Source organism: Carcharhinus amblyrhynchos, chromosome 4 (genome assembly GCF_965287045.1).
Source record: "Carcharhinus amblyrhynchos chromosome 4, sCarAmb.v2.hapA, whole genome shotgun sequence".
Classification (NCBI taxonomy): Eukaryota; Metazoa; Chordata; class Chondrichthyes; order Carcharhiniformes; family Carcharhinidae; genus Carcharhinus; species Carcharhinus amblyrhynchos.
Genome location: NC_137327.1, coordinates 47,286,866 through 48,278,331, shown reverse-complemented (window position 1 = coordinate 48,278,331; position 991,466 = coordinate 47,286,866). Strand labels below are relative to the sequence as shown.

The 991,466-nt window shown below is 42.1% G+C and overlaps 8 protein-coding genes and 2 non-coding genes across 14 annotated transcripts; 7 read left to right on the top strand and 3 right to left on the bottom strand.

Annotated features, from left to right (window-relative positions):
• Positions 1 to 49,989: 49,989 nt before the first annotated feature.
• Positions 49,990 to 132,348, top strand: rspry1 (ring finger and SPRY domain containing 1). The gene is made up of 14 exons (XM_080187112.1): positions 49,990 to 50,879; positions 70,665 to 70,717; positions 85,103 to 85,215; positions 90,107 to 90,233; positions 92,160 to 92,218; positions 100,305 to 100,371; positions 105,850 to 105,981; positions 110,990 to 111,105; positions 112,552 to 112,695; positions 113,366 to 113,477; positions 123,034 to 123,136; positions 127,461 to 127,613; positions 127,814 to 127,918; positions 130,677 to 132,348. Exons 1-14 carry the CDS (start codon positions 50,449 to 50,451, stop codon positions 130,771 to 130,773), a joined length of 1,812 nt encoding a protein of 603 aa, XP_080043238.1. The 5' UTR covers positions 49,990 to 50,448; the 3' UTR covers positions 130,774 to 132,348.
• A 2,205-nt stretch (positions 132,349 to 134,553) lies between these two features.
• On the top strand, positions 134,554 to 174,008 carry arl2bp (ADP-ribosylation factor-like 2 binding protein). The gene is made up of 7 exons (XM_080187111.1): positions 134,554 to 134,822; positions 144,241 to 144,310; positions 151,683 to 151,744; positions 155,816 to 155,922; positions 156,940 to 157,025; positions 168,968 to 169,064; positions 172,555 to 174,008. The coding sequence occupies exons 1-7, from the start codon at positions 134,804 to 134,806 to the stop codon at positions 172,660 to 172,662; spliced, it is 549 nt and encodes a 182-aa protein (XP_080043237.1). The 5' UTR covers positions 134,554 to 134,803; the 3' UTR covers positions 172,663 to 174,008.
• Positions 174,009 to 176,725: 2,717 nt separating this feature from the next.
• On the bottom strand, positions 176,726 to 200,460 carry LOC145341986 (plasmolipin-like). The gene is made up of 4 exons (XM_080187110.1): positions 200,157 to 200,460; positions 182,954 to 183,130; positions 181,371 to 181,493; positions 176,726 to 179,249 (listed from the first exon to the last, which is right to left on the bottom strand). The coding sequence occupies exons 1-4, from the start codon at positions 200,301 to 200,303 to the stop codon at positions 179,130 to 179,132; spliced, it is 567 nt and encodes a 188-aa protein (XP_080043236.1). The 5' UTR covers positions 200,304 to 200,460; the 3' UTR covers positions 176,726 to 179,129.
• A 9,879-nt stretch (positions 200,461 to 210,339) lies between these two features.
• LOC145341985 (bifunctional arginine demethylase and lysyl-hydroxylase JMJD6-like) lies at positions 210,340 to 243,103 on the bottom strand. Its single transcript, XM_080187108.1, has 4 exons — positions 242,230 to 243,103; positions 235,549 to 235,684; positions 225,558 to 225,687; positions 210,340 to 214,116 (listed from the first exon to the last, which is right to left on the bottom strand). Exons 1-4 carry the CDS (start codon positions 242,877 to 242,879, stop codon positions 214,031 to 214,033), a joined length of 1,002 nt encoding a protein of 333 aa, XP_080043234.1. The 5' UTR covers positions 242,880 to 243,103; the 3' UTR covers positions 210,340 to 214,030.
• Positions 243,104 to 243,121: 18 nt separating this feature from the next.
• On the top strand, positions 243,122 to 243,204 carry trnal-cag (transfer RNA leucine (anticodon CAG)). The gene has a single exon. It is a non-coding gene; the product is annotated as a tRNA-Leu (tRNA).
• Positions 243,205 to 251,547: 8,343 nt separating this feature from the next.
• On the bottom strand, positions 251,548 to 251,630 carry trnal-cag (transfer RNA leucine (anticodon CAG)). The gene has a single exon. It is a non-coding gene; the product is annotated as a tRNA-Leu (tRNA).
• A 489-nt stretch (positions 251,631 to 252,119) lies between these two features.
• On the top strand, positions 252,120 to 285,796 carry tmppe (transmembrane protein with metallophosphoesterase domain). The gene is made up of 5 exons (XM_080187107.1): positions 252,120 to 252,850; positions 267,006 to 267,116; positions 269,415 to 269,580; positions 271,066 to 271,205; positions 282,471 to 285,796. Exons 1-5 carry the CDS (start codon positions 252,145 to 252,147, stop codon positions 282,659 to 282,661), a joined length of 1,314 nt encoding a protein of 437 aa, XP_080043233.1. The 5' UTR covers positions 252,120 to 252,144; the 3' UTR covers positions 282,662 to 285,796.
• Positions 285,797 to 286,676: 880 nt separating this feature from the next.
• LOC145342422 (protein-glutamine gamma-glutamyltransferase 2-like) lies at positions 286,677 to 311,166 on the top strand. The gene is made up of 13 exons (XM_080187986.1): positions 286,677 to 286,740; positions 287,271 to 287,450; positions 287,901 to 288,143; positions 294,136 to 294,254; positions 294,359 to 294,487; positions 296,241 to 296,418; positions 298,300 to 298,441; positions 300,283 to 300,386; positions 302,749 to 302,991; positions 304,362 to 304,628; positions 305,879 to 306,039; positions 307,951 to 308,087; positions 310,737 to 311,166. Exons 1-13 carry the CDS (start codon positions 286,677 to 286,679, stop codon positions 310,885 to 310,887), a joined length of 2,118 nt encoding a protein of 705 aa, XP_080044112.1. The 3' UTR covers positions 310,888 to 311,166.
• Positions 311,167 to 327,917: 16,751 nt separating this feature from the next.
• On the top strand, positions 327,918 to 657,787 carry fhod1 (formin homology 2 domain containing 1). 5 transcript variants are annotated; one of them, XM_080187103.1, is made up of 25 exons: positions 327,918 to 328,336; positions 359,101 to 359,207; positions 385,704 to 385,768; positions 476,594 to 476,661; positions 496,961 to 497,066; positions 503,432 to 503,526; positions 509,852 to 509,963; positions 518,334 to 518,428; positions 533,461 to 533,604; positions 564,401 to 564,759; positions 595,116 to 595,220; positions 596,563 to 596,670; positions 601,769 to 601,816; positions 602,752 to 602,858; positions 622,783 to 622,923; positions 623,705 to 624,609; positions 633,198 to 633,353; positions 635,912 to 636,094; positions 636,786 to 636,905; positions 637,007 to 637,168; positions 638,539 to 638,729; positions 641,249 to 641,441; positions 649,200 to 649,353; positions 651,049 to 651,225; positions 656,251 to 657,787. In XM_080187103.1, exons 1-25 carry the CDS (start codon positions 328,172 to 328,174, stop codon positions 656,331 to 656,333), a joined length of 4,149 nt encoding a protein of 1,382 aa, XP_080043229.1. In that variant the 5' UTR covers positions 327,918 to 328,171; the 3' UTR covers positions 656,334 to 657,787. The 5 variants fall into 5 exon arrangements, with proteins under 5 accessions (XP_080043229.1, XP_080043228.1, XP_080043232.1 ...); XM_080187102.1 differs by having other exon boundaries at positions 623,702 to 624,609; XM_080187106.1 differs by lacking the exon at positions 595,116 to 595,220.
• An 18,630-nt stretch (positions 657,788 to 676,417) lies between these two features.
• On the top strand, positions 676,418 to 906,599 carry LOC145341982 (sodium/hydrogen exchanger 5-like). The gene is made up of 16 exons (XM_080187101.1): positions 676,418 to 676,811; positions 769,442 to 769,744; positions 775,618 to 775,781; positions 803,090 to 803,168; positions 804,030 to 804,207; positions 808,011 to 808,231; positions 811,703 to 811,905; positions 819,440 to 819,529; positions 821,155 to 821,225; positions 836,379 to 836,508; positions 868,335 to 868,420; positions 876,422 to 876,548; positions 878,095 to 878,271; positions 880,296 to 880,368; positions 887,897 to 888,034; positions 900,744 to 906,599. The coding sequence occupies exons 1-16, from the start codon at positions 676,481 to 676,483 to the stop codon at positions 901,292 to 901,294; spliced, it is 2,922 nt and encodes a 973-aa protein (XP_080043227.1). The 5' UTR covers positions 676,418 to 676,480; the 3' UTR covers positions 901,295 to 906,599.
• The last annotated feature ends 84,867 nt before the right edge of the window (positions 906,600 to 991,466 follow it).

Below are 991,466 nucleotides of genomic sequence, written 5' to 3'. Positions count from 1 at the left end.
CTATGCCTAGATCAAGATTTTTAATATACAATGAATAATAAATTAAGTATGACTTAAAATGGGGAATGAGTTATATTTGTGCTTATGCTGAAGAATTTTCATATTCATTCACGGTTGATGAGTGTCATTACTAATTGCTCTCGAGAAGGTGATGAGCTATTTTCTTGAACTACTGCAATCCTTGTGGTGATAGAAGGAAATTTCAGGATTCTGACCCAGTCACAGCGAAGGAGTGTTGATGCTCCTTCCAAATCAGAATGGTTTGTGGCTTGGAGGGGAATTTGCAGATGATTGTTCTCTTACTCTTCCAGGTAATAGAGGTCACGGCTTTAGAAGACACTGCTGAATGAGCTATGTTGAATCCTGCTTCAGGCACTATGAAGTCTTTATTAACAATTCCAAACTAAATACACATATATATAGTAGAGGACAGTAAGAAGTCTCACAACACCTGGTTAAAGTCCAACAGGTTTATCTGGCAGCACAAGCTTTCTGAGTCTCGCTCCTTCTTCAGGTGACTGAGGAGTTGTGTTCACAAAAAGGGCACATATAAACGCAAATTCAATTTACAAAATAATGGTTGGATAATGGTGAGACTTTACAGGTAATCAAGTCTTAAAGGTACAGACAATGTTGTAGCGTGACATGCATCCTATCTAAGACTGGGCGGAGAAGTGGCAGATGGACTTCAACGCGGATAAATGTGCAGTGGTCCATTTTGGCAGGACCAATGGGTTGAAGGAGTACAATATCAAGGGTAGGAGTCTTAGCAGTGTTGAGGAGCAGAAGGATCTTGGGGTCCGGGTCCATAGGACTCTTAAATCAACCTCACAGGTAGAGGATGTGGTAAAGAAGGTGTATGGTGTACTGGCCTTCATTAATCGAAGGATTGAGTTTAGGAGTCGGGAGGTAATGCTGCAACTTTATGAGACCCTTGTCAGACCCCACTTGGAGTACTGTGTGCAGTTCTGGTCGCCTCACTACAGGAAGGATGTGGAAACTATTGAGAGGGTGCAGAGAAGATTTACAAGGATGTTGCCTGGATTGGGAGGCATGCCTTATGAAGATAGGTTGAGGCAGCTAGGTCTCTTCTCCCTGGAGAGATGAAGGTTGAAAGGCGACCTGATAGAGGTTTATAAAATGTTGAGAGGAATAGATAGGGTGGATTCTCAGAGGCTATTTCCCAGGGCTGAAATGGTCACTATGAGAGGACACAAGGTTAAGGTGCTGGGAAGCAAGTACAGAGGAAATGTTAGGGATAAGTTTTTCACTCAGAGGATGGTGGGTGAATGGAATCGGCTGCTATTGGTGATGGTAGAGGCGAAGTCGCTGGGGTCTTTTAAAAGACTTCTGGATGAGTACATGGGATTTAATGGGATTGGGAGTTACAGATAGTTCTATGGCCTGGTAGGTATGGATATGATCAGCGCAACTTGTGGGCCAAAGGGCCTGTTTGTGCTGTAGTGTTCTATGTTCTATGTGAGTGGAGAAAGGGCCAAGCACAGATTAAAGAGATGTGCATTGTCTCCAGCCAGGGCAGTTAATGAGATTTTGCAAGCCCAGGCAAGTCATGGGGGTTACAGATAGCGTGACATGAACCCAAGATCCTGGTTGAGGCCATCCTCATGTGTGCGGAGCTTGGCTATCAGTTTCTGCTCATCAATTCTGTGTTGTCTTGTGTCCTGAAGGCCACCATGGAAAAGTGAATAGTTGAGGATACAGGTATGGAGCTACTCCATCCTCGTTTTCACTCATCTTTCCTCTGACTCTGGGTCACATGCCTTCTTAATCACTGTTTGGGCAGTACTATGTTCAATCCTACATTAACTCCAGTACTATGTACCAGGCCATACTACTACAAGTTGCTATAGTGCATGTTTTATATATATGATACACCATGAAGCCAATTTGCACCATTGGTGGAGGGCATGGATGTTCAAGGAGGTGGATGGGGTGCCGATCAAACCAGCTGCTTTGTCTTGGATGTGTCAAGCTTCTTGAGTGTTGTTAGAGATATACTTATTCATGCAAGTGAAAAGTATTACAACACACTCTTGACTTGTGCCTTGTAGGTAATGGAAGAAAGGTTGATGATGATGGTGTCTGGTCAGGGGAGGCTGGCAATCAAGAGGGCTGGGAGAGGCTGGAGATTGAGCTGGAAGATAGAGAAGGCTGACAATGGGCAGGGGATGGAGGATGCAGTGGGGAAAGGCCTACGATACAGACTGGGGGAGGCTGAGCTTTCTTGAGGAGCCTGTGGTAAGCACCACTGCTCCTCCTGGCCCACATGGAGTGTTGAACTGCTACTGGGAAGCCAGTTGCTCCCCCCACCCAAAAAAAAGGAAGACCTGTGCAATAGCAGTTAACTTCAAATCAGGTTCTGAGTTTCACAGTGGGAGACTGGATGTTAATGAGGCACCTGCCACCCCATTACAACACTCTTGATATTCACAATTGTAAAAAGACTGAGGGAATAATTGTACTGGGTTTATTTAGATCACATATTTTACTACTTAACCCATCCATCCCACCAATCATGTCAGCTTGGTGGGGTTATTATTGAGGCCTATGGATTTGAATGTACAATAAACTTGTCAAAATCATGACAAAAGTTATGATTAGTTGGCAATATTTGGTCAGAGATGGGTTTAAACTTTGCATTATTCAATTCTAAATGAAGGAATTTGGCACTAAATATGATTCTATCCAAATCTGTCAGTGTTGTAGAGTAATCTAGTCAACAAGCAACTCTTTTCACCCCCCACACATATTGCACTTGACAAAGTCCGCATTGTCTTTATAAAATACATTGATTAATGCATTTCTCCTTCTAAATGAGAAACCAAGATTGTAATTCTATTGTCCAACCACCCTGTGGCATGATGGAGCATAAATGCAGCTATCAGAGATGTTGAACTCAATGATAATGCTGTACAAAAGCAAACTACTGCACATAGAATCATAGAATCCCTACGGTTCAGAAAGAGGCCATTTGGCCCATTAAATCTGCACCAACAACAATCCCAGGCCCCATCCCCATAATCTTATGTATTTACCATATAAATCTCCCTGACACTCAGGGGCAATTTAGCATGGCCAATCCACCTAACCCACACATCTTTGGACTGTGGGAGGAAACCAGAACACCCAGAGGAAACCCATGCAGAATGGGGAGAATGTGAAAACTCCACACACACACACACACAGTCATCCTAGGCCGGAATTGAACCTGGGTCCCTGGAGCTGTGAGGCAGCAGTGCTAAGCACTATGCTGCCATGAAGGTCATGGCCTGAAATGATGGCCCAAACCTTCTGAAGACAGGATGTATGATGAAAAATATACATCAGGACCCTGTGGAAGTCCTGATGCACAAACCTATGTGGGAACTGCCTGTGTAATTTAAACTTCTGATGGACAATTCCCCTGTTCCACATGACTTTCTGTAAAAGTTTCTGATCCTGAGTTACAGTCAAAAATTTGGGTTAGATATACCGGACTAAACTTGATAGTCACCCAGGAAACATGAGACAGTTTAAAACCAGTTCTAACATCTGGGTAACTCAACAACCAATTTGCACTTCCTCTATACCCACTTCTCCCTACCAACCCAACTACCCTCCCAAACCCCCAATTACTACCCGTCTAGCTTCCAACTATCCTAATACCACCCCCCCATCAACTTCCCCTCAACCATTCCCCAACTTGATCCTACTACTCCCCTGACCACACACTACACACACTACACACACACACACACACAGGAGCTAAGCATTGGTTCATCTATAAGTGAACAAAGTTTAATTGGTTGTCTGTTTTGTTCAAAAGAGAATAAATGGACACAGCTGGGACAATGGTTTGTGAAAGAAACTGTCAGAAGAATAAACCTGCCTAAGGTAAAACTTGAGCTTTCGACCCATTATTTCACCATATACAATTATTGGAATTAACAAACCCACAACCCATCCTGAATACCTCCCAACATACTAGTGTATGCTCATCTGAGTTAGGAGCAGACCTCTGTATGACACCCCCACTCCCCCAACTACACTCCTGGCCTGACACAACTATCCACCAAAGTGATCTGACCAGTCCTGATCAGTCCTCTGACTCATTTACCCCTCGACCACCCAACAATCCCCTGACAACTATTTGGCTTGTTTTCTCTTGAATGTTGAAGGCAGAGGGGCAACCTAGGATCATAGAGTCCCTACAGTGCAAAAGAAGGCCAATCAGCCCATCAAGCCTGCACCACCAACAATCCCAGGCTCTATCCGCATTACACCACATATTTACCCGACTAATGCCCCTGACACTAAGGGTCAAATTAGAATGGCCAATCAACCTTGGACTGTGGGCGGAAACCAGAGCACCCGGAAGAAACCCATGCATACACAAGGAGAACACGTAAACTCCACACAACAGTCACTCGAGGCCAGAATTGAACCTGGGTCCCTGGTGCTGTGAGGCAGCAGTGCTAACCATTGATAGAAGGTTACAAAATTATGAGAGGCATGGATAGAATGGATAGTTGAAGTCTTTTTCCAAGGGCAGAAATGTCAATTACTAGGGGACATGGGTATAAGGTAAAAGGGGGAAAGTTTAAAGGAAATGTAAGAGACAAGTCTTTTTCACAGATTGTGGTAAGTGCCTGGAATGCACTGCCAAAGGGTGTAGCAGCAGATACAATGGCATTTAAGAGGCATCTTGACAGATACATGAATTGGCAAGGAAGAAAGTGATATGGACCATATAGAGGCAAAAGATCTTTAGTTTAGAAAGGCATCGTGTGATGGCACAGGGTTGGTGAGGCGAAGAGCCAGTTCTTATGCTGTACTGTTTCCTGATGAGTCCACCAACCTGACCTGATGACCTCCTGACCACACTACTCATTTACCCCTCCCTCATCATTCATGAATTCACTAACATTTATTACAAGACTGGACCTTTCAATGCTCATTTAAATGCAGCAACTAATATCAGGTGAGAAGATGTCCTTTAGTTCCTGAACTCTACTCCACTCCATTGGACTTCTACTACATTACATGTTTCTTTGACATCTAGGATTAGAAAATCTGGAGAAAAATGCACCATAGCATTGAGACAAGAAAATATTTGCATGAAGCAACATTGCTACTATTGGGAGATTCAGGCCATTAACTGTGTTCCTCTCCAAAGGTGCTGATTGAATTGCTGGGTATTTTCCTTTTACTTATGAATGAAATGGTGCTGTATTCTTCAATAAACTGTTTAGTTTTATTCAGAGCAGATGAGTACTTGATCACTGTCATATGCTCTTCCGGCACAACCAACTTGGTCAATTCCATGATGAACTTTTTGTATCTCTCGAGAGCTGACGGTCAAGTGCTTGCTGCAATGGGCCGGGTGGATAGCCTCATCCACAATGCACCCTCAAATATCCTTTACAAAAAGGGTTCAAGGGCTCATGGTATCATTGCTGATGCCAGTGTCAGGGTGAGCCTTCTCCATGATCTCTGTAAATGTAAATTATGTTGACCTGCCATGTTTCTGACCACCTTTTGCACTATTTGGAATTTTGATACAAATGGAGATAAGAGTGGCCGGGCCAACAAACCTGTTCTAAACCTTCACGACACTATAAAGCAATTTTGCAGTAACTCCACTGGTAGTCACCTAATCTGCTGCGAGGGAAACAAAAACAGATTTATAAAAACCCTAGGTGAATTCAGTGCATAATAATCTGGGAAAACCCCCTCCAAATAATTCAGACAACCAGAACAAGTTTCAGAACATCACAATGACTATGAGATAGGAGCCCAATGCACCGAACCATCATGTGTCCTTTCTAACTGCAACGTTTTGCAAGACAGGCCACAGTTTCCAAGATAACAAATCACCATGGAAACAGCTCTTGAAACAAATGACCATCAAATAAATCTCAGTCCTGGACAAGAAAATAACATCTGCATTGTCATCCTAGTGTAGTGCTAAGGAAATGAGTCAAATCACTTGAGGCCCAGAAGGAGGCCATTTAGCCCACCAAGTCCATGCCAGCCCTCTGTCAAGCAATCCAGTCAGTCCCATTCCTCTATTTAATCGCAATTGCCCCGTAACTTATTTCCTTCAACAGGACGCGCAATTTTCTTTTGACATCATTGATCAGTACAACTTCCTCCACCCTTGTGGGCAGTGATTTCCAGGTTGGTTGCATTCACTGCACTTCCTCACAGCCCCTCATCCCCAGCCCCACCCTCAAACCCTTGCACTTCTTGCCCAAAATCTTAAATCTGTGATCTCCTGATACTTGTACCAGCAGCTGACTCAAACAGGTTTTCCTTGTCTACCTTATCTAAGCCTCATCATCTTGTACATCTCAATGAAGTCTCGCCTCAAACTCCTTTACTCCAAGGAGAACAACTCCAGCCTTTCCAACCTCATTTTCTAATTCAAATCCCCCATCTCTGGAACCATTCTGGTAAATCTTTTCTCAAGGAACTTTGCATATTTCCTAATGTGCGTTGGCCAGAATTGGCTGTCATAATTTAGTTGGGGCCTAAACAGCATTTTGAAAAGGTTCAGCATAACCTCCCTGCATGTATATACATTTGTGAAGCCTCTCATGCCAAATGCTTTGCCAACCACTCACTTCCTATGTCCTATCACCTTCAAAATCCCTAGGTCACTCTTTCGATCTGTGCCATTAAGTCTATATAACCTCTCCCCATTCCTTCTGCCAAAATTCACTACTTCACACTTCTCTGTATTAAATTCCATTCCGTTAGCCTACCTTTGACCTGTTGCAGGCGATTCATATCATCCTCACTGTTTGCCATGCCTTCAAGTTTGCTACTATCAGCGAATTTTGAAATTTTACTCTACATTCCCAGATCCAAGACTTTTGTGTCTAGCAAAGAAAGCAGAGGAGCACTGGCCCTTGAGAAACACCACTATCTTCCACCTTCCAATCTGAAAAAGAACATTTATCATGACTTTCTGTCTTGTGTCCTTGAGTTAATTTTTCATCCAATTGGACACTGTCCCTCCTATTCACTATGCCTCAATTTTTGTTAACCAGGCTTTTGTATGCTTGTCAACACCTTTGCTATATGCTATATGCCACCCTTGTGAAAGACTCCTGAATTGGCAGTGGCTCCAGTACAATTGTAAGGAATAATGCAGTAAATCCAGTACGATGGCTGGAATGCTCTGGTCTCTTTCACCCTGTGACTGCTGCCAACGAGAATGGAGAATTTGGCACTCAGCCAAATCTCTATTCACTGCAGCAGGACCGGAGGATCCCAGCCATGGGTGAGGTCAGAGAATTCCGTCTGATACCACCATTCTCACCCCAGAATGGAGAAGTAATAAGACCACAGGACTATAAGGCAAAGGAGTAGAATTAGACCACTTGGCCCATTAAATCTGCTTCACCATTCAATTATGGCTTTTTTTTGTCATCCCCATTCTCCTGCCTTTTCCTCGTAACCCCTGATCTCTTTATTAATCAAGAAACTATCTATCTCTGTCTTAAAGACACTCAATGACCTGGCCTCCACAGCCTTCTGTAGCAAAGAGTTCCATATATTTACCACTCTCTGGCTGAAGAAATTTTTCCTCATTTCTGTTTCAAAGGATCATCCCCTTAGCCTGAAGTTGTGCCCTCTGGTTCTAGATTTTCCTACTAGTAGAAACATCATCGCCACATCCACTCTATCCAGGCCTTACAGCATCCTATAAGCTTCAATAAGATCCCCCCTCATCCTTCCAAACTCCAGCAACTACAGACCCAGAGTCCTCAACCGTTCTTCATATGACAAGCTCTTCACTACAGGGAATATTCTTGTAAACGTACTCTGGACCCTTTCCAAGGCCAGCACATCCTTCCTTAGATATGGGGCCCAAAACTGCTCACAATACTCTAAACAGGGTCTGACCAGAGCCATACGCAGCCTCAGAAGTACATCCCTGCTCTTGTGTTCTAGCACTCTCGACGTGAATGCCAACATTGCATTTGCCTTCCTGACTGCTGACTGAACCTGCATGTTAACCTGAAGAGAATCTTGAGCATTGACTCCCAAGTCCCTTTGTGTTTCTGATTTCCTAAGCATTTTCCCATTTAGAAAATAGTCTGTGTCTCCATTCCTCCTTCCAAAATGCATAACCTGACACTTTTCCACATTGTATTCCACCTGCCACTTCTTTGCCCACTATCCTAGCCTGTCCAAGTCCTTCTGCAGCCCCCTTGTTTACTCAATAATACCTGTCCCTCTATACATCTTTGTATCATCTGCAAACTTAGCAACAGTGCCTTCAGTTCCTTCCTCCAAATCGTTACTGTGAAAAGTTGTAGTCCCAACACTGACCCCTGAGGCACACCATCACTGTCTGCCATCCTAACAAAGGCCCCTTTATCCCCATTCTCTGCCTTCTCCTAGTCAGCCAATCCCTATACATGCCAGGGTCTTACCCTTAACACCATGGGCTCTAAACTTATTTAACAGTCTCCTATGTGGTACCGTGTCAAAGGCCTACTAGAAATCTAAATAGATCACGTCCACTGCTTCTCCTTTATCTAACTTTCTTGTAATCTCCTCAAAGAACTCTAACAGATTTGTCAGACATGATCTTTCCTTGACAAAGCCATGCTGACTCAATCCTGCTTTTTCATGCACTTCCAAGTACTCTGTGATCTCATCTTTAGTAATGGACTCTAAAATCTTACCAACAACTGAAGCCAGGCTACCCCGTCTATAATTTCCTGTCTGCTGCTTCCCTCCCTTCTTAAACAGTGGTGTTACATTCACTACTTTCGAGTCCTCTGGTATCCTCCCTGCCTCCAGTGATTCCTGAAAGACCATCACCAATGCCTCCACAATTTCCTCAGCTATCTCTTTTTGAACCCTGGGGTGTAGTCCATCCGGTCCAGGTGATTTATCCACCTTCAGACCTTTCAATTTCCTCAGAACCTTCTCCTTACTGATGGCCGCCACACTCACCTGTGTCCCCTGACTCTCCTGGAGCTCTGGCATCCCACTGGTGTCTTCCGCTGTGAAGACTGATGCAAACTAACTATTTGGTTCCTCTGCCATTGCTTTGTTTCCTATTATTACTTCTCCAACCTCATTTTCCAGTGGTCCAATGGATATTTTTGCCTTTCTCTTACCTTTTCATATATTGAAAAAAACTCTTCCTATTTGTATCAGCCACATGGTGCCACTAAAGAGGTGCAATAGGGAAAAGGTGCTGTCTTAGGCGTTTCAGCCACAGTACATTGAGGGGCTGAGAATTTTGTAGGACCCCTTGGGCTGTATACCTAACATTCAGTATACAAGGGTATTGGTGTTTTACTGAGGCAGCTCACAGAGGAACGTGCTCTGTGGAAACAAAGTTGAATTCTGTCACACTTTCTACATTTTTTCATTTGTAACAGTTTGACCCCCAGGCTGTGTGCCTGACATGAAACATATATTGCAAACATGAAAAGAATTACAATTGTATCATGGCACCTAGAAATGGAACACACTGTATAGTGATAAAGTTAAATTTTATGACATTTTCTATAATTGTCAAGTAGAAATGTGTTGTCATATTGTTTTGTAAATTTATGAATAAATCATAGTTTTGAGAAAACAAATGGAAGCACCTGCACAACAACAAATCCCAGAAGGATGGAGGATTTAGCATTTTCACTATGTACTGAAAAAGTGAAACAGAGAGAGTGGTAGGAATCTTGGACATTGAGTATGTTTTAGATTGAAAAATGACAGTATGAATAAAATTGACAAGTGGTGTATACTATATGTACAAATATAATTTAGGTTCAGGCCTACTGAATTGAACATGACTACAGATGCATCTAAAACTAAATGAATGTAATGTTCAGTTCTAATGGATTCAGGTACCAGCAAAGCAGCCATGTGACGAAAGTGGTAAGAGGACTAAACATTGTTGCAATGTGTTCTGAGATGTCCCATGAGCATGAAAATCACCATATAAATGCAAACTGCAAGTTGGTTAGCTCAGTTAGTAATGGTTAGCTGGTTAGTAATGTAGAGCAATGCTAACAGCACAGATTCAATGCCCATACCAGCCGCAGTTCTCATGAAGGCTCTGCCTTCTCAATGTTGCCTTTCACCTGAGGTGTGCTAAAAATCCTTATGTTAAATCACCACCGATCTCCCCTTAGAGGGGGAGAGCAGCCAATGGTCCTCAGGGATTATGGCGACTTTACCCTTATCTATAAGGGCAAATTCTTTTCAACCTTACTAACTGGGCATAGCAATTAAATGTTAAAGCAATGTTCACCTACCTGTTCCAATGGTTTTTGTAGACATACACAGAACATTAGACAGTTCTTCTTTACTGACACCAACAGAAGTCGCTTAATCCAACAGCCCTATGTAAGACCTTGCTGTGTGCTGATCCATTTCCACAATTACCCACAATGACAACCACTGGACTTCAAAGTCATTTATTCTAACATCATGCACTTTGAGAACTTTCTGAGATGCAATACAACACAATAAGGAGGGTTATAAAGCTTTAATTTAAACACCTTCCAAGCATTTGAGTTTAATGAGACAAACAAGGATAGTAATTTAATTATTTCTTTATTTAATACTTATAGTACCAACTCAAACGTAAACAGATGTAACTCACTGGGATTGGGCTTAGACCAAAAAAATCAAGTGCCTAATCTCTCAATATATTACTCAACTTTAACTCTAATTGAGCATCAACTTTCAACTGAACTTTAACTCTTAAACTGTATATTAATTTCAACTGAACATCAACATTAACTAAACATCAACTTTAACTATTTACCTGAAAATAGATACTACTGAGATTCGGAAAACCTCGCCTAAGAAATATCTCAATATAGAATCTATCATTTTTTTCTCTGAAGCATCCTTCAGGGTACACTTCTTCGTGCAATGGTTGGTCTCTTTGAGTAATCACTGGCAAACAAAGGCTCATGTGTCTTTTTATCCACAAATCTCTACTTGTTTCCAGAAGATTCTCTGTCATCCAGACAACTATGTAACCAGAAACCATCACATGGCTCGAACCACCAATGAAATTACTTTTGAACAATGCCATTACACTTAATTCATTTAACATATCCCAACCATAGCAGCCATATAAATCAGAGGTGCAATGCCTGGGTTAATGTAAACAATTTTCTTTATCTGGTCAACACAGGAAGCTTCAGATCAGAAACTCTTTACGACCTGCGTTTGCTTTTAATCTACAAATTGACCAAAAATCCCAGAATGCCTAGCTTTCAGCCAGAATAGCCATTTTAAAGTCTCTATTTGCCATTATTGTTAAATTATTGTTGTCGCCATTCTTTCTCCGTCCACAGGAGCAATTCTTAAGCCTTTCAGGAATAAAAGATTGGAATGGTTAATATGGATTGAGCATGTCCATTTCCACTGCATTCCCCAACAAGCTGCAATTTTAACAAAGCTGGGTTTTCACAGCTCAGTGGGAGCTTCATTAATAAGTGTAAATCAAGGCCTCAGCATGTACAGGTGAATCTGTGAGGACAGCCAGCCATATGTACTTGGGTAAATTAAACAAATTATCCACTGTGGATAGTGTAAGCATTGGAGTTCAGAAGAATGAAACTTAAAATTCTAAGGGAGCTTGACAGAGTGGATTTTTTTTTACTTCATTTGTGGGACTAGGCTGTTGCTGGCCGCCCAACATTTAGTGCCCACCCCTAGTTGCCCTAGGGCAAATGAGAGCCAATCACATTTCTGTGGCTCTGGAACCACATGTAGGCTAGATCAAGTAAGGACAGCAGATTTCCTTCCTTCTCTGTCTTATACCCATAACCTCACACATTTATCCCCTTAATCCCCGTAATCTATACATCTTTGGACACTAAGGGGCAATTTAGTGAACAAGATAGGTTTTTCCGACAATTGACAATGGTTTCATGGTCATCAGTAGATTCTTAATTCCAAATATTTTTATTGAATTCAAGTTCCACTATCTGCCATGGCGGGATTCGAATGTGGGTTCCCAGAACATTAGCTGAGTTTCTGGATTAATAGTCTAGTGATAATACTACTAGGCCATTGCCTCCTCATACTTGAAGGGACGTTTCCCCCACGGGGGAATCTAGAAGTACGGGGCAAAGCTTCAAAATAAGCGGTCTCCATTTAGGTGGAGATGAAAAGGGTTTTCTTCTCTCAAAGTTTTGGAATTCTCTACCTCACAAAGCAGTGAAGGATATGAATTGTTGAATCCGTTCAAGGCTGAGTTAAGCTGAGTTTTGATCCACAAAGGAGTCAAGGTTTATGGAGAGCAGGCAGGAAAGAGGATTTAAGGCTAAAATTGGATGAGCCATGGCCTTATTGAATGGCAGAGCAGATTTGAGGGAAGAATGGCCTATTGCTAAGTTTTGTACTGGAGTGTTAGCCTAAGTTTCTTGGACTCACTGCCTTCCGACTCAGAATTAAGTGGGCCAGAGAGATTCTATCAATGTGTCTGTTGGACTAAACCCAGCAAAACAAATACATAATATTTGATTGCAGCATGGGCTAATGTTTGTTCCTCCTTCCTTGAACATCCTTGACACAATATTCTGGTGCCGTCATTTTGGAGTAACAAAATTGCAATGTCTTGTTTTCTGTTCACTTCATAGCAAGTTGCAAATAACCCTTTATACTTTAAACCACAGAGGCTAGAGTGCATATCGCAGATACATGAAATATCAAAAAACACATGTAAATACAATTCAAGGAGCCTCCTTTACATTGAAGAGAATGAAAAGCTTAGTCTTTAAGTGGTGGTAAATTTAAGAATTACCGTATTCATGTATTTTCAAAGAAACGTGACCTAATTTTCTGAAGCCTGGCTGATGATATTCAATGGGAATGGGCTTAGACCAAAAAAAATCAGGTGCCTCATCTCTCAAAAACATTGTGTGCCTGATTTTCTGATTGGCAAGATGGGCACTATAGTCTCCAATGAAACCCCATGCACAACATTGAATCTGAGCACTTAATAAGTACCAGGATCTTGCCTTTGTGGGATGGTTGCTTGAATGGAGGCTGTACTTTGCGTTGCATAATTTTTTTTCAAATATATTTTCAATTGCCACTTGAGTTTTGCTTCATTCGTGAGTTGAATTGGAATCTCTAGCTAAATGTATGTTTCCGCTTTCCATTTTTATCTCCAAAGTACTACATACTTAAGTTATTTTCTCCTGATATTCCTTAATTGTTGTGGGTTGCTGGCATTGAGGTGTGTGTGTGTATGTTGCTTCAAGGGTTTCAAATGTGCTGCAGCATTCCAGTGAGTTAATGCAAAGAAGTAATCTTGCCATTGGTGCTGAAGTAAAGATACTTTGTAAGATGTTAACTGCTACTAGTTGCTGGAACAATTTATGCCGCCTTGCTATGAGCCTCTCGAAAATGGCAGCTCACCCTCAACCTCCCCGTGAGTTTTGAAAAGTTGCTGCATTTTAACATATGAAATTAATTAAACTCATGCAGGAAGTTAGACTTAATTATGCAAATACCCTCCTGCTGCAGATGTGTGAGCAGACTCCAGTAACTCATAGATGATCATAGAATCCCGACAATGCAGAAGGAGGCCATTCAGCCCATCAAGTCTGCATCAACTCTCTGACAGAGCATCTTACCCAGGCCCACTCTCTGTCTTATACCCATAACCTCACACATTTATCCCGTTAATCCCCGTAATCTATATATCTTTGGACACTAAGGGGCAATTTAGCTTGGTCAATCCACCTAACCTGCACATCTTTGGACTGTGAGAGAAAACCAGAGCACTAGGTTATTAATCCACGGATTTTTATCTAACTGCTTTTTGATGTTTCTATAATGTTGTGAGAAAGCACCATTTTTCAGCAATAACTGGACCATTCAACTTTATATATTCCAAACATTGACTTGAACACAGGCCCATTTTTAACTCTGTGCAAGTAGATGGTTTTGAGTGAGTTTACATCTTGTCCCATGGTATTTTTCACCTTTTTAATTGCTTGGTAGCAACTTCATGACATTGTTGTATTAGACTTATGACTAATAAAGGTGACCCATGTGGCTTTTCGATAGAGAAGGACCGTATTAATTTCTTGTCTTCGCAAGAAAGCGTAGGAAAAGTGAGCCTAAAAGAGTTTGAAAACCATGCTACACTCAAGGAGAACAGAAAGAGTAAATGCTAAGCATGTCAAGGCTTTGGAAAGGGTACAGAGGCAATCTACTGAAATGGAACCAGGGATGACCAACTTCAGTTATGTGGACAAACAAGATTGTCCCCCTTGGAGCAGAGAGAGTTAAGAGGAGATTTAAAGGAAGGTCAAAATTATGAAAAATTTTGATCAGGTAGGTGTGATAAATGGTTGCCGCTGGCAGCAGGATTGGTAACTTGTGAGCACAATTAAGACAATTAACAAAATAACCAATGGGTTGATGAGGAGAATATTTCCTTCCAAAACTGAGATGGTATGATTTGGAATGTGCTGCCTGAAAGGCAGTTATTTTATCTTTTACAGCCATTACGTAAAGGAAAGGAGAGTGAAAGGCATCACCACCTGGTAAACATTTCTTGTTCTATAGTTAATGGTCATGTATTATAGGTCCTTGACATTTCAGTGTGAGTTGGTTATCTAAAAGGTGAATTCTGGCAATAAAATGGAATAGTTTAATCAGTCAGGCGTCAAAGTAGCTGAGCGAAGGAGTCTGGCGTTATGAAGCTCATTGTATGAGAGATTAAAGGATGGGTTTCCCTCTGTGATCCCTATCTGCCTGACAGACCAGAAGTACGCTGGAACTGTCAGAGGGTGTCTGCACCCAATTTTTCTATCCCATTTTGTTTCTTTCATCCGAGTGCAATCCTGACACTGTGGCAGCTCCTGGCTGGGCCTCATACTGGAAGAGGGACACTGAACAGCCAGCCAATAAGGGAAGTAAAGTAGGAAGTTGGAAACATCCCTTCACACCTTATTACCATACCAACATGTGGCTGGATCTCCAGCCCCCTGAAGGGACTGGGGTCAGAGGCAGGAGGGAGATAAAAATAGCCCAGCCAGATGGCAAGCCAGTTCCCCACTTTATCCTGCCTCCAGGTTATTTTTGCAGAGGCATGATTGGGATTCTGAAGACCAGCTAGAAAATTTCAGACAGCGTTCTTTAATTGGTCTCAATTAAGCTTTTAATGATTCTTTCTGCTACCTGTCACGTATGGACCATTCAACTTTATATATTCCAAACACTGACTTGAACACAGGCCCATATTTAACTCCTGTGGCCTAGTGGTATGGTCAGTAAACTGGTAATCCGCCAACCCGGGGCAATGTTCAAGAGTCCTGGGCTCGAATTTCATCATGGTAAGTGTCAAATTTGAATTCAGTGCATGGATATGCTACTATTCTCTACCTGTCACATGTGAGTGGGTAGCCCTGCCAGCCCTCAGTTCCGGTGCCAGAAACAAGAACCCACAAGGAACCAACCCTGCCAGCCTGGGTTCAATAGCAGCCTCATGTTGCCATGTAAAGGGCTTACACATTCACCTCCCCTGACCTGCTCCCTATCCTCACCAGTGGTGATCTGAGTTGAATTTTTTAAATAAAGATTTGAAATAGTTAAAAAGAGAATGCCTCCAGGTTGATGCAGCCTCCCGCTTAATTAACATCCATTATAGCTGGCCTTCAAAGCTGGAAGGTGCCCAACTGGTCCTGCAGCTTTGAGAGCCTGCCCAATATCCTTAATGGACAAATTAGGCAGCAGATCTGCCGTCTGGGACTGGTTATTAATTGGGCAGTCCAGGGAAAATCACAGGTGAGGGACTGTTTCTCTTTCCTCTTCAACAGAAGACTCATATTGGACCTGAGACCTTAACTGTACTTCTCTTTCCACAGATGTTGCCAGGCCTGCTGAGTTTTTCCAGCATTTTCTGTTTTTATTTCAGATTTCCAGTATCCACAGTATTTTGCTTTTAATGTGAGTTCATCGCCTGGATGCAACAGTTTAAGGGAGTTAAGTTGGAACGGCCCTGAAAGTGGCAATACACGGTCCGTTTTACATGAGAACTGCTTCAGCCAACATTCGCTGCACTGTTCATTTGCTGCACAATTCAGCAGGGGTATCCAACATCCTAAGTAGCTGTCAGGTAGCTTCTTAAAGAGGAGATGTATTGTGTCTGTAAGAAATGGTGGGAGTTCTTTCTGATTGAATCTGCTGTAATACTTCGAAGAATGGTTGAGCATGTAAATTTTTTTTCTGATGGTGCACTGAAGGCCTTACGACATGAGCTACCGAGGAGGAGGGAAGGGATGCAGGAGGTCCTTGGAAAAGGAGGTAGTGAGTGAAATAGTGGAGGAGATCAATGCCCAATAGTATAGTTCCAACTCCTCGAAAACAATGGATGCAGTTCAGGAAGAAGTTAAACGATCTCATCTGAGTTGTCAAGATAGGTCAGCTCAATTTTCAAATAGAATGTCCTACCACTAGACTGTTGAACTGCTAATTCACTACCCTTCCACTATCCAGCTACCAACAATCTCTATTAATCAACTTCTAAATTATATGCTTTACCTCATGCAATAAGGGGGAGGAAAAGGTCTCGGGATATTATCACTGCACTATTAATCCAGAAACTCAGCTAATGTTCTCGGGACCTGGGTTCGAATGCCACCACGGCAGATGGTAGAATTTGAATTCAGTAATAAATGTCTGGAATTGAGAATCTGATGGCCATTGTCCAGTGTATGATCTGGCCTACATGTGACTCCAGAGCCACAGCGACATGGTTGACTCTCAACTGCCTTCAGGCAACTAGGGATGGGTAATAAATGCTGGACAGCCAGCAACACCCATGTCCCATGAATAAATTTAAAAATTAGCACAGTTGTATTCATTACATCCATAATTCATAGCTCTAACATCAAGTCAACCATGGCAACCACATCATTCAAACATAACTTGAGAAACTCACTGGATATAAATTACCTTTTTTCTTGCAGAAGAAGGTGGTGTGTAACAAGGGGCACAAGAAAACAACTGGAAGATGACAAGCATGCCCGCATGCTTTAGCCCCATGGTCATTGTTTAAAAATAAGGAACCACCCAATTAAAATGGAGATGAGACAAGATTTTTTTCACTCCAAAGGTCATTAGGCTTTGGAACTCACTTCCTGAAAAGGTGGTGGAAACAGAGTTTAAATATTTTTAAGGCAAAGATGGATAGATTCTTGGTAAGCAAGGTGGTGATAGGTCATCAGGAGCAGACGGAATGCAGAATTGAGGTTACTATCAGATCAGTCATGATCTTATTAAATGGTGGAGCTGGCTCAAGAGGCTGAATGGCCTACTCCTTGTTCGTATGGGGAAGACAGTGCTAGCCCTCGTGAGAATAGGTATCACTGAGGTACGAGGGTCAACAATGAGAGTCTATGCGGTCCTATTTCACTACTCCCTATTCCCTCTCTTCTAACTCTCAAGTTGTACTTGTTATTTTCTCTGCCCCTGTTACCTCATCCCAACTCTTTTCCCTTTGTTATTTCAGATATCCAAAAACTAGAACCTTCCCACCCAGAGGATGAAAAGGAAGGAGACAGGAATGATAAAAAGACACAATCACGCAGTCGTGTACCAGCTAAGAGACTAACATTATACATTATTCAAAGGTTAAGATGGAGGTATCTGCACATGGTGAGATACTGAGAACAGGCACCCAGGAGCCAAGGCTGAGGGAAAGGATGTCACAGATGGCTGCTCACTGGAAGGATGGATTGCACATTAGTTCTAATGAGTCTCAGTCAGATAAAGAATTCCACAGCCTAAGCTAGAGAAATATGGGGTGTTGGTTGTGCAATTTAAAATGTCTAGTACACTGGAAAGTCAGCCAGAAAGTTAAGGAGCATGGAGGAATCTGCTTCCAACTTGAAAGAGGGTTTTCACAGAACCTTTCCAATATAAAACAGATGGCATCACCATCAACACACCCACAGAACCCAAAGAGGCTTTTAATTTTTTAAAAGAAAAATTTGTGATTAGTTGATAGCTAAAAGTATGACATAGCAAGATTTCATGTTTTAAGACTTTGGCTGTAATAAACAGACCAGTAGTACAATTGACTAAATAATATTATTATAGGCAATTAACAAAGAACTTTCTCCTTTTACTTTTAACACAACCAAATAAACTGTTACGCAGGTATATCTTACACTGTTCCTTAGTCGTCATTTGCATTTCCCCTGGGCACAGTCCACAGTGATTCTCAGCTCCCAAGGATTTACTTCTGTTTTTTCCCTTTTCCAGCCTGTTAACTTTTAACCCCAGAACTGCATTTCACGGTGAGAGTCTTTCCTGGTGATTCTCCCCCCAACCACAAGCTCATTAATCTTCCAGCCTTGTTTCAAATCCTCACGAATCTGATCTTTTCAAAATGAGAACAAGTTCCCCCCTGCATTTCTGCATAGTAAACTGTAGAGACTTTTGGTCTCTTACTAGTCTTTCTGTCCTGGATCTTGGAAGATTGCCTATGTCTGTGAGTCTCGGGGATATCTTAGAAACCCTTCCTCTCTCAAAAGCCATCTCTGTGGCAATGTAGATCATTTGGGTCTTGTACCCAGCTAGAAATGCTGGTTAACTACCTTTGAGACTCCAACTTTCTTTTATCACGCTGGTGTCTGCTGAATTTGTGGTGAGGGGGAAAGTTCCGGAGAGAATGCTTGCTCATAACACATTAATGTATTAAAGTGAGCTTTCTGTAGTCTTTGCAGTGTGTTTCACACCACTTTACAGCAAGAGACTGGTAAGATCACAGCTTGGAAACTTGCCAGTGTGAATCGCGCTCTCCGGATGTTGAGCACATGCTGCCATTCCCACAGATGGAGAGTGCAGGCTCAGAATCACCCCCTCAGCTGAGGAATCCAGGTTATATCTGGTTCCTCATAATACATTATTGCCTCAGTTCCTGTTTTATTACAGGTGCTATGTGCTTGGATGTACAGACTTGTTTAATTCATTTTCATTGTCAGTTCGTTTTCATTTTCTTAACTATGTTTTTATACATAGATGGCCAATGAATTCTGTAAATTCATTGGCCATCTATGCGCTCCTTAGTTTATCCCATGCTTTCCTTTGCTGTTGCAGTAATATTTCGGCTTATTTCACTTTTTAAGTATCCCTTGCCCGCCCTCCTCATCTTAACCTCTAAAACCTCTGCCAACTCCCTATTTTCCATTTTTGCTCGGACCTTAGTCCTACTCTGAGACAGCATGTGCCCATCCATCCTGTCTCAACACTGGTGCCAGTGCTCCATGAAATTAATGCTTTTTAATCCACACTAGCCCTTTCCATACTCCTCTGTAGCCACCCTGAAATGTCCCTTACCCTGGGAATGGATAAGGGAAATGCAGTCTTAGAGATTCTCATTCACTGCTGTAAAGGCAACTATCTATCCTCCTAATTGTAGAATCCACCATTACTACTGCATTTCCATTTTGCTCTCCCAGCCGCTTTGCACAGTCTTCTGATGCATTGTGCCTTTGTTTGCATTGTGGCTTTCCCCCAAAGTGTTTCTCCTTGTCGTCAAAGTCAGCAAGTACCCTGTACTTACGGAATAAGAACAGAGTCTGCAGGATCTCCTTTTCAATCTCTCCCTATCAGTTACACCCTCCCTTTCCTAAACCTATGCTTTCCTCTGGAGGTCTGACATTGTTCTGGATAAATGTCTTCCTTTCCTTTCTGTGTTGGAATGTCTCTAATTTATACTACAACTGAATGACTGTGAGTCAGAGGAACTGAAGGCAGAGATACTTCCTGCAGATGAGGGAATCCAGCAAATGTTTATTGTCTACAAACTCTCACGATCACAGCCCTGGCACATGGTGTGATTTTCTATTGTTAATCTTTTTATTTTCTTGTTTAAAAATAGACTGATTTAAAATTAGGTGGACTGTTTATATTAAAAAAACAAATTACGTGAAGTTGATTCACCTGATTTACTCAGTGCTCCTCCTCCAGGCTCACCATCATCTCACTGTTAACTCATTTTGCACAAACTCTAAAAATTCCAAGAATCCTCGGGTGTTTGGATAAATTGTCCCCTCCCTCTGTTCTCCACTCTCCCTCCCTCCCCCTGTCCTCCACACTCCCTCCCTCAATAATCCCCACTATCTCCCTTGGTTGTCCACACTGTTTCCTTCAGTTCACTCTCTCTCTCTCAATTCTCCACACTACTTCCATCTTCTCCACACTATCTCCCTCAATTTTCCACACTACCTCTCTCAATTCTCCATACTCCCTCTCTCAATTCTCCACACAAATTCCCTGTTCACCTCACTATTTTCCTCAGTTCTCCACACTTACTCCCTCTCTCAATTCTCCACACTACTTCTCTTTTCTCCACACTATTTCCCTCAGTCCTCCATACTACTGCCCTCAATTTTCCACACTCCATCCCTCAATTCTCCACACTACCTCCCTCAGTCTTCCACACTAGAATATGGAATCCCTGTAGTGCAAAAGGAAGCAATACAGCCCATCAAGCTTACAGCAACAACAATCCCACCCAGGCCCTATCCCCGTAACCCAATGTATTTACCCTGCTAATCCCCCTGACACTAAGGTTCGGTTTAGCATGACCAGTGAATCTAACCCTCACATCTTTGGAGTATGGGAGGAAACCAGAGCACCCGGAGAAAAGCCACAGACATGGGGAGAATGTACAAACTCCACACAGACAGTCACCCAAGGCCAGAATCGAATTTGGGTCCTAGGCACTGTGAGGCAGAAGGGGAGGCAATGACCTTGTAGTATTATCACTAGACTCTTAATCCAGAAACTTAGCTAATATTCTAGGGATCTGGGTTCAAATCCCGCCACTGCAGATGATGGAATTTGAATTCAATTTAAAATTAAATCTTAAGATGACCATGAAACCATTGTCGATTGTCAGAAAAACCCATCTGGCTCACTAATGTTCTTTAGGGAAGGAAATCTGCCGTCCTTACCTGGTCTGGCCTACATGTGACTCCAGAGCCACAGTAATGTAATTGACTCTCAACTGTCCCCCAAGGGCAACTAGGGATGGGCAATAAATGCTGGCCAGCCAGCAAAACCCATGTCCCACAAATGAATTTTAAAAAGTGCCACCCTGTTGCCCCTACATCCCTCAATTCTCCATACCACTTCCCTCAATTCCCCAGCTCTCTCAATCCTCCACACTTCCTCCCTCATATTATTCCCTTCAGGCTCATGCTCTCCACTCTCATTGGGTTGCTGTCACCATTTTACTTGCCTTTTTTCTGTCAGTCACTCTCTTGACATTAGATAAGAGCGTGCAACAGCCAATGTAAACAATGCAATGCAGCCAAGAGATGGCCAGTTTCTCTGTTTCAGTGATGCAAGTTGAGAAATGTGTGGGGAAAGAATACAGAGAATATTTAACCAAAAGAGAAAATGTGGGAAAATCTCAGCAGGTCTGGCAGCATCTGTAGGGAGAATAAAGAGCTGACGTTTCGAATCCAGATGACCCTTTGTCAAAGCTAAAAGGCATAGAAAGTGGGAGATATTTACACTGCAGGATGAGGGAATGAAAGCTGAGGTCATAGCCACAGAAACCATGGGAATAGACTGCTAATAGCTTTCCACCGAGAGGATAAAGTGTGTGAATGGCCAAATGGCAGAGAAGCTGAAATGAAGATGTTGGGAGGCGGGGGTGGAAATGGATGGGACAGAGGTCAAATTTAGAAAAGGGAAAGGAAATGGGGAGAAAAGATAAGGGAAAGGGGATAAAGTAGGGGGAAAGGGGGGAGAAAAATTAACAAAGACAATAAAGAAATAGAAGATAGAGAACAGTAAAAAATTAAATAAAACAAAATGAAAACAAAGGGGGCCGGGGTGCGGTGGAGCAAATCATCTGAAGTTGTTGAATTCAATGTTGAAACCAGAAGGCTGTACAGTGCCTAGTTGAAAAATGAGATACTGTTCGTCCAGTTTGCCTTGAGCTTCACTGGAACATCGCAGCAAGCCAAGGACAGACATGTGGGCGTGGGAGCAGGATGGTGTGTTAAAGTGGCAAGCAACAGGGCCCTGATTGCGCACAGACCAAAGGTGCTCAGCAAAGCAATCATCCAATCTACGCTTGGTGTCTCCAATAAAGAGGAGATGACATTGGGAGCAGCGAATGCAATACGCCAAATTGGAAGAGGTGCAAGTAAAATGCTGCTTAACCTGGAATGAATGTTTTGGACCCTGAATGGTAAGCATGGAAGAGGTAAGAGGACAGATGTTGTACCTTCTGTGTTTGCATGGGAATGTGCCATGAGTGACAGGAGAGGTGTTGGGTATAGTAGAGGAGTGGACTAGGTCATCCCAGAGGGAACAGTCTCTGTGGAATGCTGCTAGAGGGAGTGAAGGGAAGATGTGTTTGGTGGTGGCATCACACTGGAGAAAAATGGCAGAGATTGTGCTTTGAATGCAGAGGCTGGTGGGCTGAAATGTGAGAACAAGAGGGACTCTATCCTTGTCCTGGGAGGGAGGGGAGGGGGTGAGTGTCGTGGTGCAGGAGATGGATTGTATGCTGTTGAGGGTCCTGTCAATAACTGTAGAAGGGAATCCACGGTTGAGGAAAAGGAGCAAATATTAGAAGCAACACTGAGGAAAGTGGTGTCATCAGAACAAATGCGACGGAGGTGAAGGAGCTGAGAGAAAGGGGTGGAGTCCTTACAGAATGTGGGTGTGAAGAGCTGTAGTCCAGATGGCTGTGGGATTCAGTGGGCTTATAATGGATATTGGGAGATAGTCTATTGCTGGAAATGGAGACAGAAAGGTCAAGGAAGGGAAGGGAAGTGTCTGGGATGAACCAAATGAAGGCGATGGAGGGGTGGAAACTGGAAGTGAGGTTGATTGATTTTTTGAGGTCTGGACAAGAGCATGAAGCAGCACCAATATAATCATTGATGTACCGGTAAAGGAGTAGTGGGAGAGAGCCTGGGTAGGCCTGGAACAAGGAATGTTCCACACACCCCATAAAAAGACAAGCATGGCTAGGACCCATGTGGGTACCCATTGCTACTCTTTTGATTTGGAGAAAGTGGGATGAGTTAAAGGAGAAGTTGTTGAGAGAGAACGAGTTCAGTCAGGCGGAGGAGAGTGGTGGTGGATGGGAATTGTTCAAGCCTCTTCTCAAGAAAGAAGCAAAGAGCTCTCAGGCCATCCTGGTGTGGGAAGGAGGTGTAGAGAGATTGCATATTCATGATGAATAGGAGATGGTTAGGGCCTGCGAACAAGAATCTGTCAATATGAGGCAGGGCATCAGAGGATTTAGGTGGGGAGGGAATGGACCAGGGGAGTGAGGGTGGAGCCAAGGTAAGAGGAAATAAGTTCAGTGGGGCAGGAGCATGGTGAGAATATTTAATCTTCCATGTAGCACCATAACATTTTTAATGCCCATCTGAACAGAAGAGACTTCATCCAAAAAAACAGCACCCCTGACCTGCAGCATTCCTTCCATGCTGCACTGAAACTTTGGCTGACATTAGCCACTCAAGTCTCCAGGGTGAGCCTTGAACTCATAATCGTGTAATTCAGAGGTGGGTACATTACCACTGAGCTACATTGACAGCTCAGTCTCCACTCCTGTCATTATCGAATACCCTGATGACACTCACCATTAGAACTGATTCATGTGGATGTTATTTTGGGGAGCTCCTGACATTTCTAGAACGATCCCTCAGCATATAGGGAAAAAAAGGAAACTGGAGTATGAGTTGAAAAATAAAGCACCATTAACTTTCCAGTGAATGATAACCCTTGGCTATTGTCAAACTAATTGATGTTGTAATCCAGTTGAAAAAGGGAAAAGGAAAAGCTATTGATTAGTCAAATTAACTTATGTTTCTTTTTAAGGAAAGGAACATGATAAAGAACTGTTGGGAGCATGAGATGCTTAATGTTGTTGTGTCAGTTGTTGCTAAGCACGGGACCATTATGGAGCCAAACATTTGTGCTCTTCATGTTGCAGCTGGCACCAAGTCAGCTCCGAAAATATATCTGAATCAGCTTTACCAACCACTCTGAAACATCAATACGAACTATATAAATCACAACAGTGGCTGGTCTATTCCCTCCTGTAGTTAGAATCAGAAATCAATATCCCATGATATAATATGCTATTCTATTATCCATTAAACATTTCACAGAACTCCTAAGGAGAAAAGTTTGTGAGAATTTGCTACAGGGAATTAATTTCCTGTGCATGGAAACATAGCAAGTCAGACATTTCTCCATTTCTCTAAATACTCTGTTAACAACAGCTGCCGGTCTGTGCTGAGTTAGCTGATCTCAGCTAGGTACCAGTTAGGAAATTACAACCAGCCCCAGAAACCCTGAACTGGAGAGGGAAAATCTAGGACCACTGGAAGTATATACCCAGATGAATTTTACCCATCTTTTCTCCCCACTGCCTCAGAAGTTGTTTGTTGTCAGTCCATAACCTCACCTGCCCTGCCTTAGTGATGTCTCCCTCTCTGCCTCACATCCCTGTGCATATCCTGCATTTCTGAAGACTGCATTCCTCCTCAACGTTTGCTCCCCTGGTCCACTGTTGGTTACTGTTCATGCAGCGGCTACACACCAAACCCCTGGCATTCTGTACCTGATTCTCATGTCTTGCTATCTACCTTCCTGCATCCAAAAATATTGGGAAAGATCTTCTAGCTGTTCACTTCAGCAGGATCTTGCAGTCCCATTGACAGCGCACCCCCACAGTGGGTTTCTCGGTGGTGTGGGGTGGACTCAATGAGAAATGCCATTGACAGCAGCAGGACTAGCAGATCCCAATGCCAGCCAACATGGGCCGCCCCCATCCCGTCACTTACCTTTGACCATTCCCTTTGTTTTGTCTTTATTCTCTCATGGAACGTGAGCATCACTGGCAAGGCCACCAGCTGTTACCCATTCTTACCTGCTCTCAAGAAGGCTATGGTGAGCCTCCTGACCTCTCTATCTCTCTTTCTCCTTTCAGTACATTTGGTTTTTCTTTCCTCATGAATGTACAATCTCCTGAGATATCTTCCAACAACAGGTATGCAATTTTACAGTGATGCCAATAGTATTGGTGCTAAGAAGACCAAATTAAAAGACATTTGATTAAGATGCCCACTGTAGCCCAATAAGTGGCACTCCTGTTTCTGAGTCTGAGCATTGTGAGGTCACGTCTTGAGCACAAAATCTAGACGGATGCTCCAGTGCAGAGCTGACGGAGTGCTGCACTGCCAAGGGTACTGTCTTTCAGATTAAACTGTAAAGATGAACTTTTACAGACTTCATTCATGAACACAAAATATATTTAAGCAGCTGCATGGCTGTATCTAGCCTCCAAATGGGGGTGATTCCAGACTCTGAGTCATGATTGGTCATCCAAACCAGGTGACCCTTACTCTGCTGTGTTGCCCTTAAAGGGACGATCACCACAGAAACCTTAGATTTATGCCTCTCTCAGGTGAATATGAAAGATCCCATGCCACTACTTCAAAGAAGGACAAGCAAGTTATCCACAGAATTCTAGCAACTATTTATCTCTACATCATAAAAACCAAATATTTGGTCATTTCTCTCACTGCTTTTGGGACCAAGCAGTGAGATATGGACACCACTGGAAAAAACAGCATTTATTGTGATCTTAGATTGTCTAAGAGATAGTGATGGAGAACCATATTTCTGAACTGCTGTAATCTGTATGGTGGAGATACACCCAAAGTGCTGTTAGGAGGGTGATCTGGGATTTTGACTCAATGTCAATGAAGGGACAGTCATATATTTCCAAGTCAGGGTGGTGTATGGCTTGGAGAAGGTGGAGTTCCTATGAATCTGTTGTCTTGGTTGGGCCAAGAAGAAGAATAATAATTTATACTTTTATAGCTTTTTAACTTAACTCCAATGGTGCTTCATGGGAGTGACATAAAATGAAATCTGACACTAAGCCACATAAGGCAAAAGGCTAAAAGCTTGGTCAAAGATGCAGGTTTTGAGGAATAAAATGAGGAATAAAAGGAGGAATAAGAGACAGCAAGGTAGGGGGAACATTCATGAGTTTGGAGTGTGGAAGGATCCCTGGCAGGTTGCTGTGATACATCTTATATATGGTACATACTGCTGCCACAATGTGTCCATGGAAAAGGGAGTGAATGTTTAAGGTGGTAGCTGGAGTGCTGATCAAGCAGGCTGTTTTTATTGGATGGTGTTGAACTTCTTGATTGTTTTTGGATTGGCTGTCATTCCAGCAAGTGGAAAATATTCCATCACACTCCTAGCTTCTTGGGGTAGGAATTTTTATTGTATCAATTAAACTTAAGTGCATGCAGATGGAGGACATTAGATGGTTACTTGAGCACATATGAAGTGACACTGATACAAAAGTAAGTGGTGTCTGAAATTAAATCCAATAGAATAAATCTATTCCAATTAAAGGCTGGCTCTGCTTTTTTTCCTCATCCCCAAAAAGATTGGTTTCTTTCCTCATTGGTTATCAGCAATTGCACATAACTGATCTTCTCTTATAGCTACAGAATCTATGTTAATATTTGACTATAACTCTTTCTTCCTGCCCTACAGGTTGTTGATGATGGGGGATTTGGTGATATTATGTGAGGTCTTGCTGCAGGCAAGGGCGGACTGCTTCATTACATGAGGAGATGTGACTGAATTTATCCCGGACCATCCCCAGAGATGGAGGAAAGGCTATTGCTGAATGTGGGACATTGTTAGAAGTGCTAAATCCAATGCAAGTCTTTATTTCTTTGTATTAACCTGGCCAGTCAAGGATTAGTAAAATTTGCCCCTGAGCTTGCTCCCAATTTTTACTTCCAAGAAAAAGAGGAAAATTGAATAACAAAGCATTGTTTTTTTTTCCCTAGCCCTGGATTAATGGTAGTATTTCTGCTTGTTCTAGTGGGTAACAATTGATTCTATTTACACTACCTTTATTTTACAGTCAGTGACTCCTGTAATCAACCAGGAATTTGCACACAGCACATGGCAATGCCAGGACATTAACATGATATTCCCTATACTGTAGTTTTATGGTGCCTAATCATGAATACAGGAATAGTAATCAATTCTTTTTAAGCTCTCAGTGGAGTAACCACTCCAATAACAGCTATGTAAGGAGTAAAATATTTGTAAATTGCGCCAGTGGTTAACTATGTTTTTTGGATTAGTTTTCTACAAGAAGTAATATTGAAGTAAACATCTTAGATCTCAGAATAATCCCTTATCGTTGTTATCTGATATGTTGGTGCTGAGTACGTAATACCAAAATGTCAAGGCCTTGATGACTTTGATTGTTTCTAACAGTTGTTTCAGAAGCTCCATCTCTGAGCAATACCAGAGCACCCTGCTGTGTCCTTGCTGATACTTTATTTCCATTTTATCGGTGTAAGTATTGTTTTTAAAACTCTTCTTCCACTTAATATCAATACAAATAATTTAATGTGGTGTTCTGATGACGAATGAAATGGTTGGGTTAAAAACGTGTATGCACCATTGTGCAAAGCTATTTAAAACAAGGGACTTATGTACTGTTGGGGGTGGATGTGGCAGTGGGGACAGACCCTTCGATGGGGAGTTTTCAGGCAGGCACACACTCTGTCTCAGTCAGAGCTAAAAGTTCTCTTGCTACACAGCCAGGTTGACCGCTGAATTAGGGTTGTTACAGCATTACTACATTTCCTGCAGAAACGCAGTTTGCACGTTCTAATCTCCGATTTGATTAAAACGGAGGTGATCTGATGTCGTCACCCCATCCTTATCTCTGTGTTAATGCTCTTTTCATAACTCCGCACTCTCTTCCCTCAGAGAATAGTGTGAAGCAGTGAATGGATTTGCAGGCTGATCAACAGTTTTACCGGTTGCAATGTGAACTCTTCAGCTGACTGACTCACTGATCGGACTGGTTAGACCTATCTGATAAGGGAGTTTTATAAATTCACGCAGTCTGTATGGCAAGCCACGGTGGGGCACACCTTGTTTACCTGGCACAATAGTCCCACTCCAAGTTAAGCCAAATCTCTGTTCTCCACAGCCAAGAATGTTTGGAGTGGGGGAGCAACAACAACTTATCGTTCCTTTAATGTGATAAACCTTCCAAGGTGCTTCACAGGAACGTTATCAAATAAAGCATGACACTGAACTCCATTAAGGAGATATTAGGTCAGATGATTAAAAGCTTAGTCAAAAAGGGAGTTTTAAGGAGTGTCTAAAGGAAGAAAATACTGATGAAGTTCAAACATTTCTAGTTGAACTATGTGACGCCTTTTTTTTCATTAAGTATTTTCTAGCTTAAAGTCTGTGTAGATTTCCTTTTCGTCTGCGATGAAAATAATTGAAACACCAGTTTGCTGTTAAGAATGTAGAGTAAGTACACTAGTTCTATACACTCTGTTCAATAGAGAATACAAAGTATGTTTTTCACTTCAAAATATTGTTTGCATATACATTATGGGCAAAGTTTACACTTCTCATGAAGGAATGAATATATTTGAGGAATTTTGATCACCAAACAAACAACGAAAGTAGAATTTAATTTTTTTGTTGCATGTATTAGGATACAGTGAGAAGTATTGTTTCTTGCGCACTATACAGACAAAACATGCTGTGCGTAGGGGAGAAGGAAAGGAGAGGGTACAGAATACACTGTTACAGTCACAGGGTGTAGAGGAAGATTCACTTAATACATGGTAGATCCATTCAAAAGCCTGATGGCAGCAGTGAAGAAGCAGTTCCTGAGTTGGTTGGTACATGATCTCAGAATTTCATCTCATTTTCCCAACGGCAGAGTGTGTTTGGGGTCCTTGATTATGCCGCTGTGTTTCCAAGGTAGCAGGAAGTGTAGACTAAGTCAATGGCTAGGAGGCTTGTTTGTGTGATGGACTGAGCTTCGTTCACAACCCTATAACTTATTCAGTCACTGAAAACCTATAATTTTAACTGATCAGAAATTGAGAATTTCAGTAGCCCTAGACATTTTGTAGTTGAAGGTGTGATTTGGTTCATTGTCTTTTCACTTCTGGATTTTTAATTCAGCTCATTGCCTATGAGATCTAAATCTCTTGTTTTACAGCTTCAGAGGCTAAATACAGTTAGGCAATCTCAATCCACTTCCTACAGGCAAAACAGCACATCATTTAATAAGTGAACAGAAAATTAGCATCCTCTCATAGGTGGTGGGAGGGTTGCTAATGTAAGGAATGGAAATGTAACACGTGTTATGAGTTACACTCCAGACATTGGGGTACAAGTGAATTATTGCAATCATTCAGGTAAGCACTTCCTAATCTGAGTTTCAATTGATGCCAATTCAAACTGTCCATCAGATCAGTCCAGTTAAATGTTTCCTCACGCTAACACAAATTTTCAGGTGGATTTTTCAAGGATTTTGTTCTGACAATTTGTTTGAAAATGCCAAGGCTGTCATCATGTAATTCTGAATATCAATTATCAAAAGCTAACTTTTCTACTTGAATGTGAGCAGATGAAATGTAAAATAATGACTGTTGACTATTTCTACTGTTTCTTTGAACCTTACATCCTCACTCAACATGTTTTGTATATATTATTGAGGTATGAAGACCGTTTTTAAAAAAAGTTGAGAAACGAATGTGGTTGTGTGGCTTTGGAGTAAAGCTCAGACCTACAGAGTAAGTTCCCATTAATGGCAGGATGTGAAGAGCTGAGTGGAATGACAACATTTTTGGAGGGAGAGTCAGAGTAGTTGGCTTGAATTATTGAACACAGCTACTAGTGGATGACTGAGGACTAACAGTGCAAGAGCCCTACATAAAGATCGTCTGTCCTGTAAGATTGATGCCTGGCTGACTTTCATATGGCCAGGACCTTTAAAAAAAACTTGACTTACAAAAGTTTATGCCAATATTTATCTTTGTCAAGTTTCTGTTAATCTTTTCTCATTTAAATCTATCGTTGTAATCTTGCCCTCCCTCATATACTTGCCTTGATTGCCCTAAAATGCATCCACACTATTCAGTTCAACCACTCACTGTGGCAGTGATTTCCACATCCTTAAAACCCTTGAGGAGCAGAAGTTTCTTTTGAACTCTGAATTGAACTTATGGGTGGGATCTTATGGCCTCACTGATCCCGAAACAATAAAATCCTGCCCGAAATCAACAGACCATTCCATGCTCCACCCCTTGCCCACTCCGATTCCCATGGCGGGTGGGCTGGTAAAATTCCGGCCAAAAAAAAGTATGTTTTTTAAAAAAAAATCTATGGAATTGGTTTCAGAGCTACAGCAGTTGTTCAGTGATAATTTCTGAATTACCCATCATTCAGCAAGATGTGACATTTCTGAGGGTTTTACAGTTGAATAATATTGTGAAGGGTAGAATTTCACGTCAGTTCTACAGTTTCTAACTGCTTTCCATCTGCAAGTTCTTCACCAGTGCAACTTTAAGATTTCTTATTTAACTGCACATATCTGGCCACTAGAGGTTGCTGTCAGTTTCACTATGCAATCAGAGTTTTACTTTACAACCACAAAATCCAGGTCAATATTTGACCAAACTGCTTTTTCAGATACTAATCCATTATTTTCCCAAAATAATTATCTAAATGTAATTGTTTGTTCTCATATTTCATTGAAAGCAGACAAAGCAGAAACCACAGAGAGATCAGCTGGAATTCTCCCCCCAAAAATTCTAAGTAGAATTTGCCTGAAAACTGGAGTAATTCATGCTTGTTTTTCAATTCAGAGAAGAATTCGCACACTCTGTGCACTGCAGAGATCACTAGCATGTACATCATTAAACATCAGTGGGTGAAGCCTATTCCCACTGGAGAGGCCGGCAGCACAACGCTGAGCAGGCCACTATGCAAGCGTTGATCTGTCAGCGCCAAAATCGGTACTTGTGCAATAGCTCCGCATTGCCAGCCTTCTGACTGCTGGCCTCCTGTCTGCAGAGTGGCAGCGGGACCCCCACCCTTCCCCCAAAAGCCTGCCCCCTGCCTGATGAGCTGAGCCAAGGTACCCCCTGGGCATTGGCACTTTGCCCTTGGCTATGCCAGGGGCCCAGGCTGGCACTGCCAAGGTGCCAATGCCATCCGACCCTCTGGGGGTCCTGACTGCTTCCTCCCACCCCTGCTTTACTAGTGGGGTCGTGCCGCTAGTTCCCTGTTAATGGGGAGTCACTGTAATTCCTCCTGTAGTGAACTACTCTGACACAGAAAGAAATGCTAGCAGGCCTGGAAACTTAAGTCCCGGCCTGCTAATTTTATTTAAATTGTATTGAAATAACCATTTAAATGGTCTTTGTGCCTCCCCACCGATTTCTGGCATGGAGTGGACGCCACTGGAAATCCAGCGCTGGGAGATACTATTGGGGCAGAAAGTCATGTGCAAACCCTGTTGAATTGGCCGACGTGAGATTCTCCCGGCCCACTGCGCTAAACAATTAGTGCAGCGGGGTGGGAGAATCGCCCCATTTCGTGCCCTTGGCTATCAATAAATTAGAAATGTTTGTTCTTCAAGAGGTAAAAAACATGAGAAACTGCAATATAAATTAGGCAAATAGTTTTGTGGGATAACAGCACTGCCCAGTATGGTATTGAGTCATTTTGATTGGAAGGTTTCAGCTTTGATTCTTGGTTTCTGCTGAGCTAGTTCATTTCAGCTGGGCAAACGGTCCAATTATCCATGGGCATCGGTGATGGGGTTGGTTTAACCTGGGTTCCTGCTGCATGTTTCAGTTCAGTAACTCTTAGTGCACATATTTAGGCACTGGATGAGAACAAACTTAGTTATATCCAGAGTAACACAATGAGGAATAGACTCTTGCATAAACGACCAGCCTATGGTAGATATCAGTGGAATATGTACCAAACACGGTGAAGCCTTCCATTGTTTGCTGGAGCAGAGAGAGAGCTAAGATTTTACCTGTTAAAAACCTGTTTAAAATAAGTTTAAAGCACTTTACTCTTTGTAGAACTGTTTAAAGCATTTATTTATTGTATTTACTGCTTTAAGAATTCTGAGGCTGTGGTGAAAAGGCAGTTGTGGACCAGCCTGCTTTAAAATCAGCGCCAGGTTTAAAAGGAGGCCTGGTGTAGACAGCGGGCAGCGTCTGAGCGGGCAGCGGAGTGAGTGGGAAGCAGAGTGAGTTAATAGGGCTTAATATCAAAAAGGGCTGGAGGGAAAAAGGCCAGGTGAGTTTGTTTGAAAAAAAACAAGGACAAAAAATTTTTTCAAAACTACTACAGCAAGAAACAAGGAAAAAAATTTTTTCCCCATAAAAAATTACAGTGAATAATGGAGGGGCATGTGATGTGTGGTTTCTGTATGATGTGGGAACTGGCGGACCCCAGGGTCCTTCCCAGTGACCATGTCTGCAGTAAGTGCAGGTTGCTGGAGGAGCTCCAGCTCAAGGTGGATGAGCTGGCCTCTGAGCTACAGACACTGAGGCTCATCAGGGGGAGAGAGGGTGCCCCTAGACTGGCTAAATCTAAGGGTCAGGGACAAAAGGGGGCTGCTGGGAGGAGGAAGGGGGGTGAGGAGCGGAGGCCTCAGCCTCTTAATCTGCATAACAGGTTTGAGGTTCTTGCTTCCAGTCTGGAAGAGGACAAGGCAGGTGAGGATGGTGAGCAAACTGCACACGGTACAGTGATGCAGCAGGACATAGGCAAAGAGAGGGGGAAAAGGAACGTAGTAGTGATTGGAGATAGTGGGGTGAAGAGTATTGACACTGTCCTTTGTCACAATGACAAAGTGCACAGAAGGGTGTGTTGTCTGCCTGGTGCTCGGGTACAGGATGTCACAGCTGGGCTGCAGAGGAACCTGGAGTGGGAGGGTGAGAACCCGGTTGTTGTAGTACATGTGGGTGCCGGCGACGTAGGCAAAGTGCGGACTGAGGATCTGGGGAGGGAGTATGAGAAGCTGGGAATGGAATTAAAAAGTAGAACCGACAAGGTGGTCATCTCTGGGCTACTGCCTGAACCGTGTGCAGACGGGCGTAGGGTTGACAGGATAAAGGAAGTGAATGGGTGGCTCAGGGATTGGTGTGGGAGGAATGGGTTCGAATTTATGGGGCATTGGCACCAGTATTGGGGTAGGTGGGACTTGTTCGGGCGGGATGGGGTTGGTCTGAATCGTGCTGGGACCAGAGTGTTGGCGAATCGAGTAAAGAGGACTGTAGACAGGGCTTTAAACTAATTAGGGGGGGGGGAGGGTGCGAGGGTAGGTGACGCTACGAGGTCTAAAGTTAAGGATAGGGTACAGGTAAGGGAAGAGGCCAAGGATGTCCCAATTGGTGGCGTTGCGGCAAATAGGGTCCAGGTGAAGGCTGGGATGAAAGCGCTTTATCTGAATGCACGAAGCATTCAGAATAAAGTGGATGAGCTGGTGGCACAGATCGACACAAATGGATACGATCTGGTGGCCATTACAGAGACGTGGCTGCAAGGTGACAGGGACTGGGAGATGAATGTACAGGGCTATCAAGTGTTTAGGAAGGATAGGCAGGAGGAAAGAGGGGGTGGCGTAGCTCTGCTGATTAAGGATAGTATCAAGGTGGTAGCAAGGGATGATATCGGAGCCAAAGAGCAGAACGTGGAATCGTTGTGGGTGGAGATTAGGAACAGCAAAGGGAGGAAGACGCTGGTGGGTGTCGTCTATAGGCCCCCGAATAATGATCTGGAGGTGGGGCGGGCTGTTAACACGCAAATAAGTGCGGCGTGCAGGAATGGGACGGCAGTAGTTATGGGAGATTTCAATCTGCATATTGATTGGTCGACCCATGTTGGACGAGGTGGGCTCGAGGAGGAGTTCTTGGAATGCTGCCAGGATAATTTCCTTGAACAGTGTGTGTTGGAGCCGACGAGGGAGCGAGCTATCTTGGATCTGGTGCTATGTAATGAGGCGGGTAGAATTAGGGACCTTGCGGTGAAGGATCCTCTTGGAGAGAGTGATCATTGTATGGTGGAGTTTCTGGTGCAGATGGAGGAGGAGAAAGTGGGTTCCCGGACACGCGTCCTTTGTTTGAATAGAGGAGAGTATGGTAGGATGAGAGAAGAATTGGCGAATGTGGACTGGGGGAGTGCGTTGGAAGGTAGGTCTGCTGAGGAGCAGTGGAGGATCTTTAAGGAGATCTTTCTTGGTGCTCAGCAGAAATTTATTCCGATGGTTAAAAAGGACAGTAGGAAGAGAGGTAATAAGCCGTGGATAATGAAGGAGGTGAAGGAAAGTGTTAAATTAAAAGCGGAGGAATTTAGAGTAGCTAAGAGCAGTGGGCGAGAAGAGGATTGGGAAAGGTTTAAATGTCAACAAAGATTGACAAAGAAGTTGATAAAGGAGGGTAGGAGAAGCTATGAGGCTGGGCTAGCACTTAATATAAAAAAGGATAGCAAGAGTTTTTATAAATATATAAAAAGGAAGAGGCTGGCTAGGGTGAACGTTGGTCCTTTAGAGAATGAGAAAGGGGACCTAGTGGTAGGGGATGGGGATATGGCTAAGGTCTTGAATAACTTTTTTGTTTCTGTCTTCACGGAAGAGGACGTGAATAATTTGCCGGGTGTTAGCGATGGAAAGGTGGTAGGAATGGAGGGTCTTAATGACATTACTGTTACTAGAGAGGTGGTGCTCGACAGACTGGAGGGGCTGATTGTGGACAAGTCCCCAGGACCGGATGGAATGCATCCGAGGGTTCTGAAAGAAATGGCGGAGGTTATAGTGGATGCCTTGGTGGTTATTTTCCAGACGTCGCTGGATTCCGGGGAAGTGCCGGAAGATTGGAAAACGGCTAATGTTACGCCGTTGTTTAAGAAGGGTGCCAGGCAAAAGGCGGGGAATTATAGGCCGGTTAGTTTAACGTCTGTGGTAGGTAAAATGTTAGAATCCGTCATTAAGCAGGAAATTGCGAGGCATCTTGAAGGGAATTGCTTGATAGGGCGGACGCAACACGGTTTCATTAAAGGGAAGTCGTGTCTGACAAATTTACTGGAGTTCTATGAGGATGTGTCTAGGGCAGTGGATAGAGGAGAGCCGGTGGATGTGGTCTTTCTGGATTTTCAGAAGGCGTTTGACAAGGTACCTCACAAGAGGTTATTGCAGAAGGTCAGGGGACATGGAGTTGGGGGTAGGGTGTTAGCGTGGATAGAGGATTGGTTGTCAAATAGGAGGCAGAGAGTGGGGGTCAATGGGTGCTATTCGGATTGGCGGTTGGTGACTAGTGGGGTGCCCCAGGGGTCGGTGCTGGGGCCTCAGCTATTTACCATTTATATAGATGATCTGGAGGAGGGAACCGAGTGCAGGGTGTCGAAATTTGCTGATGACACCAAGATTGGGGGAAAGGCAAATTGTGCGGAGGGTGTGGAGAGTCTGCAGAAGGATCTAGATAGGCTGGGCGAATGGGCCAGGAAATGGCAAATGGAATTTAATGTTGGCAAGTGTGAGGTGGTCCACTTTGGTAGGAAGAATGGTAGGAAGGACTATTACTTACGTGGCGAAAAACTGCAGCAGGCGACGGTGCAGAGGGACCTCGGGGTCCTTGTGCATGAGTCGCAAAAACCCAGCTTGCAGGTGCAGCAGGTGGTCAGGAAGGCGAATGGGATGCTGGCCTTCATAGCGAGGGGGATTGAATATAAAAGTAGGGAGGTCTTGCTGCAGCTGTATAGGGCATTGGTGAGGCCGCAGCTGGAGTACTGTGTGCAGTTTTGGGCGCCGCACCTGTGCAAGGATATTTTGGCCCTGGAGGGAGTGCAGAGGAGGTTTACTAGGCTGATACCGGAGTTGAGGGGGTTGAGCTATGAGGAGAGGCTGAATAAACTAGGCTTGTACTCGCTAGAGTTTAGAAGAATGAGGGGAGATCTCATTGAGACGTATAAGATGATGAATGGGATGGATAGGATAGAGGTGGGGAGACTCTTCCCGCTCAAAAAAGACAGTAGGACTAGGGGGCACAGCCTCAAGATAAAGGGGAGGCGGTTTAGAACGGAGTTGAGGAGGAACTTCTTCACTCAAAGGGTGGTGAATCTCTGGAATTCTCTGCCCGTTGAAGTGGTGGAGGCTGCCTCGCTAAATATTTTTAAGAAGTGGGTTGATGGGTTTTTGATAAGAGAGGGGATTAAGGGTTATGGGGAGAGGGCAGGAAAGTGGAACTGAGCCACAACAGATCAGCCATGATCTTATTGAATGGCGGGGCAGGCTCGAAGGGCTAGATGGCCTACTCCTGCTCCTATTTCTTATGTTCTTATGTTCTTAAAGCAACGAGAGAGAGAGTGGAAAAAATAAGCAAATACAGACTTCTCGTATGTATATAAAATGTTTACAATCAGATCTAAATTAGCCATAGTGTAGATCTATGCTTCAATTTTACTTTGGAATTAATAGTTCATAAATAAATTTCATACCATCACAATAATGCACAGTGCCTCAGTTGGGTCTGTCATTTTTTTGTGTACTCTTGGTGATTTATCTTACAATATTTGCAGAAGCATTGCTATTTTAAGTTCCAGTCCTTGGGATGCCATATGGTGCTTGCATTAGTCACGGCCAAAGAAATGACCCACCCCATAAGCTCAAGGTTATGTCTGTTTCTGCAAGATAGTTTTTTTTACTTGTAAACAGTTTTGGGGGGTGGGTTGCAAAGAGGGGGGAAGCTTGAAGTATATGCTCAAGTTTCCAGCGATCCAATGACCTGACATGGGTCTTTTTTTTAATGTCATTCTTTTCCATGGCTAGAATTTAAAGATATTTTGTTCTGTAAATTTGTCAAAAGCAAGACAAAGCAGTCACAGAAATTCTGGAGATCTTGTAACTCAGTAGGTGGCACACCTGCCTGTGAATCAAACACCAGGTTCGATTCCCTTTGAGGTTTGTTCATCATGGAAGGGGTATCCATGATGTGATTGACAGTCAGCCTGCAAATTCTTCCAGCACTTCCTCAATTCTTAGGAACATAGGAATTAGGAGCAGAAGTAGGCACTCTGCCATTCAATCAGATCATGGCTGATCTCTTCCTGATCTCAAATTGACTCCTCACCTGTTCCCCATAACCCTCTTTCTCTTTGATTAAAAACATGTTTATTTCCCTCTTGAAACCATTCAGACTCCACGCTATGGGGCAGGGAGTTTTGCAAATTCACCACCTTCTGCGAGAAGTAGTTCCTTTTCATCTCAGTTTTAAATCTACATCCTCTCAACCTGTACCTGTGACCTCTTGCTCTGGGTGCCCCATAAGAGGAAACATTTGGTCTACGTTTACTTTATCAGTCCCTTTAAAAATTTTATATACCTTGATGAAATCTCCTCTGATCCTTCTAACCTCCAGTGAGTATAAGCCCAAACTATTTAGTCACTCCTTCTATGTCAACCCCTTCATTCCTGGAATCAATGACTCACCCCATAAGCTCAAGGTTGTCTGTTTCTGCAAAAAGATAGAGAATTTTTTTAAACTTGTAAATAGTTTTGGGGGGTGGGTTACAAAGAGGGGGGAAGCTTGAAGTATATGCTCAAGTTTCCAGTGATCCAGTGGCCTGACATGTTTTTTTTTGTATCATTCTTTTCCATGGCTAGAATTTGAAGATATTTTATGCTGTAAATTTGTCGAAAGCAAAAACCTCCTCTGAATTGGCTCCAATGCCACCACATCGTTCCTCAAATAAGGAGACAAAAATGGACACAATACTCCAGATATGGTGTCTCCAACACTCTATACAATTACAACAACACTTCTCTACTTTTATATTCCAGTCCTTTTGCAATAAATGCCAATATCCCATTTGCCTTTTTTATTATGTGCTGCACCTGTGTACTGACTTTCTGTAAATCATGAACATAGACACCCAGATTACTCTGCCCAGATGCATTTTGAATCTGCTTTCCATTGTGTTCCTGCCAAAATGGGTAACCTCACGCTTATCCACTCTAAACTCCATCTGCCAAATTTTGGCTCATTCTCCTAGCCTATCTATATCCACCTGTAGAATCTTTGTATCCTCTTCGCTGCCTGCTTTCCCACTTATTTTGGTATCATCTGCAAATTTTGCTGTGTTACACTCTGCCCCTGTTTGCAGATCATTTATATAGATTGTAAATAGCTGATTTCCGAGAACTGATCCCTGCGCACTCTGCTAGTTACATATCACCAGCCAGAGAAGGATTTCTTCATCCAAGGAAAATAAGCAAGCAAAGGAAAATTACACTTGCCTAATGTGGGAACTGATGTCTAATTTCTGTGTTGTACTTCTGAAGACTCATGAAATGAATTGTTACATGGCGTCTACACTTCAGAGCCAGGCATTTCAGCCCACCTGATCTGTGGCAGCTATTTGAGCTACCCCCATTCCTCCTCACTAAGTCTCCCTGCGAACTCTTCTGTTCCTTTCTCCCTGGTTGGCTTATCCTGGTTTCCCCTTAAATGCATCTACACTGGTTGCCTCAACTGTTTCTTGAGGTAGCCAATTCCACATTTTTACCACTCTAGTTATTCATGGTAATCGTTGAATATCTGTATGTAAGTCTCTTTGGTAAACATTTTATAATATCCCTTGGTTTGCATCTATCTCAATCAGCATTTAAGGGTATCAAACACTGTTTCTGCTAATGTGTTGATGTAGCCTTTTTGCATTTCTTGCTTTCTTAAATATTTTCCACAAATATCCTTGCACCCTATGTTATTTTGATTGTCTATTGGTATGGTATGGGTTTTGTATGTGATGTGGGAAGTGGTGGACCCTAGGGTTCATCCCAGTGACCATGTCTGCAGTAAGTGCAGGTTGCTGGAGGAGCTCCAGCTCAGGGTAAATGAGCTGGCCTCTGAGCTACAGACACTGAGGCTCATCAAGGGGAGAGAGGGTGCCATTGTCAATGGGGTGCAAGTGACATCCACCCCCCCTAGACTGGCTAACTCTAAGGGTCAGGGACAAGAGGGGGCTACTGGGAAGAGGAAGGGGGGTGAGGAGTGGAGGCCTCAGCTTCTTAATCTGCATAACAGGTTTGAGGTTCTTGCTTCCAAGTTGGACGAGAACGAGGCAGGTGAGGATGGTGAGCAAGCTGCACACGGTACAGTGATGCAGCAGGACATAGGCAAAGAGAAAAGGAAACGGAACGTAGTAGTTATTGGGGATAGTGGGGTGAAGGGTATTGACACTGTCCTTTGTCACAATGACAAAGTGCACAGAAGGGTGTGTTGTCTGCCTGGTGCTCGGGTACGGGATGTCGCAGCTGGGCTGCAGAGGAACCTGGAGTGGGAGGGTGAGAATCCGGTCGTTGTGGTACATGTGGGTGCTGGCGACGTAAGCAAAATGCGGACTGAGGATCTGGGGAGGGAGTATGAAAAGCTGGGAATGGAATTAAAAAGTAGAACTGACAAGGTGGTTATCTCTGGGCTACTGCCTGAACCGTGTGCAGATGGGCGTAGGGTTGACAGGATTAAGGAAGTGAATGGGTGGCTCAGGGATTGGTGTGGGAGGAATGGGTTTGAATTTATGGGGCATTGGCACCAGTATTGGGGTAAGTGGGACCTGTTCGGGAGGGATGGGGTTGGTCTGAACCGTGCTGGGACCAGAGTGCTGGCGAATCGAGTAAAGAGGACTGTAGACAGGACTTTAAACTAATTATGGGGGGGGAGGGTGTGAGGGTAGGTGACCTTACGAGGTCTAAAGTTAAGGAGAGTGTACATGTAAGGGAAGAGGCCGAGGATGTCCCAATAATAGAGGGAGTAGGGGGCGTGAGTATAGTTGGTGGCGTTGCAGCAAATAGGGTCCAGGTGAAGGCTGGGATGAAAACACTTTATCTGAATGCACGAAGCATTCGGAATAAAGTGGATGAGCTGGTGGCGCAGATCGACACAAATGGATACGATCTGGTGGCCATTACAGAGACGTGGCTGCAGGGTGACAGGGACTGGGAGCTGAATGTACAGGGCTATCAAGTGTTTAGGAAGGATAGGCAGGAGGGAAAAGGGGGGGGGCGTAGCTCTGCTGATTAAGGATAGCATCACGGTGGTAGCAAGGGATGATATTGGAGCCAAGGAACAGAGGGTGGAATCGTTGTGGGTGGAGATTAGGAACAGCAAAGGGAGGAAGACGCTGGTGGGTGTCGTCTATAGGCCCCCGAATAATGATCTGGAGATGGGGCGGGCTGTTAACGCGCAAATAAGTGCGGCGTGCAGGAATGGGACGGCCGTAGTTATAGGGGATTTCAATCTGCATATTGATTGGTCGACCCATGTTGGACGTGGGGGGCTCGAGGAAGAGTTCTTGGAATGCTACCGGGATAGTTTCCTCGAACAGTGTGTGTTGGAGCCGACGAGGGAGCGAGCTATCTTGGATCTGGTGCTATGTAATGAAGCGGGTAGAATTAGGGACCTTGTGGTGAAGGATCCTCTTGGGGAGAGTGATCATTGTATGATGGAGTTTCTGGTGCAGATGGAGGAGGAGAAAGTGGGTTCCCGGACACGCGTCCTTTGTTTGAATAGAGGGAAATACGGTAGGATGAGAGAAGAATTGGCGAATATGGACTGGGAGAGCGCGTTGGAGGGAGGATCTGTTAAGGAGCAGTGGAGGATCTTTAAGGAGATCTTTCTTGGTGCTCAACGGAAATTTATTCCGATGGTCAAAAAGGATAGTAGGAGGAGAGGTAATAAGCCGTGGATAATAAAGGAGGTGAAGGAAAGTGTTAAACTAAAAGCGGAGGCGTTTAGAGTAGCTAAGAGTAGTGGGCGAGAAGAGGATTGGGAGAGGTTTAAATGTCAACAAAGATTGACAAAGAAGTTGATAAGGAAGGGTAGGAGAAACTATGAAGCTGGGCTAGCGCTTAATATAAAAAAGGATAGCAAGAGTTTTTATAAATACATAAAAAGGAAGAGGCTGGCTAGGGTGAATGTTGGTCCTTTAGAGGATGAGAAAGGGGACCTAGTGGTAGGGGATGGGGATATGGCTAAGGTATTGAATAACTTTTTTGTTTCTGTCTTCACGGAGGAGGACGTGAATAATTTGCCGGGTGTTAGCGATAGAAAGGTGGTAGGACTGGAGGGTCTTAATGACATTACTGTTACTAGAAAGGCGGTGCTCGACAGACTGGAGGGGCTGATTGTGGACAAGTCCCCAGGACCGGATGGAATGCATCCGAGGGTTCTGAAAGAAATGGCGGAGGTGATAGTGGATGCCTTGGTGGTTATTTTCCAAACGTCGCTGGATTCCGGGGAAGTGCCGGATGATTGGAAAACGGCTAATGTTACGCCGTTGTTTAAGAAGGGTGCCAGGCAAAAGGCGGGGAATTATAGGCCGGTTAGTTTAACGTCTGTGGTAGGTAAAATGTTAGAATCTGTCATTAAGGAGGAAATTGCGAGGCATCTTGAAGGGAATTGCTTGATAGAGCAGACGCAGCACGGTTTCATTAAAGGGAAGTCGTGTCTGACAAATTTACTGGAGTTCTATGAGGATGTGTCTAGGGCGGTGGATAGAGGAGAGCCGGTGGATGTGGTCTTTCTAGATTTTCAGAAAGCGTTTGACAAAGTGCCTCACAAGAGGTTATTGCAGAAGGTCGAGGGACATGGAGTTGGGGGTAGGGTGTTAGCGTGGATAGAGGATTGGTTGTCAAATAGGAGACAGAGAGTGGGGGTCAACGGGTGCTATTCGGATTGGCGGACGGTGACTAGTGGAGTGCCCCAGGGGTCGGTGCTGGGGCCTCAGCTTTTTACCATTTATATAGATGATCTGGAGGAGGGAACCGAGTGTAGAGTGTCGAAATTTGCTGATGACACCAAGATTGGGGGAACGGCAAATTGTGCGGAGGGTGTGGAGAGTCTGCAGAAGGATCTAGATAGGCTGGGCGAATGGACCAGGAAATGGCAAATGGAATTTAATGTTGGCAAGTGTGAGGTGGTCCACTTTGGTAGGAAGAATGGTAGGAAGGACTATTACTTACGAGGCGAAAAACTGCAGCAGGCGACGGTGCAGAGGGACCTCGGGGTCCTTGTGCATGAGTCGCAAAAACCCAGCTTGCAGGTGCAGCAGGTGGTCAGGAAGGCGAATGGGATGCTGGCCTTCATAGCGAAGGGGATTGAATATAAAAGTAGGGAGGTCTTGCTGCAGCTGTATAGGGCATTGGTGAGGCCGCAACTGGAGTACTGTGTGCATTTCTGGGCGCCGCACCTGCGCAAAGATATTTTGGCCTTGGAGGGAGTGCAGAGGAGGTTTACTAGGCTGATACCGGAGTTGAGGGGGTTGAGCTATGAGGAGAGGCTGAATAAACTAGGCTTGTACTCGTTAGAGTTTAGAAGAATGAGAGGAGATCTCATTGAGACGTATAAGATGATGAATGGGATAGATAGGATAGAGGTGGAAAGACTCTTCCCGCTCAAAAAAGACAATAGGACTAGGGGGCACAGCCTCAAGATAAAAGGGGGGCGGTTTAGAACGGAGTTGAGGAGGAACTTCTTCACTCAAAGGGTGGTGAATCTCTGGAATTCTCTGCCCGTTGAAGTGGTGGAGGCTGCCTCGCTAAATATTTTTAAGACGCGGGTTGATGGGTATTTGATAGGAGAGGGGATTAAGGGTTATGGGGAGAGGGCGGGAAAGTGGAACTGAGCAGCGACAGATCAGCCATGATCTTATTGAATGGCGGGGCAGGCTCGAAGGGCTGGATGGCCTACTCCTGCTCCTATGTTCTTATGTTCTTATGTTCTTATGTTCTTATGTTCTTATGTTCTTATGTATGGTAACAGTCCCATGAAAGAACTAAAGGGTGAATTCACCAATCTGGGAAAGGAGGTAGTTTCATAACCTCCTTGGCCTTGCCACTATCTGCAAGTTTAATTATAATTAGTGGAAAATAAACTTTTAAGAAGTGTCACCCTCCATGCAACCCAAATTTCAGCAGGAGTCCAGGAATAATAACTCTGAATAGAAATCATGATTGACTCTTTTCCTTAGTAGCCAAGTGACACGATTTGTTGTGCTCGCATCATGATTTAACTGAGATCAGGAAACCCTTCAATACACTGCCAAATGTTTAACCATCAGCCCTTTGAAATTTATAACATCCTCCAGTTTCACCATTTTCCTTGGTAGGCTATGCTTCACATTCAATGCCCATTGAGTGAAGAAGTGACCTTAACTCTGTATTTATTGTTTAAAGACAAATCAGCTTCAAATAGAGCTCTGGTAGATGTTGAAGATCAGTCTAGAATCTGATTTATCTATTCTTGGAAATATTCTGGTAAGGTTACCTCCAAACTGCCCTTTCCCCCTCTACTCCCTCCAAGACTGGAACACATGAGAGGTACAGTGGCTGGCACTGCTGCGTCACAGTGCCAAGGATCCAGGTTCAATTCCTGACTTGGGTCACAGACTGCACAGAGTCTGCACAATCTCCCTGTATCTGCTTGAATTTCCTCCCACAGTCCAAAAGATGTGCTGATTAGGTGCATTGGTCATGCTAAATTCTCCCTGGCGTCAGAGAGTGGCAAGTAGGGGATTTTCACGTGTAACTTCATTGCAGTGTTAATGTAAGCCTACTTGTGAAACTAATAAATAAACTTAAAATGTATCCCTCATGGAGCAATCCCCAGGATTTGCATACAAAAATTAAGATAAGGATTGACCAATTTGGTCAATGACAAGCCAATTAATATAAATCGTGCTATTAAGATCCAATAGCTCTTTGTGCATGTGAGTTCTGAAGCTCTCATTTGGCATTAAGCATTTTCCTTTACCACAAGCATGTTGTAAAATGTGAAAATTAAAGGAAAGTTTAATCATTTACTTTTTTTTCAATAGTTCCTCTTCCCTGGAAAACTTTGAAATATAGTTCTTCAATTGCTGATAACTTTACCTCACTTTGGTTTTTTTCATATGTAAGACTGAATAATGACAATTCACAGACTGTTCAACTGTGTATGTGTGTGTGTGTGTGTGTGTGTGTGCGCTAACCTCATCACAGATTCATTTCATCTCAACCAGATCATTGATAACAGGAAGTGGTTATGATGAGGGAAGTGCATGCCAGATGCAAAACTTTTAGACACGTACCTCTTTATAAATAATCATTGTGGTAAAGATAAACATTGTGCTGACTCTGATTTCTTTGCTGACAGGTGTTGAGGAATTAATTTCCAATCTTTGAGTAGGGTATATTACAGTACAATCATTGCAAATAATCAGCATTTCTGTGCTGAAATCCTATTGATTTTAGCAACAGTAAGACTTCAGGAAGAATTTTTAATTGTTGTTGCTGTTACATAAGAGTTGAATTCAATCACTGTTTCTTTAAGGCTGTATTGTTCAAGATGTGAACTGAAAATCACCAAAGAATCATAGACTGCACCCCCCCCACCCCACCCCCCTTTCCAAAAGAGATAGCTAACTAGTCGTTGCTTAACATGAGGGTCATTACACGTCCAGGCAAGGTTGAGAAGGTGGGGCCTTCATGAATAACCTCAGCAGATATGGGAGTTGATTTCATGTTGTTGGCATCACTCCGCATCATGAACCAGCCATCCAACTGAGCTAAATCTCAAAGTCTAGTCTGATCTGTCCGCTTTCTTTCATGATGTGGAGATGCTAGCACTGGAATGGGATAAACACAGTCAGAAGTCTCACAACACGAGGTTAAAGTCCAACAGATTTATTTGTAGTGGCGTTTACTAACAAATAAACCTGTTGGACTTTAATTTGGTGCTGTGAGACTTCTTACTGCCCTTTCTTTCACACAGAAAACCAACAAGCATCCTGCTTGTTTGTTAACACAACAGTCCTTGTGTGTTCTGTACAGCAGCAGCTGCTTTGTTCCTCTGCACAACAGTATCTGTATTCGCTGTTTTTTTTTGCAAAAAGCAGCTGTCTCGGGTGTTAAAACGGTGATTTGATATTTAAATAGGTTTCTGTTTGAGTTTATTTTCCAATAAAAACCAGATTACAAGAGCCTGCCTCCAAGTGGAGGTGTTTCAAATGACCTCATCATCTCCCTTTGCAGAATGTTTGTTTGGTTTCAACTCGGGTCAGTAGAAATTTCAAAACAACCATTTTGTAAAGTCCAGCATTTATAACAAGATTCAATAATAACTGTCAAATAGTTGAATAAGAAAGATTTGTAGAGTTGTGGGGAGTGAGCAGGGTTGTGGATGTAATTGGATTGCTCTTTCAGAAAAGCGGTTCAGGCACAATGAGCTGAAAGGCCTCCGATGTTGTATCATTGTATAATTTTATTGTGCAAATATTTAAGATGTTTAAAGCCATGCAATCAATTGAAAAAAGTGTTGCATGAAATTCATTTGGGTGTTACTAGAAATAATGTGTTACCATTATTTAGACTTGAGAAATTGGGACTTGTTAATCATTTTCTCTCTAGTTTAAAAAGGGCACAACTTTTAAATAACGGCAAGTGAAGTCAGGGACAAATTATTTCACACAAAGGGTGTTTAGACTATGGTGGTCTTTATCTTTTTTATTCATTCGTGGGACATGGGTGTCACTGGCTGGCCGGCACTTGTTACCTTTGGAAGGGAGTTGAGAGTCAACCATATTGCTGTAGGTCTGGAGTTGCATGTAGGCCAGACCAGGTAAGGATGGCCGATTTCCTTCCCTAAAAGGACATTCAACAATGGTTTCATGGTCAAAAGTAGATTCTTAATTCCATATTTTGTTCATTGAATTCAAATTCCACCATCTGCCCTGGTGGGATTCAAACCTGACTCCCCAGAACATTAGCTTAATTTCTGGATTAATAGTCCCCATCTCAAACTGTTCTTGAATTAGATAAAGTCCATTACTTTTTTTTTTAAAGGAAATTAGATGGCTGCTGCTTGAACAGTAATATTAAAAGGTGTGTGAAGTGAGGATTCAACTTGCTGATTCATATGGAGGAAAACACTAGTGCACTTTTAGTGGAGTGAACTTGTGTCTAATGTTGTATTGATTTGCAAAACATACACAAAGAAGCAAATATATAAAATGCAGAAGTATTTTTCCACAGATCACATTTTGCTTTCTTGCACAATGATTGTTCCTTTTCGAAATAATTCAGCATGTTACTGATGCCAACATCACAGCATTGTATTGCCTTCCTACAGATATATTGAACTATCAAGGATCAAGCAATGGAAAAATATAATTAGCTCGTTGGAACTGCATCATGTCAACCCCATGTTTCAGCTCACACTGGTTTGTTTTTGAACTAGTCAACTGTGATCCCACACTCAATCCCTCCCTCCACTCCTCCATTAATGTCAGAACCATCTGTCACAATCCTGTAATCCACAACTGTCTGACAAAATGCCTCTACCTCCTACCTTGGTACATTTTCCCAATTTCAAAAGCCTCCTCGCAAACTTTGACCTCACCTCCAATCACATGCACTGAGCTATTCCTCACGTCAACTCTGTTTCTGATCCACTCCCTGAAGCATGGATGTCATTGTTGAGTAGCATATTACTCAAGTCCAACATCAAAATGCAGAAGCCTCCACTGTGTTCCATTGAAAGGTTATAGACATGAAATGTTAATTCTTAAGTTTTTGGGTAACATCTACAGAGTAAAACAATCTGCTGCGTATTTCCAGAATTTTTTTTTAATAATGGAAGGGAAATGTTTAGCAAAGCTCTGAGGGTGTAACCAGCAGGGTAGATAAGGAGGAAATCAGTGGATGCAATATGTTTGACAATTCAGGAGGCATTCATTATAGTACCATTATAAAAGGTTGTTATGTAAAATGAGAGCTCGTAGTATTAGGAGTAACATATTGACATAGATGAGTTAACAGCAGGAACAAAGAGTAAGAATAAATTAGTCATAGGGATATAGATCACTTAAGTGATTGGGCAAGAAGATGACAGATGAAATAATTGCCAAGAAAGGGCTAATTTATCCACTTTAGTAACTACAGAAGAAGCTTTCCACTGCTAGCCACAGGGAAAGTCACTGCAAGCGTCTTCCTTAATTACCACCACCTCCCTGCAGCTGAAGAGCTGCTCCCAGAGTCCCAGCATGGATTCTGTCCAATAAGGGGTACAACAGACATGATCTTCTTTGTGTGACAACTACAAGAAAAATGTAGGGAACAGCATTGACCTTTGTAGATGGCTTTCTTTAACCTCTCAAAGGCCTTCGCCATTGTCAACCATGGGGGATCATAGAGTGTCATCCTCCTTCTTTGGCTGCCCCCAAAAGTTTGTCACCATCCTCTACCTGCTCCATAATGACTTGCAAGCTATGATCCTGTCCGACGGATCCAAGTAAGGCTGTGTGACCGCACCAACACTCATCTCGATCTTCCTAGCTGCAATGCTCCATCTCACCCTCTGCAGCCTGCAGGCCAGATACAAGGTCCTTGATTAACCTGGCCACCCCCACAAAGTACTGCCCCTTGGTTATCAAAAACCACAATGACGACAATGTGGACCACTTTCCATGCCTTGGAGGGGGTCTATTGTCAACAGGACAGACATCGATGATGAGGTTCAACACTGTCTTTGGTTGCTTGAACAAGTGTTTGAAGACCAAGACCTCAGACCCGCATCAAGCTCATGGTCGACAGAGCAATAGTGAGACCTGCCCTCCTATATGGCTCAGAAACATGGACGATGTAAAGCAGGCGCTTCAAAACCCTGAAATATTACCTCTGCTGCTTTTGAATATCCTGCAAATCCACTAGCAGCAGACATGCCAACGTCAATGTTCTCGCTCATGTCAACATCCCCAGCATCAAAGCATTAACCACACTCAGTTAGCTTCACTGGCTGGGCCACATCATTGACATGCCTGACATAAGACTCCTGAAACAAGTGCTCTAATAAGTTCATCAACATAGCAAGCGAGCCCCAGGAGGGCAGAGGAAATGTTTGAGGACAACCTCAAACTGCAACATCCCCACCTACACTTAGGTATTCCTGGCCCAGGATTGGAAAGAGCTGGTCACCTTGAGTTTCATTGCTGAGAGCAAGCTGAAGCCCAGCATCAACAGCAAAAGGAGTGTGTGGCAACATGGGCACCCCACCAGCTAGCTTCTCTAACCACTGTCTGCCCAACATATGAGACTGTAGGTCTCACATTGAATGCTCACTCACCTGAGAACTCCTTTTTTAACGTGGAAGCAAGTCACCCTTGAACCCGATGGACTGTCTAAGAGGAGGAAACTGAGAAGAATGGAAAAGTTGAATGTTTTTAAAAAGGAATGAGGCTACTAAATGTTGGTATTCAAAAGGATTTGTGTCCTTGTACACAAAACGCACAACACATGTACAACAAGCAATTAGGAAGATGGACACCGTCTTGATCTTTGTTGCAGGGGGTTCACGTATAACAGCAAGGAAGTCTTGCTCCAATCATACATGTACAGCTTTGGACTCCGATTTAAAGAAGGATACATTTCCTTTAAAGTGATGCAATGGGAGTTTGTTAGATTGTTTCCTGGGCTGAGGGTTGTCCTATGCAAAAAATTTTAATAGATTGAACCTATACTCTCTGGAATGATGATCTCCATCTACAGCCTTGGGTTCAAAAGAGATAGCTAGCTGCAAAGATGCTGGATGCACTGGCCACGATTTTTCAAAAATTCCCATATTCCAGAATGATCCCAGTGAATTGAAAGTTAGCAAATGTAACACAGTGCTATTCAAGAGAAGAGGAAGAGAGAAAGTGGGGAACTACAGTCCAGATGGAGTGGTATCAGTCATCAGGAAAGTACTGGAATCTATCAATAAAGAAGCCTTTACAATGCACTTTCTATGATTATGGTTCTACGAAAGGGAAATGCTGTTCTGAGAGTGTAATTAGTGGAGTAAGTAAAGGGGAACAATAGATGTAGTATATTTAGGTTTTCAAAAAACATTCTTAAGGTACCACACAAGATGAGGTAAAGGCTTATGGAGTTAGGTGTAATAACATGGATGGAAGATTGATTAACAGATGGGTATAAATTGAATGTTTTAATTTGACAAGCTGTAATGAGTGGAGTGCTGTAATGATCAACACTGGGGACCCAGCTATTTAAAATCCATATTAACTTGGGCAAAGAAACCAAGAGTAATGCATTCAGATTTGGTGATGAGACAAAACTAGCTGTGTGAAAGATGCAAAGTTTGGGCAGTTTAAGTGAATGGGCAACAAGGCGGTAGATGGAGTATATTGATGGGTCATGAGGTAGAAAGAATAAAAGCAATTTTTTAAATGGTGTGAAACTTTCAAATGTTGATGTTCAGAGACAGTTAACATGAAGATACAGCAAGCAAGTCACAGGTTAAGTGACATGGTGGATAGCACTGCTGCCTCAAAACGCCAGGGACCTGTGTTCGATTCCTGACTTGGGTCACTGTGCGGAGTCTGCGTGTTATCTCCGTCTGTGTGGGTTTCCTCCAAGTGCTCCAGTTTCCTCCCACAGTGTGAAAGATGTGCCAGTTAGGTGCATTGGCCATGCCAAATTCCCCCTCAGTGTACCCAGCACATCCTTCAAACTGTGGGAGGCACCCAGAAGAAACCCAAACAGACATGGGAAGAACATGCAGACTCCTCATAGACAATGACCCAAGGTGCGAATTGAACGTCAGTTCCTACCACTGTCAGGCAGCAGTACTAACCACCGTGCTGCCCCCAGCTCTGTTCTCTCCATAGCTGCTGAGATCTTCCATTATTTTCTGTTTTTGTCACAAAATTAATTCATAATATTACTCCCAGTGTGGACTACACATTGGACATCGGTAGGTGTGATAAGCTTTTGGTAGGTGTGATAAGAATAAACACTTGGAACAAAACTTTCCTCAATCTTCTGTGACAGCCAAGGCACTCATGAGCACATACAGAGTGTCACATCCTAGAGGGACCATGATATCAAATTGCAACGCTCGGGCGGCTACCCAAACCCAACTAATAAATATGCGACCGCCTTCCCTTTTTATTTATTTGTCTCCCCCACCCACCCCCGCAAAAAAAATAATTTATGGTATTGAAATAAAACCAAGAGATCGAACTGATGCAAACAGATTTTGAGGGTCTGCGCAGGCGCAGAAGCTTACTCTGCGCAGCCGGGCGAGCGCGAGCCGGAGCCCGCTGCCAATCAGATTGGCCGGAGGCTCGGGGAACGGCGCGGGCCATTTGCAAATAAACCGTCAGCAGCAGCGGCGGGGGGGGTGTCGAGGCGAGTAGTGCCGGGTTCGGTTCCCGGGCTCGCCGGAGGGATAAACATCGACGTGGCGGTGGTCGGCTGAAAGGAAGAGAGTTGGAGTTATTGTTGTTCTCCCCTGTGATTGACAAATTTATCGTTTTGTGCGGGGCACGGCTGCTGTTGTTAAAAAAAATGTCGGCAGCTGCCTTCCGTCCGTCGGTTGGGGTGGCGGAGTTAAGATGGCGGGCAGCCTGGTGCACTGCCTCTGGTGTGCGCGGTTAGCACGGGAGTGAAAGGCGGCTCTTTCCCCCCACCCACCCCCGGGGTGGGGAGACAGGATGGTAACCTTATCGTGGCGGCGGCCTTCCTAGATGATCGTAGCGGCCTGGACCGTCTTCCACGCTACTCGAAGCCTCGTGCGAGGGTTACTGCTTTCCCCGGAGCCATCCGGTGCCGCCGCGGCCTTCCCCGTCGAGTCCGGCGCCACCGGCCGGATGGGTAATAGCTGCGTGTGCCGGGACGGCAGCGACGCCGAGGAGAACCCGGGCCCCCGGGGAGAGTTTGGGGCGGCCGAGCGTCGGCACCCGCCTCCTCTTTCGTCGTCGTCGTCTTCGCATCACCACCACCACCCTCACCACCACCACCACAGCAACAACGCCGAGGGCGAGCCCAGGAGCCGCTCCCGGGACCCGGTCAGGCCCCCCAGGAGGGGAAGGGGCCCCCACGAACCGCGCAGGAAGAAGCAGAATGTGGACGGCCTGGTGTTGGATACGCTGGCCGTTATTCGGACACTGGTGGACAAGTAAGTGGTGGAGTTTAGCCATCCCGCCCCCCACCTTGCCGGGCTGGGATCTTAGACCCAGATATTAATCGGTGAAGGGTGATTCAGACTCGAAACGTTTGCTCTATTCTCTCCACAGATACTGTTAGACCTGTTGAGATTTTTCAGCGTTTTCTGTTTTTCTTGCTACAAACTAACCTCTTCCTCCACCACCTATATCCGTGGGAAAAATCTGGAGCTCCTTCAACTTGCGCCTTTATTCGGCTAGAACGCATAATTGGGAAAGGTCTGACTGAGTAGAAGTTGCTCACGTTCTTTTTGAAGTGTTCTTGGAAATCCTTCAAATGTCAAAAATTGTTTGCATTTATATTTGGGGTCAAGCTGGCCTTGGGTTAACAGAGATCCCCTAGTCAGTCTGATTTTGCTGTTTATCTTCATTATTGGACATTTAAAACTAGTGTTGTGGTTTGTCGACTGCAATACAATGTAGAGTGTTTACCTGGGGTACCACGGCAGTTTTGAAATCCTTAGTGTTGAGGAAATTAAGGCAATTAGTATGATCTAAGAAAAGATGGTGGCACTGCCAAGCCAATCTGGCCTTGGGCAACTGGGTTTCCTTCCAAAGTCCAAAGATGTGCAGGTTAGGTTATTTGACCATGCTAAATTGCCCCTTAGTGTGCCAAGATATGTGGGTTGGGGGGGTGGCGGGTGGGTTAGTAGGATAGGAAAGGCCGTGGGTCGGATCCCCGGTTGGATTGTTGATGCAGACTCACTGAGCTGAATGGCCTCCTTCTGCACTGTAAGGATTCTATGATTAAGAGCTGGAGAAACTTAAGGGACTAAAATTGGACATCCCCAGGACTTAACCCTGCATCCCATCATAAGATGGTACTAGTTATGATTTTCCAAAAATTCCCAGCATTTGGAAACGAACCCAGCAGATTGGATGTTAGCAAATGTAACACAGCTATTCAAGAAAGGAGGGAGGGGGAAAAAAGTGCAACTACAAGTCAATTAATCTGAAATCATTGGAAAGTGCTAGATTCTGAATCTGCACTTAATGATTATATGATCAGACAAAATCAACACTGTTTTACAAAAGATAAACCGTGTTTGACAAACTTATTTGGGTTTTTTAGGTTGCAAATAAAGGGTGGCCTGTAGATTTGGTATGCCTGGATTTTCAAAAGGTTTTCGATGAAGTATCTCAAGATTAATATGCAAGAAAAGGGATGGTAGAATAAAAACAGAAAATGCTGGACAAACTCATCAGATCTTGCAGTATCTGTGGAGAGAGAAACAGTTAACATAGAGTCCATTTGACTCGTACAAAACTGATTACATTGGTAATATATACTAGTGTGGATAAAGGATTGATTAACTGGCAGGAAGCATAGCTGTATAGGGCATTGGTGAGGCCGCAGCTGGAGTACTGTGTGCAGTTTTGGGCGCCGTACTTACGCAAGGATATTTTGGCCTTGGAGGGAGTGCAGAGGAGGTTTACTAGGCTGATGCCGAAGTTGAGGGGGTTGAGCTATGAGGAGAGGCTGAATAAATTAGGCTTGTACTCGTTAGAGTTTAGAAGAATGAGGGGAGATCTCATTGAGACGTATAAGATGATGAATGGGATGGATAGGATAGAGGTGGAGAGACTCTTCCCGCTCAGAAAGGATAGTAGGACTAGGGGGCACAGCCTCAAGATAAAGGGGGTGTGGTTTAGAATGGAGTTGAGGAGGAACTTCTTCACTCAAAGGGTGGTGAATCTCTGGAATTCTCTGCCCGTTGAAGTGGTGGAGGCTACCTCGCTAAATATTTTTAAGATGCGGGTTGATGGGTTTTTGATAAGAGAGGGGATTAAGGGTTATGGGGAGAGGGCGGGAATGTGGAACTGAGCCACAACAGATCAGCCATAATCTTATTGAATGGCGGGGCAGGCTCGAAGGGCTAGTTGGCCTACTCCGGCTCCTATTTCTTATGTTCTTATGTAAAAGAATATACATTGAGCATTTTCAAGTAGTTGGCAGGTATGACGAGTGTTGTAAGGTTCAGTGCTGGCCATGGCTATTTGCAATCTACACTCATGGCTTGGATGAAGAGACTGTAATCTATCCAAGTTTGCTGATGATGCATAGCTAGGTGGAAATGTGAGCTGTGAGGAGGGCACATGGGCTGTAAAGAGATATATTCAGGTTAAGATAATAGGCAACATGGTGACAGATTGAGCATAATGTGGGCAAGTGTGAAGTTATTTATCTCTGAATAGAAAAGCGGAATATCTTTTAAAAGCTGTGAATGTGTGGGTTAGGTTAATTGGCCACTAAATTGACCCTGTTGTCAGGGCATTTGCATGGCAATTGTATGGAGTTATGGGAATAGGGCTTGGTCAGATTTTGGTTACTGCAGGTTCAATGGGCCAAATTACCACTTTCTGCACTGTAGGGATTCTATGATTCTGACTTGTAAGTGTTGATCTTAAGTGTTGAGACTTGGGTGTACTTGTATAGGGCAAAATGTTAGCATGCATGTAAAAGCAATTATGAAGGCAAAAGGCATCCTTGTCTTTATAGCAGAGGAGTTGGACTATAATGAAGTCTTAGCTTAACTGCACGTCTTTGGTGAGACCACACCTGGAGCAATGTGCCGTTTTGGTCTATATATTTAAGAAGAATATACTTGTCTTGGGGGCAACATAAGTTGCACTTGGTTCCTGGGATGAGAGGGCTGTCCTGTGATGAGAGACTAAGTAAATTGGACTTCAATTCTCTGGCATTTAGAAGAAGGAGAAATATACAATGTTCTGAAGGGATTTGGCAGGCTAGAGAATGAAAAGTTGTTTTCCTTGACTGGGCATTCAAAGACAAGTTTGCCCAGTCTCAGGATAAGGGACTGATTATTTAGGATGGAGATGAGAAATTTCTTCTGTGAAAGGGTTGTGAATCTTGGAATTCTCTGTCCAAAGGGTTTTGGACGTTGTTGTTGAATAGGTAAATGGCACAATGGTTGGTACTGCAGTCTCACAGAGCCAAGGACCTGAGTTTGATTCCTGGCTTGGGTCACTGCCTGTGTGGAGTTTGCATGTTCTCCTCATGTCTGCGTGGGTTTCCTCTAGGTGCTCTAGTTTCCTCCCACAGTCTCAAAGACGTGCTGGTTAGGTGCACTGGCCATACTAAATTCTCCCTTGGTGTACCTGAACAGGTGTCAGAGTGTGGCGCCTAGGGGATTTTCACAGTAACTTCATTGTACTGTTAATGTAAGCTTACTTGTGGCTGGATAATGTCAGAAATTTCAGACAAAAGACTCCGGAAGCCAGTATCCCAATTTAAAGACGTAAGCTTTACTTTGACCAGCGCCTGCTAGGAGAAGTCATCAAAGGTGCAGGGCAGCTCCCAAGATAGAGCAGCTAGACCTCTCCAAAAATTCTAACGTATACAATTCAAAACAGATCAATTGTATATTTTCTTATCAATTACTCTTGCCTTTCATTAGTTTTAAGTCAATCATCTTCAGTATACATAAATCAACAGTAATGTCTGTTATATACTTTTGCCAATCATATTTTGCCCTGTGGCATTTCATTAGTCCTTAGAATCTGGATGCTTCCTCCCCTTTTGGCTAACTGAGCTCTTATTCTGTTACGAAGATGCCCAGACAATTCCCTATGATGGAGAGAGGCAAAGTTTCAGTTTCCTTGAAAACGCCAATATGAAGTTGTAATGATTATCATTTGTAAACATTGAGTTCAGTTAGTGGCCCCACCCAACAGGTGATCATAAATTCTGTGGCTAGCATCTGACGAGTCAAAGTGAACATTCCCATAAGTTACCCTACAGGCTGTTGCCAAACCAAATTAACATATGATTCCATGTCTAGACATGCATCTATCTTGTCTGGACAGTGAATAAATAGTATTCATGAATTTTGATTGTGTTCTGAATGTTCTTGCCATTAAAAATCTGCTGATAATAGTTGCATATTTTCATGGTTTCCATATTCCCTTAAAGTGGTTTTGTCCTAATGCCCTTTATCATATGCTCTGCAGCAATCTGCCTTTGGCTGAAGTGAACAATGATTTTTAAAAATACATTAATACGTTCAAAATATCAGCATGTTAAATCATAATCACTTAAATCACTGACTGCATTTCATATGCAGTCAGCGATTTAAACTACTTTGAGCTTAAATCTGTTTTAAAGTCATTTAACTCTGGTTTCTGTCAATATTTTAATGTCTAATGGTTTAAAAATGTTTTGTAACCTATTAGGATTTCTTCCTCTTACATATCAACTTTAAAAAGATAATTTTGAACTCTGGGAATCAAGGTATTTGGGGAGTGGGCAGGAAAGTGTAATTGAAATTTAAGATCAGCTGTTGAAGCAGGTTTGAAGGGCCACGTGATTTGACTCCTCATATCCCTTTTATTCTGTTATGTTGAAGATGCCCAGACAATTCCCTGTGATGTAGAGAGGGAAAGTTTCAGTTTCCTTGAAAACACCAATATAAAGTTGTAATGGTTATGACTCATAAACATTGAGTTCAGTTAGTGGCCCCACCCAACAAGTGATCATAAATTCACAAGCTTCAAGTTTACCCAGGATCACATTCCAGTCTGATCAGATCTCTGTTCTGGCACTAAATTTGTCACTTTGCAGTAGGTCAATTAATTTTAAATGGTACCTTTACTGAATCTTCAGTCACTAATTATTGAATGAATAAAATACAAGTTATTTCTAGTTGTCTTGTGCTGTCAAAATTGGACATGATAAAGACTTTAGGAGGTTTTTTTTTTCTACACTGTGATGTGGGGTTGTTTGCTGACTGGCAAAGGTGCAGTGTAGATTAATGCCAGCCAGCATGGGTTTCAATCCCAGTGCTGGCTAGAATCGTTCATGGAGGCCTGCTTGCTTGACTTGCCCCACGCTTGATGGGAAGTGATGACCCTCAAGCCATAAACCAATTCTTTCTCTGTAATAGAGAGAGATGCCAATGGTCTTTCATGCACTATGTCTAATGACCTTTGCTTGATGCATGGCAGTGAATATATAGAATTTGTTGCATGTTAGGTTTGAAGCAGTTTGTATTGGCACAGTTGAAAGATTTGACTCAATTTGTGGGTGGCATTGTGGCACAGTGGTTAGCACTGTTGCCTCACAGCACCAGGGATGCAGGTTTGATTCCCAGCTTGGGTAACTGTGGAGTTTGCACGTTCTCCCTGTGTCTGTGTGGGTTTCCTCTGGGTGCTCCAGTTTCCACCCCTCAGTCAAAAGATGTGCTGGTTAGGTGCATTGGCTGTGCTAAATTCTCTCTTAGTATAGTTGAACAGATACTGGAGTGTGTTGACTAGGGGATTTTTACGGTACCTTCATTGCAGTGTTGATGTAGGCCCACTTGTGTCACTCATAAATAAATAAACTTGAGTAAGACTGAGGTAGAAGAATATGAGAGCAAGGTGGAAAGAAATAATTTAAAGTGAAAGGCTCCTCTGCTGTATAAGCAGAGACATTGACAAATTGGGCTGTATGGCCTATTCCTGTTTAGGTTCATGTAATAACTTTGACCCATATGATTATCTTTGAGCGCAGCAATCTGTGAAGGCACATCCACAAAGTGAGGTGCACATGAAGGGTTAATGAGATCTTGATACGAAAGTTCTGTGGAGCCAAGAGACCATGGCATGTTGTCCATGTGTCCCTGAAATGGGGCATGTCAATAGGATGGTGAAAAAGGCATATGGGACACTTACCTTTATCAATTGAGGCATTGATTACAAAAACCAGGAAGTCACGTTGGAAGTATATAGACCTTTGAGGCCACAGGTGGAGTACTGTGTGCAAATCTGGTTGCCACATTATAGGAAGGATGTGATCGCATTAGAGCGGATGCAGAGGAGGTTCACAAGGTTTCTGTCTGAGCTGGAACATTAAAGTTATGAAGACTTTAGATAGACTTGTTGTTTTCGTTGGAGCAGAGAAGATGGGTAAATTTAGAATGGATAGGGAGCAGCTTTTAGTGATGGTCTGGAACATACTTCCTGGGAGGGTGGTAGAGGCACGTTGCCTCGTATCCTTTAAAAAGTACCTTGATGAGCATTTGGCGCGTCATAACATTCAAGACTACGTGCCAAATGCTGGTAAATGGGATTAGGTGGGAGTTCAGGTGTTTTTCGCATGGCACTGCAGACTTGATGGGCTGTAGGGCCTCTTCTGCACTGTATGATTCTATGATACTTGCAGATATTATTAAAATATGTTTATAATGTGGTGCAATTTTGGAGATGTGCTGACTCCTTGGTATAGGTTGTAAACGTAATTTGAGTGGTGATCATTTCATAGAATCGAAGAATCCCTATGGTGCAGAAGGAGGCCATTCAGCCCATTGAGTCTGCACTGACAAAAGTCCAACCCAGGCCCTATCCCCACATATTTACCCCACTAATTCCGTTAACCTGTGCATCCCAGGACACTCAGGAGCAGCTTTGCGTGGCCAATCAACCCACACATCTTTGGACTGTGGGAAGAAACCGGAGCACCCAGAGGAAACCCACGTAGACACGTGGGTTTTACCTCTGTTATCTATATGCTTTCCAAACAATGAGTTGGTTTGAAGTAGAATATGTTGCATGGTATTCACAATACTGAAACAAGTTGTTTGGCCCAACAGATCCTTATGCTCCAGACAAACCAATTCCCATTCTATTTCATCTAACCCCGTCAATGTATCTTTCTATTCTATTCTCCCTCTGATTTATCCAGCTTCCCTTAAATGCACTATGGTAGTCAGTTCCACTGCTTGTAATGTTCTACATTCTAACCACACACTGAATTTAAAAAAAATTCTTGAGTTTCCAATTGGATTTTTGAATAACTATTTTGTATTTGTGGTTTGTAGTTCTGGTTTCACCGATTAAATTGAAATATCTTCTTGACACCTATTCTCTCAAGCTCTGTCATTATTAGGTGATCCCTCGGTCATTAAAGTATGAGCTCACCAAGTTTAACATAGTTTATTTTTCAATTCTTTCCATCTAGAAATGAACCCTAGGGGTTTATTTGATTTTCTTTTTTAAAAAAAAAGCCTTGCTAATATAGTCATAGAGGTTTACAGCATGGGTACAGGCCCTTTGGCTCAGCTTGTTCACACCACCCAGTTTTTATCACTAAGCTAGTCCCAATTGCCTGCCTTTGGCTCATATCTCTCTGTACCCATCTTACCCATGTAATTATCGAAATGCTCTTTCAAAGACAAAATTGTACGTGCTACTACTACAGCCTCTAGCAGCTTGTTCCAGACAAACTCTATCATCTGTGTGTGTGTGTTGGGGAGGGTGGAGAGAAATGCCCCTCAGTACTCTTTTGTATCTCTCCCCTCTCCCCTTAAACCTATGCCATCTAGTTTTAGACTCCCCTACCTTTGTGAAAAGATGTTGACTATCTATCTTATTTATGCCCGTCATTATTTTAAAAACCTCTAAGATAACCCTAAGCCTCGTATGCTCTGGAGATGGGGGAAGAGTCCCAATTTACCCAGCCTCTTCTGGTAGCATCCTAGTAAATCTTTTCTACACTCTTTCTAGTTTAATATCCTTTCTAAAGTAGGGTGACCAGAACTGTACATAGTATTCCAGGTGTGGCCATAACAATATCTTGTACAGCTTCGTGCTGAATGCCGCCTTCGCCACTCTGTCCACCTATGACTCCATTTTCAAGGAACTACGAACCTGTACTCCTCAGTCTCTTTTGTTCTATAACTCTCCTGATGCCTTGCCATTAACTAAGTAGGTCCCGCCCTGATGCTTTCTAAATTAAGTTCCATCTGCCATTTGTTGGCCCACTGGCCCAATTGATCAAGATCCTGTCACAATCCTGGATAACCTTCACTGTCCATTATGCCACCAATCTTGGTGTAATCTACAATCTTGCTAACCATACCTCCTAAATTCTCATCCAGATCATTAATATAAATAACAACGGACCCAGCACTGATCCCTGAGGCACAGCGCTGTTCACAGGCCTCCAGTTTGAAAAACAACTCTCTGCAATCACCCTCTGCTTCTGTCATCAAGCCAATTTTGTATCCAATTGATTACCTCACCCTGGATCCTGTGAGATTTAACCTTGTGCAACAGCCTACCGTGTGGTATCTTGTCAACGACCTTGCTTAAGTCCATGTAGACATCATCAACTGCACTGCCCTCGCCTACCTTGATTACCCCTTCAGAAAACTCAATCGAATTCGTGAGACATGATTTTCCACTCACAAAGCCATGCTGACTGTCCCTAATCAGTCCTTACTTCTCTCAAAATACCTTCGAACAACTTCCCCACTACAGACATTCGGCTCACTGGTCTGTAGTTCCCAGGCTTTTCCCCATAGTCCTTAAACGAAGGCAGAACATTTGCTACCCTGCAATCTTCAGGCATCTAGAATATCTCTGCTAGGGCACCCACAATTTCCTCCCTAGCCTCCTGCAACGTCCTAGGATACACTTCACCAGGTCCTGGGGATTTATCAACCTTGATGCGCTTTGACTTCCAGCACCACCACCTCTGTAATATGCACACTCTTCAAGACATCACTATTTATTTCCCCAAGTTCCCTAATATTCACACCTTTCTCAAAGGTAAATACCAGTGAGAAATGTTCATTTAGGATCTCAACCATCTCTTGTACATCTGCACGTAGATGTCCTGTTTGATCCTTAAGAGGCCCTACTCTCTCCTTTGTTACTCTTTGACCCTTTATGTAGTTGTAGAAGCTCTTTGGATTCTCCTTTGCCTTATCTACCAAAGCAATCTTGTTTCCCCTTTTTGCTCTCCTGATTTCTCTCAACTGTACTCCGCCAACCTCGATACTCTTCAAGGAATCCACTTGACCCCAGCTGAGAATGCACACCATATGTCTCCTCTTTTTCTTTTGACAAGGGTCTCAATTTCCCAAGTCATCCAGGGATCCCTACTTGTACCAGCCTTGCCCGTCATGGTAAAACAAATATGCTTGCCCTGAATCCTGGATGTTGTTGTACGTCCATCCTCATCAATGAGGACCTCGACACCATTAGTCATTTTGAGGCTGATTGCGGTGTGTCCAAAGATGGCTGATCAAGCCAATTCAGGCACGGAATGTCCTGGCACGTATTGGATAGACTTGTGTAGACACTGTGGTTGTTGCGCTGGTGGCTGTGGACTTGCACAGCTCGCACTTAAGTTGTGCCTCAGCAATACACCTTGCTTCATGAGCTTGACTGCCTTTGTGCATGAGGCAGCACCAGGTAGGGCAGTTCTGTGCCAGCGTTTCCCAGGTGGTCGTGTCAATGTCAGGCGACTTTAGGGAGGCTTTGAGTTTGTCTTTGAAACGTTTCTTCTGCCCTCCATGTGAGCGTTTTCCAGCAGAGTGTTCCCCAAAAAGGAGCTGCTTGGATATGCGCTCGTCTGTCATACAGATGACATGACCTGCCCACCGGGTCTGCGCGCTCATCATGGACTGATGGTAGACTTGCTCTAGAGAGATCTTAGTGTCTGGTACTTTGTCTTGCCATTGGATGTGTAATATTCTGCAAAGACAAGCCATGTGGAAATGATTGAGCTGTCTTGCATGCCTTCGATACACAGTCCACGTTTCACAGGCATACAGGAGGGTAGTGAGTACCATGGCGCTATAGACCTTCAGTTTTGTTGCTGGACTGATTCCTCGACGTTTCCATACAGTGGAGCGCAGTCTACCGAAAGCAGAACTTGCCTTTGCTATTTTGCAGTTAACTTCTGCATCAGTAGTCACTGCTTGGGAGAGGGTGCTGCCAAGATGAGTGAACTGGTCCACTGCCTGTAGTTTCTGCCCTTTTGATTGTGATTGTGAGTTCTGTGTGTGGTGCACGAGGAGTAGGCTGGTGCATGCCTTTGGTCTTTTTAATGTTGATGGTGAGTCCAAAGTTGTCACAAGCCATGGAAAATTTGTCCATACTGACTTGCATCTCTGGCTCTGAGCCAGCATACAGGGCACAGTCATCGGCAAAATGGAAGTCTCTCAGAACAGTCTCTTTCACTTTGGTAATAGCTTGAAGTCTCCTCAGGTTGAAGAGGTTCCCATGCTCTCTGTACTTGAGGCTGATTCCAGCAACACTGTCCTGGAAGGCATCATGGCAGTAAACATCATGCTGAACAGTGCAAGTGCAAGCACTCAGCCCTGTTGGATGCCTTTGGTGACTGGCAATGCCTCAGGATTCTCTGCCATCCAGTACTCTGGCCATCATGGAACTGGTGCACCATCTGATTGAATTTGGGTGGGGGGAGGGGCAGGCACAGCTGAACTTTGACATGATCCTCCAGAGGCCTTGTTGGCTTACAGTATTGAAGGCTTTCGCGAGGTCAGCAAAGGTTGTGTAAAGCTTGTGATTCTGCTCCTGACATTTCTCCTGAAGTTGGCGCGTGGCAAAAATCATGTCAGTAGTCCCACGACCTTTGCGGAGCCCCACCTGTGACTCTGGAAGCAGGCCCAGCTCCAGATGAGTGACCAGACAATTTAGCAGGTCTCTTGCGCGGGTTTTTCCTGTGATGGAGAGCAGCGAGATTCTTTCGTGGTTGTTGCATACTTGCCGATTGCCCTTCCTGTTGTAGAGGTGTACAATGGAAGCTTTTTGTTAGTTCTTGAGGAATGGATCCTTGCTTCCAAAAGGACTGGAACAACTCGGTGAGCTTCTCTAAGTGCAAGACCAGCAACTTTATAGATCTCTGCGGGTATGGCATCTGCCCCTGGGGCTTTGCCATTGGATAGCTGGCTGACAGCTTTCGTGACTTCGGCTACGACCGGTGGGTCACCCATGGCACTGTTGATATCAACCTGGGGAATCCTGTCTATTGCTTCATCGTTAATAGATGACGGTCAGTTGAGGACGGCTTCAAAATGTTCAGCCCATCTCTGCGGGATCTGAGCCTTCTCTGTAATGAGAGTTATACCATCTGTACTCAGGAGGGGGGAACTCCCAAGAGATTGAGGTCCATAGAGAGTGTTGAGGGCTTCATAGAACCGTTTCAAGTCATTTCTGTCAGCATATCCCTGTATTTCGTCTGCCTTGGCGCTCAGCCAGGCATCCTGCATTTTACGCAATTTATTCTGGACTGTCCTGCGAGCACTAGTAAAAGCATTCTTCTTGGCAGCTGAAGATGGGTCGTTCTGACAGGCCCGCTGAAGATGGTGCTTTACAACAAGTAGAGCCTGTATCTCCTCATCATTCTCATCGAACCAATCATGCTGCTTGTGGGTGGAGGGCTCGAGCATCTTCAGTGCAGATGTATGGATAGCGTCCCTGAAGCGTTCCCAGTCGTCGTCAGCGCTACCTGCGAGGTGTCGGTCAGCAAGCTTGATTCCTAAGCCTTCAGCCAGTGCTGAAGCTATGCTGGGGTTCTTTAGCTTGGCCGCATTGATTCTTTTCATAACGTTGCTTCCTTGTGGTCGTCTCTTGGGTCTGATGCGGAGCCTCATTTTGGAGACGATGAGTCTGCGATCTGTCCAGCAGTCAGCACCACACATGGCCTTGGTTACTCTGACCATCCTGCCCATCTTTTTTCCTGACAACAACATAATCGATAAAATGCCAATGCTTAGAGCAGGGGTGCATCCAGGAGGTCGTCTTACAGGTCGGCAGACGGAAGGTTGTGTTGGTGATGAGGTCGTGTGCTACACAGGTCTTCAGTAAGAGAAGGCCATTACTGTTACACTTGCCCACTTCATGCCTCCCAATGACTCCCTGCCAGATTGTAGAGGCACACCCCGCTCTTGCATTGAAATTGCCAAGCAAGATCAGCTTGTTGGTACTGCTCACTGCTGATAGGGAGCCCAATTCTTCGTAGAATTTGTCTTTCATCTCATCCGTATCGTTCATTGTGGGGGCATAGGCGCTGATCAGGGTGGCTTGACCTCTGTTCTGTAGCGGAAGCTGTAATGCCATAAGCCGGTCGTTCACACCCGTGGGTAGACTATCAAGTTTCCGAACGCAGTGACTCCTGTTGCCGAATCCAACTCCAGCATCACAACGCTCATCGCTACCGCGACCGCGCCAGAAAAAAGTGTATCCACCTCCAGTTTCAGTCAACTGATCTACGTTAGCAAGCTGGGTTTCACTTAGGGCTGCAATGTCAATGTTGTATCTTGCAAGGTCTCTGGCAACTAAGGCTGTTCTTCTCTCTGGTCTGTCTGCTGTAGGGTTGTCCAAAATCGAGCGCACGTTCCAAGTGCCAATGGTGAGCAGTGTCACCTTGTGTTTTATTTTGTGTCGACCGCAGGATGGGATCCCCGCCAGCCGCGGTAAACTGGCAGACAATGTTTAGGGCACCTTTTCTCGCCCCTTCCTCCATTCTACAGAGGTGAGCAGTGCGTTCCTGAAGAGGACTGCTCAGCCGCCCAGGTAGACGCCAAGTTCCACTGTTACTTAAGTCAGCGGAAAATGGCCATTAGACCTGAGCTGCCTGCGTGCACGTCCGTGACTACAGTTCCCGGTGTATCCACACCTGCTGTTTCGTCGCTCGCCATCGCCACAGGACTTCAAGGGTTAAACAGGACACTGATGGTGTTGAAACTAGCATTTGATTTGGATTGAAGTGAGGGAGAGTTACGCAGCGTCAGCCCCTCTCTCTCATTTTTTTCTCTCCTTTTTTCTTTTTCTCTTTTTTCTATCTCTCTCACTCCCCTTTTTTTCTCTCTCTCTCCTTTTCTCTCTCTCTCTCTCCTTTTCTCTCTCTCTCTCTCCTTTTCTCTCTCTCTCTCTCTCCTTTTCTCTCTCTCTCTCACTCCTTTTCTCTCTCTCTCTCTCCTTTTTTTTCTCTCCTTTTTTTTCTCTCTCTCCTTTTTTCTCTCTCTCTCTCTCCTTTTTTTCTCTCTCTCTCCTTTTTTCTCTCTCTCTCTCTCTCCTTTTTTCTCTCTCTCTCTCTCCTTTTCTTTCTCTCTCTCTCTCTCTCTCTCTCTCTCTCTCTCTCTCTCTCTCTCTCTCCTTTTCTCTCTCTCTCCTTTTTTCTCTCTCCAATTCCCGTCTAGATCCAGTGGCATGACAAGAGTCAAGATGGCTGGAGGTGAGACCAGGCACAGTGGATGACCAGGACGTCTTCTGTGTTTTGTCCTGCTCTTCGTGTTCCACGAGGCTTGCAGAGACCACCTCCTTGACCGTTGGACCTTCCACTGGTCTCTTCCGCTCAATCTGCCGGACTCTGTCTTGACATGCTGAGATAGACATCTCCCTCACCTGGTTTAGCCGGCTTGTCAAGGCTGTTGCCCGAGGACTGGCCGCTGTCACATGCTAACAGCTATGGGGAGCCACAGGTGAGAGCTGAGTGCCAGATGGGGACAAAGGATGGACAAACTGCCCTGAAGGGACGCGACATGTTCCCCCACCAAAGGTATTACTCCTCCCTGACACCCCATACATGCCAATCCTGGTTAACATACTTTTGAAAGCTTCTTGTTTACCAGTCTTCCCTCTTCCTACACACACACACACACACACACACACACACACACACACACACACACACACACAATTGAAAGTTCCTGTCTAATACTATCAAAATTGCCCTTGCCCCAATTTAAAATTTCAATTTTTGGGCTAGACCTGTGATTCTCCATAGGTATCTTAAAATTTATGAAATTGTGATTATTGGTCCCAAAGTGATCCCTCACTGGCACTTCTGTCAACTGCCCACCCTCATTTCCCATGAGGAGGTAAAGTTTTGCCCCCTGTCTAATCGGGCCATCCACACATTGAATGAGAAATTCCTTCTGAATGTACTCATCAAATTTCTCTCCATCCAAGCCCCTAATGCCATGGCTGTCCTAGTCAGTGTTGGGAAAGTTGAAGTCCGCTAGTATTATCACCCTATTTTTCTTAGAGCTATCTGTAATCTCCTTACATATTTGGTTCTCAATTTCCCGCTGACTATTTGGTGGCCTTTTTTAACTTTGTTGATTTCTGTATCTTTAACCCTACCTGCACTCTTCTTCCTCCTTCGTCCTCCATCCCACTTTTAGATATTTTATTTTCCAAGGAATAGGTGATGTCCTCCATTCTTAGGAAAATGTGCTACCTTACACTTTGGCAAACAAACTTAATTTTAGCTGTCATGGAACCATTCAACAACGTTATTAATGTCTTGTTTTTTTTTGTCACTAACATCCTGTATTAACTGTAATCTTGCAGTTTTTCAAATAATATGGCATCTTTATTCACTTGAAACATAGAAGCCAGTGGATGATGGTTTGTGGGGGGAGGGGTGGGGTCTTTCAGCTGAAAAGATGAACCCTAGTATGCAATACTAGTTTACTAATCTGCGTCTCGGTATGTACACAAGTCTTGTAGGGTTTGAATTCATTATACCTGACTTAAGTGAAATTGCCAACTGAGTTAAACTGACATGACTCATAAGTGACATAAACAATATTGGTCCCTGTCTAGCTACAAAAGTTGTTAACTACTGTTTGAATACTTAAATCAGTTGTGAAAACAAAAGCAAAATGCTGGAAATATTCAGCAAGTCAGGCAGTGTCTGTGGAAAGAAGCAAAAGTTAGTGCTTCAGGTTGGAGATGACTTTTCAACAGTTCTGATGGAAGGTCTTCACAACCTGAAATGTTAACTCTAAAGTAAATGGGGATTAAGAAACAAAATTGTATATGTTCTTTATCATCAAAGAGATGTGGTGTTTCTCTGGAGCTACTTTGGAATCTCTTTTCCTTATAGAAGTTTGTGACTGTTCAACCATTATTGAGTTCTAGCCTAAGTAGGCATCCATGCACTCTTCTAACAGGGTGATTTGAACTGTGATAGGAAATGGAAACCTTTGCTGATGTTTCTGCCTTGAGAACGACCTGTAGCTTTATTTTCAACATCTCTTTGGTTGACAGGGATATGATTGCCTCTTGCACTTGATTATCAAATATTTTGGTCAAAGCATTAAAATCCCATGACCTGACAATTTAATTTGTGAGATGCTGTTTAATCTTACAAATGAACTGTAGATTCTTGAAAAGATAATTCAAAAATAAATGTTAATTTATAAATGAGTTCTGAGAATTTAACTGTAGTTTTACCCAATTAGGAGTTTGAAAAATTGCCACTGGTTTTAATGCAGCATTTCTTGCAGATTAAGCATTGTATCCGTTCTTTGGAAACTTGTCACAAATGATAATCCTGTTAGAATGAAGTGTCAGTGATGTGGAAGAGAATTTTAAACTGGAAAAAGGAAGGTTGGAGGCAGTTCAGAAGAGGTTCACCAGATTGATTCTGGAGACAGAGGGTTGACATATAAGGAGAGATTAAACAGTTTGGCTATTACTTGCTGGCCTTAGAAGGATGAGAGGGGATCTGATTGAGATATATAAAAAAAAACTATAAAAGGGATTGAAGTAAACTTTGCCCCACAAAGGGAAACATTTGGTCTATGTAGAACAAGAGGTCACAGGTGTAGATTGAGAGAAAGTAGACTTGAATTAAGATGAGAAGGAATTACTTGCGGAGGTTGGAGTTGAGATGAGCATTTTTCTGATTTTAAAAAAAAAACTGGGAAAAGGGATATGGAAAACAGATAGGGAGGTGGATTTGAAACCAGGAAGAGATCAGTTATGATCTGATTGAATGGCAGAGCTGGCTTAGGGCTGAATTGTCTCCTGCTCCTAATTCCAATGTTCCCATGTAAATCCTGTTGATGGAATATAATTTACCAGTTCCACCTATTTGGCATGGCTTTGTTTTTATTGTAACATTAATGCAGGTAGAGATCTATTCACAGTATTTAAGTGATCTCCAAATTAGAACTGTGCAGAAAATTTTAGCATGCTTGATGTATTTTGCACCTTATTAATATTTGGGGGCTTGTACCAAAATTGGGAGAACTGTTCCACAAGCTTGACAAGTAACAGCCTGACAGTCATGCTCACGACATCATACCTTACAAATGATATTCCAGGCACCAACATCACCTGTCCCACTGACAGAACAGACCCAGTAGAGGTGTCAGCATAGTGGAGGGAGTTGCCCAGGGAATTCTCAACATTGAGCCTCAATCTCAAGCTCTTATGGTATCTGGTCAAACAGGCAAACTGCCAGTTCTGCTCCCACCCTCAGCTAATGCTTCCATACTGCTTGGAAGAAGCACTGTGTGGGAAGGGCACAGAATGTATGTACTATTGTATGGGAAACTTCAGTTTCCATTACTTTCTATCCTTGCCTTAAAAACATTGAAAGAGATAGCCTCAACTGCTTCACTGGGCAGGGAATTCCACAGATTCACAACCCTTTGTGTGAAGAAGTTCCTCCTCAACTCAGTCGTAAAACTGCTCCCCCTCATTTTGAGGCCATGTGCCCTAGTTCTAGTTTCACCTGCCAGTGGAAACAACTTCCTTGCTTGTATCTTATCTATTCCCTTTATAATAGTATATGTTTCTATAAGATCTCCCTTCATTCTTCTGAATTCCAATGAATATAGCACCAGGCTACTCTGTCTCACCCATTCAGCTAACCCTCTCAACTCCGGAATCAACCTAGTGAATCTGCTCTGCACCCTCTCCAGTGCCCGATATATCCTTTCTCAAGTAAGAGACCAAAACTGTACACAGTACTCAAGGTGTGGCCTCACCAGCACCTTATACAGCTGCAACATAACCTCGCTGTTTTTAAACTTCTATCCCTCTAGCAATGAAGGACAAAATTCCATTTGCCTTCTTAATTAACTTCTGCACCTGCAAACCAACTCCTTGTGAGTCTTGCACAAGGACACCCAGGTCCTTCTACTCAAATAGCATGCTGTAATTTTTTACTATTTAAATAAAAGTCCATTTTGCTGCTGTTCTACCAAAATGGATGACTTCACATTAACTAACATTGTACTGCATCTGCTAGATGCTTGTCCACTCACTTAGACTATCTATATCCCTTTTCAGACTTTCAGCATCCTCTGCACACTTTGCTCTGCCACTCATCTTAGTGTCATGTGCGAATTTTGTCGTCTTGTTTCAAGCTTGAACACACCATCTAAGCTTATATATGAAGATAACTTCTGATGGAGAGTAAAGTGTCAAGGGGTTCGGGAGAGGCAGTGCAATGCAACTTCTAACGCTGTCCTTCAGTGAATTTATTGTTTTTTCACAGATTATGTTTGAAAGTGTGAAGAAAATTCTTTATTGAAAATGTTATATAACAATGTGTGTCTTGTATACGCATTCAGAATTGAGAAGTAAGGGTGTCAGCTTCTCCAGCTGATGCTATAACAGTAAGTCAGTGGATAATGCTTGCCACTATTCAAAACCGGGAGCTTGGGTAGCAAAATTTGAAAACTCCAAGATAATCCACTCATTTCCTTTGGTAAGTGAACAGAACCACAGTAGCTGCACAATTTGCAATTGCATTGGATGACTATTTCTTTTTAGACCACAGAGGATGCAGTCTATTTTAAGATGTGTTGCAGCTAATGAATAAAACAGCAGCAGGAGCCTATCATAGTACATTTTCGGAAGAATAATTTGAGAAGAAATTTACTCACGTGGACAAATGCAGATTAATTCAGGAAAGTCAGCGTGGATTTCTAAATGGGAAATCCTGTTTAACTTGCTAAGAGTCTTTTTGTTTTGTGACGAGGTAATGGAGAAGGTTTGAGAGCAATGTTATTGATGTGGTGTATGTGGAATTCCAAAAGACAATTAATACAGTGCCACACAACAGACTTGTAAGCAATGTTAAAGCTAATGATTAAAGTAGTAACATGGATACAGGAAATGGAGAGGAATGATTTATGGACATTTTTTTCTGCTGAAAGAAGGTTTGTAGTGGGGTTTCCCAGAAGTCCATGTTGGGACCTTAGCTTTTCCTTGTAAAATTTACCTCAAACTTGGTGCCCAGGACAAAATTTCAAAGTTTGCCAATGATACTGCAACTTGGAAGCATTGTGAATGGTGAAGAGGATAGTGATAGTATTAAACTTCAAAGGGGCATGGACAGGTTGCTGGAATGGGCAGGTGGGTGACAGATGTTCAAGGCTATGAAGTGACTTTGGAAGGAAGAACATGGAGAGACAATATTAAATATACAACTCTAAATTGAGTTTGGATGCAGAGGGATCTGGATGTATATTTGCATAAATCATTTGAAGGTGGTATGTCATGTCAAGAGCATCCAGAAGCTGGGGGCTTTCTTGATAGGGACATTGAGCAAGGAGGTTATGCTGAATTTAAATAAGTTACAAGTTTGATCTCAGTGTTGCATCCATTGCTGAGTGCTGCTATTCAGGAAGGGTGAAGGCATTAAACGGTGTAATAAAGGCTCATGACAGTAGTTCCAGGGAGGATACATTCGAGAATTTAGAACTCTGTTCTTGGAGGAAACAAGACTCGGAGGAGATTTGATGGAAGTATTCAGAATCATAGTATGGGCAGAGTTGATGGAGGTAAACTGTTCCCACCTGGACAGAAGACAGAGTCAGGATAAATGGTTTTTGTCTTCTGGATGGCACAAAGTAACTGGTGGGGTGCCGCAGGATTTGGTCCTTGGGGCTCCAGCTACTTACAATCTATATTATCGACTTGGACACGGTAGAAAGCTCTATAGCCAAATTTCCAGACAACGCAAAAATAGGTGGGGCCGTAAGTTGCAATGAGGAAATAAGAACTCTGCCAATGGATATAGGTGGGTTAGGCGAGTGGGTCTAAAACAGAGTTGAGGAGAAATGACTTCGCACAAAGTAATGTGAATCTGTGGAATTCACTACCCAAATTGTGGTGGATGATGGGACAGTGATGAAATTTAAGTTAGATTTTTAATTGGTAGTGGGTTAAAGGGTGATGGGCAAAATGGGGATGAGGAACGTATCAGCCATAATTAAATGGCGGAGCAGACCCAATGGGCCGAATGACCTAATTCTGCTCTTGTATCTTATTAAGTTGTCAAAGGATTGAGAGCAAGAAGGCACAGATTTAACGTGATTAGTTAAAGAAAGGTAAGTGTTAGAGGCAGGTAGTTAGGGTTTGGAATGCACTGTTTGAGAGCATGGTGGGGGCCAGATCAATTAAAACATTCAAAGAGAATTAGACTGTCACATTAGAAAAAATGTGCAGGGTTACAAGGAGGGGGGAAGCTGGGAATGGTGCTAGGTGAGTTGCTTATTTCATAGAATCATAGAACCCTACAGTGCAGAAAGAGGCCCTTCGGCCCATTGAGTCTGCACTGAAGACAATCCCACCCCAAGCCCTACCCCCATATCCCTACATATTATACCCACTAATCCCTCTAACCTACCCATCCCTGGAAGCTAAGGGGCAATTTCTTAGCATGGCCAATCAACCTAACTCGCACATCTTTTGAACTGTGGGAGGAAACACACACACACACACAAGGAGAATGTGCAAACTCCACACAGACAGTGACCTGAGCCAGGAATTGAACCCAGGACTCTGGAGCTGTGAAGCAGCAGTGCTAACCACTGTGCTACCATGCCGCTCAGCATGTTTTGCTGCTCGAGACAAAGCCAAGCCTTGTTATGGATACCTGCTGTCATCCAGCATTCTACCAATCGTTCCTATTGCATATTCTTGAAATGTCACAGAAAGTGATCTGAGGTCAGAATTGAACCTGGGTCCCTGGCACTGTGAGGCAGCAGTACTAACCTCTGTGCCACCATGTGCTGCCCAGATTTGGAGATCCATTGCAGTCACAACAGGCCAAATAGCCGCCACCTGCACAGTTCTGTGGTTCTATGATAATAGCTGCAAGTTGTCTTCAATCTCCTAAGCAAAAAAATGTACCTGAACAATATGCTGAAAAACAATTTCTTTGTTTCTTTCAGTGACCAAGAGCCTCCGTATTCAATGATCACCTTGCACGAAATGGCTGAAACAGGTAACTAAAAGACTGAACAAAAAAAATGCAAAGCCCCTTTTAAGCTGAGATGAAATAACATTCACTAATTTTATTGATGATTTCAGTGTTTCTTTTAAATTAGGAAATCAGGGTCTAATTTAAGCTCAGCCCTTTTTTTGGTAAAGCTACATCCTTTTAAGGCTCACTTGGCTAAATGGGCAGCCTGCTGATACTACTCTGAATCTTATTAAATAAACAAGCAACTGTTGATGATTTTCTATTTGTCCTTTTTTTTGTCTTCACCTCCATGTGATGCATTACCTGAAACAAAACACTGGAACTGGATTTCCTTAATCCTTTTCTCTTTCTAAGAACATCACCATCTCTCGATTACACTACTCACCTCTAACCGTTCTCGTGGTGTTCATGCTAATTGTAGCTCTACTCCTGTGGTTAAGAGCAGCTGTCATAATATTTAGATGGGATTGGTGCCGGAATCTCTCTCTGGTTTGTGCTATGCAGTTTTGCATCAGATAAACTTGATACACGATTTATTAGCATTGGAGTGAATGGGGGGGGGAAAGAGGTGTATGGTGCGGGGAGGGAAAACTTGATAAACCTAAATGTATGAAATAATTGCAAATTAAATATACTTGCAGTTGTATGCGCATTACCAAAAGTTAGAAAAACGTAGCTCCAAAAATGAGTATGGAAAGGCGGATTTTTGTTTTACCTCTGCTTACCAATCGGTATACTTAGGTTTTTTAAACATAGTGAAGTTGTTTGTTTGGGAGAATTAAGAAAATCTATTATTTATGGCCAGGCATTTTTCTGATGAACTCATTAAAGTTTTGGACAATGCTATGTAAACGGAGAATATGAACTTTTGAAGGGGAAATGCGTGATGTTAATTTACTTGGAACTTCACAATGCAGGTGTATGCCATTTGACTCAACAGTTTGATGTTTTCCATCTCTCCCTATCAACATATTCTATTTCTTTCTCACTCATGTAATTACCTTGCCCTTAAATGTATCTGTGCTTTTGTTTTAACAACTTTGTGATAGAATGAAGACCATGATGGTATGAAATTTAACCCAATTTAAATGTTTGTCAAAATGATTTAACCATGAAACATTGTGTTTTATTCAACCGTGATGTGGGGCATTCAGGTGCCAAAATGGTATTGCCAACTTGCATGCTAGATTATAACAAAAAAATGGTTGCTATGGTGTGATCTTAGAAAAGGCAAATTTATTCAGTCATCTAAATGATGCCTAGGATATTCTCAATAGCAGTGGAAGACTTACTCAATGTGACATGAATATTTGACTGCAAAATAATTACATGTTTCAAAATGGTAATTCTTTCTACCTTTCAAACATAATATACAAATTTCAATTTGATGACACTGAAACAAAATATAGATGTTGCCCTTCGTCCTTATTCTAACCCTTAACAGCTATGTCTTGGGAACACTGCAATACTTTCTATTGCCTCTGAAGAAGGCAATAGAATAAAAGAAGCTCTGTAAATCTTAAATGGGAAATCTGATCTGCTTTGAAACCGTGTTCCAGAATGATCTTTTTATGAAGGAGCAAATACATAATGTTGTAGCAACAGTAACCGTGGCTTCCTTTGTTAAATATAGGTCAGTGCTGGAAATGAAAATGCTATCAATCTCCACCAGGAATTGCAGTGGCTGAACCTAATCTTCAAGTACGCATTTGTGCTTCAGTCTGGAAAATTAAGTGTTTTTTCGTTAAACAAAATCACTTAGGGGTGAATGGTCTCCCATTGAAGCAAGTTCCTTTTCAATCAGTGATTGACATGGTCAGTGTGGAAGCAATACAAATTAGAAGATTCTTGGGATTGATGCCTTTTCATTATTGAAGTTGATCTTTGGCAGAGAATCAACGAGGGTGCTATGGTTACAAGATGTTGCATTAAGGAGTTGGGAAAATTCACTAAAACTCCCGATAGCTTTCTGTTGCTGAGAACGTTGGTGGTAACAGCATCAAACTTGCGTGTGCATCCTATTACCAACTAGCTTGTCCACACTCCTCCTCTTTAACCCATAAAGAATATGAATATGTCATGTGCAGAAGAAGCACTTCTTTACCTTGCGATGAAGAGAAGTTGATGAATGAAGCAGCTTGAGATGCTTCAGCAAGGACACTACCCCACAATAATGTCCTGGAACTGAGATGATTAATCTCTGACATACATCTTCCTTTGTGCTAGGTATGACTCCAACCAGTCAAGAGTCTCATGACTCCAGTTTTTCCAAGGCTCCTTGTTGCCTTGCTTAGTCAGCTGCTGTCTTGAAATTGAAGGCTGTCACTTTGTTTGGACCAAGGCTGTAATGAGGTCAGAAGCTGAGTGAACCTGATGGAATCCAAACTGAGTCATCAGTGAACAGGTTACTGCGAAGTACCACCTGATAAGACTGTTATTGATACCTTTCATCACTTTGAGACTAGGCTGATGGGGCAATAATTGCAAGGGCTGCATTTGTTCTTTTTTTTGTGGACAGGACTGATTTGGACTATTTTCTAGTGCTCTTGCTATACTGTGACAACTTGGCTCAGGGCACAAATAGTTCTGGAGCACAAGTTTTGAGTGCTATTGCTAAATGTTGGGGCCCACGGCCTTTGTGGCAGTATCTCAGAATGGTCTTTTGTGTACGAGGGATAGTCAATATCTTTTAAAAAAAAACACTATTTGTCAACAAATGACGTGTTGAAAAGTAATATGGTAATTTTTTTCCTGTGGTATTATATGTATTTGTATCCAAAATATTTACAACATAGAAGATCATTCAATTTTTTGCCTCTACGCCAGATCTCTGCAAGACCAGTTCAGCTCGTCACACCACCCTGTCCATTCCCCTGCAAACCTTTTATCCTTGAGTGTTTATCAAATTCTCTTGGAAGGCCGTGATTGAATCTGTCTCCTCCACCCCCAGTGCAGTATATTTATGAATCTAATCATTGGCTGCTTTTTGAAAGGTTTTTCGTGCCCCCTTGAGGTTTTCTTTTTGCTTATCACCGTAAATCTGTCTCTTCCAGTTTTTGTCCCTCTACCAAAAGGAGTAGTTTCTCCCATTTGATTTTATTTCTAGAGCACTCATGATTTTGAATTCTATCAAATTGCTTCCAAAGCTTTTCGAAGAATCATCATCTCGCCTTCTCCAGTCTAGCCCCAGAACTGAAGTCCTTCATTTTGGAACCATTTGCTAATCTTTCTTCCGTCCTCTCTGAAGGTTTCATATTTTTCCTAAGTATGGTGCCAAGAATTGGAAACAACTGCAGTTGAGGCCATATCAGCCTTACAAAAGTTTGCATTTTTGTTTTGCTTTTGTATTGTCTATATTTTTTGGTGCCAATACAAATGTGATAGTACAAGTTGAGAAATTTTGAGCTTCAATTAATCTGCAAATAGACCCCAAGGCCTCTTTTTTTGCATATTTTAAAATTAGGCATGTTAGTTTTCATTGCCTCTTCTCGTTCTTCCGACCAAAATGTATGACTTCACGCTTCTCTGCATCAAATTTAATCTGCCACAATCATATCAGCATGTCTATATTTGCTGGAAGTCCATTGCTATCTTCTTCAGAGTGCTTGTGTGTCCTGCAACTTCTGAAATTGTGCTGAGACACCCAAGTCTAGGCCACGAATGTCCATTGGCAAGACCAGTGGCCTTAGTACTGACTGTTTAACTTAGCATTTTATTTGAACCAGTCTGGGTGAGGATGTGTCCTTGAACTAAATTTAAGATAGATAACAGTCTTGCCAAAATTGTAATGGCACGTTGGGTCATTGACAGAATGTTGCCTTGACATGGCAGCTGATAGTACTGAAAAAATCTTAAATGATAGACAAGTTTTAAAAAAAAAATTCCTGGATGACTGCTTTATAACAAGACGATTTATTGCCCGAAGGTCGCTCGTAATCACTAAAAGCAGCTTGATAGGCTGCTTCAGAGGCCAGTAACAGTCAACATTGATGTGGGACTGGTGTCTTTGAGACAGTGGAGTAAGAATGAAAGGTTTCCTTCCCTAAAGAAGCATCTGGATTTTAAGATGATCTTACAGCTTTGAATCCAATTGATATCGGTTTTGCCATGATGCAATTTGACCTCCTCTTCTAGTCACTACATTAATGAATTAGTAAGCTGTCATACGAGGTAGTTTTGTGTGTGGGGTAGGAAATTTACATAACGTTTGACCATAAACTTTGAACAATCTTTTTGGCTGGTCCCAATCGAATTTTCTCTCCAATAGGGTCTGCAACTAAGAAAAATATGACTTTTAACACCATTTTGTTCTGATTTTTAAAAAAAATCTCTACATGCTTGGATTAGTTTTCTTTTAAACTTGCCATTTCTATCTAGCTATCATTTCACTAACCAGTCAAAGGTCCACAGTTCCTAGTACCAGCCTTTCTGAACTAGGGTCCAGTGCATGATTTGTAAAAAAAAAGTAATTGCCATACCTGCATATTAATTAGAAAAGCAATTAGAATATTATTGTTTCTTGCGAGGGGACTTGAATACAAAAGTATGGTGGTTATATTTCAAGTTATACAGGGCATTGGCGAGGCCACATCTGGAGTAGTCTCATTTTAAGGAAGGATGTAAAGGCATTGGAAGTAGTTCAGAGAAGGTTTGCTCGACTAATACCAGAATGGTATTGTTATGAAGAAAAGTTGAACACTAGGCTTGCAGCCACTGGATTTCAGAAGAGTACGAGGCGACTTGATTGAAACAGATCATAGGTTTTACAAGGTGGATATGGAGAGGACGTTTCCACTTGTGGGAGAATCTCAAACTAAGGGTCACTTTAATAATGAGTTGTCATTTAAAACAGAAGAGAAATTTTTTTCAGTCTTAAGTCCTGGGAGTGCTTTTCTGCAAGGCAAATAGCTTGAATATTGTTAAAACAGCAGTAGATTGCTGATTAGGGAATGAAAAGTTATCAGCGGTCGGTGGGAATGTGGAATTGAGATGATGGTCAAATCAGTCATGATCTTGAAGATGGCAAACAGGTTTTGGGGAGCCATGAGACTAAATAGACTGGGTCTGTACTCGTTGGAGATTAGGAGGATGAGGGGGGATCTTAGAGACGTATAAGATAATGAAAGGGATGGATAGGGTAGAGGTAGAGAGATTCTTCCCACTTAGAAAGGATAGCAGGACTAGAGGGCACAGCCTCAAGATAAGGCGGGGGGGGGTGCAGTTTAGATCAGAGTTGAGGAGGAACTTCTTCACTCAAAGGGTGGTGAATTTCTGGAACTCTCTGCCCGTTGAAGCGGTGGAGGCTACCTCGCTAAATATATTAAAGTCACCTGTAGATAGGTTTTTAGTAGGTAAGGGAATTAAGGGTTATGGGGAGAGAGCGGCAAAGTGGAACTGATCCACTTCAGATCAGCCATGATCTTATTGAATGGCGGGGCAGGATCGAAGGGCTAGATGGCCTGCTCCTGCTCCTGCTCGTATTTCTTAACTTCTTATGTTCTTATTGAATGGCAAGGCAGGATTGAATGGCCTATTCCTCTTGATTTGTATGTTTGTTTAAGGTCTCAAGTGGGACTAATTCAAGTGTTCTGTACCATTCACGACACCTTGCACTGAGGCAAGCCATGTCCTTATGCAGTAAGTCTAAGGCAACATTCAGGCTTGGGCTTATTTGTGGAATGTAACATTCATGCCATGCAAGTGGCAGCCAATTAGCATCATCCAAAAAGATAGAATCTACCCATTAACACCCAGAGTGAACTTTTTTTTTGTTCATCCCCTTCATAAGAGATGTGTCGCTGGCAAGCCCATCCTTAATTGCCTTTGAACTGAATGGCTTGCTACGCCACTTCAGTGGTCAGTTGAGAGTAAACCACGTTGTGGGCCTGGAGTCGCATATAGCTAGATTGGGTAATGGTGACAGATTTGCTTCCCTAAAGGACATTTGTGAACCAGATAGGTCTTTACAACAATCACTGACGTTTTCATGGTCACCAGCTTTATATTCCAGATGTATTAATTGAATTCAAACTCATCCAGCTGCCATGTACCTAGAACATTATGCTGGCTTCTGGATTACTAATCCAGCAATATTCCCACTATACCATGGTCTCTCCAATTACTTAACTGAACCAGCCATAGAAATATCGACAAGAACAGGTCAGAGGCTGGGACTCATGCGACGAGTGAAGTGCTCCTTGGCTCCTTGACTCCCCAAAACCTGTTTGCCATCTTCAAGGCTCAAGTCAGCTGTTTGCTGGAATACTCTCTCATTGCCTGAATGAATGCAGCTCCAACAACACTTGAGGCTTCACATTATTTGAGACACATCAGCCTGCTTGATGGGCAGCCCATCCACCACATTTAAACATTGACTCCCTCCCATTGATGCACAGTTGCAACAATATATATCAAATACAAGATATGCTGCAGCAACCTGCCAAGTCCCCTTTGATAGCACCTTCTCAACTTAGAACCTCTGTCTCATAGAAGGAAAAGGGTGGTAGATGCCTGGAGCATCGCCTGAAAATTCCTTTCCCAGCCACACACTATCCTTACTTGAAATTATAATGCTCTTCCTTTATTGTCACAGGGTCAAAACCCTGGTTCTCCCTTCCTAACAGCACCCTGGACTGACTGACATTTGGACTGCACCACCAGCTTGTTGAGGGCAATTGGACATGAACAGCAAATGCACACGTCCCATGAAAAAAATTTGGAAAAAAAGTGTTCATTGTTATAGAGCTGACTTTTGAAAAATAACAATTGAGGCTTTTTGTTTTTACTGAGGTGGATATTCAGGACCAGACAGAAAAAGTTTAAATGTTTTGATTTTTCAACTTGACAGTCAAGTCTCTAAAGCATATTGTCCCTCTTTGCCATTTGAGCTACAATGATAGCAACTAGTTCGTGCTTAAATGAATATTTACCATTACGATTGCCATTATTTGCTAGAAATAGGAAAAGTATAAGATGGCTTAGCAGTACCTGAAACTTAAAATCTCTAAGAAGGCGTGTGTAAATTTATTCCAGGTTGGGGATGTAGAACACTGATTCCAACTCCAGTGAATTCTCCATCTCCTGATTTAATAATGCATTGTACTTTAAATCTGAAACTAATGACTTGGGAGAGGATCATAAATTTTTGCCTTGCTTTCCCCCCAAAACTTCTGAAACATTTTCTCCATGCCTTTATTATCTTGACAATTGAGCTTGTCATTTTGCTGATTTGCTTTACTGCTTCTAGTTTTTCTGAGACCTGTCCTGCACATCCACTCCTCCTGCTCATTTTGAACTCTTTGAAGTGTCTTTGAGGAGTAGCTTTTAAAATGTGAACACCTTAGTACATGCCTGCTGTAGGTTTGCCCAATGAAGTAACGGGCATGCTTATAGGCCTTAATCAGTGTGATTTGTATCTTGCGTTTGGAGAACTGAGTAATCTTGTAATTTTAGGTTCTATTCTCTCATTCCAGGCTTTGTCTGATAGCATCACTAAAATGGGAAATTTACTGTATTACACTGGGTGGCTGGCATTGCAATAATTAATTTGTGACACAGCCCTCTGAAACATCAGTGTACTTTGAGTTTTAAAGTTGTAGCTAAACAAGTCTTTAGCTTAAATGTAGTAAGTGTCACAAGTGTTTGCTTGATCTTTTGTTCTGGGCTAAATCCAATGCAACTCTGCCCTGCTTATGATTTAGGAGGAAAAATATCTTACTTACCTTGCCCTGCCCATGATCTAGTTCCTGGTCAAATAAGAACATAAGAACATAAGAAATAGGAGCAGGAGTAGGCCATCTGGCCCTTCGAGCCTGCCCCGCCATTCAATAAGATCATGGCTGATCTGTCGTGGCTCAGTTCCACTTTCCCGCCCTCTCCCCATAACCCTTAATCCCCTCTCTTATCAAAAACCCATCAACCCGCTTCTTAAAAATATTTAGCGAGGCAGCCTCCACCACTTCAACGGGCAGAGAATTCCAGAGATTCACCACCCTTTGAGTGAAGAAGTTCCTCCTCAACTCCGTTCTGAACCGCCCCCCCTTTATCTTGAGGCTGTGCCCCCTAGTCCTACTGTCTTTTTTGAGCGGGAAGAGTCTTTCCACCTCTATCCTATCCATCCCATTCATCATCTTATACGTCTCAATGAGATCTCCCCTCATTCTTCTAAACTCTAACGAGTACAAGCCTAGTTTATTCAGCCTCTCCTCATAGCTCAACCCCCTCAACTCCGGTATCAGCCTAGTAAACCTCCTCTGCACTCCCTCCAAGGCCAAAATATCCTTGCGCAGGTGCGGCGCCCAAAACTGCACACAGTACTCCAGCTGCGGCCTCACCAATGCCCTATACAGCTGCAGCAAGACCTCCCTACTTTTATATTCAATCCCTCAGCAGTCTGTAACACAGTTCACATTTGAAGATGCTGTGCTTAATTACTGAGTTTCACAGTTCATTTTCTGCACCTTTTTCAAGTGGTTTATCAACAGAATGGAATATAAATAATAGCTTGAATTTTACCAGTTCACAAAGGAGGCTCACCACCACCTTCTCGAGAGCAATGAGGGATGAACAACAGTTGCTAATCTTGCCACCAGTACTCTCCTGCCAAGCATAAATAGAAAAATTAGTTTTAGGGTTGGAGAGATTGAAAAATAATTAGGACCTAGTACATAGTTTTAAAAACCCCAGCTACATTTCATGAAAAAAGTTGTACCTTAATGAAGATATTTATCATGACAGTAGTGTAAAAAGTACAAATGTGTCAAAACGTTAACTTGCACCTTTTGAGGACTTCAGGGCACATATGCAGTTACTAGAAATTGCTGTCAATTTCACAGACTGCTGACCATTTCACTGTCATGTGAACTACAAAATCCAAGCTGGCGTGTTAGAGAGTATATACATATCTGTATTCCAGACTGCTAGTATCCACTGCTGCAAGTAGCAAAGTGTTTCACATCTTCCGTTAACTGGACACTATATATTGTGATATCAGTGTGCCGAATGGTCTCTTCTGTGCACTAGGGATTCTATGATCTTGAAGAAATTTTAACTATTGTGATCACCAGTCCTGTGTGAGGGGGAAAAAAAGCACAACACTGTTCATAGTACCAACTTCATCCCAATTTAGGAATTAGGTTGTATTAGTTTGAATGCAAATTAAGCTGTTACATAGAAATGAAATCCCTGGTATGTTTACAATGCATGGTTCATGACTTTTTATACTCTTTTTAGTGTTTCTCAAATACTAGAATTTTGAAATGTCCCTTTATTCATCAGTGTTTCTTTTGTATTGGGTTTTTTGGTTAAACAAATTTCATTCCTGAATTTAAGAATCAGATATATTGAAGTTGACTCTTCGGCATACCAATCCGCTCAACTATCAATGTATCTTTAATGTAAGGCCTGCTTTCATTTAGTTGGAGATGGAGTGATTAAGTCAGTAGCAAAATATGGTTGTGCTTTCTTTGTTTCAATTCCAGTTTTTCATAATTTGTGGTTCTTTAGCTTGAAGTCTTAGCCCTAAATTTGAAATTCATGTCATGGAATCAAAGTTACAACAGGAGTTTTTTGACTCATTAATACTGCACTAACTCAAAGGCAAGTATCTGCTCTCAACCTTTCTGTACGCAAATACTCAAGTTTCCTTATTAAATTTTGTTGTGTACTTGGAGTTAATACCACATGTGCGCACACAAAATTTACAACCTGGCCTTCCCATTTGTTTTATTAATCTGGAGTTCATATTAATAATTTGCCAACTAGTGGGACGTAGAAAAAGGTTCTGAGAATGTATCAAAGATTATTAAAAAAAAATTTTGAGCATTTTCCCTATGACTTACTTGATTCTGGGGCTAAAGTGTCTAATTGAGTAAACAGCTCACTTAATTATTACATTGCAGTGCCAATGCAATTGCATTATTTGTCTTCAATTTGGTGTTGGTTCAAGCCTTTTGTTTCCAAATTATTCAGAATAGAAAACTCCCAGTGTTTAATTTCCCACCTCTACGGAGTTAACTGATTTAAGTTGCAGTGTAGTTCTTGCTCCTGATCAGTTTCCTGCTTGGCCTGCAAATATGTACCAGTTAGCTGACCTTGCTGTGGAGCTTGCCTTGCCTTCCATTATTGAATTACTTCATGGTAATGTTGAGGGTGACCAAGGAGTTGCATCATTTAAACGATGTAAATAATGACCACTGCTCTCATGGAGCGCTCGCATACCTCACTTTGTGGGGAAGAAATCAAAATTAATTAATATTTTGTTTTAGAGTGGTTATTTATGTTAACCTGTTCTTATTTTGAATAAAGAATGGCATAACTTGAACAACTTGCATAGAGGAGCAGCTGAACTATGATGTGATACTGCTGAATCAGTGGCATTAGTTGAATTTAAACATTTTGCTTTATATTTTCAACATGTATGTACAAGGCTTTATAATGTCTTTAAAGCCACAGTCAGCCCACGATGTTGCGAATGGAGTATGTACAGTTTAATTTTGTGTAAAATGTTATTGATGTTTTTCGAATTCCACATTTACAAACCATGTTTTCTTTTACTGCAGTCTCCTTATGATAAATAGAGTTTTGCAAGCTATAAAGGCTGTTTATTTAAGTCATTCATGCCACATTTGTGTATATGGGGATGAGGTGGTCATGCAAGTGAGATCTATGCCTCTTGGGTGAAATATTATTCACACGTGTGCGCGCGCACACACACACACACACATGCATATATAGGTGCATAAATATATATTTATATATGATCTTTCTGTACCATATACCTGATTTCTGAGTATGATAGAGGTGCAGCATCAGTTTATACCTCAGACGGGAAGTGATTTTGAAAAAGGATCCAGTGGCAGCATAGTGTTGCTGCTAAGTGTTTTGATAAATCTTCTCTTCCCAGTAATCTAAATTGAGAAGCAGCCATGCGAAACAATTGCTTACAGGGATTATTGATCCGTAGGATTGTCAACAAAGATAAAAATTAAGTTTATTGAAAGAATAATTGAGACGGCAAGGGCTTTTCCGAAGCCACACGTCTACAATTTGTCTCGTACCTCACCTCATTAAGATTGAAAAGATTGCAGCATGCACTAAAACTAAATCATCTGTTAGAACATAATTGACTGTGCGGCAAATTAAATTGATTCTGTGGCATAGCTCCATTTGAATGTCGTGAGGTAATATCCATTTAAAGTGGGATTTTTTTATTTGTGCATCTAACGCACAAAATACTTGCGGCACAAACTGAATTTGGAGAGTTCAGTTGTCCACATGCTTTTCCTGATCCTTTTGCATCTGCATTTTGGGGCTTCAACGTCAGTTGCCAGCTTGAACAGTGAATGCAAACATTGCAAAAGAGAACCAGATGAGTACCTGCAGGAATTGTGAGGTTTTGAACAAATTGATATTGGGAAAGAAAAGGTATTGGATTTTAACAGTGGACAAGTCTCCAGGTTTGAATGAACTGTGTCCCAAGCTACTGAGGGAGGCAAGGGAGAAGATTGCAGGGACTCTGAGCTAATTTTTAATGCCTCTCCAGCCACAGGGGAAGTGCGAGAGGACTGGAGAACAGCTGATGATGATCTGTTTAAAAAGGGTGATAAAAATAAGAGAGGGTACCATAGACCAGTGTGTCTCATGTCAGTGGTAGGGAAATGAATTGAGAAAATTCTGAGGGAGAGCATCTGGAGACGACACTGATCAGCGGTGGTCAGCATCACTTTGTCAGAGGAAGTTCATGCCTAACACATTTGATTGAGGGGCTGACAAGTTGTGTAAGTGTGGATGATGCAGTTAATGTAATTTAAATGGATTTCAGTAAAGCCTTTAAGGTGACTTATAAAGAAGGCAAATGCACGTGGAATCCAAGGTAATTTTAAAGCGGATTCAAAATTGGCTCAGTGGTAGGAGACAGAAGGTGATGACAAAAGGCTGCTTTAATGACTGGGAGCCAGTGGCGTACCACAGGTATCTGTGCTGCATCCCCGTTGGTCATCCTTTACATAAAGACATGGATGACTGTGGGGGTTAGGATTAGCAAGTTTGCAGATAACAGGCTGTTTGGTTAACAGTGAGGTTGAGTGGCTTGGGCTATAAGAAGATGCAGACAGGATGATTAAATGGGTAGATAAGTAGCCGATGAAATTGAACCCTGAAAAGTGTGAGCTGATACACTTTGGAAGGAGTAATTTGACAAGGAGGTATTCAATCAGCAGCATGCACTAAGTTCTGTGGAATAAAGAGTCTTTGGTGTGTTTGTCCATGGATCCCTGAATGCAGAAAGGTATGCTAGTAGGATGATGAAAACGGTATATGGGATACTTGCCGTTATCAATTTGAGGCATTGATTACAAAATCAGGGAAGTCATGTTGGAGTTGTTTTCAACTTTGAGGCTACAGCTGAATTCCTGTGTGCAGTTCTGTTTGCCACATTATAGGAAGAATGTGATTGTATTAGAGGGGGTGCAGAGCAAATTTATTAGCATGCTGCCTGGGATGGAACATTTAAGTTATGAAGAGGGGTTGGAAAGGCTTGGTTGTTTTTGTTGGTCGTGATGTGAAGATGCCGGTGTTGGACTGGGGTAAGCGCAAGTCTCTCAACACCAGGTTAAAGTCCAACAGGTTTATTTGGTAGCAAAAGCCACCAGCTTTTGGAGTGCTGCTCCTTTGTCAGGTGAGTGAAGGAGCAGCGCTCCGAAAACTGGTGGCTTTTCCTACCAAATAAACCTGTTGGACTTTAACCTGGGGTTGTAAGACTTCTTGCTGTGTTTTTGTTGGAGCAGAGAAGACTGAGGGGCGACCTGATCGAGATGTATAACATTGAGAGACACGGACATGGTGGATAAGGAACAGCTATTCTGCTCAGTTGACGTGTCAGTCATGAGGAGATATAGATTTCAGGGTCAGGGGCTGGAGTTTTCGTGGGTGTGAGAAATAATTTTTTTTTGTCTGGAATGTGCTACCTGGCAGTGTAGTAGAGATAAGTTAGATCACATCTTTTTAAAAGTACCTCTGAACATGTGGCACATCATAACATTCAAGGCTATGGATGAAGTGCTGGTAAATGGAATTAAATGGGAGTTCAGGTGTTTCTTGTGTGCTGATGCAAACTTGATGAGCAGAAGGGCCTCTTCTGCGCTGTATGATTCCGAGTGTGAGACGTTGTCAGTTCTTGGGTGATATAGTACCTGGTCGTCATCTCCTCGACCTGCCTTTTTGGATTTGCCTTGGTCAGACAATGTCCAAGATTTGTCCCCCCCCCCCCCCAACCAGAATCTATGTATTTGTTTCCCTCAGGACATTACATGTTGCTGGTGGGTGGGGTGAGGAATATTGATGATATGTTGACTATTTGGAAGTACTACATCAGTGGACCTTAAGGACCAGATAGCCTTTTCTGGTATCTTGCTGTGTATGAAGCACTCAGATGTACCTTTATACTAATGACAATTCAGTGGCTTCAGACCTGCTTTTTATTTTTCTGGTTTGTTGGCTTTTGCAAATGGTTAAAATTGATTTGGAGACCTAACCACATTACTTATGGTGGTATAAAGAAATCTTTAGCAGCGAATTCAACCAGTCTATCCACACAACTACTACTGGGTTTTTTTTAAATGTATGCGGGACTGTCTGTCGGGATGCAATTGAAATGTGCGAGGCCGTTTACATTGTTAATTCCTATAACAGCTTGGATGGAGCCAGTGAACCAACATTGAAACAAATGCCTTTATTTGTGTCAAATACTTGGTATGCTTTCTTTTTATCGTAAGCAAAATTTAGTTGCTTTTGCAGGAATCTTCACACATTGCAAAGCCAGACTAAATTTGGCATCAGATTTGGCATGGGAAGAACAGATTAATAATTTAGGCAGGTCTTTGTTGCTTTTGCATTACTATGGATCTGAAACTTTTTTCTTCAGAAAGGAAGAGTGAAATTTATTTTCTGCAAACTGGGTCACTCACTGAGAAGCAGTGGAGTACATGTTTCCTCAATATTTTTTGTACATTTGAGGATTTGTTTTCACAGAATGAGTGGTATTTTTCACAGCGGAGACTGAGTTTTAATATTGAAGTATTAAAATATCCCTGTTTTTAAAAGGAGGTGTTCACTTGAATAGTAAAAACCATGTATGTCTCGGCAGTTTTAGGTTGTAATTTATTTTGACTAGTCGTCGTTTTAAAAGCCAACACATGGTATTTGATTCAATGTATTGTTCACTTGTGTATTTTTGAAAATCCTTTCTAAAAGTGAGATTTTGAAGTTATTGTGTTACTTGAAGATGCACCTTTTTTTGGATATTTCACTTTGGTCTAGAATGAGAACGTTTTAAGATTTGCATGTATGTTCTAAAACTTCACTGAATTTTTGACTGGATCTAATGTATGTTTTCTTCCTTGGTGATAGATGAAGGTTGGCTGGAAGTAGTACAGTCCCTGATCAGAGTTATTCCTCTGGAAGATCCTTTAGGGCCAGCTGTCATTACTTTACTGCTTGATGAGTGTCCGCTGCCAACCAAAGTAAGTGGTGCATTGTTTTTCTCTCCAGTGCTATTGTTTATCGTCTTTTTAAATAAATGACTCATTCTAATATTGTATACAACATTCCATTTAAAAACATTTTATAATTATTTAATTAGTCATTATGCTCTGCATTAAACCGTTGGAATTATCAGAAATGTTTCAGCACTAAGATTATCAAGCAGCGGTATGAAATTCCTTGGGCTGTTTGATACGATCTTGGCTGACCATCTACGTCCACCATTTTCTATAAATCCCTTAACTTCCTGACAGATAAATTTTTGGTGTATCTCAGCATTGAATATGTTCAATGGTTATAGTATCCACAACTTTCTGGTAATTATAAACATTGGCAGCCCTCGCAGTGAAGAAAATTCTCCTCATCATCTTAAATTACTTGACCCTACCTTCCCAGCACACTTTACCTCACCAGAGGCCCTGCCTCTGTGTTCTAGATTACCCAGTTGGGAGAGCCCAATACCTACCCTTTCAAGCCCTTTCTGAATGTTGGATGTTCAAATGAAATGGCCTCTTCTTTCAAGCTCTGGAGAGTATAAAGGCCTGATTTATTCAAACTGTTAGCATAAGACAGCCCTCTTATCTGCAAGGTTTGATTCTGGACCCTTGCTATTTGCATGTATGTTAATGATTTGGTAGGTTGATAATTAGTATGGAGGACAGGCGTAGACTGCAAAAGGATACAAGTGGACTGGATAGTTAGAGCAGTGAAATGGAATTCAACCTGGAAGTTTGAGATAATGGACTTGGGGAGGGTTAACAAGGCAAAGGATTATATGATGAATGATAGGACCCTGGAAAGTACTAAAGATTAGAGGGAGTTTGAAGTGCATATCCACAAATACCCTAGTGTGGCACAGAAAATTGAAAGGGTGATTAAGAAGGCATATGGTTAGGACCAGAGTACAAGAATAGGGAGGTCATGCAGGAACTGGACAAAACGCTGGTTAGGCCACAACAGGAATAATACATGCAATCCTGGGCACCACTTTATAGGAAGGAAATCAGTGGACTGGTATCAGCAAAGATCGGATAAGCTGGGGTTGGTTTTCTTGGAGCAGCAATAGTTGAGAGGGGACTTGATAGGGATATGCAAGATTTATGAGGGGCATAGCATAGGTGGGTGCTGTTTCCGTTAGCTGATGAGTCAATAAACAGGGAGCATAGATTTAAGGTGAGAGGGAAAAGGCAAAAAAAAAGAGTTGAGGAGAAACTTTTCACCCAGAGGGCACTGGGAGTCTGGAATTCACTGTTAGAAAGGGTTCTTGAGTCAGAAAATCTCATAACATTTGGTAAGTATTTAGATATTCACTTTTGTTGCAATAGCCTCCAAGACTATGGACCAAGTGCTGGAAAATGGGATTAGTGCAGACAGATATTTGACCAGCATGGATGCAGTGGGCCAGATGGCCTTCTGTGCAGTAAACAGCTACGAATCCCAGAGGGTCAATCTTGTGAACCTTTTACTATACCATCTCCAAGCTAGTTATGTCATCCTTTTTTAAATATGGAGACCAAAACTATGCATTGTGCTCCACATGGTCTCACCAAAGCCCTCAATGTTTTGAATTTTCTAAACTAATAATTTAAATCAACATTGAATCCTGTAATAAATATCCAGTTCTTTTTCGTGTTAATGTTTTATAATGTTTAGTTGTGGAGTAATTAACATTTAACATCAGAGAATTGGGTAATTGTGACTAAAGCAAACTTGAGTCAATTACACTTAAAATTTGGGGCCATGTTGCTTTAGAGGTAAAGAGCTAGAAATGCAAATCCAGAAAACAGCAGGTAGACTTACTTTGTGGGTGAAATAAGAAATGTATGTATACTGCTTGCAAGGAAATGCAGTCTAGAGAGATGGTTACTCTAGGAATTAAAGGCTCTTTAGTTTTGAAATTAATATTTTATTAGTGTCACGAGTAGGCTCACATTAACACTGCAATGATGTTGCTGAGAAATTCCTCTAGCCTCGATACTCTGGCACCAGTTGACTAAGGGAGAATTTAGCATGACCAATGTACCTAACCAGGATATCTTTCAGATTGTGGGAGCAAAATGGAGCACTTGGAGGGAACCAGCACAGGAGTGACCCAAGCTGGGAATTTAATCTGGATCCCTGGCACTGAGGCAGTAGTGTTAATCATTGTGCTGCCCATATGCTAAATTAGTTTAAAAGCATTCAGGAACACTGAAAGACTGCATCTTTAAGAAAATGTGTGGAATATATGAAAACCAAATAATATATTTGCCGGGCAATTGAGTGTTCTGCAGTGAGGAGAGAGGATGCTGAAGGGGTGCCTTTGTTGGCAGGATCCAGGCTATGTGGCTCCCAAGGTTTCTTCTGAGTCCGTTCAGTGGTAGCTGACATTGCAATTTTGACTTCACATTCTCAGTTCACAGAGAAACTCTGGGCTGTTGGGCTCATGAAGGTCCTAGGGAGGTCAAAAGGCCATTGATTCTGTTCCAAGCAGTTAGATCCCAAAACCCTGGGACCCATTTAGTGCTCTCTGCAGCTGGGAGACTGGAGAAATCCTGGGTAGTGTCAGGTTAGTCAAGTTTGCAGTCTGCGAAAAAGGTTGGAAGTGTGCTGGTAATGAGAGGTATGATTGCAGCTTTGGATTTTGTGGAATGTAGGAGGGAGAGATGGAACCGTTGGGAGGTGAACAGTTGTTCTGGCAGTCTGAGTAAGAGTGGATGAGGGAATTCAGTGGCTTGATCTTCAAAATTGAAATCCTCTGAGGGTAAGTTTTATTGAAAGACTCATTGGTAACTAATATTTTGGTGTGGTTGCTGAGAGTTCCATGGCATCTGTTTTGTTTGTATTTGCTGTTTTAATGTGCAGTATGGTGTGTTTGATTTCGGTGTGCCTATTAATTCATATTTACCTTGTGTTATTTCTGAATGTTAGAGTATAATTGTAGATAGTTTTACTTGCTGACCTTGTATAGTAAAGTTTATTTCGTTTGTTTCAAACTGGAATCTTGTGGCTTTGTTCTCTTAAGTACCTGAGATTTCAAACTTTCTGCTTTAAATGAAAAGCTACTGATCCCTAACCGGATCAAAACAATCCAAATGTTTTCAAACTATTACAAGTGGTAAAACTAAATGGGAAGCTTCTAAAATGTGTTAAAACAAATTTGTGAATTTTCAAAAACCATCCCATCTAATACAATAGGTGAAAAACGTAAATAGATTGCTCACTTAATGCATCCAACATTTAGCGTGACCACTGGGGGAGCTCAAGAATACCCAATGTCTTGACACTTTTTTTAAAAAGAATGGTGGAAATGGACTGATTATGTGATCAATGCAAGCCCATGTAATTCAAAATTTAAAAAAATTAGATCAGCTAAATTTAGCAAGATTGCTGGTTGGGGTAAAGATCGGTTGGTGAGTATTTTGGTCTTGTATTTTTGCGTTTCGTTTTGTGGACGGGGGTCGGGTGTGGGCAATGCTCAAACAGGCTGTATACCTTTAGGGGGTAAAACATCTGGTACCATTTTATTCAAAATATTATTTCTTTTATGCAAATGTTACACACCTGAAATGAGAGGTTTTGTTAGTACGGTCATACTTTCTAAATATTTCATTACTTCCCATCAGCTATTTGAGTGCTTCAATGCAATCGAGTTCATTACCTGTAAAATCAAAAGTTGGGTCAAGACGATTGGGAACTTCCAGGAAAGGATGAGCACAGAAACTTGCTGGTTCTTCACTGCAGCAAGGTGGTCTATGTGAGCCATAGAATTCGATTCTGGGAAGCCACCATTTGTATTTTATGACCCAAAATAAAAATATAAGACATAAAGGTGTCGAATCTCATTTGAGACAGATCAGCCGAAAACAGTTCAAATTGTCGTCCTATTCATGTCCAGCGACTTTTGGGATGAGCTAACTTGTGCTTTCGGTGAGCTGACATGGATTTGACAGGCTAGGTGGCCATCGTCTCCTGTGCTGTAACCATTCTAGATCTTAATTGGCCCAGGCACCCTGTAAATGGATATTAACTCATGTACATGGCATATGATGGTCCAGTAGCCTGAAGTGTATTATGCAAGTTATATCTGCCTTTTAAGTTAGTGGAAGAATGTATATAAATTGGCTGACCCTAATTACAATGAACTTAATCTGGTTAAATAGTCATGAAAGATTTTGTGTACTCTGGTTAGTAAATTGATTTTCCATGGTTTGAATGGAACATCTGCCTGTATGGTTGGATTTATTTTCCCATCGTGTACCATACTAATGTTGATTTTTTTAAAAAAAAGTGATATTAAATAACACAAGTTGTTATTGATCCTTTCATTTACTGTATGCTCTGTAGTTATGAGGAAGTGGGTGTTATGGCGAGGATTGTTATCAATGTGATCCCTGCCTTGTGTTCAAGGTTAAATCTGCTTCCATGAGCAGAGAATCTTGTAGGAACAATAGTCTATTTTACACTCAGGTTAGTTAGCTCTGAATTTCAGCTTATTACTTAAACCTGCTTTGGGATAACCCACCTTGCTTTTATCTTAATGAGTATAAAAATGCTACAGGTAGACTACTACCTACAGATGTTAAATATACCTTTTGCCAAATTAAAACTATGTGAGCAAAAAAATGTGGACACCAGTCATCAAATTATATATCACCTGGTCTGATTTATAGAATGGCAGCTATAACCCTTGCAATTTAAAAGTTTGTATTTTGCGAAGGACTAGCCCTGTTTTGAATCTGATTTGCACTAGAGGGAATTGACTTAACTAGTGATAAAACCAAGGATAAAGTTGCCATTGCTGTGTTTTGATGCAGTGAATCAATTTTGATATTCATGTGAATGAATAATAAATGTGAAACCACACTAACTGTTTTGTATTTTTGTTTTAAGGATGCATTACAGAAATTGTCAGAAATGTTGAATTTAAGTGCATCTCTAGCAAAGCAAGATGCTTGCAATCCAGCTAAGCACCGCAATACTACTGCAGTACTGGGATGCCTGGCTGAAAAGCTAGCAGGTATGGCAATCAGTTTTTTAGCCCCAGATTTCTTGGGTTTTCTTGACTAAGCACAATAATCTCATATTTGAATTGATCTTTGTTTAAGCACAAACTTAGTTACTACATAACTAATATAAGAATTGGTGGTATATCAGACTGAACAGGTTCTATTGTAGCACAGTGGATACTGAAGTTGTTTAGTATTTCATCCTAATGCAGTGATCAACTGCTTTTGCCACTGCTTCACGTAATTTCAAGTCTTAAAATCATATGTAAAACAGTGTATAGATACACTTGTACACAGTATATGTGCCAGTGCAGGCTGCATCAATTATGGTAGCATTGCTTCATCACTGTTTTAGAAGCAGTAGTAGCTGGGTGATAACACACTAGCAAGAAGATTGGAAACTTCTGTGGGTGTGGAGATGTTTACTGCTTTGCACTGTATATCTTAATAAATTGTCAAACTGTAGCTCTTAGCTTGCACCTGTTCAATCATAGGAGCTATTTTGAGTGATATGTTAGCATCCTTAGTTCTTAGGGGCAAGAAGAAAAATGGACTTTTGAGCATCTTAATTGTTTTTCGCAAGCAGCAGACTTGCTATCATTCGTTCCCATTATTACAAAATGCAGATGGTGGAGGATAGTTTTTTTTTTAGTGCCCATCCATACTAGCTTATCACTTATTATCATATTGTGCAAATCTTCAGTGTTATTTTTGTGAAAACTGTCAAACTGTTACTGGTGGCCTAATGAACAAAAAGTGGCTTTTGTATCTCATAGAATCCTTACAGTGCAGAAGGAGGCAGTTCAGCCCATCAAGTCTGCACTGATTCTCCTACAGAGCGTCTTGCCCAAGCCCTATCCCTGCAACCTGACATATATTTACCCACCAATTCCCCTAAGTTACACACCTTGGTACGCTAAATGGCAATTTAGCATAGCCAATCCATCTACCCTGCACATCTTCAGACTGAGAGGAAACCAGCACACCCGATGTCCCTGGCGCTGTGAGGCAGCAGTGCTTATCACTGTGCCAATTGGACCAAAAGATGCCAAACTCAATTATTGCAGAATTTATCTCACCATTGAATTCTGGAAATTTAACATTGAACTTCATCTAAGAAGAGGAAAAATGATCCAAGGATCCTGTTCATGATTCTACATGAGTCTGGCTTTAAAATGCACGTTGCTTATTTTCCTCAGTAGATGACAATCTTGGACATATCTCTCTGAAATAGCTTAGCAGGCCCCTCATAACCATACAAAGAATAACAAGAAAGCACTGTTGGATGCACCTTCACACATTAAAATTAAGTAAAGTTTGCCACCAAATCACAAGGAAAATCAAGTGAGTAATAAATGATCGTTTCCAGTGGTTCCCTCATCCAGTGAATGAAAGTATTGGTGCTTCAGAAGCGTGGTAGAAAGGGAAAATACATCTTCCAAAGAATGATCAAATCCATTGCTGAAAATTAGTTTTATGCTCATGAAGGCTGTTCTCGCTGTGAAGAACAGATCAAAGTAGTTGCTTGTCTTGCAAATGTAAATCCTACATATGCAATTTTAAGTGTGCTTTTGCTGCTGTAAACGGAAAAAAAGCACTTCTGCACCGTTTGGTGTTTTGCATTGGGTATTGTCAAACCTTTAAGTTCCTGCAATGCAGGTATAGTGTTGACTTAAGACAGATTGTTTGCCTCCTTAATTAGATGTGTGCCTTTGAACGTTCTGACACAACGCAGCTTTGAATTGAACTAAATTTTCATCCAGTAAATTAACTTCATTGGCAAATCTTGAAACAACAGAAAATAGTAACTTTTGAAATGAAAAAAGTATAAGTTTCTTCAAAAACTGTGGAGTTCCAAATAATACTGTTTATTTTCAATGATAACACATTCTCATAGAGAGGTGCAAATTCTCTGATAAAACTTCTAATGTTTACAGGTCCTGCCAGCATAGGTCTTCTCAGTCCAGGGACTTTGGAATATTTACTGGAAAGTTTGGTGAGTACTGGCAATTAGAGTGAAATTACTGGACCATGTCAACCTCATTAAATGGGTAAATGAAAGTATTCCTACATTAAAATCAGTTAACACCAAATGCTGGAAAATCTCAGCAGGTCTGACAGCATCTGTGGCAAGAGAACAGAGCTAATCTTGAGTCTTGACATTGGCTCTACTCTCTCTCCACAGATGCTGTCACATCAGCTGAGATTTTCCAGCATTTTCCGTTTTTGTATCTGATTCCAACATCTGCAGTATTGTGCTTTTATCGTAAAAAATCAAATAATGCTTTTTTTTTTGACACTTGGTGTTTTTGGATCATGTCTGTACTTTACACATCATAAACGTACGATCAGTTTTGAATAATCTAGACTGAACTTCGATCAAATTGTGTGATTAAATGATTAATGAAGCAGGTAGGTTTTAAAAGATGCGTTTAAACAAAGGGGTGGAGAGGTTTTGGGAAGGAATTCCAGAGCTTGGCCTAGATTGCTTGAAGGCACAAGTGCAATGATTGAAGGATGCACATGAAACCAGAGTCTGAGGGACAGAGAGCACTTGGAGTGCAGACATGATCTAAATGCTGCAGGGAAGAGTGCAATAATTATTACTTGTCTGAATGGCTGCCCTAAGTTACAGCTGTCCTTTTGATCATGCTGCTTTCACACGTTGTCGAGTATGAATTCCAGTGGCATTTCCATGATACTAGTCCTGTTGTCCTTCTTGCTGATGGAGTTTGCAGATGAAGGGATTTGCTGTTGAGGAAATTTTTTTTTAAAACTTTATTCCAATCCAATCAAGTCAACTTAAAACCAATTCAGAGTCCCAACAAGTTGGGACATTCCCAATTCAAGCTGACAAGACAGGGCTCTCACCTCCTGTCTTGGGCTTGACCTACATGATCCAAGCTGTTTGGATTAGGTGTGGCTCCACCTCCAAGGCTTGATCTAATTTGCATCTTAGCCCAAAGGCCCAGATGCTGCTTTAAAAAATTGCTTCGAATGAAGCTGAAATGTAACTTAATGACTTCAACCAAGTGCAGCATGTCGATACTTCACTTGATCTTAGCCAAGACGTCGAGGAAATTATTATTCCTGCGCGATGGTGTGGTGCATCCTGTGGATTATGCAGTTGGAATGTGTTGGCAATGGGGGTTAATAGAGGTAATACTATTTTCTGGTAGGGATTGCACTTCATGGAAATTTATGTAAAGTATAATCTTCAAAAAACCAACTTTTGCAATTGGTTATGGACATCAATCTTGAATGTCAACCCACGAAAGCAACTGACCTGGATGGGGGTACCCAGACGAGCGCTCAGTCCTGCACGGACCAGCTGGTGGGAGTATTCAGATATCTTCCAACCTCTCCTTACATCATCTGAGGTCCCTACCTGCTTCAAGAAGACGACCATCATCCTGGTACCAAAGAAAAGCCAGGCAGGATCACTTAATGACAATCGTATGGTGGCTCTGACACTCATCATTACGAAGTGCTTTGAAAGGTTAATCATGGCACAAATCAATTCCTGTCTCCCAGACTGCCTGGATCCACTACAGTTTGCCTGTCGCCGCAACAGGCCCATAGCAGATGCCATCTCCTTGGCCCTGCACTCAGCCCTGGAACACTTATGTCAGACTCCTGTTTATTGATTTACAGCTCAGCTTTCAACACCATTTCTACGAAACTCATCTCCAAACTCTGTGCCCTGGGGCTCAGCTCCTCCCTCTGTGACTGGATCATGAACTTCCTAACCCACAGACCACAATCAGTAAGGATAGGCAACAACACCACCTTCACAATCATCCTCAACACCAGTGCCCCACAGGCTGTGTTCTTAGCCCCTACTACACTTCTTATACACTTATGACTGAGAGGCCAATTTCCCCTCCAACTCGATTTTCAACTTTGCTCATGACACCATGATAGTGGGGTGGATCTCAGGCTTTGACGAGACGGAGTACAGAAAAGAATAGAGAATCTGGTGCCTAAAGATTGGACGGTGGTGAATGTTGTGCCTTTGTTTAAAAAGCGTTGTAGAGAAAAGCTTGAACTACAGGTCGGTGAGCCTCACATCTGTGTTGGTAAGTTGTTGGAAGGTATTTTGAGAGACAGGACCTACAGGCATTTAAAGAAACGAGGACTGACGAGGTTTTGAGTGGAAAATCGTGTGTCTCAAATTTAGTTTTTGTTTGAAGGGCTGACCAAGAAAGTAGATGAGGGCAGTGCAATTGATGTTGTCAACCTGGACTTTAGCAAGGCCTTTGACAAGGTACAGCATGGTTGGTTGTTGCATAAGGTTAAATCTTACAGGATCCAGGTGAGGTAGCCAAATGGATACAAAATTGGCTTGATGACAGGAGACAGATGGTTGTTTTCAAACTGGCGGCCTGTGACCAGCAGTGTGACTCAGGGATTGGTGCTGGGTCCACTGTTATTTATCACTTATATTAGTGATTTGGATGAGAATATAGGAGGCATGGTTAGTAAGTTTGCTGATGACACCAAGATTGGTGGTGTCGTATACAGTGAAGAAGGTAGATTGAACCAGGGCAGGACTTAATCAGTTAATGGTAGGGCATTAGGGAGAGTTCCAGAACAAAGAGATCTTGGGGCATGGGTTCATGGCTCCTTTAAAAGTACAGTCACAGGTGGACAGTGGTGAAGAAGGCATTAGCATGCTTGGTTTCATTGGTTAGACCATTGAATACAGGAGTTATATAAGACATTGGTAAGGCCACTGTTGGAATGCTGTGTACAGTTTTGGTCACCCTATTATAACAAAGATATTATAGAAGTAGAGTGCAGAAGAGATTTACTTGGATGCAACTGGGACTTGATGGCTTGAGTTATAAAGAGAGGCTGGATAGACAAGGACATTTTTCTCTGGAGCGTAGGAGGCTGAGGGCAGTCTTAGAGAGGTCGATTTAAAATAATGAAGGGCATGGATCAGCTAGATGGTCAACATCTTTTCCTGAAGGCAGGGGAGTCTAAAACTAGAGGGCATAGATTTAAGGTGAGAAGGGAGAGATACAAAAGTGTCCAGAGGGGCAGCTTTTTCAGAGGCTGGTGAACCTCTGGAACAAGCTGCCAGAGGTAGTAGCAGGGCCAGATACAGTTTTTTCTTTTAAAAAGCAATTAGACAGTTGTATGGTTAAGATGGGTACAGAGAGAGATGGGCCAAATGAGGGCAATTGGGACAAGCTTAATAGTTTTTAGAAGAAACAGGTGGCATGAACAAATTGGGCCAAAGGACCTGTTTCCATGCTGTAACCCTCTATGACTCTTATGACTTTAACTGGTGTGACAGCAATAATCTCTCTCTCAATATCAACAAAACAGAGATAGTCATCGACATCAGGAAACGTAGTGGAGGGCATGTCCCTGTCTACATCAATGGGGACACAGTGGAAATGGTCAAGTGCTTCAGGTTTTTAGGTCTCCAGATTATTAACAACTGGTCCCTCTATGCTGATGCTATGGTTAAGAAAGTCTACTAGCACCTCTGCTTTCTCAGAAGACTGAGGAAATTTGGTACAACTCTCACCAATGTTTACAGAAATACCATAGAAAGTATTCTTTCTGATTGTATCACAATTTGGTATGGCTCCTACTCTGTCCGAATCCGCAAGAAGCAATCCATCACTCAAACCACCCATTGAAACTGCCTACACTTGCTGCTGCCTTGGTAAAGCAACCAGCATAATTTGGGACTCCACACACCTCGGACATGCTCTCTTCCACTGGAAAGCAGATAGAAAATATGATGACATGTCACAACCAACAAGAATAATTTCTTTCCTGCTGCCATCAAACTTTTGAATGGACCTATCTCACATTAAGCTGATCTTTCTATACCTTAGCTATGACTAACACTACGTTCTGCACACTCTCCTTTTCTTACATGTATGATATGCTTTGTCTGTATAGCCCACAAGAAACAATACTTTATTTGCTAATACATACGATCAGCATTTTTACTGGCTGATTATCAATTTAATTTTGGAAGCAGTTCTTTTGAAATTTTAATAAAGCTTGTGAACAAACTGCCTTGTAAGTAGGTTCATGTACAACCCATACATGTATGGACTTAGGCAATTGGACCCATGGTAGTCAAAAATTGAACAGAAAATCTTAGCTACCCCTATATGGTTACAAGTCCATAATCTCATAGAATGGTTTAGATGATTTCAAACCATCAGAGTAAACCTTTTGGCAGCTTATAATCATCTTCTTAGCTTTCTAATCACCTCAAGTGTTATGCTAAACCAATAGAGTTCTATGCTGTGTTCTGGTCTCCAGAAGCATTGGCCACAGTAAATTGCCCTTAGTTTGTCTGTGTTTGCCGTGTAATGGACTGGCGTCCTGTCCTGGGTGTATCCTTCATCATGCCAAATATTTGTCCAGATAGGCTCTGATTCCTTGCAGCCCTGAATTGGAGTAAGCGATTAAGTGAAGATATAGAAAAATAAATTTATAACTATTATTAGAAGTAAGAAGTTATGACTGTGGTTTATTTCTTTAAGAAAGAAGTCTAAGAGGTGACCTGACGGATCTTTTAAATCATGAAGGGCTTCAGTAGAATGCATGTAGAGAAAGTATGGGAATCCAGACTATAAATATGTTAGTTTAATAGAAATAAGGATTTACTCAGTGGAAAACTGTAGAATTTACTGTCACATGCAATAATTAAGGCAAATAACATAAATACATTTGAGAGGAATCAAGATGAGTACATGAGCTCAGATGGAATAGAAGGATGTGTTAATGAGATGAAGAAAGGTAGAAAGGGATTTGTGTGGAATATAAACATCAGCATCGACCTGTTAGGCCTGTCTAAGTATTAAAAGTGCAGCATGTTTACTTAATAAATACACATTGTGACTTCAAATATGGCTATCCTTTGGCAACCAAATAATTGTGCATTACGCGGAGAATACTTCTCTCATTGTAAAACAGTATCATCCAACATGCTGTGAATAGTGTTATTATGTACCTTTTCACTATAGTCCAAGCTACTTTGCATCTTTCACTGGAAAATTGATTATAAAATTTGGTTGAGGATTGAATCATCATTTTGCAAAAAATTCTATGCACTTGGCACAAAAATGCAGCAAATACTCAATCTCAAATTATTGCTGTATTGTAGACAATTGAGTTTTTTTTTTGCATAGGTAGCCATTGCTATCATGAAAATTTATGAAATTTGGAGGATATTAAATAGTTTTCTTTTGGACAAGTTTAGAATAATGGAAAACTGTGCTGAATACAGACAAAACACAAAATATTAACATGGCAAAACTACAAACCATTTGGTCCAACAGCTATATGCTGATGTTCACACAGCCCATGAAACTCCTTCCATCTTGCGTCAGCATATTCTGCTCCTCCTATTCCACATGTCCATGGCTAATGTTCCCTTAAATGCATCTGTTACTTGTCTTAATTACTGCATGAAAAAGCAAGTTCTACATTCTAGCTGCTTAGTTATGAAATTACCCCAAAACCATATTTATGACCCACAGTTTCAGACTCCCACACAACTGAAAACAAATAGTCGCTTGGTGGTACAGAAATTGAGTACCACTAAAAAAAAGACATACATACTGTGCTAGCTTTTTATCTTGTACTGATCAGGACTTTCAAATGAATATCAAATCTCAAAAGCAAAAGGAATTCATTCTGCATGTCAGAGTGTTGATTGATTTAACAGGTGGACTCCAGTCTTGTGAATCTGAGTGAGATGAAAAGTTTTAACAGCACACTTTTTTTTTTACAGCAATACAACTGAAAACATTTTACAAACATCTTATTGTACTTCCAAATTTTTAAAGATCCCTGTCAGGCCAACCAGCTAGAAAAAAGCATGTTCGTCGTTTCCCGTGAGCTATGAATTCTCAGTTCTGAAATCATTATCACAAATTTGTATTTCAGGGTCTCTGGTACCACCATATTATTTCTCTAATGTGGAGACCAGATCACAGCGCAGTAATAATGAAGTAAAGCATCAAAAATTGAGTTTCTTCAGTAGACTGCTAATGCCTTTTTATCTGATGTTTAGCACTCCAGGCTTTTTTTATTATTGAAGCAAATTGTGATGTAGTGTTACTCAGCTTTCCTTTTCAGGGATATTTCAGATGCAAGGTATTGTCAACAATTTACTGCACTGCGTTCAGGCACTCTGCTTTGCTTTGATGTTACCACCATGCTGACTGTGTTGCAATCGCAGCTTTTGTCCAACAATGCTTGGATTTTTCTCAACTGCTGGTTTGCTTGGATTCTCTGTGCAATTTTGTGATGCTTTTTAAAATTACTCTCCTAACTTTTAGTAACCAATTCATTGCACTTTTATGTGATCTTTAATTGGATTGATAATGCTTTGTGTCTCAGGGCTGTATTTAATAGCTCGAAAGCACCTAGCCAATAGCTCTTTAGCAGGAAAATTTGAATTTGCATCTGTGCTAATAATGAACATTGATAAATAAGTTAGTACAGCCAAACGGGAATAACAAAGATACAAATTAACTCTGTAATCTCTTAATGAATGAACATTCATTGAAGCTCCTTTTTCTCAATTCTTGGGCATGCAGGACCTTTTGTATTCTGATGTGGTTAGACCACAACTAGAGGGCAGTAGCAGTTCTGGGTACTTCACTTTGGGAAAGCTATATTGAAGGGAGTGCAGGATAGATTTTACTAGATTCCAGATTAAACTGTGAGGCACAGATGGATATAGTGTTTTCTGGAATATTTTGGAATTAGAGAGAACTTGATTGAAGCTTACAATGTTAAGGGAAATGCAGAGGTTAGACGGAGAACCTGTTACCACTGAAGAGTTTGGATCTGGATATGTAGTCTAAAAGTTACAGCCTTCAGGTGCCTCAATCTCCCAATGTACTGGGAAATCACCTCCCTTGGACATCTACCCCCTCCCATAGCACCACGAACATCGGTCCTTGCCCCCTTTGCAGAATTCCCTTCTGTCCTGATTTGCAGAATCCCTGATTGACACCTCTGCAGAGGCCCCCTGCCCTCTAACTGTGGTGATCCCCCTGCCATCTCATACCCTGCCACTTCAGGTCCTACCCCTTGGCACTGTCCCTGACAATGCCAGAATGCCTAGCTCTGTCCCTAACCAGCTGCGGGCTGGAATGGCCTCCTGTCCCACTGCTGAGGCCATTGTGCCTGGCCTCTGCCGATGAAGACCAGTTGTGATTCATGCTAGTGAGGACCTCGACTGGCAAGCAGGTATGTGCAAGTGAGCCCAGAGTCTTTAATAAGATTTAAAAGATGCCATTAATATCAAAATCAGCTTCAGCAAAACAGTGCAGGTACAATCAGGAGAAGCGAGAAACTGGGTGTATTTTTCACTGCTGGTAAGTCTCACCCTTAGTGCATGTGAATATTTTTTGTATCAGTGATTATTGTAAGCTGTACAGTAAAAATACATCTATCATGTACTGTTTCCTGTTATTTTTAACTTGAATGTTATTCCTGTTGACATGATGACCAATGTTGTTAGGCCATCTATAGCCTGACTGAATGATGGTTTTAAGTTGACTTGAGTAATTTTTTTATTACTTGAAACTGAGATGTAGTTATTTATGTATTTGCTATATGTGAGCTAGAATTTGTTGCAAGATGATGGATAAGCCATTTCTTAAACCTTGGTGTTTTCAAATAGAATATTTCAAATACAACATGTACTTGAGTACAAACCAGTGGAATTTAAGTCATGATTATTTGGATGCAATTGAGTTATTTATCATGGCTCTGTTTTTAGTACAAGTGTGCTAAAGAATTTTCATTTATCACACTATCTGGACACCCCAAGATATTTCCCAACCAATGAATTACTTTCGAAATGTAGTGACTATTTTCAAACCAACTTATTTTTATGCTTCATTTTTAGCAGAAGCCATAAAAATATATTTTCTCCTTGCATATCCTTTGTAAAGATAAGTGTGCTTCACAATCCACAAAGTCCAAATTGTTTGTCTTGTATTTTAAAATCACACATTGAAATTATTTGTGGTATCTCATATACATTTTATATTTGGTCTTTAACTCTTTTTTTAATATTACAGAGTGGACAGTCTCACCCTACAGTCATGCTTTTCTCCCTTATTGCCCTGGAAAAGTTTGCACAAACAAGTAAGTTTTTGCTTATATGGAAATAAGTCCTGTTATAAGTCTAGTGACAGGATTTTTTTTAAACAAAGTAAACCTGTCATTAAATTGATTGCCATGCTGTGTTGTATTAACTCCTCTTCATGTTCCATTTCGTTTAAAAATGAGATGGTTCACAGCAGGCTTTAAAAGTAATTGAACTTGATAAGGCTTTCAGTCCTGTATAAATCAGCAAGAGTTGAAGGTTCTCTTCCTAAGAATTGCTAATAGTAACATAAAGTCAATACTTTGAGATCATGCTTATAATGTATATCTACTTGTATCTTTCTCTTCCTGCAATTCTTGGGGCTGGCTTGGCAATTATGCTTATCAGCATCTGAGGATCCAATCTAGCTGTTTCAGCCACCCCCTGCTTGTAGAGTGCCCTTGAATTCGATTATAGCCTATGATTGTGTACTACTTGCAAAGTTATGGCATGTAACAAGACAGCCAATTGTGTTCTGTTTGTACAAAAGTTGAGTAGGTTTATCAGCTAAAGGCATAATTGGTTCATTTGATCCTTTCCATGCGATAAATATTAATTTCCGTGCGATTAATGAATTTCAACAACTATATGCTTATCATAAATAACTGTGGGTGTGTGACATTTATGCATGAGTTAAGCCTAAACCTAATCCGTTGGAAAGGAATCGATTTTGCTGTAAATATTTTGATCCACCTTTTCTTTGAAACAGTACAAACTGCACTGAGATTTGCCATTGCCTAACCATAAATATTTGCTTGGATGAAGATGAAGATGGAACAGGATGACTCATGACATTTCCACTGAGCAGCCATCACTGTTCAATAACACAGCTGATATTTGAGAAACCTTGTGTTACAAAGAACAGTACAACATAGGAAACAGGCCCTTCGGCCCTCCAAGCCTGCTCCACTCGTGTCCAACTAGACCATTCATTTGTATCCCTCCATTCCCAGTCTGTTCATGTGGCTGTCCAGATAAGTCTTAAACGATCCCAGTGTGTCTGCTTCTACCACCTTGCATGGCAGTGCATTCCAGGCCCCCACCATCCTCCTGTGTAAAATACGTCCCTCTGACATCTGTTAAACTTTGCCCCCCTCACCTTGAACCTGTGATCCCTTGTGTTCGTCACCTCTGACCTGGGAAAAAGTTTCCCACTGTTCACCCTATCTTTGCCCTTCATAATTTTGTACACCTCTATTAGGTTGTCCCTCATCCTCCGTCTTTCCAGAGAGAACAAGCCCAGTTTACCCAATCTCTCCTCCATAGCTAAGACCCTCCATACCAGGCAACATCCTGGTAAACCTTCTCTGCACTCTCTCCAAAGCCTCCACATCCCTCTAGTAGTGTGGCGACCAGAACTGGATGCAGTATTCCAAATGTGGCCGAACCAATGTTCTATATAGCTGCAACATCTTACACCAACTTTTATACTCTGTGCCCTGTCCTATAAAGGCAAGCATGCCATATGCTGCCTTCACCACCTTCTCCATCTGTGCTGCCACTTTTGAGGATCTGTGGACCTGCACACCCAGGTCCCTCTGTGTGTCCATACTCTTGATGGTTCTGCCATATGTTGTACAGCTCCCCTCTACATTAGTTCTACCAAAATGCATCACCTCGCATTTATCCGGATTAAATTCCATCTGCCATTTCTCCGCCCAATTTTCCAGCCTATTTATATCCTGCTGTATTCTCTGACAATGCTCATTGCTATCCGCAAGTCCAACCATCTTTGTATCGTCCGCAAACTTACTGATCACACCAATTATACCTTCTTCCAAATCATGTGTATATCACAAACAGCAAAGGTCCCAGTACAGAGCCCTGCAGAACAGCACTAGTCACAGACCTCCAGCTGAAAAAGACCCTTCCATAGCTACCCTCTGTCTTCTATGGACAAGCCAGTTCTCCACCCATCTAGCTAGCTCTGCTTTTATCCCGTGAGATTTAACCTTTTGCACCAAGCTGCCCTAAGGGACTTTGTCAAACGCTTTACTAAAGTCCATATAGATGACATCAACGGCCCTTCCCTCGTCAACAGTTTTTGTAACCTCCTCAAAAAACTCAACCAAATTCGTGAGGCATGACCTCCCTCTTACAAAACCATGCTGTCTATTGCTAATGAGATTATTCTGTTCTAAGTGTGCATACATCCTATCTCTAAGAATTCTCTCCAACAATTTCCCTACCATGGACGTCAAGCTCACCGGCCTATAATTACCTGGGTTATCCTTGCTACCCTTAAATAACGGGATCACCTTTGCTATCCTCCAATCCTCTGGGACCCCATCTGTGTCCAGTGAAGAGACAATGATTTCTGTTAGAGGCCCAGCAATTTCATCTCGTCTCCCTGAGCAGTCTAGGATAGATGCCATCAGGCCCTGGGGATTTGTGTTCCCTAAAAAAAACCTAACAAAAAAACCTAACACTTCCTCCGTTGTAATTGAGATTTTCTCGAATGGGTCAACACATCCCTCTGAGACACTCCCAGTCAACATGTCCCTCTCCTTTGTGAATACTGATACAAAGTATTCATTTAGGATCTCACCTACTTCCTTGAGCTGCAAGCATAATTCCCCTCCTTTGTCCCTGAGAGGTCCAATTTTTTTTTTACCCTGACAACTCTCTTGTTCCTAATGTATGAATAAAATGCCTTAGGATTCTCTTTAATCCTGTCTGCCAAGGACATTTCATGACCCCTTTTTGCCCTTCTAACTCCTCGTTTGAGTTCTTTTCTACTTTCTCTGTATTTGTCCAGTGCTCCATCTGTTTTTAGCTACCTGGACCTGACATATGCCTCTCTTTTTTCTTTCTGATCAAACCTTCACTTTCTCTGGTTACCCACAGCTCTCTAATCCTACCTTTCCTATCCTTTTTACAGGCACATGCCTGTCCTGCAGTCCTATCAACTGCTCCTTAAAAGATTCCCACATGTCAGATGTGGATTTACCCTCAAACAGCCTCTCCCAATCAACAGACACCAATTCCTACCTAATCCAGCTATAGTTAGCCTTTCCCCAATTCAGCACCTTACCCGTAGGACAACACATCTTTTTCCATTACTATCCTAAAGTTTACAGAATTGTGGTCACTATTTGCCACATGTTCCCCTAATGAAACTTTGACCTGACCAGACTCATTTCCCCAGTTCTAGGTCCAGTTTGGCTCCCCCTCTAGATGGACTATCTAACATGTAAAACATATTGTTCTAAAGAACCTTCCTGTACGCATTTGATAAATTCCTCCCTGTCCATACCCCCAGCCCTAAGCACTTTCTGGTCTATACAAGGGAAATTAAAGCCTCCCACCACAACAATCCTATTTTTTCTGTACTTACCCAGAATCTCCTTACGTATCTGTTCCTCCACTTTTTGTGGGCTGTTGGGAGGCCTGTAGTATACCCCCAGCATAGTGACTGCGCCCTTCCTGTTTCTGAGCTCCACCCACAGTGACTCGTTACATGACCCCCTAAATTGTCCACCCTCTGCACTGCTGTAATATGCTCCCTAATCAGTATTGCTACCCTTCTAGCCCCTTCTCTGTCCTGCCTAAAACACTTATACCCCAGAATATTCAGCTGCCAGTCCTGTCCTTTGAACCAAGTCTCCGTCACTGCACCCACATCCAAATTCCACGTAAGCATTAAGGCCCTAAGTTTGTCTGTCTGGCCTGTTATGCTCCTTGCATTGAAGCAGATATTGGGAGACTTAGTCCCACTATTATGTGATGGAGCAACTTTGGGCACCCGTATTCATGTCTTTCTGCTCATTTCCCTCATTCCTGATTTCTTTTCTCTCCCAGTTTTTTTTCTCCCAAGAAAAACACACTGGTGTTCCAATATGATTCCAAATCATTGTTTAAATTGTGAACCTATTTCATTGGAATTCTTGTAGTGTAGGTTAATTATCTTGCCTTACCTTTGGAATGATAGCGTACTGAGATATTCAGCTCAGCTAAATGCAGTAGCATTTGTAAACATTAGTTAAATGCTCTGTGATTTAATGCTGAGACCAAATCTTCAGGAATATGCCAACCAGAGTTGACCAGCTCTTCAGTTACAAGCATTTGGTAAGAAGAAAAAACAACAAATCCCACAAAGGAGGTAAAAACCAATGCACTGAACAGATAGCAGTTAGTGAGTGACCAACATGGATTTGTTTTCAGTTCTGACCCTTTAGGACTATTTTAATGTATGTCTACTTGTGTTCACCAAAAACTTTGTTCGTATATATTCTTAAAGCCAAATCTTTTTTTTTTCCTTTCTGTAATCTTGTGTTTATAATGGTTGCTTTTACAAGACAGCCCTGCACTTATTCCATCAATACTTGTCCTTCAGTGTAAACAATCTGATCCAACAATTTGCTTATGATATTGGACTTGAGTATCATGGAATCTTAATCCATAAAATTGATTATTAGATGGCTGTTAAACATCTCATTCAAAAGATGGATTTTCACCAGTATAACTATGAACATTGCAAGTGTGAGTGAGATTTATCTGTCAATTTACAGCACGAAAGCAGGCCACTCAGTCTAACGGATCTATCTGGTGCTCATGTTTTGCAAAAACCTCCTGTCTTTACTTAATCCACGTACCGTACCACTTAGTCTTCTATTCCTGTCTCCGTAATTTGCTTACCTAGCTTCCAGTAATGTCTCTGCTCTGTTAGCCTTAGTCACTTCAACTGGCAGCAAGCTCCATACTCTCATTATTGAGGAAAGTTTCATTTGAATTCCTTCTTGGATTTATTAATGAGAATGTGCATATTTAGAACATAGAACATTACAGCGCAGAACAGGCCTTCGGCCCACGATGTTGCACCGACCAGTTAAAAAACAATGACCCTCTAACCTAAACCAAACCCTTACCATCCATAAACCTATCCACGGATCTCTTAAACGCCCCCAAACTAGGCGCGTTTACAACTGCAGCAGGCAGGGCATTCCAATATTTATTGCCCCTCATCTTGGATTTCCCACAAGTGGAAGTCTACCCTCTTTAAACCTCTTTGTGTATTTTTAAAGACTGCTTTAAATGTTTCACTTTTCAATCTCACCCTGTTCAACCTTTTTGACAATGCTCCTCTCCATTTTGATATCATTTTTGGCGTTTTCCTAGTGCTTCTACATCCTTTTTTACAATACTTCTGGTCTCGAAGTGTGAACTAAACACCATTTATGTAAGTTTAAGGCTCAGATTGTTAAACATTGGTAACACCAAATGTAAAGAATGCTTCTACAAATCCTTATTCAGTTGTATATTGACACCTTGTACACAAATTTAAATATTTATGCTTTTCATTTTTTAAAGTTACAAAACTGTTTCCTTAGCATTTGTGTAATTCATAGCTGACTTGTGTAATTACAAACATTATCAAATGAAAGTGCTCATGTGAGTAAAACATGAAGCATTTTTATTTAAATTTAATTAGCAGCAGCAGCAGGTACATGTTAAAACAGTGCAATTTTTAATTGCAGGTGAAAATAAATTAACAGTTTCTGAATCGTGTATTAGTGATCAACTACTTATGCTGGAGTCTTGGGTAAATCATAAGGATTTCCTGAAACGGCAGGTTGGCTTCTGTGCACAGTGGAGCCTGGATAATTTGTGTAAGTTTGAGTTTTTTGCTTGCTTATCACAAACTGAAACATTTGTCAAGTTTCAGATGGAAACTTATAATTTTATTGACATAACAGCTTTTGAAAATGATTTATATACTCACAACTTTAGTAAGTAAAACAGTGAGGTGCAATATTATCAATCTCTACTTCTGGGGATAACTGAGTTTAAAGGCTTTGCCCACCAACCTCCTTGCATTTAAGACAATGCACTCTTCAATAATGCCTCATTTCCACATTCCTACTTCAACTTTTTTCAGTTAAAAAAAATTCTCACTGTTTATGAACTGAATTCTAATAACATCGTAGATGAAAACTTGGTGGCAATCAAACTTGAGAGTATTTAATGAGAAATTTGAAACCTTTTGCATCCTGCTTACTCAAGATAGGTGATGCCTTGTACAGTAAGTTGGTATGTACTGTCCAATTCACAACCATGTGATCTCTCTGGAGAGGCAAAAAGCCCATGTTGATTAGGGAGGTGACATTTGGATAATTATTCAGCCCCTGCCCAACCAGTTCAGGTGATCAAAGCTAATCCAGGAAACGACTTGATTCTGCCTGGGATGATCACCATCCCAGCTCTTGCTTGAAGTTCAGCAATCGACATTCCCGAGTCCACTAATTTCTGGAAAAAAAAAAGCCATTTCTTAGCTGCTTTGCAATCTTTTTGCATCCCAATGTTTTTGTCAAGCTCTGGGTCATTCACTTTAAAACATGATTTATGACACATGTCTTGTATGATATCTTGTGCAAAGATAGCTGGAAGTTCAGAAGATCGCACAAATAAAAGTAACAGCAAAGGAAGACCAAAGATTAATGAGGGAAAAACTACAAGAGAAAGATGGCCAGAAATATTCTAACAGTAAATGTTATACAAATATTTTAAAAAGAAACAAATTAACATTGAGCTTTGGTCCTATACAATGTGAGTCTGGAGGATTGATGATGGAAAAAGGGGAAATGGTGGATGAATTGAACAGGTATTTTCCATCAGTTCTAATTGATGGAGGATACCAGTAACATCCCAGAAGCAGCTACGAATTAGGAAGTAAGAGTGGGGTAGAAACTCAAGATGATTTCAGTCTTGAAATAGCACTAAGTAAACAGTTGGAGCTGCAGGCTGACAAGTGCTAGGCCTTGATGCACTTCGCCCTAGGGTCTTGAAAGAAATGGCTGGGGGTGAGGTGGTTGATGCATTGGTTTTAATTTTCCAGAACTCCCAAGATTCAACCAACATCCCATTCGATCGGAAGATAGCAAGTGTTACTGAAAAAGGGAGGGAGACAAAGTCGGAAGCTAGAGGCCAGTTAGCGTAACATCTATCATAGTGAAATATTAGAGACTGTTATTAATAATAGGGCAATCACATGTAATATGTGGTGTGTGACAAGGTTCAGTACTGGGACCTGTATCGTTTACAATTTGTATATTTGAGTGAAGGGCCTAGTGGATGGTTGCCAAATTTACTGATGACACAAAGGTAGGAAAATAATTTGTGAAGATGACAGAGGCTGCAAAAATAAATTGACTCCAGAGATGAGGGGTTTGTCACATGAGAGATTAAACAGTTTGGGCTTATATGCTCTGGAATTTAGAGGAATGAGGTGTGATCAAATTGAGGTATACAAAATGATAAAAAGATAGGGATAAAGTAGACATGAAGTGGATGGTTTTCTCTTGCGGGGCATTCTAGGATGAGAGGTCATAATCTTAGGAAAAGGGGTAGCAAATTTAAAACAGAGTTGAGGAGAAGCTGCTTCTCCCAAAGGGTTGTGATTCTACAGAGTGTGGTGGATGGATAGTGAGTAAATTTAAGGAGGAGTTAAACAGATTTTTAATTGGTAATAGGTTGAAGGATCATGGGAAAAGGCAGGAAAGTGGAGATGAGCATATAAGCCATGATTGAGTGGCAGAGCAGACTCAATGGACTGAATAGCCTAATTCTGCTCCTTTTATCTTATGAACATAGCTTAAGTGAGTGGACAATAGTCTGCCAAATGGAGTAATGTGGGAAAACGTGAAATTGTCCATTTTGGCAGGAGGAATAAAAAATAACCTATTATCTCGATGGTGAGAAATTACAAAGCTCTGAGATGCAGAGGGATTTGTGTCCAAGTGAATCACAAAAGACGACTAATATGAAGGTACAGTAAGTTATTAGGAAAGCAAATAATTTCATTTATTGTGAGAGAATTTGAATACTGAAGTGGGGGGATGGTTATGTCCCACTTATTTTGCGGCACTAGTGAGAGCACATCTGGAGTACTATGCACAATATTGGTCACCTTATTTCAGGTAGGATGTTAATAAATTTGAAGCAGTTCAGAGAAAGTTTATCAGACCAGTAACTAGAATGGATGGGGTTATGTTATGAGGAGAGGTTGGACAGGCTAGGCTTCGGTCTGCTGGAGTTGAGAAGGGTAAGATATGACTTGATTGAAATAAGATCCTGACAGGGCGAATGTGGAGAGGTTGTTTCCTCTTGTGGGAGAATTTAGACCTAGGGGTTATTGTTTTAAAAATAAAGGGTCACCCATTTAAAACAGATGAGACAACATTTTTTTTCTCCAAAGGTCCTGAGTCTTTACAGCTTTCTGAAAAGAGCAGTTGACCGCACTCGCCTCCTGTTCTCTTGGTGACTGCCCATTCCCCATGTCTCAAAGCGATTTTAAAAGTTTTGGGATTCTTTGACTTTTGATTGAAAGCTACAACCAGTTACTGTTTTTTTTCTTCAGTTAATGAATGATTTCTACCTCTATAATTTAAAACCTCAAGACCAAAATGTGTATTTCTTCCAAAGTAATGACACAGATGCAAAAAAATCATAACCACAACTATTCATATTCTTTAAACCCATGCTTAGGAGTTGTGGATGTTGCTAGTCAGACCAGCATTTACTGCCCATTCCAGTTGTCCCTCAAAAGGTGGTGGTGAGCTGCCTCCTTGAACCACTGCAGTCTTGAAGATGCAGGTACACCAACAGTGCTGTTAGGGTGGGAGTTCTAGGATTTTGACCCAGTGAGTGAAGGAATGACAATATATTTCCTAATCAGGATGGTAAATGACACGGAAGGGAACTTCTAGGGTGTTCCCAAGCATCTGCTGCATTTGCCCTTCTAGATGACAATAGTTGTGGGTTTAGAAGGTGTTGCCAATTTCTGCAGTACATCTTGTAGATGGTGTATACGGCTGCCACTGGATGTTGGTGGTGGAGGGATTGAATGTTTGTGAAAGGGGTAGCAATCAAGGGGGTTGCTTTTCCCTGGGTGGTGTGAAGCTTTGAAGGAGTTGTTGGAGCTGCACTCATCCAGGTAATTTGAGAATATGACATCTCACACCTGACTTGTGCCTTGTAGATGGTGGACAGGCTTTTGGGGTGGTGGTGAGATACTCACCGCAGAATTCGTAGTCTTTGCCTAGCTTTTGACATGCTCTTGTAGCCACAGTATTAGTATGGCTAGTTCAGTTTCTGGTCAATGGTAAACCCCAAGATGTTGATAATGGTGGGATTCAATGATGGTAATGCCACTGAATGTCAAAGTGTGATGGTTAGATCCTGTCTTACTGGTGATGGTCATCGCCTGGCACTTGTATGCCATGAATGTTATTTGCCACTTGTCAGCCCAAACCTGGATATTTTCCAGGTCTTGCCGCATTTGGGCATGGACTGTTTCAATATTTAAGGAGTCACGAATGATACTGAATATTGTGCAGTAATTAGTGAATCTCCCCACTTCTGAGCTTGTGGGGGAAGGAAGGTCATTGATGAAACACCTGAAGATGATTGGGCCTCAGCCATTCCCCTGGGGAACTCCTCCAGTGATCGTTTGGAACTGAGATGATTGACTTCAACCACATCATCCTTTGTGCCAGGTATGACTCCAATCAGCGGAAGGTTTTCCCCTGATTGCCGTTAACTCCAGTTTGGCTAGGGCTCCTTGATACCATACTCAAATACTGCCTTGATGTCAAGAATGATCACTCACTTCTGATGTTCAACTCTTCTGTCCATGTTTGAACTAAGGCTGGAATGAGGTTAGGAACTGAGTGACCCAGGCAGAGCCTAAACTGTGCATCTGTGAGCTGTAAGCCTATCACACAGCAGCAGATGGATTTTTAAAACATCCACAGTAACAACACTGTGACAATTGTAAGTCATTCTGAACAATGAAAACCAATAAAATTGGAGGCAACTTCAGAAATGATGCTTATCTTGTCCTGCTGAGCTGATAGACTCGCCATCCCACCATCTTTAGAATTTTAAAATTTAGGACTTGAAGCCACTGTGTGTAACCATTTCGTATCTGGTAGTTAAATTTGTTGTTTGAGAACGTGAAACTCCAGCTCTGAGCTGTGATCCTAGTTTGAATCTAAATTATACCCATATTTGGACCATGTTTTGTAAAGCGACAGTTACTTAGTCTCAACAATCATTCATCAAAGCTCATTTACTTTGTTGGCATTATTAATATTATGAAGATCAGCACTCGGGTGTCTATTTCAACCCTCTTGCCAATAGCATTGGAGAGTTCGGTGGTTAAGGATGCAAGTACTTTGAGTGATCCACTATTCAGTGTGATTGGGATTCAATATCTGTGCAGGATGAGTCCTACGGTAGTCAAAAAATTTTAAAAAATATTTCATTAAAGTCCTCTGCTTTTGGTTTATTTCGCAAGCAACTGCAGATTTGTCATCCTGTTAAGAAGCGAAGCGCAGAAAACATTATGTATTTCAAATTCCATTGTTTTAATTTATTCATGTTTTTGCAGTTGTTCTTGAAACTGGAACTATCTTGAAGTAATATGATTAAGAAAATCTAAAAGCAGCTGCTTGTTTAGAGGATGTAACATATACAGCGCAGTTGACTTTGCATAATGCACAGCCTAACTAGTTTAGAATTGACTCTGTCTTCACGTCCTTGCTGAAGAATCCAATATTTCTGGATGTTGTTTCCTTTAATGCAACCTGTTGTGTCCATTTTTTTTATATAATGCAGTTTTGAAACCGAAAAGGCAGTTCACATACGAGAAGGTAAATCTCAGCCACGTTAACGCCATGTTGAACAGCAATGACGTTAGTGAATACCTCAAAATTTCACCAGATGGACTCGAGGTAAGTGTTTTTTTGCTTATATGTAACACTAAAATTAATTTTATTTCTGTGGTATTTTTGAGGATATCTGAGAGCACAAATGCAATATCAGTTAGCAAAGTCAAAAATATAAAATTGAGACAAAAAATTATTCCACTTTGTATGTAGATATTATATACAAATTTGAGTAATGCACCTCATTTTACAACGTTTTACAAATTACACAGACTGGCACACTCCTCATTATGGTAGCAACTACCTTGCTGTCAATACGTCAAAATTATTTATCAATCCTGCACAAGTAATCACAGACAAAAGAATGCAAGAGGTACAGTACAAAAGCTCATGAATGGACTGGATTTTGTATTTGTGTTAAACAGACTGATAATCTGCAGTACTTTGACACACTAGGAAACCTCACTTTTTACTTGCACTTTGCAATTTATAAAATAGACATTAATGTAGCGCATCAATTTTATGACAATTAGATTTTCAAATGTGAAGTTTAGAAGACTTTTGCAATTTGTTTCAAGTATAAAATAGTTACAAAGAATCGTATGTAATCAAAAAGGCTGTAGGCAATCTAAGAATAATTAATTGAGGAAGAGCTAACATCAATGAGGCAAGAATGGAGCTGGGTTGGATAAACTGGAACAGAAGGTTGGCAGGAATAAACTAGCTGAACAATAGACTACCTGCAAAAAAAAAAAATTGGTTAGAGTGCAGTCAAGGTTTATTCCCTTAAAGGAAAAGCAGAGCAATCTAATCCAGAGCTTCCCGGATGAAAAAGATAAAAATTAGGATGAGGAAGAAGAAGTGTGCTGACGATGGTTGTCAGCACAAAAGTACAACTGAGAACCAAGAGGAATGCAGATGGTTCAGCGAGGAAGTGAAAAAAGCACATTAGAGAAGTGAAGAAGGATTGAGAAAAGACTGATAGCCAACACCAGGGAGAATCCCAAATTTGTCTCGGCATATGAATAGTAAAAGGAGAAGCAGGACAGATCAGGGACCAAAAAGGGAATATACACATGCAGGCAGATACATGACTGAGGCATCAAATGAATACTTTGCATCTGCTTTTACCAAGGAGAAAACAACATTTGGAAGTCCCAGATATCTCCTCCTCCAGTGCGTGAATACCTACTTCCTGATGCCTCTCATTCTATGATTATTCCCCATTGATTGGATTATCTCACCAGAGGAAATAACTTACCTGAATTGCCCTCTTTCTAGATCACCCTCAGCTTGCTAGACCTGTTCTCACAATTTAACCCTTTGGGTCCAGTATATTTTAGTAAATCTGCATCGCATCGCATCGCATCCCTTCCAGGGTCAATGTAATTTTTTTCTGAAGTGTCCAGAACTGACATCTGAAGCATCACATCCACACTAATTTTAGTTTTGCTAGCGTTAATGCATAAAATCTTAACTTCAAGTTGAATTTCAATGTATTTTGTCTTGCAGGCGCGATGTGATGCATCCTCTTTTGAGAGCGTCCGATGTACATTCTGTGTAGATTCTGGAGTATGGTACTATGAAGTCACTGTAATTACTTCTGGTGTAATGCAGATTGGTTGGGCGACCAAGGATAGTAAATTTCTTAATCATGTAAGTCATCAAAATACTCAAGTGAACCAAAAACTCTTATTTTCACATTTCTTAAGTTCTAAGTTTTGATGAAATTCATGTAAATGGTACCACTGCATTTCTGCAGATGAAATGTTGTGAATCGGTTCATTAAAATGTGGACAGCAGAGGTGCTTTCATTTGTGTTGATGATTTGAAATGGTAAATCGGCAGATATTCTGTTGCAGCAGGGAAGAACAGTTCACATCTGAACCCAACCCAGTCTAAATCTGTCCAATCGTCTGTTAGCTTGAAGTAATGAGCCTTATCAATCTTTTGTCCTTTCTAATTTGAGAGTATTTAATACCCTTGCACAATCCCAAATGAAATTGGAAAATTCCATATGTATGAACCTAACCTGAAGCTTTCCTGTTTTGGATAAACTCACTGGAAGCATTGGAGCCCTAGTTATTTGTCAACAAATGCTGTCAAAATGCCAATCTGTCATTTACATTCAGTAAGCACTATTCAGCTTGGTAAAATTTATCCAGTTGAAATTTCTGCTAGATTTCCTAGCATTCAATATTAAATATAAGAAATGTTAGATAGAGTAAACATATCTATAATTATTGATCACAATATTCTCAAACTACTTCCTGGCTAACTTGTTAGAATAGTTAATGTAGTTCACTTTTTATGTGTCCTTTTAAAGGAGGGTTATGGGATTGGAGATGATGAATACTCATGTGCATATGATGGCTGCCGGCAGCTGATTTGGTACAATGCCAGAAGTGAACCACACATCCACCCTTGCTGGAAAGAAGGTAGTGTTAAATGTTGCTTAATCCAGCATACAGAATTTTGTAGCTTTCAATTTCTGATGACTAAAAGCTGGGATTTGTTGTATCTCATTTGCTAACTTAAAATTTGAATATATTGAACATTTGTCCATGCACACAAATTTTTGAAGGCGCTAAATAGTTGAACTATGCAGATCAAAGGGCCCTGGTGCTTGCTTTGAGTTGTACTTATCAGTATTCTGTCTGTAGACTTGGAAACGTATAGTCAGCCAGGTTTCTGCTGTTGACTTGCTTTCTATGGCATCACTGGGGTGCTTGCTGGCCTATATCAGCTCTTAATCTCATCTCAGATTTTTGAATTTCTAGTTTTTGTTTCAAATCCCTCTGTGGCCTTTCCTTCCCTAAGTATGTGATCTGCTCCAAATTCTGCCACATTCTTCCAATTATGCCCTCTTGTGTATATCCTTGATAATTGCTCTGTCATTAGTGACTATACTGCAGATTCTTTGGCCCTAAGGTCTTGGATTCCCTCTATAAAACTCTCTGGCTCTCTACTTTTTTGATCCACTTCTCTTTGAAATGGTGGAATTTGAGGTATCAAATTTGTGAATGTCAAAATTGGGAGGTAATTAAACACTTCTCCATGCCCTTCTTAAAAGCTTAGTTATTAGCTTATCTGTGCAGACCACAACTGATTAGTTAATGTCCTTCAGGGAAAGAAATTTGCCATTCTCACCCAGGCTGGTCTCAATGTGATTCCAGACCCGTAACAATGTAGTTGACTCTTAAGAGCCTCTGAATTAACATCTGGGGACTTGTGCTAAAATGGAAGTTTTGTCCCTCAAATTAGAAGAGCACCATTATAACAGCTATATTCACAAAACCATACTCCTCAACCAACATCCCAGACTCTCCATTAGCATCTCTTGGTATGTCCTGACCCACTGATAAGCAGATCACCAAAGTGGATAGCAGTAAAAATGAAGCGGTGATGGGCATGGGCATCCTCAATTTGATTCTGGACTCCATGAAATCTTATAGCATCTCATGGAAATCACCTAGTTACCTAAAAGAGGTCAACTGTTGCCCTGTTGCAGCTGATTAATTGGTGGTACTCCATGTTGGTGACATCACTTTGGATAACAAGGGTATAAATGTATTCTAGATGGGAGACTTCAATGTCCATCACTAAAGGGAGACTTTGTCACACCATTACTGAGCTGACTCAGTTCTGAAAAACACAGCTACCTGCTGTGTGACAAGGAAACCAACCTGAGGAGAAAAGCCTATTTGATCTTGTCCCCACTGATGGAGCTGTCCAAGACTATGTTTAAGTGGCCTCCTTGTGGAGATGGTCCTGTCATCTTACTGAGAATGTCCTCCATTGTATTGTATGGCATCAAATTGTACTAATGCAGAGAGATTCAAAATAGATCTAGCAACTCCAAACTAGGTCTCTTGGGGGTGCTCTGGGCCATCAGCAATAGAATTGTATTTGATACAATTTGTAACCGTAACCTCGACCTCATATTTCCCTAATTCTACCATTACTGACAAGCCAGGAGACCAACTCTAGTTCAGTGAAGAGTATAGAAGAGCATACCATAAGCAGTGCCAGGCATAATTTAAAAATGAGGTGCCATGTGGTGAAGCTATAACATGGGGGTACATGCATGCATAACAGTGGAAGGAACGTGGCATAGACACAACTAAGTAATCCCACACCCAAAAGATCAGATCAAATCTGCAGCACTGTCCTAGCCAGTTGTGAATGGCAATAGACAATTTAAATCACTAACGAGAAGATGAGGTGCTCCATGAATATCCTGTCATGATGGCAGAACCCAGCACATTAATACAGCAGTCAAGACTGAACCATTTGCAACTACTTTCCACCATAAGTGCCGACCAGTTGATCTACCTGTGCCCCCTAAGGTCCATGTCATTACATGCCAATCTTCAACCGCTGACTTCAGTCAGTGAAATTAACAAAATAGTTAAATTCACTGGATGTAGCATGCTGTAGCTAGAACAAAATTCTGGCTATCATGTTGAGTATTCATGCTCCAGAGGTAGTTGCATCTCTGGTCAAGCTCTCCCAGTACAGCTGCAATGCTGGCATCTATGCAACAAAATGGAAAAGTTACCCAGGAATGCTCTGACCACACAAAAAGGACAAATCCAACCTGGCTAATAATGGACTTTTAGTTTATTCTTCATAATTGTCAAAGTCATGAAAGGGATAGTGTTTCCTAGTAACTTAGTAATGCTCAGTTTGGGTTCTGCTGAGACTACTAATCTCTGGACCTCAGTTATGGCATGAAGAATAAATGGAAGTAGCAATGGTTGCTCAGCAATTGAGGCCTTTTTAAGGCATGAGGGCTTTTTGTTAATGTAGCTGAAATTATTTGCAGTTGGAATTAGGATACCAGAGAGTGAATATCTCAACTCTGCTAGCAGAAAGACTGGACAGGACAATGAAGGTGCAAAGAGGCAGGCTTTCCAAAGACCCCAGATAACTAAGGAATGTGGTCAGAGAGAATGTCTTAAGACTGAAGTTTGTGATCAGAGACCAATGAATTCAAAGGGAGAAGCAGACAAAGCGTTAAGTGACAGAGACAGCTATAGTAACCAGAGCTAAAGCGGGAAAGCAGACTTCAGAGGTAAATCAAACACTGGATGCAATTTAATAGAGTCTGGGAATCAAGAGTTAAAGCAATGGTGAAAAGTTTTTACAACAGTAAAGACAAAGATCTGGAGATGGAGGAATAAATCCTGGATGTTGGAATAATTGTTAAAAGTGGAGTGGAAGTTTTAGTTTGACAGTAATTTGGAAAGCCTGGGCTGAATTTTGGAAAGCAAACAGCTGATAAAAGCAGGCTTCTGAAAGCAGATTTTAATGTGTGTTTTCTGGGAGTTAAATTTGGAAGTTCTCATGTGACAATCATTTGGGGGGATTTTGAGAAGGAATCCATAGACGCTAACTTGGGTTCAGAGTGGAGTGTGTGTTTTGACACAGCCAACCTGTGTGTTTAAAGGGACTTTGTGTTACTGAGACCATTGTAGCTCAAGATATATTTTGTAATCTGTATTCGCCTTAACATCGAAGTAGAGAAAAACAGTATTATATCAAAATCCAATTTTTCACATTTAAATATTTTTGCTTGTTAATATTAATTAGCATGTTCCTCCCATTTTCTTTATATTTAAAAAAATAGGAAAAATTGTGGTCTTTTGAACCAGGGTTCCATTCTGGAAACTAATCCAGTTATAACATCAACTGGGATTGTAACACATCAAGGTGACATTTGATCTAGTAAGGCCTTTGGAAAATTGAGGCTTCTGCTGGCTGAACAAAGAAGGATGTTTGAGATTGTTGGAGATCAAACCTCAACCTCAGGAGATCCTCAACTGTCTTAGCCCCAGCCTCCTTCAGCTGCTTCATCAATGACATTTCCTCCATCACAAGATCAGAAATAAGAATGTTCAGTGTTTACTTTCATTTGCAACACTTTAGATAAGGAAGCAGGCTATCTATATGCTGCAGGACCTAGTTGGCTATTTGTCCATCGTCATCAATGAGGACCTCGACACCATTAGTCATTTTGAGGCTGGTTGCAGTGCGTCCGAAGATGACTGATCAGGCCAGTTCGGGCACGGAATGTCCTGGCACATATTGGACAGACTTGTGTAGACACTGTGGTTGTTGTGCTGGTCGCTGTGGAGTTGCGCAGCTCGTGCTTAAGTTGTGCCTCAGCAATATACCTTGCTTTGTGAGCTTGACTGCCTTTGTGCATGAGGCAGCACCAGGTAGGGCAGTTTTGTGCCAGCGTTTCCCAGGTGGTCGTGTCAATGTCAGGCGACTTTAGGGAGGCTTTGAGTGTGTCTTTGAAACGTTTCTTTTGCCCTCCACGCGAGCATTTTCCAGCAGAGAGTTCCCCAAAAAGGAGCTGCTTGGGTATGCGCTCGTCTGACATACGGATGACGTGACCTGCCCACCAGGTCTGCGCTCTCATCAGTAGTGTGTGGACTGATGGTAGACTTGCTCTAGAGAGAACTTCAGTGTCTGGTACTTTGTCTTGCCATTGGATGTGTAATAGTCTGCAAAGACAAGCCATGTGGAAATGATTGAGCTGTCTTGCTTGCCTTCGATACACAGTCCACGTTTCACAGCCATACAGGAGGGTAGTGAGTACCACGGCACGGTAGACCTTCAGTTTTGCTGCTGGGCTGATTCCTTGATGTTTCCATACAGTGGAGCGCAGTCTACCGAAAGCAGAACTTGCCTTTGCTATTCTGCAGTTAACTTCTGCATCAATAGTCACTGCTTGGGAGAGGGTGCTGCCAAGATAAGTGAACTGGTCCACTGCCTGTAGTTTCTGCCCTTTTGATTGTGATTATGGGTTCTGTGTACAGTGCACGAGAAGTAGGCTGGTGCATGACTTTGGTCTTTTTAATGTTGATGGTGAGTCCAAAGTTGTCACAAGCCATGGAAAATTTGTCCATACTGACTTGCATCTCTGGCTCTGAGCCAGCATACAGGGTGAAGTCATCGACAAAGAGGAAATCTCCCAGAACAGTCTCCTTCACTTTGGTAATAGCTTGAAGTCTCCTCAGGTTGAAAAGCTTCCCATGCGCTCTGTACTTGAGGCTGATTCCAGCAACAATGTTCTGGAAGGCATCACTCAGCATGGCAGTAAACATCATGCTGAACAGTGTGGGTGCAAGCACACAGCCCTGTTTAACACCATTGGTGACTGGGAATGCCTCAGAGGATTCTCTGCCATCCAGTACTCTGGCCATCATGGAACTGGTGTACCATCTGAATGAATTTGGGCGGGGGGGGGGTGCAGGCACAACTGAACTTTGACATGATCCTCCAGAGGCCTTGTTAGCTTACAGTATCAAAGGCTTTCGCAAGGTCAACAAAGGTTGTGTAGAGTTCGCAATTCTGCTCCTGACATTTCTCCTGAAGTTGGCGCGCAGCAAAAATCATGTCAGTGGTCCCATGACCTTTGCGGAAGCCCCACCTGTGACTCTGGAAGCAGGCCCAGCTCCAGATGAGTGACCAAATGATTTAGCAGGACTCCTGCGCGGATTTTTCCTGTGAAGGAGAGCAGTGAGATTCCTCGGTGGTTGTCGCATACTTGCCGATTGCCCTTTTCTCTTGTAGAGGTGTACGATGGAAGCATCTTTAAGTTCTTGAGGAATGGATCCTTGCTTCCAAAAGGACTGGAACAACTCGGTGAGCTTCTCTAAGTGCAGGACCAGCAGCTTTATAGATCTCTGTGGGTATGGCATCTTCCCCTGGGGCTTTGCCATTGGATAGCTGGCTGACAGCTTTTGTGACTTCAGCTATGACCGGTGGGTCATCCGTGGCGCTGTTGATATCAATCTGGGGAATCCTGTCTATTGCCTCATCATTAATCGATGATGGTTGGTTGAGGACGGCTTCAAAGTGTTCAGCCCATCTCTGCAGGATCTGAGCTTCTCTATAATGAGTTGTTACCATCTGTACTCAGGAGGGGGGAGCTCCCAAGAAATTGAGGTCCATAGAGTGTGTTGAGGGCTTCATAGAACTGTTTCAAGTCGTTTCTGTCAGCATATGTCAGTGCAAATATATGGATAGCATCCCTGAAGCATTCCCAGTTGTTCTCAGCGCTGCCTGCGAGATGTAGGTCAGCTAGCTTGATTTCTAAGTCTTCAGCCAGTGCTGAAGCTATGCTGTGGTTCTTTAGCTTGGCTGCATTGAATCTTGTCGTAACGTTGCTTCCTTGTGGTCGCTTCTTGGGTTTGATGCAGAGCCTCATTTTGGAGACAATGAGCCTGTGATCTGTCCAGCAGTCAGCACCACACATGGCCTTGGTCACTCTGACATCCTGCCTGTCTTTTCTCCTGACAACGACATAGTCGATAAGATGCCAATGCTTAGAGCGGGGGTGCATCCAGGAGGTCTTGTTACGGGTTGGCAGACGGAAGGTTGTGTTGGTGATGAGGAGGTCGTGTGCTGCACAGGTCTTGAGTAAGAGAAGGCCGTTACTGTTACACTTGCCCACTCCATGACTCCCTGCCAGATTGTAGAGTCACATCCCGCTCTTGCATTGAAATCACCAAGCAAGATCAGCTTGTCGGTACTGCTCACTGCTGATAGTAGGGCGTCTAGTTCTTCGTAGAATTTGTCTTCTCGTCTGTGTTGCTCATTGTGGGGGGATAGGCGCTGATCAGGGTGGCTTGACCTCTGTTCTGTAGCGGAAGCTGTAATGCCATAAGCCGGTCGTTCACACCCATGGGTAGACTATCAAGTTTCCGAACAAGGTGATTCCTGACGGCGAATCCGACTCCAGCATCATGACGCTCATTGCTGCCGCGACCGCTCCAGAAAAAAGTGCATCCACTTCCAGTTTGAGTCAACTGACCTACGTTAGCAAGCTGAGTTTCACTTGGGGCTGCAATGTCAATGTTGTATCTTGCAAGATCTCTGGCAACTAAGGCTGTTCTTCTCTCTGGTCTGTCTGCTGTAGGGTTGTCCAAAATCGTGCGTACGTTCCAAGTGCCAATGGTGAGTGGTGTCACCTTGTGTTTCATTTTGTGTTCGACCGCAGGATGGGATCCCCGCTAGCCGCGGTAAACTGGTCAGGGTGTAGCAAAGCAGGCAATGTTTAGGGCACCTTTTCTCTCCCTTCGTCATTCTATGGAGGTGAGCAGCGTGTTCCTGAAGAGGACTGCTCAGTGGCCCAGGTAGACGCCGAGTTCCACTGCTGCTTCGGTCAGTGGAAAACGACGATCAGACCTGAGCCGCCTGCGTGCAGGTCCGTGACTGCAGTTCCCAGTGTATCCACACCTGCTGCTTCGTCGCTCGCCCATCACCACAGGGCTTCAAGGGTTAAACAGGACACATGATGATGATGGTGTTGAAACTAGCACTTGATTTGGATTAAAGTGAGGGAGAGTTGTGCAGTGTCAGCCTCACTCTCTTCCCAATTCCCACCTATATCCAGTGACAAGTCAAGATTGCTGGAGGTGGGAGTAGGCACAGTGGATGACCAGGATGTCTTCTGTGTCTTGTCCTGCTCTTCGCATTCCACGATGCTTGCAGAGACCGCCTTCTTGACCGTCGGACCTTCCATTGGTCTCTTCCGCTCAATTCACCGGACTCTGTCTTGACATGCTGAGGTAGACATCTCCCTATCTCACCCAGGGTTGAGACCTGTCGGCTACCCTCACCTGGTTTAGCCGGGTTGTCGAGGCTGTTGCCCGGGGTGTGGCCACTGTCGCATGCAAACAGCTATGGGGAGCCACAGTTGAGTGCTGAGTGCCAGATGGGGACAAAGGATGGACAAACCGCCCTGAAAGGACACGACATGTTTCCCCACCAAAGGTATTACCCCTCTGACATCCCATACATGCAGCAGAACCCTTTGGGCTTGGTCTCCTTAGTGGCAAATGATATTCTTCTGTTACAAAGGCCAGATAATGACAGTTTCCACCTTAACTTAGTGATACTACCATCATGAACCAGATGCTGAGTGTTGTGTGGTATGTGACCAGCAAGGCCTGAATCATGGTCTTAAAGGAATTAACCCAATTAAAAGCTGATCCACCTTGACAAAACACCACAACCATGTCTCATTTATGCCAATAAGTAATATAATCAAATATTTTGTATTGCAAATAAAATACATTTCATGTCTGTGGACTCCAGTTTACTGAAAAATAAGTCCTATGATCTAGAGTGGTATAATACCTCATAGAATCATAGAAACCCTACAGTGGTGAAGGAGGCCATTTGGCCCATCAGGTTAGCACTGACCACAATCCCACCCAGCCCCTATTTTTGCAACCCCACACACTTAGCCTGCTGATCCCGGCCCCCCACCACCACCACCACGGTCATTTCAGCATGGCCAATCAACTTAACCCACACATCTTTGGGCTGTGGGAGGAAACCGGAGCACCCAGAGGAAACCCACGCAGACATGGGGAGAATGTGCGAACTTCACACAGACAGTGATCTAAGGTTGGAATTGAACCCCTGTCTCTGCTTTGAGCAGCGGTGCCAACCACTGCCACCCAAATTTATTTGGAAAGTGCATACTCGGAGCCCAGCAATAGCCTTGTCAGTGGCTAATTGGAGTTTTTTAAGCCCACCTTCATGTTTAGTCAGTGGATGCTCCTTGACAATGTGAATCATTATCTGGACTGCACCACAGCTGCAAACTGCAACTCCACTGATGTTGCATGGCTACCCAGAGGTCTTGGCCAGTCTGGAAATGATTTAAAATGACCCACTGTCACTATGGGAGATCAAAGCCAGGTGGATGAGCAGTGGAATCTACTATGATGGAGTGGTTTCTTGTAGAGCAGATGCTTTTTCCTGCTGAGATGTTCAGCTGTTACTCCTCTATGGTAGGTTTAAACCGTATTGGTTGATGTGAGGGTAGCTGCGCTGCAGGTGGGTTAAGGGGTCCCTGAATAAGAGCAGGCTTGGATTGGAATTGACCTTCACCAGTAATTTTCCTGTTGCAATTACTGTCCTGATGTTTGGGGATGGCTGCAGTGTTACATAAGAACATAAGAAATAGGAGCAGGAGTAGGCCATCTAGCCCTTCGAGCCTGCCCCACCATTCAGTAAGATCATGGCTGATCTGTCGTGGCTCAGTTCCACATTCCCGCCCTCTCCCCATAACCCTTAATCCCCTCTCTTATCAAAAACCCATCAACCCGTGTCTTAAAAATATTTAGCGAGGTAGCCTCCACCACTTCAATGGGCAGAGAATTCCAGAGATTCACCACCCTTTGAGTGAAGAAGTTCTTCCTCAACTCCGTTCTGAACTGCCCCCCCTTATCTTGAGGCTGTGCCCCCTAGTCCTACTGTCCTTTCTGAGCGGGAAGAGTCTCTCCACCTCTATCCTATCCATCCCATTCATCATCATATATGTCTCAATGAGATCTCCCCTCATTCTTCTAAACTCCAATGAGTACAAGCCCAGTTTATTCAGCCTCTCCTCATAGCTCAACCCCCTCAACTCCGGCATCAGCCTAGTAAACCTCCTCTGCACTCCCTCCAAGGCCAAAATATCCTTGTGTAAGTACGGCGCCCAAAACTGCACACAGTACTCCAGCTGCGGCCTCACCAATGCCCTATACAGCCGCAGCAAGACGTCCCTACTTTTATATTCAATCCCCCTTGCTATGAAGGTTGCTCAGGACTTAAGAGCCAGGGATCGTGAGTTGGTCAATGATTATTTTGTGATGTGGGTTGAGTTTCACATCAATAAATTTGGTGTGGACAGATTAGTACCATAATGTTGTGCAACATCCTGATGTCTTTTATATGATGACGAGAGCTGAGACCCTTAGGGCCTTTAGTGCTAAATAAATAAATTAAGTGATACCTATCTTTTTGCTCCTGTTGTGAGAAAGCTGCATAGAATACAAAAATACATCCATCTGATTATGCTTCTCATGAATTGTTGTGGACTTCATTCAAGAAATGTTGTCCATCAAATTGAATTTGAAAAAAAAAATATGCTTTGTGTAGATTTTTTTCTGGTAACATTCCTTGTTTTTTTCCATGCAGGGGACACAATAGGATTTCTTTTAGACTTGAATAAGAAAGCAATGATTTTCTATCTTAATGGAAACCAGCTACCCCCAGAAAAGCAAGTCTTTTCGTCAGCCATGTAAGTAAATTTGAACTTAAATGCAGCAAATGATTAGGATCTGGAAAGCACTGCCTGAGAATGTAGTTGAAGCAAATTCAGTAAAGGCTTTCAAAGGGGAATTGAATAGTTATTTGAAAAGAAATACTGGACAATGGAGAAAGGGAGGGGAGTTAAACCTGCAGAGAATTTGCAAGGACACAGTGGGCCGATTGGCTTCTCTCTTTAGTGACTGGAACTCGTGGATCAGTGGTACAATCAAGAAGGTGTCTTTAACATTGACTGCGAGATTGCAATGAGTCTCGAACCATTAGATCAACAACAGGCAAAAAAAACCTCCTATTTACCACTACTGCTCTTGCCCTGCTGATGAATCAAACACCTTCATTTTGAGTACCAATTGTCAGAGGTACTTGAGGGTAGTAAGCCCACAGAATTTATTCTGGGTGTCTCCCCCACTCTCAACATCCTGGGGTTACCATTGACCAGAAACTTAATTGAACCAGCCATTCAAGTACAGAGCTACAAGAACTGGTCAAAGACTGGGAATTTTTTGAGTGGTTCATCCTGATTTCCCCAAAGCTTGTCCATTAGGGATTGGTGGGAGGGAGGCAAAGTAGCTGAAGTGGGAAAAATAAAACCTGGTATTAAGGAAGGGATGGTGGTGGGAGTGAAGAATGCAAGTGATAGAGGGAGAGAAACAAAGAACGTACAGAAACACTGTGTAGTTTTGGTCACCACACTTGCAGAAGGATATATTGGCCTTGGAGGGAGTGCAGAGAAGGTTCACTAGGCTGATACTGGCCATGAGGGGGTTAGCCTATGAAGAGAGACTAAATAGATTGTGTCTGTACTCGTTGGAGTTTAGAAGGCTGAGGGGAGATCTTATAGAGACATATAAGATGATGAAGGGGATGGATGGGGTAGATGTAGAGAGATTCTTCCTGCTTAGAAAGGATAGCAGGACTAGAGCACAGCCTCAAAATAAGGGGCAGGCAGTTTAGATTGGAGTTGAGGAGGAACTTCTTCACTCAAAGGGTGGTGAATCTCTGGAATTCTCTGCCCGTTGAAGTAGTGGAGGCTACCTCGCTGAATATATTTAAGTCACAGGTAGATAGGTTTCTGATAGACAAGGGAATTAAGGGTCATGGGGAGAAAGTGGGAAAGTGGAACTGATCCACTTCAGATCAGCCATGATCTTATTGAATGGCGGGGCAGGCTCGAGGGGCTAGATGGCCTACTCCTGCTCCTATTTCTTATGTTCTTATTTAACAGGAGTCATCCACTCAGCCCTGCTCTGTCATTCAATAAGCTCATGGTTGACCTGATTGTAATCTCCATTTAACATTCCCATCTAATCCCCGATAACCTTCTACCACTTCGCTTATCAAGAATCTATCTGCTGTAAAAATATTCAAAGATCCTACTTCTGCTGCCTTTTCGTAGAAGAGAGTTCCGAAGACTTGTGATCCTCAAAACGTTTCTCCTTACGGCTGTCTTAAATGGATGACGCTTTCCTTTTTAAACAGTGACCTCTAGTCCTAGATTTTCCCACAAGATGAAACATCCTTTCCATAGCCACCCAGTTAAGATTTTTCAGGAACTTGCATGTATCAATCAAGTTGCCTCTTTCTTTTCTAAACTCCAGTGGATACAAGCCTGGCCTGTCCAACCATTCCTCCGTGAGACAACACTCTCACTCTACATACTAGCCTATTAAGCTTTCTCTGAACTGTTTCTAATACATCCTTCCTTAAATGCACAGACCAATACGTCATGCAGTATTCCAGGATGCAAAGCATAACCTCACTACTTCTTGATTTAATTTTTCTTGCAATAAACTATAAGATTCTACTAGCTTTCCTAATTATTTGCTATACCAAATACTAAACTTTTAGCTATTCATACACTAGGATGCTCAGATCCCTCTGCATCACTTCTGCAATACTTCACCCTGTGGACAATTTCATGCTTTGTCATTGTATTCCATTTGCCAAGTCTTTGTCCATTCAACCTATCTATATCCCTTTGTAGCCTCCTTCTGTCCAGTTCACAACAACTTCCCTGCCTATCTTTGTCATCAGCATGTCTTCACTTCCTTTATTCAAATAATTTATATAGCAGAGTTGGAACCCCAGCATTGATCCTTGTGGCACATCACTTGTTACATCTTACCAACCAGAATACGACACATTGGTACCTACCATTTCCTGTTAGCTAGTCCAACTTCTATCCATACCAATATGTTACCCCCTACATCATGAGCTTTTATTTTCCACAATGACATTTTGCGACATCTTATCTTATCAAATGCATTCTAGAAATCTAGGTGCACTACTTCCACAAGTTCCCCTTTATCTGCAACACGTCTTACTTCTTCAAAGAGCTTCAATAAATTGGCTAATTATGATTTCCCCCTTTCAAAACCATGTTGACTCTGTTTGATTACCTTGAATTTGTCTAAGTGCCTTGCTATAATATCTTTAATAGCTTCAAACTTTTTTAATGACAAACTAACTGATCTGTAGTTTCCTGCTTTGTTCCCTACCCATTCCAAATAAAGGAGTTACATTTGCCGGAGTCTCTGTACTAATGACCATGAAGCGGTTATTGTGCTTCTAGAGCCATAGCCAAAATGCCTGCACCATTAAACAAAGGAATTCAGGTTACGCAGATATGACACAGATTATTAGACATATGGTTTCATAAACCAAGGACAGTGAAGAGACAACATATTAGATATATTTGAAATCCTATGGTGAGATGCCTATTTCACTACTAGGTGCGGAATCCACTGTTTTTCTACTGGAACAGTCAATGTTTATAGGCTGTCCTATTGTCTCAACTTGGATTCCACCACTGCCCCCCCGCTGTCAAAGTCAGGCTATTGGATCTGAAATTCCAATAACCTGCCTTTGAGTAAAAATGTCAGCATGCGCTCTCCATAATAAGCCACTAACCTGTCAGCATCAAATGCAAATATCGCCATTGAACAGCACTGCTTTTTTAGATATACTATGCATTCTTATATTTTAGTATCTTATTAGCAAAATTGTTTCTTATTAGCAAAATTTCTATGAGGATGTGACTAGTGCGGAAGACAGAGGGGAACCGGTGGATGTGGTGTTTTAGATTTCCAAAAGGCGTTTGATAAGGTGCCTCATAAAAGGTTGCTACAGAAGGTTAGGATGCACGGAGTTGGGGGTAAGCTGTTAGCGTGGATAGAGGATTGGCTGCCTAATAGGAAGCAGAGAGTTGGTATCAATGGATGCTATTCTGATTGGCGATTGGTGACTAGTGGAGTGCCGTAGGGATCGGTGCTGGGGCCTCAGCTATTTACCATTTATATCGATGATCTGGAGGAGGGGGCTGAGTGTAGGGTGACAAAATTTGCTGATGACACGAAGATGAGTGGAAAAGCAAATTGCGTGGAGGGTGTGGCAAGTCTGCAGAGGGATCTGGATAGGCTGAGTGAGTGGGCGAGGACCTGGCAGATGGAGTATAATGTTAGCAAGTGTGAGGTTTGCCACTTTGGCAGAAATAATAGTAGGGATTATTATTTAAAAGGCGAAAAGCTGCAGCATGCTACAGTGCAGAGGGACCTGGGGGTCCTTGTGCACAAGTCGCAAAAACCCAGTCTGCAGTTGCAGCTGGTGATCAAGAAGGCGAATGGAATGTTGGCCTTTATAGCGAGGGGGTTAGAATATAAAAGTAGGGAGGTCTTGCTGCAACTGTACAGGGTACTGGTGTGCAATTTTGGTCGCCGCACTTGCGGAAGGACATAGTGGCCTTGGAGGTTCACTAGGCTTATACCGGAGATGAGGGGGTTGGACTATTAAGAGAGACTAAATAGACTGGGTCTGTACTCGTTGGAGTTTCGAAGGATGAGGGGGAATCTTACAGAGACGTAAAAGATAATGAAGGGGATGGATAGGGTAGAGGTAGAGAAATTCTTCCTGCTTAGAAAGGATAGCAGGACTAGAGGACACAGCCTCCAGATAAAGTTGGGAGGAGGTGCGGTTTAGATCCAAGTTGAGAAGGAACTTCTTCACTCGAAGGGTGGTGAATCTCTGGAATTCTCTGTCCGTTGAAGTGGTGGAGGCCACTTGGCTAAATATATTTAAGTTGTGGGTAGATAGGTTTTTGATAGACAAGAGAATTAAGGGTTATGGGGAGAGAGCGGAAAAGTGGAACAGATCCACTTCAGATCAGCCATGATCTTATTGAATGGCGGGGCAGGCTCGAAGGGCTAGATGGCCTATTCCTGCTCCTATTTCTTATGTTATGTTCCTAATGCTGTGTGGTATTGTATTTAATATTTTATTTAAATTATATTCAATTACAGATCTGGCTTCTTTGCTGCTGCCAGTTTCATGTCTTATCAACAGTGTGAGTTTAATTTTGGAGCAAAACCATTTAAGTATCCACCAACAGTGAAATTCAGCACATTTAATGAATATGCTTCCCTCTCGCCAGAAGAAAAAATCATTCTTCCAAGGTGAGTACTGTCAGTATCAAATGAAAAAAAATTCATAACAATATATTTAAGGTATAATGAACTTAATAGGTGTTTTTCTTTTGGGTCCTCACAAGGTACCTGTAGTACTGTCTTAAGATATGCAGCAGTTCTAATGATTAGAAAGTGAATGTAATCAGAGTATAATGGTTTATAAAACTGTCAACTGTGTTGTGTTTAAGGCACAGACGTCTAGCTTTATTGAAACAAGTGAGCATACGGGAAAACTGCTGTACACTTTGTTGTGATGAGATGGCTGATACAGAACTCAAACCATGTGGACACAGGTATGTGAGCTCTTGTCTTCATTAAAGCATCTCTGTTTATAATGGTTGTCCGAGGTCACATTTTCTTGTTTTCAAGTTGGATACTACGATATCCAGTCTAATTTTTTCTTAATATTTGAAACAAGCTACTGCTCATAAGATTTTTCGTAACTTCCCATTATTCTGAGTACTGGTCTCATGATAGTTCTTTGCATTGTCCCAAGAATTGGCTTCAGTTGCCCCTTCCCTATCTTTCCCAAAAGAGCAGGGCACCTATCAAAGAATGTTTGATCTGCACTATATATTTGTTGCTTCAGTACGAGAATGACCCTTATAAACACCATCCCTGCTCTAAGTGGCATTCCTGAACGTGCTTGTATGATTTCTGGCAGCAGAAAATTGATCCTAATTCATGTGCATTGTATCTTATAAAAGACCAAGGTCCTTTAAGGAGAAGAGGTTTGGATCATGTCCATACGTTTTAGGAGAAACGTTGGATTTCTAAAAATTTTCAATGTTTCTGCTTCCTGAGTCTTTGCCAACATAGACGACGTAGAAGGAGGCCACATGGCCTGTCGTGTCCACGTTAGTTGAAATTGTTATCAGTCTAATCCCAACTCCAGTTTCTGATTCCTAGCCTGGTATGTTATATCATCTCCAGTGCATATTTTAAGTGATAAATATTTGTCTGTACTGTCAAATTCAGTTAGCAAGTTCAAGACCCTTAGCCCCTTTGGGTGAAAATATTTCTCAATACCTCTCAAATCTTCCTAATTACTTAAAATCTATGTTCCTGGTTACTGATTTTCAGCTAAAGCAAATAGGCTTTTCTTTCTTAACATTATCTAGGCCCTTTAATTTTAAACATGTTGTAATATTTCCCATTGGCCTCCTCCCAAACAAGCCCAACCTGTCCAATTTCCTCAAATTCCTCCGTTTGTTTCCTCAGTCCTGCCAAGGTCCTTTCTATCCATTCTGGTAGAATCATATCCTTCCTGCAATGCAGTGACTAGAATTACAAATAGTGCTCGAGATGTGGTCTAACTAGTGTTTTATATAATTTGAGTATAACACCTCATTTTTGTGTGCTATACCATGTCCAGTATCACAGTCATTTTTTTAATATCTGGACACTTAATTATGCCCTCTACATTGACTTAAAAATCACTGATGTCCACTTTAAATAGTAAGGGAACCTGTTGCTGGGGTTTATGACTGGAAACAGCCTTCCAGTCACAAAAACACCCATTGACCATAACTTTGTTTCCTGCCACTGAATCAATTTCCCTTGGTTCCCATGAGCTTTTACTTTTATGTCTGCAATCTTGTTTCTTGCCAAAATAGCAACATTTGAGTTTTACAGCACAGAAGGAGATTCTTTGGTCCTTGTCTGCACCAGCCATCAAGCACCTATCCATCTAATCCCATTTTCCAGCACTTGGTCTGTAGCTTTGTCTGCTATGGCACTTCAAGTGCTCATCCAAATGCTTCCTAAGTGTTGCAAGGATTCCCACATCTATACCTTTTCAGGCAGTGAGTTCCAGATACCCACCACCTTCTGGGTGAAGAAACATTTCCTCAGGTCCCCTCTAAATCTCCTGCCCATTATCTTTAAATCTATGCCCCCATGATTAAAAAAAGCTAACTTCCTTGCCCTACCCAGAGAATAAAAGTCTTTTGATGGCTTGCTATCAACTTCTCTGCAATGTACTTTGAGAATCAGTTTCATATTTACATAATGCATGTAAATAATATTTCTTGTTTATAAGCATGATTTGTTGCAGTTTTTCTTGTTGGTATTAATATGAATGCAGTTGCCTAAATTTCCTTGAAACCAATTACGGACATTGTTTGACTATCATCGAACCAGTCAATTAACACACACGTAACATTATAAAAGGGGAGGTTATGTGGGGTTTGATCCTGAAGAATAAGTGTTGATGATTTTATAAGGTGCTGAGAAAGTCATCAAATGAAGGAAGGTGACCAGTTGTATAGTATCTCTCTTCTGTAAAGGCTGATTTCCTTCGATTACAAACTGCAACTTGGCCCAGTAATTGCTCCTGATCTAGTGATGGCTGGAGTATTTGGATTCATTTTTTTATGAAGCCTTTATTTTGTTGATTGTCAATCTTGTATGTAACTATGGAATATTGAATAGACACGAAAGCAAAAATCATTGGTTTTCCAAGGTCCGGTCCACAGTCCTGCAGATCAGTAGACAGAATAAAGATGGTACATTTTAGACCAATGGATCATTGAATAGACTAGCTTGTAGTTCTTTCTGAGCTAATGGTGTGTGACTGGAACAGCCCCACAAGATTTCTTAACAATTGTGTTATAATTCTAATCCCAGGAACATGAGCAACAAGACCAAATAGATTGCTAGCATATAACTTTGTAAAGTGATCAATTTCCCTATTGGCTAAACAAATCATTGTTGAGCTACAGGAAGCCTCTGACTTACCCATTGATGTCCTCTAGGTATATCTGCAAAGAAAATTTCCAGAGTTATCCATGGAAAGTATAGTAGAGAAAGTAGTCTAGTTGATTCCCCAAACTTGCACTACTCTTCTTTGTGCTACACTGGGATAAAGTGACATAAAACATTGGGACAGTGTCTGTGATCAAATACTACAGCTTATTCATATATTTTTAACTTGCTATTTTACAGCTTTAATTGGGGATAATATAGTTGTCCAGTGAGCATGTGGCCCTTCAATGGTCAACCAGATATTTTGTAAAGCTTATCTTAACATTTGATCTTTCTGTTTAACAGTGATCTATGCATGGAATGTGCCTTGCAGCTGGACACCTGTCCCTTATGTCGTCAAGAAATAAAGACCCGGGTCAGGCTGATTTCACATGTTTCCTGAACTCTTGCTTCTAAGACCTGTTCCAGTCAACATAAAGTACCAAGTGCTAACAAATGAAACTCTAGCAGGGACATGTACTGTCCAAAAAGTGCAATGCCTCCAGATGCTAGTATCAGTCCATTAGCCAAAAAAGGCTAACTTGGCAAAGGTTCCAATGGAATAAGTTTGCGCAGTTTCAACAAAGTTCTGAGTGTGCATGAACTCGCACATACCTGGCTGCATTTTAGCACTAAATTAGTTATCTCACTGATGCCATGCATTGGCTATTGTGGGAATCGATAAAATGTCATATTGTTGCAGTAGAGTGCTCTGAGGATGGATTGAGGTTCAGTGGTGGGGGGGACAAATTATAGGGCAATGTCGAGAAACTTTACACAGCAGCTAACAAAACATCTGACCTGAGAGTGCTTCACATGGATATTGAGTCTCTGAAATGGGAAATGTTCTATTCCTCAGCACTTACTGTCTCTCACCTCAAAGAGCACAAAACATCCGAAGTTTTTAGAAGATGCAAATTCCAGCTTGTTTCAAGAGTAAAGAGATCTATTTGTTTGTTTTTGCCCTCTGACTGAAAGAAGGTGCTGCTCATCATACTGTACTTTTATTTGGCATCAGTCTGGCACTTGTCCAATCTGTCAAAAGCTCTAAGGTTCAAGAAGGTTCCAAGGATATATGCAATGGCAGCAAATCAAGAAGAAACATATTCATGAATGATGAGATTTGCTTTCCATTATTACCTATATGCACAACTGTTTACTTTCGTAGGTGTTTCACAAGGTACAAGTGTGTGTCAAGAGTAGCAGTATCAACTTTTGCTGAAAGAAATGACATGGAAGATGAACTATTCAAAAACTGCAAGATTTGCCAAATTACTTAGAATTTGAGATCTGATTAATCCAAAGAACATTGAACTTTTTTTAAATGCAGGACATCTCTGGTAATCAACATACTTTTCAAGTTTTGTTTTGCTGATCACAAAAATATTTGTAATCTGTCTACACAACCAAGCCTTGTGGATAGCAAAATTATAAATTATTTATTTAATGAAAGTGCGTGTTTTACTGATGCAAGAAGATTTTTTTCATTCATCTTTAACATTAATGATTGCATTTGCCAAGATTTGTAATGCAACAGATTTGTGCTTTCTCACCTCCCCTGCCCCTCCCTGATTTCTTTCAGACCAGAAATGCACTTGCTAGAGCAATGAATTATGAAACAGTCTGTTTCAAAAACACCTCTCAAATCTGGGTCAAGAAAGGGACAGCAGCATTTGCTAAAGAAAATTTATGAAGCAGTTTTAGGAACAATAGTTGAATAATTAGGCTTGGAAATGGAGTATAGTGCCATCTTTGGATGAGTTTGATATGTCATGTTAAGTTTTATTGGTGGACAATTCAAACTTAACTCGTTGCTCTGGATCATTATTGTACTGCACCAAAAGTACTTTACAAGATTTTACTACATTCCTATTTACCACTGTACAAAAATAAGATGATATTCTTGTCCAATGTCAAACATGAAAACAACCAGTGTTTTCAGAAATTTGAATACAGAAATAAATTTGCATACAGAAAATGTTTGAAGACTTGAGAAGCATTTATTAGGACAAAACAAAATTAGTAACATTTTCACCTTTTTTGTATGCCATTGGTGTTTAGAACAAATTACCTTTTGAGCTTCCCATTGCGCATATTTGACTAAATATATGTACAGCATTCAGGTTTACTTCCACTGTTTATAACAATGAATATTTTGTACATGTCATTAGAAATTAATCTTCTGTTGGGTAGTTACAATTGCTTTCCCTGGTGCTGAAGTCCCTTATCACTGTCAAATATTTCAAAATGTATTGATTTCTGTTATTTTTACAAAACTGGTTTGTGAGACAGCTTATGACGTTCAAATCCCTTTTCAGCTGGCTTGGAAATTGTGCCTTTATCTTTGGGAGAGGATTAGTCACTGTGTGTTCAGGAGAATGTTCAACTGGAGACTGAAAGTATGATCAACAACTTTAACAACCTTGGCTGTTGATATTTGCCTGCCTGCTTCTACTTCAGATTGAATATTTACCACCTTGTCATGACCTCATGGTTTTGAGTGAATGGTTCTTTGTTCTCAACCATGTTTTCTTGGAACTGTTATCATCGAAAATAGGTTATACAGCCCACCACCAACAACAATTTTATCTTGGGTAATTCCTTGCCAAATTGCAGTTTAGTAACCACTAGTTTTCCCTTCATGCACAGAATAGTAAGCATTAAGATGAAGAATGTGTTAGCTGGAACTGACAGAATAATTGTAGTATCCCTATGCTCTTTGGTTCAGTTTAACTTGTTTGGTATCCTGAAGTATTTTCGGTCATCTGTCTCAAGTATAGCTGTTAGCTGGGAGTATGAAGGAATAAGTTAATGGCGTCAGATGAAAAGGGATAAAAGGAGGCTGGTGTTGAGCATTATACTGCTGTTGATTTGATTGGGCTGTAGCTGCTATCTTCAGTACAGTATGTTATACTCTAATCAAAAAGTTGTACACTAAATTCAGGAGTAGTCTGAACATAATTGTGTTGACATATAGCAATGATCTTCTGAAGGCTGCCAGTTATCTTATTAGCAAAGTGTACCATTCTCATTTTGAATGAGAAAAATATTGCTGGCTTATAATTCCCATGCGTTTATCAGCATCAATCCATGGACGTGTGCTTCAGAAGGCAGCTTAAATTGGTCAGTAAATGTTGCCATAGCAGGAGCAGTCCCAAAATAATAACATATACACATTTCTGGACACTTTTAAGGGGATTTGGTGAAGATATTTTTTCATATATGAATTATGATTTGCTACTTTAGGCACTAGGAATCAAAAACAAACAAAAAGCTATGTGCTCCTTGGCAGAGTGGAGTGCACCAGCCTGATTGTCTCTTTGGCGGAGTGGAGTATGCACACTAATAAGTCTCTCAACCCCAGGTTAAAGTCCTGGCAGCACAAGCTTTTGGAGCGCTACTCCTTCATCAGATCTGTTCACAAACAGGGCATGTACAGACACAAAACTCAAGACTTAGAAGTACAGATGTGAGTGGATTAGTATAAGATAAAGAGATGTGAATTGTCTCCAGCCAGGACTTAACTTTCAGTCTCTGTTCAGCGATTCAGCGCTGTCATGTGTCACGAAGGCCACCTCGGAGAACCATACGCCAGCCTGACTGTCCCCCTGGCGGAGCGGAGTGCGCCAGCCTGACTGTCCCCCTGGCGGAGCGGAGTGCGCCAACCTGACTGTCCCCCTGGCGGAGCGGAGTGCGCCAGCCTGACTGTCCCCCTGGCGGAGCGGAGTGCGCCAGCCTGACTGTCCCCCTGGCGGAGCGGAGTGCGCCAGCCTGACTGTCCCCCTGGCGGAGCGGAGTGCGCCAGCCTGACTGTCCCCCTGGCGGAGCGGAGTGCGCCAGCCTGACTGTCCCCCTGGCGGAGCGGAGTGCGCCAGCCTGACTGTCCCCCTGGCGGAGCGGAGTGCGCCAGCCTGACTGTCCCCCTGGCGGAGCGGAGTGCGCCAGCCTGACTGTCCCCCTGGCGGAGCGGAGTGCGCCAGCCTGACTGTCCCCCTGGCGGAGCGGAGTGCGCCAGCCTGACTGTCCCCCTGGCGGAGCGGAGTGCGCCAGCCTGACTGTCCCCCTGGCGGAGCGGAGTGCGCCAGCCTGACTGTCCCCCTGGCGGAGCGGAGTGCGCCAGCCTGATTGTCCCCCTGGCGGAGCGGAGCCGGATTCGCGGCTAGCGGCTGCCGGTTGCAGAGCTCGCGGACCGGAAATTGGGGCTGGGAGTACATTTCTCCCAAAGAGCGCGATGGCTTAATGGGGAGATTAGAGAGAGGCAGCTGAATGTTGCTGATCTGAGCCCCAACTGAGTTCGAGTTCGGCTCCATCTCTTGCTTTCTATTTCGCCGCACTCAATCCTAGGAACCTGTGGTGTCGCCGCTATTTGTCGTGGGGACGCTTCTGTGGTGGGGCCGGTTACTTCCGTTGCTGTGGAGAGGAGGCTTTCAACAATGGCCTGGAGATTACCAGGTGAGAGACTGGGAATGGGGATTACTAAGTGAAATTGATTCCCATTTGGAATATTGTGAGCAGTTTGGGGCTCAATTTCTAAGGAAGGATGTACTGGCCTTGGAGGGGGCCCAGAGGAGGTTCGTAAAATGATCCCAGGAATGAAGATTTTGTCATATGAGGAGCAGTTGAAGAGTTTGGGTTTACACTGGATGGTGTTTAGAAGGATGAGGGGAGATTTAATTGAAATTTACAGAATACTGAGAGGCCTAGATAGAGGGACATGGGGAAGATGTATCTAGTAGTGGGGGAGACTAGAACTGGAAGGCATATTCTCAGATTGAAGGGATGCTTCTTTAAAACTGAGATGATGTGGAATTTCTTCAGCCAGAGGGTGATGAATCTGTGGAACTCATTGCCACAGAGGGCTGTGGAGGCCAGATCATTGAATGTCTTTAAGATAGAGATATTAATAAGGGAATTCAGGGTTATGGAGAGAAGGCAAGAAAATGGGGATGAGAATCGTATCAGCCATGATTGAATGGCTAAGCAGACCCGATGGGCTGAATGGCCTCTGCATCTATATTTAATGATCTTAAAAGACTGAGACTGTAGGTTACCAGGTAAGGGAATATGGAATTGTAAATTGCCAAGTAAGAGACTGGAGCTGGGAAACTGGAGATTACTAGGTAAAAGAATGGGATTGGAGGTCACCAGGCGAGGGGCTGGGGAATTGGGAATTGCCAGGCGAGGGGCTGGGGAATTGGGAATTGCCAGGCGAGGGGCTGGGGAGTTGGGAATTGCCAGGCGAGGGGCTGGGGAGTTGGGAATTGCCAGGCGAGGGGCTGGGGAGTTGGGAATTGCCAGGCGAGGGGCTGGGGAGTTGGGAATTGCCAGGCGGGGGGCTGGGGAGTTGGGAATTGCCAGGCGAGGGGCTGGGGAGTTGGGAATTGCCAGGCGAGGGGCTGGTGTTGGAAGTGGCCAAGTGACGGACTGGGGGCATGAGCACAATAGCTAAAGGTTTAGGTTAGCTACGAAAAGTATAATGAGCAACCCAATGTAAAATTAATTGATTGTGAGAGGGCCAATTTCAGTGGGGTGAGAATGGATCTGATCCATGTAAATTGGAATCAAAGATTTGCAAGCATAGCAATCATGAAATTTTAAAGAAATGGTGGGGGTACATTGGAGGTACATTTTCACAAAGGGGAAAATGTAAGGTAAACAAAGCCAGGACACACTCGATAATCAAAGCGATAGAGAGTAAGAGAAAGCAGAAGAAAGGATGCATGCTATAGATGTCAGTTGACAATACAAGTGAGAGTTTGAATGCAGTAAATTCACAGTGGAAATAGAAAAAAGACTATGAATACTGAAGAGAGAGTGCAAAAAGAAACTGGCAGCTAACATGAAATGGAATCCAAAAGCCCTCTTTAGACATTTAAATAGTAGAGGGGGGTGGTGGAATAAGGACTTGAGCCACTTGTGGATCAAAAATGTAACTATTGCATGGAGACAGAGTGCATTGCAAAGCCACTATTTAATATTTCAGCACTTTCACTAAGGAAGAAGAGGTTATTGAGACATTGCCTGGATTAAAAATTGATTAAAAGGACGTATAAGGAAGACTGCCTATAAAAGTTGTTAAGTCTTCTGGATCTGATTCAATGACATTGGAAATTGAAGAAATATTTGCTATACTCACTTCATCTTCCTTCAGTGTCAGGAATGGTGCCAGAGGTTTTGATTTGATTTATATTGTCACATGTATTAGTATACAGTGAAAAGTATTTTTTCTTACACGTTATACAGACAAAGCATACTGTTCATAGAGAAGGAAACGAAAGAATGCAGAATGTAGTGTTACAATCATAGCTAGGATGTACAGAAAGATCAGCTTAACACAAGATAGGTCCGTTCAGAAGTCTGACGGCAGCAGGGAAGAAGCTGTTCTTGAGTTGGTTGGTACGTGACCTCAAACTTCTTCCCCGATGGAAGAAGAGGACCAAAGAATTGTAAATATTACACTCCTGTTCAAAAAAGGCCAGTAAGTAAAGTTTATTTATCAGTCACAGTTAAGGCTTATATTAACATTGCAATGAAGTTACTGTGAAATTCCCTTAGTCGTCATAGTCCACCATCTGTTTGGGTCAATGCACCTAGACAGACAATTTAGCTTAACCTTGGTGATGGGACATTTTCATAACAATTCAGGAAAAAAATTAGCAATCCTTTTGCCTAATGTAGATTTAATTAAGGAAAGCCAATATAGATTTGTTCAGGGCAAATCATGTTTGACTAATTTGATTGCATTTCTCATTGAAGTAACAGAGGGTAGATGAGAGTAATATGGTTGATGTGGTATAAATGGACTTCTAAAGACTTCAAGTACCACCTGATAAATTTGTCAGCAAAGGTGAAGACCATCGTATAAAAATGACAGCGGCAGCATGATACGAGGTTGACTGTGTGATTAGAAACAGTGAATTGTGCTGAAGAGTTGTTTTTCAGGCTGGAGGAAGTTGGATAATGGGGTCATACAAGGATCCAGATTAAGACCACTGCTTTTTAAAAAATCTATATTGATAATCTAGATTTGGATGTGCAGGGCACAACTTCAAGATTTGCAGATCGCACAATTATGAATTGAGGATAGTGATAGACTTCAAAAGAACATTGGCTGAAGGATTGGATAGACATGTGGTAAATGAAAGTGATTACAGGAAAGTGTAATGTGATCAATTATGGTAACAAGAATGAGAAAAGCATACAATTCTACAGGGCATTCAAAAGCAGAGGGTCCTGGGAGACCCAGGGGTCGGTGCTGGGGCCTCAGCTTTTTACCATTTATATAGATGATCTGGAGGAGGGAACCGAGTGTGGAGTGTCGAAATTTGCTGATGACACCAAGATTGGGGGAACGGCAAATTGTGCGGAGGGTGTGGAGAGTCTGCAGAAGGATCTAGATAGGCTGGGCGAATGGGCCAAGAAATGGCAAATGGAATTTAATGTTGGCAAGTGTGAGGTGGTCCACTTTGGTAGGAAGAATGGTAGGAAGGACTATTACTTACGGGGCGAAAAACTGCAGCAGGCAACGGTGCAGAGGGACCTCGGGGTCCTTGTGCATGAGTCGCAAAAACCCAGCTTGCAGGTGCAGCAGGTGGTCAGGAAGGCGAATGGGATGCTGGCCTTCATAGCGAAGGGGATTGAATATAAAAGTAGGGAGGTCTTGCTGCAGCTGTATAGGGCATTGGTGAGGCCGCAACTGGAGTACTGTGTGCATTTTTGGGCGCCGCACCTGCGCAAAGATATTTTGGCCTTGGAGGGAGTGCAGAGGAGGTTTACTAGGCTGATACCGGAGTTGAGGGGGTTGAGCTATGAGGAGAGGCTGAATAAACTGGGCTTGTACTCGTTAGAGTTTAGAAGAATGAGAGGAGATCTCATTGAGACGTATAAGATGATGAATGGGATGGATAGGATAGAGGTGGAAAGACTCTTCCCGCTCAAAAAAGACAATAGGACTAGGGGGCACAGCCTCAAGATAAAAGGGGGGCGGTTTAGAACGGAGTTGAGGAGGAACTTCTTCACTCAAAGGGTGGTGAATCTCTGGAATTCTCTGCCCGTTGAAGTGGTGGATGCTGCCTCGCTAAATATTTTTAAGACGCGGGTTGATGGGTTTTTGATAGGAGAGGGGATTAAGGGTTATGGGGAGAGGGCGGGAAAGTGGAACTGAGCAGCGACAGATCAGCCATGATCTTATTGAATGGCGGGGCAGGCTCGAAGGGCTGGATGGCCTACTCCTGCTCCTATTTCTTATGTTCTTATGTTCTTATTAAATCCTTGAATGCGGCAGGACAGATTAAGAAATTGATTAAGGGGCTTCTTTATAAAACATTAGGGCAATCTGAATCAGTATAAAATCCAGCATGCTGGCATAGTGTTGTGATGGATTACTTGGGGAATTTGATAATTGACTGCTAAAATCCACTGTTTGCTTCCAGTTTGGTAAATACAGGACACTTTAGGCTAGTTTGGCAAGTCTGTCATCCACTGAGGCCATTGGATAGATCTCACATTTCGCTGATCTGTTTCACTGAGTTAAATCTGTGTATTGACCATTGGCTCTGTCTATGCTTCCCGCTGCCTCAGAAAAGCAGCCAGCATAATCAAGAACCCCACACATCCCAGAAATATTCTCTTTCACCTTCTTCCATTGGGAAAAAGTCTGAGATCACCTTTTTTTTGATTTGATTTATTATTGTCATGTATTAGAATGTAGTGAAAAGTATTGTTTGTTGCACATTATTCAGACAAAGCATACTGTACATAGAGAAGGAAAGAAGAGAGTGCAAAATGTAGTGTCATAGGTACGGTGTAGAGAAAGATAAGCTTATTGCAAGGTAGGTCCATTCAAAAGTCTGATGGCAGCAAGGAAGAAGCTGTCTTTTGAGTCTGTTGGTACGTGATCTCAGATTTTTGTATCTTTTTCCTGACGGGAGAAAGTAGAAAAATGTATGTCCAGAGTGCGCGGCGTTCTTGATTATGCTGGCTGTTTTTCCGTGACAGGAAATGTGGATAGTGTCAATGGATAGGAGGCTGGTTTGAGTGATGGACTGGGCTTCGTTCACGACCCTTTGTACTTCCTTGTGGTCTTGGACAGCGCAGGAACCATACCAAACTGTGATACAACCAGAAAGAATGCTTTCTATGGTGCATCTGTAAAAGTTGGTGAGTGTTGTAGCTGACATGCCAAATTTCCTTAGTCTCCAGAGAAAATGGAGGACTTGGTGGGCTTTCTCAACTATAGCGTCAGCATGGAGGAACCAGGACAGGTTGTTGGTAAGCTGGACACCTAAAAACTTGAAACTCTCGACCATTTTGTCCCCATTGGTATAGACAGGGACATGTCCTCCCTTTACGCTTTCTGAAGTCAATGACTACCTCCTTCGTTTTGTTGACATTGAGGGAAAGATTATTGTCGTCGCACCAGTTCACCAGATTCTCCATCTCTTTCCTGTACTGTGTCATGTCATTGTTTGAGTTCCAACCCACAATGCTGGTGTCGTCAGTCAACTTGAAAATCGAGTTGGAGAGGAATTTGGCCACATAGTCATAGGTGTATAAGGAGTATAGTAAGGGGCTGAGGACACAATCTTGCGGAGCATCAGTATTGAGGATGATCGTGGAGAAGGTGTTGTTGTCTATCCTTACTGACTGCATTCTGTGGTTGGGAAGTCTAGGATCCAGTTGCAGAGGGAGGAGCCAAGCCCCAGGCCGCGGAGTTTGGAGATGAGTCTGCAATAGCGGTGTTAAAGGCTGAGGTGTAGTCTTTGAATAGGTGTCTGTGTTATCTAAGTGTTCCAGGGTTGAATGTAAGGCCAGGGAGATGGCGTTGGCTGTGGACCTGTTGTAGCAATAAGCAAACTGTGGTGGATCCAGGCAGTCTAGTAGGGAGGGATTGATTTGTTTCATGACTAACTTTTCGAACCATTTCACTGGACGATAGTCATTAAGGCGTGCTGCTGGCTTTTCTTTGGTACTGGGATGATGGTTGTCTTCTTGAGTGTAGGGATCTCATGTTGGTGTAAAGAGAGGTTGAAGATATCTGCAATTATCCAGCTGGTCGCGCAGACTCTGAGTGCTTGTCTGTGTACCCCATCTGGGCTAGTTGCATTCCAGGGGTTGACTTTTGAGAAGGCTGCTCTGACATTGGCAGTGGTGACCTCAGATACAGGTTTATTCGAGGCTTCCAGGATGGAGGGGGTGCTCTTGCTAACCTCTTGCTGAAAACTAGCATAGAACGCTTTGAGCTTATTGGGGAAGGGTGCATTGGAGTTGCGATTTTACCTGCCTTCATCTTGTTGCAGACCTTGCCATGGTCAGCAGGAGGTCATGTGGCTAGCCTGGGATTCTAGCCTGGTTGGGTACTGTCTTTTGGCATCTATGATGAATCTCTGTGGATCATATCTGGCATTCTTGTACAGGTTAGGATCGCCTGACTTGAACTCCTCAGATCTTGAACTTCAGCAGGCAGTGGCTATCCCTGTTCATCCATGGTTTCCAGTTGGGAAGCACACAATCTTCTACACACTTTAGTGAAGTCTGTAATGTCATGCTCGTTCAGGGTGGTTGCAGAGTTTTTAAATACTGACCAGTCTACTGACTCTAAGCAGTCCCATAGGAAATCATCCAATTCCTCAAGCCAACATTGCACAACTTTCTTTGACGGACGGCTAATGTTACGCCGTTGTTTAAGAAGGGTGCCAGGCAAAAGGCGGGGAATTACAGGCCGGTTAGTTTAACGTCTGTGGTAGGTAAAATGTTAGAATCCGTCATTAAGGAGGAAATTGCGAGGCATCTTGAAGGGAATTGCTTGATAGGGCAGACGCAACACGGTTTCATTAAAGGGAAGTCGTGTCTGACAAATTTACTGGAGTTCTATGAGGATGTGTCTAGGGCGGTGGATAGAGGAGAGCCGGTGGATGTGGTCTTTCTGGATTTTCAGAAGGCGTTTGATAAGGTACCTCACAAGAGGTTACTGCAGAAGGTCAGAGGACATGGAGTTGGGGGTAGGGTGTTAGCGTGGATAGAGGATTGGTTGTCAAATAGGAGGCAGAGAGTGGGGGTCAATGGGTGCTATTCGGATTGGCGGTTGGTGACTAGTGGGGTGCCCCAGGGGTCGGTGCTGGGGCCTCAGCTATTTACCATTTATATAGATGATCTGGAGGAGGGAACCGAGTGTAGGGTGTCGAAATTTGCTGATGACACCAAGATTGGGGGAAAGGCAAATTGTGCGGAGGGTGTGGAGAGTCTGCAGAAGGATCTAGATAGGCTGGGCGAATGGGCCAGGAAATGGCAAATGGAATTTAATGTTGGCAAGTGTGAGGTGGTCCACTTTGGTAGGAAGAATGGTAGGAAGGACTATTACTTACGTGGCGAAAAACTGCAGCAGGCGACGGTGCAGAGGGACCTCGGGGTCCTTGTGCATGAGTCGCAAAAACCCAGCCTGCAGGTGCAGCAGGTGGTCAGGAAGGCGAATGGGATGCTGGCCTTCATAGCGAGGGGGATTGAATATAAAAGTAGGGAGGTCTTGCTGCAGCTGTATAGGGCATTGGTGAGGCCGCAGCTGGAGTACTGTGTGCAGTTTTGGGCGCCGCACCTGCGCAAGGATATTTTGGCCTTGGAGGGAGTGCAGAGGAGGTTTACTAGGCTGATACCGGAGTTGAGGGGGTTGAGCTATGAGGAGAGGCTGAATAAACTAGGCTTGTACTCGTTAGAGTTTAGAAGAATGAGGGGAGATCTCATTGAGACGTATAAGATGATGAATGGGATGGATAGGATAGAGGTGGAAAGACTCTTCCCGCTCAAAAAAGACAGTAGGACTAGGGGGCACAGCCTCAAGATAAAGGGGGGGCGGTTCAGAACGGAGTTGAGGAGGAACTTCTTCACTCAAAGGGTGGTGAATCTCTGGAATTCTCTGCCCGTTGAAGTGGTGGAGGCTGCCTCGCTAAATATTTTTAAGAAGCGGGTTGATGGGTTTTTGATAAGAGAGGGGATTAAGGGTTATGGGGAGAGGGCGGGAAGGTGGAACTGAGCCACGACAGATCAGCCATGATCTTATTGAATGGCGGGGCAGGCTCGAAGGGCCAGATGGCCTACTTCTGCTCCTATTTCTTATGTTCTTATGTTCTTATTCTCCTCTTTCAATTTTTGCTTGTCGGGAGCAGGAGCACAGCCTTGTGGCCTGATTTACCAAAGTGTGGGCAGGCGTCGGAGCGGTAAACGTTTTTGATATTTGTTTGGCAGTAGACTAGCATGTTTGGGTCTCTGGTGGAACAAGAGATATATTGGTGATATCTTGGTGAAACACCTTAAGCTTGGCCTGATTAAGTCCCGGGCACAATGAGCAAGGCCTTGGGATGTTTTGTCTCAAGGCTATTTGTGATGGTTGCATAGTCCGTCCAGCCTGGTCTTCAAGTCTGTGTGGGGTGGAATGTAAACTCCGTCAGGATAACCGAGATGAACTCCCACGGAAGGAAGTAGGGGCAACGTTTTAGTGTCAGGTATTCTAGATCTGGGGAACAGAAATTCACCAGTATAACTATGTCTAGGCACCATGAGGTGTTGATTAGAAGGCAGACCCCACGCACCAACCGACTGAAGAACAGCTTCTTCCCTGCTGCTATCAGACTTTTGAATGGGCTTACCTTATGCTAAGTTGATCTTTCACTGCATCCTAGCTATGACTGTAACGTTGCATTTTGCTCTGTCTCGTTTCCTTTGCTATGAACGATATACCTTGTTTGTATAGTGTGCAAGAAACAATACTTTACGCTGCATACTAATACATATGACAATAAAACAAATCAAAAAAGTAAATTTTTATTAAGCCATTGGCTTTAGGACCATAACCATTCCTGAACACCATTTTGTTGGCCTGGTGAAAAGTGAGAGAACCCCTTGCTTATTGCATCTTCTCAATTTCATCTTCAACTTTGTCCAGGAGTGTGGACGGACTTTTTTGGGGCAAACTGGTTTAGCATCAGCTTGTCGGGTGATATGATATTCTGTCTTGAACCTCCTAAGGCCTGCAAACAATTTTGGAAATTCATTTTGAAATACAATAATCTTATTATTGGCTTTAACAATTAATTCAGCCAGCAGTGCTTTTCATCATTACTGTGTCAACTCACTTCATCCCAAAATGTGAGCTTATCCGTTATCAACATGTATGCATTTTTTGGCTATTGCCCTTCCTCTTCACGCTTTTCATTGGAACATAAGAACATAAGAAATAGGAGCAGGAGTAGGCCTTCGAGCCTGCCCCGCCATTCAATAAGATCATGGCTGATCTGTCGTGGCTCAGTTCCACATTCCTGCCCTCTCCCCATAACCCTTAATCCCCTTGCCTATCAAAAACCTATCAACCCGCCTCTTAAAAATATTGAGCTGAGCACAGAGTTGAGACTGAACCTTCCTGACCTGTATGATACCATTCCACATTGAGCAGTGGGTTGCATAACATTCTGCTAAGGAATCAGGGTGATGTTGTCAAGTATCAGCAATTACATTGTTAAACCAATTGCATTACTAAAGAAAATCAAATAGTGGATAAGCATTGGCTCGCCTATATGTGAACATAGCTGTAACAGTGAGATGTGGAGGGAACTGAGAGAGTGTTACTCTGCTCAACAGTTTTAAGAGTAAGCCTTTTTGAGGTAAAACAGTAGTTTTAGATTCATTCTTTCACCATATACAGTTATCAGAATTATCAGAGCTTCACAACTTTTGATCCTTATCTGATCTGAGGTAACTTGCTATCTGTATGGTTTGTATAGCACTGTACTTCAGCCTCTAACTTTATACATTTACTGATAAATAATTTAATGATATTTCGAAAATGAACCTACTTCTATAACTTTTTTTTTGTTCCGGATAGTTCTGTTTGGTAATGGAGATCGAGTGGTAGAAATGGAGGATACAGAAGATGACAATTTTGCCACAGCTATGTAAGTAAGCTTTTGTCATTGAGTTATTGTGCTAAGATTTGGAATACCAAAATGTGAGCCTTGGATTCAGTATTTCAGAAATTCAGAGCTTTTATTTCTTTAATGGTCTTAATAACACAAAACAGCAAAAAGAAGATGTTTTTCCAATGGAATGTTTACAAACACTGCATTGTAACTCACCCTGGATGATGTAACATTCGTCACATGATGTCCTCCAGTGATCCTATAAGCCTACAAATAATTAATTTTTCCACAAGTCTCTTAAGCTCATAGAATGTCCCGTGGAACCTCAGCAGAAATTGTATCATCTAACTATCCTTCACGTAAACTTATTCATATTAAATATATGTTTAAGTAAGGATACTGAGGCATGTGTTACTGCAGTGCTAGAAACATTAAATATCTATCCATTTTGTAGTCATTAGTTAGAAATCATTATGCTTACCCTTTCGGACAGCTTTCTTTTATCTCAGATTTTGTAAAGATCTTTAAGAGATCTCCAAATTCAACTGATGTTTTGAGCATTTTTATGATGAATCTTAAATGTACATGACATTCAGGGTTTTATACAACAAAACATGAACTAAACTTTAATCATATCTCATTGTAAACATCTGAATGGATATGCTATCAAAAAGATGACCAGATACTACAAAAGGAAAAATATCCAAGGAACACCCAGGAATTCATTTTTACTTCTAACCAATCTGATGATAGTTGTTACACAGGAGACACCAGTCGTAATCACCAGAATTGTTGGTGTTGAAGGAGGCCATATGGGCATAGTGTCTTGCAGTGGCTTGCCAAGTGAGCAATAACCCAGTACCATTCCCCTTTGTCCCCATAACCCAACATGTTATTTTTCCTTTTCAGATAAGTCTAATTCCCTTTTCAAATGCTTGATTGAACCTGCCTCTAATAGACTCTCAGGCACTGCATTCCAGACCTTAACCACTTGCTGTGTGGAAAAGATTATTTGTGTCTTTTTTCTTGCATCTTCTGCTAGTTGTATTAAACCTATATCCTCTTGTTCTTAATCTTCTCATGAGTGGGAACAGTTTTTCCCTATCTAGCTTTATGGTTTTGAATATCACTCTATCTAATCTTCTCTCAGACTCATCGCCTCCAAGGAAAACATCCATCAATTTGACTCGAGTACGCTGCCTAGCCCTTTGAACCAGCTCTGCCATTCAATGTGATCACAGTTGATCTGACTGTAAGCTCAAACTTCACATTCCTGCATACTTCCAACCATTTTTCACCACCTTCCTTACCAAGAATCTATCTACTTCTGCCTTTAAAATAGATACAACTTCACTGCCTTTTGAGGAAGAGAGTTCCAAAGACACGCAGCTCATAGAGGGAAGAAAATCTCCTAATATCTGCTCTCAATGGCGACACCTTTTTTTAAACAATGGCCCTAGTTCTCGATACTCATGCAAAAGAAGGCATCCTGTCCACATCCACCCTGTCAAGATCTTGTATGTTTCAGTCAAGTCAGCTCTTACTCTTCTAAATTCTAATTACAAGGGTACAAGTCTAGCCTGTCCAACCTTTCCTCAGAAGATAATCCACGAATCCAGGTTTTAGTACAGTAAACCTCTGCTTCAGGTCTCACCAATACCCTGTATAGGTGAAGCAGAACATCCCCACTTTTGTATTCAATTCCCCTCGCGATAAACAATGATATTCTACTGAACCTGCATATTATCTTTTTATAATTCGTGCACTAGGACCCCATGGCCCCTTGCAAATAGAGCTCTGATATCCCTCACAATTTAGAATAAAAGATAAGCATATTATCTTTATCCCCAAATTGACAATTTCATACTTTCCCACATTATACTCCATTTACCAAAACTTCACCCACTCACTTAACCTATCTATATTCCTTTGTAGCCTCCTTGTGTCCTCCTCACATCTTCCTGTCCTACCTATCTTTATGTCATCAGCAAATTTAGCATTCCTATCTTTGGTCCCTTCATTCAAGTAATTTATACATGTTGTAAAACGTTGAGGCCCCAGCACTGATCCCTGTGGCACATCACTTGTTACATCCTGCCAAGCCAAAAAGACCCATTTATGCCTACGCTCTGGCTAACTAACAGCAAACAATCTGCTATCCATTGCCAATGTCCCCAGTATTTGCAGTAACCTTTGATGTGGCATCTTATTAAATTCCTTCTGGAAATCTAAATATAGTGTATCTACTAGTTCTCCTTTATCCACAGCATATGTTGCTACTTCTAAGACCTCCATCCAATTGGTTAAACGTGATTTCCGTTTCACAAAATCATGTTAACTCTGCCTAAGTGCCTCTAATAATAGTCTCTAAAATCCCAACTTTTCCAGTCTACCTACATAACTGAAGTTCCTCATACCTGGAACCATGCTTGTGAATCTTTTCTACCCATTCTCCAATGTCTTCACATCTTTCCTATCACATCTTTTCTGGTGCCCAGAATTGGATGCAATACTCCAGCTGAGGCTGAATTAGTATTCTATGCAAGTTCAATGTAACCATTTTGGTTTTGTACTTTGTGCTATTATTAATATTAGGATACTATGTGCATTATTGATTGCTCTTTCAACCTGTCTGGCCATCTTTGACTTGTGCACATATAAACTCAAGTCCCTCTGCTCCTGTATCCCCTTTAAAATGGCACTTTTTATTTTATATTATCTCTTTTATATTCTTCCAGCCAAAATGCTTGTTTGTTTCAATTGCCTTCCAATTAATTATCTTAATTGCATTAAAATTAATTGGTAAATGTTGCATACCTTCTATTGAAAACTGGAGTGTAATTGAATCATCACAAAGAGAATATGGCTTCAATGTGCACAGTGTTATCTCAGTTATATCCATCATATATATTTTATGAAATGATAAAAAAACTAATGTCCTTTTTTCATATTGGGTCATTTTAAACATAAATACTAAAATCTCTCCAGCATTGAAGAAGTTATTTATCAGAATGATTGATTATACCAAATCATTTTAAAGAGGGTGCAGGAACAGAGCAACGTGGGGTGTACAAAGAAAGAATGTTGAAGGTGGCAGAACAGGTTGAGAAGGCGTTAAAATGGCCTACGGAATCTCCTTCATAAATCAGTAGGAGAGTTATATCTTTGGTTATATCTTTGCTGGAATATTGTTTCTAATTCTTGGCATCACACTTTAGGAAATATGTCAAGGCCTAAGAGATGGTGCAGAGATTTATTGGAGTGTATCAGGGTTGAAAGACTTTGATTATATCAAGAGAATAGTGGAATGAGGTTGTTCTCCTTAAAGCAAAGAAAGTTAAAGGAAAACTTGATAGAGGTATTTAAAATCATAGACGGTTTTGATGGAGGAAATAAGGAGAAACTATTTCCTTTGGCAGGTGGGTTGGTAACCAGATACAGACTTGTGGTAATGGACAAAAGAACTAGATAATTTAGCGACAGTGAAGTCAGTGAGAGAGAGATGAGGGAAGAAAAATGAAATCTGAAATGCACTGCCTGAAACAGTGCTGGAAACAGATTCAATCATAACTTTCAAACTGGAATTACAGAGCCCTGATGAAAGAGGAGGGACTTGGGACTATTTGGATAACTCTTTCAACCAGCCATCGCAGGAATTGTGGGCCAAATGGCTCACCTCAACGCTGGGCCATTCTATGATTCATAAGTACTGAATGCCATTTTGTTATGCCCCACTATTGCAGTGTTAGTGATAAATTCAGGACCAAATTTCTACATTCATGACTAGATTGGATAATTATGTGTATAATTTCCCTGCCTCAAACGTATCTTCAGTTTCTTTTGATGGGACAAGGTCACCAATTCAGGTGGACCTTGGATCTTGCAAATTCTGTCAGCATACACTTATTATGGAGCCAGCAAAATCTACAATGGCTTAGCCTTGTCATCGGATGTATACCCAAAAACTTTCTATATGGTGAACTGGCTACTAGGTCACCACCTTGTTCGCAACAAGACTCCTGCAAGTTGGGGATGAAGATGGCATTCATCAACACAGCCACAGAAAACTAGAAGATGGCCATTGATGGTTGGGACCTCTGAAGGGGCATTGGAAAAAGCGAGGAGATATGAAAAGTTCAGCTGGCTGAGAAGAGGCCCTGAGAAATCAGGCCAGTGAATTATGTACCACCTCAGCTCATTGTGGCTCAGTGGCACTGTTGCCTCTCAGTGCTAAGTGCCCAGGTTCGATTCCGGCCCTGGGTGACTGTGCAGAGTTTGTATGTTCTCCCCATGTCTGCATAAGTTTCCTCTGGGTGCTCCAGTTTCTTTCCACAGTCCAAAGATGTGCAGGTTAGGTTGACTGGCCATACCTTGCCCCTTAGTGTCCAAAGATATGTAGGTTCGGTCAGTTCGCCATGGTGGGGGGAGGGTGGGCCTGAGTAAAATGTTCTCTTGGAGAGTCCATGCAAACTGAATGGGCCAAATGGCCACCTTCTGCACTGTAGGGATTCTATGGTTCTATGCAGCAGCGACTGCATTCCTAAGTGGAGCTCTTGAACCACTCCAGGAAATGTTTAACATCGAGTTGACCACCATGTGCAAACCATTGTCTCACAAAACAAAAGGCTGCCAGCTAGAAAGATTGTTATGCATAAACTGCAAATCCTTGATTTCTACTTATCCTTAAGGCTCATTTATCTCTCATTACAATTTTTAAAATTCAGAATACATAGCAAGGTGATAGGCAAGTTGCACTCAATTTAGTTGTAGGCACAACAATAATTTGAATTTATATAGCACCTCTAAGATAATACAATATCACAGGACCGTTATAGGCGGGGAATTATAGACCGGTTAGTTTAACGTCTGTGGTAGGTAAAATGTTAGAATCTGTCATTAAGGAGGAAATTGCGAGGCATCTTGAAGGGAATTGCTTGATAGAGCAGACGCAGCACGGTTTCATTAAAGGGAAGTCGTGTCTGACAAATTTACTGGAGTTCTATGAGGATGTGTCTAGGGCGGTGGATAGAGGAGAGCCGGTGGATGTGGTCTTTCTAGATTTTCAGAAGGCGTTTGACAAAGTACCTCACAAGAGGTTATTGCAGAAGGTCGAGGGACATGGAGTTGGGGGTAGGGTGTTAGCGTGGATAGAGGATTGGTTGTCAAATAGGAGGCAGAGAGTGGGGGTCAACAGGTGCTATTCGGATTGGCGGATGGTGACTCGTGGAGTGCCCCAGGGGTCGGTGCTGGGGCCTCAGCTATTTACCATTTATATAGATGATCTGGAGGAGGAAACCGAGTGTAGGGTGTCGAAATTTGCTGATGACACCAAGATTGGGGGAACAGCAAATTGTGCAGAGGGTGTGCAGAGTCTGCAGAAGGATCTAGATAGGCTGGGCGAATGGGCCAGGAAATGGCAAATGGAATTTAATGTTGGCAAGTGTGAGGTGGTCCACTTTGGTAGGAAGAATGGTAGGAAGGACTATTACTTACGGGGCGAAAAACTGCAGCAGGCGACGGTGCAGAGGGACCTCGGGGTCCTTGTGCATGAGTCGCAAAAACCCAGCTTGCAGGTGCAGCAGGTGGTCAGGAAGGCGAATGGGATGCTGGCCTTCATAGCGAGGGGGATTGAATATAAAAGTAGGGAGGTCTTGCTGCGGCTGTATAGGGCATTGGTGAGGCCACAGCTGGAGTACTGTGTGCAGTTTTGGGCGCCGCACCTGCGCAAAGATATTTTGGCCTTGGAGGGAGTGCAGAGGAGGTTTACTAGGCTGATACCGGAGTTGAGGGGGTTGAGCTATGAGGAGAGGCTGAATAAACTGGGCTTGTACTCGTTAGAGTTTAGAAGAATGAGGGGAGATCTCATTGAGACGTATAAGATGATGAATGGGATGGACAGGATAGAGGTGGAGAGACTCTTCCTGCTCAAAAAAGACAGTAGGACTAGGGGGCACAGCCTCAAGATAAAAGGGGGGCAGTTTAGAACGGAGTTGAGGAGGAATTTCTTCACTCAAAGGGTGGTGAATCTCTGGAATTCTCTGCCCGTTGAAGTGGTGGAGGCTGCCTCGCTAAATATTTTTAAGACGCGAGTTGATGGGTTTTTGATAAGAGAGGGGATTAAGGGTTATGGAGAGAAAGCGGGAAAGTGGAACTGAGCAGCGACAGATCAGCCATGATCTTATTGAATGGCGGGGCAGGCTAGATGGCCTACTCCTGCTCCTATTTTTTATGTTCTTATAGAGCAAAGTTTGACACTAAGCCAAAGGAGATGAGATATTTGGAAAGGTGGATTTTGGTCATTGAGATGGATTTTAAGCAGCAGCTAAAAGGAGGGGGACAATTTGAGAGAATTCACAAGTTTGTGGCCTAAGAAATTGAAGACATGGCCAACAATGGTGGAGTAATTAAAATCAAGGCCTTCCCTCCCCTCCCCAGGAAAACTGAGGGTGATGGTTGAGGGTAGAAGGCCCCGACATCAAGATGACCACAGATATCCCTGAGAGTTGAGGCTGGAGGAGATTACAGAGTGAGGGAGGAACAAGGTCATGGAGAGATTTGAAAATCAGGAAAAGAATTTTAAAATGGAAGTGTTGCTGGACCAGTAATCATTACAGGTTAGTGAGAAGACAGATAAATAGGACTTGGTGTAAGTGAGGACATGGGCAGCAGATCTTTGGATGATCTCTGGTTTAGGAGAGTAGCATATGGAAGGTCAGGCCAGAAGTGTGTTAGAAGTAACAAAGACTTGGGTGGGGGTTTCAGCAACAGATGAGCTGAGACAGGTGATCAAAGTCAAGTGATGTTACGAGGTGGAAATAGGCAGTGTTGTTGATTGCTTTTTTGTGTGGTCAGTAGATCATTTTGTGGTCTCATGTTACCAAGGTTGTAAACAGTCTGGTTCACCGCACATTGTTGCCAGGGAGAAGGATTAAGTTAGTAGCTAGTCAGTGGAGTTTGTTGCAGGGACTGAAGATAATGGCTTCAATCTTCCTAATGTTTGGTTGTTGGAAATAACTTCTCATCAAATTCTTATTTTGGATAAACCCATTGATAATTTGGCCACAGTAAATTCATCCAGAGAGTTGAGGTAGAGCTGGTATCGTAAGTGTCCAGGTGAAAGCTAGCACTTGTTTTCAGATGATTTTGCCAATGGGCAACTTGTGGATAAGAAATGGAAGGGGAGCTTCAAACATATAATAGTTTGAAGGGGCTCACCTTGTATACAACCAATAGGAAATGTCACAAAAATGTATTTCATATTAACGGGTGTAGCTTTGCAAAGTCTAAGAAGGTGTAATGCCCATTTCTGGAAATTGGATGTACATTATGTGTAATATTAATATGGTACAATTATGCATGAATTACATTTTTAAAAAAAGTTAATATCCTATTTCCATTTCTTATCCAGTTCATCTGATGTTGATGCTGAATTTGATACAGTCATTGGGCACATAGAAGATATTATAATGGGTAGGTGAAAACAATGCTGAAGAAACTAATTTAAAGTTCAATATTTTTACTTCATTTTCACACTTTGCAGATATCCTGATGACATTGGTACCATTCATTTTTAATTCTTAGATTTGGCTTGTTATTTTAATTGTTATGTCATTGCTGTACTATATGAAACCTAATTTGAGAAAAGAATTGGGAATTGCATCAACTGTTGAACATAGAACATAGAACACTACAGCACAAACAGGCCCTTCGGCCCACAAGTTGCGCCGATCACATCACCTACCAACTTACAGACCTATCTATAACCCTCAATCTCATTAAACCCCATATACTCATCCAGAAGTCTTTTAAAAGACCCCAGCGAGCTCGCCTCCACCACCACTGACGGCAGCTGATTCCATTCACTCACCACCCTCTGAGTGAAAAACTTACCCCTAACATCACTTCTGAACCTCCCTCCCCGCACCTTAAATCTGTGTCCTCTCGTAGCGACCATTTCAACCCGGGGAAATAGCCTCTGAGAGTCCACCCTATCTATTCCTCTCAACATTTTGTAAACTTCTATAAGGTCGCCTCTCAACCTTCGTCTCTCCAGGGAAAAGAGTCCCAGCTCCCTCAACCTAACTTCATAAGGCATGCCTCCCAGTCCAGGCAACATCCTTGTAAATCTCCTCTGCACCCTTTCAATAGCTTCTACATCTTTCCGATAGTGAGGCGACCAGAACTGCGCACAATACTCCAAATGAGGCCTGACAAGGGTCTTATAAAGTTCCAGCATTACCTCCCGACTCCTAAACTCAATCCCTCGATTAATGAAGGCCAGTACACCATACGCCTTCTTGACCACCTCCTCCACCTGCGAGGCCGATTTAAGAGTCCTGTGGACCCGGACCCCAAGATCCTTCTGCTCCTCAACACTACTCAGACTTCTGCCCTTGATAGTGTACTCGTTCATCCCGTTGGTTCTGCCAAAATGGACGACTACACATTTATCCGCGTTGAAGTCCATCTGCCACTTCTCCGCCCAGTCCTGCATCCTATCTATGTCCTGCTGCAACTTTTGCCATCCTTCCAGATCATCCACAACACCACCGACCTTTGTGTCATCAGCGAACTTACTTACCCATCCTTCCACTTCCTCATCCAGGTCATTTATGAAAATGACAAACAACAAGGGTCCCAGAACAGATCCTTGAGGCACTCCGCTGGTGACTGACCTCCATTCAGAAAAAGCCCCATCCACAACCACTCTCTGCCTTCTGCAGGCAAGCCAGTTCTGGATCCACAAGGCCAAAGGCCCTTGGATCCCATGCCCTCTCACCTTCTCAAGAAGTCTTGCATGGGGGACCTTATCAAACGCCTTGCTGAAGTCCATGTACACTACGTCCACGGCACTTCCTTCGTCAATGTGTTCAGTCACATTATCGAAGAACTCAACTAGGCTTGTAAGGCACGACCTGCCCTTGACAAATCCATGCTGACTATTCCTGATCATGTCAAACCTCTCCAAATGTTCGTAAATCTTGTCCCTCAGAAGCCTCTCCATCAGCTTACCAACCACTGAGGTCAGACTCACCGGTCGGTAATTTCCCGGGCTATCTCTGTTCCCTTTCTTAAAAATAGGAACTACATCCGCAATCCTCCAATCCTCTGGAACCTCTCCCGTCTCCATTGACGACGCAAAGATCATCGCCAGGGGCTCTGCAATCTCTTCCCTCGCCTCCCACAGTATCCTGGGGTACATCCCATCTGGTCCCGGCGACTTATCTACCTTGATAGAATTCAAAAGTTCCAACACATCCTCCTCCTTAATATTCACGTACTCAATCCTTTCCATCTGCTGCAAATCCATAACAAAATCTCCCAGATCGGCTTCCACCGTGAATACTGAGGCGAAGTACTCGTTAAGCACCTCCGCCATTTCTTCTGGTTCCACACAAACCTTTCCCCCCTCACCTTTTATAGGTCCTATCCCTTCTCTTCTTATCCTTTTACCTTTCACATATTTATAGAAGGCCTTGGGATTCTCCTTAATCTTACCCGCCAAGGTCTTCTCATGACCCCTTCTGGCTCTCCTAATTTCCCTTTTAAGTTTGTTGAAGTTTTTTTATCCGTAGTTTATGGTCTTATTCTCAGGTTATGATTCTAGCAGATCTTTTGTGTCATTGTTTATAGTAATCCAGCAGGTGCAAGGTTTCCCAGCAGCAGGAGTTACACCATCTAACACACTGTTACTTTATATTAATAAGAGAAGTGATTGCATTTTGATATCTTAATATGTGTAACTTGCCAGGCTAAAAGGAAAATAGCTGCTGCTGGCTTCACCTCTCCCATTTATGCTTGTGCTGTATTTAGGCTGTATTGTCTCTTTTAAACCACAAAACAATTCTTGACCCTCTAAAGAGGCACATTCTGAGATTAATTAGAATTTATTAGCCCTTCAGAAAAATCCATGCCTCCAAATTAGCAGTTGCTTGTAAATTGCTAGGATTTCTGAGGTCAGTTTGATTTCAGAACCAAAGTATAATCTATGCAATCACATCAATAACCTTAATTCATCATTCATTAAAAAAGTGACAGTTCACGTATTCCAGTTCCTACTTGTCAATTAAGACAGGAAGAATGTAGATTGATTTTTTTTTCAGGGAGAAGTTAACAGTCAAAGAAGAGAAATAAACAATGCATGTGGAAAAATGATGCAGCAGGAATGAATACAGAATGAACATTGAATAAGTAAATGAATGTCGGGGCCTTCTACCCTCAACCATCACCCTCAGTTTTCCTGGGGAGGGGAGGGAACGCCTGATCCTTGCCAATTGGGCTCTTGTGAGTGCAGACTCAGTGCGATCCCCTGAATCAAGGCTGAGGTCAGGGGCTGCAGGGAAGTTACAGAACTATTGATGATATTGGGGAACTTCAATTACCTAAATATCATTTGGGCTGGAGTTAGAGTGAAGGGCATGGAGAACTTCCTTGAATTGTATATTCTCTTGGTTCAATGAGAACAGAGGCAGTGCTGGAAAAAAAGGTGGGCCAAGTGGACTGAGTGGTGGGAGAACACTTGGGTATAAGTGATTATAATCACACCATAAGGTCAGTCCAGGAATGCAGAAGAGCAAGTGACATCTTAAAGTAGAACTAACTTGGAGTTTGAAGACGGATAAGTTCAATGGGATGAGAAGGGATTTAGGGTAAAATGAAACAGAACAATGGCTGGTCTTTAAGGAGATGATGTTTTAGGGGCTACGTGCATTCCAACAAAGGCAAGGGGGATAAAACCAAAGCTACGGCTCATTCAGTGTAAGGGTGATAGAAAATATGATGTATGCCATTAAATTCTTAAAGAAGAACCTGATCAAATATAATATATTGAGTGGTGATTCGAAAAGGAAAATCTGACTAGCAATCAGCATAAAAGGGAATCCAAAAGTTTTCTACCGGCATATAAACAGTAAACAACTAGCAAGAGGTGGAGTGGGTCTTACTGGGTTAAAGAGGATAATATATGCTTACAGGCACAGGGCAATGGCTAAAAAACTTAACTAATGCTTAGTATTGGTATTTACCTCAGGAAGAGGAAACTGATGAACTAGTGATAGAAGCGGATGTGGTAGAGGTATTGGATGCAGTTAAAAATTCAGAGGCAGGAGGCTGGTAATGCTTAGGGTAGATAAATCACCTGCTATGGCGGCTGGCATTCCAGGTTGCAAAAGGAAGCAGGATGGAGATAACAAAGAGTTTGCCGTTATGTTATAATCTTTCCTAGATACAGAGGAGGTGCCAGAGAATTGGAGAGTAGCAATTGAAATACCTTGATTCAAGAAAAGATGTAAGGACAGTCCTAGCCATTATAGGTCAGTTAGTTTAAGTCTGTTATTAAGTCTGCAGAAAACTAGCATGAACATGATGGGCCTACTGGCCTCCTCTTGTAAATGACTGTATGACCCTGACTGTAAAATCCAGCTGGTTAAATCAGCACTTTCTATATCTATTTAATGACACTGCAATGTATATAAATACGGTTGCTGGTCAAAACTTGCACTTAATGCTGCAAAATGTGATCTTTTAATCCCTTTCTTTCAGATGAAGAATTTCAACAGTTACAGAGAAATTTTATGGAGAAATACTATTTAGAATTTGAGAATACTGAAGAAAACAAGCTTATTTACACTTCAATTTTTCAAGAATATGTGAGTATCTGCCTTTAATGACTTCTTGGCATCTCTCTGACAATTTTAAGATGTCCTAAAATACATAACTGACATAGATTATATCTATAATTTCCTGAAACGTACAAATAAACATTTAGTATTCTGTATCAGTGGCAGTATAATTTTATATGAAAGCCATAGTAAAGATGGGTGTAAAAGGAACTGGAAAATTGGAATGGATTTTTACATTCCAAACAAGAAGGAATTCAAGTATCAATAGGTATCTGTAATGGTACTTAAGTAAGAATACCTTTCTCCAGGACCAAGTAGCCATTTGTTTTCTATATTTTTATGTCATGTATTGCCTTGTTGATGAGGGCTGTTCAGTGGGTTTGATTATCAAAAGATATAAAGTTTCACATGATTATTTTAAAGAAATGAAATGGTCTTTAATTATTAGATGGGAGTATGTGATAGAGCTACAATGAGAGCATATTTTGCATTACAGGCAAGCCTTGGACTTTTGGCACAATTGGCTGCTGAAAACTGCATCTCAAGTTCACATGTAGTAAATCGAAACTGATTTGTCTATGAGAACAATGTAATAAATCAGGGATTGAGTCCTGAACAAAGCCTGGTGCCTTATTTTCACCAAAATAAATGGTTTGGCTACACAGACTCATCAAGGAAAAATGCATTGGAACAGCTACTATCTTCAGCCAGGGTGTTGGGCCAAAGAGAATGTTGATGTGCACTTAGTTTGAGTTTACAATGCTGTACCAGTGAATATGCTCAAACATTCATAAGTCAAAACAGGGTGTCGATTTATAAACATCATAAGTGTTGTCAGTAATAACTTGAATGTTGTAACGTTGAGGACTGCCTGTACTGAGGTTTTTTTCCTTTTGGTGAGGAGCAGGCTCACCATGCTGGGCCACCTGTTTATTTTTTCTTAAATGTTTATGAGAGTTGTCAGTATCCCATAAAATCAATCATTTTTCATATTTTTTTTCCCTCCTGGTTAGCAGTAAATAACAGTGCCTTTTCTGTTCCCAGATTGATTTGTTAGAGAAGTACATTGAACAGCAGTTGATAGAGAGGAGACCAGCCTTCAATATGACTACATTCATTACATCACTACAGTAAGTTAAGCAACTTGGCAAATAGTTAATTGGGACAGGTTGGTTCTTGTGAACTGTGGATCATTTTCCAATTTTGTTAATTTCATGTACTCAAAAATCAACACTGGCCTACTGTGATCACTTAACTTCATTGAGTGGAGCAATGCACACTAGGATCTTTAGAGTGTGCTGGGTTAATTGATTTCAGCATGGCTGGTGGGTGCCACACTACAATTGGCGTAAGTGCTGCTGGATTACAGAAGTAAAAATCTATCAGTTCTTCCACTCTATCGTTATCCAGTGTGCTCTGGTGGAAATAATTGGACACCAGGCGAAAATAGGCTGTTGCTTTGCAGACACACACATGAAAGATGGATCATGCAGATGAGGGAGTAAATGCCGACCTGATCCCTTAAAATCATACAGTAGCCATGAGTCTACTTCAAGAATTTTAGAGGACCATGGTGGTGTTAGCAACAGAAAAGACAATAACTTTGAGCAAGTGATTACCATTAATACTGCTGTCAACTGAGAGCTCCTTCTGACATTGAAGCATGTAGCTAAACATGGAAATCCAGAAGTTTTTGTCAATGACTCGGTGCTTCTCAAGAGTATGCTGTTGAGGTCTCCCTAGACTGAAATCAGTTGAAAACCACTGACCTGGAAAGAACCTGCACGCTCAGTCTTGCTATGATAATCCTTGAAAAAAATACACTTTGTTGAATGCAGTGTGACTAGCTTTTAGCCATGTAATAGGTTCATAATCTCTGTCAAACAGCCTCACTGGCCCTGAATTTTAATATTATTGAATGTCAAATTCCTCTATTATAAGCAATTCCATCTTTTTAAAAATACTCTTTCTTAAGTTTGATATTTTAAGACTTTCTGTCTTAATCCCTAGTGTTATGAGCTTGGTAAAGACAGTAACATTTTTTGGAAGTCTAAAGCCGAGGTACAAACCACAAGGTTCATTGTTAAACACAAAACAATCTTGCTAAACAAAAATTTGAAGCATCTTAAGTAGTCAATTACATTAAAAATTCAAAAGTATAATCAATGCAGTTACTGATGCTGTAAACCAAACTTCTTAAATCAAAATCAAATTTCTTTCTTTCATTTGACTTGCATCCCCAAAAAAAACTTAGAAACTTATGAGAGATTGGAAGGTTTACGGTTTGGTCTGAATATTGTTTGAAAGATTTACATAAGGGTTAACATTCCTTGTGCCTTCTGCTTATTTCTAGCAAGGTTGTTCCTTCAAATCTCCTCCAACTGTCCCATAATTGTAGGTTCCCAGTGCAATGCAGACGTCACTGGCATCTTAAGCATAGCTACCTCAGAGGAGAAATCGCCTTGTTCTGATCTTTAATTCTAGAATTTTGCATCTAGGATCTCTCTCTCCCATTTTGTTCTCAGTTTAGCAATCCCAGAGGTCCAACTCCCTATTAGTATGTCCTTCAATTATTAAGGATATTAAACTCTTTTATCCAGCACAGAGTTTTAACTGAATTCTGCATGGAAGAGATGTTCCATGCAGCCAGGGAATTAAACTGCCTGAAAAACAGAACCATGCACAAAAATTTATTCCCTGCTGTAATTATTTCTTGTTTACCTCTGCTTCACTATTGTCTCTTATGCAGCTTGGTCACATGATTAGTTCCAGAAGCACGCTGGAAAATGATTCCTAGAAAAAAAAGAGAAACCTAGTTCTTAAAGGGATCATCACCCTTACATAAAATATAGGCTTTCCCCAAAAAGCACATGGGCCATCACAAAAGTGTATCACCAAACATTTATTTCAGTCTTATTTTTAAAAAAATTTTAAGTGTTTTCACATTCTAGTTTGCTATCTGAGAATATTTCAGTACGCTTGCTTATACACCACTGCTGTTGATGCCTGGATTTCCTCCTGCCAGTGCCAGATTTAAACTAAAGTGGGGCAAGTAGCATATACAAGCCACAGGAATCACGGGAATGCTTTGTGATCATCTTCTTTCAACACTCGGCATAACTTCGTTGTTTGACCACAAAATCCACCTCAAACGTTTTCAACCCAATACCTATGCTATTAATAGAAAAGTTCAGATTGAGAATATAGTGCCTCATATTGTGGTGTGTCCAAGCTTTTGGCAAAGCTGCATTTTCCCAGTGCTCTTGGTGTGTCAAGCGAGGGTGCCAGCTGAGGGAGCCAATGTAAGTTTCATTGACCCTGAGTTGCTTTCACACACCCAACAAATGTTTGTGGAATTGTATTGGCAGAATTCCACTGAAGGGTGTGTGTATGAGAGGCAATGATGTCAGGAGAAACAACTAGCAGCTGAAGAGTTGAAGGCAAGCAATCCAGGAAATTATTTCTTACAAGAAAATGCAGTTTTTAATACCTTTTTATGAAACTGGATTTTAGAAAGCTATTGCACACACAGAGCAGGCTAAACATAAAACTGCAAGACTATTTAGCACAATATTCACAGAATACTACAGTGCACAAAAGGCCATTCAACCCATCAAGCCTGCACCCCTAACTTGTGTCCCCTCATAACTCACCCTTCAACTAAGAGTACAGCTACTTCCTATCCACCCAGTCCATGCCCCTCATAATCTTGAACACCTCAATCAGGTCATCCTTCAGTCTTCTCTGCTCCAACAAAAACAACCCAAGCCTGTTCAACTTCTCTTCATAACTTAGTTATTCCATCCCAGGCAACATCCTGGTGAATCTCCTCTGTACCCCTCCAGTGCATTCACATCCTTCTTATAATATGACCAGAATTGCACGCGGTACTCCAGCTGTGGCCTCACCAAAGTTCTATACAACTCCATTGTGACCTCTCTGTCTTTGTAATCTATACCCCTTTTGATAAAGGCGAGTGTGCCATTTGCCTTTTTCACCACCCTATTAACCTGCCTTTCCGCCTTCAGAGATCTATGAACAAACGCACCAAGGTTATAGGCCTGTTAGTTTAACGTCTGTGGTAGGTAAAATGTTAGAATCTGTCATTAAGGAGGAAATTGCAAGGCATCTTGAAGGGAATTGCTTGATAGAGCAAACGCAGCACGGTTTCATTAAAGGGAAGTCGTGTCTGACAAATTTACTGGAGTTCTATGAGGATGTGTCTAGGGCGGTGGATAGAGGAGAGCCGGTGGATGTGGTCTTTCTAGATTTTCAGAAGGTGTTTGACAAAGTGCCTCACAAGAGGTTATTGCAGAAGGTCGAGGGACATGGAGTCGGGGGTAGGGCGTTAGCGTGGATAGAGGATTGGTTGTCAAATAGGAGGCAGAGAGTGGGGGTCAACGGGTGCTATTCGGATTGCCCCGCCATTCAATAAGATCATCGCTTTCTCCCCATAACCCTTAATCCCCTTGCCTACCAAAAACCTATCTACCCGCGTCTTAAATATATTTAGCGAGGTAGCCTCCACCACTTCAACTGGCAGAGAATTCCAGAGATTCACCACCCTTTGAGTGAAGAAGTTCCTCTTCAAGTCTGTTCTAAACTGCCCCCCCCCCCCCCCCCCCCTTATCTTGAGGCTGTGCCCTCTAGTCCTACTGTCCTTTCTGAGCGGGAAGAACCTCTCAACCTCTACCCTATCCATCCCCCTCATCATCTTATACATCTCAGTAAGATCACCCCTCATCCTTCTAAACTCCAACGAGTACAAGCCCAGTCTATTCAGCCTTTCTTCATAGTTCAACCCCCTCAACCTCGGTATCAGCCTAGTGAACCTCCTCTGCACTCTCTCCAAGGCCAAAATATCCTTGCGCAAGTGCAGCGACCAAAACTGCACACAGTACTCCAGCTGCGGCCTCACCAGTGCCCTGTACAGTTGCAGCAAGACCTCCCTACTTTTATACTCAATCCCCCTCGCTATGAAGGCCAGCATCCCATTTGCCTTCCTGATCACCTGCTGCACCTGTAGGCTGGGTTTTTGTGACTCATGCACAAGGACCCCCAGGTCCCTCTGCACCGTAGCATGCTGCAGCTTTTTGCCCTTTAAATTGTAGTCCCTCCTACTATTATTCCTGCCAAAGTGGATAACCTCACACTTCCAACATTGTATTTCATCTGCCAGGTCCTCGCCCACTCACTTAGCCTATCTAGATCCCTCTGCAGACTTTCTACACCCTTCGCACAATCTGCTTTTCCACTTATCTTTGTGTCATCACCTCTGTCTCTGACCACTAAGCTAATTATGAATTCACCTTGTCAGATCGCCTATGCCCGTGTCCATTCGCCTTCTTAATAAGTCTTCCATGTGAGACTTTGTCAAAACTACATGAACCAAACTGCTGTCATGCACACACTTGGTTACATGCTTAAAAAATTCAATCAAATTTATTAGGCATGACTTCCCTTTGACAAAACCGTGCTCACTGTCCCTGATCAAACCTTGCCTTTCCAAATGGAGATAGATTCTCTCCTTTGAATCTTTTCCAGTAGTTTCCTAACCACAGACGTGAGACTCACTGGTCTGTAGTTCCCTGGCTTGTCCCTACAACCTTTCTTAAATAGTGGGACTACATGAGCTGTTTTTTCAGTCCTCTGGCACCTCCCTGGTCATGATGTGGAGATGCCGGCGTTGGACTGGGGTAATCCTCAGTAAGAAGTCTCACAACACCAGGTTAAAGTCCAACAGGTTTATTTGGTAGCAAATGCTACTAGTTTTCGGAGCACTGCTCTTTTGTCAGGTAATGGGAGTTCTGTTCACAAACAGGGCATATAAAGACACAAACTCAGTTTACAAAATAATGGTTGGAATGCGAGTCTTTACAGGTAATCAAGTCTTAAAGGTACAAACAATGTGAGTAGAGAGAACGTTAAGCACAGGTTAAAGAGATGTGTATTGTCTCCAGACAGGACAGTTGCTGAGATTTGGTAAGTCGTGGGGGTTACAGATAATGTGACATGAAACCAAGATCCCGGTTGAGCCCGTACTCATGTGTGGAACTTGACTATCAGTCTCTGCTCAGTGACTCTGCACTGTCGTGTGTCGTGAAGGCCACCTTGGAAAACGCTTACCTGAAGATCAGAGGCTGAATGCCTGTGACTGCTGAAGTGTTCCCCAACAGGAAGAGAACAGTCTTGCCTGGTGATTGTTGAGCAGTGTTCATTCATCTGTTGTCGTAACATCTGCATGGTCTCCCCAATGTACCTGCCTCAGGACATCCTTTCCTGCAGCGTATCAGGTGAACAACGTTGCCCGAGTTGGAAGAGTATGTACCGTGTACCTGGTGGATGGTGTTCTCACCTGAGATGATGGAATCCGTGTGAATGATCCGGCACATCTTGCAGAGGTTGCTGTGACATGGTTGTGTGGTGTCACGTCACTGTTGTCCTGAAGGCTGGGTAGTTTGCTTCGGACAGTGGTCTGTTTGAGGTTGTGCGGTTGTCTGAAGTCAGGAAGTGGGTGTGTGGGGATGGCCTTGGCGAGATGCTCATCTTCGGCAATGACATGTTGAAGGCTCCAGAGAAGATGCTGTAGCTTCTCCGCTCCGGGGAAGTACTGGACGATGAAGGGTACACTGTCTGCCGTGTCCTGTATTTATCTTCTGAGGAGTTTGGTGCGGTTATCGTCCAGTACTTCCCCGGAGCGGAGAAGCTACAGCATCTTCTCTGGAGCCTTCAACATGTCATTGCCGAAGATGAGCATCTCGCCAAGGCCATCCCCACACACCCACTTCCTGACTTCAGACAACCGCACAACCTCAAACAGACCACTGTCCGAAGCAAACTACCCAGCCTTCAGGACAACAGTGACGTGACACCACACAACCATGTCACAGCAACCTCTGCAAGATGTGCCGGATCATTCACACGGATTCCATCATCTCAGGTGAGAACACCATCCACCAGGTACACGGTACATACTCTTCCAACTCGGGCAACGTTGTTCACCTGATACGCTGCAGGAAAGGATGTCCTGAGGCAGGTACATTGGGGAGACCATGCAGATGTTACGACAACAGATGAATGAACACTGCTCAACAATCACCAGGCAAGACTGTTCTCTTCCTGTTGGGGAACACTTCAGCAGTCACAGGCATTCAGCCTCTGATCTTCAGGTAAGCGTTTTCCAAGGTGGCCTTCACGACACACGACAGTGCAGAGTCACTGAGCAGAGACTGATAGTCAAGTTCCACGCACATGAGGACAGTCTCAACAGGGATCTTGGATTCATGTCACACAATGACCCCCACGACTTGCCTGGGCTTGCAAAATCTCATTAACTGTCCTATCTGGAGACAATACACATCTCTTTTAACCTGTGCTTAACGTTCTCTCTACTCACATTGTCTGTACCTTTTAAGACTTGATTCCCTGTAAAGACTCACATTCCAACCATCATTTTGTAAATTGAGTTTGTGCCTTTATGCCCTGTTTGGGAGCAGAACTCCCGCTCACCTGACGAAAGAGCAGTGCTCTGAAAGCTAGTGGCATTTGCTACCAAATAAACCTATTGGACTTTAACGTGGTGTTGTGAGACTTCTTACTGTGACCTCTCCAGTGACCGGGGTGGAAATAAAAATTTGGGTCAGAGTGCCTGCAATTTCTTCCCTTGCCCCCCACAACAACCTAGGAATTCATCTGGACCTGGAGATTTCTTCACTTTTAAGTTCGCCAGTACCTTCATACAATAATTTTCTCTGGCGCCTCATTGTCTCTCTCCTCGAATTCCATAACTACCTCCTCATTCTCATGGGTGAAGACAGATGTGAAATATTCATTTAACACCTGACCAATGTCCTCTGCCTCCACTCACAGATTTCCCCTTTGGTCCCTAATGGGCCCTACTCTTTCCTGTATTGAATAAATAATTGCAATTTAAGATGCTTTATCTTATTAAAATACTTTTCTTTTGGAATGTAGTGAATTCTGTAAATAGGTGTATATGATTGATAAATTTAGTAAAAGCTCTGGCAAATGTTCTGAATCAAGCTGTTGTGAAAATGAATGTGACATTTGAAAAGTCATCACTTGGGGGTGCTATAAACAGCTTTGGGGAAATGATGAAAATTTAATTAATGTTTTGTTGAAGGCATGAATCTCTCTGACTGCAATTTATGGGATCAACCTGGGGAAAACTCGAGCTGAGCTGCTAAATGCTACTTTCTCTATTATTTTCAGTGATGTTATGCAGGTCTTTGAAAATCTTGGGCCGATGTTGTAGAAAATTGCCAACCATGATTCAGCACTATAATGGGGTAGTATCGCCTGATGAATCACCATAATCTTAAATGTTGATTAAAGAAGGGAGTAATTATCATGCTTTACAACCTGCAGTGAGCAATATCCTGGAAGTAAAATCTCCAGGTGGAATTCTTTTTCTCCTCCCAGTATAATGGATGACGATGTAACATTCTAAAGCGCACTTACCATTGATATAAGCACTGCTTCAGGAACACAGTGTCACATTAGAGAAGGAAAGGATTTCTGCAGAAAATGGCTGTTTACAAGAAACTGGTTTAAAACATGATATGAACCATCATTGCATAACATTCCAAAATGTACCACCGCTTCAAGAGGTGCCCGCTATAGGTTGTCTCTGAAACATATTGGAATGAAGGGATCTCTGCTGCCCAGTAAATCATGACTTTTAGTTTTGGGTTTGGGAATCTGGTTCTCATGTACTCTTCTTCAGTTGGCTGAAGGCTCAGATTCCAATGCACATTGGAAACGCTGATGAATTTTGTCATTAATGTCTGTCTTAGTGAGAGAAGGCTCCCTAGAACATAAGACATAAGAACATAAGAAATAGGAGCAGGAGTAGGCCAACTAGCCCTTCGAGCCTGTCCCGCCATTCAATAAGATCATGGCTGATCTGTTGTGGCTCAGTTCCACATTCCCGCCCTCTCCCCATAACCCTTAATCCCCTCTCTTATCAAAAACCCATCAACTCGCGTCTTAAAAACATTTAGCGAGGTAGCCTCCACCACTTCAACGGGCAGAGAATTCCAGAGATTCACCACCCTTTGAGTGAAGAAGTTCCTCCTCAACTCCGTCCTAAACCGCCCCCCACTTTATCTTGAGACTGTGCCCCCTAGTCCTACTATCCTTTCTGAGCGGGAAGAGTCTCTCCACCTCTATCCTATCCATCCCATTCATCATCTTATACGTCTCAATGAGATCTCCCCTCATTCTTCTAAACTCTAACGAGTACAAGCCTAATTTATTCAGCCTCTCCTCATAGCTCAACCCCCTCAACTTCAGCATCAGCCTAGTAAACCTCCTCTGCACTCCCTCCAAGGCCAAAATATCCTTGCGTAAGTATGGCGCCCAAAACTGCACACAGTACTCCAGCTGCGGCCTCACCAATGCCCTATACAGCCGCAGCAAGACCTCCCTACTTTTATATTCAATCCCCCTCGCGATGAAGGCCAGCATCCCATTCGCCTTCCTGACCACCTGCTGCACCTGCAAGCTGGGTTTTTGCGACTCATGCACAAGGACCCCGAGGTCCCTCTGCACCGTCGCCTGCTGCAGTTTTTCTCCACGTAAGTAATAATCCTTCCTACCATTCTTCCTACCAAAGTGGACCACCTCGCACTTGCCAACATTAAATTCCATTTGCCATTTCCTGGCCCATTTGCCCAGCCTATCTAGATCCTTCTGTAGACTCTCCCCACCCTCCGCACAATTTGCCTTTCCACCAATTTTGGTGTCATCAGCAAATTTCGACACCCTACACTCGGTTCCCTCCTCCAGATCATCTATATAAATGGTAAATAGCTGAGGTCCCAGCACCGACCCCTGGGGCACTCCACTAGTCACCATCCGCCAATCCGAATAGCACCCATTGACCCCCACTCTCTGCCTCCTATTTGACAACCAGTCCTCTATCCACGCTAACACCCTACCCCCAACTCCATGCCCCCTGACCTTCTGCAATAACCTCTTGTGAGGTACCTTGTCAAACGCCTTCTGAAAATCAAGAAAGACCACATCCACTGGCTCTCCTCTATCCACCGCCCTAGACACATCCTCATAGAACTCCAGTAAATTTGTCAGACACGACTTCCCTTTAACGAAACCGTGCTGTGTCTGCTCTATCAAGCAGTTCCCCTCAAGATGCCTCGCTATTTCCTCCTTGATGACGGATTCTAACATTTTACCTACAACAGACGTTAAACTAACAGGCCTATAATTCCCCGCCTTTTGCCTGGCACCCTTCTTAAACAACGGCGTAACATTAGCCGTTTTCCAATCTTCCGGCACTTCCCCGGAATCCAGCGACGTCTGGAAAATAACCACCAAGGCATCCACTATCACCTCTTCCATTTCTTTCAGGACCCTCGGATGCATTCCATCCAGTCCTGGGGACTTGTCCACAATCAGCCCCTCTAGTCTGTCGAGCACCACCTCTCTAGTAACAGTAATGTCATCGAGACCCTCCAGTCCTACCACCTTTCCATCTCTAACATCCGGCAAATTATTCACGTCCTCCTCCGTGAAGACCGAAACAAAAAAGTTATTCAAGACCTCAGCCATTTCCCCATCCCCTACCACTAAGTCCCCCTTCTCATCCTCTAAGGGACCAACGTTCACCCTAGCCAGCCTCTTCCTTTTTATATATTTATAAAAACTCTTGCTATCCTTTTTTATATTAAGCGCTAGCCCAGCTTCATAGTTTCTCCTACCCTTCTTTATCAACTTCTTTGTCAATCTTTGTTGACATTTAAACCTCTCCCAATCCTCTTCTCGCCCACTACTCTTAGCTACTCTAAATGCCTCCGCTTTTAATTTAACACTTTCCTTCACCTCCTTTGTTATCCACGGCTTATTACCTCTCCTCCTGCTGTCTTTTTTGACCATCGGAATAAATTTCTGCTGAGCACCAAGAAAGATCTCCTTAAAGATCCTCCACTGCTCCTCAGCAGACCTACCTTCCAACGTGCTCCCCCAGTCCACATTCACCAATTCTTCTTTCATCCTACCGTACTCCCCTCTGTTCAAACAAAGGACGCGCGTCCGGGAACCCACTTTCTCCTCCTCCATCTGCACCAGAAACTCCACCATACAATGATCACTCTCCCCAAGAGGATCCTTCACCACAAGTTCCCTAATTCTACCCACCTCATTACATAGCACCAGATCCAAGATAGCTCGCTCCCTCGTCGGCTCCAACACACACTGTTCCAGGAAACTATCCCGGCAGCATTCCAAGAACTCCTCCTCGAGCCCACCGCGTCCAACATGGGTCGACCAATCAATATGCAGATTGAAATCCCCCATAATTACGGCCGTTCCATTCCTGCACGCCACACTTATTTGCGCATTAACAGCCCGCCCCACCTGTTTGATCATTCACATCCTTTATTCTGTCTATGACTGCCATTAGCAGCCTTTTCCCTTGTTTTTTTTGGCTATGACTCATCTTTCATTCTCTTACCCTGCAGTATAAATATCTCCCCTTTCTATGCCTTTTAGCTTTGACAGAGTCATCTGGACTCAACGTCAGCTCTTTTCTCTCCTTGCAGATGCTGCCAGACCTGCTGAGATTTTCCAGCATTTTCTCTTTTGGTTTCAGTTTCCAAAATCCAGAGTAATTTCCTTTTATCCATCAGAATCTTATATATTTCAATAAGGTCACCTTTCATTCTTCTAAACTTCAATGAGTAAAGACCCAGCCTGCTGAACCTTTCCACATAAGGCATTCTCTTCATCCCAGGAATCACCCCAGTGAATTTTGTCAGAACTACCTCAAAATGCAAGTATGTCCCTCCTTAGCAAAGGTGGTCGAAACAGTGCACACTATTCTAGATGTGATCTCACCATTGTCCTGTAGTGTTGTAATAAGATTCCTGTACTTGTATATTGCCATCTCCCTTGCAATTGGTGCTAATAATTTAAAATCAGCTCCACTGAGTGGGACATGTTGTCCATATGTCTACACCACGCTCCCAAAGCAACTGTTTTACCTGGTCACTATAGGAGGACAGCAAAAATATTTTAGGGATGTCCTCCAAGCATTCATAGAGTGATCAAGTATCATCCTGACACGTGGATGTCCGTGGCTTCTGACTGAATAAAATGCAGAAGGTTTACTCAAGAAGGCACAAAAGACGTGGAAACATTTCATGAGGAGCACACAGAGTTGAAGGCACTTGGTGAAAGTGCACAAACTTCTGAACACTTCATTTGCCCAACCTTCCAGGCATCATCTGCCCACATGTGACAGTGCCTGCAGGTCATGCATTAGACTTTCAGCCATTTCAGAAACAATCAAACTGGAAGTCATCCTTGATCCAGAACAGCCTAAGAAGCCCTTCAAGAATAATTATGAAGTTAACGGCGTTTTGTGCTGCTGTGTTGAGAGTGAGATTGTTACTTAGCACTTAGATTATTTTGTTTGTTTTAAATATTTGAGAAATAGGGAAGATGAAATAATACCCAGATGTTTAAAGATCTGGGAGGCATCCATAATTTCTGTGGAGATTATTTGGTAAAAATTAAACAAAGTGGTACACATAGCAACTGGATGCATCCTTTTCAAAGCGGTTAAATGAGTACCAGCAGAGGATATCTAATCAGTGTTTACTAAAGAGAATGCAAGAGGCTTCTGAGAAAATAGAGGGGGTTTTTTTTCTTAATATTTTTATAGAAAGGAGGATCATTCATAATCCTACCAGTAGGATTTGTGCAGAAGCTGATCAATTTCGCTGCTACAGAAAACTGGCAAGCTGCAGCATTGTGCTTGTAACAAGCTTGCTGATTAACATTTTGAGACCCAACCTGAAAATTGTTCTGACCTTCTGACTGTCCTCACCCAATTGCATGGCCACCTACAATTTGGGGTAGTCTCAAATATCTTCTCCTTTTCATGAGTTTGCTGTAAGTTTTGGTAATTATGAAACTTTCAGAAAATGGCGTTGTATCTAAAATTGAAGTATTATGTTCCAAAGGTATGTAATCTTTGTATGAAGAGAATATAATGAATAGTAACAATAGCGCTATTATTTTGTTACAGACAACATAAAGATGAGATTTCTGGAGATATATTTGACATGTTACTGACTTTCACAGATTTCCTGGCTTTCAAAGAAATGTTTCTTGACTACAGAATGGTATGTACAATATACTTGATCTTGTCATTTGACATGTTACTGACTTTCACAGATTTCCTGGCTTTCAAAGAAATGTTTCTTGACTACAGAATGGTATGTACAATATACTTGATCTTCTCATATTGGCAATCAGTTTACTGGAAAATATAAGGTTGTCTGTTTTTCCTGGCCTGTAATGAGTTGAATGTGACCCTGGAAATCCCAGGCTTGAGAAGAGATGGGTGACCTCAGAGAGAAAGTCAAGATTCAGCACAATCCTTTGGATGCTAAAGGAGTTCTTGCATCAGTAGAATAAAATCTGTTTGCAAGAATGGCCAACTCCTTGTGTATAAATATACTGGACAATCATGTTTATATGGGTGTTGGCAAAGTGGATAGGTGAATCCACGTTTGTCCTTTTGGAGGTATGAAATTTAGAAAGATTCAAGATCACGCTGTACTACACTACACTGTGTACTAGACTAATGTAGCTGGCATCCACTTGATATTGGGAAGTAGCCTATATGCTTCCAGTAAACATTTTTCTTTGCATTTTTTGAACAAGAAGACTTGATTGTTGAGGTTTTTGTTATGAGATGGCTGTGTCCTCTTGAACATCCAGAGAGACTACTTTTCTTACTCCTTGGGAATTATCCTTATCATGTTTGTATTGTATTTAAGACTTTGTGTTTTGCAGCATCAACTTGGAGGTGATACCTTTTATATGGTGGGATATTGGGAAGCCACCTATATACCACTATTGTTAAACTATATGTGCTAAATTCTCAGTATGTCGGAAAGGTATCCATTCAAAAAAATGAGGGTGGCCCTTGGGTATCAGCAATGGCTTAGTTGATAGCACTATTGTCTCTTGAGTCAAAGGTTGTGGGTTCAATTCCCACTTCAAAGACACAAGCACAAAAGTCTAGACTGACTAGTGCAGTACTGCAGGTTTGCTGCTATATTGGAGGTGTCATCTTTTTGATAAGATGTGAAACTGAGGTCCCATCACTTCTAAAATAGGCACAGAAGATTACACAACATGCCGATGAACAGGGTAGTTATCCCTGGTTCCTTTGCCAGTATTTATCCGCCAAGCAACGCCACAAAAAAGTCATCATTATCACTTTGCTGTTTGTGGGAGGTTGCTGTGTGCTAATTGGCTGCTTCATTCCTTAGATTATAACAGTAACTGCACTTCAAAAATACTTCGCTGGTTGCAAAGTGCTTTGGAAGCAAATGAGGTGAAAGGGGCAGTATAAATGCAAGTTTTTCTTTGCCATAATGGTATGGAAGTGTCCATAATTTGTAGCTGGCATCTACTGGCTATATGCTTCATGCCTATAATCATCCATATGTTTTCATTAAACATTTTTCCTTTGAAAATGTGAATAAGGTAAAACAGCTTTCAGTATCAACTTTCCTTGTAAATTAGATGATTTGTTTGTCATGTTGGTTAAAGGATACATTTTGGCTAGGACACTGGGAAAAGACCCTTGCTCTTATTCTTATTATGCCATGAAATCTTGTATCCTGCCTGCGGGGGCAGGTGAGGCCTCAGTTTGGTGTCTAATCTGAAAGATGGCATGTTTGACAGCACACCAAAATGTTAGCTTCAATAATATGCTCAAATCTCTGAAATAGGATTTGAACCCATGACCTTCTGACCTGTGATGAGGCAAGGCTGACATACGTGAGATTTGACTTCTCTTAACACCCTCCTGTGTAGCCATCCTGCTTCATATGCCACAGATCTGCCTCCTCACACTGTCACCTTTTGTTCTCTTCTGGTTGTGCTAGTATCCTGTGCCCCAGTGACTTGAGTTTAATGTTAGCATATCCTCCAGTTTTCTAACAATGGTGTTTACTCTATCCTTTCTTCAACATTTGATATTCTATGACTGTGCTTGTGTCCTCTAGTATTCTGTACCCAAATTCCTTTGTCTTGCAGCTGTTTCCCAAAAGCATCTGCTGAATCGTGCTGTCGAACCAACCTTTGCTCTTCCACTCCAAATGTCTCCATTTTACACACTATCCACCTGCTCAGCATTCACTTTTCAGTCCACAATATAAAACATTTGAGAAATGTTTTTCTGAATCTAAAGAACAATCTAACAATATAGAAATGCAAGTTGAAGTTGAATGGTTTTAATTTTGGCCATATATATAGTGAAGTTAGTCTTGTGTAGACAGATTCAGGTTACGCTCTTGTTGAACTTCGTTCTGTTCTCAATCTACATAGATGGAAGAAAGAGAGACTTGCATTTATAAATCATAGATTCATAGAATCCGTACGGTGCTGAAGGAGGCCATTTGGCCCAACGAGTCCGCATCAATTCTCCCTCAGAGCATCTCAGGCCCTCCCCCTAACCGCCACATCTTTAGACTGTGGGAGGAAACTGGAGCACCTGGAGGAAACCCATGTAGACACAAGGAGAACATGCAAACTCCACACAGTCGGTCATCCAATTGAAGCTGAATTGAACCTAAGTCCTGGTGCTGTGAGACAGCAGTGTTAACAACTGTGTCACCCTTGGCACTTTTTATGTCGTAAACACAGTGAGAAGTCTCACAACACCAGACTAAAATCCAACAGGTTTATTTGGTAGCAAAAGCCACTAGCTTTTGGAGCCTCTGAAATCTTCACAATCTTCATGGAGACTCAAAAGCTAGTGGCTTTTGCTACCAAATAAACCTGTTGGACTTTAACCTGATGTTGTGAGACTTCTTGCTGTGTTTACCCCAGTCCAACGCCAGCATCTCCACATCACTTTTTATGTCTTCAGGCTGTCCTAAATAATTTTACAGCCATGAAGTACTTCTGAAGTGTAGTCACTGTTACAGGAAACAAGCCAGCCAATTGTAGCAAAGCAAATTCCCACACGCAACTTGATGTGAGCAAATAATTTGTTTTAGTGGTGTTGATTGAGGGATAAAAAATGGCCAGACACTATTTGAAAAAGCACATGGAATCTTTTATGTTTATCCAAGTGAGTAGGTGGTTTAACGCCTCAACTGAAAGACACTTGTGGATATTGTAGATCTTAATGTAGTAAGAAGGATATTAGCTGTCTTTCTGGTGTTGAAAAACAGCAACTAAAAAGATGAAAACAGAACTTCGAAATTCAGGATCGATTTAATGTAAAGTGCTTCTCTGCAATGTAGTTACAGAAAAGATAACAGACAATTTGTTGTACTTATTGGGAAAACTTTCTTTGCTTGACACCTGAAGGTTTGTTCTGTTAGCTAAGAAAGGGAAAAAGAGACAGGCTTTTATTTTCAGGTTGGGGAGTGAGTCTAATTAACTTATTTTGTTGGACTTTGGCCCAGTTGGGATTATTACATTGTTCGAATTCAAGACCAGTCAAATGTAAAGCTGATATTTAAATTTACTTCCATAGTCATCTGTTCAAAATTTGTATGAACCCAGTGACATTATGTTTGACTGGTGACTTAAATGGTTTATTATTAATATTAAATGTAACTAATATTAAATGTATTTCCTTTTCAGGAAAAGGAAGGGCGTGGCCTTGACTTTAGTGGAGACCTAGTGGTGACATCGTTATCAAAGTCATCTTCTTTTCCTCAATCTTCACACAACCTGCAACCTTTCCAATAGTTTTACTGTATCCCTTTGGAGTTCTCCATTTATTCCTGTACACTTACACATTCCAAGCACAATTGGTACAGACATTTTTACATGTTTCAGTATTCTCCAAGAAGGTTTGTACAGGTACACCATAAAGCTACAGGCTTCAGTTCTAATTTTTTAATTTTTTCAGATCCTACTTACAAGAATTCAAAGCAAGAATCATACCTTCAACATATAGGATGAAGGCCTCCTAAGCCTTTTTGCAAGTCTGCGTGTTATGACGAGCAGTCATCTTACAAAGATTCTAGTGGCAGTATCTTGAAGATAAGGCTATATAACCACCACTATGTGCTCTTGCATCCCATCTGAGACATGTGTTTAGCAGAACTCTAATTACAATGTTAATATTACTTAGAGGCAGAGGTTGCTGTCTCACATTAACTGTACAGTCCATGTGTCATTTTTGGCCTATTGGTTTGGGGTACGTAGCTTCCTGAATTAGAAACGCTAATGGCCTTTTTGCTTTTGGCTCCTGTTGGTACAGTTCAGACCCCTTCATCTTGCAAAGTAATTCTTGAAATGGGATCTTCATTCAGAACTGATTTTATTTAGAATACTGAGCCTATATCCATGACTTCCCATTGCATTCAGTACATTGGTAATTTTAATACTTTAACACTTCAACCATTAAAACAAGTGTTCCTGAGGTCAGATGTTCCCACATGCTGGTAATTAGGTCAGTGTTGCTACTTCGACCTGTGTCTGGGAACCTGTAAATATAGGTGCAATTGAATCAGGATTTTGTATCTCCTCTGTTTGAGATTTCAAATTGTGTTTTGGTTTGTTGCTGTTGTCATAGTGCTATAGCATTTCCTGAACAAAAGCTGAGAATTCCACAAGATAATACATAGGTTGTATTACAGTTAAGTAAAGCCTATGATAACATTGTTCATATCACGTACATACTCCCAAAGCAGTTCATGTTTTGCATTATCTTAACTAGAGGACCCTGTAACTTATTTGACCTGCTTATAAGACATACTTTTGTGCGATATCAGTTAGGAACTTTTGTTTTTTTTTCACCCACTGCTTCAATACTGTTCATTCTGAGGTTAATTGACCAGAACTGTAGACTTTGACTTTTTAATCAAGTTTATGGTTGTGAATTCAAAGTCTACAGCACTGTTACATCAGCAGTTCAAGATGTAAGAACAAGGATCTTGTTGAGACTATATAGATATTATGGCTTTTTTAATGTGTTCAAAGTGAATTTGCTGATTTAGTTCTTGTTTCACTGAGTTACAAATTCATGCTTACTTTATTTTTCATATTTGTACATATATTTTTATTCCTGTGTATTTTAAATAAAAGATTGCTGGAAAGCACTTTAAGATAAGTTGTGGGAGTATTTTTTTTAAAAATGCTGTCTGTATACTTGGCCCTATTTACTCACAAGACAAATTCCACAGTGCTAGAAACAACATGATCACACCACATGTGTCCTGTTGTCCTTAATTCTCAGCTTATTATTTTGTCTTCTAGCTGTTCGCATTCTTCCCCCAGTCTGAGGGGAAAATGAAATCATGGAATTCACATACTGCTGGAAACCTGCAAGGAATGCCAGAAATACTCTGGGTGCAACAGGGACACAGGGAAGGTCTTTGATAGGGTGGATGGCAGGAGTGGTTGAATGTCAGAAGAGTTAGTCTTATAGGCTCAAAGAAAATGATAGAAAGTAAACAGAAGATGGAGCAGGTGTGCTAGCTGCTGTCTGAACGTGAAAGAAAGCAGAAAATAGAATGGGACAAAATTCACTGTTTGAAATTGCTGAATAAATTTGGAAGGTTGTAAAGTGCCTAAGTGAAAGATGAGCTGCTATCCTTCAAGCTTAACATGCTGCACTAGAAGAGCACAGCGTCAGTGTGGGAGCAAGGTGATGAATGAAAATGATAGAACAACAGACATTCAGGGTCATGCTTGTTGACTAGATATGGTCTGCAAAGCAGCCACTCAATCTGCTTCTGGTCTCCCCAGTGTAGAGGAGACAACATTTGAATATACAGTATGTGCTGATCAAAAGTGTAAGTAAATTGCTGCTCTGTTTGCAGCCTTGGAGGGTGAGGAGAAAGGAGGTAAAATGGACCGGTATTAAAAATGCAATGTCACTCAGTCACTAAATTTGTCAGTGATTAAAAAAAATGCTAGATTGTTCTTCAATGCCAGCCTTTTATATATGAAGGTCAGCCATCCTTTAGATAGCCATTAGATTCATACAGTAGTCAGTCAAGATGCCAATGTTGGTCATAGTGTAAATTAAGTGGGGCCTAAGAAAGCCAACCAGTATCCACAATGGAATATCCATAATCAAAGGACAATAAAATGTGTGCATTTATAAGCATTTTCCTCCTTTATTCTCTTACCAGTTTCCTATTATGTTTCTAGTTGACAATGGGGCAGTAGAAGCTATGGCTGTTTCAATGGTTACTGTCCTTTATAAGCAACCAGTCCAATTGACCAGAGGCTGGTGCTCAGTACTCCTATACTGTTGAAAGTATTTTGTTGCTGCATAGTACTCCAAACACTTAGCTGAGATGTAATGATCTTTGCCAGATATGGGAAAGTAGGTTTCAGTATTGATTACCCCACAGAAGTCAATGCTCTGTCCTGATTTATTTTTCCAGTGGCCAACTGTGGAAGATCCAAGTTGGAGGAATGATTTACATTAAAAAAATCTAAACTAGAATTTGTGATCTTAAAACAAAAGATAAAGCTTTAGTTTTAAATGTTACTGTGGTTTTTGCACATCTTAGCCCCAGCTCATCAGTGCAAGAGTTCCCTTGTAGTATTGTAGACCCAATCATCTACAGCTGCTTTATCAATGACCATTATAAAAGGTAGGGATATTCACTTGATTTGCAGGCAGTAAGACATGGACAACATGCTACTCTGGCAAATAACATAACATTTGTGCCACAAAAATGCTAGATGATGACCATCTCTAATAACATTCAGTGGTCTCATTATTGAATTGCCTAGAAGCCAAAGTGATCCCGTTATATAAATACTATGGCTATAAAGAACAGGTCAGAGATCGTGCAGTCTGTGGCCAGTAACTTACCATTCAACTCCCCAATGCCTTTCAACCATCTACAAGGCATAAGTCAGTAATGAAATAAAATTCCCCAAATACAGCTCCAACATCCAAGAAGCTCAACCCTAAAACAAAACAACCTGCTTGATTAGCATCCACCACCTTAAACATTCATTTCCTAATTGGAGTGTGTACAGTCTAAAAACCACAGTAATTCCCTAAGACTCCTTGAACATTACCTCCCAAACCAATCCTACTACCACAAAGGATAAGGGCAGCAGATGCATGGGAATGGCACCAGCTCAAAGTTCCCCACCACATCACATAGCCTCAAAAATTTACTGTGTCTGTTCAAATGCCTGAAAATCTTATTGACAATGGACGTACCTACACTACAGAGCTCACAGCAGCCATTCACTAACTTCTCAAGAGCAGTTAAACATGGGAATAAATGCTGGCCTTATCTGCAATACTGTATCATCCACGTCAAGTATGGAAAAGTTCAAAAACAAAAGTAATGCAATGTTCTGTGATCCAACACATTGTTTGCAGGTCTGTGGAAGAGCCATGTGTTGAAATTGTAGTGGCATCACTTTTTTTGTTCCCAGATAAATCTTGGTGTTCACGTTAAATGCCTTGTGTGGTGCAGATATCTACAAACCAAAGACGATCCCATGTTGCACCTTGGATTGTGCTGAGTGCACCATTCTCTGGACAAGATAGCAGCTCAGGGTATTGCAATCCACACAGCCCCTTTGAGTGGGGATGCAAGGTTTCCATTTCTGATCCAAATGATCTCTACTCAAAACTGTGCCTAACTGTAGTTAAATTCTGGGCTCAATATGTAAGTAAGGACTACCCATGGCACATCAGTCCCCATTGTCATACACCACAATAAGTTCAACTGCAGGAAAACAAGGGTAGAAAACCTGGCAAAAAGTCAACTATACTTTAGAATTGATCAACGTGGACAACAGACAACCAAAAGTTGGTGACTAATTCCTTTTATTAGAATGTAACACATTGAAAAATGATCAATTATGTGCAAACAGATGAGTGATTTGATACAAATATAATGTTTTAAGAATTAAAGAAATGTCAGTTTACATTGATTATGTAATTTTTTTTAATTGTTACAATTAGAATCAATATCCTCACTGGAACCAGATTCATTTTGTTTTAGATTTTGCAATTGTAACAAATGAGATACACAATAGTAACAGTAATAAATATATTTGAGCAGGTAAAGTGGAAGGTGTATTTTATAAAGATGCTGGGAGGTCTTAAACAAAAATACAACTGATCTCTGCAAATTTGAACTGTTTTGAAATAGCACTCATCTCCTACATTGACTGCAGCTTTATATTTTGAAGGTTATTCCTGCTATGATCACATAGGTTTGCATTTGACACTAAAATTTTATTAAAAATCTGTTTTGAAAGATTTTATTTCCTTGCACTTAATTTTCCTTCCTCCTCACCCAGTACTATATAAATATATGTACTGCATCAATTTAAAAAAGTTTATTTAATTCTAGCCATACAATTTAACAACTAAAGAAAACAAACATTCTTCACCTCTGATCTGTACCCCAAGCAATGTCCAGCCTGAAAAATTGCTGAAGAGAAACATGTTGCCACTTAATCAGGACAAATGCAAGAAAGCCAAATTTCAAACAATTGCAACAATTTACCCTGTGGGAGAAAGGGGTACTAGTTGGTTGAAAAACTGACCTTGGCCGGAATCAAACTTGCCAACACATCAGTACCCTTTTCTCTTGTAGCTTAACGAGTTGCTCCCCTTGAAATTTGGAACTCTGGCATCTGTTCAGCGTGTCTCTTTTCTCAGCAATACTACACTCATTAGTAGAGTTAGACAATCTCTAACTTCCTTCAGCCCACCAACACTTTTGACTCTGGCCCCTTGCACATGCCCTTACCCTTCAATCCAACATTGTCAGATGTGGATTCCACCCCTCTTCATTTCTTTTTAACCACCCATTTTAATCTTTTCATCATCCCTTCCTAATATTTTGTATGCTTGAGGTGTCCATTTTTGGTTTCCGATTATAGCTTGGTTTAGTTCCTTGAATTGTGCCTCTTGATATTTTCTTTAAAAAGACACAAAATATCTCTTTTATTCAACTTCAATATGACTGAAGTTTCCTGGATGCACTCTCTGCAAGTTGAATGCTCAGTTTCTCCTCCAGCTTCTCCATACCAACACAGATGAGATTGGTACACCAGCAATACTCAGGACTACTGAGTACCTCATCCTCTCTTCTTCCTCAACACCCCTATCCTGCTGCCCTAGATTAACAATCCTAGTTTTATACATTGGAGTTCTAACATGTCTACTCTGGCACTGCTGTTGGCACCAACAGTAAAACGATGTTGCAAACCTTTGTACTGTGTTCACACACTAGTTCTCACTCCTTTAAATGTACTTTTCTAGAGTGACTGGAGCCATTTTGCTGAGTTCATTGGATTCCAGAGCAATTGATTGGCATTACTGGCAGGATGCAAGATTAAATAGGTACAGCAGCATGTTTAGTTATAGTGAATGATCCTGTTGGGTTGGAAGCATATGCATACTTTATGGATTTCAAGGACTCGAAGACTTAAATTCCCAACCTCCAACGTACTGCATTATATGATTAAGTGCATGCTTTTATAACAAAAGATTGCAACCATTTGCTATGGAAAGCACAGTTGGATTTTCATTGTTCTTCATTCCATGCTGAAAGTATTGGCATTGAGATAACAGTTCTACTTGTGAAATTAATACTGACAGGCTCATCGACCAAGAGAAGAATCACAGCTGAGCCTCACTTAGCATCCAGTCAGAAACAAATAATAGCATGTGCCACTGGATAGTGATCAGGACCAGGTAATCAACTCATCCTCCTCCACCACACAGGACCCTGCTTAAGCTAACAAGCCCAAGGCCTTCTGCTCTGCCAAGTGCTGCACCACCTTCACTCAATCCAGCAGAGGAAGCAAAGGGATAATTTAAGATATTTTAACAACATTCAGGATTGTTGTACAGGTAGGTATTTTTAAGGTGCTTCTAATGTAGTTCACTTCCATGTGGTTGGAATACAGCTGTAATTCCTCAGGCAAGGATAAAAAAATGATGAGAATATGGTAAACTCTGTTACAGAGAGGATACCATAGAGGGTCAAACTTACAAGAAAAGTTGCAATATTGTCAAGACAGAGGAGTCAGAAAAAGTCTAATAAATTAAAATTCAATGAATTATTCTGATCCTTGGTAACTGCAGTGTAAGTGGGGGGAGCTGGAATGGAGTGTGCTTTTTGAGGCAGCTGAGACAACCCAATCTGTTCATCATTTCAGATATGTATAACAGATTAACATTGTGACCTTCACCTTGGTGAAAAAGTCTATGCTGAATTTCTTCCAGTGGCCTGACTTGTTGCTGCGTTGCTACTATGCCCTCGCAATGACAGGAAGCAGAGGAAGGTGCTTACTCCATATGATATCATCACCACACCTGCGAAGAACTGTGGGAAAAGCACATCATGTCATCAGACATGTCCAGTCTTAAACTTTAGACAGATTGCTCTTCCTCCCCCTCCCACCCAGCCCCACCTCTCCTGAAGCTGCTGACTTGTGCTTGGAGATTAATGAAGCAAGTAGGGGATTTGGAAAAGATCAATAAGCGTTCCTGCTGGAAAGTAAATGACGGTGGGGGTGGCGGGCGGGGCTGCTATCATATTGTTTGCTGATGTTCATTCACCATCTGGGCTCACAAACACACATGGCAATTTGGATGAGGTACCAGAGAGTTTCAGGTTCCCCTAAAATTAAACTCAAGTCTGCGCGTCAGTGTTTAAAGGAAGGGTGAGGGATACAAACTAAAAAAAAAGTAGATCTACCAGTAAAACAATTTTTTCCAGAAATATTCTGTCAGAAATCATTTCATAATAATATTACCTCATTACACTGTTTAACTTGGTTTTTAATCTCCTTTTGAAGGTTAATTGAGATGCATAAAACGACAGATATTCAATAAGATCGACCAGGACCAGTGTGTTTGTGTTAAGCCAAAAGAACCCTATCAAAAATATTGGCTAAAACAATAAGTATTAGGAGCCGCAAGATGAAAATTGTCAATCACAAATTGCTAAGTGCCTTTGGTAGAAGCATACTTTGCTTAAAGTACGTATTAAATTTATATAAATCAATAGAATTAAAACAGTCCCAACTCTGAATTAATCGCATTGACATTTTTCATGATATATTTCATTAGTTATCATCTTTAAAACAAACTTTAACATAAGATCATTTATTCAACTATTAGTTTAGTAATTAAAACTAGTTTTGAATAGGGCATTTAGAATCATTTATAGTTTCAACTATATTAAAAAACAATAATGATCACAAGTATAAAACCTCTTATTTGAGCCAAAGGTATTATCCCAATAAACCATTATTCAAACAGATTTATTTAGAACACATTAAAATTAAATTGGAAACCTAGAATTCTCTCTCCTAGAAGGCTGTCACTGTTCAATAAAAGGGCAATCAAAAGGCATGCTGGCACAGCGGTTAGCACTGCCACCTCACAGCATCAGGGACGTGGGTTCCATTCCCATCACAGATCACTGTCCATGTGGCGTTTGTATGAGTTCTCTGGTTTTCTCCCACAGTCCAAAGAAATGCAGGTTAGGTTGACTGGCTGTGCTAAATTGACGCTAGTGTCAGGGGATTAGCAGGGTAATTGTGTGGGGTTATGGGAATAGCTCCTGGATGGGATTGTGGTCAGTGCAGAGTCGATGGGCCGAATGGCCTCCTTCTGTACTGTCAGAATATAATATGGATCAAATGTTAGGTAAACACAATCATGGTACAAATTAGAGAGTGCAGCAGTCTCTGAGCTGAATGGCCTATACTCCCATATTCCTCTGATTCATATATTTCTTAAAATTAGGATTATTATTGCTTTTGGTTTATGTGCTGGACTGAACCTTCCTAAGATTTTCAGGTCAAAATTACATGTTAAAGGATAATTATCCCATCGAGTTTGGGTTATGTTTTGGCAACAGCCAAACAAACAATGATAAAAGAATCCTGGACTCAGAACTTAATTCGATATGCAAATTTAAATAATCTAATGAAGGAAGAATTACCCTGTGCTACATGTAACAAAGATCCATTAGTTTATTTTGAAACTAGATTAGTGACTTTGTTCTATAAAGCACACTTTCTGACGAGGTGATCCAGTTTCTGCAGGCTGTACTGCTTCATCTGGCCAATCCTGGAGACATTCGTTCAATTTGAATTCTGCAGCAAGAGGGAATACAGCCAATTCCATTCAAATCTCATGTGTGGCTGGTCCTGCTGACTCGATACAAACTGAAAAACACCCAGTTATTTCCTGTTCACTTTAGCAGCTTTACAAAATAGCTACATCAGAAGTAATGAGAGAGTTTTCAGCCGGTTCAAATGCTGACCATTCAGCTGGATAGTGCATGAACGAGAAATGAACAAGCATGTGCATTCAGTTCAAAAGATTAACAGTAACGGAATGAGTATTTTATACATAATCATTTCAAATGTATGATTTTTAAAATACCATTTAAAAATGCAACAGTAAATTTAAAATACATATAAAGACTCACCGCAGCAGCTGCTCGGTTGTTGTATTTGTAAGTGCCTTTAATAGATGTTGGGTCAACGGATGATGCATTGGTAATGAAGGCAGTTAAGTACAGAACTGTAGCACCCAAGTTAAAATACAGACTCTACGGAGAGTGAAGAGCACATGTAAGTTGTCTCAAGCTGCAATAAATACATTTTACAAATTTCTTTCTCATTCTAAGAATCTCTATCACAAATTGAAGTACAGTTAAGGAAATCAGAGATTTGGAAGTCCTGATGTGGGTGTCATTGGTTGGGCCAACATTTATTTCCCCATTCCCAATTGAGTGGCTCTCTAGGCCGTTTAAGAGTCAACTTTGGATCTGGAGTCACATATGGGCCAGACCAGGACGTTAAAAACCCATCTGGTTTGCTAATGACAATTTCACAGTCATCATTCTACTAATTCCAAAACTTATATTGAATTCAAATTTCCCCATCTGCCATGGTGGAATTTGAACCTGAACATTCCCCTGGGTCTCTGGATTACCAGTTCAGTGACAATATCACTGCCTTCCTATTTAATAAACCACTGGAACAAAACAATTCCTTCCCAGTCAGTCACTCTGTATACAAAAGTAACATACCATTTAAAATCATAACCAAGAACAATTGCTATGACAACATGAACTTGTGGTACAATTCTCTAGCCACTCCCACAGCCCGTGTTGAGACTGACTTGCATCTTGAAAAAGAACAAGTTGCCAAGGAATGTCGAAATGAAAAGTCTGGGGCTCAAATTGTGCTTTATTTACAAAAGGTAAAAAATCCCAAAGAGTATAAACTCCACAATATAATAACAAAAATTAACATGGCCTTTGTATGATAAACCCAAGTACAGAAAAGAAAATCACTGGGAATTGTAGAAACCTAAAACGGTGAAGGTGGCCATTGGCCCATAGTGCTGGCTGATTGAAAGAGCTATCCAGTTAATCCCACAGCTCTTTCCCCATAGCCCTGTAATTTTGGCCATGTCCAATTCCCTATTGAATCTGCTTCCATCACAATTTCAGGTACATCATTGTTGTGCAACAAAAACTTCTGCTCATATTGCCTCCTGGCTCTTTACCAATTACCTTTCAAAAAAAATAGCAACAAGGAGAAACCAATGGAAGGAACTGATTAACTGAAACAAACTGATCCCACTCCTGACATTGAGGGGTGGCACAGTTGTTAGCACTGCTGCCTCACAGCACCAGGGACACAGGTTTGAGTCCCAGCTTGGGTTGTGGTTTGTGTGGAGTTTGCACATTCTCCTTGTGTCTGCATGGGTTTCCTCTGGGTGTTCCTGTTTCCTCCCACAGTCCAAAGATCTGTGGGTTAAGTGCATTGGCCATGCTAAAATTGTTCATTAGTGTTAGGATTAAACATATGGGTTGAGAGGATAGGGTGTGGGTGGGATCATTGTTGATGCAGACTCGATAGGCTGAATGGCCTCCTCTGGCATTTTAGGGATTCTATGATGTAAATTAGGAAGCCTGTTCACTGCAGTCATGGATCCCACTTGTTTCTGGAGTGTCATTTACAATAATTTGCTGCTTTTAAAGAAATAAATGGAACTTACCAGATGCAGCCAAGGCACCATTGGCAGTTTAGGTGTGAGATTCAACAGGTAGAAGAGAAAAAGAACAATGGTAAGTATCCACATCAAGACGGCCACGAAGATCACCCATCCAAAGGCACCATCACCAGATGAGATTACTGAGCCAGCAATCAACGCCCATACCAACAATCCAAAAACCTGCACAGAATAAAATAAAACTTCAGGAAACAAAACACTGACGTTAATATAACATCTTTCACTCATTGACTGTGAAGCAATGAAGTATTTTTTGAAGTGTAGTCACTCTTATAGGAAATGAAGCCAATTTCCACACAGCAAACCCCTGTAAAACTGCATTGAGCTAATGTCTAGATAATTTGTTTTAGGAAAGTTGGTAGTGGCATCAATATTGACCAGAACACTGAATTTCCCCTGCTTTCCTTCAAAACAGCACAACAAGATCTTTTACATCCACTTGGGATTAATGATTTGTCTGAAGAACGCCACCACGAACAGTGCAGTATGGATTGTGCACTCAAGTCTTGAGTGGGATTGAACCCACAGCCTTTTACTACTGAGCCATGGCTGATACTTAGCATAAAGCTGAGAATGGCAAAGGCTCTATTTTTTGTTGGTAGCATAGAGCTTGAGTTTTGCATAGAGCGGAGGGACTGGGGGAGCTCCTGAATGAATACTTTGCGTCGGTATTCACGAAGGAGAGGGGTTCGGAATCGTGCGGTCTGTTAGAGGGAGCTGAGGATCAGTTGCAGGAAATATCTATTACGAGGGAGGAAGTGCTAGGGCTTTTAGGTAGTGTAAGGACGGATAAAGCTCCGGGGCCTGATGGTATTTATCCCAGGCTGCTTAGGGAGGTGAAAGATGAAATTGCTGGGCCTCTGGCGCAAATCTTTGTCTCTTCTTTGGACACAGGTGAGGTCCCAGAAGACTGGAGGGTGGCAAATGTGGTACCGCTGTTCAAAAAAGGTAGTAGGGATAACCCTGGAAATTATAGACCGGTGAGTTTGACATCGGTGGTAGGGAAATTAATGGAAAAAGTACTTAGGGGTAGGATGTATGAGCATTTGGAGCGTTGCGGTCTGATTGGGGATACGCGACATGGCTTTGTTAGAGGGAGGTCTTGCCTTACGAATCTGGTGGAATTCTTTGAGGAGGTGACAAAAACGGTTGACGATGGGAGAGCCGTTGATGTCATCTATATGGATTTCAGTAAGGTGTTTGACAAAGTCCCTCATGGTAGGCTGGTAGAAAAGGTTAAGGCGCATGGGATACGAGGTCAGGTAGCTAGGTGGATTGAGAACTGGCTGGGTAATAGGAGACAGAGGGTAGTTGTGGAGGGGACTTTGTCCGGCTGGAGGCCAGTGACCAGTGGTGTGCCGCAGGGCTCAGTACTGGGACCTCTCCTCTTTGTAGTCTACATAAATGACTTGGAAGAGAGCATAGGTGGTGTGATCAGCAAGTTTGCTGATGACACCAAGATGGCAGGGTTGGCGGGTACCGAAGTGGATTGTCAGGTGATACAACAGGATATAGATAGGTTGGTGCATTGGGCAGATAGGTGGCAGATGGAATTTAATCCTGACAAATGCGAGGTGATGCATTTTGGAAGGAATAATGTAGAGAGGAGCTATCTGATTAAAGGTAGATAAATTAGGAGTATAGAAACACAGAGGGACCTGGGAGTGCAGGTTCACAAATCCATGAAGGTTGCAACACAAGTGAAGAATGTTATCAGGAAGGTTTATGGGATGTTAGCCTTTATAGGAAGGGGGATAGAGTTTAAAAGCTGCCATCTAATGCTTCAGTTGTATAGAACGTTGGTTAGACCGCATTTGGAGTACTGCGTCCAGTTCTGGTCACCTTACTACCGGAAGGACGTGGAGGCTCTGGAAAGGGTGCAGAGGAGGTTTACCAGGATGTTGCCTGGCATGGAGGGACTGGGGTACGAGGAAAGGTTGAAGAAACTGGGACTGTTCTCCTTGGAAAGACGGAGATTGAGGGGGGACATGATAGAGGTATATAAGATACTGAAGGGAATAGACAGAGTCAATAGTGAGAGACTGCTCCCTAGATTGGTAACAAATACAAGAGGACATGATTTAAGGGTGAGGGGGGAGAGATATAATTTGGATATGAGAGGAAGGTTCTTTACGCAGAGAGTTGTGGGGGTATGGAACGCGCTACCGAGTGGGGTGGAGGAGGCGGGAACATTGGACTCGTTTAAGGTTCAGTTAGATAGGCACATGAGTGAAACGAGGATGGAGGGTTATGGTAGGGGTATTAAATAAGGGTTAGAACCTCGGGAGAGACCGGAAAGGCAGGCTTGTGATTAACGTTTTTGTCTTTTTATTCCGCGGGTGGAGGTCCACCTTGTTGTCAAACGAGGGGCATGCACACAGTGGGTCGTGCGTGGGCTACTCTTGGAGGTTCCAGGAGTGGCCTAGTACTTCGTGTCGGTGTGTGTGCTCGATCCTGGACCGGTAGACGGGCGCCGCAACAGCTCAGTGACTAGCACTGCTAGCTGTGCAGATACATGGATTTGGGCCTGTGTCTGTGGGAGTTTGCGCATTCTCCCTGTGGTTGCGTGGGTTTCCTCCGGGCGCTCCGGTTTCCTCCCACACCCCAAAGATGTGCTCTTAGGCTGATTGGTTTTACCAAATTGTCACTATTCTCCCCTGAATCTGGCTAAGTCAGGGGTTCTATTCGTAGACACGCAGGGTAGAATAGGTGTAGGATGATGCGGCGGCGCGGGCTTGTTGGGCCGAAGGGCCTGTTTCCTGTGCCCTGTGCTGGGTTGTTCTTCGTTCTTTGTTTTGCTAAAAATAGAGACTTGCTGTCAAAACATTTTAGGGAACAACAATTTATACTATTTGAGAAGGTGCTGATTGGTTGGCAAGTGGATTAAATGGCACAAGTATTGCCATTAACTATGCACCAGGGAACAGTTAACTGCCAAGCTTTTTGTTTAAAATGCAAAACAGGTTGACAACACCCTGTATTATGGAAATGACGCTTGACAAAAACCATAGCATCTCCCTCTAGGCCTTCAATGCAAAAATCACATCCCATAAAGAGACGGGCATCAGGCTCTTCCTCACCGCAGCCACCTCCAAGTGCAATGTATGGAAGAAGCAAAATTCCAGATATATGGGAAGGCTCAGGTGGGAAATGGCCTTTCCCACCACCAGTCAGGCTGTGTCTTGGTGTTTGTTTGAAAGATCTGGTGATGAGGCATTCTGCCAAATGACTTTGAAAATCTACTCTGGGAACCATCTAACACACCCTTTCCTCGCAGAGCCTCTTTGTGCAGACCAATAATTATGGCCATAGGTGTTTCTCTACATAATTTTTTCTAGCTGGCACGACAGTCCAACTGCTTGGAATGTTTCACAGTAACATTGGCCAAACCATCTTTCATAAAGCCAACGCTCAACACTTGGGTGTTTGCACAGCATGATAGCCATCTGGATAAGAGTCTTGTTGACCTTTTCCTCCTTTAACTAAAGGTGTGTACATTTTGTTCTTTGTGCAACCACACTTCACTTTCAGCTCCCAGCTAAAAAGATGATGGTTGCGTGATTGCCCAAGCACAGGAGTGAAGAATGGGCCAGACCAGTGGCACATACAGCAACAACACCTAATGACCAGGTTCTTATGTGCAATGGAAATGGAACATTGCTCCCACATTCCTGGTTGTGCAACGTGCTTCTTCCAGTTCTTAACTGCACACCGTAGTCCCTCTGAACCCTACTGCCAGCACCTTCGTGTAATTTGACTTGATGAAGAGGACAAAGGATCAATTGGCCCCATTCCCAAAATGAACGTAGTCTCACTCTTGCCTCAGATTGCCACGATGCAAAGCCAGCTCAAACTGATTACATAATAAAAGCAAAATATTGCAGATGCTGAAGGTCTGAAATAGAAACAGAACATGCCAAACCTGCTAAGTTTTTCCTCCATTTGCTGTTTTTATTTCAAACTGGTTGCAGTTGCTTATCTAATAAATCAATGCTAGATCGAAGCAGAAGGCAGCAAGGTGACATTGTTCACGTATAGACAGACTTTGACCAGAGTACCTCTGCTACCCAGCATTTTTAGCCCCCTTGTATCCACATGTTTCCTGATGGACTTGGCACATATTAAAAGAAGAAGAGAGAGAGAGAGAGAGAGAGAGAGACCTTGCTAGGCTCTCAATTTGATAGGCAATCTTTCCAATTCTCGTTCTGATTCAGTCCGAGCTACTGATGTTTGTGTAGAGCAGTTGGATTCACCTGCAGGCTCCCAACCCAAGCTGCACAACAGAGTGTATATTTATCATGAGAGTATGATATTCTGTCACAGGCCACCTCCTGGTGCAGGCTGATGAGTCAGCGTCCACCCGCTTGTCCCACACATTGCCTTCGGCTACTTGGGGGGTTTCATTGCCCAGAGATCTTCTTTCCAGGTACCATGCAGGTCTGATCAGGGTGGATCACCAACTCCAGAGTAGATCTGACCCAACTGGCAGTGTCACTGGACAGAGTTTTGTGGAGTCCACATTCAGCAGTGAAATGTATGTGCTAATATCCTCTCCTTCCTTTTAAAAGCAGCATCTCGGCCTTTTGGCCAAGATGCAAATGAGATCAAGCCTTGGAGGAGGAGCTATGCCTAATCCAATCAGCTTGGGTCATGTAGATCAAGCCAAGACAGGAGGCCCTGTCTTGTCAGCTTGGATTGGAAATGTCTCAATTTGTCAAGACTCTGAATTGGACTTGATTTGATTCAATTGGAATAAAAACAAAACCAAAAAAGGTCAATGATACCTTATCTCATGGATTCCAAATTAGCACAAAATGTTATCATGGAAATGCTTTCTGATGTAGTTTGTATTTGCATCTCATTAAAGTTAAACAAATCTTGCATTTTAAAAGATGAGCAGTTCATACAAAATTCAAAGCATTTATTAGTATATGTTCTCTTAATGAAGTCACATTACATCTATGCTCAAATACAAGTACTGTCAGGTATCTTTGACTGTTCTTTTAACAGTTATTTAATTGATGGCATGCTCGAAAATTTCTCTACCATTAGGATTAGTTACAGTTCTAAATAGTTCCTCTGGTGGTTCTGTTTCAGCGGAACAATAAATGACTGGAATTGGTATTCGGATGTGTAGGCCGAGGTCCCTAGTTTGTGGGTTTCAGCCAAGGGAAGCACGAGCAGAATTAAAATTGGCCTTAATCTTCCTAGGCTAGCAAGGGAGGAACAGTGATGTGAGGTAAGAGGAGGATCTTGCTTTCTTGTAATATGTCCCCCCACCTCTTTTGTTAAATAGCCTATCATTGCTTGTGTGTGTTTGCCAGCATCTACAACATACAGGAAGCAACACTTTAAAATTGCCCAAAATGAAGCGTTTGATTGTTTACAAATCCTCCATCAGAAAGAACGGTTTGATTCTTGTGCCTTGTTGTTTTAAGGACTGGTCCTTTCTCCTCCACTCTTGCATTTCTATTGTCAAGCCACTGCAGTGAAAACAATGGCTTCAGTGTTAGGCTTGTAATGTGTTGTCATAGTGCATGGCATGCTTCAATAAGCTTCCCTTATCAGTACAAAACCTCTCTCGAAACGTAATCCTATGTCATTGAGGTATTGTTGTTGTTCCTTGGACTGCAACAGCATCGACTGGCAAAGTGTGGAACTGAGCACAGTCTGTTATCTCAGCCAGGATAGCAGTATGGGGCATTGTAATTAGTTGTGGCATTAACTGACTAATAAGGCAAAAATCAAATCTTAAACCCATTCTCTGCTGGAAAGTGCTTGCATGTGGATGGCGAGGTGACCAGAATGTGATGACTCTTTGGATCAAGTCATTTGATCAGCACTTGAATGAAGGTACCAGACAGCACTGTACCGTCCTTTCAGCAAGCTACATATGTTCATTCTGCCCCTTTCACAATCTCAGCCTGCTGCATGCGTCAAAAAAATCACCATTACTGAATTAGAAACTAAGGATCAGTATACTACAAAGAGGGGAATTGCTTGCTTTTTAAAAACTAAGCTTAATTCTAAATGTTTTACTTTGAAATATACCAAAATACTAGTATAAAGACTCATCATTAGATTTTGAGAGACTTCTCCAAATTGTATTTAAATTTAGTTAACAGGACATTGAATTTTTTTTGGGAGAATCCCAGCCAAAGTCCCCAATTTGCAGGAAAAAGGGAGTAAATACCAGAAGAGAAAATACTGGAAAATCTCAGCAGGTCTGGCAGCATCTGCAAGGAGAGAAAACAGCTGACGTTGAGTCCAGACAACCCTTTGTTAAAGAGTAAATTCCACTGTTTTTTTTCCAGCACAATTTCCAGAATGAATCTCTAACACACTGCATCACAGAGTGCCTCAGTGGGATTCTGTGGGCAGGATCTAATTCCCATCCGAGGCCAGCAGCATAGTGTTGAGTGGGCCACTGCGCATGCGTCAATCTGTCAGCACCGAGATTGGTGCATGCGCAGTAGCCCCACACTGCTGGCCTCCTGACCCACCCACCACCTGATCACTGGCCTCCTAGAACTCCCTGGGCAAGCTTCTGCCCCCTAGTGATAATCCCAACAGCCCCATCCGGCAGCCTCGACACCCTACCCCACCCACATGGCCAGCCCTGATCACCCCTTCCCTGTGTGCAATCCCAATGCAGAGTGGCAGCAGGATCCCACCCCCTCCCCCACTGCCTGGGGCAGTGCCAAAGAGCAAGTCCAGAGAATCAAGTCCCAGCCTGCTAACGAAATGGAAAAGATGTCCATGTGCTAACAGCGTGGAGCTGATTATGTTAACTCTGGCTGAGAGATATGCAGAGGCCGAGACACCCAGTGGGAAGCCCATGAAACAGCCTCCGCTGCACTTGGAGAATCACCCCATTGTCCAACAGGTGTTCCTGGCCTCTCAGATCACAAACATGAGCCTGTTTTTGTGGATGCAAATAACATCCTTCATCACTTTTCATTGTTCATTAAAACTGGCAATAAGAGCATGTGCTCTGGAGCTCCAAGTAACATTGGCATACAAACATTTCAAATGTTACTTTTGTGGGTTCAAAAAGTATTATGAAGACCAATCACGATATGCAGATAATGTGTAATACAAAAAGTCCTCAACCAATAAATCAGATGTAAAAAAAAATACCCTCATTAGGAAGTTGGTGGATTTGGTGGTTTTACACCCCCGAGTGCTATAGCTCCAGTGTTGGAGAGCTATTTTCCTTATGTTAATGTGCTACATGTTGCTATCTCCTATACATTATTGCATACCCAAATGGGTCAATGGCAAAGCTGCAAAACACGTGCAGCACCTATTCTCAAGCTCCCTCTGTAAAACTTGGGATTTTGCACCGAGTGCGTAACTCACACTTTGTAGATGAATTAGTGGATCAAATACAACAAATAGACTTGCAAAGCAGATGGGCCTACGTAGTGGCACGCACTGAACATCAGTGGTTATTGTGTCCACTGTTTCAAGAGTTTACAGATGTTGACTGAATAATTGCGAGTTCAGGCATGACTGGAAGCACTAAGCTCCATTACGAAGACAACAGGCACAGGACATTGGAGTTGAAGTACTTGTTCAGCTGCTACTTGAAATAAAACTCATTGTGTTGGATACATTGATGCCATGTCACTTGAGCCCTCCCATTTAATGCCAAAGAACCATTGTTCCATTGCACAGCTCACTGGAGGCTGTAGTCTCTCCCAACAGGTTGCAAATATCTTTTTAAAATTTTAATCATCCATCAGGAGGGATCCATTTTCATTTAAAAAAAAAACCGGCACACTAAGCAATCTAATGGAAGCTTGCTGGGAAATGAGGACAAGCAGAAAAATTGCAGCCAGCTTAGTTAAATAAGCATGAGGCATCAGCTAAAAGCTAATAAGGAAAATAAATCATAAGGGCGGCTAATGCGATTCCTATTTCAATGGCTCACTGGACTTATTCTAATTAACAAAGTCACTGATAATAAAATTAATGGAATCCTTCAAAAGGTGTAATAGAGAAACATCTCTTCCTGTTTCAGGAACCATACCTTAAGAGGATGTTAGCCACCCTGGACTTCCATTGGATTGGCCCATTGCTATGCTTGGCAAAGTACTGTGGTGGTTTGTTGTCATCTTCCATAGAAAGGCTGACTATAAAACTCTCCGGCTCTTACTGCCTACTAGCACCTGTATTAAAAGGGCTTTACAGGCTAACAGTTAATCCACTCGACTGTGTTATGAATGTGCCATCCCATTTTGCACTCATTGAATCCAGAGCTTCTGGCTCAGAGGCAGGGGTGCCACCCACTGCACCACATGATCAGAGAAACATACAACATGGATTTGAAAAAGTTCATAAATGATCAGCTTTATTGAATGCTTTGAATATTTGAATTCCAGGAAGTGTTCACTCAAAATACCACATAATAAAATCATTACAAAAGGTCAGAAATTATGGAGTCAGGGGACAAGTAATAGAATTAACAACAAGTTGGTTATAAAACAGATTGTTGGGGGTTTAAAGATAATTACTTGGATTGGGAAGTGACAGGAAGTGAAGGACTGGTAGTGGGACCATTGTTGTTCACCATTTGAACTCCAGAATTGCAAGTACAACTTCAAAATTTGTGACTGACAGCAGGGCATGGTTAATACTGAGAGCAGCTCCAAAAGAAAAATACAGGAAGACATTACTAAATTTACAGAATGATCGTGAATGAACCTCAATACTGGTAAAAAAAAATAAGGAAATACATTTTGGGAGGAAGCAGGCCATATATACTGTGGGGAGAAGTAGTGTCTAAATGGTACAGAGGAAAATGCGGATTGTGAAGTAGTAATTGGTAAAACAGCATCACAGGTTATTGATGCCATAAATACAAATAATCCATGATAGATCATTTCTAGATGACAAACAAGGAAATCATGTTAAATTTGAATGGAGCCTTGGTTGAACCATTCCTGAGAATACTTTGAATAGTTCAGGTCTCTATACCTATAACGATGCAGAGGCAGTAAAGAAGGCAAAAAACTAATTTCCTAAAGTGATGCCAGAACACAGTGATATCAGGAAAGATTAAACAGCTGAACCCCTTTCTTTAAAAAAAGAGAAGGCCAAATGATTGAGGCCTTCAAAATGATGAGAGGGTTTGATGGGGTGAACACACGTTTCCACTTCAGAATGAAGAGATATAAATATAAGATAGTCATTAATAAATCTAGTAGGAAGTACCTTCTTTACCCAGACATGGGTTAGAATATGGAACACACTACCACAGCAAACAGTGAAGATAAGTGGCACAGATACATTTAAAGGGGAAGTTGGATGAGCACAGAGGGAAGTAAAGAAGGGCGTTTATGTTAAGGAGTTAGGAGGAAGCTCATGTGGAGCATAAACTCTATCCATAAAACTCTACAGTGCAGAGGGGCCCCTTGGCCCATTAAGTCTGCACTGACCACAATCCCAACCCCACATATTTTACCCACTAATCCCTCTAACCAATGCATCCCAGGACACTAAGGGGCAATTTTATCATGGCAAATCAACCTAACCCGCACATCTTTGGACTGTGGGGGGAAGTTGAGCACTCGGACGAAACCCACGCAGACACGAGGAGAATGTGCAAACTCCACACAGACAGTGACCCGAGCCAGGAATCAAACCCAGGTCCCTGGAGCTGTGAAGCAGCAGTGCTAGCCACTGTACTACCGTGCTGCCCAACTCTGGCATTCACCTGTCAGTTCAAATGACCTGCATGCTGGAAACTAATATTTCGTAACTTCAAATCATTACTCCCTTCTCCCAACAGGCTGTTAACAAGGATGGTACATTCCAAAGTATGGAGTCACATTCTTGTGGGGAGGGGAAGGTCAGCAAATAAGGTCATAAATTGATGCTTGTTTGAAGGAAGTAAAATAATTACACTCTGTGCAAAGAAAACAATTGCCTTGTACACACAAAGCTACTTACCAGACGGTTGAGTCAGCCTTGCACAGTGACTGCATTGCAAATAAAAAAGTTTAATGCTCGCCAAGACAGATCAGTGAAATGCAACAAGGTTTCAAAGTCCACACGACAAAGCAATGTGGAATGGGAGAATGTTTAACACACACTTGTTAACTGATAACTGGCATGGACAATCCTCCTCTTATTCTTTGGTAACTCTGACATTTTGAAATTTCATTTCTCATTCAGGCAGAATTGTAAGCACTATTGAACTCAGACTCTCCCACAAAGTGAAACAACCACCCAACATTTACCCTGTCAAGCCACACACCCACCGCCCCCACCCCGAGAATCCTGTATGTCTTGCATTTTTCTAACTGGAGTACTGGCCAACCTACTTAACTTTTAGATAAGAAAATCCCTCCATACCTTGGATCAACTCAGTGAACCCTCTCTGGTTACTCTGCTGGATACAGTTTGCCCTTACTTACTCATCGAAACCCATGATTATTTTCAACATCATAAACCTTCACTTAATCTCTTCTGTACTGAGGAGAACAACGTAAGAAGTCTGACAACACCAGGTTTAAGTCCAACCAACTTATTTGATAGTAAACTCACAAGCTTTCGAGGTTCCCCTCTTCGTCAGGTGAAGCCAAAGTTATTGATCCTTGACTGGATCTTCCCAAAAAAACTGGGAGCCTCTGGACTAGGATCATAACAGTATCCTTATCAATGTTTCCAGCATTTTCTAATTGTGTGTCATATGTTAACATTCAAATGATGCCATTTACTCAATTCCAGGTGATAAATATTTATCAAAAAGACTCCTGGGAAACATTTCTCTCCCCAGCTGAAAAAAAACATTCATCACTACTCTCTGCTGTTTTATTTGTCCATTAACCAATTCCATATTCACTACCAGTGCCCATTATCAATTTTATTAGCAAATCTATTATCTGGCACCTTATCAATGCCTTGCGGAAGATGCATACTACTCTTATCAACCCTCTTTGCTACTTCAACAAACTCAATCCAGTCAGTCAAATACAATTTATCTTTAGCAAATACAATCTGATTTTCATTTATTAACACATTTTCCCCCCCCCCAAATACTCATAAATCCTTATTTACATTCAGCTTGATTCTCTACTTTGTAGTGAACCCTGAATTGTAATATTCCTCCCCCTCTGTCTTCCACAGTTACCATCCCAATCTGTGATAGAAGAATTGAAATTTTCCTCATTAGCACCACTTTGTAGTTGCTGAAAAAGACAAAGTTTTTCATCTTTTACTCATGAAGACCAATATAAAAAGAGGGGAACATTGTATTGTACGAGAGGAAGGTGCTGATTGGTAACACTCTTCTCATATAGAATAAATTGTTTTCTCTTAAATCAGGATATTTCCTGAATATCAGTGCGAGTACAAGATGAAAAGCTTCGACATCTCTTTTTTCAATCAATACTCAAGTTCTGCACTGCCAAGCAATTGTTTATAGTTCTTGCATCTTTCCACAAGTTGCTCCTTATTGCATCCCCAATATTTAGTGGCCTATAGCAAGTATCTGTTAGCGTAATAGCTCGTCTATTAGCGTCACTGTGATACACAGCATAGGAGGCCATTCAGCCTGCCAGGGTTATGCAAGCTCCCTGTGGAACAATTCAGTCAGTGCCATTGTTTCTCAATTCTAACCAAAGCTGCTCTCTTTGGCTCCCTGTCAAAGACATTGAAACATAGGAGGAAGCTATTCAGCTGCTCAAGCCTGCTCCACCACCCAAACATACTATGGTTGATCATCTACTCTCACTATTCCTATACCCCTAGTGTCATTAGTATCCCAAAATCTATTGATTTCTGTCTTGAACACACTCAGTGACTGACTTTCCAGAGTCTTCTGGGACACAGAATCCTAAAAATTCACCACCTCCAAGTGAAGAGATTCCTCCTCATCTCAGGCTTCAATGGCCTGATGCTTGTTCTGAGACTGTGTGCACTTGTTCTAAGTTCACCAACCAGAGGGAAACATCCCATCCACATCTACCCTGTAATGTTCTATTAGACTATTGTTTAGTTCAATGAGTTTCACTCACATTCTTCAAAACTCTTAGAGAATACTGGCCTATGCAGTTTTCTCAAAAAAATCCCAGCAGTTAGCTTAGTGAACCTGTTGAATTCCGTCTAAGATAAATACATCCTTAAATGTCATAGTAGCTTCTTTAACCAATATTACTACACTCTTTCCCTGTCCTTCCTGAATTCTCACCCAATCCTCATCCTTTTGAACTAGGTCTCTGATACTGCCACTTGGTTTTTAAATAGGCCCACATGGTAACCTGTGATTGCAGCTCACCAGCCTTATTAACCAAGACCCATGTATGTACATACATGCACTCCAAATCTCTTAAGACATTCCATTACCTTTTCATACCTGCCACTAACAATTATTTGCATACTTCACCACCCAAACATTTGCTCCTCTAGTTACTAAGTTCTCATCATTTAGAAAATACTCCAGTCTTATTGAACTCCATTTTCCATAGCTTTTCCTATTCACTTAAATCCATCTCTATCTCCATTTGCGCCATTTATTTTTCCTCCTAAACTGCCATCTATGAACTTGAAGTTATAACTCTATGTGGCTTCACCTAGTCAGTGAAAGATATGGTGAGAGGATAAGGCCCCAGAGTAGATCTCTAGGAAACACCATGCCAGAATATATGCTCCTCGTTTCCACTCTGACCTCCAGACAAATTTCTTCGTCACATCAAAAAAGCTATGTCCAAATCTAAACAGTTTCACTTTGTTAATTTTATCTGGAACCTTACTGAATACTTTCTGGCAATCCATATAGATAGTGTCCATGGACAGAATTTCTTAACCATCTTATTAGTGGCCTCCTCAAAAATCTAACAAGACGTGACAAGCTCTTAAATAAAGCATACTGGCTGGGCCTTTCATATTTGTTCATGTGTTCAGTCACTAGATCCCTACAAGGCAATTTCTAGTAGCTTCCCCACAACTGAAATTAAACTGACAAGTCTGCATTTTACCTGGTTTCTCTCACCCATTAAGCTTTTTAAAATAATGGAGAAAGATCATTTTTCAATTGAAGGGAAAAATTCCAAAATGGAGAATTTTGGAAGATCACAACTAAAGCATCTGCAATTACTTTACTTCTTTTAAACATTCTGGGATGAAAAATGTCATCTAAGTTCCTTTCCTTTCCACATTGCCTTAAAGAAAAATCAAATCCAAAAATACTTTTTCCTCTCCTGGAATTCTTTTATTTTAAAAAAAAACACAAGCTGGGCTCCCTGTTCTACTTCTGGGGAAATAAAGGAATTAAAAAGTTAAAAATATGAAGAAGTGTTTAATAAGATAATGAGTTGAAATATTCACCGTACAGCCATATCGACTGAATGAGATTGAAGTGTTGAAAATCAGTTTCGAGAAACGTTTCTATGAAGGAATTTATATGAAGCAATTCCTAATATGCCACAGATTCATTCAACATTTCACTTAATTAGCTTCTTTCACATTTATTTTAATCAATCATTTTAATCCCACAAAATTCTCTCACAAAAATATATTTATTTTCATAATGAATTTACTTGGCTTGATTCTAGTATAATTAGATTTACAATTTTGCCAATCATTCTCTACACCCTCGGCATTACACAAAATCTTCAGGATCAAAACATACATCTACACCCATTTCCTCATTATTAGTATCAAAGATGGCATTTGTACATCATTTTTTACATTTGTGTTTTTTGAAACATTAAATATTTCATGATAGATCATGTTAGAAGTTCTCCCTTTTAGAGCAAAATGAGATTTCTTGGTGATCCTACTCAACCGTATATTACCATTTTGTTTGAGGAATATTTTGATTTTGTTGTTGTTTCACAAGAACATTCAATGGTCAGGTGGCTCACTTAAGGATGGCAATTGTACTTTACCATTTGCATAACACATGCACCACTTTATTCACATACCTATAATATCAATCTCCAAATCTGACTCATCAATATTGGTCAGTCATAATATACTGATGAGTATCATATAGAAAAGCTACCTTCGAGAGTCCTGGTCTCTTAGTTGCAGCACTGGTTCTCCCCACAGTCTACTGCGCTCCCTCAGCTTCTTGCTTGGCCTCATCATCTTCCCTTTCTTTAATTGCCGAGTGCTCTTGTCTTAATCTTTCCTGGGGTCACTTTCTCTTATCAAGTAATAATGTATAGTGTTAAGAACTTACCATACATAAAATAAAATGAAACATGAAAGAAAGTTGGGATTTACGACGTCCTTGGAATGTATGGTTAAAGCACATCTGAGTTATGGTGTCAGCAGATACACAGACTTGGCAGGGTCATGGAATCCCTGATAGCAGGCCAAAGCCCCCTCACCCCTCATGGGGTGTGGCAGTTAGATATCAACTCCCCTATGACAAGTCGCTTGGACCAAGGTATCATGTCACTAAGTTTGGGCCAAAAACTTTCCTCTCATGGAAATAAAGTACTCAATAAATCTCCCATTATTTTGTCAGCTGCATCTGTCTTTAATGGACTCAGATTCCTTTTACCCACTGCTAAACTATTTGTTACTCATGCTTCTGGAGTCACACATAGGCCAGACCAGGTAAGGACAGCCGGTTTCTTTCCCTGAAGGACATTAATGAATCAGATGGGTCTTTCCGACAATCAATGGTTTCACGGTCATCAGTAGTTGCTTAATTCCAGCTACATGTCATTGAATTCAAATTCCACCATCTGCCTCAGCAGGATTGAAACCCGGGACCCCAGAACATCAGCTGAGTTTCTGGATCAATAGTCTAGTGATAACACCACTGGGTATTTGCCTCTTAAGACTTGAGCACAACATCCAAGTACACTTCACCAGTGAAATGCTGAGGAATGTTGAAAATGTTGCCTGTTGGATAAAGGTTAAAAACTTGAGGCTCTTGTTGAAGGAGTTCTTCTTGTCCCCAACATTTGTCCCTTAAACAAATCACCTCCTTCTGTGAAGGAACCATTCAGCCAGTCAAGCCTCTGCTGGTTGTCCACAAGGACAATTTGGCAAATCCCACTCCCTTACCTTTTCCCTGTAGGCCAGCAAATCTTAACCACGCTGCTGTGCAAAATGACTCCAGTGCTTGTTAGCAAAAGATAATGTATTTACACCTCAAAAATTAATTGAATGAGAGGCAGTTTGATATACCATGAGGCCATGAAAGATGTAGGTGCACAGGTTTGTGGTGTACCATGTGCATCAGAAAACCGTATCAAGGTACACCGGGACATGGGCTTCCTGGAAATATGGGCGTAATACAATGCTTCCTATCTAGTTTCTACTTGTGCTCTTTAACTATTAAGAAATAATTTACATCCAAGCAGAAGAAAGCAGGGACATTGAGGCTTCACCCCATTTTAAGGCAGCACAGAGGTTAGCACTACTGCCTCAGTGCCAGAGACCTAGGTTCAATTCCATTCCTGAGTAACCATCTGTGTGGAGTTTGCACGTTCTCTCAGTATCTGCCTGGGTGTTCTTTGGGTGCTCCGGTTTCTCCCACAGTCCAAAAGGTGTGCAGGCTAGATTGATTGGCCATGCTAAACTGCCCCTTAGTGTCAGGGGATTAGTAGGCTAAACACGTGGGATTATTGTCACTGCAGGCTCAAGGGGCCGAATAGCCTTCTGCACTGCATGATTCCATGATCTTAGCCATATACTCCAGTCAATAGAGCATGGCATGTATCATCTGCTTCCCTGATAGCAGCTTGTTGCTTTCTCCTGCACTTGTCACTGATATAAAGGCGAAAAATAAATCTCCAGTACACCTTTGCTCTTTGGAACTCCCTCACCGGATACTGCTAGTTTTGTTTAGGTCTTCAAAACTCATGACCAGCAAGTCTGGAATTGCTACCACAACCTGACAAGGAAAGCACACAGGACCTGCCTATAAGAAGGTCCTCCTGTAAATCTTCAGTTCCCCAACTCCACTGCTCTGGATGTGCAGAATCTTCCTCCCCATGTTTTTGCTGAAGCAGAGTTAGGAAGACTTGTTTACGTTGCTTATGAGGCAGCACAGTGGTTAGCACTGTTGACTCTCAGTGCCAGGGACCAAGTTCAATTCCAGCCTTGGGTGACTGTGTGGAGTTTGCACATTCTCCCCATGTCTACAGGTGTTTCCTCCGAGTGCTCTGGTGTTGTCCCAAAGAAGTGCGGGTTACATGGATTGGCCAAGCTAAATTATCCCTTAGTGTCCAAAAATGTGCAGGTTGGGGAATGGCAGGATAAAATTTGAGGGGTTACGGGATAAGAACAAAAGAACTTGGAGGAGTAGGCTATCTGGCCCCTCAAGCCTGCTCTGCCATTCAATAAGATCGTGGCTGATCTTTTTGTGGACTCAACTCCATTTACCCACTCATTCACCATAACCCTTAATTCTTTTACTGTTCAAAAATTTATCTATCCTTACCTTAAAAACATTCAATGAGGTAACCTCAACTACTTCACTGGGCAGACACAACCCGGTGTGTGAAGAAGTTCCTCCTCAACTCAGTCCTAAATTTGCTCGTCCTTATTTTGAGACCATGCCCCCTAGTTCTAGTTTCACCCGCTAATGGAAACAACTTCCCTGCTTCTACCTATTTCCTTCATAATACATTTCTATAAGATATCCCTCATTCTTGTAAGCCTGGGTATGAGTCAGTGATGCCTCAATGGACTGAGTGGCTTTTTTCTGCACTGTATGATTCCATGTTCAGAGCTGTTGGAGGATGGCCAAGTTTCAAAGAGTGGAGTGTTCATTGGAGGGAAGCACAAAAACAGTGATGTACTTTATGCTTGCTTACATGTCAAATTGCCCATTACAACTGTTTATACACACTAGCAGAAAATAGCCTTTAACAGCTAAATGATGATTTGGAACCCTCTCCTTCAACCCTTTAGTTTAGTTACAATACGTTTATGTCCTAATTGTTAATTAACAATGTGAAATATATCCAAAATAGGTAAAAGAAACACTTTTAAAAGATGCAATGTTAGATGCTCTATGGCGGGCCATCTGCACTCTGTTGTTTAACATTGAAGTCAGTGCGATAGCGAACTCACTGATGCATTTCAATATGCAAATTATCCAGCAAAAGGAACAAAAATACAAAAAGTCTGGCTATCAACAGTCAAGCAAGCATTTCCAACGAGTCACGTATATAATTGCGGGAAAAGCAAGATTTGAATTGAGCAGACTTACTAATTCCACTACCATCAATATTCCGATGGAGGATTTGAGGAAATTGATATCCACTCCGATTGGGGAGAACCTGGGACTGGTGCTGCTGCTGCTGCTGTGAGTCCTCGTACTGGTCTGAGTGTTCACTTTGTCTGGAAAGTCTGCCATGGTGAAATTTGGCTGTAAGCTCCCGAGAGTAAATGTGGTGGTTGTTTCAAAGAAAGGTCAGTACAGGTGTACTAAACTTCATCCTCTGCCACTACTCCAGACAGGGTAACAGGCTGAATGTGTCGACCAGGAACCTGCCTGATGATTACTCACTGGCTGAGGGCGTTAACCAGAGTTAAACATTGACACACATCTGACACCGCTTGGCTGCCGAACAAAATACATCCAACCCCTTAACAATTATTTCCTGTTCTCTACCATCCAATCATTGCTTTCTAGAAACGTTCTCTATAAATAACCCGGGTGTTTGTTAGATCTGATTTTATGCCTTATTGAATCAATGCCTACTTAGGTTTGCGATATGTGCATTGTATAACTTGTTGGGTGGAATTCCCGGTATCTACGTTTCATACAGCGTCCCAATTTCCCTCCTTTATATTTTGTCCATCCGTCTGAGGTCAGCTCGAGGATATTGCAAACCAATGTTACTCAGACCTTGCCCCAATACAGTGTTGTCTCTGTTACACTTCTGGTGAATTAAACGTGATATGAGATTGGAAAAAAGACGCAAGCATATAATAGGTCATTGACACCTGTTCAAAATATTTAAAGGGAAAGATTTATTAAAAACTGGAGTGATCCATATTCACAGGAATTAGTCTGAATTAGGCCTTGTCACCATGTTGGTGCCTTTGCAGTTAGGATTGGAGTTTATGTCCCATTGAGATTATAACATTTAATAAAAAGATGTTAACACAACTTTTCTCACACCTCAGACATGGGCCCTTATATTGTGCTTCTCTAATTAAAGGACACAACTATGCTCGAGACTCTGTCCAACACTGCTGCTTATTTGTGAAGGAGTTGGGTGGATGAAAGAGGAGGAATGACTTTGTCACAAATGGATTTTATGCTGCTTAAGGCCAAATAATTCCTTTATTTCTCTCATTTGCCATCCACCATTACTGGTGCGGTTAATTCAAGTCACTGGCTTTCACCACTGTGTTGGGATAGGGCATCAAAACAAGATGGAATCCCTGCTTTCAAAATGGAGGCCGTGGAGCTGGAATTGAACTTCAGTCAGACCAAGTTATGCATACAAAATGAGCAAGTTATGAGCTCTCCACTTGCTGCACCTGGTTCTTTTCCAGTTAAGCAAATGTTGATGGGGTGGTGAAGCCCTCAAGCTGAAAATGGGAGCTAATGCAAATTTAGGACTTTGTAAATTCTTCTTCATGAAGTTTAACTATTTCAGCAGAACCAAGATAATTTACACTAAGAATGAGAAAGATAATTGCAAAACACACATAATAACTACCAGGCATGACCATCACCTTCAAAACAACAAAACCCACAGAGAAATGGTAACTGATCTTCCTTCATCAGGTTTAACCATAAGAATATTGAAGCGGACATATGTGAGTAAAAGACATAAACTCACCCTGCAGAAGTAGGGAAATATGAAAGTAGCTTCTTGAATTTTGGTTTTATTTACATTAGGAAGCAGACATACCACAACCACAGCGTGTAATTTGTACTCAAGGACTGTCCAAGGCATCTTTCAAACCCTCCAAATTACAGAGGCATTTAATTACCAAGTATGAGATACATAAAGACAAGCCACTTTTGTTTTTAACGGTAAGGAATTTGTCAGTGGTGAAATCCAAAACTACCTCTGACAAAAAGTTTGTAATCTCATTCTTAGTGATGAGAAAAACTGCCAAAGCAAAAAAAAAATTCATTGCTGAGTAGATGAGCCATTGAAATTGCATGGGTAATATTTGGAGAGCAGAGGCCGAGGAACTGAAAAAGTAAGCAACATCAAATGACACTCAAATGATAGATTGATTTACTGTCATAGAAGATAGTTTTGCAGTGGTTGGTTGTCTTTGCAATACAACTTGAGAAATCCACTGGTATTTCTATAATATCCCATTTCCTGTGTGTGGAATAATGAAATAAAATAAAACATTTGTCTTGTAAACACTCAGGACAATCACACTCTTTTTAAATTGTTGGATGATCTTATAACTCCAGATGGATAAATTGCACTGGGTTCTGTGCCATTGGGAATAACTGGGAAAATTTCAGGTATTGTGTCCAGAAAGCTTCAGAACCATTTGTTGTGCGTACTGTACAGTCTATTTTAATCCTTAAACGATGGACAAAGAATTGCAAGTAGACTTCTTGTTAGTTCAACCAATATTTATTTAAATCACACAATCAATAATCACCCACACAACCAACAATAAGTTATCTTACAGAAAATACTAAAGTTAAAGTCCAATACTGGATCTTGACTTAACTTTGCGTGACTGGCAAGTACCCAAGCAGATATTGGCCTTTATCTGTGCGTTGGTCTCTGTAGTCCTCTGCGTAGTCTGGCTTGACACTCTGGCTCTGGTCTTTCTTCCTTCTTGGGGGTGGTGACTCTCCTCATGCTGGTTGTTGCTGGTGACAGTCGCTATTGTTGTAGCTCGTTCGTGGAGTCAGAGAGAGAGAGAGAGAGATTCTTGGTTATGCAGCACCCTTTATACCCCATTGAGTTTCACACCCCTTTTTGGCCATTGCCAATCAATCAGAACTTGATCACCCTGATCGATAAAATCCAATCGGGTGTTGCCACACCAATCTCTGGGTGTGTCTCCAATGGCCATGTAGGATGTACACCTCCCTCCCAAATAAAGGGTTACAACACCCCTATGTCTGGTAAATAACCCAGTTTGACCAGTAAGTCCCTTTTGTCCTGGAGATTAGTTCTGTGTATTCAGTTGTCTGAGTTGCAGCCTGTTTATCTCTATTAGGCCAGAGCCTGCTATTTTAGTTCTTGCCCAATTGTCCCAGAGTGCTTTACAAATTGCCATTTTAGGTGGCCCATTTGGCCACACATTAAAGCAATCAAAGCAGGTAAGTGACTCAATTTTGGCTCAGTGGAGCTCTCTTACCTCTGAGTCAGAAGGTTTCACTCAACAACTTGAGCACAAAATCTAGGATGACACTTCATGGCAATGCAGAGGGAGAACAGCACTGTTGGATGTGTGGTCTTTTGGATGAGATAGTAAACTGAGGACCCATGTTTCCTCCCGTTTGAAGAACAGCAGGGAAATCCTCCAAGCCAATATTTATTCTTCAATCAAAATCTAAATGATTGCAGGGCTTCACTAGGTTTCATAGGTGCCTACAATTTTTCAATACTTAATCAATTGTAAATTGGATTGGTACATTCTGATGTCACAAGGTTCTGGATTCAAGGCTCACTTCAGCACCTCCCCAGTACAAAAATTAATGCTGACGTTCTAGTGCAGTACCCAAGGACACTGCCCATGTTTCACTTCAGACATTAAACCCAAACTCAGTTTGCTTGCTTGAGTGGGTGTAGAAGATCCCAAAGTTTTCAGGTGTCCTGGTCAATATTTATCCTATCACTGGAGTAGTAACCCAGAGACCCAGGGTAATGCTCTGGGGACCCGAGTTCAAATTCCACCACAGCAGGTGGTGAAATTTAAATTCATATATAAACAAAAATTGGAATTAAAAAGTTTGGTGATGACTATGAAACCATTTTCAATTTTTGGAAAAAACCCATCCGTCTTTTAGGGAAGGAAATCTGCCATCCTTACCTGGTCTGGCCTATACATAACTCCAAATCCACAGTAATGGTTGACTCAAACACCCTCTGGAATGGAGGGCAGTTAGGGACAGCAATAAATGCTGGCCCAGCCAGCAACTCCCAATTCCCATAAAATGAATAAATAAAAATCAATATCACAGAAGCAGATTATCTGGCCCTTAACATATTGCTATTTGTGGGAGTTTTGTGTGTGCAAATCAGCTACTACACTTCCTACATTACCACAGTGACTACATTTCAAAATTATTTAACTGGCAGCAAAGCACTTTGAGACATTCAGTGACCGTGAAAAACACCACACAAAAGCAAGCTTGTCTCTCATGGTAGGTGCTGCACAAATACATGCGCTTTCCTCATATTGGAAACAGCCATCTCATTTATTGGTGCAATCCCATTAGTGTGCTGATTGCATCTTATTTATTACCTGTTTATCCAAACCTCTACATGCTCATTACTGAAGTGTTGGGCTTTTCAATAGTGTGATGTGTTCGTTTGTGTGGTTCACCATTCAACTTGCGTATTGGAGAAAACCATTGCAAAATAAGTTAACAAAAAAAGCTATGTTTCACACTGCAGCAGCCTACTAAAATGGCAACATTTCACAGAAAATATACTTTCAACAAATTAGAGGTTTGGTTGCCTAATCCTTTTTGATCATTTATCAAATGAATATTGTAATAAATGTGAGGCAGTCTCCAACCTCAAGAACTGAAAGTTTGATCATTAATAATGAAACAATGATTCTTTAAATCAGATAACACCGCGATAAAGAAAAGCAAAGACAAAGACAGTCACTTTCTGATGATTGTGGGATTAAAAGTGGGGCAGGGAGCTTTCTGGAATTTCCTATTCATGGTTGTGATTACTTTTGAAAAACAGATGAATGAACACCGCTCGACAATCACCCGGCAAGACTGTTCTCTTCCTGTTGGGGAACACTTCAGCAGTCATAGGCATTCGGCCTCTGATCTTCGGGCAAGCGTTCTCCAAGGCGGCCTTCATGACACACAACAGTGTAGAGTCGCTGACAAGAGACTGATAGCCAAGTTCTGCACGCATGAGGACAGCCTCATCTGGGATCTTGGGCTCATGTCACACTATCTGTAACTCCACCACTTGCCTGGACTTGCAACATCTCTCTAACTGTCCTATCTGGAGACAATACACATCTCTTTAACCTGTGCTTAACACTCTCTCCACTAACACTGATTAGCTGTAAATACTCACATTCTAATTATTATTATGTAAATTGAGTTTGTGTCTTTATATGCCCTGTTTGTGAACAGAACTCTCACTCACCTGACGAAGGAGCAGCACTCCAAAAGCTAGTGGTGTTTGCTACCAAATAAACCTGTTGTGAGATTTCTTACTGTGTTTACCCCAGTCCAATGCCAGCATCTCCACTTCATTACTGCTAAGCACCAGAGCAATCATATAACAATGGTCCTTTAGAACATAGAACAAAGAACAATACAGGGCCTTCAGCCCTTGACATTGTACCGAGCTATGTCCAAATCCAAGATCAAGCTATCCCACTCCCTATCATTCTGGTGTGCTCCAAGTGCCTATCCAATAACTGCTTGAAAGTTCCTAAAGTGTCTGACTCCACTATCACAGCAGACAGTGCATTCCACACCCCAACCACTCTCTGAGTAAAGAATCTACCTCAGACATTCCTCCTATATCTCCCACCATGAACCTACATCCACCCGAGGAAATAGTTTCTGCACATCCACTCTATCTATCCCTCTCATCATCTTATAAACCTCTAATAAGTCCCCTCTCATCCTCCTTCGCTCTAAAAAGCCCCAGCTCCCTCAACTTTTCCTCATAAGACCTACCCGCCAAACCAGGCAGCATCCTGGTAAATCTCCTCTGCACTGTCTCCAATGCTTCCACATCCTTCTTATAGTGACTTGACCAGAACTGCACACAATATTCCAAATGTGGTCTCACCAAGGTCTGGTACAGTTGCAGCATAACCCCATGGCTCTTAAACTCAAACCCCCTGTTAGTAAACACTAACACACAATAAGCCTTCTTCATGGCTCTATCCACTTGAGTGGCAACCTTCAGAGATCTGTGGATATGAACCCCAAGATCTCTCTGTTCCTCCACATTCCTCAGAACCCTGCCTTGACCCTGTAATCCGCATTCAAATTTGTCCTACCAAATGAATCATCTCACACTTACCAGGGTTAAACTCCTCCTGCCACTTTTCTGCCCAGCTCTGCATCCTATCAATGTCTCTTTGCAGCCTACAAGAGCCCTCTACCTCATCCACTACTCCACCAATCTTGGTGTCATCAGCAAATTTACTAACTGACCCTTCAGCCCCCTCTTCCGAGTCATTGATAAAAATCACAAATAGCACAGGACCCAGCACTGATCCTTGTGGTACACCGCTGGTAACTGGCCTCCAGTCTGAAAATTTCCCTCCACCACAATCCTCTGTCTTCTATGAGACAACCAGTTACTTAACCAATCAGCCAAATTTACTTCTATCCCACACCTCTTCATGAACCTACCGTTGGGAACCTTACCAAACTCCTTACTAAAATCCATGCATATCAACTGCTCTACCTTCGTCTACACACTTAGTTACCTCCTCAAAGAATTCAATCAAATTTTTGAGGCAGGACTTACCCCTCACGAAACCATGCTGACTATCCCGGATGAAACTGCATCTTTCCAAATGGTCATAAATCTTATCTCTCAGGACCCTTTCCATTAACTTACCGACCACCGAAGTACCTACCACCACTTTCATGGATAGTAGCTGATTCCTATTAGTAACCAAAGCTAACGACCCTAGGGTGAATGGTAAGTTCCACTGTCTGATAAAAAAAACCCTTGCATTGTTTTGTTTTCATGATTTAACACCATAAAAATAATAGGAGTTAGCAAATAACAAACAAGCATGACTTCAATCAAATAACTAAAATGTCATCGCTGTACTTTCCCAGTACATGTTTAAGTGATTGAGGAAAAAAATGAAGGTGGATCGGTCATCTCAAAAGATAAAATTAAATGTGCTTTTGACACTTAAATCAGATGAATTTTAACAGGAATTCTGAGCAGGCCTGAATGAAGTTGGAAATGGTTCAGGGATTAAAGGAAATAGCAGTTTATGAAGCAGGACTAGTAGCAGGCAGATCAGATATAAGCAAGACAGAGAGCAAGGGAAGTCCAGATTAAATTGCATTTATTTCAATGCAAGAAGCCTGATGGGCAAGGCAGATGAACTCAGGGCATTGATGGTTACATGTGATTGGGATATTATAGCAACTACTGAAACATGACTAAGGGAGGGACAGGACTGGTAGCTTAATGTTCCAGGGTATAGATGCTATAGGGAAGATAGAACAGGAAGTAAGAGAGGAGGGGGAGTTGGACTTTTGATTAGAAAAAGCTTCACAGCCGTACTGAGAGGGCATATATCCAAGGGTTCAGCCTGAGTCTATATGGGTAGAACTGAGAATAAGAAAGGGCAAATCACTTTCATAGGGTTGTACTATAAGCCCCCAAATAGTCAGCGGGAAATTGAGGAGCAAATATGTAAGGAGATTAAAGATAGCTCCAAGAAAAATAGGGTGGTAATAGTTAGAGATTTTAATTTTCCCAACATTGACTGGGACAGCCATAGTATTAGAAGGTGTTGTTGAGTGTATTCAGGAGGAATTTCTCATTCAGTATGTGGATAGCCCAACTAGAGGGGGCAAAACTTGACCTCCTCTTGGGAAATAAGGAAGGGCAGGTGATAGAAGTGTTAGTGAGGGATCACTTTGGGACCAGTGACCATAATTCCATTAGTTTTAAGATAGCTATTGAGAATGATAGGTCAGTCCCAAAAGTTAATATTCTAAATTGGAGTAAGGCCAATTTTGATGGTATCTGGCAGGAACTTTCAAAACTTAATTGGGGCAGTCTGTGGAAAGGAAAAGGGACATCTGGTAAGTGGTATGCTTTCAAAAGTGTGTTAAGTGTGTTCAGGGTAAATACATTCCTGTTAGAGCAAGGCAGGCAGAAGTTGGGAACTGTGGATGACTCAGGATATTGAGGCCCTCATCAAGAAGAAAGAGGCACATGACATGCATAGGCAACTGGGATCAAGTGAATCTCTTGAAGAGTATGGGGGGGTGTAGGAGTAGAGTTAAGAGAGAAATCAGGAGGACAAAAAGGGGACACGAAATTGTTTTGGCAGATAAGGCAAAGAAGAATCCGAAGAGCTTCTACAAATACATAAAGGGCAAAAGAATAACAAGGGAGAGAATCAGGCCTCTTAAGGATCAACAAGGTAGTCTATGTGCGAATCCACAAGAGACGGGTGAGATCCTAAATGAATATTTCTCATCAGTATTTACTGTTGAGAAAAGCATGGCTGTTAGGGAACTTGGAGAATTAAATATTGATGTCTTGAGGAGTGTAGATATTACAGAAGAGGTGATGCTGGAGGTCTTAAAAGTGCATCAAGGTAGATAAATCTGCGGGACCTGATGAGATATATCCCAGGACTTAGTGGGAGGCGAGGGAGGAAATTGCGGGTCCCCTAGCTGAGGTATTTGAATCATCAATAGTCACGGGTGAGGTGCCTGAAGATTGGAGAGTGGCAAATGTTGTGCTTCTGTTTAAAAAGGACTGCAGGGAAAAGCTTGGGAACTACAGGCCAGTTAGCCTCACACCTGTGGTGGGGAAATTATTGGGAGGTGTTTTGTGAGATAGGATCTACAGGCATTTAGAGTTGCAAGCACCGATTAGTACAGTCACCATGGCTTTGTGAGCAGAAAGTCATGCTTCACAAATTTGAAGAGTTTTTTGAAGGGGTAACTAAGAAAATAGATGAGGGCAGTGCAGTTGATGTTGTCTACATAGACTTTAGCAAGGCCTTTGACAAGGTACCGCATGGTAGGTTGTTGCATAAAGTTAAATCTCACGGGATCCAGGATGAGATATCTAAATAGATACAAAATTGGCTTCTTGACAGAGGGTGGTTGAAGAGAGATATTTTTCAAACTGGAGGCCTGTGACCAGCGGTGTGCCTCAGGGATCAGTGCTGGGTCCACTGTTATTTTTCATTTATATTAATGATTTGTATGAGAATATAGGGGATGTGGTTAGTAAGTTTGCAGATGACACCAAGATTGGTGGCCTGATGGTCAGTGAGAAAGATTATCTCCAATTGCAGCAGGATCTTGATCAATTGGGCCAATGAGCTGACGAATGGCAGATGGAGTTTAATTTAGACAAATGCGAGGTAAGGCATTTTGGTAGATTGAACCAGGACAGGATGGTCAGATAGTTAATGATAGGGCATTGGGGAGAGTTACAGAACAAAGAGATCTAGGGGCACATGTTCATAGCTCCTTGAAAGTGGAGTCACAGGTGGACAGAGTGGTGAACAAGACATTTGGCATGCTTGGTTTCATCGGTCAGAACATTGAATACCGGAGATAGGACGTCTTGTTGAAGTTATACAAGACATTGATATGGTCAGACTTGGAATACTGTGCGCAATTCTGGTCACTCTATTATAGAAAGGATATTATTAAACTAGAAAGAGTGCAGAAAAGATTTACTACGATACTACCGGGACTTGGATTGAATTATTAGGAGAGGCTGAATAGACTGGGACTTTTTGCTCAGGAGCATAGGAGGCTGGGGGGTGACCCTATATAGGTCTATAAAATAATGAGGGGCATAGACAAGGTAGATAGTCAATATCTTTTCCCAAAGCTAGGGAGTCTGAAATTAGAGGGCATAGGTTTAAGTGAAAGGGGAGAGATACAGAACTGTCCAGAGGGGCAATTTTTTCGCACAGAGTGTGGTGAGTTTCTGATACAAGCTACCAGAGGTAATAGTAGAGGCAGGTACAATCTTATCTTTTAAAAAGTATTTAGACACTTACATGGATACGATGGGTATAGAGGGATAAGGGCCAAATGCAGGCCATTAGGATTAGTTTAGGGTTTTAAAAAAAAAGGGCAGCATGGGCAAGTTGGGTCAAAGGGCCTGTTTCCATGCTGTAAACTCTATGACCTCTAAGCTGATGAATTCATTTTCTCAGGGTGGCAATCCTGTTCAGGAAAGGGTGGTGAGTTTGGGTGCTTGTCTTGGAGGTTCCATATTGGAACACTACTGGAAGAGAGGTCTGCCCCTTTGGGATCCAACTGATTTCTTCTCTCCTCATTCTGTTCCAGCCATTTTAAGCTATGTGAAGTGTCTTGGGGCAAATTGCTGGATTGAAGGTGATTTACAAGTGTAAGTTGATGAAATGGCACAGTAAATTTCTGTTCGGAGTTTTAACTTTGTCAAAAGTAGTCCCTGGAAGCAGAATAACACTGCACAATCTGACAGCTTTAAACATAATTACAAGCAGAATTAGTAAAGAAAAAATATAATAATCCATTACCACATAAATGCTTTATTTCCATATATACACTACACAGATGGGTTACATCAAGTAACTTGAGAAGTTTTAACAAGAGATGTCCACAGGACTCTAAATAATACAAGGCCCAGGTAACCACACACCTTTTGAACAGGAACTGAAGATCTTAAAACTACACATTAAGCAAGTACATATTGCAAACGCTTCAGTTACAGAAGTGCCCTCACTATAAACAAGTGAAGCCAAGGAATTTGAAGACAAATGTGTAACTGAGGTTATAAGATGCTACATGTAACACACCCAACTTTGCACTTCAAAAGGATATAGCATTCACTGCTTAGAAAGGGACAGCTTAAACAAAACAGCTGATAAAAGCTCAGCCTTTTTAGAGTGAACTATGGAATAACTGATAGGAATGGAAATTAGGAGCTCAAATACAAGAGTTCAGATAAATAGTCGCTTGGAGTACAGAACTCAAGCATTGCAAAAAACACATTTTGTCAAAACTTTTCATCTTACACTAGACAATCACCAAGGATGCCAATGCCAGGAGGCACAACTGTTTGGGCAAAGCCTTGACCACAGTCAACCTACCTGGTTTAAATTTCAGACAACATAGTTAACTGTCAGTCACAATCAACTGCTGCATTCTTCATGGTAATGCCTCTACCAATCAGCACCCTCTTCTCATACAGTATAAAATTGTGTTTCCCTTGACATTGGCGTCCTTGCAATTGTCTTGACGAGTGCAAGACAAAAAGCTTTGATAAAATGTTTTTTATTTTAGCACTACTCAAGTTCAGATAAGATCAGACAAAAACAAACTACAGATGATAACCTATTCACACATATTTGTGATATACATCCAAACATCACTGATACGGAGTATTAACATTTTCTTACAATCTAAGCTGGGAGTGCCAAGTTTAGCTGTGAGGTATTTGCTGGATGGGAAAATTCAACCAGAGTTGATTTATAGGTTAACATTCATGTGTGCAAACGGTTTTGGAATATGTCTAATCTAAAGCAGTGCTGTAAGGATTTTTTGCTAACTCACCAATTGTGCTTTCCTCCATTGTAATGGTGCCATTAAATTCCCTTAGGTAATTTATTCTCTACCCCACCCATCCGCCACCATCTTTAGACAAGTTAAAACATTAGATATAAAATAGATTCTTCATTGGAGGATAAACTTGAAAATAATAGAGTTGGGATAGAAAGCGAGAAATTGAACAACCAACAGGCAAAATTAAAATTACAAGAATAACTCATTACCACATAAATGCTTATTTTCATATATACATCACACTGATGGGTTACATCAAATGACTTGAGAAGTTCTGACAAGAGTTGTTCACAGGACACAAGAACACAAGACGCAAAGGGGATTAGACAAATGAACCACATGACAATCCCAAAGTGAACAGAAATTGGACAGTTCTGGACACTTCGGCTTGAATTCAGGTACCGTTCAGGGCTCTTATCGATAGTAAGCAATATGGAAATGGCTCTAACGTGACCTCCTGCTAACTGCAACACTTAAAGAAGCATGGTGACAAAGAGGTAAAAGGAGAGACTGCAGGAAATCAATATGTAATGGTTTCCTGGGCTGTAACAGCAACTGGATGTGATGATGGGATGGCTGTGGGGGAAGATGAACCAGGTCTGGATGGTGTGCACCCATGCAAACTCAAGAAAACTAGGGAGGAGATAGCAGAAGCATGAGATACAAATATTCATAGCTCCATCGGAAAGTACTGGTGGACAGCTAATCATAGGATCCCAACAGTACGGGAGGAGGCCTATCGAGCTTGCCTCAACAACAATCCAACCCAGGCCCTATCCCCGTAACCCCATATATTTACCCCTACTAACCCCCCCAATACTATGGGGCAATTTAGCATGGCCAATCAACCTAAGCCACACATCTTTGGAGTATGGGAGGAAACTGCAGCACCCCAGAGGAAATCCATGCAGTCATGGGTAAAATGTGTATGGACAGTCACCCGACGCGGGAATTGAGCCCGCTGCTCACAAGGAATGGGGTGGCTTTCAAAGTTCACGTCTTCCACCTCAACCAGTAAGCCAAAGGTTCACTCCAGAAGAGCAGGGATCACTGGGTAGCAATCAGGAGCAGGACCCAACTTTTTCATTTCCTCCCCACAAACACCACCCATCTCTCCCAAAACCTGGACATATACCAGTCATTCTCATGACCTATCAACTCAATGTAGACCATTGCTCAAACCTAGGCCCTTTCTAGTCTGAATAGCTCTGTGCCAAAGTGTACAGCTGATCCATCATGTCATGGTGGAGAGTGCCTTAGCTTTTATCTGTGCAAATTGGATAGTTGGTGTACGTTATTAAGCTTTTTAGTTTTTATATTTCAATTACATTTAACAGTGAAAACCTTCCTGCTACTACTTTTTCTTTTACACTATAAATATTTCTAACATCAAGCTAGAAGTGTCTGGAAAAATTAATGCTGGCTGCAAAAGATATTGATGAAAATAGCCATGTTAATCACAGCTACCACTCATCATGAAAGATGCAACAGTGTAAACTGAATCAAAAGCTGAATTTATTCAGAGCTGTCATTTTGAAAAAAGTTTTCAAGAATTGGAACAAAAAGCTAGTAGCTGCAAAATCATCTCACTGGAAGCCTATAATATTGTGGAATATTTAACAAGTACTTTGCTTAAACTAAAGTGACAACATCAGTTAGTAGCTGGGCCATGGGAATAGTGCAGGCAATGAGTAGTGGGTCTGCTATTCATGTGGAAGATTATCATCAATACAACCAGGGCAAAGGCGCTGGCTCCATGTTGCAATTTCCAGGTAATTTAATACACTATCTGAAAGTTCGGTTCACCTTCTAAGTGTGATTCCCTCTTTAAGACTTATGGTCCTTCATAATCAGCAAGTGAGCAGGACAGATAGGTGAAGTGCTGCACGTCCTCCAAGTCACAAGTGATGGGATGACAGAGGTCTATATACTTTAAAAAAAAGACCCAATGGTCAACCAATGAATAAAGAAAATACAAACCCGCTGAACAGAAACCAATGCGAATGGAAGTACCTAGCAGGAAAACCGGAGAGATAGCTCCAGCCTGAACTTTGTTCCAGTGTTCAGGCCTGAGATTTAAAAATATTGGCAGGGGCAGAAATAAAACATGATTTTTGAAACTGGGTTGAATTTGGTTTTCAGCATTTTATGATTGTAATCTTCAATTGTGTGTACGGAGGACTCAATGAAAATATTAACAGATGCCTGGGGAACCCCCATATACGCTGCCTTCACCACTCAGTCTTATTTTCTAAAAGCCAATTATCCAAAGGAAAAATGCCTTAGATCTGCTGAAAATGTCTTTTTTTAAAAAACAAATAGTGACAGAGATAAGGTATTAATGAGCCCCATTTACCCTCGACAGGTCTATTTCAATGTTCAAAAATACCAAACAATTAACATTCTTCAATGAAGCTTTAAAAGACTGCCAGTTAAGAGAGACATACTATGATAACAGTCCCTTCTGTTGACCATCATTTGAGGTTGTGTACAATTGTCTCTCATGCACACAGCTGGGGCTACACCCAAACCTGAATGAATGGAGTCAGTAACCAATCTTTGCATCCTTTCTCCATTCTTCCTCTGATGCCATAACAATATGGCATTAAACATTGTTTCCTGAGGTGAAGACCTGTCAGAATTCAGTCATATTCTGAGCCAATAGTAATACTGAGCTCTTCTCCCAAAATGTGTGTTTCATGAAACCATTTATTTGTGTCCAGCACAACTGAAAGGAAGAGGAAAGCAAAATTACAGCAGCAATGACCAAACTATTTCAACCTGTACCACTCGTTTACTTATTTAACAGGGTCTAAGGGTTAGAGCAACATCACAGTAAATTGGTTAAGGATGTTGTACAGCATGCAAGGTCTGCAGACTATTATATGTCTATACATGTACACAGGAGCTGTACTTTAAATAGCAACTTATCACCTACAACACAGATAAATACTTGACACTCTGAAAAAAGATCAATAGAGTGCAATGTACAGTCTTTCTGCCTGATCCTCCCAACATTAAATATAAGCTGCAATATGTAAACACCTGCACTCATTTGGATAATATCTTGATTCTTGTGCAAAAAGTTCCTTTTTAAGGACCTAACCAAGTAACTCACCTGCTGACTCCTCAAAACTGGTCGCTTACGTACAAAGTGCAAGTCAGGAATATGATGGAGAGCTCTTCACTTGAAACCCATCCACCAAATTAAACATTCACTCCTTCCACAATGGCAATGATATGTACCATCTACAAGATGCACTTGAGCAACTCACCGATGCTCCTTCGATAGCACCTTCCAAACCCGTGACCTCTACTACCTAGCAAGGGCAGTAGATGTATAGGATCACCACCACCTGCAAACCACACACCATCCACACTTGGGACTATATCACCATTCCTTCAATGTCGCTGGTCAACATCCAGGAACTCTTGAACAGGTGTGGTTGTACCTACACCATGTGGACTGTAGCGATTCAAGAAGGCCACTCATCATCTTCTCAAGGACAATGAGGGACGGGCAATAAATGCTGGCCTAGCCAGCAATGCACACATCCTGTGAAGGAATAAATTAAACAAAAAACATAATTGAAGATTAATTTATTTTAATGCTTTGTTCTAAACACTTTCAAGTTAAAGATTGAGAACGGAAACTAACAGCTCTATGCCTGGTCCTCTGTTCCCCTGTTTTATCCTTTATTCTGTCACAACACATTAGTAAAAGGACATCAGTGGATACCTAATATTTACATGATAAAAAAACCCCTATTTCAAATCAAGTGCTCCCTCCAACTATCGTATATTCGCTTGAGTTAACAGGAATCAAAAGCTCAAATAGTTAGTAACATTACACCCACATATTTTACATATTTTTAGCCAAGTGATTTTGAGGTGGATGTACTGAATAACTTCAACCACTTCACTGATGCTAACTTCAACAAGTTGGAGAAATGAACTGTTGCACAAATTCAATTTACTGCAATAGCCACAGTTCAGTGTTTCAGTCTTAACATGGGACTTCAGAAGTCCATTAATGAGAATAACACGAACACTGTGCAGCCACTGAGCCCCTAATTAGTGATTTTCCTAATGGCAAATCCTATAAATTACATCATGGTGTGAACCTAACAGCACGTACAGGGAATGAGAGAGAGAGTCCTTTAGATGCAACCGCTACTGGGAACAACTGTAGTGAACAGAGGCATCATTAAATAAGCGAGAAGTCACAGCTTTCGTTGGGTTTTTCTTTTTGATATGTGGTCACCATAAACAGGAATTCACTGTGAAGTAGCCTTACACCCATAATGGAGTAACATCAAATATTTGTTCAGTAGAGATTTCTAGCTGAGACCCAGTTGTATTATCTGCTCTTTGTGACTTTTCTTCATGCCTTTTTGAGTCAAAAATTCTTCAAATCTGTATTTCTCAGTTATAAGGGTGGCACAGTGGTTAGTACTGTTGCATCACAGTGCCAGGGACCCAGCTTCAATTCTGGCCTTGGGTGCCTGTCTGTGTGGAGTTTGCACATTCTTTCCATGTCTGTGTGGGTTTTGTCTGAGTGTTGCAGTTTTCTCCCACGGTCCAAAGATGTGTGGGTTAGGTTGTTTGGGCATGTTGAATTGCCCTTAGTGTTAAGGGGGATTAGCAGGGTAAATATGTGGAGTTATGGGGATACAGCCTGAGTGGGATTGTTGTTGGTATAGGCTCAATGGGGTGAATGGCCTTCTTCTGCAGTACACAATTCTGTGATTCTAATGCAAATCATTCTCAGAAAAGGAAGTTGGCATTTCTGGTGCACAAGCAGTTTGATAAATGTGCTGTTTGGTACAAGCTTCCCAGCAGTAGCAAGTTGTTATATTAAGAAGTTGTTATATTAAGTTTCAGTTGACTAAGAGAACTTGTCATATAATGTTGAGTAAACATCTGAGTATACACAGGATTTAAAAAGAAAGATTATTAATAAAACTCATCATTACTAACTTCCTGTATGTGAGAGAAAAAAAAGAAATTGCAGTTACACGAGATTTCAACAACTTTAGGATATGGGACGAGCTATACAGCCAATGAGGTACCTTTGAAGTGTATCCATTGTTGTAGTGTAGGAAATGTAGCATTATGAATTTACTGGTTTAGGGCTAACTATTAGTCTGGGCACATGAAAACTCTTCTGCTCTTTGAATATTGTCATGGGATCTTTTCAGTCAACTTGTGCGGGCAGATGACGTCTCAGTTTAATGTCTCATCATGAAGGACAGCACCTCTAATAATCAAAATGTGCATTTTATTGCGCCTTTAACATAGTAATGTGTCCACAGATCCTTCACAGTAGTGTTACTAGACAAGATTTATTACTGAGATGCGTAGAGAATTTAGGGCAGGTGGCTAGCAGTTTGGTCAGAGTGAGGATTTTTAAGGAGATCTTTTTCCGTACTCAGCAGAAATATATTCTGATGGTAAAGAAGGACTGTAAGAAAAGGGATAACCAGCCATGGTTATCGAAGGAAATAAAGGAGGGTATTAAAAGCCAATGCGTTCAGAGCGGCTAAAAATAGTGGGGAATTAGAAGATTGGGAAACATTTAAAAAACAACAAAGAATGACTAAGAAAGTGATAAAGAAAGGAAAGATAGAGTATGAAGCTAAACTAGCTCCAAATGTGAAAAATGATAGTAAAAGTTTTTACAAATATATAAAGAGGAGGAGACTGGCTAGAGTGAATGTTGGACCCTTGGAGGACGAGTGGTGGGATTTAGCGGTGGGTAACAAGGAAATGGCTGAGACTTTAAATAAGTTTTTTGTGTCAGTCTTCACGGAGGAGGACACAAATAGCTTACCGAATATTAAAGATAGAAGGATGGTAGGAGATGAGGTCCTTAATACAATTACTGTCACTAGAGAGATAGTGCTTGATAGACTAATGGGACTGAAAGTAGACAAGTCCCTGGGACCGGATGGAATGCATCCCAGGGTTCTGAAAGAAATGGCAGAAGTAATAGCGAATGCCTTAGTAATTATTTACCAAAATTCGCTGGACTCTGGGGAACTGCTGGAGGATTGGAAAACAACTAATGTTACACTGCTGTTTAAAAAAGGTAGCAGACAAAAGGCAGGGAATTATAGGCCGGTTAGCTTAACGTCCGTAGTTGGAAAAATGCTAGAATCCATCATCAAAGAAGAAATAGCAAGACACCTAGAAAAGAACGGTTTGATCAAGCAGACGCAGCATGGCTTCATGAAGGGGAAGTCGTGTTCAACAAATTTATTGGATTTCTATGAAGATGTGACTAGTGCAGTAGACTGAGGGGAACTGGTGGATGTGGTGTTTTTAGATTTCCAGAAGGCGTTCAATAAGGTGCCTCACAAAAGCTTACTGCAGAAGGTCAGGGTGCACGGAGTTGGGGGTAAAGTGTTAGCATGGATTGAGGATTGGTTATCTAACAGGAAACAGAGTTGGAATCAATGGGAGCTTTTCTGGTTGGCAATTGGTGACTAGTAGAGTGCCACAGCGATTGGCGCTGGGGCCTCAACTGTTTACCATTTACACAGATGATCTGGAGGAGGGGACTGAGTGTAGGGTAACAAAATTTGCTAATGACACAAAGATGAGTGGAAAAGCAAATTGCGTGGAGGGCGCGGAAAGTCTGCAGAGAGATCTGGATAGACTGAGTGAGTGGGCGAGGACCTGGCAGATGGAGTATAACGTTAGCAAATATGAGGTTATCCACTTTGGTAGAAATAACTGTAGGAGGGATTATTATTTAAAGGGTGAAAAGCTGCAGCATGCTATGGTGCAGAGGGACCTGAGGGTCCTTGTGCACGAATCGCAAAAACTCAGTCTGCAGGTGATCAAGAAGGCAAATGGAATGTTGGCCTTTATAGCGAGGGGGACAGAATATAAAAGCAGGGAGGTCTTGCTGCAACTGTACAGGGTACTGGTGAGGCCGCAACTGGAGTACTGTGTGCAGTTTTGGTCCCCTTATTTGCGAAAGGATATATTGGCCTTGGAGGGAGTACAGAGAAGGTTCACCAGGCTGATACCAGAGATGAGGGGGTTAGCTTATGAAGAGAGATTGAATAGACTGGGTCTGTACTCATTGGAGTTTGGAAGGCTGAGGGGAGGGGATCTTATAGAGACTTACAAGATAATTAAGGGGCTAGATAAGGTAGAGGTAGAGAGATTCTTCCCGCTTAGAAAGGAAAGCAGAACTTGACGGCACAGCCTCAAAATAAGGGGGGGGTGCAGTTTGGAACGGAATTGAGGAGGAACTTCTTCACTCAAAGGGTGGTGAATCTCTGGAATTCTGTGCCCATTGAAGTGATGGAGGCTACCTTGTTGAATATATTTAAGTCACGGGTAGATAGATTTCTGATAGACAAGGGAATTAGGGTTATGGGGAGAAAGCAAGAAAGCGGAACTGATCCACTTCAGATCAGCCATGATCTTATTGAATAGCGGGGCTGGCTTGAAGGGCTAGATGGCCTACTCCTGCTCTTATTTCTTCTGTTCTTATGTAGAATTTGTAAAGAGCAACTTAAAGACAGGGGAGGTAGAGGGGCTTAGGGAGGTAATTCCAGAGTTTAGGGCAGAGGTAATTGAAGGCATGGCTGCCAACTGTGGAGTAATGAAAATTGAGGACGTGGAAAAGAATTGGAAGAGTGCAGAGATCTTGAAGAGTTGCAGGAGATGGAAGGGGACAAAGCCATGGAAGGATATTAACACGATAAGAATTTTAAAATCAATTCATATGCAAATTGGAACTAACGGAGATCAAGCAAACATGGGTGAGAATGAATGAAGCTTGATGCAAATTAGAATATAGGCACAAACAAAATGCTGCTGCCTAAGTGTATGAATGGTGGAAAGCAGGAAGCTGGCTAGCAGAGCATTGGAATAGTTGAGCCCAGAGGAAACAAAGTCATGGTTGAGAGTTTCAATATCAGATGTGCTGAGGCACAGATGGAAACTGGCAATATCAAAGGTGGTAGTGGCAGTCTTGGGAATTAACAGGACACTGGATTAGAAGTTCAGCTCAGTATCAAACAGATTGCCAAGGCTGCAAATCCTTTAGCTCAGCCTTGGACAGTGGTTAGGAAGGGAGGCCGAAATGGTGATCAGGATATGGAATTTGTGGCCATGATTGAGGACAATGATTTGTCTTTCAAATATTCAATTAATGTAAGTTTCTGCTCATGCAAAGCTAGATGTGAGAGAAGCAGTGTGACAAATCAGAGATAGAGAGGTTGAGGGTGGTGATGAGGCAGAGCAAGGTCAGCATACATGTGAAATTTCACCATGTTTTTGGATAATATCGCATTATGTTTTTTTGGCTGGATTTTTTCTGAGTATTCTGCCTGATTTCATGTTGGAGACATGAAGTTTTATTTAGTTTAATTTGGGTCATATTTTGTTTAGTATTATTTATGTAGAATTTGACTGTTTCCAGTCAACCAAGCAAGTTTACTTTATTCTTTATCTCTTAGGGTAAACAAAAGACAGCAGATTTACTAAATGTCAATAATTCTCTCCAGAGCAAATCAAGAAGGGTATTCCATTTAAGATGACATTCTTCTTTTCCCCTGCAAACTTCCCCAAGGGGCTGGCCAAATTAAATTGAGGCTGGAGTCAACCAAGTACCAATATTGTCTCAATAAATGCAACAACCATGTCACATTTTTGTCTCACTCCTAATTGAAACAAACTCTTGCATGTATAATTCTCATCACAAAGTTTAATATATGAGGAAGGATAGAAACACTGGTTCTGACAGAACCTACTGGTTGCAGAAGGTAACTGAAGAGCACAAGGCATTAGTAAAGCCAGAACAATTGGAGAGAGGAGAGATTGGAGATATGACTCCTTGAACTTCTTTTCCTGCCCCAGTGGCATCGCATGTGGATCAATAAACTTGCAACCTGCACATCTGCAATGATACAGTGCAAGGAATAACACAAAACCATATCTCTTTAGTTTGGTTGCTCAGGAAGCTCTCTGAAAGTTAGGCAGCTAATTGAGAATTAAGAAATGAGTGTATGTTTTTAACATGCAAGTCTTCAATTTTTTATTCATGTACAATAATTTGAAATTGGAAGTGATATAGCAAAAACTAAAAGCTTTCAAAAAAAGACACATTAATGATCTGGATAAAGGCATCAGAGAACAGTCTTCAGGTTTGTGGATTACACCAGGATGTGTGAGAATTGGGATCCTGTCTGCCAGCAATATCTACACACAATTGGGGAATTGAAATTGTGTGTGCCTGGCAATGTCTTTCAATATGAACAGTAAGGCATTTGGGCAGGAGCAATGCCAGGCAGGCATAACAATACAGGGTTATATACTCAAGGCTGCTGAGTGGAGGAAGGAGTTGTAGTTCATGAATTGTTGCAGGTTCATGACCATTATCAGGAGACTGTTAGAAGGAGAAATTAAATATAAAAGTAGTAGAATCCCTCACTTTGTATATGGCCTTGGTTCAGCCTCCTCAAAGACGGTGTCCCGTTTGTTTCCTGCAATGGTGCAGAGATATCAAGGCTCTAAAACGGATTCAGAGGTTAGCTACTTGATTGATTTTGATTTAAAGAAACTTAGTTAACAGGACAGGCTTAGCTCACTGGTGTTTTGTTAAAAAGAAAATTGTAGACTTTGAGGAAATATGATTGAAGTTCTATAAACAATGAGAATTAGATTTGTCCAAATAGCTAAATTCTTGAAGCTAGAAAGACAGAGGAGGATTGGATACATCAGACATTGGACTGACTGGCATAGACCAGCAAGTCTAACATCAGTGGTGGTGAAAGTACCACACAGCACAGTCAAGGACAAAATTAATTCTCACATGAAGCAGCATTCACTAATAAAGGGACAGCTAGTGTAGATTTATTCAAGGCAAATAATTTCTGACCAACCTAAATGAGTTCTTTGATGAAATAACAGACAGCTGTTGAAGATGGTGTTGCATGAAGATATCTTATATATGGATGTTCAAAAGACGTTTGATGGGATTACCACAGAATAGACATTTTCAAAAAAAAAATCATCCCTTTAGCCCTACCCATTTTCATGGTAACTTTGTTTTTATTCATACATGGGATCTGTAATTGCCCTCGAGGTGGTAGTGATGAGCAGCCTTCTTGGGTACATAATTAGCTGAGGAAAAGAGGCAGAGACAGTAGTGAACAGATGTTTTTTGACAGCAGAGTATTCATTGGGGTTCCCTAGTGGTCACTATTAGGATCACTGCTGTCCTATTAAATAAACTGGATTTAGGCAAAGAGTGCACAATTTTGAAGTTTGTGGATGATATATATTTTTACAAAAACTGACAACATAGTAAATAGTGAGGATCGTAGCAGACTTCAGGAGGATATAGGACATGTGAAACCGGCAGATGTAATTTAATGTGTTGTGTTTAAAATAATGTATTTTGGGAAGGAAAAGCATGGATAGACACTACAATCTAAATGATGCTATTTTGAGGGAAGTGTAAAAACGAGGGACCTGGGGGTGCATATTCATAAATCTTTATAAGTGATAGGGCATGTTAATAAGGCAGTTAAGAAAGCATAGAGTATTTTTTGTAATGAATACAAAAAGAGGAAGTCTTATCTTTAAAAGTAACTGGTTAGTCTCAGCTGTAGTATTATATACAATTGTGGATTCTTCAGGAAGGATGTCAGGCCTTGTGGAGGGCACTGAGGAAACTGACCAGGAGGACACTAGAGACATGGGGTTTCAATTATATGGAGATACTGGAGAAACTGGGATTATTCTCCTGACAGCAGGGGTAGTGATAAGGGGAAGTTGATAGAGGTGCTCAAAATTATGAAAGGTCTTGATCGACTAAATAAGAAACTTCTTCCAGTGGCAGGAAGGTCAGGAACCAAATAACATAGATTTATGATAATTGTAAAAGAAGCAGAGGCAAGGATATTTTGTTTATTTTTATCCATCGAGATCTGGAATCCATTGACAGAAAGGGCAACGAGAACAGATTTCAGTAGAGTTTTTGAGTTTTAGTCCACCACTCCACCACCCCCACTCTACCACCTCCGCCCAATCCCTGTAACCCTGCACATTTACCTGGTTAATCCTCCTAACCTACACATCAATGGACAGCTTTTTCAAGAAGAGTCAATACAGGTATGAGATGCTGAATAGCCACCTTCTGTGCTGTAGAGTTAATTTCAGTATAAATTAGGGGAACTTAAAATTAGACCAAGTGCCAGGAAGTAATACCACCCAGTGAACAACTGACTTTTTGAATTGGCTGCCTACACATGAGTGTGGACTCACTGTAAGCCATTAAAAAGATTTAAACAAGATAGTGGAAAGTATCAGTCATCAGTGTCTTCGGGAGCTTACTTGATTGCATTTTTAATTGGAGAGGAATTTCTCAGTAATTGTTCTCCCCAATATTGGCACAAAGCTTTCAACTGGCTTTTTCTCTATCCTAGGAGATTGTGCGTCTCCAAGGGTGGGTTAATTTTCCGTAGATTGAATCATATTGGATGGACCTGGTATATGGGTTAGCTGGTTTCTTTTGGCCTTTTTTTCTAGGTCCCTAAATAAAAAGATTAAATACACAATAGTGCAGTAAAAGAGGAAGAATACTGCACTCCAGGTTGCTGAAATAATTCTCTTGCAGGAAAATACAGTATCACTCACAGACTCTAAAAAATTTACAAATACTAATTGCTGCAATGATTTCTCTTTTTTGAGTAGCATAATTTATAAACAATTTACTTGAGATTCAATGCAGTTCTTGACATTTTTCTGTTGGATTATTTTATAAACAATTCATATTGTTCAGCCTCATTGGAATGAGTACACAAGACAAGTTCTTGAATAAATGCAATTCTTTTTCTAATGAGTCTCTGTTTATAGCAGCAGTGCATCACTGTTTATTTTGTAAATGGTATGAAAGTTCCATGATTTGTGTGCCAGGGTGTGGCTGTATGTGTGATATTATAAATAAAGAAACAGTTAAGCTTCAGTTTAAACTGTGTTGCATTTTTCACATGTCTTCTATAAATAATAGTGGCGTCCTGGGACTGAGTGCTTTCAGCCATCTGTCATGCGACTGATGCATTTGCTTTGCATGATACACATGGAAGGACATGGGTGAGTGGCTGGTTAGTAATGTGGTATTCTGTAACAGTACAGCATGTCACAGGTGCCTGTGGCTTTTAAAACTGCATGATCTTTAACAAGCCGAGAAACAGCTATTTAATTAAAAAAAAAACCATTCCTACAAGTCAAGCATTAACAAACTCTTAGTTGATGCTCCACTGCAATCAACAATCCCTCAACTCGCATCTAAAAGCAAATTACTGCAGGTGTTGAAATCTGAAAAAGCAGAGAATGCTGGTAAATTTCAGCACCTGTAAAGAGAGAACTGAGCCAACATTGAGATTGGCTGGCCCTTTGTGACCCAGCTCAGACGAAGGATCATCCACACTCGAAATGTTAGCTTTGCTCCCTATGTACAGATGTTGTCAGGCCAGCTGAGGTTTTCTAGTATTTTCTGTTTTCCCTCAACTCTCATTCTTTGTTAGGCTCTCAGCTTGTGCTGATGAGGTTCGTTCTTCAGTTAACCATTTAAAGAACCATAAAATCTCTACAGTGCAGATGGAGGCCATTTGATCCATTGAGTCTGCAATGACTCTCCAAAAGAGCACTTTACCCACATCCAGCCCGTTGCCCTTTCCTTGTAACCCTGCGCATTTATCATGGTTAATCCATCTAACCTGTATATATTTTGACACAAAGGGGCAATTTTTTAGCATGGCCAATCACCACAATCTGCACATCTTTGGGCTGTGGATGGAAACCAGAGCACTCAGGGGGAATCCATATGGACACGGGGGGTCACCCGAGGCCAGAATTGATCCTTGATCCCTGGTGCTGTGAGGCAGCAGTGCTAACACTGTGCCACCATGCCACCCACAAAAGGGTCCAACAAGGTAGCTATAAATTATTTAAATATAATTCTTACCAGTTTCTTAATTTTACCCCTTCCTCTACTAAAGGAGCATCTTACAATTTTTTTTTGCAAGTGTCCACACTCCTTCAACAACTGCAAATGGGGTGCGACTAGACATTTAGAGGAAAAGGCTAATTTACCGCATAGAGCATCACAGCAGAAAACTTTCCTATTTGTCTGCTGTTCATATGTATTTTTTTTTAAGCGAAGGCATTTCCAACTATTTCCTTGTCTTCCTTGCTACTCACAATCCCTACCTCCTTCTAAATACACATTCTGGGGAAAAGCTCTCCCCAGGTTATCTATACTTTCAAACTCCAAGCATCTAAACCATCATTCACTATGGGATCACTACAATGGGAATCACGGCACCATTTATTTCTGCTCTCCTTTGTGTCCATTCACAGGATTGAGATCAGTTAATTTAGCAAAGAATCTAACTTGGGTGGTGCAATTACCGGAGCTCTTCTGATTTGATTTAACATGGCATTTGTACATCCTACAACACTTTAAATAAACAAAATCTATAATGAAATTTGTTTTGGTTGTAAGGTCAGGCAATACTTCACTTCCTCTTTCCACAATCATTCTGTACAAGGTTTAGCTGGGAAGTCATCTGTAAAATTTAGTTCAAAATACCATACTTTTTCAGAAGACAATGTATAAAAGGCTTTAACGCTTAGAAACTATTTGGAACAATTCTGTGCATACACAATCAGACCACAGTCTGTTGTGGTCATTTGATCTCCAAACCAACAATAAATGTGCAATTCAGATATAATGCTGCATTCAGGGACCAGCTAACACCCACTGACAGACTGCACAAATTGAATTATCTAGTATTGCAATTCAATAGCTCAACCACTGTCAAAATGAGGTTTAGGACATAACCAATCGAAAAGTCAGCCTGCAAATTAATCCCTGACTGCAACTGATTGCATAATAATAAATTGTAGTGTTCAGTTTCCAGGCAGCACAGGGTGTTTGGTGATAAGCCTGAACTGTTCAATGCAATCAGATACAAGTACAGGCCTGTGGGAACTCTGGACTCCATGTATAATTTTGGTTCCAATGAATAAGACTCCAAATTTTAGTTGTAAATGTGAAGTTCAGGAGCCATCACTTCTTTCTAATGTTATAAATATTTGGGAGAGTTGCGAAAGTGTGTATAATGCCATAGTACTTACTGATCTGCCCAGGGTACACGACGGCTTCCAGAGAAGAACATTCATAATAGCATTCTGCTGGAGGTTCCAGCTTCCAGTGTTTGATGCCACGGATTTGAGCCTGCCATGAGGGATTATCTACATCATCAATCTAAAGGGGAAAAAGATAAGTTACTAAACCATTTTAACATCAAAAGTAAGGACTGCACAGGTTTAAAGCATAAAGGCCGTGATCTGTACATAGTAACAGATCAGATAGGTCAAGATCTTAGGCTTGGGGCTAAACCTACATCAGTAATATTAGGCACGCAAAGGAAAATAAACGCGTGTGATGCATTTGTAATCCACATGTTTGCAATTATTGAAATCTAAAACAGTTTCAGAAAGTTGTAGTGCAAGTTGAGTGTGAAGATCAAAACTGACTCAAATACAGCTTTGACTCCCTTTATCTTTCTCTACTTAACCTTGCTGGAGGCCAAAACTTTTATCCTGGAATAATGACAGTTTTAAATCTCAAACCAGCAATATAAGTAATCAGGCTTCATAAAACTATTAGTATGTTTTGAAATGATTTTAAAATATCAATCCCAGCATTCTTTTTTGTTTTAGTGATCGAGCAAAAGAAATAGGAAAATCTGAATCTTGCCTCTACATACAACACATAGCCTGGAAATGCAAGAGCAGCAAATTAAAACATCCACATCTTGCGAACACAATAAACATTTGGCCTAAGCACTTAACTGTATTATAAACAAAGTGTGTAAAGGATTAGAAGCCAGGTAAACACGCAAGACTTCAGCTAAATATGTAACTCATGTATTTGTAATGAAAGGATTAATAATACCAGTTTAAAAATCACATAAGCTGCTAGCCACTAAGCTCAGACACACAGACTCTCAGAAACCATAGGCCTTGATTCTAAGCAGACCCAGTCAAGCAGTATAAAACTCCCAGGCAAGGGAAATCTCAGTCACACAACATACACACATGGCCTCCATTGAATTATGTGCAGCTGCACTTGTCAGTATCTATTAAAACAAGGACAATGAACATGGGAGGTAGATACATCAATGGTTAGACCTAAAGCTATCATACTTGTGTCTGGAAGATGGTACATAAACAACGAAAAACACTTGCTTGATGATATTATAATTAGGTAGACATGCACAAGTGCATTGTATCTTATATCATCCTAACGATGAGTTGTGAATGAATTTAGACCATTTCTGAGCAATTTTGATCAGTATACACGAATTACTTGCAACCGAATTTAAAGTATAACTGTGTAATGTTTGATTCTGGGCTCTCTGGTGCGCCACCTGCTGGTGTACCAGATCCCTTGCTATCGTATGGAAATAAAGGCTGTTATTGAAACTCTGGTCACTCAAAGAAGACAGAATCCGAAAGCAACTGGACAGCTAATTTTATCCGACAACAGTACCTACACATTATGTAAGCATATGCCCAGATCATATATATTTTTTAGTGCGCACAGTAATCACCAATCTGGGCAATAGCTTTCACAGTGGCTAAATGCAGCTCTGAGATCTTTGGTGAATTTTGTCAGGGGGCAGTCTTCAATGATAAGTCACTGAATGCAACACCGCTGCAGCCTGAGTTCCCTGCAAGTCCCCACTTGTGTTAATTTGCTGCACGAAAGCTGTCATTGTGGAAACAGTTGAGGTGAGCCCAATGTTGTCCTGGCTGGTTGAAGGTGGGTGGGTTGGGGGATCTGTGATGAGGGAGTACTTTTTAATGGGAGATGTGTTGGTCCATTCCTACTGCCACTGGACCTCTGCTGTTGTTCCTGGCCACGGCAGTCAAACCATACAGGTTGGCGCAATGGGAAACAAGCAGCAGGTGGATTGTTAAGGCTCTTGTGGAGCGGCAGGCTTGGGTTGATGAAACCAGACTGTACAATAGTACAGGAATAAAACCCATTTTCCCTTAAAAGCAAAGTATGCTCGAGGTCCAGGGCCAAGCTGTAGCAGAGGGTCTTGGAAGGCAAGGACAGGTTGCTCCAGGACTTGTGTTGTTCTCTTCGATTGGAGCATGCTCTTGAGATAGTTAGACTCTGGGAACCAAGTTGTATTATTTGCACAACCAAATTAATCAGCTAATGAAGTTTATTATTATTAAAAACCATACACATAAATGGAATTACTGTCACCAAATTAACAACCCTTTATTGCAATGGTAACCAATGTTGTAAATCGACACCAAATATAAAAATAGCGAAGTGATGCTGAATTTGTGTAAGATATTGGTTAGGACATAGAACAAAGTATTGTGCGGAGGACACGTCAACCGTACACACTAGTTCTAAATTCTCCCATGAGAGGAAAAAGCCTCTCAGAGTATACCTTGTCAAGCTGCCTCAGAGTCTTACATGGTACAGTAAGGTCATCTCTCATCTGTATCTCCAATGATTACAGGCTCGACATTTCCTCAAAACAAACCCCTCCTTAAGATGGCCAACACAGTACTCTAGATGCAGCATCATCAATTCCCTGTACAGTTGGAGCAAGGCTTTCCTACTTTTATACTCCAGCCCCCTGCAATAAAAGCCAATATTTCACTTGCCTTGCTAGTTACTTTCTGTACCTGCATGCTTTCCTTTTCTGATTCAACACAAGGAAACCCAGGATCCTCTGGATTACAGCATTCTGCAGTCTCATCATTTAAATAATATTTGCTCTTCTAATCTTCCTGCTAAAATGGACAACACAATCCCACATTATACTTCATGTGCCAATTTTTTGCCCACTTACTTCATCTTTTGCAGACTCGGATCAAGCTTTGGTACATAGAACATAGAAATACAGAACAGTACAGCACAGTACAGGCCCTTCGGCCCTTGATGTTGTGCAGAACTATGTCCGAATCCAAGATCAAGCCATCCCACTCCCTATCATTCTAGTAATAGGGTATGCAAACCGATTAAGAGCCAAGTGGGCTTGAAATGCCAACTCTGCCCTCTACAGAAGCTGCTGCACCTGCTGAGGGTTTTTCCAGCATTCTCTGTTCTTATTTCAGATATTAACATCCACAGTACTTTTCTTATTTTATGTGTTCATTAAGCTTCTGCTAATTGCCATCTATGACTTTCCCCTCAGCTGATAGATCAATACTATTCACATTCAGCACCACTCCGAAGAAGCATTGAGGGTACTAAAAACACAGCAGGCACTCTGGAAAGGACAGCTTCACGTCCATTACAACAGCGGCTAGGTAGCATCACTCCTATTTGAGATGGCCAAGTACTGAGGACATACTTGCCAGGGCAAGTGGGGATGTTCACTGATGATTGCACAATGTTTAGCATTATTCATAGCTTCTCAGATACTGAAGCAGTCCGTGTTCAAATGCAACAAGATCTATACAATATCCAGGATTGGAATATCCAGATTTGGGCTGACAAGTGGCAAGTAACATTCACGCCACACAAATGCCAGGCAATGACCATCACCAATAAGAGACACTAACCACTGCCCCTGAAAATTCAATGGTGTTTACCTTCACCGAATCCTCCACTGTCAAGATCCTTGGGGTTACCATTGAGCAGAAACTCAACTAAACTCACCACATAAATACACTGGCTAAAAGAATAGGTCAGAAGCTAGGAATACTGCGGTGAGTAACTCACCTCCTGACTTCCAAAGCCTGTCCACCATCTACAAGGCACAAGTCAGGAGTGTGATGGAATACACCCATTTGCCTGAATGGGTGCAGCTCCAACAACACTCAAGAAGCTTGACACCATCCAGGACAAAGCAACCCACTTGAGTGGCACCACATCGACAAACATCCACTCCCTCCACCACCAACACTCATTAACTGTGTGTACTATCTACAAGATACTTTGGGAGGCAAGGGATGAGGTTGCAGAGCCTTTAGCTTTGATCTTTGGGTCCTCAGTGTCCACAGGGATTGTGCTAGGGTGGTGAATGTCGTTCCTCTGTTCAAGAAAGGAAATAGGAATGACCCTGGTAATTATAGGCCAGTTAGTCTTACTTCGGTGGTTGATAAGTTAATGGAAAGTGTCCTGAGAGATAGGATTTATGACCATTTTGGAATGATGCAGTTTGATCAGGGATAGTCAGCATGGTTTTGTAAGGGGTAAGTCCTGCCTCACAAATTTGATTGAATTCTTTGAGGAGGTAACTAAGTGTGTAGCCAAAGGTAGAGCAGTTGATGTCGTATATAGTAAGGTGTTTGATAAGGTTCCCCATGGTAGGGTCATGATGAAAGTAAGGTGGGGGATAGAAGGAAACTTGGCCGATTGGATAAGTAACTGGCTGTCTCATGGAAGACTGAGGGTGGTAGTGGAGGAAAATTTTCAGACAGGAGACCAGTTATCAGCAGTGTACCACAGGAATCAGTGCTAGGTCCTCTGCTATTTGTGATTTTTATCAATGACTTGGAAGAGGGGGCTGAGGGGTGGGTTAGTAAATTTGCTGATGACACCAAGAGTGGTGGAGTAGTGGATGAAATGGAGGGCTCTTGTAGGCTGCAAAGAGACACTGATAGGATGCAGAGCTGGGCAGAAAAGTAGCAGTTGGAGTTTAACTCTGATAAGTGCGAGGTAATTCATTTTGGTAGAACAAACTTGAATGCGGATTACAGGGTCAATGGCAGGGTTCTGAGGAACGTGGAGGAACAAAGAGATCTTGGGATTCATATCCACAGATCTCTGAAGGTTGCCCTCCAACGGACAGAGCTGTGAAGAAGGCTTATAGTGTATTAGCGTTTATTAATGAGGGTTTAAGAGCCGTGGGGTTACGCTGCAACAATACAGGACCTTGGTGAGACCACATTTGGAATACTGTGTTCAGTTCTGGTCATCTCACTAAAAGAAGGATGTGGAGGCATTGGAGAGAGTGCAGAGGAGATTTACCAGGATGCTGCCTGGTTTGGAGGGTAGGTCTTATGAGGAAAGGTTGAGGGAGTTGGGGCTTTTCTCTTCAGAGCAGAGGAGGATGAGACGCGACTTAATAGAGGTTTATAAGATGATGAGTGGAATAGTTAGAGTGGACATGCAGAGACTATTTCCTCGGGTGGATGTAGCTGTTACTAGGGGGCATAACTTTAAGGTTCATGGTCGGAGATATACGAGGGATGTTCGAGGTAGATTCTTTACTCAGAGAGTGGTTGGGGTGTGGAATGCACTACCTGCTGCGATAGTGGAGTCGGACACTTGAGGAACTGTTAAGCGGTTATTGGATAGGCACTTGGAGCACACCAGAATGATAGGGAGTGGGATAGCTTGATCTTGGGTTTGGATATTGCTCAGCACAACATCGAGGGCTGAAGGGCCTGTATTGTGCTGTACTGTTCTATGTTCTATGTATGTTCGAAGATGCACTGCAGAAATTCACCAAAGATCCTTAGACAACACCTTGAACACCCACAACCATTTTCATCTAGAAGGACAAGACAGCAGGTACTTAGGAACACCACCCATCTGCAAGCTCCCCTCCAAGCCAGTCACCATCCTGATCTGGAAATATGTCACAGTTCCTTCACAGTCGCTAAGTCAATATCCTGGGATTCCCTTTCTAATGACATTGTGGGTTAACTCAAAGCACATGGACCGCAGTATTTCAAGGTGGCAGTTCACCACCACCTTTTCAAAGATAACTAGGGATGGGCAACAGGTCCTGGTCAGCCAGTGACATCCATGTCCAATGAATGAATTTAAAAAAAAAAGCAGGACCTGTGTATGAGAGTGATGAGAGGGGAAAAGGTTCCTCCACCAATCTACTTGCTGCAACTGCATCTGTCCATGATACCAAAGTCCTTATTGGACACAAAGTTCCATTTTCACATTGAAAACAAATCTGCTTTTGGTCCCATTGTCCTTACAAACTCCTGCTCAGTCTTCCTACATAGCTTTCCTTTACTATATTCTTGAGTGTTATCACCTCCCGAGTCTGTGCCTATCTTTTCTGCAACTCCTTATTTTTATCCAATCAGGTTTCCATCTGATAGAAAATGGACCCATTCAAAAGTTACAGATAACATCCTGTGGCTGTGGTATGTTACCTCGAGTCTTCCCACCCCCCTCTAAAGACACTGGCCCTTTTCTCCAAAACTTCTCCTCCACTGCCCAAGTCAATGCATCTGCCTTTATTTTGCTCAACTCTTGCCTCCTAGAGTTATGGGATGAAGTCCTGGAGTGGATTTAACAGGAGAGCTAATAAGTCAGCCAAGCACGTGTGCATTTGAGACAGTACTGACCTTTCCACATGTCAACCCTCACACTGTGCTAGTAATAACAGCAGACAACTGCTATATAATCCATTAGATTCCTATCCTGCAGGCGTGCAATACACACGGCAAAGAAAAATGCTTGTGAAAATGGCATTCAAATTGGAACAAGTTTGTGAAGAGAAACAAGATGCTTTCCTTCTACGTTATTCATGGACATATCCTGCAGCATTTTACCAGAATTCTTGAATTATAAAATTATAAAATGTCAGGTACTTTAGTTCATCATCAACAATAAATTACTGAGAAGTACAGTACATTTTGGCATGAGGACAGATTCCGAATTTTCAGGCTGGATTGGTGTACAACAAGATGCGTTAGAATGGGTTTACTTGCCATATGACTGGGGAATGGTGGCCCAGTGCAAACAGTCCCTATTCAGGTTTCACAACAAAAATGTTCCTAAACTTGCTCTAATCATCACCACCTCCAGGCCAATCATTCTGGGTGGGGATTTTAACTGCATTATAGACACAGCCGATGATCCAGCATGGCTGAAAACAAACTGGACACTACATCCAGAGCCCTGCTGGAAACAGTCAAAGATACCAAGCTGCATGACATCTTCAGCAAACCAGCAGACGGAGCGCAGAGTAGATACACATGGGTATGGCCAGATGGGTCTGTCTGCTCCAGGATCGACTTCATGTTTGTATCCCGCACGCTCATGGTCAGGTCTGCCAATGTCAAGCCGGTGTTCTTTTCTGACCACTGCCTCCTGCTGGCTGACTGTCAGCTAGAGGAAAACCAGAAAGTGGGCAGGGGGTCCTGGAAGCTACATGTAGAACTGTTGACCCCAGAGGACCTTGAGGAACTCAAAAGGGTTTGCCACAGTTGGAGAATCATGAAACCCTTCTTCGAGTTTCCATCGCTCTGGTGGGAAACCGTCAAGGATAACATCAAGAGGTTCTTCATCCACAAAGGAATTCAGAAGGCCAGGGAGAGATGGGGAAAAATGCCCCGACTTCAGAAAAGCATGCAGAATCTACTTCAACTGCAGTCCATGGGGGTTGATGTCAAGGAGGATCTCCGGGAGGTGAAGAGCCAGCAAGCCTCGCTCTTTGCTTCTGAGGCCTCCAAGGTCATCTTCTGATCCAGGGTCTGCTCTGTGGAGCGGGATGAAACGTGCTTGCGTTTCTTCTTTCGAGTGCACCTCTGATCAGCAGCCTGAAGGAAGAAGATGGCTCTGTAAGGTCATTGCAGTCTGACATTCTGAGGATCCGCACATCCTTCTATGCTGGACTGTATGACCTGAAGCCAACAGCCAGCATAGCCTCCCAGTCTTTCCTGTCGTCTATCACGACAGCAAGCGGGAGAGCCTAGACAGAACATATTTCTGAACAAGCTGACAAAGACCATCAAGTCCTTTCAAAAGGGTAAAACTCCCGGAAGCGACGGCTTACCAGCTGAGTTTTACTCAACGTTGTGGGACTTCACAGGCGCGGACTTCCGCATGTATACGAGAGTATGCTTCTGGAAGGCAGCATGTCAGAATCCATGAGGAAAGGCATCATTACCCTCATCTACAAGCAGAAGGGGGAAAGGGAAGAAATTAGAAATTGGCAATCCATTTCACTATTGAACATGGACTATAAAATTCTAGCCAAGGTCATCGCCAACCAGGTCAAGTCTGCTCTGGGGTCAGTGATCCATCCTGATCAAACCTGTGCTGTACTCGGCAGGAAGATCTGTTAGCCTCGCGCTACTCAGGGATACGATCAGCTACGTGCAGGACAGGCGGGTGGATACCTGCCTCATCAGCCTAGACCAGGAAAAGGCATTAGACAGAATATCGCACAGCTACATAATGGATGTGCTCTCCAAAGTGGCCTTTGGGGAGGGAATCCACAATCGGATCCAACTGCACTACACAGACATCAGTAGTGCAGCTTCAATCAATGGGTGGGAATCAGAGAGGTTTCAGATCAGGTCTGGAGTCAGGCAGGGTTGCCCTCTCTCCCCTGTCCTTTTTGTGTGTTGCATTGAACCCTTTGCCAAGGCCCTCAGAAGGGACCCAGGCATCAAAGGGGTTACAATCCCAAGCAGGGGAGGTCAAAGCCTCCCTGTACATGGATGATGTGGATGTCTTCAGCTTGGACCTGTCGTCTCTTCGAGTCTTCCAAGTCTGTGAGCAGTTCGAGCGGGCCTCAGGAGCCAAAGTCAACCGCGGCAAGGCCACATTCTTTGGGAACTGGGTTGACAGATCTTTTGTCCCCTTCATCAACAGGGCAGACTACCTTAAGGTGCTGGGAACATGGATTGGAGCAGCAGGGGGCATGTGCCAAAAACTGGGAAGAGTGCATCGCAAAAGTGAGGCAAAAACTGGACTTGTGGGAGCAATGCTCCCTCTCTATCACCGGAAAGAACCTGGTTATCCAGTATGAGGAACTGTCCGTGTTGTTGTATGTGGTGCAGGTCTGGCCTATCCCCAAATCCTGCGCAGCAACAGTGACCCAGGCCATCTTCAAATTTATATGGAGATCAAAGATGGATTGTGTCTGGAGGAGATGCGAAAAAGGAGGAAAAACGTTTCCAACGCCGCCCTCATCCTGATGGCCACCTTTGTGTGCGGCTGCATCAAGCTGTGTGTAGATTCTTGGTGCGCTAACAGCAAGTGCCACTACTTTTTGATGTTCTACGTGTCCATTGTATTGTGGAGGATGGGTCAGGCCGTGCTGCAGTGGAACGCTCCAAGCAGTTGGACTGGACCGCAGCACCTGTCCTTCATGGAGAAATTTTTCCAGAAACACACCTTTGATCACATGGCGATCAAGCAGTGGTCAGGACATAATGACCTTGAGGCCCTGAGAGAAAAGGAGTTGGTGGATCCTGTCGGATGGTTCCCTGAATGGACAGTTAGTGCCATCTGGCAGAATGCCTCATCACCAGAACTCACAAACAAGCACAAGATCTGGCTTGGCTGCTGGTGAGAAGGGCACTTCCCGTCAGATCCATTATGCACGCTCGATGTCTCAACATCACCTCACACTGCCTTTGAAGTGGCTGTGGGGGTGATGAGTTGGTCACACACCTCCTTGTGGAATATGCCTTTGCAAAGAAGGTCTGGAGTGAGATGCAGTGGTATTGGTCAAGGTTCACTCCGAGCAGCTCGGTGACGCAGGACTCTGTGCTCTACAGGCTGTTTCCAAGACAAATATCAACTGCTGCTGGAGGATCATCAACTCGGCAAAGGACGCACTTTGGTCCGGTCGAAACTTGCTGATTTTCCAGTTGAAAATATGTCCTCAGAGTGTTGCAGACTGGCACATTCCAAGGTCCAGGACTATGTGCTGAGGAATGCAGTCAAGCTTGGGCAGCCACTGCAAAGGCACAACGGGGAAAGGCCACCGTGTAAAGCCTTTCAACCGAGGCAGACCAAGGGCCCAGTAACTGTATAACACCCTTAGTCCGCATAACTGTGTGCTAATCTGAAAAACAACAGCACACAGTGAAATCCAATGAATGTATGTTGTTTCAAGTACTGAAAAGTAATGAATGTAATGTCTTGTAACAAAAATAACTTTTTTTGCACTGTTCGTAAATATCGGATATGTCATTTTGCAATGGCTTATTTGAGAGTTTTTTTATGAATAAAGTATATTTTTGAAATAAAAAAATCTTTCTTTGATCTGCAGTTCTAAAGCACAAGATACAGCAACAAAGGGAGATGCCCGATTCATGCAGACATTTTGCATTGTAGCATATGAGATTATGCAGCAATTTGACAGTTTCTCACTCTTACATGCATGTGGGCTCCGTGCCCTGGTACTCCCATGAATATCCAATCCATTTTACTAGATTCAGAAATGGCTGGGATAAAATACGGTCGCTTGTAGTGTTGTCTCAGGATACTTGCTGCACTGGAATCACAGTTACTCCTGTGAAATGAAGGCAGAGCTAAAAATTATCAAATGAAATTGGTTCCCTCCTTCCCACTGTCACCCCACCACTGCAACACCCCCTGCCCACCTCACCCACCCTCGTACAGGCCACTTAAACATGGTAACATCCACCTATACCCAAGACAGCAAGAAAGCCTAGCCAGCAAATTTCTCCACATTTGTCACCAAAAGCTCACTCACAATGGGCCATTTAATTCTAATAGAGTCAGTAGCAGTTTGCAGTATCAAAACAGTGCTTTATGTTAAATTATAGGTATATGTTCCGATTTCCTCTTCTGTCAGTAATTTGGAGGATACACACTTCTACCTGTGTCCAAAAAATGATTAACAACCACATTTAGTACAAGATTGTTATATAAAGTATTCCCCAGTAACTCACCTTCTAGAATATGAGTTCACAATACCAAACCAAGGTTTGCCATCAAATCAAAACCAATGTCATTCATGCAATATAAAAATTCTTGAATGGTTGGCAGATTACAGGTTGTGACCCTCCTACCTAGTTGCTAAATAATTTATTTCAAGTACTAGCTGTTATCTTCCCGCCCTGCAATCACTGCTCCTTAGATCATTTCTAAAGCTGTCCCTTGTAGCTTCTGTGCATCTTCCTTTCATCTCACTTCAGTTTTGATTGCTCAAGTTCCATTCCCTTTATGGTGGCAGTGTTTTAGATCAATTTCCCCTCAAACTCTAATCTCAACAATCTGATAAAGAAGCTGAATTGTTGGTTCTGTTCCTCCATTGTGACTAATATCAGCAGACGACTGACTCCACTACGTTATGGACCACAATCAGAATGATGCTTTTATAGTAATCATCCATTATCCTTCACACTTATCATTTTCTAATGTTCTCACTCTGGGTTCACCTTTCTTTTGAAATTTAAATGTGCTTGCACTCATCTGATTCTCAAGATAATCTCCAACTTTCTTCTATTGTCCCTACATTTCAACTTTTTGAAAGCTATGGAAGCAGTTTCTAATTTTCAAACCATTCATCACCTTGAAAGTTCCAATTAATCTACTGTCATCCATATGGCTAATGGGAAATTCATATTTTGATGAATATGCTTGGCCTTCTTGGTTTCAGAACAAGTTGTTATCATATGGCCTCTAACTAAAACTATTGTAAAATGTTGGCCAAAGTTTCCTCCACATGGGAGTAAAATATGGGATAATGTGAAATCATCTATTTTGACAGTAAGAATAAAAAAAAGCATATTATCTAAATGTTGAACAATTGCAGAACTCTGAGGTGCAGATGGATCTGGATGACCTCGTGCATGAACCACAAAAAGTTGAAATGTAGATACAGCAAGTAACCAGGAATGTAATAATTTATTGCAAGGGAAATTGAATACAAAAGTAGCAAGGTTATGCTTCAGTTGAGTACTAGTCAGACCACATCTGGAGCGTTGTACTAGTCATCTTATTTGAGGAACGATGTCAATGTATTTCAAACAGTTTAGAAAAGGTTTACCAGACTAAACTGGAATGAGTGGGTTGTCTTATGTGGAAAGGTTAGGCAGGCTAGGCTTGTATCCAATGGAGTTTAGAAGACTAAGAGGCAGCTTGATTGAAACATAAGAACATAACATAAGAACATAAGAAATAGGAGCAGGAGTAGGCCATCTAGCCCTTCGAGACTTCCCCGCCATTCAATAAGATCATGGCTGATCTGTCGTGGCTCAGTTCCACTTTCCCGCCCTCTCCCCATAACCCTTAATCCCCTCGCTTATCAAAAACCCATCAACCCGCGTCTTAAAAATATTTAGCGAGGCAGCCTCCACCACCTCAACGGGCAGAGAATTCCAGAGATTCACCACCCTTTGAGTGAAGAAGTTCCTCCTCAACTCCGTTCTAAACCGCCCCCCCTTTATCTTGAGGCTGTGCCCCCTAGTCCTACTGTCCTTTGAGCGGGAAGAGTCTCTCCACCTCTATCCTATCCATCCCATTCATCATCTTATACGTCTCAACGAGCTCTCCCCTCATTCTTCTAAACTCTAACGACCTCACCAGTGCCCTATACAGCTGCAGCAAGACCTCCCTACTTTTATATTCAATCCCCCTCGCTATGAAGGCCAGCATCCCATTAGCCTTCCTGACCACCTGCTGCACCTACAGGCTGGGTTTTTGCGACTCATGCACAAGGACCCCGAGGTCCCTCTGCACTGTCGCCTGCTGCAGTTTTTCGCCACGTAAGTAATAGTCCTTCCTACCATTATTCCTACCAAAGCGGACCACCTCGCACTTGCCAACATTAAACTCCATTTGCCAGTTCCTGGCCCATTCACCCAGCCTATCTAGATCCTTCTGCAGACTCTCCACACCCTCCATGCAATTTGCTGTTCCACCAATCTTGGTGTCATCAGCAAATTTCAACACCATGCACTCGGTTCCCTCCTCCAGATCATCTATATAAATGGTAAATAGCTGAGGCCCCAGCACCGACCCCTGGGGCACTCCACTAGTCACCAACCGCCAATCCGAATAGCACCCATTGACCCCCACTCTCTGCCTCCTATTTGACAGCCAATCCTCTATCCACGTTAACACCCTACCCCCAACTCCATGCCCTCTTACCTTCTGCAATAACCTCTTGAGGTACCTTGTCAAACGCCTTCTGAAAATCAAGAAAGACCACATCCACCGGCTCTCCTCTATCCACCGCCCTAGACACATCCTCATAGAACTCCAATAAATTTGTCAGACACGACTTCCCCTTAACGAAACCGTGCTGCATCTGCTCTATCAAGCAATTCCCCTCAAGATGCCTTGCTATTTCCTCCTTGATGACGGATTCTAACATTTTACCTACAACAGACGTTAAACTAACCGGCCTATAATTCCCTGCCTTTTGCCTGCCACCCTTCTTAAACAACGGTGTAACATTAGCCGTTTTCCAATCTTCCAGCACTTCCCTGGAATCCAGCGACGTTTGGAAAATAACCACCAAGGCATCCACTATCACCTCCGCCATTTCTTTCAGAACCCTTGGATGCATTCCATCCGGTCCTGGGGACTTGTCCACAATCAGTCCCTCCAGTCTGTCGAGCACCGCCTCTCTAGTAACAATAATGTCATTGAGACCCTCCTGTCCTACCAACTTTCCATCATTAACACCCAGCAAATTATTCACGTCCTCCTCCGTGAAGACCAAAACAAAAAAGTTATTCAGGGCCTCAGCCATTTCCCCATCCCCTACCACTAAGTCCCCCCTCTCATCCTCTAAGGGTCCAACGTTCACCCTAGCCAGCCTCTTCCTTTTTATATATTTATAAAAACTCTTGCTATCCTTTTTTATATTAAGTGCTAGCCCAGCTTCATAGTTTATCCTACCCTTCTTTATCAACTTTTGTCAATCTTTGTTGACTTTTAAACCTCTCCCAATCCTCTTCTCGCCCACTACTCTTAGCTACTCTAAACACCTCCGCTTTTAATTTAACACTTTCCTTCACCTCCTTCGTTATCCACGGCTTATTACCTCTCCTCCTACGGTCCTTTTTAACCATCGGAATAAATTTCTGCTGAGCACCAAGAAAGATCTCCTTAAAGATCCTCCACTGCTCCTCAGCAGACCTACCTTCCAACGCGCTCCCCCAGTCAACATTTGCCAATTCTTCTCTCATCCTTCCGTACTCCCCTCTGTTCAAACAAAGGACACGTGTCCGGGAACCCACTTTCTCCTCCTCCACCTGCACCAGAAACTCCACCATACAATGATCACTCTCCCCAAGAGGATCCTTCACCACAAGGTCCCTAATTCTACCCGCTTTGTTACATAACACCAGATCCAAGACAGCTTGCTCCCTCGTCGGCTCCAACACACACTGTTCAAGGAAACTATCCCGGCAGCATTCCAAGAACTCCTCCACGAGCCCACCGCGTCCAACATGGGTCGACCAATCTATATGTAGATTGAAATCCCCCATAATTATCGCTGTCCCATTCCTGCATGCCGCACTTATTTGCACATTAACAGCCTGCCCCACCTCCAGATTATTATTCAGGGGCCTATAGACGACACCCACCAGCGTCTTCCTCCCTTTGCTGTTCCTAATCTCCACCCACGATTCCACATTCTGCTCTTTGGTTCCTATATCATCCCTTGCTACCACCCTGATGCTATCTTTAATCAGCAGAGCTACGCCCCCCCTTTTTCCTCCCGCCTATCCTTCCTAAACACTTGATACCCCTGGACATTCAGCTCCCAGTCCCTGTCACCTTGCAGCCACGTCTCTGTAATGGCCACCAGATCATATCCATTTGTGTTGATCTGCGCCACCAGCTCATCCACTTTATTCCGAATGCTTCGTGCGTTTAGATAAAGTGCCTTCATCCCAGCCTTCACCTGGACCCTATCTGCCAGAATGCCACCAACCATACTCACGCCCCCTACTCCCTTTATTATTGGGACATCCTCAGCCTCTTCCCTTACTTGTACCCTCTCCTTAACTTTAGACCCCGTAATGTCACCTACCCTCACACCCTCACCCCCCCTCCCCCCAATTAGTTTAAAGCCCTGTCTACAGTCCTATTTACACGATTCACCAGGACTCTGGTCCCAGCACGGTTCAGACCAACCCCATCCCACCCAAACAGGTCCCACCTACCCCAATACTGATGCCAATGCCCCATAAATTCAAACCCATTCCTCCCACACCAATCCCTGAGCCACCCATTCACTTCCTCAATCTTATCAACCTTACGCCCGTCTGCACTCAGTTCAGGCAGTAGTCCAGAGATAACCACCTTGTCGGTTCTACTTTTTAATTCCATTCCCAGCTTTTCATACTCCCTCCCCAGATCCTCAGTTTGCATTTTGCCTACGTCGTTGGCACCCACATGTACTACAACAACCGGATTCTCACCCTCCCACTCCAGGTTCCTCTGCAGCCCAGATGTGACATCCTGGACCCGAGCACCAGGCAGACAACACACCCTTCTGTGCACTTTGTCATTGTGACAAAGGACAGTGTCAATACCCTTAACCCCACTGTCCCCAATTACGACTACGTTCCTTATCACCTTCTCTTTGCCTATATCCTGCATCTGCATCACTGTGCTGTGTGCAGTTTGCTCACCAACCTCACCTCCCTCGCTCTCGTCCACACTGGAAGCAAGAACCTCAAACCTGTTATGCAGATTGAGAGGCTGAGGCATCCAGTCCCCACCCTCCTTCCTCCGGTCCCCACCCTCCTTCCTCCTCTCAGCAGCCCCCTCTTGTTCCTGACCCTTAGAGTTAGCCAGTCTAGGGTGGATGTCTCTTGCACCCCATTGACAATGGCACCCTCTCTCCCCCCGATGAGCCTCAGTGTCTGAAGCTCAGAGGCCAGCTCATCTACCTTGAGCTGGAGCTCCTCCAGCAACCTGCACTTACTGCAGACATGGTCACTGGGAAGGACCCTGGGGTCCACCAGCTCCCACATCATACAGAAATAGCATATCACATGCCCCTCCATTATTCACTGTAGTAGTATTGAAAATTTCTACACGAACTTACCTGGCCCTTTTTCTTCCCAGCCCTTTGATCCTAAGCCCTAATAACTCACTCTGCTTCCCTCTCACTCCGACGCTGCCCGCTGTCTACACCAGGCCTCCTTTTAAACCTGGCGCTGTTTTAAAGCCTGCTCACCCACAAATCCCTGCTATCCACTCCCTTAGAATTCTTAAAGCAGTAAATACAAAAAGCCCGCAAAAATGCTTTTAAATGATTTAAACAGTTCTACAAGGTAAGTTCTTACTACGAAAGTGCTTTAAACTTATTTAAACAGGTTTTTAACAGGTAATTTCTTATCTGACTCTCTGCTCCCTCACTCGTCTGCTCCAGCAAACAGTGGAAGGCTTCACCGTGTGACATGCAAGATCCTGAGGGATCTTGACAGGGTGTATGTGCAAAGGATGTTTCCTCTTCTGGCAGAATCTAGAACTAAGAGTCACTGTTTAAAAATAAGGGGTTGACCATTTAAAACAGAGATTAGGCATTTTTTCTCAAAGCGTCATGAGTCTTTGGAAATCTTCTCCTGAAAAGGTTGTGGAAACAGAATCTTTGAATATTTTTAAGGCAGAGGTAGATAGATTCTAGGTGACCAAGAAGGTGTGAGGTTATCAGGAGTAAATGGAGTACAGATTTGAGGTTACCATCAGATCAGCCATGATCTTATCAAATGGTGAAGCAGGCTTGAACGGCTGAATATCCTACTCCTTGTCCAATTTATTCCAATCAACACTGTAGTTGACGATTTAAACCTGCCCCTTTTTCTGTTAAATGGAGGGCTTTCCAAGGTCCTGTTCATTTACTTCTCTCTACAATCTCCAGCCTCTAAAGTTTGTATACGTTAAACCCAACAAATCATGGCTTCTCTCCCATACCCCTTCCCAGCTTATCGCGGCCCTTGGGCACTTCTTCTTTTCCGGAAGAAGAAAAGGTTTGAATTATTGACTTGCAATCCACTACCCTCCTGCTTGTAATCCTCCCTAAACCATGCAAGGAAATTGAAATTGCTGAATTGTCTCACACACCATCCAATGTACCAAGGTTTGGCATTGCTGTGCATGCCAACACGGCCAGCCTCCATGCTGAAAACATCCCCCAAGTTCAGAAACTCAGTGTCGTAGGGGAAGAACTGACACTCGCTGCCGCTATTGTCCAGGGCCCGACTGTCGTTATCATAAATCTGTGTGAAGAACTCGAAGCTGAAGACGTCCCTGGCCGACCAGTTCCTCTGACCGTCCTCCACCACCACCGGCTGCATGGAGTAGGCGTAAGCCCGCAGGAACTCCTCATGACTCAGGTTGCTCCTCCTGTCCACGCCGGTGATGTTGTGGCAGACCCGGCAGTCCAGCGGCCGGCGGAAGGGGTTGTGCAGGTCGGCGAGGCCGAGGACGCACATCTGCCTGTGGGCCGGGACGCCGCGGAGCCAGAACCAGAGGCGGAGGGCGGGCAGGGGGAGCGGGCCGCAGAGCAGCAGCAGCAGCAGGAGGAGGAGGAGGAGGAGAAGAAGAAGCAAGAAGAGGGCGGCGGGGCCTCGCCGCCGGGGGGAGCGGCAGGGGCCCAGCAGCTTCTGCACCGACGCCAGCCCCGCGATGTCCCGCTCGCTGAGTCCGGAGCGCAGGGCCAGGGCCACCAGCTCGGCCACCTCATCCCGACTCAGCTTCCGAGCGGCCGCCATGTCAGTGACCCTCCCCCCGCTGAACAACACAAAATAGTTCAATGGCCGCCGGGGATGCGACCGGGAAACACACAGCGGGAGCACAGGGCTCCAGCCCGCCCTTATATCCAACCCTCCATCGCCTGTTCACAGCCCGCACATTATAATGAGAGCCGCTGTGACACCCATCCCACTGTCAGTGTAATTCAGGCACTGAGCCACTGTCCTGATCAAAAGCTGCTTCGCCCTCTAACAATTCCAGCGTCAGGATGGCCGAGCGGTCTAAGGCGCTGCGTTCAGGTCGCAGTCTCCTCTGGAGGCGTGGGTTCGAATCCCACTCCTGACAAGTTGTTTTTCTTCCCTTACTATGAATGTAGTTCATAGTTATACTCATAGCTCTAAAATATAGCCAATAATATTTATCTACTTATAAATATTTCTCAATTTATGGCAAACATCACATTTTTATTATGTATGTACCCATAAAGCACACAAAGGAGGCAATTCATATCTGTGCTACTTCTTCGAAAGAGATATCCAATTACTTCCACTCCCTGACCTTTCTCTATGTCCCTTCAATACATTCCTCAAATTAATTTTTTCCTTCCAATATAACTAAACTAATAAAATCAGAATATATAAACTCACAATTGTCAAGTCTTGTGTCTTGAAAAATTAAAGTGACTCTTCCGCAATGTTGCATAAATATTCGAGTTTCTCATTATAGTGTAATTACCAACAAATCATGCTCATTAGCAGAGGTGGGAATTAAAATTTCCTACATTTTACTTTAAAAATCTTTCCATTTGTTAAACACCTGTACAGACTCAGGTCGATGCAAAACAAACCTATAATTTTCAACTGTTAGTTACAGCAAGAAAAGGACCAAAAAAGCTGGCTCTTAAAAAAATGACAAAACACTACCAACAGGTGGCAGTCCAAAGAGATCTGGCTGTCCATCTACGCATATCAATAACATTGATTCATAAAAGGAAGAGAACATTCGGCCCCTCTTGTCTCTGCAGGCTCTCTGCAAGTGCAACTGGCCAATTACAGTTCCCCAGCATTACAAGGGCAGCAATACAGGTAACCAGATTGTGACAGGATGTGACAGAGCATACAAACTTAAAAGTACACCAGCAAATATAGTCAGTTTATGGAAAAATGACTTTAAACTAACAGAGTCAGAAGAGAGTTCAGATAGAGGGAGATATAAAATTCCTCTAACACCATACCTGCATAATTGTGTGTGATGTGGAGATGCCGGCGTTGGACTGGGGTAAACACAGTAAGAAGTCTGACAACACCAGGTTAAAGTCCAACAGGTTTATTTGGTAGCACAAGTCACTAGCTTTTGGAGCACTGCCCCTTCATCAGGTGAGTGGGAGTTCTGTTCACAAACAGCGTATATAAAGACACAAATTCAATTTACAAAATAATGGTTGGAATGCAAGTGTTTACAGGTAATCAAGTCTTGTAAAGGTACAGAAAATGTGAAAGGAGAGAGGGTTAAGCACAGGTTAAAATCTCACTAACTGTCCAGCCAGGACAGTTAGTGAGATTTTGCAAGCCCAGGCAAGTCAAGGGGGTTACAGATAATGTGACATGAACCCACAATCCCGGTTGAGGCCGTCCTCATGTGTGTGGAACTTGGCTGTCAATCTCTGCTCAGCGACTCTGCGTTGTTGTGTGTCATGAAGGACACCTTGGAGAAGGCTTACCCGAAGATCAAAGGTCGAAAGTCCATGACCACTGAAGTGTTCCCCAACAGGAAGAGAACACTCTTGCCTGGCGATTGTCGAGTGGTGTTCATTTATCCGTTGTTGTAGCGTCCGCATTGTTTCCCCAATATACTATGCCTCAGGACACCCTTTCCTGTAGTGTATCAGGTAGACAACATTGGCTGAGTTGCAAACTATGTACCATTATCTAGTGGATGGTGTTCTCACATGAGACGATGGCATCCGTGTCAATGATCCTGCACGTCTTGCAGAGGTTCCTGTGGCAAGGTTGTGTGGTGTTGTGGTCACTGTTTTCCTGAAGACTGGATAGTTTACAGCAGACAATGGTCTGTTTGAAGTTGTGTGGTTGTTTGAAGGCAAGAAGTGGGACTGTGGGGATGGCCTTGGTGAGATTCGGCATGCTTTGTTTCATTGGTCAGAACATTGAATGCAGAAGTTGGGCGAGTGAAGCGAAAATGTAACCTAATGACTTCAACCAAGTACAGCATGTTGATACTACACTTGACCTTAGCCAAAAGTCAGAGCCTTCATTTATTGAGTTTCCTCTTGCCTCATTTCTCATGCCCAAATGTATTCCCTCATACTTTTCTGGAATGAATTCCAAATGCCATTTTTAAGTCTACATAACCAGTCCATTGATTTCTCATCGGCATCCTTCTTCCCCATTATCAACCACAGAGCAAATTTTCATATCATCTGCAAGTTTAATCCTGTCCCCTACATTTTAGCCTAAATCATTGATGTATATTACAAATAACAAGGCCAATACTGAGGCTTGTGAAGTCCTACCGAAAATAACCCACCAGTCGCAAAAATACTCATTGACATTCTGCTTCTTACCACTGAAACATGTTTGGACCCTTCTTTCCACTTTCTCTTGGATCCCATGGGCTTTTACTTTTGGCTGCATTTGTTACCAATGTCAAGCATGCTCTGTTTGATTGTTTTGCTCTGTTATGTCATATGAGTGACAGAGTGAGCAGTGGCCAGGACCAAAGGTGGTGCTGTTCATATCTTCATTTCTATATTTTTGGCCACGTCCTTTAATTCCTAACTGAGGCAGATTGGCTGGGACACCTGTCACAAACGGAGAGGGAGTCAGTTTTTCTGACCAGTCTGCCATGTTGGGCTTTATGAAAAGCCTTGCCATTTAGATTACACCAAACAAGCTATCTGCATTCACGCTCCTTATTACTTCTTCAAAAGATGTAATCAAATTAATTAAATATGACCTTCCCTTGACAAATGCATGCTAACTGTCCTTGCTTAGTCACTGCCTTTCTAAATAATGATTCGTATCAGTGGTGGGCAACCTGCGGCCAGTGGGCCACATGTGGCCTAAAATGGTTTCTGAGTGTAGCCCACGAGACATCTTGTTGACGCAGGGCTGCCATGTACCATCTACATCCCATCTACATAGTTTTTTCCTATCATATGGCTATAGTGACACACATGTAAAGAAAGGGCAAGTGAAGCGAGGTGCATGCTGATTGCACACAAAATTGATTGCGAGAACCATGCACTCCCTCTGCATCTAATAAAGTGTAAATACTTAATTTGTTTTTACCCTTTGAGTTTGATAGTTCTATTAATATATGAATGATTAAGCATTTTCTATAACCCATGAAATATTTGGTGAGCTTTCAGTGTATTCAATTTTATTCATAAGGTCATGGTTAGTGAACAAACTTAATTTGAATCTTACGGCCCATTGAGGTGAAGGTGGGCCACTCGTACGGTCCACTCACTGGCTTAGGTTATCTATCACTGATATATACCGTCTCAATTTTTTTCCAAACTAATTATCCATTACTAAGGTTGGGATGAGTGGCCTGTAATTACTTGGGCTATTTCTCCCTTTCTTTTTAATCTCTAGTACAACTTTAGTACTCCTCCAGTCCTCTGGCACTATGCCTATGTAAGATATCTCACAACACCAGGTCAAAGTCCAACAGGTTTATTTGGTAGCAAACACCACTAGCTACCAAATAAACCTGTTGGACTTTAACCTGGTGTTGTGAGACTTCTTACTGTGTTTACCCCAGTCTAACGCTGGCATCTCCACATCATGACTATGCCTATGGTCAGAGAGAATTGGAAAATGGCGGTCAGAGCCTCTGCTAATGCTTTGCTTGTTTCCCTTAGCTGGCTAGAATATATTTCATCTGGATGTTATAATCTATCCACTTTCAAGGATAATAAGAACATAAGAAATAGGAGCAGGAGTAGGCCATCTAGCCCTTCGAGCCTGCCCCGCCATTCAATAAGATCATGGCTGATCTGTCGTGGCTCAGTTCCACATTCCCGCCCTCTCCCCATAACCCTTAATCCCCTCGCTTATCAAAAACCCATCAACCCGCGTCTTAATAATATTTAGCAAGGCAGCCTCCACCACCTCAACGGGCAGAGAATTCCAGAGATTCACCACCCTTTGAGTGAAGAAGTTCCTCCTCAACTACGTTCTAAACCGCCCCCCCTTTATCTTGAGGCTGTGCCCCCTAGTCCTACTGTCCTTTCTGAGCGGGAAGAGTCTCTCCACCTCTATCCTATCCATCCCATTCATCATCTTATACGTCTCAATGAGATCTCCCTCATTCTTCTAAACTCTAACGAGTACAAGCCTAGTTTATTCAGCCTCTCCTCATAGCTCAAACCCCTCAACTCCGGTATCAGCCTAGTAAACCTTCTCTGCACTTCCTCCAAGGCCAAAATATCCTTGCGTATGTATGGCGACCAAAACTGCACACAGTACTCCAGCTGCGGCCTCACCAATGCCCTATACAGCCGCAGCAAGACCTCCCTACTTTTATATTCAATCCCCCTCGCTATGAAGGCCAGCATCCCATTTGCCTTCCTGACCACCTGCTGCACCTACAGGCTGGGTTTTTGCGACTCATGCACAAGGACCCCGAGGTCCCTCTGCACCGTCGCCTGCTGCAGTTTTTCGCCACGTAAGTAATAATCCTTCCTACCATTATTCCTACCAAAGTGGACCACCTCGCACTTGCCAACATTAAATTCCATTTGCCAGTTCCTGGCCCATTCGCCCAGCCTATCTAGATCCTTCTGCAGACTCTCCACACCCTCCGCGCAATTTGCCGTTCCACCAATCTTGGTGTCATCAGCAAATTTCGACACCATACACTCGGTTCCCTCCTCCAGATCATCTATATAAATGGTAAATAGCTGAGGCCCCAGCACCGACCCCGGGGCACTCCACTAGTCACCAACCGCCAATCCAAATAGCACCCGTTGACCCCCACTCTCTGCCTCCTATTTGACAACCAATCCTCTATCCACGCTAACACCCTACCCCCAACTCCATGCCTCCTGACCTTCTGCAATAACCTCTTGTGAGGTACCTTGTCAAACGCCTTCTGAAAATCAAGAAAGACCACATCCACCGGCTCTCCTCTATCCACCACCCTAGACACATCCTCATAGAACTCCAATAAATTTGTCAGACACAACTTCCCCTTAACGAAACTGTGCTGCGTCTGCTCTATCAAGCAATTCCCCTCAAGATGCCTTGCTATTTCCTCCTTGATGACGGATTCTAACATTTTACCTACAACAGACGTTAAACTAACCGGCCTATAATTCCCTGCCTTTTGCCTGCCACCCTTCTTAAACAACAGCGTAACATCCAATCTTCCGGCACTTCCCCGGAATCCAGCGACGTTTGGAAAATAACCACCAAGGCATCCACTATCACCTCTGCCATTTCTTTCAGAATCCTCGGATGCATTCCATCTGGTCCTGGGGACTTGTCCACAATCAGTCCCTCCAGTCTGTCGAGCACCGCCTCTCGAGTAACAATAATGTCATTGAGACCCTTCAGTCCTACCACCTTTCCATCACTAACACCTGGCAAATTATTCACGTCTTCCTCCGTGAAGACCAAAACAAAAAAGTTATTCAAGACCTCAGCCATATCCCCATCCCCTACCACTAAGTTCCCCCTCTCATCCTCTAAGGGTCCAACGTTGACCCTAGCCAGCCTCTTCCTTTTTATATATTTATAAAAACTCTTGCTATTCTTTTTTATATTAAGCGCTAGCCCAGCTTCATAGTTTATCCTACCCTTCTTTATCAACTTCTTTGTCAATCTTTGTTGACATTTAAACCTCTCCCAATCCTCTTCTCGCCCACTACTCTTAGCTACTCTAAACACCTCCGCTTTTAATTTAACACTTTCCTTCACCTCCTTCGTTATCCACGGCTTATTACCTCTCCTCCTACGGTCCTTTTTAACCATCGGAATAAATTTCTGCTGAGCACCAAGAAAGATCTCCTTAAAGATCCTCCACTGCTCCTCAGCAGACCTACCTTCCAACGCGCTCCCCCAGTCAACATTCGCCAATTCTTCTCTCATCCTACCATACTCCCCTCTGTTCAAACAAAGGACGCGTGTCCGGGAATCCACTTTCTCCTCCTCCATCTGCACCAGAAACTCCACCATACAATGATCACTCTCCCCAAGAGGATCCTTCACCGCAAGGTCCCTAATTCTACCCGCCTCATTACATAACACCAGATCCAAGACAGCTCGCTCCCTCGTCGGCTCCAACACACACTGTTCAAGGAAACTATCCCGACAGCATTCCAAGAACTCCTCCTCGAGCCCACCGCGTCCAACATGGGTCGACCAATCAATATGTAGATTGAAATCCCCCATAATTATGGCCGTCCCATTCCTGCACGCCGCACTTATTTGCTCATTAACAGCCCGCCCCACCTCCAGATCATTATTCGGGGGCCTATAGATGACACCCACCAGCGTCTTCCTCCCTTTGCTGTTCCTAATCTCCACCCACAACAATTCCACTTTCTGCTCTTTGGTTCCTATATCATCCCTTGCTACCACCCTGATGCTATCCTTAATCAGCAGAGCTACGCCCCCCCCCCTTTTTCCTCCCACCTATCCTTCCTAAACACTTGATACCCCTAGACATTCAGCTCCCAGTCCCTGTCACCTTGCAGCCACGTCTCTGTAATGGCCACCAGATCATATCCATTTGTGCTGATCTGCGCCACCAGCTCATCCACTTTATTCCGAATGCTTTGTGCTTTCAGATAAAATGCCTTCATACAAGGATACTTAAAGCTTAATATTTTCTCCTTCATTATGCTTACCCATCCAATATTTCAGTTCCGTTTCTTTAACTATGTCCCCCTCTTTTGTAAAACCAAATGCAAAATATTTATTAAGACCCATGCCCATGTTTTCTGCATGAGTTATCTTTTTGTTCCTTAGTTTACTTCTTGCTCTTTGTGTATTTATAAAATATCTTTGGGTTTCCCTTGATTTTACTTCTCAATAATTTTTCATGCCCTCTCTTTGCTTTAATAATTTCCTTTTTAATGTCATCCTTGCACTTTATATTCCTCTGGCCTTTCTGCAGTATTGAGTTTTTGAAATCACGCATAAACTTTCTTGCCTTAACCTACTTTTGATTGTTGTTTGGCCTCTGAGGTGATGGAGAGGGGGGTATTCTAGATTTGGGAGCCCTACCCTTTCTCTTTTGTGAACATATTTGTTCTGAAACCTATCTTTATCCCTGAATACCTCCAACTGTTCTGACACTGATTTACATTTAAGTAGCTGTTTCCAGTCCACTTTTGCCAAATCACATTTTAGTTTAATAAAATTGGCCTTTCCACAATTAAAATTTGATCTATCTTTTCTATCTTTATCCTTTTCCATACATAGTCCAAATCTAACCAAATTATGATCACTACCATTGAAGTGTTCTCCCATTGGTACCTGGTCAACTTGCCCAGATTTATTCCCTAAATCTAAGTATTAACTGTCCCTCTGTTTCCATAAGACCATAAGATATAGAATCAGAATTAGGCCATTCTGCCCATCGAGTCTGTTCTGCCATTCAATCATGGCTGATATGATTCTCATCCCAATTCTCCTTCCTTCTCCCTGTATCCCTTGACCCCCCTTATTGATCAAGAATGTATTCATCTCTATCTTAAAGACACTCAATGGTCTGGCCTCCACAGACCTCTGTGACAACGAGTTCCACAGATTCACCATACTCTGGCTGAAGAAATTCCTCCTCCACTCAGTTTTAAATGAGTGTATCTTCCCTCTGAGGTTGTGCCCTCAAGTTCCAGTCTCTTCCACTAATGGAAGCATCCTCTTCATGTCCATTTTATCTAGGCGTCTCAGTATTCTGTAAGTTTCAATTAGATCCCCCCCCATCCTTCTAAACTTCACCAAGCATCGACCCAGACTCCTCAACCGTTCCCATATGACAAACCCCTCATTTCTTATAAAGTTGATTTACTATTGTCACAAGTAAGGCTTACATTAACACTGCAATGAAGTTACTGCGAAAATCCCCTAGTTGCCACACTTCGGCGCCTGTTCGGGTACACTGAGGGAGAACTTAGCATAGCCAGTGCACCTAACCTGTATGCCTTTCAGACTGTGGGAGGAAACAGGAGCATCCAGAGGAAACCTGCATAGAAACAGGGAGAACATGCACACAGAACTCCACACAGACAGTGACTCAAGCCCGAAATCGAACCAGGGTCCCTGGCGCTGTGAGGCAACAGTGCTAACCACTGTGCTGCAATATATTCTTAGAGCTGGATGTTGAGCTTGTTGGGATTGCTAAAACATTTCTCCTGAATGAAGAGTGAAGGAAATAAGTTCCATCATAACTCTCAGAACAGAATTGGAAATATACTTAAACAGGGAAATATCAAAGGGACATAAAGATCAGGGCGTGGAACTGAGAAATGTTATAGCTATGGTCTGAATGGCCTTCTTTGTGTATTTAATGGGTATGGATAAATATGGGTAAAAATGTGATTGATTGTGATGTTTGTCATAAATTATAAATTTGTAAGTAGATAAATAACACTGGCTATACTTTAAAGAGATGTGCATAATTATAAACTGCATTTATGTTTTAAAAAAAATTGACTGTCAGGAGTGGGATTCGAACCCACGCCTCCAGAGGAGACTGCGACCTGAACGCAGCGCCTTAGACCGCTCGGCCATCCTGACTAGCTGCGTAAATAGGGTTTGGAGTGGAATCCATTGACGAAAATCAAACAAGACCCACTGTATAAATGAGATAATTTTTCTCTGCTACGTGCGTGTTTATTTATGAAGAACAGCCCAGGAACAGGCCCTTCAGCCCACGAAGCCTGTGCCGGTACGCAGTTTCTATCTCGCTGTTCGCCTCCCCATTGTATGTTGTAGTAGTCATTTATCATTCTGACTGTGCAATGAGTTGCAGCGGCTTTGGCTCGCGGGATCGGAGTTGAGTTGGGCTCGGGGGTGGCTTTGGGAATTGGGCGCGCGATCTTTCAGAACGTGGAATCCCCGGGCCCGCGTTCCAATGGAACGTTCCCTGGGGGCTGTCACTCGGTGGCGGGCGGCGCGTGCCGCTGCCCCATTGGCTGCAAGGGGCGTGCTGGGGCGCTGTGTAGCTCGAGCGGGACGGAGCTGGGGCGGCTGCGCTACTTCTAATCCCCTCCCCCTCCAGGAAGAGCGGCTGCACGGTGGCCGTCGGAAGATGTTGTCTCTGGGCAGGCTGTCGTGGGAGGTCCGCGTCTCGCTGGCAGCCGCTGCCGTGCTGGGCTCCATGGCCATCTCCAGGAGCCTGCGGGACTACTTCGATCAGCCGACCCTGGTGAAGTTGTTCCGTGTGCAGTTCCTGCTCTTTGTCAACTGTCTACTGTCAATCGGCTCCAGATACATCTGGAAGAGGACCGTGTCCAGCCTGCAGACCTCCTGCCCACTCCACTGCAATGGTTCCCGCTGTTTGGCCGCCTGGAAGATCACCGTATCGCTTTTTCTCTTCCTGGCTCATTGCAGCTTCTTCACCTTGCTGACTCTGGTGTCAGAAGAGCCTTACGTCTTTTCCCTTGTCTCCTACACCTGCCTGGGGGTGTACATTTTCCTCATTTTCAGCTTCCTTGTTCTAGGGCTCCTGGAACAGGCTCAGAGGCTGGTGCCTTTCGGCCGGGCTCCCCCCAGCCACAGTTGCAATGTGGTCAAGTTGTTCCTGGCGCTTCTCTTCACCATTACCTGCACTGTTATGGGGCTTCACAATGCACGCCAGCCTCCTCTGGTCAAACAGGTGGAAATACCTGTCCACAAGCTACCTCAGTCATTCCATAACTTGAGAATGGTGTTATTGGCTGACATTCACTTAGGGCCTACAGTAGGAAGGACCAAACTTGAAATGGTTGTGAAGATGGTTAATGAACTAAATCCAGGTATGCTACATAAAAGTGAATGGGACTTTAAATTCCAATAAAGAATGGAGATTTAGAGGCAAAGCTTCACTTGAGAGTTAGCAGACCCTTTCCATCTGTTAGTGCGAGTGGGCGAAACGACCACTACGGACCCAGGGTGTAGTTCAATAACGGCACAGCTTTATTTTCTTTTACGTCGACGGAGGTGCAGTCAGGACGTACAATTGAACTGTCCCGAAAGCACTCTAAAGACCCGCTGCAACGGGCTACAGTTATACCTGAACTTGATACATTGTACAATTCAAATGCTAATGTTTTGTTTACAGTATTCGATCTGACCGTCCTGTTTCGATGTCTTTGAGCATTGCAACGATGTGTTTAAGTGTGTGTTAATCGTTTCTGTCTGATGGGTTTATTAATGGCCTGGAATCTCTGGGGTTTGAACAATGGGTGTTTGGCTAGTTTGTGGGGCCAGGGATGCTTCCTTAGTTCTGCTAATCTTTAGGTGTCTCCATACAGGGTTGCTTGATTAGATCAGAGGTGCTGATTTGGTGTACTTTTTAATTTAGTTCCTGTAGGTGCCATCCTGTCCAGTTCCCTTTTGTGTGCTAGCCCTCATTTGCATTCTAAAAGCATGTCCTTGCCTGCTAATCTGTCTGTTCTCTTGTGACCTTTAGTGGGAAGGCTCTGAGTGCAACTTTAGTTTGCTTCCACATTGTGTACCCAATTTCATAAAATTTGTTGTCCGATAACAGTTCCCCCCCTGTTGGTCAGGAATGGACTTGTTCCGCCTCCCTCAGACCGATTTCTTTAACAAATTTTGTGTCCGGTGCTCCCTGCATTTGCACGCTGCAGTCGTACAGTTTAGGGGAGCCCCGGGTTTTGTCAAATTAGGTGTATGCAGAAGTCTTCCCGATTTGTTAATTGTCCCATGTTGCCAATCATTCTGATTAGTTCCCTCCTAGTTTTAGTTTTCTTGCGCTGGCGGTATGTATAGCACGTTATTACTCCTCAAGATATTGCGAGCATGAGTTGGATGGCAACCAGTATGTGTGAGATTATCCGGATCCAGGGGTGAATGTCTGCATTTAGGCCCCAGTCCCATACCCTCCGTATGCATGTCTGGCTCTGTAAGGCTGACTCTGTGTCATGCTCTAGGGTTTTGATGTGTGATTGTAACTGGTGGTATAAGCAGATAGAGTGTCCCACTTTGAGACGGAGCTCTCTCAGAACTTCTGCTAGGTGTGGGACAGGAGCCTGTTCTGGCTCTCGGTAATATTTAAGGTAATCTCTCAGTGGGTCAGTGGCATTAAGCGTCAGGGTCTGCCTACTGCGGATGTTGGTGATGTGGACCAGTCGCAATAGTGACTGGTCTGCGAGGGGTGAAGCAAACGATTGGGCTGGGGATTGGACATGTCAGCCCGTTGTATACGAAGGATGTTTTTGTCGTGGCTACACAATACCTGCCTCATCTTCCATATCCTGCCTGGGCAAAGTGTGGATTTGTGGGTGTGATTTCTAGGGTACAGCCCTGTGTTTGATTAAACCCACATTCGGCTGCCTCTCCTTGTCTCAGTGGGTGAGGGCAAGTGGTTATCTCTCCCCTTTGTTTGCATCCCGAGAGGGAAGTACTGAACATCACGCCATGCCTTGAGATGGCAGTGACTTCAGTTAGGTGGTAGCAGAGAGAGGTATTGCGTCTAACAACACCGATGTTCTCAATCTGGAAGACAGGGAATGGTCCCGAGTCTGGAGTAACTATCGGAATCAATAGGACCATCCCTACTCCCGTACCCTCGCTAACCTCGCAGTCGGGGATCACTGGATACACCCGTGTCATTCCTTTCAAGGTCCGGTTATCCAGCACCCTCTTCTGATCTGTGAGTTGTGCTAGCTGGCTGCTGTCAATCCAATCGGGCACCTCCCCCCTGTGTACCTGGTCCAAATTATGTCGCAATTGGCCTATCATCCACTGACCGTACACATGGCACAGCTGTCCCTGTTGTACCCGGGCAATGTTTTGTCTCTCTCTCTATCTATGAGGCAGTTAATGGTACGGGCATGTGTTTCTAATATTGTGATTCCATCTAATTGGATATGTGCGCCTGTCTCTCATAGAAGAGCCTGCTCAGCTTGTTGGGCTAGTGACCGTTGCAGGATGTCTTGCATTACCCACTTTAACTGTTCTATCTTATTATTGAGGCCCTGGATATCAATTGAGTTAACCATGGTGGATCCAGTGTTTATTCCTGTGAGGATGTCATTGACTATATCTCTGTGTGTGTGTGTGTGTGTGTGTGTGTGTGTGTGTGTGTGTGTGTGTGTGTGTGTGTGTGTGTGTGTGTTGCTTCTATAGTGTGTTGCTCCCATCGCATTTATAGCCCGCTTTATGATTTCCCTGCCCAGCATTTGATACATACTTCGCGTCTGTTCTGAACAGTATCCCGGCACCTGAATCCCTGAGATATCGATCAGAACAGGCACGATCTCGTGTTTTATATTGTCATATATAACTTCTCCCTCGTTCCACAGCACCAGTCCTCCCTCCGGCCACCTGCTCAGCGTGGGGCAGGGTAAGATTTCGGGTGTCGTGGTCGTGGGGGCCCGTGCTGTAGGAAGTGCAAAACATTAGTGAGACTACTGGAGCCTCAACTAGTCCATAATATCCGCAAATATCATTGTCCGATTTGAGAATGTCCCTTTGCAGTGGGGTCTGCGGATTTTCAGGGAGGGCACGGATGGTCCCAAAAGTGCAGCCGGAGTTGCTCAGTGAGTCTGGCCGTTGGATGCATGTTCGGAGCATATCCAGTGTGCAAGTGAAGTAGATCACGTTGATACCCGGGTGGACTTGTTGCCATGCATTGGAATACATTCTATTGTTCTCGGGTATGGTGCAGCCAGCATGCACAACGCCTCGGACGTATTGAATGTTATTCAGTGGGATCGTTGATAGGTGGTGATTCCCTAGAAGGTGACACTCGACAAGAAGATCATAGGGCCATCCTCCAAGTGGTTGACATTGTCCTGGAGAATGGGTAGGAAGGGTACACAAAGCCTGGTGGCCGCTAGATAATTAGATTCTTAGTGTTAACTAATTTTTATTAACTAACTTACTTAAGTATGTACCTACACCTCTGTACATATATACATATATCAGAGCCATGGCTGACGTGTGGCTCTCCGTTCTAGAAATGAAGGTTGTTAATTCGATCTCTGCTGTGTGGGTAAAGGTGGTTAGTTAGGGGTTGATACATGGCCTGTTTATGTTGACGGACTATCCTCATCCCTACAGTTGGTCTGTAGCCCCCCACCCCCAGGTGGTATGCCTTTAACTGCAACCAGTGTTTCCAGCGGCCTTTCCCTATGATATCGACACATATGTCGCTGATGAGGATAATCTCATGGGGTCCTATCCATTTTGGTGACAACCCTGTTTGGTCGGGGGCAACTCGGATTAAAACTTTGTCCCCTACTCAAGGAAGTGTGGTGGTGTGACAGATATCATGCTTCTTAATCTGGTCTCTTATAGCCTGTTGGTCTCTGGCTGTGTGGTGCAGCTCCCTGAGTTGGTGGTCTAGCTGTTGTACATATCTTTTCATTTTATCCCAAAGGGATGCCATCTCTTCTTCTCCTACCGCTATGTTTTCTGGGAGTCTCATTGCCCTCCCCATCATTAATTCAAATGGTGTAAGTCCTATGGTGCGACCTGGGGTGGCTTGTAGGTGCATTAAGATGCAGGGAAGGACATCTACCCACCCCTGACCTGTCTCGGTGATTGACTTTGCAATCGCATTTTTAAGTATGCGGTTCATTCGCTCAACCATCCCAGAGCTCTGAGGGTGGCACAGGATATGGAATTGTTGTCGGATTCCCAGGGTTTTGCAAGCGTGTTTTGTTATTTTGCCCGTAAAGTGTGTCCCCTGGTCGGAGTCCAGTTGTAGTGGGACTCCTCACCTCGGGGTGATCTCGTATGCTAAGATGCGGGCTACAGTGGCGGCTTCGCAATCCCGAGTTGGGAATGCTTCTACCCAGTGGGTGAATTGATCGATTTAAGACTAAGCAATATTTCTTCCCTTGGCTAGTGGGTAGAGGGTCTATGAAGTCGACCTGGAGGTTTTCCCAGGGTCCCTTTGGTCGGGGTTGGTGGGCCAGTTTAACACTCAGGGGTCGCCCAGGGTTGTGTGGGCGCATGTGATACAGCGCTGGCAGTGTTTGGCTACATCCCTGGCCACCACCAATCGGCTGACAGTCGGGCCAGGGTCCCATCCCAGCCACAGTGGTCCGGCTCGTGGTGGAGTCGGAGTAGTTTGGTGTGTATAAGTGAGGGGGCATCTACTTGGTGTCCTCTGTGCCACACTCCATCTTTGTCCCTGGATGCCCCTGCCAGTTCCCACTGTGCCACCTCATCTGGGCTTGTATTACCCTGCAGCTTACAAATATTCACCTCTTCCAGGGTGCTGTTGTGGTAGCGGCTATGTGCAGGAGGGCTTCCCCAGCTGCAGCCTTGGCAGCAGCATCTGCTAATTGATTCCCCTTCTGTTCTGCAGTACTTACCCTCTGGTGGGCTTTTATCTTAATTACGGCTGCTTCTGAGGGCAGCCTGGCTGCAGCTACCAGGTCTCGGATTATATTCTCATGCTTTATGGCCCTGCCCTGCCCTGCCCCGCCCCACCCCGTGGTGATAAACCTGCGCCTTTTCCAGACCATCATGTAGTCGTGGGTCACCTCTTTGAAGTTAAATCAAAGTGTAAAGCATCGGGCACTCAAAAACAAACAGACCTTTAACAACTCTGCTCTTACCTCAATGCAACAACAATCACCTACATTCGACAAGCAGCCAGGCCACACGAATATACTGAAATACAAAAACTATCCAAATTATCAGCTCAACCTTAGATTTTCTCTAATCAATCTTCCATCTTGCCAATTAATTTGCAATATTTTCCTAATATGTTGAGAGACTGGTCTCTTTGTCTCAAAATTCTGTAACATACCCTGCAAACTTCCTCCTTTTAAAAAACAAAGGATCACTTGGGTGTGATTATATGCAGTGCTAAGGTTCTTTAAAACATTCATTCCCTCCCAATCAACAACATCTGGTAATTCCATGCCTTCCTTGCAACTAATAGTCACAGAGTTCGTCAAACCAGGGGCAAATTCTAAACTTACTGTGGGATCAGGTGCCTCCGGAAAATGAAGTGGGGGGTCCCCAGTCAATGCCACAACCCAATCCATAAACACTATCTCCCTCAGACTCAACTGTCCCAAACACAGACAACATCCCTATCTGCATTGATAACTGAGATTTTAATTGATTACTCCAAGTTCCAGCAGGAGATTAATCAGAACTTGGATTCTTTTCACTAACTTGTTATACTTTAAACTGACTCATAGACAATATATTTACCTCATTGTTTTGTTCCTGCTTATCTACTTTCCCACAAAATTACTTATTTTCTTCTCTTAACTTCTCAACTAACTCTTTTCATAATTTCTCTTTAACTTCATTTTCCCTGACTTCTCACTCTGTAACTCTTCTAAACTAATAATCACAATAACTTTACTCAGTTTCAACAAACATTTTCTTTATCTCTGTTTCTCTCCTTGAAACATCTCTTACTCACGGACCCCAGATCTAAAAACTCACTATAGTATTCTACCCATTTCTCAAGGCATAGTCCCAGGAGAACAAGAAGTGACTAAAGGGTGCAGCGCCTGCTAATTTACCGATCAGTCCCTCTAAGTCAGCTGGTATCAAGGGTATGATGAACACCCCTCTGTACTCCAGATTTAGGTTTGAGCCTTGCCTCATGGTCGACAATAGAGTTCACTCTTCCCCTTGACTAGCCTTCCTTCAAAATCTGCCCTTGGGATCCCAGTCCCATCTCAGTATTAGCACAAGATTCTGCCCATAGGGGCCACTCTTTCTTCGTAATATATTCTGATTCTTTTTTATATGGGATATTTCTCTGTCTGTACCTTTCCTGCTTGGTGTAATACTTTTACTGCAGCCTGCAGGTCACTGCATTTACGTTTAAATTCCTCTACCTGTTGCAGCGCAGCCTCTCTCTCACTGACAGCACGCTGTGCCTTTTGGTAAGCTTTATCACATTGAGCCTGGAACTGGCTCATGCGTATCGTATTGATTTGGTTCCTTTCCTCTTGTGTGTTTACCTCCACTTCTAATTGTTGAATGCGTGTGGTAGCACTCATTTAAGTCCTGTTTTAGTTGGGTTACCTGGGCCTCTCTGTCCTGTTTAACCCAGATAATCTCTGCTTCTCTACCAAGGAGCTGTTCCAGACAACTGGCAATTGCAATCACTTTCCTAAGCTTGTGAACCCTTTTACCCACTTCCTTTTGGGCACGAATCCAACAATTCTCTCCCTCGGATCCCAGGTCCGGTTTTGGGGCATCACCCTACTGTACCCATTTGGGCCACTTATGGTTCAAATATAAATGGAGAACTTCCTCCCATTCAGCATGACTGGCCATAATTATTTCCCTTTAGGATTTGTCATTTAAGAATACGTAAGGGATTAGAGTAAGGGTCTGGTTTTCACTAAATTCCCTCCCACAGATTTTACCTCAAATTTCCTAGACTGTTCTAGTTCTAACTACAAGTTTGTCCACCTTGTGTTACAGACACAGGGTTTATGGCCCAATTTACCTGTCAAATCTGTATTAGTCCTGGGCGACCAAAGCCTGAACAAATTCCTCAGTGGCTTGTAGTGCCTCGCGCTTTATGGGGTATTGTTTGAGAGGAGTGTGGATCGGCCCGTGTATGTGTAGGGGAGGGATTCTTACGAGGCCACAGTCTTGTTTTTCCTTGGGGACTCGGTATCCCTGAATCCCACATATATGTATATTATTTAAATTCTACACCTTTTAAGCACAATCATGGCCATTGATTATACTCAAAAGGCTAAGAAATTCCAAGAATCTATTTCAATTCAATCCAATCCAATTTCCAAACTTCATTTAAACTTTGTGTCAAGCCCCACTGTTGTAAAATCACAATTAGGGGAAGAACATTAAAACATTAATAAAACAACAAAACAAAAACATCAATACAACCACTTTACCAGACACACACACACCTGAAAGCTTTCAGCATGCATTCCACATTACCTTCATCAGGTTTTTAATTAGATTCTTGTTTTTATTCGCTAAATAGTGGGTGAGGGACCCTTTTGGCCCCCATTCAAAGGTGGTACTGTTGCTGTCCATGTTAGTTTCCTTTACTAGGGTCAGTAGTGTACTAACCCTGGCTCTAATGCTTTCACAGATACTTGTGTGTGTATCTCTGATTGGGTTACAGTCTTGTGTTCCCACTGTTAGTACGTTTGTACCTTCAGTGGTAACCCGCAGAGCCCGGCCTGCGTGTAGCGGGGAGCTTACCGCTCTCAGAGGTAGGTGAGCTCTGTACAGCCTCTCCGCAGGGGCCGCAGCATACAGAGAGACTACCGAATACAGTGACCGGGGCCACTTGCTCCTACCCAAACTCCTATCGCTAAATCGACTCTGAGGGCAGCCATTTCCCTATCTCCTTGGGAGTCACCCGTACCTGGGTGCAGACTGGCGTGTAGTCGACCGCGGGTCGGAGTCTCCCGATGTGTAGTCGTTTTTTTCACGCTACCAGAGGTCTCCTGCTTGTAGTGGTCGAGGCACTCAGAGGCTCCAGACTTAGTAACACCCGGACATGTAGCAAACTCCTCGCGGATTTTGCCCCCAGTGGCCCGATCTTTTGCGCCTGCAGAGGTCCTTCCCGACTTGCAGCGCCCAGACTTGTGCCGAGCTCCGAGAGTCCGATCTCAGTGGCCCAAAACCTTGGACGTCCTCCTTAACCTTAATTTTTAGGGTGCTGTCCCTGCTCTTTACCTGTTAACACCTGTTCTGTTGGGTCCCCTAGTGGGCAGTCAATCTGTGGTCGGGCTTGTCGGGTGACAGCAGAATGTAAAAGTAACATAATGAATCACAGTTCATGATCCCAGTTGCCCGCCCAAAAAGAAACTTAAACCCACGTTACCGCTGTACAGCCATTGAATGGACCCTGTTCACAAGTTCAGATTGCGGCAGCCGTGAAACACCACTCTGACACTGGGACACTAGTATTCTGCGGATTTGATGAAATGAGTAAAGATACCCAGTGCCAGGAGATGGTGTTCCAGCGACGGTCGTGATCCCGGACGAGCCCCCAATTGTTAGTGCGAGTGGGCGAAATGACCATTACGGACCCAGGGTGTAGTTCAATAACGGCACAGCTTTATTTTCTTTTACGTCAGCGGAGGTGCAGTCAGGACGTACAATTGAACTGTCCCGAAAGCGCTCTAAAGACCCGCCGCAACGGGCTACATTTATACCTGAACTTGATACATTGTACAATTCAAATGCTAATGTTTTGTTTACAGTATTCGATCTGACTGTCCTGTTTCGATGTCTTTGAGCGTTGTAATAATGTTTTTAAGTGTGTGTTAATCGTTTCTGTCTGATGGGTTTATTGATGGTCTGGAATCTCCGGGGTTTGAACAATGGGTGTTTGACTGGTTTGTGGGGCCAGGGATGCTTCCTTAGTTCTGCTAATCTTTAGGTGTCTCCATACAGGGTTGCTTGATTAGATCAGAGGTGCTGATTTGGTGTACTTTTTAATTTAGTTCCTGTAGGTGCCATCCTGTCCAGTTCCCTTTGTGTGCTAGCCCTCATTTGCATTCTAAAAGCATGTCCTCGCCTGCGAGTCTGTGTCTCTTCCCTTGTGACCTTTAGTGGGAAGGCTCTGAGTGCAACTTTAGTTTGCTTCCATATTGTGTACCCAATTTCATAACATTTGTTGTTTGATAACACATCTATCCTGTTATAGTTAGTATGACTTGTTCAAATTCTGAGAGAGTTTGAGGAGTTGGGGCCCAAAATATAATGCAGAACCTCAAAAGTGATAAACTCTGGATCATTATCTGAGTCACGTTGGCATTGGGTCAAGTAGATTAAAGAATTAAACATGCAGCTCTCAGAGTAGTGATGTGGAAAGAAGAAACTTGATTTTTGGGGTACTTGCTCCAGTATTGGGGCGGGGGGGACCAATTCCATGGGATGGGGCAAATTGTGTGACTAATTGTGGGCTTCGAAGTAAAAGGCTGGAGAGTTATAATGTGAAGGGAGATTTAGAAATCAAAAGTGAAGACAATAGAGCAGTGTTGATAAAGACAAGAAAAGTTGGGCAGAGAAGGACAGAGCGTTTAACAGTCATAGTCCAACAGCGAATAAGGCCTGTGAAAAAATAAAATTTCATTCAAGGCTCCTTTTTCTGAATGTGCAAGGCATGTTGAAGATAAGTGAACTAACAGCACAAATGGAGATAAATGTTTTTGATGTAATCACCACTACAGTGAACATAAGAACATAAGAAATAGGAGCAGGAGTAGGCCAACTAGCCCTTCGAGCCTGCCCCGCCATTCAATAAGATCATGGCTGATCTGTCTTGGCTCAGTTCCACATTCCCGCCACAGTGACACAGTTACAAAATGACCAAGGTTGAGAAATAAATACTGCAGGGTATTTCAAACACTTTTGAAAAGGCAGGCTCAATGCAAAATGAGGAGTAGCCACCCTATCAAAAAATGATGATACAAGGAGAGTAGTAAGGAAAGATCTTGCCTCAGAAGATCAGGAAAACGAATCAGTATGGATGGAAATTCTGAACAAAAAGATCAGAAAACACAGTTAGGCACAGCTTATAGTAATTATGCAGTTGGACAGTGCACAAGAAAGAAATTATTAGAGTATGTGTCGTAGGCAATAATTGTGGCGTTTTTAACTTTCATAAAGATTGGATAAATCAAATCTGGAGTGTGAGTTTGCAGGATGCTTTCATGACGATTTCCTGGAACAATAAATACACTGGCTTATTTGTGCCTTTATTTTTTATGTTCCTGTGGAACCAACTGAGGATAAAACTAGTATTGTACCATGAGACAGATTTAATTAGTAATATCACAGGAAAAGGTGCTGGGGAGGAAGTAGTCACAATACAATTTAGTTCCATATTAAATTTGACAGCAACATTCTCCAGCCTCAAAGAATATTCTTAAAGCAAACAAATAGCATGGGTGAGGGAAAAACTGGCTGCTTGGCAAACAGACTGAAAGGTATGGTCAAATAAATAGGAAACATTTAAAGAAACAATTCAAAATGTTCAAGATAAATATTTTACATTGAAAAACAAACTCCAGCGAGAAAACCAGATATTGATCTTACTTGGGGAAGTTAAGGATAGTATTGGATTAAAAGAAAAGGTTTCTAATGTTGAGCAAATGGTGTTATGATTGAGGATTGGGAGAATTTTAGGAACTAGCAAAAGGTGGCAAAAAGTTGATTAAAGGGGAAATAAAAATGGAATGAGGAAAAAATGCCAGGGATATTAAAATGAATTGCAAGAACTTTTACAAGTATGTAAGAAAGAAAATAACTAAAGTAAACGTTGGTCCCTTAGAGTAGTGGTTCCCAATCTTTTATATGTCACGGCACATCTCGATACTATAAAAACATTTTGAGGCACACCACCTATTTTCTTTGTCTTCTTCCCTTACTGGGAATTTCATTTTTAACTTCTTGTGCTCACACCTGTTGTTTAAACCTCACCTTTGTCTGTCTTGCTTCTCACTTCTTGCACTCTTTCTGAGTTTTCGATTTTTGTGCAGATGCATCTTTGTTCCAACTCCATGTCTTCTTGGTCATGTGCATGGCCCTGACCTGCATAAAAAATATAATAAAAAGTCTGACAACACCAGGTTTTAGTCCAACCTATTTATTTGATAATATTCTCACTAGCTTTCGAAGGGACAGCCTCTTCGTCAGGTGAATGGAGAGTTCTGGCCAGAACTCTCCATTCACCTGACGAAGAGGCTGTCCCCTCGAAAGCTAGTGAGAATATTATCAAATAAATAGGTTGGACTAAAACCTGGTGTTGTCAGACTTTTTACTGTGTTTACGCCAGTCCAACGCCGGCATACCCACATCATAAAAAATATAAACCATGCATGTACAGCTGTTTCCCAGCCAGTGCATGTGCCGGAGGCCCAAGATTTGTCAGGCCTTGGAGATGCCAACCATTGAGTTGAAGACAAAAGTTAGTTTTAGTTTAATTACGTGAATTTTGAATCCTTTTTTGTGGTATACTTGGGGAGATCTTCACGGCACACTGAGAAGCACTGCCCTAGAGTCAGTAACAGAAGTACTTAAGGGAAATGAGGAAATGGTAGAGACATTGAACTAATATTTAAGTCTCTCTTCTCAGAAAGAAGTCTCACAACACCAGGTTAAAGTCCAACATCAACTAATGAAGGAGTGGCGCTCCAAAAGCTTGTGATTCCAAATAAACCTGTTGGATTTTAACCTGGTGTTGTGAGATTTCTTACTGTGCCCACCCCAGTCCAATGCTGGCATCTCCACATCTTTTCTAAGCAGAAGAAACAAATTACATACCAGGGTAACCAAGGGGCTAATGAGAGTGAGGAACTAAAGGTAATTAATAGCAACCAAGGGAAAGATTTCAGAGCAACTTCAGGGTCAAAACCAACTGATCCCTCATACCTGATGGCTTAAATCCAGGGGTTTTGAAAAAGACATTGGAAGCACTCGCTATGAGTTTCCAAAATTTCCTAGATTCTGAAAAAGTCCCAGCAGATTGGAAGTTAACAAATGCTACACTACTATTCAAGAAAGGAGAAAACTGGGGACTACAGACCAGATAGCCCAACATCAATCATTGGGAAAATGCTGGAATTTATTACTAAGTAGATCTTAACAAAGCACTTACAAAATCAAGGCACAATCAAACAAAATTAGCATGGCTTTATGAAAAGAAAATCAGATAAATTTATCAGAATTTTTTGTAGGTAATGGGGAACCAGCAGATGTAGTTAGTGTATTTGGTTTTCCAAAAGGCACATGATAAGGTGCCACATGAAAAGTTAAAAGATAAGGGTTCAAGGAGTTGGGGGTCAAGTATTAGTACGGGTAGAGAATTGGTTAACGGTCAGAAAGCAGAGTAGGGATAATTGGAGCATTTTAAAATTGGCAGGCCGTAACTAGTGGAATACAGCAGGGATCAGTGCTGGGTCCTCTGCTGTTTATAATCAATATTAATTGGTTTGTTGACTGTACAAGCTGTGGGGAATGTAAGCCGAGAGGAGGACACAATGTGATATGGAAGGGTTACGTGAAGGTGACAAATGGAGTATAATGTGTGAAAATGTGAGATTATTCATTTTGGTTGAAAAATAGAGAAGAATAATCATGTTAAAAGGTGAAAAGTTTATGAAAATATTAATATTCAGCGAGACTTGAATGTACTTGTCCAAACAATGCAAAAAATTAGCATGCAGGTACAGTGAGCAGTTAGGAAGATAAATGGTATATTGGCCTTTGTCTCAAGGGAATGGGAGTAAAGAATAAGGAAATCTTGCTACAATTGCACAGGGCTTTGATGAAACCATACATGGAGTGTTGTGTGCAGTTTTGGTATTCACACTTAAGATGGGATGTACTAATATCAGATGCTGCACAACAAACGTTCTTGAGATTGCTGCTGGAGATGAGAGGATTCTCTTATGATGAGAGACTGAGTAAATTTGGTCTGTGTTTTCCAGTCCAGAGTTTAGAAGTATGAGAGGTGAAACATATAAGATTCTGAAGAGGTTTGACAGGGTAGATAGACACTGAGAGGCTACTTTCTCCGCCTGGGGAATCTAGAACACAGGCACAATCTTACATTATTGGGGGCGGGGGTCAATCGTTTAGGATTGAGATGAGGAGAAATTTCTTCAGCAGAAATTAGTGAAACTTTGGAATTTTACCCAAGATGCCTGTGGATGCTTCATCTTAAGGCTTGGACAGAAATTTGGTCTCCGTAAATCAAGGCATATCGAGAACAGGAAAGTAGAGTTGAGGTAGTAGATCAGCAGTGCACATATTGAATGGTGGAGTAGCTTGTGGGGCCTAATTGTCTGCACCTGCTCCTAATTTCTATGTTCCTGTGATAATAGAACATGGGGTGCTATATGTCCTCTTTAATGGCCACTGGTTGTTTACTCTTGAAGCACTTACAATCTACCTGGCTGAGAGATACCAGTTCAGTTGCAGTTTAGGGTTGTATCCTCTTCATAAGTAACCGAAGTTGGGGAGTAGGCCAATTTCAGGGTTTTGTTTTGGGGAGACAGGAGGGGGTGGGTGGTTGTGGAGGGGGTGGCATGTATTGTGTGTGGGGATATCAGAAATCAAATTAATCCTGTCCTCACCTGTCATCTTTGTGCATATCCTGATTTTTTTTTGCCTTCCTCTGTTGTTGTCAATTGTCCATTTCCTGCTCTGACCCTAGCTGAGATTATTATTACTGGGAAGGCACTTGGCAACACGGTAGCACGGTGGTTAGCACTGCTGCCTCACAGTTCCTGGCTTGGGTCACTGTGTGAAGTTTGCACAGTCTCCCCATGTCTGTGTGGGTTTTCTCTGGATGCTGTGGTTTTTACCCATTGTCTGAAAGATGTGCTGGTTAGGTGCATTAGCCATGCTAAATTCTCCCTCGGTGTACCCAAATAGGCGCTGGAGCTTGGTGACTCAGGGATTTTCACAGTAACTTCATTGCACTGTTAAGGTACTGGTAACTAATGAGTAAACTTTAACTTTAAAGTAAAGCAATAATAATGAAATTGTTGTCCAGCTTTCTGATGTATCTTTTTGTAATTGTAACTTAGCATGACATTACCCTGATTTGTATGGCACAGAATTCCTCCCTAATTTAGAACAAATTTCTTCCCAAAGAGTTGTGAGGATGTGAAATTCACTCCTGGGGTGTGGGGGCGGGGGCAGGGGCAGGTGTTTAGTAGCTGCAGCAAAAACCGTCAGCATTGAGCATTAGATTAGGTCGGTGAGTGGAAGGATATGGGACAAAGTGAGTAACTGTGATTAGTGCTCATTCCTCAAGGTGTGTAGATAGATGCTGTCATGGCTGGGTGACTGGTGTGTTTCATTGTTGCAATTATTCAAAGTAAAGCAAATCTAATGAAAGTGTTGGCCAGTTCTCTGATGTATCTTTTTGTCATTAACTATTATTTAGATTGAGCCATGATTTATTTTATGTTTGTGATAAAACAAACATAATCTAATTAACTGCATGATTTTCAGATATCATTGTGATTGTTGGTGACCTCACAGATTCTCAGGTAGTCAACCTCCGAAAAGCCACAGAGCCACTACGACAGCTGATGCCAAAATTAGGAACATACTTTGTTACAGGTAAAAGTTCCCCTTGTTTAACAAGTGACGGACATTGTAACCGTATATTTGTAAATTTGATTTTAAAAAAATTGGGAATTGTAGGAATTAAGCATGTGGATTATCATTTTCAATGTCACACCATACAAGATGGAAAACTTACAAATCTAGTTAGTCCAGGAAGGCAGAACTTTCCCTGAACCTGCGAGTGGTCTAAGGATGAAACAAACTTCTTTAATTAGAAAAATTACTGTTCACCAAATGCTGAGTAATTTGTAAAGCATTTTCTTCAAACAGGTGTGTTGTAGATATATTAAAACACGATGTGCATGGTAAATATGGATATAAACAAAATACCAAACCCGGCTACAGAAAAGCTGAAAAAAATATATAATTGACTGACTACCCAGCACTTGACTTAGGCACCGAAAGCTACAAAAGGTACACCCTATCCAGTTGATACTGCAGTGGACTCTGCACAAACATCTGGGGACGTGTATCAAATTTAGGAGAGTTGCTCCACAAACTAGTCAAGCAATAGCCTGCCTAGCCATACTCATCAACTCATACCTTAAGTCCAATGTCTCAGACCTCTCAATCACCATATCTCTGTATAGTCTATCCCACCTATGAGATTTACATGTCAAATAATTCCTCTTCTGACCCAGACCCAACAGAGGTGACAATGAAGTGGTATGTTGTTGGAAAGGAGTGACCCTTGGAGTCTTCAACAAGTCTCATGGTCAAACAAGAACAATAAAACTCTTGCTGATTGATTGCCACCTAATGTCCTCCCTCAGCTGATGAATCATTACTCCTCCATCTTGAACACAATGACTATCTCCAACAAGAGGGAATCTAACTATCTGGTCTTGACATTTAATGACATTACCATCTCTGAATCTCCCATCATCAGCATCTTGGAGGTTACCATTGATCAGAGACTGGACTGGACCAGCCGTATATATATACTATGGATGCAAGCCGGTCAAAGGTTGAGAATTCTATGTCAAATGAATTCACCTCCTAACTCCCCAAAGTTTGTCCACCATCTACAAGGCTTCAGTCAGGAGTGTGATGGAATACTGTCTTCTTGCCTGGATGAATTAGAGCTCTACAACACTTAAGAAACTCAACAACATCCAAGATAGAGGAGCCCACTTGATCATCACCCCATCCACAACCTTAAACATTCACTCTCTCCACAGTGGCAACTGTGTTACTACCTTTATGTTGCACTGCAGCAAGGGTCCTTCGACAACACTTCCAAACGTTCCAAACATGGGGTGCAGTTTTCCCAAAATTGCGGAGTGTTGTATGAGGTGAGAAGGTTGTGTGAAACTCACTGGCTTCACAAATGCCCTTTGCTCACCTGATTTAACAGCACTGTGAGCAATTTCAAAGTGCTGACAGCTGGCTGGAAGGACAGGGCCTAAGCACACTGGCAACACAGGCACTGCCCTCCCCAAATAACACAGGGCCTGCTCTTGGCATTGCCAGGACACGGCCCAGCCATATCCTGCACCGCATGCAGGCTATACCTCAATATTTTCGAAAACTAGTAGTGATTTGCAGTGGTGTGATATCACACTGGGTGGATGGGAACATACAGTGAGGGTAGAAGTGGTGGCATTAAGCCTGCTAATAGTTAAATTCGGTATAATCTACACTAATCAGGTTAGTGCTCTTCATGGGTTTGCACCAGATCATGATGTTGATGCGGGGTGGGTGGGGTTGCGGGTAGGGAAGATTGTGCTTGAGATTCTCAGTGGCACAAATCCCATTTTTGGTAGTGTGCTGATGCTAAATTGCAGCCATGACCTCTACCACTTGGAAGGACAGGGCATCACGACCTGCAAGTTTCTCCATCATATAACATCCTGGCTTAGAAATGCATCACTTTACTGTCAAAAACTGGAACTTCCTTTTGAACAGCACTGTCAGTATACCTGCACCCAGATAAACAGCAGTGGGTCAAGAAAGCAATTGAAGATGAGCAACAAATGCTGGCCTAGTCTGTGTTGTTCTCATCCCATAAACAAATGAGGAAAATTCCTACCTTTAATATACACCCAATCCCTCAAGGATCTTCAAGTTTAGATTATGCTAATTTTACTGGGATGTCTGTGTTTAGTTTGCACCACTTGCTTAGGGATTTCAAGCTTTTATTGTTGTTAGATTTTGTAATATTGGCAAGCACTATGTTCTTATGTTCTTTTACTTTCTGGCATTCTGACCTCATTAGTTTGAGGCAATTGTTGGAAGTGTGGCTGAATAAGCAATAGTAATGTGCAAGTCATCTTTCTGAATGACTCCCAGGTAACCACGACTATTACAGTGTTGACATCACTAACTGGTTTAAACATCTGCAAACATTAAGAATCCGGCCACTCCACAATGAACACGTCAAGATTTACAGCCCCAGTGAGAACAAGGACTGGTTCTGTCTGGCTGGAGTTGATGACATCGAAGCAGAGATGTTACGGTAAGTTCTTCATTTTCCATCTTGGCACTGTGTACTTAACCTTTGTGGAATGTCTTCCAAAGGCTTAAAATGCAACAGCTTTTCTTGAAAGTCAAATATCTGGCATATCCCAGCTAGTGTCCCACCCTACACAACCACACACACACACACACACACAATCACCCTCTCCCACCGCCCCCCCATCAAAAAGACCTTACAAAAAGCAAAAAGGAGTTTTTTAAATCAGTTTCCCTTTTAACAAAAGTCAGCGATTTGTTCCCTGAATCTTAATGCAGGATTGTGTAAGGGTAATCACAACAGATTTTATAAAAATTGAACTTTGTGAACTTTCTTTTCCTGATCATTAAGCTTCAAGCCACCCATTCTATGTGATTCAGACCTCTACTTTTAAACAAAAATAAACATTACAAAAATAGTACACAACTTTGGGAGTTCTGCTTTTAGCATCTTTCTGAGAGGTTGGTTAAAAGGACAGACAAAGTGCAATTAACTTCCAGGTTGGAGTGGAAATAGTGAAACTGAAAACCAGGGGTAACAAACTCTTGTCAAGTAGTGGGGAGGCTTTGGGTTTTTCTGTCCTTCCCCTTAGTTGTTAGAATCCTGACGCAAGCATTTAAATCAAGTGATACGTTGCGTAGATTTCTGGTGATACTGACTACTTTGTGTTTTATTTTATTTTGAGGACATACAGGGTGATGTAGTGGCACTGTGGTTAGCACTGCTGTCTCACAGCACCAGGGACCCAAGTTCAGTTCCTGCCTGGGTCACTGTCTGTGCCATGTCTGCGTAGGTTTCCCCCCACAGTCCAAAGATATATGGGTTAGGTGGATTGGCCAAGCTAAATTGCCCCATTGTGCTGTGGACTAGCTAGGGTAAGTGCATGGAGTTTTGGGGATAGGGCTTGGGTAGGATCATGGTCGGTGCAGACTCGCTGGGCTGAATAGCCACCTGTAGGATTCTATGACCTTCCTTCACCACAGTGACTTCAACAAAGGATAGTAAACAAAGCCTGGAATTCGGCTTTGTTTACTGAACTGCTAATATCATTGCCATTATGGGTTGAAAGGGATGCCATTGAGAGTCTGATGTTTAGGAAGCATTGTCTCAGAAAGCCCATTGATTCCATTAACAAGGTTGGCATATGAATGCAAGTGGCATTCCTGTACGTCTGTTTGCAATTGGTCTGTACCAGATGCTCTATTGGAAGCTCCTTGGGCAGAATAAGGTGTGAGATTATATACAAATATACATAGGTTGGGTTTTTGTTCCATGTTGGAGGAACCCACAGTTAGTAACTCAGAAAAACTGGTAAGTGAAGAGCATGAAATTGGCTCTGAACAAGCTTAGAGCCAATGAACAAATCCTATCCCTCTTTATATCCTACAGAAATGGGGACAGTAAGGGAACAGGCTAGATCATTCCAACTGTGTAATATTAACAACTTACTTATAATCTCATAGTCTGATTGATGTGTTTTCTGTATAGGTATCCTGGACATGGTATGGACTTAGAGAAAGCGTTGGATGGTTGCAGTACCAAAGATGCTGTAGTGTTGCTGGCGCACCAACCTAAAGCTGCTGAACGTGCCCTACAAAGCAGGCCAGACATCAGCCTGATTCTCTCAGGTATGGACACCCTCCATTATTGCCTGTTTAATTTCATCTTTTAATGAAAGAATAGCTGATGTAACAATGTGAAATTATTAGAGCAACAACCTAAAATAATGTTCATTTGAGTTAGAGGTTCCCATCTGCTCCCTGTAACATTACTGTAAAGTTAAAAGCCAACATCTGAATGATCTCTTATCATGCTGCAATTCTCCATAAAAAGCATCAAAGCTGTTATAAATATTTTGACAATCAAAATTACTTCTGGCCTTTAAAATTGTTAATGCTTTGCTCTGACTAAAATAGTATGTCCCTTGCTTGCACAAACACTCTGCCTTTTAGATCTGCACTTGACTTAGTTACTGAAGTCCTGCTATAGGATTTATCGAGTCTACCTCTGTATTTTCCAAGCTGTCTGCTTGTGAGACTTATTAGAAATGAAATGTTGTTTGCATTCAGAAAAGCTATGGTCCAGATTTACTAGAAAGAACAATATTGAGGCTTTCTGCACTCCACTCTTCTAAATTAAATTAGAGAATGACTCCGAGTTCACACATGTGCAGTTAAACACAGAAATCAAGGAGTTGCTGTCTGCTTTGCCCTGCTGTGCTACAAGCCGTGCTCCAGCAGTACCTTGCAAATAGATTCTGGATTGAAATCTGTGCAAAGGTGGGAAGTTTCAGAACCTGTCTATAGTTATCCACTAAACATGCTAGCAAAAGTTAGGACTGATTACATTTGGGCATAAGTGAATTTTGATGGTGTGGTAAGATTTAATTACTGCTAAACATCCTCTCTGGCACTGAAATTTTTCTTTTACAGTATGAAGTCCCTTTTCAGAATTTAATCATTGTTGTACATTTCAAAAATTAAAATAAACCTTTACTTTCTCTTTCCAACTACTGCTTGTATTTTCAGCACTTAATAAAACATCACGGCACTTCTTAAGAAGAACTTTTTTCCCTCCCTTTATTTCACTTTTTGTACATAGCTTTTATTATAAATTAGTATTCTATTTCTGGTTTAGAAAAGAATGTGACTCAGTGAAGATTTTTCATCTAATTGGTTAAAGAATCACAATGTTGCTTGCCTGCTGATGCTGGTGCCTTATAGAGAACACTACACCGAACTGAAAATGCTACACCGAGGAATCAGAAATCACCACAGGAATCAGTGTTGAGGCCACTATTATTTACAATATATGCAAATGACTTGGACAAGGGAAGTGAATGAAATATTGCCAAAAATAGGTGGGAAGGCAAATGTTGAAGATGATGCACAGAATCTACAGAGGGATATAGACAGGCTAAGTAAATAGGCAAAACCCTGTCAGATCAAATATAAAGTAAGAAAATGTGAAGATATGCACTTGGGTAGGAAGAAGAAAAGCTGAATATTACTTAAATGGAGAAAGAGGGATTTGGGAGTCTTTATGCATAAATCACTAATGCTACTATGGAAGTTCAGTAGATAATAGGGGAGGCAAATGGAATGCTGGCCTTTATTTCAAAGGGAATGGAGTGTAAAAACAGGAAAGCCTTGCTAAAACTATACAAGGCCCTAGCTGGACCACATCTGGAATACTTAGAACCGTTTTGGTTCCCTTATCTATGGAAAGATATACTGACATTTGAGACAGTCCAGGGAAGGTTCACTAGGTTGGTCCCTGGTATGGAAGGATTTTCTTATGAGGAGGGGCTGATAGGTTGGGCCTGTACACGTTGGAGTTTAAAAGAATTAGAGGTGACCTTATTGAAGCAAATGGCCTCCTTTTTCTGTTCCTGTGGCTTTATAACTCAATGGAATCTTATATGACATTGCTTTTTATATTACAAGTGCCATCCCATCTGGAACAAGTGGGCATTTTGATCACTGTTTTCAGGATCCCATCCAAGATGGTGACGGCCAGAGCACCAGCATAAATGAAATGTTTCTTAAATGGTGATCCTGGCACCGTTTTCAGGTCACTACCTGAGGCCCTGTCTAATCGTCATAGACAATTATTGTGTGAAGTTATGCTTTATCCTGACAATTGTGGCTGTCCAATAGCTCCGATGTTCCTGGTATTTGCAGAACCATCTGATTTTAAATGCTAGCAAACTCTTTTTGAACTGCCCCAAGCCATATCTGTTTGTTTAGTGTTGCCCCAAGCCATATCTGTTTAGTGTTGCCCCAAGCCATATCTATTTAGTGTTGGAAGGAATGGAGTAATGGACCTCAGTGAATTCGTACTTCTACACCTCAGCATTAAACAGAGTTTAGAAAGAAACCGATGGATTTAGGCTGAAAGCTGTCAAGCAGGACTAGTGTCCTAAGAACAGATGTAAGCTGTGCAGAACATTGAATATCTACAGTGGCAATTGCATCTATTCTGCCTTGCTAACTCCAGCTTTCTTACCTATATGTAACTTAATCTGATTACCAAGTCAAGAGTTTTGGCACCTGTGACTGAAGAGTTTGTAAACCACAGGACACACAATATTGCAGTCACTTTTTCTTAACTGACTTTTTACTGGTGAAGATAACTTGACACAGAGTGATCAAGTGGGATTTTAAGATACATGACACAGTAGTTGGAAGCTAGAGAAAGTAAATATTGTAGAATGAAAGGCTGCCTTTGGTGGCATCCGCTATTGCAGTGGCAGTCATTGATCAGTTTGTGTTTCTCAGATATCCATAAAAGCTGGTGAAATACTAACAGCTTGGAAGAACAATGATACATCCAGAGTGCTCACAGATCCTTAAGATAATGGCAAGTCTGTTATGGTACTTTAGCTTTAATATGTGCTTCCTGGAACCACACTGTAATGAATGCTGAGGTGGCTGGTCAGAGATGGTATAATGAGCAGTCTTAAGGGTGTGGCCTTTCAAAATAAAATGCCATAAGTGTTTTCTACTATTGTGGTAAATCCTCTAGAGAGGGAGGGTTAGTTCTTTTATTTGACATCTGTAGCTTTGAGTCATTACTTGAATTTAGAAACATTAACATTGTGACAGTTTAGAAACAATGGGGAGGGGAGAGAAAGGCTCTAAACAGCTTTATGGAATTTTAAAATTAGGTATTACTCATGTTAGTGAGGCAAGGAAATTTTTTAAAAAAAACCTAAGTTAAGCTGCAAGGCCCATGGTGCAGTACACCAAGGTTAAAAAGAGTAGGTGAGAAAAAAAAATTTGTTAGCATTGATTGAACATTGCTAAGTTTGGCTTTTTAGAAGTAGAATTTGAGGTAAAGGAAAGATTGAAGGAAACAAAGACTTCCACATTTCAAACATCTGGTAAAGAATGAATTATGGTTGGACTCAATGCAATTAATTCTGATTTCAACAGAGTGGGGAGAGTTTCTAGAATATGGTATTTGAAGTTTGAGAGGAACATCTGTTCATAATGACCTGTGAGTTTATGTAAACAGTATTTGATTTGATTTTGATTTGATTTATTGTCACATGTGTTAACATACAGTGAAAAGTATTGTTTCTTGTGCGCTATACAGACAAAGCATTCTGTTCATGGAGAAAGAAATGAGAGAGTGCAGAATGTAGTGTTACAGTTATAGCTAGGGTGTAAAGAAAGGTCAACTTAATGCAAGGTAGGTCCATTCAAAAGTCTGATGGCAGCAGGGAAGAAGCTGTTTTTGAGTCGGTTAGTACATGACCTCAGACTTTTGTATCTTTTTCCGACAGAAGGTGGAAGAGAGAATTTCCAGGATGCATGGGGTCCTTAACTATGCTGGCCGCTTTGCCGAGGCAATGGGAAGTGTAGACAGAGTCAATGGATGGGAGGCTGGTTTGCATGATGGTTTGGGCTCTATTCATGACCTTGGTAGTTTCTTGTGGTCTTGGGCAGAACAGGAGCCATACCAAGCTGTGATACAACTAGAAAGCATGTTTTCTATGGTGAGAGTCGTAGCTGACATGCCAAATTTCCTTCCTCTTAGAATATAGAGGCATTGCTGGGCTTTCTTAACTATAGTGTTGGCATGGGGGGACCAGGACATATTGTTGGTGATCTGGACACCTAAAAACTTGAAGCTCTCGACCCTTTCTACTTTGTCCCTGTTTATGTAGACAGGGGCATGTTCTCCTCTACGCTTCCTAAAGTTGATGACAATCTCCTTCATTTTGTTGACATTGAGGGAGAGATTATTGTTGCTGCACCAGTTCACCAGATTCTCTATCACATTCCTGAATTCCGTCTCATCATTGTTTGATATCCGACCCTCTATGACAGTGTCGTTTGAAGGCCCATTGCCCTCTTACACTGGAATTAGGTTGGTAGGTAAATACATTAATTTTAAACAAAGACTTGTTCAATAACCACCAAAAGTTCAAGGGGCAACTTGAAATGGGTTTGGATGCTACTGTTTGTGACGAGACCCTTATTCCGTACTTAGAATTGGGGCCCTACGCAACTTTTGTGGACCAATCAGCAGGCATGCCACTTGTCCTTGACGTGGGGGAGAATAATTAGCAATCCAGAGAATTGCAGTCTGCTCAACAAATAGGCCAAATTATTTACAATTACTCCCTTTATCTCCCCAAAATTACCTGCTGCCTTCCAGTGGAAATGTTGATGCCAGCTTCTAGATTGCCAGGAGTAGCTGCCTTGATGCAGGGTGTTGCTGTACTGTCTGACAGCCTGACTGCTGGTGGTCTCATGTTTAAAAATAGAATCTGATAACATTAGAATATTTCTCTGCACTGAAATGTGACAGAAACCATGGTAGATGCTATACTGCTGGGTATGTGGCATTTGCTTAAGGATCCATTCCTTGCACTGATTTCAGACATACTGACATAATGACTTCACTCAATTGTCAACAGTCAGACACTAGCATCACCATTGCGCAAAAAATGTATTAAAGAATCTTGTCCACCCATCAGCCTATATTAAAGATTATAGTTATGTTTCCACTCTTGCTAAATAATCCGTACAATAAAAGATCTGTTACTTAATTAACTCCTACCCCCCACCCCCCATTTAAAGGTTGTCAGATGGAATCAGGATTATGTTGTTCCATTGTGCAGTTAGCGCGGGAAATATAATGCTTCTGACTTACAGGCAGCTTGTTGGCTACTGCCAATTTGTCAAGGACAGGTAGGACACAGGTTTGCAACCCTCTTTTCTCAGTAATTTTCAAATTTAGATTGCTAATGTATAAAGTGACTGCTTGCAAGAAAGGAGTTGATATTGGAGGAGTGTCAGCCTTGCATGCTTCCTATTTGCAGAAAAGCAACAATGAAGGCCTGAGGGCAGAACTCATGGCTTGTCTTCATGGACAGGAGAAGATGTAAAACATAGAACCACTGGAAGGGAAATAATGAAGATGGATAAACTGAAATAATCTGATGCACTGATGTATTGCTGAATTGCGTAGGCCTGAGGATCTCAGTCTTGAATGCTGGACTATGCTGATCTTAGCTAGGACAGTGGTGGAAATGCTGATCATTCCAAGATGAACTAATGGTGAGGTGGGGTGCAGAAGTAAGCCAACGATCCATGTGTTGTGCATGTTTGAGTATCAAGTCAGGGCAGGTACAGGCTCCACTGCAATGCCCTCTCACCCTTGTGTTCCACGTGTGATTAAGGTGTTGGAAACAACTGGTACTGTGGGTTCTTGATGAGTTATTGCCTTCAAAAGAGAATATGAGCAAAATTTTGAAGCGGAAAACAAAGTTGGATTATAACCTTGCTAACTGACCTTTATAAAGATCCCAGGAAAGCCTTTAAGTGGTTCCTTTAGTTCCAGAGGGTTTATTCTGAGGGAGTGGTTAGCAGGCAGTTGTGGGCCATCAGATTTAAATCAGCGCCAGGTTTAAAAGGAGGCCTGGTGTAGACAGTGGGCAGCGGAGTGAGAGGGAAGCAGAGTGAGCTACTAGGGCTTAATATCAAAAAGGGCTTGAAAGAAAGGCCAGGTGAGTTCGTTCGAAAAACAAAAAAAAAAAAATTTTTTCAAAACTACTACAGTGAATAATGGAGGGGCATGTGATGTGTGGTTTCTGTATGATGTGGGAACTGGTGGACCCTAGGGTTCATCCCAGTGACCATGTCTGCAGTAAGTGCAGGTTGCTGGAGGAGCTCCAGCTCAGGGTAAATGAGCTGGCCTCTGAGCTACAGACACTGAGGCTCATCAAGGGGAGAGAGGGTGCCATTGTCAATGGGGTGCAAGTGACATCCATCCCCCCTAGACTGGCTAACTCTAAGGGTCAGGGACAAGAGGGGGCTACTGGGAGGAGGAAGGGGGGTGAGGAGCGGAGGCCTCAGCCTCTTAATCTGCATAACAGGTTTGAGGTTCTTGCTTCCAGGCTGGACGAGAACGAGGCAGGTGAGGTTGGTGAGCAAGCTGCACACGGTACAGTGCTGCAGCAGGACATAGGCAAAGAGAAAGGGAAAAGGAACGTAGTAGTTATTGGGGATAGTGGGGTGAAGGGTATTGACACTGTCCTTTGTCACAATGACAAAGTGCACAGAAGGGTGTGTTGTCTGCCTGGTGCTCGGGTACGGGATGTCGCAGCTGGGCTGCAGAGGAACCTGGAGTGGGAGGATGAGAATCCGGTCGTTGTGGTTCATGTGGGTGCCGGCGACGTAAGCAAAATGCGGACTGAGGATCTGGGGAGGGAGTATGAAAAGCTGGGAATGGAATTAAAAAGTAGAACCGACAAGGTGGTTATCTCTGGGCTACTGCCTGAACCGTGTGCAGATGGGCGTAAGGTTGACAGGATTAAGGAAGTGAATGGGTGGCTCAGGGATTGGTGTGGGAGGAATGGGTTTGAATTTATGGGGCATTGGCACCAGTATTGGGGTAGGTGGGACCTGTTCGGGCGGGATGGGGTTGGTCTGAACCGTGCTGGGACCAGAGTGCTGGCGAATCGAGTAAAGAGGACTGTAGACAGGGCTTTAAACTAATTAGGGGGGGGGAGGGTGCGAGGGTAGGTGACCTTAGGAGGTCTAAAGTTAAGGAGAGTGTACATGTAAGGGAAGAGGCCGAGGATGTCCCAATAATAGAGGGAGTAGGGGGCGTGAGTATAGTTGGTGGCGTTGCGGCAAATAGGGTCCAGGTGAAGGCTGGGATGAAAGCACTTTATCTGAATGCATGAAGCATTCGGAATAAAGTGGATGAGCTGATGGCGCAGATCGACACAAATGGATACGATCTGGTGGCCATTACAGAGACGTGGCTGCAGGGTGACAGGGACTGGGAGCTGAATGTACAGGGCTATCAAGTGTTTAGGAAGGATAGACAGGAGGGAAAAGGGGGGGGCGTAGCTCTGCTGATTAAGGATAGCATCACGGTGGTAGCAAGGGATGATATTGGAGCCAAGGAGCAGAGGGTGGAATCGTTGTGGGTGGAGATTAGGAACAGCAAAGGGAGGAAGACGCTGGTGGGTGTCGTCTATAGGCCCCCGAATAATAATCTGGAGATGGGGCGGGCTGTTAACGCGCAAATAAGTGCGGCGTGCGGGAATGGGACGGCCGTAGTTATGGGGGATTTCAATCTGCATATTGATTGGTCGACCCATGTTGGACGTGGGGGGCTCGAGGAAGCGTTCTTGGAATGCTGCCGGGATAGTTTCCTCGAACAGTGTGTGTTGGAGCCGACGAGGGAGCGAGCTATCTTGGATCTGGTGCTATGTAATGAAGCGGGTAGAATTAGGGACCTTGCGGTGAAGGATCCTCTTGGGGAGAGTGATCATTGTATGGTGGAGTTTCTGGTGCAGATGGAGGAGGAGAAAGTGGGTTCCCGGACACGTGTCCTTTGTTTGAATAGAGGGGAGTACGGTAGGATGAAAGAAGAATTGGCGAATGTGGACTGGGAGAGCGCGTTGGAGGGAGGGTCTGTTGAGGAGCGGTGGAGGATCTTTAAGGAGATCTTTCTTGGTGCTCAACAGAAATTTATTCCGATGGTCAAAAAGGATAGTAGGAGGAGAGGTAATAAGCCGTGGATAACGAAGGAGGTGAAGGAAAGTGTTAAACTAAAAGCGGAGGAATTTAGAGTAGCTAAGAGTAGTGGGCGAGAAGAGGATTGGTAGAGGTTTAAATGTCAACAAAGATTGACAAAGAAGTTGATAAGGAAGGGTAGGAGAAACTATGAAGCTGGGCTAGCGCTTAATATAAAAAAGGATAGCAAGAGTTTTTATAAATATATAAAAAGGAAGAGGCTGGCTAGGGTGAATGTTGGTCCTTTTGAGGATGAGAAAGGGGACCTAGTGGTAGGGAATGAGGATATGGCTAAGGTATTGAATAACTTTTTTGTTTCTGTCTTCACGGAGGAGGACGTGAATAATTTGCCGGGTGTTAGCGATGGAAAGGTGGTAGGACTGGAGGGTCTTAATGACATTACTGTTACTAGAAAGGCGGTGCTCGACAGACTGGAGGGGCTGATTGTGGACAAGTCCCCAGGACCGGATGGAATGCATCCGAGGGTTCTGAAAGAAATGGCGGAGGTGATAGTGGATGCCTTGGTGGTTATTTTCCAAACATCGCTGGATTCCGGGGAAGTGCCGGATGATTGGAAAACGGCTAATGTGACGCCGTTGTTTAAGAAGGGTGCCAGGCAAAAGGCGGGGAATTATAGGCCGGTTAGTTTAACGTCTGTGATAGGTAAAATGTTAGAATCTGTCATTAAGGAGGAAATTGCAAGGCATCTTGAAGGGAATTGCTTGATAGAGCAGACGCAACACGGTTTCGTTAAAGGGAAGTCGTGTCTGACAAATTTACTGGAGTTCTATGAGGATGTGTCTAGGGTGGTGGATAGAGGAGAGCTGGTGGATGTGGTCTTTCTAGATTTTCAGAAGGCGTTTGACAAAGTACCTCACAAGAGGTTATTGCAGAAGGTCGAGGGACATGGAGTTGGGGGTAGGGTGTTAGCGTGGATAGAGGATTGGTTGTCAAATAGGAGGCAGAGAGTGGGGGTCAACGGGTGCTATTCGGATTGGTGGATGGTGACTAGTGGAGTGCCCCAGGGGTCGGTGCTGGGGCCTCAGCTTTTTACCATTTATATAGATGATCTGGAGGAGGGAACCGAGTGTAGAGTGTCGAAATTTGCTGATGACACCAAGATTGGGGGAACGGCAAATTGTGCGGAGGGTGTGGAGAGTCTGCAGAAGGATCTAGATAGGCTGGGCGAATGGGCCAGGAAATGGCAAATGGAATTTAATGTTGGCAAGTGTGAGGTGGTCCACTTTGGTAGGAAGAATGGTAGGAAGGACTATTACTTACGGGGCGAAAAACTGCAGCAGGCGACGGTGCAGAGGGACCTCGGGGTCCTTGTGCATGAGTCGCAAAAACCCAGCTTGCAGGTGCAGCAGGTGGTCAGGAAGGCGAATGGGATGCTGGCCTTCATAGCGAGGGGGATTGAATATAAAAGTAGGGAGGTCTTGCTGCAGCTGTATAGGGCATTGGTGAGGCCGCAACTGGAGTACTGTGTGCATTTTTGGGCGCCGCACCTGCGCAAAGATATTTTGGCCTTGGAGGGAGTGCAGAGGAGGTTTACTAGGCTGATACCGGGGTTGAGCTATGAGGAGAGGCTGAATAAACTGGGCTTGTACTCGTTAGAGTTTAGAAGAATGAGAGGAGATCTCATTGAGACGTATAAGATGATGAATGGGATGGATAGGATAGAGGTGGAAAGACTCTTCCCGCTCAAAAAAGACAATAGGACTAGGGGGCACAGCCTCAAGATAAAAGGGGGGCGGTTTAGAACGGAGTTGAGGAGGAACTTCTTCACTCAAAGGGTGGTGAATCTCTGGAATTCTCTGCCCGTTGAAGTGGTGGAGGCTGCCTCACTAAATATTTTTAAGACGCGGGTTGATGGGTTTTTGATAAGAGAGGGGATTAAGGGTTATGGGGAGAGGGCGGGAAAGTGGAACTGAGCAGTGACAGATCAGCCATGATCTTATTGAATGGCGGGGCAGGCTCGAAGGGCTGGATGGCCTACTCCTGCTCCTATTTCTTATGTTCTTATGTTCTTATCAGGCAAAATTAATGAATTGGCTTTATTTTGGTGATTAAAAGGTTCATGGAAGTTTGTTTGCCAGGTAAGACATTCACAGACATCATCAGGTGCTCTTTTATTTTAGTACTCAATGTAATTGATGTTGTATAGGAGCACACAATCACTTGGCAAAAAAAAAATCCTGGGTGGGATTTTCCAGTTGCATCTGCTGTGTGACCAGAAATGCCCGATCTTTAAAACTTTCTGCAGGAATTGCCACAAGCAGACTGAAAAATTCCCCTCCACCCCAACCCATGTCAATTCCATTCACAAATTATTTGATGCTGTACTTACAGCAGGGAATTATGTTCAAAGGCATTGTGAATAGGAATAAACTACATAAAGCAATAGAATGCAGCCTTGTTGATGCCACAATTATTCCTGCTAATTCTTCAGTCATGTGCAAATAGGATTCCCTGCAAGTAAAGAAATATTGGATTCTCAATCAGGAGAACTGTTCTTTACTACTTTTATGCTCCCTGAGTCTCATTAGCTTAAATGTTGCATTTATATGAAAGAAAGGACTTGCATTTAGTGCCTTTCACAACACTAAGCCATCTCATGTGCTTTAAAGATAATGAATATTTTGAAATGTAGAAAATATTTCTTACTCTTCTATTTGTATGATATGTGTGAGAGTGTTCTCTGCGTCTCGTCTCTTATAGTTAAAAATCATAGAATATCTACAGTGCAGATGGAGGCCATTTGGCCTATTGCACCTTCACCAATAACAATCCCACCCAGGCCCTATCCCCGTAACCAACATATCTGCCCTACTAATCTCCCAGATACTAATGGGCAATTTAGCATGGCCAGTCAAACTAAATTGCACATCTTTGGGCTGTGGGAAGAAACTGGAGCACCTGGAGGAAACCCACGCAGACACAAGGAGAATGTGCAAACTCTGCACAGACAATCACCCAATGCTGGAATTGAACCCAGGTCTTTGGCGCTGTGAGGAAGCAGTGCTAACCACTGTGCCACCATGCTTCCCAGCCTTTTCAACTTATTCATGAGATGGCGAAGTGATTGCATGATATACAGGTGTATATTAGTACACTGAACATAGACATAATTGGGTACAACTGTATCTTTTACAAGGGAATAAACTGAAAGATATTGAGTCCAAAAGACTGATTATGTACTCTATCTGTGAAAGACCTGGGCGTCATAGTTGTAGTGAACATGTGTTTCACCACTTTGATTGCGTTATTTTAATTCACTAAATCCTCCTGTTTAGAATTATTAGTACAAATGTAACATCTAATTTGTTTTATTCTTCCTTTCAACAGGTCATACCCATGCTGGGCAGATTTTTCCTCTGGCAATTGCTGCTTATTTTTTGAATCCATACTTTGAAGGTCTTTACAAAGTTGGTGAGAACAGTTTGGTGTACGTAACCCCTGGGACAATTTACTACGGGATTCCAATGAGACTTGGAAGCAGAGCGGAAATAACAGAAATTATCTTTAAGACTGGATGAACTGGTTATCATGCTGCAGGTCCTCCTTCTAAGAATCATGAATATTGCACATTGATGTATTTTGGCAGTGAGTTTGAAGAATGAGTAGGCAATTAGCATATATGATTCATAAATAACCTGAGTACATTGTTTTTGAATAGATCAATGCTCAGATTGCCAATGACTGTACTATTGTCACTAAGATTGATCCCTTACAACAAAGCAGTTATGATGGGAGGGTGAGGGTACAAAGCTTGTCATATTTATTTTTGCATCCTTTATGAGGACTCCAGGTTAAAGAGTGTGACTCCTGGCCTCCTGTACTGAATACTTGAGGATTGATTGAGCAGGGCCTGTGAATGACTGTCCAGTCTCCATCCACACTGTGCCTACTTACAGCAGCATGCTGAGTCCGGCAACTCAATGTGTGGCAGATGCTGGATCCAGTTCAAAAATAAATGGACAGTTTTCAGTGCCTATTGAAAAACTGCCTATGTGCTTTTCTTCTTTTCTTCTCACTTAGCTGATTTCCATTAGAATCCAAACTAAATTGAAAGCACTTTGTCCCCTAGTTTAGTATGTCCATTTTTCATACAAATTTACTATTTGTTGAAATTACCACAATTGTTATTATAGTTTATTAATGTCCTAAATTATTGGTAGTCTTTTGAATTCCTCAATATGTGGTGATGTTAATTACTGCATTGTTTGACATTAGGTATGTAAATATTAGACAGACTGTTCTTGATGTAATTTTAAGTCATTTGTCTTGACTTTATATTGCATTGTATTTTGGACTCTGAGATATGCCTTGCAATTTATTCAAATTTGTGATACTTCTCACGCTTCCTGAAAGTTAAAAATGGTTAACACTGAATTATTATCGCAGATTTTTTAGGAGAATTTTGTAATACCACTCTTTTTTTGATAGGCTATGTGCTGAAAGTATTTTCCACTTTAGATAAATTTATGTATGACAAACTAATGACAAACCAAATATTTGCTTCTTTTTTGATGTCTGATGGATTTTGCAATTGCCTACCCCCTGCAAAATTCCACAGCAAGCCTGTGGAAATCTGAGTAGGATTACCTGACCAGATGTTTTAAATCCAACGAGAAGCTCTCTGCAACCAGATCAAGTCATAGAAAACAACATTTAAAGAAATCTAATTCCTGGTCCCTTTAAGTTTTGATTACAAAGTGCTTAAAAGTTGAATTGTCCAATAATTTGAAATATGCATAATGAAATAAGAAATTATTGCAAAAAAAGTGAATTATCAATTAATTTCAAGGATTGTGTTTTGAATTGACTAGATTTAAACTTGTGTTAATTTTCAACAGTTTAGTTAATTGAAAGAAGGGTGGGGAGGATAAGCTTAATTAAAAAAAGAAACAGGAAATACGTATATCTGAACTAAAATAAAATAGTCAAAACCTCAGCTAGTGGAAATAGAAAAACTGGGCCAAATGTTTTTGATATTGCACCTTTTACCAGAAACTAATTATTACTTTTCGGAAGAGACACTTTGTTTTTAAATCAACCTTGTTCTTTTTGATAGTATTGCTTGAGTATTTGCTTAAAAAGATGCCAAAGCTTTTTCCTTGCCCTCATCAAGATAAATACAAGAGTGCCAAATTCCAGAGGGAGCAGAAACTTGTTCCACGTGAGAAAAGGGTGCAAGTTAGTTGGCAAGGGGACTCTAGTTGAGGTGTTAACATGGAGAATGTACCAGGGAACTATTTTCCTCTGTGCTTTTATTTAATTCAAAAAGACGAAAAGCCTGGACATGTTCCTTTTGCCTATAGAGTGTAATTCCCTGCATGTAGATCCTAGCAAGTTTAAATAAGCCACATTGTGTTCCAACTTATTAAATTAGTTGCTTTTGTAATTCTTATCATACTCAAGGTTGTTCAGCAGGTGTTGCCCAATTGTGGAATCACATCTAACAATAGACGTTATGTTCCAAGTTTTGCAAGCACGGGATGGTTGAGTATGGTTAATACTCTTATTGTGAACAGCTAAAGTGACATGCCATTTGATATGATCTGCCAGCTGTTGGGTTGTGCAACCCCCATTTCTGGTAATGAATCGGTATTGAGATTCAGGTACCACGTTACTTATTAGTGCAAGAGGCAGAATATCTTTTTGGCTTTACAGCAGCATCCCATTCTTGGAAAATATCAATTGTGTTGCTACTGTATAGTAGCAGTGTAAAACAGCTAGATTCACCTATTGATCAATTTGTTGAGATGATCACACAGTTGCTATTTTCCAGTAGTAGAATGCTGTCAAGTCAAAAAGTCATTCTGCCAACCACACAAGTTAGTAACATGATATGTGAATTTCAGTGCCTGTGAAATGCCAGGTATGTTGACCGTACATCCCAATGACTGGCATATCATATCAGACAGCACATCCCTTGAGCTGTTCACTATAGGGTAGAGTACTGGCTATCCAAAACTATTCTGTGCTTGCAAAACTCAGAACGTAATGTCTGCTATTTGATGTGATTCATGATTAGCCAGCACTTGTTGAATAATCCTGAGTATGCTAACAATTACATGAATGACCAGTTTAAAATTATCAGTTGGGCTCATGATGTGGCTCATTTATATTTACTAGAAGCTACATATATTCCTATGCAGGGCCCTGTCTTCCAGAGCAAAAGGAATATGTCCAGGTATTGCACAAGTGCAAAAAAAATGCACTAAATCCTCCAAGGAACATCTTGACCATTCGGAGTCCATTTACCAACCAAAAAGCACTCTTTTCTCATGCAGGATCATTTGTTGCTCCTGTTGAAATTTGGCATTCTTGTATCTGTCCTGATAAGCACAAGATGAAAAGTTTCAACAGCATGCCTCTTTTTCAGGAATACTTGTTATTTTTGTTGCTTTCAGCTCCAATTAGTACGGAATACTTTTGTACACAGGTAGAAGAAAAGTAGAAGAAGCAAATCTAATCTAACATTTAGGCATAACAAAAATCTAGCACTGCAGTAGACAACAATGTTGGATTGGTTACATGTAAAGGCTGGTCCTGAAATGCTGTAAAGCTTAGTGGCGAACTAAATATGTTTACCAGAACTTTTGGACTTTGTGGTAATTTTATCCTGTGGAATCTTGCCTTTTCCTGTTTGAAAATTAATAAATTTTATTCTAACAAAACAGAAGTGTTTTCCATTTCCAAAATGGGATTTATCACCCATTTAATCATTTGGAAAGTTGAATTGAAGGATATGGATTAGAGTTAATAAAGTGACGAGGGAAGGTTGAGGGTGTTTTAACAGCCACTATTTTTACAAAAGTGAAGGATATTTTAAGCGAACAGTGACAGTTAAGGTGGAATTATTGGCTGGCTGAGGGATTTTCAATCCTGCCGTTTCCAAGGGTAATTTACCAGAATTAAAGACTGAAAACAAAACATTTGAGACGCCAAAATCCCATTTGTTTTGTAAAAATATATACTTTATTTGTAAAATATTTGAAAGAACATTACAAACATTTCAAAATGACCATCACAGTCACTGCAATAATATTCGGTTTTCTACATAGGTCATGTTGCCCTTTGAGATACTTCAATACAGTCAGAGAAACGTTAGACATTGCACCATTTGTAACGACCATTTTGAAATAGTATTTAAGCTACAGCGGGGTAACAATTCCAGATCTATCGCTACTCATTCTTTCCCGTGCTCTCACTCATATTTCTCAGACTGCCTATAGCAACGATGCTCACATATATGTGAGCTTCAGCCTTACAGTGAAGCAGTTTCAATGTAAATAGTCATGTGGTCGACCTATTCTCCCCTTGCCCTGAAAACTTTAAAAGGTGAAAAACTGTCTTTTTCATTCCCCTTCCCATTTGGGAGATTTAAATCCAAACTGTAGATGTGTTTGTTGACCACAATGTAAACGTGTTTTCCATTGCCCAGAGTGGACCTGAGGTTTATTTACCCTCAGTTCACTGCGAGTGTTACTTGATTCATTGGGTGCTCTGTCAGAGCGATTGGTTCATCTTTCTCCATCTGACAACATGTCCTTCCAGACGGAAGTGAGTGTTGCTATTAGTGTGCAGGAATTACTCAGTAAGCCTCACGGTAGGAGACTTGTTTTTGTGCAGGACGGGCTGTTTTTCTTTCTCGGTGCTGTGCTGTTCCACCCTTCTTGGCTCCCAATGTTGATTTTGAATGGAGTCCAGAAGGAGCAGGAGCTGGCTACCCTCCCCGACCCCAGGGGGGCATTCCTATGTTAGCCAATGAGTTGATGATCTCAATAGGCCCTTTTGTGTGGAAAGGCCGGGCATATATTTCGATGATGTTGTCACTGGAGGTCCTGTATTAATAGATGACTGGACATGGATCAGCAGTCTCTCCGTGTGAAGGGTGAAGAGCAGCAAGTTATCTTGGAGTGGAGATCTATTTAAATATGACAACAAACGGTAAGACTTAAAATACGACTCAGTGGAATGCAAAACAATAATTTTGCTTAATATATTATTTGTAAGAGGAAAACATTTGCGAATAACTCAACTTGTTAAAGGTTGGCAATAATTCGTTGTGCAGGAGACCCTTTAATGGTGTTTGGGCGGAAGTGTTGAATCTAAATATCGAATGCTTTCGGGTTGCAGATTTGTACTTGGGGGCGGTGGACTTGCAGTGTAAGGCCAACAACACTGAGCACCATACCATCGAAATTGACCAGAACAGGCTCCTGGTGCGGAGAGGACAAGAGTTCTATTTGCATGTGGAATTTAAACACCGAGCATTCGTGGAAGGCGAAGACCAGCTCGCAGTCCTCCTGGACACAGGTTGGTGATGAGATTGCACCTTGTGCTGACTGTTTCAGGTTTTTTGCGCTGTTTGAAACTCTCTGCCAACAGTATGCATTTCCTAGCTTGTCAGAGTTTATAGTTCTGGGCGTGAGGTTAGGAAAACCTTACTGTTGGTTCAATATGTGGCTGCTCGTGTTTAGAAACCATCCTGCACTCACTTGGATCAAAGACAGACTTACCATTCTGATAAACAGTGAAAACTGGAGGCTGGGTATATTTAACATCTGGAAAATGAAATTATTACAGCATGAAAAAAACATGTATAAGGTATACAAATCGAATCATTGAATCCAATTTAATTTCGAATCTCAATTTTGATCGAACTTAGTAAATATCGATATGACTAATTTTCAGTGTAATATTTTAATTGCCGAGTAAGGCAATTAATTGCAAGTTTACTCGGGTTATGTGTGACCATCTGTACAGGTCCCGCACCATCAGAAGCCGACGGGACTCGAATTAAAGTGCTGAACTCTCGGAGGAAATGGGATCAATGGACATTCCGTCTACAGTCCACTCCGGGATATATTCACCTGACCGTGCATAGTCCACCCAATGCCTGCACCGGCCACTATCAAATCTATCTGACTCTCTACCCGAGCGGAGGTGAATCTATCCAACAGATCACTGCAGGAGATTTTCGCCTTCTCTTCAATCCCTGGTGTCCAGGTAAACTGCCCGCCTCGACTTCTTTTAAGCTGTATGCGTGCACATCTTTTAAATCGGTACTTTTGAAAAACAAGTGATACTGATCTCCAAGGTATACTGCTGTGTTGTATGTATAAACGTACTTTTCCTTTTTTGTGTGTGGGGGCAGCCCAAAAAATATTTCTGGGGGAAACTACCTTCTGGTATTAACACATTCCGAGGGACCCCTCCACACAGCCACCCACTCCCAAAAAAATGACTTAATTTAGGGTATTAACTATCCAAAGGAAAGCAGTAGTACAGAATTTGCCAAATATTGTGCTTACACGTAGACCTTAGAGTATTGTTTTTACCAGATGAACAGAAATCAGATAATCTCAGATATTCTGCAGCTCAAAAATTCTTTGAAAACCTCTGGCTTGAAATTTGTTCTAATTTAGTCTAGTAGCTTGTTAGTGTCTAGTCAGGGTAATTATCAAAATGTAAATGTTACTTTTATTTACTTAAGGCTTGCATTAATTAATATTAATAGTTGTATGGCAAGGTTCACTGTTCTATTAGTTGATAATAAGCAAATATGCATAACTATCTAATTCATGTATCTTAAAGTTCCAGTGAGTAGTGTGTGACCAAAATGTCCAGTGCATTTATATTAAGCTGTGCAAAATAGGACTTCCATATTTTTTGACTGAGATTCTCTTCAAATGAGCAAAGATTTAATGGCAAAGCTTTAGAAGCAAAAGAAAAACTGGCTGGTGGAAATGATTTGAAAATATTGGGGCAATTTGAAATGGGAGGAGTCCATAGTGAAATTCCTGTGAAGCATATGGCATGCTGTAAATGTAGCCCTTGGGAGATATGAATCCAGCAAAAACAGAATATAACTGAATAACACCTTTTTCCTATAAAGAAGGTAAAATGTACAAAACAGATTCTTATTGCATTTTTCACATTCTTGTTGGTCCAAAGCATTTCACCGCCAGTCGTATTTCTAAGTAGAGTCACTGTTTTATAAGTTATCATGGAAGCAAATTTGTCCACAAGGATCAATGAGCATTTAGTCCATTTGATGTTGATTGTTGCCAGTGCCTTTGAAAGACTGCACCTCCGACAATGAACTGTTAGTGTAGATTATGTACTTAAGTCCTAACTAGGATATTAACCAAAAAATGTGACTCAGAGGAGGTGTAATTGCTGCTACCCACTGACACATACTGATGTGCCATGTAGCTGAGGTTTAGTGCCACAATCAAGGAAATTTTTAGGAGCGCACATGACAAAAACCTCACAGCAGCAATAAAGCATGCAGATTCCAAATGAGAGAAAAAAATAAAGTATCTATATAATTAAAAGCCTTTGTCTAACTTGTGTTCATGGAGTGACACTTACATAGCTGTACAGCAAAATGGTGAATGACTTGAAGAACCACTTAACTGCCATATTATCAATTACCCATGAGTGACTAAATCAAATCAAAATAGTACAAAGTCCTAATGTGGAATGAGTTACCAGAAAATCAAGCAATTAGATCCTTGATCAATTTTCAAACATACTATTCATTAACCAGCAAGTGCTTTGCAAGTGTCCGATCAAATCATTCCAAATGACTTTTTTCCAAAATTCTTTTGACTATATTGTTTCTTGATCATGCAAACACAGAAACCTGAAAAATACAATTCAATATAAGATAAGGAAAATATAAAACTGGAAATAATTTGTAGAAAAAGTGATATCACTGTACCTGTGTCCTATTAGAAATCTATCCAAAACATTTTTTGCTGTAGGGTCTGTCCCTTGGGGTTTCGGTTCTGATATTTATGATGTTGCCTCAGCTTTTAAACTTTGCTTCATCTGAATATTAAATTCCCTGGACTGTACTCTCAATGCCTCTTTGGATCTTATGCACAATCATGCCTCAAATTTGACTCCTGTTTCCTCTTCATCTGCAATGCCAGGAGAGATTGTAATATGTTTTATTATTTATAAAGATCTTATATCTGTGTAAACATTCTGTCAACTTCATCCAAAATTAAGTCATACTTCCACTTTTATAATGGGAACTATGATATCCCATCACAGAGTAATTACAGTCTTTAGTACCCTACCTTTGTAAGTGTACTCTGGCCATTGATGGGAGATTGTACTTATAACACCAATTCACATGGGTGGTTTCCATTATAAATGTGGGCATGGGGATTTATAAGAAAATATAATAAGGACAATTGGAACTTGAAAATGGGTGCTGGCTGTCTGCTAATCCTGCTGCAATTATCACCAGCCTCTAACCCCAATTCTCTTGAGGTTACATTTGGTGTGACAAGCCATGAATACTAGAGATTGACTAGTAAGGATTAAATAAGACTGAAACTGTCTGAAGGCGTAACACATACTCGACATTTAGAATATGTTCTTATTGTGCAACCAGCATTCTCCTTCTCCCAAAAAGCACAAAACTCAGTTGTGGTCTACTGATTCCCTTAATAAACACATAAGATACACGAATATAGGAATAATCATGGACAGTAAAAGACCTTTTAGTCCTTCCGCCTGGTCTGCAGGTCTCTGTGAAAAGAACCACATCTTCTAACTTAGTTCTGGCTGTGCATAACTTAAGATTGGTCCTTCCTAATCTATTTACAGTAGGAAGTCTCACAACACTAGGTTAAAGTCCAACAAGTTAATTTGGTATCACGAGCTGTCAGAGCACTGCTCCTTCATCAGATGAATCCTACTGGTAAGTGATCAACATTCCACAAGCACATGATACCAGGCACAATGGTTAGCACTGCTGCCTCACAGCACTAGGGACCTGGGTTCAGTTCCCAGTTTGGGTCACTCTGTATGTGGAATGTTTGCACATTCTCTTCATGTCTGTATGGGTTTCCTCTGGGTGCTCCAGTTTCCTCCCACAGTCCAAAGATGTGCAGGTTAGATCAATTGGCCATGCCAAATTCTCCCTCAATGTACCTGAACATTAGAGTGTCGCGACTAGGGGATTTTCACAGTAATTTCATTGCAGTATTAATGTAAGACTACTTGCGATTAATAAATAAACTTTACAAATAAAAACTTATTGGACTTGTGAGACTTTTTAGTGTCCCTACCTCAGTAGGCAACATCTTCACATCATGGCTAATCTATTTAGTTTAAAAAATCTACACAAACATATCTTATTTTCCTATATCTATGCTTCTTTAAAGTGCTGAGTTCCAACTCTTTGAGTCCTTCCTGATGAATAAGATCTTGAAAATAGAGAAAAATGTAGGAAGCTTGTTACTTATCTAATGGGAGTGACCACTGTGTAATTTTCACTGGTCCATTTAGCTTCATGAGAACTGCATAAGATTATTGGAGTTTATTTACTTCATTGATGAAATTACTGAGAAAAGAGTTATGCAATTCAGTTATTTGCTATCTATGTGCATATCTTCAGAAAATGAAAGCATAGTCTTTACCGTGTGCTTTTAAGTGACCCTAGAAATTACATCTAGGTTATTAAACAGAGCATAACTGTCTACAGAAATGTACTAGACTCTAAAAGTACCCACAATCAAATCTGCACAGCAAACTCTTTCATATAATGCAGTTCTCCATGAAAATGAATTGTTCCAAACATTTCATTTCATATATGAAAAAATAACTTAATTTTCAGTTTGCTATTTGTATATGAAGGATATACCCAACAAGAAACAGGGGAATGCTCAAGGATTTGTGCACGACAAATGTCTTGCAGTCCTCCTGTGACTTGAGGAGCTTAATTTCCAACTATTGGAATTTGTATTCTCATTGTAGTGCCAGACTGGCAATGAATCTTGGCATCAAGTTGCTGTTGGTTTAATGGCATTAATGCCACGTTGCATTTCCTGATCATGTGTTTAACTCGGTGGTAAATCGTTATCATTATTGGAGTAAATAGCAAATCATTCAGGCATTCAGATCCAGTTAATTTGAGCAACTCTGCGATTTGGAACATAGCAAAGCCTTAACATCATCAGTGCTATAAATGAGTGCATTTTTGCTGAATTGGGAAAAGAATTTGATGATTGTTTCATGTTTAACAAATGTGTTGATTGTAAATATACAAATACTGAGTACAGTGATACACTAGGCTGAGGAGAGTTTGTTTATTTCAAAACATCTGCATTTCTTGAGCTTAAAAATGGGGAAAGCTAGCATATTCTATGGGACTGTGACAACACAGCATGTTACATTTGTACATCTCTAATGTAATAAAATGCTCCAAGATAATAGACAAAGAAGAAGATGAGCCTGAGCTGGGGTATAAGAATAATTAGCGGAAGTGGTTAAAAGCATGACAGAAGAGGCGTGCTTTCAGGGGGTTTTTGCATGTGGAGAGATCTCTAGCCAACCTGGGCAGGAGTTTTAGGAAGGAAATTTGAGTGTGTGAAGTGAGATGCCTGAAGTCTTTGTCACCAGTGTTTTCTTTAAGTTTATTAGTTTCATAAGTAGGCTTACATTAATACTGCAATGGATTTACTGTGAAAATTCCCTAGTCGGCACCCTCCAGCGCGTATGGCTGGAGAATTTCGGGAGAATTTAGCATGGCCAGTGCACCTAACCAGCAAGTCTTTTGGACTCTCGGAGGAAATCGGAGCACCTGGAGGAAACGCACACAGATACAGGAAGGAGGGAGGAAATGTGAAGCGCATTAGGTTTATAAAGCCACAACTGGAGTTGTGAATGTTGGGAAGGGTTTGTAGAAGCAGGGTAAAGTAAGAGAAAGGAGACATTTCAAAACATCAAGTGGAGCTTGAAATATTGGGTCATAGATTTGTAAATGATTGCAGCACAGAAAAAGGCCATTCAGCCTATCATGTCCACACTGATGACACTAATCCCATTTTCCAGCCCTTGGCCTATAGCCTTGGAGTTTACGATAGTGCAAATGTATATCTAAATACTTCTTTAAATGTTATTGTGATTCTGAGGGTTTCTGACTTGAGCATCTTTCAGGCAGTGAGATCCAGGCTCTCACCACTCTGAGTGAAAAGGTTTCTCCCCATCACCTCTCTTAGCCTTCAACCGCTTACCTTAAATCTATGTCCCAGTTATTGACACCCGCCCCCCCACCCCCCGACTAATGGAAAAGTGTCTTCCTATTCACCCTATCTATGCCCCTCATAATTGTACACTTATATCACGTCCCCTCTCAACCTTCACTGCTTCAAGGAACACAGCCCCAGCGTATCCAATCTTTCTTCGCAGCTCAGGCCCTCTAGCCTGGGCAGCATTCTGGTAAGTCTCCTCTGCATCCTCTCCAGTGCAATCACAGCCTTCCTATAATCTGGTGACCAGAATGCACACAGTACTCCAGTTGTGGCTTAATCAGTATTTTATACAGCTCCAGCATGACCTTCTTGATCTTGTATTGTATGCCTTGCTTAATAAAGGCATGTATTCCATATCTACTGGTCCTGCCACCTTCGGAAGTCTATTGATATGTGCTCTAAGGTCCTTCTGATTTTTGAACGCTTTTCAGGATCTTGCCATTCATAGTGTAATGCTTTGCCTTGTTAGCCTTTCACAAGTGTATCACCTCACACTTCCATATTGAATTCCATTTGCTGACAAGCACACATTTCAGTTAAAGCCACTGGGTAATAATAGGAAGAGGAACCCAGCTGATTATAAAAGCTACAAATTCTGGAAATCTATAATAAAAACAGAAAATATTGTAAATACTTAGCATGTTTGACAGCATATGTAGAGTGAGGAAAAAGTTAATATTTTGGGTCAGTGACCTTTCTTCATCACACCCACCTTACCATGTTTCCTTCTTCCATCCCAGAAATGCTTTATTCAATTATAGCACTGCGTATGGTAACCAGGAGATGAGATTAAATCTGGTTGAATACTGGATGGTGTACTAACCCAGTGAGCCACTGGCGAGCTGGGTTCTGAGCATACTTTTAACATTTGTTTGTGCACAATGATGTGAAGTTACAAGAAGGAATCAAGCATTGTTTGGAATTTAAGTTGTCTATCCCCTTAGAGGATGCTGTGTACCTGCCTGATGAGGACCTGCTGCAGGAGTACATCCTGAATGAGAACGGACTGCTCTACCATGGCTCGTATACTAACATCTACACGTTACCATGGAATTTTGGACAAGTAATATATCCTTTAAGTTTTCACAATCTACCCATCATTGTTTTTCCAATTTTAGTAAGTAGTTCCAAGACTTTGTGCTGTTTTTGTGAATTTTTTTTTTACAGCTTGAAAAAGATGTCATCGATATTTGCTTTCAAATTTTGGACAACAGCCTTTCTGCTCTTAAAAATCCATTGGCTGATGCTCCAAAAAGAAGTGATCCTGTATATATCAGCAGAACAGTGACTGCTATGGTGAGTTCAGAAATATCTGAGGTTCTTCCTGTAAATGTGCATTTTGCCTAAATGGGACATTATTACCCAGTGAAAGCAAAATGCTGCGGAGGCTGGAAATCTGAAATAAAAGCAGAAAATGTTGGGTAAACTCAGAAAATTTGGCAGCATCGAAACAGATATAACGTTTCAAGTCCGTAAGACTTGGCACGCCATAACATTCAAGGCTATGGACCAAGTGCTGACGTGGGATTAGATGGGCAGATCAAAGCATTTCATGTGTCAGTGCAGACTTGATGGGCCGAAGGGCCTCTTCTGCACTGTAGTATTCTGTGATTCTGTGACTCTGAAGAGTCATATGGACTCAAAACGTTCACTCTATCTCCCTCGCCACGGATGCTGAAAGAGCTGCTGAGATTATCCAGCATTTTCTTTTTTTATTATCAAGTTACTTACTTGCAAATCTATCTAGATGAAGTCTGTTGTTTTGGCCTCTGTTTACAATGCAACCTTACTTCAATCTATTTCAAGTATAGTCTTGATTTTAAGCTGACTGCAAAAACAATTGTATCTGATATCCCCTTCCCCTTTACCCGCACCCTCACTTTTTTGTGTTTTCTTTTCCTTGATCAAGCCCCAGGCCACAGTGATACACATCATTTCCAGCAGCTGACTTGATCAAAAAAGCCTTTGCCAATACCAAACTGCAATGATCTGCACATGGTGACCAGTTGTCAAATCTGTCTGGTTTTCCTCTTATCGTAAAAAGTCTGACAACACCAGGTTTTAGTCCAACCGATTTATTTGATAATAGACTCACAAGCTTTCGGGGTTAGCCCCTTCGTCGGGTGAATGGAGAGTTCTGGCCTCAGACAGAGCATATAAAGCGCAGACAGTTTAGAGATTACTGATTAGAAAGCTTGTGAGTCTATTATCAAATAAATCGGTTGGACTAAAACCTGGTGTTGTCAGACTTTTTACTGTGTTTACGCCAGTCCAACGCCAGCATACCCACATCATTTCCTCTTATCCCCATTGTGAAGTGCCTTTTCACCACTTCCCAATGACACAGCTAAGAGACGAAGCTCTGTATTGGAGAATTACCACTCAATAATACAGGACCATGTTAAACAAGTGATTCTTGTTCATGAAACTGATGAAAGCACAGTGTTTACTGCATTCTTATGACCGTTATCCATGATGGTTTTCCTCTGAGCATTTGCTTTACCCTTGATTATAAGATTAAAACTATAACATACAGAGGAAACAATTCATTGCAAATAACACACAGAGAAAAATTTGTCCCTTGTTTCAATCATGAGCCTGGCATCCATTCAACTATGTGCGAGATCAATTATAAATAAGGTAAGGGTTCTTTGAATCAATGCTACAATGTATACCCTGTTCCCAAATATTAACCATCATGTAAATTTGTCCAAAAGTGAGAAGCCAAGCCTTTAAGCATAGAGAGTCCTTTTTGAAGTTTGGCATGTATTGCACTCTGTACACAGTCTGAGGCTGATTGAAGCCAAGAGAAACTGACCTTAAATACTACCCAACACTGGCACAGTGTACAATAAGCCAGGCAAGTTCACCTTTCCTTGCACAATACCTGTTCGTCAAAATTATTTGTATATTAAATTTGCTTAAGTAAAGCTCTGCCTTCATCAAGAGATTTTTTCTTTGACAGAAAATGTGTATAACTTGTAACTACTTATTCATTTATTATTGAAGAGAAGACTAGAGGTTTTATTTTCCCTACTCCTCTTCAAAGGTGAATTCAAATGATGACAAAGGTGTGCTTTTGGGAAGGTGGGATGGTAATTACACCGATGGGATCGCCCCCACCAGATGGACCGGGAGTCTCCCAATTTTACGCCTGTGGAGCAGTTCTGGGGCTAAGAAAGTACGGTACGGGCAGTGCTGGGTCTTTGCTGCTGTAGCATGCACAGGTAAGGTCCTACTAGGTCCTTCACACTTCTGTGAAGCATCCTTGGATATTGTTCTAAGTTAAAGATGTTTTATAATTGCAAGCTTTTTTTTGCTGTTGGGGGTGTTTGTTCACTTCAAAGAACCAGAGAATATTTTAATTACTTCTCTTCCTCCTCAAGGAACTTCACAAGTAAGAACTAATACGGTCTCTGGAATGTATTACATAGACAGAATCTGAATAGCTGTGCGCCAAGGTTTTTCTGTCCTTCCCATTAGTTGCTAATATCCTGACACGAGCATTTAAATCGAATGACGCATTGCATAGATTTGTGGTGATACTGACTATTTTGTGGTTTATTTTATTCTCAGGACATGCGGGGTGGCATGGTGGCACAGTGGTTAGCATGGCAGCTCACAGTGCCAGGACCCAGGTTCAATTCCCTGGGTCACTGTCTGTGTGGAGTCTGCACGTTCTCCCCAGGTCTGCGTGAGTTTCTTCTGGGTGCTCTGATTTTCTCCCACTGTCCCCAGTGGTGGTTAGGAGAATTGGCCCTGCTAAATTCTCCTTCAGTGTACCCAAACAGGTACACTGAGGGAGAGTATGGTGACTCAAGGGTTTTTATTGTAACTTCATTGCAATGAAAATTACTTGTGACACTAACAAATATACTTAAACTTAAACCAGCATTTATTTCTACCCTTAATTACCCAGCTGGATAGCTTTCTCAGCCCTTTCAGTAGGCAATTAGGAATCTATCACATTTCATTGTGTCTGGAATTAGATAGGAATTATATATAGGCCAAAAAGAATAGGAATGTTAGAATTCCTTCCATAAAGGACGTTAGTGAACCAGTTGGCTTTTACAATGATATGTCGTTTCATGCCGATTTGTTGAATTAACTGAATGTAAAATTTTCCACTTGTCGTTATAGGATTTGAATCGTGATTTCATATTATTAGATTGACCTCCTGGATTACTGGTCCAGTAACATAACCACTATACATAACCGAGAAAACAGGCCAGTCAATCACACATTTCAGTCCACTGACTTCTGCAAATAAAGCAGCAAAGACGGCCATGCCATAGTGTGGTCTCAGACCACACCAAGTGATGTTTAATATAGAATTGACCACAATGGCCCCAAACCATCATCTTACCAGATAAAAGGCTGCCCCATTACTATATTACGCTATCATAGTTGGTATTGTTCACCTCATTAATGCACACCATGGAGTAGAAATCCATCTTGGGTGATAGTGTAAAGCAGGCACAATAGCATTGGCCACATGGAATCTGCCTGGTGTGATATTCCATTCTGTCAGAAACAACAAAACTGTATATTGTACAGGGTGTATAACAGACAGTCCATGGAATACCAGCTGCCCCAAGGCAAATTTCTACACCAGCAAGTGTGGCAAGTGACAAGCAATTGTTTGGATCTGCTCAGACATGAAAATGTTCCACCTAGTCTAGGATTTTTTTGCGTAAAATTTACTGTCCTCTGATTACACTGGTTTTTATTATTATTGCTATCAATATAACAAGGTCAAGGTAAAGAGTTAATCCATTCCCACATAGTAGCCACATATAGATCATCTCCTGAGGGAATTCAAAGGATAGTGATCAGGAGTGGGAACCCTGGTTTATCTTTCTCTTTTCCTTATCACAAGGTTCTTTAGACCAATGTGTATCATCCCCAGCTGAGATCATCAATCAATGCTCAGTCCAGAAAATAAACATTGGGCCTCCCTGGACTTTTTGGCTGAGTTGCTCATTGGCAATGGCTTTACTGAATGAGTAATAGGGGAAGACTGATAGGCATTCACAAGCTTGGCAGCGCCTTGAATTGCTAATTTGAAATGGATTCATTCATCACTGTACTTGCACTTTCTTTTCCAGTTCTGAGGTGCTTGGGGATCCCAACTCGTTGTGTTACAAACTATGCCTCTGCTCATGACACAGATGGTAATCTCAAAGTGGATCAGTATTATAGTAGTGAAGATTACTCCCGCTTGCCTTCAAAGAAGAAGGATATGGTGTGGTAGGTGCTAGGAATTGTTCCCTTCCAGTATTTGTTCATGGACACTACATATACTCACGAATGTGTGACAGTTCTGAAAGAACATCAATTTAGTGCAAATGTCTATAATATTACATGGTGTGGGATTTTTGCTTCAGAAAAATATTGACTTTATCCCAATCCCGCTTTTCCTATTCTTTCCCTTGTTCAATCACTATTTCTAGTCTGTGGTCTCCTCCATGTTCTTAAAAGAGTAGTTGATGACATCTCAGTAGACAAGGCTTAACTGACTTAGCCCCAGATGAAAATAATGACTGAAGCACTCTCTAGCTTTGGAAACAGATAGAGAGAGAGAGACACTTTTTGATTTCAGCATTTGAGAAACTATCCTCAACACTACCACCATTAGCCACCCATGTCTCTGTCTTCATATTGGAGTGGCTCCCTCTGGCCTTGGCAAAAGAGTGACTCCTGTCTCTCCTACCTTGTTTGACAGACTCCCACCCCACCATCAGCTTGGCATAGGGGAAATTCACCACCATCACCTTCACATTGGTGAGACATTTAATCTTCATCATGGAGACTTCTCGGCTTTGATGTTGGAGATTTAATGTCTCTGTTGGAATAATACATGGTTGCACCTGCCTTTAAAACAAACATACTTTAGATCTAATTAAGGTATATTGATCCAAATCAAATCTGCAATACCATAAGATCATAAAACATAGGAGCAGAATTAGGCCACTTGGCCCATCGCATCTGCTCTGCCATTCAATCATGGCTGATATTTTTCTCCTGCTTTTCCCTATAACCCCAATCTCCTTATTAATCAAGAAACTACCTATCTCTGTTTTAAAGACACTCAATGACCTGGCCTCCACAGCCTTCTGCGGCAAAAAGTCCCACAGATTCACCACTTTCTGGCTGAGGAAATTTCTCCTCATCTCTGTTTTAAAGATTTGTCCTTTTAACCTGAGGTTGTGTCTTGTGGTTCTACTTTTTCCGACTGTTGGAAACATCTTCTCCATGCCCACTCTATCCAGGCCACACAGTATCCTGTAAGTTTCAACAAAATTCCCCTTCATCCTTCTAAACTCCAACGAGTACAGACCCAGAGTCCTCAACCATTCCTCATACAACAAGCTCTTCATTCCAGGGATCATTCTTGTGAACGTACTCTGGACCCTTTCCAAGGCCAGCACATCCTCCCTTGGGTATGGGAACCAAAACTGCTCACAATACTCCAAATGAGGTCTGACCAGAGCCTTATACAGCCTCAGAAGTACATCCCTGTTCTTGTATTCTAGCCCTCTCGACATGAATGCTAACATTGTATTTTTCTTCTTAACTGCTGACTGAGCCTGCACGTTAACCTTAAGAGAATCTTGAACAATGACTCCCAAGTCCCTTTGTGTTTCTGATTTCCTAAGCATTTTCCCATTTAGAAAATAGCCTATGCCTCCATTCTTCCTTTCAAAGTGCATAACATCACACTTCTCCACATTGTATTCCATCTGCCACTTGGTTGCCCACTCTCCTAACCTGTTCAAGTCCTTCTGCAGCCCTCCTACTTCGTCAGTACTATCTGTCCCTTCACATATCTTTGTATGATCTGCAAGCTTAGCAACAGTGCCTTCAGTTCCCGCCTCCAAATCCTTAATGTATGTTGTGAAAAGTTGTGAAAAATTGTGAAAACACAGAAACCTAAATCAACATAACTTATTGTTTGATGTCTGGTCATGTGTTGATATTTTGACAGCTCATGATTGTCAGGACTTCTCCATATTCATTGCTGTGTGTCTGATGAACCAGATTGAGGACTTTCATTCTAACTATTTATATTACTACATTGTTGCACACAGGAACTACCACAGCTGGCTGGAAGCATGGATGACCCGTCCTGACCTTCCTCCTGGTTATGATGGATGGCAAGTTTTAGATCCCACTCCACAAGAGCGGAGTGATGGTAATACTAGAATTAAATTGGCCTTTTCATATATTCGGTTTAATTAATATATATAGGTGTCCAGATTGACCCCACACCAATTAATACCTGGCTGTGAGAAGGATCAGAAAAAGATGATGCTTCACCAGGGTAGACTGAGAGCCCTGATATTTGCTTTGGCCCTGACCGTGAGATTCAAATAAAATCACTTTGATTCTTAGTGGGGGAGATGGTGTTGTTGTGATAATGTCACTGGACCTAGGCGAATGCTCTAGGCAAATAGGTTAATAAAATTAATGCAATTAATAAAGAAAATCTGGAATTGAAACCTAATCTCAGTGATGATGACCAGGAAACTGTCATCAACTGTGAACAAAACCATCTGGTTCACTAATTCTGCCAGCCTTATCTAGTCTGGTCCACATGTGACTCCAGACTCACAGCAATATGGTTGTCTCTCAACTGCCCTCTGAAATGGCCTAGCACATCACTCAGTTTAACAATTGCTGGCCTTGCCAGCAACAGCCACATCCCATGAAAGAATTAATTTTAAAAAAAAGGGTTCATTCTGCATCGTCAGCCTAACCCTCAAGAATTTTAATTAGAAACAGGAACAGGTCATTCAGTCTCTTGAGATGTTCCATCATTCTGTCAGATCATGGATGGCCATATTTTAAGTTCATTGCTCTGCCACCTTAGTTCCATAACCCTTAATGTTATTTCCAACAACGATATAGCAATCCCAATTTTTAAATTTTCAATTGACTCTTAGCCTCAACAGTTTTTTTTGGGGCAGAGTTCCAGATTTCCACTAATTGTAGTATGAACAAGTGTTTCTTGACATCAGTTATTTATGGCCTAGCTCTAATTGTAAAGTTATGACTCCTTGGTTCTGGACTTCCCCACCTGACGAAATACATTTTCTCTATCTACCTTTTCAAATCTTGTAATCATCTTGAGCTCTTCAACAAAATCACTCCTTAATATTTTGTACTCAAAGGGACACATGGCTCGCCTATACTACCTGTCCTCATAGAATCCATAGGAACCCCACAGTGCAGAAGGAGTCTAGTTCACCCTCTGAGTTTGCACCTGGTGCTATGAGGCAGCAGTGCTTGCCACGTGCCTTTTAATCTTTTTAACTTGGGTATCAATCTGGTGAATCTGTGCCACACTCTATATTGCAGTTTGATGAGTTTTAAAAGTTTATGCACATTTCCAGTTTTCTGCACCCCTTATTTGTCCTCGGGAAGGTGATGATGAACTGCTGCAGTCCAGGTGGCATTAGGGAGGGAGTTCCAGGATTTTGACTCACCAACAGCGTAGGAACAATGATGTTTCCAAGTCAGGGTGGTGTATGACTCTGAGGAGAGCTTACAGGAGTGGTGGTGTTGCAATGGGCCTGCTGTTCTTGTTCCAGATGGAGAGATCACAATTTGGATTGCAGAATCATAGAAATTCTGGCAGAGAAGCTATCAGTTGGGTCATTAGCCCTGTGTTAATGCTAGCTGTACATCAAAGTTAACTGCTCTTTTTCTGTAATTTAAAGTATTTTTTTATAGCTACAGCTGTGATTCAACTACTTAAAATCATATGGAATGTTTTAGATTTAAAGTATTAATGTTCATAGTTTAGAATTTTTATGTCTGTTTTCTCCATCCTTCTCCTGTAGATATGTACTGGGTTCAGGTCCATAAACATCAGCAGCACTCCAGTATCTTCCCAATTGGTCTTTCTTTACGTGTGAACTGGTCTCTATTCATGTTGCAGCTGCGTTCCCATATAGATTCCAAACTGCAGGATGAGGAGGAAGTCAGCATGAATTCCTTTCCTCATCTCTATAGCAACCCAGAAGTTTTTTCCCAGGGTGGAAGAATCAATTACTAGGGGGCATAGGTTTCAGGTGCTAGGGACAAGGTTTAAGGGAGATGTATGAGGCAAGCTTTTTACACACAGGATGGTGAGTGCCTGGAACCTGCTGCTGGGGGAGGTAGTGGAAGCAGATATGATAGTGACTTTTACATACATGAATAGGATGGGAATAGAGGGATATGGTCCCCAGAAAGGTAGGGGATTTTAGTTCAGATGGGCACCATGTCAGTGCAGGCTTGGAGGGCCAAAGGGCCTGTTCCTGTGCTGTAATTTTCTTTGTTCTAGCCCCTGCTTGAAAACACTCGTGTGGAATTTGTATGTGGATCTTTTTGGGCTTATTTCAAACTCATAGTCTAGGCCCTGCTGTGCTGAATGACCACTTGAGGGAGGCCGTGAAAAACAAACTGCATCACCAGTTATTGTCTTCAGGGCGAGGAAGAGGAAGAATGCTATAATATTGCCCAAGAAGAGATTCCTCCAGTATCTTACAGTAGTGTCCTTGTCCCAACAGGCATATACTGCTGTGGCCCTTGCCCTGTCAAAGCAATAAAGGAAGGTCATGTGGACGTGAAATATGACGCTGTGTTCATCTTTGCTGAAGTCAATGCGGATGTGGTTTACTGGCTGGTAAATAAAGATGGATCAAAAGAAGAGCTAGGAGTCAAACAGCACAAAGTTGGAAAACAGATCATTACAAAAAGTGCTTACACAGATGAGTGGGAGGATTTAACACATGATTATAAATACCCAGAGGGTAGGTTTTTCTTACTGTTTGCAATAATCAAATGGAAGTTGCATAAGTTAATATTTAATTAAGTTTGCCATCCTTTTGTCCCTCATCTCTGCCACCACTGTCACATATGTTAGCCAACAGGTTTCCAGAGATTTGGTAATGTTATTCCAAACCTTGATACGAGGAGATAGCAAAATAGGCTTCTGCAATGACTTTATCTCTGGATTGATTTTTCTTTCCCCAGTAAGAAACTGGCTTCTTTTTCGGGTGGTGGAGGTTCCACTCTGAACTATTGTTCAAGTGGGACAATATATGTGAGACATTTGGAACTAATTTGAAGCTAACTTGCTGAGATGGAAGCTTGTGGGATTAGAGGGATGCTGATTTTACATCCTTCCCAATATTAAACTTCACTGAAAATGATGAGAAATAAAATCGGACAGGATTGAAAACCGGAATTACACCCAATCCCATCAGTTTTCCAACAGGTGAGTTCATTGCTACAGTATGAAGCCCCAACAAACGTACACAGCTCATAAGCTGTGCTTTTTAATCTTTTCTCAGTGAAAAGGTTGCCAATTTCCTTGCCAATTTTCAACCTAAGGCCCAACATTATAATGGGCAAGGGACCAAAGCTCACACAATCCTCCTTGGAGATATTTACTTTGCTGGCTCGGTGTAAAAGTATTTTTATTGATACTCTTATTAAGCAACTTGGGTACTTCACTATATTAATTGTGCTATATAAATGTAAACTGTTGTTGCAACAAATAAGATGATTATTTAAATGGGTGCCAATGCCCATTATAATAAGTGTTTGTGCAACACCTTCATTTTGATGGAAACTGAGGAGAGAGTGCTCTAGTCAAAATGTTTGGCTGAACTTGACTGATTTAATATCTCTCTTGGATTTTATAAATCCTTTCTAAATCCTAGATTTTGTGACTGTTAATCATCTGGGGTCTGTAACCACTGAATCATTGGCTGACTTGTACAAACCTAAAAAGTAGTGAACAAGCAAAATGACAGAAGCAGAATAATATGGAAATTATTGTAGTATCCGATCACATGAATTCTCAAGTTGATGAGGATAAGGTGACTTGAAGACTAGGCTTAACAAGTTGAAGAAACAGCTGGAGCTGCATATTTCATTATGATTACAAACTAATAATTATGCATGGTATTGTTTCTGAATAGACTACAAAATTACTAACAAGTACACATTTTAGGATTACAGGGTTAATGTACCATTGTTTGCTGAACAATGTTGAGAACGCACTTTATTTAAATTATGTAGGGATTGTTTCCATTATAGAACTCTTTATCTTGTCCCTCTACCAGATTCTATTTCCCAATACCCAATAGAATGAATAGCATCCTCCTTTTCACAGGTTCTACAAAGGAACGGGAAGTCTACAACAAAGCAGGAATGAAAATCAAATCTGCCAACAAACAACAGAAAGATTTAAAGATTAGCATTAAGTATGCTCAGCCAATCCTTGGAAGTGATTTTGATGTCAATTTCAGCATTGTTAACCATGGTTATATGGACAAAGATATCCATTTAACACTATCTGCAATGACTGTAACATATAATGGGTTCATTTTAATGGAATTCAGCAAGAGATCGACTACATTTGTGTTAAAACCTGCCGCAGGTAATTGCAGTTTTCTACAAAATGTTGGTTCGTTGTTGCTAAATGTGTGCATCACTTTGGTGGTGCTATGGTTTAGAACATCAGCCTGAGGCCCTGTAAGGTTGGAAGATGTGATGAGTTTCTTAATTCGGTGCAGAGATGTAATGAGTAGTGACTGATGCACCCCCTCAGAGAGAAAGGGAGGATTTTCAGGGATAAGCTATAATAGCCATTATCTTCATTCTAGAGGGCAGTTCTGCAGTTAGTCCTGGCTGAGAATCAAGGCTTTAAGTGCTATTACTAGCCTGAGATGAACTGTACCATTCTGTGACATAATTGCTGAGTAGAATACTTTTCATTGCTCTATCATGATGCTCACTTATCACATTTGTCAATTAACCGAAAAGTGTTGCATGGCTGAATACTGAACATACTGTCTAACCTTACACCCAAAAAATGCAACTTGGGGACACCACAATCCCTGACCCAGCATGAGAAACTTTCTTCAGGAGAGAATAGCTAATAGGGAGAAATTGGAGAAGGACTTTAAAGAAAAACAAAAGTCTTGACATCCTTTTCAGGTGGTCTTACAACAAACTGTGAACTTTATTTAACCTAGCACCCACCTGGATTCAGTATTGAATCTGAACATGCATATAGTTCTGAACCAGATCACACAACCATATAGTACTTTAAGCAAATCTTGGTTTACTATTTTCTGTTGGGTTAAAACAAGCTTCAGAATTGAGAGTACCTTGAGGAAGCTACTAGTGACTGCATTTTGAGTACAGTCAGATTAGATTTTCTTTTAAATAATGCAGCAAAAACAAATCTTTTACTAAAAGCATACTTCATTCTCTAAGCTGCAATTAAGATCTGGAATAGATGGCTTTCTTTCTGTGCTCCAACTCGCCTAAGTTGCTCAGTAAAGTGACAGATATGATCATTATGCATTATCATTGGCTCTTGATAAACCAGCAGGTGGAAAGAAGTCTAATTCTGCCAGTATCACAATAAATTGTGTCATAGAATAGTAGGATGCAAGTGCGAACACTTGTATCACATGATAACGGTTCTATGAGTGCTACTGCGAGGAAGCCAGACAGTTCTTTACATTGGAGAAGAAAGCGGTAGCTGTATCTAGCCTGTTTTGGTGCACTCTATCACCTAGTTTCAAAGCTGCCTCAATTCTGGACCATCTGTCTCAGCCCTGAGAGCTCATAACATGATGTGCCATCAAAACTGTGGATATTTGTTTTTGCTTTTATTAGTTCAGAAAGAAGTCATGAGACTGAAGTACAAAGACTACGGTGAACATCTTTCCGAGCATAATTTAATTCGACTGACGGCCACGCTTAGATCTAAAGGCACATCTGAAATGAGTCTTAAGGAACGTGACATTGCTCTGAGCGTGCCTCAGCTCACTGTGAAGGTAAACACGAGACCCCTCAGTGTTAATAGGAAAAGCAGATTTATATTGTCATGGGAGGAATTGAGAGGTGAACTTTGATTAATGATGTTTAAATGAGCAGAGGACACATTTTCCCCCTTGACTCATTGACAGCATTCTCCTCTTACCACCTTTTGCGTACAGAATCAAGGCTTTGTTTTGACTAGTGGATTATTCTTCCACCTACAGTAGCAGCTTCACAGAATCTGATCAGAGTAGTGCCAATGCTTTGAGTACCTGACTCCAGTGCACTTTCTTTCCACTTACATTTTCCCTTTGCACAAATAGAATGGTTCAGATGGAAAATAAGAATGGTAAGAAAATGGTTCCACAGACATATTTGAAATTATTAAGCTGTTGTAAATTTAAGTTACTTTAACCAGGACTAAAGAGCCCAAATCTAAAGAAAAATACACAAGAGATGATGCATTTAATATGAAGAAGCATAAGGATCCATTTCCCCCATGAGCTTGAATTAGTAAAGTAATAAGTTGCAGAAGACTTCCAACTGTGGCAAAGTGTTGCTAGGTCATGATAGTAGCAGATTAGGTATCAGGAATATTAATTACAAAAGAGAAACAAGTACTAGTGATGTCCATACAGGAAACACATATGCACCCTCCCCCCTTCTGGCTAAATTAGTATCTTGTGAATTTTGTTGAATCATTTGTCATAAATATTTCCCAATACATGATAGGGTTAACAAATTCTGGGAGATTTATTAATAATAGACAAGTGGTCATAAACTGCTTGGGATGTGGTAAGATGATGATTCTTGTAATTCCATTATAAGCTGTTTTCTTGTAATACTGAAGAAATAATATTCTTAGGAATTGCAGGTTTCAAAATTGCTTGATCATGCAATTTTGTTCCCGGTTTATTCCTTTAACATTTAAAAAGTTGAAAATTCAGGGGAAAAATTTGTAGAAAAATCATCATTATTTGGAGAGTTTAGAGCTCAGCTACACCTCAAGAAAATAAAGTTTTAAAGCTTATTTATTAGTGTCACATATAGGCTTACATTATCACTGCAATGAAGTTACTGTGAAAGTCCCCTGGTTGCCACACTCCAGCACCTATTTGGGCACACTAAGGGAAAATTTAGCATGGCCAATCCATCTAACCAGCACGTCTTTCGGATTGTGGGAGGAAACCGGAGTATCTGGAGGAAACCCATGCAGACACGTGGAGAACATGCAGATTCAACATAGACAGTGAACCAAGGTGGGAATCGAACCTAAGTCCCTGGCACTGTGAGGCTAACCACTGTGCCACTGTGCCCCAAGGTGCAGTAAGCTAAATGTTAGGCAGATTTATTTTCACAGTTCAGTTGCAGTACAAATATGGATCTTCAGGGCAGTTGCATGATCATTAAAATATTTCAGCAGGAAAATTAATTTATAATATTTGGGAATGAGCTGTGTACTGCTATCTCTGTGTTTAAATTGCACATCACCAATGCAGTATGAGCAAGCATAAGTATCTTTAATGTTGATTGAAATGTGAAATAATTAACGCTAAGATGTATTTTTTCAGTATATACTCAGCTAGAATATTGTGATCATTGTATGCTGTGTTTAGCAACAACACAGCTGCTATCACTATCAAAGATTTTTAATATATGTCCTGACTTTATGGATGAGATACGTGTATAATGGGAACCTACTTTCTGATCAGGGAAACAATATCAATCCTATGTTTTATTTTCAATTTTGCGAAGAACTCTGATCTAACCTATTCATCAAAGTAAAAAAAAATCCAGGAATTTACTATTTGATTTTTGAAGTTCCTTAACTTTGTGGTAAAAATTAGATATTGATAACAAAAAGTAATATTCAAGTACAATGCATTAGTTGTGCCTGAGTGTGTTACCTATATGATGTTTCATTCTAGGTGATTGGTGAACCAATCCTGTATAGAGAACTAACTGTCCGAATAAAGTTCTCAAATCCTCTTCCCATCACCTTAACTGGAGGCATCTTCAGCGTGGAAGGCACTGGACTTACAGATCTACAGCAAATTAAATCTCCGTGAGTAACATACTTGAACATTTCAGTAAAGAGATGTTATAGAATATGACTACTGGATATTGTGCGATGCCATTCATTGTCAGATACATGCAACTTGTTACTAATACTGCTTACGTTTAATGATGGAAAAGAATATTTTTAATGGCCATTCTTTTTCATATCAGTCAAACAATTCAAATCATCTGATGTTACATATTAACACTCCCCCTGCATCTCTGGGATGTTACAGATTAACACTCCCCCTGCATCTCTGGGATGTTACAGATTAAAGAGTTCCTGTGTGTCACTGGACTGTTGGTGTTCGTGAGTTTGTGTACATTTTGGAGATAGTGCAAGTTAACAGTGCCATCTGTAGGTCAACGCTTTAGAAACTGAAAGTTCAAAGAAATTTGATTGGTGAAAAGACACATGGTAGTCAGTGAGGGTTAATTTATCATTTTGTCAATTGTTCAGTGAGATTTCCTGCTGTAAGTGATGTGATGGCACTGTAGAAATGGTTTTGAAAATACCAATTTCAAGGGAAATGTATGTGCTGGTAAATAATCAGTAATTTCAGTCTGTTTGGAAACAAGAGATACAGAGTAATGTGAACAGACATGTTCACCTGTCTTCTGTTTAAACATTATTAACAAGAAATTTGAATATTGCTGAATAAAGTGACAAGTTGTCAAAGTTTTGTCAAATCAACGAGTTTATATTTTAAAAATGACTCCTTGGTGCAGTGTTTTGAACACTGCCCTTTCATTTGTGAAATCCAGGTGAGGCAGTTGTGAGTTATGTTTTTTTCGCTCTCCTCCTATCTCAGTACTATGTATCTTTAAACTCATCTCCCTTAAATAGGTTATTTATCCCTTGCTGCTATCAGCGACGTTTTATAGTGGCCCTATTTTACCATTTTAATTCTAAGTGCTGGGCGGATTTGAAACTGAGTGTTTCAGATCTGACTTTTCGACCCATACACACTCCGCCTGAAAAAATATCAGCAATTCCAAATCTCACTGCAGAAGCCTGTGGGCAGGTCTTAACTCGCCTGAAGTTCTGCAGCTCCGATCGGCGCCTCCAAATGCGCAGTGCAGAAAAAAATGATAGAATGCAACTCCCTGCCACATCGCTCCTGGGCCAGATAATGCCTCCCCCTGGCTCCCACAGACATTGCCCCGCCCCCACAACATTACTGACCCACTTATCCCACTACCCCCTCAGCCACTCAGACCGATCACTGTGAAAATCCCCTAGTTATCACACTCCGGCAGCGATTTGGGCACACTAATCAGACTCGGCAGACTGCCCCCTGCGGCCCTTCAGCAAGAGAACACTAGCTGCACTAAAAATGAGATTGAAAGGCCAAAGCATCCTTGGATACTGTTTATTTACTCATCACCTTTATTTCTGATTCAACTGTTGTGCCTCTTTCGATCCAATTGCTCCCTGGACCACTCTCCTCACATCTTGTCTTTGAAGGCAGTCAGACTAAAGGCAACGTTCACTGCTGTATTGGTGGCTTCAGTACTTCTAATTGGGCTGTGATAGATCTGAAATAATGCATGATTTTAGGTGTTTAAAGATTAGCCAATTCTTGTCAATGTGAAAAGCCAATTTAAATCAGTATGCGTCTAATGCTGAAACAATTTCACTCAAGGTTGTTTACTTCCATTAGCCACGCTAACAAATTTTCAAAAGGAATTCTGAGAGAAGCTTTTAGTGGGACTTTAAACTTAAAATATTTACATTCCTTGTGAATTTTTGTTCCCACTATTTCCCACTATATATTTTGGATGAAAACTGCATGAGGTGGATTTTACGGCCACAAATGGGGCTGGCCACTGTTCCCACGGAAATGATGTAAACTGTGGCATGATGACAACGAGTCGGCAATCAGCATCATCTCGCCAGTCACTGATATACAGAAGACGAGTAGGCAGTGATATCGGAAACCTGTCTACCATCTTGAAAAAAGCATTGGCAAGCTTCTGAACTTGTCAAAGACCCAATTCACTGCAATTCTTTGTTGCCCACTTCATTTCTCAGTAGTCACATGGGAAAAAGTTGGGAATAATTTATGCCATATTAGAGGAGGTGGTATATGGGTAGATGAAAAGGTCTGAAAACAGGACACTGGCTGCACATCTAACAGAGAAGTCTATTGCTGCAGGTAACAGCATTTGGATGTTAGTAGACTCTATTTATTCACTGTTTTTAGACTGACAGAATGTGAGAGGGCACCTTAGAATGGTGATGGTGATCGACTTCTGGTTCGTGGCCTAACCCCTCTCTTTGCCTGATGTCCCATGCTAGATATCTGATTAGGTGTGGAGTCCCCTTCCCAATGTTAATTGGCTGGCTAACACTTAATTTATGGTTGTAAGATGGCAGCAGCAGTAGCAAGTGAACCATGCACTTTGGTTCTCCCTCCCCCACTGGAAACTGTTTAATCCAGTCTCATGTTTTGATCTATTGTTAATCAGATAACTGTAGGTAGTCTTGCACAGGGTTGCGTGAGTACCTGCACTCACATATATATAAGTTTCTGCAGATCAAATGTGGTCCATTTGGTCATTTTACATGATTTTAATTCCAGTAGAACCTCACATTAGAAGAAATCCCTTTTACATTTCTCTTGTTTCTGTTTATTTCTTTTAATAAATAAAGTATTGCAGCAATTCATCCTGGACAAGAGATTGTGGTGAACGTGTCTTTCAAACCAAGCAAGAGTGGCTTACGAAAACTGATGGTGGATTTCGACAGCAACAGACTCCGTGATGTTAAAGGTTCCACCAACATTATTGTCAGACGAGCTTAGCAAACGATCACCAGCATTTTATTCAGTATTTTAATCCACAGAGGGATCTGCAGGAGGCCATTGGACTTGTCAAGTCCATGCCAGCTCTGCAAAAGCAATTTAGCTAGCCCCCATCCTTTTCCTATAATCCAGCAAATACTTCCCTTTGTATCTTATATTATTAATGTTGCTTCAGAATAGAAATAGAATAGAAAGGAAATGCAAGCACGAATCAAATTTTCTTGCAATGTTTTGATATCAAGCTAACTATGTCAATAAAAGTGACCAATACAAATGCTAAATGTTAAAGTCTTATCAATGTCCCTATTAAACAGAATTTCAACATGCTATACTGTTGTAATGTGCTGTTTATGTGGTTCAACACTTATGTTTAACAGGTAGCGTCTCTTGTGAATAATGCATAATGTGATAAAGCCAGTAAGTAATTTAAAAGTCTTAAGACATTTGTCTAGCTAGTTGCTGAGGGAATAAAAAGGACTGGAGAGAAATCCTTTCTTCAGCACACAATTCACTTTATATTTGAATTCTACCTACAAAGGACAAAGCAAAGCAGCCCAGCCACAATCAGCCCATCGCTGTGGCAAACACTGGGCCCTGATCATCTCTGACAACACAAGATAGTGAGAATTCAGGATCATGAGAATTTTAATACATGTTCAAGTCCTACCTATCAGTAGCATTATCAGTAACACCTTCCACCAATAACAAAGCAAACATGGAGGAATGCTGGAAGGAGATGTTTTCATAAAAATTCACCAGCACCTTCACAGTCAATGTCAATGCTGTCCTCGCTCTGCTATGAGGCTGCAGTGAGGGGCAAATTTTGATGAGGACAGTCTTAGCGAAGACATCTGACACAGAGCTGGATTTAGTGGTGCCTGTTAGAGTGGGTGGGCTTGCAGAATTGCATGGGAGGCCATGTGCCTGACTGCCAGTGGTGGGAAGCTATCCTGCATTAAGTGAGTGGTGGGAAGGGTACAATGCATGAAACTTTCCTGGTAAGGCAATTAAACTCATTATTTAGCCACCTAAAACAATTTGCACCTGCTGGGGACTTAGTCCAACTGAAAGCCCAACATTCTCCAGTTGGTGTCTGATTACCTCGTCATTGAGTTAGATCATATGGAGGAAGGTGATGCAAATTCTTATCAAGGGTGCCCTCCATTGCCAATAATAAAATAGGCACATTCTTCATGAGGTTCAGGTTGAAGAGTTGCTCCCTGAACATCCTTTGCAGATATGGGGTCCTATTTTACCATTTTGATTCTTAAGTGCTGGGCAGACTGGAAACTGGAAGTTTTTCAGATCCGACTTTTAGGCCTGTTCTTAGGTGCCCCCATATGCGCTCTTCCTGAAAAAATATCAGCAATTCTGAATTGCACTGTCAAAGCCTGTGGCCATGGCTTAATACGCCCAAAATCCTGCAAGCTTTGATTGGTGCCTCCAACTGTGCATGCACACAAAAAAAAAATAGAATGTGGCTCCCCTGCTTCTGGGCCAGATAATGCCTCCCCCTGGCCCCCACAGACATCACCCCACCCCCACCCACTCTGCCACCCAGACCAATTGTGGACCCCTCCCCCCACTTCCCCCTCACTGATCACAGGCAGAGTGGCAGTGGACCCTTCACACCCCCACACTGATTTCAAGCAGAGAGCCATCGGACCACCCACCCCACCAATATCAAGAAGAAAGCCATTGGACACTCGGCACTTACCTCCTCACTAACTGGAGTGCCTGAATCGGACTTCTGTGGATGATGTCTGTTTCACGCCGATTCTACATGGCCGAACCTGGTGGTAAAGGGGGAATTGCCAGTAAGGTTGGGTGTGCAGCCCATTAACTTAATTTAAATGCATGCTAATGCACTTAAATGGCCATCATGCCATTTCGGGCACGGTCCCAAACGCTGCCATTTTCAGGCCTTGGTAAAGGGAGAACTAGCGTGGAGGTGGGCATGGATCGTGCCACCCGGGGCACACCAGACTTTACCAAGTTTTTGCACCTGAAAACGGTTGCACCTTGGTGGTAAAATCAGGCCCATGGTCTCCTATGGAAAGGTATTCTCCTGCCAATCTCTCTCCCCTTCCCCATGCCCTCCACTTTCCTTCTCTCTCTCCCAGAGGTTGTCCTTTTCTGTGTTGCCTATTTTACTTCCTGTCATGTTGTAGTCTGGGGGGATGCTAACAAGTGCACTACGGAAACAAGTGACTTGTGCAGAATACTGAAAGTCAAGACCATGTCCTTCAACACATACCACACCACTCCATGTAGATTTTGGCAACTTTAAACAACTCAGAAGTCACAAAAACTTCTACAATTTCAGCAACAGCCAGTAGGGTGCCCTCATGCTATAGACTCTATTTTGGAGACAAAATATCACTTGTAACACCAACAAAGGAAACTAAGGAACTGAGTTTTATAACCCTTGTATTTAAGCAATGCTATGCTCAGACATTATTAACTTTCACAGAGATCTGCTGGATCACTTGTTACCAGTGGCCTCTGGCCTGAAACACCAATAGCCTTAAATATGCTCAGCCTCATAGTTCTTAAATTTAAATTTAAAAAATTGATTAATTGCCACTTCGTAATTGTCATGCTTATACTCTTTTTTTCTGTGAGGTCTTCAAATGTGCAAAAGAAGACTGTGTAAACCATTTAGAATCAAGTAGTGTTGTGGTTATGTTACTGAAGTAATACTTTGATTATTACTTTGAGAGAAGGAATTAAGATCCCTGGTTGAGAATTTGAATGCAGCCTGTCAGGAAATGGTGGTAGTTTAAAATATATATATTTGTATTTTGTGAGCATTCAAAATAAGGCATAGATATCACTAAGTTTCATTTTGCGTTTATGTATTTGAAAAGTTTAATGACTTCAGGTTGGTTTGGATGGCTGCATGGTCGTGAGGGTTTACAACGTGAAAGCAAATAGGATTGAAAGAAAAACTAGGTGGTTGTTTAGCAACTGGGGCTATGCTGAGACAGAAAAAACTTTTGAGTTAATTGTAGCTAGAATGAAGAGAAGCTGGACAGGATGAGAACAAAAGAACAAAAATGGGACAAAAGAATGTCTCAGGAACACAGTTAAGTTAAAGGAACAAAGAACAGGAAGCTGAACAAGGTGCTGCTGAGTGAAGTTAAAGGAAAAAGCTAAGAAGGGGCTCTGAGTTATAGAAACAGATTTGAAGTCTACTAGATGAGAAGCCAGGTATCTGAGGTAAATCAAAAGTTTGCAGACACCTTAATGCACCCTATGAAGCAATGGTGTTTGTTGCTGTGGCTGGGTGCCTGAGAAGTTACGCGGAAGCTTGAATGCATGTGGCAATCCAGGGCAGAGGAGTATCAGAAAGAGACATTGAAGTTCTGGAGGTGGATTCTGACTGAAGACATCAAGAGAAAGTGTTGTTTTGGAGAAGATTCCAAGGTATGTTCTTTGAGAGTGGAGTTTGGAAACACTCGTGTGGATGTCAGAGTTCCAGTGAGACCATTTGACTCGTGCAGCATGACAAGCATCTGGGGGGTGGGGGTGTGTTTTAATGAGAAATCCACAAAAGTTGTCTTCAGTGACCTCTGTCACTTGGTTTCAGTGCAGAGAAGAGAAGAAACGTAAGATTGGTGCCTAGTATCAGAATCCTGAGTTATATCGAAAGATTGGAGAAACCTGGGATTTTTCAGCCTTCAGCACATCCCAGAAGTTATTGTATAGAAGCATAAAAGATAGTTCTTAGTATGGAAAAAACTAATCCAGAAAATTGGAATAAATTGTTTGAGTAAGATAAGAGGACACAAGATACAAATTGAGGATGATAACAATGAAGCTCTTCCTCACATAGAGTGACCAGAATGCATTTCCCTGATAGCCATTGTTACCAACCATCTACTCTTTGTGCAGAGATCAGCATTACTTCCCTGCATTCACACTGGTGTGTAAAAGCACCCAAATCTGAATCATTTTAGCATGAGTACACGTATAATATCTGAGGACAATTCATGATTCATTGTGTCTGACCACATTTCACCTATTGCTCCACATGGGCTGTGCACTTACTGAGAACATTAGAGTATAAGATAGATTTTGAAACTTGTGATATCTTTACAAATCTGTATATATCTCTAAAGGTATAGCTGAGATGAAGGAATGTATTATTGTTAAACTTCTCTTTAATAAATGTTTTATTCTTGTATTAGAAGTTCAGTGGCAGTCCTATTATTCTGTTCATCTTCATTTCTAAGCAAAAACAAAGTTAGGATCTATCAAGCTAGGTGCTATCCCAGGGTCTGACTTGTCCAGTAGTAACATAAGCTGGGATCGTAACATGTTAAAAGAAATATTTGGAAATAAACAACTTATATCAGTAAAATATAATCATCGATCTAATGGATTGTCGTAAAAATTCACTACTGTGTTTTAGAGGCACTACCAAGTTGTGCTTCTATGTAACACAAGGCACACGTTAATGTTGTGCCTCTGAAATGGCCTGGCAGGTCATTCAATTCTATCAAATCCAATGTAACTAGAAATGGGCAATCAATGACAGCCTTGCCAGGGTTACCCATATCATGAGAATCAATAGTAATAAAAATAATTCAAAAAACTCAGTGCAGATTCTAAAGATCCCAGTTTCGAATTTAATCCGGAGAAACTTTTCCAGAAGTATGCACACACACTGTTTTCCTTTCCAAAGGTGGCATGATGATTCCATTCATTGCAATCAGTTGGTAAAAAGCTTCAACAAATCTCTCATCCAAGGGAAAGTAATTGCAGAATAATCCAAACACAACCTAAAACTCAATACACCTTTCCCTTCAGATGAAATATCTTTTGGCAACAGTTTATAAGTTTCATAGTTTGCATAATAGTTTATTGCAATGTTCTACTACATTGTAAATCCATTTAGCATTTCAGATTAATCATCGCTTTTGACAGAAAATTGACATTTAATGGATTACTAACATTGGAGTTTCTGGTAACATTTACCAGCTCTTTTCCAGGTTCTTCTCAGTTGAGTCCTCTCTTTGAGATATCGAAACCACCCAAAAAACAGAGCTTATGAACTGCCCCAAGTACAAAATCATTTTTATAATTAAAGTATGATAAAGTACTGACATTTCTGTGCATTCATCCATTGTGCTACTTTGCAATTTAGCTGTCAAAGCTAGATTGAAAATGAGCCTTCTAATTCTTTTCGCATATAAAGTTACCTCCCAATTATCCAAAACCTGAGTTATTTTGTAAATGAGTATTAGACTGACAACTCTCAGCATTTCAAAATGTGAGTAATTCAATATATACAATGAAGCAGTGTTGAGATACTTGTGTGTAAATGAAATGTATCTGACTCACTTTCCTTTTCACAAAAATCTGGCTACGTTGCCGAGTAAACAGCTGATCCTTGGGCAGCTAAGGTTGCCAAGTAATGGATCATAAATCATCCTCAGTGATTATATGTGTGTGCTCATGTTAAGCTGATTCAGAGTCGGGTGCTTTTAGGTTCCAAGTCATGCAAATCGGGGCAAGAAATGCTAATCTTTGCACAGAACGGATGGTTGGTAACAATGGTAACCAAGGAAATGCATTCTGCCTACTCTTTGTTCGGAAAAGGAATTCCCTGTAATTATTTCAATTTTCCTTTTATGAATCTATACCTGTGTCCCCTTATCTTATACAATTTATTCCAAAAGTAACTTTTTGGATTCGTATTTCTTTCCATACTAAGAACCATCTTGTATGCTTCTATACAATCACTTCTGGGATGTGCTAAAGGCTGAAGATCCCAGGTTTCTCCAATCTTTCCATATAACTCAGGGTTCAGATACTAGGGACCAATCTTGTGTTTCTTCTGTACACTCTCTGTAATTCTTTAACGCCTCCCTTTGTTTTGGCATCCAGAGCTGGACACAGAAGTAAGGTCTAGTTTGAACATCACTTTCCCTGACTTGTATGATTTTGCTATCTCAATTGCAGGTTGGCATTGGCTGGACATGTTGAGGCTATTGAGGCTTCTTAGTGTTTCCTAATGCCATCCTTGGGCATTTCAGCAACATTCTTGGAATGTGGCTCCTGATCTTCCCTTCTACATGTAACACTTTGTAATGGATGCATTAAATGTCATCTGCAATTTTTCTGTCCGTTTATTCTGAACTGCCAACTTTGATTATCTTATTTCCCAAATCTGATGTCCTTCTCAAATGCAGTCAGTTGACATTGAATCAGCTATATAGGGAGTCCAGCACTGTTCCTGAGCGTAGACTGTTTAGTCTTATCCTCAAAGTGCTAGTTATTCTCTACCTCCAATCAATTTCCTATCCATTTCCAAGATTTACCCTGTCTTCCTGCAAATTTCAAACTTAACTAATTGCCTTTCATATGAAATTTTATCAGACGCTTTTTTGAAGTTCTTGTGCAAAATGTTCTAGATTTTATTACAGTCCTCCTTTCTCTACTCGGGTTGCCAACTGTATTCCTGGAGGTTTTGTCACATGGCTTGTTCTCGTGCTCCAGCCTTTGGTCGCCCAACATGTCCATCCTTGTGACGAACTGCCTTCCTATGCTAATCAGAAAACAAAAAGACTTATTAACCAATTGGATGATGCTCAACTGTCAACCAGCAGCCATCCTGTTTCCCCACCTCCCCCCCCCCATTTTTAATATTTTTATATCTGATAAAGAAAATGTTCAAAAAAAAATCTTTTTTTATATCCCTATGATTTTTCTCCAGGGTTTCACACAGCAGTGTCTTGGAGATTGATCTTCAATTCCTGGAGACTCCAGGCCAATCCTGGAGGGTTGGCAACCCTATCCACAATTGTATAAGACATTCAGGGTTATTATGAGGATTTGTCACTTTCAAGTTCAGTTGCATTTACAACCATTTTAATAAATGGTTCAGTTGGAGACAACCTGCAAGGTCCCTGTTCTGAGGAAAGTTTCAATGCTTTTAGTGCTGAGGCACTTATGTGAATCATTTGTGTCTGGGTAGTAAGAATTTAATCACTTCACTGGACTGAATGGCTCAAGTTTCAATGTCTGGATTAGCAGTGGTCGAAGCAGTAAATATGTCTGACTACAATCCTTTATGCTGCTGTTAACAACTGTCAGGCCCATAAGCCAGCTCTACCTCTTTTGATGATACGTCACCTCTAGCAGCAGAAGTGCTGCCTTGTTTACTTTGCTCGAATGTCAGTGTTGAAACAACATTGGGAATCATCCATTTTGTTATGGGTGAGGGAGATGAAGGCCATAATTTTAATCATTAGGAAATGAGTGACATATTAATCATGTCTCGTGAGAGTGTGTGGTTTTGTTCAATCATGAAGCATTCAACAAGAACTTGGGAGAGGCTCACCACAGAGCAGTTCCTCTCAACAACCTCTGGAGAAGTGTAACTTAAACAGCTAGAGGCTTACTGTTTGACACAACAGGCCCGCAAATAACTCAAACCTCCTTATTACCCTGAGACCCAAAATGTTTAGGCAGTTATTTATACATAACAAAGAATAGCTTCAGGTCACCCCAAGTTCACTGCGCCATCCAATGACTAACCAGAAATGATGGCTTGCCTCAGGGTAATTGGTTATTCAAGCTATCAAAGATTTTGTTGGCAAATTTAATCTAAGGCTTCTTTATGCACCAGGTGGGCCGAATGTCTCAGATGGCCTAGACAGTTGACATGTGATTCAGAATAACACTGACAGTGTGGAATTGATTCTTGTTCTGAGGGAGACTTGGGGCCTGATTCTTTGCCTGACTCATAGTTACAAAATAACAATACTCAGCTGTGGTTCAGTGACTCAAATAATTCAGAATGCTACCTAGAGAAGACAAAGTGAGGCATCTAGGTGGGTCATACACTGTTCTGCAACTTATGCACCCTCAAATTTGGACTGTTACTTGATGTAGTAGTATAACTTTTATAAAGGAGAGTATTTTTGTCTTGAAAAAAACCCAACCTGTGGTCTGACTGTGGATCTAAGCAGAAGCCAACAATGTCAGCCATCTACAAGGAGATTTCAAATCTTGCCACATTGTGGTACAGAGTATCAACACACTACCCCCTCCTGCTTTACATTTTTCATTCAACAGGTGGCAGTAAAACTTTGATCAGAATTCTGCAGATTTCATAAAATACAAACATTCAAAATCTTTAAGTGAAACCTTGGATAAAGATTCACTGCAATTTATTATGATTTGAATTATTTACTTGAAATAAATGCTTGTTAGACAGTGATTTGCCTCAGACAGAAGATCCTGGGTACACATCTCATCCCAGAGACTTGACGGTGTAATCCAAGTTGACATTTCAGTGCATTACTGGCAGACCCCAGAACTGTTGGAGATGCCAACAGTTGCACTACTCTCAATGTAGAGAAATTCCTCATGCAATCTTTATTCGACCTGTTTGCATTCTTTATTTGATCTGTTTTAAGACTTATCTAGATAGCCACATGAACAGACTGGGAATAGAGAGATACAAACAGATGGTCTAGTTAGGAACACATGATCAGTGCAGGCTTGGAGGGCCAAAGGGCCTGTTCCTGTGCTGTATCTTTTTTCATTCTTTGTTAGTAGCTATCTTGTATTTAGTGTTGATCTGGCCTCACCCACAAGTTAAGAAAGTTTCTCCACATCCAGTCTGTAGAACCCCCTGTCAATTTTCATTTTAAAATAATTTTTGGCCTCCTTCTTTGTTTTCTTATTCAGGGCTGGGAGCCCCAGCCTGTAGAATCTTTCCAGATAGTTGTGGTTCTTCAGTGGTAGTCATTTTTTGGGCAACTCTAATGGCTTTTTGGTATCAAACCATTGCATGTCAGCTTAGTGTCAATATCTTTGTTTTACCTTTAAGACACAGGTTCAATCCACACTGCAGGACTTCAGCTTATAATCTAGGCTGGGAGTGCTGCGTTGTTATAGGTGCAATTTTACGGATAAGCTGAAGCTCCATCCGTCTGTTCAGAGAGCTGTAAAGAGCCCTTAGTATGATGCTTAAAAGGAATAGAGGAGTTCTCCCAGTCATCTGGTCAACATTCATCCCTCAAACACCACTAGCAAAGCAAATCAACCAATAATACATGTCATTAATGTTATAAGAGTCGGTAACCCTCATTGTCTGCATTGAAAAAAATGATTATATTTCTAAAGTAACTAGCTGTGAGGTACTGAGGACCATCCTGAGAATATAAAAGATACCAGAATTCTGAGTGCATTTCCGAGTTGAGCTGTTTTTCTTTATTGACTGGAATGGGGTTTTCAAGTCTACTGTTATACTTAGGAAAGCTCTTTGAAAGTCTTCGAACCCTATGGTTGGTGACTGGCCAATTCCTCTCAAAAATTAGATGGCAAAATAAACATCACAACAATCCTGATGCTGCATTGCTTATAGATGGCCAGACCTGTGTATTGTTAGTCTGCATTCTTTAAAACTGTCACTTCACATTAAATATCCCTAGAGTGTTTTCCTTCATAGCTCAGTTTGTGATTCAGTAAACATTGTGCAACATAGAAGCTTTGGATCTGCTCCACCATTCATAATGATCATTGTTGATTGTCAAAATTCAATACCCTGATCCTCTTTCCCCATATGCCTTGATCCCTTTATCCCCAAGAGCTATAGAATCATAGAATTCCTACAGTGCAGAAGGAAGCCATTCAGCCCATTGAGCCTGTACTGACAACAATGCCACCCAGGCCCTATCCCTGTAACCTCACCTATTTACTGTGCTAATCCCCTCGACACTGAGGGGCAATTTAGCATGACCAATCAACCTAATGTGCACATCTTTGGACTGTAGGAAGGGACCAGAGTACCTGGAGGAAACCCATGCAGACACAGGGAGAATGTGCAAACTCCTCACAGACAGTCACCTGAGGCTATAATTGAACCCTGATCCCTGGAGCTGTGAAGCAGCAGTGCTAATCACCGTGTTAGTGTGCTGCCCCTATATGTAATTTCTTCTTGAAATCATGCAACGTTTTGGCCTCAACTGCTTTCTGTTGTAGTGAATTCCACACATTCACCACTCACTGGCTGAAGAAATTGCTCTTCAGTTCTAAAAGGTTTATCCCCTTATACTCAAACAATGACCCCTAGTTCTGGACTCCCACACCATCAGGAACTTCTTTCTGAATCTAACCTGTCTAACCATTCCGCTATTCCAATCAGGGAGGTCACAGGCTTGATTTCTTGTCGGTAGATATTTATCCATTCCTTGCGTAGTTTTCAGTTTTAGCGGGTGCAGCACTGATGTAAACCCCTGTAGTTCGACAACAAATGAACATTTGCTGCACTGAAAGCTATCAAATATTAGTCAGCACAATGAACCCTGCTCCAAAATAAATAAAAGTCTTAAGGGGAGGTAAAGAAGCAACAGATTTTTAAAAAACATTTCAAAGTAAGTTTGAAGTGGATTTGGGCACATCCAGGACATGGGTTTATACAGTTGCAAATGTCAAAAGGATTTCCCAGGATAAAGAACAATAGCAGGATCCTGAAAACAACATTGAGGGTTAGGCAACAATATTTGAAAGCACAGAAAAACAATTTCATAAATAAAACCTGCTCCTCAATGAGATGTTGAATTTCTTTGCAGTTGCCAGACAGAACGTCCATTCAGATGGCACAAGAGATATTTTACTCCATGGATTATCTTGTTAAACGGTATGTTTTTGCTACGATCAGAACTTTATTAATAATATTGCCACTGTTCTTTGATTATGTTGAGTTGACATAACTTAGATATATAATACACTACATGTTACAGTTAATTTTGTTGAATGACTGAGATTATGGATAGCCCCGATCGTGGGTGAAATTGACTGTAATATTGCACCACCAACTATGGGAGTAGTTAGTGGGTTTAAACTGTGCCACCAGAATTGTTATGCTGCTTTTGTAGGGTGGACCATGACTGATCCAAGTGCTTGCCATGTAATCAAAGCAGAGGCTGATGCTCATGTGCCAACCAGCTAGTTGGGAAAAAAAATGGGGCCAGTTTGAAGAATTGGTCCTGATTTTACACCTTTTTTCCAAAAGTCAAATCTCTTCTTATCAAGGGCTATGGGACAAATGATGTGACCTTTCTTTACATTAATAATGTTTGGTGTCTCAAACCCTTCCCAATAAGCGCACATTCCAAACTTCTCCAGTTACTGCACATTCTATTCTTCTAATTCTCATCACTGCTGTTAACTGCATGCTCCAGCTCCAGAGCTAAGGGGCTTGGTTTAAAATTAGGGCTCACTCTGAGTGGACAAGAGATAAGGAGATGTTTTTTCTCTTTCAGAGCATTGTGAAACTTTGAAACTCTCTGCATCTGAAGGCAATGGAAGTGGTATCACAGAATATTTTTAACGCCAAGGTATTTGGCAATGAATCAAAGGTTATCAGGTGTAAATAGGACTATGGTAATCAAAACACAAACAGATCAGTCATGATCTTGCTGAACAGTGGTGCAGGTTCAAAGGACCACATGCTCTTATTTCATATGTCATACCTCCAACCTTTTCCAGTATTGCACAAATGACGGTAACTTGTTAATTGGTTGGATTAATAGCCTAGTTTACAGAACTGCAAAGTAATAAAACAGATTTGTCAATCCTGACTGGTGTTTGAAGGAAGGATAGGGGTGAAGATGAGGCTGTAGGATTAATGCTATCACTGTGACCCTTTTGAATGTGGCTTGCAGATGTTGTGTCAATTCACTGAGCTCTCTATTTTGAGATTAAGATCAGTAAATTTCCTTTTTTTTACCATTTCCTGTCTGATATTTTAAACTACATATTTTGTTATGGTTCTCTTTTTTCCTGTCAGTGCTGATTCATACTGCAATGTGCTGGAAATCCAGTGATATCCCATCCAAGTGGACATCCTGTGTGTACTCAGGCAGTTAATGTTGGTCATTTATTCTATAAAGAGCTTTACAGTTGGATCAGATATCATTCTCACCAGGGAGCAAAGTCTGGCTGACTATTCACTGGCTTAGCCTAAAGAAAGAAATGAAGGTCTTGTCTTCATATAACATCTTTCACAAACTCATGACGTCCCAAAGTGTGTGACAAGTAATGCAGTATAACTGGAGCACAGTCACTGTCTCAGTGTAAGAAACACCTATTCCTACACACCAAGCTTCCACCAACAGCAATGTGATAATGAGCAAATAATCGATTTTGCTGATATTATTTGAGGGATGAAAATTGGCCAGGACACTGGGGAGAACATCTCAGCTCTTTAATTAGTGCCATTGTACCTTTTACGCCAACTTGAGAGGACAGACAGGGGTTTGGCTTAACATCCTGGTTTAACAGGTGATAGCACCTCTGATAGTGCAGCACCTTGTCAGGACTGCACTGAGGGGGTTAGCCCACATTCTGTGCTCAAGCCTCTGGAGTCAGACTTGAACCTGCACCGTTTTACTCAGGGGCACAAGTGCTACCACTTAGCCACAGCTAAAACTGTCTGCGGTGTGCCCTGCAGCTGGCTTTTGGTGATCAGTTTATACTATGGATTAAGACTGAAACTTTATTGTATGTGGCTCATAATCACAGCAAGCACTGTACTTAACTCCCTAATCATCTGAGGTGCTCTAATTTGGGGAAGCGGTGACATTGTGGTCCTGTCACCTGTAATCCAGCATAATGCTCTGGGGAGCTGGGTTTGAATCCTGCCACAGCAGATGGTAAAATTTAAATTCAATAAGAATCAGGAATTAGAAGTCAAATGTTGACCAGAATATTATTGTTGATTGTTGTAAAATCCTATCTGGTTCACTAATGTCCTTTAGGGGAGAAAATCTGCTGTCCTTACCTGGTCTGGCCTTTATGTGACCCCAGGCCCACAGCAATATGGTTGACTGTTCTGAAACCAAGTAGGTCACTCAGACCAGGGGCAATTAGGAATGGGTAATAAATGCTGGCCCAGCAGCGATGCCCACATCCCATGTAAGAATTTTTACAAAGTATTGTTGAGAACCTGCTTTAATGTTTTTTTGTTGTCACTTCCCTCCCTTCTCTTTCTCTTTGCCTTAATACAATAGGAAGTTTATAAAGTTGTAATGTCTTTGATTGTGTCTTTAAATTAGGGTAGAAATAAGGGGTCATATGGCCAGTTATGAAGTCTGCTTGACAACAGACCTGAGTGACAGGGATCTTAAAGATTAAATGGAGGCCCAAAGGTGTAAGATGTTCACACTTGGAGACAATGACAGAAGCATCTGTGTTGGTCATAAGCAGTTAAGTCTCCAAAGTCCCAGGAAGATGTTGAGCATGTTGTAAATGCTTTAACTGTACATTTGCTGCTAATATAAAAGGGAGTTGGATTCTCAAGAATAGCTAATCAGCATTTCTAACTGTACAAGGCCCAAGTACAATTGCCATGCAGAAGAGAGATGAGAGAGGAAGAGTTCTTAAAATATCCCTGAAGCAGAAAGAGATGTTAGTCTGTCAGGATCCAGGAAAGAGAGAGAGCAGCTAGGGGTCAAAAGTCTCTATGGTTCACTGCACGAGTGAATGGCCACTCACCTGATGAAGAGGGGAACCTCGAAAGCTTGTGAATTTACTATCAAATAAATCGGTTGGACTTAAACCTGGTGTTGTCAGACTTTTTACTGTGTTTACCCCAGTCCAATGCCAGCATCTCCACATCATTAGTTGTACAAGCCATTTATATACATCTTTAGTTTCTAATTGACTGCAGTTTGCCTGCTAATTAATTGTTTACCTTGTATTAATTATGGACGTTTGAGTGGTGGTGGGGGGGGGGGGGGGGGGGGCAGTGGCGAAATCCAAGATAGTATTTTGTGTTTGCTTTGTTCAACTCCTGTATGGTAATTTTTTTTCTTTCAAATAGTAGATCCTTGTGGCTTCATTGTTTTAATAAATAACTGGGATTTTATTTTGTTTTACAATATGTTACTGTTCGCCGAGATTGTGACAAGTTAGAAAGCATAACGAAAAATAAAGATAAAATCACTGATCCAATGTTCACAAAAGGCTTCAGATGACCACAATGTCAGAAGATTATGGATTTTAGTCCTACTCCAGCCATTTGAGCATAAACTAGGCTGACACATCAGTGAAGTATATCTGTTTTCTCAAATGGATGCAAAGATCACACAGGACTATTTAAAGTAGGATGAGACGTTTGGGCTGAAACTTCACCGCCCTGCCCACCATGGGAATTGGAGTTGGTGAAGGGCAGAAATTGGAAAGGTCTGTTGACCTCAGCCAGGATTTTACGGTTTCAGGACGAGCAAGGCGATAAAATCCCGCCCTTGGTATCTAAGATAGCATTATATCCCTCAAACAACACTACAAAAAGATGTTACCTGCTTATTTATTTTGTTTCTATTTGTGGAACCTTGTTCCATGAAATTAGCCTGTTTTTGCCTTCTTTATTACCAGTAAATTTATTACACTTCAAAAAGTAATTCATTCGGTTGGAGTATCCTAATGTCATGAAAGGTGCTATGCAAAGACAAGTTACTTTGTTATAATTGCTTGTGCATCAGCCATCCTCTGGTCCATTGTGTAAGGGAGTATTATTTAGATTTTTTCCTAGTGAGTTTTCACTGCCTATTTGAGCAGAAGGGGCATTTACAAATTTAAAACCTCCCAGCAGGGGTCACTAGATACAAGAGAAACTCCAGCCAACTCAGCCCAGCCCAACCAGAGGTTGTGGTCAGCACAGACCAGAATCACCAACCTTCCTGGTTTCCAATTCACTGGATCAACTCAAAGTCATTATGAAATCTCTGAAGCAAGTCAACTTATAATCAAGTTTCTGTGGGAGGTGTTTAACCAATATTTTTACAGCAAAATAAAAGCAAAATGTTGCTTTTGTTGGAAATCGGGAGCAGAAAATGCTGGAAAAACTCAGCAGGTCTGCCAGCATCTGTAGAGAGAGAAACAGGAATTAATGTTTCGAATCTGATATGACTTCTCTTTGGAACTGGGAGAAGAGTCATATAGGACTCAAACAAAAGCTGTTCTCAAGAATGTGGGTGACCCAAGTAATGCTCCATTTATTAACCACCACCCAATCTTTACAAGGCGGCAATGGGCCTTTTTACATAATGATTGATTTTATAACTGTTGTTTAGCTTCCTAAACCACTTAATGGAACATTACATGTCCACCACACAGGGTAAACTCGAGTCATACGTAAATCAGACTGGTTAGGAGCAATTGGTGCCTTTCTCAGAAGGACATTGGTATGAGTAGGTTTCTATTTTGAATATCCTTGCAGTCCTGTAATTATGAAACTTTTCCAGTAACAGCTTACATTCAGTAGGACAAGCAAGGCTGTCATGTGTGTCACCAACAGGATATTTCCAAACTCATCACGATTACCTTATCAAAATTTAAAAGTCACAGTTCAAAGTTTAAATTAATTTTGTAACAATCAGTGTTAAATATGCTTCACTGTTAAATTCACTTTTGGTAAGAAGTCTCACGACACGAGGTTAAAGTCCAACAGGTTTATTTGGAATCACGAGTTTTTGAAGCACTGCTCCTTCACCAGGTGAGCCATTCACCTGATAAAAGGAGCAGTGCTCGGAAGTTCATGATTCCAAATAAACCTGCTGGACTTTAACCTGGTATTGAGAGACTTCTTACTGTGCCCACCCCAGTCCAATGCCAGCATCGCCACATCAAATTCATTTTCATTATGGACTTGACAGGATGATGACCAGTTACTTCTGGAGAGATGTTGTGAGTCAGGGTAACTGAGATAAACATTCAAAACACTGGCATGCTCAGAATAATCTTTATGTTGTGATATTTTTAAAAATATTTTAAAAAAATAACGCTAACTTAAAAATGGACTGGTCTGATAAATCCACGACTTGCGGGGGGGATCACTAATTCACCTCCCAGTAGGACTCATTGGATACAAACTCCTTGAGGAATGATAATTAACCAACCAAGTGGAGCTCCTTTACCGAGCCCTGTATAAAGCGGATAGTGACCATGGAAGTCGAATCTGTTAAGGAGTGTGTAACAACTCATCTGCCGAATCAATGAGCCCTGAAAATGGCTGGCACTGGAGCGTCAGGCCCATACCCAGCTGTCACCAGCAATTAAGAGCCCGAGAGCGCTACGCCGTGACAAGTAGGAGGGCCGCTGTGGTGAGCACGGAAACCCAGGGCATGGGCCTAGGTGGAACCACCACAGGTGCAGATCTTGGTGGTATAGCAAATATTCAAACAAGAACTCTGGGGGCCAAAGTGGAAAAGGGTCTCGCGCGAACAGCAGTTGAACAGCAAGTCCTAAGAGACAGGCGAATGCCGTTCTGAAGGGACGGGATGGCCTCTGTTGCCCTCAGCTGATCGAAAGGGAATCAGTTTCAGATCCCTGAATCCGGAGTGGTGGAGATGGATGCCTCATGATGTGCAATGCAAAAACCAAAAAGATTAGCCCTGTTTAAAGCAGGACCCTGAGTGTGTCCATTATCATTTAGTCCAGGTTAGAACCTGTTGTGTTCACCACAGGCTTGCAGTTATTGCTTATTTTGTGTAATAAAGACACTGTTCCCTGGCAGCCCACTCCTGGAGTTATTATAATTGAAAAGAGTTGCATTTCTTGCAATTATCATACAAAAATATTGTTAAATGCAGTTATGCAGGGGGAATATTGCGTGCACAATGAGATCCCACAAAGATTGAGTAAGTGAATGATCAGTGAGCCTGTTTTTGGCGGTATTTGTTTAGGGGTATGTTGGTCGGGAGACACATCTCCTCCTACTATCACCCTCACTCTCTCAGGAAGCCTCACTTGGAGGCAGGACCACAGTTGCTGGGCTCGCTCAACACGAAGTGAGCTTGCAGCCGCTCATACATAAACCTTCCGGCGGAGTTGGTTCTTTAACATCTCTACATCCCTGTTCTCGTCCTACATGACTCATTATTTACGGCAGGGCTAGGCGCACAACAGGTCTGTCCGACTCGGCGCCCTGTTTATTTTCGGACTGCCGGTCATAATAGCAACCAGCTAAATTTAACAAAAACAACAAGATCCCGCCAGCTGCCTGAGAGGTAGCGGTGAACGCACACAGTGACACACATGTACTGTTAAAGCCGTCCCTCCTCTTCTACGCGGCTGACTCACTCTACTTCCTGGTTGCGTCGAGCTTTTGAGTCGCCAATGTAATATCTAATGCCAGGAGACTTGTGTGGAATCACGGCAACTTTTACTTCACCTCACTGCTGACAGTCGCCAAAGTGTGCGGCACTTTCACACCTCCTTGAGTTTACTGTGAGGAGGGGGAGGCTCTGAATTCGGGACCATGGCGACTATAACGTGCAGAGTGCAGTATCTGGATGACATAGACCCGTTCATCTGCACCAACTTCCCCGAGCCCAGGAGACCGCCGACTTACAATTTCTACGAGAATATCCCTTTAATAGCCCAAGTGGCGGGAGTTCACAAGCTGCTAGACTCCCCGCTGAAGGTGAGTCTCTCCAAACTTACTGCACTGTGAAGCGGAACTCTGCCTCGGGGTTGACTTGTCCGCTTTTTAGACAAACGTCATTAAACACTTTTTTTTTAGGGGAAAAAACTGTACCCTCTCCCTTTCTCTATTTCCTTACAGGTGTGTTTATGGGGGAGGGGGCTCGAGCTTTCGAACTGAGCTTCTTTCATTGATAATCCGAGAACACGAGTCTCACATCCTCAAATCATGTGTTTTAAAAAAAGCTCCATCCGATTTACACTTTTTTAAAAAAAATTCTCTTCTCATTAGACAATTGGGTTCCTTTTTTGGTGGCGTCAATGTCCATAAACACTTGACATTAAAGGGGCCTTACCCCTTTCTCAGCTATCTACAATCGTTTGGACATTCAGGAATGTGCAATTAGCATTTCAAAGGCGCCAGCAGACAGCATCTTTCAAACCCTTTAAAGGAGTATTATTCAGCCTAATGTGGTTTCCAATTCTATTCCTTCATTCTAGTTCATTCTTTCCCATGTTGGAATGCTTTGTTGAGTTCTTGGTGGATCTTCTCCAAGATAATTGGGGACCTCTTTAAAAGTTATTAACGTTGGTACATTGAGGACTGCTAGCTGGAATCAAATGCCTTGTTCCTGTAAGTGTTAGTTGGAATTGTCTCTTTATGATGTCAGCACCAATTTGCAAATGTCACTTGAACCTTCTGGTATTAATTAGTATTTAACATCCTGCACGTGTGCTGCTGCGACTATGGATTAAGATACTGAATAGGATGGTACAATATTGGGTTACGCTTAAGGCACGAAATATGAATTAAAATCCCACTTTGACAGTTCGAGAATTTTTAATCACTTTGATTTTTATTTCACAGAACGTGGGCATTACTGGCTGGGCCAGTATTTTACTGCCCATTTCTAATGGCCCTTGAGGGACATTGTAAGTGGTTGTTCTCGAGTCACATGTAGGCCATACCAGGTATATATGGCAAATTTCCTTCCCTAAAGGACATTAGTGAACCAGTATTGATATGTGATATTAGTAATGGTTTCCATGAAGTTTGGAGAATTGTAAATTTTCATTGTTTCAGTAATGTCGATTTAGAATTGAAGCCTGCCATCCTCACCTGGTCTGGTTTATATGTGACTCCAGTCCCACACCAGTGATTTTTTTGAAAGTTTTGAGGGCAGGGCTAGATTGTCACCTCCTAGCTCAATGCTGATATGAAAAGAATTGTTATAATAATCATATGGTGACCATATGGACAGCTTGGCACATATTGTAATCTACTGTAAACACAGCATCCTACAGGCATTGTTGACAAATTAATGACATTGATGGGAAAACCATTGTTTTCCTGTGCTCCCTATGGGTGGCATGGTGGTACAGTGGTTAGCACTGCTGCCTCAACGCCAGGGACCCGCATTCAATTCCAGCCTTGGTCCATGTGGAGTTTGTACATCCTCCCTATGTCTGCGTGGGTTTCCCCCGGGTGCTCTGGTTTGCTCCCACAGTCCAAAGATGTGTAGGTTAGGTAGATTGGTAATGTCAAATTGATCTAGTGTCAGGGGATTGATAGATTAAGTGTTGTGAGAATAGGGCTGGGTGGGACTGTGATCCGTGCAGACTTGATGGGCTGAAAGACCTCCTTCTGTACTTATGGGTTCTATGGTTCTCCCGGACACTTTATAAACTCTTGCTCAAAAGCATTATCCCTGATTTTAAAATGTTTTGTTAGGTATTGTTGTGCATTGAGAGCACTCTTGTCTTGATGTTGTGAATTCAAATCCCACTCTGGAAGCTTGAATAGGACTAGCAGTTTAGTGCAGCAATGAGGAAGTGCTACACTACCAGAGGTATTGTTTGGTTGAGCTATGAAACTGATGGTTTGTTTATCCTCTCAGAATGTCGTAAAAGATCTTGTCATGAGTTGGTCACAGGGCGTGCAAATCATTATCATGCAGCCAATGACAGGTATCCATTCATTGTTATTATAGGGACTTTCCCCAAGTGTAAACTGACTGCTGCATTTCCTCCAATATAGTAGTGACTATGCTTATAAAGTAGCTAATTAGCAGTAAAATGCATTGTGACGTCCTGTCATGAAAGGTGCTATATAAATGCAAGCGTTTTTCTTTGTTTTGCTCTCTATAACTCATTCTTTCCTCCAACATAGAGGAGAGAATGTAACCTGCTTCTGGGTTTTTTGACAGTTTTGTTCACAAACCTGGTGGTGTTTGTAAATAATCAAGGTGGCTCTCTTCACCCCCTCCCCCAAGAATGCAGCTCTTTCCCATGGCACTTTCCTATGATAAAATGGTTGAGTGGGTAACTTGCTGTAAAATGTGATTTGGTGTACCCCCTCTTTGAGGCAGTTCTTTGTACTTTGACATAATACTTTAGCCACCTTAATAACCTCTCCCTATTTGCGCAACAATGACTTTTTGTCATTAGTTCCTGTCTATAATTAGCTACTGTGTAACATCAATACATTTGTGGACCCATAAACACTGTGTTCTTAAGACTAGTTTATAACCTCCAGACAGTTTACATCTAGCTGCAAAGTGGTTTTGGTATTGCATGGATGTAAGATGGTCAATATAACTGGAATCAGAGTGAGATTATTGAAAATCAACCCAGAAAAGAGAGTCTCAACTTTGGTATCATCGTGACCACTGCAAAACAAATGAACTGCTTTTAACTTTCTCATGTGAGAAGAGAGCTGACTATTCTGCTATAGGTAATTTGTTGGGGACAAGAAGCAAGTGTATAAAAATGTATGCAAACTTCTGTGCCTCATTACCAGAGAAGGGTACAGAGTTAATAAATGTGCTGTCTTTAAGAAACAGAAGAACAACAATATTTACAGCATCAAAGGAGGCCATTTGGTCCATTGTGTCTGTGCTGGCTGCAAAAGAGCTATCTGTCCTCATTCGGTTTTCTGGATTTTAGTCCATAACCATGTAGGTTACAATTCTATCGTTCTTTGTTTTATAATAACTTCAATGAAGAACTTTGGGGCATATTATTACATTAAAGGTATTTTTATAAATATAGGCAATGAATTTCCAAGCCCTAATGACTTCCTGGGTGAAAAAACTCCAACTTTACTGTAATTTTTCTACTGAATATTTTAGGATCTGCACATTTATTGACCCTTCTGCTAAGGGAGTGGAAACTCAGTTTAAAATAAAAATAATTCTTGGGGTTTGGATGTTGCTGACTGGGGCAGCATTTGTTGCCCATCCCTAACTGCCCTTGAGAAGTTGATGGTGAACTGTCTTCTAGAACTACTGCAGTTGATAAGCTGTGGGCACACTTGCAATGCTGTTTCAGAGGGAGTTCCAGGATTTTGACTCGATGATAGTGAAGGAATGGTGATATTGTTCCAAGTCAGGGTGGTGAATGACTTGGAAGGGGACTTGCACATGGTAGTGTTAGAATCCATAGAATCTCTACAGTGCACAAGAAGGCCATTCAGCTCATCAAGTCTGCACTGATCCTTTGAACAGCACTATACGTAGGCCCACTTTCCTGCCCCATCGCCATAATCCTGTGCACTGATTACACCCATTTTTGGACACCAATGGGCAATTTAGCGTGCACATAACCTGCACATCCTTCGATTATGGGAGGAAATCAGAGCACCTGGAGGAAACTCATGGAGACACTGGGAGAATGTGCATCTCCATGTCATCACCCAAGGTGAGATTTCAACCTGGATCCCTGGTGTTATAGGCAGCAGTGCTACCCACTGTGCCACCATGTCGCCATGTTCCCATGTGTCTACTAAACTTGCCATCCTAGGTGGTAGAGGTCACGGGCTTGGAAGACACTATTGAAGGACCCTTGTGAGTTGCTGCAGTGAATCTTTTTGACAGTACACACTGCTGCCACTGTGCATTGGTGATCAAGGGAGTGAAAGTTTATGGTGGTGAATGGAGTGCCAATCATATGGGTTGCTTTATCCTAGATGATGTCAAATTTTTTGACTTCTTCCAGGCAAGTGGAGAATATTCCATAACACTCCTGACTTGTGCTTTGTAGATTTGACAGGCTTTGGGGAATCAGTGCTGAGTTACTCACCAGAGAATTTCTAGCCTCTGGCCTGCCACCGTTTTTATATGGCTGGCCCAATTAAGTTTCGGGTCAAAAGCTAACCCCTAGGTTGTTGGTAATGGGAGATTCAGAATAGGTAACACCGTTGAATATTAAAAGGAAATGGTTAGATTTCCCCTTTGTTGGAGATGGTTATTGTTCAGCACTTATGTTGCATGAATGTTAATTGCAACTTAACCACCCAAGCCTGAATGTTGCAAATTGGTATCTGAAATGAAGGGGCTCAACCATGCTTTCCTGGAAGTTATCTACAAATCTACACACAAGTTGATTCCCTCACTAAATTAATAATATCTTGTGATATTTTTGCTAAATTTGTCTTCCCACCACCTCATGTCTCTTAATATGTACGCTCAGTTAGTGATATTTAATCAGTTATTTGAAGTGCTTTGCAGTACTCTGTCATGTATGATATTGAATTATCCAGGACATAAAGTTCTCAACTTCAATCTCTGTCATGACCTGTACCAAGTTGGTCAGTGAGAGTTGTACAATTAGTCTGCGCCCTCCTGAATTTAGGAGGAGAAAGCATCATAAGCTGTCTTCCTGGCCATAGTCGTTATGCGGTGAATAATGATATGGCGTGCAATAAAATCCCTTCACTTGAAGAATTGAGTGTTACTTAGTTGGAGCTACCATTTGTGGAGAGATGTCAGAAATGGTGGAAGTGGTTGCTATTGACATTAAAGATGAAATCAGATGTGATGGCACAGATCTAAACTCAGTCTCTTAAAATATGCACTCTACAAAGTCAATTTGTTTACAAGTTGTATAAGAGCTTGGAGTTAAATTGTGAAGTTTACTTCAAATGTAATTAATAAATATTCACCTGAGTTAGGCATTGTGTCTCTTGTTTATGGCACCTTTTCAAATAACTGAATATTTTTCCAATACTAAACACGAAGTATACGTTTTAACTTCGATACAATGCACTTTGTAATATTATCATTGATACTAATTTGCTATGTGAGCTAGAGATGATCAACATCTAGAATATTTCACAAGTGAATATGTTCAATAATTGCAACAATATCTGGGAAAACAATATTCTGGGAAAACGCTTTTCCAATTCCCTCAAGCAATCTATACTAGTCCAAGAGATCAGATGAATCAAATGTTCATTATAAAGACATTGACTTTTGTAATTAAGAATGCTTTTTCCAAATGCTTCTATAATTGAACAGCTAAGCATTTTTCAGGTAAATGGATATGGTGTAAACAATTTGTATGTCTGTTGTTATACTTGTAGATATAATAGTGACTTCACTGATTTTAATTGACCATATTGGATTGAGAGGAGAGTGTCCACTGCTTGTAGTGATGGCCCATTCCTCTTTTGTGCCTTGCCTATTGGCCAAGGTTTGACACTGTTGGCCTCTGAGAACTGAGCTGCTCTGTCCAACTCTTGCAACTGAATTGGGTAGTATAGGTGATAGGCTTTGACAGGAACAGAAGAAAAGCAAAGGCGTGTTAAGACATGCCACTGTCTTAAAATAACTCGTGAAACAATCCAAGAAAGTATCAAAGGTTCTCACCGAGCATATTTTACAGCCTTTGTCTTATAAGTATTTTTTCTCCCGTTTCTAAATGTGGTCAGTTTAAAAAAAAGGAAAAGAAAGACAAAGTGCAGCTGTGGTGGGGAGCAGTTCTAATATTGTTTTAAAAGTGCATTCCTGCCTAACCTCTCTTTAAAACAAAATGCTGCCATAATGATTGGATTACTAACATACTGTGGTACGATATGACAGAATCATATTGGGAGACTGTCATTTTGTCTTTTTTCATGAGGAATTATATTTGGTGAAGTTTTAAAGTTAGTACAATGGATGTGCCCATGTTTCAGAACATGAGAAACATCTTCTTTCAATGACTGAAATATAAAAGTTTCTCACTTTCTACCTGGTAGATCAAAGATGGTAGGGTAGGTGTTACCATTCACCCTCAGTTGGAAAGAAACCTTTCAAATAAGACTTTAACCTAATTCACCAGTATGGCAGGAGGCATTTGTTCAAATTAGGTGTCAACATGGCTAAGTGGAAAATACCCTTGTCTCTGAGTCAGAACATTGTAGGTTCTAGTTTCCATTCAGACATTGGGCCAGGATTCTCTGGTTTCATCTCAAGTCAATGGACTTTTTGTTGATCTGCCAAATATTCTGTCCTGCCTGTGATGGACCCCACTGTAGACAGGACTGAAAAATCTCAGCCTTGAACACAAAATATGGATTGTTGGAATGTTGTGCTGTTGGAGGTGCAATCTTTCAGATTAGGCATTAGATCCAAGGCACCGTCAGCCCCTTTGGGGGGGACATAAAAGATCCCATGGCATTATATGAAGAAGAGAAGGTGAGTTCTCCCTGGTGACCTAGTTATTTATCCCTTATCCAGCATCACAAAAACGGATTATCTGGGCATTATCCTACTGCTATTTGCTGTGTGCAAATTGGCTGCTACATTTCTTATGTTCCAAAAATGGCTACAAGGCAAGAAAGTGGGCAGAAAAGCACTTTAGGATGTCCTGAGGTTGTGAAAGGTGTGATATTAATATAAGTCCTTCTTTTCCTTAATGTACCAGCACACACTGGCTCCATTCCAATTGCCAGAATGATACAAAAATAGGAGGAAAGGCTGATTTTTAGGAAACAGCTTGGGAAGTCCAAATAAAAAGCTGGCCAAAATATCTATGTGAGCGGAAGTATGACAGATGCAATTTAATACAGGCTAGCGTAAAGTACTGCAGATAAGGAAAAAATATGAACAATACACTTATTCCCTAAACGTTCAAAGTGGGTGAATAGGTTTGACCGTCAACATGTTCAAATACTGGCATAACAATTAATGAAGCAAATAGAAAGCTTTGTTGGGTGAGGCCAGAATGAGAGGGTGACTACTAAAAGATTAAGTAGGCATTTAAGGCCAATTCCTTTACTTAGAGAATAGTAAATATATGGAACTCTGACATATACGTGGTTGAAGCAGCGCACATTGATCATTTAAGCAATGTTTGATGGAGACATGATGGAATAGAGCAAAATGGAAGCAGAGTAGAAGAAGCAAAGTAATTGGAGAAGAGGGAGACTTGTGTGGCATATAAATGTCAACATACACCTGTTGGGCTGATGGCCTATTGCGGTGTTTCTACACTGAACTAGAGTTATGACACTATAATACAAAAAAGAGGCACTGTGAAACTGTACAGCATTTTGGTCAAATAAGTTCTATTTCTGGCCTCCAAGATGTAGGGGAGACGTTGAATTATTGGAGGCAGTGCCGAGAGGGTTCATCCTGAGTGCCAGAGGTCTAAAGTATGAGGGGGGAGATAGAGAAACCTAAGCTTTTATTCCAGTCTTGAGGTGAAAGGTGAGATAGAAGACAAACCAATGAAGGGTTATGGAGAACGGGCAGGAAAGTGAAGTTGCGGCTGAGACAAGATCAGACGTGATCATATTGAATGGCGGAGCAGTTGAGAGGCTGAATTGCCTACTCCTGCTCTTAGTTCTTATGTTCTTATGACAGGGTTGATGTTGAAAAGATGTTTCCCTTTGTGGGAAAGACTAGAAATAGAGATTACAGTTTAAAAATAAAAGGTCTCCTATTTAAGATGGAAATCATTACTTTTTTCTCAAGAGGTTTGTGAATCTTTGAACTCTCTTCATCAGGGTGTAGTGGAAGCAGGGTCATTGGATATTTTTAAGGCAGAGGTAAATGGATTCTTGACTAACAAGGGAGTTAGAGGTTATTGGGGGTAGGCAGGAATGTAAACTGAGACCACAATCAGATCTGCCATGATCTTATTGAATGACAGAGCAGGCTCGAGGGGCTGAATGGCCTATCCCACTCCTAACTCATATGTTTGTATAAACAATGGTGGGAGAAACAAAATCTCCCAGAGTAGCTTCATTCTGAGTTGGCAATCCTAAGAATAGATGATAAGATAAAGAAAATAGTTAAAGGAATGATAAAAGAAAATCTTTTAAAATATTTTAAACCACATTGCAAACTTGGATCAAGGCAACATAGGCTTGAACTAGTAAAAGATGAATTCAGGATCAGGTTAGGAAGGCCACAAGCCTGTGATCTCTGGAATGCAAGTGAGAAACCTGAACAATTGGATGAATAACAATTAGATTCTCCAGAAACTCAAGTGCCATTCTGGGCAGATAAGATATGATGAATAAAATGGCTTTCTTCACGTGTGATTATTTTACAATCACAGGATTATCTCCCGTTATTCTGTAGCAGTAGTCCAGTAACTGGAGGTGCAATTGGCAAGGCAGTGAGATTAGGAGGGATGAACAAGGAAAATTACTGACTGACAGGTCTGCGAAGAATACAATGCAGAGTCAGGAAAAGAAGAGTGGTGGTGGTTATTAACCAAAATTTTGAGATAACACATACATGCCAAAAAGGAAAGAGAAATGTAAATGTAGATTGTGAAATGGTGGATGGATTACATCACCAACAGATGAGAAAACAGAGACAAGCTGACGTAAAAAGCCAAAGATTGTGGATCCCTTTGCAGTCCAATAGTGGATGAAATTCTTGACTCCCTTGGGCAGATGCTGAGAAATTAAACAATTTGAAATACAAGGCACAGTCTCAGGATTAGGGGCCTATCATTTTCGTATAGAGTTGGGAAGATCTTACTTCACTCAAAATGTCGTAAATCTTTGGAATTCTGTGCCCTGGTGGGTTATGGAGATCCATCAATGAATGCATTTATGCTGGGATAAACAGATTTTTAGTCTCCCGGAATTAAGGTGAGCAAATTAGAAAATGGAACTAAAGTCAAAGATCGACCATGATTGTATTGAATGACAGAGCAGGCTCGATGGGCTATACGGCCTACTCCTGTTCCTATTTCTTGTGCTCTTGATGTGCAGTGTGTTCTACAGACAGGGAGATGCCAGGTTTGTGCTGAGTTAATTTGTCTCTGTCAGATGTTGAAACATATGCTTTCATACCTTGGGTTAGGAAAGGGAAAGTTCTGACTCACTTCCAGTGGGAAAATATACATTTGTGACTGTTGGAGGGGGACAGGATACCAAAGATTGGCTACTTGGGTTTCATTACTAGATAGAAGCCAACACCTGTGAAACTGCACTCTAGAAAAAAAAGGAAGAAATGTGAAGAAATCAACTTTATAGTCTTGAATTAATCCTGATAGTGGTTGCACAGTGTCGGGTATAGTGGTTAGCTGCAGGGCTGATGCAAGATCTGGGGAAAATTGTGACATTTCCACTGAGCACCTGTCTTAAGCTGCATTGGGCCAGTCACATACTTTCTCTAATGATGTTGGAAGCTTTATCTATTGTCTGTTTCTTTAAAAAAATGAATCCTACTTTGAATGAATGATATATTGTCAACCACCATAATTCAAAACAACCTGCTGTACCACATTTTCACAGAACACAATAGCAATAAGCATAAAGTGCACGAAACAACTCACTATCTTAAACCATCTTGGTTACGGAAATGTTTACAGTAGATCTGTGAGATTGCTGTCAGACATGGTTGTGTGGTGTGGTTGGAAGTATATATAATTTGGTAAATCTTTAGTCTTTTTAAGTGTTAAAGATGCGGTGATCCACAAAGAACTGGACTGTGCAGGTTTTTCACACTTTGTCATTGTTGCTTTATTTTGATTCAGAAAGGATTTTGAAATGTTGACCTGTATTGCAGTATTGTTTGGTAATAATTGAGTCAATTATATATCTCTTGTGTATGAGGACTGTATCCATAAAACTTTACAGTTGAAAGAGAAATGTTCAGTTTATTTTGTGCCGATACTAGCAAGTGCCAGGAAGCAAACAGTTAAAAGCCGTGCCTGATTTCCACCTTCAGTCACAGAAGTCGCCGTTTCTTTTGTGTGGGCTTCTTAAAATTTGTTTCCAGCAGCAAACCAGAGCCGGGTGATATGTTACTGGATATGTGATTTGCCAGAGTAGGTGCAACATCACATCCAGGATTGCACCCATTCAGCTACTGCCTTTCTAGGGAAAGCTTGCTCTATCGGGGGATACTCAAGACTGAGAAAGGGGAGCAATCAGGACAGTGAGGCTCTTTCTTTTAACTTGGACACAGCAATGTAAATGACATGACACATACAACATGAAACTTGGAAGTTTCTTCAAAAAGTGTTATCAGATCATTCAAATCAAGAGTCAAGAAGTACTAGATAGCTTAGGCCTTTTAAAGGAATCATATGCATCAAATCTGGCAACAATTGCTCTGTGTACTTTTTCCCATCCTGAAGGTTTTAAACACATGGTCGCAGCATTTGATTCAGTGCTGTCTCTCCCTCTCCAGAGACTATCAATCGTGGGAATCTAATCCTTTCAATAAATATTAGTTCCTGACTCAATCAGCTATTTTCTCCAAGTTTGTTGGGACTTAATCAAAATATTTAAATGTTTGAAAGTGGTTTCAAGGCCTCAGTGCAGTTGTTGAATTTGTGGATGTATGCTTCCAAGTGTTAGTACCAAATGGCTATTGATTGAGGCTTTCTCTGGTAAGGTTCAGTAACATCCATGTGACAATGGGCTTTGTGCTGGAGTATGTATCCCTTGAGAATCCCCTTTTAATTTCGTTGTGCCTTGCATTCCTGCTTTAATTGATTTGCGTCATGAAGATTGTTCGGTGAAGCAACTTCATCTCGTTGTTAAACTCCCTTTGTAAAATGTTCGTGTAAATGTAACATCTGTTGTGTGAACATTCCCTGGGTTCTTATACACCAGTCAATGTTTTCAGGACAGTTTTCCTGGAAATGAGTTTACATTAAACTTCCCCTTTCTCTGAGGAACCAATCCTCAGCGAACATATCAGAGCAGAAGTTTTGGAAGATTATGTGACTATTGGCCCATTTAAATCTGTTCCACTGATGGGTCAGATATATTTGGGTCCAATTCGCTCCACTTTTTTGTGTGTTTGTGTGTAAAATAGATTTTAAAACAGTAATAAAACATCACGTTAAGGAAAATCATGCAATTATATGGACTAGTGGACAACAGAATTAGACCATAATTTTCAGAGTATTAAGTGCTGTGTAGTTGTGTGTCTGTTTGTTCTCCGGAGCATTGAACCTGGTGGCTGTGGCTGTGGTGAGTGACTGATTTATAGTAAAAAACCGCTTTTTTTCTGTACTTCCGGTTCTCGGGGCTTGTTAGAGTGTAGTTTACTTCCGTACCGGAAGTTAGGCCAGGGGATTGTCGTTAAGGGGCAGCGGGGGGGTATAAAAAAGGGGTAGCAGCATAGAGCGGGCAGCGGAGTGAGTGGGAACTGAGTGAGAAGGGCTTTGGCTCGCTGGGCTTAGGCGAGAGTAGGCTTAGAGAAGGTGAGTGACAGATTTCTACCTTTGGGCACTTACAGGAGGTTGGGACATGGTAGGTGACTAGCACTGCTGGCTGTGCAGATACATGGATTTGGGCCTGTGTCTGTGGGAGTTTGTGCATTCTCCCTGTGGATGTGTGGGTTTTCTCCGGGCGCTCCGCTTTCCTCCCACACCCCAAAGATGTGCTCTTAGGCTGATTGGTTTTACCAAATTGACACTATTCTCCCCTGAATCTGGCTAAGTCAGGGGTTCTATTCGTAGACACACAGGGTAGAATAGGTGTAGGGTGATGCGGCGGCATGGGCTTGTTGGGCCGAAGGGCCTGTTTCCCGTGCTGGGTTGTTCTTTCTTCTTGTTCTTTGTTCTTTTGTTAAAATATGCTATTCAAACAGAAGCAGATCTACTGGAGAGCTGCCAAGAAAAGGGATGGAGTCGGTGACAAGGGAATGGTGTTTGTGGTTGAAGACAATGGTTTTGATCAAGGCACTATTTAGTTGGGAGGCAATTTCTGCTTTATGCAGGACTGGATATCAGACAAGCAGTGTACAAATCTAAGAATGCTGTGGCTCTAAGAGGTGGTGAGGAGTTAAAGCCAGGTGTCGGCATTCACATGGAATCCGGCATTGTGTTTTGGACTGTTGTTGTGAGGGGCAGCATGAGAAATAGCAATGGGACCAAGATTCATGCAGAACACCAGAGTTAATGGTGTGGGTGCAGATAGTTTTCTGGCTGTGACCTGATGAATGCAAATGAGTGCAGTACCATCCATTTGATTGGAAAGGAAAGTAATCGGAGTTAAGAAGCTCAAAGTCCTAATTGGGGCTTTGGGTGTCACACCTTTGTAAAGCTGTACACGATCATCCAAAGTACATTCCCTCTGGGGCAGGACACAGAAGTCAGGACTCTTTTGGTGCTTGCAAATGTGCCACTCAGGATGAAACAGTTACTCACTGAGATTTTCATGCAACTGCTATGCATTGGCATAAAGAAGCGTGCCTAAAACATCCCCCACCAGTCCAGCAAACTGGAGCCCGACTGAAAACTCTTTTTTTATCAGCGTTAACAAAGCCCTTTATGAGCCTAATTGGCTACCTTCTGTGTGACAGCAGGCAGCCCTGCGGGTTCTGAACCTGTCTCAGCAAAAATGGCCAGTGCTGGAACAGGGTCAGGAAACCGGTATGTCAGCTCACAATTTTGCATTCTTATCCATGCCCATTCTCGCCCTTAGGGCAGGGCTTTCGGGCCCAGCTACGTGGGGGAGAAGCAGAATGATGCTTTTGTCATAGTTTTGCATTATAAAGATTCCTTTGCGCCAAAGATCCTTTTCCAATCTGTAACCTTTGGCCATTTTGTTTAGAAATACAAATCCAAACCCAAACCAATTGACCAAACCGAGAACATGCATTATACTTGGACTGCAGTGGAGAAGCTTCAATTCAGATTACAAAATTGTAAAATTTATAGAGTTTTATCACTCGCACAGGATGCAACGATATTCAACAAGTTCACTTATGAAATGCAGTCATTGTTGTTATGTGGTCAAGCTCATCCATTTAATTTACGGCTAGCTAATTCTCTGAAGCAACATCTGAGATAAAGACATTTTGCTTTTGAAGTATTCATTGGAGGAAAGGTACGTTAATCAGTACAAAGGCAAGCTTCTACACTGTTTGAAAATCCAAGAGACATTTGGTGTCCAATTGAACAGGAGGATTGGCCCTCTATTAAATATCTCATCTGAAAGACTTCTAACAATGATAGACTGAAGTGCCAACCTGATTTCTGGGACTTGAAGTTAGAAACATTAGACTCAGAATTGTGAAGACTGTCAGTTGAAATAAGTAAGAAGAATGCAGGCTGCTGTGCATTCTCCTCTGGAAGGCAGTGGTGGCATGTAATTGTAGTGTGCCTTTCCACAGTGTTTTTAGTCAAACACCTGAGGTTCACAATACTAAGATACTGGTACTTTGAAGGACAGTGGTCGTGATGGAGCTAAACGCAGCATAGATATCAGCGCAAGGAGCAAACAACTTATCTGTGTGGCATTGGCTATTTTATAAAGTAGTACGAGGGGAGGAACCTGAAGATTCTAGCCTGTTTTTCCCAGTGGCATTAATGATAGGTGAGGATTGGCTTGACAAATGTAGAAACATTTTTCTTCAGGGCCTTGCTCAGGTGGTCACTCGACACTGACGCAAAGGGCAAGATTTTAAAGCCTCATTCATCCTGAAACCATAAAATCCCACCCAAGGTCAACGGACCTTCCCATTGTCTGCATCTTGCCTGCTTTGATTTCCGTGGCGGGCGGGGTGGTAAAATTCTGGCCAGAGTCTCTGAGCTATTTATCTGGTGAGGGATTGGAGCTGAGGTAATTATAGTCAGTCTCAATCTCTCCTCCTGTGACTTGATACTTTAATAGTTAAAATCTCAAATAGTTAAAATCTGTTACTAGAGAGGTGGTGCTCGACAGACTGGAGGGGCTGATTGTGGACAAGTCCCCAGGACCGGATGGAATGCATCCGAGGATCCTGAAAGAAATGGCGGAGGTGATAGTGGATGCCTTGGTGGTTATTTTCCAGACGTCGCTGGATTCCGGGGAAGTGCCGGAAGATTGGAAAACGGCTAATGTTACGCCGTTGTTTAAGAAGGGTGCCAGGCAAAAGGCGGGGAATTATAGGCCTGTTAGTTTAACGTCTGTTGTAGGTAAAATGTTGGAATCCGTCATCAAGGAGGAAATAGCGAGGCATCTTGAGGGGAACTGCTTGATAGAGCAGACGCAGCACGGTTTCGTTAAAGGGAAGTCGTGTCTGACAAATTTACTGGAGTTCTATGAGGATGTGTCTAGGGCGGTGGATAGAGGAGAGCCGGTGGATGTGGTCTTTCTTGATTTTCAGAAGGCGTTTGACAAGGTACCTCACAAGAGGTTATTGCAGAAGGTCAGGGGGCACGGAGTTGGGGGTAGGGTGTTAGCGTGGATAGAGGACTGGTTGTCAAATAGGAGGCAGAGAGTGGGGGTCAATGGGTGCTATTCGGATTGGCGGATGGTGACTAGGGGTCGGTGCTGGGGCCTCAGCTATTTACCATTTATATAGATGATCTGGAGGAGGGAACCGAGTGTAGGGTGTCGAAATTTGCTGATGACACTAAAATTGGTGGAAAGGCAAATTGTGCAGAGGGTGGGGAGAGTCTACAGAAGGATCTAGAAAGGCTGGGCGAATGGGCCAGGAACTGGCAAATGGAATTTAATGTTGGCAAGTGTGAGGTGGTCCACTTTGGTAGGAATAATGGTAGGAAGGATTATTACTTACGTGGAGAAAAACTGCAGCAGGCGACGGTGCAGAGGGACCTCGGGGTCCTTGTGCATGAGTCGCAAAAACCCAGCTTGCAGGTGCAGCAGGTGGTCAGGAAGGCGAATGGGATGCTGGCCTTCATAGCGAGGGGGATTGAATATAAAAGTAGGGAGGTCTTGCTGCGGCTGTTTAGGGCATTGGTGAGGCCGCAGCTGGAGTACTGTGTGCAGTTTTGGGCGCCGTACTTACGCAAGGATATTTTGGCCTTGGAGGGAGTGCAGAGGAGGTTTACTAGGCTGATGCCGGAGTTGAGGGGGTTGAGCTATGAGGAGAGGCTGAATAAACTAGGCTTGTACTCGTTAGAGTTTAGAAGAATGAGGGGAGATCTCATTGAGACGTATAAGATGATGAATGGGATGGATAGGATAGAGGTGGAGAGACTCTTCCCGCTCAGAAAGGATAGTAGGACTAGGGGGCACAGCCTCAAGATAAAGGGGGGGCGGTTTAGAACAGAGTTGAGGAGGAACTTCTTCACTCAAAGGGTGGTGAATCTCTGGAATTCTCTGCCCGTTGAAGTGGTGGAGGCTACCTCGCTAAATATTTTTAAGACGCGGGTTGATGGGTTTTTGATAAGAGAGGGGATTAAGGGTTATGGGGAGAGGGCGGGAATGTGGAACTGAGCCACGACAGATCAGCCATGATCTTATTGAATGGCGGGGCAGGCTCGAAGGGCTAGTTGGCCTACTCCTGCTCCTATTTCTTATGTTCTTATGTTAAATAGTAATCAAGAAAGAAAAGGTTTAAAAAATAGAATTGCTATGAATGATTTGAAGAAAGCTGATAATCAAGTTGGTTATTTTTAAAATCTTGGCTAAGTTCCTCATCTGAGGAATTATGTGAATAAACTCTTGGCTTCTACTTCTCCTGTACCGTAAAACATCATTGTTTTCACTGGCATGATTTTGAAAGGAATTCTTTCTTTCCTGCAACATATTAGTTAGGCTGGAGGTGAGGAGAGGCCATTTGACTTGTTAACACAGTTAACCTGTACCCCACAATCAATGAATCATTCTTTCCTTCCATGGTAGTAAGAAGTGAACCATTGCTTGCATCTCTGCAACTGCTCTACTTTGAACTCAGTCACAGTAGGAGATTTCAATGGGACAGCAGCAACACTTTTGAGATGCCCACAAAGCATTCCTGAAGAGGTCAAACATCCTCATTAGCTCATGGGAGTTCCTGGCTTGTTTTTTAAAATTTGTTCATGAGATATAGGCACCTCTGGCTAGACCAGTATTTGTCACCCATTCCTAATTGCCCTTGAGAAAATGGTGGTGAGTTGTCTTCTTGGAGCACTCCAATCAGGTGCAGAGACACCCGCAGAGCTGTTTGGGGGGAGGGGGGGTGGGGGTGGTGGGGAGTGGGTCCAGGATTTCAATCTAACAACAACAGAAAAGACAAGCCAGAGACTCCTATGAGTCAGTGAGGATGTTTCGCCTTCTTGTGACTGACTAAAATGGAACAAGTTCATTCAGGAAGGCAGGAGGTACATCGAGAAGTTTCACCAGGAAAACGCACAGGTGAAGCTGAGGCATTGAAGAGGGTATGCACCCCTCCAAACACGTTATCTACTTAATCCTTGAAGCACTACTTGCTCCATTTGTGGTAGAATTTAGGGCGGCACAGTGGTTAGCACCGCTGTCTCACAGCGCCAGAGGCCCGGGTTCAATTCCGGCCTCGAGTCACTGTCTGTGTGGAGTTTACGTATTCTCCCTGTGTCTGCAACGGTTTCCTCCGGGTGCTCTGGTTTCCTCCCACAGTCCAATGATGTGCAGGTTACGTTCATTGACCATGCTTAATTGATCCTAGTGTAAGAGGGATTAGGAGGGTAAATATGTGGGGGTTATGGGAATAGGGCCTGAGTGGGATTGTGGTTGGTGCAGACTCGATGGGCTGAATGGCCTCCTTCTGCACTGTAGGGATTCTATGATCATGCATTGGCTCCGAAATGGCTGATAGGTCCAATGGAACTGGAGTGGAAGCATGTCATCCTTGGTCCTGAGGGACTGCTTAAGAAGATAAGGGAGCATCTCTATACAGCTGTGAAAACCTTTCCTTAGCTACTTTCAGCAACTAATATTAAAGGAGTACTCTGTTTCTGTCAAATATTTATTCCATAAAGATTTACTGGATAGCTATCTGGGATACTTTGCTGACCTACCTCTCCTCCTTTTCATCTCCTTGATGCAATCTGTGGTGACCATGCTGATATCGACTACTGTGACAATCTGGGTATTGAATTAATAACCTGTCTGCACTACCAATCCTTCTGGTTTATGCTGTAGGAGCTGTGTTTCCAATATACAAACGCAGAAAATAGGAGCAGCAACACGGTCCTTTGAGCCTGCTCCGCCATCACGTATAATTATGGCTGATAACATCATGACAGTGACTATATTTCAGAAACACTTCATTGGCTGTAAAACACATTGGAATGTCAGGGGGCTTAGAAGGATGCTATACAAATGCAAATCTATTTTAATGTGTGTAGTATCTTGCAAAAACGGACAACCAGAAGTAGATAATGAATGAAAAGTTTATAAAGGCTAGTAACTATATACAGAGGGTCATATAAAGGCGATTGTACTCCTTGGCTCCAAACTCCTAACTGGAGCGGAAATAGCCGTGCTCAGCTCCAGAATTCGCACGCTCAAGCCTGATTAACTGAAGGGTCATGTGACTGCTCTTTTAGATTCTGCTATCTCAAAACTCCCTTTCAAGCCCGATGTTTGGCAACAAAATTACACGAGTAATTGTTCTAAAAAGCAAATTTATCAACTTTGCTGCATGTGTTCCTACCATTTGTTTTTGAAATGCTTGAAAATTACAAGCTTACTGAACACTAACTATGTAAGCATGTTTTGTTTGTGTTGGTTCTTTTGGTGAAACCGAGCAGCAGCATAGTATTATACATCTGCATCCTGTACCACCAGGTGAATGATGAGATAGCCTTGTGTTCATTTTAAAACTGTGGAGGAAGTGAAAGTTTAGACATGAAAATTGCACAAGAATACTCTCAAAATCTGGATTCTTATTCAATGCAGCAAATAATGCAGATTTGCTTATTGAAGTTGCAGGTTTTGTTGGTAATATTGAGCAGCATTCTCTGATCTCGCCTGCAGCTGGGATTTTCCAGTCTCCGTGCAGTGAACGGAGATTTGCTGAGCGCCAGACTCTCCATTCTCACTGGCAGCAGTGGCGGAATGTGGGAGACCAGAGAATTCCAGCCACTACTTCACTATAATTTGGGATTTTAGACCCCATGTTGATCATTTCTTCTTCAATGTGTGTGCCAGCTTAATTGCTCTTCTAATTTCCATTACTTCTGCTATTTACTGAAATCCCAGACTCACTTAGCCAATCTTTCTGTCTCTCTCATAACCTTTGAACTTTACGGAATGTTTTTGCAAAATTAACTCATTAAATATTTTCTTTAGCAGTGAAATACCTTAATTTCAGGACATAACTTCAGTAATGCAGCACTTGCCTACAGAATAATTATTTTTTATTATTAATTATTTAAGTGTTGTGGGGATGTGGATTGGTTAATAAAGACTTATTTTGCCACTGCCACAGTCTCCCTTCACAAGGGGTCTCACTTCATTCAGTGATGATAGCTCTGCATTAGTTATGGTTAGTCAATGTTGTGTTTGATGTTGACCTGAAGTGTATTGGTTTCACAGAACTTTTAAGAGACGTAACTTTAACAAATTCATGTGTGTTTACCAGGCAGCTGCACAAAACCCAAGTGTTTTATGATTGCAGAATAAGGAGTACCATGGCATAACAGCGGCTTAACTATGCCATTATAAAAGTACAATACTGTGGACACTGTAAATCTGAAATAAAAACAAAATGTTGGGAATATTCACCAGGCCAGGACTGGGCCCATTAGAAATGAATCAACCCTGTTTCTCTCTCCCACAGATACTTCCTGACTTGCTGAATATTTCCAGCATTTTCTGTTTTTATTACCTATGCCATTAGTTGTAGGGTGACCAGATTTTCAAAAGTCAAAAAACCGACACACTTGATAAGTTTGGGCTCTGTGATAATTGACACATTGGGTGACCAACGACAGGAGTCTGGGGAAAGAGCTGTTGAAGGCAGAAGGTTGTGCCAACGTCTCCTGGAATATGTCCAGCTAGAGCTGACCACGTTAGTAGGACCCCCAATGATTGAAGACAGCTGTTATGAGCCACAGATTTCTGGTTCAATTACATTTTTGCCTAATTAGAGTCATAGAGTCATAGAAGTTTACAGCATGGAACTTGTTCATGGCCTAACTTGTTCATGCCACTCTTTTTTTTTTGAAACCCTAACAGGGTATTCCCATGGACCTCGTGGGAGGCTAGTGTTGAACTTGCAGGGGCCCTGGATGACATATTTCAAATGTCAGTATTCACGGGGGAGGTGCCAGATGATTGGAGGGTGGCTCATGTTGTTCCGTTGCTTAAAAAAGGTTCCAAAAGAAATCTGGGAAATTATAGGCCAGTAAGTTTGACGTCAGTGGTGGGAAAGTTATTGGAAGGTGTGATAAGGGATAGGATCTACAAATATTTGGATAGACAGGGACTTATTAGGAAGAGTCAACATGGCTTTCGAGGGGGTTACCAGGAAAGTGGATGAAGGGAAGGCGGTGTATGTTGTCTACCTGGATTTCAGCAAGGCCTTTGACAAGGCCCCTCATGGGAGGTTAGTTAGGAAGGTTCAGTCTCTAGCTATACATGGGGAGGTAGTAAATTGGCTCAATGGAAGAAGCCAGAGAGTGGTTGTGGAGGATTGCTTCTCTGAGTGGAGGCCTGTGACTAGTGTGCCGCAGGGATTGGTGTTGGGTCCATTGTTGTTTGTCATCTATATCAATGATAATGTGGTAAATTGGCTCAGCAAATTTGCTGATGGTACAAAGATTGGAGGTGTAGTAGACAGTGAGGAAGGTTTTCAAAGCTTGCAGAGGGATTTGGATCAACTAGAAAAATGGGCTGAAAAATGGCAAATGGAATTTAACACAAACAAGTGTGAGGTATTGCACTTTGGAAGGACAAACCAAAGTGGAACGTACAGGGTAAATGGTGGGACTCTGAAGAGTGCAGTTGAACAGAGGAATCTGGGAATACAGGTACAGAATTCCCTAAAAGTGACCTCACAGGTGGATAGGTCATAAAGAGTGCATTTGGTACATTGGCCTTTATAAATTGGAGTATCGAGTGTAAGAATTGGAGTGTTATGGCAAGGTTGTATAAGGCATTGGTGAGGCCAAATTTAGAGTATTGTGTACAGTTTTGGTCACCTAGTTACAGGAAGGATGTAAATAAGGTTGAAAGAGTGCAGAGAATGTTCACAGGATGTTGCCGGGACTTGAGAAGCTGAGTTACAGAGAGAGATTGAATAGGTTAGGGCTTTATTCCCTGGAGCGTAGAAGAATGGGGGGAGATTTGATAAAAATGTATAAGGTATAGACAGAGTGAATGCAAGTGGGCTTTTTCCACTGAGGCTAGGGGAGAAAAAAACCAGAGGGCATGGGTTAAGGGTGAAAGGAGTAAAGTTTAAAAGGAATTTTAGGAGGGGCTTCTTCACGCAGAGAGTGGTGGGAGTGTGGAATGAGCTGCTGGCTAAAGTGGTAAATGCGGGGTCACTTTTAACATTTAAGAAAAACTTGGACAGGTACATGGATGAGAGGGGTGTGGAGGGATATGGTCCAAGTGCAGGTCAGTGGGACTAGGCAAAAAATGGTTCGGCACAGACAAGAAGGGCCAAAAGGCCTGTTTCTGAGCTGTAATTTTCTATAGTTTCTATAATCCCAATTGCCTGCAGTTGGCTCATATCCCTCTATACTCATCTTAGCCATGTAACTGTCTAAATACTTTTAAAAAGATAAAATTGTACCTGCCTCTACTACTACCTCTGGCAGCTTGTTCCAAACAGTCACCACCCTCTGTGTGAAAAAATTGCCCCCTTGACCCTTTCGTATCTCTCCCTTCTCACCTTAAACCTATGCCCTCTAGTTTTTGACTCCCCTATCTTTGGGAAAAGATATTGACTATCTAGCTGATCTGTGTCCCTCATTATTTTATAGACCTCTATAAGATCACCCCTTAGCCTCCTATGCTCCAGAGAAAAAAAATCCCAGTCTATCCAGCCTCTCCTTATAAGTCAAACCATTAAGTCCTAGTAGCGCCCTAGTAAATCTTTTCTGCACTCTTTCTAGTTCAATAGTATAATAATTTTCTTAAAGAAAAACTGAACAAAGGCTTTATTTTTTACTCACCTCCTGCGTGAAATTCCTGATTGGCCATTCCATCAGATCATTCCAACTGGCTAATCAAGGCTCTTTTAAAGTTGAATCAACCCAGGGCAACAAAAGGTCATCCTGTTCAGAACCAGTCCATTTTGCGGGTAGAGGAGAAAATTACTCCCAGCGAGAAGGATGCAGAAGCTTCCTGGACCAGCTTATGGTCGGCAAGTGGCGAAATTCAAATTCTTGGTGCAACCGGGAGGATTTTTGTTTGCTTTCTAAATGGAGCATAAGTTTAGATGGAGGAGGGAGAAAGTGAAAACAGATGCTGGTGCTGCACAAAAAAGGCGACTTGTTGGTGGAACTCCCGAACTTGGTTCATGTGAAGAGGGAAAATCCGCAAACAGGGACATTTGAGTTAGTTTGAGCAAATAGTCAGGGAGCCAGATGTTTAATGAAAATCTGGGACTGTCCTAGCAGAACCAGGACCTCTGGCCACCTTAATTGTTTGTCATTAAACTATAAAAGTTTAATGGTGTAAACAGTTACAGTATGAATGAACAATATAAAAAAAGCAGTTATAAACTCACTGTATTCTGTGAGCTATTCCATTTAACTGTTTATTGGGCCAATAAAAAGCTTTAACTATAACATGGTGAACTCTATCTGGTAGAACATTTACTATGGTGACACAGTGATTAGCGCTGATACCTCACAGCTCTAGGGACCCAGGTTCAATTCCAGTCTTAGGTGATTGTTCTTCCCATGTCCACATAGGTTTCCTCCCGGTCCAAAGATGTGCAAGCTATGTGGATTGGCCGTGATAAATTGTCCCTTAGTGTCCAAAGGTATGTAGGTTAGGTGAATTGGCCATGGGAAATGTGTGGGTTTACAGGGATAGAGTGGGTAAGAGCGTGTAGGCATGATGCTCTGTCAGAGAAAAGGTGTCGACTTGATGGGCCAAATGGCCTCTTCTGAATTGTAGAGATTCTATGATTTATGGTGCACATTAGTCTGGTTACTAATGGTAATACTTAAACTCGATTAAATCGTTATCATAGGTTATAGCCGAAAGTTGAAATCATGACAGCTTGCAACATAATGTCATAAATGCGAATTATTCTGGATACAAATTGCAGCTATTTCCCATACAAAATCCAATGCAAATTCATCTTTATCAAGCGTAACCTGTGTGTCTTTATCGTGTGTGACATGGGATCGGTTCACTTTTGTATTGGTTCATTTGACTTTGGCAGTGTGAAATAAAATTTCAAGTTGGAATTTGTAAACATTACATATACAGAATGTTGGATTTAATATCTGTTCAATTCAGATGCTGACAGCATAACAGAAGCACAAGCAGGTAATTACATGATATTCTAAAGTGTCATGTGCCTAGAGGGAAAGTTGAGCTGATTTCATGTTTCACATCTCCTGCAGGAGTGTACAAGTCACATCCTGCCATTCTGTTTTATTTTTTGAGTGTTTTTTTTTTCCACTCGCCCTTCGTCCATCTGAGGCTGTGAATCTCCTGTTGCTCATGTTTTTCATGTGTGAGCTTCAACTGATTGTTGTTGGCCTTTTTAATAGCAGTGTGGCGGTGACGTTGTGGTAATGTCACTGGACCAGTAATCCAGAGGAGCAGACAAGTATCATGGGTAGCTGGTTCAGATCCCACGACAACAGGAATCAAAAGCTAATCTAATGTCCTTTGTGGAAGGAAATCTGTTGTCCAGGTCTGGTCTGGCCTACATGTGATTCCAGACCCTCAACAAAGTGTCTAACCACTAGACTACGATGGTGAAGTCAAAAAAGAATTATACTGGACAGCCTCCTGGCATTGACTTGAGCACCAGTAATAACTGGTACGCCAGCTTTGTCACTGTGGGTGCAATAGCAACAGATGGACTGCAATAGTTTAAAAAGGCAACTCACCACAACCTTTCCAAGGCCAACAAATTTCAGCCTTGCCAACCCTTGCATGTAGTTCTGAAGTCAACTTTCAGCTTTAACCTATGGTGACAACTTGATTGAGTTTAATAATTAAATATTACCACTTGTAACTAGAATAATGTGTGCTTGATAAATGTTCTGCTAGATAAAGTTCACTGCGCCGTAGTTAAAGCTTTTTGCTGGCCGAAAAAACAGTTAAATGGGACAACTCACAGGTACAGTGAATATATAACTGCTAACGTTTTATTGTTCATTCAGGCTTTGGTGTTTTTACCACTAAACTTTTACAGTTTAATGACAAATAATCCAATGAAAAGAATAGATTACACAAAGGGTGCAACTGGAGCAGACTAATAAATTGACATCAATTTTATCACTTTAATTGCTACCCAAATTTTATATAAAATCAATAATTTTTTTTTACACTTGTACTTCCATTTTCTTACACTTGAAGTGGGAATGATACTGCTTTTATTACCCAGATGTAATTGTTCCATATTAGTGGTTTTGGCAATATCAGTAGCTGACTTAATGCAATGTTTACAGCACAGATTGTTAAATCATCCCTATTATAGTTGTATTTGTATGTGTATATATTTATATATGTTATGGCATATTTATCAATGGATGAAACTTAATATCATTGCAAAGAGAAACAAAGGTGGGCTTCTGATATAAAATTTGATTTCACTTTGCATCCTGTTGATACATCCTGAATACTTTAAGCAAAAGCATCTGGTGAAATTGCTTGGTTTGCAGAATGTAGTTTTTAATTTCCTTGTGAAATTAAAGATCTTATTACTATGCAGCATTCTCCTTTTGACGAGAAGGTTGCAGAGGCATCCGTTCTGAGCCTTTCCCATGAAATTCGAAGGGGCGAGTAAGAACATAAGAAATAGGAGCAGGAGTAGGCCATCTAGCCCTTCAAGCCTGCCTCGCCATTCAATAAGATCATGGCTGATCTGTCGTGGCTCAGTTCCACATTCCCGCCCTCTCCCCATAACTCTTAATCCCCTCGCTTATCAAAAACCCATCAACCTGCGTCTTAAAAATATTTAGCGAGGCAGCCTCCACCACTTCAACGGGCAGAGAATTCCAGAGATTCACCACCCTTTGAGTGAAGAAGTTCCTCCTCAACTCCGTTCTAAACCGCCCCCTCTTTATCTTGAGGCTGTGCCCCCTAGTCCTACTGTCCTGTCTGAGCGGGAAGAGTCTCTCCACCTCTATCCTATCCATCCCATTCATCATCTTATATGTCTCAATGAGATCTCCCCTCATTCTTCTAAACTCTAACGAGTACAAGCCTAGTTTATTCAGCCTCTCCTCATAGCTCAACCCCCTCAACTCCGGTATCAGCCTAGTAAACCTCCTCTGCATTCCCTCCAAGGCCAAAGTATCCTTGCGTAAGTGCGGCGACCAAAACTGCACACAGTACTCCAGCTGCAGCCTCACTAATGCCCTATACAGCCGCAGCAAGACCTCCCTACTTTTATATTCAATCCCCCTCGCTATGAAGGCCAGCATCCCATTAGCCTTCCTGACCACCTGCTGCACCTGCAGGCTGGGTTTTTGCAAGTCATGCACAAGGACCCCGAGGTCCCTCTGCACCGTCGCCTGCTGCAGTTTTTCGCCATGTAAGTAATAGTCCTTCCTACCATTATTCCTACCAAAGTGGACCACCTCGCACTTGCCAACATTAAATTCCATTTGCCAGTTCCTGGCCCATTCGCCCAGCCTATCTAGATCCTAAGGAGAGGTGAGACTCGCTCGTAGAGTTGAACTTTATATTGTCTTGGTGGGGGCAAGAGGGTGGGCTGGTATTGCAATCCCATTAAACGGAGGGCGGACAGATGTCAAAATCAGCAGCCCCCTCATTATATTAGAATGGTTACTTAAGGTTTGATTAGGTTTGTTATCAAGCATATTGACTTGAATAATATGTCGCCCATGCCATAATGTTTGCAGCATCAAGCTTGCCATAAAGAGATCCAGGCAGCGGGTGATCGAGTGGGTCGTCCGACCTGACTCTCTGTCCCTCTGCTGCAGTTATATTCATGGCCAGGTGTCTCTGGAGAAGGAGTATGCAGTGTCCCTGAGTACCATTGAGGTCTTCTGTGCACATTGGGCCCCACAGGGACTGGGATATGTTATTGACACTTTTAATCACATTTTGGTTTGATGTTTTAAGTTTCCTTTACACTTTGTATTTGTTTCAGGAGGTTCCCCCCTTTAAGGGACTGCCCCTTTTACTTTGTCCCTCGATTTATTTGATTTAGTTTATTTGGTTTGCTAAAATGATTGACAGCAGAGTGGGAGTGGAAGACCCGAGTTTTAACCTCAAATGATTAGAGGACAGGAAGGGAGGCAGGGTGGGGGCTTGCTCTTTGTAGGCTGCTCTCTGCCAATTATGTGGCAGCCCTCCTTAAACTGAATACCCCATTTCCTTCCTATCTTTTCTCTTAAACCATCTCCCTCACCCCAATCGCCTCTGACCTTAACAAGCCCAAATCCTCAGACTTGCTTGCCCTGGGATCCTAGACCTTGGGCATCTCTTTTCAGCTACAATCCTGGCAGCTGCCCTAGATGCCCTCCCAGGCTACTTGTCAATCCAGCAGAATTGGTCAATGTGCCTGCAGTGCTGTACTGCTGCCCAGTTAATGGTTGAGAGTCAGGACTGAGCTGCAGTGCTAGAATTGCCTGAACAACAAATAGATTAGGAAGCAAATAATAGGTCAGAGTCTGTGCACATGTGTGAAATTTGATAAACCTTTGCTGAAGATGCACAAATGTAGGCATTGGGTGATCACACTGCAGGCTTGTCAGTGTGTCATGGCTTGTTGGTTGGTCACTTAACCAATTACAGGAGGAATAGTCTCATTAATGATTATATTGCCATGAGTAGAAGACTCATCAACTGCGCATTGAGACCACCACTTCGAATTTGAAGGTTCTGCCCATCCAAATGAGGGAGATTGAGAAAGTATTGCTGATGGACTACATCTCAAACAAACAAGTAGAAGTGAAAGGAGGATTGAGGATTATTTAGAACATGAAATTAAAGATACATCAATTACGGGCTTATTAGTAATACAAAGTGTGATGACAACTCTCAGCATGGCGCAATAGGAAGAATCTGAATCAGGTAAAAGAAAGGGCTCCAAAGTCACCAAGAGAGGAAAGAAGAAATCTTGATTAAAGTATATCATTCCCAGTGATTAGACACACTGGGAGTGATCTTAGCATTTCGCCCCGCTGGCCAATGGGAGGGACGAGTTGGTAAGATCGTGAGAGAGCCAAGAAACCAGGTTCACACCCGATTTCTCACCTCACAACCTTACTGGCACTGAATATCCAGCATGATCAGCCTCGTGCCCAAAAATAGCATTTAAATTTTAAAAGTGAGCCTGGGATAGAATCATCCTGACTCACTTTCCTCTATGGCTTTGCCAGTGATGGTTCTCACTGGCAAGGATCATGTATAGTCCCCATCAAAGGGGATCAGATGTGACAGTCTTGGTGGTAGAATTGGAGGACATTGAGGATCCCACTTCCCCAGGAGGTGGGTGCCCCTTGGACAGTCCCATCATGGCATCCTAGCAGTGCCATCATGGCACTGCAAGTGGCACTGCCACCCTGGCACTCTTGCAGTGCCAAGGGATGGGGCTGAAGGGGAGGTAGGAGCAGACCATTCAGGAGGGCACCGCTGTGCCATCTGCAACAGTGATTGGTGGGGGGGAATCCGGTTGCCGTGCTGTAATAATGATTGATGGGAGTGGGGGGAACCACTGCTGCTTTATGACGGTGATTGGTGGTGGGATTGGGGTGTTGGTGGGGGGGGTGGTTTGTGTTAGCTGCAATCAATTTGGGTGGAGTGTGGTGATTGGTCTGGGGGTTAATGAAGCCCTACTGTGTGTGTGTGTGTGTGTGTGTGTGTGTGTGTGTGTGTGTGTGTGTGTGTGTGTGTGTGTGTGTTGGGGGGGGGGGGGGGGGGGGGCGCGGGGTGGGTGGCAGGGTCAGCCAGAAAATTCGGCACAAGCCTGGCAATGGCCAGTTTCTACAAAGATGCAAGAAAGCAGACTGGTGTTGTGAGACTTCTTACTGTGTTTACCCCACACCAACGCTGGCATCTCCACATCATGGCCAGTGTGCCCAGAGGGATTGGAGAGCGTGGAGATCTGACCATCTTAACATCAGGGGCCTATTTAAATGAAAGTACTCTGAGTCCTACCTGACACCCAGCCACATTCACTACCTGGCCAATGGGCAGGAATGCAAATTTGACTGCAGCCTGTGAGAGCCTTTTGCCATAGAAAGGAAGAGAGTTGTTCATCCAAGTTTGCAAATCACACACAGTTAGAAGGGATGGTAAGTTGCGTAGATGGGAGGAGGAAGAAGTGGACACACTACTAACTATCAGTATAGTAGGCATGCAGTTTTCTCTGGCTGCTACTTTTTCTTTTCGTCTCCATTTTATTTTGACTATTGCGGGTGTTTTTTTTAAGAAACACTGTTTGCTTGTTTTGCTCATTGTATGATTGCACCCGCTCCACTGCCCCCCCCGCCGGCAGTTACTGTAACTAAAATCTGTAACTCATCCCACCGTTTCCCACTCAATGTCCCAGGGCCTCTTTCAGCTTTGTCTTCCTCCTTTCATTTGCAAATTTTTAAAACTCTAGCTGTGGTCTTACCTAATTGCTACTCCCTGCAGCGACAGGGAGAGGCTTAGGTAAGTTTCCATTCCTAATTGGATAACTACCTCTTTGTAACTGCTGACTCATGGTTCACACTCAGACATTACCTTCTCACAGATGTGTAGGGTTGCCCTGTGCAATATTTGCATTTCTTCTCATGATCATGTGGAGAATAGTTTCTTTGGATGGGATCAAGTAAAGCTCCAGAGCCAGGCCAAGGATCATCATCCTGTTATCGGGATCAGCAAACTAGTGGCAAAATCCAGCCCTATTTGTTGTCTCCTGTGTAACACGTTAAAATTGCTGCTTTTACAGTAGAAATGCTTGTAATATTTAGCCATAATGCTATATGTATAGCATTGAAGAGCTGCTCACTGATGAGTAACTTTGAATTAAGTCTTCTGATGGACTTGATCCCATGTTAAAAGAACATGACCTTGTTCTATTTATGGCACAGTTGTAAATCCACACACTTGTAAAACTCTATGGGATTGTTTCATGTCAGTGTGTCAATGTGTCAAATTGTGCTCTGTTACCAATGTAACGGTAAATTGAGGAAATTATTCTCAACTTCTTGTTATTCTGATAATCTGGGACAGCATGTCTAGAAAAATATTCAATTCAGAACTGTGTGTAATGAAGGTCCAGGCCACCAAACACCACAGGCAATCATGGCCCAGTGCTCTGCATTGGAGAAATTCTGACTTCTCAATTCCCCTTTATAACTAATAGCCTGTTTGTCACCAAATCAAACTTCATTGTAGTTCACAAAAGTTTCCTCAATCAGCCTTGGTTCAATTGGCAGCACTCTCATCGGTGAGCCAGGCTGTAAGTTTAGCTCCCACTACAGGACCTGAGCACATAAGCTCATGATGTGGGTATGCCGGCGTTGGACTGGCGTAAACACAGTAAAAAGTCTGACAACACCAGGTTTTAGTCCAACCTATTTATTTGATAATATTCTCACTAGCTTTCGAGGGGACAGCCTCTTCGTCAGGTGAATGGAGAGTTCTGGCCTCAGACAGAGCATATAAAGCACAGACAGTTTAGAGATTACTGATTAAAATGCGAATCCTTACACCTAACCTGCTGTTCAAGACCTGAAGTGGCTGATAATGTGAGTGGAAGGAGCACTGATCACAGTTTAAAGAGATGTGTATTGTCTGATGTCCCGAAGCATGGTACATTGGGGAGACCATGCAGACGCTACGACAACGGATGAATGAACATCGCTCGACAGTCACCAGGCAAGACTGTTCCCTTCCTGTTGGCGAACACTTCAGTGGTCACGGGCATTCAGCCTCTGACCTTCGGGTAAGCATTCTCCAAGGCGGCCTTCACGACACACGACAGCGCAGAGTCGCTGAGCAGAGACTGATAGCCAAGTTCCGCACACGTGAGGACGGTCTCAACAGGGATCTTGGGTTCATGTCGCACTATCTGTAACCCCCGTGACTTGCCTGGGTTTGCAAAACCTCACTTACTGTACTGTCTGGAGACAATACACATCTCTTTAAACTGTGATCAGTGCTCCTACCACTCACATTATCAGCCACTTCAGGTCTTGAACAGCAGGTTAGGTGTAAGGATTCGCATTTTAATCAGTAATCTCTAAACTGTCTGTGCTTTATATGCTCTGTCTGAGGCCAGAACTCTCCATTCACCTGACGAAGAGGCTGTCCCCTCGAAAGCTAGTGAGAATATTATCAAATAAATAGGTTGGACTAAAACCTGGTGTTGTCAGACTTTTTACTGCACATAAGCTCAGCCAGTGATGGGCAATCGAGGCTAGTGAGTGGACAGCGTGAGCGGCCCTCTTTCACCTCAGTGGGCAGCAAGATTGAAATCGGGGCTTGTTCATTAATCATGACCCCCATGAACAAGATTAAAACATTTAATACCGCAAAACTTGAAATATGTGTTATAGAAAATGCTTAATTATTCACACATTAAATAGACCTGTCATCAACTTCAAATGGCAAAAGCAAAATAATTTGCACTTTGGGTGCAGAGGGAGCTCACGGCCCTCACAGTCAATGTTTTGCAATCAGCAAGCACCTTGCCCTTGTTTTGTGTGTGTATTGTTTTATCTGTGCTGGTCGGGGAAAAAAAATGATGTGGATGAAAACCAGCGGAATCTGGCATCCCTGCATGTGGTCGACATTCAACAAAATGCCTTGCGGGCTGTCCTCAGTACCCTGATGGGCCACGTGTGGCCCCTGAGCTGCACAACACACACCACTGAGTGAGGCTGACATCCCAGTGCAGAACTGGAGAAATACTGTCATTACATTCAGTAATTAATCCAATACCCAAGGGACCATGGGGGTGATTCTCTCAAAAATGCTGAATTGGCAGGAAAACTGTTCTAGATCACGACTATTTTGTCAGTTCAACTTCTCACTCAAATCTCCCCACTCTGTGCCCGACCCCTTCATTCTGATGGGGTCTCCTGCTAGTTCCCTGAATGTGGGGAGCTAGTCTAAACCCCGCCGGAATGAAGTACTCCTGACGGGGTGGGAGATTCAATCGGGACCGGTAAGTTCCCGATAATTACTTATAAAATACATTTAAAACACATTAAAAAAAATTCAAATAACTTACCTGTCTTCCCGCCGATTTCCAAAGTGGCCTGGTCTCCGACTGTTCTTTGGAGCTGGAAGATGCGCATGCGCAAATCCTGGAACAAGTCTGACAATGTGCATCTCCTGTCCTGACCCGCCAGAAAAGTTGCTGGTCAGGAGAATCGCCCCCCAAACTGAGGCACTGTCCACCTTCCTGAGTTTGGATAATAGATCCCACAACATAACTTGAATAAGTGACGGTTGTTCTTCCTTTAGTGTCCTGGCCAGAATTTATCCCTCAACCTGCATGATTAAAACAGTTAATCTAGCCATTATCACATTGCTGATTTGGGACCTCAATTGGCTGCCATTATTTCCTACATTACGTCATATTACTCTGTTGGCTGTTAAGAACTTTAAGACGTTATGAAAAAGTGCTAAATAAATGCACGTCTTTATTTTTCCTTTAATATTGGCTTTTTTGGCCATAAGTATAAAATATTTTAATTTTCTTTCTCATTTCTGTCAAGTTGGAGGACTGTGCACTACAGATAGCTCCAAATGGGAATTATTTGGATCTGGAATTATCACTGGATGAACAGAGGGATGACCTAGAAGGATTCTTTGAAGAAGTTGGGTAAGGAAATCATTTAAGTATTACACTTGAAAATAAACAACCAGATTAATAATAGGCAGAATTCTCCGATGTTTTTGCTTTTTCTGCTGGCCAGAATGATGGATCCTGCACCAGATTCTGCACTTATAACCTCATTAATTATGCACAAGTGAACTCCCCTCCAAATCTCCTGGTGTGTTGGCAGCTGATTTGTGTACAATGCTGACAGCCGATGGGTTCAAAGGTCCCTGCGCCATACATAAACACCAGTCCAGCACATTCTCCCCCTCCCCCTCTCCCCCTCTTCCTCCCCCTGTCCGTCTCTCTCTCTCTCTCTCTCTCTCTCTCTCCCTCTCTCTCCCTCTTCCCCCCCCCCCCCCCTCCTCTCTTTCTCTCTCTGTCTCTGTTTATCAGACTATGTAGAGTGTCTGCTACTCACGGTGAACTCTACAATTCAACCACTGCTGCCCCCCCCCCCACCCCCCAGTCCATCACCCATAATGCACCCATGTTCACTTGGACCTCTATCTATTGCCTCGTTCATCCCCTTCCAGTAAACGATGTGATATCTCTTTGATCCTCTTGTCATGAGCATTTCATGCAGCCCTGTCCTGGTCCAGCTTTCCTCCCCTTGGTCTTCCCTCTGTCTTCCATGGATAGCCATCCTCATCCAAATTCTTGCACTTCTGTCCGCCATTGCCCATCACCGCACGTCCAGTGGTCCCAATCTGTCAATGTCCCTGTTTGCTGGCCAGCTCAATCGCTGGCCAGCCTGGGACCCCAGCAGTGCTGCCTCTCCAGCTCCCCCTCCCCCACCCCAGAGCACCCCAATCTCCATCCCACCACCCCCAGCAGTGGTGATTTTCTCCCCAACCCGATCACTGTCCTCCCTCTATCCCAGATGATTGCCATGCAGAGTGGCAGGGAGCGCGCCCCCCCCACCCCCCACCATCCCTAGATGAACCCAAAGGCCCTGCCCCCTTGGCACTGCAAGTGGGCAACAAGGTACCCCTGGGGCATGGGCACATTATACAGCTGTTCTTCCACATTGCTTCCTCTCTCTTTGTTAGCCTCTCCTCAGCCTCATGTTGTTGTAATTTACATCTCACAAACACTCAATGAACCAGCTGTTCGCCAGAATCTCATCTGGCCTTCCAATCTTGCACCATACCAGCAGGAAATTACGATGGTTTAAAATCCAGATTGCTAATGAGTGGTGAGAACAAGCTGGCCATCAGTTCAACAAAGCCTTTCTACCATTGTGCTGCACTCTCCCTGATGCTCTCCCACCAGGGCAGATTGGTTGGTGCCCTCCATCTCCATGTTGAATTGGTCTTCATGGATAGTACCATTCCACTGGTCTCATGGGCCCTCCTGTGTCACTGAATCAGATCTATATAGCAGTGGCTGCATGAGACCCACAACACAGCACTGTCCAGATACTCATTGGTGTATGGAACAAGGGGGAAGGAAACCCTTGTATTCCGCAAACCCAGGTGCTATGTAGATCTGATTCGGTGACACAGGAGGGCCCATGAGTCCAGTGGAATGGTACTATCCATGAAGACCAATTTGACATGGAGATGGAGGGCACCAACCAATCTGCCCTGGCAGGAAAGGATCAGGAACAGTGCAGCACAATGGCAGAAAGGCTTTGTTGAACTGAGGGCCACCTTGTGCACACCACTCATTTGCAATATAGTTTTAAACTAATGTAATTTCTTGCTGGTATGTCGCAAGATTGGAAGGCTAGATGGGATTCTGGTGAGTTTATTGAGCATTTGTAAGATGTAAATTGCATTCATGCCGCTAGCCAGCAGGAAGATCAACTTGCCATTGGGAGAATTGCAATGTGATTTTACGATGGCAGTTTTCTTAAGTTTCTTTGCCCCCAGCAGATTCTCTGCCCTTGCCCACCATCAAACCCCCTGCCAATAGGATGAGAGTTCCTCCCAATGTCCAGTATTTACTAATGAGTACTCTGCATCACACGGGGAAAATCCAATATCAAATGAGAATTTGACATCTTTCTGTTCTGCTTCTACTGCAAGACTACTTGTTTAACAATTTAAATATTCAAGAAGTTGATTATTATTGCTGGAAAATTTGTTAATACTTTCATTTCAAAGTGCTATGATTAACTGGTGGCAAATTGTACTGCAATTAATAGTAAGTTCAATCTAGTTTAAAAGAAGTCCCCGAGAATAACTATTTCCTGGTGTAATTCTGCATTAATGACACTCTTTCCTCATTGAAATATCTCAACTTGGTACATTGACGTCTTGCAGTAGCAAAGAGGTGATAAAGTTCTCATTTTTGACTGCAAAAAGTAAGTTGTATCTTGTTTAAAATAAGATATATTATTGGTTGTGTAACAACCACAGTACTTTACTGCTGGCATGGACTCGATGGTGTGGAGATGCCAGTGTTGGACTTGGGTAAGCACAGTAAGAAGTCTCTCAACACCAGGTTAAAGTCCAACCAGTTTATTTGATAGTAAACCCACAAGCTTTTGGAAACGCTGTTCCTTCGTCAGGTGTGTGGAAAGTTCTGATCGGAAAAGAGCATATAAAGGCACACGCGGTTACAGAATACTGATTAGACTGCGAGTCTTTACAGCTAACCTGCTATTCAAGTCTTAAAGATGCAAACAGTGTGAGTGGAGATAGCATTAGGCATAGGTTAAAGAGATACGTATTGTCTCCAGACAGGACAGTAAGTGAGACGTTGCAAGTTCAGGCAAGGCATGGGGGTTACAGATAGTGAGACATTAACCCAAGATCTCAGTTGAGACTGTCCTTATGTGTGCGGAACTTGGCTATCAGTCTCTGCTCAGCGACTCGCGCTGTCATGTGTCATGAAGGCAGCCTTGGAGAACGTTTACCCGAAGATCAGAGGCCGAATGCCTGTGACCGTTGAAGTGTTTGCCAACAGGAAGAGAACAGTCTTGCCTGGTGATTCATCCGTTGTTGTAGCATTTGCCTGGTCTCCCCAATGTACCATGATTCGGGACATCCTTCCTTGCAGCGTATTAGGTAGACAACGTTGGCTGAGTTGCAAGAGTATGTGCCATGTACCTGGTGGATGGTGTTCTCACGTGAGATGATGTCATCCATGTTGATGATCCGGCATGTCTTGCAGAGGTTGCCGTAGCAGGGTTGTGTGGTGTTGTGGTCGCTGTTCTCCTGAAGGCTAGGTAGTTTGCTGCGAACAGTGGTTTGTTTGAGGTTGTGCGGTTGTTTGAAGGGGTGTGGGGATGGCCTTGGCAAGATGTTTGTCTTCATGCTGAAGACTCCGGAGAAGATGTTGTAGCTTCTCCGCTCTGGGGAAGTACTGGACGATGAAGGGTACTCTGTCCACCATGTTCGTGCTTGTCTTCTGAGGAGGTCGGTGCGGTTTTTCACTGTGGCACTTTGGAACTGTCGATTGATGAGTTGAGCGCCATATCTTGTTCTTATGAGGGCATCTTTCAGTATCTGGAGGTGTCTGTTGTGATCCTCCTTATCTGAGCAGATCCTGTGTATACGGAGGTCTTATCTGTCGGGGATGGCTTCTTTTAACGTGTTTAGGGTGGAAGCTGGAGAAGTGGAGCATCATGAGGTTATCTGTGGGCTTGCGGTACAGTTAGGCGCTGAGGTGACCGTCCTTGATCTCCATCCCCACACCCCCACTTCTTGCCTTCAAACAACCACGCAACCTCAAACAGACCATTGTTTGCAACAAACTACCCAGCCTTCAGGAGAACAGTGACCACAACACCACACAATGCTGCCACAGAAACCTCTGCAAGACATGCCGGGCCATCGACATGGGTGACATCATCTCACGTGAGAACACCATCCACCGGGTACACGGCACATACCCTTGCAACTCAGCCAACGTTGTCTACCTAATACGCTGCAGGAAAGGATGTCCCAAAGCAAGGTACATTGGAGAGACCACGCAGACGCTACGACAATGGATAAATGAACACTGCTCGACAATCACCAGGCAAGACTGTTCTAGAATCATAGAATCCTATAGTGCAGAAAGAGGCTCTTCGGCCCATCGAGTCTGCACCGAATACTATCCCACCCAGGCCCTACCCCCATATCCCTGCATATTATATCCACTAATCCCTTTAACCTACACATCCCTGGACACTAGGGGGCAATTTCTTAGCATGGCCAATCAACCTAACCCCGCACATCTTTAGACTGTGGGAGGAAACCCACACAGACACGAGGAGAACGTGCAAACTCTGCATAGACAGTGACCAGAGCCAGGAATCGAACACAGGACCCTGGAACTATGAAGCAGCAGTGCTAACCACTGTGCTACCGTTCTCTTCCTGTCGGCAAACACTTCAGTGGTCACGGGCATTCGGCCTCTGATGTTTGGATAAATGTTCTCCAAGGCGGCCTTCATGACACACGACAGCACAGAGTTGCTGAGCAGAGACTGATAGCCAAGTTCCGCACACGTGAGGACGGCCTCAAGCGGGATCTTGGGTTCATGTCGCACTATCTGTAACCTCCATGACTTGTCTGACTTGCAACATCTCACTTGCTATCCTGTCTGGAGACAATGCACGTCTCTTTAACCTATGCTTAATACTATCTCCACTCACATTGTTTGCACCTTTAAGACTTGAATAGCAGGTTAGCTGTAAAGACTCACATTCTAATCAGTAAACTGTGTGTGCCTTTATATGCCCTTCTCTGATCAGAACTTTCCACACATGTGACCAAGGAACAGTGTTTCTGAAAGCTTCTGGGTTTACCATCAAATAAATTGGTTGGATTTTAACCTGGTGTTGTGAGATTTCTTACATGGACTCAATGGACCAGATGACCACCTTCTGTACTGTTATTACTCTGCGACCCACCAAACTCAACCATTTTGCTGTGTTTTTTTTTACAGTGTTAGAGCTATTTGTAGTTTATATATTGTCAAACCTGAGGTATGTGTTAGTTTGACTTACACACAAATAGCCAAGTTTCTTCATACCCCATAGTGGAAGTACACTACACAGGAAGACTGCCTGTGATCAGTTTGTCTCAGTTATGGAGTTGGAACTGGACACTAGAAAACCATGGACGTCAGCTGTGTTTAATTTATTTATTGGCTGTTGGGATGAGGGCAGTGTTGGTAAGGAGGGATTTAATGCTCATCCCTGTATTTCTTCTGCTTTAACTGCTGAATTCCTTTAACTAATGATGCTTCCAAAATGATGATTGATAAGCAGTGCAGGGAATGTGGGGAGATTGTAGCACAGTGGTAATGTCACTAGACGAATATCTTGAAGCCCAAGCGCAGGCTTTGGAGACGTGGCAGCTGGTGGAATTTAAATTCAATTAGTAAAAAATTTGGAATTGAAAACTAATTTCTATAATGGTGACCATAAAACTTTCATTGATTGTCATAAAGAGTCATCTGGTTCACGCATGTCTTTTATGGCCAGAAATCTACCATGTTTACCTGGCTTGGCCTTTATGTGACTCCAAACCTGCAGCAATGACTCTTAACTGCCCTCTGAAATGGCCCAGCAAGCCACTCAGTTCAACGGCATTTACGGATGGGCAACAAATGCTGGCCTTGCCAGCAGTGCCCACATCCCATGAAAGAGTACATTTCCTTGAACCTAGCAACAAAAAGGGGACAGTAAAATAATCTCAATGATGAATTCCACTGTCCAATATAAAAGTTAATAAAGTGAAGCTAATTGAACTGTGGTCCAGTCAGAATTGCTGACATTATCGAAAGCGCAAGTGAAGCAAAACATGAAGGGTTGGTAGGCTATCAACTGAGTTCAAGAATGCACCCTCTCTGCATTGGTCTCTGGTTTCTGCTTTTCATTCAAATGGAATTGTGTTTTTAAATTGCATTGGGTTATTATATGTTGCAGTTGCTGCAGTAACAAAATATTCCAACATATGGGAATGGCTTGAATGTGGCTTTCCTCAAGCAGTCCACTGATGAACCTTAAATGTAGGAATAATATCAGATCTACTTGCTGGGCAGGATGGTATTAATGATGTAAGCAAATCCCAGTGCAGCATAATGGTTAGAAGGTTTCCCCTTTCGGATGAGTGACGTTATGACGAACCTGTTGTACGCAAGACAGACTACATGCAGCTTTTCACTCAATCTTCATCTAATGCCAGTAACAGGGATTCATTTACAGTGTTTATTTTTTAACTTGCATTTTCAATTCTCGCTCTCTTCTAACGTAAGGTTTGGTCAGATTTTTGAGTCAGTTTATCGTTACTTTATTTTACCTTTCCTGATTTCCTTGCCAGCCTCTTCACAGCACAAGCCTGCCCTGACTAAGAGGAATCCAGAGATCCATCAGTCGCACGTGTAGCCAGCTGCTGGAGGTTGTGGCAAAGCAGCTTAAAGAGATTAACCTTTTGATTGTATTTCAGTTTTCCCCACCCTTGCCCCCTTTCCAAAGCAGTTCCCTCACCTTCCCAACAATAGTGACACATCTGGGATATGGAAGTGACTACATGGTTGGAAACATGTTTGCTAATCAGTGAAGTAGCACATTGCAGATCTGAAACACATTGTTTTCAAGCACTCATTAATTACTCAATAATTGTAACATACTAAAATTAATATGTTACAATTCCATTATATCTACTTTCAGGGCAAGGTATTGTTGCCCCTTCGATCTACTCTGGTGTAACTATTTTCATTTACCTGGACACAATCCCAACAACAACTTCTAGTAAAAGTCATCCTCTGACATGCAATAAGTTTTAGCATGTTATGCTTTGGTGGATCACTTGCCCTTTCCATTATACAGCTGAAGGCTAGTGAGCTGCAAGAAACAGTGGGGTATCTGTACAAGCTCTGCATGACTACTGTTTCTATCGATACAAGGTTAGGAATGCAAAGTAAAAATCCTTGCCCTTCATTTTAAATAGCTGTGTTTATGTGCCTTATGCAGTGATTTCTATTTGGACGTGGATTAAGTTGCACAATAAACAATAAAATATGTGAATCCTACTTTGTAAAGAATATTTATTGTCAGGTTAGGTATCCCAGTAACTGGTAAACTATGACATTGAAAAGAAAACAGATTAAGGACTTTGTTTGTATTGCAAATTTTCTTTCAAAGGCAGTGAAGTTGTTTTAAATATCAAGAACTATAGCTTCAAGCGCCAAAAATTATATAACTGATTTGAAAGTAATTAAACTGTGGGTATTTTAGAAATCAGCGGTGGGCACTTTAGAACTACTTCCAGCCACATACCGAATCCTCACCACAACTGGACCAGATAAAAAGACTTTAGGGCTGGTTGTACTTAAATGGCGGTTGCTAAGTTGCATAAAATGTGGGCTTATTTAAACCTGATGCAGTTTTGCATATCAGCATTTATTTTCAGCTAGTAGTTGTTTCTTGCCTTCTTCCTTCATGTTTTCCCCTTCCCCAAATTAAACACTAAGGACACTCCTAAACCATCTGTTCTTCTGTCTCTATTTATAAGCAGTGAAAGAAGTTGCAGATTGGTGGAATTTACAAAATAATTAATTGTGCGGCTTGAATTCATTCCACCACTCAGTGCCCTCAGTTGGTTTTCCCAGCCTATTTTCTTCCCTCCTCTTATCATTCCAAAGGGGATTATGAACTTCCATTGAAATCAATTGAAAGGAAATTTAAACACTTTATTCTCAAGTGGCAAGTTGACAATCTAGCTGACTGCCTCAGCAACAACTTGTACTTACTTAGCACTTTTAACAGAGTAAAATATCTTGTCATGCTTCGCACGGTTTTATAGAATGAAATAGTTTTATATAACAAAAACAAAAATGAACCACATCAAATGATATTAGGAAGATGACCAAAAGCTTGGTGAAAAGAGAGAGGTTTTATGATGTGTCCTAAAGTGGGTAGAGAAACAGGAGAGGTGTAGGGAGGAAATTCAAGAGCTTAGGAACTAGGTAGCAGGAGGTTCAGCCACCAGCATTGCAGCAATTTAAAACAAGGGACGCTGAAGTGGCCAGAATTAGAGGAAAATAAGTATCTTGAATGGTTGTGAGACTGGTGAAGGTTACAGAGATAGGGAGGGATTTAAGAACAAGGAGGAGAATTTTAAAATCAAGGCACTGCTTAATCAACAGCTAATGCAGGTTGGTGAGCACAAGATGATGGGTGAAGGGGACTCCACGCAAGTTAGGATAGCAATGTTTTGGGTGATCTCAAGTTTATGAAAGTTAGAATATGGAAAACCAGCCATGTCTATGTGTTGGAATAGTGAAGTCTAGAAGTAACAAAAACCATGGAAGAGGGCTTTGGCATCCGATGAGCTGAAACTGTGGTTGGTGGTGGGGTGGGGGAGGATGGGCCATATTTCAGAATTGGAAATGGATGATGTTAGTGACAGTGGTGATATGTGGGCTGATGGGCCAATTGGTTTTCTTCTGCACTGTAGGAAGTCTATCTAATTGACAACCCTTTTTGGTTTTGTGCATACTCGTTCAGCCTCAGACAGTCGTCAGGAAGAGTAAAGTAGTGGGCAGCCAGGGAGAAGAATTTGTGACAGGGATCAAAAATGGCTCAATCTTCTCAATATTTAATTGGAGAAATCTCACAAGAGGATGAGATTTTCCATGCAACCTGCCATGTGTTTTGTGGCAGCTCAGGTGGCCCACCTTGGTTGGCAGTGGGATCTTCTGGTCTCAGCATTGTCAGTAAGGTTTCCTGTTGAATGCACCCCTCACCACTGGGAAATCTGCAGTGGACGGACACACCATTGGTAGGATTGGAAGATCCTGCTGGCATGAATGGCCTGGAAAATTTCAGCCACAGTCTGACAGGGTCAAGAGTGTGGCAGGGTTGAGAGAAGTGGTGATGAGGTAGTGCTGAGTGCTAGTAGTGTGCTTATGGAAACTCATGATGTATTTTTGGATGATGTCACAAAGAGAGTATCATGTTGATGAGAAATGGGAAGAATCAAGTACAGATTCTTGAGAACACGCAAGGTAACAGTGTGGGAGCAGGAAGAGAAGTCATTACAAGTGATACTCTGGCCACAAATAGATAGATAAGGATGGAACCAAGCGAGTGCAATCTCACCCAGCTGGATGACAATGGAGAGAGGTGTTACAGGAGGTTGTGGTCAATTGTGTTAAAATGTTGCAGACAGGTTGAGATGGATGAGGAGAGAAAGACCAGAATTTCATGCCAGTGGGATCTTCTGCTTCCACCAACTGCTCACCCCATGTTTCCTTGTGGTGTGGGGTGTAATCATTGGGAAATCCCATTGGTCCTGTTGCTGTCAGAACATCATGTTGCTGCTGAATGGTGTGCTCCTCCTGCTGTGAGAAACATGCTGTGAGGAGGCCAGAAAATCCACCCCCAAAAAATATCATTGTCACATAGGATGTCAGTTGTGACTGATAAGAACTGTTTTATACGTTGACAGGGTGGTGACCTGATTGAAAGGTTCTGGGAAAGATGAGCATGCATTTGGGAGGCCACAATACGTTCAAGGACTCACAAAGAGAGAAAAGGAGAGTTTGGAGATGAAATCACATTGCAGCCTGCTCCCAAGGAGATGGCTTGGCATCTGCTCCCTCAACCCAGTGGCTTCTCCACATCTGTGAATGTTTGGAATGGGAATGTTTGGAAACTGTCTGGCAAAGGAAAGCGTGACATCCAGTCTCCATGTCTGTGGACTTTTTTATTTGGATGGCAATGGGAACTGGCAATGTTTTGACAGCTTTTCACCTTTCTCCCTAGCCTCCCTCCTACCTCACTGTTTGAGATCAGCTCAGGCTGGAATCTTAGACCTGTTGATCCACAATGCTCAGGAGAACACCAGGTCCTGTATTTACCACCTGAGCTATGGTGGAATAGTGGGAAGTAAGCATCACTGTAACTTTCAGTGCAAGAACTGTATTTTCCTGCAGCTTTTCTGACTTTCAAAGTGAAGATATGATCTGTGTGTCTGCAAGAGTTCCAAAGATCACATCACGTGTGTTTTTTAACTTATTTAGTTTAATAAGTTTACAGTATTCTAACAAAAAAGATCCTGTGGAACCAGGAAGAGCGGAGTGTTTTGCCAGCTTCATAGCTCTCCTGGTGGCCTTAAATTATTTTCCCAGGTTGGCAGTGAAGGTGTGACAGCCTGGCAGCTTATCCTAATAACTTACATGAGTCTTAAGGCTCAACTTTGGACTGATTTTGGGCCCCTTGGTTTTAGTCCAATTTGTGGGAATGGCACAGTGCACCAATCCAATGCAACCTCTGCTTATTGGAAAGGATGGTGTTGGGAATCTGCTGGTCCATCTTATGTATTTGTGAACAATTGAACTATTATCAGGAGGAGATGAAGCTTTACATGTATTCAGTACTAATTAATGAAAGTAGAGGTTTGATTTGGTGTTAGATGAGTCATAAAGGTTTACGTCATGGAAACAGGCCCTTCAGCCCAACTGGTCCATGCTACCCTTTCTTTTTAAACCCCTAAGCTAGTCCCAATTGCCTGCCTTTGGCCCATATCCCTCTATACCCATCTTAACCATATAACTGTCTAAATGCTTTTTAAAAGACAAAATTGTGCCTGCCTCTACTATTACCTCTGGCTGCTTGTTCCAGACACTCATCTCCTTCTGTGTGAAAAAAATTGCCCTTCTGGACCCTTTTGTATCTCTCCCCTCTCACCTTAAACCCATACCCTCTAGTTTTAGAGTCCCCTATCTTTGGGAAAAGATATTGACTATCTAGCAGACCTATGCCCCTCATTACTTTATAGACCTCTATAAGATCACCCCTCAGCCTTCTACGCTCCAGAGAAGAAGGTCCCAGTCTATCCAGCCTCTCCTCAACTCAAACCATTAAATCCCGGTAGCATCCTAGTAAACCTCTTCTGCACTCTTTCTATAGTACGGTGACCAGAATTGTACACAGTATTCCAAATGTGGCCTGACCAATGTCTTGTATAACTTCAACAAGACGTCCCAACTCCTGTATTCAATGTCCTGACCAATTAAACAAAGCATACTGAATGCCTTCTTCAACACTCTGTCCACCTATGACTTCACTTTCAGGGAGCTATGAACTTGCACCCCGAGGTCTCTTTGTTCTGTAACTCTCCCCAGCACTCTACCATTAACTGAGTAAGTCCTGCCCTGGTTCAGATTTCCAGAATGCATCACTTCGCATTTATCTAAATTAAACTCAATCTGCCATTCGTCAGCACACTGGCCCAATTGATCAAGATCCCATTGCAATCTGAGATAACCTTCTTCACCATGCCACTAATCTTGGTATCATCGAGAAACTCACCAACCATGTCTCCTCTGTGAGGTAAACATCTAGATCTCACGTTCATTTTAATGACGGGGAGTATAAAAGATTAATTTTTTTTTTGGACTCCTCCTGATTTTCTACTGACTTCGAATGGAAATTTAAAACCTATCCTTCCAAGGGAAGAAAATGAGTAGGAAAACAAATTGAGGATATTAAGTGATGATATTCCATAGAATCCTTGCCATGCAGAAAGAGGCCATCTGGCCCATCAAGTCTGCAGTGTCCCTCTGGAAGAGCATCCATTCCAGGACCTTACCTATGCCCTATCCCCGTAACCCAGTACATTTACCATGACTAATCCCCCTAACCTGCATATCTTTGGACTGTGAAGGAAAGCTAGAGCGCTCAGAGGAAACCCATGCAGACACTGGGGGAACATGCAAAGTCCAGACTGTCATCTAAGGCAGAAATCGAACCCAAATCCCAGAGATTGGAGGCAGCAGTGCTAACCACTGTGCCCTGCTATCCATGCTATGTAGTTAATTATTTTCCACATCCCACCAGTCTGCACCCTCTATTACTTTCATAGAAACAAAAGAGCAAACAGTGTCCATAGTGTTTAATTTGGGGATGGGGAAAACATGAAGGAAGAAAAAAAGAAACAATTATAGCTGAAAATAAATGCTGAAGTGCAGAACTGCATCAGGTTTAAATAAACTGACATTTTATGTAACTTAGCAACCACCATTTAAATACAGCCAGCTCTAAAGTTTTTTTTTTATCTGGCCCAGTTGTGGTCAGGGTTTCAATATGTGGCTGGAAGTAGTCCTAACATGCCTGCCGCTAATGTATAAAGTCGCGCGATCCAAATGAACAGCCAAACCTTTCTAATCGTGCACTTCTGTCTGTTTCTGATGGATCATTTGCTTGCAAATAGTAAATTTATCTGCAAACTTCTTTCATTTAACACTTGCCAGCTATCACTTTCCTTCCCTCTGGGAGTCTGCAAGTATCATATTCATTGTTCTTCAAAGGTCTTTTTTATTACCACCTAAAATCAAACTTTTGCATCTTGGCTTATCTACAACTTGAAGAAACTGCCTGTGTCTGGCAGATTCCTGGGTTCTGATCTTTTTTTGCGGTTTAGAAAGGAAGAACTGCTTTCACCAGCTTTAATGATTTTATTCTCCATTGAATCCACCATTGGGATGATGGTGCAAGGCTAAAGAGGAGGTAATTGGATAAGTAAATAGTTACAATCATTACCGATAGCTGGTATTGCCAAACTCGAAGAATAGGACCTCTTTTTTGGATAGTCTGCTGGACTTGAGATTGAGAGCAAGAATTTTTCATTTCTTACAAAGAACAAAGAACAACCCAGCACGGGAAACAGGCCCTTCGGCCCAACGAGCCCGCGCCGCTGCATCACCCTACACCTATTCTACCCTGCGTGTCTACGAATGGAACCCCTGACTTAGCCAGATTCAGGGGAGAATAGTGTCAATTTGGTAAAACCAGTCAGCCTAAGACCACATCTTTGGGGTGTGGGAGGAAACCGGAGCGCCCGGAGGAAACCCACGCAACCACAGGGAGAATGCACAAACTCCCACAGACACTGGCCCAAATCCATGTATCTGCACAGCTAGCAGTGCTAGTCACCGAGCTGTTGCGGCGCCCGTCTACCGGTCCAGGATCAAGCACACACACCGACACGAAGTACTAGGCCACTCCCGGAACCTCCAAGAGCAGCCCGTGCACGACCCACCGTATGCATGCCCCTCGTTTGACAACGAGGTGGACCTCCACCTGCGGAATAAAAAGACAAAAACGTTAACTTACAAGTCTGCATTTCTGGTGTCTCCTGAGGTTCTGACCTTATTTAATAGCCCCTACCATAACCCTCCATCCTCGTTTCACTCATGTGTCTATCTAACTGAACCTTAAACGAGTCCAACGTTCCTGCCTCCACCACCCTACTCGGTAGCGCGTTCCATACCCCCACAACTCTCTGCGTAAAGAACCTTCCTCTCTCATCCAAATTATACCTCTCCCCCCTCACCCTTAAATCATGACCTCTTGTATTTGTACCCAGTCTAGGGAGCAGTCTCACTATTGACTCTATCTATTCCCTTCAGTATCTTATATACCTCTATCATGTCCCTCCTCAATCTCCGTCTTTCCAAGGAGAAAAGTCCCAGTTTCTCCAACCTTTCCTCGTAACCCAGCCCCTCCATGCCAGCCAACATCCTGGTAAACCACCTCTGCACCCTTTCCAGAGACTCCACGTCCTTCCTGTAGTAAGGTGACCAGAACTGGACGCAGTACTCCAAATGCGGTCTAACCAACGTTCTATACAACTGAAGCATTAGACGGCAGCTTTTATACTCTATACCCCTTCCTATAAAGGCTAGCATTCCATAAGCCTTCCTAACAACCTTCTCCACTTGTGTCGCAACCTTCATGGATTTGTGAACCTGCACTCCCAGGTCCCTCTGTATTTCTATACTCCTAATCTGTCTACCTTTTATCACATAGCTCCTCTCTGCATTATTCCTTCCTAAATGCACCACCTCGCATTTGTCAGGATTAAATTCCATCTGCCACCTATCTGCCCAATGCACCAACTATCTATATCCTGTTGTATCACCTGACATTCCACTTCAGTACCCGCCAACCCTGCCATCTTGGTGTCATCCGCAAACTTGCTGATCTCACCACCTACGCTCTCTTCCAAGTCATTTATGTATACTACAAAGAGGAGAGGTCCCAGTACTGAGCCCTGCGGCACACCACTGGTCACTGGCCTCCAGCCCGAAAAGGTCCCCTCCACAACTACCCTCTGTCTCCTATTGCCCAGCCAGTTCTCAATCCACCTAGCTACCTGACCTTGTATCCCATGCGCCTTAACCTTTTCTACCAGCCTACCATGAGGGACTTTGTCAAACGCCTTACTGAAATCCATATAGATGACATCAACGGCTCTCCCATCGTCAACCGTTTTTGTCACCTCCTCAAAGAATTCCACAAGATTCGTAAGGCAAGACCTCCCTCTAACAAAGCCATGTTGTGTAGCCCTAATCAGATCGCAACGCTCCAAATGCTCATACATCCTACCCCTAAGTATTTTTTCCATTAATTTCCCTACCACCAATGTCAAACTCACCAGTCTATAATTTCCAGGGTTATCCCTACTACCTTTTTTGAACAACGGGACCACATTTGCCACCCTCCAGTCTTCTGGGACCTCACCTGTGTCCAAAGAAGAGACAAAGATTTGTGCCAGAGGCCCAGCAATTTCATCTTTCACCTCCCTAAGCAGCCTGGGATAAATACCATCAGGCCCCGGAGCTTTATCTGTCCTTACGCTACCTGAAAGCCCTAGCACTTCCTCCCTCGTAATAGATATTTCCTGCAACTGATCCTCCGCTCCCTCCAAGAGACCGCATGATTCCGAACCCCTCTCCTTCGTGAATACCGACGCAAAGTATTCATTCAGGAGCTCCCCCATTCCCTCCAACTCAATACATGACTCCCCACTTTTGTTCCTAAGAGGACCAATTTTCCCTCTAACCACTCTCTTGCTCCTAATATAGGAATAAAATGCCTTTGGATTTTCCTTAATCCTACCAGCCAAAGCCATTCTGTCCCATTTGGGGCAGCACGGTAGCACAGTGGTTAGCACTGCTGCTTCACAGCTCCAGGGACCTGGGATCGATTCCCGGCTTAGGTCTCTATCTGCGTGGAGCTTGCACATTCTCCTCGTGACTGCGTGGGTTTCCTCCGGGTGCTCCAGTTTCCTCCCACAGTCCAAACGTGTGGGTTAGATTGATTGGCCATGCTAAAAATTGCCCTTAATGTCCTGAGATGCGTAGATTGGAGGGGTTAGTGGGTAAATATATAGGGATATGGGTGGGCTTGTGGTCGGTGCAGACTCAATGGGCCAAATGGCCTCTTTCTGTACTGCAGGGATTCTATGATTCTATCTTTTTTTTTCACTTGTCCCAATTCCATCCCGTTTCTGCTAGCAGAATAATGGTAGGAAGGACTATTACTTACATGGCGAAAAACTGCAGCATGCAACGGTGCAGAGGGACCGAGGGGTCCTTGTGCATGAGTCGCAAAAACCCAGCCTGCAGGTGCAGCAGGCGGTCAGGAAGGCAAATGGGATGCTGGCCTTCATAGCGAGGGGGATTGAATATAAAAGTAGGGAGGTCTTGCTGCAACTGTACAGGGCACTGGTGAGGCCGCAGCTGGAGTACTGTGTGCAGTTTTGGTCGCCGAACTTACGCAAGGATATTTTGGCCTTGGAGCGAGTGCAGAGGAGGTTTACTAGGCTGATACCGGAGTTGAGGGGGTTGAGCTATGAGGAGAGGCTGAATAAACTAGGCTTGTACTCGTTAGAGTTTAGAAGAATGAGGGGAGATCTCATTGAGACATATAAGATGATGAATGGGATGGATAGGATAGAGGTGGAGAGGCTCTTCCTGCTCAGAAAGGACAGTAGGACTAGAGGGCACAGCCTCAAGATAAAGGGGGGGAGGTTTAGAACGGAGTTGAGGAGGAACTTCTTCACTCAAAGGGTGGTGAATCTCTGGAATTCTCTGCCCGTTGAAGTGGTGGAGGCTGCCTCGCTAAATATTTTTAAGACGTGGGTTGATGGGTTTTTGATAAGCGAGGGGATTAAGGGTTATGGGGAGAGGGTGGGAATGTGGAACTGAGCCACGACAGATCAGCCATGATCTTATTGAATGGCGGGGCAGGCTCGAAAGGCTAGATGGCCTACTCCTGCTCCTATTTCTTATGTTCTTAAGCATCACCATCCTCCTTTGTCATTTAGCATATGGTTGCTCCTACCCTCCCACTCTATTGCCGATCTATCCTCTCTTTCATCAACTCCTTTTCTTTCCTGGTTCTGTGTTTGTTTAAAAGCTATTGAATTCTGACTTCTCCAGTTCTGTACTGGAAACTGCCAGGAGAACTCCTGATTTGGAAGTGACATCCCTTGTGGGGGCTGCCTTATTTTATTACATAGTGCATAGTGGACGGTATTTCTACTGTACAAGAGAGTGTGTCTTTGTGGGCATCTTCTGAGCTTCTTGACAGCTCTTTTGTGGTTGGCTTCAAATCCATAAAATGGAATAAATATTTGTTCGGAACTGGGGAAGGAACAGGCATAAAGCCTGCAGTCCAAGCCCGGTGACTGTCAATTCCCCTGGTGTTCCAACATTCCAGCTGACTGCTGGGCATGAAACAAATCGAAATAGGCTGCACTGAGGAGCCGTAGAAATGATATCAGAAGAACTCTGCCAATGTCATAAGAGTCATTGGCTTCTTACTGTTAATCTCCAGCAATATAACTTGTCTGCTGTGTACATTCAATACTTGGAATTATCCTATTGCTAGATGGTTGAATCATTGTTTGCTGATAGTTGTTGATATACATGGAGGCATAGAAAAGAATTAGAACACAGTAGGAGGCCATTTGGCCCATTGTGTCTGTGTCAGCTGAAAAAGAGCTATCCAGCCTAACCCCACCTTCCAGCTCTTGGTTAGTTGTCCTGCAGATTACAGAGTATCCAAATATTTTTTAAATGCCATGAGGGTTTCTGCATCTACCACCCTTTCAGGCAGTGAGTTCCAGACCTTCACCATCCTCTGGGTGGAATAAAGTATTCTTCAGCTTCCTTCAATCCTTCCCCTGATCACTTTAAAACCTTTGCCTCTGGTTATTCACCTCCTTTCTATCCATTTTATCTAGGCTGCTCATATTTTCATACACCTCTATTAAATCTTCTCTGCATTCCTCTGTTCCAAAGAAAACAATCTCAGTCTATCCAAACTTTCCTCATTCCAAAACTTCTCCACTTCTGGGAACATCCTTGTAAATCTCCTCATATCTCTCTGGTGTGATCACATCTTTCCTATTATAGAGTAAGTAGAATTTTAAGCTGCGCTGCAGCTGCAGTTTAACTAGTGTTTTGCACAGTTCCAGCTCTCCCACTCCCCCACAGGCAATTTTCTCCTCTGCATTATTGGATGTCATAGCATGCGAGAACTCCTTGAAGTGTTTGCTTTTTCACCACTACCCGTTCACGCCACAATTGGCGTGAGGTGAATTACAAACAGGTGGAATATCTAGAACAGCTAAATTTCATTTTTGGATCTTTAATGTTGATAAAGGACCAACCTTCCCATTGCCTGCTCAGTAACACTGAACAAAGTTACTTACCACTTGTGTGGTAGTGAGTTGGGCTTTCCCTTAATGACTGAGCTGTGCTGAACTGGCAGTATAGCTCAGATCCGCTGGCTTTATGTGACTATGGGATAGGGATTACTGAAGTTCCTGCAGTAGTGAAACATTGGAATTATCTACATATGCCAAATGCAAAATTGGCAATGCACACAAAATGGTGCCATGATTACATTAGTGTTGTTTTTGTCTATTTTCCCGTGTAATTAAAGTTGGATATTCAGTGACTCCCCAGTGCATTTGCTAATTAGAATGAATGATTGTGGAAACAACATGTATTGAAAAGGCCTCTCTGTACAGGTGCATGGGGTTCAAAAGTGCAGAATGGTTTGTGATAACATTAGGTTACACCCTAATTTTCACTATTAATTTGAACTGATCAAATTTACTTTCTTTGAAATGCTACATGCAAGGCAGTGTGAAAAAATCAAATAAATGATTCACAAGCTGAATCTGCAATGATGTTTATTAAAGTTTGTTTGCAGATTTGGAACAAGGCAGCAAAATGTTTTTAAACTGGAACAGTTTGGTTATGTGTGTTGTTATAATTATAAAAAGGTCGATAATGACTGGGTTGGGTAATGGTACGAAATGCTACCACAAAGACGAGACTGGAGACTAAAATACCATGGGTTGCCAAAAGTGATGCTGAACAAGCACATTTTTCAGGGTTTGACAAGGAAGTCTGAAAACTGTGGCTTGCTTAAAGTTACATCAACCAAGTCATATGGGGGATTATTCATTTCAGCATGTGATCTGTCATACAGTATTACTAAATAAATCCAGCTTTGATTATAATTCTGAATTATCCAGCAGTACTCCAGAACAAGGTCTAGCCCTGATGTTTAAGAGGTTTCTTGGGGTTTGTGCCATTTTACAAAGCAATTATCTTGATTTTTTTCCCTACTCTGCTGCTGAGTTGTGTTGGCTCGTGTTTCTGTGGGTTTTAGCCTTTCCAGTACTGTGTCCAACTGGCCGCTCTTTACATCTGCAAACCTTAGCTGGTGAATGCTAACTGTGGTCCTGTGCATTCTCCAAAATCTTTGAGTTCAGTCTTCCCCTGGTTTCAAAGTCCTCAGGTGATATTGCTGTTGGTTGGTGATTGGGAACAAGGTTTGGAGTGCTGAGGGAGGAGGAAAAACTCAATGAAATTAAAACCTCACTTATAATGTCATGTAAGGGACATTTGTAAAACTGATTGTGAAGCAAGCCATCAGACTTGGAGTTTGACCCCTACTTTAATAATCTGGGAAAACTTCAGTGGGCACCTGAATTGGGATGAACAGACCCTTAGTACCACTACATGGTCATGGGGAAAAGAAATGGAACTAATTGCATCGTTCCTTCAAAGAGTCAACGCTGGTCAGGCAGACATATAATTATACCAACTCATTCTGTGCTACAGAATTTTATGACTATTGAGCATTGGATCTCCCTTCATTTCACACCCATATCCTCCATTCCCACCAAAACACACCAGTAGCAGAATCTAATGGTAAAATGTTAAAGAAACATTGCAGTTCCATTTTGGAATTTCTTCTCTCTGAGTGTGGAATTAGTTACACAGAAGGCTGTAGGGCTGTGTTGTTCAGGATTTTCAAGGCTGAAATAGACAGGTTTTTAATCAGTAAGGGAATCAAGGGTTATAGGGATAAGGTGGGAAAGTGGAGTTAAGGATTACTGTATCAGATCAGTCATGACTTCATTGAATGGCAGAGCAGACTTGATGGGCCAAATGGCCCAATTCTGCTCCTATGCCTTGTAATCTTACACAGAACATCTGAGATTAAAAACCTGCAGGCAAGCAATAACTTTTTTTTATACTGGGTGTGCTGTGTCCTTTACAACATCATTGAAGCCTGCATGATTTTTAGAGCTGACCTGTCTTTTTCCAGTCAGCCTCCATTAAGAATATAAGAACATAAGAACATAAGAAATAGGAGCAGGAGTAGGCCATCTAGCCCTTCGAGCCTGCCCCACCATTCAATAAGATCATGGCTGATCTGTCGTGGCTCAGTTCCACATTCCCGCCCTCTCCCCATAACCCTTAATCCCTTTGCCTATCAAAAACCTATCAACCCGCGTCTTAAATATATTTAGCGAGGCAGCCTCCACCACTTCAATGGGCAGAGAATTCCAGAGATTCACCACCCATTGAGTGAAGAAGTTCCTCCTCAACTCTGTTCTAAACTGCCCCCCCTTTATCCTGAGGCTGTGCCCTCTAGTCCTACTGTCCTTTCTGAGCGGGAAGAGCCTCTCCACCTCTATCCTATCCATCCCATTCATCATCTTATACGTCTCAATGAGATCTCCCCTCATTCTTCTAAACTCTAACGAGTACAAGCCTAGTTTATTCAGCCTCTCCTCATAGCTCAATCCCCTCAACTCCGGTATCAGCCTAGTAAACCTCCTCTGCACTCCCTCCAAGGCCAAAATATCCTTGCATAAGTTCAGCGACCAAAACTGCACACAGTACTCCAGCTGTGGCCTCACCAGTGCCCTAAACAGCTGCAGCAAGACCTCCCTACTTTTATATTCAATCCCCCTCGCTATGAAGGCCAGCATCCCATTTGCCTTCCTGACCACCTGCTGCACCTGCAGGCTGGGTTTTTGCGACTCATGCACAAGGACCCCTAGGTCCCTCTGCACCGTTGCATGCTGCAGTTTTTCGCCACGTAAGTAATAGTCCTTCCTACCAAAGTGGACAACCTCACATTTGCCAACATTAAATTCCATTTGCCAGTTCCTGGCCCATTCGCCCAGCCTATCTAGATCCTTCTGCAGACTCTCCACACCCTCCGCACAATTTGCCGTTCCCCCAATCTTGGTGTCATCAGCAAATTTCGACACCATGCATTCGGTTCCCTCCTCCAGATCATCTATATAAATGGTGAATAGCTGAGGCCCCAGCACCGACCCCTGGGGCACACCACTAGTCACCAACCGCCAATCCAAATAGCACCCATTGACCCCCACTCTCTGCCTCCTATTTGACAGCCAATCCTCTATCCACGCTAACACCCTACCCCCAACTCCATGCCCCCTGACCTTCTGCAATAACCTCTTGTGAGGCACCTTGTCAAACGCCTTCTGAAAATCAAGAAAGACCACATCCACCGGCTCTCCTCTATCCACCGCCCTAGACACATTCTCATAGAACTCCAATAAGTTTGTCAGACACGACTTCCCCTTAACGAAACCGTGCTGCGTCTGCTCTACCAAACAATTCTCCTCAAGATGCCTCACTATTTTCTCCTTGATCACGGATTCTAACATTTTTCCTACAACAGACGTTAAACTAACCGGCCTATAATTCCCTGCCTTTTGCCTGCCACCCTTCTTAAACAACAGCGTAACATTAGCCGTTTTCCAATCTTCCGGCACTTCCCCGGAATCCAGCAACGTTTGGAAAATAATCACCAAGGCATCCACTATCACCTCCGCCATTTCCTTCAGAACCCTTGGATGCATTCCATCCGGTCCTGGGGACTTGTCCACAATCAGTCCCTCCAGTCTTTCGAGCACTGCCTCTCTAGTAACAATAATGTCATTCAGGCCCTCCACTCCTACCATCTTTCCATTGCTAACACCCGGCAAATTACTCACGTCCTCCTCCGTGAAGACCGAAACAAAAAACTTATTCAGGGCCTCAGCCATTTCCCCATCCCCTACCACTAAGTCCCCCCTCTCATCCTCTAAGGGTCCAACGTTCACCCCAGCCAGCCTCTTCCTTTTTATGTATTTATAAAAACTCTTGCTATCCTTTTTTATATTAAGCGCTAGCCCAGCTTCATAGTTTATCCTACACTTCTTTATCAATTTCTTTGTCAATCTTTGTTGACATTTAAACCTCTCCCAATCCTCTTCTCGCCCACTACTCTTAGCTACTCTAAACGCTTCCGCTTTTAATTTAACACTTTCCTTCACCTCCTTCGTTATCCACGGCTGATTACCTCTCCTCCTCCGATCCTTTTTAACCATCGGAATAAATTTCTGCTGAGCACCAAGAAAGATCTCCTTAAAGATCTCCACTGTTCCTCAGCAGACCTACCTTCCAACGCACTCCCCCAATCAACATTCGCCAATTCCTCTCTCATCCTACCATACTCCCCTCTGTTCAAACAAAGGACACATGTCCAGGAGCCCACTTTCTCCTCCTCCATCTGCATCAGAAACTCTACCATACAATGATCACTCTTCCCAAGAGGATCCTTCACCACAAGGTCCCTAATTCTACCCGCCTCATTACATAACACCAGATCCAAGATAGCTCGCTCCCTCGTCGGCTCCAACACATACTGTTCGAGGAAACTATCCCGGCAGCATTCCAAGAACTCCTCCTCGAGCCCACCGCGTCCAACATGGGTCGACCAATCAACATGTAGATTGAAATCCCCCATAATTATCGCCGTTCCATTCCTGCACGCCGCATTTATTTGCGCGTTAACAGCCCGCCCCACCTCCAGATCATTATTCGGGGGCCTATAGACGACACCCACCAGCGTCTTCCTCCCTTTGCTGTTCCTAATCTCCACCCACAACAATTCCACGTTCTGCTCTTTGGTTCCTATATCATCCCTTACTACCACCCTGATGTTATCCTTAATCAGCAGAGCTATGCCCCCCCCTTTTTCCTCCTGCCTATCCTTCCTAAACACTTGATACCCCTGGACATTCAGCTCCCAGTCCCTGTCACCTTGCAGCCATGTCTCTGTAATGGCCACCAGATCATATCCATTTGTGCTGATCTGTGCCACCAGCTCATCCACTTTATTCCGAATGCTTCATGCATTCAGATAAAGTGCCTTCGTCCCAGCCTTCGCCTGTACCCTATTTGCCAGAACGCCACCAACCATACTCACGCCCCCTACTCCTTGTATTATTGGGACATGCTTGGCCTCCCCCCCTTACCTGCACCCTCTCCTTTACTTTAGACCCCGTAATGTCACATACCCTCGCACCCTCCCCCCCACTAATTAGTTTAAAGCCCTACCTACAGTCCTATTTACACGATTCGCCAGGACTCTGGTCCCAGCACGGTTCAGACCAACCCCATCCCACCCAAACAGGTCCCACCTACCCCAATACTGATGCCAATGCCCCATAAATTCAAACCCATTCCTCCCACACCAATCCCTGAGCCACCCATTCACTCCCTTAATCTTATCAACCCTACGCCCGTCTGCACTCGGTTCAGGCAGTAGTCCGGAGATAACCACCTTGTCGGTTCTACTTTTTAATTCCATTCCCAGCTTTTCATACTCCCTCCCCAGATCTTCAGTTTGCATTTTGCCTACATCGTTGGCACCCACATGTACCACAACGACCGGGTTCTCACCCTCCCACTCCAGGTTCCTCTGCAGCCCAGACGCGACATCCTGGACCCGAGCACCAGGCAGACAACACACCCTTCTGTGCACTTTGTCATTGTGACAAAGGACAGTGTCAATACCCTTAACCCCACTGTCCCCAATTACGACTACGTTCCTTTTCACCTTCTCTTTGCCTATGACCTGTGTCTGCATCACTGTACCGTGTGCAGTTTGCTCACCAAGCTCACCTCCCTCGTTCTCGTCCAGACTGGAAGCAAGAACCTCAAACCTGTTATGCAGATTGAGAGGCTGAGGCATCCGGTCCCCACCCTCCTTCCTCTCCGCAGCCCCCTCCTGTTCCTGACCCTTAGAGTTAGCCAGTCTAGGAGGGGTGCACCCCATTGTCAGTGGCACCCTCCCTCCCCCTGATGAGCCTCAGTGTCTGTAGCTCAGAGGCCAGTTCATCTACTTTGAGCTGGAGCTCCTCCAGCAACCTGCACTTACTGCAGACATGGTCACATGGAAGGACCCTGGGGTCCACCAGCTCCCACATCATACAGAAACAGCACATCACATGCCCCTCCATTATTCCCTGTAGTAATATCGAACGAATGTAACACGAACTTACCTGGCTCTTTTTCTCCCCAGCCCTTTGAACCTAAGCCCTAGCAGCTCACTCTGCTTCCCTCTCACTACGCTGCCTGCTGTCTACACCAGGCCTCCTTTTAAACCTGGCGCTGTTTAAAAGCCTGCTTTCCCACAAATCCCTGCTCTCCACTCCCTTTGAATTCTTAAAGCGGTAAATACAAAAGGCCCGCGAAAATGCTTTTAAATAATTTAAACAGTTCTACAAGGTAAGTTCTAACTACACACTAAAAAGCCCACGAAAATGCTTTAAACTTATTTAAACAGGTTTTAAACAGGTAATTTCTTACCTGACTCTCTGCTCCTTCACTTGCCTGCTCCAGCAAACAAATTAGTACTTTCACATGTTAATTTAAGAACAAAATCCCAGGCAGGCTTTATGGAACCCAATAATTTGGGAGAAATTTACATCAGTTTTCCATTTTTTAAAAGAAGTGTACCAATTGGAAATTTTGTGCTGCATTACAATATCATTCGGTGAAGAGCTTATCACTCAATATTAAGCAAATCATTGAACGGTGTCAACAACAGCAGGAACATCGGGTCGTTCCAATAGCATATTTCCTCTATGCTGAACTGCTGATTTCCAAATAAATGAAGCCCAACGAGAAGTGTATTTGGGACTAAATTTTTGTCCTCAGGGAATCATGCAGTAGGAGCTCATTATAGAAAAATTGAGCGCTGTCATCTGCGATTTCCCTGGCTGTTTGCACCTGAAGCTTTCACTCGTGCGTGCCTATTTTTCTTCAGTGTAATTGGCAAAGGATCAGGAAATTTTAAGAACCAATAACATTCAGTGCAACTCTCTGATCTTTTGTGCGGATTTAAAACACATTGTTGACGAAGCACTCCCCAAATACACAACTGGACACATCCTCATATTAAACTAATCACAAGGGTGAGTCTTCACTAATTGTATCTATTTCCAGGCCTTGGAGGGATGGTCCACAATTGAATTGGTTCTTCTTTAAGCAAAAGATTTTGAGTATAACTTTAATTTACTAATACTGACTACCATACAACTGCACTGTAGCCACATGGGATTTTTATATCTACAAATTTGAATTGAATTGTGTTGAATACAACCAGCATGTATTCCTGAATATTTTTCAAAGGTCATTTTTGATTATTTAATATCAGGTTGCTCAAAGGTGATGAATTGAGAACAATTGTAATGTTTATGTTTTATTAAACCCATTCCAGCCATGATAATCAAACCACTCTTCAAATTTAAGGATTAAAAAAACATTATATTTAAAGAGATAAATATGTTCTAAAATGCTTCTTCATGGCAGATTTTGCATTTAGCTACTTCATAATGAACCCTGAGAGAAAATATCAGTTGTAAAGGCTCACACAACTCTGGGTGCAATCTGCCTATTGTGTACAAACCAGAAAGTTGACTCTGCTATCTGCAGGCTGGATCTGCTGCAGCTTCAGACTTCCTTCTCTCACAATTAGATGGAATTTGTCTATGTCAATGTGGGACTGAGGAGTCACGAGAAATAAAATGAAGCTGATTCTTCATTTTCCTTCTCCAGCTCTATTTAATGAAGATTTTCTGGCACTGATTTTTAAAGATAAGATGGTGGCAGAGTGATTCTTGTTAGGGAAGGGAATCGGAGGTTATCCATTGTAGATGGGAATGCAGAACTTGAAACACAGGCCATATTGAATGGTGGAGCAGGCTCAAGGGATCAGATGGCTTACTTCTCCTATTTTGTATCATTGTATATAACACCAGTGCTCAGATCCAAGAGGATTGCATTTAAGAAACAGCCTGCTGATTTATAGGTTAGTGCAACTGATTATTCTAAGCACGATCTTTATGAATACTGGGACAAGTTTAGTGTATTTGTTTAGATACTCCAGGTATTCATGATTCCTGTAAGTAATCTGAGAATTTTGAATTTGAGGGTAGCTGTTCTGCCCGATATCCAACAATATGATCATGAGTGGAGGGTATAACCATGGTATCCCCACCCCTATCCTACTTGTGATTCAAACCAGATAGTCGTGTTTTGCATGTGGTTCTGTCTGCATCTCCAAACACTTTGAAAATGGACAAAGAAAACAATTGATAAAATGAGGCCAGATGCAAATTATTAAGCTATTTACAATCAAAGCAAAAACATAACAAGCAACAGTTACAATCAGACTCCACTCAACTCAATCAGCATGATTTGTCTTCCTATGATAATCTAAAATAAGGAATATGTTTTAGTTCTCCGCATTAGTGGGTATTCTTGCTTCACTTTCATAATAACTCTTAAACACTAACCTGCTATGTACTCCTGAATCAGGTTGGAGCTTGCCTTTTAAAGCTTTTTATGAAACCATGACTAGTTTCCCAACTTTTACTGGTGCAGCGGTCAATATTTGGGACTTTTGTGTCCTGTTCTAGTGGAAGTTGTGGATTGCTCAGGAGAGCTGCTAATCCAAAGATTTGTAGAGGAGGTGGATTGGCCAGGTTAAGATGATAAGATGCTCTTTTGGATAGTCGGTGCAGATATGATGGGCTGAATGGCCTCATTCTGCACAGTGAGGATTCTATTCATTCTATTCAAGACTGTTGCTGTGCCCTCCCCCCAATCAAAATTAAATGCAAATTTTGATGGGAAGAGACGTTGCAAGGCATGAGTTGAGTATGTTGAGAGAATGCTGAGATGAGGCAGAACTTGGTTTCCTTCCTGATCTTCATCTCTAAACCCCTACAGTCCATGTTCATTTCAAGGTTGTTCATTTCAAGGTTGTGCATTTCCAATGTTTTAAACTGCAACATATAAACAGCTTAATTCCAAAATGCTTTATGAAGAAAACATGGTAAGAAAAGTTTGCAACATGACATGCTGTGGCTTTTCTTCGCTGAAATAACTTTGGCAGGAACTGGAGCCTGGATGCTTTACTGATGAGAGGAACTGTTATTTTCCAGTCATATTAACATGCATTTGCAGGTAAACTACTGCATAACTCACTGCAGAGGTGTTTGTGCTAGTATTGTACACCAAATAGGTGGCAGAAAGCATTGAGGTTCTAGTTGACTAATGAAGCATTTCTTTCTCACTCAGCAAAGGGAGACGACCTACCATAATCCTTCGGACCCAGCTGTCTGTAAGAGTTCATGCCATTATAGGTGAGTGGAATATTCCATTTCTGCAGGTGCTGAATCTTATGAAAGAAACATGATCCATCTGTGTCAAACCCTTTAGTGATGTCATTCTTATTGTACAAATTAAGTTACAAGAAAAGTCAGAATAATTTGAATTAGGTTCCCACTGCTCCAAGTTTATTTGAAACTGTTGGATGGGATGTACGTGTAAGAGCATTTTTGATTGTGACCCTGTATGAATATAATGTATCTTAATTGAGTAACTACTCAAATGAGTTATTTTCGTACTTATGACTTATTCAACAGCTGGTTGTAATACAGCTATATTTTATGATGACTGGCATCATTATGCTTCAGAGATTTTGTTGCAATGCCAATGGCAGGGACAGTGTTGCTTTTGAGGGCTGAGTTCATGCATTACTATATTAACTTGGCATGTAAGATATTGCTGTTTATATAGAGTGGTTGAGTTTTTCCATTTGCCCAGATGGACTTTATGTCCTAGTTGCTTCTGCTGTCTGTATCTAGAAAACTCAGCTGGGGTCATGCTTACTGGTCTCATTTATTGGTTGCCATGGATGAAACTCATTCCCTTGAGTGTATGTCAACTTGCTGTGTCAAGAGAATGCATTTTAATTTGTATATTTCCAATTTTCTCCACTCCAGTTCTAAAGACACTGGCAGTTATTGGCACATAATTCAATGGAAACTTGGTGATACAACTGCGGGACGTCTCAAAGTGATTCATGGTCAATGAAGCACTTTTCAGCTGCAGTCGTAGAAGATCATAGAATCTCTACATTGCAGAAAGAGGCCTTTCAGCCCATCATGCCTGCACCTATAACAATCCTATCCAGGCCCTATTCATGTAACCCCATGTATTTACCCTGCTAATCTCCCTGATACAAAAGGGCAATTTACCATGGCCAATCCACCTAACCCGCACATCTTTGGAGTGTGGGAGGAAACTGCAGCCCCTGGAGTAAACCCACGTAGGCATGGAGAGAATGTGCAAGCTCTACACAGACAGTCAACAGAGGCTGGAATTGAACCCGAATCCCTGGTGCTGTGAGACAGCAATGCTAACCACTGTTAGAATACAAGAAATGTGGCAGCCGATATACAGACAGCAAGATCTCTCAAACAGCAATGAGATAAAGGACAGTTAATCTGTTATAGCAATGTTGATAGAGGAATAAATATTGGCCAGTGCACTGGGAAAAATTCTTTGCTCTTCTTCAATAGTGCTGGGGATATTTCATGTCCACCTGAAAGGTAAGTCAGGGTTTTGGCTTAACGCATCATCCAAAAGTTTGTACACATCCAATAATGTAGGACTTGTGCTCAACCTCCTCGGGAATGAGGCTTGAACCCACAGCCTTCTGATTTTGAGGCAAGAGTGTTATCCACTTCCATCAGTGGCAGCCTCCGATCTCAAGAAATGATAGGTTTATCCCACTGTGGAGTTTGTCTCTGGTAAGCATTGCCTGGTGTGGTTCAGAAGTCCCACTTGAGCATGGCAGTCTCGACCACAGAGGAAGACAGTGCACGACTTGCAAGCTTGTTTTCTCTGAAGCTTTTTCTTGACTAACTGAGCTCTGTTTCTCCAAGCCACTTTCAATGTCTTTCCAAACAGTTAGCCTCCAGAGGTCACAGCTGTCATCTCTCTCCCTGTTGTCAGTGTCAATGCCCGCCACCTTCATATCTTGTTTGCAGATATTCTTATCGCAGAGATATGGGCGCTCAGGAGGTCATTACTCAGTGGCCCGTTCATCATATGAAAGGTCTATGGGTTTATAATCATCATTCATTCAGATGAACATGGCCAAACTAGCGCAGACCTCGTTGGTTTAGCAATGTGTGTATGCTGACAGAATTAGCACAATCTAGGACCATGGAGTTTTTTGACCTTATCTTGCCAAGAGAGGCCAAAGATTCGACTGAGATAAAGGCAGGAACTCTTTAGCCATTTCACCTGCCTAGCATATATTGCCCTTGTCTCACTGCTGTAGAGGACTGTGCTGAGGACACAGGTTTGATAAACTCAGAGTTTGGTGTGTTCAGTCGAGTTGCTGTTATTCCACACTCTGCTTGGTCACAACCGCGACCTTTCGCGTCGTTTCTCAGGCATGAGCTCAAACTCTGTGTTATGATATGATTTATCCATGAATAGTATTGGGGCCAGGTTTGAACACGTTGTCATCACGCCACACGTGCTTCTCACCAATGTCATTCCATGGCAAATGGGGTTGGAGATCCCAACTGATTTTCTTTTTCCCTTCTGCCCCAGATTGGGAATATTGAGGCTGAATATTGAGTTCATACTGTTGCCAAGCCAACAGTTAGTTTAGTAAATTTCTAAGAATTACCTATTGGTTTCATGACATAAAAATAACTATGTAAAAAGATCAGCAACAGTTCTGTGTTTAGGCATGTTCTTCAACCCAGAAGTAGTACAGCAAGGAAATTTTATGATTTCTTTGAATTGTCTGTGGAATCTGTAATAGTTTTTAAGAATATTGGAAAATTATTTTTAAAAGCCTGTACCAAATGTAAAGGATTGTTGTACCTTTCTTGAATAATAAAAACTGGCCCATGTGACCTTGTAATCCTTGGCTCAGAAACAGTACCAACAGGAAGGAAGTCAAGACACAGACACTAAGTGGCCAGAAACAAAGTTGGTTTGTAGACAGAAAAGGAGAGCTACAAGTTGAGGAGCTGCCTTGGAGGGAGTGCAGAGGAGGTTTACTAGGCTGATGCCGGAGTTGAGGGGGTTGAGCAATGAGGAGAGGCTGAATAAACTAGGCTTGTACTCGTTAGAGTTTAGAAGACTGAGGGGAGATCTCATTGAGACATATAAGATGATGAATGGGATGGATAGGATAGAGGTGGAGAGACTCTTCCCACTCAGAAAGGACAGTAGGACTAGGGGGCACAGCCTCAAGATAAAGGGGGGACGGTTTAGAACAGAGTTGAGGAGGAACTTCTTCACTCAAAGGGTGGTGAATCTCTGGAATTCTCTGCCTGTTGAAGTGGTGGAGGCTGCCTCGCTAAATATTTTTAAGACGCGGGTTGATGAGTTTTTGATAAGCGAGGGGATTAAGGGTTATGGGGAGAGGGCGGGAATGTGGAACTGAGCCACGACAGATCAGCCATGATCTTATTGAATGGCGGGGCATGCTCGAAGGCCTAGATGGCCTACTCCTGCTCCTATTTCTTATTTTCTTATGACACAAAAGGAAAAAGTGGAAAGAGGAGCACACTGAATATTTATATTTGGGAATAGATTAGATTTTATGTTTGGCAGAAAAGGAGACAGGAGTAAGCTAGCTAAAAAATGTAAAACCTGGAAAGCTGTGTGAATAGCTTGGAGTTCCTAAAGTGTTTTCTCAGAAGTAGCCAAACCAAGAACACCGGTTGATCAGTTGAAAAGGAGCTCTGGAAAGCTACACCATCGAGGTTGTTGTGACCTGAGAGAGAGTGTTTATAGAAGTGTGCCTTGCTGATGATCGAACCCGTAAATCTCAAAGGTGATAGCTTCGCTGGACGGAGCTCCTGACCCACCCTATGCAAATAAAGAACAGCACATTTTGAAACTGTGTAGTTACATGGTGCAACATTTTTGCAGGAAATGATAGTCATAGGGGTTTACAGCATGGAAACAGGTCCTTCAACCCAACTTGTCCATGCTGCCCTTTTTTTAAAAACCCCTAAGCTAATCCCAATTGCCTGCATTTGGCTCATATCGCTCTATACCCATTGTACCCATGTAACTATTTAAATGCTTTTTAAAAGACAAAATTGTATCCGCTTCTACTACTACCTCTGGCAGCTTGTTCCAGACACTCATCACTTTCTGTTGAAAAAATTGCCCCTCAAGACCCTTTCGTATCTCTCCCCTCTCACCTAAAACCCATACCCTCTAGTTTTAGACTCCCCTACCTTTTGGGAAACAATATTGACTATCTAGCGGATCTGTGCCCCTCCTTATGAGGGGCACAGCCTCCTATGCTCCAGAGAAAAAAAGTCCCAGTCTATCTAGCCTCTCCTTATAACTGAATCCATCAAATCCCGGTAGCACCCTAGTAAATCTTTTCTGCACTCTTTCTAGTTTGATAATATCCTTTCCATAATAGGGCGACCAGAATTGCACACAGTGTTCCAAGTGTGACCTTACCAATGTCTTGTATAACTTCAACAAGACATTCCAATTTCTGTATTCAATGAAGGGGTGCTTAAGATGCAAGTTTGTGGTGTCAATTATTTTGAAGTGAAATTTACCTTTTTTATTTGAAGAATAATTTGCTTGTTAATTTGTGTTTAATTTGCGTGATTCTGATTCACGTTAAAAGTAAAAGGTATGAAAAGTACAATCTTATTGGTTGTTTCTTCATTTGGAACAAGTTTGATTATGTTGGGTTATGGTTCTTCGCAGGGATTGTATCACATTCAATTTGTTTGTATTTAGTAAAGCAAAATAATTGGAAAACTGTCTTCTCTGGTCGCTTTGTTCCATCCTATAAATTATTTGAAGAAATGTCTGGAGCAAGTTGTTGAAATGTAAAAGCACATACTGATTTATATTTCAGTTTAAGATTAAGAGTCAAATACATGTGAAAATCTGTAAATTGTGGTAATTTGTTTAAAGATGTGGTTTTATTTTCATAGGGGAAACATTGAGCTAACTCCACCATTGTTAACATTAAATCGAAGATGTAGATGCAAGTAAGAACAATGTAGGTGGGGGAAAAAGGTAGATTTCTGTAGTGTGCTTTCTTTATCAGTATATCAGTTGCACAAAGAAAGGTTCAGTGCTGGATATCTGATGAGCAGTTGGTGTGGTGTCAACGGGAGAATTTGCAGTGAGTCACCTGGTTGACCCCCAAATGGGAGAGAAGGGAAAACAGAAGATTACTGATGAGGGTCATATATACAGATGAACTATTATGTTATTTTGGCTTTGTGGGGGTGGTGCTGTTACTGGGTTTAATTTAGGTTCATCCCATTATAAGAAACAATAAATAATTTGCTAATGAAACTCATCTTGAGGTTTCTTTTCACAAATTATTTGACAGTCTAGTATTATTCTTCAATGTAACAGTGAACTCTTCATGCTTATGGCCAGAGTGAAAGTATTTTTCCAGAGCAAAATTAAATAACATAATTCTGTGTCCTTTATGGGGATGAAGGTAATTTATCCAAAGGTGTTGGGTTTCTTGTCTATTTATGAAATTGGCACATGCTCTGGACATTTATAGCATGAAACCTACCTCTCGTGCATTCGGTGCCAAAATTGGGGCATAAATGACTGCTCGAGTCAGACCCACACTAGGTTATGGAGTGGACTTGGCAACATGATCAGAATGGCTGAAGTGTTGTCAGGCCTGATTTAATGTGAATTGTTTACAGCTCCATTGTTGACTGAGAAAACAAACAGCACTTTGACCTGCTTTTCTGTGTAGACCTGCATTATAGAACGGGGCTGAGACCTTGGCATTACTTATGATGGGTAAATTGACTACCCTTGATTGACGTTGTCTCCTAACTGTTAGGAAACCTGATTTACCTGATTCCTGAGCAGGGAGTGGTTGCGACAAGTACTGCCATGCCCTGGGCATTTCTGCAATAAAAAGTCTGACAACACCAGGTTTTAGTCCAACCTATTTATTTGATAATATTCTCACTAGCTTTCGAGGGGACAGCCTCTTCGTCAGGTGAATGGAGAGTTCTGGCCTCAGACAGAGCATATAAAGCACAGACAGTTTAGAGATTACTGATTAAAATGCGAATCCTTACACCTAACCTGCTGTTCAAAACAGCAGGTTAGGTGTAAGGATTCGCATTTTAATCAGTAATCTCTAAACTGTCTGTGCTTTATATGCTCTGTCTGAGGCCAGAACTCTCCATTCACCTGACGAAGAGGCTGTCCCCTCGAAAGCTAGTGAGAATATTATCAAATAAATAGGTTGGACTAAAACCTGGTGTTGTCAGACTTTTTACTGTGTTTACGCCAGTCCAACGCCGGCATACCCACATCATTTCTGCAAATGCATGGATTGGAAGCAGACACTGCATGCACAGCCCAGCAAAGGAGAAGTGCCCAGGCCACTTTCACAGGGGAAAATCCATTCATGGGACTGAAAAGTGGAGTGATACTGAGTCTCAGGAGTGAGGGCAAGAGAGATGGGGAAAGTTAAAGTTTATTTATTAGTCACTAATAGGCTTACATCCATACTGCAATGAACTTGCCGTGAAAATCCCCTAGTCGCCACATTCCACCGCCTGTTCAGGCACACTGAAGGAGAATTTAGCATGGCCAATGCAACTAACCAACACGTCTTTCGGACTGTGGGAGGAAACTCACGTAGACAGTGATCCAAGGTGGGAATTGAACCTGGGTCCCTGATGCTGTGAGGCAGCAGTGCTAACCACTGTGCCACAGTGCTGCCCCATGGGACCACTGATAGGAGCCACCAGGGAGAGGAACAAAGAAAGAAGCTCCAAGGAATTAAAGTGCTGCATTCAACAGGCCCAACGTAGTGAGGGTTCAGGAGAAGCCTGGAGTGTTGCAAAAATAGTGGAAAGTTGTTGAATCCATGTTCTCAGACAATGAGGCAATGGTAATCATTCTGCTCAGCCAGGCTGAAGATCCAGTTCCACCTGTGAGTTAGTGCTGGAGTGCAGACTTGGGTATCAAGAGGAATGAAGTCTTGCAAGATGAGAATGAAACTCTGTGAGATGAGTAGTCATTGAGGAAGATAAGTTAGAGTGAATTTTGGAGGAAAGTTTGAGTAGATCTTTGGGAAAAAAAGCATTAAAATTTGCAATCCCTCATAAAAGAGACAGTGGCCGCGATTGTCCTAAAAGTGCTACATTGGTGGGAGAACTGTTCTAAATCCCGACTGTTTTGTCAGCTCAGTTTCTCATCTCTGCACTGCAGAGGTCCCAGTCATGAATATCATTAAAAACCCAGTGGGGTGGGGCCTATTTGCACTGGAGGTTGACAGTTCTGGAACTCTGCGCATGCACAGTGGTCCCAATCTGTCAGACTCCCCATTTGCTGGCCAATTCCATCGCTGACCAGCCCGGGATCCCCGCAGTGCTGCCGCTACCCCCCCCCCCCCCCCCCGGCCCCCCCCCGACCCTGGAGTGCCTCGATATCCAGCTCCCCCACACCCAGCAATGGCGATCAGACCACACCCATGCCAATCGCTGTCCTCCGTCCATCCCAGACCAATCCTGTCTGCAGAATGACAGCGGGACCCCCCCACCCCCTCCAATTGCTTCTAGGCCATGCCCACAGTAGGCCCTGCCCCCTTGGCACTGCCTGATGCCCAGTGGGCTGTGCCAGAGAGCCCATGCTCAGGGGCACCCCTCCACTGCCCAACCCCTGGGGGGACCCCAGTTGCCCCCCTTTCATTCCAGCTGGATCTCCCGCTAGTTCCTGGAACATGGGGGGCTAGTCTGAACCCCGCCTGAATGAAGTACTCCTGGCAGGGTGGGCGATTCGATCAGGACCTGAAAGTTTCTGATAATGACTTGCTAAACATATTTTAAAAAGATTCAAATTACTTACCTGTCTTCCCGCCTTTTTCCAGTGCAGTCTGACCGGCGACTGTTTGCTGGCTCTTGGAGATGCACATGCGCAAATTCCAGTGCAAGGCCAACAATGTGCATCTCCCACCTCAACCCGCCAGAACAGTTGCAGGTCATGACGGGAGAATCGCGGCCAGTGTTTCCACGAGATTGGTTGACTTGATGGGTTGCTGAGGAATCCACAGGACCTGAATTGGTTGCATCTGTCAATTGTTGTGCAGTACAGTGTAGTGTGTTTGACTGCAGTTTGCCTGATAATTCCCATTTACCTCACATTGATCCTTGTATAGTAAAGTTTAGCCGGTTTGTTCAAAAACTGTGGAATCTTGTGGCTTTATTCTCTTAATGGGATTTCAAACGTTTTCCACTCTAAACAAAAAGTTACTCATCTCTGACCCAATCATATCAAAACCTTCAGGGTCTGGTCCAGGATCATAACATTGTATATTGCAGATAATATTAAAGTAGGAGGTTTAAATCTTTATGTAGAAGCATAGTGAAGACCCCGGTGAAGGTCCCAACATTTAAATGTTGCAGATGTGGATAAACAAAAACAGTGAAATACAGAAACACTCAAAAGCTGCCAAACAGCATCTGTGGAGAGAGGAACAGATGAGATCCATCCTACATGTTCAACGTAAACTCACATCATGTTGCTAGACCACATACAAAAAAACTCCTTCTAAAAGTAAAACCAAAAGCTTGTTGCAAAGGTCGAGTTGACACAGCAGCCTAGGGATGCACAGGATTATGTGAAGTCAGAATTTATTTTCCTTCTTTTGCATTCAGCAGATGCTCTGCACTCTCCCAAAGAGAGAATTAAATGGGTGACATTTCTTTGTTGTTGGTGTTTCTACTATTTTGCCAAAACATAATAAATTATTGTTCTGAGTGGTATGTTTCTCAAAAGATCATTCCTTCATAATTGCAAAGGTAGGGATGCATTGTCCAACACTTACATAATTGGAACATATTATTGTGCTTTGCAACTCCTCAGTTTGAATTAATAGTGCTTGCTTGGAGACTGCATGCAAAATTGCCAACTTCCCTTCAGAATTCTGTAGCCTCTTACCAAAATGCAATTTTTGGATATTAAATAAAACTTCTTTGGACAGTTCAGTAAAATCAGCTCAGTGTTGTTTTTTTAAGTAAATGAATTCTGAAATAAAATGCTGACAATCCACAGTGAGTTAGTCAGTGGAGAGAGAAAGACATCAGGGAGGTTTAATATGTCAAGTGTGGTGCTCCATCAGTTTCAATCAGGTGGAGAAGTTTTTTTCTGCAGTTTGCTGGCTTTGTTGGTTTGCAAAGTTACTCAACTTTTATAAGAAGGCTCAGCTTCAGGAAGAGGCCATTTGATCCTTTGAGCCAATTCCACCATTCATTAGGGTCTGCTTGTGGTGATTTGATTGTGGTCTGAACTCAACCTTTCAGTTGGCATTGCAGCAGCCCCCCCGCCAACCCTTGTCTAATTCAGCCTTGAATAAATTCAATGACTCAGCCCCATTATTTTCTGGGGAAGAGAATTCCCTCAGAGAGAGAAAATATCTCCTCCTCTTCATCTGAAAGGGAGATCTTATCTGGTAATTCTTTTTTTTTAGCATTACATTCACATTTCACTGCATCATTTATGTTGCTTATTTTAGATGATTGATTCATTCATTTTTTTAAATTGAAAATACTTGGGATTATTTGCTGATTCTAGTTGTGGAGGTGTAAAGGAAAGGACACAAGTCAGTAATAAGTACAAAATGTCATTTGGTTTGATGAATGATTGAAAATCGCCAGTAAGAGCAGCATCTCTGGAGTTGGCGCCAAATCAGTAAGAACATGACAGACCTTTCTCCCATCAGCACCACTGATCTGGCGCTCTTACGTTTAGTCAATATTTCCTGTTTGCTTCATGTTGTATGTTTCTTTTGAAGTGCTTTTTTTTCCTCTGTGGCTTTGAGACTATTTCTGATACATAATGAGGCACTTGTAGTTTACAATGGAAGTAAACTTTTGACTTGGAGACTGCATGTAAAATTGCCAACTTCCCTTCCTATTGATGCTTCCAATTTTAAAAAAATGCTCAGTCTTTAGATGTCATGTAAAATTAATAAAGATAGCATTTTTGATCATTGTCTCTCTTTCCAACTTGAATCCCAAATCATGATGCATGAAAAAACAGTCAGCATGTCAGGTGTCAGCCACTTTGATATACGTACTGTGCATTATACCAGTGTCTCCATTGCAATGCTTCTCATTTTCCAGTGCATAAAGGGTTTTGTAGTGAAATGCCAACTCTGGCTTTGAGTGGCTACTGCACAACTGAATCCATTGGGAGGCTGATCAAAACATGAGCTGCTTCACTTTGGGGATACCTTTCTAATGCTTCTGTATTTAAAATTTCTGATACATCTATTTGATAAGATTTTGTTGCTTCCAAATTGTAAACTTTATTTGAATGGGTAGCTGTGGTTTTTTGATGCCACTGCTGGAACAAGAGACACAAACTAAAACTTAGCTCCTGCTTATGATTGACATTCTTTAGAATCTCTCTGTTGGCTTGGAAAGACGAGGAAGGATAGTTTAGTCTGCTAATTTTTTTTAAGGACCATTCAATGCACTGTGAAATGGAATCAATATCATAAATTTCATAGTGGAATATTGTGTTTCTATCGCATACTTCGATGTATCATATGTAATATAAAATTAATGTTAATGAATGGATTGAGAAGAGAGAATGAGTGCTCTCACTAAATGTATACATAAATTAGGAATTGTTATAGGAAAACTAATATTACAAGAACGAGTGACACATTGTACACTCTTTGTTTTCTATATGTGATGCATCACTATTAGTTTTTAATTTTTTGTCCAAGACAGTTATTCTTAATGCTTAATGACGTACAGATGCTGATGCACATTATAAGCCCCTGTGTTGAGCAATAATCTTTCTACATTGAAGCTAAAGAAGCAACAAATGGACAGAGAAACATTTAACAGCACCTTAAACACCACATTTTGAATGAAGTCCCTGACTGTTATCAACCAATCCTGATTTTGTTATTCCACTTCTTGACTACCATTATCTTGAGCTCTTTTTCTCCACTCTTTTTGTTCCTTGCTATTGCTGACTCCTGTTGAAGTACAGTGTTGACAGGCCACCACAACTTGCCAATGAATGTGGGCTGATTATTTGACTGAAGCAACCTTGCAACACTGAACTCAAGAAGTGAAGTGAGAATGCCTGCCCTTGACATCAAGGCAGCATTGGACCAAGTGTGACATCAAGGAGCCCTTTCAAAACTGGAATCAATGGAATTTGGTGGGGATGGGGGGAGGGGAATCTCTCCACTGGTTAGAGTTATACCTGGCACATAGGAAGATGGTTATGGTTGTTGGAAGTCAATAATCTCAGTTCTAGGACATTACTGCTGGAGTTCCTCAGGGCAGTGTCCTAGGCTGAACCTTCTTCAGCTGCTTCATCAATGACCTTCCACCCCATCATAAGGGGTGAGGATGTTTAGTGATGAACCTTCAATGGCATCCACAGCTCCTCAGATACTGAAGCAGTCCATGTTTAAATGCAGCAAGACGTGGACAGTATCCAGGCCTGGGCCGATAACTGGCAAGGAACATACGCACAAGAGCAAGGCAACGACCATGCCAACATTAGAGAATCCAACCGCTTCCTCCTTGACATTCAATGGCATTACCATTTCTGAATCCCCACTATCAAAAGCAGTGTGTACTATCTACAACATGCACTGCAGCAAGACGACTTCAATATCACCATCCAACCCCACAACCACCGAGAGAGATAAGGATAACAGATGTTTGGCAATGCTGTCACCTACAAGTTCCCTTCCAAGTCACTCATCACCCTGACTTGGAACTACATCACCATTCCTTCACTATCGCTGTGTCAAAATCCTGGAACTTCCTCCCCAACAGCACTATGGGTGTACTTAATACTACAGGGACTACTGGATATTAATAGGGAATAGGAACACTGATTGGTTTGCCTTTATTGTTTTTGAAACCATTCCTGGATCAAGAGAACAAATTCTGATTGTTCCTTCCATACTGTTACTGTAACTGCGATAAGATGACTCAGCAGTGACCAGGAATCAAAGCTGGAGTCTGTCCAGCTCTGAATGCCTGAGTACCGCACCTAAACTAGGCAATAGGGATGCTGACCTGAGCATTGCCAAGTAGCTGTCGGAGTATTAATGTCAAAAGCTGATTTGCTGGAGATTGTAAATAAGCCCACAGCAAACATTCCAACGTTTCTACAAATAGTTTTAAAAAATGCTGCTCAATTTTCTCAAAGCCACAGAGCAATCCCCTGGAGTATTTCATTTAGTGCATTGTGTTCAGCAAAACATCTGGGAACAAAACACTGTGACTCATGCCGCAGAGTGACAACAGCTTTCTTACTTACAATTCTCCAGTCCTCTCTGGGTACAATCATGGTGCCAGAGGACTGCTAATGTTGCATTGTTGTTTAAAATGGAAGGAAGGGATAGCCTGAATAATTACACACAAGTGAACCAAACCTCGATGGTGGGCAAATTATTAGAAAAGTATTAATTGTGCTTTGATTGATTAAGGACACATCTGTCAAGAGAGGATCACATCTGACTAACTTGGTTGTATTTTCAAGCGTGTAACAAAGAGGGTTAATAATGGTAATGTGCTAGATATAGTCTACATAGATTTTAGCAAGGTCTTTACAAGGCTCCATATTGGCAAACTGGTCAGGAAGTTAAAAGCATGTTTGAGTCCAAAGGAAAATGGCAAGTTGGATCAAAAATTGGCTCAGTGGCAAGAATTAAAGTGTTATGGTCAATGGATGCTTTAATGACTGGGTCTCAAAGGGCTCAGTCATAGTTCTCTTGCTTTTTGTGGTATACATCTATGATGCACCCTTAAATGTAGGGGTCATCATTAAGCAGATTACAGATTCTTGATTTAGTGTGGTAATAAGATTTCTGATGCTGCTGAAATTGGTTGTGTGGTTGATAGTGAGGAAGACAGTGTCAATTGTTGGAAGATGACAATGAATTGGTCGTGTGGGCAAGAAAACGGCAAATGGAATTCAGTTGAGAGAAGTGAAAAGTATGCATTTGGGTAGGGAAACAAAGCAAGGGGATACACAAATGGTGCGATATTGAGAAGAGGATCCGTGAAGTGCATGTCCGTAGATCTCTTAAGGCAGCATCACAGTGACACAGTGGTTAGCACTGCTGCCCCACTGTGCCAAGGACTGTCTGTGTGGAGTTTGCATTTTCTCCCTGTGTCTGTCTGGGTTTTCTCCAGGTGCTGCAGTTTCCTCCCATACTCCAAAGATGTGCGGGTTAAGTTGATTGGCCATGCTAAATTGCGCCTTAGTGTCAGGGGATTGGTTGGGTAAATACTTGGGATTATGGGGATACTGTCTGGGTGAGGTTGTTGTCAGTGTAGGCTTCATGGGCCAACTGGCCTCCTTCTGCACTGTAAGGATGCTATCACAAAGTTGACAAGGTAGCTAAGAAATATTTTCCCTTAGCCAAGGTATAAAGTACAAAAAGTTGAAGGTGATGCCAGGATTGTTTAAAATAATAGTTAAGGCCACAACTTGAGCAATGTGTACAGTTTGGTCCCCATGTTAAAGGAAGGATATGATTTTATGAGAGAGGGTATTGAGGAGGTTTGTGAGGATGTTGCCAGGAATGAGAAATTTTTGTTATGAGGAAATATTGGAAAGAATAGGATTGTTTTATTTGGAACAGAGGAGAGTGAGGAGATGTATAAAATTATGATGGCCCTAGATAGAGTGGATAGGGAAACCTGTTTACTTTACAGAGACTAATTATCCAAGGACACCAATTTAAAGTAGTGCTGGGAGGATTAGACGAGAGTTAAGAATATTTTTCTGCACAGAGCGTGATGGATGTCTGGGACTCGCTACCAGATAGAAGTAGAATCTCTCACTATGTATAAAAGCTGTTTGTTATACACTAGGTGTGCCATAATTAAGGATTCTACACACCCAGGACATTCTCTCTTCTACCTTTTTCCTTCAGCAAAAAGGTACAAAAGTCTGAGGTCACATACCAACCAACTTGAGAACAGCTTCTTTCCTGCTGCTGTCAGATTTTTGAATGGACCTATCTCACATTAAGTTGATCTTTCGCTACACCCTAGTTATGACTGTAACACTACATTCTGCAGTCTCTCATTTCCTTCTCTATGAACAGTATACTTTGTTTATATAGCCCTCTCTCATTTCCTTCTCTATGAACAGTATACTTTGTTTATATAGTGCGCAAGAAACAATACTTTTCACTGTGTCCCAATATATGTGACAATAATAAATCAAATCAAATCCTGCAAGACAATGGAACCGAGAGCTGAAAAGTGGGATTTATAGACTGGACAGTACCTTTTCAGCTGGCCTAGACACAGTGGACCAAATGGCCTCCTCCATTGCTATAAATCTCTGATTTCCCTGATTGGAAGAGGAGGTGGGTCACTCTGTGGTTCTTTATTTACATTCCCTGATGACATGGTAATTATAGAAAACGTGTAAATCTTATTGCAGACACTAAATGAGATAAAAGAGGAAAGGGACGGAACTACCACCACCACCTTTTGTTTTACTGTGCTAGTATAATTAAAGAGTGCTGAAAGTTTGATAGTTACATTGTCATATTACTGATTTATTTTTAAGTAATGTGAATAGAACAGGACATTGTTCTACTGGTTGTTGAGTATCTCTTTGTTTTCATTTCCCCACTGCAACTGTAGCATGCCCCTGTACTGAAGGATAAAAACTAATTCAATTGGTTTAGATAATCTCATCCTGTCATTCTCCAGGGTAAACTGTTTGCTTGACCTATTGATTTAAAAATTGCCAAAGTTAATCATTTTGTGCAAAACAGATTTATGATAGAGATCAAATCAAATAGATAATTTCCTGTGATGCTACTAAATTGCTTAGCTACGTGTATCTGCGAACGTGCATTCAGTTTAGTTTATTAACTGAGTGGTTTGTATACAGGAACAAAACTTGATGGTAATCAAATCACAGTCACATCATAGATGGATAATTCACCCTCGATCCAACATTTCAGGCTATTCAAAGTAAATGTTCTAAAGTTTACTTCATGTAATGTCAATAGATGATGGAGACATGTTCGGGACCTTGACACTGCACTTTCTCCTCATAAATGTCCACTGCCATTCCCTTGTGCTGACTTCTCGAAAATAAGTTGGGGACATTGAAAAGCAATGGATTTTGTATTTGAAAAGGAAACTTGATGGACCTCTTTCAGTTTTTTATTGGTATTTATACAAAGAGCAGTACAGTACAGGAACAGGTCCTTCTGCCCTCCAAGCCTGCACCAATCATGATACAACACAGGCACCTAGTTGAACGTAGTTTTGCAGAATCTCCAGGATTGCTGTGTGTAAATGAAGAAGCTTGTATTTTGTAAAGATGATTTTGTTTGAATTTTAGTATTTTAGCTTTATAAATGTGTGATGTTATTGGCAATACACCCATCTTGATGGGAATTTTTGTACAGGGTAGGAATAGGAACACCTGTATTCGTGGGTATTTCAATCATGATGAACAGTTCAGAATATCGTGTGTTTAGGATTGTTTTTATATTTTTTCTTGGAATGCTGGCAAAGCCACCTTTATTACTTATTTGCACTGTGATGGCGGTGATTATTTGCCTTCAAGGACTATTGCAAGCCTGGAGTTGATGATGTTGGGTAAGAAATTCCAGATGGAATAATGCTGAAGAAATGGGAAATATCCTAATCAGAACATTGTGTGACTTGGGCAAGAAATTAGTGATCATGTTCCTGTCACTTGCTGCTTCTGTCCTTTGTGCTGTATGCCACTGGGTGGGCAATTCTGTAAAGAAAGCTTGATAGATTGCTGCAGTACCTATCCATCACCAGTGCACTCTACTTGCATGAATTAAGTATTGAGTCCAGTGGCAGGTATGCTCATCAAAGAGTAGATAGTATTGAATTTCTTGAGTGCATTCATGCAAATCAGTGACCACTTTTCTGATTCCAATTTTGTAGTTGGTGGAGAGACATTGAGGTGAGAGAAGATAAGCCATTCATTGCAGATTATACAGTCTCTGCAAATAGTGCTGATTTGATCAATTTCAAATACCCTGCAGATCAAGAGAAGATAAATTTCCTAACTTGCTGGAAAGTTCATTTTTGATAAAGATCCTCACTCTAGTGGATTTGATTTTTTTGGTATCACTTGTCGCATGATGCATTTGTCATGTCACTACGCTTTGAGCTGTTATCTAAGAATTAATAGTATTGTCGAGCACAAGAATAGCAACATGCTATATTCAGTTATCATAGTAGAATGTCTGAAGGCATTTCACCGGACTGAATCAGACATAATTTGATACTGAGTCACATAAGGAAATATTACCCAGAGCTTGTGACCCTGGCAGCTGGAAGTCTGCAGGGAACAATTAAAATTCAGGACACTCAAAGTCAGAACTGGAGGAGCACAGATATCTCAGAGCCACTGTAGGCCAGCAAACACAGGGGTGATGGGTGAATGGGAACTTAGTATGAGTTAGGAAACAGATAGCAACAGTTTGGATGTTTACAGATGGCAGAATGTGTGGGGAGAGCCAAGAATAGTCAAGTCTAGAAGTAACTAAAGTATGGATGTGGTTTTCAGTGCTAGGTGAACTGAGGTAAAGCAGAGCCAGACAATACTACCAAATTGGAAGAGGATTCTTAATATGGTTGGAAGCTCACTTCAGCATCAGATACAACTTTGAGGTTGCAAACAGTCTGGTTCAACCTCAAACAAATGCCAGAGAGCGCAACGGAGTCAGTGGCTTGGGAGTTTGTCATGGGAACTGAATACAATAACTTCAGTCTTTCCAGTCAGAGGAAATTTCTGCTCATCTAGGACTGGATATCAGAATGAGGCAAAGCTTAATGCAGAAGTCAGTGAAATAGTGTTATAATTTGGGGATTTATTGGCCACTTGTTCATGATAAAAGCTGGGACATGCGCTAAGTTTGAGATTTGGTTTTCAGCAGGCGTTTGTCTAAAAGGATTTAACAGCCTAAGAAGGCCGCCTGCTGAGTTGTGGTTTGGTGGCAGATGAATAATAAGTACAATGTTAGGTGATGAATGAGATCCCAGCAACAATCAGAACACTGGTACCAGAAGCTGCAAAAATAATGAGCCACTGTCGGAGAGGTTTGGGCAGGGTGTAGAACGATTGTGCTTTTAAGTTGAATTAGATGGGTGACTGAAGCAGGTTAGTCAAAAATTTCCATAAGCAGTCCACTATGAACAGAAACTTGAGTTTTTAGTCTCCACTGTATTGTGTTGCCATGACAACAACAAATTGCTTACTGTGAATTATAGGGTGCCTATTAAATTTCTTGCCAATTCAGGCATTGGAAAATACCACACCACTAAATCACTTTGTATGCTCTAAACTATGGATCAGTTTCATTGACATTTAAATTGATTCAGAAAAGCAAATGCATAAAAAAGTTACGAATGGCATAAAAATCAATTTGCACATGTTAGTACAGTTGCTGATAAATTAGTATTAAATGTAACATCATCTTGGGGGAGATAATGATGCAGTGGTAATATCAGTGGATTAATAATGCAGAGACCCAGGCTAATGATCTAGAGACACGGGTTCCAATCCCACCTTGGCAGCTGGTGGAGTTTAAACTCTACTGAAAAAAATCTGGAATAAAAGCTTGCCTCAGTAACGGTGAGCATGAAATAATCGATTGTTGTAAAATCCCATCTGATTCACTAATGTCCTTTTAGGGAAGGAAATCTGCCATCCTTACCTGCTCTGACCTACTTGCAACTCCAGACCCACAGCAATGTTGTTGCCTTTTAATTGCTGTCTGAAATGGCCCAGTGAGCCATTGAGTTCAATGGACATTTAGGGACAGTCACCAAACTGGCAGTAACACCCAGATCCCATCAAAGAATTAAAAAAAGAGGCAGATCTGTCTTTTCAACGAGTTCTATAGATGAACTGATGGAACGTCTTTTGCTATTCCTGGAGTCTCCTTATACATGCTTTATCTCTTCAATGGAAAATCAACATGTCACATCTAAATTTGGTGTTGAACAATTTTTCCTAATTAGAGTTGGGCTTGCCATGTTCTGTTTACATTGCATTGTTGCACTCTTTTGAAGTTCTCTTTCCTGTTTTCCTATCATATCGAGCTTTAATCGGGCTCTGTCAATTCTGTCAGCCAGCAGGGTGAATTTTATTACTTCCTAAATCCTTGAAATACTGCTCTTTTGTTTTAAATGCAGAAATTGCAGTGCTGCAAAACTCATCTGAGGGACATGATGCCAAAAATTCCCTGCATTACCTCAAATAATCCAAACTCACCTGGAATCTGGAGCAGAAGATATAATCGTGTAATCATCCATTTCCTTGTGTTGGAATGATGTATTTTTTGTGTTTATATTTGGTTTCCAATCCAGCACAGAACTCAACCAACTCAGTTTGGCCATATTCTTGGAGGGAGTTTTTACCACATGACCTTTGAATCTCAATTGCCACACCCTCATGTCCCCTGATTTATCCTCGCAGCACCTTCCAAAGCCACTTCATGATCTACCGAAATAAAAATAGAAAGTGCTGGAAAAAACCATCTGCCGGATCTGTGGAGAGGGAAACGGGAGTTAATGTTTCATATTCCAATATGACTCTTTTGGAATTCATAATCACCTGTTTAGCTACTGCTTAACTGTTGGTCAAGCGATCTTTGCATCTGTCTCTAATATTTTTCAAATAAATAAGTATTCAAAGAAATAAAAACAAAAACTGCCCCAATGGTAACTCCTCTTAAGTAGCTTTACATTGACACTTCAATGAAGTTACTGTGAAAATCCTCTAGTCACCATACTCCAGCGCCTGTTCGGGTACACTGAGGGTGAATTTAGCATGGCTAAAACACCTAACCAGCAGTTCTTTCAGACAATGGGAGGAAACTGGAGCATTTGGAGGAAACCCACACAGATACAGGGAGAACGTTCAGACTCCACACAGAGTGATCCAAGCCAGGAATCGAACCCAAGTCCCTGGCGCTATGCGGCACCAATGCTAGCCATCATGCTGCCTTCTGGTTTCACCGGTATTTAGTCTTAAATTCCTGGAGACTGTTGGACCACCCTGAATCCTGGAGGATTGGCAACCTCAGTTCAAAATGTAGGTGGTTACCCTACACACCCCAAAGATGTGCTCTTAGGCTAATCAGTTTTTACCAAATTGACACTATTTCTTCCCTGAATCTGACTGAGTAGGGTCCCATTCGTAGACATGCAGGGTAGAATAGGTGTAGGGTGATGCGGCGGCGCGGGCTCGTTGGGCCGAAGGGCCTGTTTCCCGTGCTGGGTTGTTCTTTGTTCTTTGGTTGGTGCTTTTGGTAGCTGGAGCTTAAATTTCCTACCCCACATCATCATTTCATTCTTCATTATTTGTTTGGAGTGTGTTGGGTGGTGTGGAGTGGAGGGAGGGGCTGGGGGATGTGACCTACAGTTTAGAAAGCTAATGTGGTATCTATCCAGGAAAGACATGTCTTGTAATTCAACTTGTATGTTAACTGGCATTGTGAATCAGGAGATTGATGCTTTTTGAAAGTTGCATGACAGATTGAGATCAAGTTTTTGATCTGAGTAATTTCAGCTATGAATTTTCAGCTAAATGAACCATTTGGGATGCTCCCTCATACCTGCAATGCCTTGTACTTGGGGTAAAGCTGAATGTGCTGTTTGAGACTCAGTTTACCTCCACAATCTCCCTGGCTACAGAATGATTTGCATCCACCTGTGACCTCGACCATGGAGCCTTGCCTGAGATGATGACTCCCTTTTGCTTCAGAAGCTCTTTACTGGTTGGTGCCCTGATTGTCCTTCTGTCTGCCTGTCGGTCAAAACTCTGTTTTACAAGGTTGATGCAGTACAAATTTCCTTAGATGTTGTTGCACTTGATAGGCTACAACCTTTAATCAATTGAATTAACTTGTGTCAGGGCATATTCCAAAAATGCACTCTGAGCTCTTTTGTTGCATAGGAAGCTTCGACGACTGTGGATTTGTGTCATTCAGTCAAAGAAAAGGAGATAGAAGTGGGTACTGGACAGGGTGGGGCAGGCAGAGCACCAGATGAAAAGGCTGTAGGAGTTAGGTATAGTGCCAAGAGTTAGATGTGGGAGGCTAGCAGGTCATGGAGAACTGAGACAGAGACCTGCAAATCGACTATCGTCCAATCCATCACCCAGGAATGTGCACATAGTGGGAGGCCTTCCCAAAATTCCAAGAATGCCCCTGTGGGATGTAACTTTGCTGTTTCATTTGTAATTTGATGGAAAGAATCAGTTGAAGTTTTAACAGCCCATCAACCTTAATGATTCCCTTTATAACGTATATGGTTAGTTAGTGGAAACAGATTTGCTGACTATGAGTAATTCCAAGACATTGTTCTTGGAAAAAAGACCAGTGCATATTGTGTAAAGAGACCTTTTGCTAAAGTCTGTTTGTAATTAAGAACAGCAACATAAAAGCATTTGCTGTAAACTCATCGTGTGCTAAGGAATTTAGAACTATTAAACTGAATCTTGAGCTGTGGATTATTAGAAATGGCTCTTCATTTATCTGTGCTTGTGGATTTGAAGCCTGGTATTCACCATGTGGGCCTATCAAATATCCCAGCCCATTACGATGCTGTGGGATAATGCAATACCAGCTCCATCCATTTAATAGTGGAAACTGTGTTTGGGCTGTACTTTCTGGGCACCTGATATTCCACAGACTGGGCATTGACAGGAAATATGTAGACTGTTGGAATTAACTATACTCCAAATCCACATGTAGCAAATGGGAAAATCCCTGTTCCCTCCTCCATACCTCAATCCTCATTGGCTATCCACTGTTCGCTGAAACACGTTCAATGGATATTAGTGGTTGTTGACTGTTTCATCAGAGCTGCTGTGAAGAGAGGTAACCAGTCCTGAAACCTTGGGTGAAAATTAGAGGAGGGAGGGATAGCCTATCACCTGCTCCTAGATGTGGTTCCTCCCCTTCCACCAACCTGATCCTCTGAAGCCCAGATTGAATTAAGTGGGAATCCTGCCATCAGGGTTTCTGGCTCTCCTGGGCTATAACTGCTGTAATTCTGTGTCTGTGATGGGAAGCAGGGAAGCGACTTGGGACGTCTTTAAGAATTGCTGTTTTAGACACATTGCAGACCACGTTTCCTAAGCTGCCAATGGCTGCGGGGTTTAGGGCTGACTAAGGCCTGAACTTTCGCACACAAGAGTTGGCAAAATGAGAAGGATTTTCTGTGGCTTTGTCACAAGTTGTAAAAATAAACTAAAAGACAGCCCTGCAGCCTTCAACCTTCACAGACCCTCATCTCCACCACACACACATTGGGCCCGATTTTACCACTTTGATTCTAAGTGCTGGGCGGACTTGAAGCTGGGAGTATTTCAGATCCGACTTTTCAACCCATTTTCAGGCACGGTGTGTCCCCATACACACTGTGCCTGAAAAAATATCAGTAATTCTGAATCGTGCTGCAGAAGCTTGTGGGCAGGGCTTAATGTGAAATCCAAAATTCTGCAGCTCCGATTGGTGTCCCCAACTGCACATGTGTAGAAAAAAATGATGGAATGCAGCTCCCCTGCCACATTGCTCCTGGGTCAGCTAATGCTTCCCCTGGCCCCCATAGATGTTGCCCCACCCACACAACATTACTGACCTCCTTAACAAACCACCCCCCCCCCAACCCCAATCCCAATCCCTCTACCACCCAGACTGATCACAGGCTCTTCTCACCTTCTCCCTGCTGATCTCAAGCAGAGCAGCAGTGGACCCCCCCCTTCCCCCCTCACTGATCACAGACGGAGTGGCAGGGAACCCCCCCCTCCCTTTCCGCCTCACTAATCTCAAGCCGAGAGCCATCAGACCCACCCAACGCCCCCAACCTCGCCCGTTTCGGGTACGGTCCCAATCACAGCCCAGAAAGGTAAAAGGGAAACTGGCCCAAAGCCTGGTGCAGATTGCGCTACTTGCCTCACGCCCGAATTTAACAAGTTTTCACACCAAAAAACGAGTGGAACTTGATGGTAAAATTGGGCCCTGTGAAATTGGAGGAAAAAATCACCTACAAGCCTCACCACTGCCAACAGTGCAAAAAAGCGTGCTGCGTTGTGTGCCACTCATGGTGCTGCAACACAAATCTTATCATTTCTGATTCTTCTGTGGATTATGTAATTTTGGCACATGTGCTTTTTAAGGAAGAACGGTTAATTTCCATTTAATCCAAATTTATGGATTTTGTCAAGTTGCTATGGCTGTGGTAAGCCCAAGTCCAACACACTGATCTGCTTCAACAACTCTCAACTACAATGGAGAGTGTGGATTCTATGTTACTTATATTGAAGAAAGACTTAAAACTAAGTTAGAAGACCACTAATCAATTTGTCACGGTGACATCTTCGATATTACTTCTTCACGTAGAATGTCAATATTTTTTGCTTCTTTTCACTAAAGTCGATGAAGATTAGAACTTCTATCTTCTAAATTTTCCAGGATTCGGTGTTAACAAGATCACAAAAACTTGAAAGAAATTCTAAACCTTTTAAACCACAGAAATGAAGACAAGTTTTACTAGATGGCTTTTTCATTTTATCTGTTGCACCAAAATAATTTGTAAAATCAGCCAGCTCTAATTGAACTAAATTGCACTTTGGCACATGCAAAATCATGTCTCAATTAGGAATATTAACAGGGAGGTGTATGTTTTTATCTAAATTACTTTAAAAAGCTTTAGTTTAATTCTCTCCAATTATCATTTGTTGTTGGGTATGAACCTTGTGGAAGATAATGTGATCATAATCAACATGTTATATTAAAATCATCCCACCTACTTCAGAGATTGTGAGTTTTCTTTATGGGGAACCATGGTGTTTGTCCCAAACCCTTTCATTTGATGTTGGGCAATTTGGAGCTTCATTGTAAATAGATGCCAATGTTTGAAGCACAAATGCATTGAATTGCCAACGGTTTATTTTTACGACAATGTAATTGTTTTCTGCATATTATCAAGAGGATAATCTTTGCCCAAAGCAAACTCGGACTGCTGGATGTAATTAATGACTGGCCACCAAATAAAAAATGCACCTTGAGAGGTGATGTCACTCTGCAGTTTTAGTAACACAACTGTTTGCTTCATATTAACCTGACCCCATGACCTGTACTGTGCAGTAAGTTTCCAAACATTAGATGAGCCCCTGTTATGCGATGTTGAAACAATTATCACCAAGACTGTAGCTGGACTGAGGTTATTGTAGTATTGTGATCTGATGTGTAACGGAAGCCTGTGGTATGCATTGCAGGAAGCTTATAACAAAAAGGCAAAAAAGATTACCCGTCCCACTTGCTTGTATTCTTGAGAGGAAGGAAGTATACGATGATAGAAATAGCACATTTGCCCCTGTGAATTTAGGAGGCAGATGTTTTTTCAGGGCCTAACTGCAGGGCTGAATTAGCTAATTAGGGAGAATGCCCTCCCAAAATAAACAGCCACCTATTGCCAACGTTTCTGGCATCATCTTCAGTTGCAAACTGGCTTCAAGTGAAGATACGCATGAAGATCTTGAAGAGTCCTTTTTTTACATTCCTTCAGCATGGATTGGTATTATGTTGCAGGCATGCTAAAGCAAAGCAATTAAAAGGTGTTTAATCTATAGTTACGTGACTGGCAACCAGCCTAGACTGCCCACAATGATTGCTGCAACTTTTATATTTAATAACAAAGATGCAATGTTAACTCCATATTTTCTGACTGAAATATAAACAATTACAGTCAGAAATTCTATGTTTCTGTCATGTTTTAATATCAAAGCGAATACTTGCCTGTTCGCTGGCACATTTAGGAGAACATGCTTTGCAAAAAAGGAAAATGCTCTTAAAAATGCACTTTATGTACAGAAGTTACAAAGATGTATGGGAATGATGGCAAAAACTGAAGATGCCAGCCAGCAATCTACAAGAAAAGGGGGTGAAACATCTTGGACATTAGCATTGATGTCATGTATCAAATACCAAGTATTTCCAACAATTTCTGTTCCTGAAATGTTTCTATCATCGTATACTTCCTTACTCTCAAGAATACAAGCAAGTGGATAATCTTCATTGTCTTTTAGTTATAAGCTTGAAAAAATACACATATTATCAAAGTTTTTCATCTTGCACTCATCAGGACAATTCATGAGAATACCAATATAAAGGGAGCAACATATAATGCATGAGAAGAGAGTGCTGATTGATTGGTAAAGGTATTGCCATGAAGAGGGAATTTCTGTCTTAGGACTAGCAAGACCCCATCACCTTGATTTAAATTCTGCAATAATGCTAATGGTATCAATAAGTGGATGCTAATTTGGTTTGAACAGTAAATGGCAATGCAAGAAACAACTAAAAATGTGGTTGACCAGCTTTACTAATTATCCTGTTAGTGAAAGAATGAACTTGCATTTATATAGTGCCTTTCATGACCATAGCTTATGTCACAGGTGATAAAATACTTTTTGAGGTGGAGAGTTCCCCCCCCCAAAATATGCTTCATTCATAAAATTTCTAGAAATATTTTACATGACCTTTCAACATTGACATTGCATTAAGTGCAAAACAACTTGGTTATTCCAGTAGTGATGTTACTTACTACATTTAAGATTACAGTCTTCCTTTGTAATATTCATTACATGTCAAACTTATAGCTTGGGGTTTGAGCTATAAACTCTGGTAAAAATGGTCTATTCTTGGTAACTGATTATAGATAGTCTTGGTAGTTTTGTAATTGGTGTGCAGCCAATTGTACAAATCGTCCCAGTGTTGCAGGCACAGGCCAGTTGCAGCATGAAAGCACCAAAAGACAGTCCTTTGTGTTTGTTGCTCAACACAAACTCAAAACACCTCATGTTTTTACTAAGCATTTCACCCTTTATCTCTAAGACAAAAAGTCCTGCTCTGAGAAAAATGAGTGTAACAGATACAGGAGGAATGGGGATCTGCTCTTGGTTAATGGTTGGGTTTGAGGTTCTACCTGCCTTTTCCTTCCACCAGTTGTCCAGCTTCCAGCTTGGCCTTTCCTGTTCCATGCTTCCCTCCTCCTTCTGTTGGTCAGCTTTAATCAGTCACATTCTCTGGGTCTCAAACATATCTTCTTTCTCTGCTTCCTGATATTGTGCTTCCATTTGACTATTTACTATTATTTTGTCTGTTTTGTAACCATCCTCCTTTCTCCACCTGTTTACTTTATAGATCATTCTTTTGCTTTTCTTGTGTAGCCAGTTGCCAGTTATCTTCCCCTCTTTTGTCCTCCCTCCAACCCCCACTACCCTGGTGAATTGCCATATCAGAAATATTGCCTCCTCACCGTGTGTTTCCTGGAAACAGGAGAGAACGTGCCATTTGCTGCTTGTGGGATTCTCCAGCCCCGCTGCTGTCAATGGGATTTCCCATTGAAGCCACCTCACGCTACTGGGAACCTGTGGACAGGGATGCACGGCTGGCGAATCTTGTCCATTGTTTACCAGAGATCAGTGGGCCTATAGAAAGGCAAGTAATTTGAGAGATATTGACTGCTGACCCACAGAATGGAATATCAAACAGACTGAACAGACCTAGTTAACTTTCATTAGGGAAGGAGGCTAGATTTCATTCAACAGTAAAAGAGGCCAATTCCATCTCTGATCAGAGCTGCTATTCCATCTACTATTTAGAGCCATGCAAATTGTGGATATTCTCCTCTAAAAGATACATTTTTGTGCCTTCACTGAACCATGCAAACAAAGATTCCAATTTTTCAACTTTTATCCCCATTCCGATTGTTCTGGAATTCCTTATTTGGAAACAGTCCAAATTGAGTCATCTTGTGTCATTCGATCTCTGTAACTAGAGCCATACAGACTAAAGACAAATGACGGTCTTTTATCCTCTGGACCTCCAGAGTTAATATTTAATTGTTAATAAATAACACATTTTCTTTAGATACAGAAGTTACAAATAATGTCACCCAAGTCCCATGAACCAAAGTCCTTAAGAACAAATGTTAATAACACTTCTCCTATAAAATCAAAACAAAGAGAAGTTTCCCTCTAATAAGAGTGTTGTGCCTAACAAATATATTTAATCAATTAAACAAACTCATGGGTTTTGCTTAACAATAAGGGATGAAATTCTTTGGCTCTCTCTGTGTTTTTCTCAGCGACTCCCCATTTCTGGACCTGTCACTGTCAATGGAAGTTTTCACTGAAGCTACCCCACAACACTAGGAAAGCTGTGGCAAGGAATGTGCTGCCAGCGGGACAAGAGAATCCCACCGGTGTGATTGGCCAGAGAATTCTGGCTAATGTGTTATGTTAAGTTCAAACTACTTTTAACCATTCCTTCAAAACTGGTGGAACGCTTAACTGTAACATATAAGTAGTAAATCCAGACTCTCAGGGAACAACTGGTTGTAAAACCATTCAGTGTAGTTTCTCACAAACAACAACTGCCATCTGTAAATTATTCTCATTGTCTTGACTGCCTGTTGTCTCACTGACAGAAATTCAAATAAAACTGTTTAAAAACAAAATCCACAGATATTAGAAACAAACAACAAACTCTTTTAAAAAAAAACTAGGAGTCTTATCAAAATCTTAGACTTGGTCCCAGTTGAGACACTCCACCAGCATTTATATGGCTGTTCTAGATCAGTTTCTGGTCAATGGTTACCACCAGAATGTTGTCAGGGGATTTGGCAGTATTGCCACTGAATGCCAATATGGTGATTCTCTCTTGTTTGAGATGGTCATTGTCTAGCACTTATGTGGCGTGAATGTAACTTGTCACTTGTCACCCAAGCCTTAAAGTTGTCTAGGTCTTGCTGTATGCAGACATTGACTACTTCAGTATAGGAGAAGTTGCAAATGCTGGAGGGAAGGTTATTGATGAAGCAGCTCAATATGGTTGGGCCTAGAATGTTACCTGATGAACTCCTGCAGCAATGCCGTTTCTTGATACCACATGGAGTAAATTGAATTGACTGAAAACTGGTATCTTTGGGGACCTCAAGAAGAGGCTAAGATGGGTCATCCACTCTGCACTTCTGGCTGAAGATGGTTGCAACAGTTTCAGTCTTGCCTTTTTCACTGACATGCTGTATCTTCCCCATCACTGACGATGTGGGTGTTTGTGGAACCTCCTTCTCCCATTAATTGTTTAATTGTCCATAATCATTCATGTGGTAGGACTGCAGAACTTTGATTTAATCCATCGGTTGTGAGATCACTTAGCTCTACCTCTAACATACTGCTTCCATTGTGCAGCATACACATTGTCCTGTGCTGTAGTTTCATTGGGTTGGTACTTTCAGTTATGCCTGGCAGTGGCTTCTGACATGCCCTCCTACTTGTCTCATTGAACCAGAGTTGGTTTCCAGGAAATAGTAGCATGGGGTTACAGTGGTTGAATGCAGTTCTGCTGTCACAGATGTACCTTAGCTGACAAAATGTAATGACTGTAAATAATGTTGAGGTTTTACGATGATTTATTAACAAGAATTACAGTCATATTCCATGGACATGTGTTTGTGCTAGTTTTATTTACATGTGTGTTTCCAGCTTTAAAATGTTTTAGTAGTTCAGACTGTGTTCCAGTGTGCAACATCTAATTTACAGATTAAAATTACATTGAAGTATTTATACACAAACAAATTGTTTCTGGTAGAAACTCCATGCAGATGTACATATAAAGACTCAAGTTTTCCAGCACTATGTACTGACTGTTGTCTGTGAAATTCAGCTTGGCTTAGCTAAATTTGTTCGGGAGTTGATAACCTCGCTTAAGAAATTCCAAGTGATGAGGTTAAAGAATACAATTAAAAAGAACAGACTGGTATTATTGCATTAATTCTAATTTGTGCAACTTCTGTTTGCCATTATTTGTGTTCAGTTTTGACCTTGCCATAATATTAACCCCAAAATGGCAAATGAATGAATAACGACAAGTCTGTTTACACAAACAAATTAATTTTGTGAAACCCTGCCATGTGTAATAACATTGGCTGTCTTTGTGTTGCATATTTGCCACATTGCCTAATTTCCATCTTAGCTCATCTGTCATTTGAGTACAATTCAGTTTTCAGGTTTCACTACGTGCAATTAATTGTCTGTCCTTCCTCCCTTCCTATTATGGGGAATATTGATAAAATAATATGGCAGTTGGTCTGTTAGAGAGATATTTAGCTTCCTTCATCCAGCAGAGACTGAATGGGGCATTAGTTTGATGCTTATTGTTAATTGAAGACCGGGCGGTTGATGTGTTCCTCTGACTCAGGCACCTGCTTCATTACCATAATGGCCATCATTTGTTCAGCTGGGACCCTGAGGCAATTTAACCTGCCTGCAGACAAAGTGCCTGTGATGGACATTCTGACTGATAAAACCTGCTGGCGCAGAAGTGGAATCTCCCAAAATATTAAGAAGGAAAGAAAATGTGAGAAAGCTTCCCTACAGAGAAAATTTGGACTGACTCTGCCATCAACTTCCTCCCTCAGATGTGCTAGGGTAGCCAATCTTTGTGACCTGGTAGCCAGCCAGCTAGCTGCCCACTGACAAAATGTTAGAGTAGAGTTTAAGAACAGGAATTGAGCCTGCTCTGCCATCCGTTATGTTCATGGCTGATCTTTGGTTTCATTTGCATTTTTCCGCCTGTTCCCCTAATCTCGATTTCTTTAAGAGACCAAAAATGCAAGTTTTATGAGGAAGCACCCACCACTCTGTTGGATAGAGAATTTCAAAGATTCGCAACTGTTGAGTGAAGACATATCTGCTCCCCTCAGTCCAAAATGAAATGTCATTAACCCCCCCCGCCCCCCCATGTTCTACGTTCCCAGCCAGGGGAAATAAGCTGCTTTAGAATCTCTTATGTTTCAATGCGATCACCTCTCATTCTTCTTAGCTCCAGAGAGCATGCACACACTTTATTTTGCCTCTCGTTATTAGGCAATCCTTTTGTTGCAGGCACCAATCTAATAATGTCATCCCACCATTAAAATTGAGCAGAACTACCTTAGCCCTTCTCCCCTGCTTTCTGCCCAGGATATTAAATACCCACTATAGTGTTCATGCCCAATCTTTGCCAGAGCAATTCAGGAGTAATCCTCTTGCTCTCCTCTCTGACCATACCCAGGTATCATTCTCTGCTTCAGTTTATTCATTCTTGAAACACCTGAAACTCTCTATATGAATGCATTTTCCCAAGCCTCTGTCCTCACTCTCTCAGTGACTATTTAAGTTGATTGCCTCTTGTTATTTGCTCCCCAACCGGGGAAATGGTCTCTTCCATCATGCAGTCAAACTTCTAGGCTTTCTCTGCTGCAGTGGGAATTGTCCCAGTATGTCCTACCTCAATCCTATGACTGCTGAATCCATGTACTTTCTGAGGACGTTTAAGACAGTAGATGGGGTGCTGATCAAGTGGGCTGCTATATGCACAGTTGTACATATGTACACAGGCATTTTTGATTTTATACTATGCTTCAAGACAGACTGATTTTTATTAGGTAAGGGTATTGAGTAATATGGATTGAATGTGGGTAGATAAAGTAGAGATACAGATCAACCATGATCCAACTGATGGCTGATCCAATGGCTCAGGATTCTGAATAACCAAATTTCATTGCAATGTTACCCCAATTTGTAAAATTCTGGGGTATTGGTCTTTTGATAGCTTTACAGATTCATAAGGTCTGAATCCTGTGATCAGTGTTTTCCCAGATCTTTTTGTCCCTTTTTGTTGAGTTTGTACTCGCTTAAATGGTTTTCTTCCCAAACTACATGTACTACCTGTCTGCCCAGTCCATTTACCTATCTACAGCCCCCTGGATTTTTTGACAAACCCCTACTTTTTGTATTATCAGCAAGTTGTGATATTTACAAGTCCAATGTAATATGTGCGTACAAGTTTCACACATATCAAAGTGCAGGGACACCTAAATGAACCACTTTGATTTTTTTTTGCCGCAGAGGAAAATAAGCCCTGAATGAGCAAAAAATAAAATCTGAAGTGCAATTCTTTGATTGTCTTAGTCCAGGATTTCCTGCTCCCATTTTAGTTGAGTGGGTTTGGCGATGAGAGCCGAAAGTATTGCAAGAAGGCCAAAGCAAGAATCAATTGTTCTCTGCCTCTGTCAATGGCAGGCTGCATTTCCTGCCATTCAATGGGGGGATCCTCACTGTAATAAATTTTTCCACGCTGAAATCATACCATCACGTCAAATAATGTGTCAGTGGCAGCAGTGATGTCAGAGCAAGGTGAAACATACCTGATCTCAGTAGGCCCGCACCTGGTGAACAGTACTTCCAGGGGAGCTCAGCAGTGACTGCTCTGGAGAGAGGGTCATGATATGATACTAGGCTGGTGCCGGGGTACTCCTGGGTGAAGATTGTTTTCTAGTTTGCTGTGTGTGTGCTGGGGTGGCCTTTAAAAATGATGTCTGGATTGTCGAGTGGCTGAGTTGGTGGGTCAGGCGAATCAGTGGCTGCCCACCAGCAGTACAACATTGGACCTCTTTTTCTTCAAAGCCCAGCACTGTATGACGGAAAAAGCTGCCATTGCTGTTGGTGGCCTTAATGGCCTTTTCTGATATCGGAGAAAATCTTGCCCCTATTCTTTAATCTAATTTCTTTGTAAATGTGTTGTTTTTCAGAGAAAGCTCTCTGATTTTTATCACTTACTGGAACCCATTTGATTGACTTATTACTGCTTTTAAAAAGCAGATGAAATGACCAATAAGAGTAGAAGAAAGAGCAGATAAATTACCTGGAAATGAGCTTTGCAACGTTTGACTGAATCTCTGCTTTTGTGAGAAATGAAATCTGACATGGGACCTTAAACAGCATTTTGAATATTAAGATATTTTATCAACTGCTGAATCAGTATTCAACTTCCTTTGATGGTCTACTCATCCTTACTTGAAATCTGTTATGTTATAGAGTCATGGAATAGTGGCAACACACAGAGGAGCTGCCTGGCTAGTCCCCCTCTATAACCTTTTTCCTGTGGCCAAAGATTTTTCTGCTCAGGATCTTATCCAATTCCCTTTCAACAGCCACCGTTGTATCTGTTCCCATGGTGATCTCAAGTGGTGCATTACACTCACTGTGTTTTAAAAAAAATACTTTTCTCGTATCATTTTGGTTCTTTTGCCAATTACCTTAAGTTGGTGTTTAATCATGGATTAAGGAAGATCACTTATTAGCCAAAATTCCTTGAAGGTGGGCACAGAAACTAGAGGAACACATGTTCAAATCTCAGGTAAACCACATCACTCCTCTAATTCCATTGAATAATATTTGCCACATCCTCCTGGATCGGACATCGTACACCGCAATTCCCCACTTGGGAAGAAATTCCTGCAGGAAACTCACTATTAATAAGTGAAGATGTTTTCAATTTGTAGATTTTAGGGAAAGAGATCCCTCAAATCAGATTTTGGTAAAATGATATCTGCATGAGTATTCCTGCTATTATAGCACTTCAAATCTGCACTTTAGTGTTTTCGTTTCCACATATCTTGCATTAATGTTTAATCTTAGAAATATGCTGCATGTTGCAAGGCCTTTTTCAGGCTGGCATTCACACTGCTAAGGAAGATGATTAATCTGTTTAGACATCTAGGAATCTTAACACTAATCTCTCCAGGCCATTTGGAGAGAGATCAGTCACTAAGCTACCCTTTGCTTTGGATTTTATCCTCCATTGATTATTACAAAATCTGACTTTGCTTATAGGGTTGCAACCTTATCTTTGTGATGGAGAATTCACTAGTTAGGAAGATAAATGACTGCAATATCTCAGCCAATTGCTCTTTGCATTCATGTATATTTCAGGGAGGATAAAGCATCCTTGAGGTACTGTTGTTGCCATGTGAAAGACTGGATCAGAATGTACTTTCTAAAATTACTTTGACAGTTCCTGCCCATGTGATGGCTTTAGCGGGTTCACCAATAGTTTTATTTTATATATAAACAAAACAGCTGATCACTTCATAGATTCTAGAAAATCAGTCTTCGTGATGTTTCAGTTTCTGATGTTTTAATTTAACTCGCTCTCAAATAAGTATCTACTGTAAATTGTGGTGTATAAGTTGATCCTGTGTATAAGATGACTCAATTTTTCCAGCCATAAAAATTGTGTCTTTGTAAATACTCGACATAGCAGTAAACCCCTCTTTCAGCCAGTAAGTGCTATACTCGAATTAGTCTCAATTTTTCATGTCACACATGAATGTTTTACTTACCAATATCTTATAACTGGGCATAAGGGCTTAAGTAGGTGGTAAGGCTGTATTGTAAAGATATGAGAGTTTAAGGCACATGCCAGATGCCAATGACATTCCAAAATGGTGCCCAACCTCACCAATAAGGTGTATATACTTGGCATATAGGTTGACCCCTGTTTTTGGAGGGATTTTCTGAGACTTCAATGGTTGGCCTATAAGCCAACAGCAACGGACAGCTATGTTATTTGTTAGTGTGCCAGCAATCCACAGGAGATAATGACTTGTATAGGAAGAAACGACAATCTGTCTATGTCTTGGACTAGAAATCTTCCACTGTGTACTATTTTATTCAAATACAGTACTGAATTTTTGCTGTCTTGAATTTGTTGTTGATCTGTCAATAGCACAGATATCGCAATGAAGGTGGGATTCCCAGTTTTCATAGGAGGCAGCCTATTGTGCAAGTAGCCTAAAGCGGGTCGCAATGCTGTTGTACAGCTCATTTCCTAGTATGGCATTTTCACCGTTTGCATCTTGGCTGTAATTGAAAAAAATATTCTGAATGAGAGTGTTACCCATGTTGTTATTATTATGACTCAATTCTTACACGCTTTGTAATTGCAGCACTGTGCTGCCATGGGGATCGTGAGTTTGAGACTGGCATGGAAAGGTGATAATAAAATCCCAATAGATATTTATCATCACATACATATGTTTCACTTTTCATCACTGAAGCATTTTCACAATGTGTGCTATCCTCAGCCCAAACTCTAGCTGGCACATAGCAGCAATCCATGCAGAGTTCTCTAATTTATCTGGCTACTATTAATATCACGTTCATTCTCAATTCACCTTCTAAAATATATTTTAAAATGCCAATTGAGCTTTAAAGGCATACCTTATAGAAATATAGAATTGAAGTAGGAGGAGGCCATTCACCTTTTTGAGTCTGCTCTGCCATTCAGTATAATCATGGTTGATCATCCAACTCCTGATTTCCACACCTGCTGCCACCCCCCCTCCACACACACACCACACACACAATCCTTTGATCCATTTTGCCCTAAATGTTATAGAAGCATAGAACATAGGCATAGGAAAATAGGTTATAAGAAGCCTGTTCCATTTGTTCGGTACCCTTTTGAGTGGTGGGGAAACTAACATTCCTTAAGGCTTATATATATCTAGAACTTTGATTATTTATTGAAATACTCTGGACATTACTCTGTTTGAATCTGTAATCCTTTGACCTGGTGTTTCTATCTTATCATTTTGAGACCAGTTTGTTTGCATGTTGTGCAACTATATTGAATGGAGTACAACCCCATTTGAAATCCTGCTGGTTTTTGTGAGAACACTTTGTCAGGAAGGTACAATGGAAGTGGTCATGGTTATCTCACAGGCAGTGATTGTTGAATCAGTAAGAATCTCTTTTTTAAAAGAACACATGGAAAACTACAATAATTCTATTTGGTCAAGTTGGCAAGATCTCATTTTATGGGCTGAGCTTTGCAGCAAGTGTAAATCACAAGGTGGATGCACCACATATGATTAGTTATCTATTGGAATCAGTGCTATAAGCCAGGCCTTCTGCTCTCCCCACAACCATGTGGACATACATTTTTATCGCATGATTTGACTCTTCTTTAAAAATCATTTAAATATTTATTCCTTTTCTCTTTCTAAACCCAATATTTGTCTCTTCTGCGCTGTCAGCAATAATCTTGAGTCAATAAAACTCTAGATGCCTGGCTTGCAAGTGAATTTGAAAAACAGCCAGGCAGAATCTCTCAGAATACCACAGTTGACATTTTCTTTCAGCCACGTATCTGGATCTCTCAGTAATTCCATTGGTGTGGAATGCTGGCTGGAACTGAACTATACTTTTCTAAGATATTTGAGATTATAGGTCTTTGCTGGTGGTGAAGTGTTTTAATTGCTGGACACATTGGGCCAAGCTCTTTTTCCAACTTGTGTCAGCTGTTTTTCTTTTTGTTGTATAAACAAGATAGCATCTGTTCTTGCAAGTGACGTGAGGGTTTTCAGAGGAAGCTCGCTGCACAGACAATGATGGATGAGAGTATGTCTGCAGCCTGTTAGTTGTTTTCAGGAATTGCTGTGGATACAACACAGCTTATGTTGAATATCGCGGACATAATATGCCAAGAATTAATGCATATTACAACCTGCTATTGATGATATGTTGCAGAATAATATCCATTCTATACAAATTGTTGTGAATGTGACTGTTGAACAATTGCTCAGAATACGGCTTACTTTTCTCTATAAGTGATGTTGCCATTCAGTAGGCATTGATTGTGCCATACCTAAATTATATGTTGAAATGAAAATTTGGTGTCCTAGACAATATTTACCCTCAATCAATCTCAAGAAAACAATGATCTGTCATTATCACATTGCAGTTTGTGACAGATAGTTGTGCACAGTCAGACTGATGTATTATAATACTGACTACACAGAGTGCTCTGGGACATCCTGAGCTCATGAAAGCTACCAGCTAAGTGTTAGTTTTTAAAATATTTTGGAACCTGTTATAATTTAAACATTCAAATGTTTATTGGTAGCTCAGTGCTGTGGTTCATATGTAATTATGTGTTGAGTCATGTTTAACACCCACTATTTCCTCCAGACTAGTTCCCGTCAGGGTAGCTCCTTATCCGATTTATTGAGCCGACTGTTGTGTAAGTGCGTTTAAACAGATGAGCATTAAAATGGACATCACATTTTTTCCTTACATATTAGTAATTAGGTGATCATTGTATTCAAAGGCAATACATCCAGTATCAACCTTGGGCAGACCTCGGGAGCCATGTGGAGATGAAAATAAGTAAGCTTCTCACAATCTCAAACAGCTGTCACTCGTAAACTTGATAGTGAAAATCTGATATTCATAAAAGCCATTCAAAACTTAACTACAAGTGATTTCTCTCATTAAAAATAACTAACCCTTTAATAGCCTCTTTGAACAGATGTCAACTGTTAAGTTTGAACCTGCTGCTGAGATATTTGATGCATTTGAAACTCAACCAAACATTCATAATGACATAATAATAGCCCTTTGGAAAATGTCAAAAAAGAACTCAATAGAACTACAAGAACAGATTCCATTGATTTTTTTCTAACCTTCACAATGTGCCCTGTCAATCAGAGCAATCCAGCACGGGTATTTTAACTCCCACTGACAGGTACAGCTTGTTTTCTTTTTTAAGAGCAGATATTTTAAAAACTTCAGATCATGACAGTTTTGCAGACTTAATTAGTGCTTTAGGAGCATGAGCTGCACATCTACAGGAAAAGATGACATTGAGTCTTTATTGATTCTTCACACAACGATATGTATGCATGTGGGGAAATTAACTGTTGTTGGTAATACTAATTGGATAGTTTTGTAGAAATTGATTTTAAGATGGGAAAAGCCTCATTGTCAAGGATAAGGTCAGGATTAATCGGAAAGGGGTGTTGCAAGCCTTGAAGATTGCTTCTGTGTAATCTTACCAAACGCTTCTATGACTCCACTCAAGTTTTCATCAAGTGAGTTTACTTTTGTGAAGATATACGTTCCAAATATAGAATATTGTAGAAAGAATTGAACATTAAAATACTTGGATCAAAGGTGATACTTGTATAGGACAAAAGGTTGCACGAGACATGACTTTGTTGAGAGAGGTCATTTTTGCTATGTGCAAGAAAGCAAATCAGTTTGTGCCAGTGCTCTGCATCTCTTTGTGGTTAATTGCCAATGTACCCAATTGGTCATGTGTGTGGCATGAGAAGAATCTAAAAACTGGGAGTAGAATTTCACACCATTGCTATTAGTTAGACTGTTCTAGAATATACTGTTACATACTGCGCTAAATAATTCTCAAGAGGGAGCGCGTGATCTTTAAGTTGAAAATATTCTTTCTGTTAATTTATTTCAAATGTGCACATGCTATTAAAATGGATAAAACAAACCTGTATCAAATATGTTATAGATTGTGTTTTGAATACCAGCCAGAAGAGGCAGATTTTAAAAAATGCTGGACATTTACCAATGTTTGACTTGGCGTAGCCAGTCTTCTCTCTGAAAATCTATTTTTGTAATAATGGAAGGTGATTGGTGATCCTTTGGTAATCATTCACTTTGATATTAGTCGAACAATATTGGAGACAGTTGGATTTTTGCAGAGTTGGAAAGACTCTGCAGAATGATGGCTTGGAGCCAGATGTAGAGGTCCTACTCCATTTTTTGACCAATGAGTTTTTTATTGGTAGAGGTGATTTATGCAGGAGGGAAACTTGAACTCATTAGGGCCAGTTGAATTTTGTGCTGAGTTCAAACATACCCCTTCTGGCTCTTGCCAGGGTCTTAACCCGGAGTATGGGAATCACAAATTGATGGACCAGACTAGACGTAAACACTCTTGAAGGGCAGAAAAGGTCCATAGAACTTATGATGCGAAGTTTTAAAAATGCCCCAAAATTCATGTATATAATTATATGTATATGCAATTGTCAGTATGAGTTTTTAAAAAAAAACCTTCTGCTGGACTACTTTGATAGGTCAATTGGCACAGTAGAAAAGATCAAAAGCATGTGTTCATAAACTTTCACTTGAATTCTTCATTGCTATTTTCCAAAGGGTCATTATTATATAAGTATGAATGTTCACCTGAGTTTCAAATGCTGTGCTTGGCGGAGGGAGGGGGGGGTTAGATTCACAGTTGTAATAAATTTAAAAAGGCTGAGCTGTCTTTGACATGAAATCTGAATAAAAGGTGATTTATTTTGAGAACAATCACTTGAGATTTCACAGTTGTGAATAGATTTTGTGAATGGAGTTTTTTCACTATAGAACCATAGATTACCTTACAATATAGAAGGAAGCCATTAGGCCCATTGAGTATGCACTGATTCTCCAAAAGAGCATGTTACCCAGACCTAATCCCCTTCCCTATTCTCATAACCCCGTGCATTTACCATAGTTAATGCGCCTAACCTACACATCTTTGGCCATTAACGGTCAATTTAGCATGGTCAATCCACTGGACTTGCGCATCTTTGGTCTGTGGGAGGAAACCAGAGTACCAGGAGGAAACCCACGCAGACAAGGAAAGAATGTACAAACTCCACGCAGACAGTTACCCAAAGCTGGAATTGAACTATGAAACAGTAGTGTTAACCACTATCACTGCACCCACACTATCAAGTGTGTATGAGTGAGAGCTGTTTTAGATTGTTCAAAGTTTATTTATTTTAATCTCCACATGGCTCCTGAGGCTTGCCCATAATAGATAATAGATGAACTACTATGGCAATGGCATGGAAAATATTGTGGTGGGGGGGGGGATGTGGATGGTGAGCTTGAGTTGGCATAGAAGGTATGAGAGAGATGGGTGAGGTGGTGAGAAGGGTGAGGGCTAGAGGGCCTAACAGCATCTGAAAAACCAGGACAAGTTCTCTCCAACCAAAGTAGGCCTTCTAACCAATCTGTCTTGGCATTCACCCTCTCTCTGCGGCTACCTACACTTTTTGCTTCTGGGATGAGTGGCCCTGATTCCACCCCATCCCCCCGAGTGAAAATTGAGCGCATTGGGTACTACTTATTGAGGTAGGTCCGGCAAGTAGGAAAACTTCCTGATTTGAGCTACCTGCCTTGGTAGCCACAATCCAGCCATAATCTAATGATAGAGATAATGATAAAAGCACAATTCTGCAGTCACTGGAAATCTGAAATAAAAGCAAAGTGCTCAGCAAGTCTAGCAGCATCTGTGGAAAGAGAAATAGAATTAACTTTTTGAGTCAAATATGATACTACTTTAGGACTAAAGTTCTTCTCTCTACAGATGTTGCCAAACCTGTGGACTCTTTCCTGTGCTTTCTTTTTTTACTGCAGGTAAAGATATCAGGAATTAGCTAATGCAATCACTCTTGTGTTGCTGCTATGCATTCTACTACATAAACCGAGAACATTGAATCAAAGCTGCAAGGCAATCTGTGTGATGCATTTTTGTCTTAATCGTGTTGGTAGGTTTGCAGCTGGTCTTCAGGAGGGCTTGCTTACCAAGGGGCAAAGGAATGGATTGCAAATAATGGCAGTGGAGCAAAGAAATTAAAAGCTGGTGCTTTGCAGCACAGAGGGAATGAGATTCTAAGCATTAATGTGAGGGAGAAGAGGGTGGAAGGGAGAACAGAGCAGAATTGAATTTGGGGTTGCGGTGCACCATCTGTGGATTGAGACTGGGCATAGGTCAAACATCAGCTGAAATTATAAATAAGTAGAATCTAAAAGAGTGTGAGCCTGTGAAAGACTGACGGTTGGGATAGTATGTGAGAATATGAGGTCTGTTTGGTTTGTTGAAGATCTAAATGCCATTTTGTGTTTCCATTTTAAGTTTAAAACTGCCTTTTATGAAGGGTAAAATGCTTAAATTTAATCAGAATCTACAATTTTAATGGTAAAAATTCAAAATTTTCTACATTCTCCCAGGACTGCTGCCTACTTCTTCATTAAAACCCCCCTGACATGTTTTGTTTCAGTTGGGTTTCCCCCTGTCTGTCCAACCCCACCACCATGACGTAATTGAAAGAATGTTGTGGTTGTCTACAGCTTCAATTCTAAAGCCTATAGAATTACTTGTTTCTGTGTGCCTCTACTTAAGGCTGTTTTTGAATTGCTAACCTCTCAAGGGATCATGTCAATTTGTTGCGTGTTCTACTCAATCAGGACCATGTGCTGGTCAGAGTGCAATGACTACCCTATCACACACAGGGACCTTTCCCCCGTCAATTTCAGAACCCATCAAAATTGTATGGAAGCACATCATCCTCAATCCTGAGGGACTGCCTATGATGATGGAGCGTCTGTGTGTTTCTACTATTATGGTTGTTAATCTGCCACTGGGGCCACACCATAGGCGAAACTTACATCCAGGGAGGTTTATGGGTTCGGAGTCGTGTGTGCTGACAAATTTATGCTATCAGTCAGTGTGCCAGATTGCTGGCACATTTGTGCTGAGTTTCATTGAGACAGCTCCCATGGGAATGGGAGAGTGGAGATGATAGCTACCTGCCTACCAGAGGCAAATAGTTTAATTACACACTAAATGGCTAACTATTGTGGGCACTCCTCGGAGGCCTTTTGGGATATGGGCCCCTGCATCGAGGCCAAAGCCTGGTAGATGGATGAAGGTGGCCTCCTCCCTAGCAGCTACGAAAGCTAGAGAGCGCAGGCTATGCTATGAAAGAGTTCCGACAATGCTGGGCTGGCAGCTTTCACCATGCTTTACTTAAAGTAGTCCTACAATCTTCAAAAGGGCTTCTACCTTGAGGGAACCACCTTCCACTTCTCCAGCATTTTGTGTAACCCTGGCTTGACAAGAATACCTGCTGGATTGCAAAGGGTAGTCATTGAGCCAATGGCTGTGTCTGTCTTTTGTGACCCAGACTTAACCTCCTTGTGCTTGTTTATGCACACAGTGGACCAAAGTTTGTTAGCCTGCATTGAGATCTGTGGCAACAAAAAAGCCAGATCACTTTCAGACTGACACCCAGCTTGTATGAGAACTGAAGACGATATCTTGTGCTGCAAATGTGAAGAAATTTTAACTGACTTTTCAATTATTTGAGGCAATTTTTCATTCTCACACCTACTTCAGCAACTCCTTCCTCTCCTGGTGGGCCTGCTGACCACCCAAACCCTTGGGTGGCCCAACTGATCCTCTGGATATTGAGCCTGTCCGACATCCTTCATTGGATAGGACCTACTCTTAATTGGCTCCCTTCTTGAAAATCTCAATCAGCATTCCTTGGGTTCCTGTCCTCCATTTCATCCCAAAACACGCATTCAAGACAAAAACCCAGCCTTTGGTGATCGCTTCAGAGAAATATGTGAATGCAAAGGCCTGAGAACAGATCGCTTGTTTGTGCACAGGATTGAAGGAGAGAATAAAGACAGTTATAACAGAGTGAGAGCTTAATACTGTACTAACAGAATTCCAACTTAATTAATGGGAGACACTGACGGTGCAACCAGCAGTCTGATTTGTCTTATCTGGAAATGGGATCTCATCAAAACAGTAAGTTTAGTTCTAATATATGTTGGGAGATTTTGAATTCCTTTGGAGACAGTTACATAGAATGAGCACAGAAACAGGCTATTCAGCCCAAACATTTTGTGTTTATGCTCCACTTGAGCCTCCTCCCCATCCTTCCATATCTCAAACATCAGTATAACCCATTCTTCTTGGCCCCCATACTTTATCCAGCTTCCCCTTCATATTGCATTGTCTAGACATTTTGCCAGAAATTATATTACCTGAAGTACTGTGTAAACATGTGCACTTGCAATTTTCTCACATCAAGAATCATGGAATCCCTACAGAGCGAGATGAGGCCATTTGGCCTATCAAATCTGGCCTGGTGGCTCAAATGATACAACACCTGACTGTAAATCAACCTGAACAGTTCACAAATTTTCAAATTGGGCTGTTTGCCATCACTCACCTAACCCATCTTAGAATTCAAAGGCTGGAAGGTCCATTCACAAAATGGAATATCCATCTCTTGGGATTAAGAGTCAGTCTATCTTCTAACTATGCTGCAGCATTGACCACAGCTGTGAAACCCACAGGGCAGAGAGGAATATACATGATGAAGTAAACTTCTTAGCACTCAGGTTTTAAAAACATATTTGTCTAATTCTGCAATAACATATTTCTAAATTTAAGTTCTTGCATAAAGAACTTGCATAATGCATTGTGTTTGCATTTTAAAAGTTCAAAGTGTGGTATAAATTTTTCTGTGAGCATCAAATACCTCATCTTACATATACTTTGCATCATAAAAGGATTGACTACAAAGTAACGCCCGAAGTGATTATTAATATATTTATAATTGTGCAATTATTTACACATGTTGTGTCCCACAAGAAATATCAGAAGCTAAACATAGTCATCTGTGTGGTTTGCAATGAGCCTGGTTTCTGTTATTATGAGTGCATGAATCAAGGAATAGCAATTTGTTAAGTGTAAACAATATCTTTTGCTCCAGCTCAGGTGCGTTCTGATCTTGGAGGTCCTTAGCTTTTGGAAGATCTTTGTTGGTCAGCCCTACCTTTTTTCAATCTGGTGGCGTCCACTCTAGCAGAGCCTCCTGCCAACATCAGTTGTGTCCCTGCCATGATGTGCCACAGATGCCGCTGATCAGTTCTCTGTAATACTTCCATGATGATGGTGATGGTGATGCCCAGGATGTTGTATAGGCAACACTGGTGAAAGATATCCAACTTGCAAGATACTGTTGCTGATCTCTTCCATATCTTGCTGGCAAAGATTGCAGTTGGTACTATTATGGGCATGTATAGTCACAGGTTCATGGGCATGTTGGTGTTGGACGCCCAGACCACATGGAGTTGCTGGAAGACCAGTACAGCTTTACCCATTCTTGTGTGGACATCAATCTCTACATCACCCTTCCTGGAGTTGTATCTAAAATAGAAGAAATGGCCCACATCCTCAGTGTTCTATTGCACAATAGTAATGGAAAGGCATTGATGCTGTCCAATGTAATTGACTCAACCTGATTGCCCCTGATGCTTAGACTAACCATGGCTGTCTTGGAGCATGCACAGCTCTTCAGCCAGTCCAGATATCAGACATATAGATTACAAATTTGGCAGAAGGAATAGGGTGCAATTGAATTTTTTTTTCACAGAGTGGTGAGATCCTGGGACTCATTAGTTGAAAAGTTGACTAAGGCAGAAACTCTCAATGCATTTAAAAATCATTTGAATGCATAGTAAGTACTGGAACTTTCAGAGGATCAGGATGGATATTCTGTGCCATTAGTTTTCTATTTTCCATGAGATGCTATAATGTAAAAATACAAGTGGTTTCCTAACAAGAAAAGGAATTGTACAGCCAGATGCTACAAAGAATACACTTAACTCTAGCTTTGTCCAATGTGCTGTAGACAGATTTTTGTATCCATTGTACTTTTGCAACACTTTTAAGAAGTTCCCGTTTACAACTATTCAGTGGTTTTGAAATGCAAACTTAAATGAGATGAAGCCAAAAAGATTTAAGTTTACCAAGGACTTGAAACATAATGTGTTTGATTATCCATATGATTTGAAGTTTAAAATTTTTAGAACAATTATGCATCAGTCTCTCTTGTGTATTTGGAAACTGGAGTTGTTTGAGGGAAGTGTGCAGAACTCTTAAGATAAATTATATAGTTACCCTGTACCATTTGTTCCTGGTTTCTTGAATTCAGTCCTGGCTGTCCAAGCCTGTGTGTGTCCGATAGTCCTCAGGATGTAAACATTCACTTTAAGTTCAGTTGTAGTACAATATGAATAGCTTTGATCTTGTGTAGTATAAATCCTGAGAGAGTTTGTCCCCAAAGGAAAAAGCAAATGTGACACACAAAGTAGAATATTGTGATAACTGGTTGGTTGTGAAAGTAACTTTTACATAAACTACATCTGTTGCGATCTCAATGATCTGAAATCACATTAAACATGTTCCCTAATATCTGCCAGAATGTTGGTGGAATTTGGGGCTTAATTTTACATGGATGAGGTGGAATGCAACTGAGAGTTCTACAGATCCTAATCCAGCAAGTTGAACTATACGTAGAGCTCTTTGAATTACCTACAGATCAGCAGACCAATGGATGTTGAGGACATGGAGTCAATAGAACAGGAAGGCGGCGTGCCAACATTAGTTTAAAAATATCTTTCTTTTAAGATGGAGAATCTGGGTCTTATCTGCACATGTTGAAACTTGATTATGTAATCTAAATAGAATGATCAAAGCAAAAACACAATGCCAGACAAAATATGGGAGAATGAATGGATAATGAATGAATAACACAGAATGCACTATAAATAAATTAATTATGAGTTTCACAATTAAACCATGTCTATGGTTAAAAGACACACATGCTTTGCTAACCACGTAGAGTTTTTCAAAACCTGTTTGAGTAGCAGCTAAGATTAGATGTCAGTGAATGCTGAACATTATCAGACTTGTGGGAACATCTTTCTGTATAGTTAGCAAAATAAATTATGCTAATCTAAAGAATGTATATCCTGCCTTTGAGCAATCAAAGATTCTATGGCTGTGTGTTCTTAATTTAGTATTATAGTGTTGAAGGAGGAGATTCTTAACAAATACTTGTATTTATATGTCACATTTAATACTGGAAAGCATTCCAAGTTACTTCACATGAGTGTAATTCAACAAAATTTGACACCGGCCACATAAAATTATAGGGCAGTCGATCTGAAGCTTGGTCAAAGAGGTAGGTTTTAAAGAGTATCGTAAACATGGACAGCGAGGCGGAGAGACAAAAGATTCAGGGAGGGCATTCCAAAGTTTAGGCATTTTGGGGAAACAACGGCCTAGTGGTATTATTGCTAGTCTATTAATCCAGAAACTCAGCTAATGTTCTGGGGACCTGGGTTGAATCCCACAATGGCAGATGGTGGAATTTGAATTCAATAAAAAAAATCTGGAATTAAGAATCTACTGATGACCGTGAAACCATTGTTGATTGTCGGAAAAATCCATCTGGTTCACCAATGTCCTTTAGGGAAGGAAATCTGTTGTCTGTACCTGATCTGGCCTACATGTGACTCCAGAGCCACAGCAATGTGGTTGACTCTCAACTAGCCTCCAAGAACAACTACAGATGGGCAATAAATGCTGGCCAGCCAGTGACGCCCATGTCCCACAAATGAATAAATAGAACCACCAACTGTAGTGAGATCAAAATCGGTAATGCACAAGAGGCAAAAATAAGATGAGCACGTATATTTTTGGGAGGGGTTATCTCTAGGTCTAGGATTATAAGACCGGGAGGGCCAATTTGAGGCTGAAGTTGGCCTCACTTCCCCTTACTTGGTGAGAAGAAAACTGGGACAGAATTCCCTCTCCTCATCATCATCTATCAAACCCCCAGAAAGCTGCCTGTATGGACAGTGACAAGGACACAATCAAACTGTGAAGTTGGGGTTTGAAGATCCTGCTAATTCTCATTGTTGAAGCTCCGATGTTTCTCTTTGGGGGTATCAGAGGGAAAGTTGGTGCCTTGTACCCCTTGAGGAGTCAGTGCTTTCTGACCATCAGCACAGAGGATTAACAACGTAGTGATTTTAACAAATGTAAATATTACAGTTGGATGGTGGGCACTAACACATGGGTGTTCTGAACAGGAAAGCAAGGATTCTATTATTGTTGGAGGTTGGATCCCTATTTAAAAAAGAAAGGAACTGCTTCCCATATGCTTCATTAGTAGAGAGTGACATAATTGGTACATTGACATGTCAAGTACGAGTGCAGTGTTGGCATTGGGCCAAAGATTGTGAATGACTTTGCACCACCCTGAATATTTTGTGACTATATCATGAACTTTGTTCCCAGATTTTCAGGACGTCTGGTCTTTAACTTTTCTGGCAAGTAAACTATCTTTGAGTTTGTTAAAGGAATCTTGGTATTGGTGAACTAAATATTTTTTTTTGGCACCTGATGTCAGCATTTATCACCTTTCTGGTCAGGCACAGCATGGTTTCATGTTGAGCATATTACCCTCCATCCTGCTTGAGCAGAGTCCTGCTGGTCCTCACTTCAGAAGCTCATGGTTTTCTATATGAAGGTGACACTTCTATTTTCTGCAAGTTAGTCCCTTAGTTCTTCTTGCTGACCAAAATGTGACAGGATATTTGTGTTCGTGGAACGTGTTATGTCCCCAGGACCGGATGGAATGCATCCGAGGGTTCTGAAAGAAATGGCGGAGGTGATAGTGGATGCCTTGGTGGTTATTTTCCAGACGTCGCTGGATTCCGGGGAAGTGCCGGAGGATTGGAAAACGGCTAATGTTACGCCGTTGTTTAAGAAGGGTGCCAGGCAAAAGGCGGGGAATTACAGGCCGGTTAGTTTAACGTCTGTGGTAGGTAAAATGTTAGAATCCGTCATTAAGGAGGAAATTGCGAGGCATCTTGAAGGGAATTGCTTGATAGGGCAGACGCAACACGGTTTCATTAAAGGGAAGTCGTGTCTGACAAATTTACTGGAGTTCTATGAGGATGTGTCTAGGGCGGTGGATAGAGGAGAGCCGGTGGATGTGGTCTTTCTGGATTTTCAGAAGGCGTTTGATAAGGTACCTCACAAGAGGTTACTGCAGAAGGTCAGAGGACATGGAGTTGGGGGTAGGGTGTTAGCGTGGATAGAGGATTGGTTGTCAAATAGGAGGCAGAGAGTGGGGGTCAATGGGTGCTATTCGGATTGGCGGTTGGTGACTAGTGGGGTGCCCCAGGGGTCGGTGCTGGGGCCTCAGCTATTTACCATTTATATAGATGATCTGGAGGAGGGAACCGAGTGTAGGGTGTCGAAATTTGCTGATGACACCAAGATTGGGGGAAAGGCAAATTGTGCGGAGGGTGTGGAGAGTCTGCAGAAGGATCTAGATAGGCTGGGTGAATGGGCCAGGAAATGGCAAATGGAATTTAATGTTGGCAAGTGTGAGGTTGTCCACTTTGGTAGGAAGAATGGTAGGAAGGACTATTACTTACGTGGCGAAAAACTGCAGCAGGCGACGGTGCAGAGGGACCTCGGGGTCCTTGTGCATGAGTCGCAAAAACCCAGCCTGCAGGTGCAGCAGGTGGTCAGGTAGGCGAATGGGATGCTGGCCTTCATAGCGAGGGGGATTGAATATAAAAGTAGGGAGGTCTTGCTGCAGCTGTATAGGGCATTGGTGAGGCCGCAGCTGGAGTACTGTGTGCAGTTTTGGGCGCCGCACCTGCGCAAGGATATTTTGGCCTTGGAGGGAGTGCAGAGGAGGTTTACTAGGCTGATACCGGAGTTGAGGGGGTTGAGCTATGAGGAGAGGCTGAATAAACTAGGCTTGTACTCGTTAGAGTTTAGAAGAATGAGGGGAGATCTCATTGAGACGTATAAGATGATGAATGGGATGGATAGGATAGAGGTGGAAAGACTCTTCCCGCTCAAAAAAGACAGTAGGACTAGGGGGCACAGCCTCAAGATAAAGGGGGGGCAGTTCAGAACGGAGTTGAGGAGGAACTTCTTCACTCAAAGGGTGGTGAATCTCTGGAATTCTCTGCCCGTTGAAGTGGTGGAGGCTGCCTCGCTAAATATTTTTAAGAAGCGGGTTGATGGGTTTTTGATAAGAGAGGGGATTAAGGGTTAAGGGGAGAGGGCAGGAAAGTGGAACTGAGCCACGACAGATCAGCCATGATCTTATTGAATGGCGGGGCAGGCTCGAAGGGCCAGATGGCCTACTCCTGCTCCTATTTCTTATGTTCTTATGTTCTTATGTTATGTTGGCCATTGGGAACTGGATGAGGTTAAATTACATTTTGGTGCTTTTCAGAGGCTGGAAACTTTTCAATCCATCAATCTCCCCTGGTTTTGAAGCCAAATTATGGGGGTGAAAGCAGAATATTTCAGTGTAATGAATCTTTCAGTTTCTCTCCTGATGTCTTCTTTCCCACTCCTCCTTTCACCCTAACCTCTTTTTGAAGCCACATTTCCCACATGGGATGACTGTCAATGTTTGCTATTAAAAAGGCAGCAAAATGCTGCAGGGAAGGCCACTGAACCCACAATTTTTCTCCCCTGTTTAATGGCACTATTCAACTTGAGGAAATCAAATCAGTTCTAAGTTGTTTCCTTACAACATTTTGCCAAGGCTTAGTTGAGATCAAAGTTTTTTCTTGTATGTCTGGTATCACTCATAATTTTAGAGATAAACACTGGCAGGTCTGCTAAGTTGGAGTTATTTGAAGAATTTGAACTATGTATCCGCCCTGCTTATCTTGTCATGTTGGGTGAATATTACAGGCACAGAACGTCTAGTGACAGTAATTACCATGCATTGTAAAATGGCACTGTATATACTACGAAATATAAACCAATTTTCCTTTTGTAACTTTAAATGTGTGCATCCATGACCAATAATGGAAATGTATCCTGGCATATTTTAGAATCCTTTTTTAAATTAATTCCTGGACTCCGGATTTTGCTTGTTAGGCCAGCATTTATTATTCAACCCTCACTGGCCTGGAGAAGGGGGTGGTGAGTTGCATTCTGAAACCGCTGCAGTCCTTCTGCTGTAGGCCCATGCACGGTGCTATTAGGGAGGGAGTTCCAGGATTTTGGCCCAGTGATTATGAATGAAAAATGAGGTGATTCCTGGTCAGGATGAAGTGTGACTTGGAAGTGATGGTGTTCCTGTGCACCTGATGCTCTTGCTGTTCCAAGTGATAGGGGCCTCTGGTTTGAAAGGTACTGTCACAGAGACCTTGATGAGTTGCTGGAGTGCACCTCGTAAGTGGTACGCACAGCAGCCACTGTGCTCCAATGGTGAAGAGGGTGGATGGGGATGTCAGTTGACCACTGGTGTTCATCTTTAGATGTTGCATTCACCCAGGCAAGTAAAGATTCTTCCTTGTGCTTCTCAAGTAATAGAGAGATCTTGGGGATTCAAGAGGTGAGGCACTCACTGTGGAATGTAACCAAAGTTAAAATAGCTCTTGCCTTCTTTCCATAAACAATCCAGCATTTGTTAACTTGCTCCAGTCATTGTGGGAGGGCTGGATAATCTCTGATTGCAAGATCTTTCATGCCAGCATAACATTTGTCCCAAACAGTTGAACTGATAATGGTGTGCAAGTATTTTTCTTAGGTATCAGATCTCATTGAGACGGGAATCATTAAAATGTCTAAGCAAGTGCTTGTATTTTAATTCAGCAGCAATTCAGGAGTGCACAAGCCACTCTGTTTATTGTGAAATCTTCAGTTTTCCCACCCAAAGGAAAACAAAAGCCAACAATCTTCCTTGGGCCAATGCTATTTATCAGTGCCTGCCTTGGAAGGGACTGCCACTCAAGAATTGGTCTTTACAGCCACAGTAGACGGTGGTCAGAGCAGAAATGAAGCGCATCTGGATGCAGTCCATTGTCTCCTGAGATGGACAGGTACCATCACCATCCCACTGAAGGACTTGTGACTAAATTTCATGGCCCAAAGTAAAACTCCATTTTGACAAATAAGTTAGAATGTGTGCGTGTGTACCCCAATGTGATTCAGGAGGATAGGTTTCTTAGTTTGTAAATGAGCTCTCTGTGTGTTTTTCATGTCACTTTGGCATGCAGAACTTTTCTATGCTCATTCCTTTCTCCACATGGCAGCAGTAGATCTATAAAGTGGAACACTTAACTGTAATTTTACTAGGCTATTGGATCCTCAATCAGTGAAAACTGCTGTACTTTGGTTTGCTCTGAAACCACTTCCAATGCAGTGAATCTCGCTGCATTTGGTGAAGAAATCATAATGGAAACCTGCGCTCTGGTTTTCCTGTTATGAAATTTTCTTGATTTTAAACTTCTTGCAATATTAAAGCCAGCTAATGATCAGGTGACTCTGTAACTGGAGGCTTCTTTAAAAATACTAGGCACATGGTAAAGTTTCCAGGGATGGTGATGTCACTCTGCTGTCCAATGACAGAAACCCATGGATTATTAATCCATTGCAGAATGGAATGCTCCCCAGAGACTGGCTTTGTTTTGAGATTGAACAATATCTGCTTCTCAAACTGAACTGCTACCTGTGTGAGTGGTTTTATAGCAAGAATTAAATAGTTTGTGTGAAAGTAGTGTGACTAGTAATTAATGAGAAAGAAGACTGTCAGAGCTCTTAGCTAAGATAAATGACATGGGCCTCAGTGAAGAAGGTTTTAACTGGAGGGCAACTGTTTGACAAGAATCCTTCCCCGTGTAAAGAGATTCTGCCTGTCACTGTTGTAAGGTGTTGGGTATAGTTCGGTAGGTCATATTAGGGTATTCATTGTCTGATGTAGTTTGACAGTGAGAATATATTAACAAATAGAAGCTTTATATTTCGGTAAAGTAAAGCTCCATGCTCAGAGCTCTCACTGTGCTTGCTTCTGTGTCCAATGCTACATTGACCTCTGACCTCTAGGTGTGGATCATTTGTTCTGTTACACCATTTTGTGACAGTCTCATGTTAACCCTTTATATATCAGACCCTTGTACTATATTTTCTTCAAAGTCTTTATCCAACATGCTTACAAGTTACTCTAGTTTATCGCATGTATTTACATCATCGAATGTCACTGAGTCCCTACAGTGCAGAAACAGGCCATTCAGCATTGAGTCTGCACTGACTGCCCAAAAGAGGATCTTACCCAGATCCTATCTCCATAATGCCATGCATCTACCCCGATAATTCCGCTAACTCTCACACTTTAGGACATGAAGGGCTAATTTTACATGGCCAATCAACCTAACCTGCGCATCTTTGGATTGTGGGAGGAACAGGAGCACTCGGAGGAAACGCTTGTAGACACGGGGAGAATCACACAGACAGTCACCCAAGGCCAGAATTGAACCTGGGTCCCTGATGCTGTGAGGCAGCAGTGCTAACCATTGGGCCAACATGCGGTCCACTCACTAATAAGTATCTCGTTCTCCCACTCTTGAGTCTGAGTTCATAGATTCATGTAGTCTGGAAGCTTTGTGGCTCTTCCGTATCTCATTTTCAAATTGTCAAAAGAGTGGTAGGCTCTGTTATTGCAAGTAAACTTTGTTAAATCAGAGGTTATTATGGAATCTGTGTCTCCCGTCCTCTGTCCTTTAATCTAGACCTGAAGCAATTGTATATCTAAGGAATTTCTTTCTCCAATCAGTGAGTGAAGCCATGGTTGAAAAAATTTAAATGCTAAGATAACGAACGCCATTACTATGGGTGCCCTCAAAACCAGCACACCTGAGGAAACTCCTTTGTGAAGAAGTCTACAGGGCAACATTTTGGATTTTGGAAAACCTCTTGAAGCTGAACCCACAATTTAAAAAACTTAACCATGGATCAGAAATCCATTCACCCAGATCAGCTTGGACTTATCCAAGAGCCAGATCAATCACAATTTATTTTTGATGCCAGATTGGGATGAAACATAACGTAAAATGATGCTGCCCAACATTAATTGGTGCTTTAGTTGCATCATCTCGGTTCCCATTCCCTGTTCATTTAACTGAGCTAAATTAAGATTTGGACTCTTGACAGGCAGAAAATTTATTTGAATAACATTGTAGATCCAGGATATATTATAAAGAATCTGAAGTATAACCTGGTAACCCCTTTGAATGCTAAATATCCTATTTACAAACAATGCTTCAGACAGCAGATTTTTACTGAGTTTATCTTGCTAGAAGTTGAGGAATTGCCAGGGGCAGGAACAAAGTTTATCGACTCCAGTTGGCAAGACAGATATAAACTACAGCGGTTACTAACTCGATGGCTGAACTTTTAAAATTTATTCATGGGCTACAAGCATCATTGGGAGGACCAGCATACATATTGCTCATTCTTAGCTAGCTTAATAGCAACACTGTAACAGAACAACATATCTTTACAAATTCACATTTACTATTTGCTCTGATTTCAACGCTTTGCTTATAGATTAAAATGTGTACATTTTTCAGATAATCATGTTGTAAAGTATAGTTTCTTACTGCAGTCAGGATAAAACATGTAAGTAAGTAATGGACAGTGATGGTTTGAATTAGTGGTATTAAACAGTTTATTTATTGAAGAGAAAACAAGCAAACTTGGATTTATGTGTTACATTTTATGATCTTGAGACATTCCGAAGTGCCTTTTAGTGAATGAAGTACTTTTGAAGAATGGATACTGCTCGGAGGTGTGGTAGCTAGTTTGTGCATAGCAAAGTCCCACAAATGACACTGAGACATGTGAAAAAAAAAGTTGTTCTGTTTTTGATGCTGGTGGCCAAAAATCAAGGAAAACTCCCTTTTCTTCAAATTGGGAGGGCACAAGTATTCCAACCTATTGCCTTAGCAATAGATACATCAATAGATGTATCAAATTTAGCTCCAAAGGAATGGCAATCCATGTAACTTACTGAACCTTGCAGGAAATGCTGTCCATTATCTTCAGGAGACAAGAGGTATACATCAGATCCCAGTAGAATGTTTCGTTATGGATTTTCTTTTGGTCCTTCTCCAGCCTTGTTCACCGAATCATTCATCTTCCTATGGACGAACTAGTGAGGCATCCAGAGAAACTGGTGTTTATTCAATTCTCTGCAGTAATCTTACCATTGTTTCCCTTGTGGCAGTTTTCTTATGTTCAAGATGTTTGGGATAGATAAAATATTGGACAGAAGATGGACTAAATTCTTAGAATTTTCCAATGAGGTTTCTTGCTTGTGACACTAATAAATAAACTTTAAACAGATGGGACCAGTTGTACTTAGAACTGTTGCAATAATTTCAGACACTATTTAAAACAATCAAAATACTTATTCTCTGGTTTTTAAAAAAATTTTAAAGTAGAAAAAAACTGAAGATCTACTGATTAGCTGACAATTCTATGCAAGCCTTCATCTAAAGCTGAGTCATTACACTGGTATATGCCTTAAGTAATAGTCACACTGAATATCTTTCAGTAGTATTCGAGGACGAATAAAAACATTTAAAAAATCCAATTGTTGACATAAAACTGATGTATTCTTGGGGAGATTTGGGACATGCATTCCTGGAAAAAATGTTAATGTTTTACATAAAAATGATGCTTTCTGATTTACTTTAAGCACATCTGTGATTCAAAATTAATAGGGTTAGAATCTTAAAAGGAAAAGCTAAGTGCCATGTGGATTTTACAATCCCATTACAAACCTGCATACAATCCCATTACAATCCATTCAGAAGGGAACTTCCCATTTCCACCCCCTAACCACAATCTACACATCAGGACTGAATTCAGACACTACAACATGTCCAGCTCCTTATCTTATCCAACAACTTTCTTTTTTCCAACACTTCTAGATCAGCTAGGTACACTTCCCAATCTGGTGTAACATTTTCTATTCCCTCACATTCCACCCCATCTTGCCATTAATTTCCCATTTTCTCTGCTTCTTTCTCTCACTTGCTGAGAGAATACTTCTACATAGTGTTGGGAGTTAATTAGGCCTAATTAAGATGGGTTTTTTTTGTAGGTTAGGAAGCAAATTATTGGTGAATGTGCACATGTGTAAACATTGAATAAGGATTGAAATGGGCCGAGCTGTGATGGCAGAATCCCCTGTTCACTTTGCACGTTCAGCATATTTTATTGGTGCTCAATTTGAATCCCTTTCCTCTAGGCAAAGCAGTCAAGTGATCCAAACTTATTTTTAAATGTTGGTTTGATGCTGCTTTTAATCTACACAGCAGCTGTTTTTAATCTGCATAGATAGAATCATACAGCGCAGAAGAGGCCTTTCGGCCCATCGAGTCCTTTCTGACACATTAGAAGCACCTGAACTCTCACCTAATCCCATCTGCCAGCAGTTGACCCATAGCCCTGAATGTTATGATGTGCCTAAATGTTAATCCAGATACTTTTTAAAAAGTGTGAGGCAATCCATCTCTACCACCCTCCCAGACAGTGCATTCCAGACTGTCACCACCCTCTGGGTAAAAAAAAGTTTTTCCTCACATCCCCCCTAAACCTCCTGCCCCTTATCTTGAACCCATATCCCCTTGTGACTGACCCTTCAACCATTTTTCTCATAATCTCATAATGGTGGCACGGTAGCACAGTGGTTAGCACTCCTGCTTCACAGCTCCAGGGACCTGGGTTAGATTCCTGGCTTGGGTCACTGTCTGTTTGGAATTTGCACATTCTCCTCGTGTCTGTGTGTGTTTCCTCTGGGTGCTCCGGGTTCCTCCCACAGTCCAAAAATGTGTGGGTTAGATTGATTGGCCATGCTAAATTGACCATTGATTCATAGGTTAGAGGATTAGAGGGTAAAATATGTAGGGATGTGGGGGTAGGGCCTAGGTGGGATTGTGGTCGGTGCAGACTGGATGGGCCAAATGGCCTCTTTCAGTACTGTAGGGTTTCTATGATTTCTATGTATCTTGTATATCTCAATCAGGTTGCCCCTCGGTCATCTTTGCTCCAACGAAAACAACCCAAACATCCAACCTCTCTTCATAACTTAAATGTTCCATCCCAGGCAGCATCCTGGTGAATCTCCTCTGCACCCTCTCCAGTGCAATCACATCCTTCCGATAATGTGGCGACCAGAACTGCACATTGTACTCTAGCTGTGGCCTCACCAAAGATCTATATGTTGTTTACCTCTAGTCTTAATCCCCCATAACCAGTTGGCTAACGTGTCATTTTGTTTTTATCCCCCACTATCGTCCCTGGATCTCCTCTTTGCCTAGATTCTGGAAACAACAAAAACTAATTTCCAAAGTTTCCTGCAAGTTTAAACTTGAAGTGATGCCCCTCCTTGATGACAGTAGCCTTCAGCAGTGAAGGACTAGCTTTTGCTCTTCATTATCCTTAAAACTCCCCACAGACACTTATTTCATGGGCCTTTGAGTAGCAGCTTGCCATCATTGGGTGTCTTATCTAGCCCAGTGCCCTCTAGAGGAAAACTGTAATGTGTGAGCAGAGCAAACAACAACGAGGCCCTTTCATCAAGAATCCTCACTAACACACGCAGGCCCAGATTTTAAGTTGCTTAAAGCTCGTTTATTTATGCAAAATGAATAGCAGGCCCAGAGAATCGAATCAGGAAGTATAAATTAAGATATGTAATTTATTGTAAAATCATGTGCAGGCAGGAGAAGGAAAGAAGGTTGCGACTGAGAGACTCAGAAGAGACAAAAAGAAAGTTTAAAAAACATCAATTTTTAAAATAAATCTCCTAACAGTCACCTGGATTAGAACAAGAATGAGGCTATCATTATTCATTGTTACTACAGAGCAATTCAAACAGCAATTTCTGGAATAACGTATGCATGGTTGTGCACAGGATTCTAAATGTTGTTCGATTCCTATGCTTCTCTACAAGCTTTGCTACATGAGTACCTTGCCAATTGATCCGCTAATTGAAAGACCTGAAGTGCATCAACTTGTTTCGCCTAGCCACTGATACACCAGAAAACGTGAAGGTTGGAGCTTTCAGGTGACAGTGAATTTTTAATGCCGTGATATGTTTTACTTACTCTTAAGCAATCAATTTGGCCATAAAAATCCATTTTTATGGATTTGGACTCCTATTCCTTCAGACTTTGAAGATTGTTGGAAATTTAAAATTTTTTTGATTTACCTCCTTTATCCTTTTTAATTCCATGTTTTTTTTTTAAATAGTTATTTCCTGGGGTATGAATGTCACAGGCAAGCCCCACATTTATTGCCCATCTGCCAGGCCATTTGACAGAGCAGTTGAGTCACCCATTTTACTGTGAATTTGGAATTATACCTCGGCTGGACTGGGTAAGAGTAGCAGATTTTCATCTATGAAGCAGATTAGTGAACCTGTTTGATTTTTATGACAATCAGGTTGATTCATAATCACTATTATTGACATTAGCTTTTTAATTCCAGATCTTATTCAGTTAAATTCTTTTAGTGCCCTCCTTCCAGTGTTTCTGAAGTTTTGGCACGAACCTGGCAGGCCCTGCTTTGAACCTTTTTTTTAAGCATTTTTCCATTTTATTGACTTCTCTCAGTGATCTCTGTGGCTTTCTTTTTCACTGTCTATTTGGAGAGTCTGTCCGTCTCTTCCTTTGATGGGCTGGGGTTTTTTTCAACTTCATTGCAAGATCCAGCACACTCAAGGTCCAAGGGACCGTTTACAAAACTTTTCAATTCAACTTCTAAACAGATTGAGGACTTCTGTCTAAAACTTCAGAACTTGCTGTCTGCAGTCTTTCATGATGTGGAGATGCTGGTGTTGGACTGGGGTAAACACACAGTAAGAAGCCTCACAACTCCAGGTTAAAGTCCAACAGGTTTATTTGGTAGCAAAAGCCACTAGCTTTCGGAGCGCTGCTCCTTCATCAGGTAAGTGGGAATTCTGTTCACAAACAGAGCATGTATCAGAGTTTGTGTCTTTGTATGCCCTGTTTGTGAACAGAACTCCCACTTATCTGACGAAGGAGCAGCGCTCCGAAAGCTAGTAGCTTGTGCTACCAAATAAACCTGTTGGACTTTAACCTGGTGTTGTGAGACTTCTTACTGCAGTCTCTCAGTGCAGGGACTGCTAACCGGAGCTCTGGTGTATTGGGAGCCTGGCAATCCCAACCTCTTCCTTTCCCGTGCTCTGGAGACTAAGCTACAACTCATTGGGGCGTTCTCTTTCTCTCAAAACACTGCTCTGTTCTCTTCTTTAAAATTTTGCAGCATCTTGTTGTTCTTGTTTAAACTTAAGTTCTACTTTTCCTTGAATTCAAAATCACAGCTCTTGCTTATGAGGGTTATTTTCTCTTCATTTCTTTTTCTAAATATTTCTAAACTTCTGATTGTACTGGCCAGTTCACATTTGTTCTGAGTCTGTCCTTCAGGGTCTGGCAATATCTCAACATCTCACTACTCACACATCTCCACCTACAGGTAGTGCTCTCATCACCAATATAATGAATGTTCATTCCAGATTTTATCAGGAATACGAAGGGATTTATTAACAAGGAAAAATTGTTACTGAGGCCAGCAGCCTGCTGGTTTGCCCCAGTTCCTACATGTCTACTACACGCCTTCTAGATGGCTTCCACTAAGGTAAGACTCCAAATCCAGGGGTAATTACTCACTCTGTGTTCCCATAGGTCCCCCTAAGCTAGGTGATGCTCTTCTGCTGTGTTGTCCTTAAAGGGACAAACACCATTGCTTTGGTGTTTAAACTTTGTGCAGCACCCTGAATAAAATCAGCTGGCTTCCTAGCTTCTAATCAATAACCGTACAATAATAGTGTGTGTAGAACGACTGAATGTGGATGTTGTCAGGTTAATCTAGCTGATGGTCTCCATGGTAAATAACTCACTGATATTCATTATCCATGGTCACAAATGAAGAATGATTATTTGGGTGAAGTGCCAATGTAGGAGCCAGACCACAGCACAGAATAAGTGGAAATAAACCAATGGAAATATTAAAACTTGGGCATTGAGTAGCTCAGTGTTCCTTCCAAGAAAATGAGGTTTGGACTGAATCTGTATTCTGGGTTCAGGACCCCAATGTTTATATAGTTCCTGGCTCCAAAACCCACATGGCCTGGGCATGAAACGCATACCAGTTTTGGATTAAGAGGTCAGTATTGGCCAGAGGTCACACTCACCATCTAGTTAAGGATGGCGAGGATGTTCCAGAAGCTGGAGGGCCAATAGGAAGCCCCATCATCACTGAAAGTGCTGCTGGTGTGGGAGAGAGAGGGAACCACAAGCTGAGTTGCCAGAGCATTCTTGTATAATTCCGTCACAGGGTGGCTGACAGCCATTTGTGAGTTGACTGTGAGAGAAGGTCTGCTCAAATAGTGAAACAGAGCGCAGGGCCCCAGGTTTATTGGTGGGAGGCCGTCTCCTTCCCCAACCATGTTTCGGCCAAAGTAGAGGAAAATTCCAGTTGTCGTGGGCAAAACCCCTCAGTTAGCTCAAGTTGCTACCCACACTTACAACCTGACCCAGCCTTCTGGTAAATGATTAAAGAGGCAGGTCCGTTTTGACAATCTGGCACACTGGTCAATGGTGGAAAATTCTGGGCTTGAAAATACTTTTCTACACATATTACATTTATTCTTATCTTAAAACTAATGTTGCTCAATAGAAACTTTTCTACCACATGTGCTGATCGATGGCCTTGTGCCTATAAAATCCTGGTTATGATAGCTGATGTTGGCACTTGTCAATTTCAACATATGATGAGAAATCAAGACCATTTTTTCTAGTTGAAATATTGAGCTGCTATCCACAGACCTGATGCTTCTGCAGAAACCCTGAGCATATTCAATGCTCTTTTATGCATGATGATATTGATTTTAAACACTATCCTATCACTAGACAAAACCGCTACTGTCGCGGTTAAGTACAAACATGTGCTTACCTCTTGTGCTTACCTCTTCTACTTCCTCATCCTGTATGTAAATTATTCTATTAAAATTAGGTGTAATGTGCATAAAACTCTGGAAGAAAAATTAAAGTGTGGACGTTAAATGACAACTTTTTGACCTGAAAATGGTGAGTGCAACCGAGACTTTGGCCTTTGATGTTTTGCACTTCTGATCAGGTACATTGTCTAAACCTCTTTCCAGTATTGGCCAACAAATTGGGAAAGATTAGAATTGCAATCGCTTGTGGAAGGCTCAAGAAATGCAAATTGGATATTTGTCTTAAAAATGCTGTGGTTTCTCTATTCTATAATGAATTTGTAATATCTGGTTAAAATTGTTTGTGATATTTCTAACTACATTGGAAAGATTAGAGAATAGGGTGTAAAATCAGATGATGTTTTGTGCTGTTTCATTATTGTAGAATCATTTATTGCAATTATCCTGGCATACATCCAGTTACTGCTTTATCTGTCACATTTCCAGTGCATAATTCTTGGTTTGTGCTGTGGAATATAACCACAGAAATTGGTGCCTAGGCCTGACCTGGCATATTTTGCACGATTTTTAATTGAATAGCTACCAGGTGTCTCAGAGAGCTGCAGAAAGAGCTGTGCATCTTTTCTTAGTGGAAAATACCAGAACCTGTGTGAAGCAGTATCCACCCAATGCATGCTGGTTAATAAGTTTGACGAACAGCACATGCAGGGAGTTGAATTTTCCTATTCTTAATCATAAACAGAATATCTCAATCTGCCTGCTTTATAATTTGTAAAAAAAAATTAAATGGTCCTGCAATTAAACGGATCTTCGATGCAAAATGTACATGATGTGTGAAATTACAGCACTAACACCTGTTTTGTTTGCTTCATATTCAATGTGTGTGCATGTGTATAAGATTATGTAACAACTCCTCATGAAAAGTAATTCCACATTTTGTGATAGCGAACGATTCTGTGGGAGTTTGCGCATTCTCCCTGTGGTTGCGTGGGTTTCCTCCGGGCGCTCCGGTTTCCTCCCACACCCCAAAGATGTGCTGTTAGGCTGATTGGTTTTACCAAATTGACACTATTCTCCCCTGAATCTGGCTAAGTTAGGGGTTCCATTCGTAGACACGCAGGGTAGAATAGGTGTAGGGTGATGCGGCGGCGCGGGCTCGTTGGGCCGAAGGGCCTGTTTCCCGTGCTGGGTTGTTCTTTGTTCTTTGATTCCAATAACTCCATTCCTACTAAAATGCTGTCATCATTGATATAATAAATTCTTGGTTTTACGTGCGCCAAGCTTTGTGTTGCATTAATCATACTTGGATGTCCCTAGTCTGTGTCTTAAGTTTAAATTAGTAGACATAAGACACAGCATATATTATTAGAAGGTTCTACCAACAATGTATTATAACAAAAAAGAGCTCTTTTATGTTAGTAGCAGTGCTGCAAAGTGAAATAATTTCCAGAACACACTCCAGATTCAGGCTGCAATTACACTGTAACTATATCATTAACATAAAAGTGCTTGATAACTCTGCTGCTTACATTGAGTACATCAACTTTATTGTTACACTATGTAAAATTTGCCCTGAAAAGAACAGTTGTTACTTTAAAAGAGTTCCTTAGAAAAACGAGTAAGTCTTGATATGCCAGGGAGCATATTCTGCCCATCATCTGGAAAAATAACTGGGACAGTTGAAAAAAATAGTTATATATCATGGAGGATAGAATCATAGAATCCGTACAGGACAGAAGGAGGCCATTCAGCCCATTGAGTCTGTACCAACTACAATCCCACCCAGGCCTTATTCCCGTAACCCCACAAATTTACCATGGTAATTCCCCTGATGTTAGGGTCAATTTATCATGGTCAATCCACTGAACCCGCACATCTCTGGAGTGTGGGAGGAAACCCATGCAGGCAGGAGGAGAATGTGCAAACTCCACACAGACAGTGATCTGAGGCCGGAATTGAACCTGAGTCCCTGGCGCTGTGAGGCCACAGTGCTAGCCACTGTAGCATTCTATATAAGGATGGAAAATGTGGGTGTGATCTTACTGCTGATTGGTCAGGCTGTTGTGTTTGTAATAAGTTGTGTACATGTGAACATTCTTGCTGCTATTTGGTCGTTTGTGCAGAAAGGATGGTAATGTGCTTTTTAAGTAAAGGATAGCCGACGGCCCAAGTCCAGACTTATCTATTATGCACAGGCCACAATGTACAGTAGGCCATGAAGATCTACCTATGTTATACTGCTCCTCATGATTTCTTTTCAGTGACATTTGGCTACACTTTCACCTGTCCCAGTCACTCCTCCAGATAGTAGGGTTCTAAAACATTGAGGCCTGTAAGTTTTTCTAAGAAGCACCTTTTAACATAACAGCTCTTCTCAGAGCCCATTTTACATTTTATAGGCATAAAATTGTCTTAACAGTACTGCTGACACCAAGAAAACCTTTTAAGCAACCTTTAAGCGACAGTTGGCATGTAAATGTAACTTAGATCACGAAGGTCAGGTTACCAGTGAAATTTTCAATGGTTGAAAAGGCCTACAGTGGAACCCAGAGCCTTCTACTACTACAAAGTTAACAAGAGTACTGCAGAATATTGGGGGCACATTAAGGTTTCATTTAAAAGGTTAGTAGCTGCAGTTACGCCATGCCATATGCGACACAAGTGCTGCAAGCTCCTCTTTTCTGCATTGAGCTGCTTCTGAAGTATCACCAATGTCACTTTGCACATTGGCGTCAATTCAACTGTAAATGATCGTGATATGCATGGTAAAACTAGGACTTTAGTAACTTCTTAAATTCTGCCTAATGTGCAAACTCAGCACATAACACCTGATGGATGCACTAATGGAGCTGCACAGTAGTGTGGGGGAATGTGATGTGGGATGGACAAAGGAAGCAATAGATTAGACTGCACCTGGGCTCAGATTGAAATATAACAGAATGTTACTTTTTTTTAGACAATTGAATCTATTTATTTGAAAGTGTTTTACTCTACATTAAATCAGAGTATTATTATTAGTGTATAGTCCCAATTCAGGAGGATGTGTGACTTGGAGGGGAACATTTCAGGTGGTGGTGTTTCCTGGTATCTTCTGCCCTTGCCCTTCTAGTTGGTAAAGGTCAGGCATTTGGAAGCCTGAACTTGGATGTTGTGTGGGGCCAACTGTGTATGGATGGGCTGTTTCATTATTGGAAGAGTTCTGAACAAAGTGGAAACAACAAACAGCCCAATCCTGATCTGATGCTGGAGGGAAAAAATCATTGAAGTTTCCTGTACATGATTTTTTTTGAGGAACGCTGCAGCCATATGCTGGGACTCATCATTTGTTTTTAAGCTATGACCATATTCGCTTCTGCTAGTGTGGTTCCAGTCAGTGGAGGAGTTCCTATTGGTTTCACTTTTGTGAGGGCTGCTTGGTGTCAAATTCTGTTAGTGCTGTAGTATTTGCAAGTTAGCTTTCACCTCTTATCTGACATTCTGCTCTTAAGTCCAAGTCTGGGGCTGCCACAGCTCTGTACAAGAGCTGACCTGGAGCAGAACCAAAGCTGAGCATTAGATTTGTCTTGCTTTCTGCGGGTATGACTTATCTGGACAATTATGTCCACGTGATTGGGTAGGTCAGGCAAGTGGCTAAGCAGCACTGGAGTAGATTGGCTACCATCAGCAATACATCCAAGATGTTGTCAGGAATTAATATCATTGAAACAATTTGCATTTGTATAGCACATTTCATTTTCTCCTTTCAGACATTAAATTGCATTTGGAGTATGGTTCCCGAGCACAGAATCATTGCACTTCCAAGGCTGATGATGGGCAAAATTAATCGGCTAATGCATCCACTGATAAAAGACTAGTTGGTGTATGCCAAGTTGAAGACTAATTGATGCATGTGCAGACATTGACTAGAGAAGGCAGACCAATTCTAGCCGAATTGCGGACGGGTTCTGGAAAATTCGGGATGATTGGCCTCCTGGTATTCGGCACTGGAACGAAGTGTCAGCCTGGATCATGTCCTCAAATCTCTGGAGTGGGAACCTTCTGAGACTAAGCCACCAGAGACACAAACTGAATTAAGCCATTAATCTAGAAATCAGTGACAATTGCAGCACGCTTTAATGGTCTAGTTTAATAATTCCTCAAGATAATTAATCTGCTGTCATGTTTTCTTCCTTTTGTTTTGAAAAAATACTAATGTAATTAATTTTCTTTGTTCTTGTTACTTGACTAGTAATGCTGGAATTATAATGCTTAAATAATAGTGATAATTAATGATCTCCTTGAGTTCAGTGTCTCCATATAGACAGCTAAATGCCTAGTTTTCGAAACCTCAGCTCCAAACAAAGGCTCGTTCTGGATGTTGATGACAGTTAACTCGTGTAACTAAGTTAATTGACCCTTTCACTTGTGCTTTAACATTTGCTTAGTTTTAGCCAAAGTTAAGTGTTGTGTCAAATTATTATTTAAACAATTCTGTATAGCCATCAGTGTCAGTGTTACTTTGGGGTTTAGCTGCAGGTTTAATGTGTTTTGTTTGATCAGTATCTAGTTAATGGAAGTCAGTGAGTGATGTTCATCCAGCCAAATCTTTGAGTTCTCAGACACAAATGATGTTGAGGTCCAAGTTCATGATTTGTACAGTCCCTTGGACATATAATTGATTCTTGCTTTGTCTTGACAATTTTGCACATCATTCTAAGATATCTATAAATAAACTTGGCTTTCCAGTGAGTTAACTAGAATCATGGAATCATAGAATCGTTACAGTGTAGAAAGAGGCCATTCAGCTCATCGAACTTGCACTGACCACAATCCCACCCAGGCCCTAGCCGCATAACCAAAGCTGAGCATTAGATTTGTCCTGCTTTTTGTGGGTAGGATCTATCTGGATAATTATGTGCACATGGTCAGGTAGATCAGGCAAGTGGGTAAGCAGCACTGGAGTAGGTTGGCTGCCGTCAGCAATACATCCAAGATGTTGCCCTAGCTGGTCTCTCTGACACTAAGGTGCAACTTAGCATAGCCAATCAACCTAACCCACACGTAAGAACATAAGAAATAGGAGCAGGAGTAGGCCATCTAGCCCTTCGAGTCTGCCCCGCCATTCAATAAGATCATGGCTGATCTGAAGTGACTCAGTTCCACTTTCCCGCTTTCTCCCCATAACCCTTAATTCCCTTGCCTACCAAAAACCTATTTACCCGTGTCTTAAATATATTTAGCAAGGTAGCCTCCACCAACGGGCAGAGAATTCCAGAGATTCACCACCCTTTGAGTGAAGAAGTTCCTCCTCAACTCTGTTCTAAACTGCAACCCCCCCCTTATCTTGAGGCTGTGCCCTCTAGTCCTGCTGTCCTTTCTGAGCAGGAAGAACCCCTCCACCTCTACCCTATCCATCCCTTTCATCATCTTAAACGTCTCAATGAGATCCCCCCCCTCATCCTTCTAAACTCTAACGAGTACAAGCCCAGTCTATTCAGCCTCTCCTCATAGCTCAACCCCCCCAACTCCGGTATCAGCCTAGTGAACCACCTCTGCACTCCCTCCAAGGCCAAAATATCCTTGTGCAAGTGCGGCGACCAAAACTGCACACAGTACTCCAGCTGCGGCCTCACCAGTGCCCTGTACAGTTGCAGCAAGACCTTCCTACTTTTATATTCAGTCCCCCTCGCTATGAAGGCCAGCATCCCATTTGCCTTCCTGACCACCTGCTGCACCTGTAGGCTGGGTTTTTGCGACTCATGCACAAGGACCCCCAGGTCCCTCTGCACCGTAGCATGCTGCAGCTTTTCGCCCTGTAAGTAGTAGTCCTTCCTACTATTATTCCTACCAAAGTGGATAACCTCACACTTGCCAACATTGTATTCCATCTGCCAGGTCCTCGCCCACTCGCTCAGCCTATCTAGATCCCTCTGCAGACTTTCCACACCCTCCGCACAATTTGCTGTTCCACTTATCTTTGTGTCATCGGCAAATTTCGACACCTTACACTCGGCTCCCTCCTCCAGATCATCTATATAAATGGCAAATAGCTGAGGCCCCAGCACCAATCCCTGGGGCACTCCACTAGTCACCAACCGCCAATCCAAATAGCACCCATTGACACCCACTCTCTGCCTCCTATTTGACAGCCAATCCCCTATCCACGCTAACACCTTACCCCCAACTCCATGCCCCCTAACCTTCCGTAACAACCTTTTGTGCGGCACCTTATCAAACGCCTTCTGAAAATCGAGAAACACCACATCCACCGGTTCCCCTCTATCCACCGCACTAGACACATCCTCATAGAATTCCAATAAATTCGTCAGACACGATTTCCCCTTAACGAATCCGTGCTGTGTCTGCTCTATCAAACAATTCTTCTCAAGATGCCTCGCTATTTTCTCTTTGATGACGGATTCAAGCATTTTTCCTACAACAGACGTTAAACTAACGGTCTATAATTCCCTGCCTTTTGCCTGCTGCCCTTTTTAAACAGCGGCATAACATTAGCCGTTTTCCAATCTTCCGGCATTTCCCTGGAATCCAGCGAGGTTTGGAAAATAATCACCAAGGCATCCACTGTCACCTCTGCCATTTCCTTCAGAACCCTTGGATGCATTCCATCCGGTCCTGGGGACTTGTCCACCATCAGTCCCTCTAGTCTGTCGAGCACTGCCTCTCTAGTAACAATAATCTCATTCAGGCCCTCCACTCCTACCATCTTTCCATCATTAACACCCGGCAAACTATTCGCGTCCTCCTCCGTGAAGACCGAAGCAAAAAAGTTATTCAGGGCCTCAGCCATTTCCTCTAGTCCTGCTACCCTTTCGAAGCAGGAAGAATCTCTTCACCTCTACCCTATCTAGCCCCTTCATTATCTTATATGTCTCTATAAGATCCCCCCTCAGCCTTCTAAACTCCAACGAGTACAGACCCAGCCTATTTAGTCTCTCTTCATAGTCCAACCCCCTCATCTCCGGTATCAGCCTGGTGAACCTTCACTGCACTCCCTCCAAGGCCAATATATCCTTCCGCAAGTGTGGCGACCAAAACTGCACACAGTATTCCAGCTGCGGCCTCACCAGTACCCTGTACGGTGGCAGCAAGACCTCCCTACTTTTATATTCTATCCCCCTCGCTATAAAGGCCAACGCCTTCTTGATCACCTGCTGCACCTGCAGACTAGGTTTTTGTGACTCGTGCACAAGGACCCCCAGGTCCCTCTGCACCGTAGCATGCTGCAGCTTTTCGCCTTTTAAATAATAATCCCTCCTACCATTATTTCTGCCAAAGTGGATAACCTCACACTTGCTAACATTATACTCCATCTGCCAGGTCCTCGCCCACTTGCTCAGCCTATCCAGATCCCTCTACAGACTTTCCACACCCTCTACGCAATTTGCTTTTCCACTCATCTTCGTGTCATCAGCAAATTTCGTCAACCTACACTCAGCCCCCTCCTCCAGATCATCTATATAAATGTAAACAGTTGAGGCCCCAGCACTGATCCCTGCAGCACTCCACTAGTCACCAACTGCCAACCAGAATAGCACCCATTGATACCATATTTGGACTGTGGGAGGAAACCGGAGCACCCTGAGGAAACCCACGCAGACACTGGGAGAATGTGCAAACACCACACAGACAGTCACCCAAGCCGGGAATCAAATCTGGATCCCTGCAGCTGTGAGACAGCAGTGCTAGCCACTGTGCCACCTTGTTGTTTAATCTGGAGTAATCTTGAAGTGTTCAATTCACGATCACCTCGAGATCCGGTGCTTCTAAGAAACACAGGGATTCACGCTTTGAGTAATAGGGAGAATAGAGCATAGCTCAGAGAAGCAGTCATAAAGTTCATTCCTCATCAAAAGTCACACTATTAAGATGTACTACACAGGAAACTTCCAGATCCTCTATGGCTTGCAGCACTGAGTTTAAATTTTTTTGACAGTTAATGTTGTTCAGCATTGGAGCACAGATCATTGCATCGATGGTGCTCAGAAAATCCACGTTTTGTCCCAGAAGCTCGGACTATAAAATAGAATAACCTCAATTACTGCATGAATTTTCTCACCAATGCTCTAAAGATTAAAATTTGATTTCCATAGACCTGAAAAAGAGTTTTAAAAAATAATTCTCAGATGGCAACATTTATTGACGATCCATCAGAAAGCAGGTAAAGTTCAACCACACTGGTGTGGGACAAATGTCAGACAGATTAAATTTACAGGCTTTCTTCTAAAAGGACATTAGTAACCCAGCATGACTTCTATGAGAATCTGACAGTTCGATCATCTGTTTTACTGATAATGATAATTATGGTAATGTTAATTTCCAGACTTTGAATTCTCCAAGCAGGCATAGTTGGATTTGAACTTGCATTCTCTGGATTTATTAGTCCAAGACTCTGGATTGTTAGTACAGTGTAAAACTATTGTACTGCAGTACCCTGTTGGCTAGTTAATTCATTTTACTTGTGTCCATATTTCACAAAATTAGGAGTATGTTTGCATTGTATAGTATATAACAAAGATACACAGATGTGTTTTTATGATATGCTTTCCCGAGTGTTGTAAATTGATTAATGAATTAATTAATTGTCCCTTTTCTTCTTGCTTTACCATACATCATGTTCTGGCAACAATGTCCTCAGAGTTAAGGGACTACTGTTCTCAATGCCAGCCTCCCTAAATATGTTCCAAATGTTTATATTTATTTGTGCCTTCGATGAGAAGCTGTATTTTCCTTGATGAGGCTTTCATTCCTGCACTGTACTGATTCCAAATGTTATCCAACTGGGAATAGCCATGCGCTACATGTTTTAATTTCATATCTGGAATGATGATGTGCTGCCAGATATTTTTATTTTGGGCTCCAAAATAACTGGGCATTGAATTTCAGTGAGTCAATTTTGCAGCTAATTCCAGTAAATCATTCTGAGTGGAAGCAGTCCTCTGCTTAAGGGTGACTTAGTTTATAAACAGGATATTTTCATTAAGTTGATGTTCAGCGATGCACTTTAAATAATGATGGCTGTGAAATCAATGTTAGGAGATAGGATGTTAAATACTGAATTGTCAGTTGCTGTTGTTGTGACATTAGGGTTTGTATTTGTTGCTAGCGATAGATTTTTTATTTACTGGTATCATAAGTAGGCTTACGTTAATACTGCAATGAAGTTACTGTGATAAGAGACAGAAGAAAGCATGCATTGAGAAAAGTTCATTTGGCCAATTAAGCCCATTAATTGAATGTTAGTTTTTCTTGACCTATCTGGTTGAATGGCACATCACAATGTCTACTTAGCTGCAGAGTCAAATCAATTTAATATTAACATTCACCTCATTGTTTACTTTTTTTGTATAACATGTTTACTTTCTTTGTACATTTCAGTATCAGGATTGCCCAATTCAATAACTCAGGTGGCCTTTGCTATCTTAAAAAAGAATAGACCATACTTGCGGGACTTTTGATTTGATTTACTATTGTCATATGTATTAGCATATAGTAAAAAGTATTGTTTCTTGCATGCTGTACAGACAAAGCATACTGTTCATAGAAAAAAAAATGAGTGCAGAATGTAGTGTTACAGTTGTAGCTAGGGTGTAGAGAAAGTTCAACTTAATGCAAGGTAAGTCCATTCAAAAGTCTGACGGCAGCAGGGAAGAAGCTGTCCTTGAGTTGGTAGTACATGAGCTCAGACTTTTGTATCCTTTTTCCCAATGGAAGAAGGTGGAAGAAAATATGCCCAGGGTGCACGGGGACCTTAATTATGTTGGCTGTTTTGTTGAGGCAGCAGGAAGTGTAGACAGAGCCAATGGATGGGACATGTTAATAGGTGACTATGTGTTCAATCATTCCTTGATAAGTCAACTCAATTATTGTCCCTATTGTTAGGTGATTTTGTGACCTTTCATCTGAGAAGGATCAGTTATCGTCAATATTTTAAAAATTAGCTACGTAAAATTATAGTCAGATTTTGGCATGTGATTCGAAAATAGTCTTTGGGAAGAACTACCAGACATCCGCAGATATTTTTGGCCCATTGAAAGATTAAAACAAAAAGTAACCATAAACCAGTTGTAGAAGGGCTGTCTATTTGGAATTTCCAGGACCTTCGACCTCTATTCATGTGAAGATTGTGCATGAAAAGTTGATTTGATTTGGCCAGGCATGGGGTGGAATAGATGGAGTAAGACAAGACTGTAGTGTAAGAGTCTGACATAGAAAGGGTTAACATAGTAAGAATCTCACAACACCAGGTTAAAGTCCAACAGGTTTATCTGGTTGCAAAAGCTACTAGCTTTCAGAGCACTGCCCCTTCATCAGGTGAGTGGGAGTTTTGTTCACGAACAGGGCATACAAAGACACAAACTCAATTTACAAAATAATGGTTGGAATGTGAGTCTTTACGGTAATCAAGTCTTAAAGGTATAGTCAATCTGAGTGTAAAGAGGGTTAAGTACAGGTTTAAAAGATGTGTATTGTCTCTAGCCAGGACAGTTAGTGAGATTCTGCAAGACCAGGCAAGTCATGGGATTTACAGATAGTGTGACATAAACCCAAGATCCCGGTTGAGGCTGCCCTCATGTGTGTGGAACTTGGCTATCAGTCTCTGCTCTGCGACTCTGCGTTATGTGTCGTGAAGGCCGCCTTGCAGAACGCTTACCCAAAGATCACAGGCTGAATGCCCGTGACCGCTTAAGTGCCCCCCAAAAGGAAGGGAACAGTCTTGCTTGGTGATTGTCAAGCGAAGTTCGTTTATCCGTTGTCGTAGCGTCTGCATGGTCTCCCCAGTGTACCACACCTCAGGACATCCTTTCCTGTTGTCACGTAGACAACATTGGCCGAGTTGCAACAGTATGTACCATGTACCTGGTGGATGGTGTTCTCACGTGAGATGATGGCATCTGTGTCGATGATCCGGCATGTCTTGCAGAAGTTGCTGTGGCAGGGTTGTGTGGTGTCATCGTCACTGTTTTCCTGAAGGCTGGGTAGTTTGCTGTGAAAAGTCTGACAACACTAGGTTTAAGTCCAACTGATTTATTTGATAGTAAACTCACAAGCTTTCGAGGTTTCCCTCTTCGTCAGGTGAATGGAGAGTACTGGCTTCAGACAGAGCATATAAAGCACAGACAGTTTATAGATTACTGATTAGAATGCGAATCTTTACACCTAACCTGCTATTCAAGTCTTAAAGTGGCCAACAATGTGAGTGGAAGGAGCACTGAGCACAGGTTAAAGAGATGTGTATTGTCTCCAGACAGTACAGTAAGTGAGGTTTTGCAAACCCAGGCAAGTCATGGGGGTTACAAATAGTGCGACATGAACCCAAGATCCCTGTTGAGACCATCCTCGTGTACGGAACTTGGCTATCAGTTTGCTGTGGACAGTGGTCTGTTTGAGGTTGTGCGGTTGTTTGAAGGCAAAAAGTGGGGGTGTGGGGATGGCCTTGGCAAGATGTTCGTCTTCATCAATGACATGTTGAAGGCTCCAGAGAAGATGTCGTAGCTTTTCCACTCCGGGAAGTACTGGACGACGAAGGGTACTCTGTCTGCCATGTCCCGTAGAAAGGGACTAGGCACATTACTGCCTACAGTGTGATGTAAAAGAGCATATGATCCTAGTCTAGAGGGCAGTCTTATACTGGAGACATATTTGGAGGCAAACATGGAGACAGCCTCTAACTTAGACCTTGTTTACTTGTAGTTACCCAGTGTTTATTAACTGACTGTTAAACAATATATGACACTCAACCTTTTCGTGAGACCTACCAAATGACACACATCTTACAACAAGGAATACTTTTTTTTGGAGTGGTATAGAATGCCAGATTGTGGGTTAATATTTTCTAAGCACAAAAAAACAGAATAAATATATTGGAAAGCTGTTTTAATTGGCTCAGTTCTGATGTCTGAAGGTATGGCACTGTGTGGAAAGTGCTGTATATATGCCAAGGTCATGACTTTTCCTGTGGGAGACTTTTGCGAAAGACAATTTATAACTTTTAGAGGACTGAACTTCATTGTAACTTGCATTTCACAAACCGGATCCTTCCCTCTGATAACTCTTTCCCATCTGAAAATAATTCAGAAAGTAATTTTTTGATGTTTTCACTTGGAATTATTGGGTTTAGGGAGAAAAACTAAAAATTGGTTGCTGAATTATTGCTAATTTGTGTGTGTTTTGGGGCAGGGGATACATTGTGCGAGTATTGTATAAATGATGACTGTGATAAGTGGTCAAGGTTTAATGTGTACAGATCAGTCTATCCTGTACACACAAAGGACTTTATTTTATTAAGGCAGAACTTGGACAAGACACAACAGAAAAGTACAATATTAATAAGTATGCCCAGCACTTCCAACCATCTGTGGCAACACTCTGACTGAGATAACTGTAAGCCCAGCCTAGGAATTGAACTTGAAATCTTCTGTCTGTACAGTCTGATTACACGCTGTTTCACAAGTCAATCCAGATGGTTCGGGTCAGGTAATTATTTCCAACTATTTAAGGAACAAATTGCTTTGTGCTCAAATGCACATTTGTTTACACTCTGCCTTTCAAAAGAACTAATTCATAAACATGGATCAGAAAAGTCTGCTCTTGTTCATCTTTGAAGGAACTTCATCACTTAAGCTACTATTTATAAAGTCAACCCTTGTTCCTCTTATTAAAAAAAGAGGAAATAATTAACCCAATTAATTTCATCAAAACATTCAAATTCAACTACAAATGTAGTTGATGCAAACGCAAAGTAACTGAAGGTATGGAATTTACTTTTTTGTGTTTTGAAGGCATTTCACATTTTGCCCCGAGAAAGTGTTGATTTGATACCCTTTGTTTAGTCTCCCAACATTCGCTTGAAAACATTTTAAAAAATAGTTCTATTCAGAGGACAGGTACGATATAAATGTCTTTTTAGTATGTATTTGGCTTTGTATTTTCACAGAGCAGGAATAATTAGAAAAGTGACTGTTTCTACAAGCTGCTTTGTAAGGCTGGGTTAGTAAAAGGAAGCAGACATCAGTGAAGACTTGTTCCTGCAATTGCCATTAGCTACTAAAGGGGTCACAAGGTCAAGCCTCTTCTCTTCAGAAACTGAACATTGTCACATGATCATTTTAAAATAGTCCCGTGTGATATTGCAAGTTGCAAAATGTTTTGCAGTACGATTATAAATGGTGTTTTAATTTATGTTTTTGATACACTGGATCTCTAATATGTTGCATGGTATCATTAGTGTATTTGTCATTTGCTGTGTTTTTTGTTGGGAGACAGCTCAAGAACCGTTCTGGTGAACTGTTGGCAGAGGAGCTCCATGCCCCTGCCTCAAATTTTCCACTAAGCTGACCCCACCCTCCCTCACTGCTGAATCCTTATTCAAATAACCCTCCAGAAAACTTGCCTTGACCTTAAATATCTTGGTTTAAAAAAAACTCAGTCTTATTTTCAAATCTCTCCATGGTCTTGCCCATCTTTAAGTCTGTAATTTCATTGAGCTCCACAATCCTCTGGGGATATCTGCACTCCTCCGGTTCTGGCCTTTTCAGCATCCTCAATTTTAGTTATTCCGCTATTGATGACCATCCTTTTGGCTTCCGATGCCTTAAGTTCTGGAATTCACTCAAACTTCTTTGCCTCGCTCTGCATATAAGACACTCTGTTAAATCAACCTTGACGACTAAGCTTTTGATCATCTGTGCTACTATCTCTTTATGAGACACAATATGAAGTTTTGTGAAATTCTGATACCACTCCTGTAAAACACCTCAAGGGATGTTTTTAGTAGAGAAAAGGTGGTGGTGTTGATGTGTGCAAGTTGAAACTTAGACATGTATGGAGCAGCAGGTTTGCTGAAGTGCAGTTGGACCATAACTCCCTCACCACCAGCCACCCCTGCCAGGGCTCCGCAACAGTCCATACCTTCAAGGTTGAGTGGGTAAACCAAATGATTTATATAGTTACCATGGAGAGGAAATTAAATGGGGATGTCTCCACTTTAATGATGTGGAGATGCCAGCGTTGGACTGGGGTAAGCACAGTAAGAAGTCTTACGACACCGGGTTAAAGTCCAGCAGGTGGTATTTGCTACCAAATAAACCTGTTGGACTTTAACCTGGTGTTGTAAGACTTCTTTCTATGTCCATTTTAATTACACAGCCATGCTACAATAAAATATCAGTTTGTACTAACTGGGCACTGTGGCATTATAATCAATGAACTGTTTATACTGTAAGTTATCCAGATGGCAAGATTATGCCTGGCAGAATGTGTAGGAATGTGTTGTTTGCTTTTTTTGAAATGCAATCCACGCTAATGTTGCAATGATCTAGTTTAGTGAATTTGCCTTATTAGGACTTGCACAACTCTATATCTAGCACTGGCATGAAAAGTTCTCAATTTGTTGCAGCAACTGACTCACCTCTGGGGTCAGTGGTGTCAGATGACCTGTGACCTTGAGCACAGCCAAAATGCTGCTGTTTCCATACCTCATAACTTGAGGATTTCTCCTCCCCTCCCCCAATACAACCTGTGTCAAAAGTAAATGTAATGTGGACTGACTGTCTTGCTTAGTATTAGGCCTCTGAAAATTATTGTGTAATAAACCTACCGTGATTGTGTCAAAATCATAAATGCCTCATTAGAGACATCATCACATATTAATGGCACACCATCTGACTACTGATCATTGCAATCTGCTAAAAGTTCCCAGAGTGGTTATAAGGCTCAGTGTGAATTCACAGCTCAGCTGGTGGTAACAAATGACCCTTAGCCTTTGCTTCTGCTGTTTCAGAGGGTTGGTCAGTTTTCTAATTGGATTGGAGGCTCCTCAGCTTTCAGGTTAATTTACCCTTGACAGAGATAGTAATTGTAATTTTTTAGAAGTACCATAATGTGTACTTCTTTGTTATTTTCACTAATTGTCACTAATTGTAAGTTATTTTCACAAATTGTCAGTGCAGTGTGTGGGGAAGCTGCTGTGTGAATCTGCTGCTAGTTTTCCTATGGTATGTTTAATATTGTACACTTGAGGATGAACAGCTGTGATGAGGTGTGATGTTGTGGACCTGCCTCACTTTTAATTAGCCATGAGGAATCAGGATATGCACTCAGAATTATATTGAACCCTTTGCCAGCACGTGATGAATTATTGGGGCAATGAATTAAAGGGAAATGTATATTGATCATCTCTATCTTTCTCTTTCTTCCCTTTCCTCCCACAACACTGTCTTCCTGATTCCAGCAATCACCTTGACTTTATCACAATGCAGGTAGCCTTTAATTTTGGGAATTTGGACTTTTGTTACTTTGTGAACTCCTGGTCTTGTTTTCAGTTACTATTTCTATAACTGAAAACCAATAAGGTGACAGTGGTACTTTAACATGAAATAAAAGAAATCGCTGTCGCATTCAGGGTGTTGATGGCAAAAGTAAATAATTCCAATATTTCCCTTTGTTTTGTCTACAGCAAAATCATATCTCATTTGTATTCTGTGGCTGTCACTGTGGAGATACTGCAGTTTGAAAAAATAATGATATTGACTGATATGTCATCAGTTTTGACTGTATTACTGTCATGGCAGTGTTATAAGACTCTGAAATGTTAATGCATCTCTTGTTTTGGTTAACTGTGTACTTGACTAAGTACTGCTGTGTACTGGCCTGATGTCTGTGTCGTCAGGCATACAGTTGTTCAGTACTGCTGGTATTACATTGCGACTGAAATCTTAAATTGCTGTTTGTCCCTCTGGATTGGAACTGAGAAAATTACTGGCTGGTGCTTCATCATTGAAGGCACTGTGGGCTGACACGCTGCTGGCTTAAGCAGCTCTCGTTCAGCCTTCAGGGCTGACTTGCCAAATCTCCTAACATGATTATGGGGTGAAATCAAAGCCTCCTCCTTTAAAAAGTTCAGAAGGCAGTCACAAAAGATCTCTTGAGTGATTTATGCAAAATGTTGTTCCCCTTCCCTTTGCAGTGATATTAAGAGGCTGGATGACTCCTTCAGTTAGATTTTCAGCTTCAGATCAGCCTGAGAAATTGAAACAATATAAGCTTACAAAACTCTTTATTATGATGGGCTCAAACTGTTTCCTATTATTGGTGTTTTCACTCACCAGCTGAGTATTAATTTTCACTTAAAAATCTGCGGTAGAATTTAGTCTTAAAACCAGAGCTGTGGAGCATCACAGTGTTTAGCCATTACTATTAAGCACAGTGGCACAGTGGTTAGCACAGCTGTCTCACAGCACCAGGAACCCAGTTCAGTTCCCTGCTTGGGTCACTGTCTGTGTGGAGTCTGCATGTTCTCCCCATGAGTGCATGGATTTCCTCTGGGTGCTCCAGTTTCCTCCCACAGTCTGAAAGATGTGCTGGTTAGGTGCATTGGCCATGCTAAACTCTCCCTAGTGTACCCAAATAGGCACCGGAGTATGACAGCTAGGTGATTGTCACAGTAACTTCATTGCAGCATTAATGTAAGCCTACTTGTGACGCTAATAAATAAAGTTTAAAAAAAGGCTTTTTTAAAAAAAAGCTATCAATTGATAACGTAGAAATGCTCTCCATACAGCTTGTATACAGAATCAACTGCAGCTGTATGCCATGAAACTTTATGTGGAGTTCAATTGAGTATTATGCGCCACTAGTATAATTAAATGTTCCTTCAGAAAACAATCAAGTCGTCATCAACAAAAGGATAGTTTTGTAAAAAGCAGCTGAACTTGAAATCAATTTGTTTCTTGGAAATTGCGCCCTCCTTTCACCTACTTAGATTATTTATTCTGGATTGGAGGAAGGTTTATAGTGGATTTCCACAGATGTCTATGTTGGGCCATTCATGGGTAATATGATAATTGGAAGCATTGTGAACTGTGGGGAGGATGGTGTAGAACTTCAAAAGGACACAGACAAGTTGGTGGAATGGGCAGACAAGTGACAGATGAAATTTGCTGTAGAAAAGTATGAATGATTCATTTTGACAGGAAGAACATAGACAACGTAAAACTAAAGGTTACAATTCTTCAGCGGGTGCAAGAGCAGACAGACCGTAGTGTACCTCTGTATAAATCAGTGAAGGTGTCAGGACTGTTTGAGAGAACAGTTAATAAAATATACAATATCCTGGGCTTTACTAATAGAGGAAGAGAATACAAAAGCAAGAAAACTCTGTTAAATTTGTATACAACATTGATTTGGCCTGAACTGAACATTGTGTCCTGTTCTGGGTGCCAAGCTTTATGAAAGCTATGAAGGCATTAGCGAGAGTGCGGGAACAGTTCAGGGATGAGGTCTTTCAGTTATGTCAGTTGGAGACACTGAGGCTGTTTTTCTTGGAAAAGAGAAAGCCAAGAGGAAACTTTCAGTAAAATGTTCAAAATCATGTGGAATCTGGACAGAGTAGATCAGGAGAAACTGTTCCCATTGGTGGAAGGTTTGGGAACAAGAAGGCATGACTTAAGATAATTGTTGAAAGAAGCAATGGCCACATGAATTTCTTTATGCGCGAGTGGTTAGGATCTGAAATGGACTGTCCAAGACTGTCGTGGAAGCAGGTTCAATCGAGGTAATTGGATCCGTGGACTACAGGGAGAAGGCAAAGTAGTGTCCCTAGGTAAATTGCTCCTAGAAAAACCAGTGAAGGCTAACTATTCTCCTCCTGTACTGATCTGTTTCCCGTGTTTTGTAAAGATGTGTTAACACCTTTGTTACCCCCTATTTCCTGTTTGCTCCCTAATGGCTCTATATTACTTGGAACTAAATAACAAGGTTACCTTAGGTTAGGTTACCAAGGTTATCTTGTCTGCTCCCTCCACTACAAGCACAATCGTTCTTGATGAACTGGGTAAAGGTATTTGTAGGAAAATGGCCTAGTCTGAACTTGCTATCTCCCCTGCTTTCAACCTTGGCAGTTCCTGTGACTAATAGGCTTCAACAGTGTGAACAATGTGCACCATTACATTTTGTCATGATCAAATATTGTATGCTGATTTTGTATAACATTTTTTAATGTAGAAGAAAACATCCCAAGGTGCTTCTCAGAAGTGTACTCAGACAAAAAAAAAATACCCAGCCAAAGGAGGAGATATTTGGAAAGATGATCACAAGCCTGGTCAAAGATGTAGTTTTTTTAAGCAACATCTTGAATGCTGAGAGGGACACAGTGAGATTTAGGAAGTGAATTCTGGAGCCTGAGGTTTAGTCTGCTCTAGGCATGATTTGCAACACCAGATTAAAGTCCACCAGGTTTATTTGGTAGCATAAGCCACAAGCTTTAGGATTGCTGCCCCTTCATCAGGTGAGTGGGAGTTCTGTTCACAAACAGGGCATATAAAGACACAAACTCAATTTACAAAATAATGGTTGGAATGCAAGTCTTTACAGGTAATCAAGTCTTAAAGGTACAGACAGTGTGAGTGGAGAGAGGGTTAAGCACAGGTTGAAGAGATGTGTATTGTCTCCAGCCAGGACAGTTAGTCAGATTTTGCAAGCCCAGGCAAATCGTGGGGGTTGCAGATAATGTGACATGAACCCAAGATAAGGTTGAGGCTGTCCTCGTGTGCGGAACTTGGCTATCAGTCTCCACTCAGCAACACTGTGTTGTCCAACCATTATTTTGTAAATTGAGTTTGTGTCTTTATATGCCCACTTTTTGAACAGAACTCCCACTCACCTGATGAAGGGGGGCAGTGCTCCGAAAACTTGTGGCTTGTGCTACCAAATAAACCTGTTGGACTTTAACCTGGTGTTGTGAGACTTCTTATTGTGCTTACCCCAGTCCAACATCAGCATCTCCACATCTCGGCATGGTTCCCAATGGTGAGATGATAGTGCTGGGAGAGCTATTAAGGTTGCCAGGCCACATTGTACAATCAAAATTTACTACAGTTGCGTTGCACCAATTTGGGTAATTAGCTGTGGTAGAGGGCAAGACTATATGGCAGTGTTATTCAGCCTGCCTCACATGTAAACCTGTTCCTTTAATTGTTATCAGATGTGAATCAGTTTTGTTGTGATTCTGTCTGTCCTAATGTTTGCTTGATGGGATTAGTTCATTTGATATTTCCTTCCTTTTCAGTCCACTTAGTGTCTCCCAATTTGATTTGCCCCTCAACATTTTTGTATCCCCAAGGCTGAACTGATTGATGTTCCTATTCAATCATTTATGGTCAAGACTTATTGTGGCCATGTTTATCACACCAACCTTCTCAGGATTCTTGGCGCAGAAGCTAGGCTACGGGAAGGTACAAGCTTATCATTTGGTTCCCCAGTACAATTTCGATAAGACTTTCTGTGCCCTCGTCAGTCACCCTCTGTGACAACTGCAGAGTTTACAGATTGCACCCTAACATGTGTCATAAAACACTGTTACAATCCCCATGAGGATGCACTAACCAAAAGAACCAAATTTAACAAATGCCCTCAAATGAAGAAATTACCAAATAAGATTTCACTTTTTTTTTTACAACTTTATTTTCACATGGGCCAGAATTATCTGGCCATGTGCGTCCCACCGCTGCTGGCAGCAAGAACGGGAGAATTTGACACTCAGCCAAATCTCCATTCACTGCAGAGGGACCAGAGAATCCGATCCATGATCTTCAGAAACAAGAAAAATTAACATAAATTAATAGGCAGATCACAATTGTTGTGAACTACAAGTTGCACGTAGAATAGAAAATGCAACAAAGATAAATCTCATTTTTCCAGGCAACTCACTCCACCTTTATGGCACCAAATCAACCACAAAGTTCTTCCAAGCTCAATCTTCAGCGAGCAGAATTTCAGTCCCTTTTCTTCAAATACTTAGCCTATGCTCCACATGCAGCAACTTTCACATAAACAAGGTTCCATTCATACAGTCTTCTACACTTCTTTTTGGAATCTCCTCAGTACTCAGCTCCCATCAGGAGTTGTTGCATGGATCTACCAGAACTGCCTTCACTGTTGCTTGGTATGGCCATTTCAGGGCATTCAATTACTTGGAAGTGAACAGTGGCAACAGCCCAAACCATGATTCTCAACTGCTCAGGAATCCAGCTCTCTCTTCTCTTTCCATCTGCCTTCATTCTTAACTTCCTTCCTGTTGATCCTGGCCAAGGGTCTCCTGGTTATCTAAAAATTGTAATTGATCCCTTTAGAATTGATGCAAACTTTCAAACATTTTTAAAAACAAGTACGGATTCCCCAAATATTTTAATGTAACTACAAATTTTCCTTGCTGTAACTGCTGCTGGATCAAAGGCAGTCACAACACAAGGGCCAGTGCTAATAATATGAATAACAAATAAAGGGCTCATGTAAAATATCAACTGAAATCAACTGTGAGACCCATTTAACGTTATAATGTTAAAACATTTTTAGAAGTTCAACACTCTCAGGTCAAGGGAGGAGATGGCCTACCAAGCTCGCTCTGTCCGGAGTCCACCTTGTGAAGTTGTTCTTCCTACCTTCGCTGAAAAAAAATCAAATAATACTACTCTATTCATCAATACCAACCCAACCTATCTCCACACATGGATTTAGCACCTCCTATAAGATTTTAACTGATGAGGAATTATGTCCTTTTGCCCTGAGTCTGTTCCACATCCTCACTGTCTAAGATGACGGCAATGGAAATTGTTGGGGGATACCAACCATCTTCCTATTGAGGTAGTATGGGCTGAGATTAGAAACAGGAAAGGAGAGGTCACCCTGCTGGGAGTTATTTATAGGCCTCCAAAAAGTTCCAGGGATGTAGAGGAAAGGATTGCACAGATGATCCTGGATAGGTGCGAAAGTAACAGGGTAGTTGTTATGGGGGACTTTAACTTTACAAATATTGATTGGAAAAGCTATAGTTCAAGCACGTTAGAGGGGTCAGTTTTTGTCCAATGTGTGCAGGAAGGTTTCATGATACAGTATGTAGATAGGCCAACAAGAGGTGAGGCTACATTGGATTTGGTACTGGGTAATGAACCAGACCAGGTGTTAGACTTGAAGGTAGGTGAGCACTTTGGTGATAGTGACCACAATTCGGTTATGTTTACCTTAGTGATGGAAAGGGATAGGTATATACCAAAGGGCAGAAGTTATAGCTGGGGGAAAGAAAATTATGAGGCGATTTAGGTGAGATTTAGGATACATAGGTTGGAGTAGGAAACTGCAGGAGCTGGGAACAACTGAAATGTGGAGCTTGTTCAAGGAGCAGCTACTGCGAGTCCTTGATAAATATGTACCTGTCAGGCAGAGAGGAAGTGGTCGAATGAGGGAACCGTGGTGTACTAAGGAAGTTGAATCTCTGGTGAAGAGGAAGAAGGAGGCTTATGTAAAGATGAGACATGAAGGCTCAGGGCACTGGGGAGTTACAAATTAGCCAGGAAGGAACTGAAGAGAGAGTTTAGAAGAGGACATGAGAAGACTTTGGCAGGTAGGATCAAGGAAAACCCTAAGGCTTTCTATAGGTGTGTCAGGAATAAAAGATTGATCAGGGACAGTAGTGGGAAGTTGTGCATGGAGCCTGAAGAGATAGAAGAGGCACTAAATTAATATTTTTTGTCAGTATTCACGCAGGAAAAGGTTGATGTAGTAGAGGAGAATACTGAGATACAGGCTTTTAGACTAGATGGGATTGAGGTACACAAGGAGGAGCTGTTAGCAATTCTTGGAAGTATGAAAATGGATAAATCCCCTGGGATTTATCCTAGGATTCTAGGATAAATCCCAGGCTAGGGAGGAGATTGCAGAGCCTTTGGCTTTGATCTTTATGTCGTCATTGGCTACTGGTGTAGTGCCGAAAGACTGGAAGATAGCAAATGTTGTCCCCTTGTTCAAGAAGGGGAGTAGAGACCATCTTGGGAATTATAGACCAGTGAGCCTTACTTCTGTTGTGGGCAAAGTTTTGGAAAGAATTATAAGAGATAGGATTTATAATCATCTGGAGAGAAATAATTTGATTAGGGATAGTCAACGTGGTTTTGTGAAGGGTAGGTCGAGCCTCACAAACCATATCAAGTTCTTTGAGAAGGTGACCAAAGAGGTGGATAAGAGTAAAGCAGTTGACGTGGTGTATATGGATTTCAGCAAAGCGTTTGATAAGGTTCCCCATGGTAGGCTACTGCAGAAAATGCAGATGCATGGGATTGAGGGTGATTTAGCAGTTTGGATCAGGAACTGGCTAGCTGATAGAAGACAGAGGGTGATGGTTGATGGGAAATATTCAACCTGGAGTTCAGTTACTAATGGTGTACCTCAAGGATCTGTTTTGGGGCCACTGCTGTTTGTCATTTTTATAAATGACCTAGATGAGGGTGTAGAAGGATGGGTTAGTAAATTTGCGGACGACACTGAAGTCGGAGGAGTTGTAGACAGTGAGGATGGATGTTACAGTTTGCAGCGGGACGTAGATAAGCTGCAGAGCTGGGCGGAGAGGTGGCAAATGAAGTTTAATGCGGAAAAGTGTGAGGTGATTCACTTCGGAAAGAGTAACAGGATTACGGGACATAGGGCTAATGGAAGGACTCTTGGTAGTGTCGATGAGCAGAGAGATCTCAGTATACATGTGCATAGATCCCTGAAAGTTGGCACTCAGGTTGATAAGGTTGTTAAAAAGGTTAATGGCGTCTTAGCTTTTATTGGTAGAGGGATTGAATTTTGGAGCCGTGAGATCATGTTGCAGCTGCACAAAACTCTGGTGCGGCCGCACTTGAAGTATTGCGTATAGTTCTGGTCGCCGCATTATAAGAAAGATGTGGAAGCATTGGAAAGGGTGCAGAGGAGATTTACCAGGATGTTACCTGGTATGGTGGGAAGGTCTTATGAGGAAAGGCTGAGGGACTTGAGGTTGTTTTCGTTAGAGAGAAGAAGGTTAAGAGGCGACCTAATTGAGGCATACAAGATGATCAAAGGATTAGATAGGGTGGACAGTGAGAGCCTTTTTTCTCGGATGGTGATGGCTAACACGAGGAGACATAGCTTTAAATTGAGGGGTGATAATTATAGGACGGATGTGCAGATCGACACAAATGGATATGATCTGGTGGCCATTACAGAGACGTGGCTGCAGGGTGACAGGGACTGGGAGCTGAATGTACAGGGCTATCAAGTGTTTAGGAAGGATAGGCAGGAGGGAAAAGGGGGGGGCATAGCTCTTCTTATTAAGGATAGCATCACGGTGGTAGCAAGGGATGATATTGGAGCCAAGGAGCAGAACGTGGAATCGTTGTGGGTAGAGATTAGGAACAGCAAAGGGAGGAAGACGCTGGTGGGTGTCGTCTATAGGCCTCCGAATAGTGATCTGGAGGTGGGGCGGGCTGTTAACACGCAAGTAAGTGCGGCGTGCAGGAATGGGACAGCCGTAGTTATGGGGGATTTCAATCTGCATATTGATTGGTCGACCCATGTTGGACGCGGTGGGCTCGAGGAGGAGTTCTTGGAATGCTGCCGGGATAGTTTCCTGGAACAGTGTGTGTTGGAGCCGACGAGGGAGCGAGCTATCTTGGATCTGGTGTTATGTAATGAGGTGGGTAGAATTAGGGACCTTGCGGTGAAGGATCCTCTTGGGGAGAGTGATCATGGTATGGTGGAGTTTCTGGTGCAGATGGAGGAGGAGAAAGTGGGTTCCCGGACACGCGTACTTTGTTTGAATAGAGGGGAGTACGGTAGGATGAGAGAAGAATTGGCGAATGTGGACTGGGGGAAGCGCGTTGGAGGGAGGGCCTGCTGAGGAGCAGTGGAGGATCTTTAAGGAGATCTTTCTTGGTGCTCAGCGGAAATTTATTCCGATGGTCAAAAAGGACTGTAGGAGGAGAGGTATTAAGCCGTGGATAACGAAGGAGGTGAAGGAAAGTGTTAAATTAAAAGCGGAGGAATTTAGACTAGCTAAGAGTAGTGGGCGAGAAGAGGATTGGGAGAGGTTTAAATGTCAACAAAGAAGTTGATAAAGAAGGGTAGGAGAAACTATGAAGCTGGGCTAGCGCTTAATATAAAAAAGGATAGCAAGAGTTTTTATAAATATATAAAAAGGAAGAGGCTGGCTAGGGTGAACGTTGGTCCTTTAGAGGATGAGGAAGGGGACCTAGTGGTAGGGGATGGGGATATGGCTCAGGTATTGAATAACTTTTTTGTTTCTGTCTTCACGGAGGAGGACGTGAATAATTTGCCGGGTGTTAGCGATGGAAAGGTGGTAGGACTGGAGGGTCTTAATGACATTACTGTTACTAGAGAGGCGATGCTCGACAGACTGGAGGGGCTGATTGTGAACAAGTCCCCAGGACCGGATGGAATGCATCCGAGGGTTCTGAAAGAAATGGCGGAGGTGATAGTGGATGCCTTGGTGGTTATTTTCCAGACGTCGCTGGATTCCGGGGAAGTGCCGGAGGATTGGAAAACGGCTAATGTTACGCCGTTGTTTAAGAAGGGTGCCAGGCAAAAGGTGGGGAATTATAGGCCGGTTAGTTTAATGTCTGTGGTAGGTAAAATGTTAGAATCTGTCATTAAGGAGGAAATTGCGAGGCATCTTGAAGGGAATTGCTTGATAGAGCAGACGCAGCACGGTTTCATTAAAGGGAAGTTGTGTCTGACAAATTTACTGGAGTTCTATGAGGGTGTGTCTAGGGCAGTGGATAGAGGAGAGCCGGTGGATGTGGTCTTTCTAGATTTTCAGAAGGCGTTTGACAAGGTACCTCACAAGAGGTTATTGCAGAAGGTCGAGGGACATGGAGTTTGGGGGTAGGGTGTTAGCGTGGATAGAGGATTGGTTGTCAAATAGGAGGCAGAGAGTGGGGGTCAATGGGTGCTATTCGGATTGGCGGATGGTGACTAGTGGAGTGCCCCAGGGGTCGGTGCTGGGGCCTCAGCTTTTTACCATTTATATAGATGATCTGGAGGAGGGAACCGAGTGTAGGGTGTCGAAATTTGCTGATGACACCAAGATTGGGGGAACGGCAAATTGTGCAGAGGGTGTGGAGAGTCTGCAGAAGGATCTAGATAGGCTGGGCGAATGGGCCAGGAACTGGCAAATGGAATTTAATGTTGGCAAGTGTGAGGTGGTCCACTTTGGTAGGAATAGTGGGAGGAAGGATTATTACTTACGTGGCGAAAAACTGCAGCAGGCGACGGTGCAGAGGGACCTCGGGGTCCTTGTGCATGAGTCGCAAAAACCCAGCTTGCAGGTGCAGCAGGTGGTCAGGAAGGCGAATGGGATGCTGGCCTTCATAGCGAGGGGGATTGAATATAAAAGTAGGGAGGTCTTGCTGCGGCTGTATAGGGCATTGGTGAGGCCGCAGCTGGAGTACTGTGTGCATTTTTGGGCGCCGCACCTGCGCAAAGATATTTTGGCCTTGGAGGGAGTGCAGAGGAGGTTTCCTAGGCTGATACCGGAGTTGAGGGGGTTGAGCTATGAGGAGAGGCTGAATAAACTAGGCTTGTACTCGTTGGAGTTTAGAAGAATGAGGGGAGATCTCATTGAGACGTATAAGATGATGAATGGGATGGATAGGATAGAGGTGGAGAGACTCTTCCCGCTCAGAAAGGACAGTAGGACTAGGGGGCACAGCCTCAAGATAAAGGGGGGGTGGTTTAGAACGGAGTTGAGGAGGAACTTCTTCACTCAAAGGGTGGTGAATCTCTGGAATTCTCTGCCCGTTGAAGTGGTGGAGGATGCCTCGCTAAATATTTTTAAGACGCGGGTTGATGGGTTTTTGATAAGAGAGGGGATTAAGGGTTATGGGGAGAAAGCGGGAAAGTGGAACTGAGCCATGACAGATCAGCCATGATCTTATTGAATGGCGGGGCAGGCTCGAAGGGCTAGATAAGAACATAAGAACATAAGAAATAGGAGCAGGAGTAGGCCATCTGGCCCTTCGAGCCTGCCCCGCCATTCAATAAGATCATGGCTGATCTGTCGTGGCTCAGTTCCACTTTCCCGCCCTCTCCCCATAACCCTTAATCCCCTCTCTTATCAAAAACCCATCAACCCGCTTCTTAAAAATATTTAGCGAGGCAGCCTCCACCACTTCAACGGGCAGAGAATTCCAGAGATTCACCACCCTTTGAGTGAAGAAGTTCCTCCTCAACTCCGTTCTGAACCGCCCCCCCTTTATCTTGAGGCTGTGCCCCCTAGTCCTACTGTCTTTTTTGAGCGGGAAGAGTCTTTCCACCTCTATCCTATCCATCCCATTCATCATCTTATACGTCTCAATGAGATCTCCCCTCATTCTTCTAAACTCTAACGAGTACAAGCCTAGTTTATTCAGCCTCTCCTCATAGCTCAACCCCCTCAACTCCGGTATCAGCCTAGTAAACCTCCTCTGCACTCCCTCCAAGGCCAAAATATCCTTGCGCAGGTGCGGCGCCCAAAACTGCACACAGTACTCCAGCTGCGGCCTCACCAATGCCCTATACAGCTGCAGCAAGACCTCCCTACTTTTATATTCAATCCCCCTCGCTATGAAGGCCAGCATCCCATTCGCCTTCCTGACCACCTGCTGCACCTGCAGGCTGGGTTTTTGCGACTCATGCACAAGGACCCCGAGGTCCCTCTGCACCGTCGCCTGCTGCAGTTTTTCGCCACGTAAGTAATAGTCCTTCCTACCATTCTTCCTACCAAAGTGGACCACCTCACACTTGCCAACATTAAATTCCATTTGCCATTTCCTGGCCCATTCGCCCAGCCTATCTAGATCCTTCTGCAGACTCTCCACACCCTCCGCACAATTTGCCTTTCCCCCAATCTTGGTGTCATCAGCAAATTTCGACACCCTACACTCGGTTCCCTCCTCCAGATCATCTATATAAATGGTAAATAGCTGAGGCCCCAGCACCGACCCCTGGGGCACCCCACTAGTCACCATCCGCCAATCCGAATAGCACCCATTGACCCCCACTCTCTGCCTCCTATTTGACAACCAATCCTCTATCCACGCTAACACCCTACCCCCAACTCCATGTCCTCTGACCTTCTGCAGTAACCTCTTGTGAGGTACCTTATCAAACGCCTTCTGAAAATCCAGAAAGACCACATCCACCGGCTCTCCTCTATCCACCGCCCTAGACACATCCTCATAGAACTCCAGTAAATTTGTCAGACACGACTTCCCTTTAATGAAACCGTGTTGCGTCTGCCCTATCAAGCAATTCCCTTCAAGATGCCTCGCAATTTCCTCCTTAATGACGGATTCTAACATTTTACCTACCACAGACGTTAAACTAACCGGCCTGTAATTCCCCGCCTTTTGCCTGGCACCCTTCTTAAACAACGGCGTAACATTAGCCGTTTTCCAATCCTCCGGCACTTCCCCGGAATCCAGCGACGTCTGGAAAATAACCACCAAGGCATCCACTATCACCTCCGCCATTTCTTTCAGAACCCTCGGATGCATTCCATCCGGTCCTGGGGACTTGTCCACAATCAGCCCCTCCAGTCTGTCGCGCACCACCTCTCTAGTAACAGTAATGTCATTAAGACCCTCCAGTCCTACCACCTTTCCATCGCTAACACCCGGCAAATTATTCACGTCCTCCTCCGTGAAGACAGAAACAAAAAAGTTATTCAAGACCTTAGCCATATCCCCATCCCCTACCACTAGGTCCCCTTTCTCATCCGCTAAGGGACCAACGTTCACCCTAGCCAGCCTCTTCCTTTTTATATATTTATAAAAACTCTTGCTATCCTTTTTTATATTAAGCGCTAGCCCAGCTTCATAGCTTCTTCTACCCTCCTTTATCAACTTTTTTGTCAATCTTTGTTGACATTTAAACCTTTCCCAATCCTCTTCTCGCCCACTGCTCTTAGCTACTCTAAATTCCTCCGCTTTTAATTTAACACTTTCCTTCACCTCCTTCGTTATCCACGGCTTATTACCTCTCTTCCTACTGTCCTTTTTAACCATCGGAATAAATTTCTGCTGAGCACCAAGAAAGATCTCCTTAAAGATCCTCCACTGCTCCTCAGCAGACCTACCTTCCAACGCGCTCCCCCAGTCCACATTCGCCAATTCTTCTCTCATCCTACCATACTCCCCTCTATTCAAACAAAGGACACGTGTCCGGGAACCCACTTTCTCCTCCTCCATCTGCAACAGAAACTCCACCATACAATGATCACTCTCTCCAAGAGGATCCTTCACCTCAAGGTCCCTAATTCTACCCGCCTCATTACATAGCACCAGATCCAAGATAGCTCGCTCCCTCGTCGGCTCCAACACACACTGTTCCAGGAAACTATCCCGGCAGCATTCCAAGAACTCCTCCTCGAGCCCACCTCGTCCAACATGGGTCGACCAATCAATATGCAGATTGAAATCCCCCATAACTACTGCCGTCCCATTCCTGCACGCCGCACTTATTTGCGTGTTAACAGCCCGCCCCACCTCCAGATCATTATTCGGGGGCCTATAGACGACACCCACCAGCGTCTTCCTCCCTTTGCTGTTCCTAATCTCCACCCACAACGATTCCACTTTCTGCTCTTTGGCTCCGATATCATCCCTTGCTACCACCTTGATGCTGTCCTTAATCAGCAGAGCTACGCCACCCCCTCTTTCCTCCTGCCTATCCTTCCTAAACACTTGATAGCCCTGTACATTCATCTCCCAGTCCCTGTCACCTTGCAGCCACGTCTCTGTAATGGCCACCAGATCGTATCCATTTGTGTCGATCTGCGCCACCAGCTCATCCACTTTATTCCGAATGCTTCGTGCATTCAGATAAAGCGCTTTCATCCCAGCCTTCTTCTGGACCCTATTTGCCGTAATGCCACCACTTGGGACATCCTCAGCCTCTTCCCTTACCTGTACCCTATCCTTAACTGTAGACCTCCTAACATCACCTACCCTCGCACCCTCCCCCCCCCTAATTAGTTTAAAGCCCTGTCTACAGTCCTCTTTACTCGATTCGCCAGCACTCTGGTCCCAGCACGATTCAGACCAACCCCATCCCGCCCGAACAAGTCCCACCTACCCCAATACTGGTGCCAATGCCCCATAAATTCGATCCCATTCCTCCCACACCAATCTCTGAGCCACCCATTCACTTCCTTTATCCTGTCAACCCTGCGCCCGTCTGCACTCGGTTCAGGCAGTAGCCCAGAGAAGACCACCTTGTCGGTTCTACTTTTTAATTCCATTCCCAGCTTCTCATACTCCCTCCCCAGATCCTCAGTCCGCACTTTGCCTACGTCGCTGGCACCCACATGTACCACCACAACTGGGTTCTCACCCTCCCACTCCAGATTCCTCTGCAGCCCAGCTGCGACATCCTGTACCCGAGCACCAGGCAGACAACACACCCTTCTGTGCACTTTGTCATTGTGACAAAGGACAGTGTCAATACCCTTCACCCCACTATCTCCAATCACTACTACGTTCCTTTTCCCCTTCTCTTTGCCTATGTCCTGCTGCATCACTGTACCGTGTGCAGTTTGCTCACCAACCTCACCTGCCTCGTCCTCTTCCAGACTGGAAGCAAGAACCTCAAACCTGTTATGCAGATTAAGAGGCTGAGGACCCCGCTCCTCACCCCCCTTCCTCCTCCCAGCAGCCCCCTTTTGTTCCTGACCCTTAGATTTAGACAGTCTAGGGGGGGTGGATGTCACTTGCACCCCATTGACAATGACACCCTCTCTCCCCCTGATGAGCCTCAGTGTCTGTAGCTCAGAGGCCAGCTCATCCACCTTGAGCTGGAGCTCCTCCAGCAACCTGCACTTACTGCAGACATGGTCTCTGGGAAGGACCCTGGGGTCCACCAGTTCCCACATCATACAGGAACCGCACATCACATGCCCCTCCATTATTCAATATAATTTGTTGTGGGAAAAAATGTTTTCCTTGTTTTTTGCTGTAGTAGTTTTGAAAAAAAAATTTATTTTTTTTTCCTTGTTCTTTCCACCTGGCCTTTTTACCTTCCAGCCCTTTTTGATATTAAGCCCTAATAGCTCACTCTGCTTCCCTCTCACTCCGCTGCCCGCTCCGACGCTGCCCGCTATCTACACCAGGCCTCCTTTTAAACTTGGCGCTGATTTAAAGCTGATGGGCCACAACTGCCTGATAATCACTCCCTCACAATTCTTAAAGCAGTAAATACAATAAGTAAATGCTTTAAACAGTTCTACAAAGAACAAAGTGCTTTAAACTTATTTTAAACAGGTTTTTAACAGGTAAAGTCTTAGCTTTCTCTCTGATGCTCCTTCCTCGTCTGCTCCAGCAAACAATGTAAGGCTTCACCGTGTGGACACTTGATAATTAAAGCTGATGGGCCACAACTGCCTGATAATCACTCCCTCACAATTCTTAAAGCAGTAAATACAATAAGTAAATGCTTTAAACAGTTCTACAAAGAACAAAGTGCTTTAAACTTATTTTAAACAGGTTTTTAACAGGTAAAGTCTTAGCTTTCTCTCTACTCCTGCTCCTATTTCTTATGTTCTTATGTAGGTTCTTTACTCAAAGGGTAGTAAGGGCGTGGAATGCCCTGCCTGTAGCAGTTGTGGACTGGCCAACTTTAAGGGCATTCAAATGGTCATTGGATAGGCATATGGATAACATTGGAATAGTTTAGGTTAGAGGGTCATTGGATTGGTTCCACTGGTCGGCGCAACATCGAGGGCAGAAGGGCCTGTACTGCACTGTAATGTTTGATGTTCCTGAGCTCTAACCTTATTTTTGGACGGCATTGAGAAAGACTAGGGCCTCTGATCTTTCTCTACACCCTAGCTGTGACTGTAATACTACATTCTGCACTCTCTCGTTTCCTGCTCTATGAATGGTATGTCTTGTGCACTATATAGACAAGAAACAATACTTTTCACTGTATGTTAATACATGTGACAATAATAAATCAAATCAAATCAAAGTCTGATTTGTGTGTCGTTGGGTTATCAGTTTAAGGTAGTCACTATGAATGAGGACGTAGGCTAGGAAAAATGTCTTTGTTCAGAGTTGTTGGGGCATGGAATGCATTGTCACAGGGGGTGGGTGAAGCATCTTTTAAAGAGGAAAAAGAATAGTTATTTCAGACAGGTCTTTAGACAGAGAGTAGGGAAGTGGATTGCTCTAGAAATTAGCTTGCATAAACAAAATTGGCTGAAAACTTTTGCTGTAAGCTTCTATTGTCCCATATTAGTACATACTGAACCCATACTTGTATTCCCCTATGTGCATTTTATTTGTTGGTAGAATGTGGCATCTGTATCCAAACCAGCAGGTACTGAGCGAGAAAATACTGACCACCTCAGTTCGAGCTATTATAGACTTTGATGTTAGAACCTATCATTGATTCATAGAATCCCTACAGTGCAGAAGGAGGCCATTTGGCCCATTGAGTCTGCATAACAAAAATCCGACCCAGGCCCTATCCCTGTAATCCCACATATTAACCCCTTTAACTAACACATTCCGGGACACTAAAAGAGCAATTTAGCATGGCCAATGTGCCTAACCTGCACATCTTTGGACTGTGGGAGGAAACCCAAGCACCCAGAGGAAATCCATGCAGACAGAATGTACAAACTCCACACAGACAGTCATCTAAGCCAGGAATCGAACTCAGGTCCCTGGAGCTGTGAGGCAGCAGTGCTAATCACTGTACCGGCCCAAACAAAAATGGAATTATCGTAGCCTCTTGACTCCCACTACTTATGGCTCTATGAGATGGCACATCTGTTGTTCTTTAATTGGAATCTGTGACATTGGAATAAATAGCTGAAAACTTGGGGAGGTTTTGGGGAATCTTCAATTTACAAGCTTATCATTGTTACAAGCTCTATTTTAGTTTATCATTCACCAGTGCAAAAGTTTAGAGTCAGTTCCTGTTGTTCTATTGTAGACTGTAGAAGGAAGCTTCAATTTCAAACCAAGTCCATGGAGGACCATTGTTGCTTCAGGATTGACTTTTACTTAATTTATTGTTGTTCCCTCTGCCACTTGCCATTTTTAATCCAGAAACCTTCCATAATGCGGAATGATGGAGTTTGTGCTTCACTTGGACCTTTGAAAGTAATTGAGATAACTGCATTGTTTTTGAATATATTGCTGTTTCCAGTGACCTTCCAGCAGGTCACCTGTGGCAGCTTTGCTGTAATTGAATCTTTCTAAAGCTGCTCTTGATTTATAGCACACAAAGGTCCAGGCATGTCCGTTACAGAACTTGCAGACAATATATCCTGAACTGTGTGTGTTCAGACACACCTGCACATATTATACTTCATGTTGAGCCATGTGAATGCTTTCGCTCCCAGTATTTTTCTAAATGAACCAATTTGTCTTGAAATTTTGATTGGAATATATAGTAGGTAAGATGGCTTATGGACAGCAAACATAAGAGGAACCAAGAGAAAAGGAACATTTTTGGGGGTGAATTGATTTATAGAAACTTCCAAAGATGCATGGCCAGGGAGGAAGTAAAGACAGGTATTTTGGGAAATAATCCCAGAGAAAGGAATCAGCAATGGCAGTGACCAGAGGTAATCTGCTATTGGAGTTATGGAAATGTAATGGTTAGGAAAGATGATTTGTCTGATGAAGAGAGAGACTTTGGAGGCATTTGATGCTTAGAATTGGGTATAGGCAGCCAGTAGTGCATAAAGTTCTTAGAGTTGGGAGTTCAACTGGAGGTCGATGCGTGTGTTGGAGAAATCAATTCTTGACGTGATGACATTATTGGTTATGATTTCAACAGCATTGAATGAAGGATGAGATCATATTTCGGGAGCGGACTAGAAAACATTCTTGGCAAAGGCCTGGAAATGGTACGTGATCTGGGCTCAAGGTCGAAGAGGCTGCCACTGTTGTTTAGTCCAAACATTGAATATGCTAGATCAAGGGGAAAGAGCATGAGCATCAGATTAAGTAGCTCCATTATGAAACAATGATGGACCCATGATTGACTTTTGTGGTGATGTTTCTTGTGATCCACAGCAATTTCTTGTAACTTATTGGCCTGAAATGGACTGCCTTTTTTTTCCCCCCTTGTAGATTGTGTAAGCTTTGCAGTTTTGTATTTGCGTCTGTGCAAAACATAGAGCTTTGTGAGTGGCGTAGAAAGTTTAATTCCAGGTTCCTATTAGGTGCATTTATTCTCCGCTGTTAAATTAGGATTTTTCCAATACTGAGATGAACCCTTTTCAGATAGTCTGCAACAGCTCCATGAAATTTAACACTGCACTCAAACAGCATCTCCAGAGATAAATCGGGTTTAACATTTCAGGTCAGTCATCTTCCATCAGTCATAAAATGGAAACTGAACTAAGCTGTACAGGTCATGTTGCTGTGGTTTACTTGAATTGCAAAGTCACAAGACTACAGTTCAGACACCTCTACTTTAAACTATTCTTTTTGAAGAAACCACTTGTGTAATGCAGCACATTTAAACCAATGTTATTCAAACACTTTGGACGTGAAAGGAATCTTAGTTTGTAATTACTGTGACCCAAATTGTTACATTGGAGTCATTTTCTTTTAAAAAAGTCATTTTAGAGTATATGGAATTGTATGTTCCTGTTGGCCTTCACTGTGTATTGAGGGGTGTGTACATAAAAATAAACAGATAACTGAACTGCATCCAACAAAAAATAATTGCACAGAGACTTTTGACAGTAGCAATTCAAACAACCTCTTATTCTGGAATTGTTAATCCATTTTGTACAAGCCTTCATAATAATGTTTGATTCCTACCCACCTGCAGCATGGAGCAGAGTTCACTGCCCCAGAGATAGGAGTGACAATGAGGACCATTTGGGGAACAATGCAGGATGATCCTCATTGGTGATTTTTCATGGGTTTGTTAATTAAAACATGCTACGATCTACCACTAACTCAACACATAGGTTTTGATATAGGCTTATACCCAGTTCAGCAGTTGGATGAACGCTATGAGGGCTGGAGGGGTTATTTTTTTCTTAAAGCTGTAACATCTTTTTGTTTATATGATTTGATTGTTCAGAATTATAGAACTAATTGCTACTATAACTTTTATTAATTTTTTTTACAGAAAAGTTGTACAACTCAACAGGCCCTGATTTAAGAAGATCGCTTTTCTCTTTGAAGCAGCTGTTCCAGGTACTGGAATAGTCCAATATTTGAAAGAAATCTATTTGTTAGTATTTTCATAGAAATTGGTAGCCTTTTACATTTAATTTCAATTGGGTTCAGCCAGTCCATGTGAGCAAACAATTCTATTTACCCAAGCTATTTCCCAATCTCTTTATACCCACTTCCCATTTTCATATTCATTCATAGGTTGTGGGGGTTGCTAGCGAGACCAGCAATTGTTTTTGCCCAACCCTAATTGCCCTCAGAAGGTTTTGGTGAGCCATTGCATTTCACATGGTGTAAGTGCTCCAACAATGCTGATGGGGAAGGAGTTCCCAATGAGGGGGAACAGCGATTTATTTCCAAGTCAGGATGGTATGCTACTTGCAAGTGGTGATGTTTCATGTGTCTTCTGCTCTTGGCTTTCTGGGTGGTAGATATCACAAGTTTGAGGAGGCGCTGTTGAAGAAGCCTTTGTGTATTTCTAGATGATATATACTGCAGATGTAGTGTGCCAGTGATGAAGGGAGTGAATGTTTAAGTTGGGGAATGGGATGCCAATCAAACGGCCTGTTTGTCTTCTATATTGTTAAGCATATCAAGTGCAGCTGTAGCTGCATTCATTCAGCTAGTGGAGCGTATTCCCTTGTAGGTAGTGGAAAGGGTTTGGGGAGTGAGGTGAGCTACTTGCCACAGAACCTCTGAGCTGCTGTTATAGCCACAGTATTTATGTGGCTTTAGCCCAGTTAAGTTTCTGGCAATGGTTACACTCTGTTGATGGACGGTCTGGTGATAATGATACTACTGAATGTCAAGAGGAGATGAGTAGATTCTCTTTTAGTGGAGATGGTTAAGGCTTGACAATTGTTTATGGTACAAATTTCACTTGCCAGTTATTAGCCCAAACATGAATGTTGTCCAGGACTTGCTGCATGTGGGTGCAGACTGTTCAGATTGAATTTGATGCAGTTTCTTCCTTAATCCCTGACTTTGGACTGAGTTGAAGAACCTCACAATTTGTTGTGTAAAGAGGTTTCTCCTGCTTTGTGTTCTTTCTTGCAATTAATCTGGTATCTATGGCTTCCAATTCTAAATTCTTCAATCTACTTCTTGCATCCTCTCATGATGCTAAATATTTCTTATCGTATGGCTCCATAATCTGTGTCATTCTTATGAATTACGCTCTAATTGTTTGTATCTTTTACCTTTGTATTTACACATAGTAGGTGAGTTCAAGTGATTCCTATGTTTCACATTCCCTTAAGTTTCAATATGCTTCCTATAGTATTCTAATGAGATCTTATCAAGGCTTTTCGATAGGCTCATCATTACCTCTTGGCTTTTATATTCTAATCTTATTAAAAAAACTGAGATCTGCATAGCTATTAGCTATTTTTAATAACCATATCAACCTTTAGCCTGGCTTTAAATTTCTACAAGCCTATACTTCTGTAAGACTTTGTTCTTTTGTAGCATTGAGTATGTTAGATGTCTTGTGGGAGCTCGCATCACATTTTATTTATCTTCACATAACGGATCTGTCACAGTTTTCTGATTTGCTTAAATTTCCCAGGATACAATTAAGCCTCACTGTCCACTTAATTCAGCGTGTCTAATCATATTCTCACAAACTTCCCCCATGTTCCACTTGCTATGAGGAGCACTGCAGGAGTCCTTCTCGTTTTTATGAAGTCAAGCCAAGATGAGAAGTTTCACTCACACGTGCAAGTGCTTTTGATCGTTGCTGTGGCAGTGATGGAAGCAGAGAGCTCAGCTGTTGCCATAGAACATAAAAGAGATTCATTAGCTGGGAACTTGAATCAATCAAAGGTCTTGAATTGCACTAAATTAAAATGAGAGAATTTAACATGGACTAGTAGACCCAACACATCCAAATAATAGTTTATCAGAGAGGTGTAGGCTGGGCAGGGAGTGAAAAGGAGACTTGTACATCTCAAACTACCTCTCCGTTTTATTACTTGTTACGTCTCCACTCTATTACTCAGCTGCACTATTTCTTTCCTCAGGAAGAATGCAGAGCAAATCTGATGTTGGGGAAGCAAATCTTTATTGGGAGATTATTTTGCACTTTTACTTATAATAGAGAAGAATTCCCCTGTGAGCCTTTGTGCAGTTTTGGCCTGCACTAAATGAAAAGAAGGATGAATTATCAGTGACATCACCTCTCCTCTCTTCTGCTTAGCTGGCTGCTACAGCTCAGCAGCATAGAAAACATATCTTTAACAGCTCAGTGTAAGCAAAGATCCATCCCTTTTGGCAGTGTATGGTGCACAAATTAAAACTAATTATCTAACTCACTGTTACACAGCTCCCTGAATGGAACATAATGTTCCCTTCTTGGCATAATCAAATCAAATTCAGTGAACTACCTGGTGAGGCTCCCTGTGTTCTCTCCCATATATGGATATACGTTCTGTGGCTTTCTCCATTACTATAGGTGACAGAAGGACTGTTGCCCTGACCCAGTCTGAATAGGTGGAATGAATTTGGGATTTGACTTCAAAATAGTGTATTCACTAAAACTGAGCCCAAAACCACTTCCTAAAGTTGTACTCCCAGCAAATCCTGGAACAGGTGACAGAGTAACCACTGCTATCACCTGTTACATAGAGAAATAGAAGGATCCATGTCAAACAGTTTACATTAAGAAACCCAGAGGTGTGCAATGAGACCAAAACAACATTCAGCCAATAAGGCGGAGGTGAAACAACCAGATAGAGTTGTCACTAGCGAGAGCAAGTTATTAGAAATCATTCTTAAAGTACTCTTAATTGTCCAGTGGATGGATACCATGCAAGATCTACACTGCCCGCTGTGAATGTAGCATTTAATATTAGCTAGAGCACAATTACAGTAAGAAAGGAAATAAACATTGCATCTTAATATCGGCATAAAGCTCAATGTCTAAGATAGAACTTTAATTGTAAATGATAGGCCCAAGGGCAGGGAGGGGCTAAGGGGTTGTGGAGTCAGGTACAAGGGTGAGATGGGTGGATGCAAAATGACAATCAGTTGATCACTTCCCTCACATTACGTTATTTTCTCCATTGTTAACGAATGTTTAACTCGCACTTAAACTGTTGTAGATGAAGTGCAAGTGAAGCTCACTTGTCCCAGTGAATTACATGTCTGTAACTCTCTGGTGTGCTCATGTATTGTACCCAGAACTCTCGGGCTCTTCCAAAGACAGTCACCATTGATTGCTAAAACATTTTGGTTCGTAATCGCTGAAGCCACCAATAGATTTTTTTCTCCCCCATATTTGCTAGTTTGAGCAAATCTATTCCTGTCCTTTGTTTCACTGCTCTGACAGGTTTTGTGTTAATTTGCATGTCTTGAAGTCCTGGCCCTCATAGAAAATATAAGGCTGTTAAAACGCTTGCTAATGCACAGTATATAGAGAGCATTGTGTACTACAATTATTCAGAAAATGTGCTGCAACAGGCTGGCTGGTGGTTGGATTGAAGGCAAGTACACTGCACGTTGATTATTCTCTACAGTGGACAATGAAATGGCATGGAAAGGAAACTTCTGTTTAAGCAAGGAATCAACAAAGGTAAACTAAAGAGACTTTTGTATCAGTACTTAAGGAAATAGTTACAAAATGAACAAAAGCCTGATCAATGGCAGTGCCTGGGATTTTCTTTGACATCAGCAAGGGCTAATGTTGGGTGGGGACAGTAGCGTTGAAGTCATCAACAGCAGTGACAGTTTTCTCTGCTATATGGTGCAGCACTTTCAAAAAAGATTCAAGTTATGGCTACCACAGCCTTTCGCTGGCAAGGCAGCCTGAAATTCACCTGGCCTGCCATCAACGCAGACATCGATGATCCGGGTGCCATTTTTTATAGGCTGCTCCAGTGCAGTTACCAAACCAGTTCACCCTATTGCACCCCCTGGTGCTACCCAGACATGACCCTCACTATCCTGAGCTTCCCTGGGAGATCTGCTTGTCAGGAGCGTGTCTTCATAGACCAGTTGTGCTTCATACCATTCCAGCATCACGCCCCATGAATGGATTTTTTTGATATGGGGGGATGATTCTGGCCAATTGACCTGACAATTACATCTTAATTTATTATCATGAGATTCCTGACATTGAACATCTGGAAATGCAGTCCACCACTGACGGGGCGGCGGGGGGGTGGGGTGAGGGAACAATCGCGTCATGTTTACATATCGACTTTAGATTTCTCACCTTTCCACTCCCATCACTGAACCAGCCTGACCTGAATGGGAGCGTAAAATCCTGGCCAGTGACATTTAGGAAAATTCAATTCTATTGTATTGAGATTGAACTACACATTGGGAAATAATAAGAACATAAAGGCGTAGCATTTGCTGCAATGGTGCTTCTCACAGTTTGAATTGTTAGTTAGATTTTTTTCTCGTGCCCTTCAGGTCTATAATCCCACAGATTTACTGGAAGTGAAAGCTGACAATGGCACAGCAACAGGGACTTTCCAAATCAAGGGGCTGTACAATCAAAGAGATTGAAGCATTAGTAAGCAAATAGAGGAAGGATTGAGAAAGAGGGCATTTTAACATGGGTGAATTGGATGTTTAATCAGGTATAGAGAGAAAAATATAGAGAGGAAAAGAAAGATTAGATTAAAAGAGACAGAAAGGAAAAGTCCTTTTTTTACTTCACATTTTTAAAAATCTCCAACAACATTTCACTACCTGAAGAATGAGAAGTCACACTGTTAATTGAACCATACCTGGGCCAGAGAGACTCATTGATAGTTACTAACAATGACTGCATCTTTAAAAGAGTGGAATCCAATTGTTTGTAACTATCAATGCATCTCTTTGGTCCAGAAACTGAACAATTATAAGTGTGGCATTTGGTGCAAAACTTGTGAATATGGATGGGAAAAGACAGGACAAAAGGAGAAAAAAGGTAGAGTTGAGATGGGGTGAAATCTGTTCACTGGGGTAAGAACAGACCGAAATGATGGGTCTGCTACCTGTTTGTGGATCTTGGGAATAGATGAGACCTGTTGTGTTTGGGGTTTGAAGTCTGAGACTGGAGGCCATGGAGGGAAGCTGTCCAGAGGAGATCAGATTAATTATAAAAGCAATAACTTGGTGTTCAGCGGTGGCATCATGGTTCCTGTGGAGGTAGGAGGAGATATCAGAAAGTTGGTGCTCAGCCTCCACTAGGTAGAGTGGGTTTGACTAGGTTACCCTTGTTAGCAGGTTTAATGACAGTGGTGGTGTTGGAGCTGATCAAACATTTCTGCAAGTTGAAGGACAGATTAAAATGAGAGAAGGGAGCAGGGAAATTGAGATGATCATTATCACACCAACAGTTCTCAATAAAAAGATAAAAAGAGGGCAAGAGGCCAGAGGGAGGTGTTGTGTTGGAACAAGGATTTTGAAGACCAGGGAGAGAGTGTGCTGTGCAAGGTGAAGACTCTTGACCAAAATGTGAGCGCAGTGGCAAAAGTGACAGAAGAGCTCATATTCATGGGAGGAATGCTGTCACATAATGGTAATGTTACTGGATTAGTAATCCAGAGGTCCAGGTTAATGCTGATAAGAATCACAACAACTAGGAGCAGGAGTAGGCAGTTTGGCCCCCTCAAGCTTGCTCCGCCATTTAATATGATAGTAGCTGATCTGATCTCTGCCTCAACTCCACTTTCCTGTCCTTTAATCACAGCTCCTTAAACCCTTTTTCTAATTAAAAATCTGTCCGCCCCTTCCTTAAATTTACTCAAAATCCTGGCATCTGCCATGTTCCAAGTAATGAATTCCACAAGTTTGTGATCCTTTTAAGAGAAGTAATTTCTCCTCATCTTTGTTTTAAATCTGCCCATCCTTATCCTAAAGCTATGACTTCTTGCTTTAGATTGCCCTACAAAGAGAAAAAATTCTCTCCATGTCTACTCTGTCAATCTACCTTTTCATCTCGTACACCAAAATTAGATTGCCCCTCACTCCTGTAAACTCCAGAGAGTCTAGGCCTAAACAGTCCAATCTCTCTTCATAAGACAAACCCCTCATCTCTGGAATCAACCTAGTGAAGCTCCTCTGAACCACTTCTGGGGGCAAGGGTTCAAATTGCACTACAGCAACTGGGGAATTTCAAATCAATTAATAAATCTGGAATTGAAAGCGAGTTTCAGTAGTACTGACCATGAAACTAAGGAAATCTATCTTCCTTACTGGCTGACATGTGATTCCAGACCCACAACAATGTGATTGACCCTTAGCTCCCCTCTGAAATGACCTGGTAAGCCACTCAGTTCAAGGGCAATTAGGGATGGGCAACAAATGCTGGCCATCAGAAAAATACCAAGCTTGAAATTTATTGGGTAGCTGGGGGCAATGGGTGGCAAAGGGGTTGATGCCAAGACCTTTTTCTGAGGATTTTTAGTTATTGCATTTATGCAAACTGTCAAGTGAATCGCAAATGTTCCAAGAAACCAGTCACTGTAGTTGTTAACCAGATTTTGGAGTAGAATATTTAAATTTTCAGACTTAATTCTTCAGTTGTACTTTTAGAGAAGGACCGGTGAGCCAACCTGATTGACTGTCTCCAACTGAGACAAATTGCCAATTTTTGACCATGTTTGTTTTTTTTGCTATGAATCGGTTCCTCTGGCTTATGGCTAGTAACTGAAAATCTCCCACTTGACATTTGCTGTTTACTTTCTCTCCTACTTCCACGTGATCTTAACCTACACACAATGGGCTACAGTATCACAGATGCTGGCTGCCTTATGCTCCCTCACACAAATAACAATTGTGTGTGTGTGAGCCTAGTCAGAGAATGTTATTTCTGCAATGAGGGCATCAGCATAATGAGTGAATTTGATCTTTGCCCACACAGGTGCTACTTCTTGTCAGGGCACTGGTTATTGATCATGATTGAGAATTGTAGCTGATTGTCCACTTCTGCAACCATCTTTGCTGAATTTAGTCAACCTATGGGTGACACGTGGCACAGTGATTAGCACTGCTTCCTCAAAATGCCAGGGACCCGGGTTTGATTCCCAGCTTGAGTCACTGTCTGTTTGGAGTTTGCACATTCTTTGCTTGTCTGCATGCGTTTCCTCCAGGTGCTCAGATTTCCTCCCAAAGTCCAAAAGCCATGCTGGTTAGGTGCTTTGGGCATGTTAAATTCTCCCTCAGGGTACCTGAACAGGCGTGGAGCATTCCAACTTCATTGCAGTGTTAATGTAAGCTTACTTGTGACAAAAATAAATAAATCAACTTTAAATAAATAAACCAGCGCACTGGGAATTGAACTTTGGACTCCCTGTAAACCAGCCAATTTACCATTTCTCCCTTCTGTTTCATATCGTGTGTTAATCATTTTATTTCCCCTGCATCTAATTTCTACTTTTAAATGCTTTTTTAAAAAAAGGGACATTGCAGTGAGATAGTACAATATCTTTGGTTTGTGGAACTGATTCAATTTAAGAATAAAAAGATTTCACAAGGTATTTTTTCGCTATGCTGCTTCAGCATTGAAGCCAGGCGTCCTGAGGCAGCCAGCTGTGTCTAATTACTTTTCATGTGTGCAGCTGGGTCATACAAACTTTCTCTGACCACTGAAGAACCTGGATAGAAATTGACTGCAAAGCTGCAGTTTAGAACACAGAAAAGCTAGCCCTAATTCCCCATCCCTTTTCCAGGATTTAACATGTATACGTGCATAATAATGGTCAATTTATAGAATTGTCTTTGAAATTTGTATGTAGTTTAATTGGACAAAATTATTATATTGTATTGTCTGCAGTGTGCAGGATGCACGTGACTAACAAGCTGTTCCCAAAGTCCAGCAACGCTCACATGCCTATTACTTTCCCCAAATATTTCCCATGTTAAATATTATCCAATTTACTCCTTGCCACGCTTGTTAGAATCATTTATCTCTTTCCTTTGGGCAAGTGCCAACCTAACAAGTGTCAGTACTTTGTGAAGTTGTGCGATGATAAGGCTCTCCACAAGTACAAATCTTATTAAGTGTTATGATGTTGCCCAGAGTGGTACATTTACTTGACATCAGGCACTCTATTTCGGACCTCTTCCCAACTATTGCCTGAAACCTGTCAAAGTTAAAGAAGGTTATGTGAAAACAAAATCATAATATTGTCAATCAATGTTGAGATGATTGCTAAATGGTAGTAGCTCAAAATGAAACTTCAACACCCTGATCACTGGACTGAGAAAGGTTTATAAAGTGCAGAATGGATAAGGAATAAAATAAATGAGTTGTTTGAGCATTGCATTCAACATCTTTAAGAGATTATCCTCTGCAAAGCTATAGGGTTCTTTGATTTGGACCATTGCTCATGTTGATTTGAATTTTTTTAGCAACAATTTTCGAAGTAAGTGTGCAGTAAATTGTGCGTACATTAGTTTATTGTCTCCCTACATTTCTTGACACCGTATTTATGAAAAAGCTTCGATATGTGAAGTGCTGTGCATGGAAGGACAGGCCTATTTCTTTCCTTGGAGAAAATGGGACCATTGCCTACAGAACCTGCTGGGAATTCTCAGTTGGAATAAGCTGCAGACTGACGATAAGTGTCGCTAACATCACTCAGAGAGCAGGTGACTGCAAAGGCAGCTGCTGAACTTGGAATAAAGAAAACTAAAATATCAAAGAGAATTATTCCAGAATTTATTTTCACCATGATGCACTCTCTGCGTTCTCTGTACCTCTACCTCCCAGCCCTGATGCTGATGGCCGACTCAGACTGGGGTATAATTAAACTTGGATGCCTTATTAGAATGTCATTATTTTGTACTTGTGTTTTGTTCACAGTGATCGTACACACGGCATTTACTCGATAGGCATCCAATCCGTGTCATCATGTCACAATCCCTGCCCCTGCCTGGGGTTGTCGAAACCATTGGCAGTATCCTAACTGTCTCATCCACCCTGCCCCAATCCAGCACTGATTTTTGTTTGAATCTTTATCTTCAGTTTCAGAAAGCAGTACGCTGGTTGAGTGAGCCCTAAGAAGAAGAAAGGTTTCCCATTCCCCCTTTTCTAAAGAAATTACAACCAAATTCTTTCTTCCTTAGTTCATGGCTGGGATTTTCTGGTGCTGCTGAAAGTGAATGGAGTTTTGGTCGGAATGCCAAATTTACCATTCCCGGAACAGGTCCTGCCACGAATGAGACTTAGAGAATTCCATCCACCGTTTCTTTGGTTTTGCCTGCTACAGCACTTCTCTTTCCCACCTTGAGTTCTCTCCTTTCTTTTTGCCCTTTCCTGTCAGTCAGCCTCTTGTCTTCTGTTTCCCCACGATCTGAGGCAGACATTCATTTGCGTAGCACCGAGGGCTATTGCCTGTGCAGCCCATGCAGAATTGTCCAATGATAACAGTGTGGAGTGGATCACTGCAAGCTTGAAGTGGAAAAAGTGAATGAATGTTTCCCCCTTTGTGTGTGCTTGTCTTCCTCCTCAGCTTCTCCATTTTATGCCTTGCTCTCATTCTTCCTGTCACTCTTCCACAGCCTTTTCCCTATAGCTTGTCCCAGCTCCTGTATATTCAAGGTCCTGATTCCCCAGTCAGTAGCTCAACTTACTGCCCTACTTAGAAAACAAAACAGAAGAAAGGAATGGGTGCCTCCTGCTTAGGACACCTCATATGGCTGTAAACACCGAATGACGTTCCTGTTTACTCTGTGTACATGAAACAATTCTATCACTGTTTTGGTACAGTGCAGCATTCAGTGTGCCAATTTGAATTTGTTCCAAATTGATCAGACAAATGTTGTGGCCCCACTTCTATTTTGATTTGACCGTGATCAATTTGACACAATGTGGGTGTGGGGATTTTCACCAACATGAATAGGAATGATGTAATGTATAGTTAGCTCCATAGGGAGATGATGCTTAATGTAATTTTGAGACCTTTTACCTTCTCAACCAGTTTGACAACTAAAAAAGCTAAGTGTGTAATAAGTCAGCACAGGAAGGAACTGAGACAGTCTCAGAAAAATAGAGTCTTTTGTCCCAACATATTCCCAATGTTATGAATTCCTTTTCTAATCATTACCTTTGCTCAACATGCACTGAATAGGAATGTAAGGTGAGCTGCATGTTTTAAGTTGGCTGTACAGTTGGTACAACTTCATTCAGATAGGAAGCTAACCATTTTCACCCCTTCAGGACCGCAAGTTTTCATGTGACATTTTAAGGAAAAGTAGGGAGATTCTCCCATTCACTACGTATTCTCAATCCAAATAAAAATGATTAGATTATTTATCATATTGTTGATTGTGCAAATTGGCATTAATATTACAACAGTGACTATTCTTCAGAAGCACCTCAATGACTGTGATGTGATTTGGGATATACTGGGGTTGAGAAAAATCCTATAGTAGTGAAAGTCCTTTATTAAACAGAATACCGAGGATACAAGCGTGACTCCGATCTTCTGTTGGTCTGTCATTTTCATTCTTTTTCTTGCTCTCAGTCTGACATATCTGTCCTTGGTCTACTGTACTCTTTCAATAAAGCATAACACAAACTTGAGATACAGCGCCTCATCCTTCAGTAACAGCCTTCTGGGTTCAACATTGAATGAAATCATTTCAGGTCATAAACCATTTTCCCCTAATTTGTTATTTCCTTTGCATATTTCTGTTTTTCTCTAACGCTTGTTTTCAGACAGCAGTACCACCTGTTCCAGCACTGCTTTTCGTTTCCTTTTTCCTTGCCCCTTCCCCTCACTATTTTCTTTGGCCCGATAGCAATGATAGGCAATATTGGCCAGTGAGTGGGTTACATGAGTGACTGTACTTCATACAAGTGGGCTGCGTGATTGAAATCGGGCTTCTCCACTCAGCATGACCCCATGGATAAAATTAAATACATTCAATGCACACCAAATATTTAAAAATGAATTATAGAAAATGCTTAATTATTCATGTATTAGTAGAACTATCAACATCAAATGGTATAAACAAAAGAAATATTTGTGCTTTGATTAGACGCAGAGGGAGTGCACGGCTCTCGCAGTCAATGTTGCGAGCAATCAGCATGCACCTCACTTCACTTGTCCTTGATTTATATGTGTTTCTTTAGTTGCACAGTAGGAAAAAGAACAATGTGGGTCAAAACCATTGGAATCTGGCAACCCTGCATGTGGGCAACGGTTAACAAAATGTCTCGTGGGCTGCATGCAGCCCAGAGCTTGCCCATCACTCCCCGATAGGATTAATTTTCCTGTCATTCAATTTCTCCTATCTTTTACCCTATCACACATCTCATTTTATCCATATCTCAGCCACTTCTTGTACAAAACCTGTTTCATCTCCAACTTCTCCCAGTTCTGATGGAAGCTGACACAGCTGAAAGGCTATCCCTAGTCTTCTCTACACAAATGCTGCCTGATCCGCTGAGTAGTTTCAGCATTTTCTGCTTATTTAGAGGATTGGTCGTCTAGGATAGAGGATTGGTTGTCTAATAGGAGGCAGAGAGTTGGTATCACTGGGTGCTATTCTGATTGGCGGTTGGTGACGAGTGAAGTGCCGCAGGGATCGGTGCTGGGGCCTCAGCTACTTACCATTTATATAGATGATCTGGAGGAGGGGCCTGAGTGTAGGGTAACAAAATTTGCTGATGACACAAAGATGAGTGGAAAAGCAAATTGTGCAGAGGGTGTGGAAAGTCTGCAGAGGGATCTGGATAGGCTGAGCAAGTGGGCGAGGACCTGGCAGATGGAGTACAATGTTAGCAAGTGTGAGGTTATCCACTTTGGCAGAAATAATAGTAGGAGGGATTCCTATTTAAAGGGTGAAAAGCTGCAACATGCTACGGTGCAGAGGGACCTGGGGGTCCTTGTGCATGAGTCACAAAAACCCAGTCTGCAGGTGCAGCAGGTGATCAAGAAGGCGAATGGGATGCTGGCCTTCATAGCGAGGGGGATAGAATATAAAAGCAGGGAGGTCTTGCTGCAACTGTACAGGGCACTGGTGAGGCCGCAGCTGGAGTACTGTGTGCAGTTTTGGTCGCCGCACTTGCGCAAGGATATTTTGGCCTTGGAGGGAGTGCAGAGGAGGTTCACTAGGCTGATACCAGAGATGAGGGGGTTAGACTATGAAGAGAGACTGAATAGACTGGGTCTGTACTTGTTGGAGTTTAGAAGGATGAAGGGGGATCTTATAGAGACGTATAAGATAATGAAAGGGATGGATAGGGTAGAGGTAGAGAGATTCTTCCCGCTTAGAAAGGACAGCAGGACTAGAGGGCACAGTCTCAAGAGAAGTGGGGGGCAGTTTAGTTCAGAGTTGAGGAGGAACTTCTTCACTCAAAGGGTGATGAAACTCTGGAATTCTCTGCCCGTTGAAATGGTGGAGGCTACCTCGCTAAATATATTTAAGACACGGGTAGATAGGTTTTTGACAGACAAGGGAATTAAGGGTTATGGGGAGAAAGCGGGAAAGTGGAACTGATCCACCTCAGATCAGCCATGATCTTATTGAATGGCGGGGCAGGCTCGAAGGGCTAGATGGCCTACTCCTGTTCCTATTTCTTATGTTCTTATTATTAATTTTCTTGCGTAATCACAAATATCTGCATACAAGCAGCGGGTTCAACATCTGGTATTCATTTGGGCCTTTTGCCACCTCTTCCTGTTTGTTGAATTTTAAGGAAGGTGGAATAACATGATTAGAAAGTGTTCTGATCCAGTATTTTGCAAGTGCTGGCTGGGACATGTGGAACTCATTAATTTGTTCATGTAAAAGCTTGTTATTTACCGTAAATGGAGGACATTACATCTTCTTGTCCTGTCTTTCATTTCATTCCTCCATCATTTTATGTTCTTCTCTTCCTTTAGCAGCACCATGAGCACTGTAATCCATTCTGGTTATTTAACCAAAAGGAGATGCAGGCCTCGAGTTGCCAGCTTTTACAAGGAGATGCAGAGCTAAGACTGATGTAATTACAATTGACCTGCTGTGTATCTGCGGCGTTTTCTATCAACATCTAGAAACCAATAAGTTAAGGTTTGAAGTTCAGTCCCTTCACCAGAACTGCTTTTCAACTTGGCTCAAGTTTGCCTGCTGTCTCTCAAGGAATGGATCTCAGCCCCACTCAATATCACTCCCAAATGTCTTGGCTGTTAGTGAGAGGCATATATTGGTATTTCATAGCAGAAAGCTTGGCTTCTCCTGTCATGCATGAATGTGTTAGTGCACCACTGAACACCTTGCAGTATATCACACTATGCACCACCAATTTATCCTAATATAATGGGCTAGACATTGGTCTTATATAGCAGTAAAAACTGGGAAGAATCCTAAGCAGAATCTAGTAACTTAGCTCCATTATAGTTAGTGGAATTGAGTAAACAATATAACATTTTGGAATAGAACATAGAAAAACTACAGCACAAACAGGCCCTTCAGCCCTCAAGTTGCGCTGATCATATCCCTACCTACTAGACCTACATATAACCCTCAATCCTATTAAATCCCATGTGCTCATCCAGAAGTCTCTTAAAACACCCTAACGAATTCGCCTCCGCCACCACCAACGGCAGCCAATTCCACTCACCCACCACCCTCCAAGTGGAAAAACTTACCCCTGACATCTCCTCTGTACCTACTCCCGAGCACCTTAAACCTGTGTCCTCGCGTAGCGACCATTTCAGCCGTGGGAAATAGCTTCTGAGAATCCACCTGATCTATACCTCTCAACATCTTATAAACCTCTATCAGGTCACCTCTCATCCTTTGTCTCTCCAGGGAGAAGAGACCGAGTTCCCTTAACCTAGCCTCATAAGGCATGCCACCCAATCCAGGCAACATCCTTGTAAATCTTCTCTGCACCCTTTCAAAAGCTTCCACATCTTTTTTGTAATGAAGAGACCAGAACTGCGCACAGTACTCCAAGTGGGGTCTGACTAGGGTCTTATAAAGCTGCAGCATTATCTCCCGACTCCTAAACTCAATCCCTTGATTGATGAAGGCCAGTACACCATACGCCTTCTTGACCACATCCTCTACCTGCGAGGCCGATTTAAGAGTCCTATGGACCCGGACCCCAAGGTCCTTCTGATCCTCTACATTGCTAAGAGTCTTACCTTTGATATTGTATTCTTTCATCTCATTTGATCTGCGGAAATGGACCACTACACATTTATCCATGTTGAAGTCCATCTGCCACTTCTCCGCCCAGTCTTGCATCCTATCTATGTCACTCTGCAACTTCTGACATCCCTCCAGACTATCCGCAACCCACCAACCTTCGTGCCGTCGGCAAATTTACCAACCCATCCCTCCACTTCCTCATCCAGGTCATTTATGAAAATTATAAACAGCAAGGGTCCCAGAACAGATCTCTGGGGCACTTTTTTAAGTGTAAGTAAAAATTAACCTTTTTTTACTCCAGTAAATACAAAAGAATAGCATCCCCACTGGACATGAAGCAGCGGTTGCCAGTAGTATAATAAAAGGCAGATGAATATATTTTAATTCTATTTCTATGTTTGTTCAATTAAAGTTCCAAATTAATTTAATTACTCTCTGAATTAATTAATATCTTTGAGAAATCAATTTTGAAATCTATTCATAAGATATATATATATGCACACACACTCTCACACTCACACACTCTCCGTCTACATTTGTGTGCATATGAATATATAAACATAGAAACATGGAAATTAGAAGCAGAAGGAGGCCATTTGGTCCTTTGAGTCTGCTCTGCCATTCATTATGATCTGATCATCCAACTCAATAGCCTGATTTCCTCTCCCAACTCCCCCACCCAACCCATATCCTTTGATCCCCTTCTCTCACTTCTCCTCAAGTCCTATACCTTGTTTTTTGGCTGGAGCCAGGTTATTTCTTTTAAAGCTGACCTCCACTGTGGTGTCCAACTCTTTGATGGACTAAATGATTGGTAGAGATCGTATTATGAATAAATGGAAACCTGACCCAGGATATTTCGCACATGCAAACTAAAAACAAATTTGAAAATGGGGAACATTACCTACTTTTCAAACATTACTTTTGACAAGTCGCAAGTTTCTGAACCTTAAGGCTCAGAATGACTTTGTGCGTCTTTGTGAATTTAAGTGGAGGTGGGAAACGAATGATTCTTTCATGTGGTGTTTGGTATTAACCACCTTGTTTTTGCAGTTTATTGGAAGTTATTTTTGATTTGCTGTGCTCCCTTTTTGTCCTTTATCAGTTGTACATTATTTCTTAAGCTAGAAAGTGGAATGCAACCTGTTCTTTTCCCTGACTTTTAGAAAAGCAACACTTCAGCAGGTTATTGTGAGCCATGACTAATTCAATGATTCTGTTCCTCCTTTGCTTTAGGGAAACAAAATACAGTCAATTCTTCCCCAGTGTTGCAATGGAGAATAGAAACTCGAACCTCTGTGGTCAGACTACCTGCTAAATTGTGGTTCAACTTAGATTTTCTAAAACATACTGTAACTTTTGTTCTCCTGTGTGAAGAAATTTCACGTAACAGTTTGGGATTATTAATAAACAAATCATAAATCCTGTGTAAATAATAATTCTAAAATATTCTTTTATATGAGATCCAAATGTCAGCTCGCCCCATGTCCTGATGTGTGCAGGGAAAAGTCTAGTTAATTGTATGCAGGTGAGATGTCCAACTTTAACAATGTCCAGCCCAGTAAACTGTTTGAAATATCTGTATTCAGTGGGAGCCAGATCCCAGCTGACCTGACGGAGGCAATAAGCACAAGATTAGGCCCAAACATTGTCCTGGGTATATGATGCAAGTCACGGTTTTGATTAAATTATCAAAAGCCAGAAGCTAGTGGTTCATTTGATCAGTTTGCATTCAGCAAAAGTAGCATCACTCCAGTAATTATAAAAACTTTAAGATTGGAGCTGCACTTCTGTTGAAGAAACAAACCATGATTGAATAAATAAAAGTGCATGTAGTTTTGCAGAAAGGAGCCTCCTCAAAGGCTCAATTTTAAACTTGTGGGCTTTTTAAAAGGGCAGTAATTATTGCATTTCCAGTTGGATCCCATGTGTAAACATGTTTCGAATGAATCACTTTAATGTGTCGTGAAAGATGAATTTGGAGTGCCACCTAGTGAAAACATTAAGTTAGCACAATATTGCAAACCTGAATAGATGCATGTTTCAAATATATTGTTATCACTTTGCATAAGGTTCCTTTGCTGATATTTGGTGCAAATGTGCAGTAAATTTAAATGCATGGATCTAGTAAAAATTAATTACTAATTCAAGTTTCTTGACTTGCAACAATTTTTGAACCCTTTAAAATATTAATCTCGTGTGATAATAATGTTCTTTAAGGATGTGTCATAAATTGATGTTCATGAAGTGTATATCAGAAATTTTGCTAAGAATCCTTTAGCAGACCTCTGAAGCCTGTAACCTCTACCATCTAGGAGAACAAGGGCGGCAAATGTATAGAACCACCACCAGCATATTCCCCTCCACTCACTCACCATCTTGACTTGGAAGTATATCACCGTTCCTTTGCTGTCGCTGGGTCAAAATCTTGAAAATCCCTCCCTTCCAACACTGCGGGTGTACCTACACCAGGCAGACTGCAGTGGTTTGGGAAGGCAGCTCACCAACTTTCGGAGGAAATTAGGGATGTGCAATAAATGCTGGCCCTGCCAATGACATCCACATCTTATGAACAAATGAAAAAAAGCAAAGTAATGTTCAGGGTTTAAGTACATTTTCTAGGTTTGCCACCTGACATGGCACCAAGTGGACGCTGTACCAACTGAAGTGCTGTGCTGTACAGTTGCGATGTTAAACGCCTGCCAATCTGCATGTGAGGGCTTAAATATTCTGACGCTGTTCGAAGAGCAAGAAGTTCTATCATTCTTCTGACCGTTATCCTCCCCTCTACCAATGTCACCAAAGGTTGATTACCTGGCCATTTCTCTTTGATATTGGGATATGCAAATAGCTTTTGCATTTACCAGGGCCTGAATTATTACAATTCAAAGTAATTCATTATGTGAAATGGTTTTGAGTCATTTCCAAGAAATGAGACAAAATGCCATATAAATGAAGATTGCTTTTTTTTTAAGTTTATACATTTTCATTCCTCCCCCTTAAGTAAGTGAGGGAGGTCTTTTACCGCAGTGGGTAGCATCCCTGCCTCTGAACCAGAAACTCCGGGTTCAAGCCCCAACCCAGGGCTCGGTGGCTAAGGGAGGTATATTCGTAACGAAGCCAGTCAGATTGAGTATCCACCTGCAAGTCCTTCCAAAACAGGCAAATGGCAGGTGGTACGAGCGGGAGAAATTCCTGGTCAGCCATGTGATGGAAAGAAAACTCCAGCCCCTACCATCAGTATCCATAGCTCCAGATTACAAAATGCAAGTAGAAAGAGCACACTTCCACAGCAATTCAGACTCTGAATAAACTGTCACACACCAAGTGAGATGTGCATAATTTCACAAATCGAGTATTTTATTGCATGGTTGTGCAAATGCAAAAGATCATTGATGTAAATTATAGCTTTACTTGTAAACTCTGCTTCTCTTTCTGTCCCCTGAGTTCTACTGTTGTCCAGTTCCAATGACTTTGATCTTTTTTAAAACCAGGATGTCAGCCCACACACTCCGGAGTTCCTATTTCCCACGGCAAGAAGCCTTGATATGGAGCTCTGTTCAGTCGCTTCAAATAGACTGTTGGCTGCTAGTACAGAACACGTTATTTGGTTCCCTCTTTCCCTACTTCTCTAAAATACTTTAATCAGCAAGGATGAGACCAGAAATTCATGGGGATACAATTCAGGAAAAAATTGACTGGCTAGGTTTTCTTCTCTCTTGACAACGGCTGAAGGGTGACCCAATTGATTTTTTAACATCATTAAGGGTTTTGTTAGAGTGGATACAGAAAGAGTGTTTCCTCTTGAGAGGCAGAGCTTAACTGGAGGCCTTCAAGTTACTAAGAAATCGAATTGAGAATTCAGAAGAAGCTTCTTTATCCAAGAGTGGAGAGGATGTGAAACTCGCTCCCACAGAAAGTGGTTGAAGTGAATCATATAGATACATTGAAGAGGGAGCTAGACAGCAAATGAAGGGAAAGGGAATAGATGGTAGATTAAGATGGCAATTTCAGTGAATGTTGGAGTTGGACATAAATGCCAGCATGAGCAGATTGGGCCAAGTGGTCTGTTTCTGTGCCAGTATCGTGTTTCCTCCAGGTGCTCTGGTTTCCTTCCACAGTCCAAAGATGGACAGGTTAAGTAAACTGACCATGGTAAATTGTCTCTAAGTGTCCCAAAATGTGTAAGTTTAGGGGGATTTAGCCATGGAGATGGGGAGGGGGGAGGGATGGGGGGGGAGGGGGAGGCGGAGAGACAGTGGAAGGGCCATGTAAGGTATTCCATCTGAGTGAGTTGGTGCAGACTCGATGGGCTAAATGACCTCCTTCTGGATTGTAGTGAGTTTTGACAGCTTACAGGTTTTGCACTCTGTCACTGCTGGATTGGATCCTGTCATTTTTTGGATGACTTCCAACATCTACACTATCTGAAAGGAGATATTCAAAGCACCTGCATTTAATTCTTTATCTGTGAAAACTTCCTTAGACTTGCTTTAATATGGGCAACTGTGTCTCAAGTAATCTTGAAGCTAATTTAATTTTGCAGCTGTCTTATTTTGAAATTCATTTTACATCGTGTGGGTGTCTCTGGTTTGGCCCTTGAGATTTTGGGCCAGATTTTACCAATCGGAGACTAAGTGCAGGATCCAGACGTAAAATGGATCCGAGCGTGGAATCCTTGTTCCAGCAGCGCCCATATGCTTTTTGCCAGTTGGACTTTAACCTGGTATTGTGAGACTTCTTACTGCACTCATTGGACAGCCTGCAGCCCTTCCTGGCCTTCCGCTGGCATCTGTGGGGGCAGGCTTAGATGGATCTCTGGTGGGGGGGTGGGAATGGACTTGGGAGAATCTCCACCACCCCCCAAGCAGAGATCCATCTGAGCGCCCCACCCTCCCCCACCTGCAGAAGGCCAGGAAGGTGCTGCAGGCTGTCCAACGAGTGCAGATCAGAAGTCTCACAACCACCAGGTTAAAGTCCAACAGGACTTCAACCTTGTGTTGTGAGACTTCTCACTGTGTTGACCACGGTCCAACGCCGGTGTCGCCACATCAACGAGTGCAGGTCAGAAGGATGATGGAGGGACAGCAGCAATCCAGGTAAGTTGGGGGTGTGTGCTCTGCCGAGGGGGGGCCTGCCTCTTGGGGGGGAGGGGGCCTGATCACAGGGGACACTGCCTCCGTGGGGGGTTTGACAGTGGTGGGGGCAGCTGCCTCGGTAGGGGGGTGTGCTCTGCCGAGGGGGGCCTGCCTCCCAAGAGGTTCAGATCACTGGGGGCGGGTCTGCCGGGGTGGTTAGCAGGGGGGTCTGCGAAGGGTGTTCGAGGATGAGCTTCGAAGGTTCCCCTGCAGAAGAGGAATCCGCTTTGGATTTTTATTCTGCAGGTGGATAGCGCGGATCTGAAACGGAGCCAAAGACGGTAAAGTGGGATATGGCGGTAGAGTTGGGCACGTGGTTCATTAAGTCGATTTAAATGCATGGTTTTAGTAAAGGTGCAATCTACTCGGTTTCGGGTCCAGATCGTGTTATAGGCCCGATGTCCGAATTTACTGCGATTTTGCGCCCAAAAACAGGCACGAAGTTTTGATAAAATCGGGCCCTTTGTCATTGTTCACTTCAGCTTGCTTTAATTCTGATAGATCTCACCAAAGCACAGTTGAGCCACCTTGTCTTTTACTTCATTTATTTATTTCGCTCTGATCTCCTCAAAATTGTTCCCCTCCAATTGATAACCCTGAACCCAGGCTTCCCCCAGGACAGCTGCATGGTCAGCCCACCTGTATTAACTACTACTGTGATTCGTATCATGAATTTATCTTCTCACACTTATTTCGAACAACAGTGACTGCACCGCAAAGATCTTTCATTTTACAGTGAAGTGACTTGGGATGATGTGAAATGTGTTATATAAATACAACTTCTTCCCAGACCATCATTTGCCTTTCCTTTCCCCCCACATCCGCTGGGAAGATGAGCAAAGCACAGACAAGCCCCACTATGTGTTCAATTAGAGTGATGAATCACTTTATGAACACTTATGCTGTAACAGTTGTTTTGCGTTGTGCTGCCTTATATTCATCATATGTCAGTTTTTGTTTTCTGATTGTGGTGGGAGTTTGTGTATAATTTCTGTAAGCAGATCCTAAAAACCATTGTCTCATCAATGCCAGACTAATTGTGACAGCCACAATTTCATTGCTAGTTGCTCCTTGCTAATATATACCATCTTTCGTAGGATGACAAAGATCTGGTGCCTGAGTTTGTAAATGCCGAAGGATTGACATGTCTAATCAAAGTTGGAGCAGAAGCTGATCAAAACTACCAGAACTACATCCTGAGAGGTTAGTAAATATTCTGCCTTTATCTCTATGCAGCTAAAAGGGCTGCCTCTACCTCTACAGCTAAGAGGGGTGCTCCGTTACATATTGTTCCAGAATCATTTTGGTTCTATGATCATTTTTTAAGAAAAAGGGATTTGTTAAACATAAATTAGAATTCCGATTAAGTTTTGGTACTCTGTGTTAGCAGCACAATCATTTAACCTGTATTATAAAGGCAATTGTAACCCCAACAGTCTGTGATAAAAACAGAAAATGCTGGAAGATCTCTGGAGAGAGAACAGAGCTAACGTTTCAAGTCTGGATGACCCTTTGCCATTCTGTGATTCCTGTTTAATATCTCTAAATGTGATTGCTTTGACCATGACGGTGGTCATTAAATAGCTTCTTGTCCCATTTCTTCTGGTTACAATGGTAGTTGAAGACTGAAATTTCGGGACAATGTATATTCATGATTCAGCTCCAGAGCAGCTGCTCTAAATATCTCAAAAATAAATTCAAAAACGCCCATCAAATTAAATCCAACAGAGAATAGTCTCCTAATTTAAGCTCAGATATAAAGCTTAGCAAGTAGGTCTGAGCATTTGGAGGCCATTTGTTGGTTGTAACTGCCTTCTGGGGGCAGGTTGTGTAACTTATAAAAATTGCATTAAAAATGCTCTTTTGGCAGCCTACCTCTGCTGCATAACCACGCAGTGCTCCTAATTCAGTCTTTACAACAGTTCCTATCTTTACACAATCTATTTTTTCAGATGTGCTCAAAATGAGGAATGATGACCGGCATGAGCAGATTTTAAAAAGAAAATCCCTGGCTTGTCCTTCCAATTTAAATCTAGGCAGAGCAGAAGGTTTCTTTAAGGACCAACAGTTGAGAACCACATCACAATAGGTGGATACAGCTATTATCCATAGGATTTTATATTTGACAATTATGCTCTTGGGAGTTTTGTGCTGGATCCAAAGAGACAAGTTCATTCTGTAGCTTTATAGTTTACAAGGAGGAGCTAAATTATTTATTTGCTTTTTCTTCCTTGGTTTTGCAATTTTACTGCCCTCATGATGGTCAAGATTTAGTATTTTTCCCCTCAGAATGAATGTGGAGAGCAGGTGGCAGAATTATTGATAGAAACTTGCTTGAATATATGTCTCCAACATTTGTTACTCACAACCTGGTATCATGGGACTATGGAACTCTGGTGTACTTGCTTCCAGCAACATTTATAGCCAAGGTTAGATCGATCTGAATTTTATGTGTAGTTGTGTTTTCTAGAGATATGATAACAAAGTTTCAAATCCGAACAGGCCTGTCAGATGTGAATTTTTTCATTAATTATCCTTGTTTCCAGATTATTATTCTCCGGAAGTGATTCTTGTTCTCATTTACAGTGTTTGTTACAATGTTGATTGGCTGCCCATCAGCAAATGGTGTTGTCAGCTGGACTTCATCCATTGCATTAATCTGCTTTTTTTATTTTTCAGAACATTTTGACCATTGTGTTTTGCCAACATTTTTTTGTTTTGATTTTAGACGTGCATTTGCACATGTATTTTTTTATTTGCCCATTTGCTTGCTTGCTTGCTTCTTTGAGTGGGCTATTTGCACGTTCTTTTTTTAAAATGTCTTCCCATTGATTGGCTGGGGTGATCTTTTATATCATAGTTTTTCTTTTAATTAGTTTACAGGTCATTTAATCCTTGAACTCCATTCCTGCACTTAGAGTTCCCCTTTCCTTTCCCTTCCAACTGAATATTTGTTACTAAATCAATATCCCAACTGTCATTCCTTAGGTTTGAAGAAGGTTCTGTTCAGAGATTAATTGACTTGCTCTATATTTTTTATATTTCAGTTTTTGTAATTCCCTGCTCCTTTTTGAAAAAGTTTGTCATAGTCTCTTGGCTCAATTTTCTTTTCTACATAATTTTGATGTTTCCTCTTGAGTTATTCCCTATACCCCATGATCTTCTTATGTGAATCATGGGCTCCAGTGCTTAGGTTTCAGTACTTCTTGCAGCAGTTTATCTTTGAATAATTTTATGTAACAGTTCTGCAGCTCCCTCTAATGTTTTACCATTTCATTACATTTGTAGTTATTTAGAACCTGCCATTCCCTCAGCCTCTGCTACATGCTCACAATGACCTTCCCCACATACTAATGTGCCAATATGAAGTCTTTATGCTACTCTTTGTGTTACTTCCTGTGCTAAGCTTCTATCATACTTTTTTCATGTTCCCTCTTTTATAGTTTTGCTACAGGCATTTTTCCTGACTTAGGGGCTCAGTAAATGTTTTTTATAGTTTTGAGTTTGATCTAATCTCCTTGTTCATCCACGAAGCTCCAGCCTTTTCTACCTACCTTTTCCCTTGTCTGCTGTCTGGCATATTTTCAGCTCCAGGTTTAGTGCTTCCTATTGCTAATCTACAATTTTGTTTGCTAGCTTTTCATTGTGATTATTTGTTTCTTCTGATTCACATATTCATGTCTTCCATTTTTATTTTCCCACAGTGAGTTTACTGAATCAATGATCCCTGTTTCCCGAACCATATCTTTGGCACTTCACCTCATTACCCAGAACAAGGGTTATTTTGCAGTTTTCTCTCTGAGAGGGCCAGAAGTCTGTGGAATGCTCTTCCCCAGGAAATATTGGGAACTGGATCATAGAATATATTCAAGGCAATGTTAAACAGATTTTTGACAGACAAGGGAGGCGAGAGTTATGTGTGTGGGGGGGTGGGACGGGAGGAAGAGAGACAGGAAGGTGGAGTCCACATCACAACCAGATCAATTATGATCCAATTGATTATGATTGGAGCAGGCTTGAAGGGCCGAATGGCCTACTCCTGTTCCTAAGTCCTATGATATAGAGTGATGAGCCAATCTTACTGAACATACTGGAAATGAAGAAAAAAATATTTTCGTCACAAACATTTTCCAGTTCAAGTCTATTTTTGTATAATTAAAATCCTCTATGGATATTACGTTTGTTAATATCTCACTAATATAGCTGCAAACTTTGACAACTATTTCCTTTCTGCTGTTGAACTGTTGTTAACTATCTCACATAAAGTTATAGTACTATCATTCCTGTGTAAGAGGTGACTGTGTTCTCCATTTGCAGTTTGGTTTAACATTGCTGCTTTCTGTCTGCAATCTTGTAATTTCCTCAAGTAGGTGTCCAGTGCTCTTCAAAATTATTTATTGGACAGGATTTTGCCACAATGCCCCTGATGCTCAGGTTAAATGATTGCCACAAGACTCACTGTGCGGAAAACGATACCTGGCCAAATAGCGGCCAGGTGACAGATGGAGAATTGGTGGGCTCTCAAAGCTGGAAGGCCAATAGGAGATCCTCCAGCTCAGGAGAGAGAGAGAGACATCTCATGTTCTGATGTGCTCTCTTTCCAACTTCTTAAAGTTTTAAATCTAAAAATGGATTGAGCAGCAGTGCCATTACTGTCAAAGTAATGGAGTCATCAGACCATAACAAGTAGGAGTCGGATGTTTGGCCCTCAAGCCTGCTTCGCCATTGAATGGAATCATGGCTGATGCAACATTCCTCACCTACACTTTCCTAACCTTTCCCCATAACCCTTGATTCCCTTCCTGATCAAAAATCTATCTATTTTAGCCTTAAATATATACAAGGACTCTGCCCCATGTACTCCCTCCAATAATGTGGATTCCAGAACTGCACCCAATACTCTAGCTGTGCCTTAACCAACATTTTATATAGTTCCAGCATAACCTCCCTGCTCTTAAGCGCTATGCTTCAGCTAATAAAGGCAAGTGTACCATATGCCTTCCTAACTGTACACCTTTGATCCTCGGTGTTTCCCAGGATCCTGCCATACATCATGTAATTCCTTGTCTTGTTTGTCCTGCCTAAATGCAGCACATTAAGCTTAATATTGAATTTCGTTTGAAACCGATCAGCCCATCTGACCAGCTCATCTATATCCTCACTATTTACCACCCTACCACATTTTGTATCATCCACAAACTTGGTGACCAGTTTTCCTACATTTAAATCTAAATCATTTATATAAACACAAACAGATGGACACTCTTCTGGTCTGAAAAAAACCCCGCAGCCATCGCCCTCTGTTTCCTGACACTCAGCCACTTTTGGATCCAATTTACCAAATTTCCTTGAATCTCATAGGCTCTTAGCAAAGCTATCAGCCTCCCATGTGCAACCTTGTCAGAAAGCTTGCTGAAGCCCAAGTCCCCCCTCCCCCAGAACCAGTCACAGTGCCTCAGAAATCTGATGCCCTCCTTCTTACATTCTCTGGCCATGCATTCTAGTGATAATACCACTACTAGGCCATTATCGCTAAATTATTAATTCAGCTAATGTTCTGGGGACCCAGATTTGAATTCTGCCATGGCAGATGGTGGAATTTGAATTTAAAAAAAAAATGGAATTAAGAATACTGATGACCATTGAACCATTGTGGATTATTGCAAAAACCCGTCTGGTTCACTAATGTCCGTTAGGGAAGGAAATCTGCCGTCCTTACCTGGTCTGGTCTACATGTGACTCCAATATGGTTGACACTCAACATTGAAATACTTCAGTGCGTGGCAATGATCATCCTTGAAATGCAGCACCAATATTTCACTTCCTGCATTGAAGTGCTGTACTGTCAATGCGCCAAGCTATCCCTATGGCGACAGTTACAAAAAGTGAGTTCATAGGTTTTTATTTAATTTTATGTTTTAACAAACAACTAGGGATGGGCAATAAATGCTGGCCAACCAGCGATGCCTATGCCCCACGAATGAATAAAAATTCAATCACTCAATCCTTCTAGCATGTGGCACCGAGACTAATCAGGGCCACACTCCTCTTCTTAACTATTTTATTGGTACTACTACAAACTATGACCTTTGGCCGTTCACCCTTTCACTAAAGAATGTCCTGCAGCTGTTCGGTGACATCCTTAACTCTGGCATCAAGGAGACAACATACCATCCTGAAGTCACGTCTATGGGCGCAGAAATTACAAACCACCTCCCAGTCTGAAAAACATGCATCCACCTGTCACTGAAACAATTTCTTATTCATACTGCCATTTTCACCAGAAACCCGTGAGCTTCCATCTTCTTAAAAGACCCCAAGTGTGGCACGTTGTCAAATGCATTCTGGAAGTCAATAAATAAAACATCAGTGACGCTACTTTGATCGATTTTTCTATTAACCCATCAAATTCAATCAAGTTGGTCAGATGTGAATTGTCTTTAACAAATCCACACTGACTTTCCTTGATTTAATCCATGTCTGTTAATAATTTCACCACCATTGATGCTAAACTGATCAGCTTGTAGTTTCTTAATTATCCCAATCCCCTTTCTTGAGTAGTAGAATAACATGAATAACCCTCTAATCATAGAATCATAGAAACCCTACAGTGCAGAAAGAAGCCACTTGGCCCATTGAGTCTGTACCAATCACAATCCCACCCAGGCTCTACCCCCCTATTCACCCACTAATCGCTCTAACCTGCGCACCTCAGGACACTAAGGGGCAATTTTAGCACAGCCAATCAATCTAACCCACACATCTTTGGACTGTGGGAGGAAACCCACACAGACACGAGGAGAATGTGCAAACTCCACACAGACAGTGACCTGAGCCAGGAATTGAAAACAGGTCCCTGGAGCTGTGAAGCAGTGCTAACTATTGTGTTACCTGCTGCCCTAATCCTCGGGTACTACTGCTGTAGCCAATGTGGATTGTGAGATTGGAACCAATGCCTCTGTCATTTCTGTCTTTGCTTCTTTCAGTAACTGAGGATGCATTCTATATGGGTTGGGTGATTTACCAGTTTTCAGTAATGCTAATCTTTCTAGTACATTTTCTTTATTTCTGCCTTGTCCATAAATTTCCTCTCCTCATTTAGTATAACCTTCACATCATCCCCTCCTTTTGTGAAGACAAATGCAAAATGCTCATTTCATACATGTCATCTGCCTCTATGTAAATATGGTTATTTCTCCTTGGGTCGTCAACAAGGTCCAGCCTTTCCCCTTGTTAACCAACATGATCTGCTTTAGTTGTTGACCGGGAATCGCCAGCTGTAATGGATGGCTCACACTCAAAACATGAGCTTTTCTGTTCCCTCATAGATGGTGCCTGAATTGTTCAGTAAATCTAACGCTTCTTCTGTTCATGTATCAAATTTAAAATTACATAAGTATCATCTGGTCATTTTGATTTTTATTGTCAACCTCAAACTTGAGTGAGGTTATTAAAAACACCATATCAACAGTTGTAAATGAATCACGATTGCAGTGTAGAATGGTGCCTTTTCTGTACTTTTTTTAATAAAAGGACACATTTTACAGTTGTTTTCATTGCATTTACAGCTCTGAGCCAGATCATGCTGTTTGTGGATGGAATGAATGGCGTCATTGGTCATAATGAGAGTGTTCGGTGGCTGTATACTCTGACTGGCAGCATGGTGAGTTTGGTTTCCTGTAGATTAATTTAGTGAAAATGTTTATGTTTGTATGAATTTCAGTAGAGGATTCTGAGCTGTGTTACTGTCTCAGGTTGCCGTTGAACATTATCTACTAGAAACATATTACAGTCTTCGTAAAGGATGTGACAACTGGCTGCTTAGAAAGTCATCCTAAAATTGGACAGAGTCAACATGGATTTATGAAAGGGAAGTCATGTTTGACAAACCTGTTGGAATTTTTGGAGTACGTTACTTGTAGCAGAATAGATGTGGTATATTTGGATTTACAGAAGGTTTCTGATTAGGTCCCACACAAGAAGTAAGGAAGCAAAATTAGTGCACATGGGATTGGGGGTGTTATACTACTATGGATTGGGAATTGGTTAACAGACAGACAACAGGATTAATTGTGTCATTATCAGGCTGGCAATCTAATGGGGCACAAGGATCATTGTTGGAGTCACAGCTGTTTGCAATCTGTATAAATTACATGGATGTGGAGACCAATTGAAATGTTTCCAAATTTGCTGCTGACACAAAACTAGGTGGGAATGTAAGTTATGAGGAGGATGCAAAGAGGCTTCAAGCTGATTTGGACAGGGTAATTGAATGGGCAGGAATGTGACAGATAGAATATAGTATGAATGAGTGTGAGGTTATCCACTTTGGTAGAAAAACAGAAAGATAAAATATCTCTTAAATGATGAGAGGTTGGCAAGTGTTCATGTCCAAAGGACCTGGGTATCTTTGTTCATGAGTGACTAAAAGCTAGTTGCAGCATAAAGTTAGGAAGACAAATAGTATGTTGGCCTCCACCACAAGGGGATTTAAGTACAAGAGTTAATATCTTTCTGCAATAGTATAGGTCCTCGGTAACACCACATCTACGATATTATGGTACCCTAATGAGGAAAAGTTGAGGAAATTGGGCCTGTGTTCTTTAGAATTTCAAAAAATGAGAGGTAATCTTATTGAACTATACAAAATTCTTGTCGAGTATGGCAGGGTAGGTGTAGAGTTGGTGAATCAAGAAGCAAGGGACGTTTAAGACTGAGAAGGGGAAGAACTTCTTCACTCGGAGGATGATGAAGTTTTGGAACTCTGTACCCCAGAGGGCTGTGGAAGCTCAGTCATTGAGCGGGAAAGTTTCATTGAAGTAGGTGATCAGCCATGATCTAATTGAATGGTGGAGCAGACTTGATGGGCCAAATAGCTTACTCCTGTTCTTATGTTCCATCTTTTGTAATTGGACTTGGTTTTTAAGGCTACAGAAGGGAAAAAAAAAGTCCAGGTTCCCAATACCAATTCCAAGGTACCTGGCTGGAAAGTGCATGTGCTTAGGAGCCATGTGAGTGTAGGATTGGAAGGTGATACACACCATGGTCGAATTGCCTGCTGACACTCCATGCTCATGTGTGCTGTGGTCTCTTGAGAGCAGTTGTTATTGCTGTAGGCACTATTGCTTGGAATTGCTCATAAATACTGATATGTAACTTCAAATTCTTCTTGTCCCTACATTCAGGATTGGGTAGATTGGGGTTTTCCTCCCTCCCCCTGATGTCAGTGGTCTAGGATTTGGAGGTTGTTGTGTGAATGAAGGCCTTCAGTATATTCAAGTTACAGGTCCTTGCTATGACCTTTAACCTTCAACCACTGAGTGCATCAGAAAGTATGATTGAGATCCAAAGATCTCAGTAAAGATCTCAGATCTTTAGTATCAGTAAAACTCGGGTAAATTACTTTTTTCACCTCTGTTCATGTTACTTCATGTCAAGTTTAAAATTAAAGGAACATTTGAGGATTTCTAAAGTGAACCTTAAAAAGAACAATGCAATATGGATTGGCCGTGGTAAATTGCCCCTTCCAAAGATGTGTAAATTAGGTGGATTAAGGATGGGGCAGAGGAGAGAGCCTGGGTGGGATGTTCTTTCGGAGAGTTGGTGCAGACTTGATGAGCTGAATGGCCTCTTTCTGCACTGCAGGAATTGTCTGGAAAGAATAGTGGCAAGGCAAATGCAGTGACAGAACCCAAGGACAATGTGCTTACACAAGTATTTAGGGGTGAATGTATTTTATTGCAAATCACTCACAAATATTCACTGACTTGCAATAAAAATCATCATGGGTAATCATGTAATTGCATCAAAGTGGTAAGAATATGGATAATATTAAATGACGTTGGAGGAAACTGAGCAGGAAAATGACCTGGGAGGTTTGATGCTATGGTTGTCCAAAAAGCTCAATGGTGAATAAAATTTAACACAACTGTTAAAGGTATAAGTCAACAGAGGCAATTTTAAATAAAAGCAAATGCCGCAGATGCTGGAGATCGGAAATAAAAACAGAAAGGGCTGGAAAAAGACAGCATCTACAGAAAGAGCAGAGTTAATGCTCAGGCCCAATATGACAGGGGCAGCACGGTGGCACAGTGGTTAGCATTGCTGCCTCTCAGCGCAAGGACTTGGGTTCAATTCCTGGCTTGGGTGACTATTTGTGGGAGTTTGCAGATTCTCCCTGTGTTTGCGTGGGTTTCCTCTGGGTGCTCTGGTTTCCTCCCACAGTGCAGAGATGTGCTGGTTAGGTGGATTGATCATGCTAAATTGCCCCTTAGTGTCAGGGGGACTTGTTAGGGTAAATGCATGGGGTTATGGATATAGGGACTGGGTGGGATTGTGATTGATGCAGACTTGATGGGCTGAATGGCCACCTTCTGCACTGTATGATTCTATGACTCTTGTTCAGAACTCATTTCCCTGTGATTTTAATGTTATATCTAGCTGTGGCAAGGCTGCTCCGAGAGTAAAACATACTACAGGAAAGATGTAGAATTCCTGGAGGGAGTCTGATAGCCTTGTCATTATAATCCTGCCATCATAGAGGAACATATTCACTGACTTACCATGAGCAATTCCTTCACGAACCGACAATTCATTCTAATTCTTGAAATGATGGCCTGATTTATGCTCGTCACAACTTGTAGCCTGATTAGCTTCAACTTTGTGAAACAAAATTACTTGTGATGTACCTTTTTCCCAGTGTCATCAAGGTAAGATGTAAGTAATGAGAACAATGTTACAGGAAACTAGAACCCATTGTAGCCTTCATTTCCCCAGGCGACATGTAACATGTTGTATTGGTTAAACCGCAAGTGGAAAGAATCAAAAGACAGCTGCTTTCACTTTCGCAGAACCCCAACAATCCGTTGAATCACACTAATATTTCAAGCTGCATTGAACTAACAGATTTTTTTAATGTCCTGTAGCTGCATGTAGCTTCACAGGAAGCAGCCGTTTCATCTTAATGTGAACGTGTGTTGTCTTTTTATAGAGATGTTTACAAGGTACTAACCTTTAAGCACCTGCTTTCAACTTAATAGAAGTGTGATATGACGAAGGAGCCACAAATAATTATTGTGCATTTATTTTTTGTTTGCCAGTAATGGCAAGCTTTTGGCATTAATGGGAAACAATCTGTTAAGTGATGGGAAAATATATATGAATGAAATACACTGAACATCAGACTGGCCAATCTGTTTTTGTTGTCACAGAAATTAAATTTGCCAAATGATTTTTAAAAACATAGATAGAAACATAGAAAAACTACAGCACAAATCGGCCTACAAGTTGCGCCGAACATGTCCCTACCTACTAGGCTTACCTATAACCCTCTATCTTACTAAGTTCCATGTACTTATCCAAAAGTCTCTTAAAAGACTCTATCGAATCCGCCTCCACCACCACTGCCGGCAGCCGATTCCACGCACCCACCGCCTTCTGAGTGAAAAACTTAACCCCTGACATCTCCTCTGTACCTACTCCCCAGCACCCTAAACCCGTGTCCTCTTATGGCAACCATTTCAGCCCTGGGAAAAAGCCTCTGAGAATCCACTCGATCAATACCTCTCATCGCCTTATACGCCTCTATCAGGTCACCCTTCATCCTTTGTCTCTCCAAGGAGAAAAAACCGAGCTCTCTCAACTTATCCTCATAAGGCATGCCACCCATTCCAGGCAAAATCCTTGTAAGTCTCCTCTGCACCCTTTCTATGGCTTCCACATCCTTCCTGTAATGAGGCAATCAGAACTGAGCACAGTACTCCAAGTGGGGTCTGACCAGGGTCTTATACAGCTGCAGCATTATCTCCTGACTCCTAAACTCAATTCCTTGGTTGATGAATGCTAAGGAAACAAACAAGAGGCTCGTCCGGGTTTTGAGACCAACCGTTCCATTTACAAAAACAGATCTCACCAGATTGCTGATTTATAAATCTCTTCCAGCAGTTATCAACCAAGAACCCTATATTTAATGATGTGTCAATGTGGTTATTTGTCTTTAGGGCAACAAACATGACAATTAGAAAAATGCAGTCCGTTCAGTTTGCCAGCAGGGGTCCTTAGAGTATGATGTGGAGATACCGGCATTGGACTGGGGCAAACACGATAAGAAGTCTGGTTTAAGTCCAACCGATTTATTTGATAGTAAACTCACAAGCTTTACTATCAAATCGGTTGGACTTAAATCTGGTGTTGCCAGACTTCTTACTATCCTTAGAGTATATCAGAGCAGGACTGGAAACAGGAAAAATTTCTATCTTCTAAAAGTAAAGTTTATTTATTAGTCACAATTAAGGCTTACATTAACACTGCGTTGAAGTTGCTGTGAAATTCCCCCATGTCAGACTTGGAGAAATCTCAACAATTTTGATGGGTTAATTCAAGTTTCTTCCTTTGGTTTATTGTTTAATTGGATATATTTTAAAAGAATTAGATTTTCTTTTTAAAATATACTCTAGTGCATTTAAAAAAAAGTAAAAATAATTTAGTTATCATTGAATCCCTATTTTGCAGAAGGAGGTCATTTATCCCATCGGGTCTGCATCAACTCTCCAACAAAGCCTCTTACTCAGACCCTATCCGTGTAATCCCACATATTTACCCTGCCATTCCCCCTCACCTATACGCCTTCGGACACTATGGGGCAATTTATTATGGCCAATCAACCTAATATGCACATTTTTGGAATGTGGGAAGAAACTGGAGCACTGGAGGAAAATCCATGGAGACACAGGGAGAACATGCAAACTCTATATAGTCACCCAAAGCCGGAATCAATTCCAGGTCTCCTGGTGTTGTGAGGCAGCAGTACGAACCGCTGTGTTGCCCCTAACAATGCAATCCAGTTTTCTAATTTGCTTTTAATCAACAAGTTTGTTTCACCAACAAAACTCCGATGTGTTCTGTGACTTGATGGCATTTCCAAGGAACGGGGTGGCACTGGGATGGGCCAGCAGTTGCTGAGAGTTGGACAGTTTCAGACAGTTCATTCAGTCTAGGCTCTTGGTGTGCAGTTAGATGGAGGCAGGGGAAATGGAGGGGCTTCCCTGCTTCAATCTTGTTTTTTGGGGTTTTGGCTCTTGCCTGTTGTAGATGATCAGATGTTACTGACTTATTTCCTCCTCTTGGTGCTGAGAAGTGGGAGGGAGGAAGGCCAGAGTTATGGAGCATAAATCTACATAAAAAGAACTTAGATGACCTGGCAACATCCCAAACCCTCGAAGGAGAAAGTGCTGACCATTTGATGTATTTAACCTGGAACCACACCTTCATGTGGGAATTGTCCTGTTGCTAATCTTTGAAAATAGATGAATTTCTCTTAATTTGTAAAGCACAAAAGTGTCTGTTTATACAAGATCACAAGTCAATAAACATAAATCCTTTTCTGAAAATCTGCATTATACTTAAACTACCATCTGTATGAAGCTGCACATAATTGTAAGGTTTATATCACTTGTTAGAATGAAAGTTGGGGTGGCACAGTGGTTAACAGTGCTACCTCAAGGTGCCAAGGACCTGGGTTCAGTTCCGGCCTCGGGTCACTGTGTGGAGTTTGCACGTTCTCCCCTGTCTGTGAGGGTTTCCTCCGAGTGCTCCGGTTTCCTCCCACGGTCCAAAGATACATGGGTTAGGTTGATTGGCTATGCTAAGTTGACCTTAATGTCAAGGGGATTAGCAGGGTAAATGAGGGTTACGGGAATGCCGCCTAGGTGGGATTGCAGTCTGTACAGACTCGATAAGTCAAATGGGCTCCTTTTGTACTGTAGGGATTTTATGAAGTGTATTTTAAAATAAGAAAAGACAGTGTCCATAAATAATGAATATATTAATTGAAGGCAAATAAGCAATGACTTCATTCAAACTTCTCACTGCTCTACAGTGACGCCCTCTGGTAAGATGAAAACGTTCAGCCTGAAATACTTTCTCCGTCTCTGGTTAGCTGGCAAACCTGACATTTACTCACAGCCTGCTCTTCTGTTCCTCAATCCCAGTACCGTTTGGTGGTGAAGACTGCACTCAAACTCCTGATAGTGTTTGTGGAGTACACCGAAAGCAACGCAGCTCTTCTGATCCAGTCTGTCAACATTGTGGATGAGAAAAGAAGTAAGTACTATTTAATGGGGTCAGGGAGAGTTACAAGCAGTGTAAGTGTTCAAGGCACAACATCAAAGGTATGTGTACTAGACTGAATCAAAACTAATGGTGCCTGGTAGGCAAATATGCTACCGAAAGTGCAAATGTACTTCAATATGACAGTTGCTGTGGCTTTTTTTTGCTGTTAACTATGATTTTTTAAATAATTTCAACTTGAGGCTTTTGAGTCAATTTACTGTAGTTTCATTCAGAGTTAACGTTGAAGTGTGTGGTTTATTTATGATGCTAATCTGTTCTTCAGTATTGACCCTGGGGTTTCGTGACTGATGAGGTATAGAGATGAACATTCCCTTGTTCTGAGACCTCACTGGGAGCAAAGAAAAACAAATTGAATTTTTTGCCTTTGGGTTAAACAAGTTTTAAAACTGACATTGAAAGTGCAAAATGCAAAAGGTGAAAACAAGCCAGGCCATTGATTTACTGCACATATATGAGACCGAATTGAACCAGTCTAAGTCCATCTAATCACAGAATGGTAAGAAGCTTGAACTTGGGACTATGAACGAGGAAGGTGAAGAGAAATGGCAACAAAGGGGCCATGTCTGTTAAAGCAAACTTTACATGGTTGTCGTAATGATGGCACAGTGGTTAGCACTGCTGCATCACAGCGCCAGGAACCTGGGTTTGATTCCCAGATAGGGTTACTGTCTGTGTGGAGTTTGTATGTTTTCTCGGTGTTTGCATGGGTTTCCTCCTGGTGCTCCTGTTTTCTCCCACTGTCTGAAAGACAGCTGGTTAGCTGCATTGACCCGAACAGGCGTCGGACAGTGGCGACTGGGGGATTTTCATAGTAACTTCATTGCAGTGTTAATGTAAGCCTTACTTGTGACTAATAAATAAACTAACTAAATATTCATCATTTTTGGAGAAGGGTCATTATAACAGCTATGAGAGGATAGTGATTGGGAAAAGTAACACTAACAGCTGTGCAAGTGTAACATCAAATTGGCGGCAAGGATTAGAATGCTGAATTGTTCTGCATGGCCTTTGAATAACTAGGTATGTGATAACTGGATTTTATTGCTGCAATAACCAGGAGATCACAAGTGTCTGAATTCCACTAGTTGGACAAGAAGGGCAACTAACGAGAGAGAGAGACACTTGAGAGAAGAAACGATGTGGCAGGTTATGATGAGGAAAATGACACAGCGGAGAGTAGTCATGGATTCCTTTATCTTAAATCTACAGTTATTGCTGCTATGAAAATTCATCTGTGGGACATGGGTGTCGGCTGGTTAGCATTTATTGCCCATCCCTAGTCTATGAGGAGAATAAGGTGTAGTGGGATGTTCTGACTTTATTTTTTTTTAGGGCCTAAATGTTCCCACTGTTTAAACTCCCTCAGAAGTGGTATTTTGAACATTGTGCAGTAGGGCTGACCTCTCCCCTCAGTACATGACTCCGTCTCAATGATTTAATAGGCTTCCCCTTGAACTCAATATACTGCGGTATCACTCATGCCATTCCCACGATTAGTCAGAAATATTGTACTCCCTATACAGGTCTGAAAACTTTGTTCGTGTCCCCCTGTCCTCCCCAAACTAATACTTGGAACCTGAACTAAATGTAGGAGTTGAGTTAATAACCTAATTCCAATTGCTGGAGTTTACAGACATGTTGTCAGTTTTTAAAAAATGGTTATGGTTAATTAAACCACATAGACCTCAACAATCTGCGACGAATCAACCATGTTGAACTTGTGCAGCCAGTTTGGATGAAAGTTAACAAATTGAAAGAACCAGCCACAACTGCAGATGTTAATTCTACACGTTCTTCAGATCTCTGTCTCTGATTCGCTTTAATCAATGTTGACTATCCCATTTGTTTATCTGTCCAGCTGTTAAAACGCTCTGAGCCCAGATGTAATCTGTGCAGGCAAGCAATGGAAATCGTATACTTTCTTACCATGTTAGAATGCAAGCCACAGATGGGCCTCTAGTACTGACTTACATCAGGATTGGGGAGGGGGGTGGGGGGATGTGTTGGGGGAGAACAATGGTGGAAAACTGGAATACCATGTGGGTTAATTTACATGGATGCTCAGAGCACTACTGACTGGTGTACAAATACAATGTAAAAATTTATTGGTAAAATTTTTGTCGGGCAAGAGTATGAGGGAATATGCAACAAAGGTGATTGAATAAAATTAAAGTTTATTTCTTAGTCACAAGTAAGACTTACATTAACATTGCAATGAAGTTACCTTGAAATTCCCCTAGTCTGCACCTGATGGGGTCAATGCACCTAACCAGCATGTCTTTCAGAATGTGGGAGGAAACCGGAGCACCCGGAGGAAATCCATGCAAACACGGGGAGAAAGTGCAAACTCCACACAGACAGTGACCCAAGCTGGGAATGGAACTCGGGTCCCTGGCGCTGTAAAGCAGCAGTGCTAACCATCATGCTACTGTTCTGCCTTCAAGATACAAATCAGTCATGGTCTAATTGAACAGGTTTAAAGAGTTGATTTACTTTTATAAGATATGAGAATGACAGGCAGGAAGAGAGCAGCTGGTTCATCAGGCCTTCCCCACATTCATGGTGCCTGGAGTGGCCTGACCAGGCACATCAGCCACGTAATTTTTAAAAGTTCTTTCATTGGATGTGCCCATTTTGAGGGCAGTGGAGATGGAGAGACTCTATGCATGCAGGAAGGGCCTGGAGGAGAGGGCCTTTCTCATCACCAGCCTAACTACATCTTGATGCTTGTTTGAAAGCTCTCATTATGGTTCTTAGCAATGTAGCAAAACGACACTGTTTATAATGCTGCTAGTTCATATCTTTGCCACCACCATCCTATGTGTTTTCATGCTCTACACTACATATTATACTCTAGCAGTGATCACCATTTTACTGGTTCATTCCTCAAGGCAATGCCTTGACCAATCAGAGTAAAGCTGCCTGGTTTAAATTTTCAATCAATACTTGGCAGTTAACTGTCTCTCACCATTAACTGGTGCATTTTCCATGACAATACCTTTACCAATGAGAGTCCACTTGCAAACCAGTCAGCACTCTCTTCGCATATAGTATAAATTTGTTGTTTCCCCTGACATTATATTCTGGTGATTGTCCTGATGAGTGCAAGATTAAAAACTTTGACAAAATGTCCTTTTCTGCAATACTTCCAAAGTTCTATTTATTGCTGTCAATAATATTTAAACAGAAAATCCAAAAGAAGTAAAGTATTAACAATGAAATTACTGTTTTGTTTTCAAAGCATTAATTTCTGTATCCATCAACTTGAACACCTAAGTTGTCTGGCGTTATTTTGTCATTCAGTCTGTTTATCCTGTTACATACATGAATATCAAAGATCAAAGAACAAAGAACAACCCAGCACGGGAAACAGGCCCTTCGGCCCAACGAGCCCGCGCTGCTGCATCACCCTACACCTGTTCAACCCTGCGTGTCTACGAATGGAACCCCTAACTTAGCCAGATTCAGGGGAGAATAGTGTCAATTTCGTAAAACCAATCCGCCTAAGAGCACACCTTTGAGGTGTGGGAGGAAACCGGAGCGCCCGGAGGAAACCCACGCAACCACAGGGAGAATGCACAAACTCCCACAGACACAGGCCCAAATCCATGTATCTGCACAGCTAGCAGTGCTAGTCACCGAGCTGTTGCGGCGCCCGTCTACCGGTCCAGGATCAAGCACACACTGACACGAAGTACTAGGCCACTCCCAGAACCTCCAAGAGCAGCCCACGCACGACCCACCGTGTGCATGCCCCTCGTTTGACAACGAGGTGGACCTCCACCTGCGGAATAAAAAGACAAAAACGTTAATTTACAAATCTGCATTTCCGGTGTCTCCCGAGGTTCTGACCTTATTTAATAGCCCCTACTATAACCCTCCATCCTCGTTTCACTCATGTGTCTGTCTAACTGAACCTTAAACGAGTCCAACGTTCCTGCCTCCACCACCCTACTCGGTAGCACGTTCCATACCCCCACAACTCTCTGCGTAAAGAACCTTCCTCTCACGTCCAAATTATACCTCTCCCCCCTCACCCTTAAATCATGACCTCTCGTATTTGTACCCAGTCTAGTGAGCAGTCTCTCACTTTTGACTCTATCTATTCCCTTCAGTATCTCATATACCTCTATCATGTCTCCCCTCAATCTCCGTCTTTCCAAGGAGAAAAGTCCCAGTTTCTCCAACCTTTCCTCGTAACCCAGCCCCTCCATGCCAGGCAACATCCTGGTGAACCTCCTCTGCACCCTTTCCAGAGACTCCACGTCCTTCCGGTAGTAAGGTGACCAGAACTGGACGCAGTACTCCAAATGCGGTCTAACCAACGTTCTATACAACAGAAGCATTAGACAGCAGCTTTTATACTCTATACCCCTTCCTATAAAGGCTAGCATTCCATTAGCCTTCCTGACCACCTTCTCCACTTGTGTCGCAACCTTCATGGATTTGTGAACCTGCACTCCCAGGTCCCTCTGTATTTCTATACTCCTAATCTGTCTACCTTTTGTTATCCTTGCATTCTGCAAAAGGTCAATACAGGAATCTCATTGTTTTTTCAACTCTGCAAATGAACAAGTGTCTAGTGAACCTGCATGCTCAAGAAAATGAAGTTTTATTGAATTTTCCATTTTGCCTTGTTTCCTTTTTGAGATCTTCTTGATTTTTCTCCCAAGATAGGTTCAGGATGGGGTCAGTGACGAGTTTGTTGTCCAGCTAATGTGACTGCAGTTTGCTGCCGGAGTGCCTCGTGTTCTTGAACCCGTTATTTTGTGTGTAAGTTCTGGGCTGAAATCCCCCAATCTCGCACACCCCGCTAATGCTGCCAGCAAGAACAGAGAATTTGGTGCTCAGCTAAATCTCTGTTCCCTGCAACGGGACCAGAAAATCCCAGCTGCAGGGGAGGTCGGAGAATTCTGGCCCTGAGCAACAACCCATTTACCCCCAACCCCCATGTGTGATAGTACAACCAAGGATAATGGTCGCGATTGTCCCAAAAGTGCTGAATTGGTGGGAGAACTATTTTAAATCCCGACTGTTCTTTCAGCTCAGCTTCTCACCTGAATCTCCACACTCTGTGCATTGAAGAGGTTCCAACTGGGAATCTCATTAAAAACCCGGAGGAGGTGGCCTATTCATGCTGGAGTTTGACAGTTTGAGAGCTCTGTGCGTGTGCAGTGGCCCCAAACTGTCAACCTCCTGTTCGCTGGCCAGCTGGGACCCCTGCAGTGCTGCCCTTCCAGTCCCTGATCGCGGCCCCCACAGCAATTCCCTGGCTAACCCTGACCGCCCCCTGTCCCAGAGCACCCCAATGTTCAGGCTCCATCCCTCAGCAGAGGCAATCCCCCCCATCCCAGTCAGAGCCCCCTGGCAGATTGCCCCAGCCCATTCCAATCACTGCCCTCCCTCCATCCCAGACCAGTCCCCATGCAGAGTAGCAGTGGGACCCCCTACCCCCACTGATCGCCCCTAGGTCCCACACATTGGTGCCCCCTGGGCATGGGCATTTTGCTCCTTGGGCAGTGCCGGGAACACAAGCTAGCACTTGCCAGAGTGCCCCATGCCCAGGGGGCACCGCCCCCACTTCATGACCCCCTGGGAGCGGGGGGCTGCACTTGTTCCCTCCCTTTCATTCTGGCGGGGTCTTCAGCTAGTTCCTTGAATGTGGAGAGTAGTCTGAACCCCATTGGAATGAAGGGTGGGACACTCGACCGAAGGGTGGGACATTCAGTCGGGACCTGAAACGTCCCAATAATTAACTAATAAACATATTTAAAATAAATGCAGAAAAGATTTAAATTACTTACCTGCTTTCTCGCCAGTTTCCCGCATGGTTTAGCGGACGACTGTTCTCCGGCTATGGGAAATGTGCATGCATTCCCCGGTGCGTGTGCAAATCCCTGTCCAAGGCCGGAGACGTGCGTCTCCCATCACAACCTGACAGAGATGTTGTGGTTCGCAATGGGAGAATCGCGGCCAACATTGCTGGCTGTGAAATTGTGTTTTGACTTTTATCCTGACAGTTTTTACCCCCTAAAATATATTTCATAAAATTTATAGAAAACATTATGTAATATCAAATTTAAATTATGTAGGCCAGTATTTTCTAGCCCTTCACGCTGGCAGGATTTTCCAGTCCTGTTGATGCGAATGGCGATTTCAGTGGCTCGATGGCCCCGCCGTTAGGAGAGGCCTGGAAAATTCCGGTCCTAAAGTACAAAAGCAGATTTCTCTAATTACAGTACATGGCATTCTGAAGTGCTTCACTACTCTCCCAATTACAGGTTATATTTACAATATTCAAATCACATTAATCAAATAGCTCAAGGAGTTTTGCATAGTTTTTTTTCACTTCAGGGTACTATACCACGAGACCTTAGATTGAGGCAGGAGGGAAGGGCCATAATCTAAGATCCTTGTGGCCTTTCACCATTTCCCCAATCTTTAGTGCGTTCCTCAACATGTAGACATGGACTTTGGAATGTGCTGGCCCGCAGTTCCCGGTCATCGACAGCTCTTCGTATTTCATTGAGCTGCTAGTTCTCCAGGAGCTTATTTCAGAGTGTGTCCTTGGCAACAGCCTATAGAGCACACTACAGAACTGCTAGGGCTGTACCTCAACAAAAAAAACCTAATCTCTTTCCATATCTTCTTTGCAAAGGCATGTCCCAGGAGAAGATGGTTGGAAGTTTCTTCCCCACCACACCCCTCTCATAGAATCATAGAATTATAGAATCCCTGCAGTACAGAAGGAGGCCATTCAGCTTGTTGAACCTGCACTGACAACAACCCAGCCAAGCCCTATCCCCATAACCCCATGTATTTACCCTGCTACTCCCCTTGACACCAAGGGACAATTTTAGCATGGTCAATCCACCTACCTGCATATCTCGAGGGAAGTGTGCTGAGGTGGTGAGACTTTAAGCATACAGGAAGGGCCTGATGGGGAGGGAATTTCTCATCACCAGTCAGGGTATTTTTGGTGCTTATTTGAACATTCCGGCTCTGGCACTTAGCAATGTAGCAAAAGTGCACTGTTTCATATTGTTGCCTGTTCAGATCTCTGCTGCCCTCACCCCACGTGCACCCACCCAAATGTGTTTCAATGCCCTGAACCACACATCATTCTCTAGCAGTGATAGGCATGCAGAGTGTCTAGTATGCTTTCTAATTATTTCCCCTCACCCTCATGACAAAGATTGAGCTCCCTCTTGGCTCTTAGGGGATCATTGGTGCTTAGCTGTGACTGACCATTCCATCACTCATGGCTATTGAAATGGCCATGTGCTGGATTACTGCATCACCTGATTCTTTGCATCATGTTTAGCATTCAAGTTTTTTCTGAAATAGAAAATATACAATCTCAGTATGTCTGTGCCTTGTATAAATTAAGAACTGTGGAAATGTTGCTAGAATTATAAAATGCATCCCCTGTAAGGTGACGATGGCTAGCCTGTTCAGACCCTGTCACTTCTCCCTGACAGTAATTGACTTGTGTACTTGGATTCTTGCTGCTATTAAGTTAATTAGGGTACTTTAGAAGATGTTCTACATCACATGTGTGCCAAATGTTAGAATAATTCAAGTGATCAAATGCTGCCTAACATCTGACTCCGCGATGGACCCTCTGACTCTTAGGGTAAATAGTACATTTAGTCTATATTAGTGTGGTAAGCAGTGTTTGTGTACCCTTGATTCATGTTAATGTGGTAAATTGTGCCTGTGTACTGATGCCAAGAAAATGAGGGCAGATGAGGATTTTGTTTTAAATTGGTGAGCTGTTATATTCTGGAATTGACTGCCTCAAATGGAAGCAGATTCAGAATTTCAAAAGCGATAAAATATCATGAACGTTCAGGATAATAGAGAAGGTGGCCAGCTTCCATACTGAATATGCTATTAATGTATGAATGAATTTATAGTTTGAATACTGAATGGGTAATGCTGCCTTCCTCTGTCGTTGTAATTTATGCTGATTTTTTTAAAAAATGTGTAGGTTGAGCATTTATTGCCCATCATTTGCTAGGCCGTTTCAGAGGGTAGTCAAGAGTCAACCACATTGCTGTGGTTCTTTTAGACCAGACCAGATAAGGATGGCAGATTTTCTTCCCTCCAGGACATAAGTGAACCAGGTGGTTTTCACAACAATTGCCTCATGGTCATCATTAGACTTTTTAATTCCAGGTTTTGGAGGGATTTGAATCTGTGTCCTCAGAGCATTACTCTGTCTCTCTGGATTTCTAGTCCAGTGACAATACCGTGAAACAACCGACTCCCCGTGAACAATTTAAAAAGCTACTGTATTTCGCTTCAAACTTTTAAATCTGGCATCTATTTCTGCAGACACAAAGACATGGACGAATTTAGTTGAAATTCTGGAGGAGAAGAATGGAGCTGATTCTGAGCTGCTTGTCTTTACTATGACGCTTATTAACAAGGTAAAATTTGTTTGTGATTCTTTTGCAATTTTTTTAATCCTGTGAGATCCTGTTGCACAAATCAACCTCCATCGACAAAGTCTGGGAGTTGTATTTCACTGTACTAACATGGGTCACATCAGCCTCCTCGGTTTTTAAGTGTAAGCCTACAAGTCAAGTTCTCTTGAGATCTAATTTTTCTTCTGCAGTCTTCGTTTGTATCCTTTCACATAGAAATCATACTGCAACACATTCAGTCTTCAAACAATAATTTTACAGGTAGGTTTACTGTGGAAATTTGATATTTAAAGAAAAAAAACTTGAATTTATATGCCTTTCTTGCTGCAGTTTTCCAAAGTGCTTTGCAATCTTTGAGGTGCATTTTGAAGTCATCCTCCCTCTCTGTGTATACAGCAGTGAATGAAAGTAGGGTGTGGAGAGTTTGATAGATATAATCATTTATAATTTCTTTTCCCAATTTTATTCCTTATCCTGAAGGAATGAACTTCTTGCTGGGGTACATTTGATCTGATGCCAGTGAACGCCCCGAATGTATGCGACAAATATCATTCATGTGGAAGACTTCACTGAGTGTTGGGAAGTTAGTCGACGACCAGGAACATAACAGTCAAATATGATTCTGGTCTTGTTCCATTAATATAAGCCCTTTCAGCAATACAAGTTGAATTTATTTCCTACTCTCTAACTCAGTGAACCCTGAGACCAGTTGCAGCATTGCTAAATTGGCAAAGGCAAGGATTGAACATTTGGCCTTTCTACTATTCGTGGCGCTCATACCCACTGGAGAAACTTCATGTTCATTGGCAAAACAAATTACTTTGTAAGCAAAATAATGATCATTTGTCACAAAGCGGGTAAGTTTCCCCCACCACTGGGAAATGTCAGTCTTGAGTTGGAAGTCCTGTCGCAAGGAGCATTTCAAGAAAATTACTTAGATTGTCCCTTGGCTCATGAGTAATGTTGTCAGAAATGATTAATAATAAATTTACAAAGACTCCGAGAATCTAATTACAGAAGTGATATTTTGGATTGTGATATCTTAAAGCAGTTTCCAGAAATTACGGTATTGACCAGAGCCAGGCAAAGATGTTTATGTCAGCAATGTGATTCATATTGGCTGCTGTGCAAATCTGACCATTCCTAGCATTTATAGTAATTTATGCTTTGTTTTCACTACAAGCAGAATAATGTTTAAAAACCCAAATATTATATAATTGAACAGACTTTGGGTACTATTTTTTGAACAGAATAAATGATTATCTTGAAGAAAATGGTCAAACTTTGCAGTAGTGGAGCAGGTAGATTGGGCTGTGACTAATCCAATGCATACCAAATACGAAATTCAAGACTTCATGCAGATTCTTGTATTCATTAGAATTAACCTCTTCATACCAGTTTGAGAATTGGACAGCGCAGATTCATTGTTACTTATTCCTCAAATTTCTGTTTATGTTTGTCTCAAAATGAGCCACCCAGTCTAATCCCAGTCCCCAGCTCGATCCCCTCATTCTTTAATATTTCTTAATATCAAGCAGCTACCGTAATGACCTTTTAAGAACGTATCATGGACTCTGCTTAACCATTGGCTTATGGCACAGAAGTCTACATTCTAATAAGTTCTGCGAGATTAGTTTTTTTTTCAAACCTCTAATTCATTTTGTGCTCATCTTAAATTCATACCTTTGTTTTTGGCATGTTACTGACTAGTAAAAACAATCTATAACAACTTCTCTGACCACAATCTTCCTTCATTTTGAAAACATTTATTGAATCAATCTATACTTCTATTGAAGAAAGTGCCACCTTCTTAAGTCACTTTGTTAAGGTTCTCTGCACCTTATCCATTGCTTCATACATTTCCTTTAAGAATTGTCTAATGTTGCAAACATTCCTCCGTGGGCAATCTAACTAAGATCTCTCTAAGGTCATTATCTCCCTGCTTTTGTGTTCTGTGGCTGAAGTTATAAAACCACTGGCAGTGCTACCTTTAATGACTGGGCAATCTGGCACACCAAGTCCTTTCCACGCCATTTAAAACACTGCCATTGAAGATGTGGCTATTTACATGATTTTATTTCTAAAATGTATTATTCCATATTTTTCTGTAGTACACTGCATCCCCAAACTACCTGCCTTTTATTTTATCCTTTCACAGGAAATGAACATCACTTGCAAGGCCAGCATTTGTTGCCCATCCCTAATTATTTGACTTGCCCTGATGTCTCATCTGTGTCCTCTTGCAGCCTTTCGTGATTCTTGTTATAATTTGCCAACACTCCCAATTTGGTGCAATAAGTAACTTTTAATGCTATTCACCCAAGTTCTAAATGCAAGTCATTAATATACATGGTAAATGAGAATGGCCTCAACACAGACACCTTGGAATGTTCATATGGACACGTGTTTGCCAACTCTTGACTTGCACGCACTAACATAGTTTGAAAAATTTGCTAAGGTTCTGGTTATTTATCCCTTTGAAGACAGCACAAGCTGTTTTGCTTATTTTTCCTCTGAGCAATGCTGACAATATCATGGTCATATCGTAGAATCCTTATTTGTTCTGCAAAAGCTATCTCTGTAACGCTCAATACATCCAAGTGCGCAACAGAAAGCCTGAAACATAATACTTGTAGACTGTTGCTAGTTATACAACTTTTATGGCCAAGATTGTATCTAAATTTTACTGTACTGCTGGTTTCAATCAACTGTCTGTCACAGTTCAATATTGTTTTCGGGTTACACATGATAAATAATAGACTCAGAAGTTTATGGGCTTCCTTAGCCTGTCCTTCTAGAAAAACTGAGACACCATTCAATTGTTTATTGTGTCTCCAAACTTTTTTTGCTCCTGAAAGGTCATTCTAAGTGTTTAATGACTCGTTGGGTCATTACAAATCGCTCAACATCAATCCTAAATTCCCCAGGGTTTGAATTTCTGACCTTTTTGGCCTCCGTTAATAACATATCTTGAATTAGTACTCATGGTTTATATTTTTCATATCCTTTATTGCCTTGGACACTTTCATAAAGTTCCCCTTTGGTCACCTTTCAAAGCTTTACCAGCCTTGTTCTTGATTCAATTCTGATAAACTAGCAATCAGCCTTGTGGTCTTTCTCTATGTTGCTTTTGGGTTTTAAGTGGTTTCGTTGTGTTTCTGAAGCAAATCCTGCATCTAACAGGTAGTTTTGAGTAGAGCAGTGTCAGACTCTATGATAAATTCTCCAGTGAAACTCTGCAGACTTAACAATATGACCCTCTTTGCTTTGCTGCTTTCTGCTCCAAGATGACCAGAAATGTTCAATGCTGAGCCTTATTATTCCCTTAAATCTGTTTCAACTTCACTCTTGCTGGTTTTATACCATTCACAAGGGTATGTGTGCTGTCTGGTTTCCTTCCTGTGCATCATCCCATTGACTGAAGTTTATCTGCCACTATCCAGCTCCTCTTGTGTATCCTCAGATGTCTCTTCAAACTTCACTGTTTCCTCTTCTTCATTCCTCTTCCCTGTCAGGCTTAGGATTGTCTGCATATTTGACTAATTTGTACAGGATAGCCAAATTCAGAGGCAGATCATTCTGTGTAGGATTCTGATCCACAACATCAGGCTCAATGTTGTGGTTAAGAACCCGCTCTGTATGAAACAATCACTCAGTGTGATTTTCCACGGAATGCCAATTACTGCCCAGGGGGTAGACTTGTCATCCAATTAAAGAAGAATGTGTAGAAAGATATGGAATAATATATTTTGGAAATAAAATCATGAAAGGCGCCACATTTTCAATGGCAGGATTTTAAATAGCGTAAAATGGACATGATGTGCCAGAATTGCCAGGTCATTAAAGGTAGTAGTGCCAGTGGTTTTATAAATTCAGCCACAGAATACAAAAGTAGGGAGATAATGACTATAAACAGATCTTTGTTAGGTTGCACATGAAATAATGTGTGCAATGTTAGACAATTCTTATAGGAAAGATATAAAGCAGTGGATAAGACGCAGTGAACCTTCAAAAAAATGACTTAAGAAGTTGGTACTTTCACCAATAGAATTATAGGTTGACTCAATAAATGTTTTCAAAATGATGACAAATTGTGATTAGAGAAGTTGTTATAGTCAGTAATGTGCCAAAATGAGGACACAAATTAGGCAGGCACTTGAAGCTGGAGGGCCAATCAGAGACCTTTCGAAATGAAAGCAAAAGCAGTCTGCAATGCAAAGTAATTGAAGGACAGGCAGGTGTGACCTCTCAGTCTTCGAAGAGTACTGGTCCCTTGGACCACTGTCAGGAGGCTGCCTCCAGGCAGCTACATTGATGTCAGCCGCTTGCAACAGTTTGAAGGTTGACTGGAAAATTCCACTCTGTCTCCTCTAATTGGCCTCAAGTGGCCATTGAGAAGCCAGATCGCCTACCTGCTGCATGTGGGTGGGTAGCCCTGCTAATTCCCACATCCTGCCTCAGTGAGAATGGCCCATGTGTGGGATGGAACCAGGGAACCTCTAAGCCAGCACGTGGTGCTGTTTTTAGTGCCTGCCCGCCTCCAATCATGGGGCTAAAAATCAAACCCGAGTGACTGATTTAATCTAGAAACGGGGCAATCCTAACAGTCCATCTTGGAGTCTCTCTCCACTTCCCTTAAAATTCCTACTCTCGAATCTGTTCCTACTTCCTATAATCCAGTCAGCTTCAGATCTCAAAATCTTGTTACTTGATCATTTCCAGTATATCATCAGAATGTAAGCCATTGTAAATCACATCTTTCATCTTAGTTCCCAAAGCGCATTTTATTCTGTAATGTTGCCTGCTTTATAGCATTGGCTGTCCCTTGCAGAACAGCTCAGAAATAATTGATTCCAGTTTCAGTTCATTGATTTTCTTTTAGATGAAAAAATGGTGCATTTTTGTGTCAGTTCTGCTAGAGTCTCCTTAGAATTCTTTCCTGACCTTTTTACTGTCAAATAAGGCAGGGAGCAGAAAGTGGTCTTGCAGTAAAATAAATAGTTAAGAACCTGTCACTACATTTTCTTAGTGAACTATTATATTTCAGTGATTTTCTTCATTGGTCCTTCTTATGTACATGAATTCCCTTCCCTTAGTGAGGATTAACCATTAGAAACTTTATTAATTGCACAGAAGTCAGGAATAGATTGATTAGAAAGCCATTTAGTGCAAATTAATACTGTAAAAATGCATTTTTTAAAAATCTTAGTTTGAAACGGTAAGTAAGAATGTCGAAACATGACTATTACAATAAGATTCAACACTAGGAGTAAGCTTGTACTGGCCAGCTTCTGTCAGGAATTCCTCTAGTTCATTATGGTCTTCTGACAGTGTGATTTGTGTGGCAAAACATAAACTCAAGAAATCCTGGTATGAAGCTGCCAACCTGAAATTCCAAATTCTGGATTTTCCTGAGTCTGAAATTTAATTGACATATTGCTTGGTTCAGTTTGAATCAGCACAGCACACAAGAACTTGATCGGTATACACGTGAACGTATGATAACAGGGGAATTTGAATGTCTGCTAAAATTGTTTAGAGGTTTGAGGGTCTGAGTACATCTGGCAAGGGAAAATATGCGTCTGTCTTTTCAGAGGGTGATCACCACACCTGACTACTTTCTCATGCAAGCACAGGTAGATTGTTAGAAGCAACTGGTGTTTGCCCATCCATTGAGACGCTGAGAGGAGATTTGATGATGATCTTCAAAATCATGAGGGGTCTAGACAAAATAGATGGAGAGAGAAACGTTTCCATTGGTGCAAGGGTGGAGAACCAGAGAGCTTCAAGGTGAATGGCAAAAGAGCTGATGACAACGTGAAAAATAATTTCTTTTACACACTGAGTGGGTAAAGTCTGTGGTGGAGGCAGAGCCGATGAAGCCTTTTAAAAGGGAATCGGATAAGCACTTGATGGGAAACGTTTGCACGGCTTTGGGGAAAGGGAATGGGACTAATCAAGTTACTGTTGTGTGGACACAACAGCCTGGACAGAATTGTTCCATTCTGTGATCAATCTATATTTCTGTATTCACTTACTGAGCATTCCACCTAACTCTAAGCACCACTCATCCATCCATTCATTCGTATTCAAGAACAATTCAACTGTTTTTAAATAGATTTTCAGCTTGCTGCAGCTTGAATAGCTCCAATGACATCATGATTGTAATATGACTTTGCCTAGGGTAGCCTTGCCCAGGAAGATGAAGTATCATGGCTTTTATTAACTGAGTTAACAAGAACAGCACTTTTAAAACATCAGCAAAGCAAGATATTCAAAGACAAATGAAAAACCATTTTTTAGAACAGTGCATCATTCAGAGGGCAAGTGCCAAACGCTTGATCCATGTGAATATCCAAGTGTGTCAAGAGGATTTTTTTGGAATACTTTTCCTTTATTGACCCTGTTGTTTTTCTACCTCTTCCAGGGGAAATGGGGCTGTTGGATAGAGTTTAAATGTCTAATTAAGATGCTGCAACAATACAAGTGTGGGGCAGACTCAATGGCCCTATTGCTTTTTTTTTCCACTCATCAACTTTGTGGGCATGATAATCCTCTATCAGCACACCTTCAAGAGCTGACTTGGTTTCCTGTCTGTGGGAACAAGGCAAACTGCGTTAAACTCACTAGAATGTTCTAACAAGTGCGTGACTTGCCTAATCTGCCTCCAGCTGATCTATCATAGAATCACAGAATCCTAATGCAGAAAGAGGCCATTCAGCCCATCGAGTCTGCACCAGCCACAATTCCACCCGGGCCCTGTCCCCATATCTCTACATATTTACCCACTAATCCCTCTAGCCTATGCATCCCAGGACATTAAGGGGCAATTTAGAATGGCCAGTCAACCTAGCCCGCACATCTTTGGACTGTGAGACGAAACCAGAGCACACAGAGGAAACCCAGGCAGACACAAGGAGAATGTGCAAACTCCACACAGACAGTGACCCAAGCTGGGATTTGAACCCAGGTCCCTGGAGTTGTGAAGCAGCAGTCTAACCTCTATGCTACCGTGCCACTGAATCTGCCCATAAAAACCCTAAGGATGGACAGACAAGCAGGCAGTACAGGAAGACATAGCCTTCAGGAAGACTGATGCTGATCTGGCTAGGGCGGTGGAGGCAAGGCGGGACACCCTCTTTCTCCTCAGCAGGACACAGTCCCAGTCCCAAGCGAAGGGATGGAAAGGCAGCCTGGGAGGCGGCGGTAGCATGTGTCAGTGCCAGGGAACTGGCCAGGAGAACCAGGAAGGAATGCCTCAAAAAACTGAATGACCTAATCTGGGCAGCAAGGGTGAGTGTTTAATCTTATCTATCCAAGCCTTCTAGAGGACGATTACCAAGGGCAACACAGGCCACGGGGCGCAGGAGGTAGCTGGCCACCTCCGCCTTCAATGTACATCCTGGGGAGATACTAAGATGTAGTGGTAGGCCATGTAAAGTTATGCACCAATCCATTTTTGAACGAGTGGCAATGTGGCCTCATCATATCAGCCTCCGCACAGACATCATCAGCTGAGGTGGGTACCCCATGATCCTACGAGCCAATCCTGCACCCTGGTCTCCTCCTCAAAGTACTTTGGGACATTGGAGCTCCTCAACATAAAGCTGTCGTGCCCACTGCCAGGGTGTCTGGCGCAGATATGAATAATGTTCCGCTGATGGTCCCACACCAACTGCATATTTATTGAATGGAAGCCCCTTCTGTTCGTGAATCTTCCTGGATTCTTCACCGGGGTCTTGACGCGGCTGCAGTCTATAACCCCCTGCACATTTAGCATCCCTGTGATGGCTACGAATCCTGCAGCCCGGGCTTTCCGTTGGGCCTGGCCCAGGTCAAATTTGCCAGCCCAGGCATGAAGGGCATCCATAACGATCTTGACACACTTGTGAACGGATGATTGGAAAATGCTACAAAGGTCTCCACTGGCGCTCTATAAGGATGTTGTGGGTATGCCGGCGTTGGACTGGCGTAAACACAGTAAAAAGTCTGACAACACCAGGTTTTAGTCCAACCTATTTATTTGATAATATACTCACAAGCTTTCGGGGTTAGCCCCTTCGTCAGGTGAATGGAGAGTTCTGGCCTCAGACAGAGCATATAAAGCACAGACAGTTTAGAGATTACTGATTAGAATGCGAATCCTTACACCTAACCTGCTGTTCAAGACCTGAAGTGGCTGATAATGTGAGTGGAAGGAGCACTGATCACAGTTTAAAGAGATGTGTATTGTCTCCAGACAGTACAGTAAGTGAGGTTTTGCAAACCCAGGCAAGTCACGGGGGTTACAGATAGTGCGACATGAACCCAAGATCCCTGTTGAGACCGTCCTCATGAGGACGGTCTCAACAGGGATCTTGGGTTCATGTCGCACTATCTGTAACCCCCGTGACTTGCCTGGGTTTGCAAAACCTCACTTACTGTACTGTCTGGAGACAATACACATCTCTTTAAACTGTGATCAGTGCTCCTTCCACTCACATTATCAGCCACTTCAGGCCTTGAACAGCAGGTTAGGTGTAAGGATTCGCATTCTAATCAGTAATCTCTAAACTGTCTGTGCTTTATATGCTCTGTCTGAGGCCAGAACTCTCCATTCACCTGACGAAGGGGCTAACCCCGAAAGCTTGTGAGTATATTATCAAATAAATAGGTTGGACTAAAACCGGGTGTTGTCAGACTTTTTACTTGCTCTATAAGGACCCAGTGGGTTAAAAGTTTAAGGTGGCTGTCACTTTCACAGCCATCGGGAGTGGGTTCCCCTGCCCCCCCCCCCATGTGAGGTCCTGCAGCAAATGGCACAGGTGTCACACTGCTCCTTTGGCGGCACACAATGTCTGACAGTTGTGCAAAGCATACTCTCATGTGAACTGCCAGGGGTCTCCGCTCCCTCCTTCTCCTGCTCCTCGGGGCAAATGGTGGCTGTATCCTACCTCCGGTGGCCGTCTCCATCCACTCCTGTGATTGGTAAGGCCTGGGCCTCCTCTGCCAACAATTTATCCTCCTGCTCCTCCTCTTTAACTCCAGCAGTGACAAAATCAATTGCAAATGTCATCTCGTCAATCTAAAGGGGTTGGGAGGAATGTGGGGAAGGGGAGAGACAGATGGAGAGAAGTTAAAGAACTCTGTTCACCCCTAGCTCAGCAACATACACACACACCATACCCTTTCCCGACAGTCCCCCAGCAACATACACTCCCCATAGTGCCCCCAACAGACCCCAACAACACACACTCCCCATACACCTCCCGACAATTCCCAGAATGGCAACACAGCACCACCACCACCACTCACAAACACATGCAATAGTGGCCACAGACCCTGCTGCTTGTCAAGTCCTGAGGTTGCAGCGCTGCCGCTTCAGAGAGTTTCCTGCCCATCCCCCACCAGCAACAGTGCATGCTGCTGCCTGCACTAGGACCCAGAATCAGCACTAAAATCTAAGGTCAGCGCACTGACCTGGGTCTGTCCTGAGAGACCAACATTGGACCCTGTGAACAATAGCATTCCCCACCATCCCCTCCACACATTCACAGGACCCACCTCCGACCTGAAATGCAACATAACCGCTACAAAATACAACAACCCTCCCTGAGGGTTGCAGAAAGCAATTTGAAAGCAGAGACTTACCCTCCTCACTCACCCTTTTCAAGTGCCTGAATGCAACTTTTAGTCTTGAGGTCCTGACTGATTCGGCTGCAGCGAGCAAGGTTGTTAAAGGCAAGTGTGTTGGGACAATTGGGAGTGAAGCTCGCTAATTATATTGTGATGAATGCAAAAAAATGCAAATTGACATTTTGCTCATTTTGGGCAGAGTTCTGATTGCTGATTTCTTTTTTCTCCTTGGTAAAATGGGAATGGGCGCCATAATAGGCACCATCCCCGCTCGTCTCATCACACCCGATTTTACAACTTTTCCCATCGCAAAACGATCACAATGAGGTCATAGAATTCTGTCCTGTATGTTTGCCTCAAAGTTATTTTCTTGGAAAATTTAGCAAAGTAAAGTTTATCTGTTGAAAAGTATTTCTTTAGGTTTTTGTTCCTTATATTCTTGATTTGAGTAATGAAGTCGATGTCCATGAAGTGAGGAATTGAAACATGCCATGCAATTTTACAGAAAATGAATCCCAAAGTGTTACTTAATGAAATCATTATGTTTTATTGTTGAGGAACATGTAACATCTTTTATGCATCCAATTAATTTCGTGAGTTGGTTATCAGCCATCATAATTTAGTCAAACAAAACTGCTGCTGGAGATGATGAATATGCTCAAAGTGGATGGGTGGCCTGGCTTTTGAGCCCACCAGAAGAGGCTGAGCTGACACTTTGTTGAAGTGTTCCAACCTCCTTCAGTTTTTCTGCATTTATTCCATGTTTTGAGGTCTGTGTAGTGTCTATGTTCACATTCAAACACGGCTAATTGAGCTGTTGAGTCAGATTGTTCAGTGAAACTACAAAATCATTGCACGCTCTTGATGACTGATTTATTTTTGTTTAGCTATATGATATTTCGTACGATGTTTTCTATTTTTAATTCAGTGTTCTTTAGTGAAGTAATGATTGTGGTTTGTAATTTTTCCACTGAAGTACAAACATTTTATTAAAGATCCCAAACGGGTTAGTTTAATTTTCCAAGACATTGCTGATGATTTATAAGGGCAATATCTTAAGTAGCTTTCATTATTACCTGAGCTTGTGCACCTGCAGTCTGCTTTTAAGATCTTTAATGTTTGTAAGCAGTTAGTTTTGATTTATTAGTAATGTTTACTTCAGTTGCTTAGTGGTGCTGGCAGTTGTTTTTGGTCATGTTCTTTATCCCGTGAGGACTAAATCTGCAAATGATCCAGGTGATAGAGCACTACAGATTGGAGTGATGTAGATCTAAAGGTATGCAATGTTGCATGACTGGTCTGTACTAAAACCAGGGTACTTTTATGTTCATTGAAATACAGAACGACTGGACAATATAATTTAGTAAAAGATAGGCCTGTTAAACTTGAGATTATTTTTAAACAATGTGTAACTCCAGCTATTCTGTAAATATTTAAGCTTGGCTACAGTAAGAGACTTTCAGCAGTCTGCTGGCAAATGTAACTTAAACACTGCTTGACTTCTGGTGTAAATCCTGTTGGCCCCTCAATTGGAGACTAAACCGTTGAATCTTTGGAGAATGAACGAGGGGGGTATCCTGTATTCAGTCTGACATGTAACAAAATGCAGGCAACAGAGTGCAAAACGAGAAGTAAAAAATTAAAATATAATTGTTTTGCATTATTACTAATGTCTCATTTACAGTTATATTCTTATGACATTTTGTACACTCCCTTTATAAATGTTCAACCTTTTGCAATGTTACATTAAAGAATTATAACTGCCTTTCATGTTTCATTTTTACTTAAGTTGTTGTTGAATGAATTTTAGCCACGGTATCAGCTTGGTGCTGTTTTATCACCCCTTGTTAGTCAAAATCAGCTGGGTGGAGCAGGTGATTGGAAGTGCATTTTACGTAATGTGCGTTTCCTTAACGAAAAGCTGGTAAGTGTATAAAGACTAGACTTCAGTGTTCGCCCTTCGCCACACAACCCTGGGTTGTAACACCCGAGTTCAAGACCTAGCATGCACCCCTATACTAACTGATATTGTAAATGACTCCCACTCCTCAGGTCTTGCTCATTTTTAAAATCACCATCATCATCTCCTCCTCATATTAAACTTGTAGCATTGCAATATAACAGGTAGCTTAGGGTTGTAGTGCGCCAATACCATATCTACCAATTTGTCAAACGATTTTGAATCTGGGGCTACCGGCTAGGTTAAACTTTTTATGATGCTTAAAGTCTGGGCGCCACAAGCTGTCAGAAGGATGACTTTTTGTTGGTTGTCCCCTTCTTGCCCCTTCACCCGGAAGAAATACCTCATTTTTTTCAGTGCATTGGGACCAATCCTCCATACCCGCATCGTAAATTTCCAGTTTTCCAAATAGCAGCATTTTCAAAGTCTCCCTGTCACTTTATCCAGGTTCGTTGAAAGGCAAAGCTGTCTGAAACATTTCTTGTTCTTTGTCACCAAGGAGCCCGACTGGAAAGGAACATAGTTCATTACAGAATGCAAAGTAAAGCCACAACCATGGTGTACACACACTAGTCCCTATCTGGGACTACAGTTCAGCAGGCCTAGTCCTGGGCCTGACTTATAAAAGGCTAAGGCAATGAGTTCCAGCTGTTACTGGAGGAACTCTTATCCAAAGAGTCCCAGAGGGAGATCAATCAGTGATTCCCCATGGATCTCATGGGAGTTATCACAAAAGGCGAAAAATCCCATCTTGACGGGAAGCAGTGGTGTAGTGGTAATGTCACTGGATTAGTAATCTAGAGACTCAAGGTAATGCATTGACGACCTGGGTTAGCACTCACTGCGTATAAAAGTTCTTTCTTACATCTCCCCTGCACTTCTTACCTGAAACTTGATGGTGAAATTTGAATTCAACAAAAATCTGGAATTGAAAGTCTGATGATGACCATAGAACCATTGTCAGTTGTTGTAAAAACCCGTTTTCCCTTTAGGGAAGAAAATCTGTCATTCTTACCTGGTCTGACCTACAAGTGACTTCAGACCCACAGCAATGTGGTTGATTCTTAATTGCCCTCAGGATGGGCAACAAATGCTAGCCCAGCCAGCAACACCCATATCCCACAAACAAATTTTAAAAAATTCTCTCCAACTACTTTCTCAAAATTGTGACATTAGTGTATATTTGAGATTTTTTTTGAAATCATGACCTCTGCAGCTCTCTCAGTCAGTATTTCTCGGCTCACAGCCTTAGCTGATGTCATTATATTGCCGGGCTGATTATGGTGAGTCCTTTTATTGCTACTTAAGTTGTTTAAATAGGATTGTTTGTGTTTACTCTGGATTAGTTTTATGATCCTGCGTTGTTAGGGGGAAGGTCATGTGTTTTTGTTCAGGCTTTTTTTCCCACTGCATTTAAGACTTCATTTTCAGTTGGGAGAGGTTGGGTTTTAACAGGGATGGCAAGCTGAACAGAAGTTTCTGTCCCTGTTTTATTTCAAAATTCTGCTGGTGATCTTGAAGCAAGGTTTTGCTTTCCTGGAGGAAAAAATCTGCTGTTAGTAGTTTGCCTAGAGCCCCTGATGTTCTGGGAAGCTCATCTGAATCCAACCTGTTCTGAGTGAATCAAGACTGAGAGTTTTCAATTCACCAACTAAAGGATTCAATTTCCAGTAGCACATGAGCATTAGTCTGTGCTGTGTTAAACCTGTGAACATGATCTTTTGTCTATGGGATTGGTTTGATTGGAATATTGTAGATATCTTTAAGGATTATACTTTATCATTGTTTGTTTCTTGTTTGTAATTGATAAAAGTTCTTGCTAATTTCTTACTATACATGTTAACTATATTCTTAAATAAACTTTGATTGATAAAAATTCTCTAGTGGGTCACTTCAATCATACCTGAAGTGAAACATCTCATGCTTATCCTTGCCAAATTCAAGAGTCTAAACTTATGATCCAGGTGGGCTTCATAGAACACATTGGAATTTCTTGACCTGAACCATACCAACATATTCTGCCATCTTCACAGATTTGTGCACATGGACTCCAACGTTACTTCTTCTCTGCGTACTGTTTGGAACTTTGCTATTGATTCTGTACTGCATTTTCCACTTCATTGAATTCTATCTCCCACTTATCTGGACATTCTGCTGGCAATTAATTTGTATTATCCTCACTGAGTTCAAATTTATGAAGGTTGGAAAGTGGGAAGCCAGCCAGGAGGGCATTGGAAAGGCCTAATCTGAATGTAACAAAAGCATGGTTTAAACTTTCAGAGGTGGAGTTGCTGGCTTTGGACTGGGGTGGGCACAGGAAGAAATCTCACAACATCAGGTTAAAGTCCAACAGGTTTATTTGGAATCATGAGCTTTCGGGGTGTGCTGCTTCAACAGATGAGTGGAGGTTAGTTCACAAACACAGCATATATATTCAAAGACACAATTGCAAGATTATTCCAGATTGGAATGTGAAGAATGGTTGGAATACAAGTCTTTACAAGTAATCAAGTCTTTACAGGTACAAACAGTGTGCGTGGAGAGGGACAATCACAGGTTTTGATTTTTGATTTGACTTATTATTGTCACATGTCTTAGTAACAGTGAAAAATATTGTTTCTTACATGCTACACAGACAAAACATACAATTCATAGAGAAGGAAAGGAGGGGGTGCAAAATGTAGTGTTACAGTCGTAGCTAGTGTGTAGAGAAAGATCAATTTAAATCAAAATAGTTCCATTCAAAAGTCTGATAGCAGTAGGGAAGAAGCTGTTGTTGAGTCAGTGGGTACGTGGCCTCAGACTTTTATATCTTTTTCCGGATGGAGGAAGGTGGAAGAGAGTATGTCCTGGGTATATGGGTCCTTAATTATGCTGGCTGCTTTTCAAAGGCAACAGGAAGTAAACTCAGAGCCAATAGATGGGAAGCTGGTTTGCGGGATGGACTGTGCTACACTCACGACTTTTTCTGACCATTATTTCTGAAACATTTTTCTTGGGGTAGATAGGGCCAGTGGAGAGGGTGCAGAATGTCTGGTAGGGAAATCTGTTGGCCATCATACTAAAATTACCATGTTTTGGGAGGGGTAGAATGGTGAAAAAGGTTGAATATCAGAAAAGAATAGACAAGATCAACTTCTACAATCTAGAAAGAAGGAGATTAAGAAAGGAACTTCATACTAATAAACAAGTAATAAGGGATGTTGATGTAATAAATATTAATACTTCAAAATAATAGTGGGACCAAAGGACATAAATTTGAACTAGTGAGAAGTAAATTTATATTCCGTATCATAACATTTACAATAATACTTGGAATAAGGTACCAGACACAATAGGAGGGACAGAATCATTAGAAATTGTCAAACAGATATCAAAACTGAAGATTGAGGTTTGCTGAGTTGAGTGTTTTTTCTTAGAAGTTCAAAGTTGATTTGAAAGGCTTTTCTTTTTTTGACAGACCTTAGGGGCTCTTCCAGACCAGGATTCTTTCTATGATGTTACAGACTGTCTTGAGCAACTGGGGATGGAAAAAATCATCCAACGGCACATGAGTAATAAAGGAACTGACCCAGACTTAAAGCAGCAGTTTACCATTTATGAGGTAAAATCGCTCTTTTGTTAAAATATGAATGAAACAAGATAAATGACATTTTGTGGATAAATGTCAGCAATTATTAGTGTTATTACAAGTTTTTAAAAGAAAAGTTGATAAATTCCTGAGATTTTGTATCAAATCTTAATTTTAACTGTCAAGCAATCTGATTTTGCCCTTCAAAGCTTTGGTTGTCTAGACAGAGCATTTTGAGCTCACTCATACCACGGTGAAGTATTAATGTAAACAAAAACAAAAAATTTGGAAAATCTCAGCAGGTCTGACAGCATCTGTGGAGAAAGAGTAAAGAGAATGAAGAGAATAGAGACAGATTCTTCATTCTCTTTACTCTCTTTGCACGGATGCTGTCAGACCTGCTGAGATTTTCCAAATTTTTTGTTTTTGCTTCAGATTCCAGCATTGTGGTATTTTGCCTTTATGAAGCATTGATGGCTCTCCATTGTCCTTAACATTGTGCTAATGCCATTGAACCAGAATATTGAAGTATTATCTTGCATTTGATTTTTTTCACTAAAAAGCATATTAATATCCCATGGCATTATAAACCCTGAGATTGCAATCAACGAGTGGTAAGTCAGAACGAAAAATGTAAGTTGAAGTTCTTGCCAGGGTCAGTTAGACCAATGGGAGAGAAGCATTTTTGAGACTGGATTACAGGAAGTTTAAGTATAGTTGTTGTCTTTGGTTGTTTGAGACCCCCCCCCCCCCCCCCCCCCTCCACTCCCCAGGTGCATTTTTGATTCTCTCCCTACCCAAAATAAGTAGCTATGGCATCATCTATAGATAACACAATTGAAAAGAAGAGGATCAGGAGCAGTGCCTGTAGGAGAGGATGGAAGAAAGGAGAATGATGCCATTTTTAGGGAGCTTGCATCCTGCCATCTATTATTACTCATCCCCCAAGAAATGTACAGGTAACTTGGGTTTAGTGCAGAAGTTGATGTGTATTTGAAAAATGTGTTTCCACAACCTCACACACCAGCCCACATTGCTCTGTCAGTGGTTCTGAAGTGACTATTGTGTTTAATGGCACTGAGAATCGTTTCAGAAAGCAGGAAGGATCTCTGAAACATCACCAAAAGTGTGCCAAGACGATGTAGCCATCAAGTGACTAAGGTCTCCAGACAAGACAGTTTTGGCAGTTAAATATTGCAGGTTATAATGTATTTGGAAACAATGACAAAGGAAGAAGTAGAAGGGCTTAGCTATGTTAATTAGATATAGCATAATGACAGGAGTGAGAAAGGTCATAACCAACAAGATAGAAATGGAACCCACATGGGCTGGGATGAAGGACAAAAAGGTCTCAGTCACATAATCAGGGATAACTACAGATTGTCAGATAGTGGAAAAGATGTAGATGTAGAAATCAATGAAGGAAAATCTATAAGCTGACTACATAAGTCAAGAATAATAATCATGGGGTTTCAAATATACCAGTGGAGACAGTGGAAGGGGAGAAGGAGATAGGGTTTCTACAATGTGCACAAGACTTCTTGCTGATCCAAGGCATGGGGGATTATCTGGGAATAGTGATCACAATATAATTAGGTTCAGAATAACAATTGAAAACGAAAGTTCAAAGACCAAACTGACAGATTGTTGATTAAAAAAGACTATAGGAAAAAGATGGAGCTATGGAAGGAAAAATAGTCAGCTAGAAAAAATATTGACTGAAATGTAGATCAACAGTATCCAGTATTTAAAAAGTAGTTAGAAAAAAAATGTCCCATCAGATGATAACAGACTGGCCAAGTATGAAATGCCATGGTTCAAATCTGAAGGAAAAGGCATACGCAAAGCACATAAATGATAAAGGAGGATGAACATTAAATAGGATGAGTTTAGGAAGGAGAGTAAATGAATTAGGAAAACAGAGGAGATCTGAAATTTAGATATCATAGAACCATAGAAACCCTACAGTGCAGAAGGAAGCTATTCAGCCAATCAAATCTGCACCAACAGCAATCCCACCCAGGTCCTATCCATGTCACCCAACATATTTACCCTGGTAATCCCACTAACCTACGCATCCTGGGACACTAAAGGGTAATTTAGCATGGTAAATCAACTTAACCCGCACATATTTGTATTGTGGGAGGAAGCCAGAGCACCCAGAGGAAACCTATGCAGAGACATGGAGAACATGCAAACTTCACACAGACAGTGACCCAAGCCAGGAATCAAATCCAAGTCCCTGAAGCTGTGAGGCAGCAATGCTAACCACTATGCCACCGTGCCGCCCCAATATCAAGGAATATAGAGATAAATATCAACTATTCTAAGGTAATTAAGTATTAAAGGAAAATTTAAAAAGGAATAGGGCCCAGACGAGGCAAGTAAGATAAACTCACTGGCAATTTTGCTGAAGTGGCAGGGATACTGAGTAAATATTTTGCCTCACTTCACACTGAAGATGTTAACAAAAAGGAAGTAACTACAAAAGAAGTCGAAAGAGGTAATGTAACAATGAAGAAAGGAGACATTACACAAACTAGATTTTGAAGATTTAACCCTGAATCCAATGGCTTGTGCTCAGAGATATGGAATTTCAGAAAGCCTTTGACAAGATGCATCTAAGACAATGGCCAGGGTTTTGGCAGTCAGCAACTGAATGAACTAAAGGAGGCTCTAAAACTAAAAACACAGGGCAATTAAAGGAAGTCTTTCAGACTGGCTGAAAGTGGGAAGTGGTGTTCCACAGGAATCCGTGTGGGGACCACTGTTGTTAACCATATGCATAAATGAATTTGACTCAGAAATCGCAGGTATCGTGTAAATTTTGTTTTGGCATTCTCTGCCCATGTGTGGCCTTTTAACCCTCAAGTAGTGAGATTAGACAAATCATTTGTCTTGTTTGCTAGCTATAAATTTGCAATGAGTGGCATCTGTACAATACATGAAGCCAACTAGTGGGTTCTCTGCAGGTTTTGTTTCAAGATGTTGAAAGGAGCACCGATATCCAGGCCACTCTCATGGTCACATTATAAGATATTGGAATGCTCAGAGTCCAAGGCCTCAGAAGTACCCCACAGTTCATTTTTTGAAGTAATATGATTTCATGCCTTCTCATCTTCCACAAGGAAGAAGTACATTTTGCCTCACATGATGCAACCATAAACCTGCTCTTTATTACTGTTTATTTTAAGCCAGATCAAATGGATAATGGAATTAATCAAGTAGAAGCTTCAACGTTTTGGTCTATGGTCTGGCAGAGTGTCTGTAATATAGCGTGGCTCTGATGAGTAACACATGGCGAAAACATCAGAGAACTAGGAACAATCAGAGAATAATCAGTGATGTGGTTCACCCTCCTTCCCTTTCAAATAGTTTGCATTTCCAGTCAGGCAATTTACTAATTTGTTTTCCTTTCTCTTTTTTGCCCTGATTCCTGTAAATTAGGTATATAATCTTTTATGTGCATTAAATTACATTAATTTGAAAAGTCTTTTTCTTTCAACTTGAGCTATAATATTGAAAGTTTTTTTTAAAATGAGGTTTTGAATCTCATTCTTTATTTCCACAATAACCATGCTCATCACCAGGCAACACGCAGGAGGATAGTTGACCTTTTTTAAAAACTAGGAACACAGGACAGTGTGAGACGCCAAATAGGTTTAAAATAGCACAGCGAAAGGAGAAGTAGTGATGGTGAGGATGCCACTGTTGTCCAAATGCTGATTTGTAACGTCCCCTCAAGTTGCATGAAATGCCTGTACCCTGAAGCACATCCAACCCTTGATGTAGATAGCAGAAGAAGGCTGAGAGAAGTGAGAAAAGTCCTGGATAATAATGCGCTGGAGCAGAACATGATGTATCAACATGGTGTGTAGGGTATTGTACTTTGAGCTGAGAAGGAATGGGAAAGTACAGGGAAACAATGACTACAGTGCTATAAATTTATTCATTCAGGATGTGGATATTGTTGGCAAGACTAGCATTTATTGCCCATTCCTGATGGACCTTTAATTGAGTGGCTTGCTAGGCCATTTTAGAGGACAGAGAAGATGGGTAAAGTTGAGGCAGATAGCAGATGGTTTGGGACATAGATCAGAGTCTGTCAGAGAGATGGATTTTGTTGATCAGATTACATGTTATCTTGCATCTGGCCCAGGAATGAATGGAAAACTTCTACCTATAGTGGTGTACTCAACTGTTTCCTATCCTGTTCGCTATCATAGTAAACAAAATCGTTGTATATTTGTCCCTTGCTGCTATGTACTATATCTTTGTGCTGCAATAAATGCAATGACAATTGGGTTATAGAGCATAAAAAGACCATTGCATCTCTAACAGTAGAAAATGTCTCTTGTTATTCAATCAATGCTCTTCATAACTTTGAACACCTCTATTAAATCTGGACAAGGTGAGAGTTAACTGAAAAATGCAGATGAATCATGGCTCATTGTTCCTGGATTTTCCTGCTTTTAGTGCTTAATGCAATTATAACTATTGATAACTTGCCTGGCGATGGGCATTCTAAATAAAAAAGTACTGTCGCAAGTGACTTAATATGAATGCATGGCATGAGGTGCAGTGTGTAAGGTCTTGCTGCTGATTGTTTTTATTATTTCCATTATGAGGCTAAAATGGGCACTTTCCAAGGGTCTATTCACCTCCTAGCTTTTTTTCTGCTTTGTTAACTTGCTGGAGATTTACAGTGATGCCCTAAGCATTGCCTTAGTATCACCAATACTTATGATTCTCAAAGGGAATGCAAGTGTGGGATCTAAATAGGAGAATTAAAGTAGCACTGAAATTGAGCTGCAGGAATTATTACTGACCCCTCCAGGTTCACTATATTGCGAATTAGTTTGAGAAATGAATTCTTGATATTTTAACTGACTTGGCCTCTGATTGAATTTGGTGAAATGCCGAGTGCAAACTCACTCCCTTGCCTTTACAATCCAGCAAAGCCAGCCTCTTCTCATGCCAGGTAACAAAAGTACAAACTTGCTTTTACTGATCATGGTGGTTTATCATGGTATCATTTACCATGATGTCATGGTTTATCATGCCTCTGGTTCCCCGATTTTACGAGCCATTTTGGAGAAATAGATTTTTTTAAATTTTGTTTTGAATTGATGCTGTTCTTTGAATATTAAAAGCATTTTAAATAAGCTTTGCACATATTTTCATCTTATCAAATTAATTTTGCATCTGGCAATATGCTTGGCTGAAAGATGCATTGGTGTATTCTGCAACGATATTTCAGTCTTTACTCATTGCTCTTATGAAGACCACACCTAAATCCCCATTTTCCTCTCCTGTATAACTGTGTAATAGGTTGACAGGGCAATTACTTGACCAAAGATTGCGTACAAAGTGTTATGAATCTGAGAAAATAAAAAGGATCTGAGCAACAAAATGTCAGACTGTGAAGGAGCAACTAGCCCCTCAAGCCTCCCTGCCACTCTCACTACCCTGGAGCTGCCTGACAAGACAGTTTCTCCCCTATCTAATTATCTCAAACACTGCAGCCACATAAACTTCTGGGAAAAGCCAAGTGACATATAAAAGTGACAAGGGTAAAAAAGGAAAAAAGAATCTGGAAAATTCCTTACCACCCCCTTGGGGTTCAAAACCAATCCAGGTGAACACATTGACTCTACATGCGCTAACCGTTAATGCATTCACCTTTCAATATGATCTCCACCCCATCTATGAACCAGTCCGACTCTGTGTTAATGGTGCAGCAAGTCAAAACATGTCATATAAAAATGTATTCCAGAGGGTCACTACGTTCTAGGAAGTGAAGGATAAGCTAACATTCAGCTTAGTGCTTCTCAAATCGTTTTCCAATGCATCACCATTTTTACACTTAAAACTGAATTCGGTCTCACACGACAACAAAAACAACACAGCAATAAAGCAAGCAGCACTGTAAAATTCAATGTATGTTTATAATCAACATGCAATATGCCACATAAATATGGAAATCTCGAACCTTTGGCAACTGAGCTGCCACCAGTCGCTAAATCCTCATCTGTCTCTACTGCCATTGCTCCAGAAAACCTCTGATATGTTTATGTAGACCCAGAGTTATGTCACAACAGGTCTTGTCAGAATCATTGTGGCCAAATTATCCAATGTTAGCAGTTTATCTTTTGATTGGTTACTTTCCACTGCTGGGGCAGCGTAAGGTGACCGGAGATTAATATGATTTTATTTCTCGCTGTTTGCTATGTTTGTGGACCTCACCATTCGCCCACTGGGGCTGCTGCATTTCCCTATTCGACTGCTGCACAGTTTAAGTGCATGATCTCTGGTTCTCCCCCATCTATCAAACTGAAATAATCCATCAAGAGCCACGCAATCCAGCCCTTCTATCTCTCGGGTTGCCTGCAGGTTCATGTTGCTCTAACATAAACAGACCAGTTCTTTAAGCCTATCCAAGTAATTAAAGTGCCTTAAGCTGGAGATCACTCTTGTGACTTTCCTGTGAACCCTTTTCAAGGCCACTCTTTCACCCATCATGAGAGTACAGAACAGTGAAATATGGAGAATTGAATATGAATTGTGTCAAATTGCCAACAGGAATTTTAATAGTACAGTAACTGTATTGTCTAAATTTTCTGCAGTTGTGGTCTTGGCTGGGAATCTCTAAATGTTGTGCTTTTGTTTGATTTGGCTATTTTTGAATTGTTTTACTGCCAGCATTTTTCAATCCAGCTATCTTTTCATGCTGCCTTGCTAATGCCTGGCTTTTTTCATGCTGTGCCAATCATGGCTTAATGCTATAGTAATCTTGTATCCCAAAGAGCTTCAATTAATCATTGGGTATGGTTTTAGAAGAAAAAATAGATTTAGCATTCTGTAAACAGTGCTGATTTGTACTGTCTGCAAAATCCTGTGTCCCCCTTCAATTAATGGTTTCTCCAAGAATTGTCCACAATTTACCTAACCTAACTATCACTCAAAGTTTTAATTTACTGTGTTTTGCTGAAACCAATTTGCCTGATGTATTTAATAACCAGATCCTATTTATTGCACGATCTCTCTGGGGGAATCTTTAATTAGCTTTTCCTATTGTCGTTTCTCTTTTCACGAAATTGTTATAGTGCAGAGGCGGCCATTTGGCCCATTTTGGCTGCATTGACTCTCCAAATGATCATTATGACTTAGTGCAATTCTTCTTTTCCCTGTACCTCTGCACATTGTTTCCATTCAAGTAATCATCAGATGTCCTTTTGAATGCCTCAGTGGAACCTGCCTCCACCACACCTCCAGGCAATGCATTCCAGACCTAAACCACTCGCTGTGCGATAAAGTTTTTTCTCACATTCCATACTTCTTTTGCAAATTACTTTAAATCTGTGCCCTCTCATTCTTAATCCTTTTACGAGTGAGAACAGTTTCTACTCTATCCAGCACGCTCATGATTTTTAACAATTCTATCAAATCTCCTCTTAACCTTCTCTCCAAGGAAAATAATCCCAACCTTTCCAACCTATCCTCATAACTGAAGATTCTCATCCCTGGAATCATTCTTGTAGGTCTCTTTTGTGGATTCTCCAATGTATTCACATCCTTCTTAAATTTTGACACCCAGAACTGTACCCAGTTTTCCATATGAGGTCTAGCCAGAGTCCTATACAGGTTCAGCATAACCTCAATGCCCCTATTAATAAAGCCCAGAATAATATATGCTTTATTAACTGGGATTCTGAGTGACAGGATCTACATGCATTTGGAAAGGCAAAGACTGATTAGGAATAGTCACAACAGCTTTGTGCATGGGAAATTGTGTCTTACAAATTTGATAAATTTTTTTGAAGGGGTGATCAAGGAAATAGATGAGGGCAGTGCGGTAGATATTGTCGACATGGACTTTAGCAATGCTTCAACAAGATACTTCATGGTAGACTGATCAGTGAGGTTAAATCACTTGGAACCCAGGGAGAACCAACCAATTGGATACAAAATTGGCTTGTCGGTAGGAGACAAGGTGATGGTAGAGGGTTGTTTTTCAGACTGGAGGCCTGTGAGCAGTGGTGCACCACAGGGATCGGTGCTGTGTTCACTGTTGTTTTATCATTTATATAAATACTTAGATCAGAATATAGGAGGCATGGCCGGTAAGTTTGCGGATGACAGCAAAACTGGTGGTGTAGTAGATGGTGAAGAAGATTATCTAAGCTTTCAATGGGACCTTGTTCAACTGGGCTGAGGTAAGGCAGATGGGATTTAATTCACATAAATGCGAGGTGCATTTGGTAAGACAAACCGAGGCAAGACTTACACAGCTAATGGTAGGGCCCTGGGGAGTGTTGTTGAGCAAAGAGACCTAGGGGTGCAGGGACATAATCGCTTGAAATTGGCATCACAGGTAGACAGGGTGGTGAAGAAGGCATTTGGCACGCTGGCCTTCATTAGTCAAAGTATTGAGTACAGGACTTGGGGATGTTACAACTGTACAAGACATTGGTATGGCACATTTGGTATACTGCGTGCAATTCTGGTCACCCTGCTATAGGAAGGATGTTATTAAACTGGAAAGGATGCAAAAAAGACTTAAAAGGATGTTACCGGGTCTGGAAGTATGAATTATAAGGAGAGGCTGGGACTTCTTTCCCTGGAGTGCAGGAGGATGAGGTTATCAGCCTGCCTTATGGAGGTTTATAGAAAATCATGAGGGGCGTAGATTAGTTGAATAGCTAATGTCTTTTCTCCAGGGTAAGGGGCCCAAAACTAAAGGGCATAGGTTTAAGAGAGAGGGGACAGATTTAAAAGAAACCTGAGGGGCAACTTTTTCACACAGCAGGTGGTGCATATATGGAATGATCTGCCAGAGGAGATGATAGTGTGAGTACAATTACAACATTTAAAATACATTTGGACAGGTACATGGATAGGAAAGTTTTAGAGGATTATAGGCCAAATGCAGGCAGACAGTACTAGTTCGGTTTAGGAAACCTGGTCGGCATGGATGAGTTGAACCGAAGGGCCTGTTTCCGTGATGAATATTTCTATGATGCTAAGGGCCCGATTTTTTCCAGCAATCTTTACCGTTTTTGGGCGCGAAATTGTGGTAAATTTGGGTGTCGGGCCTTTAATGCGATCTTAACCCGAATCTGAGCAAATCATGACTTTACCGACACCTGATTTGGGTGGCCCAATTCTATCACCAAATCCCACTTTACCTTCTTCTGGTCCATTCCGGATCCATGCTGTAAGTGACCTGCAAAATAAAAATCCGAAGCAGATTTCTATTCTGTAGGGGAACCCCCGAAGCTCTCTCTCTGCCCTTGTGAAGTCAGTCTGTGGCCACCATCCTTCTCAGAGCACCCCGATAACCAGCCCATGCCCACCAGCAATGGCAATTCCCCACCCCCCGCTAACCACAGCAGACCAACCACCCTCCCCTGGAGGCAAATCCCCCTGACAGGAGGCAGGCCCCCCTCGGCAGACCACACCCCCAACCTGCCTCGATTGCTGGTCTCCCTCCACCATCCTCCTCAGCCATCTTAGTCCTTCGAGAAGCTGCAGCACCTTCCTGCCTACAGACTTGGAGCCATGGCTAAATTGACCATGCTTCACACTGTTCCGCTGGCGTCTGGCGGAGGAGGGGCTCAGGCTCAGATGGATCTCTGGTTGGGGGGGTGGGAAAGGTGGGGACAGGATGGATCTTGGACTGGGGGGCGGAGGACGTAAACCATTCCAAGCACATAAATCATTCATTATTTTTTACTGTTAAAGGACAGGAATTTTAATTCCTATTCTTTAACAGTAAAAAGCATCTCTTTTCAAAATATTGTTACACTTCAGAAAGCGAATAAACTAATTTTCCTGCGTAAACTACCATTACATTCATTTGATCTAAAATATTAAACTTCTGACACTAGATGTTCCTCGGACTAGAAGTTTCTTTTAAAGACCTGTTGCTTCAGGATATATGCTACAAGTACTGGGTTTGTTATATATTTATTTTACAATATAAGAACATAAGAAATAGGAGCAGGAGTAGGCCAACTAGCCCTTCAAGCCTGCCCCGCCATTCAATAAGATCATGGCTGATCTGTCTTGGCTCAGTTCCACATTCCTGCCCTCTCCCCATAACCCTTAATCCCCTCTCTTATCAAAAACCCATCAACCCGCGTCTTAAAAATATTTAGCGAGGTAGCCTCCACCACTTCAACGGGCAGAGAATTCCAGAGATTCACCACCCTTTGAGTGAAGAAGTTCCTCCTCAACTCCGTTCTAAACCGCCCCCCCTTTATCTTGAGGCTGTGCCCCCTAGTCCTACTATCCTTTCTGAGCGGGAAGAGTCTCTCCACCTCTATCCTATCCATCCCATTCATCATCTTATACGTCTCAATGAGATCCCCCCTCATTCTTCTAAACTCTAACAAGTACAAGCCTAATTTATTCAGCCTCTCCTCATAGCTCAACCCCCTCAACTCCGGCATCAGCCTAGTAAACCTCCTCTGCACTCCCTCCAAGGCCAAAATATCCTTGCGTGAGTACGGCGCCCAAAACTGCACACAGTACTTCAGCTGCAGTCTCACCAATGCCCTATGCAGCTGCAGCAAGACCTCCCTACTTTTATATTCAATCCCCCTCGCTATGAAGGCTAGCATCCCATTCGCCTTCCTGACCACCTGCTGCACCTGCAAGCTGGGTTTTTGCGACTCATGCACAAGGACCCCGAGGTCCCTCTGCACTGTCGCCTGCTGCAGTTTTTCTCCACGTAAGTAATAATCCTTCCTACCATTATTCCTACCAAAGTGGACCACCTCGCACTTGCCAACATTAAATTCCATTTGCCAGTTCCTGGCCCATTCGCCCAGCCTATCTAGATCCTTCTGTAGACTCTCCCCACCCTCCGCACAATTTGCCTTTCCACCAATTTTAGTGTCATCAGCAAATTTCGACACCATACACTCGGTTCCCTCCTCCAGATCATCTATATAAATGGTAAATAGCTGAGGCCCCAGCACCGACCCCTGGGGCACTCCACTAGTCACCATCCGCCAATCCGAATAGCACCCATTGACCCCCACTCTCTGCCTCCTATTTGACAACCAGTCCTCTATCCACGCTAACACCCTACCCCCAACTCCATGCCCCCTTACCTTCTGCAATAACCTCTTGTGAGGTACCTTGTCAAACGCCTTCTGAAAATCAAGAAAGACCACATCCACCGGCTCTCCTCTATCCACCGTCCTAGACACATCCTCATAGAACTCCAGTAAATTTGTCAGACACGACTTCCCTTTAACGAAACTGTGCTGCGTCTGCTCTATCAAGCAGTTCCCCTCAAGATGCCTCGCTATTTCCTCCTTGATGATGAATATGTTGATGGGGAGATGTTTCTGAGACAACAGGAATGAACAGACACTCAAAGTGATGTGGATGTACTTAGTTCTCCGTGGTCGAAAATTCTCAGAAATGCAAATTTTATTTTTCACTTGAGCCCTGCAATAAACACAATCAGCCCAAAATAATCCAAGCAGCTCACATTCATTACTGAGACAAAAGTGGACAGTTGAAATAGATGCAAGTGTAATCTTTCAACAAAAGTTTTGAGTTTAATAGCTTTGTCAGATTGTTAGAACAATATTTTCTGTAACAAGAGCAGGTATAATTATTGCCAACACTTCCATGTATCAGAGAGCCGCTTTCTCCGATTTGTTTTCTTTCCCACCCGGGCGCGCTGCTTCAGACTTTTTTCGAACTGCGCATGCGCAGTTCAGAGCTCCGATCGTTCCGACAGTGCTAAGCCATGCCCACAGTGCGGATTGGATTGGAGCCGCAAAAAACGTATGGGCGCGCTGCAAAAAGGATTCCGGGCTTGGATCTGTATCACTCCTGGGTCCGGCACATAGACTCAAATGGTAAAATCGGGCCCTAACTGCTCTCTCTGCTTGCCTGCCACCTTTAATGACATATGTACATATACACCCAGGACCCTCTGCTCCTGTCCACCCTTTAGAATTGTACTTTTTATTTATATTGTCACTTCTATATTAGGACCCTTAGGAGAGCACTGCAGCAAGTTAGCAGCATCTGGTTGGTTGTTGGTTCAGCTCAGATTAAATCAGAATCACCTTGCCATCAGTTGGCTGGATGAACGACTCTTGATTTCTTGATTTTTTTTTTCGTCGTTAGCTTAATCTGCTTCTATTTTGGGAAAACGGCAATGACCATTTATCATTACTCAATAACTTTATTACAGTGTTAATGTAAGCTTACTTGTGGCACTAATAAATAAACTTAACATTACCATAAGAGTCAGTTAGAAATGTGCAACATATTGGGTCAAAATAATGATAAGGCTGACGATCTTTGCCGTTATTTGTATGCAACTTTATGCGAAAGGCAAATGTAATGTTAAATACAGATATCCAAAAGGTTGATGCCCCAGTTGTGTTGCTTTGCCGTTAACTTTATGGAAATGACATCTAGCTGGCTTATCATGAATGTACAATATATAGTGTGAAGCTGCTGCAATTACATAGCAGATATGAAATGAATACACCAGAGAGTTAAGTCTCTTGTTCATTTCATTTTAATGATCTGTAAATATTAATTACTGTGAATCAACTTCTGGCACTGAAAGTGAATGATTCCAAGTTTGAAATCTCATTCCTTTAGGCTTTAATTATTGGAAACTTTTTAAATATTTGCTTACTTTTCCAATCAGTCTCATTTTTCCCCTTTCTTTTTGACATTGAATTCACCCACTCTAATTTATACTTCCTCCTCAGTTCTTCTGCTGTTAATTTCACAATCTTTCAATCTGATAAGTGCTTGCCATGTTCACTCAGGCCCCAGGTGCCCCCTTTTCCCTTGCTGTGACATTATTACCTCGCATTTTCAACAAGTTTTTATGGAGAAACATAAACTGAAATATCCAAGGGGAAAGGATGGCATTGCAGCACAGTGGGTCTGGGTTCGATTCCCACTTGGTCATTATCTGTGTGGAGTTTGCACATTCTCCTCTTGTCTGCACGGGTTTCCTCCAGGAGCTCCAGATCCTTTCACAATTCGAAAGATATGCTGGTTAGATGCATTGGCCAAGCTAAATTCTCCCTTCATGTACCCGAACAGGTGCCAGAGTATGGCGACTAGGGGATTTTTACAGTAACTTCATTGCAGTGTTAATATATACCTACTTGTGACACTAATAAATAAACTTTAATGGAAGATGCCACTAAAAATCCTGCTTCAGCAAGTTACAGCTCATTAAGCACACCGACTGTCTTGAGCAGTTCAGTAAGCACTTACCAGTTTAAAAGACTCTGCTGATTTGAGGCAATGTCAGCTCTTAATGCTGTTCCAATCAGTTGTTCGCACCTCATTAAATGTACCATTACCTCAGTGTTGAAATTCTGCTAACAATTAAGAGACGCAATTGGTAAGTAAGATTTCCTGCTCTTCTTTAAAAAAAAAAGTGCTGGTCACATATTTTTGGTTTACTGCTGACCATGTATAGCAGAAAGTCACAGTAATAATCAGTGCATCTGCTACAAGTGGTGAGAAGTATATTGCCACAGGTGAAATTGTCTCTTAATGTTGCTAATTTTATATACTGTATACATCTTGCAACAATATGGGATGGTTTCAGATTTGTACTCATGCATACCTAGCAGCGTGACTCAATTATGAAATCATCTAAATTTACTTCAGGCAATTATAGCCTCACGTTGTTTTAGATTCACACTGGCTACATTTACAATGATTCATTTCCCTCTTCAGAGAGTGACAGATTGAGTAGTAGAAACTGATAGCTGCAGTGTAAAGCTGATCCCAGGCAGCTGCATTGTCAACATCCGTCATGTTTTATCTTCCTGATTAAACACAGTGGAGATTGGTTGCCTGGAACGTCACCAAAGCAATTATTGGACCTGTGCCCACAAGAAGCCAATTGTTTTCACAATGAAGTTTACAAATACAGTTTACAAGAGGAGTTTGAAATACACTGAAGATAAATTTTTACATCACTTAATATCACTTATTGCGTTGCATGGAAGTAGTATCACAAGTGAGAGCAGACATTACTGTGAGGGGGAGAGTCTTTTACTGATATTATTGCAACATGTGATGCGTTTGCCGCATAGGGTGGCACGGTGACCCAGTGGTTGGCACTGCTGCCTCACAGCACCAGGGACCTGGCTTTGGCGACTGTGTGGAGTTTCCACATTCTCCCATGTCTGCTCGGGTTTCCTCCCACAGTTCAAAGCTACACTGGTTAGGTTGATTGACCATGGTAAATTGCCCTTAGTGTTAGGGGGACTAGCTAGAATAAATGCATGTGGTTATGGGAAAAGGGCCTGGATGGGATTGTGGCCTTCCTCTGCATTGTAGGACTCTATGTCTGCTATCTGTTGTTGAATGGATCCGAGTGCAACATGGCGAAGTACGAAACAAAACACAATTCTTTGATAGAAAGTTTATCCACAGGATCCAGCCACGAAGGTCTCTGCCTTCTAACTAATATCCCAGTGTTTCAGTTGACACCACCATTGATATGTGATCCCAGTCCTTTGTCAAACAATTTCTAACACCTATGTATCTTTAACCACATAATCAACCTATCATTAACATCTGCACATAAATTTTTAATTTTCACTCAAAGTAAATATTTTTAACAATGTAGATAATGAGTAATGTAGATAATAAACATATACTTGTCAGGTTTCTATCCTATAGCACTTCCCTATATGTGGTGTTGACCATAACACACAAATAGATTACCCAATAAATTGATTAAGCCACTTATTCTCGTCATTCACGTGATATTTGTATTCCTGTCATTATTGAATTGTTTTATCAGATTATATGGTAGCAATAATCAAAATCCCTGTCAGGCATCAGAACCCAAACCAAAACCCTACCAGGCGCTGAAAACTAAACCAAAATTTGTCAGGCAGTAGAAACCAAACAGAATTCATGGCCCCACTCCCCTGGCTTCAGCCTGAATCATTTCAGATACCTGAAGTGCCATGTGGATAAGAACTTGTGTGAGAGCCTAAAATTTAGGACAATCAAAGGACTGATAAAGAGCAGACACTGTTACTCAATCTCATACCTGCACCCACCAGCTCAGAGACTGACACTGCATGTACCTTAGAGAAAGATATTGAGGCAGGGTTTGTACATGGTGGAAAGGATAGCAGAATGCTTGTTCGGCAAAGAACGCGGATGAGGGCACTGGACAGTGTATAGAAAAAGACTGACAGGCATGAACATTGAAATACTTGGTGCCTTGGGAACCTGCCAAAAAATCTTATGTCAGTGTCAAGGATGCTGATGGAATCCAGCTCAAACCTGGCACTAGGCTTTGCAAAGCAAATGTGTTAGTGGTGATCAACCACATGAAAACATAGACAGGAGCAGGAGGCGGCCATTTGGTCCTTCAAGCCTGCTCCGCCATTCATCACAATCATACCTGATCGTCCAACTCTATAGCCTAATCCTGCTTTCTCCCCATAACCTTTGATCCTGTTTGCCCCAAGTGCTATATCTAGCCACCTCTAGAATACTTTCAATATTTTGGCATCAACTATTTCCTATGGTAATGAATTCCATGGACTCACCACTTTTTGAGTGAAGAAATGTCTCCTCGTCTCCGTTCTAAAAGGTCTACCCCTGATTGTGGACAAACCCATGATTGGGAACATACCCTGTCTAGTCCTCTAAGAATTTGATAAGTCTCTATAAGATTCCCCCTCATTTGTCTGAACTCCAATGAAAACAATCCTAATCTAATCAGTGTCTCCTCATACATTGGTTAGACCGCATTTGGAGTACTGCGTCCAGTTCTGGTCACCTTACTACCAGAAGGACGTGGAGACTCTGGAGAGGGTGCAGAGGAGGTATACCAGGATGTTGCCTGGCATGGAAGGACTGAGTTATGAGGAAAGGTTGGAGAAACTGGGACTTTTCTCCTTGGAAAGACGGAGATTGAGGGGAGACATGATAGAGGTATATAAAATACTGAAGGGAATAGATAGAGTCAATATTGAGAGGCTGCTCCCTAGACTGGGTACAATTACGAGAGGTCATGATCTAAGGGTGAGGGGGGAGAAGTATAATTTGGATGTGAGAGGAAGGTTCTTTACGCAGAGGGTCGTGGGGGTATGGAACGCGCTACCGAGTAGGGTGGTGGAGGCAGGAACGTTGGACTTGTTTAAGGTTTACTTAGATAGACACGTGAGCGAAACAAGGATGGAGGGTTATAGTAGGGGGTATTAAATAGGGTCAGAGCCTCGGGAGACACCGGAAATGCAGACTTATATGTTAACGTTTTTGTCTTTTTATTCCGCAGGTGGAGGTCCACCTTGTTGTCAAACGAGGGGCATGCACACGGTGGGTCGTGCGTGGGCTGCTCTTGGAGGTTCCGGGAGTGGCCTAGTACTTCATGTCGGTGTGTGTGCTTGATCCTGGACCGGTAGACGGGCGCCGCAATAGCTCAGTGACTAGCACTGCTAGCTGTGCAGATACATGGATTTGGGCCAGTGTCTGTGGGAGTTTGCGCATTCTCCCTGTGGTTGCGTGGGTTTCCTCCGGGCGCTCCGGTTTCCTCCCGCACCCCAAAGATGTGCTCTTAGGCTGATTGGTTTACCAAATTGACACTATTCTCCCCTGAATCTGGCTAAGTTAGGGGTTCCACTCGCAGACACGCAGGGCAGGGTAGGTGGAGGAGGATGTGGCGGCGCGGGCTCATTGGGCTGAAGGGCCTGTTTCCCGTGCTGGGTTGTTCTTTGTTCTTTGTACATCAGTCCCGCCATTCCCAGAATCACCCTGGTAAACCTTTGCTGCACTCCCTGGAGAGCGAGAACATCCTTCCTCAGAAAAGGAGACCAAAACTGCACATTAAATTCTAGGTGTGGCCTCACCGAGGCTCTGTATAATTGTAACAACACATCCCTGCTCCTGTACTCAAGACGTCTCACAATGAAGGCCAACATACCATTTGCCTTCTTTACTGCCTGCTGCACCTGCATGCTTACCTTCAGTGACTAGTGCACAAGGACACCCAAGTCCTGCTGCACACTCCTCTCCCCCAATTTACAGCCATTCAGATAGTAATCTGCCTCCTTGTTTTCACTTCCAAAGTTTTTGATTCCACCCCATATTTATCCAAATGATACTGTATCTGCCATTGATTTGCCACTCACCCAACCTGTCCAAGTCATGCTCCCACCTAACTTGGTAACATCTGCAAACTTTGAGATATTACGCTTTGTTCCCTCATCCAAATCATTAATATATATTGTGAATAGCTGGAGTCCCAGCACCGATCCCTGTGGCACCCCACTGCCTGCCAATTTGAAAAGGGCCCATTAATTCCTGCTGTTTGTTTCCTCTCTGTCAACCAGTTTTCTATCCATCTCAATACATTTTCCCCAATCCCATGTGCTTTAATCTTGCATGATAATCTCTTACACAAGACTTGTCAAACATTTGCTGAAAGTCCAAATATACCACATCGACTGGCTCTCTTTTGTCAACCCTGCTAGTTACATCTTCAAAAAACTTCAACAGATTTGTCAAGCATAAATTCCCCTTCATAAATCCATGCTGACCCTGTCTATTCCTGTTGCTGCTTTCTAAATGCTCCATTGTAAAGTCCTTGATAATGGATTTGAGAATTTTCCCCACTACCAATGTTAAGCTTACAGGTCTATAATTCCCTGTTTTCTCTTACCTGTTTTTGAATATTGGAGTAAATTAGCTAGCCTCAATCTGCAGGGACTGCTCCAGAGTCTATAAAATCCTGGAAGATTACAACCAACGCATCCACTATTTCTAGAGCCACTTCCTTAAGTACTCTGGCATGTAGATTATTGAAACTTGCGGATTTATCCACCTTCAATCCCATCAATTTTCCCAGCACATTTCTCTACTAATGTTGATCTCCCTCAGTTCCTCCCTCTCACTAAATCTTGCGTTCTTCAACATTTCTGGTGTCCTCTTTTGTGAAGACAGAACCAAAGTTTGTATTCAGTTGCTCAGCCATTTCTTTGCCTCTATTATACATTCCCCCATTTCTGTCTGTAGGGGATCTATATTTGTCTTCACCAACCTTTTTCTCTCCACGTATCTATAGAAATTTTTAGTGTCAGTCTTTATGTTCCCTGCAAGCTTACTTTTGTACTGTATTTTCCTCTTCGTAATCAATCCCTTGGTCCTTCTTTGCTGAATTCTAAACTGTTCCCAGTCTGTATGCTTTTTCCTTGGATCAGATAATATCTTTAATTTCCTTTGTAAGCTCTGGATTGGCCCTCTTACCCATTTTGTTTTTGTGCCAGACAGGAATAAACAATTGCTGCAATTTCTCCATGCGTTTCTTGAATATTTGCCATTACCTATCCATTGTCATTCCTTTAAGTAACTTTCCCCAATCTATCAACTCCAACTCACACCTTGTATCTTCATAGTTTCCTTTATTAAGATTCAGCACCCTAGTCTCTGAATCAACTACTTCACTCTCCATCTTGATAAAAACTTCAATCGTGCTATGGTTGCTCATCCCCAAGGGGTCTCATACAGCAAGATTGGCAATGATTCCCTTCTCATTACACAGTACCCAGTCTAAGATGGTCTGCTCTCTAGTTGGTTCCTCCACATATTGGTTAAGGGAACCATCTCTTATACACTCCAGGAATTCCTCCTCTATGGAATTGTGGCTAATTTGATTTGCCCAATCTATGTGCAGATTAAAATCACCCTTAATCACCGATATTCCCTTACCACATGCATCTCTAATTTTGTGTTTAATGCCATCCCCAGCATCGTCAGGGCAGATTGCACCCACTTACGTTTTTTGCCCCTTTGTATTTCTCGACTCTACCTATCCAAACTCCACATTGTCACAGCCAATATCCTTTCTCACTGTTGTATTAATTTCATCTTTAGCCAGCAATGCAAATCCACCAACTTTTCCTTTAATTCTTTTCCTTAATTCTTCCTTTATGGAAGGCAGTCTGTTGTCCGTACCAGGTCTGGTCTATATGTGACTTCAGATCCACAGCAATGGAGTTGACTCTTAATTGCGCTTGAGCAATAAATGCTGGCCCAGCCAGCGACACTGACATCTCATGAACAAATAAAAAAGTGACTATAGCATGCATGACTGCAGGCTGATTCTTGCAGTCACAGTCTCGGCCCTCTGGAAGTGCAAACGCCACCCCTGTTGATATCACCAACTACAACCGAAATTTTACAGAGCCAGAAATTAATCAGCAATTATTCTCAAGTTATTGATGATCCTTTAAATAGCACAAGTGTGGGGATGGGGGAGGGAATTCTTTCTGCTTGAATATTTAACAGAAGGCATTAACTCCAGCAATCTGGTTCAAAATGGTGGTCCTGTCATCAAAGCACAGTCTGCCTATTCTGCATACTTCCAATGCATGCCGGTAATGCCAGTGCCACTGCCATCACCAGAGTGGAGTTCAGCACAGTGGAAGTGTGCACAGTCTTATCATACAACCTGTTAGTACAAAAGAGCATGTATAGATGAAGCCACAAGCACTAAGGAGCTCAATTTTGCAGCCACAGGTTTCAAGGAGCGTCATAAAGGAGGAGAGAGAAGTGGAAAATTTCGGGAGGGCATTTCAGAGCTTGGGTTCTGAGCAGGTAAAGGAATGGCCACCACTGTGGGGCAAAAGGAATTGGAGTTGCAAAGGAAGTCAGAATCCAAGGAGCACAGGTATAGAATCATACAATCTTAGAATAGTTAAGGCACAAAAGTAGATCATTCGGCCTATATGCTAGGGTCAGCTCCCTGCAAAAGCAACTCTTGTTAGTCCCTCTCCCCAGCCTTTGCCCCCTTAGCCCTGCAAACGTTTCTCTTGTTCAATTTCCTTTTGAAAACCACAATTAAATCTGTCTCCACCACATTCTCAGGGTTCTTTTGCCCCTATTCATCTTTGTTTTCTGCTTCTCGACCTTCTGCTAATGGAAACTGTTTTCTACACTTGTCCAGACACGCTTGATTTTCAATGCCTCTATCAAATCTTCCTTCAACTGTCTCATCTCTAAGAAGAGCAAAACCAGCTTAGAATCCATAGAATTCCACCCCAGCCTATTCCCGTAACCCCACACATTTTTACCATGGCCAATCCGCCTAATCTGCATACCTTTGGACTGTGGAAGGAAACCGGAGCACCCAGAGGAAATCCACACAGATATGTGGAGAACATGCAAACTCCACACATACAGACACCTGGGGCTGGAATCAAACCTGGATCCCTGATGCTGAGACACAACTGTGCTAGCCATTGTGCAGCCCCTCTATACAACAGCATAAAACACAGTACATTTCTCACTCTCTTCAATTCTGAAGTTGTAATACAGACTGAAAACATTAACTCTGTCCCTCTTTGGGCAGATGTTGCCAGGCCTGAGTTTTTCCAACATTCCCTTTCTGATTTCCTGCACCCACTGTATTTTTCTTTTACTAAAAGTATTGTATTCTGTTAGACGAGGGACCAGCAAGAATTGCCTTTCTTTGAGTGCAGGTGGCTGATTTAAGTCTGGTCACTGCATGGTAGGTACTTGTGGCAGCATGATTTTGATAAAACATCATCAATTCTAGATTGATGTCATGTGCATGGTACTTTGTGCACTGTAGGGATTCTATAACACCTGTTGGTGTGCTGATTGAATGTTCATGTACGGTGGTTGATTTATAATGGCTGCTCCTCGCATACCAGGGAGTGAAGTGTAAATCAGCAAGTCAAGCAATAAAGCTCTGGAGGGGCTGTTTTCCATGTGGTAGAAAGGGGCCTGCAGTTTCACTAATAACATTGTCCTTCCTCACGCAGTGAAGTCAATTATTCCAGAGTAGAGATCACATCGGTGAACAAAAGGCACTGACCCACGGTTGCCAGGAACAAAATATGTCAAAGCATGACTTACACACCCGCTCCACAGATGTTTTACAGCTGTAACAAAGTATTAGTGCATTTTAAGACCACTTACTTCCTAAACCTCCTCAGGAAGGTATGGAATATAAACAGAATCACACACTAGGTGCTGATGTGCTGTGATTGTACTTTCACCCTTCGAAAATAATTGCAAAATTGGTTACAGCTACACTCCCTCTAAATTATTTGGAGCCCCTAACACACTTGAAAGAATAGTGCATGTAATCATCAGTATTTATGTTTCAGTGGTACAATTTCCTTATTAGAATCATCGAGCCCCTATAGTGCATAAAAAGGCCATTTGGCCTATCGAGTCATCTTGCCCAGGCACGGCAGCACAGTGGTTCGCACTGCTGCTTCACAGCTCCAGGGACTTGGGTTCAATTCCTGGCTTGGGTCACACTGTGTGGAGTTTGCACATTCTCCTCGTGTCTGCGTGGGTGTCCTCCAGGTGCTCCGGTTTCCTCCCACAATCCAAAGATGTGCAGGTTAGGTTGATTGGCCTTGCTAAATTGACCATAGATACGTAGGTTAGTGGGTAAAATATGTACGGATATAGGGTAGGGGCTGGGTGGGATTGTGGTCGGTGCAGACTTGATGGGCCGTATAGCCTCTTTCTGGATTGTTGTATTTCTATGATTTCTATGATTCCTGCAACCCCTGTATTTATCCCACTAACACCCCTAATCTACACTTGGGATACAAAGGGGCAAGACAAATCCATCTAACCCGCACATTTTTGGAGTGTGGGAGGAAACCTGAAGGAGAACCTGAAGGAAACCCACACTGAAAGGAGAACGTGCAAACTCCACACACAGTCACCAGAGCCAGGAATCAAACCTGGGTTCCTGGTGCTGTGAAACAGCAGTGCTAACCACTGTGCCACTGTACCGCCCCATATTAAAGAGATTCTAATCATCAACATCAGCTTTGAAAAAAGTTGAGATTAACTTTAACCTGCTTTCGATATATAGGAAAATCTAAGATTAAGAGGAAAAAAAATGCAAGAAAAATGAAGAGGTCCTGGGTGTCACTTCTCATTGCTGATGGCACTGTTACCTGAAACAGTAACTTCTCATTTTTATTCAGGAGCTGGTTTGTTGTGCATCTATTTTTTTTTAAAAGAGAGTGGATCAAGTAAAACTGGTAATTTTATTGGAGGAACTTTGTTTGAGAGAGAGAATTCTGTAGACAGTGCATTCATTTGTACAAATTTTCAGGAGATATCATGTGGTGTAAATGGTTAACAAAATGGATCTACTAATGTATGGGCCACAAGATGATGTGGCATGGATAACAGGCAGACGAATGCAAGGTCAAACCAAATCAAATCATGATACTGTATGAAACAGACATGTAGCCCCAAGGGGAGATGCATCTTCCTGATAACACACTATGTACAAACTGTCAATAGTGTAAATTGTTTTTAAGCAAATACCCTGATACGCTTGCAGCTCTTCCTTGTTAGAGCCATGATCTAGCACCTTCTACAATGCTTAACTGTGTGCCAATTCAGCTTCTTCATACATCGAAGCTCAAGGGACCTCCTGAGTGTTGTCATGCTTAGAGAACAGAACAAGTTGTCAAGCCGTGAAAATTAGGTGCATGGTTTGGTCCGAAGCCACACTGGCTTTCTGGAAGGATTACTTCAGAGACTGGGAGAAGGCGGCTAGCGAGAGTTCAGGTGATAAACTTCCTGGTGATGGAGAGTAGGGAGATTCTGTAGTAGTTCCCCAAGTCCACTTCGTCTCCTTTCCCAAAGGTGATGGAGATAATGAATCCCTGAGGTTGGCAGGGAATTCTTCTTTATCCCACATATTCAGGAATAGCTGATGGAGATGACAGGTGATCTCTTCTCCTCCAAGTTTGAAAATCTCTGTTGGAATCCCACCCACTCCTGCAGCTTTTCCCTTCTTAATGTGTTTAATGGTGGCTTTGACTTCATCCATGCTTGGTGGGACTCTAGGATGACGTTTGATGGGGAGTTAGAGGATTTCCTCAATCACCTTGATGACTGGGGATCTCCCCATTGCTACAGCCTTCATCTGTCATCCTTTCATCACAGGCATTGGTATCACACAAGTATCTCCTGCCTGATTTGCCATTGAGGACTTAAAGTCATAGATAGAGTCATAGAGGTTTTCAGCATGGAAACAGGCCCTTCGGCCCAACTAGTATATGCCGTGCTTATTTTTTTTTTAAAAATGCCCCTAAGGTAATCCCTATTGCCCGCATTTGGCCCATATCCCCCTATATTCATTGTACCCATGTAACTATCTAAATGCTCTTTAAAAACTACTTCTGGCAGCTTGTTCCAGACACTCACCACCCTCTGTGTGAAAAAATTGCCCCTCTGGATATTTTTGTATCTCTCCCTTCTCACCTTAAACCTATGCCCTCTAGTTTTAGACTTCCCTATCTTTGGGAAAAGATATTGACTATCTACCTTGTCTATGTCCCTCATTATTTTATAGACCTCTATAAGGTCACCCCTCAGCCTCCTATGTTCTAGAGAGAAAAGTCCCAGTCTATTCAACCTCTCCTTTATAACTCAATCCATCAAGTCCCAGTAGCATCCTAGTAAATCTTTTCTGTACTGTTGCTAGTTTAATAATATCCTTTTGAGAATAGGATGACCAGAATTGCATACAGTATTCCAAGTGTGGCCTTACAAATGCCTTGTACATGTTCAACAAGACATCCCAAGTCCTGTATTCAGTGTTCTGACCAATGAAACCAATTGTGCTGAATGCCTTCTTCACCACTCTGTCCACAGTGACTCCACTTTCAAGGAACTATGAACATGTACCCCTAGATCTCTTTGTTCTATAACTCTATCTGTTAACTGAGTAAGTCCTGCCCTGGTTTATTCTACCAAAATGCATTACCTCGCATTTGTCTAAATTAAACTCCACCTGGAAATGACCTGGAAAATAGCTCAATTTATTACTAGGATCACTCACTGAAATTGTGGCACTTTGGGTAGAGGAGGGTGAGTTTTTATTACATCCTGTGTAGGAGTTTGATGTTCTTTTCCTACTGATCTCTGTTTCTGAAATACTTGGCACTTGTGCTCTCTATTGGTTCCTGTTCCATCTCATAACGTTATTCACCATTTTTTCATCTTCCGTATGGTTCATTTTCCAAACCAAAACGTATTAGTATATTTGGAGAATTTGCGATTTGGAGTTGAATTCTGGTCTCTTGACCAAACGAAATGACAGCTGCTGGGAAGCAAAACTTTGGCTGTGCAAAGCAAGAGGTTAACAGCTGGATATCTGAACAGTCCTCCTTTCTTTTGGAAGAGTTTTAAAAAAGCACTGTCAAAAAAACACTGTCATGGACTCCTCATATCAGCAACCAGAGTCAATCCATCATTTATAGATAAATGTGTGAAGCTTGCTGTTGATGACCCAATAACAATTAGTTCAATGTATTGCAGCGATAACTCCAAAATCTGCCGTCTTTGCCAATAGCCTCACTCCTTATATGGCAGAAATACTTGCTCCTTGGTTTTTCACTTTGAGGGAGGTAAAACAAAAATGCTGTTAATGCCAGCACTGAATAAAACTGGTTTGAACTTCAGTTGTGACTGGAATTTTGCAGGAGCTACATGCAGCCAGTTGGCTGGGCAGAGTTTTCCCAGTCCCCTGGAGGAAATGCAGGCAGTGTAGGGTGTGGGGGGGTGTTGGATTTGGGAAATAGCAGGGAATTGCATCAGGATGGCTCCCCTATGTTATCCCGCCACTGGAGAAGATTCCCAGGAATAGCTGGTCAAATGGATTAAATGTTCATGGAAAAAAAAACAAGAATAGGCCATTGGGCCTTTTTGGTCTGCTCCACCATCCAGTAAGATCATGACTGATCTACTTCCCCCATGATTCTCAACTCCCTTAAGGGTCAAAAATCCATCTAACTTTTTTTTAATTCTTCACGAGATTCCTAGTTTCCCTTAAAGTGATGGCCTGCAAGCTCACTTTTCATTGCATTTGTATTTGTGTCCTATACAATGACGACGTTGAATTGAATTAAATTGGTGAACTGCCTTCTTGAATTGCTGCAGTTCATGTGGCATAGACACACCCACAGTGCTGTTAGGCAGGGTGTTCCAGGATTTTGACCCAGTGGCAGTGAAAGAATGCAATATATTTCCAAATCAGCATAGTGAGTGACTTAGAGATCTTACAGGTGGTGCTGTTCCCATGCATCTGCTGCCTTTGTCCTTCTAGTTGATTATAGGTCATGGGTTTATAAGGTGCTATTAAAGGAGCCTTGATGAGTTCCTGCAGTGCATCTTGTTGGTGGATATCCACGGCTGCCACTGTGTGTCAGTATGGGAGGGAGTGAATATTTAAGGTGATAGGGTGCCTATCAGTGTTTGATCAAATGTTGTCTTGATGTCAAGGGCAGTCACTCTCACCTCACCTCTGGAATCCAGCTCTTTTGTCCATATTTGGACCAGGTCAGGAGCTGTGTCCCTGGCAGAACCCAAACTGAGTGTCAGTGAGCAGGTTATTGCTCAGTTGGTTTAGCCCAGTTGGCTGATTTGTAATGCAGAGTGATGCCAACAGCACAGGTTCAATTCCTGTACCAGCTGAGGTTATTCATGAAGGCCTGCATTCTCAACTTTGCCCCTTGTCTGAAGTGTGGTAACCCTCAGCAATAAGGCGAAATCACCACCAGCCAATTGCTTTGTCCTGGATAATATTGAGCTTCTTAAGTGTTGCAGGAATAGCACTCATCCAGGCAAGTGGAGGGTATTTGATCATACTCCCTTCTTATGCCTTGCAGATGGACAAGCTTTGCGGGATCGGGAGGTAAGTTCCTCGCTACAGAATTCCCAGCCTTTAACCTGGCCTTGTAGCCACAGTACTTAATTGGCTGATCCAGTTCAGTTTCTGGTCAATGATAACTCCTAGGATGTTAATGGTTGGGGATTCAGTGATGGTAATGCCATTGAATGAGAAGGGAAGCGGTTGTATTTGCCATTATTGGAGATGGTCATTGCCTAGCACGTGGTTGGCACAAACGTTACATGCCATTTAACAGTCCAAACCTGAATGCTGTCCAATCTTGCTGCCTGTGGGCAGGAACAGCCTCAGTACCTGAGGAGTCCGGAATGGTGCTGAACATAGTGCAATCGTCAGCAAACATCTCCAGTTCTGACCTTATGACGGAGGGTAGTTCATTGATGAAGTAGCTGAAGATGGCTATGATTAGAAAACTATCCTGAGGAACTCCGGCAGTGATGTCTTGGGATTTAGATGATTGACCTCCAATCACCGCGACCATCTTCCAGTTTGCTAGGTTTGACTCCAACCAGTAGGGAGTTTTTCTCCCATGATACCAGTTTTGTTCAAGCTCTTTGATGCCACATTTGATGAAATGTTGCCTTGATGTCAAGGGCAGTCACTCTTGCCTCACCTCTGGAATCCAGCTCTTTTGTTCATATTTGGACCAGGTCAGGAGCTGTGTCCCTGGCAGAATACAAACTGAGTGTCGGCGAGCAGGTTATTGCTCAGTTGGTTTAGCTCAGTTGGTTGGACAACTGATTTGTGATTCAGAGCGATGCCAACAGCACAGGTTCAATTCCTGTTCTGGCTGAGGTTATTCATGAAGGCCTGCATTCTAAACTTCGCACCTCGCCTGAGATGTGGTGACCCTCAGCAGTAAAGTTAAATCACCACCAGTCAGCTATGCCCCTCAAAAGGGAGAGCAGCCCATGGTCATCTGGGACTATGGAAACTTTATCTTTTGCCTAATTGCTGAATAAATACCTCACCATAGCACTGTTGACGACGACCTCCATCACTTTGCTGATGATTGAGAGTAGACTGATGGGGCGTTAATTGACTGGGTTGAATTTGTCCTGACAGGACATACCTGGGCAATTTTCCTCATTGCTGGGTAAATGTTGTAGCTGTACCGGAACAGCTTGGCTAGGGGTGTGGCACATTCTGGAGCACAAACCTTCAGTACTATTGCCAAAGTGTTGGCAGAGCCCTAGTCTTTGTGGTATCCAATACCTTCAGCCATTTTTTGATATCATGTGGCGTGAATCAGATTAGCTGAAGACTGGCATTTGTGATACTTCCCCCTTCTATTTTGCACAGATGTTCTGGGCTTCCCGTTCATTGATATTTGTGGAGCATTCTCCTCAGGTTAGTTGTTTAATTTTCCACCACCAGAGTGACTGGATGTGAAAGGACTATAGAGCTTAGATCCAATCTTAGTTGTGGTATCACTTTATTCTGTCTTTTGCACGCTGCTTTCACTGTTTGGCATGCAAGTAGTCCTGAGTTGAAGCTTTCCTAAGTTGACATCTCATTTTTAGATATGCCTGGTGCTGCTCCTAGCATGCCCCCCTGAACTCTTCATTCAACCAGAGATGACTTCTCCTCACCTCCACCTCCACCACCACCACCACCACCACCACCACCACCTCTCTCAGTTTGAAACCTGTCCCATTTAGCACAGTTTTTGTGTCACACACAACACAATGGAGGGTACCCTTAATGTGGAGACGGGAGTCCATCTTCACAAGGATTGTGCGAGGTCACCCCATGCTGTCAGGACAAATGTATCTGTTTGCCCCCTAATTGGTTCCATGCCATGCGTGCGTGTGTTGAAATGTTGTCTTTTCCGGTGCCTAGGGTGCTGCCAGGTAGTCATCTGCTTGCATTCCCTTTACGCTTCATACTGCCTTCATAAAACTGGACAGCTTATTAGGCCAATTAAGAGTCAACCAAATTGCTGTGGATTTGGAGTCACATGTAGGCCAGACCTGGAAAGGATCGTAGGTTTCCTTCCCTAGACAACATCAGTGAAACAGCCAATGATGTCATTAAGGCCTCAATTAGGAGTGATATTACCAGCTCACTGGCATTTAGCTGACAATGGAGCAACTACCAGGATACTGCCAGCTTAATGGAAGCATTCTCCCTGTGGTAGATCAGGAGACCATTGGAGTCAGAAACTCCATCTTCCAAAAAGGGCTCACAGACACAGAAGAGAACCCCTGCAGCCCCAACAAACCATTGGGAGGGCTTATCCTCCAACTCAAGGATCCTGCCTGCCGGAACCCTCTGATTTTAATTTTCTCCCTCCGAGGGCACCTCCATTTTGAGTGTTCCTCAAGGTCTCTTACCTGCTTCAGCATCCCCTGCTGGAGCTGCCGAGGATCTAGTGCTGCCAGCTCTCTGAGACGGCAATGCCTACATCCTGTACTTGGAGGTGGCCAGTTAGGCCTGCTTCAGGGATAGCACTGAGTTGGTGTTGTAGCTGGCAAGTGGAGGCCTGGGATCCCCATTTGAGGTCTTGGTCCCGAAGCCCAAAGTAAAATTCAGCCCAATGAGCTTGGCTGTTGTGAATAGAAACTCAATTTGCAAATGCGTGCGCACGTTTGTTTTAGCAAAGAACAAATGATTTCATGCAGGCTTTAATTGGAATTGATGGCATCTGAAAGGATGAAGCAGTTTGCCATTATTAGCTGTAGATGGCTGTTCATTTACTTTGAAATCTGTACACCAAATTTCATTCCTTTCATATTTTCTTGTTGATTTGCCTCTATGTAGAGTTTGATAAACGTATAATTAGCTGAATGCCAAACACTCCTCAGATTTTCCGTATTCCTCTTTTGCTCCACTAAGTATGTGTTAAAATACTGTACTTTTTATGCTTCCATTGCTCACTGTCACATGAAACTTGGGTGTAAAAACCCACAGATAAGTCAGATAGGACAGATAAAAATCAGATGGCGCTCGCAAATTAGGAAACCTGTCTGTTTGTGTAACGCAATAATGCTTTTGAAGTTTTGGCTGCGCACAGATTAACTGTGTAGCAATGCTCGGATCTCTGATTCCTTATAAGGCATAACTGAGCTATTTTTAGAGTTCTTCAAAATGATCTCAGGTTTTTTTTTCTTAAAAGTCCATTTGGAAAGTATTGGATAGTGCTGAGTTCATCCATAATCATCCAGCTTTGTCATTATTCCAGATCATGATCAGGGTTTTGGTATAAATGTCCATTTGTTTTGAAGTAGATTTTTTCCTCCTTCATATTTATACAAACACAGTTACAAAAAATAAATATTATAATTTGTTGAGCTTTTCTGGGCTGTATAGAAATGGATAATCAACATGAAAGTGCTGGGAAAATGTTTAGTTTACAGTAAATTGTATATAGAATATTCACATTTATTGCTTTGCTCTTCATCTGTTTCTTGCTGGTGTTTGTGCCTTGTTGTCCAAACCCTTCAGCCAGAACTCTCTATTTTTCCCCCTTTTTCCCCATTCCTTTATTGTCTTTCTATTAAGGCCTTTAAGAGCTGACTTACTAGAATGTTCTTGCCCACAGCTGTACGTAGACAGAAGACACGTGAGGGGAACAACAACCTCCTGTAGAGGAAATCTGGCAAAATGTCCAGTTAAAAAGAGTGCTTCTGGTTTATTTTGAAAATATTTCTGATTTCAGTAACACAAAAATGCATTGTAAAAATTGACTCGTTAGCTTCATTGGCAGAGCTCAAGTCTGCACAGACCCCCTTCACTTCCATTCAAAGTGCAACCATTATAAAGGCTGTAGACATTTATTGATCTCACTAGACTGTTGCTGCTCCATTTTTCTTTACTCTACCTCAAATCTAACAACAATTTCCATTTATGCAGCATCTTTAATAGGGCAAACTATCATTGTCAAAACAAATTGGACACCAACTCACAAAAGACAATTGTGTGTTGGGGGGGGCGGATTTTCTGGCCTCCTCATGGCATATTTCTCACATGCCATTTACTGGCAGTGGAATCTTCTGGTCATACTGCTGTTAATGGGATTTCCCATTGGCTCCATCCCAAAAATGCTGGGAAACATGCAAAAGGGATGTGCCGTCAGCAGGACCAGAAGATCCCGCCAGCATGAACCACCAGAGAATTCAGGCTAATATTAGCACAAGTGACCAAAAGTTTGGTAGGGTTTAAGGAGTGCCTTAAAGCAGGACTGAGACATTTCAGGAGGGAATTCCAGAGAACATAAGAACATAAGAAATAGGAGCAGGAGTAGGCCATCCAGCCCTTTGAGCCTACCCCGTCATTCAATAAGAGCGTGGCTGATCTGAAGTGAATCAGTTCCACTTTCCCGCTCTCTCCCCATAACCCATAATTCCCTTGTCTGTCAAAAACCTATCTACCCATGACTTAAATATATTTAGCGAGGTAGCCTCCACCACTTCAATGGGCAGAGAATTCCAGAGATTCACCACCCTTTGAGTGAAGAAGTTCCTCCTCAACTCTGTCCTAAACTGCCACCCCCCCCCCCCCCCCCCCCATTTTGAGGCTGTGCCCTCTAGTTCTGCTATCCTTTCTAAGCGGGAAGAATCTCTCTACCTCTACCCTATCTACCCCATTCATTATCTTGTAAGTCTCTATAAGATCCCCGAGATCTATAAGAGCTTGGGGCCAAAGCCATTAAGGCACTGCCACCAGTGGTGGAGTGATGAAAAGCAGGTGTGAGTAAGATTACATCCATTAGTTAATCCCAGACAAATGTAGACTGTTAAAAGCTTGTACCTTGGTGTATTACTGAGAACTACCAAGACCCTGGACTGCTTTAAAATGTGATTTGTTCTTCATTTCAAAGTGATAATACTCAGTGCGGACTGTGAAATTATTGAATTGTTTTCACTCAGGACTTGATGGTAGAAATGCCACTCCATGGTTTGCAATTCCTTAAGCAGAAAGGTTTGTGTTACCAGTACCAGCTCATCCCGAAACTGTAAAATCCCGCCCGAGGTCAACGGACCTTTCCACAATCCGCCCCTCACCCACTCCAATTCCCATGGCGGGTGGGACAGTAAAATTCGGCCAATAGATGTATTCCAGATTTCACTGTGACTTTCCTGTCCTCAGAACGCACTGAAGCATGAAGACGGTGAAGATGATGGACAGATGTCAAATGCACGTAGAGACCGGAGGAAGCTGACCCCAAACGGGGATGAAGGACGGAAAAACAGGCGCTCTTCAGGACAGAACATGGCTGACGTATCAACAGCGATTAGACCAACCAGTCCAGCACCAGCAAGACCGCATAGCCCAACCCCTGAAAGACTGAGCCCTAGCAGTCCTTCTGGGTTTGATGTAAAGAATTCAAAGGTGCTTTCCATTCACCCAGCACAGCCTGACTCCCAAAGCCATTCTGCAAAAGTTACGTCCACATCTGCAAGTGACTTAAACTCACCATCTGTAGACCAAATGAAATCTTCAACAGAGTAAGTTATGTTGAATTTCATCTGTATAATATGAATGAATTGTTTTATATTGGACACCAGAAGATAAGGGGCATGCTGATGTTTTTCTGTACAGTTATGAATGTTATTTTTCACTTTGAAGATAATGATGAGACCCAACAATAGCAAATATGTGGACAGACCTATTTTTGCTGAGATGATGAATCGAGAGAGCTGAAGTGAAGAATTTTCAGCGTACCAAGTACTGCATTTTTTTAAAAGGAAGTGCTTTATTGGCTATTAAACATCCTGTTGGACATCTTGAGGTCATGAAAGACTCCACATAAGCAAGTTATTTCTTCCTTTCAGTATCCAGACTGCTGCTATCCTTCCCAATGTAGCCATTAATTTTTAAATTTGTGCTAATCATTATTCATAAATATTCAATTCCATTTTAAAGAAGCGTCTTTTGATTGTCATTTTTATTACCACCTAAGGAGAGTTCAATATGTCTTTAATTCATGGAATGATGCATGACACTGCCTGGCTTATGTTTCAAGTTGTGTTTTATGTCGTGCATCAGAGATGTAACCTGAGATCTTAACACAGTACAAACATGTTTTTATCCGAGTTAGTCTCTCCAAAATGATTGTGCTGATATTAGAATATTTGGCCTCTTGTCTTTTAACTGTAGGTTGCTATTTGTTCTGCAGTATACAACAGCAAATGGTACTTTAGGTTCTGGCCTGACAGGCCACATTATTCTGCTAAAAGTGAAGGAATTGGGTACTCTGTCTTGCCAAGATACATTAGAGTTGACTTGGTATTTTAGAACTGCATATACTGACTTCGTACTCTGTTACCCAGTGTCAAATCCAACCCAGAATCAAAACAGACATGTGCGTGCATGCGTATATGACAATGTAAATTTACCTCCATATGGTATGTCATGCAGAAACATTCACACTGCTCAGCTCCATGTAGTAGCATTGTCTCAGCGAGAAAGCCTGCTCAATGTTCCTGGTTTAAAGAGGATGATGAGGAATTAGCTCATGGGGAGCCACAATTATCTGAACTTTATTAGGGTGGTCATATTTTACCATGTTAGTGCATAGATTGCAGAAATAATGAAAATCAGTTTTATAAATTGTGCATCTGTAAAGCAGATGCAGTAACTGTCCAAACTTATTAAGGAAACAAAGTACAGTACATTGAAACAAGCACTAAAAAAATGGCAGGCCTATAAATCGCTTAATAATGTTCTAGGATTCCTAACTCTCCCAGTGGTCCAGCCAGTTTATCCAACTGAGCCATATTGACCAGGAAGGTACCAAATTCAACTGCTGATCTGTTACGGGTAAATGAATGATGACACACAGGTAAAGACCCTTTGGCCAGCTTAGCCCATACAATTTGATGCTTTGAAACCATGTAATCTCTTTATTATTATTTAACAAATGCAAATGTTGGAAGCCAAGTGGCAGCCTCTTCATTTGCTGAGTTTAAGGTAATTAGTCCACCACTTAATCTGGAACAAAGACACTCATCAGAAATGTGCAGCATTGTTTGTGTCTCTCTACAAGTGCATAAGGGATTTGTATTGAGGCCCAAGTGGTGGAGGTTGGCTACCCAGAATTTCCAGATATGATGTGCATTGCTGTATTCAATTGAATGTCCACAAGAGGTAGGGGTGTGTGTGTGCATGCATGCTTGCGTGTATGCGTGATGTCCTTTGTTGGACAGGTATGCAGTATGCTGCTACGTGGTATGGTCAGGCAAGTGATGAGGTCCAGTGTATGGGAGTAGCACCACATGTAGATCCCGCAAGTTTGGTTGGTAGATTGCTTCAGGTTTTGACCTTTGCTGCTGTTTTCATTAGATCATAGAATCCTTACAGTGCAGAAGGTGGCCATTCAGCCCATTGAGTCTACACCGACCACAATTCCTTCCAGGCCCTATTCCTGTAACCCCCACGTGTTTACTTGACACTAAGGTGCAATTTAGCATGGCCAGTCAACCTAACCTGCACATCTTTGGACTGTGGGAGGAAAGCGGAGTACCTGGAGGAAATCCACGCAGACACAGGCAGAATGTGCACACTCCCCACAGACAGTCACCTGAGGTCAGAATTGAACCTAGGATCCTGGCACTGTGAGGCAATAGCACTAACCACTGTGCCAACGTGCCACCCTAATGTGCTATCTAGAGTGTCTCCTAGGTTTGTTGGGTTAGGATAGTGCTTTAGTCTCCACAGAGGTTTGCAATTCCTTTTTAAGACATGGTAAGAGGTGGAATACACTGGGCATGGCTTTGGAGGGATAGGACATCAGATGCCATGTGCTGGAGTAGCCCATCAAATTTGTAACTTAAGGGTCTGGTCCAGAGTGTAGAAGAAGTAAGTCTGAAAGAGTCCTCTTGTAGCATCCCAGTCCATCACAAACCAGCCATCTCAATGCTGAGCAACCCTCTGGCTTTATGGCAATGGAGGGCATGCTCTCCGAATCTTTATGTTAAGAGCTTGTTGCTAAAGCGCTTTGTGATCTCATGAGAAAGGCAGCAAGCCAAACCAAAGCCCAGCCAAATAGATGATGAGAAATTTCTCATCCATCCATCTAAGCAATCTGAAGTAGTCCAGATCTCTGACCACAAATTCCCTGAAGAAGTTGTAAGATGTGATCCTCACTGAACCTGAAACATGTTCAACTCTCATTGAAAGAATCCTGCAAATCGGCATTCATCACATGATACAACTGCCTGCCTGCTTAAGAGGCACACCATCCCTTCTCAGGTAAATGAACCATCTCACGATATGCAACATTGATAAAAAGAGAGATTTACATTTTCACAACAATTGCATGTTGCAGAACACTTTCCAGCCAACAAAGAATTTTTTGAAGTGTAATGACTATTGTAACACAGGAAATACAGCAGATAATTTATGCACAGCAAGCTACGACAAACAGCAACATGATGACTATATAAACCATTCAAGTGATGTTGATTAAGGAAAGCATAGTGGTTAGGACACCGCTTCTTTGAAATGGTGCTATGGAATGTCCTCTTGAGAGAGCAGACAACGTCTTATCCAAAATACAGCATCTCAAATGGTGCAGCACTCCCTCAGTAGAGTGTCAGTCTGTGTGGCACTTGAACCCACAGACTTCTGTCTCAAGACAAGTGCACTACCAACTAAGCCAATGCTGACAGAGTTGATCTGGCTTTGCATAACTTAAAATTGTGATCACATAATTGTTGTGGCATAGCAGGAGACTATTTGATCCATTGTACCTGCATCATTTCTCCCAATGAGCATCATGGCTCAGTGCCATTCTTCTGCTTTTTATAAAATCATAGAATTGTGATCTCTGAATCTATTTAATTGGTACAAACAATCAATTGGAACACAATCTTTCCTCTTTATCATAAACTTCACTCAGATCACACCTAAGTCACTCTTCTCTAAAATGTAGTGTCCCAACACTTGAGGCCTATTTTGAAAACTAAGATATTTTATACTGGAACTTATTCTTGTGGTTGTCCTTTTCCAAATCTTCACAATGTGAGCAAATCCAAAGTTGGGCATCATATTCTAAATGCAGCCTGATCAAAGTGTTGTACAAGACAAAATAATAAGCATTTTTATCTGTTCTTGACAAAGTAGACATCATTTGCCAATTAGAAGCTGAATCCCTTAACAAGTTAATATCCACCTGAAGCAGTCGAGTATTTTTTACAGTCCTATCACTCGCACAGATTTTTTAGTCGTATGCAGATTTTCAGATTGTTCTCCCAACATTTACATCTAGACGATGAGTAAAAATAGCAAAAATGCAATACCATTCATTGTGGGTCATCACAGGTAAGTAGTCTCCAAACAGATCTGAATCCATGTATAAATTCTAATTGCCACATCCCGTCTACTGGTTTTCAATTTAACTCGATATATTACCACTGGTAATAAAGATGTTTATCAATAATTGCAGTCTCTGATGTGTCACCAAAAGTTTTTTGGAAGTCTAATTAGACGATGTCTACTGTGCTTTCCTATTCCCCACACTTCGTAACTTCAAAATTTACGATTAGATTTTTAAGGCATGAAGCCATGTTGAACATCCTTAATGTTTGGCACAGTCTGCGAGTCATCGAGGCTTGCAACATGGAAAAAAGCCCTTCAACCCCATTGAGTCTGCGCCAGTCAAAGACAAATCACTCAGCTATTTTAATCCCATTTTCCAGCACTTAGTCCATATCCTTGTCTGCCTTGGCATCACAACTGCACATCTAAATACTTCTTTCTTATTATGAGGGTCCCTGCCTTCAATACCCTTTCAGGCAATAGAACCCCATTCCATCAAAGTAAACATTGCATCCCTTATGAGTCCCTTTGGGAATAAATTTGTTTTCCACAACATTTTTTTAATCCCATTCTTAAAAAAATCCATTTGTATTCTGCATTGTCCTCACCACCACCCAGTATGTGTGGCCTGAATGAACCACAGTGGAAACAGTCTCTGGCTGACGCCAGCAGTTAGCTCACTGCACTTGCGTCATGTTCAAGATATGGTAGATTGTATAATATTCCAAAGCATTGGTCTTCTATGGACTTTGACCACTGGCAGAAAAAGGTTGAATATTAGACCATGGCAAAGATTACAATTATAATTATTTAGCAGTTATATTTATTCTTATACTGTTAAAAATAAGTTTTCTGTTTTCTCTTTGATGAAATCCGTATGATATCAAGTCAGAAGATTACATACACTTGTTATGAACTGGAATGCAGTGCCTGAAGAGTTGGTAGAAATAGATTTAACAGTAGCTAGCCAAAAGGAATTGTGCATATACTTAAAAAGGAAACTTTTGCAGGGTTGTGGGGATGGACAAGGGAAATTGAACTAACTGGATAGTTTTTACAGTAAATCACGATGGGCTGATTGACCTCTTTGTGTTGTGTGATTCTGTGACCGTACTGAGATAGATCTTTTGTTCCATAGTTCATATTAATCTGTACATGCAGGGTTGGTTGATACTAGAGGTGTTTTAAATGACTAGTGTTTCATTAATGAACTGTTGTGCACTGAATTGTGGCAGATGTTTTGCCTTAGAACAGAACTCATAAAGCATTTACTGCCATCTTATCATAGTTTTATCTGTATGAACCATTCATTACCACATGTTGGGAAGTCGATCCATTAAGAACAAGGACGTTAGCTTATAAATTGTGGTCTGAAATTTCATTATTTCGTGCAGATTAATTGAAAATGAGTCACCACTTATTGTAAATAATAATACAAATTTACGGGAAATAAGTTGTCAAGAAAAGGCATTTTTGCTTCTAACTGTAATTAGGCATTAACTATATATAAATCTAATTATCCATGTAAACTTTAGCCTTCAACCAACTTTAGAACACATTCCTCTACTATCTACTGCTCAATCCCACATTAATTACTTCACCTACACAGTAAAATCCTACTTTGTGTGGGATATTTTTGACTGAGGTTTTTATATCAGCAGATGATAATGTTACATTACTTAATCTTGGCCAAAATGCCTATTGAAGTTGGTGCTGTGTATGTTGAATCGGTGTTTAGAGGAAATTGCACAAATTAAAAAAAAGAGAAGTATGGGAAGAGGTCCAAACAGGTTAAAAAAAAAGGTCTAGGAAATGCAATAGAAAATCACTGGCTTAAATATCTGTAAGGCAATTGTCTGACAAAACGATTTCAAAGTCAGGACCAAGAGCTTTCCTTGCACTATCTGGTTAACACCAAACTACAAAATATTCCATCTTCTACTGCTTTGAAGAAATAAATCACTTCTCGACCTGTTATTTTTCAGAAGACGTCATTGATCATGTTGTTTAAACACTTTCTAATTGGGAGTCAATAGTTTGCACCTCTGTTCTGCCCATACCCTGCTGAACTTGTACTTTCAGCACTGAGAACTTTCTTCCAGTCATTCAGCCCTCCAGTTAAAATGGCAGACCATATGTCACCAGTGCTCGATCTACATATTTAAAGAGGATGTGCCCCGATTCCCATTCTGCTTGTGGGCATGTGTCACTCCTGTCTGCAGTTTAATATTGCAAACAACCAAATCAGGGTAAGAAAGAAGTGGTTAAGCACCCCAATTTAGCTGGCCTCACAACCAAGTCTTGTTTCTCCCAGACACATATGTGTTAAGAACTGTGTCTTTGGTTTTGTAATTTATCCCTTAGTTATAAACCTGGGCATCACATCTACCTTTTAACAGCTTTACAAGCTTGTCCTCACATTTTTAAACAGTTATTCCCAGAATCCAAAATTAGTTCCATAGATACAATGGTGGCTTTCATCCAAGAAGATGGGTTGATGCTCCTGAGACATGACAATTCTGGTTTTGGAGTTTGAAAGAGACTCGGCCAGAGGGAGCCAAAGTTAAGATTTTTGTGAATACTTGTCTGATTCCAATTCAAAGCGATGGTGACATTCTCCCTTATGGGTATGATGGTTGATGTTCATTGTGATCTGGTGCCCACTGAATTTTTTGGCACCTTGCTCGTTGAGTGACTGGATGGGAATGGTGCATTCTCCTGGCTGTAAGCATAGCAAGTGACTTAGCATAATGGAGGAATTGTAAGGACAGAGGTAACTGAATCATTGCCCTTAGACCTGAGCTATATCTGACATGACATTCTAAATATATGTTGTACATTTAGTCAATTACAATTTAACTGCAGTGTTAATAATGTTTCATGTAAAAGTTGTCAGTGGTTTATGCCATGGAAACATTTAACTCGTCATTCATTTTCTCAACACATTTTAATCCAGCTGTGTAGTTTTTCCGATCAGCACAAGGCTTCCAGAATTATAAAATGACATACTGTGTGTTGATAGAAAGCAGTGAAATGTGATTCCAATTATGTTGGGCACGTTGCATCCTCAAAGTTGACGAGTTGACATGTTAGCTCTGTGGCCTCAGCTGGGGCTAAACCGGATATCTGGTACCTTTTAAAATGCACTTGATGTGATTACCAAATATTTGTCAGGATCTGTCAGTCTGTAGCTTGCCTTAATTTTCTTTCACTGCACACTGAAGTTTGCAATAAAAACAAAGTTCTGGGAATGGGCAGTATCCAGAAGAGAAGGAAAGATTAGTGGATCAAAGGGATCGGCCTGGTGAGAAAAAAAGATGCTGCTTTCATGTAACTGATTAAAACCAAGAGGGGGGAAGCAGGTAGAGGTCAGGTGGTAAAATTTGCAAACTATTTTTACAAACAAACACAATGTAGTGCTGGCCTGTCCTGTAAGTTATCAGAACATTTAATTCTCAAGTGTGCCCATTATCTGTTCAAACCATAACATAACCTGAGGCTGTAGCAATAGAGACCCTTTGTGATCCATACACAGCGTAGTTTGCACATGCTGTGAAATGTGCTGTCCGATCTTTCTGAAGAGATGCTGAAACACTTAATATGCAGAATTATGTACAATTATGCAGCACACAAGGAACAACAAGGGGAGGAAGACGCTGGTGGGTGTGGTCTATAGGCCCCCAAATAATAACTTAGAGGTGGGGCAGGCTATAAACAAGCAAATAAATGATGCGTGCAGAAATGGAACGGCGATAATTATGGGGGATTTTAATCTGCATATTGATTGGTTGACCCAAGTCGGACACGGTGGGCTTGAGGAAGAGTTCTTGGAATGCTGTCGGGATAGTTTCCTTGAACAGTGTATGACGGAACCTACGAGAGAGCAAGCTATCTTAGATCTGGTGTTGTGTAACGAGGCAGGTAGAATTAGGGATCTTAATGTGAGAGATCCTTTTGGGACGAGCGATCATAGTATGGTTGAGTTTTTGATGCAGATGGAGGATGAGAAAGTAGGGTCCCGAACCTGTGCCCTCTGTTTGAACAGAGGGGAGTACGGTAGGATGAGAGAGGAATTGGCAAATGTAGATTGGGGGCGCAGATTGTTTGGTAGGACAGCTGAGGAACAGTGGAGGATCTTTAAGGAGATTTTTTTGGTGCTCAGCAGAAATATATTCCAATGGTAAAGAAGGAATGTAGGAGAAGGGATAATCAGCCGTGGTTATCGAAGGAAATAAAGGAAAGTATTAAATTAAAAGCTGATACTTTTAGAGTGGCTAAAAGTAGTGGGCGATTAGAAGATTGGGAAAGGTTTAAAAATCAACAATGAATGACTAAGAAATTGATAAAGAAAGGGAGGATAGACTATGAAGCTAAACCACACGAAATATAAAGAAGGAGAATAAGAGTTTTTACAAATATATGAAGAAGAGGAGGCTGGCTAGAGTGAATGTTGGACCCTTAGAGGATGAGAGGGGGGATTTAGTGGTGGGAGATGAGGAAATGGCTGAGGCCTTAAATAAGTTTTTTGCCTCGGTCTTCATGGAGGAGGGCGTGAATAGTTTGCCAGATATTAAAGATAGAAGGATGGTAGGAGTTGAGGGCCTGAATGCGATTATTGTCACTAGAGAGGTAGTGCTTGATAGACTAGCGGGACTGATGGTGGACAAGTCTCCAGGACCGGATGGAATGCATCCCAGGGTTCTGAAGGAAATGGCAGAGGTGATCGTGGATGCCTTAGTGATTATTTACCAAAATTCACTGGATTCCGGGGAAGTGCCGGAAGATTGGAAAACGGCTAATGTTACGCCGCTGTTTAAAAAAGGTAGCAGACAAAAGGCAGGGAAAAAAAAAGGCTGGTTAGTTTAACGCCTGTAGTTGGAAAAATGCTTGCATCCGTCATCAAAGAAGAAATAGCGAGGCACCTAGAAAGGAATGGTTTGATAGAGCAGACGCAGCACGGATTCGTGTTTAACGAATTTATTAGACTTCTGAGGATGTGACTAGTGTGGTAGGCAGAGGGGAACTGGTGGATGTGGTGTTTCTAGATTTTCAAAAGGCGTTTGATAAGGTGCCTCACAAAAGGTTGCTTCAGAAGGTTAGGGTGCAAGGAGTTGGGGTAAGGTGTTAGCGTGGATCGAGGATTGGTTGTCTAATAGGAGGCAGAGAGTTGGTATCAATGGGTGCTATTCTGATTGGCAGTTGGTGACTGGTGGAGTGCTGCAGGGATCGGTGCTGGGGCCTCAGCTATTTACCATTTATATAGATGATCTGGAGGAAGGGGCTGAGTGTAGGGTGATGAAATTTGCTGATGACACGAAGGTGAGTGGAAAAGCAAATTGCGCAGAGGGTGTGGAAAGTCTGCAGAGGGATCTGGATAGGCTGAGCAAGTAGGCGAGGACTTGGCAGATGGAGTGTAATGTTAGCAAGTGTGAGGTTATCCACTTTGGCAGAAATAATAGTAGGAGGGATTACTATTTAAAGAGTGAAAAGCTGCAGCGTGTTATGGTGCAGAGGGACCTGGGGGTCCTTGTTCATGAGTTGCAAAAACCCAGTCTGCACATGTAGCAGGTGATCAAGAAGGCGAATGGTATGCTGGCCTTTATAGCGAGGGGGATAGAATATAAAAGCAGGGAGGTCTTGCTGCAACTGTACAGGGCACTGGTGAGGCCGCAGCTGGAGTACTGTGTGCAATTTTGGTTGCCGCACTTGCGCAAGGATATTTTGGCCTTGGAGGGAGTGCAGAGGAGGTTCACTAGGCTGATACCGGAGATAAGCTTCATAAGCTTCATAAGAAATAGGAGCAGGAGTAGGCCATCTAGCCCTTCGAGCCTGCCCCGCCATTCAATAAGATCATGGCTGATCTGTCGTGGCTCAGTTCCACATTCCCGCCCTCTCCCCATAACCCTTAATCCCCTCGCTTATCAAAAACCCATCAACCCACGTCTTAAAAATATTTAGCGAGGCAGCCTCCACCACTTCAACGGGCAGAGAATTCCAGAGATTCACCATCCTTTGAGTGAAGAAGTTCCTCCTCAACTCCGTTCTAAACCGCCCCCCCTTTATCTTGAGGCTGTGCCCCCTAGTCCTACTATCCTTTCTGAGCGGGAAGAATCTCTCCACCTCTATCCTATCCATCCCATTCATCATCTTATACGTCTCAATGAGATCTCCCCTCATTCTTCTAAACTCTAACGAGTACAAGCCTAATTTATTCAGCCTCTCCTCATAGCTCAACCCCCTCAACTCTGGCATCAGCCTAGTAAACCTCCTCTGCACTCCCTCCAAGGCCAAAATATCCTTGCGTGAGTACGGCGCCCAAAACTGCGCACAGTACTCCAGCTGCGGTCTCACCAATGCCCTATACAGCCGCAGCAAGACCTCCCTACTTTTATATTCAATCCCCCTCGCTATGAAGGCTAGCATCCCATTCGCCTTCCTGACCACCTGTTGCACCTGCAAGCTGGGTTTTTGCGACTCATGCACAAGGACCCCGAGGTCCCTCTGCACCGTCGCCTGCTGCAGTTTTTCTTCACGTAAGTAATAATCCTTCCTACCATTATTCCTACCAAAGTGGACCACCTCGCACTTGCCAACATTAAACTCCATTTGCCTGTTCCTGGCCCATTCGCCCAGCCTATCTAGATCCTTCTGCAGACTCTCCACACCCTCTGCGCAATTTGCCGTTCCACCAATCTTGGTGTCATCAGCAAATTTCGACACCATACACTCAGTTCCCTCCTCCAGATCATCTATATAAATGGTAAATAGCTGAGGCCCCAGCACCGACCCCTGGGGCACTCCACTAGTCACCAACCGCCAATCCGAATAGCACCCATTGACCCCCACTCTCTGCATCCTATTTGACAACCAATCATCTATCCACGCTAACACCCTACCCCCAACTCCATGTCCCCTGACCTTCTGCAATAACCTCTTGTGAGGTACCTTGTCAAACGCCTTCTGAAAATCAAGAAAGACCACATCCACCGGCTCTCCTCTATCCACCGCCCTAGACACATCCTCATAGAACTCCAGTAAATTTGTCAGACATGACTTCCCTTTAACGAAACCGTGCTGCGCCTGCTCTATCAAGCAATTCCCCTCAAGGTGCCTCGCTATTTCCTCCTTGATGACGGATTCTAACATTATACCCACAACAGACGTTAAACTAACCGGCCTATAATTCCCTGCCTTTTGCCTGGCACCCTTCTTAAACAATGGCGTAACATTAGCCGTTTTCCAATCTTCCGGCACTTCCCCGGAATCCAGCGATGTTTGGTAAATAACCACCAAGGCATCCACTATCACCTCTGCCATTTCTTTCAGAACCCTCGGGTGCATTCCATCCGGTCCTGGGGACTTGTCCACAATCAGCCCCTCCAGTCTGTCGAGCACCGCCTCTCTAGTAACTGAGGGGGTTGAACTATGAAGAGAGACTGTATAGACTGGGTCTGTACTCATTGGAGTTTAGAAGGATGAGGGGGGATCTTGTAGAGACGTATAAGATAATGAAAGGGATGGATAGGGTAGAGGTAGAGAGATTCTTCCCGCTTAGAAAAGATAGCAGGACCAGAGGGCACAGCCTCAAGATAAGGGGGGGGGGGGGCAGTTTAGATCGGAGTTGAGGAGGAACTTCTTCACTCAAAGGGTGGTGAATCTCTGGAATTCTCTGCCCATTGAAGTGGTGGAGGCTACCTCGCTAAATATATTTAAGTCATGGGTAGATAGGTTTTTGACAGACAAGGGAATTATGGGTTATGGGGAGAGAGCGGGAAAGTGGAACTGATCCACTTCAGATCAGCCATGATCTTATTGAATGGCGGGGCAGGCTCGAAGGGCTAGATGGCCTACTCCTGCTCCTATTTCTTATGTTCTAATGTTAAGCCATTCAACCCCTCACGTGCCTGTGCTATCTCTTTAAATGAGCTATCCAATTACTTCCATTCTCTGCCTCTCTCCCAGTGGTCCTGCAAAGTTTTCACGTTCAAGAATTTATCTAACGCCATTTTGTAAGTTATTATTGAATCCATTTGCAATCTTTCAGGCAGGGCATTCCCGATCCCCATAACGTACTGTGTGAAAAATAATTCTACATTATTTCTCCCCTCAATTCAAATGATTGAGTGAAAAAAATAATAAACCACAGCCTCTGTTCGTTTTGGAGCTTAGTATGTTTTCGACCTTCAATGCACTACGCTAATAGTCACATTTCTTCCATAAACCTTTACACCTCAAGAGGTTCCTTTAAAATGGGTCGCTTTGACCAAGCACCTGTCCTAATATCTTTCCTGGCTTATGGTCAGTTTATAGCTGATAATGCTATCAAAGCAGTTTGGTTATGTTAAAGGCTATATAAATACAAGATGTTGTTACTTTGTGTTGTTGCCTGGATAATTTTGCTCTTGATGACAAACTTTAAAATTTTATTGCCAGTTCTGTGCTTTTAGATTTAAGTAACTAATTACAGATGCCAATGTCAGCTCATTGAGTGGTAGCTCACTTGTAGTTGAACCAGCACAGCCAAAACAAAACCTTGCCACTCTGTTTTGGACTACATGCATAAAGTGGCTATTCACTCACAGCTGACTGCACTTCAAAACAATTCATAGTATGTGAAATGTTTTTCATTTGTTCCGAGAAATGGGTTGAGTAACTTCATCATACAAGTCCTTCTCCTCTTTTCCCAGTCTGGTTGAACCATATTTTCATTCTGTGTGCGGTTATGTTTAATTCCTAATTTATTAGTGTGTAATATGGAATATCTAAGGCCTATTTCCAAAATTAAGGCTCTTTAACACTTGGTATTTTAAAAGTGTTTGGCGATGTGAAATGAGCTAAAAGGTGGTTTGCGATGCATTCAGGAGGAACAATTCTATATTTATAAAGATCACAACAATAAAAGTTCATTCTTTGTTACTGCAGGGAAGACCAGTTGTAACAAGTTGGTAGATTTCTTCATTTATAAGCTTCAATAGGCAGTACTATGTGCAAATATCTAATCAAGATCTTATTTATTTGAAAGTGTTTCACGCAGCACCCTTATAAGGACAACTTTGTTCAAGGGAGCTCTGATCATAGGTGAACTTGACTTCTTCTAGCAGATTAGGGCCTTTGCCCATTTACCCCTCTTTTCAAATTCTACATCCTTGCTGGGTTAGCCACTGGATCTTTCCCCAAGTGCCCATTATCTATGATAGAGCTTTGACTGTGTGTACTGGTGGGTCATTCACTCATTGTTGCAGCATCTGATCTTTGCATGTGCAAATGTGAATGAGAACCGTGGCCAGTTTCCCCATCCCTAAAGTGGACACCAAACTCAATTCTGGAATGTACAACAGTGGCTGAGATCAAAACTGGACCACCACGGTAGGTTAGGAGGGGGAAGGTGGCATGTTGGGACGTAATCTACCAGTGACAGGGAAGGCACCCACCTTTAGGCCATTTGAGGCTCTTAAGCAGCTAATTAATGGCCACCTTAGGACCTCCATCCAGGGAGTGTCCACACTATTTGGCAACGCCACCAAGGTTAACTTGATATGGGCTTAGGAAAGTGATCCTATTGTCCAGATGCCCTGTGCCCATTGGAGGGCCCCTTCGCACTATTCCTTGTCTCCCCCCTGCCGTCCCCCCAAAAAAAATCTCGTTCTTCTGGTTACAACTCCTATGTCTTTGTCAGGGCTGATGGACTGTCCCCAGTGAAAATCTTTGGAAGTTCAACTCCTGCGATGCTCTTGTTGGAGATCAGCTGTAGTCAGCAGAGGCCACTGCTCCCAGTACTGCTGTTGGGACCAGAGAAGTTCAGGTCCCATTTGATTGATCGATAGCTCTCAAAGATAGGACTTCCTCCCAAATGAGACCACGGTTCTAACCCTGAGCCAATTAACAGCCCAACACGGGCAGGGCCGTTGCCTCCACTTGGAATTCTGCTACAAGTAACTCATCAGAAAGACCAAATTAAACAAGAGATTCTTCTAGTGTGCACAGAGTCAATGTTGAGAGTTTGATTTTTGCTTTTAAATATATTTCTAGAGGGTTGTGCAGCAACTTTCATGAACAGAAGTCCATAAGATGTAAGTATAATTACAGTGCTATTAGGGTGGTAGTTCTAGGAATTTGATGCAGCAGCAGTGAAGGAATAATACATTTCCAAGGCACATTGATGTGATCACCAATCCTATAAACATGTGTGATGGCCTGATATAATAGCTTTTGACATGGTGTGACTTGGAGGGGAAATTTGGGTTTGGAAGGTGCTATCCCAGAATACCTGGTGAGTTACTGGAGTGCATCTTGTGGAGGTTGCAGCCAGGGTGCACCAGCAAACTGTCAGTCTGCCTCCCATGTCATCCTCCTCCTCTCCTATTTCATTACCTACTGTCATTAATACCACACTGTGATAAATCAAGTCAATACAGAGAGCACAGATCATGTTGGATCTTCTCACTCTTCATAGAACTGCAACCGGGTGCAAAAGCTGCTTCTTGAAACTAATTGACCATTGTGATGGAAGGAGTTAGGTTACTTCTCCTTCCTACAAAACATTTGCTTCAAGTATTCATGGACCACTGTTTCTTTTTTCTCTCTTTCCTCCACCCCACACCACTCCTTTGAAAATTAATGCAGCATGCATGTTTGATAGTGATGAGAATTAAGTGAAACTGAACTTCTTTTAAAAATGTACATTTGTAAGGAGGCAGCAACTGTTTTAAGAAATTCCTGTTTTTCTCGACATGTTGGTTAGTAATTTTTCTGCTGCTGCTGGAGAAGGACAAATGTTCCCGAGACTTGTCTTGAGTTAAGCGTATGTGAGGTTGTGAATAATGATTCAACACCAAGAATAAATAAACACCAGGAGACAGCAATGGTGCCAAATTAGGCTGGAACCATGGTGAATGTCAAAAGCTATTATGTTTGGCCATCACACAAGTTTATAGGATTGGTAGTTGGAACATGATGACTATACCCAATGGAGCAAAACATTAACCCATTTGGTACAGATTCCCCTTCATAAGTTTTCACAAAATGCACCATCATAGTGCTGTAATATTCTATCATCAGCAACTTCCTCATGTCATTAATGTTTTCCCATAGTTAACAAAGAAAGGAAAGACTTGCATTTAAACATGATCTGAGAACATTCCGAAGTGCATTACACCCTATCAAGCAATTTGAAGTTAGTCACTGATGTGGGAAACACAGCGGACAATTTGCACATAACAAGGATACAGCAATGAAATAGAGGACCAAGTCACACTTTTCTGGTATTGGTTGAGGCATAAATGTTGGCCAGGTCACCTGGAGAACTCATTAAAATTGTTCTTCATTCGGATAATCCCATGAGATCTTGTATGTCTGCCAGAGAGGGCAGGCAACACCTTGGTTTAGCAACATATCCGATAAACAGTGCTTCCGAATGTGCAGAACCGAGGAGAGTGTTGCGCTAATGTGTCAGCTTTGGTTATGTGCTCTAGTCTCTTAAGTGAGAGTGGAACCCATAACTTCTTGACTCAGGTGAGTGTGCTACCAGCTGAGCCAGGTATAACATCATGCTGTCATGAATAACAGTGGAGGGAATGGTTTCTTGTCTTTCTAGTAAAACTTTGATGCAAGTAGCATATCCATTTGTCCGCATTCTCATTCTTAATGCTCTTCTGTCACATCAGAATGGTGATTTCAGCTGTATACTGTTGGTAACACATAGCGGTAATAATAACAAAAGGTAAACACGGAGCAGCTTCAGACAGATCTACACTCCAGACAAGTGGAGAATAAATTTCTCTGCAGTTTGACACAAATGTCAAGTTGGATTATGCTGTTAATTGGATGGGGAAAATAATGGTGTTGTTCCCTTGGGCAGAAATTCTGTACTCTCCTCATTCCAACCACTATGGCTAGTCAGACCATGGAACCATCAATTTGACAACCTCAGTTTAGTTTTTTAAAGGTCTCTTAAAATGATTAACCCTGAAGAAAATTAAGAAAATGAAGGGATTATTTTCATATGTCAAGGGACTGTAATTCATAATGTTTGTGCTACTGCTGGTTTGTTCCATTTGCATTTACTATCTGGTAGCCTGGTAGAATATTTTTGGTAGATTTAGACTAATGCTTGGGTGAACCCTCTGCTTATTGTTGCTGCTCAACTCTCACATCAAAATTAATATTTTGGATGTGAATTGGGGAAAAGTAAAGGAATATTCCAGATTTGTTCCTGCGACTGTAGAGGTGTACTTAATGTGTTGCTACATTTTTTTTCACATTTTCTTTTCCTGCTCCAGCACTATTGAAGTCATTGGTAATTTGTGACAGTGATCCTAAAATATAACGTGTTTGCTTTATAAGCATTGGATAGTTAAGATGCCTGGGCATTTTGTTTCAATTCATCCTCACAGGTCTACCTTTTAGAAGATATACTCATAATCAGATTTGGAACACTTAAAGAGAAGCTAAAACACCTTTATAGTGTTAAATCTAGTTGGAAATAGCAGTGTTATTTGTAGTTTCACAGTTCCAAATTAGAGACAGTTGTGTTGTGGATTTGTGATTTTCCCTCAACGCTGATTTGGAATTTGGAGCTTTGCTCCACTTTAATCTCCAGTGCAATTCATTCCATCAGAAGCAGTGTAAATACCATTTTGGGAGAGACCCTCTCAGTATTTTATTTTTGTATAGACTTGCTCTTCACTCTAACTCAATCTTAAGAAAACTTCTTCAACTTTAAAACAAATGTTGAAAATTCCCCATGCAGCTCAACTCAATTTTTTAATGTTATTAAGAAACTGACGGGACAGTTAGCTCCTTACCAACTTGAAACCCTTAATCTGAATATTAATCTGTCTGTATATTTGACAGAATATCTTTTTGGGCATGATGTGGAGATGACAGTACAACTTAATGCTGCTGATTCATCTTGCTCTCCAGCAAAGACCAGTTTCAAATGGGCACTTTCAAAATAAAGAGCGTTGTAATAATTGCTAGTTATAATGTGACAAGTTCATTGAACTTTTCTTATTCTCCCAAAAACTATCTGCCCATCTAGATTTGTTCTACATTTGGCTCCAATTTGTTTACATTATCTGAAAAATCTAATTGAGGCAGCTTTTACAAAAGTACATTGCACACAGAGGATAGCAACTTTTGGCTATGGGCCCATTGGTTAAAATTCAAACTGCTTTGAGAATCGTGAATCCGTTTATTTTATCAGTTGTAATAAACATGAACAATCTCAGTGACTTGTTGGGATAAACCACGACCTATCATCGACACTGACTCTGACCCTTCGTGTGAGCTAAGATTTTTTTTCTCTTTACACTAACCAGTATCTTGCCAAACCACAGCTCAATAATAGTCCCAAGGGGGCTAATGTAGCAGCTTACAGAAAGGTGAAAGTTAACTTAATGGTGATTAGGAGGACAGAACAAACCTGAAAACACAAAAGTAATGTAGCACCATTTCTTTTGTATCTGGAAATCTTAAATTGGGTTTTATGTCTTTCCAAGCCTTGCCGTTCTCAGATAACAGTGAAATGAAAGTTATTGTTTTATGGTAATTTGAGGAAGGTCCACATAAGCATCCTTTTGTCCTTCATGTAAATCATGTGTTCTCAAACCTTTTTGGTTGAAGGTTCCATTTTCAAATGGATTATTAATCACAGAGTGCTGTAATTAAAATTGAAATACTACATCATGCAGATCATACAGAAATGCTGCATGTCTTTTTTTTTATTTCTTTCATAGGGTGTGAGTGTCACTGGCAAGGCCAGCATCAGTTGTCCATTTTTGAGAAGGTGATGATGATCCATTTTCTTGAACTGCTGCAGCTCCTATGGTGTAGATACAATCAGCTGTTAGGAAGGGAGTTCCAGGATTTTGACCCAGCAACAGTGCAGGAACAATGATATAGTTTCAAGTTAGGTTGGTGAGTAGTTTAGAGGAGAAAGTGCTGTCCTTATTCTTCTGGGTGGTAGAGGTCACAGGTTTGGAAGGGCTGTCGAAGAAACCTTGGTAAGTTCCTGCAAAACATCTTGTACATGGCACACACACTGCTGCCACTGTGAATTGGTGATGAAGGGAGTGAAAGGTAAAAGGTGGTGGATGGGATGCCAGTAAAGTAGGTGTCTTTGTCGTCTTAAGTAATATTGGAATTGCATTGAACCAGGAAAGTGGGGAATATTCCTCTTTTGACTTGTGCCTTATAAATGGTAGATAGTTTTGGGGAGTCAGGAGATTGCAAATCATTGCAAATTTCCTGGCCTCTGACCTGTTCTTGTCATTACAGGACTTATATGGCTGGCTCAGTTCAGTTTCTGGTCAATGGAAATCCCCAGGATAGTGGGAGTAATGCTGCTGTATGTCATAGAGAGATGATTAGATTCTCTATTATTGAAGATGGCTATTGCCTGGAACATGAGTGGCATGGATGTTACTGGCAACTTACTAGCTTAATACTGAATGTTGTTCAGGCTTTTTGGCCTGTGGACACAGACTGCTTCAGTATCTAAGGAGTTGTGAACATTGAACAATAATCAAGTTGAGGACTCCCAAGAAAACTCCCTTCCAATGTTTTACCACTGTGCCACCACTTCTGGTGGGACTGTCCTGCTGGTGGAATAGGACATACTCAGACATGGGGATAATGGTGTCTGGGACATATGCATACTCTTTCCCATTTAACAAAGTGGTAGTGCCACACATTTCAAGCATCCTCAATGCGAAGACAGCACTTTTCCTCCACAAGGAATGTATGATAGTCACTCCTACCAATACACTCACAACAAGTAGATTGGTGGCTTAGAATGTTTTATTATGTTAAAGGTGTTCTATAAATACAAGTAATTGTACATCAGCCTAGAATTTCCTGAGAATTATGGGGTGTGAACAATGAACACCATTATTAATGTGTAATTCAACTTGCCACTTTTAATGAGGGACTGATACCGCATGAATTGTGAATCACCAAATTTGCTGAATAATCTGAGCAACTCTGCTGCATTTTAATTTATTAAATTATTTTTGGATGTGAGCATCACTGTTAAGGCCAGCATTTGTTAACCATCCCAATTTGCCCTGAGAAGGTGCTGGCCTTAACAGTGATGCTCATATCCAAAAATAATTTAATAAATTAAAATAATTTAATAAATTGAAAAGCAGCAGAGAGCGACCTTCACCACTGCAATCCATGTAATGTAAATAAATCTACAGTGCAGTAAGAAGACACTATCACACGGTTAACCACCCTGTGATTGTCATGATATTGTATTTGCACATTAAACTCAATAGAGAATGACACGTCTCTAATTGATAGTGTAAGTACCCTTTTGTAGCATTGTGATAGTTGTTGATAATTGGCAATTAACCTCTGGCTGAGAAAGTGAACAAGTTAAATAGTGGCGTCTCATTCCTTCAGGTAGTGAACTGACTGGAGATTTTAAAACAGTCAGCTTTTTTAAAAAAATCCTGCTTTTCCTTCCTGTCCCTTGTGTTTCTCCATTAGTGCAATATTTCTTTTCCTTTCTAACTTTTTCTTTCTGTATCTGATTTGGCCATTTCTGTTCAGTCTCTTCTCTGTTTATTTATCAATGCTTTGATCTCATTGGTTAAAGAGATACACTGTTTGGCCCCTAGTTCACCAAGGTCCCAGATGTTCTGCTGCCGTTAGTGCATTATTATCAGCTCGCACTTCCTGCAACTCTCATGGGCGGAAATATCTTTAGCAGAAGAGCGTAGGAGCAAGTCTAACTACCAGGATACACTGTTAGATTCCCCCCTTTAAGCAAATTCTGGGCCAATGTCATTCTCATTATGCCTCATTAGTACTTTAATCTCCAAATAGCAGGGCTTATCTTTCTGAATTTAATCCAAACACTGGCGTTAGTCAGACTTTTGACCATTTTGTTAACTCTATTTTCTGAAGCACCAAGGAAAGTCTCTTTAATTTAACTTAATTGATTTCTTACTAAACAGGAGCTGCTTTTTCTGCCAGTTCAGTGGTACTGTGAAGTTTACTTAGTTTCCCTTAAACTCCCACCATCAGCTGGTTCCTTTACAGCGCATTCTCTGAATGTTTAATGTACTGTTTGCTGTGCATTTCTATTTAAGGATAGCAAGTTTTTTTTTAGCTGCCTTGTATTTTCTTGGGAAAAAGTGGAGTGATGGGACTATGTTCCTAAACTAAATCTTTCCTTGAATACTTATTGAGCAATTTAGCTTGTGCCCTGAAGCAGTAAACAGACAGTAAAATTAGGGACTCGATTACTTTTCATGCAATTATATGTATAAAATCTTGCATTGATTTTTTTTAAAGAATACTGCATTTAAAGGTAAAATAAATACTGAGGTTTACATGACAGTGACAATGTGATATCATCATGTCCCCAGATACACTTTACTCTTAGTGCAGCAAAGGTTATCTTCTGGATGTTGGACAACATATTGGCATTGATCTGAGTGCAATGTGTGAAAGTATCTGACAAACCATTTTTCTTTTAGTTGTGTGAAACATTGTGAAATCACATCTGCAAATCTAATATGATTGGAAAAGGCATTTAAGTTGAAAATCACATTGGCTATTCGGTACTCAGTACTTTGAACTCCTTGCACAAGGGCTGGAATTTCTGTGTTCCTCCTGGTTCGTGAACCATATCATTCTCTGTTTTCATCCCAGGTAGAATTTGCTACTGGCTGTTCCATTGCAATGTTCATTGAGTCTGTGAATAACTGTTCAGAAAGAGAAATTCTCTCCTTCCACCTCATGTTTTCATTCCCTGGAGGTAATCCTGACTTTGTGAGATTTGTAAAATTGGTGGCAGCAGATTGGCTGCCCATTTCACATCTCACCAAACTTTATTTCTGTTGCTATCAATTGAAATAATATGAGAGAAGTAAAAAACAAGTAGATGCTATTACCTGTTTCACACTATCACATAAAGTTGAGGTCTACCTGACTAATGGAAGATGTTACACCACGTCACTGGTAACTGGGTTACCTCAAAGCATTGTATCATGCAACAGAATTTATCCTAATCCTAAATTGGATGTGAATAGGAAACTAGGCTTCTTGTGAATTAGACAAAAGTCACCATAGTCCCAGATGACCATAGGCTGACTGTTGGTGATTAACCTGAGGGCCACCACACCTCAAGTGAGGGTCAAGGTTGAGAAGGTGGAGCCTTCATAAATAACCTCAGTTGCTATGGGAATTGAACCTGTTGGCATCACTCTGCGTCACTAACCGACCATCCAGCCAATTGAGTTAATTAACCTGGCAGCAAAGAAAATAAGCATCTGGAGAGTTAGAAATCAATGAAAGCAAACTAAAGAATTCAAACTTCAAAATGTAGAGTTACACAGGTGGACAGAAATCTGATAAATGTATGTTTAAAAAGCGAACAATGCCATAATAGGTGTGAAACATGTCTTTTACTGATGAGCGATATTCTTAATCAGTCATTTATCCCTATTGCTTTTTCAGCTCCAACACAACAACAATTTGCATTTCCATTATATCTTCAACATGAGCAAATCATAAATCAAAACAAGCTCCCACAACTAAATCATCTGTTTTGCATATTGGCTGAGGGATGAATGTTGGGCAGGGCACCAGGAAGAATCCCTTGCTTTAAATGGTGCAGTGTGATTTTTTTTTTTAAATTCCACCTGCAAGGGCTGAAGGGACCTTGTTCCAACGTCTCATCCATAAGACATGCAGCACTCTCGGAACCGCACTGAAATGTTGACCAATTAAGTACTTGCTACACTCTGCAGCCAGTCAGGATCAGTCTTTCATCCAGCATCCTCCAGCTTCCTGGAAGGTCCTCAGTCCTATTTTCTCCAGACATTACCAGTGCCTGTTCATTGTCAGTGAGAGAAAAAAAATCACTCTGGTTTCCATCAAAATCTGCAGTAAATTAAGGATCTTGTAATTTTAACTTATAACTGTAGGCGGCTTGTAAATTTATTAATTTGACAGCTAGACAGATCACCATAGGAAATAATTAACTTGTTTTGATACTAGAAATGTTATACATTAATTAAATTGTGATCATTGTTGTTCATGAAGGGAGATTAGAAATTGAAGGCACAAAGGGTTACTTCAAACAAAATAATTCTAAACCTTCTGAAAGCTGATTAAATAGATAAGCTTGAGCCAGAATTGGCACTAATAAATTGTCTTCATAAATTGACAACAGGCCTGAACTCTCTGAGGTTAATCTATTGGTTATTTATATTCAATATAAAACCAGGCATTTTAAGGCCTAGTAAATAGAGTTTCATTGTCTAATGTGCCTAAGTCAGTTTTTAAATTGTTTTTCTACACAATGATCGTATATTCCTCTTATCAAAAACGTTCCAACAGTAACAATAAACTGAAAGAATGTTATGGAAGTGAAAACAGGGTGAACCATGTTCCCGTGACCTTATATCTCACCCGGGACAGGGAGAACATGAGGAGAAAACTATGTTCCATCCTTTTGAAATGACTTACATGGTGTACTCAGAGGCAGTCTAGAACTGATGAGCTATCAAAGGCAAACATTGGAAAGAAATGGCCTGTTGTGGAGAGCAGCAGCAATCCCCGTAATGTGATTCTCCCACTTAAACTTACCTGTTTGGCTGGCATGTTACAAACTGGTTTCAGGGGCCAGAGAGAGGGACTTTGAGAGTCACATTTGGCCTTTGGCTGCACATTGGATAAGCCTGGCCTATAACATCGATCAGCTTGTGCTGTAGGGCAAATTATGAGTATTCTGGGTACCCATTGTTTGCTGGCAGCTATTAGTTTTGTCATTGATGTTGATTAATGTATTCTATCAGAAAATAAGCATTTTTCCCAAGATGGCACAGTGGTCCACCCATTGAAGAAAATGCTGCGAGCTTTGTTGAAGCAAATTAAAGATTTACATTTCTATAAACTCAGCTCCTTCCAAATTACAGCCAATTAAGCACTTTTGAAATGTAGCTGATGATGTGATGTATGCTAATGAAACTAGTTCATGGATAGTAAAGCCCCACAAACAACTCTGACTTTTTGGTGATGTTACTTGGTGGATAAATATTGGTCAGGGCACCAAAGCAAAACTCCATGGTCTTTTTCACAATGGTGTCAAACAAAAAATTGTACAGAACAGGAAGAAGCCCTTCAGCCCACCAAGCCAGTGGAGACACGTGACACCTTTCTAAACTAAAGACCTTTTGGTCTGTATTGCTCTATTCCCTACCTATTCATGTAACTGTCAAGATGCCTCTTAAACATTGCTATTGTATCTGTTTCTACCACTTCCTCTAGCAGTGCATTCCAGGCAATTAACAACCTTCTGTGTAAAAAAACTTAACTCTCATATCTCCTTTAAACTTTCCCCTTTTATCTTAAACCTATGTCCCCATGTAATTGACATTTCTGCTCTGAGAAAAAGACTCTATCCATTCTATCCACGCCTTTCATAATTTTGTAAACTTCTATCCTCCCTGAGCCTTCAGTATTCAAGTGAAAACAAACCAAGTTTGTCCAATCTCTCCTCGTTGCTAATACCCTCCAAACCAGGCAACATCCTGGTAAACCCTTTCTGTACCTTCTCCAAAGTCTTCACATCCTTCTGGTAGTGTGGCGACTAGAACTGTACACAATATTCCTAATATGGTCTAACTAAAGTTCTATGCAGTCTCAACATAACTTGCCAGTTTTTATGTTCTGTGCCCCAACTGATGAAAGTAAGCATGCCAGATGTCGTCTTAACCATCTTATCCATTTGCATTGCCACTTTCAGGGAACCATGGACCTTTATGTCTAGACCCCTCTGTATGCTAATGTTTCTAAGGGTTCTGCCATTTACTGTATACTTCTCTTCTTTATTAGACCTTCCAAAATGCATCACTTTGTATTTGTCTGGATTAAATCTGTCATTTCTCTGTGCAAGTCTCCAGCCTGTCTAAAGCGTGCTGTATCCTTTGGCAATCCTGCTCTCCATCCACAGCTCCCCCAATCTTTGTGTTGTTCACAAACTTACTAATCAGGCCATCTACATTCTCCTCCAAATAACAGGGGTTCCAGCACTGATCCTTGCGGAACAACGCTTGTCACAGATCTCCAGTCAGAAAAACATCCTTCCATTGCTACTCTGTCTCCTATGACCAAGTTCTGTATCCATTTTATCAGCTCACTGTGTGTCCTTGTGACTTCATCCTCTGTATCAGTCTACCATGAGGGATTTTGTCAAAGGCTTTGCGAAAGTCCATGTAGACAACATCCACCACCCTGCCCCTATCAATAATCTTTGTCACTCTCGCAAAAAAAATGCATTCAAGTTTGTGAGACGTGCCCTCCCCGGCACAAAGCCATACTGTCTATTGCTAATAAATCCATATTTTTACGAATATGAGTAAATCCTGTCCCTAGGAATTGTCTCCAATAATTTCTCTACCACTGTTGTAAACTCACCGACGTGTAATTTCTCAGATTATCCCTGTTGTCTTTCTTAACAAAGGAACAACATTGTCCAATCTCCAGTCCTCTGGGTCTTTGCCTATGACTAAATAGGATACAAAGATTTTGTACAAGGCCCCAGCAATTTTCTCCTTCACCTCCCTCAGTATTCTGGGGTCGATCCCATCAGATCATAGGGACTTGTTTACCTTAATACTTTTCAAAACACCCAACACCACCTTTTTTATATCGACATGCCCTAGAATGTCAATATACCCCCCGTCTACACTCACCATCCACCATGTCATTCTCCTTTGTAAACACTGATGCAAAGTACTCGATAAGGACCTCACTCTTTCTCCTGCTCCATGCATTAATTCCCTCCATTGTTTTTGAGTGAACCTACTTTTTCCTAATTACCCTCTTGCTCCTGATGCACATATAAAATGCATTGAGATTTTCCTTAATATTGTTTTCCAAGGACATCTCATGACCTTTTATAGCCCTCCTAACTGCTTGTTTAACTTATCTTCTGCTTTCTTTATGTTCTTCGAGGGCTCCATCTGTCTTCAGTGTCCTAAACCTTATGTATTATTCCTTTTTCTTTTTGACTGAGCTTACAATTTCTCTTGTAATCCAAGGTTCTCAAATCTTGCCATCGTTATCCTTCATTTTCACAGGAATATGTTGGTCCTGAACTCTAGTCAACTTGCCTTTAAAAGATACCTACATGACAGATGTGGGCATTTCCCTAAAACAACCAGCCCCAAAAGATATTCTCCCATTCCTACCTAATATTAGCATAGTTAGCCTTCCCCCAGTTTAGTGCTTTCACCCCAGGATAATCTTATCCTTATCAATAAGTAATTTAAAACTTGTTAAATTATGTCAGTGTTTCCAAAATGCTCCACCGCTGAAACTTCAAACACCTGGCTGATATTGTCCTTTCCCTAGTTGGACTATTTACATTTTGTTTCAAGAAATCCTCCCAAACACATCTAACAAATCACCCCCTCTTCCCCCCTCCCCCATCCAAGCCCCTGGCACTAAGGGATTCTCAGCAAATATAGGGGAAGTTAAAATCACCCACCACAATAATGTTGTTTTTACATTTTTCCACTAATCTGCCACATACCTGTTCCTCTATCTCCTGCTGGCTGTTGGGAAGCCTGTAGAACAACTCCATCAAAGTGAGTGCACCCTTCCTATCCTGAGCTCCACCCTAAGCCCTGGGTGGATGAGCCCTCCAAGGTGTTCCCCCTCAGTACAGCTGTAATATTCTCCCTAATCAGTAAAGCAACTTCCCAACTTTATTTGCATCTCTCTCTATCATGCCTGAAACATCTAAATCCCAGAATGTTAAGCTGCCAGTCTTGTCCCTCTCTCAACCAAGTTTTTGTAATAGCTACAACATCATAGTTATATATACCAATCCAAGCTCTAAGTTCATCTCCCTTACCCATCATATTCCTTGCATTGAAACAAATACACTCCAGACCGCTAGTCCAGCCATATTCAGTAACTTGCCGCTGACTGTTCTTCCTCTCAGCCTTACTGGCCTTAGTCTCTAATTCCTCCTCGGTCATTTCACTTGATGACCTAATGCTTTGGTTCCCACCTGCCACACTTCTTTAAACCCTCTCGAGTGACACTAGCAAACCTCCCTGCCAAGATCTTGTTGCCCCTATCGTTTAGGTGCAACCCGTTGTTGTATAAGTCCCACCTGCCCTAGAAGACGTCCCAATGATCCCCATATCCGGAGCCCTCCCTCCAACACCTGCTGTTTAGCCACATATTTTACTGTACTATCTTCCTATTCGTTAGCCTCACTGGCACAAGGCACAGGGAGTAATCCTGAAATTATAACCCTTTATAGGTCCTGCTTTTCAACCTACCATCTAGCTCCCAGAACTCCCTTTGCAGCGATATTGTAATGGGATATTTCACATTCATCCAAGAGGGCAAAAAAATCATATAGTTTATTTTTAAGACTTTTTTAAAATTGGCAAACTTTAATTTTTTAATTGAATTGGCTTTTGTGAGATAGAAATATTCAATTAATTTTAAGAAGGTCAGAATCAGTGATCTATGGTGAAGTATTGGTATGTGTTTACATTGAGTCCCCTCATAAATTAGGTACAGTGTGTAGTTTCATGCTGATATGTGGGTAGCTGTATTTCCCATCTTTATCATGCATGATAATTTACACATGAAAGCATTAAGTATTAGTTTTTTGGTCTGCAGTCACGATGTTATTCATTTCCTATAGTCCAGGATTATAGGAAGCAGACGAGCAGTCATCAAGTTTATGGAGGCAGATCAAATCCTCCCCTACAGCAAGTAGATACCTCTGTGGGAAAAATGTCGATGATTGGCTAACATTTCCACGTAGTCATCACAGAAACTGAAGGTGGAAAGATTTTCTTTCCTTCAACTCGAGTAAAAAAAAATAGGCCTGTATTTAGATGTTTGCTTAATTCAGCAGCAAATGCTTTTTACTACAAGCCGCTATTTCTCTGTTAACTCTACCCAGGATAGGTGTGCAGTGTTTTACAATTTCACAGTATAAGAAAGAAAGACTTGCATTCAAATAATACTTTTCACCTCAGAACAACCCAAAGTGCTTTAAAGTACAATCACACTGGCCAATTTGTACAAGGCAAGGTGCAAGCAATGTGACAAGGCCGATGTTGACTGAAATATAAATACTGACCAAAACACAAGATAGAACACCGCAGCTCTTCAAAGGGCAGATGGAATCTTGAATTAATGACATCAGAAGTACAGAACTTCTGGCATTATTGATGACTTAATGGTCGAGATTGTATTGATCCTCGTAAAGCAATAAGACAACCAATATGTTTTCTTTTCAAAAGCAGCTGTAAATTCAATTTATAGCACAAATCTATCAGTACAAGTTTTTGAAAAGCTGACATTTAATTGACATTGTATGATGTACTGAAGGTTTCAATCAAAATTTTGTGAGTATGTCATACACTCTGCTATCGCTTAACTGACGCCTCTGAAGACTTGTGTAGTAAGCATTCAGCTTGATTTTGTAATCATTACAAAAATTTGGTGGACAGTCTTTTTTTCTCCATATACTATATCAGATTTTGCAGCCTCATTTGAGCGAGACTGGACATTCCTGCCCGAGATCAACGAATATTTCTGTTGTCCGCCCCTCACCCGTTCCGATTCCATGGCTGGCAAGGCGGTAGAATTCCAACGTATCAGTCTCTGTTTTTTCAGAGCATCTCCTGCTTCCCCTGCTGAGGATTGAAAATCATGCCTGATGCCCTCTGTGGCTTTGTATCCCACCAGGTAGTGTCTTTATTCACCACACTGCCGCAGGAGTTCTGGCAGCTGTTTCTATCCCTAGATTGGAATTTACTAAATGTATTGACCATTGAAATTATTCTTTTGTTAGTTTATTTTGTACTCCTGCTTCCACACAGGAATGTAATCTCGCTCAGTGTCAGCCAGCATATGTGTAGTTTCTCCATTGGTGAGGCTTCTGCTCGCCATCTGCTTGCTGCCTCTCAAACCCACATTGCCTCTGGCTCAGCACTCACTCCTGAGCTTTGGCTGCTCCACTCATCACCCAGCTTCTCAGTCCCTCACTACCCTTCTCTCCCAGCCCCTTGCTGCAGTCCATCCAGCCCCCCTGCTGCCCATTCCTAGCCCCTCTCCTAACCCCTTGTCTCCGCCTGGCCTGCTGAGGGAAAGGAGAAGGGCTGTAAGGGGTTGACAGTGCAGTAGCAAGCATGGCAAACGTGGGGTGAGGAAAGAGGTGAGTAGCAGAGAGGTTCATGAGGGAGGGGACTCAAGTCAAGAGAGGCAGCGAGAGGACGGCGAGGGATCAGAAAGGACATAGTGGTGAAATGGTGAGGGGTGGGAGGGGACAACAGACACAGAATGATGATGTCAGCAGTGGGGAAACCTTGCATGTATTAGTGGAAGATGTGGATACCGAGTGGAGTGGCACATCTGTTCCCAATGCAACAGCAGCAAGCAAAGCAATTTTGCAAAGAGATAAATGAGGGTGCACTCTCATGTACATTGTACCATAAATTGGGTCTTTGTTGTTGGAATGTCTGCATGATTTTCTGCCAACACTCTTAACTGTTGATCATCAGAGAAAACTTGGTAGCTAGTGTACACATTTGGTAGCTAGTGTACACATACATACAGCATAAAACATTACATTGGTATACACACTTGTATAGGAGATATGTATGCTTTTCATGGCTGCTGCATCAATCTTAGCTTTTGGATAGATTACCAGCTCTTCTTTCCCCAAGATCACTTCTAGTCTCAAAGCGCAGATTTCCCATTCCTGTGTTATTGTGTAATGGACTGGCTGTTACATTGTGGCAAACTGTAGTATGCATTACCCAGCATCCTACATATATATTCTCCGTATATAATTGTGATATACAAATATACACCTTGAAATTAATTTGACAAATATTGCTAGCAATGTGAAATGAATCTGGTGACTAGAGATGCAGGCAGATTGTTAATGAAATTACGTGATTGAGGTACACCAGCTAATATTGCAGCAAGCCTTTGGCTTAGTAGTAGTATTCTGGCCTCTGGGTCTGAAGGTGCAGCGTTTGAACCACTTTACACCAGTCTTCGTGAGTGAAGACAAGTACTCCACACTGAATTTTAGGCTGACAACAAGCTGGGAATGTGCCTATATGCTCAATGTGCATGGCCCCTCATCTTCAATGGTGACAGCACCAAAGTCTCTCCCGCTGTGCAAGACTAACCACCCCAGTAACTATATTGATGACGGTAATGGCTGTGGAAAGGTAATCACTTTATGGCCTGTCTGCCTGTTAATCACTCCACCACTTCACACAAAGGGAATAGTTGGAAATATGGAAGTAGCCACCAGCTAAATTGGGTTTGAAATTCAGAATATTGCAGACCCTCTCTTTTCATAGTAATTCTTGTTGGATGGTAATGTGAGTCAGGCAGGTAATCAGGATCATTGTAGAGGTTCAGCCACGAGCCATTATGAGTGGCATATGAAGTGTATCAGTACAGAAAGTAAGTATGCAACAAACGGATTTACAACCGAGTGTCAGGAAACAAAGACATTCCCCATTCCATTGAATGGGCCTTCTTGGCTGGTTTTGCTCCACATCTGCTTTCAAAAATTCTTAACCATGCCCAAAGAAGAATGTCCATGGAAAAGGTTTGATTTTAAAAAAAAATCTATCCAATGCCATAGAGAACAACTGAGTTAAGTAATGACTGACTGTAATGAAGAAAGCTCTCGCCCATTTAATTGGGTGATCTCCATGGACTAAACCAGTCTTTTATGAGTTCAGCATATCATTTGTATAAATGAGAAGATGAGCAAGATCTCCAGTGACTCTCTGCTGGTTCCTCATAGTCAGACCTTTGACAAAATCAAAATTGAAATGCTCTTTAAAATGATCTCTGCTGGTCAAAAGGTTAAAATTTGTTAAGACAGTACTTGGGACAGTATTTTCAGCATTGAGGGAATGGCAGCTTTTATCTTTTGAGATTGGTCAGATTTATTCAACAGTAAGGTGCACATGCTGCTTACAGAGAACATTGGTTTGGAAATTGTGGGAGTTTGTGTCCATTACGTGAAGCAGACAGAAAATCAGGCATCTCTGAATTGCGATTTTCTGATGAGGCATTTCTGTAAATGTCGATTTGTGCTGGGAACGCCCAACCACAAAACCCACCCATGTATCTCATCGATCCTTTGAAGACTAGATCTTGAATTCTTTAAACTACCTTCACACAAATGGATCATACAACAATTTCTTCTCTTGTGCCTTAAAACTGATTTTACTATCGCTAATGTATAAGAGCAAAATATTCTCCTCTGTAACTTCTGAACTATCTTTTGAAAGATGAATTACCTGCATTAAGCAGTGCATTTAAAGCCTTCATTCAGTCTGTATGAAATGCAGATTATTTGCATCATTGAAACATATCAGTTACTCACGCTTCTGATTGAAATATTTAACAAATTTAATGGCTTGTTTAGCATGCAGTCTATACTAATATTGCACAGCTTGTTTCTTCAGCTCTTTGCCTACATCTTTATCTTACATCTCTGGTCCTTTACCAGGGCTCCTTCATACACCAGTTATTATGCAGCAACTTCTTTCACCTTTCCATCAAGGACTGGGCTTGCTAATCAAGCATCAGATGAGCGCTCCCTAAACCCCACCAGGTTCGTGTTATTTTTGTATTGTGAGTTTGAATGTTCCCAGTGTCTCATTTTCTACCAAAGATGATGAGTTCAGGGAGTTCTGTTAACTCCAGAAATTGGTTTTATATTCCAAACACCATAAGTGCCAGTAATAGACCCAAAAAAGCTGATCTGTTATTTACTGCTGATTAACATTCCTCATGTAGTTGGGTAGAGCCACTCTTCAAAAGAGGAGAGACCTGAAGTTTGTGTAGGGTAAACCAGTGGATAATGACCTGAATTTAGATTTAATTTGGTCAAATGCCTTGGAGTTGTTCTGTTACTTTAGTGTTCTTTAATGAGTTTGGTCTTAAAAACAAGTTGTTTAACAGTTTCTTATTTCCTATGGTTTTCCAGGAGCACAGAATTTGATTCTCTCTCTCCAGGTGGTTTCAAACTATAAGCTCTTTCTTCCTATTGCTCCATTTGGCCCATCTATGTTCAATATGGTGGCCTGCTGAGGCAATAGCAATACAACTCAAATAAAAGTAAACTAATCAAATTACAAACATCGTTAATCTTCTGACAATGTCAATGAAGAAATAAAATTCCTCCTGTCAACAATCATAGCAAAAAAAATACTCACTGAATGCAAAAGTGGTTTTCGTTGCCTATTTTTCTTTCAGTAAAATTGTTGAGTTCAACCCTATACATCCTTATGATTCAATTTACATATGTCTATAATTTTTGTGGCCTGTATATCATTTTAGACATTGATTTTCTAAGTGCTGGTTCATAATATTCATCCTGAAAAATGTACCCCTGTCCAGGTAAATGCTTTTTTTTCCACTTTGGTGTTTGTCATATTAGTCAAGTCATATGTGATGCATAAATTCAATATATATTGAACTACTAGATTTTAATGCTGTTATTTAACAGTTATGGTACATCCCTAAGTTTTTTCTCCTTAACATATTAAAATAAAATTTTACCAGAGGTAGGCTTTCTAAAGTCTGTGTCAACGTGCATTGGCAGAAATAGGGCTGGGGAACCCACCATGGGGGAGTGGTCTTTACCAAAACTGGAAAATGCCACATATAGAAATTGCTTTCCTGCTTCAGAGAAAAGTAACTCTTAACTCCTGCACCATTGCAGTGACTCAGAGGGTATCAGCCTGCTACTGATGTATAGAAACTGACAGGAAGTTGTTTAGTCTGCAGACACTGTCGACATTGGCTTAATTTTTGAATTTGGCAGCATTGGAAAGATCAGTGCAGGGCTTCTCTGTGACAACATCAGGACATCTTAATACGTTTTGTTTTAAATGAACCCTTGATATGGTGTGCCTGAATTTTTAAAAAGTTGACCTTTATTCTGCCCACAGTCTTGCTCCTAGAAAATTAAGTTCATCGTTCGGTAAGCCGGATGTGCTAAAGTCACCTTCAGAGGAGAAAACAATGAAACCAGGTCCTGGAGAAAGAAGTATTTTCAAGTAAGTCAGAGCTGTGTCAAGACTTGATTGTTAAATTTGGATGTCGATGTTTAGTATATAAAAATTCATTTTGACAAAAGTGGAATAAATGAAATAATGGTGGAATTTTAAATATTCACAATTTTATCATCAGTCATATGGACTCCCTGGCATAATTTTCACTGGACGATACCTTGTTTACGATATTATCTCATTGCTAAACTTCTTCCATGGGATGTGGGCATAATGTTTATTGCCCAAAATGTTTATTGCCCAAATCTAATTGCCCTTGAAAAGGTGGTGGTAAGTTGCTGCCTTGTCCCTCTGCGGTCCGTGTGGTGTAAGTGCAGCCACAGTAAATGCTGTTAAGGAGGGAGTTCCAAGATTTTCATCCAATGACAGTGAAGGTCATGATGAGTAGCCCTAGCAAACTCAGCTTCAGTGAGCATGTTATAGCTGAGTAAATGCGGCTCAATAGCACTGCTGCAACTCCTTCCATCACTTTGCTGAAGATTGAGAGTAGACTGATTGGCTGGGTTGGATTTGTCCTGATTTTTGTAGGGAGGACGTACTTGGGGAATTTTCCACATTGCCAGATAGTATTGTAGCTGTACTGGAACAGTCTGACCAGGGGTGAGAGAAGTGCTGGAACACAAGTTTCAAAGTAATATTGCCTAATGTTGTCAGGGCCAATAGATTTTGCAGTATCCAATGCCTTCAGTCATTTCTTGATATCATGTGAAGAAGACTGGCATCTGTGATCAGTCTTCTCTTTTGCACAGATCTCCCAGCTTGATGGTAGGTGTACAGTGGGGGGCTATTATACAATTCTGCTGCTGATGATGGCTCACAGCACCTTATGGATGCCTACTTTTGAGTTGCTAGATCTGTTCAAAGTCCATCCCACTTATTATGGTGGTAGTCCACAATATGATAGAGAGTATCCTGAATATGAAGCTGGGATTTTGTCTCCACAAGGACTATGCATTGATCACTCCTGCTGATACTGTCATGGACGTATGCATCTTGACAGGTAGCCTGTTAAGGATGAGGTCAAGTAGGTTTTTCCCTCTTGTTGGTTCCTTCACCACCTGCCGCAGTCTAACAGCTATCTCCCCTTAGGGCTTGGTCTGAGATGGTACTACTGAGTCATGCTTGGTGATGGATATTGAAGTCCCCCACCCAGAGTAAATTCTGCACCTTTGCCACCCTCAGTGATTCCTCCAAGTGATGCTCAACATGGAGCAGAACTGATTCATCAGCTGAAGTGAACAGTACGTGGTAATAAGCAGGATGTTTTCTTTCTGATGTTTGAGGCTTTGTGGGATGCATAGTCGATGTTGTGGATTCCCAGGTCAACTCCCTCTAGACTGTATATCACTGCTCCCACCTCTGCTGGGTCTGTCCTGTTGGTAGCACGGGATGTACCTCGGGATGGTGATGCTGATATCTAGGATGTTGAAAGGTATGATTCCACAAGTATGATTGTATCAGGCTGTTGTTTGACTAGTCTGTGGGATAGCTCTCTTGATTTTGGCACAAGCCTCCAGATGTTAGTAACTTCCTGGGGGGTTAGCATTGACCAGAAACTTAACTGGGCTGGCCATATAAATACCGTGGCTACAAGAGCAGATCAGAGGCCAGGAATCCTGCACTGAGTAACTCACCTCCTGATTACCCAAAGCCTGTCAACCATCTACAAGGTGGAAGTCAGGAGTATGATGGAATATTCTCCACTTGCCTGGATGAGTGCAGCTCCAATAACACTCAAGAAGCTCAACACCATCCAAAACAAAACAGCCCATTTGATTGGTACCCCTGCCACAAACATGAAATCCCTCAGCACTGATGAACTGTGACAGCCGTGTGTATCATCTACGAGATGCACTGCAGGAACTCGCCAAGGCTCCTTAGGCAGCACTTTCCAAACTCATGAGGACAAGAGCAGCAGGTACCAGGGAACACAACACCTGAAAGTTTTCTTTCAAGTCACTCAACATCCTCATTTGGAAATATATTGCCGATCCTTCAACATGGCTGGGTCAAAATCCTGGAACTCTCTCCCTAACAGCATTGTGGGTGTATCTACTCCTCAGGACCTGCAGTGGTTCCAGAAGATGGCTCACCATCTTCTCAAGGGCATCTAGGGATGGGCAATAAGTGCTGGCCTAACCAGCAATGGCTACACCTATAAATGGGAAAAAAGGAACTTTGTAGGGTCAACGGGCAAGGTTTGCCATTATTGTTTCCAGTGCCTAGGTCAATCCCAGTGAACTGTTTGATTTCATTCCCTTTTGTAGACTTTGTAATGGTTTGATACAACTGAGTAACTTGCTAGGAAGCAAGCACATTGCACTGGGCCTGGAGTCAGATGTAGGTCGGATCAGTTAAGGACAGCAGGTTTCTTTCCGTCAAGGACATTAGTGAACCAGATACGTTTTTAAGGCAATTGACAGTGGTTTCTTGGTCACTGTTAACTTTTAATTCCAGAGTTATTAATTGAATTTAAATTCCCCAGCTGCCATGGTAGGGTTCAAACCCTTGTCTATAGAGCATTAGTCTGAGCCTCTGGATTCCTAGCTCAGCAACATTACCACTACCCCACCGCCTCCCCGATAGTCTTTGTTTCCCTTGCTAACTAAAACTGTAGTAACCTTTCTTTTGGTATTTGTATTGTATGGGTTTTTATTCCAATAATAAATTGTTATACCATGTGCTTAGGGGCCAAAATTTAAAGCTTATCAATTATACAGCAAAATTCCATGAATCATCGGAGGGAATGGTTCTAGTTAGCAGAGATCATTAAGGCTGCACATAACATCTGCTCTGCATGTTGGTAACTTTGTTTGCCAACACTCCTGTAATGCCTTGGTGCCTTTTACTATGTAAAAGGTGCTGTCTAAAAGAAGTTGTTCTTGTGATTTCACACAACCTATTTTATATTCTAATTTACTGTTTAATCTACCACTCTCAGTACTGTACATTCTTATGATTTTTTTCTCCACTTGAATATAGTTCACACTTTAGTGTAGCTTTAAATGTCATCATTACTATGTTAGTATTTTTAAAAGTGGATTCAGTTCTCGAAGAATCCTAAAACTAATCTGACAGTTGACTGATTTCTCTGTCCTTTTACCTTCGACGTATTGTATTTCATGCTACCCTTTCATTGCTATGTATCCACGATACTGACCAACAATCATTTTCATTTTTTTCTTACATTCAATTGTTGATATCACGCAGCATTATACAGATTCTTGACGGCCCCCATGTTGGGCAGTAAAATAAACCGAACAATTTATTTTGAAACAATTATTTTCCTCTGAAATGGAAAGTACTTTGAACAAAAAGTACCTAATTTCCCGTTGAAGTTTTCCTTCCCCTTACTGTATTATGCAGTCAAAAAGTCTGGTAATTTCACATGTATCTCAGTACATAAACTTACAGGAGTTGAAAAATAAATGTCGAGCTCTATGTTGTGCAGTAACTAACAGCATATTTGTCTTCTTTCATAGTCTGGTTGATCAGTGTGAGAGGGATTTTAAGATTGAAGTAATTGGGTGATTGAAGCCTGTCTCAGCAATAGTAAATCTGAGGGAGAGGGCCAGAGGGGACACTGGGGTGAGTCCGAGGATGATCAGTGAGCAGACCAAAGAACAAGATAGGATTAAGGAAGCAGAGTTCTGGAAGAGCTGGAGGTTGCACAGGGTGGAGCTCAAGGAACCAGTATTGGTGAAATCAAGCCTGGAGTGAAAATGATGCAAGTGGAATTACTGATGGTGGTTGGGTGAGATGGGGTTGGAAACATAGAATCATAGAAACCCTGCAGTGCAAAAGGAGGCCATTTGGCCTTTTGAGTCTGCATTGAAAACAATGCCATCCAGGCCCTATGCCCATAACCACATATTTACCCTGCTAATACCTCTAACCTATGCATCCCAGGACACTAAGGGACAATTTAGCATGGCCAATCAACCTAACCCGCACATCTTTGGAAGGAGGCATTGTGGAAATTGGTGACCTTGGTGAAAGGCCAAACTCAGAGCAATGAACTCAGTTCAAGGTTGAATTGAACACTTAGTTTGTGCATTGCCTTCAGCTTGAACAGATAGTCAGGCAGAGGGATTGAATTCAGGATCAAGATGCAGCTTCTAGAGAGATACACACAATGTCTTTGATTTTTCAACATTAAGGGATATAGACTTTTTTCATTCATGAGTTCATGTCAAACAGTGAGATTAATCCAACCCCATCTAGTTGAGAGCAATACCAAGGAAGTAAAATAGATGTTGACAAGTTTTTTGAGCTGATCCTGCACATGCAAATAATATATTGTACATAATGAGGATAAGTGGATTGGGGAGGAAAACAGACAACTGTCACGTTTCCTGTTATGGCAAGGATGAAGATTGAAGTCTTTCCACATAAAACAAAGGTTATTTTGCACTTTGCCAATGAATAGTTGTACAGCTTGTTAAACAAGTAGTGTACAATTGCCACAACAGTAATTGTGACACATATTTCTGGAGTCACATCAGAGCTTTTGTTTAATGTTATAATGGTTAATTCGTTAACTATTTAAAACAAAAATTAAAAAATCTATTGCTTTCCTAGCACCTCCAGTGACTTGTTATTCATGGAAATTGAAGACTTTATGCCTGTATATCCGTCACCATTGTCCTCAATGATATACACTGGCTTCTGGTTAAAGAGCATCTCAATTTTAAAATTCTGATCCTTCTTTTCAAACTCCCCCATATACATATCTCATCCGCTGCTCCTCTGTCATCTCCTCCAGGTCTGCAACCTTCCAAGATCTCTGCACTTCTTTAATTTAGGCCTTTTGAGCATTCCCAATTTTAATTGTACCATGGACAGCCACGTTGGGCCCTAAGCTCTGGAGTTCCCTCCCTAAACTTTCTGCTTCGCTCCATTGCGCTCCTCAAAAGCTTTCTGTTTAATCAAACCTTTAGTCATCTGCTCAATTATCTCTGAATGTGGTTTGGTGTCAAATTTAGTTTGTGAATGCTCATGTGAAGCGCCTTGGAGCATTCTTCAGTGATAAGGGCACAGTATAAACACAGATTGTTGTTGTACTGAAATTGATCCTTTTTCTCAGGGCTGAAGGAATTTCTATTGGCGATAAGCCAGTTCTGAGAAAGTATGCGTAAGTATTGGGTTTGGATTGAAAATTTTAACTGAATGATCTGGACTGGGATTTCTTTGTGATATTTCCTTTCTGCTACAGGTCTGAAGTTCAGAATCAAATTTTATTATAGGCCTGTACAAGCTGTGTGGATGTTGGGGCATTTGAACTGATCCTACTCCATTAGTGTAACTGACTCTCTTAATTGATAGCTGGTCATCTCTTCTTCACAGCTAGAGTTTGTTGGTGCTTCATATCTGATGGATCCAGTGATGATCTCTATGTTGTGTAAGATAAATGACCAGTATTGGGCTTTTGCTTAAAAAAAAAGTTTTGTTGTAATTTAACCATGTTCCAATTCACATTTCAAATTTGGTTGTCAATTGCCCACCTTGAATGAAATGTTGTCAGACTGAATTTCAGTTCCTGTTTTAGCATTTTCTTTAAGAAACTGGAGGTATTTCAGAGATCAGATTGCTGCCCCAATGCATAAGTGTGTTATTTTAAAAATCACAGGCCTATAATAAGTGAAGTATCTTCATCTGGAATGATGCAATGGTGGTTGGGCCATGGTGCTGGGCAGGGGGCGAGTGTTGCTGGTTGTCACCTTACTTTGGAAACTGGAAGATGTTTTCCTTCCATGAGATGAATTTTGAACCACAGTTTGATCCACATTGATTTTGGCTTTTTGGGGCCGTTGGCATCAGAAGTAATAAAGTGGGGACAATGCTTATTTTTTAAAAAATGAAGTATTGATGCAAAGTGCTTTGAATTTTAACGTCCATAAAGATTATGCTATGCTCTGGGAACTGATTGGTTTGCTTAATTGCATGTTTGGTTTGGTGTGCTGTGCTGTGGAATGCCAATTTGCTAAAACTTCAGTTGAGTCCAAACTTGTGGAATGGTTTTGGGAATGCTCAATGTGTGATGCTGAGTTTCCTCTGTAACTCTTTCAGAAATCGCTTTTTAGAAAATCTCGTTGCAACGCAAAGAGACAGGGATTTAAGCAAGTCAAGTTTTCCCAGAGATATTGCCTCCATACCCACAGACCGACCCCCTGATGGTAAGTTATTCTTTTCTGCTCATTTGTATGATGGTAGGAATGAGAGAGGCCATCTTGATATGTCCATCCAGAAGAACCTGCACTCTTCCATGAGTGCGTCAATTTATTACTTATGTGATCCCAGGGTTTATATCTCCATCTTCCAAGCATTGATCAGGCTCTTTTTCCTAGTTTGAGGTTAATCAGAGAGTTAGTTCAGAATCGATGAGTGACTAATGTCACTCAGTTGTCTCTTTTTCACGGTGAAAAGCCAAAGTTTCTCCAGTCTTTCCTCATAACTCAGACAATTGGTGCCAGGACTAGCCTTTGGTCATTTAATGCCTCCTTCATATCTCAGTGACCAGAACTGGCATTGTAGTCAAGATGCAGTCTGAACATCGCACTGCTTAGTTTTATCATAACTTCAATGACTTGAGTTTGACGATTCAGTTCAGTGTACAGTTGACTTTGTTCTTTGGTACTCTGACTTAGTTGTACAAAGAACAAAGAACAACCCAGCATGGGAAACAGGCCCTTCGGCCCAACAAGCCCGCGCTGCCGCATCTTCCTACACCTACCCTGCCCTGTGTGTATGTGAGTGGAACCCCTAATGTAGCCAGATTCAGGGGAAAATAGTGTCAATTTGGTACACCAATCAGCCTAAGAGCACATCTTTGGGGTGTGGGAGGAAACCGGAGCGCCCGGAGGAAACCCTCGCAACCACAGGGAGAATGCGCAAACTCCCACAGACACAGGCCCAAATCCATGTATCTGCACAGATAGTCACTGAGCTGTTGTGGCGCCCGTCTGCTGGTCCAGGATTAAGCACACACAATGACACGAAGTACTAGGCCACTCCCGGAACCTCCAAGAGCAGCCCACGCACGACCCACCATGTGCGTGCCCCTCGTTTGACAACAAGGTGGACCGACACCTGTGGAATAAAAAGACACAACATTGACATGTAATACTACATTTCCAGAGTCGTCCCGAGGCTCTGACCCTATTTAATACCCTCTACTATAACCTTCCATCCTTGTTTCGCTCATGTGTCTATCTAAGTAAACCTTAAACAAGTCCAACATGCCTGCCTCCACCACCCTACTCGGTTGCGCGTTCCATACCCCCACGACCCTCTGCGTGAAAAACCTTCCTCTCGTATCCAAATTATACTTCTCCCCCCTCACCCTTAGATCGTGACCTCTCGTAATAGTTGTCCCCAATCTAGGGAAAAGCCTACCACTGTTGACTCTATCTATTCCCTTCAGTATTTTATACACCTCTATCATATCCCCCCTTAATCTTCGTCTTTCTAAGGAGAAGAGCCCCAGTTTCTCCAACCTTTCCTCGTAACTCAGTCCTTCCATGCCAGGCAGCATCCTGGTAAACCTCCTCTGCACCCTCTCCAGGGTCTCCACGTCCTTCCGGTAGTAAGGTGACCAGAACTGGACGCAGTACTCCAGTTGCGGTCTAACCAACGTTCTGTACAACTGAAGCATTAGACGCCAGCTGTTATACTCTATACTCCTTCCTATAAAGGCTAGCATTCCGTAAGCTTTCTTTACAATCTTCTCTACTTGTGTTGACACCTTCAGAGACTTGTGCACCTGCACTCCCAGGTCCCTCTGTATTTCTATACTCTTAATCGGTCTACCTTTTATCACGGAACTCCTCCCTGCATTATTCCTTCCAAAATGCATCACCTTGCATTTGTCAGGATTAAATTCTATCTGCCATCTATCTGCCCAATATACCAACCTATCTATATCCTGCTGTGTCACCTGACAGTCCTCCTCGGTATCTGCCAATCCTGCCATCTTGGTTGTACACCTCTAGATCTCTATCAAGTTTATACTTAACAATTTCAGTGCCATTCTTATCATCATAGAGTCCCTACAGTGCAGAAGGAGGCCATTCAGACCGTCAAGTCTGTACTGACTCTCCAACAGAGCTATCCACCCAGGCTTTTTCCCTGTAGCCCCACATATTTACCATGGTAATCCCCCTTACCTACACATCTTGAGACACTAAGGGACAATTTAACATAGCCAATCCACCTAACCTGCACATCATTGGACTGTGGGTGAGAACCAGAGCACCCAGAGAAAATCCACACGGACACTGGGAGAATGTGCAAACTCCATACAGTCACCCAAGGCCGGAATTGAACCCGAATCTCTGGAGCTATGAGGCAGCAATGCTAATTACTGTGCCGTTGTACACAAATTTCCTTTTTGTATACAACGTTTTATATATGTATGTATTAAATTCTAACTGCTACTCTCTTGCATCTAACACAAATTTATCACATTATGTAGCTCCTTCTATTCCATTACCTGCCCAGGTTTAGTATCATCTGTACATCAGTTCAGTTGCATTGAGTTTCAGTATCCAGGTCACTGATGTAAATTAGCAATTGTAGTGGCCCCAACACTGAACTCAATAATTCCCTTCACGCTACCTGATATTACCCATTTAACTAGTACCAGTTTATTGATATCTTTCTGCCAGTTTCTTGCCCATATAGAAGCTTTGCTCAGATTTGAGGTTAATTAGCATTTTTTTAACGTGGTACTTTATTAAATGTGTTTTGGAAGTACTTGGTATCACATAGCTTACCAAAGTCAATTTGAGTTGAGGAGACTGATCAGGTAGGTTCTTCCCCATTTGAAGCCATATCAACTGCTGTTTACTAACTGACTGATGTACAGGCAGTCCCTGACTTTACAACATTCAAGCTACAATGAATGACACTTAAAATGTTTAGAAACTAACAATCTGTTTCGACTTTACAACACTGCTTTCATCTTTATGATACCACGCCAGTGAACAGTTGGTTTTTAATCAACTGCTATGTTCCGTTACGTTTCACCTTCCACAATTGCAGGAAGGGCAAATTGCTTCTCAGATACAGTATAGAAGTATCTTTGAAAGTGTAGGCACTATTAGATCATAGGAAATACACTACTGTAAAGCAATTATATTGATGTAAGATCTCACAAACGTTTCACTATTCAGTGTAAAAAGGGTATCGAGCCTTATTTCAGGAATCAATCTCCCATTCATAGCATTGTTCCGATGGAAAAAACTAGTTCCGACGTACAATATTTCGACTTGTGTTGTCACATCCGAGGACTGCCTGTACAGGTAACCCTCAGGTACGCTCCAGATGATTGAAGTAAGATCAGTGGGTCTGTCATGCATTTTCAACACATGGATCATGTTAGTCTCTTTCTGGTTTATTAGTATCCATTCTCCTTTGACTTGTAATGATCATTGGTGCCTTGCTAATCTCCAGGTAAGTCTTTTACAACACCCTGGAATAAATATTATTTAACTTCAGCAATTTATCTGTTTTAAGTCCTTTCATTTTACCTAAGAACTCAGTCATATTTATAGCATATTGATGGCTTACTGTTGCAGTAACAGGCACAAGGCTGCAGGTTTTAGTCCGACCAGTCATGGATTTTTTTTTTTCTCTCTGTTGTGAATAACTGACTGAAATTTTGAAAAAAAAATCCAATAATGAGTGACCTGTACCATCACAAGAGCTTTGAATGTGACTGTGGTTAATTGGACTTACACCCAGGCCTATTCCAATACAGTATGTACAAAGAACAAAGAACAATCCAGCACGGGAAACAGGCCCTTCGACCCAACAAGCCCGCGCCGCCGCATCACCCTACACCTATTCTACCCTGCGTATCTACAATTAGAACCCCTGACTTAGCCAGATTCAGGGGAGAATAGTGTCAATTTGGTAAAACCGATCAGCCTAAGAGCACATCTTTGGGGTGTGGGAGGAAACCGGAGCGCCCGGAGGAAACCCACGCAACCACAGGGAGAATGCACAAACTCCCACAGACACAGGCCCAAATCCATGTATCTGCACAGCTAGCAGTGCTAGTCACCGAGCTGTTGCGGCGCCCGTCTACCGGTCCAGGATCAAGCACACACACCGACATGAAGTACTAGGCCACTCCCGGAACCTCCAGGAGCAGCCCACGCAAGACCCACCGTGTGCATGCCCCTCGTTTGACAATGAGGTGGACCTTCACCTGCGGAGCAAAAAGACAAAAACGTTAATCTTACAAGCCTGCCTTTCCGGTGTCTCCCGAGGTTCTAAACCTTATTCAATAACCCCTACCATAACCCTCCATCCTCGTTTCACTCATGTGCCTATCTAACTGAACCTTAAACGAGTCCAATGTTCCCGCCTCCTCCACCCTACTCGGTAGCGCGTTCCATACCCCCACAACTCTCTGCGTAAAGAACCTTCCTCTCATATCCAAATTGTACCTCTCCCCCCTCACCCTTAAATCATGTCCTCTTGTATTCGTAACCAATCTAGGGAGCAGTCTCTCACTATTGACCCTGTCTATTCCCTTCAGTATCTTATATACCTCTATCATGTCCCCCCTCAATCTCCGTCTTTCCAAAGAGAACAGTCCCAGTTTCTCCAACCTTTCCTCGTAACCCAATCCCTCCATGCCAGGCAACATCCTGGTAAACCTCCTCTGCACCCTTTCCAGAGCCTCCACGTCCCTCCGGTAGTAAGGTGACCAGAACTGGACTCAGTACTCCAAATGCGGTCTAACCAACGTTCTATACAACTGAAGCATTAGACGGCAGCTTTTAAACTCTATACCTCTTCCTATAAAGGCTAGCATTCCATAAGCCTTCCTGACAACATTCTCCACTTGTGTCACAACCTTCATGGATTTGTGAACCTGCACTCCCAGGTCCCTCTGTGTTTCTATACTCCTAATTTGCCTACCTTTAATCACATAGCTCCTCTCTACATTATTCCTTCCAAAATGCATCACCTCGCATTTGTCAGGATTAAATTCCATCTGCCACCTATCTGCCCAATGCACCAACCTATCTATATCCTGTTGTATCACCTGACAATCCACTTCAGTACCCGCCAACCCTGCCATCTTGGTGTCATCAGCAAACTTGCTGATCACACCACCTACGCTCTCTTCCAAGTCATTTATGTAGACTACAAAGAGGAGAGGTCCCAGTACTGAGCCCTGCGGCACACCACTGGTCACTGGCCTCCAGCTGGACAAAGTCCCCTCCACAACTACCCTCTGTCTCCTATTGCCCAGCCAGTTCTCAATCCACCTAGCTACCTGACCCCGTATCCCATGCGCCTTAACCTTTTCTACCAGCCTACCATGAGGGACTTTGTCAAACGCCTTACTGAAATCCATATAGATGACATCAACGGCTTGCCCATTGTCAACCGTTTTTGTCACCTCCTCAAAGAATTCCACCAGATTCGTAAGGCAAGACCTCCCTCTAACAAAGCCATGTTGTGTATCCCCAATCAGACCGCAACGCTCCAAATGCTCATACATCCTACCCCTAAGTACTTTTTCCATTAATTTCCCTACCACCGATGTCAAACTCACCGGCCTATAATTCCCAGGGTTATCCCTACTACCTTTTTTGAACAGCGGTACCACATTTGCCACCCTCCAGTCTTCTGGGACCTCACCTGTGTCCAAAGAAGAGACAAAGATTTGTGCCAGAGGCCCAGCAATTTCATCTTTCACCTCCCTAAGCAGCCTGGGATAAATACCATCAGGCCCCGGAGGGAAGTCGTGTCTGACAAATTTACTGGAGTTCTATGAGGATGTGTCTAGGGCGGTGGATAGAGGAGAGCCGGTGGATGTGGTCTTTCTGGATTTTCAGAAGGCGTTTGATAAGGTACCTCACAAGAGGTTACTGCAGAAGGTCAGAGGACATGGAGTTGGGGGTAGGGTGTTAGCGTGGATAGAGGATTGGTTGTCAAATAGGAGGCAGAGAGTGGGGGTCAATGGGTGCTATTCGGATTGGCGGATGGTGACTAGTGGGGTGCCCCAGGGGTCGGTGCTGGGGCCTCAGCTATTTACCATTTATATAGATGATCTGGAGGAGGGAACCGAGTGTAGGGTGTCGAAATTTGCTGATGACACCAAGATTGGGGGAAAGGCAAATTGTGCGGAGGGTGTGGAGAGTCTGCAGAAGGATCTAGATAGGCTGGGCGAATGGGCCAGGAAATGGCAAATGGAATTTAATGTTGGCAAGTGTGAGGTGGTCCACTTTGGTAGGAAGAATGGTAGGAAGGACTATTACTTACGTGGCGAAAAACTGCAGCAGGCGACGGTGCAGAGGGACCTCGGGGTCCTTGTGCATGAGTCGCAAAAACCCAGCCTGCAGGTGCAGCAGGTGGTCAGGAAGGCGAAGGGGATGCTGGCCTTCATAGCGAGGGGGATTGAATATAAAAGTAGGGAGGTCTTGCTGCAGCTGTATAGGGCATTGGTGAGGCCGCAGCTGGAGTACTGTGTGCAGTTTTGGGCGCCGCACCTGCGCAAGGATATTTTGGCCTTGGAGGGAGTGCAGAGGAGGTTTACTAGGCTGATACCGGAGTTGAGGGGGTTGAGCTATGAGGAGAGGCTGAATAAACTAGGCTTGTACTCGTTAGAGTTTAGAAGAATGAGGGGAGATCTCATTGAGACGTATAAGATGATGAATGGGATGGATAGGATAGAGGTGGAAAGACTCTTCCCGCTCAAAAAAGACAGTAGGACTAGGGGGCACAGCCTCAAGATAAAGGGGGGGCGGTTCAGAACGGAGTTGAGGAGGAACTTCTTCACTCAAAGGGTGGTGAATCTCTGGAATTCTCTGCCCGTTGAAGTGGTGGAGGCTGCCTCGCTAAATATTTTTAAGAAGCGGGTTGATGGGTTTTTGATAAGAGAGGGGATTAAGGGTTATGGGGAGAGGGCGGGAAAGTGGAACTGAGCCACGACAGATCAGCCATGATCTTATTGAATGGCGGGGCAGGCTCGAAGGGCCAGATGGCCTACTCCTGCTCCTATTTCTTATGTTCTTATGTTCTTATGTTTATCCGTCCTTACGCTACCTAAAAGCCCTAGCACTTCCTCCCTCGTAATAGATATTTCCTGCAGCTGATCCTCAGCTCCCTCTAACAGACCGCACGATTCCGAACCCCTCTCCTTCGTGAATACCGACGCAAAGTATTCATTCAGGAGCTCCCCCATTCCCTCCGACTCAATACATAACTCCCCGCTTTTGTCCCTAAGAGGACCAATTTTCCCTCTAACTACTCTCTTGCTCCTAATATAGGAATAAAATGCCTTTGGATTCTCCTTAATCCTACCAGCCAAAGCCATTTCATGCCCTCTCTTCTCCCTTCTAATTCCCCTTTTTAGCTCCCTCCTACTCTCTCTATATTCCTCCAGCGCACTCTCCGTACCCAGTCGTTTCGACCTAACATACGCCTCCCTCTTCTTCCTGACCAAGTCTTCGATACCCCCTGTAATCCACGGCTCTCTAATCCTACCTTTCCCATCCTTCCTCTTAACCGGAACATACCTCCCCTGCAACCATTTCATTTTGCCTTTAAAAGCCTCCCACTTGCCAACCGTGGACTTGCCAGCTAACAGTCCTTCCCAATCAGTGTCCTGCAGCTCCCTCCTAATCCTGCTATAGCTCGCCTTTCCCCAGTTCAGCACACTCCCGTTCGGCTGGCACTCGTCCCTTTCCATTTTTATCCTAAAGTAGACGGACTTGTGTGAGGCACTGCACCATCCAATGTCCTAAATCAAAGAAAAACTTTGGGATTGGGTGTTGATTGAGCATGTGACATTCTGAACATTTAGGTGCGTACGTTTTATAAGTTTCTTTGAAATTCCATAGGAGAAAGTGATACAGTTTGTGACAGTTTGCACTATGCTCATCCACTAGAGCCTGGGTGGGCTTGTGGTTGGTATGGATTTGAAAGCAAATGGCCTCATAGAGTCATATAGGTTTACAGCGTGGAAACAGGCCCTTCGTTCCAACTTGTCCATGCCGCCCTTTTTTTTTAAAAACCCTTAAGCTAATCCCAATTGCCCCATGGGTATATCCCTCTATACCCATCGTACCCATGTAATTATCTAAATGCTTTTTAAAAGACAAAATTGTACCCGCCTCGAATACTACCTCTGGCAACTTGTCCCAGACACTCACCACTCTCTGCAAAAAAATTGCCCCTCTGGACACTTTTGTATCTCTCCCCTCTCACCTTAAACCCATGCCTCTAGTTTTCGACTCCCCTACCTCTGTACTGTAGGGATTCTATGATTATAATGTGGTAGAAATTCAGCTGGCAAAAAAGACTTGTATTTATAAAATGCTTTTCATGATCGCCAGATGTCTCAAAGTGCTTTCCAGCCAATTAAATACTTTTTGAAGTGTAGTCATTTTAGTAATTTAGGAAATGCAAAAGCCAATATGTGCATCACAAAATCTCCAAAAAATAGCAAATAATAATGATCAGATAGCCTGTTTTTTTGTGATGTTGATGAGCAGATAAATATTAATCGTGGCACCTGGGATAAACCGCCTGCCCCTCTTTGAAATAATGCCACAAGACATTTACATCTACTCAAGCAAGCAGCTGGGACTTCTGTTTAACATCTGTGAGTGCAGCACTCCCTCAGTACTGAACTGAAGTGTCAGCTTTAATTTCAGTACTCACGCCCGAGAGTTGGATTTGAACAAGGAGCCTTGTATCTCAGGCGAGAGTTGCTACCAACTGAGCTCCAGCTGACACTTTAACTGGGTGTTTGTGGCAAGGCCAGTTTCAGATTTCACTTGTACGATTAGGGGAGGTGGCAGAGGAAGATTAAGTGATTTCCTACACCATGATGCTGAAAAAAACCCATTGGCCATCCTGCCTTCTATGACCAACAGCCTGTTATTGCCTACCAATTAGGTTCCCCCGATAAGGCACTGAAGGGAGAATCAATACCCATGGAAACCCGTGTACAAAGTTGATGATGGGTAGCTGCCTATTTTCTCTTATCCTGTCTGTTCTGTAGAATCCTCTTTAACCTACTAGGGCTAAAACTTCACAGTTGATGAGCACAAAATTCCCAGCAAGATAAAAATATTAAAGAAAAAGTCAAAAACCATTGATAATTTCATTAGCATAAAATAATTGAATGTTTTCTGCAGGAACTAATCGCCACAAGAACAGGTTGAGGCAAATTGGGTAGACGCATTTAAGAGATTCTGGATAAACATATGAGGCAGAGAGGAATACAAGGAGATGTGAATAGGATAAGATGAAGGATATTGGGAATAGACTTATGAAGAACATATAAACACCAGCATCAACCCTACAGGCCAACGGTGCTATAAAATACTATAACACAATTATTAATAATGTCACTAACAGTCAAGAGCAGGTTTCATCCTATACTGCATTAATTCTTCTCTATTCTCTCCATCATGTATATAATTTTAGCTTATTTAAACATTCGATTTTAATTTTGACTCACTCTAACTTTTTGAAGCTTTGCTTTGTTTGCTCCATCGCCGTCATTCAGACCAAACTGGGGCATGCATATATAGGATTGCTGAAAGAAAACGTCTGTTCAGAGGCACAGTTGTTTTCCTAAGCTATCAGAAGACTTTTTATCATGGCTGGCCAACTGGTGAGCTCTTTAGGCCATTAATTGGGATCCTTAAATCCTTGCACTGCCCAACAGCAGCAGTGTAAGAATGTGAGAATTACGACATTGAGATTTTATCAGCAGCAATTTAAAGGTTTAAAAACAGTTCATCAATCTTAGCTGATAGTAGGCTGTGTTACTTTATTGAGGTTTGATATTGTCATATAAACAAAACTCTGGTAAATGATGTTGCTCTCAAAGTAGAGAAAAAGATGGTATATTTTCCACTTAAATGAACGCCCTTATTCCTCCTCAGTGTTTAATGCATTGAGCTTCAAATACTTCACCACCTTCGCTCTAGGTTATTCTGCTGCTTTTCATAGAATCTTATCTCACTTAGAAAAAAATTTATGAGCCAAAATTTTGTGAACTGTAATATACAGAATAAATCCATAGGACAACTAGTTGGACAATTTTCAAACAGCAACATCAAGCTGAAAGTAATTCATTCCATAGTCCCTTAATAAAACATTTTCTTTCATGTGCTGAGCTTCTGTGAAAAGGATGTTGAAGCTAGCGTAGCAAAGAGCAGTGACAGAAGCGTTGATAATGAGACTATATAACATTTCAGGTTGAATTTCTCCATGACGCATTAAATGATTCAAAGCATTTGTTCGGGAATTTTCAATTCAACTACTGACATTTAAAGCATTGTTTACTGAACTTCCCTCCCTCCTTCCTCCTACTCTGCAAATACATCATTCTAAAATGCTCTTCTTCCTCCCTAAATTCTCAAGTAGTTGAAAGTCTGATTACTTAATAAACCGCTAAGCTCCCTTTCTACCTCTGTCTTCCAGTCTTCCTGCAATCTATAGAAGGTAATGTTGGTGTTATTTAACTGCAACTTCTTGAATTTCTTCTCTTTTCTACACCTTTCAACCTTGATGTCTCATTATCCATTTTATAATTTAAAACATTTGGTGGGACTGTTGGATAGCCACTAAAATTGATTGCAGGGATCACAGTGTATGATTAAACAATACCCACTGATTGTGATGCAGGTAGCATGTCAACTTTGTCATGCCTGTTCATTTCAATTATTTCAGCATCCAGTCCCCCCATGGAGTAGATGGGATTTCCATTACTGGAATAGCTGTTGCTGAACGAGTGACAGTCGGTGGAATTGAAACCACTGAGCGTGATGGTGTCCTCATATCTAACTGTCCTCCTCACATCTCAGCACCCCTTCATCCCACACTCTCTCCTGATTTACAAGCAGCAATTGGGTTAAAAATGCACCTCTACCTTCCTCCCATCTTCACACAGCACACCTCCACCTTACACTCAGGAAACACAACCTGGTCAGGCAACAGCAAGAAAAAAAGTGATGATGATGACACACCATCACTTCGTTTCACACTCTCAGCCACCAACTCAGATGCTGACTCTGCATAAATAGGAGGATAGCTTAGAGTCAGTATCTGCACATCATGAGATGGTGGGCACGAGTACCCACAGAAGGAGCAAAGATTCCTGCACTTGGAGAATGGGTTCTGCTGCAGTGGACTCCAATCAGCTCTTCAGTGGACTAGATTACAGGAGAACACTGGTGGATATACACAACAAATACTTGTTGCAGGTTTGTCAGAAAGCCTGCAGTCTATGTTAAGCACCAGTTTGGCACTGAACCAAGTTTGAAGTCCATCCTTTTCAGCCTGGAACTTGTAGCCATCGCCATCTGCCCACTTGTAGACCCAACCATGATACAGTGTCAAATTTTGCGGCACAAGCAGCAGCCACTTAATAGCTGAGCATTCTGGTGGAAGCTCAGACTGCTCTCAATGTTGCTGTAGATTGCAGTGGTCAAAGAGGCTATCAGTATTGCAACAGTCCAGCAATCTGTCCTCCAGTAGATTACCAAGGTTGATGAGATATTGCTTTGGAGCAGTGCCAGTGGCTGCATCAAGCATGAAACCTACTGTTCTGTCAGGAAGACAACATTTGTCCTCCCACTATTGCCACTTTATCAGTGCCCTTGCTGGTGTCTGTCTATTAGCCAGCCCAAATTGCTGCCATTCATTCCCAGGTGGTGCATCCCAAAGCTGGCCCTTCTGAACCCAGACCTGCATGAGGGCATCCAGCAATGTTATCTTTATTCAGTGAAGATCAGCACATTTCACAAGCCATGCTGCAGCCACTCAATAGCACTACTTAGAGCACTAAACCAGGCAAAGGCACCCAGAAGACAGATGCCAAGGAATGATTTCATTAAGGTCATAAAAAATTGGATTAAGTCATTTGGCCCCTTGAGCCGAATTTAGCATTAAACAAGATCATGTCTGATCTGATTGTGGCCTCAGTTCTACTTTCTGCCTGCTCCCCATGATCCTCCATTCCCTTGTCAATCAAAAACCTGTCTCCCCCAACCTTGGATATATTCCATAACGTAAGAAATCTCACAACACCAGGTCAAAGTCCAACAGCAGTCTGAGCTTCCAAAACAATGCTCAGACGTTAAGTGGCCGCTGCTTGTGCCACAACATCAGACGCTGTATCATGGTTGGGTCTACAAGTGGGTAACCTGGTGTTGTGAGACTTACTGTGTTTACCCGAGTCCAACGCTGGCACCTCCACATCATGATTACCATTGACACCGCAAACTGCTGGCTCCAAGTGGAGAGGATCTCCAAGAAAATCACGCATATCGACACAGACATCAAATTTCTACAAAGATGCAAGAAAGCAGACTATATTCCATAAAACCATAGAATCCCTACAGTGCAAATGGAGGCCATTCGGCCCATTGAGCCTGCACAAACAACAATCTCACTGAGGCCAGATCCCTGTACCCATGTATTTGCCCCACTAATCCCCCTGACACTAAAGCGAAATTTAGCATGGCCAATCAACCTAACCTGCACATCTTTGGACTATGGGAGGAAACAGGAGCACCAGGAGGAAACCCATGCAGCCAGAGAGAATGTACAAACTCCACACTGATGGAGACCTGAGGCAGGAATTGAACCCGGGTCCCTGGCGCTGTGAGACAGCAGTGCTAACTACTGCGCCACCCGCTGCCCAATGACTTGACCTCCAACACTGCTGCGGAAGAGAATTCCATAATCTAACAATCCTCTGAGAGAAGAAATTCCTCTTCATCTCTGCCTTAAGTAGAGAGGTGGAGATTTAAGTGTGTATATGATGCCTAATGGGGTCATATTTTGAGAGTTCAGCAGCAAAACTCAATTATCTCTCCACTCATTGTTTTTGTTTTTGGGAGGAAGATGTTAAGCGAAGATCCTGTCTGCCCCCTCAGGTCATCGTAAGATTACAAGTCATTGGAGCAGGTGTTGGCCCATTATGTCTGCTCCACCATTTAATGAGATCATGACTATCATGACTGATCAGACATGACAATCCTCAACTCCATTTTCTTACCCTATTCACACAATCCTTGATTCTCTTTCTGATTAAAATTCTATCTCAGCCTTAAGCATATTTAACAACCCAACTTCTCCAGCTCTCTGCAGTAAAGAATTCCACAGATTCACTACCCTCTGAGAAGAAATTCCTCCTCATCTCTGCCTTCAGTGGGCAACCCCTTACTCTGGTCCAAGACTTCACAAGGGATGTAAAAAGATGTAAAAGATCCCATTGCTCAATGTTGAATAGGAAGGGCGTTCACCCAAGTGTCCTGGCCAATATTTATCTCTGAATCAGCATCTAAAACAGACAATCTGATCACTATCACATTGCTGTGCACAAATTGGCTGTCACGTCTCTCACATGACAACAGTGCCTCCACTTAAAAAGCAATTAATCGGTTACAACCATACAAACATAAATACAAAAGTTCTTTCATCCTTTAGTTGGAGCAATACCTGTGCTGGAAACTGTCCAATTTGTTGTGGATAATTGAGTTGAATCTTATTATGAATGTCATATTCTCCATGATACATTAGTTATAATTATGACCTTAGAAAAGATCTATTATGTTCTGAACTATGAAAATTACCTGGTGAGCCTGATGTCTATGCAAGTAACTGACATCTAAACCCCAAAATGCAGAATAATTAAATAGACATGTTATCTTTCTTGGCACAATCGGGATTGTGTTACAAATTGTACAAACAACTAGTTCAAGATTATTAGTCAGGCTCACAGTTTGTTACATTTATGTAAGCTAGAAGATGCAAGTGATCAAATATACAGGGCCTAGTCCTTTGTAAGCACACATTGCATCCTTTTCAACTAAACAAAAGCATGGGGGACAGCCATCCCCTGGGTCATTTCCGCATGGCAATGGCTTGACCAATCAGAGTCAACTTGCCTGGTTTGAAGTTAAACAAAAGCTTGGCAGTTAACTGTTCCTTGGTGCATTCTCCATGGCATAGTCTCCACCAATCAGAGTCCACTTGGCAACCAGTCAGCACTCTTTTCTCATGCAGCGAGATTTAGTATTCTTGCTTCCTCCCTAATGAGTAGAAGACAAAAAGCTTCAACAACATGTCTCTTTTTCTTTAATACTCAAGTCTGCACTACCAAGTGACTATGTTTAACAATTAAATAGTTATGATCAAATAGCTACTGAGGCAAATTTGGATCATAAAAAAAACAATAAAAATAAGGCTTCAGTCCCTTCCCCAGCCCATACCCATGTACCTTTTCTACTGTTATACATTTGTAAGTGTTCACAGTGGAAGTAAAGATACGTAGGACAGAAAAGGGTTATTATGAACTAGTTTTGGTGTCCTTATAATGGCTGTAAAGGTGAAGATCTTTTAATCTTTGATCTGCAAGATCAAATTGAGAATAAAATAGAATAATCTGTGAACTGAGCAGCTACCAAACCATTTAAAATTTACTTTGAGGATCTCTCTTTTTCTCTAGATCTAGATCTATGACTTTACATCCAATTAGCATTAAGTAAACAAAGGGTGAAGTCTACTGTATGAAAAATGTCAAAACAATTTCCTTAAGTATATCTTCAAAATGGAGTTAGTCATCAGTGAGCGCTTGGAAAGAAAAGGAATAATGCTAATTAAAACCATGAAGGTTAACACAAATGAAGCACACCTTACTAGGGGCAGATAATCATTTAAGGGCAAGGTTCACAGAGAGCATGTGTAGGGGAAAATAAAGAAATGTTTCTCTCAAACAACGATTAAAAGGCTGGGATGTCAGCATAAGACATGGCCAAATGACTGACTATCAGAATTGCAAATGAACATGCTATTGATCCAAGACAGGATCTCCCCTGCAGGCATAGCACACCTCAGGTATGCCTGACATCCAGGATGCCCCAAATGCGAATCTGTTCTAAAGCTATAAAGGGGATACGTTCCGGGTTATTGAATGCTGAGATGTCATAGTTATGAGGGGCTTAGGTAACTTGGCTAACAAAGGTAAAACTAGAGGATGGAAATGCGATGAGGCATTTGGAGATCTTATACCCTTCATTCCTTTCCCCCAACAATGTGGAAGCAGCTTTGCTGCTAATTCTGTTGGTTCACTTGCTGAAATATTTGGCTAGTTGAAAATGGATTGATATTTATTAGAATAAATACAAATGGGGTTCATTTTTATAATTTAAAGAAAACAGAAAATGCTTAATTTCCTTTATGGAGTTCCATGGGACATTCTACAGGAGGTTAGATAATCAGATAGATGTTCTACCACGTGGCAGTTCACTATCACAAATTAATGTTATCCTAACCAAGGCCATCCACATCCCATCAATGAATTTTTAAAAAATCATGAATTTTTCTGTTCATTGGATATGGGCTAGTATTTATTGCCCATCACTAATTGCCCTTGATCAGCTTGCTCGGGCATTTTAGAAGATATTGCTGTGGATCACTGATGGAATGCATCCCAGGGTACTTAAAGAAATAGCAAATGCACTAATGGTAATTTACCAAAATTTGCTGGTCTCTGGGGTGGTTCGTGCAGATTGGAAAGCAGCAAATGTGACACCACTATTTAAAAAAGGAGGTAGACAAAAGGCGGGTAACTATATGCCAATTAGTTTAACTTCTGTAGGAGGGGAAATGCTTGAATCTATCACCAAGGAAGAAATAGCGAGACATCTGGATATAAATTATCCCATTAGTAAGATGTAGCATGGGTTCATGAAGGGCAAGTCATGTTAGACTAATTTGATGGAAGTCTTTGAGAACATTAAATGCGCGGTGGACAATGGGGAACCTACGGATGTGGTGTATCTGAATTTCCAGAAGGCATTTGACAAGGTGCTGCTCCAAAGACACAGATAAAGGTGTTAAGGGTAATATTTTAGCATGGATAGAGGATTGGTTAACTAACAGAAAGCAAAAAGAGTGGGGATAAATGGATGTTTTTCTGGTTGGTGATCAGTAACTAGTGATGTGCTTCAGAGATCAATGTTGGGACCTCAATTGTTTACAATTTATATAAATGATTTGGAGTTGAGGACAAAGTGTAGTATGTCAAAATTTGCAAATGACACTGAAATGAGTGGCAGAGCAAAGTGTGCAGAGGACACTGAAAGTCTGCAAAGGGTATAAATAGTCTAAGTGAGTGGGCGACAGTCTGGCAGATGGGGTACAATGTTGGTAAATGTGAGGTAGGAATAACAGCAAAATGGACTATTATTTAAATGGTAAAAGATTGCAGCATGCTGCTGTGTAGAGGGATCTGGGTGCCCTTGTGCATGAGTCACAAAAGTTGGTTTGCAGATGCAGCAGGTAATTAAGGAGGCAAATTGAATTTTGTCCTTCATTGCTAGAGGTATGGAGTTTAAAAGCAGGGAGGTTATGTTGCAGCTGTATAGGGTGCTGGTGAGGCCAGACCTGGTACTGTGTATAGTTTTGGTCTCCTTACTTGAGAAAGGATATACTGGCACTGGAGACAGAGTAGATTGGGACTATCCTCATTGGAATGTAGAAGAATGAGGGGAGATCTTATAGAAACATATAAGATTATGAAGGGAATAGATAAGATAGAAGCAGGGAGGTTGTTTCAACTGGTAGATGAAACTAGAACTAGGGGGCATGGCCTGAAAATAAGGGGGAGCTGATTTGAGTTGAGGAACTTCTTCACCCAAAAGGTTGTGAATCTGGCATTCCATGCCCAGTGAAGCAGTTGAGGCTACCTCATTGCATGGTTTTAAGGCAAAGATAGATAAATTTTTAAACAATAAAGAAATTAAGAGTTATGGTGAGTGGGCAGGTAATTGGAGCTGAGTCCACAAAAAGATCAGCATGATCTTATTGAATGGCGGAGCAAGCTGAAGGGGGCAAGTGGCCTCTTATGTCACCTGTATGCCAGATTTATCCAAATATTAGTATTATGATACTCCTTGAAGGATACGGGGGATCATTGATAGATCTCCCTGTGGGCTTTGTGGAATATGAGCTGCCTTATTGAGTGAACGGTGGCTCACCAATGAGAAGCAGATGGCAGTTGCTGCTCAACTCGGACTGGTGTGGTAGGTCCCAAAGTGTAGGCTGTCTAGCTGTAATTTGCAGGTTCAGCCCTTCTCCTTGGTACACAGTAAAGGGTTTTTAGTGATGGGAAACTGGCATTCGGCTGAATTACTTCATTGGTGGTGACAAGGAGGACATTTCTCCATCTCTCCGGCTGGACAACTTCCATAATTCAAGGATCTTCTCTGGTAAGAAAAAGCTATTATGCCGCTTTTCGGAAACCTGAACTCTATGATGCCAGCTGGAAAGACTGGAAGACAGAGAAGCAACCGAGTAGATGGCAAGGGGAGGATGAGATAAAGGCCAGCAACACAGTATCAACCCCAAGGAACACACGGAGTTGAAATCTTTCCTGGGATTAGTGGATTATTATGGAAAATTTATTCCAAACTTGGCTTTTACGCTGGTCCCTTTTCAAATTCAGGAAAATAAGAGATGGTCTAGGGAGTTCTGCAGGCAGAGGCTTTTTCTAAAGTCAAACATCAGGTACTGTCATCTAACCATTTTGATCCTAAGAAAGAACTTGATTTGTGAAGCTTCCCCATAAGGGGTTGGTGTGGTGCTGTCACATCACTGGAAAGACGGAACGGAAAAGTCCATTGCGAATGCCTCCAGAGCCCTTTTGGATGGGACTGCAAAGGTATTTTCAAATTGAAAAGGAAGGATTGGTGGTCATATTAACACATCTGTGATAGACTTTTTTTTAATTGTTACTGAATATAAACCCTTACCACCTCTGCTCGGTTATAGCACTATTGGCAGCCTACGAATATCTTCCAGAACACTGCTCTGGAACCAGAATAACCAATGCTATCACACTGAATCACCTTCCATTGCCCACAAGCTTGGCTTCTTTACCAGCATTGGAAGAGGTTGTGATGTCTTTAAATTTTTTGGAGGCTTTGCCAGTATCTGCAAGAAAGATTAAGGCCAGGACCCAAAAAAGATCCAACCTTATCTAAAATAAGGCCTATGATCCTACAAGGTGGATTCCAAGAATGACCCTCCGAAGAAATGAAATACAACCTTATTCAGAAAGACAAACCTAGTGTTGAGGATGGAATCATGGTTTGAGGGTCCTGAGTAATTGTTCTGGCCTGAAGGCAATGCCCAGTATTAAAGGAACTACATAATGATCACCCTGGAGTATCAAGAATGAAAATGCTGACTAGGAGTTATGTCTGGTGGCTCAGTCTTCATTCTGACCTCACAGACTTGGTGAAGCAATGTGACCTGTGTCAGGAAAATCAAAAACGCCCACCCTCAGCCTCCTTACGTCCATGGGAAGGGCCTGGCAGGCCATGAGTGCATGCGCATGTGGACTATTAGGGGTTCTTTATTATTGGAAGTCCTGGTTTCTGATAATGGCACTCATTTACTAGTTGTGATTTCCAGAACTTCATGCTCTCTAATGGTATCCAACATGGCTGAACTGCACCTTATCATTCATTTTCAAATGGAGTGGCAGAACGGGCAGTTCAAACCTTCAAAAATGATATGAAGAAGCAACTGGTAGTATCTATCGAGACTGAACAGGCATGATTGTTGTCCCATTGTAGGACTACACGACACGTAACAACAAGTGTTGCTCCACCGGAATTGTTAATGGGGTGACGGATTCCTACCAGATTAAGCTTGCTATTCCCAAACTTGGTGGGGAGGGTGGAGTCCGAACAAGAAAACCAAAAAAAATTACAATTCTGCAAGGACAGAGATTTTTCACGAGTGATCTGATTTAACATGAGACATTTTGGGAATGGTCCTGGTTGCATGCCTGGGATCGTTATGGAGAAATTGGGTCAGTTTCTTACAAGGTCAAAATCCAGGGTAAAACTTTAAAGAAACACTGAGCCAAGGAGTAATACCTGAGCAGACCTTACTACCGGCCATAAAGATGGCCACTTCGAGTGTCAGCCTCAGCTCAAAACTGATTCCATGTTAGCCACTCAGGATAGCTAAGGTAAGGCTTCAGAGATGGAAGCTGAAGTGGGCCTCTGGGTGAAACAAAACCTGAGGAGGAACCCACATCAGTAATCCTGCGATGCTCCCTCTGGAAAGGAAGGTCCCCTGTTTGGTTGACACTGCCTGACCCAGCACCACTTTCGATCCTCCAACCAACCGCTAAGTGGCGGAAGGAACCTTCTCACAATAGGGATGCTGGGGGAGAAATGGACCAAAGGGGGAAGGATATAATGATGGCTATGAAGGACAGAGGGAATCAAGAGATCGCCCTGTGGCCTTTGTAGAATACGAGCTCTCGTATTGAGAGAGCAGAGACTCACCCGATGAGAAGCGGTCAGCGGGGGCTTATAAACCCACACAGGAGCTGTCGATCCTGGGGTGTAGATTGTCCAACTGTAAGCTGTGGGTGTGACCCTTCCCCTTGGTACACAATAAAGGGTTTCTGGTGACGGGAATCTGGCTTTCAACTGAATTATTGCAGTTAGTGAACTAAATTGGTTTTTATGACAATTGATAATGGTTTTATGGTCAGCATTATATTTATAATTCCAAAATATTATTGAATTTGAAATTTGCCTTTGCCTCCACTTCTTGCTGTGCCAAACAATTCCTTTCTTTCTCAGCATAAAGACATTTCTCCTTGCATTTCTTTTCACTCTGTTAGAGGAAAACTGGCTGATATTTTACTCTAAGCCTGGTGTTGAGATCAATTGTTGCACCCAAACTGTGACCACAACTATGACTGACTAACTCATAAATACCAGTAATCTGAGAACTTTTTGATTTGTATGACCCAGTCCCACTGTGGACATTGCAGTCGTCAATTGAGAAAGTTTACATTATTCAGTTGCTACCTTAGTAATTTCTGAGTTATTATTTCTCGGAATGAAAAAAATCCTTGGGCATTTTGGTTCTTTCCAGAAAGATGACTTACATATATTGTCACTGATAATTTTCTACACTGCTAAATTTAGCAGCAGGATGACTGTTGATAAAAATATGTTGGTCCAGAGAAAAATTGACGTGGAAATATTTTCTAAACTGAATCATTCTTATTCCTTGCAGTCGAAGTGCTAAGTGAAAAGGAGCAACAGAATGAAGCATTGAATGAGAGAGAGCCATGTTCAGCCTCCAGCAGTTCATCCACCAGCAGCACATTGGAGAGGGAAGAGAGGGGAGACAGACAGGCGGGTGATAATGAGACAGGCAAGAAAGATTTCATCTCTTAGTATCCGTTCATTCCCCAAGAGCAAACTGTAGAAATATCTGCTAATAGCAGCCATACAAGCAAAAAGGGTACACATTCCTCCATAAACAGCAAAAAAGTGTTGTTATCCTGAAAAGAAAAATAAGATAGTAGTTTACCAACCTAGCTCTCCCCCACTCAAAAAAAAACTGACTGCTTTAATTTCTTTGTTAAATAAGGAGAGAAGTGTTGGAATCTGTTTGGTTGCTTTTTAAAGTATTCAAAGCTTTCTGATATGATCGACAGGACTCTGGGCTACTTGCCAGACTACACAGCATAGAATCCACTCCCTTGCCTGGGGAGAGTAAATTACTTTAATTTGCCGTTTATGTTAAATAAGAGTATGTAAATTGTTTAGATCAGATGGTCACGTTCCTTGTTTGGTGCAAAACAAACGTCTCTTGCTTGGTTTCTGTTCAGTTTGTGCTCAGAGCAAAGTGCTCAGGGTGAGACTTTCAGCAAAGCTGCAAATTTACTTCCCCTGTGTTGATGAGTAGCATCATTTCACTTTCTCGAATTTGAAATGGTGGCATGTGGAAACTCGGGGTTTTGTTCTAATGTTGGACACCGTGGAAGTAAGCAGAGAGACTTGTTTCACTGTTGCCCTGATTTTGTCTTTTCAGTGTGAAACATTAATTTGGAGCAAAAAAATAATGCTTAGAAATTATTTAACTGGCTTATGAAACTGGTGCAGGGCATTGGTATGTTTTATTGAAGTATCAATATTTTGTTTGACAGCAGGTCAATGCATCTCCCGCCAGTCCAGTTTGGATCAGTGCAGTACCATCTCCAATGACAAGAAATTCATGCTTGACATGCTGTATGCAAAAACCAAAGTCAGCAACTTCCAAGTAACCAAGGGAGAGAGTCCTACTGAGAGCGGGAGGAAAGTTACAGAAGAGGCTTTGGAGGAATCCACAGAGAGTCTGATAAAACGTTTTTCTAGGCAGACCAGCCACCAGAGTGAGGAGAGCCCAAGGAAACCTGAAATTGAAAGCATCCCTGGGAATGTGAAAGCTACAGCAGAGAAATTTGCTGCGCCTCAGATTAAGGTTTTGAAGGAGCAGTTTAGCATTGAGGCTGAATTGAATGAGAAAAATGCAGAGAAAACGTCCATAATTACACCATTGAAGAAAGATTCTGAACACATGTGGGATCAACTAGAATCAAGTCCAAGAGTGCTGAAAATTAAAGATTTAGACTTCACAGATCTCCGTGAGGAGGAGGACATAGATGTATTAGATGCAGACTCTTCCATTGCCAAGGCAGTAGTTAAACATGATCTCCCTATAACGCCTGATGGTTCAATGGGTGCATCTATCCCATCACCTCCCCCACCCCCTGGATGCCCACCTCCTCCTCCTCCTCCTCCACCGCCACCACCTTTTGGACAAATACCTGGCCCTCCTCTACCTCCCCCACCTCCACCTAGTAACTTATCACCTTCCCAAGCAGCAGACTCTGCATTAACAAAGAAGAAAAAGACTGTAAAGCTCTTCTGGAAGGAACTGAAGCAGCCAGAGGGCCCTTTCAAGAGCTGTAAATTTGGCCGGGGCACTGTCTGGGCTTCCCTAGATAAAGTGAAAGTGGACACCACTAAATTGGAACATCTATTTGAATCCAAAGCTAAGGAATTACCCACAAAGGTAAGAATTGAACTGTCTTTTGATTCTTGAAAAACTATGAAAAGAAAACCCTTTGCATTCCTAAGTGTTGCATAACTAATTTATAACATGCACTAAAAACCTCTCACTTAATCCGCTGCAGAAAATGGAGTTTTGGCTGAGCGCCAAGTTCTCCATTCTCGCTGGCAGCAGGGCAGGAAAGGACAAGATTGGAGAATCTCATCCACTATCTCCAGTTCAATGAGATTGCGCTTTCTGTTGAGGCAGGTTATGTCTGACCAATTTATTGAATTTCTTTAGTGATGTTACATATCTGGTGGATGTGGGTAAAGAGTTCTAAATATTTATTGCCTTGATTTCAGAAAGAAATTTGAACACCGCATAATAGATTGTTTCCCAATACAATGGCCAAAAGACAGATGGCAGTGTCTTTGGCTGAAAGATAGACAGGCAGAAAAGGAAATAGTGTGAGAGAGGCATGTCAGGAATCAATGATCTGGTAAATTATTTAAAGGATGGAATTCAGTCCAGTGAGTCTAAATTTATAGATGACGGCAAGTTGGATACTGTGCCCAATTATGCTAATCTATGCACAATAATAGGGAGATTACATAAATGGACATAAGACTCAATGCTGATCAAATTTGGGTCACAAAATTTAATGGAAATATGAAGTACAAGCTCCTACAGCAGTAGGAAAGAGACCTGGATATTAAATCCATTTGGCTTCCGTGGGTCTAAATAAAAAGTTGAAATGAGAATGTAATTTAGAAACCACAGGGAATGATGTCCAAGTTATCTCTGGACTTGGTGAGACCACATCTGGAGCATTTTATTCACTTTTGTTACAAAGATATTGGAGGGCGATGTTAAAAATTTGATTGGGGTTAGGGGATTCTGATTCTTAATTCTCTTGGTTGCAGTAGCTTTGGCCATATTCAAGTATTAACTAGTACTGCTCAGCATCATCTTAAATGATTGTCATAGGCTGCTGTATCCTTCACATGTACCTTGTGCATTTCTGCACTGCTCTCGAAGGAGGATATGAGTGAGATGAGGCAGATGCAACAGTTGTCAAAATGTTTTTTTTAGTTGTTAAATGAGTATACTGAACAACAATTACAGCAAATTTCATTTCATCCAACTTAACCTAGTTCCCTCTTTGTAAGTATGATAATAAACAAACCGTGATGTTCTCTGCCAGTTAGTAGGTTAAAATAAATTTGGTTTTGGCTAGTTTTGGCATGCAACCAGATGGAGTGTACACTGATCCTGGTTGGTTCTATTGTTTAGCTAACTTTCCTGCACGCATTTCAGCACACCTTTCCAACTAGCCTTCAGCAAGTCTGTCTTTTTTTCACTATTCCCTGTTCCACAAGAATCTTTCCCTGCTCAGGGAGTGGACTGTAGAGCTACCAATGTAATCTGTCACAATATTTAAAGTACAGTAAAAAGTCTGACAACACCAGGTTTTAGTCCAACCTATTTATTTGATAATTTATTTGATAAATAGGTTGGACTAAAACCTGGTGTTGTCAGACTTTTTACTGTGTTTACGCCAGTCCAACGCCGGCATACCCACATCATGACAATATTTAAAGTCACCTTCATGTAAGGGTCAGTAGCAGTGAATGTTCTACCTGCCTGATTCTAGAAAGTTCTTCATTCAGAATCAGGATTGGAAGAGGAGTACAGATTATAGATAGTAAAGCAAGATTAGAACATTTGTTTTCCTAAAAAGGTAGTGATGGATTTGTGGGAAAAATTACTGGTGGGTTCGGTGGAATAGAAAAGCATGAGGGTTTAAGAATAGGATTATTTCTTGTGAATGAAACATTATTCATCCAGGATCAGCTAAGCAATCCGATGGAAAGCTTACAAAGCTGGGCTTTATGGATCAATCGTTTAGTCCTTCACAAAGCAATATCATGTTACTGTCATGCTTTTCATTGATAGCACAGGAAAGGATTATATTTAGAAGGTTACCGTATAGAGCACAGTGCCAGCTAGTAATATGACTCTGATAATAAGGTGCTCAATCCAGGTAAAATTGCTGACTCTTTCCTAACTTATTCCAGTCAACACCAGTCCAGTATCAGGTTTATTACAACGAAGACTGGATGTGTGATGTTCAAGCTTTATTTGCTCATAACGTATCCGGAAAGATTTATTGTGATGGTTGGGGAAATCATCATTTTTCTCATAAGCAGATTTAATACTTCCAACCTGTTGGATGTTTTTGATTAACTCAGCGAATGGGTCAGTTCACAAAGAAGTGTATCATTTTTGAAATGTCTCTATTCAGCATGTTGTTCCTGCACAAATTGTACCAGATTGCTATATGTCTATTCCTGAAGTCATCGTGCTTGAATTTACTTTGCTTCATCTTAATTATGTTTCCCAAAGCCGCTGCACTATGGATAAATATCTCAAGATTTTTTTCAGATCTAAGTGTATTACAAAGTGTAACCTATCAGTTATAATCACTACCAGAAGAACTGGGAGTCAAATTCAATTTTTAAATTTACACAATTGATTACTTAATTTGCTGTTTTTAAAACACGCATACATATTTTGCTGTATACTGACATTCTGTTTCTTAAATTCACATTCTCTGGCTTGCCAACAACATGTTTCTCATGGTGGGAGGCAGCGCACTATTCAGTAGCATTCTGGGCCCGCTGCTGTCAATGGAACTTCTCATCAACTGCATCCCATGCTGCCGGAAAACCCACGGCAAAGGGGATGCGTTGTCAGCAGGACCAGAAGATCCCACTGGCACAAAAGAGCAGGAAAATTCCAGCTGATGTAAATTTAGATTAACTGGAATGAAGGTTACAACTTGACATCAAAGCCGTAAATTATTTGCATCCAACTGAATTATGGTATTAGTGATTAATTAGAACCACAAGACATGATTGCCCTTTGACATAAATGTTTGAAATTTTCTGCATCTTGAATAAGAATGATCTATTTTGCACTTGTCCAGTGTTACATTCTTGAAAGCCAGGATAGAACTGGAATGAATCATTTTGCACTTTCATAAGTTTTTATTCACAAAGATATATATTACTGTTATGCGCCCTTTCTAACCCAACCATCGTGGTTTCAGTTTGTTCTATTTACAGGAGAACAAGTAAAACCTTTGTTGATGTCCACCTCTTCCATACAGTTAATGATCATTAACATCCAGGACAGGGAAGAGCAAATGCACCTTGCTGTTATAATTATCATGAAAACAATTCCAAATTCTTTCATTTTCTTTATTTTAAAGTATCATTCTTTTTAATGCACGATCTAATAACTGTAAGGAATTGCTGTGCTAGTATTTGTTGTGCTCTGATCAGTCATTGCACTTTCGCCTTTGAGCCAGGAAGTCACATGTTCAAGTAGCATTCCAGATTTGAGAGTGTGATCCTGTGCACTGGCGTACTGGGAAATGCTCCACTGTCAGAAGTAGTATTGTTTAGAGAAGATGTTAAATCCTGGTCCCATCAATCTTCTCCAATCCTTTGGAAGAAGAGCATGGGAGAACAGTTGGTGTTTTGGCAGTATTTATCCCTGAACAAATACTTCTTAAAAAATAGATTATCCAGCTACTTTCACACTGTTTGTGGGACTTTGCTCAAATTAGGTGGGGCATTTCCTACATTGTGATTGTGATTGTGCTTCAAGAAACATCTAATTGTGCTTTTGGATATTTTGAGGTTGTGAAAGGTATCATAATATTGCAAGTGCATTCTTTTTGTGAAATCCCATACGGGCAAAATACACTTGCCCATGATTTGTGATCAAAGTAATGGTGAAGCTAGTGACATTCTACATTATTAATGCATAAATACTACAGCGATTTCACCTGAGAAGCTGATGAGAGATTAAACATGGAAATCCAGAATGGCTGTTGAGATGCACGACTCTGAGAGCAGTGTTTAAACAGCATCTCACTTGCTGCTTAGTCATTGAAATGTTAAACAGCGTGATGTTGCTGCACTTTCATAGTAGATACAAACAAAACCCACCACAGAAAATTTAAGTCTTGTCCATTCCAGTCTAAGTACCCATTTAATAACAGAGTATTAGTTACTTTCAATCAATCTTTCCAGCACTATGTGTTAATTATTACCAATGGAGTCTCATTTTATCAGGTTTTAATTGCTATTGAAGATTCGAAAAATACAAAACTAAAAGATTTCTTTTACTTTTCCTTTCTGAACCTTTCTCTCAGTATTTGAACCAGTATTTCTTTCCCCCTCTTTTTGTGTCTTTTTCTATATCCAATTTGGCATTGAAGTCACCCACTTCAATTTACGTTTTCATTGACATGGGAGATTTTGTTTAATCAATTAGTTGTTTGGGCTGCTTTTGTCTCTGTTTCCTGCCCCCGGAATCTTTTTTTTGCAGTTTTCAGCCAGACATGCCTGCAGAGGCTGCTTCATGAGGTTTGCCCACCCAAATCTACTAGCTTCTATTTTGGGGTTCCCCCAAACCCATTCCCACAGATTTCTCCCAGGAGGTTTCTGGAGTTGGGAGGTACCCCATTCACTAATATCTGTCCCTTCCTACTGTGTCTCCAGCAGATATTGTACTTCAAAACTCCCTTAGCCATTGTGAAGCTACATATAATCAATGATTCAATGTCTTAAATTAAAAGAGTGAGGTATTTCTAAGTTTGCAAAGTTTTAGTGTCATTTGTTTTAATACCATTTACAATGGACTGAAAAAAGACTTGTATTTATGTTGCACCTTCCATGACCTGTAGAGTCTCTGAGCACTTTACAACCAATTATGTACGTTTGAAGTGTCATCACCGTTGCAATGTAGGCAATGCAGTAGGCAATTTGTGCACAGCAAGATCCCACAAATACCAATTGTAAACAGACCAGATAACCGGTTTCAGTGACGTGAATTAAAGAAGCAACGCTAACCAAAATATGGGAAAGTTCTTTTGCTGCTCTTCACATTGTGTCTGGAGATATTTTATATTGACTCAAGATGATAGGCAGGCCTCTCCACATAGTCCAGGCTCACATTTAACTCTCTTGACTAGAATTGTACTCATAACTTCCTGACTCAGAGCCATGTGTTTTATCAGTGACCAAGGCTGAGATATGGCATTGACTACACTAATTCATCCCTTATTGCAACATTACTGATTGTGTAATATACCATTTTGCAAAGAAATTGCAGTGTGTTATGGTATGTAAACATTTGCATTGTCATTGTGAAATCACAAAACTTTGTACAGTGGTGGTATGGTGCTGAACCAGACTTGAGTGCCAGTGCACTGTACCCTGAGAGTTGTAGGTCCGTTGATCCTTCAGTTGCTGATTCAATTAGCTCATGAATTCATCCATCCCACTGTGGGGAAGTGCAAAATGGGGATCAAGCACTTCCTCATTTGAGAAGGAATCACTGATCTGTATCTCCCTATGTGCAATGGAACAATGGTCAACCTCGAGGGGCTTTTGCAGAGACCTTTTCTCAGGCTAACTGTCCACAATTCCAGCAGAGAGGAGGTAATAAATACACGAGCCCAAAGCTACAGTGTCCATTTTCTACTGTTAACCAGTATTGTTCAGAATCTCCTGAGCCTGTCAATATGAAAGAGAACTGGATTACAGGTTGACACGAACATGTCAATTCCTGCGCTGCAATTAGTTCTACATTGTTGAATGATTTCCTGTTTAAGTCAGGAAAAGATTTTTAAAGCCACAACCTGGAATGGAGATTTTTCTGATTGTGTTGTTTCAGGCCCTTGAGGAACTTAAAAGTCTATGACTTTTGGTCCCAAATATGTTCAAGGAAGCAATAAGATGTCATAATAATTACTCAGACTTTATAATTGTTTTAAATGTTTAACCAATTAATCTTTTATCTGAAAGAATTAAAAGGGCCATACCAAAATAATAAATATATTTCAGTAAATTACAACTTCCCTAGATTCAAGAACCAACCCACTGGTCTAGAAGCTTGCAAATGTTACAGCACTATTCAAAAAAGATGGGACATTGAAAACAGAGCATTATAATGGATGGCACAGTGGTTAGCACTGTTGCCTCAGCGTCAGGGACCCGTGTTCGAATTCCGGCATGGGTCACCATCTGTATGGAGTTTGCGTGTTCTCTCCATGCCTGCATGGGTCACCTCCAGGTGCTCCGGTTTCCTTCCACAGTCCAAAGGTGTGCAGGTTAGGGTGCTTTGGCTGTGCTAAATTTTCCCTTCGTGTCCCGGGAAGTATAGGTTAGAGGAATTAGCAGGTTAAATATGTGGGGTTACGGGGATAGGGCCTGGGTAGGGTTATTGTGCAGACTCGATGGGCCAAATGGCGTCTTTCTGCACAGTAGGAATTCTATGATTCTATAGGCCTGGTGTCAGTTGCCAGGAAAATGCTGTATTCTATTATTAACGTAGTCTTAACAATGCACTTGGAAAAATCATAGTATAATCAGGCACGAAGAGGCTGCAAAGAGATACAGAAAGGTTATGAATGGGAAACAAAGAGGAATAGACAGCAGAATATTGTTAACGGGCATGATACTTCTACATGGTGATATTCATGAAGTAAACTTGTATATGGAACACAAAGTTAGCAATAGAATTAGTAAATTCTGGGTAAACTCAGCAGGTCTGGCAGCATTTCCAAAAAGAAACAGAGTTACTTTTTGAGTATAAATGATCTTTCTAGAGAAGTGAAGCAAGCTAGAAATACACAGAATTTTTAAAGCTGGAAGGCGGGTGGAGGAGGTGGGGCAGAGTAGAAGACCAGGGATAGGTCACGGTAAAGGAGATGTGGACAAATTTATTATGGACATAAGAGAAAGGGGAGTGTTAATGATGCTACTAAGGGATGAAGAGTGCAAATGATGACAAAAAAATAAGATTGCAGAATGTGTTAATGGGAGCAACTGAACAGTCAGGTGATCAAGTGGGGGAGAGGTAGGGTTGTGTGAAGGGGGAGTGGGAGGAATTAAAGGGAGAAGTTTACTGCCTAAACTGTGTAACTGTTGAACTCAATGTTGAGTCCTGAAGGCTGTCATGGGCCTAATCAGAAGATGAGGTGGTGTTCTTCCAGTTTGCATTGGACATCACGGGAGCATTGCCTTGCTTTTACAGAAAGTTAGGTATAGCAAGCAGCTAGGAAGGCAAATGGCATGTTGGCTTTAATGAAGGGATTGGAATTCAAGAACAAGGGAGCTTTGCTACAATTTTACTGGGCTTTGGGGAGATCACACCTGGTGGATTGTGAGCAATTTTGATCTCCATATCTAAGCAAGGATATTCTTGCATTGGAGGCAGGACAGTAAACATTCACAAGATTGGTCCCTGGAATGAGAAGATTGGCTTATGATGAGAGACTGAGTAAATTGGACTTAGAGTCTGTGGTGTTTAGAAGAATGAGAGCTGATATCTTTGCCAAATATAAGATTTTGAAGTAGCTTGACAAGATAGACACAGAGAAGCTTTTTCCCCTGATGGGACATCCAGAACACGGGTGTATAGTGTTTAATTGGCCTGTGTTTGATTATGTGCTTCTGTTGCTTGGTTAAATCTGGATGTGGAATCAGAGAAATGTAAATAAACTGTAGAAAGAGGTGGCAGTCAGAGCTGAAGAATGGAGTAGACGTTTTAAAACATGAAATAACAGCTGTTACACATACAAACGTGTGACATCTCTGCATAGCTCTGAGATATCAGGAGCACAGCCTCAGGATAGGAGGCCAATCATTTAAGACTAAGATGAGGAAAAAGGGTTGTGATTCTTTAAAATTGTTTCCATCATAGGCTTGTGAATGCACTATCATCACAAATATTCCATTCATCTGGTACCTCTGATACTGTGGGCTGTAGACTGTTCCTAGACCAGATAAATTCAGTCTGTGTCAGAACATTATTTTCTGTTTCTGATTTTTATAGCTTACACAATGGTTAACTGACAAATGGAAAAGTTATTCAACACCTGAAGGAATAATCATATTATGATTTATGGAATCAAAGTTTTTGAGGCCTGTAGAATATTTGGAGATTCCATAGTTATCAGTTATCTCTTAAGAATCTGCTGTGTTTGTTGTTCTAACTTGTCTTTAATTCCTTTCGTTACTTGGTGGGCACCAAACATAAAGTTACGTGGACAATCTGCAAAATTTCTATTTCTTGTAAATATAGTTCCTGACAGATGCCTTATTAGCTTGTAGACATTGAGTATTTTATTTTTGAGGACTTGAATTAAGTACATTAATTTAGCAGATGATCTGTTTGCAAAGGTAGAGTCGCATATGGAAAATTGGGAAATTTCCTGATTATACCCATGAATTGTTCTATAGCTGTATTCTCCCTTAAATCCAAAAGGATCTGTTCAAGGAAACTGATATGTAGGTAACAGTTAGAGATGAAAACCCACTTGCTTCCTCTCCACTATGCAGTTTATAATTGTTTTAGTCTGAATCTATTCAGCAAGGATACTGGTGGTGAATGTAAATACAAATAATTGATCCATTTTGTAGCTGTAAGTCTAAAAGGTAATTGAGCACTACAGCAGCAACTGTGCTTCAAGTATATATTTTAAATGGAACAACTTACTTTCAAAACTGTGTTGTTAATTTAACTTCTAGAAAGGAGGAGATGCCAAGAGGCAAGGATTAACTGTGCTGGACCCAAAGAGGAGTAATGCAATCAATATTGGTCTCACAGTATTGCCTCCAGTACATATCATCAAAAATGCCATCCTCAACTTTGATGAATATGCAATCAACAAAGAAGGCATTGAGGTAAGGGATCCAAAATTGAAACTGTGGGTTCAGGTTAGTGAGCGGTCAAGAATTTGGAAAAAGAACAAGAATGGGAACACAAGTTTGCAACAGTTGCTTGCTGCCCCTCATCAATTTTAGTTCAATCCTCCACCCCTGTCTCAGCATTGTCGTGTATCAGTTAGTACTTCGATTTACAAGATTGACAAGCAAGAAAAGACCAGCTGATCCAAGAAGCTATCCCCACACTATGATGGCCACAGCATCAAGGAATAAATACTTCCCCACTCTCCCAAGTCATCCCCAGGAGCTGTATGTCATGCTGATATCAGATATCAAACTATGTTAAGTGCAAAGAAACCAGATGAACTTTCAATATTGTACAGCCTCTCTGAGAAAGAGGAATATTTGCACCAGTTTTACTGCATGACACTGTGTTCTTTCTACAACTAATACCCAACTGTTGCCTTGGAAATTCCAACACTTTGATTATGGTACGTATTAAACTGGCAATATTGCATAGAAAACAACCAATGTGTTGTTTTTAAAAATACAGATAAATGTGATTGAGTAGGGTGTGCTGGCAAGAAATTCAGCCAAAAATTGTTTATTTTTCTCTAAATTAAATCTAATTTCACTGCTGATTTATATTTTAAAAATACATCAACATCTGCCAGGCTGAGTACTGCTTTCCTGAACAAAAGATGATGGATGTAAACCACTGGTTCTCCAATGCTTCAGTGCCAAACAGGAATTCCCCCATGCAAATTCCACTCCCCCAACCCCGGATGTTATTTACCATTCCTCATTGAGAAGCAGGAAGGATAAATTGGATTGATCAATTGTTTCTTTTTCTTTCTCTCTCATTGCCTTCTGGAATTATACCCAATATAGTGGAGCCTCCATGACTCCTACTCTGTATGTCTTCCAGAGTCTTTGGAGGGCAGTCTTGCATTAGACTTTTCCTTATAGATGTAATCTACCAATGTCATTCTCTTCCTGTTGGGTGTAAGTCAACTCCTCAATCCAAGAAAGATTAAATTCAATTTATGTTGTTTGCAGTGTATTTATCTTCACTCCTATACTACTACGTCAAACTTGTTCAGCCAAAGTTTGGAGACTCAATTGTCTGACAGCCTCCAAAGGAAAGGGAGGTTCATCCACTATGGGCCTATTCTAAACTGACTGAGACCAATGTTCAGTGAGAAACGTTACACCATTGTAAGAATGGTGTTCACTTGCAGGTGTTATTCTTCTGTTTATTTTTGTTGGACACAGCAAGAAGTCTGACAACACCACGTTTAAGTCCAACCGATTTATTTGATAGTAAACTCACAAGCTTTCAAGGTTTCCCTCTTCGTCAGGTGAATGGAGAGTTCTGGCCTCAGACAGTGCATACAACAGCACAAACAGTTTATTGATTACTGATTAGAATGTGAATCTTTACACCTAACCTGCTATTCAAGTCTTAAAGTGGCTAACAATGTGAGTGGAAGGCGGCCTTCACGACACACGACAGCGCAGAGTCGCTGAGCAGAGACTGATAGCCAAGTTCCGTACACGAGGATGGTCTCAACAGGGATCTTGGGTTCATGTCGCACTATCTGTAACCCCCGTGACTTGCCTGGGTTTGCAAAACCTCACTTACTGTACTATCTGGAGACAATACACATCTCTTTAACCTGTGCTCAGTGCTCCTTCCACTCACATTGTTGGCCACTTCAAGACTTGAATAGCAGGTGAGGTGTAAAGATTCGCATTCTAATCAGTAATCTGTAAACTGTCTGTGCTTTATATGCACTATCTGAGGTCAGAACTCTCCATCCACCTGATGAAGAGGGAAACCTCGAAAGCTTGTGAGTTTACGATCAAATAAATCGGTTGGACTTAAACCTGGTGTTGTCGGACTTCTTACTGCGTTTACCCCAGTCCAACGCCGGCATCTCCACATCATATTTTTGTTGGTACAGCCATCCCTAACGAAGGCTTGTTAGAAAATGGAAATCCACAAATCTCATGGCTCAAAGCAGGGTGATCTGTCTCCATGAGTTTTACATGTTGATCGAATGGCAGCTCTTATGGCCACAAAAATCTGGGTCATCACAGATCATGTCATTTACGATAGAGTGTGACATCAATGGTAAGAACGTGGTACGTTAGCTACTACAAACACGCTTGTAATTCTCTGCCTGAGGGCAAGTCCTTGGTGATTATTTACCAAATCACCGCTAAGTGCCACAAGTTTATTTTTATTCTGGGTAGGGTGAGGAGGTAGACCTGAAATCAGCTCAGCCAGAAAGGGGATAGAACCCTATGCTATTGGCATTAAGCTTATCTCCACACTAGCTGTCTAGCTAATTGAGATAACTGGACTCCCCATTTTCAGATTGCAACACCTTTTTAAAACAGGAGAGCCTGAATTTAAACTAATATATTCGAAAACAAACCCCACTATATCCAGTTAATTTAAAGGTGACCTTTTCAAACGAGTTTAATAGTGAGTTTTTAGTCAATGTATCAAGCTTTTGTAATTTCCGCTGGAAACCCTGCCATCATCTCCCCCTTCTGTTTTCCAACAGAAAATCCTGACTATGATCCCCACAGAAGAGGAGAAGCAGAAGATCCAAGAAGCTCAGCTGGCAAATCCTGATGTGCCACTGGGAACAGCTGAGCAATTCCTTTTAACCTTGTCCTCAATCAATGGGATTACAGCTCGGCTGCAGCTCTGGGCTTTCAAACTGGATTACGAGTTTATGGAAAAGGTGGGAATTGTCATAGAATCCTTATGTTAGATTGCTAAGGAATGTTGCAGCTTTTAAAAGAAATATAATCTCCAAATAGATTATCTACAAGGAGTACTAGGTTTTATGCAATGTGTAGAATTGAAATCCATTTGATTGGGGAAAACTAGAAATATTTATATATATTAATATAAATATTAAATATGTGAGACAAGTATAACATTTTTTAATATATGAAAACACAGTTAATAGCGTGCAGAATATAATTCAATTTAATCACATTAATAGTTGTGAAGGATCCAAATCTTGATATGTCCTAGATAGTTAGGCAGATGGGCAACTTGTGTAATTCTAGATGCCTAAATGGGTATATTGTAATGATTATTTGCTGTTTAAGAGGAACATTGAAATATTTGAATTGACTTGCATGTGCTAGTTAGCAATCCACAGAATCTGCACAGTACTTTATAAAACATGACAATCTTTGACCTGCCAATTGAATCTGCAGTTTTAAAGTTCATGGCTGGCAATCTTATGCTTTCAGTAAGGTACTATAATTCAACAAGATTCTGAATCTATCCATTTGATAAATCTTGTAAATATTTCAGATTGCTTGCTTAATGCTTTACTGAGTGAGTTGCTTCAAAATTGACTCTCAAGAGAGGGTTTGCTTATAAAGTTCTGAAATCAAAGTTTTAACTTTTTGTTGCAGGAAATTGCAGAACCACTGTTTGACCTGAAGCTTGGAATGGAGCAGCTTGCAAAGAATAAAACCTTTAAATCTCTTTTGGCAACTCTGCTTGCGATTGGGAATTTTCTGAACAATTCTAGTGTAAGAAGCCATTCTTGTTTCATGGTGATGGAATTGCTATTTGAAACCCTCCCCCCAGCTTCCTGATTGAAGTTTACATTTTAGGACTTGCTTTCCCCTAGGCCAAAGGATTTGAACTGAGTTACCTGGAGAAAGTGTCTGAGGTGAAAGATACCATTCAGAGGCAGTCTTTGCTGTATCATACCTGCAACCTTGTGGTGGAGAACTTCCCAGACACGACAGATGTGTATTCAGAAATTGCAGCAATCACCAGGTCTGCTAAGGTAAGTACCAGGAAGGTACACATCATACTGGTGTAGACAATGACCAAGTTGAGAAATTTGTTATTTTCCACTTTGTGCACCCAGTAACATCAAGTATTATGATAACATGATTCATACAGATTAGGTACATTGTGAGGTTTCTGCTATGTTTTTCCAGTTTAATCCCATCACAGAAGCACATCCATTGCTGAACAAATATGATAGCTGGTTTACAGTTAACTTCTTCCTTGTGGTCATGGTTTCTTGTACACCCCTATATCCTTCACCCTAACACTGGTGACCATGCCCTTCAGCTAACTTTGTCGTAAACATGGGGCAGGATGTTCCGGCCCACCCTACTGGCAGGATCTTGTTATCCAGCCGAAAGTGACCACCGAGCCACCACCCCCCCCCGCCCCCCCCGCCCAAGGCAGTTTCCCCAACTACGCAGCAAGCGAGCCATTCAAAATGCCGTAGATCTTTGCAGGACTGGAAGATCCCGCCAGCAGCCAATGGCACTTCAGCCACCATTGCTGTGGGGGTGAGGAGCTGAAAAATCCCAGCCATGGAATTTGCTACCCAATCCATGCACTTCTGTCCTCCTTTAAGACAATACTAATGTCGCCTCTTAGTCAAAGTAGGTGGTCACCTAATGTCTCCTGCTTTGTCTTGTTGTCCATTATTGTCTGGTTATGCTCCAAGTAAGCCCCTTGGGACATTTTGCCATGTTAGGGTGCCATATAAATGCAAGTCGTTGTTGTCACACTGCAGCTGGTACAGCTCCCAGTGCAACAATTTTCAGAACATTGGTGGCACATACTGGAGTTCAACTTGCAGGCACATGATATGTTCCTTACCAACCTTCTGCACCCGACAAGACAATAATGTGAAGAGCTAAAGCAAAATCAAACCCTGAAAAAGAGCAAAATTAAGCTTCTGCCTCAAGATGTGTGAGCAGAAGTTAAAATGCAGTTTCCTGGAGGTCAATAGTTCAAGATTTTATAAAGGACTTTTTGAATCTTAGCAAATCAGCAAGAAAGGGTCTGCTATTGCAGCACAAAAGCAGCAAAAAATTCAATCCCAATACAAAATAAAATTTATCTTTTCATGTTATTCATAAAAAATGGAATCAGTTATAAATTGGACCCTCTTGTATATTTTGGGCTTTTACAAATGCCAAAAGCAAACGGATTTAAAAAGCTTTCTCTGTTTACAATGAAATTTAATAAATCTAATGGAAAACCCTTCTGGCCAGTGGGTCACGTTTGATGGTAGCTGTTATAATTCATTACTGGTGCTGCCAATTTATGTTTCCTTCCTGCTTTTAACTGCATTGGCATCATTTGTGATGGGGCTGCTCTCATCACATGTCTGCTTGTCTGTGTTTACAGGTTGACTTTGATCAATTGGCAGAATGCCTTGTTCAGTTGGAGAGAAAATGCAAAGCCTCATGGGACCATCTGAAGGTCATTGCAAAGCATGAAACGAAACCTGTTCTCAAAAATAAAATGACAGAATTTCTGAAGGACAGCACAGAAAGAATCATAATCCTCAAAGTGGTACATCGTAGAATTATAAACAGGTCAGACTTCATTTTCAAGGTTCTGTCTGCTTGCAGGAGTTCTAGTATATTGGTGAGACTCGTGTCGAAAATGAAAACACTTTCTACAAATAAACTTGAATGAATTGGCATCTAAGTATTTGTAAACAAGTTGCTTCTGTTTTAGTCAGTTTTCTTTCCTCCTCCTACAGTAGATATCAGAACAATCTAGAACCTTTACGAAGAGATCATTCAGCTCCTCAGGCCTACTCTTCAATTCAATCATATCATGCTTCATTTCATCTCTTTCACCTTTGCTCTGTATCTTTTGGTATCACCACCGCATTAAAACTTGAAAATTCAAATTGACTCGGGATTCAGAGCTTCCTGGGGTGGATAGTTCCAGATTTCTACTAAACTGTGTGTGGAAAAAGTTTTTAAATAAATTGCACTGAATGGGATCTTCCAGTCCTGCCAAAAGTCAACAGAATTTCCAATGTCTTGTCAAATCAGCCACTGTGTCTGTCTGTCTCTTTCGGCCCCCCCCACCCCCGCACCCTCACTCCATCTTTCACACTTGCATGCTCTCACGCACACTCTCACTTGCACTCTGCATCGCGCTCTCGCTCTGCCTCTAATTCTCTCTCTCAGCTTCTCTCTCTCTCTCTCTGAGCCCCTCTCTCTCACGCCCCCGCTCAGACGCTCGCGCCCCCTCAGCCCCCGCTCAGACGCTTGCGTCCCCTCAGGCCCCGCTAAAACTGGGTGGATATATGGGTATATTAGCATAGTGGTAATGTTGCTGTATTAGTAATCCAGAGGCCTGGTCTAATGATCTGAAAATTTGAGTTCAAATCCCACTGTCAGTTGTGAAATATAAATTCAATTAATTCAAAAATCTAAAAAAAACTAGTCACAGTAATAGAGCACCTTGAAACTACTGAATTATTCTAAAAACCCACCTTATTCATGAGGAAAGAAAATGCACCATCCACACCCAATCTGGCAGAGCTGTGACTCCAGAATCTTGGCTATGTGATTGACCTTAAATACCTTCTCTAATAGCCTGGAAGGCCAATCTGTTGCATTCAAGAAAGCATTTTCCCATCACCACCTCCAGGATAATTAGGGATAGGCAATAAATGTTGGTCTTGCCAGAGAGACACACACCTCATAAATGAATAAAAATAAAGAAAATTTCAAGCACGATAAGTTACTGAGGAAATAAAGGACAGTTCAGGACAGTGTCCATTCAACAAATTCATCAGAACGTTCCAGGCTCAAGCTTGTTCTCAAGCCACATTTTTCACACACCACCTCAAAAGAGATTCTGTCGAGTTATTTGTACCCCTGCAGTGAGTTGGACAGTGATTCCTTTGCATTTTTGGGGAAACAAAATACCTTTCTGCGAATGATGTATTTGCATTAAACATTAGTGCACTAACAATCAGTCTTGCTAGAGTGGGGGCAGCCGAAATGGGCCTGTCTGCTCGGGTTCTCATCACCATTGATTGGCGAACTAAGAGGTTTAATTGCCTCCCAGTCGTCTGTGGAGATTCCCTGATGCCTCCTAGTGGCCCATTCCAGAGACTATTAGCGATCATTTTCTGCCCATCTGTAAGTTGCAAGGCAACCCATGGCTGAAAAAGAAACACAAATTGCAAGATGGAAGGAGAATTTTTTGAGGAGTCAATTCCTCCATGACAAAGAAAACTATTTAAATCTTTGGAGGGGAGAGGGGGGTGGTTTTAAAGTACAGCTGACTAAAATCCAGACCTGATTTGCAAGGTGAAAAACATCTTCTAAAGTTTATAAGAGTCTCTCAGTTCATGAATCATGAACAGGCTCAGCCCTGTTCCTAAGTTGCTTGACCCCCTCAGGATAATTTGGGCACAACTGGCATAAATTTACAACCTCACCCAAAGTCCACATAGATGGCTGGTATGGGTAATGGGGAAATGTCATATTGTTCCATGGTTGGGGCAGTGTAGTGAGAACCAGGGTCCTTGGTGGCGTGAGGCAGCAGTGCTAAACACTATGCCACTATGCTGCCCAAAATCATGTGTGGCCTAGATAAAAGCAACTTCAACAAAAAAAATATAGATAGCCCAAAGATCACACAATTGTTTGGAATTGTCGACAATCTAAGGATTAAACTCAACAAGATCCAGTACTTTACAAAAAGCAACTTATAATAGCCAAAGCTCTTATTGGCCGTTGCGTGTTGTTGATCCATTATCTTGTCAGATAAGGTTCCTGGCCCTGACACACGCCCCCTATCTAATCAGCAGTACCTCAAATCAGTCCAACAAAATCACACCAGCACAGGATGTCAGTGTGCATTCTTGTGCTTTGGTGCACTCTTGTGGAGGAATCTGACATGCAAATGCTATTACGTATATCCTTAATTACTGAAAGCAAAGTCCACTTTGCCTGTAGTCGCCAAGATCCCATTTCACAGCATATGTACCATCATTGCATTGATCATGTCAAAAAGTACAGGAAAATTTTTATCATGTCAGCTGTGGACAGAAACTCCTGATACACATAATCATTTCTTACAGGTTCCATTCTTTTCTGTTGTACCTGGGTCATCCTTCTAACACCGCTCGCGAGTTGAAGATTACCAGGTTCTGTAAAATAATTAGCGAGTTTGCACTAGAATATCGGACGACCAGAGAACGGGTACTGCAGCAGAAACAGAAGCGGGCTGCATATCGAGAACGGAACAAGACAAGGGGCAAAATGATCACAGAGGTATGTTTAAGGTTTCAGAGCAGTGCTGAGTCATGATATAAAGGCAGTAGATCGTGAAGTAGAATTGGTCTGGGTTAAAGCAATCAATAGCAGGGGAAGGAAGATGAAGGTGGGAACAGTTTGTAGACCACCAACATATGATCTCTCAGGCAATCAGAGCATAAATAGGGAAATATCAAGGGCATGTTCAAAGGGAACTGCAATCATCATGGGAGATTTTAATCTGCGTGTTGACTGGACAACCAAACTGGCAAGGGTGGTATCGAAGAATTTGTGGACTGTAACAGGAATTGCTTTTTAGAGCAATATGTTGTGGTACCTACCTAGGAATGGGCTATTTCAGATTTGGTTTTGTGTAATAAAGAAGGATTAATAAGGGAATTTTTGGTTAAGGATCCTCTAGGGGGCAGTGACCACAATATGATAGAATTCCAGATGCAATTTGAGGGTGGATGCCATAGGTCCATAACCAGTATCTTCAACTTAAATAAGGAAAATTATCATGGTATGAGGGAGGAGTTGTATAAGGTGAACTGGATGAACAAGCTAAGATACAGGTCAGTAGATGAGCAGGGCAGATATCCAAACAACTGGTCCAAAATGCTCAGCAGTTTATCCCAATCAAACATTGGATTGCATGAGAAAGAGACAAAATTCATGGTTAATACAGGAGGTCAAGGAAAATGTTAAATTGAAAAGCAGGATATACAAAGTGGCACAGGATAATTTTTTAGGATCCAGCAGCAAAAGACTAAAAATTTTATAAGGGGGAGGAAATTAATTTTGAAGAAAATGTGCATGACATATTCAAACAAATAGTAAGAGTTTCTATGGATATATAAATAGGAAGCAGATGTCTAGGTAAATGTGGGATCTTTACTGAATGAGGTGGGTGAACTGATAACAGCAAACAAAGAAATGGCGGATATGGTAAATACATTTTTTTTATCATTATGCACCATGGAAGATATTGCAACTATTTCTAAATTATCAAATAGACTGATTTCAAAAAACATAGTAGAACTTACAATAATCCCAATCACAAGGGCTAAGTCTTAGAGAAACTCAAGAGGCCACTGGGGGACAAGTCACCAGGACCCAAAGAAAAATCAGTTAGTTTAACATCTATTATTGGCAAGATGCTAGAGTGAATAATCAAAGAGGAAATAGCTAATCAGTTAGGAAAGCTGAATATAATCAAACTAGACAGCATGATTATAGGAAAGGGTAAATCATGTTTGACACATTTGCTCAAATTTTTGAGGAGTAACAGAGAGATTGGGTAGAGGGGAAGCTGTATTTGTAGCGCATTTAGATTTCCAAAAGACATTTGACAAGATGCTGCATAAGTGCATAAAGTAAAAACCTATGGAATTGGAGGAAGTGTGTTAGCATGGATTGAAAACTGGCTGTCACATAGAAAACTGAAAGTCAGAATAAATGGGTCCTTTTCAGAATGGAAAAATGTAACTAGTGGAGTACTGCAGGGCTTGGGTCCTGGCCTGCAATTGTTCACTATTTACATTAAGGTTTCCAAATTTGCTGACAATGTGAAGATAGTTGGAAGGGCTGGTTGTGATGAGGATATTATGATTCTGCAACAGGACTTAGGTAGGTCCAGTGACTGGACGAAAATCTGGCAAATGGAGTTTGATGTGGGGAAGTGTGAGGTCATGCATTTTGGTAGAAGGAATCAAAAGCAGATTATTATCTAAATGAAGAGAGACTGCAGGTGAGTGAAGTACAGAGGGACCTAGGTGTTCTATTGCATGAATCACTAAAAGCTAGCCAGCAGGTTCAGTAGATAGTTAAGAAGGCAAATGGTATTTTGGCTTTTATTGCAAAGAGATTGGAGTTTTAAAAATAGGTTTTATTGCAATTGCACAGGGTGTTGATGAGGCCTTACCTGGAATACTGCATACAGTTTTAGCCCCTTTACCTTAAAAAAGAAACAGTAACATCGGAGGCAGTCCAAAGGAGATTCACCAGGCTAATTCCTGGGATGAGTGGGTTAGTTCTATCAAGAAAGACTAAACAGTCTGGGTCTGTATTCCTTAGAATTTAGAAGAGTGAGGGGTGACCTTATTCAAACATACAAAATCTTGAGAGGGCCTGACATGGTGGATGGTGAGGTGTTTCCACTACTGTGAGAATCTCAAACAAGGGGACATAGATAAAGGGCCAGTCGTTTAAAACTGAGGTGCATGGCAATTTCTTCTTGCAGAGGAGTTCCCTGTCTCAAAGGGTATTGGAGGCTGAATCATAAGAAATATTCAAAGTGGAGTTGGATAAATATTTGCTAGAATAGAGGGCTATGGGGAATTGACACAAAAAAGGAACTGAGGTCAGCTTAGATCAACCATGATCATACTGAATGGTTCAAGCCTGCTTATATTTCATGTGTCCTTGTGTTTACTTAACAAGATTAACTTTCTATCTCCAGAACCTAAACATACTGGAGGAATCTCTGCAAGTTATTGTCAGGCAGGATAAAGGCACACATGATCAGATGTTTGCAATAAAGATGCACAAATCCTGGGATTCAAAATGTAAAATTGGTGCAAATCATTTTATAACAAGATGCATGCATTTTTTATTTAGATTTTTTTCATATGGATAAAATTTGATTTGTATTGTAGCCCAGCTAGGCTCAGAATAAAGAGTTACCACAACATGTTGTGCTACCTACTATGATTTGAATGGAAAGTTTTAGCATCATCTTTACTACTTGAGGAATCTTTTCCATTTTGGAAAAGTCAGTTCAGCTATCACTAACTTGAATAAATTGAATCACTGTAGTGGACATGCTTGACATGTTCTAGGGAAGTTTGTAATCAAACAGCATTTGAAAGGAATGAATGCGCAATGCGGGAGGCTGATCTATGCAAGTGTTCTGTTTCTAAGGTCATTGGCCTCCGGGTCTGCATGAGGTCATCTCTGAAAGTCCCCAACTACCACTGACATTCTGGATGTGCACAGCGGAGGTCTGCAGAGTAGCTTGGCACTACAGATCAAAGCAAGCTTCTAAGTGGTGGATTATGGGCTTGTATTTCCTCTCTGGAGGGCTTGAGTATATATTCAAGAGACCAGGGTTACCTTATCAGATTATAATGTCTCGGTAAATGAAAATTCAGTGAGAGACAAGTTAATGCCACAGGAATATGAAATAATTACAAATTTTGTGATCCGAGCATGGCCGGTAATGTCATGACTGAAGTCCAAGCTTTCCATTTTCCCCAGGCACCATTTAAACTGAACCTCTGAACTCTCTATGCACTAGTCTTGGTTTAGGTATAGGACTGCAGTGGAATGTCTGAAATATTCCTTGGAATAGCACCAAGGAGGAGCCAAGGGAACTGAGATGAAGTAACTGGAAACCAAAGCAACAACAGAGAAGTCCACCCATTATTTTGTAACATAAACATGAAAGATCAGAGCAAATTAGTTTAAATAAGGGCCCGCATTCAGTGCCAAGTCTTCCACAGAAATTAAGATTAATTTTGTGACTTGAACTAAATATAAGGAAGTCACTTAAATTACATTGCAATTACATCCCAGTTGAATGAATTAAGGGTATCAGTATGGTCATCTAATTAAAACAGTGGATGAGCTTATACTCATTTACTAAGCTTATTTTGAAACCTGCTTCAGCTAACAAATTTTAGGTGAGGTCTTTTTGTGTTTTCTAAACTCTATTGAATTGACATAGCTGCCAATATCAAGGACTGAAAAACCCTCTTCATGTTTAATTTCAGCAAGTGACAGCAGTACGTAGCAACTGCTGCTATGTCATTCAGATGTAACTACTGAAAGCTGCCTGCACTGGCGATTGGAAACAGTTTCATGTATTATTAGCTGGAATATGGTTATTGCTGCTGAGTCACGACCCCTGACTAGCCTCAAGCTAGTCCTTTGACTCCAAATGGCAAAACCTTTGACCTCCTCTCACAAAATTCCATTACTCGCAAACTCCAGCAAACCGGAACTTCATTTTTCACGCTAACTTCTTTTCCCATGTAACAACTTAGAATTTTATTTGTTAAATTCTAGATTCTCTGATACATAATTATTCCTCCCGTTTTTAAAGACACATCCAATATCTCCACCATTGTCTTGATTGGGGAACAAGAAGGTTGGTCAATAGAAACTCGGAATCTGCCCTCCCTAAATTGCAGCCTTTTAGGCTTCTGTTTTTTTTAACAATATTGTTCAGTAGTTCTCCACGCTTTTTATATTTCCTTCAAATTTTCACACGTACAGTCGTCCATTCTCTTTATCCTCAGTTGCAATCAAGAACAGTAAAATATTCTTTCCCAGTACCTATAAAAATTCATCTCTTCACCTTCCCTACCTCAATAATCAACAGGCTGTTAAAAGCCAAATTAGATATTGCACCCTCACTATCTTGTGATTTATCTCACTTTCTCTTGTTTAATCTTGCTGGTGAGTTTTATAACCAATCCAAGTTTTCAAAACTAAACATCAACAGGAACTTTCATTCATTTTAAGTATGTTAGCATTGACAATGATCAATTAGCCTGGGCTTTGGTCACTCATTTAAGCTTCTCAATTTACAAGATCCTTCCATATCTAGTCCACAAAATAACATCTCAACTTAGAAAACTAATTAGTAGCAAAAGATATGTTGCACAAAAACTGAAGGCGTGGTTTCTATGTACGGTACAAAAAACTTTCAAATTTTTATTGAACTCTAGGATGTGCCGTGTTTTCTTTTTCTGCGGTCATCCACACTTAAGGTTGGGTACAATACTGTGCTCTTGCTACTTGCTTGAGCAACATTTCTATCGACTACATTTTGTGTGAGCAATATCCATGTGTTCACAAATTATAAAACTTGTTAAAATGATTCCTATCTCTAGGCTATAGGTATCTATCCAATTCTAGTGTTATTACATGTGAGAAAAATGCATAAATCAATTAACAAATCTCAAGGAACAACATTGTTTGGCAAGCCTCTTCAATTACAAGTTCATGGTTGATTACAGGTTGCCTTCATTTTTTGGGGGGAGGGAGCGGATTTCAATCCACAGAATAAAATGGACAACAAACCCAAGGAAATGGGTTACAAACAAAGGCAAGCAAATAGAGAGACCAGCAATTTGGTTGTAATTCATTTGTATTTTTTCCCTCCCTCATTTATGTGAAACAGGTTGAAACCTCCTTTGCAGTGCTCATCTCATGGTTTGGCTGATTAACTCTCTCTAACTCTTCATCTAGCTAGAATATATTTGCTTTTGCTTCCAGCTGTTTTTATAAATGGTTGTAACTTTTAGCTCAAACGTGTGATTTAAATTGAGTTTGGCAATCGATCAATTTCAATTTTGTACCCAGAAGAAGTTCAACAAGAAATATGGGATTTCTGATGTGCATGTAGGTCAGGGTGACAAACACAGGATTTGAACTTTTCCTGCTGCACTCAAGGGATTTCTAGCTATAAAACTGAGGAACATGTGCCTTGTCTGATTACTTTTTTAATTAGACAAATAGCAAAATGTCCGACTCTTGTTTAAACATTTCGCTCTAGGCTGAGTTATTCCGGTGAGGTCAATCTAACCTAAAACAGAGTTTTTGTTTGTTTGTTTTCAAAGATCAAATGGCTGCACTTAGTTCAATACAAGATTATTTTTGAAGTGCTCTTAGCTTTTGATTTGTTTCAGTTATTTCAGATACATTCGCCACTGCACATTCAGCCTTCTCATATCAAGAATGGCTGCAAAACATTAGAGATACATGTTCAACTTGCCCAAATTAAGGGAATATATATAAGGGATCAAATGGAATTGTTCATCTGCAAGAAGCCTTATCCTCAAAATAAAACTGTGACAGTGTCAGTTTAATGGAAATTTGTCAACATTTCCATAGTCTCATCACCAAACATTTTTGTTTATGAAAACAATTTAAATTGACCAGTGAATTAAAACATGACATGTAGACTTTGATCGTATGATGAGGGAAAAGGAGATTAGGTTTTGATTTTCAGTGTTCACAAAATACTTGTGGGTGAGGGAAGCCATTTGGACGGTCTTGGCACATCCAAGCAGAAAGACCTTTCTGTGTCCCCACTACATTTTGCAGTTGGTTTTGAAGGATTATCAGGTTTGTAGCCTTGATTATTTGATCCATATAATAACTACAGTGAGAGAGGGGGAGTGCCCTGAATGTGTGTGTTAAATGCCCCTTTGTTGGTTTCAACCTATGTTCACTTGGCCAAATCTTTCCACTTAGGTTTAATTTCCAGTTTATCTTTTCCACACTATTTACTATCTAAAAAAATAAGTCTTAAGATACTGCAAGATGCCTCCTTTTAAGGCCAAGAAGCCGTTGGTTTTTTTGGCATATAATCAGCCTTCTCTGCACTTGTCTCCAAGACTCCAGTCTTTCCCTTGTGACTTGGCAATCAGAATAAGACACCCATCTGACCAAAGTACTGTGGTTTGATCATAATCTTTGACTTGTCTACTGTTTCAGCTACGTTGTCGAGCATTCTATATTGGCTATGCCAGTTACTGCTCTGCACTGGTTGAACATACTGAGTGTCAGGTATTTACCTCTAAAAAGCAAGGTGAAAGGAAGGGCACTAGAACAAGCAGCAAAGAAGCAAGTAAATTTGTAACGTATTGTCCAAACTCAAACTCCGTGGGGCAATTCAATGCAGCAGGCTGGGAAACATCAGTGGAGACCGTTTAGCAAGCTCCCCACTGGGCTCCACAGCCTCCATGTCTCTGGGCCTCAGAATTCCAGCGTTGTCAGTTCTGTGCCGGAAATTGGCATGGGAACTGATTTAAATATTATAATGCTGATATTGATATCATGAGCAGGCCTGGGACTGAAGTCTCCAGGCTCGCTAGAATCTTTCCACCACCCCCCGCCCCCTTCACTCCCACCAGCAGTGGTTCACTCCAGCAGGATTTACAACTGCTACCCATTAACGGCAAGCTGGTGGCAGGACCCAGCTGGAGTGAATGGAGGCCATGGAAACCCCCCAGGCGGTCTGGGATTAGGGGGGTTTCCCTGGGCATTTCCAGCCTGACAGTGCTAGCCTAGCCCCCTGGCACAGCCCAAAGGGCACTTTGGCACTGCCCACTGGGCATTAGGCAGTGCCAAGGAGGTGAGACCAGAGGGGTTGGGGCTTATTGGAGTGGGCAGTGTCTAATGGGGAGAGATTGTGGCAGTGTGGGGTGGGAGGGACTGGCTACCACTCTGCACTTAGAATCAGTGACAGAGGGAGGGAAGGGGTTGAACGGGGGTTCGAGGTGGGCCAGTTTGGGGACAGTGTGGAGTCTGTGTGTATGTGCCGATCAGCACATGCGCAGTGGCCTGCTGAGCCTCTCCAGTAGGAATAAGCCCCGCCCACTGATTTTCAGCGTGAATCTCCCTGAGGCACTCTGCAGTGCACAGAGTGTGGGAGATTCACTTTGAAGTTACTCCAGTTTTTACACCAATTTGACACTTCGAATTTTTTTGAGAGAATCCTGGCCTTTATGTGAACCGCCTATCAATGTAGAGGCACGTAATGCTGACATCATATCCAGTTGAGGTCGTGAGGTATCAAAGCCTTGAATGTTTTGATATGAATTACACATACTATTTGCCATTCATTTACTATAATTTTGGGTTTCAGGAAGAGACTAAAGCATTTTGACCTTGATGATGAGCAGAAACAATTCCATTCTACGTTGAAACTCAGAAAGTTAACACACTGAACTAAGCCTTGTTTTTCTTTGCAAATTATTGCAGACAGCGAAATTCTCTACTGCAGCTGGTAGTCCTGAGAGCAGCCCAGCTGCTGAAACACCAGATCACCAGCTACAAGCAGATGAGGAGCACGAGAACATGAAAAACATTTTGACTGTACCAGTGCCACAGACTCGAAGGAGCAGAGGCAACAGATGTGAGCTTTATTTCTGACTTGTCACTGGGAGTGGAGCACTCTGTACTGTGTTATTCAGTATGCCCAGTTAGAATATTTTAGCATTCTGCATGTCATGCATTGTGTAAATCCAGCACAAGTAGCCTTTCCAATTTACAGTGTGAATATAGGTGAAATCCTCCCTTACTCTCTGTCCTGAGGCCATATTCTTCAATTTATTTTAGTGTTTAGTAGTGTCCCATTGTATCTTATTGGGTTCTTCTAAGAAAATTTAAAATCTTATGGGATTCACAGCTGTAGAATTTAATCCTACATTAAGCAACTGAAGCAACAATTGAATTTCCTTTGGGCCTTAATTTCTGCCTTTCTCACCTGAGAGCACTGGTCCTTGCTGAAGTAACAAGCCATAGACAATGGTTACCCTCCAATAACATGTGCACTTGGAGACTTTTCACTTTAGAATTATTATTGGGAATTTGTGCTGACTATTTTACCATGATGCTCATCGTAGGCTGATTAGATTCTGTTCCCATCTGATATAGACAAACATGTACTTTCTTAACTGGGATCTTTTGACAGTTATCAGGGGCTAGAGACTAGGCTGATTTATTTATTTCTTCTTTCCCTAGAACAGGGACCCCACGGCCAATGGTGGCTCCTTCCTACCACCATGGCTGAGATCTGCTAATTCCGAGAAGACCGAGAATAAGACTGTTTTATTTTCAGTCAGCTCAATATTGGGCACTTTACTTCCCAACACAACGGCTGGGAGGGGATGCACCCCCTCACACCCTCATCATTCCTGACTAGCGCAAAGATATTTTGGCCTTGGAGGGAGTGCAGAGGAGGTTTACTAGGCTGATACCGGAGTTGAGGGGGTTGAGCTATGAGGAGAGGCTGAATAAATTAGGCTTGTACTCGTTAGAGTTTAGAAGAATGAGGGGAGATCTCATTGAGACGTATAAGATGATGAATGGGATAGATAGGATAGAGGTGGAGAGACTCTTCCCGCTCAAAAAAGACAGTAGGACTAGGGGGCACAGCCTCAAGATAAAGGGGGGGCGGTTTAGAACGGAGTTGAGGAGGAACTTCTTCACTCAAAGGGTGGTGAATCTCTGGAATTCTCTGCCCGTTGAAGTGGTGGAGGCTGCTTCGCTAAATATTTTCAAGACGCGGGTTGATGGGTTTTTGATAAGAGAGGGGATTAAGGGTTATGGGGAGAGGGCGGGAAAGTGGAACTGAGCCACGACAGATCAGCCATGATCTTATTGAATGGCGGGGCAGGCTCGAAGGGCTAGATGGCCTACTCCTGCTCTTATTTCTTATGTTCTTATTATGGACCAGTTTTTCTATAAAAGTTTGATTATTAAATCTATGGTAACCGCCTTTGTACTGTAAGGGTAAAGAAAGGCTCAGGGTATCTATTGCTTTGATATTATAGATTTTTAAATATCCACAATCATTTAACATTAATAATCTTTATTACTGATGATTGTAGAGGGATGAGAATCTAGTTTGGATGTTTATTGAATACAACACGTGAACCAGTTAACATGTGCTTGAAGCAAACACATAATAAAGACACAGTTGGTTAGCAGGAGTGTACTTTTGCTATTTCTTTGATCACGGTGTGCTACAAAATTTTGCACTTCCTACGCAGCATTTGTTTTTCACATCTCACTGATGTTTCTTTTTCCCCTTTTTTGGCTTTTGCAGCTATTGGAAGGATCAGTCCACCAAATTCTTCTGCTCTGAAGGATGAGGCAGCAAGTCCAGCTGATGATGCAACTGATGAAATCATGGACCGCCTGGTAAAATCAGTCACACAGAATCCCAACCAGAGGCCATCTACCCCAAAGGAACGCAAGAGATCACGAGCAAATAGGAAATCTTGTAAGTTTTTATCTCTAATAATTGGGGCTGAAGTGGTGAAAGAGGAGTGGTGGAGGAAGTGCTGTGAGAAGATGATTATTGTTCCTTTAAACTTTGTAAAATTAGAAAAATGAAGCAAACCAACTTTTGTACCATTGTTTCCTAATGAGATGAGAGTGTTTTCATCAGAACCCTGACTATACGAGAACAGTTTTTTGTATTAATGATAACATTTCCACTTAAATATTCAATAGTTTTTATTAAAATATCCCTTAAAGCTACAGTGTTCTTCTGCTACTTTGGGCCATACCACTTCATCTGTCCAATCATAAGCAAAATATTTCCTGCAATGGCTTCTGTTCCTGCCCCTACTGATATCATCTTGTTTGGCTCATTATCCACTGTGTTTGCTTATACCATTGTGAAACACTTTGGAATAATATTCTTTGTTAAAGGTGCTACATATTTGAGAGTTATTAAACTTAAATTAATTGTGGCAAAATATGAGGTCAGAAATTGCCATCATTGGCGAAGGGTTGGCACTCACTGCTGATATGGAGAAAAGTTGCAAACAAAGCAAATTCTGGAGCGTAGGTTTCCTCCATTCCTTGAATTTAATGCCATTTTTGAGGATAAGAACATAAGAAATAGGAGCAGGAGTAGGCCATCTGGCCCTTCGAGCCTGCCCCGCCATTCAATAAGATCATGGCTGATCTGTCGTGGCTCAGTTCCACTTTCCCGCCCTCTCCCCATAACCCTTAATCCCCTCTCTTATCAAAAACCCATCAACCCGCTTCTTAAAAATATTTAGCGAGGCAGCCTCCACCACTTCAACGGGCAGAGAATTCCAGAGATTCACCACCCTTTGAGTGAAGAAGTTCCTCCTCAACTCCGTTCTGAACCGCCCCCCCTTTATCTTGAGGCTGTGCCCCCTAGTCCTACTGTCTTTTTTGAGCGGGAAGAGTCTTTCCACCTCTATCCTATCCATCCCATTCATCATCTTATACGTCTCAATGAGATCTCCCCTCATTCTTCTAAACTCTAACGAGTACAAGCCTAGTTTATTCAGCCTCTCCTCATAGCTCAACCCCCTCAACTCCGGTATCAGCCTAGTAAACCTCCTCTGCACTCCCTCCAGGGCCAAAATATCCTTGCGCAGGTGCGGCGCCCAAAACTGCACACAGTACTCCAGCTGCGGCCTCACCAATGCCCTATACAGCTGCAGCAAGACCTCCCTACTTTTATATTCAATCCCCCTCGCTATGAAGGCCAGCATCCCATTCGCCTTCCTGACCACCTGCTGCACCTGCAGGCTGGGTTTTTGCGACTCATGCACAAGGACCCCGAGGTCCCTCTGCACCGTCGCCTGCTGCAGTTTTTCGCCCCGTAAGTAATAGTCCTTCCTACCATTCTTCCTACCAAAGTGGACCACCTCACACTTGCCAACATTAAATTCCATTTGCCATTTCCTGGCCCATTCGCCCAGCCTATCTAGATCCTTCTGCAGACTCTCCACACCCTCCGCACAATTTGCCTTTCCCCCAATCTTGGTGTCATCAGCAAATTTCGACACCCTACACTCGGTTCCCTCCTCCAGATCATCTAAGTGGCAGTCTTCAGCAAAAGAACAGGCAGTCTAATCAGCCTATCGTCTTGAAAAATTCTCACAGACAGCAAAGAGGAAGGAAAGTGCGTGGAACCACATTTAAGTCATTGTACGGGGCTGCATGTGGAATTAGTGCATGTGTTTCCCAGATAGAGAAGCATGTTCACATTTGTTCTTTGGCAATGAATACAGACTGATATTTTTGAGAAAAATTTCAGATTGCCAAAACATTGGAAAATTTGATAACTGTAAGCTGGTCATGTGTAATTGCATTAAATTCATCCATGTTCTTGTTACTTTAATTACAAAGATGTTTCTCAATTTGTAACAAAAGAAAGGGTCTCTTAAACTGTGTAAGTCATGGCCTCGCTTTGTTACACTCTCGCTCGCTCTCCTTTTGAACCAGTGAAATTCAGCACGCTCAAATTTCCTTCCTCAGTGAATAATTTTTTTGGGCAGGTGGTGAAAGTTTGCTGAATGCTTGTACCTAAACTTTACTACTTGTTAAACATATCTCCTTATCCTTCTCTTTTCCCTTCCAAAGTTGTTTATTTACTTTTCTTGCAAGCAGCTCACTATTACATATCTTACTATGTACTGAAATGGTGACCATTTGGCAGGGAACACAGTTCAGATGGAAAGTGTGCAAATTTTTTTTTGTCTTCCCTCCCTTAAAGAAGTTTGTCTCCCAGCAATGTCCAATCTTTTCCCCCCACTTAGGCAATTAATTCTTTTCACTGAGGAATGTGAATTGTTGTGATCAACAGCCCTAGGAATTGAACTTCTGGTTGTAATATTTCACTGTCCAAGTATCTGACCTAGTGAGGCATTCATAATAGAAAATGTACATGCACATTGTATTAATAATATTGCTATAATTTCTCAGGGCACACAAAACTGTCACTCAGGATTATGAAAAGTAGTATGGCATGCAGCAACTGGCTCACACCTTTGTCTAGCTTGTTGTGATAATGTGATTCATTTCCTAACACGACTGACCTTTTGCCAGCCACCTCTCAGTTTTATGGGTGCGACACTCACTCGTTTTTAATCATACAAAAAAATCAGTTGTATTGTAATAATGCAAATTTCTTTCAAGCCTTTTTCAAGATAAGTGACATAATACTGACTGTTGGAGTTAGCCAATTAATTATCAGTTTGAAACTGCCAACAGAAATTGGCATGCTTAATGCAACTGCATCATTGTTGTAGAGAAAGAAAGCCAGCCATTAACCTTGAGCCTGACATTTATAAGAAATTTACGTATAGACCCAAGCATCTTCTATGCAACTTCAATTCCCTCAGAGAGCAATGACATCAATTTGCATTTGTATAGTGTCTTTAACATAGTGAAACATCTCAAAGTACTTCTCAGGAACATTGTTGAACAAAATTTTAAAACAAAATAAGGTTGTCATAGCTGATCAAAGAGGTAGATTTTATGGAGTATCTAAAAGGAAAGAGGACTGAAGAAGTAGAGGGGTTTGGAGAGGGAATTCTGGAGTTAGGGACATAGGCAATCGAAGGGACAGTCACCAATGGCAAATCAGTGGAAATCACACAAGAGATTAGGGTGGCACAGTGGTTAACACTGCTGCCTCACAGCACCAGGGACCCGGGTTCAATTCGAACCTTGGGTGGCACTGTATGGAGTTTGTTTTCCCCGTGTCTGTGTGGGTTTCCTCTGGGTGCTCTAGTTTTCTCCCACACTCCAAAAATGTGCAGTTAGGTGGATTGGCTATGCTAAATTGCTCCAAGGTATGTAAATTAGGGGGATTGGTGGGGTTAAAGGGGTTACTGGGATATGGCAGTGGGGTGGGTAAAATGTTCTGTTGGAAAGTGGGTGCAGACTTGATGGGCCAAATAACCACCTTCAGCTTAGTAGACTCTGTGATTCTATTGGAATTGGATGATTGATGAGATGGCAGAAGGTTGTAGGCGTGGAGGATGTTACAGAAATGGGGAGGAATGAGGTCATGGAAGAATTTGAAAACAAAGATGAGAATTTTAAAATGAAATGTTTTCAGTCCAAGTGCAACGAGCACAGGGCCAATGGAGGAACAAGACTTGGTGCAAGCTGGTATTTTTCAGCAGAGTTTTGAATGAGCTCGAGTTTGTGGAAGGTGCAAGAAGGGAGGCAGTCAGGAGAACATTGGAATAGCCAAGTCGCACTCAAATTAAGGCATGAATGAAGTTTCAACAGTAATTGATCTGAGACCAGGATGGAGTTAGAGGTGGATGAAGGCAGTCTTACAAATGGAGAATGTATGGCTTTGGAAGCTCAATTCAGGATCCAATAGGCTGATAAGGTTATGAGTGATCTAGTTCAGCTTCTGTCAGGGAGAGGTTTGAAGTCAAAAGGGACAGAGTTAAGTTGTGACCAAAGACAAGTCTTCATTTAAACTCCAGCAGGGATCTTGCAAATTTTACATTTTCCCTTAACTTTCAGCATGTGATTCGTAGTTTCCTTAGGAAACCAATTAAAGTTGAAACTGTTTTTTGTATACTTTTATAGCCAACGTGGAACATGTTGCTAAATATGTTGATAAATGGGATTGTAAAGTAATTTCAGCACTTTGCTGTTAAAGATTATTTATTAAAAATCTTTTATTTGAGAGGGTGATAAATGCTCATCATCTGCTCAGTGAACAGTCAATACTGGAGATTGGAATAACTTCCTAAATTATACCCAGCGGATACCCTCCCCACACACTCCTACTTTTCTTACAAAATGCCATTAATTCAGATGTTAGGCATGGTGCAGTTGCTAATACTCTGCTTTTGAGGCAGAAGGTTGTGGGTTCAAGTTTCACTGCAGGAACTTGAGCAAAAAAATCAAGCCTGATCTTCCAGTGCTGTACTGAGGGAATGATGCTCGGTCAAAGATACTGTCTTTTATGTGGGACATTAAACCTGCCCCCTCAGTTGAATGTGAAATATTCCCTGGCACTACTTTGAAGAAGAGTAGGAGAATTCTCTCAGGTGTCCTGATCAATATTTGTCCTTCAGTTAGCAACACTTGAAAAGAAAATGCAGATTATCACATTGCTGTTGTTGGGAGTTTGTTGTATGCACATCAGTTGCTATGTTTCCCATATTCTAACAGTGACTACACTTTGAAAATAGCTGGGTTTATGAAACATGCTCTATAGATATAAGTTCTTGCTCCAGTTACAGAAAAACCTGATGCAAAATAAGTTCCACTCTCTTCTGTCTCACTGACATAACTTTCTCTCCATCTAAAAACAAAATTCCCAGCACATTAGTGTGATGTCTTCCACACCAGCCATGTTTGTCATTTCCATTAGTATGATTGTGCTATACTGGTTTGCACCATCTTGGGCTACATCCCAGTAGGAACTGAGTTGGAGTGACCAGAGTAGTAACAGGAGTTCAGTTCAGTTTACCTGTACTAATGGGAATTTGCTCTTTCTATGCAGTGCGAAGAACTCTGAAGAGTGGTCTGACCCCTGACGTGGTCCAAGCTTTGGGTTTGTCCAAAGCGCCAGAAGTAGAAGTATAAGAGATTTTGGATGCGAGCGAAGCTCAGAGGCCATCAGCAATTGAGATATCTACACTGACAGCATGGAAAGATGGACAATGTATTTTCATATCTCTCCAGATTCCTGACAAATTCCAGAACTTCACAAGTATTTTAAATTGTTACAGTGTCCCTGGGCCTTGTACGAGCACATTGTTGTAAGGAATCATGTGTTGAACTTAAAAGGCATGAGGAGGGCCCACTAAACCTGACAGCTCAATTTGTTCTACATAATGGATTCTGAGGGCAAATAGGAGTTCAGCCAAACCTCACATGAATGTTCCCCTCTCTAATTAGGCTGAATGATGATGATTTCTCTCAAAACTACTGGTGTTCAACTGAAAACCCATTTCTATTCTCTTCCCAATGAATTGCTTTCAATCCTTTCTTGAAGGCAGTGTGTCTCTTGCAGCAATTCCACAGGTATTGTTCATCTTCCAATAATATTCCCAGGTATGATACCGGATAATGAGTAACATTGAGCTGCTGGACCATGAAGGGCTTCACAGCTGAACTTGACCCTGTCCTTGTTCATAGTGCACATCCATAGGAGGGTTCAGTGGATAGTGATCAATCTTGGAAATACTGGTAAATTTCCCCTTCCCCAACCCCAGGACACTAAGATCCTTCCCACTGGTGCTCTGTCAGTAGTTGGCTACAGAGCAGGGCTGGAACTTGGGACTTCCCAGATGTAAATGGCTCACCCATTCATGATGATGCATTTACCCACTGAGCCAACAGGAGATGCCACTGAACTATTTTGAACACAATGGACTTTAACTAGCTAGCTATCTAGTGGAACTGTCATGTCCATAACCAAAAGTATTTAAATTATGTAAAATTGCTGGCCTTTAACTAGCACTATGTTGTAAACATATCTTAGACCCACAGGGTGGAGAATTGATATCAATAATAATGATTACTACATTGAGTAAAAGCAAATAAAGTATATTCAATTGTCAGACTACAACAAAAGTATAGTTGGAGTTGTCTTCATGCAGCATATTAAAAATTGCTGGCAGACAGGCCAGCATACTGTGTGCAGCCCATATAATGGACAAAAATTTGCACTGGGTGTCACGCTACTCTTTTAAATGACCATATAGAGGCAGTATTAAGAGCACACTTTATAAAAACCACTAATTGACAACTCAGTTAAGATTAGTTACAGCATAGTTCCAACGACTATAACAATCCAAAAGTACTTTCCTTCAAATGGTTTGGAAGTTTGCTCAAGTATGCAGAAATAAGCAGTTTATACTAAGTGTTAAAAGTACATATCATTCTACTTTTCAAATAAACTACAATATCAAAGGTCCTTCAGGATTGTGTGATGTATTTTCATGAACTTTATATTTTTATCCATGAGATTTAGTGTTTTTTGAATGTTTGTATAAGGGTTGTTGCAACAATTAAATGTTTCACATTTTTCTCGAGTTTCTTTGCCTTTTCTTTGAAAGCTGTGAAGATGGTGAAAAGTCATGGTGCTATTGGCTTATCTTTTGCCATCTCTTTAAATGTGTGCCTTGAGCATAAATATTTGAAACAGTGGGCTTTGGTTGATGGAATTGAAGATCGTTCCTCGTCCAATATGAAAACATTTCAGATCTTTGTCATTTTCTGTGCTCTATTAGGGCCTATGTGCACTGCACTCTGCTGATAATACCAGCAGGTACATGAAATCAACTCTAGTTACTTCTTCCAGGTATGTGAGTTCCACTTGTGCATTCCAAGCTGTTTCTTTACAGTTTGGTTAAGTCTGTGATCCTAACGTATGAAGAATTGTAAATGCAAATAAATTTCCGCTCACTCCACCATGCAGCTAATTACAGACACGGTGGTATTTCTGCACAAGTGAACTCTGGTGCTTTAGCAAGAAAACTCCATAGCTGCACTGTTATTTCACAGAACAAATACAGGTGAGGAAGGTCATTCAGCCCATATGTCTAAAAACAAAAATGAAGATTTCTCCCATTAGATTACCCAACTTGCTCTTGAATAACTCTTAAGGTTCATGGCCACATCACCATTTGTGGGTCCATTTCAAACAGTCCCAAATAGGCCTTAAGCATTGGAAGTTCTGCTATTTCCAAAGTCATCTGGGGAGACATAAAAGATGCCATGGCTTGATGAACACAGTGTTCTTCCCAGTGTACTTCTGATATTCATTGCTGAATCCTAAACCACCAGATAGGATAAGAGGTATTTAGTCATGATGCTCCTATGATGCTACACTTGATGGACCCAGTTAATCTTCCCTTACTTGTTATTTTTGTATGTTTGTATGAATTGAATTTCATTTCATTGATGCGTATGGTGCTTGGCTGTGTAAACTAGCCATCCATTTACCTACAAAGTAATGGTGACTACCTGTCAAAGTAATTAATTGGTTGTAAAACAACTTGCACTATTCTGATGATGTTCAAAGCACTATAATAAATATATTTTTTCCTTAAATTTGCCCTTCACTCCTTTGGGTTGGTACTTCCTTACCTGGCTGATGAGCTTGTAGTAATGTTTTGGGTTTACTCTTTCAATATTATTTAATATCTCATTTTTTTTAAGGTTTCCTTTACCATCTTTCAAATCTAAGGAGCTCCAGTTTCTCGAGTCTTTTGTGGTTTGGTCCTATGTTATTCACAGCCAGTCCTCGAGCTCACCTCAGCATTGCCACCAGGACTCATATGATTCAAATGTGCACTGGTCGCCAAATCTGAAACAATACATAAGGTGCAGTCTGACCAGAACATTGCATTTTCTGACTCAACTTTTTATTTGGCAGTGTAGTTCAGTATTTTGTACCCTTTGGTTGCCACTACACATTGACTTGATGTGCTAGGCACCAGCTCTGTTAACACGCACACCTCTCTTACACCCTCGTATTCTGTATCATTAATGGACAGCAAGGTGCCATAGTAGTCAGCACTGCTGCCTCACAGCGCCAGAGACTTGGGTTTGATTCCCAGCTTGGGTCAATGTCTGTGTGGAGTCTGCACTTTCTCCCTGTGCTTGTGTGGGTTTCCTTCAAGTGTTCTGGTTTTCTCCCACCATTCGAAAGATGGGCTGGTTAGATGGATTGGCCAAGCTAAACTCTCCGTCAGTGTACTCAAACAGGTGCCAGAGTATGGCGACCAGCGGATTTTCACAGTAACTTTATTTCAATGTTAATGTAAGCCTGCTTGTGATTAATAAGTAAATTTTTAGTATGTTGTCCATTTTTTCTTATGATGTCAGTCACTATTGTTCCCATTTATATATTTTGAGCGCAATTGGCTTCGTGCCTAGAATGGACACGTAGATGATTAACGAGTTAAGAGGACTTGCTTTGCTCCCACACAGCATCTTCCAGCCTCCTGGAATCTTCCCCTTCGCTGGTGTGATGCCAGGTTGGCAGGAATCATTACTAGTCTCCACCAGCGGAGACAAAGTGCTGAAGCCATGCTGGCGGGATCTGCGGCCATTGAAGACTCCTGAGTGGTCAGGGACATGGCTGGGCACTACCCACCTGGCACTGCCTGGTTGGGTATCATTAACTATGCCAGGGCAATGCAAAGGGGCTGGGGCCTAAGTGCGTGTCAAGCTTTGATGGGGAGCTGTGCAGTGGGGGAGAGAGCTTAGCAGTAGGGAGGCAATGTCGGATGTCGAGGCAAGGGGGGGGTTGATCAGTGAGGGGGTAAGCGGGGTGGCTGATAGGTGAGGGGATATGAAGGGAGATGATCAGCAGGGGGTGCATATATAAAGGATGATTAATGGGGATTGGGAGGAATTGGCAAAGAGGGGGACATGTAGGATGGGCAACAGAGGGCGTCATGATGGGGAACTCATCGGGAGAGTCTCAATTCCGGCAACCCCTGTTGCCATGGGGCGTGGAGGTTACACTGCTGCCGATGATGGGTGTGCGGGCATTGGGGGCCTCCTGATTGATTCCCCTGCTCGACCCTGATATGCCCACCAATGCCCCCCTCACCCACCAAGACTATCTTCACAATCCACCCCTGCCTGACCACCTGTCAGACCCACCCACCCCCAATCATGGCCCACATGACACACTGGCAGTACCCAACTGACACGGTCAAACTGTCCAGTGGCCATGGCTAGGCATTGCCAGTGTGCCATTTGGGCACTGGGAATTTGGTTTCGATCAGAAACAATTACTGCTAACTAACCTCTGTGAAAGAGGTTGAACAAATTAAGCCCCAAAGTTACATTTTTTTAATGAAGATTGAACAGGGTGCACTGAAGTCACCAAGAAAAAGTCAAATCATCTGAAGTAGCATCTTATTCTTTGAACATGTGATTTTGCCTCTAATAATAAAGGCAAAATAATGCAGATGCTGGAATCTGCAGCAAAAACAGAAAATGCTGGATGAACTCAGCAAATCTGACAGCATCAGTTCAGGGAGAATAGAGCCAATGTTTCAGCCATGATCTTATTGAATGGCGGGGCAGGCTCAAAGGGCTAGATGGCCTACTCCTGCTCCTATTTCTTATGTTCAAGTTTGGATGACCCTTTGTCAGAGGTGAAGGTAAAGAAGTTCAGACAAGATTTATACTATGACAGTGGGAGAGGGGGGGAGGCTGTAATGGGAAAAAGGGAATATAGATGGTGATAATGAAGGCTGAGAAGGTGCTAAAAGCATCTATTCAGTGATTGGAATGTGTGAATGACAGAACAGAGGTACGGATTGTCTGGGGACTTCCTGAGGAATGTGGCAGTTGATCCTGTGGGGAAAAGCAGTGGGGGGGGGGGGTTGGAAACATGGTGCAGAATGAGATTTCAGAAGTGGAAAATTAAAAATAAGAATAAAAAGTGATAAAGGTGGATGAATGAAATTAAAGGAGGAAATGAAATAAAATAAATGGAAATGGGGCAAAAGTGAAGGGGCGAGTTAATGCTCCTCCAGTTTTCATTGGGCTTCACTAGAACATTGCAAAAGGCCAAGACGGTCATGTGGACAGGAGATAAGGGTGGTGTGTTGAAATGGCAAGTGACAGGAAGGACAGGGTCCTGTTTGCGGATGGACCAAAGTGGTCACCCAGTCTGTGTTTGATCTCTCTGATGTAGAGTAGACTGCATTGGGAGTGGTGAATGTAATAGTGCAGATTTAAGGAGGTGCACGTGAAAGGAGTGTTTAGGCCCTGGGACAGTGAGCAGGGAGGAGGTAAAGGGGCGGGTATTGCACCTTGTACAATTGTATGGGAAGGTGGCTTGGGCGGCGTGTGAGGTGTTGGGTGTGATGGAGGAGTGGACCAGGGTGTCGTGGAGAGAACAGTCCTGCAGAATGCTGACAGGGGTCAGGGGAAGATGTGTTGAATAGTAACATCAGCCTGGAGTTAGTGGAAATGGCGGAGGATGATCCATTGAATGCGTAGGCTGGTGGGGTGTAAATTGTGGACAAGGGGGACCCTATCCTGGTTCTGGGAGGGAGGGGTGGGATGACAGCAGTGGCCTGGGAGATGGATTGGACATAGTCCTGTTAACCACATTGGGTAGAAAGCCACCCTTATAGTTTAAGTTAGTATTGCTATCTCCTTTGTAAACTTGAGGCAATCTAAAACTCTGCTGTCTGTTTCTGAACTCACACCAATTCCCTTTCACCTAAAAATACAACCTCCGACCTGTATTCACACACCTATCTTTGCTTTTGGTCAATCAATATATTGATTTTTAAAATTGTTTTCAAAGCCCTTCATAGCCTTGCCCCTTCCAATCTCAGTAATCCCTTCCCAATCCGAAACCCTCCAAGATACCTGTTCACAAAAACTTCTGGCTTCTTGAGCACACTGATTTTAATTCTTCCATTGCTGTTGGCCAGGCCTTCAGTTGCCTAGGTCCTAAATTCCCTCACTCCAAATCTTCACCTCCCTACCTCACTTTCCTTCTTTAAGGCATTTCTTCACACTTCTTTGGCCAAACTTTTCATCATTTAATATCTTCTTAAGTGACTCAATGTTCCTTATTAATAATCTTCCTGTGAAGTGCCTTAAAGTACATAGTGTCAGATTAACGTGGGTGAGTGATAGTTTCTTAGCAGATTATTCCAAAATTTTATTGTTCTGATTTAGTAATTTTACTGATATCACTTCTAGATGTATTTCTCACTTATTTTTATTTATGCTGTTAAATCACATTTTGAAATAATCTGAGGTTATCTTGTATATTAAATAATAAACTCTACATGTATCAATTGTCATTTCAATTTCTAATCTTTAATTTTACATATAATGTTCTTGTTCTTTTCCGTGTCCTCACGGTCAATGTTTCTGGCATGGTGACTAAAACTGAATATAGTACTCTATGTAATACAGGACATTGTAACATCTTTGTATAACCTCTGTAGATTTATACTTTACTGTTCTGTCTTTATATAGGCTAGAATTCTGTATATTTTCAATTTGCTTTGCCATATTGTCTTGGTATTGAACGTGGCATGTCAACTATTCTTGCTTGGCCCCTTTCTAAATATCTCTGTGTTAATCCAATTAATTGTATACAACTGTCCATTATTTCAGCCTAAATAGACAACTTTTTATTTATCAATATTCATTGAGTTGCGATGTGTCTGTCCAATCTGAACTCTTTTGCAAATCTTTTGCTGTATCCATTCCAGACCTTATTCTCATGTCCATCCTACAGTTGAGGTTTGGTACCCAAGTTTTCATATAGATTGGAAAACAGAGTCCTTTGCAGTACTGCACTTAGCAGTTAACACTGCCTCCTCATCTTCCAAGCACAAAATTACCAGTTGCCAATGGATCTTTAAAATTATTTGGAGCATAAAAAACCTAGCAGCCTTTAAACTGAGAAAACTGAAAATGTCAGAAGTTTTCCTTTCTTAGGGAATGGTCAACCAATGGATTGGTATTCTGGAGGTGGAGCAAGGATTGTCCATTTACAGTGCTTCGAGAAGGTGTCAAAACACATTTTCAAAAAGTGGATTTTTATGACAGAAGAAAAGCAAGACAAGTTTCTCTTGCAAATACTTCTACGGTGTGCAATGGATTGTTTTTTTTCATTCTTTCATGAGAGATGGATGCGCTGGCAAGGGCCATCATTTGTTCCCCATTGCTAATTGCTCTTGAACTGAGTGACTTGCCATATCATTTTAAAGTGTAGTTAAGAGTTGTGGGTCTGGAATCACATGTAGGCCAGACCAGGTAAGGATGACAGAGTTCCTTCCCTAAAGAGCACTAGTGAAACAGATGGGTTTTTACAACAATTGACAATGGTTTCAATGGTCACAATTAGTAAGACTGGTTTTCAATTCTAGGTTCATTAACCAAATTTGAATTCCATCAGCTGCCATGGTTGGATTTGAACCCATGTCCCAGATCATTACTCAGGCCTCTAGATATCTACCACTAAACCACCAACTCCTCCCAAGATTTTGTGGAGTCAGAGAAGGACTTTTACAAGAGGATTGCTAAACTGGGTGACAGTCTCCGCTTCTTCCAAGAGACATGAAGGGAAAAGATAGTTCCATGCAGGTAGTCTAGTGGGAAATGAGGTGACTGAAGCAGTCTGGGACTGATGGACTTTGTGCCCTTGGCACGTAAATAACTAATTAGGGATAATTTGTATAATGTTAAATGATAATTACAATATTACAGGTTATAAATTATAGACACAATCAGACATCAAAGATCTATGATGTTTCAAGCTTTAGTTTCTGTTCCTACCGTTTGAGTTATTTAGACAAAATTGGTCCACATGAGGGCAGTGGTGGTTGCAACAACTTTATCCTCGAGGTGGCCTTGAATTACAGCAGTAGAACAGCACTGATGTTTCAGCAACATTACTAGTCAGCTTGCATTTACAAATCACTTTCATTTGTGACACTCCAATATAGAACAGACAAATGGCTTCATAGTATAAAACCAGAGTTTGTACTTATACAAGAAAAATTGTTCTGTAGCTATGCTTCAGAAGGTAATACACCACAATAATATTGCAATCAAGACTTAAGCTATTATAAGTGACAATAACAATAAAAAACAATAATTTTAAACCTATTTTAAAACACTCTCCACCCTCTCTTCCTCTAATTAGATACACAAAACGGCCAATTCTCTGCAATCGTCAAATCCCCAGGATTTGTGCTTCTTCCCATTCCCTCCACAACTTTGGGGTGTTCACAGCATTGGCTTTTTTTTCTATGTTCCTGCCACAGCTCAGGCCCTCTCCAGCACTGGGAATCTGTTTGATGACTATTGAAGTTAGTGGGGCACTGTAAGTACACATTGTATCTGTTATTCATAGAATCATACAGTACAGAAAGAAGCCATTCGGCCCATCGAGTCTGCACCGACCACAATCCCACCCTGGCGCTACCTCCATATCTCTACATATTTACCCACTAATCCCTCTTACCTATGCATCTCAGGACACTAAGGCCAATTTTAGCATGGACAATCAACGTAACCCACATAGTTTTGGCCTGTGAGAGGAAACCGGAGCACCTGGAGGAAACCCATGCAGACACGAGGAGAGTGTGCAAATTCCACACAATTATTATTGAATCATGAAGTCTGGCTGATGGAATGGAGTAGAACAGAGTACTATGTTTTCAATTCTGATGCTTGGATTTGAAAGCACTGCGAGTGCTGGATTCAAGGTTTAAGAACATGTTTAAGTCCAGTTTATTTTTAGGGGGTTGGGGATGATATCCATTCCAATTCTTTTCCTTCACCTAGTAGTGCACTAAGGTAGACTTTCATCCATCTCCATAGCTAGTTATTGCTGGAACAGGTCACTAGTTTGTCGCCAGAGGCTTATAGTTTGAAGGGAGCTGCTCTGCGTCTAGCATGGCTGACCAGGAGTTTCTCTTACCCTTACCACCATCCATTGACACGATGGAAGGATTTTGGAAGTTGATACATTCTACTTCCTTGTCCATGTTATGAATATACCTTCCTTGGCCATTTTGTCCTGGGATGGGACTTGAACCTGGAACTGCTGGCTCTGAGGCAGAGATGCTACCCATTGTGCCACAAGACCTCCTTTGGGGATGATGTGCACTACATAAAAGGTAGTGGTCTTATTCTGAGTGTTCTGCTGTTTATGTTTTTCCAAGAACTTTAAGTAGAAGATTCAACTATTATTTTGATTGAAGCTGTGACTGTCTTGGTGAGTTGCTATTGTGATGGCTTAATTCATTGATTTCCTGTTAAACTTGCAGAGTACTCTTGTTTGCTGTGCTAATGTACATGTGATTATAAAATTGTGCCTCACCGAAAAACACCATTGCCAATTAAATCAGTATATTTGATACATTGAAATCTCTGCTACCAATCTCACATTATCTATTGTGTAGAGAAGCTTATTCATCCTAAAATATACATTGGATCAGAAGAGCTGACATTTCAAGTCCAGATGACCATTTATCAAAGCTTTGACAAAGGGTCATCTGGACTGGAAATGCCAGTTCTTTTCTCTTCTTACAAATGCTGCCAGACCTGCTGAGATTTTCCAGCATTTTCTCTTTTGATTTCAGATTCCAGCATTCACAATAATTTGCTTTTATACATTGGATCATGTTGATTGAAAGACATTTATGTATTATTGTACTTGGGAATTAATAGCACAAGAATTATTAAATAGGCTCTAAAAAAACAAGTACAGGTATTAATCTGAATCTGTAGTTTTGGAGAAATCCAGTTTGAACCAAATGTACTATTACCAACAGGTTGGAGCTTTATAGCAGACATTATAGAAGGAAATGGATTTCCACTCAGCAGGGCAGCACAGTGGTTAGCAGTGATGCCTCACACTACCGGGGACCTGAGTTCAGTTGTGGCCTCAGGTGACTATCTGTGTGCAATCCCTGTGTCAATGGGGGTTTCCTCCGGGTGCTCCCGTTTACTGTCACAGTCCAAATATATGCAGGTTAGCTGGATTGGCCATGCTAAATTGGTCCTAGTATATAGGTTAGATGGATTAGCTAGGGTGAGTGTGCTGGGTGGGCCTGGGCGGGATGCTCTTTGAAAGGTTGGCAAAGACTCAATGGGCTGAGTAGCCTCTTTTTGCACTGTAGCTATTCCATGATTGTCACTTCATTTCTATCACTGTAAAAACAATGTACGCTCTTTTAGTCCAAAAGAATGACCAGGATACTAGTTCTATAAATGTCCATTACACAGAGCTGGACTATTCTAATATTCAAATTTCTTAGTCTGTATTTTGGGAAATGCTTAAGTGCATCAATATTTTTTGGTTGCTGGGGATGGACTGCTTATAATACCTACTAAATATCTTCCGCTGTATTCTCCCACAAAAAACGGAGGTTCAAATCTCAAACAAGACATTATTACACACAGTAGGATGAAGAAATTACATTCTTCCAAAGGCTTCACCAAGAATGAAAATTCTTATTGTGATACATTTTCCAACTCGAATGATAATTAATTTGATGGAAGATAAGTTACATTTAAATAATAACAATGATTGGATAGTTCACGTTCTATCAATAATATAAAAGTAGTTGTTTGGTGGTACAGAATCTGGTATTACTGAAAAAAAATATGTTGTCAAAGTTTTTCATCATGCACTCATCAGAGTAAATGTAAAAATGCCAAATTTCAAAACGTCAATAATTTATACTGTATGAAAATAGAGTGCTGATTAGTTGGCAAATTTAATCTAGTTAACATGTTGCCATGGAGAATACACCAGGGAATTACTGTCCCCCATGTTTCTGTTTAATTCAAAAAAGGCACAATGCTTGCAGAGGATAGATCTCTACATATGAATATATGTAGCTTTGCACATGTAAAATGAGCCACATTCCAAGTCTGACTGATAATCTTAAAGTGGTTTTTAGTGCAATTCATAGCACTCTTGCAATTGTTTAGCAAACCTCGTCCAATCACAGAATCATATACAACATTAGACATTACACTTGTGAGTTTTGCAAGCACATCTGAGGGCACCATAGTAGTTAGCACTGCTGTCTCACAGCACCAGGGACCCTGATTCAATTCTGGCCTCGGGTCACTGTCTGAGTGGACTGCTAGCTTCACCTGTTGCTCATAATTTTGAGATGCGCTACTCTACCAGGTAATTTGAGGTAGTTTCTGGCCACTTTTAAAGTCCAGTAGTATTGGTCTTAGGCCTATTCATGAATTTACTCAATACACAGCGATAAATGATTGATCAGAGTAGTTATCATTTCACAGAATGTCTTTGGTGCGCTCTATTTCAGCATCTTGCATGCACAGTGAGCAAATGGTTTGGTCCTTATTTATGTGGTTGCTGATAAAGCCAATGTTATAAGGCCAATTAATCAGTGTGGAGCTGTCATATATATTGACCAGAGGAGAATATATTAGCAGATTCTCAATTAACACATTGAGGAAGGGAAGCTCATTCGGCTGCTCCATTTCAAAGATAGATTTGAGCATGTGATCCAGCCCATCAAGTTGTGTAAGGATATTATTACATGCAACTGCAAAATAGTTCTATTTGGAATTTATTTTTCAATTTAACAATGCTGTATAAATGATAGTTGTTATTATGGAAAGAAATCAAGAACATTATATTAATATGAAAAAGTGAAACGATAAGTGGAGTTTAATCCAGAGGACAGGGGTATCAGTTTCTAGCTGGAAAGCTGGTGTGAGCCACCACTTCCCCAACCCCACTGGGGAAGTACCACCATATTAAGTTTCCATTGGACACTTCCAGCAGTGGACCTTAAACTGAATTTAGGAATCACAGGATGGAAATCCCTCCCCACAATTGTTGATGGCTAATTCAAGGTCAGCAGCTCTCCATTACAGAGAACGGTGGCAGCCACTGGCAACATACCCAGCTGAGGCCTAGGATTGCCCAGGCTACAAGTGAGTAAGGGTAGCATAGGTATCACAGAGAGGAGATCGCTGGATGGGAAGCGGGAGATTAGGAAGGGCAGGGCTGTAGCTCTCAATGGGCCCATTAACTGTCCATTTAAGGGCCTCAATTTTGTCTAGGCAGGAAGGCCTTCCTATCTTGGAATGACTTAGGTGGGGCTGGGAAGGTATTAAATGCCTCCAGCTTTTAAACTCACCACTGGGGAGTGGGGCATTAAGTTTCACCTAATCAATGAGAATGAGATACTTATTGGTTAGAGAGAATGCATGAAGTAAAGGTCAGTTTCATCTGGGATGGGCTGAAACAGACTGTAACTATTAATAAAAAAAACACATTGAGAGCTTGAGAAAAAAAACACACTACTGAGAGGAAATTAAGATAAATAATTTTTAAAAATGAAGAGAAAGTACTTCCAAACATTCCAAAATATGTATCAAAATGAATTATTCCGGGAATGTATGTTGATGCAGCAATTATTCTGCCCCAATATCATCACCCTGTTGATATAGCCAGTTAATCTATTGTAATGAAACATTGGACAAAGGCATATAACAAGAAAGGAGAATCATAAGTAAAATATTGGAAGCATATATTAATGTAAGATAGATTGAGAGTGCTGACAATGCCTCTGGTAACCAGGTATGTTTTGGTGATACGCCAGGATAACAAACAAAAAAATTGTCTCTATCATTTTCTTTCCCTACCACATCTATCTTTCACATCTTCGGAAAGTAGGAAAACATCCAACCGAGCTTCAAACTTTAAATGTATTTGTTAAATAAATGAATGCACAATTTAATAATCAAACACAGGTGTATTTACTGATAAATATAACTATACCTTCTAAAGGAAATTCATGTTTAATAACTATTTCATAGTTTACTTTCTTAAAATATGTTTTACTTTTACTAGAAAAGTTGTTTTGACATGATTATGGTTGACTGATGGAAATGTATTTTTATGCACAGAGCCATGTGGAATGACCAGGATAGGGCAATTGGGTTGTTATACAATAGGCTACAGGATCACCATTTGTGTTGTGCAGTACAATTCCACGGTGACAGAACCAGGAGAAACATTCCAAAAACTCACTTCAGAGCCATCTCATGGCTACAGTCTGTAACAACATCATGACAGCTGACAGCAAAATTGCTAGCAACCAAAAATCACAGAAGTGAAAAGTTGGTTTGTGGCTAATTATATAATCTTATTAGTTGTAGCAGTTATAAAAACAGAAAATACTGGATAAACTCTGCAGTTTTGATAGCATCTTTGGAAAGAGAAACAGAGTTATCGTTTTGAGTCTAAATGACCCTTCTCCAAAACTGAAATGGGGTAGAAATGTGATAGATTATATAGTGGGAAAGGGGGTGGAGGAGGTGGAACAGAATTAAATCCATCACATTTTTCAACCTCTTCAGCTCTGAAGGAGAATCATTATTAGACTCGAAATGTTAACTCTGTTTTTCTCTCCACAAATGGTCTGGCAGCTCTTCAGCAGCAGGCCTGAGTTTTTTCAATATTTTCTGTGTTTTTTTTGGATTTCCAGCACCCACAATATATTGCTTTTACCATAGTTGTGGGGGTTAACTCACCTTTGAAATTTTTAAACCAACCTAATGATTTGAACAATGCCCACTCAAATATTCCCTCAACAGTTTTAGATCAGAATAACTCACAGCTGTCAATCACATAAATAACTCAACAAATTGCAGTAAACATTTTTGTTCCGTTATGCTATGGTTCATTCCCATAGCCTTGCAGATAATCAAAAAAAATCACCACAATATCTGTTTGGAGATCAGTGGACTCATAATTTTGAATGCGCCTTTTTAAGATTATTTGTGAATGAACGAAAGGAACTGCTACAAAGCTAAAACATAAATGTTTCCATTTTGATTGCAAATGTTTATTAATGGAGTGAGGACAGCATGTATGAATGAAACATGGAAAACATATTAGTGAGAAAGAATATGACCAAGCAAATAAAAATTATGTGTCTGAATATAATTGTAAATATTAATTAATGAACAAGAGCATACAGAGCAATGAACCCAATTAACAGACAGAGTCTGCCTTGTGCCTAATGAATGTGAAAATAAATACATTAGTTTCAATTTAAGATAAAATATGAATCCAGGCAGACCCAGTAAATTTCTCTTGATTCCAATGATTATTTTAAAGTGTCTGATGACTGTTTCAGTACAACTCATCATTTATAATTTTCTGAGACTGATAGTGCGTTTACATTACAGGAAATGGTGTCAAGCCTACAAGCAAAGGTATGTATTTGTTTTGAGGGAGATTGCCTTTGAACTTTGATAATAGGAAGCTGTTGGTATAGTTTAAGCACGATTTCACTGAGCATTATAATTATTGCATGGATATACACTTGTTGCCTTATGGCTGATGATTCATCCTTATTATTAATTGTACTAATGAAGAAGGATCATTACTTGGCTGAATTCTAATATCAAATGGAAAATATTGGACTTTAAAACATCTATGAAAGAATTCTTTATTAAAGGTCATGCTGGATTGTAACAGGAAAAAAATTGGCTTTCTGAAACAAAATTCACTACTCTTAAGCACAAGTTTCAAAAATTCTTCTGGATAAAAATTTTCCTGATTTATTATGTTTTCCTAATCTTCATACTTCATATAAAGAGTACAATTCTAAAAAAGGGTGCAAGAGCAAAGGGACTTGTGGGTATATGTGCATAAAGCATTGACAAAGGCAGGGCAGATTGAGAGAAAGGCTAATAAAGCATGAGGGACCCTAGGCTTTATGAATAGAGGAATAGAGTACAAAACCAAGGAAGTTGTGATAAGTTGGTATAAAACACTTGTTTGGTCTCAATTGGAGTATAGTGTCCAGCTCTGGACATCACATTTTAGGAAGGAAACATTAGAGAGGGTGTGGTAAAGATTCAGGAGAATGGTTCCAGGTATTTAGTTATGCGAATAGATTGGAGAAGGTTGGGTTGGTATCCTTGGAGAAGAGTAACAGAGATTTGATAGAAATTTTCAATATTAGAAGAGGTGCAGACAGAGTAGATATGGAGGAACTCTGCATGTTAGCAGAAGGATCAAGGACCAGTGGACACCAGCTGAAGATGATTGGCAAAAGAAACAGTGGTGACATGAGGATATTATTTTACACAGCAAGTGATTAGGATCTGGAGTGCGCTGCCTGAGAGTGAGGCGGAGGCAGATTCTCTCAAGGCCTTCAAAAGAAAATTGAATCAATATCTGAAGTTAAAGGATTTACAGATTTTACATGGAAAAGGCAGGCGACAGAGTCTATGTACGTTGCTGTTGCAGAGAGCCAGCACAGAAATGATGCGCTGAATGGCTTCTTTCTGTGCTGTATATATTCTATGACTACTATATGCTCCTTAATTTATAATTAAATCATAAACATAGAAACCCTACAGCACAGAAAGAGGCCATTCGTCACCAACCACAATCCCACCCAGGCCCTACCCCCATATCCCTATATATTTACCCACTAATCCCTCTAATTTAGTCGTCTCAGGACACTAAGGGCAATTTTAGCATGGTCAATCAAACTAACCCACACATCTTTGGACTGTGACAAGAACCGGAGCACCTGGAGAAAGCCCACACAGACATGAGGAGAACGTACAAACTCCACACAGACAGTGATCCAACACAGCCGGGAATCAAACCTAGGTCCCTGGAGCTATGAAGCAGCAGTGCTAACCATTGTGCTACCGTGCCACCCTTTTGTGCAATATTCTGCGATAACTGAACTTAAATACGAATCTGATTAACTTCCAGTCTGTAGATTAGTGCAACTGGGGTAATTACTAAAGTTGGGAAATAGGAAGCCTGGGCTCAATAAATTCCATAGGGCCAGAGTTCGTATTCTGGAAATACAAGCCCAATTAATGAGCTTAGCTAGGCCCTGTAATTCACATTAGAATCATAGAAATCATAGAATTCCTACAGTGCAGAAGGAGGCCTTTTGGCCCATCAGGTCTGCACTGACAACAGCCCCACACATTCATCCCACTAATCCCTCTGACTTACACATCCCAGGACACCAAGGGGCAATTTAGCATAGCCAATGCACCTAACCCACACTTCTTTGGACTGTGGGAGGAAACCAGAGTACCCAGAAGAAACCCATGCAGACACAGGGAGAATGTGCAAACACCACACAGACAGTGACCCAAGCCAGGAATTGAACCCAGGTTCCTGAAGCTGTGAAGCATTAGTGCTAACCACTGTATCACCATGCCGCCCCGTTAGATTGGGGCACATTGAGATACTCCACATTGAAGCATCTCAATGGAAATTACATTGCATTGAGCAATTTTTCATTATCCACCATTACTAGAGTTGGGATATTGTTGGGTATTTTTGTTCACCAGTGTAGTTTCTGCTGTTGGAAATAGTGCAATGTTGCGTGCTTCAATTCCATAAACAAAGCCACTTCAACTTTCAAAAATTAGCAAGACAGGCTAGAGATTATAAGGGTTTTCTTTGCTTTCCCCTCCCACTAAAAGTACTGGAAATGTTCGGCAAAATTTCAGCATAAGTAATTAATGTTATGCCAGTTAATTATTTCAAAAAAGCAACTGAAAAGCATCAAGTTGGGAACAGGATTGTGATCACAGAGCTGGATAGCAAGTGAGCAAATATTCCATTGGGTCTGTACCATTAGGAATGGGAAATAGGGAAGGGATGTCATTCTCAATGCCATCAACATTTTGAAAAAAATGAGAACCCTAGGAGAAGGGAGAAGCCTCTTGGAATAGAACACCACCAATACTATGAACACTAAGAGAGAAATTTCCATACATCAAAGTAGAATTAGGTGAAAGGGCTTAAAACCTTTAAAGGTTTTCTACAATTCTGGAGTCCTGGGAATGACTGAAGTATGATTCACCATATTTTTTTTTAACTGGGATAAGTATTGACACATTAGACAAGGAAGAAGAGATTTCCTTCCGGACTTATATGTCAGATGAGATTTTTATATCTGGTTAAGAAAATAAGTGTTGCAATACCCTTCTCTAATAGAGCAATATTCAAGTATTGGGTTTTATAGAAATTCTGAAGTTATTGAGGGATAAAGAGTTAGCTGCTCAAAGAGAAACAAAGATTCTTTTGAGGCCGTTTTAAGAACGAAGAAGATGAAGGAATTCAATTTGAGATTTAAAGGGATAATAAGACCAAAAATGTCAACAGATTGGAAGGGGAGGCAGTTCACTGGGTATGTTTTAACTGTCTTATTTGATCCTTTATGTACTTTTGTTTGTGGAGGTTATAAGGATTGAGTCATTGATGCCAGGAGGTTGTAGTTTTTGTTGAGTGAATAAAGGGCATTTTAAGAAAAATAAAAGATGACTTCCCCCCCCCTCCAATTAAAGAAGATGAAGCTGATGACAGCCAATGACGAACCTTTTCAGCACATGAGACATAGAATGAAAATAGTAAAATCAGTCCCTAAGTTCTGAATCTGGGCTTAACTAAGATTTGACTTGGAAATCTGCTTTCAGGTGCCCCCATACACACTCAGCCTGAAGAAAAATCGTCGGTCCCATTCGTGCTGTGGGCAGGGCTGAGCGCGGCTGAAATGATCAGAGCTCTGAACTGCACACACACAGTTGGAAAGTAAATTGAAAAAGCGCGCCTGTGTCAGATCGCTTGTGGGCCGCAGAAAGTGGCCCAGGAGCAAAAAGTGTGAGCGATGGCCCCCTCAGACATCACTGTCCCCCTTATCCACTCCCCACTACCCAGACCGATCACTAACCCCTGCCCCCATCCCACTAATGATTACTCACAGAGTGGCAGCGGACCCCCTGCCTCCCACCAGAGCTCCATCTGTCCCCTCCCACCAGTGAGAAATTGGGCCTCCCCCTCCACCAGAGATACATCTTACCTACCTCCCTTCTTCCCCACCCTTCTTCCCCCTGCTCCCAGAGAATGATCTGGCCTCACTCAGCCCCCTCTAGAGGAACATCTGACCCACCTCCTTCTTTCTCCCCTCCAGACAACAATCAACACTACCCGCTACCACCAGCCAACAATTGGCCCTCCCCCCCCTTCAATCACCAGACAACGATTGGCCCTCACCCCCCACCACCAGCCAACAATCGGCCCCCCCCTCCAAACACCAGCCAACGATCAGGCCTCCCTCCCTCTCACCCCTCCCCACCAGAGACACATCTAACCCACTTCCTCCCCTCCCCCCACCAGACAATGGTCGGGCCTCACTCCCCTCCTCCCCCAAAGAATGATCTAACCACCTCCCTCCCTCACCACCACCCCCCTCCCCCCATTGAGCTGAGTCAAAGAACAGTTGCAAGCTCTGAACTCACTCTTCATCAGCTTGAGTGCCTGATTCAGACTTTTATTCAGCAGGTTCATTTTGGCGTGATTCTGGATTGGCGAACACGGCAGTAAAGAGGGGAAATGCTGACAAAGTTGGGCGGGCAGTTCATTCAATCGAAATACATGAAAATGCATTTAAATCACCGTTGCACCCATTTCGGATGCAAATTGGATTACCACCATTCCCAGGTTTGGGTAAAATGGCCATCTGTGTGGATGTGGGCGCGGATTGCGTTAATGGCCTCACACCCGACTTTACCACGTTTTCGTGTCTGTTTATGGTAAAATAGGGCCCATAGGGGATGGGAAGTTGACATATACACAGCATGAAGGAAATTGATGAATGTCGAATCACCAATAACTCTGGGTGTGATGAATCGCTGCTATGGAAGGGGAGGAGAGTGCTGCGTGACAGACACCGACAGGCTAAAAGGTCAGCCTCATAAAGTCCAAATTCCGATATTTCCCGCCTTTTTTCACACTCAGCGATTGGAGGTGTCCGGCACAGGAGGGGACTGGCCCTGCTGCCTATTGGGTAGGCTCCTTGCTGTAAAACAGGGTTAATGTGAAAACTGACGAAACTATTTGTATGCTTCTTCATTCTCTATAACAAATGAAAAATCGACACATTGTTACATCCAATGTTTACATTAAAACATATCTTGGGGAAAATTAATTGAACTCAAGCGTTTCAATCTGAAGTATGGATTCCCGGCCCACTAAACAAATCCCCACCCAGATTATGTGATTATATGCAAATATTTGAAAGAGGCAGGAGGTGGGGGTGGGGGGGAGGTGGGGGTCGTAAGTAACAGTTTTTTAAACATTGAATTAATTAGTTTCAGACAAATACACAATCGGGATGGGGGAGCGGAATTTACATTTCAGAGTGAGGCCATTCAGCCCATGGTGCCTCTGCCGGAGTTAAACGCTAACGAATATTAATTGTAGCGTTTGATCATCAATTTCCTAATGGTAAGCATAACTGTAGATGTAGAATTACAGACGTCTTCTGGAACAATTATGTGAGCTTTATAGATTGGGAGACCTTAAGGAAGCGACCAGCCCCTTCCTCCCGCCCCAAGTAATATTAAGCATAAGCGAAATGGACATGGGGACGGTGATTGACTCCTTTTGGACAACACATCTGTAAAAGTGACCTTTCTCCCTGCCTGATACCTAATGATTTGTATCCTCTCTATCCAGAGACGGTGATGTGAAGTATTGAAGCTAAAGATAAATCAGGATCATTGCCTTTTGAAAGAGGTAGCACAAATAATAATCTATACAGCCAGTTAGCACAACCCCTTTGACAATATAGCACAGTTACAACAGTCAGCACAACCTCTCGGACAATATAGCACAGTTACTGAATAACCAGTTAGTACAGCCTCTCTGCTAATAGCATAGTTACAACAGTCAGTTATTACAGCCTCTTCAACAACGTAACATTGTCGGTGTATGTTGCTAGATAGTTCTACATGTCAAAGCAGGAGGACGTTGTTTAGTTGTAGCGTTTGATTTAATTTTGAATTACATTTTTTAAAACAATGTCTCTTTAAGTGTCAAGGAGACTCAAAATTAGTTGACATGTGAAATACCTTTTTAACAGTGTTATGCGTTTGTGTGCAATATTTGAAATACGCGTACCGATGTGAATCTGGGTGGATGTAACTGGAAGTCTGATGAGGAAGCAGAGCAGAGTTGGGTCCAGGGACAGGGTTCCACTTTCCCCTGTGATTGACAGCTTGACACCGAGCGCCGTCATTGGGTACCACTGCTCGTCACGTGCCCCCCGATCAGCCTCTCCCAATTAAAAGGCAAAGAATCCATCCAGGGAGGCTGAGGTACGGAGACAGGTTCTGAGTTGTTGGTTATCCCGGCTGCAGGTGAAGGACACAAGCCGTGGGGGAGAATGCCGGCTGCTCGCCTGTGCTTGCCCGTGATCACAGCGCTGCTGCTCTTGTGTGCCCTTAGGGCTTTGCTTGCTAGCAATGGGACCTCGGCGCTGACAGAGTTACTGGAAGAAGCTGAGATCACACCTTCGCATCAGCTCACTGGCATCGGCAGCCACCCGGAGCTACAGACAACCAGCCACCCAGCAAAAATGCAGAGCGCTGAGGATGGAGGGTCAGCTCAAGGTCACGATATCGTGGGCTTCGAGATGGTGAAGTGGCAATGGGTTCATGTCCAAGGACCCTTCCTGATAGCAGTGTGGATATTGGTAGCCAGCCTGGCCAAAATCTGTGAGTACACATGTTTTGCCCGGAGATTTGAGAGGCGGTACGTTAGTCCATCCGGCTGTGACAGTATTTGTAGTAAAGCATAGCAAAACTCTTCTGGCTACTGACCAGATACTCCGTTCAAGGAACTTATGATACCACAATCTGATGTAATTTCATTTATTTTTTCCTCCAGGGAGCAACTTTTGAGGCGTACAAAACTGTAAAACAATGAGTACAGTTTTGCTTTTAATTAAATCCATTCACTCTAATCCCTACACGTTAATCTGAGTGCAGTTGACCTGTACTATCTTCGGTTGTGTGTGAGAGAAAGAGTCGAAAGAAGTGATCATGTTTCTGAATCTAACTGTCTCCCACAGCTCACCTGTTTGGCTGCAGGTATTTGTGTTGAGCTTTTATCTGTGTTAGTTATTTTAAGTCTGTGAATGCCAATGGAATGCTGTGAAGCAGAGTAACAGTGGCCTGTGTGACAGTTCAGGTGCTTGCAGTGGGGGGCAGGGGGGGGGGAGGGAGGGAGGTGGTGGGTGGCGGGGGTTTGGGGGGGAGGGAGGGAGGTGGGGGGAGGGAGGTGGTGGGTGGTGGGGGGGTGGGGGGGTGGTGTATGCATCTATGCATGATGTATTTGGAATGAGTGCATCCTGGGTATGACTACTACCCTAGAACAGCGATTAAGTAATCAAATCAAAGAATGGCTAGAATGCCAAAAGGAGTGGGTAAGATGTCAGAGAGTTGGTGCTGACTTGATAGGCTGAAGGACCTCTTGCACTGCAGGGGTTCTATGTTTTGTTTTTGAAGACCACCTCTTGATACAATTGATTTTCTTGCCTCAAAGTGTTGGACATCCTGCAACCCGGGCACTACATGCAACCCATCTGAGTTCTGAGACATTTCGTTCACTGTTGCTCACACACAGTGTTGTTACATTCTTCTGATTTCCATCTGCATAGTTCTTTCTCCTGAAGTGGTGTGCATGTAAAGCAAAGGCAGGTGAAGTGAGGTGCATGTCGATCACACACGATGTCTCAATGCTGCCTGGAAATTATTCACAGTAAAAAGTCTGACAACACCAGGTTTTAGTCCAACCTATTTATTTGATAATATTCTCACTAGCTTTCGAGGGGACAGCCTCTTCGTCAGGTGAATGACATTGACGAAGAGGCTGTCCCCTCGAAAGCTAGTGAGAATATTATCAAATAAATAGGTTGGACTAAAACCTGGTGTTGTCAGACTTTTTACTGTGTTTACGCCAGTCCAACGCCGGCATACCCACATCATGGAAATTATTCACCATTGAATCTTCAGTTTGGCAAGGCAGATGATACTGCACTCAAAGCAATACAGCATGAAAATGATCAGGTTCTACTCGATAAGAATATTGTGATCAGTTATTGAGCATGAGATCTGTAAGGGGTAATGGAAGTTCCTGAATTTTTTTCAGTTTATCTGCCATAATTTTTCAATTTGCCTCCCAGCAAAATATTTCACTGCTGAGAGTAGTGTTTTAAGTTGATGTCAACATTATATCAAGCGTGTAACACATCTTCTGATAATCTGATTTGATAAAAAGCAAAAGACTGCAGATGCTGGAGGTATGAAATAAAAACAAAGTGCTAGTGGAAAACCCAGCAAGTCTGGCAGCATCTGTGGAAAGAGAAAGAGAGTTAATGTTTTGAGTTCAATATGGTTCTTATTTCATAATCTGACTTATTTAATCTGCTTTCCTTGAAGTGAGCTTGACTGGGAAGCGGTTTTGGAAACCATAGATTTAAATTGTTTCATGAACTAGAGTTCTTGTAGTAATGAGATTGCTAATGCTCATTGCCATTGCCTCTTTCCTAGTCCTGTTTCCACTTTGACTGCTGTCTGGATGTTGCCTCTTTTATTGGCACCCCCCTGTCCAAAACTGCGTAAACAATTAGAATAGCAAATTGCCAGGTGATTTGGGCTCCTGTATAAAACCCGAATGGAAAAATTAATGATGGATTTAATGGTTCTTCTCATCTATTAAGATCAATTGGAAAATATGTTTTGTGCTTATTAGCATTGTATAGCAGTGCCAAATAAGCCATCATGTTTCTGTTGATCAAAGGAAATGAAAATGAAGCTGGATAGGGTGAAAATTAATTGATTTGGGTTTTTTTTAATGCAGGAGTGCCAACAGCTCCAAGATCCGTCATATCCTAGTTTATTCTCCTAACCTCCACCTCATACTCCCACTCAAACTGAGATACACATGCTAGCCTATAAAGTTGAGAAGTATTTTACCAAAATAAATTGGCCACAGACCTTGGTAGGGATATGAATCTATGGTGTGACGCTTCTGATTGGATTTGAACGACATGATTTCTGTAGTGCCTTTAATGTCATGAAAATTGCCAAAATACTTCTCCAATAAACATGAGGTAACAAAAGCTATACCTTTAAAGGATATGATCAGGGAGGGTGATATTTTGTTGGAGCAGCTACAGAAGAATGAAAAGCAGGAGTAGCCCATTTGGTGCCTCGAGCTCACTCTGTCATTTGATAAGTTCATGGCTGATTTGATTGTGTCCTCAACTCCTCTTTCTTGTCCATCTCATATAGCCCTTGGTTTTTTTTAATGATCAAAATCAATCGAAATTAGCCTCGAATCTATTCGGTGATCCAGCCTTGGCTGCTCACTGGGGGAGAGAATTCCACAGACTACTGACTCTCTAATAGAAAATAAAGTCCCCTTATCTTAAATTGAAGACCTCCAATTTCTTAACTGCATCCCTAGTTCTAGACTCCCCTACAAGGAGAAGCATCCTCTTAGCATCCGTTTTATAAGGTCCTGTTGGGATCTTGTATGTTTCAATAAGATCACCTCTTTTGTCGAAACTCCAGTGGGTATAAGTCCAACCTGCTCAATCTTTCCTCATAAAGTAACTCCTTTATTTTGGGCATTAAGTGACCTTTCTCTGAACTGATTCGAATGAAACTATACCCTTTCTTCAGTAAAGAGATCAAAATTGTATACTGTAAGCCAGATGCGGTCTCACTGAGACCACATACAGTCGTAGCAACACTTCCTTCTGGATTGACTTTTGGAAAAATTTGATTTTGGAGGAGTTCGGGGAATACGTTGCAGAGAATGGTTGTGCTACCAGTGGTAGGTTAAAGGAGAACACTAAATTCAGAGGGGTGAGGGATTTGAGGCTAGAGAAGATTGAAGAAGGATGAGGTGGGGTAGGGTAAGCAATAGAAAGCCTAAAAGATGAAGATAAATATTTAAACTTTTTTTGAACAAAAGAAGCCAATGATGTAGAAGTTGACCCCTTGCTTCTGGATAATGTCACACAGGGACAGTATGTAGACAATAAATAGGAATCCACCAATAATTGTACCTTCTGACTCAGGATCTGGAGAGACAAGCTGTTGTAGATATGCTGGTTACATTAGGAGAGGTGGCAATGGAGCCATGAGTGGTACCTCCAAGGAAATGTATAGGAATGGGCTCAGCTCCTTGAGCCTGCTCCACCATTCGATGTGATTGTGGCTGATCTGAAACCTAACTTCATACACTGAGAAGCTTGGATATAGAGGTGGAGCTGAAGCATTTGAAAATCCTATAAAACAATGTTAACACATTGGATGAAATTGGAAAGGCCAGACCCATGGAGTAGCCTTTATAAGGACAGAGTTGATGCACCTTTGAAGTGGAAATATTACTTGGAAAAGAAAGGAATTATTGCTATGCTGTTGTTTGTAGAGAGGTATTGAATGGGGAATGCCTTGATTAGATGATTGGTTTCATGGAGATAACTTGGGTTAGGTGGGAAGTGGATGAGAAAATTAACACACTGGGTGGAATTTAACAAGATTGATTCTGAATGTTTAGCAAGCATGAAAATGGGAGAGTTCCTAATTTGTTTTTTGGGTAAGTTTTCACATCCAATCGTATGCACTTAGTCAGTAAAAATATGGGCTAGACTGTTTCTAGCTGCTGCAGGCAGGTGCTGTGCTTAATTTGCCAGCCAGCCTGAAGAGGGAGCTACTGCACATGTGCAGACCTCTGATGCACTACATGTGTAATTTCAGTAGCAGGAGCCTGACAGTCAGAGAAAGCTGTCAGGCCCCTGCTCCTGGAGCTGGTTCCTCTCCACACCCCCCACCCCCACCCCCGCAATTGTGGCAGCCCTTGGCAGATTGCAAGCTCACAACACATGGACGATTAGCCCCTGCCACGCTCCCACCCCCCCCAACCCGTGCTGCTCAGACCGACTTGTGGCCCCCTGTTCCTATCCCATTGCACAATGGCAGCACCCTGCCACCTGATCAGGCTGCCCCTTTCATGCCTCACCCTCTGGCACTGCTTAATGGCTATTGCCAAGGTGCAAGCTGACACTGCCCATAGAGTACCCAACCTTGCCCTTAGCCTCCTCACGGGTTCTCAGTGACCTTTGGCTCCACTAGTGAGGCCAACATGACTGTTCCCTGTTCATGGGGAGTAGGTGTTTTCCTCACTGGAATGAACCTCCCTCGGTGAGGCCATAAAGGCAAGAGAGCCCAATTGAGCATCGTGCTTACTAATTTTTTGTTTTAAAGCTTATTTATTAGTGCTAGAAATAAGGCTTATATTAACACTACAACAAAGTTACTGTGAAATTCCCTAGACGCCATGCTCTGGCACCTGTTTGGGTCAATGCACTTAACCAACATGTCTTTCAGACTGTGGGAGGAAACCAGAGAACCCGGAGGAAACTCACGCAGACACTGGGAGAACGTGCAAACTCCACACAGACAGTGACCCAAGCCGGGAATCGAACCCGAGTCCCTGACGTTGTGAGGCAGCAGTGCTAACTACTGTGCTTCCGTGCTGCCCCTTAAAACGTAAATTAACATTTTCAATATATTTAAATAAATTATTCAGCCTCTTGCCCTTTTCCGGCAAGAGCCTGACCTTGCTGGAAATCTGACTCTCATAATATCGTGAGAGCTGAGAAAGCAGGTGTGATCCTGATTTCTCGGCTCTCGTTCGACTTTACCAGCTCGCTCCACCAATCGATGGTAGAATTTCGCTCATTGGATTTGAAGTAAAGGATACCTTGTACTTGGGAGAGTGATCTTCCAGGTCACACAATATTTGTGGTTAGGCTTGACAATTGATACTGTTTTTGCACTATGATCTTGGTTGGCACTTTTCTAACTCAATTTGCTTAGCTCCTGGATATCTATGATACAGTACTCTAATTAAAAATAATTAAAATAATGTTAAATTATTTGCATTGTTTGGAGGCATCCTCTGAGGTTGTACTAGTGTGTTTAGGGGATTGGAACACAACATGCGGTCAAATAGAGGAGACAATGAGGAAGGAAGTTGAGCGTTGAATACCATCCATGTATACTTTTGGTTTAAGATGCAGGACAAAGGATTAATTTTTGAGGACACACAAGGAGATTTTCTTACGCCCAAACCCAAGTAATTGCCATGATGATGATGCCAACGGCTCCCTTTCTTAATGAAGTAAGAAAAATTGTTTTCCTTTATGTAGCACCTTTCACTATCTCAGCGCTTCACAGCCAAAAAGCATGCTGAAGTGTGATCACTACTGTAATGTAGAAAGTGCAGCAGCCAATTTGCACACAGCAATGCAAGCAATAAAAGATAGTGACCGGGTCATCTGTTTTGGTAATGTTAGCTAAGAAATAAACATTGGCCAGGCATTGGGGAGAGCAGCTATTCCTCGAAACAATGCCTCATCCAAAACATACACTCAACCCTATGAAAATCACAGTTGCCCCCCTCTTTTGAAAGTCTCATCTTAATGCACTTCTATTACAACAAACGTCTTTTTTTATTTGTTTGTTTATATCAAAGTCTCAGCAAGTGAGACACTGCAGATCCACCCAAAAGACCGAGACACTCCAGATCCAAGCTGACAAGACAGACTCACCATGTCTTGGGCTTCATCCAATCTGATTGGAGCAGGCATTGCACCTCCTCTCAAGGCTTGATCTTGCATCTTAGTGAAAAGGGCCTAGATGCTGCTTTAAAAAAATGTTACAAATGAAGCCTCAGTGTAACCTCATGTCTTCAACGAAGTGCAGGACAACAGAACTACACTTGATCTTAGCCGAAAGACTGAGAAGCAGTACTCCCTTCTAATTCAGCTCATATGCACATGGCTATTTTCCCCCTAAACAATGTTCATGGATATTGTCAGCTGTTCACTTTTAAATCAATATTTCTTTTCCTTTTTTTAAGAAAAGTTCATTTTGGCCCTAGTCAATTCCTCCTGTTCCCAGCTGATAGGAAATGAACTCTAGCTTGGGTGTTGCTCCGACTCCCCTACTCCCTGCCATTGATCCCATACCCTGTTTCTCAATGGACTTTGCCACTCTGCAGTTTGTGCTCTGCATTATTCAAGGGCTTGGTCATAAAAGAAAATTTTCTACTGAAATTGTATCTTATTTTATATCTGTACTGTTTTGAAATTATATTCTATTATTGGCAAATGCCATCTTTTATGGTTTACTTAGCATCTTGCTTGAGAATGCAGACTTGTTGCAATGTACAATAAAGCATTGTAGAACTACAGACATGAAATATTGTTTTATGAAGTATCAGTCTGTTCTCAATGAGGATGTTGGAACATGTTGAGACTGTTGAATGAAAATGGGACAGAGTGAATGTTTTCTGATTATTCCTACTTTTGGGTTCTTGAGTGGGCAAGTGGAGAGAAAGGTTTTTTTTGTAACATTTATGGTTTTGTACTTCAGTAGAATCTTTGTCTCAATTTATGGACTTAAGAATGCAGCCCTCTTGCCAAATAAAGGATAGGAATCAGAACTCCTGATTTCACCATTGGAAACTGATGCATTCTCAATAGTGTTTTCACTTGTTAAGGTTGTTGTGCAGGAGAACAGATGAATTTTCATCTTTTTCACTCTGTTGATTCACATCCATTTATCCCAATTTATTTGCCCATTTGATGGGGAATGGTCCTTGAAGTTCTTTCCACTTTAATCAAATGACTCATGGATGTGCTTGGCAGCAAAGGGAATCTTGTGGCTGAGACCATCCTGGCCCCACGTACACTCTGTTTTCAGCAGGATTCATTGGATGGTGATTATCAATGATAGCAGGTTAAGGGGTATGTGGCAAAATTCAAATCCTCACAGGAAAAGTATATTTTGAGCATTCAGTTCACATTATGTGGTTCTAGTGGAGCTTCTGCAGTGTCCAATTATCTATAAATCAGGAACTTGATGTTAAGTGCAGAGAATTGCTGCTTAATCATGTGTGTCTTTTTATTTTGAAAAAGTATCTTTTTATGAAGTTACAAGTTGATGTATGCCAAAGTTACTGGAGGAAATGTGTGTTTTCCCTGAGCCCAGAATATACCACCATATTATATCTGAAATGTCTTCTCTCAGGAAACAAGAAATTGCACGCATTCATATAGTACTTTTATAGCTGTGGGTTATCCCAAAATGCTTTACAGCCAATTTGTGCACAGCAAGATCCCACAAATAGCAATCTCCTACATTGAGTCATAGGGGTTTACAGCATGGAAACAGGCCTTTCGACCCAACTTGTCCATGCTGCCCTTTTTTGATAAAACCCCTAAGCTAATCCCAATTGCCTGCATTTGGCCCATGCCCCTCTATACCCATCATATCCATGTAACTATCTAAATGCTTCTTAAAAGATAAAATTGTACCCACCTCTTCTACTACCTCTGGCAGCTTGTTCCAGACACTCACCACCCTCTGTGTTTTTTTTAAAAAAAAGCCCCTCTTGACACTTCACCTCCCCCCTCACCTTAAATCCATGCCCTCCAGTTTTAGACTCCCTTACCTTTGGGAAAAGATATTGATATCTACCTTTGTCTATGCCCCTCATTATTTTATAGACCTAGAAAGGTTACCCCTCAGCCTCCGACACGCCAGAGAAAAAAGCCTCAGTCTATTCAGCCTCTCCTTATAACTCAATCCATCAAGTCCCAGTAGCACCCTAGTAAATCTTTTCTGCACTCTTTCTAGTTTAATAACATCCTTTCTATAATAGGGTGACCAGAACTGCATGCAGTATTCCATGTGTGGCCGTATCAACGTCTTGTACAACTTCAACAAGATGTCCCAAGTCCTGTAGTCAATGTTCTGACCGATGAAACCAAGCATGCCGAATGCCTTCTTCACCACTTTGTCCATCTATGACTCCACTTTCAAGGAGCAATGAACATGTATCCCTAGATCTTTGTTCTGTAACTCTCCCCAATGCCCTACCATTAACTGAGTAAATTCTACCCTGGTTCAGTCTACCAAAATGCATCATCTCGCATTTGTCTAAATTAAACTCCGTCTGCCATTCGTCAGCCTGCTGGCCCAATTGATCAAGAACCTGTTGCAGTTGGAGATAACTTTCTTCACTGTCCACTATGCCACCAATCTTGGTGTCATCTGCAAACTTACGAATCATGCCCCCTATATTCTCATCCAAATCATTAATATAAATGACTAATAACAGTGGGCCCAGCACCAATCCCTGAAGCACACCGTTGGTCACAGGCCTCCAGTTTGAAAAACAGCAAGCCATGCTGACTGTCTCAAATCAGTCCTTGCATCTCTAAACGCTTGTAGGTCCTGTCTCTCAATACCTTCCAACAATTTACCCATCACAGATGTGAGGCTTACTGGCCTGTAGTTCCCAGGCTTTTCCCTGCAGCCCTTTTTAAACAAAGGCACAACATTTGCCACTCCAATCTCCAGGTACCTCACCAGTGCTATCGATGATTCAAATATCTTGGCTAGGGGACCCGCAATTACCTCCCTAGCCTCCCACAACATCCTGAGATATACTTCATCAGATCCTGGGGATTTATCTATTTTGATTTGCTTTAAGACTTCCAGCACCTCTTTCTCTGTAATATGTACACTCCCCAAAACATTACTGTTTATTCCCCCAAGTTTCCTAACATCCATGCTTTTCTCAACAGTAAATACTGATGAGAAATATTCATTTAGTGTCTTGCCCATCTCTTGTGGATCCACACATAGATGATCTTGTTGATCCTTAAGTGGCCCTACTCTTTCCCTTGTTACTCTTTTGCCCTTTATGTATTTGTAAAAGCTCTTTGGATTCTCCTTTGCCTTGTCTGTCAAAACAATTTTGTGTCCCCTACTTGCCCTCCTGATTTCTCTCTTAACTCTACTCCTACACCCCCTTTACTCTTCAAGGCATTCACTTGATCCCAGCTGCCTATGCATGTCATGTGCCTCTTTCTTCTTCTTGACCAGGGCCTCAATATCCCGAGTCATCCAGGATTCCAGACTTCCGTCAGCCTTGCTCTTCACTCTAAGAGGAATGTGTTTACCCTGAACCCTGGTTAACAAACTTTTGAAAGCATGCCACTTACCAGATGTCCTTTTTCCTTCCCACAGACTTCCCCAATTAACATTTGAAAGTTCCTGCCTGATACCATCAAAATTGGCCTTGCCCCAATTTAGAATATTAACTTTTGGGACAGACCTATCATTCTCCATAGATACCTTTAAAACTAATATAATAATGGTCATTTGTCCCAAAGTGATCCCTCACTAACATTTCCGTCACCTGCCCTTCCTTATTTCCCAAGAAGAGGTCAACTTTTGCCCCCTCTCAACATGAACAAATAGTTTTTTTTAGTGACTTTTGACTGAGGAACATATATTGACCATGACACCTGAGTGAACTGCTCTGCTCTTTGAACAGTTCCATGGGATCTTTTTGCACCCAATTCAGGCTGAAAGAGTTTAGTTTAATGTCTCACCTGAAATACGTCACTACCGACAGTGTAGCACTCCCTCAGTACTGCACTGAAGTGTTAACCTAGATTGTGTTCAGTTGAAAAGCTAGACTCATTAATGGTGACCATGCAATTGTTGTAAAAACAAAACCCCATTCGGTTCACTAATGCACTTTAGGGAAGGAAATCTGCTGTCCTTTCCTGGTCTGGCCTACATTGACTCCAGATCCACAGCAATGTGACTGACTCTTGACTGCTCTCTCAAATGACCTTATAAGCTACTCAGCTGATGGGCAATAAATGCTGGCCCAGCCAGTGACCTTCACTTCCCATGAATGAATTTTAAAAAAGAGTCAAGGCTGACATCTTTCTAATGAGCTTTTTTTTTAAAAAAAGAAACATGTTGTACAAGTACCAGCAGTAAATAAAAACAGAAAGCACCACCTAGAAGCAACTGAGAAACAAACAAGACTTATATTGAGTCCAATATGATGCTTCTTCATAACTGTAGAGAGATAAGAATGTGATGGGTTTTGAGCTGTTGAAAAAGGGACAAATGGTAGGTGGAGCAAAAGAGAAAATCAGGGAAGATTAAATGACAGGATGTTATGGAACACAAGTCATCAGAATGTTAGTATTAAAGGCACAAAGATTGGTCTACGGTAGGTGTTAATATCAGAATAAAGGTCAGCACTATTAGAAAGCAAAATAGCAAAATGTGTTAATAGTGTAATAGTGAAAGCCTGGGCTTTCTGAAAGCAAAAACATGGTACCAAAATGCAGGCTGACAATTGGGAGAAAAAAATGCAAAATGAAGGACAGAATTCATGGTCTGACGTTGTTGAGCCCCAAAGACTGTAAAGTGCCTAATCAAAAGATGAGGTGCTGTTCCTCTAGCTTGCATTGGGCTTCACTACTTTATATGGCAGTATTACAGAACTAGAAATCCTTGACTAACACTCTGGAGAAACTGAGTTCAAATCTCACAACAGCTGAGGGATCTAAATCCAGGTAAATGAATCCGAAATGAAAAACAACAACAGTAACAAATTGACCACTGGATTGTCATAAAGTTAAAATGGTTGTCAGTCACAGACATGATTTTGGAACCAGGTATGATGACAAAACAAATCTTTGAGCTGATATACGTCATCTATAACTAATCTTTATCTCTCTTGAGCAATGATGATGTGAAGCCCAGAATCTCCACAAAATGGTAGGGATGTCAAGGCAACAGTTCCTGTAAGTTGTACAGAACTGCAAGCTTCCAAAAGCTCCAACGTGAGTATCCTTATTGGAACTTCAACTCTGAACGGTCTTCTCTCTTTGCAGACCAAGTTTTGTCCATTTTTCATTGCAGATGCTGTAAAGGACTCACTGGTCAGACCGACTAACCACTTAAATGGTTATCATATGCCTCCTGTGCAGGGCAGACAAGAGAGCAACTAACAACTAGAAAAGCCTCCACCTCCAGCCCTGACAACTGTTGATGAGGTCAACATTACAATCACAGAGCAAATGCTGCAACTGCTGACCAGCATGACAGAGACCACAGATGATGCTGGATGCAAGTAATAGCCATCCATTGCTGAAAGTACACCACACAAATGTAAACTTGAGGTTCCTTTAAAAAAAACCCATATACTCATAACAGGAATGGCCATCTTCCATCGTAAGAACACACTGCGATGACCCACAGGAGGAAAGAAAATGACATTCAGATGTGTTCGGCATTCATCCACACTGCAAGAAAGGGGATGAAACAACCACCTATCACAACAACTGCCAAATTGATAACGAGTGATTCAATACTAGGAATTGAAAGATAAAAGATACCAGAACAGCTTCCCAATCAGCTAACAAGAACAAAAGAGCTACCATTCCTAAGACTAGGGTGAATGCATTTGGAATGGTTATAAGGCTATTAGACCACCTGAACCTACGAGCCCAGTAATTTGAAGGGGGAAATGGGGTTAACGTGGGACTGTGTGCAGTATCACTCATGCTGTAATATAAGAGAGCATGGAACCCGCACCTAGGAATTGGTCTATTGTTCACCAGAGTGATGAAGAAAGCATGGCGACAACCCCTGACTTGAACCCTTTATTGTACATATGCATGTTGTTCTTGTAGTTAATAAATACATACCATTAACCTCCTGCAGACTAGGAAGACTTCATTAAGTCTTACGGTACAATGTGCAATACCCTACCTACAACCATGTAGTTGAATCTTTGAGATGTGAAACATTTAGTAGTGAAGCAGTTCTCAACACTACCCTGCAATGATTGCCATTTTGCTCCCCCAAAAGTTTTCAGCTTGAAAAGGAGGTCTCTGAGAGATAAGAGAATAAAAAACTACTGAAAATGCAGAATAAGTTGACACAGAACTAGGGGATTCAGCTTTAAGTTAATAAAAGGTAATTATTGGACTGATATAGAAATGCTACAAACACACTGATCAACATGCAATAATTTTAGAGAACAAAAACCCTGCAGTTATTTAAGAAACAGTGAGATCCTACAGAGGTGGAACATTAGAGTCTCACTGGATGAATGAATTGCAATGTAATGAGGAGCCTCCCTTCTCTAATTATCTTAATTGAACAATGAGCAGTACCGTCCTGCAATCCATTTCTCAGGGTGTAGCCTATAACTAGAAAACTGGTACACTGGGCAGATCATCAGTGAAAGGTTTAACGTGGTAAAATCAGAGTCTGACATTCAAAAGCTAGGAATCAAAATCAACTGTGAGCAGAGAGAGGATGTCATTTCACGGGCCGAGAATGAACTCTCTCTGGCATATAAAATGGTCAAGTGGGAACCATTTAATAGAAGAAGCCCCTCATGATCAATGGAAATTGCATTTACTTTATGTAAATTACATTGCTTTATTTAGCAAACCAGTTCTGTTCTATCAATTCCAACCTGTATAGATTTTAAAATTATTCTCTGAAATATGTGAAAAATTACCGCACTGCCAACCGTCCTCCCTTCTCCTGAAAATGTAACAGGTCAGTTTGTAGCCTCTTATTGTGTCACTTGCTACATGACACACTTTCCATTCAGTATTTTTTATTTTAATGAGGCATATTCAAGAGCATTGTGCTGAATGAAGGACTGGAGTAAGCTCATAGGATTGTTGCATTTTATTCATTCAAACTGGGTCGACCTGTAGTGCAATGTTAAATCAGATCTGTTCACTCCATAATATCCCTCAAGCTTGCTGTCTGTTACTGCTTACTACTTCTTGAAATGAAAGATTGAAGACCTAATAACTTGGTGGAATGTAAATTATACTCTAAACAGTGTATTTAATTTTGATAACTTTTTTTAAAAAAAAGCTGAAGTTTGCTATCTGCATATTACTTGGGTGGCTGTCAATTGATAAATCAATCCATTCCACCTCGTGGAAGAAATAATCTGGTCATTGGATCATATATTCCAGTTATTTAAACTGTAATTGAGATCTTATTTACATTTTTACATATTTTATTTTTAAAATGTTGCGACAATGTAAAAATCCCCAGTTCACTTAAGCCAAGTATTACAGCCATATAATCTTATTGGAAGAGTACCATTCACACCCTAGGAGTATTTGGCCTATATTCATCATTAATCCAAATAACCTTTCAGCAATATCCAATTTCCTTTCCCAAAGGTTTTCAAAGTCCAGTTTCTACTTTTCTGCCTTTTGCCCAGAACTGTTTTGAGTCTTTTAAAAAGACTTGCCAAGAACTATAAGAGGAATTGGATATACATGCTCTGAGTAAAGGAGAATAGGAACAGGCTGCACTGAACGTTCTCAAATGATTAACTATGCTGACGACAACCAAATAGACCAATGCATGGAAGAATCCAAATAGAACAATGCAGGAAAACACTGAGAAACAGATGTAAATTAACGGAGAATGGGAGAAGATCAATGACAGGTGAAACTGGTGGAGCGGAATTAAGGGACTAGGAGTGAGACATCTCTGGAATAAACAGTAGTTGCACTGCACAAAGAGATCAATTGATGTTGAGGAACTGTTGGATGTAGAATCATTGATAAGAGAACAACATCAAAAGATCAAAGTACTTGGTGAAACACACAGTATCTGGCGTGGTTCAGTTAGCAGCACTCTTGCCTCTGAGTCACCGGGTTCTAGGTTCAAATTTGACTTCAGCCGTGAGAGCAAAAATTGAGACTGATGCTGCAGCACAACATTGAAAAAGTGCTGCACTTTTGCTGGTGCTTTTTTTTTTGGATAAGATGTTAAACCAAAGAGCCATCTGCCTTCTAGAGTGGATGTAAACGATCCCATGGCATTTTGTTGTGGTCAGTATTTATTCCCCTAATTGGCGTCATAGAAACAGATTAACCATAATCAGCATAAGCAAATTGTCGTTTTGTTGCACTAATGTGCACTAATTTGTTGTCATGTTTCCCTGAGTTACAACAGGGCCTACACTTCAAAAATAATTATCGTTAATGCGATTTGGGAAATCCAGTGGTCATAGAAAGGCACTATGTAAATACAAACTTTTCATAAATTCATTCACAATTCCACTTAAAACGGCACTGCTGCTGCTAAGATAACTTTGTTCAGTGGGAAAAAATAAGACTGAAGAACACAGATGGGAATTTGGATTCAGAAGCAATACCAGCTGGGAGTTGCATGCTTTAGATCTCGTGCATTTCACTTTCATAACACTTTAAAGCTGGGCACCTATTGGACAAATAACATTTCTTGTTTTCTGTTCTGTTTTGTGGCCATTCCAAAATGATAGCTATGTCAATCCTAGCGATTGACAGAATGAAACTGCCCAGGACTTTTGGACCACTTTCATTACTGGCCCTAGCTGCACATCATGTTCTGATAACATACGGAGGTGAACTCAAGACGCCTCTTTGCAATATGGAGATGAACACCAACTGCAATTCATTCCATGTTGATCAGAAATTGTCTTGCCTCAAGTGCAGATTGTACAACGTGTCTCTAGCCCCTTCCATATAAATCTGTACAAAAATGCTACAGATGTCATCTCTGACTTAAAAATTGATAAAACAGGATAACGTATATTTTATCCTTCCAGGAAAACACTTGTTCGATGGATGACACAATGTATTGTGATGTAATGTAACTACAAGAAAATGTGTTGGGGATGGGGAGGATGGTGAAGGAAAGATTTTGCTTTTTTTTTCTCCTGTGAGATGAACAGCCTTTTACAAGATGCAGAATTTGAAATTTGTGCTCATGCAGGATCTTCCTACTGTCTGTATGTTCCAGCATACTTTGAAATCACTTGACAGTAGGGAAAGTTAAACTTCTAATTTCAACAGCCTGATCTTTTCCATTTAGTATGCACACAAAATCATCCTTCATCACTTTTTTTTAGTAACACCTGTCCCTCTGCATCTTGTTATTAGAGCAATAAACAACTTCGACTGGAAGAATAATTGCTGCATCTCCAATTAACATTTGGAATTGTCTAAAATGTGTAACATTTGCTAAAATATGCAGGCTGTAACATTTAATTTTCTGTAAATGTCAGTTATTCTGCTGTCTGACAGTGAATCACTTGCTTGTGTATCTAGCAGTTTTCTCTGCAAAGCATTGTCACCCAGTCTAGTAACTTGAAACTGACAATTGCTCAGGTGGATTTTTAAAAAAAGTTCACAAAGTGACATTGGATTTATTCTCCATCCTTAGCTGACCTGAGAAAATGGCCCTTAAACCACAGCAGCCTAAGTGGTGATGATGCTACAACAGTGGTATTAGGTAGGGAATTCTAGGATTTTGACTTGAAGACAGCGATGTATGTCCAAGCTGGCGATCACATGTGACTTGGAGAGGAAATAGTGACGTTTCTGCTCTTGTCTTCATTGGTGATAGAGGTCACAAGGATGGAGGTGCCTTCAAAATGATTGAGTAACATTGCATCAGAGATGGATGCTAAGCCAAGCTGCCAAGACTAACTGCCCTGTCTTAATTGGATTTGAGCTACTTGTGTGCTCTTTCAGCTGCAAATTTCCAAATGAATGCTGAGTATTTATCACATTCAAAGCTTTTGAAATGGTGGACTGATTGTCAAGGTTGAGAGCTGAGATACTTCAGCACTGGATTTCAGTACTACAGATGAGAAATTGTCAGATCCATTGCCTTTTTTAATGTTCCATGGAATAAACTACATTTACTGGACAAGAGTTGCCACCATTGCCTAATATCTGCAAACATTTCCATCTTGTGCATGATTGCCTGACTTCATCCTAGTTAAAGTTATGAATGCTCATGGTGCCTCCTCCCTGTCTGTTGCCTGTCTGATTGACATTTTGATGTCATAGGGTTACAAAGCTTTTCAGATTGTGCGAAGAACCACTTAGCTGTCTCTGCTGCTTGTGTTTTGCATGCAGGTAGCAAAGTCTGGTAGATTCACTGATTTTGTGTCAAACTCTGAGATGATGGCTAGAAGCATACCCTTCTACATGCCACCCTTAACTAGAGTAGATCCCGTGCTTTATAGTGATCAAAGAGTGAGGAGTGTGTAAGGCTGAGAGTTTACAGAACTGTGCTGCTGGTGACCCATAATATTTCAGGAATGTTTGTTTTTTTTCTATTGGATCCATCCAATTTGAATGGTGTTTGGCCCACATTACATAAGGGAGGACATTACCACAATGAAGACTTGTAGCAGGGGATACCGAAACCCCTGCTTTTTGGACTAGTAAAACAAAGTAGATTAGCTGAAAATAGGGATCGCAGTGTGCCATATACATAATATACCAAAGATATCACAATGGGACTCATATCATACAACAGTATTATCTGTATAAGCATATAATCAGTTTTGAACAAATATTATAGATTTAAACTGTATTTTTGTATTTTCTTGTGAGCACTGGCCAACAAGCAGTTTACACCTAGGCATAATGGGAAATAAGTTTAGCAAGACAGATCACATTATTTTGGAACAATGAAGCATAGAGTATATACCTGGTGCAGGCCAGGCAGCTACAAGCTATCAAGGTTTTTGAAGTTAATAGAAAGATTCAGCTTCTAGCAGTAATTCATAGACGTATTCAGCCTCCAATGACAAGGGGACAGAAAACAGACAAGAAAGATGACTCCCTCCTTGTTCCCAGGACTGCAAGTGTTAGAGTGACCCTTGGACCCACCTGATTTGTGTAGATAAGGTTACTAGGCAACAGGGGGGGAAGAACACCTGGATTTGGTTGACCAATGAATTCTGAATTCCGCTGGAAGATAGAATGCTATTGGCCAAAGTAAATAAAGTGTATTAATGTAATTGGACCATCCAGCTTAGATGACAGGTTGGGCAGGAAGAGTGAATCTTTGGAAATGTATATCTGTTGTGCTCATGTGATGTAATGTCAGAAAGAAGTTGGAATCCTTTGACTATCTCTTTTTCCCAATACGTGTTGGTCAAATGAAGAATGTATTTAACTGCATACTGTCTTATGCAAGTCTTTACGTTAGCTGAACACAACCCACCCCATCCTCCAAAGTGAAACCCCCAAGAAAATCCCCTTACAAGGCTTTATATGGATTGCGGCAGTCACTTCTGTTCAGTACTGTAATGAACAGCCATATCTCCAATGCGTACAGTTTGAGGATAAAGTAAAGTAAGTTTGTTCATTGTGTCCGTCCCTTCAACACCACAGTGACTATTCCGTGTCCATATTTCTCCTTGAGCATCCTCCAAAGTTTTCAACACAGATTGCTGACGTATCAATTGAGGTGAGGGGCAGAAAGAGATTTTCTTCTTCTTGCTGAGCAAATACCATGAAATGTCATGAAGTGCTAAGTCAATTTTTGAAGACTCCCATAATGACCCTGCTGACCATAATGATACTGTGGAGGAGGACGAGACGTTAGATTTGTTTATGTTGTGTTGGTCATCAGTACAGCTACTGAAAGATGATTCTGACCCCTGACACCTACACCAAGAAATCTTTTTGAATTATGAAAGCTTGTAAATTAGAATATATCCAGTCTGGTACTAGCACATCAAAATATGTCAGCCACAAACTGGCAGGTAGACCATTGTAAATCAAGTAGAATACATTATCTTGTAATTCTAATGTATGTTCATATTGCACTGAGTTTATACCCAATGGAATGGAGTATATGGGAGAGAAAATTTATTGAATGAATTAATTTAAACATATAGTAAAATCCCATAACATATATGGAGTTGATAAATTATTAGGAGTAGATGTTAGAAACCTGTTACATGGTTTAAGAAACACATAACGACCAAGAAAATTAGGCTTATCCTGCCTGCCAAAAAAAAAACGCCCTGTTTATAAAAGTATGTAGTAAATAGTGTTTAGCTCTAGCAATGCCTGCTGCTGGCTTCAAAACTGACAGAGGGTAAAAGCAATAGCAACATTGCAGATCATCAGGGGTTTTGGGTGGGGGGATAGTTGTTCTTGGGAATGCTGGTGCTGCTTGGTGCAGGACCCCTGTAAAGATGGATTTTTGACCCTTTTCATCTTCAGTGTTTGTTTTTTGATATGCTTCTCTATTTTACAAAGTGTAAAATCACTTCAGTTTTATGTGGTACTTCACAGATAATGCAGATATACCAAGAAAACTGATATAGTACAATATATGAAATGTAAAATTTTATAAAAATATTTTGTCTCCTTCAACAATCATCTTGGTTATAATTCCACCCCCCCTTGAGAAACATCTATTTACATAAGCAATCTCAGTTGTTTATTTCAGAGGTAATTTCCTCAGACAAGACTTCCTAGCCTATCTGTTGTTTAATCCCTTTGAGGAGTTGTTTTACAAATCACTAGAGTGGAATTTAACATTGGTGATGGAGAGCCTAACCTTCACAACAAAAACTAGTGGCATACACGCCAATCTGATCTTTCAGAAGCTCCAAGAGAATGAACTGCCTAAATGGCGACAGAAATCTTCCTACCATGGCTCACTGTAGAAAATGTGCAAACCTCTCATGTGAGGCACATATCCTGCTCTCCTCACACTCAATCCCCCTCTCTCTTTCCCTTCCCCACCCCAAGCATTTTCAGCCAGAAGTCAGCAGCCCTCCAGTACTGGTAGCATGATTTGGATGTGAAGCTGCCGGTGTTGGACTGGGGTAAACACAGTAAGAAGTCTCTCAACACCAAGTTTAAAGTCCAACAGGATTACTTGGTAGCAAAAGACACTAGCTTTCGGCACGATTGGGCTTGATAGCTTTTCAGCATGATAACTTTTAGCATGATAGGGAGCAGTGATCACTGTCAGTGTTGCACTGGAGTCTACACAGAGGATTGTCAATGAATGTTCTTGAATCAGGTAGGGGTGGTCTCATGGAGTAGGGTGGACATTAAGAACAGGGAGGTGGCCTCCTTCATCCTGTGTGGCTACTCAATTGGGCATAGAATTCTTGAGAGAGGGAAGCCACCCCACCCCAATCTTCCCTGAAGACTGCAGGCAAACCCAGCCAGTTTTGCTGTGTGTTTGGCCCACCAACTACTTGAAGACCTCAGTTAGCCTTCATGTGAGAAGACCAGCAGGATCTCCACTGCGCTCCTTCCTCCCCCACCCACTCATCAGATCACAAGGACTCCCTGCCTCCAAACTGCGAGAATGCGGGGCATTAAATTCCATCTCTTGTCTTCCTCCATCCCCTCTATTCTATGGTTAATTGATGCATATGTCTATAGTTGTAAGGTGTTGATTATAGATCTGTTGTCTATTCAACACAAGGCTGATGCTGGGTGCAGAAGATGGCTTCTTCTTCAAAGCCATCTTCAATGTGCTTTCTTGCATCACTGTGGGCGGCACTGTACTCAGTTCCACACTAACCTAAATGTGCCAGAACCTGAAACTACCCCACCCTCCCAAGTTTTTAGATTATTGATTTTAAGTGATTATAGTTTATCCTATGCCTTACATTGTTATTACTATCTAATGTCATTGCCCCCAATCTCCCTCTGTCAAATTCTTGAATTCAAAAATTCAGGTGATCTAGAAACTTTAACCACGCCGCCCCACCCCTGCAAATCATTTTTTTTTGCAGGGTAAATGAACACTGCTCACTTTTTTTTGCTGCTTCCGCATTGCATGGGTCATTGTGATATATCTGAAAGCTTTGGTTCCAAAAACGGAAGCCATATTCCCACTTGTTTTACAATTTTATCCAAATTTCTGAGTACTTTTCCAGTTGTTTCCAAGCTTATGAATCTTTTTCATTCAGTTCAGCAACAGCTCTGATAGGTTGTTGTCTTTGTTTCAGAGTTATGTGCAGGATTCTTAACTTCACCTGGACGTTCAGTTCTTTTCAGAATATTTCTTCTATGTTCACTGCTCCTTGAACTCTCAATTTACTCATTTGATCATCAGTTTGTTTAATACAATTTTTATCTGCTTTCAGAGTTTGGATTTGCTCTTCCGTAATGTCTACCTCATCCTTCATGTTGTTCAGATTGGGCCGACGTTCAAAAAGTTTTTCCCTTTTATTTACTGGATCTGCTTTCAAGCAACTGTTCTGATGTATCAGTGATTCGTTCTCCTACTTCAGGCATTTTGCATAGATGGTTACTAGAGACTTTTGATGTCTGAAGTTCATTAATCTTTAATTGAAGATCTGTGTTTATTAGATATGTTGCAAAAAGGTCATCATCTAAGCAGTTGAAATTCTCTTTCAAGTGTTCTACTTCCTGTGAGCAACATTCCAGTATTCTCATTTTTCTTTTCAAGCTCGTATGTGAAATTTGTTTGTCATTACTGGTCAGTTTTTCGTTAACAGAACGTAATTCCTCCCACTATCCTTTAAGCTTACATTCTGTGAATGCACTTTCACTAATTGTTTTAGAATTTTTCATTCTTTGGTGCGAAATTCTATTTTCTCTTGCCAGGCTAGGTATATATCTAACCATTTTCTTTAGCACTGCTTCTCATTCTTGTACTTATTGGCTTCTTCCTGGAGTGTAGGAACATTCTTGAGCCTTCTTTGCCAACTGGTTCCTCAGTTGTTTCAAGGCCGCAGCTTCTTTTGGGGGCATTTTTGGCCTTCTGTTGTGACTGGTTGTTTACCCAAATGTTGCATTGATTTGCCAACAATGGAATTCGGAGTTGTTATTTCCTCTTGATACTTTTGTAATACCTCTGAAATTTGTTTAGCTCTCTAACAATTTGGTTCATTGAAGACTTTATTTTATTGCATGCTTTCAAAAGTATATAAGCTGCTTGAAATATTGTGCTTCAAATAGCTGCTCTGAGAATGTTTTCCAACTCTTTAAATTTTCTTTTTGCAGAGTTTGTGTACTTTGGACAACATCAAATCGTTTTCCTTCATTCAGTGAACTGTTTGCTCCACACTGCCACCTGCTGTTATAGTTTAGGTAATATGCTGAGCTTTCCAAAATGATAGATTTTCAAAATTTCTGGGAAGTTCTTTCCTCTCCTCTCTAGTTGCCCTTGTGCAGTAATGTCTTTTGCTGTCTTTGCCCTTTTACAGGGGATTTTTATCCATCTTTTTAAGCTCTGTGCACTCCCACTGTAAAGATTAAAATATGTGTCAGAGGCTTTTAATGTTTAATTGAAGCTGGTTGAGGATTCATCAATGCCTTTCTTATTACTTCCCACATGTTTTTAAAACCAGTATTAAAATAAGTATTAATCTGGACTTCTTCTGACTTTCTGTTTAGTCTTGATGTACTTTGGTAGTTTAGAAATTCCATTGTCAAGGAAGGCAATTTGCCTGTTTGGGTTTGACTCTTGGATAAGTCTGAATTGATTTGAAAGTGTGAAGGAGTCTTTGTAGTCATATGTAGACAGTGAATAGCAGCTCAGTGATTTGGATGTGTAGTACTCCACATGACTCATCTCTTCCCTCAACTAAGGGACATGCAATAGATCTGCCAAAGTCTCCTGAGGTGATGAATACACTCAGGATTTGCTTTTAGTTCACAATTGATTTTCTGTTTTAATATCTAGGCATAAAAATAAATCAACTTGCAGTGCATTCTTTCAATTAAATTGTGTTGTGAAAGAATGTTTTTGCTTTGAGAGAAAACAGAGACCTGGGCTGGGATTTTGTCATGCTGATGCAGGTCTCACCCAACAGTCAAAGAACCAGTAGGGAACCTCTGTCAATTTCACGGATGAGGCCCGACCAGAATCAAGTGCTGTTTAAGGCACTTGAGTGGCCACTTGTAAGCCATCCCCAGCAGCGGAAGTCCTGCCCACCAAAAGCTGCTGGCCAATCAGGGACTGGCAGCTCATTATTGCCACCAGCACCACTGAGAATGATGGCTGCTGGAGGCAGTGCACCTACAGAGACCCAGGATCATTGGGGTAGCCCAGAGGTGAATGATGGCTGGGGTGTGGTGGGAGGGGTTCACAGGATAACGGTTAGAGGATAGGTGGCATTGGATTTCAGTGGCCACCCTGCAACCTGATAAGTCTCCTGATTAGGTACAGAGTCACTCATCTGCGAGGACCATCCTCTCCCTAAGGATACCATTGGCAAACTGGAAATCGCACGTCGGCCCCTTCTATTTACTCAGTTAATCAGGAGACTGATGAGGGGCTTCTCCCTCTGGTAAGTTTGCCTAGCAGCATGTTTTCCACCATGACGGCATGGGTTACATTAAATCCCACCCATATGTACCGCCCACTTTTAAATTACATTCCTTGTCTTTTCATCAATGGCCATTTGCAATGAATCATTCCATAGGTTGCCTGCCCTCAGCTCAAGAACTTTTTGTCAGTCCTTCCTTTCTTTTGGTGAAAATCCTCACTCCTATTCCCTTTGTTTCCACTGGTGAGTGAATGGAAAACGATTATTCACTGTTCACCCATAGTAATGTCCCCAGGTTTTGGTCAGCCCTTTACTGGCTGTTGCTCCCTCAGCGCCACATCCAATTTCACTCAGTGCACTGCTGTTACCAGCTCTATAGGAAATGTTGGATCCCATTCAAACTCTGTTCCTCCCTTTAGCCCAGTCAGCCCTGAGCTGAGAGCCAGCTCTCTGCAGAGACTGCCATCACCAAGCCAAAGGCTTCCGTACGGCAGTGGATGGTGACATTATGACTTTGAGCGGTGAGAAATTTCAAAGACAGAGTTCCCAGGGCTGCTAGCAGCAGTGCCCATGAGATTCACATCCTGGAAAACTGCCAGACAATCCAATCAGTAATGCTAAGAATTATGATCTTATTTCCAACTAGAAAACTACAATTTTCTAGATACTGATTCCATCACTTCTGCAGGTCTTCTTCCTGCTTCATCTTTGCAATTCAAAAAAAAAGACTTTCTCAAGTTGTGTCCTATTAGGAAACAGCATTTGTTTGCCATGTTTTGTTTTAATCAAGACCACTCAGTAATCATTCTTTTCCTTCAATACACAGATGCATGTGCTGGTTTAACTTCTTAGACATCACTCCTCTGTGGAATGATTTGTTGACCTTTATCATTTCCTGTCCAAAATTTACATTTACGTTATCCATATTTGATTATCTGAATGATTCTTTCCTCCATTTGCTACCTTTATCTCTATATCTAGTAATGGATTTCCTGTTATATGTTTATTCAGCCCACAGCTGACAGGTGCTCTCTCTGCGCTCTCTCTCCTTTCTTTTCTCCTGAAAAAGTTCCAAGTGTTAAATTCGCAGGAAAACTGGAATAATTCACTCTTTTTTTTTTCAGTGGGAGTTCAGTCTAGAATCTCCCACACTGTGCACTGCAGAGGCCACCAGCATTAATATCATAATTTAACTTTCAGGGGGTGGGTCTATTTTAACCCAGGAGGCTGAAACTAGCAGGCCTCTGCGCATGTGCTGTGGCCCTGAACTGTCAGCCTTGCATTGGCTGGTCAGCTCAATCACTGGCAGCCTGGGACCCCCACAGTGCTGCCCGCCCGTCCCACCCACCCACCCACAGCCCAATCACGACCTGCCCTGACCACTGGCCTCCCTCCGCCCCAAATGATCCTAGTGGCAGCAGGACCCCCCACTGATTGCTCTATAGGCCCCTCCCCTTGACATTGCCCCATGCCTGATGGACAGTGCCAAGATGTCCTCTGGGCATGGGCACTTTGCCCCTTGGGCAGTACCAGGTGGTGCCCATGCCTACTGGGCATCACCTGACCTCCTCAGGGGTCCTGATCCTCCCCCTTCGTTCCCAGTGGGGGAGGGCTGCTAGCCCTTCAAAGTGGGATGGGAGAGACTAGCGGACCCAGAGAATTCCGTCCTGGGCCCGCTAATAGCATTTAAATGGTACTTAATATATAATTTAAATATTAGCCCCACCTCCCTGTCAGAAATCTGGCACTGGGAAGATGCTAGTGAGGCGCACATTCTCGTATCGCCCCACATGCAACTCTCCTGGCTCACTGCACTAAACAATTGGTGCAACAGGATAGGAGAATCGCGACCAACAGCTTCTCCATGATGTGATTAATTTGGACACTTTCAGAAAGATCTCTCACGAAAGAGGCCTCAAAAGTCTGGGGTAGAACGTGAGAGTGAATAATTGTGTAATTAGTCCCTCAGAAAGGATTTGGTTCCACGTGAAAGATTTCTAATTCAACTAAAAGCCACAGGTGTCTCAAGTGTGCCATGGTGATGGATAAGCAATTAGTTTTAAATATTGGAAAACGAAATACGTTCCTCACTGTCTGTGAGACTTGGATAGGTGAGTAAGTCTGAAAAACGTCCATAGCAAAGAAAGTTTGGCTTATATTGCGCTTTTACTGCAATAAAACATCCTAAGGTGTTTCAAAGGGACACATAAAGACATAATAGGTCAGATAACTAAAAGGTTGATTAAAGAGTTAGGTTTTAAAATGTCCTGAAGGAGGAAAGTGATGTTGGTAGCCAGAGGTTTAGTGGGGGAATTCCAAAGCTTTGAGCCCAGGCAGCTGGAGGTATGAGCACCAATGGTGGAGTGGTTAAACCCAGGGATGTTGGAATTAGACCTATGCAGAAATTTGAAGATTGTAGGGTTGCAAGAGATTACAGCGATAAGGAGTGGTGAAGCTATCGATGGATTTGAAAACAAAGATAAGAAGTTTGAGCTCAAAGCATTGGTTAGCTGGATCAGGGCGCAGACGGATGAGTGGTATTTGATGTGAATTCAGACACTCAGAGAAGAGTTTTGGATGACCTCAGATTTATGAAAGGTAGAATATAGGAGATCAGGTAGGAGTGTGTAAGAATACTCTGATCTGGAGATTTCAAAAAGCATGGATGAGGGTTTCAATAGAAGTTGGAGGATCAAATTGGGCAATGATACAGAGGTGGAATCGGCACTGTTAGTGATGGATGCACAGGGGAAGAGATGACCTAGTTGTATTATTGCTAGGTCATTAATGCACAAAGTCAGCTAATGTTCTGGGGACCTGGTTTCAAATCCCATCACAACAACTGCTAAAATTTGAATCCAATAAAGAAAATCTGTAATTAACAATCTACTGATGATCATGAAACCATTGTCAATTGTTGGAAAAACACATTTGGTTCATAATGGCCTTTACGGAAGGAAATATGTCATCTTTACCTGGTTTGGCTTGCAGTTGTGTCCAGTGCCACAGCAATGTGGTTGACTCTCAACTGCCCTCCAAGGGCACTAGAGGTGGGCAATAAATGCTGGCCAGTCAGCAATGCCTAAATCCCACAAATGAATTCGAAAAAGAGGTTTAAAGCTTGTCTTAGGGTCAAATATGGCCAAGATTGCTAAATGTCTGGCTCTGTCGTTGAAGAGGGATAGAATTAGTGATGAGGGACCAAAGTTTGTGGCCAAGATGGAAAGCAATGGTTTGATTGTCACAACATTTAATTGGAAGAAATTTCTGCTCATCCAGCACTGAGTGTCAACTGAGCAGCCTGCTAATTTAAAACAGTGGAAGAATTGGGAGAGGCTGTAGTGAGGAAAAGTTCTCAAAAGAGAAGCCAATCAAACCAAGCTACAATCAGATAGTTTCATTCTTTTCTAAGTGGGTCCAATCCCACCCAGCTGGGAAACAGTGGAAAGGCATTGGCAGGCGGTGGCATGATCAACCATATCACAGTCTGCAGACAGGTTGAGAAGGTAAAGGAGGGAAAATTTGCCTTAGTTACAATTGCATAGGATGTCATTTATGATGCTGATAGGGCAGGACTAAGAAACCTTAAGGAGGTATTTAAACAAAGAGCTTTGGAAAAGATGGGCACACGCTTAGGAAGTGACAACACATTCAAGGACTCTGCCGAGGAGAGAGATTGGAGATTTTGCACACATGTTGGGTTTTAAGATTGTTTTTGAAAGTGCAATTGTAGGTAAGTTGGAGAGTATTTTAGAAGAAATTGCTTAGTGCAGAGGCTGAGAGGCAAACAGATAGCTCAGCTCGGCGAGAAAATCAGCATGCTGTTTGTGTGGATGTTGGAATAAGGTAAGGTGCTCAAGGATGAGCTGATGCCAGGAAACAACCACAGATTGCAGTGTATAAGTCAACCTGGCATATAAGATTACCCCATTTTCTTTTTAGGCACCAGAAATCATGGCTGGACTCTTGCCCATGTCTGGGATTCTCCGATCTTGTCCGTGGCTGGAAGTTCCGATCCAACTCCTGTAAATGGAGATTTGGTTGAGCACTAAAATCTCCATTCCTGCTGGCAACTGTCATTGGAGAATTCCAGCCCATATGTTCAGTGCATAAGAAATGCTATATTCACATTAGGAGTTGGCCTCAATTCTTCACCTCAAATGCATGTTTTACTCACTTTATAAGTTGGCATGTTGGGTCTAGCAGGCCGTACAGGATGTGGTACCAAGATTCTGCACAAGAGTTTAAGATAAGCCCATCCAGAGCAGACCATGAATGTGAACAACAAACAAGAATGCACCCTCTGGCAAAAATAATGAAGTACGCAGCTACTTTCAAACTAAAAGTCAGAATATTTTGCTAAGTTGTCAATTAGCTGTCCTGCAGCGAGAAAATTTGGTGTTAATGAAAAACTGGTGCAAGAATGTAGGAAGAAAGAAGCTGCCCTCGAAGATGCCCAAGAACAAATGTGACATGAGTTCAGGGACCAACCACTGGCCTGATCTTGAGAACCGTGTATCAGAACAGGTCCCCAAACCATCAGAATTGTCACCAGACAAAGTAATTACATACTTACATGGATCAAATCAGTCCAGCAAAAAAATTTAGAACACCAGCTAGTTAGTGTAGCCGTTTTATAGAACAAAAATGCCAAATGGCCTACTTGGCTGACAGAACAGAAGCAAATCCTATGCTGATTTTCAAACATAAAATCAACTTCCCCGCTGATATTTTAATGCATGCCAGTAACGATGGGTGAATGAATGAGGATGGAATGAAACTGTGGATGAACAAGTTGTGGAACAGGCACCCTTGTGACCTCTGTAAAGAGCACCATTTACACAGCCTCAGCTGGCACACTGAGTGGGAACATCAGTGTGAGAGTATGATGGGGCAGTTGGAGTTTCTGCTCATGAGGAGTGCATCAATGGCCCTTTGGAGAATGCCAAGAGGGTCAATGTAGGCTTATCCAAGAGAGAATTATGCCTTGGGCAGTAACAGGAAAATCTGAAGGTCAAATTGTAGTGAAGGGTTAGGAAAGGTATTGGGAGGTGGATTATCCGCAAGAGGCAAAATGAAAGGAAGTGTTATGACGGGAGGTAGGGGAAGAGAGAAAATAAGTAAAAAGATTGAGAAAAATAATGAAGTGTAAATGACAGTCTTGGATCAGGAGAAGCAGCCATAGCGCGCGTGCAAATAAACACAAAAAAAAACTGATAACTACTGTATTATTGTCATTTGATAATCTAGCCATAGAGATCAGCTGTTTAAACTGGCCACCTTCTGCGATTCATAGAACTTTTCACTCGGATATATCTTGCAATCTGCTCCCTTCCCATAGTTGTTTTTATATTCCAAATTCAGCTAAAACTCATCAGAATACAACAAGTGGCTTTAAAAATTCAGTGTATGAATGATCTTTGGTTTAATGACATGGTGATATATATAATGTGTAAGTAATAATATATGGATGAAACAGAATGATAAAAATGAAACCAAATAGAATTTCAAATATTTAGGAAGATATAGAAATGAAACTTCAAGTCCCCAAGGAAGTGAGTTCTTTCCAGAATTATACATGGGGAATTATTTTTGTTTTTTTTATACTTCGTTGCTTTTCTTTAAATTTATTTTTAATGGATTTTCTAGCATTGTTGCATTGTTCTTTGTTATAAACATATTTTATTTAATTGAAAACATATGAATTGGCAGAATGGGATGCAGTGGTAGTCACTTTTCTATCCAACCTAATTACTACCTGATGCACACATGTACGTAATCTAGACTAAGGGAATACGTATTTGTAATTTCTAACCTTCAATAACAGGGACATGATCAATCTGCTTTCTGAAATGCTCATGTGCCCTTGTGAAATTCCCCTCTACTGTTTATTGCACACACGTTCCTTATTTGAAATAAATGCAGTGTGGAGACTAGAAAACAGACGTGGTCTGCTGTCCCCAGAGTGAGGGGAAAACAATTCTATGTCAAAGCAAGAAATTTCAATAATGGATCCTGGAGCTTTGCGCTTCTTGTTTTATGGCAGCTGAATTTTCATTTAATTAAATTGCAATCTTCTTGTCCTTTTGACCTGCATACATTATTAATTTTCAACAGAACATTGAAATCTGTGGATGACAAAGTAGAGGCAAATATGTTGCTTCCAACAGACCAATTCATCTCTTGGTTTACCTACCTTTTCTTTTTGGCTTGTTGCTGTCCTGGCATCTCATTCTTTCAGGTAATGAACTGATGACTCATCTCAATTTCAGTATTAGAGCAATGTTTCATTCTAAAGCAAGGATCTAAAAGGGTCACAAGGAACATGTGCAATTAAATGTGGTGTGAAGGACACTAAAATCCAGTACCCACAAATTATTTGAAAATGTAACTTTTAGGGACTTCAAATTTCGATTCCATACAGGACAGTTAAACTACAGTCATCCTTTTTTACTTATTAGAGTGACAAGTAGACTTGCATTAACATGGCAATGAAGTTACTGTGAAAATTCCCTAGTTGCCATACTCTGGCACCTGTTTGAGTACACTGAGGGAGAATTTAGCATGGCCAATCCACCTAACCAGCACATCTTCCTGACTGTGGGAGGAAACTGGAGCACCCTGAGGAAACCCACGCAGACACAGGCAGAATGTGGAGACTCCACACACAATGACCCAAGCTGGGAATCAAACCTGGGTCTCTGGCATTGAGGCAGCAGTGCTATGCATTGTGCTACCATTTTCCCTTAGAGCAGTTTAAGACCAGGAGTAGGCCTTTCAACCCTTAAAGCTCGCTCCACCGTTCATTGATATGACAGCCTGATTGGATAGCAAAGAGATAGACTCAGCTAAAATAACTCGTTAAAAGGCCAGCCTTTGTATGGCTGCAGGAATCTTAAACCTTTGCATTGCTTTGCCAATTTTAATTTAACAAGTAAATCAGATCAGTGCTGGAGTGCATCTAGATTTGCTAATCAATTTGAGTCTTAATTTAGCAAAAAGAAATGAAAAATCCTGAACTGATACTAGCACATCAGAACGATCAGAAAAAATGAAAGTTGCCACTTAATTAGTTGTAAAATACATGGCCAATAACTTGCTACTTGTTTTTTGGGTTTGTCATTGTAGCGTTAAAAGTACCATTATTTTTAATGACATGGATATGGTCATTTAAATGTTTATTTGATGAAACACAAGGTACAATTTGTATCATGTATATACTAGTGAATTTATTGTTGGGTTGCTCTCTGCATCCTGTGGGGACTGCAACTGTATCACCTTTGGCTTGAAATTCTAGTTGGCTATGAGTGATAATGAGCTCTGGTTTTTGAGGTATGTACTGTCATTCTTGAGCCTTTTCAATTACAGTGCCCATAATATTTCCAATTCCTCTCACAGTTGGAAAATGTGAGCTTTCCTAACTACTCAGATCTGGCTGTAGTTTCATACCCTTATTAGAAGAGCCTGTATATAAAGGATGAATCTCATTAAAGGATTGCAATTCAGATCCTAATTCAACCTGATTGACTAACCTAGAATTGGTCAATCTGTGACTTGTAACTTGCATGTTGTGTACTGTATATCTCACACCGCGTATAGTTTTTAAACAGAGGCCAGTGCTAATTCCAAAGCCATATACTACCATAGCTGCTATCATCTGAGGAGAATGAAAGTTTATTTTATGAGAAGCAACAAGTCTTTTCATGGGAAATGTCACTCATTCCAGCACCTGATAAAGGGTCTGGTTTTAAATTTTATGGCGGAACAGTTTATAGAGCAATGTAACTGGCCTAGTGTAAAAACCTTCATTCCTTCAAAAGTGTCAGGTCTGTAAGATTATGGTGATGAGCCTTGTACAATATGAGAACACTTTATACACAGTTATTCAGAATCTGGTGCTGCTGGGACACCGAGATGTACCAGTCTCCTCCACTAGGGGCATTTGCTGCTTATCCTTCTTCCAACTTCTTCAATGCAACTATAATTGAAAACTTAATTCGGGCTTGGGTGCATTTCTTTTAAAGTTGTGCTCATTCTTTTAAAGAAATACAAATAACTGTTATAGTCTTGCACTGTGGACATAGCATTAAAGCTAAGTACCATTAGTGAAATGCTGTTATGTTTCCCAGAATATATTGTGTGACTAAGTTAGCAATTCCTTCCCAGAGAAAATTAGTGTACAAAGATTTATTTCTGCAGAAGATAGAACAGGCTGCAAAAAGAAAACACAGTTACTTATTCTCCTCCTCAGAATATGCTAAAATGTCTCCTCCAAGAATGGATTAAAATTGAGCTCCGACACCATTTCTAACTAATGGACCAACAAATGGAATCAATCTAACTGAAATCATTAAACAGTGAAAAGTTAAATTTCCCTTCCCACCATTAGATGCTATCAGGGGTCACTTGAATGGTGACAGTTATTTTATTCAGGCCTTTATAACTGCTGAGAACCCAGGTTGAAGAGTCACAATACAGCCTCACCATCAAAGTTCAAGGAGAGTGGAAGGAAGATCTGAGGTAAACAAAGTAAACTTAAGCTACCTTCTGGACTTGATTCTATTAGCGGCTTGTTTCTGTCTATAGGTTATAATGATGCTGAGAAACCACAGGACTGTTATTCTACTAGGCTACTCATTTTAAGCTGCATGATTGATTCAAAGTAAATGGCACTTACCCATCGAAGTCCAATGCCTATCAGTATTGGGTTGTAAAATCTTAATGATCTATTTAATCAGAAAGGTCACCTAAATAATTGCACAATGTATTCTTTTAAAATAGGAAATGAGTCAAATTCAAACAAACTATAAATAATTTATTTTGGTTAATAAACATTTGTCCACCTGTTCGGTGCATGCAGTTCGTTGGACAGAGATGAGCATGAACTGAATTTCTGTGTTATCAGTGATTTATCTTGAGGCACAAGTCCTTATTTACTTAAATTTTTAAAAAGCAAACTCCAAAGGGGAGAATTTTCCAGCCCTTCCCATGGCAGAATCGCCTGGTTCTGCCAAAGCCGACTGCGCCATGGTGGGTTCTCTGGTGGTGGGGAGTGTGAACAACACAAAACACCATAGACCCCGTGGTGAGCCACATCTGCTGCTGGAAAACACGTGTGTGCATGGGGCGCTCCCAGCTAAAGTCTTTTGTGTTCAGAGGAAAAAGAGCGATGAGGGTGGTTTGTTGAAGTGAATTAATGAATCAAAAGCACAGACAGGCAAATTAGTCTTGCGCACAGATACGGCCAAAGAATGGATAAGGTAATTATTAGACTGGCTTATAAAGTGAAGGTATCCATGGGCAAATTAATACATTGGGACTTGTGCCTTGGGCTGCAAGAATTCTGAGTCTTGCTTTGGGTGTTGAGGGTGGGTATTTCTGAGCAGCTTCCCTCACAACTTTGAAAAAGCCATACATTCAAGAAGCATCCAGTAATTTGCCAAATCCATTACTTGCTAGTTACACTTCCGTTTTTTCTTGTTTTTGTTTAATCTAAGTTAGTTTTGGGAAAATTGGAAAGACCTTTGTCAAATTTAGTGAAAATAATGGAATAAACATTTGTGAATTATCAATTAATTTTCATTTTCATTTCAATGTATGAGAAACCAAATAATGATGCTTGTTAGGAGAAAGCCTCACCTTTGAAGGCAATTAGGGGTGGGCTCTAATTGCTGGCCAAATTGGTGATACTTACACTGTGAAAGAATAAAACATTTAGTAATGGGAGTGCTTAGTATGCTAATCCTGCCGAATTAGTATCAGTAGTAATAGTAGTACTGTCAATGCACTAGTCATCCAGAAATCCCAACTAATGCTCTGGGGATAGTGATTCAAATCAGTCAATGGAAGCTGGTGGAATTTGAATTCATTGAAACATAGAAACAGAAAAACTACAGCACAAGACAGACTCTTCGGCCCACAAAGTTGTGCTGAACATGTCCCTACCTTAGAGATTGCTAGACTTACCTATATCCCTCTATCTTACTAAGTTCCATGTACTTATCTAAAAGTCTCTTAAAAGACCCTATCGAATCCACCTACACCACCGTTGCCGGCAGCCCATTCCAAGCACCCACCACTCTGAGTGAAAAACTTACCCCTAACATCTCCTCTGTACCTACGCCCCAGCACTTTTAAACCTGTGTCCTCTTGTGGCAACCATTTCAGCCCTGGGAAAAAGCCTCTGACTATCCACTCGATCAATACCTTGCAACATCTTGTACACCTCTATCAGGTCACCCCTCATCCTTCGTCTCTCCAAGGAGAAAAGGCCGAGTTCCCTCAACCTATCCTCATAAAGGCATGCTCCCCAATCCAGGCAACATCCTTGTAAATCTCTTTTGCACCCTTTCTATGGCTTCCACATCCTTCCTGTAATGAGGCAACCAGAACTGAGCACAGTATTCCGTGGGGTCTGACCAGGGTCCTATATAGCTTTAACATTATCTCTCGACTCCTAAACTCAATTCCTCGATTGATGAAGGCCAGTACGCCATACACCTTAACCACAACTTCAACCTGTGCAGCTGCTTGAGCGTCCTATGAACTCGGACCCCAAGATCCTTCTGATCTTCCACACTGCTAAGAGTCCTACCATTAATATTATATTCTGCCATCCTATTTGACCTGCCAAAATGAACCACTTCACACTTATCTGGGTTGAACTCCTTCTGCCACTTCTTCCAATTTTGCATCTTATCAATATCTCACTGCAATTTCTGACATCCCTCCACACTATCCACAACACCTCCAACCTTTGTGTTATCAGCAAACTTACCAACCCATCCCTCCACTTCCTCATCCAGGTCATTTACAAAACAATCACAAAGAGTACGAGTCCCAGAACAGATCCCTGGGGCACTCCACTGGTGACAGGCCTCCATGCAGAATGTGACCCATCTATAACCACTCTTTGCCTTCAATTAGTAAAATTCTGGAATATAAAGCTAGTCTCTAAAACTAACAGTGACAAAGAAGCTATCATTAATTAGCATGAAAAAAAGCACATCTAATTTGCAACTGCCTTTTAGGAAAGAAATCTCTGGCCTACACGTGACTCCATATCCACAACAATGTTACTCATAACTTCCCTCTGAAATAATCCAGCAAGTTACTGAGTTCAAGGGCAATTAGGCTTTGTCAATGGTGCTCATATCCCATGAGAAAATAACAAAACTTAATCACTGGGGTGTAATTTTTAAAAATGTTTTTATTTGTTACAAAAATATTAGGGAGATAAATGGTGCTTTAACTCACAGTCAAGTACCATCCAATCAGATAATAATAAAGAGCCTATTTGTCTCCCAATTGGAGTGGAAATGGTGTGCCACAATTCTGAGTTAATTGGATGACCAATGAAAGGATTAAAGTAGTGGGGTGGTTAGCAACAGGAGATCATATGATGGCACCTCTGGTTATATGTTAGGCCAGGGTTGGTAAACTGAATTTAAAAAGGTCAAACATGCTTGGTTATTGTAGAAATGTTACTTTGAGATAGTGCTAGTTGGAAAGTTATTGACAAGTGATGTGAACATGTCAGACTGCATCTTGTCAATCTGATCAGTCCAAATGATTTTTGCAGTCAATGTGATCTGCGCACAAGTTTTATAATCCCGCTGTGGGATGCTGTTAAAACACAATCTGATGCATGAGTAATAGAATTGATTAAAAAGCAGCAGATCGTGTACACAGAGTGAACTTTGGCAGGAAACATGAGGCAATGCTCAATCTTGTATTTTGATGGACAGTTGAGCTGATTAACCTTTGCATTCAATTAGTAAAAATCTGGAATATAAACTGTTAAGCAATTCTGTGTGTTTTTTTTGTTTTGAAGATGTACATCAGTAATATTCTAATCATTCATGTGATTACTATGTGCTGGGTTTTATTCCCTACCGTACCTTGGTCAGGGTATGTAAGTTGGATATTTCGCTTTCTCATCTTCCCTGTGGGGAGAAACTCTTGTTGTTGCTCTCCACTTCTTTTCTCCTGGTTATCTGGCTCCAGACACCATCAGCACACCACCTATGAAAACATGCCCTGTTTCTGGTCATACTGCTGTCCTAAGTCATTTTGCCCTTGATCTGGATTAATGCTTCTGCCTCCGCTGGCTATTCATTTAATCATATGTTGTGATGCTGCATAAATCATTGCAAAAAAACTTTCCATTTCACATCTACCAGCTGTTTCCTATTTTGTAATGATTTGGGATCAACATTTCAGCACCACTGGTATTTTGTCTGGGTACGAATGGGACAGATGCTCACAGGTGTCCTTCATCTTGGTGCATATCTCCAGACAATGAACAGGGAGAACTTTGCTGTCCAAATAGTTTGGGCTTCCTACATTATTAGGTCCATGTAAAAATTCTCTAAAGTACTGTGCTTGCTCAGTTCCCAATTGATGCATGTCTTTGGTTAATAATCTAATGAAAATGATCAGAAGCACTATTTTAATATTCAATTTTGTGCCTGCTTATTAAAGCTGTTGGTTCTGCCTGATTAGACAGCCAGTGCAAGATGGGAGTGTTTGGAGATTGGTTGCTAACTAAAACATGTGACAAATTAGTGTCAAACTGAGCAAAAGCTAGTGTGTACACATTTTGCTGTTCATCATTTAATAAAGGAGCGGGCATAGGAAATAAAAGATTTTAAAACAAATATGCAAAAGTATTTTTAGTGGCAATGATTATGGCAATTCTTATTTCTCAACTTCACCACCACCGTGCTGATGTTTGGGATTCCACAGTATTAACTATGAAGTCTTTTTTCTAATCAATATGCTATCAGTCAGTTTCTCTTAATTTTTCTAATGCTCAGAATAACATTTTAAACAGAATGTGTATTAAATGTCTAAAATGGGACCATTTTTCCCACAGTGGTGACCTGTTAACTGAAGGTAAGATCTGCAGCCTGACAATGTGCACAATGATCCATGATGTTGTATTTTACCAACAATGGAGAGCTTCTCTAATTTGAAGAAAAATCTTGGGGGTAAATTCCACTCCTCACCAAATGAAGTTTTAGAAAAACTCAGGTTGTAGATGTGAGGTGACCTCCTCTGAGGAATCCTTGTGCTCTCCTGCTCCAGCTCCTGTGTCATGCCTAATGATCCTGTGGGAGATGAATGATGTGGGGAAAAGAATAAAGTCAACTCAGTGTTGATGGTAAAACAATAACAATAGTTATGTGGCATGTGGTAATGTGATTTTGAGCAGTCGCTATCTCCAATGGCCATGCACTCTGATCTCCAAGATCTCATGTAAGCAGATTAAACCATAGAATCCCTATAGTGCAAAAGGAGGTCATTTGGCCCATTGAGTCTGCACCGATATCAGGAATCAATGATTCTACGATTGTCCAAAAGAGCTTCTCACCCCCTTGTCTCCTCCCTGTTACCCCACTCATTTACTACAGCTATTCCACCTAACTTTCATTTCCTTGGACACTATGGGCCAATTTAGCAGGCTAATCCATCTAAACTGCACATCTTTGGACTGTGGGAAGAAACTGGAGGATCTGGAGGAAACCTACCCTTCATGGGGAGAATGACTGACTGTGAGGAGTTTGCACAATCAAGACTGGAATTGAAACTGGGTCTCTGGCACTGTGAAGCAGCAATGCCACCCACTATGCCACCGTGCTGTCCCTTTTGGTTAGATTTAAAGTTAGTTAGATAAAAAAAACCTGCCCCAGATAATGATCTGGTATTTATATAGTGCTTTTAATGTAATGTTAAGTTCCAAGATGGTTACGGAAGCATTATAAAGCAAAGTAAGGAGATATTAAGGGGAAGTTGTGATATTGTCACTGGACCAGTAATCAAGAGATGCAGGGTACTGTTCTGGGGACCTGGGTTTGAATCCCACCATAGCAGATGGTGAAATTTGAATTCAGTAATAATCTGAAATTAAAAATAGAGTGGCCATGAAACCATTGTCGATTGTCATGAAAACTCATCTGTTTCACTGATGTCCTTTAGGGAAGGAAATCTGTAGTCCTTACCTGATCTGGCTTGCATGTGACTCCAGAGCCGCAGCAATGTGGTTGACTCTTAAATGCCCTCTGGGATGGGCAATAAATGCTAGCCTAGCCAACAAAGCCCACATGAACAAAACAAAATGAAGTCAGATGCCTAAAAACTTTGTCAACAATGTTTTAAGGAGTATCTTTAAACAAGAAAATCAAGTTAGAGAGGCGTTAAAGAAGGAATTCCAGAGTTTGGTGTCCAGATGACTAAAGGGACAGCCACCAATGTTGGTGTGATTATGATTGGGGATGCTGAAGAGACCAGAATTAGAGGTGCAGATATCTTGGAAGATTGTGTTGCTGGAGGAGGGTATGCAGATAGTGAAGGGATAGACCATGAAGTGACTTGAATTCAAGAGTGAGAATTTTAAAGTCAAGGAAGCACTTGACCAAAGCCTTTGTAGATCAGTGAGCACAGGGCCAATGGGTGAACGGAACTGTCTGCAAGTTAAGACACGGGCAACTGAGTTTTGGACAACCTCAATTTTACATAGAGTAGAACATGGGAGGCCAGCCAGGAATTTGTTGGAATAATCAAGCCCATGTAATACATCATGAGTGTAGCCTATTTCATTCTCTTCTGTCAATAAAATTGTGCCTAATCTGATAAAGTGATGCTTGTTCCTTATTGGTACGTGTGAAATCACTTAAGATCAAGTGGCCATGATTCAGTATTGAATCTTGATGGTCATTACTGGCAGGTTGTTTGGGGTCAACACAGTCAATCATGCTGTTAGCCAATAGAGTGCAAGTGCATCTAGTTAGTGTGATGGATGGTGGTTTGCAATGAGAACACTGCCCCTCTAGGTAATAAAGAGGTCCTGTGATCATGTAGCTACAAAGAGTCATGTGACGAGAGTACGCGAGTTCTCCCTGGAACACAGGCAGAGTGAAGATTGGAGTAGCTGCTCAGCTAGTGAATAAAGTATTGTTGCAAGTCTTTAATTAGTGTTTGGCAACCCAGCACAAAAAGGGGGATGGGGGCAGGAGACACAATGGGTTATGCAATAGCTTCACCTGCGTCTCAATATATTTAAATAGTTCCGTATTGTAAGCCTGTTCAATATGTATGTTACATAACGGTTCATGCACAGTTACTGTGCATGCACACTGGTACATCTCAGTTCCATTGGCTGTCCCAACTTAAATGGGGAAGATGTAGACTGAGTGGTCATGTGGTGATGTGGGCCATGTGATGGGAGGTGGCTGTTCTCTCTGGAGCATGGGCAGAGCACAAACATGGAGTAGCTACTCAGCTTGTGAATAAAGTTTTTCTTTTCTATTTGTTGCAAGTCCTTCTTTTCAGTGTTTGGGAACCCAGCACATCTACAAAAGGTAAATATGTATAAATGTTGCTATGCATGTGGTCCAGGTAGGAAATACATTTAGAATGTATCCAACTGTTCCAAAAGGGGGGACAAGTGCCGTAACAGTGCGAACATGGTAGTTCTCCATGCCGATCTTTTGGGTGAACTCAGTATTGCAGTCTTCCTGCAGTCTGTCAATTCTGGGAAATATGCTGCAGTGGGGGTGGGGGAGGCCGAAGCCTTGCTATCCCCCCACACTGCTGGCATTGGGGCATCAGGACCCTCTTGATGAGTCCCCAGGTGGACACTGACATGCTGTCCCGTCACGACCTAGCACTCTCTCACATTAGAGATTGGTGCAAATTGGATTTTTGGCCTCTCTTGCAATCTTCCTGGCTCACCACACTGATCGGCCAGCATAGCAAGCCGGTACGATCACGCCCATAAAGTCCCAGCTCCACAAAAGGAAAGAAATATTGCTTGATTTTAGTTCTGGGAAATTAAGTGGATCAATATTAAAACTGCAAAATATAAATGAGTCAAAGGATACTGGATTGAAGGAGACTGAGTGGTGTAGGATAAGAAGGGCTTTGACCCAAATTGACCATTAATATTTGTCAAAAGATCAATGTATCAGCGAGGAGAAACTTTCAAATATGAGATGGATAGAGTACAGTGTGAGCAATGAGAAAGGAGGTACATGATAAAGTTAAGAGATAGCAATACTAAATGAGGAATACAGAAAGTGCAGTGATAAGGTGAAAATAGTGGATCAAAGGACCAAGAGGAAATAAGGGGAAAAGAAATAGCCAATGCTATTTTTAATAATATATAGAGTAATATAAAGTTGGTCAAGGACCACTGGAAATTGAAGAAATCTAATTATGATTGAGATAGAGTGAAAGAAAAATGTGAAGAAGATATGGAATAATTGTTAGAAGTGACTGTCAAAATGAATTGACTCTTAAACTCCATGTGATAAGTCACTAAACAATAGTTACTTTACCACAGGGAGCTGATAAAGGGCAGGGAGGCATTAATAGAGATTCTGGCAACAAACATTTTCTATGTTCCTCTTAAATTCCTTCAGTGGAATGGGAAAATAGTGTGATATCTTTTCTCAAGAAGGGAGAGACAGATAAAAATGGGGTAACGTAGACCAGTTTAATGTAATTTGTAAGCCAACCTTGATTCTGTAATTCCAGATAGAATTAGGGAGCATTTGTAAAGAAACACAAGCTAATCAAGGACACCCAAGATAGATTTCCTAAAGGGAATTCCTGTATGGCAAATCTTAAGTTTTTTTTCGAAGCAGAGACTGTACAGATAAAAGGAATGCAGTAGACGGTAGAATACATCGATTTTTTTTCAGAAGACATTCTACACAGTGTCTCAGATATGGTCCGTTAGAAATTCAGGCGTACAAGAGGAAATGTAATAGCATTGTTATTGACATTGAAAGGAAAAGTAAGATGTGTTAACACACCTATTTGAATCCAACACACCTGACAAGTCAAGTCATGTGGACCAGTGAGCCCAGGCAGATAAGGACATCTAATATTTCTTAAATGGCTCTATTGGGGTCAGCATTTTCATTTGTTGTTGAGACAGCTTCTCAAGTAAATGAGAAACTTAAGAAATAGGAGCAGGAGTAGACCATCTAGCTCTTTGAGCCTGCCCGGCCATTCAATAAGATCATGGCTGATCTGAAGTGAATCAGTTCCACTTTCCCACTTTCTCCCCATAACCCTTAATTCCCCTGCCTATCAGAAACCTATCTACCCGTGATTTAAATATATTTAGCGAGGTAGCCTCCACCACTTCAATGGGCAGAGAATTCCAGAGATTCACCACCCTTTTAGTGAAGAAGTTCCTCCTCAACTCCGATCTAAACTGCACCCCCCCCCCCCTTATTTTGAGGCTGTGCCCTCTAGTTCTGCTATCCTTTCTAAGCGGGAAGAATCTCTCTGCCTCTACCCTATCTAGCACCTTCATTATCTTATATGTCTCTATAAGATCCCCCAAATATTAATGGAACAGCTTCATAATAATGAAGTGTTGACAACCCAGAACTCAGCAAAAAGTAAAAACCTCAAGCACTTTGAAAACTAAAGGTATTAAGAAAAGGAAAGGGTTTCAATTTATATAGCACCTTTCACAACCTCAGGACATGTAAAGTACTTTGCAGACAATGAAGTAGCTTTGAAGTATGGTCACTGTCATTCCATTTGAAGAGCATTGAAGGTCTAATGATAGAGGATGATATCATCACCTCTGAGACAGAACCTCTAGGTTTGAATCCCACTCCAGAACCCGATGGTCACAGAAGGTAGTTTTGTAACATGGTCAAACCAGGTTGATTATCACCCTGAAGAGTCTCCTGATTAGCTATGCTTGATGCGGAGTGACACCCTTCAATCTATAGCCTCTGCAACAGGCTACAATCTATTTCAGGGAAAAACTAGCTATGGAAATAGACCCAGCACATGATTTGTCCCTCTCATGTCATTAGACATGGGAAAGCCTCTAAGTCTTTTATCAAGTTCAGATATTACCAATATCGAATTGGAGCCAGTCTCTGCACCTGTCCATGGAACATTTCAATAATAAACTAGCTGTGCACTTGCAGAGAATGAAATATATTTTGAAATGGTGACAATGGTTTTCATTTATTGTTGTCACGTTTAAGTATACAGTGAAAAGTATTGTTTTTTGTGCTAATCAGGCAAAGCATACTATTCATAGAAAAGGAAGAGAATGTAGTATTACAGTCATAGTATGGATGTAGAAAAAGATAAACTTAATGTAAGGTAGGTCCGTTCAAAAGTCTGGCAGAGCTGCCAGTTGGTACGTTTCCTCAGACTTTTTTGTATCTTTTTTCCCGTTGGAAGAGAGCGTATCCTGGTGTGTTTGGGGTGCTTAATTATGCTGGCTGCTTTTCCAAGGCAGTGGGAAGTGTAAACAGTGTCAGTGGGTTGGAGGCTGGATTGATTGATGGATTGGGCTTCGTTCATGACTCCCTGTAGTTTCTTGCGGTCTTGGACAGAGCAGGACTCATACCAAGCTGTGATACAACCAGAAAGAATGTTTTCTATGCACACAGTGCTGGGAACCCGAGCAATTCCAGCCCCGGGGGTTGTGGAGTTTGCAAATTCTCCCCATGTCTGTGTGGGATCCTTCTCACAGTCCAAAGATATGCAGGTTTGGTAGATTGGCCATGTTAAATTGCCCCTTAGTGTCAGGGGGATTAACAGGGTAAATATGTGGGATTACAGAGATAGGACCTGGGCAAGATTGTTGTCTGTGCAGGCTTGATGGGATGAATGGTGTCCTTCTGCACTGTGGGGATTCTATGATGCTAAGGTATATAAAGAATTTATTATCTGACTATTATGAGCTCATGTCTTCACGGAGGAGGACGCGAATAGTTTGCCGGATATTAAAGATAGAAGGATGGTAGGAGTTGAGGGCCTGAATGTGATTACTGTCACTAGAGAGGTAGTGCTTGATAGACTAACGGGACTGATGGTGGACAAGTCCCCAGGACTGGATGGAATGCACCCCAGGGTTCTGAAGGAAATGGCAGAGGTGATAGTAGATGCCTTGGTGATTATTTACCAAACTTTGCTGGATTCCGGGGAAGTGCTGGAAGATTGGAAAACGGCTAATGTTACGCTGCTGTTCAAAAAAGGTAGCAGGCAAAAGGCAGGGAATTATAGGCCGGTTAGTTTACTGTCTGTAGTTGGAAAAATGCTTGAATCTGTCATCAAAGAAGAAATAGCGAGGCACCTAGAAAAGAATGGTTTGATAGAGCAGACGTAGCTCGGATTCGTTAAGGGGAAGTCGTGTTTGACAAATTTATTGGATTTCTATGAGGATGTGACTAGTGCGGTAGACAGAGAGGAACCGGTGGATGTAGTGTTTCTCGATTTTCAAAAGGCGTTTGATAAGGTGCCGCACAAAAGGTTGCTTCAGAAGGTTAGGAGGCATGGAGTTGGGAGTAAGGTGTTAGTGTGGATAGAGGATTGGTTGTCTAATAGGAGGCAGAGAGTTGGTATCAATGGGTGCTATTCTGATTGGTAGTTGGTGACTAGTGGAGTGCCACAGGGATCGGTGCTGGGGCCTCAGCTATTTACCATTTATATAGATGATCTGGAGAAGGGGGCTGAGTGTAGGGTGACGAAATTTGCTGATGGCACAAAGATGAGTGGAAAAGCAAATTGTGCAGAGGGTGTGGAAAGTCTGCAGAGGGATCTGGATAGGCTGAGCAAGTGGGCAAGGACCTGGCAGATGGAGTACAATGTTAGCAAGTGGGAGGTTATCCACTTTGGCAGAAATGATAGTAGGAGGGATTACTATTTAAAGGGCGAAAAGCTGCAGCATGCTATGGTGCAGAGGGACCTGGAGGTCCTTATGCATGAATCGCAGAAACCCAGTCTGCAGGTGCAGCAGGTGATCTAGAAGGCGAATGGGATGCTGGCCTTTATAGCGAGGGGGATTGAATATAAAAGTAGGGAGGTCTTGCTGCGGCTGTATAGGGCATTAGTGAGGCCGCAGCTGGAGTACTGTGTGCAGTTTTGGTTGCCGCAGTTGCACAAGGATATTTTGGCCTTGATGGGAGTGCAGAGGAGGTTCACTAGGCTGATACCGGAGATGAGGGGGTTAGACTATGAAAAGAGACTGAATAGACTGGGTCTGTACTCGTTGGAATTTGGAAGGATGAGGGGGGATCTTATAGAGACATATAAGCCAATGAAAGGGATGGATAGGGTAGAGGTAGAGAGATTCTTCCTGTTCAGAAAGGACAGCAGGACTAGAGGGCACAGCCTCAAGATAAGGAGGGTGCAGTTTAGAACGGAGTTGAGGAGGAACTTCTTCACTCAGAGGGTGGTGAATCTCTGGAATTCTCTGCCCATTGAAGTGGTGGAGGCTACCTCGCTAAATATATTTAAGTCACGGGTAGATAGGTTTTTGATAGACAGGGGAATTACGGGTTATGGGGAGAGAGCGGGAAAGTGGAACTGATCCACTTCGGATCAGCCATGATCTTATTGAATGGCGGGGCAGGCTCGAAGGGCTAGATGGCCTACTCCTGCTCCTATTTCTTATGTGATTGGAAAACCACTGAATGTCATAAACCTCTTGGTTGATCTCCATTACCAACCGCTGTCAAGGATTGTGCATAAAGCTATTTCCTGAACCCTGCTCAGCAGCAGTTCCTCATGGCAGGCTCTTCTTTAACTTTTGATATAGGTTGCAGTTGTAACTACAAAATCCTTTGGCAGTGCCTTGGTGCCATGCTGTACCAATGACATATCCAATTTTGACCTTTTTTTGAGTCGTGGACCCAATTTCTGATACAGATTTTAACTGCTATAAAATATATTTTGTATTTAAGTTGAGCCAAAAGGTGAATTAGTTGGTGAATTTAATGTTGTGACTGATTTTGGACAAGAGACAAATCATTGGTTGTGTAAAGGCATATTTGAAAATTGGAGTGAACAGATTTTCTATTCTTTCGCCACAACTTGTTGGGGGAAGGGAGAGAATGTGGGTTAACTTTCAGTCTAGCTTCTAGTGAGCAGATGTGCTGCCCAAAAGTACCACTAAATTGGGAATCTCACCTGGAGCATATTTATCAATATCATTTGAACAGCATTATTTTCCGATGGCAGCTGAAATGAATGTTTGTTAAGCAGTTGACTGTACCTAAACTGGGAATGTTTGAAACCAGCAGCCACAGTTAAAAATGCCCACCACTAATAGTTCTGTCTCTAATATTAGGCAAATTTTATCCATGTTCCAGTCCCAGGCTATCCATCAGCACCATCACAAGTGATCGAAAATGAGTTTCTATAAAATGTGAATGTTAGATGCATCTCAACACACTAGTGTAAATGATATAGAATGTTTCTATTCATCAGTGGCTGTTAAGCAAGGGGCTAGGAATTGGGACCAGGTCTGGTGTTGTGATGGTAGGAATGGAAGGCAGAGGTTAGAAACTGATAAGGTATTGGAAGGGTGTGCTGTTCACTGAATGCTTCATAGCCTTGGACCAACTGTATTTTGGACAGGTGACATGTCTAAATCTAACAAATATCTCTATATTTTAAGACTTGAGGGTGTTATTGTGCTTGGCCCAATGATGTGTGTGAGGCTGGTGGAGAAATGTCAGTGCCCTTTCTTACCCTAATGTTTGGCATTAGACACCATATTGGCTGGATGCAAAGTTAGACTCTATTTAATATCGTTCCAACATTGTGATTTGCAAACAGTCTCTAAGGAGCATTCTTTATTGAAACACTTTTTCATTTTCCTCAAGCTCTGAAAGATTGCCAAGTAGATAGATAGGTTTGTATTGTCGGCCCATTTATTTGAAGCAATTGCACATTCATCCTATCTGTTACCATTGACTGCAAAAGGAGAGTGATCAAGGTGCCACTAAATGCGCTACCTCTGAATGTTAAACAGTTGCTAATGCATTGGTACACAAGTGTTTATTTGTGTGCCTTGTCATTTCTGAAATTGTAATTGCAAGTTTATCCTTTGCCTCCCTGTGATTTAATCAATAGAATAGGAGTGAATTCAGTTTCCATCAAATGTTCCCAAAATGTCTGAAATGACTGCATTACCAGATCAGAAAAGAAGTAGGGTCCCACTAACAGAAAGATAAATCTACCATGGAAATGATACTGAAGAACAAAGAACTCAAGTTTGACCTCATTTGTACTGTTAGCTGACCTGGGCTGGAATGCAAGAAGAGAATTACAATTAGCCATTCTTCCTGGTAGAGTTAGTTAAAGCTTCCATTCCAGTGACTCCTGCTAGAGTTAACACACTTATGAAGTGATTATTTAGATGGAAATGAGGAGAAATTTCTTCACTTAAAGCCTTGAGAACCTTGGAATTACTCACCCCAGAGGGTTATGGATACTCCATCACTAACTATGTTTAAGATTGAGTTAGACGAACTTTTGGTCTCTTGGGGAATTGTGCGATAAGGGAAAAGTGGAGTTGAAGCCAAAGATAAGATTGAATGGTAGGACAGGGTCAATGGCAGTTATAGTCGACTCCTGTTATTTGGCACAGAGTTGGACAGGGCTATGATTGCTCCATAAATTCAAGTGGAATGCTAAAACTCACCTTGCACTTACAAAATTGTCCCGTGATGTGTTGGCAACTGTGCAACTATAGATGTCAGGGGAAATGTCAGGATAGGAAGTCTGAAAGTGGCCAGGTGACAGACAGACACCCTTGCTGGAATTCTCCCATTTCGAAACTAGGTCCCGTGGCAGGGGTGGAACGCAGAGTGTTTCCCGTTGTGGAGGCTGCTGAGAAAATACATCAAATCTTCTGGCTTTGGCCTCATTAATTATACAACCTGGCTGTTTTGCACTGTATTCAATGACAGAGCAGGTTTAAGTGCATGTAGTTTGACATCCTATCTGGGTCCATATTGCAGAGTTGTACAACACCACTGACCCAAAATTTGAAGAAAGAAAGTGGACCTCTGAAAATGAAGATGAATCTCCGGGGGCACTCTGAGACCACAAGGTGAGCCTCCTCCAGGACACCGAATCTGGAAGATCCACCTGTAAATGCTCCCCCCACACTCTGCTCTCGAGTCCTGGGTTGATGTTGGCCTTTATCCTAAACTCTGAAGGCTGCCCCCAGGCATTGTGCATTTTCCCACTGAGGCCACAGAAAATTGGGCAATTGTGGTCAGGCACAAAAACAGAAAATGCTGGGAAATCTCAGTAGGACTGACAACATATATGGACAGAGAATAGAGCCAATGTTTCAAGTCTGGATGATCCTTTGTCAGAGCCTTCTGGTGTTCAGGTCTTCATCTGCATCATATTAGTGGGATGCAAATATAGTTTATGCCAGTTTCCAGCGCGGTTTCCCGATCCGTCATGGTGAGCACCATGATGATCCTGCTGGAAAATCATGCCATAGTAAAGCATATTTCTGGGCTTCTTGTTGAATTCTTTTCCCGCCTGCCATTGAATCCACAGGCGGAGTTTGGGAGGATTCTGCCTCTGTCTCATAGTAGTGATAACCATGAAACTACAAAATACCCAGTAGCACTGCAGCTTTAATAATGAAGCTCCAGACAACCAGTCACAAGATGAGTATTGTTAGATTTTTATTTATTTTGTGCAGCTGGTTTTAAATCCATTTTGCAATAATCAATAAATCCAAAGCTTGAAGGGAAATGAAGTTAATGGTCATGTTTTTCAGGCAGTAGGAACATTACTTAAAGTAAATATCTGCACAAGTCCTATGCAATTACTATCTCCAACAAGAGAAAATTCAATATTCTCCCTGTAAAAGTCAATGACATTACCATTGCTGAGTCCCCCACTATCAACATCCTGGGGGTTACCATTGACCAGCAGCTCAACTGGACAAGCAATATAAATACTGTGGCTACAAGAGCAGGTCAGAGGGTAGGAATTCTGCAGCAAGTAACTCATCTCTTGACTCCGCTAAACTTGTCTCCTAAGCCTGTTACCATCTACAAGGCACAAGTCAAGTGTGATGGAATACTCTCCATTTGACTGGATAAATGCAGCCCCAACAAATCTCCAGAAGTTCAGCACCAACCAACTTGAAACAGCCCACTTGGTCAGCACCTCATCCACCAACTTAAACATTCACTTCCTCCACCAACTTAAACATTCACTCCCTCCGCCTCCAGTATACATTATATGTATATAGTACATATAGAGCCCTATTTTACCATTTTGCTTCTACGTGCTGGGCAGACTGGAAACTGGGAGTGTTTCAGATCTGAGTTTTAGACCCATTCTCAGGCACACTGTCGGAAAAAATATTAGCGATTCTGAATCACGCTGTACAAGCCTGTGGGTTGGCTTAAAGTGCCCCAAAGCCTGTAGCTCTAATTAGTGCTTCCAACTGTGTATGCGCAGAAAAAATGATGGAGTGCGACTCCCCTGACACATTGCTTCTGGGCCGGAAAATGCCTCCCCCTGGACCACATAAACATTGCCTGACCCCCTTATCCACCTACCCTCTCCACCACACAGACCGATCTCAGCACCAATGCTACCTCCAGTTCCCAAATACAATGGTAATGCAACCTAAAGCAATGGACAGAGGATACTAACTCTAAATGAACTGGAGAACATAAACTGAACAAATATGTATTATTTTAATACCAAATTACAGCGTCAAATTTAAAGCTAGAAATACCAGTACAAACTACATAAAATAAATTCATTGCCATTGAAAAAGAATACAGGCAAAAGTTGCACCATAGAGTCATAAAGTCATTTAACAGTAATTTGGTCCACTGGGGACAACTCGCTAGAGCAACCCAGTCAGTCCCATTCTCATGCTGTATTCCTGTCACCCTCAAGTTCCTTTCCAATTTTCTTTTGAAATCATTCATTGTCCCTGCTTCCAGCACCCTCATGTGCAGTGAATTCAAGATCGTTGCCACTTGTTGTGCAAAGTAAGTTTCCTCACATTCCCTCCTGCATTTCTTGCCCAAAATCTTAAATCTTTGTTTCCTCAGTCATGGTACCATTTGCTAATGGGAACAGCTTTTCTATGTTTACCTTACCTAAACCATACATAATCTTGTATGCCTTCATCAGATCTCCCTTCAAATCCCTTTGCTCAAGGGAGATCAACAGCAGCTTCTCCAACCCAACCTTGTAGCTAAAATCTCTCACCTCTGGAACCATTGTAGTAAATCTCCTCTGCACCCTTAAAAGACATGTGATGATCAGAATTTGAGATGATCCTCTAGTTGTAGCCGAACTAGAATCCTATAAAGGTTCAACATAACTTCCTTGCTTTTGTGCTCAACCCGCATTTATGAAGCCCAAAATCCCATGTGCTTTGCTAATATTAACTCTCTCAATATGTCCTGCTGTCTTCAAAATTCCATGCACATGAACCCACATGTCCTTCTGATGCTGTATACTACTTCCTCTTCTTGCTATCAAAATGCATCACCTCGCAATTAGGTAAGCATTGGTGACATTAACAAATTCAAAGTAACAAGGATAGCGAGTTTAGAAAAGGAGCACTAAAATGAACTAGTGGTACGTAATCAGCAGTGAGTAAATAAACATATTGATCTGCAGGTACAAGCAGATCAATAAATTAATGGAGCAGAGACCATCAGTGAATCAATAAATTGAGTGCAAGGGTAAACTAATTAATGTTTCAAAATTAATGGAGAAATAGGCACAAGTGAATGAATAAATTCAGAGTGCAGCAGACACTGATAAATAAATGGAATTGGGAGAAAATAGTGATTAAGGGTAAGGGGGTCAATGAGGATCAGAAGATTTTGTGTGGGGGTGTGTGTATTTGTGAGTAATTGGGGTGCATAGCTGGAAGTCAGAGGAATATACTATTGGGAAACTCAAAAAGGGCTATTGGCATTTGGGAAATAAGAATGAAGATCCACCATCATGCTGTGCCACAGTAATGGTATTGGCTGAAAACAAAAATAAAAGTGAACCTTATCTGAGGCAACGTGGGAAGATCACATTACTGGACTAAGGGTCCCCTTCTGGGAGCACACTTGTATGGTTACGGAGTTCAGGGATCACAGATACCTAAATAGGCAGTCAACTAATTGTAAGTAATTTTAAAGTAGTTTTTAAGGAGACAACAGTTTAGATCTGATGCAGTAACTAATTAGAGGGGAGTTAGGGGGATTAGTAGGGTAAATATGTGGGGCTGCAGGTGGGGACCTGGGTAAGATACTTTATCAGAGTCAGTGCAGAATTGATAGGCTGAAGGGTCTCCTGCATTATGGAGATTCTGTGAGATAGAAAAAGTACATGAACCATCACATCAGTCGAGAGCAGTTGGCAGTGTTTTGATCTCTGTCAAAGTGTTAAGAAATACTTTCCTTAATCTTCTCTCTCTCTCTAGTCTATCTTCCATCAGAAAAAGGCAACTGCCCAGTGAGTACTGACACCTCCCCAGGATAACACCTGTATGTTATGTAGCCTTTTTGAAATGGCTGGTTAGCTTATCCCTGGCGAAATTGCACGGAGAGAGAAACCTCAAGCTTTGAGTTTATTATCAAATAAATCGGTTGGACTTAAACCTGGTGTTGTCAGACTTCTTACTGAGTGTGTTTGTGGCAGCCATTGTTTCAAAACCCAGCTTCACATTGTCGTGACGAATTACAGTGTGTCTCTGGAATAAAGGAATTATCTGTCTATTCGCATTCCCCTGAGGGTGATCTGTTTGTTTTTCATTTTCACCTTGGAAGATGCCTTGCATTTTTGAGTAGTTTGTTTTGTCTCATTTTTGAATTGCAAGTTGAAAAATCATGTTTCTGAAAATAAAGGGATATACTCATAAGTTCCACTATTTGTTTTAATGCAATGTCATTAGTGTTACCTGTTTGCATACTGTGCATTGCAATTGTATGTAGAAATTTGTTCAAAGCTTTTTAAGTGGATGCAATCTGCTTAAATTTCTGTTCAGTATATTTTCTGATGTTAATTCTTGTTAAGTCATGACATAATATTGATCATTGTATCACTGCAGGTAATTCCACTAATTCCTTGAGGTCAGAACAGCAAGGAAGAGCATTTAACCTGTTATAAACTAAGGAAAGTTTAAATTACAAGAGACATCTCAAATGTCTTGACGGGGGGAAAAAAGACTCTAAAGTTGTACTCTAAAAGCAGCAAGAAAGAGAATTTCTCAAATGAAGGTATCTTATTTAGGGTCCAGAGGGGCAAATCACTCAAAGTGTACAATGTTGTCTCACCTCTGACTACACTTGTTAAGTCTGTAGAGAATTGGGCACCGTATGTCAATGTTAAGGTACCCTTGTTTCATTCACTTACTTTGGAAACAAAAGTGTTCTACCATTATAGTGATGTTTGTCCATTTCAGAATGTGCATGCAATGGAGGGGCTTCATCTATCTTCCTTCTTGCCCAGTCAGGCTGGCCCTTTTCAAACTGCCAACTCAGTGATACCTTGAAGGAATTTTGGAGGCTCATCTACTAACATATGAGAGGCCAGTTGATCACAAGAGCAATCCCGGGGATGATTGTTCCCAAAGCTCCTCAAAAGCTAATGTGTGAGCTGTGTAAGTTGGGGACAAATGTGTGAAGTGTTTGTGCAATTTGACTCTGGTTCATATTGAGATTTCTTTGTATAACAATATTTTAGTGACCTATTTTGTTGCCCCAATTTGTGTTAGATTATTCAAATTATCTATTCTAATCAAGTATTTCTTTTGAATATTCTTTTAAAGCTGCTGGTTAAGTAGTGAATGCAATTTAATATAGTGTGTTATCATGTTTCTTGGAATAAATTTTATCATGTTGGTGTTCATTTCCCCCATGACAATTTTCTTTCACATTTAATCTATATTTATAATGTCGGCTGAGCAAGATCAGACCATCAGAATGAAGGCTTCAATCTTCCAGATGTTAGTAAAATTTCCCCTCCTATCTTGTTACATTTCAAAAGTTAGAACCTTTCAAATATATCTATTTTAAGTGATCTTCATGGGGTGAAATCTGAATTCACTGATTTTTTTTCTGCAAATTTTAATACAAGTATACTGAAAAGAAAACAACTGAAATGTTTTAATATTGAATGCCATATAATGCTCGATAAGTACATGCATACCATCTTGGGAGTACTGGTGCTTTGTCTCATTGAATAAATTGGCAGAATGGTTGTGAATTCAGTGGTACAAAGGTGAGATTCCCTGCCATTCAAGCACTAACAGAAGATTATGATACATATCAGTAGTAACGAATATAAATGAAAAACAGCACCGTGACTTATCTTTACTTCCTGCATTGTGTTGCAGTTTTGGAGGTGCAATGATGATAATTCCTGCAAACTCCCTCCATTAAACTGGGCTAACCTCTTCTTGTGGGCTTCCTATCCTTACTGCCCAGCAGTTAATCATAAATCATAAATCATAGATCATAGAATCCTACAGTGCAGAAGGAGGCCATTTGGCCCATCGAGTCTACACTGACCGCAATCCCATCTGGGCCCTATCCCCATAACCCCATGCATTTATCCTAGCTAGTTCCTTCTGACACTATGGGGACTTTTTAGCTTGGCCAGTCCACCTAACCTGCACCTCTTGCTCTGACTTCATTCGGCAGCACCTCCACGGAAGCATCAGTGAATTTGGATGCCATTCCTGCTGTGGCTCCCTCCTTGCTCATTCTCGCAACCTGACAGCCCCACCCAATTCCCAGAAAGGCTCATGGTTCCTGGTCCTTCACATGTCTAGGATGCTCTGATCAAAAAAATGATGCCTCCAGTTAATTGTAGCTTTTCAAATTTAATCTGAATTTCCATATCACCTGTCAGGGACAATACTGCTACTACAAGCCCATACCTGGTGACAACTGAGAGCCCAAGAGGAAAACACCATGTGCATTGGATAGCCAGCAATCTTGCTCCACAGCTGCCTGCCAATTTGAGACAAACCCTTAATATCTTTCTTCACATCAAATCAGGGAATGGGGACATGATTCTAAGAGATTGAATGATTCTGTGTAATAGTGGCAAGTTGCACTTGTTTAATTGAATTTCACATATTTTGGAGAGTAAGCAGCATTTGAAATGTGGCACTCCTTTAAAAGAAAATTGTGGAAGATTTTAGACAGCAGCTTTGAGGGGTCTCCAGATTCTCAAACCCAATGAGGCAGAGAAAACATTGCACTCAATTTCTTAAATCTCACTCCCTTGTTGGCAGTTGAAAATGGGCAAGGTCCGGTTTAATAATATAAGTAATCATATTCCTGAACAAAAACATCAAAAATAACCACATAGCTTGGTCAAGATTTATATTGGAATTTCACAATTAAAATGGTCCCATAATGAAGCAAGAAAAGCATTAAAATGTCAGAACAGTGCGTTGACCATTTGTTTTGAGAAACCCTATATGAATAATGCAGAATTTCTTTACAATAGCTTTGGCCACCCAGAACCTATAATTATTTATTGATTTTAAAAGCACATTACTTTTTAAATTCAGTCTCCTGAATGTAATGTGGTTCTTATACATTTCAGCTTCCGTGTAATGTGATGTTGCATTTGGCAGATTCTGTACAAAGTTATAGAATTTAAGACTCATATGAAACTAATAGAAAAAGACTTGGTTTCTTTAGAACTGTTGAAGGGAATAAGAGCTTGCCATGGCTTCTGGAGGTAGTTCAACAGCAGAGAATACGTGGGGATTTGAATTGAGATGATTGTGAGGCTAAGAATGTCAATTGATCAGAGTACTCTGGATGAAACAATAAAATATCAGAGATACTGTTACAATATTGGTTGAGACAGTAACTTAAAAAAATGATATCCCAGTTATTTACTGAAAGAATGAAGCCATAAAACTCCACAGGTTAGACAAAATAATTTTTACTACACAAAAAACATTAAATATTATTCTTGGCTACTGATCAAAACTCTAAAACCAAGAATCAACACAAACTAAACATGAATTATGGGCAAGTTCCAGTCGACCATAAACTATAAATGACAAATACAGTAAGACAGACCTTACAAATGGGCTTGGTAGTCTGCTCGGCACAAATGTCATTAATCTCAGTCACAATGTCCTTCAAAACTCTCTCTTCCTCATGAAAAGTATCAGCTCATCCTCTTCCAGCATTTAGCCCCAAAGCACAATCAACCCAATGTCCATGGACACAGTCTTCAGCAAAAATGGCATATGTCTGCAAAATCTCCTCAACTCTGCTTACAGATGGTGTAGATTCGCCAATGCTATCTTCAAGTAACAGAAGCAGCTACAGCAACAGTGTAATTTGTCTATTCTCAGCTTTTGGAGCTAGCTTCTGCCTTCAGCCTGCCTGTACAGCACCACTGGGATCATTATCTGTCTCCTGATGGTTCTGTGCCTTTTTTACATGGTTTCGACTATTGTTTCAACTTCCCATAAGTTTTGGTTCCCAATCTTAGTTTCCACTAGAAACTGGAAGAATCAGTTCACTTTTTCTCAGTTTTTGTTTTTGGTTTCTGTTTGCAACTGGGCCTGTTAGACTTGCAAGAAATGTGCTGGAAATGATTTATCACTTGGCAGTGAGTGAAGGAGGTCAGAATGCAGTGATTTAACCATCACATTTCAGAAAGAAATGAAAGCTGTGAGCACTGAGGGCATGCAGGAGTGAATTTTCCTGGCCCTCTGATGAGGGTGGGAACATATGTCAAGACAGTTTCCAAATTTACTCCTAGAGGCAGAGATGATACCTACTGAGATCTCCACCTCAGGCAATTAACCATCTAACTGCCAGAAAATACAATCATGGCTTTTCAATCTAGTGGCTGCCCTGCACATAGAATTCAATCAATTGCATTGGATTGCACCTGAAATTTCTCAGCCCATGTTCCTATTTTACTTTGATGCTTTTGCACCTGATAAATCTCCTGATTGTTTGCATCAACACTGTTTCTCCTCCCCCATGCCCCCATTCCCAAGCCTTGGTCCTGATGTCCCCATCCTCACTTGCATTTACTTACAAAGAAAAAATACCGCAGTAATACTCAGCAGGTCTGGAGAACGGAATAGAGTTAACATTTCAGGTCGATGGTATTTTATTAGAACTGGAAAATGTTACTGGTATAACAGGTTTTAAGCAAGTACAAAGGGAGGGAAATAGGGACAGGCTCAGGGATATTTGGGAATGTGTGTGATCTGGTAGAAGATTACATGGCAAAAGAGAAAAAGGTGAAAGGAGGTGTTAATGGCTGAAGTAAACAAACAAATGAAGAATCAGTGTAAGAGACTGAGGCCAGAGTGAGTCAGGAAATGAGAACTACAGATTCAGGTTTTACATTTGCAATGACAGCAAAATCGTCAGGATTAGTAATCATTACTCCTTTGAAACTGATAGCAGCCTCTGAAGCCCTCACATGTGCAGAAGGCTGGAAGATGCTGTCAATGATTCTACATTTCTACACAGGATGCATTGCTGAAGTCTAACAAATTGCAATCTATTAAAAATCACTGAACTGATGAGAACATCCCCTTTGAGTATTTACTATTGTCACTATTTTAAAAATTCCAAAACATTACTCCTTGTTAATAAGATGCATCTGGCTTTTAAATAGAGAACTACATTATAACTATTGCTGAAAAACCTCCCTAACCCTAGAAAATTATTTTTTCCATTTGTGTAGAGTGAAATATTTCCACTCTGAATATTCCTAGATTTGTTTGAAGTTTATCATTGTTCAGCATTTAATGTACGAGTCCCAATCATTTATTTCAGCCTCTGTAAATTTTAAAAACAGTAGAATATAATTGGTGCATTTGACTTTCTGATTTGTCATATGTGAGAATACTTCAATATGATTGCTACTTAACCTGCCTGATGACCACTGTGGCTGGATGCCATGAGACCCCATGAACTTGTTAGCACATCCAAACTTGTAAGGGAAGATGGTTTGGATCACTTCATCACTGACCACAAAATCTTGACCTAAGTAGCCAATGAACACCTGTTCTTTCTCCTGTGATACATTGCTGTGCAAATGCAGGAGATACTACACCCTTTCACCTCATCCCTTCCCACTGTACATGACCCCAAACATTCTTCTTCAGTGAAACTGTGATTTATTTATTTCTTTCAATTTAGAGTACCAATATTCACTGCTTAGGATGTTGTCTTCTCTAAAACTTGAGATCAAATATAGAGCGGGTGATAACTTCCATTCATTATAAAGTGATTCTGAGCTTCAGGTCACTTGCAATTTAATAACCTTCTGGACTCAACATCGAGTTACAGCTCATCTAGGTTGCTTCATCTTGTTTCTTTACTTGACCCACTCACTGCTAACTCCAGGCCAAATCTTATACACATATATGAATGCATATATAGTTTCATTATTTGGTACTTCTAATGAAAGTTGTCCCTCAGCAGGAGACTCCACATGTCAGTGGTAAGAAGATTATTGTTGGGCTGGGGGAGGGGTGGCTGCTGTTTCTGGCAGGTCTCATGGGACACAAAATGGGAAGAGACTCAAGCAGGGTAGGTCTAAATCTGCCCTCATCTGGGCCTGCAGCAGCACTTCCATTCCACTAGCTCCATGAGGAAAATCCCAAGCTTAAGAACATAAGAAATAGGAGCAGGAGTAGGCCATCTAGCCCTTCAAGCCTGCCCCGCCTTCAATAAGATCATGGCTGATCTGAAGTGGATCAGTTCCACTTTCCCACATTCTCCCCATAACCCTTAATTCCCTTGTCTATCAGAAACCTATCTACCCATGACATTAATATATTTAGCGAGGTAGCCTCCACCACTTCAACGGGCAGAGAATTCCAAAGATTCACCACCCTTTGAGTGAAGAAGTTCCTCCTCAACTCTGATCTAAACTGCGCCCCCCCCCCCCCTTATCTTGAGGCTGTGCCCTCTAGTCCTGCTATCCTTTCTAAGCGGGAAGGATCTCTCTACCTCTACCCTATCCAACCCCTTCATTATCTTATACGTCTCTATAAGATCTCCCCTCATCCTTCTAAACTTCAACAAGTACAGACCCTGTCTATTCAGTCTCTCTTCATAGGTCAACCCCCTCATCTCTGGTATCAGCCTGGTGAACCTCCTCTGCACTCCCTCCAAGGCCAATATATCCTTCCGCAAGTGCGGCAACCAAAACTGCGCACTGTACTCCAGCTGTGGCCTCACCAGTACCCTGTACAGTTGCAGCAAGACCTCCCTGCTTTTATATTCTATCCCCCTCCCTATAAAGGCCAACATTCCATTCGCCTTCTTGATCACATGCTGCACCTGCAGACTGGGTTTTTACAACTCATGCACAAAGACCCCCAGGTCCCTCTGCACCGTAGCATGTTGCAGCTTTTCGCCTTTTAAATAATAATCCCATCTGCTATTACTTCTGTCAAAGTGGATAACCTCACACTTGCTAACATTATACTCCATCTGCCAGGTCCTCGCCCACTCGTTCAGCCTATCCAGATCCCTCTGCAGACTTTCCACACCCTCCATGCAATTTGCTTGTCCACTCATCTTCGTTTCATCAGCAAATTTCATCACCCTACACTCAGCCCCCTCCTCCAGATCATCTATATAAATGGTAAACAGTTGAGGCACCAGCACCGATCCCTGCGGCACTCCACTAGTCACCAACTGCCAACCAGAATAGCACCCATTGATACCAACTCTTTGCTTCCTATAAGACAGCCAATCCTGTATCCACGCTAACACGTTACCCCCAACTCCGTGCACCCTAACCTTTTGTAGCAAAGCTACAAAGCCTCTTTGTTCTATCCTTTTCCCATACTCTTCCCAATGCCAGAATAGTTTTCGCTGCACAAATCAGACGTTAGAATTGCAGTTGGGGACCCTTATCGTTACTGGATGTTGATCTGCATTATTAAGAGTTGGTTTAACATTGCTCTTTATGTTTCCCAATGAAGGACTACATAGCACTTTATGATGCAATGCAGCCCTGAGTTCATTCTATAATAGACAGCAAACTGGAATGGAAATCAGATGCAAGAGGTGGACAATAGAGACAGAAGATTGGCGACAAGTGGGAGATTTTTGATCCCGTACACTCTGCCTGCGGGTATGGCAGCGCGCGTTCAAAATCTGAAAAGCATAATTCACATTGATTTTCTGAGTTCTGACCTCCCTAGCCTCTAACCGGCAGAGTGGCTTGGAACACATTGCGAGACTGCAGAAAGCTTATTTTAAAACGTTTGCATGTCATTAACAAGCACACTCTCCGGATATTCAGCAAGTGCTGACACCATTTACAACAGTTTGACATCAACATTTTCACCTCCAAGGGGATTCAGAGGTGAGTGCTCAAGCAGCCAGTCCTCTCTGGGGTGTTCACCACACAGGGACACCGAAGAAGATGCAGGGGACAAAAACAAATGATACAGGGCTGGGCTGGGTGTCCCACAATTGGCATATTGAGGGGAGGGTTCCACAGGGGTCACTTACAGTCTTGCCTTCTCTTTATTTTAGTGTGCTCCTTGCTGTAAAGGACCCGTGAAAGGTGATGTGCAGGCAGTGCTTCCCATGTCCTCCTTCCTGGGTTCCTGCCCATATCGCAGCTGAGGGAGAGTCTTTCCGCAGTGGGAGCTTTCCCCAGTGAGAAAATGGGAGGGTTTCCAAACAAGGTGCTCAGTAAGGGGGTAGGCTGACTGTGAGTTACCTGGGTGGGATCCCGCGAGAAGCCGACTGTCAGGGCACAGTAGAGGAATCAGGAATAGGCTGCGTCTCCCCTCGTGGCCTGAAGAGCCTTGCAATCGGAAGAATGACTGCAGTGTGATTGAAATCCACACTCAAGCAGCAGTGTGAGGGCAAAGGGGAGAAGGTACCAGAAGACCAAAACCAATTGTCAGGGATGCTTGCATGTAATGGTATATCTCAGTGGGTGATGGAAGGCTGTCCACTCTGCACCTCTTGTGACCTGGGAGAAACAGGATGTCCTCTAGAAATGAGCTGGACATGTTAATTGCTGGCTTCATGATTAAGCTGCACCTCATCTGTCACAAGAGGCAAACACTTGTCTGAACAGCCAGCCCAGCCTCCCCTTACTAGTGATTATGCCATTAAATACTGTGCAGCCAAAAAGCACTGCTGTTTAGTAGAGGCCAACTGTTAACCCTTCACAAGCCAATGTTCCAAACATTGAGCTGACATTCCCACAGAGATAATGCTAATGTAGGTTTTGCCCTGAGTGTATGGTTTGATTGACTGCACCCATATGGCCTTGCATGATTCAGGGTGCCATGTGGACCATTCATGAACTGCAAGGATATTCGCCCCTCAGTGTGAAGCTTGTCTGTGACCACTTGATGCACTTCATGCAGGTGTGTACCTCTCTCCCAGGAAATGTCCATGACAGATACATCTTGGGACATCCTAGCTGTCTTCAAGGGAATCCAGTGGAAAGAAGGATGGTTCTTTGGGAACAGGGGATACTCATTCCGCAGGTAGCTGATGACATCAGTGCTGAGGCCACAAACACCTGCTGAGTGAGACTCATTTAAAACAAGGCTCACTCTTCAATGCGTGTGCTGGTCGAGCAGGTGATTGGTCTACTGAAGATATGGCTCTGGTGCCTGGACTAGTCAGGGGGTGTCCTACAATATAACCTGAAAGGCTCTCCCACATCATTGTAGTCTGCTGCGCTCTCCACAACGTGGCACTGCAGAGGGAAGACTACCTAGACCTAGAGGAGATGAAGGAGCTCCACACCTTGCATGAAGAGGATGTTGAAATGGGCAGTGAGGGTAACCACACAGGGGAGGAGATGTCACACAGAAGAAACCCAAATAGTAGTCAAGGCCTGGCTGGGTCACTGGACTAGGGAAAGCCTCATCAAGTTTTGCTTTGGAGAATTCCCACTTCCATGGATTGGGGGGGGTGGGGTCAGGCCTTGCCAGCAACTAGCTCTTCCTTACTACATCACTAGTGTGGGAGGGCCGTAGCACTGCCATTCTCACACTCCACAGGGATGAGATGCCAGATGAATGCATTGGTTCCTTGAGCTTGGTGGTATGAACAGACTCTGTGGGTGAATGAAGTGACATTTAATGCCAAACATCTGATACAAAATGGTGACTTATTTTACACTAATGCCTATGTTCACCTGAGCTCACTCAGTACCTACAGTTTCTTAATCTTCCTCACCCTTGCGGTAAGTCATCCCCAGAATCCACAGCTGAGGTTGAGGCGGCCTGCTGACTTTCACACCCTTTTGTCTGAGATGATCTTGGCAAGCATCCTCTGAGGGGCTCAAATCTGGACGGTCCAGGCTTGCCTTTGGGCAGTATGGATGTTTGATTGCTTCCCTCCTCAGTATCAGGGGGAGTTGTGCCGTTCACAGGAAGGGGGTTGTCAGCTAGGCTGGAGATGCCCTGGGTCCCATAGCTGGAAGGCCCAAGTTTGTACTCCTGCCAATTCTCTTCCCTTCACATTCCTGGAAGTCCCGGGGACACAGAGGGAGAGTGTAGGTGGGAGTTGAAATATAAGATGACAAAGGGACTAACCCCGAAAGCTAGTGAGTTTACTATCAAATAAATCGGTTGGACTTAAACCTGGTGCTGTCATTCTTTTTACTAATGAGGTGCATCAGGCTTGGGACTTGGGTGGGAGCTGGGGTGTGAGGAGCATAGCAGCTATTGGGAGCAATATGGTGATTATGGAAGGGAAGGGGGAATTTGGTGCTTGGTGTTGGCCACCCATGGGGTGGCTGGGTAAGAAATGGAGTTGGTGATGTGAGAGGGTCCAGTGGGAGATTGAGGGTGGTTCACTTACCCTGGTTCAGCGAAGATGATCATTCATCTGCTTCCCACATTGCTGCCCCATCCTCTTCTGGAGCGAGCTTGCATTGACCAGGGCTGCCACTACATCCCAAGAGGAGGTGGTGACCCCACTCGAAGGCTGTGTCCTAGAGCTGGGGTAGGGGTCCCACCTCTGGTCCACTGCATCCAACATCCTGCTGAGGGCCCTCTCAAAGTGCGCTGCTGCCTTCTTGGTTGCCATTTCCTGCTGTTGTTGTGGAACAAGTGCAGGGGAGCCATTTAAATGGAGCTCCCCAGTGCCTGCAGCAATTAAGTTGCTGTGGATGGGCGAAACAGAGAGAGCATACCACTGGAACACAATGATTCTCGTGGGCAATAAACTATTACTAATGAGCATAAGATTAGGTCTGAAAACACAATGTTGGTGGGAATCGCTCCATTTTTTGCACCAGAACCAACACTCTGCCATTTTTTGGTAAAATTTTGCCAGGCAAGCTGATGTGAACTGAGAAAAGCATTGAAAGTAGCTGTTGAAGTTTCACATTTCCAATCTTCAGAGAAAAAATCCATTGCTATTTATGTCTGAGGTTATGTGACCCAGCTTTGATCTGAGTCATCAAATATTTAAACTAACTGCAGCTGCATTGGTTAATGTGAGCTACCTATCACTGGAATGCAATGTGTCCAGCTGATGATATGGCTGTAATGGAATAGGCTTTTACATTGTATAAAAATAAATTCTTGGGATTTATGTAATATTACAGTGGTGACTATGAATGTCATGATTATGTTGAGTAATTTCTATTCAATCAACTCAAATTAAATTTAGACCATTCAGTATCCTGCTGGTGATCCTTTAGCTGCACCTATACTTGGGTCAATATATGAACAGTGCTGAAAACTCATTTAATAAAAAACTTTGAAATGGATATGGTTTATTAAATTAGGATTTTGGTTTGATGCTCAACTGGCAAATCATGCAGACCAAGACAATCGCAGAAGAATAGCAGTGAAGATGTATCTATCGTTTTGGTGTTTTCTTAACTTGTTCATAGAATCATACAGTGCAGAAGACGGCCATTTGACCTATTGAGTCTGCACCAACCACAATCCCACCCAGACTCTACCCCCATAAACCCATGTATTTACCCTAGCTAGCCCCTTTGACATGTTATCAACGTGAATGTTATCAGCATTCAAATATTAATCTGTACCTGCCTGTCAACAATATCACTGGGCCGAATTCGCCCAGCTAGGGCTAAGTCCCGTTGCAGGAACAAGAGTGTTTCTCACTGAGGAGGATGACGGGATGCCAAGCCATATCTTCCAGCTCCAACCTCATTAATCATGCATCCGGGGTGAAGCATTAGAGTTTGTGTTATAATCAGTGGAGGGTGGTTTGATTGAGCATGCCCTGCCATCATATCTGGGGGGCCATGTTTAATAGGAGCCCAACATCAGTGACCCATTGCTGAACAGAGAAGATGGATCTTATGAAATGGAACCTGGATCTTCAGGAACAGACTGAGGCTGGACAATGGACATTCCCGATGGCACTGAAGCTGGAAAAATCCACCTGGGGGTGCACTGTTTAGGGACCCTGTCCCAACAATACTGAAGTCAATGAAAATCAATTGAATTAATAAGAGTCAGGATATACTGGGCCTGTTATTCCTGGATGGGACTCCTGATGGCCTGTTGCATCGGGCCGAAAACAGGATTCCCGCTGAGCAGCAAACCCATCATGATGCTCTTGCCTGCCCCACTCTGCTGGCCCCAATCAGCTTTGCAACCAGAGTGGGCAGGAACTGGATAAATATGCAAAACTGTGAATATACATTTAATTAGCAGTTTGGAAGCCCTATTCAATGCTCTCCTGCAATGCACCCACATGTCCCAGTGGGTGGTACTTTGGGCAAGTTTTGGTGCAGGTCCTGACAAATATGGACCTGGTGCCTTGCAATCCAAGGAGTGGCAAGGAGTTAAGTGTGGTGCCCATGTGCCCCCCTGCTGCTGCAGAGGGAGTGTCCCCAAGGGACATTGGGGGCAGTTGGGTGGGCTCAGGCAGGGGGACTCTACCGGGATGGGGTTCTAGTGGCTGCACTTGTCCTTGTTGGGAAATTTTGTTCAGTTTCAGGATGGTGATTGCAGACACCATTCTGGAATAAGAAATTATTTTTTGTCTCTGTCTTTAAAAACTTTGTAGTGCCCTGGTCATTTTGATATTTATGCCAGTTGGACACCTTGAAATCCTCGAAATCACCACAACACTCCGTTCTACAATAGGGACTGGCCTATCAAAAGTGTTAGAAGCCCTCTTTGAAGTGTTATTCTAGAAATGACCAGTCAAGATTTCCGCGAGAACCCTCAGCAGCTGTGAAACCCCTTTCAACTGTTTTGATGGTCAGTTTCACTGGGGGGTACTCTCTTAAGATTGGAAGATTAGCATCTGATGTCTGCATCTTTTGAAGTGGTTTAATTGACAGGTATGCCATTCGCAAAATGCCTTGTTTGTTTTTCTTTCCCTGCATAGTTGAATACATCTTGAGCACTTTGTAAGTATTATAATTGGAAAATAAGAAGTTAAACCCCATAAAGGATCCAACCTGTCAATCATATTTATATTCATTGCAGTTAGGAACAAAGGTCAGCGTAGCGATTAGGGTGCCCTTTAAAAAAAGGTACCCAAACTCTGTAAAGCTGTGCTGGCACAGTGATTTTAGGTATTCCCAGTATGCAGTCCAGTTTTCCTACTGGCAGGAGCATTCAGAGTGCATACAGGAGAATTGTGCCCAAGAACTTCCATTATTACTGTGATAATCCATGAGGTCCATCGGGAATCACTGACTGATCTCCCTGTGAGGACTGTTGAATAAGAGTTCTCCTGGTAACAGGCAGTGGCCTGCCCAGCTGTAACTCATTACCTGTTTCACTAATCTTTTAGGGAAGGATGTCTGCCATCCTCACTTGGCCTGGCCTACGTATGACTAGGGCCGCACAGTGGCACAGTGGTTAGCACTGTGGCCTCACAGCATTAGGGACCAGGGTTCAATTCGGCCTCGGGTCACTGTCTTTGGAGTATGTACATTCTTCCCATGTCTGTGTGGTTTCCCTCCGGCTGCTCCGGTTTCCTCCCATAGTTCAAAGATGTGTGGGTCAGGTTGATTAGCCATGGTAAATTGCCCCTTAGTGTCAGGGGGATTAGCAGGGTAAATACATGGTGTTATGGGGATAGGGCCTGGATTGAACTGTTGTTGGTGAAGGATTGATGGGTCAAATGATCTTGTTCTGTACTGTAGGGATTCTATGACTCCAGATCCACAGCAATGTTTTTGACTGATGATATAACAAGCCACTCAGTTCAGTAATTGTTGGCACAACCAGTGACACCCACATCCCAAGAGTGAATTTCAAAGAGCATTTATTGCTCATCCCTAATTGCCCTTGAGAACGTTAAAACTTCAGAAGCTTAAACTGCCATTGAAAAAGCAATGGCCCAGAGATTGATAGATCTTTGTGGGCAGCATTATTTAAGTCAGGAGCAAGATTTCTTCATTGCTGCTAACCACAAAATCGATGGATCTAATTTGCAATAGCCAAGTAATGTGAAATAGGTCATTGGGAGTGTTAATTCGATTTCTGATAGCACAGTAGTGAGGCCAATTAGTATTGCAACCATTAATATAGTGTTTCTCCAGGTTAATGGTTTCCCCATTCACTGGAACATTGGGGATGAATCATTTCATGGCCAATACCAATAAAATTAATTGGTCCCTGTTTAGAGTGCTTATGTTGTGGCACTCAGATATTGGATTGCATTCACTGCTTAGGAAGCCACAAACACTTGTTTCACACTGTGGTAAAATGATTCCTTGACAGTGTGGCGTGGACACAAGTAGGTTAAATGTCCATAACATGGCAGGTGGGAAACCAGTGAAAAATAAATCGCACAAGAGTGGGAATGTGCTGACACTGTGGTTTCCAGGAAGTATTACCTAAACAAAAGGTAGTTTGGTGTCATAAATCTGCTTTATTTTAAATAATAAAACATTACCTCCATGTTTTTACTGTGTGATTTGTATACCTGCTGTATCACCATTGTAAAGCTTACCAGTAAATCTTATATTCCTTACAGCAATTTGGAATAGGTTCAGTAGTTCAGTTCTTTTTGCTTTAAAAATGCTTTATGTAAAATATACAGTAATAGAGACGTATGATAGAATTCCTGTTCTCTTTCACTGTTACTAATTGGCTGTTGCTCAGGTCACAGCAGCCTGTGTATTTCTATGTGTGTGTACATAGTGTTCTCCTGATAATTATCAGGCATAACCTTTGTTTAGAGATGAGCTTTTAATCATTTCAGTTTCCAATCTCATTAAAGGTCAGAGCTCTTTAGGGGGCTTATTCTGAATTGAGAAATACCTCAATAAACACACCAGCAAATTATAGGGGAGAAACCGGTTGACACAAGAACATGAAGTATTGTGCAAAGGGATAAAGAAAATTCATTTTCATTGCTAACTAATGTCTCTTCCCACTTCCTCTCCATGAAAACTGCCTTCCAGTTGCATACGTCATACCTCACATAACTGCTTCATTCTGAACTCCGGGTTTCTTTTGTCACCAACTGCTGTAATTCCACAGGTTGTGCCTGCGTTGATTCGTCACCCAAGCGCCTGTTCTTTGTGTGAGCACAGATGGTGCATTTTGATGGCTTACTTATCAATGAAAATATCACTGCCAAGCCTATATCCTGACCAGATAGCTACACATGCTTCATCCATCAGGTGATGAGTGTAACAATCTGTGATGGAAACCAAAAATTGACTAAATTCCCACACAGGCAATTAAACTTGGGATCTTTTAGACTGGATGGGTTTCGTACCTCATTAGTTAGTGCATTTACCAACTGAACTGTTGTGATTTGGCTCTGCAATGCAAGCTATTCTTCTGGCAAAAAGTGTGATAAACTTCCAAACTGTGGTTCACTTGACAGTGTTCTTATCTCTGAGTCATTGGATTGTGGGTCAAAGTCCCACTTGTGCAAATAGTTTGGGCTGACATTTCAATGGAAGGTTAAAGCGTTCTAACTGTCTCTTCAGGTAGACAGTAAAGTAACACAGCATTAGTCAAAGAATGGGCAGTATACCGTAGTCCTGGAAAACATCCTCTACCATCACCACAAAATTAATAGTTCATTCCGTTGCTGTTTCTGAGAGTTTGCTGTGTAACAGTCACTGCACTTCAGGAAGAGGAAGGGTAAACCATTCAGCCTAGTTCACATTAAGTGACTTTTTAGCACTTGAAAACATTTTAAAGTTTATTTATTTAGTGTCATAAATAGGCTTACATTAACTCTGCAATGAAATTACAGTGAAAATCCCTGAGTCGCCGCATGCCAGCAGCGCCTGTTTGGATACACTGAAGGAGAATTTAGCTTGGCCAATGAACCTAACGAGCACGTCCTTCACACTGCGGGGGAAACTGGAGCACCCTTTGAGATATAAAATACAGAACTTGTATAAATGCAATCCTATTTGAACCTGTGGAAAAAGATAGTGACCAAATAGCTCCAAGTTATCATTTTTGCTATTCATTTTATCCATACATCCTCGGTTGCTGTCCATTGGTAGCTTCGCCAGGCACTAGCCCCGCGTTTGATTTGTATGCTCCCTGCCTCTTCAGTGGCTATCTGTTTAATACAATTTGCATACCATTATGATAATTCCCCACAGTAGCTACATTTTGTATGGAGGCGACCTTAGTCTCCTGAAGAAACAGGTCCAGCTCTTGTTTCAAGGAATTCACCAAATTAGTGTCCCACTACTCAGGCCTATTCCAGTGTCTGTTATGCTCTGGGTAAAAAAAAAATCACTTCCCAGTTTCTAATCTAATCCTACCCTTCCATCATTTAAGTTTGTAACCCCTGCTTCTCCCTAATCTATTTAATTAATCAATCTTTCTTCACAAACGCAATCTATTCATCTCAGCTTCCTGGGGGTCTATTCTGAATGTAGCATCGATGCTGTATACGGCCAGCTTTCTGCTAAAAATGCAATTTATGTCTTTTCAACACTGAAAACTTTTCCAGTTTTTGGCCACTATATCCTTCAAGAAAGCCTGAGGTTGGATACATGCAAAATGGTGAGCTCAAAGGAATAATAGAATTGTGAATAAAAACAAAGTGTTAGAAAAACTCAGCACGCCTGACAGCAGCTTGGAAGAAGTTAATGTGTGGAATTTACCTTTTTTTGCAGTGTGGCGGCAAATGGGGGGAAAAAAAACAGCATTAAAGCCATCAGTATCAACAGTGACTTTCTCCACCGTATTGTTTGATACATGGAAAAAACAACTGGAAAGGATGGTTCCTGCGATTCATCCCACCAGCAACTTAGTTTTTTTAAAGATCGGGGCACCAATTTTGAAAGTGAACACCCGCAGCAGATCTGGCCATGAGGTGCACACCGTGGGAAACCAGCCCTAAATCACACTGGTGTGACATGCTCACTGATGTGAATCGATTATTTAATGGGGTGGGGGTGGGGGGAGAAAGAGTGGAATGATAATCAAATTTAGGGGCCTGATAATGATCTTCAAATCTTTAAAAATAGTGTTCCTAACATTGAACGTCAGGATTCCTGTTGTGTCACTGGTGGGAGGCGGGCACAATCGCAGCGAGTCTTCGCTCCAACGTAAAACGCAATTTGGGCCTGTCTCAAGATTTTCAGCTTCCCTCACCAGAATGGAATTGAAAATGTCGGCCAACATTTTGACTCCAATATGACTCTGGAAGAGTTATGAAGAAATGTCATATTGGACTCAAAACATTAACTCTGTTTCTCTCACTACAGATGCTTTCCAGCACTTTCTGTTTTTATATTTCATATAGCCGGCATCTGCAGTAATTTGCTTTTATAATAAGGGTTTATTTCTACATAATCTTTCCATGCTCTTGCATTTCTGTTGCTGAATTTCTTCATTATTGAAATTCAGCTGGAATGCAGTGCTGAATTTCAATAGCGGTTTTTTATTTCTTTGTTTCTTCTGAAGGTTATTAATTACACGTTTTGTACTCTTATGTTGATTTCTATATTATAGATAATGGATGATGCACTGAGCTGCTGACAGTTTAATGGCAGCTGCAGTAATGTCCCTGAATTGGTGTAAACACAAGAAGTACTGATAGCTATAAAAAGTGCAACAAAAGGAAAACAAAAATTCACATATTAATTCACTCCGAAGTTCATATCCACTTCCTCAACATTAACAGAAGCTAGGTCCCTTTGCTATTCTACCCCATTTGGACTCTTATTACCCAAGCAATAAGTTGCCTCCTTATTCTTCCTATCAAAACACACCATCCCTTCCATGTACATTCAAGTTCAGTTGCCAATGAAACACCATTTTGCAAGTTTATTAACACATTCTCCCATGGCTTTCAAGGACCCAGTGTACTGCATTGGAGAGCAGTAGTGCTGTACGGGCCAACACAATAAGAAACCTAATTGTGACTGCTCAAACTCTTTTAATATCTACAGTCAACAAGCGGGAGACGTTCGTTCATCACCCTGGCCTGGATTTAAACACTATATTGCTATTCAAAGCTGTTGCTTCTCTTTTAAGCTTTTCCAAGCTGCCAGGGTGCAATTATTTAGAGGTGGAAATTAGCAGTGTTCGTGATGTTGCAGATGTGTGGTTCGAAGTTTATTTCTGTGGTTGCAACACTTCTATTTCAGCTTCAGATAATTGCCAGGGAGGGTTTGGTATCTGTGGTTGGGGAGTTTACAGCGGGACCCAAAGACCTTGGATGGGGTTAAGAAAGCTCACAACATCTTTACTTTCTCAGGAGCTAAGGAAATTCGGCATGTCTGCTACGACTCTCACCACTTTTTACAGATGCATCATAGATCGTACCCTTTCCAGATGTATCATGGCTTGGTATGGCTCCTGCTCTGATTAAGACCACAAAAAACTACAAAGCATTGTGAACGAAGTCCAGTCCATCATGCAAACCAGCCTCTCGTCCATTGATTCCATCCACACTTCCTGCTGCCTTGGAAAAGCAGTTAGCATATTCAATGGCCCCACATGTCCCAGACATAGGCCCCAATTTCACCATTTTCATTCTAAGTGCTGAATCTGGGCACAATTCATATCTGACTTGGAAAACTGCTGTCAGGCGCCCCCATATGCAATTAGCCTGAAAAAAAAATTGCAGGTCTGAATTGCGCTGCGGGCGGGGCTTATCACACCCGAAATGCTGCTGATCCAAGTGAGGTTCTGAACTGCGCATGTGCAGTGAGGAAAAAGAATTGAAAAACGCGCCCCTGTCACATTGCTCCCAGGACGCAAAAAACGGATAAAGTGGCCCAGGAGCGATGGCCCCCACAGACATTGCCCCACCCCCACAACATAACTGTCCCCCTTATTCACCGACCCCCCACCGCCCCCCCAATACCCAGACCAATCACAACCTCCTACGGATCCCCCGCCATCAGAGATCCATCTGCCCGCCCCCACCCTCCACCGCCACCCACTACCACCAAACAATGATCTGGCCTCCCTCTGCCCTAACCCCCACCACCAGAGATAAATCTAACCCACCTCCCCCATCACTGATCTGAGTTAGAGAACTGCTAGAAGCTCTGAACTTACCTCTTCAGAAGCTGGAGGGCCTGAAACAGACCTTTGCGGAGCACGTCTGTTTCGTGCTGAATCTGGACATGAGAATGCAATGGTAAAGGGGGAAGTGCTGATAAAGTTGGGTGGGCAGCCCATTAATTTAGTTTAAATGCAGGCAAATGCATTTAAATCGTCATTGCACCCGTTTCAAGCATGATTCAGATCGTGGCCATTTTCAGGTCTTGGTAAAGTGGGCATAATGCATTAGCACGGGTCACGTTAATGGCCTCATGCCCAACTTTACCAAGCTTTGGGCGCGACGCCATATTAAAATCAGGCCCATAGTCTCTTCCACCCTTTTCCATCGGGATAAAGATACAGAAGCTGAGAACAGCTACTTCCCTACTGCCATCGGACTTTTGAATGGACCTACTATATATTAAGCTAATCTTTCTCTACATCCTATCTGTGACTGCAACGCTATACTCTACACCCTCTCCTTTCCTTCTTCCCTATGTATAGTAAAGGAATTAAGGGCTATGGTAAATGGGTGGGTAGATGGAGCTGAGTCCACGAAAAGATCAGCCATGATCTTACTAGTTGGCAGTAGGCTCAAGGGGCTTATTCCTGCCCCTAGTTCTTATGTTCTTATGTACTCCATGAACAGTATATTTTGTCTATATAGTGTGCAAGAAACAACACTTTTCACTGTATCCCAATACATGTAACAACAAATCAAATCAAAAGTATTTCACAGAGGTGGGAGTAGCACACCATTGGCCAGCAGTGCAGTCTTCTGGTCCTGCCATTGACAATGGGGTTTCCTGTTGAATGCGCCCCATGCCACCGAGAAACATGTGGAAGGGAGTGTGCTGTTGGAGGTACCAGAATAGGCCACCAACGTGAAGGACTGGAAGATTCAGTTCCAAAATGCTCTTTTCAGTAAGTTTCCTTCACTTTGCTATGCTAGGGTTTGCCTCCTAATGCCCTTTGAAAGTTTCTTCGCCCACTCTGCTGAGTGTCCTTGAACTGACTTCCAGTAGTAAAGCCTACTCTGCCAACTCTTTGGTCCTTAAATCTCCACAAGTCCTATGCCTTTGAACAAAGAGTTTCTCATCGGTATCTTTGCTCTGTTTTTCACAGCACCAATTATATCTGTTTTTCTCTCCATGGGGGCGATTCTCCCAAAGATTTTGAAGTTTCGAATTCCCATAAAAGCTGGAATATATCCCATCGGATTCTTTTCAGCAGGATTTTGAAAATGAATCTCTCACACTCTGTGCATTGCGGAGTGTCCTAGTGTGAATGATGTGAAAAAGCAGTTGAGGTGGGGGGAACCTATTCTCGCTGGAGAGATCAGTAGCATAGCACTGAGCGGGCCACTCTGCATGCGCCAACCTGTCAGCACCGAGATCGGCGCATATGCAGTAGCCCTGCACTACCAGTATCCTGATTGCTGGCCAGCTCAATCAGCGGTCAAACCCAGCCAAATCCAAACCTGCATTGCTGCCCTTCTGACTAGCACAGTGAGCTGGGAGAACTGTCCCCCCCCCGCCCCAAATCTCTGGGTGAAATTTTCCATGATGTGGAGATGCCCGCGTTGGACTGGGGTAAAACACAAAGAAATCCCACAGGTGTGGGATTTCCCACAGAGTTCCCAGCCACCTGACGAAGGGACAGGCTGTCCCGAAAGCTTGAGGTTTTTGCTACAAATAAACCTGTTTGGACTTTAAGCTGGTGTTGTGGGATTTCTTTGTGGAATTTTCCATCCTGGGTCTAAGTCCTGTGGTGCGGGTGGGAAAGTAACGTGTTTCCCACCGCAGAGGCCAGTGCTAGAAGGCAACAGTCATACCTTCCAGCTCTAACCTCATTAATTATGCAGCTGGCATTTCTGTGCTATATTCCTTGGTAGGGCAGCCCTGATGGTGCATAGTTGGCCATCACTTCTGGGGGAACATATTGAAAAGGTGCCCATCATCACTGACCCATAAATCAAGAAAGAAGATGCACCTTTGAAACAAAGGCAGATCATCAGGAACATACTGGGGCTGGAAGGTGGACCTACTCCATCTGGAATTTGACAATACATATATAGGTGCTCCTACTGCTGTGGTGCCCTGGCCTCCAGAGTTTCCAACGGTCTCTATCCTACACTCCAGAGGCAGCCCCAGACATTGTTCAGGTGAGTCCTGACATCTTCATGTTGTTCCAGATGTGTTTCAGACCTATGTGTTGCCCGTTGGCATCACTGAGAGTCAGGCATGGGTGATCAGCCATTCATTTGTATCCAATTAGCCAGATGCGAATCAGTTTCACGTTGGTTCCCAGTAGGTTTCCCAATCCACCAAGGTGGGCTCCAGCAGAAGATCCCAAGAGAAATTCACACTGATGTACAATCAATTTTAATCCTCCCACTGAATCCTATCCCATCTGCCAGCCATTGAACCTGCCAGCGGGGACTTGAGGGAATATTCCCCCTCTTTCTGAGCAACACATAGGTCTGAGCGTCCATGTGTCACTGTGGCTAGTTGATATGAAGCTAAATACATCAGATGTCCAAAGAGACTTGGGTTCAAATGCGTAGATCTTTAAAATGCCATGAACTTGATTAAGTAATCAAGAAGTCTAATAGAATGCTGGCCTTGATATCTAGAGGACTGGAGTATAAGGATACAGAAGTTGTGCTACAGCTATACAGAACTTTGGTTAGACCTCATTTGGAGTATTGTGAACAGATTTGGGCGCCACACCTTAGGAAGGATATATTGGTCTTGGAGGGAGTGCAGCGTAGTTTTACAAGAATGATATCTGGACTTCAAGGGTAAGTTAAGAGGAGAGATTATACTAACTAGGTCGGTTTTCTCTAGAACTGAGAAGGTTCAGGTGTAATCCTGATCAAACTCTTCAAGGTGCAAACAGGAAAAGACAGGGTAAAGATAAACTATTTCCACTGATTGGAAATCTAAGAACTAGGGGGCATAGACTAAAAATTAGGACCAGATCATTCAAGAGATGTTAGGAAGCACTTTACACACAAAGGATGATAGACGTTTGAAACTCTCTTCCACAAACAGCAGTTGATACTAAATTTGGCTGCGGTCTTTGGAGGGTGGAGGACGGGTACTGCCCTGCTCAGGAGGGTGAAAATGCTGAGCCTTGTATGCGTCACAAGCTAAACAGCTCTTCGTTGACAGCCGGCATTAAGTGTGAGCCTGTGTATTGGAGTTACCTGAGGCACTGCAGAGTGATGGAATGGGAATGGAGTCCATTCATCATGTGCTCCACAATGACTCAGTGCTTTAAATGCGCAAACTCATCCAAGAGAGATTGTCAGACAGCATGAGAGCTAGGTGTAGCATCACTCAAGAGTGGATGTGAGAAGAGCATGCTGACATGTAGAGGACTTTTGGCACACTGAACAATGTAGACCAGCCAGTGGCATGCACGGCATACAGACAGGGAGTGTCTGTATGCCGTGTATGCCAGCTGCCCGCCTCTTTCTGGTGGACCCTCCTGCAATCAGTAGCATTAAGAAAGGAATGAGATGACGAGAAATGATGTTGAGGGGGCTATTCCTTGGATGACCTAATCAGAATCGGCTGCCTCCATGGCTCCTCCAACAGTCAAGCCCTGTGATGGAGATTGCTTCAGCAATATTACAGGTGTAGGTGGCTTTGGAGGTGCTGCCCTTAGCAATGCTGCAGTGAAGATGGCTACCAGGGGCATCTCAGGGTCAGACACGGATGAGCAAGTAGTCTGCTGCGAGGAGAGCATCTCATCTATGGAGGCCACCACATTGCTGAGATCATTTTTGTGAGTCACCTTGGTGTGTAGAATGTGAGACAGTATGTGACGGTGGACAACTAAAGGACTTGGACATATTTTGTATTACGGTTTACTTGTGTGTCCTTATTTGATGCTGGCCTTTCTCCCAAGAATGGCAAGTGAAGGCTGAGTAGCTGAGTGGTCATGAGATAGTTAAAGTATCAGTCTCAGTGGCTATACGTTCACGAACTTGAGCACAAAAGAACTGATGCTCTATTGGATTAGTAAGAGAGTACTGCAGTGTCAGAGGTGCTGCATAATTCTACAACAGAATGTTAAGCCAAGTCCCATGTGTCTGTTCAGGTGGCTGTTTACACAAGATGTTGATGGAAAAAGAATGAAGTCCTGGTCAACATTTATCCATCAGTTGGCACCGCCAAGAAAAGCAGACAACTCAATACATGCTATTTTACAGCCCAGTGAACAGGCCATTCAGCCCTACAGATCAACGTGAATTTTAAGAGTGAATATCCTTGTGTTTGCACTCTGCTTCAACCATATCCTTTGGATAGTTTTGTTGTGCTGGAAAGCTCTGGCAAGAGGAGACAGGGTGCTTTGCAGTGCAGTCTTCTCTTCAAACTGGGAGATTCTGGCCCTACAATAGCAGGTCCCTACTCAGGAGATGCAGTGAACCAGACAAAGGTCCATCAACTTTCGGCAGGACTAGAAGATCCCAGTAATGGGAAAATCCTGATTTTTGAGTGTGTTTTTCCAGTACTAAAAAGATCTCCTCTCTCCAACTTCTGTCTTTTCCCCTTTTTTTATTAGTGCCACAGTAGACTTACGTTAACACTGCAATTAAGCCATTGTGAAAGTCCCCTAGTCGCCACACTCTGGCACCTGCTCAGGTACACTGAGGGAGAATTTAGCATGGCCAATGCACCTAACCAGCATGTTTTTCAGACAGTGGGAGGAAACTGAATAGACGCATGGGACTTGGCTTAACATTCTATTGTAGAATTATGCAGCACCTCTGACACTGCAGCACTCTCTTACTAATCCACATCTTTCAGGCAGTGGGAGGAAACTGGAGCACTCAGAGGAAACCCAGGCAGACACAAGAGGAACATGTAGACTCCACACAAACAGTGACCCAAGCTGGGAATCAAATCCAGGTTTCTGGCACTGTGAGGCAGCAAAGCTAGCCGCTGTGCCACTGTGTCATTCTACTTTACACTTTCCTCTTTGAACTTCTTCTTTTATTTCTGTTTTTCTCCTTTTCTTTTCTTTTGCACAGTTTTCTCTTTTCGTTCTTCTTCCTGCCTTGAAGTTGTGAAGTGAATAAGGTATGAGGGAACCTGAAGAATCTGTCATTCACTCAGGGAAGTGGGAAGCAAGAGGTGGGATTGGTTTGTTTAACAGAGCAAAATACAGGCAATAGGGCATGACATATAGAGAGGGGAAAGACATGAAGGGATAATTTTAATCCAGACCTCCTCCCGCCATCCCGAGCAGGAATCTGAAGGCAATTGATCACTCATTTTATGTGAAGCTCAGTTTTAAATTCTACTGGTAAGTAAATTTGGATAGAAATGAGCGGCAGATCCAATGCTATCAGTTCCAGCTTGAGAAATGTTTTCACGCTGACAACAAATTCAAGCAAAAATAAATGCAATATATTCAAACATTCTTCAAGAGGCTTAGCTTAGTTTTAGAATTGCAATTTGTAAAAAGTATTTTATCCACTTTTCTACTGCTTTTCACATTTGTTTCATATATATATGTAGATTATTCATGTGTTCATTGTTTTATAAATGTGCCGAGTATTGTCAGTAATGGCTGAATGGACTGTATCTCTAGAAGGGTGGCATGGGGGTACAGTGGTAGCATTGCTGCCTCAGAGCACCAGGGACCTGGGTTCAACTCTGGCCTCAGGTGATTGTCTGTGGAGTTTCCATGTTCTCCCCCTGTCTGCATGAGTTTCCTCTGGATGATCTGGTTTCTCCCATGGTCCAAAGATATGCAGGTTGGTTTGACTGGCCATGCTCAATTGACCTTAGTGTCAGGGTAAATACGTGGGGTTATGGGGATAGGGGCTGGGTGGGATTGTTTTGGTGCAGGCCGAATGGTCTCTTTTTTTATACTGTAGGGATTCTATGATTCTATGAAAAGTGAAGGTTGAGGGCTAACACAGTAAAGGTTTTTAAAATTCTGGCAGTGTTTAATAGAATATACGTAGAGAATTTTTTTTCACAACTGCAGATGTCCAAAACTAGGGGTCATAAATATAAGATAATTGCAAATAAGCAGTAATTCTGGAGAAGGAATAGTTAGATTGTGGAGTTCACGACCACATGGTAAACAGTATAGATGCATTTAAGGGTTGCTGTACAAGTATGAGACAGAAAGGAATAGAAGGATACACTGAATGAAGGAGGATAGGAGGACATGGCAACCTCATCTTTCAACTGTGCCAAAGCTTGATACTTCTGTGTAAATAGTGTTAATCAAAGTAGACATCAAGAAGAAACATTGGTTCGGTGAGAGAACAAAAGACGTGGGCCACAAAATAGGCGTGTTCAATTTAACGTCTGCATGACCTAAACAACCTACAGTATGTTTGAACATATTAGATGATAGATCAGTGCCTTCCAGCAACCAAAACAATATATAAAAACACAAACTGGAAGGATGTGGCATTCTCTTAAGCCTTGACGAACAATCAGTGAACTTTCCTCCTGGAATAGATACCTACAAGAATCAGTGCTTGGACCCCAGCTATTCACAATATATATCAGTGATTTGGATGAAGAAACCAAAAGTAATATTTCCCAAGTTTGCTGATGACACAAAACATGGTGGGAATGTGAGTGGTGAGGGGAATGTTAAGAGGCATCAATTTGATTCAGATAAGTTGAGTGAGTGAACAAATACATGGCAAATGCAGTGTAATGTGAATAAATGTGAAGTTATCCATTCATTCAGACAAACCGTATGACAGAGTATTATTTAAATAGTGATAGGTTGTGAATTGTTGATGTATAGGGGGACCTTGGTGTCCTAGTACATCAATCACTGAAAGCAAATAAGCAGGTACAGCAGCAATTAGAAAGGCTAATCATATGTTGGCCTCCGTTGCAAAAGGACTTGAGTACAGGCGTGAGGATGTCTTATTGTGAGCTGTACAGGGCCTTGGTGAGACCATATCTGGAGTATTGTGTGCAGTTTTGGTCTCCTTATCTGAGAAAGGATGTGCTTGCCATTGAGAGAGTGCAGCAAAAGTTCATCAGACTGATTCTTGGGATGGTAGGATTGTCTTATGAGGGGAAATTGAGTCAACTGGGCCTTTATTCACTGGATTTTGGAAGAATGAGAATAGATCTAATTGAAATGTACAAAGTTCTGACAGGTCTGGACAGACTGGATGCAGGGATGTTGTTTACTCTGGCTGGAGGTCTAGAACAAAAGGTCACAGTCTCAGGATGAAGATAAGCCTGAGATGTAGAGAAATTTCTTCACCTAGAGGATGAATCAATAGAATTCTGTACTACTGAAAGCTGTGGAGGCCAAATCATTGAATATATTTAAGACGGAAATAGATAGATTTCTCGACTCTAAGGGTGACAAGGAGTATGAAGAGTTCAGTGGAATATGGTGTTGAGATAGAGGATCAGCTATGATCATGTAGAATGGTGGAGCAGGCTCAAAGGACTGAATGGCCCTATCTTGTATGTTTCAAAACTAAGGATAATATGGAAGATATGAACATGGGCTTTATTCTTTATCAGCCACCCGACTCCCCATTTAACATGACAGAACATTCAGCTATCACTGTCCAATTATCATATCAAGTAAAAAACATTGAGCGTTGGCTGTTATGCATTATACATCTTAAAACTTGCATTAAATAGATTGCAGAAGGTTCTTCACAGAGCTATATTGAGTTGTGTCTTTTAAAATAGATTTTGGAATTTGTTTAAGAGATCCCTCTGAGTAGATAATGGGAAAATAAGCTACTGGCATAACAAACACATTCAAAAATTTTGAATGAATTAAGTAAAGCCTTTGTTGTTTCTTTGGTGACAATGTTCTTACATTCTGACTGTTCCATGTTGTGGTAGTTGAGCCTAGAAAGTACTGAAATGATGAAGGAATGGATTTTTTAATAATGTGTGAAAAGGCCTGAATTGGTGATATTCATCAATTAATCTATTAGTTTCCCTTTACTAATTGAAATGTAAAGCACATTGGTTAGCAGGGAGCATGAAACATTAAAATGGTCTCCAAGCAATGACATCTGGTACTTCTTTTAAAAAATTGCATTTAAGCTGATCTTTTTGATGAAAATGATCTATTGTAGGAGAATTGAACTACGACATGTTTAACACCCCGTTAACTAGTTCAAAACCTGCCCTCCATCTCATTTGCAGAAATATCACCGTCCCTGGTCTTTCAATATAATGACCATCCAGCCTGTATTTCCAGAAGTTTTCTTTCTATGAGCCTTGAGGTTAAACTTTAAACTACAATCACAAGAAGTTTGCTACTTTGTTGGTTTCCAACATTAATTTTCTGGTGACCACATGTAAGAGGCTTTTAGTTTTCTATGATTTTGCAAAAAATTGACAGAGCCTCATTCCCTCTTCATTGCAGAAGGTGACCTTTAATTGAAGCAGCCCGCTCACTGATCTGAATTTTGTATTGCTCAGCACTTATATGGTCAGATGACAGGACATCTGTATTTTCTCCCCAGACTAGTGAATTAACTTAATTTAAGAATGGAATTGCTCTCAAATTATGTTAACAGAGTCATGTTATTGACAAATAAATAAAATGTAAGAAATTATGCTCAGGTCCTCTTGCTATGAAGGCCAACATACCATTTGGCTTCTTTACTGCCTACTAGACCTGTGTGCTTTTCACTCAGGGCAGGAGCAGGACTTTTTTGCAGACAGCAGTGTATCAAGAGATTTTGATGATAAGATTAAAATGTGTAACTACTATTTTACAAGATATCATATACTTCATCATTTATTGCACTACAAATAAGAACAAGCAATAAAACATTCAATCCCACTTGCAATGTTTTTATTTCTGAATGTGATCAACTGATCACAAATGGTACTTTTGTTCTCATGTGTCTACATTTATGCTCTAGAGTACTGTATTCAATTAGATCTCAAACAGTGATGAGACAGTACTGGAATGAAATAGGGAATCTGGTGAATTGGTGCACCGATAATAATCTCTCCCTCAATATCAACAAAACGAAGGAGATTGTCACTGACTTCAGGAAGTGTAAAGGGAAAATAGAAAGGGTCTAGAGCTTCAAGTTTTTAGATCACCAGCAACCTGTCCTGGTGCCCCCATGCTGACATTATAGTTAAGAAAGCACACGAACGCCTCTATTGTCTCAGAAAACTAAGGAAATTTGGCATGTCAGTATCTCACCAATTTTTACAGATGCACCATAGAAAGCATTCTTTCTGGTTGATTCACAGCTTGGTGTGGCTCCTGCTCTGCCCAAGACTGCAAGGAACTACAAAAGGTCATAAATGTAGCCCAATCTATCCGCAAACCAGCCTCCCATCCACTTCCCGCTGCCTTGGCAAAGCAGCCAGCATAATTAAAGACCCCACGCATCCCAGACATTCTCTCTTCCACCTTCTTCCTTCGGGAAAAAGATATAAAAGTCTGAGATCACATGCCAACCAACTCAAGAACTGTTTCTTCCCTGCTGCTGTCAGACTTTTGAATAGACTTGCCTTGCATTAAGTTGATCTTTCTCTACACCCTAGCTATGACTGTAACACTACATTTTGCACCCTCTCCTTTCCTCCTCCCTTATGTACGCTATGAATGGCATAGCATGCAAGAAACAATGGCCGCAATTCTCCCATCCATGTCTGCCATTTTTCTGGTAGGTCTAGCTGGGAGATGTGCCATTTTGCGGGGTTCCTGCCAGTTTTTTCAGCCTGCGCGCACTTCTCAGCTGGAGAAAATTGGTAGTGCCGGGAACCCCCTGAAAATTGGGCCACTGTTTAACATGAGCTTACATACCTTTTGTGTGTCATTAGTGGACTCCACATGTCAATCTCCACCCGTATCTGCGTCTCCCACCTCTTTTTAGGGTGTTGTAATTTTGACGCAAATCTGAACAGGTATTTAAGAGTCGCAACCTGGCATTGTAGCCTTGAACTGGCATGAGGAGGCAAGTGTTATGAGCAGAGCACGGGGTTTGTTGCAGGCTGGCTGTGGAGATGCCTGGTGGCCTTTTTGCTGCTGCCTTCACATTTTGGCCCATTGACTAGTGACATCTAGGAGTGGGGAGGCTTCCATTTCCTTACAGCTCCCTGGGTGAAATTCCATCAAGGAGTCCCACTGCTCCCTCTGCCCCCACCTCTCCCCCACTCCAGCAGTGCTGAGGCTGACTTAGGGAAGCAGCCTTGAGAGCTCCTGCTCCCCCCCACCCACAGCAGTTTGCAGTGGCATTGACTTTCTGCGGGGTGTGGTCAGGGACTCGACTAAGTGCTGGTGTTGCGAGGTGGGGGAGGAGTATACCATGTGCTGCATGAGGCCTAACCAGATGAAGCAGCTGCTGCTCCAGGCCAGGGTGCAGAGGTTCAGATATGGACTGAATGAATCTGCTGTAACTGGGCACACATCTGGTGCTGATTTGTAGTCTGTCCCTGTCCTGTGAAACGGACCAGCCTGTAACAGATGCTGTGGTTGCACACATAGCAATGGCTCAAGCGTGCGCATTGCCCACGTCTGCACACCGACCTGCAAATCTGTGCCAGCATTTGTCATGATGGGAATCTCACACAACCCTTATTGGGCCACATGTGACACCATGGATTGCCAGCTCCCACAAGTGGGGATTCTGGCCCAAATGAGGGATTGGGGTGGTGCTGGACTCAAGCGGCCAATGGTCATAATTCGTCATTCTATGCTTTTTCCAAACCCCAATGTGCAGATGGATTTTGTTTTGCTCAATCTGGAATTGGACATGTTGGTGGCAGCCAGGGCAGAGGAGGAGACAGTGGCTCAGGAGGTGATGGGCATGGAGAGACACCAGCAAGAGGAGCCTCCACCAGACCCTGGTGAGAAGACTGAGAACCAGGAGGTGGGTGAGCAGGCTCCTGAGAGCATGCACAGAAGGCGGAGGATGTTGAGGCCAAGGAGGTACAGGCCCCTCAATTCCTTCGAGGTCCCCTCGGAGGTGATGTGCCACCGTTGGCTGCACTTGTCCAAGACCATGGTGTGTCACAGATGTGGGGTGCTCTCACACCTGGCACCTCAGGGGAGTGGCAGCCCTTAATTTCTATGCCATTGGGTCATTCCAGGCTCCCAGTGGTGACCTAGCTGGTATCTCCTAGGCCTCCGTGCACAGATATGTGCAACAAGTTACAGATGCCCTGTATGCCCGGGTAGAGCTGTTCATTAAATACAATGTGGACCATGCACAGCAGGAGCCCGGGCTCTCGGCTTCACATCCATTGCCAAGATCCCGAATGTGCAGGGTGCTGTGGATGACACGCACGTCACCTTGTGGGCCCTCCATGCAGGGCCGCAGCGATTTGTGAACCAGAAGGAGTTCCACTTCCTGAATGTTCAAATCATCTGCAACCATTGGCTCAACATCATGCAGGTCGATGCATGCCATTCAGCATTTGTGGTCTGGCAGTTGGACATCCCTGACCTCTTTGAAGATCAGCCCAGGCTCCCAGGATGGCTACTGGGTGGCAAGAGGTACCCGCTAAAGTCATGGCCGATGACGCCTGTGCAGAGGCCCCAGACCGAGACAGAGTCCCGGTACAACAAGGCCCATGCAGCCACCCAGCCTGTCGTTGAGCGGTGCATTGACCTGCTGAAGACGGGTTCCATTGTTTGGACCACTGGTGGGGGGGGGAACCCTCCAGTTATGACCCTGTGCGTGCTTCATGCATCATTATCGTTTGTTGTGCTCTGCACAACATCACCCAGTAGCAGGGAGACCAGCTGGGGCAGGAGGAGGAGGAGTGGCGAGGGGGGTGAGGTGGGCGCCCCACCACATGAAGAGCCAGAGGAGAGGTGGTGGGCAGCAATGGAAGGTGTCTGGCAAGGAAGGGCAGCGAGGGGCACCTTGATTGCAGCCTGCTTCATCTAGCTGGTGCTGTGTAGTGAAGGGAGTGAAACCAACACATATCCACCACACCCCAGGAGCAAGTGCTGTCGCTATTCCCCCTCCAAACTGACCTGGACCCTCAAAATACTACATCACCCTTCCCTGCTCCTGTCATCCTGCCATCCTTTCCCCAGAGACATCCGACCCTATTAATGCGCTTGGGAGTCTTGTTTGAAGGCTGGAGGATGATGACTCACTGTGGTGCACACTGGGATTCTGTCCCGGTGCCATTCAAATTTGACTCCTACCTATACTCCGAATGCATGCTGCCACCCTGGCCCACATAGAGGTGTGTGCATGCATGCATGCGTGCGCACATGTGTCAGAGACACATTAGTCACAGCATGATGTGCAATTAACACTTTATTGTGCACTCAGCATAAATGATTCCCAAACCCTGACTAATGCTGACATTCATCTGTGCCTCCTAGTGAAATAGAACTTTCTAACTTGGTGCTGTCTACTGCCTCTAGGTGCTATCCCAGGATGCACATCGGAGGTGGAGGTGTCCAGCTGTAATGCGTGCGCCATTGCTTGTGATGTCCTTGGCGGATGTCCCCTGGGTGGCCGGGACTTGGAGGGCCCTTGCTGACTTGTGGATGGCACGGTTTCAGTGCCACCCTATTCATCTTGCTGGCCCTGAGATGCCTCGGTGTGAGGAAGGGGGGAATCGTAATGTCTCCGGCCATTCTGGGATCTCCTGGTGGAACACCCCAGCATGGGCTCAAGCCTTTCCTCCTCCCTTGGGGTACCCAGAGACCCTGGGGGCACTGCATGGGATGCCAGGATAGCTGGACTGAGCTCCAGAAGCTCTGCCTTCACCCGGCTCTGCTCGTCCTGGAGGCTTAGATGTGTCTGCCCCATGATGTTTGATCCCTCAGCCCTGGCCCTCTGAGACTCGGCCAAGCTCCAGAACTCCTCCACCAAAGCATTTTGTGAGCAAGCCAGGCTCTGGAGCCCCTCAGCAGCAGTTCTGAGCCTGGGCTAAGTTGTTGAGGCTTACAGCCACTGCCTGCTGTGCCTCCAGAATGTCAGCGAGAGTGCCAGCCATAGCCAGCAATGTCTTCCACATGCCCCCGACTCCCAGGCCATTGAATGCTGTGCCTGCTGGATGCAGGAAACATACTCACCAGTAGTGTCTCTAGAATGGCCTGGACCATCACCCATGAGGACAGATCCCTGAGCCAGACTTTCCACTGGGGTCGCCATTCTTGCAGTGTTGGCCTGGATCTCACACAGTGTCACACCACCTCCTGCAACAGCCCTATGTTGGACTCCCTTAAACAGCCTTGCATTCACAGCATGGTTGTGACAGCCCTTCCACAACTCCCCGGGTTTCCTGATGCATCTCCACCAGTCTTGGGAGGAACATACCTAGAGGCCCAGCAGCTGGCTTGGAGGCAGCTGAATCCTGGACTCCGCAGACCTCTGTGGGCCTGAGTCCTCGGATGTGCCCGCCTCCACCCGATGTGCATCAGTGGCTACGATGTGCTCCCCAGTTCTAGTATTGAGCTAGAAGCCTCAATACTAAAGGCACCCACTGTGGTGCTCATCTCTGTGTTCGTGGGTTGTGTTGTACATGCCGGTGATGCTTCAGTGGTGCTGTCTTTGAAGGATTCCTCAGTGCCTCCCTCTGAGGTGTCAGCCAGGGGGTAATTTGTCATCCAGTGGCAATTTGCTCCAGAGCAGCAGGCATGGCGGCAACACCTGAAGGGCCGGTTTCCTCTGGGTTCAGACCTAGAAAAGAAAAACACATTAGGGGGAGGGAGGCAAACCATTCCATGCAGCACTGCACTTACTAAGAGGAGGACCAAAGTTGAGGGTACGTTTCTGCTCATTTGCATGCTGTACGCTGACGTCAGTGACCATTCTGGATGGCCCGTCACCCCCTGCCAGCTCCATGGCACACTCCTCTATGCAACTGAGCTGCCGTAGGTCAGGCACACTATCACCAGTCTATGTCATCTCCTGTACATTGTGAATGTTCTTCTCCTGTGGGAACATAAAGTGGATAGCAAGCATTAAGATATTGCAGTGCATGGTGCGCAATGCGTACCTGTATCTCAGGCATTGTGCTGGCAGTTTTGGGGAAAGTGGTCACCACAGAAGGGTGCTCGCTGAGAGGTAAGGGGATGAGGTTAGATTCTGTTCCTGGGGGAAGGGTCACTTGTTGCATGGCCTTCAGGTGTCTAAACAGGGTTGGAAATACATGCCAAACATGTGCATGGTTCCAAGAGAAGTGCTCACTCACCTTTACTGCTTTTGCAGCACTGCCTGCCAGAGTGCGGTGTCAGGCTCCTGGCATTCACAGCTTCTGCCACTTCCTCCCACAGTGCCATGGCGGATGCATCCCTTGGGTTGGGGCCTTGGCCAGGGAACAGATGGCATCTAGCTTGTGCTCCTGGTCTGCCTCGGAGAATCAGGGAGCTGGTTTACGAGCAGCCATCTTTGTGGCATGACTGGCTATGAGTCCATTCCTGCAGCTTATATACAGTTCTGGCTTATTAGAGGAGTGCAGGTGCAGTGAGTGTGGCCAGTCAAGGGCCCATTGGGAACAAATACTTGAGAAAGATTTTGAAGGCTACACTCAGTTGAGTGTCATTCATCCCTTGGGATGCTGATTGGATGCCATTCAATGGGAGGGTGCAATACTCAGAGCTCCCAATCAAGACAGGGAATAATCACAAGCTGGGGTTGTGCATGTCAGCATGATGCTAGTTCTCTGCAGGGCAGCAGTGAGGACAGTATTTTCAAGAGATGGAGGGAATAGGTACCCACATTATCCGTATCCATGGGGGCATGAGGTGAATGGGCAGCCATGTCTGTGAGGGGGGGACATGGGAGGCAGCAGCTATGTCTCTGTTGTGGGGGCCAGCAGTGAGACCAGCGATGTCTGAGGCGGGGTGGTGGGGCAGCGGTGTGTGTGGGGTATTGATGGCACTGATTTGGATGCTAGGAGGTCCTTTCCGCGATCTCCCAGCGATGTGCACATACCTGGGTTCCTGCTCCATCCTGCCGATCTCAGGCTGTTTGGCTCCAGCCCCCAAGCGTTTAATGAGATTCACACCTGGGTCCTCTGTACTGCACAGAGTGCAGAGATTCAGGTGAGAAGCTGACCTGTCAGAACTGATGCAATCTAGACTAGTTTTGCCGCCAATTCAGCACTTTTGGGAGAATGGCAGCCAATACTTTTCACTGCATACCAATACATGAGATAATAATTAATCAAATCAAAAAACTCGCCTCATGATTAGGATGTTTATAAAGACATTTAAATATCAGGAGTAATTTTACTGCTATGATAACCTGAAACTATTAAACATTTATACAGGCAACATATTATCCTTTTTCTCTCCTATCATCTTATCCTCCCTTTAATTTTACACATTGTTTTTCAAATTAAGTTGCTCCATTTACCCATTTTAACCTGTTCCTTTTCTACAGTTTGAACTCCCCTCATCCTACTTTTATTCCCCCTCTCTCTGCTCTTACTTTGGATATATTTTCACTCAGGTGTTTCATTGGCTAAAAAATATTTTGATTGTTTGCTTTTCCCAGAGGAAAGCCAAGTTTAGAAGTCTTGCATGACCAGATTTGTGAAACAGGAAACATGTCCAAACCTGTAGGACAACTGCTAGATTCCACAGTCCGATAGTATCGAGAGATGCAAACATGTCCTCGGGTGCTGAAGGAGTTAATAATGCTGCGCAGTGAAGCCTTTATCTTTAAATAATTGAGTGATATTTATAATCCTTAATTATAATTTCTACAGTTGTATGCTGACTTGTGACAGTAAAAGGATATTTCTGTGGGGAGCTGAGGCTCAATATGTTCCATGCTGATGTGTGGCTGATAAATCCTCTTAACGCAAACTCGTTACCATGGTAAAGAATTGTGCCTAATTTTATTGCACTACACTCCTCATTAATCTCTGTGTATGTTGTGTATCCAACTCCAATTTTGGTTGCCATCTCTTTTTGCTTTCTTAAACTGGCAATTTACACCCATGAACTGAAAGGCCTTTTTTATTTACCAAACATGAACTGAACTGGAATTTTTGACTACAGTTTTTAAATAAGACAAATGTGCTGAAATAAACTACTTTATAATATTGAAAAACAAGTGCATAACTTTTGCGTTTGATTCCGCCGTGGAGGATAATGTGATTGGGAAAGCTTTAAAAAACAACAAAGAATGACTAAGAAAGAGGTAAGGAAAGATAGATTATGAAACTAAACTGGCGCAAAATATAAAAACTGATAGTAAAAGTTTTTACAAATATGTAAAAAGGATAAGAGTGGCTAAAGTAAATGTTGGACCCTTAGAAGATGAGAAGGGGGATTTAGTAATGGGAAATGAGGAAATGGCTGAGGCCTTAAACAAGTTTATTGTGTCGGTCTTCAGTAGAGGACACAAATAGCTTACCGAACATTAATGGTCGTGGGACCGTAGGGGGTGAGGTCTTTAAAACGATTGCTGTTACTAAAGAGATAGCGCTTGGTAAACTAATGGGACCAAAGGTAGACAAGCCCCCGGGCCTGGATGGAATATATCCCAGAGTACTAAAAGAAATGGCAGAAGTAATAGCAGATGCGTTAGTAGTTATTTGTCAAAATTCACTGGACTCTGGGGAAATGCCACCTGATTGGAAAATAGCTACTGTTACGCCGCTGTTTAAAAAAGGAAATAGACAAAAGGCGGCTAACTACAGGCCGGTTAGCTTAACGTCCGTAATTGGGAAAATGCTGGAATCCGTCATTAAAGAAGAAATAGCAGGATACCTGGAAAAGAATGGTTTGACCAAGCAGACGCAGCATGGATTCATGAAGGGAAAGTCGTGTTTGACAAATTTCCTGGATTTTTATGAAGATATAACGAGTGCGGCAGACAGAGGGGACCCGGTGGATGTGGTGTTTTTAGATTTCCAGAAGGCATTCGATAAGGGGCCTCACAAAAGGTTGCTGCAGATGGAGTTGGGGGTAAAGTGTTAGCACAGATTGAGGATTGGTTATCCAACAGGAAGCAGAGAGTTGGAATAAATGGGTGCTTTTCTGGTTGGCAGTTGGTGACTAGTGGCCTACCGCAGGGATCAGTGCTGGGGCCTCAACTGTTTACCATATACATAGACGACCTGGAGGAGGGGACCGAGTGTAGGGTAACAAAGTTTGCTGATGACACGAAGATGAGTGGGAAAACGAATTGCGTGGAGGACGCGGAAAGTCTGCAGAGAGATTTGAATAGGCTGAGAGTGGGTAAGGATCTGGCAGATGGAGTATAACGTTGGCAAGTGAGAGGTTATCCACTTTTGAAGGAATAATAGTAAAGTGGACTATTATTTAAATGGTGAGAAATTACAACATGCTGCTGTGCAGACGGATCTGGGGGTCCTTGTGCATGAATCGCAAAAACTCAGTCCGCAGGTGCAGCAGGTGATCAAGAAGGCGAATGGAATGCTGGTCTTTATAGCGAGGGGGATAGAATATAAAAGCAGGGAGGTCTTGCTGCAACTGTATAAGGCACTGGTGAGGCTGCAACCAGAGTACTGTGTGCAATTTTGGCCCCCTTATTTGCGAAAGGATATATTGGCCTTGGAGGGCGCGCAGAGAAGGTTCACCAGGTTGATACCAGAGATGAGGCAGTCAGCTTATGAGAGATTGAGTACTTTGGGCCTGTACTCATTGGAGTTTAGAAGGCTGAGGGGTGATCTTATAGAGACATGTAAGATAATGAAGGGGCTAGATAGGGTAGAGGCAGAGAGATTCTTTCCACTTAGAAAGGAAACAAGAACTAGAGGACACAGCCTCAAAATAAGGGGGGGGTCAGTTTAGAACAGAGTTGAGGAGAAACTTCTTCTCTCAGAGGGTAGTGAATCTCTGGAATTCTATGCCCATTGATGTGGAGAAAGCTACCTCGTTGAGTCACAGGTAGATAGATTTCTGATCGATAAGGGAATTAAGGGTTATGGGGAGCAGGCGGGTAAGTGGAACTGAACCACTTTCAGATCAGCCATGATCTTATTGAAGGGCAGGGCAGGCTCAAAGGGCTGGATGGCCTACTCCTGCTCCTATTTCTTATGTTCTTATGTGCTTTAGAAACAGAGTGATTTTTAGGTCATCTTTGGCACAAGTTATTGCAGCTGTCCCACAGCACCATGCCATAATCCCTGCAAGGAATACATCGCAGGTAATTAAACTCTGATTAATGAGGAAAACAATGCTTCATTTCCTATCTTAGGTGTAGTGACATTACCAAAGGTTGAAGACAGAATTGGTTCCAAAGTCTGGATAATTCTATACTGACTGTCTTTTGAGAGCTAAACAAATTCGCTGTTCTTCATTGGAACAGAGATCTTATTCACTATCATATTATCACTTCACAGCTTCCTCTGGGTGGTCGGGTTTCCTCCCGCAGTCCCAAGATATCCAAGTTAGTGGGATTAGTGGGGTAAATGCATGGTGTTAAGGAAATAAGGTGGGGGTGGGCCTGGGTAAGATGCTCTGTCAGAGAGTTTGTGTAGACTTGATGGGCCATATGTCTTCCTTCTGCCCTGTAGGGGTTCTGTGATTTCTCAATCTCAGCCCTAAGCAGGCTACCCCTTCTCTTGGTCTTCATATTCTAGATTCCTTACCCAGGGGAAATAACAGCTCTGTCACTGCCCTGTCAGAGTATGGTACACTATCTTTTTCGTCCCATTGGAAAGTTCATGGCAGACACTGATGGCTACAGTGAAGAAAACTGGTCAAAAATAAGATTCATTTCTTGAAATTAATAATCTGTTAGATTGTATGCAGCATAAGCAGTCGGTAGAAATAGCAAACTTTGGGTTTCCTCCGGGAGCTCTTGTTTCCTCCCACAGTCCAAGGATGTGCAGGATAGTTGGATTGGTCATGCTAAATTGCCCCTTAGTGTCAGGGGAACTAGCTAGGATAAATGCATCAGGTTAAAGGGTTAGAGTCTGGGTGGGATTGTGGTTGGTGCGGATGCGATGGGCCGAACGGCCTCTTTCTGCACTGTCGGATTCTATGATTCATACCACAATGCAAAATGTAACTGAGAATATGGCAGGTTACATCCAAAGTAAAAGCACCTGCATTTCTTGCTGCTTTTCTTAAATGCTCAGACAGCCGTGTCTCTACACTCCGGGGCCTGTTCGGCTACGCTGACCATGGCCAATACACCTAACCATCATAACATCTTTCAGACTGTGGGAGGAAACTAACGCGGATGCCGGAAAACATGTAGACTCCACACAGACATAGACCCAAACCGGGAATCAAACCCAGGTCCCTGGCGCTGTTAGGCAACAGAGCGAACCACTGTGCCACCATGCCGCCCAATTTGCTACTCATTGTAAAGGCTGAGGGGATTGAACAAATTAAATCCGCAAAGTGGATGGCCCTTTCAGTCACAGAAACTGATTCAGCATGTGTTGTATTTCTTCAAAGATAAGTAAACTTTTTTTTCAAATGTAGAAGTATTTTTATGCACAAGTTGTAGAGAGAGGTAGCCACAATTGGTAACTCCCATATTTTCCACTTTGCTCCTATTCTGTACTCCACTTGATGTGCAGTCATGAGTCATACAGTAATCGAAACAGAATGGTAGGTAGAATATACTGCAGCCCAAACTACTAAAGAAGATTGCATTTTGTCTGCAGTGACAGTACATTCAGCACATTCTAAATCTTCATATCTAAAAGTGATTGGGGGCAATCTCAATCTAACTCACCCACCAAGAAAGAACCAGAATCTTTGGGTAAAATGGTTGCCACGGTGCTGTCTGAAAAGGAACACAAAGTTTTCCTCATGTCTTGACCAATATTCCCCCTTTAACTGATATCTTTAGAGACATAGGCCGAATTCTCTGACTGCTAGTGACGGCGGAATTTTCTGGTCCCACTGCTGACAGCACACCACTGCTGCAGACTTCCTGGCGAGTGGGGTGTAGTCAATGGAAAATGTTACCGACAGTGGCTGTACCAGAAGATCCTGCTGCCAGCGAACGGCACACCGCCTTCTGCCAGAAGAAAGACGCCGTGGCGGGGGCAGAGAAATCCCCCCACCTTTTCTGTATTTAAAATTCTCACCCTCGTTTTCAAATCTTTCCATGGCCTCACTTTTTCCCAGGATATCTGTGCTCTTCTGGTCACTTGAACATCCTTGATTTTAATTATTCACCAGTGATGCCTGTGCCTTCATTTGCCTTCAATTTAGTGCCGAGGCTCAGCTCTGGACTTTTCTCTCTCAATCCCTCAAATCCCCCCTCCTATAAGACACTCATTAAAACCATCTCTTTGACGAAGCTTTTGGTCACTTGGCCTTTTCCTTATGCGACACAGTGTCAAATGATGTTTGTTTGATAACATTTGTAAAACGTTATTAGCATGCTATATTAAAGGTGCTGTATAAGTACAAGTTGTTTATAGCACCATTGTATAAGAATTCCATGTGAATACTAAACAAAAGGAAAAGAGAAGTTCAGGCATCTGATGCATTACTTTGTTTGTATAACCAAAGGCTACCAGTGTATTAAGCTGGTGATTTAGACAGCCTCGTCTAAGTGAAAAGACATACTTTTAATTCAGTCTCTCCAAAAGCATTATTAATCGTGATATTTTGAATTAGTTTCTTCATTTGATTAACTCAGTTTCTGATACAATACATTGCATCCCTGCTTCTCTCTGAAGGACAGAATGGGGATGATTTTCCGACTTCACCGCACCTGGCATGGATCTGCAGGAATAGCACGTGAGCCTGAAAATCCATTTTGCGTCCAGCATGAAACAGTTTGTAATCATCCCGGTCCCATTTTAGTGATGTGAATCTCGCCCAGAAATGGTACAAGGCTGATTAACATATTAAAAGTAAATGTGCATTGCTCATTTAAATCTCAGCACATGGAATTCATCGGCCTGCAGGCATGGTGAGATAATAGCAAGAATCATTGCTGCCCTCCACGATTGGAGACCTGACGCAATGGTAATGCTGGGGACTCACTGTCGGGGGCATGACCGGGAAGTGCCCACCTGGTGGATCCCAGCTGGCACATTGGTGCTTACCAGGTGCCCTGCCAGTCGCCACCAAGCACCCTGGGTGTAGTCACCAGGTGCTCCAGCAGTGGCCACCGGACACCCTGGTGGTGCAAGTTGGGCACTGCCAATATGTCAGGGACTGTGCTATGACAGGATAGGGTCATGATGGGAGGGGCATGTCGTGGGTCAGACAATGTAGGGCCCCTTGTTCAGATGCCAGTGACTCACGTCAGGGAGGGGGTGGGTGAATGTGTCACTAATGAGGGAGAGACATCCCGATGATCATGGGGACTAGACGGGGATCACCCAGTGCATTGTGAGATCGGAGCAGTCTTGCGCACTGGCGCCCAAATGCGTTAAAGCCAGGCTCACAGCCTCCCCTCCCCAACCCCAGTACTGGCACAAAACTCCCAACTTTCCCAAAAGTGACTGAGTGTGGACTGTGCAATGCAGAACACGCCTCAGAGACTGGCACGGACTGCTACATTATTTTCACTGTTATAACAATTCTGGGGGGGAAGATTCCACCCACTGTAATCTACTGATTTACTGTTGTCTTTGTGAAGCTCTTCAAGCAGGGACAACAAATGGAATAGAGTTTGTGAGGATAAAGCATCACCCAATCTGTAACCTAACTGCACAACTGTTCAAATATGAAAATAATAAATTGTTAGAAAGCAAATGTGTCTCAGATTGTGTCTTTTTATTCATTTATGGGATGCGAGTGTCACTAGCTAAACCAGCATTTATTGCCCAACCCTAATTGCCCTTGAACTGAGTGGCTTGTTAAGCCAGGAAGCTGTGGAGACATTTTCAAGGCTGAGATCAATAGATTTTTAATGATTATAAGAATTAAGGGTTACGGATAGTGGACATAGTGAGTTAAATCAGCCATAATCTTATTAAAGGCAGAGCAGGCTCAAGGGGTTGAATGGCCTACTCCTATTCCTATTCCTTATGGTCTTATTTCAGAGGGCATATAAGAGTCAACCACATTGCTGTGGAATCCACACTGCCGGTCTGGAATCACATGTAGGCCAAAGTTCCTTCCTTAAAGGACATTCATGAGCCAGGTGGGTAATGTTGAGGAAAATCCCACAGAGCTGCAGGTCGGTCACACTTACTTTCCCATGCATAAAAAACAATGTCCAGTGGGACATTAAACACTGAGTATAAGGAAGGGTATTGCCACTGTTGAGTGCATCCTTGCTGGAAGGACCTGCAGGTAAAAATAAATATTTCAGACTCGAATTACCTTTGGTCTCCTGGAAAAGTCAGCACTATGTTTGGCTTCCTCCTCAGTGTTCTCCTCACCTGAAGGTGCAACAGTGTGTTAGGCAACGATGGCTACCTTAACAAAGTGACTGGCTGTTCTTAATACAGGAACGGCAGTCTTAAACATACAATAAGACAAAATGTTGTTCAGCAGTTTGACTTGGGTGTAAGGGAAGCATAATGGCTAAACCTGTGTCTGCCCTCAATCATGATCTCTGTTTACTATGGAGTGACACCTTCTGGAATGTGCAATCTGCAGCAGAAATCCGAGCTGTGTTTTTTGTAGGGGTTTTAGCCACACATATAGTCAATGATACAACAATATTGTTGTGTTGGCAATTAACGTCAGACTGTCAAAGTAACATGCAGGTTTAACATAAAAATTCTGTCACCAAGACAACAGTGCTCCTTTAAATTAATTAAAGGATTAAAGACCGTTTAAAATGTCTCTTCAAATATGGTTTGAGAATGGAGCTTTCAGACTAGAGTATGACGTTTAATAAATTAATCATCTGGCATAAAGTGGATGTTGTTCGTCAAGTGTCAGTAGTGTGACATTTTTCCTATATGAATAAAATAAAGTGGAACATAAAAACCTTCTTTTCTGCTCATCCTTCATTTTCCCTTTTCTCTCCATCTGTTTTCCATTTTAATGTTATTTTATCTCCTTTGTATTTAAAAGCTTGGTTGAGCCTGTCTAAACTTTACACATCAGACCCGTAAAATTAAAAAGAAAAAGGAAATGTTTCCTTCCCTCAGCCTGAGCTGTCTTTGAAGACAGAATGTGTGATGAGAAGCTTTTAAGTTAACTGAGTAATGCCTAGTGCCCAGCAACATGTTTCACACAAGTCTTATCTCAATACGTAAATCAGAAATTGACAACTACTTTGTGTGAGTCTGCAAGAGAGACTAACTTGATAGTTATCAAGTGTCAAAGTCATGAGTTACCATTTCCCTTGTAAGTGGAGATCTTTATCATAAATGCCACCCACTATGGCCTTATCAGTGCAGTTGGAAGTTTTGCATATAGAATGTTCTGCACCTTACCTGTGCCCATAATGCAGAAATATGCTACATCAGGGTAAAAAGGAACTTGTATTGATATAGTACTTTTCGTCATGGAGTCAGTACAGCACAAAAGGAGACCATTCAGTCCATTGAGCCGAGGCTGACTTACTGCAGAGCAATCCAATTCAATCCCATTTCCCTGCTCCATTGCCTTAGCCCTACAAGTTTATTTTCCCCAAGGAGCCCATCCAGTTTCCGTTTAAAATCACTCATCACCTTGGCTTCCATTACCTTCATAGGCAGCAATTTCCAGGTCATTATCTCTTGCTGCACAAAATAAGTTATCCCCCTTACTCTTAGAATTATAGTATCTCAATAGTGCAGAAAGAGGCTATTCAGCCCATCAAGTCTGCAGCTACAACAATCCCAACCAGGCCCTACCCCTGTAACCCTACCTATTTATCCTGTTAGTCCACCTGACACTGAGGAGCAATTTAGAATGTCCAATCAACCTAACCTGCACATCTTTGGACTGTGGGAGGAAACCGGAGCATCCAGAGGAAACCCATCTCAACATAGGGAGAATGTGCAAACTCCATACAGACAGTCATCCAAGGCTAGAATTGAACCCGGGTTCCTGGCACTGTGAGGTAGCTGTGCTAACCACTGTGCGCTGTATCGCCCCATTGTCCAAAACTTTAAATCTATATCCTCCAGTCTTTCAGCAAATGGTAGGAGCTTTTCTTTGTCTCTCTACAGAGACCTGTCACAATCTTGTATACACTTAACAAATCTCCTCTCAATCTCTTTTGTTCTAAGAAGAACAATCCCAGCTCCTCCAACTTAATTTTGTATCTAAAATCCCTCATCCCTAGAATCATTCTGCTAAATATCATCTGCAACCTCTCAATGGCCTTCTCATCTCAAAGCGAATTTCAGCCAAGAAAGAACTCTTTAATTGTGGTCACCTTTGTAAAGTAGGGGAAATGTGATGATAGCCATCTGACACACAACAAGCTCTCACAAACAGCAGTGAGATACATGATAACACAATCCGTCTTAATGATGCTGATTCAAGGATAAATATTGGTTACACCACCAGAAGAACACCCTGCTCCTCTTCAACCTCAAAGGATATATCAATTTTACAGCTGCTCTGAAAAGGCAGCTCCTGAAGTCCAACATTCGCTCAGTTCTTCACTGAATTGCCAGCAAAAGTTATGTGCTCAAGTTCCTGGACTAGGATTTTCATACCGTCTTTCAGACTTACAAGGCACTGGGCAAGGTAGTCACTGGCTACCATTTGAGCTAAAGCTTTCTCAACCACTCTGTATAACTATCCATAGGAAAAAAAATAGGATTAATACCCATACTATTCAAGAGTTCAAGAAAATAAATATCAGATTTACTAACATTCACTGTTATAGACCTTCCCTGTCTCACTAGCCTTGGCCTCAGCTTTAGCTTTATTTCTAGATTTTCTATTCTTCTCCTTGTTCCTCTCGAATACGTTAACTTTTGTCCCATCAATGTAGCTTCTGGTCTCCCTGTGACTCCTCTCCCCTTTTATGGCCTGTTTGTCTTGTGCCACCAAAGTCCATATCCCACTGCCACCACTTCTTGTGGACAGCACTAATCGGATCAGTTGGTTCTACTTTTGTCACTTGTTAAAGGTGTTTCTTTTAAGTTGAAGTTTTCACAACATTGCAAGTAAAGTGATTTTGAACACATCTTTTATCTTGTCAGACTACATGGCTACACTGACTACAACTTGCATTTGTAAATAGTTATGTTGATAATCAATAAAAATTGCCGACTGACCTTTCCTTATGTTCATTTTCAGTGTTCCATCTCTCAAGCAAAGTAACTACTGTGGTGCCAGAAAGCTGTCTGCTGATCTTTCTGGGTTTGGGCCTCGGTGGTATTGTCCTTGCAGCTGCCAAGAAACCAGAATACCAGCTGGACCCAGATACCTTCTTTCTCTTTCTTCTGCCACCCATTGTGCTAGACTCGGGGTACTTCATGCCCAGCAGACTCTTCTTTGACAACTTTGGTGCAATTCTGATGTATGCAGCAATTGGCACCCTCTGGAATTCATTTACAACTGGAACAGCACTTTGGGGTGTCAAACTAGCTGGCCTCATGGGTAAGTTGCTGTCTAGCATGACTTTGCTGTGTTTGCCATTCGTCATAGATAAATCCATAGAAACCCTACAGTGCAGAAGGAGGCCATTCAGCCCATCGAGTCTGCACCAACTACAATCCCACCCTAGGTCCTTTCCCCACAACCCCATTTACCCCGCTAATCTCCCTAGCCTACACATCCTGGGACACTAAGGGACAATTTAGCATGGCCAGGCAACCTAACCCACGCATCTTTGGCCTGTGGGAAGAAACTGGAGCACCCAGAGGAAACCCACGCAGACTCAGGGAGAACATGCAAACTCCACACAGACAGTGACCCAAGACTGGAATTGAACCCGGATCCCTGTAGCTGTGAGGCAGTAGTGCTAAACACTGTAACACTGTGCCTCTGTGCCTCCCCAGTGGATCAATTCATACTGTGGTAGAGAACTGCACTGTATAAAAAGGGTAATGTTAGAGCCTTAAACAGTAGCTGGGCTAATAGTTCCAATAGTTTGTGTATTTCCAGGTCAAACAATTGGGTTCTTTTCTTTCATCAACTTTATGAGGTTGAGTCCATCATTTTGCCTGTTTGTTATCAGAGTTGTGCAACTACAACATATGGAATGAATATATACCATAGTAATTGGCATTATTTCTTATTGATTTGAGCACTGAGAAAGGAGCTGTATTAACAGATGGTGAACAGTGTTCGTGCTGTTAGTCTGCTTCATTCAGTTCTTGATAATAGAAAGCCCTGAAACAAATAGAATAGCAATTTTGTAAGATGTCTTTTGGCAATAATTGTCTCCTTTTGTGATACACAATTCTATACACCTACTCTCCTTGGGGTTAGTTTTAACTTTTAACAATCATGTGAAACAGGCAACATCACCTGTATACACCTTTCCCCGTTATACTTTTACATTTTACACTATTGTTGAAGGTGAAAATGATCTCAGCAGGGAGGTTGCACACAAAGGGACATGGAACAGATAAAGCACTGGGACATTGTGGCCCTGCTTCTTCCACTATATAGGATGATGGCAAAATTTTATATAATAATGGTTCAGCCTCAACTGGAATATTGGACCCCAGCAGAGGACCTAACCATAGCCTCTTGACATTCAATGGCATTATTATCTCTGAATTCCCCACTCTTAACATCCTGGGAGTTACTGTTAACCAGAAACTGAATTGGGCTAGCCATATAAATACTGTGGCTACACGAGCAGATCAGAGGCTAAGAATCCTGTGGTGAGTAATTCACCTCCTGACTCCCCAAGCCTGTCCACCAACTACAAGGCACAAGTCAAGAGTGTAATGGAATACTCGCCATTTGCCTGGAAAGAGATGAGGAGGAATTTCTTCAGCCGAAGAGTGGTGAATCTGTGGAACTCTTCGCTACAGAAGGCTGTGGAGGCCAGGTCGTAGAGTGTCTTCAAGAAAGAGATAGATAGGTTCTTGATTAATAAGGTGATCAGGGGTGATGGAGAAAAGGCAGGAAAGTGGGGATGAGAAAAATATTGGTCATGATTGAATGTTGGAGCAGACCTGATGGGCCGAGTGGCCTAATTCTGCTCCTGTTGTCTTATCGTCTTATGGATAGGTGAAACTCCAACAACATTCAAAAAGCTTAACATCATCCAGGACAAAGCCTCCCACTTGATTGCTATCCCTTCCACAAACATTGAATCCCTCCATGACTGACAAACAGCAGCAGCTATGTGTATCATCTATAAGATGTGCTGCAGGAATCATCAAGGTTCCTAAGGCTGCATCTTCCAAACCCATGATCACTACCATCTAGAAGGACAAGAGCAGCACGTATCATAGAACATCACCTCCTGCAGATTCCCCTCTAAGTCATTCACCATCCTGACTTGGAAATATATCACCATCTCCTTCACTGTCACTGGGTCAAATCCTGGAACTCCCTCCCTAACAGCAGTGTGTGTGTATGTCTACACCTTAGAGACTATAGTGGTTCAGAAAGGCAGCTCACCACCATCTTCTCAAGGGCAAATAGGGATGGACAATAAATGCTAGTCTAGTTAGCAATACCCACATCCCATAAAATGAATTTAAAAAAAGCTTTGGGTACCTCACAGGCTTTAGAGAGGGTGTAGAAAAGATTTACAATAATGGTTCCATACATAAGAAGATCAATTATATGGATAGATTGAAGATGATGAAATTGTACTGTTTCAGAGATGGTTGAGAAGAGATTCGACAGAGCTTTTCAAAATCATGAGAAGTCGAAACAGAATAGTGACAAATGATTTCCATTGTGGAAGGACTGAGAACCAGAGAACACAGATTTAAGATGTTTGGCAAAAGAGCCAAATTCATATGAGGATAAATCATTTCACATAGTTGCTGGGGTTCTCTGGCCTTCCCATGGCATTTTTCTCTGTGTCAAGAGGCAGTGCACCATTAGCCAGCCATGGGATCTTCTGCTTCTGCCAGTGTCAATGGGATTTCCCATTGATTCCACCATGTGCCACTGGGAAGCATACAGTGGGGGTGCATTGCATGCACCCGAAGATCCTGCCAGCGTGAAGAGCTAGAACATAAGAACATAAGAAATAGGAGCAGGAGTAGGCCATCTGGCCCTTCGAGCCTGCCCCGCCATTCAATAAGATCATGGCTGATCTGTCGTGGCTCAGTTCCACCTTCCGGCCCTCTCCCCATAACCCTTAACCCCCTCTCTTATCAAAAACCCATCAACCCGCTTCTTGAAAATATTTAGCGAGGCAGCCTCCACCACTTCAACGGGTAGAGAATTCCAGAGATTCACCACCCTTTGAGTGAAGAAGTTCCTCCTCAACTCCGTTCTAAAACGCCCCCCCTTTATCTTGAGGCTGTGCCCCCTAGTCCTAGTGTCTTTTTTGAGCGGGAAGAGTCTCTCCACCTCTATCCTATCCATCCCATTCATCATCTCATACGTCTCAATGAGATCTCCCCTCATTCTTCTAAACTCCAACGAGTACAAGCCTAGTTTATTCAGCCTCTCCTCATAGCTCAACCCCCTCAACTCCGGTATCAGCCTAGGAAACCTCCTCTGCACTCCCTCCAAGGCCAAAATATCTTTGCGCAGGTGCGGCGCCCAAAACTGCACACAGTACTCCAGCTGCGGCCTCACCAATGCCCTATACAGCTGCAGCAAGACCTCCCTACTTTTATATTCAATCCCCTTCGCTATGAAGGCCAGCATCCCATTTGCCTTCCTGACCATCTGCTGCACCTGCAAGCTGGGTTTTTGCAACTCATGCACAAGGACCCCGAGGTCCCTCTGCACCGTTGCCTGCTGCAGAAGATCAAGCCATTTGAGTGGTTAGGATGTGTTTCCTGAAATGATGGAGGCAGATAAATTTGTGACTTTAAAAAAGGAGGTTAAATACATACCTGAAGGGAAAATAAGATTACAGATCTTAAGGGTGAAGGATAGAGGAATGGGACTAGTTAAATTGCTTTCCAGAGAGCTGACACCTGAACAGTAGTCTGAAATTGCTGCTTTTTTAAAAATGTTTTTATCAATGTCACAAGTAGGCTTACATTAACACTGCAATGAGGTTACTGTGAAAATCCCCCAATTGCCACACTCCAGTGTCTATTTGGGTACATTGAGGGAGAATTTAGCCTGACCAATACACCTAACCAGCACATCTTTCAGACTGTGGGGAGGGAATCCAAAGCACCAAGAGGAAACTAACACAGACACGTGGAGACTGTGCAAATTCCATAGACAGTGACCCAAGCCGGGAATTAAATCCAAGTCACTGGTACTGTGAGGCAGCAGTGCTAACCACTGTGCCACTGTGCCGCTCTACTGTTACTATGTTACCAATGAATACTGTCCACCAGCTGTGACTGCAGGATTGCAAAACCATCCTTTATGTTGCAGACTCATTTGCCTTCTGTAACTTCCTCCTGTAATCCTTTTACCTCTCAGTATGAAACCATCAAATGGGCTAAAAGTGAAGCAGTCAATAAAGAAAAAAGTATTTCAAAGCAGATGAAAAATTAAACCAGTCAACATTTTCTGTGAATTCTGTAAACTAATTTAAGTGTCTGTTTGCTGATCAGGATTGGGGGCATGCATTTGATAGTGACTTTTACACAAATGACATTGATGGTTGCTTGGAGAATTGGGGGAGCAACTATTTGTAATGTCTCATTTTGTAATAAATCCAAATGGAGTAAAGATTGACTTCTAGTCTCCTCCTTCATTAACTACCCATTGACATTTAGTGACATTGCCATCATTAAATTCCCCACCATCAACATATTGGGATAATTCAGGAAATGGAATTGGACCAGAAACTGAATTAGACTAGCCATGTAAATACTGTGGCAACAAGAGCAGATCAGAGGCTAGAAATCTGCAGTGATTCACTCACCTCCTGACCCCTCCAAAGCCCACCCACTATCTATAAGGCACATAGTGCAGCTTTAATGTATTTTAAGAAGCTTGACACCATCCAGGACGTAGCAGCAAGGTTGATTGATCCCCTTACATAAGCATTCACCCCTCCATCACCAACAAACAGTGGCAGCTGTGTGTACCATCTTCAAGATGCACCAAGGCTCCTTTGGCAGCACCTTCTAAACTCATGACTGCTACTGTTTAAAAAGACATGGCCAGTAGACACATGGGAACACCACCACTTAAAAGTTCCCTCTAAGTCATTCACCATCCTGACTTGCAAACATATTACTGTTCCTTCAGTGTTATTTGGCCAAAATTCTTCTCTAACTGCATGACAGGTGTACTTACACCTCAGGGATTGCAGCGGTTCAACAAGACTGCTCACCACCTCCTCTTAAAGGAAAATTAGGGCTGGGCAATAAATGCTGGCCCAGACAGTGGTGCCCTCATCATGTAAATTAATTTTTTAGAAGTTTAGCATTGTTGTGCATTGACATGACTGTGACTGATTTAATTCAGTTCAATTTTGTCTTCAACCCAAACGGCATGTTTGTTGGTTGCAAACATTGGATGGCTTTCCTGCAGGAGTAGCAGGTGCTGGGATTGAATTATGCTCAACTGAGAGATGACTTTGATGTAGTAAGTGTGCCTAATAACATGACCCTGCCATAAATCATTCAGGCTAAGCAATTTTTACATGGTCTATCTCGTCAAAAGGATATTTTACCCATGTAAACAGTTGAAATTAACCCTTGAAGACTTTTAAAGCCCTTTCCATTTCTAATGAACAGTTTAAATGATTACCTCCTCCATGCATTGCTCGCACTGATATTGGTACTTTGGCCAGCATCAGGTGCTATTACTAAGGGGGAATCATGTTTGGTACAGTGCACTGGCTTAGGGACTGGACCATGCTGCAGAGGCAAGGGAACAGACAGATGCAGCATTCCAGCCCTACTTTGTATTACAGCCAAGCCAAAATTGTAATCTGGCTAAGATTGAAGAACAGCTGCATGATACTTTTCTTGTGTGGCATATTTTTGTGTAAATTCACTTGAAACACTAAGGGGAGGATACTGCGCCCAAGTTTCGCTGGTGAAATCCTATTTCCTGATTTTTTTTCCTGTCCCTCACTAATGACCAAAAACAGAACTCTATATAATAGACAAATTAGGAGGGAAAATATACTTAAGATTGAACAGTTTCTGGGAGGTTTCACCAAATGACCTTCCAACTCCCAACTGTCACATTTCCACTTCAGCAAAACAAACCATCTTCTCTTATGGCAGCCAAACAGCCTTAGATCCCTCTTTCTTACAGAAGGGTCTGCAAGATTAATCTTTAATTGTTGAATCCTACTTGTATTCACTCAGGATTCTTGTTCTATTTGAATGGTGAGATGCTATAGTAGAGTATCTTGTGAAGCAAGTAACTTTCTCTAATGTCTCATTCATTTTCTTCAGATCGTAAAGTGGAAGCAGGTTTGCTTGATTTCCTGCTTTTTGGCAGTTTGATATCTGCTGTGGATCCAGTGGCTGTAATAGCTGTCTTTGAGGAAGTCCATGTTAACGAAACTCTATTCATCATTGTGTTTGGCGAGTCACTCCTTAATGATGCCGTAACTGTTGTAAGTAAATGCTTACTTTGTAATTATATATTACATATTGTAAACTACAGAAACCTACTAGAATTACTTCCAAATAGCTTCTGGACTCACATACTGTCCCCAGCTATCATCAAATCTAGACATCAGTTTCCTGACACTCCAAGCTGACTTGACCCTACTTAAGAATTTTAATCCTCCATAGGACCTCTGCCTGTAAATATGGATTCCCTCTTATTGTCTTTCCTCTTGTTTAATACCAGGACATTTCTATCTTAACTTTTGTTATGTTCCCAACTATATGAGTACTGATCAAGGTGTACACTTGTTAGGGTTTTACTTGATAGACCATAATCATTTAAAGAATATAATGCGTGGAAGAACTCAGGGCAAGGAAGTAAGTGATGTGACTCCGAGATTAAATTGAAACACCAAAAGTATCGTTACGATGTAGATATGAACAAAACAAACACAAGCAATAATGACAAAATAGGTACATTGAGCAAACAAGACTGTAAACAAAATAAGCATATACCTTAAACCCAATCCAACAGATTCTGTCTGGTTTAATCTTTTCACTGTAGATTTCACTTTGATAGACTTTAAGCATGTTCATACTCTGGAAGGCAATTCCTTCATTACTCTGGATTGGGCTGCACAGGTCACAGCTCAGGTCTGTGGTGTATCCTCACCAATATGGCCTCCTGATCCAAATATATACATCATTGATGGTCACACACCATGGCATAAAAGACACACATCAGGCTGAATAATACAAAGGGGGTGTGTGTGTGCCCATGCAGCACAGTGGAGTGGACACCTTAGGGCCCCATGGGACTTCTGTGGCTTGGAAGTCTCACTCCTGGATTGGCTGGCAGTGTCGGGAAGGTGCCAGTGCCAATACTGGAACTGCTGGAGAAGAAAGGACTTGGATCCCCAAAGCAGATAAGTCCAGAGTCTTGGAGCAGGAGAGTTTTGGCGGGGCTGAATCAAAGGGGAGATTGCTCACGATCAGCAAAGGGCAACTCCCAAGGAGTGACTCCTCCTCCCTTCCCACCCTTTCAGCATTTCAGGTAAAATAAATTGGGCTTCCGGTTCCCTTCCTGCTTCCCTTACAAAATGTTTTATATCATGGGCAGTATATTGGCTCAATAACTAGCCTAATTGATCCTTAATTTTTCATTTAAATATGGTGGCAGGCTGCTGATTTTACCAACTACCCACGTCTTGTATTCTAGAGGTAGGCTCAGGGATGATTAGGAAGGTGCTGGACTGGGTGCTGACCTCATTTTTAGTACCCTCCCCTCCAATTTTATGTGCCCTCTGTGGAAAACATGCCCATCAGGAGCAAGTAAAAGCAACCCATAGACATTCCTTTGGTGTCTCTTCTGTAGCTGGACTTCTCTCTTTACGGAGTTGATCCTATCCAATTCTTTAAAACTCCTTCCATTCTTCTCTAAACATACAGAGTTTCTAATTAAACACAATGTCTGAAACCTCCAGGTCAGTTTCTCTCACACCTACTTATTTTCTATAAACAAAACAATACCCACAAATCTTCCTTTTAGTGCTTAGCTCTACTTTGCAATTTTCTCTGTAGCTTTCTTGCCTCAAGTAACCTCTGAGTTGCTTGGAAGTTCAAGCATTATTTGTAAACACACACGTGCATAATAAACCAAATCAAAAGTAAGCAACTTTAATTCACCTTAAACTGAAACAAAACTTTACACTCTCAACCTTTAATATAACCCACAAGAGAGACAGTTATAATATCTTGCTATGTAATCAACCCTACATATTCCATTTCCCTGTTACTAGCTGCTACACTAGACTTGAGCCCACCACTTCTATTTCTCTTTTTTCTTTCCTTTACCCTTTGCCCTGCCAAGACATTCCTCTCTTATTATCATGCCTGCTTTCATTTCTCCACTCTCAGGTGCTCTGCTGTCCCAAATCTCTCATCCAATCCTTCCGTATTCCTGGACTTCCCCGTTTCTCTGTCACCGTTCCACTCTTGATTCCATCTTAGATAAGGCCACAGCTTTGCTCCCTATGTCTGTTGACATCCTCCCATTGAAGCAGTTATCTCTGCCTCCTTACAATATCAGTAACTGCAAGTGTTCAATCCTCAATGACTTTCGTTCTTATCCCTCCCTGGATGGTAATCTTTACCAATATTCTTCACTTCCTGTACACTCCTCCCACTGCTGACCATGTAGCTTATGCCCAGATGATCAGCTCTCATGACCCCTCTACTTATACCCTTCCAGATTATCTGTTCACTTGGTGAACAGGGTCATCGCCATCCAGGTGCTCACTGTGGATGGCTGTATTGACATTATGATCTTGAAAGAAATCAGGGTGACCTTCCAATAAATTAAACCTGGTTTATTCCTTCCACCATTTGTCAAATCTTTCATGAGTTCCTGCCTCTCCTCATGCCTGCTCTGAGCTCACCTTATCCATGAGAACCACCGTACCCGATAGCTACCAGACCACTGACCAGCAAACTCCCCCTGTTACTTGATATTATTGATACTTTTCTCTCCTCAGGTACTGTGTTGTCCACTCAAATGTACCATCAACAGCCCCCTCCTCAAAAACCACACCTTTGGACTCTGTCCTTGCAAATTATAGCCCTATCACCAACCCCCCTTTCCTCTCCAAAATCCTTGAATGTGTTGTCACCTCTGAACTCCATGTCCACTTTCCCTGGAATTCCTTTTAATCCCTTCAGTCAGGTTCCTGAAAGTTCCTCCAACTAAATATTGGGAAAAAGAAACAATTATCTTCAGTCACCACAACAGCTTACTAATTTCATCTCTCTGTCTGGCATCTTTCGAAAACTGAATCACACCGTTTGTAATCATGGTGTTGATTTTGAGCTTGATGTGAGCAACAGAGCACATTTTCCAGTCCAAACCAAGACGACGCAGTTCTACCTCCGTAACATCATTGTACTTCACCGCACCTCTCTGTTCATTTTCTGTTAAAGCTATCATCTGAGCCTTTGTCACCTTTAGGCTTAATAATTCCAATCTCAAGTCTGTCCATGGTCTCATCTCTATTATCTCTATAAGTCCCCACAGCCCTCTCACTTATCTCCTCCAATTCTGGCTTGTTGGCATCCCTGATACTAATTGTTCCACTATTGGTTGCCATGCCTTTAATTGCCTAGGTCCTAAGCTCTAGAATCCCCCTCCTAAAGCCATCTGCTTCTCTTTCTTCCTTTAAAAGGCTTCTTAAAACTACCACTGATTTGTTTGAATACGTCTTTACTTGGCTCATTGTCAGATTTTTGATGACAGTGTTCCTGTGAAGTACTTTGGAGCATTTTATATGTTAAATAAGTTCTTGTTACCACTTTAAAATGGACCCAAAGCAGCAAGTTGGTAGCACTTCTACCTCTGAATCAAAAGGTTATGGGTTCAGGCCACATGACGGACTTGAGATCTTGATTTGGGCTGATACTTCAGTGCACTACTGAAAAAAATGTTGCATTGTTGGAGGCACTGCTTCCAGACATTTGAGACTGTCTATCGGTGGATGTATAAGGTCTCATGAATCTCTTCACAGAAGAGCAGGAAGTTATTCCAATGTCCTGGTCAAGAGTTTACTTCAATAAATGATACACCATCAACATGGATGATCAGATCATTTACTCATTTGCTGGTTGTTGGACCTTGCTATGAGCAGATTGGCTGTAAGGTTAACCAAGACAATAACAGTGACTACATATTCAAAGTTAATTTATTGCTAAGTGCTTTAGGACCCTCTGTAGATGTAATAGGTTTGTCTTAGAGGGTGGCACAGTGGTTAGCAATGCTGCCTCAATGCCAGGGATGTGGGTTTAATTCCAGCTTTAGGGTTACAGTCTGTGTGGAATTTGCATGTGTTTCCCATTTCTACGTGAGTTTCCTCTGGATGCTTTGGTTTCTTTCCACAGTCCAAAAAGATGCAGATTAGGTGGATTAGCCATGTTAAATTGGTCTTTAGTGTCCCAGGATGTATAGGTTGGAGAGATTATTGGGTTAAATACTTGGAGTCACGAGCATAGGGTGGGGTGAGCTTTTGTAGGATGCTCTGTCGGAGAATCAGTGTGGACTTCATGGGCTGAAGACCCCCTTCTGCATGTTAAAGTTTATTTATTAGTGTTGCAAGTAGGCTTACATTAACATTACAATGAAATTGCTGTGAAAATCCTCTAGTTGCCACATTCTAGCGCCTGTTCAGGTACACTGAGGAAGAATTTAGCATGACCAATGCATCTAACCAGCACATCTTTCGGACTGTGGGAGGAAACTGGAACACCCAAAGGAAACCCATGCAGACATGGGAGAACTTGCAGACTCTGCACCAACAGTGAACCCAAGCCAGGAATCAAGCCCAGGTCCCTGGCTGTGTGAGGCAGCAGTAGGGATTCTATAATTCTATGAAGTTATCAATGTTGTTCTTTTACAGTTGAACTTGGGAAGTGTTATGTACTGTTTTCAGTACACTATGGAAGTAGTCCATTCCAGAAATCTGGAACATTCACGGACAGCCACTGCAGCTTTGCATTAACAATAAAGCCACTTGTATCCTGTATCCTGTCTGCGCTGTAATGTTCTATGTTCTATGTTCTGTGTAAACAAAAATGCCAAATTATTAGAACCAAGGCTGATAACACTGAAAGAGAAGATAAGGTGAGTCTGAAACTCCTGATCAAATGTTAAATAACTTAAGATTTTCATAATTACCTTAAAGGGCATGGAAGACAGCAAGATACTAAGAACAAAAGGCAAATCACTTCAGACGCTGAAAATCAGAATTAGAGCAGAAAATACTGGAATACTCAACAGGTCAGGCAGTATCTATGGACAAGGAAAGGAAAGATCGCATTTAATGTCTGACTCTTCATTATCTTCCACCCAGCTTCTTGTCTGTTATAGCCCCCCTCATCCCAAACCTGGGATCAACATGAATCACAAAAAGTTTGTTTGCAGATGCAGCAGGTAATTAAGAAAGCAAAGAGAATTTTGTCCTTAATTCCTAGAGGGATGGAGTTTAAAAACAGGGAGGTTATGTTGCAGCTGTACAAGGTACTGGTGAGGCCATACCTGGAGTACTGTGTAGTTTTGGTCCCCTTACTTGAGAATGGATGTACTGGCACTAGAAAGAGTGCAGAGGAGATTGACTAGATTGATTCCAGAATTGAGAGGGTTGGCTTATGAGGAGGGAATAAGTAGACAGGGGCTATACTCATTGGAATTCAGAAGAATGAGGAGGGATCTTATAGAAATATATAAGATTATGAAGGGAATAGGTAAGATACAAGCAGGGAGGTTGTTTCCACTGATGGATGAAACTGGAACTCGGGGGCATGGCCTCAAAATAAGGGGGAGCAGATTTAGGACTGAGTTGAGAAGGAACTTCTTCACACAAAGGGTTGTGAATCAGTGGAATTCCTTGCCAGTGAAGCAGTTGAGCTATCTCTTTGAATGTTTTTAAGGCAAAGATAGATTTTTGAATAGTAAAGGAATTAAGGGTTATGATGAACGGGCAGGTAAATAGAGCTGAGTCCACGAAAAAAATCTGCCATTGCCTTATTGAATGGCAGAGCAGGCTCAAGGGGCCAGATGGCCTAGTCCTGCTCCTAGTTATGTTCTTATGTAACATTCCCTCAGCGGACCCCACCAGCCAGCTAGCTTTGTTTGGTAGCTGACAGATTACTTGCTGTAGGTGCCAAACTACATTTCATGGGTAAAATTTAAATTAGGCCCAAAGCAAAAGGGAGATTCACCCTTCATGACCACATGGCCTTTGGCCAGTGCCATTTACTCACCAAACTTTGCATTCTACTACAGCTGGCCATTTTGACATGGTAGACAAATGGGCACAACTAATTTCCCTGAAAAAACAGTGCCACCCACAACAACTGTAAATTACTGTCTCCAGTGTCACTTATGAACTGGGCACCATTCTTTTCAGTCATGGTTTGCTGACCCATCAAAGCTTGTTAATATGCAGTCTACTGGAATAAGAACTTGATCTGTGCAGATAGGTACTTACTGTAAAGTGGAAGGAAATATTGAGGTAAAATTTATCCCTGGTATTGCCGATCAGTCTGTCCTAATCACAATTATAACTTTTCAGGAATGTGACTTTGTACATGGACCTGCCATTTTAAATTTCTGCCTCCTGCTTTGCTGCCTCAGTGATGCCAGTTACAGGGAGAGTGGCAGTATTCATTTCAACACAGCTGGGTCACTGCACCCAGACAAAAGACAAAGTACTGCAGGTGTTGCAGTAACTTGAAAACCTGAAATCTAAACAGGAAATGTTGGAAATACTCCTCTGTGGAGAGAAAAACACAGAGTTAATAGTCCAGATTTTCCAATCAGCAGCAATGATTGGCAGGTTGTTGCTGCACAAGCCAGTTCCCCTGCGTCAGTGCTGCTCTGCATTTCTTCTGGAATCTTCTAAGCCCAGTTTGGGTGGCGCTTATCCCTGGAGGAACCTCATCAGAACAGGTTTGGGGGACAGGGTGAGGGGAGGGAGCACGGCCCCCTTTCTATGGCACTAGCTACTGTACAGTAAGGAGTAAGCTTAAATTTCAAATCTTCCAATATCAGTGAATGGATGTTAGTGAATGGCTGGATGAGTGAATAAATGGGCAAGACAGTAGGTTGGGTAGATGGCTGAGGCAGGTAAACGCATAGGGTGGGTTGGTAAGGTAGGTAAATGCATTGTGGGTAGGTGGCTGACCTGTCAGAAATAAAACTGTAACAAATTTAATAGGTTTACAGCAAGTTCAGAGGCAGGGAAAGGGTGCTGGGACGCACAGAGCGAACAATAGAAGGAAAGATTTGTAATTAGGGGCGCAGTGGGAGTGATTGAATTACAGAAAGAGACACCCAAGCTTGAGAAGTTGTCCATGCGCAGGATGAACAGCTGCACAATGTGAGGTGCCTTCCTAGGACTGCATGACATCCAGTCATTAGCTAGTTCCGTACAAGTCTCCTTACCTCCAAGGCCTCCCTCTCTCCTGCAGAGTGATTTCTTACTCTGAATCCCTATTTGTCATGATGTGGAGATGCTGGCGTTGGACTGGGGTAAACACAGTTAGAAGTCTCACAATACCAGGTTAAAATCCAACTGGTTTATTTGGTAACAAACTATTTGTGACCCAGACCAGAGACCCATACTCTACTGTGTTGCCCTTAAAGGGACAATCACCACAGGGAGAATTCTGAATGAGCTTTCCTTTCCTCCTCCAGTGAAGGAGGTTTTGAGATACTGTACAAATAATACCTGTAATTATTTTCACAGCGTGGAACTTTTAAAACATTGAGGTGATAGAAAGTTTTTGTTCCACTCTGAGTAATGTAGAACCCATGCTGAATAGATTTCTTTAGGGAAAATTCTTTGAAACACGTGGACAAAATAGTAAACTCACTTAACTTTACAGTTAAGGGAGGAAATTGCTTGAGAGAAATCTTTGTAACCTCACTGGCTACAGGGGAGGTCCCAGAGGATTGGAAAATAGCCAGTGTTGTTCCTTTGTTTAAGAAGGATAGCAAGAAAAATCCAGGTAATTACAGGCCGGTGAGCCTTACATCAGTGGTAGGTAAATTATTGGAGAGGATTCTTTGAGACAGGTTTTATTCTCACTTGGAATAAGTGGACTTATTAGTGAGAGGCAACATGGTTTGTGAAGCAGAGGTCATGTCTCATGAACTTGATCGAGTTTTTCAAGGAAGTGACGAAGATGATTGATGAGGGTAGGGCAGTAGATATAGTCTACATGGATTTCAGTAAGGCCTTTGACAGAGTCCCTCATGGCAGACTGGAGCAGAAGGTGAAGTTGCATGGGATCAGAGGTGAGCTGACAAGGTGGATACAAAACTGGCTTTGTCAAAGAAGACAGAGGATAGCAGTGGAAGGGTGTGTTTCTGAATGGAGGGTTGTGGCAAGTGGTGTTCCTCAGGGATCAGTGCTGGGGCCTTTGCTGTTTGTAACATATATAAATGATTTGGAGGAAAATGTATCTGGATTGATCAGTAAGTTTGCGGACAACACAAAGGTTGGTGGATTTGTGGATAGCGATGAGGACCGTCAGACGATACAGCAGGATATAGATCAATTAAAGACTTGGGCGGGGAGATGGCAGATGGAGTTTAATACGGACTGATGTGAGGTAACATATTTTGGAAGGTCTAATACAGATAGGAAATATACAGTAAATGGCAGAACCCTTCAGAGTATTGATGGGCAAAGGGATCTGAGTGTACAGGGACACACGTCACTGAAAGTGGCAATGCAGGTGGAGAAGGTAGTCAAGAAGGCATATGGCATGTTTGCCTTCATTGGCCAGGGTACTGAGTTTAAAAATTGGCAAGTCATGTTGCAGCTTTATAGAACCTTAGTTAGGCCGCACTTAGAATATAGTGTTCAATTCTGGTCACCACACTACTAGAAGGATGTGGAGGCTTTGGAGAGGGTACAGAAAAGATTTACCAGGATGTTGCCTGGTATGGAGGGCATTAGCTACGAGGAAAGGTTGGAGAAACTTGGTTTGTTCTCACTGGAGCAATGGAAGTTGAGGGGAGACCTGATAGAAGTCTGCAAGATTATGAGAAGCATAGACAGAGTGGATAGTCAGAAGCTATTTCCCAGAGTGGAAGAATCAATTACTAGGGGGTATAGGTTTAAGGTGTGAGGAGCAAGATGTATGGGGCAGATTTTTTACACAGAGAGTGGTGGGTGCCTGGAACTCATTGCTGGGGAAGATAATGGAAGCGGATACAGTAGTGGCTTTTAAGGGGTGTCTTGACAAGTACATCAATAGGATGGGAATAGAGGATATGGACCCCGGAAGGGTAGGGGATTTTAATTAAGTCAGGCAGCTTGATTGGTGCAGGGTTGGAGGCCCAAAGGGCCTGTTCCTGTGCTGTAATTTCTTTGTTCTTTGTTGTTTAGTTGCTGGTAATTTTCAGTTTAATCTCTTTGAACTTTGCTTGTCACAATAGGATTTCACTAGATGGTTGGACTGGCTGCTGAATACAGCAGAATATCTATATAGGTTTAACTACTGATTTTGAGTCTGACCTCAAACTGGCTGAATAATTAACCTGAGGCAAACTGTATCTGAATTTGTGCTTTTAACTTTTGACCGCCATTAATGGATTCGCTGAGAAGACCATATGGCCCAGTGGGTAGCCTCCCTCCCTCTGAACCAGAAGCTTTGTGTTTGAGTGCCACTCTAGGTTCTGATGGTAACGGAAGGTGCGTTCATAATGTGGCCAATAGGTTGAGTGTCAGCCTGAAAATCCTTCTAATACTTCTATAGCAGGTGGTAAGAGCAGGAGAGTCTCCTAGCCAGCCATACCCGATGCAAAGTGTCACCCATCAAACTGCAGCCTCTGGCGACAGGCCTGCGACCTCTTCCAGGAAAAAAATGAGCTATGGAATCAATAACGTGGTTGACTCCTAAATGGCTTCTGAAATATCCTAGCAAACCACTCATGGGCAATTAGGGACTGACAATAAATGCTGGCCCAGCCAGTCACACTCACATCCCACAAATGAATAGAAACATATGGAAGCAGGTGCTTTGTTTGTCTCGCGTGCCGCTAAGGAAAGAGTGGATTCACTTAGGCTGACCTGGTCAGCATCAACCTTATACTTTCCATAAACGTATTCAGATCACTACTGCTCATACCTTAACTCACACCAAGTACCACCCACCCGTCACCCCCATTTCTTACTGACCCACGTAGTCTCAATGCCTCAATTTAAAAATTATTGTTCTGTTTTCAAATTTTCCGTAGCCTTTTTCCTATCTCCTACCTGCCCAGCCCAATAAAACTCTGAGATCTTGGGGCTCCTTCAATTCGGACCTGTTCAGCATTTCTGGTTTTTATCATTCCATCATCATTGGCTGTTCTAAGCTAGGGAAGTCCTTTCATAAATCTCTCAGCCTCTCACTTGCCATAATATTATGAAACTAATTCACATTAGATAGTACAATATTGCAAAAATATTTACAGTGCAGAAACAGGCCAAGCTCCATTGATTTATGCTGTTGTTTATGCTTCACATAAATTTCCTCCCAGCTTACTTCATCCCACCGTGCCAACATATCAAAGTTTTGATATCAAGTAGACAATGCAAAATATTTTTATGTGCTGGGAAACATTTTGACCTTAGTCCATGTGTATTTTGGACCAATTTCTGGTCATTAGCTCTGAATATTGTCCAGTCCTGTGCAGAGTAGACTTTTAAGATTAATAATGACTGGCATTGTTCATTTCTGTTTGTGTTTTACTGTGCAGTTATGTAAGAATTTTTAAAAAATTCATTCCTGGGCTTTGTTGGCTAGGTCAGCATTTACTGCCCATTCCTAATAGCCCTTCAGAAGGTGTTGGTGAACTGCCTTCTTGAACCACTGTAGTCCAAAAATCTAATTATAATCTGTCTGGTGGTCAAACATGCTGCTGTAAAATGTTGTCAGGACATTGTAACTTAAGATGCACTTCCAAAAAGAAGATCCTTCTTACTATGGAAATAGAAGAGGTAAAGGAAAAACGGAAGTTGCAACCATGATTAAATTGAATAATTTTCTTTCATTTACCATTGGATGTTCCTCCACAAGACCAATTATTGCTGGTACTGATGTGTTCATATTGTCAACAATGTAGTCAATGCTTACAATTTTATTAATTATTTATTGAATTTTGTACAAGTAGCACTATTCTTATCAATAGAAAGAGAACAAGAGAAATTTCAGCGTATTTTCTGTAAATGGGAATGTAGAACTTGAAATACAAACTGATCAGCCGTAATCTATTGAATGATGGACCAGGCTCAGAGGGCCAAATGGCATTCTTCTGCTCTTATTTCATATGTTCTTATCTCCTGATTTGTCCAACACAAATTAGACAGGTGATTTTTGCATGTGCTCAATTTGACTTGCACTAAACCTGGCTAGATTTTGAGGTTCAGCTAATTATCACATTTTAGCTGAAGTTCTGAAAGTTGTGTGATACATATGATGCCAACCGTTTTAAATTAGTGCTAAAGTACAGTCACAAAAGTAACTGGGACTATCATCAAACAGTGATGTTTCAATCTAATATCAGTTGTCATGCAGCTGCTGATCTTCTGTGTTCTGGATGTGTTGACTGCATGGATTCTACATTTCAGGATTATTGCAGGAAAGATGCATTCCTCATGCTGAGTAATATATCAGAAGCTGGCACTTCCTCGGTGACAAATAGCTCCTTTATTCCACATTATTTCAAACCAGGATGAAACCTGTTTTGCGTGGTGATGAATTGGGCCAGTTGTGAGCTGACTGTGATTCCCCAAAGGATTAAGATGTTAAATTATACCGACACCAAGTCAAAACAGTGAACTGAAGGATTGTACTGGATTCTGGGTACTGGTGCAGAGAGATGGGGCTGATTTTCATGTGTGTTCCGCATTAAAAACATCTTCCACTCCTCTCTTCTGATTTTGTAGTCAGGAGACTGAATCCATTTTCATGTCTGGGCCTCATTAATATTTGAATGTCAGCCAGCACTATTCATCACACTACCGCTTCACAGAGAAAAGATTGAGTTTTGATTGGTGGTGTATTGAAAGCATGTTTCTGGTCATTAGCATTTCAAGCACAGCAATGACCTTAAGTCTTGTTTCTCTGCCTCTTTCCAGGCATGCTGCAGTGTTGTTTATGAGAATGATACACTGAATGCTCCCCTCCCCACTCCAACTCCCCAACTTGCTACCATCGTATTCTCCTCCACCTTCACTTTACCGAATAAAGGGTTGGGATGATGCACAGTTTCACTGGCTGTGGATTCAATCACTTAGTTTCACTTTGTATCACACTTATTGCTGAGATTTTGCCGGACATGCTAATTCATCATTCCTTGTAAGCAATCCTTAAGTGGTTGTACACGATTCTCTCTGCTCCCTCTAGCAAGCTGCAACCTCAAGCCAACTATAACTGGAAGCTCACCCACACGATGTAAATAAATCCTGACCTCCACCAGATCAGGTAGGATCAGCAAACTAAGGATTGAGTGGCCCTCTATAATGCACTACCTGACTAACACCTGTACTTGTTTGGAGTTTACAGTGCCATTTGCGAATTGATTGTTCCACAGGAATGATTTGCAGGTGTTTAGCAATTTTTTTATGAAAGGTAGTTTCTCTTTATGTATTTTTTTGAGTCTTTGGGGAGTCATCTCTGATATCGGTAAAGCCCAAGTCAGGTGGGAAAGTAGTTTTGGGCACTCTGACAGCAATGGTGGCTTTGTGGGCCATATTGTGCAGGATTTAGAGAAAGAAAATTGGCAAGCACAGTTTCACGCCTTATCATTGGTTGGGTGGGGGGTAGGGGGGGCTCTGATTCGCCTGTCCACCGTCACTTTGATCTGTTCATATTTAACGGTCGCCTCTCCACACAGCTACCACACTTCGGAGTTCGCTGGGAAGTGATGGCTGCCAGACCCAAGAAACATTCTGCATCCAAGTTCACCCCTGTTCCCGTCCCCCACTCACCCCTTATAACATCCGACTTACCCTCTGTCCCCTCTCCAGTAACCACCTGTCCTCCTCTGCTCAATCCTTATCCCCCAACTCAGTACCATTCTCACTGTCCCCCTGAAGACGGGGCGCCGTTCCTTGAGCACTATGCCAGTTTGAGTGCACACGTCCCTGAGATCCTGTCGGAGTTCTGCTTGTCAGGTGCACACCCTGGAAGTATTATTTGATGTGAGGGCTATGATTCCAGCATCTGGGCCCAATAATAACATGCTAATTTATTGCAGTATGGTTCCTGATGTTGGAAGGTGGGTAACATGGCCCATCACTGCTGGGGATGGGAGGGGCTATCATCACCTGCATTTACGTTGATGGGAAATGTGACTAAGGCCTTCTAATATTTTCTGCTCTTACTGCCAAACCCGCCCGACACAAACAGGAGCAGAAAATCCTAACCCATGTGTCATGTACGCTTCTCAAGTATGATTTTGTATTTATAAAATATAGACTATAATTAGCTATGATTTAGAAGGCGATGGAGAGTTTACATAACTTTAACCGTACAACTGAAAGTTTCACAGAATTCCTGGATTGATAAAAGCAGGCTTTTTATTTATTTATTAGGTCCACGAGTAGGCTTACGTTAACACAGTAGTGAAGTTCCTGTGAAAATCTCGTCACCACATTCCCCCCCTGTTCAGGTACTGAGGGAGAATTTAGTACAGCCACTACACCTAACCAGCACAGAGGAAACCAGAGCACCTGGAGGAAACCCATGCAGACATGGGGGAAACGTAATATGCAGACTCCGCACAGACATTGACCCAAGCCGGGATTCAAAGCTGGTCCCTGGTGCTGTGAGGCAGCAAAGCTAACCACTCTGCCATCCCACAGAAGGCTTTTGCCTTCCTCTGCAATATCTTATTTTGTACAAACTATATCAGTTTCGATTTACCATTGTGACAGAAACAGAGAATGAGCTATTTTGTTGGGATGTTAGCATGACTTCTACTTTTGTATCACCTTTTAGTTTTAGGAGCTGTTTGAGTACTTCTGCTTAAACTTGCCACGTATCTGTGTGCAGGGGGAAGGGTGGGGGCAAAATCTCCAATTATACTGTTGTATATTGAATCAGTTATTGCGGAGATAGCTTATTAATACATTGTTGTCATTTAAAATTGTTGCTATATAATTCTAAACTGTATGTTTTCGTGAGGCAGGTGAAGAGCTGTCAGTGGTTACCATGACATTGCTATGAGCATCTCACTTAATAAGCTTACTATTCTAAGCATTACAGTCTTGTTATCAACAAATCATTCAAAGGACAGAATGTTTACATTTCCTTTCGATTGGTGATTATTCCGAAATGAGTATCTACTTTAAGGAAACCTCATTTCATTTTAATTGTGGAAACATTCATCATGTTGGTCAGAGAGTGTGGAGGAAACTGGCAAGTTATCAGTTGTGATGTGCAGCCTTTTATCAGAATTAGTACTTTCAGCATTTTGGCCTGAAGTTGTGTAAAGATGAAGTGTCTCCAGTGTAGCCAAAATGGCACCGGTGACTCAATTCCAGAAGTTGCTCCCCCAAACCCAGCATCCACCATTTTCACTGGGTGGAGGTGCGGAAAGGGTGTTGTAGTTTTCACATCACATGATCTACAGAGGCAGCTGCATGTGTAAAACTACAGCCATTTTTTCTAGTGGGACGCTCAAGACACAACTTATTGGCTTTACTCTTTCTAAAACTGGAGAGGAAGGGTACCATCTTGAATAGGTGCAGAGACACCTTTAGGAAAGATCTGTTGCCATCTGGGAGAGATTAAATGCTCTTTTGTATTGTTAAACACAGACATGAATGTGCATAAGTAGTAGATAAACTCTATCATGGCATCTAAATCTCATTCAAACTGTCAAACTATCATTGTCACAGCAGGGTGCCTATCAGTTCAGTTTCTTTGTAGCTCCAAGAGGTTAAATGCCTTTGATGTCAAGCTATGTATACAAATTCTTGTTTTTATAAGGGATTAAGCACTTGAATAATTTGTATAAGGGATAATGTAGTTGAAGGAATGTAAAGGTAATGAATGTTTCTATGAATGCAATTTAAAAAATACTAAAGTTTATAATAGTCACTTAGAACTTTATCTAATGTCAGCGTGGGTCCTGTAGTCTGCATGTGGTGGACACTGGGTGGTGGCATGGAATATGTAAAGGCAAAGGATGGTGTGTGGGGGGCATGGATTGGCATGAGTTGGCATTTTGTTGATATAGGGGGCTATAAAAGGACTTGAAGGTGATTAGAGAGAAATGGGTTGACATAGTGGGCATGAGGGACCACATGGGGAGTGGAGAATCATGAAGCGACATGGCATGGATGAAGGATGGGAGTGTTTGGCAGGGATGGAGGATGGGACTGTGTGACAGGGGTGGGGGAATGGGAGTGTGAAAGGCAAGGCTGGAGGGTTGTTTTTCTTTTTATTGTACTCACTACAGCTGGGACAAGTTCCTAGATCATTCATCGAGGCGGGCCTTTCACATATCGCTCACCTCCACATCTGGCAACTCCCATTGTTGTCTCTGAACCCCTTCTGGGGCAACGAGTCTGAATCCTAATAACCCCCACCCAGAATGAAAATTAGACCAACAGGGGCATTTTTCCTGAGTCAGTTTGGGAATTTTCCTGACTCCATACTAGAAATTCAGGCCTTCCTGTTTGTGTTTCAGATCTTCAGCACCTGTGCCTTCTTAGTACTCTTTTAAACCTTTTCTTTAGCCAATGCTGTAGAGAGTTCCATTTACTTTCCACTGTGGTCCATAGACACTTAATTGAGGCTTATGTCTCAGTGTTGCACAGAGAGAGTGCTGCACTGCCAAAGTGCCATCTTTCGGATGAGGTATTAATCTTTCCATCATAGATAATCATGAAAGATCCCATGGTACTGTTTTGAAGAAGAGCACTCTTAATCCCTCCATCAATGCCACAAAGACCATTTATTTGTTTTTTGCTGTTTGTGGGTCTTTGTGTTTAAAAAAAATAATTGCTATGTTTGCCTACAAAAGATTGGTCAGTAAGTGGAGGAAACTGATAAGTTTGCAGGGCAGCACAGTGACACAGTGGTTTAGCATAGGTGCCTCACAGTGCCAGGAACCCAGGTTAAATTCTGACCTTGGGTTACGGTCTGTATGAGGTTTCCACATTCTCCCTGTGTCTGCGTGGATTTCCTCTGGCTGCTCCTGTTTCCTCCCGCACTCCAAAGATGTGTCAGTTGGGTGCATTGGCCATGTTAAATTGTCCCTTATATCCCAAGATGTGTGGGATAAATAAATTGGTTTACGGGCAAAAGGCTTGGGTGGGATGCTGTGTCAGAGTCGGTGAAAACTCGTTGGGCTGAATGGCCTCCTTCTGCACTACAGGGATTCTATGATTATATGAAAGCAACAGAATTGGCATTGGCTTTGAAGAACTTTGGGATATATAAAATGTTTATATAAGTTTGCAGGCTTTCTCATTATGGGCTGATTTGGCAAATGTCTTTAGCAGGTGTCCTCACCTGCCTCTCATTGCAGTTGTGATAAATGATCTTGACAGGACACTCTATGAAAAATAGCACACAATCCTCTGAGCTGCTTTCTGTCTCTAACCAACTCAGATCTGTTGTACAACCAGCAGGCGGTGCTAGAAAGCTTAGGACCTCATACTTTTCCCTGTGTGAGCAAGTGTCCAGGCAAATTATTGACTGTGGTAAAGGGTTCAAACATCATGGGGCCCGAATTAAAATTTAAGAGGTTAGGTGTATGGACGATTTTAGTTTGTTGACGCAAATAAATCCATTACAGTGAACAATACAAATGCTAGAGAGAGATAGTTTTGCATAATGAGTGGATTGTAGGTTGATATAATTTGTTGCCTGAAGTTTGGTAATAAATGGTTAAATAGGATTAATATTTTGAACAAGCCATGTGCAATGTTACCGTTGCAGTGAGATTCTTGGGAAAAAAATTGGCCATTTCCATTTCATTTTTAATGATGCTAGGCACTGTTTTAATTTTGTGCAAACATTGGAGGATGAGTAACAGGCAAACAAAAAACAGTATGAGCCCAATTTTGGGCTCAACGTCCAATTCGGACCCCCCACTGCCACTGATCACACCTTGGCTCTGCCCCATTAGACCCCGTCCCATTAGGTCCCCTTGGCATTGCTCCATGCCTGATGGGCAGCACCAAAGTGTCCCTGGGCATTGGCAGTTTGCCCCTTGGGCAGTGTTGGGGGCACCACTCTCCCATGGCCAGGCCCCTTGGGGGTCCCGATTGACCCCACCTTCACACCAGCAGGGACGTCCTGCTAGTTCCCTGAATGTGGAGAACTATAGTAATCCCCGCTGGAAACACTCTGGCAGAGTGGGAGATGCTAGCAGGCCCGGAGGATTCAGTTCTGGGCCCGCTAATAGCATTTAAATAGTGTGTAAAATTCTATTTAAATGCTAGCCCTGCCTCCCAGATGATTTCTGGCACTGCGCAGATGCTGCCAGAGATCCAGCACTGCAAGTACGGCGCGAACGCAGTGGGAGAACCACCCCCAACGAGTCTAGACATATTTTTCCCTTGCTTCTGAGTTCTCATTATTTGTTAGCAGTCAAATATAGGAACTTGTGCATCTGCCTTGGTTCAGTCAGCCTTGAAACTGAGAAACTAGAAGCAGGAGTTGGCCATTCGGCCCTTCAAGCCTGCTCTGTCATTCATTACAATCATGGCTGATCATCAAATTCAATAACCTGACCCCTCCCCCACCCTTCTCCCCATATCCCTTGATTCTTTCAGCCCCAAGAGCTATATCTAATTTCTTCTTGAAATCACACAATGTTTTGGCCGCAACTACTTTCTGTGGAAGTGAATTCCACATATTCACCACTCTCTGCGTGAAGAAATCTCTCCTCACCTCAGTTCTAAAAGGTTTACCCCTTATCCTCAAACTAAGACCCCTAGTTCTGGGCATCTCTACCATGGGGAACATTCTTCCTGAATCTACCCTGTCTCACCCTATTAGAATGTCATATGTTTCGGAGATCCCCTGTCAATCTTCTAAACTCCAATGAGCACAATCCTAACCGACTTAGTCTCTCTTCATTTGACAGACCTGCCGTTCCAGGAATCAGCCTGGTAAACCTTCACTGTACTCTCTCTGTAGCAAGGACACCCTTCTTCAGATATGGACATCAAAGCTGCACACAATACTCCAGGTATGGCCCTACCAGTGCCCTATACAATTGGAGTAAAACATCTTTTTAAGTTGAGTTGATTTATTAGTGTTAGAAGTTTAACAGTGCTGTGAAGTTACTGTGAAAATCCCCTAGTCACCACACTCTGGCGCCTATTTGGGTACACTGAGGGAGAATCTCTATTCTTGTACTCAAATCCTCTTGCTATGAAGATTAACAAAACAGTTGCCTTCTTTACTGCCTGCTGTACCTGTGTGCTTACCAAAGTCTTGCCGACTATCCACCTCTCTCAATTTATACCCATTCAGAAAAGAATGTCTTCCTGTTATTGCTGCCAAAGTGGTTAGCCTCACATTTATCTACCATGCATATGCCCACGTATTCAGCCTATCCAAATCATGCTGAAGCATCTCTTCATTTCTATGCAGTTGGTTCCAATATTTTTACTGTCAGATAAGATACAACCTCACTTTGGTGGAACTTGTGCAATAGGGGATCCAGGTTTTTAACATTAAAGGGAATCTCTGATTTCTATACACTCTTACTGTTCCATAGCGAAGGTTAAGTCCTTTATCCTGCACCACCACAATTGCCTATTCGTAAGCTGCTGCCTTACTGAATTTTGTGCTCCCCAAACAAGATTCTCCTTGTCAAGCCTTTTCTGTGTGAGCAATCCATTTAAATTAGTGGGAGGAGTTGGGGTGAGAACTTGTGTTGTAAAAAATTCAGAGCAACCCCCGCCCATACCCCTCACCTAGCCTCTGGGATACCAATATAGTTGCCATAGCCAATGCAATCTGCCTGTCTCACTAGATTGGGGCTACTGTCTTAATGTATTTAAAAAGAAAATGGAGGAAATGTATTGCAGAGCTGTTAAGGAAAAGGTAATCTCCTCAGACAGAAATACATGTCTCCAACGGGTGAGATTTTCCAGTTGTGGGCACGCACCCCAAGACTGGAAATTCCCGCTGAGCTCCATGGATCTTTATATGGTCCGCTGAATTTTTAGCCTTACTCACTACGATTCCTGCAGCGGGCAGGACGGGGAATTTTCAGCCATTGTAAAACAGAATTGGACTTGTTCAGTATCTACTTACGCATTTTTAATATGGTGGGCAATGTTTATAAAGGATTAAAAAGGTCAGCTATATTAAGAAACTCAATGGGACAATTAATGTTTAGTTTGAAATGGAAATTGAAGAATTTTAGTCATACTCCTGAGCCTATTTACATTGAAGCAGTGAACTATATGAATATTATTTCTAATTGAAAGATTGTGTTTAATTAGATCTCTCTGGAGAGACACTGCTGTTAATAGAGTAGCACAACCCTTGGCAACAAAGTGCGGCATGAATAGGAAGTAGATTTTAACGTTCTTGCAGAGTGCTTTCTGATCTTGAGATCGCATAGTCAGAATCTACAGATTGGTAATGCAGGCAGTTTGAAAGAATGTTCTGGAAGGACACCTCAGAGATATTTTTCCCTTTAATAATGGCAACAAGTATAGGAAACAAACAGCAGGAGTGATTCTCCTGGAATCCCAAAAGCAACACTGCTTTTATAGTGCAGTGGGTCAGGAGACTCAAGCAGAGGCCTTTTCGCGGGCTCCCCACTGAGTGTCATGGCTTCCGCACATCTCTGGCAGCTGGATTTCTGGCGCCGTCAGCTCAGCACCGATTTCTGGTGCGGAGTTGCATACTACATGCAAATGTGCATTTCATCTCTTTTACATATCATAAGTGAACCTGGGACTGAAATCTCCGGGCCCGCTATCCACTCTTCCACCCGCTAGGAGTGGTTCACTCCAGTGGGGTTTATTATAGCGCCCCACTTGCAGGGAACTGCTGGCCCGAATCGCTGGAGTGAAGGGAATCTATCGAAGTCCCCTAGGAGTTCAGGGGTAACAGAGGGAGGAACCCCCTGGGCAATGCCACCTTGGCAGTGCCAGCCTGGGCCCCTGGCATTGCCCAAGGGACAAAGTGCCAATGCCTAGGAGTTGGCATCAGGTAGTGCCAAGGGATGGGTCTGAATGGGGGCAGGGCCTCTGGGATGCTCGGTGGGGCTGCTGCAACTAGAGTGCACTGGGATCATGATCAGTGGGAGGAAGGCCAATAATCAGGGCTTGCCATCGGTAAGGAAAGAGTGGGGTCAGGGCTGCTGGTGGAGGGGGGGCGCAGTTCGAGAGATCAGGTGAGGGCCAGAGAGGAGTGGGAGGGTCAAGGCTGGCCTGGACACATTTGGGGGGGGGGGCAGCAGTCAGCGATCAGGTCACGTGGGGGTAGCACGGCTGGCCAGCAGTCGGGACTCCAGCAGTGCGAGGCTACTGCACAAGCACCAATATCGGCACTGACAGATTGGTGCATATACAGTGGCCCGCTCAGCGCTATGCTGCCAGCCTCTCCAGCGGGAATAGGTCCCACCCACTGATTTTCAATGCGATTTACGCTAGTACACTCTGTAGTGCACAGTGTGTGAGATTCATTTTGAAACTTGTGCTGAAAAATAACAGTGTGATTTACTTCAGCTTATATGCGAATTTGCCACTTAGAATTTTTGGGGAGAGAAACCACTTTACACACCCACTGCCAAGAGACATTTTATTGCTTCTGTACTGTGTACAGTCGATAAATGGGCAAGTAAGTGCTATAACTTGGTGTGAGGGGCCACCTGGGTAGGTGAGGGACATGCCTTGGTATTTGGGAAATTAGAAAACATAGGGGATAGGTAGGGGTGATGTAACTTGGCAATGGGGTCATGAGGGGTCATAGGGAGAGAGTGCGTGATTTTGATTTGATTTATTATTGTCAGATGTATCAGCATACAGTCAAAAGTATTTTTTTTGTGTGCGATACAGACAAAGTATATTGTACATAGAGAGGGAAAGGAGAAGGTGTAGAATGTAGTGTTATAATCATAGATAGTGTGAAGAGAAGAATCAGCTTAATACAAAGTAGGTCCATTCAAAAGTCTAATGGTAACAGGGCAGAAGCGGTTCTTGAGTCAGTTGGTACTTTTGTATCTTTTACCCAACGAAGAAGGTGGAAGAGAGTATGTCTGGGGTGCATGGGCTCCTTGATTATGCTGGCTGCTTTTCCAAAGCAACAGGAAGTAAGGATGGTGTCGATGGATGGGAGGTTGATTTGTGTGATGGACTGGGCTACATTCATAACCCTATGTAGTTTCTTGTGGCCTTGGTCAGAGCAGGAACATGAGATGGGGCATGTGGAACGTAAGGAATGTGTGGAATTAAAATCTTTGATTTTAACTGGGATGAACTCCTACAGAACTGAGTTGAGTTTTTTAAGCAGCATGCCTGGCAAGTGGCAGCCTCTGTGGCTTCCTCAGGATGTTTTTCGGGGTCAGTTGGCTCAATCCCAGCTGGTACTCTCCCCTTCCCACCTCTGTGGGCACTTTCTTCCAAGGTGGGCAGTTGAACCAGAAATTTTCCCAACTCCCATGACTCACCTTGAAAATAAAAATGCAGGCCAAAATTGTCTGAATAAGTTTCAGCCCTGTTTATGCCACAGAGCTTGGGTGATAATGGAAGTTTGGTAATGATGGAGTGAGTGGCATGGTGGTGGCACATTGGTTAGCACTGCTGCTTAACAGTGCTAGGCACCTGGGTTCAATTCCCGGCTTGGGTCACTGTCTACGTGGAGCTTACACGTTCTCCCCGTGTCCGCATTGTTTTCGTCTGGGTGCTCCAGTTTGCTTCCATTGTCCAAAGATGTGCAGGTTAAGTGGATTGGTCATGCTAAATTGTCCATTAGTGTCAGGGGGATTAGCAGGATGGACGTGTGGAGTTTCGGGGATAGGGCCTGGGTGGGATCGTTTCGGTGCAAGCTCCTTCTGGACTGTAGGGAGTCTGTGGTATGATGCTCCAATGTATGTTGATCCATTTCAGGATGGAAACTGCGGAGATCAGGGTTAGATCTTTTAATGGTGGCAGAGTGCATTCACTTTCACCGGATGAGGTTGATTTTTCAGCCAATGAGCCTTCAATGCCATATATTGCATCACAATGAAAAAGGGAGAGGGTGACTGCTGTTGGGAAAGAGAAAAGTTTGGAGGCATCAAACTATATCGACAGTAAAGATAAAGTCACCATAGTCTTAGATAACCATAGGCTGCTCTCCATTTGAGGGGGAGAGGGCACTGGTGGTGATTTGACCTGAGGATCAATACACATCAAACGAGGGGCATATTTGAGAAGATGGGGCCTTCGTAAATAATATCAGCCAATAAGGGAATTGAACCACACTATTGGCATCACACTGCTTCTTAAAACCAGACACTCAGTCAACTGAGCTAACCGATTCCTGTGTCTAGAGTAAATGGGAGCTAAACTCTGCTTTGTGAACTGGCAGATTGGCTACAAGAAGCAGAGTAGTTCTAATCTCCAGCACAAATGTGCTCACAATATAAAAAAATTTCTTTTGCTCAGCTCGAGACATCTGTAGCTTCAACTTGATCAGTTGGAGTTTATGTAGAGGAACAAAGACACTTGGGTACACAGTTCATCAAAAGCCGGTGGACAGTTACAAAAAGCAATCAAAAAGACTAATAGCAATGTTTGCTTTTATCACCAAGGGGATGGAATTCAAAAGTCACAAACAAATGCTGCAGTTGTGATGAATATTGATCACAGAGATGTGATCCTTGCAGCGATTAGTAGGGCCAGTCTTGGTTCTAACGCAGCAGGGTTATTTTAAGTAAAATGGCACTTTGGAGCGGGATATAAAATTCCTGATTCATGTCACCAAGACATCATTAAAGTAAGTGGACAATGGAGATACTTCGAAGCTCTGCTAACTTAACTGTTAACCAGTTTGCAACCTGTTTGCTGCAAGCCACATTGACAAGTGAAATATGGGGAAAAGTTTGAGATGTAGCAAAATAAAGAAGTGCTGAGCTGACAAACGTTGTAGAAGATTGGACAGCTGTCCAAGATACGTTTTAAAAATGTCTTTTATTTACTTTTCTGCTATTTTCCTCTGTGCTTGACAGTTTCTGCACTGACTTGTACTAAATTTCACACATTCAGTCATGTCTCATAAAAATAGCCTCACCTTCAAACTAGTGGAGACAAAAGGTATCAATTAAAGTTTAAAACCTTGTATGGATCCCCTTTTGGGTGAATTTTATGCTGATTCTTCATTGACATGAGTAGAATCTCCGCTCAATAGTGGGTGATGCTGGCAAAGCAGCATTTATTGTCCATCTCTGGTGTCTTTGAACAGGTGGTAATGGGCCTTCTCCTCATGGGACCTGCCAGGGCAATTTTCCACATTGGGCAGACTGATGCCAGTTTTAAAGCTGTAATCGATGAACTTATCTAGGAAAAGCACTGTGCGCATCCACCTCTCCCCCACCTTTTTTCCCAAAGGTTCCAGGCTACTTCCTGCTCTATCTTGGATGAAAAGATAAGGGAGTCAAAGGCATCCCATTCTGATCCTTGTTAAAGTGAAACCTGATGAAACCTACAAATTTTCGTCATTTCCTGCCTCCAGACCTTATGTACTAAGATCCTGGAGATTACAAGAAATGTAAGGGGCCTCACCTTCTCAGAAGATTCATTCCATCCCTGATCTATGCCAACAGCAGTTCCCATGTTGGTTGAGGCTTTTCATGAAGGCCTGCCTTCTCAACCTTGCCCTTGCCTGAGGTGTGGTAATCCTCAGGTTAAATCACCACCAGTCAGCTCTTCCCCCTCAAAGGGGAGAGCAACCAATGGTCATCTGGGACTGTGGCCACTTTACATGATCTGTATCCAAGGCAACAGGAGTTCAAAATTTCTGTGTTCAAGAGTCTGGCACGGACTTTCATCTTTTTCACTTTTACCACGGATAGATATTATAGAATCCCTACAGTGCAGAAGTAGATCATTTGACCTATCGAGTCTACACAAACAATAATCCCACCCAGGCTCTATCCCCATAACCCTATTTACCCTGCTAACCCCTCTGATATTAAGGGGCAATTTACCATGACCTAACTTGCACATTTTTGGACTGCGGGAGGAAATCGGACACCCGGAGGAAACCCACGTAGACTGGGGGCAGGGGAACCCAAGGCTGGAATTGAACCTGGGTTCCTGGCGCTGTGAGGCAGCAGTGCTAACCATTGTGCCTCTGTGCTGCCCCATTGTGAAGATACTTCCTGCAAACGTGACAAATGTCAACACCAACCTCAGGTGGACTAAGCAACTGTGGGCCAGTTGCCAGTCTAAGCATTTGATACCCAGGCTGCGCATAGAACATGGTGAATCCCCATACATTCCCCTTCCTGTAAGTACCTGTAAGCTCTTGACATCCACACAGTCTCATACTTCCTGGGACTCAAATGGCATATGGAAATTGCAGGATCATGAAGCCTCAGCTACCTGCACAGCAGCCTGAGAGACAATACCTTCCCCTTTTCCAAATCAAATCTAGCACCTGGTGAGCCCCTCCATACTCAACAGTGTCTCTGACTTTATGGTAACTCTTTTTATCCAGGAAGAATCTCACTATGTGCATCTGCTATAGCACTACTTGTAACTTGCTGTTGCCCAACAAATTGTAGGAACTTTATTGATTTCAGTTCTAACCCTGGCAAAAATTAAAACGGATCTACATTTATCACCCAACTCAATTCAGGTGCTTTTTTGAGCTTCTTAAAGGGATGCTTAAGGATAGGCTCTTAAAAGACTTCATTGTTGATCTTCTTTATGAATTGATGATAAGAACAGAAACAGCAAAGGGGATTAATTCTAGAAATATTAATGTGCTTTGCTGTGACTTGTTTCCAATTCCATGATGGTCAAAGAGGTTGTGTCACCTAGAGCTGGTAGGCACCTAACCAGCTGTGTGCAGCCCAAGCCTCAGTGTTTTGCATGGGGCTTATATACGAAATTATAAGACACTCGACAGGACTGTTTTGATAACTGCCTCTATAAATGTATAATTCAGTATACAAAATAATTTTGTTATTAAGTACTTATTGAGTATCATTTCCAATTTCTGTTTATACAGACTTTAGGAAAGTTTTTGGTCTTTGTCTTGTTTTACTCTGGAGCACTCTGTAACTCGAGAATCCCATATTAGCTCTGCTGTTAAGACATGTCTCTTACGTAGACAGCTACAATCTGAAGGATTCATTAAGCTGTTTGTTGCTAAGAGCCATATTTTATTTTGGGGTTATCTAAGAGCCAAGGCTATAGGGCCAGCTGTGCTAACACAGGTGTCTCGTGATATGGGAGTGTAATTTAACAGAAAGGCGATCACTGGGTAATCGGAGAGTTTGAGTGTTATAGAATTTCAAAAGTGTCCTGTCTGTAAAATCAGAATAATCTCTGATTTACCTGGTACATCAGGCTCCTAACTCAGAGCACAGCACTGCCCTTAAATCAGCACAGAATTGATAATCTTTGTCAAGAAGTTGTGTGGGAATTCTAATTACCTTACTGCTTCAATATGGGGTGCTTTTCTGAATTTGAGGCTCAGAAAAGTAAAGGAAGTTTGACTTGCCCGGGATTTTCCAGTTCACCCTGCGTGTTCTCCAGCAGCAAGGCGGGGGGGGGGGCTCACCATTGGCCACAGATGCATTTTCTGGTATCGCTATGGTCTATGGCATTAGCATTGGGGAACCCGCCATTGTGATAGGGGAGGAGGTCGCCTTCAGCGGAACCAGAAGATGTCACCAGCACGAAGAGTCGGAAAATCTCACCAAATGTCTATTTTGTTCATATCATGAGAGTACTTGAAGTTGATACTGAGGGGGAACTTTTGCAATATTTTTGGTAGTCTCATCATGTACAGGGAAATCGGAAAGCAGCTCACCAGCAGAATTGGTGGGATTCCTGTACATTTCAAAAATGTAAGAGATGGTTCCCCCGGTGTAATGCTGACGACCAGAAAATCAGGTCGTTAAAAAGATGGGTTCGTCGCTGTTAATAGATAAAAATGGAACCCTGCAATGTGCAACATCCTCTGCTATGGAAGTCTACTCCTCCCAACATGAAAATCCCTCCCCTCCCCTCGACTATGCATTTGTGGCCAATGGTGAGCCCACCCCCTACCCCCACCTCTCTACTGCTGGAGAACACGCAGGGTGAACTGGAAAATCCCGGGCACGTCAAACTTCCTTTACTTTTTTGAGCCTCAAATTCAGAAAAGCACCCCATACTGAAGCAGTAAGGTAATTAGAATTCCCACACAACTTCTTGACAAAGATTATCAATTCTGTGCTGATTTAAGGGCAGCGCTGTGCTCTGAGTTAGGAGCCTGATGTACCAGGTAAGTCAGAGATTATTCTGATTTTACAGATAGGACACTTTTGAAATTCTGTAACACTCAAACTCTCCGATTACCCAGTGATCGCCTTTCTGTTAAATTACACTCCCATATCACGAGACACCTGTGTTAGCACAGCTGGCCCTATAGCCTTGGCTCTTAGATAACCCCAAAATAAAATATGGCTCTTAGCAACAAACAGTTTAATGAATCCTTCAGATTACCCTCAGCACTTCCCCAGCTCTGCCTGGGCACAGCTCAGGCACTGGCCCGGATAGAGCCAGCGGGGTAGGCATACCCCTCCCCCTCATCGTCCACAGTGGCTCTACTCCTGTGCGCATTCAGTGGGTTCTGCTTACCAGGTACACATTGTGGGGTCCTGTCATGACTCACATTGGCAAGCCCTCATGCTGATGTGAATGGACAATTGTGGGACTTTCAGGCATAAAGCCTTCATTATGATGTTTAAATATATTTGAAAGAAGACCCTGACATTCAACCGGTTATGTCATTGGGGGAGCATTGGGAACAATCGATCGGAAATATCCCACCGATATTTCCCACTACTACCCATCCGTAGAAGTTGTTTCACAACGTGAGAGTCTCTGCTCTCTCTGTCATTCCTGCTCCTACCCCAAAAAGACAGGGCAGAAATCCTGGCCTCAGAGAATAATAACACACTTTCCAGCCTTTATCATTGAATCATAGGAACCGTACAGTTCAGAAGGAAGCCATTCAGTTCATCAGGCCCACACTGACAACATTCCCAATCAGACACAATTCCTGTAACCCCACTTATTCACCCTAATAATCTTCCTCACACTAAGGAGCAATTTAACATGCCCAGGCAACCTAACCCAAACAGCTTTGGACTGTGGGAAGGAAACTGGAGCTCACAGAGGAAACCCAGAAGACATGGAGAGAATGTGCAAATTCCACATAGACAGTCACCCAAGGCCAGAATTGAACCCGGGTCCCTGGTGCTGTGAGGCAGCCGTGCTAACCACTGTGCCACTGTGTTTTCCTCTTTTTGAACGGAGAGAAGATTCAGCTTTCTTTAAATTAGGGAATGTTATGACATCAGATATGCAGAAATCAACAGAAGATATGTTTGTTTCATTTGTTTGGGGTGAATGAACATTAAAGAAGCAAATTTCCAATTTTCCACATCTAGTCAGGAGTTTGATATGAGGGAGATGCATTTCAAAGAAATGGCTGCACATGACACTTAATTATTTTCATTCATGGCAAATACAACAGACGAGCCTGATCTCTTATCAATCTATTCTTTACCCTTTTCTTTTCACAGGTGCTCTATAAAGTGTTTAATTCCTTCGCAGGAATTGGCTCAGAAAATATACAGGCTTTGGATTACGTTAAGGGTGTAGGTGAGAAAATTCAGTTAATCTTGTGCACTATATAAATAAACGGTCAACTGTCAATGTTAGAACTGTTGGCTCACTGCCAACAATCACTGACCCTGCCAAAGATCAATCTTGTCTGTGGGAAGGCACAGAATAGAAAGTTCACCTCCCTATTGGTGAGGGAGAGGAGGCAGGAGTCGAAAGGGGAAGCATCATTGGGAAAGTCAAGAACCGGTTCACTGACCTGGGGCAGGTTGACTGTCCGCCGTAGGAGGTATCTGATCTGGGAATAAGATCAGTGACGGAGTCAACGATTGAACAAAGAGACATTTCCTCTGAGAAACAGGGAACAATGGAAGAAAACAATCCCTGCCACTTGATGGTTATTAGAGTGGAATCTAAATGCAATGATCATTATACAGGTTGACCAATCACTTGTAACATTCAAAATCTGATGAGCAAATCCAAAACCCATCTGATATGATAATCAAGACTGTTCATTAGTGGTGAGTGCTGTTTGTTCCTGATGGCTACTTTCCCTACTATTGAAGGCAATTGCCAGAGTTTTACCCATTGCTAATGTACCTATGAATGAATTCAGGCAGTGACACAATAACCTGAGCATCTAAATAAAATCTTTTTGTGCACATCAGGATGGCGATTCTGGATATCATCCAAAAAGAAGTGACAACTATTGTTGCAGTGTTTATCATTAATCATATTATACCTGGAAAAAATGTTTTGCCACATTAGCATTAAATTAATTATTACCCACAAAGTACTGAGTGCGGGAAGGAAGCAATTTGCAGTTGAAGGTGACTGAATGTACAAACTAGAGAACTGAAAAAAACAACACAAGTGGCTGAGTTCCTGTTTGTTTTCTAGGTTCAATCTTCGTGGTGAGTTTGGGTGGAACTGCTGTAGGAATTGTGTTTGCCTTTGTGCTGGCCCTCATCAGCCGTTTCACCAAGCGGGTCCGCATCATTGAGCCACTCTTCGTCTTCCTGATTGTTTACCTGGCCCACCTCACAGCTGAAATGGTCTCTCTCTCCTCCATCTTGGCGTAAGTCAATTTTGCCTCCATTTCTTCACGTGTAATCCTACCAGGATCATGCTGTGCAGTGTCTGCAGCGCCAGTGAGTGGGCACCGTATCAACTTTAAGGGCAGGAGGCCTGGGAATTTCTCACTGGGGAGAGGGTGGAGTAAAATAGATGAACTGCCCTTGACCCTGCCATAGAAATTGGCTGGAGCTAAAAGACAGGGTGGAATTCACCGTTCCTGCCTCATTTACCAATCTCCTGATGGGAGATCACTCCCAATTGCAATTTGATCTGGACTGCATCCTCTGTAATTTCCAGTAACAGCATTTCTCCTATTTTTAAGAATTCAGTTTCAAATGCCTGTATTAGAAAGACATTCAGGCCTGTTGCTGTGGGCGTAAAGGAAAGGAACAAACTCAGAGGAAACTGAGACACAAAGCTGGGGAGCAGACAAATAACTGAGAGATGTGAATTAAAGAATAAAACGGGCAAGGAAATAGAAATGAAAAAAAAAGCAAAAGGAGAAGAGTACCAGTAACAGAGAGGAAAAGGAGGAGAGGAAATAAAAGCGGGAATAGAAGTGAAGGAGGGAGAACAAAACAACAATGAAGAACTGAGAAAGATAGAATAAGGCAACAGGTAAAGACGAGAAATGTTCCGGTGGAGGAATGGTGAAGAGGTAAGATAGGATGGTAAAAGTGAAATAGTCATGAGTAAAGGTGAATGAGAGAATCTAACCAGGGGGAGAGCAGAAACAGTTGTTCAGACTGTAGAGGGGTGATTCTCCCAGCCCGCTGCAGTGCTCGAATAATGAACCAGGAGGGAGCCATCAGCGTCAGCCGTTTTGCAGGATTCCCTCTGGGCATCACAGCCGCCGCATGTCTCCAAGACCAGGATTTTCAACGTAATCAGCTCTGTGCCAGAAATCACCTGCATTTTCCTGCACGTTGGGAACTTAGAATTTCTTTGGAGAATCTCGGTCTAGGTGTCAGGGTGTGAAAGTTTGTCATTTTATTTGGGCTGCGAGTGGATGTGGATGAGAACTTAAACTCAGGTCACAACTACCTATTAAAGACGATGTAAAATATTCTATCAGCCCAACTTACCAAGCCCAACAATCAATAGATGATCTGGAGGAGGGAGCTGAGTGTAAGGTGTCGAAATTTGCTGATGACACAAAGATAAGTGGAAAAGTGCGGAGGGTGTAGAAAGTCTGCAGAGGGATCTAGATAGGCTGAGCGAGTGGGCGAGGACCTGGCAGATGGAATACAATGTTGGCAAGTGTGAGGTTATCCACTTTGACAGGAATAATAGTAGGAAGGACTACTACTTAAAGGGCGAAAAGCTGCAGCATGCTACGGTGCAGAGGGACCTCAGGGTCCTTGTGCATGAGTTGCAAAAACCCAGCCTACAGGTGCAGCAGGTGGTCAGGAAGGCAAATGGGATGCTGGCCTTCATAGCGAGGGGGATTGAATATAAAAGTAGGGAGGTCTTGCTGCAACTGTACAGGGCGCTGGTGAGCCGCAGCTGGAGTACTGTGTGCAGTTTTGGTCGCCGCACGCACAAGGACATTTTGGCCTTGGAGGGTGTGCAGAGGAAGTTCACTAAGCTGATACCGGAGTTGAGGGGGTTGAGCTATGAAGAGAGGCTGAATAGACTGGGCTTGTACTCGTTGGAGTTTAGAAGGATGAGGGGGGATCTTATTGAGACGTATAAGATGATGAAGGGGATGGATAGGGTAGAGGTGGAGAGGTTCTTCCCACTCAGAAGGGACAGCAGGACTAGAGGGCACAGCCTCAAGATAAGGGGGAGGGTGCAGTTTAGAACAGAGTTGAGGAGGAACTTCTTCACTCAGAGGGTGGTGAATCTCTGGAATTCTCTGCCCGTTGAAGTGGTGGAGGCTACCTCGCTAAATATATTTAAGACGCGGGTAGATAGGTTTTTGGTAGGCAAGGGAATTAAGGGTTATGGGGAAAAAGCGGGAAAGTGGAACTGAGCCACTTCAGATCAGCCATGATCTTATTGAATGGCGGGGCAGGCTCGAGGGGCTAGATGGCCTACTCCTGCTCCTATTTCTTATGTTCTTATGTTCTAACTTGAAGAGGGGACAGAAGAGTTACTCAGTGTTCTTAGCACTCATGATTCCTATTGTCGATGATATGATCAAGGGATTTGTATCTTAGCACTGCTATTTGACATCACCAGCAATCACGGGTGCAGATTAAAATACAGGGCTGAAGATGCAGACAGTTTTTCCATGTGAATGAGGTCTTCACAACCCATTGTCCACAACAATCTGTTTGGAATTCACGATCTGCATTTTCTATTCAGTCTCTTTGCAGTGTTTTTCAAATACTCAATTGAATATAAGGTCTCACTGGACCCAAGGGAGATCAGTCAGTGTTTTCCAAAATGATGACAAACTGGAAACAATGAAAAAGCAAAGAGATTTGGGAACTGAAGTACACAAATCGTTTAAAGCTGATAGAATGGGTGCAAGAGGATTGAAATTTTGACCTTGATCTCAAGGGATTGGAAATAAAGAGAAGGGAGTTATGCTTCAGTTGTTTAGAACCTAAGTCCTCATCTGGAATAATATGCTCAGTTTTGGGCACCGTGCCTCAGAAAGGACATATTGACTTTTGGGGATGGAAAGTAGATTCAGCAGAATGAAAACAGGCCTTAAGAGGCTATAATTTGAGGAAGGGGTAGATGAATTTGGCTTGTATTACGTGGATGACAAAATATTGAAGAATGGTCAGAGAGAGGGGTTAATGTTAAAAAAGGTAGATGGAGAGAAACTATTTCCCTCTGGCAGGGAATCAAGAGATCATGACTTTAATATGTGTGCTCAGCAATTTTGGAGGAAAATCAAGAACCACTTTTTTTCATGTGGAGTGGCTTGAATCTAGAATTAATTGTCCATAACGTTGCAGATGCTGGGATAATGGGAGACAATCAGTTGAGATAGCTTGGAAGAGGGCTGAAAATGATCTTGGAGAGTGAGTAAACTCCACACTCACCATACTCTGTCACCGTACGGCAGAAATCAACCTAACAAGCCGAATGCTAAATTGTATTGCCAGATTAGCAGAGTTTAACATGAGACAGCACCATGTTAAACACAGCTGTTCTCTTCAGGCTGTCTTGAGAACAGCATTCAGTTCTGTTCACCAAAGGTACATGAGAAACAGCTTACCTCAGGAGTGTTGCAGATGAGGACCAGAAGAGAGATTTCTCATGCCAGAGGACTGAGTTATGAGGAAAGATTAGAACAACATTGACTTTTCATTCCAGAATGGAGGCAAATGAGATGGACCTTTGTAGAGTATGTCAGATATTAAGTGAAATAGAAAAGTTAATCCCAAGTACTATTTCAGATGAAACAATTGGCTTCCTCCAGCTGTAGCCATTTAAATAATCTTATATTTGGAATTTAGCTAAGAAAATCTTAGACCTATTTGGAGCTGAATTAAATTTCAAATAAGTGAGATCCAAAATTCCTCCAGAGAAAATAATATGGCAAATTAAAATATAAATAATTGGTTGATAGTACAAAACTTGAGTATTACTGAATAAAGAGACATGTTGTTGAAGCTTTTCATCTTGTACTCATCAGGACAGATGCAAGAATGTCAAATTTCACAGGGAACAGCTATTTATTCTGCATGAGAAAAGGGTGCTGATTGGTTGGTATGTCAACACAGATCTGCCAAGATGTTGCCATGGAGAATGCACTAGGGAACTGTTGTCCCCTTAAATATCAATGTATTACTTAAATGCAACTTCAGAGTGTCTAAAGCAAAATTTTGTTTCCACATCTAGGGTTACCTTTTGTGGTCTGTGCTGCAAAAAGTATGTGGAAGCCAACATTTCACAGAAATCCCGCACAACTGTCAAATATACAATGAAAACTTTAGCCAGCAGTTCAGAAACTATCATCTTCATGCTGTTGGGAATCTCAGCTGTTGATACTTCAAAGTGGACCTGGGACACAGGTTTGGTGCTCTTCACACTTCTCTTCACATTTGTCTTCAGGGCAATAGGTAAGTACTCATTTCTCTTCCCTCCATCCCTACGCCATCAAAGTCTGTCAGACCGCCCCTGCAAACCATAGTGAGTGGATGTGTGAGAGTGCAGTATATTAGTAAACTGTACACTGCACTGTAAGCCATCCACATCAGTCAGGCAAAGTTACATAAGTTCAGAAAAAAACGTAATTTTTTCCATGTGACCATTTCTTTGTAATTAAGTAAAGAAGGTTTTTTTTAGTGCTTTATTATTTCCTTAGGTCATCACACAAATGATTTACACCCAAAGGATTATTCTTGAGATACATTCCCATCCTGTATCGTTGGTCATCTCACAACAAACTCTCACAAACAATAAGTGAATGAACAGCTAGTTCATTTGATTTTTGTTTTGCTACTGGAGAGAGAGCAGCAGACCAGGAGATGAGGAGAATTCTGTTTCAAATAGTGCCAAAGGGTCTTTTTACTTTTTGTTCTTATTCACTCGCGGGACATGCGCAATAGTGGCTATTTATTGCTCATCCCTCGTCGCCCTTATGTTGAATGGTTTGCTAAGCCATTTCAGAGGACAGTTGTGAGTCAACCACATTGTTGTGGCTCTGGAGTCACAAGTAGGCCAGGACAGCAGATTTCCTACCCTAAAGGACATTAGTGAACCAGATGGGTTTTTCCGACAATTGATGATGGTTTCATGGTCATCAGTAAATTCTTACTCCCAGGTTCTTTTTATTGAATTTGAATTTCACCATCTGCCATGGCGGGATTCAAATCCACATCACCAGGACATTAACTGAGCATTCATCCAAACAGGTACATAGAGCCTTGGTTTGACTTTGCATCAAAAAAAAATGTTTTTCTTTGGAATTCCTTCTCACCCTTGTAAAGGCTGAGGCCTTCACCTGTTCTGACAAGATGATTGATACCAAGCAGGTGGGGCTTCTAGAGGCTGTGGTGCTGGGATTCTTGCAGAGGTTGAAGGCATCTTGGGAGGCCACTATGCCAAGTGGTAAGGGGCATACTGCCTTTTCCTCAACAATAGTGAGGATCAGCTTTGCAATCAGCACCAGGAAAGTGGCCTGCAACCCCAAAGATTCACATTTCAGGAATGACTAAAATGCCCTCTTGGGGCATTGGGTGGGTGCGTGTCAGATCAGAATGTTTCTAAAGGGTCCCAACAGCCTTGCAATCCCATCAGTTTATGTAACAAGGTTGAATTTTCCTTGTACTGACACAGATACCCACCAGCAATACTTAAAAAGGTTAATATCCTAACAGATGTGACATTATGATGAGAATTGGGACTTTCTAATGTTTCTCAATTGTGGTTTTATTGCTATTGTTTGATTATGATAAATATGGATTGAATTTGTAATCTGACATTTATTTTCATACATGATGTTTGAAAATTGTTATTATCCTTTAACTCATGACCAGTTAATAGCTTGTTGGTTGATGTTGGAATTAGTAGGCATTCAAGATGTGATTTGTCCAATTGTGGCTTTTCATCCATTTCACTGTTAATTTGTTTATCAGAAAATATGTCTTCAAATTATTTACTGTAAAATCTGGGGTGCCTGTCACAATCGCAAGCAGTTAATAATTTACAATTGTCATCAGTGATGCAACATCTTAGTGTTTATCTTCTTCAAAATAATTATGACTGTGAAAGATAGGGGAACAATGTTTACTTAGACATATGACTTAAATGATACATTTAGAAAATGTTCACAGGACAAGCACCATCAGCAATGACTCTGTTATAAAGTTACTCTACTGTGATAGATAATTTGTTTGGTTCAGCATTATTGGTCACTCCTGTAAGTGAACTTATATCCCCCACAAATTGAAAAGCGCCCTTATGACTTGTTTTCTAATTAAATAACAGGAATAGCCCAGGTTGTAAAATACCTCTTGTTTTACATACTGAAAGTCATTTGTATTTTCCTATTCAGAAAGATTTTTTTAAAAGTTTATTTATTAGTGTCACAAGTAGGCTTGAATTATCACTGCAGTGAAGTTACTGTCAAAATCCCCTAGTTGCCACACTCCAGCACCTGTTCGGGTACACTGAGGCAGAATTTAGCATGGTCAAGCCACCCAACCCATATATCTTTCGAACTGTGGGAGAAAACCAGAGCTCCCAAAGGAAACCCATGCAGACACAGGGAGAACATGCAGGCTGTGCACAGACAGTGACCCAAGCCAGGCATCAAACCAGGGTCCCTAGCACTGTGAGGCAGTGCTAACCACTGTGCCACCTAGTATTCTACTGCGCTCAGATCAATCATAAATCAGTTAATTGTACATGAGATGAAAGAACAAATAAAATACAGTTTTGTTTTGATTTAAGAAGTTAGGAAGCAAGGTGAGTAGTAAAGTTGGGACAGGAAATGTAAAAAAGAGTCTAAACAGATTAAAGGAGTAGGCAAAGCTGAAACAGATAAAGTTTGATGTAAGGAAGTATGTGGTCCTCCACCTCAAATCCAAGATAGGTCATTCAGAATCTTTTCTTAATAGTGAGAAATTAAGAACTGTAATGGAGCAAAAAGGATAGCGGTGTCCATGCACAACTACCAAGGTTAATAGGGCATTGGCCTTTACTCCAGGAGGGTTGGAGGGAGGAGGATGTTATACTTCAGTTGTGATAGGGAGATGCCGGCGTTGACTGGGGTAAGCACAGTAAAAAGTCTCACAACACCAAGTTAAAGTCCAACAGGTTATTTGGTAGCACAAGTCACAAGCTCTCAGAGCACTGCCCCTTCATCAAGTGAGTGGAGTTCTGTTCACAAACAGGGCATATCTAGACACAAATCCAATTTACAAGATAATGGTTGGAATGCGAATCTTTACAGGCAATCAAGTCTTATGCAATCTTTACAGGTAATCAAGACTTGATTGCCTGTAAAGACTTGCATTCCAGCCATTATCTTGTAAATTGGGTGTGTGTGTGTGTATATATATATATATATATATAAATATTTGTGAACAGAACTCCCATTCAACTGATGAAGGGGCAATGCTCCGAACGCTTATGGCTTGTGCTACTAAAGAAACCTGTTGGACTTTAACCTGGTGTTGTGAGACTTTTTACTATACTTCAGTTGTACAGAGTCTTGCTCAGCTTTACAGTCTGCTCTGACCTCCATTTTCTCAATACTGATGGAGAACATGATTTTGGATTGCTGCTTTGTTTGGAGCCCAACTACTAGTTCATATCAGTATCCTGGGTGCTTTGCGTCTTTTGAAAGTTAACATTTGTGAGCTGAACCTGACTTAATATCAGCAACATTTAAACCAAAATATATTCCAAGCCAAATAGGTAAAATTGCAAATTTCCACATTTGAGTGTAAACCTTCCAAATGCTAACAGCTTTTGTAGAAGTGTGCCTTCTCCTTAAAACTAAGAATCTCGTAGCCTTTGTCTGTATGGTTTATATTCTCAGTTAAAGAAAGTCATTATTATTGTGACCAATCTTTCACTCCCAGGAGTAATTCTGCAGAGCTGGGTATTAAATCATTTTCGGCTGGTCCCACTGGACAGAATTGACCAGGTGGTTATGACATACGGTGGCTTGCGTGGTGCAGTAGCATTTGCACTGGTGATACTTCTCAACAGTCAGACTATCAAGGCGAAAGATTACTTTGTTGCGACGACAATCACAGTTATATTTTTCACAGTGATAATTCAGGTGAGTGCTGTGCCTGATTATATGTTTCATGTTCCTCAATGACTGGCAGTTCTGGCAGTCATTCTTCAATTTGTCTGCAGCATTTTGATGTTTCCATTGAGATGCATTATTTGACAAGGATTTAGGTTTGACCTAGCAAGAACTCTTATTTACCCTATTTGTCCTTTTCTTTATGTTACCAAACCAAAATCCACTGAGGTCACAACAAGGAAAGTCAAATTAATTATTGAGCATTCTAATGGTTTTCTAGATTGAACTGTTTGCTCGAACTGTAATTTGCAGCTTTTTATAGCCAGTGCATGACTAGTGCTGCATTCCAGCTTGCAGCTAGAAATGTCTCTGTCCATTCTTCAATTGATTATTTACTTGTTTACTACATAGCATTGTATTTATTGCGCAGAAACAGGGCCAGTCTGTCCAATATGTACATACTGGTGTTTATGTTCCATTTCCACGCCCTCCCATTCAATGCCATCCCTTTACATTCTCACTGGATTTTTAGTGGCTGTCTTATGGCTATTGTTATAACTATTGTTATAGTTATTGCCCCAGACCCTTCATAATTTGAAACATTTCCGTGACTGGCATATGAAACCCTTTCATAAACTTAAAGACCTCTATCAGGCCATCCCTCAATGTTCCCTTTCCAAGAGAAAATAATCCTATTCTGTTCCATTTTTCCAAATAGATATCGGCCGGAATTCTCCCGTGTCAAATTTGCATGAAAACTGGAATAATTCATGCCGGTATTTTTTCTGTCCAGTTCAGAGAAGAATCTGATTCACAGGGAAGGAAATCTGCCATCTTTACCTGGTCTGGCCTACATGTGACTCCAGATCCACAGCAATGTGGTGAACACTTAAATGCCCTTTGAAATAGCCAAGCAAGCCATTCAGTTCAAGAACAACTAGGAAAGGGTAATGAATGCTAGTCCAGCCAACACACCCACAATTAAAAAAGAACTTACTGACGATCTTTTGGAAATCTGAGTATATTACAAAGAATTCAATAAGTGTCACCAAGTATGATTTTTCCGTTTTGAAATCCAAGCTGACTACTCTTTAGTATATTTTCAGTTTCCAGGTGTACTGCAGCTCTATTCAGTGAGGATTACAGCATGACTGCCAGAAAAATCCTGTATATGTTAGAAATTATCCTCATATCCATTCTACTACCAAGTACAGATGGGTCCCATTAAGAAAGAGGAACATTTAATTTCTGGAGATATTTCTTTAAACTCTGTACGCTTCATTTTTAGTATCGACATTAGAATTGAGGGAGGCAGTTCTCCCAAAAGTGCTGAATTGGCGTGAAAACCGGTCTAGATCACAACCGTTTTTTCAGTGAAACATCAGACCCAAATCTCTGCACTCTGTGTAATGCAAAGGTCACAATCATGAATATCATTAAAAACCTAAAGGGGGCAGCGCCAATTTGCGCCAGTGTATAACAGCCCTAGAACTCTACGTGTGCACAGTGGCCCTGGTCTCTAAGTCTCCCAGTTTGTTGGCCAGCTCGATCGCTGGCCAGCCCAAGACTCCCGCAGTGCAGCCCTTCCAGCTCCAGCTTCTCCCCCTCTCTACAGCCTGATCGCAGCCGCAACAACATTTTCTGGGCCAGCCCCGACTCCCCATCCAGGAACGCCTCAATGTCCAGCCCCCCGCACCTAGCAGTGGCGATCCCTTACCCCCCCACTCCGGCAGACCCTCCCAATCCCACTGACCCCTTCCCATCCCCCCTCAGGCTGCCCCAATCGCTGGCCTCCCCCCCCCCAGCCAAGACTCATCCCCATGCAGAGTGACAGCAGGATGCCCCCCCAACAATCACCCCCATAGGCCCTGTCCACAATAGGCACCACTCCCTTGGCGCTGCCCAATGGGCAGTGCCAAGGTGCCCCCCCCGGGCATGGGCACTTTAAGGCAGTGCCAGGGGCACAGGCTGGTACTGCCACAGTGCCCATACCCAGGGGGCACCAACCCACTGCTGCCTGACCCCTAGGTGGGCTCCGATTGCCCCCCACTTCTTCACTCCAGCGGGTCTCCTGCTAGTTCCCCGAATGTGGGGAGCTACTTTAAACCTCCCCAGAGTGAAGTACTCCTGCCAGAGTGGGAGACGCTATCAGGCCTGGCAAGTTCCGCACCAGGCCCGATAATCACATTTAAAATAGATTTAAAATACATTCAAAAAGGATTTAAATCACTTGCCTCTCTTCCAGCTGGTTTCCAGAGTGGTCCCAACTGTGACTGTTCTCTGGCTGTGGGAGATGCGCATGCATCGGGAACGCAGGTGCAAATCCCGTAAAATGGCCGACACGTGCATCTCCCGACCTGAGTGACCAGAAAATTTGTGGGTCGCAATACGAGAATTGCTCCTGAGATTTGACATTTTGGGTGGGATTCACTCAAAAAAATTCAAAGTGTCAAATTCACATAAAAACTGGAGTAAATCCTGCTTTTTTTTTCAGTAGGATTTTCAAAATGAATCTCCCACAATCTGTACATTACAGAGTGCCCCAATGTGGTTCACAGTAAAAATCAGAGGGCGGGGTCTATTTCTGCTGGAGAGACGGAAACATAGCAATGGCCCGCAGTGCCAGACTCCCAATAGCTGGGCAGCTCAGTCACTGGCCAGCCCTGTGACCCTGCAATGCTAATCACTGGCGTCCCAGACACATCCAGGCCAGTCCAAGTTGACAATGCCCAGGGGGTACCCCCTTTACCCCCAACCTCTTGGAGGGCCTCCATGGCCCCCCTTCACTCCAGCAGGGTTGGGCTGTTATAAACCCCATTGGAGTGAATGGAGTGAACTTCCTAGCCCAGAGGGGGTGGCGCACTGTGGAGAGACACTAGCAGGCCCAGAGACTTCCATCCGGGACCATGAATGAAATGCAAATCACAATTTACATAATCTTTCCGGAATTCAGTGGGGCTGAGGTGGCGGCTGGAGATGCGTGGTGACTGTGACACCCAGTAGGAAGCCTGTTGCACGTCCTCTGCTTATGCCTCCTGGCCCAGGCTGGGAGTATCGCTGCCTTTAACTCTAGCGTCAATTTATAAGTTTGATTTACATAATTGACTTCAAACATGGTTCTTCACATTCTCATTAAACCTGCAGTTACTGATTAAATACCATTTTTAGCCATTTAACCACTTTCCAAGAGATGTGAAGATTTTCAGCTGAGCAGCAACATATTCCACAATACATCTATATCTAAGGGATTAGAATTAAAGGTCATGCTTCAGCTATACAAAGCACTGTTTAGATCACACCAGGAGCACAATGAGGAGTTCTGGACACTGCTCCTAAAGTGCAGTTAGAGTGCATCAGTGGAGATAGTGGTGGTTGTAAGCTTCCTCACTGGGGAATGGGGAGGGTCAGGAGGGATGGAAAATGCCTCAGGATGATGAATAGGAGCGAAGACAAGGAATCCAGGCCTAGGTGATGCTAGAGACCACTGCAGAAGATATAGAAAAGAATGGGAAATGGATATGTGTACCGGGTAGATGAAGGTGCTGGACTTGTCGACTATGTGCTTTTCTCCCTCAGTTGTCTGGGGCAGAAATACTCCCCTACACTGCCCAAATGGCAGTTGTCTCAGTGACTTTGTTGGTGTTCAGGTCATTTGGCCTGTACATTTACATTTCCAAGGCAGACAGCCACATCAAGCCTCAAAAGTATAGAATACATGGGCAGGATTTTCCAGCCTCACTCGCCTGGAAACTGGAAAATCTGGCCAAGATCAAAGGACCTTTCCATCGTCCGCCGCTCGCCCACTCCAATTCCCATGGTGGCCAGGACAATAAAATTTGCCCCCATAAGTTTAGAAAATATTGAATATATTAAAAATGTACTTGACTTCAACCTTTAGCTTGCCTACATATTTTTGATAAATTGTATTTTACTTTAAATGCACATTATTGTATTTAGCAATCCTCTAGGGTTAATTACTCAAATGTTGTGGGTCTGTGCAGCAGTTAATGAACCTCCATAGAAACAAACAAAACTAGCCATCTTGTATATTGCAATTAGCTTGACAAACTTAAGGCATTAATTAGATGATCGAAAGGGCAGATAAGCAAGCATCTGTTTGTGGGTTTATTGTCCTGTTAACTGTACACGGGACTAAGCTTTATTGATAGTGAAGTTTGCACCAAGCAGTCAAAAAGCATTACCATAGTTCCATTCACACCAGAGTTCTTCTAACAGACAGCAGCATAAAGCAGCTAGGTGTCTCCTGTCTGTTGTAATGCCTGTTCAAAAACCCCGTCACGTTGCAGATACACAAGTGAGTCACTGAATGATTCAGTGATTAGTCAAAACCAAAATAGTCACTCCCTATGTGTCTTAACTCATGATGACACAAACAAGATTCAGGATCATAGGATCATAGAACCCTACAGTGCAGAAAGAGGCCCTTCAGCCCATCGAGTCTGCACTGACCACAATCCCACCCAGGCCCTACCTCCACATTCCTATATATTTTACCCACTAATCCCTCTAACCTACGCATCTCAGGGCCAATTTTAGCATGGCTAATCAACCTAAGCCGCACATCTTTGGACTGTGGGAGGAAACCGGAGCACCCGGCGGAAACCCACGCAGACACGAGGAAAATGTGCAAATTCCAAACAGACAGTGACCCACGCCGGGAATTAAACCCAGGTCCTTGGAGCTGAAAAGCAGCAGTGCTAGCCCACTGTGCTACCATGTGGCCCCAGTGCCTCCAAGCGATTCTTGATATCATGTGGAGTGAATTGAATTGGCTGGAGACTGGTATCTGAGATACTGGGGACCACTGGAGGAGGCCAGGATGGATCAGTGTGTACCATGGTAGGTGTGAGTTAAGATGCAGGCAGCAGGATTTGGATAACCTCAGGTTTACAGAGAAAGGGGAGGATCAATCAGGAGTGATCAGAATGGTCCAGTCTAGGGGCACTGAAGGAACGAATGAGGGTTTCCACAGCCGATGAGCTGGATCGGGGCAAACTCAGCCACTGTAAGCGAGGGGGAATTCGGCAATGCTTGTTCTAGTGTTGGCGTGAGTCTGAGGTTTGAAACTCATCCTGGAGTCAAACGTGAGGCCAAGGTTACAAATCCAACGTAATCTCAGACGGTGAGCACGGAGCACCTTAAAAACTGGGAGCAGGAGTAGGCTATTCGGCCCTTCAAACCCTGCTTCACAATTCAATATAACCATGGCTGATCCTCTATCTCAATGTCATACTCTCACTCTCTCCCCATACCCACTGACACCGTCTAGAAATCTATTTCCATCTGAACTCTATTCAGCATTTGGCCTCCACTGCTTCTGTTGTCGAGATTTCCACAGGTTCACCACTCTCTGAGTGATCAACATTCAAATACTCAGAAAGAGTTTTCATTTCGATAGTACCTATCACATCCTCAGGGTGCTGTGTGATTTGCAGGGGAACTTAGAGGTGGTGGTGTTTCCATGTGTCTGCTGACCTTGTCCTTCTAGGTGGTAGGGACGCTGGCTTTGGGAGCTGGTTCAAAGGAGGTGACACCTTGCTGCAGTGTATCTTGTAGGTGGCCCACACTGGAACCACAGGGCACTGCCTCACTGATCCAGAGATCTTGTGGGTTTTTGCTCCTTTCTGTTCTCTTACACTGACCTGTTGGAGTTTCACATCACAGAAATCTTCTAGTAGCCTGCTTGACTGGCCACCTGAAGCATTTAACCCTGAGGCATTGACTGTTCGGGAGTGAAAGAGTTCAGAGTCAAACCTGTACTAATCGTAATTAGTGCAGCTTTCTCTCAGGGATCCAGGATAACTTATAAAATGGTTGGATATCTCACTTGATGTTTTTTGTCCCCTAACAAGCCCTTTGCTTCTGGGGCTAGCTGTAATGCCACCTTCTGGTTGAGATCAATCATCTCAACACAGGCTAGTGATCAAAGTGGAAACCTTCCTGATTTCAGTATGTCATTTACTCACTAAACCATCAATCTAACTCTGGTGATTTTATTTTTGACTTAATAATGTCCCTTCTAGCTGATTGCTTACCATTCTCCTGTCATTCAGGAACAATTTTCAGCGCTTCAAGAATTGAAGTAGCATTTTACAGCAGTAAATCTGAATATTTTGCACGACTTTAGCACAGTTTTGGTTTTGTAACAACACAATACATGTACTATGTGCCAAAGCACATTCAGTTTGGATTTCTGAGTTGGCTGTGAGACTAACTCTGGGAAGTAATTTCACATCACTGGGGCTTCACACTAGCTTTCACATCACTTGGGTATCATACCAACTCCACTATAATTGTAAGCGAGGAATTTACAGCATACAAACAGACCACTAAACTCAACAGGTCTATTCCGGTGTTTATACTCACACAAGCCTTCCTCCTGTCTTATATCATTGAACCTATCATCATGTCCTTCTGTTCCTCTCTCCCTCCTTATGTTTATCTAGTTTTCCCTTAAATGCATCTGTGTCATTTACGTCAACAATTTCATATGGCATTTCACTTGGCAGCATGTCCCATATTCTCTGAATTCTGAATTCCCTGAACCAAGCAATTCTAAATTTTAATTATAATTTTAATTGTTTAGAGGTTTTTATCATAAACTTTTAACAAAATGAGCATTTCCTCAGTGACCCATGAAAATAATCCTTTATCAGCAGGATGCTGGTTAATAGGTAAATATGTTCTCAATAATCTGACAGTGGTAGTAGCTTGCAGTGTTCTTCTGGATTGCTAAATCATGTAATTCTAAAATGGGTACCAGTATCAAATGGATATTTGCAGTACAACTAAAGCATTTGTGACCATTAATGATTTAGATCTGTGTCACAACAGTGCAGTCTATCTGGACATTATCTGCATTCAGTCAGTCACTGTGGAACTCACTTCTTACAGTAACAGGTCACTTCACCATATAGATCCAACAAAAGGATAGTCCTTCAATTTTGGTAACGTGAGATGTGTAGTTTCTCTGGAAGAAGTGACTAACTGTTGTAACAGCTCACTGAGTTAGTCAGGTACACATCATCATATCTGGATTTGTGCCTGTTGAGTTCCTCAGCTTTTGATTAAACTGGTCAGAACATCTCACTTGGATAAATTTGAACAGAATAAAACAGAATCAAGGGATGCTGGGATAATGCAGGAAGGTATAGCTGGAATAGGAGATCAGCCACAATCTAATTGAATAACTTGAAGGGGCCAAATATCTTACTCCGTTCTTACATTCTTATGCCTTTTCTGTTCAGAAACAATAACAGCATATCTATGATATATGCACCATGTGAACAACCCATTGTGTACAGTAACCTACCATTAAAAGCTTGGGGGGGGAGGTGGAATTTGGTCCTGAGTGGCCTTGATTGTCTCAGAGAATAATCCATAGGCAACAGAAAAGAAGGTCAGTTGGGTGTAAAATGGGTTGTGGAGTTACAAGCACACCTACACAAGGATGATTTCACTCCCTCCATAATTGTTTTTTTATCAACCTTGGGTATATCCAAACATTTCCATTCAAAACTTTCTCTATATATCTTGTCTTCAGGGATTGACCATTAAACCACTTGTTAAATGGCTGAAGGTGAAGCGGAGTGACCATCACAAGCCAACACTTAATGAAGAGTTGCATGAACGTGTAGGTATACAGAACCTAATCGGTTTTCTTCCAGGAACCGACCGTTTTGTTGATGTGAATTCAATTTGTCACCCATTAATTTCCTCTGTTGTGACATTTTCTCACACTCTCACTGACATCCAGCCTACCAAGCAGAATTTTGTTCTGGAGTTAGGAGTTAAGCTTGAATCTGGGTCCTAAACATATACTGTGTCAGAAATATTCACCTGACTTAATTTTCAAAGCACTGGGTAATGAATGGCCAGGGAGCACACTTTCCGATTAAGGATGGTGGGTGAGCTCCTGATTTTTTCTTTGCAAAAATATACTTTATTCATAAAATATCTAAAAGAACATTACAAAACATTTTAAAATGACCATTACAGAAAGTGCAATGATATTCAAATTTTCTACATGGATCATGTTGCACTCTGAGGTGCTTCAATACAGTTGTGATGCATGCAATATTCCCTGTATACATTCAATGCAAGCCACAGAACCTGTAGCATTCTGTATTGATGTGGAAATGCCGGTGTTGGACTGGGGTAAACACAGTAAGAAGTCTCACAACACCATGTTAAAGTCCAACAGGTTTATTGGCTTTTGCTACCAAATAAACCTGTTGGACTTTAACCTGCTGTTGTGAGACTTCTCACTGCATTCTGTGTTTCCAGTCCCTCGGTGCACTATGGCTGAAAAACATTTCGAAAATGATATTTCCCCTTTGCAGCGGCTACCCCATTGCTTTGGTGCATTCCTTCAGCATGTGTGATAATAAAGGATGTTGTCTGTTCTCCAACATGGTTGCATGGTTAATAAAGAGTGCAACAAGGAAGTTGCAGTAGATTTGAAGCAGTTTGATAATCATGAATACTATATTGCCAAAAATCAGACAACAGGAGGAGAATCCAAACTCTGGAGTCTCGCCCTCCACAATAAGCACAAAATTTCAGTCATGTTTTTAATTGGGATTTGGTCACTTCCTTTGCTTTCCTTTCCCTCTAGGGTATCCCCAGTCTGGCACCACTGATAGAAGACTTTGCAGCAGCGATTGCAGTATTGTAATTTTGTATTTATCAACAGTGACGTCAGTTCAGCTTTACTAGCTGAAGAGAATCCTGGACACCCAGATAATGGAGGCCAAATAGTTAATTACCTACTTGGATATATTAGTTGAAATCGAAAAAACTAAGTTTTTCCATTTTTGCTGTTAAACATTGGGCTGGATTTTCCAGCTGCGCTCACGCCAAGGCCAGGAAATCCCACCTAATGTAAACAGGCCTTTGCACGGTTTGCGTCCTGCCTGCTACAATTCCCATGACGGGCAGGATGGGATATTCCACCCGATGTGCCTTCTCTGTCACTATGGAAACAGACTTAACTAAAGGTTGCCTTGGCATCTCATGTTTCTTTAATGTTACTTATCTACATTTTGTTTATAATGCGTTTACAACAGGATTATTGGCAATTAAGACTGTTGCTTCAGAGTGTAGCGACTGTATCTTGCTTCTATGGTGATCCTGTGTATACTTTAAACAGTTGACACTTGGCTTTTATGGGAATCATCGACATTTGTGGCCATTTATTCATCAGCAGCAAGTCGTTCTTAGGAATCTGACACCACTTTTTGCTTCTTATTTTCAAAGGCTTTTGACCACATTCTGGCAGCTGTAGAAGATATTGTAGGTCACCATGGTTACCATTATTGGAGAGACAAGTGAGTAACAAACTAAACAATTTATTTACATGAATTTCTATTCAGTCAGTTCAAGGAAGGAAAAGTGGCTGTATGAAAGCTTTCAAATTATACTTCATATAAATCATAATTTACCATAAATTACTCTTTTGTGGAGATGTCTTGTAGAATGATAGTGCACAGAACTGCCTTGTTCAGTATTTTCATTGTACCATCATTCATTTGCTGAGTTGGATTTCTCAGATAACTATCTTTTTGCTTATGTTTTCTATGTAAAGATCTGTAATGTGAAATTTCTGGAACTAAATCTTTCCTTATTCTGAATTGCAATGATTCCACAACTAAATGTAGAATTTAGCTATTTATGTATCTTTGTGTTTAAGAAATAAGCACTTTTTAATTTTTTTTAAATTAATATTACCATTGATGTGCAATTTTTTTGATTTAGGGTAAAAACATTTCTCCTAAGAAAAGTAGAGAAAATGCTTCCTTTGTTAAAGTTTTCACAGTCTCCCAAGCCCTTCAAAGCAAGTTAATTGTTTTTGAACTATACTAACTGACTTTCCTGTCACTTGTCTCCTTTCAGAAGGAAAGATGTAAATGTGTTGGGAGCAATTCAGAGGAAGGTTTATTAGACAAATTCCAGGCAAGTTGTCGTATCAGGAAATGTTGCAGAGATTAGGTTTACATCCATTAGAATTTGGAAGAGTAAAAGGCGACTTGATCGAAACCTTTAAAATCCTAAGGGGCGTTGACAGGGTGGATGTGGAGAGAATGTTTTCTCCTGTTGGAGAATCTAGAATAGGGGTCACCGTTTAAAAATAAGGGGTTGCTCATTAAGACGGAAGTAAGGAGAAATGTTTTCTCTTAGAGGGTTGTGTGTCTCGAGTTTTCTTCCTCAAGAGGTGGTGGAAATAGAGAGGGCGATTCTCCCATTCGGACCCACGCACATCTCCCACAGCCAGAAAACAGACGCAGTTTGGGACTGCGCTGAAAACTGATGAGAAGGGAGTTAATTAATTTAAATCTTTTTAAAATGTATTTTAGCTGTGATTATCGGGCCTGGCATGGAATTCTCCGGGCCTGATAGCATCTCCCACCTCGCCAGTGTATTTCACTCTGGTGGGGTTTAGAGTAGTGGGAGATCCTGCCAGAGTGAAGTGAGGAGGCAAACAGGCCCTCTGGGGGGGTCGGGTGGTGGTGGGGTAGTGCCCCCTGTGCATGGGCACTTTGCCAGTGCTAGCCTGTGCCCCAAGGGGCAAAGTACCAATGTCCATGGGGCACCTTGGCACTGCCCACTGGGCATTGGGCAATGCCAAGGGGCCCGGGGCCAAATATGGATGAGACTGGAGGCAATCTGTTGGAGTGGATTGGGGGATTGGGGGGGGGGGGGGTGGGAGTGGCGGGGGGGTGGGGGGGGGGGGGTGGGGTGCGGTGGGGAGGGGTGGGTCCCACTACCACTCTGCATTGGGATCAGTCAGAGCTGGAGGGAGACCAGCGATTGGGGGGAGGGGGTCTGCCTCCCGGGGGTCAGCGGGGGATGACGGGATCACCACTGCTGGGTGAGTGGGGGTAGGGCTGAATATCAGGGCACACCTGGATGGGGGCATGGTCGGGGCTGGTCTGGGAAAGCTTGTGGGGGCTACGATCAGGCTGTGGAGGGGGGTGCTGGCCAGCAAATGGAAGATTGACAGATCGGGGCAACTGTGCACGTGCAGAGTTCCAGAGCTGTCAGACTCCAGCGTGAATAGACCCTGCCCCCAAGCTTTTAATGAGATTCACAGTTGTGACCTCTGCATTGCACAGAGTGGGGAGATTCGGGTCTGAAGTTGAACGGAAGAGACAGTCAGGATTTAGACCAATTTTCTCACCAATTCAGCACTTTGGGAGAATCACCCCCAGAGCCTTTGAATATTATTAAGGCAGAATTGTGGGGTCATATTAACCATGATCTGATTGAATAGCGAAGCAGGCTTGAGGCACCAAATAGCCTACTGCTAATTCGAATCTTCATAATGTAGTCAAATATTGGCTGGGAATTTCTGTCCCGACAGAGGGCTGTGGCAGGTTCCGCCACTGGAGATTCAGCGGCCCAGCAAAAAGTCCATTGACTTTGGATGGGAGTGGGTAATCCTGGCAGTGGGCGGGGCAGGAAAATCCCACCATTTGTTGTAACTTAGGGAAAAATTCCTTTGAGAAAATTTCTATCCGTTGCAGGGGTGGAGGATGGGGGCAACGATGAAAAGGAATTTTTTGTAAGAGACAATTATTCCAGGGCAGACACATTTGTGAAAGAAGCAAAAATGGCCCAGGAATGCAGAGAAAATTCTTGGATTGGGAGTCATAAATGGCCATATTTGAATCTGCTTCTTTAAGGAAGGTAACTCTTGTCAGCTAATCACTGAGCAGTTGGACCAAACCCCTGGTGAAGCTGAGGTCTTTCATTTGGAGAAGGAGTATCATTTAACTCACCATCTTACAGCCAAACTTCTTGACTAGCTATGGAATATTGCCAGTGGTAAAATCTGAAGTGGAAACTAATTTGAAGCCTATCCAATGTTTTCAATAGGACATGGGCTTGTGGTGGTTGAGAAGCTGCCAAGGAGAGAAAATGAGGCCAACACGTTTTTTTCATTTTGGTTGAGATTTGCTGTCTTGTGTGGTCATAAAAGATGCCTTGACACTTCTCAAAGTACAGAAAGGGAGTCCTCCCAGTGTCTTGGCCAACACTCATCTCTGAACCAACATCATTAAAACAGATCATCTGGTCATTATTATGTGTGTGAGTTTGCTATGCACAAATTGCCTCTTGTGTTTCTTACATTAAAAGAGTGACTACACTTCAAAAGTACTTCATTGGCTGTAAACCATTTTAGGATGTCATGGGTTATGAAAAGCACTATATAAATGTATGTTTTAGTTCTATATTGTGCATGTGTCTGCAGAAAGACTGAACATTTCTACAGACAAAAAAATCGTTAGAACCCAGTAGCTATAGAGTAAAAGGTTAACATCAGAAGCACATTGTGCTGATGTAATGGTGACTTAACATCACATGATGGAGTAATAGGGATCTGGAGGAAGGAGAAGTTCCAACATCATGCAGCAGTCTTAATATGTTTATAGAATTTGTAAATAAAGAGTTATGATCTTAGCAATCTATAGTCATAAGCAGCTTACATGGGGAATGTAGACAAGCCACAAAGAACCCCATCTAGCCCCTAAATACACAACAAAACTTGGTGGCAGTGGACAGTGAATAAAAGACCAAGTAAACATTCCAAGAAGCAGCTACAGACTCAGTCTTGGCACTATCAATGGAAAAAGAAGTGTTTACTTATGTGGAGAAAATGATGGAAAGATAAGGATATTGGCACACAACTGCTAAAAGCCGATTCCACAGGGTGGATATTATCAAAGGGAAAGAAATAGTATAAATGTAGAACATTAACTGGGGGGAGAAAAGGAACGGGGAAGCAGCTAACATCAGAGCTGTAGCAGTTGAGAAAATCTTGAGAGATTGTACCATGGGAGTCCTCAGAGACCAGCCAGGCGCTGGGGCATATGGCAGAAGAGGAGAGTGGAGGGAAAAATTCATGATCAAAGATTGGGGTTGGGGGCAAGGGATGGGTGCTGGGCAGTGATCTATCTTATTAGGGTGGAAGGAATAAGAGAGAAGAGGTGAGGGAAGCCACTTCTGAAACATACCCACCCTGAAGTTGAGATTCTGGCCTGAAGAGCCTCTATGTTTTGGAAATGACCTGGCACTGATCTGGAGAACCTTGTGGGGATGGGGGCTCCATCAGTGATCTAATGAATCACCGTGTAATTGGTAATATTGAGCTGTATCATCAACAATCTCACTCTTGCCTGCCAGATTACTGACTCACTTAGCTATTAACATTCCTTAGCTTTGACAAATAAGCCAATTATGCAATGGAGTGTTTATGTGGCACTGATTAGTGGTCAACAGCTGACTCTTTGTGTGCTGAACTCACCATTATGTCAATCCCAAGGGTTGCCTCCAGCATTTGCTGCAAGTGTGAGCAGATACACAACATCCCTGATGCAGGACAAAGGTCTCAAAGCTCAGCAGGTTGTCCTGCTCCAGCAGGCCTTGTTGCATGGCATCGTCACAGGATGCACTCCCCCTTGACAGAGTTGTGCACAGGGCCTTATGGATAACCATGGGGCAACTCCCTGCATCTTTCACAAAAACCTAGAGCTCAGGAGGGTCTCCAAAGCTGATGTCAGTGGAAGCATAGAATCCCTACAGAAGAAGGCCATTCATCCCAACTGTCAGACAGAGCACCCTACCCATTTTACCCAAGCCCATGTCCTGCCCTATTCCTATAACCCCACACACTTATCCCACTAACCCCCCCCCAACCTACACATCTTTGGACTAGAGGAAACCCATGCCTGTATAGGGAGAATATGCAAACTCCACACAAACAGTCGCTCAAGACCTGGAATTGAACCTGGGTCCCTGGCGCTGTGAGGCAGCAGTGCTAACCACTGTATTACTGTGCTGCCCGTATAGGGTGAAGAGGGTCCTGCATGGATCTTGTCCATTCGGGGCGAGTTCCTTGGAGTGGAACTAAGTGTGATGGCCAACACAGTAGTTAGGGACCATGGAAAGGATGCAGTTTGGGATGGCAGGGCAATGGGTCAGGCCATGGAGTCAACTGCATAATGTTTGCCTTTTCTCTTTCTTCTACAGTAGTGAGTACAGCAAGGGAGAGATGGAGCCAGAACTGGCTGAGATCCTTCTCACCTTAAGGCTATGAAGGTGCCAAAGTCTGCCTCTCTGGAAGAAGCAGCAGAGCCCTGAGAAGGAAGGGATGGCAATGCCTGTTCCGCAGCAGAGGGGGAACCCTTGAGAGCAGCTGCTAGGAGATGCCATGTTCAGGCCTGGATTTACAGAAGGTGCCTAACTTTCCTGGACCTGAGTAAGAACCGGTGTCAGAGGTGACTCCACATGTCAAGCAACATGGTCAGTCTCCTGTGCCACCTGGTCCAGGAGTTGACACCACATGGACCTGGTGGATACTCACTGCCCGTTACCCTGAAAGTGACAGCCACCTTGAACTTTTTGTGAGTGGCTCCTTTCAGGGCTCCACTGGCAACCTTTAGGGCATCTCACAAGCCTCTGCACTTAAGTACATTAGAGAGGTTATAGATGCTCTTTTCACGAGGACTAACAGCTTCGTAAATTTTAACCAGGACCAGACTAGCCAGAGACCAAGGGCCTTGGGATTCTCCCAGATTGCTGGCTTCTCACAATTGCAGGGAGACTTTGAGTGCACATACGTGGCTCTCCGATCCTCTACGCATCAGGGAGTCTCGTTTATTAACTTTCACTCCATTAACATTCAGCTCATCTGTGACCATACAAACTGCATCCTCTAGGTATGCACTAGATTCTCAGGAAGCATCCACGCCAAATTCATCACTGGCTGCTCAGAGATGCCCAAGGTAGTTGAGGGAGCACAGCATGTACAAGGACTGGTTCATAAGAACATAAGAACATAAGAAATAGGAGCAGGAGTAGGCCATCTGGCCCTTCGAGCCTGCCCCGCCATTCAATAAGATCATGGCTGATCTGTCGTGGCTCAGTTCCACATTCCCGCCCTCTCCCCATAACCCTTAATCCCCTCTCTTATCAAAAACCCATCTACCCGCGTCTTAAAAATATTTAGTGAGGTAGCCTCCACCACTTCAACGGGCAGAGAATTCCAGAGATTCACCACCCTTTGAGTGAAGAAGTTCTTCCTCAACTCCATTCTAAACCACCCCCCCTTTGTCTTGAGGCTGTGCCCCCTAGACCTACTGTCCTTTCTGAGCGGGAAGAGTCTCTCCACCTCTATCCTATCCATTCCATTCATCATCTTCTACGTCTCAATGAGATCTCCCCTCATTCTTCTAAACTCTAACAAGTACAAGCCTAGTTTATTCAGCCTCTCCTCATAGCTCAACCCCCTCAACTCCGGCATCAGCCTAGTAAACCTCCTCTGCACTCCCTCCAAGGCCAAAATATCCTTGCGTAAGTACGGCGCCCAAAACTGCACACAGTACTCCAGCTGCGGCCTCACCAATGCCCTATACAGCCGCAGCAAGACCTCCCTACTTTTATATTCAATCCCCCTCGCTATGAAGGCCAGCACCCCATTTGCCTTCCTGACCACCTGCTGCACCTGCAAGCTGGGTTCCTCAGGGTTAAGGGGTACGTCCTAAGGACATGGCTGACAAACATGTATGAAGACCACAGAGTGCAATAGAGACCCAATATAACAAGACACTTGCAGCCATTAGTTCTTTGGCTGAGCATGTTATTGGATATTGAAGATGAAGTTTGGTGCCTGGACCAGTTAGATGGAGCCCTGCAATACATGCCCCACTCATTTCGCACATCATGGTCATCTGTACTCTCCACAGTTTGGCGCTTCAATGGAATGAGGAGCTGGCCAAGGACAAGATGGATGAGCAGCACATCTCCTCTGATGAGGAGGATGTTGAGGTGACCGATAATGAGAAGTCCCTGGAAGGTGCAGAGGGAGACCATCGTGCAGTGGTGAGGACCAGAAGGGAGAGGAGAGCTCGAGATACCTTAAAAACCTCACACTTCACTGATGACCAGAATTATGGTGACCACCAGATTCCCATCATGGGAGATAGGTCCTCATTCTCCACAGCCAGCTGGAGGGCTCTCTCCGCAAATGGCAAGATGATTTTGAGCTTGGCTATTCTTCTGTCCATTTGTGCTCTCTCCCTTTTATTGGAACCAGCTTGTCCTGTAAGAGAACAAGTGAGGAGAGTGTATGCAGGCCATGTGCCAGGTCAGATGGTAAGGGTGCCTGACGTGTGGCTAGTGGCTAGGAGCGCATTGTGAAGAGGAAAGGAATCGATAGGAGATGAGAAAGTAAGTGGGAGGGTGAGTGGTAGCGGTCCTTCAGGTGGCAGTGAGTGAGCTCCCGGTGGAAGTGCAATGGGTGTGTGAGCGAGTGAATGGAGATTGATGAGAAGAGTGGCTTACCCTGGCTGAGCAAAGATCATTCACCCTTTCCTGCACAGACTCTCATCCTCTTGTACATGGAGCTCGCGCTAACCAGTGCTGCCATTGCCTCTCATGTGAGTTTGGTGACCATACTGAGGGCCTCCTCCTTATCTGAGAGCACAAGATGTGACGCCTCTCCTCAGCAGAGTCAAGCATTTGGGTCAGGGCTCCCTCTGAGATTCTTGGAGCAGCCTTCCTTGCAGTCACTCTCCACGCAGGACATGGAACAAGTTCTGAGGAGATGTTTAAGTGGAATAATTGAAGCACTCAGCTAATGGTGGGATGGGTGAATCAGGTTTCACCCGCCACAGAGGAGGCGTGAAACTCTTGCAAAAAATGTTTTCTTCTAAATTGCTAGAAATACAGCGGGGAATCCCACTAGTGCCACCAGTGTGCTACACTTGCTTTTCTTGTCTGAGTTGACACTTAGCCAAAAAAATCAGAAAATTTCATGGTCTCAGAGAATAAAGGGACATAGGGAGCTGATGGGAAATCGAGTTCAAGCCAAAGATCAGTGATGTTCATATTGAATGTTGGAGCAAGCTCAATGGGCCAGGTGGCCTATTTCTGCTCCTATGTTTTATATTCTCTTGTTCTATAAGGATGTGAGTGATCTTTGCCAGATTACTGCAAAATGGCCAGGGGAGGAATGAAAATCTGTCCTCTTGCTCAGCAGTTCATTTTGCCTATCAGCTTTCTTAAGATTCTTATTAAATATGTATGAGAATATATTGCATTTAAAGAGAGTACTGCAATATTTATATCTCGGTTATAGCCATTTGGTGGATTAGTTATTTGTACTTTGTCCCTCCAGCTTTTAAGTTCTGCTACATTTCTTCAAACTATATTACAGAATTATTATATAGCAAAGTACAAAAGGGCATAATAGCTTTAACCAAGAATAAATTACTTTAAAACAGGAAAACCAACAATTCTAGAAATTACTGTTAATATTTTCATGTTTATTCTTTCATCTGTTATTTTTCTTCCATCTGTTATTATTCTTTCATCTGTTATTTTAACACAGGCTTCAATCATTTATTTTAGATAAGTTAACTGATCTACTAAAGTAACAGAGAGCAATTATAATAATTCAATGAGCATTTTCATTAATAATACCAACAGTAATCTAAATAATTCCTAACACACTATCACAATATACAATTACTTTCAGTATTTGTGTATTGTAACTTTATGAAGATTCATCCAGCCTTAATAAATCATAATGTCGTGTTACACATCAAATTGCATTAGGGATTACATATCCCCTGTGCCTATCTAAATGTATTACAGAGTCACATGTTGTGCAGTTTTATTAAAATAGTTCAAAAATAGCTTGTATTGAGGTGGCACCTTTAACCTAATGAATGATCCCTGGGTGCTTCGCAGGGAGCTGAAAACATGGTTGTCAATTGTGGAGTGATTAAAAGCGGGGATGCTCAAGCTCAGAATTGGAGGGCAGAAACCTCAATGGGTTACAGAGCTGGCAGCGGTGACAGAGATTGGGAGGGACAGGTCATGGAAGAATGTGAAAACAATCTTGAGAGTTTTAATATTGGGCTATTATTTAATTGGAGCTTATTAACAGTTTCTGCGAGCATTGGGTCATCACAGATTAGTGTGAATAGGCTCGAAGGCACACGAGCTGGGTCTTATAAAAAGTTAAGTTGAGGAGGGCTGAGGATTGATAAGAGAGAATCTGGAGAAAGTTGTCAGTTCAAGGCTAGAACAAGGTGAAATTGAAGCAAGACCTATCTCCCATGATGGGGACCTGGTGGTCACCATCATCCTGGTCATCAGTGAAGTGTGAGGTTATCAGGATGTCCCGAGCTTTCCTCCCCTCTCTGGCCCTCAGCACTGCATGATGGGGCCTCCAAAAGTATCCTCCTCTCTGTCCCCTATAGGCACATGCTCTAGGGTTGCCAGAAACTGATTTTGTGGCTGCACTACATGTTATCATCAATGTGTAGAAATTCAAAGCTTCAATAAATCTCATTGAACAGTACATGCACTTATGTTCTTGTTGTTTAGCATTTTATAGGATATAAAATCCCTCCTGGTGGTAATCCACATCGGGTGGGGGGGTGCGATTCTCCCATAAAAATTCTGTCAATTTTGTGTGAAAACTAGAGTAAACCACACTTTTTTCAGTGGGAATTCAGAGAAGAATCTCTCACACTCTGTGCGCAAGAGAGTGCACCAGTGTAAATCGTGTGAAACATCTGTCAGCCTATTCCTGCTGGAGAGGTTGGCAGCATATGCTGAGTGGGTCACTGCGCATACGCCAGTCTATCAGTGCTGAGATCAGTACAGGTGCCGTAGCCCCGCACTGCTGACCCCCCAGTTGTTGGCCAACTCTATTGCTGGCCTCCCTCCCTCTGCTCACAATCCTAAAGTGCAGAGTTGCAGTGGGACCCCCCCCCACCTCCAATGATTGCTTCCTCTGACCCTGCCCCATGAGACCCCAGTCCTTCGACACTGCTTCATGCCCGATGGGCAGTGTCAAGGCACCCCCTAGGCATTGGCACTTTGCCCCTTGGGCAGTGCCAATGTGCCCAGGCTGGTACTGCCAGGGTGCTTATGCCTGGGGAACCCCCAAATCCCACTGCTTGACCCCCTGAGAGGCCTCCATTGCTCCTCATCACTCCAGCAGGGTTGGGCCGTCAGCTCCCCGAAAGTAGGGAGCCTCTGTAAACACCACTGCAGTGAAACGTGCCTGGCAGTGGGGGAGGGAGGCTATGATATTTAAATTAGATTTGCATGCTCTTTTGCATAACTAATACAGCTCCATGCCTATTTCCGGTGCTCGGGGCTGGATGCCTAGCACGGATCACGCTAATTCGGCCCCACTGAAATCTCCCAGTCTGCTGTGCTAATTTTTTGGCAATGGGAGGATTGTCTCCCCCCCCCGCCCGCCCGCCCTCCTCCTCCGGTAAGGGGAGTCTATTATGAGCCTCTCTCCTTCACTATCTGATGCTGCTACATATCTGGTGTGATTTTTATTCGCTACCTGCACTCCAGCAGAGGGGCTGAGATTCAAACAGGATAGAGAGGGGCTGATGATGATTTGTTAATTACAGTGAGTGCAGCTGCTGATTGCCTGGCAGCTAAGCACCACAGAAGTGGTGATAATCAGACAGGTACAACTGCTGAGAAATCACTTAGAGTTTAATAGATCAGGTTCAGTTGAGGACAATATGTAATCACTTTGGTTCAATATTAGAATTTTCTAGAATTTGCTTCTAATGTATTCTGCAACATGCTGATAAATTAATTCAATCAAATTTTCAATCAGTTGACAATAATCTTGGTTAAATTCCACATTCCAAAACATTACATTTCAAAAGAGGCCTCATGTTAATTTTAAAGGAACCTGATTGCCTGAATCTGGGAAGGACAACATTAGTCTAATAGTTTGTGTTCTTGAATCTGAAAGCAGATTGAGGGACATGAGTCATTCCCCCCTCACTGGAAATGTGTGTAATCTGCCCAGATCAGAGTTCAGTTCCTCCCTGCTTCTCCTGTTTGTCTGTCCTCATTGTGAATAATGTCTCACTTAGTGCTCTTCTACAAACTCATTAATCATGTACCGCTTGTGGTGCCTCTGCTATCTGCATCCACCAGTCAGCTTAAACTGCAGCCTCTGCCACAATAAGAACTCTAGTTTGTTATTTCCCTCAACAGGACTTCTGCAATGTAGAATCAAACATCACAGAGGGAGACCATTCAACCCATCATTCCTGTGCTGACTCTTGGATAGAGCTGTCCAATTGGTCTCATTTTCTTGCTGTTTATTCATGTCCTTGCAGTTTTTTCTCTTTCAAGTATTTATCCAATTCTTTTCTGAAAGATACTACTGAATCTTTTTTCACCAGCCTTTCACACCCTGCATCCAGATCATCATAACTTGTTGCATTCAAAAAACAATCCCCTCATTTCCCTTTTTGCCAATACCCTTAAATCTGTGTCCTTCCTGACCATTCTGCAAGTGGAACCAGTTTCTTTGTAACTATTCTGTCAAACCCTTCATAATTTTGAAGACCTCTATTATATAACCTGTTCTCAGTGAAGATTGTGGCAGTGACCGTCAATCTGCAGCTACCCAAGTGGTCAGGTGAGCTACAGTGGATGTCACCAGACCTTTGAAACAAGGATGACATCAAGCCTAGCCTGGCCAGTCTTTCAAATGAGACCTTTTATACTGGGTCTGTTCAATTGGGTGTAAAAGAACCCATGGCAGTATTTTGAAGCTCTCCCTGTGTTAAGCTCTCGAGTTCAATATTGGTTTTAGTTCTCAATCAATATCACTTAAAATAAAACAGATTGTCGGATCATTATCACATTACTGTTTGTGGGAGTTTTTGTGTGCAAATTGGCTGCCACATTACAACAGCGAATACACTTCAAAATCTAATACATAGAGTGTGCCAAAGTGTTTTACAGCCAAAGACCATAAAATGTGCTAAATAAATGCAAGTTGTTCTTTACATCATAAAAATGGGCAATCATTCACTTGTTGCTCCTCACAGTTATTCTTCAACTTGGTAAAGGAAGAAAAGAAAAAGGTGTCTCTACTTTGGGAGGGAGCAAATCCTCCAGAACTGTTCTGGAGTCTCATAGCATTCAAGATTGATAACCATTGCAAGCTAGGAGAAATATTGAAGCAGCATGATTTCTTTCATTTTCTTCAAGTAGGAGTCAACCAGAGGATTATGAGCCAGGTTGCTTTTCAATTCACGGAATCATAAAATCCCTAAAGTGCAGAGACAGGCCATTTGGCCCGCCGAGCTGCACTGACCCAGGTTCTATCCCGTAACCTCATATATTTACCTGTAAAATCCCCCTGACACATATTAAGGGACGAATTAGCATGGCTAATCCCCATAACCTGCACATTTTGGGACTGTGGGAGGAAACCGGAGCACCTGAAGGAAACCCACACAGAAACGGGGAGAACATGCAAACTTCACAGTCACTCGAGGCCAGAGTTGAATCCAGGTCCCTGTCGCTGAGAGGCAGAGATGCTAACCACTATGCCATCATGCCACTCAAATTGGTGCTGGAAGGTGCTGTGAGGTTTAGTCAAGGAGCATGAGAATGTGGTTGGTTGGAGTTTGGAGGTGATGCAATAAGACCTCCAGTTGGCAACTGTAATCATCCCTAAAAATACAACCGGGCTGGCCAGGTTTTGGAATTGGCAACCAGCCATGCTTCCTGGTCTGACTGCCTGTCAATCCTACCACCTCAGGGAACAACAGGGTGTGTAAATTGATTTTGATTTGATATATTATTGTCATATCTATTAGTATACAGTGAGAAATATTGTTTCTTGCACACTATACAGCCAAAACATACCATACATAGAGAAAAAAAGGAGAGGATGCAGAATATAGACACAGAGTGTAGAGAAAGACCAACTTAGTAAGAGGTAGGTTAATTCAATAACCTGATGGCAGCAGGAAGGAAGCTGTTGAGTCGGTACGTGACCTCAGGCTTTTTCCTGACGGAAGAAGGTAGAAGAGAGTGTATCTGGGATGCGTGGGCTCCTTGACTATGGTGGCTGCTTTTCCAAGGCAGTGGGAAGTGTAGACAGAATCAATGGATGGGGGGCTGGTTTGTATGATGGACTGGGATTTGTTCACGACCCCAAATAGTTTCTTGCATTCTTGGACAGAGCAGGAGCCATACCAAGTTGTGATACAACCAGAAAGCATGCTTTCTATGTGTAGAAATTAGTGAAAGTTCTACCAGTCATGCCAAATTTCCTTAGCCTTCTGAGAAAGTAGAGGCGTTGATGGGCTTTCATAACTGTAACATTAGCATGGAGGGACCAGGACAGGTTATTGGTGATCTGGACACCTAGAAACTTACAGCTTTTGACCATTTCCACTTCATCTCCATTGAGGTAGATGGGGCATGTCCTCCATTACACTTCCTGAAGTCGATGACTATCTCCTTCGTTTTGCTGACGTTGAGGGAGAGATTATTGTCATCGCACTACATTCTCTATTTCCTTTCTGTACTCCATCTCATCATTGAGATCCAACACACTACAGTAGTGTCATTGGCAACTTGAAAATCGAGTTGGAGGAGTGTATAAGGAGTATAATAAGAGGCTGAGGACACTGCACAATCTTCCCCCAAATTATTGTCAAAGGTTTTCCCACAGCACGTTTATATGCAGGGCGCAATAAAGAAAATGCTAGAAATGCCCAGTAGGCCAGGCAGCGCCTGTGGGGAGAAATGTGGCCAGGATTTTACCAGCCCTCTGGAGATTGGTTAGGAGATGAGATGACTGTTACAATAGCAGGATAAAGCATCAAGAAGAACGCCTGACATCTTCAAGTGGCCACAGGATGTTCTGAAAGGTTGGAATGAAAACAGCTAGGCTGCCACTTAGCCCTATTAACTGGTCTATCGATGCCATGTTATGCCCCTGCAGGTATTTTAATGACACTGGGACAGCTCTCCTGCTGATCACCTGGTATATTGAGGTGGTCTCTCATTTGGGGTGAGGGTGGGGCAGGGGCTTCTTTTCTGGATTCTCAGTGACCCACCAAGAAAAGTCTCTACTGGTGAAACTGCCAAAACTGCTGAACTGCTGATTGGCCCGTTGGCAGGATCAGCAGCCCTGAGAGGCAGGTCCCTGTCCTTAATGGGATGGCACCCCTGGGGTGAAGGGATCTTAATTGACCTCTGTAGGTTAGATCCTCTCTGTGGTCCTGCTGTTTGTCCACATAGCTTTGGCCCAGCGGCAGGGCCCTCAGTATATCAGTAAAATTTCACCCAGAGCTAACGAACGAGATTCTCCAGCTTCCCAGCTTCGTGTTTCTTGGTGCTGGAAGATGGTGTGCTGTACGCTGGCAGTGGAATTCTCTAGTTCCAGCGCTGTCAATGGGATTTCCCATTGAAGGCACCCTACACCACCAGGAAACCTGCAAGCAGGGGTGCACTGCCGGCGAGACCAGAGAATCCCACTGGATTGAACAGCGGAAAATTCCAGCCAATGTTTCAAGTCTGTGACCTTTCATCAGAACAGCTGCACGCAGCCCTGGACTTTCCAAGGTCACAATGTCAGGAGCTTTAATACCCTATGCTTTACTGATACTTAGATTTAACTTTAGTTATTTTCCACTTCATTGTCAATTCATTCTAAACTTCAGTCTGAAACAGAGCATAAGGAAGATATTAGAAATATACATCAATGTGAAATGTGCAGAATGCACATTGTGTTTTAATCATGGTATTTAGAGATTTTCTTTTAACTTATTCAAAGACAGATCAATACAAATGAGAAAGGGAGCTTATGTGGTGAAAGTCTCTGTAACTTTCCTGCGGTTTTCTTGTTCTCCTCATTTCACACACTGGGAGTAGCAGCTGAGAGCGTGGGTGGGGTCGGACACAGATCTCTCATTGATGCCTCTCTGTGACCAGATGACAGAAGTTGCTGCTACTATTTGATCATGTCAACAAAGCCCCTTTTTTGTTACAGCACCTCTAAATTCATCGTTGCTTCAAACCTGCAGCAAATTCACAGTAAATATACACAGTGTAATTGTTCCTGATGTGAGAACAGTGTAACCAGAGCCATCCATGAAGATCAATGCAGGAGATTCTGCTGTGTCTCAAGTGAAGCAGACATCATTCTGACCCAAATAGTTTGAGCGCATGGGACAGATATAATTTAAAGGAGAAAGAATGTCGGAGACACTAATCTTCATTTCCAATATTTTACTAATGACCTGTGTAAAAATCGATACCTGTGTTACTCTGAAATTATTTTGTTGTTATTTGGAAAGTTGAAATTCTTGTGCCAGCGTGATCCTTCAACCCTGGCTTTTCAATGACATAATCGAGGCCACAAGCTATTCCTTCAACTTTCACACTTTTGATAGTGTGTCAGGAAAAGGAAAGAGACAAATCTAGAACCATTCGATTCTGGGGAAACGTGAAGTATATGTCAACCCTAGCCTGCTATATGCTTTTAAACAGTTTGGGGCAGCTCTGCATTAACTTTCTCTCTAATTCTCAATTTCCCAACGTCATTGGTAAGAATCGCACCAAGTGCATGGTTCAAACATATATATAGATGACCTTTGCATTCATTGTTCTTGCAGGTGGGAGCACTTTGACAAGAAGTACCTGAGCCAGCTCCTGATGCGCAAGTCAGCCTATAGGATCAAGGATGATATTTGGGACGTGTACCAAAAGCTCAATGTCCGTGACGCCATCAGCTTTGTTGACCAGGTACAGTTTTCCATTTTTTTTTAAATGAAGATTATATAAATTTGAACCAGAAGTGGGTTAGATGCTGGAGTAAGCGAGAGCAAACTGTAGTATTGATTGGGTAGGAACAGGACATCTGAATAATTGCTTAGAATTTACATCAAATAAATGGGCCACTTGGCCCAACTGTTCTTTGTCAGCATTGAAGCACCACATGATCCTCCTTCTGCTCTTCTGTTTAATTTTCATTTTTATCTAATTCATCTTTGAATATGCCTGTGCTATTCATATCAACTATTCTCTGTGGTAGCAGGTTCTGCCTTCTCACCACTCTCTGGATAGAAAATTAAGAGCAGAAACTGCCAGAACAGCTTTGGATTGCACACAGGTAGCTCACCTATTAGAGAAGGTGGAAAATCTAGGTCCACAGCTATAATTTAAAGGAATGTCAGCCCAGTTTAATGACCTTCACACGGTGCCAGATGAGGCTAATACCCTCCTCTGCCTTCTCAAGAGCTCTGCCATGCAAGTTTCCAGGAGGAACATAATGAAGCCTTTGCTCCTTGTGTACAAGCCTGACATCACTTGCTTGATCCATCTCAAGGATGGTCACCCGACCTACGTGTGGTTCGGGAAGGATCTGGTGACATAAGATGTTAAATATAGTCATCACCTTCACACCCATTGGAAACGCTGCCCCCGTTATACACATTGCCTCCAGCTCAGCTATCAGGGGTGGCATAGTTTTCATAATGTGGCAGAGTAAAGGTCAGGAAAGACCATTTCCATCTATCTGGTTAGCTCCAATATTGGAATACAGAATAGACAGTTATCATGTATCTACCCCATTTGAAGTCTCCGTCAAATGCTTGTGCAGTTTCTTCTTAAGCTCACTGATGTACACCTACTATCAACTTCCTTCCTGAAATGGATCCTCTGGTTATTTCTGACTTGAATCAGAAAATGAAGGTAAATGAAGTGTGTGTGTAATATGTACAGTAATTGTCACATCTGTCTTTTCTGATCCCCTCAAACTACATAATTCCTATGCCAGTGGAGGTCTGATTTGACAAGGCGTTCGCAACACTAAGGTTATCTAAGAGGAATGAATGAATAAAGATGCAAGTAAAGCAATGTGATGAGCAAAGGAAATCCAACTTGCAAGCCAGAATTTTAAAGTTGATGCGCTGGGATTTAACATAGCCTTCTGCGAATTGGACAGACCGGGGCCACGTTTCCCCTATCCTCCTTCCCCAATACAGTTAGGCTCTCCACTGGTAGCAGAGTGTAAAATTGGACCTGAAGACCCAACGGTTTAGGTGAATGTTTTCAGCAGGAAGTGTTACAAGCATGAGCCATCTCGTCACAGAGGGGATCAAAGCACCAATTTCTAGGTTGCAACAGACCCTGGGAGTTATTTAAGTAGAAGTGACTGTCCAGATACATTTTCAAAGACATTGTGGTGGGATGAAATTTGACTTTGGTGATGACACTAACAGATGATGGCAGAATGACCACCTGTCATCCACCCACCTGACTTTTTTTTTATACAGACTTCAGGGTGGTGGATATCAGACATCTGATCTGCTTCCACCTGTTTTCCATTTGTCACCCACCAGCAACCCATGACCTGTCAGGTTTAGTGGTGGATGAAATCAATCAAAAAGAACAATCTTTTGAATCTTCCTGTTACTCAAACTCCTCATCCAGCTCAGTAGCAGAAGCACAGGGTGCTGCATACACAACCAGGTAAGTCAGCTTTCTCAGTTCTTGTCTTGGACACAAGAGGGAGACATTCACTGCAGGCAGAGGCTTCTTGACCAGAAAATTAAAAATGACACGTCATTTTGCTCCCTCTGATAAACATGGACCCTGCCATTAGTCAAACATTTCAAAGTATTAAGGAAGGAAGTCCGTTATTTATAAAAGGGCTGGGGAGGTGCAATTTAGCTTTTTTAGGCACAATTTGTTTAATTTGTTCTGTTTGATACACTATATGAGTCTCCCCTGTAAGAAAATGCAGACATGGTTGTTGAGAAGTGTTGAGCAGCCTGCAAAATGAAGGGGAGTTGGAAAATCTGCAGAATGGAGTGTCATCAACAGTCCGAGAGAATCGTCTATCCTCTGTCCTAAACTTGAAAGGGGGTTGTGTGTGAATAAGTAAGTTAAATAAATAAGATGGTGATGATTCTTAGAGGCAAAGAAGGAAACGTAACTCGCTGACAAACAGACCAGTAAATTAAGGTTTCCATGCGAGAGTGATCCAAGAAGACAGGCTGTGCTACGTGAGTGACCTTCAGAAATATAGTTGGTGTAGTCACATCTGTGATGTTCGCTTCTGTAGCCTCCTGCCTGATAACTGCGAATTTGCTGAATTGGCCTCAGACCAAGGGCTGTAATAAGCTGCTAATTACAGTCTGAGGCATCAGATGCAATGCCTGTTGTGAATTTTTTCACATTTATCATACATGCCTAGTCTTTCATCTCACCCAGGAACTGGTCGCCATCAGAACCCTTTTTATAGCCTTCATACTGATCGATTATTTTCTATTTTTATTATTCATCAACCACATTACACAGATATTCCCTACAAATAGGAGGGAATGAGAAGACCTTTGGAAAGTAGAGGTTGTTACAAATTATGTTTGTCACAAATAGGTTCTCAGGACAGTTGATGTCAGATGCTGTCTGAGCAGTTCACACTTGTGACTCACATTATCTATAGGATGAGTGAGAGCAGGGTGTCCAGTATCCCTTGTGACTTGAACCAGATGGTCATGTCTTTTATATATGGACTGATGCAATCTCTCCAAAGGCAGCCCGTGCAGACACAGTGAGACAAAACATTAAGAGCTATTTTATGTCACAGTAAATGTACAAACAGTTGTTGTACCCAGGAACACTTTGTGCAACTTTTTAATGCCCTTGTTATAATATATCCTTTGACTCACATAGACACCGTGGAAAATCCACTGGTAACTGAAAGAACTCTGTGTTCTTACAAAACATGTCAACAATATCCTTACGAGGCACTGATTGCTGTAGAATTTGTTCCTGCATTGTCATTATTTCAGAATAGCCCTATTTCAAATATAATTTACTTATTTCCACGTTAGATTTGTGACTTTGATGCAATTACATCTATGCCATGCCATGTATGTTTGGAAAGAAAATCATTTACAATTGCAAGGAACAGCAGCTATTTGTCAGAGTTGCTTGCAGATCTTTGATCGTGATCTCTTTCTCGCTGGGGGTGGCATGAGCTCACTTTGTTTGAATGCTGTAACAAGCAAGGGCCAAAGTCCATTATTATCGCAGGTGTGTGTTGCTGCAGTATCCATAGTTTCCAGCATTCATTGCTTAACCTGATTGATTCACGGGTAGATTGCATATCGTTGCACACACATACAGGTTATGGCCCTTCAAAGTTCATGCACAAAACCTTCTGCAGTACTCAGATTGTTAGGTGCTTCTCAAGCATTGTAAGCTGGACAGACAGCAAAGAAAAAGCAATTCAAAAGAGGATGCACGTCTAGGCAGTAATGTATTCACCCAACTGAGTTGTGCTATTTATGATAAGAATATTATCCACATGCCCCATGGTTTTAGTGTGTTCTGCTTATACGAGAAGTTTTTCTAAATCTTGTGACAGCCCCTCCCATACTGCTCTGCTTATGGTTGAGAGTATATTTGGAATCTAATGAACTGGGGAGTAAGTTATCATTAACAAGTCAAATGCAGTCTCAAGCCAGCACCATATGTGCTAACTTTTGTCCCTAAGCCACCTCAGCTTGGGACACTCAGGGCAACTGTGAAGCTCCAAACCTCCCTCCCCCCACTCCAGTTTTGGACATATTGGGCACGATTTTCCCAGCCTGTGGCAGAGTGAGCGGGGGGGTTGGGGGTTTGCTGTAGTGGGAGTTGTGACTGGCATTCAGTCGACTGACTTTCTAGGACTCATTTTGCAACCTTATCACCGCAAGACTGATCACAATTTGCGAGTCTGAATTTCCATCTCGTTAGCGAGCCTGAGACAGTATCATCTGGCCTCGCTAATGTTATCCCCTCCATGCTGGTAGAGGTTCCCACCAACGGGGATTAAAATTGGTCCCCATTAACAGGGACCAGACATGATCACCTTGCTGGTAGGGGAGTGAGGCCATTGAGACTGCCCCAGGAGGTCAGGGGCAGTGTGGCTGCCCCTTGGACAGTGCCAGCCTGGCATTGTCTACCAGAAACCTTAGCACTGCCCACTGGACACTGGGAAGTGTCGAGGAAGTGGAGCCTGAGGTCACGGCCGATACGTGGTGGTGGGCGGGGATCACTGTGCATTCTGTATTAGGGATCAGTGGGTTAGGGAGGGACAAGGGCGATTTGAGGATGGCCATGTGGAAGGGAGGTCAAGGCTGGCCATGAGGGGGTGGTTGGGCTGTCCATGGTGGACTGATGATCGGGGCTGGCCATGGGAGGGGTTGTTTGAGGCTGGCCGTGGTGGAGGGTCAGGGCTGATCATGGGTATGGAGGGGGATTTGGGGTTGGCTGGGGGGTGCATGGGGGATGATCAGGGAAGTTGGCAGTTAGGGAGGAGGGGGAATGGTTGGGGCTGGTGATTGGGAGGCCAGCGGTTGAGGGGAAGTGGTGTCGGGGAAGCTATCAAGAAGCCGGCGATTGGGAAGCCAACAACGGACAAGCCAGTGCACATGCACCGATCTCCCTACTGACAGATCGGCGCTTGCACAGTGGCCCACTCACCATGCTGATGCTGGTCTCTCGGCAGGATTAAGCCCCTCCCCTTTACAAGCATGAATCCCCCAGCAGACTTTGTGAAGCACAGAGTGCTGGAAATTCACCTGACTAAGTACGCCCATAAAACAGGCAGGAAAATCTCCTGTGTTCCCACCCATTAGGCACTTAGTTTTTTTTGTAAATTGCCCCATTAGCTCAGTATTGACAAATAATGTCTATTAGGCTTCAATTCACATTGTCATAGAAGTTTACAGCTTGGAAACAGGCCTTTCGGCCCAACTTGTCCATGCCGCCCTTATTTTGTTTTGAAGCCCCTAAGCTAATCCCTATTGCCCACATTTGGCTCATATTCCTCTATACCCATCATACCCATGTAACTATCTAAATGCTTTTTAAAAGACAAAATTGTACCCACTTCCACTATTACCGCTGGCAGTTTGTTCTGGGCACTTACTACCCTCTGTGTGAAAGATTTGCCCCTTTAGCACTTTTGTATCACTCCCTTCTCCCTTTAAACCTATGCCCTCTAGTTTTAGACTTCCCTATCTTTGGGAAAAGATATTGACTGTCTGCCTTGTTTATGCCCCTCATTATTTTATAGACCTCTTTTAGGTCACCCCTCAGCCTCCTACGCCCCAGAGAAAAAAGTCCCAGTCTATTCAGCCGCTCCTTATAACTCACATCTGTGGTGGATAAATTGTTGGAAGATATTTTGAGGGACAGGATCTACAGGCATTTAGAGATGCAGGGACCGAATTGCATCAGTCAGCATGGCTTTGTGAGTAGAAACCGCTGGCCACAGGCGTCCAGTTTGAAAAAAACAATTCTCTACAATCACTCTCTGGCTTCTGTCAAGAAGCCAATTTTGGATCCATTTAGATACCTCACCCTGGATCCCATGAGATTCAACTTTATGTAACAACCTACCATGCAGTATCTTGTCAAAGGCCTTGCTGAAGTCCATGCAGACGACATCAACTGTACTGCCCTCATCTACCTCTTGGTTACCCCTTCAAAAAACTCAATTAAATTTGTGAGACATGATTTTTTCACTCACAAAGCCATGCTGACTGTCTCTATTCAATCATTGCATCTCTAAATGCCTGTAGATCCTGTCTCTCAAAATATTTTCCAACAATTTATCCACCACAGATGTGAGGCTCACTGGCCTGTAGTTCCCAGGCTTTTCCCTGTAGCCCTTTTTAAACAAAGGCATAACATTTGCCACTCTCCGATCTTCAGGCACCTCAACCCATGACTATCGATGATTCAAATATCTCGGCTAGGGGACCTGCAATTTCCTCCCTAGCCTCCCACAATGTCCTCGGATATACCTCATCAGATCCCGCAGATTTATCTACCTTGATGTGCTTTAAGACTTCTAGCACCACCTTCTCTGTAATATTTGTCCTCAATTGATGTCCTCAAGACATCAATATTTAATTCCACAAGTTCCCTAACATCCATGCTTTTCTCAACAGTAAATACTGATGAGAAATATTCATTTAGCATCTCACCCACTTCTTGTGGATCCACACATAGATGACCTTGTTGATTCTTAAGAGGCCCTACTCTCTCCCTTGTTACTCTTTTGCCCTTTATGTATTTGTAGAAGCCCTTTGGATTCTCCTTTGCCTTATCTGCCAAAACAATTCTGTGTCCCCTTTTTGCCCTCCTGATTTCTCTCTTAACTCTACTCCTACACCCCCTATACTCTTCAAGAGATTCACTTGATCCCAACTACCTATGCACGTCATGTGTCTCTTTCTTCTTTTTGACCACAGCCTCAATATCCCGACTTCTGCCAGCCTTGCCCTTCACTCTAAGAGGAATGTGTTTACCCTGAACCCTGGTTAACACACTTTTGAAAGCATGCCACTTAGCATTCGTCCCTTTTTCTTCCCACAGATGCCCCCAATTAACATTTGAAAGTTCCTGCATGATAGCATCAAAATTGGCCTTGCCCCAATTTAGAATATTAACTTTTGGGACAGACCTATCATTCTCCATAGCTATCTTAAAACTAATAGAATTGTGGTCACTGGTCCCAAAGTGAACCCTCACTAACAATTCTGTCACCTGCCTTCCTTATTTCCCAAGAGGAGGTCAAGTTTTGCCTCCTTGCTCATCGGGCTACCCACATACTGAATGAGAAATTCCTCCTGAATACACTCAACAACACCCTCTAATACTATGCCTGCCTCAGTCAATGTTGGGAACGTTAAAATCTCTAACTATTACCACCCTATTTTTCTTGGAGCTATCTGTAACCTCCTTACATATTTGCTCCTCAATTTCCCACTGACTATTTGGGGGCCTATAATACAAACCTTTCAAAGTGATTTTCCCCTTCTTATTTCTACCCATATAGACTCAGTGGCTGAACCCATGGATATATCCCCTCTCGGTATGGCCGTGATGCTTTCCCTAATCAAAAGTGCAACTTCCCCCATCCCTCTTACCTCCTGTTCTATCTTTCCTATAGCATCTGTACCCTGGAACATTAAGCAGCCAGTCCTGCTTGGTGTTCACTCTGAAAGAGGATGAGAGGGTAAGAGTTAGGTTCTGCACTGATTCTCACCATGGCTCCTGAACCACAAGTGAAGAGTGATCATGTTGGTAAGGGATAGAAATCTTCTGGTGTGTAGAAGAAAATCCCAGCATGGGTTTGTGCCATTGGCAAAACGGGGAGAGAAGTGGGTGAAAATATTGACCTGGATTTTAAGCATTCACCATTCTCACTCCTCTGAAACTGACAGCAATGTTTGGAGTCCTCCCATGCACAATTAAACTTGGAAATCCAGTAGTCACTGTCAGTGATACCACATTTCTCCATTGGGTCTCCATGGAAAGTATTCAAATGGATATCACTGAATGGACAAGAATCCCCCCCTTAGCACCCTTATTCTCACTGTAAACATTCTTGAAAAGAATTACACCTTGTTAAATGAGGTGCAAATGGGGTTTTAATTGATTATCAAGTTTATAATTACTGACCCTGAAAAATTAATTTACTCTTTGGGGAAATTTAAAATCCTTTCAGAAAATTCATATATTTAAAATTATATATTTTAGAGGTTTGTTTGTAATATTTCAACTTCTATCTTCATGCCAGGTGTATGTCCGACTTTTTTTATTTGTCTTTCTTTAAAATTTGCAATTGAACATGAAATTTTCAGTGCATTTCCTGGCATCAGCACTGCTGGATGCCTAGAGATCCTCTTGACTTGGTGCCAGATTCAACCTGACATTGGGACAGGGGAAATCCATACCACAGGCATCACTACATCAGTTAATATACCTGTGCATGAGTCACCTGAGAGTTTAAATTAATGTTTCACTAAAAACATTCCTGACACTGAGTAAGAACTTGTAGCATTAAGATAAACATGGTATATGATGGGAAGGGTGATTTCTGAAATACCAAAGCAATCAGTTGTTTAAACATGAAGTCCTTATCATGACACGCAAGACTCTCAACTAAGAGAAAAATCACACATGGTTTCTAAATTAAATACAAGGCAGACTTGGGCAGTTATTCAACAAATATTTATTTCCTGCAGCGTTCTCTCACAAACCTGTTATGTTTTTGGCTCTTTGTTGAGGCTTTGAAACCTTATCTTGTGGGTTTTTTTTACTGTTTGAAAGCCAGTGTGCCCATGACACATGGATGACCTTTAATGCTCCACAGATGGTGATGTCATTTGAGTGAAGTAATTTGGTTTCAATTCAATGATATCTACAATATTCTAACCTCGGAGCCCCCATCTCACTGCATTGAAGAGACTGAAAAAATCCTGTCCTCTTTCCTAGGTCCGGCAAAAAATACATGCCACAATTTTTTAATAATGTAAGAATGGGCAAAAGATGGTAACAGCCTGTAACCTTTTATCCCAGGAGAAATCCTAAACATTTGATATGCCTATATTTGCAATCTCACAGAGGTAGGACACTAGGTTTAGCAGCTAGGAAGCTGTTATAGTTTCTCAGAAAGATATGGCTATGAATTTTTGTTTCAAGGTCGGGTATGCAGCACGTTGGTGATACACTTGACTATTTATCGGGTAGCTTTGTATTCACTGATTGTGTTTGGCCTTATTATGTTGATGCTTTGGCAGGTAGTCTTTGCTTTGATAATACTGGTTTGTTCATCCACTCTGTAGAAGCTGCACATTATTACTCTGGTCGGTTAACAGTTTCTGCATCCAGAAATGCAACTCGGCCACTATAGCCCACTCTCCACCCACTATGTGTAACCTGATCTGTATATTATCAAATGAGGGAGATTATTAACAAATTACGCCCCCCCCAAGAATGGAAGATCTGGCCCATTGTTTGACTATTGACACGATGAGTGGGATATTATCCATGTAGCTTTTCCTTCTCAACCAAACAAGTTTGCACTAACAGCCATATCTTCAGAGTAAAGGATCTTCCTTGAAGACAAGTTACTTGTCTTCAACTAACTAAGGGTCTAGAAGGAATTTCTGCTCAGAGGGTTGGTAAACTTTGGAATTCTCTACCTGGGATGTTCCATGTTGAGCCCATCCCACCCCCTCCCCACCATAAAACACTGTGGGTTAGATTAATGGAGACAGAGTGGGACTTTCACCCCTCATTGGGGAACAAGCTCCACCCTCTGGAGTTGCTGACCAATTCAAATATAGCTACCGTATTATCACAGTCCGATTGGTGGCAGCTCTGTCAGTTCCAGCAGTGCCAGGGAGGTGATGGTGGCAGCTGCCAGGATTACAGGAGACGAAGATCAAGGTCCATAGATTCCCCAAGCAAGTACATCCAAAGTCTTGGGATGAGAGAATTGGGGTAAGTTAGAGAGAGGGATGGTGGTGAGGGAGAGGGCTTAAGTGGGGCAGCTAGTAGAAAGAAGAGGAGGGAAGGCTGACCTAGGGGGAACCCTGCAATAGGCAAAGGATCACCCCAAAGAGTGGCCTTCCTGGCCTTAAAACATTTGATTTTAAAAATTGGACACCAATGGCAAGGGGCAGCCCACCGCACCCCCCGCCCCCCTCCCGCCCATATTATGGGGAGAGCTCTGGAATAGGAAAGTGGCATAATGGGTGTTTGCATCCTGCCCCTTCCCCCCACGAGAAACACGCCCATCAGCGCACAAAATTCAATCCCATTTCTAACCCCTTCCACTCTCGATAACTAACTTTTACTCCCACTCTCTGCAATCTGTCTTGAAGCCAGCTCACGATTACTTCTGCAAGTTATCCCCGACTCCACATTCCCTGACCTTATTCTTAGCCTGTTAGAGGACACCTTATCAAAGATCGTTTGAAAACCCAGAAAAATTACAGCTACTGCATTACCATTGTTAACTTTCTCTGTTGCTCTTCAAAAAATTCAATAAGGTTAGTCAAGCAAGATTATCCTGTTTGAAATCCATCCATTATCATATTTTCCATTTCTATGGGCAGAATTTTATGAGAAAAATTCTAAGTGTCCAGCTAGCATGAAAATGGGAGAGTTGCAGATTCATTTTTTAGGCGAGATTTTACTCCCAATCTTGTGCATATAGTACATGAAAAAATGGGCTAGACTGTTTCTAACTACTAGAGACAGTGGGTGGAGCTTAATTTGCCAGCCACGCCTGATCAGGCAACAGAGAGAGCTATTGCGCATGTGCAGACCACTGTGCCTGCACATGTGCATTTCCAACAGCAGAGGGAGATCATAAAATCGTGGCTCCCATCTCAGAACTCGCTAGTCGGCAAGACTCAACTACTCACTGTGCTAAACCACTGGAGCCATTAAGAACTTGAACTGATTTGAATGCATTAAATTGTAATGTCAAATGGTTTTGGAAGATTGCAGTTTCCCTCATCAGCTGCAGTAAGATAAACTGCAGATTCTCCAAAATGTGCAAAAAGTCTAAACGTGTTGCTGCATATGGAATTACGGTTCAGTGAAACCTATCCCACGTTTTCATCAACAAACCTGAAGGGTTGTCTGTACTAAATGTTTGCCTAAGGGAAATTCTTCCTTAGGAATTAAACAGATGCAGAATCTGTGTCTAGATGTTGTTTGCAGCTATCCATCTCATAAAATGAATGTTTGTGCCATGGTACTTAGCTCTATGTTAAACATCACCTGATATGTTTCCTGAGCACCACTCTGGCCTGGCAGTCACTGCCTAATTTGCTGTGGGAAAAAGCAGTTCACTGAGAAGATGCACAAGTCACTGTTTTCCCTGGCTTCTGTTTTCCCTGCACCCTCTTTTCGGCCAGCCAGATGTTTTATTTCTGCTCACCTCTTCAATGCCTCTCCAAACAGAAGCCGACAAAGGTCACAGCTGTCAGCAACTGTCCCCCAGTTATCAGTGTCAATAGCTGCCATTGTCATATCTCACATATCTCCTTGTAGCAAAGGTATGGACTCACATATGTGAGTCATGGCCCTGTGGCCAATTCACCATACACAACATCTTTGGGTATGTGGGTGTCATCTGTCTGATGAGCATGGCCCAGCTAGCATGGATTTCATTGGCTTCATGAAGAGTGTACGCATGCGCATGTAATTAGCACACTCTAGGATCTCAGTGTTGCTGACTTTTTCTTACTAACAGATGCCATCTACACATCTGAGGCAGCTAAAGTAGAAACTGTTCAGCCTTCTCACCTGCCTAAAGTATGTTGTCCTGGACTCATTATTGTAGAGGAGTGCACCGGTGTTGCAGGCTTAGTAGACGTGTAATTTAGAGTTCTTAGTCAGGTTGCAGTTGTTCCACATTCTCTCGCTCAGCTTGGATATCATAACTATAGTATTTGTGAAGCTTGTGTTGATTTACAAAGAACATAGAACACTACAGCACAAACAGGCCCTTCGGCCCACGAGTTGTGCCGATCACATCACACCTACCAATCTATATACCTATCTATAACCCCCAATCCCATTAAACCCCATATACTCATCCAGAAGTCTTTTAAAAGACCCCAGCGAGTTCGCCTCCACCACCACTGACGGCAGCCGATTCCATTCACTCACCACCCTCTGAGTGAAAAACTTACCCCTAACATCACTTCTGTACTTGCCTCCCCGCACCTTAAATCTGTGTCCTCTCGTAGCGGCCATTTCAACCGGGGAAATAGCCTCTGAGGATCCACCCTATCGATTCCTCTCAACATTTTATAAACTTCTATCAGGTCGCCTCTCAACCTTCGTCTTTCCAGGGAAAAGAGTCCCAGCTCCCTCAACCTAACTTCATAAGGCATGCCTCCCAGTCCAGGCAACATCCTTGTAAATCTCCTCTGTACCCTTTCAATAGCTTCTACGTCTTTCCTATAGTGAGGCGACCAGAACTGCGCACAGTACTCCAAATGAGGTCTGACAAGGGTCTTATAAAGTTGCAGCATTACCTCCCGACTCCTAAACTCAATCCCTCGATTAATGAAGGCCAGTACACCATACGCCTTCTTGACCACCTCCTCCACCTGCGAGGCCGATTTAAGAGTCAATTTCTGCATCAAATGACAGATCGTTGGTGATTGTGGAGCTTAGATATGTGAAGCTGTCAGCAACCTCCAGCGTGACATTGTCAATGTTGATAGGTAGCGGTATGGCAACATCCTGGACCATGATGTGTGTCTTTCTGATGCTGATGCTCAAACCAAACTCTTTTCTGGCATGATCGAGCCTGTCCATTTACCTCTTCAGTATAAAATGTCAGTGCAGCATCATCAACATAGAACAACTCTCTGATGAGTACTTGGTGTATCTTTGTCTTGAATCTCAAGTGAGCAAGATTGAAATGCTCTCTGACTGTGCTGGTAGGAAAGTAGACATCCTCTCAAGATAACCTGAAGGCATGTGACAGCAATGAAGAAAAGAGGCAGTGGCTTAGTGATAATGTCACTGGACTAGTAACCCAGAAGGATAGGCTAATGCTGTAGGGATATGGATTCAAATCCCAACATGGTAGCTGGTGCATTTTAAATTCAAGTAATAAATCTGGAATTAAAAGCCAATCTCAATAATGATGACCATGAGACCATTGTCAATTGCTGTAATGATTAGAGAAGAAAATGTGCCACCCTTACTGGGCTAATACAGGCCCATCAAAGTGATGGAAGGTGTTGTTCATAATGATGTCAAAACCTGCTCATGGTAGAACTTCGCGTCTCTGTCGCAGCAGGGCAGGGGGGCATGGATGGGAGGCAGCGAGCCGTTCAACTGTCCATTGACTTCTGCAGAACTGGGAAGTCCCGCCAACAGGAAGAGCTGTAATTCTTTGCCCTCAGTTTAGTTTCCTCCAGGGCTACTCCTCTCCTGACCTCTTTATAACTTTCGTTCGAACATGGATAAAAGAGCTAAACCCAAGGGATAAGGTGAGAATGACTGCCCTTGATGTCAAGGCATCATTTGACTGAGTGTGACATCAAGGAGCCTGAGCAAAACTGGAATCAATGGGAATCAGGGGAAAAATTCTTCACTGTTTAGAATCATGCCTGGCACAGAGAAAGATGGTTGTGGGGATTGGAGGTCAATCATCTCGGTCCCAGGGCATTGCTGCAGGAGTTACTCGGAGTAGTGTCCAGGCCCAATCATTATCAGCTGTTTCATCAATAACCTTCTAACATAAGGTCAGCAGTGGGGAAGTTCACTGATGATTGCACGTTGTTTAGTATCATTTGTAAGTTTTCAGATATTGAAGCAGATTGTATACTTGTGCAGCAAGACCTGGACAACTTTCAAGCTTACACTGATAACTGGTAACTTCATTCATTTCACACAATGCCCTGCAATGACCATCTCCAAGAGTAAATGCAATCATCTCCCCATGTCATTCAATTACATTGTCATCACTGAATCCCCCACTACCAATATCCTGGGAGGGTTTACCATTGACCAGAAACTGAACTGAAACACTCATCTAAATTGTGAGTCTACTAGAGCAGTTCAGGGGCTGAGAATTCTGCAGACAGTAACTCATCCAACTCCCCAAAAGCCTCTCCACCATCTACAAAGCATAAGTCAAGAATGCAATCAGTAAGGACAGGCAACAACAACACCTCCACGATCATCCTCAACACAAGTGCCTGACAAGGCTATGTTCTCAGCCCCCTACTCCTTCTACACCTATGACTGTATGGGCAAATTTCCCTCCAGTTCAATCTTCAAGTTTGCTGATAACACCACCGTAGTGAGTCAGATCTCAATGATGAGACGGAGTACAAGAATGAGATAGAGAATCTGGTGAACTAGTGCGGCGACAGTAATCAATATCAACTAAACAAAGGAGATTGTCATTGAATTTAGGAAGCATAAAGAACATGTGCCTGTCTACATCAACGGGGACAAAGTAGAAAGAGTTGAGAGCTTCAAGTTTTCAGGTGTCCAGTTCACTGAAAACCTGTCCTGGTCCCCCCATGCCAACACTATAGTAAAGAAAGCCCATCAAAGCCTCTACTTTCTCAAATGACTACGGAAATTTGGCATGTCAGTTACGACTCTGCAACTTTTAGAGATACACCATAGGAAGCATTCTTTCTGGTTGTATCACAGTTTGGTATGGTTTCTGCTCTGCGCAAGACCACAAGGAACTAGAAAATGTCATGAATGTAGCCCAATCCACCACGCAAACCAGCCTTCCATCCGTTGACCCTATCGACGCTTCCCGCTGCCTTGGCAAAGCAGCCAGCATAATTAAGGACCTCATGTGCCCCAGATGTTCTCTCTTCCACCTTCTTCCTTTAGGAAAAAGATTCAAAAGTCTGAGGTCACGGACCAACCGACTAAAGAACAGCTTATTCCCTGTTGCTGTCAGACTTTTGAATGGACTTACCTTGCATTAAGTTGATCTTTCTCTTCACCCTAGCTATGACTGTAACACTACATTCTGCACTCTCTCATTTCCTTCTCTATGAATGATATGTTTTGGCTGTATAGCACGCAAGAAACAATACTTTTCGCTGTACATTGATACATGTGACAATAATAAAGCAAATCAGATCAACAGAATTCTCCCCACTTGCCTGAATTAGTTCAGCTCCTGCAACCCTCAAGATGTCCATTACCATCCAGGACAAAGCAGCCAATTTGATTGGCACCTCATCCACTACTGGCATACAGTGACAGCAATGTGTCCCATTTACAAGATGCACTGCAACACCTTAGCAAGGCTCCTTCAACAACATCTTCCAAATCTGCAACTCTACCATCTAAAAGAACAAGGGCAATAGATAACATGAGAATATCACCACTTGCAATCTCGCATCCAAGCTATGCACTGTCCTGACTTTGAAATATATCGCTGTTTCTTCACGGTTGCTGGATCAAAATCCTGGAATTTCTTCCCTGACAGCACTGTGGGTGTACCTACACCACATTGACTGCAGTGGTTCAAGAAGGCTGTTCATCTTCTCAAGGGTAGTCAGGGGTGAGCAATAAATGTTGGCCCTGCCATTGTCCTCATTCCGTGAAAGAATATGCCAAGGAATGTTGATGTCCGAACACAACACTTTGACCCCCACCAGAATTTCACAGAGCTCCAATGCTACACTGTTGTAGCTGACCTTATCCAGCATGTTGTTATGAAAGGAGAGATCATATTGAGCAGCTTCAGCAGGCAACCAATTTTCTCCAGCAACTTGAATAGACTGCCTCTGCTCGCGTGGTCAAGCTCCTTGGTAAGATTGATGAAGCCAATATATGGCAGTCTCCTTTGTTTACAGCATTTCTCTTACAGCTGCCAGGCTCAGAAGATTAATACAACTGTAGATTCTCAAGTTCTGAAATCACACTGGGATTCAGGGTATATGTGCCTGACAAGGGCAGTAGAAGCAAATTATTTTCTTACATTGGTCAGCAGGGAGGTGCCTTGACAGTTATTGCAATTGCTACAGTTGCCTTTGTTTTTGTACAGTGTCACTATCTTAAGCATCATACCAATCTTGGGGCATAGCAGAGACAGAGAAGTCTGTGCAAATGCTATAGGAGTGCCAGTTTCCTATGCGTGTTGGATCCAGGTGATGTAGCACCTGGACCTTATTTGTCCATGGCATACAAATCAATAACTTTGTTTCACTAACTGTGGATCTGATATGACAGACTAGGTTTCTATGATGTCTACAGCTTCCTTGGCTGTATTATTCCTAAAATACTAATTAAGATGGTGTTCCAACCACCTTTCCCATTGTTTATTTCAGTCAGTGATTATCTTTGTTTTCATTGGAGCTGTTTTCTTTGCCGATGGATGTTTGCTCCAAGCATTCCTCTTGTTGAAGTACATCTGATAGTCTTACAAAGTTGTACCCAGCTGTCATTGGCGTACTGCCTAATAGTTTGTTGGACTTTACTCAGTGCGGCTTTTAGCGCACCCAGAGACTTCTAGCTTGGATCCCACACTGATTCTGTGGTAGGGAGAACATCATTTTGGGCTGAATTTAATTAGTTAAAAACAGCATCCTGTGTAGCTAATGTATAATAGTACTGTGAAACTGCTTGCTTACCACACAGTTGAGCAATGTTGTGCGTGAATTGCAGTGTTGGTGTGATACCAGCTATTTAAGCCGTGTGTTTCAACAATTGGCTCATTGAATCAAACAGCCTGTTTCTTTGGTTGTTCATAACAAGCGGAGTACAGATCATAATCAACTATTCCATGCATGCAAAATCCAAATAAAATGTCTACTATGATTTCATGATTGAGCAGCGCCTGCTGAACAATGCTGATTGTGCTAAAAGCTACATTAACAACCAATTTAAAATAATCAGTTAAGATCGTAATATAGCTCCTTTATGCTTGCTGGAAGTGACGATCATTCATATATAGAGATGTGTTCTCTGCAGATAAAAGAAATATGTTTGAGCCTTACATCTTTATTGAGTTACTTGGGAGCTTGGGAAATGTATGGTTCCCAATGCCTTCTCGTGGCAATGCCTAAGTCAATCAAAGTTGACTTGCCAACCTCTTATCATGTTGTATAAGTTGTTGTGACCATTTGAAATTTGGCATTCTTGCGTTTGTCCAGACGAGTGCTTCAGCAACATGTCTTTTCAGCAAGAATTCAAAGTGCTATGTTTGGCAGCAGCTTGGCTGCAGGAGTCGCTGGAAAGTCTACTTTTGGGTTCAGTCCACTTTTGAGTTCCATTCCAGATTTTTTGTCAGGGTTTGCTCTCTTGACCTTCAACTCTCCCAAGGTAGCACATGGTAGTGAAGCTATTTGCCTACAGCTGGAATGTAGGTACACATGCACCAGGGCATGTCCGCATGCTGGTAAGCCTGCATACTGCATGTCTGAGAGGGTCCAAACCCCCTCCTTCTTCCTTGGGCCATGAGGGACCGAGTCTCTGTGTGTCACCACAAGAAGGCACAGCTGAGGACTGGTGATAGGAGAGGCTGTGTACTCACAGACAGAGACTCACACATTTGGCTCTTTTTCTCATTGCTGCTAGCCAGTGGCGTGGGCTGCAAATGACAAGCAAACTAGCACACAAAAATGGAAAACATGCTAACTCTCTTCCACAAACACTAGATGCATCATATTGACTTGTTGGCCATGAAATATCTAGATGTATTGAACAATAAACTACCATCCCTTCCTTCTGACTTAATAGTACTTTCCTGATTCTATTAGTAACTTTCAGTGAACTAGCACCAGTGTAGGAGGAGGTCCATGTCCAGTGTATACAGTATGATTCCACAGAGCCACTATTCATAAAATATTTAAACAGTTGGGGAAGAAATAGAAAAGGTGAACAAGGTTAGAAAAGCAATGTTCAAAATATGGCTTTGACTGAGGAGAATGGGGCAGGCAGAGTGAGCAGGAAGTAAGCATGCAAAAAGAAGTACTTTTTCTATAAAATAGTTTTTAAATGTTGGAGATATAGAATTGATATCACAGTAATTGATGTCTGACTCCTGTATGGCTTTATTACTGTAACTTTAGTGTTACAATGATTGCAGTTCATGAGTTGTATATAAATAAATGCTTCTGCCCCAGGATGACTGGCTTACCCCTGGGCCCACCTGCAGTCTGAGGATTAATGGCTTTCTCCAGATGTCCATTAGCTTTTGTATGGGATATAGCTGTCTGAATTCCCTACTCACACACTGACAGCAGGATTGATTGAGGTCACCTGCGTTGGACACTGTCCATTTCTTTCCCTCACTGCCTCACCCCAACAGTTGAATCATTTTAATCCCCTGCCTTGCCAAACACTAACAAAGCTCAGCTAACTCAGATTTGGCAAGTTTCAACACTTTGTTAACATTACAAATGTAATTCGTAACCTTCCGATTTAGGGGGGTCGACATATAACTGCTGAAGCAACAAGGCCACCCATAACTAAGTCTAAAAATAACCGATGTCAAAAGTATTAACCCATACGAGCACAAGTGATGGGTTTGTGCAAACTACATGGCTAGATTGAGTCATACACATAGGTTACAAATTATTATTCATCAGGCCACACAAAGCAGTTTGCACAGCTCCCAGAGACTGTCAACCATATGCTCGATGGGTTTTTGATGAGAAATTTCCAGCTGACCCCAGATGGAGAAAATCCCTGCTTGGGGAAAGCTGGCAGGAATCTGGCTCACCCTCATCTGAATGTAGGCAGAAATTAGCTCCTTGCTTGACAAGCCAAGAAACATTCGATGCTGTTGCTCCAATCTTTTCACTTCAGTCATAGAAGAGATGGAGGGGAAAGTGTGGACGGAATCATAAACTTAACCATAGTTACATCGCTCCAAATATGGTTGCGTTCACCAGCTTTATTACTTGAAAAATGCATAACATTGCTTGTGCCATCATGACATTAAAGTTGTGTAATCCAGTCTTGCTAATTGACCACATATAGGTGTACTGTAGATTGATGGCATTTGTTAGGTACAATCCTGTTTAACAAGTAAAGAATCATAAAATTCTAGATAAACTATCTTAAACCTGTGTCAGCTTTGTAAAATTGAAATCCCTGGGTGGGATAAAGCAATGTGATACAACTTTACAAATTCACTGAGTCTGATACCTACCTCGCTGGAGAGAAATGCCAGCGATTACATGGCAACACAGAACAGAAATATAGATATGGGCTTAACCTCACAATTTGTCAAAAAGAGACTCAGGGAAGAAAGCAGATAGCCCCCAAAATCTGCAACATCAATGCAAGATTAATCCACACCCAGTCAAAGTGATGCTGGCAGTACACAATCTTTGCATCTGTTTAATTTACCTCTAGGCTGGACTCACAGCTGGTCTCCCATATTATACCCTCTACCTAAAGTCATCCAAAACTGCCCATGTCTCAACTCGCACTAAATCCCATGCCCCTTTCATACTTGTATCCACTGGCCTACGTTGGGTCTCAGTCAAGCAATGCCTTGATTTTAAAATTCTCATCCTTGTCTTCAGATTACTCCATGGCCTCACTCCTCCCTGTCTCTGTAATCTCCTCTAGCCCCATAACTCTGAGATATCAATGCTCCTCTAATTCTGGCTTCCTGTACATTCGCAAACTTTGATTGCCCCACTGTTAGTGACCCTATTTTCAATTGCCTTGGCCCCTTCCTCAGGAATTTCCTTCCTAAATTTCTACATCTCTCTAGCTCCCTTTCCTTCTTTAAGACATTCATCAAAACCTACCTCTTTGACTGAGCTTTTTTCTTGGATACCCTTTGGTACCTCCAAACCCCTCCATAACCCTCTGCCACATTCTTCCCTGCATCTGTTCTGAGCTGGTAGCTCCTTTGGATAACCCCACCATTTTCCATTGAGCCTGTCACTGCCTCCTTATAAGCAGCAACTCCAACTGTGCTGTCCTCATCTTTCCCACTGATCTTCCTCTATAGCCCATGGTATTTAATTGTCTGCAAGAGTGAGAATCCAGGTGGGTATAGGCACCTAATTAAGTGTGAACTGAAATCTCGGGTTTTCCAATGTCAGGTTGAGTCTGAAAAATTGTTAATGTCGTGTTAGCCACAGAGCCCCCTGAATGCTATTAACCATGCATTTGCATACAATGGAGATCCATTAAAGATGCCAGAAGACAGTTCTGGACTAAGCTAGGGTCCCAGGCTAGCCTCATGGACTCTTACCAAAAATGGTAAGCTCTACAAGACATAACAGGCTGCAAGATGAAGGCATGTAATGCACCCCTTCCGGATGATCTCAGTGCATTCTATGCCCGTTTTGAACAAAAGGTCAGCAAGAGCATGCCCTCCATCCTGGAAGCCTCGGCCGAGATCATCATCGCTGATGTCAGATCAACCTTCTCGAAAGTCAACCCACGGAAAGCGACTGACCCAGATGGGGTTCCCGGACAAGAAGTCAGATCCTGTGCAGACTAGCTGGCTTTATCCTTTCCTTACATGATTTGAGGCCCCTATCTGCTTCAAGAAGATGACCATCATCCCTGTACCTTAATGACTATCAGCCAATGGCTTTGGCATCATCTGGCAGCGCAATGAGGGAGGTCTTGATATCAGCCCGCTTCGCATAGCTGGTGCTATGCAATGTGGGGGCTGCTCCGAACACACTTCCACCACACCCCAGGAGCCACTGCAGCCACCAACACCTCCCCACAACCTTAAACTGACCCAACCTACATGACCCTTCCTCTTCCCCTGTCTCATCCCCCCACCCCCACCTTCCACACCCTCTCTCATCCCACCACCCGACCCTGAGAAACATCACAACCAGTTAATGGGCCTGGGCTGGCATTGGTAGCAAGTCTTTGGTGAAGGCTGGAGGGTGATAATGGCTGACTATAAAGCACACTGGGATTCTGCCCCTGGTGCCACTCAAGTGGTCAGCAATGACCATGCGGGATGGGGGAGTGGGTAGTGAGAGACCAGTGATGAGGCCAGCTATGTCTGTGGGGGGGTTGAGGTCAGCAATCTCAATGCTGTGAGATATTTTTAGCGATCTCCCAGAGATATGCACATGCTCAGGCTTCCGCTCACTGCGTCGATTTCAGCCTCTTCGGTGGGAATAGGCCTTGCCCCCTTGTTTTTAAAATGACAATCATGCTCATGGCCACTGCAGTGCACAGAGTGTGGAGGTTTATTTCAGAGAAACATACATGCTGAAAAAACCAGCATGATTTACTCCATTTTTCACATGAATTTAACACTTAGTTTTTTTGGGAGAATTCTGGCCACTCACCTGCTTCTGTCAGGAATAAGATATTAAAGATTGAGGTCACATACCGAGCAACTCAAAAACAATTTCTTCCCTGCTGCCATCAGACCTTTGAATGGATCTACTGTATATTAAGTTGATTTTTCTCTACACCATAGTTATGACTGTAACACTACATTCTGCACCCTCTCCTTTCCTTCTCTATGTACAGTATGGTTTGCCTGTACAGCGTGCAAGAAACAATACTTTTCACTGTATACATATGACTATAATAAAATCAAATCAAATCAAATGAATACTCATTCATGTAAAACCATGTAAGTACAGTTGATAGCACTCTGCAACACAGGGATGTCCATTATCTTGGTAAAGCCATGCGCACATTCTGCGTGCTTCTCTGTTCATGACATTCAACGCTTCTGTCATTGAAACATGGAAGCATGGAAACTAGGAATAGGAGTAGGCCATTTGGCCCTTCAAGCCTGTTCCACCGTTCAATATGAGCATGGCTGATCCTCGATTTCAATGTCGTAATTCCTCTTTCTCCCCATATCTCTTGATACCATTAAAATCTAAAAAAAACTATCTCTTTCTTGAATACATTCAGTGACTTGGCCTCCACAGCCTTCAGAGAGTAAAGAATTGCACAGATTCACTAACTTTTGAATGAAGAAATCTTTCATCTCAGTCCTAAAACTTATAACCTGAGACTGTACCCCTGCTTCTCGATTCCCCAACCCGGGAAAACATCCTCCTTGTATCTGGCCGGTCCAGCCCTGTTAGAATTTGTATATTTCAATCAGATCTCCTCTCATCCTTTTAAATTCTAGTGAAGACAGACCCAGTCGAACCAACCTCTCCTCAGAGGATGGTGCTACCAACCCCAGTATCAGCCTAGTGAAACTCTGTCCTGCCCTTATCAACTCATCCTATCCTCCTATCCACTCACTCCTTCCCTTTCTCTTCCTCCCATCCTCTCTTGCTCCTCACCATCTTCTTTCTTCCCCTACCCCCATCATCCCACTCCTTCATCTCTCCCCTCCCCCATCCTCCTGCTTCTCCTATTCTTTCCCTCCTCTCATTCTGCCTTTCACTTCCTCCTCCCCCTCTTCCTGCTCATCACTATCTCCCCTCTTCTCATTTCTCCCTTCTCTCATTCTCCTGCTCCCCCTCTCACTCCTCCCCCTGCTTGCCTTTGTGGAGGGATGTTCTACCTCCCATCCTTGTCTAAACCATAAATTAGCAGATGGATTTTCCACTACTGACAGAATTGTAGCTGCAGATCAAGCAGAAAAGGAAGACTTTTGGCTAAATTGTATTTCACAGACAGAAGAGACTAGGGTCTCAAAATTTGGCTCTATGGTGCCTCTTCTATCAGTTCTACAAGTCTGCATCAATTCCAGTGCAGCCCACACTGAGCTCCGCCTTGGTTACCGAAACCAAGAAGTTACAATCTCAAACATAATGGCCTTCTTTGATTTCAAACAAATTTATAAAGAATCTTTTTTCATCAGGTTCATTTCAAAAACTCACTTGAGTAGAGTATGCATTTAATTCCTTGAATGAGGGAACGTTTGTACGTTTATGTGCTAAATCTATTGGGGGCAATTCTCCCAAAAAACTTCCAAGTTTTGAACTCGTGTAAAAACTGGAGTAAATCACGCTGGTTTTTTCAGCAGGAGTTTCAAAAATGGATTTCACACGCTCAGTGCACTAGCACGAATCAGTCCAAAAATCAGGGGGCAGGGCCTATTCCCACTGGAGAGGCCCACAAGCATAGGGCTGAGTGGGCCAGTGCACATGCCAGCACAGTGCCAAGCTTGGCGCATGTGCAGTGACCTCTGCCTGCTGGCCTCCTGATCGCTGGTCAGCCTCTTGACCCCCACATCACTGAACCCCTCCCCCCCACATGGTGCGATTACTGGCCCCCCCCAAAATGGCCAGGCCAGCATTGACCCTCCCCTGCCATCCTGATTTCCTGCTCATCCCCCCCACAGAAGACTGCTCTCCCCACCTTGCCCCAATCACTGGCCTCCCTTCCTCCCTCTGTCAGTCAACCAATGTGCAGAGTAGCAGTGGGACCCACCACACTCACAGATCACACCCCGCCAGAGGCCCTGCCCTCACCCCAAATCAGGCTCTGCCCCCTTGGCAGTGCCCAGTGCCTTGTGTGCTGTGCCAAGATGCCCCTTGGGAATTGGCACTTTGTCCCTTGGGTTGTCCCAGGGAGCCTAGGCTGGCACTGCCACCGTGGCAATGCTGGGGGTTTGGGGGCGGAGGATAGCGGGCCCAGAGATTTCAATCCCAGGCCTGCCAATAGCATTTAAATTATATTAAAAAAAGGGCCTGCATACATTATGCAGCTCCGCGCTGATATCTGGCAGAGCTGGCGGTTCCAGAAATCCGGCTGCTGGGTGCTGTGGTGCCCAGTGGGGAGTCCGCGAAACGGCTTCCGCTTGAGTTCTCTGGCTTGCTGCACTACAAAAGCAGCGCAGCAGGATGGGAGAATCATCCCAAACAGGTTTATTTCTGAATTTTGCTGTTTTAATGTTGTTTGCAGATGGTGTTTTATTTTATGCTTTATTGTAATAATTTGGGTCCAACCTACCAGTAACTTGTAAAATGTCCTGTGTGTTGAGTTAACTTTTTCCTATGCCCTCTGGGAGGCTCTCCATGAGAGGCAGTTGCTACTGTATTCGAACCTGCTTGTTTGATGTTGAGGTTCAGCAGGTTCAGCTGAGCCTTGAGGAAAAGGATACTTCAGAGTTGTGATCAGCAGAAAAGTTTTGCCATTTAAGCAATGGGATGTATAGGAACAGCCCATTTGTGAATGTCAGCACAGCGTAAAGTATCACTACGATAGTTTATAGACTGTTTTAATCACTTATGGTTTCTATATATTTAATAGTTGACAGCCCCTCTGCTTTGCTATTGTAATGTAAATTACTTACTGTAAAATAATTCAAGTATCAAGTTTGAAGCAACCTAATTGTTAAACTCTAGAAGTAGAGTCATGTTGCCAGAGGTTGATGGGTCTTTGCTATTCCTATCGAAAATACTAAAACCTGGAATAAGCCAATACAGCTCCAAATATATAGAAACCATAAGTGATTAAAACACTCCATAAACTACCACAGCATCACTTTACCCTGTACTGACATTGACAGATAGGCTGTTCCCATACGTCCCATTATTTAAATAGCAAAACTTTTTGCTGCCCACAACTTTGAAGTATCCCTTTCCTCAGGGTTTGGCTGAACCTGCTGAACTCATTTTCATCACCTCGCACAAAGATGTGCGAGTTAGGTTGATTGGTCATGATAAATTGCCTTTAATGTCAAGGAGACAAGGAGGGTAAATACGCGGGGTTAGAGGGATAGGACAGCACCCATAGGTGGGATTGTCGTCGGGGCAGGCTCAATGGGCCAAGTGGCATCCTTCTGCACTGTAGATTCTATGATTCTATGCCCATTCCAAGTGGTGAGATGTCTATAGACTAAACTTGGCAAACAATGGCAACCGTTGAGAAATTGTGCAGCTCATTCGCAACCCAGAGGTATTAATTTCCGATAATGGTTCAGTGTTCACCAGCCTAGACTTCACAAAATTTATGAAATCAAATGGGATCTGGCACATCAAGACGGCACCTTATCATCCAGCATCAAATGGGATCAAGCAGAGAGGGCAGTCCAAGCATTCAAGGCCAGGTTGAAAAAACAGCCAGCGGCCTCATTAGAGATGAAACTCTCAAGGTGGTTATTTGACGATAGGACCACCCCATACACCACCAGGAAATAACGCCAGCAGAGTTACTTATGGGCAGACGGCCCTGCACCAGACTGAGCCTGTTGGCGAACCTGGGCGGAAAGGTGGAAAGACACCAGGAAGCCCATTGCAGAGGCCATAACAACACCTGCTGAGACAGGCACTTTGAAGTGGGGGAGAGAGCTTGGGTCAGAAATTATGCAAATACATCTGCCTGGGTAACCAGAACAGTCAAGTCCAGGAGCGGGCCGGTAGCCTACTGAGTATGTGTAGGCGAGGCAGTGATAAGGAAACATCTGGACCAGGTCCAGGGCTTCAAACTCTCCACCCATTCTGCAGCCGAGTCTGCCCTGCAGCCCTAGGGACATGATGTGGCGATGTCGGTGTTGGACTGGGGTAAACACAGTAAGAAGTCTCTCAACACCGGGTTAAAGTCCAACAGGTTTATTTGATAGTAAATGCCACAAGCTTTCGGAACACACTGTTCCTTCATCAGGTGAGTGGAGAGTTCTGTTCAGAAACAGGGCATATAAAGGCACATACAGTTAGAATGCAAGTCTTTACAGCTAATCTGCTATTCAAGTCTCGAAGGTGCAGACAATGTGAGTGGAGATAGCATTTAGCATAGGTTAAAGAGATGTGTATCTTTCCAACCTGGTGGTTTACTGATGTGACCTGATCTATCAATAGAATTATCAAACAAGCACTAAATTTGTCCACAAGGTTGAAAGGAGAATCGCTTTTTAATTGAAATTTAGTTTTAATTTAACTTGTAGTGATTTCTTCCATAATTTTATTCCCCAAAATTAGCAGCACTCTATCCATATGTACGTTGTTCCCTCATGTGGTGGCTCAATTTATAATTCAATATTAGTTCAAACCATACTATCAAATAAACATAGGTTTACATGGTGCTGATTAGGTATGAAGATGGCGATGGATATTGGCGATACACCATTTGCATTTTGTTTCAGAATTTGCCACCAGGAATCCATTGTCATAAGAACATAAAAGATAGGAGCAGGAGTAGGCCATCCAGCCCTTCGAGCCTGCCCCGCCATTCAATAAGATCATGGCTGATCTGTCGTGTCTCAGTTCCACATTCCCGCCCTCTCCCCATAACCCTTAATCCCTTCGCTTATCAAAAACCCATCAACCCGCGTCTTAAAAATATTTAGCGAGGCAGCGTCCACCACCTCAACGGGTAGAGAATTCCAGAGATTCACCACCCTTTGAGTGAAGAAGTTCCTCAGATGAGTGTCTGCCAACATGTACATTAAGAGCAATCTAAAGGCATGGGCAAGAATTCTTTCAGGCATTTGGATAGGATCAGTTGCCCCTTGTACGGGTGGTAAATTGTTATTGCTACCATTTAAGAATATAGTAGGAGAGATAGAGGACAGAATTTCAACTGTGGTTTGAATTGCATGAGAAGTTAAAATGCTAAAAATATGATTCCCAACTGCAGTCCACCTCCAACCTGCCCAGGAGGTGAGACTGGGGGTTGACAGCTGACATACTCACAGAAAACAGATTGGCATTTTAAATATTATAGCCGCAACTTTCAATTTTACCCTGGGCAACTTTGTTTTCCAGATCTGGATCCAGTACACTTATTAATACCACCACACCACACACACCCTCCCCGCAAACACACACACACACTCCCAACATGGTCTCCAACCTGTCTCTGGTTTCCAGTCTCCCCTGACCCTGGCCTCTTGCCTGGTTTGGTATCTCCATCTCTCTCTGCTCCAGGTTCTCTGATCTCTCCTGGCTCTGGGCCCTGATCTTCCTACTCCCTCCACCTTTTGTTTTCTCCCTGGCTCCTCTCTGATCTTGATTGTGGCCTTTTGCCTTATTTGCTTGATAGCCAGTCTCTCAGACTGGCTGGCTGCAGCCACGAAATGGGGCCAGAAAAGGGCTGATCTGCTCCAACCATTCAAGTCAACAGGAGCATGAGGAACTCGTTCTTCTCAGACCAGTCATTCTGCTTCTTCCCCACCTCGGGTTTCTCTGTCACTGCCTTGGAAAAGCAGTCAGCATAATCAAGGTCCCACACATCCCGGACTTGCTCTCTTCCAGCTTCTTCCGACGGGAAAAAGATTCAAAAGTCTGAGGTCCCATATCACCCTACTTAAGATCAGCTTCTTCTCTGCTGCCATCAGACTTTTTATGAATGTTGAGGAGCCCATCACAACAAATTTCTTATTACCATGTCTCTTTACCGAATAATCCCCTCACAGATGCAGGGATGCCTGGTAGATGCCCTTTATCTGTGACCTTCACAGCACACACTAGCACAGTAGAACTAGAACATCAGACTAGCACACTGAGACCAGGGTTGGCTATTGATTTTTAACCCCTTTTTTGTGTATTCCTGGAAAGGGAAATCCCCAAACAAGTCTATCACCCAGATCTGCTTTCCTTCAATTCACATCATGCCAACAGTCTGGGAAATAACTCTCAGGAGAAGGGTTTCTTCTGAGATGGCAATCAACTTCCATTATCTCTGCAGGAGGTGATAGTTCAATTATTGTCTCGCATCCCTTTCTTTGAAAAGGTATAGCATTCCTTTCTTCCTGGACAAGTTGGTGAAGTATAATCCATCTTGGAATTCCAGCAAATGGTTACTTTCCAGCCTCAGCTTGGTTATGCTTGTATATGCTATTTTTAAAACATATCTTATTTAAAAATTCAAAATATCCGTAAGTACTTCCAGGGCTATGATCCATTGTTCCATTAAAATTATCTTGACTAGAACCTGCTATCACAGGACATGAACACACAAAATATGGAGCATGAGGTGTATTAAAAAAAATCTTGCATTTTAGTAAAAATAAATAAAAGCTTGCACGATGTAGCACATATTGTGATATCATAGAATCCTACAGTGCAGAAGGAGGCCATTCAGCCCATCGAGTCTGGACCAACCACAATTCCACCCAGGCCCTATTCCCATAACCCCATGTATTTATCCTAGCTAGTCCCCTGACGTTAAGGAGCAATTTAACATGGCCAGTCCACCTAACCTGCACATCTTTGGGCTGTGGAAAGAAACTGGAGCACCTGGAGGAAACCAGTGCAGACACAGGGAGAATGTACAAACTTCACACAGACAGTGACCCTAGCCGGGAATCGAATCTGGATTCCTAGCGCTGTGAGGCAGCAGTGCTAGCCACTGTGCCACCCATTTCAAAGCAGGTTACAGCCAATGAAGTACTTCTGAAATGTTTCTCCTAAGCCTCTATAGGCAGATTCAAAAGGGAAGAGAATATGGCAGGAGGCTAGAAATTATTTTCGCAACAGCATGAATTTCTGGTGGGATTGCCCACTGGTGCCCCCCAGTGCATTAATGGGATGCAGATGAAGATCCAAGCATGCAAACCGGATTCTCCATGATACTGTTCCAGATACTGACCTAAGTACTGTCTTACATTAAGAATGTAAGTCTCTTTTCAGGGCACGTAGATAGGGCAGAATGGAAATAATTTTATCAGCAGAGATGACCTGAATAAGGAAACAGACCTTGCGCCATAGTGTTATTGGCTATAACATCCTCTGCTATAAAATAACTGGTCCCTGGCAGTAGCATCCTGCCACAAATTTACTGGGAGAGCACTGGGAGAGGCATCAGACAAATGCTTGACAGTGGGGCCAGTTGTGTTGGAGTGGGATTTGAGGAAATTTGGTTTGGAGTGCTGGTCTGCTGACATGTTTCTGCCCCGGATCATTTTAAAAGTGGATGAGTAGTGGGGGTGATAGCTAACCACCCACAAGCTCTGATTAGCCATAACGGATCTATTAAAGGCTATGGAGAATTTTCCAATTGACAGTCAGGCCAGTCATGGCAGACAGAACAGAGTCATGGCTAGAGGCAGCATCCTGGCAGTACAGTGGTCGTGGTGATTGGTGGGGGCAGCCACTCACCATTGGGGGGGGGTAGTTATTCAGTGCTCCATCCAACCAGGAATCACTGCCCCCCACATAGTTCTAAGGCTGCAAATGCCATCACCGTCCATCTGAGCTTGTCCCTCCATGCCTTCCATGCCTTTCAAAACTGAAACTTTTGTACCTTCATTTAAGAGGGGCTCTGGGCAACAAATGTTGGCCTTTCTGGTGATGCCCACATCACAGGAAGGAATTTTAAAACTTCTACCTTAGCAAGTAGGACTGCCAATCTTAGCATTGCTGGCGGGTCTCCTATTGGTTCTTCATCCTCCACACTTAACTAGATGTTGAAAAATGCCCCAGGCACTAATTGGCCAACCTTAAAAATAAGCCATCAGGCATCTGACATCAACTCCACATGGGTTTAGGATCCAAAAGTTCACCTGACACTGGGCCCTGATCCCAAAACAAAAAATTCAGCCCAGGCTGCTCACCAACCTTTGTTCCAAGCTTACTGACATCCACAACTACCCAGATAGTACTTCTCCCTTTGATCTTCTATAGAGTCCAGTTTTAGATTAAATTAATATTGCAAATGCAGTGGGTTTCTTAAAGGTGCAAGCTTCCTTTGGGAAAACGGCAAAATGTAGATAGATAAAGGAAATGTTGTAAGTATTGTGTGAATGGATTTTCAGAAGGTATTGATAAGGTATCACATAAGAGACTTGTTGATAAGATTAAGACATATTATTCAATGGAAATAAAAGTAGAAAGTGCTGGAAACACTCAGCATAATGGAGAGTAGAAGAAAAGTTAACATTTCAGGTTGATGACTTTTCATCACAATTAGCAAAGGTTAGACACGTAACAGGTTTTGAGCAAATATAAAGTGGGAAGGGGAGAATAGAACGAAAGGAGAGATCTGCCAATGGGCAGCAGGGCAGGAGAGTTAGAGGCTAGGATTTTGCAGTTGTATTGATAAACAATCTGTTCCAATGCAAAGATACATCGGCTGGGATTCTCCCAAAAAAGTTCTAAGCGTTGAATTTGTGGGAAAACTGGAGTAAATCACACTGTTTTTTTCGGCTGGAGTTCACACTAGAATCTCCCACACTTATGCAATGCAGAGGCCACCAGGGTGAATATTATTAGATTTCAGGGACAGGACCTATTCTCACCCAGGAAGGCTGAAACCAGCAGGCCTCTGCCTATGTGCAATGGGCCCTAAACTGTCAATTTCCCTCTTTGCTGGCCAGCTGGATAAGCTCACTGCCAATTGACTGAATGTCTTGGTTACCACTTGCAAAGGAACTATTTTGTTGCAAATGGCTATCTTGAATCCAGATTCGATTGAATGCTACATTAATACAAATATTTTATTTGTATTAATGTCTGTTTGTATTAAGGTCTATTACAAATAAAACAATCATTGTGTCATGGGAAATTTACAGAGGTGAAATTTCCTTTGTGATACTTCAGTTGGTTTCCATTCTCTTTTCAATACCTTCATTATTTTATCAATCATTTATAAGGAACTGGCCAAGTAAGGTGGGGCCTTTTAACTTTCCCTTGTTCAGTAACACATGAAAATCATGACTGTTTCATTTGATGATTATCTTTATTTGAATGAAACTTCCAATTGCACATCTGTGAATGGAATTATCAGACATGGCTATCATTAGAATTTCTTTGACAGCTATCCAAAGGAAACTTAAAAGCTTCCCCCTTTTAATTATTGTTTTAATAGATTTGTAAGTTGGATAACAAAATTCAAGAGGGGCAGTAACATCATTAGTCAGATGCTATCTCAGTGCTGACTTGGACAATAGTTTAAAAAAATATTGACACCAGTCAGTATAATTCAGAGTAAACAAAGAAGGAGCACAGTTCCATGAGGAACATTTAAAATAACAACCTTGTATTTTGTTGAGATGATGCTGTTCACCCTCCCCCTGGAAATGGGGCACTATGCCCTTATCACTCCTACTAACATTTCAGTTATGGTTCATAGAGTCAAAATTGAAATAATGGCCTCTATGTTTGCAGTGGAGTTTTTGTGTCTTGTTGGTATTCTTGTACAATGTCTGAATATGTTGCATAGAAATTTACTTAAAACATTTAGTGACCTCTGTTTTATCAGAAATAGTCACTTTTTAATCCATCTGGTCAATTTTCATATTGTTATAGTTGACAATATTGACACTTCTTATTGGATGGAATTTGTTCTAAGATGTCTTTGGAACTGTATATTGTTTAGATTACTCTCAACCAAGTGTTTACAAGTAGTTTTCAGTTTGTCAAAAATCCGAAGTAATATTTAGTGACATCCTTTTGCATTGAATAAGATAAAATGAAGAAAAAAACCTGTCAAATACCCATATGTGACAATGACATTACTGATTATACAAAGAGCAAAACCTCGACTTAGAAACAACATTAAGAATTGACTTGTAACAGAATTCCATCAATGTGAAACTGAGATTTACAAAGGACAATTTTAGGGTAAGGCTGCTAGAACTCTCCAGAGAGAAAGATCCTGATCACTGTTGAAATAAGACCCTGCACGCTGACAAATTCTTGCCAAAGGAGAGGGGGAGAACATCAGATGATGAGTTCAGTTGGGGAGATTACTGTGTAAAATTTTCAGCAAGGTGGGGAGTTGTCATCTGACTTTTGGTTTTTTTGAGAAAACATGAGTATCATTAATGCACTTCAAAAGAAGAAAGGGTTCTCTCTCTCTTCCTCTCTCACCATGCTTTCCCTCTTTGAAAGATTCCACAGATATATGGCTGTCCTTCACTACTTTAGCTAACTTCTTCATGTGTGCATCAGTAACAATGCTGGTGGACTGTTTTCAATCATGGGAAGCAATATGAACAAGTTGGAATCTCTCCTCATCTTATGTTCATACATATCAACTTTCAGACAAAAATCCCTGAATCAGGCATGGGTAATAGGACAACAGAGTGACTTCCTCTCTCTAGCCCAAACACTGAGCCTATTTATTAAGGGGTGACCATTAGCCCAGCTGATTCAGCCCAGACCCAAGATCGAGCCTTATTCCTCTGCTCCATATGCTCCTGAGCCAGTATATTGTCCAGGAAATACATTTATTTTCCATTTAATCAGTTTTTCATCTTTAGCAAGTGGGATCAGTTTACATTCTATTGGTGGATAGATGCACTGCCTCTGTAGCTGTGAGGCATACAGATGGGGAAAGTCTCGGTAAAGTTCAATTCTGTTATTTAATGCATAATTATTATTTCTTTATTTTTGATTGTTAGACAAAAATTAATATACTTAGCGAGCTGTTGAAATTAAATGTAACTATTATCTTTTAAGGGAGGTCACATGTCATCAGGAAAATTCGCATTTGCATCCATGCCAAGTAGAACGTCGTTCTCTGAAACATCTGTAACAAATCTCCTGTGAGTACAGTTATTCTGCTGGCATGGGTTCCTTTCTATATTTCAGATCTGGGGAGTTCATCATTTTTCAATTGACATTCGGGAGTGTGTTACTTGTTCTTCATGCAGGTGTACAACAACTTGTATTTATTGAGCGCCCTAAACATAGATGCCTCACCGGAGTATTATAAGATAAAATCTGACACTGTGCCACACAAGGAGATCTTAGGTAAGATGAGCAAAGATTTAGTCAAAATGTAGGTTTTAATGAGTGTCATAAAGAAGGAAAATGAGGTAGAAAGGCAAAGGGATGTAGGAAGGCAATTCCATGGCTTAGGTCCAAAGTAACTGAAGGCATGGCCCTCAGTGATCAAAATGAGGGGTTCTCAAGAGACCAGAATTAGATGAATCAGCTGTCTCAGAGGGTTGTGGACTTGGAGGAATTATAGAGGTAAGGATGGGTAAGGCCTTGGAGTAATTTGAAACAAAGATGATATTTTAAAATTAAGATGTGATTTGATGGGAGCCAATCCCTACCTAAGAGTTTTAACAACACTTTTGCTTTCGAGTGCGGACAATGCTCTCAATTATAATTGGACATCATAAGTTCTAATTTGAAATTAATTTGACATCAAATTTGATCTTGTGCTCACAGTTATCGAGTAAGCTATCCATTGAAAAGCTATGCATTGAAAATTACAAGAAAATGAATTACTTAAATAATTTTCAGTTAGTGTAAGGAGATACTGACATGAATCAACAGATCCCCCACAACATGCACCTGGCAAGCAGAATCTGGCGGAGGCGCACAGGTGAATACAGCTGCCAATGGGGAGAAGGTCACACCTGGGCAGCACTCTGGCACTACCCCGGCATTGCAGCTGTGAACGAGTTCCATGGGGGCTGTTCAGTTTCTGTAGTGGAGGGGAAGGGGCTCCATGGCGGTGGTGGGGAGCAGAATCCCATGGGGTGCCCTTTAAAAATGTCATCCCAATCTTTTAAAAACCTGTGTTTCTGTCAGTCAGCATTACGTCACGAGATTCACCCTTTATCTTGTTTGTCCAATAGTTTAAAAATACAGTGGGAAAAACCCACCCATGCCACCAGCGAGCTACTGTCCATCTTTCCTGCTCAAGATCGTATTTTTGCCAAAAAAGGGCAAAATTCTACACTTTTGGTCGTATGAATCAATACTGCCTTATGTTGGCTCACCCTACCTGAAAAGTTTGAATTTTGAAAATGTGGATGGTCAAAAAAAATTACTCCAGGGTGGGTGTTTGTGGGAGTTGGGGTTTGTGGTGGAGAGGGAAATTGCTCAGAGGGGCTGGTGGTGGAAAAGTATTCAGCAGGATGTGGGAGTGGAGCAAAATGGCTTGGGGGGGTGGGGGGGGAGTGAGGGGTTGAGTGGGTGGGGGGTGGGGGTTGGGCAGGGGTGGATGTGGGGTTGGGGTGGGGTGGGTGGGGGGGTTGGGATGGGCTGGGAGGGTGGGGGGTTGGGTGGGGGTGGATGTGGGGTTGGGGTGGGGTGGGTGGGGGGGTTGGGATGGGGTGGGGTGGGTGGGGGGTTGGGGTGGGGTCGTTGTTGCAGAAGTAGGAGGGTGATAGCAGTCCAGCAGGAGAGGTGGTGGGTGGTTGGGCACAGCAGGGGGAGGCAGTGAGGAGTGGCAAGGTCGTGTTGCATGAGTTATAGGTTATAAAGAAAAACGTAAAAATGTCTCATTAAAACAGGATCTGCTTTTTCCTAAAGTTATTTCAGCTTTATAATGTTTGAAACTACTTTGGCAGGAGGAGGGGACACAGACTGTTGGCAGAATAAGAGCATGAATCATACAGCAAAACAAACAAGTCAGAGGGTGTGCTGCTGTAGTAAGTTTCAAGGGAGTAATGGCAGGCTGGATGGCCTTCCCTTCAATGCCAGGAGCACTGCAGATAAAACAGATATGTTGAGGGCAAAGATTGACACGTGGAAGTGTAATGTAGTAGCCATCACAGAGACATGGTTAAAAGAAGGACACGATTGGCAATTCAACATTTCACAATATAGAATTTTCAGGCAAGGCAGGGGAGGAGGTAAAAGAGGAGGAGGTATTACATTATTAGTTAATGAGTCAGTAACTGAAATAAGGAGAGATGATATCTTGGAGGGAGCATCAAATGAAACCTCAGGGATAGAGCTTAGGAATAAAAAAGGGGCAGCCACATTGTTAGCTGCTTATTGCATTTCCCCAGATAGTCAAAAGGATATTGAGGATCAAATTGCTCAGTTTGTGAAGTTGCATAAAACAATAACAGTGGGGTTATTGTGTTAGGTGACTTCAACTTTCACAACATTAACTGGGATATACATAGTGTTAAGGGCTTGGATGGAGTAGATTTCTTGAAATATGTACAGGAAAACTTTTTAAAGTAATATGTGGAGAGTCCAACAAGAGAGGGAGCTGTGCTGGACCTGATTCTGGGGAATGAAGACAGACAGGTGGTTGAGGTAATGGTAGGGGAGCCTTTTAGTGATAACGATCACAACATGGTACAATTTAAGCTTGTTTTGGACAAGGAAATAGACAAGCTGCAGGAAAATGTTTGGATTGGGGGAGAGTAGATTTTAGTAAAATAAAACAGGATCTGGCCAAGGTAGACTGGGAACAGGTACTAACGGGAAAGTCTATAGAAGAGTAGTGGGGAAGCAATCAAAAAAAAATGGGGAGACTGCAAGCCCAGCATATTCCTTCTGGGGTGATAGGGAGGAATAACAAATCCGGAGAATCATGGATGACCAGAGATATTTAGGATACAATGAGAAGGAAAATAAAAGCTTTTTAAAAGTTTGTGGGGAGCAAATCAGTGAAGACATTAGTGAGATATAGAAAGTGCAGGGTGGAGCTTAAGAAAGCAATTCGGAAAGCAAAGAGAGGATACCAGGTGGCACAGTAGTTAGCACTACTGCCTCACTGCGCCAGGAACCTAGGTCGATTCCTGGCTTGAGTCACTGTCTATGTGGAGTCTGCACATTCTCCCCTTGTCTGCATGTGTTTCGTCCGGGCGCTCTGGTTTCCTCCCACAGTCCGAAAGACATGCTGGTTAGGTGCATTGGTCATGCTAAGTTGAACTCTCAATGTAACCGAACAGGCGCCGAAGTGTAATGACGAGGGAATTTTCACAGTAACTTCAATGCCGTGTTAATGTAAGACTACTTGTGACTAATAAATAAACTTTACTTTGAGAAAGCTCTGGCCAGTAAAAGTAGGGACAATCCCAAGAAATCCTATAAATATATCAATGGGAAGAGAACAACCAGGACAAGAGTAGGGCCCATTAAGGACCAAGGAGGCAAGCTATGGATGGAACCAGAGGACATTGATAGAGTGTTGAATGAATACTTCACATCTGTCTTCACCCAAGAGAATGAGGACAATGGTATGGAATTCAGGGACATAGGGAAGGGCAAGGTATTGGAAGTGTTGGCAGCCTTAAAAGTGGATAAATCTCCACATCCAAGTAATTTGTGTCCTATGCTGCTGTGGGAGGCAAGGCAGAAAATTGCAGGAGCTGTGACCCAAATGTTCAATTCCTCTCTGGCCATGGGAGAAGTGCCAGATGACAGGAGAACAGTTAATGTGGTTCCACTATTTAAGAAGAGTTTTAGTGATAAACCAGGGAACTACAGACCAGTGAGTTCCCACATCAGTGGTAGGGATTCTTTTGGAAAAACTTCTGAAGGAGAGCATCCAGCTCCACTTGGAGAGGCAAAGCTTGATCAGGGATAGTCAGCATGGCTTTGTCAGAGGGAGATCATACCTAACAAACTTGATTGAATTTTTTGAGGAGGTGACCGAGTGTAGCGCAGTCGATATAGCTTATATGGATTTCAGCAAAGCCTTCAACAAGCCCCACATGGGATACTTGTAAAGAAGGTAAATTCACATGGGATACAGGTAATTTCATAAAGTGGATCCAAAATTGGGTCAGTTATAGGAGTCAGAGGGTGAAGACAAAAGGCTGCTTTAGGGACTGGAAGCCATTGTCCAGTGGTGTACCACAGGGATCTGTGTTCTATTCCTCATTTATATAAATGACATTGATGACTATATGGAGGGTAGGATTAGTAAGTTTGCAGATGTCACAAATATTGGATGGGTGGTTAACAGTGAGGCGGAGTGTCTTGGGCTACAAGAACATATAGACGGAATGGTCAAATGGGCAAATAAGTGGCAGGTGGAATTTAACCCTGAAAAGTGTGAGGTGATACACTTTGGAAGGAGTAATTTGACAAGAAATTACTCTATGAATGGTAGGACACTAGGAAGTTCTGTGGAACAAGGGACCTTGGTATGTTTGTCCACAGATCTCCGAAAGGGGAAGGGCATGTTAGTAGGGTGGTGAAAAAGGCATATGGGACATTTGCCTTTATCAATGGAGGCATAGATTACAAAGTCAGTTTGGAGTTGTACAGAACTTTGGTGAGGCCACATCTAGAATACTGTGTGCAGTTCTGTTCACCACATTACTGGAAGGATGTAATTGTACTGGAGGGGGTGCAGAGGAGGTTCACCAGAATGCCTCCTGACATGGAATGTTTAAGTTATGAAGAGCAGCGTAGGCTTGCATTGTTTTCGTTGGAGCAGAGAAGACTGAGGGGCCACCTGTTCAGGGTAAATAAGATTGTGAGAGACATGGACACAGCGGATAAGGAGCAGCTGTTCCCCTTAGTTGAAGGGTTAGTCATGAAGGAAGTTAGGTTCAGGGTGAGAGGTAGGAGGTTTAGGGGGATGTGATGAAAAACCTTTTTACCGAGAGGGTGGTGACAGTCTGGAAAGCGCTGCTTGGGAGGGCGGTAGAGGCAGATTGCCTCACATCCTTTGAAAAGTAACTGGATGAGCACTTGGCACATCATAACATTCAGGACAATAGGCCAAGTAATGGCAGATGGGATTCAGGTTCAGATGTTCCGAATGTGTCAGCACAGACTTGATGGACCGAAGGGCCTTTTCTGCGCTATATGATTCTATGAACTATTAAGTTTCAGAAATGTATTAAAATAAATGCTACAATCATTTTTGCTTAAGTATGTTGCTAATTGCAAATGTTTTGATGCTGTGGTTTGTCAATTACAGTATTTGTAATGATAAATGATTGCTAAGTTATTGGTTTCAAGTGCAATTGATATCAAATGATTATTAAATGATTGTTTTGGAGTGCAGTTAAAATCAAACAAGTGTAAGCGATAGCTGTTGAATGCAAATTATGCCAACACTTTCAAGTAAGGATGTAGCAGCATGGGGGTGGTGAGAGGTGAATGAGATTTGGCGCAATCTATGAGACAGGCAGTAGATTTTTAGATGACTTCAGGTTTATGGAGGTGGAAATAGATGTTCTTAAATCTATTTAATATTTATATATTATATTCACAATGGTCAGTGCAGATTCAATGGGCCAAATGGCCTCTTTCTGCACTGTTGAAATTCTATGATAATATATATAATGTAGATGTGTCGATGTATAACTTGAAAATACATGTTTATAATATTGTCAGATTATTTGACAGATTTGTTTTAATATTCAGCTACATATATTACACTGTTGAATATTACACTATCTGTTATAGTAATAAACTCTATAGCCATAATAATCATTTAGAATGGGAACATTAGCTAATTGCATTTTTTACCTTGTTTCTGCTATTTATGTGAAGTTGAGACTTAATGTCTAACGTCAACTACAAGCAATATTTGCAGATGGATTTTGTGACTAGTTCTCATGATTTATTGAACCACATAAATGCAAACAATCTATTTACTACCATCAGATTTTATTGACTATTACTTGTGATGTCTAAGCAATGATTAAAATGCTTAATGTACCATTTCAGGATTCACAAAGAATTAGCCATTAAAAACTACTTTATTCTACAGTTCCCTCTGCGCAACTTTATGTAAATGTGATTAGTGCAATACTCTTCCTTCCAGTAATCAGTACATCTGTGAATTATGTGAATTGTCGCACAATGGACACTAAGTGCCAATAGTTAGCATGTATAAGAGCAATTTTCTGCTGCAGGTTTGTGCACATTAATGTCTCAGTAATTCCCATGGCAGCTAACCAACAGAGGAGAAAATATGGTTGCCATAATCTAACCCACCTCTGCCCTCTTTTCCATCATTAAAGTGACTTTATTAGACATGCTTTCGGTATGGAAATGTTTGACTCATTGTAAAATTAAGCTAAAAACAAAATAGATAAACCTTTGTGAATGGGAGATCAAAAGTAATGTTTCTTGGTGTTAATAATCCCAATTGATGTTATAACCAGATACATGGATCCCAGAGTGGAACCCTGGCTCAAAAGATAGTAATTTGATTTTTGAAAATGTGGAGAAACACAGTTACAGGACCACTAATTAGTTTTAACAAAAAAAATTTTATTAAACATGAAAAGTGGATTACAATACAGTACTCCTTTACTCCCCTTTTAGTCCAACAAATGCACCCAGATTTTAAGATTAACATGGATTACATAGCACATCTTAAGGTACAATTGTTTCAGTAACACATAGGTTGGTCGTGGTCAATTACACTCTCCACTTTGAACCCAAATGAACGTCTTGTGGAGTTCTCCTCAGAATCCCCCCAGGTGATTGTCACAAGAGAGTTTCCAAATTCCACTCCCAAAAAAAGCTTTTAAATTTTCTTTCACAACAATGCTTTCCATCAGCAATATGCATACACAAATCTAGTCCAGGTTTTCCAAATTACCTTTCAAACAAAGCTCCACTTTGAACAACAAATCTAATATGCAGGATTTACAACTCCCCCTTCAGAAGTTCTTTTTTTTTGACTGCTGTATAAACTGATTACAATTGCTTGAACTCTCAATTCCCACACTCTATTAAAATGGCATAAAACGTTTGATTTAGCCCTGTTTTCCCACTTTACCTCTGGTTACTGAAACTGTCTCTCAATCTTATCGTTTGCTTCTCCCTTGAATTCTCCTGAATAGTACCTTGGTCTCTATTCTCTTAACTTCAGCCTTTTTAAAGTATTCTTTATGTCTCAGTTCCATAATTACCTGGTTCTTTGAAACGTCTGCCTCTTTGCAGACCCCTTGTCCTGTCCAGCTTCTCCTAGCAGAGTTGAGAAATGTTAACTCCCTGGTGTCCTTCTTCAACTGCAAACAAATTCTGCTAAAAACTAAATTCAAAAGCCTTTCTACAAGGCCCACAATTGCTAAACAACCGCTGCTACACCTGCCAGCTTCTATTACTCTTCTTGCCATAACCTTCTCTAAACACAATAAAAATACAGTTGGAATTGAAACCAACACCTAATACATACAAACACCAAGCAATAGCATTGATCTAAGTATAGGTTTTACCCTTCGAGGTATAGAAACATTAAATTAAACTCACTTAAAATTATATCTTATTTCTTTTGTTTGCCAATACAAATATAAATCCCTTAAACTACCTTTGTTTTCTAATGTATGCCTAATTAATCTTTAATGCAAACTTCACAATATCAGGGTTATGGAGATAGTGGATGTAAAAGGCATTGAAGTGTCCGAACAGCCATGATCACATTGAATGGCAGAGTAGGCTCAATGGACTGAATGGCCTACTCCGATTCCTATATTCCTAAACACCTTGTTCTATTTCTAGTCTTGCATTGATCTGAAGTAGCAATTCAATTTTTTGAATGTGTTCAAATTATTTTTAAATGCCTCAGTAAATTACTTGGGATTAGAGAAATATTGCTTTGTTGAATTTCCATTTAACCTATTTTTTCTTTCTTCTCCTGCTTTTGTATCTCCTTTGGGAGGCTGGATGAGCAAGTCACAGCATGTTCTGTGATTATTAATGTCTGCTGCATGGCAGTGATCAATCACTGTCTATTGTGGAGTTGCTAGTGGAGTCAGAATTTTCCAGAGCTGTGGCCAGCTGACTGCTATAATGTTGCATTAAAAACAATGCTAATTAAATAAAGGTGGTGCATTAAATTATAATGCATGATTTCTGTTTACATATGTCAGGAGGGAGAGTGGGAGTGCTGTGTGTTTAGATTTACAAGTGATTGACACAGTGAGGAGTGGTAGAGATCGAGAAGACACCGTGATGCATCATGTCTTAAGAGAGAACCTATACAAGCCAAGGAGAAGGGTAAGTTACTTTGATAATCCATACAGGGATCCTAAGAAATAGCAGAGACAGACATGTCGCTCACTGTCCTGATTAGTAAATGTGTGGTAATGAACCATGCAGAACAGAAATAGATTGATTTGTCAGCTGTTAACTGGAGGATGATGAGGCTATCACAGTGTCCCAAGACTTAAGAAAGAAAAAATAAGGTATGATTTCTTATGGTTACTACCGGAAAAGTCAATTTTATAAGGAGAATATTTTTCTGGCTGTGTATTAATGGACATTCTGGCTGGAATTGTGTCAACACAGCAGAGGCCCCGACAATGAGCCCTGGAGCCAGGGGCAAAACCCTGTATTGACCCTTTGTGGGATCTCAGGCTGCATTGTTTTGGCCTTTGACAACAATTCTAATGAGTTGCCAACCTGTCTCCTATTCCTTTCAAGGATGTATACCTGCCCCATCAGTTGCCAGCCAATCAGAAGGCTGGCAGCTCAGCAACACCACCAGGAGCAGTGGATAGTCTTGGGACTGTACCTAGCTGAAAGGTCACCAGGGGAGCAAGCTGTCCTTGCATTGGATAAGTGGCATTTGGGGGCACCGGATTAGTCAGGAATGAAAGCAAGGAATAGTTTGCTGCAGCAGTGGCCACTCCATAGGACATAAAGTGGTCGATTAGGAGCCCCATCCCCACACTGAGTCATTAGGAGCTAGGCCACCCGGATTCAAAAGATAATCTCCCGACATTGCGGAAAACCCACCCACTGCTGGTAAAATGCTAGTGGCAGTTTGAAGAGGCCTTAATAGTCCAGTGAGGTGGTCAAGTTGGTCTCTGGGAAGGACTGCTATCCTCCACCTTCCCCGACACTGTTTAAATGCAAGAGACAAATGCCTTCCCAGTCCTTTTTACAGGCCTTTATAAATTGCTCCCTCAGCCCATCCTGAGAACACTGGCAATTTTCAGTCCATGATAACTATGTACATGTTTCCAAATGTATTAATTCAAAAACATTACAGGAAAACATGATAATTGGTTAAATTTAGGACAGAGATTCTTTAATCTTTAGATAACTGATCTGACACGATTATAAGCATTTTTGTTTATATTTCTTTCCCCTTTAATTTACTTTCCACCTGGCCACCCATTTGCTTCCAATCAAGAGCGTGCTGCTGAATCTCACAAACCCCTCTACAAAAGAACTTCTCCATTTGACTACCTCTCTTTCCAACATCAGAAATATTTTCTCCTTCCCTTGAGCTGCTCCATGAATTGGAGTTGGGAACAACCTTTTGGGAATCTTGGGCAACACCGTAGTGGATACCCAAAGCCTGTGTTAGCAGGCCTTCTATTTTACTGCATAAAATTAAAGAACAAAGCAAATCGCTGTGGTTTTATGGCTTCAGGGTCTAATCAGAGAAATAACGCAAGCTGAATCAATTAATAGTGCGAAAAAGGAGATTCTGTACTATTAACACAGTTTGACAGTTAATAACATTTTTTATTGTTAGCGCTGTCAATATATACTTGTTTTTATTATGATGAATGTTGGTTCCATGTTATACCAGTATCAAGGAAATTATAGCCGGCACTTCATCGCTCAAGGTGAACAAGAAAGGCAAGAAAGAGAAGTTTTCCAACGAAACATGAGAAGTCGTCTTGAGTCATTCAAATCCACCAAGCATAATGTATACTCTTCAAAGATCAAATGCAGGCATAAGAAAGAGCACAAGTGTCAAAAAAGGGTAAGTTCCCTTTCAATTGAACATACCCGAGATTACATTTTAAAACCTTAAAACTTTTTCAGGGTAAAATTGTTTTCCACACTTGTTGCTAGAGGAAAAATAATCCACTTGAAAGGAAATGAGAGGAGGTTTGACTGTACAATTTTCCCTCTCTGTGAGCATATTCTCTTTCATTTTAATGAGTGGTAAGCTGAATCATGCATAATAGTGGAATGCTCCAGGCTCAAAGAATGTAAAAGACATGAAACCCTTTTTACATTGCATTTAGTTATGGTTCAATTTTATTTCAGGATAGCTCTTACAGATAACAATACCTTCTACAGAAATGATAAAGCTCCTTCTTTCTATTCCTTCAAATGATGTCATAGAAGTCAAGTCTTTCAATTTATAAAGTAAGGCATTGTCATTCCCCACTGGTGTACTAGCGACTGCAAAAGTTAGTGACTTCAACTTTACCCTGCACTCGGCTACGGTCTAATCAGTTGTTGTTAGAATGCATATTGTTCTTTGAGTTACTTTTTCTTATGATCGCAAGAGCAATCTCAACTGGCAAGCCTCTGTTTCCAAGATCAAAGCAGCCACCGAGTATCTTTGACACTGATGATAACCTCAGAAGAATTAGTTAACATTTTTGTGCTGCCTGCTTTTAGCCAGAGGCTCTCAGAGCAGTCAGAAAACAGGAAATGCCGGAAATGAACAATAGGTCAGTCGGAAAGATGGAAGGGTTAATCCTTCATCAGAACTTGCTTAATTTGATAAACTTTGGTCAACTTTGTCAAGGCAGATTGATTTCAAATTTCTTAATTTTGAGCCACTAAGCTGCAGTCTTAATCGAACTGGTTTAACAGAAAACCAATGGGACAATGTGGTGCACTGATTTGCACCTCGTCTGATATTGACTTCAACTGTCAGTAAAATCAGGCAGGATGTTAAACCAGTGATGCACACAATCCCATAAGTTTCCTAATGTGTAAGTTAGATTAAGACTAACCTAAAGCCTTGTTTGTAGTAATTTAGTTAATATTTAATAAATTGCCTCATTTTAATTTGAATCTTAATGATTTGCATTCCAGTCTTGTTTCCTGAACTGTGCATCATGTAAGTCAGGTATTCTCCTCTCTCCTTTATTCCATGTGTGATGTGCTCTTATAAATAGTGATATCTCACCATTAAAGGTACCAGCCCAAGAGGTTCTACCTTTTGATAGGAATATCCAGCACTTCCATCTCCACCAGCCCCCACCCCACACTACACAATGCACAAGGTATCATTTTGATATTTATTTCCTCCAAGGACAGACAGCATGCAAGTAAAGATATTTGTTGAGGTATCCTGCTAGCAGGAGAACTGGCAAGAGACCTGCATTGCCTCTTTTTGGGAAAACCCACTGAATCACAAGTCAGTCAGGCAGTGGCGAGTCCACCAGTGGGTCTTCCTTGAGAATCAAGACGCTGGGGTTGAAGTGTCACCTACTGAGAACTGCTAGTTTTTTAGAGGCCGGTAGCTCTTCTGATCAGCAGTGTCACTGAGAAGAACCTGGCTGCTGTCCAGGAGCCCTAGGATAGCAGAGGACTGAGGCTACAGGTAAGTAATGGGAGTGGAGGGGTTTGTTTCATGGCATGGGGGTTGCAGTGGGGAGGACAGGGAGGTTGGAGATAAGGACAGGTGAGTGGCTCTCAACAGGTCATCCCCTTCCCGATATCCAGTCCCTTGACTAGGGGTTGAGGGATTTCCTACAACATGACAAATTTCACATGTCATGCATGTCCTGTGGCAACAGGCTCGCCTATCGCTGGGTTAATCCCAGCAGCAACGGGTTGAGGCCTTCAAGTGGTCATTAATTGACCTCACTGACACAATAAAATGATAAGAATTCTGCTCCCAATTTTACTGTTATGATTTTGTTTTTGTCTGTTTGTGTGCACATGTGTGTGCGCGTGTGTGTGGGCGCACGTGTGTGTGTGTGGGCGCACGTGTATCTTTTTAAAGATGAATTAATTCACCGCTTTATGTGTTTCCAACAGAGAAATGCTGAAGGTATAAATGGTCAAGTACCTAATGATAAATTACAGCGAAATGTTAGTTGGCAAGACACAGGTAGGCATATAATTGATTTAATACTGTTACAAGTTAAAGTACAATTTTTCCTTTCTCTGTCTTTCCTGTATAGTTCCCTGAAATCCAAGATATTGTAGAACTGCTTAAAACTGCTCGTCATGAGATCAGTGCTTCTTTCATTGACTTTATTTAACCAAAGCAGATTAGTTGGCAGAGGGCCTATATAGTTCAATACATCCATACATACTGCTACAGTTAGGAGTCAACAAGGAAAATATTTCAGGTTTCTTGATGAAAAAATATGCTGTACTTAAAAATATTTATTCCAACATCCCATTTAAAAAAAGCTTTTTATGGAAAGAAGCCCAGGGCTATCTCTGCAGCAGCGGCCTTTTAGATATATTATGAAAGCTCTACTGGATCTATGACTCGATAAGGTCAACCTCTACCATAGGGTAACTGAAAGCCTGGAGGGCAGTTGAACTCTGCATTAACCTATACATCTTTAGGATCTCTGGGAGATCCTGAGAGTAAACATGCAATTTTATATTTGAAGTTTGTTAAGGCCCGCCGCCGCTGCCCGCGCGCACACACACACACACACACACACACACACACACACACACACACACACACACACCCCCCCCCCCCCCCCCCCCCGCCCCGGTATGGGCTGCCAGTCAGATCTTCTGGTCCCGCCAATGTCTATGGCGTTTTGTATGGTACACCCGCCCTGCCACTGACGCATCTGCCACTAGGGATGGAGGGGGTTAATCTTTGGTGAGATTGGTAGATCCCACTGACAAGAAGGGTCGGAAATTCCTCTTTATTTTACAATGCATAAAAGCCTGATGACTGCTTTCTTTGGAAAGATTTATGAGTTTAGACTGCCCATCCTCCCACTTGAAAGAGATTGTTGCCTATTAATGCTATGTCTTCAACGGTCGCATACAAAAGGCATCTTTATTTTTTTGCTCACGGTAGGATATGCAGAAAAAACTCTTCCTAATTTCCAATGTACAAGAAATTTGCACTCAGCAAATTGTGTTCTCATGTAATATCCCATTTTTAAGAGTAGGCATCACTTTACAAAATTATTAAACAATCTGAAGATACAGAAGCTTTTTGACTTAAAATAAAATTGTCTGCAAACCTGAAACAAATGATTAAGATAATGAGCTGGTCTGCCCAATCCCCCTACCCACCCCGTAGACACCAGACGCCCCCCCCACAACATGCTGTCAATTGCCTCTGTGCCAGTCTCACACCTCCCCCCCAACAGATATCGCCAATTGCAGCCCCCCCCCCAACCCCGGCATAGTTCCCTCCCTCCCACCCTGATCACAACCCCTTCTGCAGAGTTCCCTCTCCCCTATCCCACATTCACCAGCTTGGTAGAGTTCCCCACTTCCCTCCCACTCCAGCAGAGCTCCCCACTTCTCTTCCACCCTGGCAGAACTTTCCCCTTCCCTCAACCGGCAGAGTTCTGCCCCTTGTCTCATAACCCCAGCAGAGTTCACCTCTTCATAGCCCCCCTCCCAACCTCCGTGCTGCAGAGTTTCCATTGGCTCCCCCATCAGAGCTCCGCCCCAGAGGCTCCACCCTAACGATGCCCAGTGGGCAGTGCCAAGGTGTCCAGTGGGTAATGCCAGGGTGTCTTGTGTGCACTGCCAGGCAGGCACTGCCCCATGTGTACAGTTGGACCTTGCTCCTGACCACCCAGGGAGCTTCAATGGCCTCCAATCCCCCTGTGAGTCCACCATGTCTGATCTCCCCATGTGGAGATCAGCTGTGTTCTTGCCAAGGAGAATCTTGACCTTGGTAAAGATAAATGAACCGAATGATACTGGTTCTTGTTATGCACGTCATTAGTGTTTAAATCGACTTTGCACCTCTTTTGGACACAAAGCCAATTTCACCAGCAAAGCATGGCCCGTACAATCAGGGGAAGTGAAAAACAGGGTGCGTTTCTTACTTTCATCTCCCACCCCATCTTACCACCATGAAAGTCATAAGATTGCACCCAATGTCAGAGACACTGCAGTAGAGCTGCTGCACACATGTCACTTTGTTCCATTTCTGTATGTCATGTTCTTGCCTTCAGTTCTGTAAATAAAGGAGGGACACAACCAATGACCGTGATAGTTCTTCTGACAGAGTAACTGTCAAATCGTAACCAGCTCTAAGTTTTTGCTCCAGAAATCACAGATTGATCCATGGTTCGACCCAGAAACACAGTGTGTAAGTGAGACAACAAGACCCTACGATGTTTCCGCATATACTTGGCATATGAGTAGATTCATCTTTTCAGCCATGACATGCTATATTTACATTCGAATCAGCCTTAATTTTTCACTCTACAAATGCATGTTTTGCTTACTTTATAACTGGGCTTAAAGGCTCAAGCAGGCAACATGGGCTGTATTGTGAAGATGTGTGGGAATGTAAGACAGGCCAGCATAGTGAAGACCACATGTTGTGAACAACAAAGAGAAATGAGGCTTCCAACAAAACAAATGAATTGCAAAAATGGTTTCAAGCTAAACTGTGTAATATTTGCGAACTCATCAAATATCTGTATGGCAGCAAGTGAATTTAGTGTGAGTGAAAATCTGGTGTGAGAATGGAAGGAGAAATCTGCCTTGAAGAAATTCCCAAGAACAAATGTGGCATGAGAATAGGGAGCAGGCTTGCATTGGAATGGATCCTGAAAGGTCATCAGAATTGATACAAGAAATGCAGTGCTTATATCCACACTTAAGTGGATCAGACAAAACCCTGAGATTTCGGAGCAACAGATTATTGGTGTAATCACGTTATGGAACAAAAATGCCAAATGTTGCAGGAGAGGACCAAGGTTGCTCAGAGACTACCAAAAGACCTTGATGCTTGGTGAAATCTTACCAAAAAAATGGCAGAGTATTGGATCCAGCAAGAAAAATGGTGTGCTTCTCTCCAGAGAAACAGACTGGTTTTCTTTCCAGGTCTTACAACACATCGTCAGAAAAACAAATGGGTGTGTTTCACACTATCATGTAGAAGGGTGGGGCTGCAACACACCGGCAAAGGCCAGCTGCGCTGAGAGCCAGGACACCACAATCAGACCAAACAATAAACTTCATCCCATCCCACCACCGAGGTTTAAGGCGCTCCCTTCCAACATTGCTGGCATTCACTCCAGATGATCTGAGTTGGCATTGGTCCCCCCTCCTGTAATCAGAATCGGCACCTCTCCTCCCCTCCCACCCTCCAAACCCTCTCAATGCCAGCTCTCCCAACCAAATAGTCAATACCAGCATCTGCCCTGATGACCTTCCGCCTGAACATCAGATCTCTTCCCCCCAACCCCCTCATCTAAACAGCCATCGCAAGCCACCTCAACTTACCCCCCAAACATCAAATACCTTTGCCGCAACCCACTCACCCAAACATCTGTTGCCAGCATGCCCAGCTTCCACATCTGCCCCCCCTCACCACCACAAACAAATGATTTCCCCCTCCCCCATGAGGCTCCCAATGCTGTCTACCCTGGCATTACCTCCTGGCACAGGTTGTTGACAGTGCCAGATTGGTACCATGCCAACCTGCAATGCCAACCTGTGCCAGGAGGAATTTCCAGGGCATGGCCTGGTCATGACCCACTCCCCCAGAATGTCTGGGTGAACCTGTCATAAACCACATCAATATGACGTCACATCGGCAAGGTTTCAAAATATGCCTTAAGATCAATATATAGTGAGGAACATCTTTAATGTATTCAAATGTAATGAAATAAAGTTCATACCCATTGTGAACATGAATTTGATTACGTCACCAGTGACGAGTGGCGAAAATCGCAATTTTGTCAAAATTCATGACTTATGGGTTTCACTGGATCTTGAGTACTGATGCCATTCCTGTGCATGGCAAAAATGGGCTGAAGAACACCCCCATCAAAATGATTGGTTTCCAGTGATTCATCATCAAAAACATAAGTACTCATTATGTCACATTGGCAATGTGTCTGAAACATCCATGAACTTTGATATACTTAGCTACTGAGCTGTGGAGTGGAAAGAGTTAGAAAAAGATCTAGTAAACACCAGAGGATATAAGAAGACAATATTTACAGTAGTACAAGCCCACAGGTACAACAAAACAATATTCAAACCTATGGTAATGTTCAAGCATAAAACCATGTAAAAGATCAAGTGACCTGCAACAGGAATTTTTGTGCATGTCCATGACAACGATCGGATAGATGAGAATGAAGCAAAACTGTGGATTGATAATGTGTGGAATGTAGGCATTCTGGCGGCATATATAAAGAATGCAGATTATTACTATGGGACATGTTCAAATCTCATATAAGCGAACTGATTTGGAGGTGCTTATGAATAAATTGCACCCACATTACAGTTGTACCAGGGAGTCTGTTTAGATATGTGCCTCAACCAACCATTTAGGGTCATACTCACACCCAGTGGAATAAGAATATAGTTGACAGAGAAAGAACATTCAAGAGCTGGAAATCTATGCATGCTTGATATCATGTGATCTCACCATCAAATCATGAGATGCTGTTAATGCACAAACTGCCATCAGATCATTCAAAAAATGTAGAATATTTACTTGATGGACAGTGTTGGGAAATGTTTTTTTTGGGAGGGAAACAAAAAGTGCCAAATTTGTCTAGAGTGAGATCCTCATGATGATGCCATAACCAAAGTATATCAGAATCAATTAATTCTTTGCACGAAGGCAGTGAATTTGATATGTCTTAAAATACTTTCATTGTGGTCACAGTTATGCTTGTACAATTATTTATTCAATAAACTATGCCACATTAATTTAATATGAATTACCAGTGGGTTTTTTTTTTCATATTTCAAAATGGCAACCCACACCAGTGGTTCACACGTTATAGCTGGTGTGTAAGTTGACTCCATTTTTAGAATAATTTTTGGAGGCTTCAATGGTCAGCTAATGCGCTGTTATTCATAGTACCTCTGTCATCCTGAAGTTTAATAGTTATTTTTATGATATCACAAGCTAAAAACAGTAGAAATTAAGAATGCTTTCCCCTTAATTCATTCAGAAGGATCCTACAATCCATCCAGTGTTCATGCTAGTGCATGTCAAATGTTGGAAATGCACCATTGGAATCAGTTGAGATGGGCTATTTATTCTGAAGTTGTGCTTATTCATCTCTGAGAAGGGAAAACTTGCAGAGTAACCCCTCAGAAAGTTACATTAATGGGGCAAATTGTAAACTAGAAAGCCATACATTGTCCTGTATTGGAAATGTCTTTGTCTACCTTCATCATCTCTATAAATATATTTATAATCTTTATATTATTGCTAAATAAATGTTAATTTTTCTTTAAAAAAATGAATCAACCCAGTTGATTCACACTGTTTTATATACTCATTATATTGTAGGGACAAAAATCCATTTTCCAGCCATATTTGATAATAGGTAATTGTGCTGTGCTTTCCTTAGTTTTTGTCTAAAAACATCACAGGACAACCTTCTTCTCCACCACACCTTGGTCCCAAGCAAAAAAAGAGAGGAAATCAAGTAGGACACTCATGACAACAGTTTTCAGGGTAGGGAAAGGGGGAGGGATGGCGGTGGTGGGCAGGGGGAGTGTGTTTGCACCTGCATCACGCACAAGCACAGAAGTTGAAAAATATCACCTGCCCTCCTCCTTAATTTTCCTTCCCTGGCAATGAAAAACCACTTGTTTTGAGGGCTACCCGGAAGAAGATGGCCTCTGGTCATGCATCCAATGTCTCTCTAGGAGTATCAGAGAGAGGCAGCCAGTAAGTCCTGGAAGCTGCAAACAAATCTTTCTTTCATGGATAATGGGAAGTAATCATCTAGTTGTTATACATAGACAACATCCAGAAGGATCTAAAACTGGGAGCCCATGCCACTGGTGCAGTGATCCTAGCTGTAAACACCTGACCAGCACCCAGGTGCAGAAGGGATTTCAAGTCTTGCTTGTTTACTTTCAGATAAAACTTAAGCAAAGATGTTAGAAAAATAAACTTGGTTTTAAAAGAATCTTAAGAGTGTTAGCTTTACCTTTTGCTATCACAAGATAAATGCAATAAGGATGAGGAATACATTCCATTTAGTTAATTCACCAGAAAGATCCTATAATTCATTCACTGTTCCATCTTTTTTTGTTAAGTAATTGCAGAATCTTTGCTATTTCTTGTCCATTCCACGCATTGTTCATTCTTTGTCTAATGAATTTCCTGACAATAGTCCTCAATTTGTCTTTTACTAAATTGCCCCAGTGTTCGCTTTTTTTGACATCTTCAACATGCTACACTGTATTTCACTTTGATGTTGGATTGCCTTGTGATCTTGATGGTTTTCTCAGTTGCACTGGCTATAACTAACTGCCGGAAGAAGTCATTGCTGGGAACACAGTTATTGCCAGTATGCATCATTCTATGTTTCATCTATAAAACCTAAGACATTTTAACAACTTGGATTTATAGTGACCCTCACCCAACTGTTAATGAAGCCTACCAGAGGAGATGGTGTAAAAAATGTAAATTGTTGCTTATGTGGCAGAGATCCCTATGAACAGACATGGTTAAAAAAAATCAGGCATCACCAGGTGGTGTAATGAGACAATAGGATGACTATTCACAACAAAAAAAACTCCTTCAATATTGATTGCAGTATTCAACTCCAGCACAATTCCAGTACTTTAAAATATGCCAATTATCAGCAAAAAATGAAGTTTTGACATTTGAACATCAGTTGTAAATTTGTCTAATTTGAAGTAAAGTTAGAAGGGACAAGAGAGCTATTGGTGGTGTTAAGGAAAAGAGTAAGTTGTGGGCTGTAACTCTATAACGGACATGCCACGAAGCCACAGCAAATGGAATCATGCAATGAAAACAACAGGAGCTCATTAAGTATAAGAAAGGAAATCAGAACTGGTAGAAGCAAAATTTGGGAATCTCGCTCTTGGTGATATTTAGTATTGCTACAAACTGCAAATCCTTCTTTCATCTTGAAGTTGTTTGCAATAGCAAAAGGAAAAAGATTATAAGAGTTGAATATTATTGTTTTTCCAAATTTCCTTCTCTTCCTGCAACCACTACAGTTCTGGGGCTAAAGGCAATTCCTCTCTCTAATTCTTGCAGTGATCAGTTAACTCTATAGGTAGGATTTTACAGCCTCGCTCAAGTGAAACCAAAAAATCTCATCGAAGTCAACAGACATTTCTGTTGTCTGTCCCAGGCCACTCCAATTCTGTGGCAGACAGGACAGTAGAATTCCAGGGAATATGTCACATCTGGCGACTCCCTGATGTTTTGGCTTAGATCTAGAGTGGACAATACATTTGCCCACTGAGCCATACAGGAGAGTGAAATAAGTGAGATCATGTTTTGGTCAAACATGAGGTGGCTAAGATCATTTATTTGTAAAATTTACTTTAAAAACTCCCATCTTCAATCAGTTACATGAGTGGGAGTAATTGGATTCTATATTCCTCATTGTTTAAAACTAATGTACAGGCCACTGGAGCCACTAAACCTTTCTTTCTACTGCTCCTAGTTCCCGTTTTTGTCGAAGTTGACTCAGAAGATGAGGAAAAGGATAAATCTACAAAAGTGAGAGAACAGGAGGATGACGAGGGCATCACCTTTATGGCAAAAGCAGCAAATGAGAACCCCCAAGAAAGAAAATTTTCAGGTACAATTTTGGATTTGCAAAGTAAATTGGACAGTTAGGTCCAGATACTTATGGGGAGGCAGGGAATGTGCCAGGGAAACTGCTGAAGAATTCAGCTAGGACTGGGGAGCTGGAGTAACTGTTAAACTTACCATCAGGGCCTTATTGCCATATTCTTATTCTATTTGTTGCCCAACCAAATTTACAACCTGGTTGGCAACAGGGAGGTAAAGCAGAAGCAGGAGGCTGCAGCCAGGTCCTTTGGGGACAGTCTTCAGCAATCAGGAAGAGGGAGTTCACCAATCCAGGCTGGGCTGGGAGTGCCAGGCAGATTGGAAAATGCAGCAGGTGGGAGGAAAAAAGAGACTATGTTTAACAGAAGGGAAACTGAAAGCTTCCTTGAGGAGCTGAGGGAAACACCCCTGCTCCCCCTCCATGGCTCACAAGAGCTGCTGGAAAAGGCATTCACCTATGGAGCCAACTGCTCCTGCCTTTCTTTCACTGCCAGGTTTCCTGTTCCCTGGGAAATCTCCACATTTTAAATTGCGTTTCCAATTGTACAATGGGACTCAGTTTAAATAGGTTCATGAAATAACCCACCTCCCTGCACAGCGTGGCACTCAAATGCCACAATACTCATCACCACATAAATGTGGCAGGCACGTGCATGTGCATGGCGATTTGTGGGCACATTCCCCATTATTATGTCTTTAATTTTTCCTACTCTGCTACCCTCTCTTGCCCCTTATAGTGGTGTAACAGCAAGAGGATACTGTTAGTAAGCATAGTTCTCCTGCTGATAATGAATTAGAGAACTAATTTTGCAAGAAATAGGAACAAGCCGAATTATGTTATGTATCCACATTGAGCATCCAACTGAGCTTCATGAATACTAGTCGCCGCATCAGTAAATGAAAACATTTCCTCAGTATGAGAGAACCAATGACAATTTCATTGAGCAATTCGTAGAATCCTTACAGTACAGAAGGAGGCCATTTGGCCCATTGAGTCTGCAATGACTCTCAGAATGTGCATCATGCCCAGGTCCAGCCCCCCTGCCCTATCCCTGTAACCCTGAGCATTTACCATGGTTAATCCACCTAACCTACACATCTTTGGACTGTGGGAGGAAACCAGAGTACCCAGAGGAAACCCACACAGACATGGGGTAAATGTGCAAACTCCACACAGATTGTAACCCGAAGCCAGAATCAAACCTGAGTCCCTGGCACCCTGAGGCAGCATTGCTAGGCACTGTGCTACTCATATTCATATGTTTTATTCATATGTCTGCAAGGATTTTCTTGCCCCATTGATAATATTTTAAATCTTTCCCCATAGGGAAGGATTGGAGATATCTCGAGCTGCACTGGATCCAAAATAAACACGATAATTTTGTTACACAAACATACTGAAAAGGTCTTCATTAGGGTCTCTTTTATAATAGTCCTGTTTGCAACATACATACTTAAGAGTTGACATCAGCAATGCCTACTCCTGTGTTCCATTCTCAGATATGTAAATAGTGATTTTTATTTTTGATTTTTTGAGATGTCAATTGTCTCATCATTCCTTGGTGATGTTTCAAAAGTCTTCATGTTTGAGGTTGAACCACAGGATCCATGAACAGAACTTGGAAACATTGTGGCAGGCTTTCCTCACAGTTCGCAGTTAATTTCCCTCATTAAGCTGCATGGAGTGCTGATTTTCCGAAGGTGGAAACTAAATATGGTGCTAGTTGCCATGTTTTCAAGTTGTAAAAGCAGCAGTAAATGACTTTCAAAAATTTCCAATTCTTCTAATTGTCTCTGTGACCATTTAGAACGGGATATAGACCTTAAAGAATCTAGCCAATTATCAACCTTACATTTAAATTATACCTTTGGTTATCTCTGCACCTAGGAACAATGATTTACACTGTGGATTTACAGTGAGTCTCTCAAAAGCTACGTTCCTGTGCCTCTGCTTAGCATTACCATCAATTTAACCTTGCAACATTTGTTTTAATTTGGATTGAAAAACAGTTTCACATGTTGCGTGCCCTTTTGTTTCTGGTATTGTCAAGATCTTTTGAGGATAACTCAGTCTTGTTTCAGTCATTAGCCACACCAGTGAAGGCATAGAATCGGAGGTTTTCAAGAAGGAGCCCCCTTGGAAATTTCAGAATGATGAACCCATACCCTCGCAGAGCGCTCAGCTAGTGCGACCTGGTCTCATTCATCTCCACAAGATCAGAAGTAATTCAACAGACTCGCAGTTGTCCATCGAAATAAGAGAGCAGCGTCAGCAAACACACCAACAGTAAATAATACAATTATCAATTTATTTCCTTCTAAAAGGGCAATTATCTTCATCTCCTTTTTCCTTCAATCTGGAGCTCTTCTGCTTCTGTCCTTCAGCTATCTCTGTGGAACATCAAAAACTTGATATATTCTAAGATGTAATATGCAACACCCTGAGTTAGTATCAACTTTAAAAACACAGCGCATTTTACCATTTTATTTCTACCTGCCTTTTTTTAAATCAGGGTATTGAATGAGGGATAACCTTACAGAGGTGTATAAAATTATGAGGAGCATAGATAGGATGAATGCACAAAATATTTTTCCCAGGGTAGGGGAATTGAAAACTGGAGGGCATAGTTTTAAGGTGAGAGGGGAAAGATTTAAAAGGGACTGAAGAGGCAACTTCTTCACATAGAGAGTGGTGCATAGATGGAATGAGCTGCCAGAGAAAGTGGTTGAGGCAAGTACAATAGCAACATTTAAAAAGCATTTGGATAACTACCTGGATGGGAAATGATTGGAGGGATATGGGGCAAATGCAGGCAACTGGGACTAGCTGGGAGGGCAGCATCATCAGCATGGACCACTTGGGCCGAAGAGCCTGTATTGCTCTATGACTCTATGACTCCCATCCCATCCGCCGTGCAAAGGTCCATTGACTTCAGACAGATTTTCTGGCTTCAGATTCTATAATGAAAAGCTCACATTGAACTTTAAGAACTCATTAAATTGGAAACTATACATTTGGGTTCCTGAAATATCCTGTTAGTGATGTAAGAGTTGTCAACAAGAAAGTATTATGTTCACCACAAGTTATCCTTGCTGAAATAAGGATATTTCTGGACTTACCAATGTTTCATACATGGACCTAGTAGAAAGAGTATGCAACTTTTCATTGACATTTGACAAACAGCTGCATTTTAAATAATGAGTTTTAGGACTGAGATGAGAGTTACATGGCCACATCTGGTCTAATGCAAACTATTTTTGGGTGCATATTGACACAAAAAGTAGCAATATAATTTGGATGTTGAATTCCAAACTGGCACCAAAGTGCACTCAAGCCAATTGGTGTGCGATCCCTTGTAAGAGGCCAGCTCACACCCAGTTGAGTTCAAACAGGATTGCACAACTGCAGTCCTGTTTGAAGTTGCAATGTGGAAGTGAAAAGGTTGTCATTCGTAATGACCTTAATGTAGAGCTGGAGCCAGAGTGCACACATTTGCACATGCTTACCTCCTGGGTCAGTAAGAGTATTTCCTCTCCAATATTATGCTGCTTCAAGGAATGAAACACTGCCATGGCCAGGGATACTCATGTCAGTTTTATAGGATCAGATGCAAAGCTGCGGCAGGTAGTTGTTCAGTGGCATTCAGGGGAAAGGAGAATTATGCCAGTTGGAAAAGAAAGGATGAACGACAGGAAGGTGTGTGGATGAGGGTTGACTTTGGGGAATGGAAAAGGAACCTGACTGGGCATGAGGGGCAAGAGGTGAAAGAAAGAAGAGCTGAGAAGGAGGAGCATAGTTAGGGGGTTGAAGTGCCAGCATGATCTTGAGAGAAAAGTTACAATATGAACTGATGATGTGAAGATGCCAGCGTTGGACTGGGGTGGGCACAGTAAGAAGTCTCAAAACACTAGGTTAAAGTCCAACAGGTTTATTTGGTATCACGAGCTTTTGGAACGCTTCTTCAAATGATGGAGGAGCAGTGCTCTGAAAGGTCCTAATACCAAATAAATCTGTTGGATTTTAACCTAGTGTTATGAGACTTCTTAGTATGAACTGAGTGATTCTGAGGGATGAGATCAGTCTGCTGGGTACCACACCTAGAGGGTTGCCAGTACTCTGACAATTCCATCCGCCCATAAAGTAACAGACAACAAAGCCTTGAAGATGAAGTCAGCACATGGGATGGTTGCAGGAAGACCCTGAGTGATCCCATGTTCAGTGATGCCTCTCTGCAGATTCTCCTCTAAGTTGCTTGGGCAAGAAAGGAGGTCCTCTTCCCTTGGGATGGGAGAAGGAGACTGACCCAGCAGAGTGAGCAAGACATCCAAGACTGCATAGGAGGCCAGCAGTCAGGGAGTCATCCCTCGAATCTGGCAGCAGTGTCACAAGAGGGTAAATGACCACATGCTTTCTGTCGAGGTGACTAACCACATTGCTTAACCCACAACATTACAAGATACTTGATGTGAATATGAGACTGGTAGAAAAGGCATGCCCACCAAGTCACTGGCAATAACTATGCAGCAGTATTTCGTGTCAAAGGTGCTCATCTCTCTGTGGGGGATCCTGGTTCACCAGAGTTGACTCCTGCTACTGAAGTGGCATGCAGAGTACATCATTATGGAAGACCAGGCTACCTGTACTATAGATGATCCAAATGGAGAACTATATGCAGCAGTTTGCTCAGTGAATACCACAGATATGTGCAGGCTTGCATGCAATGGTCACCTTCAAAGGCTTTGTGGAGAAATGGCTGGGAATATGGGCAAGGTGCCTGAGCGCACCTCAAGGGATCAGAGAGGGGCAAATTTGCCCTGAAAGGCAGAGGTGTGATAGCCTGATGTAACTAGGGACCACTCTCATCATTCTCCTGGCATATTTGGTGAATTCCTCAGTCCCCCTGTCAATGACACCAGCCTCTTTCAAGACTGTAATGACAAATGGCTCCTGCATTTGTACAGGAGGCTCTCAATACGGCTGGATATTCCAGTCTTCAGGCAGCCAGGGGACAGAGGACTGCCCATGTCCTGCAAAGCCATAGGGTAGCATGGTCAGCAGCCTGTCTCTGCTGACAATGGAGGGAGACCACCATGTAGAAGGACGTATAAGACAACATCTGGCTGCATTTGGGATTCATAGATTTATTTTAATGCAGTGTGCTTTGCAATCATTTTTGTTCACTAATAAATATGGAATGTTGCAAGGCAAGATGTCTCATTCCACTTCTTGTGGACTGTTCAGCCTTCAAACATGCACTGTGAAAGACTGTGTGAGGCCATTGTATTTCCTATGCTGCAACCTAATGTCCTACTCAGTGCAGATAATGGTAATAGCAATAAAATAAATTGCACAGAATTGCAAAAAGTTGTAGCTTTATTGAATTATCTGGATCTGTCCTTAAAGATCATCTGAAACACTTCTGTCAAGATTCATATCTCATGCGCTTGCGGTTCGTGGGATTCTTTACCTTGCAGCACCAGGTCAGCATCTACTTCCCTAATCTCGCTGTTGGAGGAGGCAGTGCACTTCATAACATTCTCAATTTTCAAAGCATCTCCCTCTATAGTATCAGGTGGTACCGAGTACAGCACACCACAAAATGCAATATTCTTACTGGGGCATTTGGAAGGACTCCGCATCTAGGCATCTGAGCTATCTTTCCAGAAGCTCAGTGGTTTGCTGAATGGTCGCTTGAGTTGTTCATGGTGCAGCCTGCATCCACATACATCAAGACCTGGTCAAATTTCCAGCTTGGCTGATTGTGGCAAGTTGCATTTGTGCCAAACAAGTGCCAGGCAAGGACCATCTCCAACCAAGGAGAATTCATCCATCTGCCATTGAAATTCAACAGCATTACCATTGCTGAATCCCCTACTATCAAAACGCTGGAGGTTATTATTGACCAAGTCATAATATTTTAATTCTACATTTATCTCTTTCACTCTGCATGCTAATTTTTTTTATATATTATACTTCCAGCTGTAACCGTCAAATTGGCAAGGCAATTATCTAACCTATCTCTGAGTATTATACATGAAATGGAGAACTTGGTCTGGAATTGAGGGAGGTTTGCTGTAACTCACACCTCGAGGGAATGGGGAGCTGGGTGGAGATTGAACCAGGGCAGGACTTACTCAGTTAATGGTAGGATGTTGGGGAGAGTTACAGAATAAAGACATCTCAGAGTACATGTTCATAGCTCCTTGAAAGTGGAGTCACAGGTGGACAGAGTGGTGAAGAAGGCATTCGGCATGCTTGGATTCATCAGTCAGAACATTGAATACAGGAGTTGGAATGTCTTGTTGAAGTTGTTCAAGACATTGGTAAGGCCACATTTGGAACACTGTGTGCAATCCTGGTCACCCTATTATAGAAAGGATATTATTAAACTAGAAAGATCAGAGTGTGGTGAATGTCTGGAACAAGCTGCCAGAGGTAGTAATAGAGGCGGGTATAATTTTGTCTTTTAAAAAGCATGTAGATAATTACAAGGGTATGATAGGTATAGAGGCATTTGGGCCAAAAGCAGGCAATTGGGATTAGTTTAGGTGTTTAAAAAAAAGTGCAGCGTGGACAAGGTGGGCCAAAGGGCCTGTTTCCATGCTATAAACCTCTATGACTCTAAAAACTGAACTGGACTATCTATATAAATATTCTGGCCTAAAGAACAGGTCAGAGGCTAGAAATTCTGTGGCAAGTAACTCACTTCCTGACTCCCCAAAGCCTGTCCACCATCTACATGCACAAGTCAAGAATCTGATGAAATTCACCCCATTTGCTGCATGAGTACAGCTCCAACAACAGTCAAGAAGCTCATCATCATTCAGGACAAAGCAGCCTGCTTGATTGGCACCCCATCCATCACCTTCATAATTCACTTCCTCCACCACCAATGCACTTTGAGCAGCAGTGTGTACCGTATACAAGATACACTTCAATAACTCACCAAGGCACCTTCAACAGCACATTCCAAACCCATGACCTCTAACACCAAGATGAACAAGGAATGATACATGGAAATACCACCACTTGCAAACTCCCCTCCAAGCCATATATTATCCTTCGCTGTCACTAGGTCAACATCCTGGTACTCATTTCCCACTGTGTATGCACTGATACCACACAGGCTGCAGTGGCTCACCATCAATTTCTCCAGGGCAAATAGGGATGGGCAATAAATACTGGCCTAGCCAGTGATGTCCACATTCTGTGAAAGAATAAAGGGAAAAGTGGCTTTGTATCTCTCCTTTGTAGCAATGCTAGGATTCCTCACAACATTTGTAGCCACATCTTCAATGGGTAGTCTTTGTCACTCAGCATCTCTCCTTGAAGTACACTGGAGACCTGAAATGACCAGGCACCTAGGACTGCCTTAGTATGAGGGCATCATGGCTACTTCCTGGGAAACATGTACACACCTGAAAGAACCATTTGGGGTCATCACAGATCAGTTGGATATTAAGTGAGGGAGGCCACTGGCTGGTCTGTAAGTTCCTTGATGGCCACGTGTGTAGCTGTTGACACCCTGCATGTATCAGAATCAGAAATAGTTTTGAAGGCTCTCCCAGCCTGACCATCTGTATCAGCACGTATTGGCTGGCTTTCTAAACATAGTAAGAAGTCTCAGATTAAAATCCAACAGGTTTATTTGGTAGAAAAAGCCACTAGCTTTCAGAGCACTGCTCCTTCGTCAGCTGAGTGGGAGTTCTGTTCACAAACAGGTCGTGTAAAGACACAAACTCAATTTACAAAATAATGATTGGAATGCAAGTCTTTGCAGGTAATCAAGTCATAAAGGTACAGACAATGTGATTGGAGAAAGTTAGTGAGAAATCTCACTAACTGTCCCGGCTGGAGATAATACACATCTCTTTAACCTGTGTTTAACCCACTCCCCGTTTCACACTGATGTGTATTTCTCACTAACTATCCTGGCCAGAGACAATACACATCTCTTTAACTTGTGTTTAACCCTCTCTCCACTCACGTTTGTACACTTCTCGGCCTTTTGGCTGAGACCAAGTGTAGTATCGACATGCTGTACTTGGTTGAAGTCATTAGGTTACATTTTATCTTCATTTGAAGCAATTTTTTAAAGCGGCATCTCGGCCTTTTAGCTAAGATGCAAATGAGATCAAGCCTTCGAGGAGGAGCTATTCCTACTCCAATCAGCTTGGGTCATGTAGATCAAGCCCAAGACAGGAGGTGAGAGCCCTGTCTTGTCAGCTTGGACTGGGAATGTCTCAACTTGTTGGGACTCTGAATTGGATTTGATTTGATTGGATTGAATTGGAATAAAGAATAAAAAAAATTTTTTTTAAAGTCTGTACCTTTAAGACTTGATTACCTGCAAAGACCCGCATTCCAACCACTATTTTGTAAGTTGAGTTTGTGTCTTTATATGCCCTGTTTGTGAACAGAATTCCCACTTACCTGACAAAGGAGCAGCGCTCTGAAAGCTAGTGGCTTTTGCTACCAAATAAACCTGTTGAACTTTAACCTGGAGATTTCTTACTGTGTTTACCCCAGTCCAATGCCGGCATCTCCATGACATTGGTGACTATCTTGAAGCAATAAAGGGGTGTAGAAATTCAGCATTACAGTGGCCCTCAGTGTCACATGCATAGATGGCAACCACTTCCCATAGGACTCAGCTCGTCCTCTATCATGGCATACAGATCTGTGACAATCTCCTTTGAGAGGCATATTCATTGATGATGCTGCTGCTCCAACATTTGCAGAAAGCTGAGCCTCTGATAGTATCACCTCTCTGATGGGAAACTGCGCACATGAGGCTGTTTGTGTGCCTTTCTGCAAGTTCCTCCTTCACTCCTCCCTGAGGTTTCAGAATACCTTTAACCTGTGGCTGTAACTCTCTTCCTATCTGATGGTCCCAAAGCCTGAATGAATGAGGCCAAGGGCAAGTAACTGCTCTCAGTTTCCAGGGATCAGATCTCACTGCTCTATTGAAACTTCTGCACTGAAGCAGAATGCCCCTGATGTGTTGGCAAGTTTGGCCCTGTTCCTGACTGCCTCTGCCAGTAGTCACACTGTTCTGCCAAATCTGCAAGCCATGTTACTTTTACAATGGCTGCTTTCTGGAGTCAGCACTGACCTCCTGCTCATCCACTGCCTCCTTATATCTGGTGAGGCTCTGAGCCCTGTTGTTCTTAAGAATTAGAAATAAGATTGCATTTTAAACCGGCTTAATTACCTCTCTATCCCGTTTTTTATGTAGTTGTCCAGCCTTACTGTCCACCCTTTGGAATATCTGATTACAACTTTAAAAAAATCAGACTCCTCTTTCTTTATTATATTCTGACTCTTCATGCCTTCCAGCCTGCCACCATAGGGCAAATCAAGTACATCTCACAAGATTATTGTTAGGCTATGTTTGAGTTGGTAGCTTTTTCAAAGCTGTTGGTCAGCTTTTGCTGGTTTTCTGGGTTGGTGTGAATGCCGCGGGCCACAGAAGCTGCTCAGAGCTGACATTCCTGCTTTATTCTGGGACTTCAGCCTACACCTCTCAGTGAGAATTCTTGGTATTGTATTCAATCAGAGTTCCTATTTACAGCACACAACCCTATGATCAGCTATGAGCTACATCCAGGGCCACAGAATCACAGAGTTGTTATGGTGCAGAAAGAGGCCATTCAGCCCACCATGTCTACATCAGCTCTGCAAATGAGCATCATGACTCAGTGTCATTCTCCTGCCTTTTCCTCGTGCTCCTGCACATTTTTTCTATTCAGATAACCACCTAATGCCTTCATCAATGCTTCAATTGAACCTGCTTCCACCACACATCCAGGCACTGCATTCAGAATCAAACCACTCAATCCATATAAAGCTTTTTCTCACATCACATTTGCTTCTTTTGCAAATCACTTTAAATCTGTGCCCCCTTGTTCTTGGTCCTTTTATGAGTGGGCACAGTTTCTACCTATCTACTCTATCCAACCTCAAAGGTAATCTGGAGTAGTGGGTTTGGAAAGTAGTGGGAGATTGGCTGTGAATTAAGAAAGAAGGGTAGAGTTATTTAGAGACGGTGGTAGGGGGAGAGGAGAGAGCCTTTTTCAGCAGGATTAGAGTAAATGTTCACTTGCTTCTTGATGAAGTTGTGGTCTAACTCATACAAATAAACATAAATCTCATTTAATTGTTCTGCAATTTTATTCAGAGTTACTCTATTCATTGTGAAATTTTAAAAAACATGTTTTGATCTTGGAATATTCCATTATATATGTAAAAACACATTTGTCAGGGAGCATTTCTCCAAGAAATGTGCTCATCAATGGGAGTGTTGTGGGAGTGGTGGGGGGTAGTTTATAGAAGAATGGTTACAGATGTCAATTTGCTATCCATGATGTAAGACAAAGCAGATGTTAGTTGTGTTCTCCCCGTCATTAAAAAATTTTCTACCAGAGAACAAACTATGTGGTAGGTCTCCAAGAGGGCTGTTGATTGTACATTCCAGGTGGGATGCATCAGTTTCAGTAATTTTACTTTTGTACCTACAATCAAAGGATATTAATTTTCCACTTTTCATTATCAGGATTTAATGTAAATGTTTCCAAGTGCTCATTTTCAAACAATGGCTGAAAATTTCCTGGAACAGGACATCTTGTCCAACTAATCGGGGCAAATCACATTTTCCTACACCCTTCAACCTGAAAATATTTGCAAATTGCTGGAAGTGTGAGTGAATAAGCTTGGTCCTCCAGGACCTAAGGAAACAGCAGGATCAATGGTTCAATCTCTTTAACAAATGAGATTTAATCATTGAGAAAGAAAGAGAGGAACAACAAAGAAAAAAATAAGAGAAATAAAGGTCGAAATTCTTCAACCTCACCCACAGCTGGGGTTCTCCAGTCCCCTGCAAGGAATGGAGTTTTGGCTAAGCACAAATTCCTGGTTTTCACCAAGATTTCATGAAATCAGAGAATCCCAGTCAAAGAAAAAGAAAAGAAAAGTAAGAGTAAAAAAATTAAGTTTTAAAAATTTACAAGCAGCAGAAATGAAACTTCATAGTTCCAGGGTGCTCTTTCTGGGTGGGGAATGCTGAGTGGTATTCACCTTGTGTAGGATATAGCCTTCCTCATGCTTTTGCATGAGGGAGTTCTGCCATATACTGATATGCTGGCAAGGTACATTGTCAGTCATGGCTGACCAGGAACCTCTCTTCTTAACACCTATCAATGGTGTATGTAAAAGATTAACAGATAGATTGTCAACCTTCTTGGCTATATCATGAACACCCCTTCCATGGCCAGCAAGATTTGGGGTAGAACTTGAACCCAGAGCTTAAAGACTCCAAGATACGGGCATTATCCACTGAGCCACAAGACCTGTATAGAGTGGCATATTGCAGGAACTTTAATCTTGTTGTTGAAAGTATCAGCCCTAATTTTCTGCAGCAAATTTGATTGATAGTTAATGCGCAAATATAGTATGTGCTTCAAATTCACATTGAGTACAAGTTGCTGTTCTTTTATCAGGGTAGTAGAGGAGTGGCCAAGTCAACCAATTGCAACTCGTCGGTTATCTTTCCCTTCCAACAAATTGGATGATCTACATAATAGTGACAATGTACACTTTAACCGCAGTGGCAGAATTGTCTCATGCCACCCCCGCCAGTGAGTTCAATGGCAGGTGGAAGGGAGGAGAATTTGGCAGGGGACTCATAAGTAAGTTTTATACTAGCATGAATTTCCTGTGGAATCTTCCATTGGTGTCCACCTTAGCAGTTCAGGAAAGAACCTGATGACCAGCATGAAACGGATTTGTATTCTGCTAATGGGATGCAGATGAAAGTCTGACCAGAATCTTCCTCCCACACCTGATTTCCTGCAATGCCAGCAGGAAAACATGCTGGTGTAGGTCATGTCCCGAACAATGTGACATGCAGAAGTCAGATTTACCTAAAGAGTGCCTGGGGCTGCCTCCAGAGTTTAGGACCCTGGAACATCGTAACAGTGGTCAAGCAGAGCACCTATCAGGTGGATTTTCCAGCTTCAGTATCATCGAGGAGACCCACCTTCCAGCCTCAGAATGTTCCAGGTGACCCATCTTCTTTTTCAAAAGGTTTACCTTTTGCCTTCAACAGTGGTACAGTGACTTTGGGTGCCTTTTTAATATGGCACTCAGATATGATGACAAGATGCATGCAATGAAGCCTGTTCTGTCAGGAAATAATGCCCGGATGCATTATTATTGACATCGGGGTTGGAACATATGGCGTGGTTTCCTGTTGGTCACCACAGTAGGAAACAATCCCTGACACCACCCCTCCATGGGACTTAATCCCAGATGGGAGAATTCCACCCACTGTTATTTTGCCATTCAGTTAACTGATCGATTCTGAAAGTTTCAGGTTACTTTGTTCCATGTTATTCATTTTTTTTAGATTTTCCAGTATTGGTAGCAGCTTGAATATTTTATTATCTTTTTAATTGTGTAAAATAGTGTTGATCTTTCAAGAGTCTCTTACTTACTCAATCTTAATTAGCTCCAAGTTGACTTTAACTCTGAAACTATAACTTTCCAACTTATTTATGCCTTTGTAACAAATCTTATACTGCTTTTACTCTGTGACAGTGTGTGTTTTAATATTTTACCAAATCTTCTGTGTATAAAAATATATTTCAGTTTAGAATAGCAATCAGCACCTTTTTCAATACCTTAGCATATATTTTATTAACTGTTCTATCTGCAGGTAATTTTGAATATCCTCAAAGCCCCAGTGTTATTCCACCATCTCCAACTTGTGCAGAGAAAGAGCTTCCCTGGAAAGGCAATCAGGGTGATCTTCCAGCTTGTGTGTCTTCAGAAACAAACAAGATTGTGCCAGTCGATTTGCAGTATGCCTGGAAGCAAAGTACGTCGTCACTGGAGAGCTTGGTGTCGCCACCTGTATCTGATGCGGTGTTTCAGCCAAAGGCCTTGGACTTTATGCTGGAGGAATGCACAGTTTCAGCTGCCCTGCCAGTACCACGACATCCCATCCATTTCCAGTTTCCTTGTACAGCTGGTGAAAGAAGCACTGATGAGGACACCATGGAGTCAATTCAGCAGCAGGAGCTGCAGCCCCTTATGTCTGCTGAAAGTGACAGCAGACCAGTCCCATCTGCTGGGTTAGTGAGTACCAGGTGGCCAGCACCATTCCACAGACCTTCCTATGTTTCAGCTCTGAGATCTCTAGTTACCTCAACACAGTATAACATTAAGCAACCAGAGAAGTCTGGTAATATGCAGACAAATCTCTGATTTTATTTCCTGTAACATACATGCATTAAGGTGGACCATAACTTTTTTAGTTTTGTAAAGCCCTTACTTTTACGCTATGAAAATACTGGAGGATCTTAAGTATAATGCTTTTGGAAGATTGTAATTGATTATGTGTGAAAAAGAAATGTGCACAATGTTCTGCTTTACTTGTGTGATCAAAGTTCCCAATATTTCTAAGTAAATGAAAATGTTTGATACAATCACTGCTAAAATTTGAACGTTGGGAATTCCTTGAATGCAGATTGGAGTTTGGCTCTTGTGCACCCCTTTTGTGAGTGGAGGGGGTAGAGATTTTTGGATAATGGAAAGGTGGCAGCTGGGGGAAACAAGAAACACAGGCTGACTAACTATAGAGCATTAATCCAGCTCTGCTACCCGAGGATGAGTGACATGAAAAGACACTTCCTGAGGGAAACATTTATATAAAAATAGAAAAAAATGAGAATGTTGCAACAAAATGTTAAAAATGAATTGTTCTTCCTCTAATGTGTTATTCACAATGTTGTAATCGGCATTTTGCAGGGAGATAATAAGGATATTAAAAAAGCCCTGCCTCATTTTAATGTTAATTTATACAGCTCGGCACCGATTGCAGACACGGAGCTGATGGAAATCCGGCAGCTGAAGATTTGTGGAGGCCACGGTGCCCAGCGGGGAGCCCACTAAACATCCTCCTCTTGAGTCTCCAGGCCCGCTTTAGCAATGCAGTGAGCAGGAACAATCACCCCCATAATTCTCACTGAATCAATCGTTTGCAAACTGTGGGGCAAAAACTTCCCTTGAACATGACAATAACCACCACTGAGGGTGGTCCTTGTAACCATTTGACCTTGATCTACCAAAAATAATAATTGCTGACAGTAAGAAAGGCATCACAACCCCAAAATAAAAATCCAACCCAGTGTTTCAACACCACAATGCCGGTCTATCCCATTTTGTGTGAGCATGGCTTTCATTGTAAAAATATGCCCATCTGTGGATAGGTCCTGAGCTGTGTAGGCTTTTTGCAGTGGCTCAAATGCAACTGCCACAGCGGTTACCATAGAATGAAGGCATTATGACTACTGGTAGTATATTAGTATTGACCGACACAATGCCACCTATAGTAACACACCAGCTAGGTATTGAATTGGCAATACATCTCAGAGTTGGCTTGTGCCAAAGCAAATGTGTGCAGTCAAAAAGGAATCTGCACCATGAGTAAGCCTGCAATCCTCATGAAACCACATGCTGACTCCACCTGCTTCTCTCCAACGAAAGATAATGAATTAGATTTAGCTCTTAGAGTTACAGAGTCCTAATGATCTCCCCAACATAACAATAGGAGATGCTGAAAATAACTCCTGTTTAAGCCTGGAGGGAACCAGATGTATAAAGGTTCCTGTTCATAGTCACCAGATCATCTAGATCATTGATATAGGTGACAAACAAAAATGGACCCAGCACTGATTCCTCTGGCATACCACTAGTCACAGGCCTCCACTCAGAGAAGCAATCCTCCACTACCACTCTCTGGCTTCTTCTATCGAGCCAATGTCTAATCCAATTTACTACCTCTCCATGTATACCTAGTGACTGAATCTTCCTAACTAACCTCCCACGCGGGACCTTGTCAAAGGCCTTACTGAAGTCCATGTAAACAACATCCACTGCCTTTCTTTCATCCACTTTCCTGGTAACCTCCTCAAAAAAGTCTAATAGATTGGTTAAACATGACCTACCACACACAAAAAGCCATGTTGACTGTCCCTAATAAGTCCCTGTCCATCCAAATATTTGTAGATTCTATCTCTTAGTACTCCTTCCAATAATTTATCTACCACTGACGTCAAAACTTACTGGCCTATAATTTCCTGGTTTACTTTTTGAGCCTTTCTTAAACAACGGAACAACACGAGCTATCCTCCAATCATCTGGCACTTCACCCGTGGATACCAATATTTTAAATATATCTGCCAGGGCTCCTGCAATTTCAACACTCGTCTCCTTCAAGGTCCGAGGGAATAGTCTGTCCAGTCCTTGGGATTTATCTACTCTGATTTGCCTCAAGACAGCAAGAACCTCCTCCCCTTTAATCTGCATAGGTTCCATGACCTCCCTACTTATTTTCCTTATTTCCATAGATTCCAAGCCAGTTTCCTTAGTAAATACAGATGCAAAAAACTCATTTAATATCTCCCCCATTTTTTTGGTTCCATACATAGCCGACCACTTTGATCTTCAAGAGGACCAATTTTATCCCTTACTACACTTTTGCTCTTAATATACCTGTAGAAGCTCTTAGGATTATCCTTCACCTTGACTGCCAAAGCAACCTCATGTCTTTTAGCCCTCCTGATTTCTTTCTTAAGTAGTTTCTTGCATTTTTTATACTCCTCAAGCATCTTATTTGCTCCCTGTTGTCTATACATATCATACACCTCTCTTCTTCTTTATCAGAGTTCCAATATCCCTCGAGAACCAAGGTTCTTTATTCTTATTCACTTTGCCTTTAATCCTAACATACAAACTCTGCACTCTCAAAATTTCTTCTTTGAAGGCCTCCCACTTACCAATCACATCCTTGCCAGAAAACAGCCTGTCCCAATCCATGTTTTTTAGATCCTTTCTCACTTCTTCAAATTTGGCCTTTACTCAGTTTAGAATGTCAACCCAAGGACCAGATCTGTCTTTATCCATGATCAAGTTGAAACTAATGGCGTTATGATCACTGGAACCAAAGTGTTCCCCTACACACACTTCCGTCACTTGTCTTAACTCATTTCCTAATAGGAGATCTAATATTGCATCCTCTCTAGTTGGCACCTCTGCATATTGATTTAGAAAATTTTCCTGAACACATTTTACAAACTTTAACCCGTCTAGACCTTTAACAGTATGGGAGTCTCAATCCATATGTGGAAAATTAAAATCCCCTACTATCACAACTTTATGTTTCCTGCCGTTGTCTGCTATCTCTCTGCAGATTTGTTCCTCCAATTCTCGCTGAGTATTGGGTGGTCTGTAATACAACCCCATCAACCCCATTAATATGGTCATACCTTTCCTGCTTCTCAGCTCCACCTATATGGCCTCAGTAGACAAGTCCTCTAATCTGTCCTGCCTGAGCACTGCTGCAACGTTTTCCCTGACTAGCAATGCCACTGCCGCACCCCCCCAACCCCCACCACCCCCCACCCTTCATCCCTCTGCCTCTATCACGTCTGAAACACCGGAATCCTGGAACATTGAACTACCAGTCCTGCCTCTCCTGTAGCCAAGTTTCACTTAATGGCTGTAATGTCATAATTCCATGTGTCACTTCACACCCTCAGCTCGTCTGCCTTTCCCACAATATTCCTGGCATGGAAATAGACACACCTCAGAAGATTATTACTGCCACACACAACCTTTCTATTTGTGATTTTGCATGAACTATTAACATCATTTATTTTCACCCTGCTCCACTATCTACTCTGGCACTCTGGTTCCCATCCCCCTGCAAATCTAGTTTAAACCCTTCCCAATAACACTAGCAAACCTCCCTGCAAGTATATTAGTCCCCTTGTAGTTCAGGTGTAACCCATCTCTCTTGTACAGATCCCACCTGCCCCAGAAGAGGTCCCAATGATTGCCTCAAGTATTCCAAATCGTTAGAATTAAAGAGAATTGTGTTTTGTACATTTCTCCATTTGTGTTATTGTGAACAATTCATTTTCTTTTCTTGACAAGTTTTCCTTTTATAAGTGAGCTGTGACCCTTTAATTACTTACTGGATCTTGTTCTGCAACAACAGTGACAGAACAGGCTCTTGGAGCAAACTTTTCTAACCAAATCAGAGGGAGGTCCCCCCAGTGTAAAATGCTGCACAGTCTCATCACCCCATTCTAATCCCTGCGCCTCTGGTGGGTATGTGCATGCTGCACCCAATTTAGCTGTGATCGCAAAATTAGTGTTTTAGATATATATACATGTAAAACATTTTGATGAATTGCATTTTTGTACCAAGTATGATGTACTAAGATAATTTATTTTAATATTATAAGGTCATTGCATAATGATACTGTTTAAACTCAGGGTGGACAATTATAAGCAAAATTATAAAAGTAACAATTGTACATCATTTCAGACTACTGATTTAACATTGAATCAATATAAATTTCTTTCACTGGGGGGAGAAGGTGGCAAAGTGATACGGTCACTGAACTAGTAATCCAGAGGCCCAGTCTATTGCTCTGGAATTGCTCATGGCAGCTGGTGGAATTTAAATTCAGTTAATGAATCTGGATTAAGAAGTTAGTCTTAACCGTGACAACTATCACAATTGTGGTAAAAACTCATCTGCTTCAATAATGTTCTTAGGGAAGGAAATCTGCCATCCTTACCTGGTCTGGTCTACATGTGATTCCAGACCCACAATGGTTGACTTTAACCGCCCTCTGAAATGATTGAATCAGCCGCTCAGTTCAAGAGCAACTAGGGATGGACAACAAATGCTGGCCTTTCCAGCTGTATCCACATTTCATAAAATATGTTCCGTACTTAATATCTCAACTCAGCTGGAATGATTATAATATTTTAATTATATACTGTATAATGGAGCAGGAGATTGAATGAAGCTTTATGTTACTACTGTAATATGATGTGCAAAACACATGTGGTAGACAAAGTATTTCTTAAACTAAATGTGAATATGATTTGCTCCTTCTCACATCTCAAAGTAATGTGCCTCCTAGAAGTGAACATGTTTGAAACAAGATAAACCTGATTACTTTGTAGTTTACCAATTTCTTGACATAATGTTTTCGTTCAAGATTACGATTTGAAACAATTTTATAAAATAACAATCATGCAAGCAATAACTAATGTTTGAAAATGATTGATTAGAATGCTTCAGTATTGAATGTAACATGTATTCAGATGAATGTAACATATACAAAATAATATAAATTCTATTTCCCACATTATGGTTACAAAAGAGAAATGTCATTATGTATGTAAATCAACTTGCACCCAAAAGACTAAATCTAGTATAGATAATATACCTAGATAGCTAAACACAGTTGTGTGAAATTAACTTACATTTATTGATGTCTATATAAGAAAACTGCGTGCCTTCATTTTGGAAGACGTTCTCCATCATTTACTCCAAAACTGAATGTATTAAATAGCAGCATTGCCATTTAATAAAAACATGCATAAATTAAAACTTCTTGACAAAAGTTATTTCAAATAATACCCTTACTTGGTTGCTGGTAACTTTGGCTTATTTATTCACTTAGATTGATAATGTGTCACTGTTTTGTAAAATGTTATGGAAAATAAGCTAATTTGATTAAAAAAGAATAAACATGTCTAATGATCAATGGTTTTTGTATCATTTTTGGAAGCTGCTTTCTTATATACTTACAAGGAACTGCCATATAGATTCTCTAGGTGGGGTGAGGTACAATTTTACAACTCCATCTGCAGAAACAAAATACAGTGCAAGCCTTGATTCCTAATGTTTATTACAGGCTAGTGAGACTCGACTGGCAATGCATACTCATCAAATTACCCTCAGTATCGCCACAGAAATAATAATCCGTTACTATAGTGAGGTCGTTAGAGTTTTTGTTTCATGATATTTGTGGTCATTAATGTCAGAAATAGCATAAATAGCTTTATTTCATGCTTTCTCAGTTGAATAGAAAATGTCATTCATATAGCAGACAGCAAGCAATGAGAAGCTTGTCCAACAGGATTCATTTAATTATCAGTGCATGTATCACAGTGTAGAGATCACAAAGTTCAAACACAGTATAAGTTTTACTCCATATCTTAACCACTTGCTATCCTGCAGGCAGTCCTGTTGACAAATTTTGATTTGCAGTAAAGCAATTTTTCACCATTTCCTCCAAATCGCACAGTAGATAAACATTAAAACTGTTGTGTTATTTTACTGATCCAGATGGACTAAAAAAGTCCAAACTTTGATTGCATGTCTGTGTTTAATTGCTGATTTCAGCTGAGTCAGCAACGAGGATAATACAACTGAACTGCATGCTACACAGGAAAGGAAACTCAGTCAAAGTTTCCACTTCTGAGAACTATCCACTGACCACACTGGAAAATGCTGACCAGATTTCTCTTCAGGGTAGGAACTCTGTTGGAAGAGGAACAACGTAAAAAGTCTGACAACACCAGGTTTTAGTCCAACCTATTTATTTGATAATATACTCACAAGCTTTCGAGGTTTCCCTCTTTGTCAGGTGAATGGAGAGTTCTGGCCTCAGACAGAGCATATAAAGCACAGACAGTTTGGAGATTACTGATTAGAATGCGAATCCTTACACCTAACCTGCTGTTCAAGACCTGAAGTGGCTGACAATGTGAGTGGAAGGAGCACTGATCACAGGTTACAGAGATGTGTATTGTCTCCAGACAGTACAGTAAGTGAGGTTTTGCAAACCCAGGCAAGTCACGGGGGTTACAGATAGTGCGACATGAACCCAAGATCCCTGTTGAGACTGTCCTCATGTGTGCGGAACTTGGCTATCAGTCTCTGTTCAGCGACTCTGCGCTGTCGTGTGTCGTGAAGGCCGCCTTGGAGAATGCTTACCCGAAGGTCAGAGGCTGAATGCCTGTGACCACTGAAGTGTTCGCCAACAGGAAGGGAACAGTCTTGCCTGGTGATTGTCGAGCGATGTTCATTCATCCATTGTCGAAGTTCTCAGCCGAGGGCTCAATTTCTGCCCCAACACCAAAATGGATCCCATCAGTCTTGCAGCGGACACAGAGGAATTAATCAGGCAAATGAGGCTGCGGGAGTTTTCCCACAAACCCCAAGAGGCCTACAGCAAACACAATGAGACAGCCGATGAACTAGAACAACCGACAGAGAGATCCGCAGTGCAACAACCTAAGAGGAAGGAATCCAATTGGACTCCTCCAGAAGGCCGCTGCCCTTGACTGGACTTGTATGCCCAAACCACCAGGAGGTGCGTTAACACCAGATTCATCAACCGCACTCACAAGACAGCCCCGAACATCACCCAAGCACAACGCAATGCCATCCACACTCTCAAGACAAACCGCAACATTGTCATCAAACCAGCAGACAAAGGAGGGGCCATCGTCATACTGAACAGAACGGATTACTGTGAAGAAGTGTACCAACAACTAAACAATGAGGAACACTACAGACAGTTACCCACAGATCCGACCAAAGAACACACTCGTCAACTCAACAATCTGATCAAGACCTTTGATCTGGACCTTCAGAGCACCCTCCGTGCTCTCATTCCATGTACTCCCCGCATTGGAGATCTCTACTGCCTCCCAAAGATACACAAGGCAAACACACCTGGCCGTCCCATTGTATCAGGCAATGGGACTGTGTGTGAGAACCTCTCCGGCTACGTCGAGGGCATCCTGAAACCCATTGTACAAAGAACCCCCAGCTTTTGTCGCAACACTACGGACTTCCTACTGAAACTCAGCACACATGGAGCAGTTGAACCAGGGACACTCCTCGTCACAATGGATGTCTCGGCGCTCTACACCAACATCCCCCACAACGATGGCATTGCTGCGACTGCCTCAGTACTCAATGCCGACAACTGCCAGTTTCCAGATGCAATTTTACAACTCATCCGCTTTATCCTGGACCACAATGTCTTCACCTTCAACAATCAGCTTTTCATCCAGACACATGGAACAGCCATGGGGACCAAATTTGCACCTCAATATGCCAACATCTTCATGCACAGGTTCGAACAAGACTTCTTCACTGCACAGAATCTTCAACCAATGCTATACACTAGATACATCGATGACATTTTCTTCCTTTGGCCTCATGCTGAACAATCACTGAAACAACTATATGATGATATCAACAAATTCCACCCCACCATCAGACTCACCATGGACTATTCCCCAGAATCAGTTGCATTCTTGGACACACGCATCTCCATTAAGGACGGTCACCTCAGCACCTCACTGTACCGCAAGCCCACAGACAATCTCACAATGCTCCACTTCTCCAGTTTCCACCCTAAACATGTTAAAGAAGCCATTCCCTATGGACAAGCCCTCCGTATACACAGGGTTTGCTCAGATGAGGAGGATCGTGACAGACACCTCCAGACCCTGAAAGATGCCCTCATTAGAACAGGATATGGTGCTCGACTCATAGATCGACAGTTCCAATGCGCCACAGCGAAAAACCGCACCGATCTCCTCAGAAGGCAAACACGGGACACAGTGGACAGAGTACCCTTCCTCGTCCAGTGCTTCCCCGGAGCGGAGAAGCTACGACATCTTCTCCGGAGTCTTCAACATATCATTGATGAAGACGAACATCTCGCCAGGGCTATCCCCACACCCCCACTTCTTGTCTTCAGACAACCACACAACCTCAAACAGACCATTGTTCACAGCAAACTACCCAGTCTTCTGGAGAACAGTGACCACAATTCCACACAACCCTGCCACAGCAACCTCTGCAAGACATGCCGGATCATCGACATGGATACCATCATCACAAGTGAGAATACCATCCACCAGGTACATGGTAAATACTCTTGCAATTCGGCCAACATTGTCTACCTGATACGTTGCAAGAAAGGATGTCCCGAAGCATGGTACATTGGGGAGACCATGCAGACGCTACGACAACAGATGAATGAACATTGCTCGACACCAGGCAAGACTGTTCCCTTCCTGTTGGCGAACACTTCAGTGGTCACGGGCATTCAGCCTCTGACCTTCGGGTAAGCATTCTCCAAGGCGGCCTTCACGACACACGACAGCGCAGAGTCGCTGAACAGAGACTGATAGCCAAGTTCCGCACACATGAGGACGGTCTCAACAGGGATCTTGGGTTCATGTCGCACTATCTGTAACCCCCGTGACTGCCTGGGTTTGCAAAACCTCACTTACTGTACTGTCTGGAGACAATACACATCTCTGTAACCTGTGATCAGTGCTCCTTCCACTCACATTGTCAGCCACTTCAGGTCTTGAACAGCAGGTTAGGTGTAAGGATTCGCATTCTAATCAGTAATCTCTAAACTGTCTGTGCTTTATATGCTCTGTCTGAGGCCAGAACTCTCCATTCACCTGACGAAGAGGGAAACCTCGAAAGCTTGTATTATCAAATAAATCAGTTGGACTAAAACCTGGTGTTGTCAGACTTTTTACTGTGTTTACGCCAGTCCAACGCCAGCATACCCACATCAGGAAGAGGAACAAAGCAGACCCAGCAACCCACCAAGACCCAGCTTATATTCCTGAGTTTGAGGGTAAAGTTGATCAGTTATACAAGGTAGGCTGCCAGTTACATTTCTGCCACAAAGGGGAAGGTTGCCATGTTTGGTAGTGCTGCACTGGGACACACATGACAACACCAAAAATAGAAGAATAAATATCTAAAAGAGGTAGAAGTACTAATAACTGCTCCCATAGGCTTTAAACTGGGCTGAGATATTTACTGGGTAAGTGGTGGAACGAGAAGATGGGACATTAAGTGAATCATCTGTTGCTGCCAGCCCTGGTCTACCATTATCTCTCTCTTGGTTATTCCTTAGGTCAATGCAGAAATATTGGATATGTTTCTGGATCTTATCCACCTATAATATTTATGTGAGAGAGTAGTGATGGTGTGGCTGACTGCCTACCCTAATGCACCGGGCAAAGAACCTCAATGATTTTAGGGGTTAAGAATACAATTGTAAGCTTTCCCACCAAGTTACCCTTGATTTTCTGCCACTATATTGGCTGATTTTATCAGATATTATGGAGGAAAATTTAGCCCTGTGTATGTGAATGTTAGAAAGGATGTTTTTGTCACCTAATTGCCTGCAGTCTTCCACTCTCAAACATCTGCAAATGAATAAAAGCAGGAGTCAGTACTTTCAGAGAAGGAATGGAGAAAATGAAGGACATTGGAAAGGAAATTTATTTGGATAAAGCATCTAAACAAAATGTCTAGTCGGATAATAAACAAGAAATCTGGAGGTAAGTATATCAACTCTCTCTTGAACTAATCCAATGACCTCAAGAGATCCATTCTCAACACAGTAGTCCCATCCTTGTTATCAGTGATTGGAAGCTCTGTTCTCTAAGCAATTGATATGTGAATGACTATGATTTGTATTGCAACTAGAGTAATAATTGAGATATCTATCTAGCTATTGACTCCTAAGTAAGAGCATTCTATACTAAACATCAGCAGTAATTGCAACATTAACGTAAGGAATGCAGAATAAATTTTGCATTTATCAATTCACTATTTTTGTCCTTTTTATTCACCAGCATAAGAAAATATTTTAGCAGTAACTTATGGAATAGGCAATGTGTCTGAAGATCACTGTTATTGTCACCTCTGAACTTAGTGCTAGAAGGAACTGGCTAACTTGCACCTTGACTTACCTTTCATTGGAGATGCAAGCCCCTTGCTAATCACAGCATGGTTATGATGGGCAGTTTAACCATGAGTTGAATCAGTTCACAGTCGTCTGGCATATTTCCAGAAGTTAGAGCCTTTGGAAAACAGGGGCAAGGCTGTTATCCCAAAGTGGAACCAAAATTCATTTGGTGAGCATTAAAAATGGTGAGTGGGACCCAAATCTGCGACTTCCATCCCCATTCCTGGTAATAATTTTCAGGAGCATGGGATAAGGGTCTGGTTGGAAGCTCCCATGTTGATGTATCCACATTACCAGAACTATTGCAGTAAAAGGCATTTAAGGCGTTCCACAATTTTCATGGTGTCAGGCCAGAAGGCAACATGATTCACATCTGCACAGAGATGGTTTGGAGCCAAAAACCTGAAGAAAGGTACATTCAAGATGTGTTATCAAGTTCAAATCTCATAATGAAATGTTGTATTATAAGTTAGGTATGGTATTAATACAAAGAATGACGATATGACTTTGCTACGAAAAGGTAAGCAATCATTAATGTGGTTGCTATGCTGTCACTCCTAACATCACAAGCTGTGGAAGGACTGACAAAATATTGCAAAAATGGAAACGTCTTCAGATGCATTAGAGTATATTATCCTATGGACAAAGTGTTATCTGCACTGTGCAATAATGGAATCCAGAGATGATAGCTTGAAATATCCCCATTTCCTTGAGAGTTTCTTTGTTGTTCTGCTGAGTCATCTGTTTGGGTGGTTCAAAGCTTTGACAGATGTTGAACTTCTGGTTGTCTTCAAAGCCTTTAACAGATTCAGTTCACGAGAGTTATTCACACAGTTGTTCAATGAAACTCATTATGAATGTTCAGGTGACTTCCAAACCCACTGATATATTCAGCTCAGCTGGGGTTGTTTGTACAATAGTTCAACAGAATCTTATTAGAAATGCTTGGGTGACTTTCAAATCCACTAATGGATTCCGCTCAACAGAATGAGTTGATACAGGTCTCAAAGCAACGTGAGCCTGATTATTTTGACAGGGTCATGAGCTGCTAAGGGGAATACAATTTTTCAATTGGAGTTAAAATTATGTCTGTTTATTTTGACAGATTTATGAGATTCTCAAATTCTTCCCAAGGTTTTATAAAGCTTTGATGTCCTGTTTATAGTGGATACTGAGTGGTGGGATGTGAGGTATGCGATTGAGGCAAGTGAGGGAGAGGAAGAGGGTGAGGGTTAGGAGGACTCTCATTCATCTCCAAAACTGGGGTCAGCCTTGTCTCACTTCTGTTCCACCTTGGACCTGCTGTCTCTGGCACCAGCCCATCCCTAGCTCCTTTTGGTGGATACTGTCTGCCAGAAAGCAGAATTGCAACATCAAGAAATCCCCAAAAAACATCAAGAAATCTCCTCCAAAAAAGCAGGCTCCATGCATGTGTGAATGTAAAATTCACTGTAAGCAGCACAAGGCGTTCAGTGTTTGAGGATACGGAGCTGGCTTGAGTCAAGATCATAAAATCATGAAGCACTGATCCGTTAATCAGGATCATATACATGGAAATGTCAAAGTAGTAAGTTGTTTCTTAATCAATACCAGACATTGTTCTGCATTTTTAAACCCCCACCTAACAATGCCATTGTAAATATTTTAGTGGAAAATGTTTTTTCTGGATGAATTTAACTTTGCAACTGATAGATATTTTTCAGTTGGTTTTCTTCTTGTTAACAGAAACATAGAAAATAGGAGCAGGAGTGGGCCCTTCGGCCCTTTGAGCCTACACCAACATTCAATATGATCATGGCTGATATATTTGTTATTCTGATTGTACAGCAGTTCAAAGGCATATCAAACCAATATGGATGTGAACCCCTTTAATGGAAAACAAAATATTGACAATGCAGGATATTGAGTTTTGTTGTATTTAGTCTTCTAAAATTACCGTCATGCTTGTTAGTGCCATTAATAAATGCATTTAAACAATGTTTTACTCCCTGCAGGGATCCTTAATAAATACTATCAACCTTTGGTTCCTGGGGCAATACTGGGTTTAAATACAAATGGTACATATTTATTTTGTCACTACTACAAAATTCAATGTCCTGCATGGCATCTTGAAAAGGGTAATCCGTTAAAAAGGAATGGTTTATTGTTTCAGCTGCTCTGACCTTAGAAACAGTACGTATTGCATTTCTGATTAACACAAACAGAAAGGCACATTAAAAACACTGCTAAATTATGCACTCATAAAATAAATATCTGTATGTTTACAAATCAGCCCAAGTTGTGATATTTGTCCATCCAGTTAGCTACCTTATACAAACATCTGCCTTGAAAAGAAAACTTGCAGCCATGTGTATCTGTGTTTTTTTCCCCTTTTAGGAGAGATGATGGTTAAACAAGATAAGGGATTATGTGCTGGTAAACTGAACACTTGCTACCTCCATTGAGTACAATTTTTAAGTATCAGAAATGGTGCAGATTAAAGCTCACCCTACTTCACTGCTACAACACCTTGCCCAAACCTCAAAAGAATGGCTTCTCGCTGTTTCTGAATGGATGGTAATTGTGAATGCAGCTATTACTATGTAGGATAGTAATAAAATACAATAATATTCATGTTACAGGATTAATGAACATTTCATCATTAATTTAAATTTATTAAGAAGTAATTCACACTTCATTGTTGTGAAATTCAGGTGTCATTGTATAATGTAAAATATATGTATATGTCGGTGGTGTCACAGTTTTATTCTGTTTTCCATCCTTTGCTTTGTTGGCAATATTAACCACTCAGCCATATTTTTTACGATGAATAACTTCTGATGCAAAATAATAGAATTGGTTTTTACAAAATAACATCAATCTGTCCTGCAAATTAATAACATGAAACCAGTGAAACACTATCAATGTACTTTAGAATAAAATGGGTCTTGTCATATGATGCAACAAATAATTGGCAACTATACCCTAATTCTCAGACTTGCCACCTCATCAATTTTACTGCCAGAAGTGCATAGTTGCCACATTAAGGTGCGAATTATTATTATTAAATTGTACAATGAGCTGCATTATAGAAGAAATTACTTGGAACTGAGTTAAGCACTGTAATTACATCTCCTTATTCACAAAACTTGCTTGAGCATTTTTCATAGCATTTGAACAACTTCTTTCAATTACAACCTTGTAAAGTGTTCTCAAGTTCCTGCCAACACCTACCTCTCATGAACATTTATATTTTGCATTATTGGTTAATATAAACTTTATACTTGAATTTTAATCCATTACATAGGAGTAATAGGACAGGCGCCCATATCCCAGAATACCTTAATCACATTTTATCCCTATTACTTATGCAACTGTCTTGAATCTGCCAGTCCATAACAAGTAAGTCATCTCTTTTCCCTAGACATGAAAGGGGGATTTTCTAGTTCCAACAATAATGCAGCAAAACCTTGAAGCAGGAAGCATATGACTTGATCAAGTTACATTGACCCAAGCCTGTGAGATTTCCTGAGATTAGTTCAATTACACATTCATTGCAAACTCTTGCCCTGAATTGGGCTTGAAAGGAGGAAGTTTAGTAACGGTGGCAGGGTGGGGGGACGGCAGGGAGGGGCACTGAAAACATTTAGCTGTATTCCTTAAAGCCTGCAGCAAATGCTTAAAGGTGCTGAATATTTTTGCTACTGTAGTAGGAAAAATGGCTGCAGCGAAGTGTAGGTTAGTGCCATTTCACGATTGAAATTTGTAAGTTTTTTTGTATGAGCATTGGCAAAAGAGAGAGATTTTCTTTGGCCTTTCTGGATGGCACGTCCTTGTGGAGAAAGTTCACACTGCCAGGCAGAAGTGAGTTAATAAAGTGAATTCCATCTCAACATACAGAGCATCTGACAGCAAATGAAGAAAACAATATTATTTCCAGGAAGTCAGCTAAAGTAGGAATGGTCAATAGATTTCAAGTAGATGACCAACAATGCAGGAAGGTGCCTGTAAATAAGTTTATTGCATAACTAATCTATGTGATGTATGTTCATTTGTTTACACATAACTGAATGGCTACTCGTTGTGCTGTTCAGACAACTCAACATTATATCTTTGTTTACAAGGCAAAGATGCACGTAAGAACTGTAGGCAAGTAAGGACTTGGGGAGCCCCTGTAATTGTCGATCTCTCATAATGTATGATTAGGCAAGGCAAGCTTATCCTCGGCCTGCTAGAGAGCACAGAGGAAGTGGAATTAGTTAAAATAAAGGCGAAGTAAGATTATAGAACATTACAGCGCAGTACAGGCCCTTCGGCCCTCGATGTTGCACTGACCAGTGGAACCAATCTAATGACCCTCTAACCTCAACTATTCCAATATTATCCATATGCCTATCCACTGACCATTTGAACACCCTTAAAGTTAGCGAGTCCACAACTGCTGCAGGCATTCCAGGTAGTAAGGGCATTCCACGCCCTTACTACCCTCTGAGTTAAAGAACCTACCTCTGACATCCGACCTATAATTATCACCCCTCAATTTAAAGCTATGTCCCCTCGTATTAGCCATCACCATCCGAGGAAAAAGGCTCTCACTGTCCACCCTATCTATTCCCCTTATTATCTTGTATGCCTCAATTAGGTCACCTCTCAACCTTCTTCTAACAAAAACAACCTCAAGTCCCTCAGTCTTTCCTCATAAGACCTTCCCACCATACCAAACAACATCCTGGTAAACCTCCTCTGCACCCTTTCCAGTGCTTCCACATCTTTCTTATAATGCGGCAACCAGAACTGCACGCAATACTCCAAGTGCAGCTGCACCAGAGTTTTGTACAGTTGCAACATGACCTCACGGCTCCGAAATTCAGTCCCTCTACCAATAAAAGCTAACACACCGTACGCCTTCTTAACAACCTTATCAACCTGGGTGCCAACTTTCAGGGATCTATGCACATGTACACTGAGATATCTCTGCTTGTCGACACTACCAAGAGTCTTTCCATTAGCCCTATATTCTGTAATCCTGTTACTCTTTCCAAAGTGAATCAGCTCACACTTTTCCGCATTAAACTGCATTTGCCACCTCTCAGCCCAGCTCTGCAGCTTATCTATGTCCCTCTGCAAACTGTAACATCCGTCTTCACTGTCTACAACTCCTCCAACTTTAGTGTCATCCGCAAATTTACTAACCCATCCTTCTACACCCTATAGCTTTGAACATCTCTACCAAACCGCATCTTAACTTTCTCCGCTCGAAGAAGAACAACCCAAGCCAAGTCCAAACTCTCCTTGTAACTGGAGTCCTTCAACCTGGGTATCATCTGGTAATCACAACAATATTTAGAAAATGGAAAATTGAGCATAGGACAGAGGGGCAAAAGGAGGCCATTCTGCCCATTTGACCCTGCTTCATCATTCGTTGAGATCATGCCTGATTTGGTAGTAATGCCAACTCAAGTTTCCCGTCTGCAGCCTTGACCCAGCCTCCACTGCTTTCCAGGGAAGAGAATGCCACACACTAACGACCCTCTGAGAGTGAATATTTCTTCTGATCTTTATCCTGAAAGGGAGACCTCTCATTTTTAACTGTGTCCCCAACTTCTAGTCTCCAGCACAAGAGGACACATCCTCCTGATATACACCCTTATCAAGCCCCCTCAGGACCTTCATTACGATCATCTCTCATTCCCCTAAACTCCGATGGACATAACTGCAACCTGTTAAAACAGCCTTTAGGGAATGAACCCCTCATTCCAGGAATCAGTTGAGTAAATTGCTTTTGAACTGCTTCTAATGCAAATACGTATATTTTTAAGTATGGAGACCACAACTATACACTATATTCCATATGTCACCAAGGCCCCATACAGCTGTAGTCCCTACATATTTATTCCATTTCTTCACAATAAACACCATTCAGTTGTGGTGTAACTTCTTGGTTTGCATTTCTTGATGCTCCAGTGATGTTGGGGAGGGAATTCCAGGATAACGACCCAGTGATGATAACTGTTAGCCGGGGCCTTGCTGTTTTGTGAATTGCTGGCTTGCTTTGCCTGTGTATTAGCATTTATCCATTGAATTCACACATTCATTATAGCAATGCACCACCGTACATAGTATAAGCTACATAAAATCTATTTCAACAGATTTTGACTCATGAAATGGTTTTAAGTCATCTTTATTCAAGCAGTGACCTTTGTATTATAGTGTTAAGGCTGTTCTATGGACCAGAGCAGAGTGGGCAACCAGCCAAGTTAAAATTGAAAAAATAACCTCTTACCTCTTTTGATCTGTGTGTGTGTAACACCTCTGCTGCTTTCAAACCACTTTTTATAAAATTTACATTTAAATGTTGGCCAGAACCTTCTCCTCAGCGGCAGTAAGCATGGAGGCAGAAAGGGCATTTACTTAAACAGGTAGTAAAACTGAAACCCTGTTAAATTAGTGACTACTTAAGGGCCTCATCCTGTCATCACTCATATTAAACCAGCTTCAGACATGCCTCTCACCATGTGGCATGCATACACACAAAACTGCAGCTAGGTTGTCACCTCAGGGGGAAGTGAGGGGTGAATCCCTCAATCAAAGGCACTCAGTGTCAGATTGATGAACTTCGGGAAGTGTGGGAAGCTGCTGTAATTCCCCCACATGACCTTGCTGCTGATGGTCCCCCTTCCCCTCTCATACCTCTCCCTGCAATCCCCATCCCATAAAAGCCCCCTTGTTACCTAGGTCTCTCTGTGATTCTGGTACTCTAGTGCCTGTCCCTCTAGCAACGGCCATGGCCTCACCAATGGAGTTGCCCAGCACAAGAAATGTCGACATCTGCTTGGCCAACAGCTTCTGCTCCCAGGGTCTTACTTCTATAGGATGGCCCACTGCTAGCCTCACCACTGCCTGATTGTCACGTGGCAGGTCTCCCAAGAAAGAAGCAGTGATGATCTCTCCCTTGTTCTCCAGCTGGCAGCCCCAAAAAAGTCCACCCATTGTCTTTGGAAAGAAAAAACTTTTTAGAGCCTTTCAAATTTCTGAGATGTCTCAAGGTGCTTTAGAGCCAATTAATAGCTTTTGAGGTGACTTATGCCAGAAAACATGGCAGCCTGTTTGCACTCATAAAAGTTTCACACACAAAAAAAATGACTGATTTCTTTATTTTTGTCATTATTGGTCAAGTTGCCGCTTCCAGATCCAGTGCTCCCTGAGTGGAGATGGAGTCACTGAATATTTTTAAGGAAGAGTTAGATAGAATCTTGTTACCAAGGGACTCGAGGTTTATCGGGGTACAGGGGAATGTAGAATTAGCAGCACAAGCAGACCAGCCATGATCTTAATGAATAGTGGAGTAGATCCAAGGAGCTGAAAGACTTACTTCTGATCTTATTTCATATGTTCACATGTGCAAAATTCTTCTCTAGGTTATGTGCTCATATCCTGCAGTGGGCCTTGAATCTATGGCCTTCTACTTAATGATTTACCATTAAGGTAGCTAACATTTAACAATCAATGTCCCAAAACACTTCACAAAGCTAGAAACAACAAAAAGGTGGAGGTAAAAAGATTAGGGAAGATGACTGAAAACATTATCAACAAGGTAATTTTTAACAAAGCTGTAAAAGAAAGGCGACAGATAAAAAAGCATAAACATTTTAGGAAGAGCAATCCAGAGTGTAGGGCAAAAGCAACTGAAGACTTTGAGATTAAAATTATGGCAAATGAAGAGGTGGTTCCAGAGAGTGGAGGATAACATACTAACTATGGGGATATTGGAGGTTGAGCAGAGAAGTGAAACTAAAGAAATGTTTATATTAATGAACAAGAAACAAAGTATTGAGGCGTGGGGAATTTGGCAAGGACGCAGATTATAGGGAAGTTGGTTGAGGTGCAGAATTCAAAAAAGTGCCTGGAGTTTTGGATGTGTTAGTTAATTTTGAGAGTTTCTCTGGAGATTGCAGGGCAGGGTAGATAAGTTCAGTAGGTATGACTAAAGCTAGGAGAGGATTGATTGATAGTTTCTGTAACAGTAAGAATGAATTATAGATGAAGGTGGAAATACAGATAGGTGTCAACAGCCTCAGTACTGCTAGGAGGCTGGATTTTGAAGGTTAAAATCTGGAGTGCGCAAAGGGAAATCACTAGTTAATTGCCAATAACACTGCTTGATTATTTCATTTAGAGATTTTCCACTTTGGTGCTTCCAAGAGCAGACAGTAAATTTTTTCTACCCTTTAAAATTGAGTTCTGGGCATGAAAACCAATCTAGAGGGCTGAGTTGTCCTAGATCCAGCTGTTAGCTGTTATTGCAGTAGTATATATTCAGTCCATTCCTGAGTTGAATGCTGAGATAATCTGAGAAGTGAGGAGGTATAGCTATTTTTGAGGAGTACCCAGAATCTGTCCTGCATTTGTAGCCATGGATAAGGTTCTTGCCTTTGGCATAGCCAAGGATTTGGTCATTGATGACTCCCAACATGTTGGTGTGAGTTACTTAATTATTGTTGTGTTGTTGAAGGTCAGAAGGTGGTGATTGAGCTTTTTATTTGTTGGAAATAGTAATTACCTTGTATTAAAGTGGCGTAGAGGTTACTTGCCCCCCTAATTCTGGACTTCCTTCAAATCCTGCTATAAACTAAATATCCCATTTCACTATTGAAAAAGTCATGAATGAAGCTAAAAACTGTGTAATTATCAACAAAAATACCCACTCCTGACCTCAACATGGAATCATTGATGAAGAAGTTATAGATGGTTGCATTGCACTTTGTGATAGAACCATAGAACCATAGAAAATTACAGCTCAGAACCAGGCCTTTTGGCCCTTCTTGTCTGTGCCGGACCATTTTTGCCCAGTCCCACTGACCTGCACTTGAACCATATCCCTCCACACCCCTCTCATCCATGAACCCGTCCAAGTTCACAATAACCTCTATTTTGTACTTTAAGCCTCTACTTACAAAGCCGAGGATAGCTTATATCTTATTGGCATATGCTTCTCTCAACCATTCGTGTACTTATCTCCCAACTCCCTCCGTTCCTGCCCTCCACCCTCTTTTAGAATTGTATCCTATATTTTATCTTGCCTCTCCTTACTCTTGCTGTCAAAGTGTACCATTCTACACTTCCCTGCATCAAGTTTCATCCAGCAACTGTGTGTCCATTCCACCAGTCTGTCCATGTCTCTTGAAGTCTATCTCTGTCCTCCTCACAGTTCATAATCCTTACAAGTTAGGTGTTGTCTGCAGATTTTTGAAAACTTGCACGCGCAAGTCTAGGTCATTAACATAGAAATGAAAAGTTGTGATCCTAATTCTGAGCCCTGGGGAACCCCACCATATATAACTGTTTTTACATTATGAAAAGCAACCATTCACCACTATTCTCTGTGTCCTGTCACTTAATCAATTTGATAACCGTGCTGCCACTGTTCCCTATATTTCTGGTATTCTAGCTGTACTAACAAGCTGGTTATGTAGTGCTTTATCAAATGTCTTTTGGAAGTCCATATAAACCATATCAACCCCATGAACATCTTCAACCTTCTCTGCTACATCATCAAAAAAACTCAGTCAAGTTATATAAATACAATTTACTGTGTTGGTTTTCCTTAATTAATACACATTTATCCAGGTGACTGTTAATTTTGTCCTTGAATATTGTTTCCTTGAGGGTGGCTGGAGTGGCCATCCTCCCTCTGAGCTAGAAAGCCTTGGGTTCAAGTCCTACACTGTAAGAAGTCTCACAACACCACGTTAATTTAGTAGCAAGAGCTACTAGCTTTCGGAGCGCTGCTCCTTTGTCAGGTAAGTGGAATTCATTTCACAAACAGAGCATATAAAGACACAAACTCAATTTACAAAATAATGTTTGGAATGCAAGTCTTTATAGTTAATCAAGTCTTAGAGGTATAGACAACATGAGTGGAGAGAGTGTTAAGCATAAGTTAAAGAGATGTGTATTGTCTTCAGACAGGACAGTTAGAGAGATCCGACCAAAGAACACACCCGTCAACTCAACAGACTGATCAAGACTTTTGATCCGGACCTTCAGAGCACCCTCCGTGCTCTCATCCCATGTACTCCCCAAATTGGAGATCTGTACAGCCTCCCAAAGATACACAAGGCAAACACACCCGGCTGTCCCATCATATCAGGCAATGGGATCCTGTGTGAGAACCTCTCCGGCTACATTGAGGGCATCCTGAAACCCATTGTACAAAGAACCCCCAGCTTTTGTCGCGACACTACGAACTTCCTTCAGAAACTCAGCGTACAGAGCAGTTAAACCAGGAGCACTCCTCATCACAATGGATGTCTCGGCACTCTACACCACCATCCCCCACAACAGTACCGTTGCTGCAACTGCCTCAGTACTCAACGCTGACAAATGCCAATCTCCAGATGCAATTTTACAACTCATCCACTTCATCCTGGACCACAATGTCTTCACCTTCAACAATCAATTCTTCAATCAGACACATAGAACAGTAATGGGGACCAAATTCGCACTTCAATATGCCACCATCTTCATGCACGGGTTCGAACAAGACCTCTTCAGCACACAGGACCTTCAGTCGATGCTATACACTAGATACATTGATGACATTTTCTTCCTTTGGACTCATGATGAACAATCACTGAAACAACTATATGATGACATCAACAAGTTCCATCCCACCATCAGACTCACCATGGACTACTCTCCAGAATCAGTTGCATTCTTGGACTCATGCATCTCCATCAAGGACGGTCACCTCGGCACTTCACTGTACCACAAGCCCACAGACAACCTTACAATGCTCCACTTCGCCAGCTTCCACCCTCAACACATTAAAGAAGCCATCGTCTATGGACAAGCCCTCCATATACACAGGATCTGCTCAGATGAGGAGGATCACAACGGACACCTCCAGATGTTGAAAGATGCCTTCATAAGAACAGGAGATGGTGCTTGACTCATCGATCGACAGTTCCGACATGCCACAGCGAAAAATCGCACCAACCTCCTCAGAAGACAAACACGGAACACACCGGACAGAGTACCCTTCGTCGTCCAGTACTTTTCCTGAGCGACATCTTCTCCAGAGCCTTCAACATCTCATTGATGAGGACGAGCATCTCACCAAGGCCTTCCCCACACCCCCACTTCTTGCCTTCAAACAACTGCACAAACTAAAACAGATCATTGTCCGCAGCAAACTACCCAGCCTTCAGGAGAACAGTAACCACGACACCACAGCAACCTCTGCAAGATATACTGGATTATCGACATGGATGCCATAATCTCACGTGAGAACGTCATCCACCAGGTACATGGTACATACTCTTGCAACTCGGCCAATGTTGTCTACCTGATACGCTGCAGGAAAAGATGTCCTGAGGCATGGTACGTACATTGGGGAAACCATGCAGACGCCACGAAAATGGATGGATGAACACCGTTTGACAATCACCAGGCAAGAGTGTTCTCTTCCTGTTGGGGAACACTTCAGTGGTCATGGGCATTCAGCCTCTGATCTTCGGGTAAGCGTTCTCCAAGGCGGCCTTCACAACACACGACAACGCAGAGTCGCTGAGTGGAGACTGATAGCCAAGTTCCGCACACATGAAGATCTTGGGTTCATTTCACATTATCTGTAACGCCCACGACTTGCCTGGGCTTGCAAAATCTCACTAACTGTCTTCGCTGAAGACAATACATACCTCTTTAACCTTCTCTCCATTCACATTGTCTGTACCTTTAAGACTTGATTACCTGTAAAGACTCACATTCCAACCATTATTTTGTAAATTGAGTTTGTGCCTTCATATACCCCGTTTGTGAGCAGAACTCCCACTTACCTGACAAAGGAGCAATGCTCCGAAAGCTAGTAGCTTTTGCTACCAAATAAACCTGTTGGACTTTAACATGGTGTTGTGAGACTTCTTACTGTGCTTATCCCAGTCCAACAATGGCATCTCCACTCCAAGTCCTACTCCAGAGAGCGTTGCTTACAAAGGAAGCCAGGCACTGTTGCATATAATAGGATGCATCCGTGCCAGTTCTCAGCCTGGTTAAATGGGAGGAGGAATGTTAGTTGCATTGGCTGTACAAAAGCCTGCCACATCCAAAAATATTGGTTGATACGAAGGTGAATCACACGCATTGTGGTGACCCCATGTAATATGGAAAAAGCCAAAGGAGGGGCTGGCCATTATCATCTCATTAGATTTCCATCCACTGACGTTAAACTGATTTCCCTATCTTTGCTGAGTTTATCAATATATCCTTTGTTGAAGAGGAATGTAACACTTGTAATTCTTCAGGCCTTTGGCACCATCCCTCCTCCTATGGAAGCGTGGAAGATTATGGCCACTACCATAATCACCTTTATGTCCCTCAATGTCCTTGAATGCACCTGACACAGTTCTGGTGACTTTTCAACTTTAAGTATAAGCAGCCATTTTAATGCCTCTTTATCAATTTTTAGTCCATCCACTTTCTCAAATACTTCTCTCCCATTATGACTTTGGTTGTATCTTTTTCCTTGATAAAGACAGATACAAAGTATAATCTCTGACTTCAAGTTTATTCCTTTTGATCCCATTATTAAAATTTCTATACTTTCTAGTCAAAAATTTGACTTTAATTTGACATCAATAGGTTGCAGATTAGATTCTGATGCCCTGTGACTGGAAAGCATCAAATTATCTTTATTAGGTTAGTACTAATCTTAGTTAAATTCTAGTTGTCCTGCTTTCATAGTGTTATATAACAGTGAACAGGATATAATAGGATTTGTAATAGAAAACCCGTCTGTTATCAACTGATCTAGAAGGAGAATATGAATGCTTTCTACATAAAATAAATAGAACAATTTTCACCTAATTTAGTTTGTCTAAGAATAACATGAGAATATTCTTTCCTCATTTGAGAAAAATGGCAATCTCATGTAATGTTATACGCTACACATTACAAAAACATTAAAGACAAGTGTTACAATCTTCATAGAGACTTAAAACCTCTAAAAAGAAATTCAAACTTTCAGTTGATGGCTGAAAGAATGACAGAAAATTTCACATTCTAAAACTTTTAATGTAACAAATTACTAAAGAAAGACTTGATTAAACACAACTTTTTGTTTTTATAGCCACTTAAACATTAAGTTACACAAGGAAAACATTTTTTTTATGCAGTGAATAGTCAGCATCTGGAAGGAACAGTCTAGAGTGTGGTGGAGGCAGATTCAATTGTGCCCTTTGAAAGAGAATTGTATCATCTTAAGAAAATATTTGTGGGGTTAAGGGAAAGGTAGGGGAAAAGGGAAAAGGTGGGGGAACAAACCCTTGCATAGAATCGGCACAGACACAATAGGACAAATAGTGTCTTTCCATACTGTAACCATTTTATGACTCTGTGCAGAAAATAACATTCTCTTTCACACTTATGATCCGTCACACAATTCATAGAATTAATCTTTTTCATAAGCAGTCCATTGTTGCATCAAACTTCCAATGGACTCCCCTTTCCCCGATTTGCTGAGTAGTAACTTTGAGTGACTGACTCCATGCATTTTCCTCAGTTTTTGGAGAGTTCCTTAAATTCACCACAAACAGTAAAGCTGTTCTGAATTAATATACCTGATCCCAACTACCTTTCATCATTGAAGTAAGTGGACAATTTACAACACAACTGTTTACAACCCAAAACCTACAACAGCTTTCTGTGATTTGAGATTCTTAGAGCCTATCTATAGTGACTGCTGCCATTGTCTCCAAGCATAAATACCTTGCAACTTCTTTCCAATAAAACAATCTAAGACTTCCTTTGATCTCTAACAATTAAATCATCCAGCCTTATTGTCAGGCAGATTTCAAAATAAGTCCTATGACCACTCCCCCCCCCCCCCACCCCCGCCACCCGCCTTCATTTTACCTTAAATTTTAAAATAGAGTTATAAATGGCATGGTGGCACAGTGGTTAGCACTGTTGCCTTACAATGTCAGGGGACCGGGTTCAATTCTGGCCTCAGGTGACTCTGGAGTTTGCACATTCTACCCTTGTCTGCATGGTCCAGTTTCCTCCCACAGTCCAAAGATGTTCACGTTAGGTGGATTGGTAATGCTGAATTGTCCCTTTGTATCCCTAGATGTGTAGGCGAGGGGGTAATAGAGGGGTAAGCATATAGGGGTTACAGGGATAGGCAGGATGCTCTGTCAGAGAGTTGGGATAGATGGGCTGAATTGTTTCCTTTTGTACTGTAGGGATTCTATGAAAATGTAAGAATCTTCTAAATCTTATCATAGTAATAGAAGTAATCATTTGAACGCAACGCTGAGGAAATGAAAGGCACTATATTACTCAAGTTTTCTACAACATATTTACAAAGTAAAGGGATGACGCAGGTATAGTAGTCCAGGAGGAACACGGTGACTTATTGGACGGGATGATCGTACAAAGAGAAGTATTGGAAAGGTTGGAATCCTTGAAAGTTGCTGAGTCACCAAGACCGGATGGATTGTTTCTGAGGTTGCTAAAGGAAGTCAGGCAGGGATAGCAGATGATCCTCACTAGATATAGGGGAGGTACCAGAGGACTGGAGAAATGCAAAAGTAGTTCCATTTGTTTAAAAGGGAATTGGAGGAAATGCCAAAAAATTATCAGCTAATTAGTTTCATATTCGTGGTGGGCAAATTAGTAGAATCAGTCCAGAGAGATAAGATTAATGGTCACAGAGAAAGGCATGGAATAGTCAGGGATAATCAGCATGGATTTGTTACAGGAAGGTCTTGGCTCACAAATTTGACTGAATCTTTTAAGGAAGTGACAAGAAGGGTTGATGAAGATTGTGCAATGGATGATGTGTACATAGATTTTAACAAGGCATTTGACAATGTCCTACATGGCAAATTGATCAAAAAAGTAAAAGCCCATGGAATACAGGATAATGTGACAATCTGGATAAAAAGTTGGCTTAGTAACAGGAAACAAAGCATACTGGTCGATGGATGACCATGTAAATGGAAAGTTGATTTTGATTTGATTTGATTTGATTTATTATTGTCACATGTTTTAACATAAAGTGAAATGTATTATTTCTTGCACGCTGTACAGACAAAACACCGTTCATAGAGGAGGAAATGAGAGACTGCAGAATATAGTGTCACAGTCATAGCTAGAGTGTAGTGAAAGATCAAGTTAATGCAAGGTAGGTCCATTCAAAAGTCTGACAGCAACAGGGAAGAAGCTGTTCTTGAGTCAGTGACTCTGACTTTTGTACCTTTTTCCCAAAGGATGAAGGTAGAAGAGAGAATGTCCGGGTGTGTGGGGTTCTTAGTTATGCTGGCTGCTTTGCCAAGGCAGAGAGAATTGTAGACAGAGTCAATGGATGGGAAGCTGGTTTGAGTGATGGATTGGGCTACATTCATGATCTTGTGGTCTTGGGCAGAGTAGGAGCCACACCAAGCTGAGATACAACCAGAAAGAATGCTTTCTGTAGTGCATCTGTAAAAGCTGGTGAGACTTGTAGGTGACATGCCAAATTTCCTTAATCTTCTGAAAAAGTAGAGACGTAGGTGAGCTTTTTTAACTATAGTGACAGCAAGGGACACCAGGACAGGTTGTTGGTAATCTAGACACCTAGAAACTTGAAGTTTTGGACCCTTTCTACTTCGTCCCCATTGATGTAGACAGGGGAATGTTCTCCTTTACGCTTCCTGAACTCAATGACAATCTCCTTCATTTTGTTGACATTGAGGGAGAGATTATTGTCACTGCACCAGATTCTGTATCTCATTCCTGTACTCTGTCTCATCATTGTTTGAGATCCGACCCACTATGGTGGTGTCTTGAAAATCGAATTGGAGGGAAATTTAGCCACACAGTCATAGATGTAAAAGGAGTATAGTAGGGGGCTGAGAACACAGCCTTGTGGGACAAAGGTGTTGAGGATGATCGTGAAGGAGGTGTTGTTGCCTATCCTTACTGATTGTGGTCTGTGAGTTAGAAGGTTCAGGATCCAGTTGCAGAGGGAGATGCCGAGGCCCAGGCCACTGAGTTTGGAGGTGAGTTTTGTGGGAATAATAATGTTGAAGGCTGAGTTATGGACAAAAAAATAGGTGTCCTTGTTGTCTAGGCGTTCTAGGGTTGAGTGCAGGTTCAGGGAAATGGCGTTGTTGTGGACCTGCTGCAGCAGTAGGCAAACTGTAGTGGAACCAGGTAGTCTGGGAGGCTGGAATTGATCTGTGCCATGACTAGCCTTTCGAAGCACTTCATAATGATGGATGTCAGAGCCACCAGCTAATAGTCATTAAGGTACGTTGCTTGGTCTTTCTTTGGCACTGGGATGATAGTCGTCTTCTTGAAGAAGATAGGGATCTCAGACTGTTGTAAAGAGAGGTTGAAGATGTCTGTGAATACCCCTGCCAGCTGATCTGTGCAGGGTTTGAGTGCTTGTCCAGGTACCCCACCCAGGCCAGTTGCTTTCCATGGGTTGATCTTTGAGATGGCTGCTCTGACATCTGCAATGTTGAAACCATACACGTTCTTCCAGGACTTCCAGGGTGGAGGCCATGCTCTTGCTCAAAATGGGTGTAGAATGCATTGGGCTTATCAGGGCAGGGTGCATTGGAGTTGGCAATTTTACATGCCTTCATCTCGTAGCAGTGGTGTTTCAAATAGTAATCCAAAGATTTTGGTGTTGGGACACTTATTGTTTGTGTAGTGTATTCACAATTTGGATGTGAACTTGGGGGGCTGATTGGAAAATTTGCAGATGACACAAACATTGGTTGACTATTGGATAGTTTAGAGGATAGCTATAATCTCATATAACCGATAAAGATGGGTTGGTGGAGTGGGTGGTAAAGTGACAGATGGATTCCAACATAAGGAAGTGTGATGTCATGCATTTAAGAATGTCAAACAGTTATAGGGAGTACACAATAAATCGAAATATCCCAAGAAGGGTAGATGAGGTGACAGATCTTGGTGTACAAGTACACAGCTCCCTAAAGGCAGCAGTTCGTGTACAAGGTCATAAATAAGGCATGTGGAATGCTTTCCTTCATTAGCAGAGGTATAAAATATAAAAATATGCATGTAATGTTGGAATTGTATAAAACACTGGTGAAGCCACAAGTAGAGTATTGTATTTGATTTATTATTGTCACATGTATTCGTATACAGTGAAAAGTATTGTTTCTTGCATGCTATACAGACAAAGAATACCGTACATAGGGAAAGAAAGGAGAAGGCACAGAATGAAGTGTTAGAGTCATAGCTAGGATGTACTGACAGATCAACTTAATATGAAGTAGGTCCTTTCAAAAGTCTGATGGCAACAGAGATGAAGCTGAACTGTGTACAGTCCTGATTGCCACATTACAGGAAGAACATAATTGCTCTGGAGAGAGTGCTGAGGAAATTAACAAGAATGTTGCTAGGGCTAGAAAAGTGGAGCTATGACGGGAGATTGGACAGTTTGGGGATATTCTCCTTGGAACAAAGAAGGCTGAGGGATGATTTGGTTGAGATGTACAAAATTGTGAGGGGAAGACATAGAGTGGCCAGGATCAAATTGTTTCCCTTGGTGGAGAATTCTAGAACCATGGGAAATAAGACAAGTGGCAGAAGGCGTAGATGGGGCATGAGAACATAAGAACTAGGAACAGAAGTAGGCTACCCAGCCTCTCAAGCCTGCTCCACCGTTCAATAAGATCATGGCTGATATTTATGTGGACTGAGTCCATCTACCCAACCGTTCACCCTTAATTCCTTTACTGTTCAAAAATCTATCTATCTTTGCCTTAAAATCATTCAATGAGGTAGCCTCAACTGTTTCACTGGGCAGATTCACAACTCTTTGGGTGAAGAAGTTCCTCCTCAACTCAGTCCTAAATCTGCTCCCCCTTATTTTGAGGCTATGCCCCCCCAGTTCTAGTTTCACCTGCCAGTGGAAACAATTTCCCTGCTTCTCTCTTATCCCTTCATAATTTTACATGTTTCTATAAAATCCCTCCTCATTTTTCTAAATTCCAATGAGTGTAATCCCAGTCTACTTATTCTCTCCTCATAAGCCAACCCTCTCAACTCTCAAATCAACCTTGTGAATCTTCTCTGCACCCCCTCCAGTATATATTCTTTCTCAAGTAAGGAGACCAAAACTGTAGAGTGTAGTCCAGATATGGCCTCACTAGGACCTTATACAGCTACAACATAACCTCCTTGTTTTTAAATTCCATCCCTCTGAAGGATAAAATTCAATTTGTATTCTTACTTAGCTGCTGCATCTGCAAACCATGTTTGAAGAAGAGCTTTTTAATGCGGAGAATAGTGGGAGTTTGGAATTTGCTACACATACCGTTGATGGTGTTGATGGTATCCAGTTGATGGTGGAGACAGAGACCCTAAACTCTTAAAAAGTTTCTGGATCTGCACTTTAAGTACTATAAGCTAGAGGGCTTTGGGCCGTGTGCAGAAACGTGGGGTTAGAAAGGGTACCTCATTGTTTTCAGCTGGCATGGACAAAATGGGCTAAATGGCCTCCTTCTGTGATGTAATTTTTCTATAGTTGTGTGGTTCCATATTACCACAGTGAATATACTTAAAATGTATTTAATTGGTTGGAAAGTGCTTTGGATGTCTGATGTTGTGAAGTAAGTTACATAAATGCAAGTGCTTTCAAGTTTTTTTTAACATACATAGGCTTTTTTGACAGTTTTTTCTTTCCATGTCATTGAATTAATGTAAATTCTTTTGAACCATGGATATAGTTTGAAAAATTACATGGTCCCTTTGTGTAAAAGAATATAAAAAAGAATGAATGCATCTGATAATGAAATCAAACTTGGTAAACAGTCAAAAGACTACATATTATAAGGATTGAACGTGCTCAAGAAAAATGGCAGAAGAATTAGTGACCAAACACTACTAAGGTGTTAAGCTAAAACAAATGTTTACACACAAAATACATCTGTGCTGAAAAAATACAATTCTTGAATAAGAACATCAAATAGTACTCTATCAACACACGTTCTTTTGAAAATGGGTATGCTCACAAATAACCAGATGTCCTCTCTATAAGGTATTATATGTTACCTCAGTAACTTAGATGTCATGTTTGGATTTTTAACAAGCTTCTCAATTGATTTCTCACTTTATTATTTGAATTCCTTTCATAAAACAGGCATGCCAGGATCTGCCCTTTCTTTATACCATGTAACTTAAAACACTCCAATTTCTTTGCTTGTGAAGTGAGCTCAGAGTGTTAGGGATTCAGCATAAACATAGGGATAGGAGTACACCATTCAGACCCATGCACCTATTTTCTTATTCCATTCAATCATAGCTAATCAGGGTAACTTAATTTACCCATTTTTGTTCCATATTCTTTGATATTTTAATCTCCTCAGGCCAGAATCAGATCAGCCATGATCCTATTGAATGGCTGAGTAGGCTCATGGAGCCAAATGGCCTTCTCCTAATTCATATATGCATTTGTATATCCACATGTTCTTGAAAACTTCAATTGACCTGACATTCACAGGCTTTTCAAGAGAGAATTAAAGATTCCCTTTTGTTTTTACTCCATAATGATCTCGCTCTCATTTTAGGAATATGGATCTTTGCATCCCCACAAGATGAAATTGCTTCTTTTTGTCTACCCTATCAAATGTCATTATACTTTTAAACACCTCTGCTAGTGCAGTGGGCTGGGAGACTCAAGCTGAGGCCATTTAGTGGGCTACCCACTGGGCACCATGGCCTCAAGGGTCTCCAGCCGTCAGGTTTCTGGCACCAACAGCCCCATGCCAGAAATCAGTGTGGAGCAGAATGAATTATTCAAATGGAGATTTAAATGTAATTAGCAAGCCAAGGACTGAAGTCTCTGGGCTCGCTAGAGTCTCCCCCTTGTCAGAAGTGTTTCACTCCAGCGGGGTTCAAACAGCACTCCAATAACTCTCTACTTGCAAGGAACTGACGGCCCAATCCAGCTGAAGCAAAGAGGGGCCATGGAGACCCTCCAAGTGTCGGCAGGGTAATAGGGTGCCCTCTGAGTATTGCCAGTTTGGCAGTGTCAGCTGGCCCCTGGCACTGCCCAAGGGGGCACCTTGGCACTGATCACCTGGCATCGGGCAGTGCCAAGGGTATAGGGCCTAATGGGGGCTGGGTGGGGCCTAATGGGGAGGTGAGGCTTCTGGATTGAGAGATCGGTGGGGGTGGGGGGGTTGGTTTGCCACTCTGCACTCAGTGGCGACAGAGGGAAGGAGGTCACCAATCAGGGCTGGCCATCAGAGTGTGGGAGTTGGGGGGGGGGGGGGGGCGGTGGGGGTGGTGGGCGGGGGTCAGGATACAGGGGATGGGGGAGGAGATCGAGGTGGGCCCAGGTACATCTGGGAGGCCAGCGACAGCTGGTGGAGGTTTGGAATGGCTGTGTTGCGTGATAGTGTAATTGGCCAATGATTAGGAGGCCAGCACTGCAGGGCTACTACACAAGTGCCGATCTCCACTCTGACAGATAGCACATGTGCAGTGGCCTGCTCAGCACTCTGCTGCTAGCTCATGGACAAAAATAAACCCCACCCCCAGATTTAGAATGAAATTCATGCTAGTGCACTCTGCAGTGCATAGTGTGTGAGAGATTCATTTTAAAAGTTCTGCTGAAAAAAAAAAGCAGGATTTACTTCAGTTTTTACATGAATTTGACACTTAGAATTTTTTGGGGGGAACCCCATCCTTTGATTTGAACATCTCTCAACCTTCCAGAGTCCAGGGACAGGCACTGGTATTTCAACATTTCATTCCCATTTTCATTCCAGTGAATCTGCACTGTGCATTTTCTTAGGCCAATATAGCCTTGCTGGGGTGCAATGATCAAGATTGACTGTAATATTCTAGATGGGGTTTAAACAATGCTCTGTATTGTTGGCGTAATTTCCTCCCTTTTGTCTTATGTCCCCTTGAGATAAAGATCAAATTCTGTTAGCCTTTTGATTACTTTTATAACCTGTGCACTTTTCAATGTTTCACATATATGGGCACTTAAATCCTTTTCTATGGTTTTTAGTTTCTCACCATTAAGAAGATATTCTGATTTGCTTTCCTCTGGTCCAAAGTGGACGACCTCTCATTTCCTTACTCTGAACTCCATCTGAATTCCAACTTAATCTGGTCCCATCCACAAAATTCACAGTGCCTCTTAATATGGTGTCATTTTACAATTTGGATATGCTTCTCTTTATACTTCATGTAAATCATTGATATATATGGTGTGAAACTGAGATCCCATGAAAGAACAGCACTTTTCACATCCTACCAAGCTGAGTACATTCTTGTATCCCTATTTTCTGTCTTTCAATCCACAGTAAAGTTTGGAAATAGAGAAAAAATAGGCAGAAAATGCTTTTAAAAGTGTGCACTTTTAAGAAGTTAGTGTGAGTGTTGTGATATTTATTTACATCACTGACTTGGGTCCAAAACCCTAACATAAATTTGCTTAAATTTACATGTGAAACAGGATGGGGCATTCATTCGAGAAATAGTATGGAGCCAGAAAATATGTTGAATAATGTAAGTAGATGCAAAATGGTTGAACTAATTTTAAATGTAATAATCTAAAGCCTTAACATAAAAAAATGAGAATCAAAAGCACCACATGAATGCTATTTACAAGTTACTGGCAACGTTGACAGAGATTTATGCATCATTGCAGATTCAGGAGCTCCAACCACTATGAAGCAACAGTTAACAATTTTAATGCAGATTTTTATAACTAATAATAAAGTGCAAACCAAGGAAAGTGATCATAGAAGCATAGAATGGTAATGGCACAGAAGGAAGCCATTCAGCCCATTGTGTCTATTTGGCCTTCTGAAGGAGCAATGCACCTAGTGCCAATCCCTTGCCTTTTTCCCATTACTCAGCAATTTTTCCTTTTCAGGTAAAGGTCCAATTCCCTTATCAAAGCTTTAATTGAGCCTGCCTCCACCACACTCTCAGCAGTGCATTTCAGATCCTAACCATTCATCACGTAGAAAAGCTTTTCTCATGTCACCCATTGCTTCTTTTGCCAATTACTTAAAATCTGGTGCCCTCTGGTTTTCGATCCTTCCACCAACAGAAACAGTTTCGCCCAATCTACTCTCTTGAAACCCTTCATAATTTTGAATACCTCCATCAACGTTCTCCAAGGAGAACAATCCCAATTTCTTCACATAACTTAGCTTCTCTTCCCTGGAATCATTCTCATTTCCTCTGCGCTCTCCAAACCTTCACATCTTTCTTAATTTGTGGTCCCAGCACTGGATACAATACTCCTGAAGCTGAACCAATGTTTTATGAGGATTCATACAGTGCTCTGGTGAGACCATATCTTGAACATTTCATTCCATTCTAGTTGCCTTGACAAAAGTGAAACCTTGGAGCCCAGTAATTATTTCAGGGAAGATCGACAAAACTAACCTCCAGCATCAAAGGAGTGAGTTATGAAGAAAAAACTGCAGATACCTATACTGTTTAGCAATGGATGTAGGTCAACTTCTAGAATTAATTAAAGGAAGACTAAATGGAAAGGGGAGATTCAGATAATTACTTTAAACAAAACTATTAGGGTGTAATAAGTTTCAAGCTAGTAAAAAACAAATTGAGGACTGGTATCAAGAGGTTCTCTGTCACAAACAGTGTGGTCAAAAATAATTAGGTTTTCAGACACTGTAATGGAATTGAAAATCCTAGAACAATTTAAGAAACATTTGATGTTGTGGCAGCTGAATAGTGCAGTTTTTCTGCTTATTTCTTACATATTTCTTTCGGGGTAACACAGTAGCACAGTGGTTAGCACTGCTGCCTCATAGCACCAGGGATCCAGGTTCAATTCCCACCTTGGGTCACTGTCTGTGTGGGGTCTGCAAGTTCTCCCCATGTTTGTGCAGGTTTCCTTCCACAGTCTGAAAGTTGTTAGGTTAATTGGCTATGCTAAATTCTTCCTCAGATGCCAGAGTGTGGTGATTAGGGGATTTTCACAGTAACTTTATTGCAGTGTTAACATAAGCTTACTTGTGACACCAATGCTTAAGAACATAAGCTTACTTGTGACACCAATGCTTAAGAACATAAGAAATAGGAGCAGGAGTAGGCCATCTAGCCCTTCGAGCCTGCCCCACTTTTCAATAAGATCATGGCTGATCTGTAGTGGATCAGTTCCACTTTCCCGCTTTCTCCCCATAACCCTTGATTCCCTTGTCTATCAGAAACCTATCTACCCATGACTTAAATATATTCAGCGAGGTAGCCTCCACCACTTCAACGGGCAGAGAATTCCAGAGATTCACCACTCTTTGAGTGAAGAAGTTCCTCCACAACTCAGATCTAAACTGCCCGCCCCTTATTTTGAGGCTGTGCCCTCTAGTCCTGCTGTCCTTTCTAAGTGGGAAGAATCTCTCTACCTCTACCCTTTCTATCCCCTTCATTATCTTATATGTCTCTATAAGATCCCCCCTCAGCCTTCTAAACTCCAACGAGTACAGACCCAGTCTATTCAGTCTCCCTTCATAGGCTAAACCCCCTCATCTCTGGTATCAGTCTAGTGAACTTTCTCTGCACTCCCTCCAAGGCCAATATATCCTTACGCAAGTGCGATGACCAAAACTGCACACAGCACTCCAGCTGCGGCCTCACCAGTACCCTGTACAGTTGCAGCAAGACCTCCCTGCTTTTATATTCTATCCCCCTTGCTATAAAGGCCAGCATTCCATTCGCCTTCTTGCTTAATATTTAACTTGTAAACAGAAAACTACTAGGAAATTGGAGGATCCCTTCTTGTCAGCAACGTTGTGGTGGATTGTGATACCCGTATACTGACAAAAGTGAAATTCTGGAACATCCTGGTTGTGGCAGTTGAGTGGAAGAAGACCTGCCTGCTTTCACTTGTGTACAAGTCAAACGGAGCAAAAATGGAGATCCAGTTTCTAGCACAAACTCTGACCTAGATCTGATGACTGGCACACCTGTTTTCCATTCTTGGGAATTGAAGAGCTCACATATAAAAGTATCTCTAAACAGTGATGGATATCCTTGATAATTTACACAATTGATTAAATTGTTGCCAAGTTCTACGATCAGTCTAATAATGTAGTCCTATTGTGTGGCAATGAGTTGCCTTGAATTAGAATTTAACTGAAATATGACTTGCCTAATTACAACAGCTGTTCTTCTTTTTCTTGTAATTAGCATGTAGTAAATAATTACTTGATCATTTACTTTAAGTTAGATAGAGACATGTGACAAGGTATTGAAATTGACATATGAATTATGTTTTATGTGGACAAAGCATTTAGTCAGTTTGAAGGGTAGCATCTTCCATGTTTACCTCTTTACTCCCTGGTCAAAACTGACAGAATCCTCTGTTCCTGGGTTGTTGCAAGTCACTGCTAAGCCAGTAACTGTGAAATTATTTCTCCTGTTGATATCTACTTATGTCCGACAGCACAGTTGAGGCCAAAAACTTTCTATATGGCTAATTGGAACTTAAAGCTTCTATCTTGTGACAGATTTGGAATATGTGACCTAAATATTATTATATAATTTTATAGTGGTATTTGCAGTTACTTTTGTATTAAGACCTGTGCTCCAAAGATGCAAAATATTAACTAGTTTAAACAGAGGGAAGTGCCTCCAGTGTAACACACACACCTATGAGATTTTTACAATTTTTGGAGCATGATTAAAATGTAACTCATGGGGAAGTGTACGCTGCACCTTTGATTAGAAAAAGCAAATACTAGCAATGCTGGAAATCTGAAATCCAAAAAAGTGCTGAAAACGCTTGGCCGATCTGGCGGCATCTGTGGAGAGACAAACTGTAAATGTTTTGAGTTGAATATGATATTATATAGAATCACATTTGGCTAAAAAAAGTTAACTGTTTCTCTCCAGCTACGCTGCCAGACCTGCTGAGTCTTTCCAATACCTCTTATTTTACATCACCACTGCTGATGGCAGTGAAGTTTGTCTGGCACTAAATACTTTTCAAATTCCTGGGCAATGGGAGGAAATATCTGGAATGTCATTTATCATAACAACCATAATTATGCAATGCTGCTATGTAAGTGACATAAATTCATTTGTAAATCTTTTCACATTAGCTTTAAATCGTGAAAGAATAGGTTATTTGGAATAAGTGGGCGCTGATAGATTCAGCAGCAACGAAACCAACAGCACGTTGCGTGAATGAGTCTGGGACATGGGCACTTTTCCCGCCTGTTTGCCACGTGTTACGGATGTGACGTCTGCGCTGTCGAGGCCAGTTTCCGGCTGGCTGGGGTGGCAGTTGGAGACCCTGCGGTAGGGTTATAGTTGGTCGCCATTATTAGGTTAGTTGGTGTCCAAATCGCGACGGGTTTCTTTTCACTGGAGAGATAGTGTCTGTGTTCAGGTGGGGCATGGAATTGGGATTTCCTGTGGCTTGGCTGAGGCCGTCTGGCAGCTCCGACCCGAACCAGCGGTAAATGACTTGATACACGGAGATAACGTTTTATAAAGGCATTTCCGTATACGTTTGACCATGGGCAGGAGAATTATTTCCGCTGCCTTGGTCAATATTCACATCTCAATTAACAACATAAAAAACAGACCACCTGGTCATTAATATGTTAATATTTATTGGAGATTGCTGCCGCGTTTCCCTGCATTACAGCAATGATTATACTTCAGAAATAAGGTTGTGAAGTGTTTGGTGATGTCCTGTGGTTGTTTAAAGCACACTATACATGTAGATTTTTTTTGTGATTGCAGCATGAAAAGCTTAATTTTCTGAAGAGTGCCTTTTGATTTGGAACTGACAACAGGGGTGGGGGGGGTTAGAATTATTCATGAAATTGGTGGGGTAAATGATGCAAAAAGCTGTTGTGGTGTATATAGATTCAGCAAACTCAAGGGGCCTGAACATTTGCACGGTGGCACAACTGACTTGCCACTCTGATTCAGCTTTCTTGCCTAGACACTTCTGTGATCTTATCTTGCAAAATCTCCTGACTCAGCCTGGGTAGGACCTGGGCAGTGCAGCGTGTCCCTGAGACCTCACATTGAGGGCATCTCAATTGGATGTAAGGACATGTCCCATTTTTATGTTATTAGCTGCTATAAATTACTCAAGTTAAAGGTCCTTGTCAAGCCAAGGAGAAGGTAAATATGAGGTAAGTGGGTAGGATTTGGGGAAGGGCAGGGAATTTTGTGGGGTGTGAGTTGGGTCATACTGTGCTTCAAGATGGGCATTGGGTCTCAGGTGAAAGGAAGTAGTTGCCGCCCAGGGAGGGGAAAGTCCTGTGGGAGTTTGGAAGGAATGGGAATGTCCCATTAGGGAGGTTGGCTTGGATCTGTATGATGGTTTTTAATCCTTCTTACTTCTTCTGGGTAACCATTAATGTATCACAGTCTGAACCATCGGATGTTTATAATTTAGATTGCATTTTTCACATGGCTATTAGTGCAGGACAATTGCGCAGTGGAAGTTTGCATTTGCTGGGCAATTGCTGTGCGGACCTTATCTGGGAACATCCAGGGGGGTTGTGGGGTAGTTTTCCATTGCATCTTTGGGGGACAATCCATCCCAGTTACATTTCTTAAACTCAGAAATTTCAGCCCAGCTTTTGTTATTTGGACATTGCTGAGAAATGGGGTGGGATGCTCCCATTTTTAGACTAACTACTGTGGTGGGACAAGTAAACATGCTAAATATTCTGACCTTACCTCATCAATTATGCACTGTGGTGTTTTATGCCAAATTTAGTAGTGGGGCTGGCCTGGATGGCTGGTAGTCCCCTATTGTATCTAGCTGCCGCATTGAAAAATGCCCAATATCACAGATCCACTATTGAAGGATGATGGTGGACCTCCTGAAAATGAAGACAGTTCTCTGGAAGCATCAGTGCAATATTCAGCTGTAAGTTCACGCCAGTGTGGAACCAATTTTTGGCCGTCCCACCATATTTTCCCATCATGCCTGTCATCAAACCGGTGGGGTTTTGGGAGAATTTCGCTCATGATGTTTAATTTCCAATTGGTTAAAAAAGAACTGGTCGATCCAAGCCCTGTTGTATACGAAAGAGGAAGATCTTTGAATTTAGATTGCAGGAAAATAAATGCAGAATTTTCTGCGAGATGTCATGGTCAGCTGTGTCAGTTTTTTTTTTGGGGGGATTTAGTGATTTGGGTTATTTGCACATAATGGATTTGTTAAAGAAAAGTAAGAAAAAATACTTGTGCAAATCCAGTGTAGATAAATGTATTTTCTATTATTTTAGGTAATTTGAATATCACAAAATAAGTTATTGAATGATTCTGTTCTATATCTTTCAGTGATATCTTTAAAAATTTAACTTCATTGAGAAAATGCAATCATATAGCAATAAAACAAATCATGCTGATGGGGTATATTTACTTGCTGTGGAATAATCAAACTAAGGCAAACCTAGGCAGAACTGCTTAAGTGACTTGTTTCTGAAGGCCTTTTAATTGGATTTCTATGTTCAGTAAGTATGATGTTTTTCTCTTAATACCGAGATGCATTGACATTGTTTGACAAAACATAGGGTTTCTATAATTAAAAGTTTGGGAGTGGAAATTAATCTCAACTGCACGTACCTAAACTGAGCACTGCTTTTTAATTCTAAGTATTTGGTAGAAGATACTTAATCTATTGATCTGTTTAGAGTAAGAATAAGACGTGGAAGATGATTTCATTTGACATTCAAGAAAGAGTTAAACAGAGAAACATGATGATGTTCCATCCTGTTTTATGTTGCTAACCTGATATTATGAGAGTGCTTCAGCCAATACCCAACGGCAACAAAGGTGTATTGAAGGCGTAACAAGGGCTTGAAGGGAGAAAATACTTTAGCTAACTGCTGTATGACATCATCTGAACCTTGATTGGCATTACAGCCACAATTTATTTCTACTTTTTACTATCCTTTTTAATGGATCATCTAGTATTCAGGATCACATGAATACATAATTATGAATCAGGGATGCGATTCAATCCCTTTTAATTTGTCCATCTGGTAGTATTCTACCTCGCGTTCAATTTTTTCTTAAATTTGTCCTGGATTGTCACCACTACTCTCAGGATTTTGTTCCATGTTTTGACTACTAGTTTTATAACTTTCTGCTGATGTCATACAGTCATTTGAAGCATAGAGAAAAGCGATGGAATTAGGAAGGTGGGGTGCAGGATACCAAGGGAAGTCATAAAACATGTATAGGAAATGAAAGCAGGAATAGACCACTTGACCCTTTGAGCTTGCCCTACCATTGATTTTATTCATGGCTGATCATCAAATTTAACCCTGATTTCATATTCCTCCCCCGTATCACTTGATCCCTTTAGCAGCAAGAGCATATCTAATTCTTCCTTGAAATTGCGCAAAATTTGGCCTCAACTACTTTCTATGGCAGTGAATTCCACAGATTCACCACACATTCGGTGAAGAAATTTCTCCATACCTCAGTCCTGAAAGGTTAACCCCTTATCTTCAAACTATGACCCCTAGTTTTTGACTCCCCACCATCAGGATTCTTTCTGAATCTGTCCTGTCTAATCCTGTTAGAATTTTTTAAATCTGTCTGAGATCCCCTCTCATGCTTCTAAACTCTGATGAATATAATCCTAACTGATTTAGTCTCTCCTCATATAAAGTCCTGCCACTTCAGGAATTAGTCTGATAAACCTTCACTGCACTCCCTCTATAGCAAGAACCTCAGATAAGGACACCAGAACTGCACACAATACTCCAGGTATGTCCTCATTGATGCCCTATACAATTGCAGTAAAACATTCCTATTCATATACTCCAATCCACCTGCTATGAAGGCCAACATACCACTTGCCTTCTTTACTGCCTTCTGTACCTTCACATTTACTTTCAGTGACTGATGCATGAAGACATCAAGGTTTTGCTGAGTATCCATCTCTCTGTGTATATCCATTCAAATACTAATCAATCTTCCTATTTTTGCTACTGAAGTGGATAACCTCACATTTATTCACATTAAATTGCAACTGCCATGAATATGCCCACTTACTCAGCCTGCCCAAATCATGTTGAAGCATCTCTGCATCCTCCTCACAGCTTACCTCACCCCCCCACCCAACTTTGTATCATCTGGAAATTTGGACAGTTAAGTTCCCAGCTCAGATTGCCATACTTCACTAGTCGCTGCCTGTCAATTGGAAGAAGACCGATTTATTCCAACTCTTTGCTTTCTGTCTGTTAACCAGCTTTCTATCCATCTCAAGACATTAACTGTAATCTCATGCACTTTAACTTTACATAGTAATCTGCTATGTGAGAGCTTGTCGAAAGCCTACTGAAAGTCTAAATAAACCACATCCACTAGTAGTTCTTGGTCAACTCTACAAGTTGGATCTCAAGAATTCCAGTGGATCTGCAAGCATGATTTCTCTTTTGTAAATTCATGCTGACTTTGTCTGATTATACCACAGCTTTCCAAGTGTTATTTAATCCTTGGTAATTGACTCTAGCAACTTCACTACTATAGACGTTCCTTGAATACCTGCCATTGGCTGTCCGCTGTCTTTACTTTCAGTAATGTTTTCCAGTTCATCATAGTCAATTCGTGCCTCATACCATTATTGTTACCTTTTATTGAGATTCAGGATGCTGCTCTCAGAATCAGCTACCTCACTTTTCTCCTTGACTAAGAATTCTACCATATTATGATCACTTGTCCCCAAGGGTTCTTTCATAATTGAACTGCCAACTAATCATTTCTCATTGCATAATACTCAGTCCAAGATAGTCTGTTCCCATGTTGATTCCTCAACATATTGGTGCAGAAAACTATTCCTCTTACATTCCAGAAATGACTCTTCAATTGTTCTGTGACTAATTTGACTCACCCAGTCTATATGCAGATTATGTCACCCATAACCACAGATGTTCCTTCACCACATGCATCTCTGATTTCCTGTCTAATGCAATTTCTTGCATTACTACTACAGTTTGTTGGGCTGTATTGCACTCCCACAAATGATTTACTCCTTTCTGTATTTCACGGATTTTTTTCTCTCAACTTCAATCTGATTTTTTTTTCATTTTTTTGGCAAGGTAGGCTATATTAATTTTGTATTTGTCCAAAGTCATGGAATATATTTGCCCCATGGTGCAAGATTGAACCTCTATTGTTCTATAGAACCCGCCAATCACACCCAAAACTATGTCAGCTACTACAATTACAGTAATTTTACCTGAACTACAGTTAAAAGTGTGCAAATTGATCTTTCCTGAGAAAATGACTGCATATATTCTGTTCTGACTGTCACAGCAGATGACTAATTTCAAGCTATAAGTTATAGTCTTGGGTCCCTTCTTCAATTTTTCTGGAGAAATATAAGGCTAATTTGCATCATAAATACATCAGATTAACTAATAAAGTAGCAATTTGGACATATTGCACTGTTGATTTTAGCAATAACGCTCTGAAAATTTCTGCCCTACCAATAATACTTGCTAATTGTAGTGAAAAAATCCTGAACATTCTCCTCTTCTTTTTGTTTGCAAATTCTATGGCAAATGCAGAAATTGAAGTGAGCAACATCAGACATAACCATAAAATTATGCTTGCTGATTAATCGTGTCATAACTAATTAGACCCTTTGAATGAAGACTACTGTAGTATAAGGCTGTATATTAATTTTATGGAAAGATGCTAAATTAACTTGCATGAGTAGAAGCATTCCCCGTTAATCTTACAATGTTTACAAATGATCTAGATTCTGCTGTTGGGAGCATGGTTATAAAATTTGAAAAAAAAAATGAAAATGTGGATAGTGATGTAGATAGTTACAGGGCATAGACAGGATGGTAAATGGACAGAAGCATGACAGATAGAACTCAGTTCAGGTAAGTGTGAAGTGATGTATTTTGAGAGGATTAATTTATGAAGTTAATCCTATAAATGGCACAAATTCGATAAACGTAGATGAGCAGACCTATATACACAGATCCTTAAAAGGATTGTCATATAATTTGGTTAAAGACAAAATATGGGTTACTTGGATTTATAAGTGGAGGCAGCAAATATTAAAGCAAAGAGTTCTTGCTCGAACTTTATAAATCACTGCTTAGGTCTAATTTGGAGTATTTTGGACATTTCTGGATATCACATATCAGGAAAAATATTAATGCCTTGAAAAGGATTAGGGACTTAACTTTTCCAACCTCACCTTATAATTTAAGACTTCTCTTTAAAACAGAGAACGTTGAGAGGTGACCCAATAGAGGTTTTTGAGGTGGTGAGATATTTTAATAATAATAGATAGCTAAAAGTATTTCTTCCGACAAATCGATCAGCAACAGAGGTTATGGATTCAAAACATCTCGAGGGGAATGAGGAAAAATGTTTCCACCTAGCCTTATCAGGATTTGGAATATTCTGCATAAATATAAGATGGAGGTTGATCCCATAAATATAAAAGTTAGTTGGCCAGAGCTAGAGGATGAGGAAATTGCTGGGTTATTGACAACTGAGGATATGGGACTAAGTACAACTGCAGCATGGTTACCACTGCTGCCTCTCAGCGTCGGGGACCCAGGCTTAATTCCAGCGTCGTATCACTGTCTGTGTGGAATTTACACTTTCTCCCCATGTCTGTGTGGGTTTCCTCCGCAATCCAAAGATGTGCAAAGGGTTAGGTTGATTGGCCCTGCTAAATTCACCATAATGTCAGGGAGATTTGCAAGTTAAATGAGGGTACGGGAATAGGGCCTGGGGTGGGATTGTGGTCAGTACATTCTAGATGGGCTGAATGACCTCCTGTACTGTAAGAATTCTGTGATTCTTTTAAAGACCCACTATGAGCACAATGAGCTGTATGGCTTCTTTTCATGCAGCAGGTTTCAATGATTCTATGTAAATGAAGGCTCTAGAATTAAAATTTAAAGGCATGTACAAGGTGTGCCTGTTCTCCCTATCGTCTACCCTGCCCATTTTCAGGCTAAGAATATTTCAACCCTTTCGCTACAAAGTCTAATTCATGTCATAAATATTATTTTGCATCTTATTCCAAAATTTTACTTTATTCTTTGCCAAATTCTGTTACATTCAAGCCTTTTCAGTGTTACTCTGATACCTTCAGCTTTGATGTCAGTAGATGAGCTTTATATGGGTATTGTACATGTGATTAAATTTAAGGATAGATGTTTAAGTTTCCTTTAAGTGTTCAGGATTTCAACTTCAGAAAACATGAAAATAGCATTTTTTGAGCTTGGTTTCATTTTGTTTTTTTTTATTAACTAAAAATAATCAGTCTTTTCTCAACATGTGAATTGATTTGCTGCATGTTTCCACATTTTCTGTTGTTTCACGTTTTTGCAATTTACAGTTCTCCTTTTTGTTATGCATACACACTATTGCTGAGGGAAGGACCATTTCTAATGTTTGTGTAGCAATGTCATGTATATGTTCTTTATATATACAATTATAAATTGTGAGCAGGCGCAGTGTACTCATGGCCCTGTAATGAAAATCAGAATGATTTATGGGCAAACTTTAGTTTTTTTATTTGGAGCCTTTGGCTAAAATGTCTGGCCAAATATATGCTCTAAATGAAATTCAATAATACCTGTATTTTTTAAAAAAAGTACAAGAGTAAGCCTGATTTCATTGAGAATGAGCATTCCATTGTATTTTTTTCAATTTTCTGTCTTCTGTGTTATAAAATAACTGCAACAAATCCTTCTACATTCTCCTTAGCCTGTTTGCAGCTTTTCACACAGTTGACTACACAGTTCTCTTCTGAAACTTCACCAACATCTAATTGCATGGGACTGACCTTTCTTGGTTCAGTTCTTATCTATCTAGTTGTAGCCAGACTATCTCTTGCAATGGTTTATCTTAATTGCTCCGTTGCCGCCTGCCCCTCAACGACAGGATCTGTAAACATGATGTCCTTTTTTTTACATGCATGCTAATAATAACTCTCTGCTGCTTCCCTTGTCTGTGTCATTATTTGTAACTTGTCAGACTGATTGTTTTATATCCAGGACAGGATGAACAAAAATATGCTCCACCTATATATTGGGATGACCAAAGCCAATGTGTTCTATCTGCACAACAAGTTCTGATCCCTTGCCACCCATCTTTCTTCCTGGCAGTTGTCTGAGGTTGCAACACACTGTTCGTCATATTTGACCCTGAGATGAAATTATGACCATATGTTTGTACTATCATTAATATTGCTTAGTTTTACTTCCATGGCATTGCTGATTCCGTAAAAAGTCTGACAACACCAGGTTTTAGTCCAACCGATTTATTTGATAGTAAACTCACAAGCTTTTGAGGGGGCTGAAGGTACTTCACAAGAGGTTATTGCAGAAGGTCAGGGGACATGGAGTTGGGGGTAGGGTGTTAGCGTAGATAGAGGACTGGTTGTCAAATAGGCAGAGAGTGGGGGTCAATGGGTGCTATTCGGATTGGCGGTTGGTGACTAGTGGAGTGCCTCGGGTCGATGCTGGGGCCTCAGATATTTACCATTTATATAGATGATCTGGAGGAGAGAACCGAGTGTATGGTGTCGAAATTTGCTGATGACACCAAGATTGGTGGAACGGCAAATTGCGCGGAGGGTGTGGAGAGTCTGCAGAAGGATCTAGATAGGCTGGGCGAATGGGCCAGCAACTGGCAAATGGAATTTAATGTTGGCAAGTGTGAGGTGGTCCACTTTGGTAGGAATAATGGTAGGAAGGATTATTACTTACGTGGAGAAAAACTGCAGCAGGCGACAGTGCAGAGGGACCTCGGGGTCCTTGTGCATGAGTGGCAAAAACCCAGCTTGCAGGTACAGCAGGTGGTCAGGAAGGCAAATGGGATGCTGGCCTTCATAGCGAGGGGGATTGAACATAAAAGTAGGGAGGTCTTGCTGCGGCTGTATAGGGCATTGGTGAGGCCACAGCTGGAGTACTGTGTGCAGTTTTGGTCGCTGCACTTACTCAAGGATATTTTGGCCTTGGAGGGAGTGCAGAGGAGGTTTACTGGGCTGATGCCGGGGTTGAGCTATGAGGAGAGGCTGGATAGACTAGGCTTGTACTCGTTAGAGTTTAGAAGAATGAGGGGAGATCTCATTGAGACGTAGAAGATGATGAATGGGATGGATAGGATAGAGATGGAGAGGCTCTTCCCGTTCAGAAAGGACAGTAGGACTAGGGGGCACAGCCTCAAGATAAAGGGGGGGGGGGCGGTTTAGAACGAAGTTGAGGAGGAACTTCTTCACTCAAAGGGTGGTGAATCTCTGGAATTCTCTGCCCGTTGAGGTGGTGGAGGCTGCCTCGCTAAATATTTTTAAGACGCGGGTTGATGGGTTTTTGATAAGCGAGGGGATTAAGGGTTATGGGGAGAGGGCGGGAAAGTGGAACTGAGCCACGACAGATCAGCCATGATCTTATTGAATGGCGGGGCAGGCTCGAAGGGCCAGATGGCCTACTCCTCCTATTTTTTATGTTCTTATGACTGCCTCTTCGTCAGGTGGATGGTGAGTTCTGGCCTCAGACAGAGCATATAAAGCACAGACAGTTTAGAGATTACTGATTAGAATGCAAATCTTTACACCTAACCTGCTGTTCAAGTCCTAAAGTGGCCGACAATGTGTGTGGAAGGAGCACTGATCACAGGTTAAAGAGATGTGTATTGCCTCCAGACAGCACAGTGAGTGAGGTTTTGCAAACCCAGGCAAGTCACGGGGGTGACCTGACGAAGAGGCAGTCCCCTCGAAAGCATGTGAGCTTACTATCAAATAAATCGGTTGGACTAAAACCTGGTGTTGTCAGACTTTTTACTGTGTTTACCCCAGTCCAATGCCAGCACATCCACATCATTGCTGATTCCATCTTTGCTTCAGCTCATTTGCAACTTCAACTTCTCATCTATGTTTTTGTTACCTTTAGACCTGACTGTTCCAAAACACCCCTGTCTGGCCTTCCATACTGTATACTCTGTAAACTTGAGGTCATTCAGAAATCTGCTACCTGTGTAGTAACCTGCACCAAACCTCGTTCGTTTATCATTCTGTGCTTATTGACTTAAATTGGCTCCCAGTTAAAGGGTAATTCCCTTGTCCTCATTTTCAAATCCCTCAACAGCTTTGTTCCTATCTCTATAATCTTCTCCAGCAACACAACCATTTGAGATAATTGTGTCCTTCTAATTCTGGCTTCTTTAACATCCTCAATTTCAATCACTTGGCCTATTTTGGCCATGCCTACAGCTGCCAAAATCCAAAGCCCTGAAATTATCTTCCTTAAACTGTCCACCTCACTTTTCTCCTTTGAGATACTCCTGAAACAGCCATTTTGACAAGGTTTGGTCAACCATCCTGATATCTCCTTGTATGGCTGGGTGTCACATTATTTTTCTATTCATTATAGATTGTGGGCATCATTGGCTAGGCCAGCATATTTGCTCTTGAGAAGGTGGCTGTGAGTTTTCTTCTTGAACTGCTGCAGTTTTTGCAGTGTAGATACATCCACAGTGCTGTTGGGAGGGAGTTCCATGATTTAAATCCAGCAACAGTGAAGAAATGCTGATTTATTTCCAAGTCAGGATGTTGAGTAACTTGGAGTGGAACCTCCAGGTGATAGTGTTCTCATGTCCTTGGCTTTCTAGATGGTAGTGGTCATGGGTTTGAAAGATGCTGCCCCTAAGGAGCCTTGGTGTGTTGCTGCAGTGCATCTTGTAGATGGTGCACGCTTCTGCTACTGTTTGTCGATGGTGGAAGGAGGGATTGTGTGTTTGTGGAAGGGATGCCTACCAAATGAGTTGCTTTGTCCTGGATGGTGTAGAGTTTGAACATTAGAACTGCATTCACCCAGGCAAGTGAAGATGTTCCTGACTTGTGCCATGTAGATGCTAGAAAGGCTTTGTGGATTTAGGAGGTGAGTTATTCACTGCAGATTCCTAGCTATGGTCCTATTCTTGTAGACACAATATTGATATGGTGAGTCCAGTTCAGTTTCTGGGCAATGATAATCCTAGGATGTTAATAGTGGGAATTCAGCAATGGTAATGCCATTGAAAGTCAAGGAGCAATGGCTAGAATTACTCTTGTTGGAGATGGTCATTGTCTGGGATTTCTGTGGGATGAATGTTACTTCCACTTATCAGCCATAATCGGGTCTTGCTGCATTTGAACTTCAGTATCTGAGGAATTGTGAATGGTGTGAACATCAGTAAAAATTCCCAATTCTGACCTTATGTTGGAAGGTCATTGATGAAACGGCTGAACATGATTGGAACTAGGACATTACCCTGAGGAACTCCTGCAGCAATGTCTTAGAACTGAGATGGTTGACTTACAACCACTACAACCATCTTCCTTTGTACTAGGTTTGCCTCCGAGCAGCAGAGGGTTTTCCTCCTGATTCCCATTGACTCCAGTTTTGCTAGGTGCCACGCTTGGTGAAGTGATATCTCTATGTCAAGGGCAGTCACTCTCATCTCAGCTGTGAAATTTAACTCCTTTGACCATGTTTGGACCAAGGCTGTAATGAGGTCACGAGCTCAGTGACTTGGGCAGAACCCAAACTGAGTGTTTGTGAGCACTTCATTGCTAAAAGCAAGTGCCACTCGATAGCACTGTTAAAACTTTATCAGTTTACTGATGATCGAGTTAACTGATGAGGTGGTAACTGACCTGGTTAAAGTGTGTACAGGATATACCTGGGCAATTTTCTATATTGTCGGGTAGATGCCATTATAGTTGTGTTGGATCAGCTTGGCTGGTGGGATAGAAGTTTCTGGAACACAAGTCTTTGGTATCATTGCCAAAATATTGGGCCCACAGTCCTTCCAGTATCTAGTTTCTTCAACCATTTCATTATATCGTTTGGAGTGAATCAAAGTGGCTGTAGACTGGCATCTGTAATGCCGGAACATTCGGAGGAAGCAGAGATGGATCATCCTCTTGGCACTTCTGGCTAAAGGTTGTTGCAAATGGTTCATCTTTATCTTTTTGCACTGATATGCTGGGCTCCTTCATCATTGAGGATGGGGATATTTGTGGAGTCCCCTCCTCCAGTAGATGTTTAGTTGTCCACCATCATTCACAACTGGCTGTAGCAGAACTGGAAGAGCTTAGGTCTGATCTGGTGATTGTGGAATTGCGTAGCTCTGTCTATTATTTTCTGCTTGTGCAATTTGGCACACAAGTAATCCTGTGTTGCAGCTTCACCAGGTTGACATCTCAAATTTAGGTATGCACATTGTTGCTCCTTGCATGCCCTCTGCAGTTCACTGAACCAGGATAAATCCTCTGGCTTGGAGGTAATGGTAGAGTGGTGGATGTGCCAGCCATGAAGTTACAGATTGTGTTTGAATACTGTTCTGCTACTCTTAATGGTTCACAGCACCTTGTGGATGCTCAGTCTTGAGTTGTTAGATCTGTTTGAAGTCTATCCCATGTTGCATGTTGGTAATGCAGGATTATTTACCCAGTTACTGTGCAACTCACTGGAAAATTGATTTTTGTTAGTCCCTGCATTTTATGCTATTGGAGTTGGAGTTGTTCGTCCATCGTCATCGATGAGGACCTTGACACCATTAGTCATTTTGAGGCTGGTTGAGGTCTGTCTGAAGATGACTGATCAGGCCAATTTGGGCACGGAATGTCCTGGCACATATTGGACAGACTTGTGTAGGCATTGTAATTGTTGTGCTGGTGGTTCTGGACTTGATGTGGGGATGCTGGCGTTGTACTGGGGTAAACACAGTAAGAAGTCTCACAACTTGTGTAGCTTGCATTGCTGTGTTTCAGCAATGCCTTGCTTCGTAAGCTTGACAGTCCTTGTGAATGAGGCAGTGCCAGATAGGGCGGTTTTGTGCCAGCGTTTCCCAAGTGGCCGTGTCTATGTCCAGCGACTTCAGGGAGGCCTTGAGTGTGTCTTTGAAACGTTTCTTCATGTGAGCATCTTCCAGCAGAGAGCTCTCCAAAAAGGAGCTGCTTGGGTATGCACTCGTCTGGCATACGGATGACATGACCTGCCCACAGGGTCTGCGCTCTCATCAGCAGTATGTGGACTGATGGTAGACTTGCTCTAGAGAGAACTTCAGTGTCTGGTACTTTGTCTTGCCATCTGATGCTGTTGAGACCACATATGAAAGCATGGACCATATTTTAGAGGATGATAAACTTGATATTTTTAAGTTTTAAAGAGATTTGTTATGAAGGCTACTGGGGTCGTTGATAGGTCTCCCATGAGCTTCATGGAGTATGAGTTCCATTATTGAGCAGGCAGAGGCTTACCCCATAGGAAGCATTCAGCAGGGGTGTTTTAATTCTGTTAATTCTCCTGAACAATTGATGTAGGTCCAAGAGTCATAGAGGTTTACAGGCCCTTCAGCCCAACTTATCTGTGCCACCCTTTTTTTTTTAAAACTCCTAAGCAAATTCCAATTGCCCGCATTTGGCCCTTATCCCTTTATACCCATCGTATCCATGTAACTATCGAAATGCTTTTTGAAAGACAAAATTGTACACTACTACTACCTCTGACAGCTTGTTCCAGACACTTACCACTCTCTGTGTGAAATAATTGCTCCTGTGCACACTTTTGTATCTCTCCCGTCTCACCTTAAACCTATGCCCTCTGGTTTTAGACTCCCCTACCTTTGGGAAAACTTATTGACTGTCTAGCTGATCTGTGCCCCTCGTTATTTTATAGGCCTCTATAAGATCACCCCTCAGCGTCCTACGCTCCATAGAAAAAAGTCCCAGTCTATTCAGCCTCTCCTTATAGCTCAATCCATCAAGTCCTGGTAGCATCCTAGTAAATCTTTTCTGCACTCTTTCTAGTTTAATAATATCCTTTCTATAATAGGGTGACCAGAATTGCACACAGTCTTCCAAGTGTGGCCTTACTAATATTTTGTACAACTTCAACAAGACATTCCAACTCCTGTATTCAGTGTTCTGACTGATGAAACCAAGCATGCTGAATGCTTTCTTCATCACTCTCCACCTGTGACTCCACTTTCAAGGAACTATGAATGTGTACCCCTAGATCTTTGTTCTGTAACTCTCCCCGGTGCCCTACCATTAACGGAGTAAGTCGTGTCTTGGTTCAGTCTACCAAAATGCATCACCTCGCATTTGTCTAAATTAAAGTCCATTTGCCATTCGTCAGCCCACTGGCCCAATTGATCAAGATCCCGCTGCAATTGAAGATAACTTTCTTCACTGTCTGCTATGCTGTCAATCTTGGTGTCATCTGCAAACTTACTTACCGTGCCTCATATATTCTCCTCCAAATCATTAATATAAATGACAAATAACAGCACTGATCCATGAGGCATACCACTGGTCACAGGCCTCCAGTTTGAAAAACAACTCTCTACAGCCACCCCCTAGCTTCTTGTCAAGAAGCCAATTTAGTATCCATTTAGATAGCTCACCCTGGATCCCGTGAGATTTAACCTACCATGCGGTACGTTGTCAAAGGCCTTGTTGAAGTCCGTGTATACAACATCAGTTGCGCTGCCCTCATCTACCTTCTTGGTTACCCCTTCAAAAAACTCAATTTATGAGACATAATTTTCCACTCACAAAGCCATGCTGATTGTCCCTAATCAGCCCTTATGTCTCTAAATGCCTGTAGATCCTGTCTCTCAAAAATACCTTCCAACAATTTACCCACCACAGATGTGAAGCTCGCTGGCCTATAGTTCCCAGGCTTTTCCCTGTAGCTCTTTTTAAACAAAGGCACAACATTTGCCGCTCTCCAATCTTCAGGCACTTCACCCGTGACTATCGATGATTCAAATATCTCAGCTGGGGACCTGCAATTTTCTCCTGGCCTCCCACGATATCCTGGGATACACTTGATCAGGGCCCGTGGATTTGTCTACTTTGATGCACTTTAAGACTTCCAGCACCTCCTTTTCTGTAATATGTACACTTCTCAAGATATCACTGTTTATTTCCCCAAGTTCCCTAACATCCATGCTTTTCTCAACAGTAAATACTGATGAGAAATATTCATTTAGGATCTCGCCCATCTCTTGTGGATCCACACATAGATGACCTTGTCGATCCTTAAGAGGCCCTACTTTGTCCCTTGTTACTCTTTTGCCCTTTATGTATTTGTAGAAGCCCTTTGGATTCTCCTTTGCCTTATCTGCCAAAACAATTTTGTGTCTCCTTTTTGCCCCCGATTTCTCTCTTAATTCTACTCCTACACCCCCTATACTCTTCAAGGGATTCACTTGATCCCAACTGCCTATGCATGTCATGTGCCTTTTTCTTCTTGACCAGGGCCTCAATATCCTGAGTCATCCAGGATTCCCTACTTCTGCCAGCCTTGCCCTTCCCTCTAAGAGGAAGATGTTTATCCTGAATCCTGGTTAACAAACTTTTGAAAGTGTGCCATTTACCAGATGTCCCTTTGCCTTCCCACAGACTCCCCCAGTTAGCTTTTGAAAGTTCCTGCTTGATGCCATCGAAAGACGTTGAACTATCTAGCTGTAAGCTGTGGGATGGTCTCTTTCTTGTTATACAATAAAGGGAGCTTGGTGATTGGAATTTGGCATTTGGCTGAATTACTACATTGGCAATGAGGATTTTTTTCCCCATCTCCCTCCTGAAGGCAACCTCCATAAGTCAAGAACTTTCTCAGGTAAGAAAAAGCCCTTATGTTGCTTTTCAGGAAACTTGAACCCTATGACACCATGAGGAAGACTGATTTAGTGAATGCGTGCATTGCTACTTCCTTGCTAACAGCTTTGAAAGAGATGAAAAATGAAAGGGATATTAAACTTTGTTGAAATATTGTATATAAGATTATGAAGGGTATACATAGAGTAAACAGAGGTAAGCTATTTCCTATGATAGAGACACGTAGGACAAGGGGCCATGGACTTAAGGTGAGGGGGGAGAGGTACAACACAGATATTAGAGGGAGGTTTTTCACAGAGGGTAGTGGGGGTATGGAATACTCTGCCAAGTAAGGTGGTGGAGGCAAACACACTAGAGTCATTTAAGAGTAACTTAGACAGGCACATGACTGGGTTGGAGATGGGTGGATATAGGAGATTGTTTTAAATAAGGGTCATTAGCATTGGGGCATCCCTGGTAATGTAAATGGATATGGTATGATAATAATGTTTTTTCTCTTTTCATTCACAGGTTTTAAGTCGGTCCACCTCGTGTCCAACGAGGGGCATACACACGATGGGTCGTACTGGGGCTGGTCTTGGTCGTTCGAGATTGGCCTAGTGCTTCATGTCGTTAGTGTGTGCCTAAACTGGACAAGATACCGGGCAAGACGACAGCTCAGTGACTATCGCTGATTGCTGTGCAGACACGTGGATTTGGGCCGGTGTCTGTGGGAGTTTGCACATTCTCCCCGTGCTTGCGTGGGTTTTCTCCGGGTGCTCCGGTTTCCTCCCACACCCCAAAGATGTGCTGTTAGGCTGATTGGCAGGAATAAATTGTCCCTAAATCAGTTTCCCTCAATCTGGATGGCCATAAAACATAATGTGGGAATGCCGGCATTGGACTGGCGTAAACACAGTAAAAAGTCTGACAACACCAGGTTTTAGTCCAATCGGTTGGACTAAAACCTGGTGTTGTCAGACTTTTTACCATAAAACATTAGACAGGGGTCGTGGGTAGAGAGGGGGACTGGTGGTGTTGAGATGGCGGCGCGGGCTCGTTGGGCCGAAGGGCCTGTTTCCCAGGCTGATTTTGTTCTTTGTTCTTTGTTATTGTTGATGGCATGTATAGCCCTGACTTTCAGTTTCATAAAAGTCTGACTTATCAGATGCCCCTGATTCAAAAACTTTCAATGAACTGGTGGACCAGGTGGAAAAACCACTATGATGCAATGCCCTCTGTAATCCTCCAGAGATACCACTTCAATATGGCTGGGAGAACGTATGGGGAACTTGTCAGAGTTCATGGCTAGACTGCAGAATTTGGCTGAATATTGCAAATGTGGACCGGCTCTTAATGAAATGTTGCAAGACAGATTGGTATGTGGCATAATTGACCTCACCACCCAAAAGAAGCTGTTGTAGTTAATCTCTGGAGAGAATTTCCTGGCTGGTAAACTGGCTTTCCTAGGGTGAACTTTTTAGCCTTGTGTTTTCTCTTCAAGCTCATGTCTACTTGTATCAAATTTCATAAGTTGTGCAAATGTTTCATAATTTTTTTAACCTGTTTTTGGGGGTGGGGTGAAATCAAACAATATTCCCTCTTTACAGGAATTTGTCATATAATTATGCAATTTTATGAATACATTGACAGTGGCCTCACTCTTCAACCACCTGTGATCCTGCTTAGAAGTTTTACTACATCACATTATATGCTCCAGAATTAAATTACCTAATAAAATCATTTTGGACAAAAATGTTTTTCTTCCCACAGCTGCTCAATTTGCATTAACTAATTACAGAAAAAATGTCAATGTATTTGAGAGAAAAAAATTCAACTTATCCTTATATTTTACCATAATATTTCTCACCAAATAGCTATGCAAATAGTAGTTTAGAAAATATAATTCTGTACCATTGAAAGATATTTTAAAATTTTATCTAGCGCACATTACTAAATGTTAGACGGGTAATGTAAGTTGTTTTAATCTTAAGTATTTGCAATGGAGTTTACTAAATGAACAAAATACATATTTAATTTTAAGATGCCGCTTCATTGATTTGCTATGATTATCAGCTGGAGAAATTTCTTTCAGTCAAAAGAGCAATAAAATACATCTTGACTGCTCAGTTGCTTGATCCATTTTCATGATAGTTCTGTACTATAACCATGAATGACATGATTAAGAAGTTTGCAGATACTAGGAAAATTAGCCATGTGGTCAATAATGAGAAATAAAACCTGATTATCGGACAATATCAATAGACCAGGAAAATGGGCAGACAAGTGACAATGGAATTTAATCTGGAGAAGTGTGAAATAATGGATTTGGGGAGTGCAAGCAAGGCAAGGGAGTACACGAGTGATAGGATACTGAGAAATATAGAGGAATCTCGGACTGTATGCCCACAGAGCCCAGCAGAGCAGATAGATAATGTGGCTGCTTTAAGGCGGCACATGGGGCAGCATGGTGGCAGTAGTTAGCACTGCTGCCTCATAGCGCCAGGGACCCGGGTTTGATTCCTGGCTTGGGTCACTCTCTGTGGAGTTTGCATGTTCTCCCCATCGTGGGTTTCCTCTGAGTGCTCCAGTTTTCTCCCACAGTCCAAAGATATGTAGGTTATGTGCGTTGGCGATGCTAATATTCTCCCTCAGTGTACCTGAACAGAGGGTGATGACTAGGGGATTTTCACAGTTACTTCATTACAATGTGAATGTAAGCCGACTTGTGACTAATAATTTAACTTTAACTTTCCCTTATTGGCTGAGGCATAGAGTATAAGAGCAGGAACATTATGCTAGAACTTATGAAACACTAGTTAAACCATAGCTATGTACAGTTCTGGTCACCATAATTGCAAGAAGGATATGATTTCACCAGAGAAGGTGAAGAGGAGATTTATGAGACTGTTGTGAAAAATGGTGAATTTTCACTATGAACTAATGTTTGGATAGGCTGGGATTTTTTTGTTGGGGCAGAGGAGGCTGAGGGAAGGTTTAATCAAGGTGTATCAAAATGAAGGTCTTGAGTAGAGTAGATAAAATAGAGTAGATATCAGCTTGGTATGGCTCCTGCTCTGCTCAAGGCCGCAAGGAAGTACAGAAGGTCATGAATGTAGCCTACTCCTTTATGCAACCCAGTCTCCCATCCATTGACTCTGTCTGCACTTCCTGCTGCCTCGGCAAAGCAGCCAGCATTATTAAGGACCCCATGCATCCCAGGCATTCTCTCTTCCACCTTCTTCTATTGGGAAAAAGATACAAAAGTCTAAGATCACATACCAACTTACTCAAAAACAGCTTCTTCCCTGCTGCTGTCAGACTTTTGAATGGACTTGCCTTGCATTAAATTGATCTTTTGCTACACTGTAGCTATGACTGTAAACGACACGCTGCACACTCTCATTTCCTTCTCTATGAACAGTATGCTTTGTGTAGCACGCAAGAAACAATACTTTTCACTGTATGTTAATATGTGACAGTAATAAAATCAAATCAAAGAGGTTAATAACCAGGAGAATTAAAGTAATTGGTAGAAGGATTAGAAGGTAATTGAGAAACTTTATTTCTAGAGGGTGATGGGCCCTGAAACTCTAAAAGGGCAGTAGTGGCATAAATCTTCAACACATTTAAGAAAAAAATTTGAATATTTACTTGAAAAGTTTTAGTGTCACAAGCAGACTTACGTTAACATTACAATGAAGTTACTGTAAACTGCCATAACCTACATGGTTACGAATCAAGACTGGGAAGTGAGATAAAGCTGTATAGATAGCTCTTCAGTCAGCACAAATGTAATGGGCTGAATGGTCAATATTGCCATAAATTTTTTGCCTGTAAATTTTTTCACAGGATGTAGGCATTGTTGGTTATGCCGGCATTTATTGCCCATCCCTAATTGCCTTTGGGACGATGGTGATGGGCTACCTTCCTGAACCATTGCAGTTTACGGTGAGCATCACGTGGCACAGTGGTTAGCACTGCTGCTTCACAGCGCCAGGGACCTGGGTTCAATTGCGGCCTTGGGTACCTGTCTGTGGAGTTTGCACGTTCTCCCTGTGTCTGCATGTCCAAAAATGTACAGGGTAGGTGGATTGCCTCTTAGTGTTAAAAGATGTGTTGGTTAGATTGGCCACGGTGAATGGTGGGGTTACGGAGATAGTCCTGGGTGGGGTACTCTTTCAGAGAATTGGTGCAGACTTGGTGGACTGAATGGCCTCCTTCTGCGCTGATTCTATGAATCAGGTGCAGGTACACCCACAGTGCTTTAGGAATGGAGTTCCAGGATTTTGACACAGCAGCAGAGAAGGGATGGCGATTTATTTCCTGGTAAGAATTGTGTGTGGCATGAAGGGGAACTTGCAGGTGATAGTGTTCACATGCATTTACTGCCCTTGAACGTTCATGTAGTAAAGGTTGGAAGGTGTCTTGGTGAGTTGCTGCAATGCACAGTGTGTTTGATACTCTTCTCCATCTATGTGTTGGTGGTGGAGGGAGTGGAACGGGTGCTGATCAAGCAGGCTGCTTCTTAACTGTTGTTGGAGCCATGCTCAGGCAACTGGAGAGTATTCCATCATGTTCCTGACCGTGCTTTGAAAATGGTGGATAGGAGTTGTTTATTCTCTGCAGAATTCTCAGCCTCTGACCTGCTTTTTTAGCCACAGTATTTATATGGCTAGTTCAGTTTCTGGTCACCTTCAGAGTGTTGATCCTGGTGGAATTCAGCAATTGTTATGCCATTGAATGTCAAGGGAAGATGGTTGTTCTTTCTTGTCGGAAATGGTAATTGGCATTTCTATGTTGCGACTGTTACTTGTCACTTAACCCAGATCTTTCTGCTTGTGGACATGGACTGAGGAGTGTTGAATGGTACTGAATGCTGAGCAATCATGAGCAAACATCTCCATTTCTGACTTTATGATGGAGGGAACCCAGTGATGAAACAATTGAAGATGGTTGGGTCAAGCGTACTACCCTGAGGAACTCTTGCAGTGACGTCTTGGGATTGAGATGATTAACCTTCAACTACCACAACCATTCTCCTTTGCCAGATTTTACTCCAGCCAGTGGATGATTTTCTCCTTGTTTTCCGTTGACTTCAGTTTTACTAGAAATCTTTGATGCTGTACTTGGTCAAATGCTACTATTGGGTCAAGGGTTGTCACTCTGACTTCATCTGTTGAGTTCAGCTCTTTTGTATATGTTTGGACCAAGGCTATAATGAGGTCAGGGTGGAACCCAAGCTGAATGTCACTGAGCAGATTATGACGCAAGTGTTGCTTGATAGTACTGCTGATGACATCTTCCATCACTTTGTTAGACTCATCTGGACAGTAATTTTGGCTGTGTTGGATTTGCCCTGCTTTTTCTGGATGGCAGAGTACTTCGGCAATTTTTCACATTGGGCAGATATGAATCTTATAGCTGTACTGAAACAAGTTTTCTGGGGAAGCAACTAGTTTTGGAATACAAGCCTTGTTGTCAGGGCCAAAAGCCTTTGCAGTGTCCTATGCTTTTAGCTGTTTCATGATATCTTATGGCCTGAATTGAATTGGCTCTTAATTGGCATCAATAATGGTGGAGACTTTGGGGAAAGACTGAGATAGACCTTCTACTCAGCACGTTTAGCTGAAGCTGGGTGTTGATTCTTTAACTTGTCTTGTGCTGTGATATGTTGGGCTTCCCATGGGCTCATCATTATTTATGGAACGTTATGCTCTGGTTAGTTAAATGAACTGGCTCCCTTTCTTTATTCAACCTTCTCTGTTGATTAATCTAAAAAAGATCATTTCCTCACTTCCGCAGATGCTGTCAGACTTACTGAGATTTTCCAGCATTTCCTGGTTGTTTCAGATTCCAGCATCTGTGGTAATTTGCTTTTATCTTAAAATTTGTTATTTGCGAGTGATGACTTATGAGTCATTTTAAATTTTAATATCTAGTTGGCAGAAATGGAACACTTATTATTTTAATTTTATTTACAGTGACTACTTGTGACAAGTCATGAATGATCTGAAACATGTAAGTGATCATTTAAATTTAACAGTAAGTAAATATGGGCATGTGTAATTTAACAAAAGCCTGAATGTGTAATTGCTATATTCTTGTTTCTTGGTTAATTGAGCAGATTGAAATAAGCTTTCAAACTTCTGAAGATTCAAAGCATTTTCTGAAGATTTCTTAAATCCTAAGATATTTAGTAGACAAAGCGATTTCAGTTTTAAATGTCACAATCCAGGCAGCGCCATAAATTGTAATAAGAAGTGAAGGGGTCTATTGGTACTGGTGCTGCTCCATGCAAACAGGATGGTAACTATCCTGAAATGGTGGAGAAAAGCTTACCATCCAATCCGGCTCACATTCACTTCAGAAAGGCCTACCTTGGGATCACAAGGTGCCTGCCTGAATCAGGTTCTTTATAGTGTACAAATTGACTGAACTGTATGCTGTCTGTACGATCTCACCAGCTGCCTGATTTCTGTTCTTATGACAACGTTCATTTTCTCTGAAGCAGTGGGAAAAATGAACCTTACATATTGGAAGAACAAAAATAGTACCACAGATATCATCCTAATCACCGCTGCTCCAGTTCAGAGATGCAGTCCCTTACCCCATTCCTTCTGCCAAAGCCACAACTTGAGTTACAAGATCCTGTTTCTGAAGCTTTGGCTCCCACTCCCTATCCAGCATCCTGCCTCCAAAAGCACTGACTTCAAAAATACAGTACATTACCTGCTAGAGTAACAGACTAAATGACAAATTTGCATGAATCAGCTAGATTCCTTCTTGCCATTTACGTTCACCATGTGCACAGGATCTGAGACGGGGGGAGGGAGGCACAAATCAAACAGCTGTTCCTGAAATTAACAAACTCATCCAGTTTAACTTTAATGGCCCAAATTTTGTTTCTAAATATATGAGGGACTTTTATATTTAAACTGTGTACCATTATGATCGGTCTAGAAGTGAGGTTAACCTGGATGGGATTCCTCTTATTGGGAACTATCTTGGTACAAGCCCACAATTTGATAAAAGCATGGACGAGTGCCTCAGTTCTCCAACATTTGATTGGGATAGCCCCAAATTATTATCTCTCAGGCCAGGAAAGATGAACTGGCTCCCTTCCTTTATTCAACCCCTCTGTTGATCACAACACGATTAATCTAAAAAGGATCTTTTCCTTCACAGTTCTCTTTTCCCAGTCCCAATATTTCTATTTTAAAGGAGCCAATTTAACCAGGCTTTCTTGAGTTAAAGATAATGAGTTTATTAGCTTCTAAAAGCAAGAAAATGATATAGCACAAACATGTACATTTGTACAGATAAGAAGTGAGGATAGAGTCCTAAGTAAGTAAGTACAGATATACGAAAACGCAAATGTGCATACACACACCAGCTTTTCAACTGCCTTGTATTCTGGTCTTTGCACATACCTGGAAGGTGAAACCCTCAAATCTGTCTTGACATTGCGCTCAGGATATTTCTTGTTGAGATGATACTCATGGACCCTTATCTCCCATTGTCTGCAGTGGAGATGGCAATTTGTTTCTTAATGCTTTAGAAGTGTCTTTGCTTGAAAACAGGATATGGCTTCATTGTCTCTCTCAGTATCATACAGCAATTCAGCCAGTGACTGACTTTACATCTTCAGCATTCTTTGGCTTTTATATCAATTTAAAAAAAAACTCATGCCTCTTTCAAAGACATAATTTGGTGTACTACTTTCATTATTCTGACAGAATGCTTCTTGTTGCTGGACTAATTGTTCAGGAATTCGGATGAAGCTGAAAATGGAAATCACTTTTTTTCATTGAGGAAATATTTTAAAACTGCACCAATAAACTTTATAGTTTACACGTTTATATTTTGGAAATATTGTTATGTTAAAATGTTTTCCTTGCCAATTATTGATAAATTGCTGAAAGAACGACTTCCAACTTTATTGTGGAATTTTTAATGCAAGTTAACTGTCTAAATTCTTGATCCCAAAACAAAAAAATTGTCAGCAGTTTCATCTTGTACAAAAATAAGGAGAAATAGTTTTGTGGGAGAAAATAGGCTAGTAAATTTAACAAAATACACATTTTATTTACTACTACACACATTTTTCCTATAGTCACGTTGATAATTTGATTGTTGCAATTAAGCAGTAATATATATATAAAAATGCTTAAACTTTTTGTATTTGAATGGGGCTCATTATTTTAGTATAGAAGAACACTTGCATGGATAGTTAGATGCTGTGCTGAATTTAGAATTGCAACCTGGGTCCATGAACAGAGATGCATGCTAGCTGCATACTTCAGAGGTTATAAATGATTACAAATAAGTTGACTTTCAGATTGTTGCAGATGAGAACTCTGGAGAAGCATTTTTCTGCTTCTACAAAAAGATCTCCAGCAGTGATACAAAGGCTATTTTTATTGTTGCCTCTAATATGTAACTAACATACAATGGGTATATTTGAAGATGGTCTTGAGAAATATGGAAATTCACATAATACTACAAGACCCTGGTAGTTAAAAAAAACAAATTCTTTGTAAATTTGACTAATACTGCCTTATTTCAAGACTGTGTAATTACCAGGTGTTCAGATAAAAGTGTATACAGTGAAGAGGTTTCCTGATATTTGGGAGTTTCTCAACTGAGACTAGGCAATAAACATCTAATGTTGGCAATTGCTGTCAACTTCATTTTGAACTACCTTAAACAATACTTTAAAGAGTTAAATAGCTGAAGAATTTCTCCAATCATCAGCCAGTTTCCTCATCCCATGTGCTTTGACAGGCATATGTAAATTAGCCCTGACGAGAAAGTAAGGACAGACCAAGACAGAGTAAATATGATCTCAGAGCTCTGTTTGTAATTCTTACTTGTCATGTTCTTTTATCTTGTGGCCTCAAAAGAAGCAGAGGACAAAGTGGAGCTGAGAACTGCTGCAGTGTTTTCACTGTTACACCTCTGATTCAGTGAATCTAAGATTTACTGGGAAAAGACAAATTGGGAGGTGGGATTTGAACTTCTGTGTTTTATGTAAGTACAGGCTGTTACCTGCTGTCTTTTTGTGTGCTTTTGTCACTGAGTTATTAACTACGTTATTTTATTTTTGGTATTTCAGGTATGATTAGTTACCGACAGCCGTTGATTTAATTGCTTGTGCCTTTGTGCAAGATTTCATGCATCGGTTGCTGCCGTTGCTGATTTTTATTTTTTACAATTAGTGCAATGTCTTGCTTAAACATGTTGGGAAAAGGGCTTTGTTTTAAGGTAGGATATTTCATTATAGAATCTCTTAAAATTGTGTTTGATTCTCTTTACTTTAGAGCATGCATCTTTTAATTTCGGCAACTTATTAATGTGCCTTTTCATGTACTGTAAGAATTTTGTGAAGTAAAAAGCTTTTTTAATGCTTCGTCTGTGACTTAGGAATGTAACTTAGGCAGCTCTTGAAACTTGTATTTTGAATGTGAAATAGGTTAAAGTGTTTGCGGTGGGGGAGGGAGGGAAAGTTGGAATAAAGGATGATAGTTTGCAGGTGTTCGTGTTAATGATTTTACTACATAGCAAGTAAGAGTACTTGCTTGTGTTTTAATCCTCCCTTGCTGAAAGGCACCCACTGAACTGTTGCAAGATGGTCACTAATGATTCTGTTCAGTTAGAGTTTGTCCTTATTGCTTGCCATGGTTACCACTTTATACCATAAAGAAAGAAAGCAAAAACTGATGCATTTACCACTGCTTTGTTACATCTGGAAATGTATTTGTTGGACATGATTCGCAGCATAATAAATTATTTCAAAGACCAGGAAAGGTATTTTTAACATCAGCCAACAGATTGATAGTTATAGCCTTTATGTTTTGGTGCGAGTAGGTAGATTGTGAGGCCAGGTTATTATTCAGGCATTAAAGTACACATGCAAATTGTTGTAGGAATTTTATAACTTACAAAAAAATTCTCATTGTGAAGGGCAAGGGTTATTATAAAGGTAAACAACTGCATCATGTTTGTATAAACCCAGAGAGCTGCAATACAGACTGAACAGTTTCATACTTCTAAATGTTCTTGGATGTCATTTATTGAGGTGAGGAAGGGGCTTGGGGGGAAAAAAAACAATTTATATGTGTGCTTGTTCATCAAAGCTACTTTTGACCTAACTTTGTTTTAGAATTAGGTTTTCAGTTAGATGATTGAGCTTTCAAAAAAAGAATTGACTGTCATGGTGCCTGGCATATCTGTACACTTGATATGACATTTCCATTAATAATGGTTTGAAAATGAAATATTTTTATATGCATTTTAAATGTGATTTGGGGTCAAGTCCTATTTTTGTATAGCTTTGTATAGTAAAGGAGAGGGCACAGGTGTGGGAAGAGGCCAAGGATGTCCCAATAATAAAGGGAGTTGGGGGTGTGAGTATGGTTGGTGGCGTTCTGACAAATAGGGTACAGGTGAAGGCTGGGATGAAGGCACTTTATCTGAATGCACGAAGCATTCGGAATAAAGTGGATGAGCTGGTGGCGCAGATCAGCACAAATGGATGTGATCTGGTGGCTATTAGAGACGTGGCTGCAAGGTGACAGGGACTGGGAGCTGAATGTCTAGGGGTATTAAGTGTTTAGGAAGGATAGGCAGGAGGAAAAAGGGGGGTGGGGGGTGCGTAGCTCTGCTGATTAAGGATAGCATCAGGGTGGTAGTAAGGGATGATATAGGGACTAAAGAGCAGAAAGTGGAATCGTTGTGGGTGGAGATTAGGAACAGCAAAGGGAGGAAGACGCTGGTGGGTGTTGTCTATAAGCCCCCAAATAATGATCTGGAGGTGGGGCGGGCTGTTAACGTGCAAATAAATGCGGCGTGCAGGAATGGAACGGCAATAATTATGGGGGATTTCAATCTACATATTGATTGGTCGACCCATGTTGGACGCGGTGGGCTTGAGGAGGAGTTCTTGGAATGCTGCCGGGATAGTTTCCTTGAACAGTGTGTGTTGGAGCTGACGAGGGAGCGAGCTAGCTTGGATCTGGTGTTATGTAATGAGGTGGGTAGAATTAGGGACCTTGTGGTGAAGGATCCTCTTGGGAAGAGTGATCATTGTATGGTGGAGTTTCTGATGCAGATGGAGGAGGAGAAAGTGGGTTCCCGGACATGCATCCTTTGTTTGAACAGAGGGGAGTACGGTAGGATGAGAGAGGAATTGGCGAATGTTGATTGGGGGAGCGCGTTGGAAGGTAGGTCTGCTGAGGAACAGTGGAGGATCTTTAAGGAGATCTTTTTCGGTGCTCAGCAGAAATTTATTCCGATGGTTAAAAAGGATCGTAGGAGGAGAGATAATCAGCCATGGATAACGAAGGAGGTAAAGTGCTAAATTAAAAGCAGATGTGTGTAGAGTAGCTAAGAGTAGTGGGCGAGAAGAGGATTGGGAGAGGTTTAAATGTCAACAAAGAATGACAAAGAAGTTGATGAAGAAAGGTAGGATAAACTATGAAGCTAGCGCTTAATATAAAAAAGGATAGCAAGAGTTTTTATAAATATATAAAAAGGAAGAGGCTGGCTAGGGTGAACGTTGGACCCTTAGAGGATGAGAGGGGGGACTTAGTGGTAGGGGATGGGGAAATGGTTGAGACCTTGAATAATTTTTTTGTTTCAGTCTTCGTGGAGGAGGACGTGAATAATTTGCCAGGTGTTAGTGATGGAAAGATGGTAGGAGTGGAGGGTCTGAATGACATTATTGTTACTAGAGAGGCGGTGCTCGACAGACTGGAGGGACTGATTGTGGACAAGTCCCCAGGACCGGATGGAATGCATCCAAGGGTCCTGAAAGAAATGACAGAGGTGATAGTGGATGCCTTGGTGATCATTTTCCGAACTTCGCTGGATTCCGGGGAAGTGCCGGAAGATTGGAAAACGGCTAATGTTACGCTGTTGTTTAAGAAGGGTGGCAGGCAAAAGGCAGGGAATTATAGGCCGGTTAGTTTAACGTCTGTTGTAGGTAAAATGTTAGAATCCGTGATCAAGGAGAAAATAGCGAGGCATCTTGAGGAGAATTGTTTGATAGAGCAGACGCAGCACAGTTTCGTTAAGGGGAAGTTGTGTCTGACGACTTTATTGGAGTCCTGTGAGGATGTGTCTAGGGCGGTGGATAGAGGAGAGCCGGTGGACGTGGTGTTTCTTGATTTTCAGAATGCGTTTGACAAGGTGCCTCACAAGAGTATTACAGAAAGTCAGGGGGCATGGAGTTGGGGGTAGGGTGTTAGCGTGGATAGAGGATTGGCTGTCAAATAGGAGGCAGAGAGTGGGGGTCAACGGGTGCTATTCGGATTGGCGGTTGGTGACTAGTGGAGTGCCCCAGGGGTCGGTGCTGGGGCCTCAGCTATTTACCATTTATATAGATGATCTGGAGGAGGGAACCGAGTGTATGGTGTTGAAATTTGCTGATGACACCAAGATTGGTGGAACGGCAAATTGTGCGGAGGGTGTGGAGAGTCTGCAGAAGGACCTAGACAGGCTGGGCGAATGGGCCAGGAACTGGCAAATGGAATTTAATGTTGGCAAATGTGAGGTTGTCCACTTTGGTAGGAATAATGGTAGGAAGGACTATTACTTACTGGGCGACAAACTGCAGCAGGCGACGGTGCAGAGGGACCTCAGGGTCCTTGTGCATGAGTCGCAAAAACCCAGCCTGCAGGTGCAGCAGGTGGTCAGGAAGGCAAATGGGATGCTGGCCTTCATAGCGAGGGGGATTGAATATAAAAGTAGGGAGGTCTTGCTGCAGCTGTACAGGGCACTGGTGAGGCCGCAGCTGGAGTACTGTGTGCAGTTTTGGTCGCTGCACTTACGCAAGGATATTTTGGCCTTGGAGGGAGTGCAGAGGAGGTTTACTAGGCTGATACCAGAGTTGAGGGGGTTGAGCTATGAGGAGAGGCTGAATAAACTAGGCTTGTACTTGTTAGAGTTTAGAAGAATGAGGGGAGACCTCATTGAGACGTATAATATGATAAATGGGATGGATAGGATAGAGGTGGAGAGGCTCTTCCCGCTCAGGAAGGACAGTAGGACGAGGGGGCACAGCCTCAAGATAAAGGGGGGGGGTGCGGTTTAGAACGGAGTTGAGGAGGAACTTCTTCACTCAAAGGGTGGTGAATCTCTGGAATTCTCTGCCCGTTGAAGTGGTAGAGGCTGCCTCGCTAAATATTTTAAGACGTGGGTTGATAGGTTTTTGATAGGCAAGGGGATTAAGGGTTATGGGGAGAGGGCGGGAAGGTGGAACTGAGCCACGACAGATCAGCCATGATCTTATTGAATGGCGGGGCAGGCTCGAGGGGCTAGATGGCCTACTCCTGCTCCTATTGTGTTCTTATGTTCTTTGAGAGACAATGCTTCTGAAGTATAATTAAAATGGGTTATCATAGGTTTAAAAATCAAATAGCATACTTCAATGTGATGCTGGCAAACCAGTTATATACATTTCCACTGAATTAATGTAGGTCTATTTTTCTGTTGGACTTTTGTAGAATTAGTTCATAGATCATTTCACACCCATTGAGATCTAGCTATGCATTTGCAGCTAATATTTTTGTTTTACTATTTTGCAAATATGTACAACCTTGTATGGTAATATTTATTGAACTAGAAATTTTCACGCTGGTTCTCATTTGTGCTCTTTGGTGCCACAATCTAAGATAGGATTTTGGATACAGTGGTCTGAACTGCTTCAGGCTTGAGAAATTTTATTAGTTTTCCACAAGAAATTGCATATTAAATGTATCCAGTGGACGTTTACGTTATCCAGTAGATTAATAGCTGAGTAAATAAAACCGGAAAAATTTTGCTTTGACTATTTTCTTACAGGCCATTATACACTTGCAGACAGGATACCACGAATAGAACAAATATCTGTGTGTTGGATGCCAGTCCATTTAACATGTTTTCACTGATATTGATTACTTTCTACTCACCTATCCCCCTCCCCCCCACCATCACCATACACATTATAATGCATGTGTTAACATGATACAATTAAGTATTCCAGACGACCTGTCAGAAAATGGAGACTAGATTTTAGTTTTCCAAATTTGCCTAAAGGGAGTGACGTGCCTGGGCAGCATAAGCACAGGGGTGTGGCACTTTGGTGTTGCTCTGACAAAACCCGGCAGTCTTCCCATTAGGTTTGCATTCTAATTCCAGAGGTAGAGCACTACTATTCAGCCCTTCACAATGACAAAGCCAATAAATTATCCGTCTTGGGAATTGTTCTTTTATTTCATTGTCTGCTGAATAGCCATTTGAAGCTTTAGTAGCCAAGACTTGGTGATATTCATAAAGTAATATTCATAAGTTATCTGCGAAATTCAGAATGGACATAGGCATATACTGCAAAACTCTGGAGTTCAGCTAAGTACACCAGAATGAATTTAACTCTACTTACACTTGAACATAAGGACTGATTACAGTTTATTGCAAAAGAATGTTTTCTTGGGGAAATGTGCCAGCAAAATTGCATGCAAGTACAATGGCACAGTGGTTAGCAGTGCTGTGTCACAGCGTCAGGGGCCTGGGTTCAATTCCAGCCTTGGGTCACTGGCTGTACGGCTTCTGTATGTTCTCCCTTTGTCTATGTGGGATTCCTCTGGGTGCTCTGGTGGAACGTGTGCTGGTTGGGCGCATTGACCATGCTTAATTCTTCCTCCAGTGTATCCGAGCAGATGCTGTAGTGTGGCGACTAGCGGATTTTCACTAACTTCATTGTGGTGTTAATGTAAGCCTACCTGTGACACTAAAAAATAACCTTTAAAACTTCAAGCTGTGAATTGTATGTGTGTGTCTAACTTGTTAGTCACAGGTCTTGTAGCCAATACATTAAGAATCTGTGGGGAAAACTCACTTGGAACATGGGGGCATCACAGTTAAAACTAATACTGTCTTCCTGTGTCCATTTGGAGAGTGGATTGTTGGCTGCTTTTTTGATTCTGAGTCTCAAGTCCTTGGCTGTTTAAATAAATCTTAAATTCGGTGCCTTCAGAGAAGTGAGAACATCTAATGTTCTCAGTTTTACGTCAAACCTGGGAGTTTCTCAATACCAATGTGGTGGTACAGACCTATGGTTTGTGTTACCCACTGAACTATTTGGGGAAGCTTAAGTCAAAGCAACTAGGTTGAGTGACGCAGAAGTGTGATACATATATATGGGGTGCAGAGAGAGACCTGCTGAATAGATTATGAAACAGATTTGCATTATATTGAAATCATGTGGATTAATTAAAGAAAGCAGAATGGATTTAAGGGCAAAACGTGTATAGCTAACTTGTTTGAGTTTTTTGGTGAGGAAACAGTTGATGTAAGATAATGCATTTGAAGTAATGTACATGGGCCTTCCAAAGTAGATTTGATAAAGAGGCTGATAACAGGCAGAGGGGCCAGATGTCAGCAGAATTACAGCTCGTGGATTGAGTGGAGCATCTTGGATACACTGAATGTTTTTGTACTTCAGTAAGGTATACAATGGATTCCCCAGGGATTTGTGTTAGGACTCCTTGATATGAATATTAATAACCTAGACTTGGAAGTGCAGGTCACAATTTCAAAATTTGAAGATGGCGCAAAGTTTGGAAGTATTGGGAACTGCAAGGAGGATGTTGATAGACTGTTAAAATGGGCAGACATGTGGCAAATAAAATTTAATGCAGAAATGTGAAGTGATTGATTTGTAGGAAGAATGAGGTGAGGCAATATAAAACAAAGTATATAATTATAAAGAGAGTGTGGGAACAAAGACCGGGAGCTATATGTGCACAAATCATTTAGTGGGAGTTAGGCTGCTTATTTGAGTAGTTAAAAAGGCATGTAGAGACATAGAGTACAAAAGCAAGGAAGTTATGATAAACAGACAGAAAACACTATCCTGGGTATAACTGTAGTGTTGGGTCCAATTCTGAGCGCTATACTTTGAGATTTGGGGAAGGCGTTAGAGAAAGTGCAGAACATATTAATTAGAATAGCTCCAGAATTTCAGATACTTGTACAGTTTGAAGAATCTGGGGCTGTACTTTTGGAAGGGAAGGTTAAAGATTAAGAGGACTTTTGATAGAGGTGCTCAAAATCAGGAGGGACCTGGACAGAGATGATGAGGAGAAATTATTCTATTGATTGAATTGTAAAAAATCGAGCACACTGATTTAGTGATTGGAAAAACATATAATGACAACTTGAGGGAAGGTTTTTGTAGCTTAGTGATCTGGAATGTACTGCCTGAGAGTGTGGTGGAGGCACAAAAGGGAACTGGATAATGTCTGATGAGAAAAATAATACATGGCTGTATGTCAATGGGACTAACTGAGTTGCTCTTGCAGAGATCCAGCATGGACACGATGGACCAAATGGCACCCTCCTGTGTGGTAGCCATTCTATGATTCAGTGATCTTGTGACTTTCATGCAATCAATATCTAGTTTTTTTCAGAGATTAGTATAAGTGTTTAACTGTATGTTATAGTATTTTCTTTTATTGTCTTAGTGTCACAAACTTCATTCTCAGCCATTGGTTCAAATCCTCTCCCTGGGCACTATCTTAGGCTAAATCAGATTTGACCCTGAGTTAAGCTTCAGATATCAGATCTTTGCCATCACAAAAACCATTTTTTTCCAAATCGTAATGTTGCTTATCTTTGTCCCTGCTGAAGTCTCAACAATGCTTTGCATTCCTCCAGACTCAACTGTCTGCCATGTTCTCCTGGTTGGTCCCTTGTCTTCCATCCTCCATAAGCTTGAGCTAAATCAAAACCCTGTGAGGTAATACAAAATCCTGTTGCCCATATCCTAACTCACACCAATTCCTTCTCATCTTTCATTCCTTTACTTGCTGATCAACATTTGACTTCTGGTCCTATAATGCTAATTCTCATCCTCATGTTCAGATCTCTCCATAGCCTCATGCTCACTATATTTGTAACCTTCAACCCTCTGAAAAACCCATATTCCTCTTATTCTGACCCTTTGTGCAGTCCCCATTTATTTCGGTCCACAACTGTAGCTGTTGCTTCAGCCATTTAGATCCTCAGCTCTGAAATTTATTCTGTAAACCTCTTTGTTTCTCTGGCTTTCTCTCCTCCTTTAGGACTCTACCTAAACACCTGCTGCCTTGGTGACCTTCCCTAATAGTTGCTTCTCTGACTCTGTGCTGTTTGTCTTTTGAAGAACCTTGTAGTAGATTTAAAGTGCTATATAAATGCCAGTTTGTGTTGTTTCATAATCAATTGACATTATTTTGTTCAGATCCTGGATGGAAAGATTATCACTAGTGGAAATGTTCCATTTTCTTGTGGCAGAAGAGGATGAGAGAACTGGTAACACCAGTTTCACTGTACTGAACTGCATCAGATAAATAAGGATTCAGTTGTATCTTAGTTCATGATGCAGCCACACCTTCAAAAGCAAATTAGTCCACGACAGATTGTGTTAACTTATTAGAAAAATAGAAAAAGAATATACTAAAACAGTTGAATCAATTGACTAGTTAAGTTCTTTTCTGTATACTTTTATTTTGTGGTTAGTGAAATCGAATGGGTGCAAATGTGTAGTTAATCCAAACAAAAGTTTTTACTGACTAGTTTCATTGTACTATAGCTTACAGTAGCGAAAGCCACATACATAGAAACTGCTGGATTCACCTCTGCCAGTTAGCTCTCCCAACCTTCAGAGGAGCAAATTCATCAAAATCTGACAGTATTCTTTTTCTTTAATGTGGGACAGTCCAGTTAGTGACTGCCAGCTTTTTGGGTGACTTCTGATTGATGGATGAAATGCCTCTTGTATTCTAAAATGATTTGATTAACAGTTGAAGATGATATATACATGTGTATATAGTCTAAGGAATACTTTTTTTTAATCAAAATAAAATACATACTTTTTCACCCTGCATGTAATATTTCCTGTGAAATTTTTACCTGAACACTTCAGATCATTTGCCCTTGTGGTTTTGAAACCAATGTGGCTGTGCTTCTGTGAATCTTTGCTATGTGACTCATTTGTGAAAATGTTGAAGGACTAATGAGTTATGTAACAAAATGCTTGCGTCAAAGAAAATAACATTTACAAAGTTTCTAATTAGCTCTTAAGTATTTAGTTTATTTAACAAGTGAGTAATTTTTTAAGAAACTACTAAATTTGATATTCTCTAATATAAAAATAAAGTATTCACAGTGTGCACTTTGAATTTAGTAATGTAGTGTTTACTTACTTGGTCATCCTGCGTATTTTTAGAAGACAACAGCCAATTTGAAAATAAAATGTGCAGTCATAAAACCCCATGTACTGTCATTAATTTTTTTGAAGTGGAGAAGACCTTAGCTTCTGCACCTCCTCACTAAAATAAATGGATAGAAAATAGCAGCATCAAAGCAGTTAAAATGTAAAATACCCTGGCCAGAATGTTAATAGTGTCAAATCTCTTTTTAAAAATAATTGCTAAATAGTATGCTCAATGTTAATTTCTCTTTTGGTTCGTTTCTGTTTTCTCTCTCTTTACCTCCCACCCCATCAACATTTGCTTCTTCGCTACCATTTAAGTGCTTTTTCCTTGGAGTATATAGCTCCAGTGTCTGTATAATATGGGATCTGGCAATCATCATTAAGCATCATAGCTGAGTCTCTAGTTTGAGATTGTGGATAATTGGTTAATGTTCAGGAAGGGGAATGCTTTTCTTTTCTTCCTGTTTCCTACTTCAGTTCACTGGTAGCTACAAACCAGGAGTTGTATATGTAATTCTGCTTTCAGCATACGGATCTGAGCCTTTAATATTAGGGATCTATGATTTGAGTAGGATCTGTCTGGCACACCTGGCCTTGATTGGTAACAGGTGAGGAAAATAAAGGCTACAGGGAAGGAATAGATTTCATGAGAAAGGGATTGTTGGGAGTTGGGCAATGATGCCAGTTAATGCCTTTTTTTTAAAAAAAAGCATTGGCTGAAGATGGAATTGAAAAACAGAGAAGTAACGTTAACCTGTTGACAATGTTGGATCAGATTTAGAGTACTATATAAAGTTCTGGACTCTGAAGAAAAGGATAAATAGAGACATTAGAGAAGGTGCAAAAAAAATTCAAATGAATAATATTAAAACTGTGAAGAATCAGGAAAAGATGAACCAGGTGGGGCTCTTCTCTGAAAAAGAGTAAAGGATTATCTGATAAAGGTCTTCAGTATTATAACAATTTAGTCGGGTTGTTTTAGAGAAACTATTTCCATACCTGGGGCAAAGTCCAAAACTAGTTGGCCAACCAATAAAAAATCCAGTAGAGAATTCAGGAGAAGCTTCAGGAGAGTGGTAAGAATGTGGAACTTGCTATAGCAAGTCAGAGTTGAGGCAAGTAGTATTGATGCATTTAAGGAGAAACTAGATGAATGCATGAGGGAGAAAGAAATTTGGGATATGCAGATAGAGGTTAATGAAGTTTGGGTAAGGTAACACAGCTGTTTAAGAAGGGAGACAGGCAGTAGATGGGAAATTATAGGCTGGTTAGCCTGACTTCAGTCATTGGCAAGATTTTAGAGTCCATTATTAAAGATGAGATCGTGGAATACTGACTGAGTCAGCACGGCTTTGTCAGTGTGAGGTCATGTCTGATAAAATTGTTAGGGCTCTTCTGAGGAGGTAACAAAGAAGTTAGATAAAGGAGAACCAATGGATGCGATTGATTTAGATTTCCAGAAGGTCTTTGAAAAGGTGCCACGTAGGAGACGTGTTGTTAAGGTTACTGGAGCCCATGTTGTTAAGGGCCAATCCTCTATCCTGACATGGATAGAGGATTGGCTGACTGGCAGAAGGCAGAGAGTTGGGATGGAAGGGTCTTTTTCAGGATGGCATCTGCTGACTAGTGGTGTACCTTAGGGATCAGTGCTGGGACAGTAACTTTTCACAACATACATTAACAATTTGGAAGAAGGAGCTGAAGGCGCTGTTGTTATATTTGCAGATGATACAAAGATATGTAGAGGGACAGGTCATATTGAGGAAGCATAGGGGCTGAAGAAAGGCTTGGAGAGTGGGTAAAGAAATGGCAGATGGAATACATTGTGGAAAAGTGTGGAAAGAGGAATGGAGGTATAGACTATTTTCCAAATGGGAAAATGCTTAAGAAATCAGAAGCACAAAGGGACTTGGGAGTCCTTGTTCAAGGCTCTCTTAAGGTTAATGTATAGGTTCATTTGGCAATTAGGAAGGCAAATGCAGTGTTAGTGTGGATGGCAAGAGGGCTAGAATAGAAAAGCAGGAATGTATTTCTGAGGCTGTATAAGGCTTTTGTCAGACCCCTTTTGGAGTATTGTGAGCAGTTTTGGGCCCCGTATCTAAGGAAGGATGTGCTGGCCTTGGAAAGGGTCCAGAGGAGGTTCACAAAATGATCCCTGGAATTAAGAGCTTGTTGTATGAAGAACGGTTGACAACTCTGGGTCTGTATTCATTGGAGTTTAGGAGGATGAGGAGGAATCTTATTGAAACTTACAAGATATTGCGAGGCCTGGATAGAGTGGATGTGGAGAGGATGCTTCCACAAGTAGGAAAAACTAGAACTGAAGGGCGCAACCTCAGATTAAAGGGATGATCCTTTAAAACAGAGATGAGGAGGAATTTCTTCAGCAGAATGTGGTTAACCTGTGGAACTGTTTGTCACAAGAGGTTGTGGAGGCCAGATCACTGTCTTTAAGACAGAGATAGATAAGTTCTTCATTAATAAGGGGGTCAAGGGTTATGGGAATGAGAAGGCTATCAGCTATAATTGAATGGCAGAGCAGATTTGATGGGCCGAATGACCTAATCCTGCTCTTATGAGTAGGAGGAGACTTTTGTGGAGCATTATTGCCAGTATACGCTGGTTAGACTGAATGTTACTGTGCTATACTTCCTGTATAAATCAGTACACCTCAAAATGCTGGAAAGGATACTAAAAATGGTCAAAATTCCTTAGAGAATACTGGGTTTTGCTACAAAAATATGATAAATTCATGTTCTGATGCATTATTATTGTTATTGCTTTTCATATGTACTGCACAAGATTATTGGTGGTTCTTCACAGAGACTGAATAGCAGAATATGAAACCAAAACATGAAAAATAATTTATTCACTTCCTTGGTTGTATACCTTTATGTACAGCTACTTCTCAATTATACCTTTTTATGACTGACAGCTGTTGAAGCTGTTTCCATTGTTTTGAATCAGAGAGGACTATGCTTGACGACTAACGCAAGGGGAGCTGGAGATGTTGATTTGGAGTGTTACAGGGCAGAAGTCCTTGCCTCAGTAACTTCGCTACATAGTTATCATGAATCCTGCTTTTTGAAGACACTGGAGAATCTTCTCATGCAAACAATGTGAAACATGGTGGGTGGGGCAGTAAATTTGGCATGATGAAAAAATGTCTGTTTCCTGCTGGCAGGAAACTAGTTTGGAATTTTATTCTCCTGACTTAACTAGTGGCTGAAATTTTCCGTCCGTTCTCGCAATGGCGAATGGCAAGCCCCTGCCATGGGTTTTCTGGTGGCAGAAGGCGCATAGAATGGGAAACTCTGTTCTCAGTGGCGGAATTTTCTCATATCTCTGCTGGCTGATGCCAGGCCACCTCTGCCATGTGGACATGTGGAAACACCCACCCAGTGCGTTAAAGATGGTTTGAGTTTCCTGCCGATCAATGTCAAGAAGCACATTTGCATCTGTTAGTATCTCATGAATGCTTATTAAAAGGCAAAACTTATTGGAATTATATTCCCCTTCCAATTAAGTGCTCTGCCAGAGGATAATTAGAATAGTATGTTTCCTTATAAACAAGTGGCATGCAACTGTCAAGCTTCAGTTCACCAATGGCTTCATGGTATTTGCTGCTTTTGCCTCCTTTTAAGAGTCTTGTGAGATTTCATGTGCTTGTATCAAAAACTGCCAAGACTAATCACGAGGTAATATCAAGGGGGAGGAAAAAGACGGTGAGGGGAATCGCAATGAAACATGCAAGGTAAGGGAAGACAGAACAGGTGGATGGAGTAATGAAAGACTATCGGGGGCCAGGGAGGAGTCAAAGACTCCCAGAGTCAACAGTACTATTTTCACATTCCCCAAAGAATGATGCAGTTTGAAATTCAAGCTGGAAAATCAGAATTTAGGAAGGGTCTTAATGTATAGGAGAAGTTCTGCACAGCAAATTTTGGCTGATTGAAGGGGAGCCTCATAGTACACTTTTGGGCAAGAAATTTGAGTAACCTTATTGGCATCTGATCCTTAATTTAGGATCTTAATTGGCATCTGATCCTTTAGTGGCAAATCAGAATGGTTGCTTGTTCCAAGAATCAATGACCACATCTGATGCGTGAAGGCATGAGCCCTACAAGCCTCTGTTCCTGGTGCATTGATCGTAGCATTCAAGGCACCATGCTTGTAGTCAGGACATCAGAGCAATACCAGGTTTCAGCAGTTGTTGTAAAGGTCACTGGAGGTCAACCAGTGCAAGATTAACTGTAGCTTTAAGGTTTCTGATCCTAATGAACACTCTTGTGAATGTGCATTCATGTCTGAGGGGACAGATCAACCATCTTCCAGCATGATATCATCCTCCAGAGGGTGGTCTTTATATATGATGTGCAGATGAAGAGAAAGTCAAGGGCTGGAGAATCCACAGCTGTCTTGTATATAGAAGGAGGCAATTAAGGGTATTAATATCAACTGCTGAATTGAATTCATTCAGAGATATGAGAGTGGAGAATTCTGCCTTCCTAATAGCTTTGAGACTGAGGAGGAGGAGAAGAGTGCATTAGATTGGCGCAACTTGGAAGACTGTTGCCCTGAGCTAAAAGAACCAGAAGGTGCCAAATCCACATAGATGCTTGGGGTAGTTATGATGCGATTAGGCAAGAATTAGGGAGCATAAGATGGGAACAGAAACTGTCAGGTATGGGCACAAAAGGAAAAGTGGAGCTTGTTCAAGGAACAAATACTGCATGTCCTTGATAGGTATGTCCCTGTCAGGCAGGGAGGAAATGGCTGAGTGAGGGAACCATGGCTTACAAAGGACGTTGAATGTCTTGTCAAGAGGAAAAAGGAAGCATATGTAAGGATGAAAAAACAAGGTTCAGTTGGGTCGCTTGAGCGTTAGAAGATGGTAGGATTGAGTTAAAAAGAGAGTTTTGGAGAGGTAGGAGGGGGCATGTCACTTCATTGGAGGATCAGATCAAGGAAAACCCCAAAGCTTTTTACTCTTATGTGAGAAATAAAAGAATGACCTGGGCGAGGTTAGGGCCAGTCAAGGATAGTAGTGGGAACTTGTGTGTGGAGTCAGAAGAGAAAGGTGAGGCGTTGATTGAATACTTTTCCTCCATGTTCACTGAGGCGAGGGGCAATGTTTTTGAGGACGATTGTGTGATTCCGGCCTGATTAGGTTGGAGGAGATAGATGTTCTGAGGGAAGATGTATTAACAATTTTGTAAAACCTGAGAGTTGATAAGTCCCCTGGGCCAGATGGGATACATCCTAGGATACTTTGGGAGGCAAGGGATGAGATTGCGGAACATTTAGCTTTGATCTTTGGGTTGTTATTCTCCACAGGGATTGTGCCAGAGTGGCGAATGTTGTTCCTCTTGTCAAGAAAGGGGATAGGAATGACCCTGGTAATTATAGGACAGTTAGTCTTACTTTGGTGGTTGGTAAGTTAATGGAAAGGGTCCTGAGGCTTAGCATTTGAGACCATTTGGAAAAATGCAGCTTAATCTGGGATAGCATGGTTTTGTGAGGGGTAAGTCCTGTCTCTCAAATTTGATTGAATTCTTTGAGGAGGTAACTAAGTGTGTAGGTGAAGGTAGAGCAGTTGATGCATACATGGATTTTAGTAAGGTGTTTAATAAGGTTCCCCATGGCAGGCTCATGAAGAAAACAGGTGGTGTGGGATAGAAGGAAACCTGACTGGATAAGTAGCTGGCTGTCTCATAGAAGACCGAGGGTGGTGGTGGAGGGAAAATTTTCAGACTGGAAGCCAGTTACCAGTGGTGTGCCTCAGGGATCGGTGCTGGGTCCTCTGCTACTTGTGATTTTTATCAGTGACTTCGAAGACGGTGCTGAAGGGTGGGTTAGTAAATTTGCTGCTGGCACGAAGATTGGTGGAGTAGTAGATGAGGTGGAGGGCACTTGTAGGCTGCAAAGAGACATTGATAGGATGCAGAGCTGGGCGGAAAAGTGGCAGATGGAGTTTAATCCTGATGAGTGCGAGGTGATTCATTTTGGTAGGACAAACTTGAATGCGGATTACAGGGTCAATGGCAAAGTTCTGAGGAATGTGGAGGAACAGAGAGTTCTTGGGGTTCATATTTACAGATCTCTGAAGGCTGCCACTCAAGTGGATAGAACCGTGAAGAAGGTTTATACTGTGTTAGTGTTTATTAACTGAGGGTTTGAGTTTGAGTCGTGGGGTTATGCTGCAACTATACAGAACCTTGGTGAGACCACATTTAGAATATTGTGCGCAGTTCTGGTCACCTCACTATAAGAAGGATGTAGAAGGATGTGGAAGCATTGGAAAGGGTGCAGAGGAGATTTACCAGGATGCTGCCTGGTTTGGAGGGTAGATCTTATGAGGAAAGGTTGAGGGAGCTGCGGCTTTTATCTTTACAGTGGAGGAGGATGAGAGGTGACTTAATAGAGGTTTATAAGATGATGAGGGGATAGATAGAGTAGACGTGCAGAGATTATTTCCTTGAGTGGATGTAGCTGTTACTAGGGGGCATAACTATAAGGTTCGTGGTGGGAGATATAGCAGGGACATTTGAGGTAGATTCTTTACTCAGAGTGGTTCGGGTGTGGAATGCACTGCCTGCTGTGATAGTGGAGTTGGACACTTTAGGAACTTTCAGGTGGTTGTTGGATAAGCACATGGCGCACACCAGAATGATAGGGAGTGGGATAGCTTGATCTTGGGTTTGGACGTAGCTCAGCACATCATTGAGGGCTGAAGGGCCTGTACTGTGCTATACTGTTCAATGTTCGGATAGTTGCACAACTATATTTTGCTTACCAGTGATCAGGTTGGGCTCACCCAGGGCCATTATGGTTTTGACCTTACAGCCTTGGTCCAAACTTGGACAAAAAAACGGAACACAATTAGGTGAGAGTGATGGTACTTGATGTCAAGGCAACATTTGATCCAGTGTGACATCAAAAAGCTCTAGCAAAATTCAGATCGGTCAGATACAGGCAAAGGACTTGACATATAACACACAGGAAGATGGATGTGATTATTGGAGGCTATCAGTTCAGTCTCTGAAGATCTCCTGCCGCAGCATCTTTGGCCCAGTCATCTTCAGCAGCTACTTCAGTGACTTTCCTTCCAATGCAGGAGCATGCATAAAGTGATTCAACTGGCTGTAAATCCTTCCAACTTCTCACTATTCCCCATGTGTGTGAAGATATTCAAAAAGATGGTTCTGGACTGGTTGTCTAGCAAATTACAGGTTGGATAAGACTTGCGTATTGGGTTGTGCAGTGCTGTTCTTAATGAGAGCATTTAACTTCAAGTACTAATGGGTTACCTGGTGCACCATATTCATCAGCTTTTAACTTTGAGTAAAATTTTTCGAATTGCTGTACTTTAAAATGCTAGATTTGATATCAGAAATTTGAAGATGACAAATATAATGAGTCCACAAAAGGAGAGTTTGATCTTGGGTTCTTGATTCGTTTCACATGGCTGCAGTATAATGTGTCATAGAAAACTGTTCTCTGGGAAAACAAGAAATAAAATGTGTATATTGTTTTGAGTTTCCCAAATATTTTGCTCCCTCATTTTATTGCTCACTCTCTTCCTTTCCATTTATTTCTTTCTACCATTTGTGAATCTCCTTCACAATTTTCTGATCCACCTCACTGGTCTGCAGAGCATTTTTAATTGATTCACTTGTGTCCCTATAGAAAAAAACAGACTTAAAACTATGTTTGTGAGGTGAGGTGGCTCATGTTTGTAAAACAAATCTTAATAGAAGTATGTAAAGAATGGCTCTAGTTCTCTCAGTACCAGGCTTTCTAAAATACATAGTAAGAAGTCTCACAACACCAGTTAAAGTCCAACAGGTTTATTTGGTAGCACAAGCCACTAGCTTTTGAAACGCTGCCCCTACATCAGATGAGTGGGAGTTCTGTTCACAGACAGGGCATATAAAGACACACATTCAATTTACAAAATAATAGTTGGAATGTGAGTCTTTACAGATAATCAAGTCTTAAAGGTACAGACAATGTGAGTGGAGAGAGGGTTAAGCACAGGTTAAACATAAGAAACATAAGAAATAGGAGCAGGAGTAGGCCATCTAGCCCTTCGAGCCTGCCCCGCCATTCAATAAGATCATGGCTGATCTGTCGTGGCTCAGTTCCACCTTCCCGCCCTCTCCCCATAACCCTTAATCCCCTCTCTTATCAAAAACCCATCAACCCGCGTCTTAAAAATATTTAGCGAGGCAGCCTCCACCACTTCAACGGGCAGAGAATTCCAGAGATTCACTACCCTTTGAGTGAAGAAGTTCCTCCTCAACTCTGTTCTAAACCGCCCCCCCCCCCTTTATCTTGAGGCTGTGCCCCCTAGTCCTACTGTCTTTTTGAGCGGGAAGAGTCTCTCCACCTCTATCCTGTCCATCCCATTCATCATCTTATACGTCTCAATGAGATGTCCCCTCATTCTTCTAAACTCTAACGAGTACAAGCCTAGTTTATTCAGCCTCTCCTCATAGTTCAACCCCCTCAACTCCGGTGTCAGCCTAGTAAACCTCCTCTGCACTCCCTCCAAGGCCAAAATATCTTTGCACAGGTGCGGCGCCCAAAACTGCACACAGTACTCCAGCTGCGGCCTCACCAATGCCCTATACAGCTGCAGCAAGACCTCCCTACTTTTATATTCAATCCCCCTCGCTATGAAGGCCAGCATCCCATTCGCCTTCCTGACCACCTGCAAGCTGGGTTTTTGCGACTCATGCACAAGGACCCCGAGGTCCCTCTGCACCGTCGCCTGCTGCAGTTTTTCGCCCCGTAAGTAATAGTCCTTCCTACCATTATTCCTACCAAAGTGGACCACCTCGCACTTGCCAACATTAAATTCCATTTGCCATTTCCTGGCCCATTCGCCCAGCCTATCTAGATCCTTCTGCAGACTCTCGCCACCCTCCGCACAATTTGCCTTTCCCCCAATCTTGGTGTCATCAGCAAATTTTGACACCCTACACTCGGTTCCCTCCTCCAGATCATCTATATAAATGGTAAATAGCTGAGGCCCCAGCACCGACCCCTGGGGCACTCCACTAGTCACCATCCGCCAATCCGAATAGCACCCGTTGACCCCCACTCTCTGCCTCCTATTTGACAACCAATCCTCTATCTACGCTAACACCCTACCCCCAACTCCATGTCCCTCGACCTTCTGCAGTAACCTCTTGTGAGGTACTTTGTCAAACGCCTTCTGAAAATCCAGAAAGACCACATCCACCGGCTCTCCTCTATCCACCGCCCTAGACACATCCTCATAGAACTCCAGTAAATTTGTCAGACACAACTTCCCTTTAATGAAACCGTGCTGCGTCTGCTCTATCAAGCAATTCCCTTCAAGATGCCTTGCAATTTCCTCCTTAATGATAGATTCTAACATTTTACCTACCACAGACGTTAAACTAACCGGCCTATAATTCCCCGCCTTTTGCCTGGCACCCTTCCTAAACAACGGCGTAACATTAGCCGTTTTCCAATCATCCGGCACTTCCCCGGAATCCAGCGACGTCTGGAAAATAACCACCAAGGCATCCACTATCACCTCCGCCATTTTTTTCAGAACCCTCGGATGCATTCCATCCGGTCCTGGGGACTTGTCCACAATCAGTCCCTCCAGTCTGTCGAGCACCGCCTCTCTAGTAACAGTAATGTCATTAAGACCCTCCAGTCCTACCACCTTTCCATCGCTAACACCCGGCAAATTATTCACGTCCTCCTCCGTGAAGACAGAAACAAAAAAGTTATTCAATACCTTAGCCATATCCCCATCCCCTACCACTAGGTCCCATTTCTCATCCTCTAAAGGACCAACGTTCACCCTAGCCAGCCTCTTCCTTTTTATATATTTATAAAAACTCTTGCTATCCTTTTTTATATTAAGCGCTAGCCCAGCTTCATAGTTTCTCCTACCCTTCTTTATCAACTTCTTTGTCAATCTTTGTTGACATTTAAACCTCTCCCAATCCTCTTCTCGCCCACTACTCTTAGCTAGTCTAAATTCCTCCGCTTTTAATTTAACACTTTCCTTCACCTCCTTCGTTATCCACGGCTTATTACCTCTCCTCCTACGGTCCTTTTTGACCATCGGAATAAATTTCCGCTGAGCACCAAGAAAGATCTCCTTAAAGATCCTCCACTGCTCCTCAGCAGACCCTCCCTCCAACGCGCTCCCCCAGTCCACATTCGCCAATTCTTCTCTCATCCTACCGTACTCCCCTCTATTCAAACAAAGGACGCGTGTCCGGGAACCCACTTTCTCCTCCTCCATCTGCACCAGAAACTCCACCATACAATGATCACTCTCTCCAAGAGGATCCTTCACCACAAGGTCCCTAATTCTACCCGCCTCATTACATAGCGCCAGATCCAAGATAGCTCGCTCCCTCGTTGGCTCCAACACACACTGTTCGAGGAAACTATCCCGGCAGCATTCCAAGAACTCCTCCTCGAGCCCACCGCGTCCAACATGGGTCGACCAATCAATATGCAGATTGAAATCCCCCATAACTACGGCCGTCCCATTCTTGCATGCCGCACTTATTTGCGTGTTAACAGCCCGCCCCACCTCCAGATCATTATTCGGGGGCCTATAGACGACACCCACCAGCGTCTTCCTCCCTTTGCTGTTCCTAATCTCCACCCACAACGATTCCACCCTCTGCTCCTTGGCTCCAATATCATCCCTTGCTACCACCGTGATGCTATCCTTAATCAGCAGAGCTACGCCCCCCCCTTTTCCCTCCTGCCTATCCTTCCTAAACACTTGATAGCCCTGTACATTCAGCTCCCAGTCCCTGTCACCCTGCAGCCACGTCTCTGTAATGGCCACCAGATCGTATCCATTTGTGTCGATCTGCGCCACCAGCTCATCCACTTTATTCCGAATGCTTCGTGCATTCAGATAAAGCGCTTTCATCCCAGCCTTCACCTGGACCCTATTTGCCGTAACGCCACCAACCATACTCACGCCCCCTACTCCCTCTATTATTGGGACATCCTCGGCCTCTTCCCTTACCTGTACCCTCTCCTTAACTTTAGACCTCGTAACATCACCTACCCTCGCATCCTCCCCCCCCCTAATTAGTTTAAAGCCCTGTCTACAGTCCTCTTTACTCGATTCGCCAGCACTCTGGTCCCAGCACGGTTCAGACCAACCCCATCCCGCCCGAACAGGTCCCACCTACCCCAATACTGGTGCCAATGCCCCATAAATTCAAACCCATTCCTCCCACACCAATCCCTGAGCCACCCATTCACATCCTTAATCCTGTCAACCCTACGCCCGTCTGCACTCGGTTCAGGCAGTAGCCCAGAGATAACCACCTTGTCGGTTCTACTTTTTAATTCCATTCCCAGCTTTTCATACTCCCTCCCCAGATCCTCAGTCCGCATTTTGCTTACGTTGCTGGCACCCACATGTACCACAACGACCGGATTCTCACCCTCCCACTCCAGGTTCCTCTGCAGCCCAGCTGCGACATCCCGGACCCGAGCACCAGGCAGACAACACACCCTTCTGTCCACTTTGTCATTGTGACAAAGGACAGTGTCAATACCCTTCACCCCACTATCCCCAATCACTACTACGTTCCTTTTCCCCCTCTCTTTGCCTATGTCCTGCTGCATCACTGTACCGTGTGCAGTTTGCTCACCAACCTCACCTGCCTCGTTCTCGTCCAGCCTGGAAGCAAGAACCTCAAACCTGTTATGCAGATTAAGAGGCTGAGGCCTCCGCTCCTCACCTCCCTTCCTCCTCCCAGCAGCCCCCTCTTGTCCCTGACCCTTAGAGTTAGCCAGTCTAGGAGGGGTGGATGTCACTTGCACCCCATTGACAATGGCACCCTCTCTCCCCTTGATGAGCCTCAGTGACTGTAGCTCAGAGGCCAGCTCATCCACCTTGAGCTGGAGCTCCTCCAGCAACCTGCACTTACTACAGACATGGTCACTGGGATGGACCCTGGGGTCCACCAGTTTCCACATCATACAGAGACCACACATCACATGCCCGTCCATTATTCACTGTAGTAGTCTTGAAAAAAATTTTTTTTTCCTTGTTTTTTCATACGAACTCACCTGGCCTTTTTTCCCTCCAGCCCTTTTTGATATTAAGCCCTAATAACTCACTCTGCTTCCCCCTCACTCCGCTGCCCGCTCAAACGCTGCCCGCTGTCTACACCAGGCCTCCTTTTAAACCTGGCGCTGATTTAAAGCTGTTGGCCCACAACTGCCTTCTAACCACTCCCTCAGAATTCTTAAAGCAGTAAATACAATAAATAAATGCTTTAAACAGTTCTACAAAGAACAAAGTGCTTTAAACTTATTTTAAACAGGTTTTTAACAGGTAAAATCTTAGCTCTCTCTCTGCTCCTTCACTCATCTGCTCCAACAAACAATGGAAAGAGATGTGTATTGTCTCCAGCCAGAACAGTTAGATTTTGCAAGCCCAGGCAAGTCATGGGGGTTACAGATAGTGTGACATGAACCCAAGATCCAGGTTGAGGCTATCCTCGTGTGCGGAACTTGGCTGTCGGTCTCTGCTCAGCGACTCTGCGTTGTTGTGTGTCGTGAAGGCCGCCTTGGAGAACACTGACCTGAAGATCAGAAGCCGAATGCCCATGACCGCTGAAGTGTTCCCAAACAGGAAGAGAACACTCTTGCCTAGTGATTGTCGAGCGGTGTTCATTCATCCATTGTCGTAGCGTCTGCATGGCCTCCCAAATGTACTGTACCTTGGGCCACCTTTCCTGCAGTGTTTCAGGCAGACAACTTTGGCCAAGTTGTAAGAGTCTGTACCGTGTACCTGATGGATGGTGTTCTCATATGAGATGATGGCACCCGTGTCGATGATCAGGCATGTCTTGCAGAGGTTGCTGTGGCAGGGTTGGGTGGTGCCTTGGTTATTGTTCCCCTGAAGGCTGGATAGTTTGCTGCAAACTACTGGATGACATGGATGCCATCGTCTCATGTGAGAACACTCTCCAACAGGTACATGGTACATACACTTGCAACTTGGCTGACATTGTCTACCTGATATGCTGCAGGAAAAGATGTCCCAAGGCATGGTTCATTGGGGAGACCGTGCAGACGCTACGACAACGGATGAATGAACACCGCTCGACAGTCACCAGACAAGAGTGTTTTCCTGTTGGGGAGCATTTCAGCAGTCATGGGCATTCAACCTCTGATCTTTGGGTAAGTGTTCTCCAAGGCGGCCTTCACGACACACAACAACGCAGAGTTGCTGAGCAGAGACTGAGCCAAGTTCTGCACACATGAGGATGGCCCCAACTGGGATTTGGGGTTCATGTCACAGTACCTTAACCTCCATGACTTGCCTGGGCTTGCAAAATCTCACTAACTGCCCTGGCTGGAGACAATACACATCTCTTTTACCTGTGCTTGACCTTCTCTCCACTCACATTATCTGTACCTTTAAGACTTGATTATCTGTAAAGACTTGCATTCCAACCATTACTTTGTAAATTGAGTTTGTCTTTGTATGCCCTATTTGTGAACAGAACTCCCATTTCACCTGATGATGGGGCAGCGCTCCGAAAGCTAGTGGCTTGTGCTACCAAATAAACCTGTTGAACTTTAACCTGGTGTTGAGATTTCTCACTGTGTTTACCCTAGTCCAATGTCGGCATCTCTGCATCATTTCTAGAATACAATCATGGCAATAAAGGATGGTTGCCTTAAGGTGAAAGTTGGCAACTAAGGAAGTCAAATTCATACCAAAAGTAAAATTCTATAGTAGCATTGTGGGAAAATGGCAGAAAGTGAGTTAAATTGTCAGTATTGGATTATTCTCCTGTCTTCTTGGAGTCTGAATCACATGGCCAGAATTAAGTGGAAATGTGGAAACTGATCATATCTTTACCAAAGAGAAAATAAGGTATGGCTTTGGTATTGTTGCATTCTACAAGAAGTAAAATGGACAAAGGCCACAGTCTTTCCACCATAGTACATTGAGGGGCTGGAACTAACGTAAAACCCCTTGCACTTTGAGCACCAGAGAATGTTTGAGGTGATGTATGTAATTTGCAATTACAAGTTTAGTGAGACACCTCAGAGCGCCAAAAAATAAATTGAATTGTATTGCACTTTATGTAATGCTTCGATTTATTATTGTCACATGTTAGTATACAGTGAAAAGTATTGTTTCTTATGTGCCAACAGGCAAAGCATACTGTACATAGAGAAGAAAAGGAGAAAGTGCAGAATGTAGTGTTATAGCTAGAGTGTAGAGAAAGATCAGCTTCATCAAGATCAAGGGTGTCAAATGTGAAGTTATGGAATGTACTTTTATAAGTCTTGAATGAAGTATACTTTTGAAAAAAAAATCTGAAGTATTTTGCGAGATAGATGCCTGTTGATTAGATAGTGACCTAGGTTTAAGAAAGGTGATTTGTTAAATATCAATGAATAATGGTCAGAATTCATTCCATGGAAGAAAAACCATGGAGTTTAACAAATTGAATAAAGGGTTCACAAAATTCAGTTTGGGGTTCCCTGGATCAGTGGTGTTGGTGTTTAAATTATTGGATTATATTAAGGTGTATCATATGGATGGACTGCACGGTTCTAGTCGCTGTGGCACTGACTGTGAAGGAAACTGTCTGCAGAGGGCTGGACAAAATACATGGAGTGCCTGGGCTATTACTTTCAAGCAAATGGGATAGGGGAGGAGGGGAAGAGAAAGGCAACATGGGAGCCAAGTTTACAGTTTGATTCGCAGCGTAAGAACCCCAAGCGTGCCTGACCCCAAGTCATTCTGTAAGATCATTGAATTGGTAAAGTCACATTTCCATCTGAAGCCATAGGTCATATCACAGAGATCTAAGTTTAACTTGAGCGAGAGCTCCAGGGAAAAGTATTGTGACTTATATCGCTAAGTTGAAGCAAATCTAGGAGCACTTTGACTTTGGAGCCACTTTGATAGGCTGCAGGACAGATTAGTATGTGGAGTAAATAATGAGATTGTTCAGCAGAAATTACTAGCAGAGGCATTGAAAATGATACACAAGTGTTACAAAGCATGCAAAATTGTGCCGGTCACGAGGATGTAATAGTGAAACACAAAGCAAAACAAATAAAAATAGATTCAGAAGAGGAAATCAATCGGCAAAGATTGAAGCAGAATGTTACCATTGTGGGGATAGCCACTCCTGTGAATCTTGCAGCTTTATACCTTGCAGGTATAAAGAGGCTGATTGATTTTTCAGTCATAGGAACACCCACTTAAAGTACAAAAGCAAGTCAAGTCCACAATAATTCCCTATTTTAGGGTTGTGGGCTTCAAACGAAAACAGTAGATGTTGTTTGGACATGTAGATTCAAAGTAACACACAACGGTTTTATTGGAAGAGATGCTCTTTGTACAGAACAGAAACTAAACAGCAGTCTGTGAAATACCACAATAGCATTACCATCAAATCAGGTGACTGGCTCTTAAAGCAATCATGCGACCACATCTACCCAGTAACCAAATGAGTGGAGTGGCACAAGTATGTAAAGTGGTAAAAGCTGAATGAACCAACAATTTATATGATTACTCCCTATTTAACATGCACGTGGACAAGGTAGCCTCATTACTGTAATGCTTCTGAGGTGGAAAGCTTCTTGAGATGGAAGCAGATAAGTGGGCATCTGCTACTGTGATAAGTCAGCATACATTTCGGTACTTGAGCCCAGCAATTGAATTTAGAGTGCTGAGTAAAGTTAACAATTTACACAGGAGTAGCCTTAAAAATGATGGGCACAACAACAGTACTTATAAGCTATGGGCACCATTCTGCATTACTCCTCAGTAGTCATAGTGTCAGGTGAAAGACAAAGCCTTCTGGGCAGAAATTGGCGTGAGGAAATTAAGTTAAATTTGACCAAAATGTTCCAAGTGCAGGTAGGAGGATTGCCCGAACTGGTGAAGAAATATGAGAGCATCTTCAGTGACAGGTTAGGCAAGATAACTGCAGGTGACTATTGTTTTTTCAGGCAAGACGAGTATCTCATGCCTTATGAGAAAAGGTGGACATTGAATTAAAGTGATTGGAAGAACTTGGCCAGTTCAATTTGCAGAATGGGCAGCATGCAACACAGTCCCTGTGTTGGAGCCAGACAAGGCTTTCCATATTTGTGGGGACTACAAGTTAACAGTTAATCAGGCTGCCAAATTGGATAAATATCCAATCCTGAAGATTGAAGACCTGTGTACAATGCTGACTGGAGGCCAATCTTACATAAAATTGGATGTGAGTCATACATATGAGCAACTTGAATGAGACGGTGCTTTTCAACGTTATGTCATGATGAACACACACAAAGGATTTGTTCCAGAAAATGCGCCTGCCCTTTGGTGTATTGCCAGCATGTGTTGTTTTCCAGAGGTCAATGGAAAGTTTGTTGCAAGACTGCCACGGATTGTAGTATACCTTGATGGTGTACTTATGACTGGATTGACAGAAGCCGAACACCTAGCTAACTTAGAGGAGGTGCTAAAGAGATTTTAGGAGGTTGGAGTTTGCCTCGAAGAAGAAATGTACTTTCCAAGCCACCATGGTAGCTGGGGTACCATGTAGATGTACAAGGATTATACCCCATGGAAGACCGGTCAGAGCTATAAACAATATTAAATCATTCTGATCTTTTGTTTAAAGCTGTAGTTAGACTCTGTTGGGTCTTTCTCATCAGAAAAAATTAACCTTTACATCTAAGTTAAAATATTTACTGTCATTTTTAAAATGCATGCAAAACTTTTTTTTTAAAAAGACAGGGTCTTTTTCTTACCTCTCTGTTTATCACCGCTCCTGCTTATTTTCACTCTGGCTCATCTTCTGTCCCACTTGCTCACCCGCTACTTGTCCTACTTGTTGATCCTGTAGTTCATCACCGTTCCTGCTCCCTGTCCCTTTGGTTGCGATGAGTTATGCTCATTGAACTTTCCCTGACCCTACCTCTCACTGCTGACCCTCTCAAATTTATTTACAGGATGTAGGTATTGCGTTTATTACCCATCTCTAGTAGTAGCTTGGAGGGGAACCTCCAGCTGGTGGTGTTCCTGGGCATCTGCTACTCTTGTCCTTCCAGATGGCAGCGTTTGCAAATTTGGAAAGTGCTGCCTAAGAAATCTTAGTTACTGCAGTGCATCTTGGAGATGGTATGCATGGCTGCAACTATCTGTTGATGGTGGAGGGTTTGTGGAAGAGGGTAGCACAGTGGTTAACACTACTGCCTGTCAGTGCCAGAAACCTAGGTTCGATTCCAGTATTGGGTGACGGTGCAAACTCCATACAAACATTCTCCCTGTGCCTGCATGGATTTCCCCTGGGTGCTTGTTTCTCCCCACAGTCCAAAGATGTTCAGGTTAGATGACTTTCCTGTGCTAAATTGCCCCTTAGTGTCCCATGATGTCTAGGTTAGGGGATTCGCAGGATAAATATAAGAGGGTATGGTGAGTGGGCAGGACCTGGGTGAGATGCTCTTAAGTGCTGGTGGAGAGTCGATGGGCCGAATGGCCACCTCCTGCAGTGTAGGATTCTACAAAGTGGTGGCAGTCAAGTAGATCATAGATGGTGTAGATCACCTTGTGTTGTTGGAGCTGCAGTATTTCAGGCAAGTAGAAAGTATACCATCACACTCCTGACTTCTGCTTTGTGGATAGTGGGCAAGCTTTGGGGAGTCAGGTGGAGTTAATTGCTGCATGATTCCTAACCTTTGACCCTCTCTTGTAGCCATGCTATTTATATGACTAATGCACTTTAATTTCTGATCAATGGTAACTCCCAGGATGTTGATGGTAGGAGATTCAGTAATAGTAATGTAATTTAATGTCAAGAAGCGATGATTAGATTCTCTCTTGCTGGAGATGGTTATTTCCTGGCACGTGTAGTGGAAATATTTCTTGCCTCTTGTCAGCACCCAAGCCTGGATATTGTTCAGGACTTGTTGCATTTAGATATGGACTGTTTCAGTATCTGAGATGTTGCAGATGGTGTTGAACATTGTCCGGTCATCACTGAATGTCCCTATTCTGATTTTTTTGATGGAAGGTTATTGATGAAACAACCGATGGTGGTTGGGCCTTGGAATGATGTCCTAGAGCTGAGATGATTGACCTCCAACCATCTTAACTTTGCGCCAGGCATGACTCCAACCAGAGGAGGGTTTTCTCCCTGATTCCGATTCAGACTAGTTTTGCTAGGAATTCCTGATGTCACATTTGAAGGAAATAAAGGAGAATATTAAATTAAAAGCTGATGCGTTCAGAGTGGCTAAAAGTAGTGGGCGAGTAGAAGATTGGGAGAGGTTTAAAAATCAACAGAGAATGGCTAAGAAGTTGATAAAGAGAGGAAAGATAGACTATGAAGCTAAACTAGCATTAAATATAAAAAAGGACAGTAAGAGTTTTTACAAATGTATAAAGAAGAGGAAGCTGGCTAGAGTGAATGAGGATGAGAGGGGGGATTTAGTGGTGGGAGATGAGGAAATGGCGGAGGCCTTAAATAAGTTTTTTGCCTTGGTCTTCATGGAGGAGGACGCGAATAGTTTGCCGGATATTAAAGATAGAAGGATGGTAGGAGATGAGGGCCTGAATGCGATTACTGTCACTAGAGAAGTAGTGCTTGATAGACTAATGGGACTGATGGTGGACAAGTCCCCAGGACCGGATGAAATGCATCCTAGGGTTCTGAAGGAAATGGCAGAGGTGATAGTGGATGCCTTAGTGATTATTTACCCAACTTCGCTGGATTCCGGGGAATTGCCGGAAGATTGGAAAACAGCTAATGTTACGCCGCTGTTTAAAAAAGGTAGCAGGGAAATATAGGCCAGTTAGTTTAACGTCTGTAGTTGGAAAAATGCTTGAATCTGTCATCAAAGAAGAAATAGCAAGGCACCTAGAAGAGAATGGTCTGATAGAGCAGACGCAGCACGGATTCGTTAAGGGGAAGTCACGTTTAACAAATTTATTGGATTTCTATGAGGATGTGACTAGTGCGGTAGACAGAGGGGAACTGGTGGATGTGGTGTTTCTCCATTGTCAAAAGCATGTGATAAGGTGCCGCACAAAAGGTTGCTTCATAAGGTTAGGGTGCATGGAGTTGGGGGTAAGGTGTTAGCATGGATAGAGGATTGGTTGTCTAATAGGAAGCAGAGAGTTGGTATCAATGGGTGCTATTCTGGTTGGCGGTTGGTGACTAGTGGAGTGCCGCAGGGCTTGGTGCTGGGGCCTCAGCTATTTACCATTTATGTAGATGATCTGGAGGAGGGGGCTGAGTGTAGGGTGATGAAATTTGCTGATGACACAAAGATGAGTGGAAAAGCAAATTGTGCGGAGGGTGTGGAAAGTCTGCAGAGAGATCTGGATCAGCTGAGCGAGTGGGCGAGGACCTGGCAGATAGAGTACAGTGTTAGCAAGTGTGAGGTTATCCACTTTGGCAGAAATAATAGTAGGAGGGATTACTATTTAAGGGGTGAAAAGCTGCAGCATGCTACAGTGCAGAGGAACCTGGGGGTCCTTGTACACGAGTCGCAAAAACCCATTCTGCAGGTGCAGCAGGTGATCAAGAAGGCAAATAGAATGCTGGCCTTTATAGCAAGGGGGATACAATATAAAAGTAGGGAGGTCTTGCTGCAACTGTACAGGTCACTGGTGAGGTCATGAGTACTGTGTGCAGTTTTGGTCGCTGCACTTGCGCAAGGATATTTTGGCCTTGGAGGGAGTGCAGAGGAGGTTCACTAGGCTGATACCGGAGATGAGGGGGTTGGCCTATGAAGAGAGACTAAATAGACTGGGTAAACTCGTTGGAGTTTAGAAGGATGAAGGGGGATCTTATAGAGATGTATAAGATAATGAAGGGGATGGATAGGGTAGAGGTAGAGAGATTGTTCCCGCTCAAAGAATAGCAGGACTAGAGGGCACAGCCTCAAGATAAGGGGGGGGGGGTGGTGGCAGTTTAGAATGGAGTTGAGGAGGAACTTCTTCACTCAAAGGGTGGTGAATCTCTGGAATTCTCTGCCCGGTGAAGTGGTGGAGGCTACCTCGCTAAATATATTTAAGTCACGGGTAGATAGGTTTTTGACAGACAAGGGAATTACGGGTTATGGGGAGAGAGCGGGAAAGTGGAACTGATCCACTTCAGATCAGCCATGATCTTATTGAATGGCGGGGCAGGCTCGAAGGGCTAGATGGCCTACTCCTGCTCCTATTTCTTATGTTCCTATGTTCTTATTTGATTAAATGCTGTCTTGATGTCAAGGGCATTCACTCTCCCCCTCCTCTCGAGCGTTCAACTCTTCTGTCCACATTTGAACCAAGACTGTAATGAGATTGGGAGCCGAGTGACCCTGGTGAAACCCAAACTGAGGGACAGTGGGCCAGGTTATTGCTAGGCAAGTGCTGCTTGATAGCACTGTTAATGACCCCTTCCATCACTTTACTGATGTTTGAGAGTAGACTGATGGGGCAGTAATTGGCCAGCTTGAATTTTCATCCTTTTTTTGATTTATTAATGGCACATGAATTGGGATACAGTGAAACTATTGTTTCTTGTGTGCTTGTATAGCAAGACATACTGTTCATAGAGTATATGGGGAGAAGGAAAGGAGAGGATGTAGGATATAGTGTTGCAATTACAGATAGGGTGAAGAGAAAGATCAGCTTAATATGTAATAGATCCATTCAAAAGTCTGATGGCAGCAGAGAAGCTGTTCTTTAGTCAATTCATACATGTTCTCAGGCATTTGTATCTTTTTCCCAGTGGAAGAGAGTATATCCAGGGTGTGTGGAATCCTTGATTATGCTGGCTGCTTTTCTGAGGCAGTGGGTAGCATAGACAGAGTCAATGGATGGGAGATTGGTTTGCATGATGAACTGGACTATGTTCA

Coding starts and splice junctions, on each gene's coding strand:
- rspry1 (XM_080187112.1), top strand. CDS start 50,449: ATGATCGTAGCGGCCTGGACCGTCTTCCACGCTACTCGAAGCCTCGTG. Junction 85,216..90,106: donor AGTGTCCGCTGCCAACCAAA/GTAAGTGGTGCA, acceptor TTTTGTTTTAAG/GATGCATTACAGAAATTGTC. Junction 113,478..123,033: donor CCACCCTTGCTGGAAAGAAG/GTAGTGTTAAAT, acceptor TTTTCCATGCAG/GGGACACAATAGGATTTCTT.
- arl2bp (XM_080187111.1), top strand. Junction 157,026..168,967: donor ACATTCATTACATCACTACA/GTAAGTTAAGCA, acceptor ATTTTGTTACAG/ACAACATAAAGATGAGATTT. Junction 169,065..172,554: donor TGTTTCTTGACTACAGAATG/GTATGTACAATA, acceptor TTTCCTTTTCAG/GAAAAGGAAGGGCGTGGCCT.
- LOC145341986 (XM_080187110.1), bottom strand. CDS start 200,303: ATGGCAGACTTTCCAGACAAAGTGAACACTCAGACCAGTACGAGGACT. Junction 183,131..200,156: donor TATTGATGGTAGTGGAATTA/GTAAGTCTGCTC, acceptor TATTCTGTGCAG/GTTTTTGGATTGTTGGTATG. Junction 179,250..181,370: donor ACAACCGAGCAGCTGCTGCG/GTGAGTCTTTAT, acceptor CTTTTCCCACAG/TTCTTCGCAGGTGTGGTGAT.
- LOC145341985 (XM_080187108.1), bottom strand. CDS start 242,879: ATGGCGGCCGCTCGGAAGCTGAGTCGGGATGAGGTGGCCGAGCTGGTG. Junction 235,685..242,229: donor AAACCTTGGTACATTGGATG/GTGTGTGAGACA, acceptor TTCATTTCACAG/GAGTAACTGTGATTCCAGTG. Junction 225,688..235,548: donor GGCACGGAGCCCACATGCAT/GTAAGAGTGAGA, acceptor TTTCCCCTTTAG/ATTGATGATGTAGATAATCC.
- tmppe (XM_080187107.1), top strand. CDS start 252,145: ATGTTGTCTCTGGGCAGGCTGTCGTGGGAGGTCCGCGTCTCGCTGGCA. Junction 269,581..271,065: donor ATCGAAGCAGAGATGTTACG/GTAAGTTCTTCA, acceptor TTTTCTGTATAG/GTATCCTGGACATGGTATGG. Junction 271,206..282,470: donor CATCAGCCTGATTCTCTCAG/GTATGGACACCC, acceptor TCCTTTCAACAG/GTCATACCCATGCTGGGCAG.
- LOC145342422 (XM_080187986.1), top strand. CDS start 286,677: ATGTCCTTCCAGACGGAAGTGAGTGTTGCTATTAGTGTGCAGGAATTA. Junction 286,741..287,270: donor ATTACTCAGTAAGCCTCACG/GTAGGAGACTTG, acceptor TTCGGGTTGCAG/ATTTGTACTTGGGGGCGGTG. Junction 308,088..310,736: donor CTACAGCAAATTAAATCTCC/GTGAGTAACATA, acceptor TAATAAATAAAG/TATTGCAGCAATTCATCCTG.
- fhod1 (XM_080187102.1), top strand. CDS start 328,172: ATGGCGACTATAACGTGCAGAGTGCAGTATCTGGATGACATAGACCCG. Junction 328,337..359,100: donor TGCTAGACTCCCCGCTGAAG/GTGAGTCTCTCC, acceptor ATTTCTGTCAAG/TTGGAGGACTGTGCACTACA. Junction 649,354..651,048: donor AAGGAGCAGAGGCAACAGAT/GTGAGCTTTATT, acceptor TGGCTTTTGCAG/CTATTGGAAGGATCAGTCCA.
- LOC145341982 (XM_080187101.1), top strand. CDS start 676,481: ATGCCGGCTGCTCGCCTGTGCTTGCCCGTGATCACAGCGCTGCTGCTC. Junction 868,421..876,421: donor ACATCTGTAACAAATCTCCT/GTGAGTACAGTT, acceptor TACATATGTCAG/GAGGGAGAGTGGGAGTGCTG. Junction 878,272..880,295: donor AGCACAAGTGTCAAAAAAGG/GTAAGTTCCCTT, acceptor TGTTTCCAACAG/AGAAATGCTGAAGGTATAAA.